Here is a 1,002,633-nt window from a genome sequence, read left to right on the forward strand (position 1 = left end):
AAAAAAAAAAAGATGTACCCCTTGGTCAAATTCTCATTTCTAAGGTAACTGTCCCCTACCACAAATCATCCAGCCTGCTACATCAAGTGATGGGAGCTAATATACTCTTTTTTCTTTTTTTTGCATGGGCACGCACTGGGAATTGAACCCAGGTCCCCAGCTCAGTAGGTGAGATCTCTTGCCACTGAGCCACTGTTGCACCACTCTGCTAATAGACTTTTAATTGGCCATATTTTCCTCATATTATTACTCATTTAATACCAAAGTATGAAATTTTTCTTCAGCCTTTCATTTTATCTCTTTCTAAATGCTCCTTATCTTTAAAAATCTTAGTCCCCTGGAGCCAGGCAGTGGTTGACAATCAATAGATCAATTGCTGAACAGAACTTTGCCCAAGGAGCTTGCAGGATTCCGGGTCAGAATCTAATGCTACCTTACCCTGTTGTCCTCCTTTTCGAATTGAGCCAACATTCTGAGCCTCTGGTTTTAAGACTGTAAAGTGGAAGTTAGAAGAAAAATAATGATAGCACAAAACGGTGAAGTCTACTTGAGATAAATGTGAATCTATTTTGGAAACTATAACGTATTATCAGATATCACTTTTATTTAGTTGACATAAATGTTCCATGAATTTTAGCAAACAATTTTCACAAATTAGCATCATTTGAAAAAAAAATACCTCCCTTTTTATTGAATTTTATATAACTGCTTGCCTCCAAGCATACCAGTTTCATTATTAAAACATGTCTCAAACAGAACAAGCATAAAAAGAATAGCAATCAAGGAAATTAATTTGAACATTCTTAGCATATACACTCTGGTAGTAAAGAGAATCATCAGTATATGTAACACAACCTAATTTCATGAGAATGCTGCTGATTTTAATAGAAAACCTAGAATACAATTGTATCAGTTAACTAGCTAAAGGGATTGACAACTGCCTGCTATCAGACACATGTTACTGAATTTTGGGAATTGCATTTTTAAAAGCTAACATTAGGGAGGACAAGTAAAGAGAGAACATGGTATCTTGTGTAGTTATTTTTAAACAAAAGATACTTAAAGATGATGGAGCAATTTACAGATTGATTTTGGCAGCCTCTACTTATGCATACATTAAAAAAACTTTCATTGAGTTTTTTCTCAACTTTCATAATAAAAACTTTTCTTTAAACAGGGTACATGGCACTAAGATATGAAAATAAAGCACATTGATTCTCTGGTTCATAATATTTTAGTTTGCCTCATCTCCAAAGTTTATAGCATTGGCTTTGAAGGAAAATTAATATGTGGAGATAGAACAGAAACAAGGAGAAAACAAAGCTTTCAAAGCAAATCCATCTTTAAAACCCTAAACTTATGCATATTTGGTTGTGCTATGCAGACTTTACAAAACTGTCAAACCCAGTAAGACACGAGAGGGGCTTTGTTATTTAGTCAGTAAACTAGTAGTAAATGGTGCTCTCAGCCTTGGAATGCCCGAGTGAAAGAAAACAATTCGCTTTTGTCTGTGTTCCAGCCACGCCCAGCAAAGGGACATTGAGGGCAGCTCCCGCAAGCTTCTCTGTGCCCCACGCATTTGCTCCTTCTCTGCCATCTACCTTTACGCATTTTTGGTGGTTGGTCCCTCTTTGGATCCTTTTGTTTTAAGCAAACAGGTTAACGGCACATGTACGAGAACCGGTCCTCAGCGCTTCTGGGGCAGCCCTCCCTGCACCCTGGCTGCTTTTCCCGCACCCTGAGCACCCCTCCCGCTCCGGGGAACCTCCCATCGCCTTGGAATAAAATGCAGCTCCTGGGAGCAGCACACCCGGCGCAGCCGCATCTCCTGTTACCCCCGTGCAGGGTGACCACTTGGAGCTCCCGTCATCCCCGACAGCAACACCAAGCGCCTGTGCTCCACGCATTGGGCCTGCCCCCTGCCCCTGCCAAGCTTCATTTCTTAGACTACCTTGATTTCCTTTATAACACCTTCACCATCAGACTGTTTTTCCTAGCATGTCCCTATACAATCTTTCTCTGCCTCTTGGATTCAGGGCTGTATTCTAGAGATTAGAACACTGTCTGGAACATAACAAGAATTTGTGCCTATCTCTTAATACTAGAGCTTCTTAATTTTACAAGGCAGGCTTCTCTGGCTTTATTACCTCCCAGAAAAAATGGCTTGAGAATGCCAACTTCTTATCAGCAAGGAAGAAGCAGCAGATTGGAAACAAATCCATGCAATTTATTAAAAAAACAAATTCACGGTTCAGTTGGCTATTCTTTGGACTTCAAAATTCTATCACCAGAACCCCCAAGCCGTCTCGGTCACTACGCTGCAGCCGAGTAACAAACAGTCCCCCAAACCTGCTGCTCATGAGCTGTGGCTGGCCGAGGCAGGTGGGGCCGGGCCGGGGATGCAGACGGCACGGGGGGTGCACAGGCTCATCCCCGTCTGCAGCAGGTTGGCAGGGGCTGGGGCTGGCTGGCCCCCAGTGGCCGCTGGAGCACCTGGTCTCTCTTCTCCCTGCTGCTGCGTTCCCAAGAGGCGAGGCTGGGTGACTCCCTGGTAATAGTGTCCCAGATGGCAAGAGTGGAAGCTGCCCTGTCTCAGGAGGCCTGGCTTAGAAGTTGCACTGCTTCACTCCTGCGCCTTCAGGACCATCAAAACAAGGCACAAGGACAGGCTAGACTCAAGAACCTAAATAGACCTCACCCCTTGCTGGAGGGAGGGCGGTGAGGACACGTGGTCATTTTTAATCCACCACACCATCCACGTGCTCAACGCCCGCGCGGACAAGCTGCAAATATGAAGCTGCTCTGCTGCCCGAGGTATGCTGTCCCCTTTCCAGTTTGTGGAGGAACCATTCTGACAAAACCCTTGGTAGCTCCACCTTTTTTAAAAAAATAAACTCTAAAGGGTGGTGCAATGGTGGCTCAGTGGCAGAGTTTTCTTCTGCCATGCTAGAGAACCAGGTTCAATTCCTGATGCCTGCCCATGCAGAAAATAAAAAAATATAAATAAAAATAAAAAAATAAACTCTAAAGGTGCATTCATTTGGCACAGAGATACTTTTAACAATGTAAATCTTCCATTGCTTTCTAAATGAGGATTACAAAGCCTATTTTAAATGATAAGTTCTTCTTGGATAACTTCTTTGAAAACCTTATTGCCAACTCACTTAAACTTCAGGTTGCTGGCATGGAGGTCAGACAAGGGCGACACAAATGGAGAGAGATTGCTATAGTTTCCTAAGTCACTAAAAATAAAAATGCAGAAGAAAAACACAATTTTTGTTGTGTGGTTTCATTTTAAATTACTAATACTATATTCAAACAAATATTTTAATAATATGGTTTTTCTGACTTTGTAGAGTGACTCCTTTTCAAGTTTAGAAAGCTGGCGTTTATATTTTGCAATACAACTGTGATGAGATAGCTAGCAGAGATTTTATTTCAGTGGAGTAGGAGAGGACTGTCTTCCTTTTTTGCTTATGTCTTGCAAAATCACATGGGGGGAAATCAGTGTTATTAGCATCTCACTTTCTTAAGAACTCGCTGGAAAGGCCCCAAGAAAAATGTTAGCAGGTCAAACATTCAAGGAGTTGAATCTAATGTAGGAAGAGGTTGTGAAATGGCCTATTTATTTATGGCCACTTGTCTCAGCGCCCAGCCCTTCCAGTAACAACAATTCATGACACACCTGTTAGGTGAGTGGGGGCCTAGGGCCAGCTGCCACAAAGAGCAAAGCTGGGTTTACAAAAACGACCTTGCTGCAGAAACCTGTGCCTAATTAGGATAAAACAGGTACACGTGTGCTTCCCTTCAAGCCAGGATGAAACAGCTGCACTGGTCATAGCGGAGTCAGTCCTGTACGTCTAAGAAGGAGAAAAGCTCATTCACTGAGCCATAAACAAATGGTTCAGAGAAGTTACTTGTTTCAATCTGAAGCTTGAAGACTGAACTAGGGCTGGAGAGGGCATTCTGTGCAGAGAACATGGTCCAAGCCGTGTGAATGAGCAGGAAGTGCTAGGAATATTACAGAGGAGGGACAGGGCAGCAGGCACACATCAGAGGGCGGTGGGAAGAGGGTGTCAGAGACGTACACTGTAGATGACAGAAACCCTTGAATGTCAGAACTTGAGCCTGGATGAAATAGGAACCTGCGAAACCTCTAGTCCAGGCAAGTGATGGGCTAAGGATGTACTTAGAAGGAACAATCTAGAAACTAGGATGGACAGGAAGAGGGAGCTAGCATCACTGGTTTGGAAGCTACTGCAATAGCAAGGAATGCAATCACAACAACTCAAACTGAGTTAAAAGAGAGAGCCAGCTGCGAGAAAGCCTGAGCAGCCCACACGCGGAACCCCGAAATGGCCCTGCAGCATGCATCTGGGTGACTGGAGCAACGTAGTGGGGGTGGAAGTGGCTGGTGTCAGATATCATCTTATAGAGGACCTGGCATGTCTCCACTCGGGACAAATGCTAGAAAGTAAATGTAGAAAAACAGACAGGGCTGGTCTGTGTTTCAAATACAGTGCCGAGGGGCCTGGAAAAAAGGCCCCACGAGCGACTGAGGGAAAGGAGCCACCTGAGCGCAAAGAACAGCCGTGTCTGGACTTCCTCTCCCAGAGGCTTGAACACGGGCTCAGGCTGGGGTGATGTCAGGGCCCACGAACACACATTCTCACGCCAGCAAGGGCTCCTAAAGCGTCTGCCCTTTCCAATCACCTGGAGACCTTTAAAAAACCCCAAGGTTGAGGCCGGCCACAGGCACTTAAACCCCAGTCAGACTGGAGATGCAGGTTAGGCCCCACGAGAAAGAGCAAATGCGGGGAAATCGTCCTTTCCGATTTGTAGCTGAACATTGTCTGGGCCCCACGATCATGCTGAACCAAGGCTTTAGAATCTGCAAAAATTGTCAGCGCGTGGTCGGAGTGACTACTGAAATGCAGGCCCTTCACTTCTATAAGTGTCAGACACACACATTTCCAAACCGCACGTGCAAGGTCTATGTGCCAGAGAACCGCAGGAGTGACCAAGTGTCTGTGATCTGTCTTTGAAATCATGACCCTTAAATTCCTAGCTTTCCTGAAATATTTCTCAATATAGAGGCTGTAACCAGTTTTCTCTCTCCTAATGGATGTCAGCTCTGGAAAACGTCTGAGATGTCTTCTGAATGTATCATAGGTCTCAGTGTTACATGTTCCAAAGAGAGTAACTTTGGGATCCTCCGACCACAGCGTCTATTACACTGGTTTACAGTAGAATTTCATGTCATTTTCAGGTGATCTCAGCTTTGAACCAAGCGTCATGTTAAAGCAACTTCAAAAGTACAACGGGTCAGTTGAATTATTTTGGAATATCAACACAATTTAAAAAATCAGTAGGCAGTCTGCAAGCAGATCATCAGTTTTTGCAATGAACACAGTGTGCAAAACCTCAGAGAATGGCAGGTGGAATGAATCTGCCCCAAATTCACTCCTAATTACAAAGCACACGAGGGAGGAAGAGGCTAGGTTTGCCTTTAGGAAGTTCAACTTTGTGCATCTTTTAATCACTCCCTTTCATCCACAGAAGATTACAGATTGAACTATTTTCCCAGAACAGTTGACTTATTTTTTTCTTTCCTTTAAAGAGAATGAGTTACATGACAGGATCGGCCAGTTCGGTCTTGTTTCTGGCATTTGGTAGCCTTGGGTGGACATGCACAGAGGAAAATATTTCTTCCTCTGTTTCTAGGTGTGTGAGGTTCAAATTCCAACTAGCTGTCCTTTCAGATGGAAATATCTTTCCCTTTGATCTCAGGACTCTGAAAACATTTATTCAGGAGAATTTCATTTATGAAGTTTACAGTACATGAAAAAGACACAGTCCCTGCGTGGGTGCTGCTTGCAGCCTGCTGGGAGCTGCCGACACTCAACAGTCACATAAATGACACAACCTGGCGATGCTAGCCTTGTGCGTGGATCTCAGGTGAAAAGTGATACAGAAATCAGGACTGGACTCCGAATTGAACACGCAAGTTATTCAAGACTCATAAAATCAGACCATTTCCATTTGGTTGTGGATTTCCTCGGCCCGATTAGATACGCCAGTAGTTCTGCTCATTCATCCACAAAGAGAATAAGAGTTGCCTAGAATAATGAACTCAGCTAACTTCTAGGCACAATCCTTCATATCGCTTAATGGCGAAAATATTTATAACCTGGGGTGGGGGTGGGGGGAAGCTATGTCAGAGTTATCCTTGGGTTTTCTTCTGGAAGGAACTTTATCAGCCTGGAGGGTGAGGCTGGAGACACAGGGAAGAAGCCGGCGAGTGGAATTCATATGTCCATCTAGAGAGCAAGGCCTGCTGGGAAGCTCCCTCGAGTGAGAACACACCTGGACAACCACACATCAGTGTCCGTCACAGCCAGCGAAGACCCAGCATCTATCCCAGGTCTCAGCACGTGGTTACTGCGGTTCGATGAGCTATAAATAACGCATCCAATATGTAGGCTCCAGTTGCTCAAACCCAGTACATATTTGGCACCCTCGTGGAGCAGAGATTGTATATAAATTGTGAGGGCATGGAGGTTTTCCATTGCAAGAATAACAACAACAATAGTTTTAAAACCTTGTGGAAAAGTAGGAGGTACAACCTGTGAAATCAAAGAGGCAAAACCAACAGATGGCCTTGACGACAATGTGGGTTAATTTCCTCCAGGATGTCTTATTGAGCAATGAAATCATTCGCAGGTTAATTTTTCACTTGGGTGTTTTTGGAAAGTGGCTATCTTAGAAATAAATTTATTGTTTAATACTTATGAAAACATTTAAGATAAAGAGAAATACTTTAGGCTCACATTAAATAATTCATAATACAGTGGTTCCCAAAGAATAAAATGTGGAAAAATAGGAAAATTTAGTGTGTTTTTCAAAAAAAGATATATTTAATTATTCCCCATCATTTATTCTAATTGTAGGCCTCTCTATTTCTTAAAGATTGCTTTCTCTTAAATCATGGGGACTGTAGATTTCATATATATCTAAATTGTTATTTCCTTTCTCACTCTCTGCCCTCACTTCTCATAGAAACATATTAAAAGTCATTTTTTGCTTCAGTCGTCACTCTGGCTGTGTGATGTTATCCAAACTCAGGACCACAGTCTTGCTGTTGGATTCCACTCCCCCTTGGGAGGCAGGTGGGGGCAATTTCAGAGAAGAAAAGTTTTGCTTATAAAATTCCTGATCTAAAGCCTGGAGCATTTCTCAAAGCTTGCCGTGAATATTTTATCCATGAAGATCCCAGACAAGTTACAAGGTTTCCCTCTGCCAAACCATCCTCACTCCCCTCACTCTCCCCCACCATGCCACCAGCCCCTGGAAATAAGAAGGCAACCAGCAAGTGCCCTTCTCCAGCCCTGCGTCCACCTGGTCATCGCAGGTGGCTGAGCAGCTCCTGCACAGGTAAGAGGACACAGCGCAACCATCACCACAAGCCAAGCTCTGTTCCCACGTTTCTCATCTTCTAATACTTCCTGCAGAAGGCAGCGTTGAGGTTTTCTGGGATCTGGTTGGCTGTGACACAAATGGCGGCCGTAGGACACGAGGCCTAGGGAGACTTTCCTCCCTAGGGAGATAGGCCCTCCACCTGCTGCTCCGGTTTCTTCCCGGCCCAGGCTCTCCTGCTGCTCTTGCCCCCTCTCGACTCCTGGGAGATGTCCACCTCCTCCCAGCTTCCTCATCCACTGTGCCCTGGCCCCTTGCTCTACACTGACGTCCCCCCTCGGCGTCCCACCATCCTCCATCCCCTCTGCACCTCTGGGCTTCAGGTTCATGATCTCAGGTGCGTTTATCTACCCTCTGTCCACCCCACCAGACAGTGCGGCAGGAAGGCCTAGTTCACACCTGTTTATCCACCAGACAAGGCTGCGACTAGCACCGGACACCTGTTTGTTGGATGAACAGGTATGAAAAAGAAAAATCTAGGAATCTTATTGGTTTATTTTGTAAAGAAAGAAAACGTGCTCAGAATTCCTAAAGAAAAGTCAGAAAACAAACCGATTTATAACGGACAACGCAGTGGAAGGTGAGGCCTATTTGCTAGTCTTCTCAGGAGGAATTCTTCCTGAGCAAAATCGGGAGCATTTCAAGCAGCTGTTTATAAATTGGGATATGGCCTGAGGAGGACGAGGGGGAGGGCTAAGTGTCCGAGGTAGAGCAATGTGGAATGAGGGGAGACGGGCCACTGGGAGTGACAGGCCCTGGACGTGTGTGTGTGGGTGCCCGGGCAGGACGGGGACTTTCTTGGGATGGAAAATGGGGCGTAGGGTCAGAAAACACTTCAGCAAGTGAAGATGGTGGAAGCAGGCGTTTTCTCTCTTAAGAACGGGTAAATTTCTCACGAGAATATCTGAGTAAGAAATAAATTCCATAGTATTAGATTGTCGTAACTGTCCTTAAACATTTAGATGTGCACCCCGAAGTTACTGGTGCCCTAATAAAGAGTTGTAGATGGGAAGTCACCGGAGATGAGTCCAAATTTTCTAACAGAGCTGTGGGTTATCGTATCGCCTCCTCCTTCAGCTCTTCTTCCTGGCTGCTCTCTCTGCCTTGGTCTCATTTCTCTGGGCCAGGCCCGGGGGACACCCCTTACCTTGTGCGATCTTTCCTTCTCAGTGGGGAGCAAAAAGGAAAGTATCATTAATCGATGGTGACTGTTCTCAGCAGGGTACTTAGGGGTATATGCCAGAGACTGTCTCTGCCACCCAAGCAAAATGCGGGAGGGATGTGAAGGCGTTAGCAGCACAGTACAGTTTCCAAAATACGAGAGCCCCAAGTGCCAGACGCTGAGGAAATACCACTCACAGGTGACGAGCACGAGCAGAGACAAGGGTACAACCGAGGTAAAGGGCCCTCCCTGGAGACGAGGTGAAGAGGGGGACATGTGCCCGAAGAGGGGGGAATTCACAGGCCGGGGGTGAGTGCAGGGTGGGGGGCTGCCCTCCTGAAGGAGATAAGCTATCACAGGTCGCTGGAAAATGGGCCGGGAGGAGGTGAGGGGGAAGAAGACGCAGCAGTGCGTCTCAGCAATGAAGGGGAGCCTTCTCCTGCACGGAAGGAATAACCTGCTCCTGTGGCTGGATTCAGCTGTCAAGGATTGGGAGGCTGCAGGGACCCTTCCAGAAGCACCATCCTCCGGGAAGCAGCAGGCAGGCTGCAGCCGGGAGGGCCGCGGCGGCCCACGGGGCCAGGACCCGGGGCCTGCCAATGACCAGCCCGTCTGAACGGGGCCAGCGACTCCAGCCCCTCTCCAGAACATGTGCGGGGGTGAGGCCCCCACATCTGTCCACCTGCTCCCAGAACAAGGAGGGATCTGCGCAGACTCGGATGAAACGTTTCCCACGTCAACGGTCAGCTAGTGGACAGGCTCCCATTCTTTTCTCTCCAACTCTAAGTGCAACTGAGGAAGGCCGATTTTACCCTTCACAGGAATGGAAAGCACGGCAAGTTGCACACTTGGACCCATTTGTCTAATTATTTCAGATATAGCTACGGTGAAGGCATGGGCCTGAACACACAGCAGTGTTATTCAAAGTTGAAAGTTTTGCCACTGCTTCAAATCATTTTGACTTTCTAAATTTGTCTTGCTGGTAAATTCTAAATGTTTCAGTTTTCAAAAAAAAAAGATGAAGACCTATAGAAATGTCACTGTTTAAATTACAGTAGTTATATGCAATTAATACTGCTCACAAGAGCTTTTCCCGGTATGTCTAAATACCTATGAAAACTTAGAATATTAAACCAATCTAAGCCAAGTAGTAGAATTCAAATGAATGTAGCCTCAAATGCTAAAAGCAAATGTAGAGAAACAGGAAAATAATCTTGCAAATTGCCTTCAAAATAACTAGGTATCTTAATTTGCTGGGGCAAATTACCAGAAATGGGCAGCTTAAAACAACCAGGATTTACTGTCTCCTGATTCTGGAGACCAGAAGTCTGAACTCTGTAGGGAAGACTCTTCCTTGCCTCTTCCTGGCTTCTGGGGGTTTGAGGGCCATCCTTGGCGTCCCACCTCTGCCTCGGCCATTACACGGTGTTCTTCCCCCATCCGCCTGCCATTTCTGAGTCTCCCCTTCTTATACAGACACCAGTCATATTGGGTTAGGGTCCCCCCAATCCAGTCTGGCCTCATCTCAATTAATATCTTCTCCAAAGACCCTATTTCTAAATAATGCCACAGTTACAGGACCAGGGTAGGACCTGTACATGCCTCTTTGGAGGACACAACTCAATCCCTGACAGTCCAACTCCTGACCTCCCAAAACCCATGTCTTGCTCATGTTCAAAATACATTCAGGGCAGGCCACGGTGGCTTCAGCAGGCAAGAATGCTTGCCTGCCATGCCAGAGGACCCGGGTTCGATTCCCGGTGCCTGCTCATGTTAAAAAAAATACATTCAGTCCGTCACCAACCACAACCCCGAGAATGCTAACGGATTGAGTTACCATCTCTAAGTCGAAACTCTCAACATCTAAATCAGGTATAGATGATATTCATGGTGCAAACTTCCTCTTCATCTGTGAGAAATCATACAACAAGCTCTGAGTGGGGGTTTAATCTTGTCTCCCACAAAAGGCATGTTCAGGTCCCAACTCCTGTCCTGTAGGAGTGACCCCATTGTAAACAGGACCTTCAATGAGGTTAGATTCAGCTAAGGTGTGGCCCAACCGAATGAAGACGGATATTAACCCTGTTCCTAGAGGTCTCCTGGAGAAGGTGATGGACAGAGAAGCCACAGGACGCAGCCAGAAGCTGGAAGTCAATGGGACCAAGAGAAGCAAGAAGACACTGCCACATACATTGCCATGTGACAGAAAAGCCGGGAACCCCAAAGAGTGCTGGCCAGCCAGGGCGTATCGGCTCTCTGAGGAAGCAAGCCTTCTAGCCTCGGAAGCCATGAGCCAATAAATTCCTGTTATCATGGCAAACGGTTGCATTGCATTTGTTTTAGCACCCACGAAACTAAAATACTATCTGCTTCCAAATACAAGGGTGGGATGCGCCTAGGATAGATATTCCTGTTTCAGAAGGGAGAAACTGGAAGAGGGAAAGGAGTCGCGGGTCCCAAGGGCGTCTACAACTCAGCCAGGCAAATGCCTTTCAAGTTCAAAGCCTGGGAGTCATCTTCTCCAGCTCGGTACTCAGTCCTCTGGCCTGCGGGCAGCGGCCCCACCCTCTGGCCCAAGGAGGCCCTTTTCCCGAGACCTTCTCCTCCCTGGCTCTGCCCTCGAGGTCATTCCTCCTTCCTTTCTTCTTGCCTCTTCTCCTTTTAGTCCAGGCTCCCCTTCTGCGGGTCTTGACTTGTCACAAAGCCTGGTCTCGCGGGCAAGGGCTGTCCCATTACAGAAGAGGTCCTCCATGGGTATTTCCTGGGTCAACCTCCTTTCTCGTCCTGGCTTCTTCAGAGATGGGTGGGTGGGTCCAAGGCTGGACGCCTGGCCCTTTCAGCAAGTGCTTGTCCAGTCAGACCCTCAGTCCGATCTCCAGAGCTCGTCATCTGGATAGGCTGTGAATTTGCCAAATCTGAAGTTGCTCATTTCTCTTTTACTGTTTTTAGTTGCTCATTTCTTTTTGCTTGATAGTTAAATCCTCGATTTATCTTCTTCCTCTCTCATTTTGCTATAAGCTGTGAGGAGAGACCAGGCTGCACTTTGCACACTTGGCTGGGGGATCCCCTCTGCTAAACACCTAAGCTCATCACGTGGTAGTTCTGCCTTCCAGCTGACATCGGCACTCAGCTTTGCCCAATTCTCTGCCACTTTATACCAAGGATGACCTTCCCCCAGCTGCCAACAGTGCAGTCATCGTTTCCTTCCAAGGCCTCTGTTAGGCAAATCACAGGTGGTTAGGTGGCCAGTTCCCAGACCTCACCCACCTCCTTCCCTGGGGAAGTCAGGGAGATGTTAAGTCAATGAAAAGCCAGACCTTAAAGTTGGAAACCATGATGCAGCAACCCCAGATGCTTATCAGAACAGGAATTCTGGTGGCAGGATCCTCCCTCAAGGTGGCTAAAACCCCCCTCAAACAGTGCAGATCAGTCTCCCTTCTCTGACGAGAAGTGGGGTGTGCAGAGCTACCAGCCACCGACCCCAACCTGAGCAGTTTTCGGCCCCCCCATGAACCTGGCAATGATTCAACATCATCGCCTTCTCTTTGGACTCTGTGCTGAGTGAGCGACAGGAGATAACGGGCCCTTTCTGGACTCTCTATGCTGCACAAGGAATAAAGGGGGCATTTGCTGGAAGTTCCCTTTGCACCCTGACCCTGGGCTCTCACCATGTACATGGCAGCAACTCACTCACCCTGAGCGCCCCTCTTTCCACCAGCCACCTCCTCAATGCAATCCAGGCTTTTCCTCTCTCAGAATCCTCCCATTTCTACCAGGACCCAAATCAATCCATTTCCACATTTTTCAGTATTTCTCACAAAGCCGTCCCACCTGTGAAACTGAAACCTCTAAAACCATCTTCAATTTCTTGCTTTCAATAATCAGATGTTTAATACTTTGTCAGGCAGTCTTGTGTTGTTAAGTTAATTACAGCTCCTCATTTTTGTTAAAGTTTTAAGATATCCATTTAAGTGGTAAGTCTATATTTCAATCCAGGTATTTATACTTTGCAGGGATTAATGTATAAATAATTCAAGCTCTTATTAAAACAATTATCCTTGAATGAAAGAACAGTTCAGAAGCACAGCACATTAGGATTGGCTTTGAATCAGGGGCACAAAATGCAAAGTTATCTAAGAGAGCAGAAGCTGAGGACTGCAGATGGTCTTGCAGCCTCTGGGGCAGGTTTGGTGAGCAATTAGTTTGAATACGCATGAGGCAGAGCATACTGGGTCCAAAGCAGGGGGCTGGGGGCTGCAGGAAACGCCGAGGACTCGCCCTCACGCGGCCACGGCACAGACAGGAGCCCTCCACTAACATCAAGTCCACAGTCAGGCCTTGCCCAGGTATTCGCACTGTAACAGCCAAAGCGTGGACCCACTCCAGACACACATCAGATGGTGACCGGACGGATAAAACGTGGCCTCGCCGTGCTCTAGAATACTCCTCGGCCACACAAAGGACCGATGTCCTGACGCCCGCCACCACACAGGTCAGCCTGGAGGACGCGATGCTCGGGGACAAAGCCAGGCACAGAGCATGAGGCCGTGTGTGAGACGGGGCCAGAGTGAGCCACTCCTTTCACACAGGAAGTAGGGGAGCAGCTGCCCAGAGCTGGGGTGCAACGTGGGTGCCAGGGTCGGGGAAGGTGGGGACAGGGCTACCGTGGGGGTGGTGAAGAAGTTCTCAGGGTAGATCACCGGGACGGCTGCACAGCACTGTAAACACACAGGAGAAACACTACTGGGCCACCTCACGCAGGTGAACTTCGTGGTACGTCAATCACCTCTCAATGGAGCTTCTGAGCCCACAGAAGGCACCTGCTGCCCGCAAGAAGCTCATTTTTTTCTTGGGCTAGACAGATCTGATGTACAAACTAATAAATGGCAAAGGAGAATGGGATTTCAGGTGGCAAAAAGAAAAAAGGAAGATAAGGAAGGCTATAAGCCCCTCTGTAGGAGACCGGAGAGAGAAGAGACAAGCTGACGGATTTCCAAGGACAGAGCAGGAGAGGAGGGGACCCTGCTACGGAAAGGGCAGGGAGGGGGCACGGGGGAGGGGCCCGGGGCTGTCCTGACAAAAACAATACATGAGATGAGTGGCAGCAAAGCCGGGAATACCCGTCCAGGAATCACGTAGGGTGAGAGTGGATGAAGTAAGCAGTTGATGCCTCGACTCTTGGGTGAGGTGGACCCAGCAGTGCGGCCCTCCGAGACCAGAGGGGGTGCGTGACAACTGCTCGCGGGCAGCCAGGCCCGGCCGTCCGGCCAGCACGTCCCGCCTGTCGCCCCTCCCCGCCCCCGGACTTCATCAGCCTCATGTCCCCACCCCCTGCTGCGTCCCCGCGTCCAGGCGGAGCGTCCCGGTGCAGTGCCCCCGCAGTCTGCTGCTTCTCGTTCCTCTCCACACGCGGACTGTGACCTGTGTGACCCCATCCGAGGCGCCGGGCTGGGCCAGGGGCTGCCCTAAATACAGGCCTTCAGAACTCCAACCGGGGAACTGCGGGGAAAGCTCTGGAAACATGCTGGCATGGTGGCACTTCCCTGGGGAGGGCAAGAAGCTGCCAGCACTGGCCTGCCACTGGGCGAGGTGCAGAGCCGCGGTGGCGCCTCGCTTCCACGGCCCCGTCCTCCCCTCCTGCCACCTGCCCGTGGCCCTGCCGCCCAGGGCGGGGTGCCTGCTCCCCTCTGAGAGGGCCCTGGAGGCCCTGCCAGCCTGGGGCGGCCCACGTGCTTTAGGATCCACGCAGCACCACCTGTTCCCGGCAGGACAGGACCCGGGAGAGCTGCCCTGCGTGCTCTCCCTCTCCCATCGTGCCCTCTCCCTCTGCCTCTCCTTCCTCTCCCTCTCTGTCTCTCTCCCTCTCTCTGTCCCTCTCCTGCCTCTCTCAGCCCTCCATGCAGGTGAGCTCTAGCAAAAGTTCACTCGTGGTTGCCTTGGAGGGAAACAGAGAGAAAGGAAGCCCAGTGCACATAAGTGGCTGCCGGTGACAGAGCCTCGGGGAGGACAGAACCTGCAGCAGCTCCCAGGACCAAAGGGACATTTCTCAGCTGGCACGTCCAGCCTCTGCTCTGTCCATGATGTGGGGGGAAGGGGCCTAAGCACCAGCTCTGCGGCCACGTGCTCAGACGCCCCAGGTGCACAGCTCCCGCCTGCAATCCTTCAGGCCATGGGGGGTGGGGGGGGGCCAGGGCGATGGTCTGGGGGGCTGGGCACAGGACGTGGGAGGGGGCGCCAAGGGCCTCGTCTGCATGGCACACCCGCCTTCCCTGCCCCAGTTGCCAGGGCGTCTGCACTGCTGCGGGGACGGGGCTCTCCCTGCCTCTCTTCCCACCCCTCCTTCTTCTACTCGTGTCTGCAGGAGGAAATGGTACTCAGTTGAGAGTGAAGACAAACTTACCGCTGTACAAGGAATCCCAGGGGACAAGCTGCAGTCACAGACCTCACTCAGGGAAGTGGCCCAGAACCCGAGGCTTCGGTTAGTAACCGAGCTCCAGTTTCTGTCGCTTTTCACTCTTACCCAGAGTCCAAACCACAACTGCATCTTGGTTTTCTTGGTCAAAAAGGAAGGAAAGGCTCTCTATTCTTTCTGCCTTTTATGTCTAGCCCTCAGTTAAATACTACTCTCCCTGAGTCAAAGAAAATTTGTTTTAAGCCAATGAATGCTTTATACCCAGCAAACAGCTCGCCGCCATCACCAAGCCCCTCAAGGAGATTGCAACCTAAGTTAGAATCCCTCTAGGTTTGAAGAGCCTGGTCCTTTCATGACTACATGGTTTGGAGTGTGACACGGAGAGCTTTGGTTGCCAAACCCTGCTTTAGGTAGAGAGACCCTCCTGCCTGTCTAGAAGAGAATCTATTTTCTGCTCACCCTGCCCCTAGAAAGGGCCCTACTGATGCGGCGTGAGCAGGCGGCATGGGGAGGCTAGGCAGAGAGGTACTTGGTTGGGGAAAGTGTGCCCTTAGGTGGAAGAGAGACACAGCAGTGTTTGTGCCAGGGCCAGAAGCACAGGCCTCACGGGAGGAAGCAATAGGGGTGTGGGGGGGACAGGAGGAGGTGTATGCTGCAGAGCAGAGGGCTCTGCCTCTGCACAGGCCTGTCTCCTCCCCAGCCTTCCATAATTTCTGATCCCCATTTTCTGATGGAAAGTCAATCCCATATGCTCTGATCCCTTCTGCTGTCTCCTCCTTATCATTCCGAGCCACAATCTGCAAAGCATTTCTAAAGCTGAAGGAATCCACAGAAGCAAAAGGGCTCTGGGCCAGTCGTCCATGTAGTGTCTCATTTTTGTCCCTGTCCCATCAGATAAGGACGCTGGCTGAGCAGCCCAGGGAACACAACACCTAATGCAAGTGTGAGCCTTCTAAGTAGCAGGGGCCATCTGAGCAGGGATGAGATGCGCACATGCGCATGCACACACAAACACAATTTTTTAAAAATCTATTTACAGGCCTTGAAAAAACATGCCAAGTATATATCAGCTTGACAAGACAGAAGGATTCTTAAACCACTACCTACAACACAAAGTTGTTCAGTTTATGACTTTGCAACTGCAGCCCAAAGGAAGACAAGGATGTGTTGGCCTGGGGCCCTGAGTGGGGCTGGCGAGCAGAGGGCTCTGTGCGAACGGATGGGACAAAGCGGAGAAACTGATGTCAGAACCAGAACTGTGTTTCAGGCTGTGGACACACTCGTTCTTTTGTCTCAGGGGCTGCTTGAAAACTGGAAATCATTTCCTCTTGCTAAATTCTTTATTACTGATGCTCAAAATTCAATAGAAAATCGGGAAGGACAGTTCTGTAGTCATTTACCATTTATTGTAATTCACATTCACAGCTGACCCCAAACTGAAAAAAAAAAGTTTCCTCTGAAAATGTTTAAACATCTTTCTTAAGGTGAAAAAAATGCATGCACCTTTTTGTCTTGTCCTTTTATGCAAATGACTCTGTGTGTGTGCTGAATATGTCATGTTCTTTTTTTAATAACTAGGTAAGAAAAATACATTTACAAAGAAAAACAAAAAAGTTTGAAAAGACAGTTGATTGCTCAGCAGCAAAACTGGCTGAACAAAGCACATCAAATATATTCTAAATCTGCTCAGACAACAGCAAGCCTATTCAATAAGGCAAAATAACGGTTTGACCAGCATGCCAAAAATAATGTCAATTTCCAGTTAAGCCCTTTGCAGACCAATAAGAAACTGAACTGCAAGCTGTTTTATCTACATCTTCTTCCAGAAACAGACCCTGTTGGATGGGCTCCCGGTAGAGGGAAAGGAAGAGGCACTTTGGAATGTACTAATCATTTTATTTCCTTGGGTTTATGTTGGAGAATATTACTCCCCACAGAACCTTGGAGGAACAGGGAATATACAAAAATTGGTCTAAAAAGTGTGTTTCCTTTAGAAGTTAATTTTACTATCTTCAGGTCTCCTTCAGAAAAATTTCTAAGTACCTATTATTTTGGTTGGCATGTTTCTGTATTGATTCATGAAGTTATTTTCTTAAAATACTCTTAATTGCACTTTTCCTATTTGTACATGATAGCCTTCTATTCTGATAAATATCAATCCCATTCACTTGTTAAAAAAGTCCAAATCTGATTATTTGATGAACAATGAAATATAACAGACCATTCTTTATTCAAAAGGTTTTTAAGAGAGAGGCAATGACTTTATACCTAGTTCTTAAGATAACAGACCACTCTGGAATTTAGTTAATGGACATACGCACTCTTTTAACTTCTTTGAGGATACTTGCTAGTGTTTCTTGTAAACATTCTCAGAACGGGAAATTTTAAATGACCCTTCTGTGTATACTGGTTTTAAGTGACAGAGTAAGTAAAGATTTGCCTTCAAATATGGACATGGTGAAAAACATAACTTGAGAAAATGATCATCTAAATCTGGGAATCACACATCATTGCATTCATCTTGGAAAATTATAAAGATTTCACAATGTAATTCCTAAGACCCCAAAGGTTAGGCAATATTTATTTTAAATAGGGAATTCTACAGTGAAATATTTCTAGTTTTGGAATAACCTAGAAAAGAAAGTCTATAACTCAATGACATTTTTTTGTATGCTGTATGGCAGGGTCACATTTCATTATTTTTCCATGTAAGTATCCTGTTATTGCAGCACCATTTGTTGAATTTTTGTTTGTTTTGCTTATCTGTTTGTTTTAGGGGGAAGTGCATGGACCGGGAATCGAACCCAGGTCTCCCACATGGCAGGTGAGAATTCTACCACTGAACTACCCTTGCAGCCCCCAACTCAATGACATTTTAAATTTAAAAATATAAAAGCTCACTTTGCCAGGTTTTCCTTCAAATCACTTTGGCCATAAGTGGGTTCAGTATTGTCAATCTAAAATAATATAGATGACTAGCTGATAAATAGATAATGATAAGTGATGGTCATAGATAGATGGATAATAGAGAAATAGAAGATTGACAGATGATAATACCTATGCTGATACATAAATAGACACATAGCACAGAGACAGGTGACTATTAGTTTTTCCTTACCCCTGCTCTTGAAGCTAGAGATCACATAACATATAAAGTTTACAAAAAGCTAGAGAGTCCTTGCAGCATAGAAACAGTTTCAGAAGTGCTTGATCTCTCAGCACAACAGATTCCAAACTATGATAGTTCAGGCTATTCACTGAGACACAATAAAGCCAGTTGATAACTCTACAATGGCCTCTAAGTGTTCAAATGAAAGGAAGAGTTGTACATCCCTCACTTTAAATCCAAAGCTAGAAATAAAAAGAAATAAACAAGCTTAGTGAGAAAGCTGAGATAGAGTGAAAGCTGGGCCTCTGATGCCAAACAGTTAGCCAAGATGTGAATGCAAAGTTAATGAAGGAAATGAAAAGTGCTACTTCAGTGAAGAGGCAAATGCTAAGAGAGTGAAATGGGTTCAGCGCTGATATGGAGAAAGTTTTAGTGGTCTGGACAGAAAAGCAAACCAGCTACAACATTCCCTTAAGCCAAAGCTTAATCCAGAGAAAGGCCCAATTCTGTGAAGTTTGAGAGAAGTAGATGGTGGCACCTCTGATTATAACATGCTTTACTGAAGATTTTAAACCTACTGTTGAGATCTGCTGCCCAGACAAAAAGAGCTCTTTGTCACCAAGAGCTCTGATGGAGATGTACAATGAGATGAATGTTGCTTTCATGCCTGTTAACACAACATCTATTCTGCAGCCCACGGATGCAGGAGCAATTCTGACTTAGAAGGATTTGAGAATACATTCCATAAGGCTGTAGCTGCCATTGAAGTGATTCCTCTGATGGATCTGGGCAAGGTAAATTGAAAACCTTCTGGAAAGCATTGATCATTTTAAATATCATGGAGAACATCCGTGATTCATGGGTGAGTGTCAAAATATCAACATACACAGAAGACTGGAAGAAGTCAATTCCATACTGCATGGATGACTCGGAGGGGTTCAAGTGGAGGAATTAACTGCAGAAGTGGCGGGAATAGTAAGAGAATTAGAATTAGAAGTGGAGCCTGCAGCTGTGTCTGAACTGCTGCAATCTCATGACAAAACTGTGAAGGACAAGGAGTGGCTTCTTATGGGTGACCAAAGAAAGTGGTTTCTTGAGATGGCACCTCTTGGTAAAAGTGAGGTGAACAGTGTTGAAATGACAAGAAAGGATTTAGGGTTTTAATCAGCTCAGTTGATAAGACAGCGGCAGTTCTGAGAGGATTGGCTCCACTTCTGAAAGAAGTTCCTCTGTGGGTAAAATGCCATCACACAGCATCACATGCTTCCAAGAAATCTTTCATGAAAAGAATCAATGTGACAAATTCATCCTTGCCATATTTTAAGAAATTGCTACAGTAGCACCCACCTTCAGCAATTACCAGGCAATGAACACTGGGGCCAGACCCCCCACAACAATATCACAACCTGCCAAAGGCTCAGACAGTAGTATTTTTAGCAGTAACATATTTTTTTATATTAAGGTATATACTTGTATCTTTAGACATAATGTTATTATGCACTTAATAGACTACAGTATATTGTAAATGTAACTTATATGCACCAGGAAACCAAAAACATTTGCGTGACTCTCTTCATTGCAGTGGTCTGGAACTGAATCCGCAATCTCTCTGAGGAGCGCCTGGGCTGAAAATCTTTGTGGGAACAAGCCGTGGCCCCAACACTTTCCCAGTGCTGTAAGAAAAGTCATGCTATTGGCATGGCTGAGCCAACTCACATTTAAATAGCCTTTGAGATGCCATCACTTTCTTTTTTCTTTTTTGTTTCTCATTCTGAAAATCACAGAAAAGGCCAATTTTTAAGGAATAATGAATTAATATAGAACAGAATTGTCCAGGAAATGACCCAGAAGCTCTTTGGGTTGCCTGGCAACCAGTAGATGGGAGCTGCAGGGAGAAGCCATCCTCCCTGGGGACCTGGGCACCCCCGTGCATCTGGCATTTCCCGGCTCTCCTAAACGGCCGCCAGCAACCTTGGTGCTTGATCCTTGAGGGCTTATTTCCACCGTGCAGTGTCCCCATCACATGTGCCCAATGAAGAGGGAAAGCAAAGGGGGCACGTCCCTCCTCGGGGCACAGCCCCACTGCAGGTGCCACCAGCTGTCCCTGGGTCAAGAGCACCTGTCCAGGGGGATTCAAGCCTCTGCTGGCCTCTGCTCCTGAGGTCCAGCCCACCCCGAGGTGGATGCCTGGCCTGAGCCCTGAGCTCTCGGCTCAACATAAGAGTGGACACATTCCAGACAACCAAAAAACACTCATTGCTTTTTTCAGTACATACCTAAAAACTGACCTTAGGAAATCAGTTATATAAAGATCTAGACCTATAACCCTGGGGCTAACCTGATTAATTTTTGACATTGAAAATAATTTTCATGACAGTACATTTTAAATCTCATGTTGGAATTTAGTCTGGACGAAGAAGAAGAATTAGATTGTTGGTTGACAGAACAGAAATTCAACTGAAGAGCAGTTATGTGATATATAAGTGATATACTTATATATATCACTTATATATCACTGTTACTCCTTAGTGCAAAGACAGAGAGGATATAGTGGGTCCTTAAGAGTGGCTGGGAAATTAGGGTAGGAAAACATAGCATACAATTATAATAAATCTCAGGGAACTGAGACGGGAGAGTAAATATATTTCTCTTCGTACAAGGAAAATGCAAGAATATTATTCACTCTGAGACATAATTCTTGTTCTGAAAATAAACTAACATGCTCAATAATTGCACAACCTGTATGTCTTGTTATGAAGGGCCTTTCCATGCCATTAGTGCAAGAAACTCAAATGGCTAACGGGGGGGCCATGGAGAGAGCCCAGTTGCTTTTATGGAATCTTATGAAGAACACTTACACATCCTCTTCCATTTTGGCTTCAATAAAGAGCTGACATGCCAAGCTAAGAATAATCTGTAATTGAGCAAGATATATGACACTCTATTTCAATCCTCATCTTTTTAGAGGACGAGCAATAATTTTGCAGATATAAGTTCTGCCTGCTTCACTATTTTCAGCACATTTTCTTCTGTGAAACCTAAAAACCCTCATCAATACTCTAAGATGAAATGAATGAGATTAAATCAGAAGTTTGAAACCACGTGCTTCTGCCAATTAACAAGACAGAAGATGTTCAAAAAGATTTTGTCCTCGGTTGGTGTGCCATGCTTGGCAATGCAGAGCTGAAAAAGGGAGGCAAGTCCCCAAGCCTCGGGGGCCGGGTGTGTGCCGGGGGGCGAGCAGCAGGCAGGGAAAGCCCCCGTCTGCAAGGAAGCCCCACGACCAGCACGCACCCTGAGTCTGGGGAGCATTTTGGTCACCATGGTTACTTTAAGTTAATGATTAGAAATCTGAATATTTCTGAAATCCACATGCTCAGCACAGCCTTTCCCCCAATCATGAGCTCAGACCATCCCACAATTCTCATCTAAATTTAATTCATCTTTCCGCTCCGAGATTCGGGTTTTCTGACTTTCCCAGTCAGCCCCCCACCCCCACCCTGCAGAAGCAATCTTTTAGGGACACCAATGCAATTTGCGTGTCTCTAAAACCTTTCAGTGGCATCTAAACACCTTCCTAATGAATTCCAAGCGCCTTAGAAGCTCCCAGTCCTGTGCGCTCTGTGACAGCACCTGAGACCCAGCTGTTCTTCGCGCTTCCTTCTGATGGTTCTGGGGGCCTGGGCCTCCCCTGCCCTTTAACCCTGACCCCCGGAACCTGGGGCACCACTCCAGGCCACTTCTACTTTTCAATCCCACGCCCCCCATGATGCCTTTCTTCTTATCACTTGACATGCTGCCACCCACATGAACTGGGGAAAATTCAGCTGTTCCTGAATCAAATTTGAGTGGTTCTTCAGAACCGATCTTCTAATTCCCTTCACACAGCCTTTTGGTTCTGCAATCACATGCTTCTACAACTCTCAGCTTCCCTAAATGGAAATATGTCATTAAAAATGGATCTATACCAGCAAGCCACATTTATAATAATTACAGTAGTGCAACTTTCAGTATCAGGTGGTTCTTTTCTTCCTTTTGAAAGATATCACAAATCTGCATTTCACATTCTCCTCAAATAAGAGTGTTACTTTCTACGAATTGCAGGGAAGGGCAGTGACCTGAGAAAAGGATTGGCATGGCAGTGCGCTGTATTTCTGATAAATGGGACGATGTGTCTTATTGCTACTGTGTATTTACATCAGCTATTGTTGTCAGAGCTATGAAACCAAGCAGGCTTAGTTAGGCTGAAAAGACACCTTCCCACCAGCACTTGCCTTATCTCAGATTCATCTTGCGCTCTCTCTTCTGCAAACATACCCTGCCTTCTACTTGCACGGGACAATTTGGGGTCTGCATTTCCCCTTGTAAAAGCATCACAATGCAACCATACTCCACTCAGCTTAAGCAATTGCCAGTGACTTTCCTTTCAAATAGATGTCTGAATTGGGGACTGCAATGGAATATTAGAACAAACACAATAACTTCACGTGCGGCAATTAGCGCCTTTTTTAAACAAGACACACAATTTATAAACATAAGAGGCAGATGCACTTACAGTTCATGCTACAGTAGGTCCAGAGCCCCAGGCAGGGCCCGGCCAAGAAGGGGAAATCTGCAGGCACCTGGACCCATTCCCAGGTGACCTGCCAGCATGTCGGAATTCAAGAGACGCCGTCTTAGCGCACCATCTCTGAGACCACATTACACGACCCCGAACTGACGTCTCATACTGCCCGCCTCGATACCAGTGCCTTCGAATCAAGATGAAAGCCAGACTCTGCAACCTTTCCATGAACACTTTCCCCATCCCAAAAGAAGGATTCTACTCTAAATTTAATTTGTGACCGATACTGTAGCTACAAAAGGAAGGTCCCCCACCCGCCCCAGAGGGGGCTGGAAAAGGGAGGCTGAGGACACAGCAGGGCTGCCCACCATGCACTGCACAGGGGGCCCCACTGGGGGCCCGGAGACTCGGTTGCGTTCCTGAAAACACGTTTGACAGACAGTCAGGAGAGACATAGGGCAGCCAGGAGGGGACACGGGCAGCCAGGAGGGGACACGGGCAGCCAGGAGGGGACATGGGCAGCCAGGAGGGGATGTGGGGAGCCGCAAGGTTACATGGGCGGCCAGGAGGGGGCAGGGACAGCCGCAAGGTGGCCCAGCTGAGCTGCCATCCCTGGCCAAGCCCTGGCAGTCCCCACGGGCAGCATGGACAAGTGGGCAGGGACGAGGGGACGAATGGAATCCAATCATGCCTGCAGGCCTGTCAGTCCTCAGAGCCCCATGAATTTGAAGGAGTGTAGCATCGGGGGCTGCTTAATGGTGCCCTCGCCCCGCCTCGCCCCCCTCGGCCATGTGTCTGTGTCCACGTGGACAGGATGACACCACACGGGGAGCTCACAGAACTCAGTCTTGGTCGGGTGGCGCGTGACCGCTGCTGAGTTCTGTGTGTGTGATGGGAAATACAAACGGCTTCAAGACATCTTGGTAAAATCTTTACGGGAAGAATATTAAAAAACAACAACAAAAACTAGAATTAGAAGAATTCTCTAGCCAGGGTGCCAAATTTCACAGTCCATGATCTGGACTTGGGAAAAGCCAGAAAAATACTGTCACCAAGTTAAAAGAACAATGGACCTTGTCGATTTTAGAGTGACTCTGTGCCAAAATGGCAGATTCTTCTTTTGTTTGATTTTTTGTTTGTTCCCAGGGAAAGTGAGAAAAGCCTAGATTGGCAGGAGGAAGAAGGGCCCCAGGATGCCAGGGGGGCTGTTTTATTCTCAGGGATGGAGAGGAGTTTAACAGTGTGGCAGGCAAAATGCATGGACTCCGGCAGCTTCCGAGGAAGGGCACGCATGGCCTCACCCCTTCATTGCCTGAGCGACAGAAAGCACCAGCCGAGTGTTTACGAGAAGAAGCATCTGCAGCAACACCCAGCCCAGAGACAGCATTTGTTACTTGCTTCCTTATTCCTGTTTAACTTGGTCAGACAAAAGATTTGCCACAATAGGAGATTGGCTGGTGTTCAAAGATACTGTGTCAAGGGCTGGGAGAAGCCAGCTCTCCAGGAGCTCCAGAGGTGGGTTTTGTTCACAAACCTACTGGCAATGCCAAGGACTGGGTCGGGGGCATCAGGTCTGTGGGAATCCCTGTCAGTTCCCACAACCCCCTGAAGACAAATGACCTCCTGAAATAAAGGCAAGTCGCCTGGACTGCTGACTCGGCTTCCAGCCTAGGCCCCTCCAGGGAGCCTGAAGCCCCAAGCGTCTCTCCTGCCGACGCTCTGCTGTGGCCACCACTGGGAGCCTCTCACATTATCCAAGGACCACTGGCTTTCCTTTCACTGGAGGAGTGAAGCCAAGTGGGAAGGACGGGGCTGGGGACCCAGTGGACCTGGGCACAAAGGCCACCTGCCCCGTGACTCCTTCATGGAGACCTCAGGGAGGACACTTGGGAGTTGCTCTTGGGTGGAGTGGCTGGGCTGCCCGGGGGACCTGGCCATGACACCTCCCGAGGCTGCCCTGAGGCCTGAACACATCAGCGCCAGGCAGGGCTGGGCACCCCGGAAGGGTCCCCAAATCATAGCCTCTCCGGCCCCTCCTTCCTGCCCTGATGCAAAACTACAGACAGACGTGTTGTCCCTTTGTAGGACAAGAGGAAACGGTCCGAAGAGCAGGCCCAGGCAGTGCCAGCGAGGGCACGCATGTGTCTGGAGGTGTGCCACTCAACCCTGGGCAAAGGGGTTTCTACAGTGCAGGGGGTTTGGGGCAATCCAGCAGTTCCGGAGCCTGGGATCCGCCTTCAGCCTCGGTAGGGGCTGGTTTTCAGTAAAGTGAACTCCCTGCCTGTGCACAGGGCCCCTTCTTCCCGCCGCACCCTGCTGAAGGGGAGCTGCCGCCTCCCAGGTGCCATGACAACATAGGACAGGAGCGCACAGATGTGGCCCTGCCACCACCCACGGTGCCCCCTGCACTGTGGAGAGGCCTGAGGGCAGCCGGGGCCACCCCGAGGCAAGCCGGACAGCTGGGACTACCCCGACACATGCCCAGCAGCTGGGCCACCCCCACGCATGCTGGCCGAAGCCTTTCAAGTGGGCTGAGCGTCTCTCGTGAGCGGAATCCCAATGGCCTCTGCTCTAGATCTCTGGAAGGTTCCTCACACTACGAGGGAACAAGAGGATGCCTTCGCACACGGTGCCCCACCAACAGCAGTCTCGTGATGCTGAGCGTTTTGCTAAATAATGACTGTTTCAGGGACTAAGCTACAATAAAAAGATTGGCACCTGGTTCCTGCAAGCTACAAGCCTGTAACCTGGGAGGTAGCGGGGTTGCAATGTCAGTTGGAGGGGCTTGAGGGGCTACACACACAGGTGGACAGTGAGTGACCAGGCCAAAGATGACAGGAAGTCTCAGACCCGCCACCTCTGCAGCTAACCGCCTGCGAAGCTCAGACCCGGACCCGCATCCCACTCACTGCCACCATGACAGCCAGACAGGCCCCAGGCCACCCCCCGAGGTGCCCCCAGCCGCCTGCTCCCCCTGCCACCCCCTGCCTCCTGAGCATCCCTGGGCGCTCTCCCACTGCCAGCACAGCTGGCCGTGGGGGTCCCTTGTCAGGAAAGTGCGGACACAGCCCTGCGCCCGCAGGCGGGCACCCGCGCCCCTCCCCTGTCTTCCTCCTCACTCCTGCTGACAACGGGAGCAGTGAGGAAACCAACCCTCCGGGCCTCTGCCAAACCCGGGAGTGGCTGAAGCGCGTCCTCCTTGAACCTCCACCGCACACACTGCCCGCCCACGGCCCCGCCTCAGGCTGCAGCCCCGCAGGAGCGGCTCCCAGCCCGGTGCAGAGTCGTGTGCCGGGGAAGGGCTGCACCCAACGGGACCCTGAGCCGGCGGCGCTGCAGGAAGCCCAGCCCTAGGGGGCGGGGGCAGCCGGTCTCCTCACCCCTGTGGCCTCCCCAGCCTGGGGCCCAGCCCCTGCCCTCCCAGCCACATGCCAGGCCGCAGGGCAGAGGGCGGGACGTGGTGGGTGGGACGCCGAGGACCCGTGGGCACAGTGGACCCCATGGACACCATGACCTGCCACCATCTCCAGCAGGCCCTGCTTGGTCCACCAGGAACGAGCTGACCCACAACCACATGGCTTGTGCAATAAATGCATTATGTTAAATTAATTGAAGATAATGAATGTATTTACGAATGAATTAAATTAATCTTTATAGTGGATGATTCCAGAAGCTCTCACTGACCTGAAGTGACAGGTGGGCCTGGAGGCTACTGGGGATTGTCCCTCGCCTACACAGAGCCCCTGGCGTAGGGTGACCGCTGGTGTGGCCAGGCCTTTGAGGTGTCCTAATTCCTTAGGTGTGGCCTGTTTGCAGATAGGCTCCAAAGGGCACACTAGACGAGGCCCAGCCATTGGGGTGGGGACTCGGGGCCTCGTGAGCAGACGACATCGGGACCCGGCCAGTGGGGGCAGGCGGAGGGGCCAGAGGGGCAGGCACAGGAGAGGGAGAGCCAAGGCCGGGGGCGGCCGGAGCGCAGCCAGGCCAGGGACAAGGGCAGCCCTGGCAGCGCCATGAAGCTGGAGGTGCAGCCCCAACGCTGTGGGCCGAGAAGCTCCCTGGCCCGGGCAGCCGTGACATGCTGACCCCGCGGGGGCTGCGGACCCACCTCGATCTGCGTGGTGTTGTCCCGCCCGTCGTCCATCAGCAAGTCGGTGAGGCCCCGGGGCTCGGGCGGCTCCTGACCCACGCTGGCCCGGTTTGTATCCAGCGTCCCGAGGGGCTCCGAGCCCCTCCTCCACCTGCGGCCATGCGCCTGCATGACCACGTCCACCTGCGCGTCTGCGTCCACCTGCGCAGCTGCCTGCAGGAAAGCCGGCGTGTCCTCATAGGTCCACACTGTGTGAAGAAGAAACCAGGGAGTCACCACATGCTGCACGTCCCCCACGCACCACCTCCTGCCACAGAGAGAGCCATTCCACCTGCCTGCATGCAGGTGGACCGTCCACCTGACACCTGCTGGGCAGTAGCGTTTGCCCTGGTTGACCCCTCCACCGGAATGCCATTGCACATGCGCCAGAATCACCGCAGTTGTTATGAGCGGACCCCATGGAGTCTCCAGAAGAGCTCTGCCCCACAAAGCAATGCTCAACCCACTCCCCAACTCCTAAACATCCCCTCTTACATCCAAATCAAAGAATGAAGGCAAGCAATTGCCATGTCATTTGAAAATAAAAGCCAGGCCTTGTTGACTTGACAGCTTACATTCGCATCACATGAGTTATGCTGCGCAGCAAAGAGAAGACGCTGCCTTTGAGATGGTTAAATAATCTATGGAACCATCGGAGTGTCGCACTAAGCTGCCTCGCGGCTGACAAGCAGACTGTCCACTACCCAGCCTGTTTAAATGGTGCCCCCAGTAGTCACCACCAACGCTGGGCTCACTCTGCGTCTCCACCTGGGAGCTGTGCTGTGGGGGAGGATGACGGTGACTGGCCCTTACAGACGTGAATGGCGGCCAGGGGCTCCCATCACAGCGGCCTCTTACAGCCACGTGCCGGGGCTGGCCTCGCTGAGCAGCACATCCTGCTGCCACAGGAGAGAACACTGGATTCCATCACAACTCCTCACTGTTCATGTCAGGAGGCCACAGGGATGGGAAATTCTGCTTCTGACGGGGATCCTTCAATAAACCATCACCAAAAGTCACAGATGGACAGGCTAAACAATAGGCAGGATATTGGCTCAAAGAGGTGGAGAGAGCAGTAGCCCAGCGGCAGCTGTGATTTCCCTGCAGTGCAGAGACATTTGGAGAAATCAAATCGTTTTTAAAGTGGTATTTGTCACAGTAGCGCTGGTAAACTAAGACCACCACCTGGCAAGAAACATGCACATTAATCTGTCGTAGCAACCACGGAATCAGCTGCTTATTAACTTACAAGTTAAGCTGATCATTCCCAATCCGTGCACAGGGGCCTGAAATTTTCCCCTTTCAATCAGAAAGGTGCTAGGAATCCTACACACAGAGAAGGTTCTTTGGTTTCGCAGTAAACTTAACCAATCGCTGACGGCCTGGTGCCTTTGTAGCTAAGCTCAGGGAGAAGAACCACCCAAGGGCCTTGAATCTGGGACAGTGCCCCAAAGCGCCCCAAAGCGCCCCAAAGAGAGGCAGACCTGATGCACCTTCATGGGCCTGTGGCCAGCTGGTGAGGAGCCCACACATACAAGGTTTCTCAGGCCCCCTCAAGGATCCCCACACACAGAGATTTCTCGGGGCCCCTCCCCCCCATGAGTGCACAGTGTCTGCGAGTGAGTAAATCATGGACAGTCTCTTTGAGGCTAAATTCATTGGAGCAGTGAAGATTTCATAACGGAGGAAACACTCTGAATAGCTGCACTGGGCTTCTTCCTGTTCGGCTGCCTGTGGGGTCCAGCCAACTTGACCAAACTCTCTGCTTTAGGTGCCTCAGGTTTAAGATAAGGATGAAAAAAATCTCAGCTGCAGAAGTGGACACCTTTTCCTGACTCCATGTCAGCCTCTAAGTCCTATGATTCTAGGCAAAGCTACGTAAAGCAATTTTATTTGCCTTATTTATATATTCTGCCTCATTATCAAAATATTTGAGGCAGCTCACAAATAAAAGTAAGCTGTATAACCAGCTAAGACCTCAAAGCTTAGGACTCAGGTGAACTTTAGAGCTGTGCTGTTGGCTTGCCCTGGCATGGGCAGCTTTCAGCAAGTCATACCAAAACTAACCGACAGGTCGGGAAACTACAAATCTATACAGGGTCCTGCTTAGGAAGTCAATCCTGATAAGAAATGGAAAGAAATATGCCGGACTTTAAGGCATATTATGAAGCCACAGTGGTCAAAACAGCATGGTATTGGCATAAAGATAGATATATCAACCAATGGAATCGAATAGAGTGCTCAGATATAGACCCTCTCATCTATGGACATTTGATCTTTGATAAGGCAGTCAAGCCAATTCACCTGGGACAGAGCAGTCTCTTCAATAAATGGTGCCTAGAGAACTGGATATCCATATGCAAAAGAATGAAAGAGGACCTGTATCTCACACCCTATACAAAAGTTAACTCAAAATGGATCAAAGATCTAAACATTAGGTCTAAGACCATAAAACAGTTAGAGGAAAATGTAGGGAGATATCTTATGAAACTTACAATTGGAGGCAGTTTTATGGACCTTAAACCTAAAGCAAGAGCACTGAAGAAATAAATAAATAAATGGAAACTCCTCAAAATTAAACACTTTTGTGCATCAAAGAACTTCATCAAGAAAGTAGAAAGACAGCCTACACAATGGGAGACAATATTTGGAAACGATGTATCAGATAAAGGTCTAGTATCCAGAATTTATAAAGAGATTGTTCAACTCAACAACAAAAAGATAGCCAACCCAATTACAAAATGGGAAAAAGACTTGAACAGACACCTCTCAGAAGAGGAAATACAAATGGCCAAAAGGCACATGAAGAGATGCTCAATGTCCCTGGCCATTAGAGAAATGCAAATCAAAACCACAATGAGATATCATCTCACACCCACCAGAATGGCCATTATCAACAAAACAGAAAATGACAAGTGCTGGAGAGGATGCGGAGAAAGAGGCACACTTATCCACTGTTGGTGGGAATGTCAAATGGTGCAACCACTGTGGAAGGCAGTTTGGCAGTTCCTCAAAAAACTGAATATAGAATTGCCATACGACCCAGCAATACCATTGCTGGGAATCTACTCAAAGGACTTAAGGGCAAAGACACCAACGGACATTTGCACACCAATGTTTATAGCAGCATTATTTACAATTGCAAAGAGATGGAAACAGCCAAAATGTCCATCAACAGACGAGTGGCTAAACAAACTGTGGTATATACATACGATGGAATATTATGCAGTTTTAAGACAGAATAAACTTATGAAGCATGTAATAACACGGATGAACCTAGAGAACATTATGCTGAGTGAGTCTAGCCAAAAACATTCGAGAATAAACTTGGAATATGTCATTGGTAACAGAGACCAGCAGGAGTTAGAAACAGGGTAAGATAATGGGTAATTGGAGCTGAAGGGATACAGACTGTGCAGCAGGACTAGATACAAAAACTCAAAAATGGACAGCACAATACTACCTAATTGTAATGTAATTATGTTAAAACACTGAATGAAGCTGCATCTGAGCTATAGTGTTTTTTGTTTGTTTGTTTTTTATATATATTTTTTGTATTCTTTAGTTTTATTTTTTTCTCTATATTGTCATTTTATTTCTTTTTCTGTTGTCTTGCTATTTCTTTTTCTAAATCGATGCAAATGTACTAAGAAATGATGATCATACATCTATGTGATGATATTAAGAATTACTGATTGCATATGTAGAATGGAATGATTTCTAAATGTTGTGTTAGTTAATTTTTTTAATTAATAAAAAAAACTAAAGATAAGAAGAAAATAAATATTAAAGGCAGCTAGAGAGAAAGGAAACATTATACACAGAGGAACAAAGATAGCTGTAGTCTTCTTGTAAGAATCTACCAAGCCCTAAAATGAAGTAACATCTTTAAGATGCTAAAAAAAAAAGCAAAAGCAGATCCCAGAATTCTGTACCCCACAAAAATGTCTCTAAAAATGAAAACAAGCAGTGGTACAATGGTAGCTCAGTGGTAGAATTCTCTCCTGCCATGCAGGAGACCCGGCATTTTCTCATGCCTGCCCATGTGAAAAAAAAAAATGAAAACAAGGATCTGTCCTATAACTACATGTTGAAGAGTGCTTTGAAAACTATTGCTTTTTTTCTTTCTTTGCTTTGTATGTATGTTATATTATACAAGAAAATAGTTGAAAAAAATGAAACCAAAAAGACATTTTCAGACAAAAGCTGAGAAAATTAAAAAAAAAAAAGAAAGTAATACAATTAATAGATCAACCAATGTTTTAAAAATGTATGCAGAAGGGGAAAAGTTTTAGTAGCGGCAGATCAGGCCTCTATAGTGTAACTCAGGAAAGTTACACTATACCCAAAACTTCAAAGAATTTGCTTTGTTAAAGCATTCAAAACAGAACTTCAAAGCAACTCTCAGTTGCTTTTAAGTAGGCGCTATTATCTCCTCTGATAATAATTTGGTCATTTTCTTTTTAGATATTTATAACACAGAGACAAAACACAGCACTTTCCATGGTCCCAGGGTGGCTGCAAGAGCCCCACACTGGCCCAGTGGTACTGTCCTGGCCAGGGCCATGGATGGGAGCCGAACCCTGAGGGGGCTGCCTGCATGGCTTCTGAGTCCCCTTTCTTTCTTCCCTGCCTTCTCACTAGGACAAATGGGAGGAACTTCAAAACTTAGGGGAAGGATGCACAGGTGGTTCAGTGGTAGAATGGTCGCCGTCCATGCGGGAGACGGGGGTTCGATTCCCAGACCACGCACCAAAACAAAACAAAACAATTCAGGGGCAACAAAGCCACATGCCCCGAATGAGCTGAAAAGTGGGAAGCCTAATCCATGTGTTTGTTACCTTTTCCTGAGTATGGGAAGTCCCCTGTGCCGCTTTGAAATGATGTATGTACCCTAGAAAAGCCATGTTTTAATTGTAATCCCATTTTGTAAAGGCAGATGTTTCTTCTATCCCTATTCAGTACTGTATGTTTGAAACTGTCATTAGATCATCTCCCTGGAGATGTGACTCAATCGAGAGTGTTTGTTAAGCTGGATTAGGTGGAGATGTGTCTCCACCCATTCTGGGTGAATCTTGATTAGTTTACTGGAATCCTATAAAAGAGGAAACATTTTGCAGAAAGGAGGAGATTCAGAGAGAGCAGAATGATGTAGCCACGAGAAGCAGAGAGTCCATCAGCCAGCGATCTCTGGAGATGAAAAAGGAAAACGCCTCCTGGGGAGCTTCATGAAACAGGAAGCCAGGAGAGGAAGCTAGCAGATGACACTGTGTTCGCCATGTGCCCTTCCAGCTGAGAGAGAAGCCCTGACCATGTTTGCCATGTGTCTTCTCATGTGAGAGAGAAACCCTGAACTTCATCGGCCTTCTTGAATCAAGGTATCTTTTTCTGGATGCCTTAGATTGGACATTACTATAGACTTGGTTTAACTGGGACATTTTCTCGGCCTTAGAACTGTAAACTAGCAACTGATTAAATTCCCCTCTTTAAAAGCCATTTTGTTTCTGGTATATTGCATTACGGCAGCTAGCAAATCAGGACATCCCCCTTTTGGACGGATTACTGGGAGGCAGGTCCGCAGACAGACAGATGGTCTGTATAAAACAAGGATCTGTGCCAACACCTGCACTCCACAGGAGCCCTCCCCAGGCAGCAGGGACTGCTGAGACTTTTCATCTGTGGCCTTTCTTTCTCATACGTCTCACCCTGCGGTCCCCTGGACAGCTCCCACAGGCTCTGTCTGCTTGCCTCCATCATCCACGGGCCTCCCCCTCCTGGAAGCTGCTAGCTCAGATTTTGAAAGCAGATCCCTTGTTCACTCTACTTGTGTTTACAAAGAGTCCAAGAAATCCAAGGAAGGACCTCAGAATTTCCTAATGAGAAAATGGGTGAGCTGCAGGGCCTGTCTCTGGGAGTTTTCTTTGCTCCTTCCGGTTGTCGTTTAGAAATTTCTTCTCCTCTGGCCATGTTCTGACTAAGCCAGGCTCTGCCAGCCCACTCGGTGGAACGGCCCTGTGTTCACCACTCAGGATAACATCCACCGTGTGCAACTAGCTTAGCTTTTGATCCCACTTCAGACATGAATGCTGTACAGAAATAAAAGCAGGAGAGTTGGGAAAACCACAGCCTGGCTGTCCACAATACCCCACTCAGGGCATCCAAGCTCATAAAAAAATAGCTCAAATTATTCTTTAAATCACCACCATAACTAAGCATTTGGAAGCAAGAGGAAGGGTCCTATGTACTACAATTTCTCCTTTCCCAGATGTGGTGGAAACAAAAGCAAAAGGAGGTTCTTTGAATAGCCTGGATGAGCAGATTGTTTGCTTTCTGTCCACTGTATGCTAATTAAACCATCGACGGTAAACCTCAAAGATCATTTTCTTCAACTAACTTTGCTTTCTTTATCAGAAAGAAAGCTCAGGAGAAAAAAATAAAGGCAAATATTTCTGTAGGCAGAATATAGAAGTTGAGTTTAATGAATTACTGAGATATTTCATTGGATTAAAATATCCAACTATTTCTGAAGAAGACAGCTTCATTGCTTTTTGAGCAGAATATCATTATGAAACCCCATAATATCCAGTTAACCCAAAACTATCAAAAAAAAACTTGTGTGTGACTCACAATATTCTTTGCAAGCTTGCAAGTTTCTTTTATGATATCATCTATATTAAAACATGACAACGTAAAGCAAAAGGGAAGAAAGCTGTGTTAGGCTGGATATAACTAAGCTACCGGAATGATTAGCTGCTGCATTAAATGACAGTTCTATGGTGAAAGCATCCTTAAACCTGTCATACACATGGGCCTTCCAAGCAGTAACTGCATGAACTCACACCTGTCACCTCTGCTCCCTCGACCAGCACTGGGGGCCGCACATCCGAGGAGCTGAGTGCCACTGCACATCCTGTGCGAAGAGGATCAGATTACCCAGTGCCTACAGACGCCCTGGCTAGATCTCTCTGAGGATAGATGGGGCTATTTGGCTAAGGTGGGCTGCCATCTGGCTTTGCCTCTCGATTTACTGCAGGATGAAGAGGAGAGTCTATAAAAAGAGTTACACCCATGGAGATACCCAATAATGCACAGGCAGCTCCAGGGGGCTCGATTCACTGATGGCATCTCAGGGCAAGATTGCTGCAGGAGAGCGTGCTTGCACACTGCTTGGTCCGGGGGTGGTGAGGGTGCAGCGGGACCGGGGAGCCCCATTCCTGGAGGGCTCCCAGGTCCCTCTAGGGCACTGTGGTTGCAGACCAGTGTCCTAGCTCTGTCCCTCCCGTGACGCCTTAGCTCAGACCTTCATCCCTTGCTTCCTGCCTGGTTCTACTGTCTTCAGTAAAACCTTTTCTCCACTTGCTGCTATGGAGACAGTCCAGATGTACTCACTTCCCTCTTCTGACTAAAACCTGGAATGACTTCTTTCTATCCACTAAACTGCAAAACACATCAAGCTCCTGTTCTGATGATTTCCCCAGCCTCCAGCTTCCTCCTGCCACACACTCTGCTCCCGTTGCCTCACTGCTTGCTTTACCCAAAATGGACTGAGTCACCGCTGCGTGATGGACAGCCTTCCCTCCTCGCTGGGCTCCAGGGGCTCGGAGGACGCCTTCATGTCTGGTCAGATAGTGCCCTTCCCGGGAGCACCCCTTGCCCTCCCCGGGCAGTGATAACTGAGCTTCCTTCTACAGTCCAGGAACTCTTTGTATGTGACTCTAAACAAAGATGCCTTATGCCCGCCCCAGCGTAAATGTGGAATCAGGAGAAGAGCGCTACCGCAGCAGGCCTGAGGCTGCCACCCTTTGGAAGGGCTGCTCGAGAGCCTGGCCCCGGTTGGGGCCTGCGGACGGGGGCTTCAGGAAGCTCCTCACCACCCCTCGCTGAGATGGCAGGCTCGCTGTGCCCTAACTGTGCAAACAACGTGGTTTGTACTGAACACTGCCTTCTTCCCTGGAGCCGGGAATTTTGCCACATGCCACCCAGGGGGTGCCTATGTGACCAGACCCCATGACAACCCTGCGCCCGGAGTCTCTGATGAGCTTCCCTGAGGGACAGCACTCCTCCATTGTGGTCACAGTTAATTGCTGGAGGAATTCAGCGTGTCCAGTGGGACTCCACGGGGAGGGGGTTCTTGGAAGCTCCTGCCTGGTCTACCCTAGCTCCCGCCCGACATGCTCCGTCTCCTGCTGGATGCACATTGCCTCCATCCACTGCAGTAAGTCCCAGTGTGAGGGCACAATATGGTGGCTCCTGTGAGCCCTAGAGAATCAGCAAACCTGGGGGTATCCTCAGGGCATCCCCAGGGTATCCTCAGGGTCCCCGACACAGAGACATTTGAGGAGAAGGACTCTTTCTCATTCATATATATATATATATATACACATACATATACGTACATCAGCACACAATAAGCATCCAAAGATTTTCAAATAACAAATGAATGAGCAATACATGAATGAATGAATGAATGAGTAACAAAGGACTGAACAAGCTGTGCTCACCAGAGAGAATGTCTTAAAAGTTTTTGCATATAAATGCTTGTCCAGATCCTTTCAATTCCAACCAGGTTCCGGAGTAATTGGAGAAAAAGGTGGAAAATGGACAAAACTATGGGAAACAAATCTACCAACGCTTCCATTTATCAGAGATGAGCTTGACTCGGACAGAGCTCCCTGGGCATTTGGAAGGCGTTCAGCGCTGCCTGTGGCCACAACCCGCCAGCCCTGTCCTTGCCAGCTACCGAAACCAGCACCAACCACCACATAAACAGAGAAGGAATAACTGCAGGAGTCCGAGCCTTAAGAGCTGAGCTGTCTTGGTCTCTGACAGGTGAAGCCCTAAGCCCCCCAGGGCTGGATGCCCCCCCACCACACTTCTCTGAATTCTGAGTTTTTGTATGGCCAGTCTTGCTTATTGTAAGCACATATTGGCGGAAAATATTAGGCAGTTTAAGAAAAATATACAGCCTGAAACTTATAACAATGCTTCTGTACTAAAGAAAAGAGTAAAAAAAAAGGAAAAATATACAGAACAGAAAACACAATGGGGAAAGTCTAATCAATCCATATGCAGTCCACCATGTGTGCAGAATCAATTTACACCTTAAAAATGTGGTAGTGTCATAATGTTAACTGTTAAATAATACACAGATGTTTTCATTTTCTATATAAAAACAGGTAGGCAGTAATCCTATGGGGAACATGCTCAGCTTGATAAACAGTTATGTAACAAAAATGTAAGACAGCTTTAAGGTACTGATACACCATTTACTAAATATTAAAAATAAATAGAAAGAAGAAATCACAGTGTTTATGATTGTAAAACAAAGGTGTTTTATGTATTGCCTCTAACAACAGACTAGTAATAATCAGAACAGGAATAGCTGACTCTCCCTCAGAGTTTGCCATGTGCCAGGGACTGTCACAAGCATTTGCATTTTATTCATATGCTGCTCCCTTTTACATCTGGTGAAATTGGTGCATTTAGAGACAAAGTTGCAGATGGGGAAATCAATCCCTGCTGATTGCTACTGGGTCTCATCACCACCTGACCTGCCTCTGATGAATTCCTCAGGGAATCAATTGAGAAATATCCCAAAACCTAGTAATAAAACACAAGGAAACAATCTAAGAGCAAAAAAAAAAAAAAATGTTGAGGTAAAGGTGTAGTGTTTAAAACAGCAAAAATACGTGAACAATTGAGCGTGGGAAAGAAAATACTCAGGGAATGTGAGGAAATGGGGCAAAGTTTATGAAAAAAACAGGGTGAAAGGAAAGAGCACATCGATATTATCATTTCCACTATATTGATTCTGTTTTTGATTATATCTTAAAAAGGTTTGGGAATAATTTCAAATAAATAATTCATATTCTTATTAATTGATTTTCTATTAACTACCTAGAAGACATTTAGAAGAAAATCTGAATTCCTTCAAGGCAACTTCAGCACTTGTTTTGGTGTGATGGCACATGCCTCCCAATTTCCAGCAAAGGTCCCCTGTCAAAGAGCTCACACCACCCTGATTTCTTAGAGGGGGGCCAGATTTGGGGAAGGCTCAATTCCACTTGAGCCACGATCAACAAATGGAGGCAACAGCATTTAATTAAACCTGAGCATTGACATTTTAATAGGGTCCTCCCTAATCTCCATTGAAAACTTTCTGCCAAAACCCAGAAACCACGTGTAGTTATTAGATACATGACCTTGCAGCAGCTTTAAAATGACAGGTTGCAATTTTATAATTTTCTCCCAGCTAAAAAAAACCCTATCATCTTCCTGTAATGACCCAATAGCTTATGAAGTATATTTTAGATGATGTGTGATCATACAATTAAATACTCCACATTTGTTTTTAGTTTTTCTATTTTATTTGTGGGCATCCATGTTTTATGATAGCTTAGTGGTTTCTCAGCTCGACAAAAACTACCACTGTTTGGTAAAATGTCTTAACACCTGTACTTATGGGGAACAATCTTGAACGGCCCTGCTTCCCTTTCCTGCAGTGGGGCTCATGGCTTGAGAAGAAAAGTGAAGTCCTGATGGTTGAAGGTCTCTCTGCTACGCCAGGAGAGGGGCAGCCCTGCCAACAAGGACCCCCCTGGCCCACGGCCCCGGGAGGGGAAATCGGAGGGTTGTGGGGCAGAACAGGGCAGGTGGAGGTGACTGTCCTAACACCACCCGGTGCAGAGAGGACTTCCCAGTGCCAGGGCCCAGCGCTGAGGACGGCCTGTGGGACAGAGGCGGTCAGATGGCCAAGGGGTTCCATCCAGAATCAGTTTGGGATCTGGACCCAACACGGCCCGAGGCGCGAGGCAGGGCAGACCTGCCCAGTAATGAGAAGCAGCTGCCAGGACACACGTGTGGGAATCTCATCGGATTTACATCAGAAAACCCAAACCCTCATCAAAATGCCTTCAGATTTCTACAGGTCCCACTGCCCCGAGAGATGTGTGTGAACTCGGACAAGGGGCAACTGCACCTGCAGTTTTAACCTCACAGAATTGTCTCTAATTGTTGGCTTTTTAAACATGTAGGGCCCCGAGCTGATAGCCAGGTACCCTGGGACACGCCACTCGACTGCTCGGAGCCTGTGGTTCTTGACTGAAAGAGAACTTTAGGAAGTGGACAACATGCCGCATTCTGAGAGTCCGCCCAGTGGTGTCGTGCTGAAACTTGGCTAAGTGACTTTACACTGAACCTGAATGAGTTAACAGATACCTCCCCACCCCACCCCCCAAATGACAAGCAATGGCCCCCACGTAAGCCAACAACTGAGGGGCGGTATCTGTCCAACCTAACGAAGCACATATCACTAGTTCAATTTTAAATACCATTCCTGGATAGAGGTGAAAAATAAAGTCATGAAGTCTATATTTATGGGCTGCCCGCTAGCACAGGATTAGCAAAACAGCTAGAGTCTCAGCATGCTGGCAATACAGAGCCACGCAGAGTCAACACACAAGCACAACAGAAAACCATCAGAGAATCACAAGCAGAGAAATAAAACGGTCCCATTTGAGTTTTACCTCAACCTAAAAGGCCAACGAGAAAGATACTTATAACACATCAGATTAACCTACCACTTATAGGTACACAGCTTTTAGACCTACCAAATAACAATTGCAAATGGTTTATGTGAATATATGCAAACATATCCTACCAATAAATAAGAACAAGATTAACCCTCAATTTCTTAAAAAAATGGGCAAATGCCACAGATAATTCATAGCAAAGAAAATACGGGTACTAGTATATATATTTAAATTGTCACATTCTAAGGAGACAAAGGAATGCAATAAATCACAATTATTTTCTCTACTTTATTCACAAAGATTTATTGTAAAATTGAAACTGGCAGTAGTTCACAGGGTATTTCTCATTAACAAGTACTATACTTTCTCATACTGGTAGTGGGATTTTAGTTTCAATCAAAATTTCATGTGGGCCACCAATGTTTATAGCAGCATTATTTACAATTGCCAAGAGATGGAAACAGCCCAAATGTCTACCACAGTGGCTAAACAAGCTGTGGTATATACATACAATGGAATATTACACAGCTGTAAGACAGAATAAAGTCATGAAGTATGTAACAAAGTGGATGGACCTTGAAGACATTATGCTGAGTGAGATTAGCCAGAAACAAAAGGACAAATACTGTATGGTCTCACTGATGTGAACTAACATTAATGAGTGAACTTGGAATATTTAAGTTAAGAACACAGGTTATCAGGAGATAGAAATAGGGTAGAGATTGGATAATTGGAGTTGAAGGAATACAGATTGTACAAATTCAGGAATTTTTACAGGACCGATTGTAAAAATTCAGAAATGGATAGCACAATACTACCTGGTTGTAGCACAATAAATACACTGAATGAAGCTGAATGTGGTAGAGGGCGAAGGGCTGGGAGCACATATGGAACCAGAAGCAAAGATAGAGGATGAAAACTGAGATGGTATAATTTAGGAATGCCTAGAGTGCACAATGATGGTGGCTAAATGCACAAATTTAAAATATGTTTTTGCATGAGGAAGAACAAATAAATATTAATATTGCAGAATCTTGAAAATAGATGTTATATGGGAAAAGGTACAATCAGTGTAAGCTAGAGTCTATAGTCAAACTAACATTGTAAAATGCTTCCACTGAATGTAACAAAACTATGCCAAAACTAAAAGTCAACAGGTGGGGGGACTGGGAAAAGGGGTATGGGTTCTTTGTGGAAGAAAAGGAAATGTCTTCAGTTAGAGTATGGTGGTGAAGGCGCGTCCATACACTTAGGCTGGATTGTACGATGTGTGACTAAAACTATTTAAAAATGAAAACAATTTCATGTGCGCAATTTTTCAGTCTACAGTAAAATTTTGCTGGGGTTTGATCCTATGGTGATAGTCTTAAATGCATAAAAATATTTATAAATAAGCATAGAAAAACTAGAAATAGCATGATTTGAATTAGGTAAAAAATATATACACATGTATGTATATACTTGAAAGAAAAGAAGAGACAGAATTGCTCAGTAGCATTATGAGTGCTTATCTATGTGTTACACAGGATGACAGTTTTTGGTTTGTTCCTATGGCATATCTACATTTCACAAATTTCTAAAATATTCCCTGAGTAACCCAGGCTGTTTGGTGACACAGGTGAGTAAAGGTCTGGTCTGCTCCATCAGGAAAGCTCGTACTGAAGACCATCTTATTTTTCTGCTTAAAATTCTTAGCCCTGAATACTTGGAGACATTAGGCTATTTCTTGAGAGCATTAGAGGCTGACTGTCAATGTCCATGCAATTTTCTATACTTTCTTCAGCTTTTCTTCTAAATATTTGAGCTTCACTAAATAGAAGACCAGTGTTATATTGCTGTAACTTCAAAGCACTTCAAAATGTTCAGAGAAAACTACAGGAAGGGAAAAAAAACCTTCTCCAAGTTATTCTATTTCTCACATTTTATTTATATATTTAATGAAATAATATCTTCACACAACCTTAGAGCCACAAAGCAATGGGAAAAACTACTTAGCTTTGATACCTCCAAATAACTTTACAAAAAAGTTCTATGGAAAACTCAGGAAAGATTTATGCTGCTGAATATCAAAGTCACACATAAAATAAAGGCTCCATAATTAATATGTTAGTGAAGCACATCACATATAATTCTTTAAACAAAACACGCATTGCTATCTAAACTGAATTATGTATTGCTTTATAAACAAAGATGCATGTATTAGATTAAGTAGCTTTTGAATTTTTAGTAGCAGATAACCTGCATGGATGCATTCACTTGCCAGCTTTCTCTTTTGAGTAATTCAAGCTAGTATTAGGAGTGAAGTATCCTGATATGGAAAAAGTGTTCCTCAAGGTAAACCAATGATTTTGACCTTTAAAAAAAAGTTCATATTCCAAATAGCCTCTCTTCTAAGAATGGAAAAAAGTCAAGTTAACAACTGGAAAAATTGAAGTAGTGTGACAGTGGTTCAGTGGCACAATTCTCACCTGCCATGCTGGAGCCCTGGGTTCGCTTCCCAATGCCTGCCATGCAAAAAAATAAATAAAGAAAGAAAAAACCTAGGAAAATGATGAGAAATAGACAGTTGAACATCAGTATAAATTCAATTAAAAAATTTTTGTCTTTCACAAATTACACGTCATTCACACTAAATTTTGCTCCAAAGAATCTAACAGGATTTTTTTTCACTCCTTTTTTAGAAGAAAAAGAGAAATGCTTATAACTAAAAGCAGTTTTAAAATAAAGTTTACTAAGAATTTCTAAATGCTGTGAATGCCTGAATTCTGTCATTACATTCCTAAACAACATTCTTTAATTAAATCGCATGATTACATGTATTTATGCTGATTACATAATTTAAGTAACATTGTAAATAAACCACAATCAACAAAATTACATTTAAAAAAAGAAATTCAGGCAGTTAAAACAGTACTAAAATTAGGTTTCAATTTTTGCGATATATTCCTAAAATATAAAACTATCAGTAAAGGATTAAGTTACCACAGTGAGATGGAAATCCACATTCTAGAAGGAACCATTAGCCATTTATGAGTTTCTGGAGCTCTGGAAAATTTTTAGAATCAAATGCAAATTCAAGATAAACTAGAAAAAAATCTCTTCTTTTAAATATTAACTACATGAATTTTGAAAAGACCTCTTCTCTGCAGGTGCGCCTTATGTCAGTACGTAGCCAAAAAAAAAAAAAAATCTGAATTTCATAAAAATAAAAAAAAAACCAATTACTTAAAGGGTTGGATAACTAGTGATTGCTAGTCCACTGCTCTGTAATGTATTACATGAATTCACTAGTGCTAAGGACAATACTGCTAAGATAGGTATTGTATCCTTTAAATTACAAGGAAGTAATATCTGAGGAACAAGGATTAAAAAAAACGTTCTTGCTTAAAAAGAGTAGTAAATGGAGGATTCTATATAATTTCCTTATAGGATACAGCTCCCCATCTTATCTTGAAAAAATTATTGTGCTTATAAAAGAGTAAAGGTCTGACAGTTTTTATATTATTAAAATATTTGTCTTCTAATATAAAAATAGAAACATTATAAATTACATAGAGATGTAACTTGTGACAAGAACAACATAAAATGGAGAGAAGGGGGATATACGAACAGAGTATGTGTGGAGTATGGCATTCAAGTTGGTGTTAATACAAACTAGATTTTAATAGACTTAGGATGTTAGATGTAATAATCATGGTAACCATAAAGCAAATAAATATTTTTTAAATCTGCAGAAAAACAAGTGAGAAGTGATTAAAAATGGTGCATTATAAAAGACCATGCAAACAAAAAGGAAGACAGGATTGGAGGAATAGAGGGTAAAAATGATAAGAGACTCACAAAAATCAGTTAGAAAATTGGCAGAAGTCTAAGTCTTGACTTCTAATTACCTTAGAGGTAAATAGATTAAACTCTCCAGTATTAAGATAGAGATTGACAGAATGGAGAATGGATAAAGAAATGTTACCCATCAATTTACCATTTACAAGAGACGCATCTTAGCTTCAAAGATAAAAACAGGTTGCAAGCAAAAGGATAGAAAAAAAACGCATTTCATGTGAATGGTTACCAAAAGAGAGCTGGGTAGCTATGTTAATACAAAATACACTGCACTCTAAGTCAAAAACGGTTACAATAGACAAAGAAGGACATTATGTTGTATTCATATACAATGTCGCATACGAAGCAAACACGGACAGAACTGAAGGGAGCAACAGACAGTTTTACATTAATAGTGGGAGATGAGGATGTACCACTTTCAACAAAGGAGAGAACAATAACTAGCAATTGTCAGTCCCCTGTTCTGGAATGTATTACATGAATTCAGGTGCGCTATCTCCTTGTCATTCCTTTATGAATATAGATGCAAAAATTCTTAGCAAAATTCTACCAAACTGAATCCAAGAGCACAAAAAAAGCATTAAACACCATGACCAAGCAAGATTTATCCCAGGAATCTACTGGTAGTTCAACATACAGAAACCAATCAATGTAATTCACTGCATAAATAAATGACAGGGACACTAAAGAAACATGATCACCACAATAGAAACAAAAAAGGCATCTGACAGAATCCAGCACCTCTTCTTGATAATAACAGTCAGAACACTGGAATAAAATTGAACTTTCTCAAAATGATACAGGCTACTTAGGAAAAAACATCATCTAATATCTTATTCAATTGCTGAAAGACTTAAAGCTTTTCCTCCAACATCAGGACCAAGACAAAGGGTACCCACTTTTACCACTGCTATTCAATATCATACTGTCAGTTCTAGTTAGAGAAATTGGGCAAGAAAAAGAAATGAAAGGTATCCAACAGAAAGGGAAGAAGTAAAACTCTCTCTCTTTGCAGATGTTCTGATCTTATATACAGAAATTCCATAGGAATCCACAATGAAACAATTAGAGCTAATAAACAAGTTCAGCAAAGTGGCAGGCACAAGATGAACTCAGAAAAATCATTTGTGTTGCCATACACTAGCAATGAAAAATCTAAAGAGGAAATTAATAAAGCAATTCCATTTTCAATAACATGTGAAATACAATATCTAGAATAATTTAACCCAGGTTATAAAAGTCATGTATACTAAATCTACAAAACATTTCTGAAAGATGATCTACATACAAGGCAAGGTATACCATATTCATAGATTGGAAGAATTAATATGGTAAAGGTGGGACTATTACCCAAGTGATCTGCAGTATCAATGCAATCCTTTTAAAAATCTCTGCAGCCTTCCTTGCAGATACGGAGAGGCCAATCTTCAAATTCATCTGGAACTGCAAGGGACCCCAAATAGTCAGAATGATTTTGCAAGGGACCCCAAATAGCCAAAAAAAAACAGGGTTAGAGGACTCATGCTTTCTGATTTCACATTGTACTACAAATTGGAAGTAATCAGACCATAAAGATAGACAAACAGACAAATAGAATTCAAAGTCCAGAAATAGAACCACATATCTATGGCAACTGAGTTTTCACAAGATTGCTAGGTAAATGCAGTGAGGAAAGAATAGCCTTGTCAACAAATGGTGCCAGGAAAAGTGGATATCCACATGCAAAAGAATGAAGTTAGACCCCTATCTCACGCCATAAAAACACCAACTCAAAATGGATTAAGGACCTCGATATAGCTAAAACCATAAAACCCTTAAAAGATAAGACAGGGGCAAATCTTCATGACCTTGATCAGCAACAGATTCTTAGATATGACATCAAAAGCACAAGCAACAAAGAATCAATAGATAAATTTGACTTCATCAAAATTACAAACTTTTGTTCATCAAAGGAAATTATCAAGAAAATAAAAAGGCAACCTGAAGAATGGATGAAAATGGTTGCAAACCATATATTGCATAAAGGCTTAAGATTCAGAAAATATAAATGACTTTTAAAATACATCAAAGAAAAAACAAACAGCTCAACCAAAAAATGGATGAAGTTCTTGCATAGATATTTTCCAAAGAAGATACACAATTGGGCAATGAGCATAGGAAGAGGTGCTCAAAATCGTTATCCATTAGGGAAATACAAATAATTAAAAATCATAGTGAGATATCTCTTAAATTTACCAGGATAGCTATTACTTATTAAAAGAGAAAAACAGAAAATAAGAAGTGTTGGCGAGGACACAGAAAAACTGGAGCTGTAGTGTATTGCAGGTAGGGATGTAAATAGTGCAGCCACAAGGGGAAGCAATATGAAAACAGGGTCTCAAACAGATTCACGTGCACCAGTGTTTGTAGGAGCATTTTTTTTTCACATTAGCCAAAAGATAAAGACGACTCAACTGCACATCAACAAATGAATGGATAAAACAAATGTAGCCCGTATACACAATGACAAATTATTCAGTCATGAAAAAGAATAAAGTTCTGAGGCATGCTACAACATAGAAGAATCTGGAAAACATTATGCTTGGTGAAATAAACAAGGTACACAAGGCCAAATACTGAATGATACCATGTCTAAGAATTAATTAGAAATAGCAAACCCACAGAGATACAAATTAGATTGGAGGCAAACAGGGATGGGTTTAGAGGAAAAACAGTTTGTTTGGAAAAATGTCGAATGAATACACATACAAATCAACAAATAAAGACAAAAACTACAAAAGTAAATCATTGAAAAGAAAACAAGAGAAAATTTAACATGACAATTGTTCTGTCCTGGGGATACAGCAAATTCTTAGTGAATATTCTCACTGAGTGTTTCCCCACGTATCTGCACGTGTGTGCATATGTATAGCTTATTGGTTTCGGCAGTACATAATAAGTATCTTTCCATGTTAATGACCATAAACTATTTTGGATTATCGATTAAAGTCTTCATAAACTATAACAATCTCATGTTATTGGACATTTAAGTTGATACCAGAGGCTACATTTTGGTAAACATCCTCAAATCTTCACTGAGATCAATTTTATACAGGGAATGTATACTTTTCTACATCAGTCTCCAGACTCACCAGCAGGACGTGAGAATGGGTCTCCCATATTTCCAACAATCACTTACCAATGACTTTCAAAATACAAATGTTTTCTATTTGTTTGGCGAAAAATTGAATCTCAGTTTTAACTTACAGCGATTGCTAAGAATCATTTTTTTACGGTTCTCATTTATTGTTTCTTTAATTTGATTTGCCTCTTCAAATCCTCTCAAAAGGATAGGAAAGTCTTTTGTGTTTAATTTAAAGGACTGGTTTAGTAAAAATCCAATTATAAACAATTTTCAGAAAGTCTCATATGATTTAAATCTATGAGATACAACTTTTTTGGAGTTGACAAAATTTTCTCTAACAGATGAGAGGATCATACTGTTGAAATATTTGTGCATTGGCTCTGACTTAAGGAAAGACAGAATGATTATACTCGCAGATAAAACTCCACAAGCCTGTTTTCCTACATCATTATTTTCAGGATTTACCATTGGGAAAGCACAGAAGTGGGGAAAATACTTCTGCCCCCTTCAAAACAACCCTCCTCAAATACTGTCATGATTTTCTCTAACACGTGGGAAGAAGATGCCCATTCTGCCTGACCACGTATATTGCAATAACCTATTTCATCTTCTGGATAAATTGTCTCATCTATGGAAAGAAGTGTACCCATCTGCTTGTCTCTAGCCCACATATCTTTTTATCTATCAGGCAAAGTCCTTACTGAGGTCCAAATCAAACATTTCCTTTGATCATATATTCATCTGTGGGGTAAAATAATAGTAAATCATTCATACATTTTTTATACTGAAAGTTTCTGACCATACTTTGCAAACATTTACTTTTACATTATTTCACATTCTGCTGAACATCTCCTAGCTATTTTTTGCTGTTTAATTATTATTACTCAAGCTTAGCCATAGAAACTGGTTTATAATGCCAGACATTTAAATATGGCTTTCATAGGTTAAAACGTATTTGGAAATTTGCCAAAACAAACATTTTAAATCTTATCAAAAGGGTTAGAAAATATCAGTTTAGAAGGTAACAATCCCAAAAGGCTTAATAATGTTTCAGTTCATCATTGAATAGTGAAAATATTTTATCCTTGCTAAACTATAACACTTTGGAGATGATGTCATACAATAGATGCTTCATTTTTTAGTATCTCTGAAGAATGAATCAAAACATGCTGGTCCTAAAATCTACTATAATAAGACATTCATCTTAATAGGTCAGACATAACACAATGATATTACCTAAACGTAACCTTCAGTCAATCACAAATTGTAGGGACAAGGAGGTATGAGGATTATTTCACTTTGAGAAAAGGAGTTAGATATGATTTCTAGATCTCTCTCACAAAGGGTTCAGGACAAAATAAATATGGATAACTAGCCAGCACAAATGATAAAGCAGAAAGGACAAAATATTCATACTTGGTTAACCTGAGTAAAGATGTGCAAAGTTCTTTGTATTAATTCTTGCATCTTTTCTTACATTCAATTTTATTTCCAAATAAAAAGTAAGTCCCCCAAAACAGGTCCATTGCTTAGAAGTGCTTCCTTTTCTGTACCCCCATTATGTAAGCATAAAATAAGTATATTTAATCCTCAATATACTAGGACATTTTACATATCTTTATAACTTAGCCTTGCTGAATTGCACCTGGTAGGCATTTTTGGAATCGTTGATGAATGAATGAATGAATGAGTGAGTGAACTAGGTTATTGAAGAAATAGTAGGAAGTTGTTGGTTAAATCAATAATAATTCTTATAAATCATTGGAATGTCCTCACCCCTCTTGGAAGCGAGACATAACAGGTATTTTCCAATTCAGAGTCTCCAAAATTCCAACAAATGGAGGGTAGGCTCCCGGGCTTGATAACCCAGCCACAGCGTCTGTGGAATTGATGAGTGGTTTCAAAGCAAAGACAAAAGCACTGAATTTACTTATCATTAATAAAGGCCACAAGAAAAAGTGTAATTATTAAAAGTAGGAGTCTGTCTAAATTTTAACTGGTTCGGAGTGGGGGAGGGGGAGAAAGGTTATCAAACGGAAGTTACAGTATGATCTCTTCTCCCAAAAAGAGTCAGTCAGTTGGGGCAAAAATATGCACCTGGAGGTGGGACACTCACTGCAATGAAAACCAGATGAGACTTTTGCTAAGGAGGACAAGGAAAAGGAAAGCCAAGGGGCTTTCATTCTAGGTGTTTAGGAGAAGGGTGACAAAGTGGCTTAGAAAACGATTTGAAGAGTTGTTTGAAGGGAAAGAACCCTCTGGAGGCAAATGGGTGGGACCTGGCTTGTCTTTTCACTTTATATTGAAGCCTGGGTGTGGCCATCAGCCCACTTACAGTTGAATTAATATAAACTCAGGAGTGGAGTATTTTGGGTGCTCGGGTCATTCACTGGTAGAATGCTCACCTTCCATGTGGGAGAGCCGGATTGGATTCCTGGGCCATGCTACCCCCTCGCTTCCCCCCAAAATAAAGAGTGGTAGTATCTGAAAAGGGAAAAGGGAGATAATATTGCGTGTGTGTGTGTGTGTGTGTGTATGCGTGTACTCCTCCTACCCCCCAACCCCTCCCACTTCAATACTAAGGGCCCCTGCCCCGAACCCCCACCCCTGCTCACGCCCTGGCCTGCAGCTGCTCCCACATACATTCACACACCCAGCGGCCCTGACTGCACCCGGATAACTTCCTTTCACATCCTCCCAAAGGAAAAGCAAAAGGCTCTGAGACAAAATGCCCAGCACTTCGCGTATAAGGAATGGCACGTGAAGGAGAAGGAGAAAACACATGAGCACGTTCCCGTATCAGCTTTTCCCAGGCCCCACGCTCCCCACGCTGCCCAGGGCAGAGGTTTGACCAGCCTTTTGCTCTGACTTCCTCGGCAGGTGGCAGGGGGGCAGCCTGGGTGCCTGACTTTAAAACCATCGATACCTGCAGAGTGGTTTAGAATGCGGAGGGAATGCTTCGTTCCCATCTCACCGATCAACCAAACACTTCATGAAGTTTAATTAAAATTAAGTCAAAAATGTTCAGGGCATTTATGTAAACCCTAAATTTGTTAACCTATTATTGGATTTTGAAAAATACCTGTTTAGCAAACTGGTTTAACTTTCTATTTATATGTAAATTTCAGTTTCAAAGCCCAGACCCAGGTCTGTTCTGAGAATGCTAATCCTAACTGCACCACATTTCACCCCTTTCTGAGTACACTCCAGAACTCCCTTCCAAGTGCATAACACATTTACCATACCAGCCATCTAAAACAGCTCCAAGCACTCTGCAAAATGCCTCCCTAGGTTCCTGGTTGAGGAAAAGAGAAAGCTTTCTTATTAACTCACCTCAAGAATTCACTCGTTCATTCATTTATTCATAAATCCAGTCATGCTACTCTCTACTTCAAGCCTTCTAGAAGCTACCAGACTGCAAGCACTGGAAGTAGCCGGAGCAAAAGGCATAGGAGAAGGTGCCTTCTACGGGCTGGGGTGCACACCCAGCAGGGGCGGGGCTCGGAGCTGAGGTTGGGAAAGTGAGTGTCTTCTGAACTTAAGGGGTGGGTTTTACTTTGAGAACACTGGAAACCCTGTGGGAGGCTTAACCAAGAAGACAAAGCCAGGAACCTGTTTTTAAATGCTCATCCCACAACTCTGTTTAGAATGGATTGGAAGAAAACATGTTTTCATCACCTTCGACTCAGCTCGATAAAAAAAAAAAAGAAATCTGAAGATGTTCAGATATTGTATAAAAAACGTTTGCTGATAAGGAGGTGACCAGTTCCCAAGAGCTGCTAATTAGCATCAAGAGTGGGCTCCGAGGGGAGAATCGGGACTTCATCAGGCTGACAGACGTCTGACAATTTAAATGTCTAGGATTGTTAATTCTCCCTTTCTTGTGTTCAATAAAACAGATGAACTATTTGACTGTGAGTTTTCCCTCCTGTAACCTCATCAGCACGTTCTCCAAGTGAAAAGAGGGAAACACTTGACAGCAGCGCCCTGCCGTCTCCACCCGAGGAGAACACTTGTCTCGGCTCGTGGCTCAGGCACCAGCATGCCACGAAGGGGGCAGAAGCACCAGAAGTTCCCGTCCCCACCCTCCTCTGCTTGGTGTTCCAGCACCGAGGCAGGGAGGAAAGCAACTCAGCTTTGAAGGAAAGCCAAAGACTTTAAAACAAGGGGAAAAAGCACTCTGGGTCATAGTGGTTTATTATCCACAAGCAGGACCTGAGCCCACGTCTCCATTTCAACCTTATTTACTGCCCCGATCACCCAGGAAGGCAGGGAAATGAAGCGGGGTTTCCTAAAGGGATAACAGAGCTTTACAGCCCCAGCAGCGGCTCAGCAGATGTTTGCTGAATGAATGAGTAAACGTCATCACAGGAAAAACAGACAACCACAACCACAAAAACAGATGTAGAATTTCTCTTTAAGAGAATGGTTATGAAAGGGGAGAAAATCAGGGTGGCTGCTTAAGGCCTGTGAGTTGAACTTCAACAAGATTTCTACTTTTCTCTCCTAAAATGAGTAACAAATCACTCAACGCAGCTCCGTAGTTTCTCAAACTTTAGGATTCCTGGTCACAAGGCAACTGGCTAAGGGGAACGATCAGAGAATGAGAAGCAGGAGACAAACAGCCGTCCTACCCTCGCGGCTCAGGTGATAACCTGCCAGGCATGGGTGCGGCGTGTGACAGAAGGAAGAGCTCGTTCATCCAAGTCGGCTCAGCTTACTCTGACGTCAGTATCAAGTCTGTGCCGAGTACTGAGCTGGAGATATGAAGTCAGCTGGCACAGAGTGTCACACCCTGGCTTGACCACCTGCTCACCCCATTTCTACGAGAGCATTTCTGGAAGGGTTCGCCACATAAAAAAAGGGTCCTGTGGCAAATTAAGTTTGGGCCGGCCTGGAACTAAGCTGAGCACATCCACCACGAGTCCCACAGGTGCTCAGTCTCCAACCCACAGGGCTGGCAACGCAAACTTCCAGCTGAGAAGACGTCACACGGTTCCAGCCCAACACACTTGCCCACACACACATGTGCATGCACTCACACACACACTCACATGTGTGCATGAACACACACATGTGCATATATCCATACACACATGCATACAAAAGTGTGCACGAACATATGTACAGGCACGTGTGCATGTATCCACACATATACACAAATGTGCATATACATACAAATATTTGTGCATACACACATGAACGCACATGTGTGCATACACTCATACATACACACATGCATACAAACACACAAATATGTGCGCACACACACATACATGCACATGCATATGCACACATCAGAAACTGCTTGTTAGTAGTTCTTATGAGTTCAGTCTTGTCCCCAAAAGACATGTCCAGTCCCCAACCCTGGTCACCTGAAGATGACTTTATTTGGAAACAGGCAGACAGGAGGTGGAGCGCCAAGTGGAGAAGGGTAGAGGCTGCAGGGTGTGTCCGGCGGCCAAAGGAGGCTGAGAATGACCGGCGGGAGGCCAGGCGGGACTCCCCACTGCAGGCCTGCGGGGGCCCAGCCCTGCCCACCCCTTGCTGCCACCCCCAAGTGCAGGGGATCCATTTCCGCGGCTGTAAGCCACGGGGTCTGCAGTGCTTTGACCCCGCATGCCGGGGACACTGTGAAGTGCAGTGGGCAGCACTGCCCTGCTCTAGTTCCCTTGTCCTCACACATCCCTGAGGGCGTCCCCATAGGAAGCTGTCCTGCCCTGTGCTAGGTCCTTTGCAGTGTGGCAGGTTCCCGCCTCTGGGGTCCCCTCACTTGCCCCCAGAGCCTCCAACTAACTCTCCTATTCTCCAGTTAGCAGGTCCAACTGAAATAGAAATTTTGAAGTCCTGGGTTTTATGTGGAACTGTGATAGACTGATATCACATGATTTAAAAATCTTGACCAAATACCAGGCAACTGCTGGGGGTGAAACCAGGAAGAAGACACCCCTGGGGTCACCACGTTTCTGAAACTCTAAGACCCTGAGTAACGCTGACCCTGCTGGTGCTTGACCTCAGAATCGGGCAGAAACTGAATCTGATCACTGGACTGCCCTCCTACACATATGAAGTGGTTTTTATTTTTTTCCAAAAAGAAATGTCTGCAGAGGAATATTTCTAAGCAAATAAATCCTTTTCAACAGAATGCTATTTGCTGCATAAGAGACAACTGTAAATGAGAGAGCTCACATTCCTTAACAGCAGAGTGAAAATAAATTTCAAAGAAACAAATAATAAAAAGATACACTTGATCTATAAAGATCATAGTAAAACTGAGATGTTAAATTTTTGAGCCATTTGCTTCTGCACTTACTTTAAACCCCACAAAATCAGAGTACAGGGATTTTTTTTTCTTTTCCAATCCTTATGTCTTTTACTTTACCTTATTTTTGAACTTTTTGTGTGTGTGAAATATCACATATATATGCACACAAGTGATACATTTCAAAGTGCAGGCTAACAAGCAGACGTAAAGCAAATTTCAAAGCATGGTATGGGTTACAATTCCACAACTTCAGGTATTTCCTTCTAGCTGCTCTAAGACATTATGGACTAACAAAGAAATATCAACATAATGATTCAGTAGTCACACTCATTTGTTAAATCCTATCTTCTCTGTTACATCTCCTTCCTCTCCTTTGATCATTCTCCCAATCTTGAGGCATATTTGGATAATGACCATTCTAACTTCTTCATGTTGAAAAAGGGGTGTCAACCTTATGGGGTCAGGGGATGCCACTGGTTGATGCTCCTGGAGTCTGGTAACTCTGGGTTTCAGGCTTATACGGCATAGGAACGATCTGGAGGCCTTAAGTTTCTGAAAAATAAACTTAGTGAGTGAAATTTTATAGAGTCCCCTACACAGCCCTGGTTATTCTTTAGGGTTTTCTGGAATATTGTTGGTTGGGTCTTGGCATACCGTGGGAATTAGCAACATCTTGCTGAAGTTTGCTTAAGAGTAACCTCCAGAGTAGCACCTCGACTCTATTTGAAATCTCTTCGTCACTGATACCTTATTTTGTTCCATTTCTTTTCCTCCTTTTGGTCAGGAAGGTATTGTGAATCCCATGACGCCAGGGCCAAGCTCATCCCTGGGAGTCATGTCCCATGTTGCCAGGGAGACTCACACCCCTGGACACCACGTCCGATGTAGGGGAGAAAGTAATGATTTTACTTGCAGAGTTGGGCTTAGAGAGAGAGAGGCCACATCTGAGCAACAAAAGAGGTTCTCTGGACGTGACTTTTAGGCATAATTATTGTTAGGCTTAGCTTCCTCATTACAGAAATAAGTTTCATTAAGGGCTAGCCTCAAGATCAAGGGCTTGGCCTATCAACTTGGGAGTCCCTAATGCTTGAAAGAATATCAGAAATTTCCCAGGTACAGAAGTTTGATAGTTTCATATTTTTTTCTCCAGCCCCTCAAGGGACTTTGCCAATATGTTATTATCTGCCCAACATACTCTCGAATGTATCAGGGTATGACATTAAGCTATACAGAATTAAAGAACTCATTCTTGTAACTGAAGAAGCATAAAACCATTAAGCAAATAAATTAGAAGAGAAAGGAAGGGCTTAAACATTTTAGAAGCCAGACAAATACAAGGCTGCCCTGCTGTGAAACTGGCCATACCACCTGCAGCTAGAAGGGGGATAGAAGTGGGCAGAAAAATGGGGAGGACTAAGAAACAGCTAGACCACTAGATAATCTGCTTATCTTACCACAAACAAACAAACAAATAAAAAAAAAAACAGGAGACCTGTTATTTGGAAAGGATAAGGCAGAGAGGACATTAGGCAGCAGTGAAAGCAGAGTGATCAGAGAATATTTTCACCCATAAAATGTAATCAGGATTTTATTTAAAGAAACAAAATCTTAGAAATTAAATTTTGATATTAGGAATGAAAGGAGGCTTGGAAGAAAAAATTGAGACAATTACACCTCAATCCCCATCTACTGCCCCCACCCCCCAAACAGATGGAAAAATGAGAAGATACAAAGTGGAAAAACCACATTAGAACATTATTTCAGAAGGCTGAACATCTCAGCAACAGGAATTCCAGTAAAGGGGAACAGGCAAAATGCAGAGAGAGACATTCAAAAAGTCATCCAAGGAACCTTCCTACAGTTGGTGCCTCTCCAGTGAGAGCAGCTGGACAGCCCCTCGCTCACCATGAGATTTCTAGACACTGTGGCTAGGAAAGCAAAGGCACTCAAGCAAGAGGGTAGGGGAAGGGGAGGAGAATGGGCCACAGACCAGAGGTGAGAAGGAATTAGTTTCTAAAGAGGAACACTGGAAACCAGAAGGTGAAAGAGTAATGCTTGCAAAATTGTGAGGGGAAATGATTTGCAACTTGAAATTCTATGCTTAGCAGCCAAAATATCAATTAAGCATGAGGGTAGATCATTTCAGATATGTAAAGTGTCCAAAATCTATCTCCCAAGCCTTCTTTTATAGAAACTACTGGAGGACATACAGCACCCAAATAAAAAAGGAAGTCAAGAAAACATCATACCAGATGAGTAAAACATATGGATTAAAAATAAATAAATAATAAGGGGAACAAATGTTAAAATAAATATAGTAGATTGAAATGCTAAAGATCAATGAAAGGGTGTGATAAGGGGTATAGAAAAAATAGGGGAAACAAAGGTTAAAATATATTGGGTAGCTGGGAACACTAGCAGTCAGTGAGAGGGAGGGGTAAGGAGTATGGTATGTGTGAGTTTTTTCTTTTTTCTTTTTCCTTTTTCTGAATTGATGCAAATATTCTAAGAAATAATCATGTTCTAAGAAAATACAACTGTGTGATGATATTGTGAGTTATTGAATGGAATGATCATGTGGTAAGAATGTTCGTGTTTGTATGTTATGTTTAAAAATAATAGAAAAATAATAAATAAATAGATCCCCCACGAGATTAGATTAGGAAAGAAAACATGGCTTGTCTGGGGTACAGAACAATTTCAAACCAGTGCACACACCAAACTTTGAAATCTGTTCTATAACTAATTGCTAAAATATACTTTAAAATGTATTGCTTTTTTATATATATGTTACATTTCACAGTAAAGAATGCTAAAAAAAATGTCATATAAGCAGTTTGTGAAACAGGAAAACAGGAGCCCCACTTAACGGAGAGACAAGGGGCTCTCGAGGTGGTGGGCATCCCAGGTCTGCACAAGCCAGGGCGACAGAAAGCAGTGAACAGACATGGGGGGGTGGCAGGGCCCCCAAGGTGTTGCATCCAAGGATATGTACACAGCCACACTCTGAAGGGGCACTTATATTTATGCACGCGAGAGGGCAAATTTATCCAACAGAGGGGTGGTTAGGAGGTGTTCCTAAATGAAAAAAAAATAGTCTTAAGTATTAACTTCATGGAAAACAAAATGTTGAACAAGAAAATAGCCATAATAACTGGTACGTTTCAGCTCAGAAAAATGTGTTCATAGTCCAAATAACACTAATAATAAATTGGGGGGGCAGTGCATGATGGAGTCTAAGTTGATGATGTAAACAGCTAAAATCTCATCTTCCGGTGTGTTTTAAAAAATAATAAGTAGAGTAGAAAGATCACAGCTAACATTGTAAGCACACTGTTCAGAGATGGGTGGGCAAATATCAAGAGAACCAGCTAAAAAGAGGTGAAAATGGTTGACTCTGGAAAGTGGGAAACGACAGAATGCGGGTGTGGGGAGGCAATTGCTTTTTAACCCTTTAAACTTTGTGTCCAGGTGACTTTTATGAAAATTTGAGAATAACAATGAATGAGTCCAACATGCCCATGTTAATCACGAAGAAGGTTCCCAGGGGTCGTCAACAGCTGCCTTCAAGAGTCAGGAGCAGGGCATTTTATTGCTTCAGTATTTGAACTGGCATACCTACTTCATAAAAAACCAGGACATTATTAATCACGGTCATGCAAATGTAGAGATCTGTTCACTCATTCACTTAACAAATATGCATTGCGCTTCTGCCAGGTACCCACGTGTATAACAGGAACAGAAGCCGGTCTGGTCCCTGCCTCGGAGCTTCAGGGTGGTGGAAGACCTCGCCTTGCTGAGAGCAAGAAGAAGAGCCCAGGATTTGGAAATTCAGTCCTCCAATTGTATATTCCCAATTCTTCCTTCCATGCCTTTTGGAAATTTCCCACACGCACACACAGGCTAACTCTGACTTCATCACCGACAGAGCACGTAAAAAGTATTTATTTTTCCTTTCTTTCTCAGCACCAAGAAGGGACCAGCTATGAGCACGAGAGGTCTGGCCTCTGGGTGACTTCATGTTGCTTCGGCTCCAACTTCTCAGCCCACAGACTGGCTGACAGCCCTTCCCGACCCACACAAACCACCGGCCGGTCAGAGAACTAACAATCTACATCTTGTGGTGCAGCGAGGACCCAGCCACAAGTGATTTTGTCGAGGAGTGTGGAATTACATGAGAAATCGGCCGCTCACTTCCTGATGGAAATGTGACATCAGAAATTCTACTTAAAGGAATAGTCTCCTCACCCTGGCATTCCAAGCCTTCCTCTAGCTTTTCAGAGATAGCTTCAGAAGGGGAACCATGGCATCCTTCACTGTTTTTGCATCCCCCCTTTCCAAGCTCTCGAAAATCAGGTATTGGAAAATTGGGGGCCCCGAAAAACACTTTCTATATAAAGTTATGCTTATGACTTTTTTATAAGTTAATCAAAATAAAGCTCATGATTCTTCAGTTTCACCTATAAAACTCCCTTGAAGAGATGGGATGTTCTAATTTGAGTAATTTGTTATTTCAAATGAAGTCTCCTTCAGGTGGTTTTTTGGCCATTTTCTCTTCCTTTCCATTCATTCGTTCTGTTGCTGGCCGTCCTGCTGCAGGAAGGAGGTGGAACTTGCTCTCCACAGCTGTCATCCCTCGGGGGCTTACTGATGGGTCACCATTCTCCAACCATTTCCTCTCGGCAGCCTAATTCTTCACCAGAGGGAAAATTCCAGGATTGCGATTTTATTCTGTTCTGGCATTTCCCTAAAGGCAAACCTGAAACCTGTGCCCTCTGACCGCACAGGATCCTCGAAAGCAGTTCTGGCCTGTATTTCTGCTTACTGATCTTCGCCATCAAATCCCCCGTGCGGCCTCGAGAGCAATGCGACAGGCACAGCCTCGGCAGAAAGGACACAGAGCACGCCTGACCTCTGCCCCCTGGAGAGAAAAGGTCACGCATAACCCCAAACCTTCAGGAGCGTCAGAACCAAAATACCTGCATCCCTCCCAAGGAACAAGGTCTTCACAGAGACATCCACATTAACAATGAGCACAGCGTAGCAAGAATAAAATGGTTAAGGTTCAAAAGCAAAGACTGAGTTTGATCTAAAATTGTATCGATGAGTTTCTGTATTGCCCCAGTGGTAGAAATGCTAAAATCTTACAGGTCTTTCCTTCAGCAAAAGTATGAATCCACTGAACCCTTTCTTTTTCTTAGTCATGATTATTCATTGCAGGGAAATAGGGAATAGTGATGCTGCAAATACATGTGTTTCAGCAGCGTAAAAGAAACCACCCAGAGACATGGCTTGGCTCAAGCTCCTCAGTCCGATCAATCAAGTGCGACCTCATTTTTCTTTCTCCCTTAACACTATCCTTCGGGGTCTAGGTGCATAGTTCTTCCCCATCCTAAAAGCTTAGCTCTGCCCCGGATATCCAGTCTTGCTTTCTCCCAAGGACCCTCACTTGTTTTTGTCAGATATATCTTGATAGTGTCAGAGAGCCTGCTCAGAGACTTCCACGGGATCGAGGCTGGACCGGTTAGCCTGATCCTCCAGGCAATTCCAAATGATGTCGCAGCCACCCTTCAAACCTTATGGCCAAAATGAATTGCTCCCTCTTCTGCGGAGCATCCTTGGAATGTCCCACCTCGTTGCCAAACCCAGGCCACCTTCTTCCTAGGAGGCCACTCCAGGCCCGCACCATTCTCTATACCCAGCTGGGCGCCCACCCTTCTGCTTGACGCTGACTCCCCTTTCTCCTGGATCTCACGACAGAGGCTGACCGAGGTCACATGCCATCTCGTCCTGCCCTTTTTGTGGATACTCGGAGTTAGCGTGCCATGGTCCTACATCAGAGACATTGCTGCGTAAAAAGAAGTTTAATAATATCTGTCGAGAGATAAAAAAATGGGATGAGCATGTGCCAATCAAAAGTCTAAGACAGCACAGTTTCCCAAGAAACCCCTGATTGAAAAAATGCATATGTCCTGCCCAGAAGCTGGCTGCTTTCCTTCATCCTAGAACTTCTGGCACCTCAGTCAGCCCCTTCACAGCCAGTCCCATCCCTGCATCAGGACACACACCTGCCTCAGGACACCAGGGCATATCGTCTCAGCCCTTTATTCTGTCCAGACCTCTGATTTACGGCACAGGAGCCCTGCATCCTCAGAGAATGCTGTACTGTGACTGCCGAAGCAGGGGCGCTAATGGGACTAGAGTACTCTCCCACTTCTCCACGGGCACAGGGAGCTGGCATTGTACGATGGACTGAACACTACGGCTAATTGCCAAACTTGGTTTCAGCCAATGGCTTTAACCTCTCAAAACAACTCACTCCTCATGCATTTTTTAACCTAAAATGACAGCAATTTATTCTTGCTCCTCATTTTCTCATAGCCTCTTTAAAAAGTGAAATAAACAAAAGGTGAAGAGTATAACGCAAAACGGAATAATGGGTCTGAATAATTTATCAATTTCATTAAAATCTATAAAAGAATCACAAATCGGCCGAGCTGTATATTAACCATATTTTTCAAAAAAACATTCACATGTACAATCAAAGGTCTTATTTATGCAGAAAAAGGATGAGAGTAGGACCTGAAGATACTGGGAACAGGGCAGGCCACGGTGGCTCACAGGCAGAGTTCTCACCCGCCATGTCGGAGACCCGGGTTCAATTCCATGTGCCTGCCCATGCGGAAAAATGAAAAACAAACAAACAAAAAATACATTGGGAACAGCTGCAGGGTTTAATCCCAACCTATTCAAGGGATTTCATAATTTTCTGTCAAAGCTAACTGCCGACAAGACTTTCAGTGATGTTGGAATGAGGCTGAAAATGAGAATTCCATGGCAGGACGTGAGGACTGCCCATCTCTTGGGACCCTCCGACACTGCTCAGGGCACACCTTCCACCACCCCATTTCCCGAACGGATGGTGGTGCCTGGAGGTGGCATGCCAGTCCCAAGAAATCCCTAACCAAATGCTGGTGGTACCCTCTGGGGCTCGAAAAGGATCATACTCAAAAGGATCTAAAACACATCTTTACAACTACGTTTGCACAATATGACCAATGAGTTATGAAAAGGGAGCATAACTGTCTTCTGAGTCAAACAGAGCAAGCCCAGACAATGTCTTCATCAGAGGTTGGGAAGTCACCCCGTGTGCTGGGCAGTTAGCACCTGCTATGAAATCCGAGGGATTACATGAGGCGAGCCGACAGGGCTTTCGGTGCAATCAGAGGGCTGACGCTCGCATTACAGCCATCCGCAGCGCGAAGGCGCTCACCGCCTGTTGCGGGGGCCTGTTTTCCTCGCATGAGCTCTCTCAGAAACGCCACTGCAATTTGCCAAGAGGCTCACTGCTCCTGGACTCTAACGAGAACCAGCCTTCCGAGGCAGCCCCACAGAGGGACGCACACCGACCCGACCAGACAATCAATCAGCCATGCATTTCCCGAATAAACTAATAAAATGCAAACCAAAGACTTCACCAAAGCCAATAAACACAAAGCACCCTCTTCATTTTAGATAAAGACCAAAACCCAGCCGGGAGCCTTGCAACATGCAAAGGTGACATTTCTCCTGGATTGGAGGAGAGGGTGGGAAGCAGGCTGGCTGATGCAGAATTCCTTCTGCTACTTCTCCATTTCCATTAAGCTGAAGCCATGTCAGGCAGCAGACATGCCTTACAGGCGCCAGGCTGAAAGAAGTATTGGGAAGAAAAAAAATCCTCTGACTCCACATTCATTTTTCAAAAGGGTACTTTCAATCATTCTGCTGTTTTCCCTTTTGGTTCTATCCAGTTTTATGACCAATCCCAGTTGCAAACAATATAATAAGTTACTGTTTCAATGAAGCAAATGCCTGCCTGACAAATAACCCAGAGTACAATCCAAAAAAAATTTATTTCAGCATTGTAATTGCAACACTGGTGGGGAGCATAGAGGAGGCTACCGAGACGTTCCCATGATTGGTTCAAGCACTCAAGCTGCCTACCCGCCCGCAGCAGAGCCTAGCCTTGCCACTCTACTCCCATTGACTACCACACAGCTTTGAAATGCGACATCAAGGCTTGGAAAGTCCCAATTTTGGATAGCATTAGCAATTTAAAACTTTATCTGTTCCCTTATCTATCAATCCCCCCCATAAATACATTTTAATTCACTTCCATATTCTTTAAGCGGGGGATAACATAATGTTAGAAAAACTAGTAACATACTTGAGAAATGAACATTTTCAGCTCAAACCACAATTTGGGTTCTGTGGGATTTAATTTCCACTGAAGAAAACCCAAGTCCATATGTGTTTGATTTCTCCTTAGGGTTTGTTATGGCTGAATGGAAGGGCTAGAGAAAATGCAGCAGAGAAGCCCTGGGGCAGTACAGACAGAACCCATACCTCATTCTATCATGTGTTTATGATCCTTTTAGCCTTACAGAAATAAAATAAGCCTTGTATATTGTAACTTACACTAATAAAGTAGAAGAGAATCAAACAATTGTCAAAGGTGATCAGATGCATGTATATTGTTCATTACAATTCTAATTAAATAAAGCCATGAAGTGCTTCAGCTATGAAACATGTCAGGGGTAATGTCTGACCAGAGCATTTAGAGGAAATCATGACTTATGGAAGCCAAGACCCCCGGGACTTTTTGCAAGCTGCTTTCAGTGTGTGGACCGGCAGCCTGGCACAGACCAAACTTAGCGGGCACTCCCTCGGTTGTGCCATCCACTGCGATGATGGTGGTGCTTCATCAATAGTTTTCAGGGTACCACCTTGTGCCAGTTTGAATCTGTCATGTATCCCTGAAAAGCCATGTCCTTTAATCCTCATTCAATATTGCTGAGTGGGAGCTTTTTGATTATCCATGGAGATGTGACCCACCCAACTGTGGGTGGTGAATTTTGATTAGATGGTTTCCATGGAAAGTGGGGTTGCTCACTGGAGCCCTTTAAGAGGGAACCATTTTGGAAAGAGCCACAAGAGCCCTGGCAGCCAGAGATGTTTGGAGATGAAGAAGGAAAATGTCCCTGGGGGAGTTTCATGAAATAGAAGCCAGGAGAGAAAGCTAGGAGACTTCGCCATGTGTCCTTCCAGCTGAGAGAGAAATCCTGAACTTTATCAGCCCTTCTTGACTGACGGTAACCTCTTGTTGGTGCCTTAATTTGGACATTTTCATAGGCTTGTCTTAATTCGGACATGTTCATGGCCTTAGAACTGTAAACTTTCAACTTAATAAATTCTCCTTTTTAAAAGTCGTTCTGTTTCCAGTATATCGCATTCCAGCAGCTCACAAATCAGAACACATCTACGTTGCTGAAAGACTGTTTTTGTTGTCTCTCCCCTATATCCCGCCGTTATTTACAATATTTGAAAAAAAACTGCTCCCACATTAATAGCATTGCCCACATATTACAGTTCCACAGGGTTGTTGACTTGTACAGAGAAAACTACAAAACGTCGCTTAAAGAAATAAACAATGACCTGCGTAGATGGAAAGATGGTCCATGCTCAGGAATAGGAAAGTTAAATGTCATTAAGATCTCAACTTTACCCAGAGTAATCTACAGATACAATGAAACATCTATGAAAATCCCAACAACCTACTTGGAAGCCTTACAAGAGCTAGCTACCACATTTATTTGGAAGGGAAAAAGACTCCAGATAACTAAAGAAATTATTTAGCTCATCCTAAATAAGATGAGCAAAGTGGAAGGACTATCATTTCCTGACTTTAAGGCTTACCATAAGGACACATGGTCAAAACAGCACAGTACTGGTTCAGAGACAGACGTATCAACCAATGGAATCGAATCGAGAGTGTGGAGACAGACCACCAAATCTATGGACAATTGATCTTTGATAAAGCTCCCAAATCTACCGAAGTGGGGCGGAACAGTCATTTTAATAAATGGACATGAGAGAATTGAAATATCAATAGCCAAAGGAATAAAAGAGGACCGCTTCTTTATACCCTATGCAAAAATGAATTCAAAATGGAGTAAAGACCTAATTGTAAGGGCGGGTATCATAAAACTTCTGGAAGAAAATGCAGGGAAGTGTCTTCAAGATCTAGTAATAGGAGATGGTTTCTTAAATTTTACGCCTAAAGCAAAAGCAGTGAAAGAAAACCACAAATGTTGGAGAGGATGTTGAGAATTGGAACACTTATTCACTGTTAGTGGGAATGTATAATGGTACAGCTGCTGTGGAAAACAGTTTGGCAATTCCTCAGAAAAATATTGAGTTGTCCCATGACCTGGTAATGTCAATATTTGGTATATACCCAGAAGAGCTGAAAGCAGTGACACAAACAGACATTCGCACTCCAGTGTTCACAGCAGCACTATTCACAATTGCAAAAGATGAAATCAATCCAAGTGCCCATCAACAGACAAGTGGATAAACAAAATGTGGTGGTATGCACCTACAACAGAATATTCTGCAACAGTAAGAAGAAATGAGACCCTGAAGCATGTGAGAACATAGATGAACCTTGAGGACGTAATGCTGAGTGAAATAAGTCATTCACAAAAAGATACCGTATGATGTTACTATTATAACTCTGGTAAAGGTAATCTCAGAGGACACGCTGTAGACTATAGCAGACCTAGAGGTACACAAAAGCTAGTGACAGGGGAAAGGCTACCCAATGAGATTGAAACTAAATGCAAGGGAATTGATAGTTGTGACAGTAACAGATTAGTGGGGTTATAAGTACCATTGTCATACTGAGGTGACTGTGATTGAAAGGGGATTATAGTGCCATGTATTCCACCGATTAAATCTACAATTATAAGTAAGTTCTTGCATAAACTATCTCAAAGTTTCGATAGTGAACAAAGAATCCATTGTAGAGGGATATAGGAGGAAAACTAAAAATGCATGTTATGACCCACAGCTCACAGGAAGAGATCAGCACAGCTCTTCCATGGGCAACTAACTGAGGGGGAGGGACAAGTGATAAGGGGTAGTTTTGATTTGATACTTAGTGAGGCTGTGTTTGTCAGCGCTTTGTCGCTATGGGCCAATAAAAATAGTCTAAAATTGAGAGTGCTGCTAATTGCATAAGCAAGCGAGGACACTGTGAGGCATGGTTTATTTTGAACATTATGATGCCTAATGGATGGAAGCAGCCAAAGGGAACAATGATTTAGAAGCGAAATGGCCAACTGTGATACATTTATAAGATGGAATATGGTGTGGCTACAAAAAGGAAGGACAACCAGAGGCACACAATGAACTAAATAAACCTTGGGGACAATGTGTTGTGCAAAATAAGCCAGAAACAAAAGAATAGATATGCTTAGGCCTCTCAGAAAATACTTATAAGAAAATGGGAGCCCAGATTGTAAGCTCTTATCACAGCCACACTTTGATTAAAGTTTTAAGTGTTTCTAGATTCTGAGATACCGAGCCATCTGGGTATCAGCTGGTATTTCCCTGGAACTTTGAGTACCTCTGTGACACCTAAGGCCCAGAAATGGGGTGCTATAGCCCTGAAAGTCAGCATAGCTATATACAATAACAGTTAAAGTAACCAAAAGAGAGATCAGACCTCAGAGATGAAAATGAAGACAGTCTGGCTTGGACAAAGGTAAATCGGAATACAGTGTAAAGATGACCGTGTGTGTACTCGAGAGAATCTCACTTACTGTATGAGATCAAAGGTAGAGAGGCTTATTAGATCTAGAACCTAAATTTTCTGTTACATCTAAGTCAGCCTGTCTGGATAACTCATTTACACAACCCAAACTGCTAGAATCCAGAACAGAAACAAAGCCTTGTACTTCTGTGTAATAATGTAATACTTGGACACATCTCAGACCGTGGCGGGCTGATAATTTAAAAGTACTGGTAGAATTCCTTGAAGGTCTGAAGGAAAAAAAATATGGAACCGTTAAACTTCCCCCATCTGGGAAACCCCAGACACTGTCTCAACCATTGGGGACTCCCAAGAAAATAGGTCTTTTTTGAGGCTCACCCTTATGAAACTTATTTCTGAAGGGGAGAAGCTAAGACTACCCACAACGTGGCCCGAGAGTTGCTTCCAGGAAGCCTCTTTGTTGTTCAGATGTGGCCTCTCTCTCTCTAAGCCCAACTCTGCAAGGAAAATCACTTGGGTCATGACATTCAGGGGTGAAAGTCTCTCTGACAACATGGGTATGACTCCCCAGGAGTCCATCTACCCTTTTTCCTTTCCATCTGCGCATCGGGTCATCCACCCACTGACCTGCTCATCTAGGTAATAAGCTAGCTAATGTCCATTATCAATCAGTAATTAGTAAACTCTCAAATGAATGGGTTTGTTTAAAGCTGAACTCTTCCTAAAGTAATGCCAAAGCTGAGATTCCAGAACTACAATGTGAGACATACAGGTCAGTGGAAATTTTCTAAAAGCCACATTTAAAAGTATAAGGAAACAGGGTAAATTTATGTTAATAAATATTTAACTAAAAAACAGTATTTCCAAAATATTGTAACCACAGGTAATCAATGTAAAAAAGATTAATGAGATATCTTACATTCTGTTGACAACATTTGTTCGAGTGCTCAGACCCCCTCCTGAGGGGGGCAGCCGTCATTCATTCATTTAACCACCCAGTCCATAAATACTCATGTACATGAAACAGGGATTTTCTTTCTATTTTGTTTTGTTTGGTTTTTTGGTGCTGTGATGACAGAAAGAGACATTTATAGTCATAGCTTATAGCCTGTGCCAAGAGTTAGAAAGTTTACATATATAAAAATACCAAGAAAAAATAAAAAGTACGATGAAATGCTGGACTCCTGGCAGGAGGCAGGCCGGCTCCAGTGGGGCAGGGGATGAGTGGGGACCTCCAGGAAAGGAGCAGGGCTTGGGTTTTACTCAGCAGCCCCTGCCCCTGCAGGCGTCAGCACAGGCTTTGCACCTGTGATCCCATCCAGCCCCAGCAACACCCAGGTGCTCTCTCCGTGAAGAAACTGAGTTAAAAAGCGCTGTTTTACCCCAGCCGCAGGCAGCTTCGCCTACAACTCTCCTCTCCCCACCTTGTCCTCAGGAGAGGCAGGGTCTGGCGGGGAGGGAAGGAGGCGGCTGGGGAAAGTTCTCTCTCTCAGGACTGTCCCTGGCTTTGACAAGAGAGCAGGGAGAGAAGATTCCTTGGGGCAGGCTGGCCTAGGCCCGACTGGGACCCGGGCGGCAGAGGAGATACCGGAGCTTTGAGGTGCTGGCCCCACCTCTGCTGGAGGAAAGGCGTTCTTAGGAGGGCACAGGGAGGTGGGGCGGCCAGAGCACCCTCCGGGCGTCCCATGGGTGACCATCCCCCAGCAGACCAGAAGGGGTCCGGAGAACTCACTGACCGTCACCCTGCAACCGAAGGGTGAAAACCGGTGGTTCCCAAAGCACGCCGAGGCGGTGGGAGCGGTTGGAAGGCACCTGGCCGAGCTCTCTGCTGCCAGGGGAGCCGCGGGGCCGAGCGCGAGTGTGGGTTAGCGCCGTGGGGGCACCGCGGGGCCTCGGGACGCTTCCACGTCCTCCCGGGAATGGTTTCCTGTCCTCCCGGGACGCTTCCTGCCCTCCCAAGCTAATTTATGTGGCATATTACTGTGAGAGCTAAGCAAAGTTATTCTGGGGACTCATGCTATGTTAACTCCTAAAAGACAATAATTAACCTAACCAAAATTAATCATTTTGACTCTAATGAACTAATTAATGCCAAACAGACAACAATGCAAATGGAACATCCAAAATCAGGGACCAGTTGTGAATAAGCTACTCCTACCTGCACAGAGCAATCCCCCCAAACACCCGGGGGGTACAGTTTGCCGAGGTCCACCCTTGGGGTCCCCTCAATTCACCTTTCTGCAGCCACCGCAGATAGAATCGCTAAGGACAGGCATGGTGGCGATCGTGGACAGAACATTTGTAAGGATAATAGAGGATGAAAATGCACCAATTCTGTCCTCAGGAGACGGGGCTAACCGGCTCATAGAGAAAATGGTCAAGATGCAGGCCGTGTAATAGTTTCTGTCAACTCCCTCCAAGAAACTGTTTTAAAAGACTAGCCCACTCATTCTGCTTAAGTGAATCAATTGTTCTTTTTTTATTACTATTATTCTCATAATCTTTTTTTCCCGTGTGTACCCATCCTGTCCATTTTTGCTCAGATTCAGCCTAGATTTATATCATTTGTTTTAAAATCCTTAAGTTTCAAAAGGCTCAAGACAAGCTTTTAACAGGATTTAAATGCAGTCTTCCTAAAGTTATCAGCTGCCACTTTCTCTTCCGGACTCCTTGAAATTATAGCACAATCAAAGCTTTGAAGAACATTATTTCATCTAAGAGGCAGGACACTGGCTGTCATATTCAAAAGACAAAAATAATGGGCTTGTTTTTTTTCATTCTTTCACAAGGACAATTTATGATAAAATTTTAAATCACTCTTAGAAATCATTTAGCACATAATGATCATAAACTCCTTTAAGATAAATAACTTCAGCGTTCAGGAAAGACACAAGATTGACAGTCCTGAAATTGGAATTTGCAACGCCTTCACCCTCTCAATCTTTGTATTTTAAACCAAATCTGGAAGATTTTCATGCTAAGACATTTAGACCTGCTGTAAGTTTGAACTTTTCCAACCGTGAACAAGAGTGGCATTTTTGACATGCCTGTTCTTGTTTTCTTGTTCAAGCCGAAAACCTGCAGTCATCCTCGATTTCATCTGCTGCCCCAGTGCTAGGGATTGAACTGTACGCTCAAACCCCACATAAAGACCCAGCCCGGCCCTGGGACATGAACCCTGTGGAAATCGGGTCCTGAAGGTGTGACGAGGAGGCCAAGCTGGAGTGGGTGGGCTCGAACCCAACACGACTGGAGCCCTTATAAGGAGAGGAGGGCTGGACACAGGGTGAGGCAGAGTGAGAGAGATGGCATGTGACACAGGCAGAGGTGAGTGATGCCACCACAAGCCAAGGACTGCCACAGTGGGTGGCCACCCATGGACGCCAGGGGAGAGGGCTGGAACCGGGTCCCCGCTTTAGGAGGAAGCATTCCAGTGGCTTCCCCTTGGCCTCCCCGTCCGGGCCTCCCGGCTCCAGCTAAGCCCCTGCTCAGCGCCTTTCCATCAGCTCATGTGCAGGGTTGGGAGCCCTTCCTACCTCGGGCCTTGCAGTGGCTTCTCCTCGCTCTGGCTGGGTCTTCCAGTAACCAGGTCTGGTCCAACACCCCAGCTCCAGAGGAAGCTTCCCCTCCACTCTTCCACCCTTAAGCTTTGCTGACCACCCCCAATGGCCTCTTTCTTTAGCTCCCATTGGAATGTCAACTTCATGAAGCAGGAATTTTGGTGGCCCTGTCCACCACTGCCTCTCAAACGCCTAGCACAGAGCCCACTTGCTTAATGAGTATTTGTTGTAGCAATTATGTAAATGTTGCCCATTTATAGTCCATCCAGCACACCAGTTATTCATAAAGATTTCTTACTAAAATCATTGGCTCTTACCCAAAATACTGTGGGAAATCCACGCTACAGCATCAGCTGGTAGTAAAATGAGGTCTCAAAATAATGACAGCAATATCTGGAATTCTGGATTTTAAAAAATGAACAGGAAGTACAGAATTCTGAGTGACGTATATGAAATTAAGTTTCAATACCATATTAAAAAGAATTCTATTTCCATCAGCTGACACCCACCAGGTCCAAAAGGAACAAATGAATTAGCTTAAAAAATTGCCCCTTTATATCTGTCTTGTCCCTCTCTCCTGGGAAATCTGAAGCAAGGGACAACTAAGCAATTCTACAGAATGCACAGCTCAACACATTCACAAGAGAGAGCTGCTTTATGAATAGATACCACCAAAAGGTCCTTCTCACCCAAATAATCGCATCAGAAAGTCATATAGTCAACATTTGTCTGCAATGCCCTGATTGGGGCTGACATGCTGTGTGGGTTTTGCTTGTTAAATGAAATTTCCTGTATCTCAACTCCTATTAGGTTTGTACAGCCCACGATTGTTTAATTTTAGCAGAACAACTTTGCGTTTGGTTCTGAGATCCTGCGGGAGAATCCATTAAGTAGTTATTCAGTTAAGGTTGAATGATCGTAGGCTGTTGATTATCATTACTTATGTCATAAAAAATCAGTGTCATTTCCTGGGAAATGAGCAGCTGGTCAGCTGGAGGGAAAGCTGACTTAACGAGTAATGCGGTTTATCGCTCTGACCAGCTGCTCTCGTTAACTGAGCGTCCAGCGGGTCTGGTCTGAACACTCACGTTTCCGGACACACACAACGTTTGCGACAGGGAAGTTCTTCTATTTGAGTCGGAGTGTGGAGTCACCAAGAATATTCAAACCAACTGGGAAACAACCCCCAGAAGGGACTGCTAAGGCATTACGTGAAGCCATGGGACTATTCTTTTTGTCTATAGTGGAAAGAAATGGATTTTTTATAAATATCAAAGTACTACAGAAACAGTGTTGACCAGAACTCAACATCACATATGGCTTAAAATAAAATAGGAATCTTTACAGGAAACCAGCTTACACCCCGAGTTCATGTAACATGCAGCCTACTGCGTTTAGTGGTGAGGACCCAGCTTCCTGGGACATGGGCATTCTCCACTCCACTGGGAACAGCAAAAGGGAAACAGAGCCCAAGGGAGTCAGACAGCAAGGATGCTTTCAGCACTGGCTCAAAAATTCTCTGAATTGGATCACCAAAAAGAAATTGCATTCTTTATTTCAGTTTAACAGCAGTAGGGAGCAAAGGGGAAGCAAATTGCCATTCACCACCCTTCTGACTAAAAGCAACCAAAACTAGTCATTTGTAAATTTGCAATAAAAGTGCATATTAAGTTGTGATGAAGCGCTCATGTGCAGGTAACGTGAAATCCTCACCCGTGAGCCCACAGAGCAGTCTGCACCCCAAATCCAAGCTGCGAGAGCTCATCTTGGTAAGTTGCTTATGTTTCTGAGAAATCAGAAGAGAACTTGTTTTACAGGGGCAGGGACAGGTAGGCAAAGGGTCTTATTATTTTGCTGTAAATGAAGATTTTTTTAAAAACAATTATTAATTCAGCAAATATTTAGGGAGCATTGAATATAAGCCAAACATTGCTAAGGCTGCTCCAGGCGGGGCTGCTGCAGAGGCAGGCAGGCTTCTGTAGCAATGGCCCAGGGAGGTGCCTGGTGCTGTCCAGGGAGGCCTACGCATAGCTGAGCCTCTGAGGACACTGGGTGCTCGGCGTTCCGACAGGGGTGCAGCCCCCTCACCGGGCGCCCACACCACCCACAGCTTGTGGTGCCCAGCATGCTCAATTGCCATGAAAAGGCCCATTTGGTTCCTCCAGGAGCTACTCGATTCTGCGTTCCAGATTTACCCTGAAAAGGTCTCCGTGAGGCTTGCCCCAGTTTACCATGTGGGGGCCTCAGAACAAGACTGAAAGGACAAACTGAGTCCCACATGCCCAGATCAAAGTCACTTCCCGGGAGGGGCCAGAGGTGGTAATACCTGCTGCAGCCGGTAAGCTCAAGACTCGGTATTCGCCAGACAAGAGTCTTCAGAATTCTGCCCTTTGACTTCTAGTATTTATTTTTTACTTCAACCCAGTAGGTTTTTTGTTTATCTTTACGCTTAAGTTTGAAATTACTGCAAGATTAGCCTCCTAACTGGTTTCCCCACTTTCCCCTTTGTCCCTCTCCAGTCTGTTCTCAAGCCGCCCCAAAGTGACCCGGGAAATGAAACAGCCCAGTCATTACGTCCCTCCCCACTCAATACCCTCAGCAGGGAGGGGCCAGCTGAGGGGGGCGGCCTGGCAGTGGGGTCCCTGCCTGAGACCCCTTAGGATCTCGCCTCCACCTCCCTGTCCGTGCCGGCCACTCTCTCCCCGTGGCTCTGCCACAGTCCCACTGGCCTCCTGCCGCCCCCTGGGCCTGCCAGACCCTGCTCGGTGCCGAGGGGTCCTGGATTTTCCTTCCCCTCACCCAGGAATGCACCCCCCAGGTCATCAGGCCCCCTCTAGGTCTCCAGAAGGCACGGCACGGCCCAGCCTTCACCTAAAACATCAACCCTCACCCAAGGCACCCTTCTCTCCAGGCTTCACCTGTCCCCCGGCCCACTGCCAGGGCATGCCACTCTAACACATGGCACGCTTTCTCGTCTTGTGTATTACCCGTCTTCTCACAGACGCGAGGAAGTCTGCAGAAGGGACAGATGCTAACCTTTCTCCCCAGTGCCTGGCATATAGGAGGCAGTCAAAACAAACGTGTTGAAAGAAGGAAGGAAGTGAGGGAAGAGGAGGGGACACGACAGATGGGAAGGAGGAAAGAAAGGGAATGAAGAGGGGAGGGGAGGGGAAAAGAAAGGGGAAATGACCACTTAGAAAATGTCTTTCCCTCAGCGACCCCCTCCCAAATCCAGGTTATAATAGTGTCTTCACAGATTGGCTGTGGTTAAAATGATCACCGTATCTTCTGTGACTCAGCTAATGTTCTTTGAAGAATATTATTATGTTACGGCCAACAGGGAATGAATGCACACTAACTTCTGTTTTAAAAAAATGTCACATAACTCATGGAAGTAAAATTCACCAACTATGAAGTTTCTATTCATTAGTCTTGATGTGTATGCAGACCTACTCTTTAGTGAAATATTAGATAATTCAGAAAAGAGATTCCATTTTCAAATTGAATTGTTTTCTATTAGATATTCACAGCAAATCAGTAAATATTTTTAAATGTGTATTTTTTCTGCATGCCAATATAAGCGCCACACCCATGGTTTCACAGCCTGGACAGTACCTGGAAATGTTAATCTCATTTCCACATTCCAGCTGAGGGTGAAGGTGCCACCTGGCCCCCTGCTGTCCCTGTTGATTGTTCTGGTTTCTCGCTGCATCGAACCTCACGCGCTCCAGGAAGGGATTCAGGTGCCCCCGCCCCAATAAGCACTGAAAAATGGTCATGTCAGAAGAGCAGTCAATTCTTTCCTTTCTGCATATCGGAATACTGTCCCATTTGACTATTAAAGGTCAAATTTTCTGCTAGCCTCAAACATCCACAGGATTCCTATGTTGGCATGTAGTACACTCCTGCAAGATTTCAGACTCCTCAAGAACATAGAACTGCATATTCTATACACTACAGACTTTACAACACCGATTTTTAATGTATCTATGCCCAAACTCAGTTATTGAATCACAATGCAAAGTCTTAATCTTTAAAAACCCAAGAGATAGAGGAAGCAAAATTTTCAAAGTAATAATAACTACCATTTGGTTGTTACTGGTTGGCTCCTTTCTTTTTCCTATTTTATATGAGAAAGGAGACTGCTGGAGAGGCAACATGAAGTCCAAAGCTGTGGCATCTGGATAACAAGCGGAATCCACAGTCAGGCTGTCCCCCCAGGGCTCAGGACACAGGCAATAACTTCTGTCCCAGCCCCAGGCTTCCCAGGAACCTCCACCATCACCAGGGAGAAAACTCCTCGCCCTAAAAAGGCAAGCAGGACCAGCAGCATCTATCTGTGTGTCCTGGATCATGCTCTTAAAATAAAATTCACCGAGGGGTGCCACAGTCTGAAAGTAATTAACTTTCTCTGTTACATGAGAGTAAAGAAATACACATTTCCATTTCAAATACATAATATGTGGCCTATCCATGTAAATTCATATATATTCTGTAGGTTGTATGTTCAAAAGCTGGAGCAAAAACGATGGAATAAATTGGAATTTATTTCCAAATTCCATCTCTTTAAAATGCAAAAGGCAGCCCATAGGATGTACTGGCTTCCCTGCAGTAGTGCACCATAAATCTCTCTCTCTCTAGAGAATATGCATTACTACTGGGCTATAAGAAAAGTCCTCTGAAGAAATTCTACACCAAGTGAAGCAAACTGCTTTCAGGGTTATTAGGGTGTTATCAATAGTTATCATATAATCTAAGGGACATCGGATCACTACTAAATGTATTACATAATCAGACTGTATTTCCATATATACAGCTATCAGAAAATAGAGAATAGACCAAAAGTTTTCAGAAGCAAGTGCAGAGTTCACATCAAGCCATTTGGCTGGTACAAAAGCTGCATTCTCTGGAATGTGGTGAAATGATGGCTCCAGGGGACAATGAAGAGCCAAAGTCCATCTCCTCCTGGAAAGCACAAATCACCTTGATCACTAACCCCCTCCTGAGTAAACAGGTCACAGAGACAGTTCATTTTCTTAGCCTGGGTCGATTGGATTTAATAGATCTAAAAGGATAAGATAAAGCTCATCCTACCCTAAGAAACTCTGCAGATGGCTACTACCACACAAGGGAGAGGAAGGAAATAAATATTCAGTAATGAGCACAGAGAAAGCCAGTGACACATGAGATTTGTCTGGTCTGATATCTTCCAGAGCACAGCAATTTTCTGTTTTGCTCATCTGCACCAGTAAAATAAAGCTCTGGCAGCAGCATATGACCTTGTGTGCTAAACCCTATGTGGCATGGGTCTCGGGACATCACTGCCCTGTGAAGAACCTTTCCCTCAGCCGAGGGGAGATGTGGGGTTTCTGTAGGTTTGTCTCCGACAGAAAGATGGCAAAAGCAGGGAATGCTTTACCGTTAGGCACTTGGAAGATTGCACTAAGACTTAAAGCAGACTGTGCAGGAGATTAGAGAAATGCCTAAATTCAGCAGCCAGTCATGTAAAAATGCATGCTGATACCGACAAACATTTCAAAGTTACAAAACATCTGTATGCAAGAAAAATGCCCCATTAAATAAGCAGCCACGCGATGGCTAGATGTATCATTTTGGGTGACGGATGCTCCTGTGTAGCTGCCAGCCTCCTCTGAAAGTCCCGAGCTCAGCCACTCTGCCGTCAGGTACACAGCAGCGGAGAAGAAGCCAAACTTAATATTGTCACAGCCTCTGAAAGGAATCGGAAGAGAAACAGGCTTTCTTTTATGGTGGGAGATTATAATTCACGGCTAAAATACCGATTTGAACTTAACTGGTGGCTTAATTATTCATAATTTAAATCTCTTATTATTAAAATAAGCACGGATGGCCCTGGCCTTTTCCCTATAAATATTCAAACTGACATTTAGCCAATCAAAGCTGAATCATATAATATACATTGAACTAAACCAGAAGAAGGTAGACTAGACTCGGCAGCGTGTTTGGAGAACCTAATTACATTAATGAGAAGTGTTTTGAGCCATGTCAACTACAGAATTTGCCGACCACAAGGGAAACTCATGGAGACATTCAATGCGACCCCATAAGACAGGGCGCAGAGGTGCAGGGAAACAGCCATGGCCCGCCCGGCAGGAGAATGCCCTGCCCCTGGGATGGGGCTGGGAGACTTCTTAGGCCAGCACTTGATGATCAGTACTTTTCCCTCCTGGAAAACCCTCCTTTCTTTTCAACAGCATTTCTACTATCTCAGTCTAAGCCCACTTGTTCTTTCTCTGGTCTTTGGAAGAGACACAGAGTGGTTGCCAAATGGTGCCGTCTTTGCAAAATAGCAACGATGGACAGTCACTAAATCGCCTCTTGATTTAAGATAACTCGAGGGCCTCCTGCCTTCTGTCCAACTCTCCCAATACTTCGGAGACTCCACCCTGAGGTTTAAGTCCTTTTTCTAAATTCCCAAATTGGAAAGCAACACATGAAAAACAGACCCAATGAGGTCACAGCTGCCCCTTGCCCTTTAAAGTAAAGGCGGCATGGGTGTGAAGTGAAATGGGCAGTCTGTATGCAAAACTGAGCCCAAGGCTAGCGCCTAATGGGAGCTCAACAGATGAGAGTGGCATCTAAAGGCATGAAGTTGAGGGGGAAAGAGACAAGGACAGAAAAAAGGAAAGCCTGAGGAAGGATGATTCGTGGGTCCCAAAGCACATTTCCATGGGTGAAAGTAAAGCTCCTTGTATTCCTCACAATTACAAAAGCCAGTCTTCTTCCTTCTGCCAAGATGCCCAAGTGTGTAATACATGTGCCAGTTGTCATTCGGTTACAAGTAAAGGAGTCCAGTTTGAGCTACCGTAAGAGGAAAATAAAGGGGTTACAGTAAAGTTTCTCCAGTGTGCGCAGCAACCCCACACAGCTGGGCATCCTGGACCCAGAGCTGGAAGCTGCAGCAAGACTCTCTGCCGGTCCTGTCCCTGCACCCCGTCTGCTCTGGACGTGCCATGCCACAGCCCCGTGTCCCCTGCCCATCCAGTAGGTGACACGGACTCTCCACTGCCCCTCTTAGTTCCGGGGGATGAGGTGCCGATGGGTCCATCTCAGCCGTGGGCCCTTTGTGCCCACCCGTGGTGGGGGTTCGGGCTGGCTGCCCCGGCATGGAGGAGCACTGTGCTCTGAGCAATGCCCAGCAGGAGGAACACAAGGCCAAGTGGGCCTGCCTTCCCGGGCCAGGCACGTCAACACCCTCGTTCCCTGGGAAGTGTCTGTGGAATGTCATCTATCCAGGAACCAGGAGCATTGATCCTTGAAATCAAAGAAACGGGGGTGGGGGGGGTGCGGGGGTGGGGGGGGGGTGGGCAGGGGGAACTCTACTGGGGGATAAAGAGCCCGGTCCTACCCAGGCACAGCTGTGTCAATCTGACTGAATCCTGTTGAAGGTCTGTTTTCATTCACCTATTTACCTATAAAATTAGAGAACTGATTCCCTCCTGCTCTGAAATGCTGTAGGTCTGAAAGTAAACAATTCTAGCTCTCTACTTCCTAGAAGGGTAACAGCTCCGGGACCCACAGCAAAATGATTCTTTCAACTGTTAAATGCACCCCATATCTCCAAAATATCTCAGGTTAGACATATGCTGAATTTAGAGGTAGGAAAATTTGCAGAACTACTCTTTTGCAGAGTTCCTTCATATAAAGAATTTCATTCTACTGCCTCCTCATCTCATAAATTCTTGGTAAATCTCAAAAGTACCAACATATCTCAAATTCTTATATTAGACTTTAAGATAATAAGTGGCTAGCAGGTATTTTTACTTTTTTTTTCTTATTTGAGATGACAATGATTTATTTTTTCTATATTTCATGCAAAGAACTCAACATACCTCATAAATATTGGTTACAAATATTATTATCCTATCTCAGCAAATGGTGAAACACAGTAAAGTTAAAAAAATTTAAATAGCAAAGCAAACTTGAAAAAATTCAACTTCTCAGCTCTAAGAGGACAGCTGTTGAGGAGAGTGTGAGAGAAGGAGCCAGAGAGACTCCTAGAACCAAGTGTGTGCTTCTTCCATCCACTTCTAAATACTATTAAAGTCTAAAAGGACATTCAACTCTCTAAGCTGCAGAAAAGCCTAAAGAAATGGAATTATTTCTACAAAGCTACTCTAGAAATGGTTGACCATCCAAGAAACATTGTAGTTGTTATTTTTACATAATTAAATAAGCTTTTATAAGTAAAGGACTTTATGTTTTGTACCTAGCTAAGCAAAGATGTAGAAGGAATTACCTGTCTTAGAAAATTCAAGTAAGAAAAATATACTGCTTTCATTATCATTCAATTAATTGAGGCAAAATTTCAGATTTCACTTAAAGGAATAAATTGTGCAAATAATTTATTTCATTTATTATGTTGACTATCAGTGTGAATTTAAAGCTCATGATCTCCTAGCAGATTTTTTAAAACTTTACCAAAGAACTTATTTCCAAGTTCTAGGCATCTTACTAGTATCAATAAGCTCATGTTCAAAGCACCCTACGTTAGTTTAGTGAAGTAAATCATCTCAGAATGCAGTACTAGCATGCTATTAAAGTATACTATTTCCTGACCTTCCATTTCCAGGATGAATTTGTTCGATGATAAAATCCTCTGCCAGTGAGAGTCTTTCATATGACTATAGTATATCATTTAAACTCTTTTCAGGTATTGAAAATTATTAAAACGTGAGTTTAGTGAAGCAACCAGCTTGAATATATACGTAAATATACAGACAATATAAATAGCCAACCACCCCGATTAACCCTGTCCTTGCAGAGACACCCCTCCTCCAAATAAACATCTTCTAGATTTTCATAACTGGTTTGAAAAAATGCAGTTTCCTTTCCCCAAGCTCAAGACATCCATATTTTCCGGCATTTCTGCTGCATTTGTCACACCTGCCAGCAGCCCACTGCATCTGAACACGAAATCTTTCTCAGCTACTGCCCTGCTTTTCTCTTTCCCGCACCGCCTCACTTGACATTTCTCCTCACTTGACAAAGGGGGGATAAAAGAGGAGAACAATTTTATAAAGTTTAAACCTGACTTTTTGAGTGTTCGTGGTTACAAAATTTCACAGGTAAGTAGGAAGCAGAAGTTTAAAAGGTCACTAAATTAATCCTGGAGCTGCCATACATTGTTTTTTTTCCTTTATGACCTTGGAGCAGCCATGCACCCAACTGCTAACTTGAGGAAAGTTAATTCTCATTGAGAAAACTTGAATCAGGGGCTACCCTTTATTGGCAGCTCTAATTCCCTGGGGTTCCTAATTAAAAACAAGGAGGGGAAGTGGGGGGGAGAAGCAGCACACCGGTGGCTCAGTGGCAAAATTCTCGCCTGCTGCGCTGGAGGCCCGGGTTCGATTCCCAGAGCCTGCTCATGCGAAAAATAAAAAAGTACCACTAGATCCTATTTTCCGGAGGGAAGTCTTCTGCCCCTCCCCGCCACTGGCGCCTGAGGTGGCGTCCACCCTGAGCTGGCATGAGTTAAGGGCTCTGTGCACTTCTCTGTGCGCAAATTACCTCCCAACAACAACAAAAATCAGAGATCAGCTCCCAGAGCAAATGCATAAATTCTGTTCATCAACAACGTAAACCTTTTCTGCACTTACACATCAAGTCTGATTCATGACCGTGGCTGGTGACACTAGATGGGCCGTGGCGGCCGCAGGGCTGACCTGTGCACGCGCCGCTCCTCGCGCCTGCCTTCTGACACCCCGGCTGTGATCACAGCGTTACTGCCGGGCCGGGTTTCCACGGCTAGGATGTCACGGTGCCAAACGGGCTTGCAGAATACTCTCCCCAAACGTCAGGACCCACCGGGCTTATCGCCCGCTGAGCTGCATGGCCGGGACTTAAAAACGGGAAGCCAGGCCGGTCGTCACAACGGGGCACTCCCCTGGGTGGCTGGGCCACAACACAATGGCCAGATGTGAGTTGGCAGACCCCAGCCTCCAGGAGCCTGCACCACAGCCACAGCCCCCCAGGAACCCCAAGGACACAGCACCCTGCACCCATCTCACAGCCTGTTCTAGTCTGCTAAAGCTGCAGAATGCAACACACCAGAGATGGATGGGCTTTTAATAAAAGGGGATTTATTTAGTTAAAAACATATAGTTCTTCAGAGGAAAGGCAGCTAGCTTTCACCTAAAGTTCTCTCTTACATGGGAATACACAAGGCAACCTCTGCTGGCCTCTGGGTTCCCACAGCTTTCCCCAGGGTGATTCCTTTCTGCATCTCCAAAGGCCTGGGCTGAGCTGCGAGTGCTGAGAAGAGGTATGCTGAGCTGTTGGGCTGTGCTGCGTTGAGTCTCTCACTGAAGCACCAGCCAATTAAGTCAAACATCATTCATTGCAGCAGGCACGTCTCCTAGCCAACTGCACATGCAATTAGTGACAGATGAGGTTCACATGCCATTGTCTCATGTCCACAGCAACAGAACTAGGCACCTTCACCTGGCCAAGTTGACACCTGAACCTAACCACCACACAGCCTGTTTCTTCTCTCAGCTGAACTGGGAAGGGCTGGGGTTCACCCCACCTGGGCCCTTCCTGGCCCCACTTCAATCACAGATTATAGGAAAGTACCAGGCAGAGCAAGTGCGGGCAGCAGCCACGAGACTTTCCTGAGCTCCAGGCCACGCTTCTGAGCTCACATCAAACCCAGATGCTTTTAAGCTCAAGTGGACCCTGCACTTCTCGGTCAACGCTGTCATCCTCCCCGGAGCACAGCTCTCGGCCGTGCGTGTCCATTCCAGGCACGACGCTGCATTGGTGGGAGGCAGAGACGCTGCCCCGACCCAGCCTTCTGTCTCCTCCAACCCAGGGCAACAAGCTGACCTGTTTTGGCAGCAAAAGGAGGACTCTGAGCTCACTTCTCCTTCTCTTCCCCTATTGGGTACAGTTGGTAGAAAACCTGCAGCATACGTGTTTAGCCATTTTTCCTAAGGCAGGGGGTTCAGGTTTGCTTCCTAGTCATTTTCTTTAGGGACTGCCAGAATTTCGGTAACAGCCACCAATTTCAGGGTCTCCATCCAAACCCGTGTGGCTGCATTAGTTTGCTAAAGCTGCCAGAATGCAATATACTAGAAATGGAACAGCTTTTAAAAAGGGAATTTAATAAGTTAAAGTTTACAGTTCCAAGGCCATAAATATGTTCAAACTAAGGCATCCAGAGAAAGCTACCTTGGCTCACGGAAGGCTGATTTGGGGAGGCACGTGATCGGTGTCTGCTGGTCCTTGTTCCCGGTTCCGAGGCTCCCAGCTTCTGATGCCAGTGGTTTCCTCTCTAAGCCTCTGTGGGCATTTACTTAGCCCCTCCAGACACAACTCTGGGTTCTGGCTTCCCTAGACTCTCAGGGGAAGCCTTGGCGACATCGCTCTCTTTGTGTCTAGGCATCTGCTCTCTCTGTCAGCACTCCAAGCATCTCGAAACATCCGTGTCTCTGTCAGCTCTGAAGCAATTGTTCTCCAGTGTCTGCATCTGCTCTCCACACATCTGCGTCTGTGTCTGCACTTAGGGGTCTTCACACTGTTTCCCCTTTTGAAGGACTCCAATAAACAAATCAAGACCCACCTGGAATGTGTGTGCATTTCAGTTAAATGCTCCCAACTTAGAAAGCATTTCCTGGTTTGAAAGGAAACTTCACTAACTATACTTCGTAAATGTCCTCCTAGTTATGTCCGGGTACGAGCCTCAGTTACGGCTCACTCACAGCAGGAGGGAGCTTGGAGGAGCCCCTCCAGGGGTCCCGCAGGGCAGGGGAAGCCGGTCCAAGGTGTAGACACCGGGTGGGCCCTGCCAGGCGGGCATCATCAGTGCTACGTGTGTGTGGAGGGGGACCACCTGGGCTCCGAGGAGGACCCCCACCTGGGAAAGCTCGCTCCACGTTAACGCCATCAGGGGCACCCAAGGCAAACCCAGGAGGGGCCGCAGCCCTGGCCCTGCGGGGTTCTCTGAACAGCGGGCTGCCCAAAGGACATCGGCCCCGCGGCCCACGGGCTCCCCTGACAGCAGCTCAGCGCTGCACAGCTGAGCCCCAGGCACTTGTACAGCAGTCGTGTGGGTGACACTCAGGGACCACCGTTCAAATGAGCCCGGTTCACTGCCCGGCCCGAGGCAAACCCGCCGCTGGACTCCGGTCAGAGACAAGGGCAGAGGGGAGAGGGCAGGGCAGATGCCAGAAGGGGCTCCAAAGGGCACCCAGGAGAATCAGATCGCCCTTCTAGAACCTTCTCCCCCACTGCACTGGCACCTCAGTCAGCACAAGCGCCTTCTGAGCCCACTGCCAGCTTTCCTTTCCCGTCTTCCGCACACAGGGGCCGCGTCTCCTCTTGCTTCCTAAAACACCGCAGTTTTTGCTTGTGCAACATGAAACTGACACATTTTACAAAAACCAGCACACACCTCTGCTTATCACAGAGAAACTATTTATTTAGTGTTTTTGCTCTGGTATTTAAAACAAGCCCACTGCAGCTGAAATAAAAATTCGAGTACAAATCTCAGCTTCATTGCATTTCACTGATAAGAGCCAACTTATCCCCCCAAATTGGCAAATATTCCTTTTGACAACCACAAATTATGCAAGATCAAAGAGCTGAAGTCCTCCTGAGTGGTTTGTAGGGAGTTCAAGTGGAAAAATAAACCCCGTTTTTTAAAAACGGATGTTTTATTCCTCTATAAGTTAACAAAAGTTTGCTCCTGAAGCTTCTAGATGGATGTTCCTATGAACTGAATTTCATCCTGCCACTTAATGAGATGATCTCCCCAAGTAGGTTAGAATTTGGAACTATGAAGAGTACACTATTTCAGATTTAAAAAGCAATAAGAGAATTTTCATAGCTTAAAATGTGACCCAAAAAAATGCTGAGAAATGAAGTTCAGGACAAAAAGCCTAAAAGTGAGCGAGAATGTGCTCCTTCGTGAACACGAAAAAATGTGCAATCGACACATCATCCAAGAGAGCAGGGCATTCACCTCTGCATTTTCCAAGCAGAGCAGGTGCCCTCGGAAACCCAGCTTGGTGCTAAATCCAGAAAACCCACCGCGCACACAGCACCGCCCGCGAAGTGACTTTCAGCCTCTAAATATGGAGAGTGTGAGAGGACTCTGGGTTCATGAACAAAATCCCACAGAAGCAACTCTGCTCTCTCCCTCCCTGGGAGGCAGAGCCAACGGGCGGGTTTTTAGATCAGGGCCTTTAGCTCAGAGTGCCTGGCTGAAGACAAGGCTCTGTGACTTTCGCTTTTCCTTCCAAACTTCGTGTCATCCACTGGCGAGGCCCTGATGCTGCACAGAAAGGAAAGCGGATCTAATTCCTGATTTGTTTGCATGTGTGCAAATCAGCCTCAAAGGCAAAAGGGAATGGATTTAGCGGAACTTCAGATGCGACTTCTAAAAGATGGCTGCCCCAAAATATGTTCATCAGTAAGTCATAAAAAGGTGAGAACCCATTTCCACAAAGAAATGTAGAGCCCCACGGTGGCCCAGGCAAGCTTTCATGCTGCTGAAGCATAACCTCGTTGTTCTATGTACAGAAAGGCACGCTGGGAACAATTCCCTTTCCTTGGCTAACTCTGCAGGTGGGAATCTGAGGGCAGGCACAAGTGCAGCCCTTCGGGTTTGGGAGGAAATGGTGGGCTCCCAGGGAGTGGGTCCTCTGTCCCGTCCAGCCTCCAGGACAGCCCACTCGAGGTTGGAGAAAGGACAAGAGGCCTCTCCCTGATGAGTCCCACCCAACCCGACCTCAACCAGAGAGGTTGCCACCCACCCCCACCACCCTCAGCTCCATTGTTTGGTCATAGAACAGTCTTCATTGCACCCCCACACTACTCTGGGGGCCTTACCTTATTCTGCTTGTTTTTGTGTTTTTCTAAATTTCGCAATAAACAGATTATTTGCATGATAAGAAGGCATTCTTTAAACAGATTTACTCCCATTAATGCCCCTGGTTCCCATTTACAGCCTGATTCCCAAAGCTGAGACTGTCTCAAGTGGTACACAAGGTACGTCATCCCTGCCTCGCCCCCCACCCTCCCCAGGCTTCAAGCCCTTTCCCTGGGAACCCAGGGCTGGGGACACTGGGTGCGGCACCCTCCGGGAGGCAGAGCTTCACGCAACCATCCTGTGGCCCTGGCAGCCACATGGCGCAACTCGCCTCTGAAAGGCTGAGAAACCCGACTGACCACAGGCCTCCACTGCCCAGGGGCCCCGCAGCCTCATTTCTCCAGGGCAGTGCTGGGGACGCACATGTCGCCAGCACAGCTGACACTAGTCCAGCCCCACAATCAGAGGAAAAGACAAATGAAACCCTGAATTTGTCTACTTTCCCCATCTCAGATTCTTGGGAAAGTAACTCAGTCCACCTTTTCTGGTCATGCTCATCCAGGCAGGCGTGGCGTCTCCACCTGCTGAAGACTCTGTGGGGTGACCATGCCATCTCTCGTCCTCCTGGGGGTGATTTCCTGACAATACATTACTGCAGGCAATAAAAACCTACCTTTGGGCTGTTTACTCTTTTCAAGTAAGCATACATTTGAAAAGGAAATTAATCTATTCTTTTTATTCATTTACTGCTATGGACTCCGGGCAAAACTGTCACTGCCCACTCAGTGAACGTCAGCCTTCACTGAGGACCAACCCACAGGGGGCTATGGGGGAGTGATGGCCTGATGGGGGGGGGGGGCAGACCCTGAGCAGGACAGCAGACCCAGCTCATCCCAGCCTGTGACTTCCCGCCACCTGCCCCCTCACCATTTCTCATTCAGAGTGGAGAAGAGCCTGCAGAAAAGGCAGCCGAGTTTAGCAAAATATGATGGTGCATAAAACCCAATGATTAAGTACTCAGATACTGCCCTTATTTTCAAAGATACTAATGCATACACTATGTGCTAAAAACAAAACAGACGGAAAGCCTCCTGGTGTCCTTCACTCATCGAATGCAGCGTATCGGCGACGGTTCCCCGCTGCCCCCCTGCCATTCGCAGGGCTCCTTGCATCTCGCGCTGTCCACGCGAGGCCCACTCAGGGGAGACATGCCCGCTGCTTCCCGGCTCCACCTGACTACAGACTCCTGTCAGGGCAGGCGCAAGGTCAGCACATGCTGCTGGGGAATTCTGCCTTGCAGCCTCCTCGAGTTCCCAGCCGGGCTGCAAGGGGCCTGACAGCTTTCCTGCTGGCCAAGTGGCCTTCTCTGGAACTGCGATGTTACCTAAGCTCCCTGGTGTCACGTTGGAACTTAAGTGGGTCCACTGTGCTGGCCTGGGCAGGTCCATATGTTGGCATCAGCTTTTGAAACCATTTCCTGTCACCTTTCCCCCAGACAGGACAGGTAACTAAGAACGCCAAGCTCACTGCCACCTGGTGTCTTTGCAGATGGTGGCAAGATGGACACGACACACCTGCATCTGCCACCTGGGCGTGCAGTGCAAGTGTCCACCTGCAGGCCGGTTTCCGACCCCACGATAAAGCAAGCACAGAAAGCAAGCTCGTAACACAAATGTTTTGGTTTCCCAGAGCACAGAAAAGTTATGTTTACTCTATACTATAATCTTTTAAGAGTGCGATGGCATTGTGCCTAAGAAAACAACGTGCACACCTTCACTTAAGTGTGACACAGAGAAGAAGTGAGCACATTCTGCTGGAAAAGTGGCACCAACAGACAAGGGAAGCCACCCACCTTCTATTTGTAAACAATGCAAAACCTGCAAAGTGCAGTGAAGCCAAGCAGAGTAAAATGAGGTCTGCCCTCATGTCTTGCTAGAACTAATTCTTCACCTGAACTACAGGTGAGCTCCATTCACCAAATAGGTTTCATAAATGTAGAAATTCGGCCATCAAACTCTTGGATGGTCTTTACCAGTGCTGTTTACCCAGTGGGGAGAAAGCAACATGGACACCAGCTTTCCTTCATGTTTTCAGATCCCTGCGGGTCTGGAGATCAAAGCTAATGATTTTAAAAGTCCATTTGGAAGCATGCTGCCCACTCTGCTATTCTGAGATTATTTTCCCTTTTTGTTTCAATATTTTCTTCTATGAAGGGCTAGTTACTGGCCAGGATTAGACAGTCCACTCCCCAGGACATCCACCTGTTTGCTAGCCTATCTGTGAGATTCCAGGGAAGTGGACAAATTGTATTTATTGACAACCAAAAATAGGTTAAGTTTATTTTATAGAAAAATGGAGTAGCATTCACATCTGCTTTTTGCTGGGAAAACATTTCAAATCAATCTTTTCAAGAGTAAGTAAAAATAGGCCTAAGTTTTTTCCCTCCATCTTCTATTGACTTTCAAGATCTCAAAAAGTTATCTTTCCTGGCCTCAGTGTGATAATTTGGTTAAATACTTTTTCTGCCTACACCAAACAAAAATTACTCAATTAAAAAAATACACCCCAGATTGTCTAGTCCTGCCGATAATGTCATACTGAACAAAGAACAATCATATAAATTCTTCAGTTGATTTTTACTCTTATGGACTCCTCCAAAAAATCCTATGTTGAATATAAATGTGTTTATATTTTGTTAAAGTAATTTGTATAGTCATTGTTTTAATTAGGCAAGACCTTTTCTGACAACCGATGTGAAATTCCAACTGTCATGTGATTATATTTGCTGAACGATATTGTCAGAGAAATAAATCTGTTTATATAAACACATGAAATCTCATAATTTCTAACATACTCAGCAACATACATTCTGCTTAATACTGGAAATTTGCAGCTTGTGGTCTAAAGAAACAAAGCACTGAATAGCTTATAAAATGACTCAACAGATCTCCTAAGCAGAAGCCACCCTTTGCCAAATAGCATCTGGATGAGTTAAGAACAAGCCAATAAACTCTGTATGCAGTGAACAAATTTCCTTTGGAATTATAAAAGTCTCCAAATTAAGATATTAAGAGAACTCTGTCTTTGAGAGGCACAAAGGTTTTGAAAAGCTGTTCAGTTATTATTTCAACCCTCAAAAATGTTTGGTTCCAGGTCTGTTAATAAAGAAGTAGTTTGATGAGTCAGTGTCTAAGCTTTCGCTGCCTTGAAGCCAGTCCAAAATCAGAATTGCTGGCACTTCAGGCCAAATTTATGAGCTTTAAAGGCATGTTTCAGTTTCTGAATCACTGAGCCCCATTTTTCTTCTGGAATCCCGGCCCTCAGCCTGCTCCTGGTCCTCGGAGGGGCCAGCCGTCCAGTGCCTCTCCCAGGCCAGGCCGCCCACATGACTGGGTTATGAAGTGGGTGTCCTGAGGTTCCCTCAGAGTAAGTGTCCACTGGACATTTTCGGCAGGCAGCACGCGGCCCTGTTCGCACAGTCTGCCAGGAGAGGACCTCAGCTGGGCGGAGGTGGAGCAGGACGCCGGCCTCACACCAGCCCTCCCGCAGCCACAGGGACTTGAAAGGACCCTGAAGACAAATCTGCCCCCACTGGGTCTCTAACTGCCTCTCCACTTCACATGTGTGTTTGCGTACATGCGCATGTACACACACTCACACACACCCTGTCCTCAGGGAAAAGCCCTGAAGGATGAGTTGGGATGAGGCTTTATCTCTCTGGCTGGCTGTCCCTCCAGCCCGAGGGTGGGCAGAGGCTCCAGCTCACCCTGGGCTGCTGTCCTGGAGAAGGACTTGGTGTGACTTGGGCTCAGGTGTCCTCTGGATGGAGCCCTTGGAGGCTGCCCTGGGGCAGTGGCATGGTGTGAATGGCCCACAGGCTGGATTTCAGCCCACATCTCATTGGCCTGTGCCTCTGGGCACTGCACAGACCACACAACCGTGCTCAGAAGCCCTGCCCAGCCCACTGGCCTCTTCAAAGCCAGAGCCAAAGCCTTACAAGAGAAAGGACAGTTACAGGCATAATGGAAACATCAGAGGTTCAAGGGAGCAAAGAGTAAAGTTAGAATGTGATATTTGTTTCTATCTGGTTACATAATGATACATTGTCTACATCCATTCACCCCTCCAAAGATAAGCTCTATGAAGGCAAGAACTTGTCTACTTAAGAATACCATCCATATCCCAAGACAGGGTCACTGAGTCCCAGGAGGGAGGTTCTCTGAAAAGTCTGGGTTTAAAAAAAACCATATAAATGGAAGGCAATTGAGGAAAATGCTCATTTCTACAGAATAAGATTAATACAGCAGCCCTTTGAACTGTAAAGCATCCTCATCCTCCTGCTGGGTACCAGAAGAGACCTCCAAGGGCAGGAGGGAGCCCTGGGGTGCACGGGGGCTGTGCAAGGTGCCAGGAGAACCGGGGACAAGTACACAGTGTGTTCAGAGACAGGCCAGCTCGGGATGGGGACCTGAGGGCTGGAGGGACACGAGGTGCCCGCCCACTCAAACGGGGCACACGGCCAACTGCCCGCCCAGCCACTCACTGCCCTGCGGATGCAATGGTTCCTTGAGTTGTGCGGATGTGGAGAGGAAAGAGGCAGTTCGTTTTCTCATCATTTTAACACCCTGGTCCTAAATCAACTTTCGGGAATGAGACAATGCAAAAGTTCTCTCACTTTTAAACTGGACCCTGCCAGTACCAGGAGGGGTGGTCGCAGGCGTCTGCAGACCCAACACGGCTGCTTTCTCCAATCACGCCCCCTGCCCCAGTCCTTACCCCCAACCCCGGCGCCATCCTGCAGTTCGCTGACGCCAGTATCTCGAGGCAGTGTTCAGAACAGAGTGCCAGGACAGCCTGAGCTATTATCGTCTAATAACCAAAGTGCAAGTTTTAATAGTAAAAAGCAGAAGAGAAAAGGAAGCCAAACCAGGCCTTATGGACGACAATCGCCACTATAAGCTTCAGATAGCATTCAAAAAAGAAAATTAGTTAAGCCGATCACCTCCATAAGAGAAAACTATGTGCACACTATCCCCTGTTTCCTTTTTCTGAATTCTGTTTGTTTCTTGTTCTTTAATTGGGTAGATTAAGTGTCAGTTCAATTTGCTAATTACTTTCCCTAAAACAATTAACAATTAATTATCCTCCCTGCTACTAGCCTTCCGCAGGCCTTGGGAGCCGCAGATGGCTTTCCGCAGGCTCCTCTTCACGCTGGCAACCCGAGCAGGCTCTGCCAGCAAGCTGCATTCCTTCCAGCAAGTGCCTGCATGCAAGATAATGTCTCTTTTTCAGTGAGGCTTTTCTGCAAATGAAAATGAGCAGAGCACTGTAACCGCCCTGGCAATACGAATCAAAGCCAAAGTGCCTTTAAGGGAGATTTTTATTTTAACCTCTTTGGAACAGAATTCTACACACTGCATAGACTGACAGAAGTTTTCAAATGCATACCACGAGGAACAATGAGAAGAGATTTACACAGAGCTAGAACCTGTATTTACATGTCCCCACACATGCTAGGCACAAGGCAATGCAGCAGAGAACCTTTACACCGAGGCACGAGGTTTCCCTCCTGCCACTGGCACTAATCCATCAAACTTATCAATCACTATCCAGGCCGTCCATGCTGACAAATTCTGCAAAGGGCTCTAGGACACAGTGAGGCTCCCTTAGCATGTTATTTAATGATGCTTGTATGTCCTCCAGCTCGGATCGGGTTAGAAATGCTTGGCAGTCCGACACATGACACTGAGGGAAGTGGCCTCGGCGTGTGCCTTTTGAGGAAGCAGCATTTGTTGCTTGGGGTAAGAAAGGTTGATAATCATCCATTTCCTGGGTACTTGTACTTCCACTCCAGAAGTGCTAGTCTCCCAGGGTGGAAAACAATAGCTGAATGAATACATTACTTTTCTTTCACACGTTCACAACTTTCAACTTACTCATACTGAGCCAGGCCTCTATATGTGTTGTTTTCAGATTTGCAAAAGGGCAACATGTTATTTAATTAAAAATAGTTGCATGAATGTGCTCAGCATTAAGCTTGCCCTCCTTGGTGCCAGCAGACACAGCTCCCACTAGTCCACCTTGCCCATCTGTCGTCCTCACGACACCCTCCCTTTGTGGATTTCCTTACCATGGGAACATAGCACCATTGAATCATATTCTTGATGCGGCCACGCCTCACTGAGGTTGCCAGGATCTCTGCCCCTCCATGAAGCTTTTGTTCAACTACAGCAACCCAGAGTAACTGCATTCTTTTCTAAGAGCCCTGGGTGGGACCTCCTGGCTCTGCCAGAACCCCCGCAGGTCTCAGACCTGCAGCCCTCCTGCCCTCCCACAGCGAACCTCCCCACTAAAACACACGACCACACGAACCTGCCCTGCTCAGTGCAGCCCATCTGAGCCCAGGAATTAGCACATCTGGGGGAAAGACACACACACAGCCTCCTCAGCAGCAGAGCCGAGTGGCTGAAATGGATGTGGGAACTTCCATCTAACCCCATAAGAGCTGACTCCAGAGACAGGAGAAAGGGGCCCCTCTTTTCCCCGTTGATTCATGTGCAAGAAGGAATACAGCATGCCCAGTCTGCATCCTGCCAGCACAACCAGGGCTGTGAACTTTGCAAATCTGGCTCAGTGGTGTGATGCGAGGCAAGCACGGATCATGATGCTTCTCCTGATGGTGTGCTATTCAGAGGAAGCTCACACAGTGTATATTGATTTAATTCATTTTACTGCAATGCTTTCATATGTGCAGGTTTTAAATACTCTTTGAAAAGTTTGTTCAGCTGCTGACACAGAGCTCTGGAAAATTAAAGGTCGCTAGGAGACCACGTTGTCTGAATCCTTTCTTCCTGATGTGAGTAAACATGAGCAGCTTGAACTTTAGACAACAGTTACTAAAATTCAGACTGAACGTGCATACTTCTTTTTTTTTTTTTGCATGGGCAGGCACCAGGAATGAATATGCACATTTACTAACTGCGAACTACAGTTACTTTTCTTGCTAAGAGGATCTGGGCCTAATTGGAAAAGACATTTTAAAGAATTCCGAAAACATCTGGGGGAGATATATGCCCAAAATTCAAAGGGGATTCTGTAATTCCATGGGCATGAAGCAGGATTTAAGTTTCTGTGGTGTTTTGGATAATCAACCTCAGGATGGATCTTAAATATACTTCAGTTTAGAAGAAGTTCCGGCCATGCGTAAAGCAAACTGCAACCCACCAAGAACACAAAATGTCCAAATCCAGCTACAGCGGCCTGCGGATCCCAGGCCAGCAGGCTCAGGGAATGTGTCTCTCTCGCATGAAGATGCTGGAAGCTGAGCCCAGCCCCACCATCGAGGAAGAGAGGGGGGCTCCAGATGATGGCATGTGCTGGGTAAGCTCCCCCCTGGATTTCTGAGAAGCGTTGGGACATGCAAAGTCCTTGCCTTCTAACCTAGGGGACATAAGTCAGCCAGCAGCTATCCCACACGTGAGCCTTTCATAGAGGAGAGCTACTGGTACACTTTTATTACTGCTAAATATCCCCACTCTTGCATGACCAAGAGATTATATTTAACTACTGCTGCTAGAAAGCTCCCTTGGGTTCTGCTTACACATGGAATTTTGCTCTTAGCTGAAGAATCCAGAATGTCTTCTACATTACAAAAAATAATAACACTCATAAAGTCCCATTTTCAGGACTTTACATACTTACTTATAATACACTGGGTTCATTCCAGCCCTACCACCACACTGCTCTGTGAAATTTGACTTTGAGCCTCAATTTCCTAGTCCATGCCACAGAGATAATAATAATTTTCATGTCATAGTGCAGTAAGATGTGAAATAGGAAGTAGCTTAGCACAGTGCCTGTAAACAATTGTTAGTACCATCACTATTGTAATGTTTACATGAGTTTTTTGTGACTTTGATTTCTTATCCATCCATACAACTGTATTATTAAAAAATAACAAGGGAAAGCTTCCTCTTCATACCAATCCCCTACCTGATGTTTATTTTGCTTTTGGGAAATGCATAGCAGACTGTCGAGGACCCTCAAGATTGAAGGAACGACCCAGTGACTTGCCTTAAAAGAGATGCTGAGTGAAGTTCTTTGAACAGAAAATAAATGACAAAAGAAGGAAACCTGAAGCACCAGGAATAAAGAGAGAACCCAAAATGGTAAATATATGGGTGCATGAAATGGACTGCCCATCTTTCCTCAAGTTTTTAAAACTGTGTTAAAATGGTTGAAAAAGGGTCGGCCATGGTGGCTAAGTGGCAGAGTTCTCACCTGCCATGCTGGAGGTTCGATTCCCAGTGCCTGACCATACAAAAGGAAAAAGGTTGAAAATAGAATTACAGTATTTTCTTGTGTCCCTCTCAACATATAGAAAGAAGATACATATGTTCTCAGCCAATATATAAAGAAGATATTTAAGATTACAAGGGGGGAAGGGCAAAAGGCTATAAATGGTGGTACATTTCCTTCTTTTCACTTGAAGGGAAGAAATGCTGATAATAGTGGACTGTGATAAGTTCCGATGTTAAATGTCATCAACAAAGTAGCCATTAAGATCAAAATAAAAAGTACACTCAAGCACACTATAGAAAAAGCAAAATGAAGTACTACAGATATTCCAGTAACCCATAGAGAGGCAGCAAAAAGGAAATAAAAAATAAAACAAGTAAAAAACAAATAATATAATGGCAGTCGTACGTCTTAATAACATATCAATAATTACATTAAATATAAGTGCTCTAAATACACCAAATAAAAGACAGAGATTCACAGAGTGGATTAGAAAACATGACCTAACTCTATAGGATCTTTAAGAAACACTTTCAAATACGATGATATGCACAGGTTGAAAGTCAAAGGATGAAAAATGATTCTCCCTTCAATCACCAATGAAAAAAAGACCTAGAGGGTGCACAGGTGGTTCAGTGGTAGAATGCTCGCCTTTCATGCGGGAGACCCGGGTTCGATTTCCAGACCATGCGCCAAAAAAACAAACAAACAACAATAAAAAACTAGAGTGGGTATAATAATATCAGATAAAGTAGACCTTATACCAAAGAAACTTTGAGACTGAGAGGGTCACTACACAATGGGGGAATCATCAGTGCACCAAGAAGACATAACAAAACCTCATGAATACCTGAGAGTGGAACCTGTCTATGGCACTTCCTAGCGCCGACCTGGGCTTCAGATTTTTCAGAGTTCGTCTAAACCTCAGTTTTTCACATTTGGAAAAATAGGACTGATCATGCCTAATTCACAGGTTGTTCAAAAGGATAAATGAAGTAGCTATATAGAAGGACAAAGCTCTTGTTTTTTATGTTTCTCCTTTCACTAATTTACAAATGTTTTGGTATAAAAGTTGAAAATGGAAACGGAACATGACCTTGACCTTTCCACATGTTGCAAGCTCCCTTTCTCATGAGTGATCCGAAACATTTTGTCATACCACAGTCTTCTGCTGTAGACAGCTATTCTCAAGGAAAAATAAGAGAGAACTGGTAAATTAATCAAGATGCAAATAGAGAATATCTAAAGGTTAAAACAGAAGGAGAAAGAAAGAATGGCAGAGATAAGTAAGGTTTGCAATTTGGTATTTAATATTCCACAAAACAAAAAGAGTTGAGAAAAGAAACAAAAAATGGTTTCTCAGGGAATCCCATTTGGTTTATTCTGCTTCTTTTCCTTCCTCCTTTCTCCTCTCTTTCCCTCTCTCTCTTTCCCCTCCTCTCTCTATCTCTTTCTCTCCCTTTTTTTTGTTATTTCTTTGTGTATTTGCATCTTCTGTTTTTGGTGGTGAATGGAAGATCTTTTCTTTTCCTTTCTAGAATAATTGTCATTTTTATAAGTTTGTATTTATATGTACATGTGTGTGTTTTAACAGCTCTGACTCATGTGGTTTGTATAGAATTAAAATTAAAAGTGATAGTTAAAAATTGACTTTAATATTTTCAGATTTAATGACCCAGAGCAAAAGACGATTATTACAAAACATACTTGTAAAGATAAACAGAACAAATTTTTTTTTTCAGAAATATTACTATACCCTCCAAAGGCATCCTAAAGCCTGCTCATTTTATACATCATTGATTACTGACATACCACTACCCCAAAGCTGGTAGGTTTAATGATTTTCAACCATCAAAATTGACCTAAAGAGAGCAGTGATGCAGAGGGATTCAAAAATTTACACTGAATTTTAACTTAACTTTAGGAAATGAGTTATCAAATGAGTTGCTAAATGAGTAATTGAAAATGAAGTTGAAACCTAATACTAAATAACCTAATATTTAAGTTTGAAGTAGCAATTTTATTAATAGGAACAAAACTGATATTCATAAGATTTCTTACTGCAATTAAATTAATTGTGTGCTGCTATTTTACAAAATATTCAGGTATTTTAAATACTTGTGAGATCTCCATAACCACAGCTTAAGTTCTCTCAGGTCAAAGCTTAAGAAAACATGGTTTCTAACATTGGACTTCCGATAATTACACTGCCTTAAGGAATAGTTCTAGTGCAACAGAACTTCAGTATTTCCTAGATTTCTGTGCCACAAAATTCGGAAGTGGTAGCAATTTTTAAAAATGCAATTAGATCACTGGACACTGATCAAAAGGATCATGGCTTAGTTACAGAATGTTCTAACTAGCTCATAATTGTATTTTATTGTTCATAACTCCATCATTTCTGCCACTGTGGCAGTGTTCAAAATCAGTCATAATGCTAAATATGATGTCTTTAAAGCAAGTAGAATATGACCTTAAAGGGAAGCAAAGAAAACAGATGTCACCAAAATCTGTTGTGAACAGGTGACAAGGCCATTATCCCCACGGGCCAGTGACGGGAATTTGTCCCTGAGAGACATTGTCTCCAAGTCTTACAGATTCCAGATTAGGCCCATGCTCACCTGCATCAGGGACTTCGATAAATGATTTTGGTACTTATCTCTCAACATCCCAGTGTCTCCATGTCACTGCAAATCTCCAGTCCCTGAGAAAGCTAGACAATTTACCGGAATATTCAACTGGGACCGGGGTGAGGAGGGGGCAGTGACTTCAGACCGATTTCTTTCCGTTTGGTCAAACTGATTTCAAGGATGAGCTTGTACAAAAAATCTACATTTCTATACTTAAAGAACAAGGGCAAGTTTTCATCTCCGCTAAGTGGCGGGAGAAGGAGCGCAGCTGAGACGAGGCGTGCAGCTCTCGGCTCGTTGGGTTCGTTCACTTGGTCGGAGACCTCTGCAGAATACCAAGCAGGAGCAGCGCTGCAGGGGCATTCATCCCGAGTGCGGGGTGCTGCGGGTCAAAAGGACATGTGGTGTCAGCTTGAGAAAAATAAACTAAGTCGGGGGAAAATGACAAAAGTAATAAAATAAGATAGAGCGGAGACTTTTTTTTTAAAGGAAATATCTTCAGGGAAATATTTTGAGATGCAGCAGACTGGAATTTCAAAGTCAGAGAAAGAGAATTAGCTTACAAAGAACATATGCTTTTAAATATTATGTATCTATATGATATATATATGTATATATGAGATTACTTTAAGTAGCGACCTATAATCCAAAATATATTGCAATACATCTCACTGAAAAAGTACTTTTGTTCTTTAACGGGCTAAAAACAGGAGAGAGAGTATTTTTTGGCATATGAGAAAGACTCAACTAGGAGGTGGCTTCCACCTGGCTTAGACACCCTCTGTCCTGGCTCCAAAGGGGACTCATTTCACTTCTCTACTCAGATTTTCATAGTTATAAGGTGAAGCCTGACCACTTCTAGTGCCCACAGCTCTGCCTTTGGGTATGTAAACCTAACACTTCCAATGCCCAGGATATTTAGCAAAAGCTTTACTGAGGCTGACATTTTGATTTTTAACTGTTACAAATTGACTCAAATAGTGGGAAATTATATAGGGCAAAACAACTACCTTAGAGATTTTTGAATGACAGAGTTGAAATGGCTTTACTTAAACTTATGCCCAAGAAAACTGAAAAAAAAGTTCAGAGTTTAAATAAATCAGGTGTTTAGGTGGGCCGAGCATTTTATCTTAAAACGCGTGTAGATGAAGTACATGTGAACATGTGGTCTCCAAACTGTCATTCCTCTAAGCAGACGTACCATCTCCACGTGACCAGAGGCTTGCTGCGTCATTTCACATATTTGGCTTTGGTTTTCGGCATGCACGCTTGTTAATGTGTGCACATGCTCGTCCAGCATGATGAGATCCGTGAGGTTTGGTCCCTGGTCACTGCTGCATCCTGTGTCCAAGAGGAGGGTGGGAGGTGTGAGGGAGTTGAGGAGTGAACCTGGCAGTGTGAAATTCTTAGACAGGGGTAGCAGGCGAGGTCAAAACTGGAACATGCTATCTTAGGCTTTTCATGCAGTTCCTCAGCTCTCCCACACCGCTCAACCTCAAGCCCTCCCCACAAACTGGAAAACAAGCAATCTGAAAAGAGATAGCTCTCAAAGTTTCAAGTGCCTGGAAAGGAAAGGGGAGTCATCAGCTCTGCCCAGGAGGACCCGGTCCTTTGTTTTTTGGCAGAAGAAGTGGATTCTAACCTCACTCAGGCCTCGTGACTCCCTTTGCTCACGCAGATAGTGGATTTCTGCCTGGTGGTGCAGTTGTGAAGATTCAATGAGGGCATTTGTTTAAAGGGCTTAGAAAACACAGGAGAAACCTACTAAGTATTCTATGTGGTGGTCACCATCATCTTCATCATCGTTACTCCCTAGACAATGGTTAATTTGTTTCCAAAGAAGAAGGAAATGTACAAGTACAAATTCATTCAAACTTTAGCTGATATACACATTAAACCACAGTTTACTAATCATTCTATCCCACACCAGCTGTGAGTGTGTGTGGCTGACTGACACAAATGCAAAAACTGGGTTTATTTTCCTCACCAGAGCTTTCCTAAAAGAGGGGTGACTATAATTCCAGCCTCCTAACTAGACATGCCTCTATAATATGATACCCCAATGAGTCCTTTAGAGATATTCTGGACACTCACATTTATAGCCCTCAGAGCATTTGAGCTTAGGGAGCTCTTACAATGATTCCTTGTTAAGACAAAGTATTGCTGAAGGCGATTCATTATCCCCACCATGACCATCACAACTACCATATCATCTCATCATCCTTCCATCACCACCACCACCATCACCATCATCATCATCATCACCATCACAATCACCATCACCATCGTCATCACCATCATCATCATCACCACCATCACAATCACCATCACCATCGTCATCACCATCATCATCATTACCACCATCACAATCACCATCATCATCGTCATCACCATCATCATCACCACCACCATCACAATCACCATCACCATCGTCATCACCATCATCATCATCACCATAATCTATCATCATCATCATTTATCGTCACCATTGCATCACCACCACTACCATCCCCAGCAGCAGCAGCAGCAGCAGCAGCATCACCACCATCACCGCCACCACCACCATCATCATCATCATAATGCCTTATGTACTTCTGTAATTCTTTCTTGCCTATAGAGATTAAGTTTTCTAAAATAAGGATCATGGTTCAAAATTTCTGACACACAATAGTTATCTCATGTGAGACCCTGATTCAGGGACTCTCGGCTTTGTTGAGACTAGTCATTAGATTCCATGTCATGAGCTTTGGTGTTCATCTGTAGAAACTGGGTTACAGTAGATCAATAACTTAACAATGTTTTAAACTCAAGGTTGAAATAAAGCCGACACGCCACTATTTTAATTTATGCACACCATAGGAAACTATTGTAAAGACCATTTGCTCTATTAGCAAATTCTTTCCTCTATCTTATGATATAAAGGGAACTTCACATTATAATCTGAAAGTCACTTCGTGATCTTCAAGTCAAAACTCAGGAAAATTAACTGATCGCAATACAACAATGCTCAGCAAAGAAGGGTAAGTTTGTCATCCGCATGGTAAAATTAGAGCTTTCGGTGTTCTCTCCTTAGAACAGCCCTTTAAACTGGAAATGTGGAAAGACCTGTGGGTAATATTCTGATGTAAGCTTAGAGAGGTTGTGGGGAATAAAGGAAAATATATATAAGACAAATTGCCCAATAATTGGTAGAGTCTCTATATATCAGTGTTTATCAATGTTGTTCAAACACTTTTTTTTTTTTTTTTTACATGGACACTGGGAATTGAACCTGGGTCCTCTGGCATGGCAGGCAAGCGTTCTTGCCTGCTGAGCCACCGTGGCCTGCCCAAACACTTGTCATCTTGATCCTAAAATTCCACATTTACCATTTCTTAAGGCTACCCTCCTTGAGCATACACTTATCTCATCTGTGCTGCATAGCTTAAAAGTGTTGCAACCACATGGGAAACAAGCAAGACAATAAAAAATACCCAGGTTGTAGAAGCTCCCGAATCAGGGACCCCTAAGCATTACCCCATCCATCTCTTTCAGATATGTATTTTTTAATCGTTTCTTGCTTTTTCTGTTTAATTATCACTTATGAGAATATAGAAGATATGACATTTTGATCAATGTGGCTTTAAAAGCAACAATTGTAATGATAACCTACAGAAATAATTCAATATATTGGGATTTATGGTCACAGAAGACTATTAAAATGTTAGATTTCAATTTACAGATGCATTTTAATTGCAAAATGATCATAAATTGATCAATAAAAGTTTTTCAAGCATAAAATATACTATGTTGGTATTAAATTTGTGGGAAGTATTACAACAGAACATGATTTTAAGGGAAAAAAAGGCATGCAAAATTTCTGACTATTAAGATCTTAGTCTCAGTTTTTATGACTATTGGGGAATTAAAATACCATTGCTATGGTATTTTATTCATACTGGATTCATTTTAAAAAGTGATATAACATTTTTACATCTAGAAATTACATCTTTTCCAACAGTAGCAATTGAAACTTATGATTCTTATTCTTTTAAGGGATATATAAGAAAAAAAAATGGAAACGGATGGTGTGTTTTCCACTGAAATGTTTTCCATAAGAAACGTCACTGTCCCTGGCGAAGCCCGGGATTTAGGGACACTCATATGGCTGGGAGTGCCTTCTCCGTTCTGGTGATGGAGCTGAAATCCCATCACTTCCCTGGCGGTGTGCATGCGCCATTGCTAGGATACGGTTATTTTGGCATTGCTGTCATTGTTTGCTTATGACCACTGAATCCACCCATTTTCAGGTTGACTTTCATAATTTTATTCCCAGATTACCACATTTCTCCATGTTTCCGTGTTAACTGGTAAAGTGTCTGATCACGTGCCATGCACAGTCTGCACAGACAGACTCAGCCAAGAAGCTCCAGCACGGGGGAAATCCAGGAGCTCCCACTTGTGCACCTCCCACCTAACGTGACCTGCAGGTCAGGGACCCCCGCGGGGAGCATGCACCAAGGTGCACTTAGCAGAGGGCAGCCTGCTCACACCGGCTGTGAACCCCCCCGCCACCACGTGGAAGAGTCAGAGCGTCAGGTGGACTCACAGAGGCACAAAGACACACACACACACACACACACACACACACACACATTTCCTCTCCCTCCACGGCTTTGGTTTGCTCTTAGCACTCATCATTTTTCACACGGCATTTCAATCACTTTGATGTTTTGTCTGCCTCCCACGGCTAAATAAATGATCAGTTCCACAGAGGTGGGGTTGGCAGCTATTTTTTACACTATTGTACCCCTAGGCATATAGAGCATTGCCTGGGCATGCTCTAGTTGCATAATAAATGCTCCCTGCATTAGTGGATGAACTAGGAATGCTCCTAATGAACAACTGCTCCTACTGGCAAACTGTTGCAGACAGGCTGTCCTAAAACCATCCACTCGGAAAGTAAATCATGATGCTTGGCAGATAGGTCCAAAACTAATATGTTCTCTCCTCAGTGACCCCATTATAAAGGGCAGATATTTTGTAACTTCAGTGTAAGGTTTGTAAGTCAAGGAGCATCCACTATGAGGTATTCAGCCGGCACCACCACCCAGCTGGAGCTGTGTGGCTGAGAACTTGCTGTCACTGTAGTGGCCTGTGTCGGACAAGCACCAATCCAGAACAGACTGTTAAAGAGGGTCCTGACCCTGACACAATATCACTAGACCACCTACCCTACCACACACTCTAGGGTCTTTCTGTGTGTGAGTCTTCCCTAAATCATCTACTCAGAATGTCTCATTTTGAACTCTTGCAAGAGATACGACCTTTAACTTCCTGTTCCCCAAAGCCTATCAAAAACCCAATTGAGGGAAATCATCTTCATACAGAGAACTCTAAGAAACTCCAGTTTACCAAAAGGTTTTATACCCTAATATATCCAAACCGTTGGAGAGCATGACATTTAAACCATGTTTATTTTGGCCTCCAACTGAATAATTTCCAATGAGTGACCTTTTGGATTCATGGCTACAGCTAAGATGAAAATAATCCAGGAATCCACCCATCCTGCACTTAAACAAGGGGATGAGAAAATGAGATTCCACCACCAACAAGGCAGATACCACAGGGCTCCCTGGGCTCCGAGTCCACCGAGATGGAGTCCAGCTGTGCCCACGTCCCACCACGGACCGGATGAGGGCACAGGGCGATGGGATGCGCCTGAGGGCCCCGGAGAGTCCCTGCAGACACGGCTGTTGATGACATAAAAGCCCTGTTCGCACACATGGCAGCAGAATTTCCTGTTCACTGGGCCACCAGCTGGAGAGGAGACTTGAGCAGATGTCATGTCCTGTTTCTGTGAAGTCACTCTACAGATGTCAAAGAAGCTACCTCACCTGTGGGATTCTTACTTGATTTACAAACCTTTCTCCTAATGGCACGGGCCCTTGGCTGGTACTGAGAGGCCCTGAGCTAGAGCCTAGAGAAGCCCTGATTCCCCCACCACAGGGATGTTTCCAAGGATCCTGTCCCCCGCATCGACCTGAAACTAGAGGACACGAGACTTTATTCTTCTTGAGTTGAGGACAGACTGGGATTCTTGAACTGAAGACAGATTGTTATTCTTTTAAAGAAATGGCTAACATTTTCCTGATGGATGTTGTGAATCATATAAGTTTTTTGTTTTTCACTTTTGCTTTTCACTTTTTCCTGGGGAAAGGCTCGTTTTGCTTTTCACTTTTTCCTGGGGAAAGGCATATCCAAAACTGTCATTCCCAAACACAACTTTCCACCCCCCACCCCCTCTCCTCCATAGTTTCTCTGATTCTGATTTGCATTTATTTATAATACAATCTTATGGTACAATTTTCAAGCTTATGGTATAATTTCAAAGTACATATGAAATTATGTACTTACATAAATAAGTAGACAAATAAAATCCCATTTCTTATATGCCCTTGGGAACAATCATTAAATTTCCCTTTGTGGAATATAGAAAGAAATAACTTTATTGTGGCCAAATTGAATTATCTAAGAAGTGAACTATATTTCATATTTTCATGTATACAGATTTTCCCCAATATGCTATAGCTAGAAGACTCTTTAGAATGAAAATCAAGCTCTCACCACATAAGAAATGGGTCAAGAACCTAATAACCAAAAGTCCTTAGTCCATGAACTATACAGATTTGGAAATAAAATAAAATCTGAGTAGGTGAGTCAGAGCTTGTAACCAACACTGTTGTAATTTTATAAAATATTCTGCATAATGAATGAATGTTTTAAAAGAAATCTAAAATATGTAACAAACATTTATTGCATTTGTACATAATGAAAACTTCATATCCTATCATCTTTCCACATTTGGCAACTAGTGTGAAGTTTTCAGACCAAATATATATTTAAAACTTATAGTCACAAGTATTGTTCCTTTCTCTAGTTTGTCTGCAGTGACCTGGCCTTAGAAAAGGTCCTTTTTGAGGCTACTTGATATGGTTTGTAAGTATTGCTTCTCGTGGAATATATGCACTTGAAGTATCCTGTGATAATTCAGTAGATGTGATGTCTTAATCAGGAGCAGCTGGCACTGTAAGGGACTGAATATTAACTCCCAAAGGAGGGCTCAAAGCAGGGAATGCAGGGCCAGCAGGTCTGTGAACTACCTGATGGAGAAGGAAATGGGATATTATGTAACTTATTCTTAGCGCTTGACTATTTAATGTATCAATGAAGTGGACACATTTTCCACAAATGTAATGCACAAATGCTCTTTAAAGAGCAAACTCCAGAGAAATAAAGGGTGTCAAGGAGACTGGAGGAGCTTCTCCAGATGAAAATGAGAAGTAAATGAGAAAGGAGTAGAGGGTCTTTGGGGACAGAGAGAAAACGAAGCCCTCTTCCTACTTGCTAATGCATTAACAGGTCTTTGTGTCCATCGTTTTTCTCTCTGTATCTTTTTATTTCTTCCTATTTCCCAGCACAGACAAGGTGGCCAAAGGTGGCTGAAGGCAAACAGCAGATACTCCATGACCTGCCGATCCCAGCAATGAGAAGTTGGAGCAGTTCTCCCCCAGTGGAGAGGGGATAGCCAGGCACATGGGTGTGGAAGGAGAGGAGGGCGGACGAGGGCCACACGTCACACGTGCCAACCCAACTAAATACAATTTAGTTGTTGGTGGTAAATCTAGTTTCATGGCTGCTGTTAACTTTCTACCAGTTGTACCTGCCAGACACTGGATAAGTTAAGATGGATATTTGTGTTAATACTTCCAGATATAATATAAGAAGAAAATTCTTAAGTGGGTCTGTAGATTAAAGAGAAGGGAAAGTTGTATACACATAGCCAGGATAGAAGGAGGTGATTATTTCACCTGAAGGCCTTCATGTCACGTGCCCACTGGTCCATTCACAAACACAGCTTTAGTGCCACAGTAGTCCAGGAAAATAATTTATGTCATAATTTGATGTTTGGGGGTATTTTTTCAGTTCAATTAATTACAGAAGATAAATATGCAAAGCGAAAGCCTTCAGCTGATCCTTCTACTTCTTAGGATTGTGCTAGAAAATGGAAATTTCCAGCCACTTGGTTTCCTGGGGATTTCTGGGATTGTGGGCACTTTGGGAACAATTGACAAACTTCTCTTTTTATTAAAACATGCCTTTCTCTTTGCGCAGATGATCCCTCACAGCCCTGTGCTCCAGGGCACTCCTCTGGCTTTATGCCCATAGGCACTGGACCCCAGAACTACATCTGGGGGGGGCCAGGGGGTGCAAAGGGGAGGCTTCAGCACAGTTGGCCCTGAGTGATCCAGTCACTTAGGAAATCTACCATGAAAATTCAGATCTCAGCTCCAAAAGTTCACTTATTGGGCTTCCAGAGAAGAACCCGTGCTGGAAGGGCCTGGGGACCTTGAGCAGCTACGAGCGGCTGCGTCTCCCTCTGCCGCCCGGTGAGAAGGTGAAGGGCTGGGAGGGTCTGCCTCGCGACCTGCCAGAGGCCCTTACACTTGGTTCAGCCTCCAAGGTCATTTTAGCTGCTCCTTACGTACACTTTGCAAGCACAGCCCTTAATTTCAGATGGATTGCTGCCTTGCTATGGGAGCTATTACACTGGACACAGACCCATCTGTTTGTGCAGAACTTCCACCTGATTTAAAACAAGCCTTATGCCATCAAAGGCGGTTTATGACCAGACTTGAAGAGAGAAAACATCTCCTCAATTGATTTATGTTAGATGGCTTTCTAAAGACAGTCAGGGGTTGATGAGAAACACCATAAAAGTGCAAGCACCGGTATTCACTGTGTAAAAGTTAAGTAGCTCACAGATCACTTTTATTATAAGCCAACAGCTACTTCAACCAATGAAATGACTAGATGGGATCGGATTAATTTTCTCCAAATGCTGTTTGCTGCTTCCTACAACAAACATCAAGGATAGAAGGTGTTTCGGAGACCTTACCTCGTGGGATCACAGGCTGGGGCTGGGGCTGGCGGCTCTTCATGCCAGTGTGCACAGATTGTAATTTTAAATCACACACACGCCCCTGCCCCAGCCAGATCCACGGCCCGGCCTGCGTGGCATCAGCGGCCTCTCCTGGAATCTGTAGCCTGCCCGCCGAGAAGCCAAAGGACAGCAGGATCCTGACCCTTCTCTGGGGACAGTCAGCGCCAGGCCCTCGGGATATAAGACAGAGTCAACCCAGACCTGGAACGCCCAGAGCGCACCCAGCCCGGCACCCGCTCCCCAGGCACAGCTCAGCAAGGAGTGGAAGCCCCTCGGCCGGGGCACGGCAAGGGCATGGAGGAAACGCCTCCCCCTGTGGGTTGTCCTGGCCCCGGCGTGTTCCATTCACCGAAGGTTTTATTTAGAGATACACAGATCTGCCCTGGGGCCTTGGGCTGTGTCCTCACAGCAGGGAACCCAGGGATGCAGCACGGGATGGGGCCGGCATGGGGAGAGAGCGCGAGGAATCCGGAGCACAGGGAGCAGTCTTGCTCGAAGAGGTTTGCCACCTTTGCATCAGGTTCTTAGCTCACGGTTGCACTTTTATGGCCAGCGCCAAAGTGGCAGGAATTCCCTGAGTGATGAACTCAGGGCAACCAAAGCTGTAGCAGACAGGGCTGGCTGGCCGTGCACCTGCTGCTCACCAACTCCAACTCGACTCCACGAGCCAAACGTCCACAAGCAGAAGGACTGCAGCAGGCACCCATTCGGCCTGCGATGTCATGAGCCAGCCGTGGGTTTAGCTGAGCTTGGCCGCTGGGGACCAGCCACCCTTGGCTTTGGGCCCCAGCTCGATTTCTTACAGCAGTGTGACTTTGGACAAGCCAGCCATTTGCCCTCAGATACCTCAGATGCTCCCTCATGGCATGAGATGAAGACAGCACCACTCCTTGGGGTCACTGAGAATTGCATAAGAGTTTTTACAGAGGCTGGCAGAGAGCCAAGATCTAAGGATCAGTTGCCATTAGTACTTGAAAAGTATTTAGCAAGATCCTGTGACCTGTTGCATGCATGAGTCTTAAAACATAAAATAAAAAGTAATGTAACCTGAAATTTTCTTTGTGCCCTGTTTACAAACTATTCTGGAATCCTAAAATTCCTTGCTTTTCTTTAACAAAAGGAAGCATCACTTTGCATGAGTTCTTTATTTTCAAAAAACAAGCAAATTCAAGAGGGAGCAATCAAACATGAGTAGAAGGTGCTGCTATTTTTAGTTTCAGTAAGGATCTCTTAATATTCTGGGAAAATGAAAACCCATTTTTTTAACCCAAGAAGCAATTTCATATGCAATAGCATTTGACATTTGCTTTGTTCAGACCTGGAAGCTAAAACCAATTCTTTAGGTTATTAGACTTGAGTTTGCTTCAAAAATAAGTTATAACAACTAAACAGATTTAGCCTAGAAACATAAAGAAGTTTTCTCCATTGTGGCTAGCTTTACAACAGCCCCAAAGGCAGACAATGTAAAATAAACCCTACGTGGGGGAAGCAGGGAGCTCTAAAGCACAGGCAGAGGTGGAACGCCTTCAGTGGGTGCTGGGGTGCCGAAGACGCGGCTCAGCAAAGACAGCCTTCCCCTCCGTGGACCCTCTGCTATGCCACCCAAGAGTTCCTCGGGCGGGTAAACAGGTGGGGATGGCAAGTTCAGGGGATCATTACAGGGGATCCTGGAAGGGAAGCAGGAGAAGAGGGAAAGAGGGAAAGGGTCGTGCTGGGAGAGATCAGGGAAGCCAGGGGTGAGTACGCTCCAAATCACAACACAGGAAAATTCAGTGCAGAGAAGTCACGAGGCTGTGACCAGACAGAGTGATGCAGAGCTGACAGTATATCGCTCCATTACAACAGAGACTAGACATACCAATACGCTGTGCTTTAAAAAGGTAATGGAGTACGGGGTGCTATATTCTAACTCCTTTAACGGGGTGGTTGGATTTGCTGATGGCTGAGAGACAGAACGGCTGAGGGCGGCAGCTGGAGAGGGTGGACGGTGGGGAATGAGGAAGGGGGCGGGTAAAACAGGAGGGAGGTGGGGTGGGACCCTCTGGCGGCCAAAGAACAAGAGTCAAGAGAAAGGCATCCCCAGGAGCAGCCAGGAGGAGAGCGAGAGAGTGAGCTGCCTGCGGAGTCTCCCTGACGCTGCAGGTCGCAGAGGCTCGTGCAACAGGCCTGGTGTGCCCTGGGGACACAGCGCAGGCGAGAGAAAAGCACTAACGATCCCCCTGCGTACACACCCAACTGCTCTACGAGCGAGAGAGCATAGACCGCATTAAGTAATTGCATGTTATTCGCTTAAACATGGTTGCATGTTTTCTAAAAAGCATGATTTGGCAATCCTTGATTGAAAAAGCCATTTTCCATCATGACTGTAAAGTTTAAATGAATCAAAAACCCAGAGCCACCCCTTGTTGGGACCACAGACTCCCTGGCCTTCACCTCAGGGAGCTGGCGAACTGGCCAGAGTGGGCATTTCATAACTGATGGAGGAATGAATGAATGAACTAGTGAATGACTGTCTGAGGCTCGGAGACGTGGACATGGAAGGAGATGTGGCTAAGGGTAATCTGTGAGGCTCAGCTCCGCCACTGCTGGGTCCACGTGCAACTCGCCACCTATGGGCCCCACCTGCGGCCCCACCACCTCCCGGCCCCACCTGCGGACCCACCACCTCCCGGCCCCACCTGCGGACCCACCACCTACGGGCCCCACCTGCGGACCCACCACCTCCCGGCCCCACCTGCGGACCCACCACCTCCCGGCCCCACCTGCGGACCCACCACCTCCCGGCCCCACCTGTGGACCCACCACCTCCCGGCCCCACCTGCGGACCCACCACCTCCCGGCCCCACCTGCGGACCCACCACCTACGGGCCCCACCTGCGGACCCACCACCTCCCGGCCCCACCTGCGGACCCACCACCTCCCGGCCCCACCTGCGGACCCACCACCTCCCGGCCCCACCTGCGGACCCACCACCTCCCGGCCCCACCTGCGGACCCACCACCTCCCGGCCCCACCTGCGGACCCACCACCTCCCGGCCCCACCTGCGGACCCACCACCTCCCGGCCCCACCTGCGGACCCACCACCTCCCGGCCCCACCTGCGGACCCACCACCTCCCGGCCCCACCTGCGGACCCACCACCTCCCGGCCCCACCTGTGACCCCGCTGAGCTGCGACTGCGTCGTCCATCCATAAAGACCGGGCCCAGAGTGGAAGCTCCCACCCATGGCCTTTGGTGTGGATCCAACAAGGGCAAGGGTAAAGAGCAGAGCCCAGGGCCCCCCACGGGCAGCACCCACGCCAGCAGGCTGGCCGCACTGACACCACCTGGGGGCCCCTGGAGAGCAAGGCTGCACACCACGGTGGCTGTGACTCAAAGGAAGGCCAAGAGATGGATTAGTTCATGAGAACGCAAATTACCAGTTTTTTGCAATATTAGTGTTTGCGATAGTAACGACCATACCCTCAGCAGGACACACCGGTTAGTTCAGAGTGAAAGAAAAAGAAGAGGAAATCAATTCACTTCACCCAGCGGGCATAGCTGTGGTCACTCAATGAGCTCTGTTCCAAGCCTGCCCGGGGCATCGAGGGTCCACCTTCAGGGTCGGGCTACGCAATCGTGTGGCCCAGCAGATTACTAAATGACATCCGTGTGTCGGAAGGCAATGAATGAGTCATTTAATGAATTGCACACCATCTCTCTCTCTCTGGATGTTTTAATTCGGACATTTTTATGGTCTTAGAACTGTAAACTTGTAATTTATTAAGTTCCCTCTATAAGAGCCAACTCATTTCTGGTATATTGCACCCCGGCAGCTTTAGCAAACTGAAACACCCCGCAAAAGGAGAATGCTGTGGCTCCAGCACGTGCAGCAGTAGTACCTCACGGGGGGACCCCAAGCTGCACGGGCTGAAGCCGTGACACCAGAAGAGCCTGCACAGATGGCCGGGCAAGCTGCAAGGACATAATTCCACAGGACAAACGTGGGCTATGAGGAAATAATTCAAATTCAAAATCCCATTTTTGGTCCTTTTAGATGACTCACAGTTAATGTCATCTATAAATGATTTACATCCAGGGGGCTGACTGTAAAAATTTGCCCACCCTATTTCAAGCAAGAATTTCTTTTACTTTTACTTTTGTGTCAAATGTCCTGAATCTGCTTTAGCACCTTCATATCCAAATCAGAGGAAGATACCGAACCAGGACATTTTTGGAGTGGACTCAGCTGCTTTATTCTCTGTTCATTAACACAACTCTATTTATACTTACAGTTACATGTATAGCACACACCTACGGGCACATATCCGTGCATATACACACTGACACACTCACATATACACAACTCACAAACACCTCTTTCACACACAATCCTCTCACACACTCACCCATATAACACACATGCATACAACTCTCACATACACTCAACTCACACACACAGCTCGCACTCGCACACAACTCTGTCATGACAAACTCAACAAACTGGCAACTCATCAACTCACACACTCACCCAAAACCCTCACATGCACACACCCACTTGCACACACACATACTATTTAGCCTCAACACACTGGAGACAATCTCTCACTTAATAGAAGATATTTTTCAAGTTTCAATCCCCAGCTTCTCAGAGAACCAGTCTCATTAACAATGACACATCCTACCTATAATATTACCCATAAACAAGGAGACAGAAGGGAAAGTGTGAGAAGCATATGCCTAATATCTACACTGGGGCTTTTCTAACTTGCATGTCCCTGAGACCCATGGGTGCTCCAGACACCCTTTCAGGGGTTCTTTGAGGTCAGAGCTATTTTCTTAATAATTCTGCAACACGATTTGTCTTTTCCCCTCTCATTCACTGGCAAGTGGACAGGAGGGGTCTCTAGAAGTTCTGTGATGGGCAGTATGCAGAGATCACACGCAGAAGCAGAGATGAGAATCCAGCTGTTTTCTGTTAAACCAGACATTAAGAGATGTGCAAAAACATAGAGATTGTCACCCTTCTCACTAAATTTGTTTTCAAAAATAGAGTATTTTTCATAAAAATATAGTATGCATGCAAATATGGAATGAGTTTATTATTGCTCTTTAAAATAAATTAAAAGGTGAATGTTTTAAATTCTGTTTTAATTTCTAATATGGTGGAAATTGAAAGATATAGCTCACAATAATCAATGATAAGGGACCTTAATAATTTTTAAAAGAGGCTGACGCATTGCGCATGGCTGACCCCAACAAAGGTGTGCTGGGGTGGGAGAGGCTTCATGACCGAGGGACAGGGAAGAGTCCAGCCAAATGGACAACTGCATTTTACTTCCAATTGCCCTCTTGTTATCCCTCCATTTTACAAACCTGGAAAGAGAAAAGAGAAGGCAAAATATTGGGCTCAGGGAGCCCTATGCAAACCACTTCAATTTTCCAGGGGGAGCTGGGAAGGAGACTTGTGCAATGAGCTCTTTCCTCCTGCACCTGGGCTGTGCCCCCTCCACTGAGGCTGATCTTTGTTCCCGTAGGAAGTGGAGGAAGCTGCGCTGATGTGAAACTGGAGCGAATGATAATCGCCCCTTACAAATGCCATGCTGTGGATTTTAAATCTGAAAAAAATCGTCTGTCTATTGAAAAGAAGAGGGTCACATTTTGACATCTGCTGTACCCACCTGAACACACTCACACCTCGACCATTTCCAGCCTTCCTCATAAGCCAAGCTTTCCTAACTTCCCGTTGTTTTTTTTCCTGCATGATTTTTAGTTGGTAAAAATAAAGAAACCAAGACTCAAAGCAGTGCAAACAACATGAAACAGGGCTCTCATCTCATTTATTCCTAAAACCGTGGTTTTTCCGTTGCCCAAGGCATAATCTGCACTGATTATGACTGAAGTGGGACTCACATGAGACAAATCTTTTGGACCCATGCTGCTATTTACCCCCATGGCATCCCTCTTCTGCCGTTGCTGCTTTTAATCCAAGAGTTGAACTTGGTCTTTGTCCTCCTAAACCTTTCACACTAAGTATCTTTGACCCCTCGGGTTAGCTCCCCCACTGCTCCATCCACGTAAGGGAGGAGGACCTCACATCTGGAAAGGAGCTGCCTCATGCGGGGTCCACTCTGGATTTGTGGGTGACTATCCTCTCCTGTCCAGTACTCCCCAAACGTCCCGCTGACATCCGGCAGTCCCTAGAGGGACTGGGATTCGCACTGTCCCTAAAGGACACTCAGCCCAAGTCCCAGCCCAAGCCCCTGTGTCAACATTCCTACTGCAGAATAATGAAGAGATGTCCGTCTATTAAAAATGAAAGTTTTATGATCTTGTCAAGCAACTTGGATTTTTATAATCCTGAAGCATATAATAAACATTCCTGTTCCTTTGGTATTAGCCGGAATCCATGATTTAGAGAATCCACTGAGAGAAAACACCACTGTTCCTCAATGAGGCATTTGGTGGATGTGCCACAACAAAAGTACTTGAAGTGTGTCACATTTAAATGCATGGACACGAGCTGGATCCAGTGGTCAAAACTTCGCCCAAATAGCCGCCTCCAAGCAGAAGCCAATTGCATGAAGAGGCAACTGGAACATTAAATTAAGTAGGGGGCGTGCTTTCAGTCCAATCAGAAGGATGGCACAGAAAATATGTAGAATGCAAATGTTCAATTATGGTTTCTGTATAATAATGAGATATATGGAATATATGAAATATAATGACACAACAACAAAATGGTTTATAAATTACAATGCCATCGGCAACACGAAACCGGAGGAGTTTAATGGCAATTTGTTGGCAGTTTCAATAATTGATAAATATAAACAATTTTATATGCCACTGTCAATAACTACTGAAATTCTTTAACATTTTGCATTATCTCAATACGGACTTTGTAACAGATCTTTAAATTTTTTGTGGTCTTGTTTGCCTTTTAAAGCAATTCAGAGCAGCCTAAGTAAGGCTTCCTACACGGAGCGCAAACACGAGGTACTGGAAGTGGAGCAACCAGGTTTCTGGCCCCAGGTGCCTACCAGGTAGCTGGCTTTAGCCCGTAAATCTAGTCCATGTTCCACTGAAGTACATGTGCCCCCAAAGTTACTAATTCTGTCAAACTCATTTTGAATTAGCCTTTTTAAATTCTATTTTAATAATTAAAAAACACAGTGTAAAGGAGATAGTGGGGTGTGTGTGAAAGATCCCATTCTTGAAAGAAATTGGCATCTTGTACATAAATTTCAGAGGTAGGAGAAACGGGAAGTATCTGGGATACTGGAAAAACACCAAACTCATGCCAAAACTTGGGCAGTTCAAGGATGATCTGAGCACATCTTAACTTTAAATTCCTCTTGCAGGTTAATGTTCTGGGTCTCACAAGAATGTTTTGGGAATGAAAAGGAGATAATTAATAGGAAAGTATTTGCAAATTCTCAACAACTAAAAACTAAAAATATGAGGCTACTTTTAACAACAAATGGCAATTTAAATTTTAAAAGCGACAATTTAAAAATTAATTTTTAACAAATTTTTATGGTATTTTAAATGGTTCTTGAAAAAGGAGAAACTGACCCAAAGGAAAAACATTCCAGGGATGAGACCAGCATGAACTAAAGCAGCAGCGTGAGAGTGCAGCTTGCGTCGGATGCAAAGGACCGGTTCTCGGAGGAGAAGAAGAAGAGTCCAAGCAGAGGCAGCTGGAAGCAGATGCACCGTGAGAAGATGGGCGCTCTGTTTTGTAAAGAGTTCCAGAAGTAGCGCCTCTGCCTGACACACTGCCTGTCAAGCTGATAATTTCAGTAAGTACTTGTGCTGGTTTGAAAGTATTATGTACCCCAGAAAAGCCATGCTTAAGTCCTGCTTCAGTCTTGTGGGGGTAGCACTTTCTTTCAATCCTGATCCCACACTGTAGGTTGGAAACTTTTGATCAGATTTTCCCCACAGAAATGTGGCATGCCCAAATGTGCATGTGGCCTTTTGATTAGAGGGAGATGTGACTCCACCCATTCCAGGAGGGTCTTGATTGATTCACTAGAGTCTTTAAAAGGGGAAACATTTTGAGGAACTTCAGAAACAACAGAAGCCCCAGAGCTGACAGAGAGGGCAGATGTAGACGCTTGGAGGGCAGTGGTTTCAGAGAATAGAGACACAGATGTTTGGAGATGCTTGGAGCCCAGCAGATATTACTATGAGATCTTAAGCAAGCCAGAACCTGGAGAGAGCCAAGGGAAGCCAAGAGTTGGAAGCCAGCCCTGGAGAAGCAAAGTGAGGAACCCCCACAGGGACAGAGACTGAAAGCAACAGAGCCCAGGAGCAAGGGACCAGCAGATGCCAGCCATGTGCCTTCCCAGCTGATTAGGTGTTCCTGACCCATTGGCCTTTCTTGAGTGAAGGTAACATCTTGTTGGTGCCTTAATTTGGACACTTTTACTTCCTTAGAACTGTAAACTTGTAACTTATTAAATTCTGTTTTTAAAAGCTATTCTATTTCTGATATATACCATTCCAGCAGCTTTCAAACTAATACAGTACTTTATAAGAGTAAACATAATAGAGCACACCTTTTTCACTGATCCCAAGTAGAAAAGGATACTTTCAACTCACTGTTCAAGCCAGTCCCATAACGCATACAAAAGAATATCAAAATATTATTCCAAAGAACACTTCAAAGTACGGTCACCTGATCGCCCAGGCTTTAACGCCTTATGTCGTTGTGTTTTGAGATCACGTGTAAGGCCCAGTCCAACGTTCCTCTCTCATCACTTGCACCCTGAGTGGTTTTGCTATTCCTGAATAGCAACTTCAGCTCACGCGCCCACTCACAAGAACTTGTCTCAAAACTCTCCAGAAGATACCTATTTGTCCCTCACGCAATAGCAGAAGGAAGGCAAAGGGCGGCGATGCGTGCTTCCTAAGGATGCAGGAGACCACGGGCACACGCCAGCCTTCCTAGTTGCCTGGCAGTCCCAGGTCATGCACAGGGACCTCCAGCCCCACCCCGCCTTCCCCTGTGGCACCTGCCACCGCGTCCTGCCGCCCATCCATCCGGCCTGTCCGTCTTCACCCCTCCTGGCATCTACAGACCACCAGGACTGCTCTGCCCTAAAGCCCTGCAGGAAACGGCTCGGGTCATTCCATAAACCCACAACCCCGTGACAGTGTTCCTAAGGAGAAGCCCCGCCCTCCTGCCGCCGCGTGTCACTCCCAGCGTGTCCGCAGCCGTGCAGGGCACACAGCGACGTGCCGTGCACAATGCCCACGCAGCTGATGGGGAGAAGCATTTCAAACACTGCTTCACATATAAAGTGCTGACCACCTCTGTCTGTTACAACGTGAGCATCCAGCAAAGCGTCCAGCACATGATCGGTGTTTAAGCTTTCATAAACAGCAGGATGACTCGGTATATGCATTCGCTTCACTTACAGAGATATAAACTCACCAACTGCCTGGATTTATACACAGCCACGACCAAATCCCAGATGAATAGGGATTTGCCGATCAATCAGCAAATCTTATCAGAGTACTATTAGCCGGGCAGTGGGATCCCCACCTGATATTTTATAGGTCCTTCGTTCTAACCTGGGCCTAAATGCTTCTTACACCTTGCATCTTAATCTTGATGACATTCTGCAAAGTTGTATCTCTCAGGGCTTTTATCAGCTGTCCTCTCCTTGTTTGCATTCCAAAATATAGGGAACTTACATTTGTTTATTACAGGTGCTTAAGAAATTTGAATTTCTACCTCCCGCAGTGATTTCCTGACTCACAATACAGCAGATAAAAGACTATCTCATTTCCTTTAAAGACCAGACACTGCGCCTAAGGCAGCAGCTATAGGGAAGCTAAAGATGTTAGGATTACAGGATGGGATGGAAAGGAAACCTCCTACAGGCGTGCGCAGGGAAGCCCTGTCTGCTCGCGCCGCCTCAGTCTACGATTCACGTTTGTCCTCAACATAAGAGAAAATCTAAATGCCTCAGGAGGTCCCTTCAAAACAGTGCGACACCTGAAAAATCCTGAGTTCCTGTCTAATGTGTGCGATATGACACAGTAATTTGAAGCCAAAAAATATTAACCGAAAAAAGACACAAAATAATTTGCTTTGGCGGTAAAAACAAATTGAACTGTGAAAAGTATGGGGTGAAATTAATATATCAGAAAGAGTTTAAACCATTTTGGCTTCAATTAACTGTTAGGGGTAAGGACAGCTCATTGATAGGTCATGTTATCCAACAGCAATGAAAGCACAAGATCTGAAAAGAGCTTGCCTAGAATTGAGCACTGCAGATATCCTGACATTTTCACTGAGAATACCACTTACCAGAAGAATTCCACTAAAGAAGGAGTCCACTTAAATTCTACATCGCTATTTACTGGGGCAATGTGCATTTCTCTGAGTTATTTTTAAATGTCTGTGCTCTTTTCAATGAAAATACAGTTTTTCTTTTTAAAATTCAAGATTCTAACTGTACTTTTTAATTCTCCAAGTTAAGATGTAAATAAAAATTCAAGTAATAAAATTTTTTAAAGAGAAGAGAAATAGCATGATCACAGTTTGTTTCGGCACAAGAGATGGGCATAAACCAGAAAATCACAAGAGTTGATGAAAAGTACGTGTGGTGCATGAGCGATGTTTTCCAAATATTCAACTCTACATATCTTTTAGTTGATACTTTGTGATAAGTACAACATTCATAGATTAGACAGCTGTAACCCTGACTTATTTTTAAACATTTGACAAAGTCCCTCCTGCTCAAGCCCACTACACATGCCTTCGCTACCCATATTCCCCAATGCACCTCCCAGAGCATGAGGGGCTCGTCCTGGCATCAGCCATTGCAGCCAGGTTGGGGTAGCTCCTGCAAGTGCCCAGGAGGCCTCTGCAGGCGTCGCGTTAGGTAGGACCCCTTCTCCCACCAGGGCTAACCTAAGCTGAAAACCAAGTGGGAGGGAAAGAAAGCATATCAAAGCTTCATAGGCTATATTTTCATCATCATGACAGTTAGGGTACACACACGCCCGAAAGTACAGTGACTCAAACAAGTTGGAGGTTTGTTTTTCTCTCCAGGCCCAGGGAGCTGTTTGGCTGCAGGTGGTCACCCAGGGACCCAGCGCCACCTTCCCCGGACCTGGGACCCCTAGGGCCAGGGCATGGCGCCTGACCGTGCCCCTGGAGCTGGGTCCCCACATCTGTCCCCCGGCCCCCAGGGAGGGGAAGCCGTGTTCTCAGGCCAGCGGTGCAGACACTGAGCAGGTCATGGCCACTCGGGAGTGCTGGCAGCTCAGTCACGCGGCTGCACCCAGGTGCTCGGTCAGTGGGAAAATGCCACCCCTGTCTACACAGCTGTGCGCCCAAATCAAATAGTGAAATACTAAGAAAAGGAGGCTGGACTTGGGGGGCCAAAGATCAATCTGACCAAAGAGTCAGACGGGCCAGCAATGGAATAGAAATTATGGTGACCAGGAAAGCTGTCTCCGGCCCCAGTTCTGCTGCTGAGTATATGCCATCTGAGGGATCAGTTGAGACGCTGTGCTCTCCCTCTCTTTCTGTGTCTTCCCCCAACTCATCTTTCAAGGTCTCTCTCTCCCTTTCTCTCTCTCTCCCTTATTTTATTCATTTATAAAATACAGAGTTTTAATAATAATATCTCCAATGTCATTTTATCTCCAAAAATTTTATTAATCAATATATAGAGAGTGAAACAAATAATCTATGATGTCATTTTCAAATCCTTGATGAAATTTGCATTTTTAAAAGTATCACCATTTTTCTAGATTTCTTTTGGTTTGGGCAATCTATTGCTAATATTGCTTTAACTATCAAAAGACCAGATAGGCTTTTTACGATTTTTTAACCGTCTACAATGTAATAGGACTCGTGAAAGAACTAAGTGTAACAACTTTAAACTTTAAACTGACAACACTTAGTTGCTGGAAGTGGAAATACCTGTCTGCCATGAGACAAAGGCAGGGTCAAGAATCTAAGATTCACAGCAAAATTAACTTAAAGGGAAACCAAATGGACGTGACTGCCGCGACTGCACATGCCCAGCAGTGATTCTGTCACAACCAAGCAGTGAGTGCCCACTTCCTCGTAAAGATTGGCTTCCAAAACAGTTTCCTTTTTTAGAGGAAAGGGCACCTGAAACATAGTGTCCATTGAGAAACCAGAAATTCCGTTTCACTATCCTTCAGCTACAGGGAGCATCTTGTTTCTACAAACTTCCAGATTTGATGCCTAAGTTTTCCTACTGGTTTCAAAATAATCTTCTCAAAGTAAACATAACTCTTATTTTCCCCCAGGTGACAATGATCACTTATCCTGCAATCCCAAATCTCTCCTTCTTAACCTATGTCCTTTTTTACTGTCTTGTTCCTTTATTACTCTCTCAGCACCACAGTGCAAATAGGGCTTAAAATGAGAAACAGGGAAGCATATATTAGGGACCAGTGTTTGAAATTCACAATCACCATTACTAAATATCATTTGGGGGGGGGGGGTGGATTTTATCAGAAGAAAGGCTTCAGGCAAATGCTAAGGTATTGTTTTTCCAAGGCAAAAGCTACAAAAGAAAAAATCAGGAATAAATTTGCATTGAGCGATTTTGTATACATCAAGCAAATCAACATGCTGAGCTCTTCTCTCTTAATGAAAATGCCCCATATTTTATGACACTGAACTAGAAAGAGACCTCAAAATACCTCACCTATCTGATTTTCAGATATTTTATTTTATTTGCACTGTATTTGATCTTGAAAGGAAGTAATATAGTGGAAGGAAACAAATTTTGCTGTTGATTTCCTAGAAAAACTGAATTTATTACATTAACTTCTCTTTCCATCTCCATTGGAAAACACAAATTCATAGTGAGAACTCAAAATCTCCTTTGCACTCGGCTAAGCATTGTGGGAAAAGAATGAATATTGATTAACACATGCACACATGCAAAACATACAACACATGAATTGATATCTCACTCATTTCCCATTTCTTTGTCAAATTGTGGGCATTTCACTACCACTACGTTTATTAATCACTGATGTTAGCTGGCTTAAACTTAACTTGGTCACTCAAATGCACTGTTAAGAAACAATTCTAAAACTATGTTATCCCTGCCTTCCTCTGTAACCACTTCGATTATACTTCCTGGATACAAATGTATTATTCTTTTATTTCCATGATGCCAATTACAACCTTTGGCTGGTCATCTTTATGACTCAGTTTATGAGTTAAACTGAGAAAGTGCCATCTACCTGCATTTAGCCTTCTTGGTGCTTCATTGCGTAGGTCACTGCCACATTTTTGAAGGCTCACTGAAAAGCAAAAATGGTGTACAGTTCTACCTTCTGTGCCACTTGCCATGTTCCAAAGAAGCAAAAAAATACCACGGGGGCTCCTGGGAACTTCTGTGCTTTATGATTTAATTTCTGAATCTTGGGTCTATGATGCTTCATGAGAATGGCGGATTGGCTCCCAGGCTGCTCCTGTACAACCAGAGGAGCCCGGCAGCGGCATCTACCCCGTGTGGGGCCCTCCCTGGTGACATGCCAGCCGTAAGGAGTGTTAAATGCCTTAGCTTGGTCCAGCAACCCCTAAGTACCGGTGCCAATGAGCATTCCCAGTCATCTCCAACAAGTCCCCAGACTTCATCCATGCTACAGCCAGACTTCTCCCAGGTCGCCTGCACAAGCCCCCGGAGGTCCAGTCCGTGAGCCTAGCCGTAGAACGCTGCCTGCCTCTCTCTGCCTGCCAACACGGCACCCATCCTTCACAGCCACGTCAGCGGTCATTCCTTTCCAGATGCCTTGCCGAGCTCTCCCTTGACCCACCAGAAGGAAGCGCTCCCGTTTCTGCCCCCATTCTTGAGACCGTTAGCCACCCCCAGCACATGGTCACCACGTCTTGCCTTACAACAGTTTGTGCATATATCTTTTTGGACTTCCACTGCTCTGATGGCAGGGATTCTACATCCATAATTTCTACGTGACACAGTCTTTTCAGGGAACAGTTTGGAGAGGCAGTGATTGGGGAGGTGAGAGAGTGACTCCTGTTTCCACAGAGCTCAGTGAGACGTCTTTGTTTGTGACAGCCTCCCTTCCACTCCCAAGTCAGAGCAGAGGCAATGGCTTAAAATAATCCTGTTCCATGTTTGCCTCATCAAAGTGTTTCTAAACAGAAGAAAGACTTTATCTTAACCACTCCCCAAGCTTTCCTCTCTGTGTCTCTTTCCTGCCGTTGTCCCAAGCACTCGTTCTTCAAACTTATTTGCAGAAGGTGCACGTGTTCCTGACTTCACTGCAGGAGTGGGCAGGTACAATCAACCTACTTCTTAATAAAATTGAAACTTGTGTTATAGTGAAAAGTTTTTGTATATACCTTTTCAGGTGGGGGAGGTCCCCTGAAAGTCTACTGCTGGCCCAGTGGACAAGGATTATGCTTTGCAAACCACTGGCATGGAGAAACGGTTATCAGCTGGGGGGAGCAGGGTGGGCTCCAAGTGGTGGCACAGCCCAAAGCTGAAACCCAGCACCAGCAGGCGCTGGCAGGCAGCCCCCAGAAGTTCCCCTTCCTGCTCCCCAGCTGCCCCCATCGCAGTCCCTGCAGCACAGAGCCCTGGAATTGGGGGCACATACCACCAGACCCCCACACACTCCAGCACGCACGGGTAGAATGCAGCGTGACCACCCTGCCTGGGTGCCAGTCCCACCTCTGCCCGTGCTGTGAGGTTCTCTGTCTGGACACTGGGCTGTAGGAGACTGTGCAGGCATCTGAGCCAGCATGACACAGTGAAGGGCAGAAGGCACCTGAGGGAGGGAGAGGGGACACCCAGCCAGGCCTGGTGAGAAAGGAGCTGGTCACCTGCCTGGGCCTGCTGCCACTTCCTCCTACAATTGAACCACTGCTGCACAGGATGGAACATTCCTTCAGGGGAGAGGTCGCCTTGTTCCACAAGTATCCCTGCCCAGCCTTACAGCATCTGACCTCCACTGCCCCCAGTTTCACATCACCTCCTGGGCTGCCCCCCCCCCCCCGGGTGCCCGTCACCTCCTGGGCTGCCCCCCCAGGTGCCTATCACCTCCTGGACTGCCCCCCCAGGTTTCACATCACCTCCTGGGCTGCCTCCCCTACCGGCGGGCCATGACCAGCCGCATGGCTGGGAGCCTGGGACACAGGCCGCAGTCTTTGGGAAAGAAACATCATCTTGGTGAGGCCTTGATTTGGGTGTCTTCTCAGCCTCAAGCAAAAAATTAATAAATTCCCGTTGTTTAATCCGACCTTTAAGCATCTGAGGAAACTAAACACACATGCTTAGGATGCCTCATTAAATCTTTCAATGATTACTGCCTTTTTCAATGAGGAATCTTAAAATACATTTTCGCCTGTTCTCTGAACAATACTATGGATATGTTTCTAGCACAACCAGAATGCTCAGAAATATAATACACAGCCTATTACATTAAATAAAATAAAATCAAACTAACAAATATTTAAACACAAATACATAAACACTGGTAAATATAATATTTAACATGAATGAATTAAACATTAAATGTTACAATAAATTAAACACTAAAATGCAGCATAGTAGTAACTAACTATATTGAGTTTACTCTCATTGAACACTTTATAAGAAATTTTTGATATGGCTATTGATAGATTATACAAATGAGAATATGGAGGCTTAGAGAAATTAAGCTAACATGCTCATAGTTGCTAAAAGTAGAAAGGGGCATGGCCAAATTTTGAACCCTGAGTTCTCTGTCTCAAAAGCCGATGTAAAACTACACTAATCTATTCGTAATCATCGGTGGGACAGGGTGGAATATACTAGATTAGCATATATCTTGTCAAAAATTATCAAGTGTGCAATCAAATGTCAACAGTTGCAAAGTCCCCGTGGGGGGCTGGGGAGAAAGAGCAAATATTAAACCTCCCTATGTGGGGAATTCCTGACATTCCTACAAGCAGTGGGGACAACCACATCAATAGGCCAAGCCCTCGATTTTGGGGTTCGCCCCTATGACACTTATTCCTGCAAAGGAGAAGCTAAGTCTTCTTACAATTATGCCAAAGAGTCACCCCAGAGAACTTTTTTGTTGCTCAGTTGTGGCCTCTCTCTCTAAGTCAACTTGGCAGGGAACTCACTGCCCTCCCCCTATGTGGGACGTGACTCCCAGGGTGCAAACCTCCCTGGCAATGTGGGACAGGACTCCCGGGATGAGCCAGGACCCAACCTCAAGGGATTGAGAAAGTCTTCTCGACCAGAACAGGGAAGAAAGAAATGAGACAAAATAAAGTTTCAGTGGCTGAGAGATTTCAGAGTCGAGAGGTTATCCTGGAGGTTATTCTTATGCACTATACAGATATCCCTTTTTAGCTTATGGTGTATTGAAATGGCTGGAGGGAAGTACCTGAAACCGTTTTCCGTGTTCCAGCAGCCGTAATTCTTGAAGAAGATTGTGTAACTACACAGCTTTTACAATGTGACCATGTGATTGTGAAAACCTTAAGTCTGACGCCCCTTTTATCCAAGGTTTGGGAAGATGAGTAAAAAAATAAGGGTAAAAAATAAATGAATAACAAGGGAGATAAAGGGTAAAAATAAAATTGGGTAGATGGAAATACTCATGGCCAATGAGAGGGAGGGCTAAGGGGTATAGGATGCATGAGATTTTTCTTTTATTTTTTTCTGGAGTAATGCAAATGTTCTAAAAATGATCATGGTGATGAATCCACAACCATGTGATGATATTGTGAGCCATTGATTGCACACTGTGAATGGACTGTATGTGTGTGAAGATTTCTTAATAAAAATATTTAAAAAAAAACATTAGAGCAGGGTGGGCAATGGCGGTACAGCAGCAGAGTTCTCACCTGACTAAGCCAAAAAAATATATATATTAGAACAAAATATCTCACATTTTCCAACTTAAGATCTTCAGTTTCTCATCAAAATTTCTGAATTAATGGGAAAAATGTTTCATCTTGGTGTCTCCCAATCACTATGCTTTGAAATAATATTCAAAGAGAAATGTCAACGGCAAAAAGCATAGGCTGATAAAATAAATAACAACACTACAAAACTTTTCAAGGGTAAACAAAGGTATTTCTTTAAGTAGAGTGTGTATGCCTTTTCATACATATCAGCAGGCTTTGTATTAGCAGTAACCATCACGGACTGGATAATGACTTAACTAAATAGGAATAAAACATAATAACCATTTATTTTCCATAGTTTTAACAGAGTAGCCCTAAACTTTCTTTCTATAGTCAGAAAATTCTCTACTACTTTAATGCACATGAAGAAGATTTTAACAAGTCTTTCAAATAACACCACAAATTACAGTTAATAGTTTATAACCCCCCAAAATAACAGTTGCAATTTTCTAACCACTATTTTTAATGTTGGCATCCTACAGAGGGTTTATGAGAATTCTGTATACTGATATTGCAACAACTGACCACATTTTAGATGACCGCTTCTCTTCATTTTTGAAGGCTAGATTTATGTGTACCCACTATTTATTTTTCTGTGTTTTTCCTAGAGGAAACGTTTCCTTCCACCCAGGTCATTAGTCTCACATTTGAGAACTTTACAGGGTGTGAAATGATGGTTTTTGCTACCTTATTTCAGCCAGGAAATTTCACCTCATTTCCTTTGGTTCTGACCATCTGAAAGAGCCAGAATATTACAGAGCTTAAGTCTTACAGTGTGTTCCCTTCAGGGATTCTTGCTCTCACTGACAAGGGAGTGAGTGAACCAGGCTCAGCAAGCTTCTTTCGTACGGCTGAGACCGAGGGCCCAGCAGAGCTGTGGGGGGCTGGTGCCTGCGAGGGAACCCAGGGAGGCTCTGAGAGCACCAGAGGAGGTGTGTCCAGCAGCTGGAAGCTGAAACCATCCCCAGAGAGCTTAAAGGAATCTGTCCAGCCACTCTGAAAACCTGCTTTACTCTCACTGCCGCCGTGCTCGTCCTCCCTTTCTAAATGCCCCCTTTTTGTGTGTCCATTCTTCATGGGCCCGCCACCTGACCAAGACTGAAGAAGAAGGTACAGCTTCAATCAGAGCTTCCACAGGAATGTTCAGGTACTTGGAGGTATTTCAGAGCCTTTTTACAGCCCATTGTATTCTGCGATGATAAATGGCAAAGAAGCAGAAAGTAAATGATAACGATGTAATGAAAACCCTAAAAAACATGAAACCAAAGAATATATCTGTTGGCCCATTCATTCCAAAAATGGGAGGGCAGGACCTTCAGAGCTCATAAAAGCTTTTTCTAAAAATTTGCAAAGTGGAGCACAGCTCAATTTTCCCCCGTGAAGTAGAAAAATACATTTCTCAAGAATAAAAAGGAGCTAAGTGTCTTCCCTGAGCCTTCTGGGCACTTATGCCTAAGGAGAAAGCAAATGACTTTGCCTCTGGCTCAGGCTGCCCAGGAGAAGACCCAGGTGTGGTGCAGGTTTGACTCTGACCACAGGTGAAGAGCCACTGAGAATTCCAGAGACGTCCAGCCTCCAGAGCACCTGTGAACCTGCACAAACCCTTTCCGCCGCCTCTGTTACCCTCATTACGTCTTCACTCGATCTAAAACCACTACTTTCTGGTAAAATGGCTCAAGAATCTTGGCCACACAGAACTGCCCTTCTGCTAAGGCATCACTTTATTTCCTCTGGGCCTTGGTCACACTGACCCTCTCGGCCAGGGCTGTCTCGCCTCCTGCTGTCCCCAAGTTTCACTTAAACATCATCACCTCCCCCAGGAAGACCCTCGGGACTCACCCTTCAAACCTACACTGGGCGCCTCCCCTAAGTGGTACAGCCCCGGGGAATTCCTTCCCTGGCTCTTTTACCCAATTGCCTGTGCTCCCTTTGCAGGATCCCCAAAGCATCGCCATGGCTACTACAAGGCACCGAGTAGTTGCTCAGTGAGGAATTGTTGCATGCAGAATTACATGAATTAGTGCATTCTCATCCAGGGTCTATTTTCCCCCCTTTTCCCAGAAATGAACATCTATTGGCACTTTCATTAACAAAAAGGCAAAATTATTTTGATAAAAAGCATCTCTTACGTTGTTCTGTTTTTTTGGTTTCAAATTATTTGTTAACTTAATATTTATTTTCATAAAGGATTTTAGACTTAAAGTGGTCATTGGAATACATACTATAAGGAAGTTAAAGCAAAAATGTTACTCTACTTTGGGGAAAAATACCACTGCCCTAAGCTACTGAAATTAGTCATAATTCTCTGCTACACTATAAGGCAAAATCAAGAGGACATCCAGCCCCAAACACTGGTCAGCTCCCTGGTCAGGAAGCTGTTAAAGCAAAGCCAAAGGGCAGCGGGTATAACTACACATTCAATTAAAAGAAATATCATATCCATAAGTAAAAACATTCTGCAGTAAATTACAGCAACTAAGACATACATGGCAATAATTACATCAAATGTTCTTTAAGAAGATACACAAAACTTAGTAGTCGATATCAAAGCAAAGTCAGGAGGCAAAGTAGGCTGTGCAACAGCCATTTTCAGATTTTTCCTAAGATTACATACCCCTTGGTGGCCTATTTTAACCCATGGTACGAAAATACAATTAATTGGTAGGAAACCATTTTTTTTCATATACAGATACAAAAAAGCTGCCCAGATTTACTGCAAATAGGATTTTTTTCAATTCATGATGGCGGGGGCGGGGCTGGAGGGCCAAGGACGGTAAGCTAGGCAGGGGCTGCAGGGGACAGAGGCTACAAGGGGCTGAGGCTGCAGGGGGCTGGGGGCTGCAGGGGGCTGAGTCTGCAATGGGTCAGGGGGCTGCAGGGGGCCAGAGACTGGAGGGGGCCGAGGCTGCAGGGGGCTGAAGCTACAAGGGGCCGAGGCCACAGGGGACCGGGGGGCTGCAAGGGGCCGGAGACTGGAGGGGGCCGGAGACTGCCCCTGGGGTCTCCCAGGAGGGCACCCTGACCGCCCCACGATTCTAGACTTCTGGCCCAGAGCTGGGAGACAGTTTGTGATACTTTGTTAGGCAGCCACAGGAGCCCAATGCAGAGATCTGATGTGTATTTCACAAATTTCCAAGTTTAAATCACATACTCAGCAAGCCCAATACTCTTTCCCTCTGCTTTTAAGAAAATATTGAAAAGTAAGTTTATCTGTGCCCTCAAAAAAAAGTTTTGCTCCCTCTTTTTCAACATACCAACTATCTTGGACCAAAATAGGGAATGCTCATGAATATCTAATACAAAGCCTATAGAACTTTTTGCACTTGACTCGTTCTTTCTAAATTGGAAGAGCAATCCTTTGCAGACAGATATAATAGCAACATGCAAAAACCTGAAATTGAATTAAACCAAGGTATGTATTTCTTGCTCCCTTCAGGTACTGAATCGTTACCTCATTCCCAATCTGAAGAAGAAAGCGGAGAGACAATTCCCTTCTTGGAGCTGCCTGAGTGAACAGTGCACAACCCAGGAGCGGCTGGGGACAGGCTGCCCTCCCCGGAAGGGTGGAGGGGGCGGGGCTGTGCACCTGTACCCCAGAATGTCTGCTAACATCTCTGGGCACATCAAATATCATCTCTTAGCAGCCCGGCTGCCCTTACCTAAGTGGCAAACACAGAACTTTCCCTGCCCTGCACCAATCCTCCAGCTCAATGAAGGTCAGCTGACAGCTGTTTCTGAACTTCCAGGACAAAATAGTGTTTTGAACATGTTTTTGCACAGATGTCTCTGTCAGTACAAGAAATACCCACCCAGGATCCAGGGTTCAGCTAAACAAAGCATGGGGCGGCAGTGGGGCGAAAGGAAGGATCCAAACCTGAACAGCACAACCTTCATTCCCAGATGCCATTACAGAAATAGACCCAGAGACGCAAATACGAGTGAGGTGGGTTCAGTGTTTTAGATCCTAAAGAGCAAAACACCCCCCGTGCCCTCTACAAACAGCAGCGGAAAGGAAAGCAACCCTGTTTTGGCTTGTGCATGCTACAAAACAAAAACAAAACCAAAAGCAAGAAGAGGGCTGATGTCAGGCAGACACAGGACACTCTTTACAGCCTGTTTCTGTTTTTCTCGAAGCAGCTGCAAAGAGAGTCGGGGGTAGGGATGCTGCGAGGGGAGCTCAGTGGTAGAATCTGCCACACGGGAGACCCAGGCTTGATTCCAGGCCCATGCACCTCCCCCAAAAACAAACAAACAAAAACCAACCAAACGAAAGTTCAACAAATGGTGCTGCAATAATGGGATACTCACGTGGAAAAAGAATGATATGCTAACCCACCATACAGCATTCAAAAAAAAGATCGAGTCAGAGTCCCCAAAGCTCACACCTCCCGCGCGCTGGGCTGCAGGAACAGAGCAGCGCCCCGGGAATCAGAGGGACCCAGCACACAGACCACAGACGGGGTGTAAACCGTCTAGCAGTGTGGCTAATTCCAAATAGACCCTTCACCATTTCCCTCCCTTTTCCCTGACTGGGAAATTCCCTGTGAAAAAGAAAACAAAAAATGGGATGCAGCAGGGTAGGGGATATACAATGTGGGAGTATAAATGCCTTAAGAGCGACACATCAATGATTAATGAGTCCATTCAAATCCTTAAACTTGAGAAAGAAAAGACATCAATCAGGAGAAAAGCACCCTCTTTGGTCACCCTTCCCATGATTCTATACTTGTAACTATTAATCCATTGCCTATATTTATTACTGAATTTTCAATGTTTGAAAGTCATTCAAATGACTGAGTGAATATTGGCAGCATAAGGCTTCTGCCTTTCAGTTGGGTGGGTTGCCTATACAATTTCACTTCTTATACAAACCTGGCACATTGGAAGAACAGGACACTAGAATCTGCACAGGTGCCAGTTGCAGGGTGCCCATGAGCTTGGCAGAGCAGAAAAGTCATTCAAGCTACTGGTTGAGTTGCCATAGTTTAGTTTCAGTTTCCCATGGCTAGGCTGTGCTATGCATTGATTATTATTCCATCACTAACATCCTGAAACTGTGGTTTGTACAAAGAAGTAGATGCGTGGAATATCATCTCCTATATTTAGAGTTGTGCATCTGTATCGTGTAATACATCTATATTTAGCCTTGAAGGAAATGGTCTAGCATTTCCCGGGGAGGTTTAAATACCACATACTCATCAGTGCGAGTAACGCACACATGAAACCTTCTCAGGTGAAAGGCTGCCTTCCTGATGGAGCTGCAAGTACCTGAGGAAGGCTCTTGGCCATCAACTTCCTGGTCCAGGGAGACATGAGTGTGGAACTTATCAGCCTAGGATTCCGCAAGGTCTATGCGGATGTGCTCCCTCCATCTCTGCCCGAGGTAGCGCTGGGGTCAGCAGGGGCCATGAAAACTGAGCCTGAAAAGATGAGTAAGAAATTGCAAAGCGGACAAGAGGGGACCCAGACAAGAGCACAGAGAATCGATAAAGAGGACAGCAAGTGGAGCCAATAGAGATAACTGAGGGGACTCTAAGATGGGGTGTGTATTAAAAGGTATCTAATCAACTGAATAAGTTACTTGAATGCTGCGCTAATGAAGGGATTCAAACAACCTCACCGCATTGGAGGAGATATTAGAGGGTTTTCTGCCTGGACACGGCAAGGGGAGATTTCACTTCTGGAAAAGACAGGCTGGCAGGAAGAGGAAGGGGCAAGCAGACAATGCGTGGAAGTGGGCAGGCTTTTACAAGGCAAAAAAATCGTCCAGGAAAGAAATGCGAAGGCTCTGCACTAAGGGAGTACGTTTGGGAGGAAAAAGAACGGGGCAAATTTAGGATCTACTGAGAAGTTAAAATGACCAGACGTTGCTACCTGTTTGGGGAGGGGAGCAAGGAAGAGCAGGTAAAAGTGGATCCTGGGTCTCCGTGGCCCAGGGGAGGGAGGGTGCACAGTGAGGCCTTAACCCGCAGGCCACGCAGAGGGACGCGAGCTTGGAGGGCGGCACCCCTGCCCAGGAGCCATCCCAGCGGGGGCTCCAGAGAACTGAATGTTCCACAACAGCTGTCTGGTCTCTGGCTGGACCCAGACACTGGGCATATTGGGCACTGAGGATGGACAAGACAGACAGACTCCCTGCCTTCATGGAACTTTTTAGGTTTCATGATGGAACGAGAGACCTGGACCAGAGAAAAGGACTCTGGAAAATAAGGCATCCCTTCGGGTCAACTCTCCACTGGGCTCTTTCCCAAGCACAGGAGATCCCCAAGCTGCTAGAGAAGAGAGAGGGGGCACCAGCTCATCACACACTTAGATCCCCTCGCGGTCTCCAGCCCAGTGTAGTTCATTCATCTCTACCTTCACTCCACATCCCTTACACACTGAGCGCCTCTTCTGGCCAGGCACTGGGCTGGACTCCCTGCCAGTTGTTCTCACTGCCGGAGAATCCCGGCAGCAGGCAGAGCGGGGAGCAGAGCGTGTCTGCCTCTGAGCTCCCTCTGCCAAGTTTCTAAATGTCACAGGGCTGCTTTCTCCAGTAAATAGCTCAGCTGTGTGGCTCGGCGGCTGCAGACAGAGCCCAGAGCCCAAGCTCTCCTGTGCCAGACCCCCTCGGACGGGGCGAGGCCGGGAAGGCGAGCTGAGCTGGGGGCCTGCCCAGCCCCAGAGCAGCTGTGCTTTAACCTGTGTGACACATTTTCCCTCAGAGTAAGATTTCCTTTGGAAAAAGGGCGTCTGAATCTAAAATAAGTAAAAAATCCATTGGGTGGGATGATTTCTAAGGTTCCATAAAATTCAAAAATGCCATTCTCTGCATTTTCTCCCCCTCCCAAACTTCAGCAAATGGTGACAGGTCCCAGGTCAACTCACTGCAGCTGAAATAAATCACTAGTGGTACGGTTTCAAAACTGAGTCTTGGGAATAAGAAAACTTGCAAGAATAAAGAGAAAGAGGAAAACCTTTTATGCCCTCTCCTGGGCACACCTGCAGTCTGTTGAAAAATAGTTGAACTTCTGTAGTTTTCCTCTGGCCCCTTCAACCTTCACTTGACCCTTCACCTGCCCCAAAGGCTCCCTGTACACCAGGATGCCCTCTGCCCTCCCTCCCCCGGCGTACTCTGCACACTACACTCCGTCCCCTAAACCACTTCCCTCGCTTCTTCCCAAACTTGCCCTTTACCTTCCACCCTCGTTCAAGTGCACTTTTTTTTTCAGTAGAGCTAATTCCAATTAGGTGTTAAGAAGAGGGAAATCGAGACGGCATCATTTATACTAATCTGGGATCCCCGACCTTACCAACAATAGTTATACTTTTACGAGGTAATGTTTGTTCATTCTAACACATATCTAACACAGTATGATATCATTGCCCTCAGAACGAATGGGAAGGAATTTAAGCACTCAGTCCTCCATTCACTGAGAGTCCACTCTGTGCTGATATTGCGGCATGTGTGGTAAATGTCACTTTGCAAAGGGAGAGCAGGGTGGGCCTCAGCACCCACGGTTGGGTGGGAGATGCAGCCCAGCTGTTTGGCGCAGGCTCCTGGCAGATGATGCCCCTGGGAAGAGTGGGAGGTGAAGGAGGAGAACCTGAGGACCAGCCACCCCTGGGGTTCGCTGGTTGTACATTTGCCTCCAGAGTCAGCAGCTCGAAGCCCGTCTTACTGTTCTTACTTCTCCTCCACTCTGCAACTACCCCTCCAGGCAGCTCCCGTGACCCCGCACCCCACTCCACGCACCCCCCTCGGCCAGGGGCCTCTGAGCTGGGCACCCAGGGGCCGTGACAGGGGCGGGGGTGGGGAAGAGCTCTGTGACTTAAAAGACACGTTAAAATAAGTTAAAGAGCATGCAGGTTCAATGAGGAAATGCCCCCCACAACCGCCACCCCCCCAACACAACAATACAGTTTAAACACCCGAAACGGAATTCAGGAGGAACAAAAGGGTACTTTAAATACCCCAGTAATGAGTCCATTGGCCTCGGTTCCCATCAAGGCTCACGGGAAGTGAACTCAGTCTGTCCTTCTACTCCTCTGGGGTTACACCGCCGGCGCAGTGAGTTTGGAGCTTCCCGGCGCCAGTCCCGCAGGGTGGAGGCCAGCCCTGTGTTGAAGGACAGTGGCCCTAAGCCCTCCCTGGCGTCCGGTTGGAAGCCGGACTCATGACGCAACGTGTGTACAGTCACTATCCATGATCCATACGCGGACACAAGCTCCTCGAGTTAGAAAAACAAGGGTCTGAAAATGAGCCCTGCAGACCCCTGGCACTGGAGGAGGTAATTATCCAGAAAACACTAAAACAGAGAAAAACATACATTTGGACCATTTCCTGATGAGTTTTAAAGGATTGAGAGACATATTTAAAGTAAATGAATAATTCTTAGTAAAAAAGAAAGGCACAATGACATAAATGAATAATTCCTATCTTAAGCTCTACATAAGAACATGGATTGTTTGATCCACAAATTGACTGTGCTCTGTTTGCAATTCAAAAGTTAATACAGACTTTAAGAAGTGGGTAAGCTATAGATCTGACAACAAGAGAGAGAAATTCAGTTCCAGCCCATCTCAGTTTACTCCAGTCACCAAAATACAAGAACTGTATAATTTTTAATTATACCTGAGTAAGCTGAAATAATAAATAAAACGACTCGCTATTCTAGTGAGACTCTATGTTGAATGTTGGTTCCTTACGGGGTTTGGGGAAGGCAAGCGAATTTCTGTATATTTCAGTCTCTCAGCTGTAAACTGTGTAATACACAGCATGTTGTGAGAGGTAAATGAAGTAATTCACACAAAGCCCATGACCCAGTGCCTGACAGATGAGAAATACTCAATAAATACAGTTATTGCTGTTTGTACTTTGTAATCAAATGTCGACCCAGCAGAAGCCCAGTTTGCACCGCACTAGATATTTGAACATTTCTATTTTCCCTGGTGGTTTTCAATAAGGAAATAATTTCTGTAATTAATGCTTTTTTTATTCCCATCACTATGGCATTATGTATGTTGAAGGGTGCAAATAAACAACATACTTAAGAATGATAGGGAAATAAGAAGTACCAGAAAATAAAAATTCTTCTAAGCTGTCAAAATGCCAGGACAAGTTGTTTCGATTCCCCTTTTCGTTCCTGCCTGGAGAGAGTGAATTTCGGTCCGAGGAAAGGAGAAAAGACTTGGGAGAGGCCCGCCCCGCATTGAGCTGCCAAGGAAGGGGGGTGAGGATGTCCGAGGTCAGAATGAACCTGAACTCTGAAGGACAGGCTACTTCTTCCTGAGCTCCCAAAAACCATTAGGACAAACTTGTCAAGGTCACCAAAAATATATGAGCTCTCCACAGAGAGAGTGGTGAATCTTGTTTGATTATAAGACACTGAAACTTACCATGTGTGCATGTACATGTATGTGGTGTATGCTTGTGCATGCTCAGGCATATATGTGCATGAGTGTGAGTACATGTCTGTGTGTGCACATGTGCATGCAAAAAACTTCAACTGCTAATTCTCACTAATGAAAGACACATTTTTAATAGTATAATTTATCATGATACATCAGAAAAGTCAAAAGTAGGATTCTGGTTTAAAAGATTTGAAAAAAGAAGCATTTCTCCTAAAGGAAAATCAACAAAAGCTTACGAAACATCTTTCAACGTTAAATAGTACACAAGCGCAAGATTGTGTCCCTGGCAAACGAGCACAGGGGAGCTATGCCCCCAAATTATGCAGCCCACAGGTCCGTTTTCACACTGCACACCACGCTGGCAGTAGCCCACGTTTCTTTGTACTTGGTTTGTGAGAGGCACTACGCTAAGCCCGTTGGTTCATCTCATTTAATACTATGGTTTTACAAAAGAGGAAACTGAGGGTTAGAAAGTTCCAGTATATTTCCCAAAATCACATGAGACTGAGCTCCAGGTCTGCTTGATTCCATGAATATAAATGTCTAACGGGGAGAACGAAAAACATCCATTTCAAGAACTTCCTAAGTCAGCAACTGATGATTTTAGGCTTTAATGGGCCCAGTGAGCCCACTCTATAATTAACTCAGACACAGAGGCCGTTGGTGTGCGTGTGTGTACTCCTCTCACACGACTGCAATTCACCACGACAGACCCAAAATGACATTCGATGAGCATGTGTCGTACGAACCGGAGCCGTTGGATGCATTCGTAAAGAAAGCAAACCCCTGCTCTTGTGCAGTGCGTACTTGTAGCATAGTTTATTCTATTCAAACAATGAGAAAAAATATTTTTAAAACTGTGGAAGACTTCTTCAAATTGTCATATTAAGAAGATGTTGCACAAATGCCAGCTTGTAACTTCTGGGTGCCCCAAAACCTCAGCCTCTGCACCATGTGTAAATATACCAATAACAGGTTTGTGCCTGTGCTTGTTACATAACAAACATGCTGCCTTTTTCCCCAGTGAAAAGAGACTGTCATAAGAGGTGATTAGGCTCACCATTATCTGTTTATTCCACAAGTCATCAGAACTATAGAGACTTCATTCTAGCACAAGTTCTTGAATCCAAAGGCCACAGAAATGCAAAGTAGGGGAGCAGAGGCCGAGGCACGTCTCGCTCTCTTCCCTGGGCAGAGGCGGCTGAGCATAAACGGTCAACGGCGGGATTTGCCTTGCTCTGCCCCAGCCCTCGCCACCCTGGGCTCCCCTCCACGGGCCCTCTTCCTGCCGCAGGGCCGGTCAGGCAGGAATGCAACGTGCAAGAGGCAGGAAATGAGCTTCTGACTCCAGTGGCCTCACCCAATACCCAGCCAACCCCACGTAACGGAGGTGGGTCCTTGCTCAGACTCTTGGGCAAGACAATGCGTGGCTGTGGAAGGTGCATCCCTTCTCCTCGCGGAATGTTCCGCAGCAGCCTCGGACTCTACCTCTAGATGCCAGAGTAGCCCCCGGTTGTGACAACCAAAACACTCTCCAGGCATTGCCCCACGTCCCCTGGGAGGCACAGTCACCCCCGGGGGGGGGGGCTGCTGGTCTTCATTAAAACCAGCACGCCCAAGCCTTCCCGCCACTGAAACTGGGGCGAACACGCACAGGTGTCGTCTATCAAGGTGCTCAGGACTCAGCCAGGGCATCACGCTCTGCTCAGCAGGTGGAGGGGAAGCCCCAGGCCCGCAGGCTCCGCCACGCCAGGTGCCCGCGCTCTGGCCAGTGCCATCATGGGAACCAGCAGCTGCAGCTGGGCCTTCCCTCCGGCCATCCCAGGTGGACCCCACTGTGCCCCCACTCAGGGGTCCAGCCTGCCCAGCACCCAGGTCTGGCCCGACACCCTAGGAGGTCAGCTTTGGCCAACAAAAGGCAAAAGATGGGAGAAGCCAAGGAAATACACTGATTCAGACTGGAAAATGTTCCACGAGGCCAGAGTCTCAGGGCTGTGGGAACACAGCCCAGGGGCGAGCTCAGCAGCCCCTCTCGTGGCCTCCCCTCTCCCGCCGCCCGCTGCTCTCACTCTGGCCTCCCTGGGACTTGCACATCCCCCCTAAAAAGCAGTAACCAGAAACTGCCTGCAGCTCAGTGTTCTAGAGGCCCTGAGCAAAGACAGCAACTGAGAAGAAAGTGAAAGAGGAGAAGGAAGAGGAGCAGGGGAAGGAGGGAAGAGTGTCATAGCAGAATGGTGAAAATCGAACTGCAGAGGCATTTTCAGCCAGAGAGCGCCCTGCACACACTCTCGTGGTTCTTACCAAACGCTCCCCCAAGCCACACACCCCAGGACTGCACTCCCCGCCTCGCAGGCCACACATTTCTGGAGCTTTATCCCGTGCCTGCTCTCGTTAGCCAAGGAGACTCGCTTTTCTATGTTTCCTTTTTCTGTAGACTTTATTTTCACAAAATGAAAACTGGGCAATTAGTGACTGAAAGAACACATCTCGGCAGAGGTATAAGTAAATGGCATTCCTGAACCAGTCCAAGATTCAAATTACTCTAATTTGTTCACTTTTGTAAAATTAAAGCGTATTTGCACGCTCACCCTAGTGAGGAATCATTTTAATTGTACCAGGCCGAAAACACAACTGAACTAGAAGCTATTGCTACCACCTGAAGACTTTGAAAAAATATTTTTAACAGATTTTTTTCTTTTTGCATAACAGTTGATTGCTGGTGATTTTCTCACCTCAGGCAGGTCTTAGAACACATTCTATTCTGCAGAGAAGACGAAATAACAATATCCATTAAAGAACACAGATCTTCATTATCTGGAGGGTGCGAAGGCCACAATTTTACTGCACAGGTGTCCTGGCGTCTTGACTATCCGCCACCTGCACCTTTTCCTTTCTGTAGTTAACAAGGTTTCCGTGGAATCTGAAATGTAATCCTGCCAGTGCAGCTGAAAAGCTCCCATTTCTGAACTCCGTTTGTATTTCTCATTTTCAATGAGTTATCCTCTTTCCCCTTCACCCAAGCCAATGCTCCCCGAGGCTCCATGTGTGGATGGGTCCTGGGGCCATGTGAAAAGCTTGCTGTGCCCGATGGGTCTGGGGTTCTGCAGTTCCAATGAGCCCCCCGCCCCCATGAAGCCCATGCATCCAGCTCAGAAGCCACACGTTGAGCAACAAGCCTCGGGGTTACTTTTTATAGTCTGACCCAAACCTCCCTGTTCCACCTGCATTTAGTATCAGGCCTTCCCTTCCTAAACTCACCCCCACTCACTGCCCACTGTCACCCCTGCCTAGCCTGGCTTCCTCAGGACAAGGACAAGGGAGGGAGTTGGAGCAGATGTGGGAGCCTCAATGCCTCCTTGGACACACTCCCCTGAAGGCTGCTTCTCGGAGCCTTAAAAGGCAGTGAAGGAAAGGGCAAGTCAGAGCTGAGACACCTGCAGATGGTGTGCTGCAGGAAGTGGAGACCGCTCAGCCGGCGCCCCTGAAACAGCACACATCCCAGCAGCTGGGCATCTTCAGCTCAGTCAAGTGACCAAGCCTGTGTGGAGTGGTGGTGGCGGGATGCTGGGTAGTGGCCAGCTGTCCCCATGCACAACGAGAGCGATGCGAGGGGAAGCCCTTTGCGGGGGCCTGGGCAGCCCAGAGCCCGACAGGCCCCTGCCTCTGGCCGACGGAGGGCACCGCGCACATAGCTTCGCCCACGACGACGTCACAGCCAGGAGCAGATGTCACTATTCTGTGGCCCTTCAGGGTGACTTATCTGAGCACTTGGTAAACTGTAAATACTCAACAGCTATCTGGTGACCCAAGGCGCAGGCTCGGAGGCCCTCTGTCCCTGGACGAGAACCCCCAGCCCCGCCCCATCTCCAGACTTCCAAGCCCAGGGCTCTGAGCTGCACCCCAAATCTGCACGTGGTTTGGCTCTAAGGTCTGGGATTGTCATTAGGTAATTCTGAGTGGGCCATGGTTTGCTTTCTTATCAGCTACTCCAAAATGCATTAAAATTCACATCCGTCCTGAAGTGCAGTGTACGGGACATTCAATTTAAAATGTGCATTTTGGTGATTCTTATGAAGAATTTCCAGTAATTCAAGGTTGGATTATTTACAGTAATTCAAGGTATGGGGTGGCAGTTGTGGCTAAATGAGAACCAATAAGACAGCTTTTTCATGACTAAACACCTATAAGAGATTAATCTTTTCAGCAACTTTGTTTTGTAATTTTCCTTTTAATTATAGTATCCAATAAAGAGAGTAGATGTTCAAAAGTTTTTGGACATATCATCAATACACAACTCAGCTGACTTATCACTGAAAAGTTCAAAGTAATACTGAAGAAGTCTCACGGACTTACAATTACTGCAGGGGAAAGACATTCTCATTCAAAGGGTGTGTGGGTCTGAAAAAAAGTGCCAGCGAGGAAGGTGCAGGTGTCCCCTGTGGAAGAGAAGGGCTGATTTTCAGTTAATCATACAGAGCAGCGTCAATGTCGGGGACGTGGAGCCAAGGAGGAGCCCCCTTAAAGAGCTCTCTCCAACTCCCGTATGTGTCCCCAGGCTGCAAGGGTGCACAGCTGAGTGCTGGGGAGGAGTGGTGGCAGCCAACGACCCACCTCAGCTCTATCAAATTACCCCAAAATAATCGAGGGACGAGGAAATGTACCCTAGGAATCTACATTTAGTTCTGCAGAGGCTGAAACTCGGAAAGGCCCACAGCACCCACGCAAGTGGCCTCGCCGGGCCCTGCGGTGGGCGGGGGGGGGGGGGGGCACCTGGAAATCTGCTGAGGCGGGCCCTGCCTCCTGGCCATTCTCCTCCCTTCAGGCCCAGGCTCCTCGCCAGACCCCCGAGGGCGCACCGCAGAGCCCACCCTGGGACACATGCAGCTCGTTGCAGGCCATCAGACTGCGCCGCAGGATTAGGCGCTCACGGAAGAGCGTGACAGTGTTGCACGTGCGTGTGAAAGAGGGAGACTTGTTAACAGACTTGTCTGTTAAGACATACGTTGACATGTAATACCTATTCGTGCATGTGGAGAACACAGGAAAATGCACTTGGGTTATTTTATTACATTGTGTTTCCCCTTTATCTATACTAAAGAGTTTCTTTTTAATAAAATTGTTACTTTTCATTTTAAAAACTATACACATCTGTGTGCGTATGTTGGGAACCTGTCATAATAGTCACAAAATCCTGTGCTTAAACAAATGCCTGGGCCTATAAGGACCAGAAATGAATTGGAAACTTCACAAACCCATGTGGCGGGAGAAGAGGTGGGGCACACAGAGGGGACTTTCCCCTCCAGGAGGTGGGACCCTGATCTCTGCCAGAGCGTAAAACCGTTTTGCATCATGATTTAAGAAAGTGGCTATGAAGTGAAATTATCTTTTCTGAAAGCTTTTTTTCAAGGGCTGAAATGTGAGTTTAATACAATCTGTCACCCTCTCATTCAAAACCCCTAAAGACAAACAGAATCACTTCGCTGATTTCAAGCAGAGCCAGAAAGAACCGCCTCTGGGGGCAGTGGAGGTGCGGAAAGAGGAGGCGGCGCCCTGGAAGGGACAACAGACCCCCTAACATCCCTCTTAACCAGCCTCGAGGACCTCAGGAAATCCAAGTTCAGAACAAAGCAAAATAAGCTCGAAGTACATGCAATGCCTTCTAGCCACTTCCCTCCAAACGCCCCCGCTGTGCCCCTTTCCCACTGGACCCAGACTTTTATTCTGAGTGTGAAGAGATTTTATGACTATTCCTGGTTTTCAAAGAGCCCTGCTGGGCACTGGGGGACGTATCACCCATAAACGGCGGGACCCTCTCTTGGAAGAGCTTGCAACATACCGGGCTGGGTAGGTGTGGTCAACGGTGCGGAACCAACGGCGGCAGGAGCGGAGGTCACAATAAAACCTGGAGACACCTGGCGAAATGGTCCCCTCGACAAGGAAAGTCAGGGGCTCCCGGGGGCAGGCGGGTCCTGAGTCAGATTTCAATGTGGCCACAGGCCTGGGTCAGGGAGGAGAAACATGTGACGTTGGCCCAGGGAAGCAGCTGTACAGGGCGGGCCAGCGAGGATGGTGCATTTCCCCAGGGAAAGGAGCGCTCTGCCTCCAAGACCACCTTTATCCCACTTGGGCACCCGCCTTCCTCGCATTCACCCACCCTGGAGGATGCACAGTGGGGTGGGCACTGGCTACAAGTCCAGCAGCACAGACCCAGCCCCTGCAGGGACTAACTGCGGAATTTGGGCAGGTTTATCCCACCGAGCCTCAGTGACCTTGCCTGTAAAATGGGGCTAGCAGCAGGAGCTGTCCTGCAGACACGATAATAATGCAAGGTGCCGGGTGCAGTCCATGCCCTAGCTCACTGTTCAGTGTGTGACAGCTCTTGTTAGCTTGCGGCTGAAATCAATTGATGTGGGGACTCTCAGAAAATAAGGCAGAGGGTAGTGGAGAGAGAAGCTCCCCCTTGGTAGGTGCCTCAGAATCTCCTGTGGGATGCTCAGCCACCGAAGGCCAGCCTCTACCCTCAGGCTCTGCTCCAGCACCTGTTTGGGTGGGTCTGAGAATCTGCACATCTGCTCCCTTCCCGGGGGTGCCGAGGTCCCACTTTGAGGCACTCTCCTTCTCCATGGAGGACCCCACAGGACCCCAGACACCAAAGTGGGCACTTTAGAATCTCTGGGACTTGCACCCCCACCCATGATGAAAATGGTTTTGGGGTTATTTTTCCCACACTTGGAAATCTACTATATGAAATAATTTGGGCATGTCTGCCCTCCAGTCAAATACAGAAAACAGGGAGACTCACACACTCAGAGAAGAGAGCTGGGCGAAGCTTCGCTATTTTCAGTAAGGACTTGGAATAAAGTGGGGCACAATCACCGGTCATCCCTTCCGTGGGGAGGCCCGTCCCACCTCTGGAAGGCCCCTGGAGCCCACCTGTGGCCTCCCCCTTCACCTCCCCCCACTCTGCCCTGCCATTGGCTCCCTGGGAGAAACTGAGTCAGACTCTCTGAGAAAGTCCAGTGACATATAGTAAGTCTGCCATCCAGGGCTTATTATTGATGGACCCAAAAATATCAATGACATATTTGTGGATAAAGAGTTCACAGTAGGATTTATTCCTACAAAGAAGGGGGTATTATGTGTAAAAAAAAAAAAAAAAAAGATGACCAGAAAGTATCATATTACTAAGATGCCTAAAGCCTCAAGGAAAAGCAGATTCATAATCCGTCAGTTAAGACTTAACTTTTTTCTGACCTCTCTTTAGATTCAATCACTTTATAAAGTCCTCCTTCTCCCTTTCTTTCTCATTTTCTATAATAAAAATGCCAAGCAATGAGGGAATAAAAAGGAAGGGCAATTAATCCTCTTTTCTTTTCATTTTCTCCTCTTTCTCCCACAAAAATAGCTCTCCTGCCACCAGCAGATCAAAATTACTCACCTTTGGCATAAGCAGCAGGTTTATATTGACTCTGTAGGGCGGTTGCCATGGCAACGCTGGCGGTACCTAGCAGATGTGAGCGGCTTGCCTCACCAGAGGAACTGCAGGGCTTCGCCATCCTTTGCATGGTCTGGGAGTTTGGAAATCACAGACCTGCTTAAAGGAATGTAACCAGCCCCAAAGCAGGGAGCCCTGCTAACGGGCTCGCTCTGCACAACAGGTGACTTTCGTGGAGAACTGGTTGCTGCCGGAGCCTGAAGAAAGAGTTCTTTCAGGTCCCTGCAAACATCTGGTTTCTCTCTGGCATAGGCTCGAGGTCACCTGTGCCCTCCTGCTCACAATAAGCTTCCCGCACGCCACCCAGCTCTGTTTAGCACTCCATCCAACAAGCAGTCTCCAAACTGCCTCTCAACAGGGGTGGCAAAAAGTAAATCCCATATAGTTAATAAACTTTGTCCTCACTGTCATGGAAGCTTTGCATGATGGCACACCTGTCGAGGTGGCACACCTGTTGAGATGGCACACCTGTCGAGGGCACACCTGCTGAGGTGGCACACCTGCTGAGGTGGCACACCTGTTGGGAAAGGCCTGTTGAGCATACCAAATTACCTTCTTAGACCAGACAGGAAGTGGAGAGCATGGAAGTGTAATGACTTGCCCCACATGTTAATCACAGAAAACTCCCCAGAAGAACCAAATCGGGCACCACTGGTCTTCCTAAGAAGGATCCACTGTGCCTAGGAAATAAATTCACACTTTCTGGAGTAACTAGATTCCAAAAATGATGTTACAAATCTGGGCCAACTTTCTGGTTCCAACACCCAGAACCATGTGAATTTTGGACATACTTAATGACCGTGTATATACCCTCAACAAAACATTAGAAAACCTAAATTTCTGGAGCCCTTTGGACTGAGTGAGTGCCTTCTCTATTTGTGAGTGTCCAGTGGTCAGTAGCGATTGAGTTAGTCACATCAGTAACTCAATAAAAGTCAAGCGAGGGGTGTAAGGGTAGTTCAGTGGTGGAATTCTCACCTGCCATGCGGGAGACTCAGGTTCAATTCCTGGCCCATGTACTACCCCATCCCCCCCCCCCCAAAATAATAAATTCAACAAAAGGTGCTGCAATAACAGGTATACTCACATGGAAAATTAATGAAATGTAACACCCACCATACAGCATACAAAAAAGCCATGCTATTGGCTATTGGGGGAAATCATCTTGGCTAACAAAGGCTCAATTCCATGACAGCTCAGCTCTGCACTGATGATTTTTGATTACGTCTTCCACAGATCATCCAATTGTGGTATCAGAAGATGGTAAATAGGCTTCAGGCAGCAGAAGGCTTGGTTATGGTATATACTAGTACGAAGGGGCAAACGTGACAAAGGCCAATGGGTATCCCGAAGCTTCTCAGCCCACAGCCCTCTTCTAAATCTGGAACATATTTAGGGACTTCCAAGTTCTCCAGCCTAACCAAGGGAAGAGGGTCATCCTAATCTGGCTTCTCCTTGCCATCTCCGGCTTTGAGTTTAACCTCATTAGAATTGAAGTCAGCACATGTTCTCCATTCTGTGACACCCACTTGGAAAATGAAGGCAGGTGATGGGCAGGAATCAAGTGGCTGAAATGGGGGATTTCAAAGGAAAGGAAGGTCACCATGGCTGCAATGTCTAGGGCCGCTTTCATGAAAAGGGGAGGAGGGGATGCTGGTCATTTAAACCCACGACTATACACCTACGTCTATTTTAGGACTCAAACTAGAACACCACAAAGAGCCTTAAATCATATCTCCAGTGAGTAAAAAGACAAGGATAACAAAGCGCCAAGTTTCCAAAATGCCTTTGGACTCCTACCCTAAATCTGAAACCTCAAAGTGACTGTAGTTTCCCGAAGATCCATAATATTGTCATTTACTCTCCTTGTGAAATGCCACCTTCTTTTCCCTAGCGATCTCCACATGGGCACAGCCCACCACCCCCTGGGGGTCTTGTCAAGTCCATTCTGCTGAGACTTCATCCTGCAGAGACCACGGCAGCAGTGCAGGCATATGGCCTACAAACAAGCAATTTAGAATGAGACTCACAACTCCTACTGCCATCACACCATGCAGGCACTCTGCTAATCGCTTCACATACATTAACTAATTTACTCCTCAAAATCACCATGTGATGCTATTATTATTGCTGCTATTATTATTATTCTCATTTTGCAAATGACAAAAGTAAGGCAAAGAGGTCTAGTTGAGTTCATAGCTAGTAAGAGGTGGAGCCAAAACAGGTGGAGAAAGAGGATTGATAGATGTTAAAGAGACAGACATTTGGAGGGATTTAAAAAAACAACCAATCAAAGAAACAAAAACAAAGAATCACACCAAATTCTAACAATGGTCATTACTGGGTGACTGGATTGACAATTTTTTCTCTTTTGTGTAAAGTTCTGTATTTTCTAGAATATCCATAATGAATAGGAATTGCTTTTATAATTTGATAGATGTAAGGAAAGCCACCACACTATCGTTAAAATTAAAACACTATAATTTGTTGAGAATTGGTAGAAAGCTGAGACACTGATTACGATGGTAGAACTACACGTTACTGAGAGATCAATCATGAGCCTTGGTTTTATTTTTCTCACAGTGCCCACATTTCACAGTGCTATCCTGGTCAAAGACAAAGAGATCTAAGGAAACAGCACATTTGTGAAAGTCAACTTTGAGGAGTAACTAAGTTACTTTTAAAAAGATGTAAGTCAGATAGAAGAAAAAGATTTGAAGGCTGATTGTTTTATGTTCAAGCATGCAGTTGAAAAAAAGTATGGTGACAGGTGAAGGACCCAGATCAGTGCCCAGTTTGAACAGCCAAGGAGCTTTGCTTCATGAGGACTCCAGCAGGCTCCTAGAATTAAATCGGTGGCAGTGATTACGCTGGTAGTAACGTAACTGCTTTCCAACTTGTGTCTCTCCAGTGGCAGTAACGACATGAATAGCCCCATCAGCAAGGTTTAATTCTTCACCAAAACAAAACAGAAATTACGTCCAAGTAGATAAGTGCTTCATCAGATTCTCTCTAACCATGTAAATGAAAAGGTCCTCTGTGGAACAGCAAGATACAAAATGTATATATACATCGTTGTTCAAGGCATAATGATTGCAATTTGTTAATAAATTATGTTTCCATTTTAACTTTTATTATCAAAGCTAACTATTCAAGAGAGTTTGTCTTGGAACTGTGAGAATTATTATGCTGTAGAATGCTAAATTAACTTAGATCACCCTATAACAGAAGGCGCGCCTTAGATCTGATCCGACCACTGCTAACGAGTTTTGTTACTTGTGGAGACCCTACAAACTTCCTGGGTTGTGTTAAAATGAGGGGATTGGACCAGATATACCCTATATTCTCTAGCTCTTAAAATTTCATAATTTTATGGGAAAGCTGCATATTTATCTAGAACTTAAACTTTTGAACCCTCAGATAATGATAATATCCTCCATTCTCTACGGTCAAATGAACAAAGCTTGTCTTCTAGGTTTAATCATAAGGGATGTTTTTTGTGCAAAAAAGTTCAGTATTTTACAATTACGTACAGATATTAGCCATTAGTCTATAATGCATTTTAAGCTCTGATATTTCCAAGATAGGTTTTTGCAAAGGATGAGAATCTGCAGGTAATTAATGCACCAGAAAATGAAAGAAAGCAGAGCTGTGAGGGAACCCTTTAGGCTTCCAGAAACATCATTACGAAATGGAGTTAACATTTAGTTTTTGTCTCCAATGCCTCTGTATCAGTGAGTCATTAAAAAAAAAAAACTCTACCACCTTCTATTCAAACTATGCAGTGTTAGGTTTCTGGAGACCTAAATGGCTATTTTAGGTCAATGAAAGTAGGCGAACATTGGCACACACATTATCGTCATGAAATACTAATACACATTTAATCTTATCCAGTGGCAAGAAAGTAACTGGACATCCAGAATCTAAGGGCACCGACGCTCCCACCGCAGACTGAATTTCTGTAATATCTGTTCAATAAACAAGTACAGCCACCACTGGAGAGCCACTTTCTATGCTCTGTCCTAACAGTTCTACAATTTATATTTTAATCCTCAGAAAAATCTTCCATGGTGAACATTCCTAGTTTACAGTTGGGAAACCACGAAGCAACTCCCCGAGATCAGGGAATTAGCAGCAGCAGTGCCTGGAACTGGGACTCCAACCCCGGCGGGACCCCAAGGTGCGGCCGGGCTCCCCCGGACTTCTCCCGAGCCGTAGGCCAAAGCCACAACCGTGCGCACCACCGCACACCACGCTGACCTTCGCGACCCCATGTGCCTCAGTCACCACTTTTCTAAACAACCAGAAGACCGTCAAAATCAGTAAACCGCTGGATGACACTTACGTGACTTCAGGTTCCAACTGTGAAATGACCACGAGAAGAAGTTTCAATTAAGCACAAGTCCTGCGCGGCTGACTGAGCAGATGACAGCGTGTATGTCCTCAGGCTCACACTCCAGAGCCCAACAACGGCGGGAACGAAAGTGTCACCGGGCTAAAGGCAGAGCACGTCAAGTGTGAATTATGCAGTTAACAGCTAATATTCCCCCAGAGTAGCGGAGAACTTTCACTCCTGCTAGAGCCATCTGCTTCTCCTCTCCAGCCTGGGTATGGAGGGGCATTGCAAGGAAACTATCAAACTTATAGTGTAAAAGTATACATGGAAAGTAGTTATCTTACTGCAGCCAGTATACCTGATAATAATCTCAATGGATGACATAATTTAAACCTCATTATTGGAAAATCCTTCTTTGGAACAAACATATCCATGCTTCTGAATGGAAGATTTTAAAATAAATGGTACATGCTATTAGTTTATAATATTAATATAGTATAAATTAGATACAGTTCACTGAAGTATATATGGAATTGAGAAAGAAATCCTTAACAGACTGTAAAAACACACAAACACGCACACACATGTCTCTAAATGACTGGATAGAATTAGGAGATGAGAAGAAAAGTTTGCAGTGGAATTGACTGTGGCAAAGCAGAGAGAATTCTGGAATTCTGGAGCCACAGCATCACTCGCAGCTCTCCCCACTTGTGCAAGCTCGGACAAGTCTGTCCCAAGCCCAGGGTGCCCGGCCCTGATGGAAACGTCGCCGGCAAGCACAGGGGACGCTCAGAGGCTTGGGTCGGCCAGCGTGGCCCCTGGGTGTTGGCCCCAGCCCTTCTGGATGGGGCAGCCCCTTATCCTGACTCTGAGCCCGTCCACAAGTCCACAAGAAGAAAGGTCCCCAGAGTGCATCGCTGCTGGGCCTGTGGAGGGTGGGGGCCGCTCTGAGCCACCCAGCGGGAGGGTCGTGGCACCTCCTGGAGAGACGACCCTTGAGCTGAGAGCTGAGGAACCAGAAGGAAAGGGAGGTAAGACCAGGGTTGGGGTGGGGTGAGGGCTCTGCGCCAAGGGGACTGGTGCTTGCTGCGGTCCCGGCGGCAGGGCCACCGGCGCAGGCCCTGCCGGGCACAGGAACGCGTGGGCGCCGCCTTGAGCCCCAGCAGATGTGGGGATGGGTGCAGCACCCTGATGTCCTGCGGCTGCACAGCCAAAGCCGGGGGCCTCCTGACCATGGGGCCCAGTCCCAGGACGGCCAGGAAGTCCTCGCCAGGAGGCTGTGACCCTGCGCGCCTCGCCACCCGCCACGCTGAAGGTCAGTCACCGCTTCTCACCAGGGGGACTGGGCAGGTGGAGGGGGCCACCTACCTGAGGCGCAGGCAGGGGCAGTAGTGGGGGGCAGAGAGAGACTTGAGGGGTTCCCAAGCCCACAGCCCACCCCACGGCCCAGTCCCAAGGCTCCTCTAGGCTCTGTGAGACCCTCGGGGCCCCCTGTGACTGTGCTCTTCCCAGGGGCTGTCTCTTCTGTGTAAGAGTCATCTCCACCCAAGGAGGGGCTGTGGTCCCTGCAGCTCGTCTCCCCAGGCCCGTGGGCTGGACCAAGGCAGGCTGGCCTGCACTGCCCACCCAGGGCTCCCCACCCTTTTGGTGCATTACTGAAAGAAGCTACAGTAGACACCCGGCAGCCCGGACAGGCTGAGGCCAAGCCCCTGTGGTGGTCAGCAGGGTCCAGCCCCCTCCTGGGACCGGGGTGCTACCAGGGGAGGCACCTGCAGACAGAGCAGGGAGACCAGCAGGGCCACAGCCTACGCCAGGCCCCCTCCCCCAAAGCTGAAGGGCATGAGAGCCCCCCCTTGTCCTCCAGGTTCACGGTGCTGGGTCGGGGTACCATTTCCAGGGGTGCAGAGAGCCAGTGAGCAGCCAGCCAGGCCAGGCCTCCTGACTGCACAGCCGCTGAGGAAGGCCAGACTGCGCGAGGACACAGGGCGTCAGGCAGGCCCTGGGTCACATGAGGCTCAGGTCCCCTGCAGCCCTGCAGGACATTCCGGGGGAGGGGGGGCTGCAAAACCTCCCCCAGGCGACGGTGATGCTAATGTACTGGCTTGTCTTCTCTACGGGGACTTCAGCACACCTCATTGCAAATTTATGGTTACATGCTGAGAAACACGTTAACAAGTGATACATAAAGTACAAATTCGCCTGCTGGCTTACTACTAATCAATGACTATCAGGGTTATATTTACATGATGTAAATTCTTTACACACTTACTTTTTAAAAGTTGGTGGTTTTCTCTCTTTTTTACCAATTAACTGAAAATTTTTAGGAAGAGTTACCAGGGATTAATAAAGACCATATGGAATTTTAGTACAAACTATTTTGATTTTTAAAAGTACTTTTAAAATAAATATTCAATAATCTACTTGAGAAATACAAGTGAGTATTATTTAGCACTTGGAAAGTTTCATAAGAGCAAGTTACATAAATTCATCAACTTAGAAATACTTTTCCTTCTTGTTTCATGGAAAGGCAAGTGAAAGGAAAACTAAATGGTTTTCTACCAGTGATTTGTTTCTAATATCTTGTCAGGTTAAATATTAAAAGTCTTAAAGTGAATAAGAAATACACAAAAACCAAAACCAAAAAGTAAGCCCATGCTTAGGATTTACACAAAAGCATGTGGAATAGCCACTGACACAGACAAACGATCTAACAAATGTGGACAGAAGCTGAAGAAATACACAGGGAGGGGCATTTACAAGTGACAATTATCTTTCTGAGGCTCTAAAATATACAACCCATTAAGTTTGAATTCTATTGTTTTGACTTGGGGAATGCATTATAAAGCTGAAAGAGGGCAGATAATCTCACAAACCACAAACTAAGTATATATAAATATCATTATCAGAACTTGACTGAGCCATTTGTCATCGTTAAATTTCTTCCTAACTCATCCATTTCCAAGCCTGCTTACCTCTTGCTCCCCTGTCCTCCTCTCTCTCTCTCTCTCTTTGTGTCTTATAAACACACAGACACAGGCATTCACACACACACACACACACACACACACACACAGAGGACATGAAGCAACACCCCAATTCCTGAGAAAAATCTAAACTCAAAGAAAGCCCACAGAGAAGAAGATTTATTGTTTTTAACTTTTGTTCTTGTTTTTAGTTTCAAACTTACATAATACGCCAGCTTGATATTTTAATACTTTTGGTTTTTTATCCAACTCTAAGGCGGCCAGGAAAGCCTGGATGGGTAGTGTGTTACAGATGATAACAAGCAGTCCTTTCAGCCCTTAACAAGTCTTGAAAACACCTATTGATAAAAACCCTGAGTCACCTGGAGCATAGTATCAGGAGGAAGGAAATCATCTCTTTCAAAGGAGTTTACAATTTCTCAGCAGGAAGCGCATTCCAAAGTTTTTCTGAAACAGACACTTCTTGATCTCTTAAACACAAAAAAATGTTAAAAATTCATATTTAAGAAATACTTATTTAGCACCTACTAGGTGCCAGGTATTGTTTTAAGCAATGTCAAAAATTTTATCTTAAAACCAGCCATGGAAAACTAATTATAGTGAGGCGAACAACTCTCTATTTCCTGTTACTACTTTAATTCTTGGTCTCCCTATCAGTAAAAGCACCAAAAAAGTCAGCCCTGCTTTTTTCCTTCACAGTGTAATGTTTGCCAAGACTGTGCAACAAAGCACATTTTAAATACCTTTTTTCTCTAAATCAGGTATTATTTCTTTATCATGTCACCACGATTTTGTGTGGTCCAGGCCCAGCAGATGCACTAAATGGAACTTAGCATTCTCTCTGCCGCCACTTCTCAAGAGGAGATGCTCTTTCCAACAAACTCTATTTTTTATTTGAAGGATTTTATGGATTTGACTACTCAGGTTACATAAAAATGATATCATCTAAGCCTTAATTAAATTTTTATTAGCTGTTCCAGCAATTTTTGAACGTGTGATAAAATAAAGCCTGCTTTAAGTCAAGTTCCATTTGGGAGCACTGCGCAGTCTTGGGGAGATAACTGCAGCGCGGAGAGCGGGTCCCAGGCAGGGTCCCCAGCAGGATCCCGGGCAGGGCTGGATCCCGGAGCAGCATTCCCCGCAGCTCCCGCAGCCCAGACAAGCGCGCCAGCGACCCCGCCCGGCCGCCCCAGCCCCGCCCGCCGCAGGGCCAGCGCCCAGTGCACAGCAGCCGAGGCCGCCCGGAGCAGCGCCCAGATTGGGCCACCGCTGGCCGCTAGCCCTGTGCCTTCTGTCGCCGCGGCAGCCTTGCATCCGCACACCCACGCACATGTGCACACGTGCACACATGAACGCACACCTACATTCATGCATGCACACGCACACATCCCAACCACGTTCTCTTTGACCTGTCTGTCCGTTTTCCTATTTTCAGCACAGCACTATAACCCTGACCTGACAAGAGCCATATTATTTTCTCTTTGCAGAACAGGGTTGCAGAACAAGGGTTGACACAGAGAAAACATCTAGCGAACGTTTGCGGGGCAAAGAAATAATTCTTAAGAGAGAGCAACCTTGCCATCGATAACAACTTAACGGTGTGCTGCTTTCAATCTAATCCAGCCTTCTCCGTCTCAGTGCAACAATCGGATGCAGAGTTAGTTTCTCCCGGTTCACAGGCTCATCCACATGGATAATTTGGATACTTTGTAAAACGGCCTTAGCTCCTGAGAGTGCCAGCCAAGGCTGTGATGGCAGGCGTGGGTCACGATGGCACCTGCCAGCACACAGGTGGGCACAGGCCAGGCCAGTGGTTCTCAGCCCCCCACCCTACTTTTGGGGTCCTGGTTCCTCTGCCTCTGTTAACCCTTGCCCCTTCCCACACACACTCACATGCTCATTCACATACATACACTAACACCTCAGACACACGTGTGCATGCACACACACCCGCCACGCACATGCTCATGTACACACATAACCCCACACACTCATACACACACACAATTGTGCACACATGCCCGTGCACTCATACCTCAGACACGTGTGCATGCACTCCCACACAAGTGCACCCATGCACATGCTCCCCCACACTCACACATGCACACACACAGGTACATACTCATGCACAATCACATGCACATGCGCATGCACACACACACATACACATGGGCACACTCATGCACAGACACTTGCACATGCATATGCTTGTGCATGCATACACACTGACCCCTACACACACACACACACACACACACACTTCCTGTCCCCCTTGGTCTCCCCAGGCCTTGCCCAGGCTTCCCTCTGATGTTCGTCAAGACCTAGAGCCAGTTCCACCCCCACCCCCCCGGTTCCACAGGCTCTTCTCAGGCTCCAAACAGAGAGGACACTGACCAAGGCGGGTGGCCACCGAGTCCCGTGTGACCCCCTGCATCTTCTTCGACACACCACCTACGCCAGCGGCTGGCACAGGGGACAGGACGCTCTCAGCCATCTCACCGCCCCCGTGAGCACCGCCCGGTAAGCCCACGGCCCAGCCTCCGGGGGCGGCAGGAAGGCGCTGAGCACAAGATGCAGGAAACTCTGGGTTTGTAACGCTTTTTGCTCTTCCCTACTGGATGTTTCTTCCCTTCCCTTCCCCTCCCTGAGGGAATGCTAGGAAATGCCCTGTTCCTGCACAGTGGGGCTCGGTTCCTTGGAGACATCGATGAGACGCGAGGAGAAACTCACAGGGGGTCACTGTAAGGAGAGCATCGTTATCCTAAAAAGAGGTCTCTCCCCTCCCCGGCGGCTCATTCACCCCAAGAACCCAGCGGGTCCTGAAGTCAGGGTGGCCCTTCCCTGCTCCCAGGCTGACGGCACGCGGGGCGCTGGTTTGTGTGCTTGGCCCCTGCACTCTCCGGGAGGCGCCTCTCACCTTGCACAATATGGGTTTGTGAAAAATAAATGCCCGAGTGCTCTTTGCATGCCTGCTTTACTGGGATAAGGTTCTTCCAGTCCAGTCTCGCCCGAGGCCCTCACCGAAGAGGGGACACCGTGGGGCGGGGGGGCGCTGCCTCCACCCCCAGCCCTGTGGCCGGGCCCCTCCCACGACCCTGCGGGCAGCCCCTGCTCGGGGCGCCGAGGACCTCGGGACACTAAAGCGTCACTGGACCACCAACCACTGCCGCACAAGCTGATGCACAAACCAAAGACGGGACGTTTCTCTCTCTGGCAGTCTGAAATATGGGCACCTCGATCCCTAACATTTAATACTGACTTACCAAAGCCCCTCCGACGGCTCACCAGGCCAAGGGAAACGCCCCGCCCGCCCCGCCTCGTCCTGGCCTCTTCTGTGCTTTTCTTACAATATTCTCTCAGCTTCCCACATCCACACATCCCTATTTTTCTCCTGAAATCCTACCAAGCCTTCAGAAGCGCAGGGAATTTTCACAGGAATTATTGGACAGGTAGGTGCTTTGTCCCCACGTTACAGATGAAGACCTGGAGTCAGGGCCACCGTCGGTGCCCACGTGGCACGGCTTAAAGGTGGGGGCCGGGGCCGAGAGCACTTCAGTGGTCCAGTTCCTGCCGCCCTGCGGGAGACCCGGGCTCGATACCCGGCCCGTGCACTTCCCCAAACAAACAAACAAACAGGCGAACAAGCAACACAAACGAAAATTCAACAAATGCTGCTGCAATCACGGGACAGTCACATGGGAAAATAATGAAATGTGACCCCGCCATACAAAAAAAAAAGTGGCAGGGCTGAGATTCTGACCCGAAATGGTGTCCCAAGCGTCGCTCTGCTGGCCCCAGGACAGTCGCAGGCTGCGTCCCCCAGGGCCCTTGTGGCACCCATGCCAGGTGCTGCCAACATCACACCCATGTGGGACATGCCCCCAGCCCTCCCTAGAGCCGTATTCCTGCAGGAGATCCCATTCCTAGCTCACGTCATGAACGATGAAGTTCAATTGACGATAGAAGCACCTTCCGACGGAAACTATCCCGATGGAGGAAAAGCTTAACCAAAATGAAAATCAGAGGAATTGAACCTTATACAGTGATTTCAAATTATATCATAAAAGTGCTACATGTTTTAAGCGTATATCACAGAGGCAGTCCCCAACTCAGGTATAAAAAGAAAGCGAGGTAGAATGGCGAGGTTTTCAAACCCACATCTGCCTATTTTACCTTAAATAAACAAACCGACTCTCTCATGCATCTAATTTTAAAAATGAGCAAATAACTTAGTAATAAGTGAGTGGATGGAGGAATGAGTTGATGTGTTTATTAGTAAGACAGAGGTCTGTGGGTCTTTATTCAACAAGTAAGTCCATCATTTTTTAACTGAAATCCTACTCTGTGTTAGGTCCTATGTCTAAAACGTAGAGATATACCCTGCCTTTTTTGCTTTATTTTTAAATTTTTAATGGCCTGGAAAATCCCAATAAACAAAAATATTAAATAAACAAAATCAATCAGCATCATCTATGGAATAAACAGCTGGTATCTCCTGTATCAGCCCTCTCCAGAGAAACAAAACTGACATATATATATGTATTTATAGAGAGAGAGATATGTAAATATTATGATATTGGTTGTAGGAATTAGCTCAGTTGACCCTGGGATCTGCAGGTCCTAATTCCACAGTGTGGGCTGCCAGCTGGGAACTCTGATGACGGTTTCCATGAATTCCCCAGGAGAAGCTGGCAGGCTGACAAAGAAACAGAAATTCTTCTTTTTGACTGCCAAAATCATTAACTCTCCCTTTAAGGCCTTCAACTGATCTGATAAGACTTCTCCCATTGCTGAAAGCAGGCTCCTCTGTTGATTGTAGATGCAATCAGCCATAGATGCAATCAACTGACTGATGATTCAAGTACAGAAATTAACCTCGCAGAAACAATCAGGCTGGTGCTTGGTTGACCAAACAACTCAAAACGACAACCTAGCCAAGCTGAGACGTGCACTTAATCATCACATTTGATTTTTTCTTTTTTGACTCTTACTTTATGGTACAGATTAATGAGGTAATAAAAAGTATGATGATGTCATCCATTAAGAGGTAAGGCTTTTAACATCACTGTGTGCAATCACCTGGAAAGTTTATCCATACCCACGGGAAAAATAAAATGATAACAGGAGCTACAGAGCCCAAGGAAGAAGATATTAAATCAAACACAGAAAAGGGTTAGAAAAATGAGACTCAGGGAATTTAATATATAAAAGGAGAAAGGAACAAAATTACTTAAAGCAATCAGGAAGAATCTATTACAGTCACAAATTTTGATTTCCCTGATGACTGTCCCCTGATAGCTGAGATTTAAATTATTTTAATGGACATGAAGGGAAAGTACATTTGCCAAATGAATGTATTCAGCAAATTCATTTAACAAATATTTATTGAGTGTCTTCCCATACCACAGACTATGAGAAGTGCCAAGAAGTAGGAAAGAGAAGGAAAACCAGTATAGTCCCTGCCTGCACAGAGCTTATAGTTTACAGGGGGACAGTCACGTACCAAATGCAAATAGCTACATGACTGAACACTAGGGTACATTGCCCAAGTCTCATTCAGTGGCAAGTAACAAATTCCAACTCACAACCAGAACTTTTTGGCTTACGTTGCCAGGAAACCCAGGATCTCTGAAGGGAGCATTAGACGTCTCTCTTCCCAGTGCAACAACCTCAGAAGAGAAATAAAAAGAGACTCTTTGTCCAGAGCACATATGTGGCATCAAGGGAAAAACTAATTGGCCCAAAGTCCAAGACCTGCAAGCACTGTGAAGAGTCCGAGAGAACAATAGATAAGAGAGAGAAATTTCCTGATGATGGAAAATGCTCTTTCCAGAAAAAGGGATGAAATCCTGGGCAGATGAGAATATCAGATATCCACTCCCTGCGGTGAGTAAGGGAGATAAGAGGAACATTGGAGAACTTTCAGAAAAGATGGCATGTAAATCAGTCAAGGCTGCCCCGTGATCTGTGTGTGAGAACCTTTCAAATATCGAATCCTGGTGCGTACCTCCCAGTTTGTAACTTTAAGTTTGAGAAAGTGGAAAGCTGGTTAAGCAAGATGCACAGCTGTATCTCTGAACTCTATCCCATTTACTGCTCATCTGTTTATCTTTTGCAAGTCGGGAATTCTCTCCAGAGAGCCAAATTAACCAATTTTATCAGACAATTCAAGTTGCTCTTATAAATCAATGTAGAGCAATAAAATCTTGTTCTTTAATGACCTTTGAAAAGTCATTTAAATTTACCAAGTTCAGAAACCTTTTGATAAGCATGTTAAAGTCATCGTTCTTGGTTCTTCCCAGCTTAGAAAATGACTTGCTCATTTGTAAACCAAGTCCTCTATTCCAATAGAGGAGTCACTTGTGAGCCCTCTATTCTTCACAAATGAATATCCCATCTAAGCCATTGATAAGTCCCCTAACTCTGAAGTCACTCGGTTCCTGGTTTGTCTATACACTTCAGTCATTGATATTCAAACCCAAGGCATCATACCACAGAAATTATGATTTAGAAATTCTGCCCAAAGAGACACATGGAAGCCAGGTATAACCAGAACTCCGAGTGATGCATCTGAAAAAATCCAAATCTGAACCTGTCCTAGGCATGATCATACAAGTGGCATCCTAGGGAAATCCGGTCAGCTGACAAATCTTCAGGGTGGGCCTCCTCTCCCGCAGCTGCTGGCCAGGTGGGACCCACGTCCTCGGGCAGTGACAGTGGGGCACAGGTGTAGGAAGCACGGCCCCCTCGGGCAGGGAGGTGACGAGGAAGTGTGCAGGGGCTTTGGCCGGACCCCCGCTCGGACACCGTGCTGGGGACAAACACTAAGACGTGACTGATCAGACCAAAATCCAGTCTTAGCCGAGGCCTCAAGGACAAGCAGCCCAGGCGAGAAAACGGCGCCCTGAGAAGGGGGGACGTCGCCTACCAGTTGCAGAGGGAGGGCCCCAGGCGTCGGAAGAGGAAGTAAGCGAGGCCACAGCACCGGGCCTCGGCCCCAGAATGCCCTGGAAGGCTCTGGAAGGTCCCGAAAGCCCCAGAAGAGGAGTGACGTGGTCAGGCTGGCCTCTCGGGAAGGCCTTTCTGACTCTGGAATAAAGAATGGATTCTTTCGGAGGCAATGTGGGAAGCTGCTGAAGTGAGTGGGCTAGAAAGGCTGCAGCCAGCACCACTGGCGTGGACGGAGGAAAGCAGTGTGAAGTCCAACGCTAGTGCTGAGTTTTAAAAAAATCTGCTCCTTACTGGCTGCCCCTATTTACAAACCTCTCCTCTTCAAACAGCTCGTCAAAACCAAGATTGCACAAGTCTGGCTTCCTGCAAAGAGCTGTTTTGCAACGTCCAGACAAAGAGATCACCATCTGCAGAATGGCTTTGAATCATGCTTGTTTTTGAAAATATCTGAAATGAACCACAGATGTTAAAAAGATAACAGGGGCTAAATAACAAAGAAATAAAACAAGCGGCCTGGCTTGTCTATTTGCTCCTGGTTAAAAAACGCTCAGAGCTGGACACAGGAGTTTGGAGCAGCAGTCAGCTATCAACAGCGCTGATGCTGAAGACAGGTCAGGAATTCCAAGTAAAGCAAATTATAAGCCTCTAATATATAAATGCCTGCAGGCTAAATAACGTAATAAATCTATTATCTTCAGAATGGCAGCAATTTGTGATGTGTGCTCTCTTTCACTGTAAACCTCTCCTGGGAACAGCATTAATGAGCTGACAGCAAAGGGTTCCCATCCTTCTCTCCAGGGCTACTTCCTAAGAGGAAGCAAGCCCAGAGACTTACAAGGGGGGCTGTCAAAACAATTTCCTGGCGGCAGTTACCTGGCACTGGAGCACTTAACATCCCTTTCCTTGATGTGACAATCTTAGTTACCTGGGATTTCCCCAGGTATTTTCTAAGAAATAATTAGAAGTAGGGTTAGTCCGAGGATAGGCTCGGAATAATGGTTCTAGTCCCCTGGGCAGGGAGATGCCACGTACAAAGGTCATGTGGAATGGTCACGGTTAACGCTTTTTTACAGCCCAGGATGCTTGCTGTGGCAAGAAACCGTACTGCCTCCAAGTTGTTTGAGAGACTGAATTCTTTGCAGAATGATCCAGAGATTCAATGTGACTTCAAGTAAAAGCCTAACAGAGTTTTTAGTGAAACCGGAAAAATTTCTTCCAAAATGCCCACAGATGAGCCCAGAACGTCCCACAATGTCCAGGCACTTCTGAAGGTGGACAGGCATGACAGGTTTGCCTGATCTGAAGCAGAGATCCAGGATAAGCCTGCCTTAATTAAAACAGTGTGATACTGTACACGGAGGAGTAAAGGGAGTAGTTTTGTTTCGTTTATCTTTGAAATATTTTTTTGGTGGATGACCTAGTAGGGCTTATCCTGGGAATTATCTTCTATAGTGGAACATTCACGAACCCAATAATCCATGAAGTCTCCTTCTAAGCATATGCTGAAGTAACTCAAGGGTGCTTATATAGCACCAGTCTGCACCCAGCATTGATTAGCCATTGATGGAAGAGAGGAGCAGTCAATTGTGAGAGAATAAGGACCAACATTAAGTATGTATAATTGCTAACAACAGAACAGCAAATAATATGAATCATTACACAATTCAGCCTCAAGCAAAATTTTTCACAACGTGTCCATGAGGATATCTTGCAAGACTTGCATATTAACAAATTTTATCACAGCATTCTAATATTTCCCATCTCTCCTGATATGTACCATACTGCATGTCAAGCAAAAACTTCAATAAAATATATTTAATGTGAATAAAAGATAAAACATTTAAAAATCCTTTCATAAAGTCCAAGCTATGAATCAAAACAGATACAAAATATGCAAGATATAAAATAGCCTATGGTTGCAAAAAGCACATAAAAATAAAACATGGAGTAATATCTTTGTAATATCTTCATAATATTGGGAGGTTACTAGAAAATTAAAATTCATTAAAGCTTTAGAAAAAAACTCAGAATCAAACCAAAGGACTAGAATTGGTCAGGTAGAGAGAAAGTTGATAAGCAACTTATTAATACCCTCTGCACTGTGGTGCTCACATTTTATCTACTCATTTCTTATCTTGGAAAGAAACAAAACAAAGTTTCAAGTGAAAAAAGCTGGACACAAACGAAAGAGGAGAGGAAAGTTAAGGTGGAGACACAAAACGGAGGCCAGAAGCCTTGTCTGACTGTAGGGATGGGCCACACATTGTGTTCTGAACTTTACAGAAACTAAATTTTAAAAAGCAGTATGTCTGGTCATGCACATATTTTTCAGAAATTTCAAACAAACCAGCTCAAGAAAAGAACCATGCTGATACTGAGAGACGCAAGAATTCACTCGGGCACACACATTCCGTACTTTAAGGTACTCGGTTCAGAACATAAATGGACCAGAAACCTTGTAGCACAACGGGGGCGCACACTCTTGGACAGTTGTATGACTGAGCAGAAGGTGAAAGGATGGACAGTATCTGCTGAGGCTCTGGGACACTTGGGCAGACCTCTGGAGCCAATGCCCTGGTTTTAAATGATTGCTCTGTGCAGCCAGTCTCTATATTCCTTTCCATCTACTGATGGGAAAAGTCATAAATAGAGTTACAGGTATACACATGTCCCCCAGGTAACGTCTGCCCAGCCCGTTTCAGTTCACAGCCACCTGCTTAGACCTGTGCATGAGCTGCAGGGAGTTCAGGAGTGAATGGCATGGCCCCTCGCCTCAAGAGCCTGCAGTCTCATAGGTCACATGCAAAAAAGATGGAAAGGAAAAACCCCCATAACTGAAACAGGGGCGAGCAGGCAGGTGCCTCTGAGAAGGTCTAGGGAGCTTGGAGGGACGGTGGGCACCACCTCCGCTGGAGAGGGTGTCTCCTGGCATAAGCCTGGAAGGTCAAGGAGAAGGGGGCGAGAGGCAGTGCAGTGAGGACAGAAGGCCAGGACGAGGGGAAAGAGGTGGCTGCTCTTGGCACACATCCAGGGACCCCTCTGGGTGTGACCTTGGGGAACCCGAAGCAGGGACAGGTGAGAAGGTAGGCTGCAGCCCCGCAGCAAAGGTCTTGAAGGGCCAAGGTGGAGAAACAGTCTTTAATGTGGTAGGGAAATGTCCGGCAGAGCTGGGGGTCACGATGGTTGACAAATGCATTCATTTGTTTAAACCAGGCTGCTTCTGCAAGAGCAGATACCATTTAGCAAGAAAACAAACTGAGACCAAACTAGCTGAAAAGAATAGGTGTGTTCTAAAGCTCTCCCTGAGGGTTCCTGACACTTGCAGAGCTGAAACCTGCCTGGGGGAAACTGGAATCATCCATCTCCAAGTTTTCCTCAAACCCATTCTCCCTGCCAACGGTCTCTTTCTGAAGATCAAACTTAACCAACATGAGCTATACTAATTATAAGAATTCCAAACCTCTATGCAGATAAACATGGAATTAAAACCTTAATCTCTGATATAAACTTTCTAGATCACACTCAAGTCCCAATACTTAATCAACCTCAGGCTTCAACTTTTATCTCTCCTCTAATGGAAAACAAACTATTATATTTTATACTTTAAAATTTTTTTATGCAGTCACAAGTCATCCACTGATTGATAAAAAAAATTATTACCCTGTCCAATAACCTGATCCATGATCATTTTACAAGGACAAGTCACAGGAATGAACCCTCTGTGATAATCCTTTGCTCAAGGTATATATTCAAACAGTGAGAAGTCTGACAACTAGTGACAAAATGTGTCAAAGAGACATTCATTAGAAAACTTAAAAGTTAGTTAATATTTCCAAAGAAGTTTCTGAATTCCAATGAAAGCAGCAAATAACAGAAGGAAAACCAAAATAAGCATAAAATATCTGCTACATAGATACATAAACCACTTGTATCTAGAATTTCACAATATTAGAAAACTCCCTATGGCCTAAATACTTCTCTATCTAGTGATAATGGATCATTTATTATATTAAGTCACATTAAAGAATAATAATCAGGCAAAATGTGCTAACATAGCTGATGCCTTTTTTCCTTATTTGAATGTTAGAATTCTTCAAGATACTAAGACGTTTTTATCTTTAGGAACCGTGGCCAAACTGTTTTTTAGTCAGCTAAGGTTACATGGGCAAATGTAGAAAAATGCAGAGATAATTTTGGATTTATGAATTTAGAATTATTCTAAGCTTGTTTTTCTCTATATACTGGTGTTCAGCACACTAGTTAGCATGGGTAAGTCCTGTTCAGAAATGCACAGAAAGTTTGCATTCCACTTTAAAAACAGATTTATTATAAAATAATGAATTTTCGATCATAAAAGGGATATTGCAATTTCTTGGAAATCCCACAATAATTTGTTAAAAATCTCCAAAAATGAGGCAAAGTTGGGTATGTGTTTTTTTCCAGTAGACATTTTCCATACAATAATGTATTCAAAGTATGGCTCTTCATAAGCATGTAAGTCTTGATTGAATGGATACTTAACTTATTAATTTCAACAAAAATCCACAAATATATGAAATTGATTATTTTAAATTGCCCCCCATTTACAGACAGTAAGCTGAAATCTCAGATGAGTAACTGACACAGGAAAAACAAAACATTGCCCATCATTAATCCAAGAGAAAGGGAGGAATAAAAGAAATCAGCAGTTTCTCTGCCCTCTGGTGGCGAAGAAGCCAACTGCAGCACTACTAAAGTAATGCATAATGAAACGCCCCTGCTATGAAATCAAACCTCTTTTTCTGTGCCAAAATGTCTGAAATGAAAATCCTGATTGCTACATGCCAAATTTCAAGACTTCGGGAGCTTTTGCTTTTAATTCCCCATATAACTTTTAGATAGACGATATTACAAAGGAAATGCTATTTCATTTTCAGTTTCACTTTGTCGTATTTTATATAATCAGTAAGTTAACCCTTTAAATCCAAGTTTTCTTCATAAAACTAAATACACTGATGTCTCCGAAGAAGCTGCTTCAGTTTGCAAGAAAGTCTCCCAGTATTTGCAAGAAGTTTAGAACTACTCCTTTTATTACTTAATCGTATATGCATTTGGGTTTCTAGAGCAGAACTATTGCAAAAATTTTAAATGCCAGGTATTTTTACGCTGGATAATCTGGTATTTTACAGTCACACAATTCTGATAATAGAATGAACTTCATTCTAAATCTGGGGACAAAGGGTTGCAAATATATTGTGTATGTATTCTTTTCTCAGTAACACCAAATTAACTTTAAAACCCCAGAAAAAAATAAAACATTTGCTGACCTTTTATATTTTACTGTAAATGCATTATTTACTTCTGGTGCCAAAGAACTTTTGAAGTAAGCAACTTGGGATGGGTTTTGGCCCACACTCTCCTCTAAACTCCCTTGTGATGAAGTAAATATCTTTCTTTACGCATTGCTTTATTCCACGAATATGCCCACACAAGTTACTTTCACACCTTCTTAAATAAATATGTTGCTTCTCATCCTGGCACAATGATCATTTTTTAACTAATGAAATGCATCAGGGAAATGAACAGAAGGCATAGTTTACAGCCATAAATTACACATACTCAGTAACAGCTTATGTCCATTTAGGCAGAACAATGATAAAGAAAAGACAAGCAAATCTGCATTTTATTCTCGCTGTTACGTGTTTGCTGTTTTTCTTCTTTTTTTCGTTCTACCCTCCGGAACCCACACACCTTGATCGTAAATACAGGAGGGCACCACCGGCCCCTTTGCATTCTGCACGAGAATTTGGACCGGGTTCAGGCAGCTTCGGGCTGTTCCAGACTCACCTGCCCTGGGAACCCCAGGGGCCCTCCCAGCCCGCCCAGCTGCCCCTCTGGGCTTTGGGGCTTGGGGAGTCCCGCGCAGTTTCTCAGGACGCACTCGCCTCCGCACACCCCCTACCCCCCAGGACTGACACGTGCGCGCGCACCTTGATTATCACACCCAGAAAGTTTCCCTTTCCTTTCTCTTTTCCCTCCAAGTGTTTTCGGCTCATTTCATCTCCGCCCGAAGTCGCCCGAGTCCCCCCAGACCTCCGCCATGTCTCTGCCTGCCTCTCCCTTGCCTCCTGAGGGCAGCAGTCACCGGGTGGCCCGGCAGGGTTCCGGGCGCGGATCCCCGGGGGGGCGCACCTGGCCGCAGCGGCCGCCGGGGAATGGACACGGGGACCCTCCCAGCGAGCGCGGCCCCCTCGGGCCCGACGGCCACTCGGCCCGGGCGGGTCTCCCAGCCGCGCCCGCCCCGCCGGGCCACCCCCTGCCCTCCCGAGAGCCCCTGCCGCGCCCACCCGCGCCGCTCCCGCTGGTGCCCCAGGGCAAGCGGGGGTGGGGGGTGGGGTGGGGGCAGAGCCCAGGGGAGGGAAAAAGTGGATCCCCACGGGCCCCTAGGTCCGGGGGTCCCCGCCCCGACTGTCCCAGCAGCTTGGCTGCGGGAGGGGCGGGCGACGCGCGGCCCCGGCCAGGTGTCCCCGAGGGAGGCGCCCGTCCCACTCCGCCGCTCGGACGCGCTCCGAGCCCCTCCCGGGCCCCCACGCCCCGCCAGCAGGTCTGCGAAAGGCCCCTGCGCCAACTTTCCCGCCGCGCGCTTACCGTGGGGCGACCCTCCGGGCTCGGCGGCGGCCAGCAGCTGACAGCGGTCCAGGAGCAAGTGGCACAGGAGCAGCGCGCCGGCCGCGGCCACCTCTGCCCGCGGGAGCCGAGCCATGGCGCTCCCGCCTCTTCCCGAGGCCGCCCCGGGGCCAGGAGGAGAAGCGCCGGGGGGCGCCGCGCTCGGGACCCCGCGTCTCCTGCCGCCGGGGCCCGCCGCCCGGCTCCCGGCTCTCGGCGCCGCCCGGCAGCGCCCCCGGGGCCGCCACGGGACTGGAGAGCCCGCGCCGCGGCGCTGCCGCCGGAGCTCTCGGTTCGCACGGCCCGCGTGGCGCCCTCGGCCGGGGCCGCGAACTTTCCGGGCGCCGCTCAGCCGAGTTCCCCGCGGGGGCCTCCCGCGGCCGGGGACGCACGGTCGGGGGCGGCCGGGGCAGGCGCGCGGCGCAGTCCCGGCTCGGAGGCGGTTCGCGGCTGCGGGAAGCCGAGCGGAGGGCGGAGCGCGGAGCGCGGCAAAGTCCGGCAGGCCGCGGGCCGAGGTCCCCCCGGCGATGGGAGGTGGCCCGGCCCCGCCGCGCGCAGAGCTCGGCACTTCGGGGACGCGGGCGGCTTGCACTGAGCCGGCTCGGTCCCGGCGCCCGGCTCCCCGCTCCCGCGCCCTCCCCGCCTCCCCCGGCTCCTTCCCCTCCGCCTCCCCGCCTCCTCCCTCCTCCCTGAGCCTCCCCCCTCCTCCCTCCTCTCTCCGGGTTCGGCTCCCACCTCCCCGCCTCCTCCCTCCTCTCTGTCCCCTCCTCCCGGCTCCCTCCTCCCCCAACTCCCTTCCCTCCAGGCCCCCCGCTCCGCCCCCCCCGCCCCTCCTCCCCCTCCTCCCCGGCGCGGGCCGCTCTCCACCTTCCCGCGGAGCCCGCAGCCAGACCGACCTGTCCACTGGCTGCCCTTTCCTCCCGCGGCCGCGGAGTCGCTGGGGATGGAGCAGCAGGGGAGGGAGCCGGGCACCACCGGGCGCCACTCTGGCCCGCCGGTCCCCGGGCCCGGAGAAGAGGGGTGCGCGCGGTCCCCCGAGAGAGTTGGGGTTCCTCCCCCACCAGGCCTCGGCGCGACGCCGGCACCCACAGGACCCTCGGCCCCGCGCGCCCGACGACGGGGTCTTCCGGGGCCCCGGCGGCTTAAGCGCAGCCTGCCAGGCCCCGGAGGGGTTGAGGCGCCGGGAACAGGGTGGGCAGGGCAGCTGGAGAGGGGCCTTTCCCCCACCCCGCGCGCAGGAAGAGGGGCGCTGCAGCCCGGCGCCCCCCGCCCCCAGCCGCCCGGTGGCGGAGGGTCTGCGCGAGCCCGAGGCCGGGTTAAAGGAACGGGAGCCCACCGGGGTCCCCCGGGCCCCCCCCCCCGCCACGCTCGTCTTGCTACATTGTGTTTTTTGAGCTCGCGGGTCGGCTTCGGACTTAACCCTTCCCAACCCCATCATTAGCTGCCATCGTTATTTACCCACAACTAACCCGGATTATAAGGGGACACACACACACACACACACACACACACACACACACACACACACACACACACACACACACACACACAAAGACGCAAGCGCGGCGCCCTGGTCAGACGTGCAGGCCACAGCCAGGGCCGGGCTGCCGGGGTGGAGGCCACGCTCCCACTTAAGAGCTAAGTGACTTTGGGCAATATACTTAATTTCCCAGTGCCTCGATCCCCCATCCGTCAAATGGGGTTAATTACGGTCGCGCCCTTAAAATTTGTTTCCGCTATGAATCCCTAGTTAGTAACGTTTTCATAAAGACTGGGGCAGCGCGGAGCACTGAGTAAAGGACTTTCTTTACAAGGGTTTCCTCAGAAAGAGAACCATTCATCGAGCGGATACTTTGCTTGAGTGGTTTAGATTCAAAAAGCCCTTTAGCTTCTTCCTTGCGCTCTGCTCCGCGCTCTACAGTCCAGAGGGGTGGGGGGCCCTGGGCAGGTGTCCGGTTCCTGGCCGCGCAGCTTTCCTCTACTCTGCAGGTTGGCTGTTGGGAGAATGGCTGCTTCCTTGTTACTTGGCCAGCAAGAAAAGAGAAGCAGGTCCAGGAACGCTTTTCCTAGTTCGACATTCAATTTGCTTTTTATTTCAGAAAAGAAAATACCAAGTGCACACCCACTTTATCATGCCAAGGCCCCTGCTCTCTCCTGAGCCTGCCCTCATCTGGCTGGTCCCATTCCCGCACCTCCTCCATCCCCTCCATCCTTAGGTCCCTTTATTTCTGCTCAGCCAGAAGGAGGGCGTAAGTACTGTTTTTTTCTGTTTATATTTCCTCTGATTTCAGTCCCTGGGATATTTTTTGTTTAACGTTAACCTTGGAAACTAAGTCTTTGCATCAAAACTTGTTTGTAGTTTAGTCGATGTTGATTATTTATCTGCATCCCTGCGAAATCCATGTGGAAAACTTTCTAAACATTCTGTATAACTCCACTTTCCATTACATGCAACATTATGAGGGACCGGATTCAAACCAGATAAAGAAAACACCCTCCTTTCAGTCTGGGGTATTTCCCTTTCTACTTTCCACAGGACAATGAGCATTTCCTCCTTCTCTGCAAACAAATAAACCTCCGCCTCTCGCTAGGTCCATTTGCATTCTTTTTTTCCTCTTCTATTATTTTGTGCAAATCCTTAGTGTTTATTTGTCCTGATGTTATTACTGACACTCCTAATGGAAGCTAGTATGTCTGTGAGAGGAGATATGAACTTTGATTACTGATTATTGATTACTGAGTGGTAATTAAGTCAGGCTAGGGGTTTATGTGTTAGCCTACCCCTGCTGCTGTTCCATTGTATTGCTTTACTTCTTCTCAGTCTTATTCTGAAGAATCTCCCACTTAGGAAAAAAGTATGAAAGAGAACACAATCATGCAGAAATCAATCATGATGTTTTCATGTTCAGAAATAAAAAAGAGCATCATTGTATATCTCTCACTGTAAAATGAATTTAGGTTTTGGCACTTTGCCTTAAATGCCTACCAATAAGTATTTGAAAATAAAAAGTTACTTTGCCTTTACATTATAGCACCCTGCAAATGAAATAAAATGCATGTAGGACACTGTGTCCAGAGTGAAATGGACAGAGTTGATTATCCACGTAATCTTGGCTCCTTAAAAATAGAGTGCCTTGGAGACAGACTTGAGTTTGCCATATACACTCACATCAATTTGCTAAATTGTCTATTTCAATTTATTGGTGAGAAATTAAGATTTGTAAACAAAGTTTCATCTTCTGTTTACATGACGGAGGAGTTGTGATGAGTGGTGGTTTGCTACTATTTCTTATAAAGATGGTAAAAGAGCTGCTGACTGTTTTACCCACTGGCTTAATTTTAGCTAATTATTTCAGAACAAATGAATCGGGAAAGGCAGATGAGTAACAATTGTGTTCTTTGCCCATGACAAGCATCAGGAATGGCTCTCTTCTTTGATCAGAATCATCACAGCACTTTGGGTGGACAGTAGCACCTGAGCTAGTATCGAACTAGATTCCCCACCTGTTCGCAATCCCTTACCTACAGCCTCCTTTAGAGGGAGTGGCGTGTCTCCGAGCGCAGTACCACCTGTATAAAGGGACTTTGTATGAGCCCTGTCATCCTACCTCCAGCTCTAGTAATGCCATGTGCCCGAGAACGTGTCCTAAACTGAAACTCGACCAACAGCTTGCTCAAGAAAACAAATTGCCTGAGATGCAGAATAAATTGTGGTGTACTTAGCATTTTTTTTACTCTATTAATTATAATTATTGCAGGAAGTAGTTTTTGTGCATCGTAATGGCATTTGGTAAATCTTCCAGTTGCTGTCACAGGGAAATTGCTGTCAGTGGATTGTTTTTATTCAGCCCCGACATTATGAGCTCTTCATCTAGGTCTGTGGCATTTCCTGTCCCTTCTCATTTAATAGGGTTACTTTCTGACCTCCGGTACACAATTATAAGTGTAATTTGTTCATTTTGGTTGACTTCTGTTCTCACAATCAACTGGGATTTTATCATACAAAATGTCTACAATTTGTTCTTTTCCAGCTTCAGAAAAAATTATGACTGAAGTGTTTTTCTGAAATAATATATTAAGGTGAAATTGATATCACATAAAATTAACCATTTTAGAGTGACAATTGTGTGACATATAGTACATTCACATTGTTATGCAACCGCCTCCCTATCAGTTCCCAAATATTCCCATCATGCCATATAAAATCCTCTACCCATTAAGCATTTTCTCCCTATTTCTCCCTCCTACAGTTACCCACAACCACAAGTCTGCATCCGTCTACAATCATACACTGTGTGAGGTTTTGGGTCTGCCTTCATTCACTAAGCATAATACTTCAGAGATTCATCCAGGTGGTAGCATGTATCAATACTTCTTTCCTTTTACTGTAGATACCACAATTTATCTACCAGGTCATCCACTGATGAACATTTGGGTTGTTTGCACGTTTTAGCTATTCTGAACAGTGCTTCTATGAATATGTATGCACATGTGTTTGTTTGCGTACCTGTTTTTAATTCTTTGAGGTCTGTATGTAGGAAGAGGATTGCCGGGTCCTACTGAAATTCTATGTTTAACCTTCCGAGGAACCTCCAAACTGTTCTCCATTTGACACTCCCACCAGCAATGTAAGAAGGTTCCTATTTCTCCACATCCTCACCAACACTAGTTATTGTTTTTTATATTATTATATACATGCCAGTGGGTGTGCATTGGACCTTCACGTGGCTTTGATTCGCATTTCTCTAATGACTGAAGATGTTGAGCGTCATTTCATGTGTTCATTGGCTATTTGTCTATCTTCTTTGGACAAATGTCTATTCAAGTGCTTTGCCCCATTTTTAGTTGAGTTGTTCATCTTTTTTGCTTTTGACTTCTAAGAGTTTTTCTATAGTCTTGACACTAGGCCCTTATACATTATATGATTTGCAAATATTTTCTTAAATCCTGTAAGTGGTCTCTTCAAATTCTTGGTAATATTTTTCGATGCACAAATGTATTTTTGACTTTGATGAAGTCACATTTGTCTATTCTTTTTTGGGGGCGTGGGGGGAAGTGTCCATTGTTTCTTTAATTCTTATGCTTTTGAGGTCATATTGACACAGAATTCATTGCTAAATTCAAGATCGTGAAACTCTAGCCCTATGTTTCTACTAAGAGTTTCATGGTTTTAGCTCTTGTATTTAGGTCATTAATACATTCATTCTTTTGCATGTGGATATCCAATTGTCCCAGCACCCTTAGTTAAAGACACTATCCTTTCCCCGTTGAGTGGTCTTGGCACCTTTATCAAAAATCAGTGGCCTCTTTTGGTTAGTGTAACTTTGTAGTAAGTTTTTAAATTTGGAAGCGTGAGGCTTTTAACTTCTTTTTCAGAGTTGTTTTGGCTAATCTGGGTCCTTTGAAGTCCATATAAATTTTAGGATCAGCTTTTCCATTTCCTCAGAAAAATGCACTTGGAATTTTGATAGGTATTGAATAGATTCTGCCATCAATCTGGGGACTATCACCAGCTTCACTATATTGAATCTTCCATATATGATTATGCGATGTCTTTCAATTTACTTAGGTATTCTGTGTTGTCTTACACAAATTTTTCAGTGTCCTAAGTCTTTCAATTTACTTAGGTATCCTATAATTTCTTACACAAATATTTGTCAGTGTCCACGTCGTTCACCCCTTTTGTTAAATGTATTCCAAGGAATTTATTCTTTTTGCTCGTGTGGTAGACGGATTTGATTTCTTAATTCACACTCCAGCTCATACTGAGTTTGTTCATGGCTAGTGTATACAATTTTATAGAGAGAGATGTACACATTCCATTCCAAACTGGATGCATTTTATTTCATCTGCTTCCTCAATTGCCCTGGAAAGAATATCCAGTACACTGTTGAAGAACAGCGGTGACAGTGGACACCTTTGGCTTGTTCCTGATCTTAGCAGGAAAACTTTTAGTCTTTTACCATTTAGTATGTACCTGTGGGTTTAAAACTGATACCCTTTATTAAGTTGAGCAGCTTTTCTTCTATTCCTAGTTTGTGATTATTTTTATCAGGAAAGAGTGTTGGATTTTGCCAAATGCTTTTTCTTCATCTACTGATATGATGATTATGCATTTCATTTAGTCTATATTACATAATGCATTGATTGAAACAGTCTTGTATTTCTGGTATAACTCCCACTTGGTCATGGTTTATAATCTTTTCTATAAATACTGACTTCAGTTGTCTAGTATTTTATTCACGATTTTTTCATCTATTTCATAAGGTCTTTTGGTCTGCAGTTTGCTTTGCTTTGCTCCCCAAGTCTGGTTTTGGTATCAGAGTTATTTGGGCCTCTGGGAAGTTTTCCCTTCTCTTTTAATTTTTGGAAGAATTTATGAAGGATTGGCCTTAATTCTTCTTTAAACATTTGGTAGAATGCACTATGAAGCCATTGGTCCCAAGTTTTCCTTGGTGGTGAGTTTTTTTTAATTACAAATTTGCTTTCCTTGCATGTTATAGGTCAGCTCAGATTTTTGGTTTTTGATTCAGCATTAGCACTTTGTGACTTCTTGGTTCTTGTTTATTCCATCTAGATTATTTAATTTGTGAGCAAAAATTGTTCATGTTTTTCTCTTAGAATCCTTTTTCATCTGAAAGTTCAGTAGTCATGCTTCTTCTTTCCTTCTTGAGTTCAGTAACTAGACAATTCTCTCCTTTTTTGTTGGTTATTTGAGCTAAAGAGTTGTCAATTTTGTTGATCTTTCAAAGCTGGTTTCAAAGAACCAGCTTGTTTTCACGGATTTTCTCTATTGTTTTTCAATTCTCTGCTTCATTTATTTCCACTTCAATCTTTATTATTTCCTTCCTCTGATGGGTTTAGGTTTAGTTTGCACTTATTTTTCTAGTTCCCAGAGGTGGAAGATTAGGTTACTGCTTTGAGATTTTTCTGCTGTTTTTAATGTGGGTATTTACAACTATACATTTCCCTCTTAGCACTGCGTTTGCTGCATCCCATAACTTTTAGTAAACTGTGTTTTCATTTTCACTCATTCCAAAATATTTTCTAATTGTCCTTGAGATTTCTTCCTTAATCCAAAAGCTAATTAGGGGTGTATTGTTTAATTTCCAAATATTTCTGAATTTTCCAAATTTCTTTCTCTATTTGATTTTTTTTTTTGGTAAGCTGTATAGTGGGGTCACATTTCATTAGTTTTCCATGTGAGTATCCCATTATTGCTGCACCATTTGTTGAATATTTTTTCTATTGTTTCTTTGTTTTTGCTTGTTTGTTTGTTTCTTGCGAAGTGCATGGACTGGGAACCAAACCCAGGTCTCCTGCATGTGGGTGAAAATTCTACCACTGAACTACCCTTGCACCCCCTCTCGATTTGATTTTTAGTTCCATTCCACTGTGATCAGGGAATGTACTTGATATGAGTTCAATCCTTTTAGGAGAATGCGTGTTTTGTTGTTCTTGGGTGATGTGTTTGCAGGTGTCTGTTAGGTGTAGTTGGTTTATGATGCTGTAGAGCTCCTTGATTGTATTAGTTTCCCAGAGCTGCTACGACAAATACCACACAACCGGTTGGCTTGAGCAATGGAAATTTATTGTCTCATGGTCTGGAGGTAAGAAGTCCAAACGCAAGTTTTCAGTCTTAATATCCCAAATGCTCTGGGATGTCTCAGTTTTTCTAATCTCTTTTCTTGAGACTGCTTCACCAGGGTTAATCCTGCCCATTCAAGGACCAAATTTGAGGAAAAAGTTTCCAGTAAGTGAAAAAAAATGCCATTAAATGTGAATCCTTTGTGATAAATGCAAGCATTAGGATGTCACTCACATGTCTAATAGGTAGGTAACTTCAGTTTTTCAGCTATTTACCTGGAGACAAACAAAAGACTGCTCGGTGAGTAAAAATCAACTTTTACCTGTAGTTTTCTTTCATATTAATATAGTCTGTGTCAGAATCCATACAACTGTTCTCAACACTAAAATCCATGAAAAGAATCTCATACCAAAAGTCTTAAAGACTACTTAATAATATGGGCTTTATAGCACTGACTTGGGCATAAACATATTTATTTATATCCCATTAATCTGGTTCCATTATTTATTCCAACCTAGGCTCCCACTTTCACTTCCTTCAGAATTCCCCTAGCCATCTGGGATTTCCCCCTAAAGCTCTCATTTGCTTACATAAGAGAGCTGTTTATTTTCTTAATAGGGATTATATTTCTGTGTTTCCATTTCTTTTATCCTCCAAAAAGAAACTACTACGGAGTTGATTTACTATAAACATTATATTTCCATTAGGAAAGAAATTTAACATCAATGCAACTACAAATATGCACCCCTGAAATTTGAGAAATGCCATTGGGTGAATCCCATTGCAGTAGCCTTTATTTAGGACTCAAAGCCAGCCTCACAAGGAAAGTGGATGATTACAATCAGCGTGTACAAGGAGCAGGACTGCTTGTGCAAAGTGATGCAGCAGCTGGAGAGGTCAAGAAAGGGGTGTGGTGAAAACTTTCAGCTGTCTTCTCAGACGACTGAAACTGACAACCCAGCAAGTTTCTACCCACCCACACACAGGGGAGTGTCAACTGCAGTCATCTCAGAGGCTCTTAATTGTCCCCCATTTCTGATCTGGATGAAAAGATAAAGCAAACATTTTGTAAGACATCAGATTTAATTCACCCATGATAGTCCTCAGGTCTGAACCAATGCTTCCAAAGTTGAAGACAATTTTTTCCATTCCTTATGGTTATATTAAGGATATATTAGATACAATGATATTACACTAAAAGAGACCTACTGCAAAATATACAGGAAATAAGTTTGGAGCAATTGATAGGGGAACTCCCATTTTAATGGGAAAAAAATGCTGAAAATGGCTTTCCCACAGTTGATGGAGATGAAACAGGCAAGTCGAATGTCAGACTCCTTTTCAGTGGTTCAGAAGCCTCTGTGTTTCCGAGGGCCAGGCTTGCCAGTGTTCATTTTATCCTGGGACAGATATTCCCAGAGCAAGTGTGAAGTGATGTGTGCCATGAGATGCCATCATTATATCATAATAAGTATGAGGACTGTCTACAGACTAAGTCATGCTACTACTGCAGTGTATTTATCTCAGAAAAATTGGGCAAGGAATAAATACAACCATTACTGCTATATATTGAATATATAACTAATAAAATTCATAATGTGCACAATATTAGTTAACCAAAACCAGAAAAGGGAGAAGGATATTTCAGAGAATGGCATAAGATAGTATTGCATGAATCTAATATTATTATGAATAAAAACCATGAGAACAACAAAAGTTCTCTGAAGCAATACTGCATTATTCTCTCAGCGCTTTCTTACAGAACCTGTTGAGTCTGTTAGGGTCAGGTACTTTTAAATTTGCACAATTTAGTTGCCATTGTGTTTCTGTGTAGAACATAGGTATTATTTAATAGTGGCTGATTCATTGGAATATGCAAAAGATAAAGGCACATGCAAACATCGGTATTCTATGACCTACTTGCAATGACAGACAAATCGCAGTATAATTTGTGTATTAAGAGGCAAATAAAAGCTTTAGAGTCTCTCAGAGCATCCAAAACAATTAGCAAATGCTAACGTGCTATTGTTAATAAATGTCTTTTGCACATATCAGGAAAAATCTATTACTTTCTGCTAATGCCATATATTCTTAAAAAGTCCAATACCTCCTTTTTTTTTTCTAGGTCTACAGAATTTGGACGTATTTTACTACCTGTGTATGTTCTCACCTTTTGTTTTAATTCTAGTTGTCTTGATTAAATCATCCATCATCTTTAGGCAGATTTTTCTTCATACTGATTTTTTGGGACTGCCTCACTAGTTTTAGTTCTTTTCTTTTCTGATGTCACTTTGAAGATAAATCACCAACTTTCTTAATTTTGGGGGGGGGGGGTGTTGCATGGTCCGGGAATCGAACCCAGGTCTCCAGCATGGAAGGTGTGCAGTCTACCTCTCTTACATTAAATCTTCTCATAAAGGTGCACAGGTGGTTCAGTGGTAGAATGCCCGCCTTTCGTGTGGGAGACCGGGTTCGATTCCCAGACCATGCACACCCCCCAAATATTTTTTTCTCATAGATATTTTAGTTTTCACTTTAGTTTCAGTTCAGTTTTCAATTTCTTATCCCTTGTGCTCTTTCCATCTTTCATTAGTAAATATGACTTAGGTTTTGAAATTTGGGATTTTTATATCTATTTGATATCTTCAATAATTGCCCCCCACATAAATATGATGTCCATACTGTCATTATGTAGGATGTAAATATTCCATGTCCCCTAAATGCTGTTGCAACCAGGGTTCAGAGCTTTCTAACATATTGGATATAGATGATCACATTGGCTACTTACTTTTTCTCGCTCTATGGACTGGGAAATGTTTTGTACTAAACCAAAAAGATCACTTAATCTTCTTTGGGGCAAGACAGTATGGAAAGTGCAAAGAGACACTCTATAGGGATTGGGGTGGGGGGGAACGCTGTTGAAAGGTCACCATGATCCAAGTCCGGAAAGAATGGTTTTCTCGCGAGTGGATCAAGTGGAGGACAGAGGCATCGGCACTCTAAATGCGAGGCTACGTGAGCAGGGGTGAGGGACAAAGGCACCCCATGCTTGAAAGGGGGAAAGTCAACAGAAGATAAACACCAAGACCTGCGAGATCTCCAGGTCGTAGCCGAAGGTGGAGAGCGCCGGATGGAGAAGTCTGTAGGCGCCTGGTGGCCACGCACAGCAGGCAGGAAGCAGTCCCTGGAGAAAGCACCAAAGGGTGACTCTAAGCTCAGGACCAGGAGGTGGAGGGAAAACATGAGCAGCCACCTAATTCTCTCATTCTCTAGTGACCTCCAGGGACCTCACGAGCTGTGGAGTCCCCTCTTGCAGGTGGTCAAATCAGGTCCAAGACTAACCGTGGCAACATGAATCCATTCTAAATATGATAAAAATCCCCACTGAATTATTTTAAATAAGTATGATGTTTAACAGGTCAGCTCATTGCACTGGCAACATTGGGGAATATTTGGGGGAAAGGGGGCTTGTGGATAGGAAAAAAAACCAAACAAACCTCGTATTACGATCTTGTATTTGGGTATCAAGAAAATCTACTTGTGAAGATACAAACCACAAAATAAAATCTTCTCAGCTAATGAGAATATGAAAAAGATGATGATCTTTAACTAGGAACCAGGCCATATCAGGGGCAGGAGAATCTTTATGAGAAAGGGGTGAGAGAAATAAAACAGAAACATAGTATCAGTGCCGAATAATATTACTCCAGTACTGTTACTTACCATGTGTGCTCATCAGCAGGAATAGCTATGAATGGTTTAGTAATAAATCAGGCATTGGGCTAATATTGGAAAATCCATAACTATTAACATTATTATGGCAAGTTCTACAGGTGATCAATCATTAGTTTAAAAATGAGCTTCAGAAAATATCCAGTAGACCCGCATGTGGCATTATGTGACAGTGCCTCCACAGGGACTTAAAAACTGGCAGAACTTAGCCAGACCTTGAGACTGGCTCCTACGGTGGCGGCAGGGATATTGTCTTACTGGACTGGCTCCACTGGTAGCACTGGTTGTGAAATGTGTTCAGAGCAGATTTCCCACCCCACCCAGGTGAGCTGAGTCAGCACAGATCATGGGGAACTAATTTCATAGCAAGCTCTTCAGGTGACTCGATGCCACTCATTCATCCAACAACACACTGAGAACCCTGTTCTAAGTGGAAATGTGACAGAAAGGATACTTTTAATCACACAAGCATGCATAAATACACGTATTTTTTTAAATGCTTGAGTTTTTGTAATAAATGACAGTAAGCTTAAAAAAGAGGAAAATGTACCTCTCTAAATAATAATGCATGATATTTTAAATGTCTTCAGCTTTTAGATTTCTGAAATCACTTTATTTGGATTAGAAAGTAGGATGCATAAATTAAAAGTTGACTACAAAGCATATTTTTTCTAAGATTATAATCCATTTATATAATGAGGTGGTGTTCAGAATTTAGAAAGTCATAGCTGAGTGAGGACCAACCCAGATAATTAAATAGTTCCTCCATGCTTATGAGATTTGCATCAGCATCGGAGCTTAGATCCCTAGATTCCAAAGCAATAATTTCACCTACAGGGCTATTTAGAGGTATTTGTGCTAACTTTTCTCATTCCTTGCGTCATTTATGAGGACAAATAAAAACTATCTGTATGGGGCAGATACTATTCATATGTTCTCATTGCTTTAAAGAAGAGCACAGCGTATGTCTAGGAAAAGCTTAGCCATCCAACTACAGATGCATTTCCTTACTGTCTGTATATACAGCATCTATTATTTGATAATTATTAATTTTAGCTTTAAAATTTTTTTTACTGGAGAGGTTGAACAAACCATGTTACTCATAGCTTCATCAGATAAGATGATGGATGGTGCTTTACTTGTGAAATGAAAAAAAGAGTAAAATGCTTTGAGTTTCAAGTATTGCACAAATATCAGTTTTTAGCCTTATTAAGGCCTTTGCTTATTTAAAATATTTTAGAGGAATTAATTCAAAATGTGTACCATTTAAATGGTGATAATTAATCTATTGTCATTCATATATAAATCATATTTATTTTCTAAAAATTTAAGCGTTCGACTATTTGGATTGACCAGGTTTTCAGAGCTCACCCAGGTCACTTTAAAAAGAATTTTTCTTCCAAATGAATCAAAAACTTATTTCAATAAAAACTGATACTGTCATGTATTAAATTGGGAAAGTAAAAGTTTGGGAAGATCTTAGGATTGAGGGACCTTTATTTGAAGACTCTGTTAAGTCAGTCTTCTGCAATATCCTACCTTAGGAATGAATTCTCACCGGCTCACCTGACTTCTCTTCTGCATAAATAGAGCATTTGCCCGAATTCTGAGCTGTCCAAACGAAAGCTCTTGTTCTCCAACTCAATTGTTCAGATGCCACAGTGACACCCTAAAATACAGAAGAGTTGCAGGAAAGGAAAAAAGATCCTTTCTGCAGCTTTTTCTTCACCACGCAGGACTCAGGCTAATCTGACAAATTTAGGAACTCTAACAAAATTAGTAACAGCTTTTAAATGCATGATTTGAATATTTTATATTTTCAACTTAAACTTCAATACTTCAAATGTGAGGTCAGATCAGCCAAGAAAATCAAATGCACGTCTAGAAAAAAATTGCTACCTTTAGTTCGCAGTCCCGCTTTCCTCTTTCCTACTCTCCTTCATCTTCAAGCTGCTACTTCTTCTATAAAAGAAAAAAAAAACTTTCTTTCTATGAAGATTTACATTTTTTGAGTGAAAAAGTGTTATTGGCATAAGCAAGCTATGATTGTTAGCCTGAGCTGGGTTTCCTCATTACTTCTTGCGATTAAGACCAAGCAGCCGCGCCCCCTCCGCAGCGTGTGTTCTGACACTCAGGAAGGGGAGCGCTGCCACGTGGAAGCGCGGTCCCCAGCGGGGAACATTCCAGAATTCCTGGGCTTTGTCTGGGACAAGAGACGGCTGGAGACGCAGAGTGGCATCGGGGATTAAGGGGCACTTCAGCTCTACCACTACCATTTTACTTTTTTATTCTATGAAACACCGATATTAATAGAAGTTGACATTAGAGAGAGGAATATAAGTTTGTCTGTGTGTGTGTGTAAATATAAACATTTAATTGGCATTTTACCCATACTGATGCACTCTTATCAAAACATTATCAAAACAGTTCCAATGACTCTGAAATTCCCTGTTGGATTATCTATGCTGGGCAGTTAAACTATTTTAACTCCTTTCATTCTCAGTTTCTGAAATTATTTCAACTTGGTTAAATATTATTCAGCTCACATTTTTGCCCATATCAAATTTTGCCAAAGTCTGGGGTCTGTCTTGGTGAATTTTCCTTTTCAGGCTGTTATTTTCTTGCATGTGCAGTTTTCCTGGGCCAGATTTCATAGATTCCAGTTTCATCAGGGAAGCTCAAATCTTCCACCAACTTTTGAGTCCACAAAAGACTTTTCTAAGTACAGTTTCATTTAGTGTGAGTTTTCTTTTGGTTCTATCCACCAGCACATTATGTCATTATTTATTAAGAGAAAGATTATTTCTATTCATATCTTAGCTATTTCATAAAAGTGCAAATTGTGAGGAATTCCCCTCAGATATTTTCTGTTTTCAGGACTGGGCTGTGTCATGTTAGTTCATTTCTTCCAAGAAAGAGAATACAAGTTTTCATTGTATGATTCTTTGTACTTTCTCTGTATTTTAAAATATAAAAAGCCACCATGACTTTAGTCTTTTCCATTATAGATTTTTAAACTAAGAAAATAACCAGAAGTATGTGAGAAGATTCATGTGTGAGGATATTGGTCTCAGCGTTGTTTTTAACAGGGAACAACCACAAATAATCTAAACGTTGAATGGTACAGGAATAGTTAAATAAATTAGAGTCCCAGGACTCTTAGGGAGTTATTTAGAAATCTTATGTCCAGTGTTCGCTGTCACAAATTGCCACAAATCTAGTGGCAGGAAGCAACACAAATGAGCCCTCTCCCAGTGCTCCAGGGCAAAGTGCAAAGTGGGTTTTGTTGGGAAAGACCCAGCGCGGCACGCTCTGGCTCTTTGGGGTCCCACACCCCCAGCACCCCCAAACCCTGCTTGGCCATCACGCCTGGCCCCACTGGCTCAGACCCATGATGCCCCCGTTATCAGGTCTGCCAAGTTCCTCGCTCCACTGTGTGTGGACACAGCACCCCTGGGGTCCCCTGGGGACCCCCTCGGGGGAGCTGGGGTCCCCCAGCTCTGAGGACGCGGCTCCTCACGGCGCAGGCGCTGGGTGAGGGCTGTCACCCGCACGGGTGGGCAGGCAGCCGTCTTCTGCCCCCACAACCTGCCCTCACCCCCCAGCACCCCCGCCGCCTTCCTGCTTCCCTCAGGGACCCCAAACCTTCTCCGAGGGAAGCCAGGGCCACCTGCCCCACACGGGCCCCTCTGCCAACCCCCAGGGCGGCTCCTCTCCTCATGTCGTTCAACGCACACTTCAGCATGCCTTGGGGATCCCCAAGCCCTGGTTAGCTGCCCCTCTCCTGTAGCCTCTGGAGCTGAGCTCTGTGCTCTCTCCACCTTCCTGTGATGCTCTGGCTGCCCCCTCCTCGCTGCCCGCCCAGGGCTCATCCTGCCTCAGGGCCCTTGCACAGCTGCTCCTTCCACCTGGAATTTCACTTTCCCTGGTGGCGCGGCTTACTGCCCCCTCGCACTCCACCAGGCCCACCTTTGCTACCACACTTAAAATCTCAGTGGCCCCACCACTTCCATGCCCCAGTTCTCCTCACTCTGCCCTTGCATCACTTTATAGCATCCTAAATACTTTCATTGTTTATTATGCTTATATTCCCTTTACCCACAAATGCATAAATCCCAAGGGCACCAAGGGAGCTTCGGTTTTGTTCAGCGATACCATTTCACAGCTTTCAGCAGCTCCTGGCCTTCAGTCAGCAGTTCCTACTAGCTGCAGAATGAGTGAATACTGGGACCCTACTGGGACCAGTTTCCGTGGCAGCGGAACTGAACATAGGGCTCTCCCTTTGTCAGAGCTTGCTTTGGGGTTCCCCAAAATCTACCCTAAGTCCCGAGGTGTGTGGAGGAGGAGAGCAAGATGGGGACTGGAAAGACTGGACACTCACCCGAGCTTCCCTCCACACCCTCCCCACCCCGGCCACACCTGCACTTTCCTCCTGATTACCGGGTGTGTTTCCCTGAGGTTCTGGAGACTCATTCAGATGGATGCAGTTGTTTATGGAGAGTGCCGTGAACAACCAAACCAATGTGGCAATTTGTCTAGGCATCCCAGATGAAAGCTGTGGGAAAATCAGGTTGTCTGCCCGAACTTCCCAGCATCCTGCATGTATAAGGTGGTGTCACGGTCAGGTTCACGTGTCAACTTGGCCAGGTGGTGGAGCCTGTTTGTCTGGTTGGGCAAGCGCTGGCCTGTCTGTTGCGATGAGGACATTTCACAGAATTAAATCATGATCATGTCAGCCGCATCCACAACTGATTCCATTTGCAATCAGCCAAGGGAGTGTCTTCAGCAATGAGTGATGCTTAATCTAATTACTGGAAGCCTTTTAAGGAGGATTCGGAAGAGACAGGTTCTCTTCCTGCTTCTGCCAACGAGCCTCTCCTGTGGAGTTCATCCAGACCCTCCATCAGAATCATCGGCTTCACAGCCTGCCCTGTGGATTTTGGATTCTGCATTACTGTAGTCACATAAAACACTTTTATAAGTTTTATATTTGTGAGTATTTCCTGTTGATTCAGTTTCTCTAGAGAACCCTAGCTAATACAACTTGGTACCAGGAGTGGTTCTTAAGAAACAGAATCTTAAAAATGAGTTTTTAGAATGGTTTTCTACTCTGACTAGATGTAAAGGCACTAAGGACTCTGATTCCCTTAAACAGAATGACACTCCCAATCCATGGGGTGAGTTGGCAAAAGAGATATTCAAAATATTACCATTCAATTCTTCTAATGTTTCACTTGTATGAAGCCAGGCTCTGGGGGATGTTTTTGACATCTTAATGGAGTTTTGTGGAAATAGGAAGTACGGAGATTTGGCTGGTTGTTGTTAGATACACTGTATACATTAATGAGGGAAAGGGATGAGTTGAAGGCTTCAAACAAGAAGCTTAAATGCCATCTGACAGACATAGACATTTCTGTGAGTGTCCTGAAGGAAAATCTCATTTCCTGTAGCCATAGACTTGAGATCTCCAAAAATAAGACTCAGAATCTTATTGTTAGAGTAGCAACTTTACAACGTAAACTGAAATCTCAATTTTGCATGGTGTCTGCCGTTAAAGTGATTGAAAAGGAGTGGGACCCTGAAAAATGGGATGGTGACATATGGATTGATAATGACGTTGGGGGTGAAGTTGAAACCCTAGGTCATGCTGAGTCTTCTCTAGATAACCCTGTAATAGTCTGCCCTGAGGACATAGCCACCCCGCCTCCAGCCTGCCATGAGGAGTTGGCCACCCAACCTCCTCCTGAAGAGATTAGCCCAGAGTGATTAATCCTGTTTCACCAGATGAAACTGCAAATGAAGGCCCTGAAGCAAATGGCTTGGAAGATATTTCTAATTCCTTTCATGACCCACCCCCACCACCCCTCATTTCTTCCAGACCTATAACAGGCCCCTAAAGGTGAGGTACAAAGTATAACACATGAGGAGGTACGTTATACTCCAAAGGAACTGTGTGAGATTTCCAATTTATATAGACAGAAATCAGGGGAATATGTGTGGCAATGGATTTTAAAGGTGTGGGATAATGAAAGCTGTGGGAAAATCAGGTTGTCTGCCCAAACTTCCCATGGTTGGGATGGAATATAAGGCTGGATCAGGCTGAATTTTTTTATATGGGCCCACTAAGCAGAGAGTCTGCATTCAATGTTATAGCTTGAGAGGCTAGAAAAGGCATTAATAGTTTGTTTGGGTGGTTGGCTGAAACATGGATCAAAAGGTGACCAGCATTACCTGAGGATGAAATGCCAGAACTGCCCTGGTATAATGTAGATGAGGGGATCCAGAGGCTTAGAGAGATTGGGATGTTAGAGTGGATTTATCATGCAAAGCCTGTTCTTACACCCCACAAATGTCCAGAGGATGCACCTTTTACCAGAACAGTGAGAAATACATTTGTGAGATTAGCACCATCATCCCTGAAGAGGTCTGTAGTTGCACTTCTCTGTACATCAGATATTACTGTAGGAACTGCTGTCACTGAGCTGGAATCCTTAAACACAATGGGGATGACCAGATTCTGAGTTGGAAGAAGCCAGGTGGCAGCACTTAATCGCTAAAGACAGGATGGACGTGGCTATTATAATAGACAGCAAACTCAAAGCAGGAGTAAAAATTATATGACTCACAGAGATTTGTGGCATTGGCTAGTAAATCATGGGATACCTAGAAATACAATAGTAGGGCAGTCTACTAAATTCTTGTTTGAGGAGTATAAACAAAAGAGTTCTAGGTCAAGGGAACAGAAGTCTAACCTGAATTACAAAAACACAGAGTCATGGCCCCTTAACCAATTTCCAGACTTGAGACGTTTACAGACCCAGAGCCCCTGAATGAAGGGGAGGCCAGGTCCATTTGGGGGAGAAACCTGTTACACTGCCACAAATTTGGACTGTTAATCTTCCTCCAAGCTTTCCCCAAGGAGACCAATGGCCTTTTACCAGGGTAACTGTGCATTGGGGAAAAGGAAATGATCAGATATTTTAGCGATTATTAAACACTGGCTCAGAAGTGACATTAATTCCAGGGGACCCAAAATGTCACTCTGGTCCACCAGTCAGAGTGGGGGCTTATGGAGGCCAGGTGATCAATGGAGTTTTACGTCAGGTCCGTCTCACAGTGGGCCCAGTGGACCCTGAACCTATTCCGTAGTTATTCCTCTGGTTCCAGAATGTATAATTGGCATAGACATACTGAGCAATTGGCAGAATCCCCATATTGGCTCTCTAACTCATGCAATGAGGGCTATTACGGTGGGAAAGGCAAAGTGGAAGCCACTAGAACTGCCCCTACCTAGCAAAATAGTAAATCAGAAGCAACACTGGATTCCTGGAGGGATTACAGAGATTACTGCCACTCTTAAGGGCTTGAAGGATGCAGGGGTGGTGATTCCCATCACATCCCCATTCAACTCTCCTTTTGTCCTGTGCAGAGAACAGATGGATCTTGGAGGATGACAGTGGATTATCAGAAGCTCAACCAGGTAATAGCTCCAATTGCAGCTGCTGTTCCCGATGAGGTATCATTGTTTGAGCAAATCAATACATCCCCTGGTACCTGGTGTGCAGCTATTGATCTGACAAATGCTTTTTTCTCAATAGCTATTAGTAAGGACCACCAGAAACAGTTTGCTTTCAGCTGGCAAGGTAAGTAATATACTTTCACTGTCCTACCTCAGGGGTGTATCAACTCTCCAGCCCTATGTCATAATCTTGTCCACGGGGAACTTGATCATTTCTCCCTCCCACAAGACATCACACTGGTCCATTATATTGATGATATCATCATATCTAGTGAGCAAGAAGTGGCAACTACTGTAGACTTACTGGTAAGGCATTTGCGTGCCAGAGGATGGGAGATAAATCCAACAAAAATACAGGGGCCTTCCACCTCAGTGAAATTTCTAGGTGTCTAGTGGTGTGGGGCATGTCGAGATATCCCTTCTAAGGTGAAGGTTAAGTTGCTGCATCTGGCCCCTCTTATGACCATAAAAGAGGCACAATGCCTAGTGGGTCTCCTTGGATTCTGGTGACAACATATTCCTCATTGGGTGTGCTACTGTGGCCCATTTATCGAGTAACCAGAAAAACTCCTAATTTTGAGTTGGGACCTGAACAAGAGGAGGCTCTGCGACAGGTCCAGGCTGCTGTACAAGCTGCTCTGCCACTTGGGCCACATGATCCAGCAGATCCAATGGTGCTGGAAGTGTCAGTGGCAAATAGAGATGCTGTCTGGAGCCTTTGGCAGGCCCCTATAGGAGAATCACAATGCAGACCCTTAGGATTTTGGAGCAAAGCCTTACCATCTGCTGTAGATAACTACTCTCCTTTTGAGAAACAGTTTTTGGCCTGCTACTGGGCCTTAGTAGACTGAATGCTTAACCATGGGCCACCAAGTTACCATGAGACCTGAGTTGCCTATCATGAGTTGGGTGTTGTCTGACCCACCAAGCCATGAAGTTGGGCATGCACAGCAGCACTCTATTGTAAAATGGAAGTGGTATATACAGGATAGAGCCAGAGCAGGTCCTGAAGGCACAAGTAAGTTACATGAAGAAGTGGCTCAAATACCCATGGTCTCCACTCCAGCCACACTACCTTCTCTTTCCCAGCCAGACAAGAGCTATGGCCTCTTGGGGAGTTCCTTACAGTGAATTGACTGAGGAAGAGAAAACTTGAGCCTGGTTTACAGATGGTTCAGCACGATATGCAGGTACCACCTGCAAATGGACAGCTGCAGCATTACAACCCCTTTCTGGGGTGTCCTTGAAGGTCAGTGGTGTGGGCAAATCCTCCCAGTGGGCAGAACTTCAAGCAGTGCACATGGTTGTTCATTTTGCTTGGAAGGAAAACTGGCCAGAGGTGCGTTTGCATACTGACTCATGGGCTGTTGCTAATGGTTTGGCTGGATGGTCAGGGACTTGGAAAGACCATAATTGGAAAATTGGTGACAAAGAGGTCTGGGGAAGGAGTATGTGAATAGGTCTTTCTGAGTGTGCTAAAAACATGAAGATATTTGTGTCCCATGTGAATGCGCACCAGAGGGTGACTTCAGCAGAGGAAGGTTTTAATAATCAAGTGGATAAGATAAGCCATTCTGTGGATACCAGTCAGCCTCTTTCCCCAGCAACTCCTGTCATTGCCCAATGGGCTCATGAACAAAGTGGTCATGATGGTAGGGTTGGAGGTTATGCATGGGCTCAACAACATGGACTTCCACTCACCAAGGGTGACTTGGCTACAGCCACTGCTAAGTGCCCAGTCTGCCAGCAGCAGAGACCCACACTCAGCCCCTGATATGGCACCATTCCCCGAGGTGACCATCCAGCTACATGGTGGCAGGTTGATTACATTGGGCCACTCCATGGAAGGTCATCAATTTGTTGTAACTAGAATAAACACATACTCTGGATATGAGTTTGCTTTCCCTGTACACAATGCTTCTGCCAAAACTACCATCCGTGTGCTTACAGAATGCCTTATCCATCGTCATGGTATTCCACATAGCATTGCTTCTGATCAAGGAACACACTTCACAGCAAATGAAGTGCAGGAACGGGCACATGCTCATGGAATTCTCTGGTCTTACCATGTTCCCCATCATCCAGAAGAGTTGGATTGATAGAATGGTGGAATGGCCTTTTTTTTTTTTTTTTTTTTTTTTTTTTTTTTTTTTTTAAAGGAAAGACAGAGAGAAGGAAGGAAGGAAGGAAGAAAGGGAAACATCTTTTAAACATTTTCTTGTTTTATTGTATTTTGTTTTTCCGTTTATTGTTACATGGGCTGGGGCCGGGAATCGAACCGAGGTCCTCCGGCATAGCAGGCAAGCACTTTGCCCGCTGAGCCACCGCGGCCCGCCCTGGAATGGCCTTTTGAAAACTCAATTACAGTGCCAGCTAGGTGGCAATACCTAAGGGCTGGGGTAATGGTCTCCAGGGAGCTGTATGTGCTCTGAATCAGCGTCCGCTGTATGGTGCTGTTTCTCCCATAGCCAGGATCCATGGGTCCAAGAACCAAGGGGTAGAAATGGGAGTGGTACCACTCACTATTACCCCTAGTGATCCACTAGGAAAATTTTTGCTTCCTGTCCCTGCTATCCTGAGCTCTGCTGGTCTACAGATTTTGGTTCCAAAAGGGGGAGTGCTTCCACCAGGAGAAACAACAATGATTCCATTGAACTGGAATCTACAACTGCCACCTGGTCACTTTGGGTTACTCATGTCCCTGGATCAACAAGCGAAGAGGGGGATTACATTATTGTCTGGGGTGATTGACCCTGACTATCAGGGAGAAATAGGACTGCAACTACACAGTGGAGGCAAAGAAGAGTTTTCTTGGAATATAGGAGATCCCCTAGGGCGTGTTTTAGTACTACCATGCCCTGTGATTAAAATCAATGGAAAACTGCAACAACCCAATCCAGGCAAGACTACCACTGGGTCTGAAACTTCAGGAATGAAGGTTTGGGTCACCCCACCAGGCAAAGAACCATGGCCAGCTGAGGTGCTTGCTAAGGGTAAAGGGAGCATGGAATGGGTAGTGGAAGAAGGTAGTGATAAATATGAACAACGGCCACGTGATCAGTTACAGAAACGAGGACTGTGATGCTGTTTTGTTCCTGTTATACTATTTAAGTTGTAAGATATCAAGTTTAAGAATGAATATCACCCAAGGACTTGCACCCTATTCTGGAGAGAGCTACTGTGTTTCCAGTTACATGCAAGACAGTTGAGTATTGTTAGGTGAAAGAAAAAAAATGTATGCTTTAATGTTTTTTATTTAGAAATCAGGTATGGTTTAAGGGGATGAGTACAGCTGCCAAGTTCACAAGGGGTGGACTTTCATGGTCAGGTTCATGTGTCAACTTGGCCAAGTGGTGGTACCTGTTTGTCTGGTTGGCAAGTGCTGGCCTATCTGTTGCAATGAGGACATTTCATAGAATTAAATCATGACCATGTCAGCTGCATCCACAGCTGATTCCATTTGTAATCAGCCAAGGGGAATGTCTTCTGCAATGAGTGATGATGAATCTGATCACTGGAAGCCTTTTAAGGATTCAGAAGAGACAGGTTCTCTTCCTGCTTTGGCTGGTGAGTCTCTCCTGTGGAGTTCGTTCAGACCCTCCATCAGAATCTCAGCTTCACAGACTGCCCTGCAGATTTTGGACTCTGAGTTCCCATGGTCATGTGAGATACTTTAATAAATTTTATATTTGCAAGTGTTCTCTGTTGATTCTGTTTCCTTAGAGAACCCCAACTAATACGGGTGGGTAGACATATGCAAGCAGAATTAACAACAAAGCAAGTTAGCCTCTCTTGAGGACTGATCTCTTATAGGCAGCCAGGTCCCTGCAGTGCTGACGCCCGTCTCAGGTGTCGCCGCTGCCCAGGCAGGAATTTTCCCATTCGTTTTGCTGGATCCCATGCAGAAATCTGATTTCAGAAACCAAGCAAAGCAGGGAAAGCAGTCACTTGTGAGTAGCAGTCTTAATCGGGCTGACCTGTGCTTTCTCATTTGCTTTCTCAGTATAAAGTACACAGTTTCCATTTCCTAGGCTTGTAACAAAGCAACCCATACAGTGTGGGTCAACAGGGGAACTTTATTTTCTCACAATTCCAGAGGCCACAGGTCCAAAGTGAAGGTGTGGGCAGGAGGCTCCCTCTGGAATCTGTGAGTCCTTCCTCACCTCTTCCGGCCCTGTGGCCGGCGTCGTGGGTGAGCCTGGGCTTGTGGCCTCCCCTCTGCAGCCTTCCCCTCCCTGCCCTCCTGCCTGGTCTCCTCTCCCCTCTACAGGGACACGGGTCACAGTGGGCTGAGGCCACCCTGCCCCAGCCTGACCCCACCTTCCCTTGATCAAGCCCCCTGCAGTGACCCCACTTCCAAGTGGGCCATGTTCTGAGGCCTGGGGTCCAGGCCCTGCACCTCCTTGGGGCAACAGCATGCAGCCCCCGGCATACGCTGATGTGGGAAAATGCCTCACTTACTGCGTTCTTTCCTTTTTAATCAGAGTGTGGGGTGGCCACACACTAAGTGGTTTACATGCAGCATTTGTTTTTTTCTATCACAATAAATATTTTATTGGAATTATCAAGAGCAAGTATTAAAGAATGCTGTATTTTAAAGGTACATTCTTTTTTTTAAAGCAATGCAACTTCCTGGTACAGTAAGCATCCATGCTGTCTTGCTGGTTAAAACTCTAGCAGAGCTGCCCTTCACTTGTGTGAGGAAAATATACACACATCCCAATTTCTCCTCAAACTGAAATCATACATATGAAAAGGATGTAGTATTTCCAAATGTGTCAGTTGTTGTTCTAGTTTGCTAGCTGCTGGAATGCAATATACCAGGAATGAATGGCTTTTAAAAAGGGGAATTTAATAAGTTGGCAGTTTACAGTTCTAAGGCTGAGAAAATGACCCAATTAAAGCAAGTCTATAGAAATGTCCAGTCTAAGGCATCCAGAAAAAGATACCTTGTTCAAGAAAGCCGATGAAGTTCAGGATTTCTCTCTCATCAGTCAGAGTTTCTCTTTCATCTGGAAGGGCACATGGTGAACACGGCACCGTCTGCTAGCTTCCTCTCCTGGCTTCCTGTTTCATGAAACTTCCCAGGAGGCGTTTAACTTCTTCACCTCCAAAGGTCACTGGCTGGTGGAATGTGCTTCTCATGGCTATGTAGTTCTGCTCTGCTCTCTCTGAATTTATTTTTCTCCAAAATGTTTCCTCTTTTACAGGATTCCAGAAACTAATCAAGACCCACCCAAATGGGTGGAGACACACCTCCAACTAATCCAGTTTAACAAATACTCTTGATCAAATTATATGTCCAGGGAGATGATCTAATTACAGTTTCAAAGATTCAATACTAAATAGGGATTAGAAGAATTGGCTGCCTTTACATTAGGATTAAAACATGGCTTTTCTAGGGTCCATACATCATTTCAAACCAGCACAGTTATTTTATACAATTTTGCTGCAGGACCAAAGGACTTGGAATTCCATCCCTCCCCTCCCTGCCAGTTAAATGATGCACCCCTTTCCGACGGGTTCCCCTCCTTCCACCTGGCTCTCTCCTTGGGGCAGTGCCATTCTCCGAGGCCTCTGCTCTGGAGAGCTTTGCATCTGTGACCTGGTATTTCCTCCTTCCTCCGTTTCCACTCCATCACTAACTCTGCTCTCTTTTCCCCTATTGCAGGTGCTAAGCTCTTCCCTTCTCAGAGAAGTCCCTAAAGCTGGGGCTCCTTGCGGGTCATCCATGCCGTCCAGTCTGGCCACACGCCCTCCTCCTTCCAGCCCTGGGGGGACCGCATGGCCCTCATCCCAAACCTATTTTTTCTCTGCCTCTGTCAGTTTGCTGCTTCCATTTGCTTCCCCCGAACGTCCAGACCCCAGTCCCATCTCCACGTCTCTCCCACGCACTCCTGAGCACCTTCCCCGTGTCCTGTGAGGGGACCCCACTGCCCAGGGCGCCCTCCCCGCCCAGCCCTGCCCTGCTTGTGAGAGCTTGGACGTCCTGTGTCAAGTCCTGCCGGCATCTGGTACCCCTGGCCGCGCTCACCTGGCCGCAGGGCCGGCTGGGACCCCCACACCTGACTGCAGGGCCGGCCGGGACCTCCACACCTGACTGCAGGGCCAGCCAGGACCCCCACACCTGACCGTAAGACTGGCCGGGACCCCTACACCTGGCCGCAGGGCCTGCCCGCAAAGGAAAGGCGTCCTGGGGGAGACGAAGGGGGAGGGAGAAGAGTCCTGAGGTGCTGGGGAAGGAAACCCTTCACCCGGTCGGAGGGGACATGCGATACAGGGGCACAGAAGCGAGCGAGAACGGTAGCAGCGGAGGGGCTCACCTGCTCCCTGGGCGGCCGATGGCTGGAACGCGGCCCTGGGGGCTTCCCGGGCCCCACGCCATTGCTGCTTAACTTTCAGAGATAAGTGTTCTGAATTCCACCCTCGCTGGGGGGGGGGGGGGGGGGGGGGGGAGCGGTGAGTGTTTCACTAAATCAGGATAAGGAAAGCGGTGATGATTCGGGATCAGTTTGTGTCTCTGTGTTATGAGAAAATTCGTAACTGTCTTGTCCCTTATCGTTTGCGAAGAGTTGCCTGAACGACGCACTTGCTCACTGTTAAAGCTTTGGGACTGATTGAAAGGCCCCACTGTTGGATGTTCAGCTATTTATGAACACTTTTCTTAAGGAAGGCATCAGTTTTAATAAATGGAAGGATGAACAATTTAGCTTTTAGAGGTTTTTTAAAGGTCTTTGGAAGGGAGAATTTACAAATTCCATTTTGTTGTATCCATGTTTTAAATGCAACAATTTATTCAAAATAGAAAATATGCTCAGTACAATTAGCATATTTTTATTGAGTGTCTACTATGTGTCAGATGCTTTATGTTTAGGTCAAATACTGACTATAATATTTAATGATGAGTATTGTTGTGCACATTTCCACATGAGGAAGCTGACTTGCCAAGTAGCGAATCACTTGCTCAAATTTGTATAGCTGGCAATGTAAGTATCAAGATTTGAACTCAAAACAAAGCACGCTTACCTATTCTCCACAAAGCCATGCTGCGCTATTCAGCATTTTTGCGGTTGGGGAATCTCCGCCATCTCTCTGGAGCAATGGATAAAAAGGAGACAGAGAGAAAGAGGGACAAGAGGGCAGCGTAGGGAGGTGTGGAATTTAGTCGCCCCCTGGAGCAGCTGTTTGGGGACACTCGTCACCAGATGCGCATCACGTACCAGCCTGCAGCCAGCGGACAGGGCCACGGTCACAGCATAGGACTTAATGAAAATGTTCAAACGTTGATTGTGGTGATGAACGCACAACCAGAAGATGATACTGTGAAGCACTGATTGTATAATTTTGGATGATTATATGTATGCGAATATATACCAATAAAATCGCATTAAAAAAAACAACAATAAGAAAAGAAACTGGTGTGAACATTAGCAAGAAACTCAAAGTATATTTTTTTCTCAAAAAAAAAAAAGTTGGGGGAAAGTATGAAGTTGCCCAGACGTCCAAATATTTAATATTCGCAGTTGAGGTCGCTGCCTCTGCTGTGAAGGGTGCAGTACCTGCATTTCCTCCAGGCAGCCCTGGCGGGCCTGACGGGTGAGCACAGAAACTGCTCCAGGAGCAATGATGGGGGAAGAAGAAAAAAAGAAAAAGAAAGAGAAACAAAGGGGAGGACGCACGTGGTGAGGAGTGAACGTCCTACCGTCCGGTGCCTGTGTGGACCTGCGCGGCTGAGCCTGCTTCACACGTGACACAGCCGCGGAAGCGTCAAAGACCGAAGGGCGGCTCTCCCATGGGAGCTCCAAGTAAGAAACGAAAGCTCTCCTCTTTTTTTATTGGTCCTAATCTTAAGTGATAAAGTTCCAGCATCCCATATGTGAACTTAGATTTTGTGTTTTTGTTTTCTTTGTCTTAATTTAACAACTAAATGCATGGCAGACCTGCTTTTGTCTAATGAGAGTTTGGTTAAGATGTGATTTTTTTTTAATTTTTAAAACTTTTCACTACTGTCTGACATGCATCAGGTTTCTGAGAGTTGTATTTCTTGCCAGCTGAGTCACCATGTTTTGTTTTCTAGTTTCCATGTGTTTATAGAACAATAAGGAAAAATGCAGTAAGATAGTCAAACCATTGCAAAAGCTCTGGTGCACGCACATGGTGATGGTACTGAGGTTGAACTATCACCTGGGAAGATTTCCTTTCTGCGATCGCTTGAAGGGTTTATCAGCTGATTGCCAAAGGCAGAGTAGAGAGGCTGTGTAGGGGCACCAAGATAAAATTTGTGGAAATGAAACATCTATATAAAATGAACACATACAAACCAGAAAGTTCCTGTAACTACCTACTTTTTTGTCCCCTTCATTCAATCTTTCTGAGGCCATCCAGTGTTCATTTTATTTAATTCCTGAGCTAACGTCTGCCTTTCACATCGGCAGGGGTCAAAGTGCCCTTTTTCATTCCTTTCGTCTTTCTTTCTTTCCTGCATCCACTGATGTTTTCTTCGCTGAAGTATCTGCACAGTCAGTGCCCTGTCCTGGGCACCGTGCACAAACACAGGAGAAGCAGCTGGGCTTCCCTGGGACTCGATGTCTACAAGACTGTCAACTCCAGGAGGATGCGAACGCTGCCAAGTCCCAGGTACCAGAAGGGTGGTTAGACTCTGTCAGAAGACACAACTGACATTTTTAAATGAAGACTATAGTCTGAAAGTGGGAAAATGTGCTCATATCTGCAAAAAATAAAAGATAAAAAGATAAAGTATTTATAGTCAGGCAGGACCTTAACAGTCTATGAAAATATAGGCAAGGGTATTCCATTTCATAAGCAATATAGCTAGGAACGATATTGTGTTTATAATTCACAAGGCAATGTTTTCTCAACAATCTAGTAAAATATACAAAAATGCATTAAACATCTCAGATGCATGCAGCCAGCTTTATGAAGGTTACAGGGAAAACATGACTCAATTCCTATGTGAGTACTGTGTTTATGCAGTGAGTGATATCTAATATTATCGTTAAGTAATTCACAACTAAAATTCTGAGGACGACTCATGTTAATAAAGCTGTAATTACAAGATGGTGTTATGGTAGCTCAGTGGCAGAGTTCTCACCTGCCATGCCAGAGACCTTGGGTTCGATTCCTGGAGCCTGCTCATGCCAAAACAAAACAAAAAACTGAAATTACAAACTCCTCTCAAGAATTAACTAGGAAAATAAAGGAATCATCCAAGGGAATTTAAAATAGCAACGTAACGGTGGTAATTTTGTAAGGCTTGATAACATAGTAATCTTGGTTCTTATAAATAAACTGCTTAGTGAGCATCTTCCAATGTCATGAGGTATTTGTTCTTGCAGGTAGGCTCCCTTTGTAGTTCAGTTACACTGTCTCACCGCTGCTCTCTGGAAGGCTGCGAGGTTTTTTGCTGTGGTTTCCTGGTGGTGACCTTCCCTGAGGCTCTTACCCCGGGGGAAGGGGCGTCCTGAGCATGTGCACACGGGGGGGGGGGGGGCTGCTTTCCCTTAAGGAAGCTCAACCACACGCCTGGGTCAGGCCAAGTCCTGGAAACCTATTTTCCCAATACCTGGGAAGCAGGCTTCAGAGAGTGGTGGTTTTCTTTTGTTGAATATTTGTTGAATTGCTTGTTTGATTTTGTTGGCATCTTTTGGTATTTGGGATTTTGAGCTGCTTCTGGAATAGATAACACAATGGGAATTGGGGTGGAAGAGCTTGTTACTGTGAGAACAAGCAAAGCACAGGGTCGTTTCTGCAGCAGCTGCACGAGGGGGCATGTGTGTATAGAATAGCACGCTAGCTGCACCAGGTGGGGTAGGTGGTATGGTAGCAACTCACATCTGATTTGTACGTCTTTTCTAGAACTTACCACGGTCTAGCTCAGCATTTCTTCTTTGCCATTCTGCATTGAGTCAGGTGTGCCTGGCTTGCTTGTTGTGGTTTCCTAGCCCCTTGTCTTGCACATCGTAGATGCTTCTGAAATACATTAGTCATGTTTAACTAAATAAAGTTCAAGTCAGACTGCATGCTTATACAGCACGACTTATTTACTGTAGTCCCTAAAAGCAGTCTCTCTAACATTCAAGAGGAGCACATGTTTGCTTAAAGGCTGCCAGAGCATATAGAATGTAGCGATGCCCTACAAGAAGTAACTGCCCAGAGCGTCCCAGAAGAGGCTTGTGTGTCCATCCTCAGGTTCAGAGCCCACTCCAGGTGCGGGAGGAGGGCGGTGAGTCCACACGAGCTCCGCCGCAGGGGCACATGCAGCCTTCTGGGCTGGGCCGCAGACCACGGGGGAGCCAAAGCAAAGGCAGCCGGGAGGCACGTGAGCTGGTGCAAAATGGGAAGGGTTCGTTGAGTATGTGGAGGTGAAGACGCGTTTGTGGCTGGCGCCAAGCGAGCAGGGGTAGGCACACACCATTTCTAAGAAGTGAATTTTGAAGTGCAATTAGGAGTCTAGGAGCTCACATGGCTTTACCGGGAAAAAGTCAAAGGTACTGGCTGCCCCGTGGATTGGGGGTGGGGGTGGGGGTGGGGAGCAAACTGGGGGGAAAGAGACCCAGCAGGGCTGTGGCAATAGTGCTCTACCAGGAGAGCCCAGCAGCTGACGGAGGAGAAGAGAAGGTGGTAGTTTCCAGACGTGCTTTGGAAGGAGAGCTGGGAGCGACCGGGCTTGGGGGAAATCAGGAATGACCCTGGGGTTCTGCTGTGAGCCCCAGGATGGCGGTTCTGTTGACTGAGAGGCAAGGACTAAAGGCGAAGCTGCGGCCGTACCTTACTGGCCACACAGCACCCAGCCCCTCTCTCCTGGGAGAAGGCAGAATCTGCTAAAGGCAGAAACGGGTGCAGCTAACTAACATCCCTTGCCCCTTCCTTGATTGTGGGGATTGGGCATTCACTCGTGGGGCTCTGGCCACGAGCTGTGGTTGTAAGTACCGGGTGGAAGTCTGGAAGGGCTGCCTCTAGCCGGGCCACGTGTCCTTCCTGTCCTTTACCTTTCCTGCATCTTCCATCTCAAAACGTGGGCCTGAGGTTTGCATGCCAACGGCGTCACGGGCACCGAAGGAATCCCAAAGCCGGGCAGCCGGAGGAGACGGCGAATCAGACATACAAAGGGGTGAGGGGAACAAGGGGGCCATCCCAGCTGCCCTCGAAGCTCATCTCTGGATTTCTTGGAGTAAGAGAGAAACAAATTCATATCTTAAAGCCACTGTGTTCTGGTATTTTCTTTTATTTGCATCTGAGATAACCTCAAAGGATACCAACAAGCTGGAATAGAGGGTGGGAAATCAAGAGCTGTGCTTTGAAGCATTCACTTGACATGCCTAAAATCTCCCTGGTGGGAGTGCAGGAAGAAAGTGGGTATGGGGGCTGGTAACGTGGGAACGAAACACCTGAGCCCAAGGGTCTTAGCATTTAGGAACCAGGCATCAGCACTGGAGCCAGGGATACCACCGAGAGTGTGGGTGTGGGGTGGCGGTGAGAGCACGTGGGATGGGGGGCCCAGGCGGCGGTGGGGGATCCCGGCAACGTGGAAAGGAGGATAAACCATGATCCAGGGAGTTGTCAGCGGTCTCGAGCACTTCTGAGCAGAGAAAGATAGTGCAGGGATGGCTGTAGGGAACCATTTTTCCCTGGGCAGTGGCAGGAGGGCTCTGAAGCCTGGCGTGGAGGGGGCTGCAGGAGAAGGAGTCGGGATGCAGCCTCGGGCACTGTGGAATACCGAGGGTCTGGAATCCTCCCTCTGCAGAGCTTACAGACGCAGATGGAGCATGAAAAGCACCTGTTCAAGGTACAGTGGCACTTCAAGAAATTAAGGAAAATTCCAAAGGGCACAGTCTGAAGACGGGTGAAGAGGGACTTAGAAACCAGAGGGGTAAGCTGAAAGTAAAAGTGCATCGTTCCCCTGGGGGAGTTTGCTGATCACTGTTAAAACTTTATTTCTTAAAATATTGAATAGATACAAAAATATTTTACAACACATGTAGTATATGAAAGCAGTAATTGAAAAAATGAACCCTTGCCAGTACCTTTAAATTCTCTTTCCTCACTTCCCAGGGTTAGTCTTGACATTTGAGCTTGTTCTTACCTCTATTTTCTTTCTACTTTCACCAACTTGTAACCCCAACTGGTCCCTGTATGGCATAGCAAGGTTTAACCCCATTTAAATGGATTTGTAGTCTTTGTGTTCTTCTGCAGCTTACTTTTCTTTTTGGTACAATAGCTTTTTATTGATGGTTATCAACATTGTTACTTGAGGTCATAATTCAATAACTGTAGATAGAAGTTGTGCAGCAGATCTGTAGGGAATGGATAATTTTGTCAATAGTGCAGGTCAATTGAAAAATTAAAATGCAACGTGATTCCCACCACACCTTATTCTCAAAAATTAGAATCGCAGATTAGAGAACTAAATGTAAAAGGACTAGAAGATAACATGGTAGACATTCTTCATGACATCGGGGTAGATATATTTCTTAAACCAGACACAAAAATTAATAGCCTTAAGAAAAAAGACAGATAAAGAGCATTATATCAAAATGAGAAAATTTTTGTTCATAGAAAATTGTGAAGAAAGAGAGGAAGTCACAAAAGGGAGAAACTATTTGCAACACTTACAGCCGACAATGAGTTCATAATGGAAAACATTAAGAGATTTTACAAACCGGTAAGAAAAGAGTCTGACAAACCAATAGAAAAATAAGCAACAGTTTCAGTTTTCATAGTAGAGGTAATAGAGGCAAACCAAATGGCCAAGAACTAAAAGTAAAGGTCTCAATGCAAATTAAAGCCACAGGAGGTACACAGTGGAGTGGCCACAATTTACGAGGACAATTCTAAATGTAGGAGATGTGAAGTGACACACAGTGTCTTGCTGGTGGGAAACTAAATTGTTGGGGCAACTTTGTTTGTAATTGGGTACCTGCTCTGTGGCAGTTTGTAGTAAAGCTACACATGCCTTCCCCCTTCCACGCAGCGCGTCGCAGAGACAGGTGCTTGCCGAATGTTCCCGCAGCATCATTCACAGCGCTCCAAGCTGAAACAGATGGACACATCCTTTTGAATTTCCATAGAGCAAATTATTACAACAGTGCAAATGAACAAAGTACCGCAAAATGCAACATGAGTGAATTTCACAAATGCGATTGTGGGGGTTTGCACTGCGTCTCCCCGAAACATAGGTCAAGCCCTAACCCTGGTCCTGTGGGCATGACCTTATCTGGAAATAGGATCTGGGAAGATACGATGTGATACAATGGGGCCAAACTGGAGTAGGAGAGCCCTGAGAAGAAGGGGAGACTTGGAGAAACAATGAAGGTGCATGGCCAGTGGGACTGAGGCAGAGAAGCCGTGGGTGGCGGGCAAGCCCCTGCAGAGGCCAGGAGACAGGCAGGGAACAGACCCTTCCCTATAGACTTCAGAGAGGGCACTGCCCTCCCACACCTGGACTTTACACTTCTGGCCTCCGGAATGGGGAGGCAGCACCTTTCTCCTGTTGTAGGCCGAGGAGGGTGCGAGTCTTTGTTCCAGCAATCCTAGGACCCTAAGGGAATCGTGTAGAACAAAAACAAACCAGACACAAATGATGCACAAGGTGCAGTTCCACTGAGGGGTGCTGGGAGTGACGTCCAGTGAGGAGTGAGGACAGGGTCGCTGTTGGGGAGTGGACCGGGAGAGTGACTGGGGAAGGCAAGTGGGGGGGTCCTGGGGCCTGGCTATGTCCTGTATTAGAATCGAGTGTGGGCTGCACTGATTGGGTTGTCTCATTCAATTTCCTCAATCCTGGTATCTGGCCCACTGTCAGATATCCTAGGTGTTCATTAAAGATGTTTCTTGAATCAGTTTTGCTGAGTTTAGGATGAGAGATTGAAGTCCTGTCTGTGAGGACCTTACTGAAGGCTTGAATCGGCACCCCAGAATATAATAATGTACACCTCTACTCAACAGAGCCTTTCCAAGCAAGGAAAGAATTTTTCAGCCATCATTTGTTTTTTAATTTTAATATTTAGAATTGTAACTATCTGGAAAATTTCTTACTCAGATCGTCTTTTCCCTGATGATTCTGGACAGGTAGCAGGAAGGAAAGCTCGAGCGCTTGGTCACTAAATTGGCTTGTAGTGGTCAAGATCTGAAGGGGTTTTCATTTACTTTAGTTCTGCAAGTTTTTGGAAGAAATAAGGCAGGAAAATGAGGAAATTTAAAAGCGTTCCTAAAAATGTTCCTAAAATAATTAGGCTCCAACTCCACATTAATGTCTTCCAAAGAATAAGAATTGTTACAATGTGACAAATGAAAGTTGGAGTATTTGATCTAAATGTGTTCAGAAAAACAAAACAAAAAAAGGTAAACACTTTCCCAATAGCCACTAAGTCATAAAAATTCAGAACACTTCAAATTTATGAAATATTAAAGCCAGAAAGGATTGCTCAAGAAAAAGTTTTCTAATAATATGTTGTCTCCATGGTAAAGAAACGAATGAATTTCAAAGGGAAAGGGGAAAAAATAAACCAAGCTTGCACTTTTTGGCCTTCTTTCCCTGTAATGAAATTGCATGTTTTCTGCTTTCAGGTGGGGAGTGGCTTCCCCTTGGTATCACAAGGTCAGGGAGAAGGAAACCACCCGAACTCTCTATTAAACTTGGACTTGGGCTCAGATTGCAATACTACTCTACAAGCAAACATCCAAGAGAGGGTGATAATAAACAAGACTGTTAGATTCAGAAACAACCCTAATGTTCCATGCTACAAGCCTCTGCTCCCGCCCCTGGTGCCCTCCTCCCAGGGGCCCCCCAGAAGGGGCCTCGGTTCAGAGGAGCAGGGGAGAGGGTATGTCTGGCTCAGTGTGCCCAGTAGCCGTGCCGGGAAGGTAGCCCAATCCCAGGCCTCAGAAGGGGCTGGGGAAGGCCACGCGCTGCTGTTGCCCCTTGGAAACTCGCATGGTGAGAGGGGCCAGGCCCCCAGAGCTCCGCGCCCAGTGTCTAGACCACACCTCTGCCGGAGGCCAGTGGCCACTTTGGGCAGGTAGTTTTTCTGGTCTGGGCCCCGCTCCAAGGTGTTGCAGCAGCATCTGCCCAGCTCAGCCTCGCCTCAGCCCTCCACCAGTGTCCTGGCTGAAGGCCCCATCTCAGCAGAGGCTTGAGCTCCAGCTGGACCCTTCAACTCTGACAAAGCCTTCGTGTTACAGACTTGTGGTTGGGGATACGGGGAAGCGTGGAGGTAAGATGAAGTGTCATGTGCAATCAAGGTGCTGACACACATTTGGACAATTTATCTTCTAGCACTTGGGACTGAAAACCCTCCTTGGTTGTCTATCACCGAAAGAGACTTAGTCCTTTCTAGAGCAAAGGGTATGAGTGAGGACAGAAGCTCTGTCTCTAGTCCAGTGCCTACTAAAGATCTTCCTGTTAGACTCAGAATGTCAGAACTTCCCATGTGTTTCAAAAGGAAATGCCTCCAATTACCTCATTGCTGGGCAGTTACCTCTTCTTTGCCAGCCTCTTTGTCGCCCCTTTTGCCTGCTCCCCATTCCAGGTCCTTGTGCGTGTGTAATATTTGGGTCACAGTTCTAAGTAGAGAAAAAATACACCTGGCTGGAGAGGGGATGCATGGGGTAAAAGTAATATACCATTGTATGTTTCTAAACATTGGAAATTAACTTGATTTCTACATTTCATCTTGCCTCCTTTCTTTCTTCTGTTTGTATTGACATGTGAACTTGTTCTGTCAAATTAGTCAGTTTTGATGGGACCAACAGGCATCGGAATTGGTGCCAAATAGCCTGGAAGAAAAAAGTGCTAGTCCACTGAAGGCATGCATACTTACATAAACATCCATGGAATCATACAGTAAAATAACACAATAAAATAGCAACAAAACCCCAAAAGTTATGATGCTCACAGCCCCAAGTGTGGCATGCTGTGGCCTCAAAGATGTGCAGGTGAATGAGCTCCCCAGGACTGTGGTGAGGTAGTGGGGATAACAGGAGCCTAGAGGCATTTTAATTCCTGCTATGAACATCTGCAAACTGGGGTAACATGTAGCCCCTTGGTGGGCCTCAGTTTCCCCCTTCATATAACAGAATCACATTGGTGTACCTCTGGGGTTGTTGCTATTCCTAGGATGCTCCAAAGCCATCTCATCAGTATGGCCATACGGATGTACAGGAAACTTAGCCAGTAGCTTCAGGAATTGGAAAGGAGTGAAGTGTACAATGAGGTAAGGAGTTGACAGCAGGCCAAGTCGGGGAGAGAGGTTTGCCGAAGAGGAGACTTCAGCAGGAATTTAAGGAGGGAGAAGGAACGGAATGGACTGTAAGGACAGGACAGGGCATTTTAATTGTGCATAGGGCAGTAGAACTGTGGGTGGGAAAGAGTGGGTACAGTACCTGAGAAGAAAGTTCGAGAGTTAGAAAGCACAAGATAAGTTTGGGAAAATATATTGCCATTGATTGTGCAAGCCCACCCCTTCCCTCACTTTTCTTTTCTGTGAAAACCATCAAACACATGACGAAGCATTCCCTAGGGTGCAATGCTCTGTTATAGGTTCCTTCTGCAAGGACATTAATTGGTGATTTTTTGTAATTTTTCTCTAATTATGCTAGTTATTTAATAGAATATAAAGCTGAAAAATCACCCTCTGTAAATCTTACACTTTAGACTATTTTCTTACCATAACAATATGCTGACTTTGTATTTAAAGGACCAAACCACATTACATATCATATGAAATTAGCAGGTAATTTCATATGATAGTTTTGTAATACGCAGTTGGTCTCTCTGTCAACAAGTATTCATTTGTCACTTACTACGTGCCAGACTCTGGTAGGTGCTGGGCAGACACAAAGAATAAATGCTGTGTAGGGAGAATAAGACATACTGGGCTTGGAACCAAGAATAATTCAGTCAATAAAACATGTAAAATGGCCTATTTGGTAACCAAAGGCCATTACAATTTCCACGTACTTTATCCAAAGAAGCCTGAAAAATATTTTACCTTCACCCTATTAGCACAGAATCAGTCTTGATGTATAACTATTAATTTCCTTCAACAGATGTGTTTTTATGGAGCCAATGCAGAATATGTAGAGTGTATGGAATATTTCTAGCTGGTAGAAGTCATCAAATTCATCATATTTTGAAACATTAGTTTGCCAGGGCTACTATGACAAATTCCACACCCTGGCTGGCATAAACAGCAGTTTATTAGCTCACCGATTAGGAGGCTAGGTGTTCAAAACAGAGGTCTTGGCGGGCCAGGCTTCCTCCTAGACCCTCTGTCTCGTGCTAGTGCTGGCATCCCAACCTCCTCTGGGCTCCTTGGCTTGTGTCTCTGTCTCGTCACACAACCCTCTGTCTCTCTCCTTGTGTCTGCTCTTCTGATTTCCGCTCCCTTGTGGCTTCTCCCTGTGTGGCTGATTTGCTTTTACTTATCAAAGCCTCTGGCCATATAGATGAAGGATCTCCAAGGACCCCACTCACAAATGGGTTCCCACCTTCACTGATGTACATCTTCAAAGGTCCTACTTGCAAACAAACCCACACCTTAACTGATAATACATCTTCAAAAAACTCCTACTTTCAAGTGGGTTCACACCCACAGGAACATGGAGCAAGATTGAGAATGTGTTTTTTTGGGAAACAGGAGTCAATCTACCATACTTCCTAAAAGACAAATTCATGGCACCATGATTTGACAGAGCATATACCCAATTATTTTACTTTTCAGAGTGTTTTGGATTTTCCTCATAAAAACAGAAACAACAAACAGCAAGCGCACAAAAGGCTCAGTGTATTATTCCTTTTAGGAAGACTTTGTTGAAGATGATAGACTCTAAAGAAAATGTGGTCTTGAAACTTGAGCCCTAGGCCCAGTTCCCACCTCACTTCTCAAGGACTTGGCTCCCTTAATTAACACCTCAGAATCCACAAAATTCCCATCAGTTTCCCTACAAGCGACTGAATGCTCAACTTCGAAATATTGAACCAAGTGTTTCATGTTGGAAGTAAGAATGATGGTTCCCCGTGGGGTGGGGATGGGATGGGGAGGTGGGGATTTCGTGGTTAGGGGACAGGGAGGGGCAAGGGTCTTCTCAGTCTATATGCTTTACTGCTTTTGGGTGCTCAGAGTGCGTAGCTGTGGTCCTTTTGTCAAAACAAAAACAGTTACAGGCCAACGACAGCGGCAACCATGATAACAGAACTAGAACAAAATTTGACCTTCAATCTCTAAGGGATTGTTAGAGTTGAGCTATGTAAAGAGCTGTCATATGAAGCAAACCTTGTTGGTTTTATATATACGTAAATCAGACAAAATATTTCAATTTTAGACTTTTCTTGTAGGATACTTAGCTTACACAATTATTTCTGCTTATCATGTTTTAAAATACATCCTCACTTGATACATCCACACCTCTTCTTTCCCAGCCCAGATGCCCAGAACACGTGGCTGTCACTCTTGGGATTCCCATGAAGGCCCCATTCTCTTCCCCACAGCGTGAATGACAGCCGTAGTTCCGCTTCTATCAGTCGAGTATGGTTTTACACATGGCAACTCAGAAATGAAATCAACGTTTCTCAGGCATTTTCCATCACAATAAAGCTTCCTTTCAAAGCTTTCTATAAGTGAAGAAAGGGCAAGTCCTCTTGTTCTTCTAATGTTTATTGTTTTCCAGAAAATAAAACCTTTTAAGAACTTTTGCCATTCTTGAATTCAGAGAAAAGTAGTAGGTCAAAAAGCACTGTTTTTGTGGCTCTTACAGTGCGCACATCTCTCTAAAGCCTTCACATTTGTGCAGCCCAGTTTTAGTGCCCTAGTGTCATCCTTGGGGAATGAATGGAGAAGCGGGGGCCCTCAGGGGCTCACCTACGCTCACGGAGCCAGGGCGGAAGTGAAACCTCCCTTAGGGACATGTGCCTGCGGGGTGGGGAGGATGGCTTATGCAGACGTGGGTGTCTACAAGAGAGCAACAGAAATCTTTTTATTTGGGAGGTTTTCCTGCTCAAACATAGGCCTTCGCTCGAGCTGACCAGGTGGAAGGCCTAATGCCAGGGCATCACTTTCCATCAGTGCCCCAGGGGCTGGGCTCGGAGGCCCCGAGTCCCCCTAGAGACCAAGAAAATGTTGGAGGGTGGAAAAATGTATTGTTTAAATCTATGAATTAATTAAAGTAATACAAAGTAATTTAACGTCTGCAGAATGTCATATCACAGCATCTTGTTGATGGCAACTGAACTGATTTGGTTACACATAATCTATAAATTATACTTTGTCAGGTGGGCACATCTGAGATGAGTTTGATTAGACATTGGGCACTGCAGGGTCAGTCTGTGGCCTACAAAGGACTTAGAAGTGCCCATCTCTTTTCCAACCCACCTGTAGACACCTGTTAATCTGTCCATTGCCAGTCAAGTGTCCCTCCATCTCAAAGCTGGCTGGTGTCCCACAGTTCTGCTTCCTCTAGGCTAAACAGGTAAGCCCTTATTTTTCTAGGTCCTGAGGATTATTTAAATTACATCGGTAACACTATTATTATTTAATATACTTACCAGTACTCAATACTGTTACTGCTTACTCTTACTTCTTTGGTATTACTAATACTAAAGTACTATTGCTATTTATTCAGGTTATTTTGGTATGCCAGACACTATAATACTGTTACTGTTTGTCCATGGCACTGTCTTATTCTTGTAATTGTTTTGTTTTCACAACCTGGCTGGATGCTTTGTGTATCAGGGGCAGGGAGCACATTACCTTTCCAGCACAGGTAATGCTGGAGGTCCACTGTAATTGCTTATTAGATTAAATTCTTTTTCTCTCCACATGCCACAGCCTCTGAAATTCCACCAGTAAAATTCCACCTTTTTTATGGGCCCACCTATGCACAAGAGAAGATGCACATAATCTTGGAACTTTTATCAGTGGTCCTTCTGGACCCCGTGCCAACCTTACAATGTTCTCCGTGGCTTAAGAGACACAGAATGTCAGAGGTATATTTGGTTGTTTTCTGTTTGCTCATTGTGTGATGGCTAGTCTGAAAATTCCCCCAAGCATCTCTCTCCTCTGTTCTCTTTTGCTAGTTCTCTTCTCCATCTTGATAAAATTTAAACCCTTTACTCCTTCCATTTTGGACCTATCAGTAAAAGTTTAGCCAGTAATCAATTCTCTTGGGATTTTTTATATAAAAGTCTGAAGTTTCAAAGTTTTCTTTCATATAAACCTTTTATTTAATTTACTTATAATTCTGAGATGTTATTTTCTCTTTTATTGGAAGGGGGAAAAAGACAGAACATGGTTATAATCATATTTAATATCTTTACACTTACCCGTTCCTGATTGATTGCACTCCCCACTGCAGCTGTCCAGCACAGGCTGGATCATTTAATGTGTAATGATGCCATCACGATGAAGTCCAGACCCACTGCTATAATTTTCTGGGGGCTGCAGCAGTTATGCGTGGGAACAGAACTACGTTCCTGTCATCCTGCGGCATGTGATGTCATCGCCTGATGGAGGAGAATGAAACAGAAACTAGCTCGGGGAGAAAGTGTGCCTGCAATAGCAAAAGGGGTACTTTGCAAAAGATTCGGGTTTTGAGAGAAAAAAAGAAAAAAACCCTGCCAAATAACACTCATGTGAAATCAGGCTCCGTTGTACAGACGGTTGAACTGACTGTTCACGTTTTCATGAGTGATGTCATCGTGGAGTCAGTTTTCAAGAAATGGATCATGGACTTGGTACCAGAATACCACTCATATGCCTCAGCTTTCTTCGTGTAGCAATAACAGAGTTACCTTTTAAACCCAAGGTTAAAATTTTAGAGTGCCCTAGCGTAAAAGGAAGAAAGGGCCATAGTGCCTATTTTTGCTTTATTTCAAATTTATTTCTCATATTGGCAAAAAGCCAACCAGATATGTTAAATTCTTCTGTGAGAGTGATGTTATTCAGGATGGCAGTGAATGTGTGGGGGCTGAATTTTTAGAGACAAGGGTAACCTTTTCACAATTTCATTGGTTTAATGTCATGATAGCACCAGAATATCAACACGGTCTAAAAGAAACTCAGTGTCAAACAGTACTTCGTTGATGCCTCTCAATCTCTGTGTGTCTCTCTATCTCTGTGTGTCTCTCTCTATCTCTGTGTATCTCTCTATCTCTGTGTGTCTCTCTCTATCTCTGTGTGTCTCTCTATCTCTGTGTGTTTCTCTATCTCAGTGTGTCTCTATCTCTGTGTGTCTCTCTCTATCTCTGTGTGTCTCTCTATCTCTGTGTGTCTCTCTCTATCTCTGTGTGTCTCTCTATCTCTGTGTGTCTCTCTCTACATCTATCTCTGTCTCAGTCTACATTTCTCTACATCTCTATCTCTATAAATTCAAGTTATATGATTGAATTGAGCACTTAACACCTAATTTGGTTGTAGGTTTTGCCCCTTTTCCTCTTTCTTGGAGGTGTTTTTCTAATGGGGATGATGAACTACTGACGTGCTTTTGAGGCCCAAAGCCTGTGCCTCAGAGCTGTCTTCCAAATGCGGGGTTTCCTGGGCTGCGTGCCGAGGTCCGGGCAGGTTCCCGAGCAGGAGGAGGGAGCTGTGCCCCCGAGAGGTGGGCGTGGGGTGGCAGAGGCTCCGGCTCGGCATCCGAGGCCAGACTCGCCAGCTTAGCTCTGTAACTCACCTCTGGGACCGTGAGCCATGAACCTCAGAAAACGGGCAGTGACACCCGCTCAAAGGACGGCATGGAGCATTTCGTGAGCTGACATATGGTAAGGAATTTGAAAAGTGCAAAACACCTCACAGATCTCAGAATCTATTGAGATTTCCTCCTGCTCAGCTTCCCTCATGTGTCCAAATTGACCTCAGTTGAAGCGTTTTGTTAGCCCCGCAACAGGAGCCTTGGAGCAGTTCTTTGCACTCATCTGCAGATAGAGTGCACGTCCGCTCTGGATGACGTCATTCATGTCTGCTAATCCTCATAACGACTTCAAAAATACCCGGTAATCACAGCCATCAGCGCCTGAGATGCCATGCACACCTCGTTTAGTCCCTGCTAGCCCTGTGACGCTGCCCGTATTGTCTTCATTTTTCAGATGAAATGAGAACAGCTTGTTCAAGGTAACAGCCGCACCCCAGGCCTGTCTGCTTTCAGGTCCGCAGTCATCTGGAGCTGCGGCCCACGCAATCTGCTGCTCGCTGGACACTGACTGCGATGTCCGGCTTTCCCACATTGAATGTGTTTAAATCTGAACTCAGCATTTTCCTTCCAGATCAGGGCCTCCCTGCAATTCCCTACGTTAAGTTCAGTATGTCAGTATCTACTTTCCCTCCAAGCCAGTACCTTGGAAATATTTTACATCCTTTCTTTCAATAACAGTGCAATAGACACAAAAGCTTAGGACAATTTTGTTATTTTTTTCCCCTCCATTTTGCCTTCTAAACTGCCAATGTTGTAGTTTCACCAACAACAAAGTGGGATATCATTTGCTGCTTAATATGGAAAACTAAAAGCAGACTCAGGATGCAAAAAGTAACAGGAAAATGTCACTCCTAATCTGACAATGAAAAAAAAAAGCCATATAACCTACAAACTCATTTCTCTTGGGCATACCAGAGAGCTGAGGTTGCAAGGCCAGGGAAACGAATTTGTTAATTGTACCTCAAAGGCCAGACAGGACCCAGAAATGGCTCTACCTTGCCAGAGTGCAGGAAAAGAGGTGGCCACCACACAAGCAGACAAGAACCAGGCAGAGGTTCAGCAATGTTTCAGAGGCCAAGTGTAGGTCCACAGGCCAGTTTGGAGTTCAGTTACGTGGACACAGTGGGGATGGCTGCTGCTGAGGACAAGCCTGAAGCACTCACAGCTTCCATGGACCCTTCTCTTCTGCAAAGAAAAAATCCTAAGTTATTTGAGGAAGGGTTACTGTACCCCTGCCCCAAGGGCTCAGCCAAAATGCATTTCTTCCAGCTGTGAGAAAAACCTATCTGTCTTGGCAGGTAGTGTAGTGCTTAGCCCTCTTCCTTCCAGGACACAAGCTACTGGGAGAGGCGGAGAGGAAGGGCAGAAACCCTGATCCCCGGGGAGGCTCTGGAACGGGTCTTGTCTGGGAACCCAGAGGGATATCAAGGAGGGGTCTGCCAATGCTGCCCCTCCAGAATGACGTGAGGAGAGGCCCTGGACTGTGGGGGAGGACTGGCCCCGAGGTCCAGGCACACCAGAGCAGACATGTAGGTTTTGCTCAACATGATGGTGAAGCAGAAATGGAGAAAACCCGTGGGTGCTTTCGGCCCACCTAAGCGCAAGGTGATGGCAGCCAGCTGCTGGAGGAAGGTGAAGTCCAGGGAGAACTGAAGGTCAGGAGACCGAGCCAAGCAAAACTCCCAACCAGAAGGACTCGACATCACACACTGGAATAGCCCCATCCCCCAACAAGAGGTACTTGACATTCCCAGTTCCAGAGATGACCAGGGTGTTGAGTCATCTAACAGAAAACTCAGAAGAACTTAATTAATGTGCCAAAGGATCTTGTGGGAAAAGTGAAGAGCAGGCATGACAAAATAGGAATTTTAGCAGGGAAGAAGAAACTACAAAGAAGTCAAGTGAAAATCTAATTGTTTTTTAAAAGTGCAATATTGGAGATGAATTTCTTTAATGGGACTTAGACTGACTGTAGGTGAGGAAATCTTCACTAGAGGTATAGAAATCGTCTAAATGGAAAATCAATGATAAATGGAGTAAAACAATTTTAAAAAATCACAAATGGAACAGAGTCTATAAGAGCTTCAGGACAGGATCATATTTTTTAACATGCATAGAGTTGGTATTCCAGGAGAGGAGAGAATGGGTCAGGTTAAGGATTTGAAGAAACAGTGGCCAATAATTTTTCCAAAATTAATGAAAAGGATAGCCACAGATCCACAAACCTCAAAGAACTTCAAGCAGGATAAATTTTCCCAAAAAACACCTAGAAACATCATCACCTAATTGCTAAAAAACAATGATGAAAAGAAAAGTTTAGAAAGCAATCAGACAAAAATAGAAAAAAATCAATAATTACCTATAGAGGAGCAAAGTTAAAACATTTCAGCAGAGTTTTCACTAGAAATTATGCAATCCAGAAGACAATGGAGTGACATATTTACAGTACCCCATAAAAATATTTCAGCTCAGACATCTGTACTCAGCAAAAACATCCTTAAGAAAATGAAGATAAAATAAAGCCCTTTTCAGGCAAACAAAAATTGAGACAATTTATTGCCAGGTACCTGTGCTGCATGAAATGTCCAAGGACATTCTCTAGGCAGAAGGAATAGGGAACCAGTTGCAAAGTGGAACCTATATGAAGAAATGGAGAGCAGGAGAAGGTAAAGATGATGGTAAAATAGAATAGAATAGAATATCTTATCATATTTCAATTGCTTTAAACATTGTAACAACACATTGTGGAGTTTATGACATATAGAAATGAAAATATGACAAATAATATGGAAGATGGAAGGGAGTGAATGAAAAAAACACTGTTGTAACTACTGTATACTTGAAATGGGGCAAATTATTTGAAAGTTGACTGGTGATGCATTTTGTAAACTATAGACTAAGTGGGAAAAAATTCTACCCATAGTAGAATGTTGGGCATCTCTTGAATGAATGGCACTAAAATTAGATACACACGTACATACCTTTAAAATTAATGAAGACCTGATTCTCTCATTATTAAAATTTTTCATTCAATCACAAAATAAAAATATGTTCTAATGTAAACATTTAACCAATCTTAAAATCAGTAAATTTTTATCTTTTTTCATGCTGTACTCTATGAAAATTCAAATATAGTACGACTAGGATAAATCAATTAAAGGCTCTATGAGAAAGGTGAAATGCTTTCTTCTGCTATATATGCTCTCAGCACTATCCAACAATCCAACATGGTGGTGGAGGTTTAACAGTATTTTATTCAAAATGCAGACAATAAAATGAGATCTTCTGTATTCCACCTCTTATTGTGACAGGATAAATAACAAATTGGCATTATAAAATCATTTTCAAGTGCATCAAGTTTCAAACTATACCACGGAAATCTATAGTCAATGTTAAGAATTCCATGTGATAAGAGGAATTGCAAGGGTAAAGCATTTAATGTGAGGAGAGAACACTTAGTTTGTTCCATATATTTTCCCTTCATTTTTTACTCACACTGACATTTTGGATTCAAAATCCATAGAGGAAATAGAATATTTGTGTTTTTAGTTGCCATGGAACACATTTGGTCCCAATGAAACATTTAAAATTTTTGCGCTTCAAATCCTCACATCAATTTGCTATTTTTTTTAACTTCTAAATTACAGTCATTGTTGTAATATAATTATTAGAAATGCAGCAAACTCTGGTGCTTTTCTTGTATTAATTGATTCACATGCTTGCTGATTTCTGGCTTGGGTGGTTTTATGCCGTGCGTGGGAAGCAGCAGCAGTGAGGCTGGTTTTCTGAAATCTTTCTTTCCCCATTCTTGCTTTTCAGCCCTGTCTCTAGATGCTGCAGTAGATCAAAGCATTTTAGAGCAGGCTCTTTGTCTTTGAGTCACGGTAGGATACTGAATGGCGGAGAGGAAGGAGAATGTTTGAACAGTTACAATAGTATCTATTATGCATCAGTCATAGAAGGATGGACTGAATTGCATGGAATTGGTGTGCGCCTATTGTGGAAGACTCTTCTGTATCATCAGATAGAAATACCCATGCTGAGCCAGGCTTTCCTGGGAAAGGCATCCCTCTCACTTGAATGTGCATTTTTAGTCGGGTAGGTGATTCTTCTCTTAATATAAGGGACATCGAAAGAGTAATTCCATTTCAAAGAATTGGTTATAATTACTGTGGCAATATGACCAAGCATTTAAATGTATAATAGCAAACACTGAAATAGGAGTCTTTTGAATGAAAAATGATCTATTTTCATACTTAAATCTTGCAAGCAGCTTAAGTATGGAGAAGTGCAAGTATCTTCAGGAGACCGCAAACTGAAGATCTGCCAGGTACATATCTATTAGAGCAAAATTTCTAATGCTGTTTAAAAATCTTGGCATCCTTTTTCAGAAATCCCTAGTCACAAAAATCTGACTTAGCAAGCACACACAATTTGTCTGTTTCAATGCTTAGGTTGCAGGCTACTCTGCATCACTTTCTTTGGCTAATATTTATCATTCTAAAGTGAAAAATTTAAAACGTATTCTATTTAATTATATAATGCAATAACGTTCTGACTATGAGCAAATTTCCTCCAAAAAGTGAATTCCATAGTATTTTTTTCTAACAAAGTTTTCCAAGGGGACTCCTTTTGTGGGGAGATGTATAAGTTTAATAAACATGAGGAGGGCATGGTTTGTAGCTTCTTGGGCCCTGCAGAAACCCTACGTTTTCTAGTTGGCCCATCATTCAGAATCTTCTCGTGAGAAGTTGCTCTTAAGTTTCTCTACCAGTTTCTGAATATTTCTTGCATGTGGGAAAGATGCACCCCCAGCCTGTCACTGTGGGTCCCAGAAAGCAGTGCACCCCGAATCCAAGTACCCAGCGAGCATGGAGGAGGGCATCTGGAATTTGATGTGTGCCTTCCCTTGGCATTTCTTTGCAAATGTGGAGAGGTGGCTTCTGCCCATGTTGACCAAGATGGCCCTGTCTTAATAAAACTTGGAGAGACTCAAGACTGTCTGAAAAAGGCAGTACTTAGGACACATTGGATCTATGTGTATACATGTCGTACTGTGATATGCGCGCATGTGTATTTGTGTAGAGGTGCACGTACATATATTCCTCAAGAATCTTAGGATTCTGTCAGTTGTTTGCTTTGCCCTCTCTGTTGGATGGAAACTCTCTGGGGTTCAGGAAGGTTCCTTTCTCTCCATATTACTGCAATACCTGTATGTGTGCCTAGGATAGAATTATTCATGGACCTGAGTAGGTTAGTAGATCTACCTGGCCAGAATTAATGCCATTTAAATGAATACATTTCCTTCTTACCACAGGTGGGAAATCAGTACTAATTTTCAGGCCCATTGAGACAAATGATCATTTATGATAATAATGTGATGATAATGTTGAGTTCCGTCATAAGTCTGCTTTAATTTGGCATTAAATACCCTCTGCTTCTTGCAAATTGTTGTCATGAGTGGATTAATAATGAGTAATATGGAGGCCTTTATATTATGTGTTTCCGAGTATAACACAGCTCATTACTTTACACATTTGCATCTGAAACAAAAGTGAGGCACTTAAAATTTTTTACAGGAAGCAACATATCAGGAAGTTACTCATCAAAGAATGTTTATTAGAAATTCAAAGTTAAGCAGAATTGGGTTTGTTGGGTTTTATTAGATCAAATCTAAGAATGTTTTTGGTGAATACAAATTTATTGTGATTCTCAAATTTTATTTCAAATGCAGTTTTAATAACTTTACTAACTCAGTGTTAATCTTCCATGATTAATTTTTATTCTTAAGATTATTTAAAAGAAAGTTGTTTTATCCATTCTGCCCCTTATATTCAATTTGTATGTCATCATTGCTCTCTGAAAATCCATTAAGATGACTTTTTATTTTAATGACTTTTCTTCTGACAAAGTTAACTTTTGATTGATTGACATTTAGACCTAGTAATGGACAATATGTGGAATGAGATGTCTGTGCAGTAAGGATGAAGGAATTATTAAAAACCTGAGGGCCAACTTTTCTAACTACCCTAGTTCTGCAGTCATCAACTCCGGGACATTACGTTCTTATTCTGCTACATTCTCAGCCAATTCTTGATGTTTTTCCTATACCTATCATCCCTGAATTGACACTGGCCAGAAAATGTGCAGTAGTCTGCTAAAAGCCCCAATTCATGATTCGATTCATTTTCTTTGGTTGTTGACCACAGAAGCTGAGCTTTACCAAATTAAACAAGCAAAAGGGATTTCCTGGAAGGGCACCGGGAGCTCATGGAATGAAAGGAAAAAGTGGAACGACCAGAGCCTGGGAGAATTAGAAACAGATTTGCTTTTTGTGTTGAAGTAGCGGGAACGAGGTCACCATCTCTGGACACGTCCATTGTGGGCAGCGGTTCCTACTTCCTTCAGCCTGATGCCTCCCGTCTCCACCTGTCTTTATTATTCCCACAGAGAGACTCTAAGTGGCCCACCTAGAAGCTGGCAATATTTAATTCATGAATCTTAATCAGTTTTTATAAGCAAATTTTGCTGTAGCATGGAAATTATCTACTCCTGGAAGATCTGAAATTATTTCATTTGGCGCCATCTGCTCTCTTTGACTTTTCAACCCCAATTCTTTTTTTTTTTTGATATTTTATTAATGAATTAAACATCTATTGATTATTTACTAGATACAGTAAAAGAAATTCAGATTTGTCATAACATTGTCTAAGAAAATTCAAATAAAGTCAGGGAAATAGGGCCTACTCAAATGAAACGTTAACAAAAAATAATAAATAGGGGGTATATAGTTGACTGCTAATTTATATACAAGTTGTTAAATGTAAAACCATAGGATCTAGAGCTGAAAAGAACCTTTGTCAACCCCAATTCTTACTGGGGTTATTACTCCACCCTTTTGTTGTTTCTTGAGTCAATGTTTGCAATTGCATTTCCCTAGAAAATCACTGTTTTATCCAGATTTTCACATTTATTAGTATTCAATAGTTCAAGTTAATTTGTATAGCTTCAAAATCTGCCCAGATTTGTGAAAGTTTTTCTTATCTTATTCCTTTTCTTGAAAATTCATATTTATTTTCTTTCTTAGATTGGATAGTGTCATCTCTTTTATTGTCATTGTGTTCCATAAGAGTCTTCATCAGTTTTAATATATGTACATTGTCTCTCATTTGTTAAAATTCACCTTTTGGGGCCACGGTGGCTCAGCAGGCAAGAACGCTTGCCTGTCATGCCAGAGGATCCCGGTTCGATTCCCGGTGCCTGCCCATGTATTAAAAAAAAAAAAATTCACCTTTTGCTTTTTTGGCCTCTATTTTATGTAACCCATAGGTTTGGATTTTTATTCTTTTCCAACTTGAGTAGAATACATAATTAAATTATCTTCATTCTATTGGTGGAGAATGATTAAAGGAACAAATAGTTATGTGTATACAGCTTTAGTAACATCTACAGAGATTCCCCCACATATATTACACAATTGAAAAATTATCTTTCCTTTTTCTTCCACTTCACGTGTATCACTGAGACAGATTTTAATTTTCCACAAGATAAGTTAAGGTTTGGTTTAGTTTCCTTTGCTTTTTGGAAAGAGAACATAATTTGTATTTCTTCAATTTTTGGTAATATATTAATATTTTCTTTGGATAACTGATAAATTTTTTCAAATATCTCATGATGCTTGAAAAGATATGTTATGGATAAGGTGTAGATTTTGATACATTTCTACATTCGTTTTTTTATTTATACCCTATAAAAGTTGTATATCTGTTTTATATGTCAAGGACCTTGACTATTGTGTTTAATTCTCCCTCTAGTGGTTTCTTCTTATATTCAGAGGAATCTTTACTTACAATATTTTAATGTTATATGATTTGGCATATAGCATGCATGGTGTTATGTTATCACTGATCACATTCTCTATAAGCATAATAAAAGCTGTAATATTTATGATATTTTCCTTGGCATCAGCTTTTTCAGATATTAATACCTGAAAATTTTTATTAATATTAATAAAAATATTTTAAAAATAAAATAAAATCAGGATTTGATTTTTCTTGTATTTTTTTTCATGTAACTTAGTTCACCATTTTACTTTCAACCTTATTTTACTTTATGTGGACGTTTTGTATGCATTTTTTTAAACCAATAGGCATCCATTAATTTTATTAGAATATATATGCTATCTATTTATTTTCATATTGGTAAATTTTGCACCTACTACCATCTTATTTAATTTCATATTTCTTCCAGCTTCCTTTCTTATACATTTTCCTATATTCTAAATAATATGTATATGAGCTACTTAGATTTTAGTAGTTATCACATTTTTATATCTGTGCTCAGTGATAGGTCTCAATTTTGTTTTATGGTCTGACATTTTTTCTGTAAATCTCTACCACTAAAATATCACGCTTGAATTATAAAACTTTTATTTTAAACGGTATAGCAGAGATTCCATTGTGCAGTGAGAATTATCATTATCTTCAATTTGAATTTCTTCTCATATAAAAGTTATAACTTGGTTGATATAGTGTCATTACCTCTCCTTGAAACTCTCAACATTGTTTTGCTATTTTATTCCATCTAAAAATTGCTTTGGAGATGTTCAAGTCCTGCTTTTTATTTTTCCTTCTGCCTAACTAGCTTGCCTCGAGGATCAGAAAACTGTTCATCCTTCAAATCTGGAAACGTCACAGGGTGTTTTCTATCTTCTGTCATTTGTTCTTAGAAGACAGTGAAAACTTTTAAAATATACTTCTTCTAGTCTTTCTTTATGACAGGAATATTTAATTTTTTCTATTATATTTTTGTTACATTTGCAGTTTTCTCAGCCCTGGGGTTGCCAATTATGCATATGTTGGACCTCCGTTTTGTTCATGACTGTGTCACCAACTGCTGATTTGTGTATGGATTTGTTTTCACTTTCCTCTGCTTAAATCAGTAGGCAGGATTTCTTCATCTATGTTGTCACATGTAGCTATAGTTCATTCATTATAATTATTGTATATCATTCCATTTTATTCCTATATGATATTATTAATTTAAAATATAATTTACAGATATTTAGATTTTTCTCTTTGAGAACTTATGCTGCCAAGATCATTCCTGTATGAGTCGCGTGATGCCACATGCAGGCATTTTTTTGGTTGTACATTTTATCTGATGCACGTATGTTTCTTGGATGCACTTAGACCTGCAATTTCTAAGGAAGAGAAATTGCTGGGTTCTGTGGTATGCATGTGTCAACACTAGCAGATAATGGAAAATTTACTCTGCCACCAGTGGTGTGCTAAGTGTCGTTATTCCATTTCCTTGGTGTGTTGGTTTGGAGCTATTATGTACCCCAGAAAAGGCCATGTTCTTTTAATCCATTCCTTGTGAGTGCAGACCTTCTGTGGCTGGGACCTTTTGATTAGGTTATTTCAATTGAGATGGGAACCACCCAATTCAAGTTGGGTCTTAGTCTTTTATTGGAATCCTTTATGAGGATAAAGGACAGAAAAATCCCAGAAAGCTCAGAGAGAAACACCCAGAGAGAACTCATAGAGAAAAGCCCTGGACATGCTAAGAGAGGAACCTCAGAAGGTCAAAGAGGAGGCCACTGGAACTAGGAGCTGAAAGCAAGAGAGCAGGGAATGAAGGACCCACAGATGTCGGCCACATGCCTCCTCATGTGACAGAGAAGTTTCGGATGCCAGCAGCCTGTCTTCAGAGTCCAAGTATCATCCTGTGAATGCCTTAATTTGCATATTTTTATGGACTTTGAACTGCAAATTTGTAAATTAATAAATCTCCATTGGAAAATCCAACCCATTTCTGGTATATTGCATTCCACAGCTTTAGCAAATTGAAACATTTGACCTTGTCAACCTTCTGTACATGCAACAACCTTGGTATATGGGCACGATTTGGAATTGTCAGACTTCTAAAATTTTAATGATTTCACTCTACGTGTAGTAATATATATTAAACTAGTATCTAGTGGCATGTAGTTGCATGTTTAATTTGGATTTTCCTGATGAATTATAAATTGATAAATTACCTGTATGCTTACTGTCTCATTTCCTTTGTGAGTTTCATGTTCAAGCATCTCATCCGGTTTTCTGTTGCCCTTTTTTATATTGACCTGTAGAGCTTAAAGCATATATTCTTCTTTTAGTGCAATTTGATTGAGATACATTCACCAAGCATAAAATCTGAAGTGTTGAAGGCTCATGGTATCATTGCATTGTTCATCACCTCATTCAATTTCTTTTTATCATCAAATAATTGTATATTCATCACTATTATAATTTTTAGAACAGTTGCATCACTCCAGAAAAAAAATAATTAATCCATACCTCCCATAACCCTTATCCTTCCCACTTATTAACCACTAGTATTTCAGTCTACCCATTTTTTACCCCTTATCCCCCATTATTTAATTATTTTTGCCCATATTTTTTCACTCATCTGTCCATACCCTGGAAAAAAAGAGCATCAGACACAAGGTTTTCACAATCACATAGTCACATTGTAAGAGCTATAACATTATACAATCACCGTCAAGAATCAAGGCTACTGGAACACAGCTCAACAGCTTCAGATACTTTCCTCTAGCCAATCCAATATACCAGAAACTGAAAAGGGATATTGGGATATCTATATAATGCATAAGAATAACTTCTGCGATAACCTTTCAACTCTATTTTAACTGAAACTTTATTTTGTCTCATTTCTCTCTTCCTCCGTTTTGGTCAAGAATGCTTTCACAGTACCATGATGCCAAGTCCCAGCTCATTCCAGGAGTCCTGTTTCACATTGCCAGGGAGATTTACACCCCTGGGAATCATGTCTTATGTAGGGGGAAGGGCTGAGTTGGCTTAGGGAGAGAGGATACAACTGAGCAACAAAAGAGGTTCTCTGGGGGTAACTCTTCAGCAAAATCAACAGTAGGCTTAGCTTCTCCTTTTCAGGACTGTTTTGCTGAGTATATAATTCTTGGGTGGCAGTTTTTCTCTTTTAGAATCTCAAAGATATGCCACTGCCTTCTTGACCCCACAGTTTCTGCTGAGAAATCCACAAGTAGTCTTATTGAACTTCCCTTGTAAGTGATTGATAGATTTTCTCTTGCTGCTTTCAGAATTCTCTCTCTCTTTGCCATTTGACAATCTGATTACTGAGTGTCTTGGAGTAGGTCTATGTGTATCTATTCTGTTTGGGGTATGCTGTGCTTCTTGGATCTGTAACTTTATGTCTTTCATAAGAGATGGGAAATTTTCAGTGATTATTTCCTCCACTAGTCTTTCTGCCCCCTTTCCCTTCTTTTCTCCTCCTGGGGCACCCATAACATATATATTCATGCACTTCATGTTGTCATTCAATTCCCTGAGACCCTGCTCATAGTTTTCCATTTTTCTGTGTGTCGGATTTCAGATGTCAAGTCCTGTAGTTCATTTAGCTTTTCTTCTGCCTCTTCAAATCTGCTGTTGTAGGTCTCCACTATTTTTTCCTCTCTTCTATTGTCCTTTCATTCCCATAAGCTCTGCCTTTTGTTTTCTAAACTTTTGAGTTCTTTATGTTCACCCAATATCTTCTTCAAATCCTTCATCTCTTTTGCCCTATCTTCCCTCAACTCATTGATTTCATTTTTGATGTTACTTTGCATGTCTGTTTGAACATCTTAGATACTTGGTTCAACTCCTACATCTCATTTGAAATGTTTGTTTGCTTCCTTGACTGGGCCATATCTTCAATTTTCCTAGTATGACTAATTATTTTTTACTGGCATTTGATATCCTTAATCAGTTTATTCTGGAGGTTGTTTTCACTCTTTAACTTTAGTGTGTTTTTGCTGGATGGCTTTGTTCTCCATCTGTTCTTTGACATTCAGTTAAACTTATTCTAGACCAGTAGCATAGGTTCTGTTTAACTGGTCATAATTCTTAGCTCTTCTTTTTCTGGTTCTTTCCCTGCCTATATGGAATCTATTTATGAGGAGGGTCTCCTCAGATGTGATTGACTCAAGACAAATTTTCCCAGACTGGAAAGGTCCACATCTCAGGAGGAGGGTGAAACCAGTATCAAGTTCCCCTGAGGGTGAGACCCAGCAAGTTGTCAGACTTTACTATGAAGTCTCTACACTCTGTGCTTTTCTTATCCTGCCCAGCTTGTGGTGGTATTTGTCTGCCCATAGCTTCCTACCCACATAAATTTATGTGGTGCATTTAATTTCAGCAGTTTCTCCCTGGTAGTGGTGTGGTAGAGACAGAGGCTGAGATAGAAAGTTGGCTTAGTTTGCTTCTGTTTTCTAGCTTCTTGTGCTTGAATTCCCTGAAGGGGGGCCACCACCACTTGAGCTGCACCCCACCCCACTCTTTTGGGGGAAGATATACCTGCTAGGGGATTAGCCCCATTCATCTGACTAGTTACTTTGTCTTTCAGAGATTCCTTAATTCCACTTAATTCCAGCCTTGCCTGGGGCAGTGCTGAAGCCTGAGAGTCTTCACAGTTCTATTCAATGATCTGTTAAGGAGAGAGAGAGAGAGAGAGAGAGAGAGAGAGAGAGAGAGAGAGAGAGCCTGTTCAGAGCTGGACCCCAGCTTCCTAAGATTGCCAATCAAGAGCTGGAGTTGTATATGGCTGTATGTGTCCTCAGAATCTGTGTGACCCCCTTTCTTGGGGCCCAGCCCTTTTCCAGTATTTTATGCTGTCCAACTCAAAAAAACCTCTTTTTTAAATTTTTTGTTTGTTTTGTTTTTTTCCATCAGCCTTACCTTCTTTCTGCCTGGATGAAAGCTCTCAATTCTTTTAGTTCTTACTCCAGGTTCATCTGTGCTCAGGTCCTTTTTTCAGCAGTCTCAATGTGTTCATTACTTCTGCAATTGCAGCTTGGTGATTCCCAAGGTTTGCCTGTGGGGGAGGGGTGCCAGCCTCTATAGCTTGTGAGACTCATGCACTGTGTGAGATTTTGGCATTCCGCCTGTTCCAGAGGCATGCATGCTGTGTCCAGTCATGGATGTTCCCCAGCAGTTCGACACAACTCCTGGCTATACACTGGCTGCTCTGGAGAATGAACTGAATTCCATGCCACACCATCATCCTGCCCCCATATAAAACATGCATTCTTTACGCGAGTTCTTTATTGGTTATGTGTTACAAATAATTTCTCTCAATCTTAGATTTACTCTTTTCCATCTCATAATGGTATCTTTTGTTCTACAGAAATTGTTGAACTTAATGTGGTCCAATTTGTCAATCTTTTCTTTTACGGGAGGCTGATTTTATGCTTCTTTCCCTTGTTGGGGGTTATAACCAACTTCTGAAATATAGTAATTCAATCCAGTCTACAAGCTTTATTGTTGCACCTTTCACATTTAAATCTATAATGAAATCCACCTGGAATTGATTTTCCTTGAAAATAAATGGTGAAGGTGGGCCACGGTGCCTCAGCAGGCAACAATACTCGCCTGCCATGCCATAGGACCTGGGTTGGATTCCCGGTGCCTGCCTATGTTAAAAAAAGAAAAGAAAAAAGAAAATAAACGGTGGGAGTCAGGTTTCATTTATTTTCCATATGGATATAGAAATTTTTAGCCTGCCATTGAAAATGCCTTCCTACCTGCACTGCTGGCCATGCCACATTTGTTGTGAATCATGTACCTGTAAGTGGTTGTGTCTGTTTCTGGGATCTGTATTCTATTTCATCCATCAGTTTGTCCATTTTAGGGCAATTCCCCAATACACTAGTTACTCTAACTTTATATGTGATACCCAATAACTAAGTCCTCATACCACATTCTTCAGGAGTTTCTTGGCAAATTTTGCCCATTTCACTTCTACATAAATTTTAGAATCAGCTTCTCAGGTCCTGTAAAAGCTGGTAAGCATTTGATAAGGACTATTACTTTTAATCTATTTTAAACAGGTTCTTTTATTTCATTTGTTTGTGAGATATAGAAAATCAATGGAACATTAACTGATAACCTCGTATCTAACAAACATGTTAAACTCAGTTATTAATTATATTAATTAACCTGGAGATTCTTTTAAGTTATCTATGTATGTAATCACATCCTCCATGAATAATGGCTTATTATTTTTTCCTTTTAAAAGCTTTGTTTTATGGCTAGTGCCTCCTGTACAAAATTGAACTATTTGAAGGAGATGGCTACAGTGAGTATTCCTGCCTCATTTTCAATATCAGAAAGAAAGTTTTCAACATATCACCATTATAGATATTTTAGTGTGTTAATAAATTTCTTTCTCTTCCTAGCATTCTAAGATATTTTTATTCTAAACAGATGTTAAATTTTAATAAACACTCTTTTTGCATCTATTGAGATGATCATAGGCAATTATTTTATCATTTTTGTTGAGGTGTGGAGCTACATTGATTTTTAAAGCTGAACTGAGCTTGAATTCATGGGATAAACAGGAACACAACAATATTTCATATTGCCGATATATTCAGTACTTCACATCTGTGTTCAAGTAAACTTGGCTTAAGGTTTTCCCTTTTCATAATGTCTTTCTTAGGTTTTGTGTCCAATTATGTTGCCCTCAGAAAATGTGTTGAGGTGTGTTTCCTCTTTACTTGTTCTCTAGTAGTGTTTGTAAAGTTTGGCATTATTTGTTTCTTTAAATGTATTATACAGGGTACTAGTGAGTCTTTTGTTGGAAGGAAGGTCAGTGTATATGGGTCTCGTCTAGTTCGCAAGCTGCCAGCATGTGATATACCAGAAATGTAACAGCTTTTAAAAGGGGGAATTTAATAAGTTACAAGTTTACAGTTCTAAAGCTGTGAAAATGTCCAAATTAAAGCCAGGCTATAGAAATGTCTAATCTGAGGCATCCAGGGAAAGATACCTTGGATCAAGGAGGCTGATGACATTAAGGTTTCTCTCTCAACTGGAAAGACACATGGCGAAAATGGTGACATCTGCTAGTTTTCTCTCCAAGCTTCTTTTTCATGAAACTCCCCTGGGGGCATTTTCCCTCTTCATCTCCAGAGGACTCTGGTTGCATGGGCACTCTTGGTTTTCGTGGCTCTCAAGCTTTTTCCAAAATGCTTTCTCTTTTGAAGGATTCCAGTAAACTAATCAAGACCCACCTGGAATGGGAGGAGTCACCTCTCCCTCTAATCAAAGGTGAATACCCACAATTGGGTGAGTCATATCTACGTGGAGATAGTCTAATCAAGTTTCCAATCTACAGTGCTGAATAGGGGTTAAAAGGAACAGCTGCCTCCAGCAGATGGGTCAGGATTAAAGCATGGCTTTTCCAGGATCATAATCCTTTCGGACTAGCCCAGGGTCCATGATGGTTATTTAAGTCTTCTGTTTCTTCTTAGCAAATGGTATTTTTCCTCTAAATTTGGCTATTTTTTGTTGTAAAGTTTTTAAAATAGTATTTTCATTGTGCTGTTCCTGTTTGTAAAGCCTGAGGTGATTACTGCACTTCTATTTCTGACATTCACTGGCTATTTTTGCATTCTTTTTACCTTGAGTTGTTTCATCAGGGGCTGATTACTGTTTTGCAAGAACCAGTGTATTAGTTTCTAAGCTGCGGAATGCAATATACTGGAAATGGAGTGATTTTTAAAAAGGGAATTTAATATTGTTCTAGTTTGCTAGCTGCCAGAATGCAGTATACCAGAAACAGAATGGCTTTTCACAAGGGGAATTTAATAAATTGCTAGTTTACAGTTCTAAGGCTGAGAAAATGTGCCAGTTAAAACAAGTCTACAGAAATGTCCAATTTAAGGCATCCCGGGAAAGATACCTTGGTTCAAGAAGGCCGATTACGTTCAACGCTTCTCTCTCAGCTGGAAGGGCACATGGCGAATATGGCGGCGCCTGCTGGCTTTCTCGTAGCTCTATCAAAAGGGACTCTCTCCAAAATGTTTCCTGTTTTAAAGGATTCCAATAAGCAACTCCACCTTCAATGGGTGGAGACACACCTCCACGGAAATCATCTAATCAAAAGTTACCACCCACAATTGGGTGGGTCACATATCCACGGGAACAATCAAAATGCTCCCACTCAACAATATTGAATGAAGATTAAAAGACATGGCTTTTCTGGGGTCCAACACAGATTCAGACCAGCACATTCCACCCTTTGGACCCCAAAAAGACATGCTCTTTTCAAATGGAAAATACATTCCTACCATAACAATATCAGAAAGCCTTAAACATTTCAGTAACAATACATTTAAATACAAAGTTAGAAACAGTATAAAAAAATCTCATCAAGTCAATTACAGGCATGGTCTGTCCCAAGGCAAAATCTCCTCTGGCTCTGGACCTGAAAAACTCAGAACGTGTTATTTACTGCCAACATATAAAAGAGAAACATTCATAGGATACATATACCCATTTCCATAGGGAGGAAGGAACACAGGGGTCACCCGACCCATACAGTTTCGAAAACCCACAGGGCAAAGTCCATTAGATTTCAAAGTCTGAGAGTCATTTATCTTCAGAGCTTCTGAAAGTGGCAGTCCCACCCTTTCCAAGGATCGCTGGCTTTCTCGTGGCTCTCCTCCCCTTTTAAACAGCTCCAGTAAACTAATCAGAACCCACCTTTAATGGGTGGAGTCACATCTCCATCTAATCAAAAGGCCACACCCACAGTTGTGTGCGCTGCACCTCTGTGGAGACAATCTAATCAGTCTCCATGCTACAGTATTGAATCAGGATTAAAATAAATGGCTGCGCCCAGAAGAGTGAATCCGAATTAAAACATGGGTTTTCTGGGATACATAATACTTTCAAACCACACAGCTAGCATTCAATTTTTGTTGATTCTTTTTATTTTTAATGTTTTCTGTTTTATTAACTTCTTTTCTTATACTTGCATGCTTAAAGATACAGGAGTACTAACAAATACAGAGAAGAACTAACACAACCAATATCTAAGGGAAGATACAATTTCCAGATGAGTATTGACCACATTTTGTAACTTTATATGACTCAGACTCTCTTCTCCTGGATTCACTCACATTTTCACTCTAAATATCATTTAAAAATATTTGTTGAATAAATTATTTGCAAGTCTATTCTGTAATAACTAATTTTTCTCTTTAATCATATACATATGGGAATAGGTTAAATGGCTTACTTATTAACTGTTATTTAAATAAAAGTGGATAGAGAAACCATATTTGGTATTCCTCATCTCTTATGTTGGCATATCTTTCAATGCCTCAAAACTATTTTACATTGACTACAGATGATTATGCAGATTTCCTGAGCTAATTGCTTAGCACACAACTCTGGACAAACGTTAGGAAATTCTCTCTTTATAACGGTCAGAACCTGGCCTAAATAAATACAGAGATTAAGCAAATTATAAATATAAATCTATTTATTGTTGCTTCCATGTTCTTTAGAATACTTTACTGTCTCAGAATGTTTAATGGCATATATCAGCGAGAATTTACAAGTAGGTCCATAAGTATTATAAACATTTACTTATTTTTTCATGTTATCTTCTGATTTTTAGTTACGCAGTTCTTAACACTCGATATACCATGCACCTTGTTTCATTGAAATTTCACCAGGTGGGTGCTTACAGAAAGGGTTGCCTTTCCACTTGTATGTAATTATTTAAAGAACAGAAAGCTTGAGTCCGATGGTGATTTGTTTTGGATATTAACCTTTGCATTGGTTTCCTAGCAGGTTACTGATTACATGCAGAGTATTTCTCAAGTTAGCTGATGGAGGAGCATTGCAATATTCAGACTCACAAAGCCACCAATAGTCTGATATGAGACATATACTTAAGATCCTGTTTTTTACAGAAGGACTCTTGGTGAAAACAAAACAGAACAAAACAAAAGCCATAGTCCTTTCAGTGTCGTCATGAATTTTCCCTGGTTTGTATTCATAAGAATGACATTTACAGCTACCTGTTGAAAAACTTCTCCTGGTAAGCAGCTGGAGTGCTGGGAGACCCTGCCTTGAAGTGCGAAGCCCTTTGGGGGCGCGCATGGGGCTTCTGTACTTGGTATTAAAACAGGGAAAGTGATTGATGGTCATAAAATGAAAAGGGAAAAAGCCGATTCTTTCATATTGCAAAATGCCATCCAAGGGTAAAGAAGGAACAGGAGAAGATGATATAGGTACATTGGATTGATGTATGACTTATTTATATGGCAAAAATCACTATTAAAATGTGCTTTGCTGCATACCTTTTCTACGTCACATACACTTAAGTGTGTCTTATAGGTTATTTATTATTATTATTCTAAAGCTGGCTGCTTCTAGTTAAAAAAACATACCGGGAAATATTTTTAGTGCCTGTTAGATTTTAGAGCTTTTATGGTATTGTTTATGGCACAATGTTTCTGTCTTGTAGAAAAGCAGGGCTGTCAGCGGAGCTCTCTGTAATGACGGAAATACTCTCTGTCTCCTCTAGGACAGTATCCACTCAGACCCATGTGGCTACTGAGTTCTTGAAATGTGGCTAGTGCCACCAAGGAGCTGAATTATTTATTTTACATACTTTTAATTAATTTAAACTTAAGAAGTTGCAAACAGTGCTTGGCAGATAATCATTATTTATTAGTATTTGTTGCTGTATCCTTTTAAAATTCATTTGGGGAGCTAGAAGGCTAACAACATGAGTACAAGGAACCACAGGTTTTGCCTTAAATATTTACATATTCACAGTTTAGAGGAACCGGTCAGCACCACTTGTGGTGACCCAGTGTCCTGTCATCCTCCAGAATTCTTCTCTCTCTTTTTTTTTAACTTCCAATGATATATCTCCCAAGTGTGAAATCAGAGAAACTTTCACAATCTGAAGATAGGTTTATAATTCTGGACTCTGCATACGATTTGTTTTCCCTTCTTCCTCACTTACTTTTTAAAATTTTATCACAATGGTACAATTTTGGACTTATACCAAACAATTATCCAGGGAAGGAAGATGTAAAGAGAAAAATATATTGTCCATTTCTGAATCTCATGGTCAATTAAGGAAACTGAGCACAGGCTCTTACCTGTTGTTAGATAAGAAAGTGAGTCCCATTCTTTTAGTTTCACAGGATCGTCATAAGGACATGTAAGGCTTTCCAAATGCTGCTGAGAACATTGTAGGGTGCGTATAACTTAATCTTCATCTGAAGATAAATTTAAATACCCTCCATTGTATCCTACATTTTCTTCTGTTAATCTTCTGTCATTACGCTAAATCTGCAGCAATGGATTATCATGAATTCCCCCAAGATTCTTATGAAAGAAATCATCCAGCCTAATTCGAGTAATTATTCTTTTTTTTTTTAATAACTTTTTTTTTTTTACATGGGCAGGCACCGGGAATCGAACCCGGGTTCTCTGGCATGGCAGGCGAGCATTGTTACCTGCTGAGCCACCGTGGCCCACCCTGAGTAATTATTCTTATATTTATTGTAAGAAACTGCATTTTCCTACAATTTTTATGTAGTAGCTCACAGATCTGAGACCATTTCCAAATTTTAACTCAATGCTACTGTAAAAATTCTATAAGTTTGAGTTAAAATCCTGAATATATTTGGGTGGCGATTTTAAGCTAAAACGAGTACAACTTCCCACATGCATATGCCCTGCAATGCCAAGACCAGAAACAAAATCAAAACAGCTTCAACAACGACAATAAAACCCTGCGATAGCCTATCGATCCTTTCTTGTTTGAACTTTGCTAGGATCAGACATTTTGCTGTCGATGTGGAATTAGCAGTTAGAAAAAGATGCTCACACAGAGCCCGACTGTAATGGGGTTGGTGGGCGCCTTAGCTTGCCAGGTTGCTATGACAACACCGTACGATGTGCTGCTTCAACAACAGGTGCTCATTGGCTCACGATTTTTGAGATCAGCCGTCCCTAACCAAGGCGTGGGCAAGGCCATGGTTTCTTGTAGAGTTCCTTGTGTTCCGGTCAGGGCAACTCACCCTCACCTGGCGATTTGGCTCCATCTGTCCTTCCTGTGACTTTCTCTGATGTCTGCCTCCTTCCAGTTTCTGGTTTCTACTTATAAGGCCTCATTATTGCCAGTTCAGGCCCACCCTCATCCAGTCAGCCACACCCAAATGGGATCTCAGAAGACCCTATTTCCAAATAAGTCCGCACCCTAACTGATAATACATCTTCAAGGGGTCCAAGTTACAAAAGGGGTCCTACAAAGGTTCACCTTTAAAGGAAAACAAAAGATTAAGATCAGGAACCTGCTGGGGTCCACGATTCAATCTACCCCCATCCTTCCTCTGGACCCCACAAAGACATGTTCTTCCCGCATGTAACACATTCACCCAATCCCAATACCTAAACACTCGAAGTCGCTTCAGCAACAACTCCCAGGGAGATGGCTCATCAGATTCAGTTATGGTCGCTGCCCACCCTGGGGCAGAATTTCTCTTCTATGAGTCGGTGAAGCCCAGAAAATAAGTGACCTTCTTCCAAAATATAATGGTGGGACAAACACAGGACAGACATTCCAATCCCGGAAGGGAGAAACTGGAAGGGAAACAGAGGCCACACACACAGTGGCTGCCTTAAATAATAAGCTCTTATTATCTCATAGTATTAGAAGCTGGAATCCCACATCAAAGTGTCATCAAAGCCAGGTCCTCTCCCAGCACTGGCACTGCTCTCATGGCAGCTTCCCTGTCATGACCCGGCTCGCTGACCTGTGGCTTTCTCTGATGTCTGGCTTCTACATCTTCTGGTTTCCTCCATTTCCTGGTTTCTACCTACAAGGCCCTGCTAATGGTGACCAAGGCACACCCTGATTCAGCGGGCCCCTTACCTAAATAGGTCTGAAAATCCTATTCCCAAATGGGTCCACACCTCAACTGATGAGGATTCTTTGCAGATGGGTTCACACGTTCAGGGTTGCAGATTAAGACAGAAATGTCTTTGGTTGGGGTACATGGTTCAGTTTACCATAGTGGGGCTCCCCAAGCTCACTCAGATAGTATTTGGGACAATGTTCCTAAAAAAGATTAATGGAAATAATAGTTTTTGGCAAGTCCATTCTTTGATAAAAAGCCACAATAAAATGGTAGTAAAACTCACTGCATACAACCATCCAAGCTGAGAGCTGAGGAATGTGCCTGACCTTCCTGAGGTAGTCCCTCCTAACATTTCCTACATCCTCCCTCCACCTCCTGGGGACAGACGCTGGGCACACAGCTCCTCCCTGGTGGGCAGATCATGTGACCTGGGGAGGATGCCCCTCCGTTACTGCTGTCCAGAGCAGGTCAGAACCTGCCTCCAATTTGCTCATGTCAGCCCACTCTCCTCCGAGGTTATGGGGAAGGGTCTCCTCCAATCACAGCAGCTTCATCACCTCTCATGGCCCAGCTCGGGCTCCGGGTCTGCCCTGGCCATGAGAAATCAGAGACCTTTGGGGTGATTGCTCCCTGGGAGGTGTGCCTTTGCTGGTAGACACGGTCCCAGGAAGAAGAGCCCGTTCCGTGCCTTCTGGTCTTATTGAGAACTGGACGATGCTGCAGTTTGGGTCGCTGTCATCTCGGTTCCCTGACCCAACCCCAGGGCAGGGCCTAGAAAGCGAGATGAGCAGAGAATGGGTGTCTCACTGAAGGCACCCAGCTGCCTTAAGCTGGCCAAGAGAGGCCCCGTCTCCTCATTTCCAGAGTGGGGTACCAACTGCCACACCATTTCGGCCATTTGAGTAGGGATGTCAGTTTCTTGCAGCCCCAAATTAACTTACATATTTTAGCACTGTGTTTATATCTTTATAAAGGTAAGTGTTAAAATGATAATTATTGAATGTAAGCCTAGTTTTAGTTTGTTGAGCTGCCAGAATGCAATATACCAGAAATGGAATGGTTTTTAAAAGGGAAATTTATTAAGTTGCAAGTTTACATTTCTATGGCTATAAAAATGTCCAAATTAAGGCACCAACAAGAGGTTACCTTCACTCAAGAAAGGCTGATGCCATTCGGAACACCTCTGTCAGCCGGGAAGGCCCATGTGATGGTGATGGCTGCTAGCTTTCTCTACTGACTTCGTCAAACGGCTTCTCTGGCGGTCTCTGGCTGTGCGGGCTCTACAGGCTCTAAAGCTTTTTTCCAAAATGGCTCCAGTAAGCAACCCTACCTTGAATGAGCGGGTCACATCTCCATGGAAACAATAAGAAAGATTCCACCCAACAATACTGAATGAGGATTAAAGAACATGGCTTTCCTGGGGTACACAACAATTTCAAACCAGCATATCTAGAATAACAATTTGTCACATTTTCCCCCAACATGCAGAAATGAAATTTACTTTCGGTTATATTGATTAGGATTATTACTATCTGTACATTCCTATTAGTTTATATGCTAAGTCAATTCACCTTATTTCTAAGCTGTCTGAGAAATAAACATTTTAAAACCTCTTGGTATTCAATACCTGAACAATTTACGTCATCATTCTAAAAAATGACTTCGGTGAAATCAAAGGAAGATGAGACACTTGGTTTTAAGTAGAACATTTTATTAAAATGTGAGGATAGAACATGAAAATAGGAGTTTTGATTCTGATTCCATGAAATTATTCAACATATTGAGTTATTAAGAAAAACTGTTTATAAATGTAATAATTGCACCAGCATTTTGAATCGCTTCTCCTCTCACTCTTGTATAAGGTGATGTTCCAGCTTAGAGGTGGGGCTTTTCCGACTGCACCTACTGGTCTATGTTGGAGCTCGATGCGGCTATTTGAGATGACTCGGCATGCTCGCCATGCTTTCTGCGCTGGCACCGTACAATGGATTGGAGAAGGAGTGTGCAGCGTTCTAAAGAGGAAAATCACATTTGATGGTTAAGGTGGTACAGATTCCCCTGGAAAAATAACCTGAACTTCCCTGAGTCTCCTCAGCACCTCCTGCCCAAATGCCTGCCAGGTCCGGTCTTTGTGACCCAGTCCAGTCCCTACCAGCACCAGTGATATCGTCACCTCCTCCACCCACAGTGGTGTGGGAACCTGCAGTGGCCACTGCCCCCCTCATGGCTTCCGCAGCCAGCTCTGTTGAAAGCAGTCAGGCTCACAAAGCAAACAAGACCCCAAGAAAGCAACCAGCAACTTGAAGCTGGTACAGTTACAGTTTATAGGGTATATAGTACAAAAAAACCTACAATACAGGAAAATCGACCTGGTTTCCTCAACAAATAAATGATAAGGGAAAAAGTGGGAATGAGGCTAAAAGAGGCAAGTCTAGCAAAGTTGAAGACATACACATTATGTGGATCTTCATTAAAAACATATAGTAAATGACGGAAACTTTGCTTATTACACAACTGGGGTAGACTGAACACGGGGGAATATTTGAAGTTATCAAGGTTTAAGCTTGATCCCATGGTTATTTTTTAAGTCATTATCCCTTAAACATACACCTGAAATTTTTACAGTTGAAATTAAATGATATCTGAAATTTGCTTAAAATGACCCTATTGGTGAGGAAATGGGTGTTTATAGAGATGAAATAAGAATGGCCATGTGCTGTTAACTGCTGAGATTGGTTGATGGTTCCATAGCAGTTCATTACACTGTTCTCTCAAATTCTGTATAAGAGCGAGAAAGTTTCTCAAGATAGTTTTTAGAAGGAGAACTTTAGAGAAGCCTATTTTTCTGTTATATTTGGGACAAGAAAATGATTGAGATATTAGCAGATTTATTTTTTTTTTGATACATAGGTAACCAAGTCAAATTCTTTGCCAGAGATATGAAATGTATGTGGCTGTCAGGGTAATACAAAGAATTTATTTCTGAAACAATATAAATCAAAATAGCAACAAGGGCTGAGAGATGGGATGGAATTTCTTTTCCAAGCTGTTCTTAATAAAAGGGAGAGGAATGTGTAGGAGGAACAGCTTTTCTTTTATCAGAAGAGAAAGTGAAAAGAAACAGCACTGCGGCCCTGTACAACGTGCAGTGAAGGGATTTTGAGTGTTCTTGGGCTTTTTGCCTTTGGGAGGTCCCTGGAGAGGGGCCTCCCCCAGCCTGCTGGGCGCTGCACTGGTCTGAGCCCCAGACAAGCTACATTCTCAGCAGGGGGAGAAGGTACAGATTTCACAGCAACAACTTAATTACTGTAAGTTTGTGAGTGGTTCATAAAAAATTACCCCAAATAAAATACTTCATTTTAATTTCTAAAATCTTTGTATTTTTTAGATATGAAAAGTTAAGCTAAGTCAGAAAATATTAAATTTCTTTTCCTTAGTGAAAAAATGAAACTATGCTCATGCCTCATCGTCCTACTTTGTCCACACCTCATACCACATCTGCTTTCTTTAGGGAGGCTGGGATTATGACCGCTGAGGAGGGTGACATTTCATGTGATGACCGCTGAGGAGGGTGACATTTCATGTCTGCTCTGTCTTCACTGACTGGGTGATCCATCCAAATTATTCTCTTTGTGCTCTGGGAAGTATCTTATTTTCGGGTTGCATTCCTACAGAGTCACTAATAAAAGTGCATATCACATAATTATTGAGAAAAACAAAGAAATAAAAGAGCCAAGTGCGGGCCCACAGCAACGTGCCAGGATAAAAATGCATCTCCCTGACACGTTGCTTCTCAATCCCAGTAACAACAACAACTATAAACTGCTCATGGCCTATTTCCATTAAAAAGGTATGGGGAGGGCGGGCCACGGTGGCTCGGTGGCAGTTCTCTCCTGCCATACCGGAGACCTGGGTTCGATTCCCGGTGCCTGCCCACGCAAAAATAAAAATGTTATGGGGGAAATCTCAAACTTTAGCTGTGTGTATGCTCGCTTTAGAGGGAGCGAATCTGAAATAATGCTTCTGAAATCGGGTGGAAGGAAACTTAGTGAGTGGCATGCCATGGCTGACCCAAAGTCACAGGCAAATCGACCTGCCTAGGAATGTGACAAGAGGCTCTCCTGGCCCTTTTAGGGTGGTTTAATTCTTATTTCACTGATAAGAGGTAGCTAAAATGGGCCAAGCAAGATGCAATGCCCCTTAAGCACTCCTTCCCCCTGCTGGGTTTTGGGAAAACCCTTGCTGTCTCTCCTGAACGTAAAAGGAACGTGGAGCGCTGCCCTCGCTTTGGTCTCCTGGACTCAAAGATGAAAATGTCCGCTGCGTGCTCCGCCTTGAACACCCCGTGGGTTAAGCTGACCCCTTCCCGAGCCCTCAGCTCCCTTCAGGTGTGAGGAACCACCACAAAGCCATTCAACAGTGGCCTGGCTTCACAGGTAGACAGAAGTCCACCTGGAAAGGAAAACATTGTATAGCACATTTAGAGAGACCAAAACTTTGTGATGTGGAAGCATATCCCATGCCATTGGTGTGTGTGCGCGTGTGTGTGCATGTGTGTGCCTGTGCAACAACCCACACCAATGCCACTCACCTCTGTCTTCTCAGGGACACTCCAATCTCCATATACTGGATTGACAAATGCACAGTCAACGCGTCCTTCAGTTCTCCTTAAAAGACACAGGACCACGTGACAATGGGCAAGGATTTCAGTGCACCATGGTACCTTTCAAGTCATTATCTGGTAGAGACCTTTGAGCCACATGGGGGCCAGCAAACGTAAATGCACGAGCACAGTACCATGCAGGGAGAATTTCCACAGGGCAACATGGCAAACGTGTTCTTGGAATCGAGCGCAATTTGACTCCTGAGCATCTGCCAATGTTTGACCAGCTGCCTTTTTCAGGTTAGTGTTCCATCTCCCAACAGGCGTAAAGAGGCGTGTCCCTGGTGAGCGCACCTGCAGTGTGCACCTGCACAATTCACTCTAACTATAGGTTAGTTGTTGAGAATCAATAGTCTTACTGAAGACAAGATGTGCGGAATAGTGGGTCACAAATCAGGAAGAAAATATGCCCATCACATGAACAAAAGACTGTAACTGAAAACTAAAGACAGCCCCGAGGACAGATCCCATACACACATCCCAGCCACACACATGTGTGCACCTGCTTACACACATGCACAGCAATGCTCTCACACGCACACAAAGCAACACACGTGCACATGAATACACACGTGCCACACATGAGCACATAACACACACGAACACACAGAAGTGACACACACACCCCCACACTCACACATGTACACATCCTCACACATGCACACTTATGTGCGTGCACACAGACCGTGGAGAACAGAAACCAATTCTGGGGTGACTGCTAATGTCTCGAGGGCAATCAGGAGGGAAACTCATATAACCCCTGAATATTTTTGCCTACTTGAGGTATGATGACAACTAATAAGTTTCTCAACAATACCTCCTTACATCCTGGGGGAAATAAAAGAATCTCTTTCTGCTCTGCTTTGTGAGAAGAAATTGCCCTCTGCTTGTCACCTGCCATCGCACGTGGTTCTCTCCTAAGAATGGAGAGTGCTCGTGAGCCCCGAATCTCCCTGGGTGCTGGGGTTTGTCTGACAATAGCGTCACTGCCTTCTAAGCTGCCTGATCTCTGCTTACACATGCGGTGGGTTAAATATTTCCCCCTCACCCAAACCACATTTTGGTTCTTGATGAAGAGGCCATGTGCAGCAATTTTGTGAGTTATTGTCTGGAAATATTAAATCAAAAGTCATAGATACAAAAGTGATGAGGCCACAGGTACTGGCACTCCAGCAGGAACTGGAATTGCACCAAGTTTGCATCTCTGCCCCCTTCCTCCAACACTGGACGGGGAGAGTCCTCAGAGCCGCGGGCTCGTGGACAGTCAGGCCAGGGCATGAGGCTGGGCAGGGCGGCACTCAGAGCTGAGACTGGGTGGAGAGTGAAGGGGACTTTGGGGATGGGCCACACAGCCAGAAGCAGGGGGACGGACACAAGGGCAGGTGCAGACAGAACATAGACATGGGAAGTATCAAAAGGGTGGGGTTCAGGAACCATGGAGTTGAGCCAGCCACAGATGCGGACTGCACAGAAATGGTCGCCTCGGCTGACATCCCGCGTGAGGTCAGGAGGCTGCAAGAGACCCGAACCACAGGGCTGGACAGGCCAGATGGCCCGAAGTGGGCCACAGCCGCCCCATGCCCGTGGCCTCCGGGCAGGAATCAGGTAAACTGATGCGTTCTCCAGCCCTAGTAACTCAGCCACTGGAGCTACTTTCCTTCTAAAAGGATCCTGCCTCTCAAATAATTTTCTATTAAAATGAAAGAAAAAAAAAAAAGAAGGTGAGTAGTCCTTCAAGACTCATTGACTACAAAGAGGGAAGGTAACACCCCTGGCGACGATAAACCTGCCTGCCTACTTCACATGTTGCCTGTCAGCAGATTCTGAAGACGTCCCATCACGGGCCTCCCTGGAGTGACAGAAGCGCTTCTTCACATCTGCCCTGTTGAGAAGGTAAAACATCGCCTTCCCTGCACTCGTGCTTCCATCAGGAAACCTCAGTGCCGGCTCCCTGCACTCACTGTTTCAATTCCGTGATACAATTTCCATCTTATTTCCCCAATGACATAGTCACATATTTAATATGAATATATTTATATTAACATATATTTATATGACATATAAGATATAAATTGATTAATATTTAATATTTACATATAAACAATTTTACTTAAAATGATGGGTCCTTCCTTATATGAAGAAAACAAACTTTTGTTTTTAAATGAAAGTTTAGACTACATGGTGGTGACATTTTCTACTAGTTCTAACGGCATTCGGTACAATGATAAGTTCACATCTATAAATGGGCAGGTGGCAGTTTAAGGGTTGAGTCCGAAGAACACACCCTCTAGAAACCATCAAGGAGTTGGCTCTATGGAAGTTCTGAGCAGAGGGAACGAGGCTGCATGGGATCACCTGGGTTCTCCTCTGTAATCACGCAGCATTTAACAAGGAGATGGCACTCCTGATAGACACATGGAGCCGACACTGTGCCGGGTGTATTCTGAGTGGGCTGATGATGGCATGTCGGTTCGGACTGGAATATTTTTCCATTCCATGAGCAAATGTTGGGTGTCCTAAAGGAGTTCACTCAGGGCTTATTGAACGACAAAATGATTTCCACCTTAATAAAAACGTGCAGGTGTTCATAAGAGCCTGAAAACGTTGCAAATGAACAATGAATAAGAACAAAAGGAACATAGCAAAAACCCATCCATGGGGCATCATGGCAGCGCAACTCTGAAGTAAAGCCTTATTTTGGATACACCGTCAACATTTTGAAAAGCCAAAAAATCGGAGCTATTTTGATATGTTTAGGAGACATAAAACCCTACCTAATTTGAAAGTAAATTCTAAAGGAAGTGTTTGGGGAAAATCACGACAAGGTTTGGACAGTTTCAGCGCGGAGTCTGATTGCCACGTGACACACGACTTTGGACAAGGGGAGTGAACACAGCATCGTCGAGGCTGAAAGGAAAGGGGGTGTCAGCGAGCCCAGCAGGCCTGCGAAAGGTCAAAAACATTACCAGGTGGCCGACGAGCGAAGGGACAAGACCTTGCCTGTGCTGTTTGGCTGACAGGTCTGCGTTTTTAAAATGAACGTCATTTGACACATGCTGTAAGCTCAGCATTCATAATTTTGATCCACTTTTATCATTTGTTTTACTGAGTGTCTCCCATCATTTTATTTGTTCAGTTAATTGCTAGCTTTGATTATCAATGGACAATTATGTTCTTTTTGTCCTCCGCAGATGTGTTTTCCCCTTATTTCGTACTATGCCGTCCTGTGTGCCTGCCCAGTTGGGTGAACCTACCAAACGCCCAGTCTCCGCTACTGCTGCATGGAAGCAAAATGTCCTCAAGTGTTTGCATTTACAAATAGGCTTAGAAAATGCTCAGAAGAAGAATGAGCTCAAGCCCTGAGCGCACATTAGAGAAGTCAGAGGGAAGGCCACTGGGAAGGGCCACAGATGATACCTCCCTTTCCATCTCGGTGAATCGTATGATAAAACCCTACCATAAAGACCTGCCCACTCAGCTGTGCAGAGAACAACACTTTCTGAAATTGGTCTAATCCTAATGTAGCCACTACAATGATTTAAAGAGATCAACATGAAAATATATCCATCAGAACACATTTGCTGTGAGTGTGTGTGGAGGAATTTGCTCTTGGGCTTCCAGTAATGAACTGTCTTCTATATATGCCAGAGAATTCCCTAAGAGACAAGAATGGGAGCCACGAGCCAGGAGGGGAGGGATGCTCCATGCCGTGGGGTGGGGGGCAGCCCGAAAGACAGTGGGACCACAAAAAGTTGGTGTGTATGACACCAGCTCTCTCATTCACTTATTTAAATCCATCCAATATTTCTAGGGTGCATCCTACAACTCAGTGCAGAGTTATGGCCCTACAAAATTGGTCACTATTTAGCTCCAGACCACAGAGTTTTGTGTGAGAAGGTGGCACTCCTAGATTCTATCTTCGGGGTGAAATTATAGATTTATAAAACCCCCACCACAGAAAATGTCCACCAGTACTGACGGGGCATCTTTATTCTTTATTCTCTCCCCTTGTGCCATTTTCATCTCCTTTTCTTACTTATTTCTCCTGACCCCAAATCCTGGAATCAAGCAGTGAAGGACATTGGGATAAGGAAAAAGAATAAGGAGAGGTTAGAATTAGTAATCATAGCCACTGGGGTGTGTCTTTTTATTTTTAAAACCTAATCATTAGAACTGATACGCGTGGCAACATGGATGCTACTTGAAGACGTCAAGTTGAGTGGAAGAAGAGAGACACAAAGGAACACACATTGTATGATACCACCGATATGAAATAACAAGAATTAAGCACACAAACAGGGTTAGAATGTAGGTTTCCAGAGAATGGGCTGGGGGGGGCTGGGTAGGGAACAGGGAGTTAAGTCTTAATATGTACAGAGTTTCCATTTGGGACAATGGAAAGTTCTGGTAATGGATGGGAGTGATGGTAGCAAAACATTGTGATTGCAACTGACACTAATGGATCTGAATGTGTTTGAAAGGGGAGAATTTTAGATTGTAAATTTAAAAAAAAGTCCATGGAACCACAGCGCGAACAGCACACCCTACGTTCTACCTCGAACTATAGTTAATAGTACAATTATAAAAAACATGCTTTCTTTCCATTGTAACATGCATGCCAGACCAATGCAAGGTGTTAACACTAGGCTGGTATATGTGCATGCTTTGTTCTGTAAACCCACAACTTTTCTAGTAATATATATATAAATATATAGCCATTAAGTTATTGATTTAGAACTAGAAGAGGCCTGTGCTGTCCTCTTGTTTGTAACAGCGGGAATGCTGAGACTCCTCCATCGCTAGACTAAGTCCTCAGAGGGCAAAGGCATGCCTGCCTCGCCTACCCTGTCTCAGCCCCTACTGTTGAACGCACGGGAAGGGGCCGCTGAACGAACGCTGGCCTCTGAAGGCTCAATGACAGAGCAGGGAGCCACCAACCCGCTGTCTACTCTTCATTCCCCCACCTGCCCCCAGAGCGCTTCATCAGCGCAGGGAGAAACAGGCGCCATCTCTGCCGTTGTTATCACTGAGCCGAATTCACCCTCACTGTCCTGTGTTGCTAAGCTGAGTCGCGCTTCTGTCCTCCGTCTCTTCGCATTTCTCTCTTACCTGGGCAGGTGCCAGCCCAGAGGTGTAGCGTGGGCCTCCTCTGAAGCGAGCAGGGTGTGCAGAACGAACACAGCCTTTCTCTTTCCATTAGATGGAAACAGAGTAAGCCACAGGACCTGAGAAACTTGAATTTGGTACTAACTCTTTACAATATTTGAAAAATACAGGTCAACACTGCTCACACATATCTCTGCGAAGTGAGAGACATGGAGTCCCCATGCATTAATATCGGGGTCTTCACGTGACGTTTCAGGCTATGGAGTATTTGATTTATTACCACTGGGGAAAAATATTTTCTACCCGTATCTCCTACTTTGTGAAAAGGATCCAACTATGAAGTTGGGTCATTTTCGCGCGGGGTGGGGGGTGCTCATTCACCCCGTGCGAACTGCCTGTCCCACGGCATTTTCTTAGGCTGCCAGAAGGTGAACTGGGAGTTTCAGAGGAGCAGATCTCAATTTGACTCTCTCCACTTTTGCCATTTTTAACTCTTCAGTTTGTTTTCCCCAAACGTTTCCAGTCTTAAGATGTAAGAAGTATGAAGTCTTTCGGAATGTGTTAATCAGCAGATAAAAGGGAAACTAGAATACAAAATCCCAATCAAAATACATGATCTCAGGGGTGTCTATTTTTACCCATATCTATTGTTAATATTCATTAAACATATCTTTCTGTGAAGAAGGGATCTTTTTAGGGATGCTTGTGTGTTCTTTCACTAGGGTACTGGTGTTATCTCACAATTTTCTTCTGTGCCTCACCCTAAAATCAACGAGTGATGTTCGTTTTTAACTTCTTAGTTTTACAGTCTAGGGAGATATTTTTTGTTTTTTATTTTTAACTTGTCAGAGATGGGTGTGCCCTGCCTATGCAATTGTAGGGGCCAAAGGAGTCACATATATCTTCTTTCCTTTTCTCAAAATCTTTGATAAGTTTTATTTTACATCTGGTCTCTGATTGCTCACAGTCCAAATTTTAGAGTGTTTAGACTGTTTTTAAAGAATGTTATCATGAATTTTAAAATTTAGACACTATTTTGTCTTTTTGTAATGTGAACAGATTTAAGGCAGTTTGCAATCAGAAACACACAGAAGGATATAAAATGAATGAAAAGTAGGTAGGAAATTGGAAAAGGGAATCTGAGGAAAGAAAAATGGAACTGAGCTAGAGGTAATGGAAGTACAAAGACAGGCACCAAGAGAGCCTATATATTGACTAATTCTAAGATCCACTTTTGGAAGATTCTAGAAGTCAAATGTACACAGAACAATGAGTTACCCAAGTCATGCTATCAAAATGTGGCTTGGAAGCACATCTTATCCTAGGAAATTCAGTGATGGGTTGGGTGGTTTCAACTAATATCTTTCCAAAATGTCAGTCTGGAGTCCTGCCCGAGTGGGCTTCTGTGAGAGCCGTGGTGGGGGGGCAGCAGGAGGGAGGGTTTTATAGAGCCCACAAAGCAGCACAGTGTCCCTGAGAATCTGATACTTGGGGCATTTCCAATTCTTTCCATCAAAAAGTCTCTAACAAGATTACAATTTGTGGTGTATGATCACACTGTGGCACATTTAACTTGTTACAAGAACCTAAAGGTAGAACAGAATTGTGTAATGTCACCAGTCATTATAAGAAAGAATAAGTTGAGTCTGTGACATAAACCAATTCCCCATTTTATACGTACGTAAAATATAGTTATCTATACTAAGAAAAAGAGGAAATCATGAATAGAAATGGAAAGATTCAGCCACATGCTGATCTTAATTTCTGCAAGACGATGCATTTTCTTTTCTTTCTTTCTTTCTTTTTTTTTCAAGAAGTCAAACAAGCAATCTGGAAGAACAAGAAAAGAAAGAGAATCTGCAAAGCCAATTTGAAAAAGCAAGGACAAAGTAGGGGAAAGGTCCAGGCACTCAAGTTTTCAGGACCAAATGGAACCACATGTTTGGGTGAAAAATTTCAGAAAGAGTCATGCTTGCAAACAACCAGAAACACAAAAGGGAGAGGAAAGGATTTATCATCGGGGGTCACAAAACCAACCACAGAGACACTGAGTTTTGCTAAAGACATGCACATGATACAGTGGCTTCCATACTCGTCTCCCACTCGATTCAGACAGGAAATAAATATTCCTGCCCACAGAACCGACACCAATGCCCTCTCGCTGTGGCTCAGTGCTTCCGTGGGTGCATGCCCGGGATATGGATGCAATTACATGAATAAAGCCGACCCGGTTCCCGGGACTTAACCCTAAGGAGCCCGTGTTCCACTGGGCTTCCCCGGCTGGCCGAGCAGGGCGAGCTCACCACACGCCCTAACGGAAACCAGGTGCGGACGCGAGAGGCTCTCTGGAGTACCCTGCAGGCTTTGAAGGCCTCTCTTGACCTCCTGGAATCACTAGGGGTCAGCCTTCAGGAAACCATTAGAGAGGGACACAGAGACGTGCATCGAAAGAGCTCATCACAAATTAGAGGTGACAATGAAAAACTAGATACCACCGAAACGTCTAATAATAGGAGCCTGATTAAATTATGGTGCATTTACTTGAAAGAGCCCTTTCAAATCCTTTCGTAAAGAATATTGGGTGCTATAGGGCAGAGTTTCTTCAAGTGTGAACAGTGGCTCCTTGGGGGTCCCAAGACCCATTAGAGCTCTAAGTCAGAACGATTTTCATAATACTCATAAGAAACGTGGGTAAGAGGTTCATTCAAAATGCAAACTAGAGTCATGAGTTTTTGCAAAGTGGACTTTTTCACTGCGTTGATATTTGCACCGTTGGTGCAAAACTATCGGTAGGTAAAATTGCTGGTTCCTTACTGCAGTGAGACCTACAGCACTGAAGGGCGCCTTGTATTCCTCCCTACCTTTGACTTCTAATTCAAAAAAAAAGTCAGTTTCACTTAAGAATGTCCTTGATGAAGCATCGAGAACTATTCATTTGATTAAATCTCAACTCCTTAGCATGTCTTTTTACTATTCTGTGCCCAAATCACGGTATGCTTTATGGCAGATACAACTGAAGGACTTGCAATATTGAAGCACAGTCTTGCCCTGTTTAAACGTTGTGAGATGGAGCTGCCTGCTCAACTAGTCACGTCTTCTCATGGAACGACGTTTTTATTTGAAAGAGTGATCTACAGGCAAACCGTGTTTATTCAGACTAAGGAATGTGGCAGACATTTTCTGGGAAATGAATGGAGCCATACTATTAGATCAAATGAAACTCCTGACAGTACCTGCTCCCTATGATAAAATGTGAGCTTTCACACAAAATTAGAATTTTTAAAACTTGTGTTTCCTACTATGAGCATGACAGCTTCCTACTACTTAAAAATCTGACTGACAAGATTTTTTTAATATTGCACAATGAAATGTGTCAACATTTGACAATCTGCACACTTCACTGAACCGATATTTTCTAAATGAAAAATGCATGAAGTTACAAAGCCACACAGGGGTAAACGATCCATTCAAGATGCAAGATAGATGGATGGATATTTAATGAGATTAAAAATTTTTATTGATGTGGTTTCAGATTTTACTTTGCAATTACACTTGCAGTAACTACCACAATATCAAGTTTTGGTGTAGTATAAAAAGTATTTACAATACACTCCCACTTAGAGACATACATCTGTATGTGCTGAATTTTCTTCATATATTTCAATCAAAGAAACCTATTACAATAGTTTTAATGCAGAAGTAGACTTCAGAATCCATTGTATTTTTTGTTTCGGTTTGAGTGACCCTATTCCACTGCACGCTGGGAAACCAAATATAAGTAAATACTTATTTTCCTGGCTAACTTCTAATCTTCTTTCAATCGATTTTTGCTAACTGCCTTTTTCAAAAATATTTTTTCTTCTTTCTTCTATGAATGTGATACATCAAGAGCCACAGTTAATAAAGCTCATTTTTCAGGAAAAGACACTATTTTTGTTCACATGTTAAATGTGAAGTTTGAACACTTCTTAGCTTTAATTTCTAATATGATCTTGATAGATAAATAAGCCCCATGAATAAAAGCTGTCTGAGATCCTCAATAATGTCTTAAAACTGCAAAGGGAAATCAAGACTGAAATGTCTGAGAGTGGCTGGTATAGGGAAAAAACGTGAAAATAATTTCATACGCAGTGATTCAAATTTTGAAGTGAAAAGCAGGTGTATGTGTGTGCATGTGTGTACAACTTAGAAAAATTTGGAAGAAGATGCATTAAAATGTTAACAATTTGTTTGCCTGGGTGGTGAGATTAAATATAATGTAAAATCCCTTTTTGGCAATTCGTCGCATTCTCCAGTTCTCTTCATCGGGTGGCTGTGTGTCAGGGCATCAGGTGGAGGTTGTATTTCTCCAGTTTGGGAAACATCCTGGGCGCTTCCCCTGTGCGAGCTCCCCCCTCCCCCCGCCCCACATCCTTGAACTTCATTTGTCTAAAAGAGAAGACCTGCTTCCCTCTTCTTCCACTCTCCCCTCCTTGCCCGAGCCCCTCCTTTGCACCCCTGCCCCTTCTCAAACCCTACCTCCTGCCACAGCACTGCCTGCCCTTCTCCCACTGGGCTGTGTGACTTCATAACTTCTGCGTCTCTCTCAGAGGCCCGACCTCATCTGCCGAGACCCCAGCCAGGCCCGAGGCCTGACGAGCCGCTGCTCTCCCTGGCACTCCACGGGCTGTGCCTGGTGGGTTTGCTGCCCGGGGGGGGGGGGGGGTGAGACCCGCGTTCCGCCCACATTCGGGTCTCCATGTGTTCACATCCCTGCAAGCAGCTCACTTCCTGCAGTACTCAAGGCCCAGCTGGATGCCTGCCACCTGTTCCCTAGGGAACACTCAGAGTGCGGTTTATGGAGGGTTGGGGTCAAAAAACGTGACTGTTCTCTAATAAGGTAAGTACAAAAACTGAAAACAGTGCTTAGAAACATTTGTAGCAATTTCACTGAGTAATTTTACATCTGTTGATGCTAAGAATAAAATATTTGCATTCATACTTTCCAACTTTTAAATGTCATTTCTTAAATACTTTGTTCATGTTATAGTTATAAAAACCATTGATCTGTCTGTGATGAATTGGGGAAAATAACGACTAGAACTGGTTCTTCACCACAAACCGATCGAGCAGCCTTCTTCAACTAAACTCTTGGGCTCCTATACGAGTAAAGCCTCACTTCCCTGGCTAATTTCTACTTTTCCTTCACTGTGTTTTTGCTGTCTACCCCTGCCCAAATATTTCCTTCTCTTCCCTTCACCCTATGAATGTGATACCTCAGTGCCCCACAGCTGGAACGAACCAGGAACTGAGTGACTTTCTGCAATCATAATGAAATGCATTTCTATGTAAATTGCTCTATATGAAAACTCACTCTAATTTTCTCATTGAATTCTCTTAGACACATAATCTGTTTGATTTAAAACTGATTACAATATTGAAGCTAATTATCATTGTTCGTGATTTCCCTTAGAAATCACCTAGCGACTTGCTTCTTTGTAAATCTTTTTAAACGGTTTCACGTTTACGACTACTGTAAGAATCTGTCTCGTTCATTACGATCGCTAAATATCCACAAATTCCTTTAAATATGCCAGATTTTGTATTTGTTAATAAATTTAGTTAAACCTCTCTTAGATCTGCGAATAAGCCATACTACTTAGTAGAAATTTGTATCAAAGCAATTATGTTACATTTTTCTCACAGTATTTTAAAACAATCGATTTAAAAACATAAAAAAGAATTTAAAGCACATGATTAAGCATCCCATGTAGATTCCATAAAAATTATCTTTCCCTGCCGAATGCCCAGTTAACCGCTCATCATGCTTTCCCACCAGGTGTCTCAGTTTTCCTGGCTGCTATGACAAATACCGCTCAGCGGGTGATGTGAACCAGGGAATTTTCTTCATAGTTTGGGAGGCCAGAGGCCAGCGTGGATGTATCATCATCGGGCCTGCCCCTCGAGTCTGCTGTGAACCCTGCTGGCCCTCTTGGGGTCCCCAGCTTGCGCCCTACTCATCCCCTGCACCCCCTCCCCAACCTCAGCTGTCTGCTCTTCTTGAGGCTTCCCTGCCTCTGGTTTCTGGTTTCTTCTTTTTACGAGGCCTGCAGTGCACTGGATCAAGGCCCACCCTGGGTCAGCTGGCCACACTGTCTAAAAATAGCATCTTCATAAGGTCCTGTTCTAGACAGGCTCACACCCATGCACCGCGGGTTCAGACTGCGAATGCACCCATGTAGGGCACAGGATTCAGCCCGCCACGCCTGACGTGCACTTCACTCGCACGTGCTGTGCCATTCTCTGCCAGGCTGGGCATTTATACCACCCTGCTATCGTCGTGGGGCAGCCTGGTGACTGTGCTCCTCTGGGGGTATCAGCCCACGTGCCCGGATTTGCAGATGCAGCAGCTCTCTGCAGACCCTCCCTCGGCCCCCACGTATGTTCCTCATGCCCAAAGCACAGCCTGTGCACCTTCACCTGTGTGCCTTCACCTGGCGCCCTCACCTGTGGACCCTCACCTGCATGCCCTTACCTGCGCCCCTCACCTGCACCCCTCACCTGCGCCCCTCACCTATGCGTACTCACCTCTGTTTCCCCACTGCTTCTGCAGAGTGACCGCCTATGTTCAGCATGTGCTTATTACAGAGAGGAAGCACTTGCCTTAACATGTTCCTCCACTAGGGTGCAAATGTTCATTTACATTCCCGGCCCCTGATGCAGTGCCCGGCACCTCACAGGTGATTAATGGGGCACCTGCACAGGGGCTCTTGTGTTCCTCAAGCATTGAGTCCTGACAAATTGAACGTAACCTGATTTTGTCTAATCAAATAATATTTTAAATCATTGGGGCATTTAAAGAAATACAGCTTGAGAAAGATACACGAAATACTACGTTTCTCTGATTAACGCGGATCTTTTTTTCAAAGATGAAAATCAGCTGGAGTTTAAAGGGCTGCTGTCATTTCTCCCTTGATTCATTAGTGAGCTTGAAATTCCAACACAACAAACAAATCGGTGAAGCTGCAGGAGTGTCCCCAAGGATGTCGTTAAGGAGGATTGATGTGAAAGAGGATTTAAAGCAAAAAGATCTTTGTTATCAGGAAGATAACAAAGTCACCACTGAAGAAAAAATAAGAATGAGGATATTCCTCACCTGGGACAACAGTTTCCCTTCTTTCTCCAGCTAAAGTTGAGGAGCGTGTTTGCTCCATGCCATGTGCCATGGCGAAGCTCTTTGATTTACTAATAATTCACAGCTTACGTGAGCATCTTCTGGGCCTTCCTTATTTAGGAAGGGCCCCTCTTTCAAGGAGCAACTCTTTGATTTTCCTACAATATATTTATCTTACTCTGCGTGCTTGGATACAGGGAAGCAAATACAACTTAGAAATGTGTTGCAGATGGAAGTGCTGTCTTCTTGCAGTATTTGATCTACAGAGAGCACAGAGAAAATCTTTGCTCATTCCCTGGAGGATTATAGTGACAAAAGGCTGTCATCAGACAAAATGAGGAGGGCCCAGCTGTGATGCAGTCCAGTGGCCTTTGCATGCTTACATAGACTTAGGTTCACCACTACTTGTGTCTACGGCAGTTTGAATCATGTACCCCAACAAAAGACTTCTTAACCTCACCGCCCCGTCCCGTGGGTGTGAAGCCACTTGTAAATAGTATCTGAGCATGGAAAGCTGAGTCAGGGTGTGGACTCACTGGTGAATAGGAGCTTCTGAAAGCCTACTTAGGTGTGACCTGCTGGTTCAGGGAGAGACTTTCTCCATATTCCTGCAGGCCACGTAGAAGCCAGACGTCAGAGGAAGGGGCACTGCTGTGGGGCAGAGGGCGGCAGAAGATGCCCACCCTGGGATGAACCTGGCCTTACCGACACCTTGTTCTGGGATTTCTCACCTTCACAGCCCTGCAACAATAAATACTCTGATAAAATAAGACCAAGTTCAATAACAGCAGATCTAATACAGCCTGGGATAGCTAGCAACGACATTTACACACATGCAGACCACACAGCCGCACTGGGGGCTCTAGTGTTACTCAAGTGTCCTGTTCCTGACAAATTGCACGTAATTTGATTTTGAATAATCAAACAATATCTTAAAGGATCAGGGCAGTTGTTATACAGGCTATTTAGTAAAACAAAATACTTATGAAATTCATGTCAAAATTCTAATTTTGGTTCTTTGGGGAGAAACACAAATACTGCTTTGTAGGAAAGTTTGTCTCTATAATCATTTGGAAATGACTTCTGTAGGGAAAATAGAAAGAGAGTAATAACACTCTTAAAAGTAAAGTTGGGATTTTGCTTGTCAGGTGCCAGGCACTGCCTTCCAGAAATGTCCAGGCAAAATCCATCTTGCACACGGTAATCCGGGGTAAGGGGTCTAGTGTGAGTACAGTATTAAGCAGATCACAGTCATTCTCTTGACCAATTTCAGTTTGCTGCCTTCCTGCAAGGCCAGCTTTTCGATGCTCAGCTCCTCCCCTAGCTGAGTTTGGAGACCCCCCTCTCCGTCTTTCACAGTCTAGATTCAACTTCGTGGTTGTGGACTTATTCGGTGGCCCATCATGGAGGCCTGCAGTGATCTGCCCGGTTCTGGGCTACGCTGGGCATGCGAGCAGGCTTCATTGCATAATCCTTTAGATTTGCTTTCGGCATCCACAGAATGGGAGAAAGACCAGCCAGGCTTGCAGAACTTCTCCAATAATAAATAGCATGAGCTCTGTTTTTGGAGCCATTGTGAAGCTCACATGGGTAAATCCTGGATCATTAAGGCCAAGTAAGGTATTGCTTTGGGATATAAAATGTTCATTTTGGTTCATGAGAAAGAAAAAAAAACTGCTCTATTGTTGACTGGCTGAGACGTGAGATTTATTTGTTTATTGAAATGCTGTTGGCTGAGCTTCGGGATTCTTAGGGAGTCTCCTGTCTGGTCGCTTGCCGTCTCTTGTGGGGACCTCAAGCCACAGCTGCTGTGCGGCACGGAGACCCACCTGGGAAGAAAGCGCTTCTGCAGCCCAGAGTTTCCTTCTGCCCCAGGCAATCGGGAAGGTTCTCAGGGGACACGAGCTTTGGGATGGCCTTTGAAAATGTCTTTTCTTTTTATATTTTAGTTTTATGGTGAAGGGAGAAGTAACCTGACATCTTCCAGAGTCTTTTTTCATCTTCTGACGAATAAATCCTTCAGGGCCACAATTATTCTGGAAAGATGGAAGCTCTCCTCACTCGTACATCTCGAAATGTTCACCCCTCTGAGCCTCAATGCCGAGACCTGGACACGCCATTGCAGATCTGCAGATTCCAGACACCTGATGACTTGTCTGCAGCTGGTGTTAGTTATGAATGTGTGATACAAGGAGCAGGAGAGACAGAAGATGCTGTGCCAGTTTCTCGGGATTTATCAGCAAGTAGAACTACTACGGCGCGGTGAGTCCCAGACCCTGCTGGCTTCAACCATCTGTCAGTTTCGTGGTCGAGCTCATCAGATCCACCAAGGCTCGGTCTTCTCTTGATGCGTAAGATAGATACATTTTTATTTTTAAAATGAGCATGACCTCTTTCCTGAAACTGTAATGCAAAATTAAAAGCAGGACTTTGCTTAGTCAAATTAAAGGTATCCCAAAGACTGCAGAGCCAATTTACCACTAGGAGCTCCTGAGGCCCCCTAAGAACCAAGATCAACGCTCTAACTGAATCCTGAAATAACAAAGTTGGGAGAGAACTTTAAAAGAATGTAATTTATTGTTTCCCATTACATATAGGTGAAAACTCAATTTTAAGAAAGAGTAATTCAGTTATAGGCAATCGTATTTTACGTTTATGATTCCATTTTATATTAAGGGTGTAACAGCCAAATATGTAAAAGTCACCTCAAACCTGTAATTTCGTGAATATTATTGCTTATAAGAGGCCAATGTATAAAAAAAATTTTTTAAATATTTCCATTTAAAACAAAGTAGCGGTAAGCACAATCGACAGTCGTGGCTTGGATTGCGAAGGTGGCCTCGAAGGGACAGACGCTTAAAGGCCCTGATTGCCCACCCTCATCCCACAGGGAATGGGGAAACCTCGTCCTCTCCCCGTGTCCTCTCCTCTCTCCACCTCCCGGCCCGGCCCCTGCCCGCGGTGCTGCCAGCCCTCCCCGGGAGCGGCCTGGGAGTCCGGGCTGACGGGGTCCTTCTGCCTCAAGGCGCCCTCCCGTGGGTTCCGGGGGGGCCCAGGGAAGCCGCTCCCTGCCCCCCCCAGGCTGGAGCATTTCAGGAGCGTGGGATAAAGCTGGGCCCAGAATGCAGGGGGGCTGGCAGCGGCAGGGCAGACCCCTCCCCACCCCAGGCGGGGGCGGGGCTGGAGGGTCCCCGGGCCACGCGGGGCTCCCAAGGCGCCTGCAACCTTTACAGCACCACAGCCAGGGCCAGTGGAGGGGGCGCTGGGCACCTCCTCGTCCTCTTCCTCCACCTGCCCAAACCTCAGGCTCACCTCAGAAAGAGCCCTGGGCCCACCTCACCCCACTCTGAGTGGGGGGCACACGGTGGGGGGCGGGATGGTCCAGGGAGGAGGGAATATGTGCTTGGTTAGGGGCAAACAATCTTTTCTTTGGAGGACAAGCAAACAAGGGTGCAGGACTCAGGGAAACGCGCCAGGCAGCAGCCTGCTGGGGCCTCTAAAAGAGAAAAATCAGAGGCAAGAGCTATGCGTGGCCCAGTCTGTGTTTATGGGGGACATTTTGAAGCCCTGCTCTCGCTTGGGTCTTTGTCTCACAGTCTCTGCACTGGGGGACGGGGACGGGGGATGCGGCTTCCTGGCATGCACACGTCCTGGGTGCGTGCTGGTTGGGGGAGGAAGTGCTGGCAAGCAGCGTCAGGCCACCTGTGTCAAGCTGCTGGGGACTCCGGTTCTGAGCTCAGAGCACGCGCACTAGTGACACTCTAGGTGCAAAAGCAGCTGATTGCCTCCAGGTGTGGAGGGAGCATGGTTTCGACTTTTGCTGGCATAAATACATTCATTGCTGGGTCCAGTTGGGTTTATTCAGGAATCTCAGATTGGAAGAGGAGCTCCACTGCTGTCTCAAAGCTCTGCATTGTCATGCAAAGCTTGTCCAGTGGGAGAGAGCCTGGGAGAGAGAGAGCGGTATGGCAGCGTGGGACCTGATTTGGGGCCAGGCCTCGTTCCAGAACTTGAAACATCAGGAGCTCCTGGACAAGCCCAGGGAGTTCTAGATAGCTGTGCCCGGATTTGGATTCTCTGTCTTAGCAGAAATATAGACAAAAATCTTTCTCTTGATCATTCTTTCCTCCCATTTTACCCCCAAATTAGTTGGGGGTACATTTCTGTCATCACACTCAGCATATACAAATGTTTATTATGACTGAGTACCAGGAAGCAGGGGCCTTATATCTTTGTGCCTCTTCAAGACTTACCCAGAGCAAATCCTAATACGGGTTGCGGACTTGGATGACAGGATTTGCTCCGAATCACATTTAGTTCGTACAGATTCCCACGCAGCCTCTCTCTGCTGTAGCTCTTGCTTACTGACAAGTCTTTGAACTATCTGAGACATTCTATGTCTAAACTTTTCAAACAAATTCTCACATGGACATATCTCATTTCTCCATATAATTAAGTAAAATACATCTGTATATTTTTAACTCTTTTAGTTTAGTTTTAAATTAGCATGCTTCCTCAGGAGTAAGTGCTACAATGCAGGGTAATAAACAATTATTTATCAACAATCTTTTCTCCTTTGAAAGATTATATAGTCTACAATAGGCAAGCAAGGGTCTAATGTGGCTTCAGGGAAGGTAAGAGTAAATGGTCCGCCAACAGTTCCGTGCCCTTCAATCCTGAGTTCCAGGCATAGATTTGATGCCCACATCTAATTTCTATAACTCAAATCAACTCCAGCAGGCTGCTGTATTTGCTGCTTCTTCTAAAGTCTCAAGAGTGAAAGCTGGATGGATTTTGGGCCCTGCGGGTGGGGACAGTGGCTGCCCTTTGGAAGCCTTTCAGGATGACCCCCTCCTTGGCCCTGCCCACCACCATGGCTGGGTGGATGGCCTCCTCCAGACCGGCCATCCTACGGGCCCCTGCCAGCCCTGCATCTCATCCTTGTTTGATTTGGCCAGAAATGGGAACTTGAGCCAAACCAGGCTTCATTTGGAATATGGGACTGGGCAAAAGGAGAACGATTTAATCTCTCCATGTATCTGCCTGACACATCCGTTCTCCAGGCACCAGCGTTTTGTTGTAGGGACACGGGGAGGGGAGAGAAGTCTGCACAGGGAGAACAACAGTACCGAGAAGCCAAGAGCAGCCGAGCTGAGAGGCAGGAGGCCCTTCCGCTGGGCCCAGGTTTCCTTTCCCTGACCTCGTGCATTCCTATCCCTGAGCATATAGACATCCCCTGTCTTTATACTAAATTCCTTATTCTGATTAGACCAGCCTGAGTTGCTTTTTGTTCCCTGCACTCAAAGTGTTCTCGCTAAAACATTAGGTGGCAAGTAGCCAACTGAAGGGTCATAGAAGGTATAATCAAATCCAGGAAACCCAATCTCTGAAAACAACTTCAAGAGGCTTGTTCCTTGCTTAGTATTATCTGAGAATACAGCGTTCCATCATACGTTTTTAAATGCTTAACAAAACACGTTTTCTTTCAAGTCACTAAAGGGCCCCTTATGCTACAAATTCTTTTTATAAAATCTAATGAAATATCTTAAGGTTAAGGTTTATTTGGGGAGGGTTATGAATTTCCTGTTTTCTTGAATTCCTGTATATCATTGAGTTGTGGTGTTATTTTCGAGGTGAGTCTTTGAGGATTCTTTAGTTATCGCTTAATCAAAAATTCCAACTTGCTTTACAGCTTAAATGATTTCATTCAAAAACAATTTTTTGAAATTTGATGTGCAACATGTTTACTTGAATATAATCAGTAGACAGAAACAATGTTTTTTGTGATCCTGGTTAAGTATGGATACTCTTCAATAAGGTACGGATAATATTCAATAATCATTTGTAGCATGTCAACTCTGCACAAGGGGAGACACTAGGGGTTAAAGTCAGGGACTCTGAAGCAAGTGCTGGTGCAGCATCATGGAGCAGCACATCTGAGGACTCGGCAACTATCCTGCTGAGGGGTCAGGAAATGATTTGGGTTGCTTAGCCAGGCAGGGGTGGGGGGGAGGGTGGCATTTGGTTTGGGCCCAGGAAGACTTTTCCCGAGTGTGGGGAGTAGAAGGGTGAGTGTGGTGGACAATGAAACCTGAGGGCAGCAGAGTGCCCATGCAGTATGCTTTGAGCATTTTCACTTGAGCTCTCCCTAAAACAATCCTGAGAAGCTATTCATCTCTTCTTATATCTCTAAATGAATTTCTTGTATTATAAGTTCTGTAGCTGCAAAGGATATAATTTCTGTCATATTATCTATTGTATAGGTGTTTCATGAAAGCTTGAAGTTATAAATTTAGCCCATTGAAGTTAAGGAAATGCCTGCCTCCTCACCTAAATGACAAAGCCAGAACTGGCATATACCCAGTCAGCCAAATCACACTTACTTTCCTTCTGCAAAAGCTGGAATTCATTGTTCAACTCAAACAGATATCTTAAAGTGTGTCCCACAGACAATCATATGCATTAATTGTGATTTCTAATTCTAAGGACAAGAGAAAAAGGGGTGGGGGTAGAAGAGGGCAGGATTCAGGATTCATTTCTTGACCTCTTTCAGTATTTCCAGCCCCAGATATCTTCTTATATCTTATTTTGTCACCATGAGTCCCTTTTTGGGGGGCTGTTTGCCCCACCTCCCTGGTATTTTACCCCCGAGGCAATTCATTTCAGTAAGATTCAAGACAGTTATGTGGTAAAGGGAAAAACTGTGAAAGAGGTGATTATGAAGGAGAAACAGCATTCCAGAAAAGAGTCTATGAAATCTGAGGCTCCGCCATTCTGATCCGCCTCCTGGTTCTCTGCCGTTTTCCTGCCCTTTCTCTTCTTATTTCCAAAATCTCAAAACAAAAGGCTCCACTCCCTGCACTGTCTAAAGCAAACACCATGTAAGACTGGGAACAGCAACGTCTAAGCTTTCCACCTGCTACGACGGCGTCATCCTTAAACCCTTCCATCTCAAAGTGGGCACCAAGACACGGAAGCGATGGGCACTAACTGATACCTCCCAGTAAGGACAAAGTGTCTAGAAAAAAATTCAGACAAGGAAGTCGAGCAAAGGGTTGAGAGCAAGGTACAGGCCTGGGGCTTGGAAAAGAACCTCAGTAAGAGAAGGATGATTTGATGCCATCAACATGGCACTTAAAACCTTGGGAATGAGTGGATTTCCCATGAGGGAAGGAAGCGGATCTAGAGGCAAACCCTGGGTACATCAAGATGGGGTGGGAAGAAGGAGAGAATGGAGACACTTAAAGGAAAAGCCAGAGAGACCAACAGAGGATGAAGAGAAGGTGGTCACATAGGGGAAGGGAAAAAGGAGCTTAGCAAAGAAAGAAGAGGAGAAGCAAAGAGGAAGGAAAGGTGAAGAGTGAAGAAGAAAGGCAGAAATAGGAGAAAGGAGGGGCCCCCTGTCAGGCTCCTTCATCGCCTCCTACTCTGCCTGAGAGGTGTCTCGGCAGCCCCACAGGCTTGGACAATGCAGTGTGAATGTGGGAGAAGGCGTGATGCTCAGGACTCATTCCTTGGTCTCTCGCTGGCTTCACTAGAACAGAATCTTATCTAGAGATGTGCTCTAGCACACAGAGTCCACTGTGAGTGGTGACTCTCACAGTGAGTGCGCCCTGTGGTTCCCACTAGATTACAGACTCCTCCAAGGACAGATGCATCTCACTCAAGTGTGCACCCACCTTATCTGGCACATCACAGACACCCAAAGGCAACTGAGGAATTAATAAGTGCATAAAACCTTCTCAGTAGTAGCAATTGAACATGCCTTGTATTTTCCCAATGAACACCATCATTCTATAATCATTTTGCCTCCATTTGATTTTTCGAGATTAGAATTTACTAAATACTGGGATTTCAGACAGAACTGGGGGGGAATGCATCAGGTGGGACATCCAAGATGACACCATAAGAATGATGAGGAGTCCTCGGGTTCTGTGACACACTGATAGTGTAGCAGATCCAAATTTCTAACCCAAACCTGGGTGTGCAAAAGATAAGGCATTTCTTCAGTTTCTTAGAACATGATGAAATCATGTTCTTGGTGAGACCTGTCTTGGTGAGAATCTGGAAAATTCAACACCTTTCAATCTGCAGCACCATGGCTGGGAGGCCTCTGAGTTACACCGGGGCCACCCTGCAGAATTCCTTCAGGTGAAGCAGGCGCTCGGGATGCGGGAACCTCTGCCTGGGACAAATGGATGGAGCCTGTCCGTGGGTGCCTGCTGCCTTCTCTGGCTGCTCTAAGATAGTGGGCCTGGTCCCTGCATGTATTTATCTGTGCAGAATGCCACATTCTCTTTCTGGGTGTCATAAAAATGTTCTTAACATAGTCTTAAAAGCAAACTTATGGCTTTTTACTAAAAACAAACAACAAAAGAATAGTGATCTACTTTGGGTTTTTACTAAAAAAAAGAATAGTGATCACCTTCGGTAGCTCCTGCTTTCTGTCCTGTAAAGAAATCCGTGGTGCCTGGAAACACTAACGTTACATGCACATATAATGGGCTGAAAGAAAAATATAGCAAATCAAACGTTTCAATTTTTTTTTCTACAATCTATGATGTCCAGTGGTCAAATGCACTGCTTACCTTGCTGGCACTTTTCTGTTGGCAAGAAAGCACAGGACAGCAATTGTGACATGAGTCACCAGGAAAGCCAAGCCAACTCCCAGCACAGCCCATAGAGCTGGAATTGCAAACCAATGGAGATGGTAAAGATGTGGTAACATTGACCAGAGAACCCAGACCCCGTGATTTCTACACACGATGTCACCTACTATTCTGAGAGTATGCGAAGTCTGCAGCAGAGGAGGGGTTAAACTTGACGTGACATCGATTTCCTTTCCATCCTGGCGCACACCTGGAAATGAGATAAAATGTCATAGTTGAGGTAAAAAGAAAAGCCTGGAAACATCTTTTACCAGAAATGTCATGGAATAAGATGATGAATGTCAATAAATAATGAGAATCCAGGAATGTAGGACATTTGGATAAAAACACAAAAATGGTAAAAATTAAATTTTGTAATTTTCATATAATTGTGTAAGATGATATTTTTTCTCAGTCTGTCCCCTTTTTGATTTTGTCAAAAAGATGAGAACTTGCTTTCCACCTCTTCCTTCCTTGTTTCCAAAAATTTTCTTGCTTTTCATCAGTGTTCAATGCTACTTTATTAATCCACTGTTCTCAGACCCAAGAGAAGCACATTTTAACAGTGAATGGCTGCAAGTCCTTCCAGGCACCAATAGGACACATTTAGGTTATAGATGAACACAAATGTAAGCCAGAGAGCATATTTATTTCTCATTACAAAAGCCTGACCCTTCAGGTGCATAGATCTGGAATTGGTGGCTAGCCTCATTGGATGCACCTGCAGAAAAATCCCTGCCCCGTCCCCCGCCCCCCCGCCCCAGGATCCTATCCCCTTGGCCTTATCTAGGACCACACAGGAGAAAATGTGCAAGTCTTGCATCCCCTCCTTTGATAAAGATGGAACCAGAACTGAATTCCCTGTGACATTCATGGTAGCCACTACAAAATGGGATTTAAAACTAGCTTTCGAAGGTGTGTTTGAAAGCTGGACAAGACTTTTTCTCTCAATCTCTCTTTTAAATTTGGAAATTTGAATTACCAATATCGATTCCTTGATGCAAACACTCAGGTTATTGATGCAAACAATCAGGTTAATGTTCAAGTCCCCTAAGATTGCCCTCCTTTCCCTAAGTAAATAATCCCTTAATAAAGTAGAAATTTTTTGATAATTTGTTGGATGTCTTTGAAATTCGAATGAAAATAAATTTAGAAATGTTGAAGTTGGAGTACATCTTTTTATTCCTTTGGTGTCTTCATATGACTGTGTAAATCCTCCAAGCAAACCCTCCAAGGCACAGAGCTGCTGCGGTCCTGGGAGAGGGGCACCTTGTTCATTCTGAGCTCATCGGGTTCTCTAGGGTTTTGAAATTGCCATTGGGTCACCGTCAACCCTCCTCACCTTAGGCAAATTGTGGATGTTTGAATAAGCCTATTGAAGAGAACAGTCTCTTCAATAAATGGTGCCTAGAGAACTGGATATCCATATGCAAAAGAATGAAAGAGGACCCGTATCTCACACCCTATACAAAAGTTAACTCAAAATGGATCAAAGATCTAAACATTAGGTCTAAGACCATAAAACAGTTAGAGGAAAATGTAGGGAGATATCTTATGAATCTTACAATTGGAGGCAGTTTTATGGACCTTAAACCTAAAGCAAGAGCACTGAAGAAGGAAATAAATAAATGGGAGCTCCTCAAAATTAAACACTTTTGTACATCAAAGAACTTCATCAAGAAAGTAGAAAGACAGCCTACACAATGGGAGACAATATTTGGAAACGACATATCAGATAAAGGTCTAGTATCCAGAATTTATAAAGAGATTGTTCAACTCAACAACAAAAAGACAGCCAACCCAATTACAAAATGGGAAAAAGACTTGAACAGACACCTCTCAGAAGAGGAAATACAAATGGCCAAAAGGCACATGAAGAGATGCTCAATGTCCCTGGCCATTAGAGAAATGCAAATCAAAACCACAATGAGATATCATCTCACACCCACCAGAATGGCCATTATCAACAAAACAGAAAATGACAAGTGCTGGAGAGGATGCGGAGAAAGAGGCACACTTATCCACTGTTGGTGGGAATGTCAAATGGTGCAACCACTGTGGAAGGCAGTTTGGTGGTTCCTCAAAAAGCTGAATATAGAATTGCCATATGACCCCGCAATACCATTGCTAGGTATCAACTCAAAGGACTTAAGGGCAAAGACACAAATGGACATTTGCACACCAATGTTTATAGCAGCATTATTTACAATTGTAAAGAGATGGAAACAGCCAAAATGTCCATCAACAGATGAGTGGCTAAACAAACTGTGGTATATACATACGATGGAATATTATGCAGCTTTAAGACAGAATAAACTTATGAAGCATGTAATAACATGGATGGACCTAGAGAACATTATGCTGAGTGAAACTAGCCAAAAACTAAAGAACAAATACTGTATGGTCCCACTGATGTGAACTGACATTAGAGAATAAACTTGGAATATGTCATTGGTAACAGAGACCATCAGGAGTTAGAAACAGGGTAAGATAATGGGTAATTGGAGCTGAAGGGATACAGACTGTGCAACAGGACTGGATACAAAAACTCAAAAATGGACAGCACAATACTACCTAATTGTAATGTAATTATGTTAAAACACTGAATGAAGCTGTATCTGAGCTATAGTTTTTGTTTTTTTTATATTTTTTGTATTTTTTATTTTTATTTTTTCTCTATATTATCATTTTATTTCTTTTTCTGTTGTCTTGCTATTTCTTTTTCTAAATCGATGAAAATGTACTAAGAAATGATGATCATACATCTATGTGATGATATTAAGAATCACTGATTGCATATGTAGAATGGAATGATTTCTAAATGTGTTAGTTAATTTTTTTAATACATAAAAAAAGTGAGGAGATTACTAATGACTTTCAAAAATAATTTTAAAAATGATTATAAGAGAATGCAATGTATATTTGTTGTATGCCAACAATTAGACAGTCTAGATGAAGTGGACAAATTCCTAGAAATGCACAAACTCCCTGCTCAGACTCCAAAAGAAAGAGAAGTTCTCAACAGATCAATAGAAAGGATAAAATCAGTAATTCAAAAGCCTCCAAGAAAGAGTGACAAGATCTATTTGCTTCACAAGATTTAATATCAATCTTATCAAACTTTTCAACTACAACCACAAAGTGAAAGGAATAACACTTACCAGCTCATTATATGAGTCTAGAATTACACTTATAACAAAACTAAGTGAAGGAAACCTCCTAAAATATGATAAAGAGCATATACAAAAATTCACAACTACTCATAGTTATTGGTGACAGATTAAATTATTCCCCTTAAGTTAGGAACAAGGTAAGGATGACCACTTTCAACACTGATAGACAGCATTATACTGGAAATGCTAGCTAGAGCAATTAGACAGGAAAAAAAACTAAAAGACATCCAAACTAGAAAAGAAAACGTAGAACGATTTCAGTTTGCATGACATACTGCTCTATTAGGTAGAGAATCCCCCAAATCCTCAAAAAAGCTTCTAGAACCACTAAATGAATTCAGAAATTTTGTGGGATACAAGATCAGCATTCAAAATTTGGTAATGTTTCTATATAAGTACAAAGAACCATGTAAAAAAATCAAGCACCCAATTTCATTTGCAATAGTGTCTAAAAGAATGAACTACATAGGAATAAGTTTACCAAGAATGCAAAGGACTTGCACACTGTGAACTACAAAATATAGCTGATAGAAAATAAAGAAGTTCTAAAAAATGGAAAGCATCCCATTTTCATGAATTGAAATCTTAATATTGTTCAGAAGTTGTGGCAGGTGTTGAATAAAAAAAAAAAAAAAGATAAAGCCCAGTGAAAGGTATCTTGGAATAACAGTTCAAAAAATCATGAGGAGAATTCCAAACCATATGAAGAAACAAGATGAAATATATATATCCATTTATACATACATAGATATTCATTTCATGGTGATGAACAGATAGAGTATTGGGATCTTTAGCCAGTTAAACTTCTCATTTTGAAATAATTTCAAACTTACAAGATGGCTGCAAGAATAACACAAAACCCACACGGAGAGCTCCAATGGGTCCCTCATACTCTGGTCCACCCTCCTGAATATTTTGTAATATTTGTGGTTTCGCCCTACCTACGTCAATCTCTCTCTCTTTTGATCCACCTATCTAACCTATCAATCATTATCTGTATCTACCTTTCTCTCTGTCATCATCATCATCTTTCTTTCTTGACTTTTAAAATCTATTTTCTAAACATTGGAGTAGGTTTATGTATCATGCTCCTTTGACACATAATACTTGCATGTATATTTCCTAAGAACAAGGTTATTCACTTACGTAAACACCATAAGTATAGTTATCAGGTGCCATAAATTTAACATTGATGTAAAGCTTACAGTCTCCATGCTGGTTTTTCATATCTCCCAGTAAGGTCCTTCAGAGCTTTCCACCGCAATTACTAGATTCCATCCAGTATCATGTCTTGTGTTTATTTACTTCTTTAATTATTATTGTCTCTTTAATTGTTTGTTTTTTAATTGTGGAAATATCTATACAGCATAAAGTTTTCCATTTTAAGTAGTCCCAAACATTTCATTCAGTGGGATTAATCACACTCACAATGTTATGCTCCCCTCACCATCACCTATTACTACAACGTCCCCATCATCCCAAACGGAACCCCTAAACCCATCAGGCATTAACTCCCTATTTCTCTTTCCTCACCCTAGTAGCCTATGCTATCCATTTCAGCCTATGAATTTGCATATTCTAGATATTTCATACAATGTCCGTTCTTTGTGTCTGACTTGAAGACTTATCATGATAGTATGTCTTCAAGGTTCATTCATGTAGTTGTGTGTAACAGAACTTCATTCCTTTTGAAGACTGAGTAATACTCAGTATATATACCACATTTATCCTTTCATCTGCTCGTGGACAACTAGGTTGCTTCCAGCTTTTTTGCCTCTCAATTCTTACATTAATATTTATTTGATGTTTTGTAGTAAACCCTTTAGAATCCTTTCTAAATTCCTTTTGTGCACATTTTCCTAACATTTTCTTTGTGGTTAACCTGGGGGCTTAAATTTAACATGCTAAATCTACAACAACTTCATTTGATTTGATACCAACCAAACTTCAATAACATACACAAATTATGTCTTAGAATCCTCAGTACTCCCAACTTATGTAGTTCTTGCCACAAATTACATATTTATATAGAGTCCAAAACGAGTGATTTAACATTATTTTATATGCATTTACTTTTTAGATCCTGTAGGAATTAAAAAAACAAAAATAGAGCAGTACGGCCATTTATAGTTACCCACGCCACTACCTTTACCATAGATCATTATTTCTTCGTGCACTTTCAATCTATTGTCTGGTGTTCTTTCCGATCAAACCGCAGAACTCTCTTCATACTTCCTGTGGGCAGGTCTAGTGGTGATGTACTCTCTCAGCTTTTGTTTACCTGACAATGCCTTAATCTCTCCCTCTGTATCGTGAATGGATTTATTTTATATATCTGTATTAATAGAATAACAATAATTGGGTTTCACCCAATTGTACTGAACTTCTACCTTTGTTATATGCCTGAGATCAGAGACACCCAACAAATGATGGGTAAAACATAGGAGCCTGAATTCTATTCCTTTCACACTTGGTATCATATCTCTTATCTAACAAAAAAATATCTACATGATTGGATGGACTACGAAGTTTGAAGATGGCACTACTTTTGAAGGAACAATTTAGATAAGTGCTATCTTACCATTGCAAAATTTCCCCATCCCTTTCCTCCCATCCCCACCACTTCTCTGCTCCTCAGAGTTTAGAAGAGTGAGTTGAGCATGGCGGTCATCACGGTGCCGAGGGTGTCCACACAGGGGTGTGCGGAGAGAGTGGTATCATGCAAATGAAGATGGCCTGACCAAAGTAGAGACTCACCATCGTCAGGTGGGAGGAACAGCTGGTGAGGGCTTGTGTAGGAGGCAAGTATAAAGAGGACCAGGAGAAACACAATGGTTGTCACAAATTCCACCATCTCCTAGGCAGACGTATATTGACAAGACAGTCATATAATGGCAGGCATCTCACAAAAGGCAAGTCTGGAGCTGCAGACAGGGAATTGCATTGGGTTGATGGTGCACACGAGAGCAGTAAGAGCTCCCACAGCACAGAAGGCAGCAGTCAACTGGACACAGACCCTGGGGCACATGAGGACTGTCCTCCCCAGGGGTTACAGACAGCCACTTAGCAGTCAAAGGCCATAAGTATCAGGAGGAGGCACTCAGCAAATCAGAATGTAAGAAATGAAAACAGCTGAGTTGCACACACTATATAGGAACTATTCTTTTTCCCTGTAAAATAGTTGGTTACCATCTTGGGGATTGTGGTGGAGGTGTAAGTGGGTCAGTGAGGGAGAAATGACTGAGCAGGAACATGGGCTTGTGGAGGCAGGAGTCCAGTGAGATGAGCAGACTCAGCACAGAGTGTCCAGTGAAGGTGATGGTGGAGATGAGAAGGAAAATGAGGATAAGGAGGTGGGTGTGCCCGAAGTCAGGGAAGAACCCCAGGAGGATGAACTCAGTTGAAGTTTCATTCTTTGGGATCATGCTTTCATTCAGGTGCTCTATTTGAACTGAAATTCTCAAACACTTGGATGTGTTCACTAAGGAAAATGTACCATCTTCTCTCTCAATTATTAGATAATGTCTCCAGAAATGCTAATTGCTCAAACACACAGAACTGATTGGTTTTATATAAGCTGCTATTCTCTTCTTCAATGATGTGGAAATCAGGCTTCACATTCATGTACCACAAGCTCGGCATTCAATGGTTTCTGCCTCACCCTATAGTTGACTCAATCACTTTCACTTCAGCTCACTCATAGGGTAGAGTCTCAATGCTGGGAGAGGGAATTCAAGAAGAATAGAGTTTACCACCCTCACCCAGAAATTCACACTTAAATCATGAGTTCATTCTAAGACAGGCAGTTCACTGTACTCACTCCCAACCCTGGACCAGAGTTGCAGACATTTTTCCCAGAGGGAGAATGTTCCCACAAGAACAAACAGCACTGAAGGGAAGTTATCTTATTTGGGACAGAGTTTTGGGAAGTTCAAGTGTAATATCTCTCTTGAAAATATTGGAGATTTTGGTGCTAGACATTTAACAGAACTCTTGCTCTACAAGACTAACAGCCAAACCATAGGACATCACATATGCTAGAGTGAACCAGAGAAAGAGACAGCTGAGAAATGCCCTTCTGGCAACATGAAACATTTCAAAGACTGGAATCAAAAATTAACTGGGAGTTTGGGAGTTCCAGGAAGATGGCAGAATAGGAACAGTCAGAGAAGGGACATCAAGGGGACCAAGACAGCAATTCTAGGGTGGAAGCGACCTGGGAGGGTTTTGTACCACACAGGGAGGCTCTGGTTGCAAAAGCAGAAGAACTGAGAAGCAGAGAACCAGAGACCATCCAGCTGGCACAAACAGCCCAATACGCCCCTTTCCAAATGGAAGCCTGGAGCCCTTAGGAGTGCACTGACGGGGACAGGGACAAGGAAGCAAGCCAGGCCATATCCCCCAAATGCGTGACCCCCACCAGCACAGCCCTGTGACACACAACCCACCCTACACCTCATGTACCTGCCCCCGCCCCCCTACCCCCATGCCCCAAGCATGCCCGTCCTACCCACCTCTACCTGCGCACACCTGCCCCACACCCCCACTCTCTCTCTCAGTTTTTTTTTCTCTTTTTTTTGCATGGGCAGCACTGGGAATCGAACCCAGGTCTCCGACATGGCAGGTGAGAACTCTGCCACTGAGCCACTGTGGCTGCCCTCTCTCAGTTTTGAAAGATACTTTTGTTAGTTATAGAATTCTTTGTTGGTAAATTTTTCCTTTCAGGATTTTAAAAATGTTATCCCATGGCCCTCTTGCCTCTCTGGTTTATGATGAGAAATTTGCATGTAATCTTATCAAAGCTCCCTTGTGCAAGATATATTGCTTCTCTCTTGTGGCTTTCAGGATTTCATCTTTGTGTTTGGAATGTGAGAGTTTGATTATAATATCTCTCAGTGTGTTTGCATTGGATTTATCCTATCAGTGTCACTGAGCTTTTTGAATATGAATATCTGTGTCTTTTGTTAGGGAGGTTTTCAGTCACTATTTTTTCTAATATTCTTTCTGCCCCTTTCTCTCTTTCCTTCTGGGACTCCCATGAAGCATATGTTGGTACACTTGATGGTGTCCCACAGGCTCTGTTCACTGTTTTCCTTTTTTTTTTTTTTACATTTTGTTCCTTAGATTGAAGGATTTCAACTGCCTTAACTTCAGGTTCACTGATTCTTTCTTCTGCCAGTTCCAATCTTCTGTTGAAATTCTCCAGGGAATTTTTATTTCTATTTTTATTTCTGTGATCTTTAGCTGCTTGGGTTATTTTCAAGATTTATTTCTATTTTTGTTATTTTGTTTGTGTTCATCTATCATTTTCCTGTTGTCCTTTAGTTCTTTGTCCATGTTTTCAAATAGCTCTTTGAGCATATTTAGGATCATTTCGTCAAAGTCTTTGTCTGTTATGCCCCAGGTATGGTCTTCCTCACTAATCTTCTTTGCATAGAATATCACTTCCAGTTTTCTTATTTCTAGTATGTTTTATGATCTTTTGTTCCAACCTGGAAATTTGGGTATTTCAATGGGTCATCTCTGCAATTTAGATTCTAAGTTACCTATTTCTTGAGCTCCTATCCAGCGGCTGTTTTGACAGAGATTGCCTTGAATGCTGGAAAGGAATTCAAGGAATTCCTTGAAAAAAAAATGGAGGAAACAAAAAAATATCTTTCCCAGACTTTGAAGATTGGCCTGTTCAAGTGCTCTCCTTCAGAGCTTAGCTGTTCCAATAATGAGTTTAGGGATTAGCCCAAGGCAAAAGTTTAGGAACTTTCTAGTCTTTCCTGAGTATGTACCTTGCCCTGGTCATTGGCATATGCTTCTAAAAATTCCCCATTTATATGGATCTTAATGTCCTCTTTTCCCTAGGAAGCAGTGTTTTCTCATGGTTCTGGGCACTGTGATGTATATTCCCACCAGCAAACATTTGTACGAAGCTGCGGTGACTGGACTTTCCTACAGCCTTATGTAGGAGAGCTCTGCGAGCAGTCTCCTACATACGGGATGCGTACTAGGACAGTATGTCCTTCGGGCTGCCACCAGAGGATCTGACCTGGACATACAAACTCCCAGTGTGTGCAAGAGGATTACTCTGTTCCATGTGGAACCAGGACCAGGGACCTCCCTGGCAGCAGCGACAGCCCTGTGCCAAGCCAGTGAGACGTGAGGGAGATCCAGCCAGGGCACCATGAGATCCCACAGTTTCTAAGTTGCCTTTTTCTTGACTTCGTGCTCACCCAATTACTACAACCCTTTAACTGTTTCCATAAACTTTGAGAAAGAGGTTCTGGCCAGGTCTTGCTGGTTTTTCAGAGCTTCCATAGACAGAGCTTTGGACAGAGCCCTTGGCTGGGGTGGGACTCTCAAGTGGTCTTTACTATAGACAGTTCTTTGGTGACTTCAGCTAGATTGAACATTTTTTATTAATTTTATAAAAAATAAAGAAAATAGGAAGCAACCTTACTTCTGGTAAGTATGTAAATAAATATCACTGATGTTTTTTCATCCACAGAACAATTATGTTACAGAATAGATTGAACTGTATAGATTGAATATATAGTTTTATCAGTTAACATTAGAAAAGTAATAGGAAGGAACCTACTTCAAGGGTTAAAGCTAAAAGTTAGTTTTAAAATATGCTGAGTTATATTTACTTTTAAGGAAGTTTTGAATTTAAAAAGATAAGAACACAATTTTGAATTAGGTCTTTATACTACAAAGATTTTCAAAGCAGTTGATTATTTTAAAGGACATTAAATATATTACCCCCCAAATAATTAACGCTTAAGTATATTTTGTACATCAATTTGCCCCCTTGAAAGAAAACGTTTTCTATATATGTTTTCAAATGGGCTTATCTTCTATAAATTTTAATAGACTTCCATTTAATTTGACATGTGAATAGAGATGGCCAAGATTTAAAAATTATACTCTGAAATCTATAATGTGGAAATTAGTATATTATATTTAATTAGTCCTGAGTAATAATGAATGAATAGTTGCTTTGAAGTAAAATTTGCAATCACCTAACCAAACTAATTCTCAAATCATTTCCTTTCCAATCTTTTTTTTTTAAATATTCCATTCGATGTTCATCAAATACATGCTTGAAAAAACAAGGAAACTGTCACCCAACTGAATGCCCTACCCTGGCGTACGTTTCGCAGCTGATGCCACCCCCCTTGGTAACTGACGCTGACAGCCACGTGTGTCCTTCCCTGCTGTTCCCGTCTCACAGAAGAGTCCAACACATGTGCACAGAGTGTGTATGCACAGGCATACAGGCTTTGCATGTGTCTGCCGAGATGGCAGCATGCATACTTTCCTGCAATCAGTTTTCTCCCAATGGACTGTGGACCTCCTCAACGGTATGTGTCTGTACAAACAACCCATTGCGGGTGCATTTAACATTCAGAAATTAGCAGATTATGCATGCACTTTTTTCTAGTTGTATTTTTTTTTTTTGGCTTTTCATCTCTTTCCTTGCATCCTCTCCAGACCTCACTCCTACATTATATCCCCATGTTAACAATCTGGTATGGGTTTTTTTGCATTTATTTGTTGTATATTTATCACCATGATTATTTTTTAGAACATTTGCATCACTCCTGATAAAGAAAGAAAAAGAAAAAAGAAAAAACTCATACATCCCATATTCCTTTCCCCTCCCTCTCATTGACCACTAGTATTTCCTTCTACCCAATACATATATTTTTTCATTTTAACATTTGTTCCCCCTATTATTTATTTATTCTATTATTTTTCAAATGCATTCTTGGGAGGGAAGCTTTGATAATTCATTACTCATAGCAAATCAGCAAGATGAGGTTAACAAATGAGAAACAAGAGCCTGTCCAGTCCTCAAGGGGTCACGGGTTGGGGGAGTTTATCACGGGTGGGCTGAAGGAGGACGTTCTTGGAGGGTTAAAGAGCATGAGGAAAGTGGGCGCTTTCCCTGCTGGTCTGAGCGGCTTCCCGGTGTAGCCGTGGGGGGTTGGAAAAGGGGGGGGGGGGCGTGGGGAGGGCTGAATAATTGTCGGAGGCCAGAAATGAGAGACCCTAAAAGCACAGGGCAATCAGATTAACCTTGCACTCTGGTAATTAATTAAGGGCGAGATTACTTCGAGTCATCTCTCGGTTATTTTAGGACTAAAATGAGGCTGAATGCAAAAGTGATTTTACTTCTCGCATAATCCAAAAGGATGCATAAAGACCATCATAGCATTACATAATACATGGGCCAAGAATGAGACACATCAATGTAAATTAGAAAACTTGTTTTATGACCAAGAATAAAAAAAAATAAATGTTAGATGAGATATAATTATTTTGGAGTTCTTGTTTTTTCATAGCGAATAACTAGAACAGTTTAACCAATACAATTATCTGCTAAGTTAAACAAAAGTGGGGGAAAAAAAGACCATTTGTTTTTATTCAGAAAGTACTGTAAGCAATGAGCACACGAGCTATGTCGGGATTTAGTTTGAGCTTTTAGGAGGCTCTGTGTTTTGGCATTTGTTTCATATGCCTAATGTTTGCATGTTTAACATCAGTGTTTCTGCCTGATTTTGGGACTATGGAACTTCAAACTTCTTCCCAATTACAGTACATGGTGAAGCCCCCAAATTCATCCAGCCCCCCAGCCTCCTTCCCTTCCGCCATTGCTCTGCAGCCTTTCCAGGGTCCCTGCTGACCTCCAGGGCTCCGCCCACCTCCAGGGTCCCTGCTGACCTCCAGGGCCCCGCCCACCTCCAGGGTCCCTGCTGACCTCCAGGGCCCTGCCCACCTCCAGGGTCCCGCCCACCTCCAGGGCTCCGCCCACCTCCAGGGTCCCTGCTGACCTCCAGGGCCCCGCCCACCTCCAGGGTCCCACCCACCCCCAGCCACGCCCTCCTCTCCTCCCCCCGACCCAGGGCCCCATTTTCCTGAGTGCTGGGCTCAGGGCTAAGTCCGCAGGACATGGCTTTCCAATCAAAGGAGATTGGCTCCTGCATTGACACAGATATGTAAAAAAAATCAACTGATAGGAATATAGGACACAGGAAGTCATCCAGAAATGGAGTAAACGTCTCAATGTCATTGCAAACTGCTGGGTCAATTCACATCCAAAGCCTGCTTTCTTTGAGATTTTTTATTTACATAAGTCTATAAATTCCTTTATTGTTTGTGCCAGTTCAGGTTGAGCTTCTATTATGACAGCACACGCATAGGAAATCTCTAGTTCCTTGACCTTTTCCATTTTGATACCTAAAGCCTTCCTCAGTAAATAAAAAATCCATCATTCATAAACTATTTTATGGAATGTCTCCAATGTACAAGGCACTTTACTGGATATATAGAAGATATAAAGATGACAGGGCATGGTTGAGGATTTGTAGTAGTATAAACTTAAAGAGGAAATAAAAATGCACTTAAACATAACTAAGATACAAAATAGGAAATGAAATGTTAGAACAGCATAGGAAAGTGCTAAAAGACATGATAAAGGAATTGCTTCAAGAATCTATTTTTCTGGACCCAGAAATTGAAAAATGTACAAGCCTGGCTATTTATGGAACATGTGATATATTCAATTTATAGTTCTTTGAAGAATGAAGTAATTATAGTTCCATTATATCATTATGTTTCAGTAAAATTGGCCAAACAAGGCAATAGATATTATAAGTGACCAGTTCTGGAGAGAGATGTTCAAATATGAATTCTTAGTGGGATCCTAAACTTACTTCTATATTTCCTGATTCCTGATGGCAGTATATTCTTTCAGCCATATTTACTCTCTAATCTTGTTGTAGTCTAACCTAAGGTGTCATTTTCCATTGACATGCCCTGCTTTAGAAAGCTACACTACGCAAACGCTAACAGTAATCATTCATTGAGCTCCTACTAAGTGCACAGCGCTATTCTAAATGGGCTAATATGTAGTTTTTGCTGCCCACTGCAATGATACGAGTCAGAAGTGACTCCCCTTTGCATACTGAGGAAATGAAGGCGAGAGTGACTGGGCTGTAAGTCGCCCAGGGGCACATTTTTAACTTGAAATTTTAAGCTCTGCCTCTGATTCTGCAGGCTGTGCACTTCGCAGGGTCTTCCTGAAGCTGGAATGTGGTCACCAGCATGGCTGTGAACTCAAGCATGCCCACCTCCAAGGACAGCAGCTGGGAGGCATTTCTGGTGTAATGGTCTGGAAGTGCCCGCTTGTCCCATGAGGCTTCACCTGCTGAGGCTTGGGGTTCAGGAGAGGGCAGAAGTGGGAAAGGGTCAACCGGAGACAGCGCATCTGCACCCAGGTGGGGCCTTGCTGCTTTCTGGCCATGTGGCTTTGGGAGACTCAACGTCATGCCCCTGATGCCTAGAAAGTAACCATCATCATCACATAGCGGCCACGAGACTTAGATAAAACATCACCCACGAAAGCGCACTGTAACCTGTAAGCTACGTGCTGAGCTCCCTGTTGTGATGATGCCCGCCTGCCTCTGGCATCCTGTGCCCCTCGCCCCAGGGGATTAACACCCCCCAACTGCCATGCTTTAAATCCCACTGTCACCCCTGGGTGAACACTCAGGAAAGAGCATCCATAGCTACAGCTTCTGTCTGCACATGGCTGATTAAGCACAGCCTTAGAAAGAAACACTTGCCTGCATGGGAAGGACTGGAGGTTCTCAACCGAGGTACACAGGTAGGGGACCAAAGCAGGTGTTGAGAATGCTGGTTGCTGAGACGCCCTTTCTGGCCCCCACACCTGCATGGTGTTTCTCCCACCCCACATGCTCCAAGAGGGAAGAAACCAGTGCCATGCCAGCTCAACGGGGAGGCTCCAGCTCAGAGCATGAGTCTTCTGGCAGGTGCTGAGTCTCTGTCAAGGTAAGCCCTTCATGTGCCATCCTTGTGGTCGTGGAATTTATTGTACCAGAAAACAAGAAAGCAGGAAAAGCCACTAAGTAATCTCTCAACCACAGGGTTCTGGAAGGCCACGTTGTGCAGCAGTGATTAATTCGCTTGGGTCAATTTCCTCCCGGACTAATTAGCTGCAGCTTAAATTATAGTATTTGTAAATATTAGGGAGAGCCCACCTGAGAGAGAAAGATAAACATCCTGCAGTGCTCATGCAAAGGGACTGTTTCCTTCACACAAACAGGAAAAAGGAAGATATGAAATTTAATTAAATGCTTTCAGCCACAGCCAAGATCCTACTCCTTCCTTAATTCTCACTGTCTCCTGCCCTTAGTGGGCTGGGACTGAGGAGTTCCTGGGATAACACCCCCATCTCCGGGTGTGCCTGGTGACACCGTCTGTGCACACTGTGCCCCTGGGCGTGGCGTTACCTGGCTCACTGTCTCCGTGCTGCAGGCTTGCAGAGCACACGCTCACAGGTGGAGGTGGTGGGAGGCAGCAGAGGGCTTACTCTGGTTTTAAACTCCGTGAATTGTTCTGATAAGTGTGAAGCAATAAAAGGGCAAACTAAATTGTAATGCAGGGGCCTGGTTATTTCATAAAAAGTCCATCAGCAGATATTCGCGTGCAGATGAGATTATAAACGTAAATGAAACCGCCTGATTCAGGGCTTGCACTGATTCAGGAAAATGCAGGGAAACATTCCTAACTATTAGGAAACCAAAAGGAATCTCATGCTGGTTTTGAAATGGGACATTCCAAACATCAGAAAGCAATAAGAATCCATTTTATATTTTTTTAAAAATTGTAGGCCAAAGTAATTCCTAAAGCCCCCACATCCACTCCTGCCCCCGTCATGTGTCTTCAGAGCCCCTCCTGTGGCCTCCTATTGTTTCCAGCCCCAGGCGGCCTCCAGCCCCCAGTCGCCCCAGCCGGGTCCCCACGCCAGCGATGGCCCCTGTTTGCTGCAGCCTCGCGATTTCTGCCCGCGGCGCGCTGGGAGCTCACGGGCTCCACAGCCCAGGTCCTTCTTTTCCAGCTTTCTGCGCACAGGCCCGCTGGTCTCGGTGAGGCTTCTCTGTCCTCTTGGACAAACCCTGCACAACGGGTCTTAAGCAACAGGACTGTGATGGGTGACACTTCCAGTGGCCAGAGTGGGCATCAAGGCGTGGGCTGGAATGCTGCAGCATCCTGGCAGCCGGCTGTCCTGGGTGCTTTGGCGTCCCCATCCCCTGGGGCTGTCCTCTCCCTTGTCTCCCCCCCCCACACACACACACCCGTGGCTCTCCTTCTCTGTCTGGATTTCTTCTGCTCATGAAGGCCTCCAGCTATGTGGACTGCGGCTTGCCCTGCGCTGATGCAAGTCTGTCTTCCTACCGGCGATGGCTTCACACCTGCGAGATCCAGCAAGCCCAGGGACATGTGTAAATCGGGGCGCAGCACCCAACCCGCCACACCTGAGAACCCGCCCGTGCCCTGCCTGGCTCGGGGGCCCCACCTTCCGCCGGGTGACACCCCGCAGACTCCGGCCGCAGCTCCCATCGCGTGACTCTGCCCCTGGGGCTATCGGAGACCCCGCTGTCCAGACCTCACGCCCGCCGGTGGCACGGCCAACACCTGCCACCCTGCAGTGCCCCAGCAGCACAGTTCTGCTCAGACCGGTACAGATGCTTCCTCAGGGAACACGTCAGCAACTCTGCATGCCGTTCTGTGGGTGTCCGCTGTCCTCGAGAGACAGCCCTAGGGTCAGGTATCAGTGATCAAAGCCCTCTGATGCCCCACATACATTCCCTCATTGCATCAGGAGGACACTGGTTCCAAGGTGAGTGTCAGCAGGACCACCTGGAGGGGTGCAGGGCTGGGCGGGGCCTGAGAATCTGCATTTCTAACAAGTTTCCACTAGGATCACGCCTCGGAGAAATGCGGCTTTATTAGGGTGATTGATAGTCTCCAGTCACACATGAGGACATCCAAGCTCAGCCAGTGCAGGCTCAGTTAGGGATGACCCCACACCCTCTGCATCGCTTAGCTCATGACCTTGCATTGTCATAGTCAGGCATTTGTGAAATATCCACTGTTTTCCATTCTTCACCCAAGGCGGTTTCTATATCATCAGGTTCTGTCCTTAGAGGATGATTATTTGAAAATGCAAATCGCAGGTTCCTGTTGGCTCTTACCGTAATTTCCACTTGAATTGAGAATCAGGTTGCACAGAATTGGAAATGTAGGAAGGAGGCACTTTCATACATTATTTCAAATGATTACAGCACAGTAGAAATAATGTCAATTACGTGAGAGGAGAAACAAAGCAGATGAAAAGGGTTCCCCTTTCCCCTTTTACTCAAACAGGTCTGTGTGGTGTGTCTCTGATGTGAAAATAAAAACAATCCTGAATTGTTTGGAAGGTTCAGTTTTCCACTTGTGCTCTTCTGTTCAGCTTTTATGAAATAATATTTCCTTGGAATTGGCTGAATAAAAATAAAAGGGGAATTAGCAAGAAAACTAAATGATTCAAAACTGGGCAATTAAAAATGGGTTACAAGTCACTAGAAACTAGCCTTGTTCTAAGATGAAGAAGATAAAGGGAATATGTTTTTGGTGTGGGTCAAGTGCTAATAAGAAACAGGTTTTTGAGATTTTTCTTCTCTCATCATATGAAGTATGGAAGAATTTTCATTTAAAGCATGTTCTGACCTCTTAGTTTTGATGGGGTCTAACCAGCAAGAGATTATTAATGTTTTCTCTCTTTCACATTGAAATACACATGAAAACACATAAATAAACGCAAAATGGAAAGGCTGAAAATTAGAAAGAACAAGCAATCAAGTTCTGGGGTCTGGGAGGAATTTCCACAAACCACAGCACCCGCAAAGGCCAACTTGGGAAACCTGGACCTTCTGGTAAAATAAAACGCTGTCAACTTGCTCAGTACAAAATCTAAGAATGTTCGACGGCTTTCCACAAACTCGGGGAAAAATCTGAACTCTACGCTCTGTCCATGCGGAAACACGAGCGCCTCCCATTGGCTCTGCCTTGCTCTGGGAACACCACAACTTCTTGGGCCTTGGGTCCCCTGTCCCCCAGACTTACCCATCACAGCAAGACTTTTCCCAAAGGGGCTGTGGGACTCCTATGTTCCCCGGAGACTGCACTTCTGCCAACCTCAGGCTAGCTCAGACCTTCACACAGCAGAGTTCTCGCTCAGCTTGTCCCTCTGAGACAGGCCATGATCACCAGTAGGTCTGTCCAAATCATACCACCACCATCCCCCCTTCCTGGAGTTCACACACACATTCATAGTGTAGAGGGGTCATTCAGATTGTATTTGCGAATATAAATACGTGAATAAATCATACATAACACATAAAATACACACATGTGTATATTGTTTTTTGGCAATGTTCTAACCCCATCTTACAATAACTCATTTAATACATAATAACCCTGGGGTAGGTATTATTATTCGTCATCACTTCACCGATACAGCAAGAAGCTCAGAGAGGTTAAGTAACTTGCTGAAGGCTTACAGCTGGAAAACTGTAACAAGCCGAGGCAGTCTCTTTCCAGAATAGTGTGGTTTCTCTACAACTACTTGACGAATAAATCAATACAAGGAGAAGGCTAACCACTCCCATTGCAATCTCTACCTGAAAAGATGGATAATTGATTCTCCTGAAGAACAAATCAGAATGAAGGAAAGAGAAGCAATAAATAAATATTTAATTCACAGAATGTTCTCAGCTAAAGAAAGGTATAGAAGTTCCTGTAAGCTAAACACATTTAATAAAAATAGATTGATGGATATATTCTCATGAAAATTTTGAATTTCAGGAAGAATTATAGGTATCTATTCAGGAAATAATAATTACCCACTAAGAAAGAAAAATCTGTTTAAATTCAAACTTCCCTACCGCAGCAGTTGGTTGAGAGGATTTTTAGGCTATTTAAAGATTTTGGAAGGGAACATGTTCGTGTCTGAAGTACTATCAGGTTAATTGTTATTCATCTACATGATAAATAAAAGACATTTTCAGATATGCCATATCCTTCTTAAGAGATTACACATTGGGCAAAGTTTAGGCTCCCAAAAAGAAGATTACAGATGGACAAATTTTCATGACTTGGGATTTGGTAATGGATTCTTAAATATTATACCAAATGTAGGAACAAAAAAATATAATTGAGAAATTCAATTTCAAAATTAAAAATGTTTCTTTCTGCATCAAAGGGCAATATCAAGAAAGGGAAAAGACAACCTATAGAATGGGAGAAAATAGTTGTAAACCATGTATTAGATAAGGGCTTAACATCCAGAATATATAAAGAACTTCTGTACTGCAAAAACGAAAAGAAACAACCCAATTGAAAAATGGCCAAAAGACATGAAAATATATTTTTCCAAAGATATACAAATGGCAATAAGCACATGAAAAATGCTCAGCATCATTAGCCACTAGGGAAATGCAAATCAACTTCACAATGAAATGCCACTTCATATTCATAAGGATGGCCATTATGAAAAAAAGAAGAAAAGAGCAACTACTGGCAAGGATATGGGGCAGTTGGAAACCTCATGTGTGGGAATGTAAGGTGGTATGGCCATAATGGAAAGCAATATGGTATTTCCTTGAAAAGCTAAATGTAGAGTTACCAATGACCTAGCAACTTCACTTCTCGGTACATCCCCAAAGAAAGTGAAAACACAGTCTCAGACAGATACTTTTACACCAATGTTCACAACAGCATTAATCACAATGGCCAAAAGTTGGAAACAACACAAGCATCCCTCAACAAATGAATGGATAAACAAAATGTGAGACTACACAAACAGGAATATTATTTGGTGACATAAAACAAAGAAGTTCCAAGGCGCTCTGCCACATGGAAGAACTCTGAAAACACACTTAGTGTCTTAGTCCTTAAGATACGTAAGGACAAATATTATATTATGTTACTTATAAGAGACATCTAGAAATATCCAATTCACAGAGGCAGAAATTACATTAGAGGTTGCCAGGCGAGGGAGGTTGAGAGAGGTGGAATGGATGATTGGTGCATATGGATTATGTGTAAATAAACTTAACAAAAAATAATGAACATAAAATACTACATTTTATAATTTCTATGAGGCAGTCAAAGCAACATTGAAAGCTAATCATAGTTTTACCTATTCCTAATATAAAACAAGAATGAATAAAATAAATCTATTTCATATTAAATCCAAGAGATAAGAACAAATTAAGATAAGAAAAAAAGGAAAAGAAATAAAGTCAAATGATACTATATTAAAATAAAAATTAGATCATACATAAATTAAAGAGCTAGAGTTCTTGACATGAAATAAAATAGAAGAGATAAACACAAAGGAGAAAATAGAAAGTACACAAAAAGGTGAAAATTGGAATAACAGAAGAAAACAAAAGATACAAAGGATTTATAAAAAATACAGGGCTATTATTAGCCATGTTAATAGAAATTTAAAAATCTCAATGAAATGACTATTTTATGGAAATAATATAAATTATAAAATTATTGTAAGGAACAGGAATCTACAGCAGTTCAATAACTTGCAAGATAGGGCAAAAACCTTAAAAAACAAAAACAAACAAAAAAACCTTAGACCAGGCTATTTTTTTGTTTTGCTCTTTTAACATTTCAGGAAAAAGTAATTATCAAGCTATATATGTAATTAAAGAAAATAAAAAGCTACCCAATTCAGAATATTTGCCTGATAGTAACCTCAAAAAATATTAGACATGGGGCGGGCCGCGGTGGCTCAGCGGGCAAGGTGCTTGCCTGCTATGCCGGAGGACCTCGGTTCGATTCCCGGCCCCAGCCCATGTAACAAAATACGGAGAAACAGAATACAATAAAACAAGAAAATGTTTCCCTTTCTTCCTTCCTTCCTTCCTTCTATCCTTCCTTCCTTCTAAAAAAAAAAAAAAAAAAAAAAAAAAATATTAGACATGGAAGATAACCTGAGAACAATGTCATGTTGAAATGCCTAAATCCTAAATAAACTACTAGCAATTCCTAGTAGCAATAAACTAGTAGTATATTGCATTGCGGGATTTAGTAAAAACTGCCTCTTTCCTTGGTGTGTAGTTCTAAATTCTGAGAAGCAACGGATGAATCCGTATAAGGAGCAAGAGCCCTTGTGAGAGAGGGAGGAATAAAAATAAAGCAGAAAACCTATTGTTCTAAGCTATCAATGTATTACCCCAGTAATATTTCTAGCTCTAAATCACTGCACAGGTGAGTTCTCTCAAGCTTTTAATCAATAGATAATCTCCATGCTATATAAATTTTTCTCAACATATGAGGATAATAGCAATAAAAATATTTTATTAATGATCTCCCAAGATATTTCCTGGACTAGATCAATTCACCAGTGAGTGCTATTACATTTTTAATAAGCAGCAAATTCCCAGGTCATATATACTCTTCCAAATATATGAAAAGGTAAATTGTAACTAATTTGCTTCATAAAGCTATAGCTCTCTGCTAATAATTCAAATTTAGCACATCCATGAAACCATAGATTGATCTCAAGCAAAGATGCACAAAAATCCCCAAATAAAATAGAACAGAAAAATCTATAAAGGAGTCTGAACAGCAGGCAGTGGGATGAAAACCAACAGCACCGAGCAACTCCACTGAGTCCAGGCCTCTGTTTTGGTTACTGGGGCGGGGGGTGGGGGGTGTCTCTCAATACTTCAGGGTCCTGGACAGAATGAAGAAGGGTCTTCCAGGCGCAGTTCCTGAGAAGGGGAAGTGGGGGGGGTGTGTGGAGACGCACGGTGGAAGAGCCCCGGACTCTGCCAGGGACCATCTCATGGGGTGAGCATCTCACATGCTTTCAGGACCGGAAACACTCAGGTGGATAAGGTGAGAGGTAGATGGGGAAGGAAAAGGGCACAGCGAGCGCAAGCAGAGACGCTGCTGGAGCGTCCCCAGAGGCAGCTGCCCCGTCTTCTGTCCTCTCTTTTCCTTCCAGCAGCCGCTGGGACCATGAATCCTGCCGGCGGGTGATTCAACACACCCCAGCTACAAGGCAACAAGCCTTTCCTGTGGAAGTTTCAAGGTATATAATTTCATCTCCTTGGCACTTTCCCACATTTTCAGGGAACAAATGGGTGCTAAAATTCTGACTTTTAGGCATTCAGGGCTGATGTAGCACATACCGGTTGAGTTTATATTGCTAAATACTTAGGGAGTTTTGCAGCATGTTTTACTATATATAAACACAGATTGGTGCAAAAATATGAAATTATCACATTTTCATTTGATTTCTATCATATTTATATTAAAGGGTTTTAGCCATAAGTTTTAAAAAATTATCCAAGTAGTTGTCAGGCCTTATATTCCAATGAACTGTAAGTTATGTAAACATCTTTTTAAAATCATTGTGCTTTGAAATAAAGATTTACACTTGATTCCTTTGTCTGAGAAGTACCTGTCAAGGCCTGTTAGGTGCCAGGTGCTGTGAGCACACTGTTGGGGTGCTGTCCCCCAAGACCACTCCCTGACCCCATGGGGTTCACATTTCATTGAGGATAGTGTATGGAGAAAGGTTGGTTACAGATAGCTGAGGGATTGTGTTCATCCCCACAGCCCCGGAGCCAAGGCGAGAGAGGCTCTGGAGACCTGAGAGTGGAGAACGCCTTAGAGAAGTTTTATCATGAAACAGAAGATGGTTCTGGGAACAAGCAAGGACTGTGTCTTTCTTGTTTTATGACTCCAGCTGCGATGGCGTGAGATGAGGACTCTGTAGGGAGAAGAGGCTGGTGTTAGACAGAGGGGCGCAGTAGAACTTCTCGGGAGCAGGAGGCAGGTGGGATCCAAGCTAAGGGTCTGCACAGGTGAAGGCTGGTGTGCAGGTGCGAGGGACACCTGCGCGTGCTCTCGCAATGGGTCTCAAACAAATCTGAGCAACAGGAGACGGCAGAGGCGGTGCTGGGGGTCGCAGATAGAGAGGCCCAGGAGGGAGACCTGCATTGGAATACTTTTTTACATTCAGAGCACATTCTAACTAAGATTTTAGTGACATTTCCAGACAGTGGTGAGTGCCTGTTTAGGAGAGTCATAAATGTGCATGTATGTGCATGTGCGAGAGAGAGAAAAAAGAGAGAGAGCAGGGGCCAGCATTTTGCTATATTTAAATTTTCATTAAACTATAGTATGCATACTGTTCAAAAACTTGTGTCATTCAAAATGTTAAGCTCCTCAGAGAAAAATACTTTCAGTTTCTTGAACCTTTTCTTCTAGTGTGTACCTCCATAGTTAAACTTCTATACATGCAGGGCATTTTCTTGTGATAGCTAATGGGTTCACTGCATTACATAACTACAAGCTCCTTACTCTCTGCCTCTGGTTATCTTTGCCTTGCCCTCAATAAAACTGAATCATTTCTGAGGGTTTGTAATAATGCTACTACTATACAAATCTTCTTTTTCACTGCGGTGCCAACAGTTCACAAGGATCAACCATCCATTCTGGTGCAACATTTCCTTATTTTCTGCAGTCAATTATCCAATCATTTCCATCTGCTACATTTTCTACGCTCTGTGGTTAATTCTTACACCCTTTGGCAAATTCTCAATGCAATTTCCCACAAGATTAAAGATGCCTGATAAACTACTATCTCTTTTTCTCTTGAAGATTTGGTAAGCTCCTGTCCCTTTGCTCCAGTCTGGGCTGCTGGTCTCCTGGGTTTGCTCGCCAACAACTTTTTTCTAGAACTTTTCTCCAACCTCACTTTTGTTTCCTGGATCCCGTGACTTCCTTCTCCTTGGTCTACTCTCTCATTCTGCTAGGGCGCAGGGTGCATGGAATGTTAATATTTGGGGATAGTTGTCTGAAGATATCTTCATTCCATGCGTATGTTCAATTTTGAGTTTGGTTAGTTTTTGGAACCTCATAAACCAGAAGACATTGCTCCATTATCTTCTGATTCCAAGGTTTCTGTGGTTATTTTTGAGTCTTTGCATGTGAATTGCTACATTCATAGGTACTTTCTAGGCACTATGTCTTCATCTCAGGTTTTCTGAAAATTCCCCAACTCAGGCCTTGTCTGTTCCTTCACTGTCCTGATATCTGGGGGCTTTATCAAGTGGGGAAAATTTTCTGCAGGATTTCCCCAAATATTCTCTCCCTGTTCTATTTTTGCTGTTCTCTCCTTCTGGAATTCCTATTATTGAATACTGAATCTACTGAAATGAATTTGTAATTTTCTTATTTTTTTCTAATATAGTCCTTGTCTTTATATTCTAAGTGTTGGGAAGATGCTCTAATTCCACCACCCAAATTTTATTAACTTTTTAAAAACTTGACTGTTATATTTTAAATATCCTAAAGCTTTTCTCCTCTGTTTCTTTCTCATAGACACTTGGTATCATATATTCCTGAGCATAGTAGGTGGAATTGAATGCTTTTCCTTAGGTCTCTACTATGCCTTTTCTGAGTCTGTGTCTCTCTTTGAGTCTGTTGACTTATTCCTTTTATCTGTCATCCCCGAGAGTGGCTTTCCTCCAGAGTTAGTTGTCCTCGGCCTTCTGGGTGTATTTATGTAGAGTAAAGCACTAGAAACTACCGCTGGGCCTCTGTGCTGGGCTGGCCGAGAGCTGGGCTGCACTTGGGGTGCCGAGCGTCTTATTCTTGGTAGATCCATATACAGAATTACAGCTCTTTCTTCTGTGGCCATTCAGCCTCCAACTGAGGGAAAATTCAACCTTTCGCTCGGCTGTGGGGCAGGCATGGGAAGGAATATAGGCTTGACCACAGTGTTCTTGGATCCAGAAGGAAAAGGACCCACCTCCTCGCCACTAAACATGCACGCGGGTCTCGGCTAGGCTGAGTCCTGCGTGGAGCGTCTTTAGCACAGTGGTGATGGGGAACCTGAGGATCTAAGAGCTCCTTCTAGGTTGTCAACAAATCTTCCTTTTTCCAGCTGGGTACCGCCTGCTGCTCCCCGAGGCACGGGCACCTCTAATTCGTGGGCCTTGTGGTATCTTCAGAGCGAATGCACTTGTGTCTCCTTGGGTTCCCTTCTGCAGGCTCTTAGGTGCCAGTGGTTCTACCCCGATGAGTTGCTCCTCCACCTGTCTTATATTCTAAAATTTTACCAGCTTCTGTTGTTCCCATTGTGAACCATTCATCACCTGGTTCTTGAGGATTTATTTAGCCTTTATTCTCTTTTTATGGCTATTGTGATGGTTTTGGAAAGGGAGAGGGCTGAAGGCACGTGCCCTAGCTGCCAGTTTCCATCATTTTCTTCCTCTACACTTTACTGTCAGATGGAGGCTCAGGAAGTTGGGTTCATTGCAAAGTGGAGCTTTTCCCAGTAAGTGTGATTCAGGGAGAAAGGTGAAAGGGGGGGTTGACAATATCACCAAGAGAATATGGAGTTTATGTTAGGTAAGAATGAAGTAAAGACACCAGAAGATAGGATGAAATCTAAATAATGCATCTGATGTCCAGAATGTGGCCGTAAGAATGAAGATTCTAGGAGAAGCAAAGCTAACTGGGGGAAGTCAGAGAACGGACAGGGTCAGAGGTGTCTGGAGTGAGATTTTCACAGGAGCTGAGATCACCAAGAGAGTGCTCATGAATGGAAAGTTTAGGCTAAAATTAGTAAGTGAGGCAACCAGATGGCAGGTCAACGAAGAGCCATGATGAAGGAGGACAAAGGCTTTAGAAGACATGATGAGGGGCAGGAGGACACCACACCCCCTCCTAGTTTGAGAGCTAAGCCCTTGCCCTCTGCCCACTCTACCAGCCCCCACAGGGGGCTTTATGGGGCACTGTCCTCAGGGGGCAGGAGCCATCTGTCCTGGCCAGAAGGCACAAGAAACAGCTGCAGATGTCATGGCTCTAGAAGGTTAGTTGATCACAGATCTGGAGTTCCAGAGACACAAGGTACGAATCTTGGAAAACAGGAAGAAGTGAGGGATTGATTTAGATAAGCAAACATATTTTGCAAAATGGGACTGCAAATCCTTAGTGAGAACGGATGGCCTAGAAAGCAAAATCACAGAGCAATTTAAACTAAGGCCAGAATGTCTCCATTTTGGTAGTGTTCCAAAGTCACTGCTCCACTGGGCAGGTGAGAAGCTGGGATGTCTCAGGGGAGGGGGGGAGGGGTACAGCCAGCCAAGAGCCCTTGACCTACCGAGGGTCTTGGTAATGGGCTTTTGGCTTAAATTTAAATGTTTACTGATAGGCAAATAATTAATATTATTTAAAAATAGCTTTAACGAAATGTAAAAAATGTTCATGAAGAAATAAAAAGTACAAAAATGAAGCACTCGGATGACACACAGGCAGTATGGTCTGAATTTTGAAAGCCAGGGTACACCAATGGGTTAATTTTGGTTATCTCTGAGGTGGGGTTTTCTACTTGAAGCTGTTCTGAATTTTAAAATTTTCTATAATTAATACTTTAAATCATCACTTTTTAATAAGAAAGAAATAAAACATTTTGAAAATATATCAAAATAGTATAATTGAATCTTTTCTATTATTTAGATGTGGGTTGCTCTATTAAAAATATCAATTATTCTGTGACACCATCAGATTAATAAGTCAGTTCACCTTGATGTAGACAAAGGTCCTGGATTTTATGTCATTAACACTGAATTAAGGCTTTCAGCCAGTAACTTGCAAACTGGACTCATCATCAGAATCACTAGGAAAAAGATATTTAAAAAGGGAGAAAAAGAGAACTTGCAGCCTCATTTGAGGATTACAGAATCCCAAATTCCTGGAGTGGGGGATCATTCCAATGATAAGACAGCTTTCTGGAACAACTATCATAAAATAATACAAAACAAAACAATTAAATTAGAGGCCATCAATAATTAAACTGATATGCTAATTAGTAGGTAATTTGAATGAGTCATCAGGCTGTTTTCATTTTTTAAATTTATAACCAGAGTCTTAGATGGAGTCAAGACATTCCATTTTACCCCTCTGGATAATCACAAGACATGTATGTCATCTACCAGAAAATTCTGAAAGGCCGAGGAAAGAAGGCAGACTGGCTGGGGCCTCAGGAACTGAGGAACCTCTTGGGGGTAAGCTCCTGGTTCTGTGTTTTGTCTCAATTTGTTTTCCTTGACACTTATACATCCCTGCCTGGCAGCAGTAAAAGACAACAACTCAAAAATACCAATGATTTCAGTTCAAAAAGGCCCCCCAAAGCCAGTTCTTTCTAGCCAAAACTTTGTCAAAGGGGGGCCCGGCCAAATGGAACCTTCTAACGGTACCAGCCTGCTCTCCAGACCAGTTCCAGGGATTAGAGTGTGCCTTCCCCTGCCCCACGGGTGCCCTGAGGAGGTGGAAGGGGAACTGGCCCCATGCTCCTTCCCGTAGGGCAGCTGTCCCTCTCCCCAGCCCCCACCAATGCTGCAGAGCCTGTGGGCAGCGTCCTCTCTCCTGGGTACCGCCAACGTGAGGCAGGTACGAGAGCACTGCAGAGACTTCATTAACCGCGTTGGCATTGGAGCCGAACCTAACCAGAAGACATACACAGCCTTCCAAGGCAACAGTCCAGAAGCCCAGAACGCATTCCAGAATGATTCATCAAACCAAGAACCAGGAAAATCTCAACTAGAATGGGAAAAGACAGTCAGCAGATGCTAACACTTGGGATGACTCAGCTGCTGGGATTATTTAAAAGCAGATATCGTAAAACTAGAGGCCTAGCCTTCTCTTTCTGCCAGCCTCTGACTCTCCCAGTCTCAGGTACTTAAGGAATTCCAGTTCTAGCCCTAAAACCTTAATCAATCCTAATTCTGCAAGGCAGTACCATGTAAGTGGATTGCAAGGATTAGATATCCTTGATATCTAATATCTAGCATACCTTTCCTCTTTGATTTTCCTTGTACTTTTACATCTCACTTTGTAAGGTTCTGTTTCTGCCTTGGTTTTCCAGTTTCCATTTTGAGATTGGAATGTGACCTTCCATCAGTGTGATTCGGACACCGGTGGCCTGCTTGAACCTTGCAATGCTCCTTCTGAAGGGTTAATCCTCCTCTCTAGTCTCACAGACACCAGTTGGACTTTGCTCAAACCAGACAGAAGTCTAATGGCAAACATCCAGATTGTGGGTTGTCCCGCCATCTATAATCACCTGTCCCCCTGTTTCTCCATGATAATGGATACCTTGGGTAGAAACGCCTGCCTGCAATGAAGGCAACTTCATCCCTTGTATTCTGGGGGTTTTGTTTATCAGCTATGGCGACTACACTAAGAGAGCTGGCTAGTTCCCCTGACTCTGGTCCTGCTCATTCAAACTCCTTGTGCACTGGAAACCCTCCAGGTTCTAAAGAGCCGTAAAATATTCAAACATGTAAATTCACTTACTATATAATTATTGCTAATCAAAATCATAACTGAAATAGAGTTAATAAGAGACAAGATATGGTCTGTTTTTAGAAGTTTGCGAGCCTTTTATTGAAGTGATAGTTTTGGGGAGAAAAAGCAAAGGTAACTCACATGCTTATGTTTGCAAAATATTTTTTTGTGGAATTTATGGACATCCCATAAAATTGATTTGTGAAAATAGAATAGATTTTATTTTTGTGTGAAAATATAAAGAGAAGAAAAAAGGATCTAGATTGGGGGTAAATCAGAAGATGGTCTATTTGTGCTACCAAAAGTGAGCCCGGTATCTGAGGAGCAAAAGTGAGGAAAGAATGAAAACAGGAATTTGGGTGGAATATGCACATCAAGAGGGGAAAAAACACATACAATATTATTTTAGAAGGAATCTCTTAAATAAAACTGTAAAAATTCCAAATGATATAAAAAGTCCAAATAAGAAAGCAAAACATTATCAAAAGCATGGCCATCTATAAATAATGCAACTTCTGATAATCATCTTTTAAAACAATTCTTTATTGATATAGATGGAAGGATGGATGGCTACATAAAGAAAAATGATTTTGTACTAATTCAGCTATGCCTTTTAATTTTTTTCACCTTTTAATTTTTAAAAGGCATGAATCTAAATTTCATATGATTTCGACAAAATAAAAGTGAAGAAATTGCTTTACATAATAATTTCTTCATCACAAAAGTAACTGGTTTCTATGGTTAAGAAAAAACATGTGTGCTCATAAGAGGGAGCAATTTTGAAACTATTCTTTAGTTTTAGATCAGACCCATTGAATCACTCTTACAGGATTTGTGGTGATTGTTGCTGTTTCAACTCCTATTTCCTGATTTAATTGTTTATACTTTCTCAGTCTTTATGATATTTAGATTAACTTCTACGATTTTAATCCTGAATTGCTTGGTGTCATTCTGTGTTTAATTGGCTAAAAAGCTCACTCCTTTACCACAGTGTCTCCATTTGCTGAGTTGTTAATTTATTTCTTGGCTGGCTGGGTTTCACATAAAGTTGGAGAAACCTGAAATTGACTTATTTGCTATTTTCCTCCTTAAAGCTCGACAATTTCTTCTTTAAAATCGAAGGCTAGGACCTTAATCATTATGTGTCTCACTATCAAAAGTTATATCATTTTTCCTAATATATGGTGACTTTTTGATCTGTTTACTTAATTTATCATTCATTTCGGGGAACTAGTCTGTATTGTACTTGTAATGATTGTTTTTCTGTGCCATTTGTTGGACTCGCTACTCACACACATCAGTGACTGTCATGATGAACTGTCCTTGTCCTCAAGACTCATCACCTTTGTTAATTGCTTTAACTCCCTGAAAAACTGTTCTCCATGCCACTCATTTCAGTTTCAGACACATCTAATGTGTCATTTCTGTCCTCTTTCTAAAATATTCATTTTCACCTCATTTCAATTTTTACGCGATCTTCAGTCCCTTATTTGTTACATACACTTAACAAGCCTTATAGAAAATTTTCTTCTGCACTTTGATTTCTGCTTTTAGATTGATGTTTCTATTGTTGCATCTTTCTTTTGCTCCTTTTTTCATTCTCTTTCTTTTGTTTTTAATTTTGTCATGTTTTCCAAGTCCTCATGAGTCTTTCCAATGTGCCCATGGCTAACTCGGGTGCTCTGTCCAGAACATTTGTTGCTCTGAATTGAATTCTTCACGGCCTGAAGGAATCTCACCTTCACCTGGGCCTGACAGCTGGAGCGCTGGGTGCTCTCAGAGGCTGTCCACCCTTCCTGGAGAGGTGTGTCATCCTTCTTGGGGAACCTGTGATCTGTTCTCTCTTCTGAGATCCTGTAAACAGCCCACTCCAAGTAGATGCTTGACATTAAGCATTTGTCAAAACCCATGGAACTGCCTGGCACAGTGAGAAAACCCTGATGTCTGTTATGGGGTTTGTGCTACTAATAAAGTATTAGTACATTATACTAATGTGAACACTCAGTTGTAATAAATGTGCCACACTAATGGAAGTTGTAATAATAAGAGAGGCTGCGTATGGGTGGGCAGCGGGCATACGGGAACCTTCCAAACTCTATACAATATTACTGTGAACCTAAATTGCTCTAAAAATAAAGTCTGTAAAAATAGTAACAGGAAATAACAAATGCACTGATATGAGAACAGACCAGAGGTTTGCAGGGGATAGGGCAGAGTAGGGGAGGGAGAAGTTGGCATGCTGTAGTGAGGCCAGGCAAGGAGCCCCCATGGGGAGGGAACTGCTCTGCATCCCCTCATTCAAACTCAATAACCTGATTGTGATACTGTACTGTAGATTCACAAGAGGTTACCACTGGGAAAACTGATTAAGGGGTTCCTGGGCTCCCTCTGTGCTTCTTAAAACCACTCAAGAATCTAAAGTTATCTAAAAACAAAGTGTTAGCTTTAAAAAGTATATAAAGAAAAGTTCTGCTCCAGGGTCCACTTACGTCAGTTGTGGGAAATTCTGTAGGAAACCATTCCAAGACAGATGAAGGGACGTCTGCCTTTTCTTAAGCAATCTTACACTACTTCAATTGCGTGGGTGCGTGTCTAATCCTGGACAGTGGCTTTTTTGTGCAAACTCGTCACCCCATCAGCATACCCACCTGCACAGGAGGTTGTTACTGAGAGCTTCTGCCTCATTCGCCATCTTCACCTGTCTGTGATTGGTCCCCTTGGGTGGCAGCCCCAGCATTCCTCTGCCCGAGTCAGGAATCAGGCTTTATATGCAGAACTGCCCCAAACACCTCTAAAACAGGCATGCTTGGAAGTTCAGAGTCTGACTTTCTCTTTCTAGGTAAAACTGGATGACCTGAAGGAAATCATTAAGCTCTCAACACCTTTATCTGCAGTTATGCACAGGATACTTTTAAGTCTCAGAAATGTGATGAATGTGTAATTGTTTCAAGCCTGGAAAATATTTCGAATACTTAAAAAGAATGAATCTATATAAAGCCCACCATTAATCTTTGCTCAATACCAAGTGGTGAATAAGAGCATTTTTTTATCTCTGTGCTCAGAGCTTGCTTGTTTTGCAGCGTGCTGCTCTGAAATCCAGTTGGCATGCCTTGCTACGCTCCTACGGAGTTGGAATTAGGTAGATCCTCAGCGAACACTTTCACCTAAAGGCCTTTTAACTTTGATTCAAAGCTTAATTTTGCTCTATGCACTGTTCTTATAAATTTGCTTCAACTAATGAGTTAGCCTACATTATCCTATTATAAATACAACATAGTGCTGACATTGCAGAGTACTTAACCAATAACAAAAATGAGTGATAAAGCTTTGGCCTTGTCCAATTAATTTTGTCTCCCCAGGACTTAGAACAATTGCACTCTTTCATATTGAAATAGTGTATGATTATTGTGTTGAGACACTCATTTTTTGATAAATATGGAAATGAAAGAATGAAGGAATGGATGTTACATTTATTCCTTTTGTATGGTGGAAAATTAATTCAAAGCCTTAATTTTTCAATTTGAAGCACCTGCTTTGTCCATCACAGGGCTAAGCAGAGTTTTAAGGGATGCATCATTTCTCACACTGGCAGGTGAGGCTGCTTGCTGTGGCTTGCCCTGTTGAGTATATTCGTGTTGATGTTAATCTGTCATTTGCTCTCCTTTCTATTGAAGAAAAATTGAGTTAGCAATGATGACATCAGAGCAGCTGGAAAGCCTCCTTTCTCCTCCTGTATGGGAAAGTAGCAGACTCACACCACCCAGTGAGCATGGGGAAGTACAGTCCAACTGCAAAACCAATCATAAGTCATTTCTTAAAAGAGGTATGATTGCCATAGCTAATTTTCTCTTTTATGAAAATGTAAGGAGCTCGAAAATCTTTCTAGAATAGATATCACTAATATTATTATAACATGCTATTTTATTTGACTGGATGCTTGGTAGAGAAAATATTAGATCCTTTCAAGTGGTAGCGCAATTGCTCTGGACTTTCAAAAATGAAACAAAGCAGGACGTTTTTCTCATGGAGAAAGGCGAGGGTGGCATATGAAGTAGTTTGGGCATTTTAAAACGATACTTACTCATGCAAATGTATCGAGCATGCTCTTGTCCTTTTTCATTGCATGCCTTGTGCACAGGCACTTTGTAGAAAGTGTGTTCCCTCCTAACCTCTAAGGCCCATGGAGGCAGCAGCGTGTGTTTTGTTCACTGCTTTATCTGCAGCCTGACAACAGGAAGCTGTTGTCTTAGCTTACACATACAGAATCAAACTGTGCTGGATGCTCCTAACTTCCTTTTTTTTTTTTTTTTGGCATGGGCAGACTCCGGGAATTGATCCCAGGTCTCTGGCATGGCAGGTGAGAACTCTGCCACTGAGCCACTGTCACAACCGCCTGCTCCTAACTTCTTATGTTGATATCTATGATGACTCAGAAGAAGAAATCTCCGAAAGCCAACCCTATCAACAGAGCCAGGGAGAAACCTCTCCAAGCAATAAGGCGGGCAACAAGGATAGGGGCTGCTCTGCCTTTACACAATTCCGTGGAGCTGGACATGGGTTGGGTGAACCCACCGACATTCTCACCATTCAACTTGGAGGGAAATTAAATCACCCTGGTGGAATGGACTGCGGGCATGAATGCCTTCTGTACTCTACTGCCCTCCTCCAGTAAGGAACTGAGAGAAAAATAAACATGCAACCTTAGCTGAAGAGGAGCAGAAAGGAACCTCATGCTGAAGATCTAGGTAAGAGGACATGCCTTCTGTGATGCAGACAGCCAGTGAAAAGAAAAGAGAATAGAATAAATATGAACAGGAATGAATTAAGGAAGGTTATGTGGAAATTAAAAGCAACAGCGTGAAAATATTAAAATTAAAATATACACTGGAGCAAGTGAATATTGAAATAGGGTCTTCCAAACAAGTAGTTTGGTGAGAAGAATAAACTGGAGACTCTCACTGAGTACGTAGAAGGCAGAGGTCACTATGAAGTTCTTTGAGCCTCAGTTCCCTGAGACTGTCTCCTAGGGCTATTGTAAGTATAAACTCATTGAATATATGTCAAAGGTCTCAGATTAGTGCCTGGCACATATTGAAGATTCTATGAATACTAGCTACCATTATCATAAACAAATATTGCATTGAGCTCTTAGTATACACAATGTATTGATACAAAAGACAAACAATCGAGTGACTAGCAGAGCAAATACCTAAAGACTGAATAGAGAGGAAAGAGCTCTCTGTTCTAAAATAACACTGATGACTGAAAACTAAAAAGTAGGGTCATACACAGAAAAGTCATTTTTATGGTCTGTTCAGTCACTAGGTAGTTTCCTACTTAAAAGTTTACAAATCATTTGTCTTCCAAAGTAAACATTTGGCTCAGTTGATTTTTCATTTTTTTCTTTTAAAATGTCATGATCGTTTTTAATGGCAGCCCTCTAGAAAAATCAGTGCAGGGACAGGATGACTTTGGGAGGTAAACACTAATGGCGACCCAGGCTGAAAAATGAGTGGTACAATGTGAGAGGCCATGCCAAGTGGGTAGACAGAGAGACCCCTGGCCCCTGCCCCATACCTACCTCCAATATGCCTAAGAAAGTGGAAGATCAGAGACAAGAATTAACTGGGTAGAAATGTCCCAGTTGGTGAGTGAGGAGCCATTCAAGACCCAGAACTCCTTTATTACCCCTGAATCAGAGATCTCCAATAATCCAAATTGTTGTGGGTTTTAATTATTCTTTGCCTGAAAATGAATATTATGAGAAGAAAATCCAAGTAGCCTCTTGTAACACTCATCGTAGTCCACTCCTAACTCAGAATCAAAAGGGTTAGGAACTGGCAAGAAAATCAACAATGTATATATAAGATTGCTGGCAAATGAACATGTTCAGATAAGACAATATTATTAATTTAATTACGCATATGATTCTGAAATCTATTCTGATCTTTTGTAAAAGAAAATCCAGTACTCTATACTTTACCTGAGCATCAGAATATAGCACCCCACTCTCAAGGCGGGCTTCGGGAATTAGCTGGCCACCGTGACAGCACAGCAGGTACCCAGCAGTGTCCAAAGAAGTCCCCTCTCTTCCATGACCTTCAATCCTTCACATGACTTATAACTACATGATAGAGCTTTCGAAGAACTTCTACACACATTAATTTATTCAGAGCTCAGAACAGCCCTGTGAAACACCTAAGCAAAACACTGTCATCACATTTTTGAGAAACAGAAAACAACATTCATAGAGGTCTCACAACCAAAAATAGCGGAAAACAAAAAGTGCAACCTCAACTTTTAGTGAAGGGATCATGGGGATTTATAATGATACAAAGGACTAAGTTGATATTAGCAGTGTATGTAATAAGTTATTGAATCAATATGTAAATAATCTGAGTGTTTGATTCCTGTTTCTTAATTCCCTTATTTCTGCAGAAACAAGGCAGTGACAAATATACTTAGCTATGCTCGCACTCCTGTCTTGATGCTCAGGCTGGCTCCTCCCAGACCACTGGATGGAGGGGACCTTAGGGCCCCCTGAACTAGAACGTTCTCACACTGGGTTCTCCTGAGAAGTGTCTCTGAATTCTACATTCTGAAGAAAGAGAAAAGTGAAAGCCAGAGCACTGAGTGTAGGAGAATATACATCTTCACAATGTGAGAAAAGGATTTAATTCAGTGAGGAACATGAATCTGATAGAATAAAGTCCAAATCTGCCCAGTCAGATGGTCTGCAAAATAAAGAAAGCAGAGAAGTCTAAGACAATACGTGCCGGAGTGAATGATCAGGGGCTTGGTGCAGAAACAAAAATCCAAAGGGCAAAGGACTGTGAAAATGGGGGCAGCTAGTTTGAATCGCATATTTTAGAAATTTCATGACAAAGAAGTAGGGACACAGAAACAAAACTATCCCTTCTAGTGAAACCCTATTTAAGCCATTTATCTACTGATAGAATATACTGATTTTATCGCAAATATTCTCCTAGAATTTCTTAATTAAAACAATAGGTAGACCGTATTCACAATGGAATAGAATTGGAGGAGTTCAAAGGAGAGCGAGGAAAGAGACTGAGAGCATTCCAAATGAGAGAGTCCTAAAGGAAAAGGGTCATGAGGGCAAGGTCAAGTGGCCATTTGATGAACCAGCCTAATGAATAGCTTGTTACCTACTGGGAAAGCACCAGAATGCCCGTAGAAGCATTTCTCAGAATGACGCTTTTCTTTCTCTTTGGGAGGTTTTGGTAGGATGGCTTAGAGGCCACAGATGAACAAACGGACTGGGCTATGGGTTAGTTTGGGTCAGACAAATATTGTCCAGGCTTTCTGGCCCACAACAGGAAACAGATTAGTGAGAATAAATGGTGACCATTGATCATGAAATGCCTGGACCTCATGATTATTTTAAAATGCTTCAATAAAGAATATTTTTTTTATAAATGCAATAAAGAAAAGCATTTATTTACAGAATGAGGAAATTGGGAAGGAAAGACCAATAGAACTGATTATTGTCCTCATAAAACTTTAACCATAAAAGTAACACATTCACTGTTGTGATGGTACCAAAAAAGCACTCTAACATAATCGAAGTTTATAGATGTTTATAGCATATGAGATCATAAATGGCGAGCATAATTAAACACAAGAAAGGCCTGGAATCCTGTGCTCCTCAAGGTGTGATAGGACTAACATATGGGGGCCAAGACATCAGACAGATATTCTGCTGTTTGATAGACTTGTAAAATGGTAGAGGTTTTTCTTAGTGCCAGCCCACCAAACAATTATAATTGCTGGAAGAACTGAGCACTTACTATGGGCTTAGGAGTGTTCTAGGTATTTTACCAATATTGACCCATTTCATAGACATCTCAACCCTGTCCACAGTTTACATATGAGATTCTTGAAGCAGAGCCCAAGTTGCCACAGCTAGCCAGCAGCCCAACCAAGGCTCCAACTCACGCCCCTGAGCCCAAGTCCTTCATTCAGAAGCCTGGAGCTCTACAGCCTCAAATCCAGACCATACACATTTCAGATAAGGAGGCAGGTGGCCTCCACTGGGGCAGAAACCGGGAGTGGAAATCGTGGGAAGGTACAGGAAAGAGAGGTGGTAATAGGCCTTCTTCTCAGAGTAAGTATCTACCTTAAAGAAATTGAGTCCTTACCGTACAAATATTTCTTTTCAGCAATGAGTATGTCATATGTCTAGATATATTTCATCTGGCAGTCATAGTTTATCTCAGCTATTAATAATGAGAATGATTTTGGACAACACTATTGTCTTATTCCCGCAGACATACAACTCCTCGGGGCCTCTAAGTTCTTTGATCTCAAGTTACCTTCAAATTATCCCTGGAAAACGTGTAGAAGAAAGGAAATAGACAGTTACATTGAAGAAAGAAGTCCCAGAGTGCTAAATGGTACGGTGCAATTGGGGCCAGAAAGGATCTATAAAATCTCTTCTTTTCTCCTATATACCATGCAGGTATATATTGGAGAAGCTCCTAAAAAGAGATTTTCTGACTTAGAAATTTTTGAAGTCTTCAATTTAAATATAAATTTAAAAATATTTTGGGTGGTGTGATGGTGGCTCAACAGGTAGAATTCTCGCCTGCAATACTGGAGACCGGGGTTCAGTTCCCGGTGCCTGCCCATGCAAAAAAAGAAATAATAATAAATAAATAAATAAATAAATATATACACACACACCATAAGGCTGTGAGGAAATAAAAAAACAAATATTTATGCCTGTATTTCTCTTGATCTCCAATGCAGTTTATATAGTTTCTACTGCTTTGTTGGCTCTAAAAATTTCTTCTCTTTGTGGTTTTTATCCTGCAGAACAGGGCAGAGCATTTTCCACTTGAGGTTCACTTCCTATTCCCTCACATGTGTTTTAAGTTTCATATAAATTCTAGAATTAATTTAAAGTTTTTTCAGAGGAGAAGAATTGATTCTTTTCTGGTAAATAAGTAGGAATGACATTTTAGTTTTTTTCTCCAAATTCTCACATCTTCATAAGATTTTCATGCAGCAAAAAGTTGAAACAACCCATAAATATTCAAGAGCCCAGACTCAGCACCTTTTACTTGTCCCTTCTACATCTAATTCTTTGGGTAGTCACTTCTGGATTTCTCCTCTGCACCTGGATATTTTCAGCTTCAATTTTCCTGTGGCCTCATTTTCTATCCTGCTGAATGTAGTTTCTTTTAGGGACTTTGCTTATTGATCTCTTTGTAGTTTAAGCATATTGAACTTTAGGTTCTAACTGAAATGTATCTGCTTGCAACTGGAAATAACTTAATGCGAAGAAATGCAGCTGTTTATTACAGCCAAAGTTTCCTTTCCAGAATAAAATGAATGTGCGGAACAGCCTGTCTAACTGACCCTCCTCTCGGGCTCCTCTGCATAGGGACAGTAATAATGCCCATTTGTCCCTGCCGAAGGCAGCCTTCAGCTCCATTTCCACAGGTGTTTACCTTATAAATCAGCAAAGCACCAACAAAATCAGACAGGGCCTCCACTTGAAGGCTTGAACAACGACTCTGCCTGCTTAAATGTGTCACGCTACACATCTTCTTAATAAGGCGCATGAAATGGGAGGGCTATTTTTTAATTAAAAAATTCATTTTTTAACAATTTTCTTGTTGTTATTGAGGGAACATTTTCCTAAACTTATCTTTTTATCCATCAAAATGGCCTGTTCCCACTGGAAGGAGACTGTCAGAGAAGCACTCCTGTGCCAGGAGGATAGCAGCACACATGGAAGGCAACAAATCATTTCAAGGAAATCACAAATTCACCTGCATGCACGGGAGATGGGACACCGCTCTAAGGTCAGCGGAGGCCGTTCTGAAAGTGTGCGCACCAGCAGCCGCTCTGTGCATGGAGGAGAGTCCTGTCCATGCTCAGCTAAGAGCTTCACTGAGACCTCAACACCCACCTTTTGGGGTTCAGGTGAATTTTGCCATCTGGGAGACTCTGCTGGGACCCAGGATCACAGCTCTGCAGCAAAGCAGTGCCCAAACCATCTCTCCAGGAAGATTTCAAAATAAACAGAGGAGGGAGAAATTTATCACCACCATTTCTTTATTTTAGAACAGTGATTCTCCATACTTCCGTACCCCTGTGCCACTCATTATAAAGGCAGTTAATGCATTCCTTCAGTCACTTGATCTTGGACTAGGAATGAGATCCAAAGGGGTGGAACAGAAGCAAAACTTGCTTTCATCTGAAGTGGTGACAAGTTAGTGAATACAGGTGAGTTGGTCTGAGGGTGAGGTCTCTGCTTCAAGGGCAGCCGTAGGGCGTCTCTGCGGGGGTGGGGGTGGGGCGAGGGAGCAGCTGAAGACTTCACCTTGCACGCCCGCTTTTGCAAACAGGTTTGTTACCACAATCAGGAGTTACAATCATTGGCGCAGAACTCAAAACTCTGTTAGTGTGTTAAATTCTTTCCTACTAAACATACAGCCCTGTCCTGAAATGGATTGCCATGGATCGCCAAAAAATAGCGCAGATGTGACTCTGGGGTTTAGACAGACTGCTGGGAAGTTCCCATTGAATTATCCTCATAAAGTCCACTAGAAGCACAAAGAAAGAATTAGAATTGAACAAAGGAAAGCCTGAATGGAAGAAGGAGAGTGCTGTTCCAACTCCTCCAAGGATGTCTTTGTGCTAGCTACTTTTTCATTTGTTTGCTTTAAAACCTACAGAAAATATAGCTTTGGCCTGAGGGAAAAATTATACCAGTAATTGATTAGGTTTGTTCTTTGCTTTGGAGCCAGAGGATTCTTTACACCTTTAAACTGAAAGTAATTTTCAATGTTTGCATTTTTAAGAAATACCACTAGTAACAATATTTTACCCCATGTGCTGTCTTTAAAATCTCATCATCCATTCCCCATGCATCTTTCCAAATTACTGAGGGGCTCTAACTATGGGCCCTGATAATATTCTAATTGTTAATGAGAGGACATTTCCCATGCCTCCCCTACTTGACTCTTCTCCATCTGACAGTGTCAAACTCTGGTTGAATTTCTCTCTTCCTTAGGATTTCATGACACCAACTCACTGAGTTCTCTTCCTTACTTAGACTCCTTCTTATATTCCTTTCTGTATTCTACCTGTCCCTGGAAAATGTACTGCGGTAACTTCAAAACCAAAACCTCACATTCTAAATGTTCTTAATCACTATTAAAGAACCACCTCCTTACAAGAATTGGTATACTTTGTGGTTGATACACATTTCTAGCCCTAGTGGGAGGTATCAGTCCCATTTTGCAGTTGGAGAAACTGAGGTGCAGAGAGTTGAAGTAATGTGCCTACAATCACACAGCTGTGCCTAGCGAAACACCATCAAACCAAAGACCACGTGCCCAAAGCTTCAGCTGGTGCCACCATGCCACACTGCTTTTTTGTTGGCACTGTTCTGGGCACAGACACGCCTGCCCAGATCTGCAGTGACATTTCCACTTGGGTCTTCTACAGCTGCTTCAAGGTTGGAATATCTGAGGCTGAACCCAACATCACCCTGTTGAACACACCCCTAAGGTGTCTACATCTCTGCTTTTAGTAGCCCAGTAACCGGGTGTACAAATTGGCCATCTGTGTGTTACCCCCAACTTGTGGTTTCCACTCGTCCCTTCACCTACTCAGCCTTTGAGTCTGGCCGATTTCTCCTTGGCGTACTTGTCATGGCTGCATGTTCAGCTTTGTTCTCACAGCCATATGCCCTTTCAGGCTCTCATGTCTCCTCAATTTATTCTTTAGCCTCTTCCTCAAGCCTCCCTTGTCAGTTCAGCAATCCTGCTCACACTCTCCTCCCAGAGCGCATTCCATCCTGCCCGGTGGTTTCATTAAATTCCTATCCAAGAACCCCCTCCCCATCTGCCCCAGGATAAGACTTACACTCCCTGCCTCAGCCTCCCAGGTCTGGATAGGGTCCACCTCGTCAGTGTCCCAGCCATTGCCTCTCTCTCACGGGCTGAGCACGTGAGTGGGTTTGACTGTGGTTTCAGGAACACGCCTGCACGTTCAGTTCCTAACACACAGAATGTGAAATTCCTTGCCTATCTGGTAAATATATCTATTTAGTCTTCAAGATCAACTCAGAAGCAGCTCTATATGGAGTGCAGGCAGAGCCCACGTCCCATCGTAGATGTTTAGCAGGCTGGGCACCTGCTTTTCCAGTTTCCAGAGCAGCTAAGGTGTCATCACGTGATTCCAGCTCTGCCAAGCAAAGGCTATCACCCCAGACTCTGGACTTGGAGCGAGGGATGCAGGCATCGGGGCACCTTGCTGGAGGTGTTGGCAGTTCAGCAGGCAGCACTTACGGGGACGATATTGCTGCACACTTAGCACCAGCGCCCCGGGGAAGCCACACGAGTGCTTCTTCTCCATCACTTCCGTTCCTGCTGTGTAGTCCTGGGAACCTGGTTTTCCAGCCCTTCTAGCACTTCTGTGGGTTATGCCATCTTTTAATATATTCTTTTGTACTAAATCTGCCAGAGACATTTCTGCTGCTTGCAACTGAGAGCACTGCTTGTCCCACCCAGGCAGGAGCCAGCCAGCCTGCCCTCTGCTCCCCCAGCACTCCTTCCCGGGAACTCTTAGGCAAGCACCCCTTAGTGGGGGCTCCATGGCTCATCTGTCTCCCTGCTTTATTACTCACTTTGAAAGCAGGATAGTTGCCTGTTTTATGTTTCTCTCCACAGCCTATCACAGCCTAATCATGCTCAGCAAGGGTGGGTTTGTTTGTTTTCAATGAATAAGCTATTTAATGAATAACTAAATAACTGTGAATTAAAGTAGTCAGCTTTTCCACATCATGCTTTTCTCCTTCAAATACCATCCCTCTTTAAAAAATTCACAACGAAGTCCAAGCAAGCGGAATTAGCCAACAATGTATCTGATGACTTAAACTGTTTCTAAAGACTCTTAGTTGGGAAAAAACTTAGTTATAAAAAAAAGTTACTCTTTTTATATGGCAAGAAGTATTTTTGAAATAGAGTAAAATATAGGCCACCAAAGCAAGCTAGAACATATTCAAGGTTGCCCCAGTCCCAAACAACCTACGAAAACATCTTTAGTTAACTAGAACAGCAATTTCCTAACCATGATAGCTAAAATATCATCGTAATTAAAACAATTCCTAAATGCTTTGGACTTGTGATTTTGAACTCACAGTTTTGTGTTATTTTGTTGTTGATTTAAACAGAGTTTAAAGAAGATAAAGATACCATGGAAACTATTCCATTTCTGGCCCCAAATACTCCCTTTGTGTCAACAACAAGGACCATCCTTTGGTGTAGAGTGGCAGCTCCAGAGGCAAGGGGAGTCTGGCTTTCTGCGTCCTGAGGGGACTTAAAACAGCTCCGCTTTGGGATGGGCTCCCACGGTCAGGGCTGACTGTCAGACTGGAGCGACACCCATTCTCACTCTTGGGAGGGTTCAGACTGCAGATCTGAGCTAATGGAGAGAAAGGAGGCAGCCTGAGGAAGGCTAGCTGTCCGGAAATGTGTAAGCTTTGGCTGGAAATCTGGAATGTTAAGCAACATTAAAAGCCTACTGCAGGGACAGTAGCGGAGTCTGCACAATGATTTTATTGATCCCATGTTCTAGTCTGCAAGGTGCCGGAATGTGATATGCCAGAACTGGAACGGCTTTGAAAAAGGGGAATTTAATGCACTCCAGGTTTATAGTTCTGAGGCCATGAAAATGTCCCAATTAAAGCACATCTATAAAAATGTCCAAATTAAGGCACCAACAAGAGGTTACCTTCACTCAGAAAAGGCTGATGAAGTTCAGGGATTCTCTCTCAACTGGAAAGTCACATGGCGAATCTGGAGGCATCTGCTAGCTTCCTCTCCTGGCTTCTTGTTTCATGAAGCACCCCAGGGGCATTTTCCTTCTTTATCTCCAGAGGTCTCTGGCTGCCTGGGCTCTCTTGTCTCTTGTGGATCTCGTGCTCTTCCATGGCTCTCTCGTTACTCTGAAGCTTTCTCCAAAATGCTTCCTCTTTTAAAGGATTCCAGTATACCAGTCAAGACCCACCTGGAATGGGCAGAGTCACATCTCCTAATAATTGGGTGAGTTCACATCTCTGTGGAGATAATCTAATCCAGTTTCCAACTTACAGTACTGAATAGGGACTAGAAGAAACGGCTGCCTCCAGGAGATGGATCAGGATTAAAACATGGCTTTTCTAGGGCACATCATCCTTACAAGCCGGCACACCCCTCAGCCATGTACTGTGTTAATAAATGTCTGTGCCTCTCTCCCTGGCCCTCCCCGAGGGGTTCTCCTTGTGTTGGGATTTCCTACTCATTTTCACACCCACGAACAAGCACAGGGCTTGGCACCTTTGTAGAAGTAAATAAGTCATGACTGGGTAAAGCCCATAAGCCAATTCCCTGTAAAAGGAGTTTAAAAGCTGTCTTCTGCAAGTCAACTTAAATTTTTCAATTACTCTTTTGATGGTTTAAAGAGACTATTCAACAATATCCACTTGATCCTTTCCGAGGAATTGTAGATTGCTGCAGTCAGCTTCTCTTCTTTTATTCTGTTATAAGAAATACTAAGCAATACTTTGCTTTAGCATTGTGGCATATTAGAAATTTAATACCACCATGATCACAGTTGACAACCTATCATCTCTAATAAATACATATGAACATTTTAATCAATGCTTATAATAGATGTCTATATTTTGTTGTTTATTAAATGTATTGAACGATTGCAAATATTTAGTTGATTTAAAAAATAATCTCTTTCTCAAATGCCCTGAAAGCAATAAATGATTAACCAGATGTAAAGCAAAGAATCCAAAGGGTGAAATGCTCAGGAAACCCATTTTTGTGAGACTTCTGTGTCACAAAAAGGCTTCTGATGTAAATATTGGCAAAATCAATTGCTCCTCATGAATTCCAGAGCCTATCGGGGTTATAATACTGGCCTTACTTATTGCTAATGCTGTGACTTGGGATAATCACTTCACTTCCCTATGCCACTGTTTCTTTTTCCATAAAATGAGGAATTATATTATTACTTCATAGAGTTATTTTGCGTGGTTAATAAAAAGTGTCTAGCAAAATGTCTGGCACTGAAACACTCTCTACATTGTCTAATGATGTAGCCAACCTCCATTAAACATAAATGGATCTGCTCTTTGAGGTGAGACTAAAACCTTCACTATCTCAAGTATATTTCCCTTTAATTCATGTAGACAACATACTTGTCACTCTTAAAACAACCTTTAAAAATGACAAGAACTACGTTAATGGAGTGCTTATCCTAAATGAAGGGCTTACTGGTTAGTAGATGTTATACGTAAATTCCCATTGGCAACAGTTCAGAGTGTCAGGACACAGTGCGGAACACAAAAGGTATTTACTCTCCACTTGTGTTCACTCTAGATCCTTAAGGAGGGAACATCACTAGGCAGCTTTGAATGTGACATCAGGCTCCATCTCAACCTTCTATCACAGTGCAGATTCCAGGTGTGCATCTGCAGTTGCTGACGACAGCGTTCTGTGAATGCCATTTAGGTCAAGTTGGCTGATCATGTCATTCAGATGATCTTTAACCCTACTGAATTTTCGTCTATTTTTTCATGCAATTACTGAGTGAGTGGTGTTCCAAAGATTCAGCTATGTTTGTGAATTTGCCTATTTCTCCCTTTAGTTTTCAGCACTCTTTGTTGTATGAATTTTTTATTTATTTTAATTGTGGTAAAATACACATAACATTAAAATCATTTTAACTGTACAATTCCCTGACATTAAGTACATTGACAGCAGTAAAAATTTCATCAGTGTCTATTTCCAGACTTTCTTCATCATCTCAAACCAAAACGAATACTCATTTAGCAATAACTCTCACTTTCCCTTTCCTTCATAACCACTATCTACTTTCTGTCTCTAGGAATTTGCTTATTCTAAGTATTTCATATAAGAGATCCTACAACATTCATCCTTTCGTGTCTGGCTTATCTCACTCAACATGATGTTCAGGGTCCATCACATTTTAGCATGGTCCAGCCCATCACTTCTTTTTATGGTTGAATGACACTCCAGTGTATGGATGTATCTCATTTTCTTTATCCTTTCATCAGCTAATGGACACTTGCTTCCAGTTTTTGGCTATTGCAAATAATTTGGTCTACAAATACCTGTTTGACTCCCTGCTTTCAAATCTTTGGGGTATATACCTAGGTGTGAGATTCCCAGACCATATTGTAATTCTATTTCAGCTTTCAGAAGAACCACCAAACTGCTTTCCACAGTGCTGCACCACGTGATGTGTCCACCAACTATATACAAGAATTCCTATTCTCCTGTATGCTCAACAACACTTTTTATTTACAGTTTTTTATGTCTTATCACTTTCTTGATAATTACCTTTGATGCACAAAAGTTTTTAATTTTGATGAAGTCCATTTAACAATTTTTCTCATGTTGCTTGAGCTTTATGGGCAAAATCTAAAAGTCTTGGGGTTTGCTGATTTTCCTGGATCTGTAAGTTGATGTTTTTCATGAAATTTGGTAAATTTTGGTCATTAGATCCCCTGATATTTTTCTGCTCCATTCTTACTCTCTTCTTATGGTATTCTTATTAGAAGTATGTTGGACCACCTCATATATCATGTTCTCTAACAGGCCCCTAAGGCTCTGTTCATTTTATTTGTCAATCTTTTCTTCTGTTTTTGAGATAATTATCCTCAAGATCATTACCTCTTTCTTCTGCCTTTTCTGATCTTTTGTCAATTGTATCAATGAAGTTTTTATTTCAGTAATTGTACTTCTTAAGTTCTAGAATTTCCATTATATTCTTTTTTATAGCTCTATTTCTCCATGGATCCCATATCTTTTTACATGATAATATAATATTTTTCTTCAGTTCTTTGAACTTATGTATAATAGGCACTTTAAAATGTTTGTTCAGTGCAGCCACTGGGTCATTCGGGAGTTGGTTTTAACTGACACCTTTTCTTCTTGACTATGTTTTGCCTTTCTCTGTGTCTTTGCATGTCTGAATACTGGCCATGTAGGTGATATATTTTATATATTTTAGGGGCACTTGTTACCTTCTGGAGAGTGCTGATTTTCTTCTAGAGGACAGCTCACTAACTGGTTGATTACCTTCTCATTTGTGTAGGCTTCATTCTAAGGTGTTTTAGTTCTGATCTGTGGAAGGTCCAAAAGGCTTCTCAAGCCCCTCTTTGTGGTAGCTCTCAACCTCCAAACTCTTCTCAATGGCATATCATTTGGGGTTTGGTTTTAGACCTCGTTCAGTTGGGTCTAGAGTAAGTCATTTTCTGGGGCATGGCTTTTAATCCTAAAGTGATGATTTCATGTTTCTTAGTTGAATGTCAGTGATGTCAACAAGGTGTTACTGAGTTCTTACCACTGTGGCTTGGCTGGCTATCCCAAGTCTCCAGCACTGCCTTATTTCTAGCATCTTCCTTCCATTTTCTGCCCCATCACAATTTCTCTCTGGTAACCCTTGAGTAGTTTCACTCTATGTTTGTGGAGTCCAATTCTCACTGGCTTCTGGGCATCTCTTCTGCACAGCTCTGTCCTCTCTGGTGCTCTGCTTTGCAAATACCCACACTTTTCCTGGCTCAGCAAGGAAAATCATCATGCTGCTCTCAGTAGGTGATACCCAAGTGGGGAATTATCTGGGCGGAAAGTCTGTGAGGCAATATGGCTTAACCTGTGGGTTTTCCTTCTCTTGGGGATTGCAGGCTTGTGCTGCTTGTTTCTCTACTGTTGGAAAAAAAAGTGTGCCCGTACATTTTGCCCATTTTGAGGCTGTTTACAGTGAAACAGTGCCTTCATTTGGCAGAGCTATGATGACTAAGACCATAGAATGGACTGGCTCAAACAAGAAGCATTTATTCTTTCCAGCACTGGATTTGGGAAGTCCAGACTCCAGATACTGACAAGGTCATGCTTCCACCACAGTCCACCTGCTCCAGTGCTGACCACGCACAGTTGCATGGTGATGCTCTCTTTATGTCTTTCTTTCTGGCTTCTGCTGACTTCTGGCTGCTTCCTGTGCTTTCTCTGACTGACTGCATCAGAGTCAGAGATGCAGAGGGGACTGCATCCCCTATATGGGCCTCTAGTCAAACAGATTACTCAACCTCATTTGATTTGGCCTTAACGGATAAGGACATCTTCAAAAGGCCCTGTTTACACATGTCCACACCCACAAGAACATAGATTAGGATTCGGAACATGACTTTCTTTAGAAGGGAGCATGATTCAATCCCCAACATTTGGCTAGTGTGATACCATTTACCCTATGATACTCTAGGAGCAAAAGTCCTAATATTTTATATTGTTGCTGCAAATACTCCATTTCTTCTGCATCTTGCCACCTTTTTTTTTAAACCAGTGCAGATTAGAGTTTTATTGTTCTTTATCATAGAATTAATACAAGTTAATTTAGAAAACAGAAAATATGAATATTTAAAAATAAAATTTAAAACCCAACCCAGAATTCGTCATCCACAGACAATATCATGAGAATTTTGGATGTACCCGCCCACAATCTTCTAAGATTGTATAAACATAGGTAGAGTTCAGGCTTTTTTTTTTGCTTAACTGTTTTTCTTTTTTTTGGCTTAACTGTTTTCTTCTTGTTTTTTTTTTTTCCAGGACTATCATGTCCTGAAATTCATATTGAGATAATTGTAGATTCACACATCATTATAGGAAATAATATGGAGATCCATCTTGTATAGTTTACCGAGTTTATCCCAGTGGTAATACTTTATAAAACTGCAGCATAGCATTTCTACCAGGAGAGTGACATCAGTGCTATCAACCAATCATATGCAGATTCCCTGCTTCACTGGTATATGTATGTGAGTGTGTGTGTATTTGTATATGTTTTTAACTCTATATGATTTATCACATGTGTGTTAATGCATCACCACCACAGTCAAGATTCAGGCACTTTGGTGACCATAGGGATCACTCAGTTCACACACACACAGTTCATCTACAGTGTACAATCAGTGGCTCACAATATCATCACATAGTTCTGTACTCATCATAATGATCATTTTTAGAACACTTGTACCAATCCAGAGAAAAAAGAAAAAGAAAAGAAAAAACTCACATTCCTATACCTTTAACCCCTCCCTCTTACTGACCACTAGTATTTCAATCTACCCAATTTTTTATCTTTTATCCACCTACCACCTTATTATTTACTTATTTTTAATCTGTGTTTTTTTACTTGTCTGTCTATACCCTGGATAAAAGGAGCATCAGACACAAGGTTTCCACAATCATGCAGTCACACTGTAAACTTCACACAATCATCTTCAATAATCTACTGGAACACAGCTCAACAGTTTCAAGTGCTTCCCTCCAGCCACTCCAACCCAGTATAAACCAAAAAGGGATATCCATATAATGCATAAGAAAAACCTCCAGGATAACCAACCTCTTGACTGTTTGAAATCTCTCAGCCACTGAAACTTTATTTTGTCTCATTTCTCTCTTCCTCCTTTTGATCAAGAATGCCTTCTCAATCCCATGATGCTGAGTCCCAGGTCATTCCAGGAGCTCTGTCCCAGGGAGATTTATACCCCGGGAGTCATGTCCACATGACGGGGAGGGCAGTGAGTTTACCTGCTGAGTTGACTTAGAGAGAGATGCCACATCTGAGTAACAAAAGAAGTTCCTGGGGAGGACTCTTAGGCATAATTACAAGTAGGCTTAGCCTCTCCTTTGTAGGAATAAGTATCAGGGGCGAGCCCCAAGATCGAGGGCTCAGCCTATTGAATTGGTTGTCCCCACTGCTTGTGAGAATATCAGGAATTCCCCAGATAAGGAAGTTTAATATTTCCTCTTTCTCCCCAGTCCCCCAAGGGGACTGTGGTGGTTTGAAAGGATGTATGGACCCTAGAAAAGCCATGTTTTAATCAAAATCCCATTTCATAGTGGCAGAATAATTGCTATTCAATACTGTATGTTTGAATCTGTAATTAGATCATCTCCCTGGAGATGTGATTTAATCAAGAGTGGTTGTTAAGCTGGATTAGGTGATGACATGTCTCCACCTATTTGGGTGGGTCTTGATAAGTCTCTAGAGTCCTATAAAAGAGGAAGCATTTTGGAGAACGAAAGATTCAGAGAGAGCAGAGAAAAATGACATAGTCATGAGAAGCAGAGTCCACTAGCCGACAACCTTTGGAGATGAAGAAGGAACAAACCTCCCGGGAAGCTCCTTGAAACAGGAAGCCCGGAGAAGAAGCCAGCAGATGACACCGTGTTCTCCATGTACCTTTTCAGATGAGAGAGAAACTCTGACTGTTTGCCATGTGCCCTTCCACTTGAGAGAGAAACCGTGAACGTCATCGGCCTACTTGAACCAAGGTATCTTTACCTGGATGCCTTTGAGTGGACATTTCTATAGACTTGCTTCAATTGAGACATTTTATCAGCCTTAGAACTGTAAACTAGCAATTTATTAAATTCCCCTTTTTGCAAGCCATTCTATTTCTGTTATATTGCATTCTGGCAGCTAGCAAACTAGAACAGGACTTTGAAAATATTCTTTTATTCTCTGCTCCAAACACTCTGGGATATATTGGGGCATCACCTAATCTGTACAAACCAACAAGAACTCATGCCCTATTCAAGATTCCTTGTAATTATGGTGTTCAAATAAACTGGCCATATAAATTAAATTAGATAATCCTGTCAGTCTTTTTGATACATAAGCCATCTATGTCCCATGCTAATCCCCTCTGCCCTCACCAGGCAGGAAAGGTACTTAGAATTTCCCTGTATGACAGACCTGGTTACTTGGGACAGTTCTGATTAATTTATCCTCATGACACTGTGCTCCCTTTCACTTTCAAAAGTGTTTCAGTTGTGAGAATAAAGCACATGCTCACCCTGCCCAGCTGTAGCCAATCCATATAGTCACTTTCCTTTGGGAAGCTTAATAGCCATGTACTCTCTGGGCTGGTATAAAAGTGACGTGCAGAGGAGTATGCAAAAGCACAGTAGAAATATTTTGTTCTATCTTGGGGTACCTGTTATACTAAGAGTCTTAAAAAATGCTATATAAAAAGAATTACAGCTATACCACAGTGTACTTGGCAAGTTTTGCTAACTGTTTTAAGATAACACAGGAGACTCTCAAGAAACGCTGTGCTTGCAGTGGGTAACTTCTGCAGGGGTTTGGGTCTTTCCACCTCACAGGGATCTTGGAGGAAAATGTCTGAGGAACAGCTCCGGGTCGTGTCTCACCTGACCTCCTGTTGGACCAGCCACATCTCACAGGCCTTTTTTCCTTCCGTGCTCACCACAGTCCAAATATGCCTTTTCTGTGAAGGTACATGAATGCAGAGCATCCTGTGTCTGCAATAAAACAGCATTGCGTACTCTAATCTTCTTTACTCCTGAACCAGGAAAACCTGGAAGGCTGCCCGATGATATCTTATGCAATGCACAGAAATTTCATGAAAAATGCATTGTTGTTATTTTCATCATAGTTGCTTTTATCAGCACACTGTACCAGACACTGTCCTGGGTGCCAGAGACAGAGCCGTAAACAATACTCAGTCTCTATGATTGAGAAACTAACAGACTCTGGCAGAGGAATTTTTAAAACTGTCTTCCAACCCAAAACATTTTATATTCTACAAATATTTTGGGTGATTGGTTAGCCAAATTTTGGGAAAAAATGCAGCCAAGTAGAATGAGTCTTCCTATTAATAATTCCAGCCAGCAGCCACATGCCCGCAATCTCCCTAATGAGCCACTGAAAAGGAAATGCTAACCTTTGCATGTGTCTCGGACAAAACAAGCAAAAAAAAATGAAATGTCACGTTTTAAAAAGAAAAGAAAAGAAAATTGGGGAAAACTGGGTCCGTAATTAAACTAGCAAAACTCTGCTATTCCTTATTTACATGAGCTATAAAACTTGCCTTTAGACAACAAGGAATGAAAGGAAGAAAAAGATAAGTTGTTGTTTAACGTACTGTTAAGCAGTTAAGAGAACAGTTGGATCCCCACCATTCTTATATAATGACCATTATTTAATATTTTACAAAACGTGTGGACACCATGAGCCAACTGAATGGGCTGACTCCTCTTGCCAGTCTCTGGGGTCCCTAGGCAAAGCCCTGGGGGAGGTGCATTGATTTCACAGTGTATTGATAGGGAGGCTGGTGAGCTCTTCCCAGCCTTTAGTGCCTCTCTAAATTGAATGGTGAGTGGTTTCCTCACCCAGCCAGACATCCAGATGTGCTCAGGAAGACAGAACCCCACTGCCCCTGGGTCCTGGATCTGGAGGACCTCTCAGCCTACAGCATGTTATCCTTGAGTGCCCACTCTCCCTAAATGCAAGAATTGTGAAGGGATGTATTTAGTCAGGGCCTAACAGGAAACAGATGGCATAATCCAATAGCATTAACTAAGGGTCTTTAAGAAGGTAAGGTTTACACAAAGCAATGAGGGCTGGAGCAGTCCACCAGGGTAAGTACCGATGGGAAGCTGCAGAGGCAAGGGAGCTCAGAGGCAGAACAGTAAAGGGCGAGGCTGCCTGCAGAAAGTTAAGATTGCAGTGGCCAACGGACAGACTCCTCCTCCCACTCTCTGCTCTCTACCAGTGAATCCCACGGCTGAGTTCAGTGAGAAGCCAGGGGGCAAAAGAGCCCTTCCATGCAGTTCCTGCAGCACAGTGTCCGAAGGCACAGAGTTTGGCGAAGAAGCTACGACACCCAGAGGGGCAAAGAGAATATGGGCAGCAAGGAAGAGGACAGAACATGCAGTATTTCTGGTGTTGACATGACATACCAACAAATAAGTTTCTGCTTTAAAAACCCAAGCATCAAATATTTAATTTGGTCTGCAGAGGGCAGGGGGATAAAATGATAAGTCAGAATGGGTGCTGATTTCACCTTTTAATGTCAGGCTTAATATGAGCTCCATTATAACAACAATGTTGAAATCACTGAACAGTTTCTCAAAGAATCAATTACTTACATTTATGGCTGATTGATTTTTTGACAATGAATCATGCTTGGAAAACTGGATCTCTACCTACAAAAGAATTAAGACAGACCCCTACCTCACACCATAAACAAAAATCAACTCCAAATTGATCAAAGACCTAAATATAAGAGCCAGAACTATGAACCATCTAGAAGAAAACATAGGCAAGTGTCTTCAGGACCTTGTGTTAAGTAATGCTTTCTTAGACTTTACATCCAAAGCACAAGCCACAAAATTAAAAACTTGTGCATCAAACAACTTTATCATCAACATAAAATGGCAAACTATACAATGGAAAAAATATTTGGAAACCACATATGTGATGAGGGTTTAATATTCAGTGTATGTAAAGAAATTCTACTACCCAACAACAAAAAGACAAACAACCCAATTTAAAAATTGGCAAAAGGCTTGAATAGACATTTATCAAAAAACATATACAAATGACTAAAAAGCACTTGAAAAGATGCTCAGCATCATCTGCTATTAAGGAAATGCAAATCAGAATCACAGTGAGATATAATTTCACACCCAAAAAGAATGGCTACTCTTAAAAATGGAAAATCACAAACGTTGGAGAGGATTGGAGAAACAGGAACAGTCATTCATTTTGGGGAGGAATGTAAAATGGTTTAGCTGCTATGGAAATAGGTTGGTGATTCTTCAGAAACTTATGTATAGAATTATGAATATAGAATATGATCTGGCAATCCCTTTCCTAGGGAAGGACCCAAATGGATTGGAAGCAGGAACTTGAACTGATATCTGCACGCCAATGTTCATAGCAGCATTATTCACAGTTGCTAAAAAGCTGGAAGCAACCCAACTGTCCACAAACCAAAGAACTGGCCGACACAATGTGATAAACACATATGAAAGAATATTATTCAGTCAAGAAAAGGAATGAAGTTCTTATGCATGTGACAATATGGATGAACCATGAAGACATCATGTTGAATGAAATAACAAATATTTTATGATCATGCTGATAAGAAATAATTAGGATAAGCACTCATAGTGACAGAATTTGTAGTATATGTTACCAAGAGATGAGTGGGAGTAAGGAATAGGGAGTTAATGCTTAAAGTATACAGAGTTTCTATTTGTAGTGGTGGAAAAGTTTTGGTCCTGGATAGTAGTGATGGTAGCACAACATTCTGAATGCAATTAACAGCACGAAGTTGTATATTTGAATAGGATTTAAAAGGGAAGATTTTAGGTTGTACATAAATTACCAGAATAAAATTTTTTTAAAATACATGGAACTGTACAACACAACACAGTGATCCCTAAGTTAAACCACGAACATGGTAATATTACAATAGTAATATCATTGTAATAGAACAACTATAAAAATGTGCTTTCCTTAATTATAACAAAGACACCACACCAATGCAAAATGTTAGTAATAGGGTGGTGTGTGGGAACCCTGTGTTTTATACTTGTTTTCTCTGCAAATGCACAACTTCTTTAACAAAAACAAAAAAATTAATTAACACTGCTTAATTGAATGAATAACCTGCACAGTCTTAGTCATGTTTGCTTAAACAATTTTTCTTTCACTGAGATTACTGATTGATATATATATATATATACATATATATATATACACACACACACACACACACACACACACACACACAGTACTAGTTTGTATGCAAAATTTTCTCTAAAATGGAGAACATACCCAAAGGTGACATGAAGGCAAACAGAACTTGGGCACTTCCCACAAGAAGAAGATTCGACAGCTACATGCCAACTAATTATCCCTGCAGCCATTCCATCACAGTGTGAGCCAAGTCCCACCAGCCGGTGCTTTCTGGGCCAAAGGCAATGGCTCTGTTTGCCTGAGTCTATGTGGGGCTCTCCTTGCAGCCTGTCGGAAGCATTTTTTCTCACACCCTCTGTGTGGGTTTGAAAGGATTTATGTACCCTAAAAAAGGCATTTTTTAATCCTAATTAATCTTGTGGGAGCAACAATTTCTTCTAATTCCTATTCAGTACTATAGGCTGTAAACTTGATCAGGTTATCTCCATGGAGATGTGACTCAATCAGTTGTGGGTATTAAACTTGAATAGATGGAGATGTGTCTCCACCCATTCTACATGGGTCTTGATTAGTTTACTGGAATCCTATAAAAGGGGAGACATTTTGGAGAGAGTTTCCATTTTGAGAACAAGGAGAGAGTTGCAGAACCATGTCACATTGACAAGAGAACCATGGAACTCACCAGCCAGCCACCTTTGGAGATGAAAAAGGAGAACATCGCCAGGGAACTTTGTGAGGCAAACACCTGGAGAGGAGGACACTGCCATGTTCACCACGTGCCCTTCTAGTGGAGAGAGAAACCCTGGACTTCATCAGCCTTCTTGAACCAAGGTATCTTTTTACCTGGATGCCTTAGACTGGTCATTTTTATAGACTTGCTTTAATTGGGACATTTTCTCAGCCTAAGATCTATAAACTAGCAACTTAGTAAGTTCCAATTTTTAAAAGCCATTCCATTTCTGGTATATTGCATTCAGGCAGCTGGCAAAGTAGAACACCTTCCTTCTCCCTGACCTCACTACCCCATGCCTTCCTTTGGTATTGCCTACAAGCCAGTGGTCTTTGCATTCATGCTACACTCTACATCTTGAGGCATCTAAGGTAGGACTTGAAATTTTAGAACACCCATATATTCCTGTGGGAATGTTACCTAAATTGAACCTAAGAATTTTTATTTGGGATATGTTATTTTTGCCCTTGGATTATTTTAATTTGTTCAAAGTACTGTGCCTAACCTAAGAAATAGGTTCATTCAATTGGATTGCATTTGCATTTACTATTCTGATTATTTTGACATCCCTCTGCAGTCTGCCATTTTACCCATTAATCTTCTGCTTAATTTATATCTCTTTACTTTAAAAAAAGATCACTTTCACTTTTATGCAGGAAGGATGGGTTTCAAATAAGGAGGGTCAATATTCTTAATTGCCTACATTAGTTCTCCACACTTTTTGCCCCTATGGATTCCAAAAGTGGAAAACACAAAAGATCACTAAAAAATTTATCCCTTTTGTTAACTCTGGGGAATATAGATTTCAGTATAACTTCACAAAAGTGATAAGCTGCCAAGACAGCTAGGTGGATTTTTTGAAATAGTCTGTTACCTTGTTTTCACAATGATTCTAGCAAATTTGGGGAGAGGCATATACCAAAAAGAATCATTTTGTTAGTATAAACGTTGAAGATGTGTGTTGTGAAATTTTTATAAATTTAGTTTGTGATTGGGTTTGAAAAACATCATTTGAAGATACCTTTAAAAATATTCCCTAAATGACAGAGGTTGGTTTGAATTTTGAGGAAAGGCATGAGTCAATCTCTATTTTACTCAAAGACATCCTCCAATTACTACCATTAAAACTACTTGATATATTACCACTAATAAAATGAGAGCATTTAGACATGTGGGTTGTAATAAAACATAGGTCATTTAACATACATGAGTGCCTGGTTAACTATTTAATTCTGAGAATGTCATTTTTAGTAATTGGGAAATATTTTATAAAATATATTTGCAATTAAATTTAGGTTGCTTGTACTGGCCATTAAACATCAACTAATGAGTTGCATAAAGGAGAGGCAAACTCACATGAGATTGTACATGAGACTGTACACAGCCGCAACACTAATTCTCTCCTAATGAAGGTGATTCATTCCAAGAATGTAACAAATGATTTTAATCATTCCTCAATGGTCTAACTTTTTCCCAAACCAGTATGTTGGAGCCAATAATAAGTAGTGGAAAACTACAACACAGGAAACAAAGAATTCTAAATGAAATACAATATTCTATTGGGAAAACTATACTTGCTCAACAAATCAAAAAAATATTAATCAATCTCAGGATGAATGTCTTTTCTTGTAGATTCATATCTTTTACAAAGCACTAGCCATTACTCTATTACCATTTTGTATTTCAGTTACCTTTTCCTTTTCCCTGGAAGTCTTTGTCTGATGATCAAATGGCTCTGTATGTGCATATAATATACTGCCATATAAAAACATTATTCACCAACAAAAAGACTACACTATATGAGAATTCTTTTGGGATGTGTGCTGGTCTGAGGCTGCACTGTACCCCAGAAGAGCCATGTGTTTTTTTTTTTAACTGTTTTTATTGTATAATATAACATATATGCAAAGCAAAGAAAGAAAAATGTAATAGTTTTCAAAGCACTTTTCAACAAGTAGTTATATGACAGATTCCAGAGTTTGTCATAGGTTTGGCTAGTTCCATCTCCTCACCTTATATTATTGACAACCCCTTACAACATGAAAAATTTAGAACGGCTATAGCCCAAATACCCCTAGAAAGTGGGAAAGAAAGATCAAAGGTGATGACGGAATTATACAGAGAAGGTAGGGTTTAAGAAATGAGAATGATTGCTGAATCATTGTATTGATATTTTCTTTAGTCTCCAGCATCTTAGAGCAGCTAGGAGTAAAAACCTAAAATTGTGGAATTGTAACCCATCCAAACTCCAAAATCTGAACTAATTGTTTTGCTGTGTTTTGAAAGTAATTGTTTTTTAGTATATATGTTATTAGACACAAAAGAGAAAAAAGTGATGATAAAAAATATATATACATATTCTTTTCAACCTCCAATGTTCTGGAGCAGCTAGAAGGAAAAATCTGAGAGGATGGTATGGTGGCCCAAGGCCATGATTTTTTTTTTTAATCCATTCCTCTAGGTGCACACTGTGGTAGGCGTTTCCTCTTCCTTTATTGGAGTCTTTTATGAGGATAAAAGTCAGAAAAAGACAGAACTTAAGCACTCCCCATAGGGAGAAATTTAGACAGCTAAGTACCAACTAATTATTCTTGCAGCCACTCCATCTCAGAGTTCAGAGAGAGAAACACCCAGAGAGCTTGGAGAGAAAAGCCCAAGAGAGGCTAAGAGAGGACCCACAGAGAGTCAGAGAGGAGGCCACTGGGACTAGAAGCTGAAGCAATGAAACCTTGGAGAGAAAGACTAAAAACAGGCATCAACCATGTGCCTTCCCATGTGATAGAGGAACCCTGGATGCCAGCAGCCTGTCTTCAGAGTGCAGGTATCATGTTGTTGATGCCTTATTTGGGACATTTGCATGGCCTCAGAACTGTAAATTTGTAAACTAATAAATCTACATTGTAAAGCTAACCCATTTCTGGTATATTGCATTCTGGAAGCTTTAGCAAACCAAAACAGATTTTTGTCCCAGAGTAGTGAGGTGCTGCTATTTGCAAACAACAACAACAACAAAAAATGCTGAATTGGCTTTATAAATGGATAAGGAGCAGACTCTGGAAGAATTGTGAGGAGCTTGATAGAAATGGCTTAGATTGCTTTGAAGAGAATGTTGGTAGAAATATGGACAATAGAGGCACTTCTGATGAGGCTTTAGACAGATATGATGAATGTGTTGTTGCAAACTGGAAGAAAGGCAGCCCTTGTTTCAAAGTGTCAGAGAATTTGGCAAAATTGAGTCCTGGTGTTGGATGGAAGGTAGAATTTGAAAGCAATGAGCTGGAATATTTAGCTAAAGAGATTTCCAGAGTAAATGTGGAAAATGCAGACTGACTTCTCCTTGCAACTTGAGGAAAGGGACAGGTTGAGAACTGAGCTTTTGGGTATGACAAAAAGCAGAAATTGATGGTTTGAAAAATTCTGAGTTTCCAGAAAATGACTCTCCAAAGAATAGAGCCCCATGTGAGGATTTAACCAGTTAACCATCTCAGTGTAAGTTAAGATTGGAGATGGACTTATCAGAAAGGATCTGTGTAAAGGCTTATTCTCTGATGGTTGAGACCCCTGTGAGCTGCAAGTGAATCTGACAAGTTTTTTAAAAGCTCTATATGAATGGAACCATGGCCACCCTAAAGTAAAAGGGACAGAAAAGGGACAAATTGAAGGAAAAGCTACTTTAAAGGCAGAACCTGGAACCAAGAAACCCCAGGCCAGCAGGGCAGATCCACCCATGCACCCGGAAGGGGTGAGTTTTCCCCAGAGTTTGCAGAGGGTGGACATTTGGCCCCATTGTTCAGGAAGAGTGTTACCACCCCAGGGCTCTCAGATGCCAGGGACATTGAAGGAGATCGCCCCCCTACTGTTCAGGAAGAGTGTTGTTGCTCCAGGCCTCAGAGAGAGGGGATCACATATCCTGAGGACTGGGGCCTGGCCATGACCCAACTGTACTGTGGAAGCTGAGTCTATACCCTGGAGATGGCAGAGAGTCTGCCTGCCACCCAGATGTTTGAGGAGATGGGAGCCAAGGACATGGAACTCTCACCAATGTTTAGAGATCTTAGAGCACTCACCCTAGAGTCTGCAGAGAGCAGGGCTGCAGCACAAGCTCTTGGAAAGGCACTCTCTCAAGCCCCAAGGACAAAACATCTTTCTATAGATGACTTTTAGATCTGTAAATCTAATGAAGTATGTCTAGAAGTTTTTTGGAATTTTTTGGAATCTCTGACCCCTATTTTCCCTCTAATTTCTTCCTATGGAAATGGAAACATTTATCCCACGACTGTCCCTCCTTTGTTTATTAGTAGCAGATAACTTGTTCTAAGTTTCACAGGTCCACAGCCAGAGGGGAATTTTGCCTTAGGACAGACCATGCCTGTAGCTGATTTTGATGAGACTTTGTTCTTAATATTGTTAATGAAATGATTTAAGACTTTTTGTGATATTGTGACAGAACGAATGCATTTTGTGTATGGAGAACATGTCTCTTTGGGGTCCAGAGGGTAGAGTGCTGGTTTGAAGCTGTTATGTACCCCCAAAAGGCCATGTTCTTTTAATCCACTCCTGTGGGTATGGACATGTGGTAGGTGGGTCTTAATCCTTTCCTGGAGTCCTTTATGAGGACAAAAGAGAGTTCAGAGAGAGAAACACCCAGAGAGCTTAGAGAGAAAAGCTCCAGGGATATAAGAGCCACAGAAATTCAAAGAGAAAGCCACTGGAACGAGAAGCTGAAAACAATGAGACCTGGGAGAGACAGACCAGCAAACGCTGCCATGTACCTTCCCTGTGATAGAGGAACCCCGAATGGTGGTAGCTTGTCTTCAGAGAATGTATCATCCTGTTGATGCCTTAACTGGGACATTTTCATGGCCTTAGAACTGTAAATTTATTTGCAAACTAATATATCCTTATTGTAAAAGCCAACCCATTTCTGGTTTATTGCATCCTGGTAGACTTAGCAAACCAAAACAAGATGTTTAAATCAGATAAATTTGTTCAATAGTCTTTTCACCTTATTTAAATCTATTTCTTTCTCTATGGAACCATTAGTAAAAATGAGTGTGCAAGATAAATGAATGTAGGTGACATTAAATATTAATAATTTGAGTAGAAAGCAATTCCTGGATAATTCTTAGTTGCAAATTAAAAGAAAATGAAAGTTGCATAGAAATATTTTTTTTAAAGACAAAGATCCATTATTCTAACAAATTCCTTTCTTTGTCCATTTTTTCTTTTCATCTGAAAAACAAAAGTTTATTGTATAATTTCCACATCCCAGCTATTCTGTTATGCCATGCCATGAATACAGTTATTTCTGGATTCTGTAGAAAGGATAAGAGAGGAAACTAGATAAGGTCAAGCAATGAAACGAAAGGAACTTTTTAACCACAAGGGAACAGTGACCTGGAGAGATAACATTTGGAATTAGATGCAATTAGAGTCACTATTTTCCAAAATAGTTTAGTACTATGAGACCCTTCAAAACATCTGAAACAGAATATGTTAGGGTAGGAAGGAACGCTAAAGAGGTTCAGTTCAAAAGACCTGGTAGACATTTATTTATTATTAAAAAACTAAAACATATTTCTCCTCCTCCTTCTTTTCCAGGATTTCAGATAACTGGAGACCCTCGACAAGGAAGTTGCCTTCCCCACCCTCTCTCAATGTCTATGGTGGGGAGTGGGGGGAAGAGATGACTTGAACTAAAGTCAGTTCAATTTTTCTGGATTTGCAGTAGAAATAACCTCCACCTCCACTACCACTGCTCCAATAAGAAATCCCAAATACTCTGAAATAGGGGTTATCTAGTCACAAAACCACACATGGAAGCTTTGAGCAAAAGCAACTGCAGGCTTAGTTAACTCAAACTCCATCCTTTTCCACTGGGCACAGCAACATTCAAACTATCTACAGCCTAAAGTTACATACGACCACTGCCCGAGGGCAAATACATGGAGCATGTGGTTGGAAAAAAGAGTAATGGTCAACTGCCAGACATTTACACTCTCTTGTCGAGTTTCCTCTGCCAACAGAATAATTTGTGTCCATCCCCATAATTATATGGTGGTGGAGTAGAGAGCTCCACTGATGGCTGCAATGGAAGGAAGAAACAGCCCTGAATTTCAGGAGCCTCCTTCAGGGATGCCAAGCAGGGAAAAACTGGTGTTGAAGCATCATTTTTTTGCTTATTTCCTGAAATAAGCAAAAAATAACTTGAGGAAATTTAGTTTGATGAAGGGTGTGGGTGTTTCCATATAGCGGGGCGGGCAGAGTTATTTTATGGGATTGTTGTAGGATCAAGTGAGTTGGGTCTGCTGAATGTGAACTCCTTCACTTCTCCCCCTGTCCTAATCAAGACCACTTGAGGATGAAAACATTCTCAAGTGTTGTAGAGACAAAATAAGACATGACTTGTCTCATTTCCTCCACATAGAGAGAGGTCAACTCCTTGCGATGCTGCATTGGGGACCTTTTCAGAAATGAACAGCTCAAGATAAACACTATAGTTTTTTCATTGCTATACTTTTTTTTATTGCATGGAGAGAAATGTTGCTCATTTTGGACCCCCTATCTGTCTCTGTAAATGAATTTCTGGACCATTCTTCACTTCCATTTCCTAACTTTTACTTCTCTGTTTAGTTCTATGGCTTATGGAGACTGTCTTAGCTCTGGAGTGTTTCTTCTTTTCATATAAAGCGAATTTTAAGAACTTGATTTTTATGAACCTTCATTAGAAAGGAAGAGGGAGAAGGAAAGATAGACAGCAGGAAAGAAAGACAGAAAGAGAGAATTAAAGAAAAAGAGAGAGAGAAGGAGGGAAGAAGGGAAGGAAGGAAAGAAGGAAGGAGGGAAGGAGGGAGGGAGGGAGGGAGGGAGGGAGGGAGGGAGGGAGGGAGGGAGGGAGGGAGGGAGGAAGGAAGGAAGGAAGGAAGGAAGGAAGGAAGGAAGGAAGGAAGGAAGGAAGGAAGGAGAGAGAAAGTCTTCCTGTTAGCCCAGTCACCCGCAGGGCAGAGAGGAAGCTGGACTGTTTGCTGACATGTCTCTTATGGTTTGAATCTGGGCTTCCCTCGCTTGCCAGCACTTGGCTCCCACAGAAATCTTCTGTGGGTGGTGACCTCATTGGAATCTGAGAGCAAAGGCTAAAAAATATGCCATAATAATTACAAACAAACCCCAGCTCTGGTGAAGGGCTTTTTGGTTCACGTCCCTGAAGGAGCTGGAAATATGCCTCCTGGATGGTTTAACAGAAGACGAGGTCTCTTTCTTTAAAAACAGCTCCTCTTCCAGACATCCAAGTTCCTGTTTTTCAGTGCCACCATTTTCAAAATCTTTGATTCTTCCTTCTTCCTCATCATCCCTCAGTCACATTCAATTAATTTTAAAATCCTAAAATCTCTCTTCCAAAATTAATTTCCTGTCATCCCCTAAGGCAGCATCACTTTAATCTGAGACTCCTAACTGTGTCTTAGTTTTCAGTGCTCGTCTCCATCTCTCTAAGTCTTCTCTCATTCTCATCCCACCATGGTAATTTTGTCCTGTGCCTTTAGCGTGCTTTTCATGTTTTCATAATTCATGGAGTAAAAACAATGGGGCCAAAGGAGCCTTGGCCAGCAGCCTCCTTCCTGGTCTTTGTTTGGACAGTGTTACCTTGTGTAACCTTGGCACTCCTTTTGCTGACTGACAAGGCCTTGGATCGGTCTTGCAATGCTGTCTCTCTAGGACCACTTGGCTCCTCTCCTAGAAAGTGAACTCACACTCGTTTTGGGATTGTTTCCTTTCAGACATACCAGACGGCAGAGGCTGGTATGTTTGTTGATTCTTTCCTGATTCTGTAAGGGGAAGGGGGCATTAACCTCCCTAAAGGAGAACAGTGATCATGTGACTGTGGTGGTGATAAGCTGTCAATGACTCCCGTTGACCTTGAACCTGGAGGCAGGCAGACCCACCACCCAGCCGGCCACTCCGCCAGCCCTGCCACGAGCCACCAGGGGGTCTGTGACCAGGTCACTTATCTGGGAACAACTGATAAGCTTGGCTGGAAAATAGTCTACTTATGACTTTTACATTTATGTTTATAAGTAAGCTTAGTATATATATATATATATATTTTCTTTCTTTACCCATTGTTGATATCAAAGGTACAGTAATTCTCATAAAATGAGGATGGCTGTTCTTCCACTCCCTTTTTTTCTAGAATACTTGATATAAAATGAAATTATTTGTTCTATGAAAATTTCGTAAGGCTCATTTTAAAAATCATCAGGTATGGCAGTTTGCTTTATAATTATTTGTTAAATTAAAAAAGCATATGTGTGTATGTGTGTATATACAGGTGTATGTATGCATGTATACATATGTATCAGTAAATTACATATGTATCAGTAAATGTGTATATATATACACACACACACACACACATATATATATATATATATATACACACATCCCGTATATGAATGTATGCGTGTGGGTAGAGAGAGAAGGATATATAGATATATATATCCTTCAGTTTCCTAAATGTATATTTCACATTAAAAGAAAAAAACCTAATAATATAATCCAACATTACTGCACTAATTTTCATCTATATATATAAAAATATTGTTTTTATATACGTGTTGTATCATTTTGTGTCTTCTGTTTGACATTGTTTTCCTTTGTTTCATTTTCTCCCCTTTTCCTCTTTTCTGTTGAATGGTAGATTATTTATTATTTTTCTTCTGTCATTTTCTTCTCTTAATATTGTAATTTACAAACAGGCATACCTCATTTTATTGAGCTTCACTTTAAGGCAATTTGAAGATGCTGTATTTTTACAGATTGAAGGTGGCAAACCAGTGTTGAGCAAGTCTCAGTGCCATTTTTCATGGGCTCACTTTTTTTCTCTATGTCACATGCTAATTAAAGCATGCACATTGCTTTTCAGACATGATGGACTCACACACTTGACAGAAAATAGCATACTGAAAAATAACTTATGCACTGGAAAACTAAAAAAATCTGTGACTTACTTTATTGTAATATTCACTTTACTGTGGTGGTCTGGAGCCAAACAATATCTCATGGAATGTCTATATTTTATTTCTATTCTTTTAGCGGTAATCCTTATATTTCAAAATACAATCATATTTTCAAACCTAAAGTCATTTGGGATGGCTATGTTATTCTTTAGCACATATAAATGCTCTGCAAACTTCCCCTTCCCTCTTTTCAATGTTATTTCTTTCTAGAGTATTAGTTATGTTTCTTAAAAAAATAGGTGTAACTCTTTTTAGGGCTAACTGGTAACTAAATCCACAGAAAGGGTGTATCAGCAGTATTGTTTTGTGCATCCTCACTTTTTTTTTTTTAATATTCTTCCTTCTTTTTGTGTAAGTACTTAGCAAGGAATTATTTCTGTATTTTAAAGTCAATGAGTGGTAAATATTCCTAATATCCATTTGATCAGCAGTATCTTTATTTCACCCTCATGTCTCACTTGAAACAAGGACATGAAATTTGGGGTTGAATGTTATTTTCCTTCAATGGTTACCTAGCATTTATTATTCAGAGAGAATTTCTATGGTGAGCCTGATTGTTAAAACTTTTTTCTCTTAAAGCTTTACACATATTCTTTTTCCTTGGCATTCTGCAATTTCATTATGCTATGTCAAGGTGAAGATTTTCTGTGTGCATGGTACTTGTATGCTAGTTTTGAGTTCATGATTTAATTCAAATCAGAGATATTCTCAGCCAATTTATTCTTTCAATATTGACTTTCTGATATTCCATTTGTTTCTTTAGAAATCATAGTGGTCAAATATTGAAGCTCTTCAATCTATCCTTCAAATATGGTAGTTTTTCTTTAATATTTTAAAATCTCCTTGTCTTTGTGTGTTGTAATCTCTATAAATTCCTTAATTATAAACCTTACAATTTATTAATTCTCTCTACAACTGTGTTCAATTTATACTTGTTTTTCATTTTAAATTTCCAGGACTAGTTTTTATGTCCAATTTTTCTTGAATCATGGCTGCCTTTTTCTTTTCTTTTCTTTTCTTTTTGGCTTCTTTTGCTTTTAATGGATTGTATTTCTTCCTTTAGGTTTTTGAGGCTCTTAGAGATACTTACTTTAAACTTACTTTCAAATGCTCATTTCCCTTTATTTCACCAGAAGCACTGATTGTTGATTTTGTTTACCATATCTCTTGCTATTAGGTTTCCTGATTGCCATGGCGCTTCATTTTGTGAGTTCATCTTGAATTCTGAGTCCTCTCATGATTCTTCCCTCTGTGGTGGTTTTGGGGCAACTTTCCTTAGGTCTCTCAAGTCTTGTTTCCAAAATCAGGTCTTATATTGCTTTAAGATTCTTATATTGGGAATCTTCGCATACATGGCTCAGTGCAAGCTCTAGGAACAAGACTTTCCCTACTCCTTCCTAGGGTAATTATTCATAACAGCTCCAGATCAAGGCATCTATCACCTGTTTATCTTCCTAGCTTCAAAGATGCAGACCTAGCTTCTGCACCTAGTCTCATGAGATGAGACTCTATTTTGCCACCAACATGAAACTTATTTGGGTCCTGATTCTTCTACAGGAAGCAAATGACCAGCCAATTTTGAGTTTTTAACAGTATTTACAGTGAACTAAGTCCCTGTCATTAGCCTCTTCTTAACTAATTTGATAGTCTGTTTAATTTTTGTAGCATTTTTTTATAGCTATGAGGCCATGTTAGAAGTCACCATGCTAATTTTGTAGATGAGTGCTATGGCAGAGGATCCTGGGGGACTTGGCCAGATCAATCTCCATTCTTCCTTACCCAACAGATAACCTTGACGATGACCAACTGAAAAGTTACTAGACCTCTAAATCGCACAAACACGACTTTTGGAATGAATTAAATACACCTATACCTAAATAAAAATGACTTTCCTACTTACACTTAGCTAGATCAATAATATGACGATCACTATAAGCCAAAAATGTTGGTCTTGATTTGGATATTTGAATGCTCGATTGCACATAATAATCAGAACCCCAAACTTAAAATTCCAGTCCTTCCCATCCCATGGCAGGGTTTGACTTTAGAAGTTGTGGGGGTTTGAAGTTACACAAACCCCAGTAAAACGCGTTCTTGAATCGCATCCATTCCTGTGGGTGTGAACCCATTGTAAGTAGGTCCTGCTGATGAGGCTGTTTCAAGTCCAGCTGATGATGGCCCAGTTTGTTCAGGACACATCTTAATCCTATTACTGGAGTCTTTTATAAATGGAATTATGAGAGAGAGAGGGAGAGAGAGGGAGAGAGAGAGAGAGGGAGAGAGAGAGAGAGAGAGAGAGAGGATCTGTAGCAGCTGGTCTTCAGGAAGAAGCATCACCATGATGATGGCTGGATATGGACATTTTCCTTGCTTTAAAACTTTAAGATAATAAATTTTCATTGTTTAAGCTGACCCTTTTCACAGTATTTGCTGGAGCAGCTTAGGAAACTAAAACAGCAGGATTGATGACTATCTAGGAATAGTTTAGGGTGGCAGTTTTGTTCAGTCTCAGCTGCTTTGGGTGCCCCTGGGATGGAAGCCTGGGAAAGGCGGAGGCAACAGAACAAAGAGCACTTTTCTTCTCTTTTTTTGTACCTCACAATGAAGGAGGAATCCATCTGCTTTATACACCTGGTTCTCAACAAACAGGCTAATTTATTTTTATTTTTGTCTACTTTTATTTTTACAAATAAATACCTTTCTCCCCCTACTCCTAACTTCTGTAAACTTTATTCTGCATTGTCTCTCTGAAAATTTGCTGTTTCTAGTTCTCTCTTACAAGTGGTTTCCTACAAGCATTGTCCTTATGTGTCTGGCTTGGTTCACTGAGAACAATGTTTTTCAAGTCCTTTCATTTTGCAGTATTTCTATAACTTCATTCTCTCTTATGGCAAAATAATATTCCACTCTATTTAGGCACCAGATTTTGTTTATCCATTCATTTCTGATGGACACTGGGGTTGTTTCCAGCTTTTGGCTTTTGTGACGAATGCTGCCATAAACATTGCTTACAACTATTTGTTTTCGACCTTGTTTTTATTTTCTTTGGATACACGCTTAGAAGTGGGATTTCCAGGACAATTGCTAATTCCCTATCTAACATTTTAAGGAATTGCCATATTTCTTTCCACAGTGGCTACATTATTTTACATTCTTAGCAACAATGCACTAGAGCTTCAATTTCTCTACATCCTCTCCAACACTTGCTTTCCATTTTTTAATAATTGCCATCAGTATGGGTTTGAAGTGGCACCTCATTGTGGTTTAGATTTCAGTTTCCCTAATGGTTAATGATGCTGAAAATTCTTATGTGTTTATTGGCTATTTGTCTTTTTACATGGGCAGGCACCAGGAATTGAACCTGGGTCTCCAGCGTGGCAGGCAAGAACTCTGCCACTGAGCCACCTTTATTGGCCATTTGTATAGCTTCCCTGGGAAAATGTCTATTCACATCCTTTGCCCATTTTTTAAATTGTGAAGTTTGTCTTTTTTGTTGTTGCTTTGTAAAAGATATTTATATATTCTGGATATTAAACTGTTATCTGATGCATGGCTTGAAACTATTTTCTCCCATTCTATAGATTGTTTTTTCACTTTGTTGGTAATTTCCTTCAATGCACGAAAGTGCTTAATTTTGATGAAATAAAATTCATCTAATTTTTATTTTGTTGCTTGTATTTTTGGTCCCATATATAAGAATCTATTACTGAATTTCAGGTCATGAATAGTTGACCTTATGTTATTTTCTTAGAGTTTCATAGTTTTAGCTCCTTGATCCATTTTGAGTTGAGTTTTGTATTTGATATGAAGAAGGGGTCTAACTTCATTTTTCTGAATTCATGACAATACCACACTGTTTTGATTACTGTTGCTCTGTCATCTAATTTGAAATCAGGAAGCCTGAGTCCTTTTTCAGGATAAAAAGCATTATTATTTGAGTTGTGTTTCCAGATCTCTGGTCCTGAAAAATGTTTAAAGAAGATTCAATTGCATGAGCTGTTGTAAATTCTTTGGAAAGCTGTTTTGGAGTGCCTGCTCTTTGGGCCCCTCAACTTCTGGCAAAATCATCTTGGAGAAATATTTTTAAAAGCACCCAGGCTAACATTCCCAATATGGGGGACATCCTGTCTCCAGGTTTTGTATACTTCTGGCCCACTTCCAAGGGGAGGCAGTTATCTCCCAGTGGCCCAGCTACTCTCTCTGCTCTTTCCTGCCTTTGTACGGATAACCACAGCCATGCATCTTTAGGATCCACAGGTCCACGAAAGAGCCAGGCCCATGCACCCTTAAAACCCAAGAAAGGCTTATGTGGGCTCTTCTGGAAGCCAATTTCACTTGCTTTGGTTAAGGGGAGGAGTGAGAGTCACAGCATGACCTGAAATCTTCACAAATCCACTTCTTCATAATTCCTCTCCCAATATTTTTTATAACCTCAGTGTTGCAAAAGGGGTCTAAAAATCACATTTGCTTCTAATCTTGATAATCTGTTATTTATTGATCTGTACATCTTAATCTAAACTACTTGCCATCTTAACCCAGTACATTTCTTAGGTCCGTGAGATGAATGTGGACATTGTCGGGTGTGTCTTCTTGCTAAGTAGCTTTTCCCCTCTGCTCTGTCTTTTATGGGTTATCTGGGAAGAGGGCGTGAAGGAGTTCTGGTAAGTTTGGAAAAAATAAAGCAATGACAACAATCAACCTCCAGAAGTTTTACTACATGAAAAATAATTATTCCTTATGTTTTTTAACTCACTGTAGCTAGATATTTATTATTAGAAGCTGATTGATCCAAACACTAAGACATACAGAAGCTAAGGGATTTGGCAAGGTTCCTCTGCTAGCCCAGGCCCCTTTCTCTGAGCTCTGGGAGAACACCTCCCATAAACTGCTTCCCTAGTGAGTTCCCTGGTCAGCTGCCTTTCAGTTGGGTTTGGCCAATGGGAGCAGCAGGAGTTTGAGGGCTGAGGGAGATTTTGGAATACGTGTTCCCTGCTTCTTTCCAGCCCTGTGCCAGGGCAGTACCTACTTCCTCCTTCCAGACCAGCTGAGCGGCCCCTCCACAGCTGTGGCTCCCACTGGGACCCAGCCATCCTGGGGCCTCATCCCTCAGATAGGCTTTGCACCACCACAGACCTCTTGGAGTCCCAGTATCTGTCCTTGTTCCTCTGACTGCCCACACCTTCACTGAAGCTACATCATGAGCCATCTGGGATACTTCCTCTTTCCCGCCAGGTCCCTGACCAGTTCTGCTACGCAGTTATTAACTCAAGACAGATCTTCCAACTCCAAGTGCCTGTTCCCGCCTTCAGACGTAACAATGTTTCATTTACTCCCAGTGCCTGACCAATTGAGTTTTATATATCGCGATGTTTTGCCATCAAAACAAAGAAAGAATTGTTGGCAAGGCCTTGTCAATTTGGATATACATTTGTTCACTCAGTGATTTATCCTAGTGAAGTATATACTAAAAAGGACTATTTATCAAGATACTCCTTTCTATATACGTAACTTGCATTCCCTCAACACTCTGAAAACCATAAATAGTGGCAAAAGGTATAAATGATTATAATATACATTGCTACAGAGAACATTCTTACAACACCATTTTTAATTCCAGAAAATGGAAAAAATATTATATATAATCCTTATTTCTTATTATTGATATTTTTATTAAAAATAAACAATCATTCTGATTCTCTAATAAGAAAACAGTGCTTTACCATTTTTAATCTTCAAATTGAGTATCAGAAAAAGTTCTTTTTCAAAAATCAGACTCTTCTCTATGTTTGAAAAGCATTCCACTTGAGTCCTCAACAGTTGTCGAAATGGCTGGTGGCACTAAAATGAAAGGACTTCCTGTGAGCTGATCTTACGTGTTTGCATTCTGGATCCCCAAATAATAAATTCAACCAGATGCATTTTTACTCACTCAGCACAAAATTTATGTTACCTAATTTTAGTCCTTTTCTGATGATTCCTGGGGTATTTTCTCTGATGCATTTTTAAGGTTGATCTAATTAAGTAGACGTTCTATCATTACCACAATCATAATTTCCAGAAAAGCATTCCTGGTCATGTCTGCTGCATTTTTCAGTTTTAAATAATGTGCCCCCTGCTTGTCTTTATTTCTGTGTACATGGTAGACAAAAGGAAAGCGTCGTGAGCCCTACCCCTCATGGTTCTGCAATACAGCTTAGACCTACATTTGGGGCAAGATTTTCATCACTCCTTCTTCTCTGGTGATGATAAGTGAACAGCAAGCCACCTTTCCATGAAGACGGCTGCTCCCACTGCATCTCAGAGTCAAGTAATGCTTTCATGGGATGAGAAAAACCCCATGGGGTTTCAAATTTAAAATGCCTTGAACTACTTAGCCCTGTCAAGCTTTCATCCTTTAGAAGAATGGGTTCATGAAGTCCTACCTCTATTTGCTAGATTTTGTGTCCATCATGCAGAGAGGCGCCACCTAGCAGCAGCACAGAAGCTTCTCTCGTCTGACACAGCTAAGTGCCCACTGGCTGAGCCGGGTCAGGCAGGGCTGACAATCTGCAGCACCAGGACCACGAGGGAGCCAGGTGTGGGAAATTGCGAAATTGAAGCTGAGCGATGACTTCTGTCAGCATCCTTAGATGCTCAGGTCTCCCATCCAACAGAGGCTTTAGACACATACGCATCACATGCAGCAAGCAAAGAAAGACAACATTTTCAATCAGTTGCTACTCCCTGAAAGCTCTGCCGTGGGCATGCTAGGAAAACTGATAATGCAGAAATTGTGTAATTTCACAGGAAACCTTTTCCTATGCAGCTATTTTAGGATCCTCTGGTAGCAAGCTTTTTGAAGTTCTCTATTCTTTTGATACAGACCGCCATCTCTTGTTCTCTCTTTGAAAGCCCAGTGTTTTGGCATTAGATGCTGCCCCAGAAATGACCAACCACTTTTCTCCTAGGAAGAGAGACGTTTCTACTCAATAGGTCATACTGGAGACTTTGGATCACACATCGCTGTCAGCCAGGACCAGGGAACTGCAGCTGGATCCCTCTTTTCCGGAAGGGTGCCTTCCACTCCAGCCACTGCCATTTTACCTGTGCAAGCTGACAGGGCCCGGGAAGTCTAAAAACAGGGAGCAGCTAAGGTGCAGACACAGCACGGCCCCGTGAAAGAGGCAGCGCAGGGACACGATGTCTCACTCTGGTTTTCGTTTTGGGGGGAGCACGGCTGGGAGGAGGGCTTGGGAAGACAGGCAAATGCACGAGGTTCCCTGAGCCCTGACAGAGCAAAGGGCAGGCGGCAGCCCCAAGGCCCTTCGCTAGGAGACACCACCTCGCTCTGCCTTTCACTGCAATGACGTTCTTATTTTTAAAATAGTGTCATGGCTTTAAAGTATCTATCAAAGTGTTATTTCTTAAGTTACCAAGGCAGTCCTTGTTAAAATAAAAATGCATAAACTAAGGTAGGAAGCAGTTCTTCTCTCGAAGGCCTCCTTATTCCCAGATGTGCTGCTACTTTTAACATTTCATGCATCCTGCCAGGTGTGTTTCTGGTTTTGTTTTTTCATCCACACATTCATATACTTTCTCTCCCAAAATAGGGTCATAATATGCACATTCTTGTGTAATTTTGCCTTTTTTGCCTAACAGTATCAAGTAGATAATTTTCTATGTCAGGAATTTATATCTTCCTTTAAAAAAATTGCTATTTCATATTTCCCTCCACTATTTTTAAAACTTATCTTTTTAGTATCACGAAATACTAAAATAAACACTTGTAGGCTTATGTTTTCATTAATATGTCAGGAAACTAGATTCTAGTACTGGCATGACTCGGTGAAAGAGTGTATGCATTCACATTTTAGATGGATATTGCCTCTTTGTCTCTCTTAAAGGTATTCTTTTCCTTAATGTCACACATTAGTTTTTTAAATATATGGATTATATTTCCACCAACATGTCTATATTCTCACATATAGTGGCTTTTACTAGACACTATTCTTCACATTGACAGGTAAAAATGGGATTTCAGTGGTTTACCTTGCACCGATCTATCAATCAGGTTGATTTGTTTGCATTCTTCTGTGCTAATCATTCTTATTCCTTCTTCTGTGAGTATTTCTTCATCTAGTTGGTTATTGCTATATTTTTACTGGTTTGAGGACACCACATATTATAAACAATCTTTCTCTATGGTATGCATGACAGATATTTCTTCTGAAGATATTTCTTCTTTGTCTTTTAATCTTGTATATGGTTTTTTCACCAGACTGAATTTTTAATTTTAAGAACTGTCCATGTGGTCAAATTTTCAAATCTGTTCACCTTTTCCTTTATGGCTATCATTAAGCTTAGAAATGACCTCCCTACTTCAGCATCATTGTTTTAAATCCTCTTATATTTTCTCTAAGAACTCTTACAGATTTTTTCTTTATTTAGAGTTTTAATAAACTTAGAATGAACTCTGTGTTTAGCATCAATGATATTTTCCAATTTAAATAAGTACGTAAACAATTGTCCCAATACTTATGATTATAATAATCTAAACCATCCTTTTTCATCAACTTCAAGTGCTGCCTCTTTTATACTAATTTTGTGCAACTACATTAAATATTTTGTTGATTATTTATTCTGTTTTGATAGTCTATTTGTCTACTTCTGTCCTAGCTCCATCATATTTACTACTGTGACTAAACCCAGCTTTAATATTAAGTACAGCAAACACCCCTCTTTAACTTTGTCTTGAAATTTTACATTTATTTTCAAGGTGAAAACTAAAAAAAATATACATATATTTTTTTCTTTTTCAAAAACCAACAAGAATTCAAAACACTAGAATTAATCTTTGGTGAAATTGACATTTGTACAATAGTGAATATTGCAATTCTAGAAAGCAGTATGTTCATCCACTTTTCCCCATCTATTTATTAGTCTTTTTTCAGTGTGCCTTCACTTGAGTTTTTTGTTTCCATTTGCATGTTTTAAACATTTATTGTTAAGTGTAGACTCTTAAATATTACAATATTTGTTGCTATTTCAGAATGTGGCTCTTTATTAACCATTTTTCAATTATTGTTACTACTGGGGTAAAGGAAATTTATCAAGTCTTGTTATTATCTTGCACCCATCTGCCTTGCTGAAGCTCTTTTTCTCATTCTAAAAATACTGCAGTTAATTTGTTTGGATTTATTAGGCTGTCAAATTCTGCAATAACATCAGTACTTCTCCCTTTTTAATATGTTTAACTCTGATTTCTTTCTGCTTGCCCTTTGGTTTAAAACTCTGAACAAATTAAACAACCCCAAGCCTGACAACCTCCGTTTTCTTAGGCCTGGCTTTAAGGGAGAAGGCTTTTCAGATTTTTGATAGACACACACACTTAAGGTTTGGGGAAGGAGGTACGGGACCTTTGACTTTTAAATTTCTACTATATCAATCAGTCTATTCAGCCTTCCTATGTATTTTTGGGCCAATTTTGTAATTTATATTCTAATTCATATTAAACTTATGACTATAAACAGTCTTCTAAGTGTTGGATTTTAAGTTTCAAAATATACACTTGCATGGCCTCCCAAGTTTATTACCAAACAGGCATCTAAATGTCCTGCTCTACAGACTCGTGTTTCGAAACTTAAGAATGATGTTCTTTTGGAAAACCTTCAAGTATTAGGAGTCTGTCTACTGGTCCACTGCACTTGAATCCTAGGTTTGAGAAAACAGCTAAGGCTGTGATCTTAAACTCTGAGGATTTATCTTCCATGCAACCTTGTAAAGAATTGTTGTTGGTTGCACAAGAATTGTTGTTGGTTGCTATGGAGATGGCTTGGATGATGCTAAATGAGAAATTGGCAAACAGGTTACTACTGCTTCTTCCCACTTGGATACAGAAGGTTAAAAAATGTTCCTAAGTACATAAAATAACTATGAATTATGCATATCAGCAACACAGAACCATCTTTGAATTAATAGCTTCATCATGGCCGAGAATACTAGCTTCTTAGCGAATGTCCATTTCCCCCTCCTTCTTAGGAAGAATTGAGGCAATTCATTCAGAAGTCATGGAGGTGGAGCAGGGGCAGAGTTCTTACCTGCCATGCTGGAGATCCAGTTTGATTCCCATGCAAAAAAAAGTCATGGAGGTAGTAAATGCTGAGGCTCATCTCAAACCCTGATTTACCTGTTTTTAGGGCCATGTCTCTGTCCTCCATATAGGACATAATTTATCTGTATATGGGATCAGGGAAAGTTCTAGAAAGAAGACATTACATAAGCAGGGCTGTGAAGGATGAATCTGGAGTTTTGGGGGTAAACACAGTGGGAAAGTGTGAAAATGGAATGTCCTGGGTGCCTGAGCACTTGGCAGCCAGTCACCAAGTACAGGCAAAGCTGGCGCCTTGAATTCCTCCCTGCGTTTGGGTGCAATCTGTTCCACTAGACTCGTAAGCCACCTCGCCAAATCTCCAAAGAGGCAAAACACCATAATGGTTTGCAAGCCTGAGAGTACGCATCCTGGTGAAGAGAAAAAGCTTGGAATCTGGGCTTCTCTGATGTCTTGCTTCTTGGCTTTGGGAAAATTACTTAATTTCACCAAGTCTCATCTCCTGAACAGCCACATTAGAAATGCCACCATCTGCCCTCCAGGTTTGCATTAAAACCAGGGGCCGCTGCAAGCATTAAGTCGGCGCTGACCTGAGACTGTGGAAGTGAAAGTGCCTGCCTGCACTACCTGTTCTCGGATTTTTCTGTTTGACATCGAGTCAAACAAAAGAACAGCTGCCAAACTGCTCCTGCAATGAGAACCATGTTTCTGCATTTCCTTCACTCTGCCCCAGGTAGCACCCTTTCATGCCCAGTGTGGGGGGACCATTGTTTATTCAACCCTCAGCATCTCCATGGGCATTTTGTTTGCTGCCAATATTGTGACATTATAAAAATGCTACAGTGAGGGAACAGTGTAAATTCCTAGAAATGGAATTGTTAGGTCAAAAAGTAAATGCATACGTCGTTTATTTAGACAGGTGCCAAACTCACCTCCCTAAGCACTATGCCCATTTGCGTTTCCACAGCCCAGGCTCGGAGAGTTTTTCTGGTCTTGCCAGCAGGCGGCATTGCTCACCTGAGAGGTGAGAAGGGGGATCTGAGTGTGGTTTCAATTTGCTTTGCAATTATAACTGAAGGTGAGCCAATTTTCATAGATTCAAGTGCCATGGTACAAAATTTTAAGTGGATGTTTTATCCATTTTTTATACAATTTGGGCTTCCCTACCATTTTAAAGTAGTTTTTCTAGTGTATTAGGCATACTAAAGTCATTCATGTTGCAAATGTTTTCTCTGTTTGCTGCATGTCTTTGCTTTGCTTAGGCTCCTTCGTGACATGCAAAAGATTATTTAAAAACACGTTTGTGGGTGAAATCTATCAATACTGTCTTTGCATTTGGATTTGAGTCATTAAAGAAACATGCTTTCCTACATCCAGATTGCAGAGAAATTCACTCATGAATTCCTCACGTATTTGTGTGGTTTCTTTTTGACCTCTGAGCCACGTGAATTTTATATTTGTGTGTATGTGATTCTAGTTTTATCTTTGAGTACAAAAGCTAACTGTTTGTGCCAACGCTCCTTTTTTCACAGTCCACCAATGTCCAGTGATGTAAGATGATACTTTCAACATTTTCTAAAATTTCATATGTACTTGGATATATTTCTAGACTTTCTATTCTGTTGCATTAATCTGGCATGTGCTAGTAATGTGTGGTTTTAATAATAAAGGTTTTACTCCATTGACACCAGTAGTGCTATAGCCTCCTTCCTAACGTATCTTTTTCAGTGTTTTCCCAGCTATCATGTTTATTTTTCCATGTGAACTTTAATATCAAATTGTTTACCTCCACAAAAAGCTTGTGGGCATTTTTATTGGGGTGGTGTTACATTTTAACCACATCTTTATAAGTTGCTAATCCAAGGAAAAGAAATGTCTTTCCATTTGCTTAAGATTTTCAGAACTGTTTTGTCATTTAGGGTCTACAGTTTTTTTGTTTTTGCATGGGCAAGCACCAGGAATCAAACCTGGGTCTCTGGCTTAGCAGGACACAACTCTGCCTGCTAAGCCACTGTGGCCAGGTTTTACATCTATTTTATGAAGCTTATTCCTAAATATTTTTTCACTATTGTTATTGCAAATAGCTTTCTTTCTCATCTACTCCTCTAGTTTTATTTGTGCACACAGAGTAATAATGACTTCTGAATGTTGATTTTACATCCTTCTACCTTTCTTAATGAATTACTTTTATGGTTTGAATTAATTCTGTCATTGATTCCTCAGGGTTTTCTGGGTATACCATCATTAAAATTTTACTTCTTCCTTCTAATGCTTGTGGTGTGTGTGTGTGTGTGTGTGTGTGTGTGTGTGTGAGACGCTGCATTGGCTAATCCCTCCAGCACAATATTGAATGTCAGTGCTGATTGCGGAGATCTGTCACTCTCGCCTTGCTCCCAATCATCTTGGAAAAGCCCCCAGTGGGTTTCTCTCAGGTATGGTGATAAATTCAGGAATAAGGAAGCATCCATCATTTCACATTTTCCTTAGTGCTTTTGTAAAATCAGGAATGGATATTTACTATTTCCAAAGACATTTTCACAACCATGAAGGCAACCACAGTAGTTTTTTCCTTAGATCCATTAACATAGTAAATTGTATTAATGAATTAACCAATGCTCAACCAGCTGTCACCATTGGAACAAACCCCACATGCTCACACGCTTTTTTGTCTATGTGGTATGAGACTGAATCTTTAATACTTTCTTGAGAGTTTTTGAATTTATATTCATTAGTGCTATTGGTCTTTAATTTCCTTTCATCATGATATTTATCAGATTTGCTTCATAAAACTTATTTGGAAAATTTCTTCATTTTCTATGTTCTGGAAAAATTTATATACGATTGGGATTACCTAGTCTTCAAATATTTGATTGAGTTTCCTTGAGAAAACCACTAGAACTGTTGGAGTTTTATCCTTTGCTCCTTAATGACTTTTCTATTTCTTCTGCAGAAACTGGTCTATTTAGTCTTCTATTACTAGATGAGGAAATTATATTTTCCTGAGGAAATTATTAATTTCATCTAAGTCTTCAAAACTTCTCCACACTGTGGTCTGCAAAGTCCCATATTATTTTATATATATACTATTTCAGTGGTTATTACCTTTCTGTCATTTTTTAAAAATACATTTTGTATGTTTGTGCCTTCTGACATTGCTTGTTTCCGAAAAATTTGCTTGTAGCTTAATATCGTGTCATTTATTTCAAAGAATCAGACTTTTAGACTTTTATGTATTTATACTGCTTTTTAAATACTTTCCCTCATTAATTTCTGCTTTTATTTTAGTTATTTACTTGATTTTTATATGTATTGGTTTTCCCTATTGTCATTTTTTCTATCTTTTCATGTTGAGAATTTAAATTATTTGCTTTCTTTTAAAAATTTTTATTGAAATGAAAGAATTTAACACTACGGATATTCCTCTTTACTTCATGACTGCTCCTTGGATCACTCCTATTTGGTTTGTTAAAGCTGATGAAATGCAATGTATCAGAAATTGATTGGCTTTTACAATGGGGATTTATTAGCTTACAATTTACAGTTCTCAGACTGTGACCATGTCCAACTCAAGGCATCAACAAGACGATAACTGACTCTGAAGACAGGCTGCCGGCATCCGGGGCTGCTCTGTCACCTGAGAAGGCATATGCTGGTCCTTCTCTCCTGGGTTTCACTGCTTCAGCGTCTGGTTCCAGTGGCTGCCACCCTGTTTTCTGTGGGCCCTCTTTCAGCTTCGCCAGGGCTTTTCTCCACAAGCTTCACTTAAGTTCATCTCTAGCTTCTGGTGTCTTTTCCTCTCATAGAGGTCTCCAGTAAGTGGATTAAGACTCTCCTGGGTCCCATCTCAATTGAAACAACCTACTCAAAAGGTCGCACCCACAGTAGGTCTGCTCCCACAGGGATGGATTCAAAGAATATTATGAAAGAAAAAGACTTTCCTGGGGTATGTAACAGTTTCAAAACACCACACCCCCTCCGGCGTATCATAGAGATCCGGGTATTTTGCAACGAGGACGAGGAGCCCCTACTCCCTTGCCCTTCTCTGGAACTTGCCTGCGTTTTCACTGCTGAGACACACACACCCAGCACACAACCCACACTCAGAAAGGGATATGGGAAGGAGAGAGCAGGCATGGATATGAATTTCCCAGAGGGAAATACATGAACTGGTGGAGCTGGAACCCACACTATACTTGAAATTTGTCCTATAGCTACTGGTTAAACTGTATTTTGAAATTTGTCACTTTTCTCTATATGTATTTCACAATAAAAAATGAAAAGCAAAGAATACTTGTACGAGAATCATAAACTGAAAGGCTGGATTCCCACTTGATACTAACCTTAATTGGAAAATAGCATACATTTTAATTGTTTTTAGGTATTTCAGCACACTGTGTTTGACTTGAAATAATTGGCCAAGGATGAGCTGAAGGGTGGGTTTTGTAAGAATGCTGTGACAGCAACTATTTAAGAACTGAACATCCATTTGTAGGACTTGATGAGGTTAATTAAATGACATATTACATATTGCATACTTGTTTATACATACAGTATAAAAAAGTGACATCATAATAGTGAGCCCTAGCATTCATTATTATCTTTTCTGCACTGGCACTGATCCTAGATTTTACTTGTATTAATCCTCTACACATTACAATAGCCTTTGAAGATAGGGGCTGCTACTGTACCCGTTTCACAGAGGGGTTTAAAGAACTTCCTCAATTTGGAGGATAAAGATTTTTATTACTGGCATGGAGGAACTGTGGGTTTCCAGGAAGAGAAGAAAAGTCAGAGTAATGTATAGAGTATAATCATATTTCTGTAAAAACGCAAATGCGTGTTTTGTGTGTTTTGTGGTCTTTCTCAAGGCCACACATCCCTACCTCACATCTTCTCCCTACCTCTGAGTTTCCTCATTTGAGAGAAACAAACCTTGTGCACTTCATTTTTAAAGTTTATTTAAATATACTAGAACATTGCCAAGAAATGCTAAGCTTGCTTGCTCACCTGAGATTTTCTAAAATCAGGCAGCTATCGGGACTGAGAATCAGGGTTAGAGAGGATAAAGACTCAAACCTTCCCCTGTAAACAGTTGGCACTCAATAACATCATCCATTCCCCTGACATTCAATAAACATTATGACATCACAGCAGATTTTACAAATAAGCAGAATGTCCATCTAATAACAATTCATGATTAATTAATTTCCACAGAAACTGATATGGGGAAAATTATTTTGCTGAAATGTTGTGAAATAAATTATGTAATAAATTTGAGAGAAAAAATGCTTTGAGAAAATCATTAATTCAGTTTCAACCATGTGAAAACAGTGTCTAAACACATGCTATAAAATCTGTTTTGTTGTTGTTTTAATTGCTGGGACATTCTGATTTGTGGGGAATAAACTGCTTTCCCTAAAGATGAACTAACACAAAAGGATACAAGGATTTAAACAACTATTAATCAATATTTTCCAGATAGTTTTGTGCATTTCATTACGATGTGAATCAATTTTCTAATAAGCAGCAATGATATAGCCATAATTCTGCTAGATTAAAAAGGCATAAACACAAATATCATGGAATATGCATAATTTCCTTTGGAGTTTATGAAACTGTTTTGCACAATTCCCTAAAGGGCAAAAACAAAAATCAAAGCATCTTTGATATGCAATATAAATAATTCCCAAAAGAAATGAGGTCTCTTTTTTTCAATCCTTGCTTTGAGTATGTAAATGTATTCCCTCTTTGTACCTTAACTTTAACGACTCATACACATCCACTGCATAAACCAGAAAAAGGTCTTATTTGTGAATAAACGTCACTCTTTGCTGTTAGAAAAAAAGGGAGACGGAAGTTGAAATAAAAAGAAAAAAATGAAATGCAGGCACTAAGTTTATCTGAAATAGGAGGATACTCCTATCACAAAAAATTCTTTATAAAACCTGACATAAATATTAAAAATAAGGAATAATGAATGCTATTCAAACTGTATATCACACACAATAGAAAATATTGAAAGATATGCAAACTCATATTAAATAATTGGTATTTTTCTGAAAGAAACATATCTTCCTTACCCTTATTCAGACAGGTAAATATAAATAATGATATTATCCACTATTTTTATCTTCATAACCACATATTCATCAGGAGAAATAAGAAAACCAGCTGCAACAAATGATAAGCAAACCGACAACGCTCCTTACCGACACATGGGGCCATTTCGCTCCACGGCACAAGTCCCGCCGTTTTTACAGTAACTTTCTGGACACTCTAAAGAGAAGCATCAGAAAGGCCACAGTTAATTGTAAACATTAATACGGAGAGGGAGGACACATTACTGTAAGTAATTGCATTAAAGCTAATTCCTGAGAATTAGCTTGCTTTGCAGCTGCTAAAAGCAAGAGATGTCTCCAAGGCTACATTCCTGGGAACCCCAAAATAGGCTCAGTGGCCCTGCAACCCCCCATTTCTGCCCTCCCTTCCCAGGCCCGAGGGCCACCCACTAGAAAATCTTCTTCTGGCCAGGATTAGCTACAAGGTTTTCATTTAGAACGTGCCTGCACAGCCCTTGTGTGGTTCTGCTGGATTTTTCTGTGCTGGGACATTTCTTCCCAGGAGATGCCTTATCGTGGCAGCAAATGCTTGGCCAGGCAGCCATGTCTGGTTGAAGAGAATGAGCCACACTTTTGTCCACACCTGTCCTGCCTTTGGTCCATGACAGAAGCACAGCTCAAGTCTGCCCTCCTGGCCCACCCTGGGTCTTCCTGGCTCCAGCGTGGCATGAACATTTGTTTCCGAAGGTGGTTGCTTGGAGGCTGAGACGCAGCTATTTTCCCAACCTGGTGCATTGGTGTGGGGAGAGTCTGTGTCCCTTTCGCTTTTTACGGTGCACGCACATTCACTGCCTCCTCGTGACCTCACGAAACACCTGCTGCCTGAGGATGCCAATGGCCCTGCCAGGTGAGGGCCAGGCTGCTCCTCGAGGATTCTTTTTAATGTCTCCTCTCTTTCAGGAGACCATCTCTCCCTCGTTGGGCCTCCTACCTCAATGCCTGATTGAAACCTCAACTGCCATGAACTTATATTCATCTACCCTGCTCCATACACTTACTAACTGTCAGCCACTGGGCTGGACAGAGGCAGTGCACTGGTCCATAATGGGGTGGCTGAGCACACTGAGGCTGTGGGCACGGGAGCTGGACACCCTGAGAGTCAACTGCTTTGTTGAGAGATAGGCAAGCTCAGGTGGTTTCCCACCATGGGAAACTCAGTGTCCCAGCTGGTCATGGTGGGTAAGGAGGGCCGCCTCTCCATGCCTTGGCTTCCCCTCCATAAGACAGGGCCAGGACAGGGCCCAATCCTAGGCTGGGGGGAGGCATTACCACACCTGGCTCTTGGCACACATTTCATAAACGTTGGTGCCAAAAGGTTAACAGCACACCCCCAACCTCATGGGCCAGACCTGGCAGCTCGTGGAGACACTCACATCCAGATGAAAAGGGGTGTAAGTGGGGCAGGCCATGGCACCCCAGGAAAGTGCTGAGGCTGACTCTGGGAGGTCAAGGAAAGGCTCTCAGGATGGGACTGGCAGCCATGGCTTGGGCATTAGTGTGCAAGGAAAGGCAAGCGAAAGGCCCAAGGCTGGAGTAGTGGGAGGGTGAGTGGAAAGGGCGGCAGGATGCTCAGCATGGCAGGACAGCGCACAGTGTCCAGTGACAGGGAGGGAGAAGGCCAGAGACAGCTGGGACTCGGTGGCCACAGGTCAGAGGGGTTTGACTTCATACTAGAAGGCCACAGTCTGCAGAAGGAAGTGGCAGCCTTCCTCGTTAGAAGGACGCTTCTGGCTGCAATGTGCAAATTCAGTGGAGAGGGCAGGACTAGATGCATGAACCCAGCTGAGAAACTTTTGCAATGACTCAGGAAGAGATGATGATGGTTGCTGAAAGAAACAAGGGGACAGGGGTGTCGATAAAATGTGGGAATCTAAGAGACGTTTAAACGGGGGAATTGAATGGAGTTGGCAATTACATGGATGAGTCAAGGTTGATGTCCAGGCTTCTGGTTGATGGTTCCATCCACCGAGGTAGGGCATTGACAGGGAAGGAGGATTTTTGGGGTAAGATGCTGCGGTGACTTAGGACATTGCATATGGTAGAATTCGCATCTCAGCCCACATGAAATATAGACTTGAGGCTTTTCTTCAGATTCCTTCATCTCTTTTCCAAATAGTCTCGTTTTCTGGGTGAGCTTCTCTACACCTTTGGGTCTAAAGTACTGTGTTAGGTGCTAGGGAAAGCATACCCAGGGGTGGGCTAACCTTAGAGACAGAGACAAGCCAGTACTCGGGAGAGGCAGGATGAGGACCATCAAAAATGGAGGAAAAGCCAAGATTTATGTAGGGGGCTGAACTGGAGCTGATATGGGGCATATTCAGCTGGACAGAAAAGTGATGGCATTTCCTTCATGAACAAGAAATTACTTGGTTTGACAAAAATCAGCATATTGCCATGATTTACAAAAAAGACACAAACCATATCAAGTAAACTGTTTATGGTTATTTTTAGTCTTAAGCATAATTTTAGTCCTCCTTAATTAAGGCTGTTGTGTTATTGCACAGTATCGGACACTGCAGGGCATCAGAACACACAGTGTAACACAGCTGTACATTTTTCCTGGGGTCATTAATATTTATTTTGATTGCAGATAGTCAAACATAGTGTGGCTTTACCTCAGAATGATTCTGCAGGGATTTAACTACGGATTTTCCTGAACTGGATGGAAAAAACGGTGGAAAGAGCAGTGGAAAAGGAGTGAGCCTGTGCTCTGCAGAAAGTAGGATATGCAGATTTCATCTGTGAGAAGGTTCCCTAAATGGCTGCCCTCAGGCCCAGATTCTTTATCCATAAGATGGGAAGACACAGGGCAAAGTATTTTTATCTTTAACTTGCTGTTCTAGTTTGCTAACTGCCAGAAGGCAATATACCAGAAACAGAATGGCTTTTAAAAAGGGGAATTTAATAAGTTGCTAGTGTACAGTTCTAAGGCCGAGAAAATGTCCCAATTAAACAAGTTTATAGAAACGTCCAATCACAGGCATCCAGGGAAAGATACCATGATTCAAGAAGACTGATGAAGTTCAGGGTTTCTGTCTCAAGTGAGAAAGCACATGGTGAACACAGTCAGGGTTCCTCTCTCACATGGAAGGGCACATGGCAAGCGTGGCGTCATCTGCTAGCTTCTTCTCCTGGCCTCCTGTTTTGTGAAATGCCTGGGAGGCGTTTCCCTTCTTCATCTCCAAAGATTGTTGGCTGGTAGACTCTGTTTCTCATGGCTATGTCATTCTCTGCTCTCTCAGAAATCTCTCTTTCTCCAAAATATTTCCTCTTTTATAGGACTTCAGAAATTAATCAAGACCCACTCAAATAGGTAGAGACATACCTCCAGCTAATCCAGTTTAATAACCACTCTTGATTGAATCACATCTCCAGGGAGATGATCTAATTAGTTTCAAACATACAGTGCTGAATAAGGATTAGAAGAAACAGCTGCCTTTACAAAGTGGGATTAGGATTAAAACATGGCTTTTCTAGGGTACATCCATCATTTCAAACCAGCACACTTGTCTATGACAATTGAGACCAGAGAGCAGGTGAGAAGGGGGAGGGGAGGGTAGCACCAGGTGTGAGGAAGAGGCTGAAGGTTTGTGGTAATTAAGAAGGCAGACAGGACTAGGTGTTGTGCCCAGGGACCCAGGGCCTTTGGCCACAGCAAACATCTCGCATTGCTTCTCAGTGACCTAGGGTTTGGGGATAAGCGGAGCTCACAACTGATCAGGGGTAAATTTCATTTTGGGTAGAATTCACATTTGATACCACTTTAGATCATCAGGTTAGAGAAGGAGAAATACACATGTAAGTGGACAAGTGGCCAAAATGACAACAAAAGCCACTTTTAAGCTTATACCTAAATAATTTGCAGCTGAGCACTCGTTTTCTCCCTCCTTCCCTCCTCTTCTTTACTTGTTAATACGCAGAGACTGAGCTGACAGCTCCCACGTGGCGGTGTGCTGGGAAGATGGCTGACAGCATGCATCCTGGCTTTGGGCCCAGGGGTCCCATCTTGAAAGTGTACGATTGTGTGGTTTGGGGCTACTTATTTTAAGTGAGATGTGCTTGATGTATAAAATGAGGATGGTGTCATTTCCTCGTAGGACCGTGGGAGGAGAACATTAAATTTATTTGTAAAACATGTAACACCTAATACATACGTATGCATTTGGTATTAAACAATTGCTGTCCCCAGATTTGGGAGAGGAGGTTCTGCCTGTGAAATGTAATTTCCATTGCACTTGGTCTTCCCAGTTCCTTCCCTTCATCTTCCCTTCCCTCCCTCCTCTCTGTCCTTACTACTGCCTTCACCACCACCACTTCCTGAAGCCCTGCTTTGTGTCCAGCACTGTCCTAAGAGTTTTACATGCTATACCCCATTTAATCCTAATGACATTATGTGGCTTGTGCCATAAGGTTCCTCATTTTACAGAAGAGGAAACTGAGGCTTCAAGGTTAATATGACTTGCTCAAGTTGATGGCAAAGAACCATGAAAGTCAGGACTAAATCCTGGTCTTATAGCCCAGAGTCTGGTAGGCTGAAAATGGCAATGGACTTCTGTTTAGTCCAGAGTTTCTATAACCCTGTGAAGCTCTTAGTATTATGAGGACACGAACCCCTTTCGATCATGTGACATTTATGCACTGTCACAAATAAATGAACATGTACATAATATTCATATAGTCACATATACTTCAAGAGATTTATGAATCCTGGGAGTCCCTGGAAGAGCCTATACAGGAAACCAAGTTTCTAGTGGGCAGGATTGTCCTATTTATCTTGAAATTCCAGCATCCAGCACAGGATGACAGAGCAGTGTCTCATAGCAACTGCCTGTGAAGTTTTTATTTGATTTATTAGTTTAGTTCTTTAAACCTCTCTGAATTTTTATTGTCTTTATTATTAATACTACTACTATTATAGACTATATCCATTAATCTATATTCATAATAGCCTGCCCAATAATTTTATATTTTTAGTACCTTCTTCTAATTCTCCTTCAAAAGGATGATTATTATAATTATAATACCACATCAACATAACATTTATCAGTTTCTACTACTACAAATGAAAGGAAAAATACTTTCAGTTTAAATTTACTCATTCAAATTCTCATCAATAATTCTCTATTCCATAATCAACCAAAACCTGAAAAATAATATGCCTTCCTAATATGAATCAGGAACAGATCAGATTTGCTGAACTATCCTTAACCTACAACACTTACGCAGTGTCCGAGCTCAATGTTCTTGTTAATGATTTAAACCTTGAGATGAGGTAGACCAGATGCTTGCCTCCTGTTCATGGCCAATGTGGGAATTAGATGCATGAGGATTGGGCCCATAAAAATTCGTAAAATACTGACCTTAAAAGAGTCATGTGTTTGGAAAGGAAGACGAAGGCATAATATACACTGATACATACTGAATTTGGATTTAAAGGCATTTTTAAGAACAGAAGTATTCACTTTATCATATTTAACTGAAAAACCAAGAAGCATATAAAAGGTAAAGAGAGAGCACAATTTGGAGTTTTTTATGAAAAATATGTTTCACTAAGTTCTTTATTTTATTTGAAACTAAGAGCTGTGCCAATGTGCGTATACTTTTTTTTCGATGTGTTTACACTTTTTAATAGAATAGTAGATGCTTGGTGAGTGACTAAAATAGAGGGGCAACAAAAACATTCTCTATTACTCCCTGCAGGTTGTATTAGACTGAATGACATGTCTTCCGTTTTTCTGACCATGTCATTAAAGGTGGATCACACCAGATCAGACAATAATCACAGCTGATTGTAATACATTTGTTTTCATATAGGACCACCTTGAAGAAATATTTAATTTTATGCAAATAAATTTTAATACTGAGCCTAAGCATTGCATTTTAATAGTTTCAAAGTTAGAAGAGAATGGAATTACCTTATTTAACCCAAGTTTTAATGTCATTCTGACTGTCTGTAAAGAGATCAAGAATATTTCCCTTAGTACACCTTATCCTAGGTATTTTGTGCACTATCATTTGATCAAAAATGATCATGGTTTTACTTATCTCATAATGTACTTTTTTCTCAAAGCACTCACATTGTTTATTCTTACATTTCTTCACTTATCTCATAAAGTCCTTCTCTCTTGAAGGATGTACAGTATATATTCTTACCTAGAACTAATATGAAAATTTCTCCAACTAATTTATAAAATATGACAACTTAACTTTTATCAAATTTACATTGCTTCTTAGTTGTGAGATAATTGTATCACCCTGATCTATTATTTTATGTATCTCTTGAATGAAATAATAAAAATCTGAATACCCAGGAGAATCGTCAACAGTGGGCTTCAACAAGTTAGAGAATTATAATGTGGTTTTGATAAAAGTATATTCATAAATATACCTTGTCAGTTCTTACAAGGCATAAATATTACAGGGGCAAAAGAAAGAAAAATGTTTACATATCATGCAAAAAATAAATAAATGAGGAAGCTTTTATGAAGAAATGACGTTTTTTAAAACTAAAAGTATATAGGATTTTATAATATTCCCATATTTTAGAACTCAACCAGTTTAATAGAGAAGATTATTAAATACTAACAGACAGTACTTGATTTTTCTTAATTTAGTGAACACAGTTTCGGCTAACTGAACATGAGTCCATTTTATCATATATTTCTAAGCTTTCATAAAGGTAGCAATAAATGTCAACATTCTTTCTACCCCTAACCGACAATAGTAATTCACTCGTTCCATGCTTACTACTATTTAGAATTTTAACTTTTAATTTTGTCATTGTCTGCAGGTTAAGTTACTACAAATGGCATTTGAAAGGAAAGTGAGTACCTGAGCAGCTGGACTCATCGAGCTGGAAATCAACGCAGTGGACAAAGCCGTCGCAGCGCTGGTGAGTGGGCACGCAGCCCAGCGAGGGTGGGCAGAGCAGCGCGCCGGCCCAGCAGCTCATGTTGGCTGAAAGAAAGGACAGCTACGCTTAGTCCAGTGCCTCTCCCTCAGGGAACTGCTAAGGAAATAATACGTTTATCATATCACCCCTCAACTTTCCTACCCCTCCATTTAAATAGCAGCATTTTAATAGAAATTCTCAACTTAATGGAAAATTTCCATTAAGAAGTTGAAAGTTTCTTAAAAAGAACTCTGTTGGTAGAATCATTTCCCAGACGTGCGTTATGCAGTATTAGACGTGACACACTGTGGCACGGTAATGCCATGCTCTCTACTGCCATGTGGACTGAGTCCATTTTAGACTTGAAGTCAGTATTTTCTTCAAGGCACGTCTCTTTGTGCTTCATTAGCCCTCACGATCTTATGCACAGTTGGACTGAGGGTGAGTGCAAATTCTGTGAATGTCCATCAGCTTCCATTTGGAGTACTGGTCAGAGGAGCCAGTGGGAGCCTGGTAAGCTGAGTGAGGACGAGGAGCTCAGAGCTCTGTGAGTGTGCACGCCTTCACAGCATGGATAATGCGTGCGGGAGGTAATTTAGTGACGGCGTGTGCTCTTGTTGGGGGTCACAGCAGGGTTTAAAGTTGACTGCAAGGGTTGAGTAGGTAATAGGACAGAGATGCTATTGCTCATAAGACTTGGTTGCTTGATATTTTTCATAAAGCGAATGTCTTTATGTATATAAGAAGAACTGGCAACTCTTCGATGGAAATCTAGTCCTGCAAAGAACCCTTGACCTCCTCGGATGCCACTGCTGATGAACCCCTGTGGGGAAGCTCAGCTCTCGGTCATGACATCATACCCTTGTGCTTCTCTCTCCTACTTTCCAACCTCTTAAAAAGCAAAGCTCCCAATGAAGCCCTGTTTCATGGTTTAGACGCCGGTTACAAGTACTGCACCAAACATCCTCATTCCAGGCTCCCATCCTGTGGGCCGCACAGTTCTCTGCTTCATTTGCATGTGGAGCTTGTGCTTGTGAGGGGACCTGGGTGCCAGCCCCCTGCGGCTCTCCTCAGCCTCAACTACATGATGCTGGCCTCTCCATGTGAGAACTTTTCCGATGTATCAGCCCTGTCCTGGGTGTGAGCAGAGGGAGTATGTCAAAACCGGAATGCTCTGCCCCATCTTTCTTCGGGAGTCTGGATAGGTTTCACAGCCACTAACTAACATGATACCGATGGATGCTTTCCCCTAACCCTGCTCAGCGCCCGGGGCATCAGCAGAGGTTTGCCCCAGGCAGCCGCTGAGCCCCAGGTCCCCAAACCGACAGTCCTGCTTTCTTCTGGTTTATCTAATGGGGCCATATGCAATATCCTGTTTGAACATTTTATTATAAATCCGTGGGAAATTGAAAAGGATTGTTCTTGGCAGTCACTTGGACTACGATAAAGACAATTGTGTCAATCTTTTCAAGGTAAATTGATCATTTAAAAGATCCAGGAATAAATTCTCTGATATGTATCTTGCACAGCTCTTTTAAGTTATGTCACAGGTGATTCTTTTCTTCAAGCATAATATGGGTTGGAAGGATTCTTTATTTAAGGGATTAGATGACGCACATGATTTAGAGAACTGCCTATAAAAATTTCTTTTAAAGTGAGACATAAAAATGCTGATCTAAAGAGTTTGCGTTTCCATTAAGTAAAAATGATGGTTTTGAAAAATAAGAGTGACACTCCTCATTGAGCAACCCTTCCTAAGTGCCAGAACCTCAGCTCACAAGAACAAGCAGCACTGAGCTCCTGCTATATAAAGGACACCGTGCTTAGCACTCGAGGGGGGGGATGCGGGGGGGCTTGGACAAAAGGGACAACAGAATCTATACAAGGGCAACAAAAAGAAAATTCAAGGCTGACTTACAGGCTAAGCCATGATAAAAGGAGTGTCACAAGGCCACACTTGTTCAGTTGGCAAAACGATGTAGAGACAATATGTGTGATAAAATTACAGGGCCCTTCGGGGCAGAAAGGGCTACAGAGAAAGGAAGAGCAGAGTCTTGAGAAAGGTTTTAAATTTTCATGTTTATAGAGAAACGCCATTCAGCAGAGGGGAATAAAGGTCTGCATATGTGGTGCAAGACCTGCCCTGATCTCTGGGGAAAACCGGAGCGCCTTGAGGGCTGAACCCCAAGCTCCCCAGCCAAACAGCCGTCCTCATCCCAGGGACCAGACCCAGGCTGCTCGTCCTGGGTAGCGCAGGCGCCGCCAGTCTGTGCAATGAACTGGAGTAGCCCACCATGTACCCCCCGCCCCCATGTCACTACACAGCCCACCCTCCAGGCCCCTGCTGTTCCTGCCGCCCCTGAGCACAGCCCCCAGTCCTGTGTGTGAGCAGAGGGAGTATGTCAAAACCGGAATGCTCTGCCCCATCTTTCTTCGGGAGTCTGGATAGGTTTCACAGCTACTAACTAACATGATACCGATGGATGCTTTCCCCTAACCCTGCTCAGCGCCCGGGGCATCAGCAGAGGTTTGCCCCAGGCAGCCACTGAGCCCCAGGTATGCTGCGTGCCCTTCCTGGGCTGTCAGTCCACGTGACCATAAACAGCCATCCGTCCATCGCATCTGTCCGGCATGGAGGCCACGTTTTCAGCCACGGGGAGGGGTGAAGAAGAGGCAAAGAAAGCCCCATGGGGAATCAGTCCGCTCCCGCTTGGAACGGTCAGCCAAACAGCTTCCCTCTGACCCAGGTTGTGTGTACCGAAGTGGCATGTGTGAACCTGAAAACCAAGCCTGGACGAGCCTGTAGAAATAGCTGAGGTCCCAGGAGGAAGTAGGATTTTTAAGATTTTCCAGAGATTTGAACAGTTCTAAGATATACTTTGATAAGATAAAAAAATTATATTGCAAGCCAAGTACATCTGGAAATAGAATAATCTTCCAACTCTTAGAAAGGAAGAAATGCTTATAAAAATGAATATGGTCATATGCTACAAGTATATACATGCATTGATGTATCTGTGTTGTACTTATGTCTTCATATATATTTTATAGATATACATATTTTTTCATTTTTTTATCCATCGTTGTTTTTCATTGCAAAGGGCTTAGAGATCAGGTGAGATGATAGATTTAAGGCTACAAACAATATACAATGTTGACATCTGTACCCAAAGATAATAGATACTTCTCTTCTGCTTGTAATGCATGCATTTTGCATACTTATTCTCACGTGGAAATCTCAATCCATTGAGAGTCCTTCATTCAATATCCCACGTAACTGATGCCTTAATTTCAAATCCTCTGGACAGCCAAAAGCTCTAACTCGTAAGGAGAATAAATCCATGGCACTAGCTCAGATAAAATTGAGACATATAAAGCTGTAAGGAAATAAATTGCTCCTATTTATAAAATATTTTATATTTTTCCTTTTGATTAAATAATCAAAAGTTTAGAAAGTTAAAATTGACCTACTACTTTATGAAATTTGAAGAAAAAGATCTGTTTGTGGTATTTTAAATTATGTAATGTTAAGTTTAATGGATATTTATCAATTTCCTTTTAGAAGTAGGAGGCAAATAAATTATGAATGCAATTAATATTCATTGCCATCCATAGAACAAATGATATTGTACGGAATATAAAAAAACAGAGCCATTTACTTCCTCTTTCACCTCCATTATTAATACACATACGACAAAGGAATAATCCAAAATCAGTGCAGATAAGATATATATATATCTAAAATTTACACAAACTCAGATTTCAAAATGGTTCCATGGACAACATCCATTCTTGTCAACTCCTCTTTCAAACACCAGGTTTTCATTTCTATATTTATCGCAATCTGCTTTTCAGCCCATTCGCTCAGATGGATGGTACATGGAGGACAAATGGTTCATGGCAGCTCATGGAAGGTCCTTTCCTAAAGCAGAACTCCTTGGTAGTTATAGTTGTCGACTAAGAAACACACAAAAGCAATGCACACGTGACTATGGAAGTGCTCCCACTTCTGTTAAAATAAAAACTCGGGTGTGAATCAGATATTCATATTCAAATTCCTAACAGCAGAGCAACCTCTCCAGGTACGCACAGACCTGGCACAGAGCGCGCGAGAATTACCCCATCCCTGGGCTAAATTCAACCGCTACTCCTATTGACATACCTTAACGGTTTAAACAACTTTCAGGACAACTAGAAAATAATTTAATGGGGAGAGGATAAAAATGACTTATTATTTGTGTATAATAAGCTTTAAGACATGTTCATTTCATTTAATTCTCTAACACCTCTGCAAAGCAGACTTCACCGCGCCACTCTGAGTGTGGAATGGACTGAGGGGAGCACTGCTGCCTGAAGCCGCGCGGGCAAAGGCCGAGGCAGCGTCTTCCCACGCGGTCACGCCGCGGTCTGGAGAAGCGCACGAGGATGTTTGGTCGCAGCCAGCATGTTTAGACAGGAACAAAGATATTGATGGTATACGCATTGTAGCAGCTTGACCTATTCTAAGCCTTCAGAAGAGGCACCCAACCTCACAGAGTGCATCATTGGAAAAAATACAAGTGAGAAAGTAGGTGAACTCTCGGCTTCCTGGACTTTGTCTCCAGCCGCGCCTGCGTTGGTGGCTGTGCGCTACGCGTCCTTCTGACTGTGCCACGTCGGCTTCCCTCCCCACCACGGCGTGGGAGGCTGCGTCTCCAGGAGCAGCTCCCTGCCCTCTGCTGGTGGCTGGGTGGCCAGTGGGGAGATGAGCCAGTGGGGAGGAGAACATCCAGGATGGAAACTGGATTCTCTCACCAGATGCTGCAGCCTTTATCACGCCGTCCCCTCGTCTCTGGGTTCAGCCACCGCTCCCTCCGCTCACACCATCTGGTCCTGCGTGGGGAAATGCCCCACTGTCACCTCTCATGTGTCGTTTCCCTCCACATACATTTCCCTAGTAAATAATCCCTCTATAAAATATCCTCACATTACATAATATTAACACGTCATCTGTTTCTCACCAGGACATTGACTAATACAAAACCTGATGTGAAAATTCAAAAAGAAAAGAAAAAGAAATCTTGAAATGCTCGGGGTAAAAGTGTTGTTAGAGGAATATCACTGAAGAGTGCTCTTGGTTGTGTGCTGGTTTCCCATATAATTAAACTATACCTGTTTCTCAATTTTTTTAAGGAAAAGGGTATATTTTTGGTCAAAGTATCATTTTGGCTTGTGAAAAGATAACATTTCCAATAAAAAAAGACAGATGTTAAATATGAAATATCTTTAAATGTCGAACTTACAAGAGTTTTGTTCTAATTATTCTGATCACTAGAAAATTTATTTTTGGAATAATAAAAACCTTTAAAATATCAATTACTATTTATTTCCCTGCCATATAAGCATCTTAGAATCCTTATTCCTATCAAAATTTAAGCATGTTCGGACCTCTCCAAAATAAACAAGTGAAATTCTCCTTTTATTGAGTTCTCTCTCGCCAGTTCCCATTTGCTCTTCCAAACACTGAGCTGGGATCTCGGCCCCCTTGTGCAGAGAGTCCGTCCTCCGGGAGCTGAAGGAAGCACCCCTCGCGGGCCCGCTCTGTATTTTGTGGGCTAGCCCTGAGGCTTTCTCAGAAACATCCCCCCCGTGACAAGTCTCTGTTCTGCAGAGCTTTCCATCTCAGCTGCGCATCTTTGCTCCCCTTTCTTCCTACATAAATCAAGGACTCCATCGTCTCAGCATCTTCTTTTTTTTTTCTTCTCTTTGGAAGCATTTGGTGAGTTTAGTATAAAATGCCAGCATCCCCTCTGCTTCCTAGGCTCAGAGTGCCATAGGCAGAGCCATCTTTTCAAATGGCCTGAATTTTATTCCTTGTTTCCCTTCACCTGCCCCTCCACTGATCCTGCAAGACAACACCTATTTTTCCTCCTGTCCCATCTTCTTCTTTTTTTCAGTTAGAGAGATTGTAGGTTTACAACAGTCATGTAAAAAAATCCAACCTCTCCACATGCCCCCGTTATTGGCTCTGCCCATTAGCGTGGTACCTTTCTTACAATTGCTCAAAGAATATTAAGGTGTTACTATAGTCCATGGTTCATAGTCGATGTATTTTTTCCATTTACCACCTTATTATTAACACCTTGCATTACTGTCATACATTTGTTATAATTAATGAAAAACATTCTTATATTTGTACTGTTAACCCCAGTCCATCACCCACCACAGGGTTCACTAGTTACACAGTCCCACGTTTAATTCTCTAACTTTCCTCTAGTAGCACACATGTCCCAAACTTCCCCTTGCAACCACACTCACCAGTATAATTCAGTGCTGTCAATCACACACATGATAATGGACTAGTATCATCGCTGTCCATTTCCAACCAACCTAAATAGAAATTCTGCATAAATTAAGCATCATTTCCCCTTTCTCTACCTCCATCTATTTCCTGATAACCCATATTCTAGATTCTGACTCTATGAGTTTGCTTATTATAAGTAGTTTATACTAGTGAAATCAAACAATATTTGTCCCTTTGTGCCTGCCTGATTTAACTCAGCACAATGTCCTCCTCGTTCATCCATGTTGTCGCATGCATCAGGACTTCTTTCCTCTTTACAGCAGAGTCATATTCCATTTCATGGATATGCCACATTTTGTTTGTCCACTCATTAGTTGGTGGACACTTGGGTTAAGTTTACATCTTTTGACAACTGTGAAAAAGGCCACTATAAACACTGGTGTGCGAATGTCTGTTCAAGTCTCTGTTTTCACTATTTCTGGGTATATATCTAATAATGGGATTGCTGGATCATTTGAAAATTCTACATTTAGCTTCCTGAGGAAATGCCAAACTGTCCTCCATAGCAGCTGCTCCATTTTACATTCCCACCAACGGCGAATGAGTATTCCTATTTTTCCACATCCTCTTCGATATGTGTAGTTTTCTGTTTTTTTTTCAATAGTGACCATGCTAGTAGGTGTGAATTTATATCTCACTGTGGCTTTGATTTGCATTTCCCTGATAGCTGTGAAGCTGAGAATTTTTTCATATGCCTTTTAGCCATTTGCATTTCCTCTTTGGAAAAAATGTTTTTTCAAGTCTTTGGCCCCTTTTTTAATTGGGTCGTTTGTCTTCTTATTGTTGAATTGTAGGATTTCTTTATGTATTCTGGATATTAAACCCTTATCTCATAGGTGGTTTCCAGGTATTTTCTTTAATTGAGTAGGTTGCTTTTTAATTTCTTTGACAAAGTCCTCCGAAGCACGACAGTTTTTAATTTTGAAGAGGTCCCATTAGCCTCTTTCTTCTTTCATTGCTTGTGCTTTGGGTATAAAGTCTGAAGAACCATTACCTACAACTAGAAATTAGAGTTAATTTTTGTATAAGGTTTGAAACATGGGTCTGTGCTGGTTTTAAAGGATTATGTGCCCTAGAAAAGCCATGTATCAATTCTGTCCATCTTGTGGCGGCAGCCATTTCTTTTAATACCAACTCAGTACTGTAGGTTGTAAACTTGATTAGATTATCTCCGCTGAGCAGTGACTCACCCAATTGTGGGGATTAACCTTTGAGGGAGATATAACTTCACCCATACAGGTGGATCTCGACTAGTTTATGGAATCCTTTAAAACAGGCAACATTTTGAAGAGAATCATGAGAGAGCCACAAGAGCCCAGGCAGCCAGAGACCTTTGGAGGTGAAGAAGGAAAATGCCCTTGGGGGAGCATCATGAAACAAGAAGCCTGGAGAGAAAGCTAACAGATGTTGCCAGGTTTGCCATGTGCCTTTCCAGTTGAGAGAGAAACCCTGAACTTCATCAGCCTTTCTTGAGTGAAGGTAACCTCTTGTTAGCACCTTAACTTGGACATTTTCATAGACTTGCTTTAATTGGGACATTTTCATGGCCTTAGAACTGTAAACTTGCAACGCAATAAATTCCCCTTTTAAAAAGTCATTTCATTTCTGGTATATCACATTCTGGCAGCTAGCAAACTAGAATAGAGTCCTCTTTCATTCTTTTGTATATCAATATCCAGCTCTCCCAAGACCATTTATTTAAGAGGCGATTTTCTCCCTGCTGCATGGACTTGGTAACCTAATTGACTTTTAGATTAGCAGGTGTCTCAGAGTAAGTCTATTCATATTCATTCTATTTGGAGTATATTATGATTTTTGGACATATATATTTATATCTTTCATAAGAGTTGGGAAATTTTAGGCCATTTTTTCTTCAAATATTCTTTTCCCTTCTCTTCTCCTTCTGGGACACCCATAATACATATGTTTGCATGCTTCATGCTGTCATTTCTATTCCCTGAGACCCTGTTCAACTTTTTTGCATTATTTTCTCTATCTCTTCTTCTTTCTGTGAGATTTTAATTGTCCTTTCTTTTAATTCACAGATTCTTTCTTTTGCCTGTTCAGATCTGCTGTTGTATGCCTGTAGTGCCTGTCATTCCCATAAGTTTTGTTATGTTTCTTTTTATACTTTTAATTTTTCTTTGTGTTCACCCAGTGTCTTCTTTATATTCTTTATCTTTATGCCATTAGTCATATTTTCCTTCATCTCTTTGAATTGATATAGGAGATTCATTTAAACATTTTTGAAAAGCTGTTCCAAATTCTGTCTCCTCCTAAGTTTTAATTTGCTCCTTTCACTGGTCCACATTTTCTTATTTCTAGTGTGGCTTGTAATTTTTTTGTTTATGTTTGGGCATCTGATTATCTTGATGAATATACTCTGTAGATCAGGTTCTCTCTCTTGCCTAGGGTTTTATTGTTGACTGGTTTTGTGTTATGGTTCTTTTGACATTTGGCTCAACTTATTCTAGACCTTTTGAATTGTCCAAACTTTTTCAGCTCTTCTTCATCTGATTCTTGATTTATGTATGCAGTAAATAAAGATTGCACTAACTGTGCAATTGTTTTACCCCCAGGGCAAATTTTTCTTACCTCTGTTCTTTCTCCAGTAATCTTGATCTGTTCTGTTTGTTTTCGTTTTGACTTTATACTTTTGTTTTTACTCTCCTTTCTTTGCCTCTAGCTGCTTTTGCTTAAAGGGCAAAGTATGGGAAGAAGGTTGCCCACAGGTCGACTTTCCCAAGTCAGTATTTACTAGCAGTATTTTGTAGGTCCAGGGACCTACAAAAGGGGTGCAGACCAGTCCCAAATGGCCCTGGTGAGGTCAGGAAAGATGCCAAAAAGCCTTTCTGACAGCTCCCTGAAGCTGTACTTTCATGGTCTGACAAGCAGATGGCATCCTTCAGCAAACTGTTCTCCCCAGGCCTCAAGAGGCCCTGCATGCATGAGCCTCCACCACTCTGCCCTGCTGGGAGTGGGGCAGAAACAACGGCACAGCCATCCCTGTCCTGAGCTGAAAGGGCAGGTCAGAGCTGGGACGCAGTGATCTAAACTCGCCAATCAAGAGCTGTGATCATTATTTGGCCTTACCCCACCCTGCTCTTGGGGAAGAGGGTTTCCGCATCCCTTTCCATCTGCAGGAGCCAGCCAGGAACTGGACCCAGGGAGTCCATGTCAAGATGGAGAATAGGCAGCAGCAGTCACCATGAGTGATTTTCTACCATAGTATTTCAGCCTCTCCGTGCTGCTTTCCCTACTTGCTGTACAGTGCCCCTCTGTCCTTTAGAGCCCAAGATCTGTTGTTTCTCTAGAGCCCAAGACCAGTTGTTTCTGCCTACACTACTGTTTTTGGAACACTGCAAGCCCCTCCTCCACCATCACCCCAGAACTTCTCCTCAGCATCTTCAAGGCTTTCTCTCTCCATAGCTGTCCCTTACTGTTCCTTGGGATTCTGCCTGCTGCCTTATATAGTCTTCCCTCTGTTACCGCACTGGCAGCTGCCATCACCATAGGCTGGTGATCACCATCTTTATATCCCTGGCTCTGTGTCTCCCCTGAGCTGCAGGTCTCCACGTTTAAACATTCTGAACATTCCCATGTAGTTGTACCACAGGCATCTCAAATACACATCTAAAGATAAAAACCACAATCTTCCCCTAACGCCTCCTTCTCCTACTGTTCCCTTGGCATAGGAAATGGCACATTAACTCTCCAGCTGCCTGAATCAGAAACCTCCAAGGCATTATTGATTCCTGTCTCTCTCCTTCACCTGACTGTCTCAGAAATCTCTTCATTTTCTCTACCTTGTACCATTATCTCATCAATCCCTCCATTTCTACACTGCAATATCCAACCAATTTCCCTTGCTCACCCCAATCCATTCCATACACTATTTAAACACAGTTGAATGGCACTGGGGTGATGGGAGAAGACTTTTCATTAGCTTCTCTCAGCTTCTCCCTCCAGACTTATTTCTCACATTTTCATTTCAAACTTTCTTCTAGTTATACCAAAATCATGCTTCACTCAGCCAACTTGCTCTCTCTTCCTTCAACACTCACCTGAACCAAGCATCTCTCCTTCACTGGTCTAATTACTACTTGTCCATCCACGTTTGGCTCTGTAATCACCTCCCTTGTTAGAGTTTTCAGACCCCCCAGCACTGTAGTTGGGGTCTTCAAGTACTCTAACTCCAGGTGTTTATTTCTGTCACAGAGCTGGCTCTCTTTCCCCAACCTTCAGTTAGCAGTCTCCTGCAGTAACACATCTGCAGCCTGAGCTGGGTCAGTGCCCTACTCACCTGTATCAGCAGTGGCCAATACAATGTGTGGCATGAATGACGTCTATGAGTGAATGAATTGGTGCGAGCCTATAAAACACAATTCTAAATCAATAGGAGAACCCAGAACAAAAACTATTACGACTTCAAATATTTGCTGAACTGTGATCACTGAATGCTCTTTTTCCTGTAATTTTGCCATAACATTTTGTCCTTAGTTTATTTTCACAGTTTTCCCTACAGAGTCATAACTCAATTAAACACTTTGGAGATAGATACAGTCAAGGCTATTCTTAATGCAGTTTTATTTCCTTGTAGGGGTAGAACCTTATATGTTACTATCTAGTCAAATTCCAATTTTCTGACTAATCTGGAAGTATTATGAAACAGTATTTTTCTAAGCTTCTCTTTAAATACCATTTGTATTTGAAGTCAAATGCTATATGACTATATTGAACTTAATATGACTTCTACTAACCAAATTACATTAGGGCCCTGATGGGAGCAGGGATAAGTAATTGGGCAGTTTTCTCTTCTCCTTCACTTCCATTTGCTTACCTTGCCTCTAATAAAATATTATAAGACCTGACAAGCTGGCTTTATTACAGTAAAAAATTTATATACACATATAGGAAAAAACAAGGAGTTAGAATACCCATTTCTAAGCTTAAGTCAGCAAAAGAGGGCCTCTGAGTTAAGGCTAAAGCTTTCAAACATTCAAGACCCATCTCCCTTTTCCTTCAGTGGTCCTCACTTCTTTTCCAAAAATTATCCTCATTCCCGATGCCTACGCTAACCAGGGCACTGAAGTAACCTTATATTTCTCTCAACGGCCTGTCTACAACCACACACCAAACTACTGTGCACTTCTCAAAAAAAGAGTATCGTCATGAATACATGCTCTAAGGGGCATTACACTGCAGGCCTCACCCAAAATATGGCATAGTATAGAATAACAGAATAGAATAGAATAGAATAGAATAGAATAGAATAGAATAGAATAGAAAAACAGACAAATACACAGATAGAATGCAAGAAGAGCTTTGCCTTCACCATGCTTGTGTACTCATCTAAAAGACTCACATAACTACATCTCTTTTTTTAGAGGATTTAATAAAGGAAACTTATTCTTGCTTTCAGATAGAGAAGTAGAGAAATCTGTCATTAGGGGGAGGCTGGCTATCTCTCAAGAAGCCTCTCTGAGTGAAATCTATCATGCTGGGGAATTTGCCATATTCTCGGTCTGATTTCTCAGACATGTAGACTCAGGAGCCTGTTTTCCGTCATATAACCATATAGATGTCAGGGGAGATTCGCATAAACCAAGCTCCTATTACTGACATATAAAACCAAAATGCCATTAACGATTCATGGTGACCATTGCTAACAACAAGAGACCAAAATACAAATATCAGCATGACCAACATAGTCATTTGGGAAATAGAATTATAATGTGATTTCCCATTACAAAAAACACTTTGATAAAAATTCTCACAGCTCTGTCTTTGGGCACAATATTATAAATTCCTTGAATTGGAATTTCTGGGACAGATGTGATTATATAATATTAATTGCTCTCCAGAAAGATAACCTAACTACCTCTTAACTGCCCCTCTTCCTCCATTGTTTGATGTGGGCCAGTAAAAGTGGCATGAGAGGTACTATGTGCAGGGGTGAACGGACGCTGCGCCTGCCCCACAAGTCCCCAAAGCCTACCCTCTGGGGATGGTGGACCTCATTACATGGATGATGAAGCTGAGTCTGACAGGACTCTGTGACTTTCCCACAGTGGCACAGTTAGTAAGAGGCAAGATGAGGCTCAAACCCAGGTCCTTAGGGCTGACTACCCCATGAACTTTCCATGCCATGACTGCCCCCTACCATCATTATCCAGGCTGAACCCAAACCCATATTCATTCAGATGGACATCTGCCTATAGCTCTCGGCCTGAGCCATCTTCATGAGCAGGTATAGTGGGAAGCAATTACAATTGCTTTCTTCAACCCATTCCATAAACTTGTGTTACAATGATAGCAAGAGCCTATGAGATCATCTGCCATAAGAGGGGCCCAAATGAAAAGGAAGTCTGATATCTGTGTGATTCCAAATGGGATGGTTCCAGAAATGCTAACTCCACATGCTTTGTTCAGCGTATAACAAAAAGCACCTCAATTATTGATGTTGTGATCTCTGTAAGACTTCAGAGAACTTCTTATCTGTCAGGCCCTCTCTATCATTTCACAACAGTACTTCTTGCCTGACATTGAGTTAGTAAAAATGACTCACGGCATCCAGCTTCATCCTCACTGAGGGGGCAGTCGGGCACGCCGTCGCACCGTAGGAGGGCTGGAATGCATCCCTTTTCTGAGCACGGGAACTCCACTTCACTGCAGAGTGGGGAAGGGGTGCTGGGAGGACAGGCCAGCTCGTCCGATCCATCCAGGCAGTCTTCCTGCCCATTACACTTCCCCGAGAGAGGGATACATTGGGGCGTGTAGATGCAAGAAAACTGATCAGCTGCACAGGATGATGGCTGGGGGGCAACAGGGCCTAAAAAACAGAGCAAATCAAGTCATTTTGACCTTAGGAGAGTAATCTCTAAGTCCCATGTTGAAACAGAAGATGCATTTGTTCTTGCACAAACATTAAACATTTTGGTAATTTAAGTAAATGAACGTCCAACTAGGAATACGTGAACTCTACAGAATATGCAAACATGATTAGAAAATATACTTCCCAGTAAATTTAGAGCCAACATTCTTTAAAAAGGACCTTGTTGACAGAAAAACTGACACTTGCAAATTAAGGAAGAAAATTTGCTTTTGGTTTCTTGTATTTGACCATTCATTTAGATTTTTCTTGGAGAGTAAAGACGCTTTCAGACAGAAGGTCAGGCGATTTGGAATGTGGCCATCCCACCATTTTAGAATTTAAGAGAATTGTTCTTATCGCTTTATCAGTTCCTCCACTCAGAAAATCTGGTTCCTGAGACCGTGCTCAGGTGTGAGACGCTGAGTAAAAGTCTCCCCTGGTTTTGTCACACTCTACTTTGCTCTTGTGTCGTGCTTGCTGCTCGAAGGGTGTGCACCACTGTATTTAAATAGCACAGGGAATCGAGCTTTAATCCAAAACAACTGCACCAGATGGAAGCTTGAAGATAGTCATTCAAACCTGACCGCCTCAATTTACACAAGACGAAAAACTGATGTTCACCTATTTTAACTGTCCAAAGTCACAACGATGCTTTGCTAAACTTTTTATTATGTAAAGCCATTCTTCAGCAATGGCTTTGAGAAGTAGTCTGACCATAACTTTCAGACAAACTTAAAACAGGCAAAGAACATTGGTTAACTTATTTCTAGAGGCCAGTGAATTTATGTGAATGTATGGGGGTGGGGTGGGGAGATTGAAACGTGTTCCCCCCTAAAAGGCATGTCCCAGCCCGGGGGCCTATGGGCACGGACTCACTGTAAATAAGATGTGACATCCGCTAAGGTGTGGCCAAAATGAAGGCATTTCAGCTTTAATCCGTATTGAGTCTCATATAAACAGAGTGAATGTCAGATGGAGAGAGAAGACACAGGAGGCACCTAGAAGCTGGTATTCAATGAAACCCAGAAGAGAAAGGAGGAGACGTCGTCTTGTGCACTGGAAAAAGTCAAGGAACCCCAAAGGTTGCTACCAGCCAGAAGGAAGCCAGCCTTCCCGCCTCTGAACTGTGAGCCAATCCCTTCCTGTGGCTAAGCCAACCCATCGTATGGTATTTGTTTCAGCAGTCAGGAAACTAGAACAATATGATTGCACTAATTTGCTGGCATATGCTTAGTGGGACGTGTTTATCCTCTAGGTCGTCCCTGTGCTCGTTTTGGTGACTCATCTATATACTGAGGAATGCAAGTGAGTCTGATGACAGTGGGGACAGTTTCAGGAATAGCTTCTATTTTCCTTGACTTTTTAACTGCTTTTGTTTATGGATTATACAGGAATAGTATTTTTTTTCTTGTATAAATGAAGATGTGGTTGTGAATTAATGTTTAAATTAGTGATATATTTAGGATGGATTTAGCCTCAAACTCTTTGATCATGGAAAGAAGCATATTGAACTTTGAGATCTTGGTACCATATTTTAATCCAATGGACTGAGGTCATAGGAGACAAGCCACATATACAACTGTAAAGTTACAACATACACATTCTAAATTCAAATTTATATAGTAAATTTATACCATTATGTGTAGCTTTTTTGAACTTTCACCCTGGTCAAATAAATAATTTCTCTTTCTCCTTTTGTTTAGATTATCAAGGAAGGACAGGTCTTCCTTAATTTTATTATTTTCTTAAGTACTTTATGCAGTAAATATTTATCTTTTTGCACTCACCAATGGCTGAAAAGATTAAAGAAACATTTGAAGAAAATAAAAATCTAGAGCCACCTTCAGAAATATACTTATTATTTAGCTAAGTTAAGGCATGAGGCTTTTTGGTAACACATTATGAGGGAAGTAATTTTCTCTCTTCCAAGAAAAACACAGATTCCATAAGCATTCCATAATCCCAGGCTGATGGTTATTGTTTATATTTGTTTCTTTACATTTGATTTGAAAAAGTAAAAACCTTTATTTGGAGGTGAAAATTCCATAAATTTCTGGAACCATTTAGATGGAGATGTACTGGGACCTCACTTGTTCCAGGTTCTTCTTTCCAAGGACGCTGGTGGCAGCTGCTGTCTACAGTAGGGAATATCAGGCTTGTCTTGTCCAGTGGCTCTCCCATCCACAGAGGGGCAAGTGGATGACGGCTCACAGCTGAGCCCTGCTCCCATTTTGCCCTTCCCTGACCACTGAGTTAGAGACAAGATGACCCGGCCCCTGGCCCCAGCTCGGGACATCTAGGAAGAGCCCGTGAGCTGCACGATGGCCCTCCTGCGATGCTCCAAGTCTACCCCTCACTGAGCCCAGCCCTTCCTCTTCCTCCTTCCCAGGGGCTGCTCCTGAGAGAACAAACCTTCTACCCAGGAATCGCTGCCTCAGACTGTCTCCAGGGTGCCTGGCACACAGCCCCACCCCACGCAGCCCAACTTAAATCCCCTCGGAGCTGCTTCTCAAATTCCCTGACACATTTCTGATGCAAGAGGCCCATGAATTTGCATGCTAAGGACATCGAGGTGGGACCTCAGCCATGAGCATCCCCATGAGGGGAAGGCTGACTCGTTCAATGCTAGTGCAAATGCCACCTGATGTACCTACATTTGTCAATAAAAAGCTTCCACCAGACAGTCAATAACTACACGACTCCGGGAAGCCCATCTTATGTTTATCTTGCAACTGGAATGCATCCCACTCTCCCCTTCACCCCCCCTTAGGGAAGACTGGCCACCGTTAAGAAAGTTTCTCACAATGTTAATGTCAGTGTATTGATTCTTGTGTGTCCCCCGTGGAGTTACCTAGTTATTACAGGTAAAGTCTTTCTCCCATAACTCTGTGAAAAATGAACTATCTCAACTGTTCTCTTCTTGTAACCAGAACAATCTCAGCACTGATATCCTTGAGTTTATATCCCAGCTGTTGTTCTAATATCTGATGCTTTTCTCCTGATAGCTCTGTCTTAATTTCTCTAAATCTCCTTTGAAATGCCGAAATCTGATATTGAGATGCGTGATCCCGTGATAAATGGGCTGCACTGGTCAAGAACACTGGCCCACTTCTGATCCTGCCTGCTGAGTGCCTTAGTCAGGCTGGTCAAACCAGGGGGCTGGAGGCACCAGGCCAGAGAGCGCAGGAGGGGGGCTGCCCATGAGCTGAGCCCTCGGCACCCACCGTGGACACACCTCTGGGCTGCACTTCTCTGCAGGAGAGGGTGGCACGCTCAGGGCAGACTCACATCAGAAAAGCAAACTGAAATAGCACATTCTGAGCCTGTGCTGTCATCTCCACGAGCCCCAAAGAGAACTGTCAAAATGGAAAGGACGAAAGAAAGACAGGAGGACTCAGATATGTGGGTAATTATGAAGGAGGGAGAAAAGCAAGGAGGGGGCTGAGGGAGGAATACACACTAGGAAAATGTGGCTCCATTTTGACTTCATTAAATATTTTAAGATTTTCTCCTTGCTTGCTTATTTATTTTGCTAGACCAACACTTCTCACGCCTCACTGACCAGGCGTTTGTGCATAGCTGTTGTCGGGGACAGTAAGACTGAAGGACTTGCCAAGACTGTTTATTTGCTTCACTAGGCACTTCTCCAGTGGAAGACATTGAATCTCACATGTGTGGGGATCAACAATTTAGGTGTGTTGTTGATTTTCTCTTTGAATGTCAGAGCCAATTCCAGGTACCCCAACAGTGAAACCCCTCTCCCTCACCTGCTCCCCACTGACCAGGTCTCCTCGAGAGGGGACATGGGTATGGCTTTGTGACTATCATCTGGAAATGAATGACACCTATGCATGCCTCTCCTGTCTGCATCACACAAATAGCAGACTCAGCTCGGGACATCAGAGTTCAGGGGTCTCAGCAGAAAACAGGCTAAGTGCAGCTCTGAAGTGAGGGCTTAGGGAAAGTTAGTTCAGAGGATGGCGATTCTGAATCTGCCAGAAAATGCCCCAACCAAAACCACGAGAAATTGCTGTGCCTCACTCCAAGATCATGATCCAACTGCCTGCCCAGAGACTTGGCTTCAGAGGCAGGTTGACCACTCTGTGTCAGAGCCGGCGACATTTACCTTGCTCTGAGAAGAGAGTGACATCTCAGTTCCAATAGGCTAAAGGCAGAGGTAGGGCTCCGTAAATAGGTCCTAAATTGATGAATCACAAATCAATGCTTTAAGAAGTTAACATTGACACTCCTTCATAATGTGGAGTTAGATAAGCAAAGCGGGCAAACTAAAGAATGTGCTGATTGGTTGACCATTTTTATTGACTGAATAAGGCACAAAAATAAAAGCTGGGCAGATCGGCATAACAGAAACAGGAAAGTGCTTACAACTTTTCTGATGTCTATGATAGAAGTATAATTTAGTAATGGATGCTGTCATTCATTGACATGGATGCAGTGTGTTTTCACCAATCATTTCAAACATCCTTTGGGATTTTACATAAAGACATTTACAAACCACGTGCTGCAGTCATCCAGAGGCAGCGTAGAGGGGCCGGGCAGTGGTGGGCGGTGGGGGACGGACAAGACCAGCGAGAGGACACATGAGATCCTGGTGGGCGGGTGGGGTCCCTGTCATGAGAGCCCCCTCCCTCCAGCTCGTACAGAGGCTGCAGACTTGAGAGAAAACCAGGAACACGTTTTCCGTCACAGGGAACATTCAGAGCTGAAGAAACAGGTTGCATTAAGAGGCCCCACAGCACTTAAAACTTTTATACACCATCAATGTGTGCCACGAATAGAGAGGATTCCTTCCTAACCAAAACAGCGATACCACTGAAATGAATGAAACTGCCCAAAGTGATGAATTTTCTGCCTTTTTATAACCCCAAATAATCTGAAACTCATGTGAAGGTAGAAAACTGTATACAAATGTGAGGGTGACTGCGGGTCATTTCCTTCTTGTCATGAGGTCTGGGACCCAGGGAGACCTGGGGGTTACAGATTCATTCCTGCCTTATCATTTCCAGATGCTGGGATGTTCCTGCCTCGCATAGCTGAGCTAGGCTGTCCACTGTTACTTGCAACATTTTGGACCTGGTTCTCCACTTGGCATGGTTTAACGCTGTTGTTAGCTGAGAGCTCTGTCTATACTTACTGCAGCTTTATTTAATAGCTAAAGAATTCCCCAGCTGCTGAACTCTTGACTCAGTTCCCCTTTTAATTCACCCTTCATGTTGCTTCCTGTGTACTTTCCCCAAAGGAAGATGCCTGCACGGAAATGGCTCCCTGAGGCCTTGCAGATTTAAGGCTGCTGCCTCTGCCTCATGTTCCAGGACTGCATGCACTGAGCCTCATTCACCCAGAAGATCCTAAGACTGTGCAGGAATGGAGAATGCTTTGGTTGAATCAAGGATTGCACTCTGGCCGGTTGGAGTCAGGATGGTCACCATCAGTCCTGTTTCTGGGAAAGTGCTGATTTATGGCAATTATGATGGATGCTTAAGCACAAATCAGTTATTGGGGTTTCCCCTCATCGTAGAAGGCTTGGGAATGGATGGTGAGCAGACATCTCTCTGGTACACACTACGCATATGTACAGTGCAAGGAAATCTTGGAATTTTAGGCAATCTGATAGAACACTGTCCCATTTCACAGGTACTTCGGGAATGCTTGGATGGTCTCTGTGTCCTGAGAAGGCCAAATGAGAGGCAGGTCATCTTCCAAGGAGGGCAGCAAAGACCCTTCTACTGAGAGTCTCTCAGGAGAAAGGGGTCCACCCAGGTCTAATGACTCAATATCTACAGCCCAGTCCAAGCAGCAAGAGGCTGTAGCAGAGCTGCCAGTTCACAGAGCATTGCAGTGAAGCAAAGGGAAATATAACATGTCCACCTAATGAATATGAACTTAAGAAGGGCATGGTAAGGAGCCTGCCTCATGTGTGTTAAGTGTTGTGTCTGATTTTAAAATGTAGGCACTCCATTCTTTTTTTTTTCTTTTTTTTACATGGGCAGGCACTGGGAATCGAACCTGGGTCCTCTGGCATGACAGGCAAGCATTCTTGCCTGCTTAGCCACTGTGGCCCGCCCGGCACTCCATTCTTTAGACTAATTTCTGCCTTCCTAAAAGAAACAATTGAAAGTAATTATTGCCAGTTGTGTTGGGTTATCTTACCCTTTTTAATGACATGTTCTGGGGGACAGTTGGGGAGGGCAGGCCACTCATAGGTGTGCGTGTGAAAGTGTCTGGAGGCACTGACCAGTGAGCTGCATTACAGCTTGGTCAGAGGAGCGGGAGGACGGGCAGAGGGAGCACGGACTGTGCTGATTCTTGGCTGCCCTTCCAGAGGTCACTCAGCTGCTCCCTGGGCTTCAAGTTGTCTCTCCTCTCACCCCTTTGCACCCAAAACCTGGTTGTTCCTCTAAGGTCATGTTTTCTATTTTGAGCAAGTTCATTGTTTTGAAAACAACACCAGAAAATGGAAACTCATATGTGTACAGACATTCACTCACTATTGAGCCAAACAGTGGTTTTCCCTACATTTCTGATTATTTCTACAAAGAGTAACCAGCATTTTCTGGGTAAAATGTCCTTACATGCCAGTTAAGTGCTGTCAGAAAGACTGGTCATTCTGTGTAAGTCACTTGTGTTATGACTGAAAAAACAAAGCTTTTCTTAAAACTTAGATTCTTTTTTTAAGTGAAGCAGTGTCATATTCTTATTCTACTTCTTAGGCAACAAGCAATCTTGTTTCAGAGAATCTGGATGCTTCCCAGAAAACAACATGTGTGTTCTGTGGAGCCAGGCAAACCCTCAGTGAGGCCAAGAGAGAAAATGAGAGCAGAAAGCCCCTGGCTGTGGACAACTCAGCTTCTCCAGGACACGCCAGACTGGTGAGTCTTTCATGAGTGAAATCACGAGTCAGTGAAGTGCTGACAGCTCCCAAATGAGACGACGAATTTAGGAATTGAATGGTGTTTCCATATGGCAGAGGGATTACTAAGTGAACATACTGTGTTTTATACACATCGTATCCTCTCATACTATTTGTATAGGCATCATGTCACATATTTATTGTACATTGCATATGTCCTTGCATACATTTAAATGTACATTGCTTACATTTACATATATTGCATGCATTTGCACTTACATGTATATTTATCTGTTACTATAATGAGCACATGTACGCACATGTGCTAAGTCTCACTATTCACATATAATCATTCCCCTTTTATGCAGAGGGTGAGACAGGAATTTGTGCTTTATTTTCAGGTTCGATTGAGGCAGTTTTCAAACCCAGTTCAACATAGCACAGCTCACACAGACTGTGAGTCTCCCATGGCTGCCTATGGACTTCTGATCCCTCATCCACCAAGATCCTTCCAGCCCTATGACTGGTTTCCAGCAGGAAAGCAAGTGCGACCCACCTCCCAAGGTGGCAGCGGTGGTGAAGCTGGGCCCCTGCTTTTGCTCCCTTGAACCTGTCCAATGTCAGCTTTTAAGGCTGTTTTCCTTTTTTGTGTGCTGTCCCTCAAATCTAATATCCCTTCCAGGAGTAAAGAGGAATTATCCACCATTGGACAAATGACAAAGATTTCATGACTCATACCAATCAATTTAAAGCCAATATATGAATCAGAATTGACTGATAATCCTTTGCTTTCAGCTTTTTATCTATGCATCATTATTCATTTTTTAAATAAGGCCCCAAATTATTAAAAGACCCATACATTATAACAAGATTTGAATAGTTTATCTGCAATTGCTCTTTTGTATTTGAGATAAAATGGATACCCACTCTGCATCACATACCTTTGTGAAATTTTATTTCATATTTTTCTGAACCAGCATTAAAGCTAAAAGATCACTCATTCTTTCTAAATTAAAAAAAAATGAGGTAAGTACAATGGGAATTTTTCAATGACAGTAAATAAGTTACAAAGATCACAAAATGAGATGTAAAATACACTATAGGAGAGCTGCAAACGTAGGTGAAGGGAGTCTAGAAGACTGTGTGCTCCCTGAAGGGAGGCTTAAGGAGGAGATGAAGGGGAGGACATTCCAGGACTGAAGTTGTGGAAATGAGAATGCATGGCATTTGAGCTGAGGAAGCAAGAATGCATTCCTCAGCTGAATGCATCATTTTATTGACAGACGTCAATCAGATAGGTGCCATGCTAAAGAGTAAGACATTTGCCTAGTAGGCATTTGAGAACCTCTAAAATTTAATTTTCCCTTTGTTTGCTATCTCTCCACTATTTTTCACCAGAGTACAGATAGAAAGTTTGTATTTACTGGTTGATTTAGCGTCCTAGGCTGCTCAAAGCACATTTGATGAAATGAGTTGGCTTAAACAAATGGGAATTTATTGCTAATGGTTGGAGTCCAGGAAAATGTCCAAATCAAGGCCTCATCAAAGCAATGCTTTCTCTTGAAGACTGATCACTGGCGATCCTTGGCTCTTCTGTCACATGGCAAGGAACATGGCAGCATCTGATGGTTTCTCCTTTCTCTTCCAGGTTTCGTAAATTTCACCTTCTTGCTTTCACAGCTATCTCTCTCTCTCTCTCTCTCTCTCTCTCTCTCTCTCTCTGTGTGTGTGTGTGTGTGTGTGTGTATGTATGTCTATCTACATGCATTCTGTTTATATAGAACTCTAGGAAGATGATTAAGACCTATCCTAATGAGGTGGGTCACACCCTAACTGAAGTAGCCTCATCAATATGTTCTACTTACAATGAGTTTACACTTGCATGAAAGGATAAGATTTAAGAGCATTTTTTTATATTCGTAAAGTACCAAACAATCACACTCCACCCTTTGGAACCCCAAAAAACATGTTTTATCCACATACAAAATATATTCATTCTTTCACAACATCCTTAAAACCTTAAATCATTTCAGCAACAAGGCTAATTACAGTGTCTCATCAGAATCAGTTACGGTTATGTTCTGTCCTGGACATGTGAACCTGTGAAGCCCAGGGAACAAGTTATCTGCTTCCAATACACAACTGAGGGACAGTCATAGGATAAACCTTCCCATTCTCAAATGTGCTGGTTTGAAACTGCTATGTACTCCAGAAAAGCCACGGTATTTTAATTCAATCTTATGGGGACAGACCTATTGTCAGAGGGACATTTTCATTAGGTTGTTTCCATGGAGATATGGCCCGCCCAATACAAGGTGGTTCTTAATCAGCTTACTGGATTCCTTTGAGAGAACCAATTCAGAGAGCAGAAAGGCAGACATAGACATTTGGAGACACAAAAGGAAAATGCCCCAGGAGACACCAGAAGCTGAGAACCATTTGAAACCAGACGCTGGGAGAGAAAAGCAAAAGATGTGCCTTCCCATGTGAGAGAGAAACCCCAGACATGCTTGTCTTTTCTAAGTGAAGGTATTCTGTGTTGTTGCTGCCTGAATTTGGACATTTTCATGGCCTTAGAACTGTAAATCTGTAGCTTAATAAATGTCCTTTGTAAAAGCCAATCCATTTCTGCTATATTGCATTCTGACAGCTTTAGCAAAGTGAAACATCATAGGGAGAAAGTGGAAGGAAAGCAGGGGTTATGGTCACAAATAATTCTGAAACCCATTAGGGCATACTCCATTAGATTTAAAGGTCTTAGAGTTAGTCATGAAACAATGTTTTATCCTCCAGCCCTGATGGAACAGCAGCCCACCCTTTATAGGTGATTGTGCAATGGGCATTCTCTCCATGAACCCTGGGGTAAAGGCTTCACCCTCTCCAAGCATTGGGATCATGGCTAGACTCTGCAACCCCAGGGGCACAGGCTCAACCCTCTTAGAACACAGGGCTGGTGGCCATCTCTTTGCAAACTCTATGGAACAGTCTATACCCCCATTAAACACTGGAAGGCCAGAACTCTTCCTTGGAAGGCCCACCCTCTCCAAGTGTTAGGGTAGATGCACCCATCCTACACACATGTTGGCACCCTCTCTTAGCTCAAGAAGATGTCTTTGGTTCAGAATTCAGCTTCCATGATTCTGCCCTTGAAGTGATTATTCCTCCAATGGGTTCTTTTTATGCCCCTTTTAGAACAGACTGGCAGTGGTTTTGTTATACAAACTTCAGAAAAACTTGGTGGTTTTGCATGTAGTACACAGGAGTCCAAAATTGGACAAAAGAACTTGCCATAGTCCTTCCTGGATAACTGCATCTCCAATCTGTACTTGCTCTGAAATAGCTGACTGGATCCATGTTCCATTAACATGGGGCACTATTCTCTGGGGGACTCACATTCTGAAAGCTCAGAGTTTTCAAAATCATCACTTTCTGGTTTCTTCGTGCCCAGGAATTCAGTTCTCAGTTTCTCCCTACCCTGCAACATTTTACTATAAACTGAAAGGTAAAACCAGGCTGCACTTCCACACCTAGCTTGGAAATCTCCTTGGCTAAATATCCAAGTTCATCTGTTTCAATTTCTGTTTTCCATTTGACATCAGAACTCAATTTTGCCAAGTTCTCTGCCATTTTAGAACAAGGATCACCTTTCTCCAGTTTCCAATTATACATTCATCATTTCTGTTTAAGACCTCATCAGAAGTATCTTTAGTATCTGTGTTCTTACCAATAGTCTCATCAAAGCAACCTAGGCCTTTTCTTTCAAATGCCTCACAATTCTTCCAGCCTCTACACATGACCCAATTTCAAAGTTGTTTCCATATTTGGTATTTGCAATAGATGCTCCACGCTCCTGATACCAAAATCTGTTTTAGTTTCCTGGACTGCTGTGAGCAGATACCCTGAATGGGTTGGCTTAAACAATGGGAATGTATGTGCTTACGGTTAGAGTCTGGGCAAATGTCCAAATCATGGCATCATCAAGATGATGCTTTCTTCCTGAAGACTGGCTGTGAGTAATCCTTGGCTCCACTGCCACATGACGAGGCACATGGTGGTGTCTGATGGTCTCTCCTTCTCTTCAGGGTTTCACTAATTTCAGCTTCTTGCTTCTATGGATTTCTCCTTCTCACTCTATATTCATTCAGTTTATTAAATGACTCTAGTAAGAGCATTAAGACCCATCCTTAATGAGGTGGTGCAAACTTTTAAGTAGCCTCATTAAAATGTCTTACTTACAGTGGGTTCACACTCAAAGGAATGAATGTGATTTAAGATGTGTTTCTGGGTTACATAAAATTCCAAATTCTCAAAATGATCAAATTGTAACTTGGTCCACAGGTTGGGGAACACGCAAGAACATGCAGGCTTGATTATGATGGAGTGATAAGATGTATGGCCATCCTCCAGAGTTGTGTGATGTGGAAATTAGATGTGACTGGATAACTAAGGAGGCTGTGATGTATGAGTTTGGCTATATATAAAACTTTTATATATATATAAAAGTTATGAAGCTATGACAGAAATTCTGATGAAAAATAACACAACCTTGAACTCTAAAACTAGTGTTTGGGATATAGTATGGGCTTAAGGGGCAAAAAAGGCGGAATCCATAGAAATTTCTGAGTGAGGTATGCAGGAAAGGAGGATATAGAGAAGTAAAAAAATTAACTGCTTTCAGACTTCTGGTCAACCAAGAATGTGGTATAAGATGGTCCACAGTGCCACCTTCCCACAGAATCATTGCACAACTAGCAAACACGGGAAGAATGATTGTCCTTAAAATTCCAATAAAACAATGAAGGGTTGAAGTAACTGTGATTAGCAAGTGCCTAATCAAGAGAAAGCAGCCTGGAAAACAGTATGAAAAGCTCATGATGACCTTGCTAACCCTTCTCCACCACCACCTTGGTGCAATGTGGAGCCAGCCTGCATTCCCACTGTGGGTTCTGGATCTTTTCCAGAGGAAGCACAGCAATCTTTGTGCATATACTGAGTTGGCCACATGTTAGGGCAAATCTATGCAATGGAAGCTTGAATGATTGACCCATGAAGCTTGTCTGGGACTCAACCCCACAATTTTCACAGTAATTAGCTTGCAGACAGTGTAAGAAATAATTAGGTCAAAGTGGTCTTGAGCAAAGAGCTTCGTGCAGTAAGTCATACAATAGCGCACAGAAGACAAGGCAATCAAATTCTTAGAAACTGTAAACAGAGGAATTCTTAAGTTCATGCTGGAGCAAGCACAAGTCCAGGAAAAGAAGCAGGCTCCATGACCCCATGTAGGCTCATATAAGAAGGAAAGGACACAGAATTTCTTATTTACCTCAGGCCGATCTTCTTGATGAAAGGACTAATCTCTAAGGTATACCACAAGCCAAAGCAGAGCCAATTTGAAAAGTACTTTTAGATATTGTTTGTTTTGCTAACTTCTGGAACTCAAGGAAATCTCTCACTTAAAAATGTACAGGAAAGGATAGTCCAAATAAGGGAACAAGATAAAAATCCAGAAACCATCAATTAAGAGGACCAGGCTTTGGACATATGATACAAAGACTTAAAAAAAAAAGATCGTCAATAAACTTGAAGGGATAAAGGAAAACATGGAGAAAGAACTAAAGGATCTGAAGAAAACAATGAATGAACAATATGACAATTTTAATAAAGTGATAGAAATTTTAAAAGGGAACCAGGTAGAATTATTGGCATTGAAGACCACAATAACTGAAATGAAAACTTCCCTACAGCATTTCAGTATCAGTCTGGAGCTCACAGAATAGGGAAACAATGCTCAAAAAGACAAGTCAATTGAAGTGATGCAGGCTGAGAAGCAGAGAAGAAAAAGAATATAGAAAAGCAAACAGAATCTAAGAGACTTGTACTGGTTTGAAAATGCTATGTACAACAGAAAAGCCATGTTCTCCTAATCCAATCTTTTGGGGTAATTGTTGGGTATGACCTTTAGATTAGGTTGTTTTCTTGGAGCTATGACCCACCAATTGTGGGTGGAACTCTATGATTGGGTTGTTCCATGGAGATAGAACCCTTCCCATTCCATGTGGGTCTTAATCTACTTACTGGGGTCCTTTATGAGAGCCTATAGAGAGCAGAGCGATGACAGGTGTTTGGAAATGCCAAAAGCTGAAAGAGCCATTTGAAACCAGAGCCAGAAGAGAAAGATAGCAGATGGCACCATGTCCCTTCCCATGTGAACAAGAAACCCAAGACATAAACAGGCTTTCCTGACAGAAGGTAAGCTCTTCTTGGTTACTTAATTTGGACATTTTCTTGGCCTTAGAATTGTAACTTGCAACTTAGTAATTCTCCTTGTAGAAGTCAATCCTTTTCTGGTATATTGCATTCTGACAGCTTTAGCAAAGTGAAACAGATTTCTCTTCCAGTTGGAAGAGAAACTCTGGACTTCATCGTCTTTCTTGAGTAAAGCTAACCTCTTGTTGGTGCCTTAATTTGGACACTTTTATAGACTTGTTTTAATTGGGAAATTTTTTCAGCCTTAGAACCATAAACTTACAACTTGTTAAACTCCCCTTTTTAAAAGCCATTCTGTTTCTGGTATATCACATTCCAGAAGCTAGTAAACAGATGCTAAAGGTGCTTCTGATGAAACCTAGAAATAATGCATGTGTCATTGCAAACTGAAAGGAAAGCCATCCTTGTCTTAAAGTGGCAGAGAATTTGGCAAAATTGAGCTTGGTGTTGGATGTAAGGTAGAATTTGAAGGTGACAAGCTTGTAAATCTAGCTTAGGAAATTTCCAAACTAAATGTGAAAAGTGCATCCTGGCTACTTCTTTTTATATATTTTTAATTTTTTTATTGTATAGTATAACATATATACTAAGTGAAGAAATAAGAAAACAGTAGTTTTCAAAGCACTCTTCAACAAATGGTTACTGGACAGATCCCAGAGTTTCTCATGGGTTACCATAAGATCCTTTCCTATTTTTCCTTCTAGCTGCTCTAAAATATAGGAGGCTAGAGGGCTTAAATGCTTTTTTATCATCACAATCAACTTTTATTTCCTTCTTTTTTTGGAACAATAGCATAGATACAAAAAAGCTATAAATTTCAAACCACAGCACCATAATTAATTGTAGAACATATTTCAAACTTTGATATGGGTTACAATTTTGCAATTTTAGGTTTTTACTTCTAGCTGCTCTAAAATACTAGAGACTAAAAGAGATGTCAATGTAATGATTCAGCATTCATATTCATTTGTTAAGTCCTATCTTCTATATATAATTCCACCATCACCTTTAATCTTTCCACAGCTCTCTTTGGGGTTGTTTGGGCTATGGCAACTCTAAATTTTGCTATTGGAAGGGTCTGCCACTAATATGCTGTAGGGAGATATAACTATCTAAACCTCCTCTTAACTCTCATCCCTCACGCCATTATTTACCTCTGCTGTTGCTGTGGTAGTGCTGATGCCTTTCTTTTGAACATAGCTCATAACATGCAATAGCAGTTTTCCCCCTGTACCCTGGACTTAAATGTTCTTTATACAAGAATCATATCTTTGAAGTAATTCTTACAAGAGCTCATTCATATCTCTAGTGTGAGTCAGTGGGACACCTAGATCTATACAACCCCTTTCACTCTTGTTCACCTTCAATATGGTAAAATTAATTCTAGACCCAGAAGAGAATCACCTTCACTCTGGTCTATTTCCTTACATTGGAGTTCAACCACATTAGCTAACGTTTCACCAATCTCTAGTTTCTATGTATCTATAAGTCCCCTATAGTCTGTATTATAAACCTCTGATTATACCTTTATACTGGTCATAAAAGTGGAATCATACCGTATCTATCGTTTTGTGTCTGGCTAGTTTCACTCAGCATTATGTTCCCAAGTCTCATCCATCTTGCCATGTGCTTCAGGATGTCATTTTGTCTTACAGTTGCATAATATTCCATCACATGTAAATGCCACATTTTTTTATTCATTCCTCTGTTCACGGGCATTTGGTTTGTTTCCATCTTTTGGCATTTGTGAATAATGCTGCTATGAACATCAGTGTGCAAATTTTTGCTTGTGTCATTACTTTCAGCTCTTCTGGGTATATACCAAGCAGTGCTATTGCTGGGTCATAGAGCAAGTCAATATTTAGTTTTCTAAGGAACTGCCAAACAGTCTTCTATAGTGGCTGCACCATTATACATTCCCACCAGCAGTGCAAAAGTGTCCAGTTCTTCACATCCTCTCCAACATTTATAGTTTCCTGTTTGTTTAATAGTAGCCATTCTTATAGGTGTGAGGTAGTACCTCTTTGTAATCTTGATCTGCATTTCCCTTATAGCCAATGAAGATGAGCATCTCTTCGTGTGCTTTTGAGCCATCTGTATTTGCTCTTCAGAAAAATGCCTATTGGGTGGGCCGCGGTGGCTCAGCGGGCAAAGTGCTTGCCTGCTATGCCGGAGGACCTCGGTTCGATTCCCGGCCCCAGCCCATGTAACAAAAACGGAGAAACAGAATACAATAAAACAAGAAAATGTTTAAAAATGTTTCCCTTTCTTCCTTCCTTCCTTCCTTCTATCCTTCCTTCCTTCTCTCTGTCTTTCCTTTAAAAAAAAAAAAAAATGCCTATTCATATCTTTAGCTCATTTTATAATTGGACTGTTTATTCTTTTGTTGCTGAGTTGTATGATTCCTTTGTATATGCAGGAAATCAAACCTTTGTCTGATATGTGATTTTCAAATATTTTCTCCCATTGAGTTGGCTGCCTTTTCACCTTTTTGACAAAGTCTTTTGAGGTGCAGAAGTATTTGATTTTGAGGAGTTCCCATTTATCTATTTTTTCTTTTGTTGCTTGCATTGTGGGTGTAAAGTTTAGGAAGCTACCTCTTACTACTAGATCTTCAAGATGTTTCCCTACATTTTCTTTCTGAAGCTTTATGGTGCTAGTTCTTATAGCTAGGTGTTTGATCCACTTTGAGTTATTTTTTGTGTAGGATGTAAGAGATAGGGGGCCTCTTTCATTCTCTTGGCTATTGATATGCAGTTCTTCCATACCCAATTATTGAAAACACTATTTTTTCCCAGTTCAAGGATTTGGAGGCCTTGTCAAAAATCAGTTGACCATTGATTTGGTGGTCTATTTCTGCACTCTCAATTCGATTCCATTGGTTAGTGCTGCTGTGTTGGCTCCAGTACCATGCTGTTTTGACCATTGTGGCTTTATAATAGGTTTTAAAATCAGGGAGTATTAATCCTCCCACTTTGTTCTTCTTCTTTAGGATGCTTTTAGCTATTTGGGGTCTCTTTCCCTTCCAGATGAATTTGGTGATTAGCTTTTCCAGTCTTCAAAGTAGCTTGTTGGCATTCTGATCGGTACTGTGTCAAATCTATAAATCAAGTTGGGGAGAACTGACATTTAATTATATTTAGCCTTCCTATCCATGAACAGGGAATGTTTTTCCACTTATTTAGATCTCCTTTGATTTCTTTTAGCAATATTATGTAGTTTTCTATGTACAAGTCCTTCACATCCCTAGTTAAGTTCATTCCTAAGTATTTGATTCTTTTAGTTGCCATTTTGAATGGAATTTTTTCCTTAACTGACTCCTCAGCTAGGTCATTCCTTGTGTATAGAAATGTTACTGGTTTTTGCACATTAATTTTATATCCTGCCACCTTGCTGAATTTGTTTATTAGCCCAAGTAACTTTGCTGTAGATTTCTCAGGATCTTCCAAGAATAGTATCAAATAATCTGCAAATAATGAGAGTTTTGCTTCTTCTTTTCCAATTTGGATGCATTTTATTTTTTTGTCCTGCCTGATTGGTCTAGCTAGAACTTCTAGCACAATGTTGAATGATAGGGGTTACAGGGGGCCTCTTTGTCTTGGACCTGGTCTTAGAAGGAAGGCTTTCAGGCTCTTTCCATTGAGTATGATGTAGCTATTGGTTTTTCATATATTCCCTTTATTGTATTGAGGTAGTTACCTTTGATTCCTATTTTTGGAGTTTTTATATCAGAAAAGGATGCTGAATTTTGTCAAATGTTTTTAAAGCATCAATCGAGATGATCATGTGTTTTTTCCCTTTTGATTTGTTAATGTGCTGTATTACATTAATTGATTTTCTTGGGTTGAACCATCCTTACATTCCTGGTATAAACCCCACTGGGTCATGGTGTATAATTCTTTTGTGCTGTTAGATTCTATTTGCTAATATTTTATTGAGAATTTTTGCATCTATTTTCATTAGGGAGATTAGCCTGTAGTTTTCCTTTCTTATAGCATCTTTACCCAGTTTTGATATTAAAATAATATTAGTAGGTGGGCCACAGTGGCTCAGTAGGCAGAGTTCTTGCATGCCATGCCAGAGACCCAGGTTCGATTCCTGGTGCCTGCGCATGTAAAAAAATAATAATAATAATATTAGCTTCATAAAATGAGTCAGATAGAGTTTCTTTTTCCTCAAGTCTTTGGAAAAGTCTGAGCAGAATTAGTGTTAGTTCTTTCTGGAATGTTTGATAAAACTCCCCTGTGAAGCCATCCAGCCCTGGGCTTTTCTTTCTAAGAAGATTTTTGATGACTGATTGAATCTCTTTACTTGTGATTGGTTTGTTGAGATCTTCTATTTCTACCTGAGTCAGTGTAGCTTGTTTGTGTGTCTCCAGGAATTTGCCCATTTCATCTAATTTGTCTAGTTTGTTGGTGTATAGTTGTTCATAGTATCTTCTTATGATTTATTTCATTTTTTGGGGTTTGTGATAAGGCACCCCTTTTCATTTCTGATTTTGTTTATTTGCATTCTTTCTCTTTTTCTCTTTGTCAGTCTTGCCAGTGGCCCATATATTTTACTGATTTTCTCAAAGACCTAACTTTTGGGCTTATTGATTCTTTCTATTGTTCTTTTGTCCTCCCATTCATTTATCTCTGCTTTAATCTTTGCTATTTGTATTCTCCTATTTGCTTTGGGGTTAGTATGCTGTTCTTTCTCAAGTTCCTCCAGGTTTGTTGTTAAGTCCTCAATTTTTGCTCTCTCTTGTTTTTTAATATAGGTGTTAAAGGCAATAAATTTCCCTCTCATCACAGCCTTTGCTATACCCCATAGGTTCTGATAAGCTGTATTCTCATTTTCATTCATCTCCAGATAGCTACTGATTTCTCTAGCAATTTCTTCTTTGACCCACTGGTTGTTTAAGAGTGCTATTTAATCTCTATATATTTGTGAATGTTCTCATATTTGATGCTTATTGAGATCCAGCTTCATTCCATTTTGATCAGAGAAAGCGCTTTGAACAATTTCAATATTTTTATATTTATAAAGACCTGTTTTATACCTCAGCATATGATCTATCCTGGAGAATGTTCCATGAGCACTAGAAAATAATGTATGACCTTGTGCTCTGGGGTGCAATGACCTATATATGTCTGTTAGGTCTAATTCATTTATCAAGTTATTTAACTTCTCTCTCTCCTTCTTGATTTTTTGTCTGGTTGTTCTATCTATAGAGGAGAGTGGTGTATTGAAGTATCCTACTATTATTGTTGAAACATCTATCACTCCCTTCAGTTTGCCAATGTCTGTATCATGTACTTTGGAGCTCCTTGATTGGGAGTATAAACATTTATGATTGTTATATCTTCTTGGTGAATAGACCCTTTAATTAGTATATAGTGTCCTTCTTTGACTTTTATGATGTCTTTACATTTAAAGTCTATTTTGTCCAATACTGGTATAGCTACTCCAGCTTTCTTTTGCTTACAACTTGTGTGGAAAATCTTTTTCCATCCTTTGACTTTCAATATGATTGTATCCTTGTGTCTATGATGAGTCTCTTGCAAGCAGCATATAGCTGGATTATGTTTCTTAATCCATTCTGCCAATCTGCATCTTTTAATTGGTAAATTTAGTCCATTAACATTCAAAGTTTTTACTGAAAAAGTGTTTCTTAATTCCACCATCCTATCTTTTTTATTTTATTTCTCAGATCTATATATTCATTTCCCTCTTTCTCTTGGTATTCTTTAAATTACCCTTAGTGGTACTCTTCAATTCTGTGCCCTCCTGCAGAACTTCCTCTCCTGTCTTTTTTTTTCAGCCAGCAGAACTCCTTTTAGTATTTCTTGTCAGGCTGTCTTTTGTTGAAAAATACTTTTAGGACTTCTTTGCCTGTGAAAACTTTAACATCTTCATCAATTTTGAAAGACAATTTGGCTGGGTACAGAATTCTTCACTGGAAGTTTTTCTCTTTCAGGATCTTGAATATGTCATATCATTGCCTTTTCACCTCCAGGGTGCTGGTTGAGTAGTCTGAACTCAGTCTTATCTGATTTCCCGTGTATGTAGTAGATTGCACCGGCCTGGGGGTTATAACCTTGGTGTGTGCTGGTCTAAGGCAAAGGGCCCTTTGTGCACATACATAGAGCTGTGGCAGTAGGTTGGCATTACGCCTTCATGGATTGGGGGCGGACATGACCAGGCTGTGCAGGTCATTACTTTCTCAGAGCTTGGAAGTGAGGCTGAGGGCTGTGCACATGCATGGTTCTAGGACTGCTGTAAAGTGCGGTTCCCAGAGCTGAATGACATGATTGGGGGCCCGTGCACAAGTGTGGGCCTGGAAGTGCCATAAATGGATGCACTGAGCTGAGGGAGGGCAGAGCAAGGCTTTGTGACACTATGGGTGGGGGGCAGAGGTAGCCTAGATATGGAGGTTAGTGTCTGCAACCTTTATGCACTGGCAATAGCCTGCACAGAACAGGGAAAGAGAGGTAGTGCTCAGGAGGGGTGCAGGAGAGGTGGCTTGGGCTGCATTTGGGGTGTGGGTGTGGGGCAGGTATGTGCACAGGGGGCTGGTGGGATTGGAGTGTCTGGAGCATGGAGAATGGGAGAGGATGATGGGGTTCAGGTGTGTGGGGTATGGGGTGAGTCGCTGGTCACAGAGCTGCACTGGTGAGGGTAGTGCACTCAAGGAATGTGGCCTGGCTTACTTCCTAGTCCTGTGTTCCTGTGTGTGTCCTCCCATTGGCTCCATGCCTCTGTGCCAAGCTTCAGCCTTCTGCCTCTCAGTTCCTCAGCCTCTGCCATCAGGGCTGCTATATGTCATGAAGAAGGCTCTCCCAGGTCAGCCACACTTCCAAATTCCGCCTCAGTCGCCCTCCTGTCCTTGTCTAATTTTTCTGTGCAGCAGGGCTAATCTCAATCTACTCTAGTCAGCCATCTTCCCAGAAGTCCTCTCCACTCCAACACGTTTGGTATTTGTGAACTTCAGCAGCACCCTAATTCTTTGGTACTGAAATCTGTTCTAGTTTGCTAGCTGCTTGGAGGTGATACATCAGAAACAGAACTGCTTTAATGCGTCCATTAAAAAGAAGATCTTAAATTAGAGCCAAACCTCAAAACTGGAGGATCTGGGGACAAAAGAGAAAACTAAACCCAAAGCAAGCAAAAGGGAGAAATAATAAAGGTTAGAGGTGAGAAAAATGAAATAGAGCATTAAAAAATAATGCAAATTTAACAAAATAAGAAGCTGGTTCATTGAAGAGATCAATTAAATTGACAAACCATTAGCTAGACTGACAAAGAAAGAGAACACAAATAGGTAAAATTGGAAATGAAAAGGAGATATTACTACTGACCCCACAGAAATAAGAATGATTTTAAGAAGATATTATGAATAACAGTATGCCAAAAAATTAGATAACTTAGAAGAAATGGACAAATTCCTTGAAAAACAAAGTACCTATACTGACTCAAGAAAAGAAGGAGCAGCTCAACAGACCAATTACTAGTAAATAGAGTGAATCAGTAATTAAAACCTCCCAACAACAACAGAAAGCCCAGTTCCACACGGTTTCAAAGGTGAATTTTCCCAGACACTCCAAGAAGAATTAACATTAATTCTGCTCAAACTTGCAAAAAATTGAAGAGAAGGGAACACTCACTATCCATTATACCTTTACCCTATTATCACCATTACCCTAATACCAAAGCCAGATAAAGATTCCATGAATACAGATGTGAAAATCCTCAACAAAAATACTAGCAAACTGAATTCAACAGCACATTAAAAGAATTTATACTATAATCAAGTGGATTTTGTCCCAGATATGCATGTGTAGTTTAACTTAGAAAATCAGTTTATGTAATTACCACATTAATAGAACAGCAGAATAAAACACAACTCATGGTCATTTCAATTGATGTAGAAAATAAATAAAATAAAGCATTACCTTAAGATAAAAACACATCCTCAACATGATAAAGGGTACATATGAAAAACCCACAGCTAACATCCTATTTAGTGGTGAAAGCCTGAAAGTTTTCACTCTAAGATCAGGAAAAGAAAAGGATAACCACTTTCACCACTGTTATTCGACATTGTACTGGAATTTATAGCCAGAGCTGTTAGGTAAAAAGAAAATACATACAAATAGGAAAGAAAAATGTAAAACTTTTCATATTTCAGATGACATTATACTATATACCGAAAATACTGAAAATTCACAATGAAGCTGGTAGAACTAAAAAGTGAATTCAGCAAATTGGCAGGGTATATGATAACAAGCAAAAATCAGTAGTGTTTCTAAACACTAGCAACTGACCATCTGATGAGAAATCAAGAAAAAAATTTCCATTTACAATAGCAACTAAAAAAATCAAATATCTAGAAACAAATCTAACCAAGGACTTGTACACAGAAAACTGCAAGACATTGCTAAAAGAAATCAGGGAAGACATAAATACATGGAAGGACATTCCATGTTCATGGTTTGGGAGATTAAATATTGTTGAAGTCACTCCTACCCAAAGTGATTTATAGATTTAACCCAATCCCAACGAAAATTCTAATAATCTTCTCTTCAGAAATATAAAAGTTAATCATCAAATTTATTTGGAAGATTAAGGGTCTCTGAATAGCAAAAGCATCTCAAAAAAGCAAGATGAATTTGAAAGACTCACACTAGATTTTATGACTTATTACAAAGCTATAGTAAGCAAAAGAGTATGGTTCTGACCAGGACAGACATATAAACCAATGGAATCTAATTGACTGCAGACATCAACCCATACTTATGACTGTGCCAGTTTGAAAGGATTATGTGCCCTAGGAAAGTCATGTTTCAATCCTGATCCATTTTGTGGAGCCATTTCTTTTCATCTGTATTCAGCACAGCAGGCTGGAAACCTGATTAGATTACCTGCACGGAGATGTGACACACCCAATTGTGGGTATTAACCTTGGATTAGAGGGAGAGGCGATTCCATCTGTTCTGAGTGGGTCTTGATTGCTTTACTGAAATCCATTAAAACAGGAAATATTTTAGAAAATGCTTCAAAATATCTTGAAAATGCAGCCAGAGACCTTTAGAGACAATGAAGGAATATATCCCCAGGGGATCTTCATGAAACAAGAAGCCTGGAGAGAAAGCTAGCAGACGTAGCCATGTTTGCCATGTGCCTTTCCAGTTGAAAGAGAAACCCTGAACTGCATCAGCCTTTCTATACTGGAAGTGACCTCTTGTTGGTACCTTAGTTTGGACATTTTTATAGACTTAGTATAATTTAGATATTTGCACGGCTTTAGAACTGTAATTTGCAACTTAGTAAATTCCTCCTTTTTAAAAGCCGTTCCATTTCTGGTATATTGCATTCTGGCAGCTAGCAAACTAGAAAAATGACCAACTGATTTTTTACAAGGGAATAAAGTCCACTCAGTTGGGAAATAATAGTTTAATAAATGGTTCTGGGAAAATAGGATGTCCATATGCAGAGACATGAAGGTGGACACCGACCTCACACCATATGTAAAAATCAACTTAAAATGAATCAAAGATTTAAGTATAAAAAATGAATTAAAAAACTCCTAGAATTGGTTGCAAGGGTGGTTCAGTGGTAGAACACTCATCTTTCATGAGGGACACCCTGGGTTCGATTCCTGGACCCCCCCCACACACATACACACACACATGCACACACACATACACACACACACACACACACAAGTTCTGAGAATTAAACTTAGAAATGCATTTTTAGGGCTTATGTTAGGAAATGATTTCTTAAATTTTACACCAAAAGCAAAATAATTAAAGAAAAAATAAATAAATGGGACCTCATCAAAATTAAAAACATTCATGAACCAAATTTCTTTATCATGAAAGTAAAAAGACAACCTATAGAATTATAGAAAATATTTGGAAAAAACATATCCAATTAGGGTTCAATATCCAGAATATATAAAGAAATCCTAGAACTTAACAACAAAATGATAAACAACCAAATTTAAAATTGGCAAATGACTTGAATAGACATTTCTCCAAAGAAGATATACAAAAGGCACTTTAAAAGAGGCTCCGCATCATTAGCCATCAGGGAAACACAAATCAAAATCATAATGAGATACTATTTCACACCCACTAGAACGGCCACTATTAAAAAAAAGGAAAATTTCAATTTCTGGAGAAAATGTGGAGAAATAGGAAGACTAGTTCATTGTTGGTGGGGATGTAAAAGAGTGCTGCTGCTGCTGTGGAAAATAGTTTGGAGTTTCCTTAGAAAGCTAAGTTTGGAAGTACCACGTGATCTGACACTCCTACTTCTAGGTATATACACAAAATAATTGAAAGCAGGAACTCAAGTAGATAGCTTCACACTGATGTTCACAGAGACATTATTCACAGTTGCCAAAAGATGGAAGGAACTCAAGTATACATCAACAGATGAATGGATAAACAAAATGTGGTCTATATATTCAATTGAGTATCATTTAGCCATAAAAGGAATGAAGTTCGGATATATGCAATAACATGCATGAATCTTGAAGACATCGTGTTGATGGAATTAAGCAAAACACAGAAGGACAAATAGTGTGTGCTCTCACTGATATGAGATAAGAATGTCAACCTCATAGAGTTAGAGCCTCAATCATAGGTCACTAGGGGCTGTGGTGGGAACTGGGTATGGGGTATCAACGCTTAAATTGCACAGAATTTCTACTTCAGACATCATCTTAGAACAACAGATCTTGGAACAGAAAAAGACTTCAGGAGCATGTCTGATACCACTCTATGCTACTTTAAACTTCCAGGTTTGCATCATGATCCCGATATTAACAAAGTGTGAGCTCCTGGAGAGCAGGGGAAATGATTACCATCCTATCTGCCCTTCCATCCCAGGGCAGCACCCAGCAGATGCTCAGCTGCTCTCATCTAAGCAAATCACAGACTCCCCCCAGCTGCAGGTACACTGAGAGTGAGAAGCCATCCTCAGACTCCTTCCACTCCTGCCTTGTGCCCCGGACCAAACCCCCTTTCTCCCTCCTCTTTTGCTCTAAGTGCTGTTGAAATAGAGGAGGACGGACCTGGGTGAAGACAGCGAGTGCCTACCTAACAATCACAGGTGTGGAGCGCAGGGGCTCTGGGTACTATAAGAGGAGACGCAGACAGCAGAGATGGCATCGGCCATGCAGCGCTGATCCCTGGGGCTCCCAGCTCCCCTCATTTCCAGCCTGACAGCAGCACGGGGCTGTCCAGGAGATGACCCTCACTGGTTCCAGGACACATTTCCTTCTCCTGGCATCAATCATTTCCTCCTCCCACCACTCCCTCCTCCCCCCTTCTGCTCTGCTCCTTCTCCTCCTGCCCTCCTGTTCTGGCGCCTTCTGTCTGCTTTCCTGATCCTGGTCTAGAGCCCTACCCCACGGAGCCATAAAAGGGCATCGCTGGAAGGGACATCAAGTAATATCTTCTTCAACCCCCTGGTGACAATGCTTATATTAAGGAGTTTAAATGACCTTCTCAAAATTTTTCAGCGGCACAGCCATGATTTAGACTTACATCTCCAAAATTTTAGTTCAGCCATCATCTTTCCACCATTCTACACAGCTACACAGGGCCTGCCGGACAGTTCCAGAACTCCTCTCTCTGTCCTCCTAGCAAGGATTTGAAAATAAGACTACAGTTGGAGGTTGCAGGTGAGAGTAAAGAACAATCCCTCATCTATGCGATTGAGGATGACTTTATTTATTCATCCATTTGTCCAACATATGTAATCTTCGACTCATATGATGTATTTCGTGAACACATTCTCTGTAAGAGGTATTCTTCTGAGCACGTAGAACATATCATTAAACAAAACAGACAAAATGTCTCCCTTATGATAATTTTCCTCCAAGAGATTATATGTCATTTGGAGTACTTGCTGTTCAATTACAGAGAAAGGAAACAAGAGGGATTCTCATCCAAGGATGGGGTGGGAACTGCTGTCCTTTAGCATGATGACTTAAGCAGAACTTGTAGCTTTCTATTCCCCCGCATTTGTTATGAATTTCAATACTTATTGTATTTGGCACTTAGCTAGTTGATATCAGTTTGTATTTACTGAGTCAAGATGAAAAGGATGCCCTAGAAAAATATTCCCTTTCTTCAGTATCTGCATTCATTCTATGAAGATGTATTTTCTTTCCATTCAACAAAAGGAATCTAGCTGGAGAAAAAAAAAATGTTCCGAATGTGAATCCCCAAACCAGAGTTCTCTCAATCTTCGAATAAAGAGCTTATTTATTGTGTATTTGTTTAATGAGGCCTCAGACTTGGGATGTTTCAATTAGGAATCAGTGAAGACTGCATGTTCCAACTCATTTAGGAATGATTTATGCATTTTTCTAAACAAGTCCCCATTTGCCTGAAACAGTTATTGCCACAGTTTTAGGGAAAACACATTTCCTCAATCCTTACCATCATCATCCCGTGGACGAGAAAGTTCAGATTAAGTGGTTGGTGAGTAGCTTAATGAAGATTCAAATCCAGTTCTGGATTGTAAAGTCTCTCAAAGTTCCCAGCAAGTCACGTGCTGAGACTGTCCCTTCTCCCACCCTGCGGCCCTCCGGCCGTGTCCACTGCTGTGTGTCCCGTTAGACCTGTCACCGCACATACGCAGCTTATACTTGTACCCTGGTGGCTGTTGCAAATACCTTATCTCCTCTTGAGTCGTTTTTAAAGCAGCAGTGTTCCTCCGGACCTGCGAAATGTTTGTGCATCATGGAGACAAACATGTTCTCCTTGTTTCAACAGCAGAGGGAAAATAGAAAACACCTTCCAGCCTTGGCAAGTCACATGGCTAAAGTAAACAGACTTAAGGGCAAGTGATACATTTCTCAGCCCACTCATCTTTTCTAGAGATACTTTATTGCATCGAGGATGTCTCCACTTATACAACACTGCCCTGGGAAACTTAAAGTAATTAAAGAGAAGATGAAGTAATAAGGTGAAAATAAAGGCTGGGAGGAGAGGAATCCTGTTATAGGACCTTGTTCTCAATGGAAAGGAAATTACAGACAACTCAGGTGAGAAAAGCTTTTGCCCCACATCTCCTCCTCGGAATGTGTTCTGGGCAGTCAAGGTGGTAACCAACTTTGAAAGATTGATAAGCAGTTAAAACAGAGGTGAACATTAGCAGTTTCAATCCTGGGATGTTACTCTGGACGAGAAAAAACCTGCTGTTAAATGTGCAAATTCAGGTTGTCTTGTCATGGGATCTGGAGAAAATCATCCGTGTCAGTTTGTCTGCCTCTGTCCGTTTGTGTGGGAAGATGGAGAAAGTAAGAGGTTTTGATGGTGTAGAATTTCTCACCTTCTTTGGAGGCTGAATGATATGAGAACACACATAACTGAAAAAATCCATTTAAACTTATGTCCCTTGCTTCACTCAATAAACATTTTTCATTACCAGTCCTATACCATCAGACATTTTCTGTATTTTTACAACTATATTTCACTGGATATATGTCCAATTTTGAGCCTTTTCAGTAGATAAAAACAGAAAATTCAAAAAGAAATTTATCAAAATGTGATTTATTAAAATTTTGGTGTGAAAAATGTTCCTTTAATCCAGCATTAGTGGGAAATAAAGTTTATCTTGCTAACTGATAACACTTAAAAGATAATATTTACCAAATGTTTCTAAGGCATAAATATATATTGCTATTTTTTTTCCTTCTTGGAAGCCTTTAAAAATTCTTTATGCTTTTGTTGGCTGCCTTACTGGAAATTTAAGGCAATTGGAAGAAAACTGCCTGATCTGAGTGCAGATGGCTACTTCTTACACAGTATAAAGGTTTTTATCCTAACACAGAGACATTTCTGTGTTCCTAAAACACTAGAAGGCCATCTTGCCCAGAGACCTTACTGCATCTGGTGGTCTGTATGCTGATAAGTAAGAGAAGTCTCTGTGCAAGCTGTTTTAATGCTTCTCAGAGTCAGGGATGGGCTTCTACTAACTGGAGTAATGATTTGAAGAAATACAGAACAGGACACAAAGTCATAAAATTGAATCATTCTATGCCACATTAAATCCAATAAATAATTTTGCCTCAGCAGAGGTTAAAACAATGATTGTCCAAAAAATATGAACTTTTTAATGAGATGCATCATGACCTTCTAACTTGACCTTATAAATTAACACTATTATTTTTTCCAAATAATGAACAATAGAGTTCTTAACAGATGTTTAAAAATACAGGAAAAAGTCCAAGAAAATAAAAATCACTCATATTTCTATTTCTTAGAGACAGTCATTTTTATACTTTGAATGTTCTTCCAGCCTGTATAGATAGACATCTTGCATAGCCAATAATCTTATTAACATTGGTTTCCTGCTCTTCTGTGTCATTTTTTCATTTTTGACAACCTAAGTTTGCATTGTTAATGTTTTGTATTGGTGACACCTTCCATTTTCAACCATATCCTGTGAATACTGTCTATTCTACAATACCATTCTTCCATGGCTACATCGTCCATATAGCATTTCTCCAACTTTCCTATACAGCACACAGATGACAAAGGTGAGGGCATTATGAGCCTGAAATGATGGAAGCCCCTGAAGGCTGTAAGCTTTGTCTTTGGCATCCTATTCCATTTCCTGAAAATGGCACCTACTATGCTAAGCGATTTCATTTTTCTCCCCAGATCTTCGGGCCAACCCTGGCAAGTGGCAGCAGGTTTATCTGGTGGCCCACATACTGCTACGGCATCTGCACACCTCAGTTTGAGAAGCACTGGTCTCGTGTATGATTTTTCCACAGAATCCGCCTGAACCCACAGAGAAGCACTGGTGGAGGAGCTCAGAACCAAGCCTCTGGGCCTTGGGGGTGGGCGCTCCCAATACACAAAGCCGTGAAGAGAAGACAGTCGAGGCTTCATCTCAAGAGCTCACTGCCGAGCAGCAGGAGTGCTTCTGTATTGCAGTGGGGAATGGCCAACTTGCCCTTAGGTGACTGCTAGAGCAGCTGCCCTCACAGGCAGCTGGGGTACTTGTCATTTACAACAATAGCAATGTTTTTGCCCAGATCTTCTGGGCCCTGTTTTGTTGTTTGTTTGTTTGTTTGTTTGTTTGTTTTTGCATGAGCAGGCACCAGGAGTTAAACCCGGGTCTCCAGCATGGCAGGCGAGAACTCTGCCTGCTGATCCACTGTGCCCCACCTCTGGATCCTGTTTTAAGCTCTGGAAATGAAATAGATAATTCTTCTTGTTCTTGATGAGCTCCAGATCAGATGGGAATATAAAGATAAAATAGCTACTTATCTGCACACACATAAAAACACCTTGTACAGGGTTTTACTATCTATTGAAGGTGTTAAATGTCCTAAGCTGATCTTAATATAGGCTCATTACAGTACACTTTTGCCCCAGTGCTAGTCCTGCTTGTCACCTGACTGCTGCCTTTATGACTGGGACCACAGGCTACCTTACACAGCAGCACGTACTGGGAATTGCTACTGAGCTGTTCTGGCCGCGGCCCAGCGGGGAGGGGCACCAGCGACCCAAACAGGGCCTGGCAGGTACACATGTTTGCAAAGTATGAGTATGTATATTATGTATAATAACTTTCATCCAGGAAACTAATTGGAAATTCAAACTTTGAAAATCCATCAACCACTCAGAGCTCTGCTGAGAGAGGCAGTTATAGCAATAGATGTTCATCGTAAATAACCTCCAAGGACCTGCCCAGGTCACACTTGCTTGGGAGCCTTCCCTGACCCCTCCAGCCCAGGAGGGGCCGCACAGCAGGTGTGGGAGTGGGAAAGGGCAAGGCTTGAATGACCAAGGTCAGAGGTCACTGCCTCTCCGAGGCTGCCTGTCCAGGACTGTGTCAGTAATTGCGGGAATAAGCGGCACGTGCTCTGAATGGTGGGGAAGGTACAGTCATGTCTACAAAATAGTGTCTAATGTTATTAGTCATATTAATAATTGTTACATCCAGAGCTTACGTGGGGTGCATTTGGTTCATTTATATCGCGACACCCTCTGCTAGTCTCTGAGTATCCGGACACCCACCTTTTTTAGAAGAGTTTCCAACACTTTAAAAACTTCATACACGTTCGAAAATGAGAACATAAATGAATCACTAGAGTATTCTAGAATCAAGACAAAGGAGCACTGGTTCTGCCTACGCAGTGGGAGTCTGGGGAACTCTATGCGGTGAGAGGGGTGAAGGTGGCCCCCCAAAGATATTTCCGCATCTAAGCTTGGGAACCTGTGACTGTCAGTTTATAAGGCTGTGTTATGGTGCAAAGATGTCATTTAGTGAAGGAGCCTGTGAGGAGGAGCTCACCCTGGGCTATCTGGTGGACCTAAAGACACTTCTCAGGGAGGGGCAGAGGGAGGTTTGGCTCAGGGAGGAGGAGCCATGAGGCCACAGAGCTGCAGAGGAGAGGGGCGCACTCATAAGCCAAGGGTCACCTGGGAGCCCGAGAGCTGGAAGAGGCAGGAGGGCCCCACTCCTGGAGCCTGTGGACAGCCTGAGGCCATCCATGACCTTCATCCTCCACAGCCACGAGAAAACAGGTTTCTGTTCTTTCAGGGCCCCGAGTTTGTTTTGGGTTGCCATGGTAGCCACAGGGAAGCAGTGAAGGGAACGGCTTGATCAGGTTGGGGTGGGGGCAGAGAGAAGGGCTTGTAGAATAGAGAACATGTGGGGTTGGTTCTGTATGAATATTGAGTGTGTGGGGGCAATGCTAGGACATGAGTCTGGAGGGGATTTTGGACCTGGAAAGAAATGTGATTCCCTAGAAATGCCCAACTCTTCTATAGTTAGATGTTACATGAAACTCTTCCTTCCACTTTCTGAAGGAATCACTTACCTCCAGATACACATTCTGGGGTGAAAGAGATGTCATCAAGGGCAATAAAGATGTCCTTGGCTCCATCCACATCAGCTTCAAATGCCACCTTAAAGGGACTGTGACTGGAGAGAGACACATGGCCGTACGTCCACCCCGAACCTCTGCTTCCAACCACTGACCACACCAGGAGGTTGAGTCCAGATTCCTCAATGGTGTAGACCTAATGATGGCAAGGAAGGCAGAGAAAAGCAACTCATCAGGGCTTAGCCTTGAGAGCCATAAGGCCACCTGAATTATTGGTAAACGAAAGAATAGCACTTCTGGCAACAAGCCAGCTCAATACCTTGACTTTAATATATTCCATCTTTAAAAATCATTGTAAAGAATATCTCTGGATGTTATATTTTCTTTGGCTAATTGGACCTTTGTTTGATTTTGTCATACCAATTCCAAATTGGACATGATAAAACACCGTAACTGTCTTTAGCATTAAAAAGCTGGAAGAGGTGTGAAACTAGAACTTCTCAGTGCTATGAAACCTAGTTCTATGTCAGTCTGAGATTGAGTTGCTGGGGGAAAAGAGAGGCCTCACAATAAACGCATATGAAAGCTTACAAACAATTTCAGAAGCCAAAGTATTGTGCAGAAAATATTTAACATTATGAATGACCAAAAAAAAAGCTCCCAGCATTAACTAACATGAATATTCATGACTTTTTAGAGATCAAGGGCTAAGAGGTTCAACATGAAGTGAAATAGAAATAGCACTAAAACCAACAAACTTGCCAAGTCTAATTATTTTTCTAAACAGTAAAATTAATCACAATAAAAGCAAAAAACAATGTCATTTCCTAGCACTCTTCAAGAAATCTACAGATAAACAAAAAAGCAAATTAAGGATTAAAATAAATTTTACTCTTTTCTCTTTTTGCACCTGACTTTTACCATTACAGTTCTTATTTCCTCATTTGTTACATATATATGGCATATATGAGCTGTGATGTACCTGAGCAATCACTTATGTAATCTTCTTTTAGATGACAAAAACAAAATTCAAAGAAAAGGGGAAAAAAGTGGATAGCAATTCCTTTCTACTGTAATAGTGTTTCTGTCCAATGACTCTCCTCCTAGTGGAAAAAAATCTTACTTTTTCAGTTTTTTTCTGAGGTTCACAATTTATGTACATCTCTCTGTCTGTCAAAAGGAGATGATAATACCCTTATTATGTCCCACCCAGTGAAATCAGGTTGACATCCCAGAAATACATCCAAGTACAAATATTCCAGAGCCAGAAATGAGTGTGCTACCAATGCCCACCAGTGAAAGAAGTTTAGCGTCAAGTCAGAAATCCACCATGAAGGAAAATGCCAAGAACAAATCAAGATGACCATGGATGAAAAAAAAAATTGAAAATCTTGCCCAAACTTTGGAACCCCAAAAATGTGAAACTTTAACACTATAATCAATTGAAATTTTAAGAAAAGTAGACATTTCCTAAGTACTGGTCAATTTTTACATTGATTCTTCAGTAGATGATATAAGCTAAGATTCAAAATGAAAGGATTTTATATCAACTGTTTCTTCTCTCATGCATGAGCAGACACTCATCCCTGATATGAGATCCAGCCCCAGGATTTGGTGATTACTTAGCTCTCAAGTTCATGCACAATTTGACCATTTAAAAAATAAATAAAAATAAAAAGGCATGAAGTTTCCAATTCAACTCGTTGATAACAGGGCAAATCTGTTGCATCCAATTAAGCTGACCTCCCTTTTTATATAAATCTCGATTTGCATCATAAAGATTTAAAAGAGAATAGATTTATTACATTTATTTTGTAACTTTTTTTCCTGGCAAAATCAGCTCAGAAAACCAAATTACATGAAACTACAATCCTGGCATTTTTTGTCTTCTTCTAAAAATCTTAGTGAATAACTTTTTTTATATATTAATGTCTCTAGTTCTATTGTTTCTGCGATTCATTTTTCTCTCTGGCTTCTATTCTTTCAACCATCAGTCAATCTTACATACTCTCACTATTAATTTCCTTTTTATTCTCTTCTTCCTCTACTTCCCCAAACCCCATCAGCACACCCCAACCACAAGCAGTAAACTCTCCAACTGGTGTCAAACCATCTTATCCTATCAACCCACCCCCCTACTAGCAATTTAATTCTGGTCAACCAACTTCACTAACTAATTACTCCATTCCAACTTGTTGGCCAGTTAGTTCACGGGTTGTTTCGATAAGAACAGGAGTTTAGAATACCACCAATGTACTAAGCTGAAGTGACAGTTACATGTTAGGTCAAGTGTGTTGGTGGCCACGATGGCCAGAACTCCACACAAAGCTGTTTTATCAGAACAGCCAATGGGAAATCCACTAGAGGCTAAAATTACAGTATATATTTCTGTCTTTCATTGAAGGTTATATTCATTGTCTCCTGAGTGGTTTTTTTTTTGGTGATAATTCTCAGTAGAAGACCTATTTTTAATAACTTTTAAAGGACTATTATTTGAAAAAGAAAATGGTTAGCATTTTTGAAAATAATTCATTTTAATTTCATTTGTTTCTAAGTTTACACAAATTTTACTTAACAAATAATTCATGTATCAATAATAGCTATTTGAGACAGTTTTCAAAAGATCAACTACCAATGAATAATTGGACTACTTCTATTTTGACATTCTAAACTTTGGTTTAACATACTCCCATTAGTTGAGTAATGGTCAACATTACATAATGCAAAATAATCATCATTGTCATGGAAAGCAAAATGGATTCAAAGAATATACAAATAAAGTACAACGATGTTTCTGTTTTACTCAAGGTTATATTCAAACATTACATTATAATCAAGGAAATCGTTATAATGTAGGGCAAGAAAATCTGGAAGAAAACTACTTGCTAAGTCAAAACTAAAGAGTATTATGTAATCTAAACTTAAATTTATGTTAAGTTTTTCAAGGAGTAACTCCTCGGCATTTATTTGCAATGAGTCCTCCTTTGTAGGGAAACATTCAACAGTAGATAAGAAGAGGTAGGAGAAAATATGGGCATGAATGATTAAATTCCAGAATAGCAGGGATATAAGAAACCAGCCACTGCAACCACATCCCTGCATCAAGGTGGTCCAGGCAGTGGTTGAAGTTTCCCTTCAGACCCTCTCCCACAGCGAATCAGAAACTCCCATTGCCCTGATATGGAAGGCTGCCCTGGCACTGGCTTTGCACCTCTAAATGGGTGGCTCTGGGCATCAACACTCCATCCACTTCCTTGTGTCCTGAGCTCATTAGAACTGGTGCATAAAGTGCATCCACAAGGAGAAACCTCAGCTGTATCTGGCACTCCGCCTATTCTCAATTGTTTTGCCATGAGGTCTGCTCTTTAATCAACTCTGATAGGGGAAGCAATGAACTGAGCTGATTGCTCAGCCTTAGCAGCACAGAGCTCAGTCTAGTCTGAAAACTCAAATTTTATGGAAGAAGAAAGAGAAAAATCAAAAGTAGTGAAAAGGAGAATTTCACTCCAAACGAGAAGTTATATGTTTAAATCAAAAAATAAACATAGACATTAAAACAGTGCTGTATATTAATGAAAGTTTAGCATATTTGTATGTATTATATTATATAGAACACCGCTGCATATGTTGGCATAAGATTCCAGATCTGGAATTTCAGATACAGAGAAAGAGTAAGCAATTCATTAAATACACAGCACATTTTACATAGCCAGTGTGGAATTTTTCCTATATGTTCTGATAGACTCTACTGCCTATTTATTTGGAAAAACCCATGAAATCTCTTCCAGTTTCATGCAAATTAATGCAATTACTAAAATGGCCACTTGTTACTCCAAACTCATTTATTCACTTTCTCCTTCCTTTCCTTCTCCTTCCTTCCCTTCCTTCCTTCCTCCATCACTCTTTCTTCCCCTATATTCTGACATAAAAAATATCAGTGGGCTCTCATCTCTCACCTTGCCAATGGCAATCACTTCCCCAGTTGCTCTCCTCAAAGAGACCAATCTCTTCATTTTCTGCCTAGTCAATCAGAAGTAAAGATTATGAAAGTCCCAAATGCACTAAGCCCTCAAGGAGGCACTTAAGAAGTCAGCAGCAGCAGTTTTCTGGAACTGGGCCCCCCAAGCACAAGTGATGAGAACATCATTGCTATGCTATCAAAATGTTTTCAAGGTCTGTCTCCTTCTGTCTCACTCCTCCCCCACCCTGTTCTCTAGCCACCAGCCCAGGTTGACCCTCTTAAACCTCAGAAACTTGCTTTGTACTGCCATTTCTCTGTCATTTGCAGGCTCACCTCCTTGCCTTCCAGTGTTTGCTCAAAGTTCACCATTTCAAGGAGACCTACCCTGACTATGGCTTTAAACTAGAACCCATGACCACCCAGTCCCATTACTCTGTTTTGCTTTGTCCCATTGTCTTCAAAACACCACCTAATTTACTTAATTATTACATCCATCACTTACTGTCGATTTCCTCCATGATGCCCTAAATTCTAGAAGGGCAGTGGGTTTTGTCTGTTTTGCTCATTGATGTATCCTAAAACCTAGAACACTTCCAGGCACAGAGTAGGTGCTCAACGCACATTGACTAAAGAATGAAAGAATGGGACAGTCAAGGATAAATGTCTCCATCTGAACCTTAGTGCCTGTGGATGTGACTTAATTTATAAATAGTCTCTCTTAAGTGTTATGTTTAGTTAAGCGTGCACAATGACTGAAGGCCTTACATAGAGAAAGCTGGGGGGAAGCAGGAAATCAGAAGAGCCCAGGAGGGAGAGGAGTAGAAATCGCCATGTGATGGGAAAGCCAAGGAACCCCAAAGGTGCAGCCATCCCAGATCACACAGGCTTTGGGGAAAGAGCAAGCCTTTTTGATATCTAGATTTTGGACTTCTTACAGCTCAAAACCATGAACCAATAAATTCCCCTTTTTTCAGCCAACCCATGTTGGTATTTGTGGTATTTGTGACAGCAGTTCAGGGAAACTGAGACAGGGGATTAAAGAGAGTACCTGGCAGGACCAAACGGAATGAAAAGGAGAACATCACATTTCTCACTGTGAAATTTCTCCCATAGAAAACCCATCATTTTATTTGGATAAGAAACGTATTGACTTAACCAAATCAGGATTATCCAGGTGCTGCCGTGAGAGCTGGCAATGTTCAAATCACTGTATTTGGGAACGATTACTTGTCCTCACTCAAACAACACCACAACCTTCTTTCTGCATCTGGATGTCACTGAGTTCTAAATAAACCGTGGTGCCTTGTAACAAGGACTTGGCCATAGGCGAGTTGGGGAAGGGATGGTTGTAATACAGAAGGCTTGAGGCTTAGAATAGTCAGAATTGGAATTGTAGAACAATCTCAAATGAAGTTCTGTCAGTACAGGTTAAAGAAATAGATGACTGTCCTCTTTTTCTTCATCTATTTCACCAGAGATGGGTACTTTGAGTCCCCATACCTTGCTTGCTCCCTAATACCTCAAAGCAAGTTAAATAACTTTATGAACAAACTGCCACTGAGACCCTAAAGGTCTACCCAAGTTGGTTGGTGACATTATTGTTTTTGGCATAGGCAGGGATGTCTGGCGATTTCTCCCACATTTAAAAACTTTCCAGCAGTGTTGAAGCCACACAGGATGCCGGCCAAAGGCCAGTGGCCAGAGCCCAGCCCTGGCTCCCAATGCAACTGTAGGTTGGCCCGATGGGCTAACCTCTCTAAACTTCAATTTCCTCCTCCACTAATGGGTGAGCAGGCAGTACCAACCCGATAGGTCAGTTACGGTGACCAAACTTTAACTCTGTACATAAGTTAGCACTGGCTTCAAGGACCTTCGATTTTGTTGTTTGTGTATTGCTACTGTGTATCCCAGGCAATGACAGTGGAAAAGTAGCTAGTGTGTTGGGGTCACCAGGCTTAGGTGGTATCACTGGGGAACTCTTCAGGAGGCACTGACACTCTTTTAGGGGGTGTAAAAATATTTAGGAAGAAATTTCAAGTTTTTCAGATTTTCAGAAAGCACTGATGAGCTCCTTGCAAATAAGGGGCATGGGAAGCAAATGTCCTTGGCATTTCTAGTTTCTAGGCATTACTAACCTACAAGCACATCCCAGCTGGTGGTCCCTGCACCCCACCCCACCCTCCCTTGGTGGTCAGCACCCCTGGATGTGTCTGAGGCCTAAGAGCTGAGAAACATTAGAGCTACTATGCAGAAATTGAAACAGCTGATTTGCATTCAGCTCTACAACAATTACCTCATATTCTTTCAAAATGGCAGATTATTTAGGACTAATAATAAATAAAGCACCGACACAATACTGCTTGATAGCAGAATGGCCTGTGTGAGGTATTCCCATATATTTTTTTTCTGACTAAAAATATGAATGTTCAGGTCACCTTCGGGACAACTGCCAAATACTTTCCCCCAAACTGAAGGGAAGTTTCAACAGTTAAACAGCAAAGAGAAGAAAGGATTGAGTTCATTTATTCTTAGTATGTTTTGCAAAAGTTGGAAATATTTGGAAAATGGTTTCTGATTCCTCAGGCTAATTGGAAACGCATGTTTATCAACACTCCTCAAGAATGTTCCCCTGAAAAGCAGGAAAGAAATGTTCAAATAAATCCACAGAAGTTCTGGAAAATCAGGAGGATGGCTAGCAGCATGCAAAAAAAAAAAAAAAAAAAAAAAGCAGTCAGGGATTTTTGGAGGTTTTAAAACAATTGGAAATTGACTGACAGCCGTACACTGAGGGCCTGAGGAATGTGCAGCCACTGACCTGTAAAAGAGAAGACCGTCAAACAAAGGTGCTTGCTCCAGCAAAATTCTGAAATAAGTCAGAGACGAATGCTGAAGGCAGGAGCTGTGCACATCTGCTACCTGGCGATTAACCAAAGGTCTACCAAGGGCCAGGTCCCCCCGCTGGGTCAGGAGTTGCTGATCCTTGCACTTGGACCCAGAACGTGTAGGGTGGATCGCTACTGCTGAAGAGGGACTCTCACAAGGCAGGCGGCAGCCCAGGGACATGAGGAAGGTCCCCGAGGCTGCAGGGAGTATGTACATCTCTCGAGAAATAAACTTACTGCCATGCACTGTAAACATGAGCTCACTGTGAGCAACAAAACCCCAGAGAGACTGAAATCAGGACCTGCATTCACTACTAGGGGAAGGCTGTGTCTTCCCTGCAGTCAGGAGAGAAAATACAGAGAGCAACATTATTCATTCCAGACAAAAATCCACATGGAGGAAGGCAGAGCAGCAGTAGATGCCCAGGAAAAGGTGAGAGATGCGCTAAGTTAAACAGAAGATCTAAGACCACAGGGAAGGTCAATAGAACAGATGAGAGAATAATTACATGTAATTAATTCTCCTGAGAGAGTTGGGGGTCTGTGGCATCTATAACCCAGAGCAGGCTAATATGAAAATGAAGCACTCAGAGTTCTTGGAAATTAATAATTCTTAAATTAAAAACTCCAGCGATGGACATGCACACAAAGGGCCCCGTGCCCTAGACCAGTGCACACCAAGGATACGCCCCCCAGACTGGTGCACCCGCACAGCTACATCTTCCCTGGCTACTGGGCACCCACATTCATGAGCACCATGAGCACCAGGGTAACATCCCCACCCTGCACCTATACCTGCGCTGCAAGGCATCACCACACTGCTGTGTCCCACCCCATACCATGCATCCTGCTACACATCCACCCTGCAAACACAGGGCTTTAGACTACTTAAGGAAATCAACTCCCAAAGTAAATCAATCAAGATATTTACATGTGATGAAAACAACAGAAGATCACCAAGCATATCACAATGCAGACAGATATAGCCCTACCTGACAACCAAATTAAAACAGCAGAGGACACACAGATGTTGGAACAACTAATCAAAGATGCACATACAACTCTACTTAATAAAATAAGTGGGATAGCAAATGACATAAAGGAGATCAAGAAGACAGTAGAAGAGTATAAAGAGGAATTTGAAAGAATAAATAGAAAAATAGCAGATACCACAGAGATCAAGGGCTGTTGAACAAATAAAAAACATGCTAGAGGCACACAACAGTAGATTTGAAGAGACAGAAGAAAGAATAAGCAATCTAGAGGGCAGGATAACTGATTTTGAACACTCAAAACAGCAAATGGCAAAAAAGATGGAAAAATTTGAATAGGATTTCAGGGAAATGATAGACAAAACAAATCAAGCAAATAAAATAATAATTGGTGTCCCACAAGGAGAAGAGAGGTGTAAAGGGCTAGGAAGAGCAGTTGAGGATATAATTGGGGAAAACCTCCCAATGCTAATCAAGAACACAAATATACAAGTCAAAGAAGCCCAATGAACTACAAACAGAATAAATCCAAATAGGCCTTCCCCACAAAACATACTAATCAGTCTGTCAAATGTTGAAGAGAAGCAGAAAATCTTGAAAGTGGCAAGAGAAAAACAATCTACTACATACAGGGGAAACCACATAAGACAGAGTTCAAACTATTCATCTGGCACCGTGGAGGTGAGACGGCAGTAGTATGATATATTCAAGATGCTGAAAGAGAAAAACCTCCAGCCAAGAATTCTGTACCCAGCCAAACTGTCCTTTAAAACTGAAGGGGAGATTAACATTTTCACAACAAATCTTGAAAGACTTGTCAACAAGAGACCTGCCCTACAAGAAGTACTAAAGGGAGTTCTGCCATTGAACAAAAAGACAGGAGAGAGAGATCTGGAGGACAGCACAGAATTGAAGAATATCAGTAAGTGTAACTTAAAGGATAAAAAGAGAAAGAAGGAAAAGAATATATAGATCTGACAAATAAAATAAAAAAGATAAGATGGTAGATTCAAGAAACGCCTTTTCAGTAATAACTTTGAATATTAATGGATTAAATTCAACAATTAAAAGATACAGATTAGCAGAATGGATTAAGAAATATAATCCAGCTATATGCTGCTTACAAGAGACTAATTTTAGACCCAAGGATACAAATAGACTGAAAGTGAAAGGATGAAAAAATATTTTCCATGAAAGTTATAACCAAAAGAAAGCAGGAGTAGCTATACCAATATCGGACAAAATAAACTTTAAATGTGAAGACATAAGAGACAAAGAAGGACACTATATACTAATTAAAGGGACAATTCGTTGAGAAGATATAACAATCATAAATGTATATGCTCCCAATCAAGGAGCCCCAAAGTACATGAGAAAGACATTGGCAAAACTGAAGGGAGCAATAGATGCTTCAACAATAAAAGTAGGAAACGTCAATACACCACTCTCCTCTATAGGTAGAACAATCAGACAGAAGATCAACAAGGAAACAGAGAAGTTAAATAACTTGATAAATGAATTGGACTTAACAGACATAGATGGGTCATGACACCCCAAAACACCAGGATATAACCAATCACAAGTAAAGAGATTCAATCCGTCATCAAAACTCTTCCTACAAAGAAAAGCCCAGGGCCAGATGGCTTCACAGGGGAATTTTATTAAATATTTCAGAAAGAGCTAACACCAGTACTGCTCAAACTTTTCCAAAGAATTGAGGAAAAAAGAACTCTGCCTAACTCATTGTATAGAGGTAATATCATCTTAATACCAAAATTGGATAAAGATGCTATAAGAAAAGAAAACTACAGGCCAATCTCCTTAATGAACATAGATATAAAAATTCTCAACAAAATATTAGCAAATGAAATCCAACAACACATTAAAAGAATTATACACCATGACCAAGTGGGGTTTATACCAGGAATGCAAGGATCGTTCAGTGCAAGAAAATCAATTAATGTAGTACAGTACATTAACAAATCAAAAGGGAAAAATCACATGATCATCACAATTGATGCTGAAAAAGCACTAGACAAAATTCTACATCAATTTCTGATAAAACACCCCAAAAGACAGGAATCAAAGGTAACTGCCTCAATATGATAAAGGGAATATATGAAAAACTGATAGGCAGCATCATATTCAATGGAGAGAGACAGAAAGCTTTCCCCTAAGACCAGATACAAGACAAGGAGGCCCACTGTCACCCCTATCATTCAACATTGTGCTAGAAGTCCTAGCTAGAGCAACCAGGCAGGACAAAGAAATAAAAGGCATCCAAATTGAAAAGGAAGTAAAACTTTCATTATTTGCAGATGACGTGATACTATACATGTAGATTCAGAGAAAACTACAACAAAGTTACTTGAGCTAATAAACAAACTCAGCAAGGTGGTGGGATATAGAATTAATGTGTAAAACTCAATAATGTTTTTATACACAAGTAATGACCTGAGGAGTTAGTTAAGGAAAAAATTCCATTCAAAATAGCAACTAAAAGAATCAGATACTTAGGAATGAACTTAACTAGGGATGTAAAGGACTTGTACTCAGAAAACTACATAACATCACTAAAAGAAATCAAAGAAGATCTAAAAAGGTGGAAAGACAGCCCCTGCTCATGGATAGGAAGGCTAAATATAGTTAAGATGTCAATTCTACCCAAAGTGATCTACAGATTCAACACAGTATCAATCAAAATTCCAACAACCTACTTTGAAGACTTGGAAAAGCTAGTTACCAAATTCATCTGGAAGGGAAAGAGACGCCAAACAGTTAAAAGCATCCTAAAAAGGAAGAATGAAGTGGGAGGATTAACACTCCCTGCCTTTAAAACCTATTATTAAGTCCAAGTGGTCAAAACAGCATGGTACTGGCACAAAGATAGAAGAATTGACCAATGGAATAAAGTTGAGAGTGCAGAAACAGACCACCAAATCAATGGTCAACTGATTTTTGACAGGGCCCCAAATCCTCTGAACTGGGACAAAATAGTTTTTTTCAATAAATGGGCATGGAAGGACTGGATATCAATAGCCAAAAGAATGAAAGAAGACCCCTATGTAACACCCTATACAAAAATCAAACACTTTTAGAAGAAAAGTGGGGAAACACCTTTAAGACCTGGTAATAGGAGGTAGCTTCCTAAACTTTACACTCAAAGCACAAGCAACAAAAGAAAAAATAGATAAGTGGGAACTCTTCAGAATCAAATGGTTCTGGGCAGTACAATGGTGGCTCAGTGGCAGAATTTTCGCCTGCCATGCCAGAGACCTGGTTTTGATTCCTGGAGTCAGCAGATGCCAAAAAAAAAATCAAATACTTCTGAATCTCAAAAGACTGTCAAAACAGTGAAGAGGCAGCCAACTCAATGGGAGAAAATATTTGAAAATCACATACGAGACAAAGGTTTGATTTCCTGTATATACAAAGAAACCATTCAACTCAACAACAAAAGAACAAACAATAGAATTATAAAATGGGCTAAAGATATGAATAGGCATTTTTCTGAAGAGCAAATATGGATGGCACAAAAGCCCATGCAGAGATGTTCATTTTAATTGGCTATAAGGGATATGCAGATCAAGACTACAATGAGATACCACCTCACACCTATAAGAATGGCTGCTATTACACAAACAGGAAAGTATAAATGTTGGAGAGGATGTAGAGAAATTGGGACACTTATGCATTGCTGGCGGGAATGTATAATGGTGTAGCCACTATGGAAGACTGTTTGGCAGTTCCTTAGGAAACTAAATATTGACTTGCTCCATGACCCAGCAATAGTACTACTTAGTGTATACCCATAAAAGCTGAAATCAATGACACAAACAGACATTTGCACATGGATATTCATAGCAGCATTATTCACAATCTCCAAAAGATGGAAACAAACCAAATGCCCATCAACAGATGAGTGGATTAACAAAATGTGATAGTACATACGACAGAATATTATGCAGCAGTAAGACAAAATGATGTCCCAAAGCACATGACAAGATGGATGACCCTTGAGCCATAATGCTGAGTGAAATAAGCCAGACAGAAAAGACTAGATACTGTAGCAGTCTACTTTTATGACAATATATATATATATAACCTGATATTTAGAGTTAAGAAGGAAGACAGTCAGGCTGGGGTTAAAGTAATTCAGGACACAGGGGTAAGGAAGGCAATGTCTATAGTTTAGAACCACACATACTCTTTGAGACCAGAGGAAGAAAGGTTTATTTGGTCTGGAACTGAAATTTTCTATAGCACATAATCTAACTCAACCTATCTGCATAGCTCATTTGAACAACTGAAACACAGGGAGCCCAGAATAAGAAAGAGGTGCTTTCATCCTGTAGAGCTTAATGTAATGCCTGGATACATCCTAGAGTATATTAAATAGATAATCAAAAAGTATTGGCAAAGTCCCTTCAGGGATGGGAGAAAAAAATATGGAACTATTAAACTTCAACATCAGGACATCCCTTAATACTGTATCAAACTATAGGGACACCCAAATCAATAGGTCATGCCCTTGATTTCAAGGCTTACTCTTGTGAGGCTTATATAGGTGGTGGAGAAGCTTAGACTACCTATAGGCATGCCTGAGAGTTACTTCTGGAGGACCTCTGCTGTTGTTCAGATGTGACCTCACTCTCCCAAAGCCCAACTCTGCAAGTGAAATCATGGCCCTTCCTCTATATGGGACATGACGTCCAGGGGTGAAAGTCTCTTTGGTGGCACGGGAGATGACTTCCAAGGATGAATCCAGCCCTGGCACTGTGGGATCAACAATTCCATCCTGACCGAAAGGGGGAAAAGAAGTGTAACTAATAAAGCATCAATGGCAGAGAGAGTTCAAATAGAGCTAAGAGGCTACTCTGGAGACTGCTCTTATGCAAGCTTCAGTTAGACCTTGCTACCTATCATAACCTGCCAAACTCCAACCAGGACCATTCCAGCCAATCCCAAAGAACCCCTAGGGCAATCTGTAAGAGTCCACAAGATTCTATGCACTATATTAAATTTCCAGAATCCTACAACCTCCAGATGACCAGGTTACCCTGGTCCAGATAAGTCCTGAAACCTAGAGGGCCCAGCCTCTCAGAACATCTCCCTACCCCATATTAATGACAGACCCCTTTAACATGAAAAATGGCCATGGCCCAGACACCCCTAAAGAGAAGAAGAGAAAAAGATCAAAGGTGATGGTGGAGTTAAACAGAGAAAATAGGATTTAACAAATGAATATGGTGCTGAATCATTAAACTGATATCCCTTTTGGTCTCCAGTATCTCAGAACAGCTAGAAATAAAAATCTAAAATTGTAGAATTGTAACCCATGGGAAACTCTGATAAATGTTCTACAACTAATTGTGGTGCTCTGCTTTGAAATTTATTGCTTTTTTGTATGTATGTTATTTTTCACAAAAAAAAGAAAGTAAAAAATTGATTGTAATGATAAAAATATTTATTCCTTTTAGCCTCCTATATTCTGGAGCAGCTAGAAGGAAATAATTGAGAGGACTGTGTGGCAGCCCAAGACAACTCTGGGATCTGTCCTGTAAATACTTGTTGAAGAGTGCTGTGAAAACTATTGCTTTTTTATTTCTTTGCTTTCTATATCTCTTATACTATACAACAAAAAGTTAGCCAAAAACCCCTCCAGGGATGAACTGAATGGCAGAATCAATGGTGATTAGAACCTGAAAGGCAGACTGGAAAACTCAACCAAAAGATCCACCCCAAGCACAAGGCCAGGACCGAGACTGAGACTGCAGGTGGACGCGACACAGGGTCATGAGGAAATCCAGAAGCTTCCAGATCAGTCTCATGGCTGTTCCAGGAGGAGATAATGAAACAAATTACAGGTGGAAATCTCCTTGAGGTGAAAAATCATGAGGGCCCATGAAAGTTGGGAGGAACTGGTGAATTCCAGGGACACAAAGAGTATTGCGTCCACTTTCAGATAGAAAAGTAGGATGTGATCAAAGGAAAATAATCAGATGGACATCAGTATTCCACAAGGGAGTCAGTATTAGACTTTGGAAGCAATGTCTTCACTTACACAAGGAAAAATGATTTTGAAACTAGAAGCTCTATCTAGCCAAATGATCTTAGCAATATGGTCACAACATTTGTTTTAATTTTAGTCAAGCAGGTTGTCATGGTCCGGTTCATGTGTTAACTTGGCCAAGTGGTGGTACCTGTTTGTCTGGTTGGGTAAGTGCTGGCCTGTCTGTTGTGATGAAGACATTTTATAGAATTAAATCATGATCACGTCAGCTGCATCCACAGCTGATTCCTTTTGTAATCAGCCAAAGCAGAGTGTCTTCTGCAATGAGTGATGCTCAGTCTAATCACTGGAAGCCTTTTAAGGAGCACTCAGAGGAGACAGGTTCCATTCCTGCTTCGGCTGGTGAGCCTCTCCTGTGGAGTTCATCCAGACCCTCCATTGGAGTCGTCGGCTTCACAGCCTGCCCTGTGGATTTTGGACTCTGCATTCCGGCAGTCATGTGAGACACTTTTATGAATTTTATATTTGCGAGTGTTCCCCATTGATTCTGTTTCTCTAGAGAACCCTGACTGATACACAGGTATTCAAAAGTGTTACTGCATGAACTATTTCTGAACACTGTATGAGAAAACAAATCAAACAAAAATATTTCAAAATAGAGGATTGCAGAGGAATTAATAATGAGTAGTAGGCAAAGATAGTTGTAAAACATATAGCTTGTAAAAGCAATTTAATGATGGGAGGTGTAAGGATTTCTTAAGAATGTGATGCCAAGAAAGAAGGTGATGTATTTTACATACTTTATCTAATAATCCAACCAATTTTCACAAATAATGAAACTCATCTGCTGGGTCAATAAAACCTTTCTAATGACATTCTCTTATTTGAGAGTTGAGTAGATTAGAAATGTACAATTACTTTTCAATGATGATGATAAATATTTTAAATCATTCATTAACATTTAGTGGTCTACGTTAATGAAACAGACACACAGGAAGAAAAACCAAAGAAATTCTATCAATCCAACAAGGGACAGAAGTGGAAGGTAAGAAAATTAAACAAGAAAAAATACAAACAGAAACATAAAAAATAGATATGAACTGTAAAGAAACAGTAATGACAGCACATATGAATTATTACACTGATTTATGAAAAAGGAGCTCAGATTTTTGAAAAAAAGTCCAACTCTGACAATTTTAACAACACATCCAAAGCAAAGATGAATGAGATGGCAAGCAAATGATTTTTTTTTAATGGTGGAAACATCCATATTTTTAACAGACAAAACAGATTTTCCAGAGAAAGCATAAAATGGGATATTTAATATTGGTAAAAGTTGTAACTCCCCAAGTACAGACATAAATGTCTTGAACCTTTATGCATTCAGCAATACATCTTTGAAATAGAAGAGGCTGAGCCTTTCTATTGTCTAAATATAAACTTACACTTTTATAATTGTGGTGGAATAATTTAAAACATGTTTCCCCCAAATTGCCACATTATGCACATGACCATGAGTAAGGATGTAGAGGATTATGGTTTAATTTATCTCAACTCTCTACTCATTTTACTTGTATCCAACTGAGAAGTAATTATTCTTTCTTACATCGAAGGGAAATTACATATGCATATTGGATTTTAACATATGATAATGGAGACCTGTCAAATCAATGGGGGGACAAGATACTGAATCAAAGGTGTGATAACAGTTACCTCGCTATTTGGGAAAAACCTTAAGATTCTTACCTCTCATAATACAAAGCAAAAGGAAATTAGAGCACATTCATTATTTAAATCTAGAAATAAAAATCATGAAGAGATGGAAACAAATGAGGATATTTTGTTATTTTACGACAGGAAAGGGCTTCCTGAGCAAGGCATTAAATTCAGACTCTACAAGGAAAATAAAGATAGACAGATTTCATGAAGTGAAAATGTAAAAGAAAAGTTGTTTTTAGCTTTGCATATGTTGAAGGGCTTTTTTAAAGCAGCCACATTCAGCTTGGGACCCAGACTTCTGAGGAAAGTGGAATTTTGGTTCTTTCTCAAGGTGACTTTGTATCTTATCCATTTGCAGTCAGGTGTAAGGAACGCCTTCTGTTGCAAATTCCCATGTCTCTGCTTTTAAACTGTGACTTGATTTTAATTTTTAGCAGTAGAACTCTTCAACTTGAGATCACTTTTATTTTCTATTTTTATTACATTGTACAGAGAAGGTCTATTTTGAAGGTCGAACTAGATTTGCTCCTTCCTTTCAGTGTCACCCTTTGTGTCCTGAGTGGTACCTTTCTGGCTTGCCTAATTTATAATTTAATAGTAAGTTACAGTCATGTTATACCATCCTAAGGTTTATTTTCTATTTTCTATAATGAAAAATACACAGTGCTTCTCAAAGGCCACAGGCAAAGCTTTCTCTACCTGAGCTGTCAAAGTATCTTTCTATTGTCAAAATCACACGCTCATATCTCCTAAGCTGATGGTGCAAGCCTGTGATTATTGTCTCACTGGCTCCAGATGAAGTCTGAGTTTTTAACATTCTTATCGGCATGTCCTGTCTCAGGGAGTAAAAGGTCAGGCAAACTGTCTAGCAAAACACCTGGCTCCACAGATAAATCTTTACCTCCTCTTTTATTCAGGAAGATTCATCAGATTAAAATATGGGACATTAGTAGCACACAGGGAAAATATTTCATTTACTTTCAAAAAAGGAAGTCTATCACTAAAATACATATTAGTCCATTTTAACTGTTGTTAGCTGGCCAGGGCTGCTACGGAAAATCTCATGCAATGGGTTGGCTGAAATAATGGGAACTTATTTTTCATGGTTTTGGAGGCCAGGGATCCAGCATCCGATTCCAGACAGGGCTGGCTTTCTCCGGAAGCTGGTGGAGTTCAGTGTTTCCCACCACGCGGGATCTTTCTGTCCTTGGGTCTGCCCCCCGTTTCCACTGGCTTCTGGATTCTACTGACCACCCAAATTTCTACTGCTTTTAAGGCTTCCAGTCCTGGGGATGGAGGGACACCTGATTCATTCTGACTGTTTTGGTGGGGGACGTGACCAATCCCCAAAAGCATCACACTTGTGCTGCATCTTACAGATGACAGCAACACACAGGTGTGTGTGTGTGTGTGTGTGTGTGTATGTGTGTGTGTGTGTGACTATGGCATCGCCGTACACATTTCTGCCTAAAATTTCCTGAAATGTTCAAATTTAGGACATAATCTTGATTAGCTGCAGGTCTATTTTAGAGGGTAGAAAACCGTTAAATATACTCAATGCATCTTGCACATTTCTCTCCACTTTCTATGCGTGATGATATGTGCATCCATCAGTGTTTCCTCTCTGGAGTCCTGTCTGAAGCTATTCTCAAAGCTTCCTTTGATAAGCAGTGAAAGCAACAGCCATGGCGTTCTGGGTACATAGGAATTTGAGATCTGGTTAGTCTGGAAAATCAGTTAAAATATACTTTTAAAAAAAGACTAAAATTATAACAGAATAGTGAGAGTGCCTCTCAACAACTTCCATAAAACCAACACTAAAAAAAGAAACAAAAAACACAAATTTTTAGGGGGTGCAGTGGTAAGCCAGTGGTAGAATTCTCGCCTGCCATGCGGGAGACCGGGGTTCAATTCCCAGCCGTGCACTTCCCAAAAAAGGGAAAAAAATTCAACAGATGTGCTGCAACAACGGGATACTTACATGGAAAGACAATGAAATGTGACCCCACCACCACCATATAACATACAAAAAAGAAAAAAACCACATTTTAAAATTAAACATTGATAATAAAGGGAATGAAACAATAAAAAAATGATGTTACAATGGCCTGAAGCTTGTGCTACGCGAAGCAAACCTATTTCATTTTTGGATATACATTTTTGTATACATAAGTGTATAATTTGCTGCCATATTTTTCCCTTTTGAAAGCTGAAGTTCTTCCCACTTGCCTTTTTACTCTGCAGTATCATCCCATGGGAATAACCAGAACTTTCTGAATGACGCGTTGACACAGGTGGTGATCTTGGAAATTACCACTTCCCTGCCCAGACTGGTACCCCAGGGCCCTAACACGGGGAGGCAGGTCCACAGTGCACCGCCGCGGCTGCCGCCGCTAGGACTCTCGATGTCACTGCTGTGCCCCAGGGCAAGGAGAAATCACCGGACCTCTGTGCCTCGCTGGGTGCTGCGGCTGGGGCTCCCGGTGGGGGCTGTGGAGGCCCCCCACAGCTGGCACCTCCCGGCCAGGGGAGCGGGCACTCTGCATCAGGAAGAAGCTGACATCCGGGTTGGACTCTCCTTCTCTGCCAAGTGCCTTGCTCTGAAGTTCACGCACACGGGGTCACAGCACCCCAGCCAGGGCACCCCCTCAGGATGGCTGTGGCACTGCTGGTGAATGCCAGGTGACCCCAAAACTGTCTCAGGGATGCTTCCGGCAGCTACACAAGGACTCTATCCTTGAGCCGCAGAACAAAAGGGTTGAAACCCCAAGTCCCACAGGCCATGAAGGAGAAAGCAAATTCCAATAGCAGCCCGAACCCACACCCTCTCCACACCACTCTTTACACATTTGGGGACAGGGGTAGCTATTGAAATAGCAATCATGCACTTTTTGTGTGTGTTATGTAAAATTTGCTATTCAAACCAAATTTACACTGAAATCTGCAATACACAGAACACAAACGGGGCAGAGCATCGTTGAAAGACCTGCATTTCAACCACCACTGGTAGAGAACAAAAGATTGTTTGCAATCATGAAACTCGAGGCAGTGAACTGGGTACAAACCTCCCCTGGTTCTGCCAGGCAGGCAGCTTGGCGGGGAAGGGGCTCCGGGTGTTGGCAGCGGATCGGGGAAGCCAGGCCTGCGGCTGGACCCCAGGGCCATGGGCGGTGGAGCTGGAGCTCCTTTCGCCTTTCTTCCCTCACCTGTGAAAACACAGGCGGTGTCAGCACCCATTGCACGGGGCGAGGATTAGGCTATGGGGATGAACGATCCAAACACAGCTGCCTTGTCTCAAGCAGCCGGCATCGCGGCATCTGATATCGTTGTCCACTTTCTTTTTCCTGCATTTACTCTTTTCTAAATTTTACACTAAACAAAGCAGGACCAGCCAGCACCAGGCCACGGCACGCTGGCTTTCTGACCTGAGGCCTTGACATGTTACAGGTCTTAGATCTCAGGATTTAACAGGAATCCTTTGAGTTTATAAAGTCCCCACTCAGTGACCACTACAGAATCATAGATTATCTGCTCTGAAACGCCTGCATCAGCCTTCTAGAGTCAAGTTGGATACATGAATCCATTGTTGTTACTGGAGGAAGTCGTAGGATTTGTTGTCACTGAAGGGAGTTTAAGGAACCAATTCATTTTGTTTTTCTGAGTGATTTCTATAAACTACACAGACAAAAAACATTTAAGAAAAGCATACAATGTAAGAGTTTCCTCTTCACCTTTTTTTGTTTCTTTAAAAGCTGAGTCTGATAAATAAATGTAACGAATGGATATTTGTCATTTTTAGAGAAATTCACTTGTCCCGTACCAAACTTTGCTATACCTCTGGTGGTAAACACTAAATAGCTGACTTCACATAGCATTAAATGTCTGAACAAGCCAGAAGCTAGAAAGGTAAACACCGGGAATCAAATAATCTCACGGGAAATCAATTTGGCTTCACTTCGGCTTCTTTGGGCAATGTGGATCAAAAAGTGAATGGCCGCATTTTAAATAGTGCTTTTAATTTCATCTGCAGGTTGGCAGCTGAAAGACAAACTGCCTTTGATAAAAGTTCTGCTATGACAAAACCAGAAACTAAAGCTCACATCGCCATTGTCATACACACACCGAGAGTCTCATCAAAGGACATTGGTGCTGTATGGAAGTTTCATTATTTGCATTATTAGTCATCTACTAATACAATTGTAATAATTGTAACAATACAATCAAAAGATACTAATGACTTTCCAGTCCCCATAAAATATTTGCTTTCCTTATGCAGCCCTTTACTTTGCAGATTGGGGTGAATCTGAATAGTTTGGCTTTTTATCCTAAAAAACTAAAAGGAAAGACTTAATTGAATTTCACCCTGGTCCTATCAAACTGCACACGTTTTCCTCGAGTGCTTTAGCATTATCTGATGCACTTCATTAATATATTATCACAATTAAGGTGTGCTTCATTTGGAGAGTAATCCTAATACACTGTAGGAGACCAAGCCCTCTTCATCATTTGGAGAAACTGCTTTCCAGTTTATTTCATGCTCTTCTTTGAACCAAGCCACCATCACTTCTCCCCTGGTCTCCTACAAGTGCCCTGTAACGCTGTCCCTCTTTCACCTGGACTCCTCACCTCCTCCCTCCCCGGAGACCCCACCCTGCTCCCACCACAGCCAACGTGATCTTCAGAATTTTCCGTAGATGACATTGCTTCTCGGCATGATCTTCCCTATGCCTTCCCAGGGTTCTCATGATAAAATCTACTGTCCCTCCCTTCCTTACAGCCTGTCTGCTCCATCTCAACTCTTCCGCTTGTGGATTCTGTTCCAGCCACTCTGCCCTTCGGCTACCTCCTACCTCGGAGTCTATGCTTATTCCTTGCTTATAGCACTCTCCTCAGGTACACACAGGCTGGCTGCTTCTTGTTTCTTAAGTCCAAGTTCACACAAGATGCTTCGCTGAGGGGTTTCATTTCCATTCCAGATGAAATGCCTGTCTTGGGAGACCCTCAGCAATTGTTTATCACCTGAAACTGCTGTATCTGTTTCTGAGCATTGCAACACAAATGGAAGGATTCCTATTTATCTGTTCTTTTATTTGCTTTTTTTCCTTGTTTCCTGTCTTCCCCTCCCAGATAGTAAATTTTTAGTAAGTTAATGAATCGAGGACAAATTTAAGGGGACTGGTGCCAACTCAAATGGTTTTATTGTTTATTTACGTTAATATCTTCAGGAGGGTTGTGTTTCCTTTCAGGTAGGCACTTGGGGTTAAACCAGAAAATATAAACTACTCTGTGCATTTCAAATAGATGGACTTGAAAGTAGCAAACTGGTTACAAAATTGGCAGAAAAGATGAGAAACCCACAAGGAAGTTCCGAGGGGACCCGTAGACCAGCACTGCAGGGAGATGTTTTCACCCTGAAGCTGCAGGATGGAGGCAGCGGCCGAGCCCGGGAGCTGGACGAAGATGGAATGGGCACCCACAGTGGGTGTGAGCAGGGACCTAGGGGCAGGTCTCAGGGGGCTCCAGTTAGAGAGAGCAAGGAGGAGGCTCGTCCCCTCTGTCCGGTGGGCCAGGGGCCTGGGAAGGGCGGTTCCCCTGGGGTTGGAGCAGGCCAGGGCGGGGACAAGCCTGAATGGCATGTCTCAGTGCAGGTGCTGGCCAGCAAGCCTGCCGCAGCGCTGCAGCTGGGAACCTCTCCAGGCATACCTGGCGGTTCTGGAGCCTCATCGACCGCGTGGGTTGAATTCACCTTAGCTGTGCTCTGAGCCAGAGCTCCCCAAGAGGACTTACATGGACCACATGACGTGGCTTCAGACGACTGCACAGTGACCGGCCCAGGCCTCAGGCCACATTCGCTATGACAGACCATCTGTTTACGGAACACACCTTCATAGTGTCTCCCAACCTTTCAAAATGAAGACCCTTCAGAAATACGTATTTCTTAGTACAAAGACAATGTGCTTCTATTGTGGAAAATTACAAAACAAATATAAAACATATAATACTTCTCATCAAAACCATCTAGAGACAACTGCTGCAGCCATTTTAATGATTTCCCCCACCACTGTTCTAGATAATGTTAGTTGGACTTTTGGTGTCAGTGACTTGAGAAATGCATGCACAGACGTGGGCTCCTTACAGGGGTCTCTCCACCCAACTTGCCCATTCACCAACTGGAGACAAGTCTCACAGGTGCAGCACAGCTGTTCAAAACAGTGCCCTAGGAAATGGAGAAAATGAGGTGCATAATCCACAAATTAAAGAAAATGAAAAAGCATAAAATTACATGGACAGCTTAGCACCAGAAAGCCTCGATCTGAAGAGCAGGGAGGACGGATTTCTATTTCACTGGTTTATTCACATATAAAACTGTTGCCTGTTGCAGAAGGCTCCAGTCTGGGAATGGTTCAAGGTTTCCAGAGAAACAATAGAGAGGGTGAGACTCGTGCCAGCTGCTGTGATCCATCCCTGGCACAGGTACATTTTGAAAATGATTTTTCCTTCTGAAATGGTATGGGCTTTTTCAGTGGCAGGTAACCAGAGGAGACTCTTCTGGCAAGCAGGACCAGGCAAAGCAGGACGGAGGTTTCAGGAGAGCAGGCAGGACTCTTACTTCCCGGCCTCCCGAAGCTCTGTGATTCTATACGTGCCGGGGAAAGGTGGCCACCCACAGCCCCGCGCCCAGCCTACAGCCTTGATCTTGTAGTACTGAGGAAGGAGAACCCCTCGCCCTCCTCGTCCAGCCCTGGGAAGGCTACGCTGCCTATAGAGGTGGAAAAGGGTGGCCACTGCTGCGGTCAGCGCCCCCAAGACCACGTGGACTCAGGAAGAGGGACCCCTGGAAATCCAACCGCCAGTGGACGCCCCACACCTCCACTGATGCTCCAGTGGGCCCCTGTGAAGACCACCTTGGGGCCTGACACACGTTACAGGGACCCTCTGCCCTCCGATTAGAAGAAGCAGGAAACGCCAATGCCAGGCCCCAGAAGCCACGCGCACAGGCCCGGCACCCGAGGCCCCGCTGCCTTCCCAACGGCAGTTTACAGGCACCAGGTCACCCACCAGCGGGAACAAAGGACATCAGGTGCTCTTTGTAAATGGAGGAAGCAGCGTTTTGTCAGAAAGGACTGAAATCTGGCTGCCTTTTCACTGGTATTTCCATTGATGAGTGTCCTCTTCACTTCCAGCAATCCACGTTTAATAACATCAGGGGGTCTCCCCAGTGTCACGGTGACAAATTACCGTGATGCAAAATTTAGCCTGAGCAACAGGTAAGCCTACTGAATACGCAAGTGGTATATGTAAAAACGCATACATATGTTTTTATACATATAAAACATATATATACATAAATGTTTTTGTATTTATGTATATATGTGGAAAAAAATCCAAAATGTTCCTATGGTCAGCATTTACTCACATGTTCCTAAACAACTGACATATGAATCTTTCTCTGTTGTTTTTTCTGGCTTGTCTTTGGGAAATTTGAACCACAGAAGGCTCAAATTCTCTACTTGCTTTGTGGGTTTATATTTTTACTTGGTAAGAACTCTCTTTCTGTCAATGACTATGATTGATAAGGTGATATGGACTTTTATTTTCCTTTCTCTCTTTCCCCATGTGTCTCCTCAGGCTTCTTTGTTAGATTCCAGAGAGCCTGAAAGCAATATGGGGTGATGGATTAAAAAAAACTTTGATATCAGATTTGTTGCTAATTTTGTAATCCTGGAAAATTTACAAGCCTCATTGAGTCTAAGTTTCTTTATTGTAAAACTGGGAAAAATCTGCCTACTTCATCAGATGAATGTGAGAATTAACATTGATAATACATACACAGTTTACAATACAAGTTGGGAATGATACTGTGCCAGTTTGAAACTATTACGTAGCCCAGAAAAGCCATATTTTAATCCTGATCCAATCTCATGGGACCAGACCTATTGTTTAGGCTGAGAAACTTTGATTGGATTGCTTCCATGGATACATAGGTGTGACCTTTTGGTTAGATTATTTCCATGGAGATGTGACATACTCAGTTGTGGGTATGGCTTTTTGATTAGATGGAGATGCCTCTGACCATTTAAGGTGGGTCTTGAGTAGTTTACTAGAGCCCTTCAAAAGGGGAAACATTTTGGAGAAACCTCAAATGTAGATGCTTGGAGAACAGTTGAAACAGAGCTGACAGAGCCACAGATGTGTGGAGTGCTGACAGAGAGAGTAGACGCCTAGACACGGGCAGAGGCCAGCAGACATTGCCATGTGCCTTCCCAGGAGATGTTAAGCAAGCCAGAACGTGGAGAGAGCCGAGGGAAGTCAAGAGATGAAAGCCAGCCCTGGAGAAGCAAAGTGAGGAACCCCCACAGGAACAGAGGTTGAAAGCAATGGAACCCAGGAGTAAGGGACCAGCAGATGCCAGCCACATGACTTCCCAGGTGTCAGAGGGGTTCCAGATGGCATCAGCCTTTCCTGACTGAAGGTAACCTCTTGGTACCTTAATTTGGACATTTTCAGGGCATTAGAACCGTAAACTCATAACATAATAAATTCCCTTTATAAAAGCCAATATTCTTGTAACATAATAAATTCCCTTTATAAAAGCCAATATACTAGTTCTGATATATTGCATTCTGGCAGCTTTAGCAAACTAAAACAGATATGAAGCACTTAATAATAGCTGTTATTACTTACAAAGGTCAATGTTTGAGATAAAGACAAATAGTATTTTTTAAATGCTATTTATTAGTATTTAAAATACAATAGTATTTATTAAATATTATTATAGTATTTAATAGTATTCATTAAAACTATTTTAATGGTATTTATTAAATACTATTTAATAAATTAATAAATAGTATTTATTAAATGGTATTTATTAAAATGACAAATGATTGTCTAATTGCAATAAACAAACACTAGATGTTGCGGTCTGATAATTTTTTATAATCTTTTAATCAGATATCAAGATTTCAAAATTGGTTCAGGATGAAAGAAAAACTCATTGATCTTTTGTATAATTAAAGGCATAGATGCAGTAACTTGCAATTTTAAAAATGATTGGGTTTGCCCAGGGATGAACGTGGCCCTGGCACCATGGGATCAACAATGTCATCCTGACCAGAAGGGGGAAAAGAGGTGTAACAAATAAGGTATCAATGGCACAGAGAATTCAAATAGAGTCAAGGGGCTACTCTGGAGGTTGATCTTACACAAGCTTCAGTTAGACATTGCTAACTATCATAACTTGCTAAACCCCAACTAAAACCATTACCGCCTATCTAAAGAATACCTAGGGCATTATATAAGACTCAGCAAAAGTTCCATTAACTAGGGTAACTTTCTAGAAACCTACAACCTCCAGATGGGTCCCCGGACCAGGCAAGTCCTGAAATGCAGAGGGACCAGCCTCTCTATAACACCAGCTAGTTCCATCCCTCTGTCCTATATTAGTGACAGCCCCTTCCAACACGAAAAAGTTCAAATGGGCATAGTCCAAATATTCCTAAAGAGTGGGAGAAAGATCAAAGGTGATGGTGGAGTTACACAGAGAAGTTCGGGTTTAATAAATGAGTATGAGTGCTGAATCATTCTACTGGTATTTCCTTTAGTCTCCAATACCTAGAGCAGCTAGAAATAAAAATCTAAAATTGTGGAATTATAACCCATACCAGACTCTGAAATCTGTTCTACAACTAATTGTTGCAGTGCACTGTGAAATTTATTGTTTATATATATATATGTTATTTAAAGAGAAGGAGGAGTATAACACAGTAGATAGGATTTAACAAATGAGTATGACTGCTGAATCATTATATTGATATTTGTTAGTCTCCAGGGTCTTGGAGCAGCTAGAAGAAAAACCAAACAACTGTGGAACTGTAACCAATACCAAACTTTAAAATCTGTTCTATAATTACTAATTAAAATGTACTTGGAAATGTATTCCTTTTTTGTATATATGTTATATTTCACAGTAAAAACAATGTCTATAAAAATGTTTGGGTTTTATACAGATTCTTGTCTTAAAATAGCTAGAAATTTAGCAGGCATGTGTTTTAATGTGAGCTGATATATACTTAAAATCTTAAATTTGCTTTGTCTTCAGTTTGTCCGAGATACAAACTTCCCTAACAACACATCTTCTTTGTCTGTAGCTAAGTTGTTCTTAACAGAGTATATAGAATCTGATCATACTCTTTTCTCTCCAGATAATCTTTTAAATATCATGCACCATACTTGAATTCTGGTGGCAGCTGCCGATGAGATAAAGCTTGAAAAGGATTAACATGAATGGCAGCCTGCTTGCCCGACTGTCACTGCCCCACAAACAAATGAAAAATTGTTGGAATTGACACTGGTGTTGCAAATACCAAAAAAGAGAGAATGGGGTGGCATTTAAACCCATGTCACACATGCTCCAATGGCTGAAATCTGTCCCCTTCCATACCTTTAATATCCCCGTCTTCCGAGGATCCACCATGTAGAACCAGAACCGGGCGGCGCACACTCCGAGGCTTGCAGGGAAGGATGCAGAAGTAGTGACTCTCGCAGTGTAGCCTTCTTTGCCACCCAGTGAGCTGACATACAGGAAGTGGCGCCCGCTGCCTTCAAAGACAGGAATACACATTTTTATTGAGATGATAGATTTTATAGCATGACGCGGAATGTGTTTAAACCACATACAAATTTCATTTTCTTCCCACACATGCATTTAGACACACCTTGTTTCCTTTCAGTCATATCAATAAAATGTAATTCTCTTCAACCAAAAAGAAAAGACTCTCTCACTAGGATCACGCGACTCGCACACTCATTGGGGATTTTGACTCGTGAATAAAGTGACCAAATCTTCATGCGGACGATTGCATTCCTTTTCTCCGTTTGCTTAAGTCCGTCTGGTATCTTCAAGGAAACAGCATATTTTGTGCACCGTGCGCTGGCAGGAAGGCAGGGCCATCGAGCTGGGTGAGCATCGCAGCTCGTTCTCAGTTGCTCGAGTCACATCTCACTCACAGGACGGGAGCAAACGGAGACCTAGTTCTGAAAGGCACCTCAGGGTCTTCTCTGAGTGATGGACAACGCCTGCTCTCCCCAGCTGTATTAGCACCTAGAAGGGCTCTGTATTTAAACCCAGATGCTGACATCATCATCAAGTTCATCAGAGCTACTGTTCCCTTCAGATTGATCTTTATGGCTCTTGCCAGTGGAGAGTAAACATCTATGAACTCCGCCTTAGACTGTACACATATTTGCAATTCTAAATCAAAATCATTAAAAGATTTTCTAATTAAAAGTATCATTTTTCCCTGTGGCGTCTTAGTATTATTACTCAGGATTTCTCAAGCAGTAATTGTGAGTTAATAGAGACAACAGACTGAATTAAGTACGCCTAGAAGGAGTGTTGTCAACCTTCCCCCAAGTTCCCCTCGTATGCATGCAAGTGTGAACTGATTGTGAATGGGACTGTATGCCCCGTCCACGCAAGTACGACCTGATGTGAGGGGGACCCTGTGCTGCGTGCGTGCAAGTGTGAACAGACTGAAGCGAGCCACCATCGTGAAGGCGTGGGACCCGAGAGGACAGCAGCAGGCCACACCAGGACACTTGAGACTTTGGGGAGCCACGTGTCCTGCTGACAACGTGAACTGGGGTGTGTGGCCCGGAAGCCTGAGCTGATTCACAAACGCCTGCTGCCTAACTCAGCTGGGGCCGGCACAGGCGACTGTCACAGCCCTGGCACGCGGCCACCCTTGTGCAGAGCCCGTGGGAGAGCGCGAGGAGCGCAGCTGCACCACCCACGGGGGGCGGCTTCATGCCTCCTGCAACGGCTTTGATTCCTCAAGGCTCCGCTCGCCGGCCATGCCCTGGACAGAGCTGCACAGCCCACGGCCGGGGGCTCCCGCACAGGAGAGGCAGGGATCCTGCCAGGCCATCCCAAGCCCAGCCTTTTTGCCTCTTCATGTTTTTGAAGAACATTTCTTCCAGCCAGCGGACGGTGGGATGAAGGAGAGCTCTGGCTGTCCACCGCGGACACAGCTGCCCCCTCACTCTCCTTACAGAGCTCGGGTTAAGAAAATGAACACTATTTTAATTCATCTGTGGAGAAGGTTTATACATTTCCTTTCCTATTTCTTTCTAAGGAGGTCCGTTTTTGTTTTCTGATTTGGAAAATAAAGACATACATGTGGCACGCATAACTGAGATACATTAGACTCCATCCACCAAAGCTGCTAGGAATTGTGCCTCATTCCTTAAAAGCACACTTTCTGTAATCCCACGCTATCTTTGACCGAAGACCAATGAGGTTTGGTCTTAGCCTAAGGCTCTCCAATGCATTTAGACTGTAATTTATCAAACTTTAAACACTGTGCTAAGTAAGACAGATATGGTGTAACTCAATGAGCAAAACAAGAATTTTGCTTATATAGTCAATGTCTAATAGAAACTGCGGAATCTATTCATGCTATGTTTGACATGAAGAAACAGCTTTAACAAGTTCCAAATTTGGTAATACAGGTACTCAGTCTGTTTGTATAAAACTATTTTATTTTTTGTAGCTTGAGAAATAAGGTACATCTGTGTAATTCAGATCTAAATATACCTTTTGCCAGGCTTTAGATCTAAGCTGATGATGAAAATCAAATTGTCAGAGTTGCAGGAAATAGGTGTCATTGGGTTCACTGACACAAATTTGATCAAATTTACAAAGTCAGAGATTCCAATTCAAAACCTTGTATTTTAGGAAGTTTTTTTCTAACTCTGTAAATCCATGAAAATTCACTCATTCAGATGTTTCTTTTGAATAATTTTGATCACATGGCATTTACTTTTAAAAAGCAAGTACTCTGAGTTGCCCATCCTTAGCCACAGCCTCTCTTTTGGGCTCCAAACTTGCCATGTCACAGGATTCTTAAGGGTTCAGCAATTTTTTCATGCCCCAGTTTGAAAGAAATATCTGAGTTTTCATTATTAGGTACTTACATCCAAACAATACATATTTATATTCTAATAGCACTCAAGAAAATTAGCATTTTTATATCCTTCTTATATAACCACAATTATTTGCTAATGGAGTGTGTGCTGACGGGCAATGCACAAATTCCCAAACCTTAAATCAGATTAGATATCATTGCCCTCATTTTATATTCCACATTTACTTTCTCTAGTACTTAATTTTATCACAGTGACTATTGAAAACTAGTGTGGCAGAGGTACAGCATGGTTGAAAGGCATGTAGTGCAACCTAAAGTTTGCATTTCAGGGCCATGTCTTCATTTGCTAGAGCTGCACCAAGCAACTGGATGCCACAAACTACCCAGTTGACCCATGAAATAGAGCGTACATATAGATGGTGGTGATGGTAATCCATCATTTCAGTGCCACATATGTTTTCCTGTGCAAGATACAACCATCTTGTTAAGCTTCAGAGCACAGCTGAGAATCCCAGTCATCAGTTAGGGGATTCTGGGCTGAGTTCATGAAGCGTACTCCACCTGCAATCTTGCAGTCAGCACATTCAATTTTGATTTTATAAAATCTTACATCCAAACACAAAAATCACAAAGTCAATTACTGACAAAAGTGTTCAGGTATGCAAATGTGAAATTCATCCATTTTAAAATTTAAGAACACAAACTATGTCTGATAATTTAGAGGTTGTCATTGCATATTTGGTCTTTGGAGGGTTTAAATTCTAGAGCCCTAGCACGTTTAAGTTTGACCCTGCAAGGGGAGCCGATTTGTTACAATGCTATACTTTTTATGAGAATCATAAAGTGAAAAGATGCTTAACCTCTAGAAATTATTAATGGAAAAATATGAATGATCCAGGAACCATGTCCTGTATCCCCCAGATATAAAACCTTGCATTGAATTCTAATTTCAGAAATAGACTAATTTTTATGTAACATGCTCAGCCTAGCCCCGCTTTCAAACATTTATAAATTTTCGGTGTGTTCATTGGGAACTGCATGTTTGTATCTGGCAAAAATCTTGGGAGAAGGTCAACCTAAATTCCCACACAAAGTTTAGAGTGAGTTAAAAGCAACTAAGAAAGCTGAAAAGTCTCAACTGCCCAGCAGGTGTAGAGTTCTCCATGAACTGCCATTAACCCTCTTCTCTTTACTCATTTGAGACTCTGTGGACTATTAACCCAGTGTCTTCATTTAAGTGTGATCTGTGGAACAGCATCGGCATTCACGGGGCAAGTCTTTAGAGATGGGCCTTCTGTCGGTTTGCTTGCTTGTTGCCTAATTGCTTCACAACTACTAGCAGTTTTCTCTAGAATTTTAGATCAGAATGCAGTCAATTGAGTTTATAACATCTATCACACTTTAAGTACTCTTAGGCATGGTATTACCAGGTACAGTACTCTCAAGCACAGTACTAGCATGTGTAGTGCTCTCAGGTAGAGTATTCTTAGTAACAACACTTCAAGTAAGTACTCTCAGGTAATGTACTGTCAGGTACAGTACTCTCAGGTATACTGCTCTCAGGCATAGTACTATCAAGTAAGTACCCTCAGGGACAGTACTTCCAGGTACAGTATTCTCTAGGGATAGTACTCCCAGGTACAGTACTCTCAGGGGTAATACTCTCAGATACAGTACTCAGGAGCATACGGTCTCACTAACAATGTCTGATTTTTACCTCTCCCTATACTTTCAGCCTCCTAACATTTTCTATATTTTGTGCTTAAAATTTCAATTTTCCTGTACAAGTTTTATGCTTACAGGCTCTTAAAATTCTCTGCACACAGACTTTATATTTTACACTTAATTAGCAAAAATTGCCTATTGGACAGAGATTTGTCATTAAAGTTCAATTGTTACTTTAAACTCTTCTAGAGCACCACACATTTTTTAAAAATGGGGTCAGCAGGGTCAAACCACATCAGTTCAGTCCTGGTACTGGCGTCTCCTCCCAGCACCGCTGCTGAGTGGCATTAGGGTGCCTGGATTTAACTGCACACCCCAAAACCCGCTTGATGCCCTGGGGTGTCAGGGAGTGACAGATGTACTTACTCACCCTTCAGCTGTCAATGGCTACAGGCTTGAGTTTTTGATGTTTCTTTCCCTGAATTATTGTGCTATTAGGTAATCAAAGTAATATTTCCTTTTTAAAAGGAGAGTTATACTTTTAAAAGAAAGCTGGCATTTATTTTTTTTTTTTTCACAGCTCCAGACTCCCAGGAAGAATCACAATCTGTGGTGGGGTCAAATCATAAAAGACAATTTCCCACTTCAAGTCATAAGAATTCACTCCCTGCTTTAAACAGCAGGCGATTTCAGCCTTTTTTCCCCTGCTCATAAAATAAAGCTGCCTAATGGTTTTTAAAATGCCATAAACATGCCTCTCTTCCAAATGGCAAACACACCCTCCTCAGAGTCCGACGTAGCTTGGCTCTAAACCGTCTGTAATTTCCGCCTGCCCCTCACTACAAAACAGCGTAATGACTGCCAGTCGAAACGCCCTCAATCTCTTTCTACTTTCGCTTTTTCTCCAAATTTCTCAGGTTCTGGCTATTTGTGTCCACGATTTTTAAAGGCCATGACATGTAAACATGCTCAGAGTGAGAACCAAAATTTCTTCAGTTGTCAAAATGGTAACCACAGAAACGGTATCTTTGAAGTGAAATGAAATTTTTTCATGGTATTTGATAGGAATGTTGCTAGGTAGCTTCTATTTGCTTTTTGAAGGACTGTACAATGTGTAGAGTTGTGCTTTTTAAATTTCTCCCCTTCCCAACAATTTATTCCCTAGGCACCATTCTCCCTTGAGAATAACTGTTACCCTTTTAAGGAAAAAAACACTTTTCTAAAGAATGTGCCATTTTAATACTATTTATTGTTACCTGATTTGGAACTGTGATTTTTCCTCTCGGTATGCACTGATCTGAAATAAAAGTGAAGCTTCTGGCTGTGATAGGTCAACTCACAATGGATTCATCTCGGTTTGAAAGCTGCTGACTTCTTCAGGAGTAAGGATGTCTCAACCCCTGAAGGTGACCCACACATGGAGCCGGCGGGTCCCCCTGAAGGTGACTTACAGATGGAGCCGGCGGGTCCTCCTGAAGGTGACCCACACATGGAGCCGGCGGGTCCCCCTGAAGGTGACCCACACATGGAGCCGGCGGGTCCCCCTGAAGGTGACCCACACATGGAGCCGGCGGCCCCCCCTGAAGGTGACCCACAGATGGAGCCGGCGGGTCCCCCTGAAGGTGACCCACACATGGAGCCGGCGGGTCCCCCTGAAGGTGACTTACACATGGAGCCGGCGGGTCCCCCTGAAGGTGACTTACACATGGAGCCGGCGGGTCCCCCTGAAGGTGACTTACAGATGGAGCCGGCGGGTCCCCTGAAGGTGACTTACAGATGGAGCCGGCGGGTCCCCCTGAAGGTGACCCACACATGGAGCCGGCGGGTCCCCTGAAGGTGACCCACACATGGAGCCGGCGGCCCCTCTTTAGGTCTAGGGAGAGACAAGGGGTTCTGGACATCCTGATTCTCACAGTCAAAGAATCCTGACGACTCTGCATGTGTCATTTTCTTGTCAAGATGCTTTGCAAAATGTATTAAAAACAGAGGCTGTAAAATAACCCCCATGTGTTGGGGCACAGACAGGGCTGGCTTCTGGGTGTCGCTTTGCTGAGCATCTCTGGGAGCTAGATGAATCCCTCCACTTACTCACTGGAATGGTGGAAGGAGAAGGAGGGAAAGGGCCCTTAGCTGGTACCTCTGTATCTAGAAGGCAGCTTTAGATTACAACCATGGTTCTATGTGCAAAAATACCCCTGTTTATTGTGGATACGATTTATTCTTTATTTCACAACATCTAAGCTTTACAGACATCTGGAGGTGGCAAGGAAAGATAAAAAGCAGAGCTGGTGAATTAACAAATGTATAAATATCTTTCTGTGACATTGATAGAAAAGAAGCATCCTTGGTACAGAATTGTTAAACCACCTCCGAGCAGTTTGCATCAGGACGTGTTCACCAAGTTGGCTGCAGGGGGGTGAAGGCAGTGCCAGGGGGTGGCAGGCAGATGTGCCCCCATTTTCACTTTGATGTAACCACTGTGTGTGCACATCTCCTGGCTGTGCTATAGGAAAACACTGTAAAATAATTCAATGGAAACAGAACTTCTTGCTAGTATTTCAATACAGATCTGATAATGGATTCTCTTAGATGCATTATATTTATTGTCCTCTTTGAAACTGAGCATTAAGGAAATGCAGTATTTGTAATGGACAATATTTATAAAGGTCTGTTGCCATTTTTGTCTTTTATGAAATTTTTGTCCCCAAGAAAGGCAGGAATACATTCTTTCCCCTGACTGAGCTGGCATCAGGTATTCATGGTTATCACGGCACCCCTGGCTTTGGGACTTTGGACTGGTGAATATTCATGCAGAAGCCTGATACACTCTGTGTGATCTCAGCCATAAAAATGCACACGCAGTTGTGTGTACACACCTAAAGGACCTGTAAGGAGATACCAAACTGTAAGCTGCCTGTGATTCTGGACTGTGTCTGTGTTCTCTGCTACTTGGGTTTTTCAGTTTTCTATATTGCACAAGTCATTCAAAAGTTTCAGAAAAAATATTTTAAAAACAAAAAAAGGAACACGTTAGCTTAATAACATTCTGCAACTAGATTTCATTTGCCAGTTGAAAAGGAAAGTTGTTTCCTAGTTATGCAGGAAGAAAGAAGTAATAAAGCATAAACTCTTCTTCAGGTAAATGTTAAATGGTAACTATTTGAGGTTGGACTTCATTTCAATTTCAGATGCACTTTACCCTAAAAAGTGTGGAAAGCCCAAAGAGAACAGAAGAATTTCTATTTTTGTTGAAAGAGTAAAGTATTATCAGATTCTTTTGGTAGAATATGTAATGAAGAACAGAGGTAGGCAGGATTTCACAGTGGTTCAGCCTTCATACACTGACTCAGCCACTTAGAAGATGTGTGGCTTGGGCAACCTATTTGAATTTTCTAGGACTCAGAGCAATAAGAGATAATAATAGTTAGTAATTTATCCTCCTAGGGTTGCCACAAAGATTAAATGTCACCACACATGTAAAGCGCTTAGAACAAAGCTGCAAATTAGTACTACTCCCCAGGGAAATTTAGAGAATAGATATAAAGGTGATTTTAGCAGCAGAAACAAGACAATTAATCACGAGTTACTGATAGAAGAACTACTTTATATAAGGCACTTTGAGTGTGGGAGAGATAGGCAAGATAACTGAGTTCAAATCAAAATTATGATGTATATAAACTTTGCAAAGTTGGGCAAATCACTAAATCTCCCAGAGTCTCATATTCCTCATCTGTAAAAAGTGAATAGTAATAATATTCCTGGATTATTTTTAGTATACAAGACAAAATGTGGACGTGAATGGTGAAGTTCAGGAAGCTCAGCAGAAGGAAGATGGCTGTAGTTGGTGAATGAGGGCAGGCTTCCTGAAAGAAGTGTCATTATATCAGGATATTGACTAATGAGTGACATCTCATTGGTGCAGATGGGACAAGGGGAAGAGAAGAGTGTTGAAGGGCAAATGATGACTAAAGTGAAAGAATGGGATGGCTGGAAGTCGGCATTTAGACCATTCGCGCACACATGAGGAGGAGGACACAGTTTACAGAAGAATAAAGTAAGAATTGAAATTGGAAGCGCAGTTTTGGGAACACAGAGAAGGACCCATAGGCCAGCCAGAAAGGAGTGGGGGGTAGGAGTGATAGTTGGTGGGTCAGGATGCCTCTCAGGGTTATTGATCCCAGAATGAAAGGAGAGTGGCGGGGGCAGAAGACTGATGGAATCAGATGGATTCATGCCTGAAGGAGTGCAGGCATGAATCAGGGTGAAAGAAATGGAAATGCAAAGAAAATAGGATAACTTGAGAGTGAAGAACTAATAAAATTGGAAATTGAAAGAAAATTACCTGTTAACAATGTCTTGGCAACAAGTATCATAGGTATTTGGCTCAGAAGGAGGAGATTCCATCTGAGTGGAAGAAGAGTCTCAATTTGATTAAATGTCTGGGAGATGCTCACTTGTGTGACCTGCAAACCGGAAGTGTAGGGCTGGATTTTGTAAATAAGGGCGAGATACATGGAGGAATTAGCAAATTTTAAGTACTAAGGAGAATAAAAATCTGAGCAAGCAAAAACTGTGGGAAGAGATATAAAGACAAAGTCATAACATTGGAAAAGACATTTGGTTTATAAGGAGAGGAAGAAAAACCATCAAAGGCAGAAATAACTTTAGGAAAAAAAAAAAAACACAGTCCACTGTTATAAAACCTAAAAGGGGACCTAAAGTTGTGGGTTGATAAACCGTGTCGATACCACATTACAGGAAGAATTAGGTCTTGGTGACCATGAGACGAAGTCCTGAGAGAGCTACAAAGTAAGCCCCTTGAGGGCAGGGCTGTGTCGTATGGACAGTTACCTCCCTGGTGTCTAGGTCAGTGGTCCAGAGTGGATGATCAATGATGACACTCCTCAGGGAACAAATTGTGGGCAACTGGAGATGTGCGTGTTAGGGAAGAGGATGCAAACAGCGCACGGGGAATGGGTGATTTGTAATAAGAGAAGAGATGGGCAGGTGATGATTGCTGACAGAGCAGCTAGGTTAGGGTTAGGTATTTTATTGTTTTTTTAATTAAGCATGGAATGGTCCATGCTTGAGGGCTAAAAGTCTGGTGCAGCGATAGAGAGGGAGTTTAAAGACACTTAGGGGCGGGAATACAAGGAGACATGGTTTTGCAAAGATAGAAGGGGAAGGTTTCATGGTCCAGTAGTTTACTGAGAAATAAAGCCTGCAAATAAGTATGAACTTGGCAAATTTCTTTTAGAGAAAATACGATGTCTCCATACTTGTACAATGATGAAATAATTAATCTGAAAGATATCCAGGTTATTTACACAGGGTCTATTCTTGCTCTCCAACATTCTACAAGAATCTCTTTGTTCATAAGCTTTTCACTGAACAAACATCTGATGGATGGCACCCTTTGGGCGAAAAGAATACGAATCATCTGTCCTATCGGAAATAGTTATCAAGTATTCTGGGGAATATTTTAAATGAATGCAAATAAACCAAGAGAAAGTAAAAAACAAACAAACAGGAATTAGGATTATGTTTCTTCCCCGGGGCATAACCATTTGGAGTCCGCAGTTGGGGTATCTGATTCAGTAACTAATGTGTGCAATTGGAAGGAGTCCCTGCTTTCCGACCAGCAGTGCTTTGGGGCAGCAAAACTGAAACCTGCTCGGGTGGCTGTGCTAGTATTTGAAGAAATATGGAGTCGTTAGAGATGAGCTGGGCTTGCAGCCTTCTGTCTCAGAGAAAAAGAAGGGAAACAAGAATGGACTGCTAAGAATGTCCAGTACAGTTTTTGAGAAAGAAATTTTTAAATTCTAGTTCTGGTTAGCAAACAAATGGTGTGTATCATTTAATACCTTCGGGAGGTGGGGAAATCAGCTCTGCAGAAATTAAAGCTTCATACATATCTGAGGTCTTAACAGCCTATGAAATCATCCGGTTTACTTTCCTGATGTTATTGAGTATCAGGGTGGGGTATTTTTATTTCTAAAAAGTAACTAGAGAAAAGGGAAAAATAAAAACAGAACTGAAACAATAGCTGAGTAAACAGGAAGTGTAGAAAAAATATTTCTTTGCTTTGAGCCATGTGTGCCGGTTTGAAAGGATTTATGTACACTAGAAAAGCCATGTTTTAATCCTAATCAATCTAATCAAAGATGAATCTGGGAGCAACAGTTTCATCTAATCCCTATTCAGTACTATAGGCTGGAAACTTGATTAGGTATCTCCACGGAGACGTGACTGATTCAGTTGTGGATATTAAGCTTGGTTAGATGGAGATGTGTCTCCACCTGGGTCTTAATTAGTTTACTCAAATCCTTTAAAAGAAGAAGCATTTTGGAGAAAGCTTCAGAATACCGCAGAACCACAAACCAGAGAGGCCACCAGCCAGTGACTTTTGGGGATGAAGAAGGAAAACACCTCCGGGGAACTTCATGAAGCAGGAAGCCAGGAGAGAAAGCTAGCAGATGACACCACGCTCGCCCTTCCAGCTGAGAGAAAAACGCTCAACAGCATCGGCCTTCTTGAACCAAGGTATCTTTCCCTGGATGCCTTAGATTGGACATTTCTATTGACTTGCCTCAAGTGGGACATTTCCACAGCCTAAAAACTGTAAACTTGCAACTTATTAAATTCCCTTTTTAAAGTCATTCTGTTTCTGGTATAGTACATTCTGGCAGCTGGCAGACTAGGACACAATGTAATTTAGATTAAATGAATGCTTTTTAAGGCAGCTAAAAATGATATCAATACCAACATTTCTCATTTTTAGAAAATAAATTAGTGATTATTGATCATTTATACGACTATCACATGTATCCATTTCAGAAAGTTCTTAGAAGGTTATACTGGGCAGTAGAGCAAGATGCTTCCAAATCTAGCTTTGCTCCAGGCACACGCAGTCCAAATGCTGGAGGGTAAGTTACCCACTCTCTCTGGGAATCCTCCTGAGCCTCACGCTATAAAATGCCCCGGTGGTTGCAGGGATGCTAATGGACCACGTGCAAGGCTCTATGGACACAGTGACAAGTTCTCAATGCACAGCAGCTGCACTGAGTCACGGAGGGTTTTGACACATGATGTTTCCAATTAGAACAACAATGAATTATTAAAACTTGCATGTTATTCACTTAAAAACAAGCAACTCTTCAGCTGGCAGCGATAGTGTTCCGTTCCAAACCAACAGAAAGTATTCACTTAATCATTGCATTTTTTATAAGATTTAAAAATATGAAAGCTGAAATATTTTTAAAAAGAGAGCATTAATGTTTATCAAAAAGATATAATAAAAGACAGAACAACATTAGTTATGCTGTTTGCTGTTACTCATTTTGTATTAATATTCTCGGTCATTCTTTCCTGAAGAAAATCTCCTTTCCCTTAATGCTCACACGTTGTTGTGCTGTAATAGAAGAGGGTCAAGGTAAAAAAAAAAAGGAGGCAGAAAATGAGAACCAAATAGTAACATTCATAATGTACAAAAATGTCATGCACAACTTCAGTATGCTAAAGCGAAACGTTGACAGTGAAAGAAAATTAGAATAAATGATGTGAATATTTTGTAATTGGGCTGCGTCAAAGAGATTTTTCTCTGAAGAAATAAACAGACTTAAAAATCAAGTAGACCAGAGAAAGTGTCTAAATTAATCTGTCCCTCCTCTGCCGAAAAAAGAGGCACAACGCCTAGTTGGTCTCTTCGGATTCTGGCGACAACATATTCCTCATTTGGGTGTGCTACTCCGGCCTGTTTACCGAGTGCCCAGAAATGCAGTTAGTTTTCAGTGGGGACCTGAACAAGAGGAGGCTCTGCGACAGGTCCAGGCTGCTGGACAAGCAGCTCTGCCACTTGGACCATGTGAGCCAGCAGATTCAACAGTGCTGGAAGCGTCAGTGGCAAATAGAGATGCTGTTTGGAGCCTTTGGCAGGTCCCTACAGGAGAATCACAACACAGACCCTTAGGAATTTGGAGCAAAGCCTTACCATCTGCTGCAGACAACTACTCTCCTTTTGAAAAACAGCTTTTGGCCTGCTACTTTGCCTTCGGTGCCTATCATGAGCTGGGTGTTTTCTGACCCACCAAGTCATAAAGTTGGGCGTGCGCAGCAGCGCTTCATCATAAAATGGAAATGGTGTCTACGCAGTAGGGCCAGAGCAGGCCCTGAAGGCAAAAGTAAGTTACATGAGGAAGTAGCACAAATGCACATGGTTTCCACTCCTGCCACATTACCTTCTCTTTCCCAGACCAGAGCTATGGCCTCTTGGGGAGTTCCTTACAGTGAATTGACTGAGGAAGAGAAAACTCGGGCCTGGTTTACAGATGGTTCAGCACGATATGCAGGTACCACCCGAAAGTGGACAGCTGCAGCATTACAACCCCTTTCTGGGGTGTCCTTGAAGGACAGTGGTGAGGGGAAATCCTCCCAGTGGGCAGAACTTCGAGCAGTGCACCTGGTTGTTCATTTTTCTTGGAAGGAAAACTGGCCAGAGGTGCGTTTGTATACCGACTCATGGGCTGTTGCTAATGGTTTGGCTGGATGGTCAGGGACTTGGAAAGACCATAATTGGAAAATTGGTGACAAAGAGGTCTGGGGAAGGAGTATGTGGATAGACCTTTCTGAGTGGGCTAAAAACATGAAGATATCTTCATGTGTCCTATGTGAATGCGCACCAGAGGGTGACTAATTTTAATTAATCAGGAAAGTTTAATAATCAAGTGGATAATATGACCCATTCTATGGATACCAGTCAGCCTCTTTCCCCAGCAACTCCTGTCATTGCCCAATGGGCTCATGAACAAAGTGGTCATGGTGTTAGGGATGGAGGTTATGCATGGGCTCAGCAACATGGACTTCCACTCACCAAGGCTGACCCGGCTACAGCCACTGTTGAGTGCCCAGTCTGCCAGCAGCAGAGACCCACACTCAGCCCCCAATATGACACCATTCTCCAGGGTGACCAGCCAGCTACATGGTGGCACGTTGATTACATTGAACCACTTCAATCGTGGGAGGGGCAGTGATTTTTTCTAACCGGAATAGACACACACTCTAAATATGGTCTTTTCCTGTATACCATGCTCCTGCCAAAACTATCATCCGTGGACCTACAGAATGCCTTATCCATTCATGGTACTCCACACAGCATTGCTTCTGATCGATGAACCTACTTCACGGCAAATGAAGTGTGGGAATGGCCACATGCTCAGGGAATTCTCTGATCTTACCATGTTCCCCATCATCCAGAGGCAGCTGGATTGATAGAACGGTGGAATGGCCTTTTGAAAACTCAATTACAGTGACAACAAGGTGGCGATATCTTGCAGGGCTGGAGTGATGCTCTCCAGGAGGCTGTGTATGCTCTGAATCAGTGTCCACTGTATGGTACTGCTCCTCCCACAGCCAGGATCCACGGGTCGAAGAGCAAGAGGTGGAAATGGGAGTGATCCACTAGGAAAAATTTTCTTAGGTCCCTGCAACTTTGAGCTCTGCTGGTCTATTGGTTTTAACTCCAGGAGAGGGAGTGCTTCCACCAGGAGAAACAATGATTCCTTTGAACTGGAATCTAAGGCTGCCACATGGTCACTTGGGCTACTCATGCCCCTGGATCAACAATTGACCCTGACTATGCGGGGGAAACAGGACTGCAATTACACAATGGAGGTAAAGAAGAGTTTTTGTGGAATATAGAAGATGCCTTAGGGCATCTCTTACTACTTCCATGCCCTATAATTAAAATCGATGGAAAACTGCCACAACCCAATGGCTCTGAAACTTCAGGAATGAAGGTTTGGGTCACCCCACCAGGCAAAGACCCACGGCCAGCTGAAGTGCTTGCTGAGGGTAAAGGGAACATGGAATGGGTAGTGGAAGGAGTTCAAGGAAGTAAATATGAACTACGACCACGTGATCAGTTACACAAACATGGACTGTAATAGTATGAATATTTCTTCCTTACTTTGTGATTAATATCTATGTATTTATACATAAATAAAATATCTTTGTTTTCCCGTTTACTGTATCCCCTTTGTTATATGACATAAATTGTTTTGTTCATGTCATAGTATTTAAGTTGTAAGATATCCAGTTTAAGAGTGAATATTACCTAAGGACTTGTACCCTATACTGGAGAAATTTAGTGCATTTCTGGTTGTACACAGGACAACTGAGTATTGTCAGGCAAGGAAAAAAATGTGTTTGTTGTGTTTTCTATTTAGAAATTAAGTAAAGTTTAAGGTGATGTGTACAGCTGCGAAGTTGACAAGGGGTGAACTGTCATGGTCAGGTTCATGTGTCAACTTGGCCAGGTGGTGGTATCGGGTTGTATGGTTGGACAAGCGCTGGCCTGTCTGTTGCTGTGAAGACATTTCATGAACTTAAATCATGACCACATTGACTACATCCATAGGTGATCGCATTTGCAATCAGCTAAGGGGAGTGTCTTCTGCAATGAGTGATGCTTAATCTAATCACTGGAAAGTTTCTAAGGAGGATTCAGAAGAGACCATCACTCTTTCTGCTTCAGCCAGCCAGCCTCTCCTGACAGCTTGGTGAGGACCTTCACTGGAGCTGCCAGCTCATGGCCTGCCCTACAGACCTTGGACTCTACATCCCCATGGTTATGTGAGACACTTTTATAAAATTTTATATTTACAGATATCTCCAGCTGATTTGCTTCTTTAGAGAACCCTAGCGAACACAATGTCTGTCTTTCCGTTTATAGTAATTCTGGTGGGTGTGAAGTAGAATGTCATTGTGGTTTTCACTTACATTTCCCTAATGATTAAGGATACTGAGCACCTTTTCTTCTGCTTTTAGGTCATTTGTACATCTTCTTGGAAAAATATATTAGAATAATTTCCCAATTTTTAGAAGTTGGGTTTTTAAAAAGTTGTATTTTCATTATTGGGGTGAAAAAATAATTTCCTTTATTTATAATAATTCTTTATTTTCTAGGCAAGTTCCTTATCAGAGCTATGATTTGGAAAATTTTGTCCCATTCTCCAGTGCATTCATTTTCTTTATGGTGTCCTTTGATGCACAAAAGTACATTTTATTTATTTTTTCTTTTGTCATATGTATTTTTAATATACTACCAAAAGAAGTCATTACATAGGCCATGGTCATGAAAATTTACTTCTACATTTTTTCTAATAGTTAATATTTTAGCTCTTCCATTTAGTCTGAGATCTGCTTTGAGTTAACTTTGTGTATGGCATGAGGCAGAGCTCCAAGATCATTCTTTCCCTGTGGCTATCCCCCTGTCCCACCCTGTTCACTGAAAGGCTCTTCTTTCTCCCATTGAATGGTCTTGGCACCTCTCAAAAATCAGTTAACTAATAACACACGTGGGTTTATTGCCGGGCTCACTAGTCTATTCCATTGACATCCACATCTGTCCTTTTGACAAACCACACTGTTCTGATTACTATGGCTTTGTTATAAGTTTTGAAATTGGGAACTGTAAGTCCTCCAATTTTTTTTTTAATTGTTTTGCCTTCTTTGGATCCCTTGCTTATTTTTTTCTTTTTTTTATGAATTTTAGGATCTGCTTGCCAATTTCTTGAAGAAAGGCAGCAGCCATTTTGATTGGAATCATGCTAATTCTGTAGATCAGTTTGGGGAATATTGCCATCTTAACAATATTTGGCCTAATATCCATGAACTTGGAATGTCTTTTCATTTATATATCTTCTTCAATTTCTTTCAACCATGGTTCAATAATTGTTTTGTCTTTATTTACTAGTTTCCAGAAAAAAAGTAAATTTTACTTCCCAGCATCTTCCAAAAAGGACCGATTTTTTAATTAATTTATTTACTAATTAAAAAAATTAACAAACCAAATAAAACACCAACATATATAATCAGCAATTCACAATATCATCACTTAGTTGCATATTCATCATTTCTTAGAACATTTGCATTAATTCAGAAAAAGAAATAAAAAGAATAGAAAAAGAAATAAAATGAACACAGAAAAGAAAAAAAAAGATTATACCTACCATACCCCTTACCTCTCGCTTTCATTGATCAATAGCATTTCAAACTAAATTTATTTTAGCATTTGTCCCCCCTATTATTTATTTTTAATCCATATGTTCTACTCCTTTGTTGACAAGGTAGATAAAAGGAGCATCAGACACAAGGTTTTCACAATCACACAGTCACATTGTGACAGCTATATCATTATTCAATCATCCTCAAGAAACATGGCTACTGGAACACAGCGCTACATTTTCAGGCAGTTCCCTCCAGTCTCTCCATTACATCTTGAATAACAAGGTGATGTCTACTCAATGCATAAGAATAACCTCCAGGATAATCTCTCGACTCTGTTTGGAATCTCTCAGCCATTGACACTGTCTCATTTTACTCTTCCCCCTTTTGGTCGAGGTTTTCTCAATCCCTTGATGCTAAGTCTCACCTCATTCTAGGGTTTTTCTCAATCCCCTGATGCTGAGTCTCAGCTCATTCTAAGATTTCTGTCCCACGTTGCCAGGAAGGTCCACACTCCTTGGAGTTATGTCCCACGTACACAGGGGGAGGGTGGTGAGATTGCTTGTTGTGTTGTCTGGAGAGAGAGGCCACATCTGAGCAACAAAAGAGGCTCTCTTGGGGGTGAGTCTTTGGACCAAATTTTAAGTAGACTTGACCTATCTTTTGTGGGGTTAAGTTTCATATGAATAAACCCCAAGACTGGGGGCTCAGCCTATAGCTTTGGTTGTCCACACTGCTTGTGAGAATATCAAGAATTCAACTTGGGGAAGTTGAATTTCTCCCTGTTCTCACCATTCCCCGAAGGGGCTTTGCAAATACTTTTCCAGTCACTGATTGAATCACTCTGGAATTCATGGGGCATCACTCTGGGCAAACCAACAAAATCTCATGTCCTACCTGAGATTCCAAGTACTTGTGGTGTTCAATCAAACTATCTACAAAAGTTATATTAGGAAATGCACTAGTCAGAATATAAAATTTGTAACAAATAAACATTTTTTGCTTTAGTCTCACACATACGGTGACATTTTAAAATATTAATTACCATCTATTTTCAGCACCCTGCAATAATGACATTCCTTTGTTCTTCCTCATGTAAAAACATTTTAAAAATTTGTACATTTATCACTATTATTATACACTCTAGGCATTCCTAGATTATACCATCTCAATCTTTAACATCTATCTTTCTTTCTGATTTCATTTATGTCCCCAGCCCTCCTCCCTCTATCATTCTCACATTCAGCTTCATTCAGTGTTTTAACATAATTGTATTACAGTTAGGTAGTATTGTGCTGTCCATTTCTGAGTTTTAGTATCCAGTCCTGTTGCACAGTCTATATCCCTTCAGCTCCAATTACCCAATATCTTACACTATTTCTATCTCCTGATGGTCTCTGTTACCAACAAAATATTCCAAGTTTATTCACTAATGTCAGTTCACATCAGTGGGACCATACAGTATTTGTCCTTTAGTTTTTGGCCAGTCTCACTCAGCATAATGTTCTCTAGGTCCATTGATGTTGTTACATACTTCATAACTTTATTCTGTCTTAAAGTTGCATAATATTCCATCGTATGTATATACCACAGTTTGTTTAGCTACTCGTCTGTTGATGGACATTTTGGCTGTTTCCATCTCTTGGCAACTGTAAATAATGCTGCTATAAACATCGGTGTGCAAATGTCTATTTGTGTCTTTGCCCTTATGTCCTCTGAGTAGATACCTAGCAATGGTATTGCTGGGTCATACACCAATTCTATATTTAGCTTTTTGAGGAACCACCAAATTGCCTTCCACAGTGGTAGCACCATTTGACATTCCCACCAACAGTGAATAAGTGTGCCTCTTTCTCCACATCCTCTCCAGCACTTGTCATTTTCTGTTTTGTTGATAATGACCATTCTGGTGGGTGTAAAATGATATCGCATTGTGGTTTTGATTTGCATTTCTCTAATGGCCAGGGGCTTTGAGCATCTCTTCATGTGCCTTTTGACCATTTGTATTTCTTCTTCTGAGAAGTGTCTGTTCAAGTCTTTTTCCCATTTTGTAATTGGGTTGGCTGTCTTTTTGTTGTTGAGTTGAGCAATCTCCTTATAAATTCTGAATACTAGACCTTTATCTGATATGTCGTTTCCAAATATTGTATCCCATTGTATAGGCTGTCTTTTTATTTTCTTGATGAAGTTCTTTGATGCACAAAAGTGTTTAATTTCAAGGAGTTCCCATTTATTTATTTATTTCTTCAGTGCTCTTGCTTTAGGTGTAAGGTCTATAAAACCGCCTCCAATTATAAGATATGTAAGATATTTCCCTACATTTTCCTCTAACTGTTTTATGGTCTTAGACCTAATGTTTAGATCTTTGATCCATTTTGAGTTAACTCTTGTATAGGGTGTGAGATACGGGTCCTCTTTCATTCTTTTGCATATGGATATCCAGCTCTCTAGGCACCATTTATTGAAGAGACTGTTCTGTCCCAAGTGAGTTGGCTTGACTGCCTTATCAAAGATCAAATGTCCACAGATGAGAGGGTCTATATCTGAACACTGTATTCAATTCCATTAGTTAATATATCTATCTTTATGCCAGTACCATGCTGTTTTGACCACTGTGGCTTCATAATATGCCTTAAAGTCAGGCAGCATGAGACCTCCAGCTTCGTTTTTTTTCCTCAAGATGCTTTCAGCAATTCGAGGCACCATGCCCTTCCAGATAAATTTGCTTATTGGTTTTTCTATTTCTGAAAATTAGTTGTTGGGATTTTGATTGGTATTACGTTGAATCTGTAAATCAGTTCAGGTAGAATTGGCATCTTAACTATATTTAGTGTTCCAATCCATGAACACGATATGCCCTTCCATCTCTTTAGGTCTTCTGTGATTTCTTTTAACAGTTTCTTGTAGTTTTCTTTGTATAGGTCTTTTGTCTCTTTAGTTAAATTTATTCCTAAGTATTTTATTCTTTTCGTTGCAATTGTAAATGGAATTCGTTTCTTGATTTCCCCCTCAGATTGTTCATTACTAGTGTAGACAAACACTACAGATTTTTGAATGTTGATCTTGTAACCTGCCAGTTTGCTGTACTCGTTTATTAGCTCTAGTAGTTTTGCTGTGGATTTTTCAGGGTTTTTGACATATAGTATCATGTCATATGCAAACAGTGATAGTTTTACTTCTTCCTTTCTAATTTTGATGCCTTGTATTTCTTTTTCTTGTCTAATTGCTCTGGCTAGAACTTCCAACACAATGTTGAATAACAGTGGTGATAGTGGAAATCCTTGTCTTGTTTCTGATCTTAGGGGGAAAGTTTTCAGTTTTTCCCCACTGAGGATGATATTAGCTGTGGGTTTTTCATATATTCCCTTTATCATCTTAAGGAAGTCTCCTTGTATTCCTATCCTTTGAAGTGTTTTCAACAGGAAAGGATGTTGAATTTTGTCAAATGCCTTTTCTGCATCAATTGAGATGATCATGTGATTTTCTGCTTTGATTTGTTGATATGGTGTATTACATTAATTGATTTTCTTATGTTGAACCATCCTTGCATACCTGGGATGAATTCTACTTGGTCATGATGTATAATTCTTTTAATGTGTTGCTGGATTTGATTTGCTAGAATTTTGTTGAGGATTTTTGCATCTATATTCATTAGAGAGATTGGTCTGTAGTTTTCTTTTTTTGTAATATCTTTGTCTGGTTTTGGTATGAGGGTGATGTTGGCTTCATAGAATGAATTAGGTAGCTTTCCCTCCTCTTCAATTTTTTTGAAGAGTTTGAGCAGGATTGGTACTAATTCTTTCTAGAATGTTTGGTAGAATTCACATGTGAAGCCGTCTGGTCCTGGACTTTTCTTTTTGGGAAGCTTTTTAATGACTGATTCAATTTCTTTACTTGTGATTGGTTTGTTGAGGTCATCTATTTCTATTTCAAGTCAAAGTTGGTTGTTGATGCCTTTCTAGGAACTGTCCATTTCATCTACATTGTTGTATTTATTAGCATAAAGTTGTTCATAGTATCCTGTTATTACCTCCTTTATTTCTGTGGGGTCAGTGGTTATGTCTCTTCTTCCATTTCTGATCTTATTTATTTGCATCCTCTCTCTTCTTCTTTTTGCCAATCTTGCTAAGGGCCCATCAATTTTACTGATTTTCTCATAGAACCAGCTTCTGGTTTTATTGATTTTCCCAATTGTTTTCATTTTCCCAATTTCATTTATTTCTGCTCTAGTCTTTGTTATTTCTTTCCTTTTGCTTGCTTTGGGGTTAGTTTGCTGTTCTTTCTCCAGTTCTTCCAAGTGAACAATTAATTCCTGAATTTTTGCCCTTTCTTCTTTTTGATATAGGCATTTAGGGCAATAAATTTCCCTCTTAGCACTGCCTTTGCTGCATCCCATAAGTTTTAATATGTTGTGTTTCCATTCTCATTTGCCTCAAGATATTTACTGACTTCTCTTGTATTTTCTTTCTTGACCCACTGGTTGTTTATGAGTGTGTTGTTGAGCCTCCACATGTTTGTGAATTTTCTGGCGCTCTGCCTATTATTGATTTCCAACTTCATTCCTTTATGATTTGAGAGAGTGTTTGTATGATTTCAATCTTTTTAAATTTGTTGAGACTTGCTTTGTGACCCAGCATATGGTCTATCTTTGAGAACGATCCATGCGCACTTGAGAAAAAGGTGTATCCTGCTGTTGTGGGGTGTAATGTCCTATAAATGTCTGTTAAGTCTAGCTCATTTATTGTAATATTCAAATTCTCTGTTTCTTTATTGATCCTCTGTGTAGATATTTTGTCCACTGATGAGGGTGGAGAATTGAAGTCTCCAACTATTATGGTAGATGTGTCTATTTCCCTTTTCAGTGTTTGCAGTGTTTGCCTCATGTTTTTTGGATCATTCTGGTTTGGTGCATAAATATTTATGATTGTTATGTCTTCATGCTGAATTGTTCCTTTTTTTAGTACATAGTATCCTTCTTTGTCTCTTTTAACTGTTTTACATTTGAAGTCTAATTTGTTGGATATTAGTATAGCTACTCCTGCTCTTTTCTGGTTGTTATTTGCATGAAATATCTTTTCCAAACCTTTCACTTTCAACCTATGTTTATCTTGTGGTCTAAGATGTGTTTCCTGTAGACAGCATATAGAGGGATCCTGTTTTTAAATCCATTCTGCCAGTCTATGTCTTTTGATTGGGGAGTTCAATCCATTAACATTTAATGTTATTACTGTACGGGTAGTACTTTCTTCTATCATTTTGTCTTTTGGATTTTATATGTATATCTAATTTTCCTTCTTTCTACACTCTTCTCCACACCTCTTTCTTTTGTGTTTTCATATCTGTCTCTAGTGCTCCCTTTAGTATTTCTTGAAGACTGGTCTCTTGGTCACAAATTCTCTCAGTGATTTTTTGTCTGAAAATGTTTTAATTTCTCCCTCATTTTGAAGGACAATTTTGCTGGGTATAGAATTCTTGGTTGGCAGTTTTTCTCTTTTAGTAATTTAAATATATCATCCCACTGTCTTCTCGCCTCCATGATTTCTGCTGAGAATTCTACACATAGTCTTATTGGGTTTCCCTTGTATGTGATGAATTGCTTTTCTCTTGCTGCTTTCAAGATCCTCTCTTTCTCTTTGACCTCTGACATTCTGATTAGTAAGAATCTTCAAGAATGTCTATTTGGATCTATTCTCTTTGGGGTATGCTCCACTTCTTGGATCTGTATTTTCAGTCTTTCATAAGAGTTGGGAAATTTTCAGTGATAATTTCCTCCATGAGTTTTGCTCCTCCTTTTCCCTTCTATTCTCCTTCTGGGACACCCACAACACGTATATTTGTGCGCTTCATATCATCATTCAATTCCCTGAGTCCCTGCTCATATTTTTCCATTTTTTCCCTATAGTTTCTGTTTCTTGTCGGATTTCAGATGTTCCATCCTCCAGTTCACTAATCCTATCCTTTGTCTCTTGAAATTTATCACTGTAGGTTTCCATTTTTTTTTCATCTCTTCTACTGTGCATTTCATTCCCATAAGTTCTGTGATTTGTTTTTTCAGACTCCCATTTCTTCTTTTTGTTCATTCCTTGCTTCTTCATATCCTCCCTCAAGTCACTGATTTGGTTTTTGATGAGGTTTTCCATGTCTGTTCGTACATTCTGAATTAATGGTTTCAGCTCTTGTATCTCATTTGAACTATTGGTTTGTTCTTTTGACTGGGCCATATTTTCAATTTCCCTAGTGTGATTTGTTATTTTTTGCTGGTGCCTAGACATTTAATTACCTTAATTAGTTTATTCTGGAGATTTCTTTCACTTCTCTTATCTAGGGTTTTCTTGCTGGATGAATTTGTTGTCTATCTGTTCTTTGACATTCAGTTCAGCTTTTTCTGGACCTCTAGCTTAGATTTTGTTTAACAGAGGATAATTTTTCGGTTCTTGTTTTCTTGTTTCTTGCCCTGCTTGTATGATGCCTTTTCCCCCCCCCACCCTTAGGAGGGTCTATGTAGGTATTATAGACTCCAGCCGAGTTTTGCCTGACTAAACTGGCCTCCTATCAGGGGGGAGGAGTCACCTGCATCAGTTTTCCCTGAGGGTGAGACCCAGCAGGTTAAAAGACTTTCCTGTGAAGTCTCTGGACTCTGTTTTTCTTATCCTGCCCAGTATGTGACACTTGCCTGCCTGTGGGGCCACCAGCATAAGATGGTATGGCACCTTTAACTTTGGAAGACTCGCCCTGCTAGGGGCGTGGTGGAGACAGAGGAGAGTTTGTGGGCTGGTTTTAATGGCTTCAAATTGCCAAGCCCTGGGGTCTGAATTCCTTGAGGCAGGGATTCCACCTGGGTGAGGCTTCACCCCTCCCCTGGGGAAGGCACAGGCTGGAGACAAGCCCTGAAAGCAGCTTGTTTCTGCCTGTGCCTGGGGCAATTGCAGCCTGAGAAGTCCTGCTGCTGAATCCAGAGGCAGCCAATCCTCTGTAGAAACACAGCCACAAAAACCTCTGTTTCCTTCACTTTCCTCTTTTTGTGTTAGCCCAATGAGCGACCTCCGCCTTGACCAGGTTCACCTGAGCTGGGGGCCTATTTTTAGTAGTCGGAATTTGTTAATTAATGCCACAGTTGGTGTTTGGTTGTACTCAGCCCTGCTGCTGTTAAAGTCTCTTTCCTTTCCCCTCTGGGAAGTAGCCTGTGGGGGAGGGGCGCTGGCCACTGCGGCTTGGGGAACTCACGGTTCTGGGGAGGCTCACAGCCAGTCCAGCTGGTCCAGACTGGGGTACACTGTGTGTCCGGTCACTGACGTGGCTCTGGGAGCTGTTCTGTACTGTTTCTGGGTATTTAGTAGTTGTCCTGGGGGACGAACTAAAACGCGCACATTGCTAAGCCACCATCTTGGCCACACACCCCTCAGGACCAATATTTGCCATTATGAACTTGTGGGTTTTAAATGATACTGGTTAGAAATAAACAAAATGAGTGAAGTAGTTCACAGGAAGTCAAGATTCTGGAGACTCTGCTTTTTGCAAACTAGTGAGCTTACCAGAATCCTTGTCAATATACCAGTTCAATCATCTTTCTTTTGATCATGGCACACATAAAAACGGAGGTGACTGGCGCTGTCTTCTGAATCCATGCCTTTCCTGTTGTGTCTGATTGGGGCACCAGCTTTTGTCCCAAGTGGAGAAGGCATCAGCCGAGATGGGAGCCAGGATGCTGGGTGCTGAACACCCACAGCCTTGGTTTTCTGAAGAGCCAGGAGAAAGATGACAGACAGCCACTACACTGAGCCACTCCTCCAGGAAAACTTGCTCACTTTCACCTCCTTGTCTTTCTCTTTGATGACACTGGTTGTCTGTAAACATCTAATGCATCCTGTCCTGGTCATCTATTCAGTTCATGAATGAGAGACTGTCACTTACCCTGGGATGCCCACTGCTGTTACAGGCTGTTCCGAACAGTCTTTAGAAGAGAAAACAACCCGCAGACATTTGCACCTTTGGGCTGTAGACAAGGCAGCCCTCCTACAAGCCTTCACAGCCATGGCCCTGCCTAGAATCTTAGGGAGGGTTCTCAGAAATCCCGATAGCAGTACAGCAAGTACACCAGAGTCTCTGGGGGCGGGTCCTGGTGCTAGTATTTTTAAGGCTCTGCTAATGATTCTAATGAGCAGCCACAGCCATGAGCCCAGGGGTAGGCAGCAGACAGGAAGGCCCTGACTTTTCATTCCTGGGCAGAGTTCTCTTTATTTCTCCCAGGCAAGCTGATTGTGGTGATCCTGTGTGACCTGCATGGCTTTGCCTCTTTTCCAGGCTGCAGTACCCTCATGCCAATCCTTTCCCAGGTCAAGGTCCTGTATCCTCTAGGCAGCAGGTCTCTGACTCTTCCTGAGATAAAAAGCCATTGCTGTGAGCAGGTGTGCCTGGAAGCCTGGTCCCTAGTGGGAATCGCAGGGTGGGGGTAGTGGCGAGTGGCGAGCCACCCAGGAGGTTGAGTGCCTTGTCCTGATGGCAATGCCACCACCTTCCTGGCATGATTTTGCTTCGATCTCAGCCTATCCATGTGGCTTCCTTGGGAAGACCTACAGTGAGCCATGTTTCCCTGGGCTGGGCTTTTGCTTCTACTCAACTCATTTTGATTCCATCCAATATTTGTTTCTTTCTTCTTGGAATGGTAAAACAATTTTTGGTCTACTGATTTTTTTTTTTGGCCAGCACTGGGAATCAAACCCAGGTCTTCAGCATGGCAGGCGAGAACGCTGCCACTGTGCCACCATTGCCTGCCTTGTTTACTGATTTTAACTTAAAAAAAGTGTTAAAATACTGTTATTGTTTATTTCTGGTGTGTGTGACTGTGCATGTGTGATAGATGTATGTGAGCATGCAAGAGTGTGGGAGAGTATGAGTGTGAGTTATGAGTTTGTGTGAGCGTGAATGTGAGAGTATGTGTGTGCACAAGGTGTGAGTGAGCATGTGTGTGAGTGGGAGCATATGAGAGTTTGTGAGAGTGTATGAGACTGTGTGCATGAGTATGTGAATGTGAGTATGAGTGTGCAACTATGTTTAAGTGTGTGAGTGTGTGAGACAAAGATTAAAGTGAATCAGAGAACCATGTTCTGGTGAAAGCATGAGCCAGGGCTGGCCTGTTATCTCTCTTGGGATCCCTGCCCAAAGCTCATGACCTTGGGAGCCCCCTCCCCTCTGTCAGAGAGCCCCAGCAGAGTGAAAGCAGGCTGGGTGGCCCCGGACACGAGGGATGGGCTGCCAGCAGAGCAGTATGAGAAGGGAAGGTGTTGCAGTGGTGTCCGGCAGCCTGCAGTTCTGGCTCCATGCAGCAGGCTGTTGGCAGCATCTTGCAGACATGGGGACCATTTAGCTCCTTGAACGATCAGATCAGCCCTGCCTGTCCACCAAGATGCACAGAGATCACCCACCCCCCTGCTGGGCATTGTCAACCAAGTTTCAGGTAAATATTTGCTAAACACTTTGTAACTTAAGCTGCTGTTACATTTACTAGGGTGCTGGCACTACTGAGATTATTTCAGGTAGGGGTTGAGCTTGCACACAGAATTGCACAATGGTAGACAGCAGGTTATATCAGGATAACTCATCCCTCTTACGTGACAAACCTCAGCCCTCCACACGGTGCACGGCATTTAGCAGGCACGTGGAAAATGCTGCTCTCACTAACTGATTCAGAATAGTTTGCTATTTGACACAGAAGGGGACAGATGCAAGAAACATGGGACCTATTCAAGGGTTTATCCAATGCCATCCTCTCTCATCTTACATGCTGGAGAGAATATGGAAATAGTGCAAGATATGATTCCTGCCCTGGTAGGGTGCCTAGTCGTGGAAAGTGTCAGTTCTACCGTTAAAAAGGCAGTAACGTCACGAGGGGCGGAGAGAAGAGATGGGTGCCTTGAGCATACCTTAGCTGATCTGTGCTGCCCAGAGGTCCTCCCACAGTCAGCCCCGCTCAAAGCAGGAGCCTTCACCCACGGTGGGCTAGACAGCTGGCTAAGGTTTGTAGTTTCTCACCAAAACTTCAGCAGTGGCTCAAAAGAGTCTCATAAACAGGCCGGTGACTAGCACTGAAAACGTCCACTGTAGGCATCCAATTCTTCATCTCGGCAACAAGTTGTAAGAGCCACAAATACCGCTTTAATTAACAGTGATGTGATGCTTAGAAATAGCCCGTGTGCTCTTTGAATCTGCTGGCCTTCTTCTAAAGACTGGTTTTCCCACGGGGTCAAAATTAATGAGTGTCCTGACCACTGATTTAGCAGCCCACTGTCTCAGAGACGCCTCAGCAAGCTGACTGCATTGTATCAATGTAGCCAGGACGATGTAATCAGGCTGCTTTGAAGAGAGCAATCTGCAAAAATACACTGTCTCAAGAAGCAATTAAAGTGGAGAGGGACTAACCTCTCTGGCAGGGTATTTATTTTTCTTTATCTGTGGACAACATTGCTGGTAGATAGTATTACATAAATAACAGATTCAAAACTTTTCATGTGGCTGTTAATGAAGTCACATAAGCTATAAAAGCTCAGAAAAGCAAACAAATGCTCCCACTAACAGTCTGTAACTGTTACATTAAAAGGCAGCAATTGCTCACTCTTTCTGAACAGTGAATGAGATCTGTCATATATATTGATTATATTAACTGTCCTCAACTGAAACTGCAATACTTTTTTCTTGATTAGAAACATTACACCAACAGGCTTGCTCTGTAGTTTTCAATGCCATTTTAGGATGAACAGAGACTGCTGAAGGGGTTATTTAGAGAATTCATAAGCATTTATATTTCTAGATATGACTTATATTTTGATGTTATTACTAGATGTTATTTATGTATCTAGATGTTACTGTCTGGATTTTAGCAGCAAAAATAAAAATCAGGTTATTTCTGTAATTTTCTAAGGAAGAGAAACATATTTATTTACCCTAACAAATTACCATAAAAGTAAAACAAGTTTCATCTAAATGTATATTCATTGTTGTGGCATTTATTATAGTGAAACAGTTATAAAACAATTTGAGTTTGATGGTGCAGCCACTATGGCAGACTGTTGGCAGTTCCTTAGGAAACTAAGTATCAACTTGCCCTATGACCCAGCAATAGCACTACTTGGTATATATCCAGAAGAGCTGAAAGCAATGACACAGACATTTGCACACCGATGTTCATAGCAGGATTATTCACAATCGCCAAAAGATGGAAACAAACCAAATGCCCATCAAAAGACGAGTGGATCAACAAAATGTAGTACATACATATGATGGAATATTATGCAGCAGTAAGACAGAATGACATCCTGAAGCACATGACAAGATTGATGGGCCTTGAGGACACATAATGCTGAGTGAAATTAGCCAGACACAAAGTGGAATATGATTCCACTTTAATGAGCAGCATAAAGGTATAATCAGGGGCTTATAATATGGAATATAGGGGACCTAGAGATACATGGAAGCTAGAGATGGGTGATCCATTAAGGTTGAACTCCAATGTAAGGGAATAGATAGGAATTAAGGTGGTTCTCTAGTGGATCTATAAGTAATATTAACAAATTGAAGATGAACAAGATTGAAAGGGGTCATATAGACCTATGTATCCCACTGATTAACACTAGAAATATGAATTAGTTCCTGTAAGAATTACCTCAAAGATATGATTCTTGTATACAGAGTGTTTAAATCCAGTGTACAGGGGGAAAACTGCCACTGCATGCTATAAGTTGGGTTCAGAAGGAAACCATCAGCACCACCACAGCCACAGCAGAGGTAAATACTGGGGGGAGGGACAAGAGGTAAGAGGAGGTTTAGATTTCCTATTTGGTGAAGGTGTGTTTACTGGTTTTCTTTCTCTTGGAAACAATGAAATCATCAAAATTGAGAATGTTGATGGACTGTGGGCTTTGGGCCCTCTGCATGATGCCCGATGAATGCAGGTGGCTGAAGGATGCACTGACGGAGAAGTAGATGGGTGAACGATGGTGTAAACTTATGAACGAAGGTTGTGCTGCTCCAAAAAGAACAGAGTCGTGAGGCATGCAACGACATGAATGAACATGTGGGACATTTGGTGAGACAAAATAAGCCAGAAATAAAAGAACAAGAATGGTCTGGTCACCTTTTGAAAATGCTTATAAGAAAACAGGGCCTAGACTGTAAGCTTTTAGAGCAGACACATTAAGTCTGGAGTGGTGATTATTATTTTTGGAATTTGAGAGGCTGTTTTATATATGTATATGTAAATATATATACTATATATAACCTGATATTTAGAGATAAGACTGAAGCCAATCAGGTGGGGGTTAAAGTGACTCAGAATATAGGAGTAAGGAAGACAGTGTCTATCTTGTAGAACCACACATACTCTTTGAGACCAATGGAAGAAAGGTTTATTTGGTCTGGAACTGAAATTTTCTGTAGTGCACAATCTAATTCAACCTATCTATATAGCTCATTTGAGCAACTGAAACACAGGGAACCCAGAATAAGAAAGAGGTCCTTCAATCCTGTATAGATTATTTAAATGCCTGGATACATCCTAGAGTATATTAAGCAGATAATCAAAAGTATTGGTAAAGTCCCCTGAGGGAGGGGAGAAACTATTAAACCTTACCATCAGAAAATCCCCTGTTGCTGTATCAAACTTTAGGGACACCCAAATCAATAGGCCATGCCCTCGATCTTGAGGCTTACTCTTGTGAAGCTTATGTAGGTAGCGGAGAAGCTTAGACTACCTATAGGTATATTGAAGAGTTACTTATGGAGGACCTCTTTTGTTGCTTAGATGTGGCCTCAGTCTCTCTAAGCCCATATCTGCAAGTGAAATCATTGCCTTCCCTTACATGGGACATGACATCCAGGGGTGAAAGTTTCCCTGGAGATGTGGGAGATGATTCCCAGGGATGAATCCAGACCTGGCACCATGGGATCAACAATCCATCCTGACTAAAAGGGGGAAAAGAAGTGTAATTAATAAAGTATCAGTGGCAGAGAGAGTTCAAATAGAGTCAAGAGGCAACTCTGGAGGTCACTCTTACATAAGCCTCAGGTAGACCTTGCTACCTACCTACCATAACCTGCCAACCCCCAGCCAGGATTATTCCAGCCAATCCTAAAGAATACCTAGGGCAATGTCTAAGATTTCACAAGGTTTCCAGGCATTAGAGTAACTTTCCAGAAACCTACAACTTCCAGATGAGTCCCTGGTCCAGATAAGTCCCAAAACCTAGAGGGCCCAGCTTCTCTAGAATGTCAGATAGTTCCATCTCCCTACCACATATTAGTGACAGATCCTTCCAATATGAAAAATTTCAAATTGCCATAACCCAAACACCCCTAAAGAGAGGGATAGAAAGATCAAAGTTGATGGTGGAGTTATACAGAGAAGATAGGATTTAACAAATGAATATGAATGCTGTATCATTAAATTGATAACTCTTTTAGTCTCCAGTATTAAGTAAAAACCTAAAATTGTGGAATTGTAACCCATGTCAAACTCTGAAATATGTTCTACAGCTAATTGTGGCGCTGTGCTCTGAAATTCATAGCTTTTTTGTATATATGTTATTTTTCACAAAAAAGAAGGAAAAAGAATCAACTGTGATGATAAAAAATATTTAAGCCTTCTAGCCTTCTATATTCTGGAGCAGGTAGAAGGAGAAATCTGAGAGGATGGCATGGTAGCCCATGACAAACTCTGGGATCTGTCCTGTAACTACTTGTTGAAGAGTGCTTTGAAAAGTATTACTTTTTTATTTCTTTGTTTTGTATATATGTTATACTATACAATAAAAAAGCTAAAAATAAATAATTTAAGTTTGCCATTAGATAATTTTATAACGTATAGTATTTTTATAACTTATTTTTAACTTATAAGTTGTTTATAACTTATAGTATTTTTAGAATACTATACTGTGACTAAAACTATGATGTTAAAATATTTCATAACATATAGACTTGTTCACATTAAATTTAAAACCACGAAACGAAAAAGAAACGTACTTTGAGGACAGTACACAGGAAAAGTATGGCAGGGGACGTGGCCATAGAGCTCACTGCGGTTATCACTTGACTTGAATTATCAGCATTTTAACATTTTTTCTGCTTATTCATATTTTCAAAACTGTAGGAAAAGATTTATGGCTTGGCAATATAAAAGTATTAAAAAGAAATATTGAAGCAACTTTAAACAAGATATTAGAAGTGGAAAAAATAGTTCAGAACTTGTAAGGGGAAAAACTTAAAAAGAAATATTGAAGCAACTTTAAACAAGATATTAGAAGTGGAAAAAATAGTTCAGAACTTGTAAGGGGAAAAATTTAAAAATAGCCACCTCCACATTTCCAAACACATTAATGTGCCACCATCACACATGCTCAATTTTCTAATGAGGAGCAATCCCTGTTCTTGCATACGATTCTCTTTTCATTTTGGATATATTCCCACTTTACTTTACTCCAACCCTATCAGTCATCCAAGTAATCCGTGTTATTGAACAAATATATATCCTTTTAAATTTTTCTCCATGTTCATGTCAGTTATTTATAGGGAAATCTATTGACAGATTTGTACATATACCTATGCACACATAAAGGGGACATCAGTTGCTACTTGTTACAGAAACACTGGGTCATGCTATATAATATTTTTGCTTATTGTTTTACTCCTTCAACAACACCTTTTGGAAATCCCCCCAGTTGGTCTTATGTTGCACTAAACTCTTTTTTCGTGGCTGAGGGTTGCATCCCTGGGCTACCAAGGGGAACCTGGTTGTCCTTAAGTTTCTCAGCAGGAGACAACACCCCAACCCCAGAGGGGGCATATTTGGCATTTTCTAAAGTCAAAAATGGTCATTTACACTGGATAGGGGGTACTACTGGCATCAAGGGGGTACCGGGGTGCAGCTAAACATCCTACAGTGTACAAGACAGCCCCACGGCCACTACTCAACTGCTCGAATGTCACCCAAGCCCAGAGCTCCCGGGCACACTCTGACCCCAGGGTCTTTGGTGCTGGCTCTTCCCTCTGCTGGAACAGTCTTCCCTTGGGTGTGTTTGTGGGTCTTCCATCTCCCCCAAGGCTTTGCTCACGGTGCCTTCCCAGGAATGGCATGTCAGCCGCCAATGCCCACACCTACCCATTGGCCTCCCCATCCTACTTATGCTGCTCCAATCTTTATTTTCCCACCTTTTCTCGTAGCACATCATTTATTTATTCATTTGTTTATTGATTACCCTTTCTCTGCTTCTAGAATGTGACCCCACAAAGCCCAGGATTTGGTCTGTTGTGTTCACTGATGTATCCCAAGTCCTTGAGCAGGGCCTCATACTGAATAAATGACTAAGTGGGCAGACAAAGGAACTACTAAAGGAACTACAAAGGAACTACTAAAAGATGGTCCACTTAATTTCTCATGTTTCTGACTGCAAACAACCCTGAAATAAATAGCCTTATAAACATTTCTGTATGTGTAGGTCCTTTTATTTCTATGTGGTCAAAATGCTTTCCAAAATAGAAGCACTCTCACAACCATGTACAAGTATGCCTCCCCAGCTCTCCCTGCCCCATAGCTCAGCTCACTCCAGGTGGCAAATAAAGAGTGACACAGAGTTTGAAAACACTTGTCAGGTCTTTGCTGAAGCTTGCTCATTCCCCATCACCAACCTGCTACATCTCTGCTCCTGCACTTCGGAGCAACTGGACCAAAATCCGTGGCCCACCAATGGCCATCAAGGCAACAGGAGAAACTAATCGTTGCCAACTGTATGCCTTTGCCTGCTGTATGCATGAACCTGAATGCCCACATCCACCCTCCATGTCACTCCCTGCCCCAGTTGAGGACTGTAAGACTGCTTTTTGGGTAGAGGAAATAAAATCTCTGAGTTCCTTAAGCTATCGGTTGTAGGTTTCCTCACTGCAGCAGCAATGTCAGAGCTAGGTCTATTCACTAGTTCAGAACTCAATGCAGACATGCTAACCCTCTTTTCAGAATGCCTGTTGGCTCATGCCCCCATACAGAGGTAAGGAACCCACCCTGACATTCACTCCAGGTGGAAGCAGATTCCCAGCTGAAGGGATCAATGATGAGCATAGACTTACCTGGTGTGTGATCAGAATCCAGGCTCCCTGCCTCCAGGGAGAAACTGCTGCCAATGACCCAGTCCAAGTCCCCCTGAGGGCCCTGGGTGAGGCCGCAGGCTGTGGTCCAGGGGCCTGGAGACGCTTCGAAATTGCAGCTTCCTGGAGTACTTGTATACCGGCCTGAGGAATGGGGAAAAGTCAATGGCTTCTCTGAAAATGTGTATCATGCTTAATATTACCAGATATTCAGGATCATTTAGAATTAATATTTGCCCATTCTAATTCTCTACTAATAAATCTGCAGAAACTAGGCACAGGCACTCATTTGTAACGCTCTGTAGCTTGTTTTATCAAAGTTCCAGAAGCAGTGTGTGCCTATTGTTATTTATCCATGAAGAGATACAGAGTGGCTAATAGTTTAAACAAAAGGCAAATTAAAAAGTGTCTGCGCATTTAGCAAGGGACATGAAATGAGGAGACTGATACAGAAAATGAAACAGTGTAGGCTGTCAGCTTGACCCCTCTGTCTGCCGTGGGGATGGACAGGCACACAGCCATCCGAGAAACAAAGGCTTCGACAGCACTGAAGCTGTTTGGGGCAGAGGCAGTGTCTGCCCAGGACACAAAGGAACATGCGTGCCACCTCATCAGCACCTGGCACTCCAGAGCTGGTCGCTGAGCCATGGAAGGCACTCCCTTCCGAGAGCGTTGACCAATAAACTCATCGAAATGAAATTATTCACAATGAGGAAACTTAGTAGCCAATAACTGAGCGCCTACTGTCTGTTCATCTGTGAGAAATGACACTTCCAAACCTGTATTTGCATTTTCCTTTAAAGTTGTTTTCCTTTTTCTTTCTTTCCTTACCTTAATTTTCTTTTGTACAGCAATTGTTAATTTTGAGCACTCACTGTAAAAACTGCTGTGTAGACAAAGTGAATTGCTGAGTGATTTAATCAATATGATTCAACTGAGTTTGTCCTTGACTTTTCCTTTCTTTAAAGAAAGATGAACTTTGTGCTATTTTTAAAATGCTTCCTCCAGATGGTTTCTCCTTCATAATAACTTTCTCTTGAAAACTTAAAATTAAAGTTGACAATATAATAATCAGAAAAAAGTCTGTTAAAATGGATGCTGAAAAAATAGCAAAGTTTTAATATTTCATGGAAATTGTCTGGACCTCTGAGAGCATTTTAATAAAATATCAGTATTTCATTTCTCATGCATAATTGCATTTTATCCCTGAAAATTACAATCATTTTTAATCAAGAACACCCCTTTCATTCATTTTCCATGGCATACAGCCCAATGATTTTATATGCATGTGTCCTGGCCCTGCATGTCTTTTTACCAACGCTTGCATGCCAGTATCATATGATATAGGCTATATTCATATTATGCAATGACATGAATAAAAATGGAAAATCCAAATGTTTAGCCAACACAACTGCAAACATTAGAACCTTCCTATGTACCTGTCAGGTAGCCACAATGTTAGAATGATGTCACATGCCCGTTCTGTTCTTCCCTGACCCCCAGGTGCCACAATAACCGTTCTACATCTCTTCCTTTTCTCTGTGAACATGTGAGCTATCCTGTGTCACTTTCTTGAGCATGTGACGGTGACTTCAAAGAAATTTCCTTAAATTCCATTCTTTGCACTTCAAAATATGTCACTTTCCCATTTCTCTTTCCTAAGGCAAATCTCTGTTTAGAATCTCAACTTCTTATCAAAACTCTGCCACTGAGAAAACCAGAATTTATTCTGTTGTCTGGGTATCAGTCAATAACCTACTCCTGGCTAATCAGAATACCAGAAACAAATCTCTGCTGTTTACGATGATTGGTTGGTATAACGAATGTTTTATATTGGAAATTAAAAGTGGTGAAATTAAAGGAAAAAAAATTGAAATTAGTGAATTGAGAGAATAAAGTGTGAAAACTTAAAAAAAAAAAAACTCTGCTACTGAGTATTCCAAGGCATCATTTCCTCCGATTACACAGCCTTTCTACCCCCACAATCTCACAGTCTCCATTTTCTCCCTTTTTTATAGCAGACAGCAGACAGAGTTAAGTTGTTTCTCTTGATTAAGGGAAAAAAAATTTTCTAACTCTCTATATTCTTACTTCTCCTTTCCCAAGGCCTTTACTTTCCAACCAAGATGAAATGCAGGTGTTTATCTTCCAATGCTCATTGCACAGTCCATTTGTACACGAAACCCTCGCCTAAAACTCAGCAACACTAGAGGAAACCCATCTTCATCTCACCAAATGGGTTCTTCTCTGAAATTCTCTATTTCATAGCATGCATCTTGTCTCTCTTTTTAAAGACTCAGACCTTCAGAGTTATTTTTGATTCTACATTCTTCATTTCCATATCCAATTTACCAGCAACACTCATAGAGTCCTCCTCTGAGAAATTGTTTCCTTCTGTTTCCTTCTCTGAATTTCCATAGCTGGCACCTTGGTTCAAGCCCATGGTTCCTTTATGAATGAAGCTTACTTCATCTTCTCAACCCTACATCCCCAAACCACATTAATCATATTTAAGATGCTCTTGTGCTACTTCCTTGCTGAAAATATTCAGCTTTTCACAGGAAAATACTCTCCAAAATCCCTATCCTTGAATACAATAACTTTTCATGTGATGCAAATTATTTTTTAGATTGAAATCTGTCTTATTGCCAAAATTGCTTCTACTCCAAACAAATCTTTCAGAAAATTATCCCTTGAATGTAACTTGCTCTTTTCAGCATAGGATTACTCCTTTTTCTCTATAATTTTTTTCAGCAGCTGTGGTCGATTGCTGACTTGTTAAGGACAAAAGGGCGCTTTTGTCTCTGTTCATCTTCTTTCAGTCAGATACGTGTTTCAGAGGAAGCAGCCCCCTCCCAGCTCACACTTTCTCTAGCCAATCACGCTGTAGCACTTCCTCTTCCCACAACTTCATTACTTCAGGCATTGTCCTGGGATTCAATTCCAGAAGATAAGACTAACTGAGGAAAAGACCTTTTGGAAAACTTTGATTTGTCCCTAAAAGGAAACAAAATAGAAGAAAATATTTTTTCTTTTCCTGCATTTCATTGCAAAGATCTTATTCTTGGGATTGAAGCACCTTTCTTGAGATTCTATAGGGAGCTTTTCTCAGAGCAAATTTAGTTCCCTGAAGGTAGCAAAGCATCAAATTGGAAGGAGTCCAGACACTTCTGTGCTTTTGGTGACAGCATTAAGCTACTGAATTCACCAATTCCAGAGCTGCCCTGCATCTCAGCTTTTTGCTATTTGAGCTATTGTCTGCCTCAATTGGAAATGAATTTGGCTCCATGTAACTGAACATCCAATTATCAGTAACATAAATAAAAAATAATTAATTACCAATAAACAAACTGGTGTCTTAGTTTGTCACGATAACCATCAGAAATAGCATAGGAGTTTACTGTCTCACAGTTGTGGCAGCCAGATGTCCAAAATCGAGGTATTGGCCTGCCACACTTTCTCCAAGGTCTGTGGTGGCCTGGTGGTGGTGGCTGGCAGTCCCTGCTTCTGTCCTCTGGGCATCTGCTCCTTCGCTCTCCAGCAGCTTCTACTTCCTTCTCCAAATTTCCTCTTTCATAAGGATTTATGAGTTGGTCACATTGGTCACCTGATTTTGTTTGGCCTCATCATCACAAATAGCACCTTCAATGATTTTGTTCATAGATGAATTCACACCACAGGACCAGGGCTTAGAACATGACCACGTCTCATGGGGAACACAATTCGGTCCCCAAAGAAAGCAAGTAAACCGCTGTGAGAAGGAATTTTGTCTCAACTCCGCACTCTGTGGAACACGTACTTCCCATCTTTCCTTTCTGCCATCTGCCATCCGCTTCAAAATTTAATGAATCCATCTGACCTTCTCTGTTTCACCTGGTGTATCAGCCCCACCCTTGAATGTCCAGGACAAGTCCTGTCTGTCCCTTTCCAGACCACGTCACATTCACAGCTTTGTTGTTACTAATTTTGTTTTCAGCACTGAGCGGCAATCATAACTATTACTGCTCACTTGAGAAATCCATTGGTTCTTTATCTTGTATAGTTATTATACACACAGCAAACTATTCAGTTTGTTAACGCTGAACAGCTTATAGACATTGGCATGTGATTGTGTAATATTCCTGAGCCGTTTCATACTCACATAAGTGGTTCAACACACACCCACAGAATGCCGAATGATGGTGTGAAGACTGTAATATTTCTTGATGATAGCATATATGTCAATATTTTCAAAATTACAGTTACTTTAGAAAAAATATTTTCAAATTGTGTTCTTTGTCAAGATCTCCTGAATGGAATAAAACATCACTAATATTCTTTTTTTTTTTTTTTTTGTACATGGCCAGGCACCAGAAATCAAACCTGGGTCACCAGCATGTCAGGTGAGAACTCTGCCTGCTGAGCCACTGTGGCCCACCCCTAATACTCTTTTTAAATAACTGTTTTCCCCAGTGATATAATACTAATCCATATAGTTGAATGTACAGTGTAAGTATTGATCAAGTTACTTATATTTTAAGATGCTTCTTCTACTGGTCTGAAATGATGTATGTCCCCTAGAAAAGCCACGTTTGAATCAAAATCCCATTTTGTAAAGGCAGAAATAATCCCTATTCAATACTGTATGTAATCAGATCATCGCCCTGGAGATGTAACCCAATGAAGAGTGGTTGTTAACCTGGATTAGGGGAGATGTGTCTCCACCCATTTGGGTGGGTCTTGATAAATTTCTGGAGTCCTATAAAAGAGGAAACATTTTAGAGAATGAGAGATTTGAAGAGAGCAGAGAATGCTGCAGCACCACAAAGCAGAGAGTCCACGAGCCAGCGACCTTTGGAGATGAAGAAGGAAAATGCCTCCCGTGGAGCTTCATGAAACCGGAAGCCAGGAGAGGAAGCCAGCAGACGACGTCGTGTTCACCATGTGCCTTCTCACTTGAGAGAGAAACCCTGAACTTCATTGGCCTTCTTGAACCACGGTATCTTTCCCTGGATACTTTTGATTGGACATTTCTATAGCTTTGTTTTAACTGGGATATTTTCTCGGCCTTAGAACTATAAACTAGTAACTTATTAAATTCCCCTTTTTAAAAGCCATTCTGTTTCTGGTATATTGCATTCTGGCAGCTAGCAAACTAGAACATGTCTTAATAATTATTTTTAATTTCTCACATGCAAGTATTTGCCACACCATGGTGCACAGTTCAGGATGTTAAATCATTTCTCCTCAAGTGAAAAATATTCATCATACCGTGGGCCCTGGGAGAGCTGTACTGAGAAGGCTCTCAAAGGATGTGGGGACAGAGGAGGGACGTGCTGCCCACGTGCAGGCACCTGTCATCAGTGAGACAGGCAAGAGAGGCAGTTCTCGGCCACCCACTTGGCAGTGCTGGTCACACTTTCTCATAACGTGCTGCAGGTGGTCACTGCCCCCAGGAGAGAGGAAAGCACCCCTGACCTCACCATTTCTGTTTTTTTTAAATGAATTTATCTCTATTACTAACCATGCCCTTCTGCAACATGCGGCACAGATGCAGAAAGATACCTGCATTTTCATTCATAACTTACAGTAATAATTTAGCATGAGATAGCTGCATATCTTTTCTGAGAAATATAGAGGACATGTAGGTGAGAAATTCACTGAGTGACAAATTTCAAAAGAATCTACAAAACAATGAATTGAAAAAGATCTAAAAATAATTCTAAAAGACTAAAAATATATGATCTCTACATTATTTTCGCTAATTCGCGCTGCATTCGATAGGATGGATGTGATTAAGTGTACCATACAGATGAAGAAAATGAATCACTGAGAACTCCAATAATTGCCCAGCAAGTGAAGTTCAAGGTCAGAAGTAAAGACTTGAGTTTAATAACCCCAAAGGCCAACTTTTTCTTTACATCTCCCCAAAGATCATTTTGGAAAATTTAAATGTATTCCATTATTCACTGACTATCCAACTACAGGAGCCTGACTTCAACGCCACCAATGCATCCAGAAGACTGTCAATATGAAATATTGATGAGTCCATTTCCAGCATTAATAAGTCAACTGCACACGTGTGCACGCCTTCTGGTTGTAAACAAAATATAATAAAAGGTTTTGAGAAAAAGATTGCTTTTATCCTAACAAATTCAAATACTTCTTGCAGCAATCCATCAAAGTTGAAGGTAAAACTAATCAGATCTGAGTATGTAATTGACTTCAGTTTCTGAAATTCATAACTGCTTCTGTGTGTTTCCATGGAAATACCTCAAACAGCTTTGAGAAAAATAAAAAATCATACAAGCCAGAATGAGAGAAAAAAATGAGTAAAGCAAAATGAAAATGAGCAGCATTCACATTTGAAAATGCACGATACCTACTAGGAATCCCCTATATTTTGCATGCCTTTATGTGTAGTGCTTGTAAAGATGGGCGCATGTTTGCATGCACAGGTGTTATTCTCTCCAAACCCACTGTGATTGCCTCATTGATAGCATTCGTTAAACCCCTACCATAAATCAGCTTTTAAAACTAACAACTTAAAAATTATTGGAAACTTACAGAATATTATACCTTAATGTTTCCTGCTCAGTATTTTTCTACATTAGAAAATGAGATTGTGAAGCCCATGGAAATGTTTTACTCACCTTTATCTACCCTGTGCTTAGCATGGCTCTTCCTTCCTTACATGTACTAGGCCCGGAATAAATGGAAGGGTAGAAGGCTCATGTATGTTCTTCAACATGTGTACATCTCTCAATGAAGATCTACATTTCATACATGTGCATCTTTCCTATATTCTGTGCAGTGGAAAAGAATAGAAAAAGGGTTTGGCTCTATAGACCAATTCTCTAGGTGCTGTGTGTTGTCTGACGTGTCTAGTCTTCTTGATGAGCAGCGTTACGGACTGAATCCTGTCTTCCTCAAAGAAGTGCTTGGATGGAAGTTCTGCCTTCCATCCAATATCAGAACACAAAGTTGCAGCTAAGACAATTTTTGGTACTGAGAGTGGGGTGCTGGTTCTAACTCCTTAGAAATGTGAAAGTGGTTTGAAATTGGGTAATAGATAGATCATATTTAGAATATTAAGATATTAACTAAGGAAATTCCAAGCAAAGTGTGGGAAATACTGCTTTATACATGGGAGAGGAAAAGATAACTGGAGGGAAGAACTGTTTAGGAAAAAAGAACAAAACTTGATGATTTGGAAAATTCTCAGGTTATCCAGACAGTTTCCTCTGAGACTAGGGCCAGAAGTGGCCATAACAGTGCCTTCTCTGTGTTCCCAGGAGGTTAGTCCCCAGGGAACAGCACTCTGTGCAAGAGTGTGGCAATACAGCTGTTTTCTAGAGATTAAGGCTATCATCTATGGATCCAATCGATCATCTCAGATAAAGTCAGGATTGAACATGCAATTATCCGTGAAGGATTTGTAGAAGATCTTTAGTCTGATTGTTGGCACCCCTTTACACTGCATCAAAGACCAACAAGCTTTTTGAGAAATTTGCACTGCCAGAAACACTGCTAGCCTAGACTGAAAGGACCAAGGTGGGAAGAAAAATATTAACTTCAAGGGTAGACCCATAGAAGCCGATATTTGGGCTCAAGGGATCTTCTTGATCCTCATGCCAGTGTTTGAAGAAGGTGGGGCCACCCCAGTGTTTAGAAAATGTGGGAGCTCTGCTTTGGTGTTCCAGGAGAGTGTGGCTGCCATACTGGTGCTCAGAGAGGATAGGGTTGCCACTCCAGCAGGCTCAGAGGACAAAACATGAAACAACAGGAGTGCTGGTTTGAATCTGTGGTGTACCCCAGAAAAGCCATGTACTTTAATCCTCATTCAATATTGCTGGATAGAATTGTTTGGCTTGTTTCCATGGAGATGTGACCCACCCAATTGTGGGTAATAACTTTTGATTAGATGATTTCCATGGAAATGTGCCTGCACCAATCAAGGTGGGGTTGCTTCTTGGAGCCCTTTAAGGGGGAACCATTTTGGAAAAAGATTTAGATCCATGAGAGTCCACACAGCCAGAGACCTTTGGAGATGAAGAAGGAAGATGCCTCCAGGGGAGCTTTATGAAACAAGAAGTTGAGAGAGAAACCCTGAGCATCATCAGCCTTTCTTGAATGAAGATCACTTCTTGTTGGTGTCTTAGTTTAGAAATTTTCATAGCCTTGTCTTAATTTGGATATTTCCATGGCATTAGAACTGTAAACTTGCAACTTAATAAATTCCCCTTTTTAAAAGCTGTTCCAATTCTGGTATGCATTCCAGCAGCTTGCAAACTAAAACAACAGGCTATTCTCAGAGCTTGAAATCTAAGGGAACTTGCCCTGCTGGGATTCAGATTTGCTTCAGACCTGTGACCTCTTTTTCTTTCCAATTTTTCCTTTCTGGAAAGGCAATGTCTATCCTATGCATGCCCCACCATTTTATTTTGAAATCAGGTAAATTGTTCTCTGCACTCACAGGTTCACAGTTGGAAGGGAATTTTATCCCAGGACAGACCACACCCATAACTGATTGAGATGAGATTTTGGATTTAAAATTGTTTGTGAAATGGCTTTGAGTGTGTTGGTATGCGGTGAATGTATTTTAAAAGTGGGAAGAACATGCCTTTTAGTGTCCAGAGTGCAGATTGCACCTTAACTAATAACATCTTCAAAGATTTTCCTTACCAATGAGTTCACATCAATGGGTCTGAGAAATGAGACTTGAACATGTCTTGGTGGGGGTGGTCATGATTCAATCTACTACAAACCCTTTGCTCTCCTAGAATCAGCACTAGATAGACTTTGTCATTTGCGTGACCATTAGAACAAATCAGAAGAGCCATATACCACGTGATTTCTGAGGCTAAAGTCATGAAAACACTTGCTGTTCTTCCTGAGGTCCCTGGAAGACACTCTGTGGTAGACCAGATGTCTACCTGATATCTAAGAAGTCTGACCATGCTGTGACTGCCATTTTGTGTAAAGCCCAAGCCACATGGAGTGCCCTGGAGGAAAAGTCATGCCCAGTGTGCTAGAGAGAACGCAGAGTACCAAGGTGCCAACACGGAAGGGAGGAAGCCATCCTGAAAGTGACCCTCATTTCCCAGCATGTCACTGGGAGCCATGAGCATCACAGGCAAACTGTCTGGCAGAGTCCTCCCTGAATGGCTGACCCACAGAATTATTAGCCAGATAAAGTTATCGTCTTAGGGCACTAACTTTGGGGTATTTGATAAGCAACAAATGATAATTATAGCTGATATCATGTATGGTATCAAGATTCCTTATAAATGCTTATCAACAAGATCTATGAAAAAGAGTATTACTTAAATTTAAATATGGAATTTTTAATTGTATGCTTGGTTTTACACATGATTTTATTACTTTTTTCTTGAACTAAAACGTGAATACAAATCGATGTGGCCTCTTTAGTCCTCTCTAATCAGTGTAATATAATTGATAAAATTATTCATTAGCTAGTATTTCTCCAAAATTTTCATTTTTAGCCCCATCTATAAAATTACCCATTTTTTTTAACTGGAATAAAAAAAAAACAGTGACTGAAGCTAGACAGCTAGTCTCATTTCTGGCAACCTTAGTTCTGGCTTTGCACAGTTTTGCACAATTATATAATGGGGTATGTGGGTGCTCTGATCTGCTATGGATATGCTATTATTGTCAGTATGGAGAGAAAAAAGGTACAAGGACTGCCATTTGGATACATGCAAAGAAAATTTGTGGAAAAATTTTTGAATATCCTACATCTACCGTAATGCTTGAAAACAACATTTACACCTCGATGATCTGACTCCATCAATGCCAACATACTCTACTAGTCATTTTAAAAGCTGGAAGAACCTGCCGCAAGAGAGCAGACAGACATACTTACTGCAGAGGGCTTCATCTGAGCTGTCAGCACAGTCTGCTTTGTAGTCACAGACAAGGTGGGATGCAATACACTTCTTGTTGTGGCACAAAAAGTCAGTGGCCTCTGGGCAAATCTCCAAAGTCTCTCCAGCTGGGGAAATCAAGAAGCAACAGGAGTATTTTATCAAAATTTTCATTAAATTTGAAGACTCTAGTTGTTTTACAGGTTCCACACTATTTCAGTTAGTGATTTAACAGCTGTCCAAACAACTAGAAAACAGCAGATTTCTAGCTAATCCCTCTTCTCTTTGTTTCACCTCCAATTGTTCATCAAGTTAAATAGATTCTACTTCTTAAATATCGATGATAATTTTCTACACTCCAGATTCCTCAAAGACTATCATCGTTGCTACATAAATCCAAACTCCTCATCAAAGCTTTATGGGCCCTTTTTTTTTTTTTTGGTCATGGGCAGGCACCGGGATTGAACCTGGGTCTCCAGCATGGCAGGTGAGAGCTCTTCCAGTGCCACACCATGGCCCGCAGCCTGATGGACCTTTTGACTGGTTCCAGCTTAGACTTCCAGCCTCGTCTGTGCTGCTCCTTAAGCACTTGCAGTTCATCTCTACCCCATTACTGGGGGTCTCCCAGCTGCCCCTCACCCTCCATCTCTCCATGCCCTGCCTTCACAAATGCTGCTCCCTTTACCTCCACTGACCATTCCTCCCGGCCCCCTGTGGTCTGCTGCTCAACACCAAGACTCAAGGAAGCAGCACCCCCTCTCCCTTGGCCTGTCTGTTTTGTCTTCCTAGTACCAGCTGGAATACTCCATGTTTAAAGCTCCTAAAGAAACTTTCTATTTCAATATTAGAATATTAACCAGCTGTTTACATGTTGGTCTGTATTCACTCTGTCCTCCTGGCCCAAACACAGTCCTAACATATAGTGGGTGCTCAATAAATGTTGATAATAGCTGAAAGCATAGTGATTCATCCAAAGGGGGAAGAGGGTCTTAGAAAAATGAATTGCCCTAGAATTTTCAAATAAATTCATTTGTTTTAAGTACTATTCTCACTGATATGAAGCAAAATGACAATACACACAGCTTCAAAGTGACTTTCATTAAATATATAAAAATATTGTTATCTACTTCAACAAATTAAATAAAGTTAAGTCATTCCTTTGTTACCCAGATTTTCACAGCTTGTAAGCTAAGTGCTGGGGGGTGATTGACTCAGGAGGGTTTCCATGAATGACAAGCACAAAACTCTATGGACTTGACTAAGCGCATTTCTGTAGTTTCTGGATCATGGGCTAATACAAGAACCAAAAAATGTACAACTTCCAGAAATAATTTACAGTGAGGCTAAATATGAATAATGAAGAGAGGGCATCTAAAGCAACAGGGAAAATCCCAACTATAAGTGTCAATAAGGTGAGGAATGAAGGGTTGTGTACATGGAGTGGTTGGAAACCATGCCACATAATTTTAATTAACCTCAGTGAGAATTTATAGTCTACCCAGAGCAGTATTTAGACATCATTTAATATGCAAATCTACACTTTTGAGATTATTTTATTTTTCTATAACATAAGATACAAAGCCATATAATTACTCCACAGGGAAAATGTGTTTTGAATCTTATGTAAATAGTTGGCTCTTAAGCCCTTTTAGAAATGACTAAGATAGACTATATCTCTAAATGAGACTTATTTACTTTAACAGTAGAATAGCAAAGAATGAAGGAAAATCAAGTCAGTGTTTTGAACTACAGTAAACTGAGTAATGACTAGATTTTTCACAGTGCATTATTAGATGTACCAAGAAAGAAAAAAGAGAGCCTACAATTCAAAGAGAAAATATGCCTTAAAACAAGAATATATTCAGTCACACAGGATGTCCTTAAAATATCTAATAAATTGAAAAGCTCTGTTATTTTATTGAGAAACTGCCATATACTCGTTTAGCCATTTTCTATTTCTTCATTGGACCCAAATCATAAAAGCAATAACTATTAGCCTGGTTGACAAATACATGAAACAAGAGTTAATCTCACACATTCTATGATTGATGTTATAAAAATGGAAAGCACATTAGTGCTTGTGATAGAGAGTTGGAGATAATCTGACTATTCAAATGTGGAATATGAAAAAAAGACTAGGTCAAACATTTATTTTAGCTAATTTAAAAGGTTGGCAAACAGAGACTTAGGGACCTTGAACCAAAACATGCTAAATAGAAAAACCTTAAAAAGAAGAAAGACCATGCAAAATAATATGACCATAAGAAATGACTATTTAATCCTGTAAAAACGTGAGGCATAAATAGGACTAATCTACTGTACATTCAAACAAACCATCAACAAATTGAAAATGACACCAATTGAACACTGGCTTTATTCTACTGTGAAACAGAACTTACAGTAAAGGAGGTTCTTGGTCATAGAAATTTCACAATTTAGATTAGAATAGTACTGTACCCAGGGTTCTTTGTGAGCTAGATGCTATCATCTCATGGATTACATTTGTGATCAAACACTTATTTCATGATCTCCATGAGGTGATCTCAATATGCTCTGATATTTCAGAATGCAAGTTTCACAAGAATGCACATTTTCAAGCCCCTTCCTGTCTCATTCAGTCTGAACTAAACCCGAAAGGCATATTCCCTACCTTTGGAGACCATGTCACTTACTTGATGAATCAACACATTCAATTTTGGAATTGCTGAATAAGAAACAATTAGAAATAAAAAGACAACAGAATAAGAAATAAAACGATAATAGAGAGAGAGAGAAAAAAAGAAACAATTAGAGTTTACAGGCACCTGCCTATATTTGGAAGAGTTTTGTGAAATTCTTCCCAAGGAAAAATGGTCAGGAAATGTGTCTCAAAGTCTCCTAAACAAATGAAAATTTAGATGCCCAGATACCATGAAGAAAGCTGTACCAGAAGAAAGGGGTTTTCATGAGCAAAGACTTAGAGATGGTCATGAGCCACGAGTGACAACGAAATTGATCCGGCTTAAATATATCTGCTGTTCCATCAGGGATTGGGAAGTTAGTTCTTCTAATTCTTGAAATGCAGGCAGAGCTTTGATTTTGAAAACTCAGGGAAACTCTGAGGCTTTTTTTTAATCATAAGAAAAATTATGATTAAATTTAAATATATTACAGAAAATGTATGGGGGAAGAAAACAACAAAAATAACATCACAAATCCCTCTCTCTATGCACAAGTCATTTAGACTTTTTAAATATTTCCTTTTCCTTTTTAATTTCTTGCAACTTTTCACATACTTAGAATCATAAGTTATACACAATATATGTGAATTTCCCACATTTATTTCTCCTATTGATTTCTAAATTCCTTCCACAGTAATCAAAAACACACTGGTTGGTTTCTATCATTTTAAATTTACTGAGGTTTGTTTAAATGCCTGGCACGTAGTTTTTCCTGGAGAATGTTCCATGTTCACTTACGAATGTGTAGTCTGCTGCTGTTGGGTTGTGTGCTCTATAAATGTCCTATAAATGGTTCTAATTGGCTTATAGTGTTATTCAAGGCCTGTGTTCCATGTTTCCTACTCGTCAGAGTCATTATTGATAAAGGGAAACATATCTTCAATGCATGGTGATAGATTGTCTATTTTTCCTTTTTTTTTTTTTGTCAGTTGCTGCTTCACTTATTTTAGAGCCCTGTTGTTTGATGCATATATATTTCTAATTCTTTTATCTTCCTGATGGACTGACCTTTCTATAATTTAAAAACATCTATGTTTCCAGCAAAATTTTTTGTTTAAAAGCCTACTTTATAATGTTAGTATGGCCTCTGTAGCTTTATTATTGTGATTTTGTATGTTGTTGCTCATGTGATATTCCTTTTATTTTCAATCTATTTGTATAGCTAAATCTGAATTGTTACACCTGTAGACAGCATATATGATATTGCTTATGTGGTATTTCTTTTATTTTCAACCTGCTTGTATAGCTAAATCTAAATTGTATCACCTGTAGACAGCACATAGTTGGATTCTTTTCTTCCTTTAAATCTGGTCTGCCCTTTGATTGAATTGCTCATCCATTTACATTTAATGTTAAAACTAATATAGTTGTTTTTACATCGGCCATTTTTCTTTTCATCATGTTTGTTCCTTGATTCTTTACTACTTTATTTCATACTAACATTTTATAGTGAAACATTTTAATTGCTTTAATGTTTTTAACATACTTTATTAAATTGTTCCTTATGTGATTTTTCTGATATTTACTGATACATATTAAGCTTAGTAGAATCTACTTAAATTTATACCAACTTAATTCCAGTAAGATGTAGAAACATTCATTTCATATGGTGTTATTCTCTCTTCCTCCTTTTTGTGCTAGTATTACTATAAATACTGTATCTAAATATGTTACAATTCCATCAAAACATTGTTATACTCTCATGTTTACATCTTTTCAAAACTGAGAGAAGAAAGGAGTCTGTTTTTATAGATTTTATGCTAACCTTCTTATATATCATTTCTTGTCATCCTCATGTGCCCTGCAGATTCAAGCTGTCATCTGATGATTCTTCCTTCCTCCAGTACAGCTTTGCTCCCACATGCTACCTTTTTGCTCTTAGTGTCAGATGTATTTTCATAAGTTATAGCCCAACAATATAATTATACACATATTACTCGATATATGTTTTTACTCAATTAAAAGAAGCAAGGAAAACAAATGCATTTACACTATGTTTTATAGTTACATAATTACCTTTAGCAGTGTTCTTTGTTTGCATGTGTATGTTTCTATGGATCCAAATTACTGCCTGGGTTCACTTGTTTCAGCCTTATGAACTCCCTTTAATAATTAAGATGAGTTAGGCTGGTTTGAAACTGTTGTGTACCCCAGAAAAACCATGTCCCCTAATCCTCATTCAATACTGCTGGGTGGGAGTTTTTCAGTTATCCACAGTCGGGTTATCCCAACCAACTGTGGGTGGTACCTTTTGATTAGGTGGTTTCCATGGAGATGTGTCTCCACCCATTCAAGGTGGGGTTGTTTACTGGAGCCCTTTAAGAGGGAACCAGTTTGGAAAAAGCTCAACAGCCCAGGCAGCCAGATATCGTTGGAGCAGAAGGTAAATGCCTCTGAGGAAGTCTTAAGAAATGAGAAGAGAAATCTAGCAGACGTCACCATGTGCCTTTGCAGCTGAGAGAGAAATCCCAAATTTCACGGCCCCTTTCTTTGGAGTTAAGGTATATTTTCCTAGATGCCTTGGTTTGGACATTTCTATGGCCCTAAAACTGTAAACTTGCAATGTAATAAAGTCCCTTTTTAAAAAGCTGTTCCATTTCTGTTATATTGCATTCCAGCAGTTAAAGCAAATTGAAACACAAGTCTAAGAAAGTCTCTCCATTTTTGTTTATCTGGGACCATTTTTTTACTTCACCTTCATTTTTTTTCCATATATAACAGATCTTATCTTTAGAACTGTTTTATATTGTAGAAAATGGGGATATAATACAGAGTTCCCCTATATCTCACACCAATTTCCCCTATGATTAATATCTTACATTATTGTAGTAAATTTGTTACAAGGAATGAACCAATACTGATAACTTATTATTAAGTAAGTTCATACCTTATTCAGATTTCCTTAGATTTTACCCAATGCCTGTGGCATATTTTTCAGGGACTGGAGCTTAGCCATGCTTAAAATTTTTTAATCCTTCTCTCCCTCTCTACTTTCACTCTCTGCCCTCCGTACCTGTAACCCCCCTCTCTGTTCCCCCCTTCCCCCTCTTGTTGTAGACCGCCCACTTCCGTAGCTCACCACTAAACCTCAAGCCTTCCTGTTATTCTCTTCACTCCTCTATACCTAACCTAAGCCCTCAGCCTAGCAACTGCCTCCTGCCTTGTGTGATTGGCTGTCCCTTCCTGACGTGTGCACCCAAGACTCCACCCCTCCCCGAGAGTACTTAAGCCCCACGCTTACCCCGCTCTGGGTCGTCCGAGCCCCGGGGTCTTCGGACCCCAGACGTCTCACTCCTCGGGTTCCCGGGTGGCCCATCCCGGAGTGTAACAATAAAAGCTTAAAACCCGCATCTGGCCTGAGTGACGACTTCTCGCGACCGCCGGCTGGGGAAAGCGCCGGCTCCAGCTTACCCAGGTTAATTCCCACGAGCTCGCCCCAAACCCACCCAGTGTACCGGTCGCGCGGCCCGGCTGAAGCTATCAGCGGCAAGTGGCGCCCGAACAGGGACCCTCTACACTTCCGTCGCTGACTGGACACTGGAGATCCTAGGACCTCTCTTCTGAACCAAGGTAAGCCTACTAGACTCTCCTGCTAAATAAACGCAGTCCTAGGTTCTACAAGCAGTGAGTAGTCCCCTCTAAATTCTAGTATGGGTCAATCTCTCTCTAAAAGCCAGGTCCCCCAGGTGCGCGCCCTAGCCGCACTCTTGCATAACAGTTAGAGGAGCGACTCGAGAGGCACCCGCCCTTGCGGGACCATGGCAAACATACTAATGGCGGACAAACAAATTCCACCCTTCCGCCTTCTTCTCCACTACCCAAACCGGAAGACAGCCACAACCTTTACCCCGCCCTCCCTAAGAGCGCGGAGGCAAAACATCCTAAGCCCTCCCCCGCCCCTTCAGCCCCTCCCTCCGCTACCCCCCCTTCTTCCTTTAGCTGCACTAACCCTTTTGTCCCGGAGGCGCAGCCGCCATCTTATGTTCCCCCACCGCCATCTTACGCAGGGCCGTGCCCAGGGCAACCGCCATCTTGCCCACCCCGGCCGCCCTGCTACAATCCCACTAACAATAACCCCTCCCCGGGACCTGGACAGCTCTGGCCCTCGGTCCGACCGCTGCCGCCGACACAGGCAGTGCTCTTCCCCATTAATTTCACCCCATCCCCGCAGCGCCCATTCCCGTGAGTTCCCCACAGTGAGGAAAATATAAAGCGACTGCGCAAAGCAGTCAAAGAGGATGGGCTTACCGGTCCCTACACTACCCAGCAACAGTTGCTCCAAAGGATTGGAGCCTCTTCGAAAGAACCCTACTTGCCATAATTTTCCTGTGCATCATCGCGTATTTTAACCTGCTCATTTTCTTCCTCTAGGTGCTAACCTGCTTATTATTTTCAGTAAAAATGTTCTCCCTAGCACGCCCCTCCGGAATTCCCACCTAGCGACTCCTCCCTGTAACTCCTCGATGGCCTAATTGCATTCACCTTATCTACTCCCGAACCATAAGCGCCGGAGTACTCAGCACGAAAAAGCCAAAAGCCCTCCTTTTCACAGGAACCTGGCCAGCTAGAGGAACTGCACCCAGATATAACCAAACTCGCCCACACCCGCCGGTGCGGCCCCCAGTTCCCCTCTGCTCACCTGACAGCCATACGGCACCCTCAACTTCCTTTGCAGAAATCCCGTGGCTCCCGTGTCATACTCCCCCTCGAACTCACAACTCCTCCAAATATAACTTCTTCGTTCCCTATAACCCCCCCTTTCTTTATGGTACCAGCGGTTTCACCCACCTCTCTCTCTGTGGAAACCTCAGCTGCCTAGACCTACGCCCCTTCCTCGGAACAACCGAATCCCAATGGCGCCTGGTCACCTTCAACAGCACCCAGCAGCCCCCAACTGAGGGTAACAGGGTTACCGGTCCAGGCTACTATGCGTTTAATGTTTTAGGTGGCGAAAACCTCACTTCCATGGTCTTTTTAAGTCCTCCATTCTATTTCTTTACCTGCTCAAACTATAGTCACCCTAACACATGTCACCTACTTAACTACCTTAATACCTCTTTCTCAGTAGTTTTCATAGTACTTCAACCTAGACTCCTGTGGATCCCGCTTAACGCGACCAGGTGGGTCGCTCCTGCACTGCCCATGGACAGCTCCATCACTCAGCTCAGCCCACACGTGAAGCGAGACTTCGGGATCACCGCCGCCATCTCTGCAGCCATCATCGCCTCTGTAGCAGCAGCCGTCACCGCAGCCGTCGCCCTCACCCAAACATCTACCACCGCTGAAGTGCCGTGCAGACCGGACTCAACACCCTCACTCTCCAGGCCATCCGCAAGTGTTCTTCCTTCTTTCAACTCTCTAATCTCATCTTCTACGGCATTATACTAATAATCCTCATCTGCATCTTCTTCCTATTCTAGTGCCTTTTCTCAAAAATATCTCACCATAAACGACAAACTCAACTCCTAGCCCTAGCTGCTCTTGAGCTCCAAAATCCCTTTGCCGGTACAAACAATCGTCGGCAAACACAGGTTTGGCTAACTAGTGTCGCTCACCCCCAGGACTGATCACCCTGGGGCCTGGGTCTTGCCCTCAAGACTGATCACCTTGAGGAGCCTGCCCCATACTGCTGTAATACTGGCCCAGCAAGCTGTGTGCCTCCGCCACTCCTCTGTCCTCTCCATTCCCCTACGGGGGCTGCACGTCACCAGAGAGCGTGCATCTGGGGCCGCCAAAAAGCTACCAGATGGGTACCGCTGGGTGCGGCACAAAGTAGCCGCAGAAGAGGGCCATTCTAACAGGCCTCCTCTGGCTCTTCTGGGGCACATAAGATTTGCATAAGGGTCGGCTCAGCACATACCCTTCCCCTGAAATTCTGAGCCTCAAGTGCAAGGGGAATCTCATCCCTACCCCTCCCAGCAAAGGTTAATGCCCACCACCTGTCACACAGGTGAGCCTTTAAAAGAAAAAGGAGAGGAATTGTGGCATATTTCTCAGGGACTGGAGCCTAGCCATGCTTAAAATTTTTTAATCCTTCTCTCCCTCTCTACTTTCACTCTCTGCCCTCCGTACCTGTAACCCCCCTCTCTGTTCCCCCCTTCCCCCTCTTGTTGTAGACCGCCCACTTCCGTAGCTCACCACTAAACCTCAAGCCTTCCTGTTATTCTCTTCACTCCTCTATACCTAACCTAAGCCCTCAGCCTAGCAACTGCCTCCTGCCTTGTGAGATTGGCTGTCCCTTCCTGACGTGTGCGCCCAAGACTCCACCCCTCCCCGAGAGTACTTAAGCCCCACGCTTACCCCGCTCTGGGTCGTCCGAGCCCCGGGGTCTTCGGACCCCAGACGTCTCACTCCTCGGGTTCCCGGGTGGCCCATCCCGGAGTGTAACAATAAAAGCTTAAAACCCGCATCTGGCCTGAGTGACGACTTCTCGCGACCGCCGGCTGGGGAAAGCGCCGGCTCCAGCTTACCCAGGTTAATTCCCTGCGAGCTCGCCCCAAACCCACCCAGTGTACCGGTCGCGTGGCCCGGCTGAAGCTACCAGCGGCAAATGCCCTTTTTCTTTTCTAGCAGACCATCCAGGATACCACATTGCATTTAGTTGCCAAGTGCCTTTAGATTGCATATAACTGTGACATTTTCTCAAAACTTCCTTGTTTTTGATAACCTTGAGAATTTTGAGCAGTACTGGTGAAGTTTGGTAGGATGTCCCTCTGTTAGAATTTGCCTGATGTTTTTCTCATGATGAGATGGGGTTATAGGTTTTAGGGGGGAAGAGTCAAGGGGAAATACCGTTCTCTTCACATGATACTAATAGTACAAATTGCCAACATGATTTATGACTGTTGCAGTTGAACTTGGCCACCTGGTTGGGGGTCTTTCTTAAGTTTCTCCACTGGAAAGTTACTCTTCTTTTTCTTCTTCTTCAAACTCTACACTTCAGAAGCTGTTCCTATGTGAGCCCACACCTGAGCAGTGCAGTGTTATGCTCAGCCTTCTTGAGAGCAGAGCATCTAAGTAAATTCTTTGGAAATCTCCTGCATGAGAGATTTGTCACTTTTTCCCCTTCTATTGATTTACTCAGTCATTTATATCAATATGGAATCATTGTTATTTATTTTATACCTTGAGTTATATCCCAGTCACTGCTCTATTTATTTTCTTGCTCAAATAGTACCACCTTTGGCCATTGGGAGCCCTTTCTGTTGTTTCCTGTGCCCCTTTGACATACCTCCACCTCTTTGGTAGCAATTCCTCACTTTCTGGATTATAAAATATTTCTGATTCATGTTGTATGTTTCCTGGGCTAGTCCTAGAATCAGCTACTTCCTCAAGGGGTCCTGGTTCCTTCTATGGTGTTAGAAACTGAGACAGGGCGCTGGGTGTGCTCTTTGCTACTGGGATATGGTGTTTCTAGGCCTTCTCATCTGATAGGGCAAGGAAACATGTGTATCTAATTAACCCATGGATAGACACTTACCTGTAAATACATACAGTGCAACCATCTCTATATCAACCTAAACATGAGTTCACACTAACATCTCCAACTATAATCCACTAACAGATGGATCATTCCATCCTCTTCCCTGGCTCATCTGTAGCCTCCTAATCCAACTCTGAGAAACTTGCTCCTACCACCACCACCCATTTACTCAATTGCTCCAGTCCAGTGTACATGTTACAGCAGCACCAGAACTGCTAAGCTGTGCCCCAGGGAAAAGCATTCTCAGCTAGAGCGGGTTATGTGCCATTCCTTTTGCTTTAGAATACACAATTTTCATTTTCCCTGGATAAAAGATTCTCAGTTGCCAGTGTTTGTTCCCCTTCATCATTTTAAATATAATACCCTACTGCTTTCTGATCTCCACTGTTTCTGATCAGAAGTCAGGTTTTGTTGGGTTTCTCTGTTAAGTAACATATTACTTTTATCTCTTGCTGCTTTCAAGATTTTTTCTTTTGTCTTCGACTTTCAACATTTTATTTTGATGTGTCCAGTGTGCATCTCTTTGCATTTATTCTACTTGTATTTTGTTGACCTTCTTATATATGTAGATTAATAAGTTTTCATTACATTTTGGAGTTTTCCTCCATTATTTCTTCAAATATTTGTTCTGCTCCTTTCTCTCCATCTTCTTCTTGTTTGTGTGCTTAATAGTGGCTCACATTTCTCTGAGGATCTGTTCAATTTTCTCCATTATTTTTTCTCTCTTCTTACCTTTGAATACTGTCTGTTAATATACATTCATTTTCAGTCATTTTTCTATCAACTCAAATCTAATGTTGAGCCCTCTAATGAAATTTTCATTTCAATTATTCTATTTTTCAACTCTAGAATTTTCACTGAACCCTTGTAAAATAATTTCTATCACTCTATTGATCTTCTCCATTTGATGAGATAGTACCATTATACTTTACTTTTCTTCTTTAAGCATGCTTGCTTAGTTCTGTGAAAACCATTGTTATAGATGCTTTGAAATTTTTATCCTCTGAATCAAAACATCTGGATACTTTCAAGTGCACTTCTGATGCCTTCCTCTTTTCCTTTATTGGTCAGTGTTCCCCAGGGAAACAGAATCAACAGGATGTGTGTGTGTTTGTGTGTGTGTGTGTGCATGTGTATAAATATGAGACTTATTATAGGTATTGGCCCATGCGACTGTAATGATTGGCAAGACTGAGTTTCCTGGAGATGTCTACAAGTTGGGGACAACAATGAAAATTTCAATGAATCCTGCTAGACAAGCTGTCTGGCTGAAGCAGAGATAGGAATTCCTTTTCTGACTGTTGAAATCATCAGTTCTCCTTTTAATGCCTTTAGTTAATTAGATGAGCCTTCTTTCATCCCTGGAGGTAGCCTCCTTTATTGACTGTAAATGTACTCAGCCATAGATGCAATCAACCGACTGATGATTCAAACCCATGAAATATCCTCACAGTATCCATCAGGCCAGTGCTTCCTTGGCCAAACAAATGGACACCCTTCTCAGCTAAGATGACACAGAAAAGTAACCATTACACTGTTTATGGGTTACGTTTTCCTGTTTCTTTGCATGTTTCATGATTTTTTCAAAGACGACATTTTTGTTAGTATATGTAAGCACCTCTAGATACTTACAGCCCCTTCGCCAGTACTTGTTGTTATTGTCCACTTGCTGTTGAGTGACTTGGATGGACTATTTAATGAAGTCTTTGAGGTTGCTTCTCAGATGGTGCAGCCTTGGACATATACACAATCTGGGGAAGCAATGGTTTTAGGAAGCTACTCCCAACTGCCTCTTTCCTAATATTTATACTAAGCTGTCTGCCTCTGTTCATATTCCACTTAGGTGTTAGCTCTCGCAAATTTCAAGGGATTGTTCTATTACTTTCAACAATGTCCTAGGGTATAAAATTATTCCACAGCACAATCCAGTTAAAAATGGGTGCTTTGACAGGGGTGGATTTTGAGAACCAGCTGTGTGTTTTCCTTTCCCTAACTGCTTTTCTCAGCTATTGCTGTCTCTTGTACTTTCTTGTAAATTAGTCTTTAGTTTAGCTCAGTTCTCTCATGGAGCTTCCAGCCTCTTCTTAATCTCTCACCACCGCAGACTCTGCGGCTGTTCAGAGCCTCCCCAGGCTTGGACTTCCACCACCATGTTCTAAATAAAGGTGGTTCCCTTGGGGAGAGCTTTAGAGCTGTCTGTTCTCATGGCCGTGGAGCTCCAGAACCTTCTCTCTGTTCCCACGGCCGTGGAGCTCCAGAACCTTCTCTCTGTTCCCACGGCCATGGAGCTCCAGAACCTTCTCTCTGTTCTCATGGCCGTGGAGCTCCGGAACCTTCTCTCTGTTCCCACGGCCGTGGAGCTCCGGAACCTTCTCTCTGTTCCCACGGCCGTGGAGCTCCGGAACCTTCTCTCTGTTCTCACGGCCGTGGAGCTCCGGAACCTTCTCTCTGTTCCCATGGCCGTGGAGCTCCAGAACCTTCTCTCTGTTCCCATGGCCGTGGAGCTCCAGAACCTTCTCTCTGTTCTCATAGCCGTGGAGCTCCAGAACCTTCTCTCTGTTCTCATGGCCGTAGAGCTCCAGAACCTTCTCTCTGTTCTCACGGCCGTGGAGCTCCAGAACCTTCTCTCTGTTCTCACGGCCGTGGAGCTCCGGGTCTCTGCTCCAGACCTTCTCTCTGTTCTCATGGCTGTGGAGCTCCAGAACCTTCTCTCTGTTCTCATGGCCGTGGAGCTCCGGAACCTTCTCTCTGTTCTCATGCCGTAGAGCTCCAGAACCTTCTCTCTGTTCTCACGGCCGTGGAGCTCCAGGTCTCTGCTCCAGACCTTCTCTCTGTTCTCACGGCCGTGGAGCTCTGGGTCTCTGCTCCAGAACCTTCTCTCTGTTCTCATGGCCTTGGAACTCCGGGTCTCTGCTCCAGAACCTTCTCTCTGTTCTCATGGCCTTGGAGCTCCGGGTCTCTGCTCCAGAACCTTCTCTCTGTTCTCATGGCCTTGGAGCTCCGGGTCTCTGCTCCAGAACCTTCTCTCTGTTCTCATGGCCGTGGAGCTCTGGGTCTCTGCTCCAGAACCTTCTCTCTGTTCTCATGGCCGTGGAGCTCCGGGTCTCTGCTCCAGAACCTTCTCTCTGTTCTCACGGCCTTGGAGCTCCGGGTCTCTGCTCCAGAACCTTCTCTCTGTTCTCACGGCCGTGGAGCTCTGGGTCTCTGCTCCAGACCTTCTCTGTGACTTCCTGCTTTGCTGTATCATCAGGGTGCTAGGTAAGGCTGATGGTGTCTGTTCTTCTCAGCTCGTCTCTACCAACATGAAACCCTCACCCTGTTAGTGAAGTTGTCTCTATACTTTTTAATATTTATTGTTTTATAGATTTTATCTCTGAGATTGAGTTTTCCTTCCCCTATCCACAAACCATGACTTGTAGTGTTTTGTCATTCATTTTGAAATATTTTGGGATTCCCATTTATAAAGGCTTATTGAACACTCTGGACTCAGTATTTTGAAAGAAGGAAATGGCTCATCACTGTATTCTGATATTTCCTCCTCTACCTCTGGAAGCATTTCTTCTAGGACTTGGAATGCCATGACAACCTGCAGAGTTATGTCATTCTTCAAATATGGAAAACACTTAACATATATGACAAATGTGCAACATAAATAGTGCTTTTTCCTAATTATCTCTGTTCTCTAGCTCTGGAAACTCTTAGAAAGTACTGGATTTACCCTTTTTTTTCAATGTCTCTTATTGCCTAAGTTTTTCTCTTTACCATGTTGAGTTGCAGTAAGTATCCTTAATAGCTTTGTCTCTAATCTACTGCTGAACTTTTCCATTGATATTTAATTTCTACTACAATTTTATTTATTAATAGATGTTAAATTTAACTGTTTTATTTCAAGCGCTGCGTATTCAACGTCTTTTCATGTTTTCCTATATTTTAATCATGATTACAAATAGAAATGGCCTCAACAGCATAAATTCACACTGACATCTGCATTGACCTTGAGGTTTCATTGGTCTTATTAATTATAATACTAATTCGTTGCTTAAGAGTTCTTGTTCTCACATCAAGCACTATAATATATTGGTGTGGCACAAGTTTGGTATTTCAGTTTTGTGTTTTTGGCTACTTGGGTCTCTTGCTGTTATTATTTTGTCTTCCCCAGCCCCTGAACAGAAAGAAAATTTCTTTCGGACTTCCCTGGATGTAGGATAGTTTTTCTTGCTATGGAAAGAACCAGGCTTTATGCAAAGGGTTTAGTTTCAGCTCTCCTGTTCTCATGTAGGATTAAAAAATTCAGCTACCATATTCCATTCTCATTTCCCAAAGCTATTAAGTGGGAGGAGAGCTTCCATTTCTAATTTGCTTTCAGTCCCCTTTTGGTTTGTGGAACTGGGGATTTACTTTATTACTTTAAAGTTTGGTTTGCAGTATTAATACATGTTTTCTAAACTTACTTTTGTATCTCTGTAGCTATCAGGACTCCTTAAAAGATTGGATTTTTGTTAATTTTTCTATAGTCCTTCTTGTAATAAGTAAAGATTTAATATTTAAAAGTAAACATCTTAAATCATGAATTCTAAAAAAATAAAACCCAAAAGGTCTATAAATAAGTTCTCTCCAAATAATCCTCCTTATAAATAGAAACTTTATGTTAATTGCATTTTGTCCAAATACCACTCCCCTTTCCTTATGTTCACATAAAGGTTAACACATATAACAACCCATTAAAATAGGATCATTATTATATATTTGTAGTAGCTATAAAAGAAAACTTTTCCACAAACATGGCTTCATTGTACCCGCTTGTACATGGATTTTTCTCATCATGCATCTGATTCCACTTATTGATAAGTTATATTTGGGTATTTTTATAGTAGGTATATCTATTCATTTTATTTTCCAATAGTTTATCATTCCAAGCAAACATTTATCTATAATGCAGGCTGGTAATATAGGACAATAAATATTAATCACTAATGCACAAAACAATGACGTGGATCAAGATAATCATTTGAACCTCAACCCTTATAAAATCTCCATAACCTTGGCTAAGACCCTTAATCTGATCCTTTAAATGAGCATAATAACCTCTCACTCACACAAAGGACTGTATCTAGCCATGCCATTGATTTAGAGACCTTCTTTTGCTCATCTTGGAAGTAAAATCCTGGAAATGGAGCCCTCAGTACAATGGTGGGTATTGAAAACCTTCTAAGGATTTACCAACTATGATGAAACAGATGAGGAAGACGGGAGGTTTAAAACTCTGTCAGCATGCAGTGAAGAGAGCCCTGGCTCGTGTTGGAAAATTAATAAACTTTCAATACATTTACTTAGCTGATGGCTTCACATGTGCCCTCATCCAGGCTCATTGCTTGCCAGTGACAAGGCAGTACAAGCCACTTCACTGAAACGAAACTGTTCCTCTACGAGCTTCCTTCATAAAACCCCAGTCTTCTGTTTCTAGATCAAGCAAGTTGGGCAATACATTGCAAATAAATACGTCTGGACGATTCACATTTGTTTGCAAGAAGAGTAACATTTGGGTAAAATGAAAGGGAAATAACCTCCAAAAAAAAGTATTTTGGAAATTATCAAACACCCAAACCTCTCTTCATAGACTGCTTGTTTCACTTGCATGTTCTCTTGTTCTAAGGACAACTACTGGGAGCAAGTTTGCAAGTAAAAGGAAAGTTCAAAGCTGCTGGAGACGTGTTATCACTTGAACTATGTCTTCAAAAGTAACAATGACAGCTTTCCTATAACCCATGCACAATGATCATGGTTAAATCTACCTGGCGCTCAGAACAACAGCTAGGTTTAAAGAGAGTCAAGGCACGTATCAGCGAGTTGATAGCAACAACCTGAAGCAGTAACCTCAGCGAACCCAGCCACAGCAAAGTCCACTGGTGCAAAATGATCAGAGGTGTTGGGAGAGTCACTAGACCATCTACTGGAGGATGCAAGAGATGAGGCAAGCATAAAAATATACTTCACTTGGGATACACAGAAGCTAAGTGCATGCCCAAAGGGATGTTTCCTAAAGAACCACTTTGCACTTTTTAAATAAAAAAGTGACTTAATAAATGATTGCTACATTTTTTGAAAGAAAACTATGTATACCAACCTCTCCTTTCCAGTATGAAATGCAGATTGTTTACTTTAATTTTTGAATTCCTGGACATATTTGAAACAGACAATTTTTCTTAAAGGGTTCCCCATGTGGTTTATGGTCAGTAGATTGCTGCACCCAAACGTATGGCACTACTTTAAAGGTTTAAACACAAACATTTTTCAGAAGGCCTATGAAGAAGGAAAATGAAATATTTAAAAATGAAACAAAAATAAAACTTAGAGATGACGCAACTGATAAAGACCGCTGGGCACTTATGCGTAAGGACACCTTTTAGTGCTTTAGTGATTGAGGAGTCCTCCACTCTCCTCAAGTCTGTGCAATTCCGACTAGCCCACTAAGCGAGCCCAGGCTCAGGGCAGTGTGACGGTGGCTCAGTGGCAGAGTTCTCGCCTGCCATGCCAGAGACCCAAGGTTTGGTACCTGGTGCCTGCCCATGCAAAAACAAAGAGCCCTGGCTCAGGTAACTGATGGCTTCCTAATTACCACAGTAAAAGGAAATACTGACCCTTTCCACTCTGGCCTTGGCTGTTGCATCTGAGGTGCTGAAACGCCCTCCCTTCCATAACCTGCTCTCCCTTGGCCACGGGTCACACTCCTGGTGCTCAGTCAGTGCCCTCCAGCCTTCCTTCTCCTGGCCTGGGTGCTCTTCCAGTCCAGGTCCTTATATGCTAGCAGGGAAGTAGGACCTTGCCCCCCTCTCCTTCGCTATCCCGGGGGTCAGATGCACGGTCATCTACCGGGGCTGAGACCCCATGTCCACCTCCCAACCCACAGCAGCTACACTAAACACAGCAGAAAGAGCGCACAGCTGCTTCTCCTTCCGCCTCCTGCTTTGCCTTCCTCTACTTCTCACCCCACAGTGAACTTCACGTCCCATCTGTATACGGACCGAGCACAGCTGCACAACATCCTTCTCACCCGTCTCGGCTTCCACGCCTGCCAGGATGCCTCATCCTTCCTCTGACGCATAGCATGGGTGGATGGTTGCTGGCAAACCTGAGTGTCCACACAGGTCCACGGTCATTACTGGGCAGACCTACTGAGGCTGAATCTAGCCCATGGAACATGAGGGGAATTAATGTACACCGCTTTCAGGTGGGGCCATGAAAACCCCCTCGTGTGCCATCCAAGCTCCTTCCCCCCTGGATGGATGGAGAGTGGTGATCCCAGGGGACTTTGAAAACTACCGGGTCCCTGAATTACTGTCTGGGAAAGGGACCTTTTCTGATGACTGCCTGAGTAAGCGCCAACTACCACTAAGGCAATGAGAAATCATCTTCCTGGGTGGTGACCCACTTTTTTTTTTCTTGTATGCTGTATGACAGGGTCACATTTTATTATTTTTCCATGTGAGTGGCCCATTATTGTAGCCCCATTTGTTAAATTTTTTGTTTGTTTTTTTGTTTGGTCATTTTGCTTGTGTGTCTGCTTTTCTGGGAAGTCCCCGGACCAGGAATCAAACCCAGGTCTCCTGCATGTCAGGTAAGAATTCTACCGCTGAACTGCCCTTGCACCCCAGGACCCATTTTTGAATCTGGTTGTTGTAGGAGGGGACTACCCTAACACATTAGGGAATGGCGATGTAGTGGTGACTCTAATTCTCATGGGGAACTTATCACAGGTCACATCCTCTTTAAGCTCATTCCACGTTTAATTCACTACATTCTCAAGACAGCTCCATGAAATAGGTATTATAAATGTGCTTATTATTTAACTTTGCTAAGTTCACATGACTACTTAATGGCAAAGTTGGTGTTTCAGTTTGCAAGTTGGTGGAATGCAATATGCCAGAAAAGGACTGGCTTTTACAAAAGGTACTTATCAGGTTACAAATTTACAGTTCTAAGACCACAAAAATGTCCAAATTAAGGCACCCAGAAAAAGGCAGCTTGACTTTGAATAAAGGCAGCCAGCATGTGAAACATGCCTGTCAGCTGGGAAGGACAGGGCTAGAGCAGGATTGTCACAGTTGCTCCCAGTTCGCTGATTCCAGTGGTTTTCACTCAATGTGCGTGTAAGCCCTCACATAGCTTCTCTGGGGCAAACTCTGCATTTCATCTCTTAGCTTAACATCTCCAAACATCTGTGCCTTGGTGTCATTTCTCTACTCTCTGTATTGGCTCTGAAATTTCTCCCTCTCCATGAGCTTTCTTAAGGACTCCAGGAAACTAATTCAGACCCACCTTGAATGGTTAGGGTCACATCTCCATGGAAATAACCTAATCAAAGTGTCACTCCCAAACAGAAGACCTGCCCCACAAGACTGAATTAGGATTAAAAGAACATGGTTTCTCTGGGGTATATAACAGTCTCAAACCAGCACAGCTAGTTTTCATCCTTTGATTCCAGAGTCTTTATTCTTAGCCGATGAGCCCCACGCCACATCTCATCTGACTCAGATGGCTGACCCTACAAGCCACATGTTGGCTGCGGGTTCTTCCAAGAAGACTTTGCTGACTTTGCCCAGCCCAGTTATCCATCCTAATCTCGTGACACCTTGGACAACCTCGGTTATATCTCACTGTATTGAGATACACTACAATGATACAGTTTCTACACAGAAGGCAGACTAAATGTGCACCTTCCCCTCAAGCTGAAGAATCCTTAATAAAAGAAGCCATAATATACTGATCTCTATATCTCCAAAACATATCACAGAGCTCAGGATATTTTCAGTGATTAAATAATGTTTATTCAACTATATTAAAACTTGGCAAAATTGCCTGGGCTCTACTATTGCAATCACAGTAGGTAACAGCTTTAAACATGGAATCACTTATAAATATGCTATAAGTAAAAGGACTAAGAACTACATTCAATTTATTTAAACTACATTGAATAAAACCATTCCTCGCAAATTTTCTAGTTAAGAATAGAAGAAAATTGTCAACCATTGAAAGCAGTTCAGAGGATAGACTGATAATTATTGAGACTGCATAAGATAATTTCAAAGCTGTCCTGTATATGTAACTGGGATAATGTACATAAATACAGCTAATCGGGTAATTGGTTGGCTGCTACACAGAGAAGGAGGCCCATGATATATGATGACATAGGGAGAAAGTAAAGGCAATCTAAGCACAACGGGGCCAAACAACATGCAGTGTTGAAATAATAATACTATCTTTAAGAAAAACAAACTTGGTATGAGATATAAAACCATAAGGAAAGAAAAATTCACCCAAGGAAATTATAAACGTCATTTCTTTTATTAAGGATCTATATTCACATGCTGGGGTTCAACACAAACTTGGACTGTTGGGTGTTGAATTATGTCCCCCACAAAAGGCATAAATAGGACCTTGGAAGATGTAATTAACTAAGGAGTCCCCAAACTAAAATTGGGGGGGCCTTAATCCAATATGATTGAAATCCCTATAGCAAAGGAATTTGGACACAGAAGAAGAAATTCTGAGAGAAGCAAGGAACTTCAAGTCAAGGGAACCTGTAAGAGAAAGGAGAGGATGGGCATTGCCAAGTGACAGGAAAGTCAAGGAACTCTGATGGTTCAGAGGTGTTATGGACCCCAGAAAGGAATATGTTCTTTTAATCCATTCATGCGGGTGTAGACATATAGTAGGGGGACATTTTGATTCGGTTATTTCCATTGAGGCATACTCCAGATGGGTCTTAATCTTTTTAGTGGTGTCAGAGCAGCACACAGAGAAGCTGAGACAGAAAAAAAAGCCTCGGAAAAGCTCAGAGAGAAAATCCAAAGATGAGAGAGGACAGACAGGAAATAGACAGGAAGCCACTGAAGCCAGAAGCTGGAAACAACAAACCCAGGAGAGAAGAGAGAGACCAGCAGACACTCTGTGTGCCTGGCAGCATGACAGACGAGCCCCAGATTGCCAGAGCCGGTCGACAGGGTGAAAGCATGCCCAGGCATGCCTTCATTTGGACATATTCATGGTCTCAGAAATGTAAACTTGTAAGTTAATAAATTCCCATTGTAAAAGCCAACCCATTCCTGGTATACTGCATTGTTGCTGGCTTTAGCAAACTAAAACAAAACCCCAAGTTTGTTCTGATTACTGGCCAAGCAGAAGACACTGCCCCTGGGAAGAAGGAAGCCTTCCAGCCTCTAGAGTCATCAGCCAGGAAAATCCTGCTGTTAAGCCAACCCTTATGCAGTGTTTGTTTCAGCAGCTGGGAACCCAAGACATGGGTTCTCCAACCCATGACTGGTGGGAGATGCCGCCTGTTCAGATTGTATTAAAATAGTCTAATCGTGATAATAAAAGGGGAGCACACAGTTTGCTGTTTACCTGAGTCCACCTCTGCTGGAGGTGGGGAGGGAGAAACACTTGCACAGTAAGACCTGGGATGTCCTTGATAGATCAGATATTGACAAAAAAAGAGGCAGGACAGATTTTTTCACGTTTGTCTCAAGAGATCTCTTTCCTATGCCTTTGCTCAGGCCATTTCTGCATAGAATTTGTACTGAAACATTGTTGATTTGCTCAACATAATAAAACACACTAGTAATAACACTTAAATATGCTCATTTAGCAATATTACAGAAAAGCAGCTTTTTCATCCTGTACAAGTCTGAAAAAAATTATTTTTTATCTTACCCACCAGGTCAGCAATTACGGTGTGTTTATGTACATATGTATATATACACTTATTTCATTTCCAACCACTATGTGTGTTTATTTACACACATGCACACACTTCATTTCCCACCACTGGGTGTGTTTATTTACATATGTACAAACACACCCTTCATTTCCCACCACTGGGTGTGTTTATTTATATACGTACACATACATATTTCATTTACCATCACCGTTGAGTGATAGAATAGATGCCGAACTGAGGACCGACAGGCCTGATTCTTACTCACACATTTGTAAAACAACATGTAATCTAGAAAAATCTTTTAAACAACTGCATCTCTAAGGTCTTTCTGCTAAAAAATGCTATGAAATTTTGAATATTTTCTTAAAGATACTTTCATAGTTAAATTCATGGAAAATTGTCTGGTTGTTTTCAATAAAATAAAATGCAAAAATGGAAATGTTCTAATCAGTGAGTATCATTTTCAGCTTTTCATAAAACATTCCTGTCTAAGCTAAATAAACTGTACAAAAAAACCCTATTATAATTGTTGGACATGAAGGGGCTAAAAACTGATCTTGAAGAGTTTCAGATCAGAGCATCCCACCTCTGCAGTTATACTTCCCCTAGGGTGGAGAAATCAGAGTCACACAGAAACTAAGACATTACTAGCAAGAGCACTATAAAAACAAGTTGAAGGAATAGCTGGAAAAATCAAAACACTAAAGTTTCAGTTAAAATGCTTGAAAGTGATCAGGCAAAGCGATTAGGTTGGTGAGGTGGAGAGACTGGCAGTGCGTGTTGAAGTCTAGGGGCACGTTTCTGAGGTGCACAGACCCCACAGACAGCCACGGGTCTTCGGGTTCACCACGGGAGGACTGGCCACATGGACCAAGTGTGGGCAGCCGGAGGGTCACGGAGTAACTGCTGGCTGTCTGGTACCTGCGCCGGTCCAGGCACGGCCGGACGACTGCTTTCTGGTCTGTGCTGATCACTCCCACCAGGTCCGCAGACCCACCCTACCACCTGCAGGATCTGGACAGACACCCGCCCTGTGTGTACAGACCGCATTGTCTTCTCCAGGACAGACGTGGGGAAGAGGCCCACACATGCGTGGGAGTGGGCTCACAGCTCCCTGCTCAGGGAAACCCAAGGTCCTGGGCCTAGAGCGGAAAGCACAGGTTCTGAGCAGGAATGCCCCATAGCAGACAGGACCTGCCCTGCAGGGAGGGGCACGGCCTGAGGGGGACAGTGCTATGGGTTGAACTTGTCCCCCAAAAAAGGCATGCTCAAGTCCTGACCCTCCACACTGAAGTGTGTGACCTAATTTGGAAATAGGGTCATTGAATATGGACTTGGTTACGATGAGGCTGTCTGGGAATGGGGTGTCCCTTGCATTAAGTTGTTATTGCTGCTGCAAAGCAATATACCAGAAATGGAATGGCTTTTAACAAGGGAATTTAATAAGTTACAAGTTTGCAGTTCTAGTGCCAACAAAATGTCCAAACTAAGGCACCAACAAGAGGTTACCCTCACTCAAGAGACACTGATGCCAGAGTTCTTGCCTGCCATGCCAGAGACCTGGGTTCGATTCCTGATGCCTGCCCACGCAAAAAAAAAAAAAAAAAGAGAGAGAGAGACTGATGCCATTCAGAACACCTCTGTCAGCTTGGAAGGCATGTGGCTGGCATCTGCTGGTCCCTTGCTCCTGGCCCCATTTCTTTTGGCCTCTGTTTCCTGTTGGGGTTCCTCATTTGGCATCCGTAGGTCTTCACTTATCACCTCCAGGTAACAACTCCGGGTTCTGGTTTGCTGGCATCTCATGGGAAGGCACGTGACAACATCTGCTGATCCCTGCACCTCCGAACATCTAGGTCTCATGCTGGCCTTGTCAACCCTGAAGAAACTGTTCTCCAAGTATCTGTATCTTCTCTTTCTGTTGGCACTGGGAGCATAAGGTTTCTTCAAAATGATTCCCTTTTTAAAGTAAACTGATCCAGTAAACTGAGCAAGACCACCTTGAATGGGTGGGCTCACATCTCCATCCAATCAAAAAGTCACACCTACAACAGGGCATGACACATCTCCATGGAGATAATCTAATCAAAAGTAAAAGAAAGGGCTGCCCCCACAAGACTGGGTCAGGATTAAACATGGCTTTTCTGGGGCTATAAAAGTCTCAAACCGGCACAGCCCTCATCTAGTATGACTGCATCCTTATGGGAAAGGGAGGGAAAACACAGACAGACACAGAGAGGAGACGGCCCAGTGCAACAGGAGCAGAGATGGAAATGCAGCAGCTAAAAGTGAAAATTCAGCAAGGATAATGAACAAACTCCAGAAGCTGGAGGAGGCAAGGAAGGATCTTCCTCTGCGGGGTTTGGAGGGAGCCGACCCCTTGGTTTTAGCCTCTGACCCCCCATGTTTAAGCCATCGGGTTTTCAGTACATGTGGCAGCAGCCCTAGCAAACAAGGACCAACTAAATAGGGCCTCTAACACCCAGACGCCAGGATGCCAGGTGGTGCCATGTGGAAATTGACCTAAGGTCGGCCACTGATTATCCAGAGGCCAAAGCATTATTCCAGTTCAGGATTCTGAATGTTGTGCCAAAAGACACAGAAAGGCAGGCTTTGGGGAACAGCCATTCAAGGGTAGCTCCCTGGGGTGAATTCCTAAGAGGCTCTGATTCTGAGCCCATTGAAGCTTCAGGCTTCAGGAGGATGGCACAGACAACTGTTCCCTCAATTTCCTGACCCATCTCACAATCCTTATCCTAAAACCCTTGATTTGTTTAAGGCGGCTCAGAACAATGTCTCCTCAATTCCCTGACCCATCTAAAAATCCTTACCTAAAAAAACACTTAATTTGTTTAAAGAAGGTAAAATCAAGTTTTACTAAATATGTGAAGAGTATCATCTGTTAATCAAATCTATTATTGCTCTGTCTCAGCCCCACCGCAGAAGCAGTGATGTCACAACAATCATCAGTGTTTTGTGTAATGAAAGAAAGGCAGGCCCTTCCTCAAACACACATGCAGCTTTCCTAAAAACAGAAGATTCTAGAACCTCTCAAAAATTGATCCATTAATGGGCTTTGATGAAGAATAAGAGATTTGGAAACACTGCACAACCTGATTCAGGTCTTTTAATTAGCCCCCTTGTCTGCTATTTATGCAGGTGTGTCACTGTAGGACCTTGTTACACAATTTTCAATTTACGAGCAAATTTCAGGGTCAAACAATAATCAAGTTATGGTTTTCTGCATAAAATGAATATAAACAAGTCTAATCACAATATAATCTTATCCTTGACCTTTTCATTGAACATTTGCATTTGTGCAGAATGTATAAAAACATGATCTTCTCAGCAGAGGGGCTACAGTATTTCCTTGTGTTCTTGCAGAGTTTGATAGCTTTATTGTGGACTTAAGACGATTATTGAAAAGGGAACTCAAGGTAAATATTTAGATGTTCTTTCTAATCATTAAAAAGGTTATCCACAGAGAAGAAAGTTCATCTATTAAAATATTTTTTGACAAAATCTTAATAACTCCCTGGCTGGAATCTGTCATGCCAGTGTGACTTGGTAAAATTTAATTATTGTTTCTGAGCCCTGGATTTCTCACCTGACAAATGAGGAGAGAGACTTACTTACAAGAACCATATAATTGTGTGAGTATTGCACAGAATGATGGGTGCAAAGCTTGCTGTACATGCTCAGCATTCAGTACATGCTCTATTAAGTTTAGATCAGTTTTCTATTTTTTTCTTAGTTCTTGATTACTTGCCTCCTCAGACCCCTAGCTTCTTTATCTATAAATAAGGATAATGTTTTTTACTTCATAGGACTTTTGTAAAATTAAGTTAAGAAAGCATATATAAAATAAGGACAGAAGTCCTTGAACTATAGAAGATGTTGAAAATTCCTTATTCTTTTTGCATTCATCCACTCAATGTACTTTCAACAGAAAAATACTGTTTTGGGAAAACAGCATACTATTATATGCTATCATTTACTTTATTAATAGAGTTGGACAATGATGCTAGTATTAGATGCTTTTAGTTGACCATTTACAATGGGTTGGGCACATTAATCCAATTATCTAGATGAGGCACAGAGAGATTAAGAAACTTGTCCCAGGTCACACAGATAAGAAATAGAGTGAAGTTGTTAGGTTCAGGTGGCAACTTGGCCAGGTAGATGCTCCATTGTTCTGTTGCTTGGACTTAAATCATCAGCATGTGGGACTCATCTGTGTCAGAAGAATTCTGCAGTAGGCTAGGGGGAGTGTCTTCAGCAATGAGTGACATTTAATTTAATTAGCTAGAGGCTTAAAAGAAAGAGGTCAGAAGAGAGCTCAGCAGCCCAGACCCAGGCATTTAGAGATGCAGAAAGGACATGTTCTGGGGGAAGACATTGGAACCCAGAAGCCAGTAGAGAGGCCAGCAGATGTTACCATGTCCCCGCCCATGTGAAAGAGAAACTCAGATGAAAGCTAGTTGCCTTTTGTCTGATGAACACTGAATTTGAAACTAAATAAATCATCTTATTGAAAGCCAATCTTTCCAGAGACCCAGTTCAATTTTGGTACCTGCCCATTAAAAAAAAAAAAAAACCAATTTATCTCTGGTGTGTTGCATTCTCACAGCTTTAGAAAACTAAAACACAGGAAATCTAAAATTCAAACTGAGGCAATGACTCTGAAGTCTGTTATGTTATATAACCTCTTAGAGCTTGCTCTTCTAATACATGTGGTGATAAAATAGTATAATTAAAGTGCATGTTCTTTATATTGAAGGAAATTGAAAAATTGGTTATGAAATTATAAAAGTAGAGGTTTTCTTGGAAGGTGAGGTAATTTTAGATTAGACACAACTGGACATTCACTGGATTCGCTGTCAAAGCACAAATAATATTTAAATTGTATAACATATTTCAAAAGCTATTTAAAATTAGTTTCATAACATTATGTCCTTAAGAACAAAGCAGGATTGAAAATTTGAGAAAGACATACTTTTAAACAGCTAAACTTTCAAAAAATATATAATTTGCCACTATATGCATTATATAATCTTCCAAAACACCTCATGATAATGTTATAATTTTAAATGTTATAGATAGAAATCCATCTTTTGACTTCCCGTTTTGACAGCATGAGATTTTAGTCACCTTATTAAGGCTACTGGAGAAGCTATATCTACAACGTGTGAAAATATATTTAAATATATTTTAAATGTAAGACTCTTCAACCTAAATTTATACAGCCAACTTGGAATCTCTGTTAAAATCCAGAGTCAATGTCACGGCTCAGAACCTACCCAGGTGGGGAATGCATAGGAGGTTCCCTCACCTACTGGAACTAAAAGGGTTATGGGTGCTATATTAAACTGAGAAATAAATCTTGCCTCAAAGGAGTGAGCAGGAAGAAAATTTTACTGTCTCAGTAAGTTGCCCCTCAGAATTTATGTGAAAAACTAGTCCTCTAGAAACCTCCAGAGAAACTTTAACTTATAGCAGTCCTAAGTGTGAGGTCCCCAGAGAAACTGACGGAGATGACAAAGACCTCTGGCAACCCTCAAATAACACCCAGGACTCAAAATATTCACTCAAAATCCTTTGGAAAATTCTTTGGGAAAAAAAAGCATTTAAGAAAAAAACAATCGCCAAACACACAAGAGTAATAATACAAAGACAAAAGAAAAACTGCAATCAGGCACACAAATATTAAAAATATTGATACTATTAAATGCAACATAAATAAAATGTGATATATCTATATAATGGAACACCACGCAACAAGAAAAGAAACAATCTGCTCATACAGTGACAAAGACAGATGAAGCACAGAATCATTATATTAAGCAAAAGAAGCCAGACAAAAAAAGATGTGAACGCACTTATAAATAAAATCTACTTCATTTATGTAAAATTCTAGAAAAGTAAAAACTATACAGTAGCAAAAGCTGATCAGTGCTCACCTGCGTTGTGGGGTCGAACAGGGAGGAAGTGTCCAGGGACACAAGAACATTTGGGGGGTGGTATTTTTTTGTCAAAACTCTCTTAATTTCATACTTTAAATGGAGATGGATGATGTTGCATACATTACAACTCAGTAGAGTTGCTATTTCAGTTTCCTGGCTGCTGAATCAAAAACGATGCCGTGGATTGGCTTTAACAACGAGAATTAATTGGCTCAGAGTTTTGAGGCCAGAAGTTCAAAATCAAGGCATCAGCATGGCAAAGTTTCCTCCAGCGTCTGGGCCGGCTGCTGGTGATCCTTGGCCTGGGGTGGCTTCTTTGGGCCCACCCCACTCTTCCAGGTCCACAGGCGTGCAGCTCCCGGGAGACCCCTCTGGCTTCCTGTCCTGGGGCTCCCCCACAAGGCCTTCAGCGATGGATTGAGACCCACCGTGACTCAGTTCAGCCGCAACTTCATGGAACTAACCTCATCAGAGGTCCTCTGTACAGGAGTTCACGCCCACAGGAATGGATTAAGTTGGAAAACATGCTTTTCTGGGGTACATGGTACAGGTGTTAAAAAGAAAATAGAACTACTGAAAACATATTGATAATGAAACAAAACTTTTAGGAAACACCTAAAGCATTCTTTTGAGAAAAATTCATCGTCATTAGTGTTTCTATTAAAAAGGGCTTAAAAATAAAATACTGAAAGTTAAAACGCAAGAAAAATTGCTTCCTAACTAAATATGAGAGAGCACTTTTGGAGATCATCATAAAATATTTCAAATGACACTAAAATCTGATTATTTCATATGTAGATACACTCTTTTAAATATGACAGTTCTCAAATTGATTGGCAGGTTCCACACAAAAAAAAATCCCTGGATTATATATATATATATATATACTATATCTCACATATATATATATATATAAAATAGATTTATATATGTGGAATTCTAATCTAATTCTGAATCTAAATTTTATACAGAATAACAAAAAACTAAGACAAGTCAAGATACCCTGAGAAAGAAGAAAAAAATTAGGGTGCTATAACTCTAGATGACAAAACTTATTTTAAACTTATGACAAAATAAGACAGAGTGGAATTGCAAAGAGATGTGCTGAAAGGATGGAATAACCATACATCAAATATATTCAAGCCAAGCTTTGACCATGCCAGGGAACAGGTAAAGGTTTTCCAAGGGGTGTAAAAGGCATGGTTAGTTTTAAGGAAATTTATTTCTGGATCCCAATTTCCAAATATGATGCCTTCTAAAATCCATCTGCCCGGCCATTCCATTTCTTTCCCCACCCCCCTTACTATCACACTTCCACACTTTTCAGAACAGGCCTCTATTATACTGGTTTTTAAAAAGTTACAAGCAAGCTGTGGAATTAGAAATACGATCTTAAAGACGCACTTAAAAATTCATATAAGGACTATTTTCAAAGGATAAGTCATGCCGATGGAGGGTTTCATGAGACTAAAGAAAAAACAAATAAGCATGAAAGCATTTATCTTCCATTTTTATTTACTACCAAGATATCTAAACCTAATATAAAGGTATTTTTTAATTAGGAAAGCTGAATATATAAGAAAATGTAAAAGAAGTTTATTATTTTTAAATTGGCCTCAAAGTTGGCTTGGAAATCTGATACAAATTAGCATTGCTTACTGTGGAAACTTGGAAATCACACATATAGAAAAAAAAATGACAGTGGCTGGTGCTTTATCAGTGACTACAAGACCAGAAAACCAACTCCTAATGACCTCACTGCATCGACAAAGCCTGTGACGGCAGAAGCCAGTGTTTAAGAGACTGAGGCAAAATTATGGCAGATTAAAATACGCCAAAAAGTAAAGAAAATTTTGTCACTGATAAGATTATCACAAGCAAATACTTGCCTATTGGATGAAGAAACATGAAATTTAACACATTTGAGTAAATTTGGGCCTAGGTTAGGAAGGGGAGGTATGTATGCATTTTTATATGTTTCATATGTATTGATGCTTTCTGATGGGGTGCTCAATGGCAGAGCCCAAGGACAGCCTCTCCCTTTCTATACCCACACTCACTAATTTAGTAAGTGGATACAGGTTGTAGTTAGCCTACTTTATCCTCATTAATTTACAAATACACTTTGGGTGCCAAACAATTGAGGATTGAAAGAGTGTGGGATATTGACATTAGAATGTCAAATATTATAGTCTGGGATGTAAAACTTGCATCTTTTTGAAATGATGTGTGAGGGATATGGGATCAATTCATATTAAGCAATTATTGCATTTGGAAATGAGAAGACTGCCATGGGGGGGTGCTTATTTACACATTTATCTGAATTAAAACCATAAGGGCACACATTTTTATAAAAAGTGAGTCTAACTTGACCAGCTGGTTTGGTAATGAAAACTGTATTCATCACTAGCACGTATGGCAGACACTGAAAAAAATGAGTGAATTAAATCTGCACTGATGGAGAGTTGCATGAAACTAAATTAAAAAACAAGCATGAAAGGAAATATAAATATATTTACATTTCATGGTAAGATAAACTTATTCTGCAAAAATTAATACATGACTTTGAAGATTGAATTTTGTACTACAGAAAAACACATTTTCAGTCTTATTCCGTTCCTGTGGGTGTGAACCCTTCACAAACAGACCCTTTTGAAATGTTACTTTTAGGTAAGGTGTGACCAGCCAAATCAGTCCAGCTTTAATCCTGACTCCCAGAATCCTTCATAAGGAGAAAGAAACTCAGATGCAAGAGAGAGAGCCACGTGGAAGGAAGGAGGTTGGAAAGTGACAGCACCCGGGGAAGAAGAGAGAGAACGCTACCATGTGCATTGCCACAGGTCAAAAAAGCCAAGGACCCAGGCTCCCCGGCAGCCAGCCCAGAATGCCTCAGACTTGGGGGACAAAGCATTACCTGGCTGATAGCTCGATTGTGGGCATCTCCTCCCCTCAAACTGAGCAAATAAACTCCTCTTGTTTAAGCCAACCCATTGTAAGACATTTGTTTTAGAAGCTAGGAAACTAAGAGAAATGGTAAAAGTATATTAAAATTATTCGTATTCCAAGTTTCTCTTCTCTTTATAAGTATATTGAGTTAGACATGGAGCAACAATTTAAAAAGTAAAATTGTTATTTGGCAGTGATTCTGCAAGTCTTGCTAAGTCCTTTTTGATACCATTCCCAGAAACTGAGGAAATGAATAATTCTAATGACTATGTAAAAAAATGCTGCAGGAAGACAGGGACTTTCCAATCCATCGCTTCCAAAAATTTTAAGAGGGATATAATTGTCATGTGTTAGATGAAAAATATTTTTTTATTATAACACACTGTGGTTTGTGAATTTAATCATATATTTGGCATATAACCTCAGAATGTGACTGTTTCAACCAAACTACAATTTTAACAAATATCATAATTTTATGTGAGTGAGGATTCTTAGCACTTACTTCTGTAAAGCCAAAAATTAGAAATAGAATTGAATTGCTTCTTATTCTGATAATATTTGTATATCACCACCTGCATGAGGAAGAATCTCAAAAAGATATAACTACATAGCTATAAAAGAAAAGCAAGACTTCCGGAGAAGATGGCGGCTTAGTGGGACGCGCAGGTCTTGGTTCCTCCTCCAGAAAAGCAACTAGGGAAGCAGAAACAATGCGAGGCAGCTCCTGGAGTCACGACGGAGACCAAAAAGACAGCGTACCCCATTCTGGAACGGCTGAACGGGCAGAGAGAATCCGCTGCGGTGAGGTACCCGAGGGGCGCGCGTTTTCCCGGCCGGGGCGGCTGGCGACTGGGGTCCCCTCCACGCACGTGGCTCCTCGGTCTGACTGGGAACGTTGGATAGTGGGGCCCTCCCGTCACGCTTGGCGTCTCAGGCCAGCTGGGCAATTTGGACCGGCACTCCCCCAAGCCGCGGCGCCGGCGACCCCCCCTCCACGCGCGGTTTCCCGGGCCGACTGCACCGCAGACAGACGAGCACCATGAGCGCCACCTACTGGACAGGAAAAGAAAAACAGAGCCCAGAGATTTCACAGAAAAACCTTTCAACCAGCCGGGTCCCACACCCAGGGAAATCTGATCAAATGCCCAGACACCAGCAGAAAATAATGGATGATGCTCGGAAAATTGAAGATATGGCCCAGTCAAAGGAACAAACCAATAGTTCAAATGAGATACAGGAGCTGGGACAACTAATGTTGAATATACGAACAGAAATGGAAAAACTCTTCAAAAACCAAATCAATAAATTGAGGGAGGACATGAAGAAGACATGGGCTGAACAAAAAGAAGAAATAGAAAATCTGAAAAAACAAATCACAGAACTTATGGGAGTGAAGGACAAAGAAGAAAAAATGGAAAAAACAATGGATACCTACAATGGTAGATCTAAAGAGACAGAAGCTACAATTAGTGAACTGGAGGATGGAACATCTGAATTCCAAAAAGAAACAGAAACTATAGGGAAAAGAATGGAAAAACTTGAGCAGGGGATCAGGGAACTGAATGACAATATGAAGCGCACAAATATACGTGTTGTGGGTGTCCCAGAAGGAGAAGAGAAGGGAAAAGGAGGAGAAAAACTAATGGAAGAAATTATCACTGAAAATTTCCCAACTCTTAGGAAAGACCTAAATTTACAGATCCAAGAAGTGCAGCGCACCCCAAAGAGAATAGACCCAAATAGGCGTTCTCCAAGACATTTACTAGTTAGAATGTCAGAGGTCAAAGAGAAAGAGAAGATCTTGAAAGCAGCAAGAGAAAAACAATCTGTCACATACAAGGGAAACCCAATAAGACTATGTGTAGATTTCTCAGCAGAAACCATGGAAGCTAGAAGACAGTGGGATGATATATTTAAATTACTAAAAGAGAAAAACTGCCAACCAAGACTCCTATATCCAGCAAAATTGTCCTTCAAAAATGAAGGAGAAATTAAAACATTTATAGACAAAAAGTCACTGAGAGAATTTGTGACCAAGAGACCAGCTCTGCAAGAAATACTAAAGGGAGCACTAGAGTCAGATACGAAAAGACAGAAGAGAGAGGTATGGAGTAAAGTGTAGAAAGAAGGAAAATCAGATATGATATATATAATACAAAAGCCAAAATGGTAGAGGAAAATATTATCCAAACAGTAATAACACTAAAAGTTAATGGACTGAATTTTCCCAATCAAAAGACATAGAATGGCAGAATGGATTACGACCCAGCAATACCACTGCTAGGTATCTACTCAAAGGACTTAAGGGCAAAGACACAGATGGACATTTGCACACCAGTGTTTATAGCAGCATTATCTACAATTGCAAAGAGATGGAAACAGCCAAAATGTCCATCAACAGACGAGTGGCTAAACAAACTGTGGCGTATACCTACGATGGAATATTATGCAGCTTTAAGACAGACTAAACTTATGAAGCATGTAATAACATGGATGGACCTAGAGAACATTATGCTGAGTGAGTCTAGCCAAAAACTAAAGGACAAATACTGTATGGTCCCACTGATGTGAACCGACATTCGAGAATCAGCTTGGAATATATCATTGGTAACAGAGACCAGCAGGAGTTAGAAACAGGGTAAGATAATGGGTAATTGGAGCTGAAGGGATACAGACTGTGCAACAGGACTAGATACAAAAACTCAAAAATGGACAGCACAATAATACCTAAGTGTAATGTAACTAGGTTGGAACACTGAATGAAGCTGCACCTGAAATATGGTTTTTTGTTTGTGTGTTTGTATCTTTTGTTTTTGTTTTTTCTTTTTCCTTTTCATATATATATATTTTTTATTAGTATTATTATTTTAATTCTCTTCTCTGTATTAACATTCTATATCTTTTTCTGCTGTTTTGCTAGTTCTTTTCCTAAATCGATGCAAATGTACTAAGAAATGATGATCATACATCTATGTGATAATACTAAGAATTACTGAGTGCATGTGTAGAATGGAATGATTTCTAAATGTTGTGTTAATTTCTTTTCTTTTTTTTGATTAATAAAAAAAATTTAAAAAAAAAAAAAAAAAAAAAGAAAAGCAAGCCACAAAAAATTACATACAGTGTTATAGCATGGATCTGCTTTTATTACATAAAGTATGACACAGGCAAAATTAAATAACATTATTTAGAAATATAATCCCTTGTACTAAAGCTAAAACTAAATGCAAAGCAATGGTTATCATAAAAAGCAGGACGGTAATTTCCTCTAGTGGGAGGGAAGAATTTGGGGTCAGACAGCTGCATCTCAGGGGTTTCCAAGGTACAGGGCTTACCCTTACATCTTCATCCTCTTTCATTATGAATCTGAAAATAGGCATTTCAATCCACTTTCATGGGTGTACTCAGGCCCACATTACCGGCTGCACATCAGAAATACCTGCAGCTTTACAAAGTGTGGATGCTTGCATCCTCAGTGAGAGAAGATTTAACTGATCTGGAGGGCCTGGGCAGAGCTGTGTCTAAAAGCTCCCCCAGGAGATTTTAGTGTCCAGCTAGGTTTGGGAACCGCAGTCATCCGGAGATTTTAGTGTCCAGCTAGGTTTGGGAACCGCAGTCATCCATGCATTTCATAACAGAAAATTAAAAGTGTTTAAAGAATAAAATAAAGGAGAGAGTGCAGGGAGGGGTCAGAGAAAAAGGGTATTGGGGGAGGGAAGGAGCAAGTCATAGAAGGGGCAGGGGGCAGGAGGAAGAGAGAAAAACAACTCCTGCCTCTTCAGGGTATTGCATTTGTCAGGGCGCTCAGAACTGATGAGAAAGCCGGGAGTGAATTAGGCAGGGAGAGGATTTCCAGAAATGGGCTCTCTGGGGAGCTGGAACGCTGGGGTTCAACGTTCAGTGCCATCTACACCCAGAGGCTATGGGCCACCCCCCAGAGAGGATGCGGCTTTGCTGAACTGCTTTTGAACCAGGAACCAAGAGAGGACTCCATTTGCAAACATCAGCAGATGAAGTTGCATACATTTTATGTCCAAATGCTTTCCCAGAGGTGAAGCCTGAGTTAACTGCGTGGGCACAGGGAAACCCGATGTTGCTGGGCATGGTCACCAGGTGCTGGCTGTCCCTTGGGGAGATCTGGGGCATGGGAAACAAGCAGGAGAAAAGCCCTGTCTGCCGCTGGGCTCCACGGCCATGTCACAGCAATCCGGGCTAAGTCAGGGCCTCCTGCGAACCTTACAGCCAGCTTCTCGTGGCCTTGTGCAGGGACGAGAGTTGGTCCTCAGGGCAGGGGCAGCTCCTCCACTGCCCAAGCCAACTGCGTTCCACTCAACCTCACTTCAGTGTGCCCAGCAGATGTCCACACGGTGACTGAGCCCGCAGAAATCCATCCATCCTAAAATGACTTATCATGTCACTAGCTGACACAGATGAAATCTATTGGCCAGGATAAAAATCAATTAGTGACTAACAAAATTAAATTCTTAATGCTTTCATTTCTTTTTGTTTTCTTATTTTTACTCAGTTCAACCGTTTAGTTTTGGTACAGAGTAAAAGTGTATAGTACTCTGGGCTATGTACGTTCAGAGCAGTTGAGAAAATGAGAGCATCTCCCAGCCAAAGGAATTCCCGTGAGGCCTTGATAATCGGCACCATCACCTAATGCCACATTTCAGTTTCCACCAGGGTGGGGCAATGAAGTGAATTCTACTTAACCACTAAGAAATAAGCCACTGAAATCAATACAGGGAGTTCTCAAGGTGCAAAGCACAACAGAGAAGAAAGAAAATATGCAGATTACACAACTAGGGAAGGAAAATGTACCAGAATGCTGCGGAGAAGAAGAAAAAAGATAATTTGTGGTACATTACTTTGATAGGGGACTTGACAATGGAAAATATAAAGCATAATTAACTTTAGATGAAATCGGTATTGTTATGATGAAATATGCTTAAAGGATATTTAAATATAATGATGAAAATGTAAAGATGGAAAACATAAAACATGAAGAATATATATTTAATTTCAGAGTAGTTCTTAAGATTAATGGCAAAGGCAAAACTTATAAAGGAAAAACCTTGATTTATTTGAATAAGTTAAAAATATTCTTGGGTGCAAGGGTAGTTCAGTGGTAGAATTCTTGCCTGCCATGTGGGAGACCCAGGTTCGATTCCCAGCCCATGCACTTCCCAAAACAAACAAGCAAATAATCAGAAAAACAAACAAAAATTCAACAAATGGTGCTTAACTAATGGGTTGTTCACATGGAAAAAGAATGAGCTGTGACCCTGCCACACAGTATACAAATAAATATATATATATTCTCATTGAAACTGCTACACACATAGGAAAAGCAAAAAAAAAATATTTACAATATATCTTATGAATAGAGGCTTATGGACTTATTGAAGAGCTCTTCCAAGTATATAAAAGAAAGCATATGAGAAGCCACAGCCCAGTGGAAATTTTTGGCAAGAAAATGAATGGACAAATATCTTCGTGAATGGGTAAAGACAAGCATATGGGTAAAAAAAGACAGCCTCTGCATTAATCATAAATGTAGGTTAAAACAATATACTATTTCATCTACTAGATTAGGAAAAAAATCCTTATAAAAATTTTAATGGGAACCAGTGTTGTTGAGGATTTAGAGAAATCAATCACTTCATCTAAACAAAACAAGGAAAGGAATTTTGATGGAAGAGGGTAAAAGAAAGGTTGAACTGACCTATAAAGACAGAGAAAGATACCCGATGACCAGGGATGAAAAAGTAGCACACCCACCAGAGAGAAACACAATAAAGATGAGAGAAGGACTTCCAGCAGAAGTTTACATATCTATTATATTTCTTAATTAACAATAGATACTAAAAATCGTAGAATTTTGCTTGTACTTAGAGTCAGAAAGTACCCACTAGGAACTTGTGGTGGGATGTTTGCTCTTTACACAAATACCCATCTCTCTCCCTTAGCAGTGAACAAACACATTTTCTAGATTTCCTTATGGCTTTGGTTTGGTTTATCAATTATAAGTTGAATTGATGTGTTACACCTTCCAGAAAACCTTTTAAAAGACTGCTAGCATGTGTTCTTCGATTCCTTCTGCATTTTTTCTTGTCAGCTGGAAGGTTGACACAATGACTGGCATGAAAGTAGCCATTCTGAGCCATCTTTCTCAAGATATTCCATATACCCATCTCCCCTCGCTGGTCCCACTGGCACTCCTCTAGCCCAATCCATTATGTTTTACTCAGACTACCAGAGCAGCCATCTATTGGAGTAATCAACTCATCTGTATATCCTTCACTACATGTTTGCAGGAAGCAATCTGTTAATATTTTTTATTAATGATAGAACATTCTAAGAATACATTTCCATGACTGGCTTATGCAGCTGTCCTCATCTCATGACCCCTCCCCCACCTCTGGGCCCTCGGGGGGTCCCAGTGGACATGGTTGCACAGTATGTCCCTGCCATCTGCTACAGTAAACACTCTGGGGACACCCATTAAACCCAAGAGAGTTCAATCAGAGTCCGTCACCGGGGAACTCAGAACTGTAACTACAGGATTCTGCCCCACGCTGCCCTACTTTCAACTTGTGCTGGGGTGAGGTTTTCTGTAGGTGAAGTAGAGAAAGCTAGCTCCTCGGAGAGGGTATGAGATGGATGTATAGAGAAGCAGCTGAGAGACAAGAGGCACAGAGAGGTCACAGTCCACGCTCCCTTTCTCTTTGCAGTCGCTGGCTCTAGTACCTTCCTAAAGCTCCCGTTCCTCATCTAGGATTTCATGAGACTCCTTGTATCCTTAACTAAACTTCTTTTGTGTTTGACGCACTTGGCAATTGAAGTAGACCAAATGAACACAGCACATTTCCCAGAAAGTATCGTAAGAATGTATCAAGACCAAAAAGTAAGCTAGTGGAAGGAAACTCAAACCACACTTGGCTGCTTTGCCTGAACTCCTCCCTGACCTTTTAGTCAACAATTAAAATCTTCATTTTCCAACTCCCTATGGCAATTTTCCAGACAATTTATGTGATTCATTTTGCTCAAAGGCTTCCAGAACCCATTCTGCATGCTACCTGCCAATCCCCTTCCCCCGCCCTCCTTTTTTCTTTCCGTAAAGTGATGTATTTACTGTAATATTTTTTATTTACTAGGGATTTAAGATGCGTTAAATGATCTTAGTATTTGTATTATGATTCCTATCACTTGTGAGTGCCATCTGTGATTATAGTGCCTTCCCCAACACTGATTTCCCACCAGCCCTTTATTTTCTTAAGTGAGTTTTCAATATATGAGGGTTTTCAGAAAAATATATTGTTATAGTGAAAAATGCCTCTGCACGCGCATGTGTGTGCACCATCAAATATGAGAAACAACAGAAATTGTTCTATAGACCTGGCTTAATATTTGAGAGGGCATAAATGTCTTTAGATTTTATTGTCATCTATTTCTTCATGTTTGCTTCAACTCCATGCAAATTCCTTGAGTTCACATCTGCTTATTTCAGGTACATCTTGAAGTGAATATAAACTTTCCTCTTCCACCCTCAGGTTGCAAACCCTGTGAAGTTGTGATGGCTTGGTCACAATCAGCTTATACGGGCTGTAGATAAGGCTTATTTCCTTGTGTATGTGTATATACATATGTACATATTTATATATACAGACACTGTATATAGTGTGTTATACACACACACACACACACAGATGTGTATATATACTGTTTCAGGACTGAAGAGTAAAACTTTTCAACTTTAGAATGGAAAATAAAAAAATATATATCTGAGTATAAAGTGGAGGTCTTAATGATAAATATTAATATTGATTTTAAGAGGAAATAGTAAATTATAGTTCAATAAAAATTGGAATACCTTATTGCCTCAAATACTCTATGCAATGGTCTTATTGACCCGATAATAAGTGTGGAAATGCTTATTGTATTTCAAGCAGATTTCAATTAATGATTGCCCAGCCAGAAGCTCACATTAGCATTCAGACTCACCAACCCTCAGGTGAGCCTCAGTGTATTTCAAGGGCTATTTTTACCTCACAAAAATACCTGTTCAAGTTACTCTTTTCCCTCAATATTATGAATGCACCAAGTTACATCATTGTGCTTGAACCATAATCAAGTACAAACCCCCAAATTATAATATTCAGTCTAATCTTACAATTAAAATTACATATTTAAAAATAGACCTTTTGGATATTAGAATCCTAATTTTCTCATCATTTTTTCTAGAAAGCCAAAGTAATATCTTCTAGGTATTTAACAAGTGGTTTATTGAATACAATGTCAATTTGATCTATCCATGGCTTTTTAAATTTAAAATAGCCGATTAAGGACAGTGTAACCCCAATCCCAGAGTCCCCTTGTTTAGAATATGGGCCCCTGACCAGGAATCGAAACCTATTCCCCAGTTTTTCAAGCAGCAGGTGACTGAGCCCTGGGGTACCCCGGGGGACACTGGCTGGTCTCTACCACATCAAGGACAAAGCCGAGTGCGGGCGCAAGTGGAGTGCTGACGTAGCAGGGACTCCCGCGGCGCTTGCTTGGGGAGTATATTTAGTGTCCGCTCTGCCCTCCTGACTTGCCGTCCCCATGAGGCTGGAGCCAGGGCTGCAGGAAGAGTTTCCTCAAATGCTGATGGTACTAGAAGCTACAGGTAAGTGTACTTTCCTCTTCCACCCTCAGTTTGCAAAACCCTGGGAAGGCGCGATGGCCTGGTCGTGATTGGCGTGTATGGGTTGTTCATAATGTTTATTTCCTTGTTTTTCCTCTCCTTATTGAAAAATGTTCTGAATTACAAAATAAAATGTCCGTAAAAAGGAGAAATGGCTTAGTGCTAAAATGTTAAAAAAAAAAAAAAAACAGGTTTTATGACTTATAAAAATATTTCAAAAATATCAAAAAACATAAAAATATTTCAGCTACTGTAAATAGAACATTCCACTGATTAATAAGTGTTTGATACATCTGGTATCACCTGTGTTCACTCAAGAGCTGATGGAAAACTCTGAAAGATCCGACTGGACAATGACAGGTTTTCAGTTCAGGCAGGGAAGAATGATTTAGGGACTCAAAAATATTTGCACAGCAACTATTTTTACCCCCAAGGCATTCATCATGTTTTAGTAGAAGCACTATATCTAGATACTACTAGATATAACTAAATATGGCCACATTTCTGCGCGGTTAAGCATCATTTGCTCTGTTCTAAATGTCCACAGTTAAATAACAGGATTTGAATATGTGGTCTCTATAACCCATCCATCCGTTTTTCTTTCCTTCCTTCCTTCCATCCACCCATCTCCACTTCCCCATCTTTTACCAATCTTTATATGATTAAGTGTTACATATTATCTAGCTATGTATACATATATCTACATATTAGCTATTAAAAATAAAACTAGCTCTTATTTCATTACAGTGAGGCATTTATTATATTTTCTATTCAGTACCACATTTCTTTTCTACTGCTTTCCTGAAAAAATTTACTTTAAAGGAAAATCGTGAGAGATCTGAATGCAACACTTGCAGTTCTTACATGTGGAGCAGAAATGTAGTTTTTCATTTAAACTAAGTGAAGAGGTAGCATTTGGAGCCAAACTCTGCAGGGTTCTGTTTATGTATTTATTTATTTGCAAACTTTAGATAGAGCAATCGCTGTCTTGTGATCTCCAAAGTTCAAGTTGAATCCAGAGTAACGCTGCACTGAAATCATTTTCATCAAGCTACTATTTTTCATTCCAGATCAATTACTGTTTAGAGGACACTTAGGAGTCATACATACAGCTTTTAGGGGAAAACTGAAAGGTGTGAAAGTACTTACAATAGAAAAAGCAAGCCTTTGGGGTATCCATGAAGACAATGTACTACACATCTAAACTTATAATGGTGCTGGCTGCCCTATGTTATTTCCAAGGGATTTCACTTCCCTCCCATTTTATTTTGGGAGCACGATGTGCTTTGCTATGTAGGGATTTAGAAAGAGACAGGGTAGCTATTTTCTAGACGCACAGAAAGTTTTATGGACTTCTGCAAATATTTTCGAGTCCCTAAATCATTCTTCCCTGCCTGAACTGAAAACCTGTCATTGTGCAGTTGGATCTTTCAGAGTTTTCCATCAGAGAAGGCGCAGCCTGACCTGTGATCGGCCACACCCCAGGGACAGGGTGTCTCAGCTCCCAGGAGAGATCCTGACCTCTAGGGTGGGCGAGGAGAGCAGGCGGGAGCCCTGGTGACCGAGAGGAAAGCACGCTTCAAACACCTGTGTCTAAAACCATGACAGGATTTATGGATACATTTTAGCCAACAAATATCGTCTGCGCGCTACAGCCCAAGCATTCTTCCAGGCACGGGGTATGAAGTCGATACACAGGTCACGAGAAGCCTGTGAGAAGATGTTGTTATGGTCATTGCATAGAAGAATCAACTCCGGTGACCCATGAGCAGGAATGACTGGCTGGCTGGATGCCGGGACTGCGCCCTCAGCCACCCAGGAGCTTGCCACATGTCAGCTGAAGGACTGGAGATCAAGTAACCATTTACATTTAGAATTCACATGTGCATCACTATACAATGAAATAGCCCTTTCTTTTCTTACGAATTTTCTTTTTAATTATAAAACAATGCTATTACTACTAATTCCCCATTCTGTGGAACAGTTATTGCATTTTATAATATTACAAATATTAGCACAAACCATTTCTGTGCTAATATTTATATAAGAAGAAGAAATGTGAAATTTGTAATCTGCCCTTATGTTTCTACGAATAAATTAGCTTGCTTCCTTATTTTACTTGCAAATAGAAGGAAACTGCTTAGCGTGTCTGAGGGTGGACCAAAGAATATGCCCATTGTTTTGTTTTATTTTTCCTTTGAGAAAAATATGATAAATTTGATAGAAAATTGAAAAAGGCACTGCGCTGGTTTGAAAGGATGTATGCACCCTAGAAAAGCCATGTTTTGATCCTAATCCCATTTTGTAAAGTCAGTAGTTTCTTCTAATCCCTATTCAGTACTGCATGTTTGAAACTGTAATTAGATCATCTCCTTAGAGATGTGATTTAATCAAGAATGGTTGTTAAGCTGGGTTAGGTGGAGACGTGGCTCCACCCATTCGCATGGGTCTTGATTAGTTTACTAGAATCCTATAAAAGAGGAAACCTTTTGGAGAAAACAGTAGATTCGGAGAGAGCAGAATGACATAGCCACGAGAAACAGAGTCCACCAACCAGCAACCTTTGGAGATGAAGAAGGAAAACACCTCCCAGGAGCTTCATGGAACAGGAAGCCAGGAGAGGAAGCTAGCAGATGACGCCGTGTTCACCATGTGCCCTTCCAGATGAGAGAGAAACATTAAACATCATCAGCCTTCTTGAACCAAGGTATCTTTCCCTGGATGCCTTAGATTGGACATTTCTATAGACTTGCTCTAATTGGGACATTTTCTTGACCTCAGAACGGTAAAATAGCAACTTATTAAATTCCCCTTTTAAAAAGCCATTCTGTTTCTGGTATATTGCATTCCGGCAGCTAGCAAACTAGAACAAGCACCATAATATATTGAAAATACAAATAATTTTTACAAAGCTGTCTAGTTTTATGCTTGCCACTTACTAAAAATGATTTCATAAAATAAGCTTTAAGTTTTTGAATGAAAAGTGAAAAATAATATGAAGCTCAAAATAGCTTTCTTATTTGCAGGTAAATAACCACTGAGGGACATACACACCCCCTACCTTCCCTCGCTTCCACTGTCAATCAATTTGAAACTTTGTTCTCAGTGATCTTGAAATTTTAAATGATACACATATGGTCCTCAGAGTTGTTGATCTGAGAAAAATACCAGAGATCACTGCTTGTGATCAAGTCATCTGCAATGAGGACTCTGACATTTTAAGCTGACATGACCAGAATTATATAATTAGTGTCAAAGCTCTGAAAAGAGTCTCTGCAGTAGGTTGACTTACGTTCCCCAGAAAACAGATATATTCTTGATCTTAGCCCACTCCTGTGGGCATGAAGCCATTGTGAACAGGACCTTTTGAAGATGTCATTTTTAGTTAAGTTGTGGCCAACTGAATCAGGTTGAATTTTTCCCCTAGTTTTATTGAGATGTGTTCACACAGCACACAAACCATCTAAAGTATAGAATCACTGGCACACAGCGTGGTTGCATAGCTGTGCGTATATCCCCATGATCAATTTTAGAACATTTTCATTACTCCAGAACAGAAACAAGAATAAGAAATAAAACCTGAATCCTTCCACATCCCTTATTCCCCCCCATTGTTGACCCCTAGCATTGGTATAGTAAATTTTTACTACTGATGATAAAATATTAAAATATTACTGTTAACCGTAGTCCATACTTTGCAATTAGTATATTTTTACCCATATTCCCCTTTCAATCAAATTCACCTTCAGTGCGGCACTATTACTTATAACCCCAATAACGAGCTACAATCACCTTAATCATTCCCAGACATTGCAGTCCAACTTCATTAACAATTCCACACACATTAAGTAACTGCTCCCCCTTCTTTAGCTTCTCTCTTAAGGCTTCTTGGCTGATACAGCTAAGACATATATGTGGGTACTCTAGCCCATGTGCATACGTAGATTATAAATGTTTCTATATGTAGCCATCTTTATGTTTCTTAGGCTAAACATGAGTTCCTCACTGGTGTCTTCAGCTCTAATCCATTACACGTGGATCATTCTTGCTTCCTTCTCTTGCTTGTCTGTAAACTCCTACCCAGCCGTGAGAAACTGGCCCCACCAACCACCATTTATACATTGACTTGTCAGCTCAGTGTCCATGGAAAGAAGCATCAGAATTGTCAGCCTCGTGAGACACAACTTCATCAACTAATGTGCAGTCTCGTGTGCAGTTTCCTGTGTCCATAGTCTCTCAGACTCCTCATTTCTAGTTAAAGTTAGCTGCTTGGCCCACGCCATCTCAATGCATTGTTTTATACATGTGCACTACAGTTCGTTCTCTTATCACTGTCTGAATTCTTTCCTGGACCCTGTTGGAATTATTTATATTCCAAATTCCATCTCTTTGCTTATTAATTCTATTCCAATTTTCTATTTTTCTTGTGATGCTTTTGGTTATTTGTATCTAGGCATTTGTTCATTTTATCTAACTTATTGAATTTGTAGGAATTAGGTTGTTTGTAGTATGTCTTCATGATAATTCTATTTTTGTAAGATTTGTGTTAATGAATCTTTTAATCAATTTTAGTTGAAAATGTATCAGTTTCATTCATATTTTCCCCGTCTCTTTATGGTAAAAAAAATATGTTTTTATCCTTTTAATTCCCTTATATTGAATTCTGTCTCTGATATTAAAATTTAACTTCTAATTTCATTCTGCATGGATCTTCTCATGATATCTTCCTCCTAGAAGGTTGAGAGAAGCTTATTAGCCTGGGGAAAGTGGTATTAATCTTCAGTGGACAGTGTTTTTGTTCTCTTATGGTTGCTTCATCACTAGCATTTATCTTGCACAGATATATAATTTGAGGCGTGTCAGAGACCTATATGTTAAAACTGAAAAATTACTTTTCTACAAGAAAACATAAAGGGATATCTTTAGTCCTTGATAGTATAAAACTATTTTGTAGACAGGATATAAAAGGTATTAGCAAGATTAAGATTAAAATTAAAAATGTATTTTCACCAAATGTCACAACCTAGGAGAAGATACTCATTACATATATATCTGAAAAAGCATTCATATATATGAATACATATATTTATATAAAAGAATACAAAGCACAATTAAAATGGTAACAGTCTAAAACAGGTTGTTAAAAATTATATTCTAATGGCCAGTATATATATGGAAATGTGCTCAAAATTATTACTCAACAAGTTATGCCAAGTGATATACTGTTATTCCCTCTCTCTCTCAAAATAGCAAAAGGAATATATATACTTTTAATATCACATATTAAAGAAAATTTGTTGAAACAAACATTCTTTTGTATGGCTGCACTGGGAGTTTAAATTTTGCTCAATCACTCTGGGAAATTACTAGTGTCAACTAAAGCTAAAATATTCAAGGATGCACATATTAATATCTACAGTATTCAACAAAATTCTAAGTAATAAATAAATGGAGAAAAAATATACTTGATCAAATAAAAAGAAAGGATAGAAATAGGAACATAAAACAATTGGAACAAACATAGCGGTGGTAATATTATATATAACATCTAATATCAATAGTTACACTAAATAAAAATGAATCAAATACTCTCATTAAAACTAAGGTGTATCAGGGCAGGCGATGGTGGCACAGTGGCAGAGTTCTCGCTTGTCATGCCAGAGACTGAGGTTAAATTCCCATTGCCTGACCATGCAAAAAAAAAGGAGTCTTAAAAAAAAAAAACAGAACACTAAAGGTTTATCTTAGCATATCTAAAAATAATATATGCTACTTCCAAGTGTTTTTCCTAAATAAAAGGAGAAGAAAATGTAAACAAATATGTACTGCAAACACAAACTTAAAGCAAGTTCTAACATCAATATACTTATCAAATAGAATGGACTTAAGGCAAGAATTATTACTAGAGAGGAAAAGGAGCTATTTTATAATTATATAATATTTAACTCAGCAGAAAAATGTAAAAAGCCCAAATTTTATGCACCTAATAACATAAATTCAAAATATATAAAGCAAAAACTGGCAACTAAAAGGCAAATTTAAAAAATGACAATTATAGTGTATGTTTAATACCTCTCTCATAAATTGATATAGACAAAAATTAGTAAACATAAAATAAAAAATTCAAACATAGCTGATAAAATAAAACGAATAGAAATACATGAAATATTGTCCACCTGATGATATATATAAAGCATTTACAAGAACTGACCATGTCAGGCAATAAATTAAGTTTCAACAGAATTTAAGTTAAGGACTCAAAGTGGAATTCACTTATAATTGTGAGGATATTTAGAAAATTTCCAAATGTTTGTGAATTAATAAATACAGTTTTTTTTTTTTTGCATGGGCAAGCACCAGGAAGCACCCAGGTCTCTGACATGGCAAGCAAGAACTCTGCTACTGAGCCACCATTACACCACCCTAATAAATACACTTTTAAATAACCTATAGTTTCTAGAAGAAATTAAAATTGAATTTGGAAAATATTCTGAACTACATGATCATGAAAATTCAACCTATTACAATTTGAGAGGATAGAGGTAAAGTTAAGAGTAGAGGGAAAATTATTGGGTTATTGGAATATAAGTGAAATAAAATGAAAGTCTGAATATTAATTTTCTAATTATCCATCTCAAGACATTTAAAAAATAGTTAGCAATTTAAGCCTAAATAAAATAAAGTTTATAATTAAGCTAAAAAAATAAAATAAAATAAAATAGAACCAACTTAGAACACAGAGGATCAACCTATGAAAAAGTTACTTCTTTGAAGGTAGCAAAATTGATAATACATGTGATTGATGAAGATAAAAAGAAATGGCAAAATTAAGCTATATCAGAAAGCTAAAAGGGAATAACACTACATATTTTACAGTATTACATAGGAGATAAGAAAGTATTATGAACAACTTTATGGCATTCGATTTGAAAATGTAAAAAAAATACATGATTTCTTATAAAAACACAGTACAACCAAAAACTCACCAAAATTGAAGAAAAGAAATTGTATAGTCTTATGCCTCTTAAAGAAATTGATTTCATAAATAAAGATCATCTTACAAAGTAAATTCCAGGGAGGGAAGGCTTCATAGTTGAGTTTTATAAAACATTTAAGTAAGAAAAATAACTAATTTCATACAAACTCTTCAAGAGAGTAGAAATACTTTTATTAGTCTAGTATAATCTTGATATTAAAATGTGACAGCACACCACTAAAAAGAATAATTACAGGTAAGACTGCCTCAAGAACACACTATAAATATCCTCAGAATAAATTTAGCAAACTAAATCCATTAACTATTAATGACACTTTCTGACTAAATTAGTTTTCATCCAGGAATGAAGTGTTAGTTCAATCTTCAAAAATCAGATCATATAATTCACTAGAATAACAAGAGGCAAAAAAGTGATCAATCATTCATGAATAAAAAATAAAATTTCAGGAACCTATGAACAGAGTGCAATTTTTGAACTGAGTTTCTAAAACTCTACGGAAAATATCACATTTAATTATGAATCACTGTAACCTTTCCTCTGAGAATGGACTGAACGATGACCGCCTGCTATTATCACTTACAGTGAACAACTTATTAGGGTTTCTAGCCAGTGTAACACATCAAGAAAAAAATGAAAGATTTAAGAATCAAAAGGAAAGAAAAAAAAATCTTACTAACAGACTACATCTTTGTGAGTGGAGAAGCATACAAGAAATCTACAAATTACCTAATAGTATTACTGAGTGAATTCGACTATTTAACTGTGTAACAGGTTAATATGCAAAAATTCATTGTACTTGTATAAAAGCCACAGTTAGAAATAAAGTGACAGAAAGTTAAAATAGCATTTAAAAAAATGAAATACCTGAAAAAACTTTTAAAATACTAATTACTTCTAAACAGTATATTAAAAAACATTATTGGATCAATACTAAAAAAAGCAGATATAACAAATGAAAGCAGATGTCAGATTCACTGATTGGAAAACTCACCATTGAGATATCAATTTTCCCAAAATAGACCTATGGATTTGTAGAGTTCTAATTAATGCCTTGCCAGGTTATTATTTTCTGGAAATTGACCAACTGATTACAAAATTAACATGAAAATGCAAAAGGTCAAATATAACTAAGACAATATTTAAAAAAATGGCAGGATGGTTTATTCTATTAAACTTTATTCAAACTTTATTTAAAATTTAGGCATTACAAAATGCAGTATTGGTGCAAATGTAGACAAATAGACTATCAGAAGAGAGTCCAGAAACACATAAGTGGACAACAGCTTCGTGACAAAGTTGGCATTAGGGAGAGTGGAAAAGTGGTGCTATTTCAATTGCATACCCATATGGAAAAAATGAAACATGTCTCTCATTTTATCCCATATAATTAAAGCAATCCCTAGTGCACTACACATGAATTGTGTAAAATAATATGTGAAAGTATCTGTATTATCTTAAAATAAGCAACGTTATTTATTAGAAGAATGCAAAAAATTATTAACAGTAAAGGTGAAGATTGATATATAGAACTTCAGTGAAATTTAGGCATCTGTTCAGCCTAAGGCACCATTAGTAGGCTATAAAAGCAAAGCACAGAATGGAAAGATATTTGCAACAAATATAAATTGTTTATAAAAGGTATGTACCTTAATATATAAATGATTGCTACAAATCTCAATAAGCAGAAGGAAGACATACTGTGGAAAAACAGGCAAGCAACTTGGGCAAGAATTTCATAAACATGATCTAAACAACCAATAAACCTGTGACGTGGTCCCAACTACATCAGCTATCAAGGAAATGGCAATGGAAGTCCCAGCTTTATCCTAACTAGAACAGCTGACGTTACCCCACTCACCACGCCAAAGCTGGACAAGGGAGCGAGGTCAGCAGCCCTCATCGTGCACTGCTGCTCGGACGCAAAGCAGTTCGGCCACTTCAGGGAAGGTGGACGCATGCCCGATGACCAGCAGTTGTGCTCCAGATGTGTAAGCAGCAGAGATGGGTGCACATGCACAGAAGATACGTACATGCATACTCACGCAGTGTTACTTAACTAAAAAGCTGGAAACTGCCCAAAAGTCCATCACGAATATAATGGATGAGAAGGGCATTCAGTCAAATACCATACCACAATGCAAGTGGATGAATTATTGCTGCATGGAACTTCATGAATGAATCCTACAGATAAAAAGTTCAAATAACCTGCCATATATTTTAGTCAAAATAGTGGCTCCTTCTAAGGAACAGGGAGTGAGCTGTTATTGGCAGAACCACAAGACTTCAGAAATCACCTAAGTTTTGGTGAAATGCAGAGGTCACCATGAAAAGAAGCTTTGTAGAAGTCATCTTTGTAAAGACAGATGGAATTTTGACATTTTTCCTTTAGCTGTTTTGCATTATATCCCATCATCTGCCCTAAAATCATGCCCAAGAGATCTGAGAGAAAGTAGGAAACTATAGACTAGGTCTCAGATGATACTATAAAATGAAGGCAGGCTGTGGCAGAGAAATAAAAATTAAGGCAATTTTAATTTCTGCGTTGCAACAATAAATCTAGGATAAATTTTACAATGGTTGTTGGGCATTTGATTTATAACAACAAAATATAATACTTAAAAGCATTTTATTATGGGCCAACTGCATTAAGCACTTCATGTATATTGACATATTTAGTATCCCTTATCTATTATTATCTCCTCCTTTTGACAGGGAAGGAAACTGAGGCACAGCAGAATGAAGACGTTCATCCAAGTTAGTAAGGGGCAATGCCAGATTCCGGTGCAGAAAGTTAGATTCAAGGCTATTTGTTCTCAAATAGCACACGGTGGCACCTCTCTTTTGGGTATTTTGTCCAATGCCACTCTCTTCTTCTGAACTGCCAGTAGCAGAAAACTGAGGGTGGTTTACACTTTAAGTTCCTTCTCACTGTCCATTCGAATACGATATTTTCTTGCCATTTTATTTAAAACTAACAGGATAAGAAATTATTCCTTTATAGATCCATACATTCCCATAATAGTTTTTCAAAGACATTCCCATAATTCTTTTGTTATATTCTACTGCAGCTTCTTATTTTGACTAAAATAATAAATTGAAAATACTTGATTTTTTTTAAGGCTAGGCTATTAAAAACAAGGATTACTTTTGCCTAAAATACTCTGCATTTTACCTGGTAAAATACATTGTTTATAAAATTGGTGATACTCAGCAGCAATTGACCAGAGATGCCTCTTTATTTGATGATGCAGAAATAACAATAGACTTTGAAATAGTCTATCACTGATTAAAAGATAGTAAATTATTACTCAGTGAACTCAGCGTTGGATCGATTGAGTTGAATAAAATTAATTATAATCAGGTTAACTCTTGCAGATAAGAAGGGGAAGACACAGGAGACACTTCAACCTGAAACCTACACATCTGGAAAAGTACCTGTCTGTTCCCCTCTGTCCTGAATCAATGAATTCCTACCTAGGAATCACTGCTTCCCTGGACAGGAAAGGAATTCCTCTTTTTAAATAAAGGCTTCTTTTTTTCTAAAATCTTAGAGAAATTGCTCAGGAATTTTTTTCCTTTCCAAGTTGCCAGAATCAAAAATAGATTGAATTACTAACTAGAAGATACATCTTACTAGGACTGTACTAGAAGAGAGGGAAAGAAGCACATTGTTATTCCTTAGACTTCTTTTTTCGTGACTGCATTTTCAGCATCCCATTTCTTTTGCCAAGGCATTCCCCCCAGAACATCTCCAGGGACAAACCCTGTCCCCTGCATGACACAGACCCACAGCTGGGTGCTCCTGAGATTATCTGGGGTGCACAAATCCTGGCTTTATGTAAAATATATAAGGTGTCTGGGCAGCATCCACTCCTGGAAACCTAGGGGCAAAACCAAACACCGAAGGACTGACTTGTAAGCAGAATCCTTTGAGCAGAGCTGCTCATAAAAAGAACAGATGCTGGAATATCACCAAAAACCAAAGTCACATTTTTGAACTGCCTCAGAGAAGTATTTTAATATGAGAACAACAATAAGATGAAATAGCATTCAGGTCTAACTCTTAGAACCAGAAGCTTGCTGCCACCAAGTCACGGTAGGAAACCGGAGTGGACGTAGTTTTCACTGGCAATATATACCACACAGTGCTATTTTAAATAGCAATTGGAATCATCCTTTGAAAGAACTCTTCAAACTGCAAAATTCACAAATGTATTTATAATTATTTCTGGCATTATGCTGTAGCTTTGTAAAGAAAATCTAAGTGTGCTTATACTTCAGATTTAGAAGCATGACAAATGCTAGCAATTTTTTTCAAGCTACTGTTCACTTGCTAGAATAGCATTTTAAGTCCCCTAAGCATAGCCTTCGGCTCAAGCTCTGTTTGAGTTCTACCTGGTTGAATTTATTTCTAATATATCCACTAACCACCAGCTTTCTAACTCTTTTTTACTGGCTCATTTTTAATTAATTTAAATATGTAAATATATGTGAACATTTTGCTTATGCTTTAAATCTTGTTGCAACTCAATGAAAAAGAGAACTGAATGTAGAAAGGGTAGAGTATGGAAAGAATTACTTGAGCAACTGGAGAATCAAAAAGGTATTACTTTTAAAATAACATGTAAGGGTAAAATTTCAGCCATTATGAAATCATCTTTTTGAATTGATTTTTAGATATGCACAATATATAACAGAACTTTTTATAAGTGTGGAACGAATATAAGATGGCTAGGTTATAAGTTTGTTTACAAATGAAAGTGCCTTCCAGGAACTTACCAGTTGTGCAGTTTTCAAATTCAATGTCATCAATCGCAGCTCCTCCTCCCAGGTCCCTTGTTCTGACACCCTGAAAGATGACTTCAAAGTTTCTTAACTTTCCTAGCAGGATTTCCGCCTTTTTCCAGTGTGCTCCAGGGCTCTGCTCACTTTCCTGCCAGACTTTCGATAGGCCTTTCTCTGTCTGAAGGCAAAGGAGCTTGGGTTAGGGAAATAAAGAAATATCGAAAACACAAATGAAAACAAGTCATTCAGAACAGAAGCATTCGACCAGTGAAAACGGAAAACCCTCTGGTAATGTTCGCGGTTTCATTGGTTTCCTGCATGGAAACAGAGGCATATTCTTCCATTCAGAGACCATTATTAGAAAGTGACCTACCTAACCAAATCCATATTTCACCGCGAAAAAATGGTGAGGAAGGCTGATCTCCTGGTGGTGCAGGCTGACCTACTGTGGTGCAGCACTCTGAGGCAGGACTAGTCCCAGTGCAACCTGACATGGCCCAGTGGCAGCTGGCTTGATGGTCAAGATACACAGGAGAACAGAAGTCAGCGAGGCTTGGCTAAGGGCAAAGCCTGTGCACACTGCTCTCCTACACCAGGCCTGGCCCACTTTGAGAAGTAGATATGCGGCAAAATCACACGCTGGATACAGAGCTCTATATATTCATATGTGCTTCCAAAAGGAAGTGCTTTCCAGAAACCCACCAGGCATGCAGCTTTAAATTCAGTGCCAGTAAGTGCAGCTGCTATTTCCAAATCCCTTGTTCTGATGCCTTGAAATGTGACTTGGAAATACATTTTGACATACACCTTGAGATCTGACCTTCAACATACCTTGAAATGTATGTACATATAAAATGATGTCTATGGTTAGTTCACAACAACTAATATTTCTTGGTCTATTATGTCTTCATGATGACACACAAGGAAAACTTTCTTCCTTTATATTTATAATTAAAACAGTAGAATAGAGGAGAGTATTTGGTAAGTGGGGAGATGTCCCAACAGTTTATCGCACACATCTGTGAAACAGTGATTTAAACACATATTTTAAAGAAGATAGGCTAACAGAGGAATAAGAGAACTGTTTGAGGAGAGGAACGAAAGGCATTACACATTCATAGCTTCACACCTTTCTGGGAACATATCATCTTGATAAATACAGCTGGCAGCTTGTCCTTCTGAGGGACACACAGAGGTTGTGATTCTCCCTCTTTGTGGGTACAAAGAGAAGGTGGGACTACATCTACCAGTTATTCAAAATTAATTTTGAAAACAACTAACAATTTATAGCTAGATCTTTCAACTTTCTTTCCAAAGCAAGAAGGACAACGAATCTTCACACCCACAGATTCATATAACTTCGCCATCAAAGCGGATGGGAAATTCACACCTGATTAATGGAATTTCATACCTTTGTGAAGATTTAAGAACAGAAGGCCTTTTCAAGGTTAATCTTTGACTCTCAGTGATGTCTCAGTCATTTGAAAATAAAAGGATAGTTATTTAAATTAAAGATGAAAGTACAGGGGATTTTGTCTGATGCTTAGTGGTATAATTGGCAAGGATATTGATGAAAGTCTGTCTTAATTTACAAACTTAACACACTTTACCAATTTTTCCTTTTAATCTGCCTCTGCAATTTATAAAATCACTCATTACTTATGCCAAGCTCCAAAAAGATTTTCAAAAAATATCATCAAAGACCATTTAATCAATAAAATGTGTCTTACAACCAAGATTATAATAGAAAAGAGATTTCAATAATGAATCCATTGACATTTTATGTGATAAGAAAAAGAAAATGAGGGTGAATTCTCTTAAAATCAAACCATATGCCATCCAAATGGTGAGATATTATAGAATCTCTGTGTAATATATTTGATTTTGTCCCACTTTGATCTCATAATTATCAAAATTATTTGTCCAAATGTGCAAATGAGATGGATTTGTTTCTTTACTCTTCTATCCAGTTATTCATGTATTTAGCAAATATGCTCTGCTTACATTCAGTGCCCACACAGTTTGGGGTGTTATGACTAGACCCTGGAGATAAAGAGATAAAAAGGCGAGCAGGCATGGAAACTACTCTGTGGGGGTTGATAGACTGCTTAGTATGGGAGAAATTATAAAATAATTACCATAAAAGCACTGTAGAAACACACAGAGGCTGGAAAGAAAAGCAGGTTCTCGAATGGTAATTGTCACACTGCTCCTGTAGAAACCCCCAGCCCCATTCCAGGCTGAGGCATCACCACAGCGGCCTAACACCTGCGGAAGTGAAGCGCTGATGAGTGCCCTCTTGGAACTCTTGGGGGGAATGGGTTACAACCTACAGAGACAGCCCTCTATGCTGCTGCTCTCATACTTAAATGACAAAATGCTGACGCAAGCCAATGCTGCCGACAAGTGACTAATGGAAGTGCCCAACAGGTGCTTGGGTCTCTCTGTCCTTCCAAATTTCCTTAAACCCACCTGGATGGATGCAGGCAAAGGACTGGCCTTCTGCCTTTTCCTCATCTACCAGAAAGAGCAACTGACATTACTGTGGAGGCAAGTTCACAGCCTAAGATGACTCGGCTATGAGGAGCCAGGGAAAAGAATGAGCATGAATTGAGCACCAGACAGTACCCAAAGCAGAATTTTTAAAACGAAGAAACCAGAATTTGAGAAGTTTTGATGCATATACATAAGAAGAGAAGGAGATATGTAGCAACATAAAGTAAAAACATGGGACCAGCTCAAATCCATTACCAGCTCTAATCCAAGAGAAGACTCTGAAACTCTCAGAAAGGCAGTAGGAAGAAAGAATAAAAAACAGAAAATGCAAAAGAAAGTCTAAGCGATGTTAGGGATAAAAACAAAAAGGTGTACATAGGGAAGAAACAAGTTCCACAAGGATTAGGAAACACAAAGAGAAAGGGAAATATTAAAAAAGATTAAATTTTCAGAATTACAAAAAATTGAAAAGGATCAGAGAGTGCCATACAAGAAACAGAGAACGACAAATACACTTGAATACATTGTAGTAAAATTTAAGAACATTAAAGGTATATAGAAAATTCTAAAATCTTTCAGATTAAGATAAGGTTAAGAATTGATGGACATTCAACTTCTCAATAGCTGCTCTGGATGCAAAAAAACATTGAACTAATATTTCACATTTACTGAAAGAAATGAACCTTAAATCATAATTTCATATGCAGTCACACTGTCATTCAAGTAGCAGGACAGAGAATATTATGATTATGTATGCATGGCCTCAAATTTTGACATAAAAAGACCTCGTCACACATATTGGAGTATGTGATAAAACAGATACTTATACCCAAGGGAATATGGCAAGACAAACAGAGTAAGGGTAATTTTATAAATATATAAAATATATTTAAATGTTTAAAATATAAAAGATTTATATAAAAGGAAGAATTCCTAATCATTGATGCAGATATACTGTCCCCAAGAATACAGAAAGTCATCATGACCTGAAAATGACCACAAATATAATTCCGCCTGCAGCCAGTTTATGAGCATGATCGATGAGAATTCTGAGGGAATTACACATGAACACATACTCAGGACTTCCTCTCCTGTGTTCCCTGCTTGAGAGACATGACAATGAGGAGAAATCTCGAGGAGGACAAAAGCGTGGCCCGCAGTGGAAACTGGATGCATCCTGCCCACATGGAGAGGGGAAAGACCCAGTTCAGCTCCTGGACAAGGCCTTCTTATGAACCGGTATTCTCACCGCAATCCACAAAGAAGGCCAGCCTCTCTCTCTCAGCTGGAGGGTCTGGTGAGTTCAAGAAAAACTCACCAGCCATTCAAGAGGGCTCAGGAGCTTGGAGGGCTGCTGAAATGAATAATCCAAATCAAATCGAGGGCTCCTGCTGAGGCATATTTAGTTTGTAGGTAGAGAACTGTTCTCAACAAGAAACTCTACAAAATATCCTAAGGAAGTGAAGAAGCCCTCCCTTTGCCAATAACCATATCTCACGTAACGTTAGGTGAATCATACATTCATTCCAAAGCTCTCCTCTAAAATGGAGATGCCATGACCTTCTGGAAAGGCAAACTTTAACAGATTGGTGGTAGCCAGGGGCTTTGGGGAGCAGGCTGAGGGGGTGGGGGGGGGTATTCAATAGGTGAAGCACAGAGGTTTTTATAGGGCAGTGAAACTATTCCGTACAACAATTGTAAATATAGGGCATTCAGCATTGGTCAACACCTCTGCAATCTAATTATTACAAATGCACCAAACAAACACACTAAAAGGGATGGGGAAAGGTGCTGGCATGAATAATAAATGAGTGGGATCTGTAAGACTGGAGGGAAAAAGTCAGGCCCCTGAGTTGATAAAGAAGTTTCCCATGGGGTTATGTGTCACCAGTTTTGAAATCTCAAGGCATGTCTCCTGGAATTCAACAATTAGCAAATAGATAGCAGGCGGAGCTAGATCTCCCGCTGTTGGAGTGCAAGGTGCAGGTAAGTGTGGTGGGGAGGCTGGAATGACGCAAATGGTAATGGATTAGAGCTGCTGACATCTCCATGAACTTACAGTTAGCCCAGTACAGACCCAGAAGTTTGCAGATAGCATCGTTCACAGCTACGATGCACAGGTGTGCACACACGTGTCCTCGTTCTCTCAGCTGGGGGAGGCAACAGCACCCCGTGGCCAGAAACATAACAGCACCCAGATCCTGGTTTTCAATTACATTTCCCAATTACAAGAACCGCATCTCTGTGGAGCAACCGCTGATTCTCGGTTTGCGGCGAGAAATACACAAGATAAGGCTGAAGCAATTTTCAGTCTCAGCAAGTGAGAAAGTGCTAGAAAAATAAAGAAGAAAGAAAGAAAAAGCGCCAATGGAGGCATGCCAAAGGGACACAGGAACCGATGGAAGGAACTTTCAATGCCCAAAGCTGAAACAATTCAAGCAACTGAATAAATACAGTGTGTTGAGTTATAATCCAAAGTATAAAAACACATATCAATGAGTCCATGTTGACATAAATAAATGGTTGAATAAATAAATAAATAAAATTCCATGGAGAAGAATTCCTAATCATTGATGGAGATATTCTGCCCTCAAGGAAGGAAAGCTTTCACTCCCCATCCTCTAAGTGCGGGCTGTGCCTTGAGACCGCCAAAGAACACGGCGGAGAATGACGACTTTTGGTGGACAGGAGCCCTGACGAGCGCTGGCTAGGTGCCAGGTTGGCACCGATGAGCGGCGATTCACAGGGCCAACAGAGGCCCGGACCATGAGACAAGAGCGGCACTTTACCTCTGCAATCTTCTCCCCACAACACGTGAACTCACTCTAAGTTACGAGGAAAACACCCAACAAATCCGACTGATGCATGGACTGCCTACGAAATATCTGACCGCACTTCTCTAAGGTGTCAAGGTCATCAACAAGGACAGTCTGAGAAGCGGTCACGATGAAGAGGACTCGAACGCGACCTGACCACTGGACAGGAAAAATGGATGAAATTTGAATAAATCATGGACTTCAGTTAACGTAATTATGACAAATGTATTATGCTCATGCAAGATATTAACAATAGGGTAAACTGAGTCAGGGCTATGGGGATTCTGTATAATCTTGGCAATGATTCCATAAATCTAAAATTGTTCTAAATAAAAGGGTTTTTAAAAACGTTTAAACTTCATATATATATATATATATATATATATATACGAAAATTGTCTCTAAAAAAATCCCAGTGTAACTAGTCTGAAAAGGCCAAAAAAGTAATAAAGGCTATAAGAATTCCCTGACCATTATTCATTTTAATATAAGAGAAAGCATAACTTCTAAATATTCCAATTAAATAAAAATTTCTTTTGTGGCTAGAATTTTCACGCATTCTTCTGTTTATTTTTTCGAAGTTTATCAATTAAAAAATAACCTTAGAAAACATGTCGATAAAAACATAGCACTCACAAAAGACTGAGGACATAAATGATACTTAGAAAGATGATTTCCCATGCTGGAATAATTTTGAATCTAGACAGCAAAAGAAAAAATCAGTTTAAAAGAAAAAATCAGTTAATATATATTTTACCCTAATCACAGGCATAGCAACCAAGATTTGTCTTTTGTTTCTGAAATAGACTTCTAGACTACTTCCAGCCACATAGATGTTTTTATTGCTATTAAAATCCTCCAGCATTAAAATAAAGTACATAAAAATATCTTTAAAGAAATGTAAAGGAGAAGTTAGAATTTAGACAAAGACCTGAATGTACTGGGAAAATATCTTTAATTGTCTTAAGTAATATTCTTCAAATCATCTAAAATTTTATTTGATTTAAAAAAATTCAGTACATATTCCTTAAAACTGAAAATATGTTGAAAAGCTTAAAATTTATGTATAGTTTAATTATATTTGAATTTTTAAAAATAGAATAAAGTCAAATGTAGGTATTTAATATTTGTATCAAATCTATTCCACAAAGAAACAGCTTGCAAAAAGTTATTATACTTAAGGGTACACGGGAAGTTCAGCGGTTAGAATGCCTGCCTTCTATGCAGGACACCTAGGTTTGATTCCCAGCTATGCACCCAACCCCAAAAAAGGTTATTATACTTGGAATAAAATCTACAATCATTTTTTCTTGTGTTTTCAAGATTTCTGCCCTGACAGAATAATTGAGGGTTAGACCAATGTATTTGTTGGGTAGACAGCCTCAGTTTTAGGTCTATTTTCTAACAAATATTTTTTTTTGTATGCTATATGGTGGAAGTCACATTTCATTCTTTATCCATGTGAATAGTCCTTTATTTCAGCATCATTTTTCTGGATTTTTGTCTATTTGGTTTTTCATTTGCTTGTTTGTTTGTGTGGGAAATGCATGTCTATAAGAGAACCTGGCATGGAATAGGCACTAAACAAGCATTGTTTTGATCAACGAATGGATATTTAACTTCAACAAAATGAATCTAAGGTGACCCACAGAATGCTCAGCACTGGCATAAAGCTGGCTCAGAACTGCTTATAAAACTTCTACTGGATTTCAGTTTTTTTCTCTGATATATGTAAAAATTATTGTAATAGGTTTAAATTGTATCACTTATCTTAATAAACATTATAAAAATCAGTAAGTGCTGTGTTGCCCAAACAGTTATCACTACATTTTTGTATCGAAAACATTCCTGGGACATACGACAATTGCACTGACTCTTTGGAGTAAGGAAAAGGAGCAGAGCTTATCCCTAATTCAGGAGCGGCCTCGGAGCAGGCTGCACCGACAAGTTCCAGAAAGCGTCCTGCGAGGCCCCTGCTCCGCCGTCGGTGTGGAGAAGCCTCACTAACCCGATTAAAGCCCCCGTTACGGCAGTCAAGGTGACACCCCCTCCGTGGCTGGCGGCTGATTTCCACCGTCTTTCACACTACATTGGGCACCTGAAGGAGACCAATATTCTTATGGCGAACAGAAGAACAGTGAGGAAAATAAAAATGAAGCGGCCTTAGAAGCACCTGACAGGAAGGATAATAAGAGGAGGCAGCAAGGTCAGGAGCCAGTGTCACTTGAGAGGGATGGAATCCATCCTTCGGCCGTCAGTCCAGAGGCTGAGAACCCATCAGCGCAAGCAGGAAACAGCACGTTATGGCAAAGTTATTGGACATAACTCGGCTCACTTGAGAACCAGGAATACTATAACGATAGAAGCCGAAGTTAAATTTAAACTTGTTTTGTATAAACTCAGAAGAGTTATACTTAACATTCTGTGCTTTCATATTCCCTAGCGCAGGTGAGGCCAAGTACTGAAACTTGTATGGACATGATTCGTATAATGATTATTATTTTAATTCAAATCAATTAGTATTAGGTGCATTTCACATGCCATAAGTTGAGGTGGATGTTAAGGTGGAAAATAAGAAGATATGATTAAAGGGGCTTACAAATAGATGGAAATAAAACACTATATAATTACTAACAGTTGAGTGTGAGATAATTCTATTACATTATAGAAAAAGGGATGTTCCTTAGGTGGGGTTGCTGTGAAATGAAGGGCTAGAGAAATTAGGAAAATGTCATCAAGGGGTTAGAATTAGAACTGAGCTGTGAAAACTGAAGAGGGTAACCCCAAGGGCATGAGAATTCCATGCTGAGAATGGAGGACTCAGTCCTCCAGCCATTACACAAGAGAGTAAGTTGACCAGATCTGTTTTAGAAAGACTAAGCCAAAAGTCTTGGTAGCATGAATTCACAGGAATCACAGCTGGAGGTCTGGAGAACAGAACGCATGTGATTTTACCTGTGGGTTGAGATAGGGTTGGGTCTTTGAAAAGGTAGGAAATTTGGGGAGCAATAGCTTAGGGGCCTGGGGCTTCAATACCTTGGAAAGAGGGAGATACTGGAAGGGTTGCATGGAAGAGCCCGTCAAATTTAAAACATCATGAAGTCATAATGGAGCCAACTGATCTAAGCTCATGGCTTTCTCAGTCACTCAACATCAAGAACTACAAATCAGAAAAGGATTGTTGAAAGTATCAAATATATAGGTTAGGGATGAGAAAATTTGAGGCTGCAATATTCATCAGAAGATGCCATATGCTCAGAAATTGCGCCACCAGTTCTAGAAAGAGGTTTTCTGTTCAAATCCCAGCTACATGTCTTTCAAGTCAAATTCTTATCTTGGCCTCAGCTTCCTCAGCTGTGAAAAGGAAATGGTAACAATATTCATTTGCAATCCTTCATTTCAAACCACCGTGATCAACTGTGTTTTGTAATTCAGAATGTTTCACGTTTTAGAAAGATACCACAGAGCACAGTTCACATACTGGATCTGTAAACCAGCAAATTTGTCATTGTGGACCCATAATAAAATACATGAATACTTCTGAGAGTAAAACACAGAGCTATGCACGTGCAATGGGACAAATCCCATGAACACATTCAAGTTAGTGGTTGTCAAGTGTTGATGCCAAGAAGCTAGAGAAATGTTTTCAAGGTTTCAGAGCTTTTTATATTTTTAATTTATGGGTAAAGGAGTATGGACATGTAGTACCCACTGCATAGGGTTGTGATGGTAAAAACAGATGATATATTTAAAGGTCTAATGAGAGTCCATCAATTGGAAGCTCTCCCTGTTGGTCAGCCCTGGAGTGGTGATGGCAGGGAAGAGGCAGAGACTGGGAGACTGAGGAGAACCTGACATCACCATGTGGCAGAAAATGTTATTTAGTAATTTGAAAAATAAAATGGCAGAAGTGGTATTCAGAGATTAGAATTTAAAGAGCTAAAGAATTCTGAGCTACAGGGCGGTGCAACGGTGGCTCAGTGGCAGAATTCTCACCTGCCGGGTTCAATTCTTGGTGCCTGCCCATGCAAAAGAAAAAAGGAGAAAGAATTCTAAGCTGGAGTAATTTCAGGTGAAGAAATGTTTTCTGAGGCAGTAGCCTGAGCTGGAGTTTGAAGAGAATGGAAAAGAGGATGTCCGACAAACACACCGTGTGCTTATAAAGAAGGAAGTCCTCTGATGAAATGAAATACTCAGAGAAAGCTGGTTAAACTTTTGGAGATCATCTACTCTCCTAATTGCCAAAACCACACTGCATTTCCCAAACCCTTCATTGCAGGCACCTCCATCTAAGAGGAAATGAAGGTCATAGGTGAAAGTGATAATGGATCAATTTGTTCTTTATTCTGTCCACATGGTGGGGACACTGACCTAGAGCAGTAGAGGCTGGTCAGAGCTTCAGGCCAGGTGAGGAGGAACAGGGCAATGTTTATAGCCCCAGATGCTTCTAATTTAAGGAATCACGTATGTGATTTGACACTTGCTCTAGTAGCACATGCATATGTGATTCTATGTAGTATATGCGTGTACCCTCCTGGGATGAATCCTTTGGTGGTAAATCCCATGTCCTGACACTCTGTGTTTTATCAGAGATGCATGACCAGTACCAGTACCTACTATATAAAAAATGCTCAATAAACAGTAAAATAATGGAACCTCTTTTGGCTTTCGGTTGTGTAGTACCACACATCAGATGCAGTGATACATAATCATATCTTCCATTTCATGAAGGTTTTAGATAAAGCCTATCTACTGCTAATAACATCCTTGAAAAGTACACATTACTAAACCATTTTATAAGCAGGGAAACTTGAGGCTGAAAACACCTAACAGGAGCTGCAAGGGTGAAGGTCAGCCGGGGCTCGCCTGCCTCTGGTGCCCATGCCTCCCCACACCTGAGACAGGGGAGCTGCAGCCCGCACCCCCTAAGCCCGGGCCACACCTGCCTTAGAAAGATGACAGCGCAGTCACCTGGGGTCGTCTGGACGGCTGCCCCGCCCAAACCCCAATCAGTGCTACCAATGAAACTGTGATTCCGTCTGCACTGCCCAATGTGTACGTGTGTGTGTGCCTGTGTGTATGTCTGTACACACAGATATACAGGTGTGTGCACACATTTGTATGTGTGTGACGTGTAACTAAAGGAGGAGGAAGTAATTAGGAAAGCATTAGGGGAACATATCAGAAACCCTAAACATGTTGTAAAGTTGCATCCAAAGAGACGAGGTGCCTAATTTCAAAGACTTAAAATGCCAAAACTGCCTCTGGCTAAGCAGAAAGCAAGGTGGAGACAAATCGTGCTGACTTTGAGGAGTCCTGGATGAACCGGGGCCGATTTGCTCAGACATTTCCCATCCCTTAGACTACATGTTCAGTGATAAATGAACTGAAACCTCACTGTTTTCAAACTGAACTCATCTATATTTAATTTATTTTGTGCTCAATGGGGTATGATGGAAATAACCCAGGTCTACACTAATTAGCATGTTGCTTAACCAGCATCAGCTTTGTTTCCCTCATCTGAAAAATGAAAACTGTCATGTTTACCTTGCAGAACTTTTGCCTTTTTTTTTTGTAGGGATTAGAGCCAAGCATTTAAAACTCTGAGCAAAATGCCTGGCAACTAGTGGACACTGATATTTTACCAGCATACATGAGCTTTGACTGTTGTGGTTGTTACAGATTAAAAATGTTTCCAAAATATAAAAAATTGTTTAAACAGTATCTGAGCTGTTTTGGGAGAGAGCTTAAGTAGAAAAAGAATAATTGCATGTGTGTGTATAGAGTTTGTGGGTGTGGGTGTGTAACAGCTTAATTGAGGTCTAACTTGCACACCACACAATTCATCTGTTTGAAGTGCACAGCCGATTGGTCTTTAGAATGTTCACGCTGTTGTGCAACCATCACCACAATCGATTTTAGAACATGTTCGTCACCCTATAGGAAACCCGGTACCAGAGCCATCCCCTACTGCGCCCCTCCCAGAGAAGCACTAATCCACTGTCTGTCTCTATGGATTTACCTGAAGAAATTTCATATATTTTGAAGGAAGCCTTTGCCCAACTTATATCACCGAAATAATATTCTTCATACAATTTGTCCTGGAAACTTTTCCAATTATCTTGGAAAAATAACTACACACTATCTTAGCTTAGGAGCAGATACTGATGTAATGTCATTTCAAACCACCCTAAAACCTTAACTTATCAAAACCAAAATAACGATACAATCTCACTCTTTGATGTTTCTCACCAAGAAATAGGAAGCTTTTAAATAATATGGTATAAATAACATTACTCAAAATTTTGTCAAACAGAAATGTCTTATCCGGGACAACTAATCACAGTTAAAGATATTCCAGCTGTTGGGTTCTGAAGGTCTAGAAATGTGCTCCGTTTATCCAAGAACAGCTCCTCCCGCTGGCTTCCTCTGGACACCTGAGGACTAGACCCTCTGCTGCAGAGATGCTGCGAACTCCTTAGGGTTTCATCAGAACCGTGGATGTCAGTGGGGGAGGGTGCCTAGCTCAAAGCAGACCGCGGGGTCAAGAGTTCCCGGCAGTCACCCCAAGTCCACATGCTGGGCACCACAGCTCCCCTTCAACCTACTCCTGCCGGCAGTGGAGCTGAGTGCCCTGGGGTCTCCCATGACTCCCACGTGGGGGATGCTTGGACCCTTCTGTGCTGAGCAGAAGCTCTCAGCCTGCCCCACCTGCCCCACACGCCCTACATGCCCTACCTGCTTCACCTGCCCCACCTGCCCCACATGCTCCACCTGCCTCACCTGCCCCACCTGCCTCACCTGCCCCACATGCCCCACATGCCCTACCTGCTTCACCTGCCCCACCTGCCTCACTTGCCCCACCTGCCCCACCTGCTTCACCCGCCCCACCTGCCCCACCTGCTTCACCTGTCCCACCTGCCCCACCTGCTTCACCTGCCCCACCTGTCCCACCTGCTTCACCTGCCCCACCTAACCCACATGCCCTACCTGCTTCACCTGCCCCACCTGCCCCACATGCTCCACCTGCTTCACCTGCCCCACCTAACCCACATGCCCTACCTGTTTCACCTGCCCCACCTGCTTCACCTGCCCCACCTGCCCCACCTGCTTCACCTGCCCCACCTGCCCCACCTGCTTCACCTGCTTCACCTGCCCCACCTGCCCCACCTGCCTCACCTGCCCCACATGCCCCACATGCCCTACCTGCTTCACCTGCCCCACCTGCCTCACTTGCCCCACCTGCCCCACCTGCTTCACCTGCCTCACTTGCCCCACCTGCCCCACCTGCTTCACCTGCCTCACTTGCCCCACCTGCCCCACCTGCTTCACCTGCCCCACCTGCCTCACTTGCCCCACCTGCCCCACCTGCCCCACCTGCTTCACCTGCCCCACCTGCCCCACATGCTCCACCTGCTTCACCTGCCCCACCTAACCCACATGCCCTACCTGCTTCACCTGCCCCACCTGCTTCACCTGCCCCACCTAACCCACATGTCCTACCTGCTTCACCTGCCCCACCTGCCCCACATGCTCCACCTGCTTCACCTGCCCCACCTGCTCCACCTGCTGCACTTGTGCTCAGGAGAGGCCCACCTTCCCCAGGCCACACTGCCCGCCCCAGCTTATATGTATCTGCATAAAACAGCCTGCGCAAAGCTCTGCTTCTCAGACTCTCCTGGGCTGCTCCCCTTGCCACAGGGCTGAGTCCCGGACAGAGGGATGGCAGAGGGGACTTGGGGGGCAGTGAAGACCAGAGGGGCACAATGCCCAGGTGAACAGCTGAGACTATTATTAAGAATACGAAGAGGACTGGCTTTTAGAGGCTAACGAAAAGGGCTCAGTTTTACTTCCCACTGTCACTTGGTAGCTGTGGCAGGGCAGGTGGTCTGCGTCTGGGAACACTGCCCTGTCCTGGCAGATGAAAAGACTGGAGGACTCGGCCTTCCGATCACCATTTAAGGAGGTGGTGGAATATACAGCCACAGTATGTAAGAAGGCAAACACAAAAACGCTGCATGCAGTCGCTGATATGCTTTTTGAAAGGTGGCCCCCCTTTGATTCTCTTGCCATTAACATTTTTTTTGGGGGGGTGCATGGTCCAGGAATAGAACCCGAGTCTCCCTCATGGAAGGCGAGCATTCGACCACTGAGCCACCTCTGCCACTACATCTGGAAGGCTCCCCTTTCTGCCAGCGGAGAGCCAGCACGCTGTGGCACCCAGTGGAAATCCAGTTGTCAGTACGTGCTATCAGGCAGACTCAGGTCAGAATTTACTACTTTTGAACATTGGTCATCAAAAGATTTAACGAGCAGAGCAAGAACTAATGTGACTTTTAAAGCAAATTTTAATGCTTAACACGAGTACATTTGGAGTGAGTTTCTGGAAACAAAATAAGGAAAAAGTGAATTTTCCTTTTCAAAAGAACAGCAGATACATTTCTGTAACATTTTAATTGTAGCACTGAAAATGGCTTTAGCCTTGACTTTTGAAAAGTCCCATGTAGAAGCAGAGACAGACTCTCGTAGTAACGTATGTTTCTGTGTGGACGTCATCAGTCATATCTCTTTTTTTGTATTGTTTTAGAGTTGAAATTATTTAAAATTACATTAGGTAACAATTGATATAATTCCAGAAACATGAGAGCTAGATACTCAAACTTTTGGTTCAAATTATTTGATTAAACATGTTACCTAAATGAGTTATTTTCTTGTTTCCTTTTTCTTCATTTTATTTGGGGGGTGGTTTGTTGTAAACCTGTGCATCCCTCAGTGATCTGTGCTTGACTGGCTCCGTTGCTATCCCTGTTAGACTGATGACCAGCACAAATGATGCAGATGCCAAGTTACCTCCTTCCATCCTGTATCCCTGAAGCAGCCTGTTCCTGTGTCCCCTGTGCTCGAGGATGGAGAGTCTCCCCTGTGCTGATGGGCAGCAGGAGGAAATGACGCAGGTGTTGTGGAGCTGCCAATTACATGCGTGTTTTTTCAGCTTGCTTAATGGGGAGGCTCGCGGTGCTGTGTGGTGACAGGGCACACAGCCGTCCTCCCGGGGCCTCGGTCCCTTGGCTTCTCCTCCCTCTGGTCTGGGGGGTCAGGGGTGGCTGACCCACTGCTGTAAACATGTGACGGCCTGTGTTCTCCCACGGAATTGCCAGTCACTGCCTGGACTCAACTTCTGGCCAGCAGGTGACTCATGCTATGCATTTAGTTTAAATCCTGCCATGAAGTACCTTACTGTAAACTTTTTTTGGGTCATTTTGTATAATATTAATTTTAAAGCCCAATTATTCCTAAATCATCATCATTTAGGTTGAAATAAATTATCTTGAAGATAATAGAAATAATGACTGTGTTGTGATATTTGTCCAGAGAGTGGCAATCACTTTCCATGCCCTGAGGAACAGATTTGGAGTGAAATTTAGCAGACTGGATTATATTTTCCCATGGAGTGATGAGAGTGCACAATATTCTTTTCCAGATTGATGTTTGGCCAGAACAATATTAGCAGTTATAACTTTACAGCCTTCTAATCCAGCTTTGCTGAACTTGATGTAGTAATTACTAAGATTTATGAAACATCTCCAACAGGGAAGAAGAAATGTTTTTGTTGCATCTCAGTCCTTCTGCTCTGAGTGCATCTTCCAACCCAACAGCTAATCAGGCTCCATGATTTTGTGGTGGGTACTGCAAAGGCTTGAGATGCTTTTTGGTGTTTCATTGCTGAGGATGCCAGCAGTAAAGGTCATTAACCATGAGAGCAGAACACAGTTATTAATAGGATTGCCATAAAGTGGGGCAGAAAGAGAGAACTGTCCCAAACCACCGCTCTGCCAGACACATGAACCACAAGAGAGGAGAATTAAAATGCTTTCATTAGTCCACACTTTTCACTCTTCATTGAAATTTCCAGCACAATCGGTGAGGCTTCATAAACTTCCCACACTGCAAGGGAACATGAAAACTCAGAGAAATAAACTTCAGGAAAGGATTGTACACAGAAAGTGAAATCTGCCTTAGAAGATTACATAATGTCATCATCATTTTACACCATACCAGTAATCCATAGACCTAAGGTATTCTATATTTCCTCATTTGGTATAAAAAATGCAATTCTCATACACTAAATCTCCTCTAAATCTGTATCTCTGGGTCCAAAAAGCAATCATCCGTCTATGCACAAATATTATAGGGTAATAATTACCTCTGCCATCCTCCTAGACTCTCTGGGTCATTGCCTCATGAAGCTTCACATTTTTATCTCAAGATTTCTCCAAATATTTTAACATTTATGGTTTTATTCTATTTGGTGCTGTTTATTTTCTGTGTAGGAAAATTTTAACATCTAAAAGATATTTAGCTTGCCAAAACATTATTTTTTTGTTTAAAATTTATTTTTCATGCAATGAATACTGTGTCCTGGCATAAACATATTTTCTTGATCATAAAGAAACTGCATAGCTGCATTCCATTCATGGCATCACAGTCAAATTTACTAAGTATTATTAGTGCCAACATGAAGTTAGGAAAGAAGACCACATAAATGGGGCAGAGAAACAGAATTAGGAAGGCTTCTCTGTAGGTTAACACACTGGATTTTTCCTTTCAAACTTTTTTTCCTGGAAGAAATGCTGTTTTTCTGCACAGCTTCTTTATCGGTCTTTCAGAGGATTTTGCTCATTGTTATAAATATTCACGGTTCTCTGTTGTGTTTTAATTATTTTTTGTTGCACCATCAAAGGCTCTTGGCTACAGATGGGTCCCATCGTGTGTTTCTTCTAGTCCCTCTTCTTGGCACAAACATGCTAAATTTGGCTCTGGTCTTTGAAATCCCTGTATCTAAGCCAAACTCTGAACATCTTTCACGTTGGGAAATTTAACTCTATCCTGGAGGGGAAAAAAAAGGTGTTTTACCACATTACTGCAGATACAGTCTCCAAGTCTGTCTTTGAAGGCTGAAGTGGGAAATGATGAATTATCAAAAACCTCTTTATAAATTACATACATGCCAACACTCAGGTAGAGGGAAAAATACAAAAGATATTTAATCATTTTAACATGATAAGAATACACAGGATGTGTTAACCAGAGTATCAATTAATCTTTGCTTCTTATGGTAAACTTTCAATAATATAATGTGTTTCTTTCTTATATTCCACAGCATGAAAACCTTGTAAACATTCTCTAACCCTGGAGTAATTATCTGGGGAACTAGCAATTGTCTGTGATTTTAGTGTGTACAATACTCATACTCTAAACAAAAAGTAAAAATGTCCCCTTTTAAGATTTCTTGTCTTGTTCCCCAGTGATCTTGAGTGAATTGAGTATTACTTTTTATACAACATCAAATTAGTTTTTAACACATCTCCAAAGCCAGCATTATAATGCAAGTATTTAAGAGTCGGAGTGTAACAGAGAGCTGGCCTCAAAGGCGCGTTCCCCTTAGCATAGTTTCTAGAGTACAGCATGCAAAAAATTCTGGGTTCAAAACATGCATATGCACAATCACATGCACACACACTCACACATTGACACTCTTTCTGTCTCACACACATCCAAGCATCAGAAACACGTATGGTGGCAGGAAAAGAAAAGCAACAACAAGTATTATCATTCTGACCAAAGTGGAGGGCACAGCAACCCTTTCAGGTAATCAATTATAGACAGCCTATAGACAGATCTCCCATTGTCCTGGGTAAGAATGACATTTCAGAGTCAGTAATGGGAGATGCTAAGCAAGCCAGAACCTGGAGAGAGCCAAGAGGAGCCAAGTAATGAAAGCCAGCCCCAGAGAAGCCAAAAGAGGAACCCCTACAGGAACAGAGGCTGAAAGCAATGGAGCCCAGGAGCAAAGGACCAGCAGATGCCAGCCACAGGCCTTCCCAGCTGACAGAGGGGTCCCTGACCCATCGGCCTTTCTTAAGTGAAGACAGCTCTCGATGGTGCCTTAATTTGAACATTTTCATGGCCTTAGAACTGTAAACTTACAACATAATAAATTCCCTTTATAAAAGCCATTCCATTTCTGACATATTGTATCATGGCAGCTTTAGCAAACCAAAACAACTAAAACATAAATTCCTTAAGGATTATGATTTTTCTGAATGTTCCAGAGCCCCTGAATCCAGGAAAGTGGCTTGAAAATGGTAGGTACTCAAATATATGCGTGTTTGTTTGTTTGTTAACCCAAGAAGAATCATAGGTTAAAGCAAAGTGATGTGAAGAATTTATGTACAAACAGAATTTCAGAAGTGAATCAGAGTCCATAATGGACTAACATGTAGAACTATTCTGAAATTATAACAGGAGGTACACATGCAACTGATGTGAACCAAATCAAAATGAATGAAAGTGCAAACCAAGTAGCCCTGCTTTCCTTAAATGAAACACAGAGATCTGATAAGGGGGTGAAGGCTATTTCATGCTTGTCCCCCTTGCAGTCTCCCCAGGAGAGGTGCGCAGAGGCTTCGGTGATGCGTCTTCCCCGAGATGCCTGGTTCATTTACCAGGAGAGAGGACAGGTCCATAATAGGATGAGAGGCACATTGTTTTGGCCATATGATTTTCCTTAGATATATTTCCAATTTTTAAAATTAATGCACTATTGCGACGTCATAACAAACGTATAGAATGTGACGTTACAATAGCACATTTTACAACATTGCTCTTCAATGAGGATGAGGATAGCACCAAGATAAAGAGAGGAAATGCAGGGGAGATTCCAAAATGCACAAGAATAGGGCCTTAAAAACGCGCTCCTTATGTAGCTAGAGCTTGAGTAAAGTGTTTGTGACCCAGACCATGAGTCACCGTTGATCACCGGTTGAGTACAGGGATGACTTTAAGAAGAAACTCATTCTTCTCATCTTCATATTTGATGGGGGGACAGTGATTCCATAAATAAGATATACAGAAGCAAATGCAATTGTTCTTCACAGAGACAACTTTGATGTTTCCACTTAATAGAGGACAGTGAATGCAACTTTTTAGGTTAGGACTTCCTTTTATTTATTTTTTACTTTTTCCAGTAACTGCATTGTAATTAGCTCATTGATCCACTCAGTACGCATTTATCAAGCTTGGCTTTATGTCTTATGAGTAAGGAAAGTTTGGTGCTTTCAGGAGCTCAGAGTCTACTGGAAGGGATAGCTATAAAATACAACACTATAATTACTGCAATGAAAAGGTGAGCAATATGCAAAGACCACTATTTTTGGCTGGAATATTTTGGAGAATTGGTGATACTGAATTGATTTTGAAGAGAAGAAGCAATATTTCCATCTGAAAGAGTGAAGATCACTCAAAGAGAAGCATGGAAGTATAAAGGGACATGTGGTGTGAAGGGAAATATACTCAGAAACAGATCCGAGTTTAGACCATGAGGGAGTCAGCTGATGGAGACGGGGGAGGAAGGGCAGACAACGCGAGAAGGCTCTGAATACTGAAGGGCTACAGCGTGCCATCAAATGACTCTGAATGACGATGTGAAACCATCACGTGTGTGTTCCAGAATGCTGCTCTCTGTGGGCACACCGACAGCACAGCTTCACACTTAGGAGATGTGGGGTGCTGTCCACGGTGCTGATATGGGATGTTGTCCACGGTGCTGAGGGAGACGTAATGCTGTGAGGGACTGATCCCCAGATGTGATGAGAACCTGGGCTGACGATGAGAAGAGAGGAAACCAGGAAAGGTTTAGGGATTAACTTGATAGAAAGCTGTCATTGATTAAATTTGGAAATTGAAGTATATACACATTTCCTTGGTGGGGAAGGATACACATGTTCTGTGTGATTCTGAAGAGAAGTACTTAGGATCATGACAAATGTATAGAATATGATATTGCATAGTGAATTAATTTTAATAATTGGAAATATATCTAAGGAAAATCATATGGCCAAAACAATGTGGTTCTCATCCTACTCTGGAACTCTTCTCTCTCCTACTAAATGAACTGGGCATCTCATGGAAGGCACAAGAAACAACCACTTATTATACTTTTACTATGTATTGGGCATTGCAGTGGCTATTGAGACTTATACAAACATGAATAAAGCCTTAACCCCAACTTTCAAGAGATCTCTGGTGAAATTCTAAGGAGAATATAAATTATACCTAGAAAATAATAAATTGATTAAATTGAAAATATAACCTTTTATTTTATAGCTTGGAATCTTTTAAAATAGGTATTTATGCTTGAAAACAGTATGTGGTGTGCATGCATGTGTGTGTACGCACATGTGTGTCTGCATGTTTGTCTGTGCTCTGTGTGTCTGTGCGTGGTGTGATGTGGTATTTGAATGTGTGTGTGCAGTTTCTGTGAATGTGTGTGTGTGTTTCAGTGCATGTATATGTAAGTGTGTATGGCATATTCCATCTATCTATATTATCCAGCTAGCTAGCCATATGACTATATCTATCTCCAAGGTTAGATAAGATGTAATGATAGCTTATCAACACATAGTTATTTATGGAAATTTTCATCATCCTAAGTCTTTGTAATATCCACATCAAATCACGAATATAAAAAAAAGTTGTCACCACCTTTTTGAGGTGAATCTGTTTGCCTTAACATCAATTAATCTAGAGGGCTGGTATCTGTGTGCATACATTAACATTATATATACTGGATACAGACATATGATATGCAATATAATGTATATAATACAATATGTGTAGTTTGATGTATATAGCTTAATATATTATGTGTGTGTATATATACAACTCAGAACTGAGATTTCTCTATTTGGAATGAACAAGTAAACTAGTACTCAAAGTGCTCAGGTGGTACACAAAAATAAATGATGTCATCTAGGATAAGGACCTCAGTATGGTACTGGTACAAGAGCAGACATATAGACCAATGGAATCGAACTGAGGATTCAGAAACGAACCCTCATATTTATGGCCAACTAATTTTTGACAAAATGGCAAAGACCATTCAATTGGGAAAGAATAGTCTCTTCAACAAATAGTGCTGGGAAAACTGGATCTCCATTTGCTAAAAAAAAGGAAGGACCCCTATCTCAAATCATATGCAAAAATCAACTCAAACTGAATCAAAAACCTAACTATAAGAACTAGAACTGGGGGTGCAAGGACAGTTCAGTGGCAGAATTCTCACTTGCGATGCAGCAGACCCAGATTCAATTCTTGGCCCATGCACTTCCCAAAAAAACAAACTAGCAAACAAACAAATGAAAAACCAAACAAACAAAAATCTAAAATACAGTGGTGCAATAAGCGGATACTTAAAAAGAATGCAATGTGACCCTGTCATATAGCATACAAAAAAAATAAAAGAACTAGAACTATCAAATTTCTAGAAGAAAACCTAGAGAAGCAACTCCAGGTCCTTGTGTTAGGCAATTGCTTCTTTAACTTTACACCCAAAGCACAAGCAATAAGAAAAAAATAGATAAATGGAGCTTCAACAAAATAAAAAACAAAACAAAACTTTTATTCCTCAAAGAACTTCATATCATGAAAATAAAAGCAACCTACACAAAGGAAGAAAATATTTGGAAACCACATATACAATAAAGGATTGATATCTAGAATATATAAAGAAATCCTTCAAATTAACAACAACAAAAACAACCCAATGAAAAAATGGACAAAAGACTTGACAGACATCTGTTCAAAAAAGATATGCGAATGGCCAGAAAGCACATAAAAAGATGCTCAACATCGTTAGCCATAAGGGAAATGAAAACCAAAACCACAATGAAATGCCATCTCACACCATTAAAATGGCTGCTATTCAAAAAGAAAGAATGGGAATAAATGTTGGAGAGGATGCAGAGAAATGGGAAAACTCATTCATTGCTGGTGGCAATGTAAATTGGTGCAGCCACTATGGAAGACAGTTTGACAGTTTGGCAGTTCCTCAGAAAGCTACACGTAGAATTACCATACGATCTGCAATCCCACTACTCGGTATATACCCAAAAGAATCAAAAGCAGGGACTTGAACAGATATTTTCACACTGATGTTCATAGCAGCATTACTCACAATTGCCTAAAAAATGGAAGCAAACCACGTGCTTATCAACAGACGAATGGAGAAACAAAATGTGGTATCTACATACAATGATATATTATTCAATTATAAAAAAGAATTAAATCTTGCTACAACATGGATGAACGTTGAAGATATCATGTTGAGTGAAATTTGCCAGTCACTAAATGACAAATATTGTATGATCTCACTGATTTGAACATAATAAAATAAGCAAACTCGTAGAGTCAGAATCCAGAATCCAGGTTCCCAGGGGACAGGATGGGGGTGGGGATGGGAAGTTAGGCTTAAAATGTACAGGTTCCTACTTGGAATGATGGAAATGTTTTGGTAATGGGAAGGTATGATGATAACACAATGTTGGGAACAATTAACAGCACTGAAATGCACACCTGAATATCATTAAAAGCGGAAATGTTGCATTGTATACATGGTAGCAGAATAAAATGTTTTTAAAAGATCATGTAACTACACTACACAAAAAGTAAGCTGTAAATTAAGCCATGGACTTTAATTAATAGTACAAATATAAAAATGTCCTTTTATCGATTGCAGTAAGTGTCCCACAGTGCTGTAAGGTTGGAGGGGCGATGATATATGGGAATCCTGCATTTTATGTATGGTTGTTCTATAAAACCATAACTTCTCTAATAAAGAAAAAATGTATGGCAAAAAATGTTACACATGCTTACTTAAGATATGGTTCTGGTGATCGCTGCTTATGTAAAGCAAATTGTTATAGTAGGAATAATTAAAGTAACTACTGAAAAGTAAATGTGTTCCACTGTCAAGAGTTGAGACTGCATTTATTTTACAGGTTTATTTCTCATGCCATATCGCCTCATTTATTGGATCTACACTACTCTCATGTTATAAGTCATAACATTGAAAAATGTAAAATACTGTTTCACTGAGAGTCCATGGAGCCTTCTGGTGAAATCTCTGTCTGGAACGAGGGTCTTGAGTGATCCCCCAGCATGAGATTCACTCAGAGGGGTAGGTCTGAGTTTCCCAGTTGGGCTGTTCCACACAATTTGGGGACAGTCTGGTTCCTTGTCATTCACATTTAACTAGCGTGGACATTTGCTTGCTTTTCCTTGTTCTTCTGACCTGATCTAAACAAAAGATCCAAAAAAGCCTGGAGATCTAAACACCCGACACACTGCACAGCTTTTAACAGGATCTGCAGTTACCTCTGGAAATTAGCTGGCAAACAATAGGGCTTTCTTATAGACAGTGTGTGTGAGTATGTGTGTGTGTCTGTACTCATGCACAATACAATCATATATAATGCACACACACCTTTTCTATAGCCAGGATATTTTACTTCTTTAAATTCCTATATTGTCTCTATTTAGTATGGAAGTAATACCAGGATCTTTTTAAAATGATAGTTTTCTTTTTAATTATCTTGTGGATATCTGAGAAAGTCATCGATTTTCTTGACCTGTTTCTTAAAAGAGCACACTTATTAACAAATGAAAAATAGTCAACCACTAAAATGACCTGGTAATTTGGGTACATCCTATTTAAAAATCCCATTTGGACGGCTGGTGTGCAGGCAGAAACAATGGGATGATTGTCGTCCACTCTGCTTAGATTTTCTAATTTAATTAGCCTACAAACAGTGTAGTAATACATTATTTATGAAAATACAAATCATCTTAACAGGCAGACAGCAAACAATTAGAGGGATTATATCTTCAAATTATTGATTTTTCTAATGAATGAGTGCAACTCTTATACTAATCTGAAAGTTTAATTGCTGTCTGAACTGCAAACTCCTCATTTCAGATGTGTGAGCGTGGCCGGGGTGCAGTCCAGCCAGGTGGGTTTGGAGGCTCGCTCATGTCTACCCAGCTCCTGCAGACATCACCCATCTCCTTGCCAGTGGCCTTTAATTTTGGTTCATGCCCCCCCCCCCAAACCCCACTTCCATGCCTACAACACCCGCCTGGAGGCCAGGTCCTTGGTACGCTCCTCCCGCTGCTTGGCTGCCAGGGGTCCGACTACTTCCAGGAAGAGTCCCCAGTGCTGTGGGAGTCCCCAGGCCCCGTAGGGTCTGTGTCCATGATTAGGCTATAGCTCTGGGGGGTGGGGACTGAACATGACCTGAGGAAGCCGCGTTTCTCGGGAGGCACCTGCCAATCAAAGATGCAGCAGCATCTGCATGAAGACCAGGCGCTGAGCTCAGGCACCTCCGGGTTAAAGACCAAGATCCCTCCAGGGACACAGAGCCAGACCAACAGGCAAACAGACAAACCAAAAAGAAAAGTGAATGAATCAGACAGGATCCTCCACGGAGGGAGAGAACAAGGAAATGAGGAAATAGTAACAAACCAAGGCAGAGAAAATTAAGCCAAGGAAGAATAAGGAATTTTAATCTTGAAGGGAGGGAAGGGGTAGGGAGTTAGAAAAGTTTGGTGCATTCAAATAAAAACCATAGGCTTCAATTGTAATTCAAATAAATAAATTAAAGTGCCCTACCACTGGCTTGAGCTATGTACCAATACCAAGGAAAATAAAGTTAAGAGTTTTGAAATGAAATGAAACAGAAAAGTTTCACAAATGTTCAAGGACATTAAGATTGCCCATTAATTCCTTCCAGTTTCCACATCCTTCATCTCCCTCATCAGGCTCTAAAGAAATGTGATTTTTCTTAATTGCTAACATTGAAAAGCAAATCTAAATATCTACTTTGCTCAAATAAAGCAAATGTTTCCCATTGGGTTTTAGTTATCTTTTATTCAACACTATTGAAGAATGTATCTACTGGAGATTATTTTGTATGTCCCATGCGTTTAATTATATTTTTTAGGATTTAAAAGTAATACAAAGATGTTTTCTATACCTGTTATTTTAATTTTAAATGCATAGCTGCATTATGGTTCAAATAGGGTTTTACAGACTACTTTGTGAAACAAACCAGATCTGTCTTATTGTTTGTACAGAAAAATGTGTTGCGCATTCCAACTAGCTGAATGGAAGATGATCTCTTGGAGAAAAAAGCCTTTTGAGTCAGGGCTCCCTCTGATCCATATGAGACCTGAAGGGCTCAGCCTGAAGAGAGCACAATGCTTTCTAAACTGCATCAAAACACGGCACGCTGTATGCAAGATGCTCTCTGCGATTCTTGTATGTATGTAAAAATCCATGTCATTTACGCCTTTTCCAAGAAATTTCACGAATTTCCCACTGACCGGCAAACTGTAAGCTTAAAATGCTGACTCTAACCCAGGTATCCACACAGCAGGAGGCACTCCCACACTCCCTTCAGCCTGACACTTGGGTTATTTCAGCCTCTTCCAGTCTTAATCAGTTCTCCAAGTTACTGCCACAATGCCATCTCCAAATGCAATGTCTTTTGACCAAAGCTGCATAATTCAAATTACATGCTGAATGTCACATCAGCACCGAAACAGACTCAAACCAATTCATCATCCTCCTCTCCAAAGAAGGTTGAACCCCTTCCTGACTTCTCTTTTCTAACTCCTTGTAATTTTCATCCTAATCATTAAATTAAAAACCTGCACTGTGATTCTTCTATTACATGGCTTCCCAATTCCAAGACACAAATCCATTTATTTTATCAGGTTTTTTTATTTTTAATATTTACCATGTAGTTTCCATCTTGTTCATGACAAAGTGGTTAAACAATGATGATTTTTTAATAGTGTTCCATCATACGTGAAAAGGCTTTACTTCTTTCCCCCTCTCGGCATCCCCTGTGCTGCCATTAGAACAATCTAGAAAAAGAGGAAGCCTTATTCACCCAACAGTTTAGTTACTGAACACATTTTGTTTTCATGCAACTAAGAGAAATTTACTGAAAAATACAGTAAATGATAAACTAAAAAATGAAATTGAATTCACAGATGGGAAGAGTGAGAAGTAATGATGAGGGAAACCACTGGTAAACACATTGTTGAAAAACAAACAATAAATAAACCTAATGCCTTTCTAGCCAGGTGACAGGAAAGGAAAAACAAGGGGAAACAAGATAATTAAAATTTGGCAGATGGGTGGAAAATCTTGGGAGGTAAGCATCAAAGCCTTCTAATATTCTTCTTTCACGATTAAAAGGGAAAAAGGAAATAGTCATGATTAAAGGAAAATAGTCACATTAAACTGCATCTATTCAAATAATTGAATTTGAATGTAAAATTGTTCAATGCACAGAGCAAAAAGAGTGAATGAAAAGAATATCTCTCAAAACCAATCTAACAGAAAGTGGGAAGTGGGCAAAGGTATCATAGAGAGAGTTTATAAGCCAGGTTGTAATATGCAGTACTATTGAGCTTTCTCTGAGAACATAGATACACTAATGTCTCAGACAAAATTTGAAAGTGTTGCAAAATAATAAAAGCTAAAGGCGTTTTATAAAATGCAGCAAAAAATTTTAATAGCTGCTAAAATTCAAAGCTATTTTGCAGTGGTCCATTTTATTCAAGGGTTATGACATCAGAGGGATTTAAAATCTCTGCATCTTGGTCACTTATTTTTAAAGTGGGGTAGATAGTTGTTTCATCATATATTTAGAGAATTATATTATACAATGCAGACGGCGTGCCTGGACAGAGACGAAACTCTATGAAAGGCTATTATTACCACTCTTCTACTCCAAGATTTCAATCCAGGTACATGGCACATGGATGAAATCTAGGAGAATACATTTATCTTCTAAAATGCATCACACAGGAAAGTCTTTTTTTCCTCCTCTGTAAAGTGAAATGTTTGATCTATGGTAATAGCTTTTAAATGACTCAACACATCAAGTTTCTATGCTTAGATTTTACCATATGAGGAAATCATGATGCACAAAATATGGAATTCCCTTGACAAAATGGGCAGGATTTTAATGGCAAAGATGGAAAGACATAAGCTCAGAGCAGAAGCTGATTCTCCTGTTTTATGGGCTGCCTGACTCTGCCTCCTGGTGGCTCGTTCCCTGCATCAGTTGGTCCTTTTCTATCTGTGAGTTCATCGTCTGTAGGAAGTTATGCGTTGACAGCATGGCCCTACAGGGCTTTAGCTCCAATCCTGAAGATTTCAACAGTCCTACGTCTGTCTTACTGTTAAATTCTAAGTGGCTCCAACATGCAGATGGCAGAGCCACTTGGAAACATTGTGCAAAGCTGGATTTCAATTGATCTCACATGCTTTTTTAATTAGAGAAGCTGTAGGTTTACAGAAAGATCACGCAGAAAATACAGAGTTCTCATATAAGCCACCCCCCATTATTAATACCTTGCATGATCGTGGTACTTTTGTTACAACTGACGAAGGAACATTATTACTATTACATGGGCCATGGTTACAGTTATGTTTGTTTGTCTGTAAGCCCCTGCCGGGTCCTGCAGCCTGACACCCTGTTTGATGATTTTCCTCACAGGTTAATGGCAGTTTTGCAGTTTCCTTTAATTGGCTGAGTGGTTCAATGTACACCAGGCGCTTTGTGTTTGCCCAAAACCATCTGTCCCTCTTTACGGAAAGGGATTCTGTTCTAAACTCTTTATGCTGTTGTAAATTGTTTGTACCTATGCATGTCTCATACATGTGGAAACATGTATATATTGTATGTTATGCAATTTATGTAATCTATGTGAAATAAACACATCAAAATCCTTAAGATTTGTTCATTTAATATTCCTCTGAAGCTCATACTTTCCTAAAATTTCTTTAACAGGATTCTACAAATAGTAAAATGTTCTCAAATCAAACTGCACGTCACGTTATGCTTAGAGTATTAGGAAAGCATTTGCTACCCCTTGTTCTTTTGCCTACCAGAGGTTCAGGGAAGGCTGTGTGTGGAATTCATAACCCAGTAAATCCTCCAACATGAGAAGTTGCCTGAGGTGCTGGCTCAGAGCATGAGTCGCAGAACCAGACTGTCTTGATTTAAAACCCAGCTCCAGTTGGGCCACAGTGGCTCAGCAGGCAAGAACACATGCCTGCCAGGCCAGAGGACCCAGGTTCGATTCCAGGTGCCTGCCCATGTTAAAAAAAAAAAGAAAAAAAACCCCAGCTCCAAGTTTGACAACTGCATACTGAGCAATCTGTAACTACTTACCACGTATGAGTGAAGCAACCTTTTGTAGTTATCATGGGGGTTAAACGAGATAAAGGATTGACTTAGAGGGTGGCATGATTACGAGCAAGAGATGGATGCGACCTGGCTTCCGTTCACTCGCCCAAGAACAGCGTTGATTAATTGCCTCTGGCAAGCCAGGTAGTGAAGAGGGCACTGCAGTTTTTAGAATTAGGTATATCTATTCACAGCCCATCTATTTCAACTGATGCTCCTGATATGCTTACTTGTCTGACCCTACAAAGGTAGCATGATGAAGTCAATGTCCTCCTGGCAGCCTAGATTCTATGTATTCCGGCCGGGCCTGGACTCATCTGGCCAGCTGCTGCACACACTTTAAAAGCAGCCTCTTCCACTTCCTGCGGTCTGGAGGCGCAACCCGACCCTTAAACAATTATTAATCAAAGTATCGTCAAATTTGGTACCATACGAAACTGTATGCTTATTGAATATTTTGTGAAAATAGAATTGCCATACACACCAAAAAGCCAAATTAGGAATTAATAAAACTAACCTCAATAACAAATCCTTATGGCCATTTATCTGCTCAAGAGGAGTCAAGTTGCCAGGAAGCGGGTACAAACAGGATACTTTTTTTTATGTTCGAATATGCAAATCCAATTGTCGATTACAAGTCTGTAATCTCTTAAACTATCCCACAAATTAAGGAGACTTCTTAGTGCATTAAATTAATCATGACTTTTCTACTACCATGCAACATTCACTGCCAACTGCATCGAGCCCACAGCGGGTCCACTACAAACACCTGCAGGAGGGAGGCAGGCCAGAGGGAGAGGTGGGGACACGTCACTGCTCCTGCCCCACTCTCCCAGCATCTGCAGCCAGTGCCGTTTCCCCACGTGCAAGGTACTTACATACTGCTGAGGGGCTTAATTTAGATTTTCTGAGATCGAGAGGTAAGTGTGTTACTATGAAATCCTTTTGGTTCGAGACACATTAGTATAGTTTCATTCCAATGTGTGAATTATCTCACCTACAATTTTAAAGTAGTTATAAAAATGTCATAGTTTTAGATGTGGCAAACGTCCATAAGTGCTGGTTTGGGTGGTTTAAACAAGGTTAAAAAAAATCTAAGCTGGACTTGATTATAACCAATTCCCACGTTAGCAGTTAAAATCTAAAACTTGACATGGGAGACAACAAGAAAAGCAGAAACTGAAATAATAGATTGAGAAGAATATTTAAAGAATTGCTTAAATGGGAGTAAAATTGACTGGAAAGTAGAAATAGCTGGGGATGTGACCAATGAATGCACTGCAGGAGATGGCGTGGAGCAAGGCAGAGGCAGCAGCTGACCAATCGAAATCTGGAATGGTGTAAATTTAAAGTTATGGCGTCCATTTTGTGCCATTATCTTTAACTGTAGATTCTATAGAGGCACGTAGAATGCCATAATTAAGAAACTAGTGATACTTTCAGAACTGTACAAATTGCAGTATTTCTGTAACACATGAAACAAAAATCACCCTTAGAATTTGGATCTAACACAAACTTATTTCAACTAGTGTTTAAAATTTTGAGATACTGTAGATTTGCATGCAGTTTTAAGAAATAATAGAGAGATTCCCTGCACTATTAGCCAGTTTCCCCCAGTAATAGCCCCTCACAACATCAAAACAGGACAAAATGGCATTCCCACATCACAACAGACCCTTTCCATCAGCACAAGGGCCCCCTGTGGGCTTCTGTGGCCAGACCCACTTCCCTGCCCAAAGATGCCCTTCTAACCTCTGGCAACCTCTATCTGTTCCACATTTTCTACAATTTTGTCATTTCAATAATACATTATAATGGAGTCATACAGTTTGTAGCCTCTAGAGATTGTTTTTTAATTGTTTTTTAGGTTTGTTGTTTTGGTTTGGTTTTTCTAGATTTTTACATTTTTCCCACTCACTCTAATTCTCTGGAGAGTCATCCCGGGTGTTTCACATGCCAATAGTTCATTTATTTTTATTGCTAAATAGTATATTCCACTGTATGGATGTAGAACCATTTGTTCAACTATTTCCACCGAAGGACATTTGAGTTGCTTCCAGCCTTAGCTCTTACACAAAACGCTGCCATGAAGATTTACATATCAGTTTTTGTGTGAGTGCAAGTCTCCATGTCACTGGAAAAAAATGCCCAGGAGTGCAATTGCTGGGTCATGTGACGGTGCATGTTTTTTAAGTTTTTTAAGAAACCTGCTTTCCAGGGTGCCTGCTCCATTTTACATTCCCATCAGCAATGGGGGAGGGACTCTTCTCCACGCTCTCACCAGCACCTGGTGTTGTCACAGAGGTGTTTAGCCATTCTGGTAAGTGCATAGGGGAATCTCATTGTGGGTTTCACTTGCATTTCCCTAATGCAACACCTTCTTATGTGCTTGTCAGCCTTCTGGGTATCTCTCCTCTTTCATAAAATATCTTTTCATGGCTTTTGCCAGTTTTATAATTGGATCGTTTGATAAGCTGTACATTCATTAAGGCCTTTCACTGATATATGGTTTTCATTTTTTGGACATCTCACATATCTATTTTTTTGGAGGGGTACTGATATTTCAGCTTTTACAAACTCTTAGCTTTGACGTTTCTGCTGCTGCTGACATACCTGGGCTCACGGGGTCCATCCCCCTGCTGCTGACATCCCCGGGCACACAGTCCATCCCTCGGCTGCTGACATCCCCAGGCACACGGGGTCCATCCCTCGGCTGCCGACATCCCTGGGCACATGGGGTCCATTCCCCTGCTGCTGACATACCTGGGCTCACGGGGTCCATCCCCCTGCTGCTGACATCCCTGGGCACACGGAGTCCATCCCTCGGTTGCTGACATCCCTGGGCACACGGAGTCCATCCCTCGGTTGCTGACATCCCTGGGCACACGGAGTCCATCCCTCAGCTGCTGACATCTCTGGGCACACGGAGTCCATCCCTCAGCTGCTGACATCCCTGGGCACACGGAGTCCATCCCTCGGCTGCTGACATCTCTGGGCACACAGAGTCCATCCCCCTGCTGCTGGCATCCCTGGGCACACGGAGTCCACCCCTCGGTTGCTGACATCCCTGGGCACATGGAGTCCATCCCCCTGCTGCTGACATCCCTGGGCACACGGAGTCCATCCCTCAGCTGCTGACATCTCTGGGCACACGGAGTCCATCCCTCAGCTGCTGACATCCCTGGGCACACGGAGTCCACCCCTCAGCTGCCGACATCCCTGGGCACATGGAGTCCATCCCCCTGCTGCTGACATCCCTGGGCACACGGAGTCCATCCCTCAGCTGCTGACATCTCTGGGCACACGGAGTCCATCCCTCAGCTGCTGACATCCCTGGGCACACGGAGTCCACCCCTCAGCTGCCGACATCCCTGGGCACATGGAGTCCATCCCCCTGCTGCTGACATCCCTGGGCACACGGAGTCCACCCCTCAGCTGCTGACATCTCTGGGCACACGGAGTCCATCCCTCAGCTGCTGACATCCCTGGGCACACGGAGTCCACCCCTCAGCTGCCGACATCCCTGGGCACATGGAGTCCATCCCCCTGCTGCTGACATCCCTGGGCTCACAGAGTCCATCCCTCGGCTGCTGACATCTCTGGGCACACAGAGTCCATCCCCCTGCTGCTGACATCCCTGGGCACACGGAGTCCACCCCTCAGGGAAACATACACAGGAGAAGCATTGCTGATGCATGGCATGTGTGCAGCATCAACTTCACTGCCTAGTGCCAAAATTATTTTCCAAAACTGTTATCAACAATTAACATCCCACCAAGAGTGTATAAAACCTGTACTGCTGGCTCCCCCGCTTGGCGTGAGGCAGTCTGTCTGGTTTGCGCCTCCCCTCTGGGTACCAGATCACCTCAGGTCGGGCTTGGGGGCATCATCGGGTTGCTGCTGTGGAGAAGTGTCTTTGGGCATGTGTATTGCCACGAGCTTCTCCCTGGTGCAATGCGTCTGCCCGCTGGCCTGTGTGTCAGCCATCTGCAGGCGGCCTCCACTTTCTTACCGCAGCAGCTGGGTCTGGCTACATGTCCCTGCTCCTGTGGAGGCAGATTCTAGGTCCCAGTGGACTCAGACCAGAAGGGGGAAGGTCAGACACTGGACACAGAGCTGCAGGTGTGTTTGCAGGTAGAAGGGGCCACAAGGTTATTTTTGAAAAACTAACACCATCCTGCAAGCTAAGACCAGTTCCAAGCTTACCGCCCTGTAGTGGATGCCTCCGGGCCCTGAGCGCTGACTGCGGCAGGTTCGGTCCCACCCGGGAGCCGCGGGACGAGCAGCAGCTGTCCCCGCCATGTGGACACCCCGTGCCCGGGACAGGCAGCAACGCCGGGAAGGTGGCTCAGGTGAGAGCAGGCGCCCACAGCTCCTCTAATGCATGTGCCGCCCTAAGGACAAACACCCTTCTTTACCCGGGAATCCACCTGCTGTGAATAACCCACTCCACGACAACCCCCACTCATCTAACGGCACCTCCTGGGCGAAGGCCAGTCCTGGCCAGGCCTGGGGATGCTCCGGGGCTCAGCTCTGGGGAGCAGGCATGGCTGTCCCTGCACCCAAAGGACCGCGTGCTACGGGCAGGGGGTGGGGCACAGTCAGTCCTGCTCTCCGGGTCGATCACTCGGCTTTGCATACCCCAACTATTAATTCAGCCTCATTTACTGTGAGCAAAAGAGAAAAATAAAATGTGAATTTTATTTTAGTTTCCCCTTTCCCATAACTACACTTCTCAAGGCATTACCAAGAAAAACTATTTACAGTTGGGTAAACGCTTCATACATGACAAGCACTCACTCGTCATATGTGCCATGACCTTGGAAGCTGCTGCACAGACAAGCATAAGCATCAGTTCCTGTGCGCACGGGTGGAGGCACAGAGACATCGGGTGGTTTGCCAAGAAGAGCAGGTCGCTGCAGGACCGAAGCCTCTCAGGGCACACGCCAGGGACTCTGTCACACCCGTGCTCTGTGGGCGGCCACCTGGGGAGACGGGCGGGCACGCTGCACAGTGTCTTTGGGGAAATGTACCGAAAGGCAAGCTCAGCCCGGGATCATGGGCAGGAGTGGCTGAAACTGGAGTGCTGAGCGCTGATGGGCTCGCACCGGTGAGTCCGTGCACAGCCCCAGGGGAAACCACAGCAGGAGAGCAAGGCAGGGGGCGAGGTTGTGCACATGGAGGGACATGGGGCAGAATTCAATATTTGTTTTTCTTTTCTTTTCAACTATGGAAACAGCCATCTTCAGTTTCTAATCGTGTTTTCCTTCCTAAGTCCTAACATAGTAATCAGTTCCAGCCCTTCCATAAAATCTAAGGCATGCACATAAGCCTGAGCTTCATGGTTTTGTTTAGAATTAACGGATGGGGCGAAAGGGAAAGACGATCTTCTCCCGCCAGCCTTTTCAGAAAACAGTGAAAGCAGTGGACAGTCACGCCTGGGGGGCAGCTTTCCCACCAGGGACCAGAGCAAAGCAGTTGATGGCTAGAAGTACTGGTACTGTTGAAAGTTTCAGGGCAAGTATACACTGCTGAGAGGCAGCTTCACGGAAACAACTCAGTAATGCATGTAAAAGTAACCTTAGAAATACTAGAGAACAGTAACTACGGCCAGGGAGAGCAGGCGGCCCTCCAAGCTGAGCATCAATCTCCACGAAAGCGAGGATGCGTCCGTAACGCTCCATCTGCGTCCTCCCATTCTTTCTACTTCCTTCATCAAAAGTCGCGAGGACGTGTTTCAAATCTTCTCACCTAGTTCAGTAATGTTAGAAAAGTAGGGTCATGTTGTGGATATATATGGAAAAGTTCACCAACGTGTTATTTCAAGTCTCAATTTTTTTTGCACAAATTCTTGACTTTTTTTGGGGGGGGCTGCATCATTATGAAATACCTACTGAATAAAATGTTAATTATCTTTCCATATACATACACATGCCATCTACCTCCAAACCTATATTCATTGGAAATTAAAAGAAAAAGTTAATGCTAACTATGCTTTCTCTTCTTTGTATGCAAAATTCCAACTGTTTTCAGAGAGACACCCACATACGTGAAGGTATAAATGGATTGTGCAATGCTTTGTATAATGACTGTTACATCCTAGCAAGTCATCCTGAAGTAACTAAATTTAACAGAACTGTCCTAAGTGCTGGCTTCTGAAACAAAGCACTGATTTCAGAAAAACAATTTTAAGTAATTTACATTTATGCACGTGCAAAATGTTTACCTTGCCTACCTGTGACCTGCATACTGATTGGAAGTAAATTTCAGAAGACAGAGGGAGTCAACTGGGGAGCATCTTACAGAACGAGGCACTCTCATTTTATTGGCTCTAATTCACTGTCCTGCTCTGTTCGCATTAATAAAATGATCCTAGAAATTTAACAGTGTCTAAGCTGCTTAGAAAAAATAACATATTTTGTTGATAGAATGTTTAGAAGGAAAAATTGGGAAGTTTCAAAGAAGCAACATATAGCAGAGAATTCTAAGAAGAAATAGAAGGTGCTATATCTCAGCCAAAATAAATTGGCGCCAAGACAACATTGTGTCCTTAATCATTTTACAAAGTAGAAAAGCATTTTTCAAGCACTGAGATATCTGTTTAAAATTATTGTACGAGTTTTCCCAAATGATGTTTATTGCTACATGGATAGACTAGTAATAAAAAAGCATAAATGCACTCTAAAATCTCTAAACTCTCTGCTAGCTTATATCTGTGAAAATAAAATTGTTCACAATTTCTCCATGTCTACGTAAACACAGTAAATCACAAAAGATTCATTTATTCATTCCTGTCATATTTTGTGCTCAAATGTAGAAACAAAAATGAAATTTTTTCCCTTCTAATTATGATCACTCATTTTTCTTCATTTATCTTCTACTAAAATATCTTGCATTATAAGATGGAGGCAGTAAATGGAGAGTTAATGTTTAATAGATAAAGAGATGCTGTTTGGATGATGGAAAAGTTTTGGTAATGGATGGTAGAGATGATAGCACAACATTGTAAACACAATTAACAGCACTAAAATATATATTTGAATGTGGTTTAAAGGGGAACTTTCAGGATGCACACTAAGTCACTAGAATAAAAAATAAAGAAAACATGGGACCCTACGGTACATGAACTGTAATGTAAATTATGGGCGATGGTTAATAGCTAAATTATATTAATATTCTTTATCAAAAGTTACCACACTAGTCCAAAGTGTTAATAGTAAGACAAGCAGTGCTTATGGGGGGTGGGACAGTGTAATATGGAAAGTGTATTTTCTGCATGACTTTTCTGTAGACCTACAACTTCTCTAACAGAAATTTTAAAAACTCATGACATAAAATTACCTCACAAAACTTGGCTTATATCATGGAATTTCAAGTCTTGTTCTCCACCTTCATGTATATATATATATATATATAGTTTTATATATATATATAACTTTTGACTATAAAGAGAAATTAGCTCAAATTCAAATGAAGCTAACAATGTTATTAATTTTTACATTTTATCTAATACTTTTGGCTTATCTGAAAAATAATTTACATGAAAACCCAGAAAAAGTTAAGTGCTCTGCCTCTAGACTGAAGAATTTTCTATATTCACTTATCATTCAAGAGCCATATGCTGCTCTAACTTTAGTAAAATTTTATTTAATGAATGAACCCCAGTGAAGTCAAAAAGAGTCAAGATAACTCATTAAAAATATGACCCCTAAAATCCTTAGGGCTGTGAATACTGATGAAAAGAAATCCCTGAATTCACGAGAAGGCACTATTTACCTTTCTTTTTAACCTCAAGTCGCGATGTCACTTCAAGTGCTGGCTCTCAGAATGATAATCCCATCTTGACGAACACAAAGAATGAAACGTGCTCTCCTGCTACCTGAGCGTCAGCACAGAAGCGCCCAAAGTCAGGTGAAGTGGGGGTCTGCAGGGCGCAAAGAGCACATTTTGAAGGGAAATAAAATGTGCCAGTACTTGTAACCCATAACAAGTCCAACGAGTCCACGAGGGAAACGCCAATGTAAAAGTCTCAATATACGTGGCCAGATTCACGAAGTAAATCCATTAACAGTTGATCTAATTCATAAAAATAATTGAGGTTATACCGAAGTCACCTGCAAGCTTCCTTGAAGGATGGTGTTGGCCACAGTGTGAAGCTGGGACTTAAAGGGCCACCAGAAAGGAACTGTGTCCATCCAGACCCCCATGGCCTCGCGGGACCGGGCAGGCAACTCCATCTTCAGCTCACACTCACAATTTGCCCACAAATCTTCCCTTTACCAATTCTTTGTATTATATGTTTACATGATTTTCTTCCTGTCTATACTTAAGCTACACTGAACCCTGGGATTTGTGACCTGTGTTTAAAAAGAAACAAGTTTATTTTGTGCCTACAATGAGCCATTCATCACGGAGGACACAAGCTTAACGTGAACCTGTATCCTAAAGTGGCGAGTGACAGAAGAGAAAACTGCTAAGCTGGGCTTTGAAAAAGGTTCAGGATTTGGTTTTGCCCACAAGGGTGCAAGCATGTGTGTGTGTGCACATGCGTGTGCTTTTGTGTGTGTGTTGGAGGTCCAAGAGGTGATGGGGGGGTGATTTTTCCAGGTGTGGGAAAAGACATAAATAACAAAAGGCATGGATAAGCGCATAGAAGACAAATGTGTATGGACATCCTGTGGCTACATTTGCTGGATGAGAAATAATTGAAGGGAACCTAAGCTTGGTGATGTGCTAAGTGGGAAAGCTGGAGCTAAGAATGATGTTCCTTAGAGGTGAAGGAGGGGCCCACGACATCTCGGCAGAGACATGCAGGGGAGCAAGGAGCAGTTGTAACGGATGTTCTCAACAGAGATGATATTGCCCCTGAGGGGACAGGAATTGGCTCTGGGAAGGTAAAATCTTAGATACTGCAATGGATTGTAGCTTTCCAAAGCTCAATGTGTGCCAGCAAAAGCTTGTTCCCCACGATTTCATTCACCTTTATGGGTTTTCCTGGGTATCACACAAGCAGCACTAACATGGTATTCCTAGAACACCATACAAAATGTATGCAGGATGATGTCACCAAAAGAGGGCATTGAAGAACAAAAAAGGGCAGTGGCTGGAGGACCTTCTCTTGGCCAGTTGCTCAATCCTAACACCATATACAGGGGTGGCCAGTGAGTGAACACCTGCTGCTCTTGGCAAAGCGAACTCAATTCTCAGTGATTTTCAGTCTAACGTGGGCTTTGAGAATTAAATAAACACCTAATTCTACAAACTTAGTCCACCAACGGTTACTTCAATTGCTAAAAAGAAAAAAGAATGTTGACAATATCGGAATGCATACCCAGCAGCTAGTTAAGTTAGAAATTGTTCCACATATCAAACAAAATTAAAAGTTACATTTACTAAAAATAATTTTTGAAAATTTATGTTTCTCAACTTTTTTCTTTTGCTGTTCAAAAACCAGTTTTGTATTTTTTTATTGCGATGCTATTATTATTGACTTACAGAAGTTGCTAATTTACATGTTATCTGATACATTACAATTTATGTAATGTAAATAAATTCCATTAAGAGTTACCCAACAAATAGTTATAAGGCATATTTAAAGTCAATTTGAACATAATATGTCCGAAACTAGTAAAAATTATGCAAATAAAAATAAGCAAAAGGATGCTAAAAAACAAAAACAGAATTTTATGATATCAGATGCAGACACGTATGCTGTAAAGAGTGAAGAATGAAATAAGTGCTTATTTTATTATCATTAATATTACAGCTTTAACTATCACCTATTTGTTGGTAAACACAGGGTCCACAGAATGCCTCCCTCTAAGGGTCCCTCATTTGAAATGCCCTCTCTGCTTTCTGCCATTCATCCAAATTTGACTTAACTTTCAAGATCCAGTTCAAACTTCTCTTCTTCCTCTAAACACTTTCTGGCCATAAATAAAGTCATAGCTGCTGAATTCCTAGAATACTAAATGGTTTATTCTATATAGTTGGGAATTTCATCTTTTCTTCAATAGAAGACATGTTAACTACCTACTCTGGGTTAAGCACTAAGCTGTGTGCTGGAGAGAAGGCCACAAAACACGCTGCTGGTTGGAGAATAGAAATGAATAAATACCCAGTCACCTTGCAGCGAAGGAATCAGAGGATTACTTACTCAGGACCTGTCCATGAACCCGAGAGATTTCTTTACTGGGAATGCAGTACAGGAAATTTTCAGCCAGTTTAACTTCAGGGGAAACCTCAGAAAGAGGACAACTAAACATGGGAGAAAGTCAGGTCTAAAGGGCAAGCTTTGGTGGCTTCTGGAAGGAAGGTCCAACAAATTTCTGCTGCTTCCTGCAGGCAGTTCAGCCCACCCTAAGCTTGCTCCGAGGTCTGTGAGAGCAGGGAGGATACTGGTGGAAGCCACAGAATGGTATCTGATGGCATGAAGGGAAGGAAGCAAGGGTCAAGGGTGTTGGGACTAAGCAAGAAACTCAGTACTCACAGAGGAAACTGTAGTCCTAAATTGCACAGAGATTCAGTTAGAAATTGACAGTGTACATTAGAGCATAGCATAACCCTAGGTGTACAGCTTGTCTTTATTTATATCTTTCACCTAAGCGTATCCAGAGTGAAGGATTCACAGCAGAACTAGCCAAGAAGCTTCGGTGGACGCAACTCGTAGACTATCAGAAAATATTCCTAATTTCTTTACAAGATGTGAAGGAAGAGATAGCCTAATCTAGAAAATGTAAATGTAAGCCTAAATATTTACCTGCTGTTAAAAAAAAGGTTCTAAATATTTGTTTTAACAAACATTTCCCAAAGACTACAAATAAGACTCATTTATTCATCTTTCGCAGAGATAAGAGCGCTAAGCTTATTACCATTTTAATTGTCTTCTGATAATGCATATAAGACTGACTCATATGGCCTTATCTCTATTCCAACTCCATAAGTAGTATAAACAGATTGGATCCTTGTAGCAGCATCTGAGATCTGAGACGGGTGGAATTCAGCTAGAACAATCAGCTCATAGATAGGCAAATCTAATCTATTCTGGTTAAAACATGTGCTGCATCCTTCCCAGAAAATGAACAGACTGGGATTAAAAATTAATTGATGAGAATTTATGAATGCACAAAGACCTACCACCATGTGCTGAGAGGCAATGCCCTAGAAAATTTAGAAAAGAAAGAACTCTGTGTCATGACAAATTTGTTTGAAATACTTAAAATGCTAATATTAACAGGAAGCAAGCAAACTGGAATAGAAATGAGCTGGCAGGGACTGCTACCTGGGCAGCAGTGAATACAAGGGCTGCACCTATGAATTTTCCATGGGCAAATGAGCTGGAACCACATGACACCATTGGCTTCTAAACCAGTTAGGCTCCTGGACTTTCTTCTCCTCCTTCCCCCAGCGCATACAATAGACAAAAAGTCAACAGTTTTGACTATTTATGACACCTGAAGACACATTCCTGGACCCAGGTGACAAACCTCTCCCTAAGTTAGTGCACCAGCAGCCAGCCTGGAAGCTGCTGACCTAAATGGCTGAAGTCCTGACATCTGATCTGGCTGAATTCGCTCTTTGCTGGGGTGGCATCTGAGCCCACTTATGCTTCGGCTGCTCTGAGCTGGGGATTAGAGAAAGCTCTCTACAGTGCTTTTAGGTTTCAGGGCTCAGGAACTGGAGTTCCTTATTCACTCAAGAAACTCCTACTCAGATGAGGCCACTTGATTTTTCTTACGAAATAGATGTAGACACTGAGTATTTAAGATATGTACCCTCATAAAATTAACAATCTCAAGGCTTCTTGTATATAGAATACTATTTTCAGGAGAATTGTAACATGAATAGGGAGAAATATATCTTTAATTTTACTACCTTCAACTAAAGTTTGTTTTTTCCTTCAACTGTCAAATCAGGCCAAAAATGAAAAAAAAAAAGAATTTGCAATAACTATGACTCATGAATAGAACTAACAGATATTTTAATATCACATTATGGTGCAGCAAATATTTCAGAAATACCACTCAAATTTATGGCTCCATTGAAATAATGGCAGTCATTTTACCCTCCATCAGAAATCACTTTTGGACATGGATTTACTGTGTCATAATTTTAAATTGTTAGAGATATTTCCATAGTGATAATAACGTAGTGTTTCCTTGTAACGGCAGGCTTTCATTTTATGAATTTCAACACGTTATTCTGAGAAGTAGTGCACAGTCTCCGTCAGCCTGCCCAAGAGCTCTGTGACTGGCGCACATAAGATTAAGAACCCCTGATGTGGAAAATCCTGCCGTTAATTTAGAATATCTCAGTTTTCAAAGAGAGAGAAAAATTGGCCTGGACCAAGTCTGATTATAGTAGGAGAGAAAATTTAGTATTGAGCAACTTTGATTATACTAGAAAGCTCCTTACCCCAAAATAAGAGTTTTACATGTACAGATGCTTGCACCAGTTTTAAAGATTTTATACTTCAATAAAAACTAATATAATTCATTGAGATTGTATTTCACTAGTTTTTGTTCTTCTAAAAATCAAACTATGCTGTTTCTATTCTTTCCTAATCAACAATAAAATGTGCCTAGTAAATATGATTTTAAATGCTTGAATGGTATCAGATACTATGTAGAATGATATAGATTCATTTGGTGACTGTTACTAGGTGGTGGCAAACTAAGTTATAAAAAACACAGCACTGGGGATGAGAGGGTAGTTCAGTGGTAGAATTCTCGCCTGCCATGTGGGAGACCCAGGTTTGATTCTAAGCTCATATACTTCCCAAAAAACAAAAAATCAAACAAACAAAAATTCAATAAATGGTGCTACAATAAGGGGATACTCACATGGAAAAAGAATAAAATGTAACCCTGTCATACAGCATACAAAACACACACACACACACACACACACACACACACACACAGCACTGAGTTGATGAATACAAAGTAAGCAATCATCTCTCCTCTTTAATACGTGCGGAAGAGGCCTGTGAATTTATTAAAAGGTAAAGCTGGAAATGTATAATTTTTATAAGTTTGGAGCCACTAGAAAACTTTGATGGACAGTAATATCTCTGCCCCTTGGGTATGTGGATGTTTTAAATTCAAATAGCAGATGTCAAGTGTAGTGGTGGAGAGTATGGAGTTTGAAGTTGGAATTGGTTTTTAATCCTTATTATACTATTTCCTACTTATGTGACCTGGGTCTCAACTTTGTGGGCTGTAAAACTAGGACAAAATATCTCCCCCTTAAGTTTATTTTTGAGGACTGAATGAGTTAATGTGTGTATAAGGCTTAGCACACTGCATGGAAGAAGTCAGTCAATAAATGGAAGCTTGTCCTAAGAGAAGCAGCAGATGGCAGCAGTAACAGAAATTATAATAGCTGCAATAGGACTGCTAGGATCGAATTCTGCCCCCCCAGATGTGCTCAGGTCTTAATTATACATACACAATTGTATAAAGCAGGGTATTGTGGTCTTGCAGTAAACTAAATCAATAGAACTCAGGGCACGCTGATATCCTTAGTGGCTACAGCTTGAAATGCAAAAATGAAATTTTCTTCCTTAATTTGGTCAAACGCAACAGTACAATACAGCCCAAACTATGCAAACTGAATTGCCAAGGTGCTGGAACAATTCTGAAAAACAAAGTTCTGGTACTAAAATGTTCAGTTAATTGATCCGCATTCCAAAAGTCACATAAAAATCTTTGAAAAATCATTCTGCATCTAGAATCTATATGTCTCTATATCTGTATGTCTCTGTTTTCTTAAGTAATGAATAAAATGCAACATTGTGCTAAGGTAACATTAGATACACAGTGGGCTGAGGATATGCCTAAATCGGACCCTGCTTCAGCCCCTGTAAAGCAGGCATCCTGCCATCAGCAAGGAGTTCCAACTCTTCGCAGATGAGGGGCCGGTAAGCAAGTGTGCAGGGACTGGAGTAGGGGGTGGGGGCAGGGTGGATCTCCTCTTCCTCAGGTGACCCTCCCCTCCTCTTGGCCCTTGCAGGCCCTTGATGAAGGGCAAAGCACAGGCAGAAGGACAACTGTCTTCTCAGCAGGCAAAGCAACCTGGCCTTCCATTTGTAGAGCTGACATTTCCCACCGTCTATTAAACAAATTCCACATTTCCATATTAAATACGTTCTTTAGAAAGAATTTCCAGGGAGTCAGGTTTGCTCTAATGTAGAAGTCAGAAGAATTGGATTTGGGTCTTAACTTTTTTCCTAAAAGACCATGTGAGCTGGGGCAAGAAATATAACCTCACAATCTTAGTTCCCTCATCTGTAAAATGAATAGTTCAGATTAAAATTATTTTGAAGCACTCCACTAGCGCTAAACTCTCTGAACCACAAAGCAAGATAAAGTAATGAGCTATGTTAATTATAGGCTTTCAGCATAAGCAGATTTCTCTAATTTCTCCTGAAATCCATTATTTCTCTCTGCTTCTGGCTTGAATATATTACATTTTCTATCGTGACTTTATAACGGATAGTCCTGAATGCCTTTGACCAAATGTACCCAAATTCCCTATAGCTCGCAGTCATTCTGATTAAAATAACAGTTTATTACAGACAGAGTCAAACCAAAAGAGCACAAGGCTCTCAGGTAGCAGGTGTCCCTGCACTTTATTCAAATGACTAGCTGAAAAGGTGCAAAATCCCTTCATTTCTTCATGGGACTAGAGAGAATTTTACCTATGAAAACAAATTTTCACACTCAAAGTAAATTAAAAATTCTACCCTAAAGCCCTTCTTAGTGTATTCATATCTACATATAACTCATCATTAATCAATCTCACCAGAGAAGAAGTGATTAGAAAAATAATTAAAATGATAGAAACAAAATTAAATACATTTGTAAAATAAACTAATTTTTATGTTGCAGAACTCTTATTCCATTCCTTGAGTTCTTGTCTCATTTTTTTTTCGGCCTTAAATCGTCTGTAAAGCAATGCATTTACACTTAATGAGAAATCTAATACTGAATGTAAATGAGTTAAAAGGTAGTCTAAAAAGATAAATGTTATCAAGGAGACGTATGTACTTTTAAAAAATGAATTTTTTACTAAGTTCAGAAAATACATGGCCCGATTATTTTAGCTTAGACTGTTAACATCCAACCCACTTTAGAAAGGCCCCAACCTAGCAGACTGCGTAGTATCCTCATCTTAGTTTTAGAGTATCTGCATTTGAGTTGTAGCTCTTCCACTTACCCTTGATCTTGAATTTATTGCTCTGAGTCTCCAATGAGTTTCCCATGAATGAGGACATGGAGTAACATGAGACAGGCCAACAGGCCCCCGCAGGCTGAATCCAGCTCACAAAATACTTAGTTTGGCCCAAGAAGTTAATGATAGTTAACAATCCTCTACCTTATAAACTCTCTGATCCCCTAAAATACTAATCATATATAAAAAAAATTGTATTTCTCTGCAAAAACATTTAGCTTTCAACCTTGAAGCTATATTTTTGCCTTTATAATTAAAGCAAACTTCAAATGAAAGAAACTTTAATGCCAACTTCTCAATAAAATATTTTTCATCTTCTTGTTATTCGCTCATGCCTTGATTTCAGAGGAAGTGATTACATTTGTTGCCATGACAATGAAAAGTGGCTGTTAAGCGACTAAAGCTAGAAACAGAGAAGAAAAGTAGAAAATGTTCAATATGTAAAATGATACTTCTCTTAGGAAAGGTTTCCTAAGCTTTTCTTGGTTCTGGCAAGGATTTCCCTAAATCTACTCCTTTATTATAGGGGTCGTTTAAGAATCATACATCTTCATTCTAAGAACTATTATTAATTTTGTTTTTATTACAATGGCATTTGGGTTTCAGTGAAACAGAACCTCCATCTCATTACTGGAATCAGTGGGTGAAATCCCTATGAATTTCAGCTGTCCACATACCAGACTTCAATCTCTGCAGTCACTGATAAATGCTACCAGTGTATGTAGCCATAGGGTGGTTGCTTTTTCTCTGTGAGGCTTCTACTCCTGCAGTAAAATGAGGTTCACACTATTTACCACAGAGGAATTACGTCAAATCCGTGGGTGTCAGCAGATAGCTGATGCTCAATAAGTGGTAACCCTTAGGCTGTATCCATGCTGCATGGACTCAAGCAGGACAACCCCACATGAGCTACGCTGCCATCTAGTCACTGAGCAAGGGCTGTGAGCTGCCGTCTGACTGCAGAGCTCAGACTCAGACGACAAATTCTTCAGATGAAACTTCAATGCCATTCATCTGGCACAGGATGGCTATTCCTTCTTGAGGATCCTCCCGCATTCTGTGGTGGCCAAGCAAGGAAGCCCTTCCTTTCTGCAGCCCCTGCATTCAGCCATTTCTCGGAAGAGCCGAGATGGACACAGGAAGAGTAAGGGCCCAAGACTTTGCTCTCAAGAGTTTACAATCATTGTCTGATATAGAACATGCGCACATTAACAGCCTGCGAGTAGAAATAATTTCTGGAGCTGTAAGGGATGCTCAGAGAAGGAATAATCATGCCAGGTTGAAGTGGTCAAGGGATATTTTACAGACGCAAGGAATCTTCCAGATTGCTTTGGACTCAGTGTGGAGGGAAAGAGGGAAAACACAGAAGGAGTCATTCCTGAGACTAGAAAGGAGACACTCATCCAGATGGAACTCATGAATACATTTGGCAAATTTTAGAAGCTGAAGAATGAAGAGAAAGCAAAGCAAAACACCAGCTCTACCCCCATTGAGTTTGCCATCTGGTTAGGATGCTTTCAAACTAAGACGCAGGGAGAAGTCCAGCAGTTCCCCACAGGGAGAAGACCAACAGGCATTTTGTAATGATGATCAGAAATATGTACCTATTCATCACCAAAATGAAAATGGTTGTCCTGAAATCCAAGAATATAAAAATGAATATATGTCATGAAAGATCTCTCTTCTGAACAATCCATGCGACTAAATACAGGTAGGTAAACACTTTATAAATAAGTGTGGGCTTTCTGGACAGCAAGAAGAAAAGTCTTTAAAATGCTTTTACATTCCCAATGACATCATAGGACAAGGTGTAGGGGGTCCTTCATGACTCTATCCAGTAGGAAGACAAATATCTCGAAGCAGTTTGATTTCAATTGCGTAGTCATATGAAGTTGGTGGTGATAAGACAGGAGGGTTGCAATGTAAACGCGAGGGAAGCGCACCATAAAAGTGACACCTGACTGCTCGCAGCCACTCACTTCATAACCACATAGTGCATTTTCGAATGACAAGCAAATCGCTCCTGACAAATCTTTAAGCGCTGTATTTCAGCAAGTTTCCTCGTTTAAATATAAGAATAAATCACCGTGGCATTCGCTGCACACATTTTATCAGGCAGCTTTCGTACCTCATTACAGAAGAGTCTGGAGTTATCAAGTCAATCCGGGTCTCAGAGAAAACGGCGACGATCAACTGCCATCTGTTCAGATGTCTGAGCGGTATTCAGGCCAGGCCTTCCCGGCAGTGCCAGGCTCGTGTCACCACGCACACGTGGCTCTCAACACAGCAGCTGGCCAGCATGCTTTTAAAGCACACTCTCTGGGAACCCCAACTCTACTCTTGCAGTGAGCACAGGCACACCCATCTCTGCCGGATGCCCTTGTAACCCGCCAACAGGTGAAGGCATAGGAAGCAAGTCTCATCAATATTAATAATAACTTTGTTATTTTGTTCCCTGAACACTATCACTTTGTTATACCACATGAAAGCCCTGACAGAGACATCCGATTAGTCCTCAGTGACTGAACGTGGGTTGGCGTCACTGGTAGCAAGCAGCTGGGCGACGTGCCCCTTACTTTCCACACTGCCCCTCACGCAGGCCCAGGGCCCAAACCTCAGGGGCTATGAATGGTTCCCTGCTGGATGCTCCTCTAGGAGGCAAAACGGGTAGTCACTCTTCTTTCCGAGGTGCAAACAATCTAGGTTCCTTTACCGAGAAGGAGTGGGAGAGAAACATCCCACTAGGAAGAAGAAATTTGCATATCTCAGCCTCATCATCATCCTAAGAGGAGCCTCTCGGGCAGGGCATGATGTGGCGCTCACAGCGGCTCCTTGCCCTGCTAACACCCCCAGCGCTTGAACCACCACAGCTACCCCCGCCCGGTGGAAGGCAGTTCCCCCTGGCTGCTCAGCCCCCTGGCCGCGGGCTGCCTGCAGGCATCTCCCCACACCTGGGGGCAGCACAGGTGGAGACCTACCTTGGTGAGAACGCGGATGGAGCCTGTGGCCTTAGCAGAGATGAAATACCAGAAGCTCAGGGTGCAGGCGCTGCTGGACTCCCGCCACATGGCGCTCTTCAGGTGGGCTTCCTGACCCCGTAGTCCCATCGGGGTCGCCTCCAGGTACAGGAAGTGCCCTGCGAGCAAGGACAGGATTCAGACGTGATGGAAGCAACGGCCAGGGAACGGCTTAGCTGGTCCATCTCTCATTACATTTCATATCAGCATAGCTGCCAAAGGCATCTCCACTTAAAACGAAAAGGAAATCTAATAGCAGTGCCTCTAGCTCATTGACGGAACAGTTTCCAGCTATCTTTGCTTCTTGCAAAATGCCTCCCAGTATGCAGATTAATGGACCTGACGGGATATGTATGCCATCCAATCCACAGGATAGTTATAGGGATGATTTAATTGACCCCCCAACCAGTGTCCAGTTGTTGTAAAACGATGCAAAAACTACCTGTGAAATTTAAATAGACATACGGCACGCTTTCAAACTCAGCCATCCGATGACTATGTAAATAAAATACCTAGACTTCTAAATCACACAGAAGAGAGTGTTATGCGGGTGCATCCTCACATCCAGAACGTCTCACCCAGGTGGTGTGGGTGTGGGAGTGGGGTGAGCTCCTCCCTTCCCTGCCTCCACCAGCCTCGCAGGGTCACCTCTAGTCTCTTTACAGCCTGGAGAATTTTCAAGATCCAGGTATCTTTTTCCTATTCTCCGTTTGCTAATGTCCCCTGCTCACTGACCCAGAGCCCAGCGTCTGACCTCAGCACCCACCCCAGACCAAGCCACACAGGCGTGGAGCCAGTCACACTGCCCAGCCAAGTCTCCAGACCCCCTCCCCTTCACCTCCTCCACCCGAATCGGTGTCCACAGCCCTGTTTGGTACATGGGGAATATTTTAGGATCTCCACTTGACAGCTGAGGCATTTGAGCTCTGAAAAGTTAAACGACTCACTCAAGATCAAGCCAAGTGGCAGAAAGGGGGCTGGTGGCAGCACAGTCACGCCCTCCTACCTGCCCCAGTCAGACCCAGATGGATGCTGGAGACCGGCCACCTGCCCAGGGTCTGCTCCACCTGCTGTGGGGGAACCATGCCCCCCCAGAGACAGGTCCAAGCCCCCCACCCCCTGGTCCTGCAGGAACCAACTCATTTGTAAATGGGATCCTGTAAGAAATTAAGGTCAAATTGACCGAGGCTGGCCTTCATCCAACACGCCCAGAGGCCCTAAAGCAGAGAAAGCTGTGGGATGGTGGGCGCAGCTGGGAGGAGGCAGAGGGAGGAGAAAGGGGCAGCGGGCCACGTGGCGAGGACCTCCACCTGGCTGTGGACGTGGGTGCTGCAGAGTCTCACTGGTGCACAGCCGCGACCCCGAGGGCGGGTGGGTGCACGTGGGTGCCGGTGCGGCCCCGGGTCCCACAGCCCCGCACACCGGCTCGCGCACCCCACCGTGTCGCGCTGTGCGCTCTGGGCGCCGTCCCAGCGGGCGGCGAGCCGGTCACCTACCTTCCGCACGCCCCAGCGTGTGGTCCCCGGGGGGCCTGAGGCTCTGACGCGCGCCGACTCCCAGGACCCAGTCGAAGTTCTCGGCCAGCGAGTTCCGCCAGCCGCACCAGCCGCGCTCGAAGGTGCAGGAGCCGCCGCACGCGGGCTCGCCAAGGTCGGCCTCAAAGTCACAGCGCTGCCGCGGCCCCTGGCACCCGCCGTCCCCGAGTTCCCAGGAACCACCTGTGCAGTGACCTAAAAGAAAGAAAGAGCAAAAGTGGTGAGCCCAACCAACATGTCCGCGAGACCCTGGGGCATGTCCAGGAGGGCGGGCTGAGCACTTGAGGCACTGGCCCGCACCAAACTCCCCCCCACCCCACCCCGCCCCCCGCCCCCATGGACCATTTGCAAATGAAAAAGAAAAAAAAAAGGCAACAGCCAGCGTCCTCTTATTGATCTAGAAGAGCACCCCGAGTCTCCCCAAGTGCTGCATTTGTTGTAGACTGTGCTGAAGGATAAAAATGAGGTCTGAGAGCCAAAGTGAGGCTTCCCATTTTTCATCCTGAAGCAAAATCTTTAGGCCCCAGAGCTCCTGCGCAGAGGCATCGGCAGTCGGCGCTGGCCGAGTAGGTGACGGACAGTTCGGGAGCAGGGCCATGCATACTTAGGCAACGGACCACTTTCCAAAATGCTTTGCTCCGAAATGCACAGTTACTTGTCAATTGTTTCTTAATTTTGGAAGAAATCCTCCAGCAAAACAGTGAGAATCACAGAGATTTGTTCAGAAAGCCTAAGGGAAAGGGCAGCGCTTGGGCGGCACAGCGCCTGGGTTTGAGATTTATAGGACTTGGCTCATACCTACACTTAATGAGCTTCGGTTTCCAAATATAAAAGAAGAGAACATAGTAAGAGCCTAAAGAACATAAGATAATTGAAAATAATTTTATATATAATCATCAGTGCCTAGAAACGCACCTGCCCTTGGTAGGTGGTGGTCAGTAACCCTCAGTCAAATAGATGGATGAATAGAATAAAATGACTTGGTAATGATGAAGTGGTTCATATGCTCCAATAACGTGAGAGAATATGGCCGCACATGTAGCGATACATCAGGGGAAACCATGTGCAGAGACCCAGCTGGGGACATTCCAGTCCTGTTTCCTCTCTGACTCCACAGGATGAAAATTTCCCTTCCTTCCAGCTTCTCCCTCTCCCAGTAGAGGACCTGGTGCCACCACTCCTGCCTCACACCCAGGACACAGCTCCCACAGGAGAGGCTGGAGGTGGGGTGGCGTGGAGGCACGAGCTGAGGCCCAGGGCTGGGGGGCTGAGCACTGCTGCGGGAGAATCTCCCACTGAAACTTAACGTCGTGGATCATTTTCAGATTTCAGACAATAGAGGTCCAAGAGGGGAGGAGTGGGAGCCACTGAACTGAGTGCCAAGTGGAAACCCCTGGGGAGAAAATGGGGATTCAGGGCTCCTGGTCCTCCCTAAGCCATGGGATGCTGTAAAGCACTGAAGGTTGGGACGCCTCCCCACATTTTGTGCCTCCTAAACGGTGCACTAAAAGAAGTCTCCTCCCCGTGTGGCTTAAGACTCACAGCCCCTCCCGCTGTTGCAGTAGAGCCCTCCCCCCCACCCCCATTTCCAACAAAGTCTTTCCTTATCAAGTCTGGATTTGTGTTTTTATTTGACATCATTTTGGGTGCTAACCTCTTCCTGGCCCCTTTGTTCCAGGTGGCCTAATTTAATGGTCTTCCCCTTTGCAGAGCCTTTGAAAAAAATGTTTCAGTCATACATTTTGATGCTAACAAAACTCCCCAGTGTGGGTTAATTGCTTGCATTTCCCCTTCATGCACTGTGAGATTAAACTACTTTTTATTTGGGTGCCCCGTTCAGTTTAGTTTTAGTAGATTGGGTGCAAGAGAAAAGACCTTTATGTTTCAACGACAGAATTTGGCTCTGAATCGTGGCATCAAAGCACTTTCAAGCTAGAAAGGGGTGGAGCTCGCTTACATTAACACTCATTTGTAGAAGAGAAAACTGAGGATTCTAAATGTTAAAAGATGTGCTGATTTTTACAAAGCAGAGGTGCAATGGGAACCCAGGCTTGCTGGCTTCAGAATGATTATTTCAAATCCGGTGGCTTAATAAAGAGCAGAGATATCAGGCCACCATCTCAGGAAACCAGCGGGGCACAGAGAAGGGGCTGTGCCCAGACGCATCACTTCCCACGAGGCTGCAGGGAATCTGAGGAATTAGTAGTCATTTCATTTTATGTAGGTTGGCATTTGTACAGATTCTGTCAATTCCAATTGTTTGGGGGAATAAAAACAAAACTGGTTCTTAAGATGCTCTTTCCTAAAATGATTGAATCAAGCTAAAATCTAATTCTGTTAAAGCAAACAAGAAAATAGTTTGGCCTGTTTCTACAGAGCAACACACTAAGGGTCGCAGCTGATCACACAGTAAATGGAGCCAATGCTCGAGAATAATAATTATGATTAAGTTTTTAGACTTTTAAATGTAAAAATCTGTGTAAGTAAAAAAATACAGTAATTCAAATATTTTCACAAGAATAATTTTGAACAGGAATCCCCTTCATTAGTAGTGAAAATCTCACTGCTATAGTGGATTCTACCCAAACAACAGCACACAAAAATGACTTTTTTGAGGAACATCCTGGGAAATTATCAATTCATGTTAGTTGTATGTCTTCCAGTCATTTTCCATGCCTGGGATTGTGTCCAAAGAAATCGGCTAAGAGTAGGGCTTATGTCCTTAAGTGATTCTGATAGTAAAGTTTTTATGAAACTGCTATGATTTCTGTGTGAATGTATTGTTTAAAACTGCTTTTAAAATTGGTGGGCACTCTAATTTTATAAAAGAGAAAAAAATTATTAAAGGTTGAGAACCTCCAAATGTATATCTTAGAGACTGAAATGTAACAAACTCAGATCCAAGCTCGGAATCTTCCCACTGTATTTTCTCACTGCACAGTCCTCTTCATTTTGTTTGCAGCAACTCTCTGTTGCCAGACACATGGGAGAATTCTGACAAGGAGCTGGATGGAGTCGAGCCCGCCTCGTAGAGCCGCCTAACGTTTCACTTGACCACTGACCAGTGTTGAGCCTCTCCTCTCCCCTCCCTTCCCTAGGCCTGGGCCCTGTCTGGGTCAGGGGGTTCCAAGCACACAGCCCCCGCCTGCCCACAGCCCACCCGTAGCCACCATATAAACCAGGAGCCAACTTGCTTCTCCCCTCTGGACTGCCCCATTGCATGAGCAGTAAAACTTTCCACCCTCTCTCAGCCTCAGCACCCCAACTGAATTTTGGGTGGGTCCCTTCAGTCTCCGGGAAGACTGTGACACTCAAGTTGCTGTAGGCATCACGTGCTTTATTTTATCTCACAACCCACATACCCAGACTTTCAGTGAACTCTGTCGACTGCCAGCCCCACCATCAGGACACATCTCTCCACCTCTGCTCTTGCTGGTTTAGTCCAAGCGCTACCATCTCAGGTGGTTTTACTGCAATGCCCTCCTGATTTCATCCTCCACCCCACCAAGGTCTTATCATCCAACAAGGTCTATTACATAATAAAGACCCAGATTGGTCTTTTACTGTAAGTTGAATTATGTCAACCTTTTGCCCAAACTCTGTAATTTTATACAATTTATAAGTACTGTTTCCCATTACAAGGAACCACAGCCTCCTAGGATAATGGTCCATTTAGAGCCGCAGAAAATAAAGTTCAACACGAGCCTGGAATTTTATTGTGTGTGCCAGAAAATGAAGAAGTACTAAAAAATGATGGAGTCGTAATGCTTTTTTGTTCTTATTAAGAGCCATCTTCAGGGGAACTCACTGGCCAAATCTGAGATAATGTGAACATCAAAATAAGCAATGAGAGGAGTTCTATTCCCAGGTATGAGGGAATAAAAGGTATGAAAGACTCCTCCTGCCACAAACAAGTATAAACAAGGCAAAATAGATGGAACAACTGATGGCAAACAACAGAAAATATTGAAATATGATCCTTTAGAAAAGAGAAAAACAGGCAAGCCCCATGTTTGCTCTCGATTTCTGGTCAGAGGCACCTTCTAGATTGTAACTCAGAAAGGTGAAGCCAAGCACAAAGGAGGAATTTCACTGAGCTGGGAAGACGGAGGCTGGGGCAGCTTCAATTTGCCAGGCAGAGTTCTGGAGAAAAGGAAGCTACGTAGAGAGAGAGAGAGATCCAGAGACAGACTTAAGCCTTTGGCATCCCAAAACATGAAATGCTTAGGGATAAATTTAGCAGTATGTGCCAGCATTCACACTGAAAACTACAAAATATTGATAACAAAAAATATTTGAGACCCTTAATAATGGAGATACATAACAGGTTTATGGATCATAAACTCATTCTTGGCAAGAACTTAATTTTCCCCAAGTTCATCTATAATTTCAATGTAATCCAAATCAAAATTAAAGCAGGAACTTTGTTGAAATTTAAAATTCCAAAATATGTATGTAAATGCAAATATCTAGATTAGCTACAAAGTTGGCAGACTTACAGTACCTGATCTCAAGATATATCAGAAAGCTACAGTAAAATACACTATGAAATTACAATAGGGCACTGACTTATTTTATCAGTTGATTGGGATAAATTTTCAGAAACAAACTCACAAGAACATGATCAACTGATTTTCAACAAAGGTTTCAAGATAATAACTCAATCAAGAAGGAAAAGTCTTTTCAGTACATGATGCTAGAACAATGGAATACCCAGGTTGGATGAAAAATTCCTTACTTCATACTACACACCATCCACAAAAATGATCTTAAATGGATTAGAGACCTAAACATGAAAGCTAAAACCATGAAACTTTTAGAGGGAAATAAGGAGAGTATTTTTATGGTCTTGAATTGTACAAAGAATACTAAGATTAGCTATGAAAAGAAAGAGCATCTTTAAAAACTCTAAATTAGACAATCAATTGAATACGTTTGCTTGCCAAGAGACACAATTTGGAAAATGAAAAACAAGACACAGGACAGAATATATTTAAACCAAAATCACACAAAATATTCTGACAAAAGACACATATTGATAATAAGTAAATAATTCTTACAACTCAGTGCTAAGAAAACTAACAATTCAAAAAAAAAATGAGGACAAGATTTAAACTGACCCTTCATAACCAATGACTAAGTCACAGAAGAATGCACGTCATTAGTAAGTGAAAGGTAGATTAAACATGCATACCATAAGACATCACAACACACCCATTAGCATGGCTAAAATTAAAAACATAGAAAATACTCAGAGTTGTAAAAGAAATAGCAACTAGAGCTCTCAGATATTGGTGGTTTTCTACTGAGTTAAAAATAGAATACCAGACAAACCAGCAATTCTCCTATTAGACATTTAGCCGAGAGAAATGAAAACCTATGTCCACCTAAAGACTTGGACACCAATGTTCATAGCATCATTAACAAGAAGCCCCGAATTGGAAACAACCCAAATCTCCACCCAAACACTGCAGAATAAATAAATTGGGATTGCCACTCAGTAGCGTAAGTGAACAACCTTCAAATCACAGGATAATATGTTTGTATCTCCATCATTTTATGCTAAGTGGAAAAAAAAACACATGCAAAATAGTTCACCTGTTTATGGTTTCATTTATAAAGACCTGTAAAGAAGATAAATCTGATTTTTTCAGGGAGGCAGATGAGGGGTGGCCTAAGGCTGGGTACAAGGAATGGAAATGGAATTTCTGGGTGATGGAATGCTTTGTCAAAAAAGGTGATAGTGAAACAGGCACATACGGCCCACCTGACTCAAAATGGGTACATTGTATAAGTCAAATGGATACACATACCAACTCTATTTAGTAAGTTCAGAATAAACGAAAATAACATATGATGTAAAATATACTTAAAATCATGTATTATAACACTAAGAAAGAGAGAGGGAGAAGGTAAGAAAAATCTCTTCATGTCATCTAATAAATAACAGTGCTAGAAAATCACCATAATAATAATAATGGATTCAAGTAAAAATCATCAAAGGGTAAGCGTGTGATGGGGAAAAAGAAGGTGAACACATAGCCTCAAAGTAGCTCTCTACAAATTCCTCACAGGTGACAAAGGAAAGCATTCACAGTGGAACTTTACAGTGGAAAAATCTAGTAGATACCACCTCAAAAGGTGATCAAACTTTCCATCACCAATTATCTGAAAAAACATCTCCATATACTTTCCAAGGAGATGCTTTGAAAATAATGTATCATGTATGTAATATTCATGAAAAGTGCATACACTGAAACTAATCACTAGAAGAAACTGTCAGACACAAATTGAGTGATATTCTACAAAACTAAAGGCCTCTACTCTTTGAAGATGTCAAAAAAGACAAAGGGAAGCTGCAGAATCATTGCACATGAAAAAAAACCTGAAGAAACAAAACTAAATGTGTGTGCTTCTTGATTGGATCCTGAAAACATACATAATGGACATTATTAAGACAAAGAAGTTTGAATGAGGCATGAAAATTAGATAAAAATACTGTATCAACGTCAATTTCCTGATGTTGTGAAATGCATGAAGGTTTTTGTCTTGGAAATATACAATGTGTTATTTTGGGGGTGACAGAGCATAATGTCCCAGTGAGAGCACTCACCAGGGGCACCTGTGGGGTACCTTGGTCAGAGGGGGCTGGGAAGAACTTACTAGAAGGTCCGAGTTTGGTTGGGTTATTCTGTGGAGAGGACAAGGAAGCAGAGGAAATCTATGATTGGCTGTCTTAAGGAATTCAACTAAAAGAGAAAGACTAGAAAAGGGCTAAATTTTTAACTGGTTAGAAGCAGCTTTCACTCATATGAGTCAAATGGGGATGTTGGGTCATTCTTTGGGACTAGACAATGTCTGTGTTTTGTTCAAGTTTAGACGTGATTACACAGGGACCTTGTTTTCGTCTTGGTCACAGAGCGGCTTTCACTGAGGTTGGTTCCGTGAAGTTATGTCCAGCAGGAGGACACCAAAACCAGGTGCAAATGTCACAGCCACACAAAGGCCCAGCCCTTCGTGCCAGGCCAGGTCTGGAAGTCAGAGGCTGCCTTTCTTTTTCTCACTTTTCAGTCCTACTTCTGTCGGAAGAGAGTTAGATAGAGGGGCGCACCCTTTGGGTGAGGATAGATGATAAAGTCCATAGGCTTCTAGTACTTCCCACTGAAGTAGTTCAGAAATTGCAGGCCAATTGATTTGGGAGATCCTAAAACATTTTAAATCACTCCATATTTGTTATTTTTAATCTTCTTCGTTGTCCCCTTGTTTTAGTTAAAGCTGCCAGAATACAATATATCAAAAATGGGTTGGCTTTTATAAAGGGAATTTATTAAGTTACAAGTTTACAGTTCTAAGCCCATAAAAATGTCCAAATTAAGGAATTCAGGGAAAGACTCTGACTCAGGAAAGGCCAAAGAGTCCAGAACACCTGTCAGCCAGGAAGGCATGTGGCTGGTGTCTGCTGGTCCTTTGGTCTCTGGTTTCAAGCAGCTTTCCTGAGGGTATTTTCTTTCTGCATCTCCGAACATCTCTGTCTGTGTGGGCTCTGAGCTTTTTCCGAAGTGGTTCCCTCTGAAAGGGCTCCAGAAAGCGGATTAAGACCCACCTTGAATAGGTGGAGACACAACTCCAAAGAAGCCACCTAATCAAAAGGTCCCACCCACGATGGTGTGGGTCACATCTCCATGGAAGTAACCGGAAGTAACCTAATCAGAAAACCCCACCCTAAGTGATATGTCTGCCCCCACGAGACTGGATTAGGAAAAAGAACATGGTTTTTCTGGGGTCTACAACAGTTTCAAACCAGTGCACACACATCCTTAGTCATTTGCAGCAAAAACTTAAAAATACAAAGGTGCTGTGGACTCTACTTTGATGTTAGCGTGAAAGAAGATCATATGAGTGATACAATTTATTCAGTGTATTGTGGAAAGAAACACCATACAACGGGTGGCAGTGGTCTAAGGTGTTGATGAAAAGTAGATGAAGCAATTGGGATTTACATTAAGAATGGAAAGAATGGAAGGAAGCCTAGTTTAAGAAAAAGTAGGCAATTAAAAAAACAAACTGAGGAATACAAGCCATTCTTAATGAACATGAGCGTTAGCTTTGCTAGTGCAAATTTTGTCATGCTGATCAGGACTGAAGAAAATGCCCTTTGAATAACTGAGTGATGCTATCTGTAACGACGAAGATTGAGGCTGCAGCTATAGGGTTTGGACAATATCTAATTTGCCTCTGCTTGTGACGGACCCAGGGCAAGAGCTCATTGCCAAGGAAACCCCTAAAAGCGGACACCTGCCTGGTACAGCAGTCACCAGCCAGTCGGGACCCACGTCCAGCCTTGCTCCTTGGAAGCATGAAGACGTTTCCCCTGCAAAGTCCCACTGTAAGATTTGGTTTGTTTTCCTGGTATTGAGCTTTAAAAGTTCTTTGTATATTTTGCATGTAAGTCTTTTGTCAGACATTTTTTTTTTTTGCTAATATTTTCTCAGCCGGTGGCTTCTTTTTCCATTCTTTTAACAATGTTCTTTGGGGAGCAGGAGTCTTTCATTTTAATCAAGTTCAATTTATCAATTTTTTCTTTCATGGATGGTGATTTTAGTGTCAGATCAAAAAGTCATTCCCACAAACAGTGAACCCTAAAGTAAACCAGGGACTATAGTTTATCATACAACTGTAAAAATGTTCTTTCATTAATTGCAGCAAATGCAGCACACTAATACCAGGAGTTAATAGTAGGGAGTGTATGTAAACTCACTGTTTTATGCATGATTTTTCTCTAAACTTTCAACTTCTAAAAACAAAAAGTCATCACCAAATCCAATGTTACTTACATTTTCTCCTGTGCTATCTTCTAGAAGTTTTATGGGTTTGGGCTCTTGCATTTAGTTCTACGGTCATTTTGAGGCGATATTTGTGAAAGGGGGAAGGTCTGTCTAGACTCACATTTTTTTTTGTATGTGAATGTCCAGTTGTCCCAGCACCATCTGTTGAAAAATGCATCTTTTCTCCATTGAGTTGTCCTTGCTCCTTTGACAAAGATAAATTTGACTATACTTCTGTGGATCTATTTCTGGGCTCTGATTAGCCATTTTAAATATTTGATATTTAAGAAATTCTAACATACTAATATGATTCTAATTCAAATTCTATACTGGAAAAGCACTCAGAGGTAACCTCAAAGATAAATGTTCCTCAAGGACCCTGTCTTAGGCAATTTCTGATGCAGTGGTATGGAGAACAGTATGTACCCCTGAAGTTTATAGTGCATCAGATTCATAGAAGCAAGGAAAGGAGGTTTGATTAAATATCAATATTTACTAAAGTTTTGAATTCAAATATAAAAGGTAATATGAAGGCAGCTCAGTGAAATATTTTCTTTCTGTCAGCCAATGTAAAAATGAAATAATCTTATGGTATACCTAATGTAGACTTTAAACATTTAAGGACAATTGGTTTTGTTAAAGACATCACAAATGCAGCTACTTCCACAAGCAGGGGCTGCAGCTAGAATTGCAATCTGGGGATAAACCTCAAGATCAAAGTCGTTTTAGAAAATTCAGCTTTGCATTTCTACGCAGTCAGGTTTTTCAATTATCCCATTTATGGTTTCCCACAATCCAACTTTAAATCAAATACTATGTCCTAATACTTTGTGATTTCATTTTTCCATTTTTTTAACTTTTAAACCTTTGATGCAACTGGAATTTTGTTTGGCTAACAGAGTAAAGAAAGATCAGATTTTTAAATAAGAAAAAAGAAAGAAGCAGATGGAGAGTGGTGGTTCTGTTTGCACACTCAAGGAAAGAGACACCTACATGAGGAAAGAGGCACATGTACACACACACAAGGAAAGAGGCATACGCACATATGTACACACCTGCACACACATGAGGAAAGAGGCACGCGCACACACGTACACACCTGCACACACACGAGGAAAGAGGCACGCACACACACGTACACACATGCACACACACTAGGAAAGAGGCATGTGCACACACGTACACACATGAACACACATGAGGAAAGAGGCACATACACACATGCACACACATGAGGAAAGAGGCACGCGCACGCACGTACACACATGCACACATGCGTGTGCTGCTCTTTATTGGACGTCTCTGGAAAGATACATAAGAAAGAGTTAATAATGATTTCTTCTGGAAAGAGGAACATGGGACAGAAGCCTGAAGAAAACTTACTTTTCTCTCTAAGCTATTTTTTGATAATACTTTGTACATGTATTTAAATAAATATTCATTTTATTTGAGAAATAGTACCATGATGCTAGAACCAGGGCTGAACACGAGGGTGAAGACAAGCTGGAAGTGAGGTTGCTGCTGGGGAGTCCAGGACAGTACAGGCTGCAGCTCCCTGGGCAGGTGTCAGCTGGACGAGGGATAAGAGTGTAGACAGAGCTCTGGACTGAGGTGTGAGAGGTGGAGATGGAACATTCCAGACAGCGATGGAGGAAACTTAAAGGAGAACCAACTTTCACTTTAGAAAAGGATGTATAAGGAACGAAATGCTGCACAGAAATATTTAGAACCTAGGAGGAGATTTTTAGCAGCGTATGAGATGTTTATGGTAAAGCCAAAAAGGAGGTAGGTAGTGAAAAAGAGAATTCAGGGTAAACCCAGCAGTAACCCTTGGTCACGGCTCCTCCTTCACTTCTTAAATCCAAGGCATCTCTAGCCACTTCCCTTCTTACTCCTAAATCTCCTCTAGAGCGTCACCTCTCAAGGGACCTCAGAGCCTCCCATCTCTCCTTGACCTCAGATGTCCTGCATTCACGCTGCAAATGCATCTCCAGAGGGACTTCCTCAAAACACAGCCCTGACCACCCCTCTGCGCATACGGCTCCACTGGCATCCCCTCTCAGTGGGCTGAGATTCCTCAGCACAATGGCGAATCACCTTTGGGGCTGGGCGCTGCTGGGCCCTGTAGCCAGGCAGACACACGGCGCTGTTGGGGCTGACAGACCCCATAAGGTGGGCCGGGCTGGGCACCCACCCGTTCACCACAAAGGCTTAAGCACATCTAGGTGCTCACCCTTGATTAAACACTGGCCACACTCATCCAGTTACTCAAAGCATGCTTGAAGCAAGTTTTAACAAAGATTTCCCTACTATATGCAGACCTCTACAGTCAGAATCCCAGTTTAGACCTTTCCCTAATGTGAACCCTGCTGGCCCAGTTAAAGCAGGTCTGACGTAAGGAAAGGGAGGCAGTTAGCTAATGCAAAGGAGGAGAAAACAGATCATTTAAGCTAACGTATGTTAGTAAGAAGCAAAACAAATCCACAGTATTTGTACACATAAACATAACTGTCATTTGTGCAGACAGGTTGTTTTAATTAATTGGGATAAACCATGCTTGAATTTATTTTAATTAATGCATTTGCTATTTCATATGCCATTCATAGTAGGCAATGTGCAAATTTCTCTTCTTTTTATACATTTTGTTTGAAATAATTTCAGAGTTGCTGGAAAGTTGTAAATATAATACAAAATAATACAGAGAACTCCAGTGTAATACAGAGAACTCCAATACAGAGAACCACTCTGATACTCAGATTTACCAACTTTTAACACTTTACCACATTCAATGTTCCCTTCTCTCTCTCTTCCTTCCTTCCTTTCCCTATGTATTTTATAAACATTGCAGAGTAGACAGCATACCTCATGCTCCTTTTCCAGTTATTACTTCCAGGTGCATTTCCTACGATCAAGGACACCCACTATGTAAACGTATTCATTGCAGTTACCAAGTTCAAGGGCTCTGACATTGACACAGAGCTTATGCTGCATGATCCACTTTTCCCTATGGTCTCAATAATGCCTCTTGAGCCTCTCTCCTCCATTATCAGATCTAGTTCAAGCTTATGCATTGCATTCAATTGTCATTGTCTCTTTTGTGTCTTTTTTTGCAAATGGTGGTAACATATAAAACATCAATTTTCCCATCCAACCACTCCTGAGCACACAATTCAGTGGCACAATCCCCTTCTCACGGATGTGCTGCTCTCACCACCATCTGTCCTTACTACTTCTACATCACCCCAAACAGAAGCCATGCACATGATGTGCACTATTCTTATCTTTCTAAACAGGGTTAGAATATGGCTCTGCTTCCCCAAGATAGTCATCTTCTGAGTGGAGTATAATTGTTTTCAGTTGTGGTGTGTGTGTGGGTGTGTGGGTGTGCGTGTGTGTGTACTCACACACATCACATACAGAACACACACTACGCAGACATGGGTGTATAATCCATAACACGCACAGCCCATATGCGTGCATCCTGGGTATCTGTGTGTGGGTGTGTTCCCTCTGTGTATATGCAGACAGACGAAGGAGGGAAAAATAACTGAAGTGCAAGTTTCTACCGGGCAGTGAGCTCAGCCTTAATGGTGACTACACTGACCGTCAGCCCCTGGGTGCTGTGCCTGGTGTGGGGGGCTTAAGGACACAGTCTCTGATCTCCATAACTGCATTTTCGAACACGGAAATGAAGGCTAAGAAAGAGACTGTGATAGGTCCAAGGTCACAATGTCTGGTTTGTGTTTTCAAAGCTCCTGGAGTTACTAAAACTTAGCAGATATGTACCGAACAACACACTGACAATAATAACGTTAGCTAAGAAGGACCGACGGTGTGACACTGCCAAGCCCCAGGTGGCCGCCTGCTGGGTGCCACCTTACGTCACACTCACAAGCCCTCTGAGCCAGCCTGGAAGCGTGCCGTGCTGCTGTGCAGGGACTGGCCGCTTACCCCGTGGCACCACAGCTAAGCTGGAAGACTTGCCCCAATCCAATTCGCTCCAGGGAGGGACTCCTATGTCCCCACAAGCCGCGAAACCCAGGGCGCCACATCTCTATTTCTCACCCACGACTCTCATGGCCACAGGCAGCTCCTTGGTGTGGGAGGAGAGGAGGGGTCAGCTGACCACGGGCCGTCCTAAGTGGGCAGCCACGCTGGTGGACGCAAGAGCCCTGGGGCTGGGCCTGGGTTTCCTCCACAGGGTGAGCAGCTCAGCGAGGTGGCAGCGCCCCACGGTGCCCGGGCCAGCCCAGCCTCACTCGTGGACTGCGGGCAGGAAGGTGGCAAAGCACAAAGAGCCATCACTGTCAGGGAACAGGGCCTCAGAGACCAGAGGAGGCAAATTTGGCTACTTTTAAAATACCTTCTTCTTTTCCATAAAAATCAAAGTGGCCAAGTTGGCCAACTTATTGAGTTAATTGACAAAAAGGAAGTAGCAGGCAAAATCTGGCTGCAACCTCACAACACAAGAATGATGCTGCGGAGTTATAATTGGGTGTCTCACGAGAGGGAAATGTGAGGAACTGCACGAATCCGTGTCTATAAGATGAAGTCGTGCCATTTGCCGAGGGAAAACAGCACGTCCTGACCTGGCACTGTGAAGAGATTTCCCCCACGAATCTTCTGTGGTGTGAAGTATGTGTTAAAAATAATAATAATAATAAAATAAAAAGTCAGCTAGAATTAAGAGACTAAACTTGGTTTTCAACTAACGCTCAATAAGACCAAAGCATGGAAACACACTTTGTGCCATTTTCCCATCCACCTGAGCCGACATCTTGCAGGGGTCCCAGGGGAGGCGGGCATGTCTGCCCTCGTGGCCTTCACTCTCAGGGGTCCCCAGCCTCTGGAGAGGATGGAGACAGGGTCCTGGGAGGCCTTTCTCCGGAAGCCGTGGTGGAGGCGGGAGAGTGAAGAGAAGGCCCTCAGGGGCGTCAGGCCGGGTCCCAGGCAGGAAATCCCGCGCTTGGGGAGGCCGTGGAGCCCATCTGGACCGATCCTGGGGAGCAGGGCGCCCTGTTCTTGCAGGGCCAGACAAGTTGCAGGGAGGAACCGCCGTTCCTTGGCTCCATCATGAGGACTTGGCTCTTTTTCTCTGAATCAAGGTACTCCTCTTTTTTAGGTGGGTAAATCATAGTAAAAAAGTGGGGGCTTCAGAATAAAATGTTAAGAAACAACACTCCAGTTAGAATGCTGTGGGTAGAAGCACACTGCGGGGGTGCCCAGACCACGTGATTCCTCCATGGCCCAAGGAGCCAGCCGGCGTCCTGGTCCAGCTGTTCTCTGCCAGGACCTATGGCCGCAGGGACTGTGCGTGGTGCCACAGAAGCCTGGGCGGGACGTTTGTCCCCAGACTCGTGATACCGAAGAGCCACGTGGAGGAAAGTGTCAGTACTGAAGAGAGAGCAGCAAGGCACCAGGGTCCCAGGTTTGCCAACAGCCCGAGAACATCCTCGTGGTCTCAGGTCAGATGGTTGAGAGACAGTTGCTATGGATACCGCCCACTGACTCGTTGCTATGGCAACACCTTGGGACTGGCCAAAAAGGGCCACCACCACAGGGGCTGATGTCACAAAAGCCTCACCTCTGTTCTTGTAAAGGGGGCCCTGAGCTGGGGGCCACTGGCTCTTTTGCTAGCATTATAGGATGATTGATGACCCCGAGGAAACTAAAATCCCGGGCTGGCTCACAGAAAGCGGTGCGTGGACATAGTACACGAGAGTGAAGGACAGCAGCTAGGAGGGTCCGGCCGGCATGTTTGGAGGGGATCAGGATATGAGAAGTGGGGTCCCGAACCCAGGGTTGCCCCCAAGTGTGCGCTGTTAGAATTACAGAGGCAGCAGTGCGGGCGAGGCGAGTAGCTGAAATTGGGAAATAGTCTGAACACAGAGCCTGCAGACATTTCTGATAGATTGAAGGTGGGTGGTCAGAGACGGAGGTATGTCAGGAAGGAAATTAAGGTTTTTCACATGAGAAACCAGCTAAATTGGGGGATCCAGGGCAGCAGGGAGATGTTTCAGGCAGAAATAAGCTCTATCCTGCTATTACCTCTGATAAAGAGAAACTAGGATCACATTAGGTAATGGTATCAATATCTTATTTTTGTAGACCATTAACATGCATTACCTTACACCGCCCTCATCACAATTCCTGAAGAGATGTAGAGACATGGTCCCTTGGTGCAGACAAGAAAATAAGGCGTCAGAAAAGCCTCACTCCTGGCACAAAATCCATAAATGGCAGGGCCCAGGTTCGAGCTGGGGGTTCTCTGATTCTAAGCAGTCTTCCCTTTTGTATCCTTTCCCAGTGGGTCAGCTCTTCAAATCCAGGAGTGGCAAGGACTCTGCTGGATCATTAATTCTCAAATAATTGATATATTTTCTCTCTTCCTTACATATTTACCCTTCATTATTGCCCCTGCACCTATGTCAGCACATGACATTAATGTGTCATTTTTTTTGTTGTTACTCAGGTAATTCAAAAATACCACCCAGGAGAAGCCTTGGGTTCATTTTTTCCTCGATGCTTTTGAGAATTCTGTGTTCCCCGCAAGTCTTTCCTCAATATTTGCAGAAGCGAATACAATGACATGTCACCCAAATGAGCGTGTTAAGGCAACTCCTTCTGGGACTCTTGTTTGAAGATGTCATTGTCTCTGAAAGAATATCAAGCATGAATGCGTCTGAAAATAAATGCAGTGGAGAGGCATAGACGGCGCAGCTTTCTCATTACCTCGCTAGGGTGAGGCCGCCTGTGCTGAAAGAAGTCCCTTGCAGGGCTTTCCCTGTGCTGAGAGATTTGAGCATAGGCTTCTGGCTGCTTATGATGTAGTAATAATAAAAACAGCCAATCTCTTATTGCATACACACCACGTCAGGTACTGGCAACTCATTCTCTCTCATCTTTACGACAACCTTTCAAGCTAGGCGCTACTATTGCTTATTCTTTAAGAAGTATCATAGGCCACGTAGCTAGGAAATTCTGGGGTATGGAATTGAATCTAAGTCTAAATGGCTTTGATTACCTATAAATCATCAAAATGCATTACCATGACATATCATGCATTAGAAACTATTGGCTATATGGCTGTATTCAACTGCATATATTTCTTCCAGAGAAATATGATGCTGAGTCCTCATGTGGTTTACTGATGGGTAACCACATAATAATGTATTTATAAAGAGAAGGGGGGTTATTCTTAGATTATTTAGATTAGGTTCAGAAAGGGAGAGAGAGCTTAAGAAATTGAAATAATGAAAGCAAAGATTTTGGAGAATATGAAAAATGTATTTGGAAAAATGTACTTGAGAAAATAACAATTCTTAAGCAGGGAGAGGTTTCAGGAAGAAATAAGCTCTATTTTTTCAAGTTATCTTCTACATTCTCAAGAGATCAAATAATTGTGCAGAATATATGGAGACACCAGATAGTCCCAGCCCTGGGCCTTGCACTTTTGGTAAGACAAGGTTAACTGAAGGAAGCAAAGTGTTCTAGTTAACTATGCATAAGACCTAAAGTCATCATATTCAGTTGAATCTACAGACTTTCAGTGGCTCAAAGTCTTGCCTGAATCCTTTCCTTTAGCTTTTCTGCATAAAATACATTCTCCTTTGCTAAAATAGCTCCTAAGACTGACCTCATTTACAGGGCTGTTTGAGACACAAAATAATGATTATGAGATTATCAGGAATAATTGTATCACTACTTAAATAACTACATCAAAATAAATTCAGGCAAATACATGCTTTGGCTTTAAAAAATGAAAACACTCGTTAATAGTCACCATTTTCATGCTTATATCTCTAATTAATTGAATGTCAACCAAATACAAAACATTTTATACCTATTTCCTTTAATTATCACAATATTGAAAAATAAATAGTATCTTTACTTTCACCAATATTAATTAATTAACTAGTGAAAATCACGTTGTAGGCAGAGCTGGGATTAAAACCAAGATGGATCAAACACTGATGTTTAAGTTCTTCCCCATCTCATTGCAGAAAAGCCTAGGGCAAAGAGAAAAACTAAGAAACATCATGGAGCAAATGACTCCATATCTGTCCTGGTGGCGTTCATCACTAGCAAAAGCCCTGTAGAAGATTCATATGAAAGGTTTGCTAATAATGCAATTCAATTTATGGGAGGAGAGCTGATTGACATGAACAGATGCTACAAAAGGGTGGGCGATGTCAGGAGAGGTAGCAAAGGAATGGGCTGGTGGAGAAGGCATGCTTGGCATCAAGCTGCCCTACAAGGAAGAGTAAGATACATGGAACAGAAGAGCAGGAGTAGAAAATGACTTTCAAGAATTGAAAACAACATGAATATAGAAGAGAGGCATAATCCGCAACCTTCTGCTTAAGGTAAGAATTCAATCACTCTCATTTGACATCCAAACTAATATTTTATAGCACCTGATAATTTACCAAGCATTCTCATATTTGCCTCTAGAAAAGCAGACATGTATATATGAGTGCACAAAAACATGTGTATATGTCTATATCACCATCTTCGAGCTGCATAAAACCTCAATGGCCACCTTGGAGAGGAGTCAACATTGGAACTCAATATCCATGTTCTCTCACTCCAATACCCACACACAGAATTAGTGCAGACATGATCATATAGGGTCCTCTGCTCAAAACATTTTCTGCCTCCCCATCTTCACTGAGATTTAGCCTAAACTCCTGAGCATATCACTCAAAATACTCAGCCTCTCTTTCTGGAATCACTCCTTGAATCCTCACCGCATCACCTACTTTTCATTCTCCCCAGTCATCTCTGTTCCTTCTACACTCATGGACCTTTATGTCGCCTGGCCCCTTGGTCATGTTCCTCCTGGTTTTAAGGTTTTTATCTTCCATATAAAAGGCAACTGTTCCATCAGAGTCAACTACCAAAACTTTACTGGATTCTGCATTCTTTTGGAAACAGATGAAGAAAGAAACTGGGCATAATAGGTCAAGCACTGGCCCCAGAGATGACCCCACCCCAATGGAAACTGTGAATACATTACCTTATGTGCAAAGGAGATGTGATTTTTCAGATGGGATTAAAGTTTAAGGACGCTGGGAAGGCAAGATTATCCTGGATTATCTGAGTGGGCCCAAAGTAATCTATAAATTCTGAAAAGTGGTACAGAAAGATGGAAGAGTGGGTCAGAGAGCTGAAACAGAAGAAGGGGCAGGAGAGCTTCAGAGTGTGAAAGGGACTCAGCCCTCTGTTGCTGACCTTGAAGAGGCCGAGGAATGTGGGTGGTCTCCAGCAGCTGGGAATGGCCTTCAGCTGACAGTCAGCCAAATGGGGCAGTCGGTTCTACAGCAACAAGAACTGAGATCTTCCAACAACTCAAATGAGCTTGGAAACAGAGCCTCCTCTAGAACCTCTAGAGGGAACACAGTCCTGTCTTAACCCATTGAGACCTGTGTCGTACTTCTGATCTACCAAACTGTGAGATAATAAATTTGCATTTTTCCAAGCCACTGAATTTGTGTTAATTTGTTATGACAGCAATAGAAAACAAAGACACTAGGATGTAGACTTTGTGTCTGAGCACATCCGAGTGTGAACTCCCTTTCTACCTCCCTTCCTGGAATTTGGGGTAAGTCACTTTTCCTTGCAGTTACATTACATGTGAAAGGACTATGACCTTAGTTAGTACAGCATTTTTTGCTGAGGATTATAGAAGAAATGTTTCTACAGTCGGCACAGGTACTCCATGCATAGCAGATTATCCATTAACGATGGCTATTACCATTAACATGCATATCATCACAACCATTTTGCTCATTTCATCCTAGGGTCCTCATAGCGCTCATGTTTATCACAGTATTCTAGTACATTTTATGATCTGTGTTATAATTATATCTTTACAACAACTCCTCTCCTACTAAATGGTAAGCTTCTTACGGAAGAACAGGAGGTCCATGCCATCCATGTGTATAGGCTAGCACCTAGAGCGCCATCACAGCTGTAGTGTCCACTCAATAAATGCGTTGAGTTGGTGGGAGCGGAGTACTAATCTGAGTCCAAGCTTTGTCCTTTAGGCAGAAGGAAGCTGTTCTGTCTTTCTCAGCATAGGAGTTACGTGACCAGAGTATTCTTCCAGAAAGTTTAAGCTTGTATGACCATAAAAGGAACTGAAAGTGGGAGAGTCCCTGGAGGTGATGGGGACATTCGTTCAATCTCAATTTGGCAGTCTCCTTCAGAAACTGAATCCATTACAGAGTTTAGGCAGGACGCTGAAAGCCCCTCGCAAACTACAATGAGAAATGATCGAGGAGCCACCTCCCCCAGCTCAGCTTAATTTCCAAAGAATTCTGATTCTGAGGATTGAAGTTGTGCATAAAATCATTTAAAGTTAACCCCGGGTGCCTACACCTACAAGGAATTCTGGTTACATTAGGAGTCATAAGGGTCATTAATATCAAGAGTTTTAAAGAACCAAGTGCTTTGGTTTGCTAAAGCTGCCAGAAGGCAATATGCCAGAAATAAGTTGGCTTTTACAATGGGGGATTTATTAACTTACAAATTTACATTTCTGAGGCTATGAAAATGTCCAGCTTAAGGCATCAATGGGATGATACCTTCTCTGAAGACCAGCCTCTGGTGAACATGGGCTCCTCAGTCAGATAGCAAGGCACATGGCTACCAGCTTCTGGCGTCATGGCCATCTTCTCTCAGCTTCTCTTTTAGGCCCTGTCTCTTAGCTTTTCTGGGACTTTTTTTCTATGTCTTCTCTCTCTTTTTATTTTCTTGGAAAGGACTCCTGCAAGAGGATCAAGACCCACCCTGCGGTATGTATCAACTGAGATAAACTAATCAAAAGGTCCCACCTACGGGGTCTATGCCCACAGAAATGGATTAAGAGAGCATAATCTTTTCGGGGTACACCCAACTTCAAACCATCACTAAGTATAAGGATAATTACTGGGGCAACAGTGACAAATAGGGATCCTTCAGTTGAATGAGATTCTTTGAGTTGAGACAGACTTCTTGGGTGCCAATGCCAGAGTCCACTCTCAGTGTGTCTGGTTGGGGGGAAGAAACAAACCAGAGCCACACCAGGTCATGAGAAAGAGGAGACCCAGTCATTTCCACAGCCACTGGGATTGCCTGTGTCCAGACCTCAGTCAGTGAGGATCGTCAGTACTCTATGAGGTGATAAGGTGTGGCCTCATCAATGTCCTTTGAACAACTGAACCAGGACACAATATATATGTCTCAAATTGAGGAAAAGTATACAAATCTTCAAAAACATTAGTCATCAATTAGTCAACCACAATAATATAGGATGTAATAATCAGAGAAACGATAGGTGTAGTGGGTTATATGAGTTAAATTGCTCTCAGAGACAAAAAAATAAATATAAATTATTTTAAAATATCTCTTCAACTGAGGGGCACTTCTCATAGACCCCTGCGTGGAGTCTTGTAGAATATAAGATCTGCTTTCTGCCTTCTAGAAGCTTAAAATCTTTCCGGGAAAGCAAGATACCCACAAGTGAAATATAAAAGAAAAAGTAAGACAAAGGTTTTCTAACCACTGGTTTAAGGGAAGGGAAGTGTCCGCCTTCGGGGATGGAAGGCTGCTGCTGACCAGTGGCCATCACTGCCATTTCACATCCCAAGGTGGTCAGAAGCTGCCCCTATAACTGGTGAAGGGGAGGTAAAAGGACTCCTAAACACGTGCCTGTGACTTCCTATAAGGAAGGTGCCACAGTAGGATCGGACTACCTTCCCTTCTGAACATGCCGACCCCATCTAATCTGCTGTTATTAGGTTGGACTTACCCAAGATGGAAATATCTGGTGGTGCTACCTGGTTATCCTGTATAAAGTGATAGGGCTCAAAATAAACCTCAAAATAGCAGGAAGGTATTGGGTCCTCAAATGGAGTGTAACTGTTGGGGATGCAGCAAGCCCAGTATCTAAGAGGTGTCTGCAGGCAGAACTTTCCTCCCTTTGCCAGAGGCTCCTGTCAGCATAGGTGTCATATGGTTACCTGTAGTTTAAAGGGGCCTTAGAGTCTGGGGGCTCTGAGCATAAGGCTGCTGAGAAAGTCCAATACACCAGCTCTAGCACTGCATGCTGCACGAGTCCCCAGCTAAATTTGGCAGATGTTTTTGTCAACTTAAGATGTGAGCCACATTATCTTTAATACCATCTGGTTAGGCATTGGGCTTCCTTTTTGGTAGTGAGAACCACAGGGTGCAAAGCTCTCCTTTCCTGTCTCAGGGATCAATCTTGACACCTCAGCCCAGGTTGCTTCTAAGAACTTGGCTTGGGTGTCAAGAATTGTGAAGGGTCTAAGATTTCACCTTCCTTGCAAGCTAACCAGTCAGCCTGCCAAGCTTTGTAGACGCTGGTAGAAGACATGAGACCTCTGGGTCAGAGACAAAGGGCGGTTTATAACTCACTGTAAGGGAGGTATCCAGAGTAGCCACAACACTGACACCGGTCTCCTGAACCCCAGTCTCCACAGAGAGATGCGAAGAGAAGCAGAAGAAGCAGGCAGTGGGAAGCCCATAGCATACGGAACCTAGATGTTTTTAAATGTGCAGGGAGTACACCTGTAGTGTTTCAGACTCTATTTTCCAAGGCTTTCAGCAAACCTACACTTTGTTCTCAGGGGGACAATATCACTCTTTCCCAGTGCGGTCTACTATACAATTATCCCCGGGAAGATAATTATAGACAAAGATCAGTTAGTGCCTCACTTTAAAATATGTGCAGGGATCTAAGAGACCAGGGAGAATTGTCTTCTGACATTGTCAAGATGAGCGAGTAACACCTGAGTTCTCACGTGAGTCTGTGGCTGCTCCAAAGTCATTGTCACCTGCTCTCTGTTGGGACCTATGGGCACAATATCAGCGGAACTGAGTACCCCTAAAGGGAGGGGCATTCTATGTCTCAGTTCATCCATTCAGTACAAATAGCAGGAAATTTCAAATACCCATGTGCAGCACAGTAGCTGCGTTTTGGAGGCTCAGCCACGTAATGGCCAGTTGATCTTGGTCTGGTGCCAAGGGCTCAAATCAACGGTCTGTTGATGGCATGACAGTGTGCCTGGGGCTGTCAGCTCTGTATCTGACTCCATTTCAGCGATATCTGAAACAGCTGGGGCTGCAGAGGTGCTGACTAGAGGCACTGTACACTTCTAACTGGCCTCCCAACGTTGAAAAATTGAGAGACTGTATTTTTCAACAAAGTAGTTCTGCTGCCTTTAAATCCATGGTGGGAGTTGCAGTTTCCTTCTCTCCTCCTGGAGTCTACCTTCTTTCTCCTGTCTGACATGAGAAACCTGGCAGGTGGTCTGTTGAGCTCCAGTGCCAATGTGCCCCTGCAAGGAGCTGCCTGTGGTCAGGAAAGCCCCAGCTGGGTTGTTCGGGATTCACGGGACAAGCAGGGAAAACATCAGTGTCAGTCACACATTCAGCAGCACCCACAGTGGTGGTCAGTGGGGTCTGAGCCACGCCACCCAGAGGGTCATGGTCACTTTCCTTCCTGAGTTATATATTTCCAAACGACCCAATTAAATGAATATCCTCACCCTTCAGGAGAACCTGATAGTCAAGAGCATGAAAGTGTGCCCCCCTTTTCTCCCCACCCACTGTGATGTTATGGGATATAAGGCTTTTTGTTCCCCCAGAGACGGGAAGAGCTCAGACCCCCCTCATCTGCCTCCTTTACTCAATGGCTGTCAAATCAGGACGCAGGACCCCTGGTCAAGTAGTGGGACTGCAGAAGGGGGGACTTTTCCTAAGAAGGCCTGGGCTTCTTGTCCTCCACTGGAGGAAGCGAAATCTCCATGGAGGGATCTGGTTCCTCAGGGGAGTTTCTGTCCCCCCCCCCAGGTGGGTGATGGCCTGCTTGATTTGGGCTGCAGACTTCAGCTGTTTTAAAGGGTCCATCCTCAATGCTGAACCTCAAAATGTCCTGCACACAAGCCCACAGGCGGGCCGGGGGGACCTCGGTACCCCGTCTTGCCCGCGGGTGGACTCCGCGCCACAGTCGCTGCCCCCGCCCCCCCACACACACACAAAAATGTCCTGCACAGGGCCTGTCCCATGGGGCCTTCCGTGTTGAGGGCCTCAGGGTGAGCAGATACTAGAAACGTATCAGTCATCCTCTGGGTGTGAGGCTCACCCTCAGAGCTGCCTTTCCACCCCAAAGCTGGATGAGTGTCTTCCATGGAGTCTTCCTGGCCATGGGGAAGCCGCCTGGTGCTGCAGTCATCACAGAGCCGCAGCCTGGCAGTGGGGCAGTTCTGTCCCCTGCCGAATTGCAGTGGCTTGAAGTGCAAGCTCGGGCGTGAGGTCAGGTCCTAAAAGCAGAGCCTTCCATCCTTCCCTCTTCTCCAGGCAGGGGCACCAGCCCACTGTAGTCCGCTGTCCAACGTGCTGACCAATCTGCCCCTCGTCCTCTCACTGCCGCTGGGCATCTCAGCAGTGCGGGAACACACTGCCACCAGGATGGTTCTAGAAGTGCCAAGGGTCAAGCCTCAGCTCCCACAGTGAGCACCAGAAGATCCAGCCCAGGGAACAAGAACAGCCTGGTTCTGTACCACCTGGACTTAAGCCACTGCTAGCACTGAGCCACAGAAATGGCCTTCCCCCAGGGGCAGGTGTCCACTGAGCTGGGATGAGATGGGGCACTTGGCGCCTGTGTCCCTCACCAGGGGCAGGTGTCCACTGAGCCTGGACCTCAGGGCCCAGGTCCCTGCACCAGAGGCAGGCATCCATCAAGCCAGGACAAGACAGGACACTTGGAGCCTGGATCCCTGCTTGAGGGGCAGGCATCCACTGAGGTAGGATGAGACGGGACCCTCAGAGCCTGTGTCCCAACAATAGGTGAATATTGGGGATGAGTGATTGAGCTTTTGCATATAAATGATGGTAAAATAGAGTCAACAAGGATTGCATGATGCACTCAATGAGAAACTCCATTTCTCTGAGTTTTATTTTACAGTATATATTGCCATGATGTTGATAAACTTTGAGATGTTATAGTTAATTATACAAATAAGCAAATCTATAAACATGAAAAAAGAAGACCTACATTTTTTAGTTAAGAACACGGTGTTTTAGGGGCAATCCTAGTGGTGGTTTGGTGGCAGAATTCTTGCCTGCAGCGTTACAGACCCGGGTTCGATTCCTGGTGTCTGCCCATGGGAAAAATATATATATATACTTTCACAATTTCATTGAGGTAGGCAACAGTGACTCAGTGGCAGAATTCTTGTCTGCCATGCCGGAGATCCAGGTTCAATCCCCAGAGCCTGCCCATGCCAAAAATTAAACAAACAAACAACAACAAGAATAACAACAAAAAGGTGATTTTATAGCCCTGTTTTAAATGGAAGACACAAAATCCACGCAAACAAAAACTTAAGAACATACTAATGTGCTCCATGCTCCAGGGATAAGCAAAGCCCTTACCTGTGGTTATCTGACTCCTCTACACATGAAGTCCAACCCAGCATGTTTCTCACCTCCAAGAGATGTGGAATACACACACACACAAAAGACAAAAGGGCCCTTCCTTTACCCCTTTCCCACATTTCCTTCATAAGACGTCAATTTAAACACACCCACCACCAGATCCCCTTTTTCACGTGGCCTGAAGCAATATGCCCAGGTCTTAACTAGAGTCAGCAAGAGGAATCTCCTGGTACACAACCAGCACAGGAACTGAGCATATGCAAACTATTTCTGACAGATTATCTCAAACCAACATTCCATTTCCAAGGCTGTCTATGAGGAATCTGATGCTGTTAGGGTCCACAAGAGGCTTGCATGCAGTAGGCCCTACAAATATTTGTCAAGCTGAGCTGGAATGTGGTCCCAGGAACTTTCCCAGTGTCCATGAGAACTAGGTGAACGGGGCAGGACAGGCTGGGGGTGGAACAGACAGAACATATGGCAGAAATGAATACAATGAACCCAACACCTCTCATCCATCTATAGCACGATATCTGAAGAAATGACCATAGACACTACATATCTCCTCAGAGAACCCTGCCTTTCATTCCATCAGCAGTCAAGGAAGCTGGGGGAGGCTTATGACTCATGTAGATTTATTGCTGGGCTTTCAGTGCAATACTCCAAGTGGGTAAGAGTCACGATTCCAGTTTTACCATCCACATAAAGCATGTATAAGAGGAAGGGAGAGATGGGTTAGAAAATCCAACAACTTATCTCTGCTCCTTAGTGCTGAAATGAACAGTACTAACCTTCACGAATAATGGTGGCCTGATGTACAATTTAACTCTCAGTCATTCTAATTTTCCCAAAACCCACTTTTTGCTGCTGCGCCCACCGGTTGAGGTGCTGATGGCTGGGATGCCTTAAGGCTCTTACTTGTCCAGGCACTTGCTGGAGAAGAGCTTCCATGCTCTTGTCTTTTAGGCACCCACTAAAGAGAAATATTCCTCCTCTATAAACACGTCCATGATTTAAGGGTTCTTTCAGGGGAGGGGATGGATGCCGGCACTTTAACCAGGTGTTCCTCTGTGCATCGACTGGTAGGGGTGTGATGGAAAGTGCTCTGAGCTCAGCCTACAGCAAGAGCCCTGGGGCATGCTCCCTGCATCTGAGTCCAGTGGACGGGTCAGTCCAGGGCAGCTGTGCTCCTGTGCCTAGCCAGGCTTTGGTCTGCAGGGGGCCCCCGCAAAGGAAATTGCCCCACTCTCACCAGCGGGCACCAGTGTAGCACAGGCAGGAGGCCCCGCACCTTTAGAAGGGACTGGAACTAAGAGGGTTCAGGAAAAAGTAAAACATTTAAAGTCTGATTGAGAGGTGCATGGAAGACACATCTGCTGTGACCATTTTGATGGGTCACATTTCCATTTTAATTCTGTTCAAAATGTTTTCTAATGTCATTGTGATTTCTTCTTTGTTTATTGATCTATATAGAAGAATGTGACAATTTTTGTGTATTAGGAATATTCCAGATATGACAGCATTCATCTCTAAGTAAGTACATCATTCCAGATATGAAAACATTCATTTCTAATTAAATACCATTGTGTGCAGAGAACATATGCTGTATGACTCAAATTCTTTAAATTCATTTAAAGGAGTCTCAGGGATCAGTATCTTACTGAGTGTTCCACATGCACTTGAAATCAAAGTGTTTAATTTCTACCATAGTCGTGTATAATTTTTCTATTACTGCACCGTAGACAACACATTTATAATCTCACACGCTTATTGAAATCTTATGGAGGGGGCCATGCCAGGGCTCTGAAAAGGCTCTCAGTTAAGGTGCTGGCCAATTGGGCACTTAACGGAGGCTCTGGAGGAAGAACCTACTCCAATCTCCTTCAGTTCGTTGGAAAATCCAGTTCCTGGAGGTTGTGGGACTGAGATTGCCAGCTGGAGGTTGCTCTCTGTACCTCGCAGCGCCCCCATCCTCCCCACACCCCACCCTCCATCTTCAAGCCCAGCAGTGACCCGAGAGTCTTTCTCACCTGACTCTATCAACACCATAAGGTTAAACTTCCTGTCTTAATGCCACCTGACTTGAGACGGTCACTCTACCTGCAAAATTGCTTTCACACCAGCACCTGAGTGAGTTTTGAATAGCCAGGGGATGGGATCTCCAGGGTCAGGGGTATTTCAGTTTGTGAAACCTCCCAAAACGTAGCTGTGCTTTGTTTGAAAGGATTACATACCCTAGAAGAGTCACGTTTTAATCCTGATCCACTCTATGGGATCCCTGCTCAATAATCCTTTTTCAACAATGTAGTTTGGAATCTTTTGATTAGATTATTCCACGGAGATGTGACTCGCCCATTCGTGGGTATTAACTTTGATTAGAGGGAGCGGTGACTCCACCCACTGCAGGTGGGTCTTGATTAGTTTACTGGAATCCTTTGAAAGATGAAGCATTTTGGAAAAAGCTAGAGAGCAACAGGATAGAGCAAAGAGAACCAAGAGAGCCCACGCAGCCAGAGACCTTTGGAAATAAAAAAGGAAAATCCCTCCAAGGGAGCTTCCTGAAACAAGAGGCCTGGAGAGTATGCTAGCAGATGTCTCCATGTTCACCATGTGCCTTTCCAGTTGAGAGAAAAACTCTGAACTTCATCGGCCTTTTTCGAGTGAAGGTAACCTCTTGTCGATGCCTTAATTTGGACATTTTTATAGACTTGCTTTAATTGGGACATTTTCATGGCCTTAGAACTATAAACATACAATTTATTAAATTCCTCTTTGAAAAACCATTCTGCATTCTGGCAGTGAGCAAACTAGAACAGTAGTATACCAGAAAGTGACTGCCTTTAATAATGGGGATTTATTAACTTGCAAGCTTACAGTTCTAAGGCCATTAACATGTCAAATCACGACACCATCAGATGATACCTGGAAGTATCAGTCTACGACCAGGCACATCTGCTGCCCTCTCCCTTCTCTTTCAGGTTTCACTGCCTCCAGCTTCTGGCTTCAGTGGCTTCCTCTCTGTTTCTGTGTCCTTCTCTCTCAGCTTCTATGTCTTTCTCTCTGTTTCTTCCTCTGAATTTCATCCTTTTATAAAGGGCTCCATTAAGAAGATTAATACCCACTTGGGACATGCCTCAACTGAAATAACCTAATCGAAAGTTCCCACCCACCACAAGTCTAACCCACAGGAATGGATCTCTGCTCTTTTCTGGGGTCCATAACAGCTTCAGTCCATCACAGGGGGCCTTCAGAATTCTGCCAACTACACATTGGGTCAACTGTCCTGTCAACATGAATTAGGACAAATGCTTGATAATGTTATCTCAAGACTTTTACATCTTTACCGATTTTTCTGTCTGTTTTTTTCTCTCAATTACTGAGAAATGAACACTAAAATCTCACACTACAATTGCAAATGTTCTATTTCACCCCTCAGTTCTCTCAATTTTGGCTCCACGTGTTTTTGAAACTTTACTGTTGGGTGCATTCACATGTAGCGAAGTATGTTTCTGTGATGAGTTGATCCTTTTATAACTATGAAATTTCCCTGGTAATAGTTCTTATTTGAAATCTATTTTGTCTGAAATTATTATAGCTATTCCAGCTTCCTTATGATTAGTGTTTTAAGGATTACTTTGCTTTTTACATATTTATTGGTTTATATTTCATGTGGGTTTCTTATAGCAGCATGTAATTGAGTCTTATCTTTTATCCAGACTGGCAAATCATGTCTTTTAATGGAAGTGTCCAGAGCATAGAAAATTATTGACAATTGCGTTTAAATCTGTCCCATCTTAGTGATTATTTTTTATCTGTTCCATATGTTCTTCATTCTTTTTCTTTTCCCTACTTTTCTTTGTTCTAGTTTGGATTTTGGTACTATATTCTGTCTCCTGTATTAGCTTTCTATTTGTCCCATCGATTCTTTCTTTCTTTTTTTTCCTTTTTTCTTGGCTTCCGTAGGGTTTTTTAGAACATTTTTTAATAATCCATGTTAACACTGTCATTGACTCTATTAGTTATGGGGGGTATTCTTTTGGAGTAATTTATCTATGATTTACAGCCTGCAACTTTAACTTATAAGAGTATACTCTCAAGCAACATTATCTCTTCAAATATAATGTAAGTACTTTACAAAAATGCTTCTTTTTCCAGTCTTCACTTCATTCTTAAATTGTCATATATTTGATAGCATTTTATTGATGCCATAACCCCACATTAACATTGTACACAAATAGTCTATAAATATATATATATTTATCCACATATTTGGCCTGTCTGGTGTTCCTCCTTTCTTCATTTAGAGCTGACTTTCTACATGGTAATGCATGTAGGCTAGTAAAGAATTCACTCAATTTTCCTTAAATTTCAGGTTTATTTTGATGGCTGATTTCACACTTCTCTGTCTGGTTTTCAGCATTTAGATTTGTCTCAGTCTTTTCCTTCCATTTAAACTCATGGTATCTGGTAAGATTCTTTGATCACTGAGTTTATAATCTTCACCGAATATGTGAACTTCGTAGACATTTCTTAAACTTTTTCTCTGCTCACTACTGCTTCCCGTCTAGGACTCTAACTGCATTTTATGTCACTTGATATGGTGCTCGGTGTCATGGAGGCTTTATATTTTGGTTTTTTTTCTGTCTTGACTTTCATTTGGATCACTTCTGTCAGTACATCTTAAATTCACTGATTTTTCATTCTGCATGTCTAATCTGTGGTTAATCCCATTCACTGAATTTTCATTTCATATGTTTCATCCCTATAAATTCCATTTGTTTCTTTTTATGTATCTTCCGCTTTCCTCATTATCTTCATGTTATTCTTTAAAATCTTGACAGTCTTCAGTTTATGTCTTAACATCCTTCTCTAATAATGATTCCATTTTCTCTCTCTTTTCTGAGTCTGTTTCTATTGATTGACTTCCCTCCCTCTTACTGTCCTTCCTCCTCCTTGTTGTCCTTTTGTCGCATGCAGCAATGCATGACCAACACTTCGAATGCTACCTTGTTGAGTGCCTAGATTCTGCGTCCGTCATTTATTTGGTGTTTACAGTGGCAGGCAGTTACATTGCTTGAGGATTAAGTCTTTTAAGGATGAACTTGACTCTTTTTTTGTGTGTGGGGTGGGGGCTGTTTTTAAATCATTTATATGGAACTTCTATACACAGTCTTCATTGTTTCATGACCGTATCACTCTTCAACCGAGGGCTGGCAGTTGAGCGGCTGTCAACAAGGACTGTAGGTCCCCAGTTCAGCATGAACTCTGAGCCTCCCACATATCCTTTACCCAGCCTTGTGGCGTTTCATGCTCCAGCTACAGGTTTTCACACTCAGCCAACACTCAGAGGGTTTCTGGGGCTCTTTTTTCTGCACAGCTTTCTTCTCTTTGGTGCCCTGCCCTACGTATTCCAGCTGCCTCCGCCTCCTGGAGCCTCAATCCCTCCCTCTTCAACTCTGAGACGGTCTGGGGTCACTTCAGATCCGAGGTCTGGAAACCTCAGGCAGAAGGCAGACTCACAGGGTGGTGCTTCCCAGGGCCCAAGGTCTGAAACTAGCAGTTTTACTTACTTCTCCCAGTTTTCTGGGAGGATAAACTAGTTTCTATTATCCCATCATAATAAGCATAAGTTCTTCATGTCCTATCTTTTCAATACTCTTATGGCTACCCCCTTTTTCCATCTCAGATATTAGTACCATACACCTTTTCAAGTGAAAAGGTTTATTGAGTATGTGAGTCTTTTCACAGAACCAGCTTTGGCTCCATTGATTTTCTCTATGGTGAATTTCGTTATGTCTGATATCATCGATATTTTCCATACTTCTGCCTTCTTTGGACTTCACTTAGTGTTATAATATAACTTACTGATACAGATTTTTATATAATTCATTTGCTAGTCTTTTTTCTTTTCTAATACATGCATTTGTGGTCATACATTTTCTTATAAACATGACTTCAGCAGCATACCACAAGGCTTAAAATGCCATAATTTCATTATAACTCAGTTTAAAATATTTTAGAATATTTATTGTAGCTAGTTTTTTGATCAGTAATATATTACAAGTATTTTGCTTAATTTCTGGGATTTAGGGATTTTCTAGCTACTTTCTGGTATTAATTTTACCTAAAAATTCAGACATATTCTATTTGGTTTCACATTATTTGAAACTTGTTAGGTTTACATTAAAGCTGGGTATGTTACCATTTCGGATAAAAGTGCCTTGTGCACTTGAAGTAGAACGCACACTCAGGTGTCCTGTCTCAAAGCTGTACATTTTCGGTTCCCAGAAGTCTGCTGTGGTTTGAATCTACTGAAGCTGACTGCGCCTTCCATGAAAAACAGATGTGAGAAAGGAATGTCTAAGATTTTAACTATTATTTTCTGTTTCTCTTTGTGGTACCTTAATTGCTCCTCCATGTAATTTAAAGCAAGTGAAGTGCATTCAAATTCAGAATTGTTCTGTCTTCCTGTGAAATGAATCCCTTATTATTATAAATGATTCCTATTTATATCTAGTTAATCTGCCTTAAAGTTTACTTTTTTGATATTAGTATAGGCATGCCAGTTACTTATTTATTTTTGTCTGCTTGTTTGGGTGTCTGCATGGTATATATTTTTCAATTATTTTACCATCAAATTATTTGTGTCTATATTAAAGTATGTCCCTGGTAAGAAGCACAAATGTGGTTTTCTTTTATTTCTGTTCTCGTTAATTTAGCTTGACAATCTTTGAATTTCAACTGCAGTAATTACTCCATTCATATCTAATTTAATTTCTGATATATCTGGGTTTATATCAAGCAACAAATTATTTTCTCATCTGTTTTATAGTCCCTTTTTTTCTTTATTGCCTTTTTGGGGTTGTTTTCTTCATTACACATTTTTCTTCTATTTGCTTTTAATCATAAGTTATCTTGTTATAATTAATCACATGCATCCTAATACATTTGCAAAGTCCCTGTAGGGGACTGCGGAGAAAAGAAGAAATATTCAAGTCCCCATCTGGGGAAAACAATTCAATAGGCTGACCTCTTGATCTTGGGATTCAACCCAATGAAACTTATCCCTGCGAAGGAGAAGCTAAGCTTACTTATAATTATGCCTAAGAAGCACTCCCAGAGAACCTCTTTTGTTGCTCAGGTGTGGCTTCTCTCTCTAAGCCGACACAGCAGGTAAACTCACTGCCCTCCCCCTCCATGTGGGACATGACTCCCAGGGGTGTAAATCTCCCTGGCAACATGGGACAGAGATCCCGGGATGAGATAGGACCTGGCATCATGGAGTTGAGAAAGCCTTCGTGACCAAAATGGGCAAGAGAGAATTGAGACAAAATAAAATGTCAGTGGCTGAGAGATTTCAAACAGAGTCGAGTTGAGAGGTTATCCAGGAGGTTATTCTTATGCGTTGCATAGAGGTCTCTTTTGGTTTTTGGTATATTGGAGTGGCTGGAGGGAAGTACCTGAAATGGGTGAACTGTGTTTCAGTAGCCTTGATTTCTGAAGATGACTGTATAACTACAGAGCTTTTACAATGTGACTGCATGATTGTGAAAACCTTGTGTCTGATGCTCCTTTTATCCAGGGGATGGACAGATAAGTAAAAAAAAAAAAAACACAAGGAAAAACAAATTGAAAAATAATAGGGGGGGTGGATAAGGGGTATGCCAGTTTGAATCTGTTGTATACCCCAGAAAAGCCACGTCCTTTAATCCTCATTCAATACTGCTGGGTGGGAGCTTTTTGATTGTTCCCATGGAAATGTGACCCACCCAATCGTGGATGGTAACTTTTGATTAGATGGTTTCCATGGAGATGTGTCTCCACCCATTCCAGGTGGGGTTGCTTACTAGAGCCCTTTAAGAGGGAACCATTGTGGAAAAAGCTTTAGAGCCACCAGAACCCACAGAGCCAACAGACTGGACAGAGCCCCAGGGAAGCTATCGAGGAGAAAGCTTGCAGATCTCAGCACATGCTTTCCCAGCTCAAGGAGAAACCCTGAACGCCATCGGCCTTCTTGAACCAAGGTATCTTTCTCTGGATGCCTTAGATTGGACATTTTTATGGCCTTGCCTTAATTTGGACATTTTTCCAGCCTTAGAACTGCAAACTTGCAATTTAATAAATTCCCCTTTTAAAAAGCTATTCCATTTCTGGTATTTTTCATTTCCAGTTTTCTAAACTAGAAAAAGGGGTGAAAAAAAAACTGGGTAGAATAAAATACTAGCAGTCAATGAGAGGGAGCGGTAAGGGGTATGGGATGTATAAGTTTTTTCTTCTTACTTTTTATTTCTTTTGCTGGAGTGATACAAATGTTCTAAAAATGATCTTGGTGATGAACACAAAACTATGCGATAATGCTGTGAGCCACTGATTGTGTGCTATGGATGGACTGCGTGTGTGAAGATTTCTCAATGAAAAAAATTTTTTTTAAATAACATGCATCCTTGTACGTTAAAATCCATGCAATGCTGCCAACTTAGGCTGAACTGTTTATTTTGCTTACTTCCTCAGGTTTTATTCTACATGCATTTAGTTCTGCATATAAACATAACAAAAACGTATTTTTGTATATCATGATTCATTTTATTTGCTAAATTCCCACTTTTATATCTCTTCTTTATATTGCAGTTCTGTGTTTCTGATATTCCACGAGTACCCCTCCAGTCTGTGCTTGATGGCGCTCATGCAATTTTTCTGTCTCTTGCAGACTTTTTGCTCTCCATGAACTACCCCCCCCCCCCATTCCAGTGCATCCTCTTTTCATCTGTGTTCTTGATTTTCATTATTGTAGCTTTAAAATTTATCATTTGCACTTGCTTTTTATAGACTGCAGCCAGCTGGTGTAATTCTTAGTTTGGTCATCTGTACTATAGGAACATATGAACCCATTATGCTAAATCTTTCCCGGGTCTGCCTGGGGATGTCCTGTGAGCTGCTTGCTGGGCCCCAGGGCGGAGACCGGCAGAGGCTCTTCCACCATGCCCTTGCCCCACCCTCCGGTTAACGCCCAGCCCCACGGCAGAGACCAGTAGAGGATCTTCCACCACGGCCTCACCCCACCCTCCGGTTAACGCCCAGCGTCGGCGTCCAGATGCCACTGAATTCTCTGTGCCTTTTTCTGAAATTCCTTTTAGGCGACTTCCAGTTTTCTAATCGCATCCTGTATGCTATTTAGGATTTATTTGAGAATTTTCCCTGTTCATCCTATTTTTCTCTGATACATTTCTTGGCTTTTTTTTTTTTTTCCTCAAATTTACCAACTGTTTTCTGCTTTTATGGAAGTTTCAGTTTGGAAGATTCATTAGTCTTGCTATTAAGAGAAATTCCTCACATGTGCTAACACAGTCATGAACCCTGTCAGCCCTTGATTTCCTCTTAATGAAGAATGACCTATCTTTTTCCACCCCATGAGATTATTTTAAAGCAAATTGCCAATTTTGACTTCATCCCTAAATATTTTGCTTCGTATCGCTCAGACATGACCTTTAAAAAATAACTCTAATGTAATTTTGCCATCTAAGAACAAATTATTAATTCATTAATAGCAGGAAATAGAGTTTAAACTTCCTAGATTATTTCATTACATTATTTTTGGCTTGTTTGAATCATACAATTAGTGAGGTTTTTCACTGCAATTAATTGATATTACTCATAAGTTGCCATTTCATCATTTTTCCTTCAATCCTTTTTTCCCTTACAATTTATTTGTGGGTACCATGTAATTGGTGCTGTAATGTTTTTTGAGTCTACATTTATATACACATGGTGATGGTTAAAATTTCCCCGTCCTTTATATTTTTTTCTAAGACTGTTGATGCAGAGGTTTTGCAAGATTCAATTTCAATTATTTGACAAGAATATTTCATAAGTGATGTGTCTTTCCAATTTGATGCATATAAAGCCTGGCTGTCTCTTTTTATGATGCTAGCTGCCACTGCATGTTAGCTGATAATTGCTTAGATCCATTTAGGGGTTGCAAATTATATCATTTCTCTATCATCTGTTAACTGAAATACTTCTGTAAAGAAACTCATTCCCTAAGCAACTATTTGATTATCACAAGACACAGATGGCATAGGAAATATAAGGTAAGTGCTTGACTCTTTTCCTTTGCTTAACAGCTTTTGAAATAATGAGTTCATTCTCTAATCCTCCAGAGGTTACGTGTGTGTTCATATAATATGTCATAATGCATTCATGGATTTAAAACACTTGATGTGTTTCAGGCATAGAACCATTATACCTACAGAGGCTTAAATTGCCTCAATCTCAGGCTAGCAGAGCTTCAAGTTTTCTCCTGAGTTCTTTCCCTCTGACCCTAGAAGTCCTTAAAAGCCTTCTTACTTTCTCTATGACACACTGTTTAGCCTCATCTTTTCCTTCTGCTCCATTCCTGGAATCAGTCACTTCTCCAAGGAATTACGCTTCTTTCTTATTGGAAAATTGTACTTGGAACTCACAGTCTAAGGATTGGGAAACTTTCTTTATATCAGAATTTCCCAATTTCATTCCAGCCCAGCTCTGGTTTCATTGATTAAACGTTCTTCTGAAGTTTTCTGAGAGATAAAATCAGAACTTTTATTAAGTTAGTGTTTCTAATATAAGACAGTGTCTTAGATCGTGTTCCAGGAACAGACCTAAGATAAGACTTTGTATTCTAGTAGTTTATTTGAGAGAACTGTCTGAGAGGTATGGGGGTGTCTGGTGCAGCTAGCTACCTGATTGCGTGGGGGGAACTTCACGACTTCCAAATGAGCCATGAGAACCACTACAGAGCCCCTCTCCCCACTGCTTCCCTGCATAGCACGGGGGTCCGTGAACACCACTGCACGGCCCCTCTCCCTAACTCCTTCCCTGCTCAGCACCTGCCTCTGGAGGTCAGGGGGCACCTGCCTCCAAAGGTCAGGGGGCATCAGCAGGACCCTTCTGGGGTATCTCCTACACCCACTGCAGAGGAGGCATCTTGTCCACAGCTGGGGAGCCTGCGATGACTCTTACACTCTCAGTTAGCTCCTCTCTGAGGTGCGTCTGGCAGAAATTCCTCTCTGAGTCTGACCATCAACCCGCACTTGCCCAAAGCTCCTGCCTCCCTGCGCCCCACTCAGGGTGGGGGTCAAGGTGTGGCTCTGAGGAGCAAGTGCTCCTCTGTTTGCTGGTGTCAATACTAATCAGTGCTATGCATCCTCTCACCTAATCCCTCTCTATGTAGTTTCACATTTTAGACTCATCTTTCCAACATTTCAGTAATTTCTTTGAAGACCAGGGCATAGAATCTTTGTCTTTTTATCAAAGTCAAGCAAAGATCTGTTCAAGTGGTGGTTCTCAGTGAATATTTCATTGATTGTATTACATATTCTTTTTGGCATTGAGGATAAGAGTTCAGGTACTTTCTACCTAAGATACAATATATTCTCTTTGTTCCTCTAGAAAATTGGATCAGCCTCAGTTTTATTTACATCAAAACCTACCCATCCTCACATAATTATCTACTTGCACTAAAAATGCTAAGAGCTTGTGTGGCTCTAGCAGTAAACAATATCTAAATTGATATTTATTTAGGTATTCATAAGGCATATGTTCTAGTCTCCTAGCTGCCGGAATGCGACATACAGAAATGGAATGGCTTTTTAAAAGGGGGAATTTATTAAGTTACAAGTTTACAGCTCCAAGGCCATGATAATGTCCCAATTAAAGCAAGTCTATAGAAATGTCAAATCTAAGGCATCTAGGGAAAGATACCTTGGTTCAAGAAGGCCGATGAAGTTCAGAGTTTCTCTCTCAAGTGGAAGGGCACATGGCGAACATGGCATCTGCTCACTTCCTCTCCAGGCCTCTTGTTTCATGAAGCTCCCGCAGAGCTTTCTCCTTCATCTCCAAAGGCCACCGGCTGGTGGACTCTCCGCTTCATGGTTCTGCAACATTGTGAAGCTTTCTCCAAAATACTTCTTCTTTTATAGGATTCCAGTAAACAAATCAAAACTCATATAGAATGGGTAGAGACACATCTCCAGCTAATCAAGTTTAATACCCACAACTGATTGAATCACATCTCCATGGAGATAACTTAACCAAGTTTCCAACCTATAGTACTGAAGAAGGATTAGAAGAAACCGTTGCTCCCACAAGATTGATTACAATAAAAATATGGCTTTTCTAGGTACATAAATCCTTTCAAACAGGCACAGTGTACAAGATTGGGTGTCACTGTCACTGATTCCAACCGCTTCCACATTCTGTGACAAACACTGGACAAACGCATCTCAAACCATCTTAAATAGGATTATTTTGCTCAAGAAGTCCTGTGAAGTTGTGTTACTGACTCACATCCTAATATCAATTGTCGAAATCTTGTCTGCACTGTTATCTTACCTGAAAATGGTGACGTCTTAAGTTATGTTCTTAAGACAAAACTGAAACACTAGACTGAACTGCTACATTGTCCCTTTCGTATGTTATGAGAGATATTTTGGCTAAGGGCTGAATATGTGACACGTCACTTTCATATGTGTGAAACCCCAGAGCAAGAGAATTTCCACAAATAAACTAGCCCTAATTAAAACAGATGCCAGCAGACATCGTTACCTCCCAATGCATCCAGCAGAGGATTGTTCTGAACTAGCAAATTCTGGTGAGCAGAAGCGATGGTGCTTCCTGTCCACACATCCCATTACACTCCCATCTGCTTCAGCATAAACTTGAATATTCTTTTGGAAGACGAGTATGTGTGGGCATCACCCAGTGTGCAGAGTCCCACAGAGTGCTCCTGCCTACACCAAGGCATCTTCACTCCTCCTCCTGCTTCCTGGATATATTATCTCGGGAAATTAAAACTAGTGACATCTCAAAAACACAAGGATTCCCCATAAAGATCCCAACAAAAGGAACTAAGCAGGGTAAAATGATGTCGAATACATGCTGTGTGTTCTTTTCAGTCTAACTTTGCTGTTCCTGTCTGTAGACCTCAGCACAATAGCCAATTCTTATTTTTGTACCTAGAGCTGAGAGCTTATCTGCACATCCTTATAATCTTGGAATTATTTTATGCCTCTTTTCTTTGTTTTCCATTTCCACATATTGCTATATTTCTATAATTATACATATTTTTCTGGCAAAAGATTTCTTATTTTATTGTGTGACCACACTTCAGTGTTTATCGAACTTAGACGGAGGAGCCAGGCACTCAAGAGGGAGTTTATGCCATTGAACTCATTCTATCATTCCAGCAAATACATGGATCCCTGCCCACTGTCTGACAAAAGTGGCATCAAATGCAGTGGCTACAAAGACAAGAGAGGTTTCACTTGGAAGCCTGGCTTTCTCTAGTATCTCGAGGACTAATTTTATTTGCAGTTCTTTGTTCTTCCTTTGCTCACCTGCTCACTTCTAGAGGGGGCTGAAGCCAGGGGCCGTGCGTGCAGTCACGCCCCCCGTGCATGGTGTCCTCTCTCTGGCCCCAATCAGAGACTCGGCTCATTGCAAAATACAAAAGAAAACAAACTTCATCACTTGGCCGCTTCTTGGGACTCTGATAATTACCTCCCCATGTGTGTGTGGGGAGAGCTGGCCATCTCCAGCACCTCCTCGTGGCTTTCATTTCAGGCCTCCAGTCTGTTTTGTTTTGGGGCCTTTTAGTTGGGATGGAGATCGGTGATGCACGGGCAATGCTGGTGGATGTGTTTATGCGTCTGTCATCTGTCAAGGTCAAGGTTTACCACATTTTTCCATAGTTTTTTTCTTTGTCGCAACTCCCTTTTGCATCAGTACACCTTACATGGAGAATAAATCTGCCAGCAAGAGGCCAGCCTTGTGAAGCTGAAGAGATTGGTGAAGGGTTTTGTGTTCTTAACTTTCTTCCTCCTTTTTCTTTCATTAGGAAGTTGTGGGTTCACAGAACGACCATACAGTACAAGATTCCCATCCACTGTCCTAGTTTTTTTGGTTGTTTTTTTTTTACTGCCCTAGTTTTAACAGCTTGATTGGTGCGGAACATTTGTTACAATGGATGACAGCACATCTTTATTGTATTGTTAACTGTAGTCCATGGTTTAATTTAGGGCTGACTGCGCAGGTCCATGGGTTTTTATTTTTATGACAGTAACATATATACAATCTAAAATGTCCCAGTTTAACCATCTTCAATTATATAACTCGGTGGCGCTGTTCATTATACCCATGATACTGTGCTCTCGTCCTGGGTTAACACTCAGTAAACTGTCTTCAGTAAGGCTCTAGCTGGCAGGGTGCCTGAGAGGACGAGAAGGTTGGCTATTGCGGGAAGCACCCGCCTCTTTTTCTCTGTCACCACCGTGCCAAGGACGCTGCGTGTTTGTTCTGATGGAACCCGGCTGCTCCGAGGTAGCTGTCTGCAGTCCTGCCCTCTTCTGGGCTCCAGCTTCCTCCCGTCTTTAGAAGAACCTGATTAGGGCCCCATCCCATGAGCGATGGAAAATCCAGTGCCCCCGTGGAGACGTTCCCCAATCTCCACATCTGTAATTAGCAGGTTCTGCACCCACCCAGGCTCGCCCCACCCCCACCCCCACCTGGAGATATAACCACTTCAACTTCTCTGTTTCTCGAGCCAAACACCTGAGATCTGATTTGTCTCGCAGGTTCTGACAATTACTATTCCCACTCGCTTCTACAACCTCAGTTTTACAGTCCACATCACTGTAGTGAATGATAACAAAAGCCACTCTGGCATACTGGGTTAAAGACACTTCTCTGACACGTGGATGTACTGGGGCATCAGCTGGCCCTGCCAGGGATATTTGGTTTTCTAAGAGAATGTGCTGTGCTCGGCTTTGGGATTAGCTGTGAGTGAAGGGATCATCCTCTTTGAAGTTACAGATTCACCGTAGATATGTGATTAGCAGAGACACACATAATTTCTGTCCAAAAGAATAGCCTCTCCCAAAGCTAGGGTTGATGTCCCATAGGGCATAACCAGTTTTGTCTCTAATTTAAGAAGAAATACAACTCCATCCAGCTCCTCAGCGGCTGTTGGACGCCATGGTACCATCTCACCATGTTGCTCATTCATTGTGAGTTGAACAATGTTTGGCATGAATTCTTCCTAGATTTCCACAGGAGTTGCTTCTTTACCTTGCTAAGACCATCTGCACTGACTGTAGCCATTTTTGCTGCCCACGGTGACCTGGTCTGCCACTGCTGCTAGAGCGACACAACTAACAAGTGAGGCTCGTCTGGACAGCTGTTCCTTATGACACGCCAGCGGTCTGCTCTTGGCCTTCGGGCAGTTTGTCTTAAAACGTGGCTCCTCCCCACCCTGGTGAGTAAATGAATGGTCACCCCTCAGTCTCCAGCATCAGCCGGAATGAGATGCTCCCTCCCTCCCGCTCACCAGCCCCTCTCCACACCTCTCCAGAATCCCTCTCTGGCACCGCCCTTGCTCCTTAGGGTGGCCTTTCTTCCCCTCTGATCTAAGTCAGGTGCCCTGCTCGGCTTTTCCCCAGCACCTCCTGCTTCCCACACCCCAGCGCTCAGCACCCCTATTCTTACTCCTTGCCCAAGTTGTCTCTCTCAAGTCCTGCAGAGACAACAGGGCTTTTCCATGACTCCATGGCCCAGTGCTTAGCTCGTGACATGTGCTTAAGGCTGAAGGAAAAACATTGACTAAAAGCAGATGCACTTTAGACTTTTTCATACTTGTAGAGTTATTGTGACTATTGCACATAAATATGATTTCCCTTAATGATGAAGATACAAGTATTTGTCTATCTCTCAAGTTAAAATTCATCAACAGTGAAAGCAGTGAGCACTGAGATCCACAGAAAGTCCACAGTTAGTAGCTACTAACTAACATGCATAAAAATGTTTTTGCTGTTAAAAAGATTTAATAGCATGGGTGAGAACATAGATATGAGTTTCACTCTGCAGGATGGGTGGAATCTAACTGTTGATGAAATAAATGCTTTAACCTTTGGAGAAACGTTGAGTCGCATGAACAGATGAAAATCTCCAAGGGGCTCCTCAGCCAGGCTCCGGGTCGCTGGGGAGCCAGTGCACCGAGCCTCCTGGCCCTGGGGGCCGAGTGTTCCCACGTTTACAACACCCCCAGAGCACAGCAGGAAAGTGGATGGAAAGAGGAAGAGCATAGAGATGCCAGGGTTGGGGGTGGAGCTTCGATGTGCTGTGGGAACCCACATGCTACTTGCACAGTCCTATGTCATAGGAATGCAGACATGGCCCGTGAATCTTCTACAAACATCCATGGGCCATTAAAAGTGAGAGAGACAACAGAGAAAACAGTTCAGCTAGGTCACGACCATGTGACATTTAGTCAATAAGCCAGGGATGAAACTAGGCAGACTTGACTCGCAGCAGGAGTGCCTGCCCAGGGTCTGCCAGTCTCTTCCCGCCGCTCCTCATCCTTCCCTCTTTCCCTTCCTCTCCCTCCCTTTGCCTTGCTCACTCTCTCTCTCTTCCTCTCCCTCTCTCTCTCTCTTTGGCTCTCTGGCTTTCTCTCTGTGTGTCCCTTTCTCTGTTTCTTGCTTTCTCCTCACCCCCTCTGTCTCTCCCTACGGTGGTCTGGAGTCATGTATCCCAGAAAAACAGTCTTCACTCTCAATCCAGTCCTGTGGGCTGAGCCCTTGTAAATAAGATCTTTCCACGAGGGTTCAGTTACTAACTTCACTCACTTCAGTTAAGGTGGCTCGGCTGAACGAGGATGAGCCCTCACCTTGTTACCGAAGGCCTTCCAGGGACCGTCACAGAGCAAAAATGCCCGAGGGAGCGGCCAGAAGCTGAAAGTCAGCAGAGCAGGAAGAGAAGGCAAGAGAAGGCCTCCAGAGAGGCCGCCATGTGCATTTCCTTGGGATGGAAAAGCCAAGGACCAGGGATTGCCCGCAGCCAGCCCCAGAGTGCCGCAGGCTTCGGGGTGAAAGCAGCACCTCGATTCAGAGCCTCTCTTAGCCTCAAAACGGTGAAGCAATAAATTCCTGTTGGTTAAGCCAACCCAGTCCATAGTATCTGTTTTAGCAGCCAGAAAACTATAACAGACACTCTCTCTGTCTCTCTCTCTTCCTCTGTCTTCCTCTCTCCTTCCCTCCTCACCCCCCACACACTTAATCTGCCAGATTATATCAGATGTTTTATACACACACTTTTGTGTAGCTATATAGGCCTATTTTACAAAACAATATTGAGATTTTTAAAACACATGCCCAGTGAAGTCCAAGAATATTAAATTATTTTTCCTAAATGGTTAAAGCCAGGCAGCTTTTAAAAGAAAAGACTGATTTTTGGCATCAGGACCAGAAAATGGAAGAGTATTTTAAAGTTCAATCATCTATAAACAATTCTGGGAGAAGCACACATACCCGAATGTATACATACACACACTTTATAGCCTCTGTGAAAAATGATGTTTTAATAGATACCAGAAAATTCAGTTAAGAACTTCATCCAGTTGGAAATATCTTATTTCCAGAACTCTCGTATTCTTTTCGTTCTATAACATTAACAATAACTCCTTTTTAAATGAAGTAATAATGGAAATAATAGAGAGGGAAATCCACTATATCTCTGTAAGGAGAGGTATTTAGTGATAAGGCATTTAGCTAATGTGCCTGCAACAGATCTGGTGGCTTAATCCAGCACTGTGAAATGAAAGTAATTGTGTGAATTTGCTGAGCAGTCTCTCCTTCATACCAGGTGCATTCTCCTTCTTGAGAAAATATACAAATGATATTTTGCATATCCTTAAACGTTAATGCAATCTCATGAAAATAACACAGGCATTGTAGAATCTATAGCGTATGAATGTATAGATTATATTATATACTATATATTATAATATATATTATATTATGAAATATAATATATATTTTATATTATATATTTATTAATATAAAATGGCTATGATTCCCAACTTGTTTCTGAAATGAATTTTTTTCATGAACTCAAGGACTAGTTGATTTCAAAAACACTAGTCCTTGAGATAAAAATGAAGGTAATTGTATAAAGGGAAATTTAAACAACAACAATTGTGATTGGAATTATTTCTTTTTTTGTCTTTTGCTGTGTTCTTTCTATACCCTCAGTTTCTTTTCCAAATGGTTTACAGCAGAAAAAATACTGGATAATAATCAGTTTAGAATTCAGAGACATTTTAGAAAACTGTGGAGAGCCGCCTCCCAGGTCAGGCCTAGTGGTCGCGCTGCAGCCTGCTCTAGAGTTCCCCCCGCCCATCGAGTGAGCCAAGATGGCGCCCGCATCCTGTTTCCGCGTATGACGTACGCGCCCACCAACCCTATCTTCCAATCACCTCTGTATACGTGGCACTAACCTATTGGGTTTGGGCACAGTATATAAGAGGTTACCCGGACAGGGTGGGTGGAGACGACCCACAGGGAGCCGTGCCTGACGGCCGCATAGAGGTTGTTCCCCCGCGGGGTATCTTGTCCCGCGTGGAACCTGTAACAGAGAATGCAAGCTTAACTCCAGTAAAGGTCTGTGCTCACAACCGTTGCGTGCCTCGAACCCGTGTTTATCACTCGAGTCGGTTTGCCTGCGCCTGTCTCTTTCTCCCCTCCTGTTCCCTTCGCCGGCCGGGGATCAGAAGCCGAACGAGACGGCTGCGGACAAGTGGTGGCCCGTACGGGGAACCTTCTGCTGCCTTTCCCCGAGCTGGTGAGGACGTGCATCCTGAGCTCGCAGCGGACTTCCCGCGCTTGATCACCGCGAGAAGGTGAGTACTTCTTATTACGTGAGAGTTAAGGCCCGCGGGCTTTCAGGTAGCCCCGGGGACTCGGAAGAGCTCTCCGAGTGATTAAAGTACAGTGCCGACTGCAAGCATGGGGCAGTCCGGAAGTTTACCTTTGTTAGCTCCCTTAAAGACCCTTTTAGCGGACGGCTCCTGTAAAAGTGAGCCGCCCACTTGTAAGCCGCCAGAGTCTGGCGCTAGTTCAGACACCTCTGACTCAGAGTCAGATGGTGATGAGACCGAGGGTGCAGACGCGCCTCCGCTGATCGATTGGGGGAGGCCCCCTGTCTCACCCACGCAGCCTTCCGCCCCGCCAGCGCCTGCTGCAGGGGCGCGGCGGCTTCCGGTGAATGGTTTTGGTGATCTCGCCAAAAACCCTCACCACGGGCTCCCTCTGGTGGCCGAATCAGGTAATTACAGTGGCCCTCCTTTGCGAGACCCGGAACCCCTTACAGGCTGGTCGGGGGAGGGGCAGTTACTGCCGTGCCCCCCGCCCGAGTGGAGCAGGCGCTCAGCAGCGCTACTCTGAAAAGAATAAACCCCAGTGAGTCTTTTGGAGCCTGCGTGCTGCCGACAGAGTTACAGCCCACGGCAGTGCTATGGCAGCAAGAACCATTACTCTGGGTTCACCCTGGAGTTTCCCCAAAAAAGGTCCTAGAGCACTATCCTACAGCTGTTGCAGATCTGGCCTTAGAATCAATTAAAAGGGCCATACAACATTTCGGCCAGCAACCTGAAAACCTCAGAGTACCTTACTTTTCCCAGCAACTTGAGATACTCACTGGGTGCATAGATCAATGGGCCATCCTCCGGTGTACATTTCTAGGAAGCATTAACAATCAATTCCCAAAAGCCCCCCTTTTGCAGTTTGTTACTCGACACCCAGTAATTTTTCCTAAAGTAACTTCGCCTAAGCCACTAGTGGGCGCCCTCACCGTGTACACGGATGGCTCCAGCTCCGGTACAGGGGTGTATTGTGTGGAAGGGGACACTCCCAAAACAGTATTTTTTCAACCACAAAAACCTCAGTGGGTTGAATTACAAGTCATTATTACAGTCCTGAAAGAGGATGTCCTGTCAGGACAATGGCAAGGCCCTGACCCAGTGCTCAGCTGGGCCAGAGGCTCTGTTTGTGTTTTTCCCCAGGAACCAGGACGTCAACCTGTGTGGGTTCCGGAAAGACTGGTGAGAACCGTGACATCGCCCGAGGAGGCCAAGGAACTGCTGCCCAACAAATCAGCAAACCTTCAACCTGAACCGTCCGACCCGGCCTCCAACTCTGCTGATGATGGCGACGAACGACAAGATGACAACAGGAGCGCTAGTCACCCTTCTATCGTATAGAAAGGGGACCAGCTTTAAAACCTCCCTACCTTTACTAACCTCTCCCAACAGGTGGATTCAGACCTTCGAGTGCTTGGGGATATCAAGTTGACCCCCGTTGACTTCGACCTTTCCAAACTGGGCGAGACTGTACAAAGTCTGTGGAACCGAGTCACCTCTTGGTTCTCTTGGCCCAATTTGACTACTTGGATCCTCGTGGCAGTGGGACTATTAGTGGGCTTAGTCACTGTTAAATGTTTGTTAGAACGCTTGTTCCAGACACAGCAGCAATTACGTGTCACTACCATGTTGGCTATGTCACTCGCCCCTGATGCTCCTGGCAACGACCGTCCCGCTACCCAGTCCTTCCCCTCACTGTATGACCCGTCCCGGCCACTCAGGGCGGGGCGCTCGAAAACAGGATCTGCTGCAAAGCCCATGGCCGTGTCCCGGGTGTAAAAGGCGGCACCAGAAGTCATAATTTTTGTCTAAAGGATGATCTCTAAGGCAGAGTCACGGTCCTGGCCAGACTAGACTCCGGCCATTGCACAGAGACATCTAGTGACACTCTCGACTCTGGTTGCCGCTCTCCTGAGCCCCGCTTAGCCCAGTTGCGAGGCGAAGCACTGCAGGGAGAGTCACGTGGTTTCCAGTTCACGGGCTCTCCGGTCTCTATATGAGGAGGCATTCTGGTCGGTGCCAGAGGTTCAGCCGCAAGATGGCTGGAGCCTAGTCCAGACTCCCCAAAGCACCAAAACAAGTAGTGAGCTAATCAAGCTCACGGGAGCTCACTCATCAATGGAGACACTGGGTCTAAGAAAGGGTCTACGGACCAAAAATAATAAAAAAGGGGGAGATGTGGAGAGCCGCCTCCCAGGTCAGGCCTAGTGGTCGCGCTGCAGCCTGCTCTAGAGTTCCCCCCGCCCATCGAGTGAGTCAAGATGGCACCCGCATCCTGTTTCCGCGTATGACGTACGCGCCCACCAACCCTATCTTCCAATCACCTCTGTATACGTGGCACTAACCTATTGGGTTTGGGCACAGTATATAAGAGGTTACCCGGACAGGGTGGGTGGAGACGACCCACAGGGAGCCATGCCTGACGGCCGCATAGAGGTTGTTCCCCCGCGGGGTATCTTGTCCCGCGTGGAACCTGTAACAGAGAATGCAAGCTTAACTCCAGTAAAGGTCTGTGCTCACAACCGTTGCGTGCCTCGAACCCGTGTTTATCACTCGAGTCGGTTTGCCTGCGCCTGTCTCTTTCTCCCCTCCTGTTCCCTTCGCCGGCCGGGGATCAGAAGCCGAACGAGACGGCTGCGGACAGAAAACAAGAAGGCAAAGACCCTCACAATATTGTAATTTACATAATGGTACGATTCAATTTTTCAAAATATGACTGTCATATGTCCCATTTTGCTACTGTACTTCAAATTTACACATGAATTTGTTTCTGGGATGTGGCTACATAACAAAGACCCACTTGTGGTGACAGAAAAGTAAAAAGGGCAGAAAAATTCTTCTTAAGTTGTTAGGACATGAACACAATTTTTAAAAATCACCATCCCTCATATAAAAATCATAATAAGGATTGCCTTTATAAGAAATATAATGTGAAGGCATTTGTGGGCTCATGCCTTAACCAAAAATAAAATAATTATATGATTCACATGAGCCAATGAGGACAGACAAAGTAAACATCATTCATGTTGTAGATGGATGTGAAGACACAATGAGGAGCTGGGGTATAAGAAAGATGGCACGTTCTGTTCTGAGTGACTGGAACTGCACAAGCACTTCTCCCACCAGACACACCAAAAGACAAGGTCAGCCAAGGTCAGCAGGGGACAGAGTTGGTGGCAGCTAGCCCAGAATCACTGCGTTCAGGATAATCACCATAAGGGATCTTTTCCAAAGAACAGGGGGTTCACCAACCTGGGCCCTCACCAACAGCAAGTCAATGGCCTTGCTCCAGGAGCCCAACCGCTGGCCACTGGCCACTGGCCACATCCGGGCAGGTGCACATGGGACGGTCCCAGGAGGAGTCGGCCAAGTGCTCCATGAACTGAGATCCTTTCAAAAGAAATCCTGGTTCAGGACTGAGTATATCACCAAATTGGAGAGTAAGTGTCTCCTGTTGTCAACATCAGGTCCAAATGCCAAGGAAGACTACTGCCAATACATCGTGTTTAGAATAAAACAAAACCCACCTACCACAGAGCTGAGTCCAGGCTTCTCAGACTTCATGAAATGTTCTGCAGCCTCAATCACCCTAAAATGGACAAATAATCCCTTGGCAGTGGTGTTTTATTTGTTAAAGCTGCCAGGATGCAATATACCAGAAAGGGGTCAGCATTTACAAAGGGGATTTGTTATGTCACAGATTTACAGTTCTAGGACCATGAAAATGTCCAGATTAAGGTTTCAAGAGAAGATACCTTCTCTAAGGAAAGGCTCCTGGCATCTGGGGTTCCTCTGTCACATGGGAAGCTCAAGGCGACATCTGCTCCTTCTTCTCTCCTGGGTTCTGGTTTCAGACTCATGGGTGTCCTTCTTGCTTCTCCCCAAGGCATTTTCTTTCTTAGCTTCTCTAAACTCTCTCAGCTCTGAGCTCTCTTCAAAATCTCTCCTTCTTAAAGGACTCTAGCAAGTTGATAAAGACCCAACTTAAATGGGCAGGGACATATCTCCATGGTCCCACCTAACAATAGTTCTGCATCCACAAGATTGGATTGAAGAACATGGCTTTTCTGGGATACACAACAACTTCAAACCAGCACAAATAGCAAAGCTGAGCCCTGATCCCTTCTCTTTAGTTCTCTTCTCTTAATCTCAATGTTCACCACAAACGAACTCATTCTCTTCCTCATGGTTTTAGTATCCTCAGTATGATGCTGATGCCTTAATCCAAATCTGCAGCCAACTTTTCCTTCCAATGCTGCTGGCTCCTATATCTAAATACCCAAAACACATCTCTACCCTCATGTCCCTCAGATGCCTAAAACACAGCACGTCTAAACTCTCCCTGTGCCCCTCCCTGCCTGCCTTTAACACCTACACAGGGGTCAAAGAAACATCAGACCCGGTGTATCCAATTCTCCTCTATCCACGGCCAGCAGTTGGTGTATCCCCACTAAGTGACACTTCTCAAACACCCCTCCAGCCCCACCTCACTGCCCAGCTCGGACCTACATGGTTTTTCCTTAAGACACCTTGTCCTCTTCTCCCTTCCTCTAGTTCATCCTCCATGCTGTCATCCCACATTATCTTTTTTTTTTTATTTTTTTTATTAATTAAAAAAAGAATTAACAAAACAATTAGAAATCATTCCAATCTACATGTACAATCAGTAATTCTTAATAACATCACATAGTTGCATATTCATCATTTCTTAGTACATTTGCATCAATTTAGAAAAAGAAATAAAAAGACAACAGAATAAGAATTAAAACAATAATAGAAAGAAAAAAAAACAAAAACAAAAAACCTATACCTCACATGCGGCTTCATTCAGTGTTTTAACATAATTGCATTACAATTGGGTAGTATTGTGCTGTCCATTTCTGAGTTTTTATATCCAGTCCCGTTGTACAGTCTGTATCCCTTCATCTCCAATTATCCCTTCTCTTTTTTTTTTTTTTTAATTAACGGAAAAAAAGAAATTAACCCAACATTTAGAGATCATACCATTCTACACATGCAATCATTAATTCTTAACATCATCACATAGATGCATGATCATCATTTCTTAGTACATTTGCATTGATTTAGAAGAACTAGCAACATAACCGAAAAAGATATAGAATGTTAATATAGAGAAAAAAATAAAAGTAATAATAGTAAAATCAAAACAAAACAAAACAAAACAAAACAAAACAAAAACCTATAGCTTACATGCAGCTTCATTCAGTGTTTTAACATGATTACTTTACAATTAGGTATTATTGTGCTGTCCATTTTTGAGTTTTTGTATCTAGTCCTGTTGCACAGTCTGTATCCCTTCAGCTTCAATTACCCATTGTCTTACCCTGTTTCTAACTCCTGCTGAACTCTGTTACCAATGACATATTTCAAGTTTATTCTCGAATGTCCGTTCACATCAGTGGGACCATACAGTATTTGTCCTTTAGTTTTTGGCTGGATTCACTCAGCATAATATTCTCTAGGTCCATCCATGTTATTACATGGTTCATAAGTTTATCTTGTCTTAAAGCTGCATAATATTCCATCGTATGTATATACCACAGTTTGTTTAGCCACTCTTCTGTTGATGGTGATTTTGGCTGTTTCCACCTCTTTGCAATTGTAAATAATGCTGCTATAAACATTGGTGTGCAAATGTCCGTTTGTGTCTTTGCCCTTAAGTCCTTTGAGTAGATACCTAGCAATGGTATTGCTGGGTCGTATGGCAATTCTATATTCAGCTTTTTGAGGAACCGCCAAACTGCCTTCCACAGTGGTTGCACCCTTTGACATTCCCACCAACAGTGGATAAGTGTGCCTCTTTCTCCGCATCCTCTCCAGCACTTGTCATTTTCTGTTTTGTTGATAATGGCCATTCTGGTGGGTGTGAGATGATATCTCATTGTGGTTTTGATTTGCATTTCTCTAATGGCCAGGGACATTGAGCATCTCTTCATGTGCCTCTTGGCCATCCGTATTTCCTCTTCTGAGAGGTGTCTGTTCAAGTCTTTTTCCCATTTTGTAATTGGGTTGGCTGTCTTTTTGTTGTTGAGATGAACAATCTCTTTATAAATTCTGGATACTAGACCTTTATCTGATATATCATTTCCAAATATTGTCTCCCATTGTGAAGGCTGTCTTTCTACTTTCTTGATGAAGTTCTTTGATGCACAAAAGTGTTTAATTTTGAGGAGTTCCCATTTATTTATTTCCTTCTTCAGTGCTCTTGCTTTAGGTTTAAGGTCCATAAAACCGCCTCCAGTTGTAAGATCCATAAGATATCTCCCAACATTTTCCTCTAACTGTTTTATGGTCTTAGACCTAATGTTTAGATCTTTGATCCATTTTGAGTTAACTTTTGTATAGGGTGTGAGAGATGGGTCTTCTTTCATTCTTTTGCATATGGATATCCAGTTCTCTAGGCACCATTTATTGAAGAGACTGCTCTGTCCCAGGTGAGTTGGCTTGACTGCCTTATCAAAGATCAAATGTCCATAGATGAGAGGGTCTATATCTGAGCACTCTATTCGATTCCATTGGTCGATATATCTATCTTTATGCCAATACCATGCTGTTTTGACCACTGTGGCGTCATAATATGCCTTAAAGTCAGGCAGCGCGAGACCTCCAGCTTCGTTTTTTTTCCTCAAGATGTTTTTAGCAATTCGGGGCACCCTGCCCTTCCAGATAAATTTGCTTATTGGTTTTTCTATTTCTGAAAAATAAGTTGTTGGGATTTTGATTGGTATTGCATTGAATCTGTAAATCAATTTAGGTAGAATTGACATCTTAACTATATTTAGTCTTCCAATCCATGAACACGGTATGCCCTTCCATCTATTTAGGTCTTCTGTGATTTCTTTTAGCAGTTTTTTGTAGTTTTCTTTATATAGGTTTTTTGTCTCTTTAGTTAAATTTATTCCTAGGTATTTTATTCTTTTAGTTGCAATTGTAAATGGGATTCGTTTCTTGATTTCCCCCTCAGCTTGTTCATTACTAGTGTATAGAAATGCTACAGATTTTTGAATGTTGATCTTGTAGCCTGCTACTTTTCTGTACTCATTTATTAGCTCTAGTAGTTTTGTTGTGGATTTTTCCGGGTTTTCGACGCATAGTATCATATCGTCTGCAAACAGTGATAGTTTTACTTCTTCCTTTCCAATTTTGATGCCTTGTATTTCTTTTTCTTGTCTAATTGCTCTGGCTAGAACCTCCAACACAATGTTGAATAATAGTGGTGATAGTGGACATCCTTGTCTTGTTCCTGATCTTAGGGGGAAAGTTTTCAATTTTTCCCCATTGAGGATGATATTAGCTGTGGGTTTTTCATATATTCCCTCTATCATTTTAAGGAAGTTCCCTTGTATTCCTATCTTTTGAAGTGTTTTCAACAGGAAAGGATGTTGAATCTTCTCAAATGCCTTCTCTGCATCAATTGAGATGATCATGTGATTTTTCTGCTTTGATTTGTTGATATGGTGTATTACATTAATTGATTTTCTTATGTTGAACCATCCTTGCATACCTGGGATGAATCCTACTTGGTCATGATGTATAATTCTTTTAATGTGTTGTTGGATACGATTTGCTAGAATTTTATTGAGGATTTTTGCATCTGTATTCATTAGAGAGATTGGTCTGTAGTTTTCTTTTTTTGTAATATCTTTGCCTGGTTTTGGTATGAGGGTGATGTTGGCTTCATAGAATGAATTAGGTAGTTTTCCCTCCACTTCGATTTTTTTGAAGAGTTTGAAGAGAATTGGTACTAATTCTTTCTGGAACGTTTGGTAGAATTCACATGTGAAGCCATCTGGTCCTGGACTTTTCTTTTTAGGAAGCTTTTGAATGACTAATTCAATTTCTTTACTTGTGATTGGTTTGTTGAGGTCATCTATGTCTTCTTGAGTCAAAGTTGGTTGTTCATGTCTTTCCAGGAACCCGTCCATTTCCTCTAAATTGTTGTATTTATTAGCGTAAAGTTGTTCATAGTATCCTGTTATTACCTCCTTTATTTCTGTGAGGTCAGTAGTTATGTCTCCTCTTCCATTTCTGATCTTATTTATTTGCATCCTCTCTCTTCTTCTTTTTGTCAATCTTGCTAAGGGCCCATCAATCTTATTGATTTTCTCATAGAACCAACTTCTGGCCTTATTGATTTTCTCTATTGTTTTCATGTTTTCAATTTCATTTATTTGTGCTCTAATCTTTGTTATTTCTTTCCTTTTGCTTGCTTTGGGGTTAGCTTGCTGTTCTTTCTCCAGTTCTTCCAAATGGATAGTTAATTCCTGAATTTTTGCCTTTTCTTCTTTTCTGATATAGGCATTTAGAGCAATAAATTTCCCTCTTAGCACTGCCTTTGCTGCGTCCCATAAATTTTGATATGTTGTGTTTTCATTTTCATTCGCCTCAAGGTATTTGCTAATTTCTCTTGCAATTTCTTCTTTGACCCAGTCGTTGTTTAGGAGTGTGTTGTTGAGCCTCCACGTATTTGTGAATTTTCTGGCACTCTGCCTATTATTGATTTCCAACATCATTCCTTTATGGTCCGAGAAAGTGTTGTGTAAGATTTCAATCTTTTTAAATTTGTTAAGACTTGCTTTGTGACCCAGCATATGGTCTATCTTTGAGAATGATCCATGAGCACTTGAGAAAAAGGTGTATCCTGCTGTTGTGGGATGTAATGTCCTATAAATGTCTATTAAGTCTAGTTCATTTATAGTAATATTCAGATTCTCTATTTCTTTGTTGATCCTCTGTCTAGATGTTCTGTCCCTTGATGAGAGTGGTGAGTTGAAGTCTCCAACTATTATGGTATATGAGTCTATTTCCCTTTTCAGTGTTTGCAGTATGTTCCTCACGTATTTTGGGGCATTCTGATTCGGTGCGTAAATATTTATGATTGTTATGTCTTCTTGTTTAATTGTTCCTTTTATTAGTATATAGTGTCCTTCTTTGTCTCTTTTAACTGTTTTACATTTGAAGTCTAATTTGTTGGATATTAGTATAGCCACTCCTGCTCTTTTCTGGTTGTTATTTGCATGAAATATCTTTTCCCAACCTTTCACTTTCAACCTATGTTTATCTTTGGGTCTAAGATGTGTTTCCTGTAGACAGCATATAGAAGGATCCTGTTTTTTAATCCATTCTGCCAATCTATGTCTTTTGATTGGGGAATTCAGTCCATTGACATTTAGTGTTATTACTGTTTGGATAATATTTTCCTCTAACATTTTGCCTTTTGTATTATATATATCATATCTGATTTTCCTTCTTTCTACACTCTTTTCCATATCTCTCTCTTCTGTCTTTTTGTATCTGACTCTAGTACTCCCTTTAGTATTTCTTGCAGAGCTGGTCTCTTGGTCACAAATTCTTTCAGTGACTTTTTGTCTGAGAATGTTTTAATTTCTCCCTCATTTTTGAAGGATAATTTTGCTGGATATAGGAGTCTTGGTTGGCAGTTTTTCTCTTTTAGTATTTTAAATATATCATCCCACTGTCTTCTAGCTTCCATGTTTTCTGCTGAGAAATCTACACAAAGTCTTATTGGGTTTCCCTTGTATGTAATGGATTGTTTTTCTCTTGCTGCTTTCAAGATCTTCTCTTTCTCTTTGACCTCTGACATTCTAACTAGTAAGTGTCTTGGAGAACGCCTATTTGTGTCTAATCTCTTTGGGGTGCGCTGCACTTCTTGGATCTGTAATTTTAGGTCTTTCATAAGAGTTGGGAAATTTTCAGTGATAATTTCTTCCATTAGTTTTTCCCCTCCTTTTCCCTTCTCTTCTCCTTCTGGGACACCCACAACACGTATATTTGTGCGGTTCATATTGTCCTTGAGTTCCCTGATCCCCTGTTCAAATTTTTCCATTCTTTTCCCTATAGTTTCTGTTTCTTTTTGGAATTCAGATGTTCCATCCTCCAAATCACTAATTCTATCTTCTGTCTCTTTAAATCTATCATTGTAGCTATCCATTATTTTTTCTATGTTTGCTACTTTATCCTTCACTTCCATAAGTTCTGCGATTTGTTTTCTCAGTTTTTCTATTTCTTCTTTATGTTCAGCCCATGTCCTCTTCATGTCCTCCCTCAATTTATCGATTTCATTTTTGAAGAGGTTTTCCATTTCTGTTCGTATATTCAGCATTAGTTGTCTCAGCTCTTGTGTCTCATTTGAGCTATTGGTTTGTTCCTTTGACTGAGCCATATTCTCAATCTTTTGAGCGTGGACAGTTATCTTCTGCTGCTGGCGTCTGGGCATTTATTCAGATTTCTCTTGGTGTTGGACCCAGCAAGGTTGTAATATTTTTCTGTGAAATCTCTGGGTTCTGTTTTTCTTATCCTGCCCAGTAGGTGGCGCTCGTGGCACACGTTTGTCTGCGGGTCCCACCAGTAAAAGGTGCTGTGGGACCTTAAACTTTGGAAAACTCTCGCCGTCCTGGGGGTTTGCTAGCCGAAGCGGCTTGAGCCAGCCCGGGGTCCGAACGCAGGGAGGGTTGCTGGTCGCCGCAGCCAGGGAAAGAGCCCGTCCGAATTTCCTAGTCGGCCCTGGGCAACACGCGTGGCGGGAGGGTGCCAGTGGCAGCGGCCCGCCCGAGAGAGTGCACGTTCCCCGGGAGTCACGGGGTCACCGTTCTCCGCGGCCTGGGGGTTTCCGATCCAATTCTCTCAGTTGGTCCGGGGGCTGCGCGTGGTGTGGGCGCCAGCCGTCTTTGTTTCAGGGGACCGCCTCTCCAATTCTCCCAGCCGGCCCGGGAAGGGGGAAGGGAGTAACTCCGGCCGCTTGCCACCCCGCCTGGTAAGGCCCGCGCGCCTCGGCGATCTCACCCGAGCTGCTTCTCTCAGCCAGCCAGCCGTTCCAGGATGGGGTACGCTGTCTTTTTTATCTCTGTTGTGGCTTTGGGCGCTTTCTGTATCGTTTCTACTCCCCTAGTAGGTGTCCTGGAGAAGAAACTAAGATCCGCGCGTCTTACTAAGCCGCCATCTTCCAGGAAGTCAACTCCATCCTACATTATCTTTTAATTAACAAATAACTCATATCACCACAATAACCTAAAAGCTTCATCATACCCAAAGGTTAAAAAGCCCCATAAAACCCAAAGGTGAAAGGTCACAATCATCACCTTGTCACATCAGCACCTGCCACCTTGCCCATGCCAGAGGGCAGCCTGGGCTCACTCCGCTCTGTGCTGAGCAGACTCTGCCTCCCTTTTCTTCTGCTCCTGCTGCAGGTGTCCATTCTGGCAAAACTGCTCTGTGGGACTTTGCAGACCACACGAAACAAGTGTCTCTTCCGTTGTCCGCAGTGCCCGCAGGGCTCCTGCTGGTTCACTCCACTCGCGGAATTTTAATTAGTTAACTTTAAGTACCTAACTTAGTCCCTAACACATTGTAAGAGTAAAAGATGCTTTTGCACAAGTAAAGAAGTAAAGGAATGAGTGTGCGGACACATTCTCCACTGCACCGGGACAGGAAACCAGGACTGCACTCAGGACTCACTGCTAACGAGGCTGTGCCTCACCTGAGCCCACCAGGAGCTCCAGGTGCAGCCTTATCAGGTATAAGGGCAAGAGATGCAGATGCGGGCCCATCCCATCACAGTGCCCAGGCAGCTGGGGCGGGGCAGAACCTACCTCATCAGAGCCATGAGCCTAAAGGGCATGGGACCCCACGGGTGACGCCCCAGCTGGCCTCACAGCACGCTGCAGTGCTTAAAATTGGATTTCACAGTTATTTTTACCATCGTTAACTGATACTGAGTGAACCCAAATTTTAACTCTGTTGAATAATAGCAAAAAAGACAGATAAACGTAGAATCGCTCTATGCAGGAGGTAAAAGACATCATAGTTACCATCATAGAAATAAATTTCCAAGCACCCTGAAGGATAGACCAAAGATAGGATCTGATGGCGGAAAAATCAAGCAGAGCAAAGAAAGGAACTACAGGGTGACCGAGCACACAGAAGTACATTATTCTTGGCATTATGCTCATTTTGAGACAGACACCCTGTGTGTACACCTGTACTTCTGGCTTGCATAGGAAGGGCCCCCGTGATTTGAGGTGGGGGGGTGCAGGTGAGTTACACACCCCCAATTTGTGTGCTGATATTTAGTAAAAGTGATATAGCTGAGAAATAAAGCAGAACTTCTACTTCTGTAAATTTGGTGGAGTTTAGATTCTTATTTTTTAAAGTGATTTCAAAAACAGGTAAATGATTTTTTTTTTAATGAAAACTAGGGAATATCTCCATGGTGTGTGTGCAGAGATAGTCACTATAAATAGCATTTAAGGTGGCAATCGAAAAAAATCAGAAAAAAAAACCAAACTTGAAAGAAGACTTTAAACTAGTGATTTTCCAAAAGGATCTACATATTTGGGAAAATCTAGGGAATGATTTCTTATACGTTCTTTCTCTTTTTTAAAAAAAAAAATTTAATTAAAAATGTTCTCTTTTATAGAATCTCTATTATGAGTGGTCATGGATTTCAGATTCTGAAAACTTACTGATAAACAGCATCTAAGAATGCTTAACAAAACAAGTGCACACACAGACACATCTTTTACAATGAAATGAGCCTTCAAGCAAGAAAGTGGAGTCCACTGAGGTCAGAAAATGATGATGCCACCTGAAACAGCCCTTCAGAAAGGAAAGCATTTTCAGGTGAGCAAAAACGGAGTTTTTCACTAACAGATCCCATTAAAGGAATTGCTAAAGAATGTATTCAGGAAGAAGGCAAATGATACTAGAGGAAAAATCCAAGACATAAGAAAAAATGGTGAGTGAAGAAAATGCTACATGGGAGCGTAAATCGTAAAAACAGTCACAATATCACATCAAATTTTGATGTAAAAAGTAAAAATAGAGATAAAGCACTGGAAAACAACCACATGCAAGTGGATAGAGAGGAAATTGGAGTTAAAGCATTTGAAATTGTAATATGTAATCATTGAAACAGTAGTAGAGATTTACTTTAAACCTTAGTCTATGATGCATGCACATTAAAATTCTCCAGTAAATAAAAGTATTCCTCTTCCCAAAGAGCAGAGCAGAGAAAAAATACTAAATTTTTTTCTTGGCCTCAGTCATTTTAAAAGGAAATTCAAGAGTAAACAAAAACCACAAGGAGCAAGCACCAAGGTCTCCCAGTAAACCACCTCCTGCCCCTTCCCCCAGGGCAGGGAGAGATTTGAATTCCATTTGGCTAGAAGGAGTGCAGAATTCAGGCAAGGAGCACTTCCAGATACAAAGAGAGACCTTTTGTGATGATTAAAAGGTCATTTCATCAGGAAAGTATAACAATCCTGAGTGTGCGTTTACCTAATCACATAAATAAAAACTGACCAGCCACAGGAGGAATTGTCAGGTCTACAGTTTCATCTGGAAACGTTTCAGCCACAGTCAGGACTTGAAGCCATCACCGAGCCAAGTGGCATTGTCAACGCCTACAGGACACCACACCCAGTGATGCCAGAACACCCAGTACCGTCCAGGGCACAGGGGATAGTCAGACACACGGTGCCCAGGACCATCAAACCAGCTCCAGGAAACTAAAAGAGCTTGTTCACTAGCATAAGATGATTAAATTAGAAATCAACAAATACAATCTGGAAAATCCCCCAAATACTTCAAATCAAAGCAACATATTTATAAATTACCATGCGCAAAAGGAAAAAATAACAAGGAAATTAGAATATCTTTTGTACTCAGTGAAAATGAAAACAAAGTACCTAAAAATTTGTAGGGTATAGCTAAGGCAGCACAGGTAAATATATAGTTTTAAATAGTATCATAGTAAAGGAACAAAGGATCTAAAATCAATTATCTAAGCTTTTACCTTACAAAGCTAGAACAAGAAAAGCAAATTTAATGCAAAGCAGTTAGAAGGAAGGGAATAATAAAAAACGAATAAAAAGAAAAAGATATCAATGGAAGAAGAAACAAATAATGTGAAATCAAAAGCTTTTCCTTGAAAAATGTCCATAAAATTGGCAAAACCCCATTTATACTGATCAAGAAAAAACAAAATTTAAACAGATTACCAATATGAGAAATAAAAAGGGAATATCACACTGTTTTATAGACATCAATGGGGTAAACAAGAGTCATTATGAACAATTTGACAAGTTTAGTGAAACAAATTCCTATAAAGAAACAAATAACAAAATCCAGATCAAAAAGAAATTGAAAATGTGAATATATCTACTTTTGTAAAATAAATAGAAATTTTAATTTAAAAAACCTTCCAACAAATAAAACAAGTCAGAATTTAGCTGGTGAATTCTATCAAACATTTAAGAAAGAAATGGTATCAATCCCATATATACTCCTCAAAAAATAGAGGAAGGAGGAGAACATCCGAACACATTGGATAGCGTGAATATTACTCTAATACCAAAATCAGAAAAAATATATTATGAGAAATGAAAACTATAAACCAATATTCTTTATGCATATATGCACTGAATTTTTTACCAAACTTGTGACTAAAACCTGGCAATATATAAAAGACATATATATGCATCATGACCATTTTTATCTCAGGAATGCAAGGAATTTTCTTGAAAAACATTTAATGCAATTAACCATATAAACAAAATAAAGGAAAAACAACATGGTGTTCTCAATAGATGTAGGCAGAAAGCAGGGACCCAGTCAACCTGACCAGAGCTGGGCTATACTTTATATCTGTTGATGGACCCCTTGTGTTTTTTACTACATCAGAACACTCATGCTTTTTATGCCTTTGGTTGCATTACACCATTTACATCATTTTCCTTTCCACAGCAGCTACAGAAATCTTAAATTGAATCTGGAAAGTTTCCGTTGCTACGGTGATACAGAGAGAATCTAGAAAGCACATCCAATCAATCAAATTCACTTTTCACAATGGATTCCATTTGATCACCACCCTCATCATCATCACCACCCTCATCATCATCACCACCCTCATCATCATCACCACCACCACCATCACCATCACCACCACCACCACTATCATTACCACCATCACTATCATCACCACCGCCATCACCACCGCCATCACCACCACCATCACCATCACAAACCACCACCATCACCACCTCTACCATCATCATCATCACCATCACCACCATCATCACCACCATCACAATCACCACCATCACCATCATCACCATCACTGTGAAATGCAGCTAACAAATTATAGGTACAGTCTCTTACCTTCATAAGGATTTGGGAAATGAAAAGCTAACTAGTTCCTTCAATGATTTAATAAATGTTACTTAAGCCTTTAATTTGGTTCTAGTTCAAGATACAGAGAAGACTTCAATAGAGTATAAAACCTCATGCTCAACATCTGGGTATTTGACATGAGGTGTGAAAAAACATATACATACAAAAAACCAAACAGCTGATGTGTTTATAATAAAGCATCTAGTGGGTGGTAGGAAAAGAAAGTGTTGTTACTCCATTTAAGTTTTGAAACCTGTGTATCAAGCTTACTTATACCATGGGCTCCCGGTGAGTTTTAAGATGGCAAAAATGGGACAAATTATGAATTCGATGGTATGGGGACTTTTGGTTGACATATATCAATGGTACCACAGAGCTAGACAATGTTTGGGAGCATGGAGTATTTAAAAATCCACCCAAAGGAGAAGGTATTATCAGTATTTATCAACTTGTATACAAGCTGGTCCATAATATGCTGGCACTGCAAAGTCCTCAGAAATTAAAATCTTGTATTTCTCAGGATTGCCACATTTAAATTACTCTTTCTTTTCACACATATGCTCAAATAACAGACTCGGCCCTAATGTGTCAGGGTTGACTCACATAAAGAATAGGATTATTACCCATCACCCCACTCTTCTAACGACCTTACAGGGAATTATTCCTTATTCAATATATGATACCAGAAATTAAATTCATGATAGGTCAAAATCAATGTTCATCAAAATTCACTGAGAATTTCAGATTTTGTCCTGGACTACCCTTGGTTGTTCTGCTTATTAACATCATTTTCAGGTGAAGAGAAAAACAAAAATGGCATGACAAGAGAAAAGTAACTTGCTAACAGCACACAGCTGCTAAGGGAGCGGAGATGGGATTGGAATCCATTTAATTTAGTTCTGAAACATATTTGCTCAACTACCACACATATTGTCTCTTCCTTAAGGGATGAAATGTATTTGAGTAAGAAATTGTTAGTTCATGAAGCATATGCTTGCTAATTTTTACTTAACGTAGAAATATCACCAAGGTAATTTTCAGGTTTTCCTTCCTTATTCATTATAAACAATAAAATATCAAACCACCCTTTCAGTTTTGATTTCTCTCCATTTCATAGATGTCAACATACAAGTTATATAGAAGTGGTTAAAAAAAATTAAAGTGCTTAAATAGTAATTTTAAGCCAGATATTATGCATAGTTTTGATTATGCCTCTGCATGATATTTGACAATATGTTGTACCTTGCAATTTACTATTTTAACTTAACAGAGAATTGTGTTGTAGAAATTGGGGAACCTAATATTTATCTCACCGTGGTAATCTCATCATTATGCATCATATGATTCAAAGGGAGAGTCCCTCTACCATTCCTTCTTAGTTAAACCTGATAAATCAATTTAGTGCAAACAATTTTTTCATAACAATAAAGCAATAAATAAATTTTTACCTATTTGCCATTTATCTTTTTGACCTCAGTGATCTGTTAAAATAATATGATTTGGATAGAATAATATATTATCCCATTGGCTTACCAACTGTTTTCGTAGCTCAGTCATTTGTCAAACAGTGCCTGACATTCTTTTATCTCCAACACTTAATGGCTTCGAAAGGACTCCTTGGGTAAGTGAGAATTCAGTGTAGCACAGCTTGAAAACCATTCTATTAACCACAGAGGACTTAGCCCAGTTTAAGTCAGGGTAGAAATTCAAGGAAATAAAATATGGGGTGTTTAGTGTCAAGGAGAACGGAGGAAAGGAAGAACTCATCTTTAAATGCTTGGTAAAATTCTCCAGTGAAACCAACCGGGCTTGTAGATTTCACTGTCATGAGCTTTTAAATTACAGTACCAAACTGTTTACTGGTTATACAACTATTTGCATTATCTATTTCATTGTGATTGAGTTTTGGCAGTTTGTGGTTTTCAAGGACTCAGTCCCTGTTTCAACAAGGAAAAGAAACTCCTGTATCTTATGCCAACGCCTCTCACCCTGGGTGTGTATCACAATGACCAGTGCCTCTTTTTATAAAATACAAATAACTAGGCTGCGTCTAAGGTCTTCCCATCTAGCAGAGGGGCAGGAGTGGTGAGATGGTGTGGGCAGGATATCAGTATTTTTACAAGGCTTTGCAGGTGATTTCAGCATTTCAACAAAGTTAAGAACTGTTATCATAAAGTCCAAAATACCATTCTGTGATTGCCCCCTTCTCGTCTCCTAACCCCCTCTCCTTCACCACCACACTAAAACCCTTTCCACTGCAGTAAATATCACATGCAACCAAGCTACCCCATGTTCTGTGTAAATTAGCTTTTTCAGGTTCATTCCTCTGGAAATGCTAATGGATTTCACCTTGGATTATGCCAAGAAACACCATTCAGAACATGGAAGTGTAAAAGTTATCTATTATATCTATTGTAGGAATGTTGAAAGATCCCATGTACTCTTCAAGACATAGTTTTTTTATGAAGACCCAGTGAGAACATTAGCAGATCCCAACAGAACTTATGTTTCTGCTGAACGGTCAGTGGCTATAACGATGAATATTGTACTTCATCTCATTTTCTTTTCACTCTGGCCAATAAGAAGCTGATGGCCATCTAATCTACCTGGACAAACCGTGGGCCATATGGGAGCATTATCTTGGTGACTGCAATCCCATGACACAGCATTTGCCGACTGGGGCAGGGACTGATGTGTGCCCCTGACCCTCCTCCTCCACCCCAGATTCATGGCTTTTAGCTGGATACGTGGCTGCTCAGAACAGAGTCTATGTCCCAGAAACCTTACCTGTGACTGGGCTCCGCCAAGATTATGTAGACCACCTGTCCTGCAGCCTCCTCCAGAAATGACCCTTGACAGACAGCGGCTCACAATGGTTAGCCATTGCCCTCATCCCTGACCCTTCTGGCTGTGTGATAGGAAGACTGAGGACTGGGGGCAGCTGTGGAGGGCAGGAAGTGAGCTGGCAGAGTCTTGACTCTCTGGAGCCTCATTGACAATTTTATATATATATATATATATATATATATGCCTATGCATGTTTGCATGTGTGTATATACACGACTATATGTGCATATATACATATTATTAAATGCCACTGCAAATCACTTCTGAAATAAGATATGATGCTAAATAAAGGCATTTAACTGCCTCAGAAATTTGCACAGAGTTTCAGAAAACACACTCCCTGGGCTTGCCATAGCCTGCAGGAAAGAGGCTATGATAATGAAGCTAGTGGCTTTTTAACCATCATCAAATTTTAATGTGAAAATTTATCATCAAGAATATTACTTTGAGTTTTTTAATTTATCTGAAATAGGTTATGGTATTATTATAAATTGAAATCTGAGCTGTACACTCAAGAAAAATTATATGATATAAGTTCTAGAATATTAAAATGTCCTTGGTATTACAAGAAAATGAATTTCTTCATCACTACTTTATTGGACCCTGCATGCCGTGGAAATTACCAAAGCATTTAAAAAATAGTGTGTGTTTATGTATGCAGTCTAAGTCATTGAAAACATTTAAAAAGTAGCTAATGTATGCACATATTTAAATGAACTTTTGGGGGAATGGCAATAAAGATGTCAAAATTAAAGTCCCTTCACAAATAGCTGCTCAGACCATTTCACAGTACAAACAATTCATGCTAAAGACTCGATTTCATTCCATTCAATTGCATTTTCACTATCTAAGATAAGGAAGAAATAGTCTAGTCACAAATTGTTCGGAATTGATAAATGAGTGTTCCTATTTAATCTGCAAATCTAACCAATAGAAAGTTCCAGTGTTTCAATTTCCATGCTGACCTACATTTTCAATCTGAAGTCTGAACCACAGCCACAAAAGAATCAGAAACTTACAGTTCCTTGGCTAATTGATCTTTACAATTTTTTTAGGAAAAGATTGTGAATCTGTTTCCAAGGGCAAGTCAAGGAGAAGGACATATGAAAGTCTGAGAAACTTAAAATGAAAAGGCATTTCCTGAGAAATATTTATAAAAATGTTTTCCCTTATGTTGTACCTTGTCATTCTTTTCTTTCCTTTCCTTTTTAATATTTCTAAAATTGAAAGAGAAAATCTTCTGGAAAAAAAGGTCAGCTTTCATCCTTCAGTTCTATTAAACTAGCAGAAATTTCAGCAATGGATTATTTTTTCCAAAAGTGTGAAATCATATTTTGTATTAATTTTCTTTCATCTTTAAACATCTCCTTTGGAAAAAAGCATTTGGCCAGGGAACTTAATTCACAGAACTATTCAGTTTTGTGTGTGTATGAGGATTATACTAACGTTTATTCATTCTGACTGGTGACCCCAGTCTTGAGAAACCTAAGGATATTTACAAACTAGACAAGTTTTATCAATTCACTATATTTAACTTCTCTTTCCAGATAAATTTTCCTTTCATTTTAATTTTTATTAAAATGACATGATCAGAATTTTAAGTCAAATGCTAATTCAATGCCCACGTCTCAGCCCATACTCGCTCCATCAACACACCTGAGATACAATTATTTTCAACTCTTTTTTTGTCCAGTATTTTCTCCATGGCTCTAAATAAGATTTTTTAGAAGGCCAATCTTGATTTGTCAATTAAAAAAAAAAGATCGTTCCTTGTGATGAGAGACACAGAGATTAGAGATAAAGGCCAGACTTGTACTGCCACTTTCTCAACATGCTCGCTTCTTTCTCCTCATCCTCCAAGCCGTGCTGTCTGTTCTCAGTCTGATGAAGGACAACTACACACACACAACTTGCAGCCAGCACTGCATTCCACAGAGAAAGACAGAATGCTTCCTGAAAAATCACAAAAGGCCAAGGTGTGCCAGCCCACAGCTTCTTTTCAATATTACCCTGGCTATTCATAACAGTTCAAAAAGGTAAAGAAACCAAACAAAGGTTTAAGATTTGAAAGAAGTTGCAGTCTCCTCCATGACAGATTCCATGACTATTAATCCAAAGACATTTCTGAAAAGGCAACCACCAGAACCAATGCAGGAAAGCCTTCATATTGGACATTATCATAAAAAGTCATCTGAATTTAATATGCTATCAATGAGCATCTGGAAAATAAAGCAAAGTGAAATGAAATAAAATGAAATGAGATTAAATAAATAAAACTACCACTAACAGAATCTAGCGTAAAATACCCAAAAGAATGGGGGGTACATTTTTTAAAAGATGGCATGGCCTTTCCAATCACAACTACAAAGCAATGGGTAGAGAAATTAAAGATAAGTAGACAAAATGAAGACATAATACTGTGCCCAGAGGTAGGAAGACTCAATATTCTTCAGATATCAATCATCCCTCTAATAAAAGATTTAATGCAATCTCAAACAATATTCCAGTAGTGTCTACTATTTATATAAAAACATACAGGACATAGCACAAGTTTAGACAAAGAAATCAATGACGAGCAAAGAGCACCAGTTGTAGACCTATCCTCATATGATTAATTTATTTTCCACAAAAACTTTCAGGCAACCAACAGGGAAAAGAAAGTCATATCAAAAAGCAACGTTGGAACACCATATATATCAACTAATGACAAATCTGAGACTTAAGTAATAAACTTCTCAAATTTACTAGAGAACTTAAGGCAATATATTTGTTACCTTGGGTAGGAAAAGATTTCTTATAGAAATCTTACATAATTTGTATAGAAATTGATAAATTAGATGTTTTGTACAATCAGAAGAAGACACCATAAAAGAAATAAACAGGAAATTCACTAATTGAGAAAAAACATTTTTAAAACATTTATATTATGAAAGACTTGTATTCAGAGTATGACAAATATTTACGATTCTGTATTCAGTAGGCAAACCAATACAAAATGGGCAAAATATGAACTGACACTTCTTAGAGGAAGATATAGAAATGGCCAATAAGTACATATGAAAGCCAGCAGGGAAAAGCAAATTAAATCACAATGAAATTTCAGAATCGCTAAGATTAAAGACTGGCAAAACCAAAGATTCATGATGATATGTGCAACTGGCAATCTCACACATTGATGAGATTATGGGATTATGGTCATCATTTTTGAGAATTGTTTGTTCATTTCTTATGAGCAAGACATACTACTGCCCTATGACCCAGCAATTACAGTTCAAGCCAAAGACAGAGCATATGTCCACAAGAGATCAGCACAAAGAGGCCATAGCATCTTTCTCCACCATACCCAGTCATTGGAAGCAATGTTCTTCAGTAGAATGAATAAACTCATTGAGATACATCCACACAAGAGAGCACTGTACATCATAACAAGAAACAAACTCATGATTTGCTCAGCAATATGGATAAATCTCAAAAACATTATGCTGTGCAAAAGAAACAGACACTGTAGTATGTGCCTATATGATTCTATTGGTGGAAAATTTATGATAAGCAAATACAATTTATTATAATAGATACCAGATATTAATTGCCTGTGATTGAAGGGGGTGGGAGTGGAATTCCTGATGAGGACAAGGAAAACTCCTGGAGGGATATAAATATTCCATATTTTTATGTGATTTGGGTTACACTAGTGTATGCGTCTCTCAAAATCCGTTGTACTTTTACTTTGAAAATCTGAATATTTTACTGTATCCAAATAACACTTTATTTTTTGAAGAGGTGAAAAAAAACGTGAGAGAATTCAACATAAATCTCATCAGAAAATAAGGGAAAGCAATACTCAAGGATGTAACAGCTTAGAATTTTTGAGAATTCATGGAGAACATCAATCCTCAGGTTCTGAAAGTTCAATAAATCTCAAGCAAGATAAATAAAAAGAAACACGCCCTAAATCAAATTGGAATGGGTTAGTAAAATACAAAAGAAAAAGAGGCAGTCTTAAAAGCAGTCAGACAGAAAAAGGAATTGCTTATGAAGAACTAACAATTAGAACAATCTGACTTCTTGATGGCATCAATGGTATTCAAGAGACAGTGGATATTTTCTGTCAAAAATATCTAGCAGAAAAAAGCAGTCAACCTAAACAGGTGTACCCTGCGTGACTGCCTTTGAAAGACAATGTTGACATGGAAGCATGTAATTTCATTTCAATTTGCTACCAAGAGATCAGCACTAAAGGAACTTCTAGCAAGTATATGTCAGAACGGAGGAAAATAATCTCAGAAAAAGTCACAGATAGAAGAAGAAACAATGAACAAGAAAACTGGATCTAAAAATTTTAAATCTTTTTCCTTTATTTAAATCTTTAGACCTATCAAAATGTATAGGCAGGATGTGTATATTTTAACTCAAAAGTTTATGTCAACAATTTTGAAATTTTAAGATGACATTTTTATTAGATAATTTTATTTTTAAATTTGTCTATTAAATTATGTCTGTTAAAGCAGTCAGTGTAGCAATGGGTTGTAAAGACCAAGAATCAGTTAAAATAATATCACTTGAGTGTCCTAATTTCCCATATTCTCCCCAACAAATGAAAGAAATGGCTCATGCGGAAAAACCCTAGATTGTAGAAAGGACATTTTGTTGGAACATGATGTGGTTGAAAATTAAAGTATTTTAAACTTCATACCCCACCACTATTACATAAATAGAGTACAGCCAATTGGCATTTCAAGTAAAGCTGAAATTTTCCAACACATTCAGGTCAATGGAACATGAAATATATGTAATTTCATTTCAATTATTTTTTTCTTCCAAGAGAAATTTAATCTGTTTTATTTCTCTTATACTCAAGCATACAAAATAGCTTATCCTATGACCTTTTTCTGGTTGTTATTAAACCAGAATATATGTTTGGGCTCACACAGAAAAATGGATTAATTTCAAATTGAAGACCAAAATAATGCCAAATAATGCTGTAATTTCTTACTTTGATTATAATGTAATACTTTAGTAACAGTCAAGTTTATCAGAAACACATAAACACACATATTATTTAAAAATTTAATTGAAAGAGTCATTTTAAGATTACAAAATTTTCTTTGTAAGAACCAAATTGAGAATGCTGAGAAATGTTATTTTGAATACAAAGTGTAACATTTGAGAATTATGCAATAATAATGTTTTTCCAATCATTTTATAAAAAATGAGATGATCTTAAGAATTGGTATATCAGCTAATAAAAAATAGACCATTTCAGCATTTGTACAATCAAGCTGGAGAAGAACCTCAGCACTAGTCAATTCCACTGTGAATCTCATGACCTGGTCTCATTCTCTCATCTTTACACCTGGGCTCCTTCCCAATGCTTCCCACCATGTCCACTGAGTCAATTTGTAACCAAACTCTGCACAATCCCCAAAACCTTCACAGGACACAACTGCACCCCTTTACCCTCATCCAGTTTACCAGAACCCGCGTATATTTTAGAATCACCGATGCTCAGGCCCAACCCCAGAAATACCAGTATAATGGAAATTGGATGTCGGCGGACTTGGGAGCTGGCATTTTGAGAACTTCCTGGTGATCACCAAGGACGCCATGCCTGATAGCCACTTCCCCTACCCAGGTCTTCTCACATGATGCCATCTTCTTCCACAAACTTTGGTCCAAAACTAAACTCCTGAAATTCCCCCTCAAACAAACCCTCCACCAGCCTTTCTCATCTCCACTGATGACAAACGTATCCTTCGACTTTCTCAGACCCAAACTTCCCCAATGCCTCTCCTTCCCTCTTCCCTGACATTCAGTCTTTCAGATTTGCTCAACCTTCAACATGAAGTCAGGAGCTCAGCACCTCACACTCTCCGTTGCATCACCACAGCTGGTCCATGATCATTTCTTGCCCAAATTGCTTCAATTGCCTCCCAGCTAGTCCTGCTCATACCCTGGTGGTCCCACAATGGCTGGAGTCATCCTAAGTTGAAGCCAGATGCCGGTGCCTCTTACAAAATTGGGCAGTGGCCCTGCACTGAACTCAGGGTAGAAGCTAAGGTCCATATAACAGACACAAACCAACCTCCCCACATCAGCTTGGATCTCCTCCCACAAGACAGCACCCTGCACCCCAATTCCTCTCCAGCCAAATGGTGCTCTTATGGATACACATCCAGGGACCCTGCCTCAGAAGCTATGCCTGGGAGGATTCCTGGGCAGGGAAGATCCCTGGGTCTGGGAGGATTCCTGTACCTGGGAGGATCTTTGCTAAGATAATTTTTAGGTGGGCTAACTTTTCATAATCTGTTTACCTCTATTCTTTCTGTGGACTGACTGGATGTGGAAGCAGTGATGATCTGGTGCCATTAGATGAAAGATACATGTATTCCTCCACCCTCAGTGGTAAAGTTCAGGTGGTCCTTAGTCCTCAGTCATAAAGTTCAGATGGTCCTTGGCCCTTAGTGGTAAAGTTTAGGTGGTCCATGGCCTTCATTGATATTGTGGTGACTGAAAAGAGTTACCTTTTAACAGCACAGCCTTAGAAGGCAAAGGACTGGCATCATAGCATATAATATAGGGCATAAGATATCCACGTTTAGGTTGTCATTCGTAACTAGAGCTTATAAAAACAAAAAAGAAAACCTGAACAGAGGAAATCTCTGGCCCTGGGAGGTGCTAAGCTAAGAGATGAAACCCAGAGTTGTGTTTCAGAGGAGCTAAGTGAAGGCCCAGAGATGCTTAGAGAGGAAGCCACTGGAATCAGAAGCTTGAAGCAATGGAACCGGGAGTAAAGACCAGCAGATGCCAGCCACATGCCATCGGGCTATCTTTGGAGTCAAAGAATCTTTCTCTGGATGGCTTAATTAAGACAATTTTAGGCCTTAGAACAGTAAACTTATAACTTAATAAATCCCTTTAATAAAAGCTGATCCATTTCTGGTATATTGCATTCCAACAGCTTTAGCAAACCAAAACAAACATTCATTATTATATCCATGAACAGAAGGCAGGTCCTTTTTTGATAGGTATGGATAGCACAAATGCATGCTTGAACACAACACACACATGACAGAGGTTAAAGGACTTCAAAGGCACAGGCTGTGCCAATTTAAAACTGTTGTGTACCCCAGAAAAACCATATTCTTTATTTCTCATTCAGTATTGTTGGGTGGTATCGTTTTTATTAAAGTTGTTTCCATAGAAATAAGACCTATTCAATTGTGCATGGGACCTTTTGATTAGGTAGTTTCCATGGCAATGTGTCTCCATCCATTCAAGGTGGGGTTGCTTTCTAGAGTCTTTAATAGGGAATCATTTTGGGAAAAGTTTTAGAGCTGACACAGGCAGAGACATTCAGAGATGAAGAAAGAAAATGCCCAGGGTAAGCTCTTTGAAACAAGAAGTCAAAGGCCCCAGCAGATGCCAGCCACATGCCTTCCTATGTGTTCTGGACCTGTTGGCCTTTCTTGAGCCAAGGTATTGTTCCCTGGATGCCTTAGTTTGGACATTTCTGTAGCCTTAGAATATAAACTTGTAACTGAATAACTTCCCTTTTTAAAATCCAAACCATTTCTGGTGTATTATATTATAGCAGCTTTACCAAACCAATACACAGGCTATCCCTGGCCAACCAAATCTGAAGTATCATAACTTCCACATGCCGGCCAAATATATCTACTATCATATCCCATTGAAAACTTTAACTCAGTATAGTCTCCTCCCAGCTAATTTTAGTTAATTTTAGGATCTTGAAAATCAGATCCTCTGCTTTAAATTGCTATATCCTAGAGCCAACTTCTCATTATTTAACTGGAAATTGTTATAATGCATCACACAATTACTCATAAATCCCAACTAAGTTGTTGAAATTCAAATTAAACACAGAAAAATACCTGTAAATGAGTTCATCTCATACATATGCTTATTATTGCATCTGTGAGGGCAATAAGTTCTTGAAAGCTAGTGGTACCCTTTGGATTGATTAGCAGGTCTCCTGAATCTTTCGCTCTTTTTATTGGGTGCATGGCCCAAGAACTGAACCCAGGCCTCCCGTGTGGAAGGTGAGCTTTCTACCACTGAACCACAAGTGCAGCCCTCTTGAGTTTTATAACTCTCTTCTTTAGACAAGATTACATGTCTATATGAACAAATGTGGTAGTGAATTCCTTAGTGAGAGCTTTCAAGAACTCTTCAACTATTTTTTCATCTATTTCATCAAAGCCAGACCTCCTTTGTTAAAATTATCTTCTCTTCCATTTTAACTTTTCTCATTTACTTTGCTTCCTCTCCACACTTTTGTCAACCCTTTCTCAACTTCTAGGGGGATTCCTGGTTTAACACTAGACAACAGCAATGAGGGATGCCCACAGGGCATATTCAGAAGAGACCCAATGAAGTAAGTCTACAGTGTGTTTGAGGTCATTATATTGCCCAGTCTACTGCACGGTCCATGCTGAAGTCCTCTGTCTTTCCACTCCATGAATTTTTCAAAATACTTTTGCCTACCAATTGAGTTTTTCCAAAAAAAAAGGAATAAACTCTGGTAATTTTGGGGTGCTGTGAATATACAGATTCCAGTATAAATATTGGCCACCCAAGATGGTAAAGGGTGACACATTCTATGAAGTATTAGAAACCAAACCATATCCCATGGGTAAAACATTTACTAGGAGAACATTCTGTGGAGTACCCCTGTGTATTTGGAAATGAACACCTGTTCTCTTGCTCACCTACACCTACCCACCCACCCAAGCCATCATCATCTAGGAGTCCTGGTGCTACCTTTCAAGGACACAGACTGACAATTTACGCTACTGTAATCTCTTCCTGGTCTCCTCACCCATCAGCAGGTGTCCCGTCAATCCTACCTCTCACCCTTCATCGTGACTGTTCTCCTTCCATTCCCTGTGATGGAGAAGAGAAGAAACCACTGCAGTGAGGCATTCGGGGCTTGGAGAGAAGAAGGGTAAAGGCATTAGAGCTCTTGCTTTGAGGAGTGAAGGAGACAGAAGGAAGGAGAGCACTGAACGCATAACACAATTCTAAGGCACTTCAAATTCTGTTCAGCGAGGCTTCTGGCAGGGGAGGGGGGGCCAGAAAATAGGAAAGGAACACTTATTGAACACCTACTACATGCCAGGTATTCTTCAAGACAAGCTATATAATATTATTGCAGTTATTTCCCAATCACTCCAAGGTAGATTTCAGGGGTCCTGTTTTGAAGACAAGAAAGATAAGAACTGAAGAGAGGTGAAACAGGTTAGGTGACATCATGCAGGTATTGAGCAGATTGCAGATCAAGTCCAGGGCCTTATGCCTCGGAACCCATGCACCTCCCACTGCACTTCTGGGTCAGCCCTGGCCCTGGACTCTGAGTGTGTCACCAGCATCCTCACCAGCGGGCAGCAGCCTTTCAAACTGCTGCCCAATGCTTCGGGGAAGAGAAGAGCTGGTCCACTTAACACTCATGGCCTCTCATACGGATTTTAGAGCAAAACTTGATTACTATGTTACATCCCCAAACAAATTTATTTTATAACGCCTATTTGAAAGTACCTGTGGGGATTAAAAAAGTAGGATTTGCTCCTTGCCCTCCTCAGATTGGGAGTTTATTAAATACTGAGGATATGATAGTGGCAGAATGTATGTATTGACCAACAGAAGAGGCACCACGGTCATCTTTTTCCTATTAAAATTCATCCAACAATTATTTTTATACTTCATCATTTACTAGCCAAATAAGCACTTAACAACACTTCTAGGGACTCAATAATAATTCGATACTACTTTTGCTAATAAAGCCCTAGGTCTATTTTGACAAATTGGAATTGCTGATTCTAGAGTTGATCCAGCCCAATTCCTTCCTACTCTTGTCTTTTCTGTTTTGAGCTGTCCTTGATGGAGCTGCCAGCCTTTACCCAGGAACATAGATGGAAATCTGTGCGGACTAGAGTCATTTCCAAAAGCTGAATGCATGGTGCCACTGCTTGCGGCACCTAATGCCCTTTGCCCTTTTTCAATCCATGAAGGTTCCAAGACGATTAAGTGTTTATGCAGTCATGAGAAATTAAGAATCATCAAATATTTCAAAGTCCCCCACAAGCGCTTTATACTTGAGACATCAGTGAGATTCTATGAGAGAGGTTTTCAATAAATGCAAAGATAGAAGGATTATAGTGTAATGTAGAAATAATTATCAACTTATGATCTCAAGAAAAATTATTTTGCCAGAACAAACTGCAGAAACACGTTCTTGAGAAAATGCAAATAATGAAGGCTAGTAAGCCCTCAAATGTCTACACCATCTGAGGGATAATGGCAAAGATGATAATGCAAAGTGGGATCATTTTATTGAATAAATGTCTGCCATATGCCAGGCATTAGATGAGGCAAATTATATAGGCAATTACCTTTTTTAATTCTTAGAAGCCTAAGAACAGAGAAAGTGGGTGATGTGCCCTCCATTTCACAGATGTGGAAACTGATGCTCAGAGAACTTGTGCAATTCTGAGCTCTTCTGGGAGGAATGAGATAACACTGCTGGCCCAAGAGAACACGGGGTCTGTGCCTTGGGATACGATTTGATATTTCTAGTTTGATAGAATGCAACGGCAATTCTTGGGAATTCACAAAGTGTACACTGACTGATGGAACCGAACTGAAAGGAGAGAACCAGAGGGGCTCACAGTGTTTCCACTGTGTGCTGTCAGCAGGTAACCTCTGGTCCCTGTGGGTATAGAGGATTGAAATGTGGGGAGTGCAAATTGAAATATACTGTGTACATTACATACACTGGGTGTAAAGGACTTAGCAGGAAAAGAAAACATTATCTCCCTCTATGCTGATATTTGGAGATGTCAGGTCAAAGAAAAGAGGCTATTAAACTTAACTTCATTACTTATTTTTCCTTTTTTAATATGACTACTAGAAACTTTGAAATCTGCATGTGCGGTTTGCCTCAGTGACTTGCAGTCCATTTCTATCAGATGTCCTCAATGCTCCTTCTCTCATTCACTCCAACTTCCATAAAGACCAATGGAAGCAGTTTGCCTTCTCATTTGTTCAGCATCCTCACACTCCAAGCACCCCTTCGCCAACGACCAAACAGCCTTCCCTTCAATGCAGGGAACCCAGAGAGTCCTCTAGACTCACAAGGCAGGCAGGTTGTCCCAAGCATCTCACAGTTCACAGGTGCAAAGCGAGTTAGCATTGCACCTTTACCAAGACAAGGGGATGTACTTTCAGTCCCTGGAACCCCAGTCAAAGGTGCAACAGGTGGTGTATAGGAAGGCGACTCCATATGTGTTTATTTTCCTTGAGCCTTAGCTTCAGAGCTGAGGCAGCCATGGAAATTCCAAATCATGACACCTGAGTTAGCACAGCACTCTCCATACATATTGCAGGCGTTCCTTTTCACCTCAGCCCTTCCTACCCAGTTGTCATATTTTATAAGAACGCATATAATATACTGTATCTGCTTTTTGGCTCTTTTTGTATTAATTCTTTCTTATTTTACTTATTGTTTTCTAAGAACATTAAATATACTTTCAATGTATGATCATTTGGTATAAGAGGTAAATTAATATCCAATGTGTCCCCTATTTAAACTCCATCTTTCGTTTGTCAAAGTATCTCACAGAACTCAGCAACACAAGGGGTCCGCATTGGCCATGTAACTCCACGACCCCTTGGCACCTGCCCAGCCCTCTCTGCCCTCTCTCCTGCCATGTCCATGAGCCTATGCCCCCCGTGTTCAGACATGGCAGCCCACCTGCAAATGGACAGGTTTTCCCTCTATGAGCCCCATGCACTCGAGCGCCAACCCCAGGCACCTGTGAACACAGCAGTGGAGGTGCAGCAGCTGGGCGCCACCTGATCTCAGCATCCCCGTGGTAGCTGTGCAGCTCTCCCGGCACTCAATCACATCCTACCTACTAGAGGTGTCAGCTGGGGAACTTTTCTTATCCCACCACTTTCCAGTATGAAAAGGTTCCTACAGAGAGAGAGTCTCTAATTTTCTATTCATCAAAAATTCTAATGCAGCAACTCCAATGTCATAAGGGCACATCTAGAGCTTGATTGTGTGCCCTTTACTTGATAATTAACATAGAACGTGCAGCACTTTGTAGATGCTTGTTAACTCTCCATCGGGAAAGGAGATGCTCCTCAACATCCCACCGGTCCAGCATCTTACCTCCCTAACGAGATACGTGTGCTGACATTGTCGGTTCCGTTTTATTTGCCTTGCATGCTACCTACTGAGCGCTCATTAAAGTTAGCAGTGGTTCGACTTCAACTTGGGCTCCCTCACTGTCTGGTGTTATAAAATTATCTTCCATTACCTAAACATTCCCCACAGAAAGGGGGGCAGAGCTTGCCCAGGGAAGTGGATCTGTCTCAGAATCAGCATCCCTGAACGCATGCTTGAAATGTTTGTTTCCTTTTCTCTACACTATTCCATCCAGCATTAGAAATGGGTCAGGCAAAGAGTCCGTGCAACTAACTATCAACTGGAAAACATTTATCTAGACATTTCCTCTTAACCAAATTAAAATCCTCACTCTGAAATAAACAGGGAAGTAAAGGAAAAAGACAAAGCTCCCCACGTCAATTCAAGTGTAATCAAGCACTTCTGTGCACATTAATTATAGTGAGGCCCCTTAGATGCCAAATGTATTTCTACTGCTAAACTCGTGGCATGCATATTAATATCTGTGATATTATCAGTGAACAGATTTGGCCCTTTGCCGAATATACTGTATGTTTCCTGTGGTTTCATCTCACACCTCCCACATTTTATGTGGCTGGAAAATGGTTCTTGCCATCCCACTTCTCACAGTGGCCGCCTGCATGTACAGTTGGACAACTGCCAGCCCAAGAGGTTAGTATAATTCTTCAGACAAATTATCAAAGGACATTTGAGGCTCAAAGGGTCTAGGGACATATTTCATCATCGAAACTATTTCAGTAAATAAGCTCGGTCATCCAAATCTGGATGTTCACTGGCCTAAAAAAAAAAAACAAGGCAAATAGCATAGGCCCGATAAAGTCTGATTAAAATTAAATGACTTTCTTATATTTTGTTGTATGAATACATATGTGTTTAGGACTGATTTCTGCATCAGACTGTAAACAAAGTCTTCTCTTACATTAATTATTTTAGAGGAAGCCGGCAGAGAATTCAGGGGCAAGGAAATGTATGGACGCTTGAGGACGTTTGGAAGACAATTTTAGATTTGTAAAGACTTGACTCTATTTTCTTCGATTCGAAAAGGTTTTATTCTCCCTTCCTGAAAGCAATGGATCACTTTGGTGTCCACCTGATTCCTTTGCTATTTCCGTCCTTCCTTCCCACCCTCCACCCTAGAAACGCCCGAGACCCAGCAAGCATGGAAAGGTACCTGCCGGGAGAGGCGCCGCGGGCTGCGCGTCGCTGGCGTCGGGGGGCGACAGGCAGTCCCTCGTGAGCACCACGTCGTCAAGGGCAATGTCGCCCTGGTGGCCCCTCCCAACTCGGCCCTCAAACTGCAGGTGGAAGTCCTCCTCCCCCTGCAGCGCCAGCTCCCTCCTCTGCCAGAAGTTGCCGTGCTCCCCGGTGAGGTTGAGCAGGAGCTTCGTGTGGTTGGAGACAGAGACCTGCGTCAAGACCAGGGCTCCGACGCCGCGGCCGTACACGTGGTAATGGAACAGGATCTGCGGCAAGGGGAGGACAGCGCTCAGGATGAGCCAGCGGAATTCCACGCTGCCCTCCCCGCAATGGGAACATCCCAGAAGGAGAGCGAGGCGCCTGCGCTCTGTCACCTGTGAGCACACGTGTACCCCGGGTGAAATCCGCCCTTGCTGCCGCGGTTGCAGGGAGACTCAAGCAGCACCTGAGTGGAAAACGTGTCCAGGGTTTCCTCTCCTTCTTGACTTTTAACAATGGGATTCCTACATAAACACTTAATGTCCATGTCAAAGGGGAGGAATATTAAATAGCGATGATCATTTGAAAAGATTTTTAAAGATTAGGAAATAGCTGGGGCTAAAGGACATCATTTGCACTGTCATGAAACTAAAATAAGTTTCTTCAAAACAGCGGAGTCACCTCTCACTCAATCCACTGCATCCTCGGACCGGACCCACATTTTCGGTTCTGCTGAAGGCCGGCGCTGGGCAGATGGCCAAATGGCCAGAACAGCATTACCCAAATGCTACCTGAAACACTAGAATGGGCTGCAGCACCGTGGCCTTGGGAGTTTGTAACCCAGCAGGGATTAATAAAAGTATTTTCAGTGATTAACATTTCAGTGTTTCAAAGTTGGAGTTTGGCAGATTGTTAGCTCTCACTACCCAGCCCGGGAAATTCTGCTCAGACTTCCAGGAAAGAGCTGCACAGTTCAGGTATGCAAGGAACACACAGCCCTTTGAAGCTCCGTCTCTTTTTTTGTTCTTTTGTGTGAATGAAGGAAAGCATCAATGGTGGACAATTTTCACATAGGAGAAAAGCATTTTTGAACAGTACCCACCATGTACGCTAAACCCTAGAAAATGAAAAGCGGCAGTGCTTTAAGAAAAAGAGTGCCTTTAATAAGGGATGAATGTGACACATTATTTCTGAGGGCACCAACTGCCAACCGGACACCAGGCCGCCTGCCCTCACCCAATTTCCCAGCTGCTGCAACTTCAGCTACGCTTCTGAGGCCCTGAGAGCTTCTCTACTGCAGACCTTCCCCATGTGCGTCCTGCCCCAAGAGTCGGGCATGAGTCCTAGAGAGAGTCCCTGGCTGGGACCCTCGCAGCAGGACCCCACTCTGTGCAGCTGAGAAAAGGGGACGTTCTACTGGCAGTGACCACTCCCATCTCCTTGAAGCCATCTTCACCAGTGGGCAGCAGACAGGCAGAGAAGCACCTGCACTCATGGAGAGCTGAGATGAGGAGGGCGCGCCAGCGCAGGGAAATGTGTGAGCAAAGCTCTGCTGAGCGCAGGTTCTTCTACAGAGACATTTTGACTGGGCATTCAGGCTGGCTCCGAGTCTGAGCTCTCCTCACCCACCAGTCTTGCCCCTCCCACCCATCCAGCCCCCAAAGGGAAAGCGTCCCAATGTGGCTGTCACTGACCGAAGGTCCCCATAAGGTCCTGTGGCAGAGGCAAGCTTGAAAGTTGGGAGGTCACCTGCGCACCAGATAAACGTGTTTACAGGAGCGGCCTCCCCACTCCCAGCATGACGTTTCCTCATCTCTTTGTATTCAATCTATATCATAAATATTTATAAAACACACCACCCATCCTTAATTTTTTGACATTTTTTCTATGCATACGTCATTATTCTCCCACAAATGTTTAAAAGAGGGGACAGCGGACTGTACTCCTAGGCCCCAGGGAAATAGAGATGGATGAAATATTTCATTTCCACTGTATCAAAAAATCTTGAACATTTTGAGAGGGAGTATCTAAACAGAAAAGCCTAGATATTAGACCAAAATTTTATATATTTCAGGCTTAATATTTCATTGGTTTTCTATTATTAGAACTACTTTGCAATCTTCCTAGTATCACCTATTGATATACAGAGATAGATTTATAAGTATAACCTTGACATATAGAAGGCTCTTGCATGTTTTGACTTTATTCTTGAGAAAGAATCAAGTAATTTGGAAGACACTAAAAGCAGATCATATATTGGTTTAAAACTCAAATTTTACCAGTTACATTAAAGTTTCATTTTAGTCTGTAATGTTGTTACATTTTCTTTTCATTATGAACTTCTCACTTGGATGAATTATTGAAGAGGAAAAATGTTGTTTTAAGACAATATAAAGGGAATATAGTGCATTTCCATTTTAAGGGACTTTCTGCTCAATTCAGATATAGCTGACTTTAGATAAACTTTTCTAAAAAAGCTAAAACCATGTATGTCAGATTCATTTGTCTTTGAAGAATTTACATACATGTTTTGCACATATAAATCATCTTATTGAAAAATGATTTAAGCTATTTACTGTAAAAGAATATCATTCATTTAGAATTATCCCAGAATGTATAAAATGTTGACGTCATTTGTAAACTGTGAAAAGTATTATACACTCACAATAACTTCCTCGAAAGACTGTGGCTTCATCTTACTGACCCAGCCCATTCTAAGTGGGTCGCAATCCCCTTGATGGGGTCCTTTATGAGAAGATAAAAGGCAGAACCACCTTTGAGAGAGCTCAGTGAAGCTGAGAGAAATGCCCAGAGATTAGAGAGATCTACTAGCAGACATCACCACGTGCCTTCCTATGTGACAGAGGTAACCTGGACGCCAGAAGCCTTTCCTCCAAGAGGGTATCTTCCTCTTCATGCCTCAATTTGGACATTTTCATGGTCTTATAACTATAAATTTGGAACCTATCTGTTCTAGTTTGCTAGCTGCTGGAATGCAATAGACCAGAAATGGAATGGCTTTTAAAAAGGGGAAATTAAATCAGTTGCGAGTCAACAGTTCTAAGGCCAATAAAATGTCCCAATTAAAACAAGTTTATAGAAATGTCCAATCTCAGGCATCCAGGAAAAGACACCTTGGTTCAAGAAGACCGATGAAGTCCAGGGTTTCTCTCTCAAGTGAGAAGGAAAAGTTTCTCTCTCTCATTTGGAAGGGGACATGGTGAACATGGTCAGGGTTCCTCTCTCATCTGGAAAGGTACATGGCGAGCATGGTATCATCTGCTAGCTTCTTCTCCCGGCTTCCTGTTTCATGAAGCTCCCTGGGAGGTGTTTTCCTTCTTCATCTCCAGAGGTCGCTGGTTGGTGGACTCTGCTTCTCGTGGCTATGTCGTTCTGATCTGCTCTCTCTGAATCTCTCATTCTCCAAAATGTCTCCTCTTTTATAGGACTTCAGAAACTAATCAAAATCCACCCAAATGGGTGGAGACACACCTCTACTAATCGACCTTAACAACCACTCTCGATCAAATCAGATCTCCAGGGAGATGATCTAATTACAGTTTCAAACATACAATACTGAATAGGGATTAGAAGAAACGGCTGCCTTTACAAAATTAGAAGAAATGGCTGCCTTTACAAAAGGGATTAGGATTAAAACATGGTTTTTCTAGGGCACATACATCATTTCAAACCAGCACACTATCCCAGTGAAAAAGTGAACCCATAGCTGGTATATTGCATTCTGGCTGCCTTAGCTGGAATCGAGAAGTGGAGTGCTGCAATAGACAAAGGCTAAGAATAATGGAATGGCTTATAAATCAATATAAGAAGAATTGTGAAGAATTTAATAGAAAAGGATTAGATTGTTTTGAATAGAATGGTGGTAGAAATATGGACAGTAACACTGTTTTCAAAAATGGACTTAAACAGAAATTATGAATATTCACTGGCAACTGGAAGGAGGGTGGCCTTTGTTTTAAAGTGGCAGAGGATTTGGCAAAAATCCTGATGTCAGATGGAAGAGAGAATTTGAAAGTCACAAGCTAGAATATTTAGCTAAAGAGATTTCCAAGTTAAATGTGGCAGCTACTGCCTGACTTCTCTTTGCAGCTTACAATAAAATGCAAGAGGAAAGGGATAAACTGAGAAATGAACTCCTGTATATGAAGAAACCAAAATTGATAGCTTGAAAAATTCTGAGATTTTGGCAAATGAGTTCCCCCGAGGACAATGTCCCATGTGAGGCTTCAACCAAACATGGGACTAGAACAGCCATTTCAGAACAAGCCAGGATGGGAAATAGAATTATCCAGAAAGGATTTGCAGAAAGTCCTATTGTCTGGCAGTTGGGACCCCTGTGTGCTGCATGCTAAACCCACACGTTTTTGCAAGATCTATATGAATGGAGCCACTGCCAGTCTGGACTAAAAGGACAGATTGTAGGAAAAATAATTTCAAAGGCTGAACCATGGAAGCCAAGGTCTGGAGCCAAGAAACCTTGGGCCAGGAGAGTGGACCCACCCACACACCAGAAGGGGTGAGTCTGCCCCACAGTTTGCAAAGGATGGGCCTTTCTCCCCATTGTTTATGAAGAATGTTACCACCCCAAGGCTCTCAGATGCCTGAGGGATTGAGGGGAGCTTGGCCACTCCATTGTTCAGGAAGAATGCTGCTGCTCCAGGCCTCAGAGAGGTTAGAGCACATTCCCCCAGGATTGGGGAGAGTTTGACTATTACCCCACTTCTGAGAGGTAGATCCTGTGCTCAAGATATGGCAAAGAGTCTGGGTGCCACCCTGATGCTTGAACAGGGTGGAGTCAAGATCTCCCCAAGGCCTGGAAATGTTGGATCCCTCACCCCAGGTTTGGAGGGAGCAGGGCTGCTACACAAGCTCCTAGCAGGGAGGGACTCCTCTCTCTCAAACTCTGAAGTTAAAACATCTTTCTGTAGATGACTCTCAGATCTTAAAATCTAATGAAACTTGACATGAAGGATTTCAGAACTGTTTGGGGACTTTGACCCCTGTTTTCCTTCCAAATTCTCCCTATGGAAATGGGAACATTTAACCTATGACTGCACCTCCTTTGTATATTGGAAGCAAATATCTTGTTCTAAGTTTTACAGGTGAACAGTTGGAGAGGAATTTTGTCTTAAAATAGACCATACCTGCAATGGACTTTGATAAGACTTTGTACTTGACATTGTTACCGAAATGATTTAAGGCTCTTGTGATATTGTGGTGGAATGAATGTATTTTGTCTATGGAAAGAGCATGACTTTGGGGGTCCAGAAGGTGAACTGCAGTAGTTTGGAGCTGTCATTTACCCCAGAAAAGCCATGTTCTTTGAATCCATCCCTGTGGGTGCAGATCCATAGTGGGTGGGACTCTATGATTAGGTTGTTTCAATTGAGACATGACCCACCCATTCAAGGTGGGTCTTAATCCCCTTGCTGGAATTTTTCATGAGAGGAGAAAAGACTTATGAAACTCAGAGAGCTCAGAGAAGAGAGAAGATCCAGAGAAAAACCTCCAGAGGAAAAGAGAGAGAAATTGAAACCAACCCAGAGGAGAAGGATCAGTAGATGTTACCATGTACCTTCCATGTGACAGAGGAACCCTGGAGCCAAGCAGCCTTTTCTGAGAGAAGGTGTTCTTCTTGATGCCTTACTTTGGCATTTTCATGCCCTTAGAACTGTAAATTTGTAACCTAATAAATTCCCATTGAGAAAGCCAAACCATTTCTCAAATATATTGCATTTTGGCAGCTTTGGCAAACCAAAACAGTCAGTGCTATGCCAGTTTGAACCTATTATGTACCCCAGAAAAACCATGTTTTAATCCTGATCCAGTCTTCTGGGGGAAGCCATTTCTTTTAATCCCAACATTGCAGGGAAACACTTCTGATTAGATTATCTCCATGAAGATGTGGCATGCCCAATTGTGGAGTGTGATATTTTGATTAGATGGAGATGTGACTTCACCCATTCAAGGTAGGTCTTGATAAGTTTACTGAAATCCTTTAAAATAGAAAAAATTCTGGAGAAAGTTCATAGCAGATGCAGATGACTGGAGAACAGTTGTTTCAGAGCTGACAGAGCCAACACAGGACCCAGACATTTGGAGATGCAATGCCCAGCAGACGTTGCCATGTGCCTTCCCATGAGATGCTAAGCAAACCAGAACCCAGGGTTGTGTCCTGGAGGAGCGAAGTGAAGCCCACAGATGCCCAGTGAGGAACCCCCACAGGAACAGAGGCTGAAAGCAATGAAGCCTCGGAGCAAGGGACCAGCAGATGCCAGCCACGTGCTTTCCCAGCTAACAGAGGGGTTCTGGACAGTATCAGCCTTTCTTGAGTGAAGGTAACCTCTTGTTGGTGGCTTAATTTGGACATTTTCACTTCCTTAGAACTGTAAACTTGTAACTTATTAAATTCCCCCTTTTAAAAGCCATTCCATTTTTGGTATATTGCATTCCAGCATCTTCCACAAACTAAAACAGGTACCTGTGGTGTTCAGGATGAAATATAGAAAACACATCTAGAAAAAGACTTCTCTGATGGAGGCTAACCCAGCGACTGACATCTTCCTTCCAGGGGCAGAGCTGTCTTTAGGGTGTGGTCATGGGCTCCCAAATATTATCATTTGAACTCAGTAAGGTTTTCTGTCTTAAAATAAGTCTTCCCAATTTTCAGTTTGTCTAACAGCTTTACGGCTGTGATGAGCATTCTTCCAGAGTTCCTGCACTGGAAAATGTGAGTAAGGATCCAAGTGTTCAGGTCTTATGGCAGTTTGTATTCTCATTGCAAATACAAGTAAATGACATCTACACATCTGTGCGGTGGGTGGAATCATGGACTCCAGCGAAAGACATGGTCTGACTCTTACTCTGCCTTCTTGTGCATGTGGCCCTGTGGAGATGTTATTATCAGTTAGGGTGTGGCCAAAGCGAATCAGGATGGACCTTAATCCTTATTACTGGAGGCCTTAAAAAGAGAGGCTATTTGGACAGAGTAGGTCAGAAAAGCCAGAAGATACAGAGGCCAGAAGTTAGAGAATCCAGAGGAGGAGACCAGGCAGCACTACTGGCAGCGGCAGCGGTGACAGCCCAGGAGGAACTCAGAACGCTGTGACTCCAGGAGAAATACGGCCTTGCTGACACCTTGACTGGGGACTCCTGAAGTCATGATCAATGAATTCTTATTGTTCAAACCAACCATCGCCTGTGGCATTTGTCACAACTTCCCTGGCAATCCAAGGCCAGCAAGGTCCTTGTGAATTCATCTCTGAGCGCGTCCATCATAGTACATGTGCAGTTGAACTTAGTTCCCAAATTTACTCAAACCCTTTGCAGCGTACATATATACATATATATATATATATATGTCACAACAAAGCAAACAATAAATAAATTGGAAGATCCTGCAAATATGTTGTCATCATATGAGGCTGCTTTGCCATAAGGTCAGTATGAACATATTTTATACTTTTAAAACATTTTTTTCAAATGTCCACTGAAAAATGATCAAATCATCTTTTCCTCCTGCCTATAAAATTTCTTCTACTCTTTAGGACCAAGTTAAGCCCTTCCTTTTACGTGAAGACTTCTTAAAATCTTTTCCTGTGGCTTGTACTCTCTCTGATAATTAACTCTCAAAGATATTTAAGTATATACTATCTGTTTAACTTCTTTTCTGATGACGAAGTTTTTATAATTGTAATAAGTTTCAAACTCCTTGAGGGGCAGCAACTGTTATTTTACTTATTTTGCATTCTCTGTGATTTCTCCTGCCAGTCCTGAGTCCTTCTCTCTCACCCTTACTTCCTCTTTTCCCTCCCTCTCATGCCTCAAGGTGAATTGATTCAGACCCATGTCTGGTCTGTATGGGATTGTGTCCCTAAACTGATGCACATGAGATCTATGTGTGCTCACCTTGCAGTTCTTGCTTCTCTTACTAATGACTGGGCTGGAAATTCTGGCTGCCCACATGGGCTGCTGAGGAAACAAGCTCTTTATGAAGATGTAATGACCAGAAGAGTTTCTCAGGGTGTGGTCGGCGACTGGCTCCATGCTTGTAGAGGGGGTGTCACAGGATTTCAGGTTCCAGTCAAAGTCATCTTCCTGATCTTGTTCCCAGGAGCAAAGATCAAACTCAAAGTTGCAGCGCCCACTGGAGGTGCCTGGAAAACAGTTCCCAATGGCAGTGTGAAGAAAGAGGAATCAGCTGGCTCTAAGGCCGACAACCCCAAATTACACTCATCTTGGTTCATTGTGTACTCTTTAAAACATTACAATACTATGGGTAGATGATTAATGAAATAAAGACAAAAATACATATACACTAGAGGGGAAAGGGGCATGGAATGTTGGAGGTGTTCTTTTTATTTTTATTTCTTTATTTGGAGTAATGAGATGTTCTAAAATTGATTGTGGTGTTGAATGCACAACTATATGCTGTGAGCCATTGACTGTATACTTTGGATGATTTGTGTGTGTGAATATATCTTGATAAAATTTCATTTTAAAAAAACACTACATTACTACCATGACAGATATACTCTAATTAGAAAATTTTAGCTTGTTGTACACAGCTATTTCCAGCATTCATGTAAGTTCATCTTTCAACAAATTGATCCCTATCTCAAAATCAATGAGAAAATATTTTAGCATTACACACATTTACTCCTCCAAACACCCATTTGGCCAATGAAATTTATTTCTTTTCTCTTCTCATCTCTGCTTCTTGGGTCTTGTTAGGGAATTTAAGATGTTAATTACCCTGCAACACAGTTTGTCTTAGAAAATGCTGCCAAAAGAAATGTTATCATTAATCATCATCATTATTTTTTAGCACATTTTCTCATTTTAGAGATGAGAAAAATGTGAAACAGAAAAGTAAGGTGTGAAGTATAATAATGTTAATTAATGTATTATAGAAATTTGCAGAAATTAAATGTTGCTATATTAAATCAGACATCTCCCAGATGTTCTTTTAAATATTTTATTGCTAGCATGATTTATTTTGTTTTTTTTTCTCCTAATTCCAGGATTGTAGGGATCACAATTTACACAGATCTACATTTCTAATACTCATGGCAAATTAAAAAGCTAACAATGTTAGAAAAGATGTTGTAAAATAGAGCATTATGTTATGGAAGTACCATATTTTATAAAGTTAGATTTTAGGATGTTTTTTATATTCTTTATTTTTTAAGTAAATATTCAGCAAAAAGCCAATAAGTGATTAATTTAAGCATAAGTAATAAAATGTACTATTTATCATTCCTTTGTAATAACAAATATTTATAAAGTTCTATTGAGCTATTACAGCTGGAAAATGAAAATTTGTAAAATCATAATTATATGTGAGATGGTGTCCAATGCTAAAAACATCTGAGAAGAACTTAAGTCATAGCCATTGGAGATGTATCCAGATAAAGCTTTCTCCCTTAAAGAAGCCTGTCTGAACAATCACTTTATCTAAAGGAGAACAGCAATGATTCAGGGGCTGAGTTATTCTTCCTGTCTGCCAGAAGAACATTCAGGAACTTGTTGTAGCTCAAAGGCCAAGGAAAGGCAGGTCAGCACCCTGATGGCGGCTACAGCAATTTCCAGATGCAGCAGATTCTCCATCTACTGCTGCTCTACCTGATTACATTGTTACATTGTTCACTTCAAGAATTTTCAAATTGTTCCAGGCAACAAAACAATGTATTTTTTTTAATGTATACATTTTTACTGATACACAAGTCAGATAAAATTGTTTAAATGTAAAAAGTAAATTTCTGGTTGTGCTGGTTTGAGTCTGTTATGTCCCCAGGATGGGCCATGTTCCTTTAATCCATTCCTGTGGTGCAAACCTATTATGGGTGGGACCTTTGGCTTAGGGTATTTCAATTGCGACATGACCCACCCCATAAGGTGGGTCGTAATACTCTTCCTGGCCTTTGTAAGAGGATAGGAGAGATGAAACCAAGAGAAGCACAGATAGAGGAAAGGACCCCCAAAGAGAGCCACTGAAGTCAGAAACGGAAAGCAATAGAACCCGAGAGAAGGACCAGCAGACTTCCCCATGTGCCTTCCCGTGAGGCAGAGGTGCCTGGATGCCAGCAGCCTGTCTTCAGAGAAGGTAATTGTAAGGCCCCAGAAAAAGAATTATAAAAGCAAAAGGAATTCTTGACACAGGAAACCCTTAGACCCACCCTGCCCGCCCTACCTCCAGCTTTCTTGACCATACCGGCTGGTGCTGTATCCTCCAGATGGCGAATGAAGACACCCCAGAGAACTGGAAATACGGTCATAATCCATTCCTGATGATAACACCCTCCCCTATCGGTACCTCACTCTGCCCGATACATGCAGCTGCACATCAAAGGAGAAGGGCGCGTCAATACCCAGCAATCTATCATACCCTAAGCCAACAAGCCCTTCATCAGTGCAGTCTTGTTGACTCAGTTTTTTCATTAAAAGGCAGCCCCCCAAGAGGGGGTCAGAGCCACTTCCCTAGATTCCACAGACCTCTGGGTCGGTGGATCTCTTCTGCTTCTTCCCTGCTTTACCTCCCCTAATAAACCTGTTTCTGTGCTTTGACTCACTGTGAGGGATCCATAAGGACTCCGTGCCTAACAGTGTTCTCCTACTGATGCCTTGATTTAGACATTTTCCAGGCCTTAGGGTTCTGACTTGTAAGCTAATAAATCCCCATTGTTAAAAGCCAGTCTGTTTCTAGTATATTGCATTTCAGCAGCTTTAGCAAATGGAAACAGTAGTCAATCAGCTGGGCTTTCCATAACACAGAGGCATTGCACTGTTTCCACATCATTCTCGGGTGCAGAGACTATCTAAATTGAAAGTCAACTTTACCATTACCCCCCAGCAAACAAGTGACTTAAAAAGGCTAAAAGGCTTAAAATAATCATGTTTCATTTTGAAAGAACTAGGAAATGACAAACCCAAGAAAGTGTTAGAAGTAATTCATTTTTAAAATGGTTTAATTTTGCAGTCAGGATAATGCTGATTTCTAATGTTTTCAAGGATAGAAAAAATTCCCTGCTATAATTTCTGTCATCCAGTCAGCAGGCTGTTTTCTATCCATTGCTAAATCAGTTTTAAAATTACATTTGAAACTTCTGTTGGTAATTTACTATTTCCTTTAATAGACTATAATACTCTCCATCTCTTTTAGTTCAGAATATTAATGTTTTTCTCAGGGGCCCTCAGAGGCCTGGGAGGGAGAGCTCCTTAAAATAATAATAAAGCCAACTCAGCATCTAGCTTAGAATCTGAACTGCTACTTGCTTAACAACTTGAGACTGAAATAACTAATTCGGATGCCCTTGTAGTAGAAAATTTAGCAGCTCACAAGGAGCAGATTGTCCCCTACACCAACTCCTTGAGAAACCATCTATATGAGGAAATAATGTGTGCAGCTGAAAAACAGATTTGGTTTGTTTAAAAATAATCTATCCACACTGCCACATGAACCTCTGCAATGTAAATCAAATTTTCCCTTTGATTTTTACTCCAATTTTGATGGTATGTTCCCTTAGAAAATTTATTGTATCAATGGGGGAGCTGGAACAGGTTGCTTGACTCTCACATCACCGTGAAACAAGTAACGCTTCCACATTCCTCTGTTTCCCACAGGTGCCAGGTGAGAGGACCCGCCACTAGTCTTCCGGGCAGATGCTGATTCTGGTATCGATGGGCACTGGGAAGGAAACTGCCCTTCCTTCTACAGCTGCAGCGCCCACGAGCCAGCCTCTGCCTTTCCACTGATCAATAGTTTCATAACGATTGTAAATGATCTCTTTCATCGAAAAAGCCAAGTCTGTGGAAGAAGGTAGCCTAATTTCTTTTAAAAACCTGTGCTCACATTCCTAAGTTAAGATCCCACTCTCTGTCCATTTGTGCCTTCACTCATTCCATATGGCCACGTGGAACCCATCTCAAAGATGAAGCTCACTGAGGAATAGGAAACTGCTGGGAGGTGGGAATGGGGGTTGGCATAATGGGCGCTAGGTCACAGGCGTTTCCTTTATATGTGTGAATTACATCTCACTAAAGTACGTGTTATTCTAGTCCAAGAGAAAATTATCACTCAGAGTTAAAGTGTTCTGCTTAGAGTTTCCGGCAGGAAGCACAGCGAAGAGGCCTGACAGAGCCTGGCTGGTTCTCCCCTCTAATGTGGCACATGACAGTCAATTTATTGCTAGGCAATAAATACTACAGGATGAGAAAGCAGCTTCATAAGGAGATATTCCAGGGGCCGCCCTCTCTCTGTGGGCAGGTGGCTGCATTAAGATGCATCATCCACTCGGGCACAGATATTGCTAGACAACTTGGTGGGGCCCCTTCTCCAATGTGCTGAGTCATGTCCTGTGAGTGTCAAAAGAGAAAAGATTCACGTTCTGCAGCGGAGTGGATGTGAGGGAGTCTATGAATTACCCGCCTCATCAGGAGATGTGTGGTATACACGAGCATGTTAAAGCCTGTGAGAACTCCCACTCCCACAGTATAGAAACCATTTCTTCATACAACAAAGTATGTCCCCAATTTATGTGATATGTAACTTATTTGTTGCAAAACTTGTAACATACTGTAGAATACTACACCAGTGATGCACAGAACAAGATTTTCAAATCCTGACATTGTAACAAATGAACAAAGAAACTTAATTAGAGAAGATGGTTCCCAGTTCTGAGTGGGCCACTTTCTTAGCTGTGTGACCTTCGGGATGTTCACTGAGAAATGTCTCTCTTTCCCAGTGATGGGCAATTTTATGTGTCAACTTGGCTAGGTTAGAGCATCTAGTTTTTTGTCAAATACTGGCCTAGTGGTTTCTGTGAAGGCACTTCATAGATGGGTTAGCATCTACATTTATTTGACCATAAGTGGATTGGATTACCCCTTGATAATGGGGGTGGACCACAACTGATCAGTTGGAAATTTTAACAGCAAGAACTGAGGGTTCCTGAAACAGAACTTTTGCCTCAAAGCTACATTCTCACTATTCCTTCCTAAGTTTCCAGCTTAAGGGATTCAGAGTAGGGATGTCCAGCCTCCATCCTTCCCAGTGAGTTCATGCTTGTCAGCCCACAATCACATGAGGCAATTCATTATTGTACAGCTGCATGTACAGGCATGCATCCCGTTTGTCGAGGATTAAATCACATCCCCCATGAAGACAGGCTCAGATCCTAAGCACTAGTCCCCTTAGTGTGAACCCATTTGTAAGGACTTTTGAAGATGCAATTCTTAAAGTATGAGTCATTTACAAATAGGGATCTGAACATCTTATTCTGATGAGACCAGATTGAATCAGGCTGAGCTTTAATCCAATATGACTGGAGTCCCTATAAGGAAAAGAAATCCAGATGTAGTAACCAGAAGAAGTGAGAACTCAGTAGAAACCAGAGAAGAAGACAGAAGGAGCCCAAGAATACCATGTGATCAAGGATTGCCAGAAAGCTAGCCTCAGTGGAAAGCAAGTCTGCCATTACCTTGATGTTGGATTTGTAACCTCCAAAATGTGAGATGATAAATTTCGGTTGTGTAAGCCAGCAGGTATGTGGTGTTGTCACAGCATCCCTAGCAGACTGAGACAGCTGGTCTTATATCCCTGGAGAACCCAGACCGATACTGTATAGTTAGGGTTCTCTAGAGAAGCAGAATTAACAGCAAACATTCATAAATATAAAATTTATAAAAGGGTCTCATGTAACCATGGGAACGTAGAGTCCAAAATCTGTAGGGCAGGCTGTGAAGCTGACGACTCCGATGGAGGGTCTGGACGAACTCCACAGGAAAGGCTCGCCGGCTGAAGCAGGAAGAGCCTGTCTCTTCTGAACCCTTCTTAAAAGGCTCCCAGTGATTAGATTAAGCATCACTCATTGCAGAAGACACTCTCCCTGGCTGATTACAAATGGAATCAGCTGTGGAGGTAGGCAACATGATCATGATTTAATTCTGTGAAATGTCCTTATAGCAAAAGGCAGGCCAGCATTTTGTGCATAGCAAAAGTCAGGTACCACCACCTGGCCAAATTGACACACGAACCTACCATGACAGATACCTTCCCCAACTTGCTATGGCAACACTGGCTTCTCCTAGGAGCTTAGCCTTTTGTCATTCTCTGCTCTTTTCCTTGCCCTGCTCCCTCCCAGGACATCAGCTGGACATGGATGAGTCACTTTGTAAATTCCTATCCTCTGGCCCAGGACAAGTCTATCATCCCAGCGGACAGTCAGCAGGGGCGCAGCCATCCCCAAGACCACCATGGCTTGCCACCTTCCCTGGCAACCCCCTCCAGGCACTAGCTGGAATGGACATGCAGTCCTGAGTTCCCAAACAGCCCGAAAAGCAGTGCAGGAGATTCAGGCGCATGGAGGGAATGTCTTTCTCCCCTTGAACATTCTGTTTCCTCTTGATTATCAGAACAATTCTAATATCCCCAACATCTTTCAGAGTTCTTAGAGAAATTAGGTTTTCATTTCTTGCCAAGAGCGTTCCACTAACAATGAATTCCAACTGTTTGCCTGGGTTTGGGACTCAGGTGGAGCCTCATGGAGCGCTGGCTCATGACAGAATGCTAAGTAATTTATTATCATAATGGTTTTCAGAACTTGCTCAGAAACATATTACTCCCAGGATTTGCATTCTTATTCAGCCCCCAACTGTTAATTTAAGTCTTTACTAATATAGCAAATGGGATTTTGCTTTATAAAAATCATTTATAGGTTAGAAATAGCTAAGAAATCTGCTGCTTGATACCCACAAATATGTCGCCATTAAAACTCTTTAAATTCCTATTTTACATTTATTTTTAAGGTAATCTGTTGGGATTTTAAGGCATATAATCATATCATATAAAAATAATTATAATTTGGTTTTCCTTTATCTCATAAAATAAAACAGAGGCACAAAAGACTATTAAACAGTAATATTAATGGTAGGTAGTCATGATGTGATCCTGATTTGAATAGAAGTATTTCCAAGATTTCACCATTAATTTGACTGATCATCAAAACCATGTTAAGAGAATATTGATCTATTCTTATTAGAAGAAATAGGTGTTCAATTTAAACAAATATTTTCAGGACCTGTCAATTTGATATGATTTTTTGGTAGTTTATTTAGTTACATTAACAGATTTTCTTATATAAAAACATTCTTAAAATGTGTAAAGTCCCATCTCAAAATGTATAATATAATTATTCTATTTCTACTTTTAGTTTCTAGCATTTTAAGGTTTGTACATTTATATTCACAATGAGTTTGGACTATAAGTTTCTTTCTTACTAACTTTTTAGGGCTTCATTATCAGTGATATATTAAGTGCATAAAATAAATTCTTTTAATTATCAATTTATATGGTTGGAATGGTTTCTTTGGGCATTATCAGTTCATTAAAATTTGATAGAACTTAGCAGTATCTATCCCAGGAGACAGAATTGGGAGACATTGTTCAATAACTGTAATAGTCTGTTCATGTTTTTTTTGCTTCATTAGTTAATTCTGGTCATTTTTCTTCCAGAAAATGCCATTTCATTGGCATTCAAACCAGCAGAGTTATTGGTCTCCATATGCTTTTTATTGAATCTTTGATAATTCTACCATGATTTAACTGCATTTTCTTCCTTTTAAGATTAAAATGCTTCGTCTACTTTTTTTAAAAAAGAACAAGCTCCTGTATGCATCATTTGAATTGTTTTCCAAGTTAGTATTTCCTTCCCATTGATTTTCTTAATTTTAGTTTATATTTTTAGCTTTTAATTTTTAAATAACTTTGAAGCTACAGAAAATTTGCAAGAATAGTAAAAAGTATCTCCCACCTACCCTTTAGCCAAATTCACAAGCGCTCACATTTTCCCCACTTGTTCTATCTGTATTTGTGTATGTGTGTGTACACCATACATCTTTCCCAAGCATGTGGAAGCAAACTGGAGACACTGCCATTTTAGTAACAAATGCTTCAATCCTTCTTTTCTATAAACAAGGCTGGTTTCTTATAGAACCACAGTACAGTCATGAAACCGGGAAATTTAGCATTAATAAAATGCTGTTATCTAATCTACAGTCCATATTCATTTTTGTCAAGTCTCCCCTTATATCCTTCATAATTATCTTTCTCCTGGTTCCAGGTTTGGCCAAGAAGCACCTGTTACACTTAGCGGTCATAAACCTTTAGTGTCTATATCTACATATCTACCATCTACCTATCATCTATCTATCTGTCTATTTAAATCTATCATCATCTACATATCTGTCATTTACCATCTATCTACTATCTATCTATCCATCCATCTATCATTTATCTAAATCTATCATCTATCTATCTATCTATCTATCTATCTATCTATCTATCTATCTATCTATCTATCTATCATCAAACATAAGTTTATATGGACACCATCAATTTTAAGCCAACACCATATTTCCATTTTTATCACTCCAATATGAAACCTAACTCAAATTTCAGTCAATATTTGCCTGTAATTGCTCAAATCTAAAATATGCAAAAAGTATTCTAGCTTCAGAATACCCAAACTTCACCACTATTAAAAGGAAGCCAATTAATTAGAATTCAATATTTGTTCACTATTTTAATATAAAGTTAAACATAGTGACCGCATAGATGGCTTCTGTTCAATGTGCCCAGCTGAAACGCTCAGCCTCCTATGGACATAATTTTGGTCAATGAGACAAAACTGGAGGTGCATTAAGGGATAAAAAATGTTTGCTTTCCTTTTTCTCTCTTTATTTCTCCTTTATTTTGTTGGGAAAAAATTACAAACACTCACTCCCCTTCACCTATTCTTCCATCCCCCAATCTCCTGTTAACTGCTAATCTGCTTTCTGTCGTTGCAAATTTGCTATTTCTAGTCATCCCTAGTAAGTTATATCTTTCATGTTTTTCTCATCTTGTCTCTTGCTTGTTTCACTAAGCATGTTTCCAAAGCTTTTCCATGCTGCAGCAGGTCTCAGAACCTCACCTTTTTCTTATGGCTGAATAATATCCCATTGGATCTATGTACTGCATTTTGCATATCCATACATTTTTTTATGGATGCTCGGGTTGTTTCCAGTTTTTGACTACTATGAATAACAGAGCTATAAACATGGCTACAAATATCTGTTCGTGACCTCAGTTTCATATATATATACATATATATATAAACACACACACACACACACACACACACACACACACAGAATGAAACTAGGGTCACAAACAGACTTACATAGACCTACCTCCTATCTACCTTCATATATATATATATATATATATATATATATATATATATATATATATATATATATATATATATACATGCAATGGATGTTCCTTTTTAAGGGACTATATTCTGTATTGCTTTCCACAGGGCTGCACCATCCTTGTCCCCACCAGCAAAACACCGGAGCTCCCATTTCTCCACAACCTCTCCAATACGTATCTCCTGTTCGTTCTTTTTAAAATAATAATAACCATACTTGTGGGTATGAAGTGATATCTTGCGGTTTTAGTTTGCATTTCCTTAATGGCTAAAGATGTTGAATAAATTTTCATGTGTTTATTGGCATTACTATATCTTGTTTGGAGAAACATCTATTCAAATCCTTTGTCCATTTTTAAATTGGATTGTTTATATTTTTGGTGTTTCATTCTAAAGTTCTTTAGATATTATGGATATTAATCCTTTACCACTGTATGGTTTGAAGTCATTTTCTCCCATCCCATAGTTTGTCTTTTCACTTTCTTGATAATTACCTTTGATGCATTAAATTTTTAAAACATTTTGATGGAATCAAATTTATCTATTTTTGTTGTGGTGGCAAATACTTTTGGCATCATATCTATGACTCCATTGCTGAATCCCATGTCCCTATGTTACCTTCTCAGAATTTTATAGTATTAGCTCTTCTGTTTAGCTCCTTAATTCATTTTGAGTTGATTTTTGTATATAGTGTGAACTAAGAGTTGAACTTCATTGTTCTGCCTGTGGATATCCAGCCTTCCCAAAATCACTCTTTGATAAGTGCTATTAGTCTGTAATTTTCTTCTCTTGTGACGTCTTGCAGATTTTAGTATCAGAGTAACGCTGGCCCCATAGAATGAATTAAAAAGTCTTCCCTCCTCTTGAATTCTTTGGAAGAATTTGAGGATTGATGTTAATTCTTCTTTAAATGTTTGGTAGAATTCATCAATTCTTAAATGTGCAGTTTGACGTTCTGATGAATGCATAAGACACACCTGAAATATTGATCATTTCCATCACCCCAGTAACTGCTGCCATGCCCCTTTCCAGTGCTTGAGCATATATTTAGTATATGACTGTCGATTTCTAAAAAGAATCCTTCTGGAATTTCAGAAGGGATGTTGAATCTATAAATCAAATTGGGGAGAACTGTCATCTTAATGATATTGATCTTCCAATGTAAGAACATGATGATTCCCTCCATTTATTTAAATCTGTCTAATTTCAATGATATTTTGCAGCTTTCATTAAAGGCTTGCACATCTTTTATTAAAGGCATTCCCTTCTCCTTTATGGGCTAAAGAGTTCGTGTACAGTAGATTACATTTCATCCTTAAAAGTCTGATGGATTTCACCAGTGAAGCCATGAGAAAATGTTTCTTATAAATCAATTTCTATAATTGACATAGTTTTATTCAGATTTACCTTTTGCTTCTGTTTTAATGCTTTGCAAGATATTTGTCCATATCTTTCAAGTTGTTGATATTGGGGGAATAAACTTAATCCTAATATTTACTTAATATTCTTTTAATGTCAAAAGTACTTGTGATGATATTCACTCTTTCATTCCTGAAATTAAGGTTTCTATTCTCTCAATCTCTATCACTTTAACTAGGGATTCATTAAACTTATTAATCATTCAAAGATGATTTTGTCCATTCTAAAATAAAAGTTTATTAAAAATATTTTTCATCCTTCTTAATATTTTCCTATAGTTTTACTATATACTTTTAAAGTTGATTTGTGCTCTAATCTTTATTTTTTCCTTCCATGTACTTACTATGTGTTTAATTACTTGTTTCTTTCAATGTTCTTTGGTTGGAAACTAGATCAGTTATTTCAGACCTTCCTTCTTTGTAAATATAAACATTCTATGCCATGGATCTCCCTTTAACAATTGACTTAGCAGAAATTATAACCATATTTTATTAATCAGTGTTTTTAAATTACTTTTCCATTTGAAATGCTTTTTTCATTTCCATTTTCACTTTTAAAAAATGTTTATGATGCAGTTTTGGGTGCAGTTTACTCTAAATATCAATTAGGTCAACTGCTATTCAGATTTCCTATATTCTTTTAAATTTTTTTCAAGTTGCTCTGTGAATTAATGAAAGAGGGTTGTTTAAATCTCTGATTATGATTGTGAATTTGTTTCTTTTTACTTTTGCTCCATCAGATTTGGTTTGGGGCATTTTGAAGTTCTGCTATTGGGCAAGTATACATTTCTAATTGTTATGTCTTCTTGACAAATGACCATTTATCATAACGAAATGCCCTTCTACCATATGCAATGTTCCTTTTCTGAAAGTTTATTTTTATGTAAGACACTACAGAATTCTTATCTAGGCTGTTTTCAAGAGACATAATTTAAATGTAATGATAGTTTTTGGCTGATAGTTGGGTTATGATTTTTTTATCCAATTGGACACCTCTGCATTTTAATTGGTCTATGTATGGTAGCTACAATAATTATTGTTAGAGCAAGATATAGATCTAGCATTTTTTTTTTCCTACGTATCTCACCTATTTTTTATTCATCTCTCTCCCTTTCCCTTCTTTTTTTGACCTCAATCCATTTTCTTTTAGTAATTCATTTTAATTCTTTTGGGTTTTTAACTATCGCTTGTTTATTTTTGGTGGTTGGTCTAGTTAGTATAAGGTATAACCTATCATAATCTACTTAAAGCCAATATTGTTCTTCATATAAAGTATAAGAATCTTGGGCAGGACAGTGTGGCTCAGTGGCAGAATTCTTGCCTGCCATGCGGAGACCCGGGTTCGATTCCCAGTGCCTGCCCATGCCAAAATAAATAAATTAATAAACAAGAATCTTATACAAGTTCAGTTCTACTCATCTCCATTCTTTCTGCTATTCTTAAGCTCACTTATGACAAAGCCCTCAATATATAGGATATATTTTTATTTTAAACAGTTACATGTATTTTGAAGAATTTAATAAAGGAAAGACCAAAATAAAGTTTTGTGTACCTATCTACATATTTATCATTTCTGGTTTTCATTATCCTTTTCTGAAAATTCAAGTTTCTTTCTAATGACAATTCCTTTTGCACAGCAAAATACCATTTTTACAGTGGATATTGATGGATGATGAGTTCTAGTATTTCATTTATCTTAAAATGTTTCTATTGTACTGTAATTTTTGAAGTGCATTTTCACTGGATACAAATCTCTGTGTTAACAGATTCTGCTTTTCTTTTTCACTTCTTATTTAACACTTTAAATATATACTTCTGGTGCCTTCTGGTCTTCTTCCTCTATTTATTTTTTTTTAATGAGAAATAAGCTGTCAAACATATTGTTCTAGTACAAGCAATACGTTTTTGTTGGTTCTCAAGGTTTTCTCTTATCTTTGGTTTCATCAGCTGAATTAAGAAGACCCAGGTGTGGTGCTTTTCACTTTCTTTGTTCTGTCCTCATAATGGTCTTGTGTTTTTATGTTGATATTTTCCATAAATTGGGGATTTTTTTTCAATTATTTGTTCAAATACTTTTCTGCTCCATTCTCTCGCCCCTCTCTCATGTTGTTTCATTTACATATGTGTCATAATGTTTGATGCTGAACTCTGGGTCATGAAGTCTCTGATCTTTTGTTTTTTTCTTGTCTGCATAATTAATTGTATAATTTCTGTTAATCTCTCTTCAAATTCAGTGATCTTTCTTCTGTTGTTTCTCATTTGTGTTTAAAACCATTTACTTAATTTTATTTTTGTATTGCATTTTCAATTCTAGTAATTGACTAAGGTTTTTCCTCTTATCACCACCCCCTCCTCCATCTTACTTGCCTCCTTTTCCATCCACATATTTATTCTTTTCTGAGATGCCCTATCTGCTTATTCATTTTGACCATTTTCTTCTTTAAGTCTATGAACACATTAATAATTGCTGCTTTAAATTTCTTGTCTACCATCTTTAATTTTTCGATCATCTTGGCATTAGTTTCAACTGTTTGCTTTTCCATAAAATGTTTGTCAAATTTTTCTATTTCTTGACATATAATTTTCAAATTTATACTTGTATTCTGGGAATTGTAGATGATACATTATAGAGCATTGGGGTTATATCATGTTCCTTAAAAGTGCGTGTGTTTCAGAGGCAGTCAGATGGATGGCAGGTCTTTGTGTGCCAGTCAGGCTGAGTTTTGATAATCGTTAGGTTAGGCCTACAGTTTTCACCTTAGCCCTAGGGCATGCTGCTTATCCCTGACCTTCCTGGCCTCAGCGAGTGCTTGAGTGCTTTAGTGACCACTTTCCACTCGAGCTGTGCAGTAACTTCCGTGTGTCCCAGATTTGCATGCCTGTGGTGTGAAGATTCAGTTCTCAGCCCTGCCACGATGGTCTCTCCCCATCGCTCTCACCCACGTGCACACAGCCAGCTGTCTGTCCAGGGCCCCATGGTTCCAGCCCCGTCAAGCTCCTGTGAGCCACTCCACCCAGCTCCCTCTGCTTGGGCACCCAGCTTCTCCAACGCCAGCCACGTCGGCAGCCAGGGATTCCCATCTCTCTCTCCTCAGCTCAGCGACGCTGCTTTCCTCTTGGATTTCATTTATGCTCCATGGCAGAGAAGTTTCCTCAAGCAGAAATTCGTGGTAATCATGGGGCAATCATGGGCTCCCCTTGTGTATGCCTATCTCTATGAAATAGTCCTGTGCTGCCCATCGTCTAATGCCTGGAAATATTTATCCCATGGGTTCTTGACAAGGGCAAGCCCAGTCCCAGCTATTTTGCCCTGGATGGAAGCAGAATCCCTCCTAATATTATTTGATTGTTTATGTTCTAATTCCTTAGGTGCACTGCTTCTCTAAACTGTATTTCCACAGTTAAAAGCATTTGTGATATATATGTATGCACAGGCACACACACACACACACACACACACACACACACACACACACCTATGGTTCTAAGTCTGCCCACATCTCATATGTTTGATTTAAAAAAAATTTCATATTTATTTTGAAATTGTCTTTTAAATATATTTATGAATTCTTCTTGCATTCAGTATTTATTCGGAAAGTATAAAATTGTGAATCTAAGGCAGTGCAACAGTGGCTCAGTGGAAGAATTTTCACCTGCCATGCCAGAGACCCAGCTTTGATTCCTGGAGCCTGTGCATGGCGTAAATAAATAAAAATTGTGAATCTAATAGGCTCAAGATTTTAACCTCAACTTTTGTTATTAATATTTAGTTTCCTTATATTTTGTTCAAATAACATGTCATATAAAACTTCGACTATATGAAATTTGTTAAATTAGTTGTCACCTAAATTGTGACAAATTCATAAATGCACCACATAGGGTTGAAAGAAACGCCTTTTGTTAGGTACAAAATTCCATATATATATATATGTATTAATTTAACATCATTAATGATATTTATCAAATCTTCTATGCCCTTATTTGTTTATTTATTTATTTATGTTGACCTGATCAGCAAAACCTATAGAAGGGATGCACAATGGTTCAGTGGTAGAATTCTCACTTGCCATGCATAAAACTTGTATTTGATTCCTGGCCCAAGCAACCTCCCCCTACCCCCCCAAAACATTATGATGAACAAAATTCTCTATGATATATATCACCATCTGCCCCTGCGTGTGTGTGAGTAGACACAGAAATACATATATGTAGGGAGTCATTTAAAAGGAAGCCTGATAGAGGTATTTTTGTAGGAGTCAACAACTGGATTTTCATATTTTTCTTATTATAACCCTAAAAATTATGTTCTATATATTTGGTTATGTCATTTTCTATCATGAATTATTGATTGATTTCTTAACTTTAATTTATTCAATTTTATGTAGCTATAATACTTTTACTTTTGAAAGCTCTCTTGCTTATGTATATGACTATTACTTAGATTCCATATATCCTATAGTCTTCATCTCCCCAATTCTCACAGATTCCATCTTCATCCTTTGTCATATCTATTATGCCTTTTCAGTCTTCATCCTGTTGGAATTTTCTTCTGTATTCTGAGAAAGATTTTCAAATTTGTACTCCTTGGCATCAATGCCCTCATCTATAATGTTATCCTTGCTTAAAAGTTATTCCTGGATTGAAAGTTTTCCTTGTCTTATCCAATGCCATCTGAATCTGTTATCTTTTCTTCTCCCATATAGCTTTCTATTCAGATTTCAAACTATCCATATTTCTTATATTTTGTTAAGTATGCATAATATATATTTTGATTTTTCAAGTCTCTGTATTTAATACATTTCAGAAGAATGAAATACCTCTAGTGTCTCCATGTTTGTGTTATTTTTGTAATGGTGTCCATTTAGATAATATTCCAGAGCTCGTGTATGCCAACAGGCAGCATGTGTAGTTTCCGTCGGTTCATTCAATATTATTTGTTGACTTTGTGGAAGCCTGTTCTCAGATGTATACACAGAGGCCATGCACTGTCCATAAACCAATTCCTAAATTCACAGTAATTATAACAATGTACCGTTCTGAAATGAGATGGAATCATTTTTCACATTACTGTCTTATAGTGTGACCCTTTAATCAATGGAATATAAAACAATCACAAAAGCAATAACCAAACAAATCAGAAACCCACACTCGTCAACTAGCACAATTTCCTTGGATATTCCTGTCTGCCTCCCTCTTTTTATCCCTGTACTTCAACTGTCAATACCAATTTCTATCTGAGCCAAAATGCCAGCCTTCAGCTGATTTCATATAATGCTGTTTCTTAATTGAAGTAATTATTTGGGGATAAAGGGGATGTGCATAGGTCTCTTTTGTTAAGATTAAAATGGGAAAACAATCGTAAGGAGTGAGATACTAGCTTATATTGGTGTAAAACTTCTAGTTATTTTTATATTTATATTCACCAGTGAAATTTAAGAGCTGTGTATAAATATATCATTTTATTTTCTGTTTTGTACTGGTAGTGAAAGCACTCTTGGTTTTTTAAAACAATTTTTAAATGAGGGAAGATATTTGGTGTATGTGCGACTGTGTAAGTGGAATATCTGTTCAAGTTGATTACATTAGTTTGGCTTGACTCAGTGATCAGTAGAAACCATGATGATAGAATTCTAATATGGATAAATGGTAAATCCTGCCTTTCCACTTAACATATAAATGGTTGGGATAGATGTGGGCGAGGGTAACTACAGGTGGGGAATAGATTTAACACCATTATACGTGAAAAATAATTTCCAAAGTTAAGTAACCATCGCTTGCTAAAAATTGACACCTACTGAGTGCTAATTTCCCCCTACTTACTAAATCTAATAGAGGTTTCCCAATGCTTATGTAATTTGGTGTTTGCACATGTGATGATGTTGCATACATCTTCTTTTTATAATTGTATTTTTCCTTGTCTTCTGTGTCATCTGAATCTGATTTTCTCTTTTCCTTCTAGTCATGTCTTCCTGCCTCCCCTGTGAGCTTATTTGGAGTTCTGTCCAGTGCTCTTTCCTGTCCTCTCATTGGATGTACTCTCTCTACGTGATATCATCCAATCAGTGGTTTTGATTCACATTATATATTGATGATTCTCAACTCTATATCTCCTCTGGAAATGTCCCTCCTAAGCTTGGGATCTATGGATCCAGCTGTCCACTGGCTGCATCCCCATTTGGAAGACCCAAAGGATCTCACACTCAACAAATCAAGAAGTGAAATGATGCCCTTTTAAAAATACTCACTGGCTTGCTTCATTAACTAAGAAGAGTGATTGTAACCGCCAGGTATTCAGGGTGTAGCCCTAAAATTCCCCCATTACACATCAGGTCTGTAGAGTTTCTTTCCAATACTTATTCACTTCTGTCCACCCTCATGGAAAGCACGTGGCACTGTTTTCTCTTGAGTAGAAGACTGCCTTAGGCTCCTGACTCATCACCCACCTCCAAAAGTGCTCCCATCCATACTGCTGTCAGATAAATGTTTCTAAAATCTAAATTTAACTTGATCACTCCTCTGTTTAAAATCCTTCAATGGCTCCCTATTATTCCCAAACTCGGTTCACATTTCTTAGCACAGACTACCAGGTGCCCTGCTTGTCATCTTGGATCCATTTCTAACTTCTTCCCACTGCAAACCATATGCAGTAAACATGCTGAGCTTTCCATCCCACACTCACTGAGATCCCCCTGGCCTCTGAGTCTTTACTTCCACCTTTAAAAATCTTCCCTCCTGGAAAATTCTTCATTCAGCAAACTCCCTATTCATTCTTCTTAGGCATGATCAGCAGAAGAATCACTAAAAATATAAAAACTAAGCCACTACAATTCTTAAGCTATAGGAATTTGTTGAGGTAGACAAAATCAATGATATTGAATTCTGTGATGGTCTAGTCATAATTTGAGTGTTGTAGTATTTCTGAATATTTAATTCCAATACTCAAGGTAAAAGGTGTAGTTGAAACCATCCAATGAGAGAAAGACAAGACAATAGAGACCTAAAAACATGCATATAAGATACCTTTTGAGAGTTCAAAGATATTTAAATGACATCATGAATAAGAACATGAGAAAGAAGGATATAAATAGATGTGCATAACTGGTGTTTCATATCTTCCAATACTTAAAGTTTTCTTCTGATGGAGAGGTACAGATAGTAAGAAATATTTTCATCTAAAACCTATAACAGGACAATTATGGAAACACTAATATTAGAAAAAAAACCTTATTACAACAAGGTGTGCCTAATAGTTGAAAGGGTTTTTATGTGATGCAGTGTATTTTCTCCCATAAAATTTCTTTATGAGAAGGAGAAGGAGGAATTAGATGATGTTACATTCTACCCTCCATTGTCTGCCAGGTTAGGGAAGTCACAGAAATGATTCCTTTATTTGTCAGCATTTCATTTATCAATTTGTTCAACAATAATTTAAAATATGTTGGTTCTGATTCATCAATCAACAGGAAGATATATGTCCTACTGGCATTCTCTCACAATTTTTAATAAATGTGCTAAGTGCTATGATGGATGCAAAAAATGTATGATGAGTTATAATTGGAGTACGAAGTGAATTCCTCATAAAAGTGTTATTCACTGTTTGAAAGTTGCTAAACTAATTTCTATGATCTTCTCTAACATTTTTAATATCTAACTAACTACCTGATTTTTCATCAGACCTGAAAAATTGTTTATATTGTATTCATATTCATTTCTGAAATTTTGTATAATTGTTTGGCTTTTTCAATTAAAAATGAGTACCAAAGGAAAAAGAGAGAAGTCACAAGTTACCTGTATTAGAAATTAAATAAGGGACCACAGACCCTGTGGATACCAAACGGATGACAAGAGGATACTACAAATGACTCTACATAAGTAAATTTGACAACTTAGATGAAATGTACCAGCTCTTGAAAAGGATAAACTCATCCAATATGAAAGATGATTTAAACAGCTCTGTAAGTATTAAAGATATTGAATCCATAATTTAAAAATCTCCTACAAAAGCAATCTCCAGACCAGATGGTTTCACTGAAGATTTCTACCCAATGTTTAAGGCATGTAGATCAGAAAGAAAGACTGAAAACTGTCCCTATTTGCAGGGGACATGATTGTCTGGAGAGACATCTCAGACACATACTACAAAGCTCTGAGAAGCAAAAATCAAGCCAGTGGCACGACACAAGAGCAATGCAGGAAAATAAATTGTATTCTTATATAGTTGCAATGAGCACCTGTATAACCAAAATTAAAAATATAACACTGTTTAGGACTTCCGGAGAAGATGGCGGCTTAGTAAGGTGCGCGCGTCTTAGTTTCTCCTCCAGAACAACTACTAAATAACTAGAAACAGTACAGAACAGCTCCCGGAGCCACGACAGAGATGGGACACACAGTGTACCCCAGTCTGGACCAGCTGGACCGGCTGCAAGACTCCGCTGCGATGAGGTCCCCGAGCGGTGCGCGCTTCACCGGACCGCGGCAGCTGGCAGCTGGTGCCCCTCCCTCCCTCCTTCCCTGTCCGACTGAGAGACTCGGAGAGGCGAGTTCCCCAAGCCGGGGCGGCTGGCAGCCGGCAGCCCTCCCTCACGGGTGGCTTCCCAAGACGGCTGGGAGCTTCAGATCAGCGGTTCCCCAAGCCGTGGCGGCCGGCAACTGGTGCCCCTCACACACACGTGGCTTCCCAGGCCGGCTGGGAGCCTCGGATCAGCGGTTCCCCAAGCCGCGGCGGCCAGCGACTGGCACCCCTCCCGCACATGCGGCTTCCCATGCCAGCTGGGAGCCTCGGATCAGCAATTCCCCAAGCCGCGGCGGACGGCGCCCCTCCCCCACAGGTGGCTTCCCGGAGGGAAAGGAAAGAGTCTCCAACAGTAGTAGAGACTGAGTCCAACCTAACACAAATAGTGGCATTAATGAACAAATTCTGACTACTGAAAATAGGCCCCCAGCTCAGGCGAAACAGATCAAGGTGGAAGTCGCCTATTGGGCTAACTGAAAAAGAGGAAAGGGGGCGAAACAGAGCCTTCTGCAGCTGTTTCTATGGAGGCTTGGTTGCCTCTGGGCTCAGCGCTGGGATTACACAGGTTGCAACTGCCCCGAATGCAGAAACAGGCTGCTTGCAGGGCTGCCTCCCACCTGAACCTTCCCCGCGGAAGGGGTGAAACGCAACTCAAGTGGAATCCCTCTCTCAAGGAATTCAGACCCCAGGACTTCACAATTTGAAGCCATTAAAACCAACCTACAACCTTTCCTCTGTCTCCACCACACACCCAGCAGCGGGAGTCTCCCAAAGTTAAAGGAGCCACATCTTTTGCTGGTGGGACCCGCAGACAGACAAGCACCACATACTGGGCAGGATAAGAAAAACAGAGCCCAGAGACTTCACAGGAAAGTCTTTTAACCTGCTGGATCCGACACTCAGGGAAATCTGATTAAATGCCCAGAAGCCAGCAAAAAATAACAAATCACACCAGGAAAATTGAAGATATAGCCCAGTCAAAGGAATAAACCAATAGCTCAGATGAGATACAGGAGCTGAGACAACTAATTCTGAATATACAAACAGAAATGGAAAACCTCTTCAAAAACCAAATCAATAAATTGAGGTAGGACATGAAGAAGGAAAGGGATGAACAAAAAAAGAAATGGAAAGTCTGAAAAAACAAATCACAGAACTTATGGAAATGAAAGATACAGTAGAAGACATGAAAAAAACAATGGAAACCTACAATGGTAGATTTCAAGAGACAGAGGTAAAATTAGTGAACTGGAGGATGGAACATCTGAATTCCAAAAAGAAACAGAAACTATAGGGAAAAAAATGGAAAAATTTGAGCAGGGGCTCAGGGAATTGAATGATAATATGAAGCGCACAAGTATATGTGTTGTGGGTGTCTGAGAAGGAGAAGAGAAGGGAAAAGGAGGAGAAAAACTAATGGAAGAAATTATCACTGAAAATTTCCCAACTCTTATGAAAGACCTAAAATTACAGATCCAAGTGCAGCGCACCCCAAAGAGAATAGATCCAAATATGCATTCTCCAAGACACTTACTAGTGAAAATGTCAGAGGTCAAAGAGAAAGAGAGGATCTTGAAAGCAGCAAGAGAAAAACAATCCATCACATACAAGGGAAACCCAATAAGACTATGTGTAGATTTCTCAGCAGAAACCATGGAGGCAAGAAGACAGTGGAATGATATATTTAAATTACTAAAAGAGAAAAACTGCCAACCAAGAATTCTATATCCAGGAAAATTGTCCTTCAAAACTGCGGGAGAAATTAAAACATTTTCAGACAAAAAGTCACTGAGAGAATTTCTGACCAAGAGACCAGCTCTGCAAGAAATACTAAAGGGAGCACTAGAGTCAGATACAAAAAGACAGAAGAGAGAGATGTGGAGAAGAGTGTAGAAAGAAGGAAAATAAGATATGATATACAATATACAAAAGGCAAAATGGTAGAGGAAAGTATTACCCAAACACTAATAAACTAAATGTTAATGGACTGAACTCCCCAATCAAAAGACATAGACTGGCAGAATGGATTAAAAAACAGGATCCTTCTATATGCTGTCCACAGGAAACACATCTTAGACCCAAAGATAAACATAGGTTGAAAGAGAAAGGTTGGGAAAAGATATTTCATGCAAATAACAACCAGAAAAAGAGCAGGAGTAGCTATACTAATATCCAACAAATTAGACTTCAAATGTAAAACAGTCAAAAGAGACAAAGAGGCACCCCATCCTGCAATGGCTGACTGGATGAGAGAACCCGCTCCGGTGAGATCACGAGGGGAACGAGCTTCCCCGTACGGGGCGGCAAGCGGCCGGAATCCCTCCCTTCCTCCTTCCCGGGCCAGCTGGCAGAATTGGGCAGGCGGTCCCCTCAAGCCGCGGTGGCGGGTGCCCCCAACACGCGCGGCCCCCCGGACCAACTGAGAGAATTGGATCTGAAATCCCCAGGCCGCGGAGAACGGTGACCGGGGGGGTCCATCCCAAACACGTGACTCCCCGGTTCGGCTGGGAATGGTGCACTCTCCCGGGCCGCGGCGGCTGGCGCCCACCCGCCACGCTTGGCGCCCCGGGCCGACTAGGAAATTCGGATGGGCACTCTCCCAGGTTGTGGCAGCCGGCGACCCTCCCCGCGTTCAGACCCCTGGGCCGGCTGGGACTCTTCCAAGCTGCTTCGGCTGACGAACCTCCCCCACGGCGAGAGTTTTTCAAAGTTAAAGGACCCACAGCACCTTTTACTGGTGAGACCCGCAGATAAACGTGTGCCACGAGCACCACCTACTGGGCAGGATAAGAAAAACAGAACCCAGAGATTTCACAGAAAAATCTTTCAACCTGTGGGGTCCAACACCCAGGGAAATAGGACTAAATGCCCAGATGCCAGCAGAAGATAACAGATCATGCTCAGAAAATTGAAAATATGGCCCAGTCAAAGGAACAAACCAATAGTTCAAATGAGATACAGGAGCTGAGACAACTAATGCTGAATATACGAACAGAAATGGAAAACCTCTTCAAAAATGAAATCGATAAATTGAGGGAGGATATGAAGAAGACATGGGCTGAACAAAAAGAAGAAATCAAAAAACTGAAAAAACAAATCACAGAACTTATGGAAGTGAAGGATAAAGTAGAAAACATGGAAAAAACAATGGATACCTACAATGATAGATTTAAAGAGACAGAAGATAGAATTAGTGATTTGGAGAATGGAACATCTGAATTCCAAAAAGAAACAGAAACTATCAGGAAAAGAATGGAAAAATTTGAACGGGGTATCAGGGAACTCAAGGACAATATGAACTGCACAAATATACGCGTTGTGGGTGTCCCAGAAGGAGAAGAGAAGGGAAAAGGAGGAGAAAAACTAATGGAAGAAATTATCACTGAAAATTTCCAAACTCTTATGAAAGACCAAAAATTACAGATCCAAGAAGTGCAGCGCACCCCAAAGAGATTAGATCCAAATGGGCGTTCTCCAAGACACTTACTAGTGAGAATGTCAGAGGTCAAAGAGAAAGAGAGGATCTTGAAAGCAGCAAGAGAAAAACAATCCATCACATACAAGGGAAACCCAATAAGACTACGTGTAGATTTCTCAGCAGAAACCATGGAGGCAAGAATACAGTGGGATGATATATTTAAATTACTAAAAGAGAAAAACTGCCAACCAAGACTCCTATATCCAGTAAAATTGTCCTTCAAAAATGAGGGAGAAATTAAAACATTCTCAGACAAAAAGTCACTGAGAGAATTTGGACCAAGAGACCAGCGCTGCAAGAAATGCTAAAGGGAGCACTAGAGTCAGATATGAAAAGACAGAAGAGAGAGGTATGGAGAAGAGTGTAGAAAGAAGGAAACTCAGATATGGTATATATAATAAAAAAGGCAAAATGGTAGAGGAAAATATTATCCAAACAGTAATAACACTAAATGTTAATGGACTGAATTCCCCAATCAAAAGACATAGACTGACAGAATGGATTAAAAAACAGGATCCTTCCATATGCTGTCTACAGGAAACACATCTTGGACCCAAGGATAAACATAGGTTGAAAGTGAAAGTTTGGGAAAAGATATTTCATGCAAATACCAAACAGAAAAGAGCAGGAGTAGCTATACTAATATCCAACAAATTAGACTTCAAATGTAAAACAGTTAAAAGAGACAAAGAAGGACACTATATACTAATAAAAGGAACAATAAAACAAGAAGACATAACAATCATAAATATTTACGCACCGAACCAGAATGCCCCAAAATACGTGAGGAACACACTGCAAACACTGAAAAGGGAAATAGACACATCTACCATAATAGTTGGAAACTTCAATTCACCACTCTCATCAATGGACAGAACATCTAGACAGAGGATCAATAAAGAAATAGAGAATCTGAATATTACTATAAATGAGCTAGACTTAACAGACATTTATAGGACATTACATCCCACAACAGCAGGATACACCTTTTTCTCAAGTGCTCATGGATCATTCTCAAAGATAGACCGTATACTGGGTCACAAAGCAAGTCTTAACACATTTGAAAAGATTGAAATCATACACAACACTTTCTTGGATCATAAAGGAATGAAGTTGGAAATCAATACTAGGTGGAGTGCCAGAAAATTCACAAATACATGGAGGCTCAACAACACACTCTAAACAACGAGTGGGTCAAAGAAGAAACTGCAAGAGAAATTAGTAAATACCTAGAGGCAAAGTAAAATGAAAACACAACATATCAAAACCTATGGGACACAGCAAAGGCAGTGCTAAGAGGGAACTTTATTGCCCTAAATGCCTATATCAGAAGAGAAGAAAAGGCAAAAATGCAGGAATTAATGGTACACTTGGAAGAACTGGAGAAAGAACAGCAAACTAATCCCAAAGCAAGCAAAAGGAAAGAAATAACAAAGATTAGAACAGAAATAAGTGAAATTGAGAACATGAAAACAATAGACAAAATCAGTAAGAGCAGAAGTTGGTTCTATGAGAAAATCAACAAGATTGATGGGCCCTTAGCAAGATTGACAAAAGGAAGAGAGAGGACACAAATAAATAAGATCAGAAATGGAAGAGGAGACATAACTACTGATCTCACAGAAATAAAGGAGGTAATAACAGGATACTATGAACAACTTTACGCTAATAAATACAATAATTCAGATGAAATGGACAGGTTCCTGGAAAGATGAACAACCAACTTTGACTCAAGAAGAAATAGATGACCTCAACAAACCAATCACAAGTAGAGAAATTGAATTAGTCATTCAAAAGCTTCCTAAAAAGAAAAGTCCAGGACCAGACGGCTTCACATCTGAATTCTACCAAACATTCCAGAAAGAATTAGTACCAACTCTGCTCAAACTCTTCAAAATTAGGAAAACTACCTAATTCATTCTATGAAGCCAACATCACCCTCATACCAAAACCAGGCAAAGATATTACAAAAAAAAGAAAAATACAGACCAATCTCTCTAATGAATATAGATGCAAAAATCCTCAACAAAATTCTAGCAAATCAAATCCAGCAACACATTAAAAGAATTATACATCATGACCAAGTAGGATTCATCCCAGGTATGCAAGGATGGTTCAACATAAGAAAATCAATTAATGTAATACACCATATCAACAAATCAAAGCAGAAAAATCACATGATCATCTCAATTGATGCAGAGAAGGCATTTGACAAGATTCAACATCCTTTCCTGTTGAAAACACTTCAAAAGATAGGAATACAAGGGAACTTCCTTAAAATGATAGAGGGAATATATGAAAAACCCACAGCTAATATCATCCTCAATGGGGTAAAATTGAAAACTTTCCCCCTAAGATCAGGAACAAGACAAGGATGTCCGCTATCACCACTATTATTCAACATTGTGTTGGAGGTTCTAGCCAGAGGAATTAGACAAGAAAAAGAATACAAGGCATCAAAATTGGTAAGGAAGAAGTAAAACTATCACTGTTTGCAGACGATATGATACTATACGTCGAAAACCTGGAAAAATCCACAACAAAACTACTAGAGCTAATAAATGAGTACAGCAAAGTAGCAGGTTACAAGATCAACATTTAAAAATCTGTAGCATTTCTATACACTAGCAATGAACAAGCTGAGGGGGAAATCAAGAAACGAATCCCATTTACAATTGCAACTAAAAGAATAAAATACCTAGGAATAAATTTAACTAAAGAGACAAAAAACCTATATAAAGAAAAACTACAAAAAACTGTTAAAAGAAATCACAGAAGACCTAAATAGATGGAAGGGCAATCCGTGTTCATGGATTGGAAGACTAAATATAGTTAAGATGTCAATTCTACCTAAATTGATTTACAGATTCAATGCAATACCAATCAAAATCCCAACAACTTATTTTTCAGAAATAGTAAAACCAATAAGCAAATTTATCTGGAAGGGCAGGGTCCCCCGAATTGCTAAAAACATCTTGAGGGAAAAAAAACGAAGCTGGAGGTCTTGCGCTGCCTGACTTTAAGGCATATTATGAAGCCACAGTGGTCAAAACAGCATGGTATTGGCATAAAGATAGATATATCGACCAATGGAATTGAATCGAATAGAGTGCTCAGATATAGACCCTCTCATCTATGGACATTTGATCTTTGATAAGGCAGTCAAGCCAACTCACCTGGGTCAGAACAGTCTCTTCAGTAAATGGTGCCTAGAGAACTGGATATTCTTATGCAAAAGAAAGAAAGAGGACCCGTATCTCACACCCTATACAAAAGTTAACTCTAAATGGATCAAAGATATAAACATTAGGTCTAAGACCATAAAACAGTTAGAGGAAAATGTAGGGAGATATCTTATGAAACTTACAATTGGAGGTGGTTTTATGGACCTTAAACCTAAAGCAAGAGCACTGAAGAAGGAAATAAATAAATAGGAGCTCCTCAAAATTAAACACTTTTGTGCATCAAAGAACTTCATCAAGAAAGTAGAAAGACAGCCTACACAATGGGAGACAAGATTTGGAAACGACATTTCAGATAAAGGTCTAGTATCCAGAATTTATAAAGAGATTGTCCAACTCAACAACAAAAAGACAGCCAACCCAATTACAAAATGGGAAAGAGACTTGAACAGACACCTATCAGAAGAGGAAATACAAATGGCCAAAAGGCACATGAAGAGATGCTCAATGTCCCTGGCCATTAGAGAAATGCAAATCAAGACCACAATGAGATATCATCTCACACCCACCAGAATGGCCATTATCAACAAAACAGAAAATGACAAGTGCTGGAGAGGATGTGGTGAAAGAGGCACAGTTATCCACTATTGGTGGGAATGTCAAATGGTGCAACCACTGTGGAAGGCAGTTTGGCGGTTCCTCAAAAAGCTGAATATAGAATTGCCATACGACCCAGCAATACCATTGCTGGGTATCTACTCAAAGGAATTAAGGGCAAAAACTCAAACGGACATTTGCACACCAATGTTTATAGCAGCGTTATTTACAATTGCAAAGAGATGGAAACAGCCAAAATGTCCATCAACAGATGAGTGACTGTGGTATAAACATACGATGGAATATTATGCAGCTTTAAGACAGGATAAACTTATGAAGCACGTAATAACATGGATGGACCTAGAGAACATTATGCTGAGTGAGTCTAGCCAAAAAAAAAAGGAAAAATACTGTATGGTCCCACTGATGTGAACCGACATTAGAGAATAAACTTGGAATATGTCATTGGTAACAGAGTCCAGCAGGAGTTAGAAACAGGGTAAGATAATGGGTAATTGGAGCTGAAGGGATACAGACTGTGCAACAGGACTAGATACAAAAACTCAAAAATGGACAGCACAATAATACCTAATTGTAAAGTAATCATGTTAAAACATTGAATGAAGCTGCATCTGAGCTATAGGTTTTTTTTTTTACTATTATTATTACTTTTATTTTTTTCTCTATATTAACATTCTATATCTTTTTCTGTTGTGTTGCTAGTTCTTCTAAACCGATGCAAATGTACTAAGAAACAATGATCATGCATCTATGTGATGATGTTAAGAATTACTGATTGCATATGTAGAATGGTATGATTTCTAAATGTTGGGTTAATTTTTTTTCCGTTAATTAATTAAAAAAAAAGAGACAAAGAAGGATACTGTCTACTAATAAAAGGAACAATTAAACAAGAAGACATAACAATCATAAATATTTACGCACTGAATCAGAATGCCCTAAAATATGTGAGGCATACACTGCAATTACTGAAAAGGGAAATAGACACATCTACCATAATAGTTGGAGACTTTAATTCCCCACTCTCATCAATGGACAGAACATCTAGACAGAGGATCAATAAAGAAACAGAGAATTTGAATATTACGATAAATGAGCTAGACTTAACAGACATTTATAGGACATTACACCCCACAACAGCAGAATACACCTTTTTCTCAAATGCTCATGGATCATTCTCATAGATAGACCATATGCTGGGTCACAAAGCAAGTCTCAACAAATTTAAAAAGATTGAAATCATACACAACACTTTCTCAGATCATAAAGGAATGAAGTTGGAAATCAATAATAGGCAGAGGGCCAGAAAATTCACAAATACATGGAGGCTCAACAACACACTCTTAAACAACCAGTGGGTCAAGGAAGAAATTGCAAGAGAAATTAGTAAATATCTCGAGGCGAATGAAAATGAAAACACAACATATCAAAACCTATGGGACACAGCAAAGGCAGTGCTAAGAGGTAAATTTATTGCCCTAAATGCCTATATCAGAAAAGAAGAAAGGGTAAAAATTCGGGAATTAACTGTCCACTTGGAAGAACTGGAGAAAGAACAGCAAACTAATCCCAAAGCAAGCAAAAGGAAAGAAATAACAAAGATTAGAACAGAAATAAATGAAATTGAGAACATGAAAACAATAGAGAAAATCAGTAAGACCAGAAGTTGGTTCTATGAGAAAATCAACAAGATTGATGGGCCCTTAGCAAGACTGACAAAAAGAAGAGAGAGGACGCAAATAAATAAGATCAGAAATGGAAGAGGAGACATAACTACTGACCTCACAGAAATAAAGGAGGTAATAACAGGATACTATGAACAACTTTACGCTAATAAATACAACAATTCAGATGAAATGGACAAGTTCCTAGAAAGGCATGAACAACCAACTTTGACTCGAGAAAAAATAGATGGCCTCAACAAAGCAATCACAAGTAAATAAACTGAATCAGTCATTCAAAAGCTTCCCAAAAAGAAAAGTCCAGGACCAGACGGCTTCACATGTGAATTCTATCAAACATTTCAGAAAGAATTAGTACCAACTCTGCTCAAACTCTTCAAAAAAATTGAAGTGGAGGGAAAGCTACCTAATTCATTCTATGAAGCCAACATCACCCTCATACCAAAACCAGGCAAAGATATTACAAAAAAAAGAAAAATACAGACCAATCTCTCTAATGAATATAGATGCAAAAATCCTCAACAAAATTCTAGCAAATCAAATCCAGCAACACATTAAAAGAATTATACATCATGACCAAGTAGGATTCATCCCAGGTATGCAAGGATGGTTCAACATAAGAAAATCAATTAATGTAATACACCATATCAACAAATCAAAGCAGAAAAATCACATGATCATCTCAATTGATGCAGAGAAGGCATTTGACAAGATTCAACATCCTTTCCTGTAGAAAACACTTCAAAAGATAGGAATACAAGGGAACTTCCTTAAAATGATAGAGGGAATATATGAAAAACCCACAGCTAATATCATCCTCAATGGGGTAAAATTGAAAACTTTCCCCCTAAGATCAGGAACAAGACAAGGATGTCCGCTATCACCACTATTATTCAACATTGTGTTGGAGGTTCTAGCCAGAGGAATTAGACAAGAAAAAGAATACAAGGCATCAAAATTGGTAAGGAAGAAGTAAAACTATCACTGTTTGCAGACGATATGATACTATACGTCGAAAACCTGGAAAAATCCACAACAAAACTACTAGAGCTAATAAATGAGTACAGCAAAGTAGCAGGTTACAAGATCAACATTTAAAAATCTGTAGCATTTCTATACACTAGCAATGAACAAGCTGAGGGGGAAATCAAGAAACGAATCCCATTTACAATTGCAACTAAAAGAATAAAATACCTAGGAATAAATTTAACTAAAGAGACAAAAAACCTATATAAAGAAAAACTACAAAAAACTGTTAAAAGAAATCACAGAAGACCTAAATAGATGGAAGGGCAATCCGTGTTCATGGATTGGAAGACTAAATATAGTTAAGATGTCAATTCTACCTAAATTGATTTACAGATTCAATGCAATACCAATCAAAATCCCAACAACTTATTTTTCAGAAATAGTAAAACCAATAAGCAAATTTATCTGGAAGGGCAGGGTCCCCCGAATTGCTAAAAACATCTTGAGGGAAAAAAAACGAAGCTGGAGGTCTTGCGCTGCCTGACTTTAAGGCATATTATGAAGCCACAGTGGTCAAAACAGCATGGTATTGGCATAAAGATAGATATATCGACCAATGGAATTGAATCGAATAGAGTGCTCAGATATAGACCCTCTCATCTATGGACATTTGATCTTTGATAAGGCAGTCAAGCCAACTCACCTGGGTCAGAACAGTCTCTTCAGTAAATGGTGCCTAGAGAACTGGATATTCTTATGCAAAAGAAAGAAAGAGGACCCGTATCTCACACCCTATACAAAAGTTAACTCTAAATGGATCAAAGATATAAACATTAGGTCTAAGACCATAAAACAGTTAGAGGAAAATGTAGGGAGATATCTTATGAAACTTACAATTGGAGGTGGTTTTATGGACCTTAAACCTAAAGCAAGAGCACTGAAGAAGGAAATAAATAAATAGGAGCTCCTCAAAATTAAACACTTTTGTGCATCAAAGAACTTCATCAAGAAAGTAGAAAGACAGCCTACACAATGGGAGACAAGATTTGGAAACGACATTTCAGATAAAGGTCTAGTATCCAGAATTTATAAAGAGATTGTCCAACTCAACAACAAAAAGACAGCCAACCCAATTACAAAATGGGAAAGAGACTTGAACAGACACCTATCAGAAGAGGAAATACAAATGGCCAAAAGGCACATGAAGAGATGCTCAATGTCCCTGGCCATTAGAGAAATGCAAATCAAGACCACAATGAGATATCATCTCACACCCACCAGAATGGCCATTATCAACAAAACAGAAAATGACAAGTGCTGGAGAGGATGTGGTGAAAGAGGCACAGTTATCCACTATTGGTGGGAATGTCAAATGGTGCAACCACTGTGGAAGGCAGTTTGGCGGTTCCTCAAAAAGCTGAATATAGAATTGCCATACGACCCAGCAATACCATTGCTGGGTATCTACTCAAAGGAATTAAGGGCAAAAACTCAAACGGACATTTGCACACCAATGTTTATAGCAGCGTTATTTACAATTGCAAAGAGATGGAAACAGCCAAAATGTCCATCAACAGATGAGTGACTGTGGTATAAACATACGATGGAATATTATGCAGCTTTAAGACAGGATAAACTTATGAAGCACGTAATAACATGGATGGACCTAGAGAACATTATGCTGAGTGAGTCTAGCCAAAAAAAAAAAGGAAAAATACTGTATGGTCCCACTGATGTGAACCGACATTAGAGAATAAACTTGGAATATGTCATTGGTAACAGAGTCCAGCAGGAGTTAGAAACAGGGTAAGATAATGGGTAATTGGAGCTGAAGGGATACAGACGTGCAACAGGACTAGATACAAAAACTCAAAAATGGACAGCACAATAATACCTAATTGTAAAGTAATCATGTTAAAACATTGAATGAAGCTGCATCTGAGCTATAGGTTTTTTTTTTTACTATTATTATTACTTTTATTTTTTTCTCTATATTAACATTCTATATCTTTTTCTGTTGTGTTGCTAGTTCTTCTAAACCGATGCAAATGTACTAAGAAACAATGATCATGCATCTATGTGATGATGTTAAGAATTACTGATTGCATATGTAGAATGGTATGATTTCTAAATGTTGGGTTAATTTTTTTTCCGTTAATTAATTAAAAAAAAAGAGACAAAGAAGGATACTGTCTACTAATAAAAGGAACAATTAAACAAGAAGACATAACAATCATAAATATTTACGCACTGAATCAGAATGCCCTAAAATATGTGAGGCATACACTGCAATTACTGAAAAGGGAAATAGACACATCTACCATAATAGTTGGAGACTTTAATTCCCCACTCTCATCAATGGACAGAACATCTAGACAGAGGATCAATAAAGAAACAGAGAATTTGAATATTACGATAAATGAGCTAGACTTAACAGACATTTATAGGACATTACACCCCACAACAGCAGAATACACCTTTTTCTCAAATGCTCATGGATCATTCTCATAGATAGACCATATGCTGGGTCACAAAGCAAGTCTCAACAAATTTAAAAAGATTGAAATCATACACAACACTTTCTCAGATCATAAAGGAATGAAGTTGGAAATCAATAATAGGCAGAGGGCCAGAAAATTCACAAATACATGGAGGCTCAACAACACACTCTTAAACAACCAGTGGGTCAAGGAAGAAATTGCAAGAGAAATTAGTAAATATCTCGAGGCGAATGAAAATGAAAACACAACATATCAAAACCTATGGGACACAGCAAAGGCAGTGCTAAGAGGTAAATTTATTGCCCTAAATGCCTATATCAGAAAAGAAGAAAGGGTAAAAATTCGGGAATTAACTGTCCACTTGGAAGAACTGGAGAAAGAACAGCAAACTAATCCCAAAGCAAGCAAAAGGAAAGAAATAACAAAGATTAGAACAGAAATAAATGAAATTGAGAACATGAAAACAATAGAGAAAATCAGTAAGACCAGAAGTTGGTTCTATGAGAAAATCAACAAGATTGATGGGCCCTTAGCAAGACTGACAAAAAGAAGAGAGAGGACGCAAATAAATAAGATCAGAAATGGAAGAGGAGACATAACTACTGACCTCACAGAAATAAAGGAGGTAATAACAGGATACTATGAACAACTTTACGCTAATAAATACAACAATTCAGATGAAATGGACAAGTTCCTAGAAAGGCATGAACAACCAACTTTGACTCGAGAAAAAATAGATGGCCTCAACAAAGCAATCACAAGTAAATAAACTGAATCAGTCATTCAAAAGCTTCCCAAAAAGAAAAGTCCAGGACCAGACGGCTTCACATGTGAATTCTATCAAACATTTCAGAAAGAATTAGTACCAACTCTGCTCAAACTCTTCAAAAAAATTGAAGTGGAGGGAAAGCTACCTAATTCATTCTATGAAGCCAACATCACCCTCATACCAAAACCAGGCAAAGATATTACAAAAAAAAGAAAAATACAGACCAATCTCTCTAATGAATATAGATGCAAAAATCCTCAACAAAATTCTAGCAAATCAAATCCAGCAACACATTAAAAGAATTATACATCATGACCAAGTAGGATTCATCCCAGGTATGCAAGGATGGTTCAACATAAGAAAATCAATTAATGTAATACACCATATCAACAAATCAAAGCAGAAAAATCACATGATCATCTCAATTGATGCAGAGAAGGCATTTGACAAGATTCAACATCCTTTCCTGTAGAAAACACTTCAAAAGATAGGAATACAAGGGAACTTCCTTAAAATGATAGAGGGAATATATGAAAAACCCACAGCTAATATCATCCTCAATGGGGTAAAATTGAAAACTTTCCCCCTAAGATCAGGAACAAGACAAGGATGTCCGCTATCACCACTATTATTCAACATTGTGTTGGAGGTTCTAGCCAGAGGAATTAGACAAGAAAAAGAATACAAGGCATCAAAATTGGTAAGGAAGAAGTAAAACTATCACTGTTTGCAGACGATATGATACTATACGTCGAAAACCTGGAAAAATCCACAACAAAACTACTAGAGCTAATAAATGAGTACAGCAAAGTAGCAGGTTACAAGATCAACATTTAAAAATCTGTAGCATTTCTATACACTAGCAATGAACAAGCTGAGGGGGAAATCAAGAAACGAATCCCATTTACAATTGCAACTAAAAGAATAAAATACCTAGGAATAAATTTAACTAAAGAGACAAAAAACCTATATAAAGAAAAACTACAAAAAACTGTTAAAAGAAATCACAGAAGACCTAAATAGATGGAAGGGCAATCCGTGTTCATGGATTGGAAGACTAAATATAGTTAAGATGTCAATTCTACCTAAATTGATTTACAGATTCAATGCAATACCAATCAAAATCCCAACAACTTATTTTTCAGAAATAGTAAAACCAATAAGCAAATTTATCTGGAAGGGCAGGGTCCCCCGAATTGCTAAAAACATCTTGAGGGAAAAAAAACGAAGCTGGAGGTCTTGCGCTGCCTGACTTTAAGGCATATTATGAAGCCACAGTGGTCAAAACAGCATGGTATTGGCATAAAGATAGATATATCGACCAATGGAATTGAATCGAATAGAGTGCTCAGATATAGACCCTCTCATCTATGGACATTTGATCTTTGATAAGGCAGTCAAGCCAACTCACCTGGGTCAGAACAGTCTCTTCAGTAAATGGTGCCTAGAGAACTGGATATTCTTATGTAAAAGAAAGAAAGAGGACCCGTATCTCACACCCTATACAAAAGTTAACTCTAAATGGATCAAAGATATAAACATTAGGTCTAAGACCATAAAACAGTTAGAGGAAAATGTAGGGAGATATCTTATGAAACTTACAATTGGAGGTGGTTTTATGGACCTTAAACCTAAAGCAAGAGCACTGAAGAAGGAAATAAATAAATAGGAGCTCCTCAAAATTAAACACTTTTGTGCATCAAAGAACTTCATCAAGAAAGTAGAAAGACAGCCTACACAATGGGAGACAAGATTTGGAAACGACATTTCAGATAAAGGTCTAGTATCCAGAATTTATAAAGAGATTGTCCAACTCAACAACAAAAAGACAGCCAACCCAATTACAAAATGGGAAAGAGACTTGAACAGACACCTATCAGAAGAGGAAATACAAATGGCCAAAAGGCACATGAAGAGATGCTCAATGTCCCTGGCCATTAGAGAAATGCAAATCAAGACCACAATGAGATATCATCTCACACCCACCAGAATGGCCATTATCAACAAAACAGAAAATGACAAGTGCTGGAGAGGATGTGGTGAAAGAGGCACAGTTATCCACTATTGGTGGGAATGTCAAATGGTGCAACCACTGTGGAAGGCAGTTTGGCGGTTCCTCAAAAAGCTGAATATAGAATTGCCATACGACCCAGCAATACCATTGCTGGGTATCTACTCAAAGGAATTAAGGGCAAAAACTCAAACGGACATTTGCACACCAATGTTTATAGCAGCGTTATTTACAATTGCAAAGAGATGGAAACAGCCAAAATGTCCATCAACAGATGAGTGACTGTGGTATAAACATACGATGGAATATTATGCAGCTTTAAGACAGGATAAACTTATGAAGCACGTAATAACATGGATGGACCTAGAGAACATTATGCTGAGTGAGTCTAGCCAAAAAAAAAAAGGAAAAATACTGTATGGTCCCACTGATGTGAACCGACATTAGAGAATAAACTTGGAATATGTCATTGGTAACAGAGTCCAGCAGGAGTTAGAAACAGGGTAAGATAATGGGTAATTGGAGCTGAAGGGATACAGACTGTGCAACAGGACTAGATACAAAAACTCAAAAATGGACAGCACAATAATACCTAATTGTAAAGTAATCATGTTAAAACATTGAATGAAGCTGCATCTGAGCTATAGGTTTTTTTTTTTACTATTATTATTACTTTTATTTTTTTCTCTATATTAACATTCTATATCTTTTTCTGTTGTGTTGCTAGTTCTTCTAAACCGATGCAAATGTACTAAGAAACAATGATCATGCATCTATGTGATGATGTTAAGAATTACTGATTGCATATGTAGAATGGTATGATTTCTAAATGTTGGGTTAATTTTTTTTCCGTTAATTAATTAAAAAAAAAGAGACAAAGAAGGATACTGTCTACTAATAAAAGGAACAATTAAACAAGAAGACATAACAATCATAAATATTTACGCACTGAATCAGAATGCCCTAAAATATGTGAGGCATACACTGCAATTACTGAAAAGGGAAATAGACACATCTACCATAATAGTTGGAGACTTTAATTCCCCACTCTCATCAATGGACAGAACATCTAGACAGAGGATCAATAAAGAAACAGAGAATTTGAATATTACGATAAATGAGCTAGACTTAACAGACATTTATAGGACATTACACCCCACAACAGCAGAATACACCTTTTTCTCAAATGCTCATGGATCATTCTCATAGATAGACCATATGCTGGGTCACAAAGCAAGTCTCAACAAATTTAAAAAGATTGAAATCATACACAACACTTTCTCAGATCATAAAGGAATGAAGTTGGAAATCAATAATAGGCAGAGGGCCAGAAAATTCACAAATACATGGAGGCTCAACAACACACTCTTAAACAACCAGTGGGTCAAGGAAGAAATTGCAAGAGAAATTAGTAAATATCTCGAGGCGAATGAAAATGAAAACACAACATATCAAAACCTATGGGACACAGCAAAGGCAGTGCTAAGAGGTAAATTTATTGCCCTAAATGCCTATATCAGAAAAGAAGAAAGGGTAAAAATTCGGGAATTAACTGTCCACTTGGAAGAACTGGAGAAAGAACAGCAAACTAATCCCAAAGCAAGCAAAAGGAAAGAAATAACAAAGATTAGAACAGAAATAAATGAAATTGAGAACATGAAAACAATAGAGAAAATCAGTAAGACCAGAAGTTGGTTCTATGAGAAAATCAACAAGATTGATGGGCCCTTAGCAAGACTGACAAAAAGAAGAGAGAGGACGCAAATAAATAAGATCAGAAATGGAAGAGGAGACATAACTACTGACCTCACAGAAATAAAGGAGGTAATAACAGGATACTATGAACAACTTTACGCTAATAAATACAACAATTCAGATGAAATGGACAAGTTCCTAGAAAGGCATGAACAACCAACTTTGACTCGAGAAAAAATAGATGGCCTCAACAAAGCAATCACAAGTAAATAAACTGAATCAGTCATTCAAAAGCTTCCCAAAAAGAAAAGTCCAGGACCAGACGGCTTCACATGTGAATTCTATCAAACATTTCAGAAAGAATTAGTACCAACTCTGCTCAAACTCTTCAAAAAAATTGAAGTGGAGGGAAAGCTACCTAATTCATTCTATGAAGCCAACATCACCCTCATACCAAAACCAGGCAAAGATATTACAAAAAAAAGAAAAATACAGACCAATCTCTCTAATGAATATAGATGCAAAAATCCTCAACAAAATTCTAGCAAATCAAATCCAGCAACACATTAAAAGAATTATACATCATGACCAAGTAGGATTCATCCCAGGTATGCAAGGATGGTTCAACATAAGAAAATCAATTAATGTAATACACCATATCAACAAATCAAAGCAGAAAAATCACATGATCATCTCAATTGATGCAGAGAAGGCATTTGACAAGATTCAACATCCTTTCCTGTAGAAAACACTTCAAAAGATAGGAATACAAGGGAACTTCCTTAAAATGATAGAGGGAATATATGAAAAACCCACAGCTAATATCATCCTCAATGGGGTAAAATTGAAAACTTTCCCCCTAAGATCAGGAACAAGACAAGGATGTCCGCTATCACCACTATTATTCAACATTGTGTTGGAGGTTCTAGCCAGAGGAATTAGACAAGAAAAAGAATACAAGGCATCAAAATTGGTAAGGAAGAAGTAAAACTATCACTGTTTGCAGACGATATGATACTATACGTCGAAAACCTGGAAAAATCCACAACAAAACTACTAGAGCTAATAAATGAGTACAGCAAAGTAGCAGGTTACAAGATCAACATTTAAAAATCTGTAGCATTTCTATACACTAGCAATGAACAAGCTGAGGGGGAAATCAAGAAACGAATCCCATTTACAATTGCAACTAAAAGAATAAAATACCTAGGAATAAATTTAACTAAAGAGACAAAAAACCTATATAAAGAAAAACTACAAAAAACTGTTAAAAGAAATCACAGAAGACCTAAATAGATGGAAGGGCAATCCGTGTTCATGGATTGGAAGACTAAATATAGTTAAGATGTCAATTCTACCTAAATTGATTTACAGATTCAATGCAATACCAATCAAAATCCCAACAACTTATTTTTCAGAAATAGTAAAACCAATAAGCAAATTTATCTGGAAGGGCAGGGTCCCCCGAATTGCTAAAAACATCTTGAGGGAAAAAAAACGAAGCTGGAGGTCTTGCGCTGCCTGACTTTAAGGCATATTATGAAGCCACAGTGGTCAAAACAGCATGGTATTGGCATAAAGATAGATATATCGACCAATGGAATTGAATCGAATAGAGTGCTCAGATATAGACCCTCTCATCTATGGACATTTGATCTTTGATAAGGCAGTCAAGCCAACTCACCTGGGTCAGAACAGTCTCTTCAGTAAATGGTGCCTAGAGAACTGGATATTCTTATGCAAAAGAAAGAAAGAGGACCCGTATCTCACACCCTATACAAAAGTTAACTCTAAATGGATCAAAGATATAAACATTAGGTCTAAGACCATAAAACAGTTAGAGGAAAATGTAGGGAGATATCTTATGAAACTTACAATTGGAGGTGGTTTTATGGACCTTAAACCTAAAGCAAGAGCACTGAAGAAGGAAATAAATAAATAGGAGCTCCTCAAAATTAAACACTTTTGTGCATCAAAGAACTTCATCAAGAAAGTAGAAAGACAGCCTACACAATGGGAGACAAGATTTGGAAACGACATTTCAGATAAAGGTCTAGTATCCAGAATTTATAAAGAGATTGTCCAACTCAACAACAAAAAGACAGCCAACCCAATTACAAAATGGGAAAGAGACTTGAACAGACACCTATCAGAAGAGGAAATACAAATGGCCAAAAGGCACATGAAGAGATGCTCAATGTCCCTGGCCATTAGAGAAATGCAAATCAAGACCACAATGAGATATCATCTCACACCCACCAGAATGGCCATTATCAACAAAACAGAAAATGACAAGTGCTGGAGAGGATGTGGTGAAAGAGGCACAGTTATCCACTATTGGTGGGAATGTCAAATGGTGCAACCACTGTGGAAGGCAGTTTGGCGGTTCCTCAAAAAGCTGAATATAGAATTGCCATACGACCCAGCAATACCATTGCTGGGTATCTACTCAAAGGAATTAAGGGCAAAAACTCAAACGGACATTTGCACACCAATGTTTATAGCAGCGTTATTTACAATTGCAAAGAGATGGAAACAGCCAAAATGTCCATCAACAGATGAGTGACTGTGGTATAAACATACGATGGAATATTATGCAGCTTTAAGACAGGATAAACTTATGAAGCACGTAATAACATGGATGGACCTAGAGAACATTATGCTGAGTGAGTCTAGCCAAAAAAAAAAAGGAAAAATACTGTATGGTCCCACTGATGTGAACCGACATTAGAGAATAAACTTGGAATATGTCATTGGTAACAGAGTCCAGCAGGAGTTAGAAACAGGGTAAGATAATGGGTAATTGGAGCTGAAGGGATACAGACTGTGCAACAGGACTAGATACAAAAACTCAAAAATGGACAGCACAATAATACCTAATTGTAAAGTAATCATGTTAAAACATTGAATGAAGCTGCATCTGAGCTATAGGTTTTTTTTTTTACTATTATTATTACTTTTATTTTTTTCTCTATATTAACATTCTATATCTTTTTCTGTTGTGTTGCTAGTTCTTCTAAACCGATGCAAATGTACTAAGAAACAATGATCATGCATCTATGTGATGATGTTAAGAATTACTGATTGCATATGTAGAATGGTATGATTTCTAAATGTTGGGTTAATTTTTTTTCCGTTAATTAATTAAAAAAAAAGAGACAAAGAAGGATACTGTCTACTAATAAAAGGAACAATTAAACAAGAAGACATAACAATCATAAATATTTACGCACTGAATCAGAATGCCCTAAAATATGTGAGGCATACACTGCAATTACTGAAAAGGGAAATAGACACATCTACCATAATAGTTGGAGACTTTAATTCCCCACTCTCATCAATGGACAGAACATCTAGACAGAGGATCAATAAAGAAACAGAGAATTTGAATATTACGATAAATGAGCTAGACTTAACAGACATTTATAGGACATTACACCCCACAACAGCAGAATACACCTTTTTCTCAAATGCTCATGGATCATTCTCATAGATAGACCATATGCTGGGTCACAAAGCAAGTCTCAACAAATTTAAAAAGATTGAAATCATACACAACACTTTCTCAGATCATAAAGGAATGAAGTTGGAAATCAATAATAGGCAGAGGGCCAGAAAATTCACAAATACATGGAGGCTCAACAACACACTCTTAAACAACCAGTGGGTCAAGGAAGAAATTGCAAGAGAAATTAGTAAATATCTCGAGGCGAATGAAAATGAAAACACAACATATCAAAACCTATGGGACACAGCAAAGGCAGTGCTAAGAGGTAAATTTATTGCCCTAAATGCCTATATCAGAAAAGAAGAAAGGGTAAAAATTCGGGAATTAACTGTCCACTTGGAAGAACTGGAGAAAGAACAGCAAACTAATCCCAAAGCAAGCAAAAGGAAAGAAATAACAAAGATTAGAACAGAAATAAATGAAATTGAGAACATGAAAACAATAGAGAAAATCAGTAAGACCAGAAGTTGGTTCTATGAGAAAATCAACAAGATTGATGGGCCCTTAGCAAGACTGACAAAAAGAAGAGAGAGGACGCAAATAAATAAGATCAGAAATGGAAGAGGAGACATAACTACTGACCTCACAGAAATAAAGGAGGTAATAACAGGATACTATGAACAACTTTACGCTAATAAATACAACAATTCAGATGAAATGGACAAGTTCCTAGAAAGGCATGAACAACCAACTTTGACTCGAGAAAAAATAGATGGCCTCAACAAAGCAATCACAAGTAAATAAACTGAATCAGTCATTCAAAAGCTTCCCAAAAAGAAAAGTCCAGGACCAGACGGCTTCACATGTGAATTCTATCAAACATTTCAGAAAGAATTAGTACCAACTCTGCTCAAACTCTTCAAAAAAATTGAAGTGGAGGGAAAGCTACCTAATTCATTCTATGAAGCCAACATCACCCTCATACCAAAACCAGGCAAAGATATTACAAAAAAAAGAAAAATACAGACCAATCTCTCTAATGAATATAGATGCAAAAATCCTCAACAAAATTCTAGCAAATCAAATCCAGCAACACATTAAAAGAATTATACATCATGACCAAGTAGGATTCATCCCAGGTATGCAAGGATGGTTCAACATAAGAAAATCAATTAATGTAATACACCATATCAACAAATCAAAGCAGAAAAATCACATGATCATCTCAATTGATGCAGAGAAGGCATTTGACAAGATTCAACATCCTTTCCTGTAGAAAACACTTCAAAAGATAGGAATACAAGGGAACTTCCTTAAAATGATAGAGGGAATATATGAAAAACCCACAGCTAATATCATCCTCAATGGGGTAAAATTGAAAACTTTCCCCCTAAGATCAGGAACAAGACAAGGATGTCCGCTATCACCACTATTATTCAACATTGTGTTGGAGGTTCTAGCCAGAGGAATTAGACAAGAAAAAGAATACAAGGCATCAAAATTGGTAAGGAAGAAGTAAAACTATCACTGTTTGCAGACGATATGATACTATACGTCGAAAACCTGGAAAAATCCACAACAAAACTACTAGAGCTAATAAATGAGTACAGCAAAGTAGCAGGTTACAAGATCAACATTTAAAAATCTGTAGCATTTCTATACACTAGCAATGAACAAGCTGAGGGGGAAATCAAGAAACGAATCCCATTTACAATTGCAACTAAAAGAATAAAATACCTAGGAATAAATTTAACTAAAGAGACAAAAAACCTATATAAAGAAAAACTACAAAAAACTGTTAAAAGAAATCACAGAAGACCTAAATAGATGGAAGGGCAATCCGTGTTCATGGATTGGAAGACTAAATATAGTTAAGATGTCAATTCTACCTAAATTGATTTACAGATTCAATGCAATACCAATCAAAATCCCAACAACTTATTTTTCAGAAATAGTAAAACCAATAAGCAAATTTATCTGGAAGGGCAGGGTCCCCCGAATTGCTAAAAACATCTTGAGGGAAAAAAAACGAAGCTGGAGGTCTTGCGCTGCCTGACTTTAAGGCATATTATGAAGCCACAGTGGTCAAAACAGCATGGTATTGGCATAAAGATAGATATATCGACCAATGGAATTGAATCGAATAGAGTGCTCAGATATAGACCCTCTCATCTATGGACATTTGATCTTTGATAAGGCAGTCAAGCCAACTCACCTGGGTCAGAACAGTCTCTTCAGTAAATGGTGCCTAGAGAACTGGATATTCTTATGCAAAAGAAAGAAAGAGGACCCGTATCTCACACCCTATACAAAAGTTAACTCTAAATGGATCAAAGATATAAACATTAGGTCTAAGACCATAAAACAGTTAGAGGAAAATGTAGGGAGATATCTTATGAAACTTACAATTGGAGGTGGTTTTATGGACCTTAAACCTAAAGCAAGAGCACTGAAGAAGGAAATAAATAAATAGGAGCTCCTCAAAATTAAACACTTTTGTGCATCAAAGAACTTCATCAAGAAAGTAGAAAGACAGCCTACACAATGGGAGACAAGATTTGGAAACGACATTTCAGATAAAGGTCTAGTATCCAGAATTTATAAAGAGATTGTCCAACTCAACAACAAAAAGACAGCCAACCCAATTACAAAATGGGAAAGAGACTTGAACAGACACCTATCAGAAGAGGAAATACAAATGGCCAAAAGGCACATGAAGAGATGCTCAATGTCCCTGGCCATTAGAGAAATGCAAATCAAGACCACAATGAGATATCATCTCACACCCACCAGAATGGCCATTATCAACAAAACAGAAAATGACAAGTGCTGGAGAGGATGTGGTGAAAGAGGCACAGTTATCCACTATTGGTGGGAATGTCAAATGGTGCAACCACTGTGGAAGGCAGTTTGGCGGTTCCTCAAAAAGCTGAATATAGAATTGCCATACGACCCAGCAATACCATTGCTGGGTATCTACTCAAAGGAATTAAGGGCAAAAACTCAAACGGACATTTGCACACCAATGTTTATAGCAGCGTTATTTACAATTGCAAAGAGATGGAAACAGCCAAAATGTCCATCAACAGATGAGTGACTGTGGTATAAACATACGATGGAATATTATGCAGCTTTAAGACAGGATAAACTTATGAAGCACGTAATAACATGGATGGACCTAGAGAACATTATGCTGAGTGAGTCTAGCCAAAAAAAAAAAGGAAAAATACTGTATGGTCCCACTGATGTGAACCGACATTAGAGAATAAACTTGGAATATGTCATTGGTAACAGAGTCCAGCAGGAGTTAGAAACAGGGTAAGATAATGGGTAATTGGAGCTGAAGGGATACAGACTGTGCAACAGGACTAGATACAAAAACTCAAAAATGGACAGCACAATAATACCTAATTGTAAAGTAATCATGTTAAAACATTGAATGAAGCTGCATCTGAGCTATAGGTTTTTTTTTTTACTATTATTATTACTTTTATTTTTTTCTCTATATTAACATTCTATATCTTTTTCTGTTGTGTTGCTAGTTCTTCTAAACCGATGCAAATGTACTAAGAAACAATGATCATGCATCTATGTGATGATGTTAAGAATTACTGATTGCATATGTAGAATGGTATGATTTCTAAATGTTGGGTTAATTTTTTTTCCGTTAATTAATTAAAAAAAAAGAGACAAAGAAGGATACTGTCTACTAATAAAAGGAACAATTAAACAAGAAGACATAACAATCATAAATATTTACGCACTGAATCAGAATGCCCTAAAATATGTGAGGCATACACTGCAATTACTGAAAAGGGAAATAGACACATCTACCATAATAGTTGGAGACTTTAATTCCCCACTCTCATCAATGGACAGAACATCTAGACAGAGGATCAATAAAGAAACAGAGAATTTGAATATTACGATAAATGAGCTAGACTTAACAGACATTTATAGGACATTACACCCCACAACAGCAGAATACACCTTTTTCTCAAATGCTCATGGATCATTCTCATAGATAGACCATATGCTGGGTCACAAAGCAAGTCTCAACAAATTTAAAAAGATTGAAATCATACACAACACTTTCTCAGATCATAAAGGAATGAAGTTGGAAATCAATAATAGGCAGAGGGCCAGAAAATTCACAAATACATGGAGGCTCAACAACACACTCTTAAACAACCAGTGGGTCAAGGAAGAAATTGCAAGAGAAATTAGTAAATATCTCGAGGCGAATGAAAATGAAAACACAACATATCAAAACCTATGGGACACAGCAAAGGCAGTGCTAAGAGGTAAATTTATTGCCCTAAATGCCTATATCAGAAAAGAAGAAAGGGTAAAAATTCGGGAATTAACTGTCCACTTGGAAGAACTGGAGAAAGAACAGCAAACTAATCCCAAAGCAAGCAAAAGGAAAGAAATAACAAAGATTAGAACAGAAATAAATGAAATTGAGAACATGAAAACAATAGAGAAAATCAGTAAGACCAGAAGTTGGTTCTATGAGAAAATCAACAAGATTGATGGGCCCTTAGCAAGACTGACAAAAAGAAGAGAGAGGATGCAAATAAATAAGATCAGAAATGGAAGAGGAGACATAACTACTGACCTCACAGAAATAAAGGAGGTAATAACAGGATACTATGAACAACTTTACGCTAATAAATACAACAATTCAGATGAAATGGACAAGTTCTTAGAAAGGCATGAACAACCAACTTTGACTCGAGAAAAAATAGATGGCCTCAACAAAGCAATCACAAGTAAATAAACTGAATCAGTCATTCAAAAGCTTCCCAAAAAGAAAAGTCCAGGACCAGACGGCTTCACATGTGAATTCTATCAAACATTTCAGAAAGAATTAGTACCAACTCTGCTCAAACTCTTCAAAAAAATTGAAGTGGAGGGAAAGCTACCTAATTCATTCTATGAAGCCAACATCACCCTCATACCAAAACCAGGCAAAGATATTACAAAAAAAAGAAAAATACAGACCAATCTCTCTAATGAATATAGATGCAAAAATCCTCAACAAAATTCTAGCAAATCAAATCCAGCAACACATTAAAAGAATTATACATCATGACCAAGTAGGATTCATCCCAGGTATGCAAGGATGGTTCAACATAAGAAAATCAATTAATGTAATACACCATATCAACAAATCAAAGCAGAAAAATCACATGATCATCTCAATTGATGCATAGAAGGCATTTGACAAGATTCAACATCCTTTCCTGTAGAAAACACTTCAAAAGATAGGAATACAAGGGAACTTCCTTAAAATGATAGAGGGAATATATGAAAAACCCACAGCTAATATCATCCTCAATGGGGTAAAATTGAAAACTTTCCCCCTAAGATCAGGAACAAGACAAGGATGTCCGCTATCACCACTATTATTCAACATTGTGTTGGAGGTTCTAGCCAGAGGAATTAGACAAGAAAAAGAATACAAGGCATCAAAATTGGTAAGGAAGAAGTAAAACTATCACTGTTTGCAGACGATATGATACTATACGTCGAAAACCTGGAAAAATCCACAACAAAACTACTAGAGCTAATAAATGAGTACAGCAAAGTAGCAGGTTACAAGATCAACATTTAAAAATCTGTAGCATTTCTATACACTAGCAATGAACAAGCTGAGGGGGAAATCAAGAAACGAATCCCATTTACAATTGCAACTAAAAGAATAAAATACCTAGGAATAAATTTAACTAAAGAGACAAAAAACCTATATAAAGAAAAACTACAAAAAACTGTTAAAAGAAATCACAGAAGACCTAAATAGATGGAAGGGCAATCCGTGTTCATGGATTGGAAGACTAAATATAGTTAAGATGTCAATTCTACCTAAATTGATTTACAGATTCAATGCAATACCAATCAAAATCCCAACAACTTATTTTTCAGAAATAGTAAAACCAATAAGCAAATTTATCTGGAAGGGCAGGGTCCCCCGAATTGCTAAAAACATCTTGAGGGAAAAAAAACGAAGCTGGAGGTCTTGCGCTGCCTGACTTTAAGGCATATTATGAAGCCACAGTGGTCAAAACAGCATGGTATTGGCATAAAGATAGATATATCGACCAATGGAATTGAATCGAATAGAGTGCTCAGATATAGACCCTCTCATCTATGGACATTTGATCTTTGATAAGGCAGTCAAGCCAACTCACCTGGGTCAGAACAGTCTCTTCAGTAAATGGTGCCTAGAGAACTGGATATTCTTATGCAAAAGAAAGAAAGAGGACCCGTATCTCACACCCTATACAAAAGTTAACTCTAAATGGATCAAAGATATAAACATTAGGTCTAAGACCATAAAACAGTTAGAGGAAAATGTAGGGAGATATCTTATGAAACTTACAATTGGAGGTGGTTTTATGGACCTTAAACCTAAAGCAAGAGCACTGAAGAAGGAAATAAATAAATAGGAGCTCCTCAAAATTAAACACTTTTGTGCATCAAAGAACTTCATCAAGAAAGTAGAAAGACAGCCTACACAATGGGAGACAAGATTTGGAAACGACATTTCAGATAAAGGTCTAGTATCCAGAATTTATAAAGAGATTGTCCAACTCAACAACAAAAAGACAGCCAACCCAATTACAAAATGGGAAAGAGACTTGAACAGACACCTATCAGAAGAGGAAATACAAATGGCCAAAAGGCACATGAAGAGATGCTCAATGTCCCTGGCCATTAGAGAAATGCAAATCAAGACCACAATGAGATATCATCTCACACCCACCAGAATGGCCATTATCAACAAAACAGAAAATGACAAGTGCTGGAGAGGATGTGGTGAAAGAGGCACAGTTATCCACTATTGGTGGGAATGTCAAATGGTGCAACCACTGTGGAAGGCAGTTTGGCGGTTCCTCAAAAAGCTGAATATAGAATTGCCATACGACCCAGCAATACCATTGCTGGGTATCTACTCAAAGGAATTAAGGGCAAAAACTCAAACGGACATTTGCACACCAATGTTTATAGCAGCGTTATTTACAATTGCAAAGAGATGGAAACAGCCAAAATGTCCATCAACAGATGAGTGACTGTGGTATAAACATACGATGGAATATTATGCAGCTTTAAGACAGGATAAACTTATGAAGCACGTAATAACATGGATGGACCTAGAGAACATTATGCTGAGTGAGTCTAGCCAAAAAAAAAAAGGAAAAATACTGTATGGTCCCACTGATGTGAACCGACATTAGAGAATAAACTTGGAATATGTCATTGGTAACAGAGTCCAGCAGGAGTTAGAAACAGGGTAAGATAATGGGTAATTGGAGCTGAAGGGATACAGACTGTGCAACAGGACTAGATACAAAAACTCAAAAATGGACAGCACAATAATACCTAATTATAAAGTAATCATGTTAAAACATTGAATGAAGCTGCATCTGAGCTATAGGTTTTTTTTTTTTACTATTATTATTACTTTTATTTTTTTCTCTATATTAACATTCTATATCTTTTTCTGTTGTGTTGCTAGTTCTTCTAAACCGATGCAAATGTACTAAGAAACAATGATCATGCATCTATGTGATGATGTTAAGAATTACTGATTGCATATGTAGAATGGTATGATTTCTAAATGTTGGGTTAATTTTTTTTCCGTTAATTAATTAAAAAAAAAGAGACAAAGAAGGATACTGTCTACTAATAAAAGGAACAATTAAACAAGAAGACATAACAATCATAAATATTTACGCACTGAATCAGAATGCCCTAAAATATGTGAGGCATACACTGCAATTACTGAAAAGGGAAATAGACACATCTACCATAATAGTTGGAGACTTTAATTCCCCACTCTCATCAATGGACAGAACATCTAGACAGAGGATCAATAAAGAAACAGAGAATTTGAATATTACGATAAATGAGCTAGACTTAACAGACATTTATAGGACATTACACCCCACAACAGCAGAATACACCTTTTTCTCAAATGCTCATGGATCATTCTCATAGATAGACCATATGCTGGGTCACAAAGCAAGTCTCAACAAATTTAAAAAGATTGAAATCATACACAACACTTTCTCAGATCATAAAGGAATGAAGTTGGAAATCAATAATAGGCAGAGGGCCAGAAAATTCACAAATACATGGAGGCTCAACAACACACTCTTAAACAACCAGTGGGTCAAGGAAGAAATTGCAAGAGAAATTAGTAAATATCTCGAGGCGAATGAAAATGAAAACACAACATATCAAAACCTATGGGACACAGCAAAGGCAGTGCTAAGAGGTAAATTTATTGCCCTAAATGCCTATATCAGAAAAGAAGAAAGGGTAAAAATTCGGGAATTAACTGTCCACTTGGAAGAACTGGAGAAAGAACAGCAAACTAATCCCAAAGCAAGCAAAAGGAAAGAAATAACAAAGATTAGAACAGAAATAAATGAAATTGAGAACATGAAAACAATAGAGAAAATCAGTAAGACCAGAAGTTGGTTCTATGAGAAAATCAACAAGATTGATGGGCCCTTAGCAAGACTGACAAAAAGAAGAGAGAGGACGCAAATAAATAAGATCAGAAATGGAAGAGGAGACATAACTACTGACCTCACAGAAATAAAGGAGGTAATAACAGGATACTATGAACAACTTTACGCTAATAAATACAACAATTCAGATGAAATGGACAAGTTCCTAGAAAGGCATGAACAACCAACTTTGACTCGAGAAAAAATAGATGGCCTCAACAAAGCAATCACAAGTAAATAAACTGAATCAGTCATTCAAAAGCTTCCCAAAAAGAAAAGTCCAGGACCAGACGGCTTCACATGTGAATTCTATCAAACATTTCAGAAAGAATTAGTACCAACTCTGCTCAAACTCTTCAAAAAAATTGAAGTGGAGGGAAAGCTACCTAATTCATTCTATGAAGCCAACATCACCCTCATACCAAAACCAGGCAAAGATATTACAAAAAAAAGAAAAATACAGACCAATCTCTCTAATGAATATAGATGCAAAAATCCTCAACAAAATTCTAGCAAATCAAATCCAGCAACACATTAAAAGAATTATACATCATGACCAAGTAGGATTCATCCCAGGTATGCAAGGATGGTTCAACATAAGAAAATCAATTAATGTAATACACCATATCAACAAATCAAAGCAGAAAAATCACATGATCATCTCAATTGATGCAGAGAAGGCATTTGACAAGATTCAACATCCTTTCCTGTTGAAAACACTTCAAAAGATAGGAATACAAGGGAACTTCCTTAAAATGATAGAGGGAATATATGAAAAACCCACAGCTAATATCATCCTCAATGGGGTAAAATTGAAAACTTTCCCCCTAAGATCAGGAACAAGACAAGGATGTCCGCTATCACCACTATTATTCAACATTGTGTTGGAGGTTCTAGCCAGAGGAATTAGACAAGAAAAAGAAATACAAGGCATCAAAATTGGTAAGGAAGAAGTAAAACTATCACTGTTTGCAGACGATATGATACTATACGTCGAAAACCTGGAAAAATCCACAACAAAACTACTAGAGCTAATAAATGAGTACAGCAAAGTAGCAGGTTACAAGATCAACATTCAAAAATCTGTAGCATTTCTATACACTAGCAATGAACAAGCTGAGGGGGAAATCAAGAAACTAATTCCATTTACAATTGCAACTAAAAGGATAAAATACTTAGGAATAAATTTAACTAAAGAGACAAAAGACCTACACAAAGAAAACTACAAAAAACTGTTAAAAGAAATCACAGAAGACATAAATAGATGGAAGAGCATACCGTGTTCATGGATTGGAAGACTAAATATAGTTAAGATGTCAATTCTACCTAAATTGATTTACAGATTCAATGCAATACCAATCAAAATCCCAACAACTTATTTTTTGGAAATAGAAAAACCAATAAGCAAATTTATCTGGATGGGCAGGGTGCCCTGAATTGCTAAAAGTATCTTGAGGAAAAAAAATGAAGCTGGAGGTCTCACGCTGCCTGACTTTAAGGCATATTATGAAGCCACAGTGGTCAAAACAGCATGGTACTGGCATAAAGATAGATATATCGACCAATGGAATCGAATAGAGTGCTCAGACATAGACCCTCTCATCTATGGACATTTGATCTTTGATAAGGCAGTCAAGCCAACTCACCTGGGACAGAACAGTCTCCTCAATAAATGGTGCCTAGAGAACTGGATATCCATATGCAAAAGAATGAAAGAGGACCTGTATCTCACACCCTATACAAAAGTTAACTCAAAATGGATCAAAGATCTAAACATTAGGTCTAAGACCATAAAACAGTTAGAGGAAAATATAGGGAGATATCTTATGAAACTTACAATTGGAGGCGGTTTTATGGACCTTAAACCTAAAGCAAGAGCACTGAAGAAATAAATAAATAAATGGAAACTCCTCAAAATTAAACACTTTTGTGCATCAAAGAACTTCATCAAGAAAGTAGAAAGACAGCCTACACAAAGGGAGACAATATTTGGAAACGACATTTCAGATAAAGGTCTAGTATCCAGATTTTATAAAGAGATTGTTCAACTCAACAACAAAAAGATAGCCAATCCAATTACAAAATGGGAAAGAGACTTGAACAGACACCTCTCAGAAGAGGAAATACAAATGGCCAAAAGGCACATGAAGAGATGCTCAATGTCCCTGGCCATTAGAGAAATGCAAATCAAAACCACAATGAGATATCATCTCACACCCACCAGAATGGCCATTATCAACAAAACAGAAAATGACAAGTGCTGGAGAGGATGTGGAGAAAGAGGCACAGTTATCCACTGTTGGTGGGAATGTCAAATGGTGCAACCACTGTGGAAGGCAGTTCGGCAGTTCCTCAAAAAGCTGAATATAGAATTGCCATATGACCCAGCAATACCATTGCTAGGTATCTACTCAGAGGACTTAAGGGCAAGGACACAAACGGACATTTGCACACCAATGTTTATAGCAGCATTATTTACAATTGCAAAGAGATGGAAACAGCCAAAATGTCCATCAACAGATGAGTGGCTAAACAAACTGTGGTATATATATATACGATGGAATATTATGCAGCTTTAAGACAGAATAAACTTATGAAGCATGTAATAACATGGATGGACCTAGAGAACATTATGCTGAGTGAGACTAACCAAAAACTAAAGGACAAGTACTGTATGGTCCCACTGATGTGAACCGACATTAGAGAATAAACTTGGAATATGTCATTGGTAACAGAGACCATCAGGATTTAGAAATAGGGTAAGATAATGGGTAATTGGAGGTGAAGACAGACTGTGCAACAGGACTGGATACAAAAACTCAGAAATGGACAGCAAAATACTACCTAATTGTAATGTAATTATGTTAAAACACTGAATGAAGCTGCATCTGAGCTATAGTTTTTATTTTCTATTTTTATTTTTTTCTCTCTATTATCATTTTATTTCTTTTTCTGTTGTCTTGCTATTTCTTTTTCTAAATCGATGCAAATGTACTAAGAAATGATGATCATACATCTATGTGATGATATTAAGAATTACTGATTGTATGTGTAAAATGGAATGATTTCTAAATGTTGTGTTAATTTTTTTAATTAATAATAAAAAATATATAACACTGTTTATAATCACTTAAAATGAAATACATAGGTGTAAATATAAGAAAAAATGTACAGACCTTGATGCTCGTAGTAGCTTGGAGCTATGTAGCCCAGAAAAAAAAAATCTAAAATTTAATCCATTCCTGTGGGTCTGAACCATTTCGAAAGGACCTTTTGATGAGGACCCTTCAGTTAAGGTTTGGCCCATCTTAATACAATCACTGAAGGCATTATACAGAAGGCCACAGAGAAACTAAACAGCTGGGATGGGGATGGTGGGGTCACCAGCCAGAAGGCGGACGTCAACAGAATGTAGAAGTCATGCGAGGCTGCCATGTGCAGTGACCTGTGACGGAGGAGCCCAGAACCAAGGATCGCTGGCAGGCAGTCCAGCATGCCACAGTCTTCTGGGAGAAAGTGTCACCTTGATGACGTCTTAATCCTGGACTTCTCCTAGCCTCACACCGTGAGCCCATAAGTTATCATGGTTTAAGCCACCCAGTGCATGGTATTTGCTTCAGCAACCAAAAAATAAACAAATAAATAAACATATACTGAAATCCACAAGATGGTTATGAAAGAAATCAAAGACCCAAATAATGTTCAGATGTGCCATGTTCATGGACTAGAGGACACAACATGGTAAAGATGCCAATTCCCCACAAACTGGTATATGTGGTTAATGCAAGTCTTATCAAAATTACAGCAAGATTTTCTGTAGCTATAGATAAAATGATTCTATCATTTATACAGAAAGTCAAAGAGCTAGAATAAAACAATTTTTAAGAAGACAGCCAAATTGGGAGGCATCACTCTACTCAATTTCATGATTTAATGTAAAGCTTCAGTAAGCAAAGTTATGTGGTATTGTGGAAAGAGACACTTGGAAAAGCACAAACACAACCATCCAATTTTGGACAATGGTGCAAAAACACTATACTGAAGGAGAGAGGAGAGTCTTGCCCAGAGTGCTGGATCAGTTGGGTAGTCCTGGAGAAAAAGTGACTTTTTCTTCACCTAACACTTTATACAAAAATTAAGATCACAGATTTAAGTGCAAAACTATAAAACTTTCGGAAGAAAAAACAGGAGAAAATATGAGACCTAGGACTTAAAGAATTCTTAAACATGATACCAAAAGCATGATCTATAGAAGAAAAGATCAATAAATTTAACTTCATCAAAATTAAATATTTGGGGCGGGCCGCGGTGGCTCAGCGGGCAAAGTGCTTGCCTGCTATGCCGGAGGACCTCGGTTCGATTCCCGGCCCCAGCCCATGTAACAAAAACGGAGAAACAGAATACAATAAAACAAGAAAATGTTTAAAAATGTTTCCCTTTCTTCCTTCCTTCCTTCCTTCTATCCTTCCTTCCTTCTCTCTGTCTTTCCTTAAAAAAAAAAAAAAAATTAAATATTTGCTCTATAAAAGACACTTTTATAAGGATAAAAAGACAAGCAAAGCCTGGGAGAAAATATTTGCTAACTACATATTTGACAAAGGATTGATGACTATAATATATTAAGAACTTTCAAATTTAGCAGTTAAAAAAATTGATTAGAAAATGGGGAAAAGACATGAAGAGATAGTTCACTGAAGAGGATGGACAGATAGCAGGCAGACACATGAAACAATGCACAACATCACTAGCCATCAGAGAAATGCAATTTAAGACAATGGTGAAACATCACTCCACAACTGCAATGGGATTTTTTTAAAAACTGGCAATCCCCAATTTTCACAAGGATGTGGAGAGTCTGGACCTCTCATACCTTACCAGTGCAAATGTAAAATGGTGCAACCATTCTGGGAAATACTACTAAGGTATGGCAATCCATGCCATGCAATACTATTCAGCAGTAAAAAGGAAAAAACAATGATGTATACAATTGCAACCCCAGGGATCTTCTGATGGTTAATTTTATGCGCCAACTTGGCCAAGTTATAGTGCCCAGTTGTTTGGTCCAGGAAGGGCTGGCCTGATTGTTATTCTTAGGATATTCTTGTGGACCTAAACATATGGTAAGTAGATTGCATCTATGGCTGCTGACATCTACAATCAACAGAGGAGAATGTCATCAACAATGAAAGACATTTTACCCAATCTGTTGACGGTTTTGAAAAGAGAGATGATGGTTTCAGCAGTCTAAAGAGAGAACTTCCATCTCTACTTCAGCCAGCCGCTCCTGGGGAGTTCATCGAGGACCTCCACTGGAGTTCCCAGCCTGCCCTGTGGAATGTGGACTCATGCATCCCACTGTTGCATGAGACAATTTTATAAAGCCTCATACTTACAGTTACCTCCTGTCTGTCCTATTTCCCTAGAAAACCATGACTAACAGATTCTCAAGGGCATTACGCTGAGAGAAAAGCTACTTTCAAAAGGCCACACAGAGTGAGGTTCCATTGATACAACATACATTCCAAATGCTTTTAAAAGTATTTTTTCCCCTAATGGATGGAAAAAGTCCTCAAAATATCATCACGTTTAAGTCACATCAGTGTGTGAGTTATCATTACTGAAAGGTTATCTGTACTCTGCCGTTCAAATCTTGGTCCTGGGGAAACACCAGCACAATCACCAAGAAGTTGTCCGAAATGCAGAGTTGCAGGCCTCATGCCAGACTTACGGACTCACAGGGAAACTATGCATTTTAAACAGCTCCTCCACTCATTCAGACCGTGCATCACAACAGCAATGTCTTTAGTAAGGCTGCTATTAAGCAGTGAGTGTTAGAGTTGGATTACTGCTGATCAGATATTTTCTCCCCCATGCTCTTAAACTAGCAGGTGGCACTGCCTTGTCTCATCCCTCTGAGGCTTGAGTGGATGAGTTGCCAATGGCAAAAGGCCACATAATATGTGTTTCCATTGATACAACATGTTCAAAATGGCACAGTGTACAGATGGGGAGCAGGAAGTGGCTGTCCGGGCGTGTGGATGGGGGTTAGCCATAAAGAAGTACCACCAGGCAGATGCTTGAAGGGGTAGGTGGCTCTGTGCTGATGGCCGTGAGAATCCACACATGTAACGACATGACGGGATGCCAGAACATTTCATTTCACTGCGGTTTGTTACACAGCAACAGAGCGGTATAGTTAATGGATAGAGAAATGGGTTATAGAAAAAACAGGGTACTAACATAATTTGTGGCAATGGCTTTAGACCTGAATGACAGGTGGAAAGGGAACTACCATAGAAGACCAGCAAAATGGAGATCCACGTTATGTACCATCAAAATAAGTGACAAGCCCAGATATTTGCCTACAGTCTTTGGAAAGCAGACTATACTTAATCAAACTGTTAACTTGGTTGAGGAGACTTCAAGGAAAAATACTGAAAGCAGGATCTGGTTGTGCTTAACGCATTTAATAAGGTTCCACCAGGAGAAGATCAGGGAAGACCTGACCACTCAGTAAACAGATTTGAGAGGGCACAGAGAGAGCTCAGAAACTCTAGGATTTAAAACTTGGAACAAAGAAACTGTCTTTTATCGTAGGAAACCCAGGCTCCACCACTAAGTTATGACTTCAGGGAAAAGTCCAAAACACTCTTTCTCAGACTTCAGAAAAGACAAAATTCCTCCTAGAAATATTAAAGACATGGCTTTACAGAATCCTGAGCATGCAAAGACCTGTAATTAGGTTTAGAGAGAAAGGCATGTCTCAGAGAGAACCCTGGGTGTGACTTTTGACACATGTAATTGGGTGGAATCAAATTTACAGGAAGCACATGAGGTTTTTGAGAGAATTGTATTGTCAAGATACGACCATGCTGAACTACAAAACTCTGAGACTCTTCAAAATGTGAAAAGACTTCTGAGTTATCAACCCCCCAGGCAAAGACGTGGGCTGAGAAAGCTGTTCAGCATGGCCAAGGGGCTCTAATGGAAAAGGAAGGAGTGGGGAGACGTTAGAAATGGATCCAAGATGACAAGCAGGGCACCTGGTAGTCCGTGCTAAGAAATGTGAACCGAGTTTGGGAATAACAGGGAGCCATTGCAGGATTTTAAACAGAGGAATGATCAAGCTAAATTTAGATTTTAGAAACATTTATCTGACAGCAGTATGGATGGGAGCACTTTTGGAGGTGGGTGATGAGTCAGGAGCCTAAGACAGTCTTCTACTCAAGAGAAAGCAGTGCCACGTGCTTTCCATGAGGGTGGACAGAAGTGAATAAGTATTTGGAAGAAAACTCTACAGACTCGCAGTTGTCACTTTTAGATGTTCGGTGTGAACTGAAATCTCATTGGGCCTTAATTTATATTTTGCTAATTATTTATGAGTTTGTATACCCTCTCATTTGATTGGCCATTTTGATTTCCTCTTTCATTGGGGGGGGGGCTGTTTTAACTCCTTTTATATTGTGCTACTTGTCTTTTTGCATTGATTCTAGGCTCTATATTCTGTTCCACTGGTCAGTTGGAGGGTCCCTATGTAAACACGTTGTAATAATTCAGAAAGTTTTATAATAAACTTTCATGTATGCTAAAGATGTTAAAGCTGTTTCTGATACAGTTATGTATCTTAGGACTAGGCAGTCAGGTTTCACACACAGCCTGCTGGGATTTTCTTTGAATCTCTAGATCAATTTGGGGAAAATTAACAATTTTACAACACTGAGTATTCTAAGAGTTCAATGTATTTGAAGCTTCTGCCATGTTACTCAATCAAGTTTGATTTTTCCATTGAAATCTTACACATATTTTTAGATTTACTAGGTACTAAATATTTTTTATGTAGCATACATGCTGTTTTTATTTAAATTATTTTTTATTATTCACTCGAGTATATAGAAATAAATGATTATTACATATTTATTTTTGACCAAACAATCTTGTGAAATTATCTTTTTAATGTTGATAGTTCATCTTTAGATTAATTTTGGATTTTCTATGAGCACTATCTTAACTTCTTAAATAATGACAATTTTATATGGTTTTATCTGATCCTCAAACCATTTATTTCCTTTTGTCTTTTACTGCACTGGTAGCAAGAAGCTTGTATATATTATTGAATAGAAATGATGAAATGGGCTTGTCTTGTTCCTCATTTCAAAGACAAAGCTTTTAATGATTCAATATTTAATATTTTTGTAGATTGTATATCACCTTTGTGGTTCAAAGAAGATACACTCTTTACATAATTTAATAAGAGTTTTCATCAAACACTGAAGTAACAGGAACTTTCTCCTTTGATCTTCTGAAGTGGTGGATTACATTATTTTTATCTAGTGTCAAATTAATTTGCATTCCATGGGGAAATTCCAAATAGTCACAACGTATTTTACACATGGCTGAATTTCTTTATAATTATTGGGAAGAGGGGGAGGAACTTTCGTCCAACATATTTTGCCTGATTTATGTATAATTTTAAGGATTTGGGTCATGCTTGTCAAGACACCAAGTGATTTAGGGGCATTCTCATGTTTTCTGGACCCTAGAAGAGTTCCAACAAAATCAAAGTGATTTCTTTCGTGAACTTGTAATAGAACACAGAAAGAAATGAACATGCAAATGAATTCCTATCTCTGGACCCAATGGAAGTAATTTTCACTGGGTCCAGACATTTGCATGTTCATTTCTGGACCGAAGTCAAAAGAATTTTTGACTACCGACTAGTTTTTTGTTAGTTTATTATGCGATGATTCAAGTTTTCTATATCACCTTGAATCAGTGTTTTTACATTACATTTTAATAATAATTTATCCATGTCTTCAAAATTGCAAATTTATGGCAAAACCCTCTCATGGCAGTTTAACATCTTATTATTAATAAATAATATCCTCTTTTTAATCCCTTAAGTGTCCACTTAGCTATATCCCAGAAATCCATCAAGAATTTGCTCAAATATCTTCTCACTCATGCCTCTCCTTACATCCTACTTAATATTTTAAATATTTTAAACTGCCCTCTCTCTATTTCTGTTCTCCATTACCTTATTCATGGCACTTATCACCATTCAACACATTATGTTACATTTGTTTGTGTGTGTGTTTCTGTTTACCTCTAGAGTGTATGCCCATAAAGATAGTGGTTTTGTCTGCCTTTTTAAAAATTGATGTATACTAGATGTTTCAAACAATGCTTGGCACATAAAAACTGCTCAATAAAAAAGTGTTACTTTAATTCAATATTTCTAACTTCTCTCTTTCTCTTGATCATTCTTGACAGGGTTTTGAGTTTCATCCATGTTTTTAAACCCTCTCTGTTTTACATGTATGTTCGATTTCATTTTTTTTTGCATCATTCGCTAATTGTTAGTTTCTAACATATGAATTTAAGGCTATAAATTTACTTCTTAATTACTGGCTTGGCTAGATTCCCCACATTTTGTTATCTATATATACATTTTTTTCTATTCAAAACATTTTCCAATTCTTATGATCTTTGGTGGGTAAGGGGACCCATGGGTTATTAAAATGGATTTTTCCTACACAATAGGAATTTTAAAGACATTGACATATAATTGATTTCTAGCATAATTCAAAAGACACATGCTCAGTGACTTTTATTCATTGAAAATCACTGGAATGTGCTTCATTTAAGAATATGATCTCTCTCTTTTTTTAATTGGTAAATATTTTGGGTAAGCTTGAAAAGAATGGATATCTGCAGTTGGTAAATAGCATTACATAAACTCATTAGATTCAGATTATAAATTACGTGGTTCAAATATCCTATACTCTTTCTAATAACACCAGAATTAAATTATTTTGTGTCTGCCTGAGAAACTCTGAATTGAATTGTGTATCAACAACACCTGTGCTCTTAGAATGCATAGTGATGTGGAAATATGTTTGCTTTCAAAAGTAACCTCTATGTTAATGGCAAAGTTATGTTTAAATAAAATTTTAGATTTTTTAAATACACAAATGACTTTGGCTATGTCCTGTGTTTTAGACACATATTTTCACAATATCACAGAAAGTCTTGATTTCTCTGCTAGATTGTTCTTTCAGAATCTACACAAAATTAAAACTGCAGGTACTTTTCTATTAGGATGAATTACTTCTTTTCCATGAGAGACAGTTTATCTCTTTAAAAAGAATTGATATTTTCACTCCTTATGCTGCTCTCAAATGGCATATTTTCTGCCTAATGTTATTTCAAAAGTTATCTTAGAATTGTGACATATGTTCAACATTTACCTAGAATTCCAAAAAGAAAAGGGGGCAAGTTAAGTCCAAATACTCAGTTGTAAGCAATACTCCTAAAATCAGTTGTGATGGTGATTTTTAAACTTTTTCTCCCTATTCTTCTGGGTCAAACTAGAGCATCAAAGTTTACAGTATATAAGATAAACACCACTCAAAATTCATAGAGCAGATTCTAGCCACTCTATAATAATTAATTATACTTAATTATTTATAATTAATAATTAATTATACAATTGAATCATGACATTTTTAACCAGGAGATTGGGAATACAGTAATTTTTTAAAAATACATAATAAATATAAATAATGCTATATAGAAAAATCATATTAATAAGAACTAATATCAAAATATGGCTTGCTTTTTGGCTTTATTCTAACTTTTGTTGTTTATTTCTTTTTAGGGGCTGAAAAAATTTCCTTTTCCCATACTATATCTGGAATTGATTCAGCTTGGTTGTTGCAGTGTCACTGACTTTAATCTGTCCGCAAGAAAACATAAATGAAGGGATCTGGCAATCAATTCACCAAAAGCACCTTCTGGTGCAGTTTTTCCTCCACATGCTCATTACTTTTGCAGTGATTTTTCATACAAAAGGGCTATTGAGACGATAAGTCTCAGTACATTTTGGATCCCCTAAGTATGCCAGCATCCTTTCCCAAAAACAGGTAGAGAACTCCTACAAATATTCACAAATTTAAAGATAAATACAAAAAGGATAAGGAAAATTTAGCCAGAATGAAATTAATATTCAAAGTATCAAAAATGGTGTTAAATTCTATCTCTGGAATAGAAACACATTGGCAATATTACAAAAAGTTTTGATAGCATAATATCTGCCTTAATTACCAGAAAATGGCAATGGAAAAAAAATCCACGCATATGTGATGCAGGAACTAAGAACGCAGTGGAAAACATTCATAAGATAGAGCTGAATATCAATTAAACTGGAATCTAAGATTAGCTAGAAGTGCGTTTGCTTTGCTCATGTGATAAATAGGTAATCAAAAGTAATAATCCACAAAATCCACAATTGAAGGAAAAAATAGTTCTGATCTGAACAGGAATTCTGTATCTAGCCTGTTTTTTGTTTTTTTTTTTAATTCGGTTTTACAGAGAGCTGGGATGGTGGTGGCTTCGGAAAAGCAGAGGATCCGAAATCCGAGTTTATGAACTTGGGGAATGCAGTTAATCCCCTCCACCCCACTCACCTCTCGAGGTCAAGTGGAGGCGTATCACAAATGGGGCTTATAAAGCCAAAAGCGCCATGTAGACCTGCGCTCCCTGCACGGAGGCTGTCCTTGGGAGTCCAGACTGCACATCATGAGGCAGAGATGACCCAACCCTAACCGCTAAGCTCAGGCATTATTACAAAGATCACGGGGTCACTTGTGACCTTTTCTTTTTTTTTCACATGGGCAGGCACTGGGCATCGAATCTGGGTCTCTGGCATGGCAGGTGAGAAACCTGCCACGGTGCCACCATCGCCCACCTGTGACCTTCGTTTTGACAGTTTGTGTGCCCTACACTGCAGGGAGACACGGCAATGACTGGATGGTGCCACGGGATTCTACAGGCTGGCCGGAGTGAGCACACGGGGCCCCTGTGCTGAGGGCAGGTTCTGAGTTGATCTCCAGTGACATTGCACAGTATCACTTCGTCTTTGAGAGATCACGTTGCCTATTTTATGGATTATCTGGGTCTCGATGTTTGCTTTTTGTTCTGTAACAGCTTATCACACCTGTGATCTGTACCAAGGCCTGGCAGCTCTCAGAAAGGCACCGAGGAGAGAAACACACCCCACATGAATCAGCTTGGATGGATGTTTTGCTGTTCATTTTTCTAAACATGCTTTTCACATGGTAAATATTTGTTTCCAACCTGTTAGACTTTGAAGAAATACATTCTCCAATTTCTCTCCAAATACTGCACATGCACTAAAAGCCACCAACTAGCTTTGAATGAATTATGGTTCTACATTAAACACTGAGGGGGTTCTGTATTTCAACAGCGAACCACCTTAACTCTTCCACCATGGGGAAATGACGCCCGGGTATCTCCACGACAGGCACGCTGCAGACAGCATGGCTGGGGGACATGAACACAAAGGCAGGAGACCGACCTGGCCACCTACTGCAAAGAGATGCTGTCTCGTCTGAGCTGTCGGCACAGTCATCCACAAAGTCACACACGCTGTCCTGTGGGATGCACTGCTTGTTGGCACACGTGAACTCATCAGCGCTGCACTTCCCATTGTGGGGAAGGACCGGGGGGCAGTCCTGGAAGGAGATGTCATCCACAGCGACGTCGCCCATGTAGCTGACACCACGTCTGGCCCTGAAGACAATCTACAAGAGGAATGGAAATGCTGTCAGCCCATCAGCTCAACACTGGGCGAGCACTCTGGAGTACCCAGAGCTTGATCTGATAGCGACGCTGGTCCAGGAGCCGTGAGGGCCAGCCTTGAGACTGAGAACTTGGAAAGGGCAGTATTACTATAACTCATGTATGGATTTCCAGGGTGGGTGCCCCATGCGATGGAGCTGCACCTTCCAGGGTCTCAGCAGATGAAGAAGCACCAAGCCCAAGAAGCACCAAGCCCAAGGAGCGCCAAGCCCAGGCATCACCAAGTCCAGGGAGCACCAAGCCCAAGGAGTGCCAACCCAGGGAGTGCCAAGCCCAAGGATGCCAAGCCCAAGGAGCACCAAGCCCAGTGAGCACCAAGCCCAAGGAGCACCAAGCCCAGGGAATGCTAAGCCCAGGGAGCACCAAGCCCAAGGAGCACCAAGCCCAAGGAGCACCAAGCTCAGGGAGCGCCAAGCCCAAGGAGTGCCAAGCCCAGGGAGTGCCAAGCCCAGGGAGCACCAAGCCCAGGGAATGCCAAGCCCAGGGAGTGCCAAGCACCCCTTCGCCTGCCCGTCTCTTACCCACCCACCATCTCAAGGCCAGAAGGAGTCTCAGCACATCAGATACTTATATCTGGGCCACTCTGGAACTCAGAGGACTTGATTTGTCTTTGCTGAATGTTTTTGATGACATCAACCTGCCCTCATGTGTCCTAGTGTTTGCACTGAGAGTTCACCCACATGGCAGAATTGCAAGGGGGGAAATTTACAGTCACTGAGGTTTTCAGATACTCCATCCTCAGTTTGTAACATCAATATTGCTGGGGATACAATGAACATGGCTCATGGACCAAAAAAGGCACCTCTTGTTTAGTTTGAAAATTCTTATGAAATAAATTCAGAATGTTTGTATTAAATTCCACTGCAGGCCAAAGATGGAATTGTGTATTAACACAACAAATATCCATCTATTGTAAAGTACATTTAGAACAACTAGAGATGAGTTAAAAGATTTACCTCACAGTGATTTATTTTGCAAAATATTTATTGTCACCAAACTTCTAAGCACCTTTAGACCAACGAAGAACACTTGCTTTTCTTGAAAGAAGGAATTTGTATTTCCCCTAAGACTTGGCATGACTTCAGTTATTATGGTAAAGAATTTGGTAAAGAAACAAATCTGTTTCTGGGGATTTCCTGTAGATCTTGGAATTTCCCAATACAGGAGCATCTTTGTTGAGTGTATTGGGCCACACGCCCTGAGAGTTTGTGCTAATGAGGTCATTCAGGCTGGGGTTGGCCACACCAGGGGTCTCAGGATGGAGACTGGCTCTGGCTGAAAGGCCAACGGTATGATTAGGGCACGGGGGCATCTTTGAGTCGGAGGAGAGGGGGCTGGACAGTTAAGTTCAACCAGCAGCATGATGTATTCAATCACATCTCTGCAGTGATGCCTCAAGGAAAACTCTGGACAGGGAAGCTTGGGGGGCTGCCCTGACTGGCCACACCCCAACATGTGCCCAGAGGGTGGCATGTCCAGACCCCACCCAGAGAGGACAAGGAGCCCCTGCATGGAGACCCCTGGCCTCGCCCCTCTTTTGGTGGTTCTCCCTTGTATGTCTGCTGTAATAAAGCTAGATTCTAAGGCCTTCCCGAGCTCTGTGAGGCATCCTAGCACATTGCTGAACCCGAGCTGGGGGTGATAACTCCGAATCTGGAGTCAGTTTTCAGAAGGGAGGGTGGCCTGGGAACCCCAAACTTGTGGCTGGTGTGTTCAGTAATGGCAGTCTTGTAGGTTCAGCCTGACTCCAGGTGCTTGCCATCAGGACTCTTTAAGCCCTTATGCTGACATGTGAGCTTAGGGTTTCCTCTTAAGATGGAAGGACAGAAGAAATGAAAGCATGCCTCTCCCATTTCTGAAAGAATGCAATAGATTTCATGTGTCACATGTACATAGAAGGAACGAATTGTTCTTCACAGCATATGTGCTGGAAAAGAAAAATAAATTCTTAGGAGACATGAGAAGCCTGGGAGTGATTAAGAGGTGAAACTAGAAAGAATGACAAGGACTACAGCTTTCTTATGAGGGAAATTGAGTCCAGGAAATTTGGAAAATGTACTCTATCATCTGAATACATCTGAACATTTCAATATATGATGGGACGCTCCGTAAATAAGCAATCAGATGTAACTCAGTGAGGTTTGCTATTATTTGCTTTTCTGCTGTCTTATACACAAGCTCATTTCCACCGTGACCAACTCACTGCTTGCACCCAATGGGTCATTCAGTGTGGGTCGGGATTCCATAGACCTTAGTACTGGCTGTGACTGAACTTTATGAAAAGGACAATCATGACACATATTATTGCAGGTGGAAGAAAAGCAGGTCAATTATTTTCAGAGTAATTTCTAGAGAGAGGAAAAGCTACATGGCAGCTGGATTGTACACTTAGCTGTTCTCTGTTTAAAGCCGGCCCCTGCCACTTAGCAGTGATGTGTCACAGGAAAGTTACTTAATGTGTACATTGTAATTATTATCTGCTTCGTAGGACCAAATATATAATAAAACTAGATTCTAAGGCCTTCCCGAGCTCTTTGAGGCATCCCAGCACATTGTTGAACCTGAGCTGGGGGTGAGAACCCTGAATCTGGAGTCAGTTGTCAGAAGGGAGGGTGGCCTGGGAACCCCCAAACTTGTGGCTGGTGTGTTCAGTAATGGCAGTCTTGTAGGTTTAGCCTGACTCCAGGTACCTGCCATCAGGACTCTTTAAACCCTTATGCTGGCATGTGGGTTTACCATCAGGACTCTCCCATTTCTCAAAGAATGCATTTTGGTAATGGGAGAGGCATATGATTTCATTTCTTCTGTCCTTCCATCTTAAGAGGAAACCCTAAGCTCACATGCCAGCATAAGGGCTTAAAGAGTCCTGATGGCAACCCACATGGCAAGCAAATACTTGACAATTCTTAGAATAGCATTTGGCACTGTATAGCAATAGCTATACATGTGATTACTATCATTATAAAAGTTATCATAATTAAAGATGCTGTTTAAGTTGGGGGGACTCCCAAATAAAATTATGCAAACTGCCCAGTGCTGCTCCGGGACACAAGCTCCAGATGTGTCTTGATTTTTCACTCCAGGGTGGGGAGCATCCATTTTTTGGAGGCCACAGGGAACGGTTCTGTAGGAATGGAACCATCGTGGACGGTGTGTGGGGCTTGTCCCTACGCCAGGGCATAGCCAGCACTGGCACATGGGTGGAACTCACATGACACACAAGAAATACCGCATGCTCACAAGTCATTGAGATTTAGCTTTAAGAGTCAACATTGGCATACTTGTTTTTACTCCAATCTCAGTATGTGAAAAATTAGAATTTCACATAATTGTGCATCTCCAAAAATAATTGTGAATTAAATAAATCTATTATCTCTAACAGTTCAACAATATAATGAGTTTTGTAAAAGATTATTTTTCAATTAGGGTGAAATAATTTGATTGCCTTACAGTTTCTGAGAAGATATTTGCAAAAGAGACAGATAGCTCCTTTAGAAGTGGGAGGTTAGTTTGGGAGTGGAGGGAGGTTTTTTCCTTAAATTAAATCTTCCTGAAAGACTTCCTTGTTGGGAGAAATTAGGGCAAATTCCGAAAGGAAAAGTCAGGTGGAGAGTTAAGACCTGTGCACATCCCTCATATTCATGCAAAAAGGGAACGGAAGGCAGGGAGATACGGATGGATGAGACAGCGCGTACCAGCCGGGGAGACAAACCTGCGTGTGGGAAAGGACACCCAGAAGCACCTCTGCCTTTTTCCAGCGTGCTCCCTGCTGCCCGGACTGAGCCCACAGCTTCGAGGTGGCATCTCCCGTCTTGCTGAGCACCTGCAGAGGCAGAGCAAGTGAGAGGCGGTGGCACAGTTTCCCTGGTTGCTTCAAATGGGTAGAATTTTCCCACGGAGTTAGTCTTTTATTTTAGCATCAGCATTAAGTCCCGAGAAAAGAGCTGAGACATTTCTTATTGAATGTCTCTGCTAACTGCTGCGAAGTGGCAGCGCAGTGCCCCCAGGAAACTTCACCAGCTTCCTGCAATCGAGCAGTGCCCAAGGAGCTGTTGGGTCCCAGGGCAGCCTGGCACCCTCTCGTTGGAGCCCCCAACTCATTGGATTGTTAAAAGTGGGGTCACAGTAAAAATTCACATTTAAATAATAAATGGTAGTCCTGTGGTAGAATGAAAAGGTATGGGATCTGTCTCAGCACTCCTTTGAGATGGCCTTCCTCCCCCAGTGGAGGGGGGAGGGGCTGGTGGGGTGGGGGAGGGGCTGGTGGGGTGGGGGGCACCCACTCACCCTACAGGAGAAGCGAGGTGGCTCCCGCAGGTGAGGGGCCCCCACACCTTCAGCCCAACTGTCCCCCAGCCACCCAGAGGGCAACAGAGCATGGGGGGCCCCAGTACCATGGCAGACTCTGAAATAACTGACACTCGGTTTAGCCAATTCTTTCAGGACGTGATGTTTTCAAAACACAATCTACACAACCGAGGAATTCAGGCAAAAGGTCTGGGAAGGTTTCGACTTTTGATAGTGAAGCAAATTTTAAATGATTTTATCATCTTTTTTCTCTCCCTCTCTCTTTTTTTTTTTTCACTTTAAATTCAGATGGTTCCAGTGTCGTGCAAGAAGTAAGACGTTATGAGGAAAAAATAATAAAATTAGTGGTTTATAAAATCCAAGTTACTTCAACGTATCATCAAAATCAAGAAAAAAGAATTTCTAATCAAGAAATACAAAGCGGGCGGGCCACGGTGGCTCAGCAGGTAAGAGTGCTTGCCTGCCATGCCTGAGGACCTGGGTTCGGTTCCCAGTGCCTGCCCATGTGGAAAAAAAAAAAAAAAAGTATAAAAAAAGAAATACAAAGCATTTTGGAAGGGTACTGTAAAAAATGCATAGGAAATAGATCTTCTTGGTACTAATACCACGTATATACAACTGAGGAAAGAGGTAAAGCAAAATGGAGCTAGTATGGCTAAGAGGCTTCAAGTGCAGCCGGGAGGCCCCCCCGGGGAAGCAGGTGTGCACGTCTCAGCCAGACGCCGCAAACTGCCAAGGTCTGCAAAATCGAAGGCAGCAACGTTTCCAAGGACGCCGCATGCCATGAAACACTAACTACGAGATAAAGAGATCAGTCAACTGTCTAACTCCAAGGTCAGCTGGAAAGCCCCAAACATCCAGCAATCACAATTCTTTACAAACAGCTTATGTCATCGCCTTCTTTTTCATTTAAAACCAGTTCTTGGAAGCCCCAAGAAGGGACCCAGGCTGGGCAGCTGCCTGAATCTGGGTACCCCAAACTGCAATTCTGAGAGCCCAAGAAATGCTTCCTTGCTTTACAGCTCAGTTTGTCATTTCTTTTCACTATTCACTAAGACACAATTCACTAAGAAACAATGTGTCCAAGCAATATTAATGTTACATTTAATATTATTTTACTCAGCCATGCAAAAACTACAGATCATATGCATTACCGTTTAAATTATTTAATCATTTATTATTTGCAAAATCCTAATACAGCTTCATAGTATTTCATCTACTAACACAGAAGCTCATTCTGAGAAAATGAAAGCCAATCTCAAATAATTAACTTAGATCCCAAAACATTTTTGTCACTTCACTGACAAAACTCCTATAGTAAGTCATCGATTATTTTGCCTAAAACCATTTAGAGGAGTCCATTTAAAGCAAGTAATAAATTATTAACTTCAATTATAAGACTATTAGCACCCTTTTAGATTATAAAATGCACACACAATGTGCATTTAGATTCATAATCTAGAAAATCTAAATTTTTTTCACTGATAATGGATAAAAAGTAAAAGTGTACTACCATGAAGAGGAAAATTCTTGCAAAATTGATAAATAAATTTAGCATGCTTCCAATAAAAAGTGTTAACAGCTTTTTAAAGGTAGATAGGTTAATTCTAAAATTTATTTGTAAAAATAAATATTTAAGAATGCCTAGGTATATTTTAGAATAAAATAGTATATATATATATTTTTTTTGGCATGGACAGGCTCCAGGAATCAAACCCAGGTCTCTGGCATGGCAGGCAAGACTTCTGCCACTGAGCCACTGCTCTTAAAATAGTAATTTTGAAAGCACCTAATATATACCCAGAAGGTCTGAAAACAGGGATGTGAGCAGATGCTTGCACACCAATGTTCATAGCTACATTATTCACAATTGCCAATTGATGGAAATAACTCATGTCCATCAAACAATAAATTGATAAACAAAAAGTGGTATATACATAGAGTGGCTATTATTCAGCAGAAGAAGGAATGAAATCCCAAAGCACAAGCATACAACAATATGGATCAACTGCGAGGACATTATTTTGAATGAAATAAGTCAGCACAAAAGGACAAATATTGCATGATCTCATGGATATGAACTAATAATAATATGTGAAATCATAGTCATAAAAGCTAAGATACAGGTTAACAGGAGATACAATGAGGCTAGAAAATGGGAGGTGGCTGCTTAATATATGTAGAATATTTATCTGGCATGAACTTAAATGTTTGGAAGCAGCTAGAGGTAGTGCGGTGTTGTGAGTAAAATTAACAGTGCTGGATTGTAACTGAATGTGGTGGAGAGGGGAAGTTTAGAGTCATGTATGTCAGCAGAAGGAAGGAAAGCCGGAGGTGGGTTACACATGAGAATGCATAACACAATAAATCTTGTGGTGAACAATGACTATAACTAACCGTACAAATATTTAAAAGTTCTTTCATGAACTAGAACAAATGTATGACACTACTACAGGGAGTAACTAATAGAGGGGTGTGCTGATTTGAAAGGATGTGTGTCCCCTAGAAAAGCCATGTTTTAATCCTAATCCCATTTTGTAAAGTCAGCCGTTTCTTCTAATCCCTATTCAGCATTGTATGTTTGAAACTGTAATTAGATCATCTCCCTGGAGATGTGATGTAATCGAGAGTGGTTGTTAAACTGGATTAGGTGACGACATGTCTCCACCCATTTGGGTGGGTTGATAAATTTCTGAAGTCCTATGAAAGAGGAGACATTTTGGAGAATGAGAGATTCAGAGAGAGCAGAGCAGAATGACATGGCCATGAGAAGCAGAGTCCACCAGCCAGTGACCTTTGGAGATGAAGAAGGAAAATGCCTCCTGGGGAGCTTCATGAAACAGGAAGCCAGGAGAAGAAGCTAGCAGATGATGCCGTGTTCACCATGTGCCCTTCCAGCTGAGAGAGGAACCCTGACCGTGCTCACTGTGTGTCTTTCCAGATGAGAGAGAAACTCTGACTGTGTTCGCCATGTGCCTTCTCACTTGAGAGAGAAACCCTGAACTTCATCAGCCTTCTTGAATCATGGTATCTTTCCCTGGATGCCTGTGATTAGATATTTCCATAGACTTGTTTAATTGGGACATTTTCTCGGCCTTAGAACTGTACACTAGCAACTTATTAAATTCCCCTTTTTAAAAGCCATTCCATTTCTGGTATATTGCATTCTGGCAGCTAGCAAACTAGAACAGGGGGCTTATGGGGAATATGAGCTATTGCAAACTATGAACTATAATTGATAGTGATATCTTAATGCTCTTTCATCAATAGTAACAAACGTACCACATAAATTAATGCTAGGGATCAATAATGAGGGGGAATGAGGTTATCTTTTGTATTTTTATTTTATCTTATTATTATTATTTTGGAGTCATGAAATTGTTCAAAAATTGATTGTGGTGATGACGGTACAACTATGTGGGGATTCAGGGACCCCTGATTGTACACTTTGGATGAACTGTATGGTGTGGGACCCTCTCAATAAACAACAAAAATATTGTACCTATAAAGCAGGATACAAAACAGAACCTCTAAAATGATTAACTAGAAGTTATAAAATGCATATATAACCATTAACAAATGGCAGACCATCTAGATATTTTTAAAAAACACCTAATATTAAAATAATAATCAAGCAACTGTAAAGGAAGTAGTTAACAGTTAGCTTAAAGTCTATTTCTCTGTTTGTACTAGGGAATGAGAAGGCAGGTGTGCTGGTTTGAAAGGATTTATGTACCCTAGAAAAGCCATGTTTTAGTCCTAATCCATCTTGTGGGAGCAACCATTTCTTCTAATCCCTACTCAGTACTATAGGTTGGAAACTTGATTAGGTATCTCCACGGAGATGTGACTCACCCAACTGTGGGTATTAAATTTGATTAGATGGAGATGTGACTCCACCCATTCTATGTGGGTCTTGATTAGTTTACTGGAATCCTATAAAAGAGGAGATGGTTTTGAGAGAGTGCCGTTTGTAAAATGAGGAGAGAGTCGCAGAACCACAATAGAATGAGGACAGAACTACAGAGTCCACCAGCCAGTGACCTTTGGAGATGAAAAAGGAGAATACTGCCAGGGAGCCTCATGAAGTAGTGGCTGGGAGGGGAAGCTAGCAGATGCCGCCATGTTTGCCACATGGCTTTCCAGCTGAGAGAGAAACCCTGGACGTCTTCCGTCTTTCTTGAGTGAAGGTACCTCTTGTCAGAGCCTTAATTTAGACATTTTTATTGACTTGATTTAATTGGGACATTTTCTCAGCCTTAGATCTACAAACTAGCAACTTATTAAATCTCCCTTTTTAAAAGCCATCCCCTTTCAATTACAATGCAATGTATATTGCATTCCAGCAGCCAGCAAACCAGGACAGATGGTAACCCAAGTCTAATCTTCTTGCAAACATGTGAAACAAAAACTTCTTGGTCAAAAAAATAATGATATTTGAGAGGGAGAGAGTCCTTTATCATAGAATGTCACTTTGCAAGAATTCCCTGCTCATAGTAAACAATTCTGGAATATATGGATTTATTTTTCACACAAGGCTTCTATGAAAATATCACATAAGCTATGAATGGATCAATACATGGATAGAAGAGAATGTTTTTTTTTGAGACTTTAAAACATATAAATGTAGATGGAATGATGGACTTAGGAAATTACAACTAGCCAAAATATCATAGTATATTTAATGTAAATAAACATCAGTAGGAGATAAAGTTATTGTGTTGAGGCTGAAATCAGGATTTCAGGTAGTCTGAAAGTATCTCTTACTAGAATATTGAAAACAAAGAGAACAAAATTCAGGGGATGAATATACATGATGTACCAACCAACACGAATGCATGAAAAGAGCATGATGAGGTGAGGCTATGGCCCAAAATGGGTAATGCTGAGCACAGGCAAACTGAGGGCATTCTATAAAATAATGGGGCTCCAATCTTTAAAAATATGAAGGTCACCAAAGTCCAGGGAAGATTCAGGAATTGTTCCAATTTGAAAGACACCAGAAAGAAAGGACGATTGGATGGAATGTGTTAGATTTTGCTGTAAATGTCATTAGTGACGAAAAAAGAGTAGGATCTCTGAATGAAATGGTATATGGGAGTTGAGATATCCTTGCAGCATTTCTGTGAGTTTGGAACAATTTTAGTACATATATACATTCATATATGTATATATATAAAGTATATATATATATATATACATACTTTATTTTTTTGCATGGGCAGTCACCGCAAATCAAACCTGGGTCTCTGGCATAGTACATGTTTTTGAAAAAAATGTTTAAAAGGCTATTGGAGACTATGCATCACATTATGTTGTCAAAGACGACAACAAAATGATGCACATTGAAAGGTTTCCAAAGTACGTGCACAGGCTCGACCGTGCTATGTTCAGAATATTGACAGGGACCCCTGCACGCCGCACAGGAGTGTGACGACATCCACAGAGGCTGCAGCCTCAGCTGGACTGCAGCCGTCACAGAGCATAGGGGCTGCCCACTAGCCATTCAAGTCCATTCTGTGAAGTCTTTATCTTAATTGGACCATTCTGAAACTAGGGAAGTGTTGAAAATTGTCCATTTTCATTCATTAGAGACTTTATTTTAATGGGACTAAATTGTACAGAGTGAATTTTCACAGAGCAATTTCAGACACTGCAGTTCCTCAGCTAAGCGTACCTGGGGAGAGCCGCGGTGCCTAAACCAACTGAACCTGGGGAGAGCCGCGGTCCCCGAGCCCAGCGTACCTGGAGAGCCGCGGTCCCCGAGCCCAGCGTACCTGGAGAGAGCCCACCGTGGCCCCGTTCATGTGAGTCCAGAACACCAGAGTGCATCTGGGTCCCGTGAGCGAAATGACAGGTGTGAGGATGTCGGCCACGTCCCCGAACCTCCCGCTGGAGCTGTCGGCGTACAGGTACCAGCCCTCCGTGGTGTTCCTGCGGGAAGCAGGATGGGACCATCAGGATGACAAAGAAGAAAACTGCAGAACACAACAGAGTGAGCCCTTGATGATGTTTTGTTCTATATTTTTCCATAAAAGTGAAATGTTTGTCAGCATAATTGAGGTCCATAATCTTCAGCAAATATAAATCTACACTTTGATTCGGAATCAACAGTTCTTTTAATGATACCCAATTGGTGTAATGCACAAAAATTAAGGAAAAGATTGAAACCACCAGGTTTAATCAGTGCTGACTTGGGGCTTATTTACAGTGAAACCAACTATACCCTGGTCAGGGTTTTTGAGCTTATTTTCTTGTGGGTAAAATGAGGCCTTGAAGCACTAAAGACCTTTCAAAAATACATGAAAAGAGGGAAAAAAATAAATTAAGTAAGGCATGAATAATAATACCTGTTTCTACTTTGAAAGTTTTATCATGCTCCTTGAGTAAGGAGCTGCAAATGCAAATACTTGGAGAGGGAGACAGTTATTCGTTCCGGCAGGCACTAAACACTTAATGAAATTCAATCTTTCCTGTCTCACCAGGGGCTCTTTGAGACACTGGGAACATACATGAGCAAAACGACAGGACCCGCTTTAGCCTCTGATTTCATCACTGACTAGATGAGGACCCAGGGCAGGTTACGGGCCCTCTGTGGACATCTACTCCCTCTGCGCAGTGGGACAATTCCATCTTTAATCTTAACAAGAAATAGAACTAAAGTGGAAATCTAACATAAAACCTGGCCATTTCCTGTATTTTATTCATGGCAGTTCTTGTTGTCACTAATAAAGCTGAGTTCTTGCTGATGTAAAGCACAGAGGGTATAAAGCAGGATAGCTTTTAAGAGGTGGGATCATTATGCTGTTTGTCTGGATTGTGTCTCAGTGAGAAAGCACACCCAGCTCGGGTCCTGGCACGCCTAAAATTCAGGTATTCCAGAGACAGCAGGAGCAACACCAGCAAGTGTCCACTGTGCATGCAGCATGTAAAGCCAGCGAGAAAAGCCAAGGAAAAAGAGCATGAACATTTTCATGTATGTAGCATTTTATCGAACAGGAAAATCTATCTGTAAAGTAACTTTCAGGATTATTGTAATGGGGTTATAATTTCATAAAAATTATTTCACTGTGTCCTTATTTAATGTGGGTTCCATTTCGAGCTCGTGTTTGCATCGCCCACGCCTCTGCGGTTTCACTGCCAGTCCTTAAGTCAAACTCTGCATGGCATCCTGCTTCCACCGTGCACCATTCTATCATTCACACGTCACTTAGAATAACCTTTTCAAAATGGAGATTTGATTCTATTCTTCCCAAATCCACTTCTTAAGACCTGCTCAAGGTTTATGAATGGACTTGGGATATAATAAAAATACAAACACAAACCTCTACACAATCCAGCCCCTAACCAGAGTAAAGCCACCAGTCCGGGGTTGGGAAGCGATGCACCCAATTTCCTCTCCTGACACAGCCTGCACCCGTGTGTATGAATTGTCGGACTCGTCAATAGAAAGATAGCAATTCTTCACAAATTGTTTATAGATGCAGCTAAGTTCCAACAGGTATTTTTACAGAAATTGACAAACTTTGCACAGAAATCCAATGGTCCGTGAATATCTAAAATTACTGCAAAGAATAAAACTGTAGGTCAAACTCTATGTGATACCAAAACTCATTATCAAGGCAGAGTAAGTACAACAGAGTGCCGTTGAGGCAGAGACAGACAAACAGGCGAGGGAAACGGAAGACGCAGTCCGGAAGGAAGACACCATCTTTTCGGACACCTGACTTATGACAACTTTAGCATTACAGAGCAGGGAAGGAAAGGATCATGTATTAAATATAGGAGCTAAATAAATTAGAGAGCCATGTGGGAAAATGATAAACATTGAGTCTGGTCTCACATTTACACAAAATAATCAACTCTATCTAAAGGTGGAAGAGAAAACAATAAAGCTTGCTAAAGATAACATGAGAATATCGCCATGAAATGGGAGTAAGAAAACATTTTTTATTTAATGCTATAGAAAAATCACTCACCATAAAAGGAAAGATTGAAAAATAAATCATGTTAAAACTAAGAACTTCTTTTTCTCATATTTGCCAATAAGATGGTCAAAAAAAGGACAAAAACCAAATGGGAGGCAGCACTTATATCACATCTAGTAAAAGTAATAGCCACCAACTGCCTTCTGTGAAGCATAAACCTACCAGGTGGTGGCTACATGTGTGGGTGTGTCAGTATACATTACACACACATGTGCAAACAGACCTAAACTAGATTGAATACCCCAAAAGGTTAACATACTTACCTCTGCATTTGGAGGCATGTCCAATTTGCTTATGGCAAAGTGCCTGGCTCACAGCTGACACTAAAAAATTTTGTTAAATAAACAAATGAGTTTGATAAGAGCTTGAAATTAGCAGAGCATATGTGAGGAAAATAGTAAGGGAGTCACTGAATTGTGGACTCAGAAGAAATCATACATGAAAAAGTTGATCATGTATTCCAGACCAAAACAAAACAACAAACATAAGAAAAGATAGAACAAGCTGATAGCCCTGGAGACTGCAGAAGGGTGACATCACAGAGTTCACCAACAGGGCAAAGATAAAAGACCTCTAGTTCATGGTTCTTCCAATATTAATTTCCCAGGTATAATACAATGAAAATAAATAACGCATCATTTCCTCAACCCAATATAATTCTATAAAGTTCAGTCACAAGGACAAACATCATATAAAATGTAGAAACAACCCCCTACAATTATATATGCCTGTAATACCCCTTTCACCCACAAGGAGAAGAAAAAGTATATTTTTATTTCTTCTGGGATGCTGGAAAATGCGAACAGTGACACGCATCTGTGTTGTTATAGGAAATGTGCATGCACTACAGGTGCAGCAGTATATCATTTGGCCGCCAGTCCGACGGGCATTAACTGGGGGTACAGGTGTATTTTTGACCCCAATAGCAAGGTGAAAAATTGCACAAACACTGGCCGGAGCCTCAGTGGGGTCACTCAGGCACGTACCCGTAAAGGAAATCAGCCCTGTCCTAGGTACATACCACAGAGCTGTCCTCAGCTAGCATCACTGTCATCCATAAAGCATCAGCATCTCTCTCCAGCCTTCAGAGGGTCCTTTCTCATATGGGAAGGGAAGTGGGATGTTTTACAGAAACGTATCTTTTCTAATGAAACCTATCATAAACCACGACTAGCAAATGCTTTAAGAAAGTAGAGCCATACTTTCAGGCATTGCAAATGTGAGGACGCATGATGCAAAAGCCGTTTAAAGAGTCATTATCAGAAGAGCCTGACTGACAGCCCATGATATTTTAAAGCATGTCACCAGGACACCAGGCAATCAGTTTCTAAAGCCTTACAGTTGTTACACATCCTGAGCAAACTAAAATTCCGACTTTCTTTCCTTACTTTCCCTTTCTCCTGGGTATTCTGACCCTCCTCTCTGTAGCTACCATCCCTTTGTCAGTGGCATTGAGTGAGGGGACCCTCAAGACCCCTCCCCACCACCCACTGGAGCCGGCCTGGCAAAAACCCAGACCTATCAGAGTGCTTCTGCGGACATTTTAGAGCACAAACCAGGGGAAGAGGGACATTTTATCCTGGTGCCAGATCTCAGGGCTCACTCCCCAGGGTGCAAAACCAGCCCAGGCTGAACCCAAACCCCCACCCTCCTTTCTTCTCCACCACACTGCAGAATTCCTGAAGAAATAAAAAAGGCTCTAGTTGGCCATATGGGGCACAGAGTGTCTGAGTTTCCTTTCTGAAGTTCACCAGCCTTCTGCTTAGAGATCTTTAATAAATACGGTCTTTGCTGACATTAGCAATGCTGTTCAAGATGAGGCTTTGAGCAGAGCTGACTGCTGCTGGTCTGCGAGCAGGTAAGGTGCTTCCTGGAACACACTTCAATTCGCTGAGACAGTGTCCAGGTTGGCCCACATCTATTTTTTTTTTTTAGAAAGACTTTCCTGATGAAGGATGATGTGAATTGATTTAAGTTCTGATGCAAGCCCCTTCTGTTGTCATGAACTCTCACTAGCCATCCACAGACTGGCCTTTCAAGCTGAACTGGTTTGCAACAGAGGTCAAAGACCTTTTCTGCAAAGGGCCAGGTTTGAAATAATTCAGGCTTCTGGGAACCATGCAGCCTCTGGATCACGAAAGCAGCCATAAACAATGCCGGAAAGGAAGTCCGTGGTTATGTTCCACTTATATCTCTATTTACAGAAACGAGAGCTGGCTGCATTTGGCCCACAGGACATAATCTGCCAAGCCCCGTACTATGGATGAGGTCTCAACTTCTCAGGATCAGAGGGTTAACTTTCCTCCACCAATACCCCATTTCCATTTTCATGACTCCCTTCCTCAGACATGTGGAGGCCTGGGCAGTGAACATGTCCGAGCTATAATGGGAATACATTGCACCTTTTCTTACATCTGTGCCTCCCTCGTGCTCTTTCTTCCATGCGAAGTCATAACCTCTGCCCCTGGTTCTACATGCCTTCACCCTGCCCCACACATCTCAGAAGCACTCCCGTTTCTGAGCCTTTGTGGATGCCTAGACTCAAAATTTCTCACCTCTAAACCCCATGATTCAAAATTGCCTCCTCCCTCACCTAAGAATTTTGTAGCTTCTTATGAGTAACCTTTCAAATGCATTCATCATGTTAGATTTTAATTTATTAATATATAGCCATCCACCCCACGAGACCCTGAGCACTTCAAAGCAGTTACTTCACTATTTAAATTTCTTATCCTTGCAAAAGGACAGCATCTTGCAAAAGGACTGCACTGACTTCTTGTTAATACTGTAACTAATACCACACATCACCACAAAACTGGCAGTTTGAAACAACACAGTTTGGTTCTCTTACAGTCCAGGAGGTCAGAAATCCAAAATGAGTCTCAGGGAGCTAAAACCAAGGTGCTGGCAAGCTGTCTTCCTTCCAAAGGCTCCGGGGGCCCCACCACTCGTCTTCTCCAGTTTGCAGCCACTCATTCCACTGCTTGGCCCCCACGGGCCACACTGTGCCTGCTTTCCTGTGGCTTCTGTCCTCACGTCTCTCTCTGACTCTGACTCCCAGAAGGAGCTCCAGGTGGCCCCAGGTCCAGGGTCTCCTCCCATTGCCAGGCTCTTAATTACCCCTGTGAGGCCCCTTCTCCAGGTCAGGGAACAAAGACGTGGGGACAGGATGGGGATATCTTCGGAGGGCCACAGTTCAGCCAACCACAGTGGCCCAAACCCAACAGACACACAGTAAATGTTCAGGGAACCTGTGGCTACCTGAAGGTGGTAGAAAATTCTTCCTTTTCTACACCAAAATCCCATTTACAAACGCAAGGCATCTTGCGTTGAAAAAAGGCATTTTGAAAAAACAAGCACTTGCAATTTAAGCAGCGTGCTTTTTTATTTTCATGGCCTGGCCTCATGAAATAAAAATGAAGAATGGCATTTGTTGAAATTTTATACAACCACCTCAGAGTTTTACCAACTCAAAATTCAATAACAAAGGATCAAAGCCAAATATTTTAATTAGGAACACATGCACAGTTCCTGTTTCAGCATTGTAGGACATTCATTGGAGACCAACGCCTATCCAGGCAAGAAAAACACATTCAAGAAAAGTATTCTGATTTTTAAAAAAAGGCCTAAGAAACTGCATGAGGTAGGATGTGTTTATCTTCTACTCCAAATAGGAATTCACAACACTATTTTATTATCTGTAAAATAAATTTTAGAACAAAGAAATAAAAGAACATTAAAGGTTTTTATGTAAGGTTTTAGATTAGGAAGTTTTCATGAATAGTTTGACATTTTATACCCCCCAGCAAGCTGGAGAAGGTAGGATTTTAATCATTGTACTGTCATAAACTAGATAGCTGAAATTAAAGAACTTGCCAGAGCTCATTCTCTCAGTGTGTCCTGGATTTGGACTGAAATTTGCTTTGTTCTCAACCAGTTGTTCTCTGTGGCAGAACCAGCAGCAGCAGCACCTGGGAACTGATTTAAAAATGCTAATTCTTGGATGCCATCTCAGACTCACGGAACCAGAAATTCTGGGGTGGGGCTCAGTAACCTGCTCTAACAAGCTTTTAACATTTGAGAACCGCTGCTCAGAAGCATCACACTGTCTGCTAAAATATAGTAAATAAACAGTTGTAAGTTGCTAAGACAAGGGGCTAAGCCAAAAAGAAAACCTGGAAAAACAGACATTCACATTTTATTCTTCATCCCAAAATGAACGCTGTGGGGGAAGATAAATAATTACAAGATTGAGGAATGTTTGGATACTTATTTTTGTAACAATTTCCCATTGTATACTGTATATATATAAATAACCAAATGAGAATATACAAAAAAATGTTTGGAGGGGGGCTTGGATTTTTTAGTAAAATCTATTTGAGAAACACAGGAAGGTAGTAATGCGCAAGTCCAGGGGTACTATTCACAGGCACTCACACATGCACACACGCACACTCACACACATACACACACATGACCACACACATAAGGACTCTCACACACGTGCACACATGCATGCAATCTCACACACATGCTCACATAGGCACGCTCAGACATGCACACATGCATGTTCACACATGCACACTCACACACATACACATGCTCACACATGCACACACATGCTCACATATGCACACAGATGCACACATGTGTGCACACACTGTCATGGGATCAGATATAAATAGTTCCCTAGGCATTGTGCAAACAACTGTACATTTTATCCTTTTTTGATTCATCATATGCACTTTAACTTGTAAAGTTTGCAATGTCCTAAAGTAAACATTTTTTAACTCAGCACATATCTACTGTATTTGACAGAAAAGTGCCTGACATATGTAAGCATTTGATAAATTTTTTTCAATGAATCAAAGAAAATTATTTGTTTCTTGTTTTTGAAAATCACTAAAATGGATATAATCTTGATAAAAAGGGGACTTGCTTTCAAACCAGAAATTAGAATAACTTAAATTCCTGAAAATTTTTAAATACTTTAAAAAAATGTTAAAAACATCATAATTATCAGGCATTTTTCATATTAATGCCAGAATATGCTCACATATCATTTGAATAAAAAGGCTTTTAGTCAACTGCATGGTGCTCTGAAAAGCCAAAATAATCTTGAAAAAGAAGAATAGCATTGGAAGGCTGAGACTTCCCAATGCAAACTGTTTCACAAAGTGACAGTGATCAAAACAGTGTGGTACCCCACAAAGGATAGGCTAAGTCTACTTAAAATCAGGTCTAAGAGTCACCCCCAAGAGAACCTCTTTTGTTGCTCAGATGTGGCCTCTCTCTCAGCCAACATGCCAATCAAACTCACCACCCTCCCCCTCTCTACATGGGACATGACTCCCACAGGTGTAAACCTTTCTTTGGTAACGTAGGAAAGAAATCCTAGAATGAGCTGGGACTCAGCCTCAAGGAATTGAGAAAACCTTCTCAACCAAAAAGGGGAAGAGAAAAATGAGACAAAATAAAGTGTCAGTGGCTGAGAGATTTCAAACAGAGTTGAGAGGTTATCCTGGAGGTTATTCTTATGCATTATGTAGATATTCCCTTTTAGTTTATGGTGTATTAGAGTGGCTAGAACGAAATACCTGAAAATGTACAACTGTGTTCCAGTAGCCATGTTTCTTGAAGATGATTGTATAATGATATAGCTTTCACAATGTGACTGTGTGATTTATCTACAATATTGACAGATAAGTAAAAAATATGGATTAAAAATAAATAAATAATAGGGGGAACAAATGTTAAAATAAATTGAGTAGATTGAAATACTAATGAGCAATGAAAGGGAGTGGTAAGGGGTATAGAAAAAATTAGGGGGGACAAAGGTTAAAATCTATTGAGTAGATGGAAATACTAGTGGTCAATGAGAGGGAGGAGTAAGGGGTATGGTATGTATGAATTTTTTCTTTTTTCTTCTTATTTCTTTTTCTGGAGTGATGCAAATGTTCTAAAAAATGATCACAGTGATGAATATACTACTATATGATGATATTCTGAGCCATCGATTATACCCCATACATAGAATGTTTGAATGTTAAGAATGTTCATGTTCGTGTGTTGTTTTGGTTTGATTCTATAAAATAAATTAAAAAAAATAAAACCTTTATTATTGAAAACAAATGAGTGTGGTACAGGCACTAAGTTAGGCAAACAGAGCACAGGAGCAGAACTGAAAGTATAGACGCAGGCATGTATGGCCAATTGATTTTTGACAAGAGAGCTAAGTGCATGCTGTGGGGAAAGAATTGTCTCTTCAGTCAACATTGCTAGGAAACCTACATACCACACACGCAAGAGTGAAGTCAGCCCCTACCTCACACCGTTTACAAAAATAACCTCAAAGTGGATTAAGAATGTAAACAGACAAGCTGAAACTATGAAACTATTAGAAGATAAAATAGGGCAAATCTTCATGACCTGAGATTTGAAAAAGGATTCATAAATATGTCACCAAAAGCACAAGCAATGAAAGAAACAATATACAAGTTTGATTTTATCAAAATAAAAAAATTTTGCACACCAAAAGAAATTATCAACAAAGTGAAAAGGCAGCCTGCATAATGGGAGAAAATAGTTTCAAACCATACATTGGATAAGAGATTAATATCCAGAATACATAAAGAACTTTTACAATGGAACAACAAAAAGACAAACACAACAATTTAAAAACAGGCTGAGGACTTGAGTGGACATTTCTCCAAAGAAGACATACAGATGGCCCATTACCACATGAAAATGTATCCAGCATCATTACCCATGATTAGCCAAATGCAAATTAGAACCACAATGAGTTCACACCCACAAGGATGGCTATTATTTAAAAAGTACAAAATAACAAGTATTGAAAAGAATGGGGAAAAATCGGAAGTGTAATGCTTGCTGGTGGAAATGTAAAATTGTGCAGCTGCTGTGGAAAGCAAACAGCAGTTCCTCAGAGAGGTAAACAGAGAATTATCCTCTGACCCAGCAATCCCATTTCTAGTTGTATACCCAAAGAGAGTGAAAAAAGCGTTACAAACAGATACTTGTTCACCAGTGGCATTCTTCACAATAACGAAAAGTTGGAAATAAATCAAGTGTCCATCAACAATGAATGCATAAATTAAATGTGATACATGCACACAATGGAATATCATTCAGTCATAGGAAGCAAGGAAATTATGAGACATGCTGCAATATGTGAGAACCTTGAAAACACGCTCAGGGAATAAGCTAGACACAGCAGGACAAAAATTGTACTGTCTCATTTATAAAAGATGACTAGAAAAAGCAAATTTCATAGACAGGAAGCAGATTAGAGTTTATCTGGGAGTGTGGGAATGGATGGAAGGGAAAAAAAACTGCAAAAAAAGTTAAAGTAAAATAAGTAGAACAAAAACAAAAACAAAAACTCTATTCGTCAATTCTGGCTTCTGTTTAATATACAAAAAGCTAATTTTTTATATTAAAAAAGTAATGGAAAAGGCATTACTCCCACACTTAAACAATACACGCGATAATCTACAAAATTATGACTCTCCTTAATGCATGAGAGACATTTAACTACCTCAAAACCTAAGAAAACACTTACTCCTTCAAGGAGACACAGGACAGAAGTATTTCTGAGCACCAGTCACTCAAGCTTTCTGCTTGAGAAATCTGAAGATTTCTGCTAAAAAGTGAACGGAGTGCTAAAGGTGTCACCAGTGTGAGAACTGCTGGGACCAGAGCACCAGGGGAATTGCTGCCACACCCAGGTTCTTCTCAGGGGACCTCACTGCATGTTCAAAAGGACACTGAAGACAGGGCAGAGGCGAGGGGAAGATTTCCTGGGGACCCAGGTCACCTGGGGAAGGCAGCACCACAGGTCATACTCGGGGTACAGCCCAAGTTCCAGGGCAGTTGTGGGAAGGGAAAGGAAACACCCTTTACCCTGCAGGACCCAGGGTCAGTCCTGGGCCCAGGCCACTGGACAGGGCAGGGCTAACTCAAGGGGCCTGAAAGCAGAATTCCTGCCTGAGATGGTGCTGAAAGGGGAAAAGCAGAATCACCCATTACCAGGTTAGCAAAGCTGAGCTACAGATAACAGGCCCTTACCTGGGGGGGTGGTAAGACATCCCAAGAGAGTCTTTCAAAGACAGGCATTGGAAATCGGGGTGCTTGGTGGGGAGACAGGGTGCAGCCAAACCCAGCCTCAGCTCCACGCCTGAAGACGGACCTAGCAAGACGAGGTGCACTCACTTCTGACAAAAACACGGCTCACCTTACACTGGTGTCCTCCCTAAGATGGAAATGACACCAAGGGACAGAAGCAGATATGACCACCATTAGAATAGCAAAGAATTTTAAATAATCATAATTAATATGTGGAGATGGACAGACAGATGGATAATTTCTGCTGAGAGACGGAAACTGTAAAAAAAAAAAAGAATCAAATCACACTGAAAGTAAACAAGCCGAAATCAGAACAGGGCACTCAAACTGTGGGACAAAAGCAAATGGCCAACCAGGTGTGTAAGTGGGAACTTCATTTGTATATTCTAATTATGTTAAAATGTTTGTTTCTGAGTTAAATGTGGGGAAATGCACCAACTTTCAAGATTAAGTAAACACATACTTTGTTTTAATCATTGTCCTGGCTAATGCTAGTGATTCAAAATGAGGCAAATAAGGCATCGTCTTCACCTTCTGGGAGATTATGATTTACTTTTTTTCAAGGAGAAATGAACTTTTAAGGAAAAGAATTCAATAATCCTCTATTTCAGAGCTTGAAAAACTTTCTCTAAAGGTCCCGATAGGACATATTTTAAGCTGTGCAGGCCACATGGCCTCTTTCACCACTGCCCAACTCTGCTTTTGGCATGCAGAACATGCAATGTAGCCTAACAGTTACAATAAAACTTATGTACAAAACAGGCATTGGGACGGATCAAACTTCAGGCCCTGGTTTGCAGATTCCTGCTTGATTCCATTAGCAACCACTGTGCCAGTTTCTGAATATGGCACTAACAGGACATAATCAGTTGACTTTGGGTGAGTGCCATGCAGGAGATGTCCTAAAGGTCTAGATGCAGTTGACTGTCCCGAGTTGTCCTTGAGAATGAGTCAACATCTGAAAGCCAAGCCTAGCAGCCAAGAAGATGTGCTATAAATCCAAGAGAAAGAGTCTAGAATTTCATGAAGCTCTCTCTGACTTCCTTTCTGCCCAAATCCAAGAGGATGAAAGAAAGCACAGTTCCATATTGCACAGGTTTACGATAAACACAAATGAACTGAATCACTTAAACAGTTTAAAAATCAGGCAAAGTGATGTGAACAAGAATTCTTTATATCTCTTGAGATATTCCCAGACAGCTTTGTTTATAGTAAATACATTTATTGAGACTGACATGACTTTTTAAAAAAATCAGTCTTTCCAGCACTATGATCTCAAAGTCCATTCATTCCAACCGTTACTTGTACCCTCAATGGAATTTTATCTCAGTTTTTTAAGTGATATTGAAAGTTCCATTAGGTATCCAGAAAATTGGATTGTGCTTATTAAACTGTAGGTCCCCGATTTTCTCCAATTTTATGAAATAAATAGTCATAAAACTGTGTGATTTATGAAATTCATTGTAAGTATACATCAATTTAAGCTACAGCAAAATTAATACTTTAATTTATATAGATGAATTCCTCATAATAGAAAGGATTGAAGTGATTGCGCAATCCTCCACACCACAGATGGAAATTAAACATACTGTAAAACCAGATATAATCCACTATTTAAAAGTCTGAAAAGTGCCCCAAAACAGACAGAAGCCAGGGGAAAGTTTAATCACACACACACGCGCATGTGCACGCAAACACACACACACACACACACACCCTGCGACTCTAAGTGATATCAGTGAGTCTGTAGCCTTCTGGTCTGAGGACTGATAATTTCCCTTCCCCCCGATGGCTTTAGTTGCAGAAATCAGCACAGCTAAGAGCCTTACTGCATCAAGGTGCCAGAGGTAAGAATTCAGCTAAAAGTTTAAAGGAGAGATCCTGAAAAGCCTAAGAGCAGCAGAAGGAGTGAGATTGAAACTGAGGGCATAAATGTTTATTATCCCTGAAAGCAATTTTTAACCCTGCATAGCTCAATCAGCAGAAAGCAGAAAGCAGAAAGCTTCAAATCCTTGTGCACATGTAGTTTCAGAAAAGAGAGCCCTAAAAATAACAGTGCAGCTAAAATAATGAAGGAATGCCTCAAAGCAAGGGAACCACAGAGAACATCCACTCCATCTCTCCCCGACACCATGGCAAACCACAACATTTCAGAGGATGGAGCTGATCCGCAAGATGCCTCACTCGAAAGGCAGCAGGAGGAGGTCAGAACAGAGCAGAAGCCTTGGCAGGTGTGTGCTGCAGGGTAGGCAAAGGTTGTCGTTTGAATCCAGGCAAGTCAACTCCCTGTGCTCAACAAAATAAAACAAAACTCCTCAGTAAGTGACAGAATCCAGACTCACTAAGACCTATTAGCAGCGATTTTTTTTTCAATCAAAAACTGCTGGACATGCAAAGAAACTATAAACTGCAACCACTATAGACTAAAACTATAAATTGCAACCAGTATAGACGAAATGTAAACAGAAATGCGTACCAAGTAGGTCATGTGGTTGGATTTATGACACAAAGATTTTAGAACACGTACTCTAAATATATTTAAAGGAAAGATGTGCAACAAATTGAAGGAAATTGTGGTTTCAATGGGTGAACAGCTACTGTGAAGAGTGAAATAGGAATTCTAAAATGAATAATAAAATGGAAATTTAGAGATTGAAAGGTACTATCATTGAACATTTTAAAAACTTGCTTGATGTGTTTAACAGGAGACTGTACACGGTAGAAAAAGGAATCAGTGAACTTGGAGATACTTCAGTAGAAATTATCAACCCAAAACTGTTTAAGATAAAGGACTGCACAAATCATCAGAGATTTGTAGGACAATATGAAGCAACCCAGTATCCTCACAGTTGGAATCCCAGAAAAACAGAAGTCGGCAGGAAAATATATGAAGAAATAATGGATGAAAACTAACCAAGATGGGTAGGGAACACCAATGTAGATCTAAGAAGCTTAATGCTTGATATGTAATACTCGAATTGCTGAAAATTAGAGATCTTGTAAGCAGACAGAAAAGTGGCACACTTTATACAGAGAAGCAGCAATAAGACTAACAATGGATGTCTGATCTGAAATCATTGAAGACACTGTAGGCTCAAAGTATGGAAGGAAGAGAAAGAAATCTTCCAAACTGAAGGGGAAGTAAAGACATTTTCAGAAAAGATGGAGAGACAAAATGAGAAATTGAGAGAGCCATCTGCCAGAAAATCTTCACGACAAAAATATTAAGGAAGTAAAAGAAGTTCTTCAGGAAGATTGAGGAGATGACAAGCTAGCAATTGAGACATATAAATGGTAAATATGCAATAAGACTTTAAAGTCTGTAAAAATATATTTGTGCATATGTATTTTCTCTCTTAATTGTATTAAAAAGCATATGACTGAAAAAATAAAAAATTATCACGTGATGTTAAGTTTGTCATCTTCCTTGATGTAGTATACATGTCAAAAATAACAATAAGAACAAGTGAGGGGGGGTGTAAATGGAACTAAATGGTACCAAAGTCCCTGCGTTTTACCTGGAGTAATCCAAAATTAGCACTAAATAGATTGTGATATATTTAAGACTTTTATTGTAATACCTAAAACAATAATTATAATTTGCATATAGCTATAGCTAGAAAGAAAAAGGAAGTAAAATGAAATAATAAAAATGTTCTAGTTAAAAAAGGAAGACAGCAAATGTAGAAGACAGGGATAACAAAGCGGATGGGATAAATAAAAGAAGAAAACAAAATCTAAAATCAAGCATATCCAAAATAACATTAAATGTAAGTGGAATAAATACTTCTTTAAGAAAAGATTTTAAGACAGATAAAAATGATAATGCATTTTCAGGAAGTTATGTCAAATACAAATATAGGTTATGAATATAGAACTTCAAAATACTTGAAGAAAAGCTGACAGGAGTAAATGGAGAGACAATTCCATGATGATGAGTGGAAATTTTCTCAATAACTGCTATAACAAGTAGATCAAAAGATATCAGTAAGACCACAGAAAATCTGAATGAAAACCACCCACCTTAACTTAGTTGACATTTTACAGAACATTATATACAATCATATAATAGTTTTAAGGATATGTGGAATAAGCCATATAAATGTCTGAGTCAATTTCAAAATATTAAAATTTAACCAAGTATATTCTTAGAACACTTTAAATAAGAAATCAACCAAAAAAAATTGAAACTTCTAGAAGAAGCCCAGCTATCTTTAAGTTAAACAACTCATTTCTAAGCAATCAATAGACAAAAGAAAATCACAGCCAAAATTATAAAATAACTTGAAATGAGTGGCTATGAAAATAAATCCTTAAAAATTCATGGGATTCAGTTAAAGCAATGCTTACAGAGAAATGTGTACCATTAAATGCTTACACAAGAAAAAAAGACTCACAAAGCAATAATCTAAACATCAACCTTAAAAAATTAGAAAAGAAGAAATAATTAAGTCCATATCAAGCAGGTGAAAGGAAACAGTAAAAATAAAAGCAGAAATCAATGAAATTAAAAAAACAGAAAAACAATGAATGAAATCAACGAAACCAAATTGAATTCTTTCAAGCGATAAATAAAAGTAATAAATTTCTAGCCAGAATGATCAAGACGAAAGAAGGAAGACATGAATCACCAATATTAGGAATGAAATAAAAGATTTTACAGATATATCACTCACCTAATGTTGCATACCCAGAAGTTACTTAAATATACATAAGGGAATCTTATAAATAATAACTTTATGATACTCTTTTGACAACTTCAATGAGATGGACTAATTCTTTAAGCGATAAAATACCAAAACTCACTCAAGAAGTAATGAAAATAGGAATAACCCTTTAGGGTTAGAAGAAATTTTATTTGTAGATAAAAATTTTCTTACAAAGATATTTCCAGGGGCAGAAAGTTGAACTAGTAAAGTCCAAACTCAGTTTCACTGGACTAAAATCAAGATGTCAGCATGGGTCTGCACCCTCCTGAGGCTCTAGGGGAAAATCTATTTCCTAGAAGTTTCCAGTTCTAGGGCTGCATTCCTTGCACTTCTTAGCTGGGGGCCTCTTTACACATTTTTAAAGCCAGCAGCCTAGCATCTTGCTTCAGCGGTCACACAACCTTCTTCTGTGTCAAATCTCCTCTGCTTCTCTCTTAAAAATGTACTCGTGATTGCATTTGGGGTACACCAAGACAATCCAAATTAATCACTCTATTTCAAGAGTTTTAACTTAATCAAACCTGGGGAGTCATTTTTGCCATATACAGTAAAAGTCCAAGTTGTGGGAGTTAGGATCCAAATCTCTTTGGAGGCCAGGATCCCACCTTCGACAGGTATGTACACCGAAGCCCCTGATGTCCTTCTGGTGGATTGATCCTTTTTTCATTACTTAATGTCTCTCTTTGTCTCTAGTAATTTACTTTGTCCTGAATTCTGCTTAATCATATACTGATACAACCCCTCTTGCTTTTAAAAAACATTTGCATGGTATATCTTTCACCATCCTTTTACTGTCACTGAATTTACTTGTCACTGAATTGGAGGTGAGTTTTTCGTAAGCAACATTTAGTGGGGTCGTGTTTTGTTATACATTCTTCCAGTCTCTCTGTTTTTTGATCAGTGTAATTATATCACTTAGATTTAAGGTAAATATACATGTTAGGTCTTAAGTCTGACTTTTAAATGCTTCTTTTCTCTTTGTTTGCTTTGTCTCTCACACCTCTGTTCCTCTTTTCTTGTTTTCCTACGGGTTATTGGACATTATTTCAGGACTCTATTTCAGGACTCTGTCTTGATGGATTTATAGTGCTGTTAAATATAGCTCTTTGTATAGCTATGCAGTCATGGAACTGGGTATTACCAATGCCATGCGAATTATCACACAGTCAACTGTTACACACAATGAAGTGTGGACACCTCACGTCCATCTAGTTCTCTTTGTACTTCCCACTTTTGAATATCACTGTCTTGAGCATCAGATTGTGTTATAATGTATGTTTCGATTATCAAATACCATTTATAAAACTCATGAGGAAAATGGTGATTTATTGTATGTGCCACCCCTGTCTGCTCTGTCCGGTGATCTTTCTTCTTTCCAAGATTCTTTCATTTATCATTTCCTTTCTGCCTTTAAGGGTATGTCTGCCAGCAACGAATTCTCTCAGTCTTCCTTCATCTGAGAATGTCTTTACTTCCCCTTCATTCTAGAAGGGTAGTTTCACTAGATAGAGAATTTGCTGTTGACAGTTGTGTTTTATTTTTGCAGCAGATGAAAAATATTTTACCACTTCTTTCCGGTCTTTGTAGCATCAGATTAGAAATCTTCTGTAAAGAGAATTATTTTTGCCTATAAGTAATGGATGAATTCTCTCTAGCTGCTTTCAAAATTTTATCTTCATCTTTAGTTTTCAGAAGTTTACTAGGACTTATCTTTTTATGGACTTTTTAGGGTTTATCCTCTTTGAAGTTCACTACAATTCTTGACATATTGGTTGGTGTTTATCACCAAAAATGTGTTTTCAACCACAATTTCTTCCAACATTTTTACAAACCCACTTTCTTTGTCCTTTCCTTCTGATGTGCTGACAATATGAGTGTCTGATGTTTTGTTATTGCATCTGCTTTTTTCCAAGTCTATTTTTTCTCTGCTCAGACTATTCTCAACTTCACCTTTTCTATCCTTTGTCATTTCCACTCTACTACTGAGAATGGTCAGTGATCTTTTCCTATTATTGAATTTTTCAGTTCTATATTTCCATTAATTTTTGCAGCTTTTATGTACTTGCAGTTTCATATTTTCACATATTTTACTAGGCTTTGTTATTGATTTCTGAATCATTGCTACGAAGGCTGCTCTAAAACCCTTGACTTATAATTCCAGTACCTGATTCATCTCAGTGTTGGCATTAGCTGAAGCTTTACTCATTCAATGCTATTTTCTTGGTCCTTGGTATGATGGGTATTTTTCATTATTTCCTGGACATTTTGCTACTGTGTTAGGAGACTCTGGGTTCTATTCACATTTTTTTTAGCAGGCAGTCAGCTTGGAAGGGTTTAATGCAGAAGTCTTGCCTATTTATGAGCTGTGGTTTCAAAATCGGTTTAACCTGCAGAGCCCTTGCGGCATTATTTTGGACTACTTGGTGTATCTAGTGCTGCTGGGTCCATGGTTGGTGCAGCCTGAGCGGTTATGGGGTTTTCCCCAGACTGGGATGCTGGGTGTTTCTCCTTGAGAGAGGGTGGTTTTTAGGCCAGACAGAGGAGACCACTTTCCCTAGCTGCTGCTGTCAGTGAGTCTCCCAATCGTTCCCCCTTTCCAGAGGTGCGGGATGCCAGAAGGCTCCCATTTAGCCTGGGAGAAGAGGAATCACTGGGTCTGGGTGACCTTTTTCTGTTGGGTGTGTCAGACAAGATGCCTGACACACTAATTTATAGATTAAATTTAATAACAATCAAAACTCCAACAACCTATTTTAAGGACTTGGAAAACTTAGTTATTAAATCTATTTAGAAGGAAAAGGGGCCTGGAATAGCCAAAGCATCCTTAAAAATAACAGAGGGAAGACTTATACTTTCTGACTTTAAAGTTTACTAAAAGCCACGCTGGTCAAAACAGCATGGTATTGGCACAAAGACAGATATATTGATCAATGGAATCAAGTTGAGGGTGCTGAAATAGACCCTCAGATCTATAGTTAATTTGTCTTTGACAAGTCCCTAAATCCAATGAACTGGGACAGAATAATCTCTTCAATAAATGGGGTTGGAGGAACTGGATATCTATACCCAAAGAAATGAAAGAGGACCCCTGCTTCACCCCTTAACTTAAAGTGAATCAAAGACCTCATTATAAGAGCCAGTACTATAAAACTCTTAGAAAAATAATATAAGGAAACATTTTCAAGACCTTGTGATAGGAGGCAGCTTCTTAGACTTTGCACCCAAAGCACAAGCAACAAACAAAAAAAATAGATAAATAGGAACTCCTCAAGACTGAATACTTCTGTGCTTCAAAGGACTTAATGAAAAAGTTGAAGAGGCAGCTGACTCAATGGGAGAAAATATTTGGTAGCCATATAATTAAGTTATCAAACCTGTTCAGTATTTGATATCCAGTTTACATAAAGAAAGCCTACAACTCAAAAATAAAATGACAAACAACACAATTATAAAATGAATAGATAATTTTCCTGAAGAGGAAATGGAGCTGACTAAAAAGCACATGAAAAGATGTTCATCTTAATTAGCTATTAGAGAAATGTAAATCAAAACCACAATGAAATATTATCTCACACCCATAAGGATGGCTGCTATTAAACCACAGGGAAACTACAAAGACTGGAAAGGACGTGGAGAAATAGGACAGTCACTGTTGGTGGGACTGTGTAATGGTGCAGCCGCTGTGGACTACAGTTTGCAGTTCCTCAAAAAACTAAATGTTGAGTTGTCCTATGACCTGGCAATACCACTACTTGGAAATACCCAGAAGAACCGAAAGCAGTGACACAGACATTGCACACTGATGCGCATGTTGGTATTATTCGCAATTGCCAAAAGATGGAAACAATCCAAGAGTCCATCAATAGATGAGTGGATAAACAAAATGTGGAATATATATATGATGGAATATTATGCAGCAATAAGATGAAATGAGGTCCTGAAGCACATGACAACATGGATGAAACGTGAGGATAGAATGCTGAGTGAAATAAACCAGACACCAAAGGATAGATATTGTATGATTTCACTAATATGAACTAACTAGAATGTGTAAACTCAAGAGTCTTAAAATGTAGACTATAGGGGACCTAGAGACAGACAGAAACTAGAGAAGGGGAGCAGTTACCTAATATGTGCAGACTTGCCAATGAAGTTGGACTTAAATATTTGGGAATGAACAGAGGTGATGGTGGCTTCTTATTGGGATTATAAGTCATAGTGATATATAGTAAGTGAATCTGATTGAAAGTGGTTGTTTAAAGGCATGTATATGAGTTCTTGCAGAAACTACTACAAATGTAAAAACTAGAAATTGAGGGGTATGTGGAAAACAACACAGCTATTGCAAACTATGGACTACAGCTAACAGCAATATTTTAATATTCTTTCATCAACAGTAACAAACTTATTACACCAATACTATGAGTCAACAATGGGGGCAATAAGGCATACAGGAGGATATGGATTTATGTTTTATTTTTATTTCTGTTCTGGAGTAATGAAAACGTTCTAAAACTGATCATGGGGATGTATGCACAACTATACAATGATAGTGTGAACCAGTGCTTGTATACTTTAGATGGTTTGTGTGGTGTATGAATACATCTCAATAAAATTGAAAAAAAATGAATTTTAACAGGAAGAAAATACAGGTTTATCATTCACTTTTTGAAAAAAGCATGTGTCTTATTCAAATCCAATATTGAATATATTCCAATTCCTTGCCATAATTATACTTGAAAATGTAGTCTCTTTGAATTCTTAGTCTCACATCTATACCTTCATATCCCCTCCAGTTTAACCAGTGCATCTCACAAAGTATTTAGCAAGCATTGCTTTTGTTTATATGTTCCATGACATGGAAAAGACTTAGAAACACAGCACTAACTCTCCTTTTCTAGATATTAGTTAATTTAATTGTGGAATATAGGAACTGAAAGCCAAAGGAGAAATAGGAGAAGGCAGAAGATTAGCACTCTGTGTGGTGGAGAGAAAGCAGAATTTGTAGTTCACTTCTCTATTTCGTTGGCCACGTTCCAGGGGTGGTGCAGTCCATTTGCCCACGTCCAACCAGCAGGCCTACTCTGCTTGGAGGAGCCAACCACACCGCTGCCACAGCGCCTGCTGCTGGGCTCTCCCTGCAGGTGCGTCCTTGGGGCATTTCTTCCCAGTTTCTGACAGTAGTCCTGGCTTTCGTGACTGGGCATTTTCCACCACTCCCATGTCTTCGAATTTGTTTTAGCAAAAGTCGCCAGTCCTAGGCAGATGTCATCCTTAGACTCTGTGCCCTGCATAGAGCAGCCTCCTTCCCCAAGATGTCAACCTGCCTGGGGAGACAGGCAGCTGTTATGTGGAGCCCTGCCGCTCTCCTGCAGACAGTGCTGGCTCTCCGCCTTTGCCTCCCACTCACATTAGTAACTGACTCACCCATAGTAGCGTTTCCCATTACTGGCATCGGAGAAGGAGTTTCACTTCTTCTTCTATGATCTAAAATCAGCACAGCATCTACTGGTGAAAGAAATGAAACCGCTGCGTAGGAGAGAGTGGGTTTGTCAAGTACAGACAAAGACACGTAAGCCAATGTGGTGAGTCAAGGTTTCCAGACAGATCCTTCCTTGTTCAGTGTTATCAGGTCTGGAAACATCAGGAAGCTGTCCTGCACTGGAAAGTTTAAGCGGCTCCTTGATTTGGATATTTGCATATTAAAACACCTTTGCAGATGTTGAAGGCTATGCTACATTGACATGGAAGCACTCCTACTTCTGCAGCACTTTAAGAAGCTGCACTGTCCTGAACCATTCTGACTTGGTAACCGAGCATTAGCAAGCTGTGGCCACAGGCGCTGATGCCCTTACTCCGCCGTGTCATGCCCAGATGCTTGCTTCACGGCTGAGCAGAGAAGCTGGTTCAGCTCACAGCCTCCCTCACGATCCCATCTGAGGTTTCCTGCCACACCATTTCTCCCCCCTGCTTTACCTCCAGAATTCAATCCCAGTATTTTCATGCCCTGTACACTTTGTTACAGATGATCATGAATCATCATTCTTTGACCTTTACATTAGTCTACAGCTTTGCTCATCAGTAACTGCCATTATCAGTTATTTATAGCATCGCTAGCCTGTGACTGGAAGGCTAATCTAAATTCTGAATACATAAAACATGTAGACCATGTTAGAAGTGTTTAAAATGTAAATAAACACCACCACAGTGTTTTGTGGCTGATTCTCTGTATTTATAATAATGTAAGCACAAAATGTCACAATTGGAATTTATTCTAAGGCAATACTACCAATGAGGTGGAAATGGACATGCTGTAGCAATTTAAACAGTTCAGCTGTTGAAAATAAAGACCCTTCGATTTCAACGCGAACAGTAGATGGGTCTAATCCAGGATATTTTAGGAGCAGATTTCCCCATTTCATAGAAAGCGTATCATTTTCTTTCATTTTACACTGGTCTTGGAAATATTTTGTTTCAATTGAGTGGAACTATTGAGTAGTCACATTTCTATGTTTTGTAGATTATGTCAATTAAAAAATATTAAACTCTTGAATTTAAAAAAATCTCTATTTTCTAATTAACTCACTAAAATCATCCCCAGAATACTATTTTCAGTTCATGATATTTAGTCATTGATAGGAGTGAATTTGGTGAGAAAACTTTGGATTTAGTTTTTAAAATGATGAAAAGTAATCCCTGGTAGGAAATGTAGATCCTTATTTTTAAAAGAATATGATAAATATAATTTTAAATCTAGTGATGTCCCCAAAGGAACGATAGTTCAAGACAGTTTTCTGTCTTACCTTTTCCTTTTCTTTTAACAAGAAACTTCAGGCACAACTCACATAAAATATAGGTAAAGTTAATAAAAGTAATATATTTGGACATGTGAGTTAAGAATATATATTAGAGGAAAATATAAAAGCTATATCCATGGCAGCTTAGAAAAGAGAACGAATTTTATTCTCAAAATTTTGATTGTGACCACCTTTTTCTCCCTTTTTCTTTGGTTTCTCCTCTTTGTTTTTTAAGGACTCTTCTGTGTTGGTCCACGTATTAAGTGCTACAATTTTGCTTCCTTTTTATTTTCAGCCTTCCCTATGTCCCTCTTCTCACACCCCTTCATATGAGACCAGCACTGGGCCAGGCACTGAGCAAAACAGTCAAATGAGCAGGATCCTTCCCTGGAGCTGCTGATAAATCACGACGGTGTTGAACGAGGAAATCGACATAAATGGTATTTTGGCTTATTCTCTATGACACAGATGATACCCAGAGAAGAGCCATTTGCATCAGACTACGGAGGGCATGTGGGAAAGTCTCTCACAAGGGTAGATTTTCACCCAAGTTTGGGAGGATGTTTAAGCTACGGTTTAGTGAAGAATGCCAACAGCACAGTGCCATGAACCAGCCTTGCATTTGGAGAACAAATAGCATGACTGGATACATGGAGAAATGGGCTGAAGATAAGGCCAAAGTCAGAAGCCTGAGCCAAACAACGGAAGTCTCAAGGATCTGTTAGGAAGACAGAGGACATCCACATGGATGTCTTAGCAACCTTAAACCAAACACTTGGAACAATTTGATCTTATTCCATTTCCATATGAAGTTCTTGGTTGGACTTTTGCCAGTCCCAACTCCCAAGTTAAACTCTGGTGGCCAATGGGTGCAAGATTTCGGTTCAAAGGAACGAAAAAGTTGGGGTAAAGGATATTAGTGATGGTGGCCCAATATGTGGAGTATGGTTAATATCACTGAATTGTGTACGCTTGACAGTGGTGGGCTAGGGGAGGGCATTGCTTGTGACTGGAAGCTATTTCATCATGAAAACGTCCAAGTGATGACCAAGGAGTGACATAAAAAGGAAAGCTGCACTAGTACACTGAACTGATATACTTGTGTGATGAAAAAGCAACAATTTGATCGATTAATTGAAAATACAAGGTGAAAGACCACGAGCAATAAAAGATGACCACTAAATTAAAAAGAAATTTATTGTATAGCATATTTCACTCAAAACTCCCCCTTTTAACCACTATCACGGGTACAATGCAGTGGTATTAATTATATTCCATGTACTGTGCTACCATTACTAACATCTATTACCCCAGCTTTTTCACCACGGGAAACAGATACCCGTCGGACACCAAATTTTAACCAAGTACAAGTACCATAGTTGGAAAGTTGTTAGTTTTCAAGATTATAATGGCTCTATGAAGATGAGGATGGCATTAAGGCAAGTCAAATGCCACAAAATTGGCTATTTTCCAAGTAAATAGTCATTTTTTTCTTGAATAAACACTACTTGAATTGTTGCAAGCCTTTAGCTAATTTCCAGAGTTCTGAAAAAGTTTTTTTTGATAGATTTTGCCTGTTTTTATAGATTTCCAGAGGTCCTTATTGCACCATTCAGGAAGTACTTTTTTTCTGCTTTATTTTATTTTATTGAGATATAGTCACATACCATACAATCCATCCAAATTGTACAGTGTCTTCTAGTATATTCACAGAGTTGGCCATTCATCCCACAATCAGTTAAGAACATTTTCACTATTCTAAAAAAAAAACCCCGTGACCTTTAGTATTCACTGCTCAATCATTCCTCTACCCGTCTCTAGCTCTACATAACCAATAATTTATTTCTGTCAGAGCAAATACTTTTTTCCATCTTTATAAGTTTATTTATATTTACATTTTATATAAATGGAGTCAAACAATAAGTAGTACTTTGTGTCTGGTTTCTTTCACTTAATATAATGTTTTTTATTTTTATTTTTTGCAATTGATGGAAGAATGTTCATTTCTTACTATTCGTTATATCCATAGTTTACTTTTAGGTGCATTTTTACTCATCTACCTCCCTCTTATTGATACCTTGTAATGGTATCGGACATTTGCTCTAATTCATGGAAGAACATTCTTATATTTGCACTATTGACCACATTCAATGACCACCAGAGGGATCACTGTATTATACAGTCCCGTGTTTCATCCCCTGGCTTTCCTTCTATTGATACACATGACCCTAAAGTTTCCCTTTCAACTGCAATCAGACGCACTGCATCACCGTTAATTGCACTCACTATAATATGCTGTCATCTCTATCCATTTCCAAACACTTACAATAAACCTTATTACACATTCTGCACAAATTAAGCATCAGCTCCCCATTTCCTAACCTCATTATACCTTCTGGTGTCCTATAGTCTAAATATTAACTCCACAAGTTTGCTTGTATATTTAGTTCAAATTAATGAGGTCATACAATATTTGTCCTTTTGTGTCTGACTTATTTTATTCAACCTAATGTCCTCCAAGTTCATCCATGTCATTGCATGCTTCAGGACTTCATTCCTTCTTATAGCTGAATAATATTCCATCATATATATATATATACATATGTGCGTGTGTGTATACATATATATATATACATATATATATATATACACACACACCATATTTTGTTTATCCATTCATCAGGTTGATGGACCCTTGGGTTGTTTCCATCTTTTGGCAATTGTGAATAACAGTGCTATGAACATCAGTGTGCAAATGTCTGTTCATGTCCCTGCTTTCAGTTCTTCTGAAGATATACCGAATAGCAGAGCTGTGGGATCACATGGCAATTCTATACTTAGCTTTCCGAGGAACCACCAGACTGTCTCCCACAGCAGTTGCACCATTCTACAGTCCAACCAAAAGTGAGTAAGTGTTCTTGTTTATCCACATCCTCTCCAATGCTTGTAGTTTTCTGGGGTTTTTTTAATAGTGGTCATTCATGTCAGTGTGAAATGCCATCTCATTGTGGTGTTGGTCTGCACGTCCTAATAGCTAGTGATGTTGATTATATTTTCATGTGCTTTTTAACCATTTGTATATCTTCTTTGGAAAAATGTCTGTTCAAGTTGTTTGCCCATTTTTAATTGGGTCATTTATCATTTGATCATTGAAGTTATAGGATCACTTTATATATCCTGATTATTAAACCATTATTAGATATGTCAGTCCCAAATGTTTTCTCCCATTTAGCAGACTGCCTTTTCACCCTCTTGACAAAATCCTTTGAAACACAAAATTATTACATTTTGAGGAGGTTATATTTATCAATTTTTTCTTTCATTGTTCATGCTTTAGGTATAAAGTCTAAGGAAACTATCCCTACCACAATATCTTAAAGATACTTCCCTACCTTTTCTTCTGGGAGTTTTATGGTTCTGGCTCTTATCTTTAGGTCTTTGACCAGTTTGAATTAATTTTCGTGTAAGGTGTAATATAGGGGCCCTCTTTCATTTTTTTTGCATATAGATATCCTCTCCACCCAGCACCATTTGTCTGAGGAGACTGCTCTGACCCAGCATGGTGGGTTTTTAGCAGCTGTGTCAAAAATCAATTGACCACAGAAGTGAGGGTCTATTTCTGAGCTCTCAATTTGAGTCCATTGGTCAATATCGCTATCTCAATGCCAGTACTACGCTGTTTTGACCACTGTAGCTTTGTAATATGCTATAATGTCAGGTAGTAAGAGTCCTCTAACTTCATTTTTCTTTGGCAATATGTTTTTGACTATTCAGGGCCCCTTACACTTCCAAATAAATTTGATAATTGGTTTTTCCATTTCTGCAAAGTAGGCTGTTAGAATTTTGACTGAGATTGCATTGAATCTTTACATCAGTTTGGGTAGAACCAACATCTTAACAATAGTCTTTCAATCCATGTACCTGGAATGCCTTTCCACTTATTTAGGTCTTCTTTGATTTCTTTTAGACATGTTTTATAGTTTTCTGAGTATAGGTCCTTTATATCCTTGGTTAAGTTTATTCCTATATATTTGATTTTTTCCATTGCTACTGCAAATGGAATTTTTTTTCACTGATTTCCTCCTCTGACTACTCATTACTAAAACACTACTGATTTGTGTTAATCTTGTACCCCTCCACTTTGATAAACTCATTTATTAGCTCTAGTAGCTTTGTTGTAGACTTTGCAAGACTTTTTAGTTACAAGATCACAACTGCAAATAGTGAAACTTTTATTTCTTCCTTCCCTTTATTTTTCTTGCCTAATTGCTCTAGCTAGAACTTCTAGCACAATATTGATGCCAGTGGTGACAGGGCTTCCTTGTCTTGTTCCTAAACTCAGTGGGAAAGCTTTCAGTCTTTCACCACGGAGTACAATGTCAGCTGCTGTTTTTTCATATATGCTCTTTGTCAGATTGAGAAAATTTCCTTCTATTCCTATTCTCCAAAGAGTTTTTATCAAGAAATGATGCTGGATTTTGCGAAATGCCTTTTCTATGTCAATTGAGATGATCATGTCATTTTTCTCCTGTCTAGGACTGTTGTTCCAGTCAGTTTCTCTCTGTTCCTTTACTGTTTTTCTGGAAGAGAAGTGCAATCCACAATTCCTTAATAAGCCATCTTCCTGGAAGCCCTCTTCTCCTTTTTATATTATCAATTTCATGCAATTTAATTAATGCTTAAGACAATCAACATTATTATTTTATGCAGTCACTAGTCATTTAAATTCATTTATACATTTATCTTACAACTTCTTTTTTATATATATATATAGGTTTTTTGTCTCTTTAGTTAAATTTATTCCTAGGTATTTTATTCTTTTAGTTAACGATTGTAAATGGGATTCGTTTCTTGATTTCCCCCTCAGCTTGTTCATTACTAGTGTATAGAAATGCTACAGATTTTTGAATGTTGATCTTGTAACCTGCTACTTTGCTGTACTCATTTATTAGCTCTAGTAGTTTTGTTGTGGATTTTTCCGGGTTTTCGACGTATAGTATCATATCATCTGCAAACAGTGATAGTTTTACTTCTTCCTTTCCAGTTTTGATGCCTTGTATTTCTTTTTCTTGCCTAATTGCTCTGGCTAGAACCTTCAACATAATGTTGAATAATAGTGGTGATAGTGGACATCCTTGTCTTGTTCCTGATCTTAGGGGGAAAGTTTTCAATTTTTCCCCATTGAGGATGATATTAGCTGTGGGTTTTTCATATATTCCCTCTATCATTTTAAGGAAGTTCCCTTGTATTCCTATCTTTTGAAGTGTTTTCAACAGGAAAGGATGTTGAATCTTGTCAAATGCCTTCTCTGCATCAACTGAGATGATCATGTGATTTTTCTGCTTTGATTTGTTGATATGGTGTATTACATTAATTGATTTTCTTATGTTGAACCATCCTTGCATACCTGGATGAATCCTACTTAGTCATGATGTATAATTCTTTTAATGTGTTGTTGTATACGATTTGCTAGAATTTTATTGAGGATTTTTGCATCTATATTCATTAGAGAGATTGGTCTGTAGTTTTCTTTTTTTGTAATATCTTTGCCTGGTTTTGGTATGAGGGTGATGTTGGCTTCATAGAATGAATTAGGTAGTTTTCCCTCCACTTCGATTTTTTTGAAGAGTTTGAGGAGAGTTGGTACTAATTTTTTCTGGAATGTTTGATAGAATTCAGATGTGAAGCCATCTGGTCCTGGACTTTTCTTTTTAGGAAGCTTTTGAATGACTAATTCAATTTCTTTACTGGTGATTGGTTTGTTGAGGTCATCTATTTCTTCTTGAGTCAAAGTTGGTTGTTCATGTCTTTCCAGGAACCCGTCCATTTCATCTAAATTGTTGTATTTATTAGCGTAAAGTTGCTCATAGTATCCTGTTATTACCTCCTTTATTTCTGTGAGGTCAGTAGTTATGTCTCCTCTTCCATTTCTGATCTTATTTATTTGCATCCTCTCTCTTCTTCTTTTTGTCAATCTTGATAAGGGCCCATCAATCTTATTGATTTTCTCATAGAACCAACTTCTGATGTTACTGATTTTCTCTATTGTTTTCATGTTTTCAATTTCATTTATTTCTGCTCTAATCTTTGTTATTTCTTTCTTTTTGCTTGCTTTGGGATTAGTTTGCTGTTCTTTCTCCAGTTCTTCCAAGTGGACAGTTAATTCCCGAATTTTTGCCCTTTCTTCTTTTCTGATATAGGCATTTAGGGCAATAAATTTCCCTCTTAGCACTGCCTTTGCTGCGTCCCATAGGTTTTGATATGTTGTGTTTTCATTTTCATTCGCCTCGAGGTATTTACTAACTTCTCTTGCAATTTCTTCTTTGACCCACTCTTTGTTTAAGAGTGTGTTGTTGAGCCTCCACGTATTTGTGAATTTTCTGGCACTCTGCCTATTATTGATTTCCAACTTCATTCCTTTATGATCCGAGAAAGTGTTGTGTATTATTTCAATCTTTTTAAATTTGTTAAGACTTGCTTTGTGACCCAGCATATGGTCTATCTTTGAGAATGATCCATGAGCACTTGAGAAAAAGGTGTATCCTGCTGTTGTGGGATGTAATGTCCTATAAATGTCTGTTAAGTCTAGCTCATTTATAGTAATATTCAGATTCTCTATTTCTTTATTGATCCTCTGTCTAGATGTTCTGTCCATTGATGAGAGTGGTGAATTGAAGTCTTCAACTATTATGGTATATGTGTCTATTTCTCTTTTCAGTGTTTCCAGTGTATTCCTCATGTATTTTAGGGCATTCTGGTTCGGTGCATAAATATTTATGATTGTTATGTCTTCTTGTTTAATTGTTCCTTTTATTAGTATATAGTGTCCTTCTTTGTCTCTTTTAACTGTTTTACATTTGAAGTCTAATTTGTTGGATATTAGTATAGCTACTCCTGCTCTTTTCTGGTTGTTATTTGCATGAAATATCTTTTCCCAACCTTTCACTTTCAGCCTATGTTTATCTTTGGGTCTAAGATGTGTTTCCTGTAGACAGCATATAGAAGGATCCTGTTTTTTAATCCATTCTGCCAGTCTATGTCTTTTGATTGGGGAATTCAGTCCATTAACATTTAGTGTTATTACTGTTTGGATAATATTTTCCTCTAACATTTTGCCTTTTGTATTATATATATCATATCGGACTTTCCTTCTTTCTACACTCTTCTCCACACCTCTCTCTTCTGTCTTTTTGTATCTGACTCTAGTGCTCCCTTTAGTATTTCTTGCAGAGCTGGTCTCTTGGTCACAAATTCTCTCAGTGACATTTCGTCTGAGAATGTGTTCATTTCTCCCTCATTTTTGAAGGACAATTTTGCTGGATATAGGAGTCTTGGCTGGCAGTTTTTCTCTTTTAGTAATTTAAATATATCATCCCACTGTCTTCTAGCTTCCATGGTTTCTGCTGAGAAATCTACACATAGTCTTATTGGGTTTCCCTTGTATGTGATGGATTGTTTTTCTCTTGCTACTTTCAAGATCCTCTCTTTCTCTTTGACCTCTGACATTCTAACTAGTAAGTGTCTTGGGGAACGCCTATTTGGGTCTAATCTGTTTGGGGTGCGCTGCACTTCTTGGATCTGTAATTTTTGGTCTTTCATAAGAGTTGGGAAATTTTCAATGATGATTTCTTCCATTAGTTTTTCTCCTCCCTTTCCCTTCTCTTCTCCTTCTGGGACACCCACAAGACGTATGTTTGTGCGCTTCATATTATCATTCAATTCCCTGAGCCCCTGCTCAAAATTTTCCATTCTTTTCCCGATAGTTTCTGTTTCTTTTTGGAATTCAGATGTTCCATCCTCCAAATCACTAATTCTATCTTCTGTCTCTTTGAATCTATCATTGTAGGCATCCATTGTTTTTTCCATCTTTTCTACTTTGTCCTTCACTTCCATAAGTTCTGTGATTTGTTTTTTCAGTTTTTCTATTTCTTCTTTATGTTCAGCCCATGTCTTCTTCATGTCCTCCCTCAATTTATCGATTTCGTTTTTGAAGAGGTTTTCCATTACTCTTCGTATATTCAGCATTAGTTGTCTCAGCTCCTGTATCTCATTTGAACTATTGGTTTGTTCCTTTGACTGCGCCATATTTTCAATTTTCTGAGCATGATCCATTATCTTCTGCTGGCGTCTGGGCATTTAGTCAGATTTCCCTGGGTGTAGGATCCAACAGGTTGAAAGATTTTTCTGTGAAATCTCTGGGTTCTGTTTTTCTTATCCTGCCCAGTAGGTAGCGCTCGTGGCACACGTTTGTCTGCGGGTCCCACCAGTAAAAGGTGCTGTCAGTCCTTTAACTTTGGAAAACTCTCGCCGTGGGGGAGGTTCGCCAGCCGAAGCGGCTTGGAAGAGTGCCAGCCGGCCTGTGGGTCCAAACGCGGGGAGGGTCGCCGGCCGCCGCTGCCTGGGAGAGCGCCCGTCCAAGTTTCCTAGTCGGCCCGGGGTGCCAAGCGTGGCGGGAGGGCACCAGCCACCACGACCCGGGAGAATGCACCGTTCCCAGCCGGACCGGGGAGTCATGTGTTTGGAAGGGACCCCCCCGGTCACCGTTCTCTGCGGCCTGGGGATTTCTGATCCAATTCTCTCAGTTGGTCCGGGTTGCCGCGCGGTGGGGGCGCCAGCCGCCACGGCTTGAGGGGACCGCCTGCCCAATTCTGCCATCTGGCCCAGGAAGGAGGAAGGGAGTGACTCCGGCCGCTTGCCGCCCCGCCCGGGAAAGCCCGCGCCCCTCGGCGATCTCACCGGAGCGGGTTCTCTCAGCCAATCAGCCGTTCCAGGATGGGGTACGCTGTCTTTTTGATCTCTGTCGTGGCTCCGGGAGCTGTTCTGTATCGTTTCTACTCCCCTAGTAGCTGTTCTGGAGGAGGAACTAAGATCTGCGTGTCTTACTAAGCCACCATCTTCTCCGGCCATTTATCTTACAACTTCTTATTCATAACTGAATCTCCTCATTCTCATCTGTACTCGTTATTTTCCTTCTGGCTTTAGAACTTCCTGTATTATCTTCTTTAGTATGCATCTGCTTGTGACAAATTCTGTTGGTTTTGCTTTTCTAAAAATGCCTTCATTTTGCCTTCAGTTTGAAGAGTGTTTTACCAGGTATTGTATTCTAGGTCTAGATGTATTTCCTAAATTGTGTCTGAAATAGGCAGAAAATTTGAGGCTGTGGATGAGGTTTTACTCTGCCAGAGAGAATAAAGGTTAATTTCTAGCTAGCAGGCAAAATGCCTAGGAGCAAATCGCCTTAATTCAAATTTATGGTGAACAGACATAAAGCTGGGCTCCCGTCTGTGTGAAGGTGGTCATTTTCAGACCACACCTCCTTTTAGCTTGCCAACTTATAGGTCTGTGTTATTTTGCAGGGCCTCTCCATCCTTTGCAGACCCTGAAGTCCAGCTTTGGGGTGAGCCCAAAGTTCTGTGTTTCTTAACCTCTTGGCCACAAATGCGGCACAGCATCTCAGCCGCTCTGCCACGACATTCTGTCCACTTTTCTGTCTCTTTCACTGATATTTACTGTTTTTTCTTGTTTCAGTTTTCTGACTGCCAGAGCAAATACCATGTAGTAGCCTGGTTTAAACCACAGTCATTTATTATGGCTGAAGGTTGTGATGCTAGCAGGAGTCCAAATCAAGGCATCATCTAGGTGATGCTTTCCTCCTCAAAGCTGGCACTCTGGGGCTGGCTCCCAGCGGCCCTTAGTCCTTGGCTTCTCCATCACATGACATTGTACATGGTAGCCTCTCCCTTCTCTTTCAGGTTCCACTGACTTTCAGTTTTTGGCTGCAACCTGTGTGGGTTTTTCCTTTCTTACAGCCTTCCCTATAAGGCCTTCAGTAATAAGATTAAGTCCCATCCTGGGTCACACCATATCTGAAGTAACCTCATCAAAAGGTCCTATTTACAGGGGTTCACACTCATAAGAATGGATTAAGTTTAAGAACATGTTTTATTGGGGTGCATAGCTCCAAACGATCCCATACTGAATTTTGGGAAGATACTGTAAGGATCTATATCCATGCCCTTCTCTAACAGCTGAGTGACTCATTAGCCCTGAAGCACCAGTGATCTCCCATGGTAAGTGGATGGAGCACACATGCACACACATACTCCAGAACCTCCAGGTCTGCATTCCCACTGCAGTGGGATGTTCCCAGTACAACAGGAGATGCTCCTCGGAGATCTTTTACGCTTGTCTTTCTCATCAGTGATCTCATAAGTCTTTATGGTAACACCCTCTTCCAGGCACCAGGGAACTGACTGTGGGTGCCTTCCATTTTCCTGCCACCCACTTGCTCTTAGCCATTGTTCAATAATAGAAGCAATATTTATCACTCCTCCCTGCCTTGTATAACTACCACGTTATCTTTACATGATGAAAAGTCTGCCCATTTTTAAAAAGCTACTTAAATATTGCCATCTTCATATGGCTTTTCTCTTTGCATTTCCTCACGCCTCCCTCCTCTACGCCCGTATAACCCCTTGTATCTTCTTTACGGTCTTTTATATTCTATTTTAAATGACAGCTGTCTTTGTAGCTTTCTTATCTGCACTCCTAAATTTAAACTCTTTGTATGCCCTGGAATACTTGCTTAAAGTCCTTCTCATAGATGGTATGCAAAATATCTACTGAATTGCATTTCAAATGCTTTCAAAAGTAACATTTATTAAGAAATAGAAATCATATCATGAATAGTTCATAAGTTATGAAGTTTACTGGACATTAAGCTTGTAACTTAATAAATTACCATTACAAAAGTCAACACATTTCTGGTATTTCAGCTTTAGCAAAATGTATGTAATCATTACATTCTTAACAAAATATACAAAGATGTACACAGAAAAATTCTGAAAAAAGCAATGATGACAAAGCTTTTAAAATCTAGAATCTGAACCCAAACCTTAGATTTCCAGAAATTGCATTACTTGTAATATCATGCCACAAATAAAAAGTATATTGTACCTGCTTAAAGAAAACTTTGTCTATGTATACTCTCTTTTAATCTTGTGATTGTATAATTCTAAGAACTCCTTTAAATTGTTTTATGATTAATAACAATGAGGAAACTGGAATTAATTCATCAGATGAAAATAATTATAATAATGAATTATTTCAATTAAAGCATAGTTTATAGAACTAATACTTTTTAATGAGATCATTAATATTGCACTTCCTTAATTTAATTTTATTTATTTAAATCTCAACTTGTTCTCAAAGTATAATGCTTTTAACAAAAATGCATACAACATAGTACAGTACCATAAACTGAAAGTTGTGTATAATGCGGAGTATGGTGGTTTGAGGCTGGCCCAGCAGAGCATGTTCTTTAAGCTACTCCATCTCTGTAGGCGTAGGCCCTTTGTAAGTAGGAATCTTTTGGTGAGAAGACTCTTAAGTTGAGATGTGGCTCACCTCATTCAGAGTGGGTCACAATCCTCTTCCTGGAGTCCTTTGTAAGAGGATAAAAGACAGAAAAAAAAAGCCCCAGAGAAGCTGAGAGAGAAATGATAGAGAGAAGCTCAGAGAGACCATGAGAAGCTGAAAGCAACAAACCCAGGAGCAAAGGACCAGGAGACGTCGCCATGTGTCTCGCCAAGAGGCCCGATCGCCAGCAGCCTGTCTCCAGAGTCCAGGCATTGTCTCGATAATAATGCCTTACCTTGGACAATTTCACAGCCTTAGAACTGTAAGCTTGTAACTTAATAAATCACCATTGTAAAAGCCAACGCATTTCTGGTATATTGCATTCCGTCAGCTTTAGCAAAACAAAACATATGCATACGCACACATTGACACAAAGACAATATATATCGATGAGATAAGGCAATGAGTGAATAAGGATTGAGACACTGAACAGACCCCAGGACAAAACTAGGTCAGGAAATGCATTCTGGACTTACCAACATTAGATAAAAATTTGGTTCCAAACTTTCCATGAGCCGATATGAAAAAAGAAGCATGATCGGTAATATAGTTCTGAGCCTCCAAAAAAAAAAAAGCACAATTATTTCATAAAAGCACATCATATGCTTATAGCAGACTTGGAACTAATTTCTCCCACATGTCCATGAAGAGAAAAAGGTGTAATTTAGTTAACAATGAGCTCAGTCACATGTTCAGAGTAAACGTTGAAAGGGCTGTTTAATCTGCAAAGCCCAGTACGCACACGTGGGGTCTTTAAGGATATCACTAGCCAGTCCTTGACAGTGAGCAAATGCCGACAACCCATTCCTGCTGACGTTTAAATGCTGAGGAGATGTCAACAACAGTTCCAAAAAAATCTCAGATTACTCTTGGAAGGCTTCCCACAAAATGACTGTCTCATCTTGCCAGGCTGCATGACACGTACCACACACAGGTGGTTGTGGCTTAAACAAAAAGTACTTCTCAGCTCAGGGGGTCACAGGCCAGACATGCAAAACCACGGCGTCTGCAGGCCACACTTTCTCCCAGAGTCTGCAGAGTGCTGGCTCCGGCTTCTGCTGTCCTTGGGGCTCCTTGGCTGGCAGTTCTGCCTATTTTATGGCCATCTGCTGTAGTCTGCCAAAGCTGCCAAAATGCAGCACACCAGAGATGGATTGGCTTTTATAAGGGGATTTATTTAGTTAAAAACTTACGGTTTTTCAGAGGAAAGGCACTAGCTTTCACCTGAGGTTCTCTCCTCCATGGGAAGGCACAGTGCAATGTCGGCTGGCTTCTCAGACATCTGGGCTGAGCTGTGGGTGCTGAGATGAGGGGGGCTGAGCTGCTGAGCTGGCTTCTGACCTCTCTTTTAAGCCTCCAGCTAATGAAATAAAACCCCACTCACTGTGGCAGGCACTGCCCTTAGCCAACTTCAAATGTCATGAGCCACAGATGCGTTTTATATGCTGATGATTCACGTCTACAGCCACAGAACTAGGCACCTCACCTGGCCAAGCTGACACCCGAACTCAACGACCACACCTTCTTTCTCTGCCCTCTCGTTGTGTCTTCTCCGCCAGTCTTCCTGGCTTCGGGATTGCAGCTCCTGCCTTGGGCCTTCTCTCCAAAAGGTAACTGAGGAAAGCAGGCCCTCCTGCACCGGGCTGCCCCGAGACAGGGTCTCAGAAGACCCAGCCCACAAATGAGTGTACACCTTAACTGAGCACACACCTCCCAAGTGACCTGGGCTGGTGGGCTCACACCCACGGGAACGGGAATCAGACATGAACGTGACTGTCTGAACGTGACTTCCGTGAGGGCACACAACTCAACACAGTGCATTTACCCCCAAGGGGAAAAGGGAAATTGGATAAACCATGTTCTGAGTCCATTCATGTGGGAACACGGCCAAGAAGCTGATTAAGGTGAAAAGAGGAAAGAAAGAAGTCTCTAGAAATAAAGATTTCTAGAGCGGAAATCTAGAGAAGAAAGAAGAAATACTTTCTTTAGTCCATACCTTTCCTTTAGCCAATACATACAGATGCTCTAACAACACGCATGCCGATTTGTGCGAGAACCACCTATGCGGGCTCCACATACGGGGACTTGTATAAATCCGTGTAATCTATACATCTAGGGAGAGGCAGACGCGTGTGTTGGTAACTGAGAATGCCACAGGAATTCTACCTTCGCTAGTATTTCAGACACTGACTTCATAGCCGTAGGATCGGCTCTGAAAAATACATTTCTTTCCATTATTTGGTTATATGGCCTTTCAAACACAAACAATGAAAAAAAACCTTTTTTTTCGCCTGGGCAGGCACTGGGAATTGAACCCAGGTCTCCGGCATGGCAGGCGAGGGCTCTGCCACTGAGCCACCTTCGCACGAGCCCCCACCTTTTTTTCGATGCACCACTTTTTGTCTGATCTGCCCCACTTGCTAAGACAAAGTTATTTTTCTTGGATAGTACGTCACAAGCAACTTGAGCACCAGCTCTAAATCTCAGTCTCGCTGAATAAATCCCTGAGATTAAGGAACTATTCTGAATTTCATAATGACTGGCCTTATAAAGGATAGCCTCCTCAGTCAGATGTAAATAGCACACAGGAGAACAGCGGGCCGCGGGGATTGCTAAATGAAGCCTCGGCAATTTCCTGGTCATGTTCCCAGGCCAGAGAATGTGGACGGGCTGCATTACACCCAGATCATCCCGCACATAAATGTCTTTTTAACATGCAAGTCACAAACATCCCGTTCTAATAAAAACCTTCACGCCATAAATGCATCACCCGCTCTCACTCTTCACAAATGCGGGTGGGGAAGGAGTGTTCTTTTCTGCTCTATTAAAGTTCACTGCATAATTTTTAGACTGAGTATCTTGTATACATTGTCATCATTTGTTTAATTTAATTTCATCTCTCAAAATCTACAGAAAAATTTAAATTCAATTTAGGACAGAAATTTAAAATCCACTTTTATGGTGATCCTTGGTGATCGAAAACATTAAATTAATAATGTTTAGAATGAAGGGTAAAATGTCAAACGGCAAAGTAGAATTAAATCAAGCAGATGCAGGTGAAAAAATTAAACAATCTGATCTAAGAAGTTTGAATGTAGATTTCAGTAAAATATATTTTAGTTAACAAGGAAGACATCCTACACAATAAATTTGGGAGTAGTGTTTGGCAAAGCATTTCTGTTAGGGCTGGGATCTGGAAATGACTCTATAAAGAAAAATATTAAGGACAGTGGATTCTACTGAGATGCATAACCTAGTAGGATAAACAAGATAAACCTAGATTGATGCAGCAAATCCAATGGACAGAATTAAGGCTGAATATCTGGAGAGTGGGGAAGCCATAGACATTTTACTAAAATAAATTTTGACTCTCAAGTCAGAGGCAAGTTTTCTCTTTCTTTTCTCTTCTACCTCTGCTCCAATTCCAGCTATAGATTATTGACAAATGCACTAAAGCTTAAAGCTATTTCCCCCTTGCTATCATGAGCATTGCAAAAATATGGACTCTGCTCTCCCCAGAAACTTCTAGTAGAGGTTCTCAGCAGATATGATTCTGAAATAAACAATCCTCAACATGGTGGCACTGCTTTGGGGGTTTATAATATTATCTTTCTCTTGCCATACTCTGCTCATACATATTTTTTCACTCCATTTTCCACTGTCATCAAAGTTAAGTCCTAACCAAAGAAATAAATGTTCACTTTACTTCTTTCCTGAAGTGGCAGCTTCCTTCCCAACTTCCCCATCTCTTCCCTAAGCACGCTTTCTATTGTGAATTTCTCCATCTGCTTTTAGGGACCTGTCCCCTCCCACCGTTACTGACAACAGTTCAGAGAGCACTGGAGTGGGGCGTGTTGCAAACAGCAAAGAACCTTCTCCAGACCCCAGAGAGAGGACGGTCCAGCCGCCCCAGGAGGAGATCAACATCGCCCAGGGAGGCATGGATAGTTCTCAGAACAGAGAAATTCTTTCTTATGCAAAGTTTAAATTTTCTTTATAGTGATTCAAGCATACAGTCCCCCTTTGGACATTCTAGAAAAATACAGCAAATCCAGTCCTTCTTCTACAGGCAACTTTCAGGCTTCCTCTTGGGAGTCTCCATTGATAGCGTTTGAATGCGGGAAGCTATTTAGGGAAACTCCTCCCCGTCTGCTGGGAAACCTTTGCCAGAACCCCACACCCCCCGCATTTGCACTGCTATTATCGCCTGACTTACTTGCACAAAGGAGCTGCAATGGCTTCTGAACGCCCCCCCAGCTTTTATGAAATCTGTGGTCAAGCATTTTAAGTTCCCTACCATCTGACCCACCTCGTCCTCCCAAACGTTTACCATAACAGATGAGCTGACCTACACTGCTTTCTCCCAGGTCCTGCCCGTGGGTCATGCGTGCCTCACTTGGGGCTGGCCGCCCTGGAGATGCGTGCCCTCGAGGCCACACCCTGGGCTGGGCATTGCAGCCAGGGCCTCAGGACCAGGGCTGACCAATGCCAGATCCGGACCCAAGCCCAGCCTACGGGACTCCAGAACATGAGGCTAAATAACGGCCGGAGACCACCAGGCTGGTCCCTGGGGCCCGAGGATGTCCCCGCACACGGGAGGCTCTGCAGATGCCATTAAATGACGGCCCTGGGAGGGGAGAGGACCAGGATTATCACGAGTCTTTATAAAAGGGGCAGAGGGGGCTCGACACAGACGGGAGAGACCCTGGGCCTCAGAGCCAGTGGCTGGAGCCCCAGGGCCACACGCCTCCAGAGAGGGCTTCTGCCAGCGCTGCAGCCTGGCTGCTATCCTTGAATCTGGAGAGAAGCCCCCGTCTGTGGTTCTCTGCTTCGATGGCCACAGGGACCCCACACAGCAGGAAACTGTCCCACAGACTCCGGCCAGCTCCTGCTCGCCTCCCATCCCAGCAATGACAGTAGGAACTGGGGGGACAGGGAGGGCAGGCCTGAGTTTAGGGTGCTTCATTCTAGGCCTGCAGGAACCCAAACAGAGCAACCAATCTGAGCTAGAGGAGGCAGCCCAGGGGCCCTGCCCCAAAGTGCTCATACAGCAGAGTGGGAGGCGCTGTGCAGAGGCGGCCTGCAGCAAGCCTGGCAGTGCGGGGAGGCTGCTCAGTCTTCACATACTCAAGAAAAAGTAGGTCCTTGATGGGGTACCAGCTCTAAGACTGCAAGATGGAGATAACTGGCTGTTCCAAAAGAGACAGGCAGCCCGAAGGACACACGAGTAAGGCAGGCTGGAGAGGGGGCAGGCTGGAGGAGGGGCAGACTGGAGGGGGGCAGACTGGAGGGGGGCAGACTGCAGGGGGGCAGACTGGAGGGGGGGCAGACTGGAGGGGGGGCAGACTGGAGGGGGCAGACTGGAGGGGGGGCAGGCTGCAGGGGGGCAGACTGGAGGGGGGGCAGACTGGAGGGGGGGTAGGCTGGAGAGGGGGCAGGCTGGAGGAGGGGCAGACTGGAGGGGGCAGACTGGAGGGGGGGCAGGCTGCAGGGGGGCAGGCTGGAGCAGGGGCAGACTGGAGGGGGGGCAGACTGCAGGGGGGGCAGGCTGGAGGGGGGCAGACTGGAGGGGGGGCAGACTGCAGGGGGGCAGACTGGAGGGGGGCAGACTGGAGGGGGGCAGGCTGGAGGGGGGGCAGGCTGGAGGGGGGGTAGGCTGGAGGGGGGGCAGACTGGAGGGGGGCAGACTGCAGGGGGGCAGACTGGAGGGGGGCAGACTGGAGGGGGGGCAGACTGGAGGGGGGCAGACTGGAGGGGGGGCAGACTGGAGGGGGGCAGACTGGAGGGGGGGCAGACTGGAGGGGGGCAGACTGGAGGGGGGGCAGACTGGAGGGGGGCAGACTGGAGGGGGGGCAGACTGGAGGAGGGGTAGGCTGGAGCAGGGGCAGACTGGAGGGGGGGCAGACTGGAGGGGGGCAGACTGGAGGGGGGCAGACTGCAGGGGGGCAGACTGGAGCAGGGGCTGGGTGAAGACTGGGTGGAGGAGTCAGGCTAGAGGGAGGGGGCAGGCTGGAGGAGAGGCAGGCTGGGTGAAGGTCAGCTGCAGGGGGCAGGCTGGAGGCAGGAGAAACATGCTGTCGCTGCTGTGAACTCCAACCCAGGTGTGGTTTAATGAGCAGGTGACGTGGCAGCAGCTCCTGGCGAGGATGGCCAGGCTCTGCCCTGAGTGGCCCATTGTACCTGCACATCCAGGGGAGCAGGCAGCAGGAGGGGAACCAGGGCTGAGACCCTGGCCCCCTGCAGGGACAAGTCTTTCAGGGACAGAGTGGTTAATTAAGCAAGATTGCATTGATTAAAAAGTTTTGAGTCAACTATAATCATGAAGAAATAGCAGATTCTTTTCCCCTAACATTTACTAAAATAAATTGCTTGATGATTTAAATATATAATTTTCAGAAAACCCAAAGTATTGAGGTAAGGTAGAAAATGCAGGTGAATTTTAGATAAACATGGAGAAGAGCGCACCCTTCTAAGTATAACAAGAAGATAAATGATACACAAAAAGATTGGCAGATGATGAGTATGTAAAATCCAAGCACTTCTAGACACGTGAAAATATGACAAATAAACAAAGACCAATAAAAATTTGAGAAGAATTTTTGCAATTTTCATAATGGAAAAAAACAATCATTTTGGTGCTTTAAACGATCTGAGAAACCAGTAACAAAAAAGCTCTCTACAGGCTGAAAACCCAGCAAAGAGCACAAACAGAAACATCACTGCCACACACGCAGACATCCCCACACACCCACACACAGGTTTGCATGAGGCACAAAGAAAAATGTTAGCTTAGTTAGAATTAAATCAATGAAAGATTATACAAGTAGATGTCATTTTAATCTATTAAATGGAAAATATTTAAAAAAAGAAAAAGATTGAACACCCTGGGCTGGCAAGCATACAGAAGAAAGGCAGCCAGGTAAAGCTCGCAAAACGTGGTATACCCAAGGTTGTAAAATGATGAATAGTTATCATAAAAATGATATTCATGGTGTTTTTTCCTTTGAGGATATTTTCAAACATGTGTATTGTTCAGTGAAGACTGATAAAATTGTGGCTATAGAAAAGTACTCATAAATCAAAGACTGGGATTGAATTAGTGAATCATGGAGTGTCCATTTAATGGAATATTATTGGGCCATTAAAATAAAAATATTGATGAATAGATGTTTTCAGATTGCATATAAAGTTAGGAGCAGTTTCAACAACAATTTAGTCGATATTACTCTATCTTTATTGATAATATAGATGCATACATGCATAATGCTTATATCTTAGTGCTGAGATTATGGATCATTCTGTTATTTGTCTATGTTTAAACCTTTCCCTACAGTAAAAATGAATTTAGTATTTTTGCAAGAAAAGAAAAAGGTTTTTTGCAGCACTAAAGGAGCTAAAGCAATAAAAGGAGTTAAAATTCTTAAAGGAATCCATATACCGTCTTCACTCTGGTGTTACCTTAGCTAATTTCAACTAAGCGTTGGTATTATCCAACACAACCCAAAGGGAGAGAATGCCTTGGGGTTCACGCATGCAGACTGACCCCGCGATGGAGCCCCGGGGAGCTGCGGGTCAGCAGGCAGCACCCCATGGACGGGACGCGCGTGCTCACGCACTCGCCTCTATTCCCGATGAATTCGGATCTGCTGGGGGCTGAGCCGAGTGTCCCCCGAGAGTGAAGGTGAGCCTTCCAGGTCCCAGGGTCTCCGCCCTGAGGGATGGTGCGGCTGCCTGAGTCCCTACATCAGGAGGCCAGGCGGATAGAAAACGGTTTGTACGTGACCTTGGGTGTTCAGATTTTCAAAGTCTGGCCTCAATGCTGGAAACAAGACTAATTTACTCCAACTCAGTGAAATATGTTCTTTCTCCAGAGATTGTGCAACCATAAAAATTATGTTCAGAGGTTGGAAAAGAAATGCCTTTATTTCATTTTAATGTGGTCAAGGGAAAAGCATGTTTGAAATTACATAATGAAAATCAATTCTTAATTTTTGAATGCAATTATAGTCATGGCATAAAAGTTATTGTTTTATAATTAAATACTTAAAATATGCTGTGATCTTTGTTAATAAAATCATAAAACCTCATTATGAATATCTTCTTTAAAATTTAACTCATATAGCCAATATACTATTGTAAACACCTCTCCACAGATAGCATTTTAGGAATATTGAAAAGTATTACTTTGCTCTTGAATTTCATGAATTTCAAGCCACTATAGTTAATTTTTAAAAATTATGTATCAAACTAAAATAAACCAGAATAAAATTAAAAGCAAAGTGATTTAGTTCACTTAAAAACAAAACGAATTAATGATGTGCATGAAAATGTCCAGAAGAGGTCCTTTACTTGAAGACAATCTAATGTAAGAGCATTCTTTTCTGTGTGTACTTCAGAGGTATAATCATTCTTTATCAACAGACCTATGGCAATAACACAGGAAGAACTACTCTTCAACTTTAAAATAGCTAGAAGCAAATTTAGATTTTGACTGTTTGCACTTTTATTTCTATTTCAGCTTTTTTTTTCTAAAGCCTTATAGTTAGCCATTAATTTAGATTTTCAAATCTGGATCTGCAAGAAACGGTTGGAAGTGTGTTAAGGCATCTAAATTGGCCCATAAAAAACTGGCCTGTGTTCTTAGCAGAAAAAGCCCTGCAAAAGTAATAATTCTGGTTTTAGAAAGTAATAATTACAGTATTAATGTCCAAGGGTCAAAAGCTTTGAAAATTGTTTATCATGGCAGAGTAAAATAACACTATAATAGCCCCAGTTGTACTGAATCTTTTAACCACACTGTACCCTCACTTAGATATATAATGTGGTGCAGAGTTCTGCCACAGGGAGAGGTGATGTCATTTATGCGACTTTCAGGTTACAATAATGGCAAGTCGATGGGAAGGGAGGATGGAGAAGAGGCCAAGCCTGTCACCGGCAGGACAATGGACACGTCTTGTTTACAAGGAAGCAGGGCACTTAAAAAATTGTCCTGCTCTCCTCTGCTCAGCAATTTTGAATGAGGTGATTCATAATTAAATAGTTTCTCAACAATCTGTAAGGAAATCCTAACACCAAAAATATTTTAAAGTATCTTCTTCTCCAGGTAACTTGGAGACAGTACATTCATTTCGTTTTTTATCCAACAGAAAGACAGGGGTCATTGTGATTAGAATTGGATAAGTGAAAGGACATTCAGGCAAAAAGGTTTGGGAAAAAACGTTGGGTTTTATATAATATAGAGGGTGTCTTGAAATTGCTTGATTTTTATGTTTACCCACGGTAAAGAGTCGTCTCCCAAACTATTTCTGAATTACTTAACAATACATGTTTTATTTTGCTTCTCAAATTCAGGTATTCTAGATCAATTTTTGTTTGTTTTGTCCTGAAATATTTTGTTTTTAAAAACAACGTAGCCACTAGCTTTACAGAAAAATTCCTCTGTTATGATCAAAACTAGTATTAGGGGATGAGAAAGCTGCACCTGCCTCTCAAGAGCGTTTTCCTGCCACGAGGCCCCTGAGGGTGAAGTTCCAGAACCATTCGGGAATGTTAACACAGAGCCCTAGCTCCGTTCCCTGAGCATTTGATCCAAGAGTTCAGAATCTGATCTCATTCTATATTCATATATATATATATATATATGTATATAAATGTGGATCAGATTATCAATGACACCTCCACGATCCTTGATCCACATTCTGAAAAGCTTTTCCTCCAGCTTCTCTGAGTGCGAACTAGATCCAGGAGACACAGGAGGAGTGAAATCATTCCACGTGAACCACCAAGGGTGGAGAACTTCCTTCTGCCTGAAAGGATGATCTCATACTCCTAATAAATCTTGAAAGTAAAACTTATTTAACCAATGGATGAGCCTTTGATTCAATAAAGTGCATTCGAAATCCAAGGACCCAAGATGCTGCTCTCTTTGGCTTCCAGCAGTAAAAAATGAATAAATTCTGTCAAAGACTTCTGTTAGGAGACAAAGATGATCATAAAATTTCTGGCTTATCTATGAACCAATTTACATTCTCTAGTCAATCCCTGGGCCAATCAACCTGGCTGTGGTGCAGCTCGGAGGGCAGGACCCTGAAATCACAGGAAACCACAAACCGGGAGAAATGCCCGTGTGGTATTTCTGCTCACCGTACCGAAACTTATTAAATCTGTGTTAGCTCCAAAGCTAGATGCCTGGAGATACAAATGTTGTGATTCAATGACAAACAAACCACAATTTTGGAAGAATTCCCAGCTAGGCAGGTGCATTTTTAGTTTTGTTTTTTTTTATTAGATTATGGTTCTTTTCCAAAATGCAAAGAAAGGAACTTTCCTACGAATGTTGTCTCTTACTGCATGAGATCAAGAAAATGAAGCCACACCCATACAAAAGTTAACTCAAAATGGATCAAAGATCTAAACATTAGGTCTAAGACCATAAAACAGTTAGAGGAAAATGTAGGGAGATATCTTATGAAGCTTACAATTGGAGGCAGTTTTATGGACCTTAAACCTAAAGTAAGAGCACTGAAGAAAGAAAGAAAGAAATGGGAGCTCCTCAAAATTAAACACTTTTGTGCATCAAAGAACTTCATCAAGAAAGTAGAAAGACAGCCTACACAATGGGAGACAATATTTGGAAACGACATATCAGATAAAGGTCTAGTATCCAGAATTTATAAAGAGATTGTTCAACTCAACAACAAAAAGACAGCCAACCCAATTACAAAATGGGAAAAAGACTTGAACAGACACCTCTCAGAAGAGGAAATACAAATGGCCAAAAGGCACATGAAGAGATGCTCAATGTCCCTGGCCATTAGAGAAATGCAAATCAAAACCACAATGAGATATCATCTCACACCCACCAGAATGGCCATTATCAACAAAACAGAAAATGACAAGTGCTGGAGAGGATGCAGTGAAAGAGGCACACTTATCCACTGTTGGTGGGAATGTCAAATGGTGCAACCACTGTGGAAGGCAGTTTGGCGGTTCCTCAAAAAACTGAATATAGAATTGCCATACGACCCAGAAATACCATTGCTAGGTATCTCCTCAAAGGACTTAAGGGCAAAGACACAAACGGACATTTGCACACCAATGTTTATAGCAGCATTATTTACAATTGCAAAGAGATGGAAACAGCCAAAATGTCCATCAACAGACGAGTGGCTAAACAAACTGTGGTATATACATACGATGGAATATTATGCAGCTTTAAGACAAGATAAACTTATGAAGCATGTAATAACATGGATGGACCTAGAGAATATTATGCTGAGTGAGTCCAGCCAAAAACTAAAGGACAAATACTGTATGGTCCCACTGATGTGAACCGACATTAGTGAATAAACTTGGAATATGTCATTGGTAACAGAGACCATCAGGAGTTAGAAACAGGGTAAGATAATGGGTAATTGGAGCTGAAGGGATACAGACTGTGCAACAGGACTAGATACAAAAACTCAAAAATGGACAGCACAATACTACCTAATTGCAATGTAATTATGTTAAAACACTGAATGAAGCTGCATCTGAGCTATAGTTTTTTTTCTTTTGTTTGTTTGTTCTGTTTTTTATACACATTTTTTGTATTTTTTATTTTTATTTTTTTCTCTATATTATCATTTTATTTCTTTTTCTGTTGTCTTGCTATTTCTTTTTCTAAGTCGATGCAAATGTACTAAGAAATAATGATCATACATCTATGTGATGATATTAAGAATTACTGATTGCATATGTAGAATGGAATGATTTCTAAATGTTGTGTTAGTTAATTTTTTTTAATTAATAAAAAAAAAAAAAGAAAAGAAAATGAAGCCTCACCCAAGGCCAATCTCAAAAGAATATGGGAACTGTAAGGAAGAACAGTTGCACTGAATTTTATTCGACCACAGTAGAGGACAATTTCTTTCTCTGAACCTTGATTACAATACTAGTGAAAGACCGAGTCAGGTGCCCGCAGCTGTCTGGAGGGCGGTGGCAGAGCTGTTCTACAGAGCCAAGACTTCAACTTCTAACAGGGGTGTTGAAGGGACTGGCTCTCCACACCGGTGTGGCTCAATAAAAAATGAAGCTGTAACCTGTATTTTAGGCCACAGAGTTCACGTCAACTCCTCAGGTACAAGGGCTAGCTCAGAAATGTGTGGATACAAACAGTAAAATGACATTAGAATATCACTCAACCGAACTCATACTATTTCATTTTCATGATGAAACATACATTTTAACATCGTGTCTAAGACCTGACTATACAACGAAAATTGCCCTGTATATTTTTACCCCACCATGACTTTCCTTGACTTTTTTATTGCTTTGTTAAGTGTATGGAGTAGAGATATTTTGAAATACATTAGCATGTTTTTATTTTTGCACTTGCTTATAAATGATCTTTGCCATACTAAGCCAGAGGCAATCTCTATCTTACAGAGAACTGGGATTGGTAAGAAAAAGAAGGAGCCTAGAGCGTTTTGATTTTTGAAACTGGTCTTGAAAACGTTTCAGAAATGAGCTTCAAAGTCTCGTTTAAGTTTCCAGAGCCAGGCACCTGAGAGAGGAAAGCTTCCTCTAAATTAGAAAAGCTTCCCTTTAAATATGAAAAACAAAACTTGGGAAAACAAACTTGGAATTTTTGCCAGCCATCATAAAGTAGGATATACGACGCACAGGGACTGAGTCTTATGCAAAGGGAAAAACTATCAAGGCTTCCTTGGCTAAGGGAAGAAATCCAGCAAGGAACAGAGACGAGAGGAGAGTAAGGGAGCTGAGATGCAAGCCCAGGGGCTTTCCCCTTCTCTACATTTACAAGTAGAGCCATCAATTAAACTTTAACGAATATTAAGTATCATGTAGTATCTAGCTCAGAAATTTAAAAGTTTAAATCAGAATAATGCTAAGCCTAAACATTAAGTTAACCAAAAACTGTCTGACTATCTTGCAAAGATGAGGAAAAGGTTAGGGGAAGTGGGTAGAGAGTCTGTTCCTCATAACAGGAAGCCAGCAGACCAGATCTAAAGTTATTGAATGAAGAAACGGCTCCCTAAGTGTATTACTTTACAAATATGGATATTGCCACCTACAACCGTCCCTAGCAAAAGTTTTAAAAATATAGATGAATGAAGTCATGCTCTCAGTGTGGAGAAGGATATCCATAGGTAATGGATGGGAGTTGCTGAAAGAAGAAGCACTGTTTGCCAGTATAAGACTCTCTGAATCTTTAGACCATGAGCATTAATCACTGAATAAAAATTAATTTGTGGGCAGGCCACAGTGGCTCAGCAGGCAGAGATCTTGCCTGCCAGGCCGGAGACCCGGGTTTGATTCTTGGTGCCTGCTCATGCAAAAAAAAAAATTAATTTGTAAAACAGTGAACAAAATAAGGCAGAAAATAAACAATAGAGAAAGCTGATATATGAAACACATAAAACACAATTACAAAGTTATAAGACAAAAGTGGCAAAGAAAAGGACAAAAGAATCAGCTGTCCGTACGCGAGAGAGGACACTTGCACTCGGTGGCAGCTCCCCTCGCTCTTCTGTCCCTGCTGCACTGGCCCCTGGGCACGGTCCAGCTCAGCCCTCTCTGAGGACCCCTCCCTGACCAGCTCCCTTTTCCCAAGAGCAGGTGGCACCCCCTGCAACACCTTACGTGTGCATTGCCCATCTTCCCACGGAGAGGAAGGACCCCCGCTTCATTTGTGGGTTTATCTTCAGCTCTAGAAGGCTGTTTGTCATACCGTAGACACTAAATCATTTATTCCATAATGGGGGTGAAAAGGCATTAGCCAGGAAATGGTCAGTAGGGGAGCGTGTTAGTTCCTGAATGCCCTTATACTACTATAAATGGATATTTATTGAAATCGCCATGGTTTCATTATTTAATGAAATGGTCATGATTTATTGCAAAGTAGAAAAATTCCTGTTCATACATGTGCAGAAAATATGCACCTCACTTGTGTGTATGCATCTGTTTATGTGTGTGTGTATGCACACAACAGAATGTGAAAGAGGAGAGAGAAGAAAAGGGAAAGTGGTGAGAAAAATAGGAGGGGGGTGCAAAGAGAGGGAAAGAAGAGAGGAAGGAGGAGCCCAGAACAGTCTGGGGCACAGAAGGAATCGTTTTTAAAGCAGTGTGTCAATGAGCAGTTATGTCAAAAATGATTTGTATTTCTGCTCATGGTTTTCCCCATTTCTATGATTTTCACAAGCACATGTACCACATTTTAAATATAATTCTGTTTTTAGTTTGGTATTAGAGCTCTCTTATGCTAGCTTGTGACTGCATGCACCCCAGAAAAGTGTGTTCTTAAAGGCGAGCCATTCCTGTGCATGAAGACCTCGTGTGGGTGAGGCATTCTGCGGAGGTTATTGCAGTGGAGGTGTGCCCCACCGGGCCTTCCTGGATATTGCAGTGGAGGTGTGCCCCACCGGGCCTTCCTGGATATTGCAGTGGAGGTGTGCCCCACCGGGCCTTCCTGGATATTGCAGTGGAGGTGTGCCCCACCGGGCCTTCCTGGATATTGCAGTGGAGGTGTGCCCCACCGGGCCTTCCTGGATATTGCGGTGGAGGTGTGCCCCACCGGACCTTCCTGGATATTGCGGTGGAGGTGTGCCCCACCGGACCTTCCTGGATATTGCGGTGGAGGTGTGCCCCACCGGGCCTTCCTGGATATTGCGGTGGAGGTGTGCCCCACCGGGCCTTCCTGGATATTGCGGTGGAGGTGTGCCCCACCGGGCCTTCCTGGATATTGCGGTGGAGGTGTGCCCCACCGGACCTTCCTGGATATTGCGGTGGAGGTGTGCCCCACCGGACCTTCCTGGATATTGCAGTGGAGGTGTGCCCCACCGGGCCTTCCTGGATATTGCAGTGGAGGTGTGCCCCACCGGGCCTTCCTGGATATTGCGGTGGAGGTGTGCCCCACTGGGCCTTCCTGGTTATTGCGGTGGAGGTGTGCCCCACTGGGCCTTCCTGGATATTGCAGTGGAGGTGTGCCCCACCGGACCTTCCTGGATATTGCAGTGGAGGTGTGCCCCACCGGACCTTCCTGGAGCCTTTACAAATGGGATGAAAGTGGACAGAGAGAAGGACACAGAAGCTGAAACCCAGAAGCGATGGGAGAGACCAGCAGATACCACCCTGTGCCTTGACATGAGACAGAGGAGCCCAGGATTGCCGGCAGCCTGTCTTCAAGAAGAAGATATCGCCTTGACTTGGACATTTTCATGGCCTCAGAACTATATGGTTGTAAGCTAATAAATCCCCATACTTAAAAGCCAGCCCATTTCTGATACTACTGCATTTCGGCAGCCTAGCAGACTAAACCAATGTTCATCCTTTACATTAAGAATCCATCCTTATGATGACACAGGTTTAGGGTCAGGGGAGAGACAGAATTCGGGTGCTGCTTAATGAATAGTTCCTAAGGAATGTGCTCAGAAGACACATGGCCTTACTTTGTGTGATCCACGGAGGGCCGGTGGTTTTCCTCCCCATGCTGGATGCTGGCTCCGCTACCCAGCCCCCATCTGAAGGGGCTGGGATCCTGCACGGCGTTTGCTGGGACTGGCTGGTACCACTGACACAGGCTTCCTTTTTCAAAGCTGCAGACGTCCATGGCTTGAGATGGGAAGAAAAAAGAAAAAATGAGTAATCTAATAATTGTGGCAATAGATAGCATGCTCTTACTCTTGGTTTAGAGCGATGAGCTCTCATTTTTAAGTAGAGCTAAAATGATTATGCGATGAGCTACATAATCACCAGAAGAGTTTTTCACAAATCTAGGCTCCATATATTCAGGTATCTATAGCAACTGACATAGGGATGATCGAATGCTTGGAGGAATTGATTGGTTCCATGAGGAGGTGAGAGTCATTGAGCACCCTAAAGCAGCAAGGTGGGTCTGACAGGAAGATACAGCACTTGTGTGGTCTCTGAGCTCCAACAAGGCTGGTCTCCTTTTTTCACAGGAATATTACAAAGATAAGCTTCAGCCTTTGAAGAGATTGTTCCAAATTACAAACTATTTAAGTTTAAAACAATGATAATTACAATGGAATAATGAGATTTACAGTATTTTTTGTAAATTTGACTTTTCTTGTAAATTTTTGAGATTCTTGTAATTGTTGTATTCTAACATTACAGGAAACTACAAGCCCAGTGATTTTTATTAATTACACAGCTATGTGTATTTGGGAATGCTCTGTGGCTTCTCGCTCTCTCCGAATTTGCTCATGTCTATCTTAAATCTTTCACTTCTTGAATAAAAATAGTCTTGATGAGTTTTCATATACTATGGAAAACGTGGTGACACTCCAGCTTTTCTGCACATCTTCTAAATCACCAAGATTCAGAAACCTAAGGCCCATGACTTAAGGAAAAAAAAAATGAGAAGGAATTCTGCTTTCAAAGAAAGTGCTTTTTAATTATAATAGATATGGTATTTAATCCTTAATATTTTTATAGATTATATAGTTATTAATTTCTGTGAACAAGTTTAGGATTCAATAGAATATCCTTCATCTCACTAAAAAGATGAGTGTTATAGATTTTGAAAAGATGATTAGAAAATGAAAGTGCAGATAAAACCCTATTACCCATATTTCCTTTTATAAAGAGATGGAGAAGGTGACAAGATGGTACAGTTTCTTCTTTGAAAATAAAATGATAATATTTCAATTTTCTCTAACAAAATAAAAAATCCCCATGATTTTAAAATAATAGTTTAATAGTAGGCATTCATTTGAGAATGTTAAAGAGCTTATCAAAACTCATAAAAGGCAAAGCTGAAAATTGCAAAGTAGAACTAAAGAACTTCAGATTCCAGTAAACATACTCAGTAGATGTGATTAATTAGATTTTGTGTAAACTTCAAAAACAGTACAACTTTGTATGTGCATAAAAGGATTTTAGTGTCTTTCTGAAAACCTGAATGCCACCCCACCTTCGTGTCTGTGACACTTGGTATAATTCCCTGACCCACTGGAGCTATCACTGGACCAGCCCATCTGTGGGTCAAGTCTCTTATTAGCTTTGACTTCTATATTTTTTTGGCTCGGTTTGTTTATCTATGGTGTGTGTGTGTGTGTGTGTGTGTGTGTGTGTATATACATATATTAGAAGCATATACATTTTATACATTTTGTTACTGGGTGAAAGGAATAGAATATGAACATTATTTGATTTTTTAAGTCTATAGGATTACTTGAGAAGGCTGATAGAAGCTAAATAAAATAAGCTGACAGGGGCTTCCTGTATTACCTCTACATTAACCCTAATATCACCCAGACACCTGAGAAAAGCCATAGCCCACAAAATCAAATTCTACTCCACAGAGGTTGGCTGCTCATTGGCAAAGGGAGAGACTTTAAAGGGCAGGGAAGAAAATACCCATGCTTTCACCTTCTGCTCTGGTGCTTTGCCCATGCAGACATAGATTAGTTTTGCTCCTCTTTTAGGCTCTATTTTTAGTTGAGAAATTCTCTTTTAAATTAAATAATCTGCCTATGACCCACTGAGGAAAACAGTGGACTGGCAAACACCAACATATGAAAACCCTCTCTCCCCAAGAAGCGGGCAGTCAAGGTGCCAGCTATATGGAGTTAGGGTTTTCTTGTGAACTCTATATATTTGACAGAGCATCCATTATACGTGGGCATTTAGGCAATGGCAACCTGTAAGCCAATTAATCTAATTTACAGGCATTGTGATGCTTCCTCCTTATCCTATTTGACATCTGTGAAGGACAGAGATAAAAAATAGGCTCAACATTTGGGTTGAAATTCAGGTGATTCAGAATACAGGGGTAAGGAAGACACTGCATTTTAGAATTTCATCTACTCTTTGAGACCAAAGGAAGAAAGGTTTATTTTGTCCAGAACCTAAATTTTCTGTAGCACATAATCTAACTCAACCTGTCTGAATAGATCATTTAAACAATCCAAACATAGGAAGCTCAGAATAAGAATGGGGGCCTACATTCCAGAGTATATTAAGCAGATAATCAAAATGTATTGGCAAAGCCCCTTGAGGGATAGGAGAAAAAATATGAAAGTATTAAACTTTACCACTAGGGAAAACTCTGATACTTGGAAACATTAGGGACACCCAAATCAATAGGCCATGTGCTTCATCTTGAGGCTTACTCTTATGAAGCTCATGTTGGTATCAGAGAAGTTTAGCCTACCTGTAGGTATGTCTAAGAGTTACTTCTGGAGGACCTCTTTTGTTGCTCAGATGTGGCCTCTCTCTCTCTAAGCCCAACTTTGTAAGTGAAATCATTAATAATGACATCCAGGGGTGAAGGTCTCCCAGGCGGCATGGGAGATGGCTCCCAGGGATGAGCCTGGGCTTGGCACCATGGGATCAACAATGCCATCCTGACTAAAAGGGGGAGAAGAAGTGCAACAAATAAGTTATCAGTGACTGACGGAGATCAAATAGAGTTTGGAGGCTACTCTGGAAGTCTCATGCAATCTTCACTTAGACATTGCTACCTATCATCCTTTGCCAAACCCCAACCAAAACCATTCCTGCCAAAAACCTAGGGCATTATATAAGATTCACAACTAGATCATTGGTATGGGAATTGTAGCCCACACCAAACTCTGAAATCTGTTCCATAACTAATTGTTGTGATGTGCTTTGAAGTTTATTGCTTTTTTGAATACATGTTATTTTTCACAAAGAAGAAACAAAAAAGTCAATTTGATGATATATGCACAGCTATATGATGATATTGTGCACCACTGATTGTACACTTTAGATGATTACATGGTTCGTTAACGTAAAATATGTATCAATAAATTTTTTTTTAATTTTAAATAAAAAAATAACAATAATACAGGAGGAAGTAAAGAGAAGAATGTTGGTGAAACAGGATTGTTCCTGAGATCTTAAAAGCTGATATTAGGTGATGGGTGTAAGGGGAGTATTATCTGATTTGGTGTACATTTGTACATATCTGCTATTCTCCATAAGAAGTTAAAAAAAATAATAAAAGCATAAGTACCCACCACTTGGCTTAAAGAAAATGGTAGGCTCAGCGGGGAAGAATTAGGAAATGGTTGACCCAGAGTCAAGTAAAGCCCATGGACTCAGTGTTCCCCAAAGTTCCCCAAAGTTCCCAACAAAATGGGTCTAGAAGTTTTTGTGAATGGACTGAAACTGAAAATGGAGGAAAACGGACTATTAATTCACACATGTTGATAGTTCAATTTATTTAATCTAGCACCAGCATGCTTTTGAAATTGACCCAAATATTTATTTATACTCTATATTTAGGCAGCATCTGAAGGGGTTGGAGAATTTTCTCAATCTTGTCCACCTTAGATCAGGTATAGGAAATGAATAATTTTCTCTTCTAGTAGCAAAATCAGAATACTATTCAGATCCACACTCTTAGACTCATTCTAGTGTCATCTAATCCAGACGTCTAATTGTTTTATTATTCCAAAACATTAATCCAAAAACTTTTTGTTGGACATGATAGAAAATGCATGATTCATTCGCTACAATTTTCCATAAAAATAGCTCCTATGTGAAGAAATTGTTCTAAACCAAGTTGAAAATTTCTTACCCTCCCCCTAAACTGTGTAGTTTAGAGATTATGCTATCATTTTCCATGTATTCTGTGACTATATTTAGTACATAATTTAAGAATTCACCTACCACAGGATGATTCATCTGATTTGTCAGGGCAGTCAAATCTAAAGTCACATTTCTGAATCCTGTCAACACATTGTCCATTGGCCCTGCAGACAAATTCCCTGTCCGTGCAGTTGTGTGGAGGTAACGTCACTGGAACTGCAGTTTCTGGGGGAGTTGGAATGCCCACTGGCAAGTCACCTTGATAAGAAATAACATGCAAATAATATTTAGCAGATATTTCATTCTTTAAAGATTTTACACAATGAAGCTTTTCTAGGTACTCTTTCTAGTCAACATTAAAAAGAGTTATGATATTATTTGCTGATCTGCTTAACTCCTGTAGGTAAGCATACAAATTGGGGATTCTTGGTTTTAAGCAATAGGAAATGGTTCTAGAATAAAAATAGATGGAGATGCCAATGGAAATTAAAGAAAAGCTGCTCAGAGTTCACTAAAGAAATGGGAATTGGAAGAACATGGCTTAGAAGATCATTAGGAACCAGAATTTATTGCCAATTAAACATTTTAATCCCCTAGAAAAATAAACTTTATGCAGAGTCTAGATTACAAATATCTCATCTTTGTTTCACATAGTCAAGATTCAATGTTGCAAGAGGAATTCAAACCAGAATACCCAAAGTACTCATCTCAAGTATAGTACAGTCAAGACTATAATTTCTGAAATTACAGAAGTTGAAAGAAATATATACAAGTTTGTTAACTGATTGACAACTTCCAGGTGACCTGCATACAGTAGGGATTGTGGGTCTCCAATCAAACACACCATCTTTACTGCAAAAGAGTTTTGACCAGTGGACCAGGCAATTGGGTCAATATTTCATACAATTCAGTGTGCTAAGCCCATGGTCAAGATTCAACCTCCATTTAAACAGGAATAGTATCTATCCTTTCACATCTGTATGCACAGCACCACCGGCAATTCATGGTAAATGGTGGGCACATGATTTTGACAACTGAATGAATGGACAGATGGATAAATGGATGGAGGGATGGGTGGAGGAATGGGAGGACGGAGAGAGCAGAATGAATGAATGGATAGATGAGTGAATGGGAGGACGGAGATAGCAGAATGAATGAATGGATAGATGAGTGAATGAGAGGACGGAGAGAGCAGAATGAATGAATGGATAGATGAGTGAATGGGAGGACAGAGATAGCAGAATGAATGAATGGATAGATGAGTGAATGCAAGACTGCATGGCATACTGAGAGGACACAGAGGAAAGCATACATCAGATTGGAGTCCAAGAAGACTTCCTGGCAGGATGATGTTTGAACTAAGTTGTAAGTCTTGAAGGATGATTAGAAGCAGACTAGATGAGGAAGGGGAAAAGGTCTTCATTGGTAACGGGAAAAAAATATGTGGCAAAGCAGGGAAATATTCTGGCCTGTGAATTTTACCAAACATTCAAGAAGAATTAACACCAACCCTGCTCAGAGTTTTACAAAATATTATAGAGAAGGGAACACTACTTAGCTAATTCCACGGGGCCCTCTTTACCCTAATACAAAAGCTTGATAGAGAGACCATGAGAAAAGAAAACTACAGACCAGTAACCCTTATGAATATAAATGCAAAAATCCTCAACAAAATACTAGTATACTGAATCCAGCAGCACATTAAGAGAATTATAGACCAGGATCAGGAGAAATTTATCCCAGGTAAGCAAAGATGGTTTAACATAAGAAAATTAATTAATGAAGTATACCACATTAATAGAATGAATGAAGAAACCAAATGATCATATCAATTGATGCAGAAAATGCATTTGACAAAGTCAGAACGTACTCTTGATAAAAAAAGTTAGAAACGAGGAATAGGAAGAAACTATGTTGGAAGATCTATTATGTTCCTCAACATGTTAAAGGGTATATAAGAAAAACCTATTGCTTACAATATATTCAATAATAAAAGACTGAATGCTTTTCCTCTAAGGTCAGGAACAACACAAGGACACCCACTGCCATCACTGTACTGGACATTGTACATTGTACTAGAAGTTCTAGCCAAAGCAGTAGGCAAGTAAAGGAAATAAATGGCATCTAAAATGGAAATTAGGAAGTAAAACTTACCCTGTTTGCAGATAACATGATCCTATACACAGAGAATCCTGAGAATTTTACAACAAAGCTTCTAGAACTAATAAACAAACTCTTTAAAGTGGTGGGTACAAGACCAACACCTAAAATTCAAGAATGTTTCTACACACTAGTAATGAACACTACTATAATTACTATACTACTAGTAATGAGCAATTTGAAGAAGATATCAAGAAAAATCCATTTATGATAACAGCTAAGAGAATCAAATATCTAGGAATAAATATAATCAAAGATGTAAAGAACTTGAGTACAGAAAACTATAAAACATTGGTAAAAGAAATTAAAGTAGACCTAAATAAATGGAAAGATATTCCATGTTCATGGATTGGAAGAATGAATATTGTTAATATGTCGATTTTGCCCCAAGTGGTTAATAGATTCAATACAATCCCAATCAAAATTACAATAGCCTTTTTTTACAGAAATGGAAAAGCCAACCATCCATTTAGTTGAAAGAGTAAAGGACCCAAAGTAGCCAAAACCATCTTGAAAAAGAAGAATGAAGTTGAAGGACTCACTCTTTCCAACACTAAAGCATGAAAAAGCGACAATAACCACAACAGCATATTATGGCACAATGACTGGCATTTAGACCAGTGGAATCTAACTGAAAGCTCAGGAATAAACCCTGACATCTATGAACAACTGATTTTTTGACAAGGGTTACAATCCACTGAATAAGGACAAATAGCCCCTTCAACAAATGGTGCTGGGAAAACTGGATGTTCATATACAAAAGAATGAAATGGACCCCTACCTCATGTCATGTACAAAAACCAACTCAAAATGAACCCAAGACCTAATCATAAGAACCAGAACGATAAAATTCCTGGAAGAAAATGGAGGGAAGCACCTTCAGAATCTCTCATTAGACTGTGGTTTCTTGGGCTTTAAACCCAAATTAAGAGCAATAAAAGGAAAAAAACAGTAAGTGGGATTTTACCAAAATTAAAGAAAAACCTTTGTGCAACAAACAACTTCATCATGAAGGTAAAATGACAGCCAATAGAATGGGAGAAAAATATAAAATATTTGGAAAATATATACCAATAAAGGTTTAATTTCCAGAATACAATAAAGAAATCCCGCAGGTAAACAACAACAAAAAAAAACCCAACTTAGCAAAAGACTTGAAATAGACATTGCTTCAAAGAAGATACTCGAAAGTCCAAAAAGCATGTGACATGGTACTCTACATTATTAGCCATTAAGGAAATGCAAATCAAAACCACAATGAGAGACCACTTCATACCCTCTAGGATGGCTACTATTTAGAAATGGAAATAACAACTGGAGAAATAGGAGCACTCGTTCATTGTTGGTGGGAATATAAAATAGTGCAGCCACTGTGGAAGGCATTTGGGGAGTTCCTCACAAAGTTAAGCATAGAATTACCCTACGATCTGGGAATCCCACTTCTGGATATATACCAAGAGAATTGAAAGCAGGGACTCAAACAGATGTTCTCACGCCAGTGTTCATTGCAGTATTATACACAAGTGAGAAAAGATAGAAGCAACCCAAGCGTCCATCAACTGAAGAATGGATAGACAAAATGTGTATATACACACGATGGAAATTATTCCGCTGTAAAAAGGAATGGAAACAAAGGAATGGAGTTCTGATCCATGCAACAACATGGAGGAACCATGAAGACATTATGTTGCGTGAAATAAGTCAGACATAAATGGACAAATATTGTATGACATCACTGTTATGAAAGAATTAGAATAAGCAAATTCACAGAGTCAGAAACTAGAATAGGAACTATCAGGGTTCAGGGTGGTGATAGGGAATGGGGATTTAATCCTTAAACTGTTCACTGTTTCTATTTGTGGTGATGGAAAAGTTTTGGTAATGGATAGTAATGATGGTAGCACAACACATGAGCGTAATTAACAGCACTGAATTATATATTTGAATGTACTTAAGAGGGACAATTTTAGATAGGATATATGCTACTAGAATAAAAATTAAACAACGACATAGGAGTGTATAGCACAATCAGGGAACCCTAATGGAAAGCATGCACTACTGCAAATAGTACAACGATAATATTTTCATCGATTGTAATCAATGCTCCACACTAATGCAAGGCATTAATAATGGGGAGAGGGTTATATGGGGGGGCCTCTGTATTTTCTGTATAACTTCTCTGAATACTGACAACTTCTCTAATTAAAAATGTGGTACACACCCATAATGGATTATACAGCCATAAGAGAAAATGAAATTCTGAGACATGCTGCAACATGGAGGAACCTTGAAAACATTATGCTCAGTGAAATAAGCAAGACTGCATGAGAGTGCTTATAAGAGATGGCTGTAAATAGCAAATTAGCACATATTCAATGCAGAGTGGAAGTAACTTAAGAGATGGAGGAGGGTGAAAGGGAGAGTGTTTGTTTGTGAAAAATATAATTCTGGTTGCATACATACTCACCAACTGTTGGTATATTTAGAGTTACTCATGCGTTTGCCATTTTGTCCATCCTTTTTGAGCTTATTTGTTTCTTTCTGAGCTGCACACAACAGTTCATTTGGCGAGGTTCTCTTTTAACCTGGTGCCTGGCTTTTCTCAGAGTGAGCAATCCAGGAGAAGACAGCAGAAGCCCAGCTCTGAGAATCACACACTGCCTGTGCCACCACGTTCTATGCTTGCCCAAGTCCATTCTGTTACGTGGGTGGGGACTGGCACACAAGGTATGAAAACAAGCAGGTGGGGATCATCGGGGACTGTGTCAGAGGCTGGTTATCATAATTTGTAATGCTCATTCTACTCTTTTTATATAAGAATTTTATTCTAGCATTAGATAGAGCTTGTGCTATCTACCGATGTTTTATGAGTTTCGTTGTAATTCTTTTTGTACACTGGGCTTGATTTTTCTGTGAGACTCCTTTGTCACCTACTTGTAGAAGGATCCTTCTGGATGAACTTTGAGTTGCTTCTTTGGGATCCCCAATGGTTCCCCCAGCCCAGAGGTGGGCTAACACTTCTGCCCCTCTTCTGCCCCTTCCTTGCCTTCTCGCCCCCCCCATAGTCTCTCACTCCCTGACTCTGACCGTCACGTTATGCTTTCTTTCCTATTTTTTCACATCCTCTTTATTTCTGTCACTGGTGGGTTTTATTTTATAAGCTCGGTTTGACATTTAAATGAATGTATGTTATAGTATATTTGACATTTCTAGGTGTAGTATAATCTTGTGATTCATGGATTCCATATTTGTATATTCACTTACTCGTTAAAATTTTTTTTCACCTTCAAAACTGATGTTGCCAGAACCTTCGCAGTCATTTTTGGGCATGTACTGAGTGTCAAATACTTTATCGTCCAACATGCATGTTCTCCGCTGAGGTACAGGTGACACTCTGCCTCCTTAGTTCAGCTCTCATGCTATAGACAGGCTCATCTTGTAGACTTAGTGTCATGTTTGTTGCATTTTCTCATCTTGGTGTATACTTAGTGTCACATTTGTTGCATTTTTATGCTTTCTCTTGGTGATTCTTCTAGTTTGCTAGCTGCGGGAATGCAATATACCAGAAACTGAATGGCTTTTAAAAAGGGGAATTTAATGAGTTGCTAGTTTACAGTTCTAAAGCTGAGAAAATGTCCCAATTAAAACAAGTTTATAGAAATGTCCAATCTACGGCATCCACAGAAAGATACCTTGTTCAAGAAAGCCGATGAAGCTCAGGGATTCTCTCTCTCAAGTGAGGAGGCACATGGTGAACATAGAGCTTCTCTCTCATCTGGAAGGGCACATGGCGAACACGGTGTCATCTGCTAGCTTTTTTTCCTGGCTTCCAGTTTCATGAAGCTCCCCAGGAGGTGTTCTCCTTCTGCATCTGCAAAGGTCGCTGCCTTGTGGACTCCCTGCTTTGTGGCGCTGCAGCATTTTCTGCTCTCTCCGAATTGCTTTCTCCAAAATGTTTCCTCTTTTATAGGACTCCAATAAACCAATCAATACCCACCCAGATGGGTGGAGACATCTCATCATCTAATCCAGTTTAATAAGCACTCGACTAAATCACATCATCCAGGGAGATGATCTGATTACAGTTTCAAACATACAGTATTAAATATGGATTATTCTACCCTTATGAAATGGAACTTTGGTTAAAACATGGATTTTCTAGGGGGCATACTTCCTTTCAAACCAGCACAGTGATGTTGCTGTTAAACCTGCCCCCCGAGTGCAGCACTGCAGTGCTTCTCCAGTTTCTACATGTAAAGCTGTGCTGTGATGTGCCTATGGGAAAGAATAAACCTGTTAGATGTGCTACATCTAGGTATGAATCACAGTGCTGGCTGCAAGTTCATTGCTAGTGAATCAATACCTTAAATAAGATGTCTTTCAATAGAAACACAGGGAACAAGGTTACCTGCTGATCAACGGATGAAAACTTTGTCACCAGAGGCTTGAAGGAACCTTAGCCTGCATTTGTCCTGGAAGCAGTGGTTGGTACTTGCTATCGGTGTGGCGGTGTTTGCAGAGACTGTCACCGCTGATGATGACAGCTGACTGTGTAAGCAGCACTAGAGTTTCAAGCCAGCTGGTCCACCATGGTATTATAACCAGAAGTCTTAACTCATCTTTAGGACTGACTCCAGCTTGAACTAGGAAAAATCTTTAAGAGGAAATCATTGATGTGAGTTGGATGTCATAGATAAAGGAGGCTGATGAGTCTATACTCAGTGGAATTAAAATGGAGATCACTCATTTTCTATCTCAGATAGATTCAAGAGGGATTGGTAAAAGCACTGCAACGTCAAAACCGAAAATGTAAGATCGTTTAATTCTTTGACCTTTCCTCATTACTCTTTATTTGTTATTCCACGAGAATGAACCAAAACTTTAAAAACCAAATAAGCCCAATGTGTTTATATTTGAGAACACCAGGAGAGCAAACAGAGAAAACTGTCTCTTACTCCAGAGACAAACTTTGGTCATGGTGGTGCTTGTGTCTGGACAACGGAGCTGCAGGTGGTTCCTTGGGTTCTGTCCACAGCAGGGAGAGCCCAGGACAGTGTGCAGCCAAGACGCTGTTTGGGCCTGAGGTGCGGCAGGGATGGTGAGGCTCCTGCCACACCCTTCGCCTTTAGGCGGTCTCCGACTTCAATAGTGTCTTCAAGGTGGCCTTGTCCCTTTGCTGTTAAGCTAACCTCCTGGAGGCAGCACCAGGGTCCCCTTGTTTGGGCATCAGAACCCAGTTAGGTTCGGGGGAGGAACCTGGTTGGCTGCACTTCATGCACAGGAGAGCCTCTTTCAGCAGGGAGACCAGGGTAGGCCACCAGCGGTCCTTTTTTTCTGCAAATGTTCAAATCCTGCATAATGTTAACAGTAAAGTGACACTGAGCATCATATTTCACAGGAAAAAAAAAAGTCGGCTTACTTTACTTAGCAATTTCTTCACTAATGCACGCTCTCCTTAAATCAGGTCATTCTAGAAATGGACATATGCAGTATGTGGGTAAACTTTTTATTATGCTTCTTTTTACAATTTTTAATGGCAAAGTATACCTAGACTAATAATAAACCTGTGATTTTTTTGCCTGTAATTGCTCAGGATAAGGCTGAAGTTGGCAGCGATGCTGGGTTTGTATCTCTCAGCAAAGAAAAGCACTGAAAGCTCTGCAGATTAAACAGAAATTGCAGAGGCGATACGCAGATTTTGACTGGAGTTTACACTCACTCAGAAGCAGAAATTAGTGTGGCTTGATCTGATCTCTTTAGAGGTTCCCGAAGCACAGGGAGGCCAGCCGCTGCCCACCTGCCTCTGGAAGATTGTCGAGGTGGGTGGCTCAGCCTCCAGACGCACTTTTCATTCTAACCCCTTTCTCTGTGAATTCCTTATAACAAATAAGTTGAGCTGCATGCAACACTATCACAATCCTTCATATAAAACAGATTTCCCAGATTGTTTTTATGAGACTTCCCTCCTGTGCCATTTTGAAGCTGTTATATACCCCAGAAAAGCCAGGTCCCTTTTCCTGATCCAGTCTTCTGGGAAAGCCCATGTTTTCCTGATTCAATGTTGTAAGGTGTAAACTTTGATCGAATTGTTTCCATGGACACTGACACACTCAATTAGGGGCATGACCTTTTGATTAGATCACTTCCATGGAAAGGTGGTGCCTCCAATTGTGGGTATGGCTTTTTGATTAGATGGAGCTGTGACTCCACCCACTCAAGGTAGGTCTTGTGTGCTTTCCCTTTTAGAGGGAAATCATTTTGGAGAAACCTCAGATGCAGATGCTTAGAGAACAGTTGCTTCAGAGCTGATAGAGATGCAGACATTCGGAGATGCGTGGAGTGCTGACAGAGACAGCCAATGCCATGACACAGATATTTGGAGATGCAGAGCCCAGCAGACGTTGTCATGTAACTTCCCATGAGATGCTATGGAAGCCAGAATCCAGATTGTCTTCTGGAGGAGCTAAATGAAGGCCCGCAGATGCCTAGAAAGCATCAGAAGCTGGTAACAATGGAACCAGAAACAAGGACCAGCAGATGCCTGCCATGTATCTTGAGTCAAGATGTTGGCCTTTCTTGAGTCAAGGTATCTTTCTCTGGATGCCCTAGTTGGACATTTTTATTGCCTTAGAACTGTAAACTTGTAACACAATAAATTCTCTTTGTAAACACTGGGGTTCATTTCTGTTATATTGCATCCTGGCAGCTTTTGCAAACTAAAACACCCGTGGACAGCTATCCATTCATCGACAACAGAACAAATGAAATCAACATTTTAACCTCCCTGGTCCTTGATAAATTATAACCAGGTATAGCATGTTATAATTGGGTGAATTACTTAACTAATTTGCAAAATTATGCTCAATCTATATCTTGGTAACAACACATATTTTCTTTTCCTATGACTTCTTATGTTAAGTCATATATTTAATTTAAAATTTTAAATGTCTGCTTTAAGTTTATGCACAATCAATCTATAGAAAATTGTAAATTTTGATATATCTATAGCTCCATGGAAAAACACACAGTTTTAGTAGTGCACTTAATACAAGAGCAAGCATTATACCTGCAAGCTGAAACAACTACTTTTAGCCTGACTGTATTAAAGTGTCTGCATTACCATACCTACGGCATGGGAGAACCGGTTTTGCTAAAACAAAGCTGTTCTTTGGACATGGTAATTGTGACCCAGCTGCTTGGCATGTATATGCAATGCTTTTCTCTCTCTCCAACAGCAAATTGGCTCTTCCTGAAATACCTTTGCTCTAAAAGATGGATTCAATGGAATTTTTCATGTGGCACAGGTAATTTCTATATTTACAGACATTCTGCTATATTCAAAAGTTGCTGCAAGTACATTTGAACAGCAGCTGAAGACTGTTCTAGCTGGAATCTAAGTATCTTAAACATCTTCTCCACTTTTGGCATCCTTTTCCCTCAACCAGAACATGACAAAATTTTAAATTTTTCATTTAAAAATAGGTGAAGTCAGATATCTTTCCAGTTTTATTTTAGTTTCTTTTAACATTAGGAGCACAGTAAAAATGTCTAGTTGGATGGACTATTGGCTTCGGTCAATTTGTTTTTTCCTAAGTACATACTAAATCACCGTACAAGACCACACCAAAGAAGCTAAAGCCAAAATACTTAAAATTGCAACATGAGTCTCAAATTTCTGATTTTTTTCCTTGATATCTCATGTTAAACCTCAAATATTTCCAATGATTCAGTATTTTCTTTAGAGTCTGAGGAAAGGAGAAGCTCAAAGAGAGCGCTTCCATGTATCTTATTATTCTGAGACAAACAGAATGGACACACCACAGAGTATCTTGCAACAAGTTGAGGTGATATCTTCAAAGTCATTAATCCATGCATTTCCCCTTGCCTCTTTGTTCACACTGAAACAAACTAATCTTCGCGGAAAGGAGACCCAAACAAGCGTTTATAAAAGAAGTCGGTGAGCCTGTGAGGCCAACGAGGAGACTCCTCAATATATTTCCCCTCGGCTCACTGAGCTTAGCAACCACGAGAAGAACCAGTGCATTCAGAATTGTCATTAAGCACCCTAAAAACAGTTACTGTATTTTCCCAATATCAAGGCAAGGTCAGATTAAGGATGTGCCACTGATACAGCAACACTTTTCCTGGGAAACATAAAACATTACTACCTTAAATACTCTCATTAAGTCTAATAATTCTAATAGCAAATAATTCTAATAATGAATAACTCTAACGTGCATTGAATTCTGAAATTTCAAAATGAGATATAAAGTGCACAAATAATTCTTTTTTTCAATTTACAAAACAGTATGTTGTGATCCCACATGGAGCCACTGTCTCATTTCTCCAAATAACCTCACTATTCTATCAAACATTCCTTGGTGCAAGGGTTAAAATGCCCATGATACACGCTTTTCTGCAGGAAATATACTCTTGATGCTCTGGCAGAGGATGGATAGAATAACGCAGAACAAATACTTCCTTTGGGATACTTAGTTTTAAATCTCAATAGGGACAATTCTTACTTAATAATCCACTCTGAAGAGCTGAGTTTAGGTAAGAAAATAGCCTCATTTCCACCAGTATCTACTCTGCAAATGGACGACATCATCATATACCTATATGAAGAATCATAGGAATTATCATTCGGTTAAGTTTTCCCATGTTCCATGGAAATGTAATTAATTTTGCTGAAATGTCTTTTCTCTAGTGTTTTTTTTCTCCTGGATTAGATATTTTTTTTTAATTTGAAGTCTTTTCTCCTGGATTAGGCTTTAAAACAAGACTCTATATCATCAAAGTATTAAAGCATAAAAAGTTCGATCCATAATTGAGAATGGACTTAAAAATTCATACAGAAGTTAGAATATGAGAAATAGTAGTCCAATAATCACAGATGATGAAATTCTCAGTAAGAGGGAAAACAAACTAAGTTTATGATATAAAAACTGTTGGGGAAAAGCAACAAATGTTTGCAGTTAAAAAGCTTGCAACTAAAAAAACTTACAGTTTGAGTCACAATTCCTTAGGCCAGGGTCATGGCAGAGGTAATGGAAAAAACAGATGTGAGAAATAATTTGGAGTTATAGGCAACAGGAGTTGCAAAGGGAAAGTTAAAGATGACTGGAATTTCAAGCGTGGATGGGTAGAGAATATTGATGTCATTAAAAGCAAAAGGGAAGGCATGGCAGAAAGACAGATTGATTTGAGGGAGAGGTCAAAAAAAATAAATAATCTACTTCTTTTTGGTCACTTTAAGTATTAAACATTAGAGGAAAACTATGTGTGTCACCTAAGACTCAGAGTTAGAATTCTGCAGCTCTGAAATCTGCATTCCCCCACGCAGCAACTGATAAAGAAGTCAAAGGGAAAAAAGATCAGACTTCAACTGGAGATAAAAACAAAGCTAATCAGGTTGGGACCAAGGTAAATCAGAATATAGTATAAAACTTCACCTTCCGTGTGAGACCAAAGGAAGAAATGCTTATTTTGTTCAAAACTTAAATTTTCTGTAGCACTCTATCTAAATTAACTGTCTGTAAAGTTTATTCAAACAATCTAATTACATGGAGCCTAGAATAAAGAATGAGATCTTGTTATTCTGTATAGCCTAATGTAATGCCCTGATACTTTCCAGAGTACTGAGGGCAGGAAAAAAAAGTGTTTGTAAAATCCCTTGAGGGACTGGAGAATAAATATGGAACTATCAAACTTCCCCACTTGGGGAATACCTGATATTCTCTCAAGCACGGAGGACTCCCAATTTAATAAGCCAAGCTCTCGATCTTGAAACTTGCCCTTATGATACTTATTTCTGTAAGGGTGAAGTTAAAACTACTTATAATTATGCCTGAGAGTCACCATATTTTGTCACCTCTTTTGTTGATCAAATGTGGCCTCTCACTCTCTAAGCCAAACTCTGAAAATAAACTCACAGGCCTCCCCTCTACGTGGGACATGACTCTCAGGGAGAAACCTGGCCCCGGGATTGACAATGCTTCCTTGACCAAAAGGGAAAAAAGAAATGAAACAAAATAAGGTTTCTGTGGCTAAGAGATTTCAAATATGGTCAACAGGTCATTCTGGAAGTTATTCTTATGCAAACTTCAACCAGATAATTACAAATTCCCATGGTATGCCATCCCAAACAACAGTATTCCTGAAAACTCTAAAGAAAACCCAGGGCTCTATCCAAGACTCTATAAAAGTTTTACTTATTAAGTTAATTTTTTTCAGAAACCTAAAACCTCCATCATGTTCCTATGCCAAATGAGCCCTGAAATCCAGAAGTGCCATTCTCTCCAAGAACATCAGCCTGTTGCATTCCTCTACTCCATAATGTTGACACCTCTCTTCAGCAGGAGGTTAGAATGGTCATTGCCTAAATATCCCTGAAGACTGAGAGAATTATCAAATGAGAGGGAGGAGTTATAAAAGAAAAATTAGGATTTAACAGAGTATTATGACTACCAAATCACTATATAGATATTTCTTTTTAGTTTCTAGTGTATTAGAATAGCCAGAAGGAAATACCTGAAATTATTAAACTGTAACCCATACTATACTTTGTAATTTATTCTATAAGTGCTTGTTAAACTGTAGTTTGAAATTTATCACTTTTCTGCATATATGTGTTATATTTCACAATAAAAAATGTGTCTAGAAAGTTGCATGAAAATTAGAAATGTGTTTATAGATAAGATGGAAAACTGTACTTCGGGATCAGGTCAAATTTTTGTTTGTGCCAAGGTGTTTCTTAGTTTTTATTTGTTTAATTTGTTTTATTGTGAAGGAAGAAAAATACTGCAGAAGAATAATCAGTTCACACTGAAAGAAGGATGGTATCTGTCATGGTCAGGTTCATGTGTCAACTTGGCCAGGTGGTGGAGCCTGTTTGTCTGGTGGGGCAAGTGCTGGCCTGTCTGTTTCAATGAGGACATTTCATAGAATTAACTCATGATCACATCAGCTGCATCCACAGCTGATTCCATTTGTAATCAGCCAAGGGGCGTGTCTTCTGCAAAGAGTGATGCTTAATCTGATCACTGGAAGCCTTTTAAGGAGGATTCAGAAGAGACAGGCTCTCTTCCTGCTTTGGCTGGTGAGTCTCTCCTGTGGAGTTCGTCCAGACCCTCCATCGGAATCGTTGGCTTCACAGCCTGCCCTGCGGATTTTGGACTCGGCGTTCCCATGGTCACGTGAGACACTTTTATAAATTTTAAATTTGCGAGTGTTCCCTGTTGGTTCTGTTTCTCTAGAGAACCCTAACTAATACAGTACCCAAAGGTAAGCACACCACACCTAACTGCCAGCTAACATGACACCCGCTACAGAAAAAGAAATTTTGACTGATAAGCATCAAGAGCAATATTTTCACTTGAGCCTATTATTATTAATTTTTATTTTATATATGGCATGGCAACATCAAATTTCTTTCTAAGGCTAGTGCCTTTAACAGGCTTTGTGGTTTCAGCCTGAAGTTTCTTTGGTTAAGAAGCCGACACAGAAACCAAACAGCTGAGATGGCTTTTAAAGTTCTGCATTTCTTCCAAAACTTGGAAGAGTTGGGACTAACCCCTGTAACTGATATGTCTCCGGCCACAGCTCTGGCCACTATCCCACCTTTGTGTTAAAACCTTTGGCCAAGGGGGCATGGGGTGGGGCCAGGGGGCAGCAGTGGAGTCAGTGTGGTGAGAGTTTGAGTCTGAATGTTCCCCAGAAAAGTGCTCTTAAAGTTAGCTCACTGCTGTGGGTGTGGACTCATTGTTAGTAGGATCTTAATAGCAAGGTAAGATGTGACTGTTCTAGTTTGCTAGCTGCTGGAATGCAATATACCAGAAACAGAATGGCTTTTTAAAAGGGGGATTTAATGAGTTGCTAGTTTATAGTTCTAAGGCTGAGAAAATGTCCCAATTAAAACAAGTCTATAGAAATGTCCAATCAAAGGCATCCAGGGAAAGATACCTTGGTTCAAGAAGGCCGATGAAGTTCAGGGTCTCTCTCTCAAGTGAGAAGGCACATGGCAGACACAGTCAGGGCTTCTCTCTCGGCTGGAGGGCACATGGTGAATACAGCATCATCTGCTAGCTTTCTCTCCTGGCTTCCTGTTTCATGAAGCTCCCCGGGAGGTGTTTTCCTTCTTCATCTCCAAAGGTCGCTGGCTCAGTGGACTCTCAGCATCTCATGGCTACATCGTTCTGCTGTCTCTGAATCTCTTTCTCCAAAATGTTTCTTCTTTTATAGGACTCCAGTAAACCAATCAAGACCCACTCAAATGGGTGGAGACATGTCATCCCCTAATCCAGTTTAACAACCGTTCTTGACTAAATCACATCAACCAGGGAGATGATCTCATTACAGTTTCAAACATACAGTATTGAATAGGGATTATTCTACCTTTATGAACTGGGATTTATATTAAAACGTGGCTTTTCTTAGGGGGCATACTTCCTTTCACACCAGCACAGTGACCCCCTCATTTAGGGTGGATCCTCTTACTGAGTCCTTCATAAGAGAATGAAATTCAGATAAAGACAGAGAAAGCCTCGGAAGCAAGAACGGAAAGCAATGAAACACAGAAGCGCAGGGAAAGCCCAGCGGATGCTGCCCTGTGACCTGCCCAGGATGCCAGCAGCCCGTCCCCAGGAAGAAACCATGGTCTTGATGAGGCCTGGACTTGACCCTTTCCACGGCCTCAGGGCTGTAAGCTTGTGAGCTAATAAATTCCCGGTGCTAAAAGCCAGCCCAGGTTACAGTATCTGATTTGTGCAGCTTAGAAAACTCGAACACATGAGCTCCATGTTCCTTCTGCACCTCTCGCTCTCCTGTGCCTCTGGGGTTGCAGGACCCTCCCTAAGCTTAGGCCTGGGAGGTCATTTGGAGAAAGTCCTGTCTGTTGAAATGTGTTAAAATGCCATTATTTCTGAGAATAGTTTGGTATTCTCAGCCGGATTATCCTCTTCAAGGTTTTCACCTCAGTAAAGTAGAACTGCCACTTCTTTCTTGCAGCCTTGGTATATTCAGGGAGCAGTATAATAACTGGTCAATACTGGGGTCTAAAGACCCTGAGTTGTGCCACTCTAGAGCTGGGACTCTGAGCGGGTCAGGTTCCAGTTTCGGCCAGAAATTGGGCAGTGAAGGCATCGATTTTTCTGCATCTGTTTGCCTGCAATGGACTAGGCATTGTTCGAGACTCACACAGAGCGATGGACCAGGCTGGAGAATGCACATGGATGGTAGGCTGCGGTGCCATCAGCTCCTCTGCTGTGGGGATAGCATATGCCTGCTCACCTGCTGAGCACCTGGTCAGTGCAGAATGGGCCTCCCCATGGTCGCTGTGACCTTCTGACTTGAGCCAACATGATGAGCCCAGGTCCCAGGAGGAGCTTCCAGTGTGCTCAGCTCTCCCCACTATGCTACGTAACAACAGAATGCTCCCCCTCGGGATTTCAGGCTGGGTCTCAGACAAACGGGACATAAGAAGCAGAGCTGAGAGGATTATACGGAGTCATAAACACAAAATACATATTTTTGCTGTTATTTTCTTATGCTAAATCACATACGTGGGAGCAAGAAATAAATGTTTGTGGTTGTAAGACACTAGAATTTGTCTTTCAACAAAAGCTACTGATAACTAACATGAGATCTTGTGCGTAGAAGTCCTTCACATTTTAGAAGTAAAGGAAGGGTGACAACTTCCTGACTGATGGCTGCTTTGAGAATGACCATGGGGCTAACAGGGAGAAGCAGAAGAGCTTCAAGAAGCATCCACAGACTTCCCAGAAGATGGCCAACTAGAGTAGGTCGATATGAGCCCTGCTCCATGGAGAAGTTGGAGAAGGGACAGGAGGGCGTCTGAAGTGGCAATTCGGGAGTGCGGCTGACCTGGGAGAGCCTTCTGCACCACATGCAGCAGTCCTGCTTGCAAAGGTTGAGGAATTGACAGAAAGAAAGCTGGAGCCTGGTGCAGAGGGGCGGAGCCCACGGGAGTACACAGACAGGAACGTGGGACTAGGAAGTAAGCTGGGCGGCATTCCTTCAGCATGCTACCCTCACCGGCACAGCCCCATAAACAGCGACTCACCCCATACCCCACACACCTGAACCCTGTCACCGGCTCCCATTCCCCACGCTCCAGGTACCCCCACCCCACCAGCCCCTGGTGCATGTACCTGCCCCACCCCCACCCCAAGTGCAGCCCAAATCACCTCTCCTGCACCCCTCCTGTGTACTACCTTTCCCTCCCTATTCCCTGCAGGCTGTTGCCGGTGCATAAAGGTTGAAGGCACTACCCTCCATACCTAGGCTACCCCGCCCCCTGCCCATAGTGTCGCACAGCCTCACCCCACCCTCCCTGAGCTCAGCGCATCCCTTTACGGCACTCCCAGGCCCACGCATGTGCACAGGCCTCCAATCATGTCATTCAGCTCTGGGAGCCGCACTTTATAGCAGTCCTAGAATTGCACATGCGCACTGCCCTCAGCCTTACTTCCCAGCTCTGTGAAAGTGCCAACCTGCACAGCCAGGTCACATCTGCCCCGAATCCACAAAGGTGTAATGCAGACCTGCTGCCACAGCTCTACACTTGTGCACAAAGGGCCCTGTCCCTAGACCAGGGCACACCAGGGTTACACCCCCAGACCAGTGCGTCCACACAGCTACATCCTTCCTGGCTGCTGGGCACCCACGTTCACAAGCATCAGTGTAACATCCCCAAACTGCATCTGTACCTGCCCTGAAACAAATCACTGCACTGAGTGCTCCATCCCGTGCCCCGCTCCCTGCTATACAACCATCCCACAGACACAAAGTCTTAGACTTCTGAAAGAAATTAACACCCAAAGTAAATCAATCAAGATATTTACATACCACGAACACAGCAGATCACTAAGCATATCACAAAGCAGGCAGATAAAACCCTGCATAATGACCAAATTAAAACACCAGAGGAGACACAGACGCTGGAACAACTAATGAAAGATGTTTATATAACTCTACTTAATATAACAAGTGGGATAGCAAATGGCATAAAGGAGATCAAGAAGACAGTAAAAGAGTATAAAGAGGAATTTGAAAGAATAAATAGAAAAATAGCAGATATCACAGACATTAAAGACTCTGTTGACCAAATAAAAAAAACATACTAGAGACACACAACACCAGATTTTAAGAGACAGAAGAAAGAATAATTTTTATAGAGGACAAGATAATTGACTTCGAAGACTTAAAACAACAAATGGCAAAAAGAGATGGAAAAAACTTAATGGGAACTCAGGGAAATGGTAGACAAAACAAAGCGCACAAATATAAGAATCACTGGTGTCCCGGAAGGAGAGAAAGGAGTACAGGGCTAGGAAGAGTCATTGAGGATATAATAGGGGAAGACTTCCCAACCCTCATAAAGGACATAAATATATAAGTCAAAGAAGCCCAAAGAACTCCAAACAGAATAAATCCAAATGGGTCCTCACCAAAGCACATGCTAATCAGTCAGTCAAATGTTGAAGAGAAGCAGAAAATCCTGAAAATGGCAAGAGAAAAACAACCTACTACATACAGGGAAATCAAATAATACTGAGTTCAGACTACTCAACTAGCACCCTGGAGGTGAGAAGTCAGTGGTAAGACATATTCAAGATCCTGAAAGAGAAAGACTTCCAGCCAAAAACTCTGTACCCAGCCAAATTGTCCTTCAAAATTGAGGGACAGATTAAAGTTTTCACAAAGAAGTCCAGAAAGAATCTGTCAACAAGAGACCAGCCCTACAAGAAATACTAAAAGGAGTTCTACTGGGTGAAAAATAAAAAAAGACAGGAGAGGGAGGTTTGGAGGAGGGCACAGAATTGAAGGTACCACTAAGGGTAATTTAAAGAATACAAAGAAAAAGAGGGAAAAGAATATATAGATCTGACAAATAAAATAAAAACATAAAATGGTGGAATCAAGAAATGTCTTTTCAGTAATAACTTTGAATGTTAACAGGCTAAATTTACCAATTAAAAGATGCAGATTGGTAGAATGGATTAAGAAATATAATCCAGCTAGATGCTTCTTACAAGAGACTCATCTTAAACATAAGGATACAAAATAGATTGGAAATGAAAGGATGGAAAAAGATTTTCCATGCAATTTGTAACCAAAAGAAAGCAGGAGTAGCTATGCTAATATCAGACAAAATAGACTTTAAATGTAAAGACATCATAAGAGACAAAGGATACTATATACAAATCAAAGGGTCAGTTCACCAAGAAGATATAACAATCATAAATGCTTATGCTATCAATCAAGGAGCTCCAAAGTACATGAGCAGACACTGGCAAAACTGAAGGGAGCAATAGATGTTTCAACAATAATAGAAGGAGACTTCAATACACCACTCTCCTCTATAGATAGAACAACCAGACAGAAGATCAACAAGGAAATAGAGAAGTTAAATAACATGATAAATTAATTACACCTAACAGACATATATGGCTCATTGTACCCCAAAACACAAAGATATACATTCTTCTCTAGTGTTCATGGAACATTCTGCAGGATAGATCATATGCTGGGGCACAAAATAGGTCTTTATAAATATAAAAATATTGAAATTATTCAAAGCACTTTCTCTGATCACAATGGGATTAAGCTGGATCTAATCCAGCTTAAGAACAAGGACATTAACAAATACATGGAGATTAAATGACACATTTAAACAACCAGTGGGTCAAAGAAGAAATTGCGAAACAAATCAACACTTATCTGGAGATGAATGAAAATGATAATACAACTTCTCAGAACTTATGGGACGTGGCAAAGGCAGTGCTGAGAGGGAAATTTATTGCCCTAAATGCCTATATTAAAAAACAAGAAAGAGCAAAAATCAAAGATTTAACAGCAAACCTGGGGGAACTTGAGAAAGTACAGCCAACTAAGCTCAAAGCAAATAGGAGAGGACAAATAACAAAGGTTAAAGCAGAGATAAATGAATTGGAGAACAAAAGAACAAATGAAAGAATCAATAAAATCAAAAGTTGGTTCTTTGAGAAAATCAATAAAATTGATGGGCCAATAGCAAGACTGACAAAGAAAAAAAAGAGAGAGGATGCAAATAAACAAAATCAGAAATGAGAAGGGGTACATTATCACAGACCCTGAAGAAATAAAAGAAATCATAAGAGGATACTATGAACAACTATACAGGAACAAACTAAACAACTTAGATAAAATGGACAAATTCCTGGAGACACACAAATAAGCTACACTGACTCAGGAAGAAATAGAAGATCTCAACAAACTAATCACAAGTAACGAGATTCAATCAGTCATCAAAAATCTTCTTACAAAGAAAAACCCAGGGCCAGATGGCTTCACAGGGTGAATTTTATCAAACATTCCAGAAAGAACTAACACCAATCCTGCTCAAACTTTTCCAAAACATTGAGGAAAAAGGAACTCTACCTACCTCATTTTATGAAGCTAATATCATTTTAATACCAAAACCAGGTAAAGAGGCTATAAGAAAGGAAAACTATAGGCCAATCTCCCTAATGAACATAGATGCAAAAATTCTCAACACAATATTAGCAAATCAAATCCAATAACACATTAAAAGAATTATACACCATGACCAAGTGGGGTTTATACCAGAAATGCAAGGATGGTTCAACACAAGAAAATCAATTAATGTAATACAGCACATTAATAAATTGAAAGGGAAAAATCACATGATCATCTTGATTGATGTGAAAAAGCATTTGACAAAATCCAGCATCCTTTTCTGATAGAAACACTCCAAATGATTGGAATCAAGGTAACGACCTCAATATGATAAAGGGAATATATGAAAAACTGATAACCAGCGTCATACTCAATGGAGAGAGATGGAAAGCGTTCCCCCTAAGATTAGGTACAAGATAAGGATACACACTGTCACCACTATTATTCAGCATTGTGCTAAAAGTTCTAGCTAGAGCAATCAGGCAGGACAAAGAAATAAAAGGCATCCAAATTGGAAAGGAAGAAGTAAAACTCTCAATATTTGCAGATGATATGATACTGTACTTGGAAAATCCTGAGAAATCTACAAAGTTATTTGAGCCAATAAACAAATTCGGCAAGGTGGCAGGAAATAAATTAATGTGCAAAAATCAGTAACATTTCTATACACAAGCAATGACCTAGCTGAGGTGTCAGTTAAGGAAAAAATTCCATTCAAAATAGCAACTAAAAGAATTAAATACTTAGGAATGAACTTAACTAGGGATGTAAAGAACTTGTACATAGAAAACTATATAACATTGCTAAAAGAAATCAAAGGAGAGCTAAATAGGTGGAAAGACATTCCCTGCTCATGATAGGAAGGCTAAATATAGTTAAGATGTCAATTCTCCCCAAACTGATCTACAGAGTCAACACAGTACCAATCAAAATTCCAACAACCTACTTTGAAGGTTTGGAAAAGCTAACTACCAAATTCATCTGGAAAGGAAAGAGACCTCAAATAGCTAAAAGCATCCTAAAGAGAAGAACGAAGTTCCAATTAACATTCCCTGACTTTAAAACCTATTATAGATGGGGGGGCCAAGATGGCGGCTTGGTAGGTGTGCATGTTTTAGTTTGTCCTCCAGAGCAACTACTAAATAACCAGAAACAATACAGAGCAGCTCCCAGAGCCATGACAGAGACCAGACATGCAGCGTGCCCCAGTCTGGACCAGCTGGACTGGCTGCGAGTCTCCATGGCAGTGAGTTTCCCGAGCCTCGCGCACTTCCCCAAGCCACAGCGGCTGGTGGCCAGCGCCCCTCCCTCACGGGCGGCTTCACGGACCAGCTGTGAGTCTCGGAGCAGCAAGTTCCCCAAGTTGTGGCAGCCGGCGGCCAGCGCCCCTCCCCCACGGACAGCTTCCCGGAGGGAAAGGAGGGAGTCTCCAACAGTAGCAGGGATTGAGTCCGACCGAACACCAAAAGTGGCATTAATGAACAAATTCTGACTACTGAAAATAGGACCCCAGCTCAGTCGAAACTGATCGGGGCAGAAGTTGCCAATAGGGCTGGCTGGAAGGGAGGAAAGGGGATGAAACAGAGCCTTCTGTGGCTGTTTCTATGGAGACTTGGTTGCCTCTGGACTCAGCACCGGGATTATACAGGCTGCAACTGCCCCCAAACACAGAAACAGGCTGCTTTCAGGACTGTCTACCACCTAAACCTTCCCCACGGGAGGGGTGAAACGCAACTCAGGTGGAATCCCTCTCTCAAGGAATTCAGACACCAGGGCTTCGCAATTTGAAGCCATTAAAACCACCCTACAACCTTTCCTCTGTCTCCACCACACCCCCAGCAGTGAGAGCGTTCCAAAGTTAAAGGAGCCACATCTTTTGCTGATAGGACCCGCAGACAGGCAAGCACCACATACTGGGCAGGATAAGAAACACAGAGCCCAGAGACTTCACAGGAAAGTCTTTCAACCTGCTGGGTCTAACCCTTAGGGAAAACTGACGCAGCTGATTCCTTCCCCCCGAAAGGAGGCCAGCTTAGTCCGGGAAAACCTGGCTGGAGTCTGTAATACCTATGTAGACTCTCCTAAGGGTAGGGAGGGAAAAGGCACCTTACAAGCAGGACAAGAAACAAGAAAATAAGAACTGAAAATTTACCCTCTGTTAAACAAAACTTAAGCTAGAAGCCCAGAAAAAGCTGAACTGAAGGTCAATGAACAGATAGACAACAAACTCATCTAGCAAGAAAACCCTAGGTAAGATAAGTGAAAGCAATCTCCAGAATAAACTAATTAAGGTAATTAAATGTCCAGATGCCAGCAAAAAATAACAAATCACACCAGGAAAATTGAAGATATGGCCCAGTCAAAGGAACAAACCAATAGTTCAAATGAGATACAGGAGCTGAGACAACTAATTATGAGTATACGAACAGAAATGGAAAACCTCTTCAAAAACCAAATCAATAAATTCAGGGAGGACATGAAGAAGACAAGGAATGAACAAAAAGAAGAAATGGAAAATCTGAAAAAACAAATCACAGAACTTATGGGAATTAAAGATACAGTAGAAGAGATTAAAAAAAACAATGGAAACCTACAATGGTAGATTTCATGAGACAGAGGTTAGAATTAGTGAACTGGAGGATGGAACATCTGAAATCCAAAAAGAAAGAGAAACTATAGGGAAAAGAATGGAAAATTTTGAGCGGGGGCTCAGGGAATTGAATGATAATATGAAGCACACAAATATACGTCTTGTGGGTGTCCCAGAAGGAGAAGAGAAGGGAAAAGGAGGAGAAAAACTAATGGAAGAAATTATCACTGAAAATTTCCCAACTCTTATGAAAGACCTAAAATTATACATCCAAGAAGTGCAGCGCACCCCAAAGAGATTAGACCCAAATAGGCGTTCTCCAAGACACTTACTAGTTAGAATGTCAGAGGTCAAAGAGAAAGAGAGGATCTTGAAAGTACCAAGAGAAAAACAATCCATCACATACAAGGGAAACCCAATAAGACTATGTGTAGATTTCTCAACAGAAACCATGGAAGCTAGAAGACAGTGGGATGATATATTTAAATTACTAAAAGAGAAAAACTGCCAACCAAGACTCCTATATCCAGCAAAATTGTCCTTCAAAAATGAGGGAAAAATTAACACATTCTCAGACAAAAAGTCACTGAGAATATTTGTGACCAAGAGACCAGCTCTGCAAGAAATACTAAAGGGAGAACTAGAGTCAGATACAAAAAGACAGAAGAGAGAGGTATGGAGAAGAGTGTAGAAAGAAGAAAAGTCAGATATGATATATATAATACAAAGGCAAAATGTTAGAGGAAAATATTATCCAAACAGTACTAACACTAAATGTTAATGGACTGAATTCCCCAATCAAAAGACATACACTGGCAGAATGGATTTAAAAACAGGATCCTGCTATATGCTGTCCACAGGAAACACATCTTAGACCCAAAGATAAACATAGGTTGAAAGTGAAAGGTTGGGAAAAGATATTTCATGCAAATAACAACCAGAAAAGAACAGGAGTAGCTATACTAATATCCAACAAATTAGACTTCAAATGTAAAACAGTTAAAAGAGATAAAGAAGGACACTATATACTAATAAAATGAACAATTAAACAAGAAGACATAACAATCATAAATATTTACGCACCGAACCAGAATGCCCCAAAATACGTGAGGAATACACTGCAAACACTGAAAAGGGAAATAGACACATATACCATAATAGTTGGAGACTTCAATTCACCACTCACATCAATGGACAGAACATCTAGACAGAGGATCAATAAAGAAATAGAGAATCTGAATATTACAATAAATGAGCTAGACTTAACAGACATTTATAGGACATTACATCCCACAACAGCAGGATACACCTTTTTCTCAAGTGCTCATGGATCATTCTCAAAGATAGACCATATGCTGGGTCACAAAGCAAGTCTTAACAAATTTAAAAAGATTGAAATCATACACAACACTTTCTCGGATCATAAAGGAATGAAGTTGAAAATCAATAATAGGCGGAGTGCCAGAAAATTCACAAATACGTGGAGGCTCAAAAACACACTCTTAAACAACGAGTGGGTCAAAGAAGAATTTGCAAAAGAAATTAGTAAATACCTCGAGGCGAATGAAAATGAAAACACAACATATCAAAACCTATGGGACGCAGCAAAGGCAGTGCTAAGAGGGAAATTTACTGCCCTAAATGCTATATCAGAAAAGAGGAAAGGGGAAAAATTCGGGAATTAAATGTCCACTTGGAAGAACTGGAGAAAGAAGAGCAAAGTAACCCCAAAGCAAGCAAAAGGAAAGAAATAACAAAGATAGAGCAGAAATAAATGAAATTGAGAACATGAAAACAATAGAGAACATCAATAAGACCAGAAGTTGGTTCTATGAGAAAATCAACAAGACTGATGGGCCCTTAGCAAGACTGACAAAAAGAAGAAGAGAAAGGATGCAAATAAATAAGATCAGAAATGGAAGAGGAGACATAACCACTGACCTCACAGAAATAAAGGAGGTAATAACAGGATATTATGAACAACTTTACGCTAATAAATACAACAATGTAGATGAAATGGACAAGTTCATACAAAGGCATGAACAACCAACTTTGACTCATGAAGAAATAGATGACCTCAACAAACCAATCACAAGTAAAGAAATTGAATCAGTCATTCAAAAGCTTCCCAAAAAGAAAAGTCCAGGACCATAGGGCTTCACATATGAATTCTACCAAACATTCCATAAAGAATTAGCACCAACTCTGCTCAAACTCTTCAAAAAAACTGAAGTGGAGGGAAAGCTACCTAATTCATTCTACGAAACCAACATCACCCTCATACCAAAACCAGGCAAAGATATTACAAAAAAAGAAAACTACAGACCAATCTCTCTAATGAATATAGATGCTAAAATCCTCAATAAAATTCTAGCAAATCGAATCCAGCAACACATTAAAAGAATTATACATCATGACCAAGTAGGATTCATCCCAGGTATGCAAGGATGGTTCAACATAAGAAAATCAATTAATGTAATACACCATATCAACAAATCAAAGCAGAAAAATCACATGATCATCTCAATTGATGCAGAGAAGGCATTTGACAAGATTCAACATCCTTTCCTGTTGAAAACACTTCAAAAGATAGGAATACAAGGGAACTTCCTTAAAATGATAGAGGGAATATATGAAAAACCCACAGCTAATACCATCCTCAATGGGGAAAACTGAAAACTTTCCCCCTAAGATCAGGAACAAGACAAGGATGTCCACTATCACCACTATTATTCAACATTGTGTTGAAGGTACTAGCCAGAGCAATTAGAGAAGAAAAAGGAATACAAGGCATCAAAATTGGAAAGGAAGAAGTTTACTATCACTGTTTGCAGACGATATGATACTATACGTCGAAAACCCGGAAAAATCCACAACAAAACTACTAGAGCTAATAAATGAGTACAGCAAAGTAGCAGGTTACAAGATCAACATTCAAAAATCTGTAGCATTTCTATACACTAGTAATGAACAAGCTGGGGGGAAATCAAGAAACGAATCCCATTTACAATTGCAACTAAAAGAATAAAATACCTAGGAATAAATTTAACTAAAGAGACAAAAAACCTATATAAAGAAAACTACAAAAAACTGTTAAAAGAAATCACAGAAGACCTAAATAGATGGAAGGGCATACCGTGTTCATGGATTGGAAGACTAAATATAGTTAAGATGTCAATCCTACCTAAATTGATTTACAGATTCAACGCAATACCAATCAAAATCCCAACAACTTATTTTTCAGAAATAGAAAAACCAATAAGCAAATTTATCTGGAAGGGCACAGTGCCCCGAATTGCTAAAAGTATCTTGAGGAAAAAAAACGAAGCTGGAGGTCTCATGCTGCCTGACTTTAAGGCATATTATGAAGCCACAGTGGTCAAAACAGCATGGCATAAAGATAGATATATCGACCAATGGAATTGAATAGAGTGCTCAGATATAGACCCTCTCATCTGCAGACATTTGATCTTTGATAAGGCAGTCAAGCCAACTCACTTGGGACAGAACAGTCTCTTCAATAAATGGTGCCTAGAGAACTGGATATCCATATGCAAAAGAATGAAAGAGGACCCGTATCTCACACCCTATACAAAAGTTAACTCAAAATGGATCAAAGATCTAAACATTAGGTCTAAGACCATAAAGCAGTTAGAGGAAAATGTAGGGAGATATCTTATGAATCTTATAATTGGAGGTGGTTTATGGACCTTACACCTAAAGCAAGAGCACCGAAGAAAGAAATAAATAAATGGGAGCTCCGCAAAATTAAACACTTTTGTGCATCAAAGAACTTCATCAAGAAAGTAAAAAGATGGCCTACACAATGGGAGACAATATTTGGAAACGACATATCAGATAAAGGTCTAGTATCCAGAATTTATATGGGATTGTTCAACTCAACAACAAAAAGACAGCCAATCCAATTACAAAATGGGAAAAAAACTTGAACAGACACCTCTCAGAAGAGGAAATACAAATGGCTAAAAGGCACATGAAGAGATGCTCAATGTCCCTGGCCATTAGAGAAATGCAAATCAAAACCACAATGACATATCATCTCACACCCACCAGAATGGCCATTATCAACAAAACAAAAAATAACAAGTGCTGGAGAGGATGTGGAGAAAGAGGCACACTTATTCACTGTTGGTGGGAATGTCAAATGGTGCAACCACTGTGGAAGGCAGTTTGGCGGTTCCTCAAAAAGCTGAATATAGAATTGCCATATGACCCAGCAATACCATTGCTAGGTATCTACTCAGAGGACTTAAGGGCAAGGACACAAACGGACATTTGCACACCAATGTTTATAGCAGCGTTATTTACAATTGCAAAGAGATGGAAACAGCCAAAATGTCCATCAACAGACGAGTGGCTAAACAAACTGTGGTATATACATACGATGGAATATTATGCAGCTCTAAGACAGAATAAACTTATGAAGTATGTAACAACATGGATGGACCTAGAGAAAATTATGCTGAGTGAGTCTAGCCAAAAACTAAAGGACAAATACTGTATGGTCTCGCTGATATGAACTGACATTAGTGAATAAACTTGGAATATGTCATTGGTAACAGAGACCATCAGGAGATAGAAATAGGGTAAGATAATGGGTAATTAGAGCTGAAGGGATACAGACTGTGCAACAGGACTGGATACAAAAACTCAGAAATGGACAGCACAATACTACCTAATTGTAATGTAATTATGTTAAAACATTGAATGAAGCTGCATGTGAGGTATGGTTTTTTTTTTCTCTCTATTATCATTTTATTTCTTTTTCTGTTGTCTTTTATTTCTTTTTCTAAATCGATGCAAATGTACTAAGAAATGATGAATATGCAACTATGTGATGATATTAAGAATTACTGATTGTATATGTAGAATGGAATGATTTCTAAATGTTTTGTTAGTTAATTTTTTTTTAATTAATAAAAAAAAAACCTATTATAAAGCCACAGTGGTCAAAACAGCATAGTACTGGCACAAAGACAGAAGCATTGACCAATGGAATTGAATCTAGAGTGCAGAAATAGATCACCAAATCAATGGTCAACTGATTTTTGACAAGGCCCCCAAATCCTCTGAACTGGGACAAACTAGTCTTTTCAATAATTGCGCACAGAAGAACTGGATATCAATAGCCAAGAGAATGAAAGAGGGCCCCTATCTCTTACATCCTACACAAAAAATAACTCAAAGTGGATCAAACACTTACTTATAAGAATTAGCACCATAAAGCTTCTAGAAGAAAATGTATGGAAGCATCTTCAAGACCTAGTAATAGGAGGTGGCTTCGTAAACTTTACACTCAAAGGACAAGCAAAAAAAGAAAAAATAGATAAATGGGAACTCCTCAAAATCAAATGCTTCTGCACCTCAAAAGACTTTGTCAGAAAGGTGAAAAGGCAGCCAATTAAATGGGAGAAAATATTTGGAAATCACATATCAGACAAAGGTTTAATTTCCTGTGTATACAAAGAAATCGTACAACTCAACAACAAAAAAACAAACAACCCAATTATAAAATGGGCTAAATATATGAATACACATTTTCTGAAGAGCAAATACAGCTAGCTCAAAAGCACATGAAGAGATGCTCATTTTCATTGGCTATAAGGAAAATGTAGATCAAGACTGCAATGAGATACCACCTCACATCTATAAGAATGGCTGCCATTAAACAAACAGGAAACTGTAACTGTTGGAGAGGATGTTGAGAAACTGGGACACTTATGCACTGCTGGTGGGAATGTATAATGGTGCAGCCATTATGGAAGATAGTTTGGCATTTCCTTGAAAACTAAATATCAAGTTGTCCTGTGACCCAGATATAGCACTACTTGATATATACCCAGAAGAGCTGAAAACAACCACACCAACAGACATTTGCACACCAATGTTCATAGCAGCATTATTCAGAATTGCCAAAAGATGGAAACAAACCAAATGCCCATCAACAGAGGAGTGGATCAACAAAATGTGGTATATACATACGATGGAGTATTATGCAACAGTAAGAAAAAATGACGTCCTGAAGCACATGACAAGATGGGTGAGCCTTGAGGACATAATGCCAAGCGAAATTAGCCAGACACAAAAGGATAGATACTGTATGATTCCATTTTTATGACCAGCATAAAGGTATAATCAGAGGCTTATACTACAGTATATAGGGGACTTAGTGATACATAGAAGCTAGAGATGGGTGAACCATTAGCTAATCAGGTTGTAGTGCAATGTAAGGGAATAGATAGGAGCGAAGGTGGTTCTCTAGTGGGTCAAGATGTAATATTACCACATTGAAGATGAACAATATTGAAAGGGGTGTGTAGAGCTACATGTCCCAATGATTCACACTAGAAATATGAATTAGTTCTCAAAGAATTACTTCAAAGATACGATTCTTGTATAAAGAATGTTTAAGTACAGGGTACAGGGAGAAAACTGCTATTGCATGCTATGAGCTATGTTGAAAAGGAAACCATCAGCACTACCACAGCAATAGCAGAGGTAAATAATGGGGTGAAGGACAAGAGGTAAGAGGAGGTTTAGATTGTCTATTTGGTGAGGGTGTGTTTATTGGTTTTCTTTCTCTTGGGAACAATGAAATTATCTAACATTGACAATGTTGATGGACTGGACTTTGGGCCCTCTACATGACGCCCAATGAATGCAGGTGGCTAAAGCAGATTGGCGAATGATGGTGTATACTTATGAATGAAGGTTGTGCTGCTATAAAAACGAAGTCATGAGGCATGCAATAATATGAATGAATATGTGGGACATTCAGTGACACAAAACAAGCCAGAAACAAAAGAACAACAATGGTCTGGTCACCTTTAGAAAATGCTTATAAGAAAACAGGGGCTTAGATTGCAAGCTTTTAGAGCAGACACATTAAGTCCAGAGTGGTGATTATTATTTCTGGATTTTGAAAGGCTGTTTTACATATATAACCTGATATTTAGAGATAAGAATGAAGCCGATCAGGTTGGGGTTAAGGTAATTCAGAACATAGGGGTAAGGAAGACAGTTCTATATTTTAGAGCCACAGATACTCTTTGAGATCAATGGAAGAAAGGTTTCTTTGATCTGGAACTGAAATTTTCTGTAGTGCATATTCTAATTCAATCTACCTGTATAGCTCACTTGAACAACTGAAACACAGGGAGCACAGAATAAGAAAGAGGTCCTTTAATCCTGTATAGATTATTTTGATGCCTGGAAATGTCCTAGAGTATATTAGGCAGATAATCAAAAAGTATTGGCAAAGTCCCCTGAGGAAGAGGAGAAAGAACATGGAATTATTAAACCTTACCATCAGGGAGTCCCTGATATTTTGTCAAACTTTAGGGACACTCAAATCAATAGGCCATGCCCTCGATCATGAGGATTACTCTTGTGAAGCTTATGTAGGTAGCGGAGAAGCTTAGACTACCTATAGGCATGCCTAAGAGTTACTTCTGGAGGACCTCTTTTGTTGCTCAGATGTGGCCGCAGTTTCTCTAAGCCCAGCTCTCCAAGTGAAATCATTGCACTCCCCCCTACATGGGACATGACATCCAGGGGTGAAAGTCTCCCTGGTGATGTGGGAGATGACTCCCAGGGATGAATTCAGACCTGGCACCCTGGGATCAACAATTTCATCCTGACCAAAAGGGGGAAAAGAAGTGTAATTAATAAAGTATCAGTGGGGCAGACCACAGTGGCTCAGTGGGAGAATTCTCGACTGCCATGCCAGAGACCCGGGTTTATCTTCTGGTGCCTGCCCATGTAAAATAATAAATAAATAAACTATCAGTGGCAGAGAGAGTTCAAATAGAGTCGAGAGGCTACTCAGGAGGTTGCTCTTACACAAGCTTCAGGTAGACCTTGCTACCTATCATAACCTGCCAATGCCTAACCAGGACCATTCCAGCCAATTCTAAAGAACAAGTTGGGCAATATGTAAGATATCACAAGGGTTTCAGGCACTAGAGTAACTTTCAGAAATCTGCAACCTCCAGATGGGTCCCTGGTTCAAATAAGTCTTGAAACCTAGCCCAGCCTCTCCAGAAATCAGATAGTTCCATCTCCCTACCCCATATTAGTGACAGACCCTTCCAATGTGAAAAATTTAGAATTGCCATAGCCCAAACACCCCTAAAGAGAGGAATGGAAAGGTCAGAGGTGATGGTGGAATTATACAGAGAAGATAGGATTTAACAAATAAATATGAATTCTGAATCATTAAATGGATATGTCTTTTAATCTCTAGTATTTTAGAGCAGCTAGAAGTAAAAACCTAAAATTGTGAAATTATAACCCATATCAAAGTCTGAAATATGTTCTACAACTAATTGTGGTGCTGTGCTTTGAAATGTGTAGCTTTTTTGTATATATGTTATTTTTCATAAAAAAAGAAAAAAGTCGATTGTGATGATAAAAAAAATATTTAAGCCCTCTAACCTCCTATATTCTGGAGCGACAAGAAGGAAAAATATAAGAGGATCGTATGGTAGCCCAAGATAAACTCTGGGATCTGTCCTGTACCTACTTGTTAGAGAGTGCTTTGAAACTCCTGCTTTTTTATTTCTTTGCTTTGTATGTATGTTACACTACACAACACAGAGTTAAAAAAAAAAAGAAAAAGAAGCATCTGCAGCCATCCCAGACATGACAGTGGTGGCCTGAGCTGGTCCTGAGCCTGATGAGAGCTGTGGATTCAGGATCTACCAGAAGCTGAGGACTGGACCAATTTCCTAATGTGGTCTAAACATCTAGAGATGGATCATTATTTCCTGAGCTAGTGAGTGAGGAACGGTGGCTAGATGGAGCATTCAATCCCATTCCCTTCATGTTGGGCTTCCAGAAAGGGGTTTGGCTTTCAGAAAAGTTCTGTGGGAGCCACTGTGCAGAGGGCTGGAGAGGTCCATCCTGCTGGAAGACAGGTGTAGGGTCTGAGCTGTGCCTCAGAGCTGCCCCGGGTGTGACGGGAAGGCTGTGCTCTCCCAGGAGATGGAGCAGGGCTGCAGGTGGCACTATCAGCACTGCAGAGCACTGCTGGGAGGTCAGAGAGGTCAGGCCACTGGGAGGCCAAGCCTGGGTGCCTGGGGCACGGTGCAAGGGTTTGACGTCCAGTCCTACCAAGTCCCACCTCACCTGCTGGGAAGAGTACCCCCCAGGAGAATTACTCAACGTCTGAGGTGGGTCTTGTGGGTTTTAAAAGGGCATTTTTCCCTTCTATCTTTGAGATGCCTTTAGACAGCCAAGTGGAGATTCAAAGTGCTTTGTACAAGGGACTCAGAGAAGGGGATATAATATGGGAACATGTCTTCAGCTGATCACGGATAAGACCGTGGGATATGGAGAGGAAACAGCTGACAGTAATCCTTAGGGATATTTAAAAGGCAGCCTGAAAATAAAACATCATTGAAGGTCACTGAGAGGTTAATACAAGTCTGCAAAATAATGTAATTATAAGGCAACCAGCTTGCTTATTAGAAAACATAATGAAATTAAACTTTAATTTCAGGCATGATTTCCTGCTATTTTGCAGGAGATGAGACAATCCAATCATTTAAACCTGGTTTCTACTTTCGTAAAGATTTTAAGACTAGTTGCTAGCAAAGATTTACAACATTCTTTTTCAGAGTGAATAGATTTGACAAACAGAATGGACACAAGGGCCTTTTGGAATATTTGTGGAAATGAAACGTTGATTTCCAAGTGAAGAGGTTTAGAAATATTCAATATACTGAAATATTTTCTCTTACCGGGGTGGAGGATGCACTCCATAAATGACAAATCATCGATTGCGATGTCTCCTGTGAAGCCGTCCCCCACTGAGGCTTCCACCAGAATCTAAGAAAAATATAAGAACGTTGTGACATTGGGAAAGAAATGAATCTATGGAGCCTGTCTTAGTCTGTGGGGGCTGCTATGACAAATGCCACACGTGGGTGGCTTAAACAACACTGGGTTTACTGGCCCACAGTTTTGGAGGCTGCAAGTCCCAAATCTAAGTAGCGAGAGGAGCCTGCTCTCTCTGATGCCTGTGGATTTCCCATGGTGGCTCGAGTCTCCTCCAATGCACGGCCAGCGTCTCTTCCACCATGGTCCGTGTCTCTGTGTAGATTCCTCACTGCATAAAGACTCCAGTCTTATTGGAATACGGCCAACCAGATTTGGTTTGGCCTCACCTAAAGAAGATCTTCAAAGATCCTATTTACAAATGAGTGTACCCACGGGATCAGCATTTAGGACGTAGGCATGTATTTGTGGGGACACAAGTCCATTCACAACAGACTCTTGTAGTCAGAAAGAACTCAGCAGCTTCCTAGAACAAAGCAGTTCCAACCGACTAAAACCAACGCTTTGCAGAAGCCTCCGTCAGGGATGCCCACCGCCTCTTGGATAAGAAGCCCCCATTTCATTGGGTGCACTGGCCTTGGGAAGCCTGTTCTACTTCTAGTCAGCTGTAATTTTCTGGAATTTCAATATATCAAATTGATACCTACTTCCCAACTGTTAGTTCTAGACGTGCCCTGTGCCCCTCTGATCCTCTTAGTATTAGAAGGCAAATAACTGCCTCCTCCTCTACCTGTGCCTTTGCCCCAGAAGTTCACCTGTTTTCAGGTTGTCTCTATATCCTTCTGGGTTTGCTTCCAGAGTTACTTATGAGGCTGTGTGTTTTTAAAGCCTTTACATCTTTCTCATGGACCTTATGCAGTGACAGTGTGTGAAAGTGTGTGATCATGACCAGCTCTGCTTCACAGCCATGACACATTCCCCAGGAGCGCACAGATGGCCCCGTGCCAACACGGGCTCCGTGATGCCACCACGACTCTGGTAAGAACCCTGACTGCCCCTGAGCGCCGCAGGCTGCGGCTGTGCCACACTTACTGTAATAGAATTAATCATGATGGATTACTTTAATACTTATGCAAATGTGTTACATATTCAATGAGAACCCCATTGGAATTTAATAATTAAGAACTTCAAGCAAACTCAACTTTAAAAACACATTCTTTCTCCCACTGTAATATGAACAGATTCCTTTATCCTCACAAATTCTACATGTCAGGGGTGAACTTTTGTTTCATTTTGCAGATTCTATCCTCCACTGGAAATGGTTACGTAGACTTTTTTATGATCTTGTTGAAGGAGAGAAAGTCATAAAAGTTCAAAGGATGAGCTCAAACTCCCTGACCTCCTCCCCACTACTTTCTGGCACTACCAAGATTTTCTCCCCGTTAATAACAAAGGGAACTGATCAACTGGAAGAAGCCTTATGAATCTGGTGAATCGGCAAATATACATAGTTCATCAGTCATCCACTAAAGGACATTTAATGGGGTTGCACAGAAGATGTCCTGTTACGATGCACTGAATAACTCCAAATAAAAATACATTCTTCCTGTCACCCCTAGCACAATTAAAGGAAATATCACAGGCAGAGAAAATAAAAATGCACAAAGGATGCTCAGTACAAAATCATGTGGTAATTCTCAATAAACAACAAGCCAGCACCCAGAAATTGGCTAAGCACATTGTAAGAAATACCTTTTGCTTTCTTTAAAGCAAAAACTCTGTAGTTGGGTGAACAACGGGCAAAAGGCATCAGCACCGGCTAATACTACATTACTCAATGCGCTGTAACAAGAAGCGTATCTACCACTGCAGTACAATCAGGACACACCAAGAATGGGCTCAAAAAAAAAAAAAATACAGGGAAAAAGAAAAACTAGAAGAGAAATAGGAACAAAATCTATCACTTGGCCACACTGCTCATAATTATTAATTTATTAATGAGATGGGACAGGAAGCTGATATCCGAATCCCCAGGTTTTGCTGTACAAATGAGTATCCGCAAGCTGACTCTGGGGATGTATATGCCGACACAGCTCCGGTCCAGAGGGGCCTCAACCACTGTGAACTATTCTTTGCATTGTCTTTATGTGGTCACCAGTCAAATAATTGGTCATTTCTGAAAATCACGGACCAAATCTGCAACCGACACCCCTGATGAGAGGCTGTCCACCCAGGTGTCACTCCTGGGGCTGTTACTTCACCTGTCATGAGAAGTATTTCGATGCTGCCTCCATCAATATTGAAAGCCAATGGGGAGACACAGAAATCACCTGATCGGAAGATGCTGGGCCCTTTCCCATACCACAGTTAAACCACAGTTCTTACCTTAAATATTGCCATTCTTGAAAATTAATGAACAGCGGTTGTTTTAAGTTTAACTATGAAAAACGTCAATTTGTCTAGCTGCAGTCCCAGCCTCTTCTGAATATTTAATTCAGCCAGCCATTTAAAAAGTGAAAGCCTTCATGACCATAAATCACATCTCGAGAATAAAGCTACAAATGTTAACATTTAACTCCCCCTTACCCTATATTTGATTTAATCTTGCAAAAAGCTTTGCAAATTATCCAAAGAAAAAAGTCCTAAGAAAGTATTCACAAAACAGAGCAAAGCCAAGGAAAACATCTGTATTTTACAAAACTCACTTTCATATCTGGTATTTTTCCCAGAACGAATGGAGGGATATTAAAATGTGAACATTAAATATTTTATGCAAGTCAATATTGCCATTCTGGAAATTAGGGAGGCCAAATTTTACTCCTAGGTTTCATTAATACCTTACTGAATGAATTAAAAGGCAATTGAAAATTCCACTTTAGTCTAAACGACCTGCTCTATCTGCAGAGGCCAAATGTACTTACACTGGAACTTTCATTGGCTTGGAGATGTTATGACGTGAACTGGCTCTTCTAAGTTTTTCTTTTCATAGCGCTGCTGGGTGCCCCAGATAAAGGTGGAGTGGTCTTCCAAGCCACAGTGGAGCTCTAAGTTCTAATCCAACCAAGGCTCAAACATTACTAAGGCCCTAGAGACTTGCCTGAGTCTACCTTCCTAGATATTTAGGAAGCTGTACTTATTGATCCACATTTAAAATTATGTGGAAATAACTGGCATCTCATATATATATATATATATAGTTGTTTCAGCCTCCATTAACTCATAAGAAAAAGTGGAATTACCTCTACCTGCTACCTACTATCCATTTATTGCAGATATTTAGAAAATTCCATAATAATGTATCAATTTTAATATAATGTGTACCCTCAAAGGGACTGTAAATAAAGGAATTCTTACTTAACATTTATATAAATAAACTACAAAACATACCATGCAGAGTAACTGGAACTCCCAAGCATTGCTGGTTGGATTCCAAAATGGTAGAATCACTTTGGGAAGTAGGTTGGCAGTTTCTTATAAAACTAAACATCAACTTCCACATGACTTAGCAATCCCACTAATTCTAGGTATTTGTGTATCCCAAAGATACACAAAGGCAAGTGACTACACAAAATACTGTACAGAAGCAACATTAATAATCTCCAAAAGTTGGATAAAGCCCAAATATCCCTCAATTGATGAAGGGAGAAACAAACTGTGGTATATTTGTACAGTGGAATGCTACCTAGCAACAAAATGGACAAACTACTGATACATGCAGCAAAACAGATGAATCACAAAAGCATTATACTGAGACAAAGAAAGCAAACTCAAATGGCTATGTGCTTTAGGAATCCATTTATATTACTTTCTAGAAAAGGCAGGGCTATGGGGAAAGAAGTCCATCTATGCCCATCTATGTCTCCAGGGCATGGGGGTGGAGTGAGGGCACTGGCCACAGTGGTGTGGGAACTGTGGAGGATGGTAGAAATTGTCTCTATCTTCATTGTGATAGTGGTTACACAAATAGACTGTATAAATGTGTTGAAATTCATAGAACTGCTTAATGAAAAAAGGATGAATTTTGCTGCATACAAATAATACCTCAATAAACAAAAAATGATTATTCTATACTTATTGCCATAAATCATCTCAACTTTTAATTTCACATTTTTTGAATTGCTAATTTAGTGCATGGAATTTTATAACTAGCATATAGTAATTTCAAGCATCTTGTCTATTTTTCAATTCAGAGACAAGGAAATTTACTTAAGTCTCTTATTCTCCACTAATGATTTTCTAGACAACAAATATATTTGTTTTCTCTTGCACTTACTGATGGTATCCACTAACTTTTTTTGTTGTTGCTGGGGGGGGGGGGGGGTGGCGGGGCGTGCACGGTCTGGGAATCGAACCCGGGTCTCCGCGTGGAAGGCGAGCATTCTACCACTGAACCATCCATGCACCCATCCACTTACTTTTCATTTAGTTTTCCCATAACTAAAATCGCAGAAACCAACAAACTGAAAAGCATGATAATAAGATGTCATTTAAGTTTTTACAACTGACTAGCAGCTCAAATAGTCAAACTCCCATGAACATCCAGACAGCTATCCAATATCTTGCCATATAACCTAAAAAAAAACCTAGAACATCAGATGAAAATCTCAAATTTTCTGGGCTAATACTTAGGAGAATACTAGAGAGACTCAACATAAAGTGTTTTTAGTTTCCTTTGAAATTTTTATATGACGCTGTCATCTACTTTGTGGAATAAAGCTCAGCTTTGGAAGGACAAATTCTCCCTCTCTATCTCGCTGGCTGGATCAGATAGACATATTGATGCAGAGTAACCAGAATTTTCCAATTATTACACTAGACATATGGTAATTATTAATCATTAAACATTGGCATAAGAGCCATCTCTAAACTGCATGAGGGCTGGGCCCAGAAGTGGGTAATAAAAATAAAACTGTGGTACTAGCAGAGATGAAATAAGATGCTGAAACAGCTAAGTAGGTTAGGTACTACAAAAGGATTATTAGAAAGAAAGAATTCGATGCCCACTAATCTGACAGAATTCCTATTTTGGGGAAAAATCATGGCAAATTTTTGTTGATCTTTTGACATTCTGGTGCATTTCTTCTTAGCTAACATCTTATAGTTTCTGGACATCTAAGATTGTGTTTTTTGCTTAGTAAAGAAACGGGAGTGCCCAGCTTGGCTTCCTGCCACGTTTCCATGGTAACCAGGGAGAAAAGCCCTTGTCGTGTCCTCAGGGGCCTCTAGGATGGAGACCACTAAGCCGTGAGGCCTGAGCTGGACCCAGATCACAGAGTCAACTTTGGCCCAAACAATGCTTTCAGGTCAAACAGGTGGACCATAGTTTAAAACTAGGGTATTTCCCAAGAAGGCACGGCTTCCCGTTCACCACAGTCCCCACCGCTCCCGCCGCCCACCAAGGCCGAGCTGAGCGCCCGCCGTCATCCGGCACGTGGCCTGCGCTCATCCACTGTCGCGTCCCTGCTTCGCACGTCTTTGTGCACGTCGGGTCAGCCACCGCAAAGGGTGTCACACTGCACCTTCCTCCAAGGTAGCCGTGCAGTTGCACACGCGTGTACAGACAGCAGATCCCAGACGCCTGGGTTAGCGAGAGGAAAAGTTAGAGAGCTGCCTCGTTCTCCTGCTCCCACGAGGAGGGTGAAATGCTGACGTGGGTCTGCGGTGGGCTGTGCACGGAGACCAGCCCTAGAGCCAGCTGCTGTGGGGGCTGCCGCACGCCTGTCGGTCCTGACCTTCCCTTCAAAGGGGAGTCAGCGTCTCCAGGGAGGGGCAGGAGGCCGAACCGTGCAGCGACTCAAGAAGCCCTCAGAGAATTTCCCTCCCACTGCAGCTGGACGGTGCTGGGCCGTTCTGTATTTAACTTGTGGGAGCCCTGTGACCCCTAAGTCCTTCCTGATGTATATGAACATGCAACTATTTACACAAATCTAGCCTCCTTTACCCTATATTATTTTTCATTTTATAATTTATCTTCATTTCATTCCAGCTGACTGAAGGAATACATAAGAGGAGAAAATGCATATATTAATGGTGTACTCAGAACGGCTTGAATTGGTCAGTCTTGTGGAGAGAACCACCTCTCTGCTGCAAGGTCATTTTCCACCACAAAGTCTTTCCCAGGTGCTGTGCCCAAGACAAGATCAAAACATCCAGGGGCAAGGGAATCGGGAGGAAGGAAGGTCACTGAGCGCTTCTCATTCTGTTTCTTTAGAAAGATCTCTCCCTGCTATTCTTGGATGAGAGAGACGATACCTAGAAAAGACAGCTCCTTTGTATCCAGGCCATATAAACGGATTTACTGTTTTGACAGGACTTGCAAACCTCAAAAATTATTTCAGCTACATTCTCTGTCACTGCGGATGGATAAGAAAGCCCAAAATGTGGATAAGTCATTTTTTACCTCCTATATACAGGGGCTTCCTGGAGCTTGCCTAAGTGGATTTTAAAAGGGATAAATGTAGATCAATTTGAAACTTGAAACTCTGCAATCACAGCAGTTGTTTGAGAGCCCTCTGGGGCCTCATAAACCATTTAATCCATTTCACACCTGGGCTAGTATCTGAAAGAAGACAAAGGGTTCCCAATTTCCCCAGTTCTGAGAACTCACAGGGAACCCAATGGAATGAAGAATACAAAGAAACACTCCATTGAAAAGGTCTGGTCAATGTTAGAGAAGAGTGAAGAGGATTTAGAACATTTGATTTAAAAGTTCAGAAAAGTGTTTTGATAACTTATATATGGGGTAATAAGAGTACAATAAGATTTTAATAGGATAAAATGGGATACAGTCCAAGTGATTGATACACAGATGCCAAAATTAAAGTCTCATTTAAGAAGCATCATTCTAAAATTCTGAATGTCATTTTTTCAATCAACAAGTTAAGTTTTTATCCTCAATACCATTAAAGGTCTTATTCAGAGAAACAGAATTGCAGTTTATTATCCTTATTATAAAGATGCATGGAATCTACCATTTTTCTAAGAGGCGATTTAAAACTGATTCAGACCCCAAGCAAGACGAATCAGATCAGCGATATGAACCTCACCAACAACCACGTTCATCCTGTGCCCTCCCCTCCAGTTCTACACCCCGTAGTACCCCCGTTAGTTATCAGTTACCGCGGCTTAGATGTCACTGCCTCAGAGAAGCCTTCCTTGACTACCCAAACTGAAGCGACTCCCTTTTGTGAACTTCTTACACTTTGTTTTCCTTTAACCATTTTTGTAACTTTACTATTGTTCTAGTTTGCTAGCTGCCAGAATGCAACACACCAGAGACGTATTGGCTTTTATTAAAAGGGGATTTATTTCGTTAGTTCTTCAGAGGAAAGGCAGCTAACTTTCATCTGAGGTTCTTTCTTACATGGGAAGGCACAGGATGGTCTCTGCTGGTCTTCTCTCCAGGCCTCTGGGTTCCAACAGCTTTCCCCGGGGTGATTCCTTTCTGCATCTCCAAAGGCCGGGGCTGAGGTGCGAGTGCTGAGATGAGGAATGCTGAGCTGCTTGGGCTGTGCTACATTGCGCTCTCTCATCTAAGCGCCAGCCAGTTAAGTCAAACATCATTCATTGCAGCAGGCACGCCTCCTAGCCAACTGCAGATATAATCAGTAACAGACGAGATTCACGCACCATTGGCTCATGTCCACAGCAACAGAACTAGGTGCCTTCACCTGGCCAAGTTGACAACTGAATCTAACTACCACAACTATAAACCTAAAATTACTTAAATAAAAAAGGTTAAAAAAAAATCAAATCCTAGGCTGATAATTATTTTCTCCTGGCATTTTGAGAATGTGTTTCCACTGTGTCCTGGTACCTATTAGGAAGTCAAGGCTCAAACTAACTGTCATTCCTTTACAGAAATTTCTCTTCTTTATAGTTGCTTAGATGTGGACATCTGCTTGAGTGACCTTTTTTGGAACCCATGTATTTGAGAATTAGTATTTTTCTTTAATTCTAGAGATTTGAGCAATTTGCCTCTTCAGATATTGCCCCTCCCCCGTTCTCTTTCTTCTGCACTTCTAGAGCAGTGACAGGCGTGTGCCAGGCTTTCCTACACTGTCTTCCATGCCTCTGAACATCTCTGTCCAATATTCCATCTCTTCTGTCTTTAAACGCTGACCCCACGTGGCTCCCTGGGGCAGGATACCCTAACCTGGAATCTAATTATGTAAGATTTTGTGTATTAAATGCCCATCGCCTCCCAAACCTTTGAGGACAGGCTCCATGAGAATCACTGGGGGCCCAGAATTGGTCATATGGCTCTTAGCACAGAGACCACACAGAGAAAGCAATTTCTTCTTTCCAGGTGAAAATGAAACTTCTAATTTCAACCGAAACTACTGATGCTACTCTGGATATTAAAACACATCCTCTACATGTTCCACCTGGCACACAATTATCATCAACAGAAAAGTGCAAAATATGTCACTCTGCCCTGTGCCTTACACTGCACATCTAAACTGCTGACAGGTCCTTCTCATCCTTTCTTTTACAACTCCCAGGTGGCTTCTCTTCCTTACCCAGCCTTGTTCCCAGATTCCAACGTAATTCTTCCAGTACTTACACGGCTTTGCAGTGCCCCCCCTTCCCATTTCTAAATTTACTTAAATCTAATTTCAGATCCTCCCCCTCAAACTTCAGTATTTCTCAAGCATCATTTTCTATCCTGAATACTATAAATTTCATTTGTTAGAGGACTTTCTTTTCAATTATTAATACGTATTTGATAGCATGTCTGCTATAGGCAGCCTTGCAAACTTAAAAAATATCCATAATTTTAGCTCTGAATGGGGCCTTAGAGAGCATTTAAAATTCAACATCCTTATTTTACATTTGAGTAAAAGAGAGCCAAAAAGTTAAATAATTCGCCCCTAGGTCCACAGTTAATACCGCCAGTAAAATGATATCCAAACCATTAAAAAAAGAGTCTCACTCTTGGCTGGCTTAAAAGTCCAAATGCTTTAGTCAGATTTTCACTTTCCTGTTGTCTTTCTACTTTTACTGGACTTCTAAGCTTTTTTACTGATCGGACAGTTGACCATGTTAAATGACAGAAGCTATGTGAATTTCACGGAGAACCAATTTCGAGAGTTGAGTTCAGATAATTATTAATTCTAATATTGGTAATTTATTACTAATATTACCTTAATTTTAGTACTATCTTCTGCACATACTGCAATTTGATTTTTAACACCACTTTAATATTCATTCTATAATTGAACTTCAAAGTCTTAATATACCTAAGCTGTCTATATATATATATATATACACTAATATTATTCTTCAAAAATAAACATTATTTCCCAATTTAAATAAAAAATAACACTTTACTTAAAACAATAATTGCTTGTGAATCCAATACTTGTAATAGCATTTTGTTCCTTCGATGTTATGGTATGTCTACAGATTCAATGCAATACTGATCAAAATAGCAACAGGCTACTTTGCAGAAATGGAAAACCTAATTATCAAACTTACTTAGGAGGGTAAGGGCTTCAAACAGCCCAAAACATCTTGAGAAAGAAGAATGAAGTGGGAGGACTTACACTTCCTGACTCTAAAGCATATTAGAAAGCCACAGGGTTAAAAAAAAAAAAAACAGCATGGTATTGGCATAAAGGTATGCATATTGATCAATGGACTCGAATAGAGAGCTCAGAAATAGACATCCAATCTATGGTCAATTGATTTTTGACAAGGCTCCCAAGTCCACACAACTGGGACAGAACAGTCTCTTCAATAACTGGTGCTGGAAGAACTGGGTATCCAAATCAAAAAGAATGAAAGAGGACCCCTACCTCACACCATTTTCAACAATTAACTCAAAGTGGATCAAAGACATAAGCATAAAAGTCAGAACCATGAAACTGTTAGAAGAAAATGTAGGGAAACATCCTCATGATCTAGTGACAGGTGGAAGTTTCTTACACTGTACACTCAAAGCACATGCAACAAAATAAAACAGATAAATGGGACCTCCTCAAAATGGAATACTTCTGTGCTTCAAAGGACTTTGTAAAGGGTGAAATTGAGATGACTCAATGGCAGAAAATATTTGGAAACCACATATCTGATAAAGATTTGATATATAAAACATATAAAGAAACCCACAGCTCAACATAAAGGCAAACAACCAAATTAAAAAATGGGCAAAAGACATGAATAGTCCCTTTTCCAAAGGAAAAAGACAAATGGCTAAAAAGCACCTGAAGAGGAGCTCATCATCACTAGATTGTGAGAAATGCAAATTAAACCACAATGAAATATCATTTCACACCTACTAGAATGGCCACTACTAAACACATAGGAAACGACAAGTGCTGGAGAGGATGTGGAGAGCCTTACCCACCACTGATGGGAATATAAAATGGTGCAACTGCTGTGCAGGATGGTTTGATGGTTCCTCAGGAAGCTACGTACAGGGTTGCCCTACAACCCAGCAATCCCGCTACTCAGGATATACCCACAGGATGTGAAAGCAGGGGCGTGAACAGACACTTGCACACTGATATTCACAGTAGCATTATTCACGATTACCAAAAGATGGAAACAACCCAAGTGTCCATCATCCAATGAATGGACAAACAAAATGTGATCTATACGCACCATGGAATATTATCAAGAAGGAGTGAAATCCTCAAGCGTGTGACAGCATGGATGAATCCTGAGGACAGTATATTGAGTGAAGTAAGATAGACACAAAAGGACAAATATTGTATGATCTCGCTAATTTGAATTAATTATAATATGTAAACTCATAGGCATAAAATATAGAATATAGGTCACCAGGAGATAAAATGCAATAAAGCATGAGAGTGGTTGCTTGATACATGCAAATTTTTAACTAGATTGAATTAAAATGTTTGGAAATGCGTAGAGGTGATGGTGGCACATTATAGCGCATATACTTAACAGTGCTGAGTCGTGGGTGAATGCGGTGGAGAGCAGAGGTTTAGAGCCACGTATGACACCAGAAGGAAAGAGGGATGGTAAAACATGGGAATGTATAACACAATGAATCTTGTGTTCTTTCATGAACTAGAATAAATATATGACACTATCACAAGGAGTTAACAGTAGGCAGGTATATGGGGAAAATGCACCTACTGCAAACCATCTTAACAGTGATAACTTAATATTCCTTCACCAGGAGTAACAAATGTACAGTACTAATACCAGTAATGGGGGGAGTGGATACGGGGTATGGGGTGTTTGGTTTGTTTTCTCTTTTCTTTTCTTTTGGAGTAATGAAAATGTTCTAAAATTGATGATGGTGAGGAATGCACAACCACGTGCCGATACTGTGAGCCATTGATTGTATACGTCAGATGACTTGTAAGGTGCATGAATATAGCTCAATAAAATTGTATTTAAAAAGTGAAAAAATGTTATGGTATATCAGTTGAAATGTGTCTTTGAGGTGTCTGTTATTGTCACATCAATGTTTAATCTACAATTACTTTTCAAATCTGATTTCTTAAAAATAAAAATCTGATTTTAAGGTTATCATTCTTATGACACATATGTGGAAATGCTTTGGTATCATCTAAACTGCTGATTTTCAAATGGCATTTGAGCATATTTTGGGTGTTAATTTTAACATAATGTGTATATTATAATGTAGCTTTAGAAGGAGAAATCTACCTCCTCAAAATTTCATGTATATCTTGTTCAGGAAAAGGCCAAAATATGTAAGTTACTTTTCTAGAGAACAGAATTACAAGAACATGATGCAAGAATAATACCCTGATACAGTCACGAAATATTTCCCATCAATTACGTGGTAAAGTGGATCATTTTAATTAAAGAGATTTAAAACTAAAATCTACTGACTAATTTACACCCTGGGTCGTTATGTTTGAATATTTAAGAGAGATTTATAAAGAAGCTGTTAAATTGTCAATCATGTTAGTGTCATTAATTTCTTAAGTGTTTTTTCTCTTGTTTTGTCTTTGGTTCTTTTGTCGGTTTGTGAAGATGCGGCAGTTACTGCCACCCACTGCTGTTTTCTATGGAAAATTTGGCTTTTCACGGAAATGTCTTCATTCAACAAGTCCATTTGCAAGAACTTTCTGGACCTTGAGTCTGAAAGATGAAGTGCATTATCTAGAATGGCCGTGCAAATTCAATTTCCTTGCCAACATAGGTGCTCAAAGTTTTGCTAAAAATCTTCATGACCATCTCCCCACACCAGGTGGGAGCCCCTCTCAGGGTGCGTGTTTGTGTGACTGGTCTGATGCAGCTGGAAACAGAAGCAGCTCTTGGCACCAGGCTGCAGCCTCTCTCCAAACCCATGCCAAGGAGCACCCACTATTGCGAGCTGCCAGACGGCTTGCTGAGTTTATTTTGTCTCCCCAGGTTGTCCTCTGTAGCTCAGTTTTTGTATTCATGCCCATCAAAAACAAATACTTATTTGTGGCAAATCTGTATATTACTTCCCTGGACAGCCCCTGTCCCTGTCCCACCAGAGGAGATCCTCCTAGCAGCTCACCTCTGTGTCATCAGCACAAGATAAGCTGGGGACCCCTTCTTTGTCCTGGCCCCCTGGTACCCAGTCCCTGCCCCCCAATGCCCAATCCCTGCCCCCAGTGCCCAGTCCCTGCCCCGGTGCCCAGTCCCTGCCCCCAGGTGCCCAGTTCCAGCCCCCCGTTGCATAATCCCTGACACCTAATGCCCAGTCCCTGACCCCAGTGCCCAGTCCCTGCCCCGGTGCCCAGTCCCTGACCCCCGATGCCCAGTCCCTGCCCCCAGGTGCCCAGTTCCAGCCCCCCATTGCATAATCCCTGACACCTAATGCCCAGTCCCTGCTCCCTGGTGCCCAGAACCTGACCCCAGTGCCCAGTCCTGGCCCCCGCCTCCATCTAAGGTGATGAGGGTTTTCAAGCAGCAACTCAAATCAGAACTCCCTTTTGAGCACAGGTCAGACAGATCAGTCTGCACCCAGGTTCCTGCCGCAGAGGGAAACCAGCCGCTGCCCCCCAGATGCCCCCCAGCTGCACCCCAGCTGCACCCCAGCTGTGCCCCAGCCCCTCCTGCTCCAGAAATTTCACCTCGGCAGTCTCCCGAGAAAGTGAACACGGGAGGAAAACACCACCTTATCAACTTAAAAATACAAATGTGAAATTTGTCTGGATAATTCCACCACCTGATCAATAAATTATGGTTATCAAGAAAGAAAATCTATCTGGGAACAAAATCAAGATCAGAAGTGTGTTAGGTGAGTAAGCTGAGTGAGGGGAGGTGTGGAACATTCTGGAGAGAGAACATTTGCAAGCTAACGTGGCTATTGTCCGCAAGTGGAAACGGGCATAGGACATCCTCTCCCTTGGGCAAAACTAAAGACAGATAAAATCTTCACCACTAAAAAAAGCTTTCATTGCAAAATCACAGTATCACAGTTTATGATGAGTCTGCTCTCTTATGCTAACTATATTTAACTTGGCATTCTTCTAATGCAAATTACACAGAGAATAAGGGTCCCTTTATGCAATTTAGGAGATAAGTTAGAATGAATAGTCACATATACAATTCATCTCAATGCATTTTTTAGATAGATTCAACACTATAAAACTGTGGAACCTAATAGGTCCCAAATTTGCCTCACTTTCAGAATCTCAGAGTCACCAGGGCTTTTGTTCCAAATACATATTCTTACTACTCTTTTGTGGAGTTCCTGGCAGGGTATCTGGGGTAGAAATAGGAATTTTGGATTGTTTTTAAAAAAACTCATGATGGTTCTGAAAATTGGGAAAGTTTAGGGACCACTAATCTAATTCAATCTCTGTGGTTAAAAAGGAAAAAAAGTAGATTGCAGAGATGGCGCAGTCCTTCACGTGATAGCTGAGATTCTACCTCGGTCTCTCCTAGCTGAGTTCCCCCACATTGTACTTCACCTGATACCTGAGATAAATAACGTACATGAACAACCATTAACCAGCTTTCCGTCCGCCCCAGCACGTGCCTGGAGAACACATGTCAGCATGGATGTATTTTTTTTTTTCAGGTTGCATTGTTTATTTTCTTTATTTTTTTTTTTATTAACGGAAAGAAAAAAAAGAAATTACCACAACATTTAGAAATCATACCATTCTACATATGCACTCAGTAATTCTTAACATCATCACATAGATGCATGATCATCGTTTCTTAGTACATTTGCATCGGTTTAAAGGAACTAGCAACACAACAGAAAAAGACATAAAATGTTAATATAGAGAAAAGAAATAAAAGTAGTAATAATAGTAAAAAAACAAACAAACAAAAAACCCTATAGCTCAGATGCAGCTTCATTCAGTGTTTTAACATGATTACTTTACAATTAGGTATTATTGTGCTGTCCGTTTTTGAGTTTTTGTATCTAGCCCTGTTACACAGTCTGTATCCCTTCAGCTTCAATTACCCATTGTCTTACCCTGTTTCTAACTCCTGCTGGACTCTGTTACCAATGACATATTTCAAGTTTGTTCTCGAATGTCCGTTCACATCAGTGGGACCATACAGTATTTGTCCTTTAGTTTTTGGCTGGACTCACTCAGCATAATGTTCTCTAGGTCCATCCATGTTATTACATGTTTCATAAGTTTATCTTGTCTTAAAGCTGCATAATATTCCATCGTACGTATATACCACAGTTTGTTTAGCCATTCTTCTGTTGATGGACATTTTGGCTGTTTCCATCTCTTTGCAATTGTAAATAACGCTGCTATAAACATTGGTGTGCAAATGTCCGTTTGTGTCTTTGCCCTTAAGTCCTTTGAGTAGATACCTAGCAATGGTATTGCTGGGTCGTATGGCAATTCTATATTCAGCTTTTTGAGGAACCACCAAACTGCCTTCCACAGTGGTTGCACCATTTGACATTCCCACCAACAGTGGATAAGTGTGCCTCTTTCTCCGCATCCTCTCCAGCACTTGTCATTTTCTGTTTTGTTGATAATGGCCATTCTGGTGGGTGTGAGATGATATCTCATTGTGGTTTTGATTTGCATTTCTCTAATGGCCAGGGACATTGAGCATCTCTTCATGTGCCTTTTGGCCATTTGTATTTCCTCTTCTGAGAGGTGTCTGTTCAAGTCTTTTTCCCATTTTGTAATTGGGTTGGCTGTCTTTTTGTTGTTGAATTGAACAATCTCTTTATAAATTCTGGATACTAGAACTTTATCTGATATGTCATTTCCAAATATTGTCTCCCATTGTGTAGGCTGTCTTTCTACTTTCTTGATGAAGTTCTTTGATGCACAAAAGTGTTTCATTTTGAGGAGCTCCCATTTATTTATTTCTTTCTTCAGTGCTCTTGCTTTAGGTTTAAGGTCCATAAAACCACCTCCAGTTGTAAGATTCATAAGATATCTCCCTACATTTTCCTCTAACTGTTTTATGGTCTTAGACCTAATGTTTAGATCTTTGATCCATTTTGAGTTAACTTTTGTATAAGGTGTGAGATACGGGTCCTCTTTCATTCTTTTACATATGGATATCCAGTTCTCTAGGCACCATTTATTGAAGAGACTGTTCTGTCCCAGGTGAGTTGGCTTGACTGCCTTATCAAAGATCAAATGTCCATAGATGAGAGGGTCTATATCTGAGCACTCTATTCGATTCCATTGGTTGATATATCTATCTTTATGCCAATACCATGCTGTTTTGACCACTGTGGCTTCATAATATGCCTTAAAGTCCGGCATCGCTAGACCTCCAGCTTCGTTTTTTTTCCTCAAGATGTTTTTAGCAATTCGGGGCAACCTGTCCTTCCAGATAAATTTGCTTATTGGTTTTTCTATTTCCAAAAAATAAGTTGTTGGGATTTTGATTGGTATTGCATTGAATCTGTAGATCAGTTTAGGTAGGATTGACATCTTAATTATATTTAGTCTTCCAATCCATGAACACGGTATGCCCTTCCATCTATTTAGGTCTTCTGTGATTTCTTTTAGCAGTTTTTTGTAGTTTTCTTTATATAGGTTTTTAGTCTCTTTGGTTAAATTTATTCCTAGGTATTTTATTCTTTTAGTTGTGATTGTAAATGGGATTTGTTTCTTGATTTCCCCCTCAGCTTGTTCATTACTAGTGTATAGAAATGCTACAGATTTTTGAATGTTGATCTTGTAGCCTGCTACTTTGCTGTACTCATTTATTAGCTCTAGTAATTTTGTTGTGGATTTTTCTGGGTTTTCTACGTATATTATCATATCGTCTGCAAACAGTGATAGTTTTACTTCTTCCTTTCCAATTTTGATGCCTTGTATTTCTTTTTCTTCTCTAATTGCTCTGGCTAGAACTTCCAAAACAATGTTGAATAATAGTGGTGATAGTGGACATCCTTATCTTGTTCCTGATCTTAGGGGGAAAGTTTTCAACTTTTCCCCATTGAGGATGATATTAGCTGTGGGTTTTTCATATATTCCCTCTATCATTTTAAGGAAGTTCCCTTGTATTCCTATCTTTTGAAGTGTTTTCAACAGGAAAGGATGTTGAATCTTGTCAAATGCCTTCTCTGCATCAATTGAGATGATCATGTGATTTTTCTGCTTTGATTTGTTGATGTGGTGTATTACATTAATTGATTTTCTTATGTTGAACCATCCTTGCATACCTGGGATGAATCCTACTTGGTCATGATGTATAATTCTTTTAATGTGTTGTTGGATACGATTTGCTAGAATTTTATTGAGGATTTTTGCATCTGTATTCATTAGAGAGATTGGTCTGTAGTTTTCTTTTTTTGTAATATCTTTGCCTGGTTTTGGTATGAGGGTGATGTTGGCTTCATAGAATGAATTAGGTAGTTTTCCCTCCACTTCGATTATGTTGAAGAGTTTGAGGAGAGTTGGTACTAATTCTTTCTGGAATGTTTGATAGAATTCACATGTGAAGCCGTCTGGTCCTGGACTTTTGTTTTTAGGGAGCTTCTGAATGACTAATTCAATCTCTTTACTTGTGATTGGTTTCTTGAGGTCATCTATTTCTTCTTGAGTCAAAGTTGGTTGTTCATGTCTTTCCAGGAACCCGTCCATTTCATCTAAATTGTTGTATTTATTAGCGTAAAGTTGTTCATAATATCCTGTTATTACCTCCTTTATTTCTGTGAGGTCAGTAGTTATGTCTCCTCTTCCATTTCTGATCTTATTTATTTGCATCCTCTCTCTTCTTCTTTTTGTCAATCTTGATAGGGGCCCATCAATCTTATTGATTTTCTCATAGAACCAACTTCTGGTCTTATTGATTTTCTCTACTGTTTTCATATTTTCAATTTCATTTATTTCTGCTCTGATCTTTGTTATTTCTTTCCTTTTGTTTGCTTTGGGATTAGTTTGCTGTTCTTTCTCCAGTTCTTCCAATTGAACAGTTAATTCCTGCATTTTTGCCTTTTCTTCTTTTCTGATATAGGCATTGAGGGCAATAAATTTCCCTCTTAGCACTGCCTTTGCTGCGTCCCATAAGTTTTGATATGTTGTGTTTTCATTTTCATTCGCTTCGAGGTATTTACTAATTTCTCTTGCAATTTCTTCTTTGACCCACTCGTTGTTTAGGAGTGTGTTGTTGAGCCTCCACGTATTTGTGAATTTTCTGGCACTCCGCCTATTATTGATTTCCAACTTCATTCCTTTATAATCCGAGAAAGTGTTGTGTATGACTTCAATCTTTTTAAATTTGTTAAGACTTGCTTTGTGACCCAGCATATGGTCTATCTTTGAGAATGATCCATGAGCACTTGAGAAAAAGGTGTATCCTGCTGTTGTGGGATGTAATGTCCTATAAATGTCTGTTAAGTCCAGCTCATTTGTAGTAATATTCAGATTCTCTATTTCTTTATTGATCCTCTGTCTAGATGTTCTGTCCATTGATGAGAGTGGGGAATTGAAGTCTCCAACTATTATGGTATATGTGTCTATTTCCCTTTTCAGTGTTTGCAGTGTATTCCTCACATATTTTGGGGCATTCTGGTTTGGTGCGTAAATATTTATGATTGTTATGTCTTCTTGTTTAATTGTTCCTTTTATTAGTATATAGTGTCCTTCTTTGTCTCTTTTAACTGTTTTACATTTGAAGTCTAATTTGTTGGATATTAGTGTAGCCACTCCTGCTCTTTTCTGGTTATTATTTGCATGAAATATCTTTTCCCAACCTTTCACTTTCAACCTATGTTTATCTTTGGGTCTAAGATGTGTTTCCTGTAGACAGCATATAGAAGGATCCTGTTTTTTAATCCATTCTGCCAATCTGTGTCTTTTGATTGGGGAATTCAGTCCATTGACATTTAGTGTTATTACTGTTTGGATAATATTTTCCTCTAACATTTTGCCTTTTGTATTATATATATCATATCTGACTTTCTTTCTTTCTACACTCTTCTCCATACCTCTCTCTACTGTCTTTTTGTATCTGACTCTAGTGCTCCCTTTAGTGTTTCTTGAAGAGCTGGTCTCTTGGTCACAAATTCTCTCAGTGACTTTTTGTCTGAGAATGTTTTAATTTCTCCCTCATTTTTGAAGGATAATTTTGCTGGATATAGGAATCTTGGTTGGCAGTTTTTCTCTTTTAGTAATTTAAATATATCATCCCACTGTCTTCTAGCTTCCATGGTTTCTGCTGAAAAATCTACACATAGTCTTATTGGGTTTCCCTTGTATGTGATGGATTGTTTTTCTCTTGCTGCTTTCAAGATCCTCTCTTTCTCTTTGACCTCTGACATTCTAACTAGTAAGTGTCTTGGAGAACGCCTATTTGGGTCTAATCTCTTTGGGGTGTGCTGCACTTCTTGGATATGTAATTTTAGGTCTTTCATAAGAGTTGGGAAATTTTCAGTGATAATTTCTTCCATTAGTTTTTCTCCTCCTTTTCCCTTCTCTTCTCCTTCTGGGACACCCGCAACACGTATATTTGTGCGGTTCATATTGTCCTTGAGTTCCCTGATACCCTGTTCAAATTTTTCCATTCTTTTCCTGATAGTTTCTGTTTCTTTTTGGAATTCAGATGTTCTATCCTCCAAATCACTAATTCTATCTTCTGTCTCTTTAAATCTATCATTGTAGGTATCCATTGTTTTTTCCATCTTTTCTACTTTATCCTTCACTTCCATAAGTTCTGTGATTTGTTTTTTCAGTTTTTCTATTTCTTCTTTATGTTCAGCCCATGTCCTCTTCATGTCCTCCCTCAATTTATCGATTTCATTTTTGAAGAGGTTTTCCATTTCTGTTATATTCAGCATTAGTTGTCTCAGCTCTTGTATCTCATTTGAACTATTGGTTTGTTCCTTTGACTGGGCCATATTCTCAGTCTTGTGAGCATGGACAGTTATCTTCTGCTGCTGGCGTCTGGGCATTTAGTCAGATTTCCCTGTGTCTCAGACCCAACAAAGTTGTAAGATTTTTCTGTGAAATCTCTGGGTTCTGTTTTTCTTATCCTGCCCAGTAGGTGGCGCTCGTGGCACACGTTTGTCTACGGGTTCCACCAGTGAAAGTTGCTGTGGGTCCTTTAACTCTGGAAAATTCTCGCCGTAGGGGAGGTTCGGTAGCCGAAGCGTCTCGGAAGATTGCCAGCCGGCCCAGGGTCCCGAACGCGGGGAGGGTCGCTGCCGCCGCAGCACAGGAGAGCGTCTGGCCAAATTACCTAGTCGGCCCGGGGCGCCAAGCATGGCGGGAGGGCGCCAGCTGCCGCAGCCCAGGAGAGTGCACTATTCCCAGCCGACGGGGGAGTCACGTGTTTGGAAGGGACCCCCCAGTCACTGTTCTCCGCAGTCTGGGGATTTCCGACCCAACTCTCTCAGTTGGTCCGGGGGGCCTCGCATGGTGGGGGCGCCAGCCGCCGCGGCCCAATGGGACCGCCTGTCCAATTCTGCCAGCTGGCCTGGGAAGGAGGAAGGGAGGGACTCCAGCCGCTTGCCGTCCCACCCGGGAAAGCCCGCGCCCCTTGGTGATCTCACCAGAGCTGGTTCTCCCAGACAGTCAGCTGTTCCAGGATGGGGTACGCCGTCCCTTTGATCTCCGTCGTGGCTCCGGGAGCTGCTCTGTATTGTCTCCACTCCCCCAGTAGCTGTTCTGGAGGAGGAAAGGTGAGGGTGGCAAGGCTGTCGAGGCTGGTGGCGGAGGAACCGGTGAAGGCGGAAGAGGGGAGAGGAGGGCGGGCGGGTAGGCTGCTGTGGGGCGTGGGCGCCGCGCGGCGGGCCGGCGGACAAAGAACAGCATGGATGTATTGAGCTTCTGCTCTAAGGGACACTCTGGCTATCTCTTCCCGTGGAGCCTGGAGGATCCTTTATCTGTGCCTTGTAGCCCCTTATATACCACAAAAGCCTTGGCAGAAGCTTATCGTCACTGTTCACGGGCTCCCATAGTTTCTAGCTCCTAAGAGTCTATTGTGTTCTCCTAACTCTCCACCATCACCCCTGCCATAGCTAGAATAATCATAGTACATTCTGAGCAGACAGACGTGGGTGGAAATGAGAACCTTCAATAGCGACATTTGGATGCAAAATGTAATCAGAACCAGCACAATTTGCAGTCCCCTAGTGGGCAGTGCACTCACCAGCTTTCCACCCCAAGGACCTGGAAAGGTATGTCTGTGACATGCTGCAGGCGCCCTGGTAGAAACCACGCGTTACCACGATGCGATTTAACGTAAGCTGAGAGGCCACTCGGCCGCCACTCCCCCAGCGGTCCCAGGGCCGTCCCCATGTGGGTGGTACAGCTGGGCATCCACCCGAGGCCAAGGGGCCAAGACCCAGAAAGGCCAGTCCACATCGGGTCTGGCAGCCGAACTCCGCCTCAGCAAGTCTCCAATCACTCAGCAGCACAACTCCGAGTGTTGGTTTTCGAGCTGCATGTTGACAGATCTGCTAGTTTTACTGAAAAGGCCAGTAGGCAATGGACATTAAAAAACAAAGTTATTAGCCTTCAGTCTCTGCTCATTTTGAACTACATGGAAATCAAAGCTTTACTTTATCACCAAACTCTTAAAAATTAATTTTGCATAAAAGCATTCAAGCACGCAAGGGAAGGCAGGAGACCTGAGGACAGCGTCACGGGGGGTAAAAGCAGCAGGTTACAGCAGGACGCACAGGGAAGGAAGACGCCGCCTCCAGCATGCTTCACAGCACAGCCATCACCACGGAGGAAGACTCGGGGTTAGTTTAGGACACATTTTTAGGAGGGAGCATGGAAAAGTCAGACTCTACAGGGAATAAAAATGGTTTCCTTTGGCCTCATTTATGGACAGACAATCACTGCCAAGTAATTCATAATAATCTGGAGCTAAAAGTGAGGCTTCTGTCCTCTTGAACCTTCCCTTCGCCATCATTTGCATCTCCTTGTCCTTTTGTGAGTGACCCTCTTTCCATCAACTCTATGTTTTGTTTCTACCTTTTCATAGAACCACTTCCACACTGCCCCACGCTGGCTGAGGGCTGGCCTCCCACCTGTTTTGTATGCACGTTTAACCAGGCGTTCAGCAAGAGTCGACACAGTCCCCACTGTAAGCGCCAGTGGCTGGCCGGCACGTCCCCTGTCCGGTGTGGGACGGAAGGGCCTGCGCATGCCGGTGGCCCACTGGGCAGCTCTCACACAGCCTGTGATGCTGAGATGCCCCCAGCCAGGTCAGATGGGGCTGCTGGCAGCTCCACGCTCAGAGAGCAACAGTCACGGCATGGAGGACACCCGATGTCCAAGGTCAACAACAAAAACATGACCTGCACTGCAAAACTGAGAACGTCACAGTGTCACGGGGTCCAATCGAGGCGCGATGTAACATACAGCTCGGGGGTCAGCAGGAGCTTTCCTACCACCCCTGTCCCTGCGGTCGAAGGGGCTGCAGAAGAGACTCTGCGGCGGGGCCTCCAGCAGGGGTGGAGCCGAGATTGCATGGTGGGTCCTGGCAGTGTCCACTTAGGTAGGCGCTGAGGGAGGTTTCACGTCTATTAAAAGGGCACAGAGATGTGGGTGGATATTACACACCAGAAAGCATTTGTGACCTCAAGCATTGAGGCAACTCCAGGAAAGAGATCACAGATAAAGGTTATGACAACATGCGAGGAGCCCATTCCGTCAGGCACCCTCCGTGCACTAACCTCCTGGTCCCCTCTCTTTGCTCCTGAGCTTTGAGCCTTCTCCCTGGCCGACCCCCTCCCGAGCTGTCCACTCCCACCTTCATTTCTGACACCCCAGCTCTCTCTGCACACCATGCATCTCCTCTCACTTCAGCTGCCCTGTTTCTACTTCAATGCCCCACAGAAGCCTCGACGGAAAAGTCTCAGACTCACCATTCCCCCGGAAACTCCCTCCCCCCAGTCCAGGTTGGGGCTGTCGGTTCCCACTGATTCCCACCAGGCCCGTGGGCCACCCCCGCCACCCCACATTCATGCCTGCAGGCCAGCAGTCCTCACTCACCTTTCTAGAACCCGTCTCTCGCCCTCTTCATGGGCTCTGTCCCCGTGGAGGCCAGCCCTCACCTGCACGCACCACATCTTCTATTTAACTTCTCTCCTTCAAGCGAGCCCTCCCTGCAGCCCAGAGAGGGCTTGAACTAGCGGCTCCTCGGGACAGCTCAGGCACCACATTAAACCCTCCACTCCACCCACTGCCAGCAGCCAGGGTGCTCATTCCTGGGGCTTTGACAAGCTCATCCCCACCTGCCCTGACATCAGAGCTCGTCCCCACGTGGCCTCTGTGATGACACTGGAGCTCACCTCCACCTGTCCTCTGTGATGACATCAGAGCACTGCTTCACTTGGCCTCTGTGATGATGCTGGAGCTTGTCCCCTGTCTCCCTGCCCCCTGGCCTCTGTCCAGTGGTCCCTACCACCCTCATGTATCCTCACCACTGCTGCTAGAAGTCTCCCCGTCCATGCAGTGTACCCACATGTAAGTGGGTACCTGTCCTGCTGCAGCAGGTTCCACATCGGACGTCTCCTGCCCAGACCTTAGGGCTGCAGACGCAGCTCTCCCTGGATGCCACGTGTGGAGTCAGAAGACACCCTGTTAGGAAATTCTCATGCTCTCACGGCTTCGTGACAGCGCTGACACTGCAATTATGCTGTGTCTCTGTCTTTCTGCCCCCATTTAGAACATGAGCTGCTGAGGACACGAGCATGCACTATTCATGTTTGTGTCTCCAGCTCCAGGCCTACTGATAGACGTGAATTACCTTACATTTCAAAAGAGGTTCCCTTAGAACCAAGTTAGAGTTATAGAGTGGATTATACTTAAAGGCTCAGTTTTGCTGTTTATGTTCCATTTCTTTTAGGCAATTAATTCATCATTTACTTTTGAGAACAAAAATATGTAACAGGAGCGCTGTTGATATCTACCAATAAAACTTGAATTATCTGAATGGCAAGTAAAACCATAAACTATAATATCAAATGCTTTTTAAGGGCACAATAATAACTTGAATTCATGGCAACAATAGATACAGTTTAGGGAAAGTTTGTTCTTGAGATAGGATAAAGCTAAATTTTAATTTCTTTAGAAGGACTTTCATGACTCTTTGAAAATCCGAGAATTGCAGAGTTCAGTCCATGGAGAATTTAAAAATGGAGTTTGCAGAATCTTAGAATTAGAAACGCTGTCTAGGCCACGTCAGGTTCCGGCCAGCCGTGAGGTCTTCCAAGGCCAAGGAGCGGCCGCAGAGCCAGCGGGGTTCCCAGAGGCGCCTGGATCTCGAACCCAGCCCCTCCGCGCCCGGCTCTCCACTTGGTCCTGCCGTTTCCTCTAGGGTTTTTAAAAATAAAAGCTGGGAGTTCCGGGCAGAAAGCGGACTAGGACAGGTCACATTCACCCCTGCTGCAAGGCACAGCTGGAGAGGGGCCGGGTGGCTGGGAAGGTAACTCCGGGGTGTAGGTTGCCCGGGAGGGGCTTCTGACGGCACAGGAGGCCGCAGAGGCTGAGGCAGGGGGAGGCAGAGCGCGGAGACCGCCCGCTGGGGCAGAGCGCGGGGCCCGGAGCCCTCAGGGGTGTGCGGGGATTAGGAGAGTCAGCCAGGCCGCGCTCCTTGAGTGCACCTCCCTCACCAGGCAGCCCCGCGACCCGCGACTCACCCCACCCCCCGTGCACCTGAACCCCATCGCCAGCCCCCCAACGGCGCTCCAAGGACCCCCACCCACCAAACCCCCTCCCTGCACATCCCCGCCCCACACTCCCAAGCCCTGCATACACACATGCCTGCCCCAGCCTCACCCACCTCTCCCGCACCAGCGCACCATCTCGCCCCATCGCTCCCAACACCCACGGCCGGCGTCCAGCCCTCTCCCTGCACCGCCCCTCCCTGACCCTGCAGGCTGCCGTCCCTCACCTTCATGCCCTGGCCACACCTGCCCTCAGCCCACATGGTTGCAGAGCCCCGCCGCACCCCCTGAGCTCGGTGCGCGGGAACATCACCATCTGGCACGCCCAGATCCACACACGCGTACACCCCCACCACAGCCCTTTGCACTGGGCAAGGGCTGACCTGCGCACCCGGGCCACGCCTGCCCCCAGCCCACGCAGGAGCAACCCCACCCTGGACCCACGCACGAGCACAGCCACATCCTCCCTGCCTGGTTCCCAGGCATCTATACCCCAACCCCGTGACCGCTGCACCCCAACCCCCGCTCCGCAGACATGCACACTTGCTCCACTCCTCGCACAGGCACGCTGCATGTGCTCACGTGCACATCAGTGCCACATAGCCCCGCCCTGCACACATGCACACCGTGGCATCACACCCACCACACCTGCGCAGCCAAGCCAGGGACCCTGCCCACCCGACGTCACCCACCCCAACCCCCCTCCCACAACCCCTGTGGCCTGTGCCCCACCCTACACAGTCGCACATCTGCATTCCAGCTCACCTGAAACACCCTGTCCTGCACGAGGACATACCCATGAGCTGCCCTCCCTGTGCCCCAAACTCTGTGCTCTGTACCCCACACCCTGATACCCATGAAATCCACACTCCACGTGCCCCCCCACATCCTGCCTGCACACCAGCCCCCGTGTACCTGCACAGCCCCTCCCATCCACTGCCTGCTGTGCCTTACCTGTGATCCCCATGCTGCACCTGTGCTGCACGGCCTGCCTGCTGTGCCTCACCTGTGATCCCCATGCTACACCTGTGCTACACGGCCTTCCTGAACTGTACCCCAGCCCCTCTGCCCCCACATGGCACCTCCAACCCCACGGTCACAGGCACCAGCACACTGCCAAACCTGCACTGCCCCCATCACCACACTGCTTGTGCCCTGCCACACACCCTCCACCCTGCTCCACATCCATACCACAAATGCAGAGCTTTATTTGATAAAGAAGGAAATCAGTTTCCTACAGAAGGAAATCAATTTCCAAAGTAACCCTAATCAAGATCGTTACATGCTGCGAAGACAACAGAAGACCACTGACCACAGGGAGTTACAGATACAGCCCAGCCTAATGGACAAACTGAAACCCTGGAGGAGACACAGACTTTGGAACAACTAATCACAGATGTTCACATAACTCTATTAAATAAAATAAGTGGGATGGCTAATGATGGAAAGGAGATCAAGAAGACACTACAAGAGCATAAGGAGGAATTTGAAAGAATAAATAGAACAATAGCAGATATCACAGAAATTTAAGAGGCTCTAAACCAAAGCAAAAATATATTAGAGACACACAGCAGCAGATGTGATGAGGCAGAAGAAAGAATAAGTGAAATAGAGGACAGGAAAACTGACTTTGAACACACAAGGGGCAAGTGTTAAGGGGAGTGTTAAGGGGAGGTTTGGTTTTCTATGCGCTAAGAACGTGTTTATTGGTTATCTTTCTCTTGGGAACAATGAAATTATCTAAAATTGAGAGTGTTGATGGACTGTTGTTCTGGACATTATACATGACGCCTAATGGATGAAGTGGCCGAAGGATGCACTGACCGAGAAATAGATTGACAAACGATGGTGTATACATACGATCGGACGTTGTGCTGTTACACAAAGGAATGAAGTTGTGAGGTGTGCAACCATATGAATGAACCTGTGGGACATTTGGTGAAGCAAAATAAACCAGAAATGAAAGAGCAAATATTGTATGGTCTCATTTAGAAAATACTTATAAGGAAACAGGGGCCTAGAATATAAGCTCTTATAGCAGTCACATTTAGTCCAGTGCAGTCATTGTTATTTCAGGCATTTGAGAGGCTGTTTGATATATGTATAGCCTGTTAAATATGTGGATATATTTAAACATAGGAATGAAGCTGATCAGGTTGGCATCAAAGTAATTCAGGACACAGGGTAAGGAACATAATGTCTGCATTTTAGACCTCATTTACACTTTGCAACCAAAGGAAGAAAGGTTTATTTTCTCTGGACCCTAACTTTTCTGCAGCACATAATCTAACTCAGCCTGTCTGAATAGACCATTTAATTAATTCAAACACAGGGAGCCCAGAATAAGAATGAGAGTCTTTAATCCTGCATAGCTTAATGGAATGCCTGGATACATCCCAGAGTATATTAAGGAGATAATTAAAAACTATTGGCAAGGTCCTTTGAGGGATGGGAGAAAAAATATGGAACTAATAGAATTTACCACCAAGGAAACCCCTCATACTGTGTCAAATATTAGGGACCCCAAATCAATAGGCCAAGCCTTTGATCCTGAGGTTTGCTCTTGTGAAGCTTATGTAGGTAGCGGAGAAGCTTAGCCTACCTATAGGTATGCCTGAGAGTTACTTCTGGAGGGCCTCTGTTGTTGCTCAGATGTGGCCTCAGTCTCTGTAAGCCCAACTCTGCAAGGGAAATCATTGCCCTCCCCGCTGCGTGGGACACAATATCCAGGGGTGAAACTCTCCCTTGCGGCATGGGAAATGATTCCCAGGGATGAATCCAGCCTTGGCACCGTGGGGTCAAAAATTCCATCCTGACCAAAAGGGGGAAAAGAAGTGTAACTAATAAAGCATCAGTGGCTGAGAGAGTTCAAATAGAGCTGAGAGGCTACTCTGGAGGTTGCTCTTAGGTAAACTTCAGTTAGACTTTGTTGCCTAACATAGCTTGCCAAACCCCAACCAAAACCATTCCTGCCCAACCTAAAGAACAGCTAGGGCATTATACAAAAATCTGTAAAGGTTCCGTGCACTACAGTAACTTTCCAGAAACCTAAAACCTTCAGATAAGTCCCTGGACCATATAAGTCCTGAAACCTAGAGGGCCCAGCATCTCCAGAACATCAGCTGGTTCCATTCACCTATCCCATATTCCTGACAGCCCCTTCCAACATGAAAAAGTTAGAACAGGCATAGCTCAAATCCCCCTAAAGGGTGCGATGGAAAGACCAATGGTGATGGTGGAGCTGTACAGAGAAGGCAGGACTTAGCAAATGAGTATAACTGCTGAATCATTATACTGACTTTTTTTTTTTTTTTTTAGTCCCCAGTATCTTAAAGCAGCTTGAAGTAAAAACCTAAAACTGTGGAATTGTAACCCATACCAAACTCTGAAATCTGTTCTACAACTAACTGTTGTGATGTGGTTTAAAATGTATTGCTTTTTGGTATATGTTATTTTTCACAAAAATTCTTACATCTCAACAATAAATGCGTTTTTGGGAAAAAGTTTTAAATATAAAACTTTGAAAATTACATTTGCTTTCATGTAGAGCACCAAATATCAAACTCAGCAAAACTGCCTAACAGCATGTTAAAGGCATTGCAAATCAATTGAAATGTAACTAACAGGTTAATCTAAGAGGAAAACCTCTTACAAAGGTAATTTTCCTCAAGAAAGGAATATATCAGAAAAACATTAGATGAATTCTGTGTAAACATGACAGAATACAATTTATTTTAATCCAGTGTTTCATACTGAAGCAAATTCACCCAGTATTTTTCTCATTTTTCATTAGCGTTTTCATTATAGTACCCTGTGCTTTGCACTTAACATAAAGTCAATGTTTCATCTTAACACATGCTGAAAATGCAAAGGGTTACCATGTTGGAAATCATCAGGGACAAAGTTTGTTCCCAACTAAATCGAAAACCACAATTCTTCAGAAAACATTTTCATTGCGACAGCTTTATTTAAACAAAATGACTTTTCATCATCATCGACACCGAAGAAAACTAAGCGGGATTAATTAAAGGGGTGCAAAGAAGCAGCTGACACCAGAAGCTCTCAGTTCTCTCTGAATCAGCTGAAAGAGGAGGAGTAGCGGCAGTGTAGGATGCCGGCTCAGGCCCTGGGTGCTTTGGATTCTAGGTTATTCTGAAAAAATCACCCGAAAGTGGTCCCTCTCCTTCTGGACTTAGGGTCTACTCTAAGTGCTAATATTGAACTGATAATTGGTAGGGAAAACTGGTGCCCATGGCGATGCCCCAGCTGGCTGCTCCTTGGCAAACAGCCCGCTTCACCCAAAGGTCATGTCGCTTGGCTGGATGTGAGCCCAAGAATACTTTTGTCTTAAAGCCAATTTCCATTAGTAATTCCGGCCTTCGACTCAGGGGGCACATGCACATCCTGAAAGCCTGGCTTCACTGCTTATTGTGTTTTGAATTTTTAATTTAAACCAGTCTGAGACTTACAGAAAAGATACAGAAACAGCATGAAGAACCCCTCATCTCCTCGCCCCTCTTCCCAGAACATAGTCATTCTCATTTTCTCCATGAAAAGAGTCAAAATTTTAAAATGTACGGAACACAGCACCTGGCTGACAGAAAGCGTTAAGCAAATATTGGCCGTGGTTGAGCCCCCTGTTTTCTGTGCACAAGAGGGGGCTCCACGAGGGGGGAGGCTCAAGAAGGACAGAAGACAGTGCTGGCTAACCGGTGCACACTTGGGGAGCACCTCGGGTTCTGGCCAGAATCCCGTGGAGGCAGGTCTCGGGAGGGTCCCTGAGGTGCAGGCTCGGGTGGAGAGCCAGTGCAAGACCTTCCAGCGGTGTCCTGGGTGTCTCCGCCTGGCCGGGTGGCGGTGAAGAGGGGCAGATTAGGGGACAGCGAGCCCAGCCATATGCTGAGAAAGGCCTCAGCCCCCCTGGGCGGAGCTCGGGGACTGCAATGGCCCTCACAGGTGTCCAGGCTGCTGCAAGAGCACCTGGTCTTAGAGCTGTGTGGACATCCCATGGATGCAGGCTGCCAGGGAGGGGGCGGCAGCTGGGTGTGTAGCTGAGGGCAGTTCAGAGAGGTCCGGCTGGGGGAGAGCAGAAGCTGCAATCCTGGGAGCAGAGGGTGGAACACCCCAACAGCTACTGCAAAGCACTGACCAGAACCGAAGAGAGAGCTAACCCGTGGATAACTCTTTTGTTAGGATAGATGTTAGAGAAACCTATATATTTTGACCCTCAAAGTCTTTTCAAATATTTTCTGATATCTTCTTACATGGATTAAAGATATTCAGTTTATTCCGTCCTGGAGAGGACATTAATTTAGACAATGGTACAAACTATTTTCAGTCTCTCCACATACTCACTGTACTTTTATTTTATTACCAAAGCAATAAAATGGCATGATACTGAATTACTGCCGCAAACCTCACTAAAACACATTTTAACTCTTCAAATAACACACACTCCCACCCCCTATGCTTTTTCATTAAAGCCTGTAGAATGTTGTTTTGTGTACCCTTTATAGTAAAAACATAAATAAAAATCACACATACATGCTGGATATTCAAAAGCCATGCTCAGGCTGTTAGAAGTATACATTAATTTAATCAGAGGGTACAACAGAGAATTTAATCAGAGAAGCCCAGAAGCTACATCCTATAACTAAGTTCTAATCAACATTCACTGGAAGAAGATGCTAACCTTTTCTTTAAGCCTGCTGAACTTTGCCACTCAGTAGATTTCCACTGTGTGGAAATAACCCTGCTCTGCAGATTAGGTCCGCAGAAGAGTTCCAAAACATTTCTAATAGCATTATTCAAGTCATGATTTACATACAAGGAAATCCACTCATTTTAAGTGTGCAACTTAATGAGTTTTGGCAAATGAATACCGTTCTGCATTTGCAACCATGATGAAAATATAGAAAATTTCAGCATCACCAAATGCGTCCTCCAAACCCTTTGCATTCAGTCTCCTCTGCCATACCCAGCTACAGGCAACCACTGATCTGCTTCTGTCACTACACTGTGCTTCTCTAGAATATCCTACAAATGCTACCACACATTATGTAATCTTTGACCTCTAGCTTCTTTGATGAGTGAGATGCTTTTGAGATTTCTGCATATGGGTTGGTGTATGTAGTCTGTTCCTTTCATGGGTGAGTCGCAATCCATTTATGTAAACTCAGTTTTCCCGTGGACACTCGCTGCTTGGAACCTTCCAGTACAAGTCTTTGAGTGGGTATTTCCTCTAGCTTGGGTAGGAGTGGAGTTGCTTGGCCATGCACTAAGTTGTATGTTTAACGTTCTAATAAGTTGCCAGACAACTCTCCAAAGTGGCTCACCATTCTGAAGTCCCACCATCAATGTGTAAACACCAGCTGCTTCACATCCACACCAAATTTCAGTATCATCAGTTATTTTCATTTCAGCCATTCTGGTGAGTGTGAGGTGGGACCTTAATGCGATGTTACCTGACGTTAGGCATCTTTGCATTTGCTTATTGGCCATTTGTGCATTTTATTAAAGTATCTTTTCAAATGTTTTGCCCATTTTTTTAGTTTTTTATTATTAAGCTTTGTTAGGCTTATTTATACATTCTACATAAAAGTTCCACTTCAAATATATTTGAAATTATTTTCTCTAACCTGTGGTTTGACTTTTCATTTCTTAATAGTATTTTCCAAGGAACAGAAGTTTCAATGTTATGAAGTTAAACTTACCAATTTTAAATTTTTTCATCTGTGCTTTCATTTCTTATCTAGAAAAGCATTACCTTTCCCAAGAAAGTGAAAAAGATTTCCTGTGTTTTCTTCAAGAAATGTTTTGATAATAACATCATGTTTATGTCTATGTATCTTCAGTTACTTTGAGGGTATGATGAGAAATGTTGAAGTTCATGTTTTTCATAAAAATGTTCAATTTTAACAGCACCATTTTTTTAAAAGAAAAGTATTTCCTCCATTGAATTATTTTGCCACCTTTGGTGAAACAATTGGCTATGAAAGGATGAGTTTCTCTTTGGACTCTGTTCTGTTCATTAATGTCTTCTCTATGTTAATATTATACTGTACTGATTAGTGTAGCTTTATATTAAGTCTCCAAATCAGGGATCTTAAGATTTCCAACTTAGTTCTCTTTTTAAAAATGTTCTTTGACCCTTTGCAGTTCCATAAAAATTTTAAAATCAGTTTGACAATGTCTCCAAAGAGGCCTATGGGCTTTTGATAGTGGTTGCCTCAGATGTGAGATCAACTTGGGGAGAATTATCATCTGAAAAATATTACCTCCATCTGTTAACATGAGATATATCCCCATTTATTTAGGTTTTCTTTTAATTTCAATTCTTCATGACTTTCATTAAATTCATTCCAAAATATTTTATTTTGATGTTATCATAAATTGAAATGTTTATATGATTTTATTTTCTAGTTGTTTATTGTTTATAGAAATATAATTGATTTCATTTACTGAAATTTTATACTACAACTTATTAATTCTAGAGCTTTTTTGTTGATTCCTAAGCATTTTTATGTATACATTCATGACACCTGAGAATAAATGCAGTTTTAAAAAATTTTTCCCATGTGTATGCCTCTTCTTTCTTTCCTGATAAGCAAGCTCCACTCTGCCCCTACCCCTGTGTCAGTCTGAATCTGTTATGACCCCTGAAAGGTGTAGATTGTTTTAATTCATCCCCATGGTGGCAGACCTGTTGTGGGTGGGAACTTTTGTTTACATTGTCTCCACAGAGATGTGACCCAGCCCATTTATGGGGGGCTCTTAATCCCTTTGCTGGAGTACTCTATGAGAGAAAAAAAAAATGCAGACATTTTGGAGAGAGCTCGGAAAAAGACAATGCCCCAGGAGAAGCCAGAAGGACCCACAGATGCTGAGAGAGCCATTTGGAACCAGGGCCCAGGAGAGAAGAGCCAGCAGATGTCACCATGTGCCTTCCCACGTGACAAAGGAAACCCGGAGGCCAGCTGCCTTTCCTCAGAGTAGGTATCTTCCTCTTAATGTACTGATTTGGACATTTTCATAGCTGTAGAACTGTAAATTTGTAACTTAATAAATCCTCTTTGTAAAAGCTGACCCATTTCTGACAGATTGCATTCTGGCAGTTTTAGCAAATCCAAAAAGATTCTGGCACCAGAGAAGTGGGGTGCTGTGAATTACAAATATCAAAAATGCTGGGATGGCTTTAAAAATGGATAAGTAGAAGATTCTTGAAGAATGGGGAAATGTTTGACAGAGAAAGCCTTGAATTCTAGAATTCATCATTGATAGAAATAGGAACCCTAAAGATACTGCCAACGAGAACTTAAAAAGAAATGATGACTGTGTTAATGCAAACTGGGAGGAAGGAGATCTTTGGTTTAATGTAGCAGATAATTTGGCATAATTGAGTCCTGGTATAGGATGAAAGGCAGAATTTGAAAGTAATGATTTGGGATATCTAGCTGAGGAAATTTCCAAATTAAATGTGGAAAATGCAGCCTGACTTCTCTGTGTAGTTTATAGTAAAAGGTGAGAGAAAAATAATAAGCGAGAATTGAACCCTTGGGCACAAAGAAATCAGATATTAATGGTCTAGAAAATTATGGCCTTCCAGAAAGTGAGACCTCAGAGGCTAGTGCTCAATTGAGGACTTAGCCAAACATGGAACCAATTAGCCATGTCAGTGGAAGTCAGGATTGGAAATGGAGTTATCCAGAAAGAATTTGTGGAGAGTCTATTGTATGATGACTGGGACCCCTGTATGCTGCATGGAAAACTGATTGGTTTGTTGCAGGATGTGTATATATGGAACTGTCACCCTGGACTAAAACAGACAGAAAAGGGACAGATTGAAGGAAAAACAATTTCAAAGGCAGAACCGTAGAAGCTGAGGTCTGGGGCAAGGATACCTCAGGCCAGAAGATTGGACCCACCCATGCACATGGAGCAGGTGAATTTGCTCCAGAGACAGAGGACAGACCTTCCACCGTGTTATTTAGGAAGAATGCTGCTGCCACAGGTCTCAAAAAGGGTGGAATTGGGGAGAGCCTGGCTGCTACCCCACTATTCTAAGGATGTTGAGTGTGTGCCCTGGAGATGGCAGAGAGTCCAGGGGCTGCCCTGATGCTTGAAGAGGGTGCGACTGAGGACAAGGTGGTTCTCCAAAAGCTTGGAAGAGTGGGTCTGCTCCATAAGCCCTTGGAAAAGGTGGGACTGCTGCTCTCTCAAGCCCTGAGGATAAAATGCCTTTCTGTAGTTGACTCTCGGACTTTGAAATACAATGGAATTGGCCCTGCAGGTTTTCAGAACTGTTTGGAAACTGTGACCACTGTTTTCCTTCAAATTTCTCCCTATGGAAATGGAAATGTTTGTCCTATGACTTTCCCTCCTTTGTACATTGGAAGCAGTTAACTTGTTCTAAGTTTCACAGGTCCTTAGCCAGAGGAGAACTTTGCCTTAGGACATTTCATGCCTATAACTGATTTTGAAAAGACTCTGCACTTAATTTTGTTACTGAAATCTTTAAACTTTGTGTTATTGTGGTGGTCATTCCATATGGAAAGAACATGCCTTTGGGGGTCCAGAGGGGGTGTGTGCTGGTTTTAATTTGTCATGTGCCCTAGAAAACTCTATGTTCCTTTAATCCATTCCTGTGGGGGCAGACCTATCACGTGTGGGCCTTTTCTCTCAGCTGTCTCCATGGAGACGTGGCCCCGCCCATTCATGGTGGCTCTTAATCCCCTTGCTGAAGTCCTTATGAGTGCAGAAAAGGCAGACATATTTAACACATATTAGTAAACTGTATCCATCAATATTTTAAAAAGTGATAATATATGTGACCAGATAAGGTTTAGGTCAGTAATGCGAGGTTGACTTGACATCAAGTCAAGTCTCTGTCTTGGAGACAGCTCAGAGAAACAGAACTCCCAGGAGAAGCAATAAGGACCCACAGGAGCTGAGAGAGCCATCTGAAACCAGGGCCCAGGAGAGAAAGGCAGATGTTCCCACATGACAGAGAACCCTAGGGGCCAGCTGCCTTTCCCCACGGAATGTGTCCTCCTCTTGATGCCTTAATTTGGGCATTTTCATGCCTTAGAACTGCACATTTGTAACTTAATAAATCCCTATTTTTAAAAGCAAACCCATCACTATTATATTGCATCCTGGCACCTTTAGCTAACTGAAATGCCCTAGCTATGGATTTCCATAGCCCACATTATCAGTGTGGAGATGGCCCCTGCTCCCAGCTCACTGAAATTTCTTCTATTTAAAGGTATTGCTTTCTGTAAATTATTTTCCTGCATTTATTCAGTTGATCACAAGATCTTTCTCCTTCATTCTATTAATACGGTCAGCTTTCAGATGTCAAGTCAACCTTGCATTACTGACCTAAACCTTATCTGGTCATATATATTAACATTTTTTAAATATTGATGGATGCAGTTTACTCATATGTGTTAAATATGTCTACATCTAAGTTGAGGAGAAATATTAGAGTGTAGTTTTCTTTCTTTGGGTTTGATGTCTTGGTAATACTGGCCTCATAAAATAGCCTGACAACAGTTTCCTCCTATTTCTGAAATACTTTGCCACTGAATATATCTGAGCCTTTAGACCCAGTGTGAAGTTTTTAAGTTGTGAATTAAATTTCTTTAATTGCTGTGGGAACATCTGAGTTCTCTATTATTTCTTGAACTAGTTTTGATTATTTGTATTCATTTCCTCTAAGAAGTTCAACTTATTGGCATAAATTTCTTTGTAATTCTCTTTTATTACCCTTGAAATTTCTATAGACTCTGTAACAATGTGCACCCTTTCATTCATAATGTGGGTAATTTGTGTCTCCTCTTTTCTTTTTTTATTAGTATATAGCTGGACTTTTTATCAATTTTATTAATATTCAAAGAACCAACTTTTTGTTTCATTCTCTGTTGTTTTTCATGTATTTATACTCTTATCTTTTTTATTTCTTTCATTCTACTTACTTTATTACTTTCCTCTTCTTTTAGACTTTTTAAGGGGAAGTTTGTGGCATTCATTTCAGGGGCTTTTTCTTATTTTGAGAATTTAAGTTCATATATTATCTTTTAAACTCTCCATTAAATGCTACCTACAGGGACATATATTTTCATTTTCATTCAAATTAAAATGCTATTTAATTCCTCTTATGATTTCATTATTGACCAATGAATTATATAGAAGTATGTGGTTTAATTTTCAAACATTCGGTTATTTTCCTGATTTCTTTCTATTTCTAATCTAATTCAACTATGAAATAAACATACTACATAGATTCCCCCCCCCCCTTTTTTTTTTGCATGGGCAGGCACTGGGAAACGAAACTACATAGATTTTTAAAGCAGTTTTATTGAGATAAATTCACATTCTTTACAATCCATTTGGCCCGTACAATCAAGGTCTTCTAGTAATTCACCACTTTCAGTTCTAGAATATTTTCACCACTCCAAAAAGAAAAACCCCATATCTTTTAACAGTCACATCTCAATTCCTCGATCCTTCTCTAGCCCCACAAAGCCACTAAACTGTTTCTGTCAGAGAAAACATTTTTTTCCATCTCTGTAAATGTATTTATATTCAAATTTTATACATGTAGTACTTTGTGTCTGCTTTGTTCACTTATTATGTCTCTGTTTCTTTTTTAAACATTAGAATATTCATACATTACTATTTACCAGAATCCATGGTTTCCTTTAGGTGTAATTTTACCCAAACACCATCCTATTACTAATAATACCTTGTAATGGTAAGATATATTTGTTCCAATTCATGCAAGAACATTCTTATATTTGTACTACTGACCACAATCCTCATCCACAAGAGAGTTCACTGTGTTATGCAGTCCTGTGATTTATGCTCTAACTTTCCTTCTAGTGACGACCCTTAACTTTCCCTTTCAGCCACAAATGCCCCCACATATCACTGCTGTTAACTACACTTGCCATCATGCGCTGCCATCACCTCTATCCATTTCCAAACGTTGCAGTCAATTGTATTACAAATTCTGCACAAATTAAGCATCAGCTCCCCATTCTCTGCCCTCATTTTGTCTTCTGTTGCCCTGTGTACCAGATAGTTACACCATGAGTCTGCTAGTCATTTATAGTTCATAACAGTGAGATCACACAATATTTATCCTTCTGTATCTGACTGATTTCACTCAACATAATGTCTTCAGGGGTCATTTATGTTGTCACATGCATCAACTTCATTTCTTCTTATAGCTGAATTGTGTCCCTTGTATATATATACCACATTTTGTTAGGCATTCATTGGTTGATGGACACCTGGGTGGTTTCCAAGCTTTGGCAATTGTGATTTAATGCTGCTCTGACCATCAGTGTGCAAACATCTGTTTGCTCCTTGCTCTCAGTACTTCTGAGTATACACCTAGTAGCAGGAATGCCATATCATGTTAGTTCTATACTTAGCATCCTGAGAAACTGCCAAACAGTCTTCTACAGTGGCTCTACCATTCAACATCCCAACTAACAGTGAAAAAGTGCTCCCATTTCTCCACATCTTCTCCACTACTTGTAGCTTTCTGTTTTTTGAATAGTGGTCATTCTAGTAGGTGTGAAGTGATATCTCGTTGTAGTTTTGATTTGCAAGTCCCCAATAGCTAGTGATATTGAACATCTTTTCATGTGGTTTTTAGCCATTTGTATATTCTCTTTGGAAAAATGTCTATGCAAGTCTTTTGCCCATTTTTAATTAGGCTGTTCATCCTTTTATTAATGAACTGTGATGTTAGGATTTCTGTATATATCCTGAATTATCAAACCCTTATCAGATAAATGGTTTCCAAATATATTCTCCCATATAATCAATTGACCACAAATGTGAGGGTCTATTTCTGAGTTCTCAATTAGATTCCATTGATCAGTATGCCTATCTTAATGTCAATACCATGCTGTTTTTACCACTGTAGCTTTTTTTTGGCAGGGGGAGGGGTGCATGGTCTGGGAATCCAACCCAGGACTTCTGCATGGAAGGTGAGCAAATCACCACTGAACCACCCATGTACCCACCACTATAGCTTTTTTATATGCTTTAAAGTCAGATAAACTTTATATTCATCCAGACAAATTTGATAATAAGGCTTTTCCAATTCTGCAAAGCAGGCTGTTGGAATTTTGATTAGGATGGCATTTTATCTGTAAATTAGTTTAGGTAGAATTGTCATCTTAACAATATTTAGTCTTCCAATCCATGAACATGGAATATCCTTCCATTTATTTAAGTATTCTTTGATTTCTTTTAGCAATGTTTTATAGTTTTCTGAATAAAGGTCATTTACATCCTTGGTTAAGTTTATTCCTAGATATTTGATTCTTTTATTTGCCATTGTAAATGAAATTTTTTCCTGATTTACTCTTCAGATCGCCCATCACTAGCGTTTAGAAACACTTCTGATTTTTGCATGTTAATCATCTATCCTGCCACTTTGCTGAACTTGTTTATTATCTCTAAGACTGTCACAGCATTTTTAGTACTTTCTAGATATAGGATCTTTTAATTTGCAAGTAGTGAAAGTTTTGCTTCTTCTTTTCCAGTTTGGATGCCTTTTTTTACTTTTCTTATCTGATTGCTCTAGCTAGAACTTCTAGTATAATTTTAAATAACAGTGGTGACACTGGGCATCCTTGTCTTGTTCCTGATCTTAGAGGGAAAGCTTTCATTCTTTCACCATAGAGTAAGATGTTAGTCGTGGGTTTTTCCTATGTGCCCTTTTATTATGTTGAGAAAGTTCTCTTTAATTTGTTTCTTTCAAAGTGCCCTTATCAAGAAAAGATGCTAGATTTTGTCAAAAACTTTTCCTGCATCAATCAAGATGACCATCTGTTTCTTCTCCTTTGATTTTGTTAGAGTGCTGTATGGCATTGATTAATTTTCTTGTATTGAAACACCCTTGCATATGTGGGATAGAGCCCACTTGATCCTGGTGTCTGATTATTTTAACGTGCTGTTGGTTTTGATTTACAAGTATTTTTGTTGAGAATTTTTTGTTATTAGGGTATTGTTGGTCTCATTGAATGAGTTATGTAGCATTCCCTCCTATTTCACTTTTTGGAAGAGTTTGAGGAAGATTGGCATTAATTTTTCTTGGAATAATTGGTAGAATTCTCCTGGTAGAAGCCATATGGTCCTGGGATTTTCTTTGTTGTGAGATTTTTGATGATTGTTTCCATCTCTACTTGTAATTGGTTTGTTGAAGTTTTCTATTTCTTCTAGAGACAATGTAGGTTGTGCGCTTCTAGAAAATTGTTCATTTCATCTAAGAGGTTCAATTTGTTGGTACACAGCAGTTCATAATATCCTTTAATGATGCCTTTTATGTCTGTGGAATCAGTAGTAATGTCCCTCCCCATTATTTCCAGTTTTATTTGTGCTTTCTTTAACATATCATACCACTGCCTTCTCAACTCCATATTTCTGATAAGAAATTGATTTACTCCTATTGAGGACCCCTTGTATGTAAGGAATTACTTTTCTCTTGCTGCTTTCAGATTTCTCTCTTTATCTTTGGCATCTGACAGTCTGATTCATATGTGTCTCAGAGTAGGTTTATTAAGGTTCTTTTCTCTTTGCAGTATTTTGCACTCCTTGGACTTGTATATTTATGCTTTTGTGAGAGTTGGGGAATTTTCAGACATTATTTCCTCAAATATTTTTTGTGCCCCTTTTACCTTGCGTTCTCCTTCTGGGGCACCTATGATATATACGTTCGCACATTTCATACTGTCACTGAAATCCCTGAGACACTGCTCAATTTTTTCTATTCTTTTCCCTATCTGTTCTTCTGATTGTATGATTTCAATTGCTCTGTTTTCTAGTTTACTGATTCTTTATTCTGCCTACCCAAATCTGTTGCTGTATGCCTCTGGTGAATTTTAATCTCCGTTATTGTGTCTTTCATCCCCATAATTTCTGGTATGTTTCTTTGTAAACTTTCAGATTCTTTCTTATAATCACACATTGTCTTCTTAATATTATTTAGCTCTATATCCATATTTTCCTTTATCTCCTTGAATTGATTTAGGAGATATGCTTGAACTTCTGTGATTAGTTGTTCCAAATTCTGTGTCTCCTCTGAAGATTTAATTTGTTCCTCTGACTGAGCCGTATCTTCCTGTTTCTTAGTATGGCTTGTAATTTTTTGCTGATATTTCAATGTTTTAACTGCAGGTTAGGTAGCTCTGATCTGACTGTTTTTCCCCTCTTTTCTGGGGTTTTATTATTGGTTGGCTTTGGGTTAAGGCTGTTCTTTGACACTTAGTCCAAATTGTTCTGGATCTTTAGAGTTGCCCTTGTTTAATGGTTTGGTTCTCTCAGCTCTTCTTCATCTGCTGCTTGCTGTGAATGTGTGATGCAGCTTTTAAGATTGCACTATTTGTGTGATTGTTTCATTTCCTTTCCCATTTTCCTTCTCCAGGAATCTTTATCTGTTCTGCTTGTTTCTGGCCAGAATTTTCTCCCCAGAATCTATGATTTGTTTAAATTCTCTCCACCACTCAATACCCTCTTTTCCTTACTCTTTTCAGTTCAGGGACCCACTTTTGTTATAGCAATTCAGTTTTTCCTTTTTGCTTTCTGTGAGGCCTTTCTCCTTCCAGTTTCTTTTCTTTTAGGTTATCCCACACCAGGGAGCCAGATGGGGTCAGTCTAGAATAGTCCATTTTGTGTTTAGGGGGTCCAACAAACAGAGATTGGACTGAGTATGTACTTCCTCTTGCCAACAGCTATGTAGTGATCTCCATTTTCCCTGGAGGCCCTTTTGTATGCAGCACATTTTAGCCACTTGTGTCCACCCTGGGTCTCTGAAGCCTTAGGTCTCTGTGCCTGGATATGTGTGGGATTCTAACTCACTGCCAGGAGTGGCTCTATGGTCTGCATCAGCAGCAGGAGGGACCCAGGCCATGTTGCCCCTGTGCAACCCCTACACTGCATGGGTTGGAATGAGGGAAAGGCGTCTAGGCTGATGAGTCCAAGATGAAAATATCCTACCTGATTTTGGAGATTATTTTTCTTTGTCTTCAATTCAGCATTTGTGATCTCTATCATCATCCAGAACTCTAAGCTGGTGGGATTTGTCCTTCTATTAGCTAATCCTGAGGGAAGATTTTTCCAGAGGATGTCTTACTTCACCATTTTGATCTAGTCAATTTTATTTTGTATTAATATACCTCCTGCAACTTGCTGCTTGCATAATATAACTTTTTCTATCCCTTTAGTATCAACTATTGTTGATGGAAATTTTTTTATATTTAAAGGAACTTTTGCTAACAATATAGAGTTGGATCTTCCTCTTTATCATTTCTGAATATATTTACTTTGATATCAAGTATTTAATCAATTGACCTTTAAAGTAACTATTGATATGGTTGATTTTAGAGGTGCATTTTGCTGTTTGTTTTATTTTATTTCCTCTTTGTATGTTACTTGCTCTTTTACTTTCTCCTTGGTAAACATATATTTTTAGTAAGCTCTTTTAATGACACCACTAGTATTTAGGTATATTCCTTTGCACTGTTAATGTGTTCTCTGGAGATCACTTTTACATTATTACCCTATCAAATTTTTCATAAACTTAATATTAAATTTCTCCCAACAAAAAAGTATATATATATACTTTTTTTTTTAAGATTCCTATATATATATATATATATATAGGAATCTTAAAATAGAATAGTTTCTTTGATCATTCAATCCTTTGGTGTTTGCACATATGTGTGTGTAATCAGGCAATACAGTGTCAACATTTTTGCTTGAAGCAGTCTTATGTAATGTAAGGAATTATAAGATAAAATTTACATAATATGTTTTAAAATAAATGATAAATATGTATATACATACATGCACATACACACAATGATATACATGTCTTTACTTATCTCTCTCTATATATATGTCTATTTTACCTACTTAATTTACATTTCCTGTGATCATAATTCCTTCCTGTATATAAGAATCACCAGCTCATTTCATTTCTCCCCAGCCTTAATGATTTTCTTCAGGTTTTTCTTTAGTGCAGTTCAACCTACAACAAATTCTATTTTATTTTTTGCAAAAATGTCTTTATTTCACCTTCATTTTGAAGGAGTTTCACTAGATATTGAACTCTTAATTGTCAGTTATTTTATCTTTTTTTGAATTTCCATTCTAATACATTTTATCCTCAATAGTTTCTGATGAGAAGTCACTTTTAAGAGTTTTTTTGTTCACTCTATTTATTATGTTGTTTTGTTATTGCTACTTTCAACATCTTCTTTCTCTTTTCCTTAGTGCTTTTTTTTTTGCTGCTTTACTATTATGCATCTAGATTAAGTTTTCTTTCTATTTATACTACTTAGGCTTCATTGAGATCTTTATATCTGTTAATTAATGGTATTTCTCAATATTTGGGAATAGTTTTGTCCATAAATCTTCAATTTTTATGCTTATTTTACTCTCTCCCTTCCTTTTACTACTCTAACTTCATGAATATCAGACAACTTTATATTGTCTCACAGTTGTCTGAGGCTTTGTTGATTTTCCTTCAATCTTTATTCACTCTTCTTGAGGTTGGATAATCTCTACTGATCTATCTTCAAGTTTTTGGTTCAATTTTCTTCCCTCTGCATTCCCTTTCCCCACTCTAGTGAATTTTACAAGTCAGTTTTTTTTTCTTTCAGCTAATATCATCTCATTTGGTTCCTTTTTATATTATCCTTTTTTGTTTAGATTTCCTATCTGTTTACTATTGCTATCATATCTTCATGTCATTCTTTGAATATATTTACAATAGCTTTTTAAAACATAATTATTCTGGAATCTGTGTATTTTTTCCTGAGGATTGTTGTATGCTTATAATATGCAATAAACATATTTGGAAACAGTCTGTTAAATATGCCCCTCACTGCTTGCATTGTGCAGCAGTTGATGTCTCTGCTTAGAACTGCTGGCCTCCAGCTGCTGTATTTTCATCGAGACCTGTGGGGGTGATAGGTCCCCCATCCACCTGCATAATTTAGTGGCCCACCAAGGATCAAGCAGCATTTGTACCCAGACGTTCTGGCTCCCCCCACCTATAATCCCCTTGCTGCTCCATGCTAAACTTTCAGCTGCTTTACCAGCTCTGGGTGACGCCCATAAGCCTTTGATATTCTGCCTCATGAGCTATTTGTGGGTTGGGAAACTCACCGAGAACACTTTTGCCTTCCATGGGTTGAACCTCTCTGCCTTTTGCATGCTCAATTTAATGGTTTAATTAATTTGCATAATTTAATGGTCAGCCAGAGATTTGGCTAAACTCTAATCTCACATTTTAGATCTCAACCTTTCTGAAATCCTTTTGCTTCCAGAATTGCTGCCTTAAATTTCCTTGTTTCCTATTGAACTCTATTATCTGAAGCCTCCACTAGGGAAGGCTACCATGCAAATATATTAACATATGTGTATTCTCACATAGACATATGTACATAGAACTTTTGAATGTAGAGTTGCAGAGGTACAGAAATAGCCCAGCCTGATAAGCTCATGCTCCAGATTTTCCAGGAAAGTTCTTGCTTTACATACCCTAACTTATCTCCATAAACCTCTCAAATGTCCTGGAAATTTCAATGGCACAAAAACGCAAATGAAATTTCCATATTCAGCACCTCATATGGGAATTGGGAAGAAAAAAAAAACCTCTGTCAGATATTCAAAGAGAGTTTATAGGAACTTCACATATTTCCCCCAAGAGATCATAAATGTGGGCTATGGAGACTATCTTCTATTTTTATCATTTTTTAGGACTTTCCCATCTTATTCTCTACTCCTGACCCTCATGGTGGCTGGTTAAGGAACCAACAAACATCCACAACCCTAACTCTTTCAGAATTCCTCCTCTTAGGGTTGTTACCATTTTCACCGTAGTGGGAGGCTCACACCGCCTCGTTTGAAAGAACATCTTCTGTGCAAATACAGACCAGGGCCAATAATCTTCATGTTTAATAAACAAGTCCAAGATGATACTGGTGAAATATTGTGGTTTTTAACAAAATCATGGAATTATAAAGCACCCAGAATTTGTTTCTGGGTAAAATGATAACACACAAGATACTATCTTGAATTCTATTTCAAGAAACTAGTTTTCAAAAGTTTATAATCAGATTTCAGTTTGGTAATCATAGGGAAAGCTGTTTTGAAAATAATTCCCAAAATCCCCTAAGGTAGAGCTACACTGTAATCCTGATGGAGATAAAAACAGTTTTGTTTGGACTAGGGTTTTGAGTTTTCCTTCAGCTCTTCAAATTCTAGGAGGCACTAAAATACATTATGATCGTTTATCTTATAAAGGTGTATTTTTATTAAAAGTGTTAATATAAAAATCTGGATAGGAACCAAAATGATTAATCGGGCATATTTAACAAAGAAGGATGTACTGTGGTACGATCTAGAGTGAGCTGACATGCTCCATAGACAAGTCTGGAAGGAGGCTGCACACAAAGCAGAAATTGGTATAGATCGCCTTGCTCTCACAGATAGCGACACAATATTTTCTGCTGAATGAGAAAAAGTTTGAAGGCATAAATCAAGATAAATCATCTGACAAAGAATTATAAAGAGACCCCGTGCTTTTTTCTTGGTGAAAGCCGTGTGACACATCAATATTTTCCACTGAAGATAAAAGCCAGAACATGTGTCATCAATATAAGCAAGTCACACCGGTTGGTTCAATATGTTATGCTATTAAAATTTATTATAGAGAAAAGGCAAATCTGAAATGCTTTGTAGGATTAAAACAATTTCAAATCGGCAGAGATAAATACATATGAAAGACATTGCATACGGTTCGTTCCAGGGAGTGACAATACAGCAGAGATGAATAAACTTCTGTTTCTTTTTTTTGTTTTGTCCAATTCAATGCAGAGATACTGTTTGAATATGAAGATTTCACATCAGATGTGCTACTTGAAAGTATAGTTTTTAGCTAAATAATTCAATCCTGAAAATTGAATGCCTTTCCTTCGTATCACAGCCTCACACAGTGTCTTCAAGCACTTCCTTGCAGAGGCTGTTGTTAGAGGGCAGCTGCTAGCACAGCCAGCACTTTCTTGCAGATTCCAGAAGAGCAAATACCTCCGGCTCGCAGAGCCCTGCAGCCAGAGGGTTCCCTGGGGCCACACAGCCAACCTGCAATAGCCTCTACTGCCTGGACACTGGGGTTGCGCCTTCTCACTGCAGCCCACTGAATCAAGGGGGTCTGCAAGTCCCCAAGGGCAGAAATCTAGAGCCCTGTGGCTGGCTGAGCCCCCCCCACACACACACACACACACAGACAGACAGACAGACAGAAAGGAGGCATGATTCCATCAGTTTCCAAGTGGGTCACAGACTAAGCAGGGACAAGCACTGAAAGTAAAGCATTCAAACTCACACTTAGCATTTTCTTACGCCATTTTGCCAGGTAACTGACAATTAAAAGAACACCAATACCAGCAACCAAAATATATTTTAGAACCTTTCCTTCTTTCTCCATTTCTTGCCTGCTCGCCTTCCCTCCTTTGTTATAGCAGGGATTATACAAGTACTTGGATGCCCTTCCCTCCCTCCCTCCTTCCTTCCTTCTTCCCTCCCTTCCTTGTCTGGACTATACAAACATTTGGATACTACCATAAGTAAGTATTAATTTTTTATGATTTTCTTGTATATTTTCAATGCTTAATGACCTACTGTAATATTCTATTACGGTTTTACAGGGTCAGAAATTTGATGCCAATATTTGTCCCCAATGTTCATAGTAGTATTCAGAATTGTCAAAAGACGGAAGCAACACAGCTGTCCTCCAACCGATGAATGGATAAATAAAATGTGGTATATCTATATCTATCTATCTCTCTCTCTATCTATATCTATAAATATACAATGGACTATTATTCAGCTGTAAAAAGGAATAAGGTCGAGACTCATGCAACAACATGGGTGAACCTTGAGGCTACCATATTGAGTGAAATAAGCCAGACACAAAAAGGACAAATATTAGGACCCATTTATATGAAGTAATTAGAATAAGCAGGTTCATAGAGTCAGAGTCTAGACTAAGGCTGCCAGGGCTGGGCTGGTGATGCTTACTCGGTACGGAGGCTCTGCCGGGGAGATGGAAACTTTGGTAATGCACGCAGGTGATGGTGGCACAACACTGCGAATGTAGTTAACAGCACCAGGCTATATGTTGAATGTGGTTAAAAGTGGGGATTTTAGGTTTTATGTATTATTAGAATATTAAAAAAATGAGGACTATACAACACAGCAGTGAACACTGATGTGAGCTATGGGCGATCACTAGCAGTATAGTTAGGACAATATTGCTCCATCAGTCGTAACAAAGGCAACACAGTAATGAAAACTGTCAATTATGAGGGGGATATAGGGGAAGTCTCTGTTTTCTGCCTCATATTTCTGTAGCTTAATTTGTTTAATTTTAAAAATACTCTGTATGATAGAAGTTAGAAGAGTGGCTCCTTCTGGGTTTTTCTGGTATTGTAGGAAGGGGCATGAGGCAGCTTCCCAGGGCTGAAAACATCCTAGTCCTGGATTCATGATGATTAGATGAGTACAGACCTGTGTTAAATTCTCATCAAGCTGTGTTCTAGTCTGCTAGCTGCACAAATGCAATATACCAGAAATAGAACAGCTTTGAAAAAGGGGAATTTAATAAGTTGCTAGTGTACAGTTCTAAGGTCATGAGAACGTCCCAATTAAAGCAAGTGTATAAAAATGTCCAAATTAAGGCACCAACAAGAGGTTACCTTCACTCAAGAAAGGCTGATGAAGTTCAGGGTTTCTCTCTCAATTGGAAGAGCACATGGCAAACACGGTGTCATCTGCTAGCTTCCTCTCCAGGCTTCTTGTTTCATGAAGCTCCCCCAGAGGCGTGTTCCTTCTTCATCTCCAAAGGTCTCTGGCTGCGTGGGCTCTGGTGGTTCTCATCGCTACCTCATCATTCTGAAGCTTTCTCTAAGATGCTTCCTCTTTTAAAGGATTCCAATAAACTAATCAAGACTCACCTGGAATGGGTGGAGTCACATCTTCCTCTAATTCAAGGTGAATACCCACAATTGGGTGAGTCACATCTCCATGGAGATATAATCTAATCAAGTTTCCAACCTGGAGTACTGAATAGAGATTAAAAGAAATGGTTGCTCCCACAAAATTGATTAGGATTAAAACATGGCTTCTCTAGGTAGATAAATCCTTTCAAACCAGCATAAGCTGTAAGCTTAGAGTTAGGGCACTTTGTGCATATATAAAACCTTACTAAAAAATGACTAAAAATTTTGATGTGGTCCAGTATTTACAGGAAGTATATCAAATCCATTGGTATTTAATAATGCATTAATTAAAGACTCAGACTGCTCTCTGACCCATCCACCGGGTTCCTTCATTTAGTTCCTTCTTCCCTCACCCCTCTTTGACACCTGCCATGCTGGAGACCCAGCCCATCACTTTGCACCCACCCCTCTTAAGGAGGGAATGGGAAATGCTGAGGTGCATATTGAATTCAGCTGAAGAAGTTAGCCTATGAGAAACTTAAGGTTACAAAACAAGACTTGTGCTGTTCCGTTAGGAACATGCAGGGGCCGTGCTGGAAGCCAACTAAAACCTTTCAACTTGGATGCCAGCCAAGGGTACACGCTTGGGAAAAACCTTTGCATGAAGCCACATATATAATATATAGATACTTCTGCTTCTGTATATAATTTCTGGAAAGTGGGAACAACTTATCATTAAATATGGTCCTGTCTTATTTACAACATAACTTCAGAAACACTTTCCTACTGTGCTGTGTGCGTCTGTTTTAAGGTTGGAGGAGGCTACAGGATGGGCCAAGATTCTCGTAGATGGGGTGGAGAGGCTCTGTGCAGCCCGGAGGTCTGGCTGGAGAATCCACTCTACAAAGGCCTAAGCCGCTCCCTGGCCTACGTGATGCCCAAATGCCCTTCAGAGAAGGATGGCCAGTCGGAAGAAGCGTGCTGAGCACGCTAAGTCCTTGCTCCTGGGGGCCAAAGGATTAATCAACTGGACACAACTGCATTCTATGGCCTTGTCAGTAGCTACCACAGATACTGAAGCCACGTCAAGAAATTCAGTTCTATAAGGGAAAAGCAAAAGAGAGACAGATTTCAAGTCAGCAAAAGGAAATATTTTCTGACAGGCATCCAAGGGGCTTGTGAGAAACCTCCCTCAGTAACACGTTCTCAGTTCTTGTCATGGGCTGGCTTCGTCTTGTCAAGACATGGTGAGGAAGTTCTGAAGTTAAGTTAGTCACAATAGCATTTTTTATGCTCCTGAAGGACCATTTGCGATGAATCACCATAGAGGCACAGAAAACACAGACACTTGGGTCAAACAGTTATTTCTCACCACACACCAAGACACTCTCTGAAGCGCAATTAAGATGCAATCTGCAGGTGAGGCTGGCTGCGGTGAGGGATCAGGGTTTTGTTGGTTAGAAAGTATTTTCTAAAGCCTCGGTAGTATGCTCATTATTATTAGAGTTGAAACATATTTAGAAGTTGTATTTTGAAGTTCTCCTCCCAGTAGTGGTGATAAAGTGTCCCTCCTGTCCCAATTTCACTCACCAGCCTCTACAACTGAGGGCAGCAGAAATGTCTTTCCTTGCTGATGTGTGAGTCCCCCAGGCGACCCCGTATAGGATTGTTCTGGAACAAGTTGTTTTGCTTTATCGATTTTTTCATGGAAATCTCATGCTGGTGATAGAGCACCAGAGAAAGAGGGATGTCTTCTCTCTTAAAACCATGCTGGGAGAAATGCATTAGTAGCACATTCTAAGAAATTTTCAATCGCTTGAACAAAGAAGAAAGTCTTATTGAAATAGTTTTTAATCCAATTAGATAGAGAAATGAGAATTCTACAAAAAGAGAAAACAAGAACTTTGTGATCAGACATCGGACTGTTGCCTCATGAAGCATTCAGTGGCGGATCTCAGAGAACTAAGGGCTCCATTTAGATGTTCGGCACCTGTGCGGTTAACGCGATGCCTTAACCTGAGGGTCTGATTTTGCATTGACCTCCGGTAAGAAATGACTCCATTTGTTTTATTTGCTTTTACTTTGTAATCTGTAGCTTTAAAATCCTATAGATTTTTTTTAATTATTGGAATTCAACTTATACTTTTTGGTAATAAAAAATAAAGTTAAGGAACAAAGCAAGTGTGGAACTGCTGGAGTTGGTAGAAGTAGGAAAAAATATGAATATAATCAGTATGACAAATGGCATCAAATAAAGCATGTTATTATATGATTTACTTTCTCAGACTGTTCTAAATTGCCTCCCGAGTATCACTGAGGCATTAGGGGCTTGCTCAGTCCCACTCCTTACACAGCAAAAGGAAGGTGTGGACAGCAGCTGTGGAAACTCGTAGGAATGCTAACTGCAGCTTACAGTAAATACAAGATAAATGTTAGACACTGTTGTTCACCATTCACAGCTGTGTTCTTCCTGATTATGACACTAATACACTTGATAATCGTTATATCTGACAACAAAGGGCATTGAAAATACGACTTTCGAAAAACATCTTGCCTAAAAATTAACATGCATGATGGAGGCACATGGAAAAATCAATAAGGAAAATTATGTCTACCTGACAAGTCAGCTACTTTTCATCCATTGAAGTTAGATTTCACTGTTTAGACAAAACTAAATGTCTTTCAATATATTTACTTTCCATCTGTATGTCATACATTTTAACTTTTATTCACATGCTACATAAAATCACTGCTGATTTTTCTTACTGTCCTTTTCATAGTAACAGATCAGTTAGGAATTCTACAACAATAATCCAAATAATGGAAATCACAAATTACCTTATTATGAGTTCACGTTTACACTGCTTGCCTTATAACGTAAACGAGGAGTTGTCCAAATTTTAACCATGCTATTTTGCCAAACAAAGCTCAAAGGGAATCAGGCAACTCTTCATACTAAAATTAATCTACTCTGCCCCTTATTTTATTAGTCACTGCAGCTCAGATCTCACCAACAAACTCACCTGGACATAAGGCTGGGGCTGGGGCAGGAGCTGTCTACTATCTAAATTTTAAGACTGCCAATCCAAGCGTAATGCAGAATTGCAGTGCAGTTTGGATTGGACCCATTACTTCAGCAATGCACTTGGTTACATTCGCCTAGTGTCGTATTCTGAAACAAATGGAGCATCTACTTGTCACACCAGAAAGCACCACCCAAAATGAATATTAGGGGCTCACACACACATACTTTGTTATTCGCAGATACACACTTCCAAGATTACACCAGTGGGAATGGCGAATATCTAAGAAAACATCTTTTTGCAAAGGCAGCATCTTGTTGGCACACCTACAGCTGTTCTTATGCAACCTTCTGGGTTTCATTAAGACGGATGAACCATGTCAATGAGTTGGTATAGCGCAGTTTTAGCATTGGTGTAGTATGTTAACTTATAATTAGCATAAAGGACTAACGCTGCAACAACAGAACACAATCAACAAAGTTTTGGGGTCTTCAGTAGTTACAATATATGAATGCTATTATTCTCTTTCATAAGGTGACTATATCATAATTTTATTTTTCTGTATCATGAGACTCTAGAAATGCCCCCTAAAATATGTTTAGAGAATTTTGGGAGAAAATAGGTATCATTTTACAAGGTTCATATATTTTGAAAATCAGCCTTTGGGAATAAATACATCATTCTCTGCGAACTATAAATGAATACATTTTTAAGACCACCAGGGTAGCATTTTGGGCAATCAAAATTATGAGATTACTAAACTGTGGTCTTATTAGGGAAGCCACTCACTCAAGGAATCATGAGAATTATTAATGTTTGAATCACTACATATTAAGATCAAAATACTCAAATGTTCAATATAATATCTCTGCAGTATTTTTTATACTTATTTTGTATGCAATTATGTTTAATCACGTGGATGATGTTGATCAGGAATATATGTTGATGTCCAGATCACTGGACTGGGATCCAAGGAACCTAGATTCTAGTGTCTGTTCTTAAATATGGGGATGAGAATAGAAATGTCGGAGTTTCTGGACCTTCATTTCTTCATCTGCAGAAATAATGCCTGGAGGAAATAATCCCTTTGTGCTTGAAATTCCCTATTCAATGCCTAAGCTTCTATTTGGGAAACAAAGCACATCTCCTGTACTGACCCATGACAGAGAGTGAAGACCATGTCTCAGCCAGGCCATGGCCATGTTGGGACCATGTTGGGACCATGCTGTGACCATGTCTTGGCTGTGTCATGACCATGTCGTGGCCATGTAGTGACCATGCTGTCACCATGTCTTGGCTGTGTCATGACCATGTTGTGGCCATGTTTTGACCGTGTCTTGGCCAGATAGTGACTACATTGCAGCTACATTGTGACCATTTCTTGACCTCGTAGTGGCCATGTCTTGACCATATCTTGTGATCTTAACCACATAAATCTTAGTGTAAACTGCCTGCAGGCATGGAAAAGCAGAATCACCAGCAGCCTGTGGCACAAGGGGCAGAGGAGACCTGGGATGGGAAGCAAGGAGAAAGGTGGAGAGAGTCCTAGGGCCAAGACTTTATCCCATGAACCATGGAAAATCACAGAAGGTTTCTAAGCAAGGAAGTACCAACTCTAGATTTGTATATTAGTAAGCTCCATTTTGCTTCAGTGAGGAGGTATAGGAAGGAGGGCAGTGGGCCTGTCAGGGACTATGGCACTGGCCAGTGTGGTGTTGAGAGCATGACCAAGATGAGGGGAATGCGGAAAGAGTGGAGGGGAGGCATTTCTATTTCTACATGTATAATATGGCAAAATTGGAACCTGTGCTATTGTTATTACTTGACAATCACATAAAAGGTATATTGTGACAACATCTGATGTTCAGGATATTTACTAAGACTTGAGAAGAGGAAAGAAAGAAGGGAAGAAGAAAGGAAAGGAGGAAAGAAGAGAGGAAGGAAAAAATAAGGAAGAAGGAGAAAAGACAATCAGCTAGCAGCAGCTACCTCAAAAAAACTATATTTACAATACTCCACCTTTCTCCCATGCCTGATACGGGAAGAAGCAGTAGTGACCTGCCAAGCCCAGGGAGAACAGGGACGGCTGTGTTGGTGAACATACAAATGGGCATTTGCAAAATAAGCAGAATCTTCTTCAATTGACAGCATCATTTATGCAAACCTAAAAATATTCTTTAGGCAACTGATAAGCATAGCAACAGACGATGCTGGAGTGTGACCCGAGCAGCCATTAGAATATTTCCACTTAGACCATGATGGAGTAATAGGGATTGGGTTTTCTTCCCTCCTGAAACTACCAAAGATAGGACAAAATGTAGGCCACGAACTCTGGGAGACACTCACTATTGGGCAGCAAAGGGCAGTGGCCGCTGAGAGACAGGCAAACGAGGTGAGAGCTGAGAGGGCCAGCTCACTGCCTGAGACATGACAGCTTCTGGGTGGCTGGGCCTGGAGAGGCCTGAGGGGCCAAGGTGGAACTGGGAGAGTAGAGAGCTGCACAGCTCTGCAGGGCCGCTGGGCATGCAGCTGAGCGCCGACTCACTGGGCAAAGGACACCAGGCTGCAGAAGGAACTTCCACAAAGGATTAGAGAAGCTCCCCGGCCAGGATGACACCCACTTTCCCTGGCTGGCTAGAAAGACCTCAAGGGTCCCAGAGTCTCAGGGAGGGACCCAGAGGGCCTTTCTCCAGGGCTGGGGGAAAAGTACACTGAGCCACCTAGCAAAGCTTAAAACAAGACCCAGGGGATTAAACCACTTCCAACGAACTTAGACGTACCCCAGCATAAAGACTGGAAATATTTATAGGAATGCAGAGATCCCTGGGACCCAATGAGCTAAACTTCACCACATCTGGCACCCAGATGCTAATTCCCAGGAAGCAGTCACATAGGACAGTTATAAAATTGTATTCCATATGTTCTAAAATAGAGACCAGGAAGACATTTAAAAAGCCTGAATCAAACTTTAGACATCACATTTACATTGTGTGAGATGAAAAATATACTAGATGGGATGAATAGATTAACCACTGAACAAATAAAGATAGAAACTATCCAAAATAAAACATAGAGGGAAAGAGAAGAAGAAAGGAACAGAGCATCAGTAAGCTCTGAGAAAACTTCAAGTAGCTTAATTTACATTTAACAGAAGTTTTCAAAGGAGGGGAGAGAAAGGAAAAAATGGGGGGACTTTGATTTCTTAGACAAGACACCAGAAACATAATCTCCAGAGACAAATTAATAAGTCAGATATCATCAAAATATTTAAAACTCTGTTCTCAAAAAGATACAATTAAGAGATTGAAGAGACAAGCTATAGACTGGGAGAAAATATTTGCAAATCATTTATCTAATAAAGGACTTGTATCCTAGAATCTAGAAAGAATACACAATGCTCAGAACTCAGTAATAAGAAAACAAAAAAATCAAATTTTAAAATTTGGCAAAATATTTGAGCAGATGTTTCAAAGAAGATATTCATTTGGCAAATAAGCACATGAAAATATGTTGAACATAATTAGTGTTCAGGCAACGCAAATTAAAACCATAATGAGATATTTCTATACATCCTCTAGAGTGGCTAAAACTAAGAAGACTGATAATATAAAACATTGGCTCGGACATGGAGGAACTGGAACTCTCAAATATTGATGTGGGGCTGAAAACGGTACATTAAAATTACAGCCATAAAATTAAAGGAATTATTGATACAGTCTACAACATGAATGAATCTCAAACCATGATGCTGAACATGTGCCTACAATGTACATGCTTTAATTGAAATGTGACACAGAGACATAAAGCGAGCACACACTGCTGGGGAAAACGGCGCTGACTTACTCGATGCACAATGGTCACAAACCTTCAATTTGTAAAATTTGTAGAAAACTCAGTCGCTGTGAAGTGAAGTACAATAAAACTCGGTGTGCAGGGACGGATTTCCTTCTGCAGAATTCTAGGAAAGGCGAGTTAATTGTAGTGACAGAAAGTGGTTCAGTGGCTATTGTCCAGGGATAGGAGCACGGGCAGGGTGGAGGGACTCCCAAGGGGCATGAGGAAGCTTCCTGGGGTGACATCTATACATTAATTATCTTGATGCTAGTGATGGCTTCAAAACATTACATATGTGCAGTTGACTGCATGTCTCTATACCTCGACAAAGCTCCTAATCAAAATCAGTCAGAAGGTTGAGCTGCAGCTTTACCTGAGAAGCTTTGCTGAGTCTTCTCTGGCCGTGTCCTACTCAAGGGAATCAGCTGACATTCAAAGACATGAACAAGCACGAGAGCCCTGACTTGTCAACAACACGGTCACATCCTACCTACTTCATTTCAAATGAACAGCCCTGAAAAGCTTTGCAGTGTTCTTTCAAACAACCATTTGAGGAGTACCAATTACATGCTGGGCTTAATGGTGGGGGACTTTGCCTACAATGTCACACTTGAGTCAAATGCTGCCCTAGCTCAGGGGAAGAGAAAATTTGCCTTTCCATTCTCCAGTGAGAAAAAAATGTCCTGTTGCTTAAATGCAACCCCATTTTCACTATCTTGAATGATATCTCCTTATAAAGAGAGGGTGTAGAGAAACAGGATCTCTTATCCACCACTGGTGAGGTTGTAAAATGGTACAGCACTGTGGAGGACACCCTGGAGGTTCCTTGGGAAGCTAAGTTTAGAGTTGTGTGCTGGTTTGAAAGGATCTGTGTACCCTAGAAAAGCCATGTATTAATCCTAATCAATCTTTTAATCCCTATTCAATAATGCAGGTTGGAAACTTGATCAGATTATCTATACGTCTCCTGGGGAACTTCGTGAAATGAGAAGCCTGGAGATGTCACCATGTTCACCATGTGCCTTTCCAGTTGAAAGAGAAACCCTGAACTTCATCGGCCTTTCTTGAGCCAAGGTAAACTCTTGTCAGTGTCTTACTTTGGACATTTTTATAGACTTGCTTTAATTGGGATATTTTCACAGCCTTAGAACTGTAAACTACCAACTTATTAAATTCCCCTTTTTAAAAGCCATTCCATCTCTGGTACATTGCACACCGGCAGCTAGCAAACTAGAACAAGTTCCCATACGACCCAGTGTGCTGCTTTGAAAGGATTATGTGCCCTAGAAAAGCCATGTTTTAATCCTGAGTTCATCTTGTGGAGGCAGCATTTCTTTTAACACCTATGCAGCACTGTAGGTTAGAAACTTGATTAGATTATCTCCGCAGAATGTGATTTGACCAATTGTGGGAATTAACCTTAGATTAGATGGAGATGTGACTCCACCCATTCCAGGTGGGTCTTGATTAGTTTACTGGAATCCTTGATAAGAGGAAACATTTTGGAAGGAGTCAGAAGTGACAGAAATGACAGAGCCAACAGAAATGTCAGAGCAGAGCTGACACAAATGCAGACATGTGGAGAACAGAGACATGGATGTTTGGAGATGGTTGGAGCCCAGCAGAACTTGGCATGAGCTGTTAAGCAAGCCATTACCTGGAGAGGCAGATGCCAGTCATGTGACTACCCAGCTGGCAGAGGGTTCCTAAACCATGGACCTTCCTTGAGTGAAAGTAACCTCTTGTTGGGGCCTTAATTTGGACACCTTCACTTCCTTAGAACTGTAAACTTGTAACTTATTAAATTCCCCTTTCTAAAAGCTGTTCCAGTTCTGGTATATTGCATTCCAGCAGCTTGCAAACTAACACACCTGGCAACCCCACTACTCAGGATAAACCCAGAAGATCTGAAAGCAAGGACAAGAACAGGCATTTGGACACCAATGTTCATAGCGGCATTATCCACAATTGCAAAAAGGTGGAAATAACCCAAGTGCCATCAACAGATGAGTGGATAAACAAGATGTGGTCTATGCATATGACAGACTATTCCTGAGCAGTAAGAAGGGATGGAGTCCTGAAGTATGTGACAACACAGATGAACCTTTAGGACATGATGCTATGCGAAATAAGTCAGACACAAAAGAACAGATATTGTACAAACTCACCGATATGAACTAATTATAATATGCAAACTCATAGACTTTAAATATAGAATATAGGTCACCAGGAGATAGAATGAGGCTAGAGAATGGAGAGCAGTTGCTTCATATGTGCAGAAATTTTAACCAGGCTGAACTTAAGTGTTTGGAAATGGATAGAGGTGACAGCAGCACGTTATTGTGAGAATAATTTACAGTGCTGAATGGCGTGTGAATGTGGTGGGAATAGGAAGTTGAGAGCTATGATGTCGCCAGAAGGAAAGCTGGAAGTTAAGCTGGAAAGCATCGCACAGTGAATCTTGTGGTGGACAATGACTGTGACTAACTATACAAACATTAAAAAGTTCTTTCATGAACTAGAGCAAACAGTACAACATTAATACAAGGAGTAAATAATAGAGGGGTATGTGGGGAAAACATACGTGTTGTAATCCAGGTACTACAGCTAACAGTAATATTTTAATATTCTTTCATCAGCAGAAACAAACGTACTATGTCAATACTATGTGTCAATTTAATAGGGGGACAAAGGGTATGGGAGGATTTGGGGTTTTTTTTTCTATTTTTATTTCTTGTCTGGAGTAATGAAAATGTTCTAAAATGGATTGTGGTGATTATACTGTGAGCCACTGATTGTGTACTTTGGATAGATTGTATGGTGTGTGAATATTTCTCAATAAAATTACATATAAAATTCCCATAGCTTACAGAACCCATGATTTCATCTTTTCTTGCCTGAAATTCACTGGGAAAAGTGTAAAAGAAACTGGATAATATTAAAACCACAGCGTGTATTTTGTCTCTGTCTGCCCTGATGGATTTGCTAGAAAACTGGGATTTATCATCTCTCAGTTTTGGAGCTGGAAGTCCAAGGTCAAGCGCTCTGCAGGCCGCGCTTTCTCCCGGAGGTGGCGGGGGGCTGGTGCTGGCTCCCGCGGTCTTAGTTCTCTGGCGTCTCTGCCTCTGCACATGGCCATGTGCCTCGTTCTCTTCTGGCTTTTACTGCCTGCCTGTGTCCACAACAATGGATGGAGCCACCCTGACTCAGTCTGCCTCATGCAAACAGAAATCTCCAAAGCTCCTTTGCACAAGTAAGTCCAGTCCCGCGGGCCTGGGCGTCAGGGGAGGGACACAGTTGAGGTGAGACAGTCTCACCTGCCACAGTTTCCAACCTCAAGCTCTACCGTGTTGTAGCTCTACCACCAAGAACTTCCTTTGCTAGTCCCATGCCCACTGGCTGTGGATTTTCTCCTGGCAACAGTTCTTGAGTAAATATCATAAGCAGCATCAATCCACTAACTACTAGTGCGGCCCCAAAACAATGGAGCTGGCTAGACATGTGGGATTAACTTGAAGTTCAGGAACATTATCCAAGGAAAGCCACAGGTGCCAAAGGCCCTCTCGTCACTTCTGCCCATGCGACTTCACTCACCTCAGCATTGCAGAAGGACAGGGAGCAAATACCCCACATGGACAACTCGCTCTCATGCTCTCGCTCACCAATCCCTCTTCCCCAGCCATGCATTGCACACAGAGTCCAGACAGGCTCTCAGCAGGGGGCCTCGAGCTCATTTCCAACTCAAGACATTTGCTTAGACATAGACGATGGCACTTTAACTTTGGGCAACAGAAAGGAATTTAGTACATGCAAAAAAAAAAGTTTCACCAGGAGAGAAAAATTTCTTTCAGGATGTTATCTGCAGATCTATTTGGCCAAAGGGAGAAGTTGCAAATATTCTTCCCTCTTACACGTTTTAGGCATAGGATATATTGGAAAGGGAATAAATGTGAATTTATTAGCAATTCAAGGCCCAGTTCTCCTGCTTATCAGCCATTTGTCCAGGGATAAACAACCACCTCCAGGAGACTTTATTTTGCTTCATTATCTACAAAACTGGTGAAAAAGGATCTTGCTGAGACATTAAAAGAGAGAATATAGGTAAAAGTGATACTATAAAACTGTAACACTCTTACACACACTTGAACTTGGAATTGCAAGTTAGACTTTGGGGAGAAACAGGTGAGATTTAGAGCCAAGTGTGGACCTCCAGGAGTCAAAAGCCCCGGCTCAAACCCCAGCCCCACCCCCAGCAGCTGCAGGACATTCGGACAAAGCGTGCACTCTGCGGACACAGAATGTGGAAAAGGGCAAATGAAATCTTCAGTCACAGCCTTTAGCTCCTGAGCTGCTGGCAGAACACCAGAGATTGCGACAGACTCTTTTTTTTTCCTTTTCAGATTTTCTACTGCATTGAAGAGAGCGCTTAAAATCAGAAGCTCCCACAGCTGTTTCCAGCCCCACGTGCTGATCTTTGGAGACTTTAATCACACATGCCTGGGGGCAGTCAAGGAGGAAAGCAGCTCAAAGAGCATTGTCAGCCCCTTAATTAAATGATAAATGCATGCCAAAGTAACTTTGATCAAATTCCCTTTGCTTTTAACTCAAGAATAAAGCAATGGCTCCTATTCTTTAGACATTGCGATGCATTTCGCACAGAGACAGCAACAACCGTTGTCCTTACCTGAAAAGGCTGCGAGCTGGAAAGAGTGAGGTGCTTCCTTGTCCACCTGTTGCCTTGATCCCCAAACAGCTGCCAGAGCAGCGTCCCCCGCGAGCCCCCGTGGCCCCTCTGGAGCACGGCCAGCCTGTAGATGTGCTGACCGAACATGTGGTAGTGGAAGCGGAAGGCGCAGCGCCCGGCGGGGGCCCGCAGCACGGGGCTGAGCAGAGCGGCCCTGCTCCGGAAGGCCTGGGGCCCCGAGGACTCTATGTAGAGGTAGTGGCCCCCGGCCGTGCCTCGCGTGTGGTCCTTCAGGGGCCCCGTGTGCAGCGTCGAGGTGGGGCCCTGCATCCTGGTCCAGTCGAAGTCGTCCTCCTCGTCTTGTTCCCAGTTGCAAAGTCCATTTTCAAAGTCGCACTGCAGTCCAGGGTCTGCAAGAGGCAGGGTGACAGCGGGGGCTAAGTCAGGGCCGTGGGACATGCCACCCAATACACCAGCTGATGTGCTGCTCACGCCAGGTGACCCCGTCCGATAAACACGCAGCATGAAGGTAAAGCCTTCCGAGGGTGACTAAATACTGGCTCACACACCGAGGGGCAAAGTCTGGGTGCCTGAAGGTGCCACCCCCTGGTCATAACCCCCAGCACCCTGCACCTCCCCGGCTGGCCAGACCCGGGGCCTTCAGGCTCCAAGCACCCATCACCACCTTGGCTGGCTGACGCCAGGGTCCTCGGGCCACTGCTGCATTTCAGTCCGAGCCCAACATTACTGCCCCTGGGGCACATTTTGGAAAACGCGGAAGCCCAGAACTCAGCTCCAGCAAAGTGGTTTAATGGGGCCAAGAGGCGAGGGGGTGAGCCGGGCCTCCCACCAGCTCCTTAGGCCACTCTGCTCCTGGGAGCTGAGAACAGCCGCACCCCACTGGGGCGCAGGGTGCAAACGCGCATTCCAGGGGAAAGCGCCCACAAGTACGGGTGTGCCAGAGCTGTAAGGACCCAAGATGTTCCCGATGCCAGGATTTTCCAGATGTCGTCCTGAAACCGCTTCCCTGGGGTGCCTCCCTGGCCGGCTGCGCGCCTTCCGATGCCCACAGCCGCCTGACAATCTTCCCCAGCAGGGTTTTCATCTTCCTTCTCCATCCAAAGCCTTTAATCCTTCCTGGTTTTAACTCTAACTTACCTCTAACCCTTGTCCATCTTTCTAGCAGAAAGGCCTTCCCCAAATTAAAGAGCCCTCCATCCTCGCCCCCGCAGCTGACCCCCTTCCCGGCTGTGTCTGCCGGACGCCATGGCGCGCGCTCACCCTTCCCTCGCTGTGTCTCCCCAGGGCTGGGTGCTGCGCAGCGGACAGCGGCGCCTTCACGCCAGGCCTCCCGTGCCACAGCCCCGCTGGCCCCGGAACATCCATCGCAGGGGTTTAAGAATCGATAGAAGAGGCGGGCCGCGGTGGCTCAGCGGGCAAAGTGCTTGCCTGCTATGCCGGAGGACCTCGGTTCGATTCCCGGCCCCAGCCCATGTAACAAATACGGAGAAACAGAATACAATAAAACAAGAAAATGTTTAAAGATGTTTCCCTTTCTTCCTTCCTTCCTTCTCTCTGTCTTTCCTTTAAAAAAAAAAAAAGAATCGATAGAAGAACCTGGAGCGACGCTGTCAGGGGAGAGCGAATCACCGGCCCCTGAACACCCTGAAGGGAGCAGGACCCGGGAAGGGAACAGAGCAGGCACTGTCCAGTGGGGTGGGCATTGTCTGATGTACTCGAGCTCAACATGGCGGGCGCTGGGCCCCACCCCCAGCCCCCCACCCCCACCCCCACCCCCGTCGCCCCTACCGGCCTCGGGCCGAGGAGCAGAAGGAGAATGTCAAGCAGCCGAGGTTTGACATGAAACCGGCCCTGGGGCCAAGGCTTCAGTACCCGGGCCCTCACCTGACGGCCACTCAGCCTTCACTTCCGAAGGACCCCCCGGACTCCACCCGCACAGTTCAGGAAGGAGAGCACGGAGCAGGGATGTCTGGCGAGAAGCAGGGTGTAGACGCAAGCCGTGGAGGAGCCGACAGCCTGACGCCACCACTGTCCTTCAGTGGACACAAGCAGAAACCCCACCTCCCGAGCTAATGCTGAGAAGCTTGAAGGCTTAGTTTTAGCATCACATCAACACCCTTTAAGGAAGGGAATTTTAGGGGCTGGAAAAAGATGAAAAGTCTTTCTAAATTTGCAAAAACAAATTATCTTTGGGACAAGTGACACTTCTTGCAATCACCAGTGTCATAATCATCTTTTCACTTGCATCCACTCAAAGCTAGCGGTGTGAACCTACTGCAACGCTTTCCTTCTTAGTGCTCCGACCTCTTCTGAGCCTTCTTTCTAAAGAGCCCGACGCCCTTATTCCAGGGAGACGGGCTGCCTTCTCTGCAGCACGGGTCACTGCCACGCCACACCGACCTATCAACTGTTTGTGTCCTGGCGACCGCCCCTGGTGGACTCTGAGCTCGCAAGGCAGGGACCCTGCCCGTCGCTTCAGCACACGGCCCGGCACACACTGCGTGCCCGGTGAGTAGGGATGGATGACTCCATCACCCACCCACCAGCCTCGGGGCGACGCCCAGCATCGGCCAGCCCCAGGGTCTGGGACGCGGGACCCGGCGCCACCGGGCAGGCGAGGCGGCAGCCCTTACCGCAGTCGGCCTCGTCGGAGCCGTCCCCGCAGTCGTCCACCAGGTCGCAGCGCCGCAGCTGCTCGATGCACGCCCTACTGCGCGCGCACCAGAAGCGGTCGGGGCCGTCGCAGCGCTCGGCCGGCTGCGGAAGCGTGCAGTTCTCAAACCTGATGTCGTCGATGGCCGAGACCCCGACGTAAATGCCCAGGCTGGCCTTGTCCAGGGACAGGTGGAAGGGCCGAGCCAGACGTCCGAGCTGGACGGTGGCCTGGGACCAGCGGTCGCCCTGGTTGTACAGCACTCTCCACAGGACCGTGGGGTCTTCCGAGGAGCCCACGTGTAGCTGCAGCTCAGCCGCGCCCACGGAAAGGCCATAGTTGTAAAACCTGGGGAAGAAAACCCGGAAATGCAACCGGCTTGCAGACTGTGCTGAATATGTAGCTTGTAGACGCTTCTACTAGGTCAACACGCAATTAACGGTCAGCTGGCACAGAGGGCCGCGCTCGTCTGCAGCAGGCATTGTGGGCACCCACTGGCGAGAGCTTATCTGCCACCCTGCAGCTCTCAAAACGGGACAGCTTCCCAGGGAATTTGGCCCAGAGCTGAGGAAGCATTTTACTAAATTATAATCTACCGTGGGAGAGGAGGAATCCCCTTCCGCTGAAGAAATGAGCCCAACAAATGCTAACGCGCTTTTTAGTAAAATTCTAATTGTATGAATGAAATGCAATGGCCATTTCTAAAGCAAAACCAAGGCAGAAACCATTGCTAAGTGCAGGAATCTGTCTAAAGCCATTAACTGAAGTTCCCTGTTTAAAGTTTTGCATGTGATAAGGAGATATTGTATGTATGACACATTTTCTGTAGGGAAAATGAGCATCTGTAGATCAGCACATGCTGGTATCTGTATAACAGTGTAGCCACTGCCAGCCTTCAGGAAACCCTATCCAATTAAATGTCGCATGCTTACTTTAAGTGTAAACACGTTCACCAGGAAAGGTCTGCTTCACCAGCACTGTGATTTTAGAGCATTCAAGTGCCCTGCTAGGCTGTAAAAGAAGCACTTCCCTGTCACATCCTTGCTGTCCCAACACTTGACTTCCACATTTTCCACAGCTCGCTTTGTAAATATGTTTACGTACAAAGCATTAACTGAAGAAGTAGGTATGGGAACGTCACAAGCAACTTGTATTATTAAAGCATTCACAGGAAGAGCTAGATACTGAATGCAATGCAGGGGAAGATGTGAGCTGGCCCTCACTCCCCAGGGTGCAGGCTGTCGCCTGCCTGTGAGGTCAAATTCTTCTTCAGACCCTCGTAGAATCACCGGCCATGGCTTTTACCACCTACCAGAAGGAGAGCATGCACTCAGGTCCCGTCTGCCCGAACGCTGGGCTCTGCAGCTTAGCCAGCTGTGCCAAGGTGCTGCTCCTCTTCAGGAGAAACATAAAATGCCCTATTGGGAGGCAAAAAGGAGGCATCAGTCCCCATACCTGGTCCTAAAAGAGAGAGCAGTCTCTTCAACCCCACACCAATTCCCTGCCCAGTCAGACTCTGAAATCAACACCAGTAAAAATGTCTGTAAAATGATGGCTCATCAAATGTGCTCTTACAAATATAAAAAATATATACATTATCAACATTTTAGTCAAAATGATGCCATAAACAATTGGCAAATCCAATCAATTCATCAAAATTAACTCGTAGATCTGCAGTCCACTCCATCGCCCAGCAGGAATTATTCCACGCAGACAGTGTGGCCACAGTGGTCAAGACTCAACGGTCCTGTGTCTTGTCACAGGGCCTCAGACCCTTAACTGCTCCCTCTCCCCCTGGGCCGGGCTGTGTACCAGGGAGTAGGCCAGGTAGAACCTGTACGTGCCTCTCACCTTGAGCTGTGTTGAGTGTGTGATCCCAGGGTGGGGCCAGGTGTGCAAAATCAGCAGAAAGGTCACTTTGGGAGCTCCAGACCCAGTCAAAATGGTCACCACTGAGTGCTTCAAACCAACCACAGCTGTTTGTCTCAAAGTCACATTCGGAAACTGAAGGACAAAAACGAGGCTCTTACCTTAGCTTTCCAAAGTTTCCAAGCACACACGCGAAAATGGAAACGGAACCTGTCTCACTACTTTTCTCTAAGCACTGCAACGAATGTATTTCAGAAAACCTGGTTAGGCTTTTCATACTGAAGGTTAGTGAGGAAGAATTCTCAATTTCAGAAATTCAAAATTTCCCTGAAGATTCTAAGAAACAGACTGTGTCCACCATGTTGCTTATAGCATCACCAAGTTTTGTGTAATTCATTGTGATGTTCATGGCCGTTTCCCTGCTGCTAGTCAACCAACCGGAAGGCTTAATTGTCCCTAGAGAGTATTTTGTACTAAACCATGATAAGTAGTTAAAATTTAAAATTTTAAAAATCCAGGTGTAGTGTATTTAACGTAATGCCCCTAATTTTTGTTGAGTCTTATGTTTCACAGAGAATCATATGTATGGCCTCATATGTGGAGGACAGTATCGTTTTTCCCATTTTTCAGGTATATATGAGGAGGAATCAGTGAAATTCCGTAAAAACAGTTTGGAGGAGAAAGATAAGAAAAGAGGAAGGTCAAAAGGGAGAAGAGAAGGAAGTTATAGCAGCAGTAACCTAGTATGATAGCTGATGTTTCCTGAACATGTCGTGTAACAGGAGACCCTGTACTGAGCATTTTCTGCAGAAAGCTGTAACAGCAAGATACCATTGTTGTCGCTGTTTTACATAGGAAGGTTCAGTGAGGCTTTTGACTTGCCCAAGGTCATACTGTTGGGAATCTAAATATTCTGACTCCTAGTCTAATATTCCTTCTGTAACTGTCTACAATGACAACTGCTAATTGTCATTAGGTTGGAAAAAGGATAAGCCAAAAGGCACAATCTGAATTTGATTAGGGCTGACATTCTGCTGTCCCTATATATAGCAAGGCAAAATGAGGGACATTTCCACTGATGAGCAATTATACACTGGGTCCTTGGCCAGGGGCTAATGGCCTAATTTTCTCCAGGGATGGAGAGTAATAAGCTGCATCGTTGTTCCCTTGTAAAAGATCCTAGGGGTGAGTATTGAGTTTAGGGGATAAAAGTACAAAGGAAATCACTGAGTGAGATTATAAAATTTTAAATTGTAAGGATATTTCAATCTAATAATACATCATTTTCACTTTTAGAAATGCTACTTCTATACAAATGTGAAGTGAGCAATAATATTACAAGTACCTTCTATTTTTCTTTGGTTTTCTTTTACAATCTCTATTAAATACCAGATTTCAGAAATGTGTTTATTTTCTACAAGTTTGCTGGCCCACTCTCTAAGCCAACTCTGCAAGTGGACTCCTGCCCGCCCCCTACACAGGACATGACTCCCAGGGGCTTAAGTCTCCCTGGCACCCGGGTCCCAGCTGCTGGGGATGAGCCTGCACTGGGCATCGTGGAAATGAGAAAGCCTTCTTGACCAAAGCAGGAAGAGAAATGAAACAAAATCAAGTTTCAGAGGCTGAGAGATTTTAAATAGAGTCAAGAGGTCATTCTGGAGGCTATTCTTATGCATTATATAGACCTCCCTTCCTAGCTTTTAGTCTATTAAGAGTAGCTAGGAGGAAACACCTGAAACTTTTGAACTGTAATCCAGGAGTCTTGATCCTTGAAGAGGATTGTACAGCCAAATAGATTTAAGTTGTGACCATGTGATTGTGAAAACCTTATTTCTGGCACTCCCTTTATCCACTGTATGGATAGATGAACAAGAAAATAAAGACAAAAATAAATAAATAATGGGGGAGATAAGAGATGTGGGATGCTTTGGGTATTCTTTTTTATTTTTATTCTTATCTTTATTTTTCTGAAGTAATGAAAATGCTCAAAAATGGATTGTGATGATGAATGTACAACTATATGATGATACTGTGAACCGCTGAATTTATACTTTGGATAATTATATGGTATATGAATATACTTCAACAAAATTGCAGAAAAAATAACATCCCCAAAATGTAGTAAAATGAATATTTTGATTCAAGAAATTGTTTGTTCGCCCAATATTTGGCCAACAGGGTATTTCCAAATTTTGTCAAATGTCAATGGAGGAGGTACAAGGGTATTTCAGTGGTAAAATTCCTGCCTGGCATGTGGGAGACCCAGGTTCAATATCTGGCCCATGCACTTCCCAAAAACAAACAAACAAGCAAAGAAAAACAAATGAAAACCAGAACAAAAACAAAAATTCCACAAAATGGTGCTGCAATAAGGAGATACTGGCACGGGAAAAGAATGAAATGTGACCCCCCTTCCATACATCATACAAAGAAAAAAAAAGTCAATGGAATGTGAACAAAATTCCCTGTGATATACATATTACATATCTGTCTCTCTATATGTGTGTATGTACAGATATAAAAGATACATACACATAGAGAGACACATTTTTAAAAAGTCAGTGGGAATAACCCCCAAAGAACCAGAACTTTCACACATACATGGAGGTTAAACAACATGCGCTTTAACAATTAGTGGGTCAAAAAATTTTGCAAGAGAAATCAGTAAATACTTGGAGATGAATGAAAATGAGAATACAACATATCAAAACCTATGGGATGCAGCGAAGGCATGCTGAGAGGGATATTTATACCTCTACATGCATACAATAAAAAGGAAGAAGGAGCTAAAACCAAAGACCTAACTGAACAAGAGAAGAAGTTAGAGAAAGAACAAGAAACTCTAAAGCAAGTAGAAGATAAGAATGTTTTATAACAAAGATTAAAAAGCAAGAAAATCAAAAGTTGGTTCTTTAAGAAGATCAACAAGATTGACAAACCCTTAGCTAGAATGAAAAATTCAAAAAGAGATAAGATGCAAATAAAATCAGAAATTGTGGGGGGGGGGGGGGCATTACCATTGATCCTGAAGAAATTTTTTTAGAAATCTTAAGAGGATACTATGAACAATTGTATGCCAATAAACTAGATAAAGAAAATGGACAATTTCTTAGAATCACATGAGACTGACTTGAGAAGAATTAAAAGACCTCAACAAACTAATCACAATTAAAGAGATTCAATCAGTCATCAAAAACTTTCCTACAAAGAAAAGCCCAAGGCCAGATGGTTTCATAGGGGAATTTTACCAAACAGCCCAAAAAGAACTAACACCATTCATGTTCAAACTCTTCCAAAAAATTAAATAGAAGAGAACACTACCTAACTTACTCTTCCATGCAAACATCACTCTAATACCAAAACCGGATAAAGATATGACAAGAAAGGAAAACTACAAGCAATCTCCCTAATGAATATAGATGCACAATTTCTCAACAAAATACTTGCAAAGTGAATCCAAAGGCAAATTAAGAGAATTACACACCATGACCAAGTGTGGTTCATTCCAGACATGCAAGAGTGACTCAACATAAGAAAATCAATCAATGTAACATTAACAAATCAAAAGGGAAAAATCACATGATCTTCACAGTGGACACTGAAAAGGCATTTGACAAAATTCAGCATCCTTTTCTTATAAGAACACCTCAAAACGTGGGAATCAGAGCAGACATCCTCAATATAATAAAGGGCATGTATGAAAACCCCATAGCCAACATCATACTCAATGGTAAGAGAATGAAAGCCTTCCCCCTAAGACTTGGAATGAGACAAGGACACCTACTGTTACCACTATTATTCAACATTGAGCTAGAAGTTCTACCTGGAGCAATCAGATAAGCAAAAGAAATAAAAAGGGATCAAAATTAGAAAGGAAGAAGTGAAACATTCATTATTTGCAGATGACATGATACTATACTTGGAAAATCCTGAGAAATCTATGACAAAGTTACTTCGGTTAATAAACAAATTCAGCAAACTGGCAGGATACAAGATTAATGCACAAAAATCAGTCATTTCTATTAACAGGGAATGACCAGAGGAAACTATATAAGGAAAAAATTCCATTCAAAAAATAGCAACTAAACTTAACCAGGGATGTAAAGGACTTCTGCACATAGAATTACAAGACTTTGCTGAAAGAAATCAAAGACCTAAATAGGTATAAAGACCTTCCGTCTTTGTGGATAGGAAGGTTAAATGTCATTAAGATGTCAATTCTCCCCAAATGGGTTTACAGATTCAATGCAATAGCAATCAAGACCCCAACAACCTACTCTGATGACTTGGAAAGGTTAGTTATCAAATTCATTTGCCAAAATCATCATAAAAATGTAGAACACAGTAGGAGGACTTCCTCTTCCTGACTTTAAAGGGTATTATAAAGCTACACTGGTCAAAACAGCATGGTATTGGCACACAAACAGACACATTGATCAATGGAATTGAAGTGAGAGTTCAGAAATAGACCCCCAGATCTATGGTCAATTAATATTTGACAAAGCCCCCAAATCCACTGAACTGGTACAGTAAACAGTCTCTTCAACAAATGGGGCAGAAAGAGGTGGATATCCATATTCCAGATAAGGAAAGAGGACCCCTACCTCATACCCTATACAAAAATTAGCTCAAAGTGAATCAAAGACCTAAATATAAGAACCAGTACTATAACTCCTAGAAGAAAATATAGGGGAACATCTTCAAGACTTCAAATAGGAGGTAGTTTCTTATACCTTAAAACCAAACACAAGCAATGAAAGAAAAAATCAAACAAATGGGAACTACTCAAAATCAAATGCTTCTATGTCTCAAAGGACTTTGTCAAAAATGTGAGAAGTCAGCCAGCTCAATGGGAGAAAATATTTGGAAACCATGTATCAGACAAAAGTTTGCTATCCTGTGTACATAGAGAAATTATACAACTCAACAACAAAAGAAAAAACAACCAATTATAAAATGGGTAAAAGATATGAATTGACATTTTTTTGAAGAGGAAATAAAAATGGCTATAAACCACATGAAGAGGTGCTCATTTTCATTAGCTATTAAGGAAATGCAAATCAAAACCACAATGACTTATCAGCTCACACTTACAAGAATGGTTGCCATCAAATAGGAACCCACAAATGTTGGAGAGGCTGTGGAGAAATTGAAATACTTATGGACTGCTGATTGGAATGCATTATGGTACAGCCATTGTGGAAGATAGTTTCTTGGTTCCTCAAAAAATGAAATACTGATTTGCCCTATGACCTGGCAATTCCACTACTCAGCATATACCCAGAAGGTCTGAAAGAATTGACATAAGCATATATTTGCACACCAATGTTTACATTAGCATTATTCACAATTGCCAAAAGATAGAAACAATCCAAGTGTCCATCAACAGACGAGTGGATAAACAAAATGTGGTATATACATATGATAGAATATTATGCAGCAGTAAGAAGGAATGAGGTACTGAAGCATGCAGCAACATGAATTAACCTTGAGGACATATGTTGAGTGAAATAAGCCAGACACAAACAGATAGACAAGGTATGATTTCACTAATCTGAACACCCTAAAAAATATAAACTCAGAATCTTAAAATGTGGACTCTAGGTGACCTAGAAATAGACAGAAACTAGAGAAGGGAGAGTGGGTACCTAATATGTACAGACTTGCTAATGAGGTTGAATTTAAATGTACAAGAATGATTGAGGTGATTGATGGTAGTTTGTTAATGGGATTATAAGTAATAGTGTCATATTGAAGGTGAATTTGATCAAAACGGGTTGTTTAAAGTCATGTATCTTACTAATTAGCACTACAAATATAAATAAGTTCTTTCATGAGCTATTTCAAAGACACTTGGACAAAGAGTTGACAATAGAGTGAAATATGGAAAAAACTACCTATTGCATGCTATGATCCATATTTAAAAGGAGTACCTCAGTAGTACCATACTAATGCTAAGGGTAAATAATTGGGGGGAATAAGAGTTATGGGGTGTTTTGGGTTTTCTCTTTGGCTGTGGCTGTGTCTATCTTTTATCCTTCTCTTTGGAACAATGAAAATTGTCTAAAATTGACAGTGATGATGACTGTACAACTAAGCAAAGATACTGTGAGACATTGGTTGTTTATTTTGGATATAATAGATGTTATTGGACTCTACCTCAACAAAATCTGCAGATTCAGAATAAATAAACTGAAAGATACAAGTGCTGGAGAAGATGTGGCGAGTGGTCTCCCTAGTCGATGTTGGTAGGGAAACGGAAGGGTGCAGCCCCTCTGGAGAGTCGTGTAGCAGATCCACAGGAGGCTAGATATAGGGTCACCATATGATCAGGCAATCCCATTACTAGGAATGTGCTCAGAAGAACTGAGAGCAGGGACTCAAATAGACATCTGCACACTGATGTTCATAGTGGCATTATTCATGATAGCCAACAGATGAAGGTGGCCAAAGGGTACCTTGATTGGTAAGCAGAAGAGTGAACTGTGGTGTATGGAATATCGTGTGGCTACAGAAAAGAATGAAGTCATGAATGAGGCATGCAGCTAGGTGAATGAACCGTGAGATCATTATGTGATGTAAAATAAGCCAGAAACAAAGGGACAAATGCCGTATGTTCTCTTTTAGAAAATACTCATAAGAAAATTAAGGCTTAGACTGTAAGTTCTTAGAGCAGTCACATGTATTCCAAGTTTTAAGTGGTATTTCTAAACTCTGAGCTGCTATGCTCTTTGTGTATAACCTGGTATTTCCCTGGAACTTTGAATACTGTGTGTCACTTAACATTCAGAGTTACTGCAGCTCTGAAAGTCAGTATTACTCTGTATAGCAACTGTTAAAGAAGCCAAAGAAGAGATCAGACTTCAATTAGAGATAACAGCAAAGCTGAGAAAGTTGAGTCTAGGATAAATGAGAATACCGGGTAAAGGATGATATAGTCTGTGCTGGTTTGAAAGGAAGTATGCCCCCTAAGAAAAGCCATGTTTTAATATAAATCCCATTTCGTAAAGGTAGAATAATCTCTATTCAATACTGTATGTTTGAAACTGTAATGAGATCATCTCCGTGGTTGATGTGATTTAGTCAAGAATGGCTGTTAAACTGGATTAGGAGATGACATGTCTCCACCCATCTGAGTGGGTCTTGATTGGTTTACTGGAGTCCTATAAAAGAGGAAACATTTTGGAGAGAGAGATTCAGAGAAAGCAGAACGATGTAGCTATGAGATGCAGAGAGTCCACGAGCCAGCAACCTTTGGAGAAGAAGAAGGAAAATGCCTCCCGGGGAGCTTCATGAAACAGGAAGCCAGAAGAGTAAGCTAGCAGATGACGCCGTGTTCGCCATGTGCCCTTCCAGCTAAGAGAGAAGCCCTGACTGTGTTCGCCATGTGCCTTCTCACTTGAGAGAGAGACCCTGAACTTCACTGGCTTTCTTGAACCAAGGTATCTTTCCCTGGATGCCTTTGATTGGACATTTCTTTAGATTTGTTTTTAATTGGGACATTTTCTCGGCCTTAGAACTGTAAACTAGCAACTCATTAAATCACCCCTTTTAAAAGCCATTCCATTTCTGGTATATTGCATTCTGGCAGCTAGCAAACTAGAACATAGTTTGTATTCTAAAACTTCACCTTCTGTGTAAGAGATGTTTATTTTGCCCCAAATTTAAATTTTCTGCACTCACAGTCTAACTTAACCTGTCTGGCCAGTTCATTTAAACAATCTTAAAACATGGAGACCAGACTAGGGAATAAGATTGTTTAATTCTGTAAGGCTTAATGTAATACCCTGATACATTCCAGAGTTTTTTAGGCAGAAAATAAAAATGTATTTGCAAAGTCCCTTGAGGGGTGGCAGAAAAAATATGGAACTCTTAAATTTCCCCACCTGGGAAATTCCTGATACTCTCTCAAGCATTAGGGGCCCTTAATTTAATAAGCCAACCTTGATCTTGAGGCATGCTCTTACAAAACCTATTTCTGTAAGAAGAAACTAGGCCTACCTATAATTATGCCTGACAATCACCCCCAAAGAACCTCTTTTGTTGCTCAGATGTGGCCTCTCTCTCTAAGCCAACTCTGCAAAAAAACGTATTACCCTCCCTGCTACATGGGACAGGATTTCCAGGGGTAAAAGTCTCCCTAGCAGCAAGATTCCCAGGAATGAGCCTGGCCCCGCCATCATGGGATTGGCAATGCCTTCTTGACTAAAAGAGGAGAAAGAAATGCAACAAAATATGGCTTCAGTGGCTAAGAGATTTCAAACATAGTCAAGAGGATATTCTGGAGGTTACTCTTATGCAAGCTTCAACTAGATATGGAAAACGCCATAGTATGCTAAACCCCAATCAACGGTATTCCTGAATGCCCTAAAGAATACCGAGGACTCTTCTGAGACACTATAAATGTTTCGCTCGCTAATTTATTTTTCAGAAACTTAAAACCTCCAGAAGACTCCTAGGCCAGATAAGCCCTGAAACCCAAAGGATCAGTCTCTCCAAGAGAATCAACCAGTTGCATGCCCCTTCCCCATAATGTCGACACCCATTCTCAACACGAAGAAGTTAGAATGGTCATTGCCCAAATATCTCTGAAGATTGGGAGAAGGATCAAATGAGAGGGAGAAGGTGTAACAGAGAAGATAGGATTTAACAATTGATTGTGACTGCTGAATTGTTATATGGATGTTTCCTTTTAGTCTCTGGTGGATTGGAGCAGCTAGAAGGGAACACCTGAAACCTTGGATTTGTAGTCCAAACCACACTTTGAAATTTCCTCTATAGTTACTTATTAAATTGTACTTTGAAATTTATCGCTTTTGTGCATATGTAATATTTCACAGTAAAAACATTTCTAGAAAGTCAGTGGAAATGCATGATAACATCCAAATATTTAAAAATTTTGCACTAGCAAGGGGTCGCTATATTTCAGTATTTAGAGACAATCAGAAATCAGTAAGGTGAAGAAAGTTTTGTTATATTTAAAATAAGATCTCTCAAGTAAAGTTTGGAAATTTATGATGACACAAAATTAAATGATACTTAAAAATTGAAAAATAATAATGGCAAATATTATGACAGCAATAAAATGCTGAGAATAGGTGAACTTTTGTGTTTTAAAGGCCATCTCTATTTATAAACATACAATAAGCAAATAACTCATAAAAAAAACCACAGATCCCAGAAGTTTCAAAATATGTAGATGACATTTCAATCCCTGGAAAAGCAGATCCCTTTGATTCCTATTTCAGGCAATTCAAAGTCCAGAAGTTCATTTTATGCAAACATAGAAACAGAACAAGTTATTGCTACTGTATTAATATCCATCCCACACATTTACAAAAGGGGACCTCATGAACTGCCACACAGGGAGATATTGCTGTGTAAAGAAAGGAATATTCTAATGGAAGAAAATTTAAAAAGCCATTACAGAAAATTTGTAGTTCTACTATGCAAGGCCCTTCAAAGATAGTAATTTTTTTTTTTCCACGTGGGCAGGCACCGGGAATCGAACCCGGGTCCTCGGGCATGGCAGGCAAGCATTCTTACCTGCTGAGCCACCGTGGCCCACCTGAAAGATAGTAATTTTCGACAAATGATTATGCTGTTAAAATTCAAATATGGCTTTCAACTATACTTCGCTCCTCCGTGTGTGGATTTCTTTCTGTATTTTTAAAATTCACCTCAACTGATCAATGATGAAATGATCAGTGAAATTAATCTTCTTATTAACTGTTAAGCAAATATATACCTCACTGGGTCAGCTTTTGAAAATCATATACATCCTTTTCAGACTCAGAAATGCAATACTGTGGGCACATTTTAATATGTCAAATTCAAGGATTTTTCACTGTTTCTGGAGTATCATTATCGACTTTCTCAATCACTGCTATCATCACAATCAACATAATTTGCAATACGGTTGCATTTCTCTGGGGTTCACTGTGTACCGAGCTTTGTGCTAGAGGCTTTTACAATCATAACAGATGTCTGTTGACATAGGGTCCCTTAAAAATTATGCTTGTCTGCTCCATTTCATGGCAGAAAAGCTAGTGACTCAATAGCGGCTGTTAATTTTTGTGAGAAGACTACCCTCTCGGTCTCCCTTAGTGATACTTATGCTAGACGACATGGGGAAACGGTGCCAGGGGACGTTAGATGGACTAGACACCCCTGGACACTGTGACTGACATGTCAGGACTCTTCACTGCAGTAAAAGAAGATAAATTTACCTAAAATCAAGGAGCCTGGGGGCAGGGTGCAAGGGTAGTTCAGTGGTAGAATTCTTGCCTGCCATGCGTGGGGACCCAGGTTCAATTCCCAGTCCATGCACTCCCCAAAAAACAAACAAAAATTCCACAAATGGTGCTGCAATAACAGGATACTCACATGAAAAAATAATGAAATGTGACCCCACCATACAGCATACAAATATATATATATATCAAGGTGTCTTGTTGAGGGAAAAGGAACCAGGGTCAGAACCTGTCTCGTTTCAGATTCAGAGGTGCAGGGACCCCTCTGGAGTTGGGGGGATCACTGCTGAGGCTCACTCCTAAGGAAGGAAGTCCAAGTGGACAAAAGTGGGGTCTGAGCTGAATGTCTGTGCCCAACACAAACACTGAATCCACGGGAGGAGGGTCTTCTGACACAGCCTGTGTTGAACTTTGCTCTCCACCACTCAGGCAGGGGCCCGTGTCTCAGGGGAAAACCGGGTGGGTTCGTGAGTGATCATTTCAGTAGGGTAGAAACCAGAGTCCATGCCCAGGGCCAGTTCCTGCCACCCTAGTTCATCCTCATGAAGCACCAAAGAAAATGCCTTGTCCCTACTTTAAATGAGAAACTGGAGTCTGGGGGAGAGGTAACTCATTTCTTTTCTGAGTGCCAAGTACCAAAGAAGCTGCAATGCCAACTCAGATCTGATGGCAAAGACTGTGCTCTCCAAACCTGTGATGCTGACATGAGTTAAAGAAAGTAATAGTTGGGTGCAAAGGTAGTTTAGGGGTGAAAGGGTTCAGTGGTAGAATTCTCGCCTGCCAAGTAGGAGACCTGGGCTCGATTCACAGCCCATACACTCTTCCCCCCCAAAAAATTCAAAAAATGATGTTGCAATAACAGGATAGTCACGTGGAGAAGGAATGAAATATGACCCCCACCATACAGCATACAAAAACAAAAAGTACTGGCAGAAGTCCACTAGAGTGACTGTCCTTATTTCTTTTAAGCTTTTTTTCCTTTAGATTTCATGATCCTCCTAAAAGTTGCATGAAGGAGGAAAAAAGTTAATTGATTAATCTAGTGTGTTGGCTTAAGTTCATTAAAGTTGTACTTTATTTGATTAAGCAAAGGTTATTACAAAACTCAAATGCATTAATATTATATATCCTATTTTAGAATATGTTCTCTACTATTGTATTTCTTTGACTTCCAGGCTTTAGCATGCACTCAAATGGCTCCAAGTTTGGAGTTATGATAAGGTTGAAGTTATTGAATTCTAGTCTTCTTCAATAGTTAATATTCATTAAGTATTAAAACATAATGCATAATAGTAAGGGTGCATTTGCAAAATTACCATGAAATTTAAAAGATGTCCCTATAAATAAATAGAAATGAAATCTTTTAAAGAGACATTAGTGCACAAAAAACTAAACAGTATGTGGCAATCAGTGCCATTGCATTTAAAATAAGAACGATCAATTACATTATTCCACATGTGGCTTTAAGGGTGTCCTACAAGCTAGACCACTGAGGACGCTGTTGGGAGATAATTCTCCATCTCATGAGCAGAGTCATATAACTCTCTGCCCTCTTGGGCCAGGCTGTCCCCTCAAGGGTCCTTAACAGTGAACAGCATGCAAAGACAGAGCTGCTGACTCCTCTAGTCACAGGGAGTGTTACTGCCCCTTTAGCAGAGTCTCTTCTAAAGCAAAGGTCAGACAAGCTTGCTTACAGCCCACTGTAGAAGATTTGGGCTTCATCAGCTCAGCTTCCTTAGCGAGGAGGCAAAACCACTTCATGCAAACACCCTCCTAACCCCTCTGTGCCACCCTTTGGGACTTAGGAGACAAGAGGAACCAGTTCCTCTACAACCTCATCAACACTTGGTATGATCAGTCTTTCTAATATGAACCACTCTAATGGCCGGAGAGTAGAATTTCACTCTAGTTGCAATTTGCATCCCTAATGATTAATGAGATTGTGTATCACTATTTGACAGACACATATCTTAATTGCTGAAGTGTCAGCCCAAATCATTTTTCCATTTTTTTATTGCATGGATTTTTATTATTAATGAGCTTGGAGAGTTTTTCTAATCAGATATATCCTTTGCAAATATTGGTGTGTTAGGGTTCTCTAGAGAAACAGAATCAAGAGGAGAGATCTGTATAAAGTTGATGAATAAAGTTGTCTCACGCAACCAGGGGAATGAAAAAGTCCAAAATCCGCAGGGCAGGCTGGTGGCCCTGATGAAGTCTGGAAGAACTCCACAGGAGAGGCTTGCTGGCTGAAGAAACAGTGAAAATGTTTCTCTTTTTATTTAAATGCCTCCAATTGATTGGATTATATTGTTGTGGGGCCATGCCTTAGTTGATCTCAGATGTGATCAGCCACAGATGCAATCAACTGACAGATGATTTAATCAATCAGTCATGAAATATCCTTGCAGCAATGATCAGGCTAGTGCTTGCCTGACCGGACAACTGGGCATCCTCATTTGGCCAAGTTGACACCAGAACCTAACCATCACAATTGGTTTTTCTTTTCAAAGAATGACTAACATTTTAAAAACAGAAAGACCAATTGCTGGACAGGACACTGAAAAATGAAAATTACAGTGCTGGTGTGATGTAAATTCCTGAAGTTACTGATGAAAACTTTGGACTTAGTTTCTAAAGTTTCACAACTGACCCAACAATCCCATCTCCAAGTGCATATTAGCCAGAATGTATGCACAGGCACATCAAAATGCAGGTCTGTGAGACTCAGAGGTTGGAAAGCATACATGCTCATCAGAAGAATGAATGAGTGAATTCTGATGTAACAGTGCAATGGAGTACTACACAGCAAAGAAAATGAACATGGTACAGCTTCAGCAAACAAGACTGGAAGACTCTCACGGGAAATGTTAAATGGAAAAGAATCCAGAGAATAAACAGTACACATTACATGAAGGTATATCATAGTGAAACTGCTGAGCACCTAAAAGCAAGAGAAAAACCTTAATAGCAGAAAGAAAAGAATACTTATCACCTTCAAAAAGCAAGTGTTAGACTGCTCTGCTAGAGACAATGGAGACCAGAAAGTAATGGTCTTCAGAGGACCGAAAGTAAACAACTGCCCATCTCTATCCAGTGCATTAGTTTCCTGCTTTTCAACTTTTCAACTTTTACAAATTTACATGTATTTAGATGTCTTTTATAAATAGCATGAAGCTGCTTTCCAAATATAAAACATACGTATTTTGTCCCTCTGCTACTTAATGTTCAATTTGAATATATTTGAGTTGAATTTACCATCTTAATATTCACCCTACATCTGTCCCTCCTGTTTCTATGTTCCTTTCCTCTACTTTTATGTCTTCTTTCAAATTGCTCATCTTTATTTCCACCCAACTTCGGCCTTGTAATAGTTGCTAACTACTTTATTCTCTAACTCCTATGCAGTGGGTCCCCAGGCAACATAAACATGGGACTGCCACCAAGGATAGACAATGCTAACATCCTGGCTACTGCACCCAGGAAATTATTCTTTGGAAAGTGAAATAAAGACCTTTTTACACAAATACAAACCCAAAGCATCCTTCATTAGCGGACCTAGACAAAAAGCATGCCAGGATGAGTTCTTCATGCTGAAGGCGCCTTTTAGTGTCTTAACATACATCCTCGAGTTGCCATAATCTACTATTCTTAGTATGTTTACAATTTCATAGATGATACTTTGGAATAGCACTTCCTGAATTTGCATATAAATCGTATGAGGATTTCGTTACGATTCATTCCGGTTCAGCAGCGCGGGATGGGGCCCTGCTCCTCCTTAGCAGCTGCCGTGGAGCCCTGTTTGCTGACCTCTCAGCTCGCTGCCACTGCTTTGACCACATGAGACATTATTACCACTGCTGTTTCATTGTCTTGTCTGTACCATCAGCAGCAGCAGCTTTTCCAAGGACTTCTCATGTCCATTTCAGGCATCAGCTCATCCTGGCATGCTTTTTGGCATGCGGTAGACAGGATGTTAGAGTTGTCCATCCTTGGTGGCAGTCCCATGTTTATGTTGCCTTTTGCAGCTCTAATCAGCTGACCCTACCCCAGGCGAGTTATCTGGGCAGCCCTACCCTGGGCACCTGAGCCTTCTCTCTGGCAGATGGAAGCAAATGAGAGGTGATGGATGCTCTAAGATCCACTGCTGGGTTTAAGAGGGGAGATGATGTGCAAAGAAAGATGGGTACATTCGAGGAGTGGGCGACTGGTACCAGCCAGCCGGCAGAATAGCAGAGAAACGAAGTCTGCTGTGGTGGTTAGGGCCAGGTGTCAGCTAGGCCAGGTGAAGGTGCCTAGTTCTGTGGCTGTGGACATGAGCCAATGGTACATGAACCTCATCTGTTGCTCATTACATCTGCAGTCGGCTAGGAGGCGTGCCTGCTGCAATGAATGACATTTGAATTAATTGGCTGGTGCTTAAATGAGAGAGCTCAATGCAGCACAGCCCAAGCAGCTCAGCAATCCTCATCTCAGCACTCACAGCTCAGCCCAGGACTTTGGAGATGCAGAAAGAAATCACCCCAGGGAAAGTTGTTGGAACCCAGAGGCCTGGAGAGAAGGCCAGCAGAGATCACCCTCGGCCTTCCCACGTAAGAAAGAATCTCCTCTGAAGAACTAATGAAGTAAGTCCCCTTTTATTAAAAGCCAATCTGTCTCTGGTGTGTTGCATCCCAGCAGCTAGCCAACTACAACATCTGCCGACACCGACACTGAGCCTGGAAGCCAGTTCTCCCCAGAGCCCCCAAAGGAGAGCCTGGCCAGGCCACAGTGTTATTTCAGCCTCGTGAGACCCTAAGTCCAGGGCCCAGCCAGGCCACCCTGGGCCCTGACCCATGAGACAGTGAGATACCAAATGGTGTGTTTTAAGCCACTAAGTTTGTGGTACTTTATTACTCAGAAGCAGGAAACTAATGCACTGGATAGAGATGGGCAGTTGTTTACTTTCGGTCCTCCGAAGACAATTTTCCATTACTTTCTGGTCTCCATTGTCTCTAGCAGAGCAGTCTAACACTTGCTTTTTGAAGGTGATAAGTATTCTTTTCTTTCTGCTATTAAGGTTTGTCTCTTGGTTTTAGGTGCTCAGTAGTTTCACTATGATATACCTTCATGGGTTTTCTTTTTTATTTATCCTTTGTGCTCATAGGGCTTAAATCATAGCTTTATGTTCTTTCCCATTTGAGAAAATTATTAAACATTTTCTCCAAATATTTCTCTGGCCCCATTTTTTCCTTCTCTTTCTGGGACTCAAAGTACATATATTAGGGATTCTCACTGCATCTCTGATATTTCTTACTCTTTCTTCCTTGGCTTCCATACTTTTATCTATCCTTGCTTCACTTTGTTTCCTAATTTAGCATCTAGTTCCCCAGTTTTCTAATTCCAGTGTATAATCTGCTGATAAGCCCTTGAATTCTCAATTTTGATTACTGCATTTTTTTAGTAGTTGAAACTTCATTTAGTCTTTTTTTTATAGTTGTTAATGCTCCCCTCAATTCCAAGTTGTTGGGGTTTTGTTTGTTAGTTTGTTTTGTTTCTCAACACTTTGAGGATACAAAGGGAAATACTTTAAAGTTAGGGTCAGATAACTCCTGTATGTGAACTCTTTTTGTCCTGTTTCTATTTTCAGTTGTTTCACTTCACTTTCTCTCCCATGGTCTCATGGCAGGAAACATTACAATTTGAGGGTGACTTCAAACTAACGTCAAGTGTCGAGGCTATTTGAAACTGGGCCCCAGAGCAGGTGGGGTCAGCTCCCTACCAGCTGCCACGCTGCCCTGGAGCAGCTGTGTGGGCACAGAGAGCACGGCGTTGGCCAGCCCCCATGCGTGGACCCATCAGCTCGCCCACAGGACCCCGGGACGGCCAAGCCCAGACCTCAGCCACCTTTCCCAAACGGGCATGTGAAACACAACCGAAGGCCAGGCTCGGATATCGAGGTCTTTTCATTCCTCACAGATCTTGGTCCCATAATTTGTCTCAGTATTTTTGCATCTCCAACACAAGCAAGCATATTTTTTAAAAACAGATTTTGTTTAGCTTTTTTATGCATCTGAAGTTGGAAGATATTGTGAACTACCCAATCTCCCATGATGGGAAGTACAGTGTTTGCCTTTGGAAAAGCTGATGAGATGCAACGTGCAAGAAATGGACCGGCTTTTAACAATGGGGATTTATTAGCTTACAAGTTTATATCTCTAAGGCCATGAAAGTGTTCAAATTAAAGCATCGACAAAACAATACCTTTTCTGAGGAAAGGCTGCCAACTGGGACTCCTCTGTCAGTGGCCAGGCCAGGGGTCCTTCTCTCCCGGTTTCACTGCTTTCAGCTGCTGGTTCCATTGCCCTCCTCTAGGTCTCCTGCGCTCTTTCTTGGCACTCCCACCCCCCACCCCCGGGATTTTCTCTAACGCCTCTGGGCTTTTTCTGTCCTTTATCCCTCTATAAAGGACTCCAGTAAGAGGACTGAGACCCACCTTGAATGAGAAGGGTTGCAGCTCCATTGAATCAACCCAGTCAAAGGGTCCCACCTGCAACAGGTCCCACCCAGGGGTGGATGGAAAGAAATGGCCTTGTGGGGTATGTCACAGCTTCAGACCACCACACAGAGGCTCTGCCATGTTTCATAAAATACCATGAAACAGTATTTTAGAAAAATACTACATAACCATTTTGTTGTGATGGTTTCACAATAAACCCCATCAACTACATACAGTAAAATATTTATAGGAGAAAAAAATTTATAGAGTAATTATGTGCAAATGCTTTGGAGAATTATGTGAGATTTGTGGAACGTGGAAGCATTATTGTTCCTAATGTCAAATAGTTTATTATGGAAAGAGAGAGTGAAGAAAATCATATGCGCTTATTTCTAGAGCCATTCGTAATGCACAAATAGCTACACAAACTACTCATTAGTCTCTGTTCTCTTTAGCATGTACTAGGTTAACAGTGAAGCCTAATAGTATTTTTATATCTCCAAAAATCTTTTATTAAGAGGTGTTTCAATGGGTTTCATAGATCCAGACTAATAATTGCCATCCAGTATGCTCATAGGTGCTATGTCAGAAATAGGAATATACGGCCGGCTTAGCTACGGTTGGATCTTTTGCTTTTACTTGGGAAAGGAAAAGAGTGGGAGAAGGTGGGCGGTTCAGAGAAAGCAGGTTTTGAGGCCTTTTGGCCTCTGCCAGCATCACTGAATTATGCATGTCTATATGCTTTTCAATCTGCTGTCTCTCCTGCAGCTAAAGCCCCAAGAGGGGCCAATTCAGGCCTCCAAAGGCATAAGACTTCCCTGGAAATGCTGCAGGGAGTCTGCAGGGAGGTCCCCGTAACCCCACCCCCCTCCGGGAACCCACGATGCATGTCGAAGGAGGACACAGCCCGGGACGTGTGGGGAGCCGTGGCCAGCACCCAGGCACCGAGGCCAATGGGGCTGGACCTAACTCTGCTGTGAAAATGGGTGAGACTGACGCACGCGCATGGAGCGGCCCGAGGCAGGGCAACTTGTCAAAGAAAGGAACCTGTGCGTTTTAACAAAATAACCTGGTTTCAGCTTAAAATAAATGTCCCTGCTTAGCTCTTTTGATCATCAGGCTCTTACCAAGACGTACAGAACTTTGAGATTACTAGTGTAGGCTGGGAAATTACATATTTTAGCCAAACTAAGGAGATACGGATAAAAGATTAACAGGATAGAAAAAGTTACCCTGTTTCAGAAATGCAGCCATGATGTCTGTCTATTCTCAGGCAAAGAACAGCAAGCCCATTTGTGAATCCTATTTTCTGTTCGGCTACATTACTGTAGAATACTTTTAATGTGGTTATTATCTCAAAAAGTAGTCTATAAAATTTCAGGTTTGTGAGATGAATGGAACAAGTTTATTACATGTCCATGTTATGGTTTACTCATTCTCTGGTAGCAAGCACAGAATGAGTTTTTTTACAGGATATTTTCCACATAAATGTGATGGAAACAAAGCTCTGTTCTCAATCAACAAATAGTAAGGAATTCTCTTTGTTCAAAGTTTTGAACTGGCAGGACCTCATGATATGCTTACATTTTTTTTTTTTCTTAAAACAGAGCTAGTCTAAGAAATTATCTTGTTGCTTATTCGGTAGTAAACTAAAAATGAAATTGGAAAAATACACAAGAATATAAATGGTAGCAGAATAAAAACTAATTTTAAAACTCCATGGAACCACACACCACAGTGACCCCCCCAACTTAAACTGTGGTCTTTAGTTAATAGGACAATTGTAAAAAGTGCTTCCATCACTGTAACAAATGTCCCACACAAAAGCAAGGTGCTAACAGGGAAGTGTACAGGAATCCTGTATTTTATTCAAGATTTGGTCTATAAATCCACAACTTCTCTAATAAAGGAAATAAGAATGCAAGGGTACAATAATAGTCTCATATGGTAATATCCAATAAAAATATGAACAATAGCGTCCGTCTAAGGCTCTCCTCTCTCACTAACATGTTTCTCTTTAAGAACATTAATTCTGGGTGGCCCACGGTGGCTCAGCAGGCAGAGTTCTCACCTGCCATGCCGTTGTCCCGGGTTCGATTCTCAGTGCCCATGTAGAAAAAAAAAACATCGATGCCTCAGATGCCAGTCATAATTACAGTGTTTGTGTGTGTGTGAGTAACTGAAAAAATGATAGAAACCTCGTGCAAGTTTTTTTTTTTCTCTGAAATGGAAAATCAAAACACACAGAATTTTCCATTTTCAATGCAAACTCACAGTAGTCCTTTGAGAAAGGGAGGGGACAGCCTCGGCGTCTGAGGCTGCACAGAGCCCTGCTCTCCGCCTGTGCCGTGCTGAGCCCGAGCTCTGGGACAGGGCAGCTGTGGGGTCTTGTCTTGGCTCTCTACCAGCTTCATGGTGCTGTCACCTTAGTTGACCTGCCGAGCTCCCAATCCCTCAGCTGTCAATAACAGTGCCCACCTCAGAGGCAATTATTTGGGGATAAAAGACAACATCTGCATAGGAAGTAAGATCCAAAATGGTAGATAGGATTTTTATTAGGAGTTTTTAGATTCTGGCAATGAGAGAGCCGATTTCCTTGAGGAAATAAAAAGGTTGTAGTTAAATAAAACATGGTGGAGAGGCATGGTAGGAGGTAAGGGGGCTGCTCATGAGCCCTTAAAGAAGCAAGGACCCCCAGGGTAGTGGAGAGCTGAGGTGGGAGACAATGGAGCAGCAGGTGGGGCCATGGGGAGCATCTGAGTCCCAACCAGACCATCTCGCCCCGGGCACCGGGCACCATCCACACCGGTCCCGCCCCTCTCCATTGCACAATAATTTTACATCACTTACCCTCCCGCACATCACCTTGGGCTCTGGACTGCCCATCACGCCATCATAATTCCAGCCTGGTCCAGGGCTAGGCACTGAAAGGGCTCGGTGTCCAGAGAACACCCAAGCCAAGGGTTGATGACCCATGTCACAGCCTCCTCCCCTTTCTCCTGCTCCACCTCCAGGGCCTGGTGGTCAAGCAGAAACTTGGGCATGTAAATCTAGACATTTCACCAATAACCACTGACTGTTAACTACCCTTATGGCCTTAAAATGGGGCCTGCAGTGAGCCCTGGTGGTTTGCGTAGGCTAGTGTGATGCTCTGATATATCCCAGAGTGATCTGGGCAGAGGATAAAGTGTTTGTAAACTCTTCTTGGGAGATAGGAAGAAAGGAGGAAATAGTCAACTTCCCCATTTGGAGAATTCCTGATATTCTCACAAACAGTGGGAACAACCAATCCAATAGGCTGGTCCCTCAATCTTGGGGTTCACCCCTATGAAGCTTATTCCTTCAAAGCGTAGGTTAAGCTTACTTAAAACTACACCTAAGAGTCACCCCCAGGGAACCTCTTTTGCCAACTCGGCAAGTGAACTCACTGCCCTCCCCCCGCTGTGGGACATGATTCCCAGGGGTGTAAGTCTCCCTGGCAACATAGGACAGAACTCTCAGGATGAGCCAGGACTTGGCATCATGGAAATGAGAAAGCCTTCTTGACCAAAACAGGGAAAAGAGAAATGAGACAAAATGAAGTCTCAGTGGCTGGAAGATTTCAAACAGAGTTGAGAGGTTATCCTAGAAGTTATTCTTATGCATTATATAGAGGGAAGTGCCTGAAACTGTTGAGCTGTGTTCTAGTAGCCTTGATTCTTGAAGATGATTGTATAACTATATAACTTTTACAATGTGACCTTGTGATTGTGAAAACCTTGTGTCTGATGCTCCTTTTATCCAGGGTAGCGACAGATGAGTAAAGAATAATAATAATAAGGATAAAAATAAATAAATAATAGGGAGAGATTAAGGGTAAAAATTGGGTAGATTGAAATACTGTGGGTCAATGAGAGGGAGGGGTATGGGATGTTTGAGTTTTTTTTTAATTTCCTTTTCTTATGTGCCACCATTAATCAAACCCAAAATAATGATAAATTCCTTCAACCTCCCCCAGGTTTAAAGTGGGCATGTAACACTGGAATTACCCCTTGTGTATCTACAAAGGTTTTTAACAACTCTGTCAACTATTGTGTGTTGGTTTCTATATACCCCCGAATTCTCTATCATTCAGGGACAGAATTAGAAACTATACTATTAAGCCAAACCAGATACAGAAGGGAACCAATCTCAATAACCCTGGCAGTTCTTACCGGCCGCTGCCGGTATAGGCACAGGGACTGCTGCCATTGTACATAGCAATCAACAAACCAGTCAATTACAGGCCGCGATAGATCAAGACTTAAACGAAATAGAAAGATCTGTTTCAGCCCTTCAGAACTCTCTAACCTCCCTTTCAGAAGTAGTTCTGCAAAATAGGCGAGGACTTGACTTACTTTTCCTTAAAGAGGGGGGACTATGTGCAACTTTAAAAGAACAGTGCTGTTTCTCTGCGGATCACTCTGGTGTTGTTAAAAAGTCCATGACAAAACTCAGAGAGCGCCTTCGTGAAAGACAGAAAGAACGAGAGGCGCAACAGGGGTGGTTTGAATCTTGGTTTACTAAGTCCTCCTGGTTGACAACGCTATTATCTGCTCTCGCTGGGCCTTTAATTGTGTTACTTTTAATAATAACTATAGGACCATATATTCTAAATAGAATTATACAGTTTTTACAAAGGCAGATTGGAAATGTCAAATTAATGTTCATCAGACAACAGTACTCAGTATTAAATAACCCAGAAACTCTCTAAGATTAGAGATATGTACAAAAAGGAGTGGGAAATGTAAAGAAGGATTTTATAAAACTTAACAGTAGCTAACTTTTCTTATGTAAAGAAGGATTGTAAAGAAAAGAGTTATGGGCCCCATCAGGCTAAAAAAAAAAAAAACAACCTGGGACTTCCCAGGGGCGGTTATCTGCTGTCTTTGTTATGCAAGGTTTTCTGCTGCCTTGGTTATGCAAGGTTGTAACTGCCGGAGAAAGTTTATCTAAGAATGCAACTGAGAAGGTTGAGTAAGGGAGTTTTGCACGAGACAGCTGCTTCTTGCAAGAAGCAGCTCCCATGACTCATGCGCGAAAATGTTTGTTATCTGCTTCTTGCAAAATGTTCGTTATCTACTTCCTGCATAAAGCAGAACCTGTAACTCATGTTCAACCCTCAAACCCCACACCTTTATCCTGGCCCTCAAAAGACTTCCCAAAACCCAGGCTCGGGGCTCTCTGTTCCTGCATGTTCAGTGAGCCCCACGCATGTGTGGTAAATAAACCCCTTGCGTGTTGCATGAGAGAACGTCTCTTGGAGTCCTCCTTTGCGTGGCAAAACTCTCAAATTCTTACATGAGAATTAATGGGGTTTTTCTTCACTTCTTGGTTTCATGTCACAAAAATGATGATCCTTCACCAAAAACAGCTTCCATTAGAGTCTTTGCAATCACCTATCTGGCAATTTTATTTGTTTGTTTGGAGTGGAAAAAATATCTAGATTTCAGATATGACAACAACAAAAAAGGATGAGAATGAGAACTGGTTCACTGAGGAAAAACGGCTAGATAACCTTTGTCTCTACAGGGACTTATTTATAAGTATGCATTTAATAAAAAAGATAGGTGCTCGTGGGCGGGCCGCGGTGGCTCAGCGGGCAAAGTGCTTGCCTGCTATGCCGGAGGACCTCGGTTCGATTCCCGGCCCCAGCCCATGTAACGAAAACGGAGAAACAAAATACAATAAAACAAGAAAATGTTTAAAAGATGTTTCCCTTTCTTCCTCTCTTCCTTCCTTCTATCCTTCCTTCCTTCTCTCTGTCTTTCCTTTAAAAAAAAAAAAAAAAAAAAAAGATAGGTGCTCGATTAGTAGTAGTAAAATTGGGTTTATTTTGAGAAATTTCTATTTTTATATCAAAGACAAAAAGGTAGAAAACAGAATATAGCAACTTACTCTCCCATCTTTCCTTAAAATAAAAGTAATTTATGGTTATTCGGAGAGAAGCATTACAGGAAGCCTTTAATTTTATAATTAAATTTAAATATCTTCAATCTCACTAAGGAACAACATTTTCATGGACATTTTACAGAAAATATTTTTAAAAGCACTGATCTAATTAGATGAACACCACACACGCACACTTAGTACCTGCAGAGTGGAAAAGGCACAGCCACAGGAAATGCGTGTTTTCCTCCAGGTGGTGCTATGAAAGGACCTTCAAGGAGCCCAAACGCAGCCTCAACCCTTGCTATTGGTGGGTAAAGGATAAGGAGACACACCTGGAAGTGACTGCCAAAGCATCAACACAGACAAAACCAATCAGCCTCTGTCCTACAGCTCAGCAGTAGGAATGCCAGAGTTTAAGGCACACATATCTGAATTTAGCAGAAATAATAGTTTGGGAAAAATAGACAACGCAGCATCTACAATTGAATACATAAATCAGGAAAACGCATCACTTATTTTTCTTGTACTGCTCAACCTGTCTTAGCTCAGATATTATTGAATTCAAATAATAAGTAGGGATATATGCGACTTTTCCCCTGTGCAGTCGGGCCCCTGCAAGTAAAACAAGCCGGAAGCCGCGGGCCTGTGCAGCGGTCGCAGCTTCCCCCCCCGCCCCACTCCACGCCCTGCGAACCTGGGCGCGGGACCTACCTGGGCGCGGGGAACTACCTGGGCATGGGGACCTACCTGGGTGTGGGGACCTAGCTGGGCACGGGAACTTGGGCGCGGGGACCTATCTGGGCGCGGGGACCTGGGCGCGCTCCTCCTGCGACCGGTGGCCCCGCCCTGGCCTTGGCCAGCCGCGCGGAGGCGCCGTCCCGGCCCAGCGGAGCTTCCAGTGCACCCTGCCTGGGCTCCCGCAGCGCCAGGGGCCGGCGTGCAGCTGCCCTCCCGGGGTCTGCAGCCGGCCCGGGGACCTCCACCAGCCCCCATTCCGCAGTGGTTTACAGCACCCGGGCAGGTGGCCGGGGTTGGGGGGGAGTGGGGGGAGTGGAGGGTCAGGTGGGCAGGTGGGCTTGGGCAAGTCGGCTCCTTACCCAAAGGGAACAAGTGCTCTCGCGCTTGCTATTCTATTTTTCTTTCTTTTTTTATTTCAACACTTTTTACTGCTTAACAATTCTTTACGTTAAATATTCCCTATTTAAATTACTAATGTGGGGGTACACGGGTGTTCCAGTGGTAGAATGCTTGCCTTTCAAGTGGGAGAACCGGGTTCAATTCCCCAACCATGCACCAAAAAAAAAAAAAAAAAAAAAAAAATTACTAGTGTGGTTTCTGTCTCCAGAAGGGATGTTAACTGATGAGAAAGTCTGTAAAATGAGGAGAGTAATACTGCCAACTTTTAAGAGTCATTTTGATTATTCTGCATCTGAAAATTTTCCTTCTCATTAAAATTTTATCTGTAACCCCAAATCAACCTATGTAGCCCCTTTGCAGCCATCTAGAGCCACGACCAACGGGCACTTCCCAGCTCAGGCCAAGCATGGAGACCATCTCCTTTCTGCTAAAAGCTCTCATACTAAGCAAGTGCCGTTTCATGCCATATTAGTGCCACGTTGTTCGTGGTTTTGTACTTTCTTTTGGTGATTTCACCATTTAATGGCCCAAGCATAGTGCTGAAGTGCTGCTGGTATTCATAAGTGCAAGGAGAAAAAACACATGTTCAACAAGCTTCGCTCTTGCATGGACCGAGCTCAGTGCTGGTGAATCACCAATATATGCCAGATGAGGTGCCTTGAAGTAGAAACACACATAAAACAAGGTTCTGCATTGATTCTTTGATGAAAATGTTGTAACCACAGCTTTGTAGGCACCTAACCCTGCATTTCTCCAGGAGCAACGGCTGATTACTAATTCAGTGTTTGTGGTGACTTTACAGGACAAAAGTACCATGAATAATGAAAATCAACTGTGTGTGTGTATGCATATGTGTTTATGCTTAGGATAATAGATCTTAAACTGTGTGCATCTGATAATACTCTCAACGTTTATCAGAGACGTATTTCAAGCTGTTTGTCCCTAGCAGAACTTTCAATAGATCCTCTCCTTATAAAATTGCAAGAGCGCCTGCCAAGCTGGAGACCTGGGTTTGATTTCCAGAGCCTGCCCATGCAAAAAAAAAAAAAAGAAAAAAGAAAATTGCAAGAGAAATAGAAAATGCTTGCAGGAATTTCCTGCCTAGAAATTGTCTATCTTTTATGAAATATCTTCTCCGATTCTCTAGAGTTGGGGAAGCACTTTGTTTCCAATATTCTCGTCTTAATTACAATAAAATTCTATTAAAGCAAAGTATCTGTTACCTAACAGACCAGATTTCTGGAGGAAAAGGGTCGCACTTCCCTGCGTCTCTTGGTACAGAGACACCGTCCAGCCCCCGCCTCTGGCCCCATCATTGGAAGAAGGATCTTTGAGGATGCGATTAGTCAAGACGAGGCCAGCCTGAACTAAGGTGGTCATAATCCAGTAGGTCCTTGTCCTGCAAGGGGAGGACATTTTGAAACAGAGAGAAGCAGAGATGTGGCCAAAGCTGAGACTGAGTGACATCAAGGATCGCTGGGAAGCCACCACCAGAGCCCTGCCCGTTTCAGAGGGCGCATCTCCCTGCTGGTGTGCTAGGATTTGAACTTCTGGCCTCAGAACTGGCCGACAATTCATTCCTCCTGTTTTAAGCCACCTCGTTTGTGGTACCTTGTCACAGCAGCCCTGGGAGACGGAGACGATCTTCAGTAAAGGTTTGGGTGAGTATCAAAGTGCCTACCAGCTGAAGTGTCACAACTCAGCCAAGCCCCTGCTTGTCCCTGTCCTCCTGATTCCTGCCCTGCATGCACTGCCCTCGGAGACCCCCAAAATACCCCACGAGCATGGCAGCATCCCCCCATTGTCTTCACTGCAAACGATGTGGGGTTTCACTTCACAGATGCTTATCAATAAAATGGGGCAGTCCCCCATTCTCTCCTTGTCTTCTGTATAGGAATTATGCTTTCTGCAAAAGTATATCCACCCAACCCCTCCTTTCTTTTCATTCTTTATTAATTTTCCAGCAATGGAAATGATAACTCTAGGAACAAGTAAGTATAATGCAGAAATAAGGTATGCACAGCCCATAAAAGAGGCCTTTGAAGCTTAAACATTCTATAGAATTGACCGCAATCTTTATTTGTGTCACCAGTTTTATTTACTGGTTTACTCTATCAGCCCAGAGAGTATTCTGAAGGACTAAAGGTATTTTGCCATAGGCTGGAATGACAACTAAGTAATTTTATGATATCAAAAGCATAAAGGAATATTTATAACGTATCCTCATTCTTGTCTTTTAAGTTCTATCTTGCATTTATTTCAACTTTATTAAGCTCCACCCCAACAAAACTGAGAGTTATAGCGACGTCTGCATCCACAGGCCCCTGGCTTAAAGCCAGTCTCATCACAGGTCTTGATCCGTCTGTGTTCACTAAGCCACCCTCCCCCGAGCAGGGCGTCCTTCACACCAAGAAGACGGCCAGTCCGTACACACGCGCCTTAGCCGAAGGAATCGGCGTTTGCACTCACCGCAGTGGGCTCCGTTGGCTCCGTTTGGGCAGTCAGGTGTGAAATCATAGACTTTACTGGACGAAATACTGGTAGCGTCTTCAAACTTAAGAGACGGAGCAGATAAAACATCCTCTTCCCCTTCAAGAAACAAACAGAGAGCATAGCTGTTTTGCAAGGGCTAGGTTTACATTTGCCGGGGGTGCAGAGGGCGGTTCTCAGAGTGGGATAAAGAGCCGCCGGGGGTCCTTGCTGTTTCCATCGCTGCCCTTCACATGCGAATACCAGGTTTCTGCTCACACCTGCCCTGGTTGCTGGAGCCGTGGGAACTGCAGAGAAGGCTCTGGGGGCTTTCCTGGGGGCACAGCGTCTGGGTAAATTTGCCATTCTACCTCACAAATATAGCACAACTCACTCCCAGTGGGACGGGCCACCTGTTATCAGCTCTTCTCCAGGCACTATCCCAAACTCCTGCCCAGCAGTGACATTAAACCGCATAAAGAAGACCCTAGAAATGCATAGAGGACCCATTTGCAGAAATAGTAAAGTTGCCTTTCATTTCTTTGTGCACTATCACTGGTCTTTCCAGAATTAAGCCTATAACTTTGGCTTCAATAGAATAAGACTCTGAGGTCCCCTTGCATGGGTGTTATGTTAATTTATAAAAAGAACTCTCAGTAATCAAGAGCGAGTACTTCGTGGAGACTTCAGCAAAGGTTAATTTAGTAACAGTGTAAAGCCTTAAACCTCAATTTGGTCCCCAGTTACATCCTCATCAGTATCAACTTTAACATTTCCTGCTATTCCAATGCTGATGGTGTGGTTTTTGATGAGGGGAAGAAAAATGTTTAATTAAATATCAGAAACAAAGTAATGCTGCAAACCCTCAAAAACTCATGAGTCATTCTATCTCTGCTTTGATATATTATTCTATCTTTGTCTTTCAGAATCAGACAAGCACGCGCGCACACACACACACAGAGTTTATTATGCATGCAGGATACACATTCCAAATAAATCAAGCAGACATCGACGCAACAGGTTAATGCATAGAATTGGACAATCTTGTGAATGAAAGCTGTCTTTTAAGAGGACTTCTAATTAAAGTGTTTATAATCTACTTCATTCCAACATTGCTTCCCTCTCTATCATCCTTGCTAAGTGTGTTCAAAATCTGTAGCAGTGCAGCTCTTCCCTCACTTCACTAAATACATTTTCTGAGAACATGTAAGTTCAGAATACATAATGTGCCTGACTTCCATATGCAAATATTTTTCATGCATCGGGAATAAGAAAATGCAGTGTGACAGTTTTAAGACAACATTTTTAATACCGTCCACTCATGAGACCCAGGACTACTGGCGGTCAGAGACGTGGGGCTAGAGGGACAAAGTAAGTGCTGGCTCATTGCCCACTATTTCAGTGAAACCCCAGAAGATAATAAACGGTGAAATCTCCAAAGCATCCATTCACTGTCAGGGATCCATTTCATGACTGTCTCTCTGCCCCCTAATTCAGGCCCCAAACAAGATAGTTTGGTCAGAGATCTAGCCAAACGCCATCTGCTACTTGAAAACAATATATTTTATATATAAGCACAGAATTAGGGGCATTTACAAAATTTTTTTTACTTTCCTTAGAGTCACTTTGCCAAATACGATGATTTTTCTGAATCCCTGGTTATTCTGAAATAGGAATTCCATCACATGCGCATTTGACATACCATATATTAATACAGAATTAAGGTTTCACCAGTGTTTTGAAAACACATAAAATATTACAATTCTTTCATTATTTATTTATGTGTCTATTTATTATTTAAACATTATGAATGTGGCAATTTTAGCCATAAGAATAGAATATCTTCCAGATTATTGGAGGAGAGGCCTAACATATAGACCATAATATGCTATATTTTCTAACCTTTAAAAAGTTAATTTTAGCTTTCAGGAGCATGTGAAACAATTCATATCCTTATATCATATTACATTCTTGTAATGTAGTGAACTATATTATCGAGGGACTCATTTTATGTGTTTATATCAAGAAGAACTATTTCAGTGTTTAGAACCGCAGTAAGCATGACAACAAAAAAATTTACCTTGGTTTTGTATGCTGGTACCTGGCAGCGACTTATTTGAAATTTCACATTCTTGGGATAAACTGATGTCATCTAGAGCAACAGTACCATTTGATGATAAGACATTAGCTTCTAAAATTATCTATAATTACAGAAAGATATGATTAAGAACAGACCATAAAAGTAAATGTCTACAATCCTGTTTCTCTGTGCAAAGAAACCCATTTGCATCTATTCCATCTTCCAATCTAATTTTAAAACATTGTGCTGTCCAGAACACTCAAATTATAAATTTATAAAGTCATAACTGCTTTGACAGCAACTTATGTAAGTTTCATATCTTCGGTAACCTTGTTTCAATTAAAAGCTGTAACATCCATCATTCCTGAAGGGCTGCTTCCCTCTGGAGCCATTAAGAGGCAGATGCATTTAAAATGAGCTCTTCCAGGTCATCAACTGTGTGGTTTACAACTCAATTTAATTGAGATATGAATTCAGATGCAATGGGTCTGCTGGAGGCGAGGATTCGTTTCTGACCAGAAACGCACATGCTCCCCTGTGTTGCAGACCATGTACAAAAGCAGTCCGGGTAAGGCAGAGGGTGCAGTCACCACCCCCAGGGTTAAAACGTCCAAATGCTAAAGCAGCCAAGGCATTCACTTCACTCTGATTTATTCCAACTCTCTAATAATGACGGATGTGGTTTGTTTTCTTTCTTGTTAATCACTCCCAGCATTATGTTGCCTTTTTCCACCTGGTTACAGAAAGAAGGAAAGGGAACAAGGATGTGAGAGCGGGAGTCTGGGGTCCACCCAGACCCCGAGCCCAGCCCCCGCTCCTTGGGGGAGCACTGCTCTCATGGAGGCCCCAGTCTGCCAGCAGAACACGTCACCGCTTCAGGACCTCGCAGCAGACACAGAAGTTAAGTACAAGTCACTAGGCAGTCTACGAAAAACTCTTCATTGTTTCTGCCGGAGGGTTTGGGGAAGGTTTGATGGAAAGGTATGTGCTGGTTTGCCTGAGCTGCTGTCACAAATACAACGGGGCTTTTTTAGTTCATGATTGTGAAGCCAGGAGAGTGTAAATCAGGCTCTCTGCAGTCTAGTAACCTCGGTGCCGATTCCGAGCACCCTGTGTCCCTCGGCCTGTGTCCCTGCCCCGCCACAGCCTGGTGGCCACTGCCCTTCCCAGGCCCCTGGCTGCTGGGCCCCAGCCCCTCCCAGGGCTCCGCTGGGTGGGTCTGCATTTCTCTTGCTCACACAGGACACCTCCATCTGGGGTAAGGCCCGCCTGGTTCCACGGGGCCACCCCTCCACGAGAAGTAACATTTCCAGGAGGCTCCATTTGCAGACGGTTCCCACCGCAGGATGGGATCAAGGACCATATAAATTGGGGAACAGAATTTAATCTACGGCAGCCACTCCAATTCTTAGTTATAGCTGCTGTCTGCCATTTTGTTGCCTGGAGAAAGTGAGGAAACATTCCAAGAAACAGCATGGAGACGCAAGAGTACAGGCCCTGCTTGCGAAACTTTGGTTGGGTGTGAGTTCAAGAGAACAAGAAGTGCTGGGGGAATAGATGATGAAATTTGATTGCAAAAACTGGCACAACTAAAACGAGGGCAATTTCATGGCATAGAAAAAAGGGCAAATGGCGCAGAGACCCGCGCGTCAGCCCTGGAGAGTGAGTGACGTCAGGCTGCGGAACCCAATGTGGTCAGAAAGAAAATAAGTGGAGATAACTTAAATGTGTGCCAGTAAATACACAGTGAGACAAACTTGGGTGCTGTGCAAAGCCTAAACATGGGAATGCCTGTCTGCAGGTACTAGGGCTCCCCATGGAGGATTATCAACACATGCTAATGAGAGAAAAGTTAAATTAAGAAGAATTTATAGCATGATACTACTTAGGTTAAAAACACAAAATCACTTAGATTTTTACATCTCTCTGGTAAATACACATAAATAAATAGAAGAGGGTCTGGAAGTAAATTTAAACTAGTTGTGTTAGCGTTCTCTGGAGAAACAGAACTGACAGGAGAGGCCTGTAAATATGAGATTTATAAAGGGGTCTCATGCAACCATGGGAATGGAAGAGTCCAGAATCCGCAGGGCAGGCTGTGAGGCTGGCTGCTCAGAGGAAGGGTCTGGACGAGCTCCACAGGAGAGGATCGCTGGCTGGAGAAGCAGTGAAAGAGTCTTCCTTCCTCCTTAAAAGCCTTCAGCTGATTGGATTATCTCAGGGAGATGCACCTTGGTTGATCACAGGTGTGACCAGCCACAGGTGCTCTTGACTGACTGATGATGTGATCCATCAGCCTTCGCTTTATCAACCAGCCACAAAACGTCCCTGCAGCTACTGTCAGGCCAGTGCTCGCCTGACCAGACAGCTGGGCACGTCACCTGGCCACGCTGACGCCAGAACGTTGTCGTTACCTAAAGATCAGGATGGGAGGCGTGCATGGGCCAGACAGACCACTGCTTTATCCACTATTTTTGATATTTTATGATGAGACATACAACATTATAATGATTTTTAAAAGTGAGTAAAGTGGCTTCCACAGAGTCCTGACCATCTGAGAAATTTGGCCTGCAGAGAACCTGCAGAAAAGGAGCAATGTAGGTTTTAGAGTAGAATTGTGATGAAATCTATACAAGCATTGTGATTTAGGACTATACTATGCTTAGCACCATTAATCATTGGGATTAATTTGGGGACAGCTTTCATTTTGAAGGGATTTTTGTTTTATTTATGGCAATACTGCCTTCTGCCCTGAAGCCAATTAATCCTTCTGCTTAATCGCCGTACAGGCATCTACAGGGCACTGGAAGCTGAGGAAAGACAGCAGGTGTGATCAAGGCAGGGGGTGGGCCTGGGCCGAGCCGCGCAGGAATGAGGGGACTTTCCATCACGGGGACCCCTCAGGCTCTGCTAGACATTCACTTACAACGCAAACAACACATACAACGCAACCGCCAAGGCCAATGGAAAAGCATTAGGTGATCTGCACCTCTGCGTCCTTACTTCTACAGAATTAATTCAGGAACATACAACAAAAGACTGTCGTTCTACCATCAATTTAAGTACCCTAAATGTAAAAGAAAAATGGTTGTTTCCTCCAAAAATGTCTTCTACCTATAAATTACTATCATCTGATGACTGCCAAGCCATTGTGGCTTTTCTCATTTTTTATTGCTTAATTTAACCAAACTGATGTTTTGGGTTGTGACTTCAGGCAGTTCCTTTGGGGAACTACAGCATCAATCAATAATCAATAAGTGAGAAAGAAATTTCTTGGAAGACAGATGAAGTAGGAGTGACAACCTCATCTTATTAGATTTGCAAGGTAATCAATGAATTTAAACTTCAAACCACATGTAGATTTCTCTTATAAAAGTATTTTGAAGACCTTGCTGATTCTTGGTGCTTTTTTTAATTATATAATAGTTTTCCACTTACACCCTGAATGAGCTAAGTTATTTCTTATTTTTTGCTTTCAGGAATTGTAGCAACTTATAAATTGTAAGAAATGAAGGGATTATCTTTTATTTCTGCAATTCTGAAGGAGGTTTTTCCAGAGAAGTACAGAACTACAATATTTAAGTTTTGGTCCTTTCATAGCTTGGGAAAAAAATAATGAGAGAAATATGTATTTACAAATATATATCTTTTATATATGTATACATGTATGTATGTATGTATGTATGTGTTAGCAAGGGTTCTCTAGAGAAACAGAACTGACAGGAGAGCTCTGTAAGTATGAGATTTATAAAGGTGTTTCATGCAACCGTGGGAGTGGAAGAGTCCAAAACCCCGCAGGGCAGGCTGTGAAACTGGAGGCTCCAATAAAGGGTCTGGAGGAACGCCACAGGAGAGGTTCGCTGGCTGAAGAAACAGTGAAAAAGTTTCTCTCCTTCCTTAAAAGCTTTCAGGTGACTGGGTTAGTTTGCTATGAGCCACGCCTTAGCTGATTGCAGATGTGATCAGCCGCAGATGCAGTCAACTGACTGATGATGTAATACACCAGCCTTCCGCTTTATCAACCAGCCATAAAATGTCCTTGCAGCAATGGTCAGGCCAGCGCTCGCCTGACCAGACAGCTGGGCGCATCACCTGGGCAAGTCTAGCCATCACAATATATTTATGAGGAAATAAAGGACTTAGGAATATATGGAGAAAATTGCAATATGGTAATTTTTGAAGGAAAGTGGTGTTATTAATAATAAGAGCGACTGCAAACTTCTCTTTCAAGCTTCGCCCACTCCAGGAGCACCCTTCCACTCGTTTCAGCCCAGTGACGTGATGCTCAGCTTACAGGTGAGGAGACAGAAGCACGGGGAGGCGAAGCAACCAGTCAAGGCTCACTTATCTAGCAAGAAAATGCGTGTCCTGAGCCGCCCGCGATGACGCTATGTGGCCTCAGTGCCTGAAACCAGCAGCTGGCGAGGCCGCGGCAGCTGCCCGTGGAAAGGAGATTTAAAGAGGCCCGGGCTCCCGAGGCCAGGCGTGGGGCGGCGTTTCAGAGACCAGACCAGCTTTGAGTTTCGTATTATAAATCTTACCCTTCACTGCATCTTTAATAATGGCAGGAAATTATTATTGATTTATACCATTGACTCTGTTAGAGAGAGAACATGGCATCCATCATTGTGGAGAATTTAGCAAAAAGGTCACTTTAAGATGAAATCTAAAATATGATACAATTATGCTCTAATAGAAAACCCAAAGAAAGTAGCTCAACTGGAAATCAGTGGCCAGTACTTGGAAAAAGGACCGTTGTTAGATATTCAGACTGAGAGCAGCAGTTGGGGGGGGGGAGGAATCCTACATCAAATGAACACACGTGTGTAAAAAGTGCGGCACCCAAAGGGGAGGCCAGGCTAAAGCAGGTCGGCAAGGACGCTGCGAACTATTTGACTTCTATTCCACCGAGAGAAACGCCCAGGAAATGGAAGGAATGTTGGAATGTGTTTGCTTTGCTGTTCATGACAGCACGCACAGCAGGCGTCCCCCTTTCCCAGCAGGGCAAATGAAAGTCCTACCCAAGGAGGGGCGAAGGGCTCCTGTGCAACCTCGGTGAGAATGAGCTGCAACAACGCAGCGCCAGAGAAAATGCGGGGCACTTTGTGGCGGTGCAGCAGCTGGCTCAGAAAGAACCGCCTGGATCCAGCACGCAGGGCTGGGGGCTGGGGGGGGCTGGGGGTCAGGGACTGGGGGGGGGGCACTGGGGGCTGGGGACCGGGGGCTGGGAGGCTGGGGGGCGGGGATTGGGGACTGGGGGCTGGGAGGCTGGGGGCCGGGGATTGGGGATTGGGGATTGGGGGCTGGGGACTGGGGGCTGGGGGCTGGGGGCTGGGGACTGGGGGCTGAGGGCTGGGAGGCTGGGGGCCAGGGATTGGGGATTGGGGGCTGGGGACTGGGGGCTGAGGGCTGGGGGCTGAGGGCTGGGGGCTGGGGGCTGAGGGCTGAGGGCTGGGGGCTGGGGGCTGAGGGCTGGGGGCTGGGGGCTGGGAGGCTGGGGGCCGGGGATTGGGGATTGGGGGCTGGGGACTGGGGGCTGGGGGCTGGGGGCTGGGGGCTGGGGGGGGCGCTGGGGGCTGGGGACCGGGGGTTGGGAGGCTGGGGGCCGGGGATTGGGGGCTGGGGGCTGGGGACTGGGGGCTGGGGGCCGGGGATTGGGGATTGGGGGCTGGGGACTGGGGGCTGGGGACTGGGGGCTGGGGACTGGGGGCTGAGGGCTGGGGACTGGGGGCTGGGGACTGGGGGCTGGGGGCCGAGGGCTGGGGACTGAGGGCTGGGGGCTGGGGGCCGAGGGCTGGGGGCTGGGGGCCGGGGACTGGGGGCTGGGGGCCGGGGACTGGGGGCACATGGAGCTCGGTCGCCTCTCTGCCTTCCAGAACTCCTGGGACCGGTTTCTGCTGTGCAATGAGTCCCCCGCTCAGCCCCAGGCGGCCAGCAGGACAAGGTCACCCACCTGTGACCAGCTTCAATATAAAGTGCAAACCCTGGCCTGTTTCCAAAAAGATACACTTGAAACATTTCGATATTTCCAAGTAGATAAGATCTTTTCCACGTATGTTGGTAGAAGAATGAACTAGAAATACACCTGGCAAAATTCTTCCTGTATATTCTCATACTTTAAAAAATACACTTAGAAAACTCACGTTAAAACCAGCACAATAGTAGTTCGCTTTTATTTTCCAGAGGAGGTGAAGAGACAGAGTGGGGGGGCAAGGGGAAAAGCTCCACCTCTATGCTAAGCATCAGGAAAATTAACCTCGGCTGGTTTTGAGGAGCAACAGTGCGCGGGTATTTGCTTCTCTGCACCTTCCACGTGTTTGAAAGTTATTATGAAATAAATATTTTAGTTTAGGCAGCGGCGCCCTCTGACCTTCCCAGGGTGGACGCAACAGGGCACAAGCTTAGCAGGCTCCAGGGTCACGCCCCTCCCTGCGAGGCCAAGGCTGACCCCCGGGTGAGGCTGACCCCAGGTGAGGCTGACCCCAGATGAGTTTGACCCCGGAGGAGGCTGACCGCAGGTGAGGCTGACCCCGGGTGAGGCTGACCCCAGGTGAAGCTGACCCCGGAGGAGGCTGACCCCGGGTGAGGCTGACCCCAGATGAGTTTGACCCCGGGTGAGGCTGACCCCAGGGGAGGCTGACCCCGGGTGAGGCTGACCCCAGGTGAGGCTGACCCCAGGTGAGGCTGACCCCAGGTGAAGCTGACCCCGGAGGAGGCTGACCCCGGGTGAGGCTGACCCCCGGGTGAGGCTGACCCCAGGTGAGGCTGACCCCAGGTGAAGCTGACCCCGGAGGAGGCTGACCCCGGGTGAGGCTGACCCCCGGGTGAGGCTCACCCCGGGTGAGGCTGACCCCGGGTGAGGCTGACCCCAGGGCGAGGCTGATCCCTGAATGAGGCTGACCCCGGGTGAGGCTGACCCCGGGTGAGGCTGACCCTGGGTGAGGCTGACCGCAGGTGAGGCTGACCCCGGGTGAGGCTGACCCCAGAGGAGGCTGACCCCAGGTGAGGGTGACCCCAGGTGAGGCTGACCCCGAGTGAGGCTGACCCCAGGGGAGGCTGACCCCGGGTGAGGCTGACCCCAGGGGAGGCTGACCCCAGGGCGAGGCTGATCCCTGAATGAGGCTGACCCCAGGGCGAGGCTGATCCCTGAATGAGGCTGACCCCAGGTGAGGCTGACCCCAGAGGACACTGACCCCAGGTGAGGCTGACCCCAGGTGAGGCTGACCGCAGGTGAGAGTGACCCCGGGTGAGGCTGACCCCCGGGTGAGGCTGACCCCAGGTGAGGCTGACCCCTGGGCGAAGCTGACCCCAGGTGTGGCTGACCCCAGGTGAGGCTGACCCCTGGGTGAGGCTGACCCCCAGGCGAGACTGACCCCAGGTGAGGTTGACCTCTGGTGAGGCTGACCCCAGGTGAGGCTGACCAGTGCTAACTGGGAGCCCCCAGCTTGGTGCTGAGTCTTGGGGCTGGGGGAGGGAGAGAGGGCATCGCCAAGCAGGCTGGCTGGAAAGGATCTCAGGTCTGCTACTGCCACCTCACAAAATCCTATAAACAACAACTGGTCAGTCTACACTGTACAGAAAAAAAAGCAGTCTCTGCTTGTACTGCCCACAAAGCAAGACAAACAACAAAAACAAAACAGAAAGCTGGAGCTCAGCAGGAGCGGCGGTCGGAGTGGCCCCCTGCCCAGGAAGGGATGTCAGTCCTCCTTCCCGGGGCACTGACTCCACTGAGGGCCTCTGCTCTCTCCGCAGGTCAGTGACCATAAGCCACAGGGTCACACTGGCCAGCCCCCGTATCACAATAGCACACTGATTTCCACACTTCCACATGGCATCCATGTAGGGGCCGGGACCGAGGCATCCTGTGCCGTCACCCATCCTGTGCCGTCACCCATCCCAGGCTGTCACCCTTCCCATGTCATCATCCATCCCAGGCTGTCACCCTTCCCATGTCATCATCCATCCCAGGTTGTCAGCCTTCCCATGTCGTCACCCGTCCTGTGCCATCACCTGTCCTGTGCCATCACCCATCCTGTGCTGTCACCCACCCCAGGCTTTCATCTGTCCTGTGTGGCATGGACTGGCCACCTGAATTCCACAGCTGGCCTTCCGGTCAGTCTTCCCTTGAGCAGCTCCTGGGCTGTGCCCACCAGCCATGGGCATGGGTCGGGTGGTGACAGTGATAAAGAACCAGGAGTGGCAGGGTGGCCTGGAGATCTTTGCTGGGCTCGGGATCCACTGACGGCTGCACCCGGTGTCCTGGCCCAGGACAGTCCTTGCCGAGGTGAAGGACGCCAGCCCCGTGAGGTCCACAGGCTCCAGCATAGGTGGCGCAGTGGCCCATCTGGGTGGCCCGTCCTCCCCAGTGCTCTGGGTGCTCTCTGCGTGTCTGCGCGTCCAGTCCCTACGGTAGCCCTGGCGAGGCTGCACCCGCAGAGCTGACACCCTTAGCCTTTGCTGGCCCCACCCACCCCCGAGGCTGGCCTGGTGGCAGGCGGCCTGCACCTGCCCTCTGCTCAGGGCCGTCGGTCAGAGGGGCCCGGCGTCGGGTTCCCCCAGGAGAGCCCTGGTGACCTGGGTGAATCCTTTACTGAGGTGAAGGCTCCTAAAGGTCTTGTCTCCAAGGCGTTTGCCCCTGAGTGATTTCTACACTTATCTCCGTCAGGGCAGAGGTTGGGTCCAGAGGAAGGCCTCAGTTAGCAGGGGTCCTAAAAGCCTGTTGGGAATTGAATGGTGCACCCCACGAGACACCCACCCCCGATCCCGACCCAATCCCTACAGTGTGAACCCCCCTGTGCATTCCCTCTGGGTGTGCTGAGCTGAGCCGCAGTGTGCACCGTGCACAGGGGCCTGGGGAGACCCACCTCGGTGTGGCCCACTGGGGCCAGGGGGGCACGACCCTAGGGCTGGTACCCCACCAGGAGGAAATGAAGGAGGAGGCCGGAGGTCATAGAGACACAGGAGGAAGCCGGAGGTCAGAGAAGACACAGGGGGAGGCCAGAGGTCAGAGAGACACAGAAGAAGCCAGAGGTCCACAGAAACCAGGCGAGCAGACACAAGCAGAGGGGCGGCCATGGACATAGGCAGGGGACAGAACAAGGAGCCTCAGGGATTGCGCTGCCAGCCCCAGACCCTGGAACATGGGAGAAGCCAGACACTGTCCATGCCTTGACTTTAGAATTCTGGCCTCCGAACCTGTGAGCCAGTAAATGCCTGGGGTCAAGCCAGCGAGTGGGGGGGTTCTTGTGAGGGCAGCCAGGCAAACTAAGGCCAGCCCCACTCATGCCCCCCACCCCATTTCCCAGAAGCACAGAAAGTTTAAGCAACTCCCCAGGCATCCTAAGCTGGGGTGACCCCAAGCTCCAGAGCCTGCTCACAGCCTGCCCCCCAGCTGCACTTGCCGTCACGGCCCCATGCCCGGCAGTCCTGCAGTGAGCCGCTGTGGAATCTGGGGTCAGCACTGCTACCTGCTCAGCCCCTGTCTCGGGAGCCGGTGTTTCCCCGAGGTCACTCCCCAATCCAGGGTCTAAACCTCCCCAGACCTCATCCAGGGCTGAGCCAGGTAAGAGGGTGGACGGTATGATACCTGCCAGGTAAGCTGGGGCCCTTGTGTCAGCACCAACCAGTGCACAGAAGGTTGGAGTGTCCTCGGTCCTAAGGGCAGCAGAAAATGTGAAACGCCAGTGCAGCACCAGTCTGATTTCCTCAGGACCTCATACGTCCCACTGCCCTCACTTAAAGAAGACGCATCTTCCCGTTAGAGCACTCTTCTCTCCCCAGCCTGTTCAATTCTCATCTCCACACACAACTGCTAAACACAGTCAGAATAGCCTCTACTCATCCAACGGTGAATGCTTGGTTTGCTAGCTTCGGATATATTTATGGGGTATGTGTGTTATTTTATTGCCTGAAAATATCAGCACCCATAGGCTTCTTCTGCTGGATTGTATGAATTCCCCTCGTGCTTACCTGAAACAGCAGTGCCGATTCACCAGGCTTTGCATGGAGAGGAATTTTTGCTTGGCCCCACTGAGGTTCGGAGGCTCCAATGAGTTGTCCTTGCTTTTGCCACTTTCCATCCAGTGACGTTCTTGTAAAAACTGAGAGAGATGAATGCTGAGACAAACGATACCAGAACCACACCTGTTGGAAAACATATCTGAATGATACGAATATTCCATTTACTTGTCTCTAGTAGTTTTTCCGTCATTTGAAATATCCCAAACCACCTTGGTGTCTCCCGTGATCTTCTAATTTCTCCTTCTTCCATGTGTGCAGCTCCAGAAGATGCTAAGTTCTTCCTTGGCCAGTCTTTACATTGCCCCTAAGAAAAGGCACAAGGAAGCTACCCCAACTGGTATTTTAAAATGCACCATCATTGAGCTTTTATCCTGTTACATGAATAGGTATTAATATATATATATGTAAGTTGCCCATTTATTTCACTGTTGGAGCCAATTTCAGTGGAAATGAAATTTGCGAAAATTTAAAAAGACATACTTTAAAAAAAGTCTTCAGTTCAAAATAGCAAGTGTTCCGTGTTCCCATTTGATACACACTGTTTTTCAATGTCTATTTAATTGCCATCACCTGATAAAATTGTGTCTTTGATTGGCCATTTCATTTTTTAATCTATCACCAAGCTCACTTAAACACAAACCCTGACAGTAAGTGAGAAAGTTAAAGCCAAATGGAGGTGTTTAAATTCAGTGGAAAAGGAGGTCTCATATTCCCCAACCACAGTTAAGGTTTAAATCCCAGAGTAAATGTCACCATGTTCCAAACTTGCAAATATGCAAATCAGTGCTTTAAACTTAGTCGTATAAGGGATGAGTGTGTCCACCCCAGAATTCCCACCTGTCGACTGTCACTCACCACCTCACCTGGACGAGCTTGCTTTAACAGTGGACTAAGAGGAAAGACCATGTTCAATAGGATGAGAACTGAGAACTTATATTTAATTTACCATTTTAGCAGAATTTGCATTTTAGAGACATTAAAGATTCCTTTAGCTTATTACAGACCAAGGAACTTCGCATAGTCTTTCCAAGTTTAATATTACTGAGGCTGAAATCATGGAACAGAAACTTGTCAATCCAGCTATAATTTCAAAGAGGCTCTTGCTGAGTGTGAGAACCCCGCGGCTCTCATCGCCCAGAGCCCTAGACGAGCACTAAGTCAGGGACTCAAAGGCTCGGCCATGTGAGAGACAGACCCCTCAGCGCTCATGACAGCAGCTGTGGCCTACCAGGAACTCCAGGAAAACAAGGAAGGAACGAGTAAACTCCTAGTGTCATGGCTAAGGACATGCCTAAAATACTCACACACCCACGTAATAAGCCATTGCCCTCGTGGGTTATATGGCTAAGAGTCACAATTATGATTTTGTCTGAATATTCTTTTCCCAAACCAGTTAACTAGTTTAGACTTTTCAATGGATGTATTCAATCACATTTTATTATATATATATATATATACATATATATATGTCAAATATGTGTATATCAAAAATGTATTCAATGAACACAATCCATTTATTTCACTTAAATGGCCCACCTGCATGTGTTTTGGTCATTACGTCATTGGAGAGGGGCCAGCTCAACCTTTCCACTATCGCTTCCTCGAGAATCCTCCAGGTATGAGTTAAACACAACTCAGAGGGAACAAAGCATGGCTGCGTCATCCCATGCCCCATTCCATGCTTACTTTTATCCTAACTGGCCTGTGACAGTCACCCCTCCCTTACTCTGGGGGATACCATAAGACACAGCCTCGGGAGGGAGCTGCTGGGGGCCCCTCTCGGCGCACAGGACCCTGACTTGCGGTCAGCACCCTCTGAACCCTCCAGACTGTCGGGGAGGGGCTGGGAGCAGCGCTGAGAACACGAGCAGAGGCTGCGTTTTGAACCCGAGGGAGACTATTTATACCCTTATCACTGTGAGCACTATAGGGAGAAGTCTCTGAGGCATTGTTTTGATTTTGCTGTTTTCCTCTTCCTTCTGTGACTCTGAACCACATCATGACCGATTTCCCACTTTGCACAGGCCGCTGGGAGAGCTGAGACTCAGATGACTGCCAGCCCTAAGCAACTGCACTTTGGGACCCAACTCATTCCTCACTTCATCTATCTCTGCCCTGATTTTCTCACTCACTTTTTGAATTGTATGAACTGTAGTTTTATTTAAGGGATATTAAAATAATTGCAGAACAAGTTGGGGAATTAAAAAAAATAAAATAATAGAAAAGCACACAAACGAACACTGAAAATCAGAAGTTCATAATATCAATCTTCCTATACTTAATTACAGAGTCCTAAAGTAAGTGATTACTGCTTTTGTACAGCAACCCAAATATGAGAACTCAGAAAATATTAATGCCTACATTAATCTCCTTCATGTTTGATATTTCCGAGTTTATCAAAAGCAGTAAATGTATTTAAACCCCACTGTAAAAAGGTAGCTTCTGGCCCCCAGATGTCCTGTTCTCCCCTCCTCCTGACTATTCCAAGGAAAAAGGCCAAGTTTCCACTAATGGCTGGAGGGGCTTTTGAAACTTTTAAATTCAAGGCCACAGCTTTGCGCAATGATGAGCTGCCAGAACGCTTGGGCATGTTGGTCCCATGTGCTGGCTATTCATAACGTACTGAGCAATTCATGCAAAATGACCTGAAAAGTGCATTCTTGGGAAAAGGAAACTCTAAAGAAGCTCAGTTCCTTTAAACTCATTTCAAAAGATATTCTTAACTGTGTGAATAGGATATGATGCTGCAGGGGATGGGAAATCATGCAGATTCATAAAATGAAGGCTTTTGTCACATCGAAGTGCCTGACTTATCTCTCTGCTTCACTTGACCATTTCGTAATTAAGATTGTTTCTTGCTTCGTGAAAATAGCTATTATCAATATGTTCCAATTAGGATGATCAGCTGGATTTTCTGATAACCCAGGAAGATAAGAAGTTAGTTGTCGTTTATTCTCTATCTGTATTACAAAAGTAGCACATATGACCATAAGTGTATCAAAGCGTAAAGTTATATTCTTAGAAAACTCCCTCGCGCAGGAACATGTATATGTCAGGCTGTAAAGAGCCTTCTCTAATGGTCTGCTCCTCCTTCCTAGGCTGGAAAGTTGTCTGAAGGAGCCCAACGATCACTCACTCTCTCCTGCAGCTCAAAAATCCTGATGATCAAGCAGACGCAGGTAGAAGCAAAACGTTCTCCTGGCAGTCTGCACTCTCGGATTTCCAAAACCACGCACATTGCTAACTCAGCACCCTACCTTCTCAGGGGCAGAGCCGTGGTTCTCGGCAATAAACTGTGTCTCAACTGTTCGTACAGCACTTTGCCAAGGCTCCGTCTGTTCAACTGCCCACAGCAGAGCTCCAAGTTTTAGTGAAAACAGAAGAAAATGTCCTCAGGGGGAATCAACGATAACCTGAGACCCAGTGTCTACAAGTTAGTGGTTAGCAGCATATAACATGGGGAATGAGGATCAGCTTTGAAAAGAAAAAGAAATTCTCAGTGTGTCACAGGAATTTCTAATTAGTTCCTAATGTTTATTTTTAAATTTCTATAAAACAGGCAGAGTTCGCACATTCTATTCCTTTGCATCTATCTGGTGTCCTTTATATATAAGAATAGCGATCTCATCACTTCAGTATATGGCCAGGAAGTAAACCTCAGCAAGATGGTCCAAGTACTTTTAAAGAGCAAATAAATGCTTCTAGAGTTCTCAAAAGGTTGTAACTGCATCTGTATTACTCCCGGATATGTTTGTGCTACTTTCGTAAAAGTTACATCTGTATCTACACATCCGTATTATCTGTAGTTTATCATCCATCTCTCTATTGTCTCTTTATCATCCATATCTATAGCATCTATATAACTAGATCTATTTATCTGTCCTTCTAGCTACTGCATCAAATCTAATTAAATTCAAGGGGAAGCGGTGAGGGGTGGCGGGCAGTTGGGTGAGGTGGAAGTGGAGAACAGAGTCGTTTCTGTCCCAGCCATAGAGAAATGGGAAGGAAACACCGAGAAATTAAAACTAGGGCAGACAGTCCATGAAGAGCTGTGAGGTCTCCTGCTCAGAGCCCACTGAGCCAGGACTCGAACGTGGCCTCTCAACGACATGCCATCTCATCAGGAATGGCCAGCCCTCCATTTACAGGTGCTGCATTTAGACCTGGCAGTATTGGTCTCTACATTATTTTCTGATAACTAAAGAAAAAATAGCTGAAATTATAGGGGTTTGGAGCCTATCAGAACTCTTAAAACACCTGCAAACAAGGAAAGGAACCGAAACGACTAATTTAGGAGTTACTTTATGGAAAGTAAAGGAATTATGTGTGGCGAGGACCTACTGTGCGCCAAGTCCTTTGCCAGGTGTGCTATTTAATCTCCTGCAGTCCTCACAACCACGTGAAGGAAGCTTCCCACACCTATGCTTCCAGGGCAAAGATTGAGCCTCAAAGAGAGCACATAACTCATCACTAACATACTCAGAAGCTGGCACAGCTGGGCCTGGAACTGGCTGCCCGACACCACGTCCCTCAGCCGGCCTTCCCCTACAGTGCCAGGGGAGTGGGCTGCATGTCTCCGGCTCGCTATGCACTTATCCAGCTCCAGAAGGACTCATTGAAAAGTTACATTTCAGTGAATATGATGGCATTTTCTTTATATATTTATCTGTATTATTCCTTTCAGCTGTCTTTCAAAAAGCTCTTATTTAACAGATTTTTTTCACTCAATTAACATTGTTGATCGAAATGACAAGCAACTTCAGCTTGACAAGCAATCCTCAGCATTAGATTATTGAAACAATTACGTAAAAGAATATAAAAATGATGCAAAGACTCTTTAGCAAGCTCCAAAAAAATGGTGCATCTTATACGCTGCAAATGGCTTTTGGGGAAGACGTGTCATTTTGTGTTGAAATAGCTCCCATAAATGTTTCAATTCATCAAGGAAATTGTAATAAAATGTGGCAGGCATTTGCCAGCAGAAGTGGGAGCTCAGAATCATCGGTTACCTGGCATGGGGTGGAGGTGGTGAGCAATCTCGTAAGGGTCGGACCTCCAAGGCTGGCCACCCGAGGAGGCTGATGTGCCCGAAAATAAATGAATGATCCTGAGAAAACAAATGTGAAGCCATATGAGTACAAGCGCTACTGCTGTAAAATTAACAGTGCTTTGCATTAGCCCCTTATCTTTGGAGGCATTCAACTGTCAATCAGAAAAAGAAAATGACATTTTTATTTGCCATTAAACTCTGCAGATAACCAAAAGCATATTCACATGTGTAACATTAAACATCTGAAAAAAAATCTCATGATTAAAAGTAAGCTCTTCATCTAAATTAATTAAATAAATACATTTTTTGGATGAACTCATCATAAATACAGTTTAAAACCAAAATGAAGAGAAGCTTCTAAATTTACAACTAGATATTCAACATGTCCCTATAAAATTCCCATAAAAGCTTTATTTTTAAGCCACTTTACAAAGCACTGAAGGATGCTTGCACGTCTGACATTGCCCTCTGTGCTAGTGGGGGGCAAAGCTTAATTAAAGATCTAATCTCAAGGTTAACAAAATAACTCTTTTCGACGTAAACCCCAGCAGATGTGCTCATGGCAGATGCACAGAGGACAACACCTCTCCGCAGCTCACCAATCACACAGTTTGAGCTGCTCTCAGGGGTACGTGGCTGAATATTGACCACTGACGAGGACAGCTAGGGCAAACAAGGTGATGGTCTGATTCTGTGCTCTGATAGTCACAGAGTGTGGGGCCGTGGGGAAAACCACTGTTCTGACTGAAAACTACCATCACATTCAGAAGGTGATTTTCATAGACGCAGTCAATGCAGACTGCACAGAAAGGAAAAGATTTCTGAATTCAAATGTATGATTTTATAGCTATCACATTTCTAGCCACCCATCCAAGATTACCAATCAGCAGCATCTCTGAGAGGGAGAAACAAAAACCAACAGGCAGTTTATATGGGCTTTAAATCTCAAAACAACTGAGAAAGACAAAGGTAAGAATTCTGATGCCACATGCCAGCTTATTAAATTCTCTGAGTTTCCTCTATAAAAGAAGAGAATAAGAAAAGATTATTTCAAAAAATGATTCCCATGTAAAGTCAAGTTCAACTGAATATTTTTAAAGGCTATTTAAAATTCTAAAATTTGAAAAATATTCAAAGACTTTACTTCACAAGTCATGTAAAACAGTATCACACAATTTTAAATAAGCAGTTCATGAAGTATGGAATAAATAAACATCAAATAAAAATCTAAAGGAAGCAAAAGGCCTGAATACATTGATTACCATAAAATTAACCAGAAAGATGGTGAAAAAATCAACAGGAAAAGGATGACCCAACAGCTGTGTTGTATTTCATTTTTAAAAAGAGAGATTTTCAACATTATTCAAAGTATCTTAGGTCTTAGAAAAATATGGAAACCTGTCTGATTCATTTTATGTGCCAGAGTATCTTTAATTTAATGAAAATACAGGCATAAAAGAAAACCACTGTACAAACCTACATTTGATCATAGACAAAAAAATTCTAATTAAAATATTTTCAAATAAATTTTAAATACTTATCAAAAAAATAATATGTCATGAGCAAGCACAGTTTTTCAGGAATGAAGGTGTCTCTTAATTTAGAGATTATATCAACATTTTCAATTAGATCAACAAATTAATGGGTGAGATCATAGAATCATATTAATAAATATTGAAACATTAGTCAACATTCCTGATAACAACTCTTAATAAAATAATAAAAGGAGACTACCTAAGTAGAGATTAATGACTAAAACCTCCCAAAAAACGACATCCTAAATGGCAAAAACAAAGCTATTTTAATAAAAATAAGGAGCGACATAGGGATTTCTGTCACCATTATTAATTGATATTATTTTAGAGGTCCCATGAAGGCAGACATCTAAGAAATATAACATCTAATGAACAAGGAGAAATTAGAGATAGGGTTCTCGCATTTTGCCAATGAAATCCCAAGAGGTTCTATTTTAAAAATTAGTATTAACAAGAGAATTTTGTAAGGTAAAAGGAACAGAGAAATATGTTTAAAGTTATTTTAATTTACTTTAGTAATAAGATCCTAGAAACAGAAATGGTGAAAAGTACTCCCTCACAATAACAAATATACTACATATTAATAAAGTTAACAAGGATGGGACGGGACCTTTATGAAGAGCATTACGAAACCTCCTGAGGGGCTATAAATCATCCGGCTACACGGACAGAGACACCACCTTTCTAGACTGAAAGATGATATTATGAGTGTATTAGTTAGTGAAAATTAATTTAGAAGTGAAGTACATTTCTAAGAGAATTTTAATAAAATAATTGGAAAATGGATTTAATTTTCTTAAAACATACATGTGCAGGTAAAATATATGGAGTGAATTTGAACTCGGACCCCAGATCAAGGGACTTCTAGGGATATTTCTCTGGATTTCTCTTTTTATAGCTCTTCTCTGAAGAATTTTATGAGTTAAGGTACATCTGGTATTATGGTAAACTGAGAAGTTTGTTCCTGGTTATCCAAACTGTTTATTATAAACTCTCACACACCACACACCTCAGAGAGGCTGTGTGATGCACACAGCATAGAGAAGAAAGAATTTGAGGGTGGCCTCCATGGGTCAGTGGCCACACCCGCCTCAGCCTCGCCTTTAGCAAAGCAGGCACCCCTTCTAGTGGAATGTCTAGAAGTTAAGCCTTACAATAGAAAGCAACCTTTGCAAAGAACATAGATGCAGAATCATAACTGAAAAAAAAATTACCAAACAGAATAAACAAGAAAATAGTAAGTAAAATAAGTAAAACCAACCAAATGAGGTTTGTTTTAGAAATGCAGGGTGGTTCAATATTTGGAAAATTAGTTTGCCTTATAACAAAAAAGAAGATAACATGACAATCATATGATCAGCACAATAGATGCTGATCAAATATTTCCAAATTTTAGCAAACCTTAATTTAAAAATAACTCTTAGCAAATTATGAATAGAAGGAAAAATACTTTCAGGAAACAAGTCATTTAATGTTGACTTTTTGACAGATTTTCCTCTGAGATAATAATAACATATGTTGCAGCTATCACCACTTCTATTCAACATTTTTCTAGAAGTCCTAGCTAGTAGAATAAGACATGAAAACAAAGTAGAATGCTTAAGAATCAGAAAGAAATAATAAATGTGTCATTATATGCTGACAAAATAAACATGTACTTAGAAAAATTTAAAAATGTATATAAATACTTAACTATAATAAATAAAATTAGCAAGGTCACTGGATACATAGTCAATATATAAAAAGTAATTATATTGGGTGCACAGGTGATTCAGAGGTAGAATGCTCACCTTCCATGTGGGAGACTTGGCTTCAATCCCTGGACCATGCACCCCCCAGCCCCCCCCAAAAAGCAATTGTATTTCTATATCAGCAATAAACAAATAAAAGTTTTTAAGATAATACTAACAATAGGTCCAGAAATACCTGAATCCTAGGAAAATATTAGCAAAACATTTTCAGAACTTATAAATTCAAAATTGTAAAATATTAGTTAGAGAAATTAGGGAAGTCAAATTCAGAAATAAAATACATTCATAAGTTGGAACACTCAACAGTAATAAAATTGCTAGTCCTGCCCAATTAAGTATAGTTTCACAATCAAAACTCAGCATAACTGTTTATGTTGGAAATTTAAAAGTTGATTGTAAGGCTCATATGGCAATCTAAAGGCATAGAAGCTCTATAAGAAGAAAGAAGCTGCAAAGTTTACCAAACAGACATCTACACCTATTATAAAGTTATCTTAAAGCAAAACAGCATGGGAAATGTGCAAAGGGCAGACAAACTGACCAAAGGAACAGATCATAAAGTCTAGTAATAGGTCCATTAACAACAATAAAAATCTTGCCAAAATGTCTAATGATCATTATATATTTGGTTATATATTATATATAATGGTCATCCATATTTGTTAGTGGAAGTGGAATCAGAGAAAGTATCTCAATGAATCTCAGAAACTCCCAAGCTGGTAAAAGTAAAAAGAAACTTATATGACTATATAAACTCAAGGCTATTAAAGAAAATTAAACTTATTTGACTATGTAAATATTTTTAAAACTTTTATATCATAAATATGATAGTGATACTCAATAGATAAATTATAGCCTCAGAAAAAATATTAGAGATAAAGATGGAAAAGCAAATCATGGTGACATATAAAACAAATCACACAACAGAAAGATGAGAAAATACATGAATACACAATTCAGAAAGAAGAACAAATTCTAATGGACAATAAACATTTAAAAAAATACTTTCTCAGTGAAATACGAAAATATGAGAATCACTTTATATGCATCAACTAGAAAAAACTGTGTACTATGTACTGCTGGTAGACAAATGGGAAAGAGCACTCCCACATTTGCTCGTAGAAGTGGAAGCGGAAGTACTAAAGTTTTGGAGGAAATAATCTATCAACATTTTCAAAAGTAAAGCACACATTTTGCTGTAAAAAGATAGGAGTCTCACTCCTAGTTGTCCATTTCTTCATAAAATTGAAAGTACCCTCTATAAGAAAATGTTCACAAGAATGGATCTTACTTGTCACAATACAGTATATCCCACAATAGAGGACTGGCTAGATACATTATGGTATATTCAAACCAAAGCTTATTATGTAGAAATTCAACCAAAATGAATCAGGCTTCTGCTTTAAGAGTAGAATTGACATCTTAACTATAGTTAGTCCTCCAATCCATGAACACAGAATGACCTTCCATTTGCTTAAGTCTTCCTTGATTTCTTTTAGCAATTCCTTAATTAAATTATTCCTAAATGTTTGATTCTTTTGGTTGCTCCTGTGAATAGAATATCCTTCTTGATTTCATCTTCAGACTGCTCGTCACTGGTGTAGAGAAGCAGTACTGATCTGGGGGCACAGATCTTGTACCCTGCCACTGTGCTGTGCTCATTTATTAGTTATAGTAGCTTTGCTGTAAATTTTTGGGGATTTTATCAAGTCATCTGCAAATAGTGAGAGTTTTACTTCTTTCTTTCCAATTTGGATACTCTTTATTTCTTTTTCTTATCTAATTGCTCTGGCTAGAACTTCCAGCACAATGTTGAACAACAATGGTGACAGTGGATATCCTTGTGTTGTTCCTGGTCTTAAGGGGAAAGCTTTCAGACTTGCCCCATTTGGCATGATGTTAGCCGTGGGATTTTCATATTTTCCATTTATCATGTTGAGGAAGTTCCCTTCTATTCCTATCTTTTGAAGTGTTTTCAACAAGAAAGGATGTCGAATTTTGTCAAATGCCTTCTCTGCATCAACTGGAATGATCATGTGGTTTTTCTACTTTGATTTGTTGATATGGTGTATTTCATTAGTGGATTTTCTTGTGTTGAACCAGGCTTGCATACCTAAAATAAATACCACTTGGTCATGGTGCATAATTCTTTTAATGTGCTGCTGAATTCAATTTGCAAGTATTTTGTTGAGGATCTTTGCATCTATATTCATTAAAGAGATAGTCTGTAATTTTATTTTCTTGTAGTATCTTTCTGACTTTGGCATTAGGGTTATGTGGCTTCATAGAATGATTTAGGTAGCTTTCCCTCTTCAATTCTTTGAAGAGTTTGAGCAGGACTGGGACTAATTCTTTCTTGAATGTTTGGTAGAATTCATATGTGAAGCCATCTGGTCCTAGACATTTCTTTTTTGGGAACTTCTTGATGACTGATTCAATCACTTTACTTGTGATTGGTTTATTGAGGTCATCTATTTCTTCTTAAGTCAATGTTGGTTGTTCATGCCCTTCTAGGAAGTTGTCCATTTCATCTACATTGTCTAGTTTATTAGCATATAGTTGCTTATAGTATTCTCTCATTAACTCTTTCATTTTTGTGGGGTCAGTGGCTATGTCTCCTCTTCCATTTCTGATTTTATTTATTTGCATCCTCTCTCCTCTTTTATCAACCTAGCTAAGGGTCCATTGATTTTATTGATTTTCACAAAGAACCAACTTCTGGTTTCATTGATTTTCTCAGTTGTTTTCATATTATCAATTTCATTTACTTCTGCTCAAAACTTAGTTATTTCTTTTCTTTTATTTCCTTTGGGATTAATTTGCTGTTCTTTCTCTAGTTCTTCTAATGAAGAGTTCATTATCATATTATTCAAAATCTCTGCTTCCTTATTGATCCTTTGTGTAGATGTTCTATCCATTGATAAGAGTGGGGAATTGAAGTCTCCAACTGTTATGATGCCTGCTTCTCCCTTCAGTGTTGTCAGTGTTGCCTCATGTATTTTGGAGCACTCTGGCTCAGTACATAAACTTTTATGATTGTTTTGTCTTCCTGTTGAAACTATTCCTTTTATTAATACATAGTGTCCTTCTTTGTCTCTTTCAATTGACTTAAATTTGAAGTCTAATTTGTTGGATATTAGTATAGCTACTCCTACTTTTTTCTGATTGCTGTTTGCATAAAATATCTTTTCCCAATTTTTCACTTTCAAACTACTTTTGTCCTCGGGTCTAAAGTGAGTCTCCTGTAGACAGCATATAGATGAGTCTTGTTTTTAAATCCATTCTGCCAATCTTTGTGCTCTGATTGGGGAGTTTAATCCATTAACATTTAATGTTATTTCTCTAAAGGCAGTACTTTCTTCTACCATTTTGTCTTTTGGATTTTATACGTCATATCTATTTTTTGTATTTTTACCTTTACTGATAGCCTTCATTTCTAAACTCTTCTCCAGACCTCTCTTCCCTGCCTTTTCCTATCTGCTGGTAGTGCTCCTTTTAGTATTTCTTGCAGAGCCAGTCTTTTAGTCACAAATTCTCTTAGTACTTGTTTCTTTGAAATATCTTAATCTCCCCCTCATTTTGAAGGACCATTTTGCTGGGTATAGAATTCTTGGTTGGCATTTTTTCTCTTTTAGAATTTTAAAAATATCATACCACTGTCTTCTCACCTTCATGGTTTCATGAGAAATCCACACATAGTCTCAACAAGCTTCTCTTGTATGTGATGGATTGCTTTTCTCTTGCTGCTTTCAAAATTCTCTCTTTGCCTTTGACATTTGACAATTTAACTAGTCAGTGCCTTGGGGAATGTCTATTTGGATCTATTCTGTTTGGGGTACAATGCACTTCTTGGATCTGTAATTTTATGTCTTTCATAAGAGATGAGAGATTTTTCAGTGATTATTTCCTCCATTAGTCTTTCTCTTCCTTTTCCCTTCTCTTCTCCTTCTGGGACCCCCACAACACATACATTTGTGCACTTCATGTTGTCATTCAGTTCCCTGTGACCTGCTCATATTTTTCTATTCTTTTCCCTATATTTTCTTTTGTGTATCAGATTTCAGGCATCCAGTCCTCTAGTTCATTAGTCCTTTTGTGTCCCTCTTCAAATCTGTTATTGTAGGTTTCCATTGTTTTTTTTTTCCATCTTTTCTATTGTGCCTTCCATTCCCATAAGCTCTGTGATTGTTTTTTCAAATTTTCAAGTTCTTCTTTTTGTTCACCCAACATTTTCTTTATATCCTCCCTCAACTAATTGATATGATTTTTGAAGGGATTTTGCATATCTTTTCAAATATCCTGAATTAGTTGTTTGAACTCCTGTATCTCATTTGAAGTGTTGATTTGTTCCTTTGACTGTGCCATATCTTTGATTTTCCTAGTATGACTCATTATTTTTTGCTGGCATCTAGGCATTTGAATTCCTTAATTAGTTTATTCTGGAGGTTGTTTTCAGTCTTTTACCTAGGGTTTTCTTGCTGGATGACTTTGTTCTCTATATGTTCTCTGACATTCAGTTCAACTTATCCTAGACCTCCAGCATAGGTTCAGTTTAACTTATCAGAATTTTTCAGTGCTTGTTTTGTGTTTCTTGCCCTGCCTATTTGGAGCCTTTCTTTTTTTTTCTTGTGGCGAGTCTCCTCAGATATTATAGACCCCAGTCAGATTTTCCCAGACTAGACGGGCCCACATCTCAGTAGGAAAGAGTTGCCAGCATCAATTTTCTGTGAAGGTGAGACCCAGCAGGTTGTCAGACTTTCTTAGGAAGCCATTAGATTCTGTGCTTTTCCTATCCTCCCCAGCATGTGTCACTGGTCTGCCTGTGGCTTCCCATCAGCTTAAAGTAATGTGGTGCCTTTAATTTCAGCAGACTCTCCCTGCCAGTGGTATGGTTCAGACAGATCTGAGTTTGCAAAATGTCTTTGAATGCTTGTGTTTTCCAGTCCCTGGGGCCTGAATTCCTTGAAGGAGGGATTCCACTTGAGTGGAGCCCCATCCCCCTTTTCTCTGGTAAGATACATCCTTTAGGGAATTACCTTTCACCTGACTGCTTACTCTGTCTCTCAGACAATTTTTAGTTCTGCTTTTGCCTTGGACAGTGCTGGAGCCTTAGAGTGCTTCCAGCTCTATCTAATGCATTGTTAAGGAGTAGAAAAAAGCAAAAAAAAAGCCTTTTCAGAGCTAGAACCCTGCTTCTCAGGTTTGTCAATCAGGAGCTTGAGTTGGTATATGGCTCTATATAGCTCCAGCTCTGTGTGCCCCCTTTTCTTGGGGTCTAGCTCTTTTCTAGTATTTTGTGCTGTGCAACTCAAAAAGCCTCTTTTTCTGTCAGCCCCACCCCCTCTCTGCCAGGGCAAAAACTCTTAGTTCCTTTAGTGCTTATTCCTGGTTTAGCTATGCTGGGGACCTGTTTTCATCAGTCAGAATTTGTTAATTAATTCTACAATTGGATCTTGGTTGTGCTAAGCCCTTGCTGCTAGTAAAGTCTGTTTCCTTTCTCCTGGGGAACCAGCCTGCCATGCCTGTGGGGGAGGGGCACTGGCCTCTGTGGCTTGGGGACTCACAGTTCTATGTGGGATTTCATGTGGTCCACCTGATCTATACTGATATACGCTGTGTGTCCAGTCACTGAAGTCCCCAAGCAGTTGTTCTGTCCTGTTCCAGGCTATTTATTAGCTGTTTTGGAGGATGAACTAAATTCCACACCTCACTTTACCACCAGCTTGCCCCTCTCATTGTCAGTGCCATCTTGATCATTGGAAATAAAGTTACCACTACCATTGAATCTAATCAGAGTAGCAAGCCAGTTGCAAAAACCCAGTTTTTAGATTCTGTTTCTCAAGAACCACCCTATTCCTGTTGCCAAAGCTGTATTAGAAGGGTTCTCTATGGAAACAGAACCAACAGAAAAGATCTGTAAATATGAGATCCCATACACGTGTCTCATGCAAATGTGAGGATGCACAATTCCAAATTCCACTGGGTAGGCTGCAAGCTGGCAACTCTGATGAAGGTCTTCAGTGAGTTTCCCAGGACAGGCTGACTGGTTGAAGTGGAGAGAACTATTCTTCTGGATGCTCCTTTAAAGCCTCCAACTGATTAGAATAAATGCCACTCATTGCAGAGGGCACTCCCCTTGGCCTACTGCAGATGTAATCAGCTACAGATACAATCAAGGTGCTGATGATTTAAGTCCCAAAATGTCCACAAAGCAACAGACAGACCAGTGCTTGCTGGACCAGATAACTGGGCACCATCACCTGGCCAAGTTTCCCCATGACCCTAACCATCTCACCCTTGGATTGTCAGCCCCCTGCCTGGACAGTTTAAAGGCTACAGTGTGCGAAGTGGACCTAAGTCATGGTTCCTCAGAGTTGAAGAGATGGAGGTGGCCAGAGTGCCCAGGCAGAGCTCTGGTAACAGGGAGGCTCTAAAGACAGAGAGAAAGCAAGCTCCAGTGTCCAGCATCATCCCCCTGAGTCTCCAGCCAAGGACTCACCACCAGTGGTTGGCAGGGGACATTCCCAAGGTCACTGACCCTCAGGAAGTATAAGTGCTTCCAACAACCAGAACAGAAAAAAAGTGATACTGTGTGGGCAGTGGATAGAGTACACAGGTGAAATGAAAACTTATGTTCATACAAAAGCCTGCATCAAATTTTATAGTTATTTTAGTATAATCCAAAATTCAGAAATAACCCAAACATCCTTCAACTGAGACATGGATAAACTTCAGCCCAACCAGGGGCCACTGCCATAACCAGCAATGGGATAAGTCTCAAGTCTATCTGCTGAGGGGAAGGAGCCAGATCCAAAGGGAACACCTGCGCGACTCTGCGTCCACGACTTTAGGGACAGGGTGAAACTGTGGGAACAGAAACCAGGTGTGTGGGTACCAGTGCCAGGGGCAGGGGAGGTGCCGATCACAAGGCAGTCCAGCAGAATTTGGGGGCAGGGGGTGGGTAAGGGAACTGTTTTATAACTTGGGTTTTGTGATGATTACATGATTTACACATTTGTTAAAACTCTGTGAACAAGACACCAAAAGGTTGACTTTTACTGCATTTAAATGAACTTTAGTATAAAAAGGTGAAAAAAATTCGTCATACTTGAAGACTTGGAAGAATGACCACGAGCTGTCTGTAATGAAGAAAGTGAGATTGAAACAGGAGTTACAGTATGATTTCATCTTGATAAAATTAAACACAGAAGTACTTATAATTTGGAATGCCTACATGTTTTATATGTTTATATGGATGCAGATGAAAGTATGAAATGATGAACACGAGTTACCTATCATATGCCACAAAAGCTCACCCTCTTGTGCTCGTGTCTCTGTCTGGCAGGGTGACCAGGGAGGGAAAGCAGGTGAAAAAGGAGGAAAGGAAAAGCTAAGTCTAACTACCAAAAAGACCAAAAAACTGCATATGTCAACCCATTCAGCTTGAATGCAAAATTCTGTACAGGGCTGTGCAGGTATGAAGAAAACTCTAGGAGAACAAACAGTTAAAAAGCTACAATTTAGAACCCAAAGGCCCAGCACAAACAGGGCTGCGAGCTGTGCTGTGTGCATGGGGTGGGGGCCCCGCATTCACTCTCGGGCTCCTGCTTCACTCCCTCCTCCCGGTTCTCTGAGTGCACCAGGGACCTTCCTGGGGTTTGTGGATGAGGGGGCATGGCCTCTGTGGTTCAGACTTTTCTCCAGGTGCCTTTCTGAAAACATAGGCTGCTATTTCCCCACCCCTCACACTTGAAGGATAACAGGGGCCTCCAGTTTTGCCAGAAGTAGTGTCAATTTTCTACATCGTCTACAGCACAGGAAAAGAAATGGGCTCTTTCAATATTTAACACAGAGGGGCCTCTCCAGAATCATTTCTACATAAATCATAATTACGTAGCAATTACAGGCTGGCAAAATTCCCTGGCCCTTGGGGGCTTCCTGCTAACAGGGACTTTTTTACCTGCAGATGATGAAAATAGCAAGAACATCCAGACTCTGTTAGCATCTGTGGAGCGCTCAGTGTATGAAAACTTCAACAGGCCTCGCTTCACTTAATCCGGAGCAATTCCATGTGGAGGGCACGTCCCTTGTCTTGGTCTTGCCGCTAAAATCACTGATGCCCAGGGGCTGGGCAGCTCACTCGGCCGCCCCTGACTCCCCTGGGGGCCCAGCCTCTGCCACCAGAACTGGGGGCTTCCCCTGGGCATGTGGGCCCAGCCCCCTCCACACACACAGGGACCCCACTCCAGAGCATGGTCACTCTCTGGCCCAGTCTCTGGCCTCTCCATCCCCTCACGAGGCACAGCAGAAGGCCCTTCCCGAAAGGATGGACTGGTCACCACATGTCACCACCACCTCCTGGGCCCCCTCCCCTACCCTGTTTCCTCTCCCATTGCATCTCACCCACACCCCGCGCCCACTAGCAGGACTCTCAACCAGGACACGCACCTCCTCGGGGATGCCAGGCTGCGCCCCCTCCCCAGGCCATGTGCCCGGCCCTCTGTCCTCCCACGGCCCTTCTGCTCCCTGCAGCTCAGGGGCGCCTCCTTCAGGAAGCCTCCCTGGGCCCTTGGGTGGCTCCGTCCCCGCGGCATCCACCCTCCCTGTCCCACCGCAGTGCCCGGCTTCTCTGCCTCAGCCCCCAGCAGGGGCCACGGCTCTGCCCACTGCCCCGAGGCCGAGTGGACACCTTGGTTGCGTTGAACATAGGAAAGGAAAAGAAGCCGTGTGTGGCCTTAGGAAACGTACAATGAATTTATAGTTCAAATCATCAACCATATCCTTTCTATTTTAAACTTTGAACTTGACCCACTCTGAAATCTTAAGGAAAAAATAAGGCCCCTTGGCACAAAACCAAGAATGAAGAATTTACCTCACTGTTAATTAATGAGCTGGGTTTCCAATTTGAGCCAACAAATGGACAAAGTCTTTCCTCTTCCCAAGCCCCAAACCCCCAAACCCGACTTCCCATGGCTGTAATTAAAAACGAGGCCAGGCCTGTTATTTTTGGCTGAGTTCCTTGGCAATCTCAAAGGAGAAATAAAGAGGATAATGCTCAAAGGGGGTGAGTTTGAAAGACAATGTATGGTACAGCTGCACGGCTGTAGTAAATATGACAGTGATGTGTGGGGCGATGGCTTTGGGTCCCCTGAAAACACAAACAAAACAAAGGATAAAATTGGAACAAAACCCTTCAGTTGTTGGCATTTTCAGAACCCCTCATTAGAATGCTATGTGTAGGGAAAGTTGCTCTAGCTTAAGAGGATATGTAGAAATTGTAATGGTGGTTGAAATAATATGAGGATGAAGGAAGATCATTTGCTACAAAGAAGTCAGAAGGGTGATTAAATTACATCCAAGTATTTGTAAATTTATTTTACAGATGAACGCTCAATCTCTGTTCTTAATTCCCAGAAAGAAGATTAGGCTATTTTTCTTTCCCTTTTGCAAAAAGTGGATTGCTCTAAAAAGAAGGTAAGCCTGCTGTGCACGGTTCTTGGCAACTAGAGAGAAAATCAGGAGACTTCCCTCACTCCTTTCTATGCCCTCCATATAACCTTTAAAAAGTGCAACAACAATAATCTTGGTTTTTAAGATAACAGCTACATTTGGGAAATGCAACCACAAATTATTAGTTTGGCCAGGCAGGGTTCAGGCAGAGTTTCATTTATATGGTCTAAAGGTAACCATGAAAATATGCAACATTATCATCAGCAACTTGGATGAAAGAAAATTGAAATCAAACAAAAAAGGCGTAAGGACAGGAAAAGGCCGTACCGGGGTCTGCTGGTGCCGTGCGGTTGGGTCTGGGGAGAGGCTGCCCTTCCCGGGCCTTTCCTTCAGCCACTGCCCAGCCAGCGTCTTCCGGGAACAGAGGTCTCCAGCTGCAGGCGCCGGGCGCGAAGTCACATGGGGCAGGAGCTGCTGTTTCCACAGAAAAGTGAATAGGTGAGGAGAAGCGGAGAGAGAGCCGTCGGTGAAATGCTGACTCGACATGAGCCAGTACACTCAGCTGTAGCCATTCCCCTTAGTCTTGGGTGCTTTGCAATTATCAGAAGAGTTTTACTTTTTCCAGCTTCACCAAAGTTTCTCTGTGCCAAGTGAGACATTGACCTTGTAGATGGGCAGGTTTGGGACGCTTCAATCTAAACTGGCCAATTTTCCACGGGATGAAACGATGTAGGTGGAACTTTAGAGCCTTTCTGGGAATGACTAATTCACCTGCTAAGTATAATCCTGCTGAGGTGGAAGTCAAAAAAGCCCATTTAATGGAGCATTTAAATTTAATTCCAGACCCCTGGAGAGCTAACTCCCCAGCATTCTTTCCATCAGGCTATTTTAACAGTTTTTCCAAAGAAAATGCCTAGCCATTTTGGATTTGCAGCTAAATTAGCTATTTCAAGCCTTGCTTTTTTCCTATACACTGCTCTCTTAATACATAAGTAAAAAGGTGACCGATACTCCAGCTCCTACGTTTATAATGAAAGAACTAGTTTTAGAGAATGATAAGGTTTCAGGTAAGCTTCAAAGGCCCCTCTCCCAGTTTTGTGACCAAATGTGACAAACAATAGGTTTCAGAGAACTAGGCAATGAATTAGAAATTCTGACAACTCGATTTGTGCCTTTGAGAAATTATCTTTGCTAGGCCTCAATTTCTTCATCCCTAGAGTAAGAAACATTGTATCAGCCAATCTTAGAGGGTAATTTTGAAGGTAAATTAATAAAATTAATTTTAAAGCTCATTTCCAAATATTCCCACCAATGCAGAGACATTTTTATAACAGTGCAGAGAATGTAACCAAAGTAATGCTTGCTCAGAAAATATCCAGAGTTTGGACAGGCTCCAACATACATGCTACATGGCACAGCATACATGTGACAACATGCGTGCTTCCTCCGAGCTCTGAGGATGGGCCCCAGGTTTGCATGTATGACCTGGTCTGCATAAGAGCCTGTGTGAGGAACACAACCCCATCATATGAAAGAGAAAACTGATAAACTTTAGAATATAAAATCTCTGGGTTTAGAAACGAGAAATGCCTGATGCCAAAGCTTGCACTCAGAAGGCTCTCGAGACCAAGGGCTCCATCTCCTAATGGGAAAGACTCATGACATGTTGGCTCCTAGGTTATTTTCAGTGATTTAGATGGGTCCTGTTTCAGTTTGAAACTGCTGTGTACCCCAGAAAAGCCATGTTCTTTAATCCTCTTTCAATATTGTTGGGTGGGATATTTTGATTAGGTTGTTTCCATGAAGATGTGAACTTCCCAATTGTGGGTGGAACCTTTGATTAGACAAATGTGTTGCCACCCATTCAAAGTAGGCTGACTACTGGAGTCCTTTAAGAGGGAACCATTTTGGAAAAAGCTTCAGACCTAACACAGAGACCTTTGGAGATGCAGAAAGAAAACACCTCTGGGGAAACCATTTGAAACAAGAAGCCAAGAGAGAAAGCTAGCAAACTTTGCCATGAGCCTTCCCAGCTGGCAGAGAAACCCCAAATGTCATTAGCCCTTTCTTGAGTAAGGTTTCTTTCTCTGGATGCCTTAATTTGGACATTCTTATGGCCTTAGAACTGTAACTTCATAAGTTCCCTTTATAAAAGCCATCCCATTTATGCTATATTGAATTTCTGGCAACATTAACAAACTAAAACAGATTTTGGTGGCAGAGAAGTGAGGTGCTGCTGTAGTTTGTAAATACCAAACATGTTGGAATAGTTTTTTTAATGGATGATGGGAAGATTCTGGAAGGGCTGAGGATCTTGATAGAGAACACCCAACAAGAGATTGTTGGTAGAAATATGGATTCTAAAGATACTCTGATGAGGCTTTAGACAGAAATGATGACATGTCACTGCAAATTGGAAAGAAGGTGATCCTTGTGGTTGGAAGGCAGAATTTGAGAGTGATGAACTTGGAGACTTACCTGAAGAGATTTCCAAAATAACTGTTGAAAATGCAGTCTTGCTGCTCCTTGCAGCTTATAGTGAAATGCAACAGGAAAGACATAATTTGAGAACTGAACTCTTGTGTGCAAAGAAATCAGAAATTGATGGTCTGGAAAACTCTGGGTTCCCAGGAAGTACAACCTCAGAGGCTAGTGCCCCATGTAAGGATTTATGCAAACAGAACCAATCAGCCATTTCAGGAAAAACCAGGATTGGAGATGGAGTTATCTAGAAAGGATTTGTGGGAAATCCTATTGTCTGATGGTTACGATTCCTGCATACTAGATAGAAAGCAGACAAGAGTGTTGTGAGATATGTATAAATGGAACTACTGCCAGTCTGGATTAAGAGGAATAGAAAAGGAACAAACTGAAGGAAAAATGACTTCAAAGACAGAAGCATGGAAGCTAAAGTCTGGAGCCAGGAAATCTTGGGCCAGGAGTGCAGACCCACCCAAGCCCTTGGAGAGAGCGAGCTTGCCCTGGAAGCAAGGGCAGGTCTTCCACCTCACTGCTCAGGAAAATTTTGGTGCCTTGGAGTGGGTGGAGCTCATAAACCAGGGACTGAGGAGGAACCTGGCAGCACCCCATTATTCTGAGGGGGTGAGCGTGTGCGCTGGAGATGACAAAGAGCCCAGGTGCTGCTCTGGAGAGGGTGGAGCCAAGAGAAAGGTGGTTCTCCCAACAATCCCATGTTGCAACCTTACCCTAGAGTTTGCAGAGAGCAGGGCTGCTGCATCAGCCCTTAGAAAGAGTGGGGCTGCCAATTCCTAAACGCTGAGGATAAATGACTTTCAGACTTTGAAATCTGATGGAATTTTCTTTTCAGAACTGCTTTGGTCTGGTGACCCCAGTGTCCCTTCCAATTTCTCCCTGTGGAAATGGAAACATGCATCCTGTGACTGTTCCTCCTTTGTATATCGGCAGCAGATAACTTGTGCTGAGCTTTACAGGTCCACAGCCAGAGGAGAATTTTGCCTTAGGACAGACCATGCCTGTAGCTGACTTTGATGGGATTTTTGTACTGTTTCAAACTTTGTATTGCATTTGTGTTGTTACTAAAACGGTTTAAAGCTCTGTGATATTTTGATGGAATGGATCTATTTTGTATATGGAAAGAACATGTCTTTTCTTGGGGTCCAGAGGGTAGAATGTGCCAGTTTGAAACTGTTGTGTGCCCCAGAAAAGCCATGTTCTTTAAACCTCATTCAATATCGTTGATTGGGATCTTTTGATTAAGTTGTTTCCATCGAAATGTGACCCACCCAGTTGGGGGTGGGGCCTTTGATTATGTGGTTTCCATGGAGATGTGTCTCTACCCATTCAAGGTGGCATTGCTTACTGGAGTCCTTTAAGAGGGAACTGTTTTGGAAAAAGCTTCAGAGCTGACACAGAGAGAGAGATTTTTGGAGATGCAGAAAGAAAACACCCCCAAGGAAATAATATGAAACAAGAAACCAGGAGAGAAAGCAAGCAGACTTCACTATATGCCTTCCCAGCTGACAGAGAAACCCGAAACATCATTGGCCCTTTCTTGAGTCGAGTTTTCTTTCTTTGGATGCCTTAGTTTGGACATTTTTATGGCCTTAGAACTGTAAACTTGTGACTTAATAAGTTTCCTGCATAAAAGCCAACCCATTTCTGTTATACTGAATTCCAGCAGCATTAACAAACTAAAACAGGTCTATTGGATCAGTTTACTGTATCATAAAAACTAAAGGATCTTCCAGTCTCATAAGTGGCAATTTCTGGTCTCACAACCAGACAGTGCTTCCATAGTCTGTCAGCCCCTAAGCTAATGAAGCACATTATGTGCACACGGAAAGTCGCTCACGTTCTCTTGGCACGTAAATTAAGCATTCATACCTCAGAACTATGTTTCTTTAGAGAGTAATATAATTGATAAAAGATAGAAGAGTCCCAACGTAACATTTTTATTTTCTTTCCTTACAAGCAAATATGATTTTTCCCCAAACAGATTTACCAGGGGAAAAACCAACCACACCACAATCAAGTGAGTTGACTCTATTCTAATAAAAGGAAGGCCTTGCACATTACCAAGCATGCACCCACACAACCAGTCCACCCAGAGACCTCCTGCTCCCAGGTGTGTGGGTGCTGAGAGCTGCTGATCCAAAGACGCCCTCACAAGGTGAGCCCCTCCTGTCTTTGACACACTCTGGGACCCAGCTGGGACCTGCCACTGTGGTCAGAAAATCATGTGTTCTGGTGTCCATGGAGCTCTGCCAGCTACTGGTCCACCCCGCAGCTCTTCTAAATCAGCTGGTGAACTGTAGAAATGTGCGAGCTTCTAAATACACCCTTGATTTCTGAAACATGCTTTTAAATTCAAAACCCTGGCTGTGGTATTGGCCAAGAGCCCTTCCACCTCTCCCCAGGCTGGTTCCTGGGAATAGGCACTCACTCATCTGTCCCTGGGTCCCCCAGCTGAGGCTTGTCGGAGCATAATAATTAATTGCTTTTCTTTTCCCGCTCAAGCTTCCCTGCTGAGGCAATAAATTATTTATTGCCACCCAAAGGGAGCAAGTCCCTGCAAATAACAATCTTCTTCTTTGCAGTTGGCCAGTATGTAACCAGCCTCACTCCCCACAAGGCAAAGTGTGAAATGACAGTAAGATGGATGAGTGTGAAAATGAGTTCCGCGTGGCTCATGCATCGCCAAACCCTCAGGCTCTCACAACGATCTGTGTCACTAAAGTGTAAATATGTAAAGAATACTTCAAAACTAAATGATGTTCGATTGTGTAGATGTAGAGATTTATATGTAGCATAAAAGCTTAAACCATTTCTTTCATTATCTGTGTATTTTATCAGTTAAGATGTCAATCATTGCACTCTATAGAACACTAAAAACTGCTGTCATCTGAAAAATGAAAATTAATTTTTCAAATCCATCACCATAAAGGAGTGCTGTGGAAGTGCTGGCACAATCACCTCGGTAAAAACCCTAGTGAATTGCTAAGCCATTATTACCAGTGGCATCTGTTCCATACCCTTAAAGAGTTTTTAAAGCTAAATATTTAGAACATGACTGCATATAAAGTATAAGTCAAATTCCGCCCACACAAACTGAATGTTTTCCATTAATATTTCCACTACATAATTTTAAAAGTTTAAGGTGAAGTTATAAATATCAGAACAAAACCAGGAGAGTCAAACGTATCCTGGCAATTGACAAATGCCTTATTGTCCGATATGTATTAAATGCAAAATGTCTGTAAGTCTGAAGAATCATTGTTCATGTCATTAATAAAGTGCATTATAAACAGTGGTTTTGGTTACTTTCTTCTTTTGATTTTAATCTTTTGAGAGTATAGCATACACTTCACCATCTCTAATCAGAAAATGAGATATGACACTTCATAATTTTAGAGAAATTGCACAGCGAGTTCATCAGTTAAAGTAATATTTATAGATTATGACAAGGTTTCCTCTTGCATATTTAACCACCACAGAAAATCGGCAGAAGAAAAAGAATTTCATTGTGGTAGCTGAAGAAAATTCTTCTGGCTCATGAAAATTAAAATATTTATGAATCCTCCTGTTCAAAAATGAATCAGTTCTTTAGGATGGAAGAGAAAAGTATGTATGAGAAATGAATGGGGAAAGTTTTATTCAATGATCACCTGTTAGATTATAAAGCTTTGCAGATATTTATTGAGAAACTAGAAGGATTTTTGTGACACTAAATATATATATATTTTCCTTGCTCTCAGAAAGTGTTTCGGTATTCAACGCATTTGTTTCAAAATATTAAAGATATCTACGGTAAAAATTGAATGCATTGCATAGAATCCGTGGCTTTAACTTCTATCACTTGAATTTAAACCTACATCCTCTCTAAAGATTTGCAATTCATAGTAAAATTTTAAATGGTCTAAAAAATCCTAGGAAAGGAAAGCAGTTTAATTTTTTTCCCCCACAGAATTTCCAAAACTGGTTTGATTTTGCCACAGATCTGTCAATCTCTCCATCACTTCCTTTGTTTTTTTGGAGGTGGGGGGTGGTTTGTAGAATATTTTTTAATCATGGCACCAGATGTTCTGTAGAACCTACTGGAAAACGTGTGTGTATGTGTTTGTGTGTGTGTGTATGTGTCTGTGTCAGTTTCTATGTCATGATTGAAAATTAGATATACTTGAGAGATAAATTTTTACCCATCCTTTATCTCATGATTTATTTTAATTATTTTGATAGAAATAATTTAGAAATGGATTGCAAATGTGTTTTGCCCTTTAGACCCTTCTCTTTGATGCAGGGCCCTGCTGATAAACATCAGGAACCTATTTCTGAACTAAAGCCGTGAGGGAAGTTCGGCTTCTATCCTGAAGGCTGGTTTGCCATAAATTCTCAAGTCTGTTCAACGCCACCCGCTCCTTCCCCGCCCGCCATCCCTTCACTTCTTCAGCCCTGTGGTTTGGAAGCTTGACTACGCGGATGGATCACCTGGAACGTGTCAAATGCAGACCCCTTCGTGAGTCCCGGGCGAGGCTGGGGGTGGCTTCCAGCAAGACTGCAGGTGGGGAGATGCAATGAACTGTCCTGAAAAGGACGGGGAGAGCAGCCCACTTCACCACCTGCATCAAGAGTTCCTAAAGGAGCAAGAGGAGGCTAGTGTACCGACTGCCTTCAGGACGAATGTGGCAGCTCTAGAACACGGGGCTACTGCTCAGCTCGCCAGATGTGCGTGAGCTCTACCCCGGAGATTGAGTCTACGTAGGCTAGAAAGAGGGTGCAAGGAAATTTACCAAGAGCTTGCAAATTTCATTTACAGAAATAAAATTGATTGAAAATTCAAATTTGTAGAATACAAATGAAAAATATGTATGAATTATTTCAAAGTGTTTTCAAAGTTCAAGGGGAAATCTCTCTTATTTTCTAAAAGCATGCATGTACAGATGCACTTATGCACAAATATGTTAGTGCAGAAATGAATGTTATATTTATATCACTTCTAATAATTTGATTGCTCTATGAGAATATTCCTCAGAGCAGTGATAATTGTGCAAATATTTGCCTGGACTACTTACTCATTTGGGGTCAACATACAACATATATGTCATGTATGCAACATGGTTATATCATGACATATTTATGTTGCTTTCTGTTTCTCAAGCTGGAAGTGACCAAGCAAAAGGCCAGCCTTGTTTTTCTCTCCTGGACAAATGAGGCTGCGTTATGTGGACCGAACCCTACTTGTTGACGGCAGGCATCGCTGACCCCGCAGTCACATGCAGGAAACAGCAGACTGGCACCTAGAGACTGTGATGGAGAAAGCACCAGGTTGTAATCAAAGAAACTTTACTGAAAGAGGAGAAAGGCGGGGATGTGTCCAAACCCAGTGTTAAAATATCTACTAATACTCCAGCTGGGAATTTATTAGAAACCTAATTAAAAGGAGCTTAAAGAACACTTTACCATAGGAGAAAAGGGAAAAATGAAGCCAAGCCTCCAAATGTACAACAGAAAAGAAAGAAAATATATTCTCTTCCAGTTACTAGAATTGGGAATAATACAAACTGTTAGATGAACTTTCCCAAAAGAAATGGACCAAATGGTAGGGAATTTAAGTAAAAGTAGAGAACAATCACACGTACTCTCACTAGAGAAAACAAATTGTCCTCAGATTGGCTTTTGGAGGGAGACTCACCCAGAAGCTGGCGGCTATTCCCGCATTGCCCAGCAGGGGCAATGCTGTTCCCGGCGGGCCAGCACTGGGGTCTCCTGGCTGCCCCCTCCCCATTCTCACACCCACCCCCTCCTCTCCCTGGGCAGAAGCCGACCCTGCAAAGAGCATGTCGTTACGGAGGCGGCATTATCTCGTTGCAGCATTTTTCTCTTGCTCAAAGAAAGACCTCACTATCGAAAACACTGAAGCAAAATCACTGCCAACATTTTCACAATCCAACAAAAACACTCATTTGTGAGGTAGGAATTGGATTTGTTTAGGTGGAATTCATGAGTAAAGAAACACAAGTATTTTAGCTGCTAAGTTAACTCACATGGGATATGAGTGGAAAAATTAAATTATTCTTTCTTCTAAATGGAACCAGGGACCTAGCACTCATCAGTGTAACGGGATTTCTTACTCATCAGAAACTTGTCACACAACCCCTGCAAAGCCTCTGGGAGTTCTGGGCCAAAGTGACTAACCTCCGTCAGGCCCAAGCGGGGACAGCGGCTGCCCCCTCCCATACAACTGTCCTGCAAGGACAGGTTCCTGCACCAGGAAGGCAGCAAACCTGCAGGACCTGCCTCCAGACGGAGCTACAGGGGGTTCCTGCTAAGGCCAACTTTCCCTTTTAACCAAAACACAGCTGCTGTCACACACACACACACTCACACTCACGTGCACACCCACTCACACTCACGTGCACATGCTCATGGGCACACCCATACACTCACACACTCACACGCAGCCCATCAGTGGAGCTGAGAGGGACAGCCTGCAGTCCCCAGCAGCACCGCTCTGCCTCAGCATGGAGCTTGCAGCTTCAGGGTGCAATGGCCATGCCTGGAAGTCTGGGTCCAGCTCATTTGCTGCCCACCCTGGCCTTGCTTGGGTGCCTTGCTCAGAACAGCCACCGCCACCCACTGTGCCAGGAGCTGGCCACGCAGTCCACTCACCGCAACTGGCCGGGTCCTCGTCACTCCGGTCGGGGCAGTCCTGCCAGCCGTCACACACCCGGGCTTGGGCCACACACTGGCCGCTGGCACAGGGGAACTCGTCCGCCAAGCACAGGTGTCCCGGCTGGGCCTGTCCGCAGGCGTAGACCCAGAGGCCGTCCAGAGCCACGAAGCCTCGCCCGCCCAAGAGAGCCCCTTCAAAGACCACCTGCAGGGAAAGGGAGAAGAGGAAGCATGCTGAGAGCGTGGAATCTCGTTAAAAAGAAAAAACAAACCAAAGATTGAAAAATAAACCACCCAGCTCCCTCTTTAGCTTTAGGAGATAAGAATACATACTGCCATTACCTGCAACACATGTATTGTATACAGCTGCATCTGATTTTTAACTACCAAAATGAAAATTTAAATGAGTGGAGAAAATCAGGCCAAAGGAAAACGGCACAATAGAAGAATAGAAATTTTCAAAGGAACAAATATAACATTCTGCTAAGCATATAAGAGTACAATTTTTCTTGTAATCAAAAAATGCCAGTTGGGGGGCCAAGATGGTGGCTTAGTAATGTGCACACATTTTAGTTCATCCTCCAAAGCAACTACTAAATAACCAGAAACAGTACCGAACAGCTCCCGGAGCCACGTCAGTGACCGGACACACAGCGTACCCCAGTCAGGACCAGCTGGACCGGCTGCGAGTCTCTGGAACAGTGAGTTCCCCAAGCCGTGGCGGGCCCGGCGCCCCGCCCCCACAGGCGGCTTCCCGGAGGGAAAGGAAAGAAACTCTAATAGTAGCAGAGACTGAGTCCAACCAAACACCAATAGTGGCATTAATAAACAAATTCTGACTACTAAAAATAGGCCCCCAGCTCAGGCGAAACTGGTCAAGGCAGAGGTCGCCTATTGGGCTAACCAAAAAAGATGAAAGGGGATGAAACGGAGCTTTCTGTGGCTGTTTCTATGGAGGCTTGGTTGCCTCTGGACTCAGCGGCAGGATTACACAGGCTGCAACTGCCCCAAACGCAGCAACAGGCTGCTTTCAGGGCTGTCTACCACCTGAACCTTCCCCACGGGAGGGGCGAAACGCAACGCAGGTGGAAACCCTCTCTCAAGGAATTCAGACCCCAGGGCTTCGCAATTTGAAGCCATTAAAACCAGCCTACAACCTTTCCTCTGTCTCTACCATGCCCCCAGCAGGGAGAGCCTTCCAAAGTTAAAGGAGCCACAACATATTTTGCTGGGGAGCCCGCAGACAGACAAGCGTCACATACTGGGCAGGATAAGAAAAACAGAGCCCAGAGACTTCACAGGAAAGTCTTTCAACCTGCTGGGTCTCACACTCAGGGAAAACTGACGCAGGTGATTCCTTCCCCCCGAAAGGAGGCCAGCTTAGTCCGGGAAAACCCGGCTGGAGTCTGTAATACCTATGTAGACCCTTCTAAGGGTGGGCAGGGAAAAGGCCCCTTAAAGCAGGACAAGAAACAAGAAAACAAGAGCTGAAAAGTTACCCTCTGTTAAACAAAACTTAAGCTAGAGGCCCAGAAAAAGCTGAACTGAAGGTCAATGAACAGACAGACAACAAACTCATCTAGCAAGAAAACCCTAGGTAAGATAAGTGAAAACAATCTCCAGAATAAATTAATTAAGGTAATTAAATGTCCAGACGCCAGTAAAAAATAACAAATCACACCAGGAAAATTGAAGATATGGCCCAGTTAAAGGAACAAACCAATAGTTCAAATGAGATACAGGAGCTGAGACAACTAATTCTGAATATACGAACAGAAATGGAAAACCTCTTCAAAAACCAAATTAATGAATTGAGGGAGGACATGAAGAAGGCAAGGAATGAACAAAAAGAAGAAATGGAAAATCTGAAAAAACAAATCAGAGAACTTATGGGAATGAAAGATACAGTAGAAAAGATGAAAAAAACAGTGGAAACCTACAGTGATAAATTTCATGAGACAGAGGTTAGAATTAGTGAACTGGAGGATGGAACATCTGAAATCCAAAAAGAAACAGAAACTATAGGGAAAAGAATGGAAAAATATGAGCAGGGGCTCAGGGAACTGAATGATAATATGAAGTGCACAAATATACGTCTTGTGGGTGTCCCAGAAGGAGAAGAGAAGGGAAAAGGAGGAGAAAAACTAATGGAAGAAATTATCACTGAAAATTTCCCAATTCTTATGAAAGACCTAAAATTACAGATCCAAGAAGTACAGCACACCCCAAAGAGAATAGATCCAAAGAGACGTTCTCCAAGACACTTACTAGTTAGAATGTCAGAGGTCAAAGAGAAAGAGAGGATCTTGAAAGCAGCAAGAGGAAAGCAATCCATCACATACAAGGGAAACCCATTAAGACTATGTGTAGATTTCTCAGCAGAAACCATGGAGGCAAGAAGACAGTGGGATGATATATTTAAATTACTAAAAGAGAAAAACTGCCAACCAAGTCTTCTATATCCAGCAAAATTGTCCTTCAAAAATGAGGGAGAAATTAAAACATTTTCAGACAAAAAGTCACTGAGAGAATTTGTGACCAAGAGACAGCTCTGCAAGAAATACTAAAGGGAGCACTACAGACAGATACAGAAAGAAAGAAGAGAGCGATGTGGAGAAGAGTGTAGAAAGAAGGAAAATTAGATATGATATATAAAATACAAAAGGCAAAATGGTAGAGGAAAGTACTACCCAAACAGTAATAACACTGAATGTTAATGGACTGAACTCCCCAATCAAAAGACATAGACTGGCAGAATGGATTAAAAAACAGGATCCTTCTATATGCTGTCTACAGGAAACACAACTTAGACCCAAAGACAAACATAGGTTGAAAGTGAAAGTTTGGGAAAAGATATTCCATGCAAATAACAACCAGAAAAGAGTAGAAGTAGCTATACTAATATCCAACAAAGTAGACTTCAAATGTAAAACAGTTAAAAGAGAAAAAGAAGCATACTATCTACTAATAAAAGGAACAATTCAACAAAAAGACATAACGATCATAAATATTTATGCACCAAACCAGAATGCCCCAAAATACATGAGGCATACACTGCAAATATTGAAAAGGGAAAGAGACACATCTATCATAATAGTTGGAGACTTCAATTCACCACTCTCATCAATGGACAGAACATCTAGACAGAGGATCAATAAAGAAACAGAGAATTTGAATATCATAATAAATGAGCTAGACTTAACAGACATTTATAGGACATTACACCCCACAACAGCAGGATACACCTTTTTCTCAAGTGCTCATAGATCATTCTCAAAGATAGACCATATGCTGGGTCACAAAGCAAGTCTCAACAAATTTTAAAAGATTGAAATCATACACAACACTTTCTCAGATCATAAAGGAATGAAGTTGGAAATCAATAATAGGCAGAGTGCCAGAAAATTCACAAATACGTGGAGGCTCAACAACACACTCTTAAACAACCACTGTGTCAAGGAAGAAATTACAAGAAAAATTAGTAAATATTTCGAGACAAATGAAAATGAAAACACAACATATCAAAACCTATGGGACGCAGCAAAGGCAGTGCTAAGAGGGAAATTTATGGCCCTAAATGCCAATATCAAAAAAAGAAGAAAGGGCAAAAATACAAGATTTAACTGTCCACTTGGAAGAACTGGAGAAAGAACAGCAAACTAACCCCAAAGCAAGCAAAAGGACAGAAATAACAAAGATTAGAGCAGAAATAAATGAAATTGAGAACATGAAAACAATAGAGAAAATCAATAAGATCAGAAGTTGGTTCTATGAGAAAATCAATAAGATTGATGGGCCCTTAGCAAGATTGACAAGAAGAAGAAGAGAGAGGACACAAATAAATAAGATCAGAAATGGAAGAGGAGACATAACCACTGACCTCATGGAAATAAAGGAGGTAATAACAGGATACTATGAACAACTTTATGCTAATAAAAACAACAATGTAGATGAAATGGACACCTTCCTAGAAAGGCATGAACAACCAAATTTGACTCAAGAAGAAATAGATGACCTCAACAAACCAATCACAAGTAAAGAAATTGAATCAGTCATTCAAAAGCTTCCCAAAAAGAAAAGTCCAGGACCAGCTGGCTTCACATGTGAATTCTACCAAACATTCCAGAAAGAACTGGTACCAACCCTGCTCAAACTCTTCAAAAAAATTGAGGTGGAGGGAAAGCTACCTAATTCATTCTATGAAGCCAACATCACCCTCATACCAAAACCAGGCAAAGATATTACAAAAAAAAGAAAACTACAGAGCAATCTCTCTAATGAATATAGATGCAAAAATCCTCAACAAAATTCTAGCAAATTGAATCCAACAACACATTAAAAGAATTATACATCATGACCAAGTAGGATTCATCCCAGGTATGCAAGGATGGTTCAACATAAGAAAATCAATTAATGTAATATACCATATCAACAAATCTAAGCAGAAACATCACATGATCATCTCAATTGATGCAGAGAAGGCATTTGACAAGATTCAACATCCTTTCCTGTTGAAAACACTTCAAAGGATAGGAATACAAGGAAACTTCCTTAAAATGATAAAGGGAATATATGAAAAACCCACAGCTAATATCATCTTCAATGGGGAAAAATTGAAAACTTTCCCCCTAAGATCAGGAACAAGACAAGGATATCCACTATCACCACTGTTATTCAACATCATGTTGGAAGTTCTAGCCAGAGCAATTAGGCAAGAAAAAGAAATACAAGGCACCAAAATTGGAAAGGAAGAAATAAAACTCTCACTGTTTGCAGATGATATGATACTATACGTCGAAAACCCTGAAAAATCCACAGCAAAACTACTGGAGCTGATAAACGAGTACAGCAAAGTAGCAGGTTACAAGATTAACATCCAAAAATCTGTAGCATTTCTATACACTAGTAATGAACAAGCTGAGGGGGAAATCAAGAAACGAATTCCATTTACAATTGCAACTAAAAGGATAAAATACTTAGGAATAAATTTAACTAAAGAGACAAAAGACCTATACAAAGAAAACTACAAGAAACTGTTAAAAGAAATCACAGAAGACCTAAATAGATGGAAGGGCATACCACGTTCATGGGTTGGAAGACTAAATATAGTTAAGATGTCAATTCTACCTAAATTGATTTACAGATTCAATGCAATACCAATCAAAATCCCAACAACTTACTTTTCAGAAAGAAAAACCAATAAGCAAATTTATCTGGCAGGGCAGGGTGCCCCGAATTGCTAAAAACATCTTGAGGAAAAAAAAACGAAGCTGGAGGTCTCACACTGCCTGACTTTAAGGCATATTATGAAGCCACAGTGGTCAAAACAGTGTGGTACTGGCATAAAGATAGATATATTGACCAATGGAATCAAATAGAGTGCTCAGATATAGACCCTCTCATCTATGGACATTTGATCTTTGATAAGGCAGTCAAGCCAACTCACCTGGGACAGAACAGTCTCTTCAATAAATGGTGCCTAGAGAACTGGATATCCATATGCAAAAGAATGAAAGAGGACCTGTATCTCACACCCTATACAAAAGTTAACTCAAAATGGATCAAAGATATAAACATTAGGTCTAAGACCATAAAACAGTTAGAGGAAAATGTAGGGAGATATCTTATGAATCTTATAATTGGAGACGGGTTTAAGGACCTTACACCTAAAGCAAGAGCACTGAAGAAAGAAATAAATAAATGGGAGCTCCTCAAAATTAAACACTTTTGTGCATCAAAGAACTTCATCAAGAAAGTAAAAAGACAGCCTACACAATGGCAGACAATATTTGGAAATGACATATCAGTTAAAGGTCTAGTATCCAGAATTTATAAAGAGATTGTTCAACTCAACAACAAAAAGACAGCCAACCCAATTACAAAATGGGAAAAGACTTGAACAGACACTTCTCAGAAGAGGAAATACAAATGGCCAAAAGGCACATGAAGAGATGCTCAATGTCCCTGGCCATTAGAGAAATGCAAATCAAAACCACAATGAGATATCATCTCACATCCACCAGAATGGCCATTATCAACAAAACAGAAAATGACAGGTGCTGGAGAGGATGTGGAGAAAGAGGCACACTTATCCACTGTTGGTGGGAATGTCAAATGGTGCAACCACTGTGGAAGGCAGTTTGGCGGTTCCTCAAAAAGCTGAATATAGAATTGCCATATGACCCAGCAATACCATTGCTAGGTTTCTACTCAGAGGACTTAAGGGCAAAGACACAAACGGACATTTGCACACCAATGTTTATAGCAGCATTATTTACAATTGCAAGGAGATGGAAACAGCCAAAATGTCCATCAACAGACGAGTGGCTAAACAAACTGTGGTATATACATACGATGGAATATTATGCAGCTTTAAGACAGAATAAACTTATGAAGTATGTAACAACATGGATGGACCTAGAGAACATTATGCTGAGTGAGACTAGCCAAAAACTAAAGGACAAATACTGTATGGTCTCACTGATATGAACCGACATTAGTGAATAAACTTGGAATATGTCATTGGTAACAGAGACCATCAGGAGATAGAAATAGGGTAAGATAGTGGGTAATTTGAGCTGAAGGGATATGGACTGTGCAACAGGACTGGATACAAAAACTCAGAAATGGACAGCACAATACTACCTAACTGTAATGTAATTATGTTAAAACACTGAATGAAGCTGCATGTGAGAATGATAGAGGGAGGAGGGCTGGGGGCATAAATGAAAGAAAGATAGATGTTAAAGATCGAGATGGTATAATCTAGGAATGCCTAGAGGGTATAACAATAGTGAAATGTACAATGTACAAATTTTAAAAATGTTTTTGCATGAGGAAGAACAAAGGATTGTCATTATTGCAGGGTGCTGAAAATAGATAACTAATACTTTAAAACGTCACCTTATGTGTGAGACTAAAGCTAAAAATGTTTGTTACAAAATTTAGATTTTGACTAGTGCATTTCCTAATATAATTCATGTAGATAGTTTGATTGAATGTTATAAGTACTTGGAATCTCAGGTAGGACATGAGATTTTGTTGGTTTGTCCAGAGTGATGCCCCGATGAATCCCAGAGTGATTTGATCAGTTACTGGAAAAGTATTTGCAAGCCCCCTTCGGGGAATGGTGAGAACAGGGAGAAATTCAACTTCTCCAAGTTGAATTCTTGATATTCTCACAAGCAGTGTGGACAACCAAAGCTATAGGCTGAGCCCCTAGTCTTGGGGTTTGTTCATATGAAACTTAACCCCACAAAAGATAGGTCAAGTCTACTTAAAATTTGGGCCTAAGAGTCACCCCCAAGAGAGCCTCTTTTGTTGCTCAGATGTGGCCTCTCTCTCCAGCCAATATGATGAGCAGTCTCACCACCCCCCCCGCCCTGCGTGGGACATGACTCCCAGGGGTGTGGACCTTCCTGGCAACGTGGGACAAAGATCCTGGAATGAGCTGAGACTCAGCATCAAAGGACTGAGAAAAACCCTAGAATGAGCTGAGAATTAACATCAAGAGACTGAGAGACCCTACTCGACCAAAAGGGGGAAGAGTAAAATGAGACAGTGTCAATGGCTGAGAGATTCCAAACAGAGTTGAGAGGTTATCCTGGAGTTTATTCTTATGCATTAAGTAGATATCACCTTTTTGTTCAAGATGTAGTGGAGAGGCTGGAGGGAATTGCCTGAAAATGTAGTGCTGTGTTCCAGTAGCCATGTTTCTTGATGATGATTGAACAATGATACAGCTTTCACAATGAGACTCTGTGAATGTGAAAACCTTATGTCTGATGCTCCTTTTAGCTACTATATCAACAGAAGAGTAGAACACATGGAATAAAAATAAATAATTGGGGGAACAAATGTTAAAATAAATTCAGTTTGAAATAGTGGTAAATGAAAGTGAGGGGTAAGGGGCATGGTACGTATAGATTTTTTTCTCTATTATCATTTTATTTCTTTTTCTGTTGTCTTTTTATTTCTTTTTCTAAATCGATGCAAATGTACTAAGAAATGATGAATATGCAACTATGTGATGCTATTAAGAATTACTGATTATATATGTAGAATGGAATGATTTCTAAATGTTTCGTTTGTTAATTTTTTTTTAATTAATAAAAAAGTTTAAAAAAATGCCAGTTAAAGGAAATAACCTCATTTTCTGCAATCAAATGGTGGCTTTCTTGGCGGGACACAGAATTAGCAAGTGAACTCGCCGTCCACTGCTGGTCAGTTCCATCGTGTCACAACAGTACCCCAAAGAGCAACAGCCGGTGGGCAGCAGGCCTGGAGGTGTGTGTGAGGGGTGGACTGTCCGGCAGGGCAGCAAGGCTCTGCTGGCGAACACGCTGGCCGCCAGTGACACAGGGACATTTCAATTTACATCAATTAAATGCCCAGACAGCACTTCCATCACCGCAGAAGGTCCAGTTCAAGGGCAGGTCCACTGCTCTGGGGCAAACCAGAGCCTGGACCAGAGACTGGCCCCTCTCCACCTCCTCTTGCGTAAAGATTTGGGGTAGATTTTCTTCTTTTCAAAGACATGAGGAACATATGCATGTTCGCTAATTACTAAAGATCACGTTTCAGCTGGAAAATAGGTTGAATTTCTTCTAGGAGTAATATTAAATTTAAATTCTGTCCAATTAGAAAACCATCATATGTTGCAGTACAATTTCCACAAGAAAATTATTGGACCTACAGTTATATATTTCCATAGCAGCAAGAGATCAGATAGGAAGAAGTGATATCAGTTTGGGTTTCAAAATTCGATGTGTTTATACTTGGTTCTCAAAAGTAAGACATTATTTGAAAGGCTAACTAAAAAGTAAAATGGAGTCAAAATATTAAGTCAATAGGCTATGATATAAACCCCAGCTTTGCTGAGATTGCATAAAAATGCTGTTGTCCAGAAATTCTAGCCTCTGTTGTGCAGGATGCCAGACGCCTGTGTTGCTGCAGCCCAGAATCTTATGAGTTCCTCTTTTTAATATCCAGAAAAAGGCATAAGTGTGGCAATGCCTTAAAGGGATGAAACAGGCTTCGGAAGCCACTCGTTCAGTCAGCCTTGCTCTTGCACACCTGTGCTTTGTCTATAGCACACAACACCAAGAGACGGCAACCCTGAGCTTGCGTATGTTTCAGCTGCACCTCGCGTAGATAGGGCTACCCATGCTAGAAAGAGGCGGGTCACTGCATTAGAACATGTGCAGACCCACTGCATATTTTCATACCAGTTAACGGCTCCCCTGGGCGCAGCGGGAGGGTCTGGGGGTGCTGTGGCAGGAGGCGCAGAAAAGGGGAAGTTTTAAACCAGGGTGTCCCACCCTGGCTCCTCTGCCATGGGAAAATCTGTCCTGGGGAGGCCCAGGAACAATAGAAAAAGAGTACGTAATTGCTCGCCCAACATGCAAACCTATATCCCCGACTTAAACATTGGGTGATCAATTTACTACTGCAAACTCAAAAATTAAACATGATTTTAAAAACATCTGCTTTTCCCTTTCATACCTTAAATGTCTTTAGGCCATCGGGTATTAACACATCTGCTTTCACCCATTTGCTGTGAGTTGATGTGTTGTATGTCCAAAACATTTCTTCCTCCTTAGGTTTAAAAAAAAAAAGATATCTCAAGATGTGACTCATTTACCCAAATTCCGCTCTCACATTCACAGGTGTTGTCTTAATTACCCTTTAGTAGACGACTGCCCTCTGTGCAGGAGCAAAAAGAAACCTAAAGTATCAATTGCATAGAGGAAAAAGCTGTGCATTATTTTTAAAAAGGAAATGAATCATGTTTATCCAGTAAAGGTGTTTAATTTCTGCGGATGGAGAGTGTCGGGAAAGAACAAAAATTTGAACGGACTCTTAAGAGAATTAAAGGATGTCACTTCAAAAGTAAAATTCCAGAAAACAGTCAAGAAATTCCAAATATCAATTTAAGTGTTGTTACTGCTAGCTTTGCCACATTTTGCAGAATTGCCACGATACTAGAAAAGAAAGTCAGGTAGGCAGGCACTCAATGAGGAAGTAAAAAATGTCATCAGATGCATTTTTCTGCACAATCTTAATTCATGACATATTTTTTCCTGTGAGAGGATTCCATGCAAGTCCCGGACAACCCAAATGGATTCGACTACATTTTCCAGTTTGACTTTTCTGGTGATTTTGCCCAAAGCCTTTGCATGTCTTCTAGAACATGCTACACCAACCATCTATAGAACCATCAGTCCTCAGATGGCAAACTGTGTGAAACGATGTCGCTACACACGGCGTGCCCAGACCCTCGGCCTTACCGTGTGGATTGGGCCTCTATGATGCGTGGCCTTGCATCTCTGCTCTGAAATAATCCTAGAAATAATCCTATTTTTCATCACATCTTCTCAAACATTCAAGTAGGTTTGACATTTCCCTCGTGAAGCATGGAACAAGGTGTTTGTAACATGTTCGTATGAAAATGTTAGATGCATTGATTTTTCACATATGAATAGAGCGAAAGGGAGGAGGGCGGCACACACGTGTCTCAGGCTGGGTTTGGGGCAGCCTCTGGGCCCCCGTCCACGGGGCTCTGGAAGCATCAGTGGAGCGTCACACCCACTTGTCAGTCAAATGACAAGAAACATTTTTTTCTGGCTCATAAACATTTATCTCCTTACTTAGCTGTTTCGTTCACACCCAAGATTTTCTAAAACATGAATTTTCAACTTAATCCTTTGCCCTCTGATGTCTACTTCAAATTTTCAAGTCCTAAATATTTCAGATGATAGTCTATAGCCGTAGAAGTTTCCTCGATGTCATTACTTATTCAGGTCTACTGTGAAACAGAGGCGGGCACAGGTTTAGCTGAGAGCATCCCAGTCACATCGGGATGAATTGGAGCTATAAACGTGGAGGCAGACAACTGCTTTTCCTCCAATTATTTCCTGCTCAGCTTCCACTCTTTAGCATCAAGATGCTCAGCCTGACCACAGGTGCTTTAAAAACATGGCTTGGCAACATGCATTCCTCACTTCCCCCCACTTCCATTTTATGAGAATAATTTAAAGCAATTGTGCTCTTTTTCACAGTGACTAATGGACCTCTCTGTTCTACTTGAAGAAGAAAGCATTTACATTTTTTTAAAAACTAAACAGTTCTTTTCAAATTTAAATGGCTTGCCATATACTAAATTAATGCTACATTGAGGATGAGACACAGATTTTTCTACCACACTTTTCTGTCTGGTTATAAAACCGAGGAAAAAGAGAAAGAATTTACCCCAACTAAATGAAATCATCTTTTGCTTTATTTCTGCTCCTGCCCTCAGACTCTCATCTGGTTATTTCCAACAGGTGCCAGCGTCAAAAAAAACAACAACAACAAAAAAAAAAAAAAACAAAACAGCTCAGGAAACCTTTCAAGTGATGTTCTAGTTTTCTATTATCTTAAAATAAATAAGCCAATAAGAATGTTTTTAAAAACCTTTGGTCCTCCAAACCAGGATCAGTGATGCTATCTTACCTTTCAAGAAAAATATTTATCACCAGATCTCTTGGCAAAATGTTTATCTTTTCCTCTTCCAGGAAAGAAATGAAAAGTGCCAAGTTCAAGGGTATTTTTTACGACTTTGATTGCAGCCTGGGAAGGGACCTTGCCCTCTGGCGAAGACCTGCCTTCCCAGGAAGCTCACTGCTCCTTTGGGACTGTATCATGCAAGAACAAACGTGCCTCCTAAGGCATTTCCTTTCCAGCCCGAGTTCCTGTCCTTCCTGTTTGCCAGCAGGATCTTAGAAAATACGAGGTGGTACCACGATCTGAAACGCATCCCCTTAGCACGGCATCTCCGGATGTAAGGCAGGTGGTGACTGTGATTATCATTCCAGAGACCGAATCCCAATCCCAACAACAGTGAGATGGCACAAACCTAGAGTTGACACACACTTAGACCCCAAAAGAGAGAACATGTTTCATTCGCCAGCTTACTTCTTGCCCTTTTTTTATTTCTCAAGTTCTAATGTCCTCTGGAAGCAAAGACATCGGCCCTCGTCATCCCCCCATATTCCTGGTTTAGTGCAGACATGGACATTAATCCCCTGATGCTCAGACAGAACCCAGCCTGGGGCTCGTGGTGGAGGCAACTGCTCATTTGCATCAAGAGCTATTTTGTTCTGTTTTTTGCATGGGCAGGCATCAGGAATCAAACCTGGGTCTCTGGCATGGCAGGCAAGAATTCTGCCACTGAGCTACCATCACACTGCCCAAGGGTTATTTTTTTAAGATGGGTTTGGAATTCTTTTTAAATTCATGATGAGACATCAGTTTCTGACATGAGAGTACTCTGAGCAGATGCTGCCCATATGGCTACATGGCCAGGGCAGAGAGCCCAGCAAGCAGAGGGCTAGGGGGCAGGGACCTTGGCAGAATCCAGGGCCGATGGTGCATGTCTCGGGCCGAGTAGCTAAGGTGCCGGCCACCTGCTCTGTGAACACTGGACCGGCCCCCATGATGCACATTTTCCTCTGATATTATGAGAGACGGAATCTTGGCGATTTGTTCTTATGTGATGTGGTGTCTGAAGTTATCTGTTCTCACTCTTGCGTACCCAGCACCAAAGCCACAAGAGAAATGGTGTGGCTTTTTCAGTGATTCCTAACTCCTTTCTAACATACTGGAACTTCAAACCCACTACCAATGTTCAGGATGGAGTACATCAGTCTTCGGGATTGGAAGATAAGTGCAGCAAATTGCTAATTTACACTAGGAATGTTGGTAGTGATGCTTGCCAACATTTAAAGACCACTGATCAACAACCTGCCATGTGAAATGCACTCTCTCAGACCATATAATCTTTAAGCATGTTTAACTATAATTTAAACATAACAGAAAATTCTAGAAATTTTTTCAGTATACCTTTTTTGAGGATGGAAATTGGAAATTACAAGGCTGCAAGTTGCATGGAGTACACAGGGACAGCAACTGAAAGATTCCTGAGGTGTGACTAGTACAGTAGACTGCTATAAAGTTTGACCTATTTTTTGGTAAAATTGCCCCCAGTACCGGGAAGTCTGGAGTATACAGAAAGAACAGGGAGCTAGTTCTCCTCTTCCCCAGTGAGTGCATTGCCAAATGGATTTAAATATATCAAATAGATCGTAGGACAGTAGGGCTGCCAAGTGCTACTGAAAAAGTGTCACCAAAAAATACAGCATAGTCTCAGAACGTTAGAAATCATGTCTAGGCAAGTCACAAGGAGAAGTTATCAGACCATCTGATGGGCATGCTCATCCAACTTTGTGCCTTGGCGCTCTGGGAATTTCCTGAAAAAGCTGAGGTGGAAGTAAGAAGACAGGTCATGATGGGAACGGCCCAAAAGAAAAGGGGAAGGGTGATGACATAATGACAGGTGATGACAGGGCCAGAGGAAAAGGGAGCTTCCGCCTGGATTTAAAGTACCCTAGTAACAAGCCTTCAAACATCTGAAGATGAGCTGGTGGCGCCTCACACGACAGAAGAAAACAGAGCCTGCAATTAGTGGCCCCTGGTAAGTACAGATAATCAGTAAACTTTTATCAAAAGAATGGATGTGACTCATGCTTGTGTACGCTTTGAATTTGTCAGTTGGAGGCGTCTGAGTCAAAGGACACTCACTGGAGGCTGTGACCACCTCTCTTCTTTCCTTGTAAAATTCCCACAACTATGGCCAAATATTCCCCACTTCTAGCAGAGCCACTATTTACCCCCGAAAGTCCTTCACTCCCATCTGAAAATGAATTCTTCACAACAGAAATTCTCAAAGTGCCATGGGGCTTTCCCACCGGCAGAGCACGGCTTTCAGTTAATTTAGGGAGTCAAGGGCCTGGATTTGTAAACTCCACGAGCAGAGCCCCACCACCTTCACTCTATCCCAGACGCCATTTTTATTCATGCCAGTGACCCACTTGTCTGGATTTGCTCAGTGATTGCTAGCCTTTCAAACAGTATCTACTGGCACGTGAACAAGCAATTTCCTTCCATCTCATTTGTAACTTTAATGATAGAACAAACATCTAAAATCTAAAATAGATCATATCAGAGCTTCAATTGTTAACATTGCAGATTTCTCATTTTTAATAGATCTATAGTTTCCTTAATATACCTTCATGAATCTTTAAAAACTTGTAACATAACATTGTACAAATTATATCATGAAATGTTATACAGGGCAATATCTCCTTATCTGGCTTCTTAATAGTTCTTTTCAAATAAAGACAAGTTAAAGAGCAGCTACAGTGAACACACAACTACAAGGGTTCTCAGCCCAGGCTGCTGAGAAAAGAATTCCACCTATTCAATGAATTTGAAATAAATGCAAGTTTCCTCTTACCCTGTTATAATAGAGTCCTATTCTCAGGACACTGTTTTCCATCGAGTAATAGAACTGAAGATGGCAGCTCTCGCCCGAGCAGTGACACACAGAGCTGTTCAGATAAGCCCTGTGCTCCAAATGGTTAAGGGTTAAAGCATGCTTAGAGTCTAACCACACAAAGTAACCTGAAAAGGAAAGGAAAAGGAAGCAAGTCATTTAAAAAGATAACTTTCCCTGTTTGAACAAAATTATTGCATTTCTTGATTTTTTCAAACCAGGTTTGCAAAGCAACTATTTTATTTAAAAGGATATGAGATTTTTATATGATTACATCAACTACAAAAGATAAGTTTTCATTTTCCCACATGAATTTTAAAATATATTGACATCCTCTCTTAATCCTTGAAATCAGTTTAATAATACATCTGATATGAAAATTCAAAATCCTTATAGAATCTACTGATATAAATTCTTATTTTATTTTAAATGTCACAATGCAATATTAAAATTTATCTTCTTTCTTCCCAGATCGTTTCCTCTTTTAAATTAGAAGACATTTTTTATAGGGACACTTGTATAGTTTATAAGAAATACAATTTAACATGTCCTCTGTTTTACCAAACCATGTGGGAGTATCAGAGTGTCACAGTCCTCTCAGCTGCAGCGGATAAAAGTGTCACTGATTCACTTAGCCCCCTCTGACACTTAAAACCAATTGGGACTGACCTTGAACTCAACATTATGGACAATACAGAGATACAAAGAGGATTCTGTGATTTTACATCTTAATTTCTCAAAAGCCTTTCAAATGCTTCATTCCTTTGTCAGTGACTAAAAATTTCCATGGCAACTTCTGAAAAACATTAAATTAAATGAAGTTTCTATTTACCAGAAATGTTAGTCTCTATTCATGAAGTTCAAGCTTTGTTTCAAACCCTCTGACCCAAAGGCCAGCAAATGATAAAAAATTATTCAAGCATGAAAGAAAACAGGCAGAAGAGACAGCTCAAACCCTATGTAAACACTTCAAAATATGAGCAGTAGAAGAGAAAGGCCATGTAATGAGAGGCTGAAGCCACAGAACTCAGTCTGTGGGGCCAGAGGCAGACTGCGGTAGAAAAGATCCAGACAGTCAACCTGCAGAGCAAAGATGGAGGGGCAGAGTCCAGTGCTGTCAAGGACTGGGCTAGGGTGGGGCCCTGCTCATCCGGTGAGCTGGCAAGTCCACCAGCTACTGCTGGACAGCTAAGAGACCATGTCTGCACCATCCCAACACCCCACGCCACGTCCACCCCAAATGAGCCACCACCGTTACCCAGAGAAGGCTTTGGGGAGCCAAGTGAGGCTTCAACAAACCACCAAGCAAGAAGAGGTAAGCAGAGGGAGGGAGCACGAAGAATGGAGTAGACAAAGTACACTGCGCTTTACTAAATGTATAATGCTGGAAAAACAGCTAAATTGATTACATTTGTAGAACAATGGCATGAGAAATTGAAACTAATTTTGGTAAGTCTAATGAAGACTTGAAAAGTATGTTAAGATGCTTGAAGAAATAAAAGAAGAGGTATTCGTCATGCATAAAAAGAGAGTTCATCCTGACAGATCTTCACTAAGTCAAAGAAGAATTAGAAAGTTAACCTCAAGAAGAAGAAAAGCAAACCAACAGAGAGGACAAGAAATAAAGGAAGCGATGGCGAACACAGAAAATGGCCAAAAATATTGGCTAATATGCTAATTTAATTAAACATTGCACTAATTTTCTGGGCTGATGTAATATGGAATTAAACTTGGTGTTCAATGTGTTTCCTCATTGTCCTGTGGGCCAGAGGTGTGCCAACCAAGTACTGGAGGGCCGCCCTGGCCCAGACATCCCAGGGAGGCACCTGCCCTGTCTCTGCCAGCCTTGGGGGCACCGAGGACCCTTGGCTGGGCGTACTGTCATCCCTGCTCCTGTGGCTGCATGGCCCCTCTCACCCACCTGTGGAATCTCCCTCAGCCTCTGACTTTGTGGTAGGGCCTAGAGCCCACCCAGCTACTCCAGAAAGCCCTCTTCTCAAGGTGCACCACTTAATTACCACTGGAAAGACCCTTTCCTAAAGAAGGCCACATTCTCAGGTTCGGCAACCACATATGGGCAGATCTCTGGGGGCCGCCATTGAACCTACTGCAGGTAATAACTTGGAAAAAAAATATTGAATGTTAAACTAACTAAAAAACAAAAATGGTAGCTAAAGTGATAGTATAATTGTACTGAGTCCCTTCTCACATTGAAGACGAAGGTAGAAATACCAAAGCACTTTAGATTTTAAGAGATTTATAACAAAGCTTCCATGTGAATGAGAGAAAAAATGAATTAATACCTTCCCCTCCCCTATTAATAGAAGAAATTTTTAAAAAAGCAATGGGGAGAAAAGTAAACCAAAAACACTAAGTGTGATGGGAGAATAAGAGAAAGCAACTGATTGGCCAGGCCATGCTGTAGTGACAGGGACAACTAGAGACTCCATGGAAGGCTTTCAATCTCTTTCCTTTCTCCCAGCCTCCAAAGATAATATTTTTTTTAAATAAGGAATAAATCTAGAAAACTAAAATAGGTGAACTACTATCATATTCCCTCTACACTGTCACTATCCATGCCACAATTCTCATAAAATGAACATCATAAAGCCTGGCTGAATGTCTTAACACCAGTCCCAATAAAGCACAGCTCCAAAATCAATGCACAGCAGATTTCACATCCTACCTTCACCATCACCACTCTGATCATGCCGGGGGGAGGATTTGAATGCAGAAATCTCACTGGCTTTTGTGCGCATCCAGGAAATCTGCCCAGAAGACGCTTCTGATGCCCAGTTGCACATGTCGATTTCAAAATCACAGGCTTGGCACCCTAAAAAAGGGCAGAAGGCATCGTCTCAATCTTGGAAGACTAACAGTATCTAATATTGTAGTTGCTCAACCAGGGTTATATGTTGGAATCAAATAAGAGATTCAACACGTGCATGCATGCACACGCGCATCTCTCTTTATGTAAATTCAACAAGCCTGGAGAGTTGACCTGCAACTCTAGTTTTCACAAGCTCCCAGGTGGTCCAAATGATCATCCCCCAAGTTGGGAAGCACAGACAAAATATAAATTGGGGGTAGGGGGAGTTGTTGCCATACCGCTGCCTAAGTTGCAATACTTAATGTCATAATGTTTGGCCTTACCTATTTTACAGAATTATACTTAGGTTAATTATTGATGTCCATAAGCACAATGAAACTTTAAAGGAGAAACATTGTATATAATTCCAAGGTGGTCTTTAATGCACTTCTCTAACCAAGCAATATGACCTTAAGTCCACAGCCCCTCGGTATCTTTCATCTTTGAATAAGCCAGACACCCAATTATACCCAGCTGCATTGGGGATGGTCATGCCAGTGAAGGCTGGCCAGTGAGCTTCTGTGGGTGGCCTCGAGTCTCAGCAGCTGCTGACACACCCACCAGCAGGTGTCCCCTTCAGCACTTACACCTCGACCCTCCACCTGCAGGGTCAAATCTGCAGAGTCTGGTGTCCGGCTGGCACAGCGCACGGTCGGTGCCCAATGCTCCTTGACATGGTAAAGTTTCATCTGTTAGAATTAAAGATTGGCAAGACGTGAGATGCACATGCAACTGGAAAAACCAATGTATTTCTTTAAAGGGTAGTATTTGTTCTAGAAAGGACTTTCCTCCCATCTCCTCTCTGTGGCAGTTCTGCCCTTAGATGATCCCACTGAAGAAAGGCTAACACAATGCTTTTGTGCTTTAACCAGATTTCCAGTGACTTATAAGACCCCAGACCAAACCAACCCCATCCCTACAAAAGTCAGCAGCGGTCCTTGGCATCAAGATGAAGACCCTTTAGTTAAAAAAGAGAATTGTACATATATTGAACATGTGGCTCCCGGTCGGCCATGGAACTTCGTCTTCACGGCCCTCGCCTAGGAACCTGCTTTCTCCCCCATGGCCCTCCTGACACAGGACCGGAGGTAGACCAGATGTCCTTCTGCTACTATGGCCCCTTTGGACAAGTCTCCCTCTCACCTCCCTGAGCACCCCAGCTCCAAACCTCTCAGCATCAGACAATGTCCCTGGCTATGCCAACTTCTCTTGGTCACCTGCTGATGCTGGTTCCTCCCCCATTCCTTATGTCCACGGCCCTTGCCTAGGGACCCGCTTTCTCCCCCACGGCCCTCCTGACACAGGACCAGAGGTAGACCAGATGTCCTTCTGCTGCTATGGCCCCTTTGGACAAGTCTCCCTCTCACCTCCCTGAGCACCCCAGCTCCAAACCTCTCAGCATCAGACAATGTCCCTGGCTGTGCCAACTTCTCTTGGTCACCTGTTGATGCTGGTTCCTCCCCCATTCCTTATGTCACCGCCATTCTCTCTCATTGCAACATTCACTTCCATCTGACCTCTCAGTTTCCTGATTCCTGCCTCTTAGTGACCTTGAAGGAGAATATTGACCAGGAACTGCTCTTTCCATCCCTCTGGCCAGTGTCACTACTGACAAGGAGAGCGGTCCCTTTTACTTAATTTCTAGCGGCCACTCTCCACCTGCACCCCATCCCTCCCGCTCCCTCCTTGTAGATCACAGCTCAGTGCACCCACAATCCAATGGTCCTACAGTCCTAGAGACACCCCTCATCCTCCATTGTGTCCTCATTTCCTTATTTCAGAGGTTAAACGACAAGGTCGGTCACTACAACCATGCACTGGCCCCTCCCGTGCTCCCTCACACGCTCATGGAAAACACACACCTCACCACTCAGTCCCACCTCTCTGCCATGGGATGGAAGCAAGAAAAGCACGCAGGATGCTGACTGAAATGACTCATGCCATCGCCTTGTGGCAATCCCACTGCACCTTCCTAATTCTTCCCCTCTCCTCCGTTCTCAGGCAGCTAACTATCCAATGACATCATCACCTCAGTAGACTCTCAACACTTCCTCCTGATCATCATCCTCAGCTAAGCCACTCTTTATGGGAAAATGAGAGAAATCAGAAGGAAGCTCAACAAGTGCCACCCCTTATCCACCTGCAGAGCAGCCCACATGCTACTCATGAGCTCCATGTCTTTCCACACCCCAATCCTGGCTAAAACTAAGAGCCATGGATTCAGGGAGTTTTCAGTTGTTTTATTGGTGACTGTCTCCTCACTTCTTAGAAAAAATCTTGACACAATATAGGTGCTCAGTGAATGTTTGTTTAGTAAATAAAAAAATCTGAATATATCCATAATCTAGCCTCTCATACTGGGAGCTTACAAATCCTCTTGAATGTGAAACCAATTGAAAATAAATTGTGTGTGCAATTAGGAAGTGTTGGCAACAAATTCAGCTAAGATTTCGTAATAGTGGTTATCATGAAACAAGCAAAACTGTAATTTTTGTAGATTCATATAACAGCTAAAAATCCTCTACCCCCTAGAGTTATCTGATAAAATATTAGCCTATTTCAATGAAATATTTATTATTTCATTTATTACTATTTATACAAGAAAAAATACAGAAAACACTGCAAACAAAAATGGCAAGATAAGTACAAAATGCAACCTGTGTCAATTGGCACTAAATGTCATTTGATGGTGCCAACCACTTTTACTCCCTTGGACCCCCAGATGGGAATTTACAATGTAAGACCAAGTATGTGGTACATGTTTTAGTGTGGTAGGCCTAAGTTGTCAATCAAGAAATCTCCTCTTGATTAATTTAGTGCTTTCAGTCCCAGAGCTCAGAGTTATTTAAGGATGTCACTTATGTTGATATATTGATATACAAACCCCCTTCCATTCTCAATGTGCCCTGAGACTTGACTGTGGAAGATTCTTTGGGGGGAACTAACATGCTTCATGGTACATGATTGGCAGGATGAAGGTCCGCCAAGCATATCTACACCAGTGAAGCCACATTGTGGAGACCGCTCTTCACCATCTTACCTTGCAAAAAGGTGATGTGAACTGAATCAGGTGTTCTCAGATGGTGAAGAAGGGAGCTGAGGTCTCAAGGCTATTACAGGGTACTGGTTTGAAAGGATGTATGTCCCCTAGAAAAGCCATGTTTTAATCTAAATCCCATTTCATAAAGGCAGAATAATCCCTATTCAATGCTGTATGTTTGAAACTGTAATCAGATCATCTCCCTGGAGATGTGATTTAATCAAGAGTGGTTGTTTAGCTGGATTAAGTGACAACATGTCTCCACCCATTTGGGTGGGTCTTGATAAGTTTCTGGAGTCCTATAAGAGAGGAAACATTTTGGAAAATGAAAGAGATTCAAAGAGAGCAGAGAATGCTGCAGCACCATGAAGCAGAGAGTCCACCAGCCAGCAACCTTTGGAGATGAAGAAGGAAAATGCCTCCTGGGGAGATTTATGAAGCAGGAGACCAGGAGAAGAAGCTAGCAGATGATGCCATGTTTGCCATGTGCCCTCCCAGATGAGAAAGGAACCCTGACCGTGTTTACCATGTGCCTTTCCAGATGAGAGAGAAACTGTGCCATGTGCCTTCTCACTAGAGAGAAATCCTGAACTTCTTCGGCTTTCTTGAACCAAGGTATCTTCCCTGGATGCCTTTGATTGGACATTTCTATAGACTTGTTATAATTGGGACATTTTCTTGGCCTTAGAACTGTAAACTAGCAACTTATTAAATTCCCCTTTTTTAAAAGCCGCTTCATTTCTGGTATATTGCATTCCAACAGCTAGCAAACTAGAATATACGGTAAAAGTTATAATTGACACCCATCTTGATTTTGGCCTTAGAGAATTTAGACAATTTCTTTGTCAATATCCTTAAATTTGTAATGAATTCCACTAAACTGTCATTGCTTCTTAAAAGGTATATGGAAATTAATATGGTGAAAAGGTAACTAGGTCCTTAGTTATTTAACTGGATAATCTGACTACATCACACATATTCTAATAAAGAGGTGATCTATGTCTTTGGGGCTTTACAAATCAGGTTAAGGCAAAGTTCCAGAAAGCCAATCTAAAAATATTCACAGACTACTTACAATATTCTGATTATAAGCCACAAGTATGAAATTTGTACAGAAATCATAATCAGCAATTTGAGTTTGTTATTCAAAATCAATAATTAAACATATTCTTATTTGAAACACAGTGACAAACTCTGATTTCTTTTCATACTTACTACTTAGGTAAATATAAAGAGGTCCTCCTTTCTATAACTGTGTAATGAATTTTAGGGGATAAGAGTTTGAATCTATGTTCAAAAGTGTGGGAATGAGTCAAGAGATTTCTTTTACATTATAAAAGGAATTGAGCATTTCTACCCAAATTACAAAGCGTTCAAAAACAAACATGAAAATATCTGTAACTGAGCACTCTTATAAAGTCATTCATATTTTTATAGTACGCATGGGATTAACAAATATTTTTCCAGGTCTCTGACTTTTTTCTTTTCATCCTTTTGACAATTTCTGTGGCAGAGTATTTTTTTGAAACATTGTACTATCAGGTTTATTTTAAGAAATCTACTTTTCCTTTTCAGACAGAGAAGTAGAAAAGGACACTTGAAAACGTATTTTTAAAATATTCACTTTTCCCTCAGTACCTCCTCCCCACACAGATAAAATATCCATAGAAATTAAGTTAGTTTCTGTTTGGGAGGATAAATGGTCAGGAGCTTTATAAGCAACATCAGTAATAGTATCAGCCATAGATACTGCATTCCACGTGGCACCAGGATGAAACCCTCAAATCTAAAGTCCTGCTTTCATTCCTTATTTTACCCATTTTTGCCATTGTCTTTTTGTTTTTCTCTCATTTGATTTAAAAACTTTTTTTCTTTATTAGAGAAATTTTGGGTTTAAAGAAATCATGCATAAAATACAGGACCCCCACATACCACTCAATCACTGACATCTTACATTGGTGTAGAACATGTGTTACAACTGAGTATATAGTACAATCATTAAAGTGTGCTGTCAACTGTAGCCCAGGGTTTAACTTAGGGTCATTGTTTGTGCTGGGTAGTCCCGTGGATATTTTTAAATTTTTATTTTTATTCTGTTACCATATATATAGTCAAACATCTCCTCTTTTAATCATATTCAGATACATATTTCAGTGCTGTTGTGTTCACAATTTTATGCTACCTCACCCTCATACCAAGGCCAGGTAGAGAAACCACAAGAAAAGAAAAACTCAGACCATTATATTTTATGAATACAGATACAAAAATCCTCAAGAAAACACCAGCAAACCAAATCCAAAAAGCACATTAAAAAAATCACACACAATTAGAATGGATAGAGGGACGTGCCTGAAACTTTAGAACTGTGTTCCAGTAGCCATGGTTCTTGAAGATGATCATATAATGACATAGCTTTCACAATGTGACTATCTGATTGTGAAAACCTGTGTCTGCTCCTCCTTTATGTATGGTATAGACAGATGAGTAAAAAATATGGATAAAAAAATAAACAAATGGGGGAACAAATGTTAAAATAAGTTGAGTAGATTGAAAAACTAGTGTCCAATGAAAGGGAGTGGTAATGGGCATAGGAAAAAAAATAGGGGGAGCAAAGGTTAAAATATAGTGGGTAGATGGAAATTCTAGTGGTCAATGAGAGGGAGAGGTTAGGGATATGGTACGTATGAGTTTTTTCTTTTTTCTTCTTATTTATTTTTCTGAAGTGGTGCAAATGTTCTCAGAAATGATCATGGTGATGAATACACAACTATGTGATGATATTGTGAGCCATTGATTGTACACCAAGTATGGAATGTTCATGTTAAGAATGTTTATGCTTGTATGTCATTTTGTAAATAAAAATATTTTAAAAATAAATAAATAAATAAACTAAAAGCATATATGGGATGAACAACAACAACCAAAAAGCACACACCACACTCAAGTGGATCCACTGCCAGAATGCAAGGATGGTTCAACACAAGGAACACAGCTAATGCAATGAAGCAGAAAAAACACATGATATTCCTAAACCGATGCACAAAAGGCATTGACAAAATCCAGGAACTCTTTCTGACAAAAACACAACACCAGGAATAGAAGGAAACCTCCCCAATATGACAAAGGGCACACATGAAAACTTCACTGCTAACACCCCACTCCATTAACAGTGAAAGATTGAGAGCCTCCCTCCAAGATAAGGAACAAGAAAGGATTCTCACCCTCACCACCATCATCTGACACTGCACTGGTGATGTTGCCAGAGCAGCTATGCAAAAAAAAGAAAGAAATAAAAGGCATCCAAATCAGAAAGGAAGAAGTAAAAACTTCCCCATTTGCAGATAACATGGTCCCACATACAGGAAAGCCATGGAAAATCCACAACAAAGCTCCCAGAGCCAACAAATGAATTCTGCCAATGTTTTAAGAATTCTATGTAGACTCCTAACCTAGACCTAAGTATTCCAGTTAATCTTGAAGGCAGATTACATCTCCATTCTAATTTCATAATCCTATGTTACATATGTATTTGTTATTCTAATCAGTGTAGAGCCTTTTTGTTATTCAAGACTCACTTTAAAAGCAACTTCTTCCACTAAATGGAGATTGAAAGCCAGAGGAATGCAAAGGCTCTGGGGTATTGAACTGGGTTCCAATTCAAATGAAAATGCCTTTTATAGAAATGCTTCCACGAAGTCATGCTCTTAACTTTCTGGGCTCCCCTGGCCTTGTATTTCAAACTAAGGATGATTACGGTAACAGCAACACATAGGAAGGTGTATGAGGGGTACAGAGGGTGAGACAGTCTGAATTCATGCTTTCACTTGGGATACCTGAGAGCTCCTTGGAAGGTATGATAGGAGAAATTGTAAATGAGATACCTCTCTGTCACATTGTAGAATGATATTTGCCCATATTCACAGTCTAGGAAAACTCCAACTTTGTGCATTTGCTCTCTCAGGGAAATGTTTTCTAAAGGAGGAAAGACCCAGAAAGTGAAATTACTCCCCATAATGGGCCCTGTGAGAGTTTATCTCCAAAAGCTTTGGGTCTTTCACCCCTTGGCTTGCAGAGTCCTTGTATATGCCCAACTGCCACTCTGTTGCCTTTTCCACAGATACCACCCAGTGACGCCTACCTGAGGTGAAGCTCTCCACACCAACACAATGGCACTGAAGAGCAAATCTCTTTGGGTTATCAGGTAAATCCTGGAGGACATTTCCAAATCTCATACTTCTCAGAGCCACAGATAAAAATAGAAAGGGATGAGCTTTTCAAAGTTACCTGTCCTTGGAATACTCTTAGCATTTCACTCATTCCTGTTATTTGGCCAAAACTCAGGTTTGTGATATGCACATGCTCTAGACACTGAAGCAGTAGTGACTCACTCCTTTCCAAAGAATATCTTGCACTCTGGAGCAGTGCTAATGCAGATTCCCCACACTCCCTTAGCTCTGTGGTGTTCTTTTGGAGGCTACTGATCTGTTCAGAAACCTGATTTCACTCTCCTTCAGTTTATTCAGGTTTTCTCTTCCCAAACTGTTTAGTCTCTGTAGCATCTCCTGGAACTTCTACTCTAGCTCCCTAGTAAACTTGATCAGGTGATTCTGACAGGCTTCTCTTATATTCAGGCTGAATATACATTCTTGTAGTCTCAAGAGGTTCACCTCATTATTTTCATTCAACAACCAGAACCTTATCCTTTATTCAGATTTAATCATCTCTTTGAAATTCTGCTCCTCCCCTTGAATCATTCCCATTCTTTCTTGCTCATCAGCCAATATCCTTTTAGTTACTTCCAGTTTCTCCTTCAACGTGCCCAATATCTCCTGGAATAACTTCTTGTAGTTAACCACAGTTCCTCTTCTACCTCCTCTTCTTCTACCATGTGATTCTTGTGCTCTTGGGACCAGAAACACTTGACACAAAGGGTGATTTGGTCATCATCACACTAGCTGTGCTGGTTCCAGTTGTTTCACACAGAAGTAGTCTTCTGGCATTTTCTGCTGTAAATGTGGACTGAGCCTTTTGGACATCCTGGCATGTGTTGCTAACTGAAGGTAGGACTGTTTGTTTCTGATGTGGACAGGAAAAAGACTGGCATGTTTCTTCCAAAAGCAGACGTACTTGGCAATAGCTATACCCAGAGCCAGGCACCAGTGGTCCAAGCAAACAGTTCCTACAGACACAGTGGTTTAGTCCATTCTAGACCGCTCAAGTCAAACAAACCTCTGGGAGCCCTTTCTTTGTAATCCTGAATATTTCCTTTACAGTAAACAGCTAAAAGGAGAATGAAGGGCTTTTATCAGCTCAGTTGTTAGCCCCACCTCTCTTTCTCTCTCCCCCTGAAGACCATTTTGATGGAGCTCAGTTTATCTTTTTACTTTCCATTTATGGATCCTGACTTCTATAATGTATCTAAGAATGCTTTACCAAACACGAGGTCTCAATGATTTTCTCCCTGTTTGACATCTTGAAGTTTCATAGTTTTAACTGTTTGGATTAACTTTTGTATAATCATGTTTTACATATGGATTTCCAATTGTGCCAACACCATTTGTTGAAAAGACTGTCATCTCTCCATTGAATCACATTTGCACCTTTGCCAAAACTCAATAGACCACATTTGCATGTGTCTTATTCTGGACTCTCTTTTCTATGTTATTGATAAATTCATCAACCATTTTGCCAATACATTTTCAACCTCCTTATTATTTTATTTTTATAGTAAGTCCTAATACCAAGTAGGTGTGGATATTCTAACTCTGTTCATTTTCAAAATTGTTTCCATATAAATTTAAGAGTTAGTCTGTCAAAAAATATATACCCTTATTGGGATTTTAATTGGGATTGCATTGAATCAATAGATCAATGTGGAGATAATTGTTATCTTAACAATATTAAGTCTTCCAATCCATCATCACTTATTTAGTTCTTCTAGAAGTTTTTCATCAGAGTTTTGCAGTTTTCAAGATAAAAATCCAGCATATACTCTGATAAATGAATACATAAATATGTACTTACATTTCATTAAAAATTATATTATTTTTCTAATTTCAATTTCCAGTTACTCATTGCATTATATAGAAATAGAATTTTTGATGCTGACCTTGTATCCTGCAAGCATGAAAAACTCAGTTACTAGTTTTAGAAACTTTAGGAAATCTCTGAAATTTTCTACCAAGACAATCATGTGATCTGCAAATGAAGACATTTATTTCTTCCTTTTCAATTAGTGTGCCTTTTACTTTTGTTTCTTTCCCTATTGCACTGGCTAAGACTTCCAGTATGGCATGGAATATGTGTGGCAAGAGTGGGGACCCTTCCCAATTCCCAGTATTAGGAAGAAAGTATTCACTCTCTTATCATTAGGTATGATGTTACTGAAGGGTTTTTGTCCATGCACTTTATTAGGTTAAAGAAGTTTGGAGTTTCCTCAGGTTTTAGACGATGAATGCATGTTAAATTTTGTCAAATACTTTTTCTGTATCTACTGAGATGATCATGTGCTTTTTCGTCAAGGTCAGCATCAAAATTCTATTTATGTATAATGCAATGAGAAGCTGGAAATTGAAATTAGAAAAATAATATCATTTGTAATGAAATGTAAGTGCATATTTATGTATTCATTTATCAGAGTCTGTAAACAGGGTGAATGTCATTGATGCTTTTCAAACACTGATACTGCCTTGCGTTTCCCTGGATGGTTGTGAAGGATCTTTTCATATATATGGCAGGTTTTGAGTTGCAAATATTTTGTTGAAGATTTTGTGTCTATGATTTTTAGGAATGTTACCCCATAGTTTTCTTATAACCTTTTAGGGTCTGGTTTTGGTATGGGGCAATACTGCCCTTATAGAATACAATGAGATGTGTTCTCTATATTTCTGTTTTCCAGAGTAGAATGTAAAGCACAACTGGAGATATTTCTTCCCTAAATGCTTCACATGATATGCCAGTGAAAGCCACATGGTCCTGGGGGCCACCCCTTCCCACGCCAGAACCAGCCATCAGGCATTTCCAAGCTAGCTGTGCACAGGGACACTGAAAAGCCCAGTCCCACAAGGTCATGCCAAGCGGGAGCCTGGGGACAACCAGACCCATCAGGCTCTGAGTGGAGTCTTCACTGAGGTGCACAGTGCCCACCCTCTCAGCTCCAGGGTTGGCAGCTCTCAGTATGCTCTGAGAGACCTGTGGCCCTGGCTGGAATTACATCAGGCCTCCATCTTATGGCCAATGCAGTGGGGAGAGTCAAGTCTGAGAGGAAGATACGGCCCAAGAGCACCATCTGTTGGGAAGCCTCAAATAGAATTGCATCCCCTCTATGACATTTAGGCCTTGGTTTGGCAGGTAATTACTAACAAACCAAGGGCAAAGACATTCAGTACAAACCTAGGCAAATACAAAACCTTAGATGAGTGAAGGAAACCAACTTGCAAAGCAACCTTACCAAGATAACCAAATGTCACAAATGCAATGGAAAATCACAGAGCATGTGAAGATTCAGGCAGATACAGTCCAGCCAAATGACCAAATTAAAACACCAGAGAGGACATGGAATTAGGAGCAACACGTCAAGGGTGTTCATAAGGACATGAAGGATATCAGGAAGACACTGGAAGAGCATAAAAAAGAATCTGAAAGAATAAATAGAAAAATAACAGAATTCAAAAAGATGAAAGATATTGTGGACCAAATTAAAAAATACATTAGAGACACACAGCAGCAGATTTGAAGAGGAGGAAGAAAGAATAACTGAGTTAGTAGACAGGAAATTGAACTCAAGCATACACAAAAACAAACACCAGGAGAGATGGGATTACAGGGAAATGATAAAAAACACAAAGAGCACAAATATAAGAATATTGGTGTCAGAGAAGGAGAAGAGAAGAGTAAAGGGCTAGTAAGTTTAGTTGAATGGATAATGGGGGAAAACTCAACTATTTTAAAAGACAGAAATATGCAAATGAAAGAATCCCAACAAACCCCAAATAAAATAAATCCAAATAGCCTTACTCCAAGACACATACTAATCAGTCTGCTAAATGTTGAAGAGAAGCAAAAATTCCTGAAAGCAGCAAGAGAAAAGCAATTCACTACATATAAGGGAAACCACATAAGACTGAGTTTGGACTACTCAACTGGAACCATGGAGGCAAGAAGGCAGTGGTATGACATATTTAAGATCCTGAATGAGAAATACTTCCAGCCAACTATTCTTTACCCAGTCTAGTTGTCCTTTAAAATTGAGGAAGAGATTAAAATCTTCTCAGGCAAATAAAGGCTAACAGAATTTGTCAAGAAGAGGCCTTCCCTACAAGAAATACTAAAGGGAGCTCTGTCAGCTGAGAAAAGAGTCAGGAGAGGAAAGCTGGAGAAGGGCACAGAATTGAAGAGTATCTGTAAGGATAACTTAAAGTAAAAAAAAGAGAGAGAGAGGGAAAAGACAAGTAAAAACTAAAGAAGAAGATGGTAGACTCAAGAAATGGTCTTAGAGTAACAACTTGGAACGTTAACAGACTAAACTCACCAGTTAAAAGATACAGATTGGGATGCAAGCTTAGTTCAGTGTTAGAATTCTCACCTGCCATGTGGGAGAACCAGGTTTGATTCCTGGCCCATGTAATCCCCCCCCCAAAGGAAATCAACAAATGGTGCTGCAATAACAGGATAGTATCATGGAAAAATAATGAAATGTGACACCCACCATATAGCATACCAAAAATAATATATATATATATATACATATATATATATATATATATATACAAATTGGCAGAATGGAATAAAAAAAATCATGATCTTTCTATATGCTGCTTACAGGAGACACATCTTAGATCCAAGATACAAATAGACTGAAAATGGAAAGATGGAAAAAGATCTTCTATGCAAGCTGTAACCAAGAGAAAGCAGAAGTAGTTCTAGTAATATAAGATAAAAATAGACTTTAAATGTGAAAATGCCTAAGAGACAAGGACTAAAACTACATATCAATAAAAGGAACAATTCAGCAAAGAGAAATAACAGTAATAAATGTTTATGCTCCCAATCAAGGATCTCCAAAGTATGAGGCAAGCATTTGGAAAACTGAATAAAGTGATAGATGTTTCAACAATAATAGTGGGAACTCCAATACACCACTCTCCTCTATAGATAGAACAACCAGACAGAGGATCAACAAGGAAATAGAGAACTAAAATAACATGATAAATGAATTAGACCTAATAGGTATATTAGACTGTTACCTCCGAAACACCAGGATACACATCTTCTCTAGTGCTGATGGAAGGTTCTCCAGGATAGATCATATACTGGGACAAAAAACAGGCCTTCATGCATTTAATAAGTTTGCAATTATTCAAAACACTTTCTCCAAATACAAGATACAAAACTGAAAAATAATAACCACCAGAGTAACAGAACTTTCACAAATACATGGAAATTAAACAATATACTCTTACATAATCAATGGGGTCAAAGAGAAAATTGCTAGAAAACTTGGTAAACATCTGAAGATTAATAAAAATGAAAATACATATTAGAACTTATGGGCAAAGGCCATGCTATGGGGAAAATATATTGCCCTAAATACCTATATTAAAGAAGAAAAATGAGCAAAAATCGAGGACTTAACTATTCACCTGGAGGAACTAGAGAAAGAATAGCAAACTAACCTGAAAGCAAATAAAAGAGGAGAAACTACAAAGATTAAAGCAGAAAAAAAAAATCTGGAGAACAAAATAACAGAATCAGCAAAACAAAAAGTTGGTTCTTTGAGGAAATCAATAAAATTAATGGACCTTTTGCTAGGCTGACAAAGAGAAAAAGAGAGGACATGAATAAAATCAGCAGTGAGAGTGGGGTCATTATCATGGAACTTGAATAAATTTAAAAATTCCTCAGAGGATACTATGAACAACCGTACATCAATGAACTAGACATCTAGATGAAATGGACAAATTTCTAGAAACATCTGAGCAACATACAGTGACTTGAGAAGAAATAGATCTCAACAAACCAATTACAGGTGAAGAGACTCAATCATCATCATAAATCTTCCAACAAAGAAAAGCCCAGACCAGACAGCATCACAGAGGACTTTTTTCAAACCATTTAGAAAGAACTAACACCAACCCTGTTCAAACTCTTCCAAAAACTTGAGGGAAAAGGAACACTACCTAACTCATTTTATGAAGCTAATATCACTCTAATACCAAAACCAGGTAAAGATGCTACAAGGAAGGAAAACCATATTCAATCCCCCTAATGCATATAGATGCAGAATTTCTCAACAAAATACTTGCAAATTCGATCCAATGACACATTAAAAGAATTATACACCATGACCAACTGTGGTTTTTATGAGGAATGCAAGGGTGGTTCAACACAAGAAAATCAATCAATGTAATATAGCACATTAACAAATCGAAAAAGAAAAAATCACATGATATCTATTGGTGCTGAAAAATAATTTGCCAAAATTCAGCATCCTTTTTTGATAAAAATACTTCAAACGGTGGGAATCAAGGGAAACTTCCTATGAAAAAGGACACATATGAAAAACCCATAGCCAGCATCATCTTAATGGTGAGAAATTGAAAGCATTCCCCCTAAAATCAGAAACAAAACAAGGATGCCCATTGTCACCACTACTATTCACTATTGTACTAGAAGTTCTAGCTAGATTGATCAGGCAGGAGAAAGGAATAGAAGGTATCCAAATAGGAAATGAAGAAGTAAAATTTTCATTTTTTGCAGATGATATGATCCTATACTTGAAAAATCCTGAGGCATCTACAACAAAGCTACTTGAGCAAATAAAAAACAATTTCAGCAAAGTGGCAGGATACAAGATTAATATGCAATCATCAGTAATATTTCTACACACAAGTAGTGACCTAACTAAGGAGACAGGGAAAAAATTCCATTCAAAGTACCAACTAAAAGAATCAAGTATCTAGGAATAAACTTAACTGGGGATGTCAAGGACCTGTACAAAGAAAATTACAAAGCATTGCCAAAAGAAATCCATGCTCATGGATAAGAAGGTTGAATGTCGTTAGGATGTCAAGTCTACCCAACTTGACCTACAGATTCAATGCAATACCAATCAAAATTCCAACAACCAACTTTGATGACTTGGAAAAGCTAGTTATCAAATTTATTTGTAAGGAAAAGAGAACTCAAATAGCTAAAAATATCCTTTTAGAAAAAGGGCAAAGTGGGAGGACTAACATTTCCTAACTTTAAAGCTTATTATAAAGTACAGTGGTCAAAAGAGCATGATACCAGCACAGAGATTGAAATATTGACCAAAGGAATCAAATCAATAATGCAGAGATAGACCAACAAATTTACAGTCAATTGATCTTCATCAAGGCCCCCAAATCCACTGAACTGGGATTGAATAGCTTTTTTCAATAAATAGGCATGGGAGAACTGGATATTAACAGACAAAAGAATGAAAGAACACCTCTACCTTATATTTATACAAACATAAATTCAAAATGGATCAAAGACCTAAATATAAAAGACAGTACCATAAAACTCCTAGAAGAAAACATATGGAGGGTGGGCCACAGTGGCTCAGCAGGCAGACTTCTTGCCTGCCATGCCGGAGACCCAGGTCCGATTCCCAGTGCCTGCCCATGAGAAAAAAAAGAAAACACAGGGAGACACCTTCAAGACTTAGAAGTAGGAGGTGGCTTCTTAAGCTTTGCAGCTAAAGTGCAAGCAATGAAAGAAGAAAATAGAAAAATGGAACTCCTCAAAATGAAATGTCTCTGTACATCAAAGAACTCCAAATAGTAAAGAGGCAGTCAACTCAATGGGAGAAATTATTTGGAAATCACACATCAGATAAAGGTTTGATATCCTGTATACATAAAGAAATCATAGAAGTCAACAACAAAAGAAAAAACAACCCAATTATAAAATGGGCTAAAGAAATGAATAGGCATTTTTCTGAAGAACAAATACAGACGGCTCAAAAGCACAGGAAGGGTGGTGAGACGGTGGCTCAGTGACAGAGTTCTCGCCTGCCATACCAGCGACCTGGGTTTGATTCTCAGTGCCTGTCCATGCGGAAAAAAAAAAAAAGCCCATGAAGGGATGCTCATTTTCATTGGCTATAAGGGAAATGCAAATCAAAACTGCAGTGAGATACCACCTCACACCTATAATAATGGCTGCTATTAAACAGGAAACTATAAATGTTGGAGAGGATGTAGAGAAATTGAGACACTTATGCACTGCTGGTGAGAATATATAATGGTGCAGCCACTGTGGAAGACTTTGGCAGTTCCTTAGGAAACTAAATATCAAGTTGCCTTATGACCCAGCAACAGCACTACTTGGTGTATACCCAGAAGAGCTGAAAACAATGACACAAACAGACATTTGCACACCGATGTCCATAGCAGCTTTATTCACAATCAACAAAAGATGGAAACAAAGCAAATGTCCATCAACAGATGAGTGGATCAATAAAATGTGGTATATACATAGGATGGAATATTATGCAGCAGTAAGACAAAATGACATTCTGAAGCACATGACAATGTATATAAACCTAGATGACATAAAGTTGAGTGAGATAAACCAGACACAGAAAGACAGTTACTGTATGATCTCTCCCTTATGACCATGGTAAAGGTAATCTCAGAGGCTTACAATACAGATTATAGCAGACTAGAGATACACAGCAGTTAGAGATGGGTGAACAGTTACCCAGGGAGGTTGGACTCCAATGTAAGGTAATGGATAGAAGTGAAGGTGATTCATCAGTGGGTTATAAGCAATGTTGCCACACTGAAGGTGAACAGGACTGAAAGGAGTTGTATCCCACTGATGAAGCTCTCAATCAAAAATAAGATCTTATATGAACTATTTAAAGGTCTGATCTTGAATAGAGAGTCAATAATAAAAGGGTATGGGGAAAACTAATATTGCATGCCATGGCCTATAGTTAACAGGAAGACAAATAATCAGGGTGTGGAGGAAACAAGAGATAGGGGAGGTTTAGATTTGATATTTGGTGAGGCTGTGTTTATTGGTTCTTTGTCTCTTTGGACCAATGAAAGTTGTCTAAAATTAAAAGTGCTGATGAGTGTACAACTAAGTGAGGACACTGTAAGACCTTCATTGTTTATTTTGGACATTATCCATGAAGCCCAATAGATAGAGGGGGCTGAGGGGTACAATGCCTGAGAAGCTGAGTGCCACACTGTGATGTATATACATGATGGAATATCGTGCAGCCACAAAAAGGAAAAAAGTCATAAAGCATGCAACAAAGTGAATGAACTTTGGGGACATTGTGTTGTGCAAAATAAGCCAGAAACAAAGGAACAAATATGCTATGGTCTCTTTTAGGAAATATAAGAAATTGGAGCCTAGATTGTAATTCTTATAGCAGTCACACTTAGTCTGGAGTTGTAAGGATAATTCTAGACTCTGAGATGCTGTGTTGTATGTATCAGCTGGTGTTTTCCTGGAACTCTGGATACCTCCATGACACCTAAGACTCGGAGCCGGAATTCTGCAGCTCTGCAAGTCAGCATTACTACATACGACCATTGTTAAGTAACCAAAGAGAGGTCAGGCTTCAATTGGAAATAAAAATGAAGATGATTTGGTGGGACTAAGGTAACTCAGAATACAGGGCAAAGGATGACCATGTTTGTATTCTAAAGCTTCACCTACTGTATGAGACCAAAGAAAAAGCCTAACTCTCTAGAACCTAAATCTTCTGTAACACACAATCTAAATCAACCTGCCTGGATAGCTCATTAAACAACAAAACCCTTGGAGGGCAGAAAGGGAACAGGGCCTTGTGATTCTGCATAGCTTAATGTAATACCCAGATACAGCCCAGGCTGTGATGCACTGACAATTAAAAAGTATTGGTAGAGTCTCTCAAGGGACTGGAGAAAAGATATGGAACTACTAAACTTCCCCACCAGGGAAACGCCTGATACTCCCTCAAATATTAGGGTCTCCCAATAAAATAGGCCAAGTCCTTGATCTTGAGGCTTGCCCTTGGGAAACTTACTTTTGTAACAGAGAAGCTAAGATTACCTACAACTATGCCTAAGAGTTGCTTCCAGGAAACATCTTCTGTGGCCTCTCCCTCTCGAAGTCCAATTCTGCAAGTAAAATCATTACCCTCCCCGCTATGTGGGACATGACATTCAGAGGTGAAATTCCCCTGCAACGTGTGGCATGACTTCCAGGGATGAGCCTGGCCCTGGCACCATGGGATCAACAATGCCTTCCTGACCAAAAGGGCTCAAATAAGGTATCAGTGGCCAAGAAAGTTCAAATAGAGTCAAGAGGCTACTCTGGAGGTCACTCTTATGCAAGCTTCAGTTAGGCATTGTTACCTACCATAACTTGCCAAACCCAAAGCAAAACCATTCCAGCCAATCCTAAAGAAAACCTAAGGCAATATATAAGATTCTGCAAATGTTCCAAGCACTAGGATAACTTTCCGGAAACCTACAATGTCCAGATGGGTCCATGGACCAGATAAGTCCTGAAACCTAGAGGGCCCAGCCTCTCCAGAACATCAGCTGGTTCTATCTCCCTACCCCATATTACTGACAGACCCTTCCAACATGAAAAAGTTAGAATGGGCATAGCCCAAATTCCCCCAAAGATTGGGAGAAAAATCAAAGAAAAAGTTGGAGTTATAACAGAGAAGATAGAATTTAACAAATGAGTATGACCCCTGTATTATTATATTGACATTTCTTCTAGTCTCCAGAATCTTGGATCAGCTAGAACGAAAAACCTAAAATTGTGGAACTGTAACCCATACCAAACTCTGAAATCTGTTCTATAACCACTTGTTAAAATGTACAATAAAAGTGTATTTCTTTTTTTTTTTGTATATATATATATATATATATATATATATATATATATATATATCATAAAAAATGTTTTAAAAATGTATGAGTCCTGATTACTGAGTTCTCATGCCCCTTGAACTGGGCACCCCAGGTGAGTGACTGGCCTGCCTCACTGCAGTCCAGCCCTGGACCCAGCTCATGGCCAATACTGGTGAATGTTTCCATGCACTCAAAAGGAATGAGTTTCCTGCTACTGCCTCTTGGAGAGTTCTGTCAAAGTCAACTACATAAAGTTCACAGATGTGTGTGATTTCTACCTTCTGGTTGATTTTCTGTGAACTTGTTCTATTGATTACTGAGAGACGCATACTAAAATCTCCTAATATAATTTTATATTTATCCATTTTCTCCTTTCAGTTCTACCAGTTTTGCTTCATGTATTTAGATACTCTTGTTAGGTGTGTCCAAATTGTAGGATTGCTTGTCTCCTTGGTGATTTGACCCTTTTATCATCATGTATTGTCCCTCCTTACCTTTATTGTTCTGAAGTGTACTTTCCCTGATACTGATAGAGCTTCCACTTTTCTTTTGCCAAGTGCTGTGTAGTATATCTTTTTCCATCCTTTTACTTTTAATACCTACATAATTATGTTTTAAAATTGATTTTCTGGTCGGTGATTCTTTTATTCAACCTGACACATCTTTTAAAAGAATAAAAGAGTGTTTAGACCACTTATATTTAGTGTGATCACTGATGAGTTTGTATATAGGGTCATGGTTCTATTAATTTTCAGTTTTTATTCTTCTGTTTTTATTTCTCTTTGCTCCCTCTATACTTGCCCCTCCCCTAACATCTCTGCCTTTCCCATCTCTTTCCCTCGGCTCTCTAGTGAATAATTTCAATATTTTTAAGTATTCAATTGTAATTTTCTATTATTTATATTTGTTTAGGGTTCACTTTAGGGATAATAATATGCATAACCGTGTTTTACACCTACTTAAGATTATATTCATTATACTTTACATAAAATGCCTCACAGCCCTAGAAACCCTACACTCCCCCACTTCATCTATAGCAATCACATATACTACATCCACAAACTTTGAACCAACCAGAGATGGCGGAGGCTCGAATTTTTTCTATATTTATGTGCATAGTTATTCATACAAGCCTTTGAATTCCAAGAGTTACTTGCTATTGAGCTACTGTTAGCAGACACCACATATTTATTGCGCTTTGTGATGCAAGTGTGACTTCATCATTATTATTCTATCCAGGCTGGATGTATTATATTCCTCCTACACTTCTGTCCGTGACCATGGCAGTAAAGGATGATTATGTTTTAGTATCTAATTTCTTAAGTTAATTTCCACTGATTCCAACATTGTTCCCTGTTCTAGTTTGCTAGCTGCCGGAATGCAATATACCAGAAACGGAATGGCTTTTAAAAGGGGAAATTTAATGAGTTGCTAGTTTACAGTTCTAAGGCCAAGAAAATGTCCAATTAAAACAAGTCTATAGAAATGTCCAATCAAAGGCATCTGGGGAAAGATACCTTGGTTCAAGAAGGCCGATGAAGTTCAGGGTTTCTCTCTCATCTGGAAAGGCACATGGCGAACGCAGTCAGGGTTTCTCTCTCGGCTGGAAGGGCACGTGGCAGACACAGTGTCATCTGCTAGCTTACTCTCCTGGCTTCTGGTTTCATGAAGCTCCCCGGGAGGCATTTCCCTTCTTCATCTCCAAAGGTCGCTGGCTGGTGGACTCTCTGCTTTGTAGTGTTGCAGCATTCTCTGCCCTCCTTGAGTCTCTTTGAATCTCCAAAATATTTCCTCTTTATAGGACTTCAGTAAACCAATCAAGACCCACTCAAATGGGTGGAGACGTCATCCCTAATCCAGTTAAACAACCATTCTTGACTAAATCACATCACCTAGGAGATGATCTTATTACAGTTTTAAAATACAGTATTGAATAGGAAGTATTCTACCTTTAAGAAATGGGATTTATATCAAAACATGGCTTTTCTTAGGGGGCATACTTCCTTTCAAACCAGCACATTCCCCAACCTAAAAAAAATTTCAGAACACATTTTTGAAGGCACACTGGTTTGGATATAAATAAATAAATGAGTCTTCTCAGAAAAAAGTAAACATCTTAAACAGAACCACTTCTATTAACCAAAGTGACACATGAAAAGAAACATATTTCTAAGCACTATATTTCTATTTAATATGATACAAGGCACAGGTGTCTACTAAAATATTGCAAATGTTTGGCCCAGATTAAGTCTTCTCAGGGAGAGTCACATTATATGGCTGGAGGACATGCATTCATTCCTGATAGAAGCAGCAGCCTAGGGACAGTATAATACTCTTAGCATAAATGTTACCACTGCGAAAAATTCATATTCCCGTGATATTTCATTTAAATCTGCTTTTTATGGAACGGAACACATAGAGCTCTGAGGAAAAAAGAATAATTCATACAAAGCCCCAAATATTTTACATTTAAATAATGACACATGTAATTTGTTCAATCACTTATTCAACATATATTTATTAAGTGCCTGTTCTGTGCTGGGGATTCAGAAATGAGTAACACATTGTGACTGCCCTCAAGAAGTTGAGCATTTGGTAGGTACCTCAGTTTCAGAGCAGCTGGAACAAAGTACCACAAACTAGGGGGCTTCAGACACAGGAGTCCATCATCTCATGGTTGTGCGGCTCAAGGTCCTAAATTGAGGTGTGAGACCTGCAGGGAGAACCCACCCGTGTTGGTGAAGTTCCTGTGTCAGCCTGGCTGACTGCTTCTGGGAAGATATTGGGTGGGATTATGCCCTCAGCAGTGAGCTGATTGCCTCTATGGCTGATGACATCTACAGTCAGCCAAGGAGATAAGAGAACCTCATCCACTCGTCCCTTAAAGGGAGAACTGATGATCTCAGCAGTCAGAGAGAAAAATTCCATCTCCACTTCCAGCCAGCTTCTCCTGGGGAATCCAATCTCACCACTGAGCGCCCAACCTGCAGCCTGCCCTACGGAACTCGGACTTGGCACTGCCCACAGTCATGTGAGCCAATTCCTGTAATAAAGCTCCTAATGCCCACATGCGTACACACCCACACGCATACACGTTCCTATCTGGAATGTCTGGAATGGCTGTGGAGTCCGAGTCCAGGTGATGTCAACGCCCTGGTAACACCTGTGCACACACCTGTGTCGATCTGTGATGCAAATGAAGCCCCAGGACAGCAGATAGACAGTCCAGCCAGGAGCTGATATACCGCCGTTTTCCCTTTAGGGGGTGATTATCTAGACTGGCCGGTGAATACTACCGGGTCGGGATTGGTTTGTCTGGCAGATCCGATTCCTGAAGAAACTCTAAAATCTACCTAAAGACACTGCTGGAGTGTCAGGAAGTTGGTGTCGCATTGGAACTGGAGCCCACATGGGCTGCACCCGGACCCAAGGAGCTGGGCAATCCCAGGGGGCGTGGGGTGGGCAGAGGACACTGATACTGATAGAGCATCCATTTTTCTTCTGTTGAGTGCTGTGTAGCATATCAGAGGGAACCGCTGTCTCTCTGCGCCACCGCATCTCTTCCGCAGTGCCACATAAATGCCCTCTTCCCTCATGAAAGGGCATGAGGCTCCGCCTACATCTGTCCAAGGGCAAATTAAAGGGACTCTTAGGGGAACCATGGTTTAGAGGAGGCCCCTGTCCAGCCTCTCCTCGGGAGAGCAGGTGTGCAGGACTGTCCCCCACTCCCCAACTCAGTACAGCAGGGGACACACGCCTGCCCGACCTTAGGCTCCCAACTCACTCGAGGGCCGCGCTGCCATTCGGCCCAGTGCCGAACCCGTGGCCTGTCCCCACGTCCTCTCACTACCTCTGCATGTTCACCTTCCCTGCCCCCCCGCCCCTCATGAACTGCCTGATTATGTCACTGTTGTCGTGTAAAACCCTCCTGAGAGTCCTGCACCCATTGCCGTGGCACATGTGGCGCTGTGATCAGACCCAGGCTGTGTTCTCTCACACGGTTTCTGCCCACTCTCCTCTCCACCTTTGCATGCCTAACAGCCTACAGAGGTAGAGAAGGCCCAGGTGTCTAAGTGTGCAATCCTGTATGCTCACAACGTGCACACTGTGAAAACTTCCCAACAATCAAGACGTGACCATCTCTATCACCCCAAATCCCGGCGTGCCCCTTAGCCATCCCTGCACCTGCCCGTCCTGCCCTCCCCCACCCCCAGGCCAGCCCCAGTCTGGCCCTGTGACAGCAGAGCTAGATGGGGAACCACAGAGCAAAACTCTCTTCTGGGCTGGCTTCCGTCAGGCAGAGAGTGATTTTGAGATTCCTCCATCTGTGATGCATCTGATAGTTTAATCCTTTGGACTGGCGAGTAGAATTCCATTGTAGAGATAGGCAATATATTATTTATCCATTAAGGCTTGATGGACAGTTGGGCTGTTTCCAGTTTGGGGCTATTGTAAGTAAAGCTGCTGAAGCATTGTGGTACAAGCCTTTGTACGGACTCACACATTCATTTCTCCTGTGCGAACACCTGGACTAGCTAGCAGGATCACATGGTAAGTGTAAGATCAACATTTTAAGAAAATGTAAAACTATTGATCAAAGTGGTTGTGCCATTTTACATTCCCACCAACAAAGGATAAGCATTGCCTAGCATCTACTGAATAGCGATAAAACAAAAATGAAAGAGACACTCAGGTGTTGGAAAGAGCTGTCCACAGCACCCACCTCGGGCTGGGGGTTGAGAGACACACCTGTGAGCCCTTATCCCAGCTGGCAGGTGAAACCCAAACCCAGCACAGACAGTCCTGTCAGGAGGGCTTCTCTATCTGTAGGTAGAATCATGGCCCTCTCTGGGTTTTAGATCTCATTTACCAGATTATTTCATATAATACACAATACACAATCACCATATCTTTGCAACCAATTTGAACTTGGAACTCCTCTGTACAATTAGCTGTCTTTATTCTAGTGTGGCATATCACTGTATAATAACATTTAAAATGGGAAAAAATATACCAACTGCCTGTTTTATAGATATCTATATGTGTGTACATGCATGCGTATAGATGCCCGATTGCTGCTTGATTAGTAGCAATCAATATTAATCTGATAGTTTATCCTGACCAAATTATAACTTTAATGTTGAAATTATCTATTGAGAATAGTACGAATGAAGAACTGAAATTTATTTAGTTAATACAACCAAGGGACCAACATAAATAATTGGTTAGATCTAATTAAATGTGGTTTGTCTATCTAGCCACTTCGATGTAAAATAGATAATAATTGATGTATCTCCCTGATTTTGTCTTTCATTGGAATAATGAAACTGATTCTGTATGAAGACATGGTGAAGCCTGCGGCTGTTTTCCCCCAGCCAACTAGAAGGCACAGAGTCCTCTTAGTAAGATTTACCCAGGAGGGAAAGCACTGCTGCCTGTCAGGTCTGACACTAAACCCCCCCCCCCCCAATCAGTTCTCTATAGTATTAGAGTCCATGAGTAATAGCCCCTCTTCATTTCCACAGTCACTGCTATATGATGGAACAGAGCAATGGAAAGTAACCCACACTAAAACATCAAGGAAATTAAGGCCAGACCAGAGTCACCTCAGTGTTTAAATTGTGCTAATTTGTTATACTCCGTAAGGATCAAAATGAGGAAAAAGTTCTTACCACTTGCAGGCTGGCAGCCTAGACTGAAAGAGATATCGTCAACAGCTATGACTTCATCCTGTGCATGAGTTGACATCATTTGACCTTGAATAATAACCTGCGCAAGAAAAACAAACACAAACACAAAGCAAAGCGTATCATTGACTTGTGGTCCAAAAAAGGAGGGCTTACAAATAAGAAACATGGCCCTTCACAGAAGCACCTTGTCAGTACCAAATGGGTAGAGATTAATGCAACCCTGCTGAGGAGAAAATGAGGTCACCACTCTCTCCAACACGTAGCACAGGTTAGGTGCCCTGTGTGTGCTTTCTGTGCCACACCGTCTTCTTTGTTTACCTCCTGTGTTCATACAACACAGCATTTTCCCATCTTTGGACCCAACTCCATCTTGATCCCTAGTCTTGGCATTTCTTAGCTATGCACCATTTCCATTTCTCATTCTCTAAATACCATTCACGGTCTTGCCTTGAGAGGCTCTTGCCCATTTCCCTCTATCATTTAAGCTGCAGCTTGACACATGGAATGGAAATGGTTGTCTGGTGACTTCCATTAAAATAACTGAACGTTCCTTATGATGCTTGGTGCTCAAGATGTGTGCCCAGAGGAAGTGCCCTGACATGATTAATCTGAGAAAAAAGAGAAGAAGCAAGCCTCCCATTTCCTAATTAGCCTGATCAACAGAAAACTAGAGTCTTGGTGGGCAGTGTTCTTTCCCCGTGCTAACAGATGCCAATGATGTGTGAGGGTTAAGGCCTTGATGTGTTAACCCCTTGTGTGTATGGTTCAGCCAGGCCTGCAGCATTAACACTATTATTTCAAAAAGGTGGCACTGTTTTTTAGTTGAGAATTGGCCTGGATGTGGTCAGCCACAGCAGATGGCTTTTCTGTGCTCTCTTTTGTTCCTGTAGAACACACTAGATGGATAAATGTCCTTCAAACCACAAAGCCTCTACAGGCTATAAAGACTCCAGGAATACTCATGCACAAACTGTGGGAAAACCTGTCAACGTGGAGCTCTAAGAAAGTCCTATTTCCTCTGCACAAAACAGAGCAGCTGGGATACTTAGAAAGCAGGGCCATGTCGGCCAAGACTTATCCAGGTTTGGATGTGGGAAGGTTTAAATGGGGCAGTTAAGCCTGGTGCTTCACATGCAGACTCAGAGCCAGAATACTTGACTGCAGACCCAGGCTCCAGAACCTGCAGCCACAGGGCCGTGGAGAAGTCACCCAGCACCTGGGTACCTCAGTTTTCTTTTTGATAACAGGATAATAATAAAAATAATAACCTTCATGATATGGTTTATGCAAGGATAAATGAGTGACTGCATGTAAAACAATATCTGCAATATAGAAACATTGAATAAATGTTATAGTAACTCAGTTATCAAACTACTTAAGCAATTATATGAACAGCATGTTTGTAGAGGAAAAAAATCAATTCTTTATCGATTAACATTTTATTTTTCCTGAAAGTTTTCCACATAGGTATTCTGAAGTTCTTGCTGAGTTAAGTATGTGTCTAGAGTAACAACACATAAAAGCAGAAGAAAACCCATCCACCCTCGGGGTTTTAACTGTGCCCCCCACCCCACCCCACCCATGAAACCCAAGTTCGCATCATAAATGTTCACTTCTCTCCGGGGCTCTCCCCCGTGCCTCTGCAGGCTGTGAACACCTTCATTCAGTTAACACAAGGTCAATCTGATTTATACCATATGCTCTTCTTCCCCCCAAATTGGCCTCTTGCTGCCTCTTTTTATGACAGTGCTGCCAGGACACTGCCAATCTCCAATGCTCAAAACTCCAAAACCGCCTTTGGATCTGCGTTCTCCTTCAAGCTCATGTCCAATCCCACAGGACCCACCAAGCCTCCTTCCCCTCCTTTCCTATGTCCATTCTTAGATCCTCACACTTGAGGTATCCAAGTAACTTTTACGTTATCTCTCCTCTTCGGATTTGCAATAGGATTATATGTGTTCATTTGATTCAATTAAATGATATATTAACTTGATACAAGCAAAGAAAAGCTGTGAAAATTGGCTGCTGTTTGAGCCCACTGGCCCAGCAAGGAAACATTTTCCTTAGAGAAATAACTGTTTCTCCAAGTATAGGGAAATTTGTTAATGGGTCTGTGGGGCTACCAGGAAAGACAAGATCCCTCAGGCTTAATTAGAAAGTCTAATTAGGTATATTTAAACAAAAAGACTTATTTGCTCTTTAAAAGGTCCAGGAATTTAGGGTCGGATCCTGAAAAAATGGGGTGGTTTGAATTAGTTAACAAAGATGGACCTCAGGACAGTGGCTAATGAAAAGGGAGGACATTGCTTATTTTCTCCAAAGCTTTGGCAAGCATTGTTTCCATATGGCCCCCTCATTTTGATGGTGAGTACCAAAAAAAGAGTAACAAAGTAGCAAACTAAAAGCAGACCACAAGGCAGAGAATGAGTTGGAACCAGGAGTCTGCAGGATCCACTTGTGAAGGTGAGCCCAGGGTCCTTGACCCCTTGACCCCAAGCATCCCAGGAGCAGGGGGCCCCTGAGGCCTGGCCAGGGGTTGGACAGTGGGCCACTTGTTCACATCTCAGGAGGAGTCCTGGCTCTCTGAGGGTGAAGGGTTTGGAACGACTTGGATTACTTTCGAGACTACATGAGCCGAAGTTCTCATTGCTACATTTATTGTTTTAGAATTTTCTTAATTACTCATATTCATTCATTATTGTCCCCAAGAAAATGTACTGAAACTTAAAAAGACGACAGTGATTTTTCTCTATCACGTTGTCAAACAGTAAATACTCTTGAATTAAAAGGTAAAAATACCTCAAATTATGATTTTTGAAAAGAATCAGGGTAGAATTTTTAAATGAAGATAATTTTTACTTATTTTTATGAGTAGCTTGTTCCTTTGTCCTTATGAATAAAGTCAATTCTCTCTGAGCAGGGGGCTGCTGAGGACTCCCTCACATTTCTAATTGAAATAGCAAAGAAATGACAAGGAGATAATAGCATATTAAAATTTCTCAATATCTTTTCAAGATGCAGGCATCAGCTGTCCATTTAGCCTAATTACCCAAACATTGAGCCGAAAGATCACAGTCAATTATATATATATATGATAAAACAGTATTCATTCCTTCCCACCCATATAAAAATTTATAAAATCAATATCTGAATTCCCTTTGAGAATAAAAGCAAGAAGAGAGTGGTTTTACTTGAATTTAGCTCGGATTCCTGCGATGTTTAGCCTGTTTTATTCTTTGCTTCCTTGAACATTTCAGGGCAAGACTAAAATTAATTGCTTATGGTGGCCACTTTGGAAGTTGTGATTCAGTTAATCAGCACCAGGCAAAGCCTAACACTGTGTCTCATTCAACACGGCAGCCAAAGGAATACTGCACAAGTCTCATGCAACAGATGTGACCAAATCTGGAGGTGTTTTTCTTCCCTCCCAAATCTTATGAATCCCCATCATGCTTTAACACGATAAAGAAAATTACTGTGGCTCTGCACTAAGTGATCAAGGTCTGAGATTCGACTAAGAGGAGTCAATGATACAATGTATCCACATGGCACCTTCAGGTAGGAAGTGCTCAGTAACTGCTAGCTGTGATGTTTCCTCAAAACGGTCTCCAAAACATTCTGAAACGCTGCCATCCTTCTTGGCTCTAAACAGTTAGCAACCATGCCGGTGCAGCTAGCAGCACCCCTCAGAAATTCGCATTTGTTTTCACTAAGGGGTGGACTGAGGACTTTACAGGTAGAGAAAATAAAGCTGCAAAGGTGGGCACCAATCCAGAGGCTTTCACAAAAGCTGGCTGAAAACCAGGGGCCCTGCTGGGGCTGAAGGTCCTGTGCAGAGGGTTCAAAAGGAAGAGGGAACAGCTTCAAACAGTCCGAAATCAGCATGGGTGGGAGACTGCTGCACAGAGATAATCCTCAGAGGCCTGTTAATTGGTGAGGTGCCAGATCCCGCCTGGAGAGGCCGATTGCAAAACCCCCTCCCAGAAGCAACTCACAGAAGCTTTTCAAGACGGTGGCAGGCCACAGGACCAGCAGGCGATAACCTGGTGGCCCGACCAGACAAAAGCGAGTGGACATTGCTCACTGCTACAGCACAGAACTAAAGCATACGTCTGTCTCCCCGTGTGCAAAGCCTTTTGGGGAGAGGCCTGTTTCATCTCAGCAGTAAAGTACTTGGGGAAGGGAGCTAATTCCCTGCTCACCCACCTGCTTCAGCCGAGCTGCTGCTGCATTTAAAGCACTGGCTGCCTCAGCTGCAGCCGAACTGCCCTGGAGAGGCCCATCCTGCAGCTGGAAGGCGTGTACCTAGCTAAGGCACAGCTGGCATCAGCAGGAGTGGACGCTGAGGGACACAGGAGGAATTTGGAAAAGAGGAGCTCCAGTGCCCCACAGGCTGCAGCTTGGCCGGACCTACAGCCGTGGGACTAGGAGGGCACAAGCTCGGCCAAGAGGGTCCCCAGGCCCTTAGAAACAGCCCATGAGAAGGGCAGTGCCCCCAGCTCGGTCACTGGCCTTGATGCAAGCAGGGGGTAGCGGGGCTGGGGCAACTTCAACCTTCCGGCTCGGGTCAGCGCAGTTCAGTGCCTGCAGGAAACCTCGGTCATGGTGGGGACACTCAGGGAGACCCCGGGGAACTGAGACGGCTGAGAGCCCTGCGCCGGCATGCACCTGAGCCTCTGGGCCGCCCAGCCACCCCTCGCACACCTGCCAGGGCCCCTCGCACACCTGCCAGGGCCCCTCGCACACCTGCCGGGGCCCCTCGCACACCTGCACGCCCTGAGCACGCCCCGTGCACTTCCAGTGCTCCAGGTAGACGCCCCTTCAGTGCAGGAACCAGTCATGCGCAGAGAGACGAGGTTGCCCAGAGCTGAACCCCCTCAGGTGTGACTTCCAGAGGGCAGAAAGCCCCAAACTACGCAATCGCAGCTCCAACCACGGACGCCTCAGTCCCGGCGTTCAGGGGCCACCGCGCCACAGGCTGCGGGAGCTGCTTTGACCACCTTTCCATTCCCCTTCAGCTTCCCAGACACTGGAAATTCCTAATTAGAGTGATCTTATGACAGACCAATTAAGAAAACGTGCTATCTATCACTCCACTTTGTTACAAAGATTCTGCTCACTCTTCCTTCCTTTTCTCTTGGCGGCTCAGAGTAACAAGTTAAAGTTCAATACTTACAAGTCCTTTATTTTTTGTGGTCTTTTAAAAATATTTTCATCAACAAAGCTTCACACACATACATTCTATACATGGTGTACAATCAGTGACTCACAATATTATCACATAATTGTGTATTCATCATCGTCATTTTTTACATTTGCATCACTCCAGAAAATGAAATAAAAAAGAAAACTCTCATATATCCCATACCTCTTAACCCTCCCTCTCATTGACCACTAGTATTTCCATCTACCTAATTTATTTTACCCCTTTTCCCTGTATTATCTATTTATTTTTTATACATTTTTTTTACTCATCTCTTCATACATTGGATAAAAGGAGCATCAGACACAAGGTTTTCACAATCACATGATCGTATTGTAAAAGCTATATACTTACACAAGTATCAAGGCTACTAGAACCTAGCTCAACAGTTTTAGGCACTTCCCTCCAGCCACTCCAATACACCATAAACTAAAAACAGGTATCTATATGATGCATAAGAATAACCTCCAGGATAACCTCTGGACTCAGTTTGAAATCCCTCAGTCACTGAAACTTTATTTTGTCTCATTTCTCTCTTCCGTTTTTAGTCAAGAAAGCTTTCTCAATCCCTTGATGCTGGGAGATTTGCACGCCTGGGAGTCATGTCCCATGTAGAAGGGAGGGTAGTGAATTCACCTGCCAAGTCGGCTTAGAGAGAGAGGCCACACCTGAGCAACAAAAGAGCTTCTATGGGGGTGACTCCTATGCATAATTTTAAGTAGGCTTAGCCTATCCTTTGAAGGAATACATTTCATAGGGGGCAAACCCCAAGATCAAGAAGCCCTATATTTAAGGAGTGCTAAGTCTATTGCTTATCAGATGATATTTACCTCCATATTAACTTCATAAAAGCGATTACCATACCACTTTAATAATAGGTAATAAAGGAAACCTATTTCTGCTAAACTGGCCTAAAAACAAGGTTCAAAAAGTAAATTCAAGAATAAAATGCATTATGATCCCATTTTTAGCTGCAAAATTTTGTCTGACTGCCTGAATTGTTAAAACATGCAATACTTTTCCAAGAACTCTTTCAATTATCATTAGATGATAATCTCCACAATGCATAAAAGTGTCTTTTGGAGGCTTGCATTGGCTTTTATTGCCAAAATCACTTTGGAAAATAAAATCTATGTTGAATAGTTTGGGGTTAACCATGGAATAAATATGACAATTATTCTACTTCAGCAGCATCTGGAATTAGTATTTAAATTAAACACTTTCCTCATTTGCCAACACTACCATCTTTTATGAAGAAACATGAGAAAAGTCTGGAAGGAAAGTTATTCTTGGGAAAAAGAAATAAAAATAAAGAACAGGTTGGAACAAAGAGAGAAAGAAAGAATAAAAGTGGAGGCATGCCGAGACATTTAGGAGAGAATTAGAAGGTCAGATCTTCCTGATGGGCCAAGTATAATATTATAAGTGTTGTAACATGACATATCACCCCTCCTTGAAACCTTCTTGGGGTGGTGGCAAGGCCCACTGATACCCAATAATCTGCAAAATACCTGTCGAATTATCATATTTCACAAGAATATCAATAAATGATAAAACATATCAATTTTAGTTTTGAGTCAAGCAAATTCAAAACCTTTTATACAAAGTGGCTTTTAGGGTGACCAATCACCCTATTTGCCTGGGTCGGTCCAGTTGGCACCTGAAAGTCCAGCCTACTGGGAAATCCCTCCATCCCAGGCAAATTGGATGGTTACTTGCCCTGCCTCTAATTCACCACGCATTCAAGGTCTGCGTCTCACCACTTTTCCCTCTAAAACTCAGTAGGAGAAAACGACACACATACCTGAAACTTCTGCGGGCTCTGGATTTCGATGACATTTCTCTCCCACTGACTTGGCCGCCCAGCTGTGTTTAGCCATACAGGTTGGAGGGGACTGCCACATGCCGTCTGGAGGCCCACGACCAGCCTTCCCCCCACGCGGCCGAAGAAGTGATAAAACGTCACCTGTGAAAAACAGCCGATGTCCAAATCATAATCAAGATGCTCCCTGTGTGAAAAGTACTGAGAAAGGAGGCTGCTTTTAAATACCTGGCAAGCTTGTTGGTTATTAGTCGGAAGGAAAACTCTGCTTCTTAAGTTTGAGGAAGTAGAAGCCACTTTGGGGATGAGTGAGAGGAAATGGGCTGTTAAAATACAAGAGGCAGCATGTTAGCTCCAGCAGGATGGCTGACAAACTTCCTGAAGACAGACCCACATGCACAGCAAGTCAACATATTTTTGTTTAAATAGACATTGAACTTCACTGGTTGCTTTTGCAAACTGTCTGCCTGATACTTGCACTGAGCAATAACTGATTGTGAGCCTATCCCGGAGAACAGGTCACAACCTCAGGTGTGCTGGTTTGAAAGGATTTATGTTCCCTAGAAAAGCCATGTTTTAATCCTAATCAATCCTGTGGGGGCAACGGTTTCATCTAATCCCTATTCAGTACTGTATGTTGGAAACTTGATTATGTCATCTCCTCAGAGATGTGACTCAATCAGTTGTGAGTATTGAACTTGATTAGAGGGAGATGTGCCTCCACCCATTCTACATGGGTCTTGATACGTTTACTGGAATCCTATAAAAGAGAAGACGGCTTTGAGAGAGTGCCTTTTGAGAATAAAGAGAGAGCCACAGAATCACGACAGAAGGACGAGAGAACCACGGAGTCCACCAGCCAGTGACCTGTGGAGATGAAGAAGGAACACGCCTCCCAGGGAGCTTCATGAAGCCAGAGACCTGGAGGGAAAGCTAGTAGATGCCACCATGTTTGCCATGTGCCCTTCCAGCTGAGAGAGAACCCCTGAACTCATTGGCCTTTCTTGAGTGACGATAACCTCTTGATGGTGTCTTAGTTTGGACATTTGTATAGACTTGCTTTAATTGGGGCATTTTCTTAGCCTTAAAATTGTAAACTAGCAGCTTATTAAATTCCCCTTTTTAAAAGGCATTCTATTTCTGGTATATTGCATTCTTGCAGCTAGCAAACAAGAACAGGAGGCATCACATCTATGATAGAAAGTAGCTTGCAAGGACCATGCCAAAGAAACCGTTGTCCTGGGATGCCCTACCACCGTAAGTAATCCAACCCAGAACACAAAGAGGGCCCTGTGTGCTGGGATTTGCTCAGGAGGAGGTGGATGAGCCAGCCCCAGCTACCCTGGGTCTTGGGGACTTCTGAGCCCAGACGTCCCTGTGCAGGGCAGGGCAGGGCAGGCCACATCTGTGGGGCGTCACCATTTCAGAGCCCATTTAGTAAGTGCTGGGCCTTCCCAGGTGAAGCAAACTGCCTGCCTGATACTCCCACTGAGAAGTCAGTGGTATTTTCAAGCTGGGTTGGAAATCACCTCCAATTGTCACATCACTGGGAAAATCAATACCAGATTGCAAAAGCTAAGAAACTTCTTGTTCCCAGTCCCTACCCCAAAACTGCACCCAACCTAAACAGAAAACAGTGATACTAGCGATGGCGCATGGCTATGGTTGTGGGCATAATTGAAATCACTGATAACAGACAATTGCTCTGAGAGAGAACTCCCTGGAATTATTAAATAAACATAATTTAGATGAAGAGCTGGCATCACGGTATACAAGTCAACCATCGTTAGTTTGCTCTCACAGCATTTTCCACAGGTGACACAAATGTCAATCACACAAATAATCAAATAAACATAATAAGCATGGATATATTGTTATATGTATATAACATTAATTTGTTAAATAATATTATTAGCAATACAAATAGTAATAGCATTCAACAGGCCTTACATTGCTGATAGTAAGTATTCAGCTAATAAGAAGCCCCCTTGAGATGTGCAGGAAAAATTGGTTTTATTCATCAAGGATATTACTTAAATTAATCACATTTATTTTTTAAAAATTTGGTCTTAAAAATCAGGTTGGACGTATCAAGATATTAAATAAGAAAGTAGTATTTGAAAAAGTATTTTTGAAGCATGCACAAATAAATTATTTAAATATCTAAGCAGAATGTTTTGCAAACATAAATTACGTCGTTTGGTACATGGTTTGGCATTATAAATTATTGTGTATTTTGTTGAAAGTAAAAAAAGATTAATCTTAAGATTACAGCAGAAAGTAAAGTTTTAAACTCAGAAATAGCCTGAGATCTTTTGACATTTGTTTCAGTAATAAAATTCTTTCTTTTCATGGACAAAAAAAGTACTTAAAATATACTGTAAAGTTGAAGAAATGTCTGTTTTCTACCATAAACTCAAACCTAGGGATAATAGCAAGCATTTAAAAATGCACATTCCATCTTACATTGCTCTTACAATATGAGTACAGGGTTTACCAGCTGGACATGTACCTAAGAGAGGAGTATGGCATTACAGAAGGGTCTCTGCTTTCTGGGGGGATTCAGGCACCATCTTTACCCATGAATGTGAGAGAAAGACAACTGGGCAGCATGGCTTCTCCCCATTTGCCCACACCCTTTCCTGCTGGCTTTAGCCTTGCAAAAGAGAGTTTGGGATGCTCATAACAAGAACAACAACAACGTGTCCAACATTCTCTCTTAATATAAACCAAGTTTGATGACAGAAATGAAACTACATAAACTATGAAAGCAACAAAAGCCATGAGTCAAGTTTTGAGGACTACATCCAGTAACCTTGGGCATGGAGCCTGGAGCCCCTGGAAAGATAAGCTGGAGTTTTCAACCTTACATTCCTTGGCTGTTCATAGAAAGCCTGCAGTCCTTCATGGCCCAAGCGCTACAGGATTTATGGGAGTGACTGTGAGCAGGAGAAACATAAATCCTAGTGCATGTTACAGGGTAACCAGTTGGCTCAGAGGAATTGAGAAGAGGGAGTATTTTAACAGTGAGATGAAATCAGTTTCCAAGGACATTTCCAAAAACCCAAACTGCAGCACTGGGTACATATCAATGGATCATCATGACACGGGGCAAGGCCTGTAGCAAAGGTTAAAATGTCAAAACTTTTGGAAAGAAAAGAAAGTGTTTATCTAAGACAGAAATATAACCCAGTTCAGATAACAGAGAGGAAATGGTCATCTTAGATACAAATGCTCCTAAATTTCTAATTTTTATTTATTAAATTCTGTTTCCATCAAATGATGTTTGCCTCCTAAACACTCATTAAGGTAACAAGCTCAACACAACCAAATAATATTTGCTAAAATTGTATCTCTTAAAGGATACCCCCAAATGTCAATGCCTCATAATTGCTAGCAGTTTTTAAGTGAATGCTGCCATATCAATTTTGGCCTAACTTCAGTGACAAAGGGCTAAGGAGGAGAATTTAGGAAAGCATAAAGCATGCAATATATCATAGGGTAATGCCACTGAACATAGTGGAATAAGTCCTCCAAAATTTGTCTCCTCCATAAAAGCCACAAACAAACCAGCAAGTTTTTCAGAATCAACTTTCTCAGAACTCTGGATATGAACCAAGGCTTACAGCAAACAGAGAAATATTTGTACCAGGAAAAAAAAAATGGCTGAATTTCCAGTCAAAACAGTGTCATGAAACCAGAGTTTCATGGTGTCTTAATTTGCCCTCATCCCATCACCCACTCTCCAGCTCCACAGCAACCTTGAACAGTAGCATCCCTCATTCCTGGTGTGGCTCAGCAGTCATAGAGTGAGGGTAATGGAGGTGGAACTTGTTCCAAAATTTCTAAATAATTGTCCTCATTTGACTTGTCTGATGGTTACTGAAAGAACCCACATACAAGACTGTCTGAACTTTAGCTGACCAGGAGCTCACCAGTGTGAAGAGCTCTTTCTTACTGACAAGTGTTTTATCTGTGCAGCGGACCAAGGTGGTGGGTCACAGTTGGAGTAAACCACAGATTAGCCATAAAGCTTGCAGGGAAAGCTAGGGAATGGAATGTCCACAGGGACACTGGAAATCCCTAATGTACTTGCATGAATAGAGAAGTCTGTGCTTGATACAGGCCAGGGAAGTTCCTAACCACTCACCTCTTGGAGACCCTGTGGCGCTGTGTGAGCGGGAGGTGATGGCTAAGGTAGAGTTGTTGACTGCTTGGCTGAGTGCTGAAGATGCACCCAACACACATGCAGACAACCACTCAAAAAGGCCAGATTTATTAGCTCAGGCATTGAAAGAATACCTTTTGTGTCACAGCTGACTAATAAGCTAACCAAGGAGACACTTTAGTGGCCGCGCACTACAAAAAATGAAGACTTTACACAGTATGAGTTCAGAAAACTAAATTAAAACAAACAAAATAAACCAAAACTAAAACAAATGGCAGCAACAATAAACTCTGGGGGTGGAGAAGTGAGATCCTAGTTCTAGAATCATAGCATCATTTTGTTTAAAATGTCCAAGTTTCAACCAAAAATTACCAGACATTTAATAAAGCAAGAAAGTATGACACAAACAGGAAAAAAGGAGGCAGTAGAAACTTCCCTAAGGAAACCTGGATATTTACCTTCTTAGACACTATTTTAAATATGTTCCATGTCTAAATAACCAAAGAAACCATGAGCATGATGTCTCACCAAAAACAAAATATCAGTGAAGAAACAGAAAATGTAAAAAGAGACCAAATAAAGATTCAGAAGTTGAAAATCACAATAAATGAAATGAAAAATCCACTAATGGGGCTCAACAACAGTAAGAACTAGAAGAAAGAATCAGCAAAAATGGAAGGTAGTTCAATTGAGACCATCCAATCCAGGAGCAGTGGGAGAAAAAGAATGAAGGCAACCTGTGGGACACCCTCGAGTGTACAAGCATGGATACAGCAGAAGTCCCAGAAGGAGAGGAGAGAAAGAACAGTCAGAAAGAGAATTTGCTGAAATACTGGCTGAACACAATGAATTCCAAGTACAAAACATTCAATGAGACACATCATAAAAAATGTCAGAATGAAAAACAAAGAGAGAATCTTGAATGCAGCAAAAGAGAAGTCACATTGCATACAAGTGTTCCTCTACAGGATTAAAAGCTGATTTCTCATCAGAAACTGTGGAGGCCAGAAGGCAGTGGGGTGACATATTCAAAGTACTGAAAGAGAAAAGACTGTCACACAAGAATTCTTTACCATACAAACCTATCCTTTAAAAATGAAGGAGAGGGAGAACCGAAGACTGTCTGGCTGGTGCAAACAGCCTAATGCGGAAGTGTGGAATCCTTGTGAGTGCATGGATGGGGAGACGGGGAGACGGGGAGATGGGGCCTAGGAAGTAAGGCTACGTTCCTTGGGTGCACAACGCTCATCAGCACAGCCCAATGACCTGTGCTCACCCCACACCCCACGCACCACCCCCCACTGCCTACGCTCCAAGCATCCCTGCCCCACCAACCCCCAGCACTCATGCCTGCCCCACAACCCACCCCAAGCGTGCATGCCTCCCCCAGCCCAACCCACCTTTCCTGCATAAGCAGCCTCACCCCACCCCTCCTGAGCCCCATGTCCCCCACCCTGCCTCCTGCACGCGGTCGCATAAAGGCTGGGGGTGCTTACCTCCATACTCAGGCTATACCTGCCCCAGCCCATAAAGTCCAGCAACCACACTCCATCCCCCTGAGCTCTGCACATGTACATCAGTTTATGCACACATCCAGGATCTGTGCATGTGCATGGCCCCTAGTCATGCCCCCCAGCTCTGGGCAAGTGCTGACCTGCACAGCCAGGTGACATCTGCCCCCATCCCATGTAGGTATAATGCCGACCTGCTGCCTTGAGTTCTGTGCATGTGCACAAAGGGCCCCGCACCCTAGACCCATGCACATGCACAGCACATCATACCTGCTGTAGGGCGCCCACGCCCACAGGCACAAGCATAGCTTCCCCAACCTGCTCCTATACCTGCGCTGCAACCCTAACTGCACTGTTGTGTCCTGCATCCTGCTCTACATCCATCCTGCAACACAAGGCCTTAGATGACTGAAGTAAACCAACTCACAAAGTAAACCAATCAAGATATTTACATGTGACAAAAGCAACACAAGATCATTAAGCATATCACAATGCAGACAGCTACAGCCCTGCCTAACTACCAGATTAAAACACCAGAGGAGACACAGACATTGGAACAACTAATCGAAGATGTTCATACAACTCTACTAAATAAAATAAATGGGATGGCTAATGACATAAAGGAGATCAAGAAGACACTAGAAGAGCACAAAGAATAATTTGAAAGAATAAATAGAAAAATAGCTGATATCACAAAAATTAAAGATGCTGTAGACCAAATAAAACATGCTAGAAACACACAACAGAAAATCAGAAGAGGCAGAAGGTTGAAAAAGGGAACTAGAGGAGAGAACAACTGATTTCAAACACTCAAAACAGCAAATGGCAAAAAAAGATGGAAGAATTTGAATTGGATTTCAGAGAAATGATGGACAAAACAAAGCACACAAATATAAGAATCATTTGTGTCCCAGAAGGAGAAGAGAGAAGTAAAGGGCCAGGAAGATTAGTTGACAATATAATGGGGGAAAACTTTCCAACCCTTATAAAGGACACAAATATGCAAGTCAAAGAAGCTCAACAAACTTCAAATAGAATAAATCCAAATAGGACTTCCCCAAGACACATACTAATCCATCTGTTAAATGTTGAAAAGAAGTAGAAAATCCTGAAAGCGGCAAGAGAAAAACAATCTACTACATACAAGGGAAACCACATAATACTGAGTTCAGACTACTCAACTGGCACTATGGAAGCAAGAAGGCAGTGGTATGATATACTGATGATCCTGAAAGAAAGACTTCCAACCAAGAATTCAATACCCAGCCAAATTTTCCTTCAAAACCGAGGGAGAGATTAAAATGTTCACAGACTAAGAAATCCTGAAAGAACTCGTCAACAAGAGACTGGTCCTACAGGAAATACTAAAAGGAGTTCTGCCAGTTGAAAAAAAAGACAGGAGAGGGAGATCTGGAGAAGGGCTCGGAATTGAAGCGTACACTAAGGGTAATTTAAAGAACACAAAGAGAAAGAGGGAAAAGAATATATAGAACTGACAAAATCCAAAGATAAAATGGTGGATTCAAGAAATGCCTTTTCAGTAATAACTTTGATATTAATGGACTAAACTTAGCAATTAAAAGATAGGTTGGCAGAATGGATTAAGACATATAATTCAGCTATATACTGGTTACAAGAGATTCATCTTAGACACAAGGATACAAATCAACTGAAAGTGAAAGGATGAAAAAAAAGATGTTCCATGCAAGTTGTAACCAAAAGAAAGCAGGAGCAGCTATATTAATATTGAACAAAATGAACTTTAAAAGTAAAGACATCAAGACATCATAAGAGACAAAGAAGGACACTATATATTAATAAAAGGGGCAATTCACCAAGAAGAAATAACAGTCATAAATGTTTATGCTCCCAATCAAGGAGCTCCAAAGTACATGAGACAGACATTGGCAAAACTGAAGGGACCGATAGGTGTTTCAATAATACTAGTAGGAGACTTCAGTACACCACTCTCCGCTATAGATAGAACAACCAGACAGAAGATTCACATAATTGATCATAATAACAAAAGCTCTAAATTCCCATTTAAAACTGATTTCAAATACCCAAATAAGAAAAATAATCTGTGGTATAAGAGGAAATGTTAACTTTTCAAATTATTTATTATCTTCAATAGTCAATAGACTTCAGATTTATAGGGAATTACACATTTTTAAAACCCCATACATTGCCTTTAACATCAGTTGGACTCTAGAAATATTTAAAACTCTTGCTTTGTTACCCCATTAGTTTTTTAAAAAATAAAGTTGTACTAGCATTGCAAAGATGCATTTCAATTTGTTATAATGACACCATTTTAACAGAAAGCCATGCTGCATACTTGGCAAAATCAACACTACTCTTTAGTCTCTCTGGCTGAGCTTTGGTAGACCACAAATATCAACACAGAGATGGTTTTCATGTTCTAATAGATTTTGGAGTTTAGCTTTGAAAACTTCTCCAGGAATTGATTACATGATGGAAAATATTATTTCAGAGTACTGGCAAATTATTTCAAGAGTAAATCAATTAAAAATGTGATTAATATTTATGAAATAAGTATTTTTGAACGGGGCCAAGATCTCATCAAGACAATATTTATATACACATTCCCAAACACCTAATATCTGGAGGGAGAACATTTGCTTATTTAAATGATCTCTAGAGACATACACATAGCTTAATATTTTAATGTATCTATAAGCGGTATGCATCACACTAATTAAAATCACCAGCCTTCAGTTAGCTACACCAGGCAATCTTTTACCTCTTTTTCCTTCTGCGGCTGGTACTATCGTTATCCCCATTTTCCAGATGAGGAAAGTGAGATCACAGAGTGAGGGTTGAAGTTAGCTGGTTACCAGGATTCAAACCCATCTAGTCTGACCCCAGAGATCTTTAACCAAACCAGGCGATACAGCTAAAATGGCATCTGCTTATACAACATGCCAATTTCAATGTGAATTGCCTCCATTCCATCTCTTGATATTTTAGAATTATAACTATTTTGAAAATGGTTTAAGACTGCCTAAAATTAGATGTTTTACATTTTCTTATATAAATATCAGCAAAGATTCTACACTCCAGTATCAGCCTAGATTCTGCTCCCCTAATCATCCGCTTTGTTAAAAAAAAAAAAAAAGGAAGTGAAAGGGCACCCAAAGTGTTTACCTGATGCATTCCCACGGTGATCGTAAAATGGAGGTGCCTGGCTGGTCTCCCCATTTCTCGTTGTCCACCCAAGATGCAGATTTTCGTCCTGGGTCATCCTACAGAGCCCATCCTCAAAATCACATCTTTCATAACTTGAGCCTAAGAAGAGAAAAAATAGATTAGCTTTCACAAACAGCCCCATTTGGCTTCTTGGGAAATAAGACAATATGGGAAAGGAAGGCTTAGCAACCAACGACAAAATATAGATTAACATAGGGATTATCTTTCACATTTTGGGTCTACCTTATTTGTGCCAAGCTTGTTGGCATATGACATTCTAATAAATTGCAGACCCAAACCCAGTAAGGCCAAGTGGGAAGAGGTCCACACAGGGTGTTGCTTCTTGGGCCCCCACTGAACCACAGTGAGCCCGTCCTTCCTCACGAGTTTGGAATAAGGGCATCCTTCCTTGCCAACCACAAATGGCCATATAAGGGTCTCATGGCACCATCTACATAAAAATACACTGACAGCTCCTGTGTACCATCAGGAGTTACTTTGAAGGATGCATCTTCTACTCAATGCACAGACACTTAATTCCAGGCATGGGCAGGCCAGGTCTCAGGGCTTCAGGGCTCCTCTCACTGAAGCTCAGCCTTTCACAGCTGTGCTGCACCTCTGGATTTCAGCACCACACCTCACTGTGATTCCAGTATTCTCCAAGTGCTTGGTGCCTTTATGGCATGAAGGCATCTGCCCTGGCTCCTTCTTCCTGTTCTGGGTAAGGTGATCCAAGGGCTTGGAGAGGCAGACAGGTTTGGGCATGTGGCTATTCGCCGCAACCAGCACACATTATTCCATTATTCAACAACTAAAAATGTCGCTCTTAAAAAACAGGTGTCCTTGATCAGAAATAACCCATATGCATTCTGGTCCGCAGCCACGTTGGGTTCCCCCCTTGACAAGTGAGTTCTTACTCTGAATTCAGGTCACATTAGCCAAGCAGGAGCAAATGTTCCAACCGGTTGTTAGACAGTGCTCGGCAGCTAATCACAAGAACACTTTTTATTTAATTGTACTCTTCTGGGTAACAGATATTATTTAATAATAATGGACCGAGATGATTTTTAGATAAAGGGCAATTAGAAATGTCACATTTAAACATTAGGTAAAACTACTTTATATTTTCCCTCCCAGGTCCTTTATTTTAAATATTTTGCCAACCAGCTGTAATCTGTAATAATCACAAAAATGTTCTTCGCTACACTTTGAGGTTGTTTGAACTGTGCAAGGCATTCTACTTGCAACATTCGTTTATTCCTCCCAACAGCTGCACAGAGCAGGCATCTTGCTCCACTTTAAAGACAAGGAAGTACAGAAGATTCCTTAGAGATGCTGAGTAACCCGTCCAAGACAGAACAGCCAGTGGGTGTCATGGCCACAGGGCTTACTGACCCCAGGACCTGGGCTCCTGAGCTCTGCTCTGAGGCCAGTTAATCCACTGTCCCACTTTTATCAAAGCCGACAATTAGACTTCTATCAGAGCTTCTAGCCAGTTGAACTGCCAGCATTTGTCATTCTACCCCAAAGCCAGGATGGTCCAGCTATTCTGGATATCTCACAAAGCCCCTGTGAATTCATAAACTCGTCCAATCCATTTGCTTGGCATCGGTAGGGGTGGCAGATGAAGTGTGCCACACAGGGAATCCGGACGACAAAAATTAATTAGATTAGATAGTCAAAATTGTCATTCGATCAACTGTGTACCTATCTACACAATTATGCATTCATTCTCAAATTTTCCACTAGTTCCCAGCAATTTTTACAATGATCTATGCATGACTATAAAATATTTACATTAATTCCTGAAATTTCACCACATTTTAGCATGTGTATGGAATGTGCACACATTTTCACACAGGTGTGAATTTTGTTTAAACACCAAGAAATTGTCCTGCATTACCCTTCCTTAGTTGACTATTTGACATCCATTTGCAATATATTTTTTTCCATACACAAAGGTACTGATGATTTCCGGACATATTATAACTGGAAAATAGCTAAATAAAACATCTTTCCTCTCAGTGGTCTCATCAGGGGTTCTTTCTGTCATAAAGAAAGTCTAACGATGACATACTTTCAGCTAATTCCTATAAAAATGGAATCTTGAAGTTCTAATAATGGCTGGATCACCCAAAAATGCATGAGAAAGTTTTCTAAGCATTCATTTCTCCTTCAGTGGAGAATTATTTATTCTAAAGCTGTTTGAAAGTTTTTTCCTTGAATCGTGGCTGGTTTGCCTTCTCATTTCACTGGCCACGTGGCTCCATTCAAATCTGAAGCTACCTGCCGTCATAAAATCAGATTTGAAATATTGATTAGTTTTTATCAGGAAATGTCTGTGTCATCCGGGGCACTGAATTAACTTTAATATTTGTATTGAGACAGAACGGGGAAAAACCCCGACTCCCAGAGGTCCGGAAGCCAGTGGAAGCAGCAATTCCACAGTCTCTCCGGGATGAGCCCAGATGCTGACGGGGTCCCGTCGCCCCACTGCCTCCAAACCCAAGCCACTGGGCCCATCTTTGGAAAAGCTGTCACCTCAGCAGTAACCAGGTCAGGGAGAAAGGATTGCCAAGCCGTGTTTCCACTCTGCCCTCGTCTGAGCAGCAGTGACCTTCACTGGAGGCTTCCGTGCTTCTCAGTGGCTATGCAAAGAGGCTGACGAGGTGCTGGCTTTTGGTTGAGTGTGCAGCCATGCTCACTCTAGTACAAAATACGTCACACGGCTGTGGACATGTAGTTAACCTCTTCCAGGGGGGCAGCCTAGCCAGAAGAGCCAATGGTCACCTGCTGCCCTTGTAAGGGTGAATACAGGGTCCTGAAGAGAAAATTGTATCTCTTGCATGGACAATCTTTCCATTAAATAAACCAACTCATAAATAAAGTCCTGTTGTGTTTTTTTTCTAAATAGGATTTCAATTTCTCTCAAAATAAGTAAAATTTTTCTTCCAAATTCAATCAAGTATTTCAGGATTTATCCACTAGAAAGTCATAACAATTTCTAAGTAATGGAGAACATGACCTTCCATCCCAATGTACTTGCTGGAACGCTCTTCAAAGCTGCGATTCAAGGTCACGTCTTGATAAGGTTGACGGCATTCATACCAGAACCCAAGCCTTCTCTCGGGGTTCCTTGCCAAGCCTTTCACCCCAGCACAGGTGTGCAGAAAGGATGTTGTAGACAGACACCTGTGAAAGGTGACAGGAGCCAGGCATGCCGAGTTCTAGGAACAGACACTGGCTTCCCTAGATGCCGTTTGTGGAAAACGCTGCTCACCGTTCGATGCCGTTGGGGGTCTGGGCTCACCAGGCTGCCGAGGAGACACCACCCACGGCTGCTCAGCGCAGGAATCTGCTGGCTCCTGGTCTCAGGGTGTCAGCCCGGCCGAGCTTCCCAGGGCCGGGAGCGCTCCGCAGCCCTGGGCTCCTGGCTGTCACCCCTGCCTCCTGCACACCACCCCCTCGCCTGTGCCTTCTCTGCACACCTTTGTTGGGGTACAGGATCCAATCCAACACTAAGAGGCTGAGCGCTTCCGAAGGTTCCCCTTTGCACACTTGAGGGGAAAAGCAAGCCGGGTGAGTGGTTTTATCAACTCCATGGAGAAATGAAATAGTGCCGCTGACAATTCTCCAATCATTCATTCAGCCAGCCAGTAACCAATCACCAGCTGCTTCATATTTGTATCTGTCTAATGTGTACATTCTCTATGTGCTAACCTTCCAGAAACTGGGGAGAACTAGGTTAAGTTCCCGCACTACTGGAACTAACAGTTTGCTTTGCCTTGACCACCTTCAAAATGCTACAACGCCTGTTCCCAGCTCTGGAAGGAATGACATCACTTGACAGAGTCATGTGTTCTTATTAGTATTTGTGTGAATATTATTTTGTTCCAATTCACAAAGCAGCTCTTGGTGGGCTCCACCACATTCTCTGGCTGTTATGGTGGTGATAAGAAACCCTATCAAATGAATCAAGATAAAATTCCACGTCCCTCCAGCCAACTTTCAGATTGGGCTGGGAGTGTCTCCACTGTGCTGCTTTCATGTTTACACAGAAAAGAAGGCCTGCTCCTCTGTGCTCTCATCCTCAGAGACAAAAGAGCAATACAATTGCATGCAGTCCACCTTTTCTTTGACATCTCATCGCCCATTCTGAACAAAGCAATCGCACTGTGAAACCATTCCAGACATCAAAATATATTTAAGAAAAAGATTTATGCTACATGACTGCAGACCACAGCACCCAACTCACACAGGACTGCCCAGAGTGAGGAGTTCCTAATGGTGTCATTTGACATAAAAAGTACTAAGATGGTTTTCAATATAACAGGAAGGGGATCTAACAGAGACACACACACAAATCCGTGCCCAGTTCGAGGAATTTCTGAAGATCATCCTGGGAACAAGATTAAGATGAACACTCTTACAGGAAAAATAAGTTTGGAGGAGAGAGCAAAATTCACATGTAAATAATAATGGCCCTTACAAATATGTTTACTTTAACTAAAATGGGATGATAGAACTCTAAATGAACATACGTATGCCATTTTATTGTTAGTCAAAGTCCCTTTGCTATCCTTTGCTCATTGGAAAATTCTCAGGCTACAAACAGTTGTAAATTCATTATCTTTGCATACAAAGAGGTACAAAATATTCAAAGCCTTTTTGGTTTTGTGATTCAAGCATTTTTTACACCCTCCCACCCCTACTTACTATGGTTTTGCTTGTCCTGGTCCTTTCTAGGCATATCTAAGAGGTTCCTGTCAAAAGTACTGAAACCGGGGTTGATTTCATGGGCTCAGGTTTATTCTGTTATTGTCTTTGCAAAATCTTGTCCCCCTGTCCACTCTAACTCACTTTTCTATTCTATTCTTGCAGGTACTTCATTTTCCAATTGACCACAGCACAAACATCCTACAATTTGCACAAATGATACATAAAAGATGTGAGGTTCTTTGGGTTGACAGTAAGGTAGAATTAAATTGCATATGCCTGGAGTTTATGGAAAGGAAGTTCCCAACTGGGAAAGGCTTCAGCACATATCCATCATCAGATAATAGGTCATTCTGTTTAAACACTTCTGATCTATTTTACAGTACCCTCTAAAGTGGCCCGATGCGTGGAAACCGCATTTCATAGTCACGGCTGAGGCTCAGGCAGCGTGTGTTTCCGAAACAGGGGAGAAGGGCCCACGGAGAGGAGCCCACGGAGAGGAGCCCACGGAGAGGAGCCTGCAGCACCGTGAGCCCCATGAATTGACTGCCCATCCTTGGGCCGCCGACCTCCCAGCTTAGGGCCCCGTTCACAGCTACACTGTCATGCCGCGACCTGGCAGAGCTTGAGGGTTTTGCTCTCCTATGACACAAGGGCCCTAAGGCGGCCACACACGGCAAGACCAGAGGCCCTGCAGAGACCACATCCAGCGCAACCGACAAGAAGACACCCCACGTGCTTAGGTCGCTGCATGACCCTAGGGTGGAGGGCCCAGGGTTCACATGTAGCTCCAGCAGCCAAGACTGGGTGCCGAGCACATCGGACGCATTCCACACAGGCCTTGGGAGAATCCACCCCTCTGCTCGCTTTAAGGACTGGAATCCAGGCACGAGGACCTGTTCCTGTCTGAAGCCTAATTAGCATGTTCCAGTGAACCCAAGAAAAACGGCCACGTCTCAGAACTGCCTGGAAATGAGGGCCAAACTGCCATTGACCAGAGTAATGAGGATCCTTCAGGATGGCCCTGCCTGTCCCCAGGCCCCCCTGGGCGGGGGGGGGGGGGGGGGGCAGGCTGACGTCCCAGCTAAAGCCCTGCCCTGGAGAGCCCTGCAGACCACTTTCATTTCCAGAGAAGTAACCCAGGTAAGTGCTAGGTAGCAGGAGTGTCTGCGCACCTGGACTTCTCTCAGCCACCAGCCTCCCAGCTGGAGACAGCCAGTCTCCCATCTGCTTTCCTCCTGGTCTCCCCTTCCCCTCCTCCCCAACTGCAGGACCACCTGGGTGCTCAGGGGCCCCTCCCCCCCAGGCCCCAGCTCCTTCTGGAGCAACTTGGAGAGAGGGCACTGCATCCACTGTTAGGCTGCAGGAGCAAACACCACCAACTGGTTTCTGCTTAAACTAGGGAAATTGACTGGTCGTGGTTTCCGCAGCTGGAAGTGAGCCAGAGGAGGGCAGAGGAAGGTGCTCCCTCCAGCCAAGCCATGTGAAGAGCAGCCACATGGCCAGTGAGGCGCTGAGCCCCTTCTGTGCGCCGGGTCAGCCACTAGCACAGAGACCAGCACACACCTGCAGGCAGATGGCCTTCTCAGATGCACCCACACCAACGGGCAACACTCCTGTGGACACATCAGCATTTTAGATGTACTTGCAACAGAAAACACACCTGCTGATAGGCTGTTTTTCCAGACGTACCTGCACCAACAGACCATGGGACAGGTCCCCTTCTCAGACCCTCGGGCACCAACAGACCAAGACACCTGCTGACAGGTCCCCTTCTCAGATGTACCTGCACTGGCAGGCAACACGCCTGCTCACACATTGCTTTCTCAGATGCACCTGAACTAGCAGGCAAACTAGCAGCAGACAGGTCACCTTCTCAGATCCTCCAGCGCCCACAGGCCAACACACCTGCAGGTCACCTTCTCAGACACATCCACACACATCCGTGCTGGACCACGAGTGGAACTTATGCCCCAGGGAGTGGTGAAGCCCTCTGGGGACACCTACCTGGCAGGTGAGGGGGTGTGGCCAGCAAGGAAGCCGTAGGTGGGCACCACATCCTCACCCCGACCACGCACTCACACTTGCACAAGTGGGAGGCATACTTGCACAGTCATTTGAGAAAAACTAGAAAGAAAGGAGAAAGAGAGGAAAGAACTCCTGTTCTGCGCTGTGTAGCCGCCATGCCCAGGCTGCCTCCGTCCTGTTTTCAGAATCTGAACAACACAGCGGCTGATGGGAAGGTTTTTGGCAGATCATTTAAAATGCCATTTTATTGTGAATCTAAGAACAGTAGATGCTACTGCAGGGAAGTTGAAAAACACGAAGTACAAAAAAAGAAAATAACTTGTAATCCCAGCTCTCAGGTTTAGTTCCACCTAAGATTTTCTATGCCCTAACCCATACTATATTTCTACATGTACATTTACTCAGTAACCGTCATTTTCCTATTAACAATATACCACGAGCATGGTCCCACTTTTAAATAACCTCCACCGCTGTGACGATGGCTGCCACAGGCCCAGAGCACAGACGGATCACAATTCATTCAAACATCGACTAGTATTATATAATGAGATCATTTCTATGCCCACCATCTTAGATAATGCTGCGATGAAACTTTTGTACAAAAACTTTCTAATTATTTTCTTAGAAAACCCTCTAAAAGCTGAAAGTGTTCGTCAGAAAGCATGAACTTTTTAAAAAAATTTTTTAGAAAGCATGAATACTTTTAAGATCCTTTATTCATGTTACAAAACACTATCCAAAAGTGTAAGAATTTTTAATATTCCTACCAGTGCAGTAGTAAAAAGAATGCTCATTTTCTCATGCCCTTGGAAACAGTAGACTTTCTTGTTGTTGTTGATATCTACTTTATATTAAAAATACTGGCAGCTTTCTGCTGTGATTTATAACTAAAAGTGAAATTGGCCACTTCATAAAATGTGATCATTTCTCTTTTTTTCTTTGTAAGTTGCTTTTTCAGGACTTTTCCACATTTCTACAAAATGCATCTCTTATTACTTGAAAGGGATTTATTTCTCAGATATATTGCAAATAATTTTCTTCTTTCATTTTACTTATGATGATTTGATACACTGAAACTTTTAATCTAAATAGACTAATGTACAGATTTCTTAATTATCTTGTGTCCTTTAACCCATAAAAAGGTCTTCCCCAACATCTTCAACTGATGTTGATATTTATGCAACATCATATTCAACAAACATACTTTGAGGATTTATTACACTTCAAAGCAAAAGAGAAACTTTCTGTCTTGTCAAAACATATGAAAGTTCTTTCTTTTTGATATTTTTATTCTCTCTTTTTTTGCTATTCTCACTCGTTTGTCTAGAAGTGTTTATAAATCACTTTATCAAGTTCTAAAAATTATTCTGCTTACATATTTTAATTTATTTAGCATGTCAATCTGTTGGGTGAAAATGTATATATTTACAGTATTGAAGCAGCATAATCCTGCCATGAGTCTTTATTTCAGCATGTCTAAAATATTTTTAAATTTTATTCAGTTGGGCTCTATGTATTTATTACTAGGTTTATTCTTAGGATATATAATTATGCTGCTACTATAAAACAGGGTATTTTTAAATATTTTATTGGTTATTTCATGACAAGGCACACACAATGGTTAGTATCTGAGGCAGAGATGAGGCGATTATTACATGAACCTCCATTTCACTCTGGTTACCCTTTAGCTTCAAGAACCTCAGTGAAGCAGTTACGTTTAAAAGCAGCTGACCTTTGTGCCACATGGATAAAGCTTATCACTTCTCAGATTTTGAGATTGCACTCACCTTTAATTTGCATGCCTTTCGCAAATATGTATAGATTTAAATGAAATAAATACATTTTGAAAAACTTCTCATTGCTAAACTCAAAAAAAAACTTTGCAAAAGGAATATGGTGAAGCCTTAAAACTTCATGATCTATTATATCGAATCATAAATATAAAAGTAGACTCTACTCTGCTTATACTGGAACAAACGGAAAAGTTCTTAAGCATGATATCTAGGGAGAGGAAAAAATGTCAGACTGAATGTAGTTTTCTCTTTTGAATTACAGTGAATTCATACATGCTAAAGGCAGTTGCATGTGGCAGCCAGTTTCTCCACTAACTTCAAGTCTGCAGAAGTGGTCATCCGAGAAGCAGGAGGGTTCCGACACCTTCCTAACATCCCAGCCTCAGCTTCTCGTTGGTTTGGACCTGAATGTCAGAACAAAAGTATCACTGCATCATTATTGCAAAGTAAAAACAAAGTGGAGTGAAGACTTTGCACATCAGGTAAGTGTGAACAACTGCTAGAAGAGAAGCTCGCCTGTCTGCGCCTGGCACAATGGCTCTGGTATCAAAAGAAATAAACAAATTAAAAGAGAACAAGTTCATTTTCCAGACCATGCACCCACCTCAAAAAAGAGAGAACAAAGTGGCCTTCTCGGTGGGTCATCAGGGAAGAGGGCAATGTGACACTTGAAACATGATTGTGTCTTTTTTTAATAATTTCCCAGCTCAGTACCACAACACGTAACTCCCAGGGCCAGATCTGGCTACAGGCGTCAATAAATTCTAATCAACACAGAATCGTTTAACACTAGGCCCAGACCACTGTTATCCCTTCAAATTATTTTTCCTGGTCAGTATGTAGTAAATGTTTAGTGTCGTTTATAACACAGAACTGAGGTCTCAGTTTTTCTCCGTCTGATTTCTTTATCAGGAAAACACTGAGTTGGGTAGTCTTAAGAAGAGGTCCTCCCCGTAAGGCGAGAAAAGCCCGTTTCTAGAATCGGTTGCGTGGGAAATTCATCTTCTACTCTGCAAAATTCATGAAGACTGATCATGATGCTGAACATGCAACTGTGTGATGATATTGTGGATTGCTGATTATATGTAGAACGGAATGAGCATATGTTCAGGATGTTTGTGTTTCTTGTCATATTTTTTTTAATTAAAAAAAAATACATGAAGAAAAGTCACCACGCTGGTCTAAGGTCCCTCTATCTGGGCTCTAGTGAGACACCTTAGATGAGGCTCCTTGTTGGCTTGTGGGTTTTGGGTGTGCTGTGAGCATTTCAACGCCCTGATGAAGTCAGAATAAAATGCAGCCTGTGGATGGGCACCCAGGGCCTGGGAGCACCACCGCCCGGCGGGCATGCTCTCCCCACCACCTCATCCTGGGCGGGTGCGCGAAAGGAACACATCCTTCAGAGTGACCCTCAACTTTGCCCCCTGGGTCCACGCACCTCACCTGAACTTCCAAACACAACTGCTCGGGAACGAAAATGAAAAGCCAAAATGCGCCCCACACGGTAAACGCTGCAGGCCTGGGGATTTCTCATGCGGCGAGACCTTGTCCCAGCCGGCGGCTTCCTGTGCCCACGCCACCGTCACAGCCACACGCCAGGGCCCGCGCGTGTCGGGCAGCCAGGCCAGGGTGATCCTTGCTGCTTGCCAGGACCGCGGGGGCCCGAGCCAGGGGGCCCCATGGTCAGCCTCTCTGGGGACCTGGACACCCACCCGGCCGCTCCCCTGGCCGAGCGCCGTCCCTGACGGTCACCGAGCGCTGGCTCGGTGGAGCCCAGGCGGTGGGAGGGGGCCGCTGGCCGCGCCCCTCCGAGGGAAGGAGCTTCGCAGGAGCCGCTTTTCCTGGGTTGAGGCCATCCCAGCTGAAGGTGCAAACAGGAAGCAACAGCACCAAAGCCAGGTCCGCAGAGCCTGTTCCGACCGAAGGACAGGGGAAATTCCACAAATGTCAGCCGAGAATTTCTCAGAACGACAGAGAAAGGAACACGTGCCCTAAAGCAATCGCGGCACTGTCCCTGGGCCTAACTGGCCGGTCACCCGGTCCTCTGGCCACGAGAAACCCGCGGCGGTTTATGGAGACCGTGTTGGTTTGTGGAGGGTGCTCCGGGGAAGACCGGCCCTGCCTGCATGGTGGGCCCCGAACCTTCCAGACGGCCACCGCAGCGGGCGCCACGGAAACACGTCTCCGGCCACCTCTTCCCTTCGCCACCGTGGGGACAGCAGTGGCATGTGGCTCCTTCCCCCCACCACCACCTTGGGCCCTGTCCTACAGAACTGGGGCGTCACGCTCACCCAACAGGAGGGGCTCCCCCAGGCCCCAGCTCTTCCCCAGCCCTGCAGTCAAGGGGCCTAGCCCAGATCTGGCCACATGGTCATCAGTGCAGCTCCGGGGGTGACGGGCGTCCAGCAAACCAAAATTCATACCAAGGGCTCCACCCTGAACCCGGACTGAAGCTCATCCTTCCCCACAGCACCATGCAAACACCTTAAAGCTACAGCAAGAGGCTCCTTTTAACTTTTGCTTCACTAATAAAATGTGCAGTTCCATTTCCTACCACTTCTCCTCTATAACCAGCCAAAGAGATTTAAAACGCAAAGTCACAGGAATTCTGTTTCATGGCATGCAGTTAATTGCCACGCTCTTAGATACCGTGTGATGGCTGTAGCTTGTGGGCTGCTGTGCAAATGCCACAGAATGCGTGGACGCAAGCGATGGGGTTTACTGCCGCAGAGTTCTGGAGGCCAGGACAAAGGTCTCGACAGGCCATGCTTTCTCCCCAGGGCTGTGCCCTCTGGGCCTGGCCCCCTGCAATCCTTGGGGTTCATTGCCTCCATCCCAGGGGGAGCCACCTCCCTCTCCCGTTTTCTGACTTCTGATGGCATCCGAATTTCCTCTGCATATAAGGACTCCAGGCCCGGATAGGAAGGCCCAGCCCGGTTCGCTGTGGCCTCATCATCTTTGAGCATCCTAGTCTAAATGCGTCCACACTAAACTATTAACAGCATCTCCGACGGTCCTATAATAAATGAGTTCCCACCCACGAGGCCCGCCTTGGTGCTTGGGCACGGCTCTGTGGGGGGCACGAGTGAGTCCCAGCCACCCGCCCGCATTTAGGAGTGTAACTTGGCTTCGGGGTTGCACAGAAGGCAGGTCCGTGGAACCCACGCAGGGCCCGGCCCCCGCTGCCTCCGCGGCCGCCCACAGCCCTGGTCCTCAGCCCCGGGGCACTCACAGCGGCCCTCGTCACTGCCGTCCCCACACTGGTCTGTGAAGTCGCACACGCTGTCGGGAGGCACGACCGCCCCGTTGGCGCAGCGGAAGGCGTCTGCTGCCCGCCGAGCCGGCGCGGGGAGGCAAGCGCAGGAGAACCACAGGAGGCAGCAAGCCCGGGTCATCGGGAAGGCCGGCATGCCGGCGACGCGGGGCCGAGACGGGAAACACCCGTCCCCGATCAGGCTGTCGCAGCCGGACGCGCCATGGTCGGAAATGGTCCCTTTCGTCTCTCTAGACTCGGGTGCCACAGTTGCGTCTCACACGTGGGTGCGCGGGCGGCTGCCATCCACCTGCCTCCAAGGAGCAGCTCCCAGGGCAGTTGGTTTGCTCTCTCAGAGGAGCGACTTGGAAAATATTTAACTTGAGCAATTGTACCCTTTCTGTATCTAAGCTAAACATGGACATTTATTGCCCTCTATGTACTATGTTTAAACAATATGAGCCTTTATGGTCATGATATCTCCCCAAGGAGAATTTAAAGAAAAGCAAAGGGCAGGTACATAAATGGGGGAAAAACACAATAAAGTTATAAATAACATAGAAATGATCTGTCAGTTTCTATGCTTATTAATCACATTCATGGAGTTTGAAACATTATTGAGGTCACTAAACTTTATTCAAGTTTCTCAAGCTTAATTATTAGAATTGGTCTGTGGGAATGAATTCTTTGTTAATGAATAAAATCTCACTTTGTTCAGATGAATGAAGAACCATAGGATTTTAAGTATTAAAGAAACATTGGAGACCATCATTTTACAAATTACAGAGGAAATCCAGTAAATCGGTGATAGAAACTAAACTCAGATATAATCTGCCGCAGAGCACAGAGCTCCTCCTTCCAAATACACCGACTCTCCATCAATGCAGCTTAATTTGCTTTTACAGGTGAAATGGGTGATTTCAGGACGTGAGGGACTGAAGTTCAGACCACACTGACATGGCAATTAAAAAATTCCACAAAGCTAAATAACCAGACAAATTTTATGAAGTTGATATGCAGACATTCCTGTATATTTTAGTTGTTAAAAGTACATTGAACGGGGTGTGAGGGGATTTCAGTGGTAGAATTCTCACCTGCCATGCGGAAGACCCAGGTTCGATTCCTGGCTCGTGCTCTTTCCAAACAAACAAACAAACAAAAATTCAGCAAAATGGTGCTGCAATAATGGGGCACTCACATGGAAAAAGAATAAAATGTGACCCCACCATACAGCATACAAAAAAAAAAAAGAAAATGTACACTGAAGTTCGTTTTCAATTACCTTCTTTTAACTTCTGCAGCAGAACTGCAAGTGGCAAAGACAGGCCATGAGACTCTAAGATGTAAGTGGAGAACAGGAGTTGAAAGAATCACGGATGGATCAGGGAGAGAGGAGGCATCTCAGCATTTTTTTTAAATGTTGGGAAAGTAAGGTTTCCTCACATCCTTGACAAAAGACCCACTACCTACCCAAAGCTCTAAGACACTGGCATTCGGGGCTCTCGGGAGAAAACCCATCATTTTCGTCCTACCACTAGCCATTCCACGTCATCTAGCAAGCCATCTTATTGTTCTGTGCTTCATTCCAAGATCAGAACTATTCTCCTTGCCTCGGTTTTGTATTTAGTATTAATTAATTTAATATTAATTAATGCCTTGTCTACGTCTCTTTGTTTGCTCATCTACAGTTCTGTGTTAGGCCCTCCTCTTCATGGAGGCTTCAACACTTCAAAAAAAAAAAAAGCTTTTCCCCTAGGCTTTTTCTCCACTCCCATGATTTCAACTGAGCATGCACACACACGCACACCAACGCATGCAGGCACACGAGCGCACACACATGCACACGAATGCACACACGTGGACGCACACACATGCACACCCATACTGCCTGCGTGGCGTGTCTACTTGAACCTCAGCAAACCCAAAGCCAACGTCATCTTCCTCACCCACCCACGCAGCCACCTGTTACTCCTGCCTCCACGTTTCCATCAGCGGCACCTTCTCCTGTCCGCTCGCCCAAACCAGGAGCCCATGGGCTGCTGCTGAGCTACCCTTGCCCTCCGTGTCCAGGACCCTCATCTTGGGCATTCTCTGGGCCAGCTGAAGAGGCGTCAAGTCTCAGCCCAGCCACCCTGAGCCAGGGGCCCCCGCCGCCCCGACTGCACTCTGTTCTGCAGGCCGAGCACGGACACCGCGGTCATTCTGAGGTCCACCCCTGCCATGTGTCCTCCCGACTCCAGCACTGCCCCGCTGGGCTTCACCCTCCCTAGGCCCTTCCCCGGCCCGAGCACCGGGTGCCTGCACCTCACCCTGCTCCTCGGCTGGGAGGACACTCTCAAAGGCACCTGGGCCGGTGCTCCAGGCACAGCCGATCCTGCCCGGGTGCTCTCCCGGCCTTGTTCTCACGCCGAGCACCCATGGCTGGAGCGCCGGGGCTCTTGGCCAAGGGACTTTCCCCAGCTGCGAAGGCCAGCAGGGCTGCGGGCTTCCACTCGTGGGCTGCCGTGCGGGCGCGTGGGCTCAGGCACGCGGCGTCCCCCCCACATAAGCAGCTGCGAATAGGTGACATTAATGAGGCTTACAGTCATTTCCACATGTTTTAGGCCCCTGTGGACAAAGGCAACGGAGATGCGAATTTTTTAAAAAGCCACTACATAAAAGACAAAATTCCTGCGTTCAGCGAGGCTTTTCCATGACTAAACCACATGCCATTTTAAATGCTCTTTAGATTCTGACAGTGCAATTATCTTTATTCCATTGACCACGCGTCCCACCACCCCCAACGCAAAACGAGTAAATAATCAAAGCGCGTGTCAAAGCGCATGTTAGGTATTTCACTTTCAGATGGAAAGAAGAGAGGAAGGGAGGGGCAGGGATAGAAAAAACACAGAGTGGAATAAAGAGGGGAGAAGAGAAAGCAGAAGAGAACAGTGTAAACAGGCATGTAAAAGTAGAAACATTTCCATTTCATTTCCTGATTCTGAATTCAGGTCCCCTAACATTTTAATATGTTCACTGTTATCCATTTAGAAAACTGATCACATAATCCGTAGCCATCATAACTGTTTATTTCCTCATTTCACCTGGTAAAATCCTTTATCACCCGTTACCATCTCTACTTTCTCAGCATCACTCATCATTCACATGTGTAATGAATTGGAATGACAGCGTCCAAAGCAAATCAGTATAATACAGTCATATAATATTCTATAAGACCAAATGTATGTTTTGTTGACAAAAGATAAAATTATTTTCAACTGACAATATTTTTACTACTGTTTCTCTAAATGTACAAAAAAAGCAAGTAATAAACAGATACTGACAGTGACTAGCGTTAATTTTACCCAGTTTATTGACGAAAAGAGATTCATAGAGCCCCATGCCATAACTCTGCACTTGGTGTATGCGTTGTCTCATCATGTCCAGAATACCCACATACGTCCCATTACCCTACTCTTATCTAAAAATCTATCACTCAGACATACTGAACTCTTCTCCACATCGCAAAGGATTAAATGGCAGTAGGTGTGAACTCAGGTTATAAAAATACCCATAGAATTGTAACTGAATTATATTGCCATGATGGTGGCTAATTTCTGGTGTTAACTTGGCCAGGTGATGGTGCCCAGGTGTCTGGTCAGGCATGCGCTGGCCTAACTGTTACAGCAAAGACATTTCATGGACTTAAATCAGCAGCCAGATGATTGCATCTTTGATCATATCCACAATCACTCAGGGGAGTGTCCTCTGCAATGAGAGAGGTTTAATCCAACTTCGTCTCTACTTCAGCCAGCTTCTCCTGGAGAAGTCATTGAAAACCTTCCAGTTTGCAGCCAGACTTCCGTGAGTTTTGGACTCGTAATTTGGACTCGTGCATCCCTACCATTGCCTGAGACGCTTTATAAAACTCATACTATTTACAGGTCTTTTCTGTTCCATTTCCCTAGAGAACCCTGACTAATACAATTGCCAGTGATTCACAGAGGCATTTTAAAGCCCCTTGCTGAGACTTTCAAACGCAAAATACCCAAGAGTGGCAGGACACAACTTCACTTAAAGTAAACACACAGTTCTACTTTTTGAAAATGGAGCACCTGCTCTAGCCTGGACACTGAGGGGGGGAGAAGGAAGACAGGAGAGAGAAGATAAAGAATAAGACGATGTTCCTGACTGCAGAATAACTTACAAGCCAGGGAAGAAGGGTGATTGTGAAACGCCCACGCAATGCTTCTAGTTTGGACAGTAATAGTGGACTACATTTCCTATTTTTTTTAAAAAAATAAACCAACTCTTTAAATAAAAACAGCTAGGCAGACAGAATATGAGATATTCTTAAATGTATGGCTGAGTGCTGAGCTTGCAAAAGTTAAGCAAATCACAAGAGCCAAGAAGCGAAGAGAGGCTATAGAGCCAGCGCAATAGAGAGTCTATTCCAGAAAGTCCCTGGGAGAGAACATTCTAAGGAACAACTCAAAATGAATGAAAAGTAAGCATTGGAAGAAAGTGTTCGCTGTGACAAGAAATGGTGGGTAAAGACCAAAGCCGGATTTGCAGATCGGAGGAACCCGGGCCCTGGTCTTTGGAAGAGGAACTGAGGGATGAGACCTGCCTTAGATGGAGATTGAGAAGTAAATCCTTCCATCACTCCCAAGGAAGGAATTCCTACACCTTTGACAAGGCCCCTCAGGGCGACTATGGATTTTGGTCTTGCAAACAGGGATTCACAGGGGAAATTTAACTGGCACACAGGAAAGCAAGCCCCGGGGCTGAGAGTGAGCGCACGCGAGCCAAGTCACAGATCCCCCCAGGTTCCATCTCTGGGGGTTACGCGAGAGCGAATGTCGAGCAACTTTGTATCAAATACTGAAAAGATGAAATTTAAAGAATTATCACAAAGAGGAAGAGATTAACAAAAGAGACCAGACATAATCTTTTTGTTAAATCCCTTCACATGTAATCACTGAAAATAAAAGCACAGTCAGGGGCGTCCATTGGGAGGAAACAGAACTTAGTGAACTGAAAGACAGACGTGAGTAGATGGGACAGAACGCAGCCGAGAGGTTCAGGACACACGAAATGCAGCCGAGAGGTTCAGGACACACGAAATGCAGCCGAGAGGTTCAGGAAACACGAAATGCAGCCGAGACGTTCAGGAAACACGAAATGCAGCCGAGAGGTTCAGGACACACGAAATGCAGCAGAGACGTTCAGGACATACGGTCAAGTGCTCGAGAAACCGGGAAATAGAACGACACGGCCCAACCGACGACTGGTACTACAGGGGAGAAGACAAAGAAAACTGGGGAGAGGAAATATTTGAAAAAAATAATGACAAAAATTTTTCCAGAAATGATGAAAGACACAATGTAAGAAAAACTCTGGGGCGGAGACGCGGCAGTGACAGTCCACGAGGCCCGCGCCCCCAGCCGCCGCCGAAGCCCTGACGCGTCCCTAGGGCCGGAACGCCGTCGCGGCCTGCGCTGGAGTTCCGGCCGGACCCGCGCTTTCGTGCACCAGGGGAAGGCGCACTTCCGCTCTTACACGCCGAAGCTCCTGACGCGTCCTAGTGCCGGAACGCCGTCGCGGCCCGCGCTGGAGTTCCGGCCGGACCCGCGCTTTCGTGCACCAGGGGAACGCGCACTTCCGCTCCCAGACGCCGACGCTCCTGACGCGTCCCTAGGGCCGGAACGCCGTCGCGGCCCGCGCTGGAGTTCCGGCCGGACCCACGCTTTAGTGCACCAGGGGAACGCGCACTTCCGCTGCCGCACGCCGAGGCTCCTGACGCGGCTCTCGCTGGAGTTTCCCGCCGGACCCGCGCTTTAGTGCACCAGGGGAAGGCGCACTTCCGCTCCCAGACGCCGAAGCTCCTGACGCGGCCCGCGCTGGAGTTCCGGCCGGACCCGCGCTTTAGTGCACCAGGGGAACGCGCACTTCCGCTCCCGCACGCGAGGCTCCTGACGCGGCCCTCGCTGGGGTTTCCGGCCGAACCCGCGCTTTAGTGCACCAGGGGAAGGCGCACTTCCGCTCCCAGACGCCCGCCCGCAGTTCACGTTGGGAAGATGGCGTGGGCTTCGGAAGCGATCCTCGCCCCTCCGGCGAACGAGCTGCCAGCGGCCGGTGCAGACCTCGCTCCCCAGCGTGCCCCGAGAGGACCTGAGGACGCGCTGCACCTCGAAGCGGGCTGTGCGGCCGCTGCTTGCGAGGGCTCGGGGACGCGTCAGCCGAGGAGGTTCGGGAAGCCGCGCTGCGAGCCGCGCGGTGAGTCCGGGCCCTGTCGCCGCCTCTCTCCTTCTCATCCCCTTCCCGGCGCCGGGGGCTCGCGCTCCGAAAGACCCAGGGCCGCGGCGTGCTGTGGGGGCAGACGGAGGACCGCGCGGGAGGGAGAACCAGGCTGATGGCCGCCGAGTCGGGTTCGTCGCGGCCTCTCGTCCTGTCCGGTGGGAATGAATCTTATCGTGTTTGCTCCACCGGGCAGGTCCGGAAGGTATCAAGGTACCTTGATTCAAGGAGGCCGATGAAATCCGGATTTCTCTCTCGTCTGGGAAGGCGCGTGCCGAACGCGGCGGCGTCTGCAGCTTTGTCTCGTGGCCGCCTGTTGGAGGAAGCTCCCTGGGAAGCGCTTTCCTTCCTCGTCTCCGAAGGTCGCTGGCTGGGGGACGCTGGGTCTCCTAGCTGTGTCGTCCTCTGCTCTCAGAATCTCATGGCTTTCTCTCTTGTCACGCTCTAGGTTTTTCCAAAGTGCTGCTGCTTTGAAAGGATTCCACTAACCCAATCGAGACCCACCTGGAGCGGCTGGAAACAGTCTCCACCGGGCAGGTTGAATCCCCGCACTGACTGAGTCCCGTCTCCGTGGAGGTAGGCTCTTTAAAGTTTCCAACTTACGGCGCTGAATAGGGATTAGAAGAAACCATTGCTCCCGCAAGGTTGAGCAGGATTAAAACGTGACTTTTCTGGGGAACATAAACCTTTTCAAACCAGCACATTCCACTCTCTGGACCCTAAAAAAGACGTGTTTCTCCATATACACAATACATTCATTCCGTAACAATATCAGAGATCCTTAAGCCATTTCAGTTAGAATCCAAATACACTGCGAGGTTAAAACCAGTACAGAGTCTCAGAGTCAGCTATAGGCATGGACAGTCCTAAGGCAGAATTTTCCTCTGGGTCTGCACCTGTAGAACGGGTGTGGACCTGTAAAACTCAGACAAGTTGTTTGCTGCCAGCATACAGAGGAGGAATAGTCATAAGATGCACGTACCCGTTTCCATAGGGAGTAAGAAGCACAGGGGTCCCAGGACCTAAGCAGTTTCAAAAACCCACAGGGTAGAGTCCATTAGATGTCAGAGTCTGAGAGTCATTGATCTTTGGGGCTTTAGAAAGTGGCAGTCTCACCCTTTCCAAGGGCCTACACAGTGGCCTACCTCTCTCTGAACGCAACATTGGGGGACCGTGGAGAGACCACTTTTTTCTCAGCACCACCCTCTCGGAGGATCGGGGCCGTATCTGGGTTCTCGGCCATCTCTAGGGTACATGCTCAGCCCCCCAATGTGGTGGCAGCCAGACTCGCCCTAAACCCCAGGGAGTGTGCTCCACCTTCCCCAAGGCCTGAGGTGGCACGCCTCTTCCACTGCAATGAGGTGAAAGGCCCATCCTCTGCCTTTGGGGCAAATTTACCCTCTCCACCTGCTTGGGTGGGTCTGCTCTCCTGGCCTGAGGCATCTTTTTTTTAATTAATAAAACCAGTCAACATACAGTATCATTTTTTTTCATCACATAGTTGTATATTCATCATGATCATTTCTTAGAACATTTACGTCAATTCAGAAAACGAGATAGAAAACAGAAAAAATAATTCATACATACCATACCCCCCACCCTTCCCATCCATTGATCACTAGCATTTCAATCTACTAAATTTATTTTGACATTTGTTCCTCCTATTATTTATTTATCTTTAATCCATATGTTTTACTCATCTGTCCATAAGGTAGATGAAAGAAGCATCAGACACAGGGTTTTCACAGTCACACAATCACATTGTGAAAGCTATATCATTATACAGTTATGTTCAAGAAACATGGCTACTGGAACACAGCTCTACATTTTTAGGCAGTTCCCTCCAGCCTCTCTGTTAAAGGTGATATCTATTGAATGCATCAGAATAACCTCCAGGATAACCTTTCGACTCTGTTTGGAATCTCTCAGCCATTGATACCTTATTTCGTCTCATTTCTCTCTTCCCCCTTTCGGTTGAGAAGTTTTTTTCAATCCCTTGGTGCTAAGTCCCAGCTCGTTCTAGGATTTCTATCCCACATTTGCCAGAAAGGTTCATACCCCTGGGAGTCGTGTCCCATGTAGGGGGGTGCGGGGATGGCAGTGAGTTTGCTTGTCGTGTTGACTGAGAGAGAAATGAAAGGTTCATACCCCTGGGAGTCGTGCCCCATGTGTGTGTGTGTGGGGGGGGAGGGCAGTGAGTTTGCTTGTCGTGTTGATTGAGAGAGAGATGGCCCGAAGCTTCTTGACTTCAGACCTCAGCCTCCATGGCTTTGCCTCTGAAGTTATTTTTCCTCCAGTGTGTCCCTTCTCTTAGCCCCCCAGTCCAAACTGGCAGTGGCTCTGTCTATACAGGTCCCACAGCACTGTCATTGGCTTTCTATGCCGTAGCCTTGGATCATGCCCATCAGACATAAGGAGTTTCCACAGATCCTTCCTGGAGAACTCCGTGTCCGGTCTTGGCTTTCTCTGAGATGGCCGACTGGTTCCATGTTTGGTTAAATCCTCATGTGGGGCACAATTCTCTGGGGTCTCCCCTCCTGGAAGCCCAGAATTTTCCAGAGCATCAATTTCTGGTTTCTTTGTACCCAAGAGTTCAGTTCTCAGCTTATCTCTTTCATGTCGCATTTCACTATAAGCTGTGAGGAGAAACCAGACTGCACTTTCCACATTTAATTTGGAGATCTCTTCTGCTAAATTTCCAAGTTCACGCCTTTTAAAGTCTACCTTCCAGCCAAAGCCACTGGTCAACTTTACCAGATTATCTGCTATTTTAGAACAAGGATTGCCTTCTTTACAGTTTGCAGTAACACATGCCTCATTTCTGTCTAAGCCCTTATCAACAGTATCTTCAGAGTCCACATTTCTACCAACAGTCTCTTCAGACATTCTAGGCCTTCTCGATCAAGCACTTCTGTTCTACTTTGCTAGCTGCTGGAATGCAATATACCAGAAACAGAATGGCTTTTAAAAGGGGAATTTAATAAGTTGCTAGTTCACAGTTCTAAGGCCAAGAAAATGTTCCAATTAAAACAAGTCAATAGACATGTCCAATCTAAGGCATCCAGGGAAAGATACCTTGGTTCAAGAAGGCTGATATAGTTCAGGGTTTCTCTCTCAAGTAAGAAGGCACACGGTGAACACAGTCAGCATTTCTCTCTCGTCTGGAAAGGCACATGGCAAACACAGCGTTATCTGTGAGCTTTGTCTCCTGGCTTCCTGTTTCATGAAGCTCCCTGGGAGGTGTTTTCCTTCTTCATCTCCAAAGGTCGCTGGCTGGTGGACTCTGCTTCTCATGGCTATGTCATTCTGCTCTCTCAGAATCTCATGGCTTTCTCTCTTGTCATTTTTACTTTTTCCAGAGTCCTTCTTTTAAAGGAATCCAGTGAAACCGATCAAGACCCACCTGGAATGGGTGAAGACAGCAGCACCTGTCAAGTTTAATGCCCAGACAGATTGAGTCACATCTCCATGGAGGTGAGCTAATTAAAGTTTCCAACATACAGTGCTGAATAGGGATTAGAAGAAACCGTTGCTCCCGCAAGGTTGATTAGTATTAAACCATGGCTTTTCTAGGGTACGTAAATGTTTTCAACCCAGCACACTCTTAGAGTCTTTTTTATTTCTGTGGTGTCAGTATAATGTCCCTTTTTTCAGTTTTTATTTTAATTATTTGTGTTCTCTCTTTTTCTTTATCAGTCTAGTAAAAGGTTTGTCCAATTAATTGGTCTTTTCGAAGAACCACCTGGCTTTGTTGATTCTCCCTATTGTTTTTTTCTATCATGTAGGTCCACTCTAATTTTTGTTATTTTTTTTCCATCTTCGCTATTTTAGTTTAGTTTTTTCTTCTTTCTTTAGCTCTTCTAGTTTTGAGGTTTGGTCCCTGACTTGAAAATTTTGTTTTCTTTTTTACTGTAAACACTTAAAACTATAGCTTTCCCTTCCAGCACTGTCTTTGCTGCATCCTGTAGGTTTTGGTGTATTGCATTTTCATTTTCATTCACCTCATGATATTCCTAATTTCCCCCATTATTTCCTCTTTTTGGTTGTTGAAGAGTAGTTGCTTAATTTCCATGTATTTGTGGATTTTCCATTTCTCCCTCTGTTATTTATTTCTAGCTCCATTCCTTTGTGGTCAGAGATATTTTTTTAATTTATTGAGACTTGTTTTGTGAGTTAAGATTTGGCCTGTGCTGGAGATTGATCCATGTGCACCAGAGTAGCCATGTATATTCTTTTCTTGCTGGGTGAAGTGTTCTTTGCATGTTTGTTAGGTCTGGTTGATTTAGTGTATCACTCAAGTCTTGTATTTTCTTATTGATCTTCTGTGTAGATGTGCTTTCCATTATTGGAAGCGGTGTATTAAAATTTCTTGCTATTAATGTAAAACTGTCTCTCCCTTCAAATCTGGCAATATTTGCTTCATATATTTTGGGGCTCTTCTGTTTGGTGTATATGTATTTATCGTTACTACATCTTATTGAATTGACCCCAGTTTTAGTTTGTTAAAGCTGCTGGATTGCAATATACCAGGAACAGAATGGCTTTTAAAAATGGAAATTTATTAAGTTGCAAGTTTATCGTTCTGTGGCTGTGAAAATATCCAAACTAAGGCATCCAGGGAAAGATACCTTGATTCAAGAAAGGCCAATGAGTCCAGAACACCTCTGTCAGCTGGGAAGGCACTTGATGACATCCACTAGCTTTCGCTTCTCATTTCATAAGGCTTCCCTGGGGACGTTTTCTGTCTGCGTCTCTAAAGCTCTCTGGCTGTGTGGGCTCTGTTGGCACTAAAGCTTTTACTGAAATGGTTCCCTCTTAAAGGGCTCCAATAAGCAACTCTGTCGTGAATGGGTGGAGACACCTCTCCATGGAAACCTAATCAAACCACCTAATCAAAAGTTACCACCCACAATTGGATGGGTCACATCTGCGTGGAAACAATCAAAAAGATCCCACTCATAATATTGACTGAGGATTAAGGAACATGGCTTTTCTAGGGTACGCAGCAGTTTCAAATTGACACAACTCCTTTTATCAGTGTAATGACCGTCTTTGCTCTCGTAAGGGTTATAGTGCCTTAATGTCTGTTTTATCTGATATTAGTTTAACTACACCAGCTGTCTTTTCTTTTTTTTTCATAACATGGGCAGGCACCGGGAATTGAACCCAGATCTCTGACATGGCAAGAACGAGCCACCGTTGCCTGCCCAAACACCAGCTGTCTTTTGCTTACTACTTTTATGATACATTTTCCCATCTTTTTACTTTCAATCTACTTAATGCCTTTGAGTTTAAGATGCGCCTCTTCTAGACCTCATGTGGTTGGGTCATGCTTTTTTATTTTTATCCATTTTACCAGTCTCTGCATTTAGACTGAAGAGTTTATTTACATTTAAAGTCACTACTGGTAAGGCTGGACTGGACTTTCTTTGCCATTTTGCTATTTAGTGTTTGTAAGTCTTATACATTTTCTGTCTCTCAGTTCTTCCATTAATGCCAACTTTCATATTTCTTTTATTTTTTGTGTTGTGCCACATTCAGTCCCTTCTCATTTCTATCTGGGTATGTTTTCCATGTGGTCACCAGGAGGTTAAAAGTTCATATAGAACAATCACATTTGATTTTATACCACCTTGACTTCAATAGCATATACTACCCTGTTGGCCTACCTTTCCATCTCCCCACCTTGTTTTCACTTGTTACAAATTGATGGAGAAATCATAAAATGGCTGGCCTGAAATCTGCCCTCCGCCCTAGCAACAGCGGTGACCAGTCCCAGCCCGACACGTGTCCCTGCATGCTCCAGCCTATATAAGCCGGTCCACTTCCTCAATAAGGCAGACGCCTTCCGCTCTCCCCTGAGGGTTGTCTCCTGAGTCGTGTGCTGTGTGCTCTGTGTCTGTGTGACTGACTCAGTACGGCCCCTTACTCCCAGCCATCAACTACCAATGTACAAAATATCAATGTACAATGTATCAATGTACAAAAATTATATCTTTGTACATTGTATGTCCAAATCAGATTGACCATTAATTTTTTGTGTTTGCATTTGAGCACCTGTAGTAAGAATTGGAGTTACATACTAAAAGATACAATATAGTAGTATGAGAATTTATAGTTACTGAAGTAGTTACCTTTGTTCGAGGTCTTTGTTTCAAATTACCTTGAACCCTTTCAAGGTATTTCCCTTTACTTTCAGTTTGGAGAGCTCTCGGTGTGCATTGTTTGTCGGTAGGTCCCTCCACTTCTGTTTATCAGGGAATGTCTTAATCTCTTCCTCATTGTGAAAGAAAATCTCACAGGATATAGAATTCTTGGTCGGCATTTGTTTTCTTTCAGCACTTTTAGGTATTTCAATCTACTGCTTTCTTCTCTCCATTGTTTCTGATGAGAAAATAGTGCCTAATTTAATTGGGACTCTCTTGTAGGTAGCACATTGCTTCTCTCTTGCAGCTTTCAGAATTCTTTCCTTGTACTTTGCTTTCAGCAGTTTAATCAGTCTGTGACTGATGTAAGTTTTCCTGTTTAGCCTTCTCTGGGATCCTTGGATGCGCATATTCATGTATTTTGATAAATCTGGGGAGGTTTCTGTCTTTTTTTTTTTTAATATTCCTTCAGCCCTTTTCTTTCTTTTTTCTCCTTCTGGAACTCCCATCATGTGTATATTGGTATGCTTGATGGTGTCTCAAAGGTCTTTTAGGCTGTTTTCACGTTTTATAATTCTTTTTCCTTTCTGGTCCTCAGCCTTTACTCACTTCAATTATTATGTCTTTCAGTTTGTTGATACCTTCTTCTGTCATCTCCAATCTACTGTTGAGACCCTTGGAAATTTTTCATTTCAATTATTGTGATCTTCAACTCCATTATTTCTGTTCGATTCTTCTTTTTTTTTGGTGCATGGTCCAGGAATTGAACCCGGGTCTCCCACATGGAACGCGAGCATTTTACCATTGAACTACCCATGCACCCTGATTTTTAATGTCTCTATCTTGTTATTAAGATTCTCATTGTTCATTGGTTGTTTTCTTGATACCCTTTAGTTCTGTATCTATTTTTTTCTTCTTCTCTTTGAGCAGTTTTTTTTTTATATGGTGTGTGGTGGGAGTGGGGCTTACATTTCATTCTTTTCCATGTGAATATCTCCCTATCACAACACCATTTGTTGATTTTTTTGAGTGCATGGGCTGGGAGTTGAACTTGGGGCTCCCACAGGGCAGGCGAGAATGCTACTGCTGTACTGCTGAACTACCTGTGCACCCTCTTTGCGGATACTGAAGATTTTTTTTTTTTAAAGTCTTTGTCTGGTCTTCTTCTTTGATGTTTTCTGGCTTTTTATCCTCTTCTTTGGGATGGGCCATCATATCCTGTTTCTTTGTCTTGTAATCGTTTGTAGCACACTGTACATTTTAATATTTTAAATGTGTAAAATGCTGAGATTTATTCTTTGAGATGTCTGTTTCTTGAGTTAATAACCAGATGGTGATTTGACAAGAGATTTTTTTGAGTGCCAGGAGCTAACAAAACCAAGCAAATCTAGGCCAAAAAACCCCAGCATTCAGTGTTTTGCTACCTGGCTTTGTGTTGTTTAGTGGTCTGTGTCACAGCTCAGACCTCCTAATCGGCAGATCAGTCCAAGGTAAATATGAAGTGTAACGTCTGCCTTGTCCCTTTTGTATCTGTGCCTTGTCCTAGTCTGGTGCTTGTTAGAAGCTATAGGAGTTCCCCTGTTTAAAGGAGTTTGAATATTTCCTCTACTTCCCTGGGAATAGATCTTCTCCTTGATCTTCCACTGAGCAACTTCAAGCAGATAAACCTCTGCCCTAGGCCATCCACCTCAGTTGTTTCTTCCACTTCTTTCCTTTTGTCAAGCTTCTTTTGCCTGGAGGGAAAATTGTGGGTAGGGGGGCACAAAAGGGAGGAATTTACCAAGTCACTTTTTCCCTGGTGGATCAAAGGGAGAGCACTGCTTATCTCTAAACTGCTCTGGAGAGGGATTGAGGGTGGGGCCAGGAGGAACTCCAGGTACCTCTCCTCCAACTCCCCAAAGCTGAGCTTTCTTTACTAGGCCCCTGACCAGCCATTGATACCCTTCAGCTATTCTCTGCATCTCTTGAGGACACATACTGTCTTTACATCTCCTCCACTGCCTTTGTCTGTTCATCAAGAGCAGTGATCAGTGACTGGCCTTCACCGTACTTTGTGATCTTGAGGAAGTTGATTTTTATGTCCTTCTCTGGCACCCAGGAAGCTACCCCATGAGCTAGAACCCACTGCTGCCTGCTGCTAGGGTGGAGCATGGGCATCGGTAACCGCAGCTCCTAGAGAGTGATTTCCTGGTACTTGGCATGATTTGCCAGCCTCTTCCTCTTGCTCTTACCTGGATGCTGTTCAATATTCTGTTAGAGCCTGGTGTTTCAGAACAGTTGATTCAGACAGTTCCGCCCTATTTAATAGTTGTTCTGTAAGAGAAACTGGTTCCTGGAGCTTCGTATGCTGCTGTCTTTTTCCTTCTTGTTTGAGTTTAAATTTTTATATACAAATTGTATCATACTGATCATCTCATCGTGTAGCTTTTTACCCTGAATATTGTTAATCGAGATTTGTTTGTGCTGCGGTGCATATAGCTCTCTCTATATTTAGTTTAGGAAATAATATTCTAGTATGTAAACTCACTACTACTTATCCATTCTTCTACTTAGAGATACTTGAAATGTTTCTCTTTTTGTTGTTACAAATATTGCTGCAGTGGATAGTCACACACCAATCCTTTTATACAGTAAATATGTAACAGCTTCTCTAGTGTAGATTTCTAGAAGCAGAAATTCTAGGTCATTGGGTTTGTTCTTATTCAGCTCTATTGCGTTTACACTTTGCTACTCTTCTAAAGTACTTCTATTGGTTTACATTTTCACCAGCAGTGTATGGAAGTTCCTGTTTCCCCACATTTTGCCAGCAACTGTTACTCTCAGGCTTTCTCTTCTTTTACCATCTGAAGCATATGTGGTAGTTCTTAAAGGTAGATAATCTTTGCTTAATAGTTTTTGACCCTTCTTCCTCTGGAAATGGCTGTTTATCAGCCATTTCTTCATCAGCCTTCTTGAACCAAGGTATCTTTTCCTGGATGGATGCCTCTGATTGGACATTTCTATAGACTTATTTTCATTGGGACATTTTCTCACCTTTAGAACTGTAAACTGGCAACTTATTAAATTCCCCTTATGAGAGCCATTCGGCTTCTGGTATTTTGCATTCTGGCAGGTAGCAAACTAGAACAGATTTGTTTATAATGACTTTGTGTATAGAAGCTTTTTCCTAATAGTTATCCTTGCATTCCTAGAGTAAACCCCCTAGAGTTCATTAATGTGTGTTTTCTTTCATACACTATTGAATTAGTTTGTGTATATACATTTAGGATATTTGCATCTGTATTCATAAAAAATGAACATAGGACTTTTAAAAATACTACTATCCTTCACTGATATTGATATCAAGGTTATACTCTAATATCAAGCTTTCACTTTCATAAAATCAGTTGGGCAGTTTTACCTCTTTTTGTTTTTCTTAAAATAGCCATAAAGATAGGAGTTACTTGCTCTTTGAAGAGTTTATGAGATTCATCTGTAAAACTCTCTGAGCCTGGTGGAGTTTGGGGGAATGATATTTGACTTAGCTGATTTAGTATATTTAATGGTAATTGGTATCTTTGGGTTTTTTATTTTTTCTTAAATCAATTTTGGCAGTATTTGTTTAGAAAATTTTGTTTCATCCATGTTTCCAGTTGATTGATATAAAACTTTTTATAGTATTTGCTCATAATTTTAAAACTCTCTGTTCCATCTATGATTAGTTTTTCCTTCTTTTTTTTACTAATTAAAGAAAAAAAAGAAATTAACAGAAACTTTAGAAATCATTCCATTCTACATGTGCAATCAGTAATTCTTAACATCATCACATAGATGCATGATCATCATTTCTTACTACATTTGCATCGATTTAGGAAAAGAACTAGCAAAACAACAGAAAAAGATATAGAATGTTAATATAGAGAAAAAAATATAATAGTAAAAAAAAAACAGACAAACAAACAAAGAAACCTATAGCTCAGATGCAGCTTCATTCACTGTTTTAACATGATTACTTTACAATTAGGTATTATTGTCCTGTCCATTTTTGAGTTTTTGTATCCAGTCCTGTTGCACAGTCTGTATCCCTTCAGCTCCAATTACCCATTATCTTACTCTGTTACTAACTCCTGCTGGTCTCTGTTACCAGTGACATGTTCCAAGTTTATTCTCGAATGTCGATCCACATCAGTGGGACCATACAGTATATGTCCTTTAGTTTTTGGCTAGGCTCACTCACCATAATGTTCTCTAGGTCCATCCATGTTATTACATGCTTCATAAGTTTATTCTGTCTTAAAGCTGCATAATATTCCATCGTATGTATATACCACAGTTTGTTTAGCCACTTGTCTGTTGATGGACGTTTTGACTGTTTCCATCTCTTTGCAATTGTGAATAACACTGCTATAAACATTGGTGTGCAAATGTCCGTTTGTGTCTTTGCCCTTAAGTCCTTTGAGTAGATACCTAGCAATGGTATTGCTGGGTCGTATGGCAATTCTATATTCAGTTTTTTGAGGAACCGCCAAACTGCCTTCCACAGTGGTTGCACCATTTGACATTCCCACCAACAGTGGATAAGTGTGCCTCTTTCTCCGCATCCTCTCCAGCACCTGTCATTTTCTGTTTTGTTGATAATGGCCATTCTGGTGGTTATGAGATGATATCTCATTGTGGTTTTGATTTGCATTTCTCTAATGACCAGGGACATTGAGCATCTCTTCATGTGCCTTTTGGCCATTTGTATTCCCTCTTCTCAGAGGTGTCTGTTCAAGTTTTTTTCCCATTTTGTAATTGGGTTGGCTGTCTTTTTGTTGTTGAGTTGGAGAATCTGTTTATAAATTTTGGATACTAGACCTTTATCTGATATGCCGTTTCCAAATATTGTCTCCCATTGTGTAGGCTGTCTTTCTACTTTCTTGATGAAGTTCTTTGATGCACAAAAGTGTCTGATTTTGAGGAGCTCCCATTTCTTTCTTTCTTTCTTCAGTGCTCTTGCTTTAGGTTTAAGGTCCATAAAACCGCCTCCAGTTCTAAGTTTCATAAGATATCTCCCTACATTTTCCACTAACTGTTTTATGGTCTTAGACCTAATGTTTAGATCTTTGATCCATTTTGAGTTAACTTTTGTATAAGGTGTGAGATACGGGTCCTCTTTCATTCTTTTGCTTATGGATATCCAGTTCTCTAGGCACCATTTATTGAAGAGACTGTTCTGTCCCAGCTGAGTTGGCTTGACTGCCTTATCAAAGATCAAATGTCCATAGATGAGAGGGTCTATATCTGAGCACTCTATTCGATTCCATTGGTCGATATATCTATCTTTATGCCAATACCATGCTGTTTTGACCACTGTGGCTTCAAAATATGCCTTAAAGTCCTGCAGCGTGAGACCTCCAGCTTCATTTTTTTTCCTCAAGATACTTTTAGCAATTCGGGGCACCGTGCCCTTCCAGATAAACTTGCTTATTGGTTTTTCTATTTCTGAAAAATAAGTTGTTGGGATTTTGATGGGTATTGCATTGAATCTGTAAATCAATTTAGGTAGGATTGACATCTAAACTATATTTAGTCTTCCAATCCATGAACACGGTATGCCCTTCCATCTATTTAGGTCTTCTGTGATTTCTTTTAACAGTTTTTTGTAGCTTTCTTTGTATAGGTCTTTTGTCTCTTTAGTTAAATTTATTCCTAGGTATTTTATTCTTTTAGTTGCAATTGTAAATGGGATTCGTTTCTTGATTTCCCCCTCAGCTTGTTCATTGCTAGTGTATACAAATGCTACAGATTTTTGAATGTTGATCTTGTAACCTGCTACTTTGCTGTACTCATTTATTAGCTCTAGTAGTTTTCTTGTGGATTTTTCTGGGTTTTCGACGTATAATATCATATCGTCTGCAAACAGTGATAGTTTTACTTCTTCCTTTCCAATTTTTATGCCTTGTATTTCTTTATCTTGTCTAATTGCTCTGGCTAGAACCTCCAACACGATGTTGAATAACAGTGGTGATAGTGGACATCCTTGTCTTGTTCCTGATCTTAGGGGGAAAGTTTACAATTTTTCCCCATTGAGGATGATATTAGCTGTGGGTTTTTCATATATTCCCTCTATCATTTTAAGGAAGTTCCCTTGTATTCCTATCTTTTGAAGTGTTTTCAGCAGGAAAGGATGTTGAATCTTGTCAAATGCCTTCTCTGCATCAATTGAGATGATCATGTGATTTTTCTGCTTTGATTTGTTGATATGGTGTATTACATTAATTGATTTTCTTATGTTGAACCATCCTTGCATACCTGGGATGAATCCTACTTGGTCATGATGTATAATTCTTTTAATGTGTTGTTGGATTCGATTTGCTAGAATTTTGTTGAGTATTTTTGCATCTATATTCATTAGAGAGATTGGTCTGTAGTTTTCTTTTTTTGTAATATCTTTGCCATGTTTTGGTATGAGGGTAATGTTGGCTTCGTAGAATGAATTAGGTAGCTTTCCCTCCGCTTTGATATTTTTGAAGAGTTTGAAGAGAGTTGGTACTAATTCTTTCTGGAATGTTTGATAGAATTCACATGTGAAGCCGTCTGATCCTGGACTGTTCTTTTTGGGAAGCTTCTGAATGACTGATTCAATTTCTTTACTTGTGATTGGTTTGTTGAGGTCATCTATTTCTTCTTGAGTCAAAGTTGGTTGTTCATGTCTTTCCAGGAACCCGTCCATTTCATCTAAATTGTTGTATTTATTAGCGTAAAATTTTCCATAGTATCCTGCTATTACCTCCGTTATTTCTGTGAGGTCAGTAGTTATGTCTCCTCTTCCATTTCTGATCTTATTTATTTGCATCCTCTCTCTTCTTCTTTTTGTCAATCTTGCTAAGGGCCCATCAGTCTTATTGATTTTCTCATAGAACCAACTTCTGGCCTTATTGATTTTCTCTATTGTTTTCATGTTTTCAATTTCATTTATTTCTGCTCTAATCTTTGTTATTTCTGTCCTTTTGCTTGCTTTGGGGTTAGTTTGCTGTTCTTTCTCCAGTTCTTCCAAGTGGACAGTTAAATCTTGTATTTTTGCCCTTTCTTCTTTTTTTGATATTGGCATTTAGGGCAATAAATTTCCCTCTTAGCACTGCCTTTGCTGCGTCCCATAGGTTTTGATATGTTTTGTTTTCATTTTCATTTGTCTCGAAATATTTACTAATTTTTCTTGTAATTTCTTCCTTGACACAGTGGTTGTTTAAGAGTGTGTTGTTGAGCCTCCACGTATTTGTGAATTTTCTGGCACTCTGCCTATTATTGATTTCCAACTTCATTCCTTTATGATCTGAGAAAGTGTTGTGTATGATTTCAATCTTTTTAAATTTGTTGAGACTTGCTTTGTGACCCAGCATATAGTCTATCTTTGAGAATGATCCATGAGCACTTGAGAAAAAGGTGTATCCTGCTGTTGTGGGGTGTAATGTCCTATAAATGTCTGTTAAGTCTAGCTCATTTATTGTGATATTCAAATTCTTTGTTTCTTTATTGATCCTCTGTCTAGATGTTCTGTCCCTTGATGAGAGTGGCGAATTGAAGTCTCCAACTATTATGATAGATGTGTCTCTTTCCCTTTTCAATATTTGCAGTGTATGCCTCATGTATTTTGGGGCATTCTGGTTCGGTGCATAAATATTTATGATCGTTATGTCTTTTTGTTGAATTGTTCCTTTTATTAGATAGTGTCCTTCTTTGTCTCTTTTAACTGTTTTACATTTGAAGTCTAATTTGTTGGATATTAGTATAGCCACTCCTGCTTTTTTCTGGTTGTTATTTGCATGAAATATCTTTTCCCAACCTTTCACTTTCAACCTATGTTTATCTTTGGGTCTAAGATGTGTTTCCTGTAGACAGCATATAGAAGGATCCTGTTTTTTAATCCATTTTGCCTGTCTGTGTCTTTTGATTGGGGAATTCAGTCCATTGACATTTAGCATTATTACTGTTTGGACAATATTTTCCTCTACCATTTTGCCTTTTGTATTATATATATCATATCTGACTTTCCTTCTTTCTACACTCTTCTCTATACCTCTCTCTTCTGTCTTTTTGTATCTGACTCTAGTGCTCCCTTTAGTGTTTCTTGCAGAGCTGGTCTCTTGGTCACAAATTCTCTCAGTGACTTTTTGTCTGAGAATGTTTTAATTTCTCCCTCATTTTTGAAGGACAATTTTGCTGGATATAGAAGTCTTGGTTGGCAGTTTTTCTCTTTTAGTAATTTAAATATATCATCCCACTGTCTTCTAGCTTCCATGGTTTCTGCTGAGAAATCTACACATAGTCTTATTGGGTTTCCCTTGCATGTGATGGATTGTTTTTCTCTTGCTGCTCTCAAGATCCTCTCTTTCTCTTTGACCTCTAACATTCTAACTAGTAAGTGTCTTGGAGAACGCCTATTTGGGTCTGTTCACTTTGGGGTGCGCTGCACTTCTTGGATCTGTAATTTTAGGTCTTTCATAAGAGTTGGGAAATTTTCAGTGATAATTTCTTCCATTCGTTTTTCTCCTCCTTTTCCCTTCTCTTCTCCTTCTGGGACACCCCCAACATGTATATTTGTGCGCTTCATATTGTCATTCAGTTTCCTGATCCCCTGTTCAAATTTTTCCATTCTTTTCCCTATAGTTTCTGTTTCTTTTTGGAATTCAGATGTTCCATCCTCCAATTCACTAATTCTAGCTTCTGTCACTTTAAATCTACCATTGTAGGTATCCATTGTTTTTTCCATCTTTTCTACTTTGTCCTTCACTCCCATAAGTTCTGTGATTTGTTTTTTCAGTTTTTCTATTTCTTCTTTTTGTTCAGCTCATGTCTTCTTCATGTCCTTCCTCAATTTATCGATTTGGTTTTTGAAGAGGTTTTCCATTTCTGTTCATATATTCAGCATTAGTTGTCTCAGCTCCTGTATCTCATTTGAACTATTGGTTTGTTCCTTTGACTGGGCCATATTTTCAATTTTCTGAGCTTGATCTGTTATATTCTGCTGGTGTCTGGGCATTTAGTCAGATTTCCCTGGGTGTGAGACCCAGCAGGTTGAAAGATTTTTCTGTGAAATATCTGGGCTCTGTTTTTCTTATCCTGCCCAGTAGGTGGCACTCGTCTGTCTGCGGGTCCCACCAGTAAAAGATGCTGTGGCCCCTTTAACTTTGGGAAACTCTTGCTGTGGGGGGGGTCGCCAACCGAAGCGGATTGGGGGAGTGCCAATCTGAATCTCCCAGCCGGCCCAGGGATCCACACGCGGGGAGGGTCGCCGGCCTCCGCGGCTTGAGGGAGCGCCTGTCCAAAATTCCCAGCCTGCCCGGGGCGCCAAGTGTGGCGGGGGGGAGCGCCAGTCGCCGCGGCTTGGGGGAGTGCCTCTCCACTGTTCCCAGCCGGACTTGGAAGCCACATGTTTGGAAGGGGCCCCTGTCGCCGTTCTCCGTGGCTTGGGGATCTCTGATCCAATTCTCCCAGCTGGTCTGGGGGGCCGCGCGTGGTGGGGGGGTGCCAGCCGCCACAGCTTGAAGGGACCGCCTGTCCTATTCTCCCAGCCGTCCCGAGAAGGAGGGAGGGAGGGATTCCAGCCCCCTGCCGCCCCAGCCCGGGGAAGCCCGCGCCCCTCGGCCATCTCACCGGAGGGGGTTCTCCCACCCAGTCAGCCGTTCCAGAATGGGGTACGCTGTCTTTTTGGTCTCTGTCGTGGCTCCGGGAGCTGTTCTGTGTCGTTTCTACTTCCCTAGTAGCTGTTCTGGAGGAGGAACTAAGACCCGCGTGTCTTACTAAGCCGCCATCTTCTCCGAAAGTCTGAATTTTTCCTTCTTAATGTTGTTTATTTTTTTTTCTTAATATCTTGCTTGGATTTCATTATTTTTATTCGTCTTTCAAAGAATGTATTTAGTTTTCTTGAGTTTCTCATCTTTTTTAGTTTCTAGGTCCTTAATCTCTGATCTTATCTTTAGTGAGGTCTTCCTGATTTCTTGTGTCCATTACTTTTTAATTTCTTGAGTAGAACACTTAATTCATTTATTTCAGTATTAATTTTTAATAAATGCATTTTAAGGCTACAAAAGTATCAAAATTCTGCTTTAGCTGTGTCCTACCAGTTTTTACATGTAGAGCTTTTATACTCTAAATATTTTTTAGTTTCCAAAATAGGACTTTTCTGTTACTATTTTGCCTTCTGTTATGTTCATAGAATTTCCTTTATTCCCTTATTTTTCTGTCTTTTGTTTTGACAGCTGTGCTTTTATGTACTCTGGGGTTTTTTGTTTGTTTCACTGCATTTTAAAAATTGAGATACTTTATGTATTCACATACCCTATAATCATCCAGAGTGTACCATCAGTGGTTCACAGTGTCATCAGATAACTGTGTATTTGTCATCACAATTGGAGTTTGAACATTTTCATTACACCACCACCACCAAAAAAAGAATGAAAATAAAAAAACACCTGAAACATCCCATTCCCCTGTATTCCCCTATTGTTTATTTATTTCTGCCTTTTTTTTTTTTTACTTACTCTTCTGTACATACACTTAATAAAGGGAGTGTCAGTCACAAGATTTTCACAATCACATGGACACACTTTAAAAGCGCTATAGTCAATTATTTATTTTTTCTTGCTTTAATTTTAAATTGGTTTATGAAACATACTGTACAAACAGGCTTTACAATGATTGCTTAGATATTTTATTTAAATATGCCTATGGATAAGCTAAGATATCCATTTTATGTGGTTAAGATTTCCATTTAATTGTAAAAATAATCTGTATTGTATTGAACCTTGAAAACTTTATGCTGGATACAAGAAGTTAGTCCAAAAGATCACACATGATATTTTTACATTTATATGAAATATCTAGAATAGACAAATCTAGAGAGATGTAAGTAGATTAGTGATTGGCTAGGATGGAAGGTGGGTGAATGGGGATTTACTGCTTAATTAGTAAAGGGGTTCTGTTTTGGGTGATGAAAGTTTTAGTAATGGAAAGTGTGACGGTAGCACAACATTGTAAAAGTAATTGACACTGAATGGTACATTTAAAAATGGTTAAAATGGCAAATTTTCTGGTACATTTATTTCACCATAATTTTTTTGGAAGGTTTAGGAGGCAAAAGGGTGAGAAGGAAGAAAAGTAGACCAGGAAATTTAAAGTCGGGGGGGGGGTATTTCTGCGCTCCCGGGCAGAATTCACCAAACCCAAGATGAAGGGAGGAGGTAAGTGCACACGCAGGCTTCAGCATGGGCAGCTTTTAAGGATGGAGGTCAGGTGACGTCGGGAAGGGGCAGTTCATTAGTTCCAGAAGTCAGGTTGGGAGGGGTGACACAGCCTCCACAGCTCCAGTTGCAGTGCCTTTCCCCATTCCCCGGACCTAACATTTTTAACTTTCTCTATACTAATAATCTCATTTATTGTTTCCTGTTTGTTTATAGCAGCCATTTTTATAGGTTTGAGGTGATTTCTCATTGTCATCTTAATTTGCATTTCCCTGATAGGCAGTGAAAATGAGCAGCTCTTCATGAGCTTAAAAAGCCATGTGTATTTGCTCTTCAGAAAAGTGCCTGTTTATTCTGTCTGCTCATTTTATAATTAGATTATTTCTTCTTTTGTTGTTGAGCTGTATAACTTCTTTATGTACAGAGAATATTAAGCATTTGTCCAGTATGTGGTTTTCAAATATTTTCTACCATTGAGTTGGCTGCCTCTTCGCCTTGTTAACAAAGTCCTTTGAGGCCCAGAAGTTCTTGATCTTAAGGAGTTCCTATTTGTCTTTTTTCTTTCACAGCTTGTGCTTTAGTTGTAAAGTTTAAGAGTATGAGTCACAGATATGAAATAATTAGAAAAAGCAAACCCACTCAGTCAGAATCTAGAATAGAAGTTACCAGGAGATGGGATATGGGTAGCGAATAGGAACTTAAGGCTTAAAATGTGCTATTTTTGAAGGTTCAAACATGGCAGCTTACCATGGTATGGAATTTAGCCCATCCTGCAGAGCTGCTAGTAAAAAACCAGCGGCGCGGGGTCTTTCGGAGCGCGAACCCCTGGCATCGGGAAGGGGATGAGAAGGAAAGAGGCGGCGACTGGGCCGAGACTCACTGTCCGTCTCGCAGCACGGCTACCCGAACCTCCTTGGCTGATGCGTCCCCGAACCCTCGCAAGCAGCAGCCGCACAGCGCTAGCGTTTCCGTCACAGCCTGCTTTGAGGTGCAGGGCGGCCTCAAGTCCTCTCGGGGCACACTGGGGAACGAGGTCAGGTTGTCTGCACCGGCCGCTGGCACCTCGTTCGCCGGAGGGGTGAGGATCGGTTCCGAAGCCGACGCCATTTTCCCAATGTGAACTGCGGGTGGGGCGTCTGGGAGCGAAAGTGCGCATTCCGCTGGTGAACTGTCACTGCCACGTGTCTGCCCCAGAGTTTGCCCACGTGCGTGGGGGCGTCGCTCGGGGGAGCAGAGAGGCCCGGGCTTTTCCCTGCTGATGAGGTTTGCTCTCCTCCCTGCGGACAGAGACCCCAGTCTGCCCCTGGCCCCGTGCACCTTTGAGGGCTTCCCTGTTTAACCTCAGCACAGCGGTTTGTTTCTGTTCCTGGAGAGCGGTGAACTCTCTAACCACATAGTGCTTTTGATGGCTGTGCTCCGCTCCTGGTGTCCTCCCCCCTTACTTTTCCTTGCCCTGGCTGTTGATCCCACTTTCCCTCAGAAGCCATCCTCCAGACCCCGGCTTGCTGCTCACCCCGCGCAGTGCCTCTGCCAGCTGTAATGGGAGAGAACAGCAAACAGGAAGCGCATAATACACAGAGCATCAGGATTACCAAGTGCTTGACCTGTTAAGTTGCAAACTAGAGGCTGATAATAGAGGAGGAAGGGCTCGGTGTTTTAGGGGGAAAATCAGCAGGGAGTTGACTCTCAAGTTGAGGTCAAGGAGCCAGGCAGGGAAGGGGCTGGGAGTGTGCGGGTTGGCAGTGCCATCCAGGCAGGTTGCAGGAGCTCAGACAGGACAGAATTTGGCACTGTTGGACCTGCCAAAAGGCTGGAGCCTGAAGCAGAAAGAGAGGCATGAAACGAGACGAGAGGTTTGCCAGGGTCTATGCGATGGTTTAGGAAGGAGCACCTACGCATCTGTTATTAAAGGATTGCTTTATTTTTTATTTGAATTTTTTATTAATTAAAAAAAATTACAAGAAACAAATATTCCCAACACATACACTAAGCAATTCACAATATCATCACATAGTTGCATATTCATCATCATGATCATTTCCCAGAGCATCAGCATCAATTCAGAAAAACAAATAAAAAGACAGCAGAAAAATATAACAAACAGAAAAAAGAAAATTTTACAAGCCCCCGAGCGGCGCGCACTTCCCTGAGGCTGCGGCGGCTGGCGCCCCTTCCTCCCTCCTTCCCAGACGAGCTGAGAGTCTCGGAGAGGCAAGTTTCCCAAGCCGCGGTGGCTGGCACCCCTCTCTCGTGACTTCCCGGACCAGCTACGAGTCTCGGATCTGCGAGTTCCCCGTGCCGCGGCGGCCGGTGACCCGCGCCCCTCCCCCACAGGCGGCTCCCCGGTCTGGCGGCAAGTCTAGAATCAGCGAGGTCCCCAAGCCGTGGTGGCCGGCGGCCGGTACCTCTCCCTCACAGTCAACTGCCTGGAGGGAGAGGAGGGAGTTTCCGACAGTGGCAGGAACTGGGTCCAACCGAACAACAATAGTGACATTAATAAAGGACCCACAGCATCTTTTGCTGGTGGGACCCACAGACAGACAAGCGCCACATAATGGGCAGGATATGGCGCCCAGAGACTTCACAGGAAAATCTTTCAGCTGCTGGGTCTCACACTCAGGGAAGTCTGATTAAATGTCCAGACGCCAGCAAAAAATAACAAGTCACACCATGAAAATTGAAGATATGGCCCAGTCAAAGGAACAAACTAATAGTTCAAATGAGATACAGGAGCTGAGAAAACTAATTCTGAATATACAAACAGAAATGGAAAACCTCTGCAAAAACCAAATCAATAAATTGAGAGAGGACATGAAGTAGGCAAGGGATGAACAAAAAGAAGAAATGGAAAGTCGGAAAAAACAAATCACAGAACTTATGGGAATGAAAGATACACTAGAAGAAGTGAAAAAAACAATGGAAACCTACAATGGAAGATATCAAGAGACAGAGGTTAGAATTAGTGAACTGGAGGATGGAACATCTGAAATCCAAAAAGAAACTGAAACTATAGGGAAAAGAATGAAAAAATTTGAGCAGGGGCAAAGGGAATTGAATGATAATATGAAGCGCACAAATATACGTGTTGTGGGTGTCCCAGAAGGAGAAGAGAAGGGAAAAGGAGGAGAAAAACGAATGGAAGAAATTATCACTGAAAATTTCCCAACTCTTATGAAAGACCTAAAATTACAGATCCAAGAAGTGCAGCGCACCCCAAAGAGAATAGACCCAAATAGGCGTTCTCCAAGACACTTACTAGTGAGAATGTCAGAGGACAAAGAGAAAGAGAGGATCTTGAGAGCAGCAAGAGAAAAACAATCCATTCCATACAAGGGAAACCCAAAAAGTCTATTTGTACATTTCTCAGCAGAAACCTTGGAGGCAAGAAGACAGTGGGATGATATATTTAAATTACTAAAAGAGAAAAACTGCCAACCAAGACTTCTATATCCAGCAAAATTGTCCTTCAAAAATGAGGGAGAAATTAAAACATTCTCAAACAAAAAGTCACTGAGAGAATTTGTGACCAAGAGACCAGCTCTGCAAGAAATGCTAAAGGGAGCACTAGAGTCAGATATGAAAAGACAGAAGAGTGAGCTGTGGAGAAGAGTGTAGAAAGAAGAAAAATTAGATATGATATATATATAATACAAAAGGCAAAATGGTAGAGGAAAGTATTACCCAAACAGTAATAACACTAAATGTCAATGAACTGAATTCCCCAATCAAAAGACATAGACTGGCAGAATGGATTAAAAAACAGGATCCTTCTATATGCTGTCCACAGGAAACACATCTTAGACCCAAAGATAAACACAGGTTGAAAGTGAAAGGTTGGGAAAAGATATTTCATGCAAATAACAACCAGAAAAGAGCAGGAGTAGCTATACTAATATCCAACAAATTAGACTTCAAATGTAAAACAGTTAAAAGAGACAAAGAAGGATACTATCTACTAACAAAAGGAACAATTAAACAAGAAGACATAACAATCATAAATATTTATGCACCGAACCAGAATGCCCCAAAATACGTGAGGAATACACTGCAGTCACTGAAAAGGTAAATAGACACATCTACCATAATAGCTAGAGACTTCAATTCTTCAATCCCCAACTCTCATCAATGGACAGAACATCTAGACAGAGGATCAATAAAGAAACAGAGAACTTGAATATTACAATAAATGAGCTAGACTTAACAGACATTTATAGGACATTACATCCCACAACAGCAGGATACACCTTTTTCTCAAGTGCTCATGGATCATTCTCAAAGATAGACCATATGCTGGGTCACAAAGCAAGTCTCAACAAATTTAAAAAGATTGAAATCATACAAAACACTTTCTCGGATCATAAAGAAATGAAGTTGGAAATCAATAATAGGCAATGTGCCAGAAAATTCACAAACACATGGAGGCTCAACAACACACTGTTAAACAACCAGTGGGTCAAGGAAGAAATTACAAGAAAAATTAGTAAATATCTCGAGGCGAATGAAAATGAAAACACAACATATCAAAACCTATGGGAGGCAGCAAAGATAGTGCTAAGAGGGAAATTTATTGCCCTAAATGCTTGTATCAAAAAAGAAGAAAGGGCAAAAATTTGGGAACTAACTGTCCACTTGGAAGAACTGGAGAAAGAACAGCAAACTAATCCCAAAGCAAGCAAAAAGAAAGAAATAACAGAGATTAGAGCAGAAATAAATGAAATTCAGAACATGAAAACAATAGAGAAGATCAATAAGACCAGAAGTTGGTTCTATGAGAAATTCAACAAGATTGATGGGCCCTTAGCAAGATTGACAAAAAGAAGAAGAGAGAGGATGCAAAAAATATGATAGGAAATGGAAGAGGAGACATAACTACTGACCTCACAGAAATAAAAGAGGTAATAACAGGATTCTAAGAACAACTTTATGCTAATAAATACAACAATGTAGATGAAATGGACAAGTTCCTGGAAAGGCATGAATAACCAACTTTGACTCGAGAAGAAATAGATGACCTCAACAAACCAATCACAAGTAAAGAAATTGAATCAGTCATTCAGAAGCTTCCCAAAAAGAAAAGTCCAGGACCAGACAGCTTCACATGTGAATTCTACCAAACATTTCAGAAAGAATTAGTACCAACCCTGCTCAAACTCTTCAAAAAAATTGAAATGGAGGGAAAGCTACCTAATTCATTCTATGAAGCCAACATCACCCTCATACCAAAACCAGGCAAAGATATTACTAAAAAAGAAAACTACAGACCAATCTCTCTAATGAATATAGATGCAAAAATACTCAACAAAATTCTAGCAAATTGAATCCAGCAACACATTAAAAGAATTATACATCATGACCAAATAGGATTCATCCCAGGTATGCAAGGATGGTTCAACATAAGAAAATCAATTAATGTAATATACCATATCAACAAATCAAAGCAGAAAAGTCACATGATCATCTCAGTTGATGCAGAGAAGGCATTTGACAAGATTCAACATCCTTTCCTGTTGAAAACACTTCAAAGGATAGGAATACAAGGGAAGCTCCTTAAAATGATAGAGGGAATATATGAAAAACCCACAGCTAATATCCTCAATGGGGAAAAATTGTAAACTTTCCCCCTAAGATCAGGAACAAGACAAGGATGTCCATTATCGCCACTGTTATTCAACATCGTGTTGGAGGTTCTAGCCAGAGCAATTAGACAAGATAAAGAAATACAAGGCATCAAAATTGGAAAGGAAGTAGTAAAACTATCACTGTTTGCAGACGATATGATACTATACGTCGAAAACCCAGAAAAATCCACAACAAAACTACTAGAGCTAATAAATGAGTATAGCAAAGTAGCAGGTTACAAGATCAACATTCAAAAATCTGTAGTGTTTCTATACACTAGCAATGAACAAGCTGAGGAGGAAGTCAGGAAATGAATTACATTTACAATTGCAACTAAAAGAATAAAATACCTAGGAATAAATTTAACTAAAGAGACAAAAGACCTATACAAAGAAAACTACAAAAAACTGTTAAAAGACATCACAGAAGGCCTAAATAGATGGAAGGGCATACCGTGTTCATGGATGGGAAGACTAAATATAGTTAAGATGTCAATCCTACCTAAATTGATTTACAGATTCAATGCAATACCCATCAAAATCCCAACAACTTATTTTTCAGAAATAGAAAAACCAATAAGCAAATTTATCTGGAAGGGCACGGTGCCCCGAATTGCTAAAAGTATCTTGAGGGAAAAAAACGAAGCTGGAGGTCTCACGCTGCAGGACTTTAAGGCATATTATGAAGCCACAGTGGTCAAAACAGCATGGTATTGGCATAAAGATAGATATATCGACCAATGGAATCGAATAGAGTGCTCAGATATAGACCCTCTCATCTATGGACATTTGATCTTTGATAAGGCAGTCAAGCCAACTCAGCTGGGACAGAACAGTCTCTTCAATAAATGGTGCCTAGAGAACTGGATATCCATATGCAAAAGAATGAAAGAGGACCCATATCTCACACCCTACACAAAAGTTAACTCAAAATGGGTCAAAGATCTAAACATTAGGTCTAAGACCATAAAACAGAGGAAAATGTAGGGAGATATCTTATGAATCTTACAATTGGAGGCGGTTTTATGGACCTTAAACCTAAAGCAAGAGCACTGAAGAAAGAAAGAAAGAAATGGGAGCTCCTCAAAATTAAACACTTTTGTGCATCAAAGAACTTCATCAAGAAAGTAGAAAGACAGCCTACACAATGGGAGACAATATTTGGAAACGGCATATCAGATAAAGGTCTAGTATCCAGAATTTATAAAGAGATTGTTCAACTCAACAACAAAAAGACAGCCAACCCAATTACAAAATGGGAAAAAGACTGAACAGACACCTATCAGAAGAGGAAATAGAAATGGACAAAAGGCACATGAAGAGATGCTCAATGTCCCTGGCCATTAGAGAAATGCAAATCAAAACCACAATGAGATATCATCTCACACCCACCAGAATGGCCATTATCAACAAAACAAAAAATGACAAGTGCTGGAGAGGATGCGGAGAAAGAGGCACACTTATCCACTGTTGGTGGGAATGTCAAATGGTGCAACCACTGTGGAAGGCAGTTTGGCGGTTCCTCAAAAAACTGAATATAGAATTGCCATACGACCCAGCAATACCATTGCTGGGTATCAACTCAAAGGACTTAAGGGCAAAGACACAAACGGACATTTGCACACCAGTGTTTATAGCAGCATTATTTACATTTGCCAAGAGATGGAAACAGCCAAAATGTCCATCAGCAGACGAGTGGCTAAACAAACTGTGGTATATACATACGATGGAATATTATGCAGGTTTAAGACTAGATAAACTTATGAAGCATGTAATAACGTGGATGGACCTAGAGAACATTATGCTGAGTGAGACTAGCCAAAAACTGAAGGACAAATACTGTATGGTCCCACTGATGTGAACTGACATTAGAGAATAAACTTGGAATATGTCATTGGTAACAGAGACCATCAGGAGTTAGAAATAGGGTAAGATAATGGGTAATTGGAGCTGAAGGGATACAGACTGTGCAACAGGACTAGATACAAAAACTCAAAAATGGACAGCACAGTACTACCTAATTGCAATTTAATTATGTTAAAACACTGAATGAAGCTGCATCTGAGCTATAGTTTTTTTTGTTCTGTTTTTTTATATATATTTTTTGTATTTTTTATTTTTATTCTTTCTCTATATTATCATTTTCTTTTTCTGTTGTCTTGCTGTTTCTTTTTCTAAATCGATGCAAATGTACTAAGAATTGATGATCATACATCTATGTGATGATATTAAGAATTACTGATTGCATATGTAGAATTTAATGATTTCTAAATGTTGTGTTAGTTAATTTTTTTTTAATTAATCAAAAAAAAAAGACAGACCATACCTGTAACTGACTTTGATGAGATTTTGTACTGTTTCTGACATTGTATTGCATTTGTATTGTTAGTGAAGTAGTTAAAGCCTTTCTGATATTGTGATGGAATTAATGTATTTTGCATTTGAAAAGAACATACCTTTTCGGAGTCCAAAGGGTGGAATGTGCCTTTTTGAATCTATTGTGAACTGCAGAAAAGTCAAATTCTTTAATGCTCATTCAGTATTGCTAGGTAGGAGCTTTTTTATTATTACCATGGAGATGTGGTCCACCCAGTTCTGGATGGTAACTTCAGATTAGATGGTTTCTATGAAAGTATGTCCCCATCCAACCTAAGCCACTTAAGAGAGAACATTTTGAAAAATCCACAAGAGCCCTCACAGTCAGAGACCTTTAGAGATGAAAAAGCAAAATACCTCTGAGGGAGCTTCATGAAACAGAAGTCTGAAGAGAAAGATAGCATAGACCTATCATGTTTGTCATGTGCCTTTCCATTTGAGAGAGAAATACTGAACATAATCAGACTTCTTGAAACAAGGTAACTTTCACTGATGCTTAGATTGTATATTTTTATAGCCTTGCTTTAATTTGGACATTTTCTTGGCCTTAGAAATGTAAACTAGCAACATAAATTATCCCTTTTAAAAGTTGTTTTATTTCCAGTATATCACATTCTAGCTGCTACCACACTAGAGCAGGAGGTTTTCCTGGAAAACAGGATTTGCAAATGAATTAAGTATTACAGAAATTCTGTTTCATATGAACCCTCATAAAGGCTTCATCATTGTGGAGAGCATGGTAACAAGGACACAAGCAGTTTTGGTTACGGGTATGATTCTATTAAAAGCAATTGAGTTTAAAAGGGAAGGAGGGTTAAGAGACAGACATTATCAAAAGCCATTTCAAGTATGTTAGTTGTAAAGGTAGTAGAGAAATGTGCTGGAGTACTAATGATATGTAAAGACAGGTATGTTGAATAAGCCTAACACAATTCCATGGAGACCTATGTTTTGTATCCCTACTATTTAATAATTCAATAAATTGAGAAAATCACACACACAAAAAAAAATC

The 1,002,633-nt window shown here is 41.8% G+C and overlaps 2 protein-coding genes, 6 long non-coding RNA genes and 1 pseudogene across 18 annotated transcripts in view; 6 read left to right on the forward strand and 3 right to left on the reverse strand.

Annotated features, from left to right (window-relative positions):
* PLXDC2 (plexin domain containing 2) overlaps nt 1-155,378 on the reverse strand; it is a 372,398-nt gene extending 217,020 nt beyond the window's left edge. Inside the window, exons 1-2 of the mRNA XM_077154385.1 lie at nt 155,240-155,378; nt 26,832-27,061 (exon numbers count right to left, since the gene is read on the reverse strand). Coding sequence (XP_077010500.1) covers nt 26,832-27,061; nt 155,240-155,354 — 345 coding nt within the window. The 5' untranslated portion in view covers nt 155,355-155,378. The remainder of the gene's footprint in view (nt 1-26,831; nt 27,062-155,239) is intronic.
* Nucleotides 93,868-100,506, forward strand: LOC143677842 (uncharacterized). 4 transcript variants are annotated; one of them, XR_013172943.1, is made up of 6 exons: nt 93,868-94,136; nt 94,471-94,568; nt 98,098-98,242; nt 98,468-98,522; nt 99,006-99,205; nt 99,703-100,506. It is a non-coding gene; the product is annotated as an uncharacterized LOC143677842 (long non-coding RNA). The 4 variants fall into 4 exon arrangements; XR_013172931.1 differs by having other exon boundaries at nt 93,868-94,568; XR_013172950.1 differs by lacking the exon at nt 98,098-98,242 and having other exon boundaries at nt 93,875-94,136.
* A 7,694-nt stretch (nt 155,379-163,072) lies between the features above and the next one.
* On the forward strand, nt 163,073-164,442 carry LOC143688371 (uncharacterized). Its single transcript, XR_013177972.1, has 2 exons — nt 163,073-163,145; nt 163,553-164,442. It is a non-coding gene; the product is annotated as an uncharacterized LOC143688371 (long non-coding RNA).
* Nucleotides 164,443-181,826: 17,384 nt separating this feature from the next.
* LOC143688379 (uncharacterized) lies at nt 181,827-188,929 on the forward strand. The gene is made up of 3 exons (XR_013177976.1): nt 181,827-181,901; nt 182,606-182,733; nt 188,680-188,929. It is a non-coding gene; the product is annotated as an uncharacterized LOC143688379 (long non-coding RNA).
* Nucleotides 188,930-218,249: 29,320 nt separating this feature from the next.
* On the reverse strand, nt 218,250-970,345 carry MALRD1 (MAM and LDL receptor class A domain containing 1). 6 transcript variants are annotated; one of them, XM_077154423.1, is made up of 41 exons: nt 969,981-970,345; nt 958,170-958,310; nt 949,551-949,645; nt 949,305-949,466; nt 942,280-942,376; nt 919,261-919,362; nt 918,491-918,637; nt 915,766-915,932; nt 910,935-911,027; nt 901,428-901,635; nt 892,608-892,754; nt 879,504-879,601; nt 874,444-874,617; nt 864,475-864,595; nt 862,395-862,514; nt 836,130-836,282; nt 835,591-835,696; nt 834,259-834,626; nt 831,605-832,014; nt 773,944-774,031; nt 742,030-742,206; nt 737,817-737,979; nt 689,088-689,244; nt 682,715-682,825; nt 678,731-678,944; nt 618,191-618,438; nt 610,257-610,548; nt 535,765-535,998; nt 534,230-534,387; nt 488,594-488,777; nt 438,301-438,429; nt 428,415-428,576; nt 396,155-396,312; nt 370,141-370,342; nt 339,851-340,114; nt 326,879-327,004; nt 320,138-320,204; nt 242,249-242,331; nt 242,061-242,157; nt 221,142-221,217; nt 218,372-218,562 (listed from the first exon to the last, which is right to left on the reverse strand). In XM_077154423.1, the coding sequence occupies exons 1-41, from the start codon at nt 970,156-970,158 to the stop codon at nt 218,482-218,484; spliced, it is 6,558 nt and encodes a 2,185-aa protein (XP_077010538.1). In that variant the 5' UTR covers nt 970,159-970,345; the 3' UTR covers nt 218,372-218,481. The 6 variants fall into 6 exon arrangements, with proteins under 6 accessions (XP_077010524.1, XP_077010514.1, XP_077010548.1 ...); XM_077154415.1 differs by having other exon boundaries at nt 678,719-678,944; XM_077154409.1 differs by lacking the exon at nt 221,142-221,217 and having other exon boundaries at nt 218,250-218,562.
* On the forward strand, nt 550,077-551,336 carry LOC143677880 (uncharacterized). The gene is made up of 2 exons (XR_013172963.1): nt 550,077-550,326; nt 551,101-551,336. It is a non-coding gene; the product is annotated as an uncharacterized LOC143677880 (long non-coding RNA).
* Nucleotides 868,669-870,471, forward strand: LOC143688380 (uncharacterized). Its single transcript, XR_013177977.1, has 3 exons — nt 868,669-868,770; nt 869,478-869,529; nt 870,351-870,471. It is a non-coding gene; the product is annotated as an uncharacterized LOC143688380 (long non-coding RNA).
* On the reverse strand, nt 923,410-927,662 carry LOC143677878 (putative E3 ubiquitin-protein ligase TRIML2 pseudogene; annotated as a pseudogene).
* A 5,707-nt stretch (nt 970,346-976,052) lies between the features above and the next one.
* Nucleotides 976,053-1,002,627, forward strand: LOC143677884 (uncharacterized). 3 transcript variants are annotated; one of them, XR_013172968.1, is made up of 4 exons: nt 976,053-976,259; nt 976,729-976,856; nt 979,640-979,754; nt 994,355-1,002,627. It is a non-coding gene; the product is annotated as an uncharacterized LOC143677884 (long non-coding RNA). The 3 variants fall into 3 exon arrangements; XR_013172966.1 differs by lacking the exon at nt 994,355-1,002,627 and having other exon boundaries at nt 979,640-988,990; XR_013172969.1 differs by lacking the exons at nt 976,053-976,259; nt 994,355-1,002,627 and adding an exon at nt 976,372-976,642 and having other exon boundaries at nt 979,640-988,990.
* Nucleotides 1,002,628-1,002,633: the final 6 nt, after the last annotated feature.

This window comes from Tamandua tetradactyla, chromosome 1 (genome assembly GCF_023851605.1).
Source record: "Tamandua tetradactyla isolate mTamTet1 chromosome 1, mTamTet1.pri, whole genome shotgun sequence".
Taxonomy (NCBI): domain Eukaryota; kingdom Metazoa; phylum Chordata; class Mammalia; order Pilosa; family Myrmecophagidae; genus Tamandua; species Tamandua tetradactyla.

Coding starts and splice junctions, on each gene's coding strand:
- MALRD1 (XM_077154399.1), bottom strand. CDS start 970,158: ATGCCGGCCTTCCCGATGACCCGGGCTTGCTGCCTCCTGTGGTTCTCC. Junction 832,015..834,258: donor CTCCGACGAGGCCGACTGCG/GTAAGGGCTGCC, acceptor TGCCTCTTGCAG/ACCCTGGACTGCAGTGCGAC. Junction 242,158..242,248: donor CTTCGCATACTCTCAGAATA/GTAGGTGACATC, acceptor TTGCAATTCCAG/CTCTATGGGCTGTGCTGGGA.